The 907,012-nt window shown below is 45.1% G+C and overlaps 20 protein-coding genes, 10 long non-coding RNA genes and 7 pseudogenes across 76 annotated transcripts; 15 read left to right on the forward strand and 22 right to left on the reverse strand.

Moving 5' to 3' along the window:
- Positions 1–1,287: 1,287 nt before the first annotated feature.
- FLOT1 (flotillin 1) lies at positions 1,288–13,665 on the reverse strand. Its single transcript, XM_058733257.1, has 13 exons — positions 13,479–13,665; positions 13,112–13,172; positions 12,742–12,817; positions 12,557–12,647; positions 12,176–12,319; positions 11,920–12,039; positions 11,736–11,831; positions 11,360–11,512; positions 4,242–4,423; positions 4,035–4,080; positions 3,779–3,916; positions 3,355–3,519; positions 1,288–1,943 (listed from the first exon to the last, which is right to left on the reverse strand). Exons 2-13 carry the CDS (start codon positions 13,152–13,154, stop codon positions 1,914–1,916), a joined length of 1,284 nt encoding a protein of 427 aa, XP_058589240.1. The 5' UTR covers positions 13,155–13,172; positions 13,479–13,665; the 3' UTR covers positions 1,288–1,913.
- A 372-nt stretch (positions 13,666–14,037) lies between these two features.
- Positions 14,038–15,345, reverse strand: IER3 (immediate early response 3). The gene is made up of 2 exons (XM_058733272.1): positions 15,093–15,345; positions 14,038–14,995 (listed from the first exon to the last, which is right to left on the reverse strand). Exons 1-2 carry the CDS (start codon positions 15,300–15,302, stop codon positions 14,735–14,737), a joined length of 471 nt encoding a protein of 156 aa, XP_058589255.1. The 5' UTR covers positions 15,303–15,345; the 3' UTR covers positions 14,038–14,734.
- A 16,323-nt stretch (positions 15,346–31,668) lies between these two features.
- Positions 31,669–40,654, reverse strand: LOC131513918 (uncharacterized). The gene is made up of 4 exons (XR_009262873.1): positions 40,555–40,654; positions 39,031–39,123; positions 35,232–35,315; positions 31,669–31,733 (listed from the first exon to the last, which is right to left on the reverse strand). It is a non-coding gene; the product is annotated as an uncharacterized LOC131513918 (long non-coding RNA).
- A 1,765-nt stretch (positions 40,655–42,419) lies between these two features.
- LOC131515632 (small nucleolar RNA U13) lies at positions 42,420–42,515 on the reverse strand (annotated as a pseudogene).
- Positions 42,516–76,944: 34,429 nt separating this feature from the next.
- LOC131515377 (large ribosomal subunit protein eL6-like) lies at positions 76,945–77,801 on the forward strand (annotated as a pseudogene).
- A 65,894-nt stretch (positions 77,802–143,695) lies between these two features.
- On the forward strand, positions 143,696–162,374 carry DDR1 (discoidin domain receptor tyrosine kinase 1). Of its 6 annotated transcripts, none has more exons than XM_058733277.1 (18): positions 143,696–143,817; positions 150,950–151,082; positions 151,174–151,276; positions 151,474–151,702; positions 153,084–153,231; positions 153,479–153,587; positions 154,059–154,245; positions 154,357–154,603; positions 155,135–155,230; positions 155,358–155,509; positions 156,407–156,572; positions 157,551–157,661; positions 158,767–159,011; positions 159,182–159,309; positions 159,555–159,773; positions 160,265–160,499; positions 161,103–161,252; positions 161,359–162,374. In XM_058733277.1, exons 2-18 carry the CDS (start codon positions 150,992–150,994, stop codon positions 161,497–161,499), a joined length of 2,757 nt encoding a protein of 918 aa, XP_058589260.1. In that variant the 5' UTR covers positions 143,696–143,817; positions 150,950–150,991; the 3' UTR covers positions 161,500–162,374. The 6 variants fall into 6 exon arrangements, with proteins under 6 accessions (XP_058589260.1, XP_058589261.1, XP_058589259.1 ...); XM_058733278.1 differs by lacking the exon at positions 143,696–143,817 and adding an exon at positions 145,432–145,542; XM_058733276.1 differs by lacking the exon at positions 143,696–143,817 and adding an exon at positions 146,873–147,082.
- A 5,445-nt stretch (positions 162,375–167,819) lies between these two features.
- GTF2H4 (general transcription factor IIH subunit 4) lies at positions 167,820–173,599 on the forward strand. Of its 4 annotated transcripts, none has more exons than XM_058736082.1 (14): positions 167,820–168,068; positions 168,699–168,841; positions 169,100–169,204; positions 169,554–169,685; positions 169,963–170,059; positions 170,148–170,236; positions 170,433–170,544; positions 170,680–170,748; positions 170,951–171,034; positions 171,434–171,566; positions 171,792–171,883; positions 172,558–172,605; positions 172,753–172,831; positions 173,305–173,599. In XM_058736082.1, the coding sequence occupies exons 2-14, from the start codon at positions 168,702–168,704 to the stop codon at positions 173,475–173,477; spliced, it is 1,353 nt and encodes a 450-aa protein (XP_058592065.1). In that variant the 5' UTR covers positions 167,820–168,068; positions 168,699–168,701; the 3' UTR covers positions 173,478–173,599. The 4 variants fall into 4 exon arrangements, with proteins under 4 accessions (XP_058592065.1, XP_058592062.1, XP_058592063.1 ...); XM_058736079.1 differs by having other exon boundaries at positions 167,821–168,068; positions 171,753–171,883; XM_058736080.1 differs by having other exon boundaries at positions 167,821–168,036; positions 171,753–171,883.
- A 6-nt stretch (positions 173,600–173,605) lies between these two features.
- Positions 173,606–185,172, forward strand: VARS2 (valyl-tRNA synthetase 2, mitochondrial). Of its 6 annotated transcripts, XM_058736073.1 has the most exons (30): positions 173,722–173,859; positions 174,300–174,526; positions 174,666–174,747; positions 174,864–174,964; positions 175,267–175,388; positions 175,508–175,574; positions 175,677–175,774; positions 176,494–176,575; positions 176,750–176,869; positions 177,150–177,261; positions 177,881–177,969; positions 178,484–178,574; positions 178,808–178,935; positions 179,075–179,178; positions 179,904–179,985; positions 180,284–180,360; positions 180,441–180,516; positions 180,806–180,911; positions 181,111–181,181; positions 181,311–181,436; positions 181,658–181,762; positions 181,904–181,972; positions 182,098–182,176; positions 182,298–182,425; positions 182,543–182,695; positions 183,070–183,276; positions 183,981–184,092; positions 184,251–184,426; positions 184,597–184,725; positions 184,820–185,172. In XM_058736073.1, the coding sequence occupies exons 2-30, from the start codon at positions 174,326–174,328 to the stop codon at positions 184,913–184,915; spliced, it is 3,189 nt and encodes a 1,062-aa protein (XP_058592056.1). In that variant the 5' UTR covers positions 173,722–173,859; positions 174,300–174,325; the 3' UTR covers positions 184,916–185,172. The 6 variants fall into 6 exon arrangements, 5 of the variants coding, with proteins under 5 accessions (XP_058592054.1, XP_058592056.1, XP_058592053.1 ...); XR_009263556.1 differs by lacking the exons at positions 173,722–173,859; positions 184,251–184,426 and having other exon boundaries at positions 173,885–174,526; XM_058736072.1 differs by lacking the exons at positions 173,722–173,859; positions 174,864–174,964 and having other exon boundaries at positions 174,392–174,526.
- Positions 183,645–189,491, reverse strand: SFTA2 (surfactant associated 2). Of its 2 annotated transcripts, XM_058736113.1 has the most exons (4): positions 189,194–189,491; positions 188,865–188,953; positions 187,767–187,864; positions 183,645–184,120 (listed from the first exon to the last, which is right to left on the reverse strand). In XM_058736113.1, exons 1-4 carry the CDS (start codon positions 189,252–189,254, stop codon positions 184,072–184,074), a joined length of 297 nt encoding a protein of 98 aa, XP_058592096.1. In that variant the 5' UTR covers positions 189,255–189,491; the 3' UTR covers positions 183,645–184,071. The 2 variants fall into 2 exon arrangements, with proteins under 2 accessions (XP_058592096.1, XP_058592097.1); XM_058736114.1 differs by lacking the exons at positions 183,645–184,120; positions 187,767–187,864 and adding an exon at positions 188,523–188,715 and having other exon boundaries at positions 189,194–189,418.
- LOC131515327 (class I histocompatibility antigen, Gogo-B*0101 alpha chain-like) lies at positions 185,299–740,060 on the reverse strand. Of its 10 annotated transcripts, none has more exons than XM_058736089.1 (8): positions 480,244–480,385; positions 479,693–479,962; positions 479,212–479,487; positions 478,324–478,599; positions 478,099–478,206; positions 402,940–402,972; positions 402,753–402,800; positions 402,205–402,625 (listed from the first exon to the last, which is right to left on the reverse strand). In XM_058736089.1, exons 1-8 carry the CDS (start codon positions 480,314–480,316, stop codon positions 402,597–402,599), a joined length of 1,113 nt encoding a protein of 370 aa, XP_058592072.1. In that variant the 5' UTR covers positions 480,317–480,385; the 3' UTR covers positions 402,205–402,596. The 10 variants fall into 10 exon arrangements, with proteins under 10 accessions (XP_058592076.1, XP_058592072.1, XP_058592073.1 ...); XM_058736090.1 differs by lacking the exons at positions 402,753–402,800; positions 402,940–402,972 and adding exons at positions 477,438–477,485; positions 477,631–477,660; XM_058736088.1 differs by lacking the exons at positions 402,753–402,800; positions 402,940–402,972 and adding exons at positions 477,438–477,485; positions 477,631–477,663.
- On the forward strand, positions 190,642–209,405 carry MUCL3 (mucin like 3). Of its 2 annotated transcripts, XM_058736119.1 has the most exons (3): positions 193,386–198,334; positions 204,324–207,787; positions 208,290–209,405. In XM_058736119.1, the coding sequence occupies exons 1-3, from the start codon at positions 198,253–198,255 to the stop codon at positions 208,434–208,436; spliced, it is 3,693 nt and encodes a 1,230-aa protein (XP_058592102.1). In that variant the 5' UTR covers positions 193,386–198,252; the 3' UTR covers positions 208,437–209,405. The 2 variants fall into 2 exon arrangements, 1 of the variants encoding a protein (XP_058592102.1); XR_009263573.1 differs by lacking the exons at positions 193,386–198,334; positions 208,290–209,405 and adding an exon at positions 190,642–191,322 and having other exon boundaries at positions 204,324–204,429.
- Positions 242,103–247,719, forward strand: MUC21 (mucin 21, cell surface associated). 2 transcript variants are annotated; one of them, XM_058736077.1, is made up of 4 exons: positions 242,103–242,262; positions 242,355–242,478; positions 243,856–245,024; positions 245,628–247,719. In XM_058736077.1, the coding sequence occupies exons 2-4, from the start codon at positions 242,415–242,417 to the stop codon at positions 245,814–245,816; spliced, it is 1,422 nt and encodes a 473-aa protein (XP_058592060.1). In that variant the 5' UTR covers positions 242,103–242,262; positions 242,355–242,414; the 3' UTR covers positions 245,817–247,719. The 2 variants fall into 2 exon arrangements, with proteins under 2 accessions (XP_058592060.1, XP_058592061.1); XM_058736078.1 differs by having other exon boundaries at positions 242,103–242,478; positions 243,859–245,024.
- Positions 323,824–325,279, reverse strand: C6H6orf15 (chromosome 6 C6orf15 homolog). The gene is given in 2 exon segments (XM_058736110.1): positions 323,824–324,877; positions 325,083–325,279. Coding segments are annotated over 2 exon segments (975 nt in total). The 5' UTR covers positions 325,171–325,279; the 3' UTR covers positions 323,824–323,990.
- Positions 328,476–333,184, reverse strand: CDSN (corneodesmosin). The gene is made up of 2 exons (XM_058736076.1): positions 333,053–333,184; positions 328,476–330,893 (listed from the first exon to the last, which is right to left on the reverse strand). Exons 1-2 carry the CDS (start codon positions 333,135–333,137, stop codon positions 329,425–329,427), a joined length of 1,554 nt encoding a protein of 517 aa, XP_058592059.1. The 5' UTR covers positions 333,138–333,184; the 3' UTR covers positions 328,476–329,424.
- PSORS1C2 (psoriasis susceptibility 1 candidate 2) lies at positions 345,947–347,993 on the reverse strand. Its single transcript, XM_058736112.1, has 2 exons — positions 347,870–347,993; positions 345,947–346,671 (listed from the first exon to the last, which is right to left on the reverse strand). Exons 1-2 carry the CDS (start codon positions 347,922–347,924, stop codon positions 346,316–346,318), a joined length of 411 nt encoding a protein of 136 aa, XP_058592095.1. The 5' UTR covers positions 347,925–347,993; the 3' UTR covers positions 345,947–346,315.
- On the reverse strand, positions 346,538–364,829 carry CCHCR1 (coiled-coil alpha-helical rod protein 1). Of its 5 annotated transcripts, XM_058736075.1 has the most exons (19): positions 364,243–364,827; positions 363,919–363,985; positions 363,626–363,836; positions 361,610–361,913; positions 359,048–359,211; positions 358,810–358,945; positions 358,484–358,594; positions 358,136–358,285; positions 357,430–357,542; positions 357,235–357,339; positions 354,405–354,517; positions 354,187–354,232; positions 353,910–354,046; positions 353,599–353,787; positions 353,390–353,491; positions 351,527–351,678; positions 351,242–351,413; positions 350,851–350,996; positions 346,553–346,671 (listed from the first exon to the last, which is right to left on the reverse strand). In XM_058736075.1, exons 1-18 carry the CDS (start codon positions 364,390–364,392, stop codon positions 350,884–350,886), a joined length of 2,535 nt encoding a protein of 844 aa, XP_058592058.1. In that variant the 5' UTR covers positions 364,393–364,827; the 3' UTR covers positions 346,553–346,671; positions 350,851–350,883. The 5 variants fall into 5 exon arrangements, 1 of the variants encoding a protein (XP_058592058.1); XR_009263558.1 differs by lacking the exons at positions 350,851–350,996; positions 351,527–351,678 and having other exon boundaries at positions 346,538–346,671; positions 364,243–364,829; XR_009263557.1 differs by lacking the exons at positions 346,553–346,671; positions 351,527–351,678 and having other exon boundaries at positions 350,859–350,996; positions 364,243–364,828.
- TCF19 (transcription factor 19) lies at positions 365,330–369,375 on the forward strand. Of its 2 annotated transcripts, XM_058736105.1 has the most exons (4): positions 365,330–365,628; positions 366,047–366,668; positions 367,769–368,327; positions 368,595–369,375. In XM_058736105.1, the coding sequence occupies exons 2-4, from the start codon at positions 366,431–366,433 to the stop codon at positions 368,833–368,835; spliced, it is 1,038 nt and encodes a 345-aa protein (XP_058592088.1). In that variant the 5' UTR covers positions 365,330–365,628; positions 366,047–366,430; the 3' UTR covers positions 368,836–369,375. The 2 variants fall into 2 exon arrangements, with proteins under 2 accessions (XP_058592088.1, XP_058592087.1); XM_058736104.1 differs by having other exon boundaries at positions 365,330–366,668.
- Positions 370,548–375,954, reverse strand: POU5F1 (POU class 5 homeobox 1). Its single transcript, XM_058736118.1, has 5 exons — positions 375,544–375,954; positions 372,109–372,229; positions 371,659–371,789; positions 371,178–371,336; positions 370,548–370,993 (listed from the first exon to the last, which is right to left on the reverse strand). The coding sequence occupies exons 1-5, from the start codon at positions 375,946–375,948 to the stop codon at positions 370,727–370,729; spliced, it is 1,083 nt and encodes a 360-aa protein (XP_058592101.1). The 5' UTR covers positions 375,949–375,954; the 3' UTR covers positions 370,548–370,726.
- Positions 403,400–405,840, reverse strand: LOC131515336 (class I histocompatibility antigen, Gogo-C*0203 alpha chain-like; annotated as a pseudogene).
- On the forward strand, positions 480,368–484,791 carry LOC131515346 (uncharacterized). 3 transcript variants are annotated; one of them, XR_009263582.1, is made up of 5 exons: positions 480,368–480,675; positions 482,176–482,222; positions 482,392–482,501; positions 482,619–482,744; positions 482,888–484,786. It is a non-coding gene; the product is annotated as an uncharacterized LOC131515346 (long non-coding RNA). The 3 variants fall into 3 exon arrangements; XR_009263581.1 differs by lacking the exon at positions 480,368–480,675 and having other exon boundaries at positions 481,643–482,222; positions 482,888–483,033; positions 483,368–484,791; XR_009263580.1 differs by lacking the exon at positions 480,368–480,675 and having other exon boundaries at positions 481,642–482,222; positions 482,888–484,791.
- LOC131515348 (uncharacterized) lies at positions 507,696–510,425 on the reverse strand. Its single transcript, XR_009263584.1, has 2 exons — positions 509,447–510,425; positions 507,696–508,561 (listed from the first exon to the last, which is right to left on the reverse strand). It is a non-coding gene; the product is annotated as an uncharacterized LOC131515348 (long non-coding RNA).
- On the reverse strand, positions 525,710–530,736 carry LOC131515347 (uncharacterized). Its single transcript, XR_009263583.1, has 4 exons — positions 530,558–530,736; positions 528,048–528,169; positions 527,768–527,904; positions 525,710–527,401 (listed from the first exon to the last, which is right to left on the reverse strand). It is a non-coding gene; the product is annotated as an uncharacterized LOC131515347 (long non-coding RNA).
- Positions 530,825–645,080, forward strand: LOC131515330 (DLA class I histocompatibility antigen, A9/A9 alpha chain-like). 3 transcript variants are annotated; one of them, XR_009263562.1, is made up of 9 exons: positions 530,825–530,978; positions 531,264–531,533; positions 531,731–532,006; positions 532,611–532,886; positions 533,001–533,108; positions 533,541–533,573; positions 533,719–533,766; positions 533,902–533,972; positions 644,728–645,080. XR_009263562.1 is itself a non-coding variant. In XM_058736103.1 (8 exons), exons 1-8 carry the CDS (start codon positions 530,906–530,908, stop codon positions 533,904–533,906), a joined length of 1,089 nt encoding a protein of 362 aa, XP_058592086.1. In that variant the 5' UTR covers positions 530,825–530,905; the 3' UTR covers positions 533,907–534,279. The 3 variants fall into 3 exon arrangements, 1 of the variants encoding a protein (XP_058592086.1); XR_009263563.1 differs by lacking the exon at positions 644,728–645,080 and adding an exon at positions 572,929–573,237; XM_058736103.1 differs by lacking the exon at positions 644,728–645,080 and having other exon boundaries at positions 533,902–534,279.
- On the reverse strand, positions 564,736–569,738 carry LOC131515344 (uncharacterized). 2 transcript variants are annotated; one of them, XR_009263575.1, is made up of 5 exons: positions 569,539–569,738; positions 567,220–567,327; positions 566,976–567,101; positions 566,683–566,828; positions 564,736–566,341 (listed from the first exon to the last, which is right to left on the reverse strand). It is a non-coding gene; the product is annotated as an uncharacterized LOC131515344 (long non-coding RNA). The 2 variants fall into 2 exon arrangements; XR_009263574.1 differs by having other exon boundaries at positions 566,033–566,341; positions 566,976–567,104.
- LOC131515329 (class I histocompatibility antigen, Gogo-B*0101 alpha chain-like) lies at positions 569,808–683,299 on the forward strand. Of its 4 annotated transcripts, none has more exons than XM_058736102.1 (8): positions 569,808–569,966; positions 570,254–570,523; positions 570,707–570,982; positions 571,590–571,865; positions 571,980–572,087; positions 572,520–572,552; positions 572,690–572,737; positions 682,922–683,299. In XM_058736102.1, the coding sequence occupies exons 1-8, from the start codon at positions 569,894–569,896 to the stop codon at positions 682,924–682,926; spliced, it is 1,089 nt and encodes a 362-aa protein (XP_058592085.1). In that variant the 5' UTR covers positions 569,808–569,893; the 3' UTR covers positions 682,927–683,299. The 4 variants fall into 4 exon arrangements, with proteins under 4 accessions (XP_058592085.1, XP_058592082.1, XP_058592084.1 ...); XM_058736099.1 differs by lacking the exon at positions 572,690–572,737 and adding an exon at positions 644,486–644,533; XM_058736101.1 differs by lacking the exons at positions 572,690–572,737; positions 682,922–683,299 and adding exons at positions 644,486–644,533; positions 644,663–645,080.
- On the reverse strand, positions 572,098–682,372 carry LOC131515350 (uncharacterized). The gene is made up of 2 exons (XR_009263586.1): positions 682,245–682,372; positions 572,098–572,240 (listed from the first exon to the last, which is right to left on the reverse strand). It is a non-coding gene; the product is annotated as an uncharacterized LOC131515350 (long non-coding RNA).
- Positions 636,760–641,576, reverse strand: LOC131515352 (uncharacterized). Its single transcript, XR_009263588.1, has 2 exons — positions 638,833–641,576; positions 636,760–638,689 (listed from the first exon to the last, which is right to left on the reverse strand). It is a non-coding gene; the product is annotated as an uncharacterized LOC131515352 (long non-coding RNA).
- Positions 641,614–643,547, forward strand: LOC131515337 (patr class I histocompatibility antigen, alpha chain E-like; annotated as a pseudogene).
- Positions 679,776–683,299, forward strand: LOC131515326 (class I histocompatibility antigen, Gogo-B*0103 alpha chain-like). 2 transcript variants are annotated; one of them, XM_058736087.1, is made up of 8 exons: positions 679,776–679,928; positions 680,234–680,503; positions 680,707–680,982; positions 681,590–681,865; positions 681,983–682,090; positions 682,529–682,565; positions 682,706–682,753; positions 682,922–683,299. In XM_058736087.1, the coding sequence occupies exons 1-7, from the start codon at positions 679,856–679,858 to the stop codon at positions 682,710–682,712; spliced, it is 1,047 nt and encodes a 348-aa protein (XP_058592070.1). In that variant the 5' UTR covers positions 679,776–679,855; the 3' UTR covers positions 682,713–682,753; positions 682,922–683,299. The 2 variants fall into 2 exon arrangements, with proteins under 2 accessions (XP_058592070.1, XP_058592069.1); XM_058736086.1 differs by lacking the exons at positions 682,706–682,753; positions 682,922–683,299 and having other exon boundaries at positions 682,529–682,674.
- LOC131514807 (alpha/beta hydrolase domain-containing protein 17B-like) lies at positions 716,262–723,549 on the reverse strand (annotated as a pseudogene).
- On the reverse strand, positions 736,883–853,057 carry LOC131515325 (class I histocompatibility antigen, Gogo-B*0101 alpha chain-like). Of its 2 annotated transcripts, none has more exons than XM_058736084.1 (8): positions 852,922–853,057; positions 852,334–852,603; positions 851,875–852,150; positions 850,992–851,267; positions 850,770–850,877; positions 850,305–850,337; positions 850,120–850,167; positions 736,883–736,994 (listed from the first exon to the last, which is right to left on the reverse strand). In XM_058736084.1, the coding sequence occupies exons 1-8, from the start codon at positions 852,992–852,994 to the stop codon at positions 736,990–736,992; spliced, it is 1,089 nt and encodes a 362-aa protein (XP_058592067.1). In that variant the 5' UTR covers positions 852,995–853,057; the 3' UTR covers positions 736,883–736,989. The 2 variants fall into 2 exon arrangements, with proteins under 2 accessions (XP_058592067.1, XP_058592066.1); XM_058736083.1 differs by lacking the exon at positions 736,883–736,994 and adding an exon at positions 849,620–849,990.
- On the forward strand, positions 742,584–799,034 carry LOC131515345 (uncharacterized). Of its 4 annotated transcripts, XR_009263577.1 has the most exons (4): positions 742,584–742,924; positions 743,067–743,212; positions 744,719–744,907; positions 798,623–799,034. It is a non-coding gene; the product is annotated as an uncharacterized LOC131515345 (long non-coding RNA). The 4 variants fall into 4 exon arrangements; XR_009263576.1 differs by lacking the exon at positions 798,623–799,034 and having other exon boundaries at positions 742,597–742,924; positions 744,719–745,403; XR_009263579.1 differs by lacking the exons at positions 744,719–744,907; positions 798,623–799,034 and adding an exon at positions 743,556–743,672 and having other exon boundaries at positions 742,597–742,924.
- Positions 777,531–780,983, reverse strand: LOC131515324 (DLA class I histocompatibility antigen, A9/A9 alpha chain-like; annotated as a pseudogene).
- LOC131515349 (uncharacterized) lies at positions 786,263–795,279 on the reverse strand. Its single transcript, XR_009263585.1, has 2 exons — positions 793,627–795,279; positions 786,263–786,805 (listed from the first exon to the last, which is right to left on the reverse strand). It is a non-coding gene; the product is annotated as an uncharacterized LOC131515349 (long non-coding RNA).
- Positions 824,924–826,815, reverse strand: LOC131515351 (uncharacterized). The gene is made up of 2 exons (XR_009263587.1): positions 825,474–826,815; positions 824,924–825,375 (listed from the first exon to the last, which is right to left on the reverse strand). It is a non-coding gene; the product is annotated as an uncharacterized LOC131515351 (long non-coding RNA).
- Positions 853,058–853,184: 127 nt separating the features above from the next.
- LOC131515341 (spliceosome RNA helicase DDX39B-like) lies at positions 853,185–857,844 on the forward strand. 4 transcript variants are annotated; one of them, XR_009263571.1, is made up of 5 exons: positions 853,185–853,349; positions 855,561–855,668; positions 855,784–855,905; positions 856,048–856,193; positions 856,533–857,844. XR_009263571.1 is itself a non-coding variant. In XM_058736116.1 (4 exons), exons 2-4 carry the CDS (start codon positions 855,841–855,843, stop codon positions 856,571–856,573), a joined length of 252 nt encoding a protein of 83 aa, XP_058592099.1. In that variant the 5' UTR covers positions 853,185–853,349; positions 855,784–855,840; the 3' UTR covers positions 856,574–857,844. The 4 variants fall into 4 exon arrangements, 2 of the variants coding, with proteins under 2 accessions (XP_058592099.1, XP_058592100.1); XR_009263572.1 differs by having other exon boundaries at positions 855,787–855,905; XM_058736116.1 differs by lacking the exon at positions 855,561–855,668.
- Positions 857,845–902,774: 44,930 nt separating this feature from the next.
- LOC131515378 (alpha/beta hydrolase domain-containing protein 17B-like) lies at positions 902,775–903,864 on the forward strand (annotated as a pseudogene).
- The last annotated feature ends 3,148 nt before the right edge of the window (positions 903,865–907,012 follow it).

Genomic DNA, 907,012 nt, shown 5'->3' on the forward strand with positions numbered 1-907,012 from the left:
AATGAGAATTGAAAAGAAGTTGTGAGATGTGTGCTCATTTAGGGAAAGCTTGCCAGTGGACACATGAAGCTCAAGTTCAGTTATACATATACTCTGCTTTCCATAAGCTGACAAGAATATCCTTATACTTAACTGACTTTCATTTCTTAGCCCTAGTACCCAAACCACCCCACCACCCTTACTACCAGTCTCAGTAACTGGGATAGTCATAGGCTCAGATGCAGGATCTATGGACAGAAATGGGAACTGAGATGAATGTTTGTGTAACTGGTTCCCAGACCAGCAGGCATCAACATCCTCTTGGAACTTCTAGAAATGCAGATCCTCAGGCCTACTGGGATGTACTAAACCAGAAACCAGTTGACTACAGCAATCTGTTTTAACCATAGTCTGGGAGAATCTCATGAATGAAGAGTTGGAAGTTACTACTGCACCACTTCCAAAGTATAGCACATCCAGGGTTCATTTGGGTTATGGCTCTGTGTCCTGTTTTCTGTTACCCTTTGGCATTTTCTCAGTTAACACAAGGGAAAGATAACTAGTGAGGGATGCCACGTCATGGTCTAAAGTGACTTACACCTAAAACCTACCCCATACTTCTAAGTACACAAAATAAGTCTCAAAGCTACCTTAGAAATTTAAGTCAACATAATTTTCCTTGGCCCTATTTTCAGTAATTCTGGGGACTAGTGCAGTTCTCTCCATTCCTCCCATTTCAGCACGCTTTCCGCCTGTAGCCAACTTTTGCAGGAAAAAAGTTGTGCAACTTTAACAGTGTACAAGTAACTTCTCCCATTCTAGAAAGTATTTAAAAACTTTTTTTTGTATCTTTTGTTTTTGAGAGAGACAGAGCATGAGTGGGGGAGGGGCAGAGAGAGAGATGGAGCCACAGAATCCGAAGCCAGCGCCAGGCTCTGAGCTGTCAGCATGTGGGGCTCAAATGCAGGAACCGTGAGATCATGACCTGAGCCAAAGTGAGTCACTTAACCGACGGAGCCACTCAGGCGCCCCTTAAAATTTTTAATGTTTATTTTTGAGAGAGAGAGATGGCGTGTGCGCGCGCGCGCGCACGCCTGCGCGCATGAGTGGGGGAGGGGCAGAGAGAGAAGGAGACACAGAATCTGAAACAGGCTCCAGGCTCTGAGATATCAGCACTGAGCTCAATTCGGGGGTTGAACTCCGGAATGGCAAGATCATGACCTGAACTGAAGTTGGATGCTTAACTGACTGAGCCACCCAGGTGCCCCAAAAGTCTACTGAATGAAGGGAATAAGCTACATACTAGCATTCATTTTGAATGAATTCTGCTTTATTAATTGTTCATCAGTATTTGTAATTTGTAATTTTTTTTTTTTATTTTTGAGAGAGTGTGAGCAGGGGAGGGGCAGAGAGACAGGGAGATACAGAATTCACAGCAGGCTCCAGGCTCCAAGCTGTCAACACAGAACCCAATGCAGGGCTTGAATCCACAAACCGCAAGATCATGACCTGAGCTGAAGTCGAATGCTTAACTGACTGAGCCACCCAGACACTCTAGTGTTAGTGCTTCTTAACAACAATTGATTTGACAAAGTTGCGAACCTCCAGGCCATCCCTCAAGTTTGGGTCAGGAAAATTCTAGACAGTGTAATTAGGCTCACACAGTGTAATTAGGAAGTTAAATAAGCTGGGTGAGTAGGATAATCAGAAGACTGGCATGGGAATCCTGGGGGACCGATACTCTTGGCAGTGTAGGGTTGGCAAGGGGAGTGACCATTCCCCTTCAAGGCAAGGCACAGGCAATTTGGCAAGGAGATGAGGGGTGGGACCCCAATGTCAAAAGGACATGCTCAGGGAAGCCAGTTGTACATGCAGTATGGGAACCATTCTGGCAACTTGAGCCATGAGGCTAGGCATCAGCGAAGGTTGACGGCTCAAGCTGTTCGCAAAGGCTTGTGGTTAACCTGGCAAAAAGACAATGGTGATGACACTTGGGAACCAGGTACCCTATTCTCCCAGGTCCCCATTTGGATGAAGGCTGAAGGGAGGACATGCATTTTCCAGGAGTCTTCTAAGAAGTTTTTTTTCTGCCACCCTACCCTACCCTCTTGTCAAGTGGTCATTAGGCCCCATGTACAGCAATATATCACTGAAGAGGAGCGGAGAGGGCCAGAGCCCTTTCACAGACCTTCCTCAGCTCCTAATCTCTCAGTGCTTTCAATGAAGGCCTCAAGAAGACTCCAAGGAAACTAACTTGAAGGGCACTTCTATATATTTTTATTTTTTATTTTTTGAGAGAGAGAGAGAGAGAGAGAGAGAGAGAGAGAGAGAGAGAGAGAGAGAGAGCAGGGGAGGGCCAGAGAGAGCGGGAGAGAGAATCCCATGCAGGTTTTGCACTGTCAGCACAGAGCCTAATGCAGGGCTCAAACTCAAAACTGAGATCATGACCTGAGCTGAAATAAGAGTTAGACACTTAACCAACTGAACCACCCAGGCACCCCCATATATATATATATATATATTTTTTTTTTAATGTTTATTCATTTTTGAGCAACAGAACAGGAACGGGGGAGGGGCAGAAGAGAGAGGGAGACAGAGGATCTGAAGCTGGCTCTGCACTGACAGCAGCAAGCCTGATGTGGGGCTTGAACTTACAAATCGTGAGATCATGACCTGAGCTGAAGCTGGACGCTCAATCGACTTTATATATTTATATATATATCTATATATCTATATCTATATATATCTATATATATATATATAGATATATATATATATATCTATATATATGTACATATCCCCTCATGCAATTCAACATAGTAAATAGTATTATTAACATGATTTTAAGGTGAGGAAAGAGGTACAGGGAAGTAGAGAACTTGTCTAAGATCACAGCTAGAAGGCACTGAAGCCAAGATTCACACCAGAACAGTCTGGTTCCAGGGCCTGCTTTCTGACCTCTACCATAATCTATAGGTGAATAAACAGACACCAAGAAAAGTAGTAATATGGCTTGGAATTAATTGTCAACAGGCTGCAACTAGTTTCTTGTGCTAGTGGGGCCACAAGGCTCTAGAGGATGGTCAGCCTGGGTTTGAAGCCTAGCTTCACCAGCTGTATGACAGGGGCTGAGTTCCTTAACATATTGGAAGTTGTTTCTTTACTTTGTAAAATACTACTTACCCAAAGGATACTTTGATTTTAAAAAACAAACCATATGTGTAGAAGCTTAGCAGTGTGTCTGGCACATAGAAAACAAAAACGTCAATGGTCCCCAAGCCTCCTTAGTGCTGGTCCCACTACTAGGCCCGCTGCATCACATGCCCCAGGAACCCAGAAATTCTGTTCCACAGCTCCCACCCTACAGACCCTCACCTGGGAGATGCTGACGCCTGTGAGTCTTTCCACGCTCTCTGGCAAGCGGCTCAGTATGTCCAGTACTTCCCCCGTCACTTTGGCCGCCCCCATGGCCCCGCCTCCACTGGACACCAGTGTGATCTTTTTGGCAGAGGTCAAGGGACCACTGATCTCCTCTGCTACCTGGTAGGTGAGAGATGCCCACTCAGCACCTGTGGTCTGACCACACTCCTTCCTAAAACGCCTTACCCTGGGCTTCAAGATCCTTGATCTGCTTCACTTTGTAAAGATCATCCTTCCTCACTTTGTTTGCTGGCTTATAATTCCCACCCCTAATTTATGGCCCCCTAGCCTGGTTCTCCCCAAGCTCTTGCCCCTCATTTCCGCCCACCCTACATTCCCTGGTTCTGTTCCTCTCCTGGTGCCCACACAACCTCCAGACCTGGGGCAGCTTCTCCAGCAGCATGTCCAGCTGAGCAGCCTCCTGGTACAGCTGGAATGCTTCCGCTTTCTTGGCCATCTGCTCAGCCTCGGCCCGGGCTCGAGCCCCTATGGCAAAGGCCTCAGCCTCCCCACGCATCTGAGAAGGGTACAGGAAAGTTGTGGTACTGATGGCTGTAGTTAAGGATAAGGAACCCAAGCTGATACAGCAACCCCTACTCCCTCCACAAGCCAGCAAGAGCCCCCTCTTAACTCACCCTCACAGATTCAGCTTCTGCCTCAGCCTGCATAATCAGTTGAGACCTGGGCACAGAAGGGGAGGGAGGGGCTGAGGAGGGGCAAAAGGCAGACCCCATTGGAGAGACAGAGGCTCCTGTAACCCGAGTTCCATAGAACTCAGTTCTTCATCTGGGGGCACCCACATGGTAAAGGATCCAGGATGGGGCCTGGGAAGGGGCATTTACTTCTCTGCCTCAGCTAGGCGCTCCAGCTTGTAGCGCTCAGCCTCGGCTGGCTTCCGAACTCGGGCCTCCAGCTCCTTCTCTCGGCGGGCGATCTCCTGTTCCTGCACTGCCACCTGCTGGGCCCGCTCCACCACCTGCACCTGTACCCTCTGCTCCTCGATCTGCTGCTTAGTCTTGGCCACCTGGGTAGGAGAGATGCTCAACATCAGGGCTGAAGGGCAAGTTCCCAGGAACCACAGAGAGAAGCCAGAGCTCCAGGAGAGATATAAACAGAGTAGGTACATGAAGTTAGTCCTTGGCGGGTTCAGCCAGCCCAGCAAAGTCCATTTCCCATATGGATCCCAGTCATAGATTGGGGGATGGCCTGATCCTTCTCAGAGGCAATATCAAGGGTAGGGCATTTTCTAGGCAGCCTCAGCATCAAGAGATGCATAGGGCTGGGATCCAGTCCCTGTTCTCCCTTGGCCATGCTAAGTTTCCCTCTGTTGAGCTCCCCTATTAGTCTATTTCTCCACAGTGTCCATTGCTAGAGTACGAGCACTGGAGGGCTCTGGTGCACAGTGGCCGTCTTCCACCCTTAGGCTCACTCAAACCCATGTACTTCTTTCCATCTGTACTCCTGTAAACTTCCTGCAAGTCACCCTCAACTCTAGCCTGACCTGCCAACAGCTGCCTAACTGGCTTGGGGCAGGGGCAGGGGCAGGGGCAGGGGCAGGGGCAGGGGCAGGGGCAGGGGCAGGGGCAGGGGCGGGTGTATGTACGTATCTTTTTCACTTTTATTTTTTGCATATGGTACAAATTCAAAAGAAAAAAAAAACGAATAATGATAAGCAAGGCTTCCATCCACTTATTTCCTCAAACCACCTTGTTCCTTTCCCCAGAAGCAACCATTGTGACCAGTTTCTTGTGTATTCTTCTCCCAGGGACATTCAAAGCATCTACAAGAATGTGTACATATAGAATTCCTCTTATTTAGGCATATTTCTTTTTCTTTTTTTTTTCAACTTTTTTTTTTTTTTATTTTTTTTATTTTTGGGACAGAGAGAGACAGAGCATGAACGGGGGAGGGGCAGAGAGAGAGGGAGACACAGAATCGGAAACAGGCTCCAGGCTCTGAGCCATCAGCTCAGAGCCTGATGCGGGGCTCGAACTCACGGACCGCGAGATCGTGACCTGGCTGAAGTCGGACGCTTAACCGACTGCGCCACCCAGGCGCCCCTAGGCATATTTCTTTTTCTAATTCCTTGTAGAGTACAGAGATCAGAAGGCTCTTGCCAAGACTTTGGTGAGAGGTACCAGAGAAAAACATGTGTCTTTATTATCTCACTGCTCTGGCTCAGCCATGTACCAACATCCCTGTGGGTCTTATCAATACCAGAGATGGTGCCCAGCCTCTAATGCAGCCATCTATTCACTCGAGAACAATGCTTCTGAGTATGGCACCCTCCAGTGTCTTTGACCCTAAAATTCCAAACAGGTCCCAAACTGGACTAGTTGCTCTCTACCCCAGAGTGCAGGATCTCTCTGTGTTGGAGTCCCTCCTGCCTGCTTTAAGCCCACCTTTTTTTTTTTTTTTTTTTTTTTTTTAATGTTGTTTATTTTTGAGACAATTCGAGAAACAGAGTGAGAGCAGGGGAGGGGCAGAGAGGGAGACACAGAATCTGAAGCAGGCTCCAGGCTCCGAGCTGTCAGCCCAGAGCCTAACGCAGGGCTTGAACCCACAAACCATGAGATCATGACCTGAGCAGAAGTTTGACACTCAACCCACTGAGCCACTCAGGCACCCCTCCTGTTTAAGCCCACCTTTTGATGAAATAACCCCCAGCAGCTTCCTCAGAGAAAGAGTATGTGGACAATAAGTTTTTTGAGATCTTGCTTTTCTGAGGTTTTCCCCTACCTTTCTATTTGAATGACAATTAGGTTGAGTACAAGTTATTATGTTAAAATTCATTTTCCCAAAATAAATAAATAAAGTTTTAAAAAGGTTGGGGGGGGAACACCTGGGTGGATCAGTCAGTTAAGCATCCGACTTTTGATTTCAGCTCAGGTCGTGATCTCACAGTTCATGGGTTTGAGCCCCACGTTGTGTCAGCTCAGCCTACTTGGGAATCTCTCTCTCTCCCTCTCTGTCTCTCCCTCACTTGTTCTCTCTCTCTCTCTCAAAATAAGTAAACTTTAGAATTCATTTTCCATCAGCATTTTGAAAGCATTTCTCCATGGTCTTCTAGTTTCTTGAGAAATCTGAAGTCATTTTGATGCCTGACCCTTTGAGATCTGTTCTTTTTCTGTGGAAGCTTTTAGATCCTTTCTTTGTTCTCCATGTTCTGAAATTTCACGGTGTAGTTGTTTTCCATTCATTGTATTACATACTTGGTAGAGGGTTTCAACCTAGAAAGTCATACCTTTCAGAATAATCATTTAAAAATGTTTTCCGGGGCGCCTGGGTGGCTCAGTCGGTTAAGCGTCCGACTTCGGCTCAGGTCATGATCTTGCGGTTCGTGAGTTCAAGCCCCGCGTCAGGCTCTGTGCTGATGGCTCAGAGCCTGGAGCCTGTTTCCGATTCTGTGTCTCCCTCTCTCTGACCCTCCCCGTTCATGCTCTGTCTCTCTCTGTCTCAAAAATAAATAAACGTTAAAAAAAATTAAAAAAAATAAAATAAAATAAAATAAAATAAAATAAAAAATAAAAATGTTTTCCATTGGCAATTTTCCTCCCAGTTACTTTGTTCTGTTGATTTATTAGATTAATAAATCTACAGATTAGGATTAATGAATTTATTAAAATTAGAATAATTTATTAGAATTAGGTTAATAAATCCCTTGATTAGAATTTCTTTCAATGTGATTTCCGCCCTCATTTCTGCCATCTTATTAATTTCTAGGAGCTCTTTTAATTATTTACTTATTTTTAATTATTATTATTTTTTATTTTTGAGAGAGTGAGAGAGAGCACACACGCACACACCAGTGGGGGAGGGGCAAAGAGAGAGGGAGACACAGAATCCGAAGCAGGGTCCAGGTTCGGAGCTGTCAGCACAGAGCCCAACACAGGGCTCAAACACACAAACCGTGAGATCTTGACCTGAACTGAAGTCGGACATGCAACCAACTGAACTACCCAGGCACCCCAAGAGCTCTTTTTTTGTTTTCTGTTCTATGTCCTGATTTTCTGGATGTGAATTTTCCTCTTATCTCACTGGGGGTATTAAAAAGATTTTTTTTAACTTTCTTCTCCCTGCATAGTATATATATCCTTCAAATCACTTTGCTGTTTGTGGTTTTGGTCTCAGTCTTCCATGTTGCAGTATTCCCTCATATATCAGGTAATTCTTGGCTGTCTGCTCACAGTAAAAAAACTGTTTAAAACAGTTTTAAACAGTTTAAAACTGTTTAAAGTTTAAAACAGTGAAAGGAAACTGTGGGCATGTGGATAAAGCTTGTTGACTTTGAGCTTCACTCTAGGGTGATTGGGCAGGTCACCTGCTGAGGAACCTCTGATTCAGAATCTTTAAGCCTTTCCCTTTGGATTGGTCATGTTCCCCAGCATGGTCTTCTGATGTCTTCTTTGGAAGATGGAGGGTCTGGGGGGCAAATGGGGTAAGGGAGTTAGGGGAGGCTGTCAGCATTTAGTATTCAATGGTCAGTCACATCGTGCCTGTCATTGATAAAGTACCAGGCCCTCACCTGTGCCTAGCTGGCTCATATCATATCCTCTAGTTTTCTCTTGTCAGATAATAAACTTCCCAATGTCTACTAGGGCAGAGAAGGGCCTATGACCAAAGACATAGGGAGCCAGAGGAGCTGAGAAGTGACTTTTTATCACATTTACCTCATTTCTCCTCATTTCAACAGTCTCATCACAACTCCAGAGGCACCTGTTGCTGCTATCTCCTGAGCCTCAGCTGATTACATTGTTTCTCCCTGCAGCTCTGGCTCAGCTGGCTCAGACTGGCTTAGTCAATTACGATGGCTTTCTGGCTTCCAAAATGCTTTCTGTTCCCTCTGATTCTATTCTCTGCATCTGTTTTTGTCTTCCCTTTCTTTTCAAAAATCACTCTATGTGGTTTTAGTGAGGTTTTAGAGGGAGTGCAATTAACTATATTTATTCAATCCATCATCTTTGAGAAAGCTTCCAACTTAAATTCCTGCTTCCTCTCTTGTCTTCTGACAATCAATTCTCCTCATAGCAGCCAGACTGATCCTTGTGAAAATGTAAATTAGACCATGGCACCACGCTGCTTAGAGTTCTCCAATAGTATGGGACTCCTAAGTGCCTCAGTCAGATGAGCGTCTGACTCTTGGTTTTGATGCAGGTCATGATCTCAAGTTTCGTGGGGTCGAGCCCTGCACTGGGCTCCGCACTGGTAGTGTGGAGCATTCTTGGGATTCTCTCTCCCCCTCTCTCTCATCTTCCCCTGCTCTTGTGTGTACACTCTTTCTCAAAAAAAAAAAAAAAAAAAAAAAAAAAAGTTCTCCAATAGCATTCTACTGGGTTTTGAATTCTAAGTCTCCATCACGACCACCTGAACCCTATGTGACCTGGCCATGCCTACCTTGCCATCTCACTGCATAGCAGCCACACCAGATCAGAACCCTCCTTTCTGTTCCTGGGATATACCAAGCTTTCCTACCTCAGGGCCTTTGCACATGATGGTCCTCTGCCTAGCCACATATGGCTATTTATATTTAAATTAATATTAAATACAATTAAAAATTCTGTTCCTACATTTCACTAGCCACATTTGAAGCACTGAACATCACAGCACAGAGACGCCTGGGTGGCTCAGTGGTCAAGCATCCGACTTCAGCTCAGGTCATGATCTCGCAGTTTGTTAGTTCAAGTCCCACACTGGGCTCTGTGCTGACAGCTCAGAGCCTGGAGCCTGCTTCAGATTCTATGTATCCCTCTCTCTCTGCCCCTCCCCCACTTGCATTGTGTGTGTGTGTGTCTCTCTCTCTCAAAAATAAATAAACTTGAAAACGAATAAAAACAATTAAAAAATGTGTAAAAAAAAAATCACAGCACAGATTTACAGCACTTCCATCATCATAGAAAGTTCTATTTGAACAGCCTTGGCCTAGAATGTTCTTGGTCCACAACTCTTTACATTGCTGGCTCCTTCTCATGTTCAGGTTTCATCTCATAAATCACTTCCTCACTGAAGCTTTCTTGGATCACCCCTAACCTAATATAGTACCTCTCCACTGTTTTTTGCTCACTCTGTGTATTTCCATCATAGCACGTAAACAAGAACCCATAAAAATTATGTACTTGCTTATTAGCTGTTTCCTGTGTTATAATGTAAGCTCCACAAGGGCAGGAATCTTTTCTGCCTTATATCCTTACCTCCAAAACAATGTCTGGCACATAGTAGGCACTTACATATTTATTGAATGAATATGTATTTATTGAATACATATTTATTGAATGAATCCTTATTTCATGAGCACCTAGCACAAAGCCTGGCACAAAATAAAGAACTCATAAAAGCTGGAACAGAGCCAAAATCAGCTCAATCCTTTGATCTTCAGACAAATAAAGCCATTTTTAGAAGGTTAAGGACCACTCAAGCAAATGGTTTCCACAATGTTAATGCTTTTCAAACTCCAGTGTGTACATGAATCTCCTGGGGATTTTGTTAAAAATGCAGGCTTTGGGGGCACCTGGCTAGCCCAGTCAGTAAAGCATGTGACTCTTGACCTCAGGGTCGTGCATTCATGTCCCACACTGGGTCTGCAGCCTACTTAAAAAAAAAAAAAAAATGCAGATTCTGATTCAGTCAGTAGGACTGGAGCCTGAGATTTTGTATCTAACAAGTTCCACAGTGATGCTGATGCTGATGCTGCTGGTAGGCAGACCATGCTGAGGAGCAAAGCACTATGCTACACTCAATTACCTGTCAAAACACCAGGAATTTAACATCATAAACTAAAGAGGTTTTGCACTTCATTAGGCTTTCAGCCTGTACCAATTCTTGGCAAAACCAAATTTCATAATATTGCCATCCTTTGGGTAAAGGTCTCAAAATACAGTTGATTTTCATTATTTGTGGTAGATCTGTTCTAAAGAGTAGCCATGAATACTGAATTAGCAAATACTTATTTTGCTATTAGGTTCCTGTGAGCCCTTGGTCACATTTTCATCGACAGATTAGTATATGTCCTTGTTTTACATGTGTTTCTGTTGAAAGATACCTTATGTAATATACATTGTTAATTCATTAACAACAAACTCATAGCCAAAAGCACTATAACTCCTGTCTGAAAGAAGCTTATCTAACACATGTATTTTCTCTATAGGCATATCACAGCCTCCTTGCACTTAGAAATACTTAGCACTTTAGCAGTACGCTTGGGGGCCACTTTAAACAGCAAAATCACCAACAAAAAGTACAAAAATGCAAAAAACGTGGCAGTAAATATACTGTGAAAACGACACTTTTTACCTTATGAGAGCTGAAACAGGAAGGCAGAACATCTTGTTCAACCTCCGCTGCACGTTAGGCAACTCAAAGTTTTCACTGCTCTGTGCATTGTGTGCAAATGACCACAAAGGTGCCACAAGTACTGTTTCTGGGGTTACCAATAAATTCTTGAGTAGGCAAATTCTCAAATACAGAATCTGCAAACAAAGAGGACTGATCATGCCTCCTTGCAATATCAAGGGCTGCCCATATCTCACTTTGCAGGATTCAAAGCTCACATCCATGTTTTTCTTCCTCACGCCCTTCTTGGATCACCAGGGCTGCTTTGAGCCCACGGAAAATCAGAAAAAGGTGCCCCTTCCCCTGGGTGGATGCGGAACCACTGACCTGTGGCAGAATGCACAGTATGGTGAGCAGAGCATGGGCTGGATCCTAGCTCTGCTTCACCCCATTCACCCAGGTGCCCTTTCACAGGGAACAGTCTGCCCAAACATATGACCAGTCCTATTGACCATATTCCTTCTTGGCCTTTACTTTTCAACTGAAATGGTTAGGTTTTTCAAATCTTCCTCATATGGAGGAGTTGGGTCAGAAATGGACAGCCAGAGTAAAGGGATCAGAGTTAGAACCTGAGAAAGTGTGGTAGCCTGAGATGGAGGGCCTGAGAGGAACTGCCCAGTGTGGTAGTTCTGACCTGAAGCTGATAGGCCAAGTCAGCCTGTGCTCGGCGGGTGTTGACCTCGATGTCATATGCAGCCTTCTTTAGCTCATAGTCTCTCTGTGCTTTGGCCATCTCGATCTCACTCAGGTACTGAGCAGACACCTTTTCCTGCTTGGCTTTGGCCTCCTGTCCACACAGAGATCAGGAAGGAAGTCAGAGTAGGGAGAGGAAGGCCCCGCGGGGAGAGCCTACTCCTCACCAGGCTCCCCTGCACGTGGCCTCATCTATATCCTCTGCCAACCCAGCTCTACCAGACCTCACTCAGATGTGCCTCTTCCATCCCCTCTCCCGCTGCATGCCCAACAAATCCATAGTGACCAACTGACCCCCCAAGTGGGATCTATCTCACCCGGATCCCAGCATCTCTTTTGGCTTCTGCTTCCCCAATCCGGGCATCTTTTTGGACTTGAGCGGTTCGAGCCTTCCCTAAAGAGTGCAAATAATCCTGTGGGAGAGAAGCAGAAATCAGAATCCTCAGGAAGGTTTAAGAGATGGGAGCAGGGAACTGGAGAAGATCACCCACCTAGGTATACCTGATCATCATGAATGTCCTTCAGGGTATAGCTAACCACACTGATGCCCATGTTGACCAGGTCTGAGGAGGCCACTTTGAAAACTTGCTCTGAGAATTTCTGCCTGTCCTTATAGATTTCCTAGGGTAACAGAATGGTAGGAAGGAGGAATTTAAGCTCTCAGTCCTCTGGCTACTGTCTCCCACAGACTAGCTTGGCCCAGAGGCCCAACTCACTCTGGTATGCCTTCCAGATCTTTCCCTGCCCTCAAGCCCACCTCCACAGTCATGTGGGCCATGATAGCCCTCTGGTGGCCCTCCAGAGTCTCCAGTGCAATATGGGCAATCTCAGCCTCTGTCTTCCCCAGGAACATCTGGCAGGCAGCTGCCAACATCTCCTTGTTCTGCCCCTGGATTTTCACCTGTAGCCAGAATAGGGATAGAGTGAGTGTGGTGAAGGTCTCATGAAGCCAGGTAGGAAGCAGGAAAAGAATGGAAGAGTCAAGCGCCTCGGGAGTCCCTGGAGAAAGTGAGACTTCGCAGAGAAATTTCTCTGCAGCCAGAGGTTGGGAAGGCCATGGTCAGAAGATTCTTAATGTCTGAGGACAAAGAAGGTGATGAAGGAATGGACATCAGGGGAAAGGCTCTGAAAGCCTCACCTGGGCAATGCCAGTGACTGAGATGGGGACCCCATGGCGAGTGTAAACCTTTTCACTCTTGACATTGAGGGTCAGTGTGTTGAGAGAGATCCTATGGGAAAAAGGAGTGGACAGTGAGAAAAAAAAAAAAAAAAAAAAGGAAAGAGAGAAAACTAGGGTTCCCCTTCCCTGGTTCTCCTACTTACCTCTGGATTTGCTGGATGCAGGGCAGAACAAAAACACGCCCTCCAGCTACCATGACTGGGGGGCTTCGGCAGAAACCTGCAAGGTGGGGGGGCAGTAAATTGCAGTGGTGAGGGGTAGGGCTAGAATATGGAAGACTGAAAAACTGGGGTTGGGGGGATAATCCCCAGGAGGAAATCTGGGAGCTGGAGGGGAGACAGTCTGGGCCTCGTAAGTGTAACGACTGGTAATCACAAATGGGTGGCTTGCAGCCATGGGGGGTGGGGTGGACAGAAGGCTTGGCGCTGGGGAGCTGGTAGGGAGAAGAGTAAAGGGCAGAGGCAGGACCGCAAGAGTCTGGGGGGCACTGGCTGAGAAGAGAACATTACTTACCGGAGACCACCATGGCCTCATTTGGGCCACAGGTGAAAAACATGGCTCAGGTTAGTTAGAGCTGGAGGAAAGGGAGAGAAAAACTTTGCGGGCGAGGTCCACAGAAGTGAATACTCTCTCTTTCCAAGGCCCAGTCCCTTCCACACCCGTGGGTCCGTTAAGACATTTCCTTCTGCAGTCCCACAGATCCCCAGCGGCTCCCTCCCACGCCGGCTTACGGCCACTCCCTGCCCCTGCCCCGTCCCGCCTTCAGTGAGGACAGTTTCTTGCTTATCTGATAATGCTCTCCCGCGCCTAGCGGACCCCAGACCTTGAGGCACCCTCCCCGCTCCTCCGCAGCCCGACTACATCTCCCCTCCCCACCCACCTCCCTGCACGCTGGCTGCGGCCGGGCTGGGGTCTCGGCAACAGCTGGGGCGCGCAGCCGATCTGGGGACTGAGCAGCGGTCCCGACGCACCGCCTTCCGGAAAGCTGGGCCTGCGCCCGCGCCGCTCACCCGGCCGCACCCTGTTGCTGCGGCAAACGCGACCCCGCCCCACGCGGCGAGCCAGCCCCCCTCACCCCTGCGCTCTCGGCCCGCCCCTTTCCCGGCAGGCCACTCTCTGGTTCGCCGCCAGCCAGCCAGCAGCCGGGCCTACCGAGGCTGCTGGGCTAGCGGCCGCCCCCGCCGTCGCCCTTCCCCAGCTGCGAGCTCCGCCCCGGGATGCAGGACGTGACTTCCGTGGGCCTGGCAACCCAGGGCGGGGGACATTGCTTCATCTCGGATTTGCTCGGCTGTACTAACTGGGAAAACCACGCGTTGGGCAAAAAACGACCGTATCCGGTCACCTGGGGCGGAGCGCCCGTTAGGGACGTGGACCCAGCTCCTCCCGCCGGCCCGAGGAAGAATGGGGAATCGCCGCTTGTAAAGATACATTCAGATGACTGCTGACCGTAAATCGAGTTTATTTGTGTTCACAGAACATACCGGGCGACCCCACAGCCGCCCCCGATAGCCCACCGACCTTTGACACTGTAGTCACCCCTTGGGGGCAACTTCGAGGAGATCCTCGGACAAGGACCTTATTCCCAACAGTCCGCCAAAGCCTCACACAATAGATCCGCGGAGGTGACATCCTGGAGGACGGAATACCAGTCCCTAAACCTAAGACCCGCCACCATCCTTGCCTCAGCCCGGGCGCTCTCCAGGACCCAGATCCTCTCCATTCCTTCTCGGGAGAAGGGTCTCCCTAAGTTCTGGGAGCCCTGCTTCCACGTTTCCCACAAAGCTCAAATACTAAGAGATCTGCATTTTCAGTAGGGGGGCACATCTCACACCCCTGCATAAGTTAAAATAAATATTACATACACCCCTCCATCACCTAGGGGAACATACATAAATACATATATAAATATTAATTAGGATCAATAAGAAATAAATTAATGACGCTCTTCCCCACCCGATCTCGCCCCGGAGTGTCGGTGCTCCTCTAATCCCAGGCTCGGGCTGGAGTCTCCGCTGCAGTGTTGTGAGTTAAAATTGCCTCGGAAGTCCCAGTTTGGGATACGCTCTCGCGCACCAGGTACACCTGGTGTTTCTTTGGTTTTTCGGATTCTTTTGAGGGGGATGTGGGGAGTCCCGGTTAGAAGGCGGCCGGGTGTTGCTGGAGAAATGTGCTGAGGTCCAGAGCGTAGTCCGAGGGCTCAGAGGTCAGATTAAGGGACTCGAGGACCGGGGGCGCAGGGGTGGGCGTGGCGGATGCGCCGCTGGAGGTGTCCTCTGGGGCCAAGGGTGCCGGCACACCCTCTTCAGCCATCAGGATCTGGCAGAAGATGACGGTAAGCAGAAGAAAAAGGAGCCTTTTGGCAGGGTTCGGATCCTCGACTGGCAGCTGGCGCCGGACCTGAAGAGAGACAACGAAGGGAAGGTTAGCTGAGATCTCGGGGTTCGGCTGTTCCCGCTGCCCTGCCCCACCTGCTGCCTACTTCCTCGACACTCACCACTCGTGGGTACAGGACCCTACGGCTGCGCTTTCGATGCCCGCGGGAGGCGCTGGGGCGCGCGGCAGGGGCCACCGCGGGCTCCGGAAGAGGGTCGAAGGTGAAGATCTCAGGACCAGATCCCCGCCGGGGTCCGGGGCTGGTGGAGGAGACAGGGGTTGGGGCCCGCAGAACGGTCATGGTGGGGAGGGAGCTGCGAGAGTGACACATCGTGAGCTGAGCTGGGCGGAAGGCCGAATGAGGACCCGCGGTCGTGCGGCGCAATTTTTGTGCGCCCTGGAATGGGCGGATCCTTTTCGACTCCACCCACGACTGGGAGTGGTGGCCGGAGCGAGCTGGAAATTCCGAAGATTAAGCCGAGAGAGGGAGTGGCCTATGCAAGGTTAGGCGCCCAAGTGTGTGTTGTGAGTGTGTGAGTTGTGAGTGGAGTGGGTGAGTTCCTGGACTTCAGGCACATGTCGGGACATGTGGTAGATGGAGAGGGGCCAACAGATAGCTTAGAAGGTGGTTGGGCCACAGGTCCCATCTCTTGGGAAGCCGGAGGACTTAAAAAAGAAATCTTACTGCTACAATAGTGACCTAGCAAGTCAAGAAATTACAGTTACACAGGCACATTTATACCCTCGTAGATGCACGCAGAAAACGCACACACCCCAAGAGGAAAGTCATTACTGAAATAGCCAAGACGACATGGAAAAATGAACTACACACAGACACAATGCTTCCTGCCTCAACACTGTATTGTAGGGGCAGTAAAAATGGTCTCTTCTTTGGCTGGTCTAATAATTAAATTGATATAAGATAGATTAACAGGAAAAACAACAAGTTTAATTACCTACTTCTGGAACCCAGGAAGCCATGAGACTCAAGGCAGTAAGGCAATTGAGGCTTATAAGCAATCTTGAGCTAGGGAATGGATCAGTGGCCTGGGGCTTCAAAGAGGAGGAGGCCAATTCAGAGGAAGATAAGAACCGAAGTTTGGGAGTCAGAAGTTTGCCTTGCCAAGAGTAAGTCTTTCAGATAAAAGGTTATCTGTGTAATAGCTCTCTTTATCTTTCAGGCCTCTGTCTAAATTCTTTTAGCCAGTTGAGGGAGAGAGGTAAAAAGCTTTTCCTGAGTCTTCTGGGTGTTGATTGCCTTCAGCTCAAAATAATTCACATGGCATAGTGGCACATTTTGGGGTGGCCTATTCTGCTCTTCTTTAACGTGTACATAACACATGCATGTGAGTGTGCGCACACACACACAGAGCAAAGGTGCAGAGACTTTGCAAGGATAACATAACAAAGCTACCCACTTAGATGTGTGCAGAAATGCTCACATAAGGCTGGTGCAGAAAGGCAAGAGGTTAGCAGCCACCCAGATTTGTCCCTTGTCATATAGAAAAAATAACAAAATTTATGTGAAGAACATTTTAAACTGTGAGATGTTATGCAAATATGGTAATGGTAATAAGAAGGGAGAGGTGCTTGGCTAAAAAAAAAATAGAGAATTGACACATTTTCATAACTGCCTTAGAGACAGCTGCTCATGGACACACAATTTAACATCCTTTGAGCATTCACTGGTGCTGGGTACCCTGTTGAAGGTACTGATCAAAGTACTAGGGCTATGAATTCCAGCATATGGGCTGCTGAGTGAGGCAAGCCAGATTTAGTGGGCACCTCACCCTTGTGGGCCTTACCTTATGCATGCGGGGGGGGGGGACCCCAATCAGGAGAACTGTTTTGAGGGTCTTTTTTAATTTTTTATTTAATTTTTTAAAATTTCCATCCAAGTTAGTTAGCATATAGTGCAACAATGATTTTAGGGGTAGATTCCTTAGTGCCCCTTACCCATTTAGCCCGTCCCCCCTCCCATAACCCCTCCAGTAACCCTCTGTTTGTCCTCCATATTTAAGTGTCTCTTATGTTTTGTCCCCCTTCCTGTTTTTATATTATTTTTGTTTCCCTTCCCTTATGTTCATCTGTTTTGTCTCTTAAAGTCCTCATTTGAGTGAAGTCATATGATTTTTGTCTTTCTCTGACTGACTAATTTCACTTAGCATAATACATTCCAGTTCCATCCATGTTGTTGCAAATGGCAAGATTTCATTCTTTTTGATTGCCGAGTAATACTCCATTGTATATGTATACCACATCTTCTTTATCCATTCATCCATCGATGGACATTTGGGCTCTCTCCAAACTTGGGCTATTGTTGATAGTGCTGCTATAAACATGGGGGTGCATGTGCCCTTAGAAACAGCACACCTGTATCCCTTGGATAAATGCCTTAGTAGTGCAATTGCTGGGTCATAGGGTAGTTCTGTTTTTAGTTTTTTGAGGAACCTCCATACTGTTTTCCAGAGTGGCTGCACCAGCTTGCATTCCCATGTTTTGAGGGTCTTAAGGAAACTGAAGACTAAGTGTAAAGGGGGACCCAAAGGAACTAGTGTTCACGCCTGTCTAATCAATAAGGTGGAAAAAACAAAAAGGTAAGACTTCATGGAAGAGTGGCATTTGAGATGACTTTGAACTGTGGGTGGGATACCACAGAGTCAGATGTGTAAGATGACTGTGAGGAAGAGAATGGAATCAGCAAAGGCCTTGAGCTGGAAAAGTACAGGATATGTTTGGGGAATCACAAGAAAAACAATCTTACAGTAAGTTTCCTGTAAAGGAGTAGTGGGAAGTAATGATACTTGAAAGGAGGTAGGCAGAGTGGAGAGAACTTAGCTGCCAGGCCAGGAAATTGAGTTTGACTCTAGATTGTGGATTCTGTGGGTCATGGGAGGATATAAAAGGAGGACAGTTCAAGCTGGGAACTAAGTAGGGCATGGGATAGGAGGCTATTGGAAAGGTTCAGGTGGAAGATAACAAGGGCCTGAGATGGGCTATGGCAGAGGGAACCAGGAAGAGGGGTGCAGTAAGAGACACTTGTAGCACAAGACCACAGGGATTTAATAATGAGATGGGAATCGTTAGAATCACGGAGCATGGAGAGTGCGGTGCTGACAGTTAAGAATATGAAGGCTTTAAGGCTGACTCCAGGGATTTGAAATGCATCTGGCTCAGGTCTTTACTCCAGATCATATTATGCCTGGTGCACACAGAGTACGTATATGATCTCTTCCATTACAGGCTGTGCTGTGTCACACATGTCTTTGTGCCCTCCATAAAACCCAGCAGAGTGCCTTACATGTAGTAGTGGCTCAACAGCCTTATTAAATGAAAGCTGAAAATGCACATATGGTATTCACACAGTGGCCGGGTCACCCCAAACTTTGAGACATGGATACACTCTTTCAAGCCGCACATACAAAGTTACATCTTAAGAACAGCTGGGACAATTCTTTTTTTTTTTTTTTTTTTTTTTGAGAGACAGAGAGAGACATGGCACAAGTGAGAGAGAGCAGGAGACACTGAATCCAAAGCAGGCTCCAGGCTCTGAGCTGTTAGCACAGGGCCTGATGAGGGGCTCAAACCCATGAACAGGAGCTCATGACCTGAGCTGAAGTTGGACGCTCAAGCAACTGAGCCACCCAGGTGCCCCTAGCTGGGACAATTCTTACACACATAACAAACAAGGAACAAATGATGGTGTTTCTCAACCAAGGACATGTGGGATGCAAATAGAGGACATCCCCACAACTGGGCTAAAATAGATACACTATTTCTGTGTATACAACTGCTTCCTAGGCCTCTATGTTTCTTTATTTTACACCCATCATTGCTGTCTAAACTCATGTATTAAACACTTCTTCCTGACCAACATAAAACACACCTCTACAGAAACACATCCCTTTCCCATACCTGCCTTTCACACCTGCCACCATCCTTGTTTTCACACCCAAACAGTGAGCCCACACAGCTACCTGCATCCTTATTCCAAGGGAACCTGCACGCCACACAACTATTAAAATGAATACATGACTATTGGCATGCATGCATGGGCCCACATACTTGCTCACACAGATGTAAATTGGGGGTGGGGGAGATAGTGATGATGGAAGAAACAGGCTTGGTGGGAGAGAGGTGGGGGCACCCAAGGTCAGGAATGCACAACTTGTTTATGATGGAAATTTTCTCTAGGGCATTAGGCAGGGGAGGGGAAACAAAGCCGGCTGTCAGGATCTTGTTTCACCACTACCTCCCACATCTGGAATCTGGGCCTCCAGCTGGGCCTAGTTATCTTTACTGTCCTCCCGGCACAGAGAGACCTTTCTTTGTGGCAAGGCCAGAATGGGACAGAGGAGAACGAGACAACCCATACTGCTCACCATTCCTTCTCAACCAATGTCATCCCTGTTTCTGCTACCCTCAGAGACACACAGCTCTCCCCACCACCTCCTGACACACAGGAAGCTAAGGAAAGGTTGAGAGTGAATCATTAAGCCAATGAAAGGGTGCGGGGGTGAGTGCTGGGGGATGAGTTAAGGCCAGGAAGGGCCAGGGGCTGAGATGGCAGCTGCACCAGTTCTCACTGCCCTAATCCTGGGCAAACAGGCCGCTGGCCCCTTTCCATTCCACTGCTCTCACTGCTCCTCATTTCCTTTCCATCTTCCCCAGGATTGCCATGCTCCTTCACTCCCCTCATTTGACCCGTGAGCTTGACCTCCTGCCAACCTCTTTCTTAGCCCCTTGTGCATTTTCTTACAACACTTGCTACCTTGGGGAATCATTTTATCTATTTGTTTACTTTTTGTTGTCTCCCCCACTGGAATATAATCTCCATAAATATACAGGACCACATCCGCCCTTTTCCTCATGATGTCTTGGTGGTGTCTACAGTACATGGCCTTTCACCTAGTAGGGGGTTAATAAATATTCTTAAATCCATCTTCTCTGAGGAGCTACCCCTCAGCCTCAGAGGTATCTGTTTATCCAGCTGTGTCCCTTCAAAGGTCTGTCTCCCCCCCCCCCCCCCCCCTCCATGCTTCCTCTCCAAAGAGGAGACGGGGGATGCTCAACTGTGGCTCAGGGGAATCTGCCATTAAATTGGAAATAACTGTGCAGGCGATGGTTGGCAAAGCCCTGGCCCTCACTCTGTATAAATCCCTGGGATAAGAGTGAGTCGTGCCTGTTGGCCACGTAGAGTATTGCTGCATTGCTGACTGAAGGCTAGTATGGGGGACAAAGGTAATGGGAAGGAGACAGATATTTGGAAGTGGGAACTTTTGAAAAAGGGTAACAGGGTTAGAGGGCTGGAGTCAGGGTACTCAAGGAACAGAAACAGAAAGCTCAGCAGCACCTGGTTGTTTGGTAGATACTCAGTAACTTTGTTGACTTGACTTGGTTTTGCAGTAGAAAGGAGACATGATGTAGCAAAAAGAGCATATTAGAATCTAGTGGTGTTAGAGGAAACTGGGTTTAAACCCCAGCTTTGCTACCTATTAACTATATGATATTGGGCCAGCTACTTAATCTCTCTGAAAAGGTTCCCTCAATTGAAATGTGGGTGCACCTGCACCCCAAAGTTTATAGCAGCACTATCAACAATAGCCAAAGTATGGAAAGAGCCCAAATGTCCATCGATGGGGTGAATGGATGAAGAAGATGTGGTATATATATACAATGGAGTATTACTCAGCAATAAAAAAGAATGAAATCTTGCCATTTGCAACTACGTGGATGGAACTAGAGGGTATTATGCTAAGCAAAATTTGTCAGTCAGAGAAAGACAAATATATGACTTCACTCACATGAGGACTTTAAGACACAGAACAGATGAGCACAAGGGAAGGGAAGCAAAAATAATATAACAGGGAGGGGGACAAAACATAAGAGACTCTTAAATACAGAGAAAAAACAGAGGGTTACTGGAGGGGTTGTGGGAGGGGGGATGGGCTAAATGGGTAAGGGGCACTAAGGAATCTACCCCTAAAATCATTGTTGCACTATATGCTAACTAACTTGGATGTAAATTAGAAAAAGAAAAAAAGAAAGAAAAATGGGCAAATTGGCTTTCAGGTTACTGTGAGGATTAAGTATATAAGTATACTGCTCCTAGGCACATAGCAGGCGCTTTTTCCCATGATGGCCACTATTATGATTATATGAAGAGGGGCTACTTCGGGGGAGATATGGGCAGCAGTGAGCTAATCCAGGAGTAGAAGACCAGGGTGACAAAATAGCCTCAAAGTGCTAACGTCATCAGGACATAGAATTTCTCTTTTGGGGTGCCTGGGTGGCTCAGTCAGTTAAGTGTCTGACTTCGGCTCACGAGTTTGAACCCTGCATCGGGCTCTGTGCCGACAGCTTGGAGCCTGGAGCCTGCTTCAGATTCTGTCTCCCTCTGTCTCTGCCCCTCCCATGCTCGTACTCTGCTTTTCTCTCTCTCAAAAATAAATAAATATTTTAAAAAATTAAAAAGAAAGGAATTTCTCTTTCTCTTTTCGCCCCAACCCCTTCCTTCCCTCTCCATCTCAGGCAGGTTTTGTGGCTTTTTTCTTTTCTTCAGAGAAGCAGAGACTTCTGCATTCCTAGTTCTTGTTCAGCGAGTTGACTGATTTTTAAACACCTTTCCCCTGGCCCCATGCACACACATTCTAGCTGGAACAATTCTTGCCAGAGGCATGGCAGTAGGGTGAGCTGGTGAATTCTTGGCAGCAAGTTAATAAATGACCCTCAAAGATGCCCATTTGGGCCTTAGGAAGGTCAAGATCAGGCCCTGACAGTTTTCCCTGATGCAAAAGGAAGGCAAGAGTGCCTGGAGCACCAAGGCAAGGTCACAAGAGAGCATGATATCCCCTGTCCTGATATACAGCCTGGTCCATGCTAGTTCAGTCCAACTCAACCAAAATTTCCTGGAGGCTGCTGAGAATGGGGAGCTGGGAAAGGACCCAATGTGCCTGTTCTTGTGCCAACACTGGCTTTCTAGGACCCGGTGTTGTAGTTCCTCCCGTTGGCCTCACATTTCTTCCTATCAGATAATAACTCCATGAAAGCAGGACTTTATCCATCTTGTTCACTGCTCTATATTCAGTGCCTAGAACTTTACTTCTCCATCATTACAGGCTGCCTGAAAAAGCTGGACATGTAGGGCCCTTTAACTCAATGTTACAGAGTTGTTCATGTGGGAAACAGCTTGCATCTCTCTGTAGAGTGCTCCCATGTCAGCATTGGAGAGTATGCTTGCGATTTAATTCAAAGCATAATATGGGTGGTGGGGAAGGGGAAAGTGCAACAAGTAAAGTATTCCCCCCTTTGTCCGACCTTTTCAGACACCCTGTATTTACTGGATGAGTATCTGTAAAGTCAAGTGTTTAGATTAAAGGCTCTCTGATGTCTCTCCCTCCTCTGCAACCCCATGATTCACAGTGTCTCCCATGGGTTCTCAAAAGTTAAACTAGGCCTCCCTCCTATTTTCAACACAGCCACCATAAGCCCTTTTCTTTGAAGGTTGGGAGAGGCCTCTAGGGGTGGGATAAGAGCTCCAGGCTGGCCTGACTCCAGCTGCCAGCCAGCCCTCCTCCTGGTATTGCGTGTTAGCACTAGGGCTTGACTGCCTGCCAGGGGGTGAGCCCTGAAGCTGGTTTTCTGGGAAGGGTAGGTGCCTGTGTGACTCAGAACCAAGTAGGGGAAAAAACATGTTCACTCAATCTCTGGCACCCTCCTGCCTGGCCTGGCTTTGGCCATGAGCTCATGAAAGAGGAAGCTGGGCCAGGCAGACAGTAGCCCTGCCTTCCCTCAAGTGTTCTCTCCGTGGCCTCACAGATTCCCTGGAGTGTCTGGGCCTCATGTTGCCGTCATCCTGTCTCCAGAGTGACCCTGACCCTTTTATGACAGTCTCCCTTCCCAGACGATTGGTCAGTTGTTTCCCCAGGTTGGAAATCCCACCCGGCACAGAAGGGGATTGCTCACAAGGGGAGGCTGAAAATACTCTATCCCTTGGGTCTGTTGATCTCCACCAGGAACCATGACTTGTTTGGGTTTGCTCCTATAACCACTGAATCTCTGGAATAGACCAAGAGGTTCTAACCCTGAGAGCCTCTAACCCTGTTTCAGGAAAGAAACAGAGGGTCTCAAACTACTGGGCAGCTGAGCTACCCTCAGGGTTGCTTTATACTGAGACTTATCTAATATTTTTGGCATGCAGAACAGTCCACTACCAGAAATGCACTTTTTATTTCAGTGGAAATTATGACAAGGATGGGCCACAAAGAACCTTCCTAACTCTCCTCCCCACTGTCCATCTTCTATGTCTTCCCCAGAGCTTTCTTGTTAAAAGATGGACTTGACTGGGGCGCCTGGGTGGCTCAGTCGGTTAAGCATCTGACTTTGGCCCAGGTCATGATCTCACGGTTCGTGAGTTTGAGCCCCGAGTCAGGCTCTGTGCTGACAGCTTGGAGCCTGGAGCCTGCTTTGGATTCTGTGTCTCCCTCTCTCTCTGCCTCTCCCCAGCTCATGCTCACACTCTGTCTGTGTCAAAAATAAATAAACTTTAAAAAAAAAAAAAAAAAAAGATGGACTTGACCAAGTCAGTGCTTGCCAAGCAATTCTGTGCCTCCAAACTCTCCAGTAGGGCTGCGCTGGTTTCCCAACCTAAGTCCGGGCAACTTCGTGGGCTTTCTCTCTCAACTCCCCCAATGCTTTCCTCCTGACCGGAGATACAGCACTATTTTTTCACATGTGCCAAACTCTTACCCATTGGACCCTTCACACATGACACATGCAGTTTCCTCTCTTTTTTTCCTCTCCATCCTCCTGGGAATACCCTGCCCTTACTCCCACTGTAGAATTAGTCCATCTACTTCTTTTTAAAAAATATATATTTATTTATTTTTGAGGGAGAGAGAGAGAGAGAGAGAGAGAGAGAGAGAGAGAGAGAGAGAGAGAGAACACAAGTGGGGGAAGGGCAGAGAAAGAGGGAGACACAGAATCCGAAGCAGGCTCCAGCACAGCAGGCTGTGCTGACAGCTCGGAGCCCCAATGCAGGGCTCAAACTCACAAACCCGTGAGATCATGACCTGAGCTGAAGTCAGACACTTAACCAACTGAGGCACCCAGGCACCCCTAGTCCATCTACTTTGTACATAAACCTCTTGAGGCATAAAACACAGTTTACTATAGTCATTTGTTTATTGATCTTTCTGATTGCCTGGACATGCCATTTCCCTTTCTGGTTGCCATGACCAGACACTGTGATGCAGCCATTTTGATGCCAGGAACATTTTGACAAGGCAAAAAAAGTTATTAAATTGGGGCACCTGGGTGGCTCAATAGCTTGAATGGCCAACTTCAGCTCAAGTCATGATCTCGCGGTTTGTGAGTTCGAGCCCCACATAGGGCTCTGTGCTGACATCTCAGAGCCAGGAGTCTGCTTCAAATTCTGTGTCTTTCTCTCTGCCCCTCACCTGCTCATTCTCTCTCTCTCTCAAAAATAAACATTAAGAAAAGAAAGTTTTTAAAAAGTTATTAAATTGTCAGCACTTAGAGAAAATAAAAAAGGGGGGTGCCTGTGTGACTCAGTCAGTTAAGCATCTGACTCTTGATTTCGGCTCAGGTCATAATCTCACAGTTGTGAGTTGGAGCCCCACAACAGGCTCAGTGCAGAGTTCAGAGACTGCTTGGGATTCTCTCTGTCTCTGTCTCTGTCTCTCTGTCTCTCTCTCTCCCTCTCTCTCTGCCCCTCCCCTGCTCATTCTCTCTCTCTCTCTCTGTCAGAATAAATAAATAAACTTAAAAAATAAATAAAATCAGAAAGAAATGTACAAACCAGGTTTTCTCAACCCATCTCTATGTGTTGTGCTCATCCTGACTCTCACCTTTTCACATAGAAGTTGCTAGTGTTTGATGATATTATCTTTTATAAAAAGTCAGGTATATTGAAGTATAGCTTACATACAGTAAAATGCACCCTTTTTAGGAGTACAGTTTGATGAGTTTTGACAAACTCATATAGTTGTGCAAATGTCACCCCAACATGATATAGAATATCTCCATTGCCCCAGAAAGTTCCTCATGCTCCTTTGTAGTCAATACCTGCTCTCCATTCCCAGCCCCTAGCGACCACTGATCTGATTTCAATTCATGTAGTTTTGCCTATCCTAAAATGTCATATAAATAAGACTATATGAGACACTCTTTTGTGTCTGGATTATTTTGCTTAGTATAATATCTCTGTGATTCATCCATGTTCTTGCACAAATCAGTAGGTCTTTCCTTTTGATTTCTGAATAGTATTCCATTGTATAAATATACCACAGTTGGCTACTCATTCACCATTGGTGGACATTTGTGTTTTTTTCTTCTTTTTGGCTGTTATGAACAATGCTGCCGTGAACTTTTTATATGACTCTTTTTGTGGACATGCGTTCTTTTATTTTTCTTGAGTAAGTATCTAGGAGTAGTATAATTAAGTATAGATTTAACCTTATAAGAAATTTCCATGTTGTTTTCCAGAGTGGTTTGCCATTTTATTCTTTGACAGGACTATTTTTTTTTTTAATTTTTTTTTAACGTTTATTTATTTTTGAGACAGAGAGAGACAGAGCATGAACGGGGGAGGGGCAGAGAGAGAGGGAGACACAGAATCGGAAGCAGGCTCCAGGCTCTGAGCCATCAGCCCAGAGCCCGACGCGGGGCTCGAACCCACTGACCGCGAGATCGTGACCTGAGCTGAAGTCGGACGCTCAACTGACTGAGACACCCAGGCGCCCCTGACAGGACTATTTTAAGGAAGCTGCCTCAAAACATCTCTGTTGCTGGGGCAGCTGACTGGCTCAGTTGGTAGAGCATGCAACTCTTGACCTCAGGGTGGTGAGTTCAAGCCCTACTTTGGGCTAAGTATAGCTTACTTAAAAACAAAACAAAAAATCCCCGTCAACCAAATCTGCCAAGTGAAAATGTTTTCTTCATCAGAGAACAGGTTCTCTTTTAGATTACCTCAAGGGACAGGGATGGGATGGAATGCAGCTATGTCCTTGGTTAGCTATTGATCCTCTAAAGGACTGGCATGTCCTCAGGATGCTGCAGCAATTTCCCTTGGAACTGCAGCAGCTCCAAGAACACACCCTCCTGACCTCACCCAACAACCTTGTGGCTCAGTATCTCTGTCTGCCTTGCTTCCCACTCCCTTGTAGGCACTGTTCTTTTTGACTGCTATACATGAATCAATTCAGTTAGTCTTCACAAACCCCTACTATTATTATTTATACCCTCATTTTACAGAGGAGGAAAATGAGAGGTTCAATGAGGCAGCTCAGTTTCCCAAGACTGCATTACTATAAAGTAGTAGGAGTTAGACTGGATCTCTGGTCTATCTCATTCTGCAGTCCAGCTGTGTGGCATATTGGTCAGAGTGAAGTCCAGAGCTAGTCCACTTGGGTTCAATTTTATTGTTCAAATTTATATAGTATTCGTAGTAAGCCTCTGAAAAGAGGGCTTTTATAACATCTATTTTACAAGTGAAGAGATACCAAGGCTGTTATGCAACAGCGGAGGGTGGGGGGAGTGCTAGGATTGCCATCCAGGAAGTTTGGTTCCAGAGACAGAGCAACCAACCTCTATGTTTTCCTGTCTTTCAACAATCCTCATTATTAATGTTATTATTTGGCTCACTGCCCTGGCTTTTAGTGTCTTTGGGGTTTTACACTGCTTTGACATTTGCATCTTTGCTTAGGTTTCACTTTCAAACTCTGAATGTGTTGTGCACTCACTCCCCAGGATGGAATAACTTTGGTGGGTAGGACTTTTGGGCATGGGTACCCCTGGCTATATCACTGCCCTTTGAGAACTGCCTCTAGCTCAGGCAAGAATCCTAATCTAGCAGGCAAAGTCAGGGAGGTAAGTTATTTGAAGAAATAATGCCCAAGAAATCTCCTCCAGCTCTTATCTCAAGAGGATAAGGACTTGAGATCATCTGAAGGGATTATTTGCTTCCATAAACAGATTTTTTAAATATAATTTATTGTCAAATTGGCTTACAAACAACACCCAGTGCTCATCCCAACAAGTGCCCTCCTCAATGCCCATCACCCATTTCCCCCTCTCCCCCACCCCTACTCACACACCCTCATTCCATTTTCTGTATTTAAGAGTCACTTGTGGTTTGCCTCCCTCCCTCTCTGTTTGTAACTATTTTTCCCCCTTCCCTTCCCCCATGGACTTCTCTTAAGTTTCTCAAGATCCACATATGAGTGAAACATATGATATCTATCCTTCTCTGACTGACTTATTTCACTCAGCATAATACCTTCCAGTTCCATCCACATTGCTGCAAATGGCATGATTTCATTCTTTCTCATTGACAAATAGTATTTCATTGTATATATAAATCACATCTTCTTTATCCACTCATTAGTTGTTGGATATTTAGGCTCTTTCCATAGTTTGGCTATTGTTGAAAGGACTGCCATAAACATTGGGGTACATGTGCCCCTATGCATCAGCACTGCTGTATCCCTTGGGTAAATTCCTAGTAGTGCTATTGCTGGGTCCATAAACAAATTTTGAATTCTTTCAGATGAGAGACAATCATTGAACCCCTTGTCAGGGCTTAATACTGTACCTGGCACATATTAGGTACTCAATAGATTTTTACTGATTGGTTGATTGACTGATTGAATGAATGAATAAAGGACCCAGATTCTCTTAGTTTAGCTCTGTGCTGTCCCATAGGGTTGCATGTAGCTATTTAAATTTGAATTAAAGAAAATTTAATGAAGATAACGATGGTTATCATATTGGAAAGCATGGATATAGCACATTTCTATCATCACGGAAAGTTCTATTGGACAACACTGGGTTAGATGATGGGGTGAGAGAAGGAAAACTGGTGCATAGGGGAAAACATTTATTGAAGGCTGATAGCTTTACCTTGATTTTGATACTTTTAAAACAGCCTATGGCACAAAAACAGACACATAGACCAATGGAATAGAATGGAAACCCCAGAACTAGACCCACAAACATATGGCCAACTCATCTTTGACAAAGCAGGAAAGAACATCCAATGGAAAAAAGACAGTCTAACACACAACGGCATCTTGAGCGTCCTCTTTCAGCGCAGAGCCTGGCTCTTTCTCCCCTGTGGCCCAGCCTTCCTGTCCCAGTTGAGAAACTGGAGGTCTCCAAAATATCCCGAGGTTCTGGCACTTTCCCAGAAGTGGGTCTTTCACTCACCTGAATGGGCTGCTGGGAATCTTGCAAGCAAGGAGTCTTGAATAAAGTCTCACTTGCCTGTTCAGCTGGCCTGGTGTGATTACTCCTATACAGTGTTCTGGACCCAAACTCACAACTTCCATGCATTCCGGAGAATTTTCTCAATTCAGACCCCTCGGAAGAAGCCTGCAGTGGTTGTGCGGGATCAGGCATTGCAGCCAGATTTGGATGGAGGAAATGACTCTGGACTGTTCTTCCTCAGGAGCTAAGGAATACCACGGTTGGAAGGACTGCACTGGCTCTCAGTGAACCTAACAAGGAGGCGGAATGTATCACATGCTGACCTCATCCCCCAAATCCATCCCCTGGGTGAGCTGGAGTAATCCACCAGTTAACATGCTGGACCACAAGGGGGAAAAAAAAAGATTATGATTTTGTGTTTTAATTAAAATGCAATGCTAAGCTGTGAACACAAGCTGACCTATTTCATTTTCATTTCTTATTGTCCCTCAAGTTGCCAGGCCACGCATTCTTTCTAAACCTGGTGATCTAAAGGACCACCTTTTCCTCCTGCACACTGCATTGCTGACCTTGCCGCACCAGATTTCTTCTCAAAGCTAGAACAAACAATCCTAATATTTGTATGTAACCACAAAAGACCCCGAATAGCCAAAGTAATATTGAAGAAGAAAACCAAAGTGGGAGGCATCACAATCCCAGACTTTAGCCTCTGTTACAAAGCTGTAATCATCAAGACAGTATGGTATTGGCACATAAACAGACACATAGACCAATAGAATAGAATACAGACCCCAAAATTGGACCCACAAATGTATGCCAACTAATCTTTGACAAAGCAGGAAAGAGGAGCAATGAGTAAGACAGTCTCTTTAACAAATGGTGCTGGGAGAACTGGAGAGGAACATGCAGAAGAATGAAATTAGACCACTTTCTTACACCACTCACAAAAATAAACTCCAAAAGGACGAAGGACCCGAATGTGAGACAGGAAACCATCAAAACTCTAGAGGAGAAGGCAGGAAAAAAAACCCTCTTTGACCTCAGCCATAACAATTTCTTACTTGACACATCTCCAAAGGCAAGGGGATGAAAAGCAAAAATGAACTATTGGGACCACATCCAGATGAGTAGCTTCTGCACTACAAAGGAAGCAATCAACAAAACTAAAAAGCAAAGGATGGAATGGGAAAAGATATTTGCAAATGACATATTGGATAAAGGACTAGTATCTGGTACCTCCAAAGAGCTCACCAAACTCCACACCCAAAAAACAAAGAATCCAATGAAGAAATGGGCAGAAGACATGAATGGACACTTTTTCAACGAAGACACACTGATGACCATCAGACACATGAAAAGATCTCAACGTCACTCATCATCAGGGAAATACAAATCAAAACTACAATGAGATGTTATCTCACGCCAGTCAGGGTGGCTAAAAGGGACAGATCAGTACACTATAGGTACTGGTGAGGACGTGGAGAAAAGGGAACTGTCTTGCACTGTTGGTGGGAATGCAGACTGGTGCAGTCACTCTGGAAAACAGTGTGGAGTTGAGTCCAAAAATTAAAAATAGAACTACCCTATCGCCCAGCAATGACACTGCTAGGAATCTGCCCAAAGGATACAGGAGTGCTAATGCATAGGGGCACTTGTACCCCAATGTTTATAGCAGCACTTTCAACAATAGCCACATTATGGAAAGATCCTAGTCCAACCACTGGTGAATGGACAAAGAAGATGTGGTTTATATATACAATGGAATATGACTTGGAAGTGAGAAAGAATTAAATCTGGCCATTTGCAGCAATGTGGATGAAACTAGAGGGTATTTTGCTAAGTGAAATAAGCCAGGTAAAGAAAGACAGATGCCATATGTTTTCACTCCTATATGGATCTTGAGAAACTTCACAGAAGAACATGGGGGAGGGGAAGTGGAAAAAAAGTAACAGAGAGGAAGGGAGGAAGACCATAAGAGACTCTTAAGGACTGAGAACACACGAAGGGTAGATGGGGGTGTGGGGGAGAGGGGAAAGTGGGTGATGGGCAGGGAGGAGGGCACTTGCTGGGATGAGCACTGGGTGTAGTATGGAAACCAATTTGACAATAAATTAATAAATATTAAAAAAAAAAAAAAGAAAAAAGACAGTCTCTTTAACAAATGGTGCTGGGAGAACTGGACAGCAACATGCAGAAGGTTGAAACTAGACCACTTTCTCACACCATTCACAAAAATAAACTCAAAATGGACAAAGGACCTGAATGTGAGACAGGAAACCATCAAAACCCTAGTGGAGAAAGCAGGAAAAGACCTCTCTGACCTCAGCCACAGCAACTTCTTACTTGACACATCCCCAAAGGCAAGGGAATTAAAAGCAAAAGTGAATTACTGGGACCTTATGAAGATAAAAAGCTTCTGCACAGCAAAGGAAACAACCAACAAAACTAAAAGGCAACCAACGGAATGGGAAAAGATATTTGCAAATGACATATCGGACAAAGGGCTAGTATCCAAAATCTATAAAGAGCTCACCAAACTCCACACCCGAAAAACAAATAACCCAGTGAAGAAATGGGCAGAAAACATGAATAGACACTTCTCTAAAGAAGACATCCGGATGGCCAACAGGCACATGAAAAGATGTTCAACGTCGCTCCTTATCAGGGAAATACAAATCAAAACCACACTCAGATATCACCTCACGCCAGTCAGAGTGGCCAAAGTGAACAAATCAGGAGACTATAGATGCTGGAGAGGATGTGGAGAAATGGGAACCCTCTTGCACTGTTGGTGGGAATGCAAATTGGTGCAGCCACTCTGGAAAACAGTGTGGAGGTTCCTCAAAAAATTAAAAATAGACCTACCCTATGACCCAGCAATAGCACTGCTAGGAATTTACCCAAGGGATACAGGAGTACTGATGCATAGGGGCACTTGTACCCCAATGTTTATAGCAGCACTCTCAACAATAGCCAAATTATGGAAAGAGCCTAAATGTCCATCAACTGATGAATGGATAAAGAAATTGTGGTTTATATACACAATGGAATACTACGTGGCAATGAGAAAGAATGAAATATGGCCCTTTGTAGCAACATGGATGGAACTGGAGAGTGTGATGCTAAGTGAAATAAGCCATAGAGAGAAAGACAGATACCATATGTTTTCACTCTTATGTGGATCCTGAGAAACTTAACAGAAACCCATGGGGGAGGGGAAGGAAAAAAAAAAAGAGGTTAGAGTGGGAGAGAGTCAAAGCATAAGAGACTGTTAAAAACTGAGAACAAACTGAGGGTTGATGGGGGGTGGGAGGGAGGGGAGGGTGGGTGATGGGTATTGAGGAGGGCACCTTTTGGGATGAGCACTGGGTGTTGTATGGAAACCAATTTGACAATAAATTTCATATATTGAAAAATAAATAAATAAATAAATAAATAAATAAATAAAAAAAATAAAAACAGCCTAGATCAGTCTTCTCTCATTAGATTATGTTGCATACTGCCCATTTAGAGGTCTCGGAATCACTTCAGAAATCTATTATTGAAAAAGAGAAATATATCTCTGATCACACCCATGACCCAAACTTCTGAGAAAAAGAAGACAGGAGATTGAAGGAGGAACTAAAGCCACAGTTTTCTTTCTGTCATAGGCCACAGGGAACTAACCCTTCCAGGGTGCCTTGTGCCCATTATCTCATCTGGTCCTCTCAACAGCCCTGTAGGACACAGAAGGGGAGTGAAGGTAAGTGGCTGAAGGTCATGTACTTGTGAAATGGTGGAGGTAAATCCCCATACTCAAAACATCGGTAGATTGAGTAACAACTGTGTTCCAACTAAGAGCAGTAGAAGACAGAAGGACGGATAAAATATGCTTTAAGAAGCTTATAACCCAATGAAGGGAAGATAAGAGAAACACATAACAAATAATGCCCAAGAAATCTCCTCCAGCTCTTTATCTCAAGAGCATAAGGACTTGAGATCATCTTGTGATGATCCCCAATGAAGGGGAATCATGGGATCACGATTCCCAATGAAGGGAAAATAAGAGAAACACATAACAACTATATAATTGTACATATATACACGTGTATTTATGTGTGTATATTATATACATACATGTATACATTAATATGTGTATATTATATACATACATGTATACATTAATATGTGTATATTATATGTATGCATAGACATATATATGTGTGTGTGTATATATATATACACACACGTAATAGCATATAACTAACATTTGTTTGGTATATTAGAACTTATAAGTACTTTTCCTCAGCAAACAACTATGATGAATGTCAAATGAATGGAATGTTGATACAGAAAGCAAGCATTCTAGGAATTCAGAGCAGGGTGAGATCACTGCAGGATGGGGTGAGGGGGAAAGTTTTCGTTGAGACACAGAACTAGCAAGAATGCTGGGCAGTCACACAAACCCAAATACAACTTGTTGCTTCTATACTAGAAATCTGCCGTACTCTCCATTGCTTATAGTTTTTAATGAGGTGATTGTAAATTCATTTTACTTTCTAGAAAATAAAATGCTAACTGAGTGCTTAGAGGTCTGTGTTTTCTCTCTGATCCTCCATCCAAATGATCAACATATTAAAAACAACAACAAACCTCCCACACTTTTTTTTGAAATTTATTGTCAAATTGGTTTCCATACAACACCCAGTGCTCATCCCAAAAGGTGCCCTCCTCAATACCCATCACCCACCCTCCCCTCCTTCCCACCCCCCATCAGCCCTCTGTTCTCAGTTTTTAAGAGTCTCTTATGCTTTGACTCTCTCCCACTCTAACCTCTTTTTTTTTTTTCCTTCCCCTCCTCCATGGGTTTCTGTTGTTTCTCAGGATCCACATAAGAGTGAAACCATATGGTATCTGTCTTTCTCTCTATGGCTTATTTCACTTAGCATCCCACTCTCCAGTTCCATCCATGTTGCTACAAAGGGCCATATTTCATTCTTTCTCATTGCCACATAGTACTCCATTGTGTATATAAACCACAATTTCTTTATCCATTCATCAGTTGATGGACATTTAGGCTCTTTCCATAATTTGGCTATTGTTGAGAGTGCTGCTATAAACATTGGGGTACAAGTGCCCCTTATGCATCAGCACTCCTGTATCCCTTGGGTAAATTCCTAGCAGTGCTATTGCTGGGTCATAGGGTAGGTCTATTTTTAATTTTTTGAGGAACCTCCACACTGTTTTCCAGAGTGGCTGCACCAGTTTGCATTCCCACCAACAGTGCAAGAGGGTTCCCATTTCTCCACATCCTCTCCAGCATCTATAGTCTCCCGATTTGTTCATTTTGACCACTCTGACTGGCGCCTCCCACACTTTTTATGTGATTCTAGAAACATAGAGTAAGTTGGACATTCTAGATGTAAATATATTTGAGTTGCCTTTACTTAATTACCCTGTGATGAGCATCCAGTGGTATAGCTCAAACACCTTACTTAACACTCAGGGTTATGTAATGTCAATTCTGCCCATCAATTCCTGCGGTGTAGAATACATAAAACTCTAGCCCTGCATTCTGACTGGTCTTGCCTCAGTTCTCCTTACATAATCATGGCCACTTCCCTGTTGGTAGTGATTTAGAAATATCTTTCTAAAGCTCTGTGCGCTTTGCCTCAGCTTCCTTTAATTTTTTCTAAAGCTTCTGTCTTTCTTCCTTTGGATTTCTTTGGTTTCAAGCCACAGATACTCATTATGGCTAACTTAAACAGAAATGTTGAATCCTGGGAGGATATTGGATAGCTCACAGAATCAAAGGAAGGCTAGAGAACCAGGCTTAAGGAACAGAGAAACAAAGGCAGCTCCAGGGGATTCAGTGGCAAAAATTAAATCTTGCACTTGCCACGTGCTGAAATGAATGAGTGACAATCAGATTTTTCCATCTCTCCCATTCATGTTCATCATTCCAAGCCCCAGAAGAGACAATCTGGTTAGCCTAGTTTAGGGGCCAGGGGGAGAAAGGAAACTACCTGACAGTCATGACGACTACATAGAGCAGAGAGTGTATGCTGGATGATCAAACCCCAGAAAATATCCACCATACCCCATTTTCTCTTCCTAACCTCCATTTCCTACTTTTTATAATTATCCATAATAGGAGTGACCAACATATCTTCCAAGGTTATAGAAAAGATACTTTAAGGGGCGCCTGGGTGGCTCAGTCGGTTAAGCGGCCGACTTCGGCTCAGGTCATGATCTCGTGGTCCGTGAGTTCGAGCCCCGCGTCGGGCTCTGTGCTGACCGCTCAGAGCCTGAAGCCTGTTTCAGATTCTGTGTCTCCCTCTCTCTGACCCTCCCCTCTTCATGCTCTGTCTCTCTCTGTCTCAAAAAAATAAATAATAAACGCTAAAAAAAAAAAAAAAGAAAAGATACTTTAAAAAAAATCCATTTATATTGGAATTTTTCCCAAAAGGTATTAATGGTTGAGGAAGTTTGGCCTTAACCCTCAGCAGATGGTAGAAAGACTAAAAAAGATAATGTAGGGGCGCCTGGGTGGCGCAGTCGGTTAAGCGTCCGACTTCAGCCAGGTCACGATCTCGCGGTCCGTGAGTTCGAGCCCCGCGTCAGGCTCTGGGCCGATGGCTCGGAGCCTGGAGCCTGTTTCCGATTCTGTGTCTCCCTCTCTCTCTGCCCCTCCCCCGTTCATGCTCTGTCTCTCTCTGTCCCAAAAATAAATAAAAAATGTTGAAAAAAAAAAATTAAAAAAAAAAAAAAAGATAATGTATGCAAAATGCCTATTACATGCTAACATGTAAGTTTTGGTAAATGTTATTGCCATCCCAGCGCTTCATCAGTGATGTGTCGGAGCCAGCTCATACAGCTCACACAAGGATCCAGGACCCAATCATTGTATTTTTAGGATTTTTGTGAGCCAATTGACATAATATTGCTAGCTTGAAGTTGACCTTGATGGGAATTTTTATGCCATGGAAATTGGAATGTTGCAAATGAGGACTTGCCCCCTATCCCACCCCCAACATAGTTATTAATTATTTACCTGTCCACCACTGCATCCACTTCTTTCTTCACAAAATGTGAGTAGAATCATGAAGGATTGAGTGCCAGTTAGGATTGGATTCAGCTGTGAGTAAAAACAACAACAGTGGTTTACTACCTATAAGTTAATTCTCTAGATTGAGGTAGGCAGTTCGGGTTGGCTAGTAGCTCTAATTTGTTGCCTCACACAAACATGGCTTTTACTTCATGATATAAGATGGCTGCTGTAGGGGCCAAGGGCTGGCTGCCCCAAGATAGGCCAGTTTGGCATGGATTTTATTTTGAGTTATAAGCAATCAAAATGCAGCTTCTCCTAATGGAGAAGCTCTTCATATCTCCCTCACTGCCTGTTTATACCAGAGGGAGCTCTCTTGTACCAAAGAGAGCTATTTTTTTTTTAAGTTTTATTTATTTATTTATTTATTTATTTATTTATTTATTTATTTATTTATGTTTATTTATTTAAGAGAGAGAGAGAGAGAAAGAGAGAGAGAGGCAGGGAGAGGGAGAGAATCCCAAGTAGGCTCCCCACAGTCAGCATGCAGAGCCTGACATGGAACTTGAACTCATGAAACCGTGAGATCATGATGTGAGCCAAAATCAAGAGTTGGCATCTTAGCTGAGTCACCCAGAATCCCCTAACAGAGATTCCTCTTTACCTAAGAAACTTATCTGCATAATAGGGAGATCTTTGTTTTTTTCAAATATTCCTTTCACCTTCATGCTAATGGTCTCTCACTCCTTTGTATCATCAGACACTACCCCTCTCCCAAGCTCATATAAGCATCATGTTGCCTCATTGTCTTTGGAATTTCATGTCTGTGTGGATTCCCTGCATGTATGTTACGTTTGATTTTTTCCTGTTAATCTTTCTTATGTCAATTTGATTCTTAGTCCAGCTGGAAAGACTCTGAATGACAGAGGAAATCTCCCTCCCCAACACTGTGTAAGCTCCACATTACAGCCAGTAGGGAAGAGAAAGGCAAAGAAAAACTCCCCTTCCTATTAAGGCCATCAATAGAAGCAACACACAACATTTCTGCTTATATGAAATAGATTGAGGTGAAGTCACTCAACCATATCTAGCTGCAAGGGAGGCCTGGACATGTTTGTTTACTCCATGCAGCCATGTGCCCATCTTGAAACTAGGAAGAAGGAGCAAGTGGATACTGGGAGACAGCTGGCCATCACTCTTGTTACCAGCTAGAACCCAAGACTTGAACCCAATGGCTTGAACTCACCGATCTTTGTCCCACATTTTTCCTTAACCTCTTTTTTCCAGCTTATCTCTTAACTCAGGCAAATGGAAAGCAATACTGCCCCTTAAGCAATAGCAAGTGCTCTGATAAGACCTTCAGCCAGCCCAGACCACCCAGACCAGTTTGAGCTTACTCCCCAACTGGCACCTGCACAGATGGATCATGGAGTGACCTCTAGAATGACCTACCATTACCTTTACCTCATTATAATACTAAAACCTCTGCCCAAGGAGGAGCCTCAGCCTCATTTACATAACATACAATGTATCTGTAGGCATATTTCCTGAAGGTGCATGCATGACCTTAAGCCCACCTCTACATATGATGACAAGGTTTCCCTGTCTAAATATTTATCCTAACCGTAAATAAAATGGAACCCATCCACCCTTGCTCAGGGAGTCACAGCTTTAGAAGCTATTCCACTTGATCTCCTTGTTTGCAGCAAATAAAGTTTTCTTTTTGCAACAACCTGGTACAGCGTCTGATTCATCAAGGGGTGAACTCATGTTGATTCAGTTATACTCCTACGAGTGGGTGGGATTTAGGAAAGTATAGGTGAGAGGGAAAAGTCCTGCTGGTGTGATAGGAATGTGTGTGTTTGTGGAACTCTGAAGGAGCTGGCTGGAACTAAAAAATTAGAAATACTGAAAATGAGATTAAGTAAATAAGATGGAAGCTGGCCAGATCTCAGTGAGGGGCCAGGAAAGCAGACAAAAGAATCTTTATCTGGTGCCACTAGAAACAGGAGGCATTGAACTTTTGGGTAGGGGAGCTGTACAATCAGAGGCATTTAAAAATTTTTAATCTAGCAATTACATGCTAGACATGTTGGAGAAGGGTGGAAAAACAGGAAGCATCAGGCAGGGTGCAGGGGAGACTGATTTCACAATCCAGCTGTGAGGTAGGAATACATCTGAGAGCCATTCGCTAGACAATGTGTTTGGCTTGATGACTTGCCTGATAGGGAGTTTCAGGCTGGGGTCAAGACACAGGATTTACAGGGTAAACAGAACAAACCTGCCTTGGTAGGTGTTTTCAACTGGGCCACTTAGAAGCAGAGCCTGTGGAGCTCCTGGGTGGCTCTGTCGGTTGAGTAGCTGACTTCAACTCAAGTCATGATCTCATAATTCGTGGGTTCGAACCCCGCATTGGGCTCTGTGCTTACAGCTCAGAGCCTGGAGTCTGCTTCACATTCCATGTTTCTCTCTCTGCCCCTTAAACCCTTCCCCGCTTGTGCCCTTTCTCTCTCTCAAAAATAAATAAACAAAAAGAGAAGCAGAGCCTGGTGGGACATTTATTCAAGGGGCTGATTGAAGGAAGAAAAGAAGAGTAAGGACAATGGGATGGCAAAGGGGAAGCAGCTGAACAAGTGTGTGGGCTGAGCTGAAGTCCATAGGAAAGCTCTTGGTACAGATGTCACAAGAGTGGGCTACAGCTGGAGGCAAGCGGGCTGGTGTCTTATAGTCCTGCATCAGGCAGTCATTGACTCAGGCCTGCACAAAGTGTGTGTAACTGGGGAAGGCTTGGCTCCCATTTGACCCAGGGCAATTCTTCAAAAAGGGGACAGCTGTGTGGTTATTAGACAACATGCTTGTGGGTGATGAGTGGACCAGCTGCTAAAAGATCTGAGTGAGGCCCAGACAGAATCCATTACAGTGGGTCCATTTTGGGTGTGTTGGATTTGAGGTGGCAAAGAAATAAGGTATTAGTACATAACTAGTGGGTCATGGGATCTACCAGATAGGAGTTCATGTAGAAGAATAGGGCTAGCTATGAAGATACTAGAGTGAGGGACTCTGACACACAGATGATAGTGTGATAAGAAGAAATAAGCTCTTTGAGGGCCATGGAGACAGAGAGGGGAGCAAGCCTTTGGAAAGAAAGTTGGTTATTCCCTAGTGGGAAGGTGGGTGAGAGAAGAGGAATCAATGAATAAAACAAAGCAGAGATCAGTAGAAAGACATATTAGTGTGGTAGTTTAACTTATCACTGGAAGTCAAGGGAAGAAGACATTGAAGAAGAATGAGTATGGAGAAAAAGTTGAGGTATTTTGTTTTGTTTTGTTTTGTTTGTTAGTTCAGATGTTGTTGGTGGCCTTTAAGGGAACAACGTCACAGCAGAACTGGGTTAGAAACCACATAGTGAGAGCTAGTAATGCTTTCCATATTTAATGGCATTCCATTCTGGTTCTTAACTCCTCTAGGGCACTTCTTGCTTCAATTGATATGCTGCTCATTCTTGCTTGTCCTAAGGTTACTCTATGTTCTGGTTACCTAGTATATATATATATATATATATATATATATATATATATATATACTGCCGAAGCGAGCACAATGTTCTGGTTACCTAATGTTGCCTAACAGATTACCCCAAGACTTAGCAGCATGAGACACCCTTAGTTATATTCTTGGATTCTGTGGATTAGGAATTTGGATGGACACAGTGGGGATGGCTTGTCTCTGCTCCATGATGTCTGGGGCTGCAGCTGGAAGACTCAAAAGCTGGGGACCAGAATTATCTGCAGGTTTCTTCACTCACACATCTGACAGTGGATGCTTTCTTATTGGCTGGGGGCTTCAGTTTCTCTCCTGGTGGTCTAGATTGGGTTATTCCTGCATGGTGGCTGGGTTACTGAAAGAAAGAAGCAGGCATGAACTGTATTCTTTTTATAACCTCATCTTTTTTATGATCTACATTGTTCTCCCTGTACCCCATTGGTCAGTGCAGTCACAGCCCAACCCAGATTCAAAGGGAGGGAACATGACCCCACCCTGGAATCTATAAAACTACTGAAGAAGAGCATGGAGGTGGAGGGCCACTCATCTTCAGAAAATGCCATCTGCTATACTCTCTCAGAGCTTCTTATGAGTGTCCTCTTTATTCAACAACCATTAATAATAACAGTAATGGAATGAACTACCTGAGGCCTAGAGGGGTAAGTGAGGTACTCTAGATGACTCAGCAAGGACTCCACTGTGACATGGACCCAGGGCTTCTGGGTTGATGTTACTTTTATTAAGAACTGGATGCCTCCAAAGAGCAAATAAAACTTGTGGAGACTGGGACTGTTTCTTCAGATGCCCCATCCATCCTCACAGCAGCTCAGGGCCAACTACAGAGCTATGAACAGAGATCCCTCAGCCACTTACTGACTGGTCCTGCATTTGATACACCCATTTAATATGATGATTTAATATAATTTTGTATCTCTTTTCTCAGGAGAGCAGTCAAAGGCTGGGACACAGACCCTAATGTTGCATTCAACTTCCTGGCTGGAAGACCAGGATGAAGTTGCTTCTGATCTCTATGCTGGCAATGAGCAAGGCAGCACCCATGTTAGGAGTGTGAGGTAAGTGGGAGATGCCAAGGAGTGTTCAGGTAGAGAAATTAGATGGTGATCTGAGGTAACTGCATAGGAAAAGCAGGGAAGGCTAGAAGGGAAGTGGCTGAGGCAATGGGTATGGGTCCAGCTCAGAGGGGAAGGGAGCCAATTTCCACCCCCTCCTGAACTCACATCCCAGTTCTAAACATGTTTCACAGCCCCAGGGGGAGACTCTGGCAAAGGATTCAGTGTGGGTAGCAGGCATACTTATCACAATCAGGAGTGGGTGGGAGCAGATCTTAGAACTTACATCAGGTCTCAATTTTCCAGACCCTGCCTATGCCCTGCCCTTCCACCCAAACCTATCTTTGACTTCATCTCTTTAGAAATGTCCTCGGGCTAGCAGTTTCTTTCTCAGAGATTGCAGATCAGGAAGGACCTTTGGAAACCACAGTTTCCACTTCTGCTGTAGGGGCAGAAAGCATGGGGCAGCCCAACCCCTCAATGCCTGGGAAGTAGCAGAGGAAGTAACTGAAGCTGGCTCTGTGCTGTAGGACTATTGCCCTTACCAGGTCCCCACTATCCTGCATCAGCCCTGCAGGGACCTGTCAGGGGGTCTTTTTGCCCCTGGTTTCTCTCTATCCTGCTCACCTCTATAAAAAGGTATATTCTCCCTGCTCAGGCCCCCTGGCAGTAGCTCACTGTGACTTCTCATCTTACCCCCAACTCCTTGGCCTCACCTTCATGACCTTGGTGTATCATTTGTGAGTCATCCTTGCTGCCTTGTTCCAGCCCCACCAATGTGCTTACTGCTCTCTCCCACATAGGAATTACTCACTGCTTATGTCATCAATCCCTCTGGAATGTGCCCCTTCCTCCATGACACCCATTCTCTCTTCATCCTTTATTATTATTTTTTAAACTAACAGTGTTGTCTTTTCCCCCCTTGGATGATTAAAATAATACATACTTTTTGTAGAAAATCTGTAAAATGAAAAATGTATACAAAAGAAAATTGAAAGTACCCATAACTCCACAGCTTAACTAACTGTGGTAACTAACATTACCATTCTGGTGGGCTTCCTTCTTGTCTCCTCCTCACCAAAACTCCTTCCTGCCTCAGGCCTTCATGCATGCTTATTATTCCTTCTGCCTAAAAGTCTCTCTCTCTTCCTTTCTCCTCTACCTACTACCCCCTCTTCTCTTCCCACCTGCATTCTATGAGTAAATCAACTCATCTGTATAATCATAAAGGTCATTCTTGCAGAGAAACTGTTCCTCTACCTCCAAGTTATGTCTATTACACATTCACAGCACCCAGTACTTTTCCTTGTATCATTTACCACAACTAGAAATAAACCATCATTTTTGTCCTCATGTGTTTAATGTCTGTCTAAGCTACTTGACTTGACATAAGGTCCATGACTGGCTTACTTGTTTATTCTGTTGACCCTAGCATCTGCCACAGTGCCTCGTATACAGAAAACACACAACACATTGTACCAAGACACCTTCCTAGAGTAACCATGTGTCCTTTCAGCACTTTAAAATAATCAGTTTAAAAAATATGATGACTCAATTACCATATGAGACCTGGTTCCAGGTACAGGAAACCTGGATCTTGCCCCAAGGAGTCTTCAGTCTTTTGAGGGAGACAGACAAGTAAGTGGAGGATTCTGATATGTCCTTGATGATCAGTTATAAGTATATATAATCAATAGTGTTAAGTAAAGCATAGAGAAAGGGCCCCTAAACTAGCCTTGAGGGAGGTGATGCTATTGTTTTAATTTGTCCTCATTAGTGCATTTACTTCATAGAATCATAGGATAATAGAATTGAATGGGACCATGAGATCAATAGGCCCCAACTCTTTCTGTGAGGTGAGGAAATTAAAGCAGTGAAGGGCAATAAAGTGACTTGGCCAAAGCCCCTGGGTAATTTACTGGTGGCAGATCTGGGATTAGAGCCTCAATCTTGAGACTCCCAGTGCAGTACCCTTTCTAACTGTACCTTAGGGGCCTTTGGAGGAGGGGCCTTTGGGGAGGCCCTCCCCCTCCCCCCCCCCCCCCCCCCGCTCCTCCTTCCATTCTGTTAATCCCCAAGTCCTGCTGATTTTACCTTGTAAAGGTTTCTTCAGTTTGTCTGCTTTTCCTCCCGTCCCCTCTATCACACTCCAAACCTCCATCATCTCCAGCCTGGGTGCCTACACTCACCTCCTACATTGTCTCTCTGCTTCTAGTCTTGTCCTGATCAGATTCCTTCTCCACTTTGCAGCCCAAGTGAGCCTTCACAGGCCTAAGTGTGAGCATGTATATCCCCAGCTTAAAGCCTCATTGAATTTTTCGTTCAAATTAATATGGTATGTTAGCTTTGGCTGCCATAACAAAATACTGCAGAGTGGGTGGCTTAAACAACAGAAATTTATTTCTCATTGTTCTGGAGGCTGTAAGTCCGAGATCAGGGTGCCAGAAAGTAGGTTTAATTCTGAGGCCTCTTCTCCTTCTTCTTCTTCTTCTTCTTCTTCTTCTTCTTCTTCTTCTTCTTCTTCTTCTTCTCCTTCTCCTTCTCCTTCTCCTTCTCCTTCTCCTTCTTCTTCTTCTTTCCATGTCAGACAGGTAATATGCCGAGGTCATAACAGGGAGGCACATGTCACATAATGGTGTGAATATCCAATCATCACTCTTATGAACTACAAAAGGAGAAGAGCTCTCTTGTGTCTCCTCCTTTTTTAAGGACACAAATCCTATCAAATTAGGGCCCCAGTCTTAGGACCTCATTTAACCTTAATTACCTACAAAAGACCCTATCTCCAAATACAGTCACATTGGAGTTTAGGGCTTCAACAGATGAATCTTGGGGGCACACAAACCCGTCCATAGCACACGGTCTACGAAGTCTTTCTTAATCTGGCCTACTTTACCCACTACCCTCTCTGCTTTCATGCTTCTATACCTTCAATCTCTCTTGGTTCCTTTAACTTGTTCAGTTTTCTGCAGCGCTGATCCCTCCATCATCTTCCCTCTTTCTCTGCCTCTCCTATTCCTATTTAGTCTTTGTAAGGAAATATCCATCTATCCTTGGAGCAAATGGATATGGTTTGCCCACTTTGGCTCTGAGTCCCTCAAGATATCATAGGACCTGTCTTGGATCTCTTTGAGAGTGCTTATTTTTTTGAGAACCGAGACCTGAAGACACCCAATTACAAAATAGAGTGTACAGCCCCCATTGTAAGCCGGAGATGGAAACTCAGTCCCTCTTTACTGGTTTCCTCCTTTTGGACCTATATCTCACCCTTTCTATTTCTGCTTGGGCAAACCACTGAATTATTTCTTGAGGGACATGGCCCTCCCTTGCCTACTAAGCAGTAAACTCAGCTTCCCTCCTCTGCCAGCTCCCACGTCTTTGTATTTTGGTTACTTTCAAGTCTCAGTTTAAATATCAGTTTCCAAGGGAGGCCTTCCCTGAAACCCCATCCTGTGTTTAGTCCTTTGTCTCTCCATTCCTGTGGCAGCCTGTGTTCCCCCTTTCCTAAGAGTCACTACCTCATCCCTGTATGTTTCGTGTCTGTTCTTCTGAGCAACCTAGGCAGCATGCACCTCTGTCTACTCGGTTGCAGTTCCCCAGGTTAGTGCAGCACCTGCTCCTAGTAGGCTATTAGAAACTGTTAGCTTTTGGGGCGCCTGGGTGGCGCAGTCGGTTAAGCGTCCGACTTCAGCCAGGTCACGATCTCGTGGTTCGTGAGTTCAAGCCCCGCGTCAGGCTCTGGGCTGATGGCTCGGAGCCTGGAGCCTGTTTCCGATTCTGTGTCTCCCTCTCTCTCTGCCCCTACCCCGTTCATGCTCTGTCTCTCTCTGTCCCAAAAATAAATAAAAAAGCGTTGAAAAAAAAATTAAAAAAAAAAAAAAGAAACTGTTAGCTTTTATTAGTGGAAGCTCTGTAAATATCCACTGGCTTGAGTTGTTTTCAAATAGTTCCTCAGATAGTATATGTATCTTGTCTAAATTGGACTGAAATTTGTCAGAAGGATCCTGTCTGTTCCTTTCTTTAATTCTTCCTCACTATGCCCATTATGGGCTTCTTCATCCAAAAAACATTTCATAAATGATTTTTAACTGATCTCCCACAGTAACTTTCCCAAAACGGATCATATTCTAAGAAATGATCAAATTCGGGGCGCCTGGGTGGCGCAGTCGGTTAAGCGTCCGACTTCAGCCAGGTCACGATCTCACGGTCCGTGAGTTCGAGCCCCGCGTCGGGCTCTGGGCTGATGGCTCGGAGCCTGGAGCCTGTTTCCGATTCTGTGTCTCCCTCTCTCTCTGCCCCTCCCCCGTTCATGCTCTGTCTCTCTCTGTCCCAAAAATAAATAAAAAACGTTGGAAAAAAAAAAAATTAAAAAAAAAAAAAAAAGAAATGATCAAATTCAAGAGTATGTGTGTAACAGGACAATTTATTATGAATTTATTGTAAGAATCTATTAAGAATTAGAAAGGAATGCAGGTGTTCTCTTCCTCCTCTGCATAGCCAGGACTTTGTTTCCTTGAAGTTGTAGGTTTCCTGACCCCTAGAGGAGGTTGACTTTTTGTGTGTGTGTGTGTGTGTTTGTTTATTTATTTATTTATTCAAATTTTTATTATTTTATTTTATTTGCATTTTTTTTCCATCATGATAAGTGTACTTTTTAATCCCCATCACCTGATTCACCCATCCTCCCACCTACCTCCCCTCTGGTAACAATCAGTTTGTTCTCTATAATTAAGAGTCTGTTTCTTGGTTTGTCCCTCTCTCTTTCTCTTTTTTTTTTTCTTCTGCTTGTTTGTTTTGTTTCTTACGTTTCACATATGAGTGAGATCATATGGTACTTGTCTTTTTCAGACTGACTTATTTTGCTTAGTGTTATACTCTCTAACTCTATCCATGTCATTGCAAGTAGTGAGATTTCATTCTCTTTTATGGCTGAATAATATTCCATTGTGTATATATATATATATATATATATATATATATATATATATATATTCTATTCTTCTTTATCCATTGATCTATTGATGGACATCTGGGCTGCTTCCATAGTTTGACTATTGTAAATAATGCTGCAGTAAACATAGGGGTGAATGTATCCCTTTGAATTTGTGTTTTTGTATTTTTTGGATAAATACCCAGTAGTGTAATTACTGGATCCTAGGGTAGTTCTATTTTTAACTTGCTGAGTAAACTCCATACTATTTTCCACAGTGGCTGCATCAGTTTGCATTCCCACCAACAGTGCAAGAAGGTCCTTTTTTCTCCACATCCTCCCCAACACTTGTTGTTTCTTGTGTTTTTTATTTTAGCCACTCTGACAGGTGTGAGGTGTTATCTCATTGTAGTTTGGATTTGCATTTCTCTGATAATTAATGATGTTGAGCATCTTTTCATGGTTTGGTGTTGAATAGTTCTTTACGGATTTTGGATACCAACCCTTTATTGGATATGTCATTTGCAAATATCTTCTACCCATTCAGTATATTTCCTTTTAGTTTTGTTGGTTGTTCCCTTGTCTGTGCAGAAACTTTCTTCTTTAATGTAGTCTCAATAGTTTATTTTTGCTTTTATTTCTTTTGCTTCAGAAGACATATCTAGAAAAATGTTGCTATGGCTGATGTCAGAGTAATTACTGCTTGTGCTCTCTTCCAGGATTTTGATTGTTTCTTTTCTCACATTTAGGTCTTTAATCCATTTTGAATTTGTTTTGTGTATGGTGTATGAAAGTGGTCCAGTTTCATTCTCTTGAATTTTGCTGTCCAGTTTTCCCAACACCATTGTTGAAAAAACTTTTCCTCATTGTATGTTCATACCTCCTTTGTTAAAGATTAATTGACCATATAATTGTGGATTTATTTCTGGGTTTTCTATTCTATTCCATTGATTTGTTTGTTTGTTTTAGAGACAAAGAGCACAGGGAGGTAGAGGGGCAGAGGGAGAGAGAGAGAATCTTTTTTTTTTTTTTTAGGTTGATTTGTTTATTTTGGGGGGGGGGCAAGTGTGAGTGGGGGAGGGGCAGAGAAAGGGAGAGAGAATCCCAAGCAAGCTCTGCACTGCCAGCACAGAGTTCGACGAAGGGCTCAAACCCATGAACCAGGAGATTGTGACCTGAGCCAAAATCAAGAGTCAGATTCTTAACCAACTGAGCCACCCATGTGCCCCTATGTATTTATTTTTATGTCAGTACCATACGGTTTTAATTACTACTGCTTTGTAATATAACTTGAAATCTGGAATTGTGATACCTCCAGTTTTGTTTTGCTTTTTCAAGATTTCTTTGACTCTTCAAAATCTTTTGTGGTTCCATACACATTTTAGGATTGTTTCTTCTATTTCTGTGAAATATGCTATTGGTGTTTTATTTTATTTTATTTTATTTTTAATTTTTTTTTAATGTTTATTTATTTTTGAGACAGAGAGAGACAGAGCATGAACAGGGGAGGGGCAGAGAGAGAGAGAGGGAGACACAGAATCTGAAACAGGATCCAGGCTCTGAGCTGTCAGCACAGAGCCCGCGCGGGGCTTGAACTCATGGACTGTGAGATCATGACCTGAGCCGAAGTCGGACGCTTAACCAATTGAGCCACCCAGGTGCCCCCTATTGGTGTTTTAATAAAGATTACGTTAAATCTGTAGGTAGTATAGAAATCTTAACAATATTTATTGTTTCAACCCATGAACATGGAATATCTTTCCATTTCTTTGTGTTGTCTTGAATTTCTTTCATCAGTGTTTTTATAATTTTCAGAGTACAGGTCTTTCACCTATTTGGTCAACTTTATTCCTAAATATTTTATTGTTTTTGGTGCAATTATAAATGGAATTGTTTTCTTTAATTTTTTTTAATGTTTATTTATTCTTGAGAGAGAGACAGAGCACAAACAAGGGAAGGGCAAAGAGAGATACAGAATCTGAAAGAGGCTCCAGGCTCCCAGCTGTCAGCACAGAGTCGGACATGGGGCTTGAACCCACGAACCGTGAGATCATGACCTGAGCGGAAGTCAGACACTTGACTGACTGAGCCACCCTGGCGCCCAGGGATTGTTTTCTTAATTTCAATTTTTGCTGCTTCACTATTATTGTATAGGAATGCAACAGATTTCTGTACATTGATTTTGTATCCTGTGACTTTACTGAATTCATTTACCAGTTCTAGTAGTTTTTGGGTGGAGTCTAGGATTTTCTATATATAGTATCTTATCATCTGCAGATAGTTTTACTTCTTTACTATTTGGATGCCTTTTATTTCTTTATACTGTCTAATTGCTGAGACTAGGACTTCCAGTACTATGTTAACTATCAGTGGTGAGATTGGACATATTTTGATCTTTGGGGAGAAGTTCTCAGTTTTTCACCATTGAGTATGATTTTAGTTGTAGGTTTTTCATATATGGCTTTTATTACGTTGAGATAGGTTTTGTCTAGACTTACTTTCCAGAGGGTTTGTTTTTTTTTTAATCATGAATGGTTGTGGTACTTTGTCAATTGCTTTTTCTGCAACTACTGAAGTTGTCATATGCTTTTTGTACTTTTTCTTATTGATATGATGTATCATGTTTTGCAAATATTGAACCATCTTTGTGTTCTGGCACTAAATCCAACTTGATGGTGGTGTGTGGTTTTTAAAATGTATTGCTGGATTAAGTTTGCTAATATTTTGTTGAGGATTTTTGCATCTATACTCATGAGAGATTTGGTCCGTAGTTCTCTTTTTTTGTGGTGTCTTTATCTGGTTTTGGTATCAGGGTGATACTGGTCTCAGAATGAATTCGGAAGTTTTCTTTCCTCTTATATTTTTTAGAATAGCTTGAGAAGAATAGGTATTAACTCTTCTTTAAATGTTTGGTGGAATTCACCTGTGAAGCCATCTGGTCTTGGAGTTTTGTTTTTTCTTTGGCGGGGGGGGCTGTCTTTTTTTAAGTTTATTTTTGAGAGAGAGAGAGACACACACAATGTGAGCAGAGGAGGGGCAGAGAGAGAGAGAGAGAGAGGGAGACGCAGAATCCTAAGTAGGCTCCAGGCTCTGAGCTGTCAGCACAGAGTTCGACGCAGGACTTAAACTCAAGAACCACAATATCATGACCTGAGCCAAAGTCTGACACTCAACTGACTGAGCCACCCAGGTGCCCCTGTTTTGGGGGAGTGTTTTGATTATTGATTCAATGTCATTGCTGGTAATTGGTCTGTTCAAATTTTCTATTTCTTCCTGCTTTAGTTTTGGTAGATTATTTGCTTCTAGGAATTTATCCATTTCTTCTACATTGTCAACTTTGTTGGCAAAACTTTGTCAACTTTGTTGGCATAGGTTTTCATAATACTCTTGTTACAATTGTTTGTATTTTGGTAGTGTTGGTTGTTATTTCTCCTATTTCATTAGTGGTTTTGTTTATTTGTGTCCTCTCTCTCTCTCTCTGTCTCTCTGTTTCTCTCTGTTTCTCTCTTTCGTTTTTTTGGATGAGTATGACTAGAGATTTATCAATTTTGTTGATTTTTTCAAAGAACCAGTTCCTGGTTGCATTGATCTGTTCCATTGTTGTTTTCTTTTTTAAGTATCTCTATCATATATTTCTGCTCTAATCTTTATTATTTCCTTCCTTTTGCTGGTTTGGGTTTTGTTTGCTCTTTTTCTAGCTCTTTAGGTGTAAGGTCTTTTGTGTATTTTAGAAGGAAAGGAAAGAATCAGGCTGAGTGAGAGTCTAAAGGAAATCCACCTCTAAGTAGGCTTTAGTTTTAGAAGGTATTGGATGTCTGGTCTGAGATGGGGGGATAGACAGTATACCCCTTGGTTGATTCTTGGAACTCTGGGAACTCAGAGAAAAGATAGGGGATGCAACTTCTCCAGGGAATGTGAAGGTCTAGGCCTCTTCCAAAGCAGTCCCTTGGATGGTACTGGTTGCTAGGGTCCATGAGAACTGGGCCAGGATACTTTGGATAGGGCATTTTCAGAGCCTTGGCAAATGTCCCCAGCCACCAGGCAAGGCCAGATCAAGACTGTAGAGAAGCACTAAAAATGTTACAGTGCCCCCTGCCCCCGCCCCAATAAAAGAGGTATATGAAACCAAAAAACAGCTTTAAGGGTATACTATAGATTTGTGATTTTCCCCAGTAGTGTGACTGCTTTCATGCTCTCCTCTCTCTCCATCTGCTTCTATTTCTCCTCTTTCTCCTTCTTCTCAAATATAAAAATATTTCCAAAGTTGGTGTTTTTTTTTTCCCCACTCCTGGCTTTGCTGGTGTCATGAATGGGTGATTAGGACCTGCCCAGGTCAGCTGAGTGGCTTGACTTCTTTTTTTTTTTTAGTTTATTTATTTATTTTGAGAGAGACAGAGACAGCACAAGTGGGGGAGGAACAGAGAGAGAGGGAGACAGAGAATCCCAAGTAGGCTCCACACTGTCAGCACAGAGCCTGATGCAGGGCTCAAACTCATGAAACTGTGAGATCATGACCTGAGTGGTAACCAAGAATCAGATGCTTAACTGACTAAGCCACCCAGGTGCACCTGAGCGGCTTGATTCTAATGCACCCCACAGGCCTAGGCAAGAAACAAGGAATACAAGGCAGTGCTGACCACCATGGTCAGAGCAGCAGACTCTCCTCTTTCCTCAGGACAGCGTGAGCCTAAAGCTTCCCTGTGTGACCCAAGGGGGACAGTCTGAATAGTGTTAGACTCTAGAATTCTAGTCAGTGATGATCAGGGCTGAGGTCAGACTTGATATGAGTGAGTCCATAAAGAAATAAGATATTACCTGTGCCCCAAGAGCTGTGGATCAGTTCATTCATACCTGTTATGTGTATATGGACATACATGCTTACATGCACATAACTCTTTCTAGATAGAGAAGGAACTAGTAACAATTATGGCTTCTGGGAAGTAAGACTAAGTCTGCCTATTTGTTGTTGTTGTTTTTTTACTACGTTTTTTAAAAAAACATTGAACAGATGTTATTTTTATAATAAAAATGTACTTCAAAAATTAACATGACAGCAACAATAAACTCATCAGATTGCTAATATCTTCAGATTTCAAACTCTAGGACAGATGGAGAATCTGCTTTTCAGGAAGAGCTTATGACCCAGGGCTAGGCTATGAGAGGGGGACCAGTGATGCCTTCCAGCTGTGGTGTGTCCAGTGCAGCTGGAGAGGAGGCTAAATATAGAGTAGGCTGTGCGGTGTAGCAAGATGAATCAGGGCTAGTGCTAGAACATTCCTTCATTCTGTCAATGAGCATACACCTTGTACCTGAGTTCCAGACACAAGGACATAGAAGTAAACAAAGCAGCGGGGTCTGGTTGGCTCAGTCTGTAGATCAAGCGACTCTTGATCTCAGGTTCATGTGTTCAAGCCCCACACTGGGTGTGGAGCCTACTTAAAAAAAAAAAAAAAAGGTGAACAAAGCAGACTGAGTCCTTGGTCCCTGGATTTAGAGTCTAGAGGAGGTGATGTGTGGGTCACACTGGGCCACACTGGCCTAGCTGGAGAACCAGGAGAGAGAGTGTGAAGCATAGAGGGCCCAGGAAAATCCCAAGGTCAGGTATGGGTAGAGGAAGGTTGTATACCTTTCCAGGGCACTTAGTTCTTTAGTGCCTCTCCACAGGGCCTCTTCTGTGTTTTTTGAGGGGCTAGAAGGTTTCTTTTTATTTACTTATTTACATAGGGCTTGAACTCACGACCCTGAGATCAAGAGTCACATGCCACACCGACTGAGCCAACCAGGCACCCCTAGAAGTTTTCTTTTTAATTTAAAAGATTTTTTTTAATTGAAAAAGTTGTTTTAAAATTCACATAGAGTAAAATTTACTTTTTTTAGTGTACATTTCTATGAATCTTAAAATTTTTTTTGAATGTTTATTATTTTTGAAGGAGAGAGAGAGAGAGAGAGAGACAGAGCGTGAACAGGAGAGGAGCAGAGAGAAAGGGAGACACAGAATCCAAAGCAGGCTCTAGGTTCTGAGCTGTCAGCACAGAGCCTGATGTGGGGCTCTAACCCACAAACCGTGAGATCATGACCTGAGCCAAAGTCAGATGCTCAACCGACTGAGCCACCCAGGAGCCCCTCTATGAATCTTAATATGTGTAAAAGTTCATGTAATCACCACCACAATCAAGATATAGAATAGTTCTGCTGCCCCAAACTCCCTTATGCTATCCTTTGTAGTCACATCCTTCCTCCCATCCCCTGCAAACCTCTTGCTGGTTTGAGCTATTCTCCATTACTGTTGTTTTGTCTTTTAAAAAATGTCACAGAAATGGAATAATATAGCCATGGGACCTTTTTTAAAAGATTTATTTATTTATTAAAAATGTTTATTTATTTGGGGGGTGGGTAGAAGGAGAGGGAGAGAAAAAGGGAAAGAATCCAGAAAGAATCCCAAGCATGTTCTGCACTGTCAGCATGAGACCTGACACAAGGCTTAAACCCATGAACCTAACCACTAACCATGAGTATATGACCTGAGCCGAAATCAGGTCACTTAACCAACTGAGCCACCCAGGCACCCCTTAAGATTTTATTTTTAAGTAATCTCTACACACATCATGGGGCTGAAACCCACCACCCCGAGATCAAGAATCACATGCCCCACCAACTGAGCCAGCCAGGAGCCTCAGCATGAAACCTTTTGAGATCAGATTTGTTCATCTAGCATAATGCCTTTGAGAGGCATCCGAGTTGTTGCATGTATCAATAATTTGTTTCTTTTTGCTTCTAGATAGTATTCCATGGTATGGATATGTCAAGTTATGCATTTACCCATTTTAACATAGTTTTGGGTAATTACAAATAAAGCTGCTGTGAGCATTTAGTGTACAGGTTTTTGTATGAACATATCTTTATTTGTCTCAGGTAAATACCTACAGGATTGCTGAGTTATATGGTAAGTGTGATTGACTTTATAAGAAATTGCTGAACTGTGTTAGAGAGCAGACTTTGTGCTCCACTAGTAACAAAATAGAGTTGCTCTGCATTCTTGTCAACATTTGATGATGCTGTCAATATCTTTTACTTTAGCTATTCTAATAGATTTGTAGTGGTAATGCATCATGGTTTCAATCTGCAAAATTGATGGCCAAATGTTGAGTTTATTTGCCTTCTTGCTACCGTCTTAGTGTAAGTGTCTATTCACGTCTTTTGCCTATCTTTAAATTCGGTTGTCTGCTTTCTTGCTGTTGAGTTTTGAGAATTCCTTATGTATTCTGGATACACGTTCTTTTTTTTTTTTAATGTTTACTTGAGAGAGAGAGAGAGAGAGCATGAGTGGGGGAGGGGAGAGAGAGAGGGAGACACAGAATCTGAAACAGGCTCCAGGCTCTGAGCTATCAGCACAGGGCCCAACGCGGGGCTTGAACTCACAAACTGTGAGATCGTGACCCGAGCTGAAGTCAGACACTTAAGCAACTGAGCCACCCAGGCACCCCTGGATACATGTTCTTTGTAGGATATGTGATTTGGAAATACTTTCTTTCACTTGATATCTTGTCTTTTCATTCTCTTAGTAGAATCTTTGGCACAACATATTTTTTTTAATTTGGTAAAAAATATTTTTATCACTTATTTTTATTGAGATGTAACTGCTATTTAGAAACATGTACAAATAGTAAGTGTACAGCTTGATTAATTTTTACATTTGTATTCACTAATTTAACCACAATCTCCCCCAAGATAGCATCACCCCCATTACCCCAGAAGGTTCCCTTAAGCCCCTATCTAGTCAATATACAGCATTCCCTCTCATACCCTCCTTTGAAATAACTGCTATTCTGACTTCTGTCACCATATATTAATTTTATCTAGAAGGTTTCAAAGAATTGTGCTCCATGTTTTGTGACCTACTTGGTTTTGTCTTGGAAAATGAAAGTCTCCAAAAACCCCACTTTGGAGACAGATGCCGATGCCCTCACCAGATGTGATGCAGAGGTTGGTTAGCAAGGCTGGGTTTCTTAGCATCTTGCTTCTGGCATGCCTTAAGCCATGCTTCACAACAGGGTCCAAAAACTTGGTAGAAAATGTCAGAAGAGGTCTAGGCACCCTAAAAATCCAATGACATGGAAAGAGAAGAATCTCAGGAATCAAAAGACATGGGTTCAGCCTCCCTCTCTGACATTTCCTGCATGTCCTTGAACACTACATAAACTTCTTGAGCCTCAGCCACCTCATCTGTAAAGTGGGAACAGTAATACCCACTGTGCTTATCAGGCTTGTTCACAAATATGTGAATCTCCTTCTTCTTCCAGGTTCCTAGGAAAACTGTACTTTGCCACCCCATTTAACTCTTACCAATTAACCCAGGCATGGCTGTGTAACTTAAATTGACAAATTACAATATGTCTCTTCTATGTGGAATAATTTTAAAGATTTAATTTTTAAGTAATCTCTGCATCCAATGTCGGGCTTGAGTTTACACCTCCAAGATCAAGAGTCACAAGCTCTACCAACTGAGCCAGTCACGCACTCCCTACTTTCCCCATCTCCAAATATTTATTTATTTATTTATTTATTTATTTATTTATTTATTTAGAAAAGTTTATTTATTTATTTATTTCATCAATCTCTACACCCAATGTGGGGCTCAAACTCACAACCCTAAGATCAAGAGTCACACACTCTTCCAAGAGGCACCCCTCTTCTGTGTGGAACTTTTAAAAGCCAATGTGTGCTTTTCTACATTCTCTCCTCCTACTTATGGCAACTGGCAATGTTTTAGATAGTGGCTACCCTGTCAACCTAGGTCCTAGAGTTAGGACCATGAAGACTCAGAGTAGAGCCTCAGCCAACCCAGGAGCAATAAATAACTTTTTGTTGCATAAAGACATCGAGATTTTAGGGATGCTTGTTATAGAAGCATAACCTAGCTTCTTTGGGTGACATACTGTATTATAAATATTACCAGAATTATATGAAAAAAATGTGCAACTTCTGGGGACATAATAAGGCTTAATTTTCTTCCTTTCAAAATCTTTTTCTTTCTTTCTGAAGGGTCATGAACCTAGGGATGTTCTTACCAGCCAAGAACCTTGATGATCTATAATAGAACAGATATCCATTCAACCACAAAAGAAAGAAGAGGAAGGGATGCAAAGCAACAAAGGGTACAGAAATATGACACAAAGCAAGGAAGAGAAACAAAGTGAAAAAAAGTGAGACAAAGTATAAAAAAGGGAGAAGAGAGGTACAGAGGATGCCTGAGACACAGACAGAGATGATGCTAAGAAAAACAACTGCTGAGGCAAATGGAAACTGTATCTGTTTGGGATGTTCACCCCAGCCCTAGGCAAGTAATGTCAACTGTTATGGTAGCTGAACAATCTTGATTAGTTCCTGGTCTTCCATTCATCAGTCTTGGCACCTAATGTTTACTGAGCACCTACTGTATGCCTGGCATTGTGCTTGTGCTGAGTTTAGGGAGGTAAGTATGATCCAGTGCTAACAGCTGCTTTCAAGAATCCCCTAATCTGTTGTGAAGCAGTCACATGAAGAGTTAGAATAAAATTTGGCCTGTGACATGATGGAAGTGCCTGCAAGGAGTTAAGGGAGGAGAAGGGGAACCAAGCCCTGTGCAGAAGAGTGAGGAAGGACTTTCTGGAAGACATGAGACTAAGAGTCTTGCAGGATAACTAGGAGTTAGTGAAGGCAGGGTGGCAGAGGGGTAACAGGGGCCAGGTAGTGGAGGTGAGAACAGGGGCCAGGTAGTTTGGGGTTGCTGGAACCTTGATGAAAGTCATTGGGCATTAGGAGATGCACCTGGAGAGGGACTAGGGCCTATCTCAGGGGCTTGATATCTTTCACTGGGTTGGTTAGGGAAGATTTGCATGGCTAAGCAGAGAAGCTAAATTGCTTTGCCCGCTGTGTGGACAGTGGATTGGGGACAGAATCTCTTTTTGTGAGATCTTTTGGGATTAGGCTGAATGCCCAGCCTATGGCCCAGAGGTGCACAAGATGGCCTCTGGAATAATCACCCCAGTCAAGGCTTAGTGAATGCTGCCACGAGCGGGCAGTGTTCTATGTGCCTTATGGACCCTATGTGGAGTAACTACTTCACTCTCCTGACAACCCTGTGGTGAGGGTATAGTCTTATCATCCCCATTTTGACCACCAGTAAACTAGGCACAGAGAGGTTAAGTTGTGCATCCTTGCCCTAAAGCTAGTAAGCAGCACACCAGCATATCAGGGCAGGCTGCCCAGCTCCAATCTGCCTCTAACCATTCTCCCTCGGGCCTCCTCAGGGTTGGCTGCTGTCAGGAAGGCCCTCACAGAGGCATAATTTGGCTTTGGCATCCTGCTTCAAGTTTATGAAATCTTCCACATAGATGACCTAACTCCAGCTTGCAACAATAACTTCTGTGAGGTAGGTAGTATTATTCATAGCTAAGAAAACTGACCAAGGAAATCGAATGATTTGTCAAAGGTCAAAGTTAGACTCAGACGTGCGTCTTCCAAGCTGGAGTCCAGTGTCAGGTCTCATGTTCGTCAGTCAAGGCTGAGGCCAGCCTCATGCTCAGCACGTTGCATAGTTCACAGGTCAGAGCACTTTCCACTCCTATTGCCTTTTGTCCAGGAAAAATGCTTTTCTGAACTGAGGGAAGGAGTCACAGAGAAATGTGTTGTTGGCATCGATTTCCTATGGTTGGGCAATAGCTTCCGCCATCCAGACCAGGTGACGTCAGCTGTCTGGATTCCTGCCAGTGTTCTCCTGCCCAGGAAACAGACTTCCGGCCAGGGCTAAGCTGTCTCTGGCTTCCTGGAGCAGTAGACCTCTGAATTTGCAGTGAAAGACTGAACATCAGATCTCAGGGAAGGTTTCACTACAGGGGAGGAGGTAAAAATGGGGAAGAGGAGTTGAGAAGACACTGTTTAGGGATAAACATGGAGCCCTCTGCCTGGGGTCTGGAGTTTTCCTTCCAGCATGAGGGCAGGATTCAGTGATCAGAATGAGAGGGTTAAGACTGTGACTAAGAGGGGCGCCTGGGTGGCTCAGTCAGTTAAGCGTCTGACTCTTGATTTTGCCTCAGATGATGATTTCACGGTTCTTGGGATCAAGCCCTGCACTGGGTTCAGTGCTAATAGCACAGAGCCTGCTTGGGATTCTCTCTCTTCTTTTCTCCCTGGTCCTCCTCTGCTTGCGTGCTCTCTCTTTCTCTCTCAAAAAATAAATAAACATTTAAAAAAAAAGAGAGAGACCATGACTAAGATACTTAAGTAAATTGAGGGTGGAGGGGAAGAAAGGCAAGCAAAGCTAAGGAAATCTGGAAAAAATTACACATAGAGATATAAACACAGAAGGTCAAACATAGGCCAAGAATAGAATGTTGATCCCAATCCTCATGCACTTTTCAGTGGATATGAGTCTTGAACAAATCAGTAATGCAGGAATATAAACAGCTCTCATTTCTTTTTCTTTTCTCTTTTTTTTTGTAATTATGAAAGCATAAAAGTTATTTAAAACATCTGAACAATAGATACATGAATTAAAGTAGAAAATGAAAGTGTCCCACTATCATCCCGAACCCTACTCTCCAAGCCTGGCTCATAAATGGTTTAGCCATTCCTTCAGCCAATGTTGATGTCAGTTAATCCTCACAAAAACCCTATGAGGTAAGAACTACTATTATGCCTTCATTATTACTATTGTTTTTAAATTGTACTAAAATATACATAACATAAAATCGACCACATTAGGGAGTCCTGGTGGCTGCTGATGGTGAGTGGCCTTCACGGCCTTCAGGCCCACCCGACTCATTGGCAGACGGTGTTGCAGCCTTCTGAGCGGGTTCTGTGCCACTGCAAGTCACAGGGACAAATACCGGTTCTTTACTAGTTTGAGGAGAACCCAGTTTGAAGAATATAAGAATGAAAAGGATTTGGGAAAGGCTGCCAGCTACCTAGGGAGGCGGAGGCAGAATCTGGCACAGTCAGCTTCCACCACCATGTGTCTCCCTCCCAGGAGACCCTCCCAGGGCATCTGCTCTGAGAGGTAGGAGTGTTACAAGGTTCCTCATGGTGCAGAGATGACCTTGCATCCTTCTGAGAAAGCAATGTATCGTGATTTCTTTGCCAAGAGAGGTCAGTGGAAGAAACTGGGGAGGGAAAGCTGGGAGCGAGAGGCTAAGCAGCTGCAGGAGGACACCTGCCCTGTGGTCCTAAGACGGAAGCTTTGCCCCTTGCCTGAAAAGCAGGTGAGTTGCTCCCATTGTGGCACATTGTGACCAGGCCCCAAGAAGAGTTGACGTAGAGAGAGACAAGGACACCTCACCATTCAGGCTTGCAAGGAAATAAGTTACAGAACATATACACACTTACCCTAATAAAAATAATAGACATGGGAAAAAATTTACCATTTTAACCATTTTTAAGGATATAGTTCATAGCATTAAGTACATGCATAGTGTTGTGCAACCATCACCACCATCCATCTCCAGAGCTTTTTCATCTTCCACATCTGAAACTCTGTGCTCATTACACAGAATCTTCCCATCCCTTCCCATAGCCCCTGATGACTACTATTCTACTTTTTAAAAAATACTTTTTATTATTAAAAAAATATTTTTTGAATGTTTACTTATTATTGAGACAAAGAGAGAGACAGAGCATGAACACGGGAGGGACAGAGAGAGGGGGAGACACAGAATCCGAAACAGGGTCCAGGTTCTGAACTGGGCAGCACAGAGCCTGATGTGGGGCTTGAACCCACAAACCACGAGATCATGACCTGAGCTGAAGTCGGAAGCTTAGCCAACTGAGCCACCCAGGCGCCCCTAAAAATACTTTTTTTTTTTTTTTTTTTAATTTTTTTTTTTTCAACGTTTTTTATTTATTTTTTTTTGGGACAGAGAGAGACAGAGCATGAACGGGGGAGGGGCAGAGAGAGGGAGACACAGAATCGGAAACAGGCTTCAGGCTCCGAGCCATCAGCCCAGAGCCTGACGCGGGGCTCGAACTCACGGACCGCGAGATCGTGACCTGGCTGAAGTCGGACGCTTAACCGACTGCGCCACCCAGGCGCCCCTAAAAATACTTTTTTATTTATTTTTATTTTTGACAGAGAGAGAGATAGAGCATGAGTGGGGGAGGGGTAGAGAGAGAGGGAGACACAGAATCTGAAGCAGGCTCCAGGCTCTGAGTTGTCAGCACAAAGACTGACGCGGGGCTCGAACCCACAGACTGCGAGATCATGACCTGAGCTGTAGTTGGCTGCCCAACCGATTGAGCCACCCAGGCGCCCCTAAAAATACTTTTTAAAGTTTATTTATTTATTTTGAGAGAGAGAGAGAGAACATAAGCAGGGGAGGGGAAGAGAGAGAGGGAGAGAATCCCAAGCAGGTTCTGCACTGTCAGCACTGAGCCCCATGCAGGGCTTGAACTCATGAACTGCAAGATCATGATCTGAGCTGAAATCAAGAGTCAGATGCTTAACCAACTAAGCCACCCAGGTGCCCCCACTATTCTACTTTCTGTGTCTATGAATTTAACTATAGTAGATCCCCCATATAGGTGGAGCCATGTATTTGTCCTTTTGTGACTGACTCATTTTACTTAGCATAATGTCTTTGTGGTTCATCCATGTTGTAATATGTGTCAGAATTTTCTTCCTTTCCAGGCTGAATAGTATTCCATTGTATGTATACACCGCATTTTGTTTATCCATTCATCCATCAATGGACACTTGGGTTATATCCACCTTTTGGCTATTGTGAATAATGCTGCTATGAATGTGGATATACACATATCTATTTGAATTTTGCCTTTACTTTTAATAACAACTGTATTGAGATAGAATTCATATACTACACACTTCACCCTTTTAAAGTGTGCACTGAATGGTTTTTAGTGTTCTCAGAGTTATGCAATCAGCACCACAGTGAATTTTAGAACATTTTCATCACTCCTAAAAGAAGCCCCATACCCATTAATTGTCCCGATTTCCCCTCAGATCTCCCCGACTTCAGCCCTGGGCAACCACGAATCTACTTTTTATATCAATAGACTCGTCCATTTGGGACATTTCATGTAAATTAAATCATACAATATGTGGCCTTTGTGTCTGGCTTCTTTCATTTAGTGCAGCGTTTTCAAGGTTCATTCACATTATAGCATGTATCAGTTCTTTTTCTCTCTTCTCTCTCTCTTTTCCTTCCTTCCTTTCTCCCTCCCTCCCTTCCTTCCTTCCTTCCTTCCTTCCTTCCTTCCTTCCTTCCTTCCTTCCTTCCTTCCCTCCCTCCTCCTCTCCTTCTGATATATTTTTTGTGGTTTGTTCTCCTTACAGTTTTGGTTTTATTTATTTATTTATTTATTTATTTATTTATTTATTTATTATTGAAGTATAGTTGACACACAATGTTACATTAGTTTCAGGTGTACAGCATAATGATTCAACAAGTCTAGATGTTATGCTATGCTCACTACAAGTGTAGTTACTATTTGTCACCATGGAATGCTGTTATAATTTAATTGACAATATTCCCCATGCTGTACCTTTTATCCTTGTGACTTATTCATTCCTTACTGGAAATCTGTATCTCCCACCCTCCTTTATCCATTTTTCACATGCTCCCAACCTCCCTCCATTCTACCAACCATCAGTTTGTTCTCTGTATTTATGGGTCTGTTTCTGCTTTTTGTTTGTTTGTTTGTTTTGTTTATTCATCTGGTTTTTAGATTCTTTTTTTTTTTTTTTTTTTTTTTTTTTTCAACGTTTTTAATTTATTTTTGGGACAGAGAGAGACAGAGCATGAACGGGGGAGGGGCAGAGAGAGAGGGAGACACAGAATCGGAAACAGGCTCCAGGCTCCGAGCCATCAGCCCAGAGCCTGACGCGGGGCTCGAACTCACGGACCGCGAGATCGTGACCTGGCTGAAGTCGGACGCTTAACCGACTGCGCCACCCAGGTGCCCCTGGTTTTTAGATTCTATATATAAGTGAAATTATATGGTATTTGTCTTTATCTGACTTATTTTACTTAGCATAATATATTTTCTCTCTATTTACATTGTTACAAATGGCAAGATCTCATCCTTTTTATGGTTAATATTCCACTGTATACGTATAGCACTTCTTCTTTACCCATTCACCTACCAATGGACACTTGGGTTACTTCCATATATTGGCTATTGTAAACAATGCTGCAGTAAACACAGGTGTGCATGTATCTTTTTGAATTAGTGTTTTGTTTTCTTTGGGTAAATAGTCAGTAGTGGAATGACTGAATCATATAGTATTTTTATTTTTAATTTTTTGAGGAACCTCCATATTTTTTTCCACAGTGGCGGCACCAATTTATATTCCCATGAACAGTGCACAAGGGTTTCTTTTCTCCACATCCTCACAAGCACTTATTTCTTGTCTTTTTGATTCTAGCCATTCTGATAGGTGTGAGGTGATACTTCATTGTGGTTTTCATTTGCATTTCCCTGATGATTAGTGATAGTGAGCATCATTTCATGTGTCTATTTGTCATCTGTATGTCTTGGGAAAGTGTCTATTCAATTCCTCTGCCTATTTTTACATTGAATTGTCTGTTTTTGGTATTGAGTTGTATAAGTTCTTTATATATTATGAATATTAGCTCCTATTGGGTATATCATTTGAAAATACCTTCTCCCATTTAGTAGGTTGCCTTTTAGTTTTGCTACTGGTTTCCTTTGCTGTACAAAAGCTTTGTTTTCTGGTGTAGTCTCAATAGTTTATTTTTGCTTTTGTTTCCCTTGCCTGAGGAGACATAGCTAGAGAAAAGTTGCTAATGCTGATGTCAAAGAAATTACTGCCTATATTTTCTTTTAGGAGTTTTATGGTTTCATGTTTCACATTTAGGTCTTTAATCCATTTTGAATTTATTTTTGTGTATGGGGTAGGAAAGTGGTCCAGTTTCAGGGTTCCTGGGTGGCTCAGTCAGTTGAGCGTCCAACTCTTGGTCTCAGCTCAGGTCATGATCTCATGGTTCATGAGTTCGAGCCCTGCATTGGGCTCTGTCCTCACAGTGCGGAGCCCGCTTGGGATTCTGTCTCCTTCTCTCTCTGCACCAACCCCCCCCCCCCCAACTTACTATCTGTATCTTTCTCAAAATAAATAAAAATAAACTTAAAAAAAAAGAAAGTGGTCCAGTTTCATTCTTCTGCATGCAGCTGTCCAGTTTTCCCAGCATTATCTATTGAAAAGACTGTCTTTTCCCCATTGTATATTCTTGCCTCTTTTATTGTAGATTAATTGACCATATTTATTCATTTATGGTTTATTTCTGGGCTCTCTATTCTGTTCCATTGACCTGAGTCTATTTTTGTACCAGTACCATACTATTTGACTACTACAGCTTTATAGTCTATCTTGAAATATGGGATTGCATCACCTCTAGTTTTGTTCTCCTTTCTAATAATTGTTTTGGCTTGTGCTTTGTTTCTTTTTATTGCCAAATATTATTCCACAGTGGGGATATATACACACTTTATATAACCATTCATCTATTGATGAACGTTTGTGTGGTTTCTGTATTTTGGTTATCATGACAAATGCTGGCATGAACATTCATGTACAAGAATATGTGTGGATAGGGGCCCTTGGATGGCTCAGTCGTTAGGCATCCGACTTTGGCTCATGGTTTGTGAGTTTGAGCCCTTGCATCAGGCTCTGCACTGGTGGTGCGGAGCATGCTTGGGATTCTCTCTCTCCCCCTCTCTCTGCCCCTTCCCCACTCTTTCTCTCTAAGTAAATAAAGAAAATTAAAAAACAGAGAATGTGTGTGGATATATATTTTTATTTCCCATTGATATATACCTACAAGTGGAATTTCTACGTCATATGGCACTTCTCTTTAGCCTTTTGAGGAACTGCCAGATTATTTTCTAAATTGACTGCACCATTTGACATTCTCACTAGCAGTGTTTGAGGGTTCCAGTTTCTCCAATCTGTCTTTTTGAGTCTAGCCATTTTAGTGGGTATGAAGTGGTATCTCATTGTAGTTTACATTGCGTTTACCTGATGGCTAATGATGTTGAGCATCTTTTTATGTGCTTATTGATCATTTGTATTTCTTTGGAGAAATGTTTATTCAGATCCTTTGCCCATTAAAAAATTTTTTTTTTTAACATTTATTTATTTTTGAAGGAAAGAGACACAGAGCGTGAGTGGGGGCGGGACAGAGAGCTAGGGAGACACAGAGTTCGAAGCAGGCTCCAGGCTCCAAGCTGTCAGCACAGAGCCCGATGTGGGGCTCAAACTCACAAACCACAAGATCATGATCTAAGCCCAAGTCAGGTGCTCAACTGACTGAACCACCCAGGCATCCCTGTTTGCCCATTTTTAAATTTGGTTATTTTTCATTACTGAATTTTAAGAGTTCTTTATGTATTCTAAAATTTTTAAAAATGTTTTTATTTATTTTTTTTTATTATTTAAAAAAAAATTTTTTTTCAACGTTTTTTATTTATTTTTGGGACAGAGAGAGACAGAGCATGAACGGGGGAGGGGCAGAGAGAGAGGGAGACACAGAATCGGAAACAGGCTCCAGGCTCCGAGCCATCAGCCCAGAGCCTGACGCGGGGCTCGAACTCACGGACCGCGAGATCGTGACCTGGCTGAAGTCGGACGCTCAACCGACTGCGCCACCCAGGCGCCCCTGTTTTTATTTATTTTTGAGAGCAAGAGAGAGAGAGACAGAGTACAAGCAGGGGAGAGGCTGAGAAAGAGGGAGACACAGAATCCGTAGCAGGCTCCAGACTCCAAGCTGCCAGCACAGAGCCTGAAGTGGGGCTTGAGCTTATGAATGGTGAGATTAGGACCTGAGCCAAAGTTGGATGCTCAACGGACTGAGCCACCCAGGTACCCCTCCCTTTTTTTTATAATAATTTTTAAAAATGTTTTTATTTATTTTTGAGAGAGAGAGAGGGAGAGACAGAGAGAGAGAAAACGAGTAGGGGAGGGACAGAGAAAGAGGGAGGAACAGAATCTGAAGCAGGCTCCAGACTCTGAGCTATCAGCACAGAGCCCCACATGGAGTTCTTTATGTATTCTAAATACAAGTCCTTTAACAGATATATGATTTACAAGTATTTTATACCATTCTGTGTGTCATCTTTTCATTTTCTTGATGGTGTCCTTTGAAGCACACAAGTCTGAGTTTTTATAAAGTGTAATTTAGCTATTTTTTTCTTTTGTTACTTGTGTACTTGGTGTCATATCCAAAAAACTATTACCTAATTCATGGTCACAAAGATTTATGCCTATGTTTTCTTCTAAGAGTTTAATAATTTTGGCTCTTACATTTAGGTCTTTGATCCATTTTGAAGTAATTTTCATATATGGCATGAGGTGGGGATTCTATTTTATTCTTTTGCATGTGGATATCCAGTTGTCGCAGCATTAGTATGCCTTTTTACAGATGAATACATTGTAGACTCCCTGAAAAAAGGGACAGTGTCTGATTTTGCTCACCTTTGTCTCCTCAGGATTCATTTAGCCTCATGCCTGACATATACAAGATGCTCAATAAATACAGGCAGAGTGAATGAGTATATGAGTGACTGAGACTCAGAGAGGTTAAATAACTTACATGGGTCAGTCAGCTGGAAAGTGGCCATATGTGGTTCAAACCCAAGGTTTTCCAGTCATTTCTAATTACAAGTTGTTGTGCCTCTAGGTTTCCAAAACTGTCTCAGGTTACCAAAAGCTCTTTATCACAAGAAACCAGATTTCCTCAAAGTTTCATTTGATGTCCCTCTCTGTACCTTTCCAATAATTCCATTGTTTATGAACTGTCAGCCACACTTCTCAAACCCTCAAAGGGACGAGGACAGCCTCATGTCCCTTCCACCTCTGACTCCCCTCCTCTTTCCACCCTCTCCAGCCACAGAGACAAAGACTCTACTTCCTTCTGTGGAGGTTTTGTAGTTGGAAAACTCTTCTAGATGTCTGACCACAGCCTCCTGCTGCAGAATTTTACCATAAATCCCCATGAGTGTTAGGTATAATAGTTTATTATGGGACATGGTTTGGTGTGGGAGACATTTTGACTGTGCAGGAAGCTTTATGTGCTCTGCACTGAGTGAAGTACAGTTTGGGTGAAGCCCTCTGCCCTTGCTCTAGTCCCAACTTGGTGCTCCCTTCATAGACCATGCTTTTTGATTCAGGGTATAGCATGCCATCTCAGAGAAAGAAGCCAGATGGCATAAACCTCAGTTCTAAAACATTCTGATGGGCTCACCTCTTTAGGGATGAGGACAAGGGAGAGCCTGGAAGAGAGAAACTTTTGCTCCTTAAAGCTTCCCCAGTTAAAGCCAAGACTGGTGAGAGAGTTGGGCGGAATTACCAGCCCCCACCCTGACAATGTTGAGTTTGGGCTCCCCCTGTTGGGCCCTTTGGAAAATAATTATGTGAACTACAAAAAAATTAACATAAGGCTGGGGGCAAAAGAAATAATGTTTATGGAGAGCTTGCTATATACTAGGCATTTTGTTTAGGCATTTCATTTCATTCTTTTTTAAAACTATTATTATTATTATTATTATTTTATTTTGGAGAAAGACAAAGAGAAAGAACAAGAGTGTGCGAGTGGGGGGGGGGGGGGGGTGCCTGGGTGGCGCAGTCGGTTAAGCGTCCGACTTCAGCCAGGTCACGATCTCGCGGTCCGTGAGTTCGAGCCCCGCGTCAGGCTCTGGGCTGATGGCTCGGAGCCTGGAGCCTGTTTCCGATTCTGTGTCTCCCTCTCTCTCTGCCCCTCCCCGTTCATGCTCTGTCTCTCTATGTCCCAAAAATAAAAAATAAAAAAAAATGTTGAAAAAAAAAAAGAGTGTGCGAGTGGGGGGAGGGGCGGAGGAAGAGAGAAAGAATCTCAGGCAGGCTCCACGCTGAGTGTGGGCTCCATGCCAGACTCAATCTCATGACCCTGGGATCATGATCTGAGCCAAAATCAAGAGCTGGACTCTTAACTGACTGAACCACCCAGGCACCCCTCATTTCATTCTTAAGTAATCCCATAGGTAGGTTTTTATCAATTGTCTTTTGTAGAGTTGGAAACCGAAACTTGCCCAAAGTCATACAAGGATTTGAACCCAGAGCTTTGACTCCCTAAAGTCCATACATTTTCTAGTACTCTGAGCCAAGAAAGCCAGCAGGCAAAAATGGCACATAAGGGCCCCTCCCTCCCTTCACTTCCACTGAATCTATTGCTTATTTTGTTGAGACAGTTCGGGGACCTAAGAATGCTCTGGGGAATCCCCTTGAACCATTGGTGTGCTTCAGCCAGCTCAGTCCAAATGGTGAGAACAATCTGTTAACAAGCTGGTTGTTAAATGGGTTTTTAGTTGGAAAGAGGTCATGATGAGAGGGAGCTTTTACATCATGGAAATTGGTAATCAGGGTCCTACTCCTCTAACCCCACATGCTGGTTTATCAGCACACCACTGTAACTGAACTCTCCTCTGAGGTCACAGATGCCCTAACAGAGCCTTAACTTTGAGGCCTTGAGTGAGAGCTGAGAATGCCCCCAGTGGTCACAAACCTTCAGGTGCAGGCTGAGGAAGGATAGACATAACCGTTGGAAAATGAGGAAGTGTGTGCACATGGGAGAGAGAAAAGAGACTGTAAAATATTGGTTATTCACACGTAAATAAAATGCCAGCGTTTTTAATCATGGGGATTTTGGGGGGAGGGGTTGTGATCTGTCATTAAGTTCTTTTTTTTCAGAGCAATGAAAGAGATCCAATTCTTGTGGGAACTAGAAAAGTGCCCTGGGTTGACGGGGGTGGGGGGGGGGGTGGGGGCTCTGCACAGCACAGAAGAGGGGAAATCTCATTTGTGGAAGGAAAGATGACTCTGAGCCTTGAGGTCTTGGGGTGGGAGGCAGTTTGCTTTTTGTTATTTTGTTTTATTTTTTAAGTTTATTTATTTTGAGAAAGACACACAAGCGTGAGTGGGGGAGGGGCAGAAAGTGAGGGAGACAGAGAATCCTAAGCAGGCCCTGCACTCCCAGCGTGGAACTCAAACTTACGAAAGCAAGAATCAGATGCTTAACTAACTGAGCCACCCAGTCTCCCCTATTTTATTTTATTTTATTAAGTTTACTATTTTGAGAGAGAGTGTGTGTGTGCACAAGCAGGAGAGGGGCAGAGAGAGAGGGAGAGAGAGAGAATTCCAAGCAGGCTCTATAGTCTCAGCGTGGAGTCCTATGTGGGGCTTGAACTCATGGACTGTGAGGTCATGACCTGAGCCGAAATCAAAATCAAGAATGGACACTTAATCGACCCAGACATCCAGGTCTGCCCTGAGAGGCAGTTTATAGACCACATTCCTGACTGAGACTGCAGCTGGGATCCTTTACCTGCCAGGTGGTGACAAGCCTCCCAGATTACCCAGGGCTACAGGAGTCTGTGAAGAGCAAAATAACTCTAAGCATCAGGAGAACAATCTCCAGAGCCAACTCTGGGTGCTTTGTAGTCACCTCCATTTGAGGACTGGAGTCAGGGACTTTCCTCAACTGGTCTACGTGCTGCAAAGAAACAGCCGCCTTTTGTAATAAAAGAGGAACATCTGGGGGATGCAGTTGGAGGGAGCATCTCCTTGGGGAGGGGAAGGGACTTCCCAGCCCTGCCTTGTCCCCAGAAGTTTCCCTGTCCCTTTATGCTTGCAAGCAACCACTGTTGAAGCCATTGGCCCCGCATGGACTCAGAACAATTAAATAATACTTCCCTAAAGGTCTAGAGTTAAGAAGATAGTAAAGAACTGAGTAGCAGGTAATAACTAATCTGATTCACAAGACAGCTGATTTACCTTCAGCCCACAGGCAATTACAGGGATTGCTCCTCCTTTGCTCCTGGCTTGCTGCCTCCATCTCAAAAAGACTCCCTGAGTCGGAGGGAGAAGGATAGACAGCTGCAAGTTCATATCCATGTCTGCCCAAGGCTCTCATTCTGAGTTCCAGGTCCTTGGCTGAGGACCGACCTCACCTATGCCTGCCTGATGCCAGAAATGCGCATCTCTAAGAGACCATGCTTACTGACAGGCATGTGACTTTGGCCTACAGGGCACACCAGGAAAGCCACAGTCCCCAGGAAACCTCATACAGTGAGGGGTGGAATGGGGCATTGTCCTTTGTTCCAGGTGTTGTGACTCTCAACCCTAGGGCTAGAGACTATGATCAAAGGGACACCTGATTGGATGCGCCAAAGCTATGACACTGATGTGATTTTTAGGGTTAATTAGCCCTTTGGGCAGGGCAGGCTTCCACCCACTGGTATAGCTCCCAGGCTAGGCGGGCCTGGGTAGACTTCAGGGGCAAGGCAGACAGCAGAAGGTGTGTGCAATGGGAAGGAGACTTGAACTCAGAGGCTGCTGGTTTCTGTTAGGCAGAGGTTAACAGAAGACCGTGACACAGAGACAGATAATATATCACCTAACTACTGACTGGTACAACACCTTCTCTAACCTTTGAGAGAGTCTGCTCCCACTGCTTGTTCACATCCATTATTTCAACAAATACTTATTAAGTTTCTCTTAGATGCTAGGTGCTACACAAGACACTAGATATAGTAGTGAATAGGACAGCCATCTTGCCCCCTTGGAGATCACAGGACATTGCGATGAAAGACATTGAACAAATAATTAAAGGGTGATGAGTGCTATGAAGGAAAAGTATAGGGTGTATTATGAGGTACCTAATTAGCAGGAGGCTCCAAGAGGACAGGGACCATGCTTAGCTTGTATACTAGTGCCAGTGTCTGGCATAGAGTAACCATGGACATGTTTGGTTGAGAGAACCAAGGAGTCTAGCTGAATAAAGGGTGTGTGTGTGTGTGTGTGTGTGTGTGCGTGTGCGTGTGTGTGTTGTGTAATTAACCCTCCTTTAGCTCAGCTTGGTAAGCAGCTTTTATAAAACTGCTGATCCTCTTGAATTAATGATAGGTAAGAGCATGATATTAATGAGATATTCACCATTAGAGGCAGCTTACTAATAGAACAAGCCCTGACATAGATTCCTTGCCACCTGAGTTTGAACAACTTGCTCAAATGAGAATTTGAGCAAGTTGCCCACATTTGCTGTGCCTTGTTTTTGTAAATTCTATCTCCTAGCATTGTAAAGATATAAGGCAATGTATACTGTGACATTAATACTATAACTATTACTATAGTATAACTATTATATCTATCATAAATAGTATAGTATTATATATAACGTAGTATTATATACAGTATAATAACTATAACGTACCTTAACTGTTAATATAATTAATAGCTATAATACTTGGTAGGTACTGTTATTTTTCATGTACACCAAACTTATATCCAAAAGGACTTTGGTAGTTAAAAGAAAAGACATAAACACGATAAACCTGGATATGACAGACAAGAGTAGAATAATAAATCACGTAGAAAGGGAGGAGAGGGTGTGTTTACAGTGCTAGATAATATCTATGTAGAGAGAGGATGAACCCTTGGAAGGTGAATCAGAAGCCTTTCCTGTTGGAAAGGGGCCTCTGTGCTTGGCATGCTGGTAGCTTTTACCAACCTTCCTACCCCCCCAAAACAATCTCATTCCAACGAGTTCAGAATTTTTTAACCTCCAAAATCTGTTTGTAGCAAGTTTGGGATGAGGGATGGCGAAATGAAGGGGAGATTGATGTGTGTGCACCCATTGGCCACATTTGCAGAAAGGATAGCAGACCCTTTTGATCTTTACAAGAAGCACCAGATCTTGCATATCTCCAAATTAGATGATACATACTTATCCAGATTTTCCAGGCCTTTCTCAATTACATTTATGTTAAGAGGCTGCTGTTTCCTGTTTATATTCTCTTACCACGAGTTAACCGCTCTCCCTACTTTCCCATTGTTAATTATGTTCTGGTGTTTTTGGGGGGCCAGAGTAATGGGTATATAATCCAAATGTTGCTCCTTTACAGGGGTCAGATGGATCTCACATGAGATCTAGTTTGCTTCTTTGCCTTGTGTGTCAATTCCTTGCCCTATCCTGTCATTATCATTTCGCCATTAGTGAATCTTCAAGGCCTGACCCTTGTTAGGAAATGATGGAAAAAAGTCAGTTGCTCTATAATTACCAATTACAGTGTGACTTCTTACAAATAAATGTACTCAGCTTTCAGCATTACTCATTTGTTGTAAAATTGTAAAAGTCCATCTCTGTTTAGAGATGTGGTTCATGCTTTGCTTGCTCTACTTCCTGGAAAATAATCCAAAATGGTGATGGCCAAATGAAACACTGTGAGGGGAGCAATGGCTGGTCATGGGTCACATCACATGCAAAGCCCTGACTAGAGAAGCGTAGTATCTTCTGGACATCTTTTGCAAAGATGATAGACTTCTTTAGGTAGGCCTTGCTTAGATATTAAGTGGAAGAAGTTTTGTTGACTGTGTTATAGAGGTCTTTGGCCCATATATTGTATATATGTTGGCCTGTATATTGTATGAAACTTCAGTTATTATGTATAACTTCCAGGTGTTTAAAATAGGAAATGGGTAAGGAATGCATTCCTGAGAAGAGGGAGTGAGGTTGCCTTTAAGAGGAGGTGAGGGCGTTACCTATTAGGTTGTTGAGGGTATTAAATGGGATGATGCATGAAAAGGACAGCCCAGCACCTGGCAGGTAGTAAGAACTCAATAAATGTGAAATTATTATTACTATTATCTGCCTAGCATCTTCAGCCCCCTTGGCTTCATGTGCCAGCAACACTTCCCAACTTGTTCACTTCTTATCCTTCCTCAGGTTCTTTTGTTTATCTTAAGTTCTTCTTCTATCTTCTGAAATAATCGTATCTCATATCTACAGTTGAAGAGCTAAAAGCAGCGAGGGACCTCAGGTGCAGATGTAGTCATAGATAGGGATAATGGTGAATTCTCAGGTCTTTTAACTTAAAAAAGTTCAGGTCCTAGGGACTTTTTACCTTTTTCAAGATGGAGTCCTGTACTGTGTAGGTTACAGTTATTCTAGTCCATGGAGTGCTGGTAGTGGTATTTGTATCCCATCTGTCTTCCATTCCATATCACAGGCCCAGTTGTGATCAGGGATGTCAGCTCACTTCACACAATCAGAACTTGTTCATTTGGGGCACCCTGAATGATGCCAGATGGGCAAGAACCTGAATGAGAACCACCTCAAGAGAACCTCTTGCCTGGAACCTCATGGTGAATTGTTGAATGTTTTATACTCCTTGTTCTCTCCGCTACAGTCAGTTGGTCTGGGAGGAAGAGAGGGTGGGGAGCTGCGAGGGCCTTGTTATTTAGGCTCTTCCTCTGATAGTAAAGAGCCAATTGGAGGGAGCTGTTCCAACTCTGTGGTTCTGGGCTCTGAAGTGGTCTTTACCTACAATAGCAGTGATGCCTAGGCTCAGATCAGTGGGAAAACAGCCTGGAGTTTAGGAGCCTCAGATTTTTTTTTTTTTCAGATTCCCCTAAATGTCTCATATTTTTTTATGAGTTTATCTTTTTTTTTTTTTAATTTTTTAACGTTTATTTATTTTTGAGACAGAGAGAGACAGAGCATGAACAGCGGAGGGGCAGAGAGAGAGGGAGACACAGAATCTGACATGGACACCAGGCTCTGAGCTGTCAGCACAGAGCCCGATGCAGGGCTCAAACTCACAGAGACCGTGAGATCATGACCTGAGCCGAAGTCGGACGCTTGACTGACTGAGCCACCCGGGAGCCCCAAGTTTATCTTTTTTGAATCAGAATTGAAATAAATTCCAAATAGGCTGATATTTTTATCTTTATTTTTTAAAATATTTATTATTTTTAATGTTTATTTATTTTAATTTTTTAATGTTTATTTATTTTTGAGAGAGTGAGAGAGAGACAGAGTGGGATTGGGGATGGGTCAGAGAGAGGGAGACACAGAATCTGAAGCAGGCTGAGCTGTCAGCACAGAGCCCGATGTGGGGCTTGAACTCACGAACTATGAGATCATGACCTGAGCTGAAGTCAGATGCTTAACCATCTGAGCCACTCAGGCGCCCTAATGTTTGTTTGTTGTTTGTTTGTTTATTAATGTTTATTTATTTTTGAGAGACAGAGACAGAGAGAGTGCAAGTTGGGGAGGGGCAGAGTGGGAGGGGGACAGAGGATCTGATGCAGGCTCTATGATAAGAGCAGAGAGCCTGATGCAGGCTCAAACTCGGGAACCATGAGATCATGACCTGAGCTGAAGTCGGATGCTTAACTGACTGAGCTACCCAGGCACCCTTATTTATTTATTTTTGAAAGAGAGAGAGAAATCACGAGAGGGAGAGGGGCAGAGAGAGAGGGAGACAGAGAATCTGAAGCAGTCTCTGCACTGACAGAGTCTGATGCAGGGCTCAAACTAATGAACCATGAGATCATGACCTGAGCCAAAATTAAGAGTTAGATGCTTGGGACGCCTGGGTTTCTCAGTTGGTTAAGTGTGAGACTTTGGCTCAGGTCATGATCCCCCAGTTTGTTGGTTCGAGCCCCATGTAGGGCTCTGTGCTGACAGCTCAGAGCCTGGATCCTGCTTCAGATTCTGTGTCTCCCTCTCTCTCTGACCCTCCCCTGCTCACACTCTGTCTCTGTCTCTCTCTCTCAAAAATAAATAAGCATAAGAAAAAGAGATGCTCAACCGACCGAACTACCTAGGTTCCCCTTATGTTTCTTTTAATGTGTAAGTTCTTTCATCCATTCTATTTTTCTCCTTGAAAGGTATTTGTTGAAGACACTGTGTTGCTGTTATTGTTTGTTTTGTTTTTGTCCTGTAGAGTTTACGTCAGTCTGGGTTTGGCTTATTTTGCAGGATTCCTCAGAGAATGTTGTGAACTTCCAACAGAAGGTAAATAATGTCTGTTTACCTCTCTCTTGTTTATGTTATCAGGCATTAATCATCATTGACTAATCTGTGATTTTCTAAGAGGTTGCAAAATGGTGATATTGGAATTCTATCATTCTGTTCTTCATTTACTAGCTAGACTACTTCTGTAAGAGAAACTCCTCATCAACCACGTGGTCAGGTATGGTTCCTATAGGAAAGGCAAGATAAATGTTGGCTTCTCTTTATGCCCAGTTTTCAAATTATTGAGTTGTTTACCTACAACTCTCCAATTAAAAGTGACCAATTAAAAGTGACCAATTAAAAAAAATCATTATAAAGTCATGGGTTTAAATATATTTGATGTATTTTAGTTTATTGCAGTCTGTTGCGATTATTATTCTTTTTTTTTTTTTTTTTTTTTTAATTTATTTTTGGGACAGAGAGAGACAGAGCATGAACGGGGGAGGGGCAGAGAGAGAGGGACACACAGAATCGGAAACAGGCTCCAGGCTCCGAGCTATCAGCCCAGAGCCCGACGCGGGGCTCGAACTCACGGACCGCAAGATCGTGACCTGGCTGAAGTCGGACGCTTAACCGACTGCGCCACCCAGGCGCCCCGCGATTATTATTCTTATGAGTGCTTGAATTGTCCCATCTTTGGCAAGAGTCTCCTCACCTCCTTTTGATGTAGTCCTAAGGTACTTTGATAGCTTCTTGAGTTTTTGTTATAATGAAACATCCAAGCACATCTTATACATTTCCTTCTCCAGCCTGAGAACAAAGCATTTCTTTAAGGTTTCCATTGATAGGAAATGGCAATTAGAGACCACAGTCTGAATCCCAAGGACACTCATTGCTATTGGGTTGATCCTTGTTTTCTAGGGCCTTCTGGTGGACAGGAAGTACAAACATATATATTCTAACATAAAGTCATTCTTTGTTTATACTAATACTTTTGATTTAAATAAGACTTCCATTATTTTACATGACTTCATCTAATATCTACTCTTTCTCCCAACCAAATATTTCAGTTCCCAAACATACCAACATTTGCTTTATCTCTCCATATTATCACCTTAATTGATTAGTCATTAATCAATTAATATAGAAATGAAAACCATTTTTCAATTTTGTTTGTCCTTAGGATATATCTCACAAGGCATATACAGTCAAGTTAGTATGGTTTAAAGTTGTTTGAAATAGTTCTTCTCTTTGTGATTATACCACTAACTGTGCAGATAGGTTTTGTTTTATTTTTCTTTTGCTCTTTAAGGAAAGCTTTTTGTTTGTTTGTTTTGAGAGAGAGAGAGAGAGAGAGAGAGAGAGAGACCGTGCGTGCAAGCAAGGAAGTCAGAGGGAGAGGGAGAGAGAGAATCTTCAGCAAGCTCCATGCCCAACATGAAGCCCAACTAGGGGCTGAGTCTCATGACCATTAGATCATGACTTGAGCCAAAATCAAGACTCTGATGCTTAACCGACTAAGCCACCCAGGCACCCCTGGGGAAAGCTTTTTAAAGTTAATTTTTTTGGTAATTATTTAAAATATTTACACAGTTTCAGAGTCAGATCTACAAAACAAAGTATATCAGAAAAACCTAATTTCTATCCCTATCTCCTCTACTTGATTTCCTCCTTTTCCCATACATAGACATTTAAAAAAGTTTTTAGCTTATTCTTCCATTGTATATATATATATATATATATATATATATATATATATATATATTCACTTATTCTTAGATATATAGTAACATTTTATGTAGTTTTCCTCACTTTTTATTTAAAAAGTTATTTTACTGAGATATTTATATATAGTTCTACCTTGCTTTTTCTAGACAATGTATGCTGGTGATCATTCCATGACAGTATATAGAGACATTTTTTAACCCCCCCCTTTTGTTAATGCTGCACAGTACTTCATATTTAGTTCAACCAGTTTCTTATAGTTGTACATTTGGACTGTTTCTATATTACAAACAGGGCTGCAATAAATAACCTATGTAAACACTTTTCCATATTTTTGCCAGTGATTTTTTTAGATAGATTCTGAGAAATGATATTACTGGATCAAAGAGGAAATGCATATGTAATTTTACTAGATATGGCCAACCGAATTACCCTTCATAGGGGTTGCCTCTTTCTGCATTCCCATCAACAGTATACTAAAATGACTGTTTCCCCACAGCTTTGCCAACAAATTGGTTGGATTTTTGCCAATTTGATAAGTAAAAAACACTACTTTAGTACAGTTTTGATTTGTATTTTTCTTGTTAGAAGAAAAGTTGAACATTTTTTAAATATGTTATGGAGCCCTTTTCATTTATTTCTGTGAACTGTTCATGTCTCTTCCAATTTTAAAAAACTTTTTAAAAACTGATTTAAGTAATGTCTATACCAACATGGGGCTCAAACTCACAACCCAGAGATCAAGAACTGCATGCTTCAGGCACCTGGGTGACTCAGTCGTTTAAACATCTGACTTTGGCTGAGATCATGATCTGACAGGCCGAGAGTTCGAGCCCCGTGTTCGGTTTTGTGCTGACAGCTTAGAGCCTGGAGCCTGCTTCAGATTCTGTCTCCCTCTCTGCTTCTCCCCAACTCATGCTCTCTCTCTCTCTTTCTCAAAAATAAATAAGCATTAAAAAAAAAACAAAGAAAAAAAGAGTTGCATGTTCTTTCAACTGAGCCAGCTAGGTGCCCTGTTCTTGCAATTTTTAAGTTGAGTTTGTAGGGGCAGAAAAAATTTCCCTTCTTCCTTTCTAGGTTCTTTGGCTGGTCTAATAGTTAAATTGACAAAGATTAACAGAAGAAAAACACAATTTATACTTACAAGAGCCTCATAAAAAATATGACATTCCAAGACAGTCAGGCAACTGAGGTTTATCTGCTGGCCTGAGCTAAGGAATGGGATAGAGGCCTAGGGCTTCAAAGGGGATGGGGGCAACTCACAGGAAGATGAAAAGAGGCATTATTTTGTAGTCATGTGTTTGCCCTGTCAAGCAGGTAAGTCAGATAAAAAGTTATCAGTGCACCTGGCTGGCTCAGTCAGTAGAGCATGTGACTCTTGATCTTGGGGTTGTGAGTTTGAACCCCATGTTGGGTATAGACATTACTTGAAAAAAAAAAAGTTATCTCTGGTAATAGCTCTCTTTATGGTTCAGGTCTCTATATAAGTTCTTTTAGGCATTGAGGGAAGATAAAAAGCTTTTCCTGAGTCTGCTGGGTGTTGATTTCCTTCAGGTCAAAATAATTCACATGCCAAAGTGGCACATTTTAGAGTGGCTTATTCTGCTCCCCTTAAAGTTGTTGGTTCTTTTCCCTCTAATTTTAGAAGTTCTTTATATATTAAGGATGTTAGCCATTTGTGACATGTTTATCATTTTACCGTGCTTATGGTAATGTTTTCCTTATGAAAGTGTTTGCTTTTAAATTGTTTTAAAGTTTATTTATTTATTTGAGAGAGAGAGAGAGAGAGGCAGAGAGGGAGAGAGAGAATCCCAGCAGGCTCTGCACTGTCTGTGCAGAGCCCAATGTGGGGCTCTAACTCACGAAATGTGAGATCATGACCTGAGTCAAAACCAAGAGTCTAACGCTTAACTAACAGCTACCCAGGTGCCCCTTCTATAGTTTCAATTTTTAAAAAATATCCTATGTAGAAGTTATCCTTTTGTATGCTATGATAAATGGATCAAATTTTATTCTTTTTGTATAGAGTCTCAAATTTATTTATTACTATTTCCCCTCCCTCCCTTCCTTCAGCCTGCCTTTTCCTGGACATTGTATTCTTTCCTAGGTTTGCCAAAACTGGACATGGATCAAAATAAACATCTGTTCGACTCCCTGCACTTGATCCATTTTGTTGCCTGTTTTTCTTTCCTGTACTCTTTGTGATTTCTGCACAGTGTTTTTCCAGCAGCTCAAGGGAGTTATGACCTTTTGGGTTTCAGGAAGAGTGGGCTAAAGATCTGTCCAGAGAGTGATTCAAGCTGGAGCAGGTCCTGCCGAGGCTGAGGAGGGCCAGCTCTGCTTGGGGGTGAGGATAGGATTGGGTAGAAAGTGGTTTCCTGGGGGCAAAGTGGGGGTACTCATTCAGGACCATTCAGGAGCTCCCTTGTTTCCTGTTCCCATATACCTCCTGCTCTTGTTTTCTATGTTTGAAAGTATCAATTTTCTAACTGAGGAAGACTGGTGACAGAAGGAAGAGAAGTGGACAGTAAAAGGGAAGAATGGAATACAGAGATTGGAACTTCTCTTCCTCTATACTCACGTGATAGTCAGGGCAGCTCCATATCATCAATGCCGGCTCCCACCTGCCATTTTCTACAACCAAGTGCCAGGTACTCTGCTAAATGTTTTATGGGGAGTAAGTCATCTAATCTTGACCTGTTAGTTGGCTAAGGTTGTTACTACCAGAAGGGAAAAGAGGCTCAGAATTAAGGTCACACTTGTAAGTAGTAGGATGATGTCAGTCTGCATGACATTAAATTCCAGGCTCAATATGCCTAAGTCTGCGGCCTCTATAATAAAAGGTTCATAATACCCTATAGTTATATTTCCTCTTCCATCTGAGGACTAACCTCATCCCATTTCACTCCCCAGATCCACTGAGCTCAGATGTGGGCAGTGTGGTTGACTCTAGACTTTGCAGCCCTCATGCTGGGTTGTAAGTCTCTGTGGCCTGGGAGGGCCCCATGCTGGCCATCTTTTATTCCATTGCCAGCACAGTGCCTGGCACATTGTAGATACTCATTACATATCTGTTGGATAATTGAATAGATGAAAAAGAACGGGAAAAAGAAATGTGTGTTGGTGATGAAGGGGCAGGAGTAGAGGAGGCACAGGGGGAGAGAGGCAGATTTAGGGGTAAGACAGAGGGGCTGGAAGGTGCTGGACTGGTGACTGGAAGGGGTCCATGTTGATGTTTGTTCAGAAGCACAGAAAAGTTGTCACTTGCAGGTCAAGAAATATTTCAATTTTTTAACAACTTGATTATGAGGAAATGACCTAGACTGTAGTAATTTTCTGTCACTTATCCCTTATCAGAGGCATTTTATTTTCTGAATACATCATCTAATGGGTCCAGGACTGAACAGAGCTCCCCTCTGTGCAGCAGATATGCACTTCTGCTTCCATCCTTCAGATTTTGAATATTTCTGTTCCATATTCAAATGTCCTCAACTGTCCTTTCAATTGGAAAACAAAACACAAACACAAACCCTGACTGTCTTCTACAAACAAGCTAAGGTGAAGAAGGTATTGAGCTCTTTCAGGTTGCAAAGAACAGAGAAACACTCAAGTTACCTTCAGGGGGGAAATTTTTCTAAGGCTATACAGGTAAGTAAGAAAAATAGGCAATGGCTTTTTCCCATCTTGCAAGATGGTGGGTGAAAAAAGCTGAGAAGTGAGATACTAAGGAGAAGAAACCTAAAACCTAGAAGGCTGATGCTGGTGGCAGGGTTCAGAAGGGTAACCTCAAGGCTAAAACGGCAAAGAAGGGGAAGTGGGAAGTCCCATCAGAGCTGAAATCCTGTCCTAGTCAGAGGAATTGGCAGATATTCCCCCATTGACTATGTATTCCAGAAGGGCCATGTATAAGAGGAAGTATTCAGCAGCTAAATCCGGGGTTGAAAAGAAAAAGAAGTTTCTTGCTATTGTCACAAAACCAGTTGGTGGTGACAATGGTGGTACCCTAGTGATTAAACTTTGAAAAATACCTAGATATTATCCTACTGAAGATGTGCCTTGAAAGCTGTTGAGCCATGGCAAAAAACTTTTAAGTCAGCATGTGAGAAAACTGCGAGCTGGTGTCACTCCTGGGACCATTTTGATCATCCTCACTGGGGGCAACAGAGGCAAGAGGGTTGTTTTCCTGAAGCAGCTGAGCAGTGGCTTGCTACTTGTGACTGGACCTCTGGCCCTCAATCGAGTTCCTCTGTGTAGAACACACCAGAAATTTGTCATTGCACCTCCACCAAAACATCTCACTGATGCTTGCTTCAAGAAGAAGCTGTGTAAACCCAGACACCAGGAAGGTGAGATCTCTGACAGGGTGAAGGAGAAATATGAGATTACAGAGCAGTGTGAAGTTGATCAGAAAGCTGTGGACTTGCAAATTCTGCCACAAATCAAAGCTCTTCCTCAGCTTCAAGGCTACCTCTGCCCTGTGTTTTATGTCACAAATGGAGTGTATCCTCACAAATTGGTGTTCTAAATTTCTTACAAAGAATCTAATTTAATAACTGATCCATTAGAAAGAAAGAAAGAAAGAAAGAAAGAAAGAAAGAAAGAAAGAAAGAAAGAAAGAAAGAAAGAAAGAAAGAAAGAGGGGTACCTGGGTGGCTCAGTTGGTTAAGCATCTGACCCTTCATCTCAGCTCGGGTCTTGATCTCAGGGTTGTGAAGTTAGGGCCTCGCATTGGGCTCCATGCTGGGTGTGAAGCCTACTTGAAAGGAAGAAAGGAAGAGAGAAAGAAAGAGAGAAAGAGAGAGGAAGGAAGGAAAGGAAAGGAAGATGGAAGAAAAATAGGAAATGGTCTGTGTAGGCCTTGAGGAGAGCTGGAGTGCCATTCAGGATATAACATGGGATGGGGTGGCCTGGCAGAGAAGAGGAAACTGCTCTCTGTCCTTGAGCATAATGACAGTAACTCCTTCATTTCACAGCTCTTCCGGGGCCTGAACAGATTACCTCCACATCAGCTCCAAACTTCCTCTACCTTTGCTGCTTCTCTCTCACCTGTCTCTTCTTTCCTCTCTAGTACCACAACTTCTACAAGTTGGCTACTCTTCTTTCCTTTTCTTTTCTTTTCTTTTCCTTCTTTCCTTCTTTCCTTCCTTCCTTCCTTCCTTCCTTCCTTCCTTCCTACCTTCTGTCCTTTGTTTTTGCTTTAGGGTATGATGGTATCATTAATTTGTGGGCGTATTGCTCTTTCTTAAAAAAAAATTTTTAAGTTTTATTTATTTATTTTGAGGGGGGAGGGGCAGAAAGAGGGTCAGCTCTGAGTTGTCAGCTCCAAGTTTGACATAGGGCTCAAACTCATGAAACTGTGAGATCATGACCTGAACCAAAATCAAGAGTCAGATGCTTGGGGCACCTGGGTGGCATGGTTGGTTAAGTGTCCAATTCTTGGTTTCAGCTCAGGTCATGATCTCACAGTTCATGGGTTCGAGCCCTGCATTGGGCTCTGTGCTGTCAGCTCAGAGCCTGCTTGGGATTTTCTCTCTCCCTCTGTATCTGCTCCTCCCCTGTTCATGCTCTCTCTCTCTCTCTCTCTCTCTCTCTCAAAAAAATAAATAAACTTTAACAAGAAGAAAAGATCTGCAAAATAAATGAAAAAAAATTATTTTAAAAAAAAAGAGGGGCGCCTGGGTGGCGCAGTCGGTTAAGCATCCGACTTCAGCCAGGTCACAATCTCGCGGTCCGTGAGTTCGAGCCCCGCGTCAGGCTCTGGGCCGATGGCTCGGAGCCTGGAGCCTGTTTCCGATTCTGTGTCTCCCTCTCTCTCTGCCCCTCCCCCATTCATGCTCTGTCTCTCTCTGTCCCAAAAATAAATAAAAAACGTTGAAAAAAAAAAAAAATTTGGGGCGCCTGGGTGGCGCAGTCGGTTAAGCGGCCGACTTCAGCCAGGTCACGATCTCGCGGTCCGTGAGTTCGAGCCCCGCGTCGGGCTCTGTGCTGACAGCTCGGAGCCTGGAGCCTGTTTCCGATTCTGTGTCTCCCTCTCTCTCTGCCCCTCCCCCGTTCATGCTCTGTCTCTCTCTGTCCCAAAAATAAAATAAAAAACGTTGAAAAAAAAAAATTTTAATTAAAAAAAAAAAAAAAAAAAAGAGTTGGACACTCAACTGACTGAGCCACCCAGGTGCCCCATTAATTCTGGGGAGTTATTGCTCTTTGTAAGAGAAAATCTATAATGTACTCTTTGATTACATGAAATTAAGGCAGAGTTTGAACTGAGAGGAAATTAAGGCAGAGTCTGAACTGAGAGGCTGATCCAAGAGGTGTTCCATTGCTAAGCACAATTCCTTGAGCAGAGAGGTGAGAAATGTCTAGAGTGGGTCCCCTGAGACAGAAATCATTTTAGGAACAGTCACCTTTGGTATGGAATTCTAATGTGTCCCTGTTCTGGGTTGTAATTCCCCTACTCGTTGGCCTATCCATGGTTCAAGTCTCTACTAAGCTGAGTTGACCCCTAGCCCGTTGTTAGCTTGTAAAGGAAGGGACGGGCTACAGAGTCTGGATGCTCACAGAGAAGTGGTAAGAGGAAGAAGGAAGAGGTAATATTGACCAGGAAAATGGTGGCACTTCCTGGGTCAGGGTCCTAGACTTCCTGTAGCTGTAGAACAGTAGGGGTTTGAGTTATTTTGTAACCGGGGCACAGGAGTACAAGAGCACCTGCTGCAGGGACATGAGTGGTGGTGAAACAAGAAAGGAATTCATTTCAGGGAGGCCTATACTGGGAGGATGGCAGACTGACTAGTGTCACAAAGACTGTCTCCAAAGTGCTGGAAAAGCCTCTAGGTTTATTATTTTATTTATTTATTTAATTTTATATTATATTATATTATATTATATTATATTATATTATATTATATTTTGAGACAGAGAGAGCACAAGTGAGCAAGGGGCAGAGAAAGAGAGAGAGAGAGAGAGAGAAGTGGGGCTCACCCAAAGCAGGACTCAAACTCATCTGATGTGGGACCCAAACTGACAAACTGTGAGAACATGACCTGAGCCAGTCAGATGCTTAATGACTGAACCACACAGGCACCTGCCTCTAGGTTTATAAAGGGAAAATGTGGGACAAATGTTGGTGGGTATGTGCAGGTGGGCAGCAAAAATCAGGTTGTTCATTGTCTTGGAGTCAGTTATGTGGGGTCTTGCTGGGTCAGAGCACTCCTTATTGCTTGAGGGGGTAGTTTCTGTCCCCAGTGGATGCTTGCCCAAAGGGTCTTTTATCTGAGTTAAGAGAGAAACTGGAAAGAGGAACTTAATCAGAAAATACTGACTACGATCAGAATGGAGGTAGTTGCAGTCCTCTTTCAATTTGACTATCAAAAGAAAGTGAGAGGAGACTGGGTGGCTCACTCAGTTGAGCGTCCAACTCTTGATTTAGGCTCAGGTTATGATCTCAGGATCATGAAATCAAGCCTCACTTCAAGCTCTAGGCTGATCATAGAGCTTGCTTAAGATTCTCTCCCTCTCCCTCTGACTCTCCCCACTGCTTGGGTGCTCTCTCTCTCAAAGGAAAAAAAAAAAAGAAAAAGAAAGAAAGAAAGAAAGAAAGAAGAAAGAAAGAAAGAAAGAAAGAAAGAAAGAAAGAAAGAAAGAAAGAAAGAAAGAAAGAAAGAAAAGATAGAAAGCCAGAAAGATGGAAGGAAGAAAAGAAAGTGATGGCCAAAGGCTGAGAACCCGGGCTTCCCTTTCACCATATGGAGCTGGTGTTCTCCCTGTGGTGCCTGCATATTCCTGTGTCTCTGTGGAATGATTCCAAATCCCCACCCTCTGTCTATAGAGGCCCCACTACTTCCTACCTCTTCAAATATCCTCCCCTTTCACTAGTTCTTCTCCCACTTTTTTTTTTACCTTCTTCCTCTCTTCTTCACTCCCTCCCAATCTCTTCTCGCTCACATTCTTCAACATCTTTTTCTTTTGACTTCTATTTTAATCTTTCCATTCCACCACCTTCAGTCTTTTCTTCCATTTCCTCCTTCTTTCCCATCTCCTTGCCTTACCTAACTTCTTGGCTTTCTCCCACTTTTCACTGCAACAGCTTTTTACCCCATCCATTCAGCGTACCAGGAGGGTGCAAACTCATGGCCTGCTGCCTAACTGCAGAGACATATAATATGTAACAGAATGCTTACCAAAAATATTGAATTCATTCCCAACATTTAAAAATGGGATATTTCACCTAAAAAAAATCCAGATTTCAATTTCTAAAAAAATTGAAACTATCTGGCATCATGAGGCCCATAACGGTAACAGTTGAGGAAGCAGGATGGTGGCGGCCCCTCTCAGGTAACCAGAGTCTACTTGGTGTTCCCTGGTTTCCCTCACACTGAGGGAAAATGTCAGTTAGCAATTATCATTTAGTTTGAGCAGCTTTTTTTCCATTAGCATAAGAATTTCTGTTCCAACCCACATCTTTACTCAAAAGTGGGAGAACAAAGAGACAGCAAAAGCCTTGTTTTTTTCTCAGCCCCGAGTGCTTTATCATTTGCATTTCCTGCTTTGCCTCTGCAGGCGGCAAAGTCTGCAACCTCTGCTATAGACAAAGACCCCTATCTCCCTTCCCCATTTCTCTACCCTCACCTCCTCTTTTTCCGTAGTACCCCGCCCACATTTTGTTCGTGCGAAGATTAGTTTTTAATGCAGCACTGTAAGGTTAAGTAACTTCAGGACGACTACTGAAACTTTCAATCTTCAATCTACAGAAAAGTTCTGTGAAAAATCATCATATTTTTGCAGTGGTGCTTTGTATATGTTCATGGATTGGAGTAGTTACTTTATTGAGAATCTATTACTTGTCTTGCTATTTGTGTCATCTGGCTAACAACCTATTCATATGGATGAGAGCTGAGGAAATGTTTACTGTGCATGCCCAAGACAACCTTCTTTTAGGATCATTATCAGCTTGGGGATGGCATTCAGCTGGTAGTAACAGAAACCTGAAAAACAGTGACATAACAATTTAGGGGCTTAATTTTTCTGCATTGAAAATCAATCTCAAGGTGAGAACAGAGCTCCTAATAGTGTAGCAAGAAGCTGGCTCCCTCAGCCCCTGAGCCGTCTCTTCTCTAGGGCTGGTTGTGTCTTGCATCATCTCTTTGTTTATTTTCCTTCTTAACCCTTACCATATTCTGACATATTATATAGCAATTAGTTGATGATCTGTCTCTTCTCACTAGACTAAGTTCACTGAGGGAAGGGATTTTTGTCTATTTTCTTCATGAGGAGTCCCTAGCACTGAAAACACCATGTGTTTGTTGAGTAAATGAAGAAATGCTGTCCAGATGACTGCTGGAGGTCCGGCTATCATGTTGATGCTTCAGGCAGGGGTAAATGGGAGGATAAAGGCCAAAGAAGACCCAAGCCTGTAGAGTCAGTTCCAGAAAAGGATTTTCTTGCAAGTCCCATTTAGTAACTTAGGAGTCTCACTGAACTGTGTCACAGAGCCACTCCTACTTGCATGGGAAGCTGAGGGAAAAAACTTATTTTTAAAATAGAGGAACATTTTTTTTTTAATTTTTTTTCAACGTTTTTTATTTATTTTTTTTGGGACAGAGAGAGACAGAGCATGAACGGGGGAGGGGCAGAGAGAGAGGGAGACACAGAATCGGAAACAGGCTCCAACCCATCAGCCCAGAGCCTGACGCGGGGCTCGAACTCACAGACCGCGAGATCGTGACCTGGCTGAAGTCAGACGCTTAACCGACTGCGCCACCCAGGCGCCTAGAGGAACATTTCTAACCAAAGTTAGACAAACCAAAGTTTTGTCAGTAGGAGGAATGGAGAATGGATATTGGGTCTCTGCAAGATGGCTCTGATGCACTCTCTGAATGCTTGAAGCTCCAGAAATCCTACACAAAGCTCTTGACCATGGCCCTATGCCCTATATCTCCTACTTAATTTACTCTTGTGAGTAACATCAGCTTCCTTGAATTCACTACACTGTGATTCCTTAATTCCATACTTACCATTTACCTGTTGGGTTTCTAAAATGTAATTGCATATAATACTAAGAACCATGAATAGTAAGATAAGCCTCATCTTTAATCTACCAATTATTCTATTTTAGGTATTGCTATTCTTTTTGAAACATTCAGTGGCTTAAGCTCTACCCAACAGGCCTCTGATTTTGTGTGTGCTTGCATGTATGCATGGGCATGCAAGTGTGTATGCATGAGTTCACATGTGCACAGATCTGTGTCCACATATCATAAAAAAGGGGAAGAGAACAGAAGCTTCTCCCTGTCTCTTCCTCCTCCCTTTCAAGGCAGATGCTGTCTGGAGCTAAAAAATGCTTTGATGTGTAGAATGCAGGACTGTGCATCCCAACAGATAACCTGAGGCACAGGGAGAATTGGGCACCTTGGGCCCTGCCTATGAACTCACAAAGGTGGTAAGTGTGGCTAAATTCCAGCCTCAGCCTCAGCTCCCTTGGCCTCATGCACCAGCAGGGCACAGACTACCTGCCCAAAGGAAGGTGCCTTTTTTCCTAATTTGCACAAAAGGTGCCACTTGTTGTGAAGCTCACATACCTATGGGTTGCCTGTGCTTATTTAATTCAACCCAGGAGGAGTCTTTTAAAAATGCACACAAAGTCTCTCTGTAAGCAGGCTGTAGCCAGCTCTCCTGTATGGAGGTCAGTAGATTTCTCCCCTACTAAGTCTGAGAGCCAGAGATCTGCATGTGAGTCCTCACTGAAATCCCCACTCTCTCCCTTCCTTCTTTCCTTCATCTAGTCTGTGTGTGACTATTGAATGAAAATAAGTGGAAGACAGACACAGTCCAACACCTTCTAAGTAAGACTGTCTCTCCCCAGGCATGCTGCCCTGCCAGAGAGATGAAGCCAAGCTTGTGGGGCAACTGGATGGGTTGGAAGCTGGTTGAGTGGGCAGTGAAAGAATTCACCCAAGGCAGGACAAAGGAGACAGAGGCTTATTGAATATACTGTAAGGGAGCAGCAGCCAGGAGATCAAAGAAGAGACTCTGCCTAGAGGCAGTGGGGAATGGGGAGGGGCTATAGTTAAGGGAGGGTATGAGAAGGTATGGGAACATGTGGAATTTTCCTTTTTTGGTACCTGTGCCCAGTTGCAAGTAGCCCATTGGTCAACTAGGACTTATGGCTATTTTGAGGTGGGTCACCTAAATGGGCCTGTTTGCACTCTGCCTGGTGGTCACTGTGGGCCCTGCTACCTTACTCAGTTTTCCATTGCTCAAGCTTACTGCCTAAAAGAGGCCTTTACAAAGCTCACAGTGCATGTAGCCCATACTGTACTCCACTGAGGGACTCTTGTCATGGGTGTATCCTGGCTCCCTCCAGATTGCCTCTGGAGATGTCTAACCCCATCCCCTCCTCATTTTAATTCCATTTTAGACAATGTTGTCTTCTGATGCTGGCACCAAACAGGTATGAGCTACTTCTGGAGCCCCTTGTGCACTGGTCACACTTTCAAACTGAGAGGACCTATTGGATGTATGAAATAATTAGATCTATCTTAAAATGCTCACCAAATAATGAATGTACACAATAGTTAGTTATACAGCAGAATGGTTTATTTTTTATTTTATTAAAAATTTTTTTCATGTTTATTTATTTCTGAGAGGGAGAGAGGGAGCGAGAGAGAGCATGAACAGGAGAGGGGCAGAGAGAGAGGGAGACACAGAACCTGAAGCAGGCTTCAGGCTCTGAGCTGTCAGCACAGAGTTCCATGCGGGGCTTGAACTGTGAGATCATGACCTGAGCCACCCAGGCGCCCCCAGAATGGTTTTTAAAGTAACAGTTTAGGGGTTTCTGGGTGGCTCAACTGGTTGAGTGTCTGACTCTTGATTTTGGCTTGGGTCGTGATCTCGTGGTTCATGGGATTGGGCCCGTGTCGGGCTCTGCACTGGTGGTGCAAAGCCTGCTTGGGATTCTCTCACTCTCTCTGACCCTCTCCTGCTCTCTCTCACTTGCTCTCTCTCTCTCTTTCTCAAAATAAACAAACATTTTTAAAATAAAATAAAATAACATAACAGTTTAGCTCTTTTATCAAATTAAATCTCATAGAGAAAGAAGCTCACTATACAAGAAAAACACAGAGGTGGAACCTCTCTGGATGAAGAGGCCCAGGAGTTAAGGCCTGGCCACTGTGTACCAATCTGCGTACTAGCCAGGGCCCCTGGAGGCCATTCTGTGGATCTCCAAGTGTCCCTTGAACATGGTTTGCAAATGTATAGGGTGGTGGAAAGAACTCAGACTCAAAGTTGGGGATTGGTGTGCGTTCCCGCTTTGCTGTTGAGTAACCTAGGGCAAGTGAAATAAGCCACTCACTCCCTGTTAGCCTCATGCCCACACCCACAGGAATGGGAGAACAACCCACACAGGCACCTACACCCCAGTGGAGAATTACCCAGATGTCCCCTCCCTGTCATCTACTCAGAAGGTCCTTTCTCAGCAGCCTCCTCCGTCTTATCATTTGACTGTTTATCTTGATGGCTATGTATCTCTGACACTGACAGAACTGATTGCTGCCTCAAACTCCATCATCCTCTTCTCCCTCAGCAATGGTATCTGAATCTTGTATGAGGGACAGTGTGCTACTTAAGAACACTTACTTCCCCAGACTCCCTTGCATCTAGGGGTGGCCACATGACTATTTGGATAATGAGTCATTAGCAGAAGTCCGTTTGGTGTGGCTTTCAGGAATTCTGTTGTTTTCAGATAGATTCAGTTGCAACATACCTTTTGCTCTTTCCTCTTCCTTTCTGCCTGAAATGTGGGCAGAACAGCTACCTTACACCCATGAGGCAGAAGGATGGACTGGTATAGATGTGAGGTAACACCTCTGGCAACATTGGGGACATGTTACCAAACCAGAAGAGATGGGTCAACACAGCAGCAGTGTCTTTCTTAGTGAGCACTGTCCTCCTTGCAGAGCTGGAGAGAGGTGGGGTCTTGGAGCCACTAACACCCATCCTGCTTGATGGTAAGAAATGGAAATCCAAAGAAGTTGGGTCTTAGCTGGGGCCTATAAAGGGCTAATGGGGCAGTGATCTTGCCTCTCCTACCTACCTCCTTGTCCTAATATTATCCTAATAATCTTTCTCCCACTCTGTCTCCCAGGATATTCCTACAGTCTCAGTATTTGGCCTCAGCTATGAGAAAAATTTCTTACTATTATTCTTTGTTTATTTTGTAGTTCTCTGAAGATATTCTTCGGATAGCTTTTTGCCATTTGTCACTCTTTTTTCTCTATTCCTTGTGTGTCAGCATTCTTTCTTGCTTATTTCTGTTACATGCTCACTCCCTGAAATTTGATCTAGCCTTCAAGGTGTGTCCCAGATGCTTTTGGGAAACCAGCCTGGATGGAGACATTTCCCTTCTCTGTAACCCCACAGCACGTAGTTTCTGTGGCTTCTATGATCACCAGCACACTGGCATGTGCTTGATTAGACTTATTCCTTTTATTACTCTCTAAATTCCTTAAGGCAGGGAATGTCTTGTACTCAGCCCTGCCCTTAGCACATTGTATGTGGCCCATGAGTATTCATTGAGTTCAACTGGAAATTCCAATTTGAGAAGAGAAGACACATAGATACACACAAAGCACGATGTATTTAAATAAAGTGGAGATTTCATTTTCCTTGAGAAATGCCTCCTCTACAGGCCTTTGCCACACATATACAGGACAGGGGGAAAGAAGGCATAGCTGTAAACCACCCACTTGGAGAACCCTTTTATTCAGGAGAAACACAAGCTGTAAAAGAAATCACTATCACCTCTTATCACCTGTAATAAGGAAATTCTGAATAACTCTTTCCTGGAGATCCAGTGAGTCAGAGGTTCACACCTGGTTAGGTAAGTAGTGGGTGTGATCAGGGAAGAAGTGATGAATGTTCTTTTGGATTCAGCACCCAGCATCAGCTATTTCTACAGCAGTGATGCAGGTTTCCACGTAGAGTCCTTAATATTGTTCAGAGTGCTTTCACACACATGTCCAAACAGGATGAAGCAACGGTAGTTGCCTAGAAAAGGAACTTGATGGAGCAGATTCAAAGGATCCAATTGTTGCACTAGGAGAAGTCTTCTTAAGGATAGGAACATAGCAGGAAAGGAGAAGCAGAACTTCCTTGTCTTGACAGTGTTAGTGTGGACATGTCTAGCGACCAATTAAATGTGAGAATTGGAAGCTGAAGAGGGAGGGAATGGGCTGGAGAGTAGATTTTGGAGTCACTGGCACGTAAATGGAGATTAAACCCTGACTCTGGGCAAGATCACCTTGGGAGGGTATGAAGGAAGGGGAGGATGGAATCTGAACACTTAGGTGGTGAGTAGAGGACAAGACACTGGAGAAGGCCAAGAAGGGCCAGCCATAGAGGTTAAGACTAAGTAGGAGATGGGGAGCCTGGGAGGCTCAGTCAGTTAAGCACTGGACTCTCTCTTTCTCTCTCTCTCTCTCTTTTTTTTTTTTGAGAAAGAGGGTGCAAATGAGTGAGAGGTAGAGAGAGAGAGAGAGAGAGAAGAGGAACTCACTTCAAATGGTCTTGTGTTCACCTGAAGCGGGGCTTGAGCTCTCCTGAAGCCGGACTCGAACTCACGAACCGTGAGATCATGACTTGAGCTGACATCAGATATTTAACCAACTGAGCCACCTAGGTGCCCAAGCATTGGACTCTTGATCTCAGCTAAGAGTCGTGAGTTCAAGCCCTGAGCCTACTTAAAAAAAGAAAAAAACAAAAAACAAAAAACTAAGTAGGAGAGGAAATTATTGTAGAAACCAAGGGTTGAGACTTCTGAGAGGAGAGAGACAGAGAGACAGAAATAGCACCAATGAATGCAAACAGAGTTTCTGGGAAGGGGAGAATCACAAAGTACCAATTGGATTTGGAGTGGGGCAAAGGGAGGGGATACATGGGATAAAAGTGGAGATGAAAAGTGAATTTCCAAGGTGCCAGAAAAGAGAAGCAAGGAGAGTGTGGAGACACAGAAGTAGGGTGACGGTCACCAAATGTCAGCTCCTTCAGGGTCCTTGCTTTTTCTGGGCAAGCCCCTCATGATGACTGAGCAGGGGTGGGGTTGGAAAGGCCTGGCTGTTTTCACCCAATTTGGTTTGCTCTGTGGGGGCTCTCCATAGCTGTCTGAAGCTCTGCAGGCCCTCCCCTTACCATCACAGAGGTTGATTTCTAATCAACATCTTACATCTCAAATTCCATCCGGGTGTCTGCTTCCAGAGAACCCAGTCTCTGACACAGTGGTGGAAACAAGTCTTTGAAGAGTTTAGTGGGAAGGAGTAAGGAAGGGTTTCTAAAATTTTTTCTTTTGTTTGTTTTAAGAGCAGGAAGGAGAGGAAGGAGCCCGTGGAGAGGGAGTGCTTGACGATACTGGAAGGGGACAGGATGGTTACGAGGTGAGGCCTGGGGAGAAGGCGGAGGATGGACTTTAAGGCCAAAAAGAGTGATTGGCTTGGAATAAGAGGGATCAGTTGCTCAGTCTCTGAGATTGAGGCTGATGGTATATTGATTGGGTGAATCTAGATTGTTTTTGGGGGTAGTCGAGGAAGTGAGGAACACTCTGCTCAGGGACTTCAGTGACCAATTGCTGGAGAGAGGAAAGCAGGAATCCTCGAGGTTAAGGGGGATTAGATGCTTTCACCTCCAGTGAGGATTTGGGGGAAGCAGGGCAACTTTTAGCAGAGCTGTAAACAGAGGAGAAACTCTGGGCAAAACCCAGATAGAGATAGAGATCTGAGATAGAAGACCCACTTCTTCCTGTTAGAATCTGTTTGGTCTGACTAGATGGATTTGGTGTACTGATTCCAGAATCCAAAGGATTTTCTATGCCTTCAAACTCCATGCCATCCTCATATCCGCTAAACACATCCTCTGTATTACAAGACATGATACAAATATTGATCAGGGCAGGATTGACGTGAGAACCCTCCAACACCTTGGAATTCTGTCATTTAACCAATTCCAGTTTCTCCTAACTGTACAATTATCAATTCCATATTTCTCCATTTGTTCCAGAAGGATGTAATTTGAGATGTCATGAAATGCCTTAATCAAATGCACCCCCTTGGGTCTGCTATAGTGCCTCATTCTGTCAGTCTCCCTGACAAGACAACATAAATGAGGACAGTCTGGCATGACCCTGGTGGCCACATTTACTTCTTTTAAGGTCTCACAAGACACCACTTAAAAAAAAATGTTTATTTTTGAGAGAGAGACACACACACACAGAGCGTGAGCATGGGAGGGGCAGAGAGAGGGAGACACAGAATCCGAAGCAGGCTCCAGGCTCTGAGCTGTCAGCACAGAGCCCGAGGCGGGGTTCCAACTCAGGAACCGCGAGATCATGACCGGAGCCAAAGTCGGATGCTTAACTGACTGAGCCACCCAGGTGCCCCACAAGACACCTTTTTGTATCTGATTTGAGGATTTTTGCCTATGGTAATTGTTAAGGCCACTGATTTGTAATTTTCAACATTCGCCTTTTGTCCATCTTTGGAAGTCAAAGCTACCTCCAGCCTTCTAACACCTGTCTTCCTTTCCATGATTCCTCAAAGATCACTGATGGTGATTTGTTGATACTCCTAGTATCATAATTTTTTTTTTTTTTTTTTTTTTTTTTACTCTGGCCTGTAGTCCATTCATAGCAGGTATTTGAACACATTTGGTGCAACTACAGTTTCTCTTACCTTCTTTTTTTTTGGGGGGGGGTGTTGACTCCTACTTACCAATAGTCACCTTACCCTTTCCATTCAAAGGCCATGGTTCTTGTTGAGAAACTGAAAGCACTCAAAGATTCTGCTGTCCATCCCTCATCTGGGAATACTGTATGATTGGCATGAGGGCGGGACGCATTCCTTCCTCCTTTTTGCTTTTGTCATAACCAGTTTCACACCATCCCAAGATCAAACCTCCTTATCTTTCCCTGTAGGGATCCAGATACTATCAAGCTCAATGCCCTGCCACTCCCTATGCAGTGACTGATATATTCTTTTTTTAAAAATGTTTTGTTTTTTAATTTTAGAGGGAGAGAGAGAGCAAGCACGGCGAGCAGGGAAGAGGGGCAGCGGGAGAGAGAGAACGTTAAGCGGGCTCTCAGCTCCTAGCCGGACTCGGCCAATCCCGGGGCTCTAGGATCACGACCTGAGCCGTAATTGAGAGTGGAAGGCTCAACCGACTGAGCCACGCAGGCGCCCAATGACCGACATATTCTCATGGGAAAATGGGGGTAAGGATTAAAAGGAAAAGGGAATAACTCTATTCACACGTTCTGCAACTACAAAGGCCGAATTCAAGGTCAGTGTAATTGCGTGTTTCTAATTTATTTGGCCGCCAGATGGCGAAACTGTGTGCCTTTAAAAAAAAAAAAAAAAAAAAAGGATGTCCGCCATTCTAAAAAAACATTAACAAAACAGTTACTAGACACAGGTACACCCTGCTTTTTGGAAGTTTGCGTTATGCCATTTCACTTAAAAAAAAAAAAAAACTACATTAGTACCTGCTTGCGCTCACCGAAAGAAATCTGAAAAGGATTTTTGCTTTTACGGAAAAAAAGTGAAGGTAGCACTCAGCACTGATTTCCATCGCAGCCCTTCTGGAAGCATCAGGGACCACGAGCAGCAGAGTGGTGCCACCAAGCGCCTTCGCAAGGAACTACGCTCAGCATCTCGGTATCAACCTGCCAGAGCTTTGAACTGTGTCCGTGAGCATCTTGTGCTTTATCTTGATTTATTTCGTGTTTCCGTTAGCAAGATGTGTCCTAAGGTATCAGAAAAGCCTAAGGGAGGTTATTTTTTGGTTCTGGGGATGCTAAATTTTTTTTTCATATAAGTTAATGCTAATTGTTTCTTTGCTTTATGCCATTTTGGCTTCCAAAAGTTTTCATAGGAATGCTCTATTTTTGGAAAGGGAGGGAAACCTGTAATCAACGCTGAAAATGCCCACAAGAAAGCACATTTCACGTGTCTGTTCTAAGTGACACAGTTGATATTTTGATGTGGTTTTCTTGCCATCAAGGTACAGACAAATTCCTTTCTTAACCTTAAAATAACAAATATGGGCCTCCTGACCCTGTTTAGTCTGTATTTTCCTTTCCTGCCTTGTGTATAGAAAGCCACCTGGGAGTAAAAACTGGAAGTGGGCTTGTCTTTATCTGCATCTAATGTGTACTTCTCTTTGCTATGGTCTCCTTGCCATTGAGCCATTGAATACTAGAGTAGAAGAGGTCAGTGAGGAATTATTGCTAATATCAACATTATTGAACTAAAATATGTATCCCATTTTGTGAAGTGAAGTGCTGACTGTCCTGTGGGTGTCTGAAGAGGAGTAGACTTGACCCTGAGTATTAGCCTATATCTTTTGGTTACATTCAGATTGGATTTGGCACTTGTAGGATCTGGAGTCCAAGGTAAGAAGTGAGTGCCTGAGAGTGTGCCATAGGTCTTTGTGGTGGAGAATGTGGGAGTAGGAGGCACAAGGCAAGAGGGAACTGAGAACAGTAAAGACATTCAATGCTTGTTTTGTGCTTCTATCCATTTTTGACCCTGGGGAATTTTAAAGAACTATTTCTAACATTTATTTTAGGTGGGTGGGTGGGTGGATGGATGGATGGATGGATGGATTCATTCATTCATTCATTCAATATCCCAGGCATGCTGTAGGAGTTGGGGTTCAATAGTAAATAAAGCAGAGCTCTATGCTTCAAGGCACTTTCTAATTTTGGTCTTTAGTCCTACAAGGACAAGATGAGATCCCAATAGAGGCTCTTCACCTGAGGTCCTAGGAAACACTCAATGCCCAGAAGTATGGATGGAGACACAACTCTAAATTGAAGCAAAATTTCTTTCAAACTTTGTTGATCGTAAGGAACAAATCAAAATGGCAAATATTCATGATAACATCCTGGTTCATTTCTTATACAAGGGAAGATACTGAGGGTTTGCTGAAGCAAGAAGGAAGAAGCAGCATAATGGGAACCATGTTGCAAAAGTGTAAATTGCTTCCTAGTCATTGCCAGGATCTTGATGATCTGAGAAAACAACTAGTGTATAAAGCAGAGCAAATACACCCTTGTTATAAGCCAGAAATTCCAACCACAGGGAAAGAAAGATGTATACCAAAAGGCAGTGCAGAAGTGTATTGGAGAAGATCAAGACTGGTGTCAGGAAAAATAGTTTGGAAGATATGGAAACTGTCTCACTGACAGGCAATGAAAGTCTGAATTAAGACAACAGCCAAAGGGCAGTCAGGGACAGATAGGAGACAGATTTCCGGGTAGGAAGGATGGATATAAAGCTGAGGGAGAGGAAGAATGATGGGAGAGGACATCACTTTCGGTGGCCTGACCTCAAGGCCTGTGTTTTTTTTCTGAGATGTCATTTTGCCTTGTCATAGAACAAAGACCCCACTTTTAGAACCACCTGAGGGAGCCTATCCAAACACATGTGCCTGGGCCCAGACCTAACCAATCAGAATCCCTGGGCTGGGACCACTGGCTCATTCCAGGAGGGCACACAAGCTTCTCTTCCTGCCATGATCTTCCATAGGTGGTTCTGCCTGAACCACACTTTATTTTTCTCTGTTTCATAATTACATTACATAATCGCAATACATTACATAGTCCCACTGATAGTTGGAAGGCTCTGTTTAGATGGAGAACTACATGTAAGCAAACACCAAAATCCTTCTTCATAGGCCCATTAGTGGGAATAAACTAGAACTAATTTGCAAACATCTCATTGAAACTATAGGAGAGGGATTCTTAGGAAGCTGCTCTGCAGTAAGGGAAGGTTAATGGACAATCATTGTTCAATAAGAAGTTACCAATCTGTTTTGTAAAATTGATAATCTATAATTTTATCTTACTAAAAATAAAGAATATTTTTTAAACATAAAAAAACAAAATCTTAAACATTTAAAATTTGTCATAATAAAATTTATCATCTTAATCAATTTTTTAAAATGGTTATTTATTTATTCTGAGAGAGAAAGAGAGAGAGAAAGAGAGCATGAACAGGGGAGGGGCAGAGAGAGAGGGAAAGAGAGAATCCCAAGCAGGTTTCATGCTGTCAGAGCAGAGCCTGACTCAGGTCTTGATCTCACAAACCACAAGATCATGACCTGAGCCAAAATCCAGAGTCAGACATTCAACCAACTGAACCACCCAGGTGCCCCACTGTCCTAATCATTTTAAAATGTACAATGCAGTAGTGTTTAGTACATTCACATTGTTGGACAACCAATCCCTGGGACCCTTTTCATATTGCATGATGGAAACTCTGTGTCCATTAAACAACTCCCATTGCACCCTCCTCCCAGGCTTTGGCAACCACCATTATACTTTCTGTCTCTATGAATTTGACTACCTCATATAAGTAGGTTCTTACAGTATTTGTCTTTGTGGCTGGCTTATTTCACTTGGCATAGTGTCCTCAAGGTTCATGCACGTTGTAGCATGTATTAGAATTTCCTTTCTTTTTAAGGCTGAATAGTATTCCATTCCATATATATATATATATATATACATACCTTGTTTTGCCATGTTTTGTTCATCCATCCATGGATGGATAATTGGGTTGCTTCCACCTTTTGGTTATTGTGAATAATGCTGCTATGAGCATGAGTGTATAAATATATCTTTGAGACTCTGCTTTCAATTCTTTTGGGAACTGTAGGACTGCTGGATCATATGGCAATTCTATTTTAAATTTCTTGAGGACTCACCATGCTGTTTTCCATAGTGGCTTTGTCATTTTACATTCACACCAAAAGTGCTCAAGTGTTCTCATTTCTCCACACCCTTGTCAACACTTGTTGCTCTCTGTGTCTACTGTAGTCATCCTAATGGGTAAGCGGTGGCATAAAGCCTTTTCAGAACATAGGTTTACTAAAAATTTTGATCTCCCCTACCCCAAACTTTGCATAAAGTCCTAAGTTCTTTAATCATAATTCTTTCAGGGGCACCTGGGTGGCTCAGTCAGTTAAGCGTCTGACTTCAGCTCAGGTCATGATCTCAGGGTTCGTGGGTTCAAGCCCTGCATTGGGCTTTGTGCTTCGGATTCTGTGTCTCCCTCTCTCTCTGCCCCTCCGCCGTGTGCTCTCTCTTTCCAAAAATAAATAAACATTAAGAAATTAAAAAAAATCATAATGCTTTCATCCAAGGAGATTTTTTAGGATGGTTAGAGAAGGAATACTCTATTGTCATTTTAACAATGTTTGCCAACTAAAAAGGTAAAAATTAAATTTTATTTTGATTTTTTTCATTATTGGCAAAGTTGAAGTTTTTGACTGTGATTTTTAACTAGTTATGGCTTCTCTGCTGTGAACTGTTTGTGTCTGAATTTCTCACACAGTACAGTAAAACATAAAAATAGCTGTTGAGTGCTTTCCATGTGCTAGTTACTGTTCTAAGAGCTTCACAGGTAGTAAGTCAGTTAATCTTGATTCACCAGCAAGCAGATGCAATGATTAGTCTCAGTTTATGGAGGACACAGAAACATGAACAAATCAAGTATCTTGTCCCAGGTCATACCAAGAAAGTTTGGATTCAAAGCCTGTGCAAACTACTAAATGGGCAATATTTCCCGAATTTATTTGTCTGACTGTTTCCCCTTATTAACTATAAATATTAAAAAATTTATAGTTAAATCTATTAGTCTATTCTTTTCTTTTGCTGGCCTGGGTTTTTTGTTTGTTTGTTTGTTTTTTGTTTTATTCAGCCAGCTTAGGACATCCTCTTCTTTTTAGAGATCAGAAAATATTTGGATTTTTTTTTTAGTATGTTAGATGTTTTATACATATATGTATTTTCCCAAATAATCAATTATTTCTCTCAAACTGTTTATCAAATGATATTTTTGCTTCCCTTGTTTCAGAATGGCACCTTTCTCCTGGGTTTTATTTCATAATTGCTTGTTTTTTAATGAGCATTATATGTTCAGTCACCTCTTTGAGGATACTGAAGTCTCTTTCTGGTTGCTCTTTTCTTTTCACTTCATTTGATATGAATCTGTCTCTAGACTGTTGATGCTGTTGGCTGCCTTTCTCAGTGTGAGTTTTCGTGTAGTTTGGAATTCAGCCTCCAGGTTCATTTTTTGTTATTTTCTCTCTCTGCCTCCCTTCTCTGTTCTTCACTCTTTTCTTCCAGTGACTGAGCATTTACCCTCCCTGGGGTCTGTCCAGAGTGAGGTCTCCTGGGCAGCCAGGGCTGCTGCCCTGCTATGACTCTGAGGATGACTCAGGGCAGGAGGAGGCTGGGTCAGGTCTACACGCAGACCCGTTTTGGTGTCCAGGAGCATCCCTATCCATCTATTTTCTTGAAGAGGGTAGGGAGAGGCCAGTCACAGCTTCTGGAATTTTGATCAGTGAACATGACTCTGGTCCCCCACCTCAAGTGGGCAATTTAATTCTTTCTCATTACTTGACAGACCTTGAATTCCTAGCTGTCCTTAACTGTATCTAGACGCAGAGCTCCACAGATCACAGCTTCAGCTCTATTCATTTTTTGCATTTATATCCCATTTCTGAGAATACCTATGGGGATATTCCTCCCTTGTTGAACATAGAGTTTTATTTTCTCCAGTATTTTATTCGTCGTTGCTTTGCATGGTAGCCTCTGGGGTACCATGTGCTCCAGTTTGTTTCCCTTCTTCTGCTGCACCCATTTTCTCAGTGGCACAGCAAGGTGATCTAAACTTAGAACTGCACCAGCCTCTTTTGCTGTTCTGTTTCCCTCACGTGTCTGTGTCTTTTGTGCAAGCATTAACTGTAGCTTTATGCTCCATGCTAGGGGGCTGCTCTGACCAGTTCCTCCAAAAGTTCTGATAACTTCCTCAAGGCTAGATCAGGTAGGAGGCTCTATACTACAACAGTTACCCAAGATGAGGATGGGGAAAGTGGTGCTCTTTCCTACCCAACCTGAGGATGCATGCAAGGGGCCCTGGGATGGCAGTTTTAGGACAGGAGGAAGGTTTCTGCTTGGGCTTCCATGCCAACATTTCAGTACAGATCTCAAGCCAGGCTGGATCCAGCACGAGGGTGGATGTGAAAGCAAACACTGGAAGCTGGAGATGGTCCCTGGATGGACAAACAAGTTTCATATGTCATGGGTATATATGATAGCAGGATGCAGCTGAGGTATTATGTAGCCATGTCCTTGGGACCCAGTGAGGAAATCACCCAATATTCCAAATCCACTCTGGTCTGAGTGAGCCCGGGATTCCCAGTTGCTTCCAGATAGAGGCAGGGCCCATGCATGGCTCCAGTTTGTTTTCCTTCTCCTGCTACACTCATTTTCTCAGTGGCACAGCAAGGTGATCTAAACTTAGAACTACACCAGCCTCTTTTGCAATATAAATAGAACCAGGGCTCCTGCTCGAGTCCCCTCTTGGCTATGAATTGAGAGGCAGTAGGGAGCAGTCTCTGCCCCACCCAAAGGCCCTGGCTCCCCTTGAGCAGTCTGTGCTCAGGCCCAGTGGAACTGAGGAGCAGACATGAGCTGGCTTCCCTCACACCAGACACACTGGGCTACCTGCTTGGTCAGACTGGGCACCAGTGCAAGTTTGTCCCAGAGGCCAGTTCTTCCTGGAACTGAGTGTCATTTCAGGACAGAGAATGTCAGGAGTCATAACTTGGCCCTGCAGCAAATGAAAGTCTTCCAATCCTGCCTGAGATGGCAGACTGCTTAGCTTGGGCCTTTGTCCTGAGTTAGGATTGCAGTTCCATGGGGAGTTGCTGGAAATCCCACCAGGGGGAGCCCCTTCCACATCTTGCCCCAGCGAGTCTCCGTCAGCCTCCCAGAGTATTTGTGTGGGTGCACACTGATGTAGTTTTTATATGATACAACATTGAACCATGCCTCCATTTTCCTAACTCACATATTAAACTTGATCTACTGCCATGGTTCAGGTTCTATCGTGCTTCAGATAAGAGTAGTTACGACTGTAGTTACGTAACATTACAGGCATATGTTGCAGTGTGGGGTGAGAGAGAAACGAGAGTGATGTATCTTCACTCGCCAAATACTGCTTTGTCCACCCTACCTGGTAACCAAGGTTCTGAGAATGTTCTGAAGCTTCAAAGTCCCAGACAGTTGGAGGAGAGAGGCATGGGAGGTGGATCAATATGTCGGGTGCTCGATGGGCTCCACTGCTCTCAGGCAGGCATCCCCACTAGGACAGATAGCCCTGGCTACCAACAAATTCTCCCTTTCCATTCTTGCCTTGTGCTCTGGAGACCACGGGTGGGGCGGTTCAAGGAGTGCTCAAGGAAGACACTGCCTGGGCGAGGATGCTGTGGTCACATCTGAGGAAGGGAGGTGGCTAACCCTGCCTCGTGTGTGCTGGAGAGCAACTAGGGGCAGCAAGCCGGGTGACAGCTGGCAGAGAGGCTGAGCAGCGCAAGGTGGGGGCAACCTTTCCAGCTTTAACTGCTCAGATAGCAGACAGTCTGGCTCCCTATAAAGCACCACAGGCTCCCCTGCCTGGGTTAAAACACTGTAGGGTTGTGCTGTTAGAAGTGGTCAAGTAAGTCAGGGGGAATTCAGGGTCATGGGGCTTGTAATTCTCTGATGCAGGCTGAGAAAATGCCAAGCTCTCCCAGGAAAAGTATCATGTTCCACAGAGAGCTGCCCACATTGCAGGTAAGAGATGGGAGGAAGGAGGGCTTTAAGTGGAGAAAGGGTGGCAGATAGGACATGGTGATTCTTCCATGGCTCCTGAGTTTTAAATACTAGACTTTTGAGAGAATTGAAAAGGTTCACAGCAAAAGCCCAGGATTTAGGAGAAGGGGAGACTGAGAGCAACATTCCCCCCTTGGACTGGAGGGGAAGAGGGAAGGTGATGAGGCTGAGGACATTTATGGGTCCAGAGGAAAGAGTCTTTGGGCTAAGCTCTGGGGAGGTGGTAGAAGTGCCAGGATGGTTTGTGGGATAGGAGGAAGGCTTTGCTTATTTGAGCCCTAGCAGGCTGGAGCCCTTGGGAAAGAAGCACTGTGTGGTGCTGCCGGCTGGGCCAGGTCTCAAATGCCTCAGACTGGTGCCCTGTGCCTTGGTGGCACCCTGTGTCTTGGTCAGGGCCTGTGCCTCGGTGATGCCTTGCATCTTAGTGGGGCCCTGTGTCTTGGCGGGGGCCTGCACCTCAGGAAGAAGCAAGACGATCAGAACGGCTCCCGACAGAGATATGCCTATGAGGGACCATGCTGCAGCCTACACCACAAACTGCCCAAAAAGCTTTCCACAAAAGAACAGGAAGAAAAATTGTAATGGCTTCATGCAGTGGGATGCTTCTCAGCGATGAGAATGCATCATCTCACAGCAACTTGTGACAACACAGGTGAACCTGCAGGCATGAAGTCTATACAAGGGCACATATTGTCAGGTTTCCATTTATATAAAGCTCAAGTCCAGGCAAGACTGCAGAAGTCAGGAGAATGGTTACTCTGTGGGGAGGGTAGTGACTAAAAGAGGACATGAAGGAGGCCCCTGGCATCCTGGGAATGTTCTGTTCCTTAATCTAGGCGCTGGTTGCATGATGTGCTCAGTGTGTGAAAGTTCATCGTCTGCACACTTACGATTTGTGTGCCTTTCTGTATGTATACTCTATTTATGTAAAACAGTTTTAGAAAGATTTAAGTATGAGAAATGAAACTACAGAATGGAGTGAGGAACATGGGAATGGTCTTTAGTCAATCTCAGTGTTCACTGTCCTCTGTGCCCTTCTCGTAGGATCTTTGCTCTTGTCTCATCAAGAGGAGGGGAGGTGGTGCAGAATTTAAATCATGAAGGACTTTTTTTTTTTTGCTTACCGTTTTAATGGCTTCCTGAATTGATCTCATGCATTTTTAAGCTCCTGGAAAAACTGAAATGAATTAGATGCGTTGTGTTATTGAGAGCTCCTAATTTGCTGCCTCCTTCATAAAATACTAGCTGGACTCTTGAGCATGAGCATCAGCATTTGTAAATCCATGAGTAAGGCCTGTGTGCTGCTCACAGCAGCCACACAGACACTACTGATCAAGTTGGAGGTCTTCTCACTATCTTCTCCAGAACCATCAAGTTTCATAGGTGCTGTTGCTAAAGCAGGACACAACTCACCTAGAATCACCCAGAGGGAGGGGTCCACTTCTATCCAGTGAAGAAGATTACAGATGTCTACAAATCCTTTGCTGCTTGTCCCATTAAGAGTTGAGGTTCCCTTGAATCTGGGTGGATTCTATGGCTTTTTGATCAACAAAATTCAGTAAAGTGATACTGAGCTAGTTTCCAGACCTAGCCAACTTCTACTTCCTGTCTCTTGGAATACTCTGGGAACCCTGACCTGCCATGCAAGATGTTCAAATTCCCCAAGGCTGCAGCCTGGAGCAGTCATGTGTAGCACTCTTGTCAACTACCACCAGAGTCCTGCTGTCCCCACCAGAGACAGAAATGTGAGGGATGCTGTCTTGGACACTCTAGACCAAGCCCATCTGCCATCTGATAGTGCCAAGTGATTTCAGTCAACATCAAGAGTAGAAGAGGGGTGTCTGGCTGGTTCAGTTGGTAGAGCATGCGACTCTTAATCTTGGGGTCATGAGTTCAAGCCCCACATTGGGTGTAGGGATTACTTAAATAAATAAATGAACTGTAACTCTTACATTAAAAAAAAAGGAGTAGAATTGCCAAATTGACAGAGAAAATCATGAGCTATGAGGCACTGGTTGTTGTTTTAAGCTACTGGATTTGGTATAGTTATTTCTCAACAAAAGGTAACTGGAAAAGTTTAATCTTTACCTGGAGCACAGCCTTCATACCTGTGCCTTCATTCCTTGGCTCTGTAAGAACTCATTTACTTAACTCACTTTGCCAAATTGTGGCTACAGTATTTATTATCTCTTCATTCCATTAGAATTTATCTAAGCTGCCAGGCTTGTGGCAGGATAGTTTATTGTGGAATTATTTTTTATTTTGTTTTTGTTGCTTTATGTACATTTTCCTCACTGAGAAAATTATGAAGCTGTTGTTCTCAATTCTGAGCTTCTTTTTGGGTATGGAGCAGATGGGTGGTTGTTGGCATCTGGATTATGTACTAACACGTAGGCTGACAGAGACAGAAGTGGCCTGTGGGTGTGTGCTGAGCAGAGGCTGAGATTCTCTGGGATCTGGAAATTTGGGACTTTCTCCCTATCAGTGGTGGAGACCCAGACACCTAATTTTGTCCGGGACATTCCTAGGCCGAGGGATTGCTACAGAATGCTTAGAGAGGCTGGGCACAGTTTCTCCTAGTAGGAGCACATAAGCCAGAGTCTCCCAGGTAGACTGTCAGCCAGGACTGGAGGGCTTAAAAGCAGGGGGAGCAACAAAAACAATGGCTGCTGAAATGGACTGCATGTTTATGCCACCCTAAGATTCCTATGTTGAAGCCCTAATCCCCAGTGCAATGGTATTTGGAGTGGGGCTTTTGGGAGATAATTTGGTTTGGATGAGGTCATGAAGATGGGGCCCCCTCCCCACACATGATAGCATTAGTGCCCTTATAAGAAGAGGAAAAGACTAGAGTCAACCCCCCACCCCTGCCATGTGACGTTACAGTGAGAAGATGGCCATCTGCATGCAAAACAGGAAGAGAGCTCTCACTAGACACTGAATCTGCCAGCACCTTGATCTTGGACTTGATCTTGGACTTCCTATCCAGAATGTGAGAGAAATGTCTACTGTTTAAGCCACCTAGTCTATGGTGTTTTATTATAGCAGCTTGAGCTAAGGCAGCTACTACTAAAAGGACCTGGCATTGCTTTCAATTTTTCTGATACTGCATAAGTCCCTGATATTTTGTAACCTTATAGAGGGAGGACAGAGCCCCACTAATGACGAGGATTGAATTTCTTCCCAGCCTGGCAGGTTGGGGCACAGAGTAGATTCCATTTGATTGAGAAAAAAGAAGGAATGTGACATTTGGTATAAATTTTATAACCAAAATCAATAAACATGATTCTCAAGGCATTGGAACATTTTATGACCTTCTCTTTTTTGCACTGTGGCTCCTATGTCCATTTAATTCTAGGCATTTTCCTTTGTAGGATTCTCCTGAAACGTCTCCAAGGTTGGAAATTTAATGTAATTTAATTTAATTTAATTTTTTTTTATTTTTTACAAAAAGAAGGGAATGGAAACAGAAGAAAGGCTTCCTCAGAAAAAGAAACCCCAAGTATTTTTGATGCATGTCCCTTATTTCTTGCTTATTGAATATCTGCTTTCAGTATTTCTTTATTTTTTTAAGTTTATTTATTTATTTTAAGTGAGAGAGAGGAAAAGAGAGAGTGAGCAGGGAAAGGCAGAGAGAGAGAGGGAGACAGAGAATCCCAAGCAGGCTCCATGCTGTCAGCACAGAGCCTGATGCAGGGATCAAACTCATGAACTGTGAGATCATGACCTGAGCTGAAACCAAGAGTCAGATATTTAACCTACTGAGCCACCCAGACGCCCCAGTTATTTCTTTAATCTTTAATAAATCATTAGAGATTTTTAAAAAGTTTACTCTTTTCTCCTAACAAATATTTCTTGGGTTTTTCATTCTTTTCTCTGTTTCTGTTCAGAAACTGGTATGTCTTCCAGTTCACCAAGTATGTTTTCTGCTATTTCTGACCCATTGTTAACCCATCTATTGAGTTCTTAATATTAGATGTAATTTTGTATTCCAGAATTTCCATTTGATTATTTTATAGAGTTCAATTTTGTGGTGAACGTCTCCATTTTAATATAGCTTCTCCATCTTTTCCTCTCTTTCTGTGAACCTATTTTTTTTTAAATTTTTTTAACGTTTATTTATTTTTGAGACAGAGAGAGAGCACGAACAGGGGAGGGGCAGAGAGAGAGGGAGACACAGAATCTGGAACAGGCTCCAGGCTCTGAGCTGTCAGCACAGAGCCCGACACGGGGCTCGAACTCACGGACCGCGAGATCATGGCCTGAGCTGAAGTCGGACGCTCAACCGACTGAGCCACCCAGGTGCCCCTCTGTGAACCTATTAACTATAGTCCTTTTAAAGCCCTTTTTGTGTTACACAATATTGGGATCACTTGTGTTTCTATTTTTATTGCCTGTTTTTCTCTTGGTTTTCATTTTTATGGAAGTGACTCTCACCATGTATGCGGATTTTAATTTGATATTAAATATTATTTATAAAAACTGTGGCTTAGGGGCACCTGGGTGCCTCAGTTGGTTAAGTATCCAACTTTGGCTTAAGTCACAATCTCACAGTTATGAGTTTGAGCCCTGCATCAGATTCTCTGCTGTCAGCACACAACCTGCTTCAGATCCTCTCCCCAACCACCCCTCCCGCCTCCGCTGACCCTCCCTCACTCTCTCTCTCTCTCAAAAATAGATACACATTTAAAAAATAAAAAATAAATAAAAACTGTGACTTATTCAGTTGATGATGTCTTTTACTACAGAGTTCACTTTTTTTTTCCTGCTAGGCAGACAGAATGGAAGCTGACCACATTGATCTAATTGGTGACCTAGCTGTGCTAAAGCTGAATTGCAGTTATTTATGTATTTAGTTTTTAAGACTGTAGTCCACCTTTTATTTGTTTTTGTTCCTAGGGTATAATTCTACAAGGTTTTGTAAGAGCCTAGTGTATTCACTGGGAATCTTTCCCCTGGAGGGTCCTTAACTCTAATCTCTAGTGTTCAAAACTCTGAAAGACTGTGGAAAACATTATTCATTTCAGAGGTTTCTGCTTGCAGCCCTATGTGCATTCAAAATTTGGCAAATGTCTTAAAGGGATACTGTGGTTTTGAGACCTCTTAACTCTCCAGTTTTGTCACCCTAACTCCATCCATGGCACTCTGCCTGAACCAAGCTCAGAGTCTTAACCTTTTTCCTGAGCCCAGAGTCAGCAAATGCCTCTGGGAAAAAAGCAGTTTCAGATCAAAAGCTCACTTTCTTAGGTTCTCCCTTTAGAACTTTGACAAAAATTAGTTCTATAGTATGAGTTGCTTCCTCAGATCTCTGGTGATTATAAACATTGTTTTTCTAGTTGTTTTTTGTTTGTTTGTTTGTTTTTAAGTAACCTCTACACCAAACATGGGGCTTGAACTCACGACTCTGAGACCAAGAGTCACATACTCTACCAAATGAATCAGCGAGGTGCCCCTATAGTTTTGTGGACACTTTAGTTTGTCACAAATTATTATAGCTTACCCAAATTGGAAGTCTTCTTGTTTAGGTTTTTAACAATCTTCCAAAGCAACATTGTTTAAAATTTAGTTTTAAAATATTATTTATTTTAGGGGCGCCTGGGTGGCTCAGTCAGTTGAGCCTCCGACTTCGGCTCAGGTTATGATCTCAGGGTCTGAGTTTGAGTCCTGCATCGGGCTCTGTGCCGACAGCTCAGAGCCTGGAGCCTGCTTCGGATTCTGTGTGTCCCTCTCTCTCTGACCCTCCCCCATTCATGCTCTGTCTCTCTGTCTCAAAAATAAATAAACATTAAAAAAATTTAAAAATATATTATTTATTTTATTGAGCTATAACTGACATATAACATTGCATTAGTTTTAGGAAGACTTTTTAATAGATATTAAAATTATATAGTTAAAAATGCAAGTGATATCAACAGGTACATGAGAAATATCATTCCCACCCCATCCCTACCTTTGTTCTCCCTTGCTTTGCCCATGTAATTAACCATTTTTATTATAATAGTGTCTTATTTATTCTTCCAAAGTTTTTTTTATACAAATATACTTTTATTTTGTCCCTTCTATTTTTATTTTCTATTTTTATTTATTATTATTATTATTATTATTTTTTTTTTTTAATTTTTTTTTCAACGTTTTTTATTCATTTTTTGGGACAGAGAGAGACAGAGCATGAACGGGGGAGGGGCAGAGAGAGAGGGAGACACAGAATCGGAAACAGGCTCCAGGCTCCGAGCCATCAGCCCAGAGCCTGACGCGGGGCTCGAACTCACGGACCGCGAGATCGTGACCTGGCTGAAGTCGGACGCTTAACCGACTGCGCCACCCAGGCGCCCCTATTATTATTATTTTTAAGTAAGCTCTGTGCCCAACATGGGGCTTTGAACTCACAACCCCAAGATAAAGAGTCCCATGCTCTACTCACTGACCCAGCCAGGTGCTCCTATTTCCTCCTTTCTTACACAAAAGAGCATATTATATATATTATAAATATATATATTATATAAGTGTATATATAGTATATATATAATCTTAAAAAACAATATTATATATTCTCCTTCCTTTTTAAAATTTTAATGAAATATTCTGGATATACTTCCATATCAAAGCACATAAAGGAGGGCGCCTGGGTGGCTCAGTCAGTTGAGGATTCGACTTTGGCTCAGGTCATGATCTCATGGTTTGTGAGTTCGAGCCCCATGTCGGGCTCTGTGCTGACAGCTCAGAGCCTGGAGTCTGCTTCGGATTCTGTGTCTCTGTCTCTCTCTGCCCTCCCCGACTTGTGCTCTGTCTCTGTCTATCAAAAATAAATAAAATGTAAAAAAAAAAATTCAAAGCACATAAAGGTCTTCCTCATGTCTTGGTCCCTTTTGATAGCTGTATAGTATTCCATTGGTACATATAGCAGAGTTATGTGTTCAACCAGTCCCCTATTGCTGGACACTTGGGCTACATTACAATATAATAAGTTGTTATTACAAATAATGCCACAATGACTAACCTTAAAGCTGAACAAGTTTGTGTTTGTGTGGACAAATTTATAGGGTAGATTGCCAGAAGGGAGATTTCTGGATCAAAGGGTAAATGCATTTATAATTTTGGCATATACTACAGGTTCTACTTCTCAGGACTGTGCCATTTGCACTACTGCCAGCAATGTATGGGATAGTCTGTTTCCTTAGTCTCACACATGCACTGTGATGTCCACCTTTGAACTTTTGCCAACCAATGAAAGATTTATATAAATCTAACATGGATGCACTTAGTCTAATTCTCCTTCTGGCATTTCCCTAAGAGCATCCTCAGATTCTTCTTTCATGTCAGACTACTTAATTACCTCTGAGATAGGGAAACTGAAGGTATCCCATAAAAAAAGCCATTTGTTTTCCTTTGCCTTTTTTTTCTGGCTTCCATTCTTGCTAGGATCTGTACCCCCAGCCCACTCTACATGTGCCTTGTAATGCAAATAGTACATGTACTCCTTGGAAGGCATAAATAGATAATGATATCTTTGGAATCTCCCAGCACAATAGATAGCATGTAAGGAGTGACCAGGAGGGTTGTCATAAATGTTTTCCAAGACCACTGACTTCAAACACCTTGATGCCAAGGGCACTGACTTCAGGGGATGAGTGACTTATGAAAGACACCTGGACCCTGTCCTTTTTCTGACCAGTTCCTGGATGTTTAAGAGAACATGTGCACTAGATCACAATCGCCAGTAAGAACTCCAGACCCCAAGCAAAGATAAGACTCATTCTCTTTTCCTGTCTGAGTCTCCCAGACCTGGGTCCATATCTTTCTATTTTATCTTCAATAAACTCTGCTTTTACCTCTTGCTGGCTCCCATCTAATTTCCATCCTTCTTGAAGCCAAGGACCCTCTCGGCTAGTCCTGCGGGTCCTTGGACCTGGCCTGCCAGCATCAGCTTCAACTATCTAGGACTGGAATTTTTAACCAGTCTGTTATTTCCTGATCCATACTGATGAGGTAATCTGTATGGTAAGATCTCTTGCCTTCCCTGAAGGGGAGGTAACATTGCCTGAAATAATCCACTCTTTTAACTTCCTGTCCCTCTCTTTGTCTGTAAAAATCTTACATTTTGTACAAAATCTTCAGAGCTCTCTTCTATTTGTTAGATGGGATGCTGCTTGATTGAATCGTTTGATAAAACCAATTAGATTTAAATTTACTCAAATGAATTTGTTTTAATTAAAAATATTTATTTATTGGGGCGCCTGGGTGGCGCAGTCGGTTAAGCGTCCGACTTCAGCCAGGTCACTATCTCGCGGTCCATGAGTTCGAGCCCCGCGTCAGGCTCTGGGCTGATGGCTCGGAGCCTGGAGCCTGTTTCCAATTCTGTGTCTCCCTCTCTCTCTGCCCCTCCCCCGTTCATGCTCTGTCTCTCTCTGTCCCCCCCCCCCCCAAAAAATATTTATTTATTTTTGAGAGAGAAAGTGTGAGCAGGGGAGGGGCAGAGAGAGAGGGAGACACAGAATCCAAAGCAGGCTCAGTTGAATGTTTTTGAAAAACAGTATCTAGGGGCATCTGAGTGGCTCCATTGGTTAAGTGACCGAATTGGCTCAGGTCATGATATCACGGTTCATGGGTTCAAGCCCCACATCGGGCTCTAGGTTTACAGCTCAGAGCCTGGAGTCTGCTTTTGATTCTGTGTCTCCCTCTCTTTCTGTCCCTCCCCTGCTTGTGCTCTCCTTCTCTCTCAAAAATAAATACACATTTTAAAAAATAATAAAAAAATAAAAGCAGTATCTATTTCCTTACTGGTTCTGTACTGGTTAATATATATATATATATATATATATATATATACACAATTATGGAGATCTAGAAGTTCCAACCTGCTCTGCTGTCTGCAGCTGGAGAATCAGAAGAGGTGATGGTGTATTAGTATGTTAAAATGTATGAGTATGAAGTCTCAAGAACCAGGAATGTGACCTCTGAGGGCAGGAGAGAGAGATGTTCTGTGAGAAGTAATGAAATGATTCATTTTCAGAAATACCAAATAAAAGCTGCGCTGTCTAGTTAACAATAGGTTTATAATCTATTGGAAATATGTACAACTCCTCTACCCCCAATGGAGTCCCAAACCCTTAGACACTTCATTTACTGGTTTTCTTCCCCTCTCCATTTCACAAGGTTTTTTCACGGGCTTTGCAATAAGCATGTACCAAAGAACTGAAGTCTCTGCATCACCTCAAGGAATGTCCGTCCATTTGTTCCAATCAGACTACTTTTTGCCTTACGTGGGCATAGGCAACTTCTGGGTAAGGTTGTAACTTCTGTAGTGCTCAGCCAATGAGGAACCAGGGGAGGGACTTGCATGCTAGGAGATAAATTGCGTACTGTAACTTCCCTGAGTGTGCCTGTCCATCAGACACCCGCTCTTGCAAGAATGTTGATTAAAGCCTCTCTTCACTGTGCTCTGAATCTCCACGTCCTTCCTTTGATTGGGTCAGTGGGCTTATTTCTCACATGTTCCAATTCAGGCAAAGAGCTTCTTTCTCCTTTTTGTTCCATCAGGCCCTCACAGATTGAATGATGCCCACCCACAATGGGGAGGGCAATCTACTGAGTCCACTGATTCAAATGCTAATCTCTCTCAGAAACATCCTCATAGACAGATGCACCCACAAATGTTTTAGCAGTTATCTGGGCATCTTTTAGCCAACTCAAGTTGATACATCAAATGAACCATCACAAGGAGTAATAACCAGGGTATAAAAACCCCATCAGAGTGAAGGACTCAAGTGAGAATGCCTGGATCAGCCTCTCTTGCTGATATATGAGACCTATAGTCCTACTTAGGTGTAGTTTTTGCTGCCTCAGAATTAACAACTATTATGAAAATTTATCTTACAACATTTTCATTTTGGTCTGATATTCAACATTTCTGTGATGAATTGGTAAGCCCATGAGGGAACAGGATGGCTGAAGAAATGCTGGAGGGATGGATCCGCTGATGAAACCATATGCCAATGACAAAGACATCTGGTGTCAGCACCTTGTCCTCTGCCATCTTGGGGGAATGGTATTACTCAGCAAGTTTCCATCAGAGGAATCTCTTCAAAGAGCTTCCAGGCTATAAACAGATTGTTTCCTTTTTCGTGTAATGCAAGCAGGTGGCCTTCAATTCAGCTCAAAGGACATAGATCAAATATGGTTGCTTTTCATGAAAGTTCCCATAAAATTAAATGAGGTAGTTAAAATCCTCCTCCAAGAGCTAGAGGTAGTGATTGCTTTGCTCTTGAAGAAGCTAAAATAAAATGGGAAATGTGGTTGATAAATGCACCATTGCACCACCCTGGCTGGTAGCTTCATTAATATGATGGTCCCAGAAGCCAGTAGTCAACTAAAGCCACTATGAGAATCAGCTAATGGAAATCTGTGAGGCAAGAAAAGAGGCCACACTGAGAAAGGAAATATCTCAGGCTGTGACCATTGCTGAGACCATTCCACAGTGCGTGGAAAAGATAAGAAGTCTCAGTGATACAAGAATCCTCAGTGCAATGAAAAGACCACCTGTGGGATGGGTAGCATTAAGTCTTTCAGCTCAGTTCAATGTAGCTTAGGGTAGGAGTAGCTTTTCATGGCACAAAATAAAAATAGGAAAGTAAAATGCCCCCTCCAATCCAGAAAATTTAAGCAATATATATTTTGCCTTTGTGGCAGTGATCAATATCGTATAATAATCACTCACTTATTTGTTCTGTGTAATCCATCCATTCCTTTGTTCATGGTAAAGGAAACATCAAGATGACAAACCTCTTTGATGAAAAGTCAGGCTAATGAATATACACTTAAAAAAACAAAATTCAACTCTCAAAATTTGAGATTTTATTGACTTTATTCAATGATTCATGAATTGGGCAGTATTTCATCTAGCAGATGAAAAGGAGCTCCAAGGCGCTGTATAAAATGAAAGACATTTCTAGGCAGATGTCAGCTGGAACAAGGAGGCAGAAAGCAGATTGATTATGGCAAGGTCACTTTCCTTTAGGGGATGGCAGAAGTCTGTCAGACAGATCCCCAACTAGCGCTGATCAGGTGATTCCTGATTGACTGATTTAAGATTCTATTTCTGGGAGAGGCTGAAACTGTAATTAAGTTAGGTCTTGGCTTGGTGATTTGGGGCTTTGCATAAGCAACACACACACACACACACACACACAGCTGAGGAAATTCTGGAAAAAAAATGGAGAAAGTAGGAGAATGTATCCTGAAGGCATACAGGTTAAACTTATGTAAATACATTATTAGTGTTATCAGAATCTAGATAATCTAGTAAAATCAGAGAAACAAAAGGCATAACAGAGAACTGATGAGCAAGAAACTGTAAATATTTAGGAATGCATATCAAAAGGTATTGGAATTTGTTTCTCTGGGTAAATTTGCTCTTCCTTGGCCTCTGACCTTTGTGAAATCATGCAGGTGGAGACACCCCAGCAAGGTCATGACAGAAAATACATGAATGTAGGTGGATAAAGAACTGGAATGCTGCATCACAAATCTGACACGAGTCATCTGGAGTTAGCATCAGACTCCCAGATTAAGGGTACAGTCCCTAACATGACTGCCCTTATTTCAGATGTCAGCCACAAGTTTGAGGGTCCCCACTTGTTCTCTCACCAACTGGATTTAAATATGGAGGGTCCCCTTTTGGGTTTGATAATTTGCTAAAATGACTCAGAGAACTCAGGAAAATGCCATACTTAGAATTACAGTTTATTATAAATGATACTAATAAAGACCATAACTGAACTCAAGGGGTTCAGTACTTGAAGTGCATCAAATTGAACACAACCCAAGGAAGTGTTGAAAGCAAAGAGCTTTTTATTATTTGTTACAGGTAAGGAGACAGCAAGATAGCTCTCAAAACACTATGAAAACACTATGTCCTTGTGGGGTTAGTACAGGAAGCTTCTATTCAGTGTATTAAGGGGTAGGGGCAAGGACCTTGCAGATACGTTTTTGGGGAGGAAGAATTTCTTTTGCTCTTCATGGTCCTTCTAGCTTGACTAAGAATCAAATTGACATGAGACTGATTAACAGGAGAAAGTGAAATTAAATAGGTGTACCTATGGGGATTCCACACAGACATGGAAATTCCAAAGATAATGAGGCAACTTGAAGCTTCTATGAACTAGAGAGCTGGTAGGGTCTAAGGATACAAAAGGGAGGAAGGCCATTAGCAGGAAGATGAAAATGAGATATTTGAAAAACAAAGTTGCCCTATTATGTAGTTGAGTTTCTAAGGTAAAGAGAAATCTCTGTTAATAGTTCTCTTTGATGAAAAATCAGGCTAATGAATATCAGGCAAGCCATTAAGGGGAAGGTAAAGAGCTTCTCCTCAATTGGCTGGATTTTGATTGTTTTTAACTCAATGTTCATGTCAAAGTGGCCCATTTTTAGGAGGCACGTCTCCCACAACATTAAAGAACTCATACATATTCTATTATTTATGCACTTCAGTTAAATTGTGCATGCCTAGCACATCAACCTGCTAGTGCATGCATCGTATGTTCAAATAATGGTGGCAAACTACCTATAGGAGAAGATCTTAGTTTTATAATGAGCTAAAGATATCTTCGGGACAACTCAGGGGGGCTTCTGTGCAGGTCCTCAGTAAGAGGCTATCAGGTGAGACATACATAGCAAGGGGCTATCAGGTGAAATACCTAATACCTAGGGTGAAATATAATTAGAAGGTCAAGTGAAGCCCTTATACCAGAACATATTAAAACTTCAGGAATTTCATGTAATTTCTAGAACTATAGCACTTACCTGAACAACATAAGAAATTTTATCATTGTTTGCTTGACAGTGCTTCCCATGTAATGTAACATACCAATTAGACAAGCCTAATTAGTCAAAAAGACTTCATTTATGATTAAAATCTGGGGGAAGTTTCAAAGTACATTCCTAGATAGGATCACAGATGATTATAAATTTAATATTTACATTTAACCAAGGTGGCAGTGAGGGATTGTATAGGAAGTTACATAGTTGTTAGCAAAACCCAGCTTCTTTAATACTGACAAGTTTCATTTCTATTAAGTTATCAAAGACCTGATAAAGACAACACATAGAAGCTTTAGTTTTCTGGGCAGATCAAGAAGAAAAAAACTTTGTTTACACTTTCTTACTAAGAGCAGACCAACAAAGAAAACTTTCTCTTTTTAACAGAGAGAAAGGCAGATTTTTATCTTTACCAGTGTTCTTTTATTATTTTTTTATTTTTTATTTATTTTTTAATGTTTATTTACTTCTGAGACAGAGAGAGAGAGACAGAGCATGAGTGGGGGAGGGGCAGAGAGGGAGACACAGAATCCAAAGCAGGCTCCAGGCTGTGAGCTGTCAGCACAGAGCCTGATGCGGGGCTCGAACTCACAAACCGTGAGATCATGACCTGAGCCAAAGTTGGTTGCTCAACCGAATGAGCCACCCAGGCGCCCCACTAGTGTACTTTTAAAATCCATCCATTTCGGTCTTAGTCCTGACCACTATAATATTCTTCTCCAAAGATTTTCCTTCACAAACCTTCTAAAACTTTCTTTTTCTGTCAACAAAATGTATTCTTATTTCTTATACCTTCCTTACACATTTCTGACTTCTGTGCATACAGAGTTGCTTTCCTTATCATTTCCATCAGTCCTAATTACATTTAGCAGAATTTTAACTTAGAAACCTCAGTCTCCAGTGAAAATTAAGTAGTAACCAATTGTGAACCATCTGTCACATAACAATTCCTTAGATTGGCAAATTTATAAATGCTTTTCATAATTTCTAAAAACATATGTTTTCCCATAGTACAATCTTTCAGTAAGGCATAAAACGTGTTTACCAACAGACTCAAGTATACTCAGTTTCTCCATGATGGGAGGCCAAAAGCACAAACTTATTCATTAACTCATGCTTTAGTATTTTATCTTCTTTGGAAAAGATTTAGATAGCCAGTGAGTTCAACCCAACTTATAATTTAACTTAGCAAAACTTTATAAAGTTTCAGGTTACCAAAGATTTTGAAAGCTACTTAAAAATTTTACCTAGCGGCGCGTGGGTGGCTCAGTCGGTTCAGTGTTGGACTTTGGCTCAGGTCATGATCTCGCAGTCTGTGAGTTCAAGCCCTGCATCGGGCTCTGTGCTGACAGCTCAAAGCCTGGAGCCTACTTCAGATTCTGTGACTCCCTCTCCCTCTGCCCCTCCCCCGCTCATGCTTATGTCTCTCTCTGTCTCTCTCTCTCTCTGTCAAAAATAAATAAACATTGGGGCGCCTGGGTGGCGCAGTTGGTTAAGCGTCCGACTTCAGCCAGGGCATGATCTCGCAGTCCGTGAGTTCGAGCCCCGCGTCGGGCTCTGGGCTGATGGCTCGGAGCCTGGAGCCTGTTTCCGATTCTGTGTTTCCCTCTCTCTGCACCTCCCCCGTTCATGCTCTGTCTGTCTCTCTCTGTCCCAAAAATTAAAAAAAAAAAAAAAAAAAAAAAACGTTGGAAAAAAAAATAAACATTAAAAAAATGTTTTATACCTACTTGTTCTTAACAATTACCCATGAAAACTCTTATGAGACAGACAAAATTAACCATCATTTTAAGCCATTTACTTGGGGCACCTGTGGGGAAATCTAAAGTGGGCAGTTTAAGTCCAGGGGAATTCTTGGGCCCCTTCATGCTGATTTGGGAAGTGCTCCAGCTTGAACCTCATAAGGAGGTGGCCTAACAGCTTAGAGTGCTCTTTGCTCCTTGTGAGGGAAGGAGGAACAAGAGCCAATGGCACTGGAGGATGGTATCAGAGCCAGTTGATTCAAGCCATGACCATGGTGGTGCAGAAACAGCAGGAGGGGGAATTGGGGGCAGAAGAAGTGCCACCATCAGGGCTGGAGGTGGATAAAAGGCCAGACAGAAGAAAGAGGACTCCAGGTCCTAAAGCTCATCAACTTGGACAGATGAACAGATAGATGCACGTTTTCTTTCCATCAACCAAAAGTGAAAACAGGCAGTCCATGTTGAGATGGAGAAAACAGGGAAACAAAAGGAGTTTCAGCAGCTGCTTGGAAATATTCCTTAAAGTCCCTGTCCTGAGGTAGACTAACCACAGACAATTGGCTCCAATTATCATAGCCATTAACCTGGAAATGAATAAGGGAGAAGCCCCCACATACAGCAAGTGTCAGACAACATTCATCTAGTCCTCTCAAGATGTATTTCAAATCTGATACACACAGAAGAAGAAGCAAACAAAGAGGAGATGAATTACTCAGGACAAAAAGGGAGGCATATACATGATCTTGGCAGCAACCTGTTTTTAAGAGAGGCAAAAAGGGGGCACATAGAGAACATGACAGAACACAGATGATATAGCGGATTAACAGAAGCTTCTACTTCTGTAGAAACAGCTGAACTGATGGTGGATTTGAGGAGTAGAGGGGGAGGAGAGGGGTGTTCTCAGGCCCCCTAAAGAAGTATGGACAGATCAGGATTTGGGTACAGGGCCATAACAACCTAACCATACGGCATTTTGGTCAATTTTTCTGGTCATACTTCTCCATCCTCTAGTTTATATTGAGGCCAATATAGTTACAAAAGAAGCAGATTTGGGAAGGAAGCATATGAGGTGTTGGAGTCAAACTGTTTCCAGTTTCTCAAGATACATCCAACGAGAGTGTTGGATAGGATTAAGGGTTTAGAGGAAAGATAAACAGTGAGTCTCCTGGGCTAGAGGCATCCTTGCTGAACCCCAAGAACATTGCCTTGGATAGGCTGGGCCCCTGGGGCATCTCTTTGCATCCATCAAACTATCATCCCTGGTGCAGGTGGACATCCCCGCCCAACCTGCTTACCTCTTTGGCCTGGCATGCATCCTGAAGAGGGAACCCCTGCCCATCTTTCTTTTCAATCAACATGAGTTTTCTTGGGCAATGGGAGAAAAGTCTCCCCTACACTGAGATTGCATTTAATCTGGTGAACCAATGGTTTTTGTTTCTTTCATTTTTAGGCCTTTTTCCCCAGTAGATCAGAAGAAAGAGACAGTAGAACAAAGGAGAACAGTGACTAAGCAATTCTCCAGCACAAGGAAGGCAAGAGTTGGAGACTTACTGATGAAGAGGTCCCTTCATGGTCACCAAAAAGATGTTGCCAGGTAAACTGGGGAGACCACAGGCCCTGGAGCCTCAACCCAGCCAGACCCAAAGGAATTGCTGAAAGTTCTTGGTCATGGAAAGGAATTCAAGGACAGACATGTAGCACAGCAGATGACTAACAGAAACAGGAAAGTTTATTAAAGTAAAAAACACTCAGGAGTTCTGAGAGGGGAAAGCAAGCTGCACATCCTGGGGGTTGGGTTTCTACCTTTTATTGACATTTGTTAACTAGGGGGCAGAATATTTATTATTTGGGGTGGGAAGTAGGGTTTTGAACTTTTTCTTTTCTTTTCTTTTCTTGTCTTATTTATTTTTTAATGCTTATTTATTTTTGAAAGAGAGAGACACAGAGCATGAGCAGGGGAGGGGCAGAGAGAGAGAGAGAGAGGGAGACACAGAATCCGAAGCAGGCTCCAGGCTCCATTCTGTTAGCACAGAGCCTGATGCTGGGCTCAAACCCACGAACTGCAAGATCATATGACCTGAGCTGAAGTTGGTGGCTTAACCAACTGAGCCACCTAGGCACCCCTGGAGTTTTTTCTTTAAATCCAAATTGACTCCAATGTGTTAGGAGACAGCCAAAGAGAGAATCCTTCCTTTGGGATTGAGGAAGTTGATCCCATAGTTAAACCTTACAAAGCAAAGAGAGTACATTAACTAAGAGTCCATTACTAAAATCCCCCTTGGTTTCCGAATGGTATCACATCAGGAATATTGCCAAATGTTCCTGGAGTTCAGAGTGGCAAGAGGCATCCCTCTTCTTGACCACTCTAACACCTCTGTACTACCTGAGAGGAAATGTCGACCTCCCTTCACTTCCCTCCTGCATCCTAGGCTACATTAGGGGCCGGTAGATGGACTGAAATACAACAAACATTGAGGCTGCCTCTTTCAATTTTGAGGGAGTAAATATATTTGGCAACGAATAATAATACCCCTTGTAAGCTTCTAGATATAGTGTTAATGGATGGGGTAAAGGTCCTGGCCTTTGTTGAGAAAGACAGCTATTTCATATCATATCAAACATCATATATCTAAGCTAGAAGTACTTTCAGTCTGAGAGCAGGAATGCCAAACAGCCCATGGGGAAGGACAAATGAGAGACATGAGAAAACAAAAGTGTGGAACTCCTAGTTCTAATCTGGGCAACTTTCTTGTGAGCTTTATCCATGGAGCGGTCCCAAAGGAGCGGTCCCCTGTTGAGTGAATGACCCAACTGGGTAATAGCTCGAACCAGTCCCTTTCGGGATGTATGAGGTTGGACTTAACTTGGATTTTATGCTCATCGAGGGATCCTGCCAGGTTATTTTGGAGGAAACCTTACAGGCAAGTCTTAGGATCAGCGGCTACCTAATAGCATGTATGGCCATCCTGTGTCCAAAGAATACAAGTATTAAAAGAACAGGTAAAACAAGGAGATCCTGATTTCTGAGCCCAATGCTATTACAGCCAAGATACTAGTGTCTGGCCAGATGGCAGGAATTTGTCTCTCCCCACAGTGTAGCCACAGGCAGGAGGTTCTCTCCTGAGCATTTGGACAAGGCATCTTCTGAAGGGTTGTATTATTCAGGCAATCTCTGAAAAAGAAACAAAGAAGGCTTACCAAGCTACTTTTGGATTCACTTTGTCACTGTCACCATAATGGGCCACCAAAACTGATGTTGGGGTCATGGAGTACAATGGTCAAGGAATAATTCTTGAGATGTTTATGGTGTAACTTAGTAACTTTATTTAAGTAACATGGGGACAGGACCCATGGGCAGTAAGAGCTGCACTGTTTGCTGTGTAAGGCTGGTGGTTATATACTTAGTAATCAAAGGGGAGGGGGCATGTAGGAAGAGAGTATCAGTTACAAAAGTTTCTTTGAATTTCTTTGAATTTGTACTCCTAAAACTACTTTTGCAAGGTTCTTCTGGTGCTTATTATTCAGTTCAATATTAACTATTGGTGAGATATACAGCAGTCATGAGACCCTTAAAGAATGTAGCAACCAGCATGTATTTGATCCTTATTGAAACAGTGTAGGCATTAGGTCAACCTTCAGGGCAAAGGGCAAACATCTCTCTGCTTCTGTCCCTCATCATAATGACCTTATATTCATAGATAACTTGGGAGAAACTTGTGTACAATATTAAGGATTCACATTTAAGTACTTGTGGTATTTGCATTAATGTTTATGGACCTTCAGAAACATTTGTAATCTTTCCGTGGATGTGAACGTTTCTTTTCAGTATGTTTCAAGTATTTTATATATTGGTATTGTAAATGATAATTTTTTGAATTATATTTTCCAACAGGCTGTTGTTGGTAAATGGAAAATCTATTGCTTTTATATATTATTTTGTAATTACCCACATTTCTGAACTTAATGGTTTTTCAGTTTACGCTCCCAATTTTTTTTAAATTTTTTTTTTTAACGTTTATTTACTTTTGAGACAGAGAGAGACAGAGCATGAACGGGGGAGGGTCAGAGAGAGAGGGAGACACAGAATCCGAAACAGGGCCCCAGGCTCTGAGCTGTCAGCACAGAGCCCGACGCGGGGCTCGAACTCACGGACCGCGAGATCATGACCTGAGCCGAAGTCGGACGCTTAGCCGACTGAGCCACCCAGGCGCCCTACTCTCCCAATTTTTAAGGAAGATAATTAAGTCTCCAATAAGAATACTTTAATTGCTTCTTTTCCAATGTATATTTAGGCTCTTTAATTTTATATTATCTTATATTGGATATGACTAGAAAATAGAAATAACAATAATAGTGGTTATAGTGGGAAATTTGTTTAGTTCTTGATAGCATAGGAATAGTTCAGTAAGTGTTATGTTGCTGGTTGATTTGCAATAGACATTCTTTAGCATAAGTATCTTTCTATGCCTAGGTTCTGATGATTCGTTTGTTTTTGTATCTATACAGGATTGATTGTTCAATTTTATCAAATGTCGATAATAAAAATGACCATATGGTTTATTTCCTTTGGCCTATAAGCATGATAAATTTGAATATACTTTAAAATATTAAGCTATCTTTGCATTCTTGATTGGTCACAGTGTATTATTTTTTTACTGTTTCATACTAAATTTTTACATTCCATATTGAGACTCTGGAAGTCTTAAAACTTTTTTCAGAAACTCTTCCTATATCCAATATGCTCCTAAACCAACCTCTCAGAAGAAAGACATTTTTTCCCCTTTGTTCTTTGTCCAATATCAAAGGAAACTTCCAAGTTCCAAGTAGGTCAGGCTACTAATACCTACAAATCAATTCTTATAGAATCATTTTACTAAGTAATTACTCTCTACTATACATTGGATTAAGATAAATATTTTATTTAAAGCTTTAAATCTATCCTTAGTTTCTCATCAAAAATATACTATAGTGATAAATCAACAAAATCTTAAACAATATCCCTATAACAAAGACCTTTACAGCTGTTGAAAAAACTCTCTGCCTGTGATGATAATTTTCAAACACACACAAAAGTAGTAAGAGGAGTATAATGAATCTTCCTATGTCCATCACAAAGCTTCAATAACTGCCAAAATTTGGCCATTCTCACAACCTATTCTTACCACTTTTATTTTTTTCTGGAGATTTTTTAAAAAAAAATTTTTTTTTAACGTTTATTTATTTTTGAGACAGAGAGACAGAGCATGAACGGCGGAGGGTCAGAGAGAGAGACACACACACACACAGAATCTGAAAAAGGCTCCAGGCTCCGAGCTGTCAGCACAGAGCCTGACGCGGGGCTTGAACTCACGAACTGTGAGATCATGACCTGAGCTGAAGTCGGACGCTTAACCGACTGAGCCACCCAGGCGCCCCTGGAGATTTTTTTAATGTTTTTTTTTTTTTTTTTTTTTTTTTAACGTTTAGTTTTGAGAGAGAGACAGAGACAGAGCTAGAGCATGAGCCGGGGAGGGATAGAAAGAGGGGGAGACACAGAAACTGAAGCAGGCTCCAGGCTCTGAGCTCTCAACACAGAACCCAATGTGGGGCTCAAAGCCATGAACCGTGAGATCATGACCTGAGCTGAAGTCGGATGGTTACCCAAATGAGCCACCCAGGCGCCCCTAATGCTTATTTATTTTTGAGAGAGAGAGAGAGAGACAGAGACAGAGAGAGAAAACAAGTCGGGGGAGGGGCAGAGAGAGAGGGGAACAGAGGATCTGAAGCTGGCTCTGCACTGATAGCAGTGAACCTGATGTGAGGCTCAAACACATGAACCGTGACATCATGACCTCACCTGATGTCAGATGCTCAACCGACTGAGACCCCCCAGTCACTCCTGGAGATCTTTCAACACAAATTCCAGATATCATAGTATTTCATCTATAAATTCTTCAGCATTATACCCGATTCTTATTGAGTTCCTGCAAACTGAGAGCATAATCACAAAGCACAATTCATCATAAAGGTTTAAAACAGTGTGAACAAAATTCACAGTGTTGTGAATGTCTGGAACTACATAATCCACAAAACTGGGTACTGCATACCCTTTAATGAGTCCCACATGGACTTTGTTTTACTTACATGAGTTTTTGGTAAGAATTAGGGAGAGGGAACAATGTTCAAGGTTATATGTTTTGGCAATAACTTAAGAGTGCAAATTATTTTTGTTGCCAGTTACGAGAGGTCCAGTGAACAGAAAGTAGATTTGGCATTCTTGTAGAAAAATTATATAGCCTAACCAGAATTAATGACAGCTAGTCTCTGCACATGAGCTCTTGACAGAATTCACTAAGCTGAACTGTCTCTCCTCAGAATGGTGTCTCTTAAAAGTGGACAGCCAGAGTGAAGGAGCCAGATAAAGAAGAGTACATCCTTCATGATGTCACTTATATGAAGGTATAGAAAATGCAAATTAATCTATAGTGTTGGTAAGAGGATCAGTGGTTGCTTGGGAATGGGTGTGGGGAGGAGCAGAAAGAAAGGAATTACATAAGGGAATGAAAACTTCTGGGATGTTCACTTATTGATTATGGTGATGGTTTCACAGAGATTTACATCTGACAAAACTTATCAAAGTGCAGACTTTAAATCTGTCCAGTTTATCTTATATCAGTATACCTTCATAAATATGTTTTTTCAAAAAGCACAGCTGAAGGACAGTGTGCTGGAAAGCATGCAGACGCCCTTCCAGAGGTGTGTGCTCATAGCTCCAGGCACAGGTCATAAGTGGAACTTGAAACAAGAAGAGATAGGAGTCTGCAAGCTGACAACTATGAGCCCACAAGTTAAGGAAACCACCCTCCAGGTATACAATCCATTCTTTGGGTGGAGTCCTAACCAGCCAGTTCGTTGAGTCAAGGGTGGAGACCTAAGGCCTGTTGGTTCAAAAGGTTGCCCTGGAGATACAGTCCTTGCCTCCAAGGTTTTCCTGGGGTTTTCTTCAGGCAGCCTGATAAAACTCCCAGCTTCTTTGTACAACAGGACAATTTTTGTGTACCTGGACCTTGTCATGCTCAGGTGAAGCTGAGAACGTGGTGTTTGTTTCTGGCCTCTGTCTGAATATAAAAGCTAAAAAGGAATAAAATTGAGCATGGGTATTATTTGGTACTGTATCTCTAAGAATTGTGTTGGGCATTTGGCGGAATTTAGCTATCGGGCAGAAGTTATGTCAGACACTAGGATCTGGGATTTTGACTGTCACTCAGGATTCTAATCTGGACAATGAAAATTTAAAACACGATTGTCAAACTTTTACATGAAAAATTGGTTCAGGTGGTGACCCAATGCATTTGGGTAGAGAGAAGCCTGCTCTTGCTAGTTTCTCTCTGCCTACCTAACAGAGTGCTTCAGAGGAAGCACACCCCACAGAAAAGGCCAGATGTATCCATTACCGGGGGTAGCTTTACTTATACCATTAGAGTCTTGACACTTCAAGCTTTGGAGTCCCATCTAAAGATCTTTGTATCTCCTACTGGAAAATATTGGGGTGCTCCAGGGTCCATGTAAGTCTTGTCCTACCTGCCTTGAGCTTTTTCCTCATGCCTGAAGGTCTTTTGGCTGCCCTAAGAAATGCAGGAGACTAGTGCCTGAACCCTCCTCTTTGGAAGATGGTTGAGGTACCAGTCTAGATTTGAACGAAGCTCTGGGTCCTCAGGGGCTGATAGAGTAGAGCATCTTACCCAAGATAACTGAAGATTGGACGATTTGGGAGAGTAGGCCCCAGATAAAGCATGGAGAGAACTGAGCACCAAGCGAGGGAGCCTGAGTTCCCAAGCAAGTTTGGAATAGGGGAAAGAACTCAGTCAGGAGCAACAAGGAATGGGGAAAAAAATGATGGGAGATGGCTGCTCTGAACAGACTCATGCCAATATCTCTACAGGCCATAGAAATGTCATTCATGAAGGTGGCAATTTGGTTTGGAGGCAGGACAAGCACCCACTCACATTCCTACTGCAGGGCTGTATCTCTCTTAGAGTCACCAGTGGAAGATTCTGAAGTGTTCTAGGACATTTGGAGTGGGAGGCTATTTCATAAAACCATATTGTTGGCCATACTTCCCCATGGCTCAAGTATTTGGAGATGGCCATGATGCTTGATCCTAAAAAGATCCTGGTGGCTCATGTTAGCGGCTGCTTGATATTTCCTGGCGCCTCTCAGGAGATCATACCTTCTCAGTCACTAGTAGTTGTTTGCAGCACTGTTGCACTTTGCCAGGAAAAGGCCATCCTGACTACAACAGTAGTTAGTGGTCTAGAAGTGCTCCCCTTGTGGGGCTGGACAGATTCCCTCTTAGTCTTGGCAACCTTTAAAGTCATTGCCTGGATGATGCTCTGTGGTGCTGGGCTTTCAAGACTTACTGAGCACTACACCCATGGCCTGAGTTCCTAATGGTTCTTGCACATGTTTTAGGTTTCCTCTTTTTGTTATCTCTTTTTGTATTGGTGTTACTAATCATGGGAGATAGATGGGCCACTCCTGCCCACCATTCCTGACTTGATGGGGTGAGTGAGAATTGCCCTCTCTCATGTGGGAGTTCCTTTCTTTTCTACTTTTTGTGAAGAGGTTTCTAAGAGTTACACGTGGAAATTCTCCTTTGTGTTCAAACATCTGCTCTGAAATTTAATGGCATGGCCCTGTAGCTCTCCACAATTCTAAACTTTGTATACATGCCATCCCCAGCATCCTGCCCCAGAGTCCAGTCTGTACTGACACCAGGCATATTTCTGATGTGGCACCCATAAGCTTTATACTAGCCTCATTCTTTCTCTTTTCTCCTTTATGACTCTGCCACTCCTCTGGTGTCTTAAAGGAAAGTTCCAGCCAACGTTTTAAACATCTTATTCTCTGGACCTGGCACAATACTTCCATCCTTTTCATCTTTGGTCCAAAGACTGAATTTTTGGTAACTCACTGTTATAACCATTATATTGGGTAAGCAGCAATCATGAGGTATGGGGTGAAGACTGCCAGCTACATACCAAAATGCCCTTCTCTTCTCTGTACACAGACTACATTTCCCAGCCTCCTTTCAAACGGGTGTGGTCACATGACCAAATTCTCTCCAGTGGAAGGTGAGCAGATGTATATGCACCAAATTCCAGGTTTGTTCTATTAAAAACCTCCCACATTCCTCCTCCTTTCTCTTTCCCCCTTCTGGCTGAGAGTTTGATACCCAAGATGACCTTTGAAGCCATAGTTGAAAATGGCAGAGCCACTGTTGGTTTAAGTTCCTGATTCACCACGAGGAGGAGAGCTGCCCTTGGAATCCAAACCTCCTCAGGAGTTTACATATAAGAAATAATGTTGTATTATGTTATGTACTGAAATTTTAAGGTCTTTTTGTTACTACAGCCTATTCTATCTTAACACAAGGTGGGATCAGGAAGCAATTTTATTTTCATTTCTCTGTATCTATGTAAACCCACTTTGTGGAATACAGTCTCATTCTGCCCCTAGATAAAATTTAAGGCAGGTCCTGTGACCTTTCTGGTCATGTGTAGATAATAAAAGGTTATCTGGTCACTCTAATTCCCCAAGTAGTTCAGTAATTAAATGGTCTAGTCTCATGTAATGGTAAAAACTTCAAACTTTATTTAAATTCTAGGCTTTTCCCCTTTCTTTGTGGCATTTACAGACCAGCTACCCTCGCTGGAAATTGAGGTATGCAGAGATTTCTCATTTCCCACTTTGTGCTTTGTGTCAGAAACTCCTACGGTCCCCCAATATTCATTTTCCTCCTCTTTCTTGTTAATTGAACTCCCAAGTTTTTGTGGAAAGGTCACAGGACCTGCCTAGGAAATAAAGACTACATTTCCTAGCATCCCCTGAAAGTAGGTGTGGCCATACAAATAATTTGGCAACAGGGTCTGAATAAAGGAGTGAGCAACCCAGGTGCCACCATATTCTCCTGTTTGAATTCCCAGGCCACCTCACCCAGGGCCACATGCAGCAGGACTCCACCAGTGCTGCTGTCACTGCTGTCATCCCCACCAGGTCGGAGGCTCTGATCCCAGAGTTGGTACAGGTAGTATTTTAAGAGTGAGTTCCAAAAATGTAAGCTGAGTTTCCCTGGTTCTTTCTAGTCTACACAGATGCGCAAATGGGGCTACCATAAGGTAGTAAGCCAAATTTCAGTGTCTTCCAAACCCCTAAAAGCCTCCTTCTCTGTCCAAGTACTGCTGGGCTCTTAGGAAAGTCCTACAGATGCTCATAAATCCAGTCATCCAGGTATACTTTCATTTTGCTCCTGCGAGCATTGCCCCCAATGAATAAGTTCTCAAGGTACAAAATCCCATACTGGGGTATGTCTGTACCCAGGGGGAAAGGTCTTTCCCTCTCTTTCATGTTTCACTTCATTAGAGGGCTGCCCAAGCAATGCCTGTGTGCTCCAGGGTCTTACAGAACTTCCGGAACTGCAGATTCATACTGACATTCAGTCTTCCTTTTGCCTGGGAAGGAGGACTAGAGGTGGTGACAAATTACATCCACTTACTCTTTAATTCAACAAATATTTCCTGAATTCCTTTTCCATTCTAGCCATGTGGTAAACAAGATACATGTGGTCTCTGTACCCATGGAGTTTACAGCCTGTTGCAAGACGAAAACAAAACAAAACACACAACAACAAAAGTCACTTAAAATTTTACGTGCAAGACTTTGTTATTGGGTCCAGTTCATTGTGGATGATTGCTGCTTCTGCTTGGGTGAGTTTTGCGCATGAAGCTTGGCAACCCTCAGACAAATAGATGCTGACAGTCTGCCTTACCATGTGGGGCACCACCCCTCCTTATCCCATGGGGCCTCGTGCAGGAGATTAATCCTTGCTGTGCTAAAATTGTCTGATTTTTTTTCACACTTAGTGACAGTTAAAGAAAAACATGAACTGTGTTTTCCCAAGAGCTTTCTCCCTACCATTCCACACCATGGTTCCTAAACTCTCCATTTCCTGAAGCAAAACTGGATAGCAAAGAGAATGGCCTGGTGGCTGTGATAATAACACTGTAAGAGGAGGCCAAGGATTTGTTAACCCTGGCAGAAGAGGGAGGCAGGCCAGTGCAGACATGAGGAGGTAGGAAATTTTGAGAGAAGGTGAAAGGAAGGCTCACAGAGGGGGAAGTGGAAGGTTGAAGAAAGAAGTACGGGAGGAACTGAGGGAGGTCTTGGAGGCACATTCTCTTTTGGCCTAGGAAACCCCACAGAGAGATAAACCGAAGTTCTGGGCAGCAGGTACATGGCAGAGAGCACCTAGTGCATACCTCTGAGACTCTATACTGTTTGGATTTGGGCCTTGAAAATCTTGAGTACCAATCTTCCTTGGGGTTTTACATGAGAATGAAAAGTCTCCCCAGCTACCAAATAACACATGAAGGAGATGTATTCTTACCTCACTTTCTATGGAAATGAAAGGATCTCATAGAAAACATCCAGTGAACAGACAGTAAGACTGAGACCCTTTGTCTGCTTCTCATCCTGTCCCAGGTCTCCCCACTGCACGTCTGTCTCCATGTAGCCCAGAGAAACTAAACTCAGTTTGGTGGTCATCCGGGGTTGAAATCCAGCATGGAATATTAGCTTCCTGTCCAAGAAAATCCAGATATATAATTTTTTTACACCATTAAAATGTCAGATTTCCTTTCTTATTTTCTCCCATCCAAGTACTAACCAATCTCAACCCTGCTTAGCTTCTGAGACCAGAAGAGATTGGGAGTGCTCAGGGTGGTATGACTGTAGACACCTTTTTTATTTTCTTACTTTCTGGTTCTGTGGCTTGGAATACAGAAACTTTCAGTCCCTCCTTTTGTGAAGTGCCTATTGATCAGAAACATACCCTATAATAAAATTAAGACAAGATATTACCTGATGGGTTCATGTGATTATTTCCTCAAATGAGAGATTCTTTCATAATTTGAATAATTTCATTCTATGAGTAGAGTGTTCTGTAAATGATGTTATAAAGTAAGTTCAACGACTTAAAAGGCCCATCCCATTAAGGGGAGGATAGATCTCGGTAGAGAAATTTCCTCCTCTGCCTTGTACCTCTAACCCCTCACTACTCCATGCAGGGTTTTTGTGGAGCACATAGGCCACGCCTCACTCCAGGTGGGCACCTCGTCAAGACTGGAGGAATACCTGCAGGCGGTGGCAGCTACACTGAATGTGGCCCCTGCTGTGGTCAGTGGCAAATGGACAGGCAACTCCTCCAGTGGAGAAGGTTTTTTATTTATTTATTTATTTTTATTTTTTTTTTAATATATGAAATTTACTGTCAAATTGGTTTCCATACAACGCCCAGTGCTCATCCCAAAAGGTGCCCTCCTCAATACCCATCACCCACCCTCCCCTCCCTCCCACCCCCCATCAACCCTCAGTTTGTTCTCAGTTTTTAACAGTCTCTTATGCTTTGGCTCTCTCCCACTCTAACCTCTTTTTTTTTTTTTTCCCTTCCCCTCCCCCATGGGTTTCTGTTACGTTTCTCAGGATCCACATAAGAGTGAAACCATATGGTATCTGTCTTTCTCTGTATGGCTTATTTCACTTAGCATCACACTCTCCAGTTCCATCCACGTTGCTACAAAAGGCCATATTTCATTTTTTCTCATTGCCACGTAGTATTCCATTGTGTATATAAACCACAATTTCTTTATCCATTCATCAGTTGATGGACATTTAGGCTCTTTCCATAATTTGGCTATTGTTGAGAGTGCTGCTATAAACATTGGGGTACAAGTGCCCCTATGCATCAGTACTCCTGTATCCCTTGGATAAATTCCTAGCAGTGCTATTGCTGGGTCATAGGGTAGGTCTATTTTTAATTTTCTGAGGAACCTCCACACTGCTTTCCAGAGCGGCTGCACCAATTTGCATTCCCACCAACAGTGCAAGAGGGTTCCCGTCTCTCCACATCCTCTCCAGCATCTATAGTCTCCTGATTTCTTCATTTTGGCCACTCTGACTGGCGTGAGGTGGTATCTGAGTGTGGTTTTGATTTGTATTTCCCTGATGAGGAGCGACGTTGAACATCTTTTCATGTGCCTGTTGGCCATCCGGATGTCTTCTTTAGAGAAGTGTCTATTCATGTTTTCTGCCCATTTCTTCACTGGGTTATTTGTTTTTCGGGTGTGGAGTTTGATGAGCTCTTTATAGATTTTGGATACTAGCCCTTTGTCCGATGTGTCATTTGCAAATATCTTTTCCCATTCCGTTGGTTGCCTTTTAGTTTTGTTGGTTGTTTCCTTTGCTGTGCAGAAGCTTTTTATCTTCATAAGGTCCCAGTAATTCACTTTTGCTTTTAATTCCCTTGCCTTTGGGGATGTGTCGAGTAAGAGATTGCTACGGCTGAGGTCAGAGAGGTCTTTTCCTGCTTTCTCCTCTAAGGTTTTGATGGTTTCCTGTCTCACATTCAGGTCCTTTATCCATTTTGAGTTTATTTTTGTGAATGGTGTGAGAAAGTGGTCTAGTTTCAACCTTCTGCATGTTGCTGTCCAGTTCTCCCAGCACCATTTGTTAAGGAGACTGTCTTTTTTCCATTGGATGTTCTTTCCTGCTTTGTCAAAGATGAGTTGGCCATAAGTTTGTGGGTCTAGTTCTGGGGTTTCTATTCTATTCCATTGGTCTATGTGTCTGTTTTTATGCCAATACCATGCTGTCTTGATGATGGCAGCTTTGTAGTAGAGGCTAAAGTCTGGGATTGTGATGCCTCCTGCTTTGGTCTTCTTCTTCAAAATTACTTTGGCTATTCGGGGCCTTTTGTGGTTCCATATGAATTTTAGGATTGCTTGTTCTAGTTTCGAGAAGAATGCTGGTGCAATTTTGATTGGGATTGCATTGAATGTGTAGATAGCTTTGGGTAGTATTGACATTTAGACAATATTTATTCTTCCAATCCATGAGCAGGGAATGTCTTTCCATTTCTTTATATCTTCTTCAATTACCTGCATAAGCTTTCTATAGTTTTCAGCATACAGATCTTTTACATCTTTGGTTAGATTTATTCCTAGGTATTTTATGCTTCTTGGTGCAATTGTGAATGGGATCAGTTTCTTTATTTGTCTTTCTGTTGCTTCATTGTTAGTGTATAAGAATGCAACTGATTTCTGTACATTGATTTTGTATCCTGCAACTTTGCTGAATTCATGTATCAGTTCTAGCAGACTTTTGGTGGAGTCTATCGGATTTTCCATGTATAATATCATGTCATCTGCAAAAAGCGAAAGCTTGACTTCATCTTTGCCAATTTGGATGCCTTTGATTTCCTTTTGTTGTCTGATTGCTGATGCTATAACTTCCAGCACTATATTAAACAACAGCGGTGAGAGTGGGCATCCCTGTCGTGTTCCTGATCTCAGGGAAAAAGCTCTCAGTTTTTCCCCATTGAGGATGATGTTAGCTGTGGGCTTTTCATAAATGGCTTTTATGATCTTTAAGTATGTTCCTTCTATCCCGACTTTCTCAAGGGTTTTTATTAAGAAAGGGTGCTGGATTTTGTCAAAGGCCTTTTCTGCATCGATTGACAGGATCATATGGTTCTTCTCTTTTTTTTTGTTAATGTGATGTATCACGTTGATCGATTTGCGAATGTTGAACCAGCCCTGCATCCCAGGAATGAATCCCACTTGATCATGGTGAATAATTCTTTTTATATGCTGTTGAATTAGATTTGCTAGTATCTTATTGAGAATTTTTGCATCCATATTCATCAGGGATATTGGCCTGTAGTTCTCTTTTTTTACTGGGTCTCTGTCTGGTTTAGGAATCAAAGTAATACTGGCTTCATAGAATGAGTCTGGAAGTTTTCCTTCCCTTTCTATTTCTTGGAATAGCTTGAGAAGGATAGGTATTATCTCTGCTTTAAACGTCTGATAGAACTCCCCTGGGAAGCCATCTGGTCCTGGACTCTTATTTGTTGGGAGATTTTTGATAACCGATTCAATTTCTTCGCTGGTTATGGGTCTGTTCAAGCTTTCTATTTCCTCCTGATTGAGTTTTGGAAGAGTGTGGGTGTTTAGGAATTTGTCCATTTCTTCCAGGTTGTCCAATTTGTTGGCATATAATTTTTCATAGTATTCCCTGATAATTGTTTGTATCTCTGAGGGATTGGTTGTAATAATTCCATTTTCATTCATGATTTTATCTATTTGGATCATCTCCCTTTTCTTTTTGAGAAGCCTGGCTAGAGGTTTGTCAATTTTGTTTATTTTTTCAAAAAACCAACTCTTGGTTTCGTTGATCTGCTCTACAGTTTTTTTAGATTCTATATTGTTTATTTCTGCTCTGATCTTTATGATTTCTCTTCTTCTGCTGGGTTTAGGCTGCCTTTGCTGTTCTGCTTCTATTTCCTTTAGGTGTGCTGTTAAATTTTGTATTTGGGATTTTTCTTGTTTCTTGAGATAGGCCTGGATTGCAATGTATTTTCCTCTCAGGACTGCCTTCGCTGCGTCCCAAAGCATTTGGATTGTTGTATTTTCATTTTCGTTTGTTTCCATATATTTTTTAATTTCTTCTCTAATTGCCTGGTTGACCCACTCATTCGTTAGTAGGGTGTTCTTTAACCTCCATGCTTTTGGAGGTTTTCCAGACTTTTTCCTGTGGTTGATTTCAAGCTTCATAGCATTGTGGTCTGAAAGTATGCATGGTATAATTTCAATTCTTGTAAACTTATGAAGGGCTGTTTTGTGACCCAGTATATGATCTATCTTGGAGAATGTTCCATGTGCACTCGAGAAGAAAGTATATTCTGTTGCTTTGGGATGCAGAGTTCTAAATATATCTGTCAAGTCCATCTGATCCAATGTATCATTCAGGGCCCTTGTTTCTTTATTGACTGTGTGTCTAGATGATCTATCCATTTCTGTAAGTGGGGTGTTAAAGTCCCCTGCAATGATCACATTCTTATCAATAAGGTTGCTTATGTTTATGAGTAACTGTTTTATATATCTGGGGGCTCCGGTATTTGGCGCATAGACATTTATAATTGTTAGCTCTTCCTGATGGATAGACCCTGTAATTATTATATAATTCCCTTCTTCATCTCTTGTTACAGCCTTTAATTTAAAGTCTAGTTTGTCTGATATAAGTATGGCTACTCCAGCTTTCTTTTGGCTTCCAGTAGCATGATAAATAGTTCTCCATCCCCTCACTCTCAATCTAAAGGTGTCCTCAGATCTCAAATGAGTCTCTTGTAGACAGCAAATAGATGGGTCTTGTTTTTTTATCCATTCTGATACCCTATGTCTTTTGGTTGGCGCATTTAATCCATTTACATTCAGTGTTATTATAGAAAGATACGGGTTTAGAGTCATTGTGATGTCTGTATGTTTTATGCTTGTAGTGATGTCTCTGGTACTTTGTCTCACAGGATCCCCCCTTAGGATCTCTTGTAGGGCTGGTTTCGTGGTGACAAATTCCTTCAGTTTTTGTTTGTTTGGGAAGACCTTTATCTCTCCTTCTATTCTAAATGACAGACTTGCTGGATAAAGGATTCTCTGCTGCATATTTTTTCTGTTTAGCACACTGAAGATATCGTGCCAAGCCTTTCTGGCCTGCCAAGTTTCAAAGGAGAGATCAGTCACGAGTCTAACAGGTCTCCCTTTATATGTGAGGGCACGTTTATCCCTTGCTGCTTTCAGAATTTTCTCTTTATCCTTGTATTTTGCCAGTTTGACTATGATATGTCGTGCACAAGATCGATTCAAGTTACGTCTGAAGGGAGTTCTCTGTGCCTCTTGGATTTCAATGCCTTTTTCCTTCCCCAGTTCAGGGAAGTTCTCAGCTATAATTTCTTCAAGTACCCCTTCAGCACCTTTCCCTCTCTCTTCCTCCTCTGGGATACCAATTATGCGTATATTATTTCTTTTTAGTGTATCACTTAGTTCTCTAATTTTCCCCTCATACTCCTGGATTTTTTTATCTCTTTCTTTCAGCTTCCTCTTTCTCCATAACTTTATCTTCTAGTTCACCTATTCTCTCCTCTGCCTCTTCAATCCGAGCCGTCGTGGTTTCCATTTTGTTTTGCATTTCGTTTAAAGCGCTTTTCAGCTCCTCGTGACTGTTCCTTAGTCCCTTGATCTCTGTAGCAAGAGATTCTCTGCTGTCCTGTATACTGTTTTCAAGCCCAGCGATTAATTTTATGACTATTATTCTAAATTCACTTTCTGTTATATTATTTAAATCCTTTTTGATCAGTTCATTAGCTGTTGTTATTTCCTGGAGATTCTTCTGAGGGGAATTCTTCCGTTTGGTCATTTTGGATAGTCCCTGGAGCGGTGAGGACCTGCAGGGCACTTCCCCCATGCTGTGGTGTATAACTGGAGTTGGTGGGCGGGGCCGCAGTCCGACCTGATGTCTGCCCCCAGCCCACCGCTGGGGCCACAGTCAGACTGGTGTGTGCCTTCTCTTCCCCTCTCCTAGGGGCGGGATTCACTGTGGGGTGGTGTGGCCCGTCTGGTCTACTTGCACACTGCCAGGCTTGTGGTGCTGGGGAGCTGGCGTATTAGCTGGGGTGGGTAGGCAAGGTGCACGGGGGCGGGAGGGGCAGGCTTAGCTCGCTTCTCCTTAGGTGATCCACTTCAGGAGGGGCCCCTCTTCCGTGGGCCTCTCGTCTGCGCTTGGCTCCGGAGACTCCGTTCTGCTAATCCTCTGGCGGTTTTCTGGGTTCTTTAGGCAGGTGTAGGTGGAATCTAAGTGATCAGCAGGACGCGCGGTGAGCCCAGCGTCCTCCTATGCCGCCATCTTCCGGAACTTCTCCGAGAAGTTTGAACGCTGTTTTCCAGAGACATGATGTAAACTTCAAGCCTCGGCTGATGATCAAGTTGTGTAGTGTAGTGTAGTTGTGTAGGTTGTATAGTGGTGGCAAACTATCTATAATGAAGGGAGGGACTCCAGCAGTACAGAGAAGGAGGTGTGCCACTTGTATCACTATTGCCCTCGGATCAGGGGACAGGTCATTATGAAGTTCTTGAGTAATGCATGAGATGAATGCATTATAGATGGGCATTCTCCTCAGGTGAATGTATCATAGATGGGAGTATAGTCTATGGCATGATGCCTAAAATTAGGCAATTAGAAGTCTCAGGTTGTCACTTTTTTTCATTTGTTTGTGTTTTGTTTTTGTTTTTAATTTCAGAGAGAGAGGGAAAGAGAGAGAGAGAGAGAGAGAGAGAGAGAGAGAGAGAGAGATGGTGGGGGAGAAGGGCAGAGGGAGAGAGAGAGAATCTCAAGCAGGCTCCACACTCAGCTCAGAGCCAGACACAGGGCTCAATCCCATGACCCTGGGAACAGGACCTGAGTCAAAATCAAGAGTGGGACACTCAACCGACTGAGCCACCCAGGTGCCCCAGGTTGTCACTTTTGGTGCCTTGAATGGGACATGGTGGTCTGTCCCAGGAGCATAGCAGCAGAATTTAGCACTTGTATCAGTCTTCTTTGATTAAGACATTATCAGCCCTCTCCTATCCTGGCCACTGACCCCCTCAACCACCACCACAGTGGATCCTAGTCAAGCACTAAGTCTGCTCTTTGTACTTAGGTTAGTTCCACCCAAGCATCAAGAGCTATGAAGTTCATCAGGAAGATCTCCAAGGACAGTTTTTGCTGCCTGCAATCCAGCAGTCATGATAAGTTATCTATCCACCTGCCAGCTTTGGTTCCCTGATATGCAAATGATTTAGAATTAGAAGCACACAAAAAATAGCTGTATTACTGACACCCCTGCCTCTGATCTCAGTTCCCTGGATTCATATCATTCTTTTTTTAAAAAAAAATTTTCACGTTTTTATTTATTTTTGAGACAGAGAGAAAGCATGAGCTGGGGAGGGGCAGACAGAGAGGGAGACAAAAACTGAAGCTGGCTTTGTGCTGACAGCAGAGAGCCCAATGTGGGGCTCGAACTCATGAGCAATGAGATCATGACCTGAGCTGTAGTCAGACGACACCCAGGTGCCCCCCTTCATATCATTCTTTATAACATTATGCAAATCTGATCATACCCAGGCTCAGTTTAAAAAAAGCCTTTCCAGAACCTATTGGATCAGATCCAAATCTCTTGGCATGGCAGGCGAGTCCCTTTAAGAAAGCCCATATAATCCCATGAAAGCTTTTTGCAGAGGATACTTTTGGCCCTCACAAAACAGTCATCCCTGCTTCCTTGATGGCAAAGCTTTTACAAATTGTATTTATTATTTCAATCCTGTCGTCTCATAAATTCAGAGATGGAGGTCCCTTCATAGCCCAAAGGGATATACATATTACTATGATTGGTCTAATGCCTCTTCCATCCCTCTTGCCATGATTGATTTAGTAGTAGAGCTCTGGGCCCAGTTAGAAGTGAGGGAAAGTTGGCTGGGGCACTTCTGGGAAAACCTTTCTGCCTCTGAACATGGTTGTTGAAGACGTGGTATCTGCTGTTGCAGCAGCAAACCAGTCTATGAGAATGAATTCCAACACACCAAGGATTGGGGAACAGCGAGATGGAAAGAAGCTAGATCTTCGATGGCATCATCAAGCCACCAAATTAACCCAGAACCTTTTGTCTGGGAACCCAGACAAAAACTTTGCACTTGCAGCCACAAACATTCTGACTGATAAATGTGCATAATATAATCTTTTACAATTCACCTCTTTCCTTCTACTTAATGCCTGCAGTGGTCTCTCTCACACCTCCAGGCTCTTGCATGTAGTAATGCCCTCTGCCTGGAGTGCTTCCTCCCTGCTTTTTGACCTGTAAACTCCAATCATTCTTCCTGTCCAACTTGGGTGTAGCCTCCTCTGTGAAGTCTTTGCAGTATCCCCCTCCCCCCCCCCATCCCCACACCCCAGGCAGACCCAAGGAAGCCACTCCTGTATTCCCACTGTTCCTCATTGCTCTAATCTCTATGGGAGCAGTGCTTCTATATGTGGAACACATAAGAACTTCCCCATCTTCTCTTACCAAAATCATTTTATGAAAAAAAATTTCTAAACCTTCTTTTATTAATCTATCTGATGGAATAATTCAAGCATCCCATCAAAACTCATTTTGAGGAGCAAATATAAGTTTGTAAAACACTTAAAATTTTAAATTAAAAAATGCTTTTCATATAGAAAGTTTCAAACATATTTAAAAGGAGAGAGAATGTTGTAATAGACTCCATTGTATACATTTATACATTGTATACATTTATATGCCTGTGGCATATAAATGTATGACCAGTCTTGGTTCATCCACTGCCAGCCCCATCTGCCCCATTGTTTTGAGGCAGCCTCAAACATTGTGCCATTTCTCTCATTAATATTTTACTCTGATCTCCAAGAGTAACAGCTCTCTTTTTAAAAAATGTAACCACAATATCATTATCACACCTCAAAATATCTACATTGATTCCTTCATGATATCATTAAATAGCAAGTCAGGGTTAAAGAGTTAATTTTCTGATTGTTTTACACACACATATACAGTTTCTTGGAAAATCAAGAAATAAGATCCATATATTGTAATCGGTTGATATATCTCCAGTCCTTTTGAAAAGTTATTTAAATTTTATTTATGCCTGTGTCCTACTTTATGCTATTCTTTTCTAACTTAGCCAGGATTTTTTTTTCTTCTCAGCATTCCTAATGGAACTAGTGTTTGAATGGCAGGGCCACTTGCCCATGCAAGGGGACATAGAGGACAGGCTTCAGACAGTAATCTGTAGGCTGCAGTAAGCAAAATCTCTTTAAAAAAAATTTTTTTTTCAGGCTTATTCATTTTTCAGAGACAGAGACAAAGTATGAGTGGGAGAGGGTCAGAGAGAGAGGGAGACACAGAATCCAAAGCAGGCTCCAGGCTCCAACTTGTCAAAACAGAGCCTGACGCAGGGCTTAAACTCATAAACCGTGAGATCACGACCTGAGCTGAAGTTGGACACTTAACTGACTGAGCCACCCAAGCGCCCCAAGCAAAACCTTTTTTTAAAGAGAAAGTGGTAAAGTTTCAAAAGCTCTTCTGAACACAAAAGAAAAGGTGGTTTCTTTCTCTCTCTCTCTTTTTCTTTCTCTCTCTCTCTTTCTTTCCTTCATTGTCTTTTTATTTTTTAATTACAGTGCCTCTAACTATATCTCAGTTTCTTCAACTTCCGAATTTTGTCAGTTCATTTATGGGGGCAAATCTCTATCAAAATCTATACGAAGAAAACCCTCCTACATTTGTGGTATGAGTATAAAATTGTTCAATTTCTGTAGGAGGCAATTGGCTGAGTCCATCAAAATCACAAATTCCCTTTTACTCAGCAAAGCCACTTCTGTGAATTTTCCCTACAAACATACTCAATCATGTGTGACATAGCTCCTGTACAAGATGGTTTGCTGCAGCATTGTTCACGCAAAAGGATAGAAATAACTCAAATGGCCATCAATAGGAGGTCATTTTTAAAAATTATGGTATTTCTATACCACGGAATGCTTAGCAATTGTAAAAACTATATGTAAGCTCTTGATGTACTGATATCAAAAAGTGGGAAACTGAATAGTACATCCACATACACACAACACACTTATTTTTGTTTAAAAAACAAAAAAGTATGTTTGTATGTGTATATTATAAATTTGCTTGTATATATACAGAAGGATATAAGAATATCAGAAAAATAAATAGCCCATTGGCAGCATTGCTTCTGGGGAAAGGAACCGGATGGCCTGAGAATCTGGTGGGAGAGAAGATTCACTTTCAGATCTTTTTAAGTTTGAACCATAGGAATGTATTACTTATTCAAAATAAATTAAGATGATCTACATATAAAACTTAATACTTAAAAGGCTGAGTCAAGGGATTAGGAGTGATCTCTTGCAGAACTCAAATGCTACAGTTGACCATGACCCCCTTACATGCTCCTTCCATGGGCCTCCAAGACATCTGGCTCCCCTGGCTCCTTTCTGCTAGCTCAGCTCCTATGCTGACAACTCTACCCCTCTTCCTCACATGGATGCTCCTCAGGGCTCAGCCTGGGCCTCTTCTCTTAGTCATTCTACACCAGTGCTTCTTTCTCATTCCTCCCCTATGGGACCTTATGGCACATGGTTCTCATGTGCCTGGGCAAAGCCTCTATGTTGTTTATTTATTCCATTTTATTCCACTCCTAATTCTATTTATCTCTTCCTGGGCAGTCCTTCTAATGTGCTCCATGTTTTTCCTTTTGCTTGAAAGTGTTTTATAAATTGTATTGCTATTTTGTGTGCATATACTCTTATCTTAAATAAATGGTATCAAAATAATATTTTATAAGTCTCATTCTACTTCTTATTTTTTCATTCAGTACTATGTTTTTAAGATCCATCAGTATTGCTGTCTTAGAGGACTAACTCAACCTTTGCATGATGTACAAGCCCATTCATTCATTTATTGAATCAACACACATTTATTGCACACTTCTTATGTGCTAGGTGCTGGGGATATAGTATGTGAGCAGAAGTGGTTGGAGTTGATGGGGAAGAGAGAGTTAATAGGGAAGAACAATGGGGGGGATCATGACAGCAGACTCAGTTGCTGGAGCTGGCAGAGACTCTAGATCATGGTGGGGGATTTTATCTCCCTTCTAGGAGAGCAAAGGAAATCCCCTGACTAAAACAAATGGAGTTTTAGTGAGGGGATAACATTATCAGAGGTTCATTTTGAAAAGGTTATACTGTCTGCAGTGTGAAAGATTGATTGGAGTGGACCAGGGTGAAGGCCAAGGGGTCCTGGATTATTCTAGGCAAGACATGTGAATTAGGAGAGTTGATGGAGGAGATGGAAAGACATTTTCAGATTTGAGAAATATTAGGGAGTAAAGTCCATGGATTGAATATAGGTATAAAAGAGAGAAAGAGGGGCGCCTGGGTGGCTCAGTCGGTTAAGCGGCCGACTTCGGCTCAGGTCATGATCTCGCGGTCCGTGAGTTCGAGCCCCGCGTCGGGCTCTGTGCTGACAGCTCAGAGCCTGGAGCCTGTTTCGGATTCTGTGTCTCCCTCTCTCTGACCCTCCCCCGTTCATGCTCTGTCTCTCTCTGTCTCAAAAATAAATAAACATTAAAAAAAATAAATAAAAGAGAGAAAGAGGCACCAAGGTGGACCCCAAGAAATTGGGCTTGTCCAGCTGGACAGTGATGGGCAGTTTTCTGAGAGAAGGAATGCCCAAAGAGGTCTGTTTTGGTGGCAAGGCAAGGAGGGAGGTTTTTGATGTGTAAATTATTTTTTTAATGTTAGTAATAACAAATTATTACTTGTGTGAGTGTGTACGTGCATGTGTGTGTGTGTGTGTGTGTGTGTGTGTGTGTGTATAGAGGAGAGAATTGTTTATTGTTTGAAGCTATTAACTTTTGGGGTGGTTTGTTACACAGCATTACATAGTACTGAATGAAAACAATGGATTTTCACCACATTTGAAGGTTTTGTTTGATAAAGTATGACTTAAAATATATACTATGTGGCATATACTATCTCTAATTTAGCAGACCTGTGATGTCACCTCAAAAAAATGTGCAGTCACCCACTAGAGCAGATTAAACTTATGTATAAGGAGAGGCCTGGAAAGACATCCCAAGCCTACTAACATACTGTGGACAAAGAAGACAAACAGTAATCACTGGTGAGAACCTCATATAGGAAGCTATAACTGTGAGTGTTCCAAATTGCAGTGACTAATTTGCTATCCAGCTGCTTCTTACACAGGCATCTCTATGGAACAATGCTTCAAGTGGTATAGGAATTTATTTAATGTCTGTTGATAATGGGGACTGTTGATAATGGGGACAGTATTTCTCTGATATAGAAATATCATCAACTTGCCCCCATAAATCATAGGGTTTTGTGAAGATCAAAGGAAATAATGTGGAAAAGGTTTTGAGAGCACAAAAGAACTATGCAGATGTATAAGGGATTATGTATTAGTTTTGTCATGGTGACAAAAACTCCACACTCTTAAGGGCTCACAACACTCAAGGTTTACCCTTTGCTCACGCTGTATATTACGGTTTGGCCGTGGCTCTCCCTCTGTCATCTCACACTAGGACCCAGATGGAGTCATAGAGAACCATACACTGGCTTTCAAAGCTACTTCCTGGAAGTAACACATATCACTTCTGTTCACATTTCATTGAGTAGAGCAGGGACGTGGCTAAACTTGGCATGAAGAGGTAAGAAAGTATAATACTCCCATATTTTTGCTTGTTCCATTGTACTTTCTTCCTTCCTGATGTTCCAGGTTTCCTTCTTTTATCACATCCTTTCTATTTTAATTCAGTTTAGGGTAGGAATGCTGATGACAAATTCTCTTAGTTCTTCTAGGAATATCTTGGTTTCCCCTTCATTCCCAATGGATATTTTTCATGGATGTTGAATAGTGGGCGGACAGTTCTTTTCCTTCAGCACTTGAAAAATGTGCCACTTTCTTCTGGTGTCCATGGTTTCTGTCATTTGAATTATTTTTCCCCCATAGGTGATGTGTCATTTCTTGCTGCTTTCAAAATTTTTTGTCTTTGGTTTTCAGGAGCTACACTGTAATGTGTTTTGACATAGATTTGAGTTTACTTTGTTTGTGGCTTGCTCAGCCTTTTAAACCTGTAAGTTTATGTATTTTGCCAAATATAGGAAATTTTCAGCCATTATTTGTTCAAGTTCTTTTTTAGTTGCACTCTGATTTTCCACTCTTACTGGGACCCCAGTGACACAAAAGTTAGATATTTTGTTATAATCACAGAGGTCCTTTCTGTTCTGCTGTTGAGCCTACCCAATGAACTTTTTATTTTGGTTATGGTATTTTCTGCTTTTAAAAATGAGCTCTGTAGTGGGGGCCCTTTACTATTGGGCAGGGATGAAAGTCTGTGATCCTCACTGAGTCTTCTCTGCTGTCACCTCTAAAAGGGAGAGGTGTTTAAGGTATCAGAGAGCCAAGTATCAGAGAGCCAAGTATCAGAGTGAGGCTCCTCACTCAGCCTTTGCTGATTGGAGTGGAGTAGCATTTGTTTTCCCCCTGGTGTTTGGCTGGGCTAGGCCATTATTATTTTATTTTTCTGTCTTGTTACATTTAAGTTATTACTCTTAAAAATATAAAATTAGTTAAGCTTATTATAAAAACTAAAGTATACAGAGAAGCACACAGTACAAAATAAAATTTCCTTTCCTCCACCATTTGTAGACCTCTTTGATTTACTCCAGATATTGTTCTATAGCATTCACACAGGTCTACCTACTCATATGCATGTGTACACATAGGCACATATATATGTATTTATGGGCATATATACACTACTCAAATGCTCCAGTCTCTTTGCTTCTCTGTTTGGTGGTTTTCTCTAGTGCTATGAGAGGTCACTTAGCCATTTAAGGAAGACTAGAAGTGCCAAGGAATTAATACCTCCAAGGGCAAGCCCCCACCAGTGAGGGATAGGAGTTGGTGGGTGCTATGAACTGGATGATTTGTCCCCTCACCAAAAAAGTCATATGTTGAAGCCCTAATCCCCCATGGGATGGTATTTGGAAGTGGGGCCTTTGAGAGGTAATTAGGTTTAGATGAGGTCAGGAGGGTGAGCCCCCATGATAGGATTAGTGTCCTTAGGAGGAAGAGACCAGAACTCTGTGCTCTGTGTCTGCAATGTGAGGACAAAGCAAGAAGGCAGCCCTGTGCAAACCTTCAAGAGGGCTCTCACCAGACACCAAATCTGCCAAGACCTTGATTTTGGACTTCCCAGCCTCCAGAACTGTGAGAAAGAATTGTTTGTTGTTTAAGTCATCCAGTCTGTGGTATTTTGTTATGATGGTCCAAGCTGACTAAAATGGTGGGAAACAACTTCTTTATCTCTTAGGGGGACAAATCTGAGAACTCTATACAGTTCCTTAGATGGCTCTCCAAAGTTTTAAGTCCCAGTGTTCCCCAACAGTAGTCCACAAATTAACATACACACCGTTGGCTCTTTTTCCTTCCCTGTCTCACTCCTCCCAGCCCTTCACTTGTGCTTCCTGGGCTCCCCTCCCAAGGAAATTACTTCTATGTAAGTCCTTGTCTCAGGGCATGTTATTGGGAAACCCTCAACCCTCATGAAAACACCATTTTCATGGCTCTTCACCATGATTAATGAACATTTCACTGTCTTCTTTTCCTTTCTTCTGCTTTTCTTTCCTTCCTTCCATTTCTTTTTTAAAAATTTAATTTATTTTTTTAAATTTACATCCAAGTTAGTTAGCATATAGTGCAACACTGATTTCAGGAGTAGATGTCTTAATGCCCCTTACCCATTTAGCCCATCCCTTCTCCCCCAACCCCTCCACTAACCCTCTGTTTGTTCTCCATATTTAAGAGTCTCTTATGTTTTGTCCCGATCCCTGTTTTTTATATTATTTTTGCTTCCCTTCCCTATGTTCATCTGTTTTGTATCTTAAAGCCTCATATGAGTGAGGTCATATGATATCTGTCTTTCTCTGATTAATTTTGTTTAGCATAATACCCTCTAGTTCCATCCACGTACTTGCAAATGGCAAGATTTCATTCTTTTTGATTGCCAAGCAATACTCCATTGCATATATATATGTATATATATATGTATATATGTATATATGTATACATATATACATATATACATATATACCACATCTTCTTTATCCATTCATCCATCGATGGATATTTGGGCTCTTTCCATACTTTGGTTATTGTTGATAGTGCTGCTATAAACATTGGGGTGCATGTGCCCCTTTGAAACAGCATACCTGTATCCCTTGGATAAATACCTCATAGTGCAATTGTTGGGTTGTAGGGTACTTTTATTTTTAATTTTTGAAGAACTTCTATACTGTTTTCCAGAGTGGCTGCACCAGTTTGCATTCCCACCAGCAGTTCAAAAGTGATCCTCTTTCTCCGCATCCTCACCAACATCTGTTGTTGCCTGAGTTGTTAATGTTAGCCATTCTGACAGGTGAGAGGTGGTATCTCATTGTGGTTTTAATTGGTATTTCCCTGATGATGAGTAATGTTGAGCATCTTTTCATGTGTCGGTTGGCCATCTGGATGTCTTCTTTGGAGAAGTGTCTATTCATGTCTTTTGCCTATTTCTTCCCTGGATTATTTATTTTTTGGGTGTTGAGTTTGATAAGTTCTTTATAGATTTTGGATCCTTCCTTCCATTTCAAACAAGGTAATGGAAACCCTGTACACATCTTTGCACACCTGTACAAATATATCCATGTAGGATAAATTCTTAGGGGTAGAATTGCCAGGGAAAATTATGCACATTTAATATTTTCATAGACACTGCCATTTCCTTAAAAAATCTGTTTACACATATTTGGGAAAAATTCTATACATTCTCACCTCATTTCCTGGTTCTGTCACATAAATTCTTTTTGGAGTTTCCCCCAGGTGCCTGCTCTATGACTTCCTCACTCTGTGACCAACCCCCATTTCAGTAGCCCAGAGGCCCCAAGTTCTAACTTCCTTGTACTGGACCTTGAGGGTGAGGAGATTTCTGGTCCTTAACAGGAATTCTATCACTACAGGTTTCCTCTGGAGGCTCCTGAAGGCCCTGGTTTAGTTTAGTCCTGCTTTAAAACTTGAATAATGTATGGACCCCTTTGAAAGAAATACAATCCTCATGGACTTGACAAATTATTTTTATAATTTAAATGTGTACAAACCATGCATGCAAATCCAGCTAACTCTGAATTCTTTATGCTTCAATACTTGAGCAGTTAGGGGCAACTGGGTGGCTCAGTCTGTTAAGCGTCTGACTTCAGCTCAGGTCATGATCTCACAGTTTGTGAGTTCAAGCCTCGTGTTGGGCCCTGTGCTGACAGCCCAGAACCTGCAACCTGTTTCAGATTCTGTGTCTCCCTCTCTTTCTGCCCCTCCCCTGCTTGTGCTTTGTCTATCTCTCAAAAATAAATAAACATTAAAAAATTAAAAAAAAATACTTGAGCAGTTATAAAGCTGTAGAAACAAAACAAAGTAGAAATAAATCCACATAAAAGTAAAAAGGCAATTTGAAGTAACTAATTTGATGTGATGAGTAGCTGTTTTTCTGAAATGAAGCTGCTTCTGGCAACATAAACACATACTGTCTAATTCAGGTTCTTTTGAAATTGACACAGTATTCCACTGTGTGCCCAGTGATGACTCAGTTCTCCCCATACTTGTGTCTATTCAAATTGCTAAGAAATCTTTGTCAGTACATGTCTTCTGGACTTCACTTAGTACAAATGCAGCCCAGACAGTTACAGAAGAACTAACTTGACCATAAAAAGCTAAACACAAACATAAACAAACACAGACACTCACATACTAGCCCTGTATGTATGTAAGATCTGTTACATATGATCCAGAAAATGCTTATAACACTTTCAAAAAATCACCAATGAAACAAAAACATGGAATTTAATCATTTTCACAGGGCATCATGGGTTGTCAGGAGTCCAGGGACCTCAGTTTGAGAAATACTATCCTAGTAGTGACCTTGACTTCCAGTGTGACCTTGAGCAAATCTTTTGCCATTGTTGGATCTCTGTACATTCTTTGTACACAAACAATGATTTTGTGGGAGGTGACAATGTATTCTTGGGAGGTGAAGGAAGTTAGAGTCTTTTTGAGGATTAAAAGGAAAGGACAAGGCTTTTTACAGACCCTAGATTTGGGAAAACAATGATGGCTAAGACCCTACTGTCTAGCTTTGGCTTTGGAGTTAAAAGGCTTAGGGTTTGAATTCCAGATCTGCCAGTTGCTGTGTATGTCTGTGAGCAAGTTGACTTCTCCTGTTTCTGCCCTTGTAAAAGTGGGCATATATCAAAACACTACATCACAGAGCTGTGGTGAGGACCAAATAAGGTGACTCAGGAAAGTGATGAGGGCAGAGCCTGGCCTTAACAAGGTTCAGTAATCAGCAGTGTTTTCAGAAAGAGGCCAAGGGCTGCAAAGGACAACAGAAAAGAGAAAGTAAAGATTCTGAGATTCTGTCTATAAATAGCAGTATTTCTGATACATGGCTGTCGGGAAATTTCACCCTAATGAGACCTGCAGCAACCCTGTCAGCTTCCACTCAGCCTTTCTCATTTCTCCTTGCCTATCTGCCTTTCCAGGCCCAGGCTGGAATCTCTTTCCCCCACCCCCAGGCTTTCACTTCTTTGTCCAGCCAATGATATTGGTCAGCCGTGAAGGGAGCGCCCCCCTGTGGTCACCCTGTTCACTGCAGGGACCATGAGCCTCACAAAAGAGTCAGATGAAAGGTGGAGTTTTCCAGGGGGAGCAAGACTCAAGTAGCTCAGGTGAGAGTCTAGTCTAGCCCCACAGAGGCTGATATGGATCTCCCTCCTAGATACCTCCCCCTTTTGAAGAAGAAAGAGAGAGGTAAAGCAATCTAGGAGAGGCCTGGGTGGGAAGCAGTAACTCCTCAAGATCTGAGGCAAGTTACAACCTCTCCAGGTCTGGTTCCCCTTTCATGAGGAGCCCTGCGTCTCGCACCTCAAAGGCTCCAAGGAGACAACCAAATGATGTGAAAATACCACAAAAATATCTAGCACATACACTGCTCTTCTGTAGGATCTCAGCATTTCCTCCTGGCATTCCAGGCTGGGGGGCGGGAGGTGAAATACTGGCTAGATGTGGCCGGGATAAAGTTGGAATCAACTCCTCCCTCCCCCCCAGCTGTTGCTCTGCCAGATGCTGCCAACACACTGCTGCCAGAAACCACCTTTAAAATCTAATCAAGCCATTTCCCAGCTCAATACCCCAAGGCTCTTCCTCCTCACCTTCAGAATAAGCCAAACTACTAATGAGATTATCTCACCTCACTCTGCCTTTCTGGGTTTACTCACCTGGACAGACCCTGTCTTCCAGTCACAGCTGCAGCTCCCCATAAAGCATGTCTCCTTGCTATTCCCTCAGCTTCTTCATCCGGGAGCGGCCCTGCCTCATCTCTGCAAATCTCTTTCTGACTTAAGGTCCAATTCAAGCTCCAACTCTTCCATGAAGTCTTCTTTGATCTTGACTCAGGAGGACCCGGTCTGCTCCTCCCCTGGGTATCCCCAGTTCCTTCCAGCTCCAATTATAGCAGGGGTCATCCTATCTTCCATGATTACATACATACACATACACATTCATATATATATATATATATATATATATATATATATGCATATATATGCCTCGTTCCTCCTCTAGACTGTAAATGCCTAAAGGACATGGAGCGGGTTGGGTTCCTCAATGTATCTCTCATAGCACTTACTTTCAGAGCACAAACAAAAACTATGGAATCAATTGGGAGGTGGAACTCAAGAGACCCAAGTGACACATGAGGGAGCCACAGAGGGAGATCACATTAGTGGAATTTGGTTGGTTGCTTCCATGAAAAGGGTTTGTGCTTTACAGATGCCATCTCATATTATCATCCCTACAGACTCCAGGGGCAGGCATTATTACCATGTCCATCTTACCGGTGAGGGAACTGGGATGTAGTAGGACTCAGTATAAGAAACTAGATGGTAAGTGGCAATGTCAAGCCTCACCTCTGAGAGGCCAGCCCTTGCTTTCTTCCCTCCCCGTTTGGTACTCTGTCTACTCTCAGTACTGTGAGAGGCGTGGTCAGTACCTCTCTCCCTGTGCCACACCTCCAAGCCTAATCAGTCACCTTTGGCTTTAAGGATCATATTTTCCAAACTAAGAATTGGTACACACTGTCTGACAAGGACATTTGATTTCAGAGGTGGCAGGTCAGCATATGTTTGAAGTTGGGGCTGTTCTTGAAAACTAAGGGTGTCTTTTGCAAAATCCTTAGAGAAAGAAGTGAATTCTTAGGGACCCAGAAGGCAGCCTCCAAAGGCCTGCAGCCAGTCAAGCTAATCTCTCTTCCCTTGCCTGGATTCTCCGCCCCCCCCCCACCCCCCCCTTGGCAGGACCAGACATCCCCTGCTTAAGTAAGCCCTCAGCCACAGCTAGCCAATGCTGCTTTCCCCTTACGCTGCCTCCCTCATCTCCCTTTGTCTGGGGTCTCTTTGTCTGTGGTCTCCCTTTGGTTCAGTTTTGAAGCCCTTTGCCCCCTCCCCTCCTTTCTTTTGGTCTGGCAGCTCCCTCCCTCTCTGCGGGACTGCGGCAGTGGCTTGGGGGAGGGGAGTGGGGCTGGGTTGCCATGGTCACGTCGAAGCCGGCCGCAGCTGGCTAGGGCAGCTGCTCCCAACCCCCGGATGGGCGGACAAAGCCAGGCGTCCTTGGCAGTCCCAGACCTGGAACCCCAAAGGCCTGAGACGGGGGGACTGGGGCCCAGGAGAACCCTGAGCTGGAGGTGAGAGGGCAGAAGCCAGAGCTAAACTGGGACGGCAGCAGTGAGGACTGGAGCTGCGCCCATCCCTCACGGGGAGGGACTGCTCTTGGCTGTTGGTGTGGGAGGGAGGCAGCCTGGCCACTGCAGGAGGAGGGGAAGGATGGGGAGTGCCGTTGGGGACCGTGGTGGTGCCTCAAATGGGCTGAGGGATTAGGATGTCCCCAGGGGGAGGTCTGGGGTCTCTGTGTCCTGTCACCCAGAAACAGGTTTGACTCAGACATTAGGCCTCTGTCTCCCCTGGTCTGTCTCTCCATTGCCCCTTCCTTTCCTAGCTGCTTACACTTGTCATCTCCCTCTGTCCCTTCATTTCAAACCTTAGGCCTCAGTCTCCCTCCTCTTCTCCATCTCTTGGTTTCACTCCAACCCCTTTATTTTTCTCCTTTGCCCTTGTTTCTGGTCTGCCCACCTCTTAGGGCTCCACACTTTCCTGCCCTCTTTTCTGAGTGCCCCCAATGACTCCCTGTCTCCACTCCAGTTTGTTGCTCTTTCCAGCAAACTTACCCCCTTGTGCTGTGTGTGCCCTCATCCCCCCGCCCCCATGTCTTCTCTGATTCATGGTTCCCCTGGTCCTTGGAGTTCCATCCCCACCCCCCAGGCCACCCACAACTGAACTGCCTTGTTTTTCTCCCCATACTATGTCATCTCTCTCCATTCCTTCCACTTCTGGGCCTCAGTTTCCCATTTCTACTTGGGGATATCAAGGCCTGGCTCGTGGTTGCAGCCTTGCGCCCCTGTGCCCGTCAGTTCTCAGTCTTCCCAGCTGCTGACCCGGCCTACTTGCTCCAGAGGCAGCTGCATCTCCTGGGAAGGGGAATGCAGCTAGTGTGTGTGGGACCTTCTGGTCCATCCTCCCTCTCACTGGTCCTGCTGGGCTTCCCTGCGGTGGCCTGAAGCTGCTTCTCTCTCCTACGTGCCTCTCCTCACGTTTTTTGAGCTGTTTCCCTCCTCTCCTTCCTGGGTAGCAGGAAGCCTTTGGCCTAAAGGGGAGGGAATCCTGGATAGGAGGGCATGGATGTGGAAGGAGTGGAGGTTCCTTTGGGGGCTCAGGAAGACATGGGGTTCTCTGGAGTTGGGAGTGATGCAGCAGATGTGGGATGGGCTCCAGGGCCATGCAAGGCTGTGTGGACTCAGTCTTTGGCACTGTTCTGGGGGCCCCTGGATGGCTGGGATTTCCCTCTCTGGCCCCTGGGAATCTCGGCTCAGAGCCCCGCATTCCAGCCGGCTCCAGCCCCCTTTCCGCTGTCACTTGACTCCGCTGGGCCCCAGCCCTGCATCCCTCCCACTCCTCCAGCTTTGGGCTGGGGCGAGGTGGGCATCACTGACCAGGAATTTCTCTTGGGAGAGACCAGGAGGCAAGAGTTTCAGGATTCTATGGTTTCGTCATTCTCCCCAGGGGACCCCTCGGTCTGGCCCCGCCACGTCACCTGGCCGGGAGTGTGGGTCTGGGGTGTGGAATGTCCCAGCGGGGTGTGAGGGGCTGCCGCTCCTCCTTCCCTGAGGCGTCTGGCTGCGGCCCAGCCCCGCTTGCCAGCCCGGGGCTTCCTCCGAGCACAGTCCCTGGAAGGAGGAGCCGAGAGTCGGCCCAGGTGAGGTTACTGGGGAAACCTAGGCCCCGCCCCCGGCCCGGCTCCACCCCCAGCCCAGCCTCCCTGAGGCCCAGACACCCCGGCGGCTGTCTCCAGAGGGGTACGTGCTCTTGGGGACCCCTGGGGATTTGGTCGGACGGGACGGTGGGAAGAGGCAATTCTCCGAGTGACCATGGGGCTGTCTATTAGTGTCTTAGCAGTCGGGCGTCCTTGGATTAGTGTGTTCTGGGGGTTTGGAGCTCTTGCCCATATGTGCCTTAGCCTCTCCCGAGGGCCAACTTCTTCCTGGTAGTACTTTTGTGTACTTATCTGGTTAGGACTTCGTGTTTCTTTCTTGGGACTGTTGTCTGGGACTGCACGTAGGGTGCGAGCTGATATCTGCTGTGAGGTGCAGTGAGGCCGAGATCTGCAATGGACTTAGAGATCTTTCTGAGCCGGTGACATTGATAGGTGGCTGGCAGGTGTGGAGAAGCGGTGTCCTGAGGCCTCTCACCAGAGCTCCTCTGTCCTGCCCACCTCACCCCGCCTCCTTGCATCCATCTTCCCTGGGACTCCTGGTCCTGGTCCTTCTGGGCTGTGTCCGATTTTCTCTTTGCCTCTGTCCGCCTCAAGCCCCTCGCCTTGTACAGGCCTATCCCTGCCAGTGGTCAGAGCCTCAACCCCGCCAGGGCCAGAGCTGACTGGGCCTGAGGAAGGCTTGCCCTGAGGATTCCCGGGTCTTGAGCAGGAAGCCCAAAAGAACCGGTGTCTGGGAGTCTGGGCCCCAGGGTCCTTGAGAGGACTGAGGGGGGGTGGGGTGGGTGGAAGTAGAGAATGGGGCGAAGAGAAAGTGGGGGGCCATCAGGCTCTGGGAAAATCTGGGTTGGGGTGTACAGGACAGGAGGCAGGAGAGTGCCAGAGAGAAGCAAAAGTTGGTGGTGTGAAAAATGTGGGTCTTGGGGGCCTGGTTGGACAGGTGAGCCTGCCCCCTTCCTCCATCCAAACTCCTGCTGCTGGGTTGGGCACCCGGCCTGTGGGAACCTGCTCCTTCCCTGTGCCCTGGGGCTGCCCCCTTCACCTCCCTCTCCAGGAACTGAGCCCAGAAAGGGGGAGTAGGGAGGGGACCATCCCCTCCTGGGGCCCGGATTTGTGGGAGGCCCCAAGCAGGGCCTCAGCTTCGACTGTTCCCTTTAGTGGGGACCGCGGGGGTTGGGCCGCGCGGGTAGGCGGAGGGGGCTGGGCACGCCGCGTGGAGGGGACCGCTGGGTGGTTACCTGGGGGAGGCCGGGACGCATTGGGGAATGCGGGGTGGGCGTGGCAGCCTAGGGGAGCGCGCGGCCGGGAGGGCGGTGCCGGGCGTGGGAGCGGCGGGTACTACGCGGTCCTTGGAGGGGGAAGGGCGGCGACCCGGGCTGGCGGGAGGGGGAGCCGGGCTAGGGGGAGGCGGCGCCTGGGCCCGAGCCGCCCCAGCCCTGGCTCCTCTCCCCGGAACAGGCCCCCGACAGCTGCGCGCGGGAGCCGCCTCCCGACACCCGAGCCTCGCCGGCGCCTCCCCGCTCCCGGCTCCTGGCTCCCTGCGCCTCCCCCGCCCCTCGCCCAGCAGCCGAGGAGGCCCCGCTCCGGGGTCGCACGCAGGGGTCTTCCGGGAAGAGCGATGAGAGGTAGGGGGCGCGGCCGGAGGACCTCTGCGGGACCGAGGGGCGGAGGCAGAGGCCTGGGGCTCCGGGGGAGGCGCGGCGGCCGGGTGAGGGCCTGGCGGCGCTGTTCTTGGTTGTCCAGCCCCGCCAGGCATGACCCTGCTGCCCTCCCTCCCCCCAGTGCTCTGGCTTACTGTCTGAATATGGGGGAAACCCCCTGATCTCCGCGAAAGTGTGTTCCAGCCTTGAGGAAGGACCCCCCCTTTTACTCAGTGTGAAGGAACTGACCCACAGGAAGACAGGTGCTCGTGTGTGGTCTCACTGAATCATCTCCTCGGCCCTCTGGAGAAGTGGGCCTGCCCTCCCACCAGGCCAGTCCCTGTGAGCATCTGCTAACCGCTACGCCTCCACTCAGCTCCCAGTTGGGCAGCCTGCCCCCGGCCCAGCAGAGAGAGGCCCTGACACCCTAACCTGTCAGTGACAGCCTCTGGATGGTCATTTGGTTCTGTCGTGAGAATGTGTCACTGCCCGGTGAGCACCATCCTCAGTGTCCCATCCCCCACTCCCTTCCGCACCCCTTCGCACCCCCTCCGGGTCAGACTTCACCCAGCCTTCATCGCACAGGTCCCCTGCTGGCTGGACCTTCCTTTCCAACACCACCACCGCTATCCCCAGTCAGTGTCTGGTGCTGAGACTGCCTCTTGCCGCAGGCACTTAAGTGCATCCGGAGTTGAGTGCTACAGTGGACCCAGGTGAAAGCTGAGAGTATGGGAAAATGGAGCAGTGCCTCCTTATTCCCATTTCCTTCTGTTCCCCACCGCCTTGACTTCCCTCTGGCTTGGTCATGGTGTGTATTAAGGGGTGGGCCCCAGTGCTCTTGGGATGCTGTGCCTGAGACCTTGAGTGTGTGTGTCTCACACTGTCCTCTGATGGTAGGCTCGTGTGGTGTCTGTCATATTATGCTCACAGGTGTCTCAGGATGGCTATGTTTTGTTTGTTTGTTTTTTTTACAAACATTTTTGATAGTTTATTTATTTTGAGAGCGAGAGAGAGCAGGAGAGGGGCAGAGGGAGAGAGAATCCCAGGCAGGCTCTGTGCTGTCAGCACAGAGCCCCATGCAGGACTTGAACTCATGAACTGTGAGATCATGACCTGAGTCAAAATCAAGAGTTGGATGCGTAACTGACTGAGTCAACCCAGGCGCCCTGAAGATGGCTATTAACTAAGTGATGGGATTGGACTTTAAAGAAGGCCAACGTGTGGATGGAGTTGATGTGTGTGTGAGCATCTGCATTTGCCCCCGCTGGGAGTCCATGTGTGTAACAGATTTATGTGGATGTCACATGTGAGTGTCTCTGAAAGTATGTGGAGAGTTGTCTGTTACAGAGGGGGGTGTGGGTGTGGGTGTGGGTGTGGGTGTGTATGCTACATCTAACCCCAGTGTTTACGGGGCTCTGTCAGTAAGCTCTGTAAGCTGGCATGTCTGAGGTCTGTGTGTTTGGGAGGGGGTGGGTATACAGAGCTGTGTGGGTGTTGTCTGTGGTGGAGGGTGGGGGTGAGAGAAGAGAGGGAAGGACCTGCAGCAATGTCCAGGTCTCTGCTTTGTAATTGGTTGAAATGGGGTGGGGTGGGGTGAGGTTAGGGGTAAGTCTTCTGGGCCTGTTCTTCATGAGTCTGAACCCAGTGAGAGAAATGAGGTGATTGGAGTGTTGGAGGGGTTGGATTGCCTCAGACATCTGTGTGTTTCTCTGCTTGGCTCTGTGCCCTGTGCTTCTGAGCCCGCTCTATTTACCTCTTGCTTTGTGTTTCTCGCCTTTCTCCCCCTGCCTCCTATCCTCTGCCTGTCTTTGTATCTTTGCCCGGGGCTCCTCTAGCTCCGTCTGGCTCTGATGACTCATCTGGGATAGGCATGAAGGTTACCCACGGGAACAAGGGCCCCGCTGTTCCCGAGAGAGGTGGGGGTGGAGAGCGGCACCCAGGAATTCCAGGCCAGCCGCCTGGGACCTTGTAGCCTGCTCCCCTGCACGTGGCTCCAGGACCTCCAAGGGACCAGGTGTGATGCCTCTGGCTCTAGCTCTTCTTTGATGCCTGGGTGCCCCCCGCAACTCAGTCAGCCCCCTCAGCTGCTGCTTCAGAGCTGTGGGGTCTCAGCTGCCTCTTACATTCCTGCCCAAGAGCATTATGGGAGCAGCTGGAGGAGGACAAAGGGATGGGGGAGTGTCCCCCCACTCTTCCTACCTCCTGGGGTGACCTGGCCTCCCTGTCTTTAGACCCGCCCTCATCTCCAAGGCAACGCAGGCCTTTCCTAGCTCTGGGCTTTTCCTTCAGAAGCAGCCACCTTCAGAAAGTGCGACCTTGGGGGACAGTATGTCTGGGTCTTAGGAAGGGAAGACAGAGCAGGGGGAGCTGGAATGGGATGCTTTGGAACTGATGGCAGATATGGCACTAGGGGTCTCGGGATTCCAGGACCTGGAGAACTCAGTGCAGTCCTCCAGGAAGAGGAGAGGTCAGAACAGTTTTTCCTGCAGCTGGGGCTGGGGAGGGTACATACCTGGATTCACAAGGAGATGCCAATTGGAATGGTTTTAGGCCACGCTTGCCACCTGGGCCCTGGTGAAGAAGAGCAGGGATTCTCAAACTTTGATAGGCACAGATCACCTGGGGATTATATTAAAATGAAGATTCTGGGGCGCCTGGGTGGCGCAGTCGGTTAAGCGTCCGACTTCAGCCAGGTCACGATCTCGCGGTCCGTGAGTTCGAGCCCCGCGTCAGGCTCTGGGCTGATGGCTCGGAGCCTGGAGTCTGTTTCCGATTCTGTGTCTCCCTCTCTCTCTGCCCCTCCCCTGTTCATGCTCTCTCTCTGTCCCAAAAATAAATAAAAAACGTTGAAAAAAAAATTAAAAAAAAAATAAAATGAAGATTCTTTTTCTTTCCTTCAATTTTTTATTTAAATTCTAGTTATAGTTAACACATAGTGTAATTTCGGTTTCACGAGTAAAATTTAGTGATTCATCACTTACATATAGCACCCGTGCTCTTGTGCTCATCATTACAAGTGCCCTCCCTTAATGTCCATCACCCATCCTGCCAATCCCTCCCCCACCCCCCCATCTCCCTCCATCAACCCTCAGTTTGTTTTCTATCGTTAAAGTCTCTTTTGGGGGCGCCTGGGTGGCTCAGTCGGTTGAGCGCCGACTTCGGCTCAGGTCACGATCTCGCGGTCCGTGAGTTCGAGCCCCGCATCGGGCCCCTGTGCTGACAGCTCAGAGCCCGGAGCCTGTTTCAATTCTGTGTCTCCCTCTCTCTGACCCTCCCCCATTCATGCTCTGTCTCTCTCTGTCTCAAAAATAAATAAACGTTAAAAAAAAAAATTTTTTTTAAAGTCTCTTTTGGTTTGCTTCCCTCCCTCTTTTTTCCACTTCCCATGTGTTCATCTATTTTGTTTCCTAAATTCTGCCAGTTTGCCTTCCTACCAACAATGTAAGAGGGTTCCCCTTTCTCCAAAATGCATATTCTGATTCAGCAGATCTAGGGTAGGGGTGAGATTCTGCCTGTCTCCTAAGATGCTGGTCCAGGGATTACACTGGGCTTAGTGCGGCTACAGAAGACAGTGAGATTGGAAGGCACTGGGGTCCCCCACTTCTCTTAGAATTCTGAGCTCCTAGGTGGAGAGGAGACCAGAGTTTAGGCCAGTGTTTGGCACATGGGAAACATTCTAAAAATATAGCTGATGCTCTTAAACAATGACTGCTTTGTCACTTTCCTCCTATTATTCCCAAAGCAGCCCATTCTGTCTATTGTTGGCTGTTGTGACTCTGTCTGTTGTGACTCAGTCTCCTTGATTGCCCTTTAACTTACCCTACTACTTACCACTTGTTTTGTCCCCTGCAGAGATGCTGCCTCCACCCCCTTAGGCCTGAGGAGTCAGGAGCTATGGGGCCAGGGGCCCTCTCATCTCTACTGTTGCTGTCGCTGCTCTTAGTGGCAACTGGAGATGCTGACATGAAAGGACATTTTGATCCTGGTAAGGAGATTGGCTCCTGGGTCCCTGAGGATGGGGCTTTGGGAGACAGAGTTCAGGGACCTTGACCCTCCGTGTGCCTGTGTTCACCCAGCCAAGTGCCGCTATGCCCTGGGCATGCAAGACAGGACCATTCCAGATGGGGACATCTCTGCCTCCAGCTCCTGGTCAGACTCTACTGCTGCTCGCCACAGCAGGTACCTGGCACCCCTGGGACTGCTCTGGAGGAACTTTCTGGGGCCTCTATTTGCCCTTCCAACTCCTCTGCCCATGCCAAGAGGCTTCTGGTAGGGCAAATGCCAATGAACTTCCCCACCCCCAATGCTGGGGGAGCTATAAATACAAGAGACAGAGACAGACCAGATGTTCCTTGTGATCTCTTGCCCCGTCCCAGGCTGGAGAGCAGCGACGGGGATGGGGCATGGTGTCCTGCAGGGCCTGTCTTTCCAAAGGAAGAGGAGTACCTGCAGGTGGATCTGCGGAGGCTGCACCTGGTAGCTTTGGTGGGCACCCAGGGGCGGCATGCTGGAGGCCTGGGCAAAGAGTTCTCCCCCAGCTACCGGCTACGTTACTCCCGAGATGGCCACCGCTGGATGGACTGGAGGGATCGCTGGGGTCAGGAGGTAAGGCTGGCAGGGGCAGCCCCCAGGAAAGGCTGGTTCTCCTCTCTTCCCCACTTTAAATGCCACCTGTCCACTGACGACTCTCCCAATTTATACCCTCTCTGGCCCAAGACTTTCCCTTGAGCTGCATCTAGTGTTGCAAACCTGACTACCTTCTAGGCCTTTCCACCTGGATGTCTAATGGGTTCTCAAACCTACCATAAATTTCCCTAGTTGAACTTGAATCCCATTCCCACTCCACAACTGCTCCTCTCCTAGCTCAGGCCAGTTGCTCAGGCCATAAGCTAAGATACCGCTCATTTCTCTGGTCTCTCACCTGCTAGTTCCAAAGCACCAGCAAGGTTAGTCTGTTCTACCTCCATGATATTTCCTAAATCCAACCACTTGTCACCGCCTCTACCTCTACCACCCTAGGCCCTGCTCACACCATCCCCAGCTTAGATGAACACACTGGTCTCCCGAACTGTTTTCCTGGCTCCTCTCTGTTTCCACCTGAGATCACATCTCCACCTAGTGGCTACAGACACTCTACCTGAGAAAATGCAAATCAGATGAGGCGCACTTGGCTTATAGCCCTCCACTGGCTTTCCGCTCTGCCAGAACAAAAGCTGAGCTCCGTCCTGGGTGCAGAAGCTTAGCTTGCCCTGGCTCTTGCCTGTATCCCTTACTTCTCTTTCCTATTCTTGTTCCACCTGGGCCCACTGGTTTTCTTGCTGTTCCTGGAACAAGCAAGGGTTTGTCCCACAGCCTCAGGACATTTTTGCATGCTGTTCTCTGTGCCTGGAAAGCTTCTCCCCCAGATCCTCAGGTTCTCCTTCCACTCAGTTCTCCTCTAAATATCACCTCCTCAGAGAGCCCACCTCCCCCTACTCCAGCTCCACACCCTGCCTCTTGTTCTTCACAGCTGTTTTTCCTACTGGAATCTCAGTACTGCAAGGGGAGAGGGGAGGGACGGATGTTTACCACTGAGAACTTGCATAGCTGGCACAGAGTAGGCACTCAACCAGTGCCTGCTGAGTGAACAGAGAGAATGGGGTAAAGGTGGGGGGAGCCAAAGCAGGGGTGCAGAACTGTGAGGGACTGGATAGAATCTGTGCACAGCGGGATGGGTGGCTTAGAGACAAATGGAGACAGACAAAGAGTCGAGGCTGACACTGGTGGTAGAGGACAGACTGTCAGGCTGAGAGATGTGTCAGAGATCTTTGCTGCGGCCCCTTGTTTTACACATGCCTGGCTGTACCCCATATCCCTGTATGCTTAACACCACCCTTCATGAATCTCTCTGGCCACTGTGTGCTGGGCCAGGGAACAGCTGGTGACTGGGAAGTTAGATCCAACCTGTAGCCTTTCCCACTCATGCACGCTGTTTCCTGGGCAACAGGTGATTTTAGGTAATGAGGACCCTGGGGGAGTGGTACTGAAGGACCTTGGACCCCCCATGGTGGCCCGACTGGTTCGCTTCTACCCCCGAGCTGACCGGGTCATGAGTGTCTGTCTGCGGGTGGAGCTCTATGGCTGCCTCTGGAAGGGTGAGTCATTCAGACCCCCAAGAATTCGTTTCCTGGCCTGGGGCCTGGGGAGTGAGGCCTGGGGAGAAGGGCATCCAGGATCCTCTTTCTCTTGTTGGGAAGCTGTCACTCTGAGTGAGGAAGGGCCTGGCCAACATTGCCTCCTCCATGCTGGTGGGCCTGTGGAAGGACACAAGAAGGGAAATGACGCAGGGGAGGTGGCGGGAGGCTTCCTGCCTCTAACACCTCTTCTCCTACCCTGCCCCAGATGGACTCCTGTCTTACACAGCCCCTGTGGGGCAGACGATGTACTTATCTGAGGCAGTGCACCTCAATGACTCCACCTACGATGGACATACCACACACGCTGTTGGCGGGTAAATGAGGCAGGCCCTGCGGGGCATGAGCCTATGCGCTGGAGGGAGGATGCAGTGGATGTGTTAAGGAGTCTGGGCAGTGAGATGGAAGAAGTGGGGAAAGGGTTAGGTGGGGCCTTGGGGACACAGGATCAGGATTGAGGGTAGCAAGGCAACTACTAGCTCATGTGACACTTTGTGGGAATTAGAAAAAGGCAACCCTTTGCTAATACACATCTGTTGGAAACTGTCACAGTAAATTCACACAACGTAGGTTGAATGGTGCCTCTGAGAGATGGTGCCTTCCTGCAGCTTGTAGCTGCAAAGTACCTTGACAATCCTGGGGTTGGAAAAGAGAGAACCACAGGAAGGAAGTTGGGGCAGGAGGTAGGGGCTGGTCCAGACTGGCTGGGGTTGGGGTTGCAGAGCACTTAAATGGGTGGCACTCTCTTCTCTCCCACCCTCCTCTTCCTTGGCTCCCCTGCTCTCCAGGTTGCTATATGGAGGTCTGGGTCAGCTGGCAGATGGTGTGGTGGGGCTGGATGACTTTAGGAAGAGCCAGGAGCTGCGGGTCTGGCCAGGCTATGATTATGTGGGATGGAGCAACCACAGCTTCCCAGGCGGCTACGTGGAGATGGAGTTTGAGTTTGACCGACTGAGGGCTTTCCAGGCCATGCAGGTAAGTGTGTGCAGCTCTTAGGCAAGGTTATGAGACCAGGGTGGTTGCCCCTGGGATGCTTGCCCAGGCTCTCCTGGCTTTGACCCTGTGTCCCTCCTCCCTTCCCCCCAGGTCCACTGTAACAACATGCACACCCTGGGAGCCCGCCTGCCTGGTGGGGTGGAATGTCGCTTCAAGCGGGGCCCTGCCATGGCCTGGGAGGGGGAGCCTGTGCGCCATGCCCTGGGGGGCAGCCTGGGGGACCCCAGAGCCCGGGCTGTGTCAGTGCCCCTGGGCGGCCGCGTGGGCCGCTTTCTGCAGTGCCGCTTCCTCTTTGCTGGGCCTTGGTTACTCTTCAGCGAAATCTCCTTCATCTCCGGTAAGCCCCTGGTCTATGCCCAATCCTCAACCTCTGGGATCGCCAACCCGCAGTACCCACTCCTGGCACCAAAGTATCCACTCCTGGCACCATGTTTATGTAGCACTCATGAGACTTTGCAAGCAGGGATGCTCCAAATAATTTGAACACCTCCCTTCCCCTTCCCCCCATCTCTGTCTTTTACTTTATGAGCCCTTCACTCATGACTGATATTGAGCAAGTAGGACAGTGTTGGCTGTAAAAATACTGAAGTACTCTGTGCTGGTTAAGAAATAACCTCTTCTCCAGGCTTCCTTATACCCAGCTCCCCACTTGGGCCTCTCTCTGGGAGTCCTGCCTCTCCCCATAATCCAGCACCTAAAAAGTTGACATCCACAACAGCCAGGCCCCTCCCATTCTGATTGGTTGGTACATATACCCAGTGTCAGCCCTGCTCCTGGAAGTAGAATTCCCTAGGTCTCATGCAAGTAGCTTTTCTTTGGTCCGTCTTCCCTATCTGACTCCTTCCTTTCTTCTCTTCCTTCTTTGCAGATGTTGTGAATGACTCCTCTCCAACTTTGGGGGGCACCTTCCCACCAGCTCCCTGGTGGCCACCTGGCCCACCTCCCACAAACTTCAGTAGCTTGGGTGAGCAGCCCTGGGGCCTCCTCCTGGACAAGTGTATTCTGGGCTACTATCCCTCCATGCCCCGCCCCCAACTTGGGTAGGAAGTGGTTCTGACTCTCCAGTGCTTCTGATTCTCTGTCTCTGCCAGAGCTGGAACCCAGGGGCCAGCAACCTGTGGCCAAGGCTGAGGGGAGCCCGACTGCCATCCTCATTGGCTGTTTGGTGGCCATCATCTTGCTGCTGCTGCTCATCATTGCCCTCATGCTGTGGCGGCTGCACTGGCGCAGACTCCTCAGCAAGGTGGGCAGAACAAGGGCAGGGCCCAAGCTACAGGGTGGGTGGGTGTGGGTAGGAGGTGTTGGGGGGTATAGCCTGGAGAGGACAGACAGGGTGTGGGTGTGGAGAGTGAGGCCAGGCTGAGGCCAATGTGTGTGGGGAATCCTGATTAGTTTGGGTCCTGCAGGGACCACAGAACATTGTCTAATTAGAATAATTAGAGGTGGGCTTAGTAAAGAGATAGGTTATAGAGGAGTGGGCAGATGTATGAAAATTAGAAGGAGTAGTGCAATTTCCACAGATCTGTTACCGCCCATAGGCCTGGAAGATGAGAGGAGGGCAGTTGCTGGAAACTGGAGGAGTGAGTCTGGGGAAAGGGTTCCTTGAGAGGGGCAGTGGACTTTGCTTCAGGGACACAGCTAGCCTAAGTACACCTCTCAGGGAGAGGCTGGGAGCATAATCACGCTGACCTCACTTCCCGCCTGCCCAACAAATTCCTCTTGGGCCAACCCAAACCAAGCCTGTTGATACAGTCCACACTGGTCCACCTTCTGTGGTAGAAGCTGGATGGGAAAGGTGGAGAGTGGAGCTAGAGAGGCAGGGAGGAGCTAGAGGAAGAAACCTGGCACACTCTGAGCCCATGTCTTCTTGGCAAGAATCAGTGGTGGTGATATGCATGAAGGTTGAATGATTCCATAATTATCTGGTCAGATTCGGGTTGGAATCCCAGAATGGTACATCAGGGGACTCACTCGTATGCTCTTGAACCTCTGTTTCTTTACCTGTGAAATAGAGTTAATAGTAGATACAACTGTGGGACTGTCGTGAGGACTGAAGGGGAGAAGGTGGGCATGGCATTTAATGAGCTGGAATCATGCACTAAACAGTAGCCACAGTTAACCTTCCCATTCCCATGACAAGGCTGAGCGCCGGGTATTAGAAGAGGAGCTGACAGTTCATCTGTCTGTCCCTGGGGACACCATCCTCATCAACAACCGCCCAGGCCCTCTTGAACCACCCCCTTACCAGGAGCCCCGGCCTCGTGGGAATCCGCCCCACTCTGCTCCCAGTGTTCCCAATGGCTCTGGTAAGACCTGCTTTGTTCTAGTCCCACCACCATCCTCTGCCTGTTTTCTTATGGTATCCCTTTTCCTCTCTGTTCCCATTCCCTTTTCCTGTCTTCTCCAGATTCAACTCATTTTCTTATTTCTGTGCCCCTGGTCACCACACTCTGTGTCACTCCATGTCCCTACCATATAATCTTCCTTAAGAATTTTCTATGTATTACCCATAATCCCTAGTGGCCTTATCCTGTCTCAGTGTCCCATACACATCTCTCTTCTCTATTGTTCCCTCTCATTATGTCTTCCTGGCCCCTCTCCTTTCTCCTAGATTCACTGCATTCATTCCGTCCGTCTGTCCATCCATTATCCATCCTTCTATCTGAATTCATACATCCATCCATCTGTCCATCTTTTTGTCTATCCACCATTTGACCATTTGTCTATCATCCATCCATCTATCAATAAATATTCACACATCTATTCATCCATCCATCATCCATTCAACCACCCATCCATCCTCTGTCTATCCATCTATTCATCCATTATCAATCCATGTTCATCTATCCATTCACCTATTCATCCATCTATCCATCCATCCACCATCCAGCCATTCATCCATCATCCACCTATTCATCTATTCATACATATTCATCCATCTATTTGTTCATCTCTCCATGCATCCATCCATCTATCCATTCATCTATCACCCACCCATTCATCTACTCATATATATTCATCCATCCATTTGTTTATCTGCCTATCCATCCGTCCATTCAACTATTTGTTTGTCATCCATGCATCTATCCACTGATCTATCCATTCCTTCATTCATTATTCATCCAGCTATCCAGCACCCTCCAGACCCTTGTTTTATCCTGTCCCTGTCTCTCAGTACATCCATCCCCATCAGCTCTGGTCTTGCCCTATTCCAGGTCTCCCTGTCTGTCTAGCCTTGAGTCTCATCCCTTCCCCGTGTCTCCCCCCTTTCCTTTTCCCGACAGCGTTGCTGCTCTCCAATCCAGCCTACCGCCTCCTTCTGGCCACTTACGCCCGTCCCCCTCGAGGCCCCGGCCCCCCCACACCCGCCTGGGCCAAACCCACCAACACCCAGGGTAAGCCCCTCTGCCCCTGGGCTTCTCCAGGTTCCCCATACCTCTACTGGGGCAGGGAAAAGTCCTCACATCTTGCACTCCCTCCTCTCCCTGCTGTGGCCTCTTCTGCTCTCCTGAGCTCCCAAGGAGGAAGCTCTTATGCCTTTAGCTCTGTGCTGTGCTTGCTCCTTCTTAAGGCCTTTCCCTTGAGCAGAGGAGCAGAAAGCTCAATGGTTCTCAGCTCTGTCCTCCTTTTCCTCTTCCACCCCATCTTTTTTGCTCTCCAGACCCAGAGAGGAGGTTGCTATGCTGACCCCAGGTTCTCTTGTAACTCCTTCTTTGTTTCCCCTCTCTAGAGCTGCCAGGAGGGCCTCTCACTCTGGGTGCTTGCCCTCTCCCCCCATGTGTTCTCTCTCTGCAGTCCCAGAGGTGAAGGCTCACACCCTGCCCTTCCTGTCTGCTCCTCCTCTTCTTGATGTTGCCTTCTCATTGTTCCCCCCTCCCAGAGCTAAGAGAGGACAGCTCTGCTTCCTCTCCTTTGTCTGTAGTTTCCTTGTTGTGCTGGCTGTGAGGAACTGTTCTCCTCTCCTCCTTTCTGTGTGCCCCTGTCTCTGCTTGTCTTTGAGCTTGGGGTGTTGGGTTAGGGAGGGTTTGGGTAACCACAGCAGGGAGGAGCCAAGGCTGAAAGCAAGGGGGTGTGAGGTGGGTAGAACAGCTGTGAACAGGAGGGGCTGACAGTGAGTGGAACAAGGGTTTGGAAAGTAGGGGGTGACTGGATGACTGGCACCATCCTTCTTCCAGTGGTGGGTAGAGGAATTCCTCTTCCAGCCAAGAGTTACCTCATGGTCTCTTGGGCTGTGCTGGGATCCCTAGAGAATAGACTTTATGTCATTCTTTGTTCAACCATTTCTATTGCCTTAAACTCTGGAACAGCTAACTCTCATCTCATGCCAGCGTCTTCTCTGGTTTGAGGTTGGTGGGTAGAATACCAAGAAGATGGAGAGTAGTCCCAGTCTTTCACCCAACAGGGAGACAGGGGGCCTCTGGGAGCCTGCGGTGGAGAGCCATGGCTCTCAGGGGCTGCTCCTGATGCCTTGTCCTGTCTTCTTTCCCCTCAACTTTCCAGCCTGCAGTGGGGACTATATGGAGCCTGAGAAGCCGGGTGCCCCGCTTCTTCCCCCACCTCCCCAGAACAGCGTGCCCCATTATGCCGAGGCTGACATTGTCACCCTGCAGGGCGTCACTGGGGGCAACACCTACGCTGTGCCTGCACTGCCCCCAGGGGCTGCTGGGGATGGGCCTCCCAGAGTGGATTTCCCTCGGTCTCGGCTCCGCTTCAAGGAGAAGCTTGGTGAGGGACAATTTGGGGAGGTAAGGAAGATCCCTGCCCAACTCTCAGTAGTGTCTCGACTATCTGGGACTCTGATGCCATGCCCATATGTCCCTCTTGGTTGGAATCTGTCAGCTGTGACTGTGTTATTCCAATTGACCCTGTGACCTCAGTGAACTGTGTGACTATCTAACAAATGAGCTTTCCCCAGGTACATCTGTGTGAGGTAGAGAATCCTCAAGATCTGGTCAGTCTTGATTTCCCCATTAATGTGTGCAAGGGCCACCCTTTGCTGGTAGCTGTCAAGATCCTACGGCCAGATGCCACCAAGAATGCCAGGTGAGGAGCAGGCATGGTGTCTGGAGATAAGGAAGGGAGGCCATGAAGAGTGGGGAGTGATCTAGAGACCAACAGAGGGGGAGTGTCTGGGGAAAGAAGTTTCCATCTTAGGCTAATCTCAGCCCAGGTCTCAGTGCCACTAGTGAGTTAGCTTGTCTGCTGGGGTTAGGGTGCTGGTCTACATGAGCAGGAGAGATGGTGCAGGTCAGCCCCTCAGTGTCCCTGCCATCTACCTGCTTCTCTAGGAACGATTTCCTGAAGGAAGTGAAGATCATGTCGAGGCTAAAGGACCCAAATATCATCCGGCTCCTGGGCGTGTGTGTGCAGGATGACCCTCTCTGCATGATTACTGATTACATGGAGAATGGTGACCTCAACCAGTTCCTCAGTGCCCACCAGCTAGAGGACAAGGCGACTGAGGGCCCCCCCGGGGATGGGGAGGCTGCCCAGGGGCCCACCATCAGGTACCCACTTACTTAGGCTGGCCCTTCCCTGAGCTCCCCAAGGCGGTCTCCTCTCCCCTTGTTCCAAACCAGAGGGAGAGAGGGGAGCTTGGGATAGGGAGGCAGGTAGATGTTCAGGGGGGTGGGAGCTGGGATGAGGAACATGTGGCCATGTTCATCTGGGGACTGAGGAGCAAAAGGCCAAAGTTACTATCTTGTAGATGGTGAGGGACTTGGGCTCTGTCAGGCATCCCCCCCCCCCCCCCCCCCCCCGTTCTCTCACCCTTGCCTGAGTCCAGACAATAAAGCGTAGTTCCCTGGGTCATATGAACCAAACAAATGTTGAGTGGGCACCTACCCCTGGCCTCTACATGGGCATTCCATCTCTGCACCAGAAATAGATGTAACCCAGTCCCAGGGAGTGGGCTCCCCTTCCTCTCCTGGGAATCTGTGAGATGGGGATCAGTCTGGGGCTGCCCCAGTGACCTTCTGTTATTGGTTCCCTTCCTCAGCTACCCCATGCTGCTACACGTGGCAGCTCAGATTGCCTCGGGCATGCGCTATCTGGCCACCCTCAACTTTGTGCATCGGGACCTGGCCACAAGGAACTGCCTGGTTGGGGAAAATTTCACCATTAAAATCGCTGACTTTGGCATGAGCCGGAACCTCTACGCTGGGGACTATTACCGAGTACAGGGCCGGGCAGTGCTGCCTATCCGGTGGATGGCTTGGGAATGCATCCTCATGGTGAGAGGCCCTGAGAGAGGCATGCAGGGTGCAGGGGAGGGGAGGTGGGGGAAGACAGGGCATGGGGAGGCCAGGGGAGGAGAGCACAGGCTGCTCTGTGGTCTTGGTCAGTCACTTGCCTTCCCTGGACTGCAGATTCCTCCTCAATAAAGTGAGGGTTTGGGCCAGTGCTCTGCAAGGTTCTTTCTGGCTCTAGGGCCCAGAGAAACTGGGGAGGAGTGGTATGATGGGAAAGGGTCCAGGAGCCAAAAGTGGGTACAAGAGCTGGAGTCTAGGTGGCAGAGAGCAAGAGAAGTAAGGAGAGACAGGAGGCTAGAGATAGAAAGGTGCGAGTTGGGAGAAAATCAGGACCAGAAAATGGGGGGGCAGGGTGGGGAGGGAGGGTGGGTAGAAAAGGAAAGAGGCGAAAGAGAGGACTAGACCCTGAGAAAGAAGGCAGAGCCAGAAGGAGGGAGGAGCAGACTTGTTGGGAGAGGGGGCCAGCCAAGAGGGAGTCCTGCTGGGGTAAGTGCTAAGTGGACACGGGGCTCCCTGTGAGGAGAGGAGGAGGGTTTGTGTGGCCTGATGCCTTTGTCTGCCTTTGTTGCTTTATCCACGTACCAGGGGAAGTTCACGACTGCAAGTGATGTGTGGGCATTTGGGGTGACCCTGTGGGAGGTGCTGATGCTCTGCCGGGCCCAGCCCTTTGGGCAGCTCACTGATGAGCAAGTCATCGAGAACGCAGGGGAGTTCTTCCGGGACCAGGGCCGGCAGGTCAGAACAGAGGAGAGGGTTGTGGGTCTGGGAGGGCCAGAGCCTGTCATCTTGGGGACTAAAGAACATTTGTTCCCTGCCTTTCATCCACCCCACCACAATGCAGGTATACCTGTCTCGGCCCCCTGCCTGCCCACTAGGCCTGTATGAGCTGATGCTTCGGTGCTGGAGCCGGGAGCCTGAGCAGCGACCACCCTTTTCCCAGCTACATAGGTTTCTGGCAGAAGATGCTCTCAACACAGTGTGAATCACACACCCAGCTGCCCCTTCCTCAGGGAGGATTCAGGTGAAGCCAGAGGCAATAAACAAGAGGATTTAACATCACCCCCACTCCATTCCCATTCCCGACCACCCTTCACCTCTGAGAGAGAGGCAGTGTGACCATAGGTGGGCTGGGCCTGCCAGGGAGCTGATGCCTTCCCTTCCTCGGACACACTCTCATTTCCCCTTCCTGCTCCCCTCCTGGAAGCCTCGGCCACCCACCCAGCTGGCCCTGTGGATGGGATCCTCTCTGACCTCTTCTAGTCATCCCTGGGGGGTAAGATGGGGGCAAATGTAGGGCAGACACTGGATAAGGCCTATTGGAGCACCTGGGCCCCACTGGACAACACTGGTTCCTGGAGAGAAGGCTGTGGCCTCCCCAGCCTCTCTTTCCGTCACACACTGGACCCCACTGGCTAATAACCTGGGGATGAGGAGGACAAGAAAGGGAGGATGTTCCCGTGTTGCCTTGTTCTTACTCCTGGAATGGTCCTTGGCTTTGGCTTCTCCCTCCTCTATCCTCTGAAACACTGGACCTGGGGGTGATTCCTGTCCCCTCCCCCCCACCCCCCTCCAGCCATCCCTACTTCCCACCTGCTGTGTTGTAGCTAGAACTTCTCTCAGCCTGTATGTTTCTGTGGATTAAGTACTGGGATTAGGGGAAAAGAGGGAGCAAGGGCCTGTGGCCTTGGGGTTGGACATCTCTGTTGTAGCTGCCATATTGGTTTTTCTATAATCACTTGGGGTTTGTACATTTTTGGGGGGAGAGACACAGATTTTTACACTAATATATGGATCTAGCTCAATGCAATTTTAATATCCTGCACTAGGCAGGTAATAATAAAGGTTGAGTTTTCCACAGCTGTGAGTGGGTTTCTTGGGGTTTTGGTAAAATCTGCTTCCTGTATCCACTCCCAACGCATTTCCTTTCTTCTCCCTTTTTCTCCTTCTCCCCATTCCATTTCCTACTGTGTATTTTGCCCAACACAGTGTTCTGTTGTCTCTCTATAAGCCAGGTTCTTGCCTTTGGGACCTCAGGTCCTACATGAATGTATGAACCTTGTCAGCTCCATTGGGAGCTCTGCAGGAGGCTTGGAGGGGAGTGAATTAGGCCAGGGGTCTTAACCTTAACCCATGGAACCCTTTGGCAGTGTCAAGAGGTCTACTGATTCCTCCTGAGAATTATTTTAAAACCCATTACACAGGGACCCCTGGGTGGCTCAGTCTCTGTTAAGTGTCCAAGTCTTGGTTTTGGCTCAGGTCATGACCTCACGGTTTCCTGAGTTCAAGCTCCATGTCAGGCTCTGCTGACAGTGCAGAGCCTGCTTGGGATTCTCTGTCTCTCTCTCTCTGCCCCTCCCCTATTCATGCTGTCTCTGTCTCTCTCAAAATAAATAAATAAACTTAAACATTATGGGGCGCCTGGGTGGCTCAGTCAGTTGAGCGTCTGACTTCAGCTCAGGTCATGATCTTGCTGTCCGTGAGTTCGAGCCCTGCGTCGGGCTCTGTGCTGACAGCTCGAAGCCTGGAGCCTGTTTCAGATTCTGTGTCTCTCTCTCTCTCTCTGCCCCTCCCCCACTCATGCTCTGTCTCTCTCTGTCAATAATAAATAAACATTAAAAAAAACTACACACACATAAATGTATATATATCACAGAGATCAATTGAGTTTACTAAAATGTTTAAAAAACATTTAACTGTTTAAAAAAACACAGTAACCTACATATTTCTTTTAAATATATTTAATAGGGGCGCCTGGGTGGCTCAGTTGGTTGAGCATCCGACTTCGGCTCAGGTCATGATCTCACGGCTCAGGAGTTCGAGCCCCATGTCGGGCTCTGTGCTGACAGCTCAGAGCCTGAAGCCTGCTTCCGGTTCTGTGTTTCCCTCTCTCTGCCCCTAACCCACTCGCATTCTGTCTCTGTCTCTCTCAAAAATAAATAAACATTAAAAAAAATTTTAAATATATTTAATAACAAGATCTAGCAGCAGGTGTAGTAACTCTTAATGTCTCCAAATAGTAATAAGCATAAGAAATACTTGACACTGGGAGATTTCTATAAAGGTAGTGGGATATGAAAATAGATGTGGTGTCTTAGTGACAAGACCCAGGTCCTACTAATACTACTGAGGGTTTTGCTCATATTCATTCTTGGAGGGAGTGCCAAATTTCAGTTAGAGATTAATAAAAGCAGAGGTGTAATTTTTTTGGGGGGGCCAATTCTAGGACTCCCTTCCAGGGTCTGGAAGTCCCAGGGGGAGAATCCTCGGATTAGGCTGATCAAATGTACAGATGACCTAATAGGTGTGAGCTCTTTGGATGGGAGCTAGAATCAAGAGCCTAAATTATCTCAGAGGTTTGGAAGGATGAGCCACAACCACCGAGAGAGTATTTAACAGAGTTTAAATTGGTTGGGGGAAAAAAAAATCACTTGCAAGTATTGGACAAGGCAGACCTATCTTGATGGAAGTTCCTGTGAAATAAAGACCCTGGAGTCTTGGTTGATGATATTCACAAAATGAGCCAAATGGGTAATGAAGATACCAATAAAGATAGTTAAATCTTATGTTGAATTAATAGCCCCTTGGGATCCAGGTCACAGATTCTGCTGAAACCTATGAAGGTCCGAACACTGTGACCCATGTTTTAAGACATGCATTGATGGGTCAGGAGTTTAGAGGCCACAACCCAGCATAGTGAACAATGGAAGCCATAGCAATGAGCCGAGAACTCCATAGCTCTAGGCCTATGCAACCACCTAGTGTTCATTTGAACTTGTCTTGGTGTGTTCAAAGCTGCTCCTTCATGGTTTCCTGACTCAGTGAATGGCAGCATCATCCACTCAGCTGCACAAGCCAAAAACCTGGGGAGCATCCTTGACACTCTTTTCCTCTACCCTCACCTCCCAAGTGCAGTCTATCATGAAGCTCTGTTGATCTTTCCAGATTTCCCTCAAATTTATCATTTCTATCTCCATCTCCATCCTGGCACACACTACCTCCATCTTGTTGGGACCACTGCAGTGGTCTCCCAGGGTTTGTTCTTGTTCTCTGATTTGTTTTCAGCCCTGCAGTCAGACATATATCTGACCCCCACTACTTTATTTCAAATCCTTTAATGGCTCCTGTTGACCCTAGAGTAAATAAAATCTTCTGACCAAGTTTGCCCTCTCCTTCCTTCAGCATCCTTCCCCACCCTGTCTTTTATGTATCACTGGCCTACTTTCAGTTCTTGTAAGTGGCCATAGTCCCTCCTGCCATGGCCTTTGTAGAATCTTGTTCCCCTGCCTGAAACATAGTTCCCTGCTGTCTTTGCCTTGTTAAGTCCTGCTTGTCCTTCGGCACTCTTCCCTGACGACCAACCAGATCAAATCCTCTTGATGCTCTCAGAACACACGACTTCTTTGTCGTACTTACTACAGGTGTGATTTTTTTTAAAAGAAAATAATAACCATAATATTTTCTGAGCACCTACTATGTGTCAGGACCATCCTTATTACATATTATATCTTTTTTAATACAACATATGAAATAGTTAAAATTATTGCCATTTCACAGAAAACGTCTCTGTTCTAAGCAACTTGCCAAAGGCAGCACAGCCAGGAAGCTACAAAACTGGTAAGAAGCAGCCAGTGGGCCCCTGGCTCTGTGTTCTCTCTCCAGGATGCTGCCTGAGGGGAGGAGGTTGTGAACTCTCCACCACACTCTGGATAATCCTAAAAAGGAAAGTTCCTAGGAGCCCAGGCTGATTATCTTCCTAAAGGCCAGCTCCAGAAACTCAGCCTGTGCTCATTTCTTGTCATCAGACAACTAGCCCCTATTCACTGCATCCCTTCAAGCAGGGCTCACCAAGAGAATCTGTGATCATAGACATACATGGTCTCTAGATGCATCATCCAATAGGTAGCAAATAGCTACATGTGGCTATTTATTGAGTGCTTGAAATGGAGCTAATGTGACTGAGGAACTTAATATAAAATTTTTAGTTATGGGGCACCTGGGTGGCTCAGTTGGTTAAGTGTCCAACTTTGGCTTATGTCATGACCTCGTGGTTTGTGAATTCAAGCCCCAAATCCAGCTCTGTGCTGACAGCACAGAGCCTGGAGCCTGGTTTGGATTCTGTGTCTCCCTCTCTCTCCGCCCCTCCCCTGCTCCTGTCCTCTTTCTCTCTCTTAAAATAAATAAACATTAAAAAAAATTAAAATTTTATTTTAGTTAATTGAAATTTAAATAGCCACAGGTGGCTAGTAGCTCCTGTTCTGGACAGGGTGGCCTTAAAGAGTTTTTGCTACACTGCAGGAAACTGTGACCCTATCTGCCTAGCTTCCCCTTGCTTGCTCTTGTCAAAATGAAGCATATGACCTATTGCAGTTTTACATAAACACAGAAGCTTCTTACAAAGATGGCATTGAACTATACATGGCATTTTGTAATCTGCTTTTCTTCTCCTCATGATAGGTTGTACATAGCTCAGTCACTCTGCATACAGTATCCTAAGTGTTGCCCAGTATTTTACATTGTTGGAATGACATAAAAAATGACATTTTATCTAACTAACCCCCCATAATGGACATTCAGGCTGTTTCCATTGTTTTCATAATACAATAACAACTTCAATAAACATCTTTGCATGTAAATCTCTGTCTCCATGTGGGAGAATTTCCATGATACATTTCTAAAGGTGGAATTGGTAGGTCAAATGGCAGCCACATTAAAATAACTGGTACATACTGCCAAATTGCCCCCCAAAAGGTGTGACTATGTCAACTTTCAACAAAAGTATAGACTACTGTATGTTTTTCTGTGGTGACAACATTGAGGTATATATATATATATATATATATATATATATATATATATATATATATACACACACACACACACACACATATACATTATATATACATTAATATATATTTTATATATGTATATATACATATGTATTTTATATGTATATACATATGCATTATATACACATGTATATATATATATTTGCTAATCAGATATTGTATTGTTTCTTTACTTTAATTACTGGTGAAGAAAGCTTTTTCATTTGATTATAAACAATTTGTATTTCTTCTGTTTATTGCCTGTTACATCTTTCTACAATATTTCTATTCTGTTCTTTTTCTTCTTGCTTTGTAAAAGTTCTTTGTATTGTCTATTTTGTCAAATATTTCTTCCCAGACTAATTTGTCTCTTACTGTACTTAACGTTAGCCTTAAAAAAGCTTTGTCAGCTTTGTGTCATTCTTTGTGGACTTTGTACACCAATTGCTAAAGGATGGAACAACAAAACAAGCACCGGGTGAGCTACAAAGCATAACCAAGTCTTACACAGTTCTTGCCATTTTGGTTCACGGTCTCTCACAGGTACTTCAAATCCTAGCTTCAGGATTTTCTAGATGAATGATTGGCAAATTTCGTCTTTTTTTAATGTTTATTTATTTTTGAGAGAGAGCGTGAGGGGGAGGGGGACGGGAGCAAGGGCGGGGCGGGTGGGCGTGCAGCTGCAGAAGACCCGCAGCAGGCTCCGCCCTGACAGAGGGCGAGGACCAGGACTGGGACTCACAAACCCGGAGATCGTGACCTGAGCCGCTGTTGGACGCTCTACCGACCCAGCCACCCAGGCGCCCCTGTGGGCAAATTTCTTAATCCCATTGAGTTTCGGTCTTCTAGTCTGTAATGTGGAAATAATAAAACTTGCTTTATTGGAACTTGGGGGTACTTGTAGCTCTGGCTTTGGCTTAAGACGTTCCCTTCCCTTTTCCTGCAGCAGCTTCATAAATCAAATCAGACCCAACAATTGGTTTCCTAAAACAACTGTATTAAGATCTTTTAACGAAACGGGTTGGTGGGAGCATGGTGGACGTGGCAATTAAGATTTATTGAGTACTTACAAGCCGAGTAAGACGCATTGAGTGGTACTCCTAACTTGCGAAAACGCTCTAGAGAGTGCTGTATTTCAATTTTACGAGAAGCGAAGAGCTCAAGGAGCTCAGTTTCGTGTGTCTCTGAACTAAGCGTCTCACTTTAGGAGACGCTTGCCTCTGACAGCAAGCCCTAGCGGCCCTTCTCCTCCCTGGGTCCCGCCTTCCGCCTAGGTCGGTTAGACTCGCCGTTAGCTGCGTGAGCGGAAAGCGACGCGGAACTAAGTGGCGCTGCCTCGGGTGTCTCGGACTCTCTCAATTAAAGGCCAGCCTCCCTCCTCTTGGCTTCCCCGCGGTGCCTTTTGGGAGTTGTAGTCAGACGCGCTTCCGCTCACCCTGGGGTGAGTCCAGAAAAGACTCCAATTCCCAGAAAGCCCCGCGGCGGGCGAGTGAGTGCAGTGCCTGTTCTTATCTTTCCTACTTTTTCACTTCTTCCCCTCCTTTCCTTCTCTTCTGAGTCCTACACTCTGGACTCCTGTCTAGTTCTTTGTCCCTCTCCCCATCTTTTTCTCTCGTTTTCCATCGTACATTCTCCTATTCCAGGGAGCCAACGCCAGACATTAGCTCCGGTTAAGCGACGACTTGAGACTCAGGGTGCACGAGGGCGGGGGAATCGACACAGAGTGGTAGGGGGGCCGAGGGGGGGTGGTGGGGAGGTATAAGAGAGTTGAGTGAGAGGCGAGGAGTAGGAGGAAAGTAGGAGAGAAGTTAAGAGATCGGACGTATGGATCGGGTGAATGGGGTATAGTCTTGGAGGGGAAAGAGGAAAGGTGGGCGTAGATTTGGGAGACAAGGAGGAGAAAGGTAGTTCATTGCTGTGCCCGGCAGGACCTGTGGGGCCGAGAAATAAGATGGGAAGGATTGACAGATTTGGAGCTCATAAGCTGATCTGACCAGAAGAGGTGGAAGGGAGAGAGGATTGGGCTCAAACAAGTTTCCTTGTCACTGCTTAGGTAAAGATGAGACAAGATATTGAAATAAAAAAAAAAATGATTTTGCCAATATGGGACAATTAACAGTTCATTTGTTTGGAAATTGAGAGAAAACTGGAGTTAAGGCCAGAAGTGGGGTGAGGAGGCAGGAGAGGAGAGGAGGTTGGTTAGGTTTGGGAGAAAGGAGAGATGAATGACATAGAAAAGGAAATCACAGAAAGAATGGGTTATTGTGGGGTCCAGTGGATCTGGAATTGGGAGGTGAGGTGAGGGATGACACTGACATGGACTGGGGGGGTGCATTTCTGACTTTGCATCTCTCAGGTGATGGAGAGCACCCCCTCAAGGGGCGGACTGAACCGAGTCCACCTACAATGCAGGAACCTGCAGGAATTCCTAGGGGGCTTGAGCCCTGGCATATTGGACCGATTGTATGGGCACCCTGCCACCTGTCTGGCTGTGTTTAGGTAAGGATCCCCTTCATGGCAGGGACCACGTTGAGGAAATGTAATGGGGCCAGCACACTGGAATAAGTTATGGGTTGAAGCTTAGCTCTGGGGGGCTTGGAGATTAAAGTGTGTCAGGCCAAAACAGATGGAGTTAATGGGGGCAGCAAGACTGGTAAAGGTGTGGGGAGTGGGATGAGATGTTTAAGAGGCTGTTGAGGGCAGAGATGCAGATGAGGCAGTTTTTGATAATAACATTTTATCTCTACCCCCTTCCAGGGAGCTCCCCTCTTTGGCTAAGAACTGGGTGATGCGGATGCTCTTCCTGGAGCAGCCTTTGCCACAAGCTGCTGTAGCCCTGTGGGTGAAGAAGGAATTCAGCAAGTGAGTCTCTGCTGCATGCTCAGCCAGATACACATTTCTCAACAGCTAGATATTCCAAGTGTTCCTTGGGACACTTCCAGGAAATATTAATGGATATATCCCAAAGCTTGTATTTAAATAAGTTTGGGAAACTCTGCATACTGTATTTTCCCCCTTGGAAAGATGTGATGTCTACAACAAGGTTCTGGTAGGTATTGCAGTAAGAAATTTGCCTTAAGAAGACACTGATTTCACTCTGAAATAGTGTTCCAAGGGATTACCAGTTCAGAAAAGGCAGAAATAGGAGCCTTTGTGGGCCTCCTTCTTTTTGTTCTCTAGACACTCCCTCACCTCTTTGCTTCTGTTTCAGAGCTCAAGAGGAAAGTACAGGGCTGCTGAGTGGCCTCCGTATCTGGCACACCCAGCTGCTCCCTGGTGGTCTCCAGGGCCTCATCCTTAACCCCATCTTCCGCCAGAACCTCCGCATTGCCCTTCTGGGTGGGTATGTCACTTCCATCTTCCTAAGCTAGGAGAGGGGAACTAGTAATTAAACTGCTAATTAAACTGCTGGAGGGGGTGCCCCTGAGGGCCCTCTCTGGGACTTAGTGGGCTCCACCTTTGGGAGCTCGTTTAGGAATAAGTTGGACTAGATGTAGCTGCATGCTATAGGAAAGAAATGTCTTCTACTCATAGCCCATGGAGATGAGGGGGGGAATAGGGCAGGGGAACAGGCAGGAAACACTGACAGGGTTCTTTACTCTTTGCCCATCCTGGCATAGGGGAAAGGCCTGGTCTGATGACACAAGTCAACTGGGTCCAGACAAGCACGCCCGGGATGTTCCCTCACTTGACAAGTACGCCGAGGAGCGATGGGAGGTGAGGACTTGGGACTCTGTCTCGGCTTGTGCTCATACTTCCACTGGCCCATAGAGCATTGTTCTCTCTGTTCACTTCTGTTTCTCAGGTGGTCCTACACTTCATGGTGGGCTCCCCCAGTGCAGCCGTCAGCCAGGACTTGGCTCAGCTTCTCAGCCAGGCTGGGCTCATGAAGAGGTAAGGAAACCAGAGGTACATCAGATCCCTGCTAAACTGAGTGTCCAAGGTGGGTTAGGATTACAGGTGGTTAACTGAAAAAGGAGAGCTGAGTGGAGAATAGCCAGAGAGAAATCAAGAAAAAACATGGGAGGACAAGTGGGGATGGTGGCTTTTCTCTGCATCCCTCTACCCTTGTCTTTGTCTATGTCTCTAGCACTGAACCTGGAGAGCCACCCTGCATTACGTCGGCCGGCTTCCAATTCCTGTTGCTGGACACCCCTGCCCAGCTCTGGTACTTTATGTTGCAGTATTTGCAGACAGCCCAGGTGAGGAGGCCAGGCATGCTCTGCTCTTCTCAAGACCCATGAAGAGACTACCCCTGCAGACTATTTCCTGATGTTCTCTTCCCTCATTCTCTCCCTTCCATCCCTCCTACTTTGTTTCTGTCCATTCCTCCCTAGAGTCGGGGCATGGACCTGGTGGAGATTCTCTCCTTCCTCTTCCAGCTCAGCTTCTCTACTTTGGGCAAGGTAAACAGGGGGATGGAGCTGGGGGCTTGTGTGGGCAAGCTGATGGGTGGAGAGATGAGAAGGGGAAGTCAGGTTATGGACAAAAGTGTGAAAGATAAGAATGAACAAAGCACAGATGGGAAAAGAGGGAATGAGTGTATAGGGTTGAGAGGGGGAGAATAGGATGTATTTTGGATTCCAACCGAGCACCTCTCTTTCCCAGGATTACTCTGTGGAAGGTATGAGTGATTCTTTGTTGAATTTCCTGCAACATCTGCGTGAGTTTGGGCTTGTTTTCCAGAGGAAGGTATGAACACCCAGATACACGGCTTCTAGGGAAGAGGCAGGATGGTCCGTTGCCTTGGCCTTTAAAAAGGAGTGGGGTCTCAGGTATTAGCTACACTTGTAGTGAGTATAGGGTAAGTGTAGAGTTGTTGAATCACTATGTTATGTACCTGAAACTAATGTTACATTGTATGTCAACTATACCAAAACAACAACAAAACAAAAAACAAACAAAAAAAAGAGTGGGTCTCAGGGGACAGTAGCAGGAAGTAGTTGCCAGGACTGAATACTTGGGTCCCTTGGAGGAGACAAGTTGTGAGTTGAGGCTTTGTGCCCTGGAAGGGGTCTGTCTCAGATAGGAAGATGTTGGTTAGTGACACCTGAGCGAGGGCCCCCTGCCTTTCCCTTCTGTCTTTTCCAGAGGAAATCTCGGCGGTACTACCCCACACGACTGGCCATTAATCTCTCGTCAGGTGTTTCTGGAGCTGGGGGTACTGCCCATCAGCCAGGCTTCATTGTTGTGGAAACTAATTACCGACTGTATGCTTACACAGGTGAGGCCAGATAGAGGGCCCCAAGGACAGCAGGTTGGGGATGGGAGTGGGGAGGGAGTGCCAATTTATGTTTATATTTACCTGGCAGTTTAGAGTTCTCTGACATTCCTCCTCACACTTGAAGGTAATGAGGGAGTCTGGGTATGGGGATAGCCTCATTATCTTCTCTTCCTATCCCTGGGTCAGAGTCGGAGCTGCAGATCGCCCTGATTGCTCTCTTCTCAGAGATGCTTTATCGCTTCCCCAACATGGTCGTGGCGCAGGTGACCCGGGAGAGCGTGCAGCAGGCCATCGCCAGTGGCATCACAGCCCAGCAGGTACCCCCACTTGGGGAAGGTGGGGGTGGGAAGATAGACTGCACTTTGGCTATGGGGTACAAGGTACTCATCTTACAGAGGCTAACATTGGCTCTGTTACAGTAGATGGTGGTGAGTTCTTTGTGTTTGAGTATAGGCCATGTACACGAAGAGAAGTCAAGGCTTTAACTGTGGGAAAAGGCAGACCCTCCATGGGCAAAAACATGGGGGAGGAGGTATAGATTTGTGTCTTCACTACTAACCACTTCCTATCTGCATAAACAGCTTGGTTGCTTCACTTCTCTGAGCCTCAGTTTCCTCATCTGGAAAATGAAAATAATGACAGTTCTCACCTCACGGGGTTTTTGGGAGGATTCAATGAGAGAATAGCAGTAAAGCATTTAGCTCAGAGCCTGCCATGCAGTAAGTGCTCAAAAGTTAATAGTTGCTGATATTTTAAAGAAAAAAACAAAACAAGACTATGGAAAGGGCAAATGTGCTAGAGCACATTTAGCAGACATAACCAATAGGAACAGCAACTTGGGACAACATCTGAACAGGGATGGGTTAAAGACAGGCATGGCTATGGATTTTTAAATAGTAAGGTGATATTTTACTGACATCAGATGACAGCTTAGGTAGCTTTCCTGCCCTCTTACTTGAGCTCCTGATCCCATTCTTGTCTGTTTTCTTAGATCATCCATTTCCTAAGGACAAGGGCCCACCCAGTGATGCTCAAACAGGTATCGAGCTGCTGGAGGCTGACAGCCCCTGGCACCTGGTGATGAAGTGATGGAAAAGAGAAAGGGGTATCCAAGTCCGGGGAGTAGACAGCTGGGGTTGCCTGGGGCAGTATTCCTGAATCTTATAGCCATTTCTTGCTTCTACAGACACCTGTGCTGCCGCCCACCATCACGGACCAGATTCGGCTGTGGGAGCTAGAAAGGGACAGACTCCGGTTCACTGAGGGTGAGTGGCTTCTGGTGGTTGGTTCTTGGTCATTGGCCAGAGGAAAGACAATTTAGTCTTGATGAACTGAAAAAGCTATTCATGCATTTTTTTGGTTTGTTTTACTGCATGGGCTGGTAGAGAAAAGCTGGCAAAACACTTTTATTTTGGGGATGAGCCTGTAGTAGTAAGTAAATTGTCTCAAATCTGTGCAGTTTGGATTCAGTAGAAGAGGGAATTGGGAGGGATAATTCACATTAATTTCTCTGATTTGGTGAGCATTAGTTGGGTGTTTCTTTACTGTGTTACATTGCCTTACTGAATATGGCTGGATCACGCTAGTGTTAGGATGAGCCCTGAAACAGACAAGCATAGAGAATTAGTTTTCAGATTGTGGTGGGTGGCAAGCCCAGGCCAATGACCCGAGGCTGCCACGCAGGGGTCTCAGTTCTTGCCTTTTCTCTCTCCCACCGCCCCTTTCCTGCGGACTCCAGGTGTACTGTATAATCAGTTCTTGTCGCAAGTGGACTTTGAGCTGCTGCTGGCCCACGCTCGGGAGCTGGGCGTTCTGGTGTTCGAGAACTCGGCCAAGAGGCTGATGGTGGTGACCCCGGCCGGGCACAGCGACGTCAAGCGCTTCTGGAAGCGGCAGAAGCACAGCTCCTGAGAGTGCGGGATCAGACCCGGGCGGGGTGGGGCGGCTGCGTGGAGGCGGACGCAGCCTTAGAACTCAGGTGTTTTTTTATTTACACGCCGGACTCTTATTGTTTAATAAAGTTGTGGAAGTGAGCCACGGTGCCCCCTGGGCGCCTCCCCGCGTGGCTTTTCGTTTTTCCTCGGAGGACCTGCACCTTACAGCGCTGGCAACCCACCTGACCGCCGGAAAGCGAATGGGCCCGAATAGGCTATAGCGCATGCGCCGGGCGTGGCCCCGCCTCCCTGCACCGCGCGGCTCGCGGGTCGCATTCCGGGGTCGGATTCGCTGGTTTCCCTCAGCCTTCCATGCTGCGGCGGCTGCGGGGCACCCTGGGATAGCGGCGGCTCGCCGGGTGAGCGCTCGCTAGAGCGGCTTGGTCGGGGTGGGTGGCTCAGCGCTGTAGAGATCCACGCGCTGCGACGGGCAGGCAAGCCGGGCAGAGCAGGGCCGGGGGCAGTGGGGGCGGTGTTTGGGCAGGCAGAGATGGCAATGATGAGACTCTCTGCTGGCTCTCGGGCACCCTGATGTGGACAATCTCCCAGAATCCTTGAGTCCTTTCCCCGCCCCGTGCGGTTATTCACCGTCGCGTATACACAGGTTGAGGGCAACAAACTCCGACACCATGCACTCTAGTCCTAACGGGGGAAGCGTCGTGTGGGGGGGGGGGGGGTGGGGGGAGGAGATAGAAAGCAGGCCAGTGCTAGTAAAAGGCAGGGAATAAGGAAGACGGTGTGACACCCCACGCCCACCCACCCACGTATCCTCCTAATGTGTTCTGTCTGTCTGGAACAGATCTTGGCCCTTTCCAAGCGCTCCCGATGCCTCATATGCCTCTGGCTTCTTTTCGATCACCACTCTGGGGGCTGAGGCCGTCACAGGTCTTCCCCAGGTCGTATCCCCTCTCTACCCAGTCAAAGCCCCATGGATCCTCCCTCTCCCGGAGAAACCATGAAGCCAAGAAGAAGCGCCAGCGAGAAAAGCAGGTGGCGCTGGAGGCTGGGGTAGCCCGGAAGAGCAAGGTTAGGGGTCAGATAGCTTGTTCTTGGTTTTTTGAGAAAACTTCGGAGGGGGCTGGAGGAGAGACTGGTTGGATTCCAGATGCCTGGGGTATACTGGAAATTGTATCCCCGCATCCCCACTTTTGGTCATTCTCTCCAGTCACCTGCAGAATCCAGTAAGTCCTGGACTCCTAAGGAGGTGGTGGTGTATGAAATTCCCACAGAACGCGGTGAAAAGAAAGGTAACTAGGGAACTTGAAGGTCTTTTCTCCCACATTTTTGTTGCCCATTTGGTCTGCTGAAATGCAGCCTGGGAACAAAGTTCAGGAGTTAGTGGAGCTCTCCTCTGCTGCTGCAGATGTCTCCCGGGTCCTGCCTCCTGCATACAGCCCTCGATATGTTGAGGCTGCCTGGTACTCTTGGTGGGTGCGAGAGGGCTTCTTCAAACCAGAATATCAGGTTAGTACCTGGAAGAGAGGGGTACTAAATGGTCCCCAGCACAGAATGGCCATTGAACTTGGGCACAGCTGAGTGTTAGTCTGGAGCTTACAGCTAGCCATATTGCAGAACCTGCTTAATAAAACAGAGAACTTGTCTTCTGCTCCTGGTGTCCAAAGCGTTTTCTTGGCAGGTTTTCCCCTTTCCTGTAATTTGCTGGACTATTTTTCCTGCAGTTCTTCCTGCCTCAGAGGCACCAGAGGGTGCTGTTCCCCCAGGTAACATCCAGTCGTCTTTTGCCCTTTGACTTTTCTGTTTTCTAGACCAAGCTGCCCCAGGCCACAGGAGAGACGTTTTCCATGTGTATCCCACCTCCCAATGTCACTGGCTCCCTACATATTGGACATGCACTGACAGTGGCCATACAGGATGCCCTGGTGCGCTGGTGAGAGGGGAATGGGGCTGCTTATGGTCTTGGAGGGGAAGAAGGAAGTGTGCTAGTGTGCAGGGAGTGAGAGTAAATATGGAGGCTCGGGGGTTCCCGTGAGGGTATTTGTTTTGCAGGCACCGGATGTGTGGGGATCAGGTGCTGTGGGTCCCAGGCTCAGATCATGCGGGAATTGCTACACAAGTATGAATTTTGCCACTTTTCCCTTTTCTTGGGTGAAGGAGAGTTGTTCTCCTTTTAAAATGACCTGATTCTCTGTTCATTTGCCTCCTTTTCTTACCATAGGCTGTGGTGGAGAAGCAACTTTGGAAGGAGCAAGGAGTGAGGAGACATGAGCTGAGCCGGGAAGACTTCCTTAGGGAGGTGTGGAAGTGGAAGGAGGAGTGAGTACAGTGGGTGGAGTTTGCCCCCCCCCCCCACCTCCCCGCACATGGAGGGTTTGGGTCCTTGCTTCTGAGTCACTCTTCCTAACCTGATGGGCTCTTTGCATCCAGCCCTAAATTCCCTCAGAGAGGGAAGCCCTGGATTCCTTTAGCATTCAGTGGGGTCTCTAAGTGTTGTGAGTGTGTGTGTATTACATACTTGAAAATGCATGAATTTGTGTGTGTGGGTATATATGTATATTGTTTCTGCACTTACCCCATTTTTTCTAGCCTAGATTTCCTCGTCTCTTTTACTTACCTATCCCTACCTTCCATCTACTTGAAATTACCCTCATTCTTATAGATGTCTGTTATCACAAACCATTTTCTCTGTAAAGCTTCTTTGGGTTTTTCCCAAATTGGCTGCCCCCTCCTCTGTTACTGCAGAACTTTATTTCCCTCCCTCCCTCCCTTCTTTCCTTCCTATTCTGTACCCAACATGGGTCTTGAACTCATGACCTTGAGATCAAGGGTCACATGCTTTACCAGCTGAGCCAGTCAGGCACCCCGGAACTTTATACTTCTTTTAATGCCATAGAAGACCCATACTGAGTTTGTGTGCGTGTCTCCATTAGCTTCTAGAGACTAAACCAATGCCATACATTGCTGGGAGTGTCACTGGGCCTGTACATAGTTGGTGCTCAGGACAAGTTTGCTGACAAAAATCTCTCTGGGCACAGGAAAGGTGGAGAGATCTGTGAGCAGCTCCAAGCTCTGGGGGCCTCCTTGGACTGGGACCGAGAGTGTTTCACTATGGATGCTGTGAGTGCTCCATGCCTTGATTCCTGTGGGTGTTGAGGAGGTGTCTAGAGATATGTGCAGGCAGGTGGGATGTTGTGTGTGTTGGGGGTAGCAGGGTGGGAATGCCTGGGTCTCTGAGTGGGGTGATGGGCTGAGAATGGGCTGTTAGATATGGACACTGAGATCATCCCCTAGGGCTCCTCAGTGGCCGTGACTGAAGCTTTTGTGCGACTCTATGAGGCAGGGTTGTTGTATCGGAACCAGCAGCTTGTCAACTGGTCCTGTGCTTTAAGATCAGCCATCTCGGATATCGAGGTAAGGCAGAGGAGGAGAAGCAGGTCTGTGAGAGCTCCTAGGGATGATGGAAATGCCTGTGTCAAGGGGGTGTTGTGAGAATTAAATGAGAATTCATGGAGGGTGTTCAGCACAATACCCAGTGTGGTGTAAGTGCTCGGTGAATATTTTTGAACTATGACTGAATTAGGGGAGGAGGAGGTGGCTCCTGAATCCTCTGAATGTCTTTAGTTGGGCCGCAGGGCAGGCTGGTGAGTGGAGGAGAGGCTGCTTTCCAGCCCTGCTGCTGTGACTCTTCCAGGTGGAGAGCCGGCCCCTGCCTGGCCGCACGGAACTTCGTCTGCCTGGCTGCCCCATCCCTGTGTCTTTTGGCCTCCTTGTTTCTGTGGCCTTCCCTGTGGATGGAGAACCTGGTAAGGGTAGTCCTCAGAGAGGTTGTCTGCTTATCATAACTGCTTTCTTGAGCACATGTGGGGTTGGTGGGAGGGAGCCCACCAGCCTGTTTCCTACATGGCCTGGTGGGAGGTGCATAGGGAACCTTGGTAGTGTTGGTGTTCTTGTAGGCATTTATTCTGGGTCTTCTGGGCCATGTAAGAAAAGTGCACATGGGCACTGCCCTTTGGAAGCTTGACCTAATTCTACAGGAGGCTGTTACCCCTTCTCTTTCTCAGAGAAAGAGAAGAAAGATTAGCTGGAATAGACAGAGGAAGTTTCTCAACGAGTGATTAGGGCACTGAGAACCCCCAGTATTCTCTAGCACCAAGTAAGGATTCTAGTTGCTTTTCTTAATGCTCTACCTGTTTGTTCCATGCAAGTTATGGAGAAATTCCTTAGCACCAGATATCCTCCTGGGCTTCTGGTCATAAGCTTACATGGAAACCCCAGGCTCCTAATTTCCTGTAGTTATACCTGGGGGTCTGTTCAATCATGAGTGCTTCCTGTCCCCTCCCTTTTCTGGTTCTCCTGGCTTTAGTTACAGGAGTGAGGGGCCAGGGCAATGACCAGCATTAAGTGCTTGAATTTTGTCTTCAGACACAGAGATCATAGTAGGAACCACAAGGCCAGAGACATTGCCTGGAGACGTGGCTGTGGCTGTTCATCCTGATGACTCCCGATACACAGTAATACACATTGTGCTTTCTGCCAGCTGACTTTCCTACACATAGCTTTCTCTTCCCTTCCTGTTTGATGTTAACTCCTTTCCTTTGATTTCCTTTTCCTAAGACTTGTCTCGTTTCCACTCTCCAGTGTCTCTGACTCTGTGCCTTTCTTTTCTTGATGTCCTACTTAGTCTCTAGCTTAGCAGTTGACAAATTATTGCCTGTGGGCCAAACCCATCCTACTGCCTGTTTTTGTATATCCTCACTTGCATGTTTTATGTATTATCTGCAACTGAGTATTATTACCTAATTGCGCTGCATTGGCAAAGCAGAGTAAATTGCAGAGACCAAATTTGCCTTGTGGCCTGCAAAGCCTACAATAAACTCTGGCCCCATGAGAAAAAGTTTAGTGACCACTGCTCTAGCTCTTTACCTTCTGGTTTTCACCCTCTTATTCCCAGAGGTTTTTACATTCAGCCCAGACCTTTGCACCTCACACGTGTGCCTGGCCTTGATCTCGCTCTCTTCCTTTCAGCATCTGCATGGGCGACAGCTTCGTCACCCTTTGACTGGGCAGCTTCTCCCCCTCGTCACAGACTCTGCTGTTCAGCCACACATGGGCACAGGTGGGTGGAGGCCATGGGAGGGAGAGCAGGCTGGGGATTCTGGAGGAGTGGGGAAGCATCAGGAAGAGGAAGAAAGGAAGGGAGGGAAAGCCTTTTCTGAGGTAGTCTCAGTGGGGAGTGGGACGAAAAGGAGGCATGGACAGAGAAGAGAAAAGAGAGATGGGGGTGTGGGCGACAACGAAATCTCTGGAAAAGGTCAGGGGTCAGTGTTCATGGTGGTTCTGTACCCCCAGGGGCGGTGAAGGTGACTCCAGCACATAGTCTTGCTGATGCTGAGCTGGGAGCCCGACATGGCTTGAGCCCTCTGAGTGTCATTGCAGAGGATGGGACCATGACTTACCTCTGTGGGGATTGGCTACAGGTGGTACTGGCCTCAGTGTTACCCCATCCTTTGGAGCACCCTCTGCCTTTCCTCAGTCCTCCCTCTCACACTTTCCTCAATCCTTCCTCTCACACACACTTAGTGGCCTTTAACCTTTACTGTTGCCATTTTTCCCCAGGGTCTTCATCGATTTGTGGCCCGGGAAAAGATTATGTCTGCACTGAGGGAACGGGGCCTGTTCCGGGGCCTTCAGAACCACCCTATGGTGCTTCCTATTTGCAGGTAACCCCATTTTAACCCTTTTACTTAGGACTTTTCTGGGAAGGGAGTGGATGAAGCTAATAGTGCAATAGGATGTACTCCATACCGCTTGCAAGGGAACAGAAGCTCTGTGTCAGTTTTTTTTTTTTTTTACATTTTTTTGGTTTATTTATTTTTTTGAGAGAGAGAGAGAGAGAGAGAGAGAGAGAAGTGAGAAAGTGTGAGTGAGGAGGGGCAGAGAGAGAGGGAGACACAGAATCTGAAGCAGGCTCCAGGCTCTAAGCTGTCAGCACAGAGCCTGATGTGAGGCTCGAACTTAACATGATGATATCATGACCTGAGCCGAAGTTGGATGCTTAACCGACTGAGCCACCCAGGTGCCCCTGTATCAGTTTTTTTTTTTTTAAATTTTTTTATGTTTATTTATTTTTGAGAGAGAGAGAGAGAGAGAGAGAATGAGTGGGGGAGGGACAGGGGGAGACAGAGAGACACAGAATCTGAAACAGGCTCTGAGTTGTTAGCACAGAGCCTGACACAGGGCTCTAACTCACTGACCATGAGATCATGACCTGAGCCCAAGTCGGATGCTCAATCGACTGAGCCACCCAGGTGCTCCTCCCCTGTGTCAGTTTTATTTGCTGCTGTATTCTCAGGTCTGAGGGTCTGGCATGTAGTAGGGTACTATGTCCCAGTGGGGAAAGGCACAGGGCCTGAGGAGCAGCAGACTCACCCTGCCTCTTTCTCAGCCGTTCTGGGGACGTGGTAGAATACCTACTGAAGAGCCAGTGGTTTGTCCGCTGCCGGGAGATGGGGGATCGAGCTGCCCAGGTAAGTCTGCAGGGTAAGGAAGGAATGGGAATTCCCTGAAAATTGGAATGAAAAAACAGAAGCTGGGGCCCTCCTGCCCCACAGACCTCTGGCCCTGGCATTTGAGAGGAGAACTGTGGGGATGGAGGTAGGGAGGCCCAGAAAGGGCTGGCGCACATTCCAGTCAAACCCCAAATCTTCTCCGGAGCCTCTGGAGGTCTTTTATGAGTAATAGCACCACCTCAGAGGATACTTGTCTCATCTCAGGAGGGGTGCTGGTGTAGGAACGGAAGCACTATCTAAGGGCCTTTTTCTCCAGGCTGTGGAGTCAGGAGCTCTGGAGCTCAGTCCCTCCTTCCACCAGAAAAACTGGCAGCACTGGTTTTCCCACATTGGGTAAGGGTAAGGGGCTCTATGGAGGTGGGGTGGGGTGATGCCCTGGTTATGCTGAGAAATCACTGACGTCCTCTTGGCAGAGACTGGTGTATCTCCCGGCAGCTGTGGTGGGGCCATCAGATTCCCGCCTACCTGGTTGTAGAAGAGCAAACAAAGGTTGGTAGGAGGAAGGGGACGGGGAGGACTGGGCACAGCGGAAAGAGAAATAGCCATAGCGCAAGCATCAGAGACTTTGAGCACCCGTCCCAACCCCCTGCCTTTCTAGAGCTTCATGGTCTTAGTCATGTAACCCACTGCAGGATCTGAGCGCCTGAGCGGGCACTTATTCATCTCACTGCTGGAGGGGGTCGGCCATCCCTAGACCACATGGGAGGACACGAAAGTCGGTGATGTTTCACACTGGCAGAACTTCCTTGTTCTCCCCCACCCCTTACTTTTTCTGTAGGGTGACAGGGAGGACTGTTGGGTGGTTGGGAGGACAGAGGCCGAGGCCAGAAAAATAGCTTCAGAGCTGACAGGGAGACCAGCGGCAGAGCTGACCCTGCAGAGGGGTGAGTGTCTGTGTTGTGGAGGGCAGGGGAGAGCGTCTGGGCCTTTGAGGGGGCAGATACTGAGGTGGAGGAGGTGGGGTTAGGAAAGTTGGGAATGGGGCAGAGTGCCATGGTCTCTGTGGGTGGGGTTGGGCTGGAAAGGTACACAGTTGTGGGCTGGAGGTTCCAGTTGTCCCCCATTCCCTGTTCTGTTTCCCAGATCCTGATGTCCTGGACACATGGTTCTCTTCAGCTCTTTTCCCCTTTGCTGCCCTGGGCTGGCCCCAAGAGGTGAGGCAAGGTGAGGGGAGGAGAGTAAAGGTGGGGATGATGAAGTAGACACTTGGCCTTCCAGAGAGCCTCAAGGAGAGCTGCAAGAACAGAGCTTGGGCCTCTCACTGCTTATCTTTTTCCTCCTAGACCCCAGACCTCACTCGTTTCTACCCCCTGTCACTTTTGGAAACTGGTAGTGACCTTCTGTTCTTCTGGGTGGGCCGCATGGTCATGTTGGGGACCCAGCTCACAGGGCAGCTCCCCTTCAGCAAGGTAACAGCACTTCAGTGCTGAGCCCCTCTCATGGACTCCCCAGGCTTCGCTAAATCTTGTTCTCTGTTCTAGTCCCTAATGAAGTATTTTCTGTGGTCCCAATTCCTTTTTCCTGATTCTCTTCCTACCCTAACCCCTGTTGCATGGAGGCCAGAGATTCCCTGGGCACTTCCGAGGAAAGGCTCCCCTAGCCCCTCTGCTGACTCCCTCCATGTTCCCAGGTGCTTCTTCATTCCATGGTTCGGGACAGGCAGGGCCGGAAAATGAGCAAGTCCCTAGGGAATGTGTTGGACCCACGAGACATCATCAGTGGGGTGGAGCTGCAGGTCAGGATGAAATTTGGCAAGAGATGGGTTTGTGGGAGAGAAGAACGGAGCCTGTGGAGAGGACCCGGCTGGGAGGGAGAGTGGGTGGGGCCCTTGTAGCAGCAGGGTCTTTGACCAAGGCCAGTGAATTACCCATCTCAGGTGCTGCAGGAAAAGCTGAGGGATGGGAACTTGGACTCTACAGAGCTGGCGATCGCGGCTGCAGCACAGGTGAGTCACCAACGTCCACTTCATCTCAGCCTCTAGCTCGAGGCCTCTGGTTTTCTTTACAGCCCAGGTTTCTGGTCCTGCAGCTGCGTAGGCATCTGCCACTCCTCTTCTCCCTCTGGTTGTAGAGAAAGGACTTCCCTCATGGGATCCCTGAGTGTGGGACAGATGCCCTAAGATTCACCTTGTGCTCCCATGGGGCCTTAGGTAAGCCTGGGCAAGGGAGGGGTTGGGGCTGTAGGCACCCTTGTAGAGGGTGGGGCAGGGTCAAGGATTCCCTGTGCTGCTGCCACCCACATGTACACTCCCCCTCTTCCTATTCCTCTAGGGGGCGACTTGCACCTGTCTGTCTCCGAAGTCCTGAGTTCCCGGCATTTCTGCAACAAAATCTGGAATGCCCTGCGCTTTATCCTCAATGCCTTAGGGGAGAAATTTGTGCCCCAGCCTGCAGAAGAGGTAAGAGAGAGGCTTGGGAGGCAGAATCATCAGGTCTTTGGGGGCTGAAGATGGCATTTGGAGCGAAAGGACACGGGAGTCGAGTCGTCCCATCCTGAAGCCCTTTGCTGCCCGCAGCTTTCCCCTTCATCGCCCATGGATGCGTGGATCCTGAGCCGTCTTGCCCATACTGCCCGGGAGTGTGGGCGAGGCTTCCTTGCCCAAGAGCTCTCACTTGTCACCCATGCCCTGCACCACTTCTGGCTCCATAACCTCTGTGATGTCTACTTGGTGAGTAGACTGGGGTCATGGCGTGGCATTCCACTCCTGTTACCTGCTTCCTCTTCACCTTGAGATCCAATTCCCTGGCAAAGGGCTCTGCCTCTTTTTGATAGGCCGAGAACTCAGTGCTTTTCTTCTGAAACTGTGCAAACCACACTGACAATTTTATATACCTCCCCACACTCCTGAGAATCCCTGCCCTAGATTTCTATATCTCAGTTGCTCCAGAGTGTGTTCTGGGACAGCCGACGGGGTCCAAGATGCCCTGTGCTCCTGCCCATGTTCACCCACAGCATTCTTCACTGTCAGGGCAGTGAGTGTGTAGAGAAAGGACACAGATAATGGCCTGGGCCTGTTCCCTGACCCTCTGGCTCCCTCCCCAGGAGGCTGTGAAGCCGGTGCTGTTGCACTCGCCCCGTCCCCAAGGCCCCCCTCAGGTCCTCTTCTCCTGTGCTGACATCGGTCTCCGCCTCCTCGCCCCACTGATGCCCTTCCTGGCTGAAGAGCTCTGGCAGAGGCTGCCCCCCAGGCCTGGAGGCTCCTCTGCCCCTAGCATCTCTGTTGCCCCCTACCCCACTGCCTGCAGCTTGGTGAGTACGCATCCCTGATGTCTGGGTATGGGACCACTGGTGAAGGGCTGGGGAGCAGTCTTCTCAAAGGGTTTGCTGCTGTAGGGTCCTCAACAATTGTGATTTGTACTTTAGTGTAGAGTCTTTAGGAGGATGGGTTGTTCTCACAGGTCTGTGTTGGGGGCAGTATTAGCCCCATAGACAAGAGCAGGACTTTGTCCCTAGACTGACCATGCCTCAGTTCTCCATCTTTAAACCAGGGGTAGTAATAGTTAATAGCATGGTTGTGATGAGAACTAGATGAGAATTAATAGGATGGTCCCCAAATTGCTGCAGTTTTAAGCTTTAATAATTTCAGAAGGAAAAATACTACAGACTCACCCAAAAAATAATTTTAAAGTTTAATTATTTAAATTTCTTTATGCTTATTTGGTTTTGTGAGTTTTGAATGATACGGTTTAAATTCCAACTTACTTTTGGTTGTTTGGTATATTTGACCAGAACAATTAACAGACATCAACACAAACATCAACTAAGACGTCCTTAGATGGTACCCCAGGTTTTGCTGGGTTCTGTTCCTTGAGGTGGTGAATTTTGTGTGTGGTGGAGAGGAGAGAGTATGTTGCCCTTAGCAGATCAGGGTGGTCAGGTGGAGAGTAGAGCCAGGAGAGCTGATATCAAGTCTCCCAGGGGCCTGCTTATCAGCTCTGGGTCTTCATCTCCAGGAACACTGGCACCAGCCTGAGCTGGAACAGCGCTTCTCCCGGGTCCAAGAGGCCGTGCAGGCACTGAGGGCTCTCCGAGCCATGTACCAGCTCACAAAGGCCCGGCCCCGAGGTGAGATGGGTCCTGGGCTCCTGAGTCCCTGCAGAAAGAAGGGGTTGGTGGAGGAGTGGGGAGAGCCTGGAGGGCAGAGCCCAGAGTTAGGAGGTGCAGGATGGGAAGGGAAGCAGGATCTCATGCTTTGACACTGACGGTTTCCCTTTCCTCCTCAGTGCTGTTGCAGAGCTCAGAGCCTGAAGAGCAAGGCCTCTTCGAGGCCTTTCTGGAACCTCTAGGCACCCTGGGCCACTGTGGGGCTGTGGGCTTCTTACCCCCAGGTGTACTGGCTCCCTCTGGCTGGGCCCAGGCTCCACTCAATGATACCATTCAGGTGTACATGGAGCTGCAGGTGCCTAGAGGAGATTGGAGGGGGAAGGGAGGGATTGAAAGGATGTTGGGAGGAGGGCAAATGGTGGGTTCTGTAAAAGTGAGAAGGGCTCCTGAGAATGGGGTGGAGACAGGTACTGGACAGGCCGCAGATGGTACAAAGAAGGCTGAGCCTTCTCTGTTCTTCCACAGGGGCTTGTGGACCCCCAGACCCATCTATCTCTGCTAGCTGCCCGAAGACACAAGTTGCAAAAGCAGCTTGATGGCCTCATGGCCTGGACCCCATCAGAGCGGGAGACGGAGACTAAAAGGCAGCAGAGGGTGAGGCTGGAGTTAGCCTGATTCCCTGTGGGAATGTGGGCTGGAGGGGATGAGCCTTATATCTGGATCCTCACCTGCTTCTCTTCTCGGCTAGCTTTCTTCCCTCGAGTTGGAATTGTCGAAGCTGGACAAGGCGGCCTCTCACCTCCGGCAGCTGATGGATGCATGTCCTAACCCCAGAGAGCTCTGAGCTCCAGCTCACTATATGGTGGTTTTCTTCTCTTCCTGATCTGCCTTTGAGGACAGACAGAATCTAGCAGCTGTCAAGCATGATGGAGATTCTGAGACCTTGTGGCTCACTTCCCATATTTCGTAAATAAGGAAACCGATTGGTTTGGTCAGTGTCACTGGGTGTCCTCAAGATACTCACATTCCTGCCCAGCCTCCCTCTTATGCAGTCCTACCTGGAAGTTTAGGAATGAGATAAACTTGGTCTTTTTATTCCTCTTTCTCCTAGTGGTGACTTTCTTGCCTTTCAATTGTTCCCTGAGGCTTTGGTCTAGGAAAAGAGGGGGGCTGCCTCTTACCCTGGGGCTAAGCCTGGGGCTCTGGGCTGCAGTGGGAGTGTCCATGCTGGCGGTGTCTGCCTTATTGGAAGAAAGAGGAGCTTCCTGGTAAGGCCTGGGTACTGTGACTTGGGTTCCACCTACTTCTTGGAATTACTGACAGTGTCCTGGCTCCTGCAGGCCATTTCTCCTCACCAAATGGAAGGTACCCCGCTCCTTGGCTTTATCCTGGGGTGGGGTGTGCTAAGAGGAGCAGGTATTTCCTCTGGGCCCAAGGGGCTGCAAGGCACGCTGGGGCTTGAATGCTGCCCCTGTTCTGTGTACCTGATACCAGACTGCCGGGGACATCTTGACCAACCTCCGACAGATGTACATCCTCACAGATGCAGACACCCACTGATCCACCCTAAACACCTTGTGTCATCTCCGTGGAATTCAGGGACCTGCCTCTTACATGCCCAAGTTATATTCTGTCTAGCAGCTCTGAGGCTATTACTTATGGTAGGCCTATCATGGTCTGTAGCTTCCGTGGTGCATTTAATCCTCCTGAGAACCTTAGGAGGTGGGTGTTGGCTCCATTTTGGAAATGAAGAAATGTGCTCGGAGAATAAAAGTAACTTGTCCAAAGTATCAACTGGGATTCAACCCAGTACATAGGTGCAGGTTCATTTTGGCTGCTCTAACCAAGCATCAAATATAATGGTGGGTTAGGCAAGGTGGACATTTCTTTTGCTGAGCAGAGGCAGTTCAGAGTTCTGTAATAAAGGAGGCCCACACCCCATTTAATCTTATTTCCTGCCATTCTGATACACTGTTTCCAACTCTAGGTCTAAGATCTGCTCCACCCTACCCCCACCCCCATCCTACCCAGAGAGAGGAGGGAGAGGAGGGGTTCGGCAGCTTCCTTTCTGTCTTCCCCCAGTTCAAATATTTCTATATGCTGGGAACTATTCTGGACCCTTGGATTCATCAATGACTGAAACAAAGGTCTTTGTTTACTTTAATTCTAGCAAGGAGAGTCAAAAAGAACACATGTAAATAAACTATACACTATGTCTGAGAGTCATAAACACTATGGGGACAAAAGGGTAGAATAAGGCAGTGTGGAAAGGGACAGATTGTAGTATTAAATAGGGGGTCAGGGTAGAACTCACTATGAAAGTGAGATTTAAGCAAGGACTTGTAGGAGGTGCAGGAATTAGCCAAGTGGATGCCTCGGAGAAGAGTGTTCCAGGTAGAGGGAAGAGCCAGAGCAAAACTAAGATGGGAGCATATCCTGAGTGCTCAAAGAGCAGCAAGGAGGCCAGTGTTGGGGGGAAGAGTAGGAGATAAAGTCCATTGTGGGGTAGGGAGTCAGGAAAGCTCAAGGCAGGTCATCTAGGGCTGTGCTGTCCAAAATGGTTGCCATTTAACGAATTCAAAATTAAGTACAACTAAACATTCCGTTCCATAGTCACACTAGCTACATTTCAAGTGTTTGATAGCCACATGTGGCTAGTGGCTACCATATTGGTCAGTGTAGGTTCTAAAACATTTCCATCATGGAAAGTTTATTGGAAAGCACTGGTCTACGACCTGTAGGCTACTGGAAGGACTTTGTTTTCTTCCCTCAAATAAAAGTGCCTCTCCTTTCAGAGATGTCATCAGGAAGTTGTATACTGCCTTTCTCCTTGTAGCTGTTGCCATTCCTAGCTGACAGGCTGGGAAATATGATGAGCTGTGTGCTAAGCTAAATGTAAGTGAGCCATGTGCTCAGCTAGAATTTATGTGATTACCCAAAAAGAGAAGAACAGCAATTAGGTGTGTTCAATCCCAAAGCATTCTTTTCCCTGTACTGCTCTGTCGAGTCTTGGAAGAGAGTTTTTTTGAGGAAAGAATCTGGAAATCACAGCCTGGTGATCCCAGGCCCTGAGATGTAGGAATCAGGTTGAGAGGCAGTTAGCTGTTTGCTCCTTGGAAATCCAGACCTCCAGTTCCCCAACTTGGGTAGGGCCTACACACCTGACCCATGAGTGTCACCTGCACCTAGTGCAGGCAAAGAACAAGTCATGGAACACTGGGGCCCTTTTTAGCTCCCAGCTACCTCTCTTCCAGGTTGCTGATCCCAGGATAGTTGTAAAGGAAAATAGAGGAATTTTGTTTTGGAAGTTTTTCATTTCATTTCCCACTTGCAATTCCCCCCTCATCTTCAGGGATGCTCTATTTGGAGCCGTTGCCTTCTCCTCCCTCCAAGGAAGTCAGCCTCTAATTTCCCATGGTGGTGATACTGGGTAGGTGGGGAGTATGGTAGGTAGGGGAGAGGACTGTGGAGAACAGGAAACAGTCACATCAATACCCCCAAATGGTCAAGTTTGAGCTGCATGATTGCATTTTGAGAAAGCTGGTAAGAAGTCAAGATCATCTTGGGTGAGGAGACAGAGGAGTGCCTGCCTCAAGAAAATCAGAAGGAAGACCTTGGACCCTTGAGGGGACTAGGACTTCTATGTCAGGACCATGGTTGAATTTTAACAATCCCTACTACTCATGCTCACTTACCTGCCCATGTACCCTACGTAGCTTCTCCATGTAATGCTCACAACAGTCCAAGCATCAGGTACTATCATTCCCACTTTGCAGGTGAAGAAATGGAGGCTCTGAGAGATAAGAAATGTACCCAGGACTCAAGCGTGGGCCTGTGGAACTGTATGTCCTCACAGCCAGCACAAGCTCTGCTAGCACCCACCCTCCCCACCACTCACACCTGGCTGGCCGGATATCCTCTCACAGGTGGAACCTCTCATCTATCGCTGGAGCTGCCTCCCAAGCAAAGAAGGAAGAAATGAAAATCTTGCTTAAGTCAAGGCATTTGTCTGGTGTCCACTGCTAATGGAACACTGGGGCCCTTTTTAGCTCACCTAAAGTGAGTGATTTACCCTCTGTAAGCCTCAGTGTTCATCTGTAAAATTGGACAGTGACACTTATTCTACATTCAAGATCACTGCAAGCATTGAAATGGGAAAGCATCAAGTCTGGAACAAAGTAGGAATTCAGTACATTTCTTGCCTTTATTCCTAGGTATTCTGAAGATCTCAGCTTGAAGTGTGTGTTCACGCACATGCATATATAAGTGTGGTGCGTGGGTCCTCAAACAGTTAACTTCCCAGATTCTTTCTAGGCCTTTCACACTGGTGTTGAGGGAGAGGGTGTCCATCCCGAAACCCCTCTGCTTAATAAGGGGGAGAGTCAGAGAGTTTGGTGTCCAATTCCATTTTCCTGCCAGCCCTCTGTTCACAAACCCACAAAGGCAAGTCATTGAATTCATCATATTTACTGCCACTCGGCAGGGTTTAGGGCATCTTTCCTGTACCTTGGTGGTCAAATGCCTGGGCCAAGGGAGGACACAAGGTTTTGACTGTTCTCAGACTTTGCAGATGGCACGGTGTGGGGATCCTGCATGATGGAGAGTGACATTGGTCCCAGGTGGGAGGTGGAGGAGGAAGCAGAGCTGGGGAAGAGAAAGGGTTAGAGGGAAGGGTGTAAGATGGCTCTCACTCACCCCTTGGAGGTGGCCAGACCCCAGCAGAGAGGCCCACACTGACTCAGAAACACACTCAAAGTTCACACAGCCTCACCTTTCCCCTCCCAAAGAACTACCTTTTCGAGCAATTCCAGGAAGCTGGAATCATAGGAGAAATTTGCTAGAAGGGAGTCCTTCAGCTTCAGCTGCAAAATCATTCTTGGGCCTAGGGATCAAAAAATACAGCTTAGTGTCCCAATTATTAGGGCTATATTCCTTCAGAGATGCGGGCACCCCTGCCTCCCCCACCCCAAGTTGCTCTTCCCTGACAATGCCCTTCAGGACCCACTCGATGCAGGGGTTCAGCCCCAGACCTCTGGAAGCTCAGGACTGGATGCCTCTCTTACTCCCCTCTTTGGCTTCTTTCTGTTATGAGCACCCAGGCATCAAGCCCTCCAGCCCTCACCTGTTCCCTGTGAGCTGCTCAGGAGTGTCAGGAAGAGGAAGAAGGGCAGCCTGGCCCCCATTGTGGCCACCTCACTTCTTGCTTCTCTGATGGACAGAAGAGATGTCTGAAGCCTCAGCTGGCTTCTCCTTACCAGGGCTGCCTTTCTATACTCCACTCAATCCTTAGCATAAGTGTTTGGGGGGGAAATGGGAGAGGGAAGCTGGGTAACTGGATTTTCCAGTTCTCCCAGTATGGCTTTGAGGACCCAGAAGAGGGCCATTCACTGGGCTGTTGGGGAAAATAGAAGGTGGTCCCCTTTCCTCAATCCTGTGCCCCACCCCTTCCCTATGTCTGGAGGCTTTGATGGGGATGGTGCCCAGTTCTACAGAGAGGGAAGTTAAGGAGGTGTCCCTCCTGCAGGTGTCTGGGCCCCACCTAAGCCTGGGCCTCTACTTGTTCTTTAGGGATTAATTATTAACTGAAATTAATTTCCATCATTCATGCCACCAAAGGGCTCAGGAATGTGGGCCCAAAAGGGAGGGGTAGATTACACCAAGTTTCTTCCCAAACCCAGGTATCCTACTCCCCCAGGCACACTGGCTTTCTGTGAGAAATCTGGGTAAAGGGGGGACTTTCATCCTTGAATGTTTTGTATTAGTTGTTCTAAAACATTCTATATACTCAGGTGGAGACATGAGTTTCATCAAATTCTCTCCCACCCCCTGCCTTATGCACTCATCCTTACACACAGGCACTCCAAAAGGCAAAAACAAGGACAGATGTATAGAGAATGTTTGGAGCCCATCTAGTTTACCACCTTTCATTACAAATTAGCAGACCAACGCCCAGAGAGGGCATATGATCATTAAGGCCACACAGCAAGCCAATAGCAGAGAGATTAGAAACCATCCCAGACACAGGGACAAGCTCAACAGATTGACACACTAGTCACATAAGCCCCCTGGAACACACAAAAGCACATGCCCTTTGTCTTCCTATTTGCTTTCCTATGTATTATTTCCCTTCTCCCTTAGAAACCAGTGGGCCCAAGCACAGAGGGATGGAAGCAGTGAGAGCAATGGGCCGAGTCAGGGAGAGAAGCCAAAAGCAAAAGCAAAAGACATTCAGGTTTGGACATCCAAGGGCTCCCAGGCTTCTGTGGGAGAGCAGGAAGATAAGAATGGGAAGAATAGGGGCGCCTGGGTGGCGCAGTCGGTTAAGCGTCCGACTTCAGCCAGGTCACGATCTTGCGGTCCGTGAGTTCGAGCCCCGCGTCGGGCTCTGGGCTGATGGCTCGGAGCCTGGAGCCTGTTTCCGATTCTGTGTCTCCCTCTCTCTCTGCCCCTCCCCCGTTCATGCTCTGTCTCTCTCTGTCCCAAAAATAAAATTAAAAAAAAAAAAAAAAAAAAAAGAATGGGAAGAATAAGTGGAAGAAAGATGAGCAGGCACAGGAGGTATGAGAAAGGGTAGAAAGCAGGAGCATAGAGAGATGCTTTGGGCATCTGAGTCTTCTTAAGAGGAGAGCAGAGGCACCCTTATGTCTTTCCTAGCTGGTGCCCCCAACTCTTTCTACATAGTCATGCTAGGAGCATTAGAACCACTATTTCCTTTAATGCTTGTAATGACCCATTGAAGTAGGTAGTAGATCACCCCATTTTAGGGATGAAGAAACTAAGACTTAGGTCACATGACTTGCTTGAGATTGCACAGGTTGGGAATGGTGGATTCAGAACAGTCTGGCTTCAGAGCTAGGTTCTGAACCTCTGCATTGCACTGTTCTTGAACATGATTCATGTCTTCCTTGGTGCTCCTTTTCTCCCTTGGCCCTTCTCTGCCAAAAGAATGGAAAACTTTGTGGGCTCCAGTCAGCTAGGTGAGAGATGGCTCAGGTGTTTACCCTGCCCTGAGGTCTCCCAAGGGTCAGATGCAAGCCCCAGGCCTTGCTATTCTACACCTTCATCCAGCTCCCAAATTCTCTTTCCCCAGGGACCTGTGTATCTATCCTCACCCCCAATGGTTGTGCTTCTAGGAGGAAGAAGACCTTGGGATTGGACACCTGGGCCTCCTCCCTTTGAGAAAGGTCTGAGCTAGAGATGGACTTGGGCCTGAAAGATTGGTCCCAAGTCTGGGAAGAGCCTGAGAGCCAGGTAGGGGAATCCTCAGCCTCTCACTCGCTCTCCCCCACTCCCCGATGTTTCCTGGGATCAGGTTGGGAGAGGTCAATCCCTTGGGGACAGCTTGGTGACCTCTCCCTGGAGATGGAGATCCTGGGTTGGTGGAAATACTAACATACCTGGCTCTCCTGAGACTTATAATCAGCCTCAGAGCCTTTATTTATTTTTTTTATTTTAATTGTATTTTTTAATTTGAGAGGAGGGGAGAGGGACAGTGGGAGAGAGAGACAGAGAGAGATAGAGACAGAGAGAGAGAGAGAGAGAGAGAGAGAGAATCTGAAGCAGGCTCCACATTTAAGTGGAGAGGTCGATCCCACGATCCTGGAACCATGACCTGAGCCAAAATCAAGAGTCGGATGCTAAACTCACTGAGAACCTCAGGTGATGCAAGCCTCAGAGCCTTTAAAGAGCAGGGGAAATAGATCTGGAAAGGCACACACCATCAGGCACGATGGACGCACCTGGGTGCTATTCCTGGGCCTGCAGGAACACCAACCTCTGAAAAGGGTTGTTGGAGTAAAGAGGTGGGCTTTGGAGTTGGCCAACTCTTCTAACCCCATCATTTCATTTTTCTTCTTCCAACAATAGCACAGCTGACCTCATCGGGAAACAGCATCTGGAGGCATACTGACAACCTCTGAGAGTCCCTCAGGTTCTGGAGATACCTCTGTCAGTCTCCCCACCGTCTCTGCCAGTCTCCTATTTCTGAGGATATCTCTCTGTTGGTCTCCCCACTGTCTCTGCTGGTATCCCTACCATCTCTGTCAATCTCCCTACCATCTCTGAGAAGATCTCTGTCAGTCTCCCCACCATGTCTACCAGTCTCCTCACTGTCTCTGGGTAGAACTCTGCCGATCTCTGCACGTTCTTTGCAAGTTTCTCAACAGTTTCTTCACCTTTTGGGAGTTTTCCAAGTAGTTCTCAGATTTCAGCTACAACCATTTCTTGGAGTACTACAGTAACATTCTCGGTGTTGCTAGGTGATATTTCTATTTCTCAATCTATCTCTAGAGGGCTTTTTAGCTTGGCCTGTGGCTCTGGGTGGGGGCTTCCTATGCTCAGCCACATGTAAGTCAACAGTTCCCCAAAATCTCATTGAAGCAGTGCCCTGGGCTTGGTGGCTATACAAAGCACCCCCTCCAACCCCACCCCTGCTTTTCAATTCATAAACTTTTTCTCTTGTAGTTAGTGTCATTTGTATCCTACCTAAGACTTTTTTTTTTTTGCCTACTTTAAAGTCATAAACATATTCTCTTATGCATGCTTCTGGAAGCTTTCTTATTTGGGCTTTGAAATTTAAGCCTACGATTTGTCTTCGATTAATTTCTGTGTATGGAGTAAGGTAGAGGTCGGTTCATTTTCTCCCTGTATGGATAACCAGTTGCCTCAGAGCCATTTATTTCAAAGACCTTCCCTCTTTGCCCACCATTGAGTTGTGTGAGTATCTTTATCAAAAGGCCGGTGAGCATATACATGTGGGTCTATTTCTGGACTCTATTCTGTTCCTCTTTTTTTTTTTTTAAGTTTATTTTTTTCTTTTGAGAGACAGGAAGAGTGTGGCAGTTTACATGTGCACATGAATAGGGGAGAGGCAGAGAGAGAGAGAGAGAGAGAGAGAGAGAGAGAATCCCAAGAAGGCTCTTTGCTGTCAGCGCAGAGCCTGATGTGGGGCTCAAACCCACAAACTGTGAGATCATGACCTGAGCTGAAACCAAGAGTTGGACACTTAACTCCACTTAACTGAGCCACCCAGGTGCCCCTATTCTGTTCTTCTGTGTCTATTTTTAGGTCAGTGCCACAGTACTTAATGACCTCAGCTTTGTAGCAAGTTTCAAGATCTGGTAGTTTAAGTCTTCTACTTTTGTTTTGTTTTGAGATTTCTCAGCCATTCTCAGTCTTCATTTTCATAGAATTAGCTCATCGATTTATACCAACAACTCGCTAGGATTTTTTTTAAATTTTTTTTTCAATGTTTATTTATTTTTGAGAGAGAGAGAGAGAGACAGAGCGTGAGCAGAGGAAGGGCAGAGAGAGAGAGAGAGGGAGAAACAGAATCTGAAGCAGGCTCTAGGCTCTGAGCTGTCAGGACAGAGCGAAATGCAGGACTCAAACTCAGGAACAACGAGATCATGACCTGAGCAGATTTTAGACGCTGAACAAACTGAGCCACCCAGGTGCCCCTATAAGTCGCTAGGATTTTGATTGAGGGAACACTGAATGTAATTTCTGCTTCTGCTCTCACTTCTGATCTCTTCTGGCCATTTTTTCTCTCTTCCCTTCTAGGATCTGCCTCAGATCTCCCTCACGACAGCCCCTGGAACGGCTCCCATTGGGTCTGGCCTTCCACATAGCTAGCAAGGCTGTCTCAGGAGGCTCCACCCCCATAATGGCTGGAGTGGCCACCACATGCCCCGAGCCCAGAATCCTGACCAGTAAGGTGCTCTTATTTGCATTGGGCCATTTACCAGTAAAGATGATGGTTGGGCCCATTCTCTCTTACTCTTCTGCAGCCAGCTCTGGCTCCTGGAGGGGAGTACAGGCATTCATTAGTGCCTGATTTCAACTGTGTTTTGAGTATGTCTGACGATGTTTCCAGTTCTTAACGGGGTTTCAGTGCTCCCTTGAGCTTCTGGTCACACCAGTAGCCAGATGTCTGTTACCTGATTGCTTCCTTGAAAAGTTTTCAACTTCCTTTCTCATGGCTTTGATCTTTCTGGTGTAAGAAACATCCCCTCCAAGGATCCTGTTCCCCTTCCTCCCTCTTTTTCCTTCTCCTCTCCCTTCCATTCCCAGCAGGGATGGCATGGGCAGCTTCCCCCACCAACCCCACTCCCCAGTAGCTAAAGGCAGGGAATTAAGGGAGGAAAGACAGGGGAGCAGCCTCAGGCCACTTTCCCAGTGGGAAAGACTGGGGTTCAGAAGGAGAGAGGCCCACCTGGGCATCCTCATAGTAGAGACATTGCAGAGTGAGATATATATGACAACAGAGCTGGAGATATGGAGGAAGGTTCAGAAAGATGGAAAGATGTGGATGTCAGTGATGTGGAGGTCAGTACCTGTCAGTGACCAAGTAGGGATGGGGAGTTGGGGCCACCAAAAGAGAGAATGGGGAGTGCTGGAGGCTGACCAGCTCAGGGAGACACTAAATTCAGCTCTATCCAGGCAGTGAAGACTGTGTGGAGTCACAGTAGCCTGGGTGTTGAATCCTAGCTCCACCAATATAGCTGTGTGATCTTGTGCAAATTACTTAACCTCTCTGTGTCCAGATTTCTCATTAATAATAACTAATACTTAAATAGCACTTATTATGTGCCAGAGGCTGTACATACATACCTATGTACCTGTGATATAGATAATATTATTACCCCTCATTTTATAGATGAGTGCTGGATAAAATGAGAATGATAGGTCAAAAGGCTGTTGGAGAATGAAATGAGCTATACATGTAAAGCCCTTAGCTGCTTGGCATTAATGCTCAATATTCCCCTTATTCGTCATTACTATCATTTCACTTGAAGAGGGATGCTGAGAACCTGAGTTGTCAAGGAGAAGGAGCAGCCCATGGGGAGAGCTGAGGGCTGGGAAGCACATTCCTGGGGCCCTCAGTTGATCCACCCTCTCCATGGTCTCTCAGGCCTGACACTTCTGGAAGGAGATGAGTGTGGAGTGTGGTAGTGGCTCTGTGACCCCTTATGACTGCCACCATAGGGACACCAACCACTACCCTGTCAAATGAAAGGGTGGGGCCGGGATGGTAGAGTATCCCTCTCCCTTCAACCTTCCTTCTTCCTCTCCAAAACAGACTCATTCTCAGACTCAACCTTCCCATTCAGTTAGCTGGGACCATTTCCTGCAGGTGGATTCCTGGGGCCACCAGCCCATCCAGGTCTCCTTCACCAACAGTATAAGGGGATCAGTCACCAAGTAGGAGGCTGAGGTTCTGGTCTGGGTCCTGCCACCAGCCTGCCATTTGGACCTAACTTCTCTGAAGCAGTTTTCTCATCTGCAGAAGGAAGGACCAGGGCTAGCTGGTCTCCAGGGGTCTTCTAGCCTTCATGAAGTCTAGGTCTGGGCAGTTGGAACCTTTGTCCTTCACCCTTTCTTCCCATTCCCACCCTCTTCCTTAGAGAGCCTCATTAGCTAGGGACACTTTGGACATCCCATGTGCAGGATGGGGAAGCTCTCCCTTCACAGCTCCTTCCATATGGAGCCCCTTTGGGCTGGCTCCTGGCCCTCCCAACACCTCCAGTCCTCTCACTTTGAGACAGGCGAGGAGTCCTGCTCTGTGATGCCTCCTTAGACCACTCTGAGTGGATGAAAGACACAATTCTTGCTAAATAAAACACCAAACCCTCCACTTGTCTCCTAGTCATTGTGTATTTGTCAAAGCACATGTGCTTTGCCATTATGCAGTTACCGACCAAGTCTGGTCTCCTGCTTACCAGGTGTGTGACCTTGGGCAAGTCACTTCCCTAATCTGAGACTGTTTATTCTCATCGGTAAAATGAAGCTAACATTGCTAATCTCATAGGTTATAAGAAGGTAAGGTGTTTAGCATATTCTTTGGTACATAGAAATGCTCAAACGTTAGAAATTAGTAGGATTATTTTGTGACTAACCCCTCAGCCTTTAACTCAGACACAACAACCTCTACTCACACTAAGAGATCAACCTGAGCCTCTACTTACCCCCTAGTTTCTCTAACCGAGATGCATGGGTCCTCTGGAGGAAGTTGTGGCTAAAAGAGAAGGGCGGATGTTTATGCAACTAAAGCAGAGATTGTGAATCTCAGCACCACTGACATGTTGGGCTGGAGAGTTCTTTGTTGCGGGTTGGGGGCTGTCCTGCGCATTATGTATTATGTTGAATAGTACCTCTGGCCTCTATCCACTAGAGGCTAGTGACACCCCCTCCAAGTTGTGACAAGAATATCTCTAGGGACACCTGGGTGGCTCAGTTGGCTGAGCGTCCGACTCTTGATTTTGGCTCAGGTCATGATCCCAGGGTTGTGGGATCAAGCCCCATGTCAGGCTCCACACTTAGCATGGAGCCTTCTTGAGATATTCTCTCTCTCTCTTTCTCTCTCTCTTTCACTCTGTCCCTCTCACTTACTCCCACTCTCTCTCTCTAAAATAAAATTAAAAAACAACAACAAAAAAGAATATCTTCAGACTTTCCCAAATGTTTGCTGGGAGAGCAAAACTGTCCCTCTCTGTTGAGAACCACTCTCCTAGAGGCCTAGGTTCCTGGGGGAAAGGGTGGGGCTGGGGACTAATGGAAAAGGGAGTTGTTAGTCACTCTGGGTCCAGATGGAGCTACAGGGGAAGGCCTGCTGCTTCCTTAGTTCCTCCATCTTTCAGGGTGCATTGCCAGGGAGGCAGGCCACCCAGTTCTGAGTAATCAGTCTTTGGCCTGACTCCATGGAGCCTCATTAATTTCCCATTAATTACATTAATAAGAAGTTGGCCTGTTCTCTTCTCATTCATTCCAGCCCTGCCTAGGGCTTAGGGACAAGTCACACCAAGTAATGAGAACAATTCATATGTTCTCCCAAAGTGTCTCTCTGGTCCTCCCATGAGCCCCACTGCCCTGAGACCCTGGCTTCTTGACCTTTAGATCTTGACCCTCTCCACTCCTTCTGCCTGCTCCACTTCCCCCAGAAAGGCAGCAGATGGTCCAGACACCCACTCTATATAGCCGAGTAGTAAGTGCTTACTGATTGTCTACTGTGTGCCAGGCACTATCTCAGGTGACGGGGAAAGCAGCAGTGGTCAAGACAAAGACCTTGCCTGCAGGGTGCTTACTTTCCATGAGAGGAGACACACTGTGAACAAATCAAGTGAGCCATAAAGAGGTGGTGACTTGGACACCTGGACCCATGACTTTCTCTCTCCTTGGCCCCAGTAGTCTGTCCCCCACAACTCCAGACCCAGGTACTGTCACTTGGAAGTCCAGTGAATGAATTTTGACAGTCTTCTGAACTAACGCTTGCTCTAGGCAAGGAATCAAGAGGAGGGAAAGAGGAAGACTCCAGGAGATTCTAGAAGTGAGATGTCTGCATTTCTATATAGGGGTGATAGGGGCTTGGAGGCAAAGTGATGGCTGTTGGGCTGATGTGGGAGAGGAGGGAAGGGGTTGTCTGAAGGCAGAGCCCCTGTACACCAAGCATCTCTACCAAAGAACTCAGCCTCTGTTCCCATCTGCGTCCCTGGTGAGGTGTGTGATGTTGGGTCCTGGGCTTCTGTGTCAGTCTTGTAGCTTGTCTCTGTCACTGTCCCCACTGTATCCACATCTTGTGTCATCTCTGGATTTCTGGAAGCACCTGTCTCTGCAGTAGTGGACCATGTGAGGTCTTTCTGCTTCTTTGCTCTTTCACCTGATACTCATGGATGACTCCACCCATGGCAAAAAAGAGTGACCATGTGTGAATAAGGGGTGTGGAAAACAGGGCTGACACGAGAGAAGCAGAAGGGCAAATGTGAAGCTGGAGAACCAGAATGTGAATCTCCTCCCAGAACCTGAGCACCCAATCACCCCCCCATCTGCCTCACCCATCAGAGCCCAGTCCTTTTAGAACCTAGCAATATGCTCCCTATCTCCTCAGAGCCCTGGAGGCTGCCCCCACCCAGTCCCCTCTCCCTCTGCTGGGCCTGGGTCAGGAGTCTGCCTACTCTGTGTTCCTCTTCCCAGATCCCACCCATTCAGCAGGCACCCAGGTGCTTGGCTCTGTGACACAGCAGTTGCGGTCTCCTGTTATCAGGGCAGGCACCCTTGTGGGGTGGGGCGGTTCCATTTGCTTAAGGTTGAGACCTGGGGGGCCCCAGCCCCCATGACGTCAAACATGGACCCATTTAAGCTGAGAGGACCCCAGCCCATGGTCCCAAGCAGCTGTCCAACTCCAACATGGCCCAGCCAGCCCACTGCATCTGCTCCACCTTTGGCCTCCACTGCTGCCTCATCTTCCTTTTAGCTTCTCAGGAGGCAGGTAAGATGCCTTCAGAGGCAAAAGGGTTACCATAACACAGGGAGACAGAAGACAAAGAGGAATTGTTTCTTAGCATTTGTAAGGTTGAATGACCAATCATAGAAATGAATAGCAGGTGAATGTGTGGTGGGAAGGGATGTGGGTATAGGGTTGTTGCATACAGTTGCCTAGGGTGTTCACTGCTTAAGGTTACTGTCTAAGGAACAGGTAGGAGATGAAATCCAGCCTGTGCTCTGCTTCTCAAGACATAGCCTGCAAAGCTGCACCCACGCACAGAGGGGCTGTTTCCAGTTTACATAAAGACACTGTACAGGCCAGCAGTCTTGGGTAGACAGCAGTGGGGCCTGACATTCTCTGAGCATCTGTTATGTTCAAGGAACTCACATGTGCTCACAGTACTTAATCTCATTTCATCTCCTCAAATCCCCTGAGATGGTTCATATTGCACTTTATAGAGAGGAGAGCATGATGCAGAGGAAGTGAAGGGACTTGTCCAAAGTCATGAAGTTAGAGGGTGGCAAGCAGGGATTCTGCCATTCCACATTGCCTGCTGCCCTCATGGGCCCGAGGTGCATTTCTCTCCCAAGAGCCCTGTTCTACGCCAATCTTGGTTCTATTCTGGACTCTGGCCCATTTAGTTAGTCAGGGCTTTCCTACATTTATAAGCTTAGAAGAATGCCATCTGGCCAATACCAGTAGATGACGCTTACCAGGCATTTACTATGTGCTAGGCATTGTTCTAGGCACTTTGTTCACATTTACCTATTTGATCCTCATAGCAACTCGATAAGGTGTGCATGATTTTGTCCCCATTCTACAGTTGGGAAACATTCCAGAGCTTCAGTGAGAAAAAGTATGTGGAAAAGTTTAATGAGCACAACAGAACCTACAAGTTAAAGTGAAATCACCAAATTAGTTCACTTAGTTAAGAAATAGTTCTGTGACTGACCCCAGGGAGTGGAGAGGTGAAACACAGGAGAAGTTTGGAGGGGACCTGGGTGATTCAAAGGAGGGTCTTCACAAGGTAGACACACAAATAAATTCAGAGAGATGCAATGTGCTGGATAGGGTCATCCATGGCAACGATGTTAATGATTGCAAACCAGGACCCAGAAAGTTGTGAATCTGGATGCTGCAGACAGTATTTAGGGTAGAGCAGGCAGCAGCTTCTTCTTCTAATAGTATTTGAGAGAGGGTGATATTGGAGGAAATTTCTCCTTCCTTGAGCTCAGGTCATGTTGGGGCCAGCGGGGATGGGAGCGAGGGGAACAAGTGGATGGTGGCTGGCAGGGGCAGGGGCTGAGGAATCTTCGAGCTGCCTCTGCTAGGCCTCAGCAGTGCATTCTGTTTGTGCTCTGACTTGTACCTCTCTCCCTATCTTGACGGTCTGCGGACAGAGGCACCAGAGCCGTCCTCAGCCTCCCAATCCTGGGTCTCTTCTCTCCTCCTTCCTGTCATGCTGCTATCCCACCTGCTGCTCTCTGCCACCTTCTGTTGTGCTGCTGCCCAGGAAGAAGGATCTGTAGGTACAAAGCAGAAGGGAATGAAGCATGAGACAACTCCATACACATTAACTTTTGAGGAAGATTTGCTCTAGGGCACAGGCAGATGCAGGGCAGACTTGAGATCTGAATTCCAGAATAGGACACTCTGGGCTCTGTGGGTTTTGTCTGGGGAGATGGCTGCTAGAGTTTGCCTGGGTGGAACGGAGGAGAGGGCTGGGGGGAGGGCCAGGGAAGTGGACACTCAGATCCTGTAGAGAAGAGCAAGTGGGTGATAGGTAGGGAGGGTGTGAGACTGGGATAAGGTTGGGGTGGGGTGAGGGTGGAACTGGAATGTGGGGCTGATGGGGCACATGACTATGTCCAGCAGGCAGTGAGGCCAAGGTAGAGAGGGAAAGAGTGATGACTGAGGTGGATGAATACCTTTAGTACACAGTTCCAACCCCTCCCCATCATTTATGCACAGGATTAGTCAATACCCAGATTCAGATAACTGGGTCTTAGAACCCCAGAGTCTGTGGCATGCAGTTGTAGAACCAGAGGTGCAGAAAGTAGATGAAATCATCTCTGAGGGGAGCACAAATGGGGTCTTGGAGCAAGTCTAAAAAGGATGTCTTGTTTTTCCTCTAATAAATGTTATTTGATGTAACTTATCTGACAGAAATATGCTCATTATAGAAACTGGAAAACTGAAAAAAATGAGAAAGAAAAAGAAAATATGATACTCCCCAGTTACCCACGCAGGCAACCATTTGAGTATATTTCTCTTTAGTCTGTTTTACTCTGAGTTTTAGGCCATGTACTGAGCTTGTGTTCTATAGACATTTAAAGCATTTACCCATATTATTGCAAATGGAGTAAGCCATTTTCTAGGGGCAGGACACCAAGAAACACCAGATACACTCTTCTGGGTGAAGCTGCTCTGATGGAGACCCTGCATCATGAATCACTTAGCATGATAAGTGAGAATGAAACATGTTGAACAGACCTTTGGAATTAGACATAGTTTTGATGTGGGATTTTTTCATTCTTTAATCCAGGCTGAGCATCCATCTTCAGTGTCTTGTGCTAAAGCCAGAGTTTCCTCTCTGCCTATGTATCAGTGACCAAAAAAGTTATTTTGCGGCCATTATTGTAGTTGGCGAAATGAATATCTCACGGTAAAAACTTCCTAGGGAACTAAAATTGCTACTGGGGAGAAGAGATGGTCATCTCATCTTGGGGCGGGGGGGTGGGGGTGGGCAGTGCAGTTAGTCACTGATTTGCTCCACGGCTGAGCTCAGAACCAAGGAATCCTTTGAGCTTCAACTCCAGACTTAATAACCAATGGTTCCACAATTGTGTGATGTAGATCTGGAATTCTAAGATCTAGTTATCTGAATCTCTTTATTGAGTATATAGGCCCTGGGGTTAAATGACAACCAGTATCCCAGAACTGGTGGGCTGTAGGTCTTCTTTTAACATCTCAAGGGCTCAATTACTTCATGTGGCAGAAATTACCCTTTGGTTTTCCAACTTTTGGAGGTCACAGTTATATATGTTTTTTTACTTAGTGTGCATAATGAGAGGTTGTTGGCACTGCTTCTGAAGAGTTTTCATCAGTCTTAAGATATTGTTAATCACCCATTCAACAAATATGTATGAAGTGCTTCCTGTGGGCCAGACATTGTTCTAAGCTGGAGACATAGTGATGAATGAGACAATTAAAAATCCCTGCCATTGTGGGAAGTATTTATTATAAATAGAAAATGATGAGTGTCATGTTGGTAAAACACAGCCAGGGGAAATGGCCCAGGAATATGGGGCTGCCCTTTGGATGAGGTGGTCAAGGCAGGCCTCAGAGGTATGTGAAGCAGATGGGACAGGAGAGATACCTGGGGCTGTAGAAGGCCACAGGCTCAGGCTCCCCTTACTACCAGGAGAACAAGGCAAAGTATGAGACTGTTTGAAAGACTATAATTCAGATTCAACAAATGCTTTAAATAATCTTCTATGCTTAAGCTGGTGCAGTTGACATCATTGTTATTTACAGTTGAGGACATGGATATTCTGAATATTTAAGTGACCCAAGCAAGCATGCAAAGCTGGTGAGGGACAGAGCCTGAACTCTAATCTTGTCCTCTGATTTTTTAAAGCCAGTGGAATTTGCACTGCAAAATAGCACTGCTACTAATACTACTGCTACTGCTCATTTATTCACTTTCTGGATATTTACTCATCCCCTATCACATTTAACAGCATCTGGGGTTTAGTGAGAAGCCTGACTTTGCCAATTATTTCATCACTTTGAACTTCCTTTTCTCACCTATAAAATAGTAAGATCATATGCTTGTCTCACAGGTTTGTGGTGAAGATTAAATAAACAAATGTATAGACAGCATCCTTTAGGCATTCCACAAGTGCCAGTGTTCTTCCTTTCCCAACAGCTGGGCTGAACTATAGTTTGTGTAGTGTAGTCTTAACCAGTAGGAGCCTGGGTCTGGGAACCCAGAATATGTGTTCAAACTCTAGCTCAACTTTTGACTTGGAGAGTATCCTTGGGGAGATTACTTATTCTCTCTGAACCTTGTTTCCTCATCTATAAAAAGGGGGAGAATAACAAATAGTTCTTAATTTCAAAGGGCTGTTGTGAAAAGTAAATGAGTTAATACATTCATAAGACCTGCCTATCTCATAGTAAGTGTGCAAGAAAGGTTGGCCATTGCTGTTGCTGTGGGATTGTGTGCAAGTCACCATTCCTCTTGGGTGAAACTTGAAACTCAAGTTTTTTGGCTGTAAAATAGGGAGGTTAATAGCTTGTAACGCTTCTAAAGAGACACATTTTTCTTTCAAGAGGGCAACCTTCATCTATCCAGATAGCTTTAGGTGTGTGAAGAGGGGAGGCCAGTGGGGAACCATAGGGTTGAGTCATCTCATCTACTTCTCTGCATCCAGACCAAACTTTAACACCAAAATGAAAGTCTCCCATCTCCTTCCTCTATCCATCTTCCATTCCTCTTCTTATCCTCCTCCCATTCATCATCTGTCTCTACTTTTGGGGAGCTGGGAGATCAGTGACCCTAGAAGAGAATCCAGAAAGAGAATGTCTGTAAGGCAACCACCTGAGCTTTTGGCTCAGAAAAGGTGCGCAATGAATAGTAGCTATCATTGGTATTGCTGCTGAGAGAACCAAGGAATGGAACTAACAGCGAAGTGAGGGCCTGAAAATTCAGCCATCCTTTCTTTCCCTAACCTCGATTCCCATAAGAGACTTGGGACCCTCATCCCCTTCTTGTCCCACCCATATCTTTTCAAAGAGTTCTCTGGGCCTCTACTCTTCTTGGCAGCAAGGAGGCGGGTGGATTTTGTTTCTTTGTGATTGGGAATGGGTCCAGGTTCTGGTTGCCACCTTGAGCTAACAGACTGGAAATCTCAGTTACGTAACAACACTATCTCCCTCACTCTTTGGCGACCTCCTGACTAGGTATCAGAGACATCTCCTCTGTCCCCATTGGTTGGTTTTTTTTTCCACGTAATTAAGGCCCTTATCTGTTCATTGATAGAGGTGTTTTCTCTCACACCCTGTCCTTAAACACAGTCAGTCCCTTCTACAATTCAGCTGCCTCATTCACTCATCTCAGGACCCCCAAGCAGACATCTTTTTCTTTCAAGCGGGCAAACTTCATCTATCCCAGATAGCTTTAGGCGTGTGAAGAGAGGGGTGTCCAGTGGGCGACCATAGGGTTGAGTCATCTCATCTACTTCTCTACATCCAAACCAAACTTTAACACCAAAATGAAGTCTTCCATATCCTTCCTCTATCCATCTTCCATTCCTCTTTTTATCCTCCTCCCATTCATCACCTGTGTCTACTTATTAATCCTATGGCAAGTTCTGCCAGAAGTCTTACTTCAGTCTCTTACACAATTACATTTGAGATGGAGCTGGAATGTTATGGAAAGATGGAGATTCTGATATTTGTTCCCTTTCCTCTCAGCCCTGTCATGGAAAGGGAACTCCATTTCATAAGTATATAAACTCTGAAGGAGCATTTGTGGAACAAAATATCCTCAATATCTGATCTCAAAATCTTGTGATTTGATAGGTAGGGCAGGAAGTAGAGGTTGATAGGCACACAAATAACTGTAAGGTTGGGTTGAAGGTAGCAGGAAAGGGTATTAATAAAGAATTTTTTGAGCATTGAGATGAAACTAGATCTTATATGCTTGGAAGGATCTGGAAAGATGCCATAAGGCCAGAAAGGTCTGAATTTCAGAACTGAGGAGTGGAAGTGGAGAAGAGGTGAAGTGGCATTCTTGCTAAAGGCACAACCTGAACAAAGGTCCAGAGACTAGAGGAGAGAATGGGGACTTTAAGTCATAGTATTTTGAGGATACTGGCTGGGGAGATATATCTAGGGTAATAAAGGGACCCTTAGAGGGAGAGGTGGGCAGAGAAACAAGGAAGAAACTAATGGAAGTTTCTTATTTGCCTCTTTTCCTTCACAGGTGCTATCACATTTCAAGAACTTCAGAAAACTGGTGATTCCCCAGCATCTGATAATTTGTTCTCTCCTGCTTCAGGCTTTGTTTATAGTGCACCCCCTGATCATACTGCTCTTCAGTCAAGCCATAGCCCTCTAGACCTCACTAAATCTACAGAAACCCATAAGCTAAAACGCAATTGCAACGCTACACACCATCTCAAGCCGATTTACAAACACATAGGTAATTCCCAAAACTCTACAAGTCATCATGGTAATTCCCAAAACTCTACTTCTGAAAAAACCCTGAGCAATCAAGGAAGAGACCCAAATGTTCGGAATGGACGGTCTATTGATCCTGCTGACTCTACTAACACACATAAGGGATCGTCTGGTGTAAAGTATCCAACCTCAGCACCCAAGATCAAAACAACTTGCCTTAAGTTCAAATCAGTTACAGGAACAGATAAAAGTGTAACATCTTTGAGAAACATTACTTCAGAGAGTAAAAGCACTACTTCACAGAAGACCATAAATCCTGTCCACAACTCAGGAAATTCGGAGAGCAAAAAAATACCTATGTATTCCTCAGGCAAAAGCACAACAGCCCCATCAGATGAGGTTACAAGAACCCCACGAAGGTCAGAAAGAGCTGGAGATCATACAATAGCTGCTAATCTCAGAACTACAGTTGCCTCAGGCACAACGATGATGAAGACTACAGAACGTATAAACAGGACCACATTAGCCATTGAAAAGACCACACAAATACCAGCAACACTTAGAGAACATAGACACAGCACCATATCAGCTCATATAAATATCACAAAATCACTAGAAAACTCACTAGAACATGGAAAAGTAGCCACATTGCTTTATGAAAAGACTCCGGGAGTCCCAACAGAATCTACAAAATATGGAGAAGAGACTACATCAACCAATAAGAAAGCCACAATAACCCGCCAAAAGTCCAAGAAACATGGACAGAACACCACTCCGGACAGCAGGAGGACCACAAGAGCCCCAGAAGGGCCCACTGACTATAGTGAGAAGACAACCCCCGCCAATGGGAAGACCATGAGAGCCCCAGCAGGGCCCAAGGACCATGAGAAGACCACCCCAGCCAACAGGGAGGTCACAAGATCCGTGGAAGGGCCTAAGCATCATGAGAAGAAGACCACTACAGTCAACGGGAAGACCACAAATGCCCCAGAAAGCCTCAAGGGTCATGGGGAGAAGACTACATCAGCCAACGGGATGATCACAAGAATCCTAGAAGGACCCAAGGACTATGGGGAGAAGACCACCCCAGCCAATGGGAAGACCATGAGAGCCCCAGCAGGGCCCAAGGACCACGAGAAGACCACCCCAGCCAACAGGGAGGTCACAAGATCCATGGAAGGGCCTAAGGATCATGAGAAGAAGACCACTACAGTCAATGAGAAGACCACAAGTGCCCCAGAAAGCCCCAAGAGTCATGGGGAGAAGACTACATCAGCCAACGGGATGATCACAAGAACCCTAGAAGGGCCCAAGGACTATGGGGAGAAGACCACCCCAGCCAATGGGAAGACCATGAGAACCCCATCAGGGTTCAAGGACCATGAGAAGATCACCACAGCCAACAAGGAGATCACAAGATCCCCGGAAGGGCCTAAGGATCATGAGAAGAAGACCACTACGGTCAACAGGAAGATCACAAGTGCCCCAGAAGACCCCAAGGGACATGATGAGAAGACTACATCAGCCAATGGGGTGACCACAAGTGTCCCAGAAGGGCCCAAGGAACATGAGGAAAAGACCACAAGAACTCCAGAAGGGCCCAAGGACCACAAGGAGAAGACCACCACAGTCAGGAAGATCACAAGTGCCCCAGAAAGGTCCAAGAGCCATGAGGAAAAGACTACATCTGCCAATGGTATGATCACGAGAGCCCCAGAAGGCCCCAAGGAATATGGGAAGAAAACCACAAGAACCCTAGAAGGGCCCAAGGGCTCTGGTGAGAAGACAACGCCAGCTAATGGGAAGACCACGGGAGCCCCAGAAGGGCCTGAGAACCATGGGGGGAAGACCACTAGAGCCCTAGAAAGGACCAAGGACCACAGGGAGAAAAACACCCTGGCCAATGGGAAGACGACAAGAGCCCCAGAAGGGCCCAAGGACCATAGGGGGAAGACCACTAGAGCCCTAGAAGGGATCAAAGACTATGGTGAGAAGACAACCCTAGCCAATGGGAAGACCATGAGTGCCCCAGAAGGGCCCAAGGACCATGGGAAGACCACCCCAGCCAACAGGGAGACCACAAGAGCCCTGGAAGGTCCCAAGCATCATGGGGAGAAGACCACCACAGTCAACAGGAAGACCACTAGAGCCCTAGGGGGGCCCAACGACCATAGGGAGAAGACCACCCTGGCCAATGGTAAGACCACAAGAGTCCCAGAAGGGTCCAAGGATGATGGGAGTAAGACCAACAGAGCCCTACAAGGGTCCAAGGACCATGGGGAGAAGAACACAACAGTCAATGGGATGACCACGAGAGCCCCAGAAGGCCCCAAGGACCATGGGGAGAAGACCACCAGAGCCCTAAAAGGGCCCAAGGACCAGAGGGAGAAGACCACCCCAGCCAACGGGAAGACCACAAGAGCCCCAGAAGGGCCCAGGAACCATGGGGAGAAGACTACACTGGCCAATGGGATGACCACGAGAGCCCCAGAAGTTCCTACAGACCATGGGGAGAAAACCACCCCAACCAACAGGGAGACCACAAGAGCCCCAGAAGGGCCCAAGGACAATGGGGAGAAAACAACACTGGCCAATAGGATGACCACGAGAGCCCCAGAAGTCCCCAAGGACCATGAGGGAAAGACCACTAGAGCCCTAGAAGAGCCCAAGAACCATGGGGAGAAGAACACAACGGTCAATGGGAAGACCACAGGAGCCCCAGGAATTCCCACAGACCATGGGGAGAAGATCATCTCGGCCAACAGCAATACCACAAGAGCCCCAGAGGGGCCCAAAGAACATGGAGAAAATGCCACTCCAGCCAATAAGAAGACAACAAGAACTCAAGCCAAATCTATAAAACATGGAGTAAAGGCCACAATGGCCACTGAGACCACAAAACCCCCAAGAAAACCTAAAGAAAGTGTAGGAAAAAACACAGCTTCCACAGAGACTATAAGACCTCCATTCAGTGTCACAGGAGACAAATCTGTCACTAATACCTCTCCTGGTTCAAATAAAACTGATGTTACCCATGGGGTAACCATTGGTTCTTTTACACTCACCACATCTCACATAGAGCTGAGTTCCATCATGTCAGAAGCCCCAGGCAACCAAAACCATCCATATCAGAACAAAGATGGCTCACAGGGAGGTCTTCGTGCTGGAGGAATGAGGGAGAATGATTCATTCCCTGCATGGGCCATAGTTATTGTGGTCCTGGTGGCTGTGATTCTCTTCCTGGTGTTCCTTGGCCTTATCTTCTTGGTAAGGGGCAGGGATGCTACAGGGGAGTGAACCCATGAGACAGGGAGTTGACGAGAGATTATGGATCTGAACAAGAGGCAGTAATTAGCCCAGGAAAAGAGGCATGGTGGGAGGTTGGTAATAAAGGGGTAGTGGTGGTGAAAACTTTGGGGAAGGACAATAGATGCATGAGGCATGAACAGTGGCATTGAAGAAAAGTCTGTGGCTGAGAAAAAAGGAAATAGAATAGGGAAAAACTGGGGGCTGGAGATAGAATCTGGGATATGAGAACAGGGAATATCAGGAGAGGGAAAATTGGACAGAGAAGGGAATTGGAGATGAAGTCTGGGACTTAGTGCATGGGATCTGGGGCTGGAATAAGGATCAAGGTTTGGATGGAATCTTGGGAAAGAAGGAAGCTAAATGGCTAGGATCAGGGAGAATAGAATTGAAGGGTTATGGGTATTGAGGAAAGCAAGTGGCATGGCAGATGAAACTCATTCCTCCTTTCTCCTAATCACAGATTGCCTGTACGATGAAAACACGCCGTGCACTGGTCCAGAACACAGAGGACAATGACCCAGAGGATGATGGGGGCCCTAATTCCTACCCAGTCTACCTGATGGAGCAGCAGACTCTTGGCAAGGGCCAGATCCCTTCCCCACGGTGATCCTTCAGAAAGGTCCCAGCTCTTCCATGCCCTTCCTAAGATGAGGAATTAGACTCACCATTCCTATTTCCTGGACTCCAGGAAGGGCAGAGTACTGGCAGTTAACAGCATTAACTCTTCATCAGCTGTGTTCTTATTGAAACTGGTCAAGGGATGAGGTGATAAGCAAGAAGGAAAAGCAAGAAGGGAGATAAAGAAGAAAGAATGAATAATGCAAGTGTTCTCTGCAGAAGATGGTGGTCTTGGAATGAAAACATGTTTGATGGACACATGGGGTAGACACCAACAAAGGACACTGAGTCTTGGGAGGAGCAGCATGACTAAAGGAAGTTTGGGGGCCTTAGAAGGCAATGCCCCATATCTGACTGTGAGTTGGAGATTGAGGACAGAGTTCCTGGGTGTCAGGACCAATCTATAATATTTCCATGTACTATTACTTAGATTTTGTGTATAAGCAGGCTCGTCTTTGACTTCCCAGGACACTTGCCTACCTCCTTTTTAAAATGAAAAAAGTAGAATCTGAGAAGAAAAGAGAACTTATTTCCTTCACCCTCTCTATACCAAGGAGCAAGGAAAATTCCAGAAAAGATCATAAATGTCTCTCATCCAGATGGTTCTTCCCTCTTCCTTCTGAATCCTTTAGTTTTTTCTAAATGTCTACAGTAGACATCCTGCTGGTCTGGCTTTCTGGGTTGTGGGTGGCACAGAGGGAGGGATTTTTGTGTGGTCTGCAGTCTTATCCATTTATCCCCATTCCAGACTGTCCCTGATGGTGTTCCCCACTCATTATTTATTTTCCTGTCGGTTCTACCAAAAGCCAGTCCAGGCTTTTTCCTGGAAGAGTCACTTGTCTTCTCCACTGCCCCATACTCTCTCTACTCACACTTTCACCCCAGATTTTGATATTCCCCCTTATAGGCGTATCATCTGGATTTTCTCTCCAACTTATTAAAGCCCTTTCACCTATTACTGATTTGGCATAGTGGAAAGAATGAACAGATAATAGACAGCTTCCTATCTATTGGTCTTTTTATAATAAAGTAGAAAATATTTGTAAAGTAAGTACACCATAATTATTGAACTGTCAGTTGGGAGAAGTCTTGACTAGTGTTCCTGACTCTGGCTGTGACCTTACATATGACCTTGAGCAGCAGTGGCTAGAGAACAGGAATTCTTTAGAGTGTCATGGAAAATTAGGCTGAATTTCTACTGCTCCTAAAATGAGTCACTCCTGGATTTAGATAGGAGCCAGCCTGAGTTCCTGCTGGGCCCATTTGCATGGTGCAAAAGCAGGAGAAAATGTGTTCATTAATAAGCCAGTATTTCCATGTACCTATTACAAAATCTGTTGAGCATTATAAAGAAATATAAGATATAGTTACCACCTGAGACACAAATATAGGGAAATTAAATACATAATTCAGTAAGAGTTCTCACAAGGCAGTACTACACAGAATAAAGCATGACTCTAATGAATTAAACCCAATATTTATGGGCAACTACTACATCCCAAATTTATGTTAGGATACTAGCCCTGCTCCAAAGCCATTCCATGCCCAAACATCACTCCCAGCAGACCAACTGCCCATCACCCACATGGCTTTGGCTCACTCTTACCAAAGGAGGATCAGCAATTTCCCTGACCAGAAAGGCACAGGCCTTCCAAGTTTAACTTCATTGAGAATCAAATAGCAACCCTCTCTGCTACTTTTGGTATTCCCATTTTCAGGAATCGGGAAGTCTACCACAGACAGTGGTCTTAATCTTGACACTCATGCCACTGAGTTATCTGCCAGGGCACACTGCAGGCTCAGGAACTCTCTGAATCTCCCACCAGAGCTCTACTCTGCTAAAGGCAGGATTGTAGCTTGGATCCCAGAAAGGTGCCACAGGAACCCCAGACTTGGGTCCCTGGAGAGAGCCCTCTCTTCAGAACACCTGGTTTCTGGAAAGGGCTGGAGTGCCTGGGGAAAAAAAGAAAAGGATACCAGGCTTGTAGTCATCCGGGCAGATGGTGACAGCATGTGGCAGCTGCCAGGACAGGAGTGTCACTCTTTCTGGGAGGAAAGTAGATACCCCCTACACCTAGCCTATAACCATTGAATTTCTCCAGCATGGACCCCAATTTAAAAACTAAAACAAAACCAAGCAAGAGCACCTTTGCCCCTAGAGTGCCAAACATTGAATCCTACGGAGGCCTCCCTGCAAAAGGACCCAAAGGAGCTCTGGGGTCAAAGGGTGTGTATTTGGGGGTGTGTAGGAGGTTCTCCATCTCACAAGTGCTGCAGGGACTGTGGGCCCCACCACAGCTGCTGATTGTCTCCCTTCCCATTTCTCTCTCCCGCTACAATGTTTACTTGGAAATTTACGGGGGAAATCCTCTGACAAGCTCTCGGGTTGGGGTCTCATTAGAGAAAATTACATAATGAGTGGCAAGGAGGGAATGGTTCCCTCCTCACAAGCTTAACTCGCGCCCAATCCCCACATCCCCAGGATAGATCAGTGCCCAAGACCTCTAGGGCTGAAGTGGGCAACAGGTGCAAGGGCAGAGGGGTGAGCCTGGGCAGGGCGGTCCAGGATCGGGGGTGAGCGACAGGGGACCAGAGCAGCCTCCTTCCTTCGCTCTAGGTTCCACTTGGCTGGAGGCTCCTGGATCTCGCTGGGTAACTGAGTGGATTGGTGGTTCAAGGCCAGCAACACCCAGGCGCCCCCTCTACTTGGCCACTGTGAGCACGCCCTTGGATCACGCCCCGCACCGCCAGCCACCCTCGGAGTTGGGGTGCAGTTCCTAGCCCTGGCTTCCTGCCCTGAGAGCCAGATTGACAGGCCTCGGCTTCCTTCCATCTGCGCACCATCCGTAATAAAACTAAAGTTTTCGCTGTGCTTTCTTTCACCACATCACGTGCTTCAATCTTCTGTTAACTGCGAGTTCTTTCTTACTAGGCTTGTTTGACAGAAGACAAAACCGAGGCTCAGAGAAGAACCTTGTTCAAACCCACACAGCTCCTGGGAGCAGAGTTTTTCTCCCAACACAACTTTACTTTGTCCCTTAGTGGAGCCAGGATCCCTGTAACTTGGCAGCATGATCTAGATGGGTGGGATGTTTATAGGGACCACCTAAGGAACAAAGTATAATCGAGGTTTGTGCAAGAAAAGGTCCAGCTCCTTCTTCTGGAGTCCAGGTTCCCCTTTCAGCCCCTTGGACTTCCAGAGTTTTGTTCTTCTGGCCCCACAGGGCAGAAGCACTTTGCCCTCCCTCCCAGCACCCAGACCCCCTCACAGCTGACTGTGCTAGCACTCTCTGTCCACCTGCTTCTGGACAGTGAATGCTGGCACAGTAAGAATATCGAATGATTTGGGACCCAGTCACCCTCATTTTTCTCCCTTCTGCCTGCTGCAAAGACTTCTCCAGAAATGAGACATCCCCAGAGAAAACAGGTTTTTGCTGATCTCTGGCCCCAAGGGTGGGTCTCCTTTTCTTCTGACACATTTGATCCCCTTGTTCTCTCTCTCTCCCTGTTCCTACCCCCCTAAATTGCCAGAAGCACCCCTCTCTGTAGAGGGAGGGCCAAAAGTTATGGCTTCCCCTGCTTAGCAGCAACTACAAAGCCCATAGCAATGGCCAAGTGAGACAAGAAAGTAAGCTGGCCATATTATGGAGCAAGTGTTAGAATCCAAGAATCCAGCTGTTCCAGTCCCTGGCTCCCTACTACCACAGAACTCATCCCAGTTGATCTTCCTCCTCCCACAACCCTGGCCCTGGCAAGCTTTTAATTCTTCCTGAAACTTCGTGTCCTAGTGAGACTCCAGGCATCAACTCATCCTATGTAGTCCATTTCTGCTGTAGAACCCACCATGCTAGATAACAACTTCCAATGTGGATTATTTCAAGATGAAGAGAGGAAAATTACCGCCTGCCTCCTGCATCCTAATGCAGCTTCTCTTTGGAATCCTGGGACCTGGTACATGAATTATCCATCAATCACAGAGGATATGGAAGCCACAGAAAGTCAGGAGACAAAGGTCTCTGTCTGAGGCACTCTGCTTGCATATTCTCATTCTTTTTCTGGAAGCAAAGATGATAAACTTCTTTTCTCCTATTTCTGTGAAAGTCAGTACTGACCCTAGCCCCCATTGACCACAATTGTGGCCCTCACCTTCACCTTGCAGCAAATCCACCTTTCTCCTCTCCCTCCAACCTTTAGCTATAAGCAGGAACACAAATAGCAACTTTATTTTGATTTTTCCCCTAGAATCCTGGAGTGTAATAGCTGCTTGATAAATATTTTGTATCTAACATGAAAATCCTAGTTTCTATATCATTCTTTTTTTAAAAATTTTTTAACGTTTATTTATTTTTGAGACAGAGAGAGACAGAGCATGAATGGGGGAGGGTCAGAGAGAGAGGGAGACACAGAATCAGAAGCAGGCTCCAGGCTCTGAGCCAACAGCCCAGAGCCAGACGCGGGGCTCGAACTCACGGACCGCGAGATCATGACCTGAGTTGAAGTCGGACGCCTAACCGACTGAGCCACCCAGACGCCCCTCTATATCATTCTTAATTCCTTATTAGAGTTAGCCTCCAAGTCTGAATAAAGCCAAGGGAAATGAAAATATCCCTACCAGAAATGCTGCCTAAATGTGAATCCTTGGTCAGCTCTCCCTGGATAGAGACACATGCAGAGGGACCACAGAAACCCCAGGGCAGTGGGAACTGTGGATGAAAGCCAGAGGAGAAGTAAAGTCTGGGCTCCTATGTTTCTAGCCATTTCACCTGACTTCTCTCTTAGACTCCTCCAGACTTTCAAGTTTCTCTTTTTAAGTATTAAAAACAATGCCAGATAACTCTTCATTTCCACTGTAGGATGGAATGCCTAAAAAGGGAGTAGCAGGGTAAGTGTGGAGTTGACAGAAGTAGGCCTGGGTTGGATTAGCAAAAGGACTTTGGGTGGTGTTTTTCTTTTTCTTTTGATATTTATTTCTTGCATCCTCCCTCTGCTCCCTCCCAATGACTGTCTCCTGGAGACTGCTGTCTTGCACATTCTGTTCTCTTTCTCCTTCTTGCCTCTCTGTGAACCCCTTCTATTTGAACCATTATTACTGCAGAGGACTTCCAGACTCATCATTAGCCTCTCTTTGCTCTGAAATCCAGTCCTGTATTTCCAGGCTTATTTTTCCCATAACATCTTCACTTGGATGTCACGTCATATCAAACATGAGGCTCATGTATTCGTCCAGCAAACATTTTTGGAGCATTTCCTCCGTGCTAGATCTGAAGATAACATCAGTGAATAAAGTAAGCAACAGGTCCTGCCTTTAGGTAAAGATCTCACAATCCACCAGGAAAGGCAGATATCACACAAGGAATGACACACAAATATAACTCTTTTAAGTATGCAAAAATACCGGCAGGCACCACCTCATCTTCCCACTATCAGGTCTTCATAGTTTCCCCCATTGGCATTCATTCTCTTCCTCCCTGCTCCCCCTTTACATTGGAGGACTGTCTCTCCAACCTGGGTTCTGGTTCCCATCCCACACTTCCTGCCTCTCAGTAGGCTTCTCCTCCCCCTCCCACACTGTCTACTTCTCTTTCTCCGGGGTCTGTCCATCAGCATCCAAACAAGCTCTAGAAAAGTGTACACAAGAATCATCTGGAAGAGATTCTACTTGTTTACTTATTTATTTATTAAAAACCATTTATTTATAATTGAGGTATAGTTAATATACAATATTATATTAGTTTCAGGTGTGAAACAGGATGATTGGATATTTGTATATATTGTGACATGATCACCACGATAAGTCTAGTTAACATCCATCACCACATATAGTTACAATTTGTGTGTACGTGTGTGTTGAGAACTTTTAATATCTATGCTCTTCGCAACTTTGAAATATGTGATACAGTATTATTAACTATAGTCACCATGCTGTACATTACACCCCCAGGACTTATATTAAAATTTTTTTTAACATTTCTTTATTTTTGGGGGGCGAGGGGCAGAGAGAGATGGAGACAGAGAATCAAAAGCAGGCTCTGCACTGCCAGTGCAAAGCCCAATGTAGAGCTAGAACTCAGGAACCGTGAGATCATGACTTGGGCTGAAGTCAGACACTCAACCAGCTGAGCCACCCAGGCGCCCCAGGACTTATTTATCTTATAATTGGAAGTTTGTACCTTCTGATACCTTTCACGCATTTTGCTCACTCCTAACCCCTGCCTCTGGTGACCACCAATCTGTTCTCTGTAGCCATAAACTTATTTTTTTTTAGCTTCCACATATGAGATCATACAGCATTTGTCTTTGTTTGATTTACTTCACTTAGCATAATGTCTTCAAGGTCCATCCATGTTGTCACAAATGGCAGGATTTCCTTCTTTTTTATGGCTGAATAATATTTCATTCTATATATATGAGATCATTTCTAAAATGCAGGTTTTGGTCCCTGTCCCTTAGGGTTCCTGAATCGGTAAATCTGGGATAGGGGCTGGGATCTGCATTTTAACAAGCTCTTAACCAACCTTGAAGCCTGTGGTCTAGGGACCACACTTTGAAAACTCTGTTCTTCCAGTATCCATCCTTAATAAGCCCATATCTTTCCCAGCCCTACCCTCTGTCATTGCCAAGTTTCTTGAAATAATTCCCTATAAAAAAATTTCCCTATAAAAAAATATAAAATATTCATTTTCTCATCTCCTACTCACTGTGTATATATTTCCTTTGCAGATTTTATCAGAGTAATTCATGTAGTTTTTGAAGTCCAGTAGTCCTACAGGCTCATTACAGAAAATAGCCATCTCTGATGCACCCCTCCTTTTCACACCTGATGCCTGCTGTTCAGAGGCAGCAACTTCCAACTTTTAGCTTTTTCTCTTGGTATTTGCACCGACAGTTTTATTTATTTTTTTTTAATATATGAAATTTATTGTCAAATTGGTTTCCATACAACACCCAGTGCTCATCCCAAAAGGTGCCCTCCTCAATACCCATCACCCACCCTCCCCTCCCTCCCACCCCCCATCAACCCTCAGTTTGTTCTGTTTTTAACAGTCTCTTATGCTTTGGCTCTCTCCCACTCTAACCTCTTTTTTTTTTCCTTCCCCTCCCCCATGGGTTTCTGTTAAGTTTCTCAGGATCCACATAAGAGTGAAACCATATGGTATCTGTCTTTCTCTGTATGGCTTATTTCACTTAGCATCACACTCTCCAGTTCCATCCACGTTGCTACAAAAGGCCAGATTTCATTCTTTCTCATTGCCAAGTAGTATTCCATTGTGTATATAAACCACAATTTCTTTATCCATTCATCAGTTGATGGACATTTAGGCTCTTTCCATAATTTGGCTATTGTTGAGAGTGCTGCTATAAACATTAGGGTACAAGTGCCCCTTATGCATCAGCACTCCTGTATCCCTTGGGTAAATTCCTAGCAGTGCTATTGCTGGGTCATAGGGTAGGTCTATTTTTAATTTTCTGAGGAACCTCCACACTGCTTTCCAGAGCGGCTGCACCAATTTGCATTCCCACCAACAGTGCAAGAGGGTTCCCGTTTCTCCACATCCTCTCCAGCATCTATAGTCTCCTGATTTGTTCATTTTGGCCACTCTGACTGGCATGAGGTGGTATCTGAGTATGGTTTTGATTTGTATTTCCCTGATGAGGAGCGACGTTGAACATCTTTTCATGTGCCTGTTGGCCATCCGGATGTCTTCTTTAGAGAAGTGTCTATTCATGTTTTCTGCCCATTTCTTCACTGGGTTATTTGTTTTTCGGGTGTGGAGTTTGGTGAGCTCTTTATAGATTTTGGATACTAGCCCTTTGTCCGATATGTCATTTGCAAATATCTTTTCCCATTCCATTGGTTGCCTTTTAGTTTTGTTGGTTGTTTCCTTTGCTGTGCAGAAGCTTTTTATCTTCATAAGGTCCCAGTAATTCACTTTTGCTTTTAATTCCCTTGCCTTTGGGGATGTGTCAAGTAAGAAGTTGCTGTGGCTGAGGTCAGAGAGGTCTTTTCCTGCTTTCTCCTCTAGGGTTTTGATGGTTTCCTGTCTCACATTCAGGTCCTTTATCCATTTTGAGTTTATTTTTGTGAATGGTGTGAGAAAGTGGTCTAGTTTCAACCTTCTGCATGTTGCTGTCCAGTTCTCCCAGCACCATTTGTTAAAGAGACTGTCTTTTTTCCATTGGATGTTCTTTCCTGCTTTGTCAAAGATGAGTTGGCCATAAGTTTGTGGGTCTAGTTCTGGGGTTTCTATTCTATTCCATTGGTCTATGTGTCTGTTTTTGTGCCAATACCATGCTGTCTTGATGATGACAGCTTTGTAGTAGAGGCTAAAGTCTGGGATTGTGATGCCTCCTGCTTTGGTCTTCTTCTTCAAAATTACTTTGGCTATTCGGGGCCTTTTGTGGTTCCATATGAATTTTAGGATTGCTTGTTCTGGTTTCAAGAAGAATGCTGGTGCAATTTTGATTGGGATCGCATTGAATGTGTAGATAGCTTTGGGTAGTATTGACATTTTGACAATATTTATTCTTCCAATCCATGAGCAGGGAATGTCTTTCCATTTCTTTATATCTTCTTCAATTACCTTCATAAGCTTTCTATAGTTTTCAGCATACAGATCTTTTACATCTTTGGTTAGATTTATTCCTAGGTATTTTATGCTTCTTGGTGCAATTGTGAATGGGATCAGTTTCTTTATTTGTCTTTCTGTTGCTTCATTGTTAGTGTATAAGAATGCAACTGATTTTTGTACATTGATTTTGTATCCTGCAACTTTGCTGAATTCATGTATCAGTTCTAGCAGACTTTTGGTGGAGTCTATCGGATTTTCCATGTATAATATCATGTCATCTGCAAAAAGCGAAAGCTTGACTTCATCTTTGCCAATTTTGATGCCTTTGATTTCCTTTTGTTGTCTGATTGCTGATGCTAGAACTTCCAGCACTATGTTAAACAACAGCGGTGAGAGTGGGCATCCCTGTCGTGTTCCTGATCTCAGGGAAAAAGCTCTCAGTTTTTCCTCGTTGAGGATGATGTTAGCTGTGGGTTTTTCATAAATGGCTTTTATGATCTTTAAGTATGTTCCTTCTATCCCGACTTTCTCAAGGGTTTTTATTAAGAAAGGGTGCTGGATTTTGTCAAAGGCCTTTTCTGCATCGATTGACAGGATCATATGGTTCTTCTCTTTTTTTTTGTGCACCTACAGATTTAAACAACATATTTAGGGGCAATAGCGTGGCTTAGTCAGTTAAGCGTCCAACTTCAGTTCAGGTCACGATCTCATGGTTCGTGAGCTCGAGCCGTTCATCGGGCTCTGTGCTGACAGCTCAGGGCCTGGAGCCTGCTTCAGATTCTATGTCTCCCCTCTCTCTGCTCCTTCCCTGCTTGCACTCTCTCTCTCAAAAATAAATAAACATTAAAAAAATTTAGAAAAATAAACAACACATTCATATTATATTGCTATTCCTGGATTTTTAACAAAGATCTTGAATGCATTTTTAATTAGGCTAAATAATATTCTAAGACTCAAAAACTTCTTATCCCAATTTTTCCCCCGAAAAGATTTAATAATTTATATATATCCAATATCATGGGGAATAAATATCCTTTTCAAAACAAAACATGTTTTTAAAATTCTAATTAATTTTCTTATCAGTTAACTTCATTTTTAGCAGCAATTATTAAATAAAGTGAAAAAAGAAATTCTCTCATAGTAAATTACACAGGCCCAAGAGAGAATATCCACACCTATTATCCTACCTTCTCAGAACATAATTTATCTAACATCTGGCTCACAAATTTTAAAATCAACTGTGTTAAAACATGACAGCACATTGGCTGTTAACTCTTGCTTGTGTCTTAAGAAAGCACTTATGGAAAGAAAAAAAATGTTTCACAGGTAGTGGGCACAAACAGGTGATTTGGGGAATTGGTAACTAAAAATGGCAATCTTTCTTAGTTGCAGTGAGGTATGGAATGCTCTTCAACAAGCTCCAAGTCCATGAAATGGTATACCAGAAGTTTTCCTTTTCTTTGTTTGCAAAGCAGAATGCTAGCAGAGTTTTCTGCATATGCACCTTCCGCTTCATCAGTTCTGTGGTAGGGACACCATCAGGGTTGGTCCGTGGTGTCGCTGATTTCTTCTTCTTCTTCTTCTTCTTCTTCTTCTTCTTCTTCTTCTTCCTTCTCCTTCTTCTTCTTACTTCTCCTTCTCCTTCTCCTTCTTCCTCTTCTTCCTTTTCCTCCTCCTCCTCCTCCTCCTCTTCCTCTTCAGTCTAATTCTTCTCATTCTCCTCCTCCTCTTCCTCCTTTTGTCCTCAAAATTTTTATTGTGGTAGAACATACATAACAGAAAGTTTACCATTTTAACCAATTTTAAGTGAACAGTTCAGTGGCATTAAGTACATTCATATGGTTGTGTACCATTCATGGTGACTTGTTTCTGATTTCTGATTCTGCCTCCTGGAACCATCACACTCAGGCCTGGCTTAGTGTCGTCTCTGTCCAAGTACTTGAAACATGGTGAATGGTGAGGGGAAGACCTCTGATGCTGCAGCTTTGTCTTGCTGTTCATACCCTTCCAGAAGCTGTTCTAGGGTAGCACAGCTGTTACCTCCATGGACCATATGTGCTAGACTCTCCTTGACATAGCTTTCTGTAGCCATGTAGTCATTTCTGAATAGGTAAACTAAGACTTGAGCAATTGTTTTCTTATACCCCATTGAATAATTCTTATTGTCCTTATTAATATTTTTTCTTTCTGAATAGAGTGCTGCCCGATCAATTCTTGTGCCAGCAGTCTCAAGGCTTTCCCTAAGCATTCAACTTCCTGTTGAAGTGTTTCTCATTTTCAAACATGTGGGCTGTTGATAAAATTGTCCAGAGTTTTCCAGATTGACATTTTCTATGAGCTTTCCAGCTAGTTCCAGTGCCTGCTGTGTTTCAGTTCCTTCAAGGTTGCTCTGTTGGGAGTGCTATTTTCTAGAAATATTGTGCTGGCTTTCTCCATCAGTTGGTAGTTCCTGCATCTCCTTCAACATCATGCCTGCTTTCTCAGAAGCTTTATGTCTCCAGATTCAGAAGTGTTACCATCAGTATCTGGTTGCCATTAAAAAAAGGGCAGTTTTCAAGTATTTATCTGCTTTGATAAGATGCTCCAGCCCTTCATTTTTCTTTTGAGTTACTATTTCCACAGTCTGTCTGAAGGGCAAGACAGCATCTTCCTTTTGGACCCTGAAAGAGTCCTAGACAGAGATTCATAGATTATTTTGTTTCATATATTATCTGTGTATTTATTGATTGTCTTTCTCCCTTACTTGAATATAAGCTTCATACCTATTTTTTAATTTTTTTTTTCAACATTTTTTATTTATTTTTGGGACAGAGAGAGACAGAGCATGAACGGGGGAGGGGCAGAGAGAGAGGGAGACACAGAATCGGAAACAGGCTCCAGGCTCCGAGCCATCAGCCCAGAGCCTGACGCGGGGCTCGAACTCACGGACCGCGAGATCGTGACCTGGCTGAAGTCGGACGCTTAACCGACTGCGCCACCCAGGCGCCCCCATACCTATTTTTTAACACTGTGTCCCATGCCTGGAATCCTATATGCTTTATAGAAGTTTCTTTTTTTAAATTATTTTTGTAATGTTTATTTATTTTTGAGAGAGAGACAGAGACAGAACATGAGTGGGGGAGAAGCAGAGAGAGAGGGAGACACAGAATCCGAAACAGGCTCCAGGCTCTGAGCTGTAAGCAAAGAGCCTGATGCGGGCTCGAACTCACAAACCACGAGATCATGACCTGAGCCGAAGCCGGATGCTCAAACAACTGAGCCACCCAGGCGCCCCTTTACAGACGTTTCTTGAGGAATATTTTGAATGATGAAAATGAAGTACTGGGACAGAGAGCACCTATCAGAGAGAAATTTAGATCAATCTCCCAGATTCTTCTCTAACCCATTCCCACTGCTACTACTTGGTCTAGCACTTTATACTAAAAAGTAACTAAATAAAAGAAAGAAATCATTCCAAGGATTTTCCCCTACCATTTCCTTGTGTCTTTTTACTGAGAGAACTGATACAAACTGCCTAACACATCAGTTCTGACCTTCACTGTCTAAGAGGTGATGAAGCATTTGGCCTCACCTAAAAGCTACAACCTGACTGCCTTCATTTCATGCATAACAATCTGTGGGCTCTGCTCAGGCAGGGACAGTATGCTGAAGGTCCCAAAGAATCAAGGGGGGATTTGCACGTGAGGGTCTCAGCTCAAGTGTCCTACTGTTTTGGTGTGACCTCCCTTTTACTTTCACCCAGCTGAGGGAATGCTTCTGGGGATATCTGTCCAGATGACCTCTATGTTTTCAAACAACACATTTTCTCCTTCATCTGAGCTCCAACAATCCTTCATGTTAGAGAAATGATATGCAGTTTCTGTTTGTGTTGCCTCCTTAACATGTGTTAGATTTTAAGATTCACCTAGGCAAACAGCAACAAAAACCCCACAGAAACCAAAAGACCGAGGACCCTGATTAGCAAAATTCTTGAGGAAAGAAGAGTGTAGAGGTGATTGATCAAAAGATTCATTCAACACAGAAGCACAAGTGACTCAGCAGGCGTGCCCACAGCATCCACATTGGGGGTGGGGGGAGATTAACTGCAGTCTAGATACCAGTAGTTCTGCAGACTTAAAGGAAACAAGAATGACAAATTCGCACAATACTCTTAATTAAATATAAAAAAGGCAAAAATTAGGGTTATTCCTGAATAAAAATTAATGTATTTTAGGGAGGACTACAACTTCTGGGTCCACCATAGCCTCTGAGCCCTCCATACCCTTGATCACAGCTGCCAGGCACACTACCAAGACAACCATGGCCTCAGGAGACACCACAGTGTGTGTGTCCACAATGGGCTCCTCCCACAGGTCCTCAGAGCAACTCAACGTCTCAGGCCATCGAGGTCTCCACCACAGCTTCTGAGACCACACAACCATCACCACAACCTCTGAGGCCACCACACCCTCCACCACAGCATCTGTATCCACCATGACCTCTACCACAGCCTCTGAAAACACCACAGGCTCTGAGACTACCTCAGTCTCCCATACAGTTTCTGAAACCATGAAGTCCTTCACTACACTGTCTGTGCCAATGATGGCCTGCACCCCAGCCTCTGAGACTACCGTGTCCTCCATAATAACCTCTGTGCCTACCATGGTCTACAACTCAGGCTCAAAGATTACAACAGCCTCTGAGACCATCATGGCCTCTACCACCACCTCTGAGACTACAATACCTGCCAACACAGCCTCTGATATCAGTACAGTTTCCACCAAAGCCCTTGTGACAATTTTGAAGTCTGTGCCTTTTGCAGTCACCCCAATAACTGCTGATGCCACAGCATCTCTGTCCTTCACAGCCTCTGGGAGCACTGCTCCCTCCATGACGACATCTGTGCCCACCACAGTCCACAGTCTTCACTACAACCTCTGAAATCATCACAGGCCCTAGAGCCACCACAGACTTCACCACAGCTCAAACACCACTGCAGAGTCTGTGTCCACCACAGGCTCTGAGATCACCATGTCCACAGTGGCCTCCTCCTTTGCCTCTGAAATCTCCATAAGCATGGACACCACCATAGCTTCTACTATAGCTACTGAGATCATCACACCTTCCACTACAATGTCTGTGCCAACCACAGCCTTCAGCATAGCCTCTGAAGTCACCATCAGTTCTTCGACTACCCTAGTCTCTCAGATAACTTCTGAGGCCCTCAGGTCCACCACTGCAGCATCTGTGTCAATGATACCCTCTATCCCAGACTTTGAGGCCTCTGGAGTCTCTACCAAGGTCTCTGAGACCACCACAGCCTCCACAATTACATCTCTGCCCACCACAGGCTCTAAGAACACAGCTTTTGGGACTACCATGGCCTCCACCACCACTTCTGAGACCACCATGGCATCTACCACGACTGCTGATACCACTAAGGCCACCACTGATCTCTCTGACAGCAGTGTGGTGTCTACCTTGGGCCTCTGAGGCAATGACAGTATCCACTAAAGTCTCTGACACCAGAAGAATCTGTGCCCTCCACAGCTATTCCAATGTCTGGAGAGACCCTAGCTGTCTCACCTACAGCTTCTTTTTTTTTCTTTAACTCACCCCTTTATTTAAAAAAAATATATTTATTTATTTTGAGAGTGAAAAGGAAAGAGAGATAAAGTGTTTAAGTAGGGGTGGGACAGGCAGAGAGGGAGAGAATCCCAAGCAGGCTATGTGCTGTCAGCATGGAGCCTGATGTGGGGCTCACACTCACAAACTGTGAGATCACGACCTGAGCAGAAATCAAGAGCCTGCACCTAACCAACTGAGCTGCGCAGGCACCCCTCAATGACAGCTTCTATGGGCACCACAGTTTCTTTCTCAGAATCCGGGTCCATCATATATTCTTCAACAGATTCTGGCAACACCGAAGCCTCCACCTCACCTTTTGGACATACCACAGCCTCAGAGGTCACCACACCTTTTACTTTGGCCTTATCACCTACCTTGGCCTTTACCTCTGCCTCTGAGGTCCCCACAGTCTCTACCAGTGTCTCTGGACCTTTCATGGTCTCTTCTATCACCTTGGTGCCCACCAAGGTCACTGACTTTTCTACTCAGACCATCACCAACACAGCTTTATCAGGTACTGACCACCATGTCTTCTCTAAGCACACACATTTACCTCCAGTGACAACCATCACCTTTTTGCCTGTTTCTGTCATTGCTGCTCTAGACTCTAGTCAAGCCACTCTAGTCAAGCCACTCTTAGATATAATTCTGTTCCCTCTTTTTGAATCTTACTTATTTCTGTTCTGGTCTCACCTTCTTTTGCTCAGTGTCCCTCATTTCCATCCCAATCAGATTCTTTGCAAATAACCGTCCCCCCACCCCAACACACACACATTAATTATATTCCATCACTTCTGCCTAGAGGGAACTCACCTCAACTGCGACAAACATCTCAATTTGTTAGATGCTATCACTTCTGTGCCAAGCCCAATCAGCTCTGTCTCACCCACCGCCTGTGACATTGCCACCTCATCTCCAATGTATTGAGCGCTGGCCCAGGGGCTGCTAACTACACTTCATGGACCAAATCTGGCCTGTTACCTGCTTTCTCAAATGAGGTATTATTGGAGCACAGGTGCACGTACTCCTTTACGTCTATAGCTGCTTTCCAGCTACTTTGCATACTTGTGAGAGAGACTTTGTGACTCAAATAGCTTAAACATGTGCCACCTGATGACACTTTACAATAAGAAGTTTTCCAACCCTTGCTCCAAGTTTAAGACCAAAGTGATTTTTTTTCATATTCTTCCACTTGCTCTGAATAAAATCACCTCTGCACTTGCCATCAGCACTCATGGAGAATGTGATTCAACCCATTTTGTTCTGAGCCACTCACTGCTATTCCAGTGACTGACACTGCTCTTGTAACCACTTCCAGTCTAAGCACAACCCTTGCTGCCAATGCCACCTGCTGTGTGTATTAGTTCCCCCAGCCTTATTCTGAGCCAGCCTCTCCTGTCCCTAGGGCCAGCCTCCTCCCTGTGGGTCAGGTTCTTCCACATGAGTTCTGAGCATACTCACCTCACCTTTGTTGACCACCACGATTGTGTTAGATTATGTAACCTGTGCTCCCAGCCATGGCCACTGTCTCACCCCTGAGTAAATCTGAGTCCATCATCCCGTCCTCCAGCAATGTCCTTATGCCCAGTTGAGTACATCACAAGAATATCAGACTCTGCCCCTTTTATCCCTTCTCTATTTGGGTGATCACTTCTAAAATTGAATAAATCTTCTCCTACATCAATCACAGTCACATTTCCTCACTCTTAGCCTTCACTATCACCAGTGGACATAGTCTACGTCCTCTTCTCTAAGACACTCACCTCTACTCTGGGGACCATGGCCTCAGGTGAATCACTTTCTAACATCTCTCCTCCCACCACAACAGCTCTTCTCAAACCACCACTCCCATTAGTGCGCTAGATCAACCTTTCTTCTCTAAGTACACCCGCCTCCCTTTTGATTACCTGTTTCCTAGGCGCCAGGACTCTGGAATCAGGCCAACTACCCCCCCCCCCCCACCCCGTCACCATGGCCCTTGCAATGGACTCTACATCCCCTGCCACCAGGAATATTGTCCCTGAGAGAGCCCCAAATGCTCTGACCTGGGCACATCCACTATTGGAGCACCATCTACCACCTTTGTTCCAGGTACCAGGAACACCAGGATGAGATCCACCCAGGAGTCAGTCTCCACTCTTGGAAGAAGCATTACCTCCCCCCAAATAGGCCCAGTCACCACAGGCACAAACACAGTTACCAAGAGTCAAATGCCAACAAATGAGAGTAAACAAGTGGATATTTGCACCCCTGGGGCATCATCCTCATCTCTCTGTCTGGAGTCATAGTGACTATTGAACTGTTAGTGGGACTGAGTTTCTGTATGGTGAGTTACTGTGAGTAGAGATGCAGGAACCACCTACATGATGGATCATGAGTGGGAATAGGATAATGAGAATAGAACTGCAAGGATGTTCAGGACAGGAGAGCAGTTTGTGGAGATCACATACACCTTAGCCCAGTCAACACAAGAGCAGCAGGAGCACACCTGTAGTCTCACAAAGTCAGCTTTGTCAGGTCGTTGCAATAAGAGAAACTGTACACCAGAGAGACTAAGGAGCTTTGTACCAAACTAAGGAAAAGAGTCATTATAGTATTGGGGGAGTGTGGAGTTTGGGTCAAAGGTAAATGAAGCAGAGTGTTCTTAAGCTCACAACTATGCAGGATGAGTACAGGGTCAACAATTGCTTCAGACTGTGAACTGGACTCAGTTTCCTTGGGGATGACAAAGTTACAATAGATGGGAAATGCTGTATAGTTGACCCCTCACAGTAAATAATCTTTATAACTTTAGTCTCCCCCAAAACTTAACTACTAACAGCCTACTGTTGACTGGAAGTCATACCCATAACATAAATAATCAATTAACACATATTTTGTATGTTATATGTATTATATACTGTATTCTAAAAATAAAATAAGCTACAGAAAAGAAAAGATTAAGAAAATTCTAAGGATGAGAAAATAGATTTACAGTATTTTATTATATTTTTCTGCATATAAGTGGACCAGCACTGTTCAAACCCATGCTGTTCAAGGGTCAAATGTATTCAGAAACTCTTATCTGCCCCTTGGTTGGAAATCGAAACTATTTCTCTGTGTTAAAGTAACTTAGATTCTCCAGACAAGAATAGGATTTGCTTCTTACTGATATAATTTCAAACAGGAAATTTGTGATAGTCTATGTGTTTAGAGAACCAAATTTTTCATTGACAAAATCACTGAAAGTAAGTCACTGAAAGATGGGGGCTGTTATGAAGGCTTACAGCTGCAATGTGTCTTTGGGGAAAATATTCTTTCCTGTGAACCTTGCAGCTGGCTTTATCCATGTTGTCATTCCAGCCTGAGGAATGGCAGGACAGACTGTTACTTTCTCGGTGTGTTTTTTATTTTCCCAAATAGCATGATATAAAGACCACGAGAGAGGGAAAGACAGAAAATGTGAATTACAGATGTAGTGAGAAGCAGTAAAAGGAAGAAGAAAGGTGAAGTGGAGTCTATGGGAGAGGTAAGTGTATGAGTCTATGTGCTGTGAATGGAAGACAGTCAAGAATACAAGGGCAAGCTTATATTTTATAAAGTTGCTGAAAACAATAGCACTGGAAAAAGGATCTTTAGAAAGTGATGAACATTTGAACTCCCAACAGGTTTTTTCATTTCCATGGCAGATGTTGCTTCTGAAGGTGAGGGGGTGAAGATGTGTTCTTTCCCCTTCCCTTTGTGATTTTACCCAAGTGAAAGGAAATTCACTTTTCTAGGTACCTCTTAGCACAGCTCAAACAGGCTGGACATTTCAAAATACTTCACTAAATACTAAAAGGGCAGATAAGAAGGAAATACCCTTCTCAAGGACAGAAACCACAGAAACACCCACTGTCTTGTAGGGGAGGCTTCTGATGCTCTGAGAAGTGACATGTTTTGAGGCCCAGAGCCCCCTGCAGTTCTCTGTGGTGTGATGCCCACATACTAGCAGCAGACTGCATCCCTGCATTCTATTCTCTATCCTGGTCTTAATCTTCTATTTTAATGTATTTTTCTTGTTTTATCTTTAAAAATATATTTATAATTTCCTCTTTTGGTTTCATGTATTCCTGGAAGTAGTCTTCAGCATTTCTAGGGTGACCCACATAAATAAATGAGAAATTTACACACTAGCCACAAATGGCTGGCATAATTTCCAATCGGTTTACTTGAGTTTCTTACCTCAGAATCTTGATTGCTCACCATGGTGACAACAAAATACAACTTTCCAGCCATGAGCAATTCTTCAAATGTTTAAAATAAAGATGTAATACGAGCACCTGGGTGGCTTAATCGTTGAGTGTCTGACTCTTGATTTTGGCTCAGGTCATGATCTTAGGGTCGTGGAATAGAGCCTCGCACTGAGGCTCACTCAGCATGGAGCCTGGTTAAGATTCATTCTCTCTCCTTCTTCTCTCTCTTTCTTTCTCTCTCTCTCTCCCCCTCAGCTCCTCTCTCTCCCTCTCTCTCTCTCTCAAAAAAAGATAAAGATGTAACAATAATAACTAGCACCTTATTAACTATTTACTAGGTGTAAGGTCCAGAGCTGAGAGTGCAAAATAGCCATGTCCTTCTTTTACTCTGTATAACCACTTTGGGGGAACATACTCTTATTATTCCATTTCACAGACTAGGACACTAGAGTCAGAGACTAAGGTAACTTCCTGAAGGTCACAGGGCAAGGCTCCAATCCAAGTCAGCTTGACTGAAGAACCCATGCTCTTAGCTACAGTTTAAAGTCAGTTCTTCAACTTTTGGCTCTTCATGGGCCTTCCCTTATCTTTTTAAATTTATTTCATTTTGTTATTTTATTGTATTATTTTTATTTTTTTAATTTTATTTTTAAAATTTACATCCAAATTAGTTAGCATATAGTGTAACAATGATTTCAGGAGTAGATTCCTCAATGCCCTTTACCCATTTAGCCCATCCCCGCTCCCACAACCCCTCCAGTATCCCTCTGTTTGTTCTCCATATTTAAGACTCTCTTATATTTTGTCCTCCTCCCTGTTTTTATATTATTTTTGCTTCCCTTCCCTTATGTTCATCTGTTTTGTATCTTAAAGTCCTCATATGAGTGAAATCATATGATATTTATCTTTCTCTGACTAATTTCGCTTAGCATAATACCCTCTAGCTCCATTCATGTAGCTGCAAATGGCAAGCTTTCATTCTTTTTGATTGCTGAGTAATACTCCATTGTATATATATACCACGACTTCTTTATTCATTCATCCATCGATGGACATTTGGGCTTTTTCCATACTTTGACTATTTTTGATAGTACTGCTATAAACATGGGGGTGCATGTGTCCTTTTGAAACAGCATACCTGTATCCCTCGGTAATTACCTAGTAGTGCAATTGCACTACTTAGGGTGGTTCTATTTTTAATTTTTTGAGGAGCCTCCATACTGTTTTCCAGAGTGGCTACAGCAGCTTGCTTTCCCATCAGCAATGCAAAAGAGATCCTCTTTCTCCTCATCCTTGCCAACATCTGTTGTTGCATGAGTTGTTAATGTTAGCCATTCTGACAGGTGTAAGGTGGTATCTCATTGTGGGTTTGATTTGTATTTCCCTGGTGACGAGTTATGCTGAGCATTTTTTTCATGTGTTGGTTGGCCATGTGGATGTCTTCTTTGGAGAAGTGACTATTTATGTCTTTTGCCCATTTCTTCGCTGAATTATTTGTTTTTTGGGTGTTGAGTTTGATAAGTTCTTTATAGATTTTGGATACTAACCCTTTATCTGATATGCCGTTTGCAAATATCTTCTCCCATTCTGTCGGTTGCCTTTCAGTTTTGTTGATTGTTTCCTTCACTGTACAGAAGCTTTTTATTTTGATAAGGTCCAAGTAGTTCATTTTTGCTTTTGTTTCCCTTGCCTCTGGAGATGTGTTAAGAAGTTGCTGCAGCCGAGGTCAAAGAGGTTTTGCCTGCTTTCTCTTCGAGGTTTTTGATGGCTTCCTGTCTATGTTTAGGTCTTTCATCCATTTTGAATTTATTTTTCTGTATGGTGTAAGAAAGAGGTTGAGGTTCATTCTTGTGAATGTCGCTGTCCAGTTTTCCCAGCACCACTTGCTGAAGAGACTGTCTTTATTCCATTAGATATTCTTCACTGTTTTGTCAAAGATTAGTTGGCCATACATTTGTGGGTCCATTTCTGGGTTCTCTATTCTGTTGCATTGATCTGAGTGTCTGTTCTTGTGCCAATACCATACTGTCTTGATGATTACAGCTTTGTAGTATAGCTTGAAGTCTGGGATTGTGATGCCTCCTGCTTTGGTTTTCTTTTTCAAGATTGCTTTGGCTATTCGGGGTCTTTTCTGGTTCCATACAAATTTTAGGATTATTTGTTCTAGCTCTGTGAAGAATGCTGGTTTTATTTTGATAGGAATTGCATTGAATATGTAGATTGCTTTGGGTAGTATCAACTTTTCAACAATATTTGTTCTTCCTATCCAGGTGCATGGAATATTGTTCCATTTTTTTTGTGTCTTCTTCAATTTCTTTCATAAGCTTTCTATAGTTTTCAGTGTATAGATTTTTTTTTACCTCTTTGGTTAGATTTATTCCTAGGTATTTTATGGTTTGTGGTGCAACTGTAAATGGGATCGATTCCTTGATTTCTCTTTCTGTTGCGTCAATGTTGGTGTATAGGAATGCAACCGATTTCTGTGCATTGATTTTATATCCTGAAACTTTGCTGAATTCATGAATCAATTCTAGCAGTTTTGTGGTGGAATCTTTTGGGTTTTCCATATAGAGTATCACGTCATCTGCAAAGAGTGAAAGTTTGACTTCTTCCTCGACGATTTGGATGCCATTTATTTCTTTGTGTTGTCTGATTGCGGAGGCTAAGACTTTTAATACCATGTTGAATAACAGTGGTGAGAGTGCACATCCCTGTCTTGTTCCTGACCTTAAGGGGAAAGCTCTCAGTTTTTCCCCATTGAGGGTGATATTAGCGTTGGGTCATTCATATATGGCTTTTATGATCTCGAGGTATGCTCCTTCTATCCCTACTTTCTTGAGGGTTTTTATCAAGAAAGGATGCTGTATTTTGTCAAATGCTTTCTCTGCATGTATTGAGAGGATCATATGGTTCTTGTCCTTTCTTTTATTGATGTAATGAATCACGTTAATTGTTTTTCAGATATTAAACCAGCCCTGCATCCCAGGTCTAAATCTCACTTGGTCATGGTGAATAACTTTTTAAAGGTATTGTTGGATCCGGTTGGCTAATATCTTGTTGAGGATTTTTGTATCCATGTTTTCAGGGAAATTGGTCTATAGTTCTCCTTTTTAGTGGGGTCTCTGGTTTTGGAATCAAGGTAATGCTGGCTTCATAAAAAGAGTTTGTTTCCAGTTTTCCTTCCATTTCTATTTTTTGGAACAGCTTCAAGAGAATAGGTGTTAACTCTTCCTTAAATGTTTGGTAGAATCCCCCAGGAAAGCCATCTGCCTTGGACTCTTGTTTTTTGGGAGATTTTTGATTGCTAATTAGATTTCTTTACTGGTTATGGGTCTCTTCAAATTTTCTATTTCTTCCTGTTTCAGTTTTGGTAGTGTATATGTTTCTAGGAATTTGTCCATTTCTTTTTCAGATTGCCCATTTTATTGGCATACAATTGATCATAATCTTCTCTTATTATGGTTTTTATTTCTGCAATGTTGGTTGTGATCTCTCCTCTTTCATTCTTGATTTAATTTATTTGGGTCCTTCCTTTTCTTTTTGATCAAATTGGCTAGAGGTTTATCAATTTTGTTAATTATTTCAAATAACCAGCTTCTGGTTTCATTGATCTGTTCTACGGTTTTTTGGTTTTTGGTTTTTTGGTTTTGATAGCATTAATTTCTGCCCTAATCTTTATTATTTCCTGTCTTCTGCTGGTTTTGGGGTTTTTTTTTGCTGTTCTTTTTCCAGCTCCTTAAGGTATAAGGTTAGGTTGTGTATCTGATATCTTTCTTCCTTCTTTAGGAAGGCCTGGATTGCTATATACTTTCCTCTTATGGCCGCCTTTCCTGCATCCCAGAGGTTCTGGGCTGTGGTGTTACCATTTTCATTGGCTTCCACGAACTTTTAAATTTTCTCTTTAACTTCTTGGTTAGCCCGTTCATTCTTTTGCTAAAGAATGTTCTTCAGTCTCCAAGTATTTGTTACCTTTCCAAATTTTTTCTTGTGGTTGATTTCGAGTTTCATAGCGTTGTGGTTTGAAAATATGCATGGTATGATCTTGATTTTTTTGTACTTGCTGAGGGCTTATTTGTGTCCCAGTATGTGGTCTATTCTGGAGAACGTTCCATGTGCACTGGAGAAAAATGAGTATTCTGCTGCTTTAGGATGAAATGTTCTGAACATATCTGTTAAGTCCACCTGGTCCAGTGTGTCCTTCAATGCCATTGTTTCCTTGTTGATTTTTTGATTAGATGATCTTTCCATTGCTGTGAGTGGGGTGTTGAAGTCTCCTACTATTATGGTGTCACTATCAATGGCTTTCTTTATGTTTGTGATTAGTTTATATATTTCGGTGTCTCCACATTTGGCACATAAATATTTACAAGTGTTAGGTCTTCTTGGTGGATAGACCCCTTAATTATGATATAATGCCCTTCTTCATCTCTTGATACAGTCTTTATTTTAAAGTCTAGATTGTCTGATATAAGTATGGCTACTCTGGCTTTCTTTTGTTGACCATTAACATGACATATGGTTCTCCAACCCCTTACTTTCAATCTGAAGGTGTCCTTAGGTTTAAAGTGGGTCTCTTGTAAACAGAATATAGATGGATCTTGTTTTCTTATCTAGTTTTTTACTCTATGTCTTTTGATTGGAGCATTGAGTCCATTGACGTTTAGAGTGAGTACTGAAAGATATGGATTTATTACCATTATGTTGCTTGTAGAGTTGGAGTTTCTGGTGGTGTTCTCTGGTCCTTTCTAATCTTTGTTGCTTTGGGTATTTATTTATTTATTTATTTATCTTTTCTCCCCTCAGAGTCCTCCTTAAAATTTCTTGCAGGGCTGGATTAGTGGTCACAAAATCCTTTAATTTTTGTTTTTCTGGGAAACTTTTTATCTCTCCTTCTATTTTGAATAACAGCTTGTCTGGGTAGAGAATTCTTGGCTGCATATTTTTCTGATTCAGCACATTGAATATACCCTGCCACTCCTTTCTGGCCTGCCAAGTTTCTGTGGATAGGTCTGCTGCAAACCTGACCTGTCTTCCCTTGTACGTTAAGGACTTTTTTCCCCTTGCTGCTTTCATGATTCTCTCCTTGTCTGAGTATTTTGTGAATTTGACTATGATATGCCTTGTTGATGGTCGGTTTTTGTTGAATCTAATGGGAGTCTTCTGTGCTTCTTGTATTTTGATGTCTGTGTTTTTCCCCAGGTTAGAAAAGTTTTCTGCTATGATTTGCTGACATAACCCTTGTACTCCTATTTCTCTCTCTTCCTCTTCTGGGACCCCTATGATTCTGATGTTGTTCCTTTTTAATGAGTCACTGATTTCTCTAATTCTTAAATTGTGCTCTTTTGCCTTAATCTCCCTCTTTTTTTCTGCTTCATTATTCTCCATAAGTTTGTCCTGTATATTGCTGATTCTCTGTTCTGCCTCATCCATCCTTGCCGCTGTGGCCTCCATTTGATATTGCAGCTCAGTTATAGCATTTTTTATTTCATCCTGACTAGCTTTTACTTCTGTTATCTCCGCAGAAAGGGATTCTAATCTATTTCTGACTCCAGCTAGTATTCTTAATATCGTGATTCTAAATTCTCGTTCAGACATCTTGCTTGTATCTGTGTTGGCTATGTCCTTCACTGTCGTTTCTTCCTGCTCTTTCTTTTGGGGTGAATTCCTTCGTTTTGTCATTTTGAAGGGAGAAAAGGAATTAATGAGGTAGAAAAAACTAAAATTAAAAAAATATTAAAATTTAAAAATATTAAAATTAAAAAATTAAAAACAAACATACACTCACAAAATTGAATAAATGATGCTAGATCCTAGGTGTGTTTTGGTCTGGGTGTGAAAGGGGTTTGATAGATTAGAGAAAAAAGGGGGGCGGGGGAGGGAAATTATTTGAAAATTTGAAAAAATGAATACACTGAAGTAGACTAAAATAAAATGATGGAAGTAAAATAGTATTTGAAAAAATTTACACAAAAGCAACAAATATAGTAAAAAACATTACAGAAAAATACTTTTAATAAAAATGAATTTTTTCCTCCTTCTGTATTCAAGAAAAATAAATGAAAAAGAGAAAAAAGAAGAAAAATGAAAGAAAATTGAATAGATGGACCAGCTAACAGACTTACAACTGAAATACAAATTGCTTTGTTTTCCCCCAGAATTCAAACTATGAGGTGCTTTATAGTCCATAAACTAAGCAGGCGGTGAGACTTCTGTTCTTGAAGAGGGAGGTTGGTCCACTTGGGCGGGGCTTAGTGTAATGGCTCCGTTCCTCACTAGATGGCGCTGCTTAGCTTACTAGGGTGGATTGTTGTGGTGCTTGTAGGTGTGTATGCGCATGTGCAGGAGCGGTGAAAATGGCGTCACCCAGCTGCTCAGTCTCTAGTATTGGAACTCTGTTCTCCCTGATCAGCAATTGTGCACCCGTCCTTTGTCTTCAGCTTCTGTCCACTCCCCGCTTTTACACAGTCCATGACCAAACCCCAGGCAGCACCTCCCTCCTGAGTTTTGTCTCAGATGTGGCTGTTTTTCCTGACCCCTTACTTCTGAGGGACTGCAGCTTTGAGCCATTCTGCCCCTCTGTGGAGGGTATCCCTGAGCAATGGCTGGGTGCTGGCTGCACCCAGGAATGTTCACAGGACTGTGCTGCTGCCGATGTCCAGAGACTGCAGCCAGGTGCCAACCCGCTCCAGAAAAAGTTTGCGAGATAGTGTAGCAGCAACATTTAAGGGATTATGGAAAATCACAACACACATCTGGCACTAGGTTTCACCCTTAACGACCTTGTTCCAGCACCAATGAATGTGGTTGTTCTCTGGGGTCTGCTGGGACCAGGTGGCCTCACAGCTTCTACCAAATGTCCTTCCAACAGTGGAACCGCTTCTCCCCGTGTGGCCAAAGAACCTCCTGGACCCCACTCTGCTCCTGGGGATTTGCCCTTCCCACCAGAGCACCAGCAGGTATCAAGCTGTGGAGTTTCAGACTCTGCACTCTCCCTTTTATAGTCTTAATGGAATTTAAACCCTCTCCTTTCTTCTTGGTCCTTTCTCCTTTCCCCCTTTTCAGTTCATTCCTTGTGGCTGTTTCCACTTTCTCTCCAGCTGCTTTTGGGGAGGGGTGCTTTTCCCATATTCTCCCCCCTCTCCGTCCTCTCTCTGCATGCAAAAGTGGCTCCCTGCCCTCCGTGGTATCTCTCTCCCCATGTTCACCTCTCCATGCCTTGTACCTGCTGAATTCTGTGGTTCAGGTTGTGCAGATTGTTGTGTTAATTCTCAGATCAGTTTTCTAGATGTGCAGGATGGTTTAGTGTTTTCTGGCTGTATTTCAAGGACGCAAGACACACAAAAAACTTCCATGCTGTTCTGCCATCTTGGCTCCTCCCTCCCTTATCTTTTTTTAAAACTGAAGTATTATTTACAAGAAGTCCACACATTTCAAGTGTACAATCTGATTAATTTAAAAATGTGCACACACCCTTATAAAGTTCAAAATATAGAACATTTCTATCATTTGAATAGTTTTCTGTGTGTGTCCTGCCAGTCAACCCAGTACCTGCCCAACCCAAAGTAAATACTATTCTAATCCTTATTTTATGAACTTTCATTTCTTCTTTTCCTGTCCTCATAGACATGCAAATTTCTTTGTTGATTAGCACAACAAAAGACTCCCTATTTCTGGGAGACTCTACTGCCTAGGTACAGGATGTGGATTTACCCTTGTCTTGAGAATTTAGTGGCATATAACCTTACCAAAGTACAGAGCAAGATAACATTTACATACAGACTATGTAAGTGCAATAATTGGAAGGCTGTTTTCTCATAAGAGTGAATAAATAAACAATAAGAAGAGAACCAGCAATATCACACCTACAAAAAAAGCATAAGAGAGAAAACAGAAAGTTAAAATTTGTGATTTTTTACAATCTAAGAAGGTTTAGTGATATGAAAGGAAAAGATTGAACTCTAGTAATATATGTTTTTTCTCTTTTAGAAGGACTTTTCTTTTCCTCTGATAAAAAGAGGCATTTAATACCTCCATAATTACAGAATTGGCTTTGGTCCAGACCTGAACTCAGGACTGAGCTCTGGGATGTTCCATAATTGGGAAAATAAACTGGTTCATGGAGGAGCACATGGATTTGGACATGGAGGGGGCCATGATGTGGACCATGAATTAAGCCACACCTATGACAGTGGTTATGTCATGAATCACGGCAGAAGTCATGGACATGGAGGAGGCCATAACAAGAGCCATGAAATGGATCACAGAGGAGGAAGACAAGGAAGCCATGGATGACAAGGGGAGTATGGACAAAGACTGAACAATGGAGGATATTCTAGGAAAGAAAATATTGGGAGAAAAGGCAATCATGGAAAAGAAGGCAGTGACGATAAAATGGGTCAGGAGGTATTTCCAAAAAGTCTTCAGGAAATTGGCCTTTGAGATGGTCATGATCAAGGTCAAGAAAAAGAACCAGAGAAAAGATCACAAAGAGCTTAACCAACAGGCCATCCAGAAAAATAGAGAAAGATTCTAGAGGAGACCTGCAGCTTTCTTAAGTTTACATGTGAGCTCAAGTGAAAATATTCCCTGGGCTTAACCATAGTTCAGAAACTCTTAGGAGGTCACAATCTCAGAATAGTTTCTCTTTGATTTCCTGATGAGCAAGTGATAATAATCTATGTGCTTTCAGCTTTGGATTTCTACTTTTTAGTTTCCTTGGGATGCAATGCAACCAGTAAGAGAAAGAATAGTATTATTACGGCTTAAAAAAACCCCAAAAACCTCGAGGCACCTGCGTGGCTCAATTGGTTAAACGTCTCTCTTTTTTTTTTAATTTTATTTTTTATTTTTTAAAATTTACATCCAAATTAGCATATAGTGCAACAATGATTTCAGGAATAGATTCCTTAGTGCCCCTTACCCATTTAACCCAACCCCCCTCCCACAACCCCTCCAGTTTGTTCTCCATATTTATGAGTCTCTTCTGTTTTGTCCCCCTCCCTGTTTTTATATTTTTGTTTCCCTTCCCTTAGGTTCATCTGTTTTGTGTCTTAAAGTCCTCATATGAGTGAAGTCATATTATTTTTGTCTCTCTCTGACTGACTAATTTCACTTAGCATAACTACGTGGATGGAACTGGAGGGTATTATGCTAAATGAAAGCGTCTATTTCAGCTCAGGTCATGATCTCACAGTTCCTGGGATTGAGTCCCATTTCGGGCACCATGATGACAGCATGAAGCCTGCTTGGGAGTCCCTTTCTCCCCTACCTCTCTCTCTGCCCCTCCCCACTCATGCTCTCTCAAAAACAAACATTAAAAAAAATACCTCATAATATTTGTGGTAGCCAGATCAGTTGTTTGCTGTTTGGACATTCTTTCCCCCTTTCTCCTTTGTTACTGAGTGCTTACTACGTGCTAAGCATTGTACTAACTGACTTTAAATGCATTATCATATATGATTGTGAAATTTGTAATCTCAAAACAATCTTTTGAAAACTTCCACTTTTCTGGGAATATAGTGAATAAAGTATGTTAACCACTCCTCTTAACAAAAGCAACAAAAATTGGCAGTTAATATAGAAAAAAATATTTGTAGCTGTATCAATTAGGTAGATAGTAGGTAGTATTTAGATCAACAATGGAGAGAAAGCAGAGACTGACAGAGGCTCAAAGAGAGCTCTGAACCAGCCTTTGCATTGAGGGCATCTGCCAAATCTGGTTAACATAAACTTATCTTCTCACAGCTTCTTAGCAGGTAGGGTACAGGAGACAAAGTCCAAGGCCTGAACAAAGAGTGGAGTCTAATAGGAGACCCTAAATAAAGCTGAGATATTAATGGTTAAAGCCTAGAATATGGTTAAATTAGAATAAAAGGACCTTGCCCATGGTGCACACTGGGGACTGAGAAGAATGTCTATCTTGAAATTGAACATTGAGTAGAGGGGCAGGGGTGAAAAATCTCCCCGGAGGATTTGTAATCGCATGGCATTCTTCATTTGTTTTTGTTTTTGTTTTTTCTAAGTCAGAGGAAGATAAATCTATTGAATCATTTTGTAATAAAAGCAAAAATTTTAAAAACACTAATAGCAATATATCTTAGAGGAAAATGGCAGTCCTTTCATTGTATGCTTAAACCAGCAGCCTAAGAGGACAGAAACAACACAGGTTAAAACCTACTGTTGAGTTAATTTCTAAGACTTCCACAAAAAAAAAAAAAAAAGAAAAAAGAAAAATAAAAACACCTATCATACTAGATGCTGAAAGCAAGGTTTTCACACCAGAGACCTCTCCTTCATTGAAAAATGAGATTATATCGAGCAGGGGCGCCTGGGTGGCGCAGTCGGTTAAGCGTCCGACTTCAGCCAGGTCACGATCTCGCGGTCCGTGAGTTTGAGCCCCGCGTCAGGCTCTGGGCTGATGGCTCGGAGCCTGGAGCCTGTTTCCGATTCTGTGTCTCCCTCTCTCTCTGCCCCTCCCCCGTTCATGCTCTGTCTCTCTCTGTCCCAAAAATAAATAAAAAACGTTGAAAAAAAATTAAAAAAAAAAAAAAAAAAGAAAAATGAGATTATATCGAGGATATCTTGGCAAAACTATGTCAGTTGATCTTATGTCATTGACTCCAGCTGTGGAAATGGTTTTTGTGGCTGGTTGCAGAGGTAGATTCCAAAAGCAGTGGGAAGTCACTCTCTATATCAGGGTTGAATCCCGACCATGGAGTTGACTGGTGAAAGGTACACAAGAGGCATTCTTTTTTTTTAAATATGAAATTTATTGTCAAATTGTTTTCCATATAACACCCAGTGCTCATCCCAACAGGTGCCCTCCTCAATGCCCATCACCCACCCTCCCCTCCCTCCCACCCCCCATCAACCCTCAGTTTGTTCTCGGTTTTTAAGAGTCTCTTATGTTTTGGCTCCCTCCCTCTCTAACCTTTTTTTCCCCTCCCTCATGGCACAAGAGGCATTCTGCAAGCGCCTGCTAGCAGCCTGATCTTCACTGAACTGATGTCCTTCCTTCCTTCCTTTTTAATTTTATTTTAGAGGCAGAGAGAGCGAGTGCGAGTCAGAAGAGGGGTAGAGAGAGAGGGAGAGGGAGAGAGACTCTTAAGCAGGCTCCAGGCCCAGTGCAAAGCCTAACTCCAGGCTTGATCTATCCACTTTGAGATCATGACCTGAGCCGAAATCAAGTCAGACACTTAACTGAGGGACGCAGGCACCCCAACTCTCTCTTTCTTTCTCCCTCCCTCCCTCCCTTCCTTCCTTCTTTCCTCCCTCCCTCTTTCTTTCTTTCTTTCTTTCTTCCCTCTCTCTTTCTTTTTCTTTCTTTCTTAGTTGAGGTATAATTGACATATAACATGATAGTGGTTTCAGGTGTACAAAATAATGATCCGATATTTGTATACATTGAGAAATGATCACCACAATAAGTGTAGTTAATATCTGTCTAGGTTTGTAGCTTCAACATCATGAAAACTAGGTGAAAGGAAACCATCTCAGAGCCACCTATTATTTTCCAGGTCTCCTTCATCTTTGGGAAGATTCTTCTTCTCTACTTCTTTGTCTCTTCCAAATGCCATGTGACAAGTAAGGAGAAAATCACTGGGATGTGCTACAAATTAAAATCCTAAAATACGCTGGCTACTACATATATATGTTTTTATGTTTTCCTTTTTGTTTTTCCTCTGTCCTTTATAATTTCATGCTTACTATGTGCCAAACACCATCCTAGTGCCTTTAAATACACTATCATTTATTTCTCAAAAAAAATCCAGTGAGAACTTAAATTTCTGTTTCTGTAATGGACTAAGTGTGTTGACTTAAAATACCTTGAAGAACTTAAAATGGTGGACTAAAAATCGTCTTAAATGAATCAGTGAGTTGGCGGGAAAGTAAGGAATGCTAGGTAAGGAATGCTAGGTAAGGAATGCTAGGTAGGTAAGCTAAGGTAGGAACCCAAGAAGGCAAGAGGAGAACTGAAGCCAACGTTAGCCAAACCCAGTGAACTTAAGTTTCTGGTAGCACAGCCTCAGTCCGACTGACTAGCCCAGGTGAGGACTCTCATAGACCCTCACATAAGCCTGCAACCTTCAGGGAGTATAAGCTAAAAATAAACCCACTCTTCCTCTCAGGAAATGCAAGCAAAATTGCCTATCTCTAAACTTGGCATGGGGGAAATATCTCTGGAGAAATAACTTGTAACCACATACTTTACATGGCTTGTAGTTCCAAATCATGGGTTATTCAAAAGACTTGAAGCCTATAATTTAATTTATGAGAATCCTCAAATGGTAATGCATCCATATGTTTGGCCAAAACATGCAAATTCTCTATGGAAGGTCAAGCCCTCATCTTAGGCTTCAAAGTACTTCTACAGATACCTTTGCAAGAAAAACAAATTCAGTCATAAATCTCAAGTACAACCATCTCAGTCAGAAACCATCAGTGAAAGCCAGCAAGAAGCAAAACACAAAATAGCAAGATCAGATCCACAAAAACTAAAGGTATTAGAATTCATAAATACAGAATATAAAGTTAGTAGGTTTATTCACACTGGTCAGAATGGCTAAAATGAACAAATCAGGAAACTATAGATGCTGGCAAGGATGTGGACAAATGGGAACCCTCTTGCACTGTTGGTGGGAACGCAAACTGGTGCAGTCACTCTGGAAAATGGTGTGGAAGTTCCTCAAAAAATTAAAAATAGAGCTGCCCTATGACCCAGCAATATCACTGCTAGGAATTTACCCAAGGGATACAGGAATGCTGATGCACAGGGGCACGTGTACCCCAATGTTTATAGCAGCACTTTCAACAGTAGCCAAGTTGTGGAAAGAGCCTAAATGTCCATCAACTGATGGATGAATAAAGAAGATGTGGTTTATATATAAATGAAATATTACCTGGCAATGAAAAAGAATGAAATCATGCCATTTGCAGCAACATGGATGAAACTGGAGGGTATTATGCTAAGTACAATAAGTCAGTCAGAGAAAGACAGATATTATATGTTTTCACTCATATGTGGATCTTGAGAAACTTAACAGAAGACCATGGGGGAAGAAAGGGGGATAAAATAGTTACAAACAGGGAGAGAGGCAAACCATAAGAGACTCTTAAATACAGAGAACAAACTGAGGGTTGATGGGGGAGTGGGGAGAAGGGAAAGTGGGTGATGGGCATTGAGGAGGGCACTTGTTGGGATGAGCACTGGGTGTTGAATGCAAGCCAATTTGACAATAAATTATATTTTAAAAAAACCAAAACATACAAAACAGAATGAAAGCTCCAGGAATACAGAAACTATATAAAATAAATAAATAAAAATAAAGTAGGTAGGTTTAAATGTGTGTCATGGCTTTATGGTTGTCCACTAATATTCATTCTCCATCTTTAATGATAATATTCTCAAGTTTCAGTTGATCACAAGCCCACTCTGCTAGTCACTATATTCTCCACTCTGTCTTTCAGCTTACTTTAGATGTATGACTATGTTTGCCTGGAGGTGTGTAAACAACAATAATCTCTGATGAAGTTAAAAATTAAGACAGAACTAAAAGACTTGGTAACATTAGGATATGAGTTGGGAACTGGGTAATAGAATTCCAAGATTCTTCTATTGTTTTGAAAGAGACTAAAGACACTAATTATATATATATTCTGATAAATATGCATGCAAAAAAATTTTAGGATTATGTCTAAAGTGTGGAATCTGGACTTGAATTCAGGACCTTTGCCTCCAAATAAGTCTAGAGGGGAAAGAAAAGGAATTCTTAGAGTGCTATTGGCCTCTCAGCCATAGAATGGGATTATGGGATTGCTAGGTGTCTAGAGCCTTCCCTGATATTTAGCAATTCCTCACACTTCAGCCTCAGGAACTGCCCATCCCAGCTGCTAGGTTGATCTGCATCAGCCTTTTGCAGCCCACTTTGTCCCCTCTTGGCTCACTCCTTCACATCTCCAGCCACCTCCTGCTTCTTTCAAACAGGTTTTATGTGTCAGGGATATTTGTTCACCTACAAATAAACTATCTGAGATGTTGCTTCTTCCACAAAGTTTCTCATTAATGGGAATGAAGAGGGGTGCCTGGGTGGCTCAGTCAGTTAAGCGTCCAAATTTGGCTTCGGTCATGATCTCATGGTTCGTGGGTTTGAACCCCACAACGTACTCTGTGATGACAGCTCAGAGCCTGAAGCCTGCTTCGGGTTCTGCATCTCCCTCTTTATTTGCCCCTCCCCTGCTCATTCTATTTTTAAAAATAAAAATAAAAATAAAATAAAATGGGAATGAAGACAGCTGACTTGGTCACACAGACTGTGCGCTGAAACTCCCATCAATCCATCTCCTTCACCTTGGCCACAAGATGCCTTTCCCATGAACCCCCAAAACTCTCTGCTTATTTGGGTCTGTTCAGTCATATTCATTTAGGGAACTGTGTGTCCTTTGTTGTTACATCTGTGTTCAGACCAACATGAAGTTTCTAGAGAATTTGGACTATATATCTCACTCCCTCAACAGACTTGAAGTCTCCTAATTGGTGTTTGTGCTATATCCTACTGAGAGATACTTCATTAGGCTAAGGAGAAGGAACATCTGAAGGATTCCAGGGCAGAGAAAATCCTACAGATTCCTCTGAAAACAAACAAGAGGGGAACTCCTATGGTGGAGGATCAAAAAGGGAAATTATACCACCCCTTCACCTGCTATGAGCCTGATGAGGGGCTTGTTCTGCACATTTTACACTCCTCATGCCCTCAGCCTTAATGCTCCAGAGACCCCAAAGATGGCTTCATCAGCCCCTGGATCTCTCTTTCCCTGTTCATTCAGTGTGCACAGTTGAGTGCTTACTGCATACCCAGTAATGCTCCATCTGTCTTCTGTCTATAACCCAGAAGCCCAGATACCTAGTTCCTGCTAGGTCTCATATTTGAGTCTCATATTTCCATTTGGTTCAGAAATGTGGGGTACCACCCCCTTAGCTCACTTCATTAGGGCTATTTCCTTGCCAAAGCAGACACACAGAACTTGGCCAGGAAACAAAGTCTTGCAGTAGAACAGGTTTCTGGCCCCATCTCTGCCTTAGAGGGTAGGTCCCTTCCACTCTGACAAACTTAATCTCTTTATATTAGTCTACTTCCTGCTATGACCCAGCCAGTCCAGTGCCCTGCCTAGTGTGATCATGTCATTCTCCTTTCTCACCTTCCTCTTGACCCCTCGTCTATTCCTTCCCAGGCTCAGTATTGTTTAATTTCTCACAGTTGGCAGAGGAATAAGTCATCTTCCCTACTCCTCCCCAACACATATGAAACTATAAAGGTCCTTGAAGCTCATCCACAATAAAGAGGCAAGAACATTGCATGGAAGAAGCTTAAGGAACCCAAGCATCCAGTCTTCTGGCCACTAGGCTCAAAGTTCTTCCAAAGAACAAGTACTTAGGAGACCCAAGTTTCTGGAAACTCTAGCTTTTATCTCTTCACCTTGAACTCTCCTTTCTCAAGAATCCTGTTCTTTGCCTTCTAGATCTTGGCCACAACTGGGATTTGGGTATCTTACTTTCCAACCACAACAAGACAGATCAAGATGTACAAAGGACACATTATCCTTAAGTGTTGGCTACTATTGCATCTCCTACTTTTAGAAACTGGTAAGTGATTTCTTTTAAAATTGGGTGATCTGAGAACCTTTTAGGTGTTTTGGGAGATGCTGACCACTGCTAGCACTAGCTCTAGTTCTCTTCCATAGAATGAGGATCAATTGTTTTACCCCAATCACTTCAATATAATTAGGTATCACCCAGGAGGCAGTTAGAACCCAGGGATTAAAACTGTAGACTCTGGTCTCAGATTACCTGTGTGTAGATCATGGCTCCAATGTTACCTGTGTACTTTGGGTGAGTCATTTAACTTCTCTGTGCCTCCACTTCTGCATTTATAAAATGGTAATAATTTGTGGGTTGGCTGGGGAGTTAAATACTAAGAACAGGAAGAGTTAACTGTTGTGTCATTCCTAGTCTTGGTCATCTCAGTTTCTTTTAAGTTTTACTCAAGATTCTGATCTTAACCCCAATTTGTACCATATTGCTGATATGGGGGAAGGGCTTCCCCCCATAAAAGTCTAATCCTATGTTTGTTCAAATAAACCTTAGGAAAAAATACACATATGTGGAATGAGGTGATAAGTACCCATGTTCCAGTTAGTGGTAAATGAGTCACAGATTAGTTTTGGTTATCTGGAGGATGTTGTGTATCTTTGTCGTTCAGTGTTGTGAGTGGAAAGAAATAGACACAACCTTAGTCTGTTTACCCAAGGTTGAAAAGATGTGCTATACATTATAGCCATTAATCCTGGGAGATCTTATATGTTTAAACTACATATAGCATATTCTTCTCCAGCCTCTGGTATAGAGATCAGGAATCCCTGGAAATTTAATGCATATGGAATCACCCAGCCCCTCATTGAAAGGTCCCATCTCAAACGCTGATTCATTTAATCTGGAGTGGTATGCTTAGGAATCTTTATTATTAACAAGCTACTCAGACAATTTTGATGTAGATATTTTCTGAATAACACTAAAAAATATTTTCTAGGAAAGGAGCAATACTATTTTAAATGAATTAATATATACTAGTTTCACCTGGTTTTTGCAATTCCTTTATAATACTTCTTATCTGTATTGGATCTTATATAGCAGCATATGGAATAAGCTTATTGCCAGTGAAACTAGGTTATGTAATCTTGGTGTTGGGGATGGGTGGGGAGGGCAATTTAGCATTGTGGCTGAAAGTGCAGATCCAATAGCCTGGGTACAAATTCCTGCTCTACTACTCTGTATAAACATGAGCAAATGTCAACATTTCTAAGCCTCAATTTCTTCATCTTAGCTGTTGATAACAATAGTATCTAGTTCATAGGGCTGTTAGTGAGCATCAAAGAGAATTATCCATGTAATGAATTTAACCAAGCATTGAGCAGAAAGTATTTATGCTCAATGTATATGTTTGTCATCATTTATTATTATCAGCAGGTGTAACACCCAGTGCGTTTAGCACAACAGGCACAACTTCTGGTGGGACCAGTATAATCTCCAGCACTAAATCCAGCACAGCCTCTGGTGGAACCAGTACAATCTCCAACACTGGGTCTAGTGTGATTTCTAGTGGAACAAGTATAGCCTCTAGTACTGTATCCAGCACAACCTCTGGAGGGAACAGCACAGTCGCTAATACTGGATCGAGCACAACATCTGGTGGGACCAGTATAGTCTTCAACACTGGATCTAGTGTGACTTCTAGTGTAACCAGTATAGCCTCCAGTACTAGATCCAGCACAACCCCTGGAGGGACCAGCATAGTTGTCAATACTGGATCCAGCACAACATCTGATGGGACCAGTACAGCTTCCAACACTGAATCCAGTGTGACCTCCAGTGGTTCCAGCACAACCTCCAATACTGAATCTAGCACAACCTCTGGAGGGACCAGCTCACCTGTCAACACTGGATCCATCACAACATCTGGTGGGACCAGTACAGCCTCCAACACTGAGTCCAGTGTGACCTACAGTAGTTCCAGCACAACCTCCAATATCGAAACTAGCACACCCTCTGTAGGGACCAGCATACCTGTCAACACTGGATCCAGCACAACGTCTGGCAGAAATAGTACAACCTCCCAAACTAGACCCAGTGTGACTTCCAGTGGGTCTGGCATAACCTCCAATACTGAATCTAGCACAACCTCCAGAAGGAGTAGTACACCTGTTAAGACTGGATCCAGTGAAGCCTCAGGTGGGACCAATATAGCCTCCAACACTGGATCCAGCACAACTTCTGGTGGCACCAGCATGCCTGCCAATACTGGATCCAGTACAACCTCCAGTGGGATAAGCACAGCTGCCAGCTCTGGATCCGGTGAGATCTCCAGCAGGACCAGTGTAGCCTCCAACACTGGATCTAGTGTGACTTCCAGTGGGACCAGCACAGCTGCCAACATTGTATCCAGTGCAACCACAGGAAGCTCTGGCACACATTCTCCAACTGGAACACACACAACTTCCAATGGCACGAGTGCTACTACTCCAGTGAATGAAGTGACACCCAGTGGGTCTCTGAAACCATGGGAAATCTTCCTCATTACTCTGGTCTCTGCTGTAGTGGCTGTGGGATTCTTTGCTGGGCTCTTCCTCTGTGTGGTGAGTGCCTAATATGTAGGAAAGTGCCTGGGGGAAGGAGTAGCAGGAACATAAGGGAGTGGGATATGAAGAGTAGGGTCACCAAGTTGGGGGGTGGATAAGAAGGAAAGAAATATCAGGAGAGTGTTACTAAAGAAAAGTAGGAAGTTAGGGGTGCCTGGGTGGCTCAGTCGGTTAAGCAACTGACTCAGCTCAGGTCATGATCTCATGGTTCTTGAGTTCGAGCTCTGCATCAGGGTCTGTGCTGACAGCTCAGAACCTAGGGCCTGCTTCAGATTCTGTGTCTCCCTCTCTCTCTCTCTCTCTCTCTGCCTTGCCCCCCACTCACACTCTGTCTCTTTCTCTCTCTTTCTAAAAAAAATAAATAAACATTTAAAAAATTAAAAAAAAAGTAGGAAGTTAGAACTGGAAGAGCCAATCAAAGTGCAATGGGAAACTATTGACTTGTGGAAAAAGAAGGCTGAAAGAAGGAATAAAATCTAGAGGAAGGAATACTAGGTGAGAGAGATGATATGTAGGGGAAGACGATTACAGAAGGAGTCCATGGTTAAAGCTTGGAACAGGGGGATACAATTCTGAAATGATTCATCCTTCTTTTTCTAGAGATATTCCCTGTCTCTGAGAAACGTCTTTGACACAGCTGTCTACCGCCCCCATGGCCCCAACCTTGGCATGGACCCCGAAGGGTATCACGGAGTCCACTACAGCTCTAGTTGGAGGCCTAACTGGTTCTGGAGGAGACCAGTGTCCTCAATATCCATGGAGATGAGAAGGAGATACAATGGGCCCTGAGTGACCCCTGAAGCCATAGTGCCACTTTTTTTCAAGGAGAAAGTTGACCTGGGAGGCCAGAGACTTCAGTGTCCTTTCATTTGTCCCCAGGAGTCCCCTCCCAACTTTGTTTGGGTCTTTGACAACCTTGAGGAAGACAGTCCCTCTCTCTTGATTTTAACAGGCTGTGGAAGGAGGAGATTCTGTTGTCATTTAGCTAAGAAATAAACACATCAAAAATATATGACAGAGAGAATCTGTGTGCACATGAGTGGATGTCTACAGTGCTGAATTGAATTTCCCAGTTCTGTGAGAAAGCTCCCATGCCAGAACCCACCTGGCATTCAAAATCTCCACAGCAAGATCCAGAGACCTCATTCCTACCTGTCCCCTTTCTCTAATCTTTATTGCCCCAAGCAGGACCCCTGTGTTTCTGAGCCTCACCCAGATTGACAGAAGAATTGAATTGGGAGAGATGAGAAGGGAGGGCAGGTGCCAGGATTCTAAGGAGTCACTGTATTAGGTCTCTGGTACACAGAGGTTATGTCATAGCACATAGAGAACCCAAAGCATGATGAGGTGGAGAGATGCAATTACATGTGCTGTGGGGCAGGACATGTTCACTCAAAGTCGTAGTTTCCACGGCATTTAAATTTGCCCTAGACCAGGGTTACTTTTCAGAATGAAGGTGCGAGTTGACACTTTTCCCTTTCACAGTGCTCTTTTCAGAAGCAGAAAAGTGAAAGACTTTCTAAATTTATCCTTTCTGGCTAAGGTCTAACCTTTCTAGAGGCTCATGGCAGAGTAATCTGGGGTAAAGCCTGATATTCTCATGAGTCCTCTTCCAGAAGGGCGGCACATATCTCTTTCATGGGTGCAAGGAAGAAGCCTGTTTCTACAGGTCTTGGAGGACAGAGGGGAGCTACTTTGGAAGGTTGAATTTCTCCAAATCCACAAGGCATTGAGAGAACTCCCACCTGGGACAGAGCCCTCAGAGAGAATGAGCAGTTTGTTGGGAGATTCACCCCAACTTGTAGTAATGGAAACCGCTCTGCCCTCTAATACTTACTGGGTTTCTTTAGTGTCAGCAAACCAAATCATCCTAATCAATGAGGCCACACTAAGCCCTATGCAGGCCCATCATCATCGTTGTTGTCATCGTTGTCATCATCATCATCATCATCTCATGTAAAGGGATCCAGCACCAGAAGGAGAAGTTGAGGGTTGAGGACCCTGAAAAGGTGCCTCCCACTGGTGTGAACTGTGGAAAGCATACTGTGAATAGAAAATAAATGATAACACTAAGTGAAATAAGGCAATCAGGGAAAGACAAATATCATATGATTTCACTCATATGTGGAATTAAAAAAAAACAGATGAACATAGGGGAAAGGAAGGAAAAATAAAATAAGATAAAAATAGAGAAGACAAACCATAAGAGACTCTTGGATGTAGAGATTAAAGTGAGGGTTGATGGAGGGAGGTAATGGTGGGGGATTGGCTAAATGGGTGATGGGCATTAAAGAGGGAACTTGTTGGGATGAGCACTGGGTGTTATGTGTAAGTGATGAATCACTAAATTCTACTCCTGAAGAAAAAAAAAAAAGAACAAAGAAAGAGAGAGAGAGAGAGAAATAAAAGAAAAATAAAGAAAGAAAGAAAAAAGAAATGAGACCAGGCAAGGGAATCCATTTATATAATTAAAAGTTCTAAACATGCATTTTCAAGTTTAAAATTGTAATGGACAAATGGAAAGAGACTGGCCACTGTTGGGAATAAAATTAATAACCTGGAAGAACAAGTGGGAAAAATAACTCAATTATACACAACAATAAAGAAATGAAAACCATCCAGACAATAGAAGACACTTAGAGAATAGATTTAGGAAGACTAACATGCAAGTAATAAGGTTCAAAACAAAGGAGGGGCGCCTGGGTGGCGCAGTCGGTTAAGCGTCCGACTTCAGCCAGGTCACGATCTCGCGGTCCGTGAGTTCGAGCCCCGCGTCAGGCTCTGGGCTGATGGCTCGGAGCCTGGAGCCTGTTTCCGATTCTGTGTCTCCCTCTCTCTCTGCCCCTCCCCCGTTCATGCTCTGTCTCTCTCTGTCCCAAAAATAAATAAAAAACATTGAAAAAAAAAAAAAAATTAAAAAAAAAATCAAAACAAAGGAAAAAGAAACAAAGAAATGGTTGAGAATGAAATGAACAGAGAAGAAAGAGAAGAAAGATTTGAATCTGCAGATGTAAGGGCTCACCAATTACAGCTCTGTAAATATAATAAAAATCATTGACTTACCTATTTTAAACAAGTGAACTATATGGTATGTATGTTCTATCTCAATAAAGCTATTAAAATATTACCAGGCATATAGTTGAAATAAAAATTTTGATTTCCAAAGATAAACAACAAATGACTCAGTGATGGACACTTCAACATGGAGAAAGATGGAAAGGCAAAAAAACATGGTAAGCAATTTAGCTTGTGATTAATTCACATGGTTATGCTGTGAATATCTTACTACTCTCAGCAACTGGATAGGGTGTGTATGTAGAGTTTGGAAGCATCATCATGCAGCTTTCATCATGGAATACACTTACATGGACTACACATGTTTTAACTTGACAAAGCCACAGCTCACCAAGCATGTTTGACCCAAGGAGAGTCTAGGAAGTGGACAGAATTAGTGCTGCCCCTTCTAGATCTCATGCTTTTGTGCTGTTGGTCTGGCACAAAGATCTTTGTTTTTTAAAAATTTTAAAGTTTATTTATTTATTTTGAAGTAGTGGTGTGTGTGGGGGGAGGGCACAGAAAGAGGGAGAGAGAGAATCCCAAGCAGGCTCTGCACTGACAGCGTGGAGCCTGAGGCAGGGCTCAATTTCACGAACGCTAAGATCATGACATGAGTCAAAATCAAGAGTCAGATGGTTAACCGACTGAGCCACCCATGTGCCCCAAGTACAATGATCTTTAAATGGAGTACTTCCATACCCCTGGAAGTACATAAAGACTTTCTAAAGAATATTATGCAGGCATGGGATATTGTACAGGGATCATTTATCATATCATCTTTTGCCTAAATTGATTTGTCTGAGAAGACCTTTGTGGTCAGAGCATCAGGCTAGTTAGACTTTTCTAACTCCCCCTTAATGACTAACCACCTCTTTTTCCTAGCCCCCATACTATTATGGTGTATTTTTCTGGGGTATAGAAAGTTCTATGGCGCAAATAAAGGGATATCTCAAAATTTTTTCTAATTTAGGATCATATACACAGAGTAGGGCCCCTTGCTTCATATAAAATCCTTTTATGGGCTAAATGGAGTATAACAAACTGGCAATTTTAGTATATATTAAGATGTTACATATACTAAATATACAATATATCTATATTCATATAGATACATTGTAGAGTGAGGTAGCAGGAGTAATAAGAATTTCTGTTTTAATAGTCTTTTCTCTTCCATCCCCTGTCAAAGAATGTATCCTTCTTGATGGAGCATCTCCTGAAAGTAGAGCAAAGACAGCATCAGTATGAAATAATAAAGGTGGAAGTGCCTTCTTTAACCTAGGGAAAACCCTATGGAAAGTCAACCCACCTTATCTGTGCATCTGCTTATTTTAGAATATTCCAGATTGACAAAAATTTGCTTGGAAACAGCAACTGATATGTGAAGCATACTTCCCAGGTTTGTACACCATTTTCTTTCAGGAGAAAAAGTGCCCCATTCACCAGTTTCTTGCTTAGGTCACAGTTGTATATTTTATATTATTTCAAAGAAAAGGATGTTACAAGCTCCACATTTACTTCCAAATGATTCATGTTACATCTGAGGATGAAAGGAACATAGAGAGGCCTTACAGCATGTCATCTAAGAAAACGGATTGTGGAACTAGTATTTTTGGTTTCTGGTTTGAGCTCAGAGTGGCCTTACACAAGTTCCTTAACTCTTTTGGGTCTCAGTTTCCTCATATGTAAAAATGAGGGTGATAACAGTACCCATTCCATGAGGTTGCACGCACTTCATGAGTGTATTGGTAGCACTACAAAACTGAAGCAAGAAGAAATAGAAAATTTAAACAGACCATTTACCAGCAATAGTTGAATTAGTAATCAAAAAACTCCCAACAAATAAAAGTCCAGGAGCAGAAGGTTTCACAGGCAGATTCTACCAATATTTAAAAAACAGTTAATTCTGGGGCACCTGAGTGGCTTAGTTGGTGAGTCTGACGTAAGCTCATGGTTTGTGAATTCAAGCCCTGCATGGGTCTTTCTGCTGTCAGCCCAGAGCCTGCTTCAGCTCCTCTGTCCCCTCTGTCTCGGTCTCTCTCTCTTTCCCTCAAAAATAAACATTAATTCTTTAAATAAGTAAGTAAATAAATAAATAAATAGAGTTAATTCCTATTCATCTCAAACTATTTCCAAAAAAATAGAAAAGGAAAGAAAACTTCCAAATTCATTCTATGAAGCCATCGTTACCTTGATACCAAAACCACACAAAAACACCACAAAAAGAGAGGACTACAGGCCAATATCCCTGATGAACATAGATACATAGAACAAAATACTAGCAAACTAAATCCAACAATACATTTAAAAAATCATTCACCATAATCAAGTGGGATTTAGTTCCAGAATGCAAGTGTGATTCAATATTTGCAAATCAATCAACATGATACATCACATCAATAAGAGAAAGGATAAAAAACTATATGATCACTTCAATAGATGCAGAAAAAACATTTGATAAAATACAACATCCATCCATTCATGATAAAACCCCTCAACAAAGTAGGTTTGGAGGGAACATACCTCAACGTAATAATGAAATATATGAAAAACCCACATGGGGCGCCTGGGTGGCGCAGTCGGTTAAGCGTCCGACTTCAGCCAGGTCACGATCTTGCGGTCCGTGAGTTCGAGCCCCGCGTCAGGCTCTGGGCTGATGGCTCAGAGCCTGGAGCCTGTTTCCGATTCTGTGTCTCCCTCTCTCTGTGCCCCTCCCCCGTTCATGCTCTGTCTCTCTCTGTCCCAAAAATAAAATAAAAAACGTTGAAAAAAAAATTAAAAAAAAAAAAAAAAAAAAAAAAAGAAAAACCCACAGCAAACATCATACATAGTGTTGAAAAACTGAAAGCCTTTCCCCTAGGATCAGGAAGAAGACAAGGATGTCCATTGTCACCACTTTTATTCAACATAGTGTGGGGCGCCTGGGTGGCTCAGTCGGTTGGGCATCCGACTTGGCTCAGGTCATGATCTCTCAGTCCGTGAGTTCGAGCCCCGCATCAGGCTCTGGCCTGACAGCTCAGAGCCTGGAGCCTGTTTCGGATTCTGTGTCTCCCTCTCTCTCTGACCCTCCCCTGCTCATGCTCTGTCTCTCTCTGTCTCAAAAATAAATAAATAAATGTTAAAAAAAATTTTTTTAATTAAAAAAATAAAAACATAGTGCTGGAAGTCCTAGCCACAGCAATTGGACAACAAAAAGAAATGAAAGGCATCCCAATTGGTAAAGAAGAAGTAAAACTTTCACTATGACAGATAACATGATACTATATATAGAAAACCCCAAAGACTCCACCAAGAAACTACTAGAACTGACAAGTGAATTTAGTAAAGTCACAGTATAAAAAATCAGCATGCAGAAACCTATTGCATTTCTATACATTAACAATGAAGCAGCAGAAAGAGAAATTAAGAAAACAATCCCATTTACAATTGCACCCAAAATAATAAAGTATCTAGGAATGAACTTAACCAAAGACCTGTACTCTGAATACTAAAGAACTGATGAAATGGAAGATAACAAAAAGAAATGGAAAGACATTCTATGCTTATAGATTGGAATAACAAACATTGTTAAAATGTCTATGCCACCCAAAGCAATTTACATATTTAATGCAGTCCCTATCAAAATACCAGTAGCAGGGCACCTGGGTGGCTCAGTTGATCAAGTGTCTGATTCTTTTTTTTTTTTTTTAAATTTTTTTTCAACGTTTTTTATTTATTTTTGGGACAGAGAGAGACAGAGCATGAACGGAGGAGGGGCAGAGAGAGAGGGAGACACAGAATCTGAAACAGGCTCCAGGCTCTGAGCTGTCAGCACTGAGCCCGACGCGGGGCTCGAACTCACGGACCGCGAGATCGTGACCCGGCTGAAGTCGGACGCTTAACTGACTGCGCCACCCAGGCGCCCCACGAGTGTCTGATTCTTGATTTAGGCTCAGGTCATGATCCCAGAATTATGGAATAGAACCCCACATTAGGCTCTGCACTGAGCATGGAACATGCTTAAAATTCTCTCTCTCTCTCTCTCTCTCTCTGGCCCTCTCCCCCATTCTTTCTCTCTCTCTAAAAACAAACAGAGGCACCTGGGCAACTCAATGGGTTGAGTGTCTCATGGTTCATGAGTCACAGGTTCATGAGAGCCTGTGTCAGGCTCTGTGCTGACAGCTCAGAGCCTGGAGCCTGCTTCAGATCCTGTGTCTCCCTCTCGCTCTGCCCCTCTCCCACTTGTAGTCTGCCTCTCTCTCTCTCTCTCTCTCTCAAAAATAAACATTAAAATTTAAAAAAAAAACAAAGAAAAAACACACAAAACACAAAAAAAAACCCAGTAGGATTTTTCACAGAACTAGAACAATCTTAAAATTTGTATGGGACCACAAAAGGCCTCAACTAGCCAAAGCAATCTTGAAAAAGAAAAACAAAGCTGGAGGTATCACAATTCCAGACTTCAAGTTATACTACAAACCTGTAGTAATCAAATCAGTATGGTACTAGCACAAAAATAGACACATAGATCAATGGAACAGAATAGAAAATCCAGAAATAAACCTACAATTATATGGTCAATTATCTTCGAAAAAGAGGAATGGATATCCAATGGGAAAAAGAGTCTCTTCAACAAATTGGTGTTAGGAAAACTGGACAGCTACATGCAAAAGAATGAAACTGGACCATTTTATTACACCACACACAAAAATAAATTAAAAATGAATTAAAGACCTCAATGTGAGGCCTAAAACCATAAAATTTCTAGAAGAGAACACAGGCAGTAATTTCTTTGATATCAGCCATAGCAACATTTTTCTAGATATGTCTACTGAGGCAAGGGAAACAAAAGCAAAATGAACTCTTGGGACTCCATCAAAATAAAAAGCTTCTGCACAGCAAATTAAACAATTAACAAAAGTAAAAGGCAACTAGTGAATGAGAGAAGATATTTGCAAATAACATATCCAAAATATATAAAGAACTCATACAACTCACCACCCAAAAAACAAATAATCCAATTTAAAAATGGGCGGAAGACATGAATCAACATTTCTCCAAAGAAGATATATATATGGCCAACAGATGCATGAAAACATGCTCAACATCACTCATCATCAAGGAAATGCAAATCCAAACTACAATGAGATATCACTTCATGAACTTAGGAGAATGGCTAAAATAAAAAATACACACAAAAAACCAACAGGTGTGGTGAAGAGGTGAAGAAAAAAGAAAACTTATGCACTGTTTGTGGGAATGCAGACTGGTGAAGCCATGCTGGAAAACAGTGTGGTGTTTCCTCAAAAGTTAAAAATAGAGCTAGGATCCAGTAATTTCACTATTGGGTATTTATAAAAAAAAAAATACAAAAACACAAATTCAAAGGGATAAATGCACCCCTATCTCTATTGCAGCATTATTTACAATAGCCAAATTATGGAAGTGGTCCAAGTGTCCATCAAGAGATGAATGGATAAAGAAGAGGTGATATATTTATACAATGGAATATTACTCAGCCATCAAAAAGAAAGAAATCTTGCCATTTACAATGACATGCATGAACTAGAGAACATAATGGTAAGTGAAATGTCAGACGGAGAGAGACGAATGCAGTATGATTTCACTCATATGTGGAATTTAAAAAAGAAAACAAACAAGTAAAGGGAAAAAAAGAGAGAGAGATAAACCAAGAGACAAACTCTTAACTACAGAGAACAAATAGAGGAGAGGTAGGTGGGGGGATGGGTGAAATAGGTGATGGGGATTAAGCAGTGTGCTTGTCGTGATAAGCAGCCTGTGATGTATGGAAGTGTTGGATCACTATATTGTACAGCTGAAAGTAATGTAACAATGTATGTTAACTATACAGGGATTAGAATTAAAACAATATAAAAAATGCTATGCATATTTGTATGTTGTTATTTTGAAATAATACAATGATAGTTTGAAAATTATCTAGGCATAGCGTTTTGCATAGCATTTTCTTTTTTTTTTCTTTTTTCTTTTGAAAGAGAGTGACCAGGGGAGGAGCAGAGAGACAGGGGGAGAGAGAATCCCAAGCAGGCTCTGCACTGTCAGTGGGGACCCTGGTGAGGAGCTCAATCCCACAAACTGTGAGAAAATGACCTGAGCCAAAAATCAAGAACCACCTAGGTTCTCCTGAAGGCATAGCATTTCCTAATCGTAAAACAAATCTTATAAATTTAGTATCACTGCTTTTTCCACTGAGGTTGCAAATTGTAATTTGTTCAATAAAACATATATTACCAAATAGTTACAGGTAAATTCAAGTTTAGTAGTTTAAATTCACAAGTTCAGATGTCTACATTTATTAGTAATGGTATCTTTTAGTGTGTTTCCTTTTTATTTATTTTTATTTTTGGTTTGTCAGTCAAATCCTTATTTTATTCTGATAGAAGATTCGATACTGTATAACTACGTTTCAAGCATGTTAGTGAAAATATTTGTACATTGACAAATTAAATAACGCTTCGTTTTTTTACTGTCTTTGTTTTCCTTTCACTTGATTTCTTATTTAAAATTGTAATGAAGTAATAGCTAGAGGTACATGTTTTACTTCAACAATTCATACACAGATTTCAAAGTCAACCCAAAAGCCAATCCAGAGAGAGACAGATTGTGAGCAGAGAGGGGTAGAGAGAGAGGGAGACACAGAATCCAAAGCAGGTTCCAGGCTCCGAATGGTCAGCACAGAGCCCAATGTGGGACTCAAACTCATGAATGGCAAGAGCATGACCTGAGCCGAAGTCGGATGCTTAACCAGCTGAGCCATTCAGGCACCCCTCATCCAGATTTTTTAAAATGTTTATTTATTTTTGAGAGAGAGAGAGAGACAGAGCACGAGTGGGGGAGGGGCAGAGAGAGAGAGAGAGAGAGAGAGAGGAAGACACAGAATCCAAAGCAGGCTCCAGGCTCTGAGCTGTCAGCACAGAGCCTGATGCGGGGTTTCAACTCATGAGCTATAAGATCATGACCTGAGCCAAGGTCAGATGCTTAACCAACTGAACCACCCAAGCACCCCCAAAATTATTTTTTAAATAAAAAATATTTTCCTCAATAATTTCCTTGTACGTCAAAAGTTCAAGTTCATTGGTTATGTGGGCTGCTGTATAAGTAGGATGGTTACAAGAATTAAGTCTTGGATATGAACAGATTTAGTTGCTGATTGACTACATGATCTTAGCCAATATATTTATTTTTTAAGTCTTGTTTTCTTTACAGAAAGGGAACATTAAAATCTTTTTTTGTCTTTCATGATTTTATTTAAATTCAAGTTACCTTGGCAATGAGAAAGAATGAAATATGGCCTTTTGTAGCAACGTGGATGGAACTGGAGAGTGTTACGCTAAGTGAAATAAGTCATACAGAGAAAGACAGATACCTTATGTTTTCACTCTTATGTGGATCCTGAGAAACTTAACAGAAGACCATGGTGGAGGGGAGGGGGGAAAAAGTTACAGAGAGGGAAGGAGGCAAACCATAAGAGACTCTTAAAAACTGAAAATAAACTGAGGGTTGATGGGGGGTGGGAGGGAGGGGAAAGTGGGTGATGGGCATTGAGGAGGGCACCTGTTGAGCACGGGGTGTTGTATGGAAACCAATTTGACAATAAATTTCATATTAAAAAAATTCAAGTTACTTAACATATACTACAGCATTAGCTTCATGGGTAGAATTTAGTGATTAATCACTTGCATATAATACCCAGTGTTCATTACAACAAGTGCCCTCCTTAATGCCCATCACACATTTACCCTATCACCCCATCCACCTCCCCTGCAGCAACCCTCAGTTTGTTCCCTATAGTTATTAGTGTCTTATGGTTTGCTTCCCTCTCTGTTTTTATCTTATTTTACTTTTTATCCCCTTCCCCTATGTTCATCTGTTTTGCTTCTTAAATTCCACATGAGTGAAATCATATGGTATTTGTCTTTCTCTGACAGACATATTTCACTTAGCATAGTACACTCTAGTTCCATCCATGTCATTGCAAATGGCAAGATGTCATTCTTTTTGATGGCTGAGTAATATTCCATCACATATATATCTCCCATCTTCTTTATCCATTATGTCAGTCAATGCACATAGGCTCTTTCCCTATTTTCTTCCCATATTTTGGCTACTGTGGATAGTGCTGCTATAAACATTGGGGTGCATGTGCCCCCTTGAATCACTATTTTTTTATCCTTTGGATAAATACCTAGCAGTGTAATTGCTGGGTCATATGGCAGTCCTATTTTTAACTTTTTGAAGAACCACCATACTGTTTTCCAGAGTAAACTGGCTGCACCAGTTTGCATTCCGACCAACAGTGCAAGAGGTTCTCCTTCCTTCCTCTGCATCCTCACCAACATCTGTTGTTTCCTGGATTGTTCATTTTAGCCATTCTGACAGATGTGAGGTGGTATCTCATCATGGTTTTGATTTGTATTTTGTATTTGTATTTTAATTTGATGATGAGCAATATTGTGTATCTTTTCATGTGTGTATTAGCCATCTGGATATCTTCTTTGGAAAAGTGTCTATTCATGTCTTCTGCCCATTTCTTCACTGGATTTTTTATTTTTGTGTGTTGAGTTTGGTAAGTTCTTTATAGATTTTGGATACTAGCCCTTTATCTGACATGTCATTTGAAAATATCTTCTCTCCATCCCCTCCCCCCGCAAAAAAAAGAAAAAGAAAATATCTCCCATTTGGTTGGTTGCCTTTTAGTTTTGTTGATTGTTTTCTTTGCTGTGCAGAAGTTTTTTTTTTTTTATCTTGATGAAGTCCCAAGAGTTTATTTTTGCTTTTGTTTCCCTTTTCTCTGGCACATATCTACTAAGAAGCTGCTGTGGCCAAGGTCAAAGAGGTTGTTGCCTGTGTTCTCCTCTAAGATTTTGATGGTTTCCTGTCTCACACTTAGGCCTTTTATCCATTGTGAACTTATTTTTGTGTATGGTGTAAGAAAGTGGTCCACGTTCATTCTTCTGCATGTCACTGTCCGGTTTTCCCAACACCATTTGCTGAAGAGACTGTCTTTTTTCCATTGGATATTCTTTCTTGTTTGTTGAAGATTAGCTGACCATATAATTGTTGGTCCATTTCTGGGTTCTCTATTCTGTTCTGTTGATCTGTGTGCCTGTTTTTGTGCCAGTGCTGTACTATCTTGATGATTACAGCTTTGTAATACAGCTTGAAGTCCAGAATTGTGATGCCTCCAGCTTTGATTTTCTTTTTTAACATTACATTGGCTATTTTAGGTCTTTTCTGGTTCCATACAAAACAATTTTTTAATATAATTTATTGTCAAATTGGCTGACATACAGTGTGTAAAGTGTGCTCCTCGTTTTGGGGGTAGATTCCTGTGGTTCATCGCTTACATACCACACCCAGTGCTCATCCCAACAAGTGCCCTCCTCAATGCCCATCACCCATGTTCCCCTCTCCCCCACCATCCATCCACCCTCAGTTTGTCCTCTGTATTTAAGAGTCTTTTATGGTTTGCCTCCCTCCCTCTCTGTAACTATTTTTTCCCCTTCCCTTCTCCCATGGTCTTCTGTTAAGTTTCTCAAGATCCACATATGAGTGAAAATATATGCTATCTGTCCTTCTCTGACTGACTTATTTCACTCAGCATAATACCTTCCAGTTCCCTCCATACAAATTTTAGAATGTTTGTTCTAGCTCTGTGGAAAGTACTGGTGTTATTTTGATAGGGATTGCATTGGATGTGTAGATTGCTTTGGGTAGTATAGACATTTTTACAATATTTGTTCTCGCAATCCATGAACATGGAATGCTTTAGCATTTTTTTGTGTCTTCTTCAATTTCATTTATAAGTGCTCTATAGTTTTCACCATACAGATCTTTTACTTCTTTGGTTAGGTTTATTCCTAGGTATCTTATGGTTTTTCATGTAATTGTAAAGGGATTGATTTCTTGATTTATCTTTCTGTTACTTCATTGTTGGTGTTTAGAAATACAACAGACTTCTGTGCATTGATTTTATATCCTGCAGCTTTTATGAGTTCATGTATCAGTTCTAGCATTTTTTTTGTGTGAAGTGTTGCAGGTTTTCCGTGTGGAGTATCATGTTGTGTGTGAAGAGTGAAAGTTTGGCTTCTTCCTTGCCAATTTGGATGTCTTTTATTTCTTTTTGTTGTCTGAATTCTGAGGTTAGGACTTCCAGTACTATGTTGAACAACAGCGGTGGGAGTGGACATCCCTGTTGTGTTCCTGACCTTAGGTGAAAAGCTCTCAGTTTTTCCCCATTGAGGATTATATTAACTGTGGGTCTTTCATATATGGCCTTTATGATATTGATGTATGTTCCTTCTATTCCTACTTTATTGAGGGTTTTTATCAAGAAAGGATGCTGTATTTTTCAAATGCTTTTTCTGCATCTATTGAGAGGATCATATGTTTCTTATTCTTTCTTTTATTAATGTGGTGTATCACAGTGATTGATTTGTGGATATTGAACCACCCCAGCAGCCCAGGAGTAAATCCCACTTGATTGTGGTGAATAACCCTTTTAATGTACTGTTGGATTCTATTAGAGCTAGTATCTTGTTGAGAATTTTTGCATTCATGTTCATCAGGGAAATTGGTCTGCAGTTCTCCTTTTTAGTGGGGTCTTTGGTTTTAGAATCAAAGTAATGCTGACATCATAGAATGAGTTGGGAAGTTTTCCTTCCATTTCTATTCTTTGCAATGATTTCAGAAGAATAGGTATTGCTTCTTTTTAAAATGTTTGGTAGAATTCCCCTGGGAAGCCATCTGGACTCTTGTTTGTTGGGAGATTTTTGATTACTGATTCAATTTCTTTGCTGATTATGGGTCTGCCAGATTTTCTATTTCTTCCTGTTTCAGTTTGGGTAGTTTATATGTTTCTAGGAGTTGATTCATTTCTTTCAGATTGCCTAATTTGGCATATAATTGCTCATAATATTATCTTGTAATTGTCTGCATTTCTGTGGTGTTGGTTGTGATCTCTCCTCTTTCATTCATGGGAGGTGCAGAGAGAGAAGGAGAGATAGAAGCTCAAGCAGGCTCCATGTTGTCAGCCCAGAGCCTGACACAGAGCTTGAATCCCTCAAACTGTGAGATCACGACCAGAGCTGAAATCAAGAATCAGATGCTCAACCAACTGAGCCACCCAGATACCCCTCTATATTCATTTTGATAAGTCTGGCTAGGGGATTATCAATTTTGTTAATTCTTTCAAAGAACCATCTCCTACTTTCATTGATCTGTTCTACTGTTTTTTTTTTCTATGTCATTTATTTCTGCTCTAATCTTTATTATTTCCCTTCTCCTGTTAGATTTAGTTTTTATTTGCCTCCTGCTGGATTTAATTTTTTTTTTTGCTTTTCTTTATCCAGCTTCTTTAGGTGTAAGGTTAGGTTGCATATTTGAGACTTTTCTTGCTTCTTGAGGAAGACCTGTATTGCTAAAGTTCACTCCTAGGACAGCCTTTTCTGAATCCCAAAGGTTTTGGATTGTCGTGTTTTCATTTTCATTTGCTTCCATGTATTTTTAAAATTCTCCTTTGGGCTCATGGGTGGCTCAGTCGGTTAAGCGTCTGACTTCAGCTCAGGTCATGATCTCGTGGTCTGTGAGTTTGAGCCTCGCATCAGGCTCTATGCTGATGCAGCTCAGAGCCTGGAGCCTGCTTTGGATTCTGTGTCTGCTTCTCTCTCTGCCCCCCCCCCCCGACTTGTGCTCTTTCTCTCTCTATCAAAAATAAGTAAATGTAAAATTTTTTTTAAATTCTCCTTTAATTTCCTAGTTAATCCATTCATTCTTTAGTAGGGGATGTTCTTTACCCCCCATGTATTTGTGGTCTTTCCAATTTTTTTGTTGTGGTTGACTTCAAGTTTCATAGCATTGTGGTCTGGAAATATGCATGGTATGGTCTCAATCTTTTTGTAATTATTGAGGGTTGATTTGTGACCCAGTATATGATCTATTCTGGAGAATGTTCCATGTGCACTTGAAAAGAATGTGGATTCTGCTGCTTTAAGATAAAATGCTCTGAATTTGTTTGTTAAGTCCATCTGGTCCAGTACATCATTCAAAGCCATTGTTTCCTTGTTGATCTGCTTAGATGATCTGTCCATTATTGTGAGAGTTGTGTTAAAGTCCTCTACATTATTGTATTATTATCAACGAATTTCTTTAAGTTTGTTATTAATTGATTTATATATTTGGCTTCTTTCAAGTTAGGAGCATAAATATTTACAATTGTTAGATCTTCTTGTTATATAAACCCCTTTATTATGATATAGTGCCCTTCTTCATCTCCTATTACAGTCTTTGGTTTAACATATAACTTGTCTGATATAAGTGTGGCTACTCCAGCTTTCTTTTGATGTCCATTAGCATGATAAATAATTGCCACCCCTACACTTTCAATCTGGAGGTGACTTTGGGTCTAAAATGAGTCTCCTGTAAGCAGCCTATCAGTGCATCTTGTGTTTTTATCCATTCTGATACCCTATGCCTTTTGATTGGGGCATTTAGTCCATTTACATTCAGAATAATTATTGATAGATATGAATTTAGTACCATTGTATTAACTGTAAAATTGCTATTCCTGTAGATTGTCTCTGTTCCTTTCTAGTCTTTTTGCTTTTGGTCCTTCTTTCCCACTCAAAGTGTCTCCTTTAGTATTTTTTACAGAGCTGGTTTAGTGTTCACAAACCCCTTTATTTATTTATTTTTTCAACATTTTTTATTTATTTTTGGGACAGAGAGAGACAGAGCATGAACGGGGGAGGGGCAGAGAGAGAGGGAGACACAGAATCGGAAACAGGCTCCAGGCTCCGAGCCATCAGCCCAGAGCCTGACGCGGGGCTCGAACTCACGGACCGCGAGATCGTGACCTGGCTGAAGTCGGACGCTTAACCGACTGCGCCACCCAGGCGCCCCACAAACCCCTTTAGTTTTCACTTGTCTTGGAAACTTTATCTCCTCTATTCTGAATGATAGCCTTGTGGATAAAATATTCTTGGCTGCATATTTTTCCCATTTAGCACATTGAATATTTCCTGCCACTCCCTTCTGGCCTGCCAAATTTCAGTCTGCTGCTAGCCTTATTTGTCTACTCTTGTAGGTCAAGGACCTTTTGTCCCTAGCTGCTTTCAGAATTCTCTCTTTATCTTTGTATTTTGCAAGTTTCATTATGATATGCTGTTGTGTTGACCTGTTTTATTTCATTTTATTTTTTATTTTGAGGGGAGTTTTTGGTACCTCTTGGACTTGAATGCCTGTTTCCTTCCCCAGATTAGGGAAGTTCTCAACTATAATTTGTTCAAATAACCTTCCGCCCCTCTTTCCCCCACTCTTCTCTTTCTGAGGCTCATATAATAAGCATATTATTTCACTTTATGGAATAGCTGAGTTCCCTAAGTCTACCTTCATGATTTAATAGTTTTCTTTCCCTCTCTTTTCAGCTTCATTATAGTCCATAATTTTGTTTTCTCTATCACCTATTCTCTCTGCTGCTTCTTCAATCTTCATTGTGATTATATTCAGTACCTTTTGCATCTCAGTTAAAGCATTTTTTATTTCAGCCTGACTAGTTTTTTAGATCTTTTATCTCTGCAGCAATGGTTTCTCTGGTGTCCGCTATGCTTTTTTCAAACCCAGCTAGTTTGTCTTATGACAGTTGCTCTAAATTCTTGTTCAGATATATTGCTTATATCTGTTTTGAGCAAGTCCCTGGCTATGATTTCTTCTTGAGCTTACTTTTGGGCAGAATTACTCTGTCTTGTCATTTTGGTTAAGTTTCTGTCTCTTGCATGTTTTGAAAGCTTGTTATGTTTCCTGCACCTTAGAGTGCAGTCATACATTGCCCAGGACCTGGCATTCAGGAAGTGTTTCTGGTGTATGCTGTGTGCACTCTGCTGTTGCATTTTGGCTGCTTTTTCCCACTGGTCAGTCCTCTGAAGAGCTCCTCTTTGCTTGCAGTGGGGAGTGTTTGGACCTGTACCCGCTTGATTTGTTTGTTAAATAAGCCTAGAAAAAAAGAAAAAAAGAGAAGGAAAAAAATCCTGATCCAAAAAAAGAGAAAAGGAAAAGTAACAAAAAACCAACCAAACAAAAAACTATAAACCTGATTCCAAACAAAAAGAAAAAGAAAGAAAAAGAAAAGAATAAAAGAAGCCTGGTCCAAAAAGGAGAAAAGGAAATGAAGCTAACAAATAAACAAAAAACTATAAGCCTGATTCTAAAGGGAAAAAAAAAAAAGAAGAAAAAAGAAAAAAAAAGTAAGCCTGGTCCTATTTCCACCAAAACTTCAGGTGCCATTTTGAAGCACTTGATGTTCAGTACACTTGGTGTATTTTGGGGTGCTGGCTGTGGTGTTCTGGAGGACAGGCTCCCTGCACTGTCTCAGAGTCAGTCTTGCCCTCAGATGCCAGGCACAGCAAGGCTGGATTTGGTGTAAGCAGAGTGCAGCCTCAACTGGGGGCCACTTTGTTGCTCTTTGAAATCCCACCATGTTGGTGACAAGAGGAAAAATGGTGCCACTCCACTCTCTCATCCCTGGACAGGAGATCTCACACTCCCTGCTGCTTAGGGAGCACTCACAGAATAGCGAGGTCATCAGTGAACCCTGCGCCAAAGCTCTCCTGCGTTTTATCTTTGACGCATAGCTAGGATTCAACACTCCAAATCTTAAAGGACCCAGCATGGGGTAGACCCCCCATCCCTCCCCCCCCCCCAGAGTAGAGTCTCTCCATGCTCTGTCTGATGTCTTTTGTCCCAGCAAAATAGTCCCACATCTGCATGGTGTATGGAATTTATGGTGTAGCACTGTGAAAAGCAGCGACCAGGTTATCTACCCTCTGTGCATGCCTCAGTCCCCTGCTGATACAAGGCCATTTGCTGGCACCTGCTGGGTTTTTTGTCCTATGAAAGGCAATATAACCTCTTCCAAATGTTCTACAGGAAGGGGAATGTTCTTTCCCAGTGCGTCCTGGAGATCTCTACGCCATGCTATGCACTGTGGGGCCAGAGCCCTCCTTCTCTCCAGGAGCCCACTCCACGGCTCCGCTCCAGACAAAGCTGTGCACTTCCAACCTAAGAGTTTGAGTTCCACACTGTTTGCAAAAAACCTGCGATGATACTCAGTATCCCTTACTCCCTGGTCTGTGGTCCAGAGAGGTTTTTGTCTTGTGTGACCCAATGCCGCACTTTCTCAACCCCTCATTCTCTTCCTTTTCTCTCCACAGAAAGGGTTGCCTCTCCTCTGCAGCACCACCACTTTTCTCTCTCCCAATTCACATCCACACATCTCACGCCTGCCAAGCTGTCTCCCTCCAATGGTGGAGATCCTTCTGCCAGTCCTCAGATAGATTTCCTGGGTGTTCCAAGTGATCTGACCTCAATACATCTGTGTTTGAGGGACAAGGAAAGCAGGGAGTCCCCCTACTTCTCCATCATCTTAACTCCTCCCTGTTTCCTTTTTAAATGGATGACAGAGCATAAACTGAGGATGGAAAACAAAAAGGACAACATGGTGAAAAAAACACACAAAGCATATCTTTAAAAAAAATTTTTTTTAACGTTTATTTATTTTTGAGACACAGAGAGACAGACCATGAATGGGGGAGTGTCAGAGAGAGAGGGAGACACAGAATCTGAAACAGGCTCCAGGCTCTGAGCTGTCAACACAGAGCCCAACGGGGGGGGCTCGAACTCACGGACCGCGAGATCATGACCTGAGCTGAAGTCGGAGGCTCAACCGACTGAGCCACCCAAGCACCCCAAAACATATCTTTTGGTGCATGGAAGCATGATATCACAGCCAATAAAACTCTTTCAAGCAAAACATATTAGAGTGGAATAAGGTGGAACAAGGAAAATATTCATGGCACAGAAGGAATTATGTGAGATTTTTATTGTTGAAGATAAACTTGCTTATATGCTATTAAAAAGGATATTGGTGACTATTGAGATGCTACAGTATTCAGAGTCTGAAACATTTTAAAAAGTAGTGAAACTTTTATTGTTTCAATGTTTATATTTAAAATATGGTAGAAATTACATTATTTGCAATTACTAAATTTATTATTTAAACACTAGATTAAACAGAAACAGATGAGGGAATATACAGTTTTTCAAAATGCTTATTGAGAATATATGAGTGGAAAAGTTGAAGACCATTGCTCAAGCACACAAAGACATTTCCATACAGTGGTTCAAGGTATTTGATGAAGTCTTAACAAACTCATGAGAGAGCTTCACTCTCAAATCCAAGGATGACAGCTTCCATCAGGGGGCCAGCTTGTAGAACGATGGGTCACAGACTTAAATCATCTAGGTCTGTATTTCATAGAAGACTGTGTTTCTTTTTATGCTATTTTCTGATAAACCATATGTCATATGGAAAGACAGTTTTGTGACTCCTTATACTGACAAGAATTCTGCTGGAATTGAGGATTCAGAAAAAGAAAGGAGACTCTTGTCCATTCAGTTTGGAGAAGGACATGTTGAGGTTGGAAGACAGGCAGTGAGAAGCTGGAACTCAGGAATTTCCTAAATAAAATGCTCAGCACAAGAGAGAGAAGGAAGAATTTCACATCTGCACTAGGTCTTTACAAATCGCTCACTTGACATAAGTACTTGGTTCCAGAAATTCCTTAAGCTGTGATAAACTAATCTCTTACTCTGCAAAATAAACAGAAGTTCTAAGCCTTCAGCCTCTGCATTTTCTTTCCTTCATAGTCATCAGAACTGTCATCTCCAAACAGGCACTCAAAAAAATGACCTCTGACCAGGTAGCTGGTCCTAATGCATTAACTCAGGCAACTTACTCTTAACACATTAACTCTTCTGACCTGTGCCTTCTCATGACTATTTCATCTATTTTTTAATACACCACATGGCTGGGTCTCTCCAGCTTCTGTGGTCATATACTTTAGCTTTCCAAGAGTGACAGCTCCAGAATTTCTATATAAGGTGAGGTTGTGAATAGGCAACCTGGCTGCAAGAAGATAGGTATAGAACCAACCAGACTTAAAGCCTTGTTTGTGCATGAAACACTAATGGCTAAAAGCACATAGTCTGAAGCTGGCTTCTTAGTTTACTTCCTGCTTATGGCACTTATTAGCTTTGTGAATTTGGCCAAGTTACTTGCTATCTCTGTGACTTAGTTTCCTCATTTATGAAATGAAGAGAACAGTAGCACTGTGTCTTAGGGTTGTTGGATGCCAGCACAGGTTCCAACTGGCCAGATCAGATAAGAGCAAGCTGAAGAGAGACCTGCTTGAAGGACCCAAGTCTTTTCTCCACACTACCATTAGGAAATATAAATTCCCCTCAGAGGACATGTGGAAAAAAAGTGGAGGGGAGACTCCACTTGAAACTAGAAAAACAGAGAGGGGGCAATGTAATTAATATCGGCTGGAAATTTACCTACAAGAGTCCTTTAAGTTTTTCTTTTTTTTTAATTTTTAAATTGAGGCTAACATATATGAGGCTAACATAAAGTGGACACATCATAAGTATTCAAGTTGTTGAATTTTAACCTATGCTTAGACCTTTATATCCTCCATCCAGACCCTACTGTGAAGTATTCACATTGCTAAATGTAGTCCCCATCTGTCAGCATACAACATCTTATAATATTATTGACATATTTACTATGCTGTACCTTTCATCTCCATCACTTATTTATTTTATTACTGGAAGTTTGTATCTCTGAATCTCCTTTATCTATTTTACCCATATCCCCACCCACCTCCTCTCTAGCACCATCAGTTTGTTCTCTGTATTTAAGAATGTTTTTGTTTGGGGGCTCCTGAGTGGCTCAGTTGGTTGAGCATCTGACTCTTGGTTTTAGCTCATGGTTTGTGAGTTCACGTTGGGCTGTCTACTGCCAGTACACCCTGCTTGGGTTTCTCTCTCTCTCTCTGTTGCTCACACACACAGTCTCTCTCTCTCTTTCTCTCAAAAGTAGATACGCTTTAAAAAATGTTTTTTGATTGTCCATTGTTGTTGCTTTTTAAATATTCCATTTATAAGTATGGCATTTGTCTTTCTCTGGCTTATTTTACTTAACATAATGCCTTCTAGGTCCATCCATGTTGTCACAAATGCCAAGATCTCATTGCTTATTATAACTAAGTAATATTCCCTACATATATATCCATATACTGTGTGTATGTGTGTGTGTTTACATTCTATAACACAGGAGGCAAGGATATACAATGGAAAAAGACAGTTTTTTCAATAAATGGTGTGGGGAAAACTGGATAGTAACATGCAACAGAATGAAAATGGACCACTTTCTTACACCATACACAAAAATAAACTCAAAAATAGACTAAAGATCTAAATTTGAGACCTGAAACCATAAAACTCCTCTAAGAAAACATAAAAAGTAAGCTCTTGGATATTGCCCTTAGCAACATATTTATGGATATGTCTCCTCAGGCAAGAGAAACAAAAGCAAAAATAAACTATTGATTTGCTTTCATATCTTGGCTCTTTTAAATAATGCTGCAATGAACATAGTGGTGCATGTATCTTTTCAAACTAGTGTTTTCATTTTCTTTGCATAAATATCCAGAAGTGGCCACGCAGCATTTAGCCTCATCTAAAAGCTACAACCTGACTGCCTTCATTTCATGCATAATAATCTGTGGGTTCTGCTCAGGCAGGGACAGTATGCTGAAGGTCCCAAAGAATCAAGGGGGGATTTGCACGTGAGGGTCTCAGCTCAAGTGTCCTACTGTTTTGGTGTCACCTCCCCTTTACTTTCACCCAGCTGAGGGAATGCTTCTGGGGATATCTGTCCAGATGACCTCTATGTTTTCAAACAACACATTTTCTCCTTCATCTGATCTCCAACAATCTTTCATGTTAGAGAAATGATATGCAGTTTCTGTTTGTGTTGCCTCCTTAACATGTGTTAGATTTTAAGATTCACCTAGGCAAACAGCAACAAAAACCCCACAGAAACCAAAAGACTGAGGACCCTGATTAGCAAAATTCTTGAGGAAAGAAGAGTGTAGAGGTGATTGATCAAAAGATTCATTCAACACAGAAGCACAAGTGACTCAGCAGGCGTGCCCACAGCATCCACATTGGGGGTGGGGGGAGATTAACTGCAGTCTAGATACCAGTAGTTCTGCAGACTTAAAGGAAACAAGAATGACAAATTCGCACAATACTCTTAATTAAATATAAAAAAGGCAAAAATTAGGGTTATTCCTGAATAAAAATTAATGTATTTTAGGGAGGACTACAACTCCTGGGTCCACCATAGCCTCTGAGCCCTCCATACCCTTGATCACAGCTGCCAGGCACACTACCAAGACAACCACGGCCTCAGAAGACACCACAGTGTGTGTGTCCACAATGGGCTCCTCCCACAGGTCCTCAGAGCAACTCAACGTCTCAGGCCATCGAGGTCTCCACCACAGCTTCTGAGACCACACAACCATCACCACAGCCTCTGAGGCCACCACACCCTCCACCACAGCATCTGTATCCACCATGACCTCTACCACAGCCTCTGAAAACACCACAGGCTCTGAGACTACCTCAGTCTCCCGTACAGTTTCTGAAACCATGAAGTCCTTCACTACACTGTCTGTGCCAATGATGGCCTGCACCCCAGCCTCTGAGACTACCGTGTCCTCCATAATAACCTCTGTGCCTACCATGGTCTACAACTCAGGCTCAAAGATTACAACAGCCTCTGAGACCATCATGGCCTCTACCACCACCTCTGAGACTACAATACCTGCCAACACAGCCTCTGATATCAGTACAGTTTCCACCAAAGCCCTTGTGACAATTTTGAAGTCTGTGCCTTTTGCAGTCACCCCAATAACTGCTGATGCCACAGCATCTCTGTCCTTCACAGCCTCTGGGAGCACTGCTCCCTCCATGACGACATCTGTGCCCACCACAGTCCACAGTCTTCACTACAACCTCTGAAATCATCACAGGCCCTAGAGCCACCACAGACTTCACCACAGCTCAAACACCACTGCAGAGTCTGTGTCCACCACAGGCTCTGAGATCACCATGTCCACAGTGGCCTCCTCCTTTGCCTCTGAAATCTCCATAAGCATGGACACCACCATAGCTTCTACTATAGCTACTGAGATCATCACACCTTCCACTACAATGTCTGTGCCAACCACAGCCTTCAGCATAGCCTCTGAAGTCACCATCAGTTCTTCGACTACCCTAGTCTCTCAGATAACTTCTGAGGCCCTCAGGTCCACCACTGCAGCATCTGTGTCAATGATACCCTCTATCCCAGACTTTGAGGCCTCTGGAGTCTCTACCAAGGTCTCTGAGACCACCACAGCCTCCACAATTACATCTCTGCCCACCACAGGCTCTAAGAACACAGCTTTTGGGACTACCATGGCCTCCACCACCACTTCTGAGACCACCATGGCATCTACCACGACTGCTGATACCACTAAGGCCACCACTGATCTCTCTGACAGCAGTGTGGTGTCTACCTTGGGCCTCTGAGGCAATGACAGTATCCACTAAAGTCTCTGACACCAGAAGAATCTGTGCCCTCCACAGCTATTCCAATGTCTGGAGAGACCCTAGCTGTCTCACCTACAGCTTCTTTTTTTTTCTTTAACTCACCCCTTTATTTAAAAAAAATATATTTATTTATTTTGAGAGTGAAAAGGAAAGAGAGATAAAGTGTTTAAGTAGGGGTGGGACAGGCAGAGAGGGAGAGAATCCCAAGCAGGCTATGTGCTGTCAGCATGGAGCCTGATGTGGGGCTCACACTCACAAACTGTGAGATCACGACCTGAGCAGAAATCAAGAGCCTGCACCTAACCAACTGAGCTACGCAGGCACCCCTCAATGACAGCTTCTATGGGCACCACAGTTTCTTTCTCAGAATCCGGGTCCATCATATATTCTTCAACAGATTCTGGCAACACCGAAGCCTCCACCTCACCTTTTGGACATACCACAGCCTCAGAGGTCACCACACCTTTTACTTTGGCCTTATCACCTACCTTGGCCTTTACCTCTGCCTCTGAGGTCCCCACAGTCTCTACCAGTGTCTCTGGACCTTTCATGGTCTCTTCTATCACCTTGGTGCCCACCAAGGTCACTGACTTTTCTACTCAGACCATCACCAACACAGCTTTATCAGGTACTGACCACCATGTCTTCTCTAAGCACACACATTTACCTCCAGTGACAACCATCACCTTTTTGCCTGTTTCTGTCATTGCTGCTCTAGACTCTAGTCAAGCCACTCTAGTCAAGCCACTCTTAGATATAATTCTGTTCCCTCTTTTTGAATCTTACTTATTTCTGTTCTGGTCTCACCTTCTTTTGCTCAGTGTCCCTCATTTCCATCCCAATCAGATTCTTTGCAAATAACCGTCCCCCCACCCCAACACACACACATTAATTATATTCCATCACTTCTGCCTAGAGGGAACTCACCTCAACTGCGACAAACATCTCAATTTGTTAGATGCTATCACTTCTGTGCCAAGCCCAATCAGCTCTGTCTCACCCACCGCCTGTGACATTGCCACCTCATCTCCAATGTATTGAGCGCTGGCCCAGGGGCTGCTAACTACACTTCATGGACCAAATCTGGCCTGTTACCTGCTTTCTCAAATGAGGTATTATTGGAGCACAGGTGCACGTACTCCTTTACGTCTATAGCTGCTTTCCAGCTACTTTGCATACTTGTGAGAGAGACTTTGTGACTCAAATAGCTTAAACATGTGCCACCTGATGACACTTTACAAGAAGAAGTTTTCCAACCCTTGCTCCAAGTTTAAGACCAAAGTGATTTTTTTTCATATTCTTCCACTTGCTCTGAATAAAATCACCTCTGCACTTGCCATCAGCACTCATGGAGAATGTGATTCAACCCATTTTGTTCTGAGCCACTCACTGCTATTCCAGTGACTGACACTGCTCTTGTAACCACTTCCAGTCTAAGCACAACCCTTGCTGCCAATGCCACCTGCTGTGTGTATTAGTTCCCCCAGCCTTATTCTGAGCCAGCCTCTCCTGTCCCTAGGGCCAGCCTCCTCCCTGTGGGTCAGGTTCTTCCACATGAGTTCTGAGCATACTCACCTCACCTTTGTTGACCACCACGATTGTGTTAGATTATGTAACCTGTGCTCCCAGCCATGGCCACTGTCTCACCCCTGAGTAAATCTGAGTCCATCATCCCGTCCTCCAGCAATGTCCTTATGCCCAGTTGAGTACATCACAAGAATATCAGACTCTGCCCCTTTTATCCCTTCTCTATTTGGGTGATCACTTCTAAAATTGAATAAATCTTCTCCTACATCAATCACAGTCACATTTCCTCACTCTTAGCCTTCACTATCACCAGTGGACATAGTCTACGTCCTCTTCTCTAAGACACTCACCTCTACTCTGGGGACCATGGCCTCAGGTGAATCACTTTCTAACATCTCTCCTCCCACCACAACAGCTCTTCTCAAACCACCACTCCCATTAGTGCGCTAGATCAACCTTTCTTCTCTAAGTACACCCGCCTCCCTTTTGATTACCTGTTTCCTAGGCGCCAGGACTCTGGAATCAGGCCAACTATCCCCCCCCCCCACCCCGTCACCATGGCCCTTGCAATGGACTCTACATCCCCTGCCACCAGGAATATTGTCCCTGAGAGAGCCCCAAATGCTCTGACCTGGGCACATCCACTATTGGAGCACCATCTACCACCTCTATTCCAGGTACCAGGAACACCAGGATGAGATCCACCCAGGAGTCAGTCTCCACTCTTGGAAGAAGCATTACCTCCCCCCAAATAGGCCCAGTCACCACAGGCACAAACACAGTTACCAAGAGTCAAATGCCAACAAATGAGAGTAAACAAGTGGATATTTGCACCCCTGGGGCATCATCCTCATCTCTCTGTCTGGAGTCATAGCGGCTATTGGACTGTTAGTGGGACTGAGTTTTGGGCTGGTGAGTATCAAGGTTGAGTTAATAGAGGAGCCTGCTAAGAAGGCAGAGTATGAATGGGAGAAGAATTCATGTAGATAGTGCCATTAAGATATCCAGAATGAGAGAGAAGAATAAATTGGTATGCTACGAGGAAAAGAATCACCTAGTACACTATAAAGACTACAGAGAATGATTAAATAAGGGAAAGTGATAAATTTAAGGAAGAAAAAGAAGAGAAAAATATAAAATTAGGACTAATGTGAAAGGATATTTTGTGAAAGGGGGAAAAACAGAAGGCATTTTTTCAGAAATCATGTCTCTTAATGAAACAAAATCTGGAAGTTAAGCTGTTTTAGCACTGGAAGAAGAATCTCCAGGGAGTAAGGGATGGTTAGGCCCTCACCTTGGTTACAAATTTCCACTGCAAATGTTAGTACTGGTTATCCAGGCAGAGATAGTCTACCTTGGCTTTTCTCAGCTCAGCTTTTAGGCTGGCAATGTCAAAACATTTCACTAAATCTGAGAGAGAACAGGAAAGAAATAAACATAAAGAAAACAGGAAACATGGGGATGTTCAGCCACCCATAGTGCAGTTTTCCAATGTTATATACTAACAAGCACTCTGCAGTTCCTAGTTCTATCTGGGCTAGTCAATCTCTGACTTCCCACAGCATCTCTGCTTTCTGGTCTTTATCTTTCTGTAAATACATATTTGTAATATTCTGATTTTGAAATTTATTTATGTTTTTACTGTTTTCTGTTACTAAGCTCATATTTGAGGAATGATTCAGAGAACAATAGGTGGTGTGCAGAAGTATATCACACTGCCTCACAAGAGACTGTGCATCTCTTCCCAACTCTGGGTTCAGGAATGTCACTTTGGTAGTTTAAAATATGCTGTGGTGGAAGTATTTATAGCCTAGAAACCAGAAAATTCTACATAATGTCTTTTAACCTCTGGAGAGCCAGTTGTTAAACAATCACCAGTAAAAATAAATGCAACACATTCTGCAGCCAAAAGCTGGCATAATCTAGTCAATTTACTAGCATTCTTTAGTTCAGAATTTTCAGGCTGCCTCCATACGTAGGCTAAAAAATAAAGTCCCATCATCCAGGAATGACTTCCTAAATTATTATTTTATGTGAAAAGTTAACATATAATGAGAACTAAATTTATTGAGTTTTTACTAAGCGTTAGGCTCAGGTCTGAGTGCTTAAAATGCATCATTTCATTTCATTTGCTCTACAGTCCTAAGGGGATATTATAGCCACCTGATAGACTAGGAGCCTGGAGCTCCATGATCTTAGTTATTTGCTCCAGCACATACAATCTCAAAGCTCTACATGAATATATTCTAAGGTCTCTCAATTCCATGCACCTGTCTTCAGCTTCCTTAGCTGACTAACAAATTGAAAGTCTCTCTTAAGTGAGTCTCCACAATTTCACATATAGATGTGCATTCACTTTTTTCTTGATAGTCCAATAGCACATAAGCTTACCATGCTGGAAAGGATGTATTAATAAAGTGACAAGGAAAGTTGTTTACTCAGATAGAAATATGGGAGAGACAAAGACACAATAAGGATGGTAACAAGAGGAGAAAATAGGTGGCTCTGAAAAGTAAAAATCTGACAGTGAAAGAGATGATAAGGGAGATAAAGGAGAAGAGATAAGGTTGGTGATAAGAGAAAAGATAAATTAATTTCATAATATTATTTTTTTTTCTTTTTTAGACGGACTTTTACTTCCCCCTGATAAATAGTGGTACTTACTACCCTCATGACTACAGCCTTGACCTTGGTCTGGACCTGGATTATTCAGAACTGGGCTCTGGCATGTTCCACAGCCTGGAAAATGAATTGGTCCATGGAGGAGCACATGGCTTTGGACACAGAGTGGGCCATGGTATCAACCATAAATTGAGCCATAGCTGTCAGAGTGGTTATGGCATGAATCATGACAGAAGTTATGGACATAGAAGAAGCCATTACAATAGCCATTACCACAGAGGAGGCCACTGAGGAAGCCATGAAGTGGGCCACAAAGGAAGATATCATGGAAGCCATAGCAGGGCAAGATGGTCATGGCCATAAACTGGATAATATAGGAAAATATAGAAAACGAAAGGTTGAGAGGGTGTCATGGGGGAAAAATGATCATGAAATGATTAAAATGAAGTTATAGGGGCACTTGGATGGCTCAGTCAGCAGAGCATGAATTCAAGTCCCACATTGGGCACAGAGTCTACTTTAAAAAAAAAAGTTAAAATGGAGTATAAAAACGTTCTCAAGGAGCAAGGAACAAGGTCAAGGTCAAAAAAGAATGAGCAAAAAGATCTCAGAGACCTTGACCAACATTGGGAAAAATCAAGCAAAGACTAGGTTTAGAGTAGATGCACAGCTTTACCAGGCTTGGAGATGACTTCAAGTCAAAGCTTTCTTGAGTTCTACCTGAGTCTCAGACTGTATTGTAGGGAGTCATAGTGATCATCCGCAGCACTTTTTCTCTCCTATCTCCCACCACCAAGTCATGGTCAGTGTTTCTCATCCCTATGTTTCCTCAGGGTGCTATAAATGTTACCACACAGTTCTAAGAAGCAAAAACACAAAGTAAGTATATTATCAGGACTACAGGCTTATTTGGTTTCCTTGTTTTCCTGTTTGTTCTTTTAGTATTCACTGATTTTTTTTTTTTTTTTAGTGATTGCTATGTTCCAGGAGCTATCCCAGGAGCATTTAAATACATCATCATTTAATCCTTAAAAAGTATGAGGATGAGGGAAGATGGCGGTGTAGGAGGATGCTGGGCTCACCACGTCCTGCTGATCACTCAGATTCCACCTACACCTACCTAAATAACCCAGAAAACCACCAGAAGACTAGCAGAATGGATCCTCTGGAGCCAAGTGCAGACGAGAGGCCCACAGAAGAGGGTAGGAAGGGAGGAGAGGTGGTGCAAGCTACATGGACTGGCGGGAGGGACCCGGGGTGGAGGGGCAGCCCGCTGGCCAAGCAAAGGCCCCAAATCTGGCTTGCAAAAGTGGAGAGGCCGGATGGAGTGTGTTCTGACAGCAAGCAGGACTTAACATCTGGGAGGTTATAAGTTAACAGCTCTGCTCAGAGAGCGGGAAGGCTGAAGGACAACGGGAGGGAGAGTTGTTGAGCCCCGGATGACAGAGCTCAGCTTGGCAGGAAACAAAGGCGCTTGCCAGCGCCATCTCCCTCGCCCATCCCCCAGCCAAAATCCCAAAGGGAGCCAGTTCCTACCAGGGAACTTGCTTGCACTGCTCAATCACCCAACGCTGTGCTTCTGCGGATCCATCCCTCCAGCGGCAGGTCTGACTCCCTCCTGGGGCCGCAGGGCCCCTCCTGAAGTGGATCACCAAAGGATAAGCGAGCTGAGCCTACCCCTCCCGCCTGTGTGCACCTCGCCAATCCACCCCAGCTAATACACCAGATCCCCAGCACCACAAGCCTGGCAGTGTGCAAGTAGCCCAGACGAGCCACGTCACCCCACAGTGAATCCTGCCCCTAGGAGAGGGGAAGAGAAGGTACACACCAGTCTGACTGTGGCCCCAGCAATGGGCTGGGGGCAGACATTAGGTCTGACTGCTGCCCTGCCCACCAACGCAAGTTATTCAAGACAGCACAGAGGAAGTGCCCCACAGTTCTGCACCACTCCAGGGACTATCCAAAATGATGAAATGGAAGAATTCCCCTCAAAAGAATCTCCAGGAAATAACAGCTAATGAACTGATCAAAAAGGACTTAAACAATATAACAGAAAGTGAATTTAGAATAATAGTCATAAAATTAATCTCTGGGCTTGAAAACAGTATAGAGGACAGCAGAGAATCTATTGCTACAGAGATCAAGGGACTAAGGAACAGTCAGGAGGAGCTAAAAAATGCTATAAATGAACTGCAAAATAAAATGGAGACAACCACGGCTCGGATTGAAGAGGCAGAGGAGAGAATAGGTGAACTAGAAGATAAAATTATGGAAAAAGGGGAAGCTGAAAAAAAGAGAGAAAAAAATCCAGGAGTATGAGGGGAAAATTAGAGAACTAAGTGATGCACTAAAGAGAAATAATCTATGCATAATTGGTATGCCAGAGGAGGAAGAGAGAGGGAAAGGTGCTGAAGGTATACTTGAAGAAATAATAGCTGAGAACTTCCTGGATCTGGGGAAGGAAAAAGGCATTGAAATCCAAGAGGCACAGAGAACTCCCTTCAAGACGTAACTTGATCTTCTGCATGACATATCATAGTGAAACTGGCAAAATACAAGGATAAAGAGGAAATTCTGAAAGCAGCTAGGGATAAACATGCTCTAACATATAAAGGGAGATCTATAAGACTCGTGACCAATCTCTCTACTGAAACTTGGCAGGCCGGAAAGGAATGGCAGGAGATCTTCAATGTGATAAACAGAAAAAATATGCAGCTGAGAATCCTTTATCTAGAAAGTCTGTCATTTAAAATAGAAGGAGAATAAAGGTCTTCCCAAACAAACAAAAACTGAAGGAATTCGTCACCACTAAACCAGCCCTACAAGAGATCCTAAGGGGGATCCTGTGAGACAAAGTACCAGAGACATTGCTACAAGCATGAAACCTACGGACATCACAATGACTCTAAACCCATATCTTTCTATAATAACACTGAATGTAAATGGACTAAATGCGCCAACCAAAAGACATAGGGTATCAGAATGGATAAAAAAAAAACAAGACCCATCTAATTGCTATCTACAAGAGACTCATTTTAGACCTGAGGACACCTTCAGATTGAAAGTGAGGGGATGGAGAACTATTTATCATGCTACTGGAAGTCAAAAGAAAGCTGGAGTAGCCATACTTCTATCAGACAAACTAGACATTAAATTAAAGGCTGTAACAAGAGATGAAGAAGGGCATTATATAATAATTACAGGGTCTATCCAACAGGAAGAGCTAACAATTATAAATGTCTATGCGCCAAATACAGGAGCCCCCAAATATATAAAACAATTACTCACAAACATAAGCAACCTTATTGATAAGAATGTGGTAATTGCAGGGGACTTTAACACTCCACTTACAAAAATGGATAGATCATCTAGACACACGGTCAATAAAGAAACAAGGGCCCTGAATGCTACACTGGATCAGATGGACTTGACAGATAAATTTAGAACTCTGCATCCCAAAGCAACAGAATATAGTTTCTTCACGAGTGCACATGAAACATTCTCCAAGATAGATCACATACTGGGTCACAAACAGCCCTTCATAAGTATACAAGAATTGAGATCATACCATGCATGCTTTCAGACCACAATGCTATGAAGCTTGAAATCAACCACGGGAAAAAGTCTGGAAAACCTCCAAAAGCATGGAGGTTAAAGAACACCCTACTAAAGAATGAGTGGGTCAACCAGGCATTTAGGGAAGAAATTAAAAAATATATGGAAACAAACGAAAATGAAAATACAACAATCCAAACGCTTTGGGATGCAGCGAAGGCAGTCCTGAGAGGAAACTACATTAATCCTTAAAAAGTTCTTGAGGATATTTTGAGGTAGGCAAAGATATTTAAATAAGACACAAAAAAGCACTAACTGTAAAGGAATTTTGATGGTTTGGACTTCACTAAAGTCCAGTATCAGAATATACCTGAGGTACCTGGGTGGTTCACTTGGTTAAGCATCTGATTTCAGATGTACACACACCACTTTCTCTTTAGTGCAAACTCACAGTTGGTGAGTTTGATTCCCACGTTGGGGAACTGTGCACCTACTCTGTGCTGAAGGCTCAGAGCCTGGAGCCTGCTTTGGATTCTGTGTCTCCCCCTCTCCCTCTGCCACCTCCCCTCTTTGTGCTCTCTCTCCCCTTCCAAAATAAATAAATTAATTAAATTAAAAAAATTTTTTTAAAGTATATACCAGTAAGAGAATAAAAAGGAAAGCCAAAGATGGGATCATATATTATAATACATATATCTGACAAAAGACTCATATCCATAATATAAAAAGTACTACAAGTCAATAAGAAAAAAAATTCAATTAAAAGTTGGAAGAAGATTAGATAAATATTTAACAAAAGAGTATATCAAATACTTAATGAACATTTGAAAAGGTGCTCAACTGCTAGGAATTTACCCAAGGGATACAGGAGTACTGATGCATAGGGGCACTTGTACCCCAATGTTTATAGCAGCACTGTCAACAATAGCCAAATTATGGAAAGAGCCTAAATGTCCATCAACCGATGAATGGATAAAGAAATTGTGGTTTATATACACAATGGAGTACTACATGGCAATGAGAAAGAACGAAATATGGCCCTTTGTAGCAACGTGGATGGAACTGGAGAGTGTGATGCTAAGTGAAATAAGCCATACAGAGAAAGACAGATACCATATGTTTTCACTCTCATGTGGATCCTGAGAAACTTAACAGAAACCCATGGGGGAGGGGAAGGAACAAAAAAAAAAAAAAGAGGGTAGAGTGGGAGAGAGCCAAAGCATAAGAGACTGTTAAAAACTGAGAACAAACTGAGGGTTGATGGCGGGTGGGAGGGAGGGGAGGGTGGGTGATGGGTATTGAGGAGGGCACCTTTTGGGATGAGCACTGGGTGTTGTATGGAAACCAATTTGACAATAAATGTCATATATTAAAAAAAAAAAAAGGGAAAATAAATAAATAAATAAATAAATAAAAGACAGCCACAGTTTTTCAGGCTTAGAAATGACCTCAAGTAACTGTATTTCCTGGACTCTCCCATAAATCAGAATCTCAAGATCAAGGAGTTTGCTGGCCCTTGATAGGAGTGGGGATGGGTACTGTGACTGCACTCAACACAGAATTCCAGTACCCTCCATAGCTTGACTTTGTGTTTGAGAAGAGTCTTCTTCTCTTCTTTTGTGTCTTCTTCAGATGTTGTATGACTAAGAAGAGAATTACTAGATACTCTAAGGAATAAAAATTCATTAACATATGTGGTATCCAGATTAAATGCTTATCTTTTAAATTTTATTGGTTTGGCCTTGTCCTTTGTTTCTGAGTGACTGCCTGTGCCACTCAGTGTGCTAAGAGCTTTTACATGTACCATCATCTGGCCCTCACAACAATCCTATGAAGTCCAGGTTACAATCCCCACTAAGCAGAGGAGAAAACTGCAACTCAGAAAAAAAGTTAATAAGTGAATAAAATTACACTGTAAGACAAGTTCTCTAACTCCAACTCCAACTGGTTCTGTGGTGGGGAGGGGATATTTTTCTATTTAGAAGTATTATAGGTATTTTTACCCTTAGAGCAGAGTACTGAGATCCTAGTACCAACTTGTGACTGACCACACCACTCATCCATCCCCCTCATGGAACTTCCCACTACAGACAATAGTCAGATCAACTGCCAAGCCCAGGGCATCCTAGAATCCAGGGTCCTGACCTCTCCCCTTTCAACATCTCATTTTCTACTACAGCTCATTCTCTTATAGCTTCTAGAACTCAAGTCATTCACAGTTCTTTCATATCTTAAGATAAAAACTCCCCCAAAACATAAGTTTATGTTTTGTTTTTTTTGGAGTACAATGTCCAGCACATAGCAGGCAACAACTAAGTATTTGTGGGATGAATCCCCAACTACATCCTGTTAGGTCATTTCCACCAGGCTTCATGTGTCATGAATAGTCTTCCACCCAAATGTCTAAATGATCTGAAATGGCTCCTCTGCCAGGAAACCTTGCTAGATTTTTGGAGGGAGTGGAAACAGCTTGTTTTGACTACATATAGCATAAAATTAAAACTTTCACAGGGTCTATTCCTAATTTTCTTGCCATGAACTGTAGACGAAGGAACTGTGAATCCCGTTAGCTCATTACTATCTTTGTTTTGTTTTCTTTGTTCAGCTGTCTATGCATCATTTCTGTTGGCTCCATCTAAGTGTCTAAACAAAATGTACTTCAAGCCTCAGTTCCCCAGCAGACTGTCAGTGTTTTTCTTGATGATTCAGCTTATCTAGCATATATAACTGATGAGAAAAGCAGCTGAAGTTCCTCAGAATGTGAAAATTCCTATGAATTCTTCAAAAATAAAAGAGGGGTGCCTGGGTGGCTCAGTCAGTTAAGCATCTGACTCTTCATTTTGTGCAGGCCACAAACTCACAGATGGTGAGTTCATGCCCTGCATTGGGCACTAGATTCTCCCTCTCTCTCTCAGCCCCTCCCCCACTCTCTCTCTCTGTCTCTCAATGAATATATATATATATTTTTAATTTAATTTTTAATTTTTATTTTTTATTTTTTAAAATTTACATCCAAATTAGTTAGCACATACTGCAACAATGATTTCAGGAGTAGATTCCTTAATGCCTCTTACCCATTTAGCCCATCCCCCCTCCCATAACCCCTCCAGCAACCCTCAGTTTGTTCTCCATATTTATGAGTCTCTTCTGTTTTGTCCCCCTCCCTGTTTTTATATTATTTTTGCTTCCCTTCCCTTATATTTATCTGTTTTGTCTCTTAAAGTCCTCATATGAGTGAAGTCATATGATAATTTGCCTTTCTCTGACTAATTTCACTGAGCATAATACATTCCAGTTCCATCCATGTTGTTGCAAATGGCAAGATTTCATTCTTTTTGATTTCTGAGTAATACTCCATTGTATATATATACCACATTTTCTTTTTTTTTTTTATTTTTTTTTATTTTTTAATTTTTTTAACGTTTATTAATTTTTTTTTATTTTTTTATTTTTTAATATATGAAATTTACTGTCAAATTGGTTTCCATACAACACCCAGTGCTCATCCCAAAAGGTGCCCTCCTCAATACCCATCACCCACCCTCCCCTCCCTCCCACCCCCCATCAACCCTCAGTTTGTTCTCAGTTTTTAACAGTCTCTTATGCTTTGGCTCTCTCCCACTCTAACCTCTTTTTTTTTTTTTTTCCCTTCCCCTCCCCCATGGGTTTCTGTTACGTTTCTCAGGATCCACATAAGAGTGAAACCATATGGTATCTGTCTTTCTCTGTATGGCTTATTTCACTTAGCATCACACTCTCCAGTTCCATCCACGTTGCTACCAAAGGCCATATTTCATTCTTTCTCATTGCCACGTAGTATTCCATTGTGTATATAAACCACAATTTCTTTATCCATTCATCAGTTGATGGACATTTAGGCTCTTTCCATAATTTGGCGATTGTTGAGAGTGCTGCTATAAACATTGGGGTACAAGTGCCCCTATGCATCAGTACTCCTGTATCCCTTGGATAAATTCCTAGCAGTGCTATTGCTGGGTCATAGGGTAGGTCTATTTTTAATTTTTTGAGGAACCTCCACACTGCTTTCCAGAGCGGCTGCACCAATTTGCATTCCCACCAACAGTGCAAGAGGGTTCCCGTCTCTCCACATCCTCTCCAGCATCTATAGTCTCCTGATTTCTTCATTTTGGCCACTCTGACTGGCGTGAGGTGGTATCTGAGTGTGGTTTTGATTTGTATTTCCCTGATGAGGAGCGACGTTGAACATCTTTTCATGTGCCTGTTGGCCATCCGGATGTCTTCTTTAGAGAAGTGTCTATTCATGTTTTCTGCCCATTTCTTCACTGGGTTATTTGTTTTTCGGGTGTGGACTTTGATGAGCTCTTTATAGATTTTGGATACTAGCCCTTTGTCCGATGTGTCATTTGCAAATATCTTTTCCCATTCCGTTGGTTGCCTTTTAGTTTTGTTGGTTGTTTCCTTTGCTGTGCAGAAGCTTTTTATCTTCATAAGGTCCCAGTAATTCACTTTTGCTTTTAATTCCCTTGCCTTTGGGGATGTGCCGAGTAAGAGATTGCTACGGCTGAGGTCAGAGAGGTCTTTTCCTGCTTTCTCCTCTAAGGTTTTGATGGTTTCCTGTCTCACATTCAGGTCCTTTATCCATTTTGAGTTTATTTTTGTGAATGGTGTGAGAAAGTGGTCTAGTTTCAACCTTCTGCATGTTGCTGTCCAGTTCTCCCAGCACCATTTGTTAAAGAGACTGTCTTTTTTCCATTGGATGTTCTTTCCTGCTTTGTCAAAAATGAGTTGGCCATACATTTGTGGGTCTAGTTCTGGGGTTTCTATTCGATTCCATTGGTCTATGTGTCTGTTTTTATGCCAATACCATGCTGTCTTGATGATGACAGCTTTGTAGTAGAGGCTAAAGTCTGGGATTGTGATGCCTCCTGCTTTGGTCTTCTTCTTCAAAATTACTTTGGCTATTCGGGGCCTTTTGTATACCACATTTTCTTTACCCATTCATGCATCGATGGACATTTGGGCTCTTTCCATACTTTGGCTATTGTCGATAGCGCTGCTATAAACATGGGGGTGCATGTGTCCCTCCGAAACAGCACACCTGTATCCCTTGGATAAATGCCTGGTAGTGCAATTGCTGGGTTGTAGGGTAGTTCTATTTTTAGTTTTTTGAGGAACCTCTATACTGTTTTCCAGAGTGGCTGCACCAGCTTCATTCCCACCAACAATGCAAAAGAGATCCTCTTTGCATCCTCGCCAACATATGCTGTTGCCTGAGTTATTAATGTTAGCCATTCTGACAGGTGTAAGGTGGTATCTCATGGTGGTTTTGATTTATATTTCCCTGATGATGAGTGATTTGAGCATTTTTTTTTTGTGTGTGTGTCAGTTGGCCATCTGGATGTCTTCTTTGGAGAAGTGTCTATTCATGTCTTTTGCCCATTTCTTCACTGGATTATTTGTTTTTTAGGTGTTGAGTTGATAAGTTCTTTATAGATTTTGGATGCCAACCCTTTATCTGATATGTCATTTGCAAATATCTTCCCCCATTCTGTCAGTTGCCTTTTAGTTTTGCTGATTGTTTCCTTCACTGTACAGAAGATTTTTGTTTTGATGAGGTCCCAATAGTTCATTTTTGCTTTTGTTTCCCTTGCCTCTGGAGACATGTTGAGTTAGAAGTTGATGCAGCCGAGGTCAAAGGGGTTTTTGCCTGCTTTCTCTTCGAGGATTTTGATGGCTTCCTGTTTATGTTTAAGTCTTTCATCCATTTTGAGTTTATTTTTGGGTATGGTGTAAGAAAGTGGTCCATGTTCATTGTTCTGCATGTCACTGTCCAGTGTTCCCAACACCACTTGCTGAAGAAAGTGTCTTTATTCCGTTGGATATTCTTTCCTGCTTTGTCAAAGATTAGTTGGTCATACACCAATGCACAGAAATCAATACATTCCAATACACCAACAATGAAGCAACGGAAAGAGAAATCAAGGAATCGATCCCATTTACAGTTGCACCAAAACCCATAAAATACCTAGGAATAAATCTAACTAAAGAGGTGAAAAATCTATACACTGAGAACTATAGAAAGCCTATGAAAGAAATTGAAGAAGACACAAAAAAATGGGGAAATGCTCTTGGGTAGGAAGAACAAATGTTGTTAAAATGTCGATACTACCCAAAGCAATCTACATATTCAAAGCAATCCCTATAAAAATAACACCAGCATTCTTCACAGAGCTAGAACAAATAATCCTAAAATTTGTATGGAACCAGAAAAGACCCTGAATAGCCAAAGCAATTTTGAAAAATAAAACCAAAGCAGGAGGCATCACAATCCCAGACTTCAAGCTATACTACAAGGTTGTAGTCATCAAGACAGTATGGTACTGGCACAAGAACAGACACTCAGATCAATGGAACAGAATGGAGAACCCAAAAATGTGTGGCCAACTAATCAAAATATATTTTTTATTTTTATTTTTATTTTTTATGTCTTTTTATTTCTTTTATTTTTATTTTTATTTTTTATTTGCACATAATTGACACACAGTGGATAGAACTAGTTTTGTATAGATTGTTTACAAGGTCTTCTCTCAGTCCTCTTACAGTATGAGTTTTTGTAATCTTGAAATTATATTGCAACAAAATTGAAGTAAACAACCCTATTTTTTCTTATAATTAGCCTTATTCAAGTGTTTTCAAAAATTTACATCTGAGAAGAGTCAGTGCAAAAGTTCAAATCTCCCAGATACTCATACTGGCTATAGATGAACTCAAACTTCCTTTTAGTTAAGCAATGCCCCTGGTCAATTGTGTGCTCTACATGCATTCCTTAATCTTCACCACCACCATCTCCACTGTGATCCAACAAATATGCCTGTCTTTGTGAAGCTTACATTCTAGCAGGGAACAGGAAAGAAAGAAAGAAGAAAGAAAGAAAGAAAGAAAGAAAGAAAGAAAGAAAGAAAGAAACAAGAAAGAAGTCTATTTTAATAAAAGGAGCATGGCTGAATGGGGATGCACAGTTAAATTAATTTTTTTGTAAAATGAAGATCAAATAGAAACTCATTTTTTCTCAATCTTTGATGAAAATATATCTCAAAAGCGTACAGCTACTCTCCTACTTTAATACTGAACATGCATAGGTTAGCTTGACTTAGTGCTGATTCTGGGACTAATCTGAAAATCAAAGAATATATGTATATATATATATATATATATATATATATATATATTTTTTATATATATATATGAAATTTATTGTCAAATTGGTTTCCATACAACACCCAGTGCTCATCCCAAAAGATGCCCTCTTCAATACCTATCACCCACCCTCCCCTCCCTCCCACCCCCCATCAGCTCTCAGTTTGTCCTCATTTTTTAAGAGTCTCTTATGCTTTGGCTCTCTCCCACTCTAACCTCTCTCTCTCTCTTTTTTTCCTTCCCCTCCCCATGGGTTCCTGTTAAGTTTCTCAGTATCCACATGAGAGTGAAAACATATGGTATCTGTCTTTCTCTGTATGGCTTATTTCACTTAGCATCACACTCTCCAGTTCCGTCAAAAAATATTTTTTAAAAAAGAGAGAGGAATATCCCTATGAAGGGGGTTTGAAAGCAGAAACATTCTTCTCCAGTTGTTACTCTCTGTAGGTCTCATCCAGTGTGTAAATGGTAAATGTTTAACGACCAGTTTTCTGTGGTGCAAATGCTCCCACCATAGCTCATTTCAGGTTACCAATGTGACATCAATGAAAAGGAGATTGAGAAGAGATGTACACACACCATTATACACTATTTCCATGAGATACAATAGATGTACATAACTTCATGAGCATAGATAATAGTAAAATGTAGCAAAGTAATTAGGAATTAATGAGTTTTGAGTATTTTTACCATTGTTTTAAATATAATTTAGTTCACAGTAAGCTAAATGTTTAAGTGGCTGTGTTGCAAAAAATCCTGAAAATGCAACAATTTAGGGACCTTGAAAACAGGTATGCACTGACACCAGGATACCACAGGTCTCATCTCCACAATAGTCCACAGCCCCACTCCTTCCACCCCCACCTCCCATGCCCCAGAGATTCTAAAGACTGTCCTTGAGTCTCCTGCCTCATTCAAGATGTGTCTTACATGCCTATGTATGCTCAGCAGCTCCCAGAGGTCCAGTACCCAGTTCCAATTCACATTGAATCTCACTTGATATGCCCTTCCTACTAAATTCTGTTCATGAGGGCCTACTTCTAACACCCAGGCACTCAGGACTTCACATCCAGGAAACAAGGTGCTGAGTCAGAATAGGTTTTCAGGGGCGCCTGGGTGGCGCAGTCGGTTAAGCGTCCGACTTCAGCCAGGTCACGATCTCGCGGTCCGTGAGTTCGAGCCCCGCGTCAGGCTCTGGGCTGATGGCTCGGAGCCTGGAGCCTGTTTCCGATTCTGTGTCTCCCTCTCTCTCTGCCCCTCCCCCGTTCATGCTCTGTCTCTCTCTGTCCCAAAAAATAAATTAAAAACGTTGAAAAAAAATTAAAAAAAAAAAAAAGAATAGGTTTTCAGCCCCATCTCTGCCTCAGAGGGTGCGTTCCCTCCACTTTGACAACTTGATCCTCTTGAACTGTCCTACTTCCTGCTCCTCCCCAGGCCCTGCTCATGTACCTCCTGACCTCTGTACCCTTCCTCTCTGAGTTTGAGTATACTGTCACCTGCTTACATCTAGAAAAACAACAAGCCACATATCCTGCTCCTGCCCAGCCCAGATGATACTATAAAGACTCTTTTTGAAACATAAAGAAAGAGGTGACATTCTATGGAGGAAACCCAAGGCGCACCAGGCACCAGCATCCCCACTCTGCAGCCCTAAGTGCTCTTTCCTGGTGGTTTGCTTTAGGTTAAGGACACATTCTTTGAAGACTCAAACTGCCAGCACTCCAGCCTCAGATCTCTACCTATTCTCTCTCAATACCCTCTGTTGTGTTTTTTTCTTTCCCTTCTAAGCTTTAGTCATATCTGGGACTCAGGAGTCCCCCTTCTAGGCTTCACAGGCAGATTATCTCAAGATTAAGAGAAAAACATTTTCCTTTGCATGTTGGCCATTGTTTCACCTTCTTCTACTTTTAGGAAATGGTGAGTTATTTTGTTTAAAAAAGGATGTTCTTGGGGTGCCTGGGTGGTGCAGTCGGTTAAGCATCTGACTTCAGCCAGGTCACGATCTCGCGGTCTGTGAGTTCGAGCCCCGTGTCGGGATCTGGGCTGATGGCTCGGAGCCTGGAGCTTGTTTCTGATTCTGTGTCTCCCTCTCTCTCTGCCCCTCCCCCGTTCATGCTCTGTCTCTCTCTGCCCCAAAAATAAATAAAAAACGTTGAAAAAAAAATTAAAAAAAAAAAAAATAAAAAAGGATGTTCTTGGAGTTTAAATACAGTTTGAGGAAATTTGTGACAACCCCTGGGATGCACACTCTGTCCTGTTAGTTCCCACTTTCCAAAAAAGGGTTAAGGCCATTATCTTGCTCTATTCTCTCCAATTCACCCCAGCATTTATTCTCCATTCTGTTTCCAGTAGCAGCTCTTCTGCCCAGAAATCTGGCCTATTTCCTCTTTCCTAAATCAATATCAAATGGAGACATATTAGAGTTGGCAGAGATCTTAAAGTTACTCTCTGACCACCTACAGTAGGCAGGGATCCATCTCCAGTATCTCTGACACTAGTCACCAAGCCTCTAGTTGAATATGTCAGGAGCAATGCTGTTCCACACTTGCATAGCTTTAATTTTTTCTAGAGTTTCCTCCATCCTATCTTTGATTCATTTGTTTTGTGCCCCTGAATAACATAAAATAAATCTACTCCCTCTCAGAAACCAGCTATTCATCTCAATTTCTCACTTAGTTTCTCCATACTCTAACCCTAACCCACTTAGAGGCATTAACACAGACTTTTGGATTCTTCCCCCAAATCTAAATTTGCAATCCTTACATTAGTCCAGACAACACACACACACACACACACACACACACACACATACACACACACAGGTAGGGTGAAGGGAAGAAAATCTAAATCCCAGTGGAAGAACAGGGCCATAAATGAACCATGGATATATAGACATATGGGAGGTCAAGTTGTTATTGGGATGGAAAATCAGGGGGTAGAAGGTAGTCATGAGATACAGGGAAAAAGTATGGCTTCACATTAACTCTAACTCACTAACCAAGAAGGTTTAGCCCCTTCCTTGAATCACAGATTATCTATTTGAGCTACATGTGGCTAGTTCTTTGATAGACTAAGTACCAAGGCCATTTGGATCCCTTAACTGGTGGTCCCAAAATTTTGTGTGCATAAAAATTACCTGATAGTAGTAAAATGTCCATCACTGTCCTTTCCCAAACTGATTCCTGTTGATTACCTTTCCCACAGAAAAAGGGTATAATTCTATTTGGAGACTTAATATGTATACACAGTCCTACTAACTTTCTCTTTTACATTCTGTATCTGGAGAGTATCATGAATAGTCAGAGGAGAAATAATACCATCTTCTTGTGACCTCAGGTCATGTGACTCCTCAATACCTAGGATGTGGAATAGTATATGGGCTAAGAACTGGCTCTGTGTCAGGCTGCTATGGTTTAAATCCCTGTCTAGGGTGGCTGGCTGGCTCAGTCAGTGGAGCATGCAACTCTTGATCTCAGGATTGTGAGTTCAAGTCCCACATTGGGCATGCACGTTGGGCTTTTATGCACAAATAAATCCCTGTTCCATGATCTGCTAGCTACATAACCTGGGACCAATTGCTTAACTTCTCTAAACCTCAATTTCCCTAACCATAAAATGTGAGTAATAACAGTCTCTATATCATGGTCTTATTGTGAGGATTTGAAATACTAATTCATATATGGCACCTAGAACAATGCCTGAAACATAGTGACCACTCAATAATGATAGTTATTATAATTATCATTAGTAGTAGTAGTTGAAGAACCAAGGTTTCCAAAGGAACTAACATGCCATCCTTTCTTAATAAGCTGTAACTTCCAATGTTAATGCTACAACGACCTACCCTGTATCAACCACACCATCCAGCAGGACCATCACAACCACCCACCCCGGAACAACTGCACCACCCAGAGGGACCATCACAACCACCCACCCCGGAACAACTGCACCACCCAGAGGGACCATCACAACCACCCACCCCGGAACAACTGCACCACCCAGAGGGACCATCACAACCACTCACCCTGTATCAACCACACCATCGAGCGGGACCATCACAACCACCCACCCTGTATCAACCACACCATCGAGTGGGCCCATCACAACCACTCACCCTGTATCAACCACACCATCGAGCGCGACCATCACAACCACTCACCCTGGAACAACTGCACCACCCAGTGGGACCATCACAACCACCTACCCTGGAACAACTGCACCACCCAGCGGGACTGTCACAACCACCCACCCTGTAGCAATCACACCACCCAGCGGGACCATCACAACCACCCACCATGTATCAACCACACTATCGAGTGGGACCGTCACAACCAACCACCCTGGAACAACCGCACCACCCAGCAGGACCATCACAACCACCCACCCTGGAACAACTGCACCACCCAGCGGGACTGTCACAACCACCCACCCTGTAGCAATCACACCACCCAGCGGGACCATCACAACCACCCACCATGTATCAACCACACCATTGAGTGGGACCGTCACAACCAACCACCCTGGAACAACCACACCATCCAGCAGGACCATCACAACCACCCACCCCGGAACAACTGCACCACCCAGAGGGACCATCACAACCCCTCACCCTGGAACAGCCACACCACCCAGTGGGACCATCACAACCACCTACCCCAGAACAACCACATCATCCAGCAGAACCATCACAACCACCTACTCCGGAACAGCCACAGCCTCCAGCAGGACCATCACAACCACCCACCCTGGAACAACCACACCACCCAGTGGGATCATCACAACCATCCATCTTGGAACAACCACACTATCCAGTGGAACTAAAATAATATCTATGGCCTCTAATGTCACCAGCACAAGCACTGCCACTCCAGAGAATGAGGAAAATACTAACAGATACTTCAGGCCATGGGAAATTTCCCTAATCACCTGGCCTCCATTGAAATGGCTGTGATCCTCTTCACTGGGCTCCTCTTCTGCTTTGTGAGTGCCTGAAGTACAGGAACCTCTTTTTCTGAGAAAAAGAGAGCAGGAAAGTGAGGAAGGAAATATAGTAAAGAGAGCAGGGTCACTGTAGGGATATTAGGGAGTGGGAAATCAGTAGATAGAAAGCAAGACTTAGAAACAGCAGGTTAGAACCAGCAAGACAGATGGTTAGAAAAGCTAAGACATATTCAGAGGAGATGAGAGAAAGATGGAGTCAAAAAGAGCAATGGGGAGTAGTGCTGGCAGGGAGGAGGATGCTTGGGACTGGAGAACACTGGAAGAGGGGGCATAACTCAGAAATGATTCATCCTTTTGTTTTCTGGAGAAACTTTCTACGCCTAAGAAAACTTTTCAACACAGATATCTACTACTCCTATGGTTCCAACCTTGGTCCACATCTTATAGCTTTTATGGAGTCCATCATGGGTCTGTGATTGAGTCCAGTGGAGACCAGTCTCCCCCTGCAGCCATGTAGCTGACTGACTGAGAGACACAAGTGGCCCTGAATAGCCCTGAAGGCAGAAGCATCACCTCAGAGGAAGAGAGAGAGCTGACCTGGATGACTGGAGGGTCTGACTTATGTCCTATATGCCCCCAGGGCTGCTCCTCCCAGCTCTCACACTCCTCCCTCTCACTGTTTTTTTCCAAACCATGAAAAGGAAACTGTAGCTGTAACTGAATTATTAAATTAATGTGTCAAATACATGTGATAGCCAAACAGTATGTGTCAGTGTTTATATATTGCTGTGAGTAGAGGTTCCCTGTATCCCAAAGACCACTCTTTCCTGTATCCTCTTAGCTCTTAAGTCCCTAGAGTGAAATCCAGAGACCTTATAGCTGCCCCATTTTCTTCTCTGTCTTGTCCCCATTCCCTTAAGTCCTCTAGGTTGATGGAAGAATTGAATCAGGAAAAATGAGGGAAGGCAAGTGTTGGACTTCACAGATTTGTGTTGCACAATGAAGAGATGGTCTCTGTGTGAGCTTAGAGTGCGAAGGGTTGGGGTTGCTGTGAGGTAAAGACTTAACAGTTAATGGGGCTAATCCCAGGAATGGCCACATTGAATGTTCATATATGCTATGGGCTTGGACTCTTTACTGAAAAGACAGGTTTGAGTTGCCACCTTTCTCTCCTGTGGTCTGCCAGCCTCAAGAGGGCTACCAGACAAGGAGACCATGCTCCCAGTTTCTGCAAGGATGGGCCCAGCCTGCCCTCCCAGGAGCTGGAAACTCAGCATCCCCTGCAAAACCAGGCCTCAAAGCAGAGACACAAAGCTTATGTATTAACACCATGCTCTTGCTGAAGGCCACCGCCTTGTTAAGGCTTCTGGTGCAACTTGCTCCTCACACACATTCCACTAACCCTCCTGGCAGCAAATGAATCACTCACTTTAACTTAACCTTGTGTCTTAACCCTAAGTCTCTTCAGCCTCTATCATTCTCAAAGTCTGGATCTTTGCCAGAGCCTTTTTAACAGGACCAAAGCTGTTTATGTACATTTTATAACACTGTTAACAAAATAGTTTTAAAATGCTATATAGAAGCCAAATGCAAAAGAATACCTATTGTTTGATTACATTTCTTTCAATTTCAAGAATAAACAGAACTAACCTATAGTGACAGAGATTAGATCACTGATTTCCCATGGAGGTGAGAATTTTTATAAAGGGAAAATTTCTGGGTGATAGAAATGTTTTATATCTTGGTTGGTCTTTTGGTTACACATGTAAATATATCTATCAAAACTCATCTGAGTACTTAAGATATGTGCATTTCACTGTCTGTAAATTTTACCTAAACAAAACTATATGGTAGTTAGGGTTGTGTTTTTTTTACCACATAACAGTTTATGCTACACAATTCTTAAAATAAATTATACTATATACTTTTACTATATAGTGGTTTTATACCCAAAGGTTCTAACTAGTTATCTCTTCAGTTTTAATAGTCCCCAGTCCTTTGTCTTAAAGTAATTATCACATTTCTCATTCATTCATTAATTCACCATATTTACTCAGCATGTGCTGAGTGCCAGGTCTAGAGAAGCTGGGGAGACAAGGATGAATGTGTAGGTCACAATTTGATAAAGGGGACACACTTGTAGACATAAGTTTAGGCCAATGCATCAAGTACTATTAATTAAGGTACTCCAAGAAAAAACATGGAACTTGACCAAGGGAAGAGGGGCTGACTCACATAAATGACTTTGATTCAGATCATAAAGAGCTGGCAGGCATTTATAAGGAGGAAAAGGAGAAATATCAAGCAAACAATCACCTTGTGCAAGACGAGGTGTGGCACTGCTAGTGAATGGTCAAAAGAACTGTAGGTAGGACAGCACAGGGAAATGAGGCCAGAGAATTAACTATGTGGTTTTGGATGCCACACCAAGGTAGTGAGATTTCCTTCTGTAACACCAGGAAGCCAACAGATTGTTTTAAGGTGTTGTGGAATTAAATATGTTTTCCAAACAAGAACATTCTGCCTGAGTGAGTAGAAAATAGAGGCTGGAATCCAGTAGGGACTGAAATTCAAAAGCTCTTGTAATGTCCCAGCAAAGAAACAAACAAATCCAAGAGCACAATTGGAAATAGGAATCAAGAATAAAAGTGGATTTCAAGACGTTTCTGCCTAGCAGTTTTTTAAAAATCCCCTTCTCCAGAGCCCATAGTGACTTTTTTTTAGAAGTACTGTTTCAGGGAGGTCCTCTTCTAACAGCTGTAGGCAATTTTCTTAGAATTAATTTATCAAATGATTAATTCTTTGAATTTTTTAATTGTCTTTGAACAAAAATCAACATGTCTCCCACCTGCTGTAGCTAGAGCCTGGACTGGGGGACAGGCAGAGGGGAGACTGAAGAATATCTTGCTGCTTATGACATGTTTTATAGACAAGAATACAATGAAACCTTGGTTTGTGAGCATAATTTGTTCTGGAAACATGCTTGTAATCCAAAGCATCTGTATCTCGTATATCAAAGCAAATCTCAAGAATCATTGACTCAGTTGTTTTCATGTAACATTCGGTGTCACATACTACTCATATTGCAAGATGTCACTTGTTTATCAAGTTAAAATTTATTAGAAATATTTGCTCATCTTGTGGAACACTCACAGAACAAATTACTTGCAATCCAAGGTTTTACTATATACTCAAGAAGATATATTTATTTATAAAAATCTTCATATAAAACACTATATTCAAGAACATATGCAAGAAAATAGTTTATTCTTGGGGCACCTGGGTGGCTCAGTCAGTTGAGCGTCTGACTTCAGCTCAGGTCATGATCTCACGGTTTAGGAGATCAAGCCCGGAGTCAGGCTCTGTGCTGACAGCTCAGAGTCTGGAACCTGCTTCAGATTCTGTGTCTCCCTCTCTCTGCCCCTTCCCTGCTCATCCTCTGTCTCTCTCTGTCTCTCAAAAATGAATAAACATTAAAAAAAAACAAAATAGTTTACTCTTGACTAATGAATAATTGCGAACATTATTTCCATGTATAATATATAGATTATGGTAAAACCAATAAGGCTACAGGCTATATAATTTCATTCATACAACTTTCTGGAAATAGAAAAATTATGGGGACAGAAACCAGGTCTGTTTTGCCAAAATCTGGGAGTCAGGGTAATTGAGGTAGGGTTGACTATTAAGGAACAGCATAGGAAGGGTTTGGGGGGGGGGGTGAGGAAATATTTCAGAGTGGTGAAGACATGACTCTATAATTTATCAAAATCCATACACTTGTACCCTACAAAGAGTAAATTTTACTGTGTGGAAATTTAGCAAATCAAGCAGGGTGTAGGGGGAGAGGTGGAATGCAGACTCTGACAAGCGAATCACATAACCATATCGAATGAGATAGGGAAGGAGCTGACCTCAGTAACTTTGAAAAACAGTGTTTTGACTGTTAGACTAAAGACACAAAGAATTGTGCACAAATACAGTACTCCAGTTGACAAATTTGTCTTCTCACATGGGTGTGGATTAGCAATTCCAAAACTACTGTTTAATAGGCATGAATAAATAAGTACTGGAAATATTGTAGGGACACCTGGCTGGCTCAGTCAGTAAAGCATTGTGAGTTGTGAGTTTGAGGTTGTGAGTTTGAGCACCATGTCGGGTGTATACATTATTTAAAAATAAAATATTAAAAAATGTTTTAACGTTTATTATTTATTCTTGAGAGAGTTAGAAAAACAGAGACAGGGGGAGGGGCAGAGAGACAGGGAGACAAAGCCCAACACAGGGCTTGAACCCACAAACCATGAGATCATGACCTGAGCCAAAGTCAGATGCTCATCTGACTGAGCCACCCAGGCACCCCTAAAAATAAAATATTAAAAAAAAATAAATATTGTAAATATTGCAAGCAATGTCAGAGAAAGAAATTACAAATAGGGGAAGGGGAGAGGGTAGAATGAACTCTGTGTTACTAGACTGGAGCTAGAGGTATCTTAACTGACTGAGCCACCCAGGCGCCCTGGAGCTAAAGGTATCAAACTGGACTCATGTTTGTGTTTAATATATTTGCAGATAGATAATACAGAAATAAATACAGGTATGTGTTTACGTATGAGTTAGCATTTATTTATTTATTTGTTTATTTATTTGTTTATTTATTTATTTCCTGGCTCTACTGTGACAGACAAGAAGCAGCAATTCCTAATTAACAATGAACACACCTAGTGCCCAGATCTTGGTTTCTAAATATTTTTCCCTAATAAACAGAACCAGAGTTGCATGGAGAAATGGTTGATTCCAGGGCCTGGGCAGAGAATATACAAAATAAGCATGGAGCATTTTGTGATGACAGAATGTAAGAAAATACTTTAAAGGAGGGCGCTGGTTAGCTCAGTCAGTAGAATATGCAACTCTTGACCTCAGGGTCATGAGTTTGAGCCCCACGTTGGGCGTAGAGCCTACTTAAAAAAAAAAAAAGAATATTTGCATAGTCTCAAAACATCTCCCCCAAAATATTTAGTGATTACAAAGGGAAAAATAGTAAATTTACAGTGGGGATCCTGTCAGGCACCACCTTAACAGAGTGTTCAATGTTAACATCACCAGTAATAAGTCACATTGATATCATGATCTCCCTGATACAAGGCACCGAGAAGGGCACAGCACCTTTGTGGTATACCTCCCAATAATTCATAACACCAATTTAATCATAGGATATCAAATAAATGATAAGAAATCAGACAAACTGAGGCATCTAGGTTAGTCAGTCAAGCATCCAACTTTAGTTCAGGTCATGATCTCATGGTTCTGGGTTTGAGCCCTGCATTGGGTTGTCTGCTCTCAGCACAGAGCCCACTTATGATCCTCTGTACCCCTCTCACTCTGCCCCTCCCCCACTTGTGCTCTCTTTTCCTCAAAAATGAATAAACATTAAAAAAAATCAGACAAACCAAAATCGTGGGGCATTCTATAAAATGTGCGACCATTGCTCTGCATGAAAAACAAAGAAAGAGAGAAACTATCACAGATTGTAGGAAGGAGACTAAGGAAAGCTGATGAGTGAGTGCCATGTGGAATCCTGGATGCAGGTCAGAGAAGGAAGAAATATGAGCATTCTCATTCCGGGCCTGAAGGAACCTTTGGAGGTGAGCTAATTTCATCTAGTAATTGAAGCAATCTTGATAGCATGAGGGCACTGAAGCAGTAGGAACAAGGAGCCCAGCATCTGTGGGCTGCAGACAAGGCAATGAAAAGGATCTGTGTGATGACTGAGAGAAGAGTTTTAAGACAGTGAGATCAGGTGTTTATGTCCCCCTCATCAATGTCACTCCTTTCCTTGGTCCTTTGTAGGACCAAGGTGCCCTACACCCTCTGACATCTAGTTCTTGTACCATGCATTATCTCCCCAAGAGAGGCCTGGCTTATACCTTCCTTGTCCACCTCGACCTTACCACTCCCACCTGTGGAAGGGAAATCCTCGCCCCTCTCTGAGGGCTGAGACGTGTGGAGAACAGCTTTCATCCAGGGCTCTACATCAGAAAGTGATGCCACCCATGCTGATAAGCTTGATATCATTACTGTTGAACTCTGGGCTCTGGGCCAGAGCCAAGAGCCCCTTTTGCACCAGCGACATCTCTCTTCTTCCCTGCCACTTCACTATATCAGAGCCTGACTGACAGAGAGTAACGGAGCAGGCTGCTCCTCCCTGCAAGAAGACAAAGGAGTACTGGATTCCCTTGGCAGCAGCACATTTAAATTCCACAGCCACTGTGGGCTTAAGGAGAAGGAAAGAGAGAGAGAGAGGAGAAGGAAGGAGGGAGGAAAAAGTGTTTCCAGCCCTTGTGGTTTCTCTTGAGATGAAAAGAAGAAACTGCTCTGCCACATCCCTTCTCCTGCTACTCCTGCTTCTACTTGGGGGTTCAGAACTGGGTGAGTGAATTAACTTTGAAGAAGATGCAAAGGCCCCTCAGGGCCTGCAGAAAGAGGGGTTGGGATCCGTGGAGAAAAAAGATCCTGGGACTCAGGCAGGGCCAGTTGTGAGCAAAGCTATGGAATAAGTAAATGAACCTTGGGAAGTTCTGGACCCTGCTATCTGCCCCCAACCTCCTGTCACAGGAAAGCAGGGCTCCCAGGGACCTGTTAATTCTCTTTCTCACATCCTCTTTCAAGGAAATGGTCTACTTTTGATTACTTACACTTTAAGTTTCTCTATTTCAATTCTCCTTAGAAATAAAGGATTTGAGCCTTATTGGAGGAATTTGGGGAATCAGCAGCAGATAGGGAGGAATTCTTTTGGACAGAAAGACCCAAAACTCCAGAATTAATGCCATGTAGGCTGCATTTATTCATAAGAATAAATACTCCCAGTTCTGATTCCCTGTAGGTGGGGGCAGTGGAAGGTGCAGATGCTTCATGTCTTCCTTCTACTTATACCCAGCTCAGTGCAGCTGTCAACCTCAATCAGCTCACACATCCCTCATGATTCATGCAACCCAAGCAACCTTGAATCTTACCTGCCTCCAGTCTTTCCACCTCAGCATCAGAACAGAACCAGGAACTGATTTAGAAATCACACACCAAGCCATGACCTGAATTTAATCTCTAGTATGAATCACAGGTCCTGCCTCATTGTTTACCAGAGCCCCAGAGAGAACTGAATGAGAGGCAACACATACAAACACAGAGTAAGAATACCTAATTTGCTGAACTACTATCCCCGGGGGCAGGAGTGCAAGGGAAGAGTGACCTTAAGGAAGAATCGGGTTTACTATTCCACAGAAAGAGACTAGAACTGCAAAAAGTAAAATCAAAGGCTGGTGAGCAGACCTTGTATGGTTATGACTTAGCTCTGGATACTCCATATTATAAAACAAGAGGAAGCCTTGTGGAATATGTTTTATCAGAATTAAATCCAAAATACCAAATGATCCTTAACACGAATAAGTCCAACCACATTATATGGGGAGACCAGTTATATAAATGGGAGGATAACTATTAAAAACATTAAGCTGAGCAGATGATGACAGGCCATCAAAGATCCACTTAAAAGAGATTATTTTTTAGTAGGAACAAGCCAAAATGTTTCTACTAAGGACCCAGTGCGTAGCCCTGATGACTCACAGACAAAAGAAAAATATACCAGTGATGACCTGAGGACCATTGAGAACTACACTACTGAACACATGGTGACCCCTGAGGACTACACCTCTGTAGATGCAGGGGCCACCCAGGACTCTACCACTATAGATCTGGGGATCACCAAGGACCCTACCACTGTAGACCCAGGGAACACCTAGGACTCTACCATTAGACCTGGGGACCACTGAGGACTATACCATTGTAGATCCGAAGACCACCAAGGGCTACACCACTGTAGATCTGAGGGCCACCCAGGACTCGACCAGTGTAGATTCAGAGACCACCGAGGACTCTACCGTTAGACCTAGGGACCACTGAGGACTATACCTCTATAGATCCAGGGACCACTGAGAACTATAGCACTGTAGATCCAGAGACCACAGAGAACTACACCACTACAGGTCCAGGGACCACTGACTGCAGACTGAGGACCACCAAGGACTATAGCACTGTAGATCTGGGGACCACAGATGACTATTTCACTGAAGACCTGAGAGTCACCAAGTGCTATTTCACTACAGACCTGGGGTCCACCAAGGAGTACTTCACTGCAGACCCAGGGACCACAGAGGAGTATATCACTGATGACCTGGCGACCAGTGAGGATCATGTCATTGAGGACCCGGCATCACCAAAGACTACACCACTAAACACCTGGATATACCTGAGGACTACATTTCTTCAGGCCTGGGAGCAGCAAGCTCTACACCACTAAACATCCAGACACTCATCCTGAGGGAACAGATTCAGGAACTTCAGTGAACCCCACTGGATTGCTGACACCTATCAGAATCATCCTCATTTCCCTGGCTGCCACCACAGTGGCAGTTGCATTCTTTGTTGGACTCAACTTCTTTGTGGTGACTATCCGCCCAGGAATGTGAAAGACATGGGAACGAGAGTATTGAGGAGGAGGATGTGGGCATGAGTTGAGGCATGATAAATTGTCAGAGGTGAGGAAACCTACATAGAGCTTTGGAAAGACACAAAGAGAGACAGAGATGGAGAGAAAGGAGAGGAGCAGGTAACATAAAAAATAAGGACAGAACTAAGGGAGAGAGGAAGTTGTTAGAGACAGAGGGAGAAGGAGAGAAAGAGAGAAGGAGAAAAGAGTATGGAGGAAAATAAAGCAGACAGAAGGAAGAATATAAAAATACAAATATAGTAAGGTATGGTGAGAGCTAGAGCAAGGTATAAACCATTAAGTAAAGATAGATGTAAAAATTTGGAAATTTTCATAAAAAGACAAGAAATTGGTGGTAAGAGGAGAGAAGGAAATAGAGACATTCTGAATGGCCCACTCATCTCAAAAATGATATTATTTTGTGTTGATTGCTACCCACTTTGAAATTCTGCAAAAGATTTTTTAAAACCAGGTTTGGGTAGGTTTTATGAACATGGGCTACAAAATATCAGAGAGACAATTGGTAAGGGCTCTCAAAATGGGGTCTCTATGCATTTTTATGCCTCTGCCATTGCTTCTACAGGGAAGATAAGAAGACTCCACACCAGCCTTGTGGTTTGCTCTTACTGACTTTTGGTTAAAACCTAAGCCTTCAATGTTTGACTTCTGCTGAATGGGAAAAGGCTGGTCCTTTTTGGCCATACTGACCTAAGGATTAAGTTCCTGTTGAAATCTTTAACAAGTGGTGGCTTACATGCCAGCTCATGCAGGTCATTAAAGCCCCATTAATTCATTGATGCCACTGTGCATTGACCCCAAGAGGCAAACCCACAGCTTGGGATCAGTTTGGAAGTGTGATTTAAGTAAAAAATAATGCATTATTCAGTTGAGGTGTTCATGTTTAATTCCACCAAAAACACTATGAAATTTGAACATTCTGATGGATGGCTGACAAGAGGAAAAGGGGAATAATAGCCTCCATATGTACTTGACACACACATGAGTCACATTCAGTATTCACCGGTAGAGGGAGGACCTCCTTGACTTCACTGTTACACAAACAAGTGGATTTTTAATTACGTGGATCAGGATGAAAAGCCAGACACTCTTGCTCCAGGTTGGTGGATACTCTTCTGCCTCCAAACCAGACCTCTAAGTGCTGATACAGAGTAATCACTAACAATGGCACCTTCTTAACCTCTTGTAGAGACTAAAAATGAGATGGCTAAAAAGGCTCAGAGTACAGAGAGTAAGAGGAAATTCTGTGTTCCCAAACTTGCTAAAATTTTAACTTTAAAAAATTTAAAAATATTTTTATTTATTTTTGAGACAGAGACAGAGCATGAGCAGGGGAGGGGCAGAGAGAGAGAGACACAGACTCCAAAGCAGGCTCCAGGCTCTGAGCTATCAGCACAGAGCCCGACGTGGGGCTCGAACTCGCAGACCGTGAGATCATGACCTGAGCCGAAGTCTGACATTTAACTGACTGAGCCACCCAGGCGCCCCTAAAATTTTAACTTTTAAACATTTAACCAGGGGCGCCTGGGTGGCTCAGTCGGTTAAGCGTCCGACTTCGGCTCAGGTCACAGTCTCACGTTCCGTGAGTTTGAGCCCCGCGTCGGGCTCTGGGCTGATGGCTCGGATCCTGAAGCCTGCTTCCGGTTCTGTGTCTCCCTCTCTCTCTGCCCCTCCCCTGTTCATGCTCTGTCTCTCTCTGTCTCAAAATAAATAAATGTTAAAAAAAAAAAAAATTTAAAAAAAAAAAAAAAAAAACATTTAACCAAAAATGTTTATGGGGCGGCTGGGTGGCTCAGTCGGTTAAGCATCGGACTTCAGCTCAGGTCATGATCTCACAGTCCATGAGTTCTAGCCCTGGGTTGGGCCCTGTGCTGACAGCTCTCTTCCCCTCCCCCACTCATCCTCTGTCTCTCAAAAAATGAATAAACGTTAAAAAAATATTTTTAATGTTTAAAAGATAAGAATTATCTATATTTTCATCTCTCCCCCTAATTCTATTTATCAAAACAGTTTTATTTTCCCTACATGACTTCAATATTTTTGGAAATTATATATCTCTAGGGGTAAGTGTCAAGATCTGAAGAAAATGGTGATACAGGAAGGAGTCATAGAGCTGAGAAGAGGAGATGGATTGATCTTGATAATTCACACATCAGTTAAGAAAGAAACTGTCTTAAAACCAAACCACTTCCTTCTCCTCTATAAAAATTGATTCCTGGAGTCATTAAATCCATCCACCAGAGTTATTTATTTTCCCCATGCCATGGATTTTAGTGCACCATGAAAAAGATAACAGCAATAACTATAATGGGTTCTAGAGCAAATCAATTTAGACCCTGGTCAGTCTCTGCAGGACCATGAAGTGGATCCTCAGGCTTCTACTTTTCTACCCCATTCCAAAGCCCTGGGACCACCAGATGAGGAAGGCAGCTGGCCCTGGGAATAAGCACATCAGGGGCACCCAGAAGGATGCCTGTCTGCTCTGAGTATCCCCTAATTCTGACTGGCCATAGTTGCTTCCTCAGGAAAATTGCCTTTCCCTGTCTACCAGGTTTAGTCATGAAAGCTATTTGAAGGAGACAGACAAAACTCAGCTAGAAGAGATATTCATTAATTCTGATCAAAGGAATAAAGCAAATGTTCATCTATTTCTGTCCAGGTCTCATATCTAAATTTAACAAAATGGTGAAGTACCAGGCAGAGGCCACTCTATGCCTTTCTGTCTGTCCAATTTGAATCTGTGTACCTGAAGGATACAGCTTTCTGGTCTCTCAAGAGCACTACACTCAAGTCCTGTGCACACCCAGGCCAAAGGATTATGTTTACAGGATGTAGCTAACTGGTCACTCAGCAAGTATCAAGTGAGCACCTACTGTAGGGATGGGCCACCATAGCAAATAACTGAGTTTCATTTCAGTCATGGTGTGAAATGAGCGACAAAGTCCTGATCTGACCTCTCACAGGAGAATAGCTGTTCCTTTATGGGTCACACAGAGAGAAATTCATGGAAAAGCCTACAAATGATATGTAAGATGGCTAAGACCACAAACAAGGCCAAAGTATCAAACATAACAGCTCCATGAGGAGTTTAGGATAAAAAGCCAAGAGAAAAATATTTGAAGATAGCTGACTGTTGGTTGTCCACCCAGCCACTATTTTCAGCATCACCACCACCGTTTAATAATGGAATTGTGGTATGGAGTTCCTTGGTGGCTCAGTCGGTTAAGCATCCAACTCTTGGTTTTCACTCAGATCTCACAATTCATGAGATCGAGCCCTGCTTTAGGCTCTGCACTGACAGTGTACTGAAGTCTACTTGGATTCTCTCTTTCTCTCTCTCTCTCTCTGTCTCTGCCCTCCCCTGCTTGCACATCCTCTCTCTCACTCTCTCTCTCTTTCTCAAAATAAATAAACAAACATTTTTTAAAAAATAATGGAATGATGGCAGTATGGTATATAATCAGAAACACAGAATAATAAATTAAAATATTAGACTCCATTTTAAGTATGTTTCCAAGATTTAGAAAGCAAAGCAAATCTCCTTTGCCATGTGATGTCTCTGTTCTTCCATGGGTTTTCCTGGGCAAACTATCTCAAAACCTTCAGTCTCTCAATGAGTTATCAGATTGTCTGGCATTCACTTAAGGCAAAGGCATCATTTAAATGTTAAGACAGTCCTTGTTCTATTCTTGTTAGCCTGTGAAAATTGTAATATCTAACAATTTCTATTAACTTTATGTTGGTTTTATATTGGTCATAATAGGATCCAGAAAATGTTTACATTATGGGGATTTTAAAGATTACCATCTAAAGAAAACACATGTGGGGCACTTGGCTGGCTCAGTCAATAGAGCATGTGACTCTTGATCTCAGGGTCATGAGTTCAAGCTCCACATTGGTTGTGGAGCCTACTTAAAAATATAATTTAAAAAATAAAACACATTGGCATAAACACTTATTTGCTATCCAAATTCCATTCTCCCTTTCTTTCATACTTAGGGAACCCAAGTTTGTGTGGGGTGGCAATGTACCCAGCTGAAAATACCCCATTTCTCAATCTCCCTTGCAGCCATAATGGTGATGAGATACAGTTCTGACCAATGAGATGCAGGCAGAGCCTCTGGGGACAGTGTTCCTTCTGAAATGAAAAGGCAGAGAGAGACCAGGAGAAAGCACTTCACCCTTCAGCCTTCACTGTTATTCCTGCCTGGAGTATAAGTATGAGAACTGGAGATGCAGCAAACATGCTGAGACCAAGTGGAGACAAGCAGGAAGGTGAAGGGCACCATGCTGAGAGTGGAGTAGAGGAAAGAAATCACTTGGGTTCTGATGGTGCTTCTGTGGCCTGACCGCTGCTCCCAGACCTTTTGTATATGAGACGAGTAATGTGCTGCAGCTCAGTTAGGTGACATTCTGTAATTCCAGCCCAATGGGATCCTAACTGATATGACATGCTTTTAAATTATCATGGAGAACATGTGGACTACCATAGACACCATTTAAGGAAAAACTGTGTTAGGTCCTTCAAGTGCTAAATGCTAATCCATATTATACGCATTGTATACTCACTTATGATTTGTTGCATGTATCTAATCATGCCCTCTCTTTAGTGAATGTATACAGCTCATCCCATCGTGTGAGTCCAGCCCCCCTCAACTAATCCTCCTATTTTCTTTATAAAGTCCAGTATTGAGAGGAATTCTTTAGGTATTGTTTAGGAGTGGTGCCAAATCCAGATGACCCCAAGTGGCACATGCTATTACTATACTACCCAGATTAAGAAGACCAGGCAAGCACATACCTTACAGAATTGTGCCTGAACAGGATTTATGCCTGTTTGGGCATGCCACCCCTCACAAAAATGTCTGTGAATGTACATTCTGGTCCAGTAACCTGTCTTTACAAACAAGAATGTTTGTGAAGTTATCCAGCAATATTGATTCAGCATTCTCCCTACAGAAGTGTTGTGTGACACCTTAGTAAACACATAATTATTTCTCAAATCTATCCATGCCCATTTCTGTGATTTATTTACAACTTTTCTCTGTAGTCTCTATATGTCACCATATTTACTTCCCTTATGGAGTGATAACAAGCTGAGCTTATCTTTATGTTTTGATTTATTTGTTCTCTGTCTTCTTCCACTAGAATCTCAGTTCCTTGAGATCCTAAGGTGCTTAGGATCCTTAATCCTAAAATGCACATTCTTCCCCATTGCATATAGTTTAATATGGAGTCTAACATGGAAATGTGTCTTACCACTGATGGCATGTCATAGTTGGCAGCACTTTTTCTTTCTTAGTGGGACATAATATGGTACATATTGAACTCAGTATCATCTTAGATTTGATTAAATATTTTTGGAATAAATGAATGCATAATTTATTTTGATGCTATCCCTTTGGTTTTCATCTTGTTTGGAAACAAAGAAGTTAAAACTCCTTTAATGAATGTCTAGTATGTGCTAGGAATTCTTTTTTTTTTTTTTAATTTTTTTTTTCAACGTTTTTTATTTATTTTTGGGACAGAGAGAGACAGAGCATGAACAGGGGAGGGGCAGAGAGAGAGGGAGACACAGAATCGGAAACAGGCTCCAGGCTCCGAGCCATCAGCCCAGAGCCTGACGCGGGGCTCGAACTCACGGACCGCGAGATCGTGACCTGGCTGAAGTCGGACGCTTAACCGACTGCGCCACCCAGGCGCCCCATGGAATTCTTTTGAGAACAAAGATGGCAGACTAACATATGTGAATTACATAGTCCACTTAAAGTTTTTGAGGCAGCAGCCCTGAATCAAGGCGCTTTAAGGTATTTGTGACTTTTTCTACACAGGAGTGTTTTTTAGTTTGTATACTCTACACATTGTGGAATGTGATGATATATTTAACCATCCATCAGGTCTTTACTGAGTATACATATGCAAGTTACTGTGTGTGGCTCTGAGGACATAGTGGAAAACCATAGAAAGATCTACCATCAAGGTGTCTGGTGGAAGCTAATGAACATTTCTGTCATGTAAATGCAAAAGTTGTGAAATACCTCAGTGTTCCACACCCTTTTTGGGAACCTTTAAAAAATTCAAGACTTTAAGGAGTGACATTTATCATCAGCAATGTAATCATATGGTGCATCAAGCAAGGTGAACTACAGATACACCCCTGAGCAGAGGCATTCATGCTGAGACCACAGCAGACCCATCCTTTCTCATTTTGATTAGTATTCACTGCTGTGTCTAGCTGCTTGTAGTTGATATCTGATTTGTAAGTGGAATGCAGTGTTAGATACTGGATCAGAGGCTGCAACTATTTTATTTTATTATTTTATTTTTTATTTTAGAGAGAGAGAGATAGAGCATGAGTGAGGGAGAGGGGCAAAGAGAGAGAATCTTAAGCAGCAAAGGGAGAGAGACCCTGGGATCACGGCCTAAACCAAAATCAAGAGTCAGATGCTCATCCAACTGAGTCATCTAGGCGCCCCTAGATGCAACTATTTTAAAAAGCAGAACTCATGGGGAGGCCTAGGTGGTTCAGTTGGTAGAGCATGCAACTCTTGATCTTGGGGCTCTGAGTTTGAGTCCCACGTTGGGCATAGAGATTGCTTTAAAAACTTTTTAAAAATATTTTTATTTATTTTTGAGACAGAGAGAGACAGAGCATGAGCAGGGGAGGGTCAGAGAGAGAGGGAGACACAGAATCTGAAGCAAGCACCAGGCTCTGAGCTGTTGGCACAGAGCCCGACGCAGGGCTTGAACTCACAGACTGTGAGACCATGACCTGAGCTGAAGTCAGACGCTTCACCAACTGAGCCATGCAGGCACCCCAAGATTGCTTTAAAAAAAACAGAACTCACTAATAAAGTCAAATAAATACCATAAATATCACAGTTGGTGAAAAATGGCTGTCAAGAAAACTTTGGATATTGTTAAATTGTTAAACTGACATGGATGAAGATTTAATTAGACTATATATTCAGCATGGGAGAAGAGATAATAGGGAGGAATACAATGACAGTCTAAAGGTCGAAGCAACTGCAGAAATGGTATCCATGGCAACAAATGGCCAGGACAGAAGAAAGACTCCTAGACTACCTGTATCTTCTTGATGTTTTTTTTAAAATTAAGATATAATTGACATATAGCATTATATTAGTTTCAAGTATACAACATAAGAATTCTATATTTGTATATATTGTGAAATGATCACCACAATAAGTCTGGTTAACCTCCATCACCACACACAGCTACAAATTTTTTTGTGTGTTGAGAACTTTTAAGATCTACTCTCTTAGCAACTTTCAAATATGTAATACAGTATTATTAACTATAGTCATCATGCTGTACATTACATCCCCAGGACTTACTCATTTTATCACTGAAAGTTGGCACCTTTTGGCCATCTTCATCCATTTCACCCACCACCCACCCCCTGCCTCTAGCAACCACCAATCTATTCCCTGTGTCTATGAGTTTAATTTTTTTGTTTTGTTTTGTTTTTTGTTTTATTGTTTTTTTTTAGATTTCACATATAAGTGAGATCATATGGTATTTGTCTTTCTCTATCTGGCTTACTTGACTTAGCCCTCAAGGTCCATCCATTATTGTCACAATGGCAGGATTTCCTTCTTTTTACGGATGAATAATATTCCATTGTCTTATATAGCATAGCTTCTTTATCCATTCTTCTGTTGATGGACACTTAGGTTGTTTCCATATCTTGGCTATTGTAAATAATGATGCAATAAATATAAGGGTTCAATATCTTTTCAATTTAGTATTTTCATTTCTTTTGGATAAGTACCCAGAAGTGGAATTGCTGGATCATATAATAGCTCTATTTTTAATTTTTCGAGAAACCTCCCTACTGGATGCACCAACTTATCTTCCCACCAACAATGAAACAAGGGTCCCCTTTTCTCCACATCCTTGGCAACACTTGTTATTTATTGCCTTTTTAGTTATTCACAGATGTGAAGTGATGTCTTGTTGTGGTTTTGATTTGCATTTCCCTGATGAGCACCTTTTCATGTACAAATTGGCCATCTGTATGTCTTCTCTGGAAAAATGTCTATTCAAATCCTCTGCCCATTTTTTAATTGGATTGTTTGGTTTTTGATATTGAGTTGTATGAGTTATTTATACATTTTGTGTATTAACCCCTTACCAGATATATGGTTTGTCAATATTTGCTCCCATTCAGTAGGTTGCCTTTTCATTTACTTGATGGTTTCATTTGCTCTGCAGAATGAAATATCTTGATGAGCCCTCTAGTGGCAATGGCTGGGTAGTATCCCTCTAAGAGATGAGCACCTCGTGGAAATTGCCTGTTCTGAATGTCTCAGGGGAAGTTGGCTTGCAACTCTTGCTGAGCACTGAGGCACAGCATATGTCTATAAAGAACTACAATTTTGGCAAGGGAATTAAAAGCAAAAATGAACTACTGGGACCTTATGAAGATAAAAAGCTTCTGCACAGCAAAGGAAACAACCAACAAAATTAAAAGGCAACCAACAGAATGGGAAAAGATATTTGCAAATGACATATCAGACAAAAGGCTAGTATCCAAAATCTATAAAGAGCTCACCAAACTCCACACCTGAAAAACAAATAACCCAGTGAAGAAATGGGCAGAAAACATGAATACACACTTTTCTAAAGAAGACATCCAGAGGGCCAACAGGCACATGAAAAGATGCTCAACGTCGTTCCTCATCAGGGAAATACAAATCAAAACCACACTCAGATATCACCTCACACCAGTCAGAGTGGCCAAAATAAACAAATCAGGAGACTATTGATGCTGGAGAGGATGTGGAGAAACGGGAACCCTCTTGCACTGTTGGTGGGAATGCAAATTGGTGCAGTCACTCTGGAAATCAGTGTGGAGGTTCCTCAAAAAATTAAAAATAGACCTACCCTATGACCCAGCAATAGCACTGGTAGGAATTTACCCAAAGGATACAGGAGTACTGATGCATAGGGGCACTTGTACCCCAATGTTTATAGCAGCACTCTCAACAATAGCCAAATTATGGAAAGAGCTTTAATGTCCATCAACTGATGAATGGATAAAGAAATTGTGGTTTATATACACAATGGAATACTACGTGGCAATGAGAAAGAATGAAATATGGCCCTTTGTAGCAACGTGGATGGAACTGAAGACTGTTATGCTAAGTGAAATAAGCCATACAGAGAAAGACAGATACCATATGTTTTCACTCATATGTGGATCTTGAGAAACTTAACAGAAACCCATGGGTAAGGGGAAGGAAAAAAAAGAGGTTAGAGTGGGAGAGAGCCAAAGCATAAGAGACTCTTAAAAACTGAGAACAAACTGAGGGTTGATGGGGGCTGGGAGGGAGGGGAGGGTGATGGGTATTGAGGAGGGCACCTTTTGGGATGAGCACTGGGTGTTTTGTGGAAACCAATTTGACAATAAATTTCATATATTGGAAAAAAAACAAAACAAACAAACAAACAAACAAAAAATAAAATAGCTTATAATAAAAACACAATTATGATGGGACACAGTGAAGGTGGTCATAAGAGGAAGAAAGATCCCAGATACACAACCTAACCTTACGCCTTATGGAGCTGGAAAAAGAACAGCAAATAATGCCCCAAACCAGCAGAAGACAGGAAATAATAAAGATTAGAGCAGAAATCAATGCTATAGAAACCAAAAACCAAAAACAAACAAACAAACAGTAGAACAGATCAATGAAAACAGAAGCTGGTTTTTTGAAAGAATTAGCAAAATTGATAAACCACTAGCCAGTCTGATCAAAAAGAAAAAGGAAAGGAACCAAATAAATAAAATCAAGAATGAAACAGGAGAGATCACAACCAACACAGCAGAAATAAAAACAATATTAAGAGAATATCATGAGCAATTATATGCGAATACAATGGGCAATATGGAAGAAATGGACAAATTCCTAGACACATATACACTACCAAAACTGAAACAGGAAGAAATAGAAAAATTTAACAGGCCCATAGCCAGTAAGGAAATAGAGTTAGTAACCAAAAATCTGCCAAAAAACAAGAATCCAGGGCCAGATGGCTTTCCAGGGGAATTCTACCAAACATTTAAGGAAGAGTTAACACCTATTCTCTTGAAGCTGATCCAAAAAATAGAAATGGAAGGAAAACTTCCAAACTCACTCTATGAAGCCAACATTACCTTGATTCCAAAACCAGACAGAGACCCCACTAAAAAGGAGAACTATAGACCAATTTCCCTGATGAACATGGATACAAAAATCCTCAACAAGACATTAGCCAGCCAGCTCCAACAATACATTAAAAAAATTATTCACCACAACCAAGAGGGATTTATACCTGGGATGCAGGGCTGGTTCAATATCCACAAAACAATTAACGTGATTCATCACATCAATAAAAGAAAGGACAAGAACCATATGATCTTCTCAATAGATGCAGAGAAAGCATTTGACAAAATACAGCATCCTTTCTTGATAAAAACCCTCAAGAAAGTAGGAATAGAAGGAGCATACCTCGAGATCATAAAAGCCATATATCAATGATCCAATGCTAATATCATCCTCAATGGGGGAAAACTGAGAGCTTTCCCCTTAAGGTCATGAACAAGACAGGGATGTCCACTCTCACCACTGTTATTCAACGTAGTATTGGAAGTCTTAGCCTCTATAATCAGACAACACAAAGAAATAAAAGGCATCCAAATTGGCCGGGAGGAAGTCAAACTTTGACTCTTCTCAGATGACATGATACCGTATATGGAAAACCCAAAAGATTCCACCAAAAACTGCTAGAACTGATTCATGAATTCAGCAAAGTTGCAGGATATAAAATCAACGCACAGAAATCAGTTGCATTCCAATACACCAACAACGAAGTGACAGAAAGAGAAATCAAGGAATCAATCCCATTTACAGTTGCACAAACCATAAAATACCTATCAATAAATCTAACCAAAGAGGTAAAAAAAAAAATCTATACATTGAAAACTATAGAAAGCTTATGAAAGAAATTGAAGAAGACACAAAGAAATGGAAAAAGATTCCATGCTCCTTGATAGGAAGAACAAATACTGTTAAAATGTTGATACTACCCAAAGCAATCTACATATTCAATACAAAGCCTATCAAAATAACACCAGCATTTTTCGCAGAGCTAGAACAAACAATCTTAAAATTTGTATGGAACCAGAAAAGACCCTGAATAGCCAAAGCAGTTTTGAAAAAGTAAACCAAAGCTGGAGGCATCACAATCCTGGGGTTCAAGCTATATTACAAAGCTGTAATCATCAAAACAGCATGGTACTGGCACAAAAATTGACACTCAGATCAATGGAACAGAAGAGAAAACCTAGAAATGGACCCACGAACATATGGCCAACTAATCTTTGACAAAGCAGGCAAGAATATCCAATGGAATAAAGACAGTCTCTTCAGCAAGTTGTGCTGGGAAAACTGGACAGCGACATGCAGAAGAATGAACATGGACCACTTTCTTACACTCTACACAAAAAGAAACTCAAATGGACGAAAGACCTCAATGTAAGACAGGAAGCCATGAAAATCCTCAAGGAGAAAGCGGGCAAATCCTCTTTGATCTTGGCCGCAGCAACTTCTTACTCAACACGTTTCCAGAGGCAAGGGAAACAAAAGCAAAAATGAACTACTGGGACCTCATCAAAATAAAAAGCTTCTGCACAGCAAAGGAAACAATCAGCAAAACTAAAAGGCAACTGACAGAATGGGGGAAGATATTTGCAAACGACATATCAGATAAAGGGTTGGTATCCAAAATCTATAAAGAACTTATCCAACTCAACACCCAAAAAACAAATAATCCAGGGAAGAAATGGGCAAAAGACATGAATAGACACTTCTCCAAAGAAGACATCCAGATGGCCAACTGATACGTGAAAACATGCTCAACATCACTCATCATCAAGGAACTACAAATCAAAACCACCATGAGATACCACCTTACACCTGTCAGAATGGCTAACATTAACAACTCAGGCAACAACAGATGTTGGCAAGGATGAGGAGAAAGAGGATCTCTTTTGCATTGTTGGTGGGAATGCAAGCTGGTGCGGCCACTCTGGAAAACAGTATGGAGGTTCCTCAAAATATTAAAAATAGAACTACCCTACACCCTAGTAATTGTACTACTAGGTATTTATCCAAGGTGTGCTGTTTCAAAGGGACACATGCACCCCAATGTTTATAGTAGTGCTATCAACAATAGCCAAAGTATGGAAAGAGCCCAAATGTCCATCAATGGATGAATGGATAAAGAAAATATGGTATATATATATATACAATGGAGTATTACTTGGCAATCAAAAAGAATGAAATCTTGCCATTTGCAACTACGTGGATGGAACTGGAGGGTAGTATGGTAAGTGAAATTAATCAGGCAGAGAAAGACAAAAATTGTATGACTTCACTCAAATGAGGACTTTAAGAGACAAAACAGATGAACATAAGGGAAGGGAAACAAAAATAATATAAAAACAGGGAGGGGGACAAAACAGAAGAGAATCATAAATATGGAGAACAAACTGAGGGTTACTGGAGGGGTTGTGGGAGGGGGGATGGGTTAAATGGGTAAGGGCACTAAGGAATCTACTCCTAAAATCATTGTTGCACTATATGCTAACTAATTTGGATGTAAATTTTTAAAAAATAAAAAATAAAATAAAATAAAAAGGAAGTGGTATACACACACACACACACACACACACACACACACACACTGGAGTATTACTCGGCAATCAAAAAGAATGAAATCTTGCCATTTACAACTATATGGATGGAACTGGAGGGTATTATGCTCAGTGAAATTAGTCAGAGAAAGACAAATATCATATGACTTCACTCATATGAGGACTTTAAAAGACAAAACAGATGAACATAAGGGAAGGGAAACAAAAATAATATAAAAACAGGGAGGGAGAAAAGCATAAGACCTCATAAATATGGAGAACAAACAGAGGGTCACTGGAGGGGGTAAGGAGGGGGGATGGGCTAAATGGGTGAGGGGTATTAAGGAATCATTGAAATCATTGTTGCACTATACACTAACTAATTTGGAAGTAAATTTTAAAAAATAAAATTTAAAAAAAGGAAACCGATTTGACAATAAACTATATTAAAAAAATAAAAGTAAATAAAATATATAACAAAATAAAAAATAATAATAAAAAGAAAATAGATTAAACAAAAATGACAGCTAAGTGAAGTAAGTCAGTTGGAGAAAGACAAATATCATATGATTTCACTCCTGTGTGGAATTTAAGATACAAAACAGATTAACATAAGGGAAGGGAAGCAAAAATAATATAAAAATAGAAAGGGGTCATAAGAGACCCTTAAATACAGAGAACAAACTGAGGGTGGCTGCCAGGGTGTTAGGTTGGGGGAAAGAAGGGCTAAGAGGGTGAGGGACATTAAGGGGGACACTGGTTGGGATGAGCACTGGGTGTTATATGTAAGTGATGAATTACTAAATTCTATTTCTTAAAAAAGTATATATATATATATTTTTTTATTAAAAATAAATAAAAATTTAAAACTACAACTAAGGGGGTGCTTGGCTGGCTCAGTCAGTAAGAGCATGTGACTTTTGATCTTGGGATTGTAAGTCTGAGCCCCATGTGTTATGGGGTACCTGGGTGGCTCAATCAGTTAAGCATCTGACTGTTGGTATTGGCTCATGTTGTGAATCTCATGGTGGTGACACTGAGCCCCACGTTCTGCTCCATGTTGGGCACGGAGCCTGCTTGGGATTCTGTCTCTCTCTCTCTCTCTCTCTCTCTCTGCTCCTTCCCTTCTTGTTCTCTCTCTCTCTAAATAAACATTAAAAAAAAAGACACTTGCCTTTGCATTTTAAAAAATTAAAAAAAAATAAAAATCTTACAAAAGAATTACTAGGGAAAATGAAAAGTTAGAAAAATCAGATAAAATGAAGAGTACAAACATGCTGGGAAGAGGTCCACATATTCAGAACTTTCCTTTCCTAGATCCCATAGAGGCCACCCTCTTCTGCAGCTACATTCTTTCTTCAGATGGGGCCCAGAACCATGGATTCCGTTTTCTCTTCCTGAGTCATGGTATCCATCCAGGCATACTTTCCTGGGTTACCCTTTGGACTTGATTATTCCCAAATTTCCTTAGCATCACCCAACCTAGATGGTTCCTCTCATTCATGGTGTGCACATTTGCCACAACTTTCCCTCATGGGGTGATGAACTTCCAGCTAACTTCCTAGGAAGCCCTTTACTAGCTGTGTGACTTTAGGCAAACTACTAAACCTCTCTGGGCCATATTTTCCTCATTTCTAATATTGATAATGCCTATCTTGGGAGGTTGTTTGGAATTAGAGTGAATTGTAATAATGTAACAGCAATTTGTTGAGTTCTTATTGTACTGGACTCAATGCTCAGCACTAAACATGCAATTATTTGATTGGGTCATATCAACAACCTTAGCTCAGAGACCAAAAAAGGAGACCAAGCTGTGTATCTATATTATTTTTTTTTCTGTTTTTTTTTCTTTCCTGATTTTCACTGAAAGGATTGCTTTCTGTGCTGTCATTTCAGATCATCCATTGGTTTAAACATGGACCTTTAAGTTCTAGTGGAATGTGTGGTTACCCTTAAATTTTTAACAAAGCTATTTAAAGTTATATTTTCATTTAACATCAAAGATATAATCAGTACATTGAGTCTTTCCCCTCCTATTCCCCCACTGTAACCTCCCAGGATTCCCCAGGTTTTGTTAAAATCTTTTGGAACTGGACTCTCCTGTGCTTGAATGGACCATTTAGCAGGCAGAGAAGGAAGAGGTGGATGTGAAGCGGGAGCAAGGCCTTAGAGTGGCCAAGGGCTTGAGGGCTGGGCACCCGTAGATGGGCTGGGCAGGGGTTTGGTGCATGAGTATATGAATTCATTGCTTCTGCAGACCCTCTCTGAGTTCCACTGGTGATGTCTCAGACAGCACAGAGTAGGACCCACGGATGAGGTTGAGGAGAAGAGGAAGCCAAAATCCAGAGGGGCAGTTGGCCACACAGGAATGACCTTCAGTGCAAGTTCCAGGCTCTACAACAGCTGATAATTGAGGAGGGGAGTGGTCTGACAGAAACCAAATTTGTGTATGTGTATTAAAATACACACAACACGTGGGGCGCCTGGGTGGCGCAGTCGGTTAAGCGTCCGACTTCAGCCAGGTCACGATCTCGCGGTCCGTGAGTTCGAGCCCCGCGTCAGGCTCTGGGCCGATGGCTCGGAGCCTGGAGCCTGTTTCCGATTCTGTGTCTCCCTCTCTCTCTGCCCCTCCCCCGTTCATGCTCTGTCTCTCTCTGTCCCAAAAATAAATAAAAAATGTTGAAAAAAAAAAATTTAAAATACACACAACACAAAATTTACCCTCTTGACCATTATTAAGCGTACAGTTCAGTAATAGTAAATCCATTCACACTGTTGGGCAGCCCTCACCACCATCCATCCCCATAACTCTTTTCATCTTGTAAATGTGAAAGTCTGTTAAACAGTAACTATGACTCCCCCCCCCCCGCCCCCCGCAGCTTGAGCTGAATTTAGGATGGGCTGGAGAAGGTGAAGCTTATGGCTTTAAGGCCAATTAGGAGTTGCTGTAACCACCCAGGCAGGAGGCCAAGAGGCCATGTGAGAAAGAAGGGCAGAAACAGGAAACAAACTTAATAATTAAACAGAAGCACCTCCTTGTACGCGAAGCATGCACAGCACCATTCAGCCATTGGAGGAGTCATTTCCTGTCAGGGTGACTTGCCCTGCTGGCATCAGCCCCTGGCAAATACAGAGCATCTTATCTTGCCGTCAGTGCTCTAAACAGCCCTTTCCTGCACTCATTTTTCATATTATTGAAAGTCCCCAGATGGTCAAAATCTATCCCTTATTAGCTCATCTACTGCCATTCTCCTTCAATTCCTTCTCCATCCAGAGAAATCATTTTAAAAGGCAAATATGATCCCATTATTCTCCCCCCCCCCCACTTCAAACTGTGAATTCAGATACAGATAAAACCCAAAATCTTTAAGAGGTGCTACAAGGCTCCCCACAGGATCTGCTTCTGCCCCTCCCCTCCCCTTAGCCTCCCTCTGTGGCCCTCAGGCTTCCTTAAGTTGTGCAGATGCTCCAGGGTCCACCCACAGGGTTTCATTTCGATGTTCCTTCTACTGGGAAGGTGTCTCACCACAGCTGCCATTACCCAAACCCTTTTACACACACACACACACACACACACACACACACACTGGCGCATCTGTTCTAAATAAAATATTCTGAAGAATATTTTAGATTCAGTATTCTTTACCTATGAGATCATTTTCTTCTCCTCCATTCGCCTGTAACTTCCAGGAGGTAAGGACCATGTGAATCGTGATCCCTACTGCAGTCACAGTACCTGCACATAGTAAGTGCCCAATATTAACAGTGAAATGAGGGGCTCCTGGGTGGCTCAGTCAGTTAAGTGTCCAACTTCAGCTCAGGTCATGATCTCACAGCTTGTGAGTTCAAGCCCCATGTCAGGCTCTGTGCTGACAGCTCAGAACCTGGAGCCTGCTTTGGATTCTGTGTCTCCCTCTCTCTCTCTCTGCCCCTCCCCTGTTTGCTCTCTCTCTCTCTCTCCTTCAAAATAAATAAATATTTTTTAAAAGTAAAAAACAAACAGTGAAATGAGTGAATAATGTAGCTCTCTCCTGCTCTCAAAAAAGTATCTTAAAGCCAGTTACATTTAGTTGCAGGTGACTCATGACAACTTCGGTGATGATCCTGGAGAGAAGGTCAGAGAGGTGTATGTTAAAGGGTTTGTAATTAATTTTCTCAGGCTGCCATAACAAAGTACTACAAACTGGGTGGCTGAAACAACAGAAATTTGTTGTCTCTGCATTCTGGAGTTAGAAGGCTGAACTCAAAGTGTCAGCAAGGTTTGGTTCCTTCTGAGGGCTGTGAAGCAGAATGTGTTCCGTGCCTGTCTCCTGGCTTCTGGTGGCCTTAGGCGTTCATTGGTTTCTAGATGACATTATCCTTGTGTCTTCACATTGTCTTCCATCTGTGTGTGTCTGTGTCCAAATTCCCCCCCCACATCTATTTTTATTTTTCATTTTTTTGAGAAAGAGAGAGTAGGGGAGGGGCAGAGGGAGAGAGAGAGAGAGAGAGAGAGAGAGAGAGAGAGAGAGAGAGAATCTTAAGCAGGCTCAACGCTCAGAGCAGAGCCCAACATGGGGCTCAATTTCATGACTATGAGATCATGACTATGAGATCATGACCTGAGTTGAAACAAAGAATCGCTTAACCAACTGAGCTACCCAGTCGCCCCTCCCCCACCTTAAAAAAAATTTTATAGATGACATTTTATTATTATTATTTATTTTTGAGAGTGCAAGTTGGGGAGGGGCAGAGAGAGAAGGAAACACAGAATCTGAAGCAGGCTCCAGGCTCTGAGCTCTCAGCACAGAGCCTAACACAGGGCTCAAACTCACCAACTGTGAGATCATGACCCAAGCTGAAGTCAGATGCTTAACCGACTGAGCCACCCAGGCACACCCCAAAAAGATTTAAGTAATCTCCACACCCAATGTAGGGGTCCAACTCACAACCCCAAACCCAGAGTCACGTGCTCTACTGACTGAACCAGCCACGTGCCCTTTCCCCTTTTTATAAAGGCACCAGTCCTATTGGATTAAGACCCATCCTAATTACCTCATTTTACCTTGATTACTTCTATAAAGACCCTCTTTCCAAATAAGATAATATTCTTAGGTACTGGCGATTAGGACTTCCACATATCTGGGACATATTTCAACCCATAACAGGGTTTAATATGGTCTCATACCAAATGAGTACAGCTCAAACAGGCCCTACCAAGTGGAAATATCACTGAGCACTTCACCCTGTCCCAATATGATCACTTCAAAATCTCTGCAGTGAACTGGCTCCCAATACTAACCTTAGTTTACTTGAGTGTGCCTAATTCACATCCTCCAACCTTCTCCACACCTACATTAGCCTCCACATGTGCCTTCACTTCACATGAAGTGAAGTGCCTGGTGCCTCGTCCAGAGTGTGTTCTCCTCCTTTAGTCTCTTGGTGATGTCAAAATCTTCATGGTTTAATGACACACAGATCAGATAAAAGTAGGAAACAATTGACATATCATGTTAAGTTAGCAAACTCAATGTAAACTGTGTATCTTAAAAGTGGCCAACAGGGGTGCCTGGGTGGCTCAGTTGGTTAAGCGGCCGACTTCAGCTCAGGTCATGATCTCGCAGTCCGTGGGGACTGTGAGTTCGAGCCCCGCATCGGGCTCTGTGCTGACAGCTCAGAGCCTGGAGCCTGTTTCAGATTCTGTGTCTCCCTCTCTCTGACCCTCCCCTGTTCATGCTCTGTCTCTCTGTCTCAAAAATAAATAAATGTTAAAAAAAATTTAAAAAAAAAGGGCCAACAGAGGACATAGCATTTTTTAAAGTTTTTTAAATTTATTTTGGGGTGGGGAAGGGAAGAGAGAGGGAGAGAATCCCAAGCAGGCTCCATGCTGTCAGTGAGGAGCCTGATGTGGGTCTTGATCTCACAAACCATGAAATCATGACCTGAGCTGAAATCAAGAGTCAGATGCTTAACTGACTGAACCATCGAGGTGCCCCATACCTTAGTATTTTGGGGGCGGGGAGAAGAGTCAGAGAGAGAGTGCATGCAGGGAAGGGGCAGAGAGAGAAGGAAAGAATCTTAAGCAGGCTCCATGCCTACCACAGAGCCCAATAAGGGGCTTTATTCCATGACCCTGGGATCATGATCTGAGGAGAAATCAAGAGTCAGACGCTCAACCCGCTTAGCCACCCAGGCACCCCAAGAAGGTAGCATTTTTAATCGACTCTCATATGGACATCCAACACCTTGCCTTTGATTTCAAAGACTGTTCTTTCCTGAAAGAAACTAGGACCCCTTTGAATTCAAGGCTTGGTTGATACCTGGTCCATGTCTCAGGGAAGAGAAGAATCAGGACAGTACTTGAAAGTTCTGTTGTTACCAGGAATCAAGAATGCCTCAAGCATAGCAAAGAACGTGCTAAAAAGGACAAAGGAAAGTGAAGGGATGGAACTCTTCAATAAATAGTGTTAGGAAAACTGGACAGCCATATGCAAAAGAAAGAAACTAGACCACTTTCTTGTACCATACACAAAAATAAATTCAAAATGGAACAGTAAAATCCTTAGAAGAAAACATAGGCAATAACTCAAAGGAAACAAAACCTCTAACTCAAAAAGATACATGTGCCCCTATGTTTACTACAGAATTATTTACAACAGCCAAGATATGGAAGCAACTTAAGTGTCCAGCAGTAGATGAATGGATAAAGAAGATGTGGTACACACACACACACACACACACACAGGAAATGGAATGTTACTCAGCTATAAAAAGAAATAATAAGGTCTTGCCATTTGCAATAAGGTGGATGGATCTAAAAGGTATAATGCTAAGTAAAATAAGTCAAAGAGAGACAAATACCATATAGTTTCATTTGTGTGGAGTCTAAGAAACAAATGAATAAAGGGGAAAAAAGAGACAAACCAAGAGACAGGCTTTTTCCCCCCTTACATTTCTTTCTTTATCTTGAGAGAGAGAATATGCATGCATGAGTCGGGGAGGGGCAGAGAGAGAATCTCAGGCAGGATCTGCACTGTCAGTGCAGAACCTGATGCAGGGCTCAAATCCACATACCGTGATTCATGACTGGAGTCTAAATTAAGAGTTGGATGCTTAACTGACTGAGCCACTAGGGTGCCTGCAGACTCTTAGCTGTAGAGAACAACCTAATGGCTACAGGGGTGGGGTGGGGGTGGTGTGGTTGGGCAAAACAGGTGATAGGGATTAAGGAGTGCACTTGTGATGAACACCAGGTGTTGAATCAGTATATTGTACACCTGAAACTAATATAACACAACGTTAATTATACTTGAAATTCTTTAAAGGTTAAATCAATAAATAAAATAAAAAGACAAAGGAGACAACTTAAAGGAGCTCCCATTGTTCACCTGAAGACAGTTAAACATGAGAAGAGAATGAGGGGAAACATGATAATTAGGGGTTATTGAAGTAAATTGATGCTGTAGAAGGCCATGAGATCATTACAGTATTCAAAAGATAAAAGTTAATATAAAGTGCACAAAAGAAAGCTTGTAATAGAATAGAATTGTGTTCTTAAAAATTGATATTAATAAAAAGGGAATTGTTCATTTTGTTTCTTCTATCAGTTATGTCTCTGTTCTGTTTATGAAGCAGAGAGAGATGCACTTTCATCTATGTAAGTAGAAAAGAATTCTGAGGAAACCAAGAAGCCCCACAGTAAATAGGAACTTTAACAGAAATGAGAATGTCTGACAAAGGGTGAGGTCAGAGGCAACAATGAAAGAGATGGTGGTTTCAACAGTAGATACCAAGACAATAAATTAACCAAAACACCACTAAAAAAGAGAGCTAAAAGAGAGCTAATAAAGTCAACCCAACTCCTCACCTCCTAGAAGATTCTAGATTGCCTTACTAATTACAATAAAGTATAAGTAAGAAATACAAAAGATTTAATAATGCTAATAGATCTAGTGAGTATATCATAATGAGAGAAAACTGGTCAAAAGGGATTTTTTTTTAATGTTTACCTATTTATTTTGAGAGGGAGAGAGAGCATGCATGTGCAGGGAAGGGCAGACAGAGAGGCAGAGAGAGAATTCCAAGCAGGCTCCCCACTGTCAGTGAAGAGCCCCACTTGGGTCTTGATCCCATGAACTGTGAGATCACGACCTGAGCCAAAACCAAGAGTCTGACACTCAACTGACTAAGCCACCTATGTGCCCCAAGAGGGATTTAACTATGTTACATTAAGGCAAGAAAATGGGTTGCAAATTTCTAAAATCGATTCACTTTAAAAGGTTTGTTCTCCAGTGAGATACAATTTCACATCCATAAGCCCAGCTATAACAAAATGTAATAACAAGTGCTGACAAGAATATGAAAAACTTGGAAGCTTCATACACAGCTGAGGGGAATGTGAGACGCTGCAAAGGCTTTGCAGTGTAGTCATAGAGTTCTTCAAAAGGGGAAGGAGAGTGAGCAGAAAGAATAGCAGTTCATACTGGTTACCAGCAGCCCAGATTTGAATTGCAAGCCATGTAACCAACCAGCCTCAGTTCTGGCCAAAACTCAGGTGGTCAAAATGCAGATCCCAAGATTATTGGAACCTCAGGATGGCATAAAAATAAAAAATACTGACATCCTAGAAAGGTAGTCCAAGAATGGAAGAGGAAAGAGAAGAAGAAGAATGAAGGCACACTGGGTGGCTCAGTCGGTTAAGCATCTGACTCTTGATTTTGGCTCAGGTCATGATCTCATGGTTCCTGGGATCAAGTCCCACATTGGGCTCTGCAATGATAGCATGGAGTCTGCTTGGGATTCTCTCTCTCTGCCCCTCCCTTGCTTGTGCTCTCTCTCTCTAAATAAATAAATACACTTTAAAAAGAAGAAGAAGAATGAAGAAATGAGTTTAAGTCCATAGAGCTAGCTTTCTGATTTTTAAAAATTTTTAATGTTTATTTATTTTTGAGACAGAGAGAGACAGAGTGCAAGTGGAGGAGGGGCAGAGAGAGGGAGAGAGAGGATCCCAAGCAGGTCCCTCACTTTCAGTGCAGATCCCAATGTGGGGCTTGATGCCATAGACCATGAGATCATGACCTGAGTCAGATGTTCAACCAATTGAGCCACTCAGGCACCCCTAGCTTTCTGATTTTTAGTGGAAGTGAAGTTATCAGTGTTATCAACTTTATAACTTTTGCATTTGTTTGTTTCATTGGGGGTTTAAGACATTTAAGAGCATCTTACATATCAGACTTGAAATTTTCATTAAATGCATGAGTTAGTGTAAATGTGAACCAGTATTTAATGTTTGCATAAATTTGGTTTATTAAATAAGTTTTTATGTAGGAGTTGTGTAAGTAGTACATAAACTGAGCAATGTTATTTAATGCCATTAATTGTTTAATAAATTCATAAGGATAACAAATTTTACATTAAAGTGCCTTGAAGTCCTTTAGACAATGGCAGGAGGAGAGGGGTCCTGAGTTTGCAGCCTGGGAGACACACAGCTAAGGGTCCACTAACATAGACTGTTTTTCTAGATTCATCACCTTTGCCCCTGTTGATCACTAACATGGTTAATTCTTCTGAATTCAGCATATTACAGTGTCACAGTGAACAGAAAGCCCCCAAAGCAACGGGTATAGGAGCAGTGGGTTTTGATGGGTTAAGGCAACAGGGAAAGTGCCTCACATGGGATGGACAGTCAGACCCAGCCAGAGAGGAATACTGATGGGTGGCCCTGGGTAGCCAGGGGCAGTTTGAGCACAGAAAAGGAGATGGAGGGACAGCTTCCACTCCATCGGTTATGACCACCATGCTGAGGCCAAGAAGGACTAAATGGTCTTAAAACTATTTCACAATTTGTTTCTCCCACATTTCCACAGTAGGGCTTGCCAAGGTGGGCACCTTCTGGGATCAGAAATCTTTTCATACCAGTCTAGTCTGCTCCTTTAGAACAAATAACACCTATAGCACCAGCTTAACTACCAGATTGGGTTAAACCATATCCACCCCCTTGATCTCTGTCTACACGGGGCCTAAACAACCTGTAGAAGAGCCATTGCTACTGAAAGCATGAAAGTGGCCATTCCTACGCTGGTCACAACCACTTCTCTGAGACCTGAAGTGCGTACTCTGCTCCTACTTCCCTGGACCGTAGAGGCATCCATGACCAGGCTGCTCTTTATGTGGAAACCCTGATGTGTGATCAATATTCCTGAGGGCTTGTGCGCTTACTCTCACACGCAGCAGTATGGGTTAGTAAAGGTGTCTCCAGGGTATGTTCACCAGTTTTCTGACAGCAAAAAGAAAATGCTGACCTAGGAAGAGATAGGAAGAAGACAATAGGGGATGTCTTTCCAATAAGAGGAACACAAGAGGTAAGCATTTGGTCTTAGAGAAAGAAAACCCAACCCTGATTGCTGGCCTTCAGGTGACATGAAAAGATGGGTGAGAGTGGATTTGTTGGAGAAAGAACTGAAGGTGGCCATGAAGCTGTGTGGGCTGGAGAGCTTTGCTTTGACCTGGTCTGTGCAGTCTGCCCACCCATGTTTGCAGTTTCTAAATGGCACCATAACCAAGATCCACCCCTTACTGGCCGTGTGACTTGTGAGCCTCAGGTTCTTCACCTATAAGATAGAAATAATAAAATTTTATTTTTTTATTTACTTATTTATCTACATCCTAGAATTTTTGGAATGGAAATAACCCTGTAACACATTTTGTCTGTGATAAATATATGATAAAGGAGCTATTACTATTAGCCAAGAGTATGTGTGTAAGCAAGGAACATCTGGGGGCTCTTGGCTGGCTCAGTCAGTAGGGCATGAGACTCTTGATCTAGGAGTTGTGAGGTTGAGCCCAATGTTGAGGTGTAGAGGTAATTTAAAAATAAAATCTTGAAAAAAAAAAGAACATCTGACTGAACACAGTTTCTCTGGGGAATGAGGTGCTTAAATGAGAAGCCAACTCTCCTTCCTGGATCTTGGAAAACTCTCTTAAGTGTAACTCCCATTGGGAACCATCACACCAGCCTCAACAATCAACTGTAAAGTCAGCTATGGCCACTTCACCAGACAAGCCTCCTACAGTGGGGTCAGAACTATCCTTCTGCATGGTCCCACTGGGACTGCCTCAGTGGGACCAAGTACTGTGTCATAATCAATCCCTTGCTGTGCTTGGAGTTTTCAGTCTCCAATGCACTTTGTCATGATCTTAATTAAACTCCATGACAACTCTGTGAGACAGACAGGATATCTTCTTTCATTGCCCTTTACAGATGAGAGAACTAAGGTCCACAGAGGTAAGTGACTACCTCACATTGACATGGCAGAGAAGGCTGGGTGAACACACAGAAGGAAACCTCGGTCTTCTGACTTCTAGATGAGTGCTCTTCATACCTCAGCACCTTCCCTCCTAGAAGAGAAATGACTCCTGCTGCTCCAGCTGCCACTTCCAACAATGAACTACTAATAAACACGGAAAAATCAGTGCACTAGCAGCAACTCCCACTGAAAACCTTGGGACCTTTATCATGTCAGCAATTACTGACCTATCCCTGTTCAGTTTTTAGTTTTTGTTTTTTAAGCAACAACTGACCTTAAGGCAAAGACCACTCTGGCAGGGCTGGCCACAGCTACCCAGGACCCTCCAACAGCAGCAAGTACCACTCCCTTGCCTCAGTGTTGCCTCTGTGCAAGCCTTGGTTCTCTTCCCTCTCTGAGCCTTGGTATCTCCACTTGTACAGTGAGCCCAGCAGTGTTTACTTGATGGAACTGTGTGGATTAGCTGGAAGGGTGTGTGTGAGAGCACCCTATCCAGGGTCTGACACATAGTAAGTACTCAATAAAAGTTACGCGGGTTTTTGTTAATTGCATATTGTACACTCCCTGGACAGATCATGTTAAAAATTTGGTTTGAGTCACTGACTACGTCACTTGTTAGTTATGTAAACGTGTATAAATTGCTTAAGCTCTCTGGGCCTCAGTTTCTTCATCTTGTAATACCTTCCTCACAGAGAGTAATGAGGGCTAAATGATGGAGTGTACAGAGCATTTTATGAGCTGAGAAGTGCTATGTGGGGTTTGTAAGGAAATGTCAGTGAGGCTCGGGGAAGGCCAGACAGGAGGACAGATTAGACTTGGTGTGCAGCTCTGTAGCTCAGGATAAGGTATAAGAAGAGACAAAATGGGCAGTTGGGGTGGGGAGGGGTACACTGATCAGCCCTTGGTCCAGACTCTGTGGTGCTACGGGTGTAGAAGTGAACAAAATAGGGGCACCTGGGTGGCGCAGTCGGTTAAGCGTCCGACTTCAGCCAGGTCACGATCTCGCGGTCCGTGAGTTCGAGCCCCGCGTCAGGCTCTGGGCTGATGGCTCGGAGCCTGGAGCCTGTTTCCGATTCTGTGTCTCCCTCTCTCTCTGCCCCTCCCCCCTTCATGCTCTGTCTCTCTCTGTCCCAAAAATAAATAAAAAACATTAAAAAAAAATTAAAAAAAAAAAAAAGAAGTGAACAAAATAGACACATGGTGCCTACACTCTAGGAAGTATGGGGAACAGAAGAGGGGGGTGCTGACTTGGAATTTGGTTTTTTAAAAATCTTTTTAACATTTATTTATTTTTGACACAGAGAGAGACAGAGCATGAGCGGGGGAGGGTCAGAGAGAGGGAGACACAGAATTGAAACAGGCTCCAGGCTCTGAGCTGTCAGCACAGAGCCCGATGCGGGGCTCGGACTCACAGACCGCGAGATCATGACCTGAGCCGAAGTCGGCCGCTTAACCGACTGAGCCACCCAGGCACCCCTGAAATTTGGTTTTTTAAAGTAATCTCTACATCCAATGTGGAACTTGAACTCACAACTCCAAAATCAAGAGTTGCATCCTCCATCAATTGAGACAGCCAGCCACCCCTCTGACTTGGAATTTAAAAGTGCAGATCATTAACCAGAAAGAAGGACAGAGAGAACTGAGACCCCAAGCCTGAGAGAATGAGCTTGGCCTTGTGGGAGAGAGAGAGAGATGCTGAAAACAGAATCACCTGCCCCAGAACAGGGAGAAACCAAGAGTCCAAGGTGGGAAAGAATTGGGGGAGCAAGGTTGAAGTGATACAAAAGGGAGTATGGTTGGTAATGGAAGGTGCCCTGAGAAGGAGTTCTTGGAACAAAATGGAGTATTGTGGCAGACACCGGGATCTGAAAACTCTCTCTAAGAACACCCATCTCACAGTCAGGCGCGCAGCTCCCCATCTCTCCAATTCTGGTGTTTTTTCCTCTCCTACTTCCTACCCACAGCCTAACCAATTCCTGGGACCTGGGGTGATCCCTACACTATCTGAGGGTACATATGCCTGGATCACTCTGGTGAAGTACATGCATGGCACAGGGAAAGACATGGCATGGCCACCAGGAGTGTGCCCTTCTGGAAACCCCATCACACCTAGCCAGCTCCTGCTAACCTCCATCTGCACTTCTTGCCCCTCCCTGCCTCACTCCAACTCCTGTACAGGGTGCTGAGCTCCAGGGAAACCAATGGGCAGGCAGAGAGAAAACTGTGTGACCAGAAGAGACTGTGTCATCAACTGGTAATAAAAGCTGCAAACACAGCTGCAGGTAGGATTGTTGACTCCAAGGTTTTTCTTTCCCTTTCCCTTCTCCCTTTACTTTCTTCCTTTATTGAGGTGTACTATTCATTCAGCAAATGTTCAAAGTCTTGGTTCTCTAGGGCACAATGTGCAAGTGATGCATGTAAGGGAAGAGATCAATGCATCCTCTGTTTCCAAGAAGCTTGTGTTTCTGGGGAAGAATAGGTAAGCAGAGACAAAAAATGAATTTCTCTGACTCTTATTCTCTGAATCAAAGGGTATTCATTTCCCACTTGGCTGTAGTACTAACTTCTTGGACCTCACCCTTCCCTCCTGTCACAGGTGCCATCTCAATTAGTCCTGCTGCCCCTTCTCCCCTCTTCAGATTTCAGGACAATTCTGGAACCAGCTCTCTCACCTCACCAGGGTGAGACCATGAAGCTCCACCCTCAAACATCCAGGCTTTGATCTTTTGCAAAGAATAGGGGACAGCAAGAGAGTGTCTGCAGATCCTAGAGAGACATGGGCATGGCTAGAAAATGGGAATGGACAAAACTCACTTTACTTTGCACCCAGAAACAAAGACACAGTGAATGAGCAAATTTAGTAATTGCTTGTGTTTTATTGGAGATCAGCATTTGGGGAACAGGGGAGGCAGTGAAAAGTTGAGATGGTGCTGGAAAACACACTGGTTGAATCTTGATTTAGCTCATACTGCAAGGGGAGGGAGCAGGACTCCATTCTCTGATTTCCAACTTAGGATTTTCTCTTAACCCCACTGTGACCCAGGGTTTTGAGGACTGGGGAAGCCAGCTGGGATGTTCCAAGAAAAGCCAGTAGGATGGAGAACTCTGGGAGGAAACTGATTATTAATAACTGGGCGTAGATGAATATTCCCCCAGCTGCCTCCTGGATACTAGTTAAGATTTCCCCAGCTAGTACCTGGATACCGGTTAAGATTCCCCCAGCTAGTACTTGGGTATTGCCTATTGATACCCCAGATTCCTACAGAGTGTGGCATGGGCCTTGTTCCCCATCCAGTTCCAGGACCTCTACCTCCCCAGGACACACCTGGATTTAGGGTTCCCCAGGGATGCCCAGGCAGCAGTGGCTGTTGAATCCTGTTAATAAGAGAAGGTGGGCGTTGGGCAAGGATTTCTCTCTGGGCTCCCAGCACATTAGAATGGAGTGGCCATCTAGACTCAGAGTCCTGGTGGAGGAGTAGAGCCTCAGGTACTGGGCCTGTGGAGCGTGCAGAGGACCCTGCAGGCAAAAGACTTCTGCCCAGAGGGAGGGCAACAGCACCAGGAAGGAAAGACAGTTTTTCAGGCAGCACTTCCCCCACGTGATCCTCAGTGGCAGCAGCCCTCATCTGCCAATGATCCTCAGAGGGCCAGGGATCCATGGAGGGCAGCTCCTCAGTTGGGGGCCACCTCTGAACCCCAGAACCTCTTGCAGGTTGGGAGCCATCTGATGGAGAAGCATTGGGCTTCAGAGGAACACTTGTTAAATCATTTAGCCCAGGGTCTGGCTTTGGCTGAGGAAGTTCAGAGTTGGAGTGGCTGGTCAAGGAAGGTTGCTCAAGCAGAGGTAAGCTGGTTCCCAAGTCTTGGAGAACTTTCTTCTCCACTGCACCAATGCTTTGGGCAAAGAAGCCTGAGGAAAAGGGAAGAGGAGACAGCCAATGGACTGGATGTTTGGTTCCAATGCCTTCCATAATTCCCTGGTTCTCTTTGCTCCAAGCCCCTTCATTTTCCCCAGGGACCCAAGGGACCCTCCTGCCTTTACCCCTTCCCTCAATTCCAGCTCTGCTGGGGTCCCCAGTCTTCTCTGGTGCAAGGGTTGGGCACAGCCTCCATACCTGGGAAATGAAGACAGATCAGAAGAAAGAGGCCCAGAAAAGCCCTGCTCCCCACCATGCAGCCCTGCATCTTGTTCAGCTCTAACATTTCCCTCTGCACCAAGACAACCAGCCCTTTATGCTCTCAGTGGGGCAGAAACAAGCTGAGCCAGTGGTTGTGCAAATAATAAGTCTTTACATTCCACTCTCATTCCTAATGCAGTCTGTGGCAACAGGTGCCACTTGAATGTCCCAGGGAAGCTGGGTGTTTCCACTCCCAGATCCTTTCCTCAAGTTCCCCACCCCTTCCTGACCCAAGTGTCCTGGTTCACAGCTTATCACTGATTGCCAGTCCTACCCTGCCCTGGCTCCCTACACCAAGCATAGGAGGATCTTTGCCATTGGGGTCGCAGTATCTTCATTGCCTTCTCAGTAATAGAAACACTTGATTCTCTTCACTTTCTCTTTGGGATCCAGATCATTCTCTTCCAGCACCCCTTTCTCATGCATCCCTATAGCTCCTTTACCTTGACCCCAACCAACAGGAGTTGTGCAGTGCAGAAATGCCCCCCATCAGAGAGGCTACTCCTAAATGACACCTTGTATCTAAGGAAATAGATCCGGTTTCCATCCTTAAGAGATGATGGTGTATTGGGAGCACCTGAATGGCTCAGTTGGTTAAGCTTTTGAGGGTCCAACTTTGACTCAGGTCACGATCTCACCATTCGTGAGTTTGAGCCCCACATTGGGCTCTCTGCTGTCAGCACCCAGCCCACTTCAGATCCTCTGTCCCTCTCTCTCTCTGCCCCTCTGCTGCTTGTGATCTGTCTCAAAAATAAAATGAATAGGGGCACCTGGGTGTCTCAGTTGGTTAAGTGTCCAACTTTGGCTCAGGTCATGATCTCACAGATCATGGGTTTGAGCCCCACATCGAGCTCCATGCTGACAGCTCAGAGCCTGGAGTTTGCTTCAGACTCTGTGTCTCCCTCTCTCTCTGCCCCTCCCCTGCTTGCTTGGGCTCTATCTCTCAAAAAATAAATAAACACAAAAAATAAATTAATTTAAAAAATAAATAAACATTAAAAAAATAATAAAATAAAATAATATAAAATAAATAAATTTTTAAAAAGAGAGATGATGGTATATTAATTTCCTACCACTGCTGTAACAACCACAAACTTAACGGCTTTACAACAATACAAATTTATTATCTTACAGTTTTGAAAATCAGAAGGCTGACATAGTTCACACTGGGTTAAAATCAAGGAGTCACCAGGGCTGTGTTCCTTTCTAGAGGCTCTAGGGGAGAATCCATTTCTTTGCATTTTCCAGCTTCTAGAGGCCACCTGCATTCCTTGGATTATGGTCCCTTCCTCCATGTTCAAAGCCAAAAACAACAGGATCTTCTTACTTTGCATCACTCTGACCTTTTCTTCTTCCCCCTTCCACATTTAAGGATGCTTACGATTACACATTGACCCACCCAAATAATCCAGGATAATCTCTCTAAGGTCAGCTAAAAACCTTAATTATGTCTGCAACCTTAATTTCCCTTCACTATGTAACCTAATATATATACTCACAGGTTCTGGAGATGATGTGGGTATCTTTGGTGGTGCTGGGAAGGACACCATTCTGCCTACCACAGATGGTCAAATGGGTCCACAGAATATAAGAAATACTGAAAGGGAGTAGATATTCCCAACTAACAGTACAGGAGGATGTTTAAATGTTGTCAAATGGCCATGAATTGATAACTGAAGCTGGGTGGTGCAAGCATAGGGTTTCATTAATTCTTTTGTCTACTCTTTTTTTTTTTTTTTAATTTTTTTTTCAACGTTTTTTATTTATTTTTGGGACAGAGAGAGACAGAGCATGAACGGGGGAGGGGCAGAGAGAGAGGGAGACACAGAATCGGAAACAGGCTCCAGGCTTCGAGCCATCGGCCCAGAGCCTGACGCGGGGCTCGAACTCACGGACCGCGAGATCGTGACCTGGCTGAAGTCGGACGCTTAACGGACTGCGCCACCCAGGCGCCCCTCTTTTGTCTACTCTTAAATATGTTGAAAATTTTATAATAAAAAGTGTTTAAATGCCTTCATTTTCTCTGTTGCTTCCAGGAGCACCTAGACTAGACTTCCCTGGTTACATGAAGTCTAAAATAAGCTGTTAGATTTTCCTTTTCCATCCTCATCCCCAGCCCCTGATGAATGGGAGCTCCTCCTCAGAACTGGCCAGTGGGGGGCAGTGTCCTCTTTGAGTGACATCCAGCAGATTTCCAAAAGCCCTTGACCTTGACCACACCAGAGACTAGAGGAATCCTCACATCAGAGTCTGTACCCATCCTTCAATTGTGGTGCATGGAGCCTCTAAGGGCCTTGATGTCTTTCATTGGCTGCAGTCCAGGGCTAGATGCCAGGCCAAGTGTGACTCACCAGTGATGAAAGAAACAGGACAATTCTGCAGCCCTTCTCTGTCTTCAGCCAACCCTGCAGGTGGCTCAGCTGCCCCAGGTCATTTCTAATCAACGCAACACATTTCTGGTGATTGGGACTTGGAATTCCAATAATAGTCCTAAATTTGGGAACGGCTAACACTATCTAATAGGAGGGAATGAATTAGATCCTAGGGTTGGGAAAAATTCCTTTGTAGTCAAGTAGAGGTTCCAAGAGGTGGCTTGTGCTTTGTGGTGAGGCCCTTCCTAAAGGGACAAGCATAGCCTACTCTCCCCTCCCTGGGCTATAAGAACTTCCTTGGCCTCAGCCTCCTCCCTCTCCCCTCCCCAAACCCTCACCTGCTGCCCCAGTCTCCAAAACACAGTTGTCTGGCCCTCACCACCCTCTGCTTTCTCTCTCTTCTCCCAAAGAGGCCACTCCCATTTTCCACTATAGTTCTCTGTCTTCTCACCTCCCATAGATCTTACTCTAGAACTGCAGCAGAGGCAGCAAGAGTATGGAGGTGGAGAGGACACTTGACTCTGTTCTACCATGGGTTGGGGCATTTTTATGTAAGCTAGTGAGTCATCATGCTTGGCTGTGCTCCCTATCATGCTCCCCTCCTCTCTGTCTTTTACTCTCTCCACCTCCAGCTCCCAGAATAACGCCCACCTGGGCTCACACTCAGTCACCAGGAATCTGGTCTTGTTGTTGTATTCCAGCCTTCCCAAGGTCCCAAGTGCCCCCAGAAACCCGGAAACCAATGCTCAGACTCCCAGAGAGGATGGCATCTAGTAAGTGAGGCAAAATAATGGTGGAAAGAAGGAGTCTACATGGAGGGGGGATGGAGAATAATTAGGGCCCCGTATAGGGAGAGGGGAAGACCCCAGGGTGAATGAGGAGTGGAAAGAGAATGGATTTCCTGGAGCAGTGAGAGAGGAAAGAAAAGGGAGGAAGGATTTTGGAGACCACCCTCTGCTTTCAGTTCAACAAATATTTATTGTTTTCCTCCTTTGTGGGAGGAACTATAAAGTATAAGAGAAATACTGGTCCAACTTATGAGTGAAAATGGGGGACACGGGGATCTCTAGAAGCATAGGAGTGCATTCCTCAGGCCCTATGAGGGCCTAAAGGACTCCAAGAAGGCAAAAGTCTGCATCTAGTTCACACAGTTTATTGAGCCATCTGTCCAGGATCCAGAGAGAGCAGGAAGCCTACTTCAGTCTCTGAGCATGCCCTGGTGTCTCCCTCACACAGGGAAGCATCTGAGCATTGAGGGAAATTGCAGGCAGGAAGGGGTTCTAAGACGGAGATCTAGAGAGTCAAGGAGCATTGGGAACTCACAGAAGGTGTGATGAGCTCTATAGTGGAGGGTGACAGTGGAATTGGGAGTGTGAGAACCCCATGACATGGCATGTTGGTTGACCAGATGGCAAAGGGAGGTCAGTGAAAAGTGGTCATTGCTTTCAGGTAACAGTTTGTACTTACTATGCTTTATTTGGCGAATAAGGAGAGTGGGCATGACTTATTCAGGAACCAGAGTTACTCTGAGACATTTCAGGGGTTTCCCAGGCAAAAATCTGAATGGTAAGGTTAACTAATGGATTGTATTATCTGAAAGAAATGACAGAGGAAATTTTAGGGAGTGGTTATCTGGCAGGGAGGGCACTATAGTACAAGGGGAATCTAAACAGTAGGAGAGAATGAGGAAATGGATTTGGAGTCTACAATTTGGGAAGATGAAGAAAAAAGAGGTGATAAGGGGCGTCTATCATATTGGAGCAATGGAGGAAATAGAACAGCTCTCTTGGGAAGGAGGAGGGAAACTGAGCTAACCCAATGCCTGGGCCCCTGGACTTCTCCCAACTGAGAGGTGGTGTGTGTGTATATACGTGTATGCCCACACATGCACATATGCAAAGGACGACTTATGGACTGTCAAGTACCTCTCCTTGGGGTAAGAAAACTTCAGGGTCAGCTATCTGGGGTCCCAGAGGCTTCACATGGGCCAGGATGTCCCGGATGGATCGGCAGGGGATCTTTCCAGAGCTGCCGGAGCCACAGGGCTTGGCACCAGCTGAAGGATCAGGTTGGGGAGAACCATTGGGCCCCCCACTCAATGTTGAGGAGGAGACAGAAATGCAAGGGTGACCAGAAGAGCTGGACTTGCTCCCACAGGGCTGAAGGATGATTTTGCCACTGGATTGGGAGCTGGAGCTGCCACTAAAGGAGCCAGTGCCTGGTGGGGAGCAGGGCCCCTGTGAAACACCGCCACAGGGATGGAAGGATGAACTGCTGGAAACGCTAGAACTGCTGTGGACTCCAGAACTGGAGAGGGAGCAGGGCCCCTTAGAGCCAACACCACAAGGCTGAACCCCACCAGAGCCCACTGGCTGGAACACAATAGCCGAGGAAGCTCCTGATGGGTAGATGTTGGAACTAGAAGAGCTGTGGTTGGGGATGATGGGATTGCTGGAGAAGTATTTGCCCTCAGAGATGGGGGGCCCAGCTGCAAAGGAGGGGACCCCTGGAGAGCCTTTGACAGGATTATCTTTGGTGAAGTAGCCCACAGGGTAGATTTTGCCCCCACTGTACGTCATGCCTGGGACCAGATAACTGTCAGAGGAGCCACCCACCACCTCATAGCTGCCATAGGATTTGTCTACAGAGGTGATAGGGGGGCAGGGCTTGCCTGGAAGGCCACCACTGCTACAGGGAGAACCTTGAGCCAATCCAGGGCCACCAGAGCCATGCTGCTCCACCACCACCACCACTGGCCTTTGACCCCCTGACACGGAGTGGGAGCTGGAGATGTAGGAGCCTGAGTGTGAGACGATGGGCCCCCCACTGCAGGGAGAGTCGGAGACATCTGAATTACAAGGGCGTAAGTTAGAGTTGACTCTTTGGCCACCGCTGCTGGATATCCAGGAAGTTTGGGAAACAGATGAGCTTGAGCCTTCTCCAGACTGGGAAGAGCTTATTAGTAAGCGGGAAGAATCACCACTGATTGGTAGAGCAGAGCCAGACCCTGGCTGGGAACTGCTGCTTCCCGACTGGGAGGAGCTGCTGCTGCTTCCTGATTGGGAGGAGCTGCTTCCCGACTGGGAGGAGCTGGATCCTGAGGAGTAGCTGATCTGGGAATACCCTGTTCCTGGCTTAAATAACGAAGATCCTGAAGAACCACCCTGGGCGACACTGGATCCGCTGGAGCCACCACTGGAGACACCAGAACCACTGGGGCCACCACCAGAGCTGCCACTGGAGCCACTGGAACCGGAAATGGAACTGCTGGAGCTGCTGGAGCCACTCTTCCCAATGAGACAGGGGTCATTGGGGGAGGTGATACGCACGTCCTTGCAGGGGTCTGAGAAGGTCCCGATGCTCTTAGCCAAGGTCCCTGAGGAGGAAGTAGTGGTTAGTAAGGGCCAGAGTGGCTTGGCTTGCCCCCTCAGCTTTCAAGCCCATCTGAGTCATCTGCTTCTGACTTCTTTCAAGCCCATCTGTCATCTTCTCTGGCTTCTCTGAGAGGAGCCCAGGGAGAGCTTGGGATGGAAAAGGAAGGGAGAACTGGCTGTTGTCTGTAAAGGTAGGGCAGTTTCAGTGTTCTGGGAGGGGGCAGAGACAGAAGCCAAACATCTACCAGAGAAAAAGAAAATGAGACTCCAAAGCAGGAGGTATTAAAGAAAGATAAGAGAAACAAAGAAGAAATAGGAGCTAATGGGTCCAAAAGGAAGGACCCCAGAGAGACAAAGCATGGGAGTGACAGAGACTCCTCAAGATGGGGCATAAGTCCTGAGGGAAAGAATCCCAGGTAAGATTGAGGGACCAAATGGAAAGAGAAGACAAGACAAACAACAACGGACTGGGAAGGAAAGGAAAAGTAACAAACGAGACTGAGAAAAGAGGAAGCCAGTGGCAGAGGGACTAAGGTAAGGGCTAGGGTACTTGGGGACTAAGATTCAGTCACCAGCCTCCTTGGGAGGGTCCAGGCTTGGGTAAAGGGTTGGAGTTCTGTTCCCATCTCAGCATTGCCCACGCCAGGAAATCTGGGTGGGGGCCAGAATGTGGGGGCACCCACTGTTGCTTCAGAACCTGCTGGTACAGCATGACAGGACACCGCACCCTGAGCCACCCTTGCTGTCCTGGCACAGCCCAGGGACACGAAGATGGAACCCTCCTCCCAGGCTCATGACCATTATCAGCTTCCTTCTCTCCCCACCCAGCTATCACACCATGTCTGCCTGCCCCCCAGTCTCCTGTCGTTACATCCCTGACAGATGTGAAACCACTTCTTTTTTTAACCAACCCTTTGCTTCTAACCCCAGGCTCACCTTACCCCCAGTCTTCCTCCACTCAGCTCCTAAAGGTCCCAAGCAGTGTGAGCAGAGTTTCACACTAGCGAGTGACTAAACCTCTCTGAGCTTTAGTTTATACATTTGGAGAGGTCAAATCTGTCCACCAACAACCAGTTTCTCCTCAGTCTGTGATGTCCCCATTCTCTCCTCAAAGAGAAGTTCTCTGTGTCCCCCTCCACACCAAATCCCAACTCTGCCTGCAGCCTCCCTCATTCAGCCTCACTAATCATGGAGAATTCCTGCTCTCCTTCTCTGCTCCACCAAGCCACATGGTCTGCTTTCCACCCACGGGGCCATGGGCAGCATCACTGCAAATACCTGGTGGTCAACAGCAAAACCCCGGTTTGGATGGAGCCTGGCTTTACTGCTTTCTAATTTGTGATCTTGAGCCAGTCTACTAAATTGGCCTAGCCTCAGTGTCTTCAGGGGTACAATGGGAATAACAAATCTCTCATACAGTTCTTCTGATCAAAAGTGCTAATGTAGGGGTGCCTCATTCTGTTAAGTGTCCAACTCTTGATATTGGCTCAGGCCACGATCTCACGGTTAGTGAGTCCAAGCCCCATGCTGTCAGCAAAGAGCCTGCTTGGGATTCTCTCACTCCCTCTCTCTCTCTGCCCCTCCCCTGTTCACTTTCTGTCTCTCTCTGTCTCTCTCAAAATAAATAAATAAGCTTTTTTATAAAAGTGCTAATGTAAAGTGTTGGAATAGTGTCTGGCACATGAAAAGCATTCTATAAATGGTAACAATTATTACTATTAAATATACAGTCTTCATCTTCCAGTGTTCTAATAATTGATAATAGTAATAACAACAATGACCAACATTTATACAACCCAACCCTCTAGAATTTCCAAAGCACTTACATACATACATTATTTAATTTGAGACTCAGAGAAACTAGAGCTAAGTGTTATCATTAACCTTGTTCTAGATAGAGTCTCAGAAACTGTGGCTCAGAAGATTTACGTAACTTACCTGGAGTGACAAGGCAGTGAGGAGCAGTCCCCAGACTGAAGCATCAGATTCCAGAGTCCCTGCCCTTCCCCCTTGCCAGGTCTTCTCCCGGTTTCTCCCTGGATGGTGCTTCCTCCCACCTCCCACCACTGGATCCCTCCAGTCTCCTCTGACCTGGTGTCTGCATCCTTCCTCTGCTACCTCTCCCTGCTTTCCTTCACTCCCAGGGTCCCCAGCCTCCTACCTGGCAGGAGGAGACCAGCCAGCAGCAATGCCATCATTCCTTGCCCTCCCACACGCCCCATCCGGGGTGCCCGCGAGGAGCCCATCTTGGACTGTGCAGCCTTCTGACAGCAACTCGTGGACAGCCCAGGGCCTTTATGCCAGGGCTGGACATTCTCTGGGCAGGAGTCACTGTGGGTAGGGGTGGGGAAGTGGAGGGGCAGGTGCCCGGGGCAACTTGGTGTGGTTGGGAGGAGCTGAAGTAATCAGTTGGGGCATCTGCCTACTCAGCGGCAGAGGTGGCTTCAGTGTGGGGTACCTGTGGCCACGGAGCCCTTAACGATTCCTGCCACCTGACCAGCCTACCCATGTTCCTCATTGCCTAACCTGGAACTGGGGGCTCTACCCACTCAGGTGGCCACTCTCACCACAGGACCCAGTCACCTGGCTCCTTCACTCTCCTGCCTGCCCTGGTGTTGGCCTGTCCCAGTCCTTCCATGCACAGACATGGACCTTTCTACTTTCCTGTCCACAACAGAGTGCCTGCTCTGGTCCCACACCCCACCACATGGTTAACCCCACCTGGTTTCCCATCCACAGCCCCTGAATTTGTCCCTTTCCTTGGGATCCATCACTCAGCCTCCACTTTCCACACTGCATCCCCAGTACCCCCTTCCTTCCCACCTTGTTGTCATTGTCCAAGTTCCATGCTTGCCACACCTATTATGTGTTCCATCAATGAATTGAGCCTTTTCCCTCTTAACTAGGAATCTGCACTCCAAGCACCAGCTCTCTGATCTCTCCCTTCTGGGGGTGCTCCTGGGATAGTACAAAGGGTGCTGGTTGCAAGGGCCTCAGCCTGAGGAGAGGCCTGGGCTGGGAACCACTGTCATAGGTAGGTCTGAAGTTACTCACAGGCCACTCATGGCCTCTCCCCCACAGCTGGTGACCCTGACTTCAGTGGGTGAGCCACAGGCTAATGAGACTAATTGGGAAGGTGGTGGCCCTGCAGACCATCAGCTGGCTCCCTGGCCTGGATACGTGAACAGAAAACAGCCAGCTCCTGTCTGAGGTGGATAAGGGAGGGCTAGGCAGATGTCAGGATCCCTGAAGGATGAAAGGCAGGACTGGCAGATCAGAGCCTTGAGTTCAGCAAGAAGAGGGGCAGGTCATCCTCCATCACATTCCCCTCCCTCCTGCTTTGGTCCTGGCACCACCCCAGCCAATTAATTGCTCACTAGTATTGCCCAGAGTATCAGTATCGGAGGGAGAGGCCTGGGAGTCAGGTCAAGCTGCCTCTCCTCCTCCCCCACCCTGCTCCCCTCACCCAGACTCTCATCTCCATACTTCCCCAGTCTCCTCACAAAAGCAGTCTATGTCCAAGCCCTTGGCTGCCCTCTCCCATTCCCTCTTTCCTGCCCTGCCTTTAATTCCAGCCCAGTGCTATCCATAGGACTTTCTTTGGTGATGGGAATGTTCTGTACCTGTCAAGTACGGTAGCCACTAGCTACATGTGGCTATGAAGCATTTAAAATGGGGCTAGTATAGGGAGCCTGGGCGGCTCAGTGGGTTGAGCGTCCAACTTCAGTTCAGGTCATGATCTCATGGTTTGTGAGTTCAAGCCCCACGTTGGGCTCTGTGCTGATAGTTCAGAGCCTGGACCCTGCTTCAGATTCTGTGTCTGCCTCTCCCTGACTCACACTCTGTCTCTCTCTGTCTCTCAAAAATGAATAAAATGTTAAAAAAAATTTAAATGGGGCTAGTATAACCAACCTAAGGAACTGAATTTTTAATTTTACTTAATTTTAATTTAAATGCAAATGGCCATGTGCGGCTAGTGGCTACCATCTAGTCTAGTCCTTGACCTTGCCAGCATTCAAGATAGGAGCGGGAAGGAAGAGGGGCCTGGAGCTACCGCAGCAAGAGAAGATAATGGTACAGTGTCCCCTGAAGAGGGCTGACACAATGGGAGAAAAACAAAAACACTGGCTTTAGACTCTGGATGACCTGAGTTCAAGTCCCAGCTAACTTCTGGCTTTAGGCAACTGTCCAAACCTTTCTGAACTTCAACATCCTCCTCTGTCAAATGGGGATATTTTAAGTCATCCTACCTTGCAGGGGGTTTGTGAGGATCAAATGGGAAATTATCAGACAGATTAAAGAGGACTAAGGGCGCAGCCCTCCTGGTGCAGGCTTATCACGTGAAGCCCGGCAATGTCCTGTCTGTGTCCCACACTGGGACACAGCAAGTAGGATGCACAGTCCCAGGCTCTCCCTTTGAAGTCTCCAGTCTGGCTGACCTTAGGAGACCTACAGCCTCCTTGCCCCTCTGCCCCTACAGAGCAGTGACCTGCGTGTGTCTGTCCCAGCCACATCTGTTCCCTCCCTGGACTCCTGACCCCACTGGAGCCCATCTCCCTGAGGAGGAGGGGAAGGAGGGAGGGGTGCCGGGAGCAGGGAGGGAGTGCCCGAAAGAAGAGGTGTGTGGAGCCTTGTGGGTGAGGAGGAGGGGAGGAACCACAAGGCCTGTGGGATATTCTTTTTCAGAACAAACAGAGGTGGCAACGTCTGTCCTGTTTTCTTCCTCTCATTCCTCCTGGATGCTGTCAGCCTCGGCCAGGAGAGCCAGGGCTGGAGGAGGCACAGTCTGTCTGTCTGTCTGTCTGTCTGTCTCTCTTTCTCTCTCAGCCTCTGTCTGGATCTCCAGCCACCCACACAGCCTGGTATTCAGCCTCAGAGCCCTCCTCCCACTGTCCCCCTGTCTGCTGTATCCACCCCTTTCCACCCAATCCCATCACCACATCTGCCCACTTGTGGGCCCTCCCAGCTCCTCTCCACTCTCTCTTTTCTTACTGGAATCCTATCTGCTCTGCTGTTTTACTATGCTATGCCCCTGGGACTCATTATTAACCCTTTTCTCAGCTCAGACAGTGAAAATCTAAAGCTAATGGGCCTGAGGAGGGCAGGGAAGGGACACTGGCTGAGTGCCTGCCCAGCCCAGGGCCACCTTGAGGGACACTCACCAATTAGACAATGCCCATGGAGGTGCAGGTGGGTCTGCTGTGTTCCCCAGCAGCAAGTGTCCTGCCCAACAGGTGGACTGGGTGAGACAGCACTGGTGGTCCAGGGCAACCCCACACACACCAGAGAAAATGAAACTTAAAGTATGTGCCTTCCAAGCACAAGAGATTGGGAGTTCTTGCCCCACATTTATGAAGAAGGCAAGTTGTGTCCACTCTAGGCTGCCCTGGGCTACTCTTTGCTGCTGCACTGGGCACTGGTTCAGCATGCTCATCCTACACTGTGCTTTGGAAGTTGCAACAAGGAGGAAGATGAATTGCCCTTGTCCTTGAGGAGCTGAAGTCCAGCTGGGGACAGACAGCCTAGAAAGAATGCTGACATGGAGAAAAGGGACAGGCACTTGGCTTTGAGGAGGCAGCAAGATATTCCCTGGGCTTTGGGGAAGATAAGCAGGGAAGGGAGCAGACAGCTCAGACTCAGGGCCCTGGTGATGCTGAGAGTATATTTAGAACAAATAAGTAGCTTGGGAAGTATAAACAGAGGAAGAGAGAGATGGAGAAAACAGAAAGGCTGTTTGGACCATCATTAGAGACAATCTTTAACATCAGGCTAAGGTAGGAATGCGGTATGTGCAGGAGGATGCAGGGAACTGAAGGTTCTGAGTGGGGGGACAGCATAGTCAGAAAGGAGGCTTGGGGAGTAGGGAAGAACCATTTCCTCTGTCCCAGGCCCCCCACGAGTGTGCTGGTGCTTAATCCTTACACTAGCCCTGCAGGGTAAGAGTTCTTTCTCCCCCATTTCACAGATGGGGAAACTGAATTTAAACTAGTTGCTCAAGGGGCACCTGAGTGGCTCAGTCAGTTAAGTGTCCAACTCTTGATTTCATCTCAGGTCATAATCTCATGGTTGGTGAATTCAAGCCCCTCATTGGGCTCTGTGCTGACAGCATGGAGCCTGCTTGGGATTCTCTCTCTCCCTTTCTCTTTGCCCCTCCCCTGCTCATGCCCTCTCTCTGTCTCTCTGTCTCTCTCAAAATAAACAAACTTAAAAAATAAAAATTAATTAATTAATTAGTTGTTCAAACCAGCTGGTAACTAGCAAAAGAGTTTGGAAAGGATGCAAACCCGCCTATTGGACTCCAGAGCCCATGTAGGTACCATCACTCAACTGACACCAGGCCATAAATTAATGGCAGTGGTCCACGGACAGACTTCAGAGGTTCCTTAAGCCCTGTATGGGTATATGCAAAATTCCTTGTGTGATATCAAAGTCTCAAAAGTTAAGAGGTCCTAAGTGAGAAAGTCAATAGCACATGCTGTCCCTTCCACTCAATCTTTTCTCCTCTTTTTACCATGGCCCTCAAAGATGGGACTGAAGTTCTAGAACGAGCGTTCCATGCAGGGGTGTCTGGCAGACCTAGGGCTACTGCTTGAGAGAAAGAACAAGGGAGTGAAAACACAGAAAGGGAAGAAGCCCAAAAGATGAGCTTGTTTTGTTGGGGGGAAAGGGGAAGAGGCCACTCTGCACCCCCAGGCCCTGAGGGCTCCTTCCCTCTCTGAGCCTCTGTGCTCTGCTCCAGCCATAGGCACTTTCTTCTCCTCCTCTCTCTTCCTCTGTTGCGCTTGCTCTGCCTGTGGTGGGCTCCTCTCTCCAGCAGTCATGCCCCCCCCCCCAACAGATGGCAAGCTGACGCTCCCTGCCCACTCCCAGTAGGGTCTCCCTGAGTCGTTTCCCTGTAGTGGGTTGTGGGGATGGGTGCTCTGGGTCATTCATACTCTCCCCCTGGTCTCTCTCGTGACATAGGTCACGGGTCCAGGAAGGAAAGGATGAATTTGTACTTGGGAGTTCTGACCTGGTCTGTGCCCTCTTCAGCCCCAGTGTGCCCATGACTGCCTAAACTTCATTCAGTTGTAGTCTCTGTTCTCTGCCTGCCTCTGTAGTTTCTTACCTGCGGTAGATGGTCAAGCACAGAATCCACATTCCATGTGGTCTGACTCCTTTGCCCTCAGATAGAGTCTGTGGCACATTACCTATGCAGCCCCACACAGCCTCAAAATGCAACAGAAACCATTGGCCCTGGACTGTGGACTCCAGGACAAATGGGCAGAGCATATGTCTGCTCGCTGAATTCCAAGCACTTACCTGTGGTAAGCACGTGGTGATTCTTCCCTTTCTACCTTACTCTGAAATACATCTTCCAATCTGGCTTCAGTGCCCTCTACCCCTCCCAACCGCATCGTGCAAAGCCCAGTATAGGTGCCAGGTGATAAACAACAGTGGCTAAGGCCTTGCCTCCAGGAACACTCGGTCTAGCCAGGCAGGGAGCAGAAGACACATGGACTTGGCTCTGACACAGAACTACTTACCTGTGCTCTCTTGTGGGCCTGTCTGTCCCACCCTCATTCCTCATGGGTGACTGTCTCCCCTGAGCCACTCTTCTCTCCACTGGATGATCTCTTTTCTCTGAGGGATGCAGCACACTTCCATTAACAAACAGCAGAGCTCACGTGGCCGCATTGAGGAAGTCTTGGGATTTCCCCCTGCACAAGGCATTAATCTGAAGCCAGGAGTGGAGGAAGACAGGGCTGTGTACTTTAAAAATCCCTTAGGTGATTCTTGTTGGGAATCCCACCCAGCCCTTAGCTAAGATCACTGCTCTGAGGAGCAGTCTATACCCCATCAAGATATATTCTGTTCCCTCAAAACATATCCAGTGGTGTGGTCTATACCCAGCTCTGCCTTCCCTCCTTCTCCGTTAGCTCCCAGTCCACCCATCTCTTCTCTAGGACAGACCTCCTGGAATTTGGCCTGGTGAGCCTCCACTTGTGCTCTTCCCATCTGTCCTCACCATCTTAGCAGACCTGCTGGTACCTTCCAAGGGACCCAGGCACCACAGCTGGGACATGGGAATGAGGACTGGAGCCAGAGCCAGGGACATCCTCAGGCAGTGAGTCCTGAAGAGGAAGAATTCAGCAGATGGGAGCTCTGCCCACCATGCTCTCTGCTCCCCCTTCTTGCCCTTCCCCACTGCCAGCAAGCCATAGGAAGTCAGCTGAGTGCAGGTCATGCTCCCCAGGCCCAACACCTCATCGCTAGGTTTAGGTCACATCTGATTTAGCCACCACCCCTCTTGTCTTGTGAGGAGGTGACTACAGAGGCTGTGATTAGCTCTCAGAGTAACAATAATATTTGTCCTCTTCTCTGTTCTGTGGAGTGACTGCTAGGGACACCAGTTCTCATTGTTTGCTCGTTATGCTCACCTTTAAAACAGTCATTCTTTCCACTGTGGCTATTAACGCTTTTTATTGTTATTGGTCACCCAGAATTAGAGACCCGGCTCCCTCCCCAGTCCAGAGGACAGAGCCAGGGAGGGCGGGTGAGAGGAGGGCCAGGGTGCAATCTGAAGAAGCTTTCGGGAGCAGCTGGAAGGACTCGTGCCAGGAGGGACTTCCAGGCCAGGTGTGGCTCTCAGAGCTGCTGAGGGTGTATCAGGTGGGCCCATCTTCTCTGGCCTAAATCCCTCTGGCTGGGAGCTCCTCTCAGGCAGGAAGCTTCTCCTGTCCCCAGTGTGTCCCTGGCACCTGATGCATCATGTACACACAGAGGTGACCAGAAAAGACAGAATCCATGGCAGAGGCTGGCTCCTTGGAGGAGCCTCTAGGCCGCCCTCTGGTGGAGGAGCATAGAATACCCACACACAGGAATGAGGCTGTCTGCACTGGGTGGAAATTTAGAAATTAAGAAATTGCCTAAAGTCACATCCCAAGGTCATACAGAGAATAGATAACAGAGTAGGGACAAATATCTGGATCACAGTCTGATGCTGTCACCACTATGCTATCCTGTCTTCCCCATCACAGGAGTTGAGATTAAGCTGCCAAAAGGAAGGCTAAGGATATTTGAGGATATGGGGGGGGGGGGGGGGGAGGTGAATAGCTTGGAAGGTGGATTTGGTTAAATTCAACGAGTTTTTTGAGCTAGCGCTGGGCACCCAGGGTGACACTTAATTGAAGATTAGAGGGAGAAAATATACAGTAAGAGAGCTTAAATTTATACCAAAGCAAGTTTTCAAATGTATTTGAAACAAGAAATTAGCAGAGGAGTTAGGAATTCCCCTCTTCAGGGGAATGCCCCTCTGTGGTTTAACTTTTATCACATTTTATTGCCATGATTGACACGTTTGTTTCTTCCCCGGACAGAGCTCCTTAAGGGCAGGGAGGACTGAAACTGCTTCCTGGGATTGTTGCCGTGGCCTAGCACCCCACGCAGTGGATGCTCAATAAACGATTGTCATTTGGGCAAATGGATGAACAAATGAGTGGTTTGGAGTTTCCCTGCCCAGAGATCTTCAAAGAAGAGCAGACAACCATCTCTTCTGTCTAGTCCAAAGACATCACTGGCCTGCCCAAAGGCTGAGGGCTGTGCCTGATGCCTTCCCAAGTTAACTCAGCTTCTATAATTAGAGTATACCATGATACAAGTTCTAGATTCTTACCTTTCATTGACCAAGCATTTATGGACTGCCTACCAGTCCAAGGTACTGAGCTATTGTTCTCTAAATCCATGATCCTATTGTATTATTTGATTCTATGACTCCTTGTTGACATAAGATGCAATACTGTCCCCACTGCATTCACTCCTAGCTGAGGTCAGCCAAAGTAGATGGGAAGAAGCAGTGAATGGATAAGCTGGCACAATGGGTTCCCCTGTGTTAATGCTCCATACCCTCCAGTCCCACTCAGTCTCCTTTCCAACTGATAAACACACCAAGTTTGGGTGTCAATACCTGCTGCCTATTAATAGGTATTAAAATCTCCAATTACCTCATGCCTCCCCCTTTTCCCTCCCACTCACCCACCTATTGTGTCAAACGGGGAAGAACTAGTTTGGAGCAAGCAGTCCTGCATCATCTTGACTTTGGCACTTGGGTGATGTCTTAGATGAGTTACCTCTCTCAGACTAGTTTCCTCATCTGTGAAGCAGGGCTAATAATTTGCCTTATTGAATACCTTCTGGGTCATGTACTAGGAAAGAAGGCATACAAACACAGACAAGGCACGGTCTCTGCCCTCAAGAAACTCATACTTTACAAGGGGAGGAAGACATGAAAACCATAATAATGTGGAAATTAAATAAGACAGCATGATGTAGAGTCCTCCTAGACACCTGCCTGGGCTACACCAAGGACTTTTCCCTCACTTTCTCTCTCCTTTAAGAATTATTTTCCTGGGGCTCCTGGATGGCTCATTTGGTTGAGCAACTAACTCTGGATTTTGGCTCAGGTTCTTACAGTTCATGAGTTCGAGCTCCGCACTGACAGTGCAGAGCCTACTTGGGATTCTCTCTCTCCCTCTCTCTCTCTGTTCCTTCCCTGCTTGTGTGCTCTCTCTCTCTCTCTCGAAATAAATAAATTAAGTTAAAAAAATTTCTTTTTAATTATTTTCTCTTTCTTTTCCCAACGAACTTCATCTGGCTTGGGGGTTTGCTACTGGTCAGTTTGAGGGTTCTAGACTGCTTCCCTTCCATTCCATATAACCCTGCCACAGCACACCCAGGCATGCATGTGAGCCTCCCCACCACTGGACACAATTCTATCAGAGGAAAAACACTTTAAACATGATTCATTATTTATTTATTTATTTATTTATTTATTTTGAGAGAGAGAGAGAGGGAGAGAGAGAATCAATCCTAAGCAGGCTTCACACTGTCAGTACAGAGCCCTGTGTGGGGCTGGAACCCATGAACTGTGACATCATGACCTGAATCAAAATAAAGAGTCGGATGCTTAACCAACTGAACCACCCAGGTGCCCCAGAGGAGAAACACTTTCAGATATAAACTCCCAAGCCTGGCTTCCCTATTTCCCCCCCACCTACCTGTCCAGCAATATCCCCCTCTTTTCCAGGTGCTAAGCCCTTCACTCTAACCATTTCAGTCTACTCCCTGTTGCCCAAACTTGCCATTTATTAATGAGTTCGGCCATTCATGAAACATGTATGCAATGGTTAATTTTATGTGTCAGCTTGACTGGGCTAAGGGATGCCAAGATAGCTGGTAAAACATTGTTCCTGGGTGCATCTGTGAGGGTGTTTCTTGGAAGAGATTAGCATGGGAATGTTGAACTAAGGGAAGATGCTTGCTGCCGCCAGTGTGGGTGGGCATCATACATTCTGTGAGGCCTGAACGTAAGAAACAGGAAGAGGGGTGAATTTGCTCCTTGTTTGAGCTGGCATCTCCACCTTCTCCTGTCCTTGGACATCATCAGCACTCCTCGTTCTCAGGCCTTTGGAATTACTCTACTGGATTTCCTGGTTCTCCCACCTGTAGATGGCAGACTGTGGGAATTCTCAGCCTCCACAATCTTGAGCCAATTCCCATAATAAACCTCCATATATACTCTATTGGTTATGTTTCTCTGGGGAACCCTAATATAACCTATTAAGAGTCCATGAAGACCTAGGCACTATATTCAGTGTCAGGGCTGCACAGATAATAAATAAAGGGATGGGGAAATATAGTGGTTAAAATCAGAGACATTGGAGGGGCACCTGGGTGGCTCAGTCGGTTGGGCACCAGACTCTTGATCTTGGCTCGGGTCATGATCTCAGTTTATGGGTTTGAGCCTTCCCCCCACATTGGACTCTGCGCTGACAGTGTGGAGCCTGCTTGGGATTCTCCCTCTCCCTTTCTCTCTGCCCCTTCCTCGCTCTCTCGCACTCTCAAAATAAAAAAATAAATGATAACAACCTAAAAAAAAAAAAAAAAATCGGAGACATTGGCTTAGTAGATAGACCTGAGTTCAAATCCCAGTTTTGCCATTTGTCTTTTCTTGTATGAGTCACAGTACCTCTCTGGATCCAAAATGGTGGTAAGGATGCGGTTACTGTGCAAATTAGGTGAGAGCTTAATCTGCAGAGCATTTGGCAACAGTGCTCATACAGCACATGAAGTCATAAGTAGTCGCAGTGGTTTGCAGCAAACCATACTTTGCGACCCACGCTGGGATGCCCAGAAGTAGATCCCGAGACAAAGATTCAAGAGGACTTTTTTTTTTTTTTTTTTTTTAAGGTGAGGGTGGAGGAGGAACGAGGAGGAGTGAGTTAGTGCGAAGGAGCCCAGGCAATGTGTCATGAAAGGCAACCGGGCTCAAAGGGCTGGCGTGTCGATACCCCCACATTTATCGGTCATCCTTCAAAGGTTGGGAGAGAGGTGGGGGCAGCGAGGATGCGAGGGAGAAACACAGGTTCTTCCAGCACGCCAGTGTCCCAGCGGTGGGAGCCCTAGGCGAGGCTGCTGAGAGTGACAGCACACTGGGAGGCACAGGCACCAAAATGGTAAAGCGATCCCACAGAAATGTGCAGGGCCGTCTCTGCCCCCAAGAGGCTCGAGGCCTAGGAGCGGAGGGCAGGCGGAAATAAATCCTTGTCCTCTGAGTTTTGTTCCACGCACTGTTGCGCCGCAGACCGCGGTAGCGCAGGGGAGGGGGCGCAGGTGAGTGGGGCGCGGCGTCATTGAAGAGAAATACCACCGGCTGGAGACAGGAAACCCTTTCCAGACACTGGGAGCGGCACCAAAAAGGCAAGAGGCGGGGACTGCCAGAGCGCGGGTGAGCAGGGGCGGGTCCTGCAGGGCTTGGGCGTCGGGTAAGTTTGCGCCTGCGCCTTCGCTGGAGCCGCCCCTACCCACATTCTCCCCAGCGCGGCCCGCAGCCCCGCGACCTGCCCTTCCCCCGCGCGCGTGCCTTCTTCCAGGAAGCCTCCTCTGACTATTCCAGCTCCCCGTGACTCCCTTCTGGACTCACGGCGTTTATTGGCGAGGCTATTTGGTGCTTACTCATATAATTATTTAGTTACTCGCATCCTGTCTGTGACATTGTTATTTAACTTTTCATACAAATCCTTTCTTCCCCGGCTTAATTTTAAGCTTCCGGAGAGTGGGAACTGTTTGTTTTTATTTTCTATATTCCTCCATGGCACCTGGCATTGATGGACATATTAAGGTATAAGATAATGACTGAATCTCGTGAACCTAGTCCACACTGGAAACTATTAAATTCTAGGCTCACCCCTACAATTATTACGTGTTCTAGGATTCTTTCTAAACTAAAATTAGGTGGGTTTTTTGGTTTTTTTCCCAAACTGGTCACACACCGGTTTTGATGGGGGGCGGGGGGGGGGGGTTGCCGTGTAAACAAATTTGATCTCAAGTGTGAATTTTAAGGTCATGCACAATTTCTTTTAGCCCCTCTTCAGCGCCCAACCCTGGTAAGCCACTTGATTGACATTAGGCCATTGATATCCCTTGGCTCCTGCCTTTTTAACTTTCCAGCGTAAACACTCCCTTAACGAAGTTTTTAAAAATTATGTATGCTTTACACGTTTTTAAGTGAACAGTTAACATTTTTAATCTTAAATTTGAATATTGTAAAGGGTATACTTTCCAGGGAATTGTATATACTTACCTGTTAAAAATCACATCACTCTTTCAAACTATATTCAGATGGGGGCGCCTGGGTGGCTCAGTCGGTTAAGCGTCCGACTTCAGCTCAGGTCATGATCTCACAGTCTGTGAGTTTGAGCCGGGAGTCAGGCTCTGGGCTGACAGCTCAGAGCCTGGAGCCTGCTTCAGATTCTGTGTCTCCCTCTCTCTCTGCCCCTCCCCAGCTCATGCTCTGTTTCTGTCTCAAAAATAAATAAAAACATTAAAAAAACAACTGTATTCAGATGAAATGCTGTAACATTTTCATATCTACAACACCCTTTTAATAAGTGAGCAAGCCTTTTAACCAGTCAGCAAATTTAACTTATTTTTGTTTAGTTTTTTCCATTCCACTCTTCCTAGTTTTATCCTAATGAAATATATTTTCATTGTATTGCTTTTTTTGTATTTTATTGTATTTGGGGGGAAGTCTTTTCATATATCTCTGTAACAAAAATATGTATATAAATTGAAATTTATTTTCTGTGACCACAAGACTGTGTTACGAACAGTTATGCTGCAGTGGGTTTATAACTACAATTATTACAAGACACAGTTGGTCAAAACTACAAATATTGACGATGATTAAACAGAATAAGCTTTTATTTAAGATGCATCTCTTGGGGTGCCTGGGTGGCTCAGTCGGTTGGACGTCTGACTTCAGCTCAGGTCATGATCTCGCGGTCTGTGAGTTCGAGCCCTGCGTTGGGCTCTGTGCTGACAGCTCAGAGCCTGGAGCCTGTTTCAGATTCTGTGTCTCCCTCTCTCTCTGACCTTCCCCCGTTCATGCTCTGTCTCTCTCTGTCTCAAAAATGAATAAATGTTAAAAAAAAATTAAAAAAAAAAAAGATGCATCTCTTAATGAGATGGAAAGGGCTGGTTTCTATTCCCCACTGATTTTTGTTTGCTAGCTCCAGGAAGAGCACTCTCCTCCAGTTCAAGGTGAGCAAGAGAGCTTGGCTTTTCTCTGTCCAGAGGGAGAAGGGTGGTTTGTTATTGGACACCAGTGGAAAATGAAAACATGGTACAGTCATCAGGCAGATTCATTTTTGGAAGGGGTACATATACTTCTGGAAATTGATCCCCTTAGAACTTAGTCCTGCCCACATGCCCCTGGGAAAGTTTTCATGTTCAGCCAGGGGTGTGCAAGCCATGAGCTATTAAAAAGAGACGTAACTTGGTTTCTCATTCTCCAAAATAGGGGTTCCAGAATGGGAGAAATGTGGGTCTGAATGCCCTTGTAATTCTGATAGTTACATTTCTAACTTCCTTCTGCTGAGTTCCACATCCTTATGCATAATTATGGGCAAGCCAGGAACTCATATTACTTCCAGATCTCTGTAGGTTTGTGCTCTGAGGAAGGCATTTCAATATTCAAAGACCTAATCATTGGCAAAGAAGCAGCCTCGATTCAAAATTAAGAAAACATGGGTTTTTTTTATTTTTCCATTTCATGGAAGCGCCGTTTTGGTCTCCTGATAGTTTGCAGCTGTAGGCCACCAGGCGGCAGCAGAAAACACAGTGTGGGGCAGGAGTGGGAAAGAGGAAGTTGGGAAGCAAGTACTGGGGGAGGACTGGACATGAGGTAGGGGTGTATGCTTCAGTTGTCAGAGAAAACTGGTGGGGAAATGTGGGCGGAACTCAAAAGTGGACAGGAAATACTGAGAATTCAGAATTAATTGAAAGAATGAGGAAAGAAATGGAGGATAAATTGGGGAGAACTGAAGGGGAATCAGAAGGGTTCAGATGGGCTTGGAGGGCACTGAGATGCCTCTGGGGAATCCCTCTATCTGTATTCTTCCCGGGGTGGGTCAAGATCTGGCTCCTCTTGAGATCCATGGTCCACTTCAGGAGCAGGTGGCCAGGGGTTTTCTGGAGGCTGGGGTCCTGCTGGCCAGGGATCATCAGGCCGGGGAGGTTGAGGGGGATCGGTTCTTGGGGGATCAGGAGGCCAGACTCCAGATTCAGGCAGGTCTCTCCAGGGACGACTGGGGCCAGGAGGTGGAGGGTCCTCAAAGAGAGGGGGTGCCCCTGGCCAAGGGTCACCAGGGATTGGGGGACCCTGAGGCAATGTTGGGGACCCATCCTCTTCTCCAGCCTCTGTGGGTGGGTGAGAGGGGTGGTCTCCGTTGCCTGAGATGCCTGTGGAGGTGGAAGGAGAAAGGTAAAAGGTGATGAGGGCCAGATCCCTCCTCCCCCAGCTAGAGACTCAGAAGGCATAGCATCTCTGAGATAGATCACACCCTGAGCTGACACCACAAACACATCTCAAAAGTTAACTCACTCGGGGTGCCTAGGTGGCTCAGTCGGTTGAACATCTGACTCTTGATTTCGGTTCCAGTCATGATCTCAGGGTTGGTGCCTTTGAGCCCTGCATCAGGCTCTCCACTGACAGTGCAGAGCCTGCTTGGGATTCTCTCTTTCTCTCCCTCTCTCTGCCCCTCCCTGCTCTCTCTCTCTCTCTCTCAAAATAAATAAACTTTAAAAAGGGGGGAGGGCACCTGGGTGGTTCAGTCAGTTGAGCATCCAACTTTGGCTCAGGTCATGATCTCATGACTTGCAAGTTCAAGGCCCAAATCGGGCTCTCTGCTGTCAGCACGGAGCCCGCTTCAGCTCCTCTCTGCCCGGCTTGTGCTCTCTCTCTCAAAAATGAACATTTTTTAAAAAATTAAAAAAGAAAAAGAAAATAAATTTTAAAAAGTAACTCTCAAAGAAACTTTACACATTTACAAAGTGTATCTTTGATCTTAAAATGACATAAGAACCCTATCAGGTATCATTAACTTGACCAACTTTCTTTCTTTTTTGAGAGAGAGAAAATCTTAAGTAAGCTCTACACTCAGTGCTGAGCCCAGTGCAGGGCTCAATCTCATGAACCATAAGATCATGACCTGAGCTGAAATCAAGAGTCGGACACCCAGCTGACTAAGCCACTCAAGCACCCCTAACTTGACCAACTTTAAATTGACAGGACCTGATATAAGCTCCATCCACCCTGGCTGGGACCCCCAATAGCACGGTCTCTGTGCTGGTCTGTACCTCCAAAGCCATTTACACCTTGGGCCCATGTGGCACCCAGATCCCAGCCTCTGCAGTGACACCCACCCTCTTTCACACAGTCCTCAGCTGTGAAGAATACTTGCCTATACAACTGGATTCTGATTGAAATTGCCACATGGACCTACACCTGAACCAGTAAAAACATTGAGTTACATCACCTTCAACCTCTTAACTCTTCTCCTCACGTGAATACCCAGAATCTCCTCCATCCCTATGCATCTAATTCACCCTCACCTCGCTTGACCATCTTCCAACAACCCAGGTTGCACTCCTGGCTTACCTATGGCATACAGGTAAAGGACCAGGATCCCCAGTAGCTTCCAGTTGAACATCATGTCTATCTCCTGGCCCCCAAAGTTGGGGGTGGGCTGAGTCTAGGTGCCTGGGAACCCCAAGAGACTTTATAGGGGAGGCGGGAGAGGAGGTGTCCAATCTCTGGGGAGGGGCCAGCCCAGTGACACAAGGAATCCCATCAGAACCTAACTGGTCAAACCCGTTTGGAAGGCCATGGCTGATGTGTAACCTCTGACGGTGGCGTCCCTCATTTTAGTACCCCCCCCCCCTCATTTTGGGACCCAGCCACCCCAGCTCTATCAATGATCTAGACCTTGGTCACCCCACCTTTGTTTTCACATCCTCCTCCCTACACACCCTGAAGCAATCAATACCCAGCTCTCAACTCCGTAATCACAAGGACTTCTACCTTTCATCCCTTGGAGCCATTGGAAGCCAAGAAATGGGAGCAAGCCTTGCGTGGGGAAGCAGTATAATTACAGGGGCTGGGAGGGAGGACGCTCAGGGAGGAGCAGGGAGAGTTGCTCCTGTTTAAACACACAGGATGCAGCTGGGATGGTCTCAGCCAGCACCCCGAGCCTCCCCCTTGGGACTCAGTTTTACCCTTGGAACTTCCACTCCCCTCTAGACTGCTTTCCAGCATGTGCCTTCATCAGACACCCAGGGGCCCTCCCAAGCAGTGACATCTGAAGAATTTCATCCAGAAGCCAACTGGGGTGATGGCAGGTGAGAAGTATGAGGACATTCTGACTCCTTCTCCCCACCCCAGAGCAGGCTCCATCAGTCACAGCCCAGAGCCTTAGGAGGGACCTGCCTCTGCTTCCCCAGTCATCTCAGCCTCTTCCTCCTTTCTCTGGAACCCTGCTCACCGGCCCCTGTGACTGCTTCCCTGGTCCTTGGTGCCAGCTCTCTGTGGCCCCCCACTGCCTGGGACCTTTAAGCCTTGGTCCAAGTCTTGTCGAAGTCTCTCAGAGACCCCCTTAGAACCTCTTCCTCAGGAAAGCCTCCTCTGGTCTGAAGGTCTAGTGAGCTTCTCAGAAAGCCTTCCAAACAGAACACCCTTCCTGCCCAGGCTATTCCCCACCTCATCTGCTGCCTCCTAGTGAGGGACAGTGGTGTCACTTTGAACCCTTCATTCTGCTCCTTCCCCCCCACACTCCCCAAGCCAAGCCCAACCCACCTCCCCATTCTGGAGCCCATCTCTCCCCAGCCCCCAGTACCCTCCTAGCCCCCACTCTTCATCCCTCCCCGCACCCAAACCCCGTCCTCCACAGCCAGCCAAACTAACTCTTAAAAATGTCACCCTAGGGGCGCCTGGGTGGCTCAGTCGGTTGAGCGTCCGACTTCGGCTCAGGTCATGATCTCACAGTCTGTGAGTTCGAGCCCCGCATCGGGCTCTGTGCTGATGGCTCAGAGCCTGGAGCCTGCTTCGGATTCTGTGTCTCCCTCTGTCTCTGCCCCTCCCCTGCTCATGCTCTGTCTCTCTCTGTCTCAAAAATAAAAACATTAAGAAAAAACAATTAAAAAAAAAATGTCACCCTAGGGGCTCCTGGGTTGAATGTCCGACTTTGGCTCAGGTCATGATCTCCTGGTTCGTGAGTTCAAGTCCCACATCAGGCTTGCTGCTGTCAGCAAGGAGCCCGCTTCGGATCCTCTGTCCTCCTCTCTCTCTGCCCCTCCACCCCGTTCATGCTCTTTCTCAAAATTAAACATCAACAACAACAAAAAAATCAGCCTAATTGTGTGGCTGCTTCCCAGCTTTAAATTACTCCAAGGGCTTCCTACTGACTTAGATAAAATCCCCTCTACCAGGTCCTCCCTTCCCACTCGGCCTCTGTGCTTGTCTGTCCTCCGCAGGACTCTTCTGGAGTCCTGCCGGTGTGGCTCCTCTGCTTGCTTTCCGCAGCAAAGCAGGTCTCCACACATCTCCTCCTCAAGGCCTTTCTTGTCCCCTCATCTAGCTGTCTCTCCCCAGTCAGGTTCTATCACATCACTGTATGTGTCTTCTCTTCATGGCAATGCTGCTTTGCCCACTTAGGTACTTGTCCATCATCTGTCCCCCCTACCCTGATGTCAGTGCTGTGGGAGCAGGGACCCACCCATCAAGCCATCACTGCAGCCTCTGAACAACGACACTGCCTTAGCTCTGAGATTCCTGTCAAATGAGTGATGTCTTATATTTCTCATTCCTGACAGTGATTATCTTCCAGAGGTAAAGAGTTGGGTTTTTTTCTCTTTTTCTAGAGAGAGTGCAAGTGGGGGAGGGGCAGAGAGAGAGAGGGACAGAGGATCTGAAGCAGGCTCTGTGCTGACAGTAGAGAGGCTGAAGTGGGGCTCGAACTCAGAAACTGTGAGATCATGACCTGAGCCGAAACCAAGTGTCAGACGCTAAACCGACTGAGCCACCCAGGCACCCCAAGAGGTAAAGAGTTTTAAAACAAAAGTTGAGGGGCGCCTGGGTGGCTCAGTCGGTTAAGCATCTGACTTAGGCTCAGGTCATGATTTCACGGTCCGTGAGTTCGAGCCCCACATAGGGGTCTGTGCTGACAGCTCTGAGCCTGGAGCCTGCTTCCGATTCTGTGTCTCCCTCTCTCTCTCTCTGCCCCTCCCCCACTTGCACTCTGTCTCCCTCTCTCAAAAATAAATAAACATTAAAAAATTTAAAAAAAAAAGTTGAGAATAAAGAAAACCTGGAGCTTCTCAAAAAACTTCCCAAGCAGCCCAGGAAAAGGGGTTTTGAAAAAGGCACCATCTAGAGAAATAGCTATGAGGGACTCCTCATATTTTCTGGAAAGCAATGGCTGCTGGGAGAATTCCCTTCCATTCCCAGAGACAACATGGCTCCTACTGTATTCATCTTTATTGTGCTACAGAAGAATTCACAGACATCTTGGTAGCTCGTGTCCATGAGGGCAGCTGGCTGACCTCCCTACCCCACCCCACTTCTCCAAGATCCTTCCCGCCCACCTTGAGCCCCCCGCTGCTCAGAGTGCCCGCTGCTCAGAGGCAGACTGGAGGAGGATAGTTCTGGTTGTCTCCTTGAGAAACAGCTTCCTCTTTGGAGATGGCCTCACTCAGGCCCTGCAGATCATCGAGCAGGACAGAGAGCGATCCTGGGAAAGAAGACCCCAAGGGATAGGAGCCCACCGAGAGAAGGCTGTTGCAACTACCGCGCAGAGAACAGGGCATCGGATGGGAGAGTTATGAGGGAGAGGGTTCTCTGGCCCAAGATAGACATGGATAAGAGAGGTTGTTGGGCCTCCAAGGGTCATGGAGAACAATGCTCATGCATTAAGAGTGTCTGGAGGAAAGACTGCTAAAGTCCCCCTCATGTGTCCCTTCCTACATGGACCATTACCTTTTATGGACTCTCTGCTGGTGGGTGCTACTGCTGGAGGCACAGGTGCTGAAGACCCTGGGGCCCTGGGGCCGGACTCCACAGATTTCCCCTTATCCAGCAGGGAAGGAAGAACTGCCAACAGTCGCTGCTGCTTGTAACGGGAGAGGAGACCCTCCTGCTGCAAGGTGGCCTGGGAAGGAGAGGGTTAAACGCCACCGAGCCCAGGCAGAGCCGAGCCTCCTTCTTCTACACCTCTGCTCCCCCACCAGCTCAAGAAGGGCCCTGGTCTCTGCCATCCCCTACCAGCATAAGGTTCTTGTCCCTTTCTAGCTCCTGCAGGCGTTGGGTCAGCCGCAGCCCCTCCTCCTTCCGGGCCTCATCTTGCAGGCGCCTGAGCTCCTGGTTCCGTTCCTTTTCCCGGGTGGCTTTGCGCTGCATCTGGCGCAGGGAGACCACTATGTGGAAGCCAGGGCACAGAGGGCACAGGTGTGGGGCAGCCCAGAGGCAAAGAGGCACCATGAGAACAGTACTGGAATGATGGGCAGGAACACCGGGCCCCCAGCTCTATGGCTCAGGGAAGCCATTTATGCTCTAGAACTGTCTCTTCTGTCTGGTGGCTAATGCTCCACGACCCTATGGTCCTGTGAACCCAAAGTACCTTCCCCATCCCTGAACTTAGGGGAAATCTGAATATGAACTGGATATTAGATTTTGTGCAATTAATGTTCTTAATGTGACAATCATATTGAGGTTATGTAGGAAATTTTCCTCCTTGTAGGAGATGCAGCTGAATGGTCATAATGTTTGTAACTTATTTTAAATGATTCCCCAAAAAATGCATGTATCAGTGTATGTGTATATATGGATAGAGCAAATGTAGCAAACGATTAGGAACTGCTGGGCACCTGGCTGGCTCAGGTGGCAGAACGTGTGACTCTTGATGATCGGTTCAAGCCCCACATTGGGTGTAGAGGTTACCTAAAAAATAAAATCTTGGGGCACCTAGGTGGCTCAGTTAGCTAAGCATCCAACTCTTGATATCGGCTCAAGTTGTGATCTTACAGCAGTGAGATGAAGCCCCACGTTCGGCTCCTTGATGAGCATGGAGCCTTCTTGGGATTCTCTCTCCCTCTCTCTCAGTTCCTCCCCTGCTGTCTCTCAAAATAAACATTTTTTTTAATTGAAAAAGATTAATTAACTGTTAACATCTAGTTAGAGGTATACAAGTGGGCATTACGTGACTCATAACTTGTGTAGGTATTTGAACTTTTTCCTAATAAAAAGTTGGGGGGAGGCTCCTGGCTGGCTTAGTAGGTAGAGCATGACTCTTGATCTTGGGTTTTTGAGTTCAAGCCCCATGTTAGGTGCGGAGTACTTAAAAACAAAATCTTTGAGGGGCTCCTGGGTGGCTTAGTCAGTTAAGCGCCCAACTCTTAGTTTTGGCTCAGGTCATGATCTCACAGTTTCATTGAGTTTGAGCCCTGTCTCAGGCTCTGCACTGCCAGCTTGGAGCTTGCTGGGGATTCTCTCTCTTTCTCTCCACACCCCATCCCCATCCCTCCTCCACTCGAGCTATGTCTCTCTCAAAAATAAATAAACATAAAAAAACAAAAACAAATTTGCAAAAAAAAATAAATAAAACACTTGAAAAAAAAATGTTGGGGGTAGACACACACAGGAAAGAACACCATGTAAAGATGGAGACAGAGAATGGAATGATGTGCCTACACACCAAAGACTGCCAGCAACTGCCACAAGGCAGGAGAGGATCATAAAACAGATTGTCCCTCAGAGCCTCTAGTAGGAACCAACCCTGTGTGCATCTTGAGTTCAGAATTCTAGCTTCTCACTTCCAGGGCTGTGAGAGAATAAATGCATATTGTGTTATGGGGAAAAAAAAATTGGGGGTAACTGTTGGTATGAGGTTGGGATGGGTGTTGCCTTTGTGAAGGGGAGTGGCTGGGAGGGGCTTAGGAGGCTCGGGGCTGGTCACATGCCAGTGCTTGATACGGGCACTGGCTACCTGAGTGTGTTCACCACCTGAGAATTTGTGCCATTTCTTGATAACTTCATTATTTGCATACTACCAAAACAGCTTTTAAAAAACCTATGTCCAACACTTCCTGAATCTCCCCAGAAGCCCATGTGCATCCCAGCAAATCTCACCTGCCTTGCCATGCTCCCTCCGAGCCTCATTCAATCTCCTCTCTGTTTCTAAGAGCTGTTCCCGAAGCCTAGTTTCCACTTCAGCCACCTTCTCTTGCAGAGCTGGGGGGGTGGGGAGGTGCAAATCGGGTGTCGGGTGTGACAGGGGGAGCCTTGGTTCTCCGCTCCCCCCAGTCCTCCAGGGTAAACCCATTTCCCCTCCGGCACACCTTGCCCATAGATCTCCTGCTGCTGGGTCAGTTCCTGTCGGAGACTGGCAGCCTCCTGTGTGCTCTCCTGCTGGCCCTGGCGAGCCGCTTCCAGCTGCAGCCCCACACTAGCCAGGGACTCCTGGGTCCGCTGCAGCTCCTGCTCCAGCTGCTGGGCGACCTTGCTCAGCTGCTGCCGCTCCGCCTCCCCTGGGAAGAGGCGGCACTCACAGGCCTCCCCTTGCCAGGCCCCAGCTCTTCCCTCCTCTCCACCCACAAGGCACCCAATTCAGGCCTGTGCTTCAGCCCAGGGACTCCAGGACCAAGAGTACCTTGCTCCCGGGCCTGGCCCACCTCCCGCTGGATGATATGGGCACTCAGCTGCAGTTCTGTGTCCAGGCGGTTCCGTTCTTCCCGCAGCTGTTCCAACTCAAGGCTCACATCTGTGGCCGGTGGGGGTTGGGGGCAGCTGGGGCAGGGAAGACAAAGAGGGGAAATCACCCAGCCTGATCCCTAAGCCCCCATCCCTCCTCAGTCCTCACTGTTTGGGGTCCCAGCAAACAACACCTTAACTCCCTCCCATCCACCTCAAAGTGCCCTAAACTTCACCTCTCCTGGCGCAGCTGAACAAGGGCCAGTTTTCGAGCCATCAGGCCTGGAGGAGAAAAGGCAGAGAACAACAGAGAGGAGTTTGAGGAGGAGAAAAGGGAAGAGGGGAGTAAGGGGAAGAGATTCAGGGACTGGTGGCATGTAGGCAGGGGGACGGGTGTGGGATGAGAAAGATGGGGGAAGACGGCTACAGTGGGTCTGGCAGTTGCCCTACCTACCCTGAACGGTGTGGACTCTGCGGACGGCATAGCTGACTCGGCTGCTGAGGCTGGGAAGCCGTGTGGTGGCCCGTTCCATGTCAGCCACGGTGCTCTGGAGCCAGGTCTGGAAGCTGAGGAAGACATGAGGTTAGCAACACTTCAACCCCACCTCATTCCCAAAAGGACTTGATGTGACCTGTAGGAACAACTTCTATCCTCTACTGCTTAACATGTGGGGAGCAGGGAAGGGCAGAACATAGCAGGGAAAAGAGAAGCTGAAGCCAGGGCTGGAGCACCAACTCTTTGTCCCGCCAGTCACGTCTGAGCTCCTCAACCAAATAAGGAAGAAAACCCGAGAGCCTAAGTCCTTTGGTGTATGTTAGATAAAAATGATCCAGTTGAGGAGTGCGCGCCTGGGTGGCTCAGTTGGTTAAGTGTCTGACTCTTGATCTCGGCTCAGGTCATGATTTTGTGGTTCGTGAGTTCGAGCCTCTCATCGGGCTCTGCGCTGACAATGCAGAGCCCTGCTTGGGATCCTCTCTCTCCCTCTCTCTGCCCCTCTCCACTGCTTAACACTCTCTCTCTCAAAATAAATAAACATTTAAAAAAATGATCCCCTTTCTCATAAGGACAGCACAGCTATGCTTGGTCCCCAAACCTACAGTAAGCCTCTCATTTGGCTCCTCGCAATCAGTGTCTTTAACAAGAGCCTTGCAGTAATGAGCAAGAATGAGCTTCATGGGGTCACATACCTCATCTGGACCCAGAGCCCATATACACAGTAGAGTTCAGTACAAATGATCCACACAGGCTACAACGAGTGCCATAAAGCTGGCTCATCTCTAGCTGATTTGGACTTTTTTGCCTGCAGGCACCTAACATGTCTCCTGGCTTTGGTAATCTGGTATTGTATGCTACATCTGGGTATACAGCATTTAGGTGCACTTTTCCTAAGACACAGAGTACATAACTTCCATCAGTTTTCTAAGGGGCCCTCACCCCAAGAAAGCATTACCTGACTGTGTATCTTTTCAAGCAACCTGCAAGGTTTATTTCTCATAACCTAGTTTTTGATCACTGGTATGCATTAGAGATCAAAGCTATTCTCTCCAACAATTCCTTGATACCAGTGAAGGCCAGATACCCATGCTTTATCAGCTGGCTGTGCCCAAAGCAGGACCAGCGTGGTGCACGAAAGTTGAGAAGCCTACACAGCCCCCGCTGGGAGGAGGACCTGCATCTCAGGGCAGGGGTGGAATACTCCAGGAGAGTCCAAGTGTACCAATTGGAAAATAAATGAATGACAAAGGCTGACAGTTATATTCCTAGCAGCACAGCAGAGATCAGTTATCTAAAAAATGGTGTGAGCAGATGCTTCCAACACCTTCTGTGGCTCTTATTAAAGCCATTTTTTTCAAGTTTTTATTTACTTTATTGGGGGGGAGGGGCAGAGAGAGAGAGGGAAAGAGAATCCCAAGGAGGCTCCGCACTGTCAGTGGAGAGCTTGATGCGAGGCTCGACCTCAACCATGAGATCATGACCTGAGCAGAAACCAAGACTCGGATGCTTAACCAACTGAGCCATCCACGTGCCCCTTAAAGCCATTTTCTGACAACGTCTCCAGGCCATCTAGAGACTATCTAACAAACCTGGCAATAATCTGAGCGAGGTTGTTTTAAGCCTCGTGGACTTTTTGGCAACCAATCATTAGCAACAACCATTTCAGTGATGTCCTGATGCCAAAGTAAAACCCTGTGTACAGCATACCTTCCCGCTCTCCTGGGGACAGGAGGCCCATGCAGGGAGTTGAATCTGGGGTGGTTCGTTATAACTAGTCTCTCCAATCCCGTGCAAAGTGGAAGTTTTTCATAATTTTTAAGTGAAATTAGTCCCCCAGGTACAAATCCAATAGAAGGTATTTGCTACACCAATATTCTTACGTGATCCATTCAGAACAGCCTCATGGTAATGGTAAACATTTACAGAGTGTAGATGACAAGCTAGGCACTGTGCCAGGAGCACTGTGAGAGCCACCTCAGTATCCCAAAGTCCAAAGCTGAGGAGGGGCTGTTACCCACACAAAGAAAGTATGTTTCTCCTTTAGAGGTCTTTCTAAAGGTTATAAAACAAGAGTCAAGAAGCAAAATCCTAGGAAGTTGGTATGAGAGACACAGACTTGCAATTGATTGAAAAGGAAACTGGCATACATTTCAGATGGAATATCAAATAAGCCAGTAGGTGTGCAGCTTTAAAATAAATAGAGGGGCACCTGGGTGGCTCAGTCAGTTAAGTGCCTGACTTCCACTCAGGTCATGATCCCACAGTTTGTGGGTTCAAGCCCCGCATCCGCAACTGAGAGCCTGGAGCCTGCTTCGAATTCTGTGTCTCCCTCCCTCTCTCTCTTTGCTTCTCTCTCTCTCTCTCTCTCAAAAATAAATAAATGTTAAAAATTAAAAAAATAAAATAAAATAAAATAGACTAAAACGTGGTTCGAACTAAACAGGGCATAAAATTTTAAAGAAAGAAAGATGGAGTATCCACACTCCCCATCCTCAAACAACTCTGAAGGTGGAGATCCTCCCAGGGGAACTGAACTACAGGAGGAAGCATGGCCTCGCCTCCAGCCAAACGTGCACAGGAGTCATAACAAGTGACCTTTGATGAATGTGGAGCAGGCTGCCCCAGGGGAAAACCAGCACAGGGACTTTTCCAGGGCTACACACCTTTAGCCCTGCATCCTCCAATGGCCAGCTCTCCAGCCCCTCTTGCCTGAAACTCTTAACCTCCAAGGTGCCCAGGAAGCTGGGGAAGCAGAAATGCTACTCCACCCACCCTCCACCCCAGACACCTGCTGACAGAATTGGCCACAAGCTTCAGCTGCTCCTCAGCTGTGGCCGTGTGCTGCTGCCTCCGGCGCTGGGCCTCCTGGGCTCGGTTCAGCTCTATCTGCAGGGTCTGGGAAGGATACAGTGAAAAGAGGGGTCCCCTCCCAACTCCAGGGACATCCCTGACCTCCCTCAGCCTCCGCCTGTCTCAGACACAGACCTTGGCGCCCATCCGCTCCACCTCCACCTCTGCGGCCTTGTCCTGCAGGGAGCGCTGCAGGATGGCCTGCTCCTGGCTCTGGGCCACAACTCTTTCCTGGAGCTCTGCCACCTGTGGGAGGAGAGGATGCGGGACAGGGCACAGCTGGAGCGGAAAGCTGGAGGGGGGCACTGGGAATGAAGGGGCTGGTGCCAAAGTCTCCGGGAGAACATCATGCAGGGAGATGAGCCTGGGTTTCTGAGAATGGAGTCTGAGTCCAGGTTTCCTTTCAGAAGCATGTTCCATGTGCCCCCCCCACCCCTTGAGGAACCACCTGTGACATACCCACAAAGACTCACTGCCACTGCCCATGCCGCCATCCTTGGGCATCGTCACCTCCTCCGAAAAGCCATTCCTGACCATCCTACCTAAAGCTGGCTGACGCCATGGTCTCTTTCCGTCACTTATCTTTTACATTTTTCTTTAAAGCACACATAATTCTTTGACATCATCTAATTGTGTGCTTGCCTGTTGTGGGTCCCTGCTCCAGAATGCAAGCTCCCTGACAGTAGTACTTGTCTCTGTTCAGGGCTATGTTCCCAGCACATGGTAGCCACTCAATAAATCTTTGCTGGACAAGTAGCATCCCTCATGTAAGGAGCCAGGGGTTGGGGGGGGGGCGGGTAGGGGGAATATGGAGAGAAAGAGAGCGGGAGTCAAGCAACCTGTCCCTTCAGCTGCTCCATGCATCCTCTGTGCTCCAGCTCCTGGGCCTTCAGCTGTACCATGAGGGCAAACACTTTGTCGCGCCAGCGCTTCAGCAGGGACTGGCACTTCCTAGTGAATTCAGGCTCCAGGGAATCTGAAGGTTGAACCTGCGGGGTGGAGGAAGGGTGGAAGTGTGGGTTCCTGGGGGGGGTGGGCAGAGGAAGGGGGTGGGGTGTCGTTTTGTTTTGTCTGGCCCGACTAAGCAACAAGAGTCACAGCAAGAAGTGTTCACAGAAAAGAAGATCCCAGGAGGTTCTGGCAGCATGCGAACGCCTCCCACACACAGAGAGCCACCAGGGGCCTACCTTCCTGGCCAGCTCCTCCTCCTGCATGGCAAGGATGTGCATGAGGCTTTGCACACGCACCTGCAGCAGCTCCACTGTGGTGTGCAGGCCATCCCGGTCCTCCTGCAAGTGCTGCGTATGGGAGAGGGAGGGCGAGAGCCACCGCCTCTGTAGAACCTCCACACAGGCCCTCATGCAGCAGGCAGCACGCTGCCCCTCGACAGCACTGCCTTCGCTCCTGGGCACTGTGCTCTTCTTCAGGGGGCCACTCCTGTCCCAGGATCTGATCCCTGAGCCCTCCCACCCCATGTCCAGCCCCCACACAGAGGCACCCTGTACTCACTCACTTGCACAGTTTCTAGAAACTCCTGTCGCTCTGATTCCCAGGTCTGGCTTTGAACCTCAGGAGGGACTTGCTCCCCCACATATCTCCTTAAATTCTCAACCAAGGTCACCTGTGCTTCCAAATCTTCTTGGGTCTTGCTAGGGTTAGGGTCAGAATAAGGCAGCAATCGGTGAGGCACCCTGGAGACCCACCACACCCACCAACCACCAGGTCCCCCTTAAGTCCACCCCCCCCTTTACCTCAGCTGCTTCTGCAGCAGCTCAGCCTCCTTCTGGGCCACAGCCAGCTCCTTGGCTTCCCCTGCCCTCCTGGTTTCCAGACTATTCAGAGATTTCTCCAAGCTCTCAGCTTTGTTGGTCAAACTAGAAAGAGCCTCCTGATGAGCCTGCATCAAAGAGGAGAGCTGTGGAGAGAAGAGAGGGCACAGCAGGAGCCAGCTCACTACATCTGGACTTGGTAAATCCACTCCTGCTCAGGCCCTGTCTCTTCACCACTACCTTCTGTGACCTTAGACCACAACCCAGCAAATCACCCAACTGCATATGGCAAAATGGAGACAGTCCTCATTGTCCTCCATCTACCTTCCAATCCATCAGCAGTTCCTGCCAGTCTCCCCCCTTCACTTCTGTCTCCACCGCCACTAACCTTAGCAAGCCACCCTCATCTCTGGCTTGTACAACAGCAACACACTCCTGACCAGTCTTTGAAAGCTTTTGGTGGCTTGGAATGCCTGGGTAGCTCAGTCGGTTAAGCAGCTGACTTAAGTTCAAGTCATTATCTCATGGTTCCTGGGTTCGAGCCCTATGTCCAGCTTGGTGCTGAGAGCCTGGAGCCTGCTTCAGATTTTGTCTCCTCTTCTCTGCCCCTCCCCTACTCGCGCTCTGTCTGTCTGTCTCTCTCAAAAATAAACATAAAAAACAAAAAAGCCTTCAGCGGCTTATCATGGCACAGACAACAAAACCCATCTTCTGCCCTCAGCCTGTGAAGCCTGACCTACTGTGGCCTCTGCCCACGTCTCTGAGCTCGGCTTCTACTGCTCTCCACTGCCCACTCTGCTCCAGCCACAATGCCCTCCCTTCTGCACTAACAAACCAGCTCTTTCCCACAGCGGAGTCTGCCTGAGGCTTGGCTTCCCCCAACTCTTCAGACCTCAGGCGATGTCACCTGCTCAGAAGGCCTCCCTAGGCCCCCTACCACCCGCTCCATCCTACCACCTATTCATCATCTGGAATGATCTTGCTTCCACACAGCTCTCTGCCACACCCTGTTGGAAAGGACTCTGCCCCCTCCAGCCCTATGTCCATACCATGAAGTGATCATTTTGGACTTAAATCACAAAGCTGGTCTTCTTATTTTATTTATTTTTAAGTACGCTCTACACTGGACCTAGGGTTTAAAGTCACAACCCCAAGATCAAGAGTCGCATGCTCTACCAAATGAGCCAGCCAGGTGCCCCATAAAACTGGTCTTTTTAGACATAAAATACAAATCTGATCATGTCATTTCCCTATTGAAAACTTTTCAACAGTTGCACATTGCTCTCAAGGTAAAGTACAAAGTTCTGAACAGGCCCCGAGGCCTCACTGTCCACACACCATCCAGGGCCTCTCTTATCTCCAGCACTCAAGCCCCTCTGGCCTCCTCATATCCCCCATGCTACCAATGTTGCCCAGCTCCCATCACCTCCCCATGTGCCAGCTAACCAGCCAACTCCTATTTAGCACAAATGACAATTTATCATGAAGCATTCTTCATAAATCTAAAGGCCATTTATATTTTTCTTTGAACTATCTCCTTTGTCCATTTTCTGGCTAGATTGCTACCCTTCCCTTGTCAATTTCTAGGCATATGAGGGACATTAGCCTTTTCCTGTGATATGAACTGTATATACTCTTTAATTTTGTAATTTCTAAATTTAATATTACAAAGGCAATGTATCAGTCTTTTAATGGCTCTGGATTTGGATTCATAGGTAGAAAGGCTTCCCCAATCTGAGGTTATGAAGGAATTCACCCAGGGGCGCCTGGCTGGCTTAGTAGGTAGAGCATGTGACTCTTAGTCTTGGGGTTATAAATTCAAGCCCCATGATGGGTGTAGAGATTATTTAAGAAAATAAAATCTTAAAAAAAAAATGGATGACTATAAATTATATTTTAAAAAAAATGAGATTCACCCATGGTTTCATTTCTTAGCATGTCTACTGGTTAGGGTGGTCTTCCCTAACCCCCCAGACCATATTAGGGCTCCCTTGTCCTTCTCCTGCATGGCATTTCTCCCAGTTGCAAAGAATGAATTAGGATTGAATTAGGTATTGAATGTGCATGTCCCCCACTAGGCTGTCAGCCTCACCCACAAGGACTCAGGCTAATTTGCCCTCCCCAGAGTCCTGGCTCCTATCTCAGAGATGGCAAAGAGTAAACACTGAGCAAGGCTTGCTGACTGAATCATCTCCCCTCCCCAGTCCGCCTTAAGACCCCTCTCCCACCCTCCTCACCACCCCCACAATGCTCCCACATGAAGTGGTTACCTGGAGTGAAGTAGAAAGACAAACTACCTCCTAGTGGAAGGGGAAGGAGGGCTTCAGGTGGTGGAGGTCACCTGAGTCTTGGGGGAAAAGTGAAATCTGGATAAAGACCAAAACAGCCAAATCCCTCTTTCCAGATCATCTGCTCTCTCGCCCTCACTGAACATCTCATCACTCCACTGCTCACAGGGCCTGATCTGCGAAAACTGCTGTTTGCTGGGAAGCTTTTGCCCCATTCACCATTGTGAAACTGAACCCTTCTCATCCCCACATTCACCTGCTCTTGGTGCAGCCTCTTAACCTCCTCCAGGTCCCGCTGGCTCCCCTCTTCCAGGTTCTTCCGGACAACCTCAGCCCCAGCCAAGGCAGCACGCAGGCCCTCAGCCTCAGCTTGGCCAGCCTTCTCCGCCCGAGCCAGAGCCTCCAGCTCCATGGCCTGGGCCTCCAGCCTCATCTTCTGCTGCAACGAAGTCTCCCGCAGGACTCGGACCTCCTCCTCAAGTCGCCGCAGCTCTCGCAGCTGCCGACAGATCAGCTCAGCCTGCTGGCTCAAGGCCTGTGACCCCTCTAGCTCCACAGACCTTCAAAGACAGGTTAGCACAAGTGAGACCTGTCTCTGGTGCTGGGAGGGTGGCCAAGGGGACAAATGGAGACAGAAGAGGGTCCCTCTACCCTGTGTGTGGAGATGAGGGGGATGAAGTTGGGCCATGGAGATATCTGCACTTCCATCACTGTTGTCATTTATCATGCTCCTACTAAGCAGATTAGGTCCACTATCAGGGCTCACAGGACCTAAAGGCTAGCTGAGATCATGGAATATGACCTCTGTTGAGAGAGCTCTGTACAGGCAGATGCATTAAACATCAAATGCACACATCATCAGGACACACATTTTGAAATGGAGAGGCTGGAAGACACCCAGAGATTTTTGAATTCTGATTTAAGGGCAAGGAAAAGTCTGAGGAAGTTTCAGAGGAAGAGAGGTTATGGCTTCCAGTATCAATAGAGTGAGACCAGGCATTAGTTAAAAGCATTTATTGAGCGTTAGATATACCATATGAGGAGTTGATAGCACATTGATAAATTACATAGTCTACTGGTATCTTGTAAAGTTTAAACCAGCTTATGTTAACATGGCTCTTGATGCAACTCCTTCACTGAGGCCCAGAACCACAGGATTTTTCTTTCAAAATGACGGGGATCGGGGCACCTGGGTGGTTCAGTCGGTTGAGTGTCCGACTGCAGCTCGGGTCATGATCTCATGGTTTGTGGATTTGAGCCCCATGTTGGGCTTTGCACTGACAACGCAGAGTCTGCTTTGGACTTTCTGTCTCCCTCTCTCTCTGCCCCTCTCTAGCTTGCACACACATTCCTCTCTCTCTCTCAAAAATCAATAAACATTAAAAACAAATAAACAAACAAACTGGCAGGGATCTATAGCCTAGAGACATTAAGTGACTGGCCAAAGGACCCTAGTTGGTAGCCAAACTAGCAGCAGTCTCTGTCTCCTGACCCCCACTCCAGTGTTCCTCTTTTGTCATCATGCTCCTTCCTCTTGAACAGGGTCCAAGGTGGACCCACCTGCAATCCCACTCCAGAGCAAAATGGTAGAATGACATTCCAGTACATTTGGGAAAAGACACACATGAAACATCAAGAACAAGAATCAGAATTTTTACAGACATAACATTGACAAATAGCATGTCCGGCTCTAATGGCAAGCACTCCATCAGAATAAATGCATACTACCATAGAACAGTCTATCTATACTCCTACTTTGCACTTCTTTGTCTTGCCTCATATTATGCTCATTACCTACCGTCGGTTGTTGGTCAATCTACCTCTTCCCTTAGGGTTTTTAGTTCATTGATATCAGTATCTCATTCATTTTTGCTATCCCCATCCAGCACATTGCCTTGTTATTTATGCATTATAAGCTCCAGTAACTGCTTATACAAAAATGCACAAATTATGGAACTAAGGGCTGCAACAGGGTAAGGAATCTATTTCAGTGAAGAAGGGTCAGCAGAGGGGCGCCTGGGTGGCTTAGGCGGTTGAACATCCAACTTTGGCTCAGGTCATGATCTCGAGGTTCATGAGCTGGAGCCCCACGTCGGGCTCTGTGCTGACCTCTCAGAGCCTGGAGCCTGCTTCGGATTCTGTCTCCCTCTCTCTGCCCCTCCCCCGCTTCTCTCTCTCTCTCTCTCTCTCTCAAAAATAAACATTAAAAAAAAAAAAAAAAGGCAGCTCACTGGCAAGAAAACCCAAGGAAAGAGCAACAATGAATCCCTACCTGCCTCTCCGCCCTGGCTCCTGCACATTGCCAGAAACATCCTGTTCCCACATTATCATTTGAGGTCTCTGGTCTGGCCACCTCTCTGAGACATCTTGATGGGCTGGGGGTTGGACCAGGGGAATGTCTGAGACCCAGGTGGGAGCCATTCTTGATAGAGTTGGAAGGGGACGAGCTTGGAAGTGGGATGGGGGAATCAGCCCAGTGGAACCTGAGGAATCACACACAATGACAAAAATGGTCACTTTCCGAGGGAGAGACAATCATCAGTCCCCTTGCCTGGTCCCACTGACCTGAAGGTCGAAACATCTCCACATTACTTGAAGTCTCTAGATTCTGTGTCCAGTCATCTATGTTTTCCTGGACAACAGGAGAAACAAGGACACCCCAGATCAATTTTCAGGCCACCTTCCAAAGAGAAAGCCCTACAATAACAAAATCATAATCCTTTAGTAACTTCCCAAGTAGGAAATACCCGAAGATCACTTGCTTGACCCAACCTGGCTCCTGATAGAACTATGGCAATAACCATCAGGTAGAGGGAATTAACTGAGACAGGTTGAGAAAGAGCTCTTAGGCTTTACTCATACTCTTAGAATTCTGGGCAGAGCCTTTACCCTCCTCCTTAAGTTCCTACAGTCTCTGCTGTTCCTGGTCGGAGGTGAGGAAGGAGGTATGCAGTGCAGGAGCTGTGAGCCCAATCTCCAGAGTTCTCTCCATGGCTCAGCAAGGCCTTCAGGAAGCCCATCCAGACACCACCAAGCCATGACGCCCGGTCCTTCCCTATTAAAGCACTGGCCCAAGGCCTGGCCCCAGATGAATGTGACCACGTGTAGGGCAGGACACTCTCCAGGTCCCCTGGGAATCCAGACAGCCTAGATCCCTTGACAGAAAAACCAGCTTCCTGACATCTCACCCAAATCCTTCTATCAACTTTCCTTAGTTTCTCTCTACTATGCCCTTTGCAGCCATTCCTGCCACCTACCCTCCTCTTTCCAGAGTCCTAGAGCACAAGAGAGGTCTCTTCAAGGTCTCCCCACCCTCCCACCAGAATTCACCTATTTTCTCCCAATCTGGGATTCCTATCACCCTCGCTACAGCCTAATCGGATTTTTTCCTGAAGGAATTATTCCGATCCCTTACTCCCCCCTCATCTCCCACTTGCTTCCCTGCACTCTAGCAGGTTCTCAGTTCTCGCTCCACCCCATCCCCTCCCCCTCTCCCCGCCCCCCCCCCCCCCCCCCGCCTCTCCTACAGATACCCGAGTCTACCCTCCTGGACCCTGAACTCTAAGGCCATTCGGGCCACCTCATCTGTTCCTTTACCTGGTCCCTGTACCCCTCTTCCCCTGTAGACCCCTGAACCCACCCCCATACCCCCTCTCGACCCCCTCCCGCCCCCAACTGACACTTCCTGAACGTCCCTTACCCAGCGCGAGAGCCTCCTCTGCCCTTTAGCCACACCCCCTACACCTCGCTCCTGGGCGCGGCCTCCGCCTCTGACTGCGCCTGCGCAAAGCGGGATGCTTGGCGGGCGGCTCTAAAATCCGGTTTCACCCAGGAAGGAGGAGAGAAAGAGATGCGCGCAGGCGCAGTACTGTCTACTGCCGGACACAATTAAAGCGTTGGGGGTGTCTCCGCGCCCTGGCGGCTCCTCCCAACTCCGGGAACCCGGGAAAATTTGTGAACTAATCAGAAAAAGCAGAAGGCGGGAGATCAGGGACTCTCCCAGCACGCCGCCCAATGGAGGGGAAGAGGACAAATGAGCTGGCCAATCAGGAGTGGCATGGGGGGCGGGTTCGCTCGGCGCGGAGTTCAGACCCGGGAATTCCGAAGGCTAGGCGGGTGCTGCCCGCGCGCGAAGACCGCGCCCCTCTCGACCCCGGCTTCCTCGCTGTCAAACAGCGGCAGTAGCGCCAGCTCCGGGCCCCAGCCGGAGGGGTCCGGGGTCGCCGCACAGTCTGGCACTGCCTGGAGAGGAGACTACTTGGAGACTGCACCGCGGTAGATCGGAAACTGGGCTGGGCAGGGGAGGGAAAAGGCTGGATTTGCCTTGCATGATCTCGGGAAGCTCTTTCCCCTGTTTTTATCCCAGCCGGAGAAGCTGGGAAGCCGCCAGGGTTTAGGTCTGCTTTGTTAGAGAACGTAGGGATCCTTTTCACTGCCTTTTGGGGGACGACAGTGGATTCACTTCCCACTGGGTTTCAAGATAACCAGGTAGAGCGAGGCATTGGCCTGAAGAGCGAGGTGCGGGCGAGCAGAAGGGTTACTCTCTTTGGATAAGTCTGACAGGAAAAAGCTTCTTTTCTCCAAAGAACACTGAGGTGACAAGTTAGTATTGTACAGAAGCAGGAATCCCTATACACACATCTACAGTTTGCATTTTTCTGGAAGTTGCCTAATGTATTGTTGCCTTGCACAGATTGAGTCTCCCCGAATATTCTGTGGCCTGAAGATCCGGTTCAGCTAAAGTGCCATAGGACGTGTTCGTTTTTGCGTTGCATTGGGACCTTCCCTGAAATTTTCAGTTGCAAAACTGCTTGCCAGACAATTTTGTTTGCATCGCATGCCTAGGCTCTTTGCACTCTGAATTTGCACTATGCCGGTCTGGGTTCTCTTCTGAGTTTTGCCACAGACCCCTGAAAACTCAGGCCTGTGCTCAGAGTTGCACAAAGCACAGCTCAAATTTGCATCAGACAGAAAGTAAGCCATCAGCCCAGAACTTAGGCCACCGTGCATGGCTCAGGAGTGGGAAAGGTGATGGACTCCTGAAGTGGAAGAGGTGGTGCAGGGGGGGGCACCGCCCATGCTGCCCTGCTTCCAGCTGCTGCGCATAGGGGGCGGCAGGGGTGGTGATCTCTACACCTTCCACCCCCCTAGCGGGGCTGGCTGCACCTATCGCTTGGGTTGTAGGGCCGATCTGTGTGATGTGGCCCTGCAGCCCCAGCAGGAGCCTGGCCTCATCTCTGGAGTCCATGCGGAGCTGCACGCAGAGCGCCGGGGTGATGATTGGAAGGTCAGCCTGGAAGACCACAGCAGCCAAGGTGAGCAGTGAGCGGGCAGTCTTGCTCCTGGGCAGTTGCAGTTCTGGGCTGGAATGATTAAGGGGCTCCACAGTGATCCTGCCTGCCTCCCAAACTCCCTATCAGGTTGGATGGACCTGGACCAGGTTGTAGTCCAGACCTGTGTCTTCCCACTAAAGGTGTGCAATGTCAGAATCTCTCTGCAGTGTTGGCCCTCGATGGTCCCTGACTAGCTGGAACCATCCAAACAGGGGCTGGGTAGATCCAGGGCCTGGGCCATCATTAGGGAAGTACCACAGTGGAAATGTTCTGGGACCATTGGGGGCCAAGCTCAGACTTGACTCAGTTTCTAAATTGGCTGAGACACCTTGTTCTTGTCTTAAGGCAGTTATGATATGTTGAATTATGTTTTAGTGAGCAGAGCATATGTCTTACTCCCTGACTTGCAGGCAATTGCATGCAGTCAGCCTCAAGAGGCCTGGGTTTTGCCACTGTCCCCTGGTGAAAACTCAGGCCTGTCACTTTACCTCTCTGGGTCTCAGTTTCCTCCTAGGTAAAATGTAAGGCTTTGTTGTAGGAGTGTTGCGGAGATTAGATAACTGTAGTAGCCAACATTTACTTAGTGCTTACTGTATGAGCCAGGCACTATTCAGGTGGATTAAATATAGGTGAGCACTAATATCATCCCCATTTTACAGACAAGGAAAATGAGGCATAAAGAGGTTAACTTGTACAGGTAACATAGCTGGGAAGGGTGGAGCCAAGATCTCAACCCAGATAGTCTGAGGTATGCCAATAACTATTTTTGTGTTGGAGCTGGGGTGACAGTATGCCTGAGAATGGGACTCCAGTGGGACCTCAGCAGAGTGAAGGAAGGAGTCCATTTCCTCCATGTGCCCTGCGAGAGGGCATAAGTAAAATAAACTTGTCCTCCTCTCACAAGGAGCTTAATATCTGATGTCACCTGCTGAGGGACTTCAAATGTGAGAATTTGATGACAGATGTCATGTTCTCCCTCATGTTCCCCAAAAAACCAAAGGAGGCCAGATTTCTCCAGTCCTGACTCTGGTCATTTCTGTTTTTGTCATTCTCTGTATCTGTCTGGTGCCCTCCATCAACAGGGACTTTGGTCAATAATATCCGACTCCCAAGGGGTCACAGACTGGAGTTGAGTGATGGGGACCTTGTGACCTTTGGCCCTGAAGGGTCCCCAGGAACCAGCCCTTCGGAGTTCTACTTCATGTTTCAGCAAGTCCGAGTCAAACCTCAAGATTTTGCAGCCATTACCATCCCGCGGTCCAGTGGCGAAGAGGGAACCAGAGCTTGTTTCCGGCCTATGCTGCCCCCACAGGGGGCCCCACAGCGCCCTCTCAGCACCCTTTCCCCTGCCCCGAAAGCCACACTGATCCTCAATTCCATTGGCAGTCTTAGCAAGCTCAGGCCCCAGCCCCTCACCTTCTCCCGGACTGGGAGTGGGCAACAGAGCGTGCCTGTTCCCACTCCCCCTAGAGAGGTGGGGGCCACCCCTTCTGCCCCACCCCCAAGAAATCGGAGGAAATCGGCTCATCGAGTGTTGGCAGAGTTGGATGATGAGGGAGAGATGCCCGAGGGCTCCCCATCGGTCTTTATAGAGCCCAGGAAGAAGCTCCGTGTCGAGACACCCCCACGGACACCTGGTGGGTAAGTGGAGAGATCTTTCTCAATTTGTAAACTCCCTTTGGTTCCTTTTTAGACCCCCAGGCTGGGAGGTGGCCCTCTGCTCTGGGCATAGGATTGGGGATGGGGATGGGAGGTGAACAGAGATGAGACAGATGTTGAACAGCAGGACCTGAGTCAGCTCTACTATTCAAGTTCACTGTTAGTGTAAATTCATTGTGATCATCCAGGGGCAAGTTCTAGGCTTCTACAGGTTTCCAGTGACCCTGGCTTTTGTGTCACTTTGTTCAGAAATCGACGTGGACGTCCTCGGAAGCACCCAGTGAACACGCCCAGGGCTCCCCCAGCAGTTGGGGGCGGAGAGCCCTGTGCAGCCCCTTGTTGCTGCCTGCCTGAAGAAGAAACAGTTGCCTGGGTTCAGTGTGATGGTTGTGATGTCTGGTTCCATGTGGCCTGTGTTGGCTGCAGCATCCAGGCTGCTAGGGAGGCTGACTTCCGGTGCCCAGAGTGTCGTGTAGGCATCCAGACATAAGGCCCACCAACAAGGCACCAAGACGACAGAGAGCTGGTACCTCCAGGCCTTGGGTGGACACAGTGGGGCACCAATGGGTCTTAAAAAATGTCCCCTTCTTTCCTTGCCTCCCCAGGAGGGAGTAACTATAGGGGAAGTGCCCATTGCTATGGATATGGAGCCAAGGCCTGAAGCTGGCCCTCATGGCCAAGGGGACAGAAGAGATGGTTTCCTACCAAAGATCTTTGTTGCCTCTGAGAAGTTGCCAGCAAGCTGGAAATTCCGTTACAAGCTATAGGTTCTTGTTGTCATAGGCACTAGAATGTCTGTGGTCAGAGTACCCATCAATTGCAGATGCCATGCCTGAGAAGATAAAAGCCTCAGACTTGGAATGAGTGAATGCTTAATGTTTTGGGATGGCATTATAAGGCATTCTGGGAAAACCTAGGGCACAGCCCCAAAACTTTCACATTGTGGGTAAACCATTGCCACTGACCATGATCATTACCTGGCTTTTCAGAGCTTTGCTTCTATTTCCAAATAAAGAATTAGCTTCATTCACTCTTAGATACCTATTCTTTTTGCAGGTCTGATACTCCTTGCTTTCCAGTTCTTGAGAATGATATGGTCTGAAAAACTAATTCAGACTCTTAGAAGAGAGATGAGTAGATAAAGCAGAGAAATATGAACCTGCTCACTTGATATGGAATGGGCTGGAGGTGGGAGACTAGAGAAAAAGTAATTAAGGTTTTTAGATTAAAGGAAAACAGATCCACTGCCATTAAAATAGGTGGATGGTTTGGTCAAGTTCATGATGGCAGAACCTTTACAAGTTTCACAAGTATGACCATGGAAAAGAGAAAACCTGGTACACCAGCTTGAGTGGATGCTGACCTGATCCAGTGTAGATCAGCTTAACCCACGTATAGTATAATAAACAGATTCCCTTTCATGAGCCTTACACCAAGCCAAGATACTGTCAAAATGGGGTTTCTGTAGCTCTTATTAGGAAAAGTCCCATCTTGACCTATTGCAATCTTTTATGTCCATTCCTTTATATCCCTTAGATTTACCAACCCAAGGTTTGTTTTTGTTTTTGTTTTAACATGAAGGAAACAGCTCCAAGCAAGGGCCCCAATTACCCCAATTAAGTAATGGCAGAGCCAGGACAAAAACATGAGATTTGGGGAGTCACTCATGGACAAAGTAGGCCAAAATCTTAAGTGGAAACCAAATGGACTTTGGTATCAACAAGGCACATGATGGAGTTTTTACTTGGGACAATATACAGAAAGGAAGTATTTAAAGATAATTCCTTGGTGTAATGCCACTAAGGATACTTCCAGAGTAGAAAGTGGGGAAAGCAAAAAAAAAAAAAAAGCTCCTAATAGGGAATGGGCTATAAAAATAAGGTATTCCACTCAAATTTCCCCAGGACTCTAAGTCACAGGCTCTCAAGAACTAGTTCATACCTATAGGGACTTTCTACAAATAAATGGATTCCAGTACTGGCTTTCCCACAGATACTGTGTGACTGAGCAGTTTAAATGGAACCTTGGTTTCAGGGTCATTGGGGTCGGAGAGCTAATACCTAACTATTGGGTATCCCCAGCTCCTCTTCTAATCAAAGGAGGACAAACCAAAGACAAAAGTATCCACCTACTGTGTCCCAGGCTTCTTTATTTAAGAAAGTGATGAGTGATGTGGGGATTAAAAACAAGAGCATCCTTGAACTTCACCTTCCCTCCAACCAGTACCCCCCCAAACTCCCTGCCCCCACACCCTTTGTGTTCCCAAATCCTTTCTTAGTGAAATGAAGAACTTAATCCCAAAGCCCTGGTACAAACCCCAGGTTCTCTTTCCCTAGCTCTCCCCCTTCCTCTGGCCCCCATTCCTGGGAAGGGTTGGCACCTCAGTTTGAATGCATGGGAGAGCCCAGAGTGGTAACAGACACAGAGGGAAAGGCTTCACCCTCAGGGAAAGGGACTGAGGAGTACAGTGTAGTGAAGTGAGGGCTTCCATAGCCTGGGGTACCAAAATGGGGCCCTGGTGCCAGAGGAAAGGATACTGGTGCCCCTGAGAAAGGGGACCCAGCAGCCTCAAAATCCTCTCGTTGCGAATAGTCACTGCTTGATCGTTTGCCCTTCTGGCGACGATTGCAGAACCACACTCGGACCACCTGGGATGAAAGATACAAGGTAGAGTGACAATCAATCATGAACTCCAGGAGGTGGGGCTAGCTTTGCTTAGTCATTTGGCCCAAAGCCAACAGATCTAGAGTGGTTTGAAGACAAGAGCCAGAGCCAGGGAAAGGGAGATGGTGACTGGGGAGGAGATGGACCACATAAGGACTGGGCACTCACATCCTTCTCCAGCCCGAGCTGCTGGGCAATGTGGCTGATCTGCTGCAGGGTGGGTTTCGGGCACTGCAGGAACATGTTCTCCAGGTTGCCTCTCACTCGGTTCTCGATACTTGTTCGCTTTCTCTTTCGGGCCTGCACAAGTGTCTCTGCTTTGCATATCTGGTGAGGTGGAGAGAGAGTGACAAGGGAGGAAGATGGAATGGCAGACTTTGAGCCTGCAGAGCACCAGGAAGTCAGTGACTCAAGAGCAAATTGCTAAGGGGGCAGTGCCTGGACGGGTCACCTGTAGCAGATGGTATGGAGAGAATCCTGGAAGGGTGGGTTTAGACGGATGACTCTGGACCTCCTTCCAGAACTGAGGAATTCCACTCCATCCCACTGAGGACCATTGCCCCAGGAAGGAGAGCTGGAAGCCATGGGTGGAAGCATTGAAAACCAGGATAAGGCTCAGCAGACCCCTGAGCATCCCTGCCCCCCTCACCTCCTGCAGATTTTCGTTGTTGTCAGCTTCCTCCACCCACTTCTGCAGCAGGGGTCGCAGCTTACACATGTTCTTGAAACTGAGCTGCAAAGCCTCAAAACGGCAGATGGTTGTTTGGCTGAACACCTTCCCTGGGGAAGCCAGTGGAAAGAGAAGCAAGGTGAGGCAGAAGGCAGTACCTGTGTGACCCCAAGACCCAGGGCCTCCCCACCTTTTCCTGCCTTCCCGAGATCCCACACCAGGGTCACACTTCTTCCCAGAGGAAAATCAAGGTCCAGGTACTTTTTCCCCCTTCCTCTCTACCCTCTTCATGTGTGGGGATAGAGTCTGCTCCTGAAATACCCTTCCTTTGCTTCCCTGGTAGGAAGAAAAGCCCCAAGTTCAGGCATGTTCTTCCAGGGGAGATGTGGTCCCTGTGTTCTGTGTCAGGACAGGCTGAGGGAGACCCACCAAAGAGAACCCCCAGGGTGAGCCCCACATCGGCCTGAGTATATCCCAGGGTGATCCTCTTCTGCTTCAGGAGTTTGGCAAATTGTTCCAGGTCTTTCTGCAGAGCTTTGATGTCCTGGGACTGCATTCATAAAGGAAGAGGACATGTAAGAACATAAACACACCAGTTGTCGATCCCCCTTCCCACCTGGGCCCCAAGAACCTGGCTATAGCCCCAAGGAATGGTCTGTGGGAGTATCTGCATCCAGACTGCCCACCAAATATCTAGAAATAGCCTATCTACGAACATCATTCACCCCAGAAGGTAACACATCGGGTAGATGCAGAGCACCATTCCTGCATAGATGGAAAGGCAGGCCCTGGCCTCCATGAGAATGAATACCTGTCAGGTTATATGAAGGGAGCTGCTGCCTCTTAGCTCATTTCATTCCCACAAAAGCTTTTTGACCCAATTATTATGCCAGTTTGAGGCAGTTGAGACTGGAAAAGTAAAGGGCACATGTCTCTAATTCTCAATATGCTCTCCCCCAGCCTCCTCCCAGGGTATGACATGGCATGCACCTACACACACACACTACAGAAAAGGTGTCAAAAAAGGTATGAATTAAGTGACGGGTAGACTTGGTGCTCATTTTTAAAAATCTGATTATCCCTTATTTTTACTGTATCTTTTTGTGACATACAGGGATTCTCATTGATTAATTCAATAGATTTACTGCACACTTTCTATTAACCAAAGGCTACCCAAACTAGACAAAAAGCCTCAGGGGGCTTCCATTGTAACATGGAGACACAAATAAGTATTCAGCATGTTACTATGGTAGAAGCACCATGGAAAAAATGCAGCAGGGTGAAGGATTAGAGTACAGCAGGGTGGGAGACTATGAGGATGGTGACAGTTTTAAATAAGAGAAAATGATGCTTGAGCAAAGGGAAAGATCCCAGTGGAAAGGCCCTGCAGTGGCAAGGCCTGTGTGGCTGGAGCAGGGTGAAAGATGCAAGAAAGAGAAGAGGGGAGGAGCTCACAAAGTCAAAGGGATGAGCAGGGCAGATCTTGTGGATGCTGCAGTCAGCGAGTGAAACGGAGAGCTGCTGAATGGATTTGTAGAGTAAAATATCTGATTTTAAAATGTTCACTTCAGGGGCGCCTGGGTGGCTCAGTTGGTTGAGCGTCCGACTTCGGCTCAGGTCATGATCTCATGGTCCGTGAGTTCGAGCCCCGCGCCGGGCTCTGTACTCAGCTCAGAGCCTGGAGCCTGCTTCAGATTCTGTGTCTCCCTCTCTCTCTGACCCTCCCCCATTCATGCTCTGTCTCTCTCTGTCTCAAAAATAAATAAACATTTAAAAAAATTAAAAAAAAATAAAATGTTCACTTCAGGAGTGCCTGGGTGGCTCAATCTGTTTAGCGTCAGATTCTTTAGTTTGGCTCAGGTCATGATCTCACGGTTGGTGGACTGAGCACCTCATTGGGCTCTGCATGGACAGTGTGGAGCCTGCTTGGGATTCTCTCTTCCTTTCTCCCTGCTCCTCCCCTGGTCATGCAAGCACACTCTCTCTCTCAAAGAAATATTTAAAAAAATAAACAAAAAAAAATTTTTTTTACTCCAGAGGCACCCGGGTGGCTCAGTCAGTTAAGCATCTGACTCTTGGTTTTGACTCAGTTTGTGATCCCAGGATTCGTGAGATCTTTGCTGACAGCACGGAGCCTGCTTGGGATTCTCTCTGAACCACCACCCCTGCCCCACCCCTGTGCTCATAGTCTCTCTCTCAAAATATATAAATAACACTTAAAGGAAATAAAAAAGATAAAATGCTCACTTCAGTTGACATGTTGACAACATACTAAGGAGGAAATGAGGGTATGACATGTAACAACTGCAGTAACCCCCACATAGATGGTGGTGGCTGGGACCAGGGGGTAGTGATTGCTTCAGGGTGTATTTCCAAGGTGAAGATAGCTGTGCTTTGAAAAGATGGGATGTAGAATGTGAAAGGAATGAGGATGACCGGTTGGGGCCTTGAGCTACTGGGTGATGGATGGGGTGAAGCATTTCATGGAGCCATCCCAGCAGGAGACACAAAATGTGGTAGTCCTCTCCACAGGCATTTGAGCTTGAGAGTGGATGAGAGGAAGGAAAGGTAGATAGAGCAGAGGGTGATGGACTGAGCCCTGGGGCACTCCAATGAAGGCAAGTGGCCAAGAGGGCTAAACCTTTGTGCAGTCCTAGAAACTTTGAGGGAAGCATTCCAAGGCTGATCAATCACAAATTCAAATAGGCTAACTTCCATTCCCAACTTCTGCTCAGTCCCTGCTTCAGACCTATAAATGTTCTCAGCTTCCAATAGCTTTTCCAAATCCTACTTTGAGGATTGAAATAAAGTAACCCCAGTTCAGACCTTAGCTTCATCATTTAGTAGTTAAGACCCGTGAAATAGGCTAATAATACCTCCCTGGGAGATTTTGTGGTGGTTTAATGAGATAATGATGTAGAAACTGAGCACACAGCCAGGCACTTAGGAAATGGACCACAATTGGCAGCCATTATTATTCAAGGCTCAGCAGTCACCTCCTACAAAGTCTAGGGCCACTCGGTCGGCTGACCCGCTCACACCTCCTTTGGTGAGGTCTAAAGGCTTAGTACTTGATCTCTAATTGCTTACACTTGTCTCTTGGGAGGACTGGAAGATACATCCTTACTAGTCCTTAGCAGGGCTGGACCCAGAAGTCTTTCAATCCCTCAGCAGACCCTAAATTTGGGCGATGGCCTGGAGGACTTCTTCCACCAAGGGGGTGCCAGGGTGTGCACTTTGCATAATGGTGACTCACTGGCCCCGAGGCAGAGGTCAAGGGAAGACAAGCCCTAAACTTGACGGGAGGTAAACCCAACCCCACACGTCCACACACACAGCACAAACAGGAGCTTCTATCAGAAATCAGTCACACCCTAGACTTTCAGGAACAATAACCCTGGGATAAGCACTGTTTTTGCCCTCAGGCCACACTTAACCCTAAGGCCAAGATCCTGAGTCTCGTAAGGATCAAATTTTCAAGAAGGGCTAAGGGTGGGAGAAGGAACTCAAACCCCAAGCTGGGCCTAGTGCTGGGCTGGTAATAAATGAGTGATCGGACCCTGGTCAGGCCAGGCCTAGGATGTGGAAAGGTGCTACTTGACAAGGGCCAGGCGGGAAGCAAGGCCAGCCTGGGGCAGCTTCCGACTCCCTGGGGCTGCCCTGCCCTCACCTGCCCCTTCTCTCTGAATTCTGGCTTCTGGTTCCCACCGTGCCCTTGCTCTCAGGCCACACAGCCCTCTTTGCCTGGGGCATCGCCTCTGCCTGCTGCCCTCTTGGGTTCCAGGCCTAGGCAGCCACCACCCCCTCCCTAGCCGCCCCCTGCCAGCCCAGCCACCCCCTCTGGCCCTGTTTCAGCTCACTCGCCTCCTCGGTGTTTTGCTCCAGCTTCTCCTTGTCCGGCTTCACAGCCCCAGGTGGGGCAGCGCAGGGCTCAGGGGAGGCCCCCTCGGAGTTGCTCTCCACCCCGGCTCCCCTTTCGCCCTCTGGCTGAGAGGTCTCCAGGCCGCCTTGGGGCACCAGCCCCACTCCAACCTGAGGCCCACAGTACGTCATCCCCCCGCAGAACTCATACGGCGGGGGGCACGGGGGAATCCCCCACACCTCAGCGCCCGGCCCAACCCCGGGCCCGATTCCTGACCCGCCGGGAGGGCCTTGGAAGCTCAGCCAGGTCCGAGGGTCAACCCAGCCGGGCTCCGGCCCTCCCGGCGCATCGCCTCCACCGCCTGGCGGGGGCGAGAAGGCCAAGTCGGAAGCCAGGTGTCCCGCCATGGGGAACGGAGGCGCCCCAAGCCGGGGGCCTGAAAAAATGAGGGCTCTCCGAGGCACTGCTCAACACCTCTCTCCCTCCCCAATCCCACCCACTAGCCTTGACCTCTGGCCCCGCCCCCTGGATGGGTGGAGGTGAGGGCGGTGGGGGTGGGAGAAACTGAGGCGAAGGGTGTTTGCCTGATGGTGGCGGTGGTCTGTGGCGGGGGTAGGAAAGCCAGGGAGCTCCAGCTAGGCGCCTCTCAAGGCTCCAGACCCTTGATGCAGGCCCCTCATTCGGACCTTCACTTCCAACCCGCAACAGGCTGCCTGCCCCCTCTGGGGCTCTGCACACCTCAGAACTGTCTGGGTGACTTGGACACTTCCTCTCGGTTCTTCAGGAGTCCAGGTGCTTGACCCCTCTTCAGAGACACTGACGCCATCTCCTCCCTGGTGCACAGCCATCCTCTCAGCTCCTCAAACATTTTTGAGTGTGTATGTGCCTAGGACTGCCATAACTACCCCTCCATTCCTTAATAGCCACCCCCTGCGGTCCTCCCTCTTGCCCAATTCCCCCAGGGGGAATTGACATCCCCATCCGGATTACTGGCCAGGTTCAGTCACTCCAAAGCCACAAATGCCCTGTACCTATCTGCCAAGCCTGCTGAATTTCACCCCATCTCCAACGGCAGACTGACAGACAAGGCCTCCCTTCCAGAGCCCCCTTACCTACTAGACCCAGGGATTGACCCCCTACTTCCCTTTCTAAGGGCCAGACTCTGGACTGACTGGGCCCACGTTCTCTAACCTTTGTCCAGACGGAGGGATCAGACACATACACCCCAGAGGCCCCCCACTGTGGGGCCCCGCATCAGCCTCCTTGGCACCCCCCCCCCCATCAGAGACCCGAATATCTGGCCCCATTGTTGGCTGTTCTTCCTCCTCCCCCTCCCCAGCCCAGGCCTCCAGCCCCAGGCCTTGGGTGGGGAAAGCCAAAGGAGAGAGCTGGGGAGAAAAAAATATCCGACTTCAGGTTCAAAGAAGCTTGGAAGGGACTGGGGGAAGGGGGCAGGACAATGGCCTTGGCTGGACAATCCCAGTCCCCAGAGGGGGCAGCTCTAACCCTAAACAAGTGCTCAACCCTTGAATGGGCCTGGATGGCTCCCCTGGGGACAGCTTCCTGCTCCCCAACCCCCAGCCCCAATCCCCCACACAGAATCCCCCTCAGAGCAGCTAAAAAGAACTCCAGCAACACCATCCCCCTGCAATCCCCTCAAAGCCTGAGCCTCAGACAGGACCCCCCGCTGGGACCTAGGTATCCTGCTCCCCTTCCTCTGGAGGACTCAGGCGTCCAGCCTTGTCATCCACCCCTCCCCCAGACCCCCAGGCCAAGGGATCCGCTTTGTTTAGTGGGGCTGGTGGAAAGATGCCGAAGAGGTGGAAAGCGATTTGGGGAGGGGGTACAGGAAGCCAGCCCTAAGCTCTCCCCCCAGGGTCTATTTTTCTGGACTTCCCTGACTGTCCTCAGGGCTCACACTGCTGGCCTGGTGCTTGATTCTGTTTGCAAAAGAATAACCCTCAAGGATCCTCAAACTTGCCCTAAGTGGAGGCACTCGGGTAAATTGGGGGACTGGATCAGTTATCTGCAGCTTGTAAGGTCGGAATCCTGAGCCTAGGGACACTGACACTGACCCCTGCCAACTTTAAGGCATCTCTTCAGCTCGCCCATCTGTGGTTGTTTGCTGGGGTCAGTGGCTCAATGTCTGCCTTCTGAGGGGCTGGGTGTCCTAGTGGGGGCCCTTCTACCTGTAGCCAGCTGTCTTTACCTTGGTATCAGTGAGTTTTTTGTGCCTGTTTTCTTTTTTTCCCCACTGAGTCTATATAACACAACCCTGTTCATGTGCCCATCTATATGTACATTTTGTACAGCTAACTGTGTGCATGCATTTCAACACTTCCCATAGGTCTGTTAGCAGGTCTACAGGGCAGCAGGGCAGTGGAGCCGGAACTGTATTCACCTCTAAGCCACTAACTGCCCAAAAGGCAGATAGATTAAGAGGCCTGATGGGGGTGGAGAGACGTGCTTTAGAACAGAAGGGGGCCCCTCCCCAGCCATCTCCCCCACCCCCAGGACAGAGCCATCACAGCACCTTTGTCATGCATCTATCTGCTGTCTGCCAAGAAGACAGCCTCCTGGAGGAGGGGGAGGGGCAGTCCTGAGACTTGGCTGAAATCCCCAACACCAGTGTTTCTCAGCTCACCACTCTCTAGAAACCTCCCTCCCCTTGTGAGTTCAGAGAGTCCCTGCTGCCTGTCTTCCCAGTGACTCCTCAAACACCTTCCCAATTTTCCCACTCAACACCACCCTCTTGTTTTTTAGATTACAAATTGTAGCTGCTCTAGGTGGTGTCTCTGGCCTGGGCAAGAGACTCATTCCAGAGAGAGAACCAGAAGAGGAGCTGGTGCTGGGATCCCTGTTGGCCTGTGGTGGTACCTCTGCTGCAGGTCAGCCCTGTGCTTGCCTGGAGTCTGAGTCAGAACCTTAATGGCAAGTTAAGTTTGTCTGGAGTCCTAGCCAGCCCCTCCTGGGGTTCTCAGGGCTGACCCAGGCTGAGACATGTTGCCCTTCCTTTCTCCACCCTCCTGTTCATCCTGAAGGGTAGGGGGCTGCCCTTCTGCCAGCCAGCGTCTGCAGGGCAGCCCAGGGTTGTTGACCTAGAGGAGACAGGAAGGGAGGTTGAGTCATCAGACCAGGCTTGACTTTCCTGGATCTTAGAGAGTCACTAAAAATCTTCAAGTCCCAAAAATCAGTTCAGGACTAGGCTCACAAACTCTCCACATACACCTTTATTATAGTGCAATGTCAAGGCCCTGCACAGAGAAAAATACAAGTATCTGGTTTCAGGGCACCACTGGAGACTCAGGAAGGGCAGTTGAGGTCCAGCACTCCTCAGGCGTGGCTGGCTGTGTAGCTGCAAAGAGGTGTCAGCCTAACCATCCCCTTGCTGGGGCATGGGGGTGCTGTTTGGGGAAAAAACAGCTGAAAGGCTCAGATGGAGACCAATGGAAACTTGCTCTACATCAGCATGGCAAACCACTTATTTTGATATCAGGGTTCTGTCAATCTGTAGGCAGAAGAAAGCAAGGAGGCCTGGGGAGAGAAGGGTTCAGGCTTTGCCCACTCTGAGAGATTATCTCCCTAATCTCAATGTATACATATTCCACTCCTGGCTGTAAACCACCACCTGCCCTTCTCACAGTGATCCTCCAATCTCTCCCCAGGTGTGCAAACTGATGTCTTCTTTTCCCCAGTCCGACACTTACCTCAAATAGAGGAGCCTGTTTGCTGGTTGTAGTCTGTGGGAAAAGTGGGAGGGGTGGGAGCCTGGGAGAAGTAGTCAGGAGTAAACTACATGTCTGTAGAGCAGGGTTCTTGGCCCTGGCTCTGACTCCCCAGCCAATGGCACCTCCTCCATCCATGCCTCAGTTTCCTCACCTAATAAAGAGGAATTGGACTAAATGAACTCTACGTTTCCTTCCAGCCAGAACATAAAATTGCTGCCCCACTCCCATACACCCTCCTATCCATCTTTATCACTTCTTTGCCATGGGAATATAGATTTGTCTCTGTGCACTTGTGAAGAGAAATTGGGGTTGGAGGAATAGGAGAGGAGGAACTCAGTGAGTTGCCAGCTGGCAACTGGCCTTTCTGCACCCCATCTCCCACCTCCAAGCAGCCTTCCTGGGAGATCTGGCAGGTATTCCCATCAAGTCTGATCGAGTTATGTAGGAGGATTTTGACAGGCCAATTTGGACTTGGTTTTCAGTGCTTGGGAGGTTACAAGAAACATGCTTCAGGAGGCAAAACTTCTCATGGAAAACAGAGCTGCGTGTGTGTGTGTGTGTGTGTGTGTGTGTGTGTGTGCGCGTGCGAACGCTTGTGTGTATACTAGGAAGGAGACACCCAAGCCCAAAGCTAGAGAGGAAACAAAAATCCTAACCTACTCCCTTCTCTTTCTCTTTTCATATACCTTCAGTTGCTCTCTTTAAATCCCTGCCTCAGCCTCCCAGTGAGAGGGATGTCAAAACATCCTTATGGTCACTCCCAGCTCTAATACTCTGAGCATACCTGCTACCCTTCTTCCACTTCTTCCAGAGAAAGGTGCACTGCAGCGCCCACAATGATCATCGTAGAAGGCAGGAGCCCACAGAAGATCCAGACTGTGTGTGTGTTGGGGACGGGAGCTTAGAACAAGGAGGCTCTGAAAGGTGAGGGCATGTGGGCCACTGACAGACCAGCTGAACCCTCCTCCACCTTTCCCTGGGCCTGCTCTCTGGGTCTCCTGCAGAGACCTAGCATTGGCTTGTTGATCCCCAAGACAGGAGAGCCTCTGCTCATGTCAAAGGGCATCTCAGTGGACTTCTGGCTCCAAGCAGTCCCATCCCCTGGGAACAGGTGGCTTGAGGTCCCAGAGATTCAGGGTTCAGAGGCAGCTTGTCCCTTGACTAGGTTAGTTGGAGTACTGCTAGAGGACAGGAGCCAAGGGCCCCACATGTGCAATGAGCTCCTTTCCAGGGGCTTTACAGATAGTCACACACACTAGTGGGACAGGGAGCAGCAGTGGCAAAGGAGACCAAAAGACCTGGACCAGGGAACTTGCCACCTCTGGTCTTGCCAAAGTACTACACATCCTCGATGCCAGGTCATGCCCTGTCCTTCAGAACTTGAAGGCCAAGTGGAGAAAGGGTTCACCAAGTACATATGAGAGAAGGCAAGCAGAATGATCAGCAATAGAACTATGCTCAAAAGACACACAGGTAATGTGATGGAAGTAACGGTTATCTGAAAGGCCTGCTTTCCCACCCTTCCCCACAGTGCCCTCAGCACCCCCCATCCCCTAACACACTGATCAGTGCACACCTATCACTCCTATCCTAGGCCAGGGCCTCACCCCAGCTGCCAGGTATTTCTGGAGTGAGTAGATGCAGCTCTGGGTCAGGAAGGATTTCTCTTCGGGTGCCTGGTTGAGCGTTCGACTCTTGATTTTGGCTCAGGTCACAATCACACAATTCATGAGTTCAAGCCCCACATCAGACCAATAGCACAAAGCCTGCTTGGAATTCCCTCTGTCTTTCTGTGTCTCTCTGTCTCTCAAAATAAATAAGCATTGGAAAAAAAAAAAAAAAAGGAAGGATTGCTCTTTTCCTTTCTCCCCATCTGCACTTCTGCTTTTTCTAGACTTGCTTTTGCTGGAGTGGAAAGACTCCAGTGTGCTGAGAAGGAAGTCCTGGCCAGTGTTCCCAGATGCTCTGGTTCCCTAACTCACAGACTACCATTGTCTGCAGGATGTGTGACTCAATTACCAAAGCTCTGAACTCCAAAGTTACAGGAGAGCCAAACAGTGGCTTTCTCCACCTCCAATCCCACCACTTCCCAAAATGCCTGAAATTCCCTTCTCCAGCTGATTAACCTTCACTCACTCTCAGAGACATATCTTCTCTCTCATGAATCCCAACAAAGTCATGCTGCATCCCACCCTCTGTCTTTTGCAGCAAGTGGCTTCCTCCTGTGTTCCCAGCATGCATTGCTCATGCCACAGTAATGGTACTGACTACACGGAGTCCTCATTCATTATACACCTCACCACACTGAGGCTCCCTGAAGGCAGAAAACTTTGCACTGGGCCCAACACAGCATCTTGCTTAAATCTCAGATCTAAATGCTACTGCTCCTTATGATGCCCACGGCAAGTATAAATGAGCCACTCTAAGCAGCACTTTCCTCATCTGGGAATTAGAGATAATAATAGTCTTTACCTTAACAAGTAAGGATCCAATGAGAGAACTCATGCCAGTGTTCATGTAAAACCCATCAGTAAGAATTCAAGTACTAGTAGGTGCTACTGTAATGTTTATTATTGGTAATGCAAAATGAACAGCACTTGTAGACCCTCAGATATTCACTAGATAAAAAAAGAAAGAAAAGGAAAAGAAAAGAAAAAAAATACATAAGTTAGAAGTATACCTCACTTCAGACTCTGACCAGTCTCCAGGGTTCCTATGAACTGCTGGTGAGGGTAGGGAGGTGACTATGTCAGAAAAAGGCCAGTTATTTCCCAGATTCTGGATTTGGAGCAAGGGCAGGGATGTTATACTCATGTCCTACTTTTGCCAATACTCAGTGCCTAATATCCAGTCTTTCTGGCACCACTGGGTACATTATCGGGTTTGGAGTCAGGGATAAAATCCCTCAGAAGAAGGAGGAGATAATATCGGAATCTCAGAAAAGGTGCTGTATCTAGGATGTTCAGCATATTTATTCAGTGCCCAGACTTAACAAATAGTTGAACAGGGGTGCTTGGGTGGCTCAGTGGGTTGGGTGTCAGACTCTTGATCTCGGCTCAGGTCATGATCTCATGGCTGATGTTTCAAGCCCCATGTCAGGCTCTGTGCTGGCAGTGCAGAGTCAACTTGGAATTCTGTCTCTCCCTCATTCTCTCTGCCTTTCTCCTGCTCATGTTCTGTCTCTCAAAATAAATAAAAATTTAAAAAATTAAAAATTAAAAAAAATAGGGGGCACCCGGATAGCTCAGTCAGTTAAGCATCCAACTCTTGGTCTTGGCTCAGGTCATGGTCTCATGGTTTGTGAGTTTGAGCCCTGCATTGGGCTATGCCCTGATAGTACAGAGCCTGCTTTGGATTCTCTCTCTCTCCCGCTCTCTCTCTCCCTCTCTCTGCCCCTCCCCTGTTCATGCTCACTCTTTCTCTCAAAATAAATACATAAACTTTAAATAAATAAATAAATAAATAAATAAAGTTGAACAATAATGAATGCATAGCTCCATATCTTTAGAACTGTATTGAGTCTTCCATCATAGCCACACCACCACCACCCCACCCTCCTCACACCTCTCCACCACCTCACTGCTGCCCCAATCAATCACCTTGGCTCTAGTTGTTCTGCTTCATCATGCTCCTTAGAGTGATGACAAGGTGCTGACAAGGTGCTTAGAATGATGAGCTCTGGTGAGAATCAGCTTCTCCCAAGCCCCTGGACCCTGGCCTGGGACCCAGATGCCTGGGGTTCTGCCCACCTGCCCTCCTTGCAGCACCGTAAGAAAGACTGGTCATCCAAGTAACTTGAGAATTCCTATGTGAACTACCCAGTGCTGAGCTGGGAAAGAGCAATGAAGTTCTATTGCACAGAATACATCACTGAGGGAAAAGAAATGGTGGAAAGGGTTTATCTCTCAACAGACATCAGCATGAGATGGCCCCACAAGGTTCCTGTGAGGCTGTATGACTATTTTTAGGGCACCGAAAGAGGGGGTAAAGGGAATGGGGAGTGAAGAGTGGGAAGGAAAACTGTTTCTCCACAGGATCTCATCCAAGCTCATTGCTTTAAATAGTAATGACTACCAATATCTAAATCCTTGTACTCCACATCATTATATCCAACCACCTGTTGGCCATCTTGGCTTAATGTCCTACATTGCCTCAAACTCAACACATTCAAACTGAGCATATTCTTAGCCTCCAGCATAAAACAGCCTGACTCTCATCCTATATTCCTGGCAGGTGGCATCACCATCTAATCTACCCACTTACTCAAGTCAGAGCTGGGTTGTAGTGTGGGAAATTACTTTGATGCCATGGTAGCTGGCTGGTGCAGTACTAAGAGGCTATCCCACAGGTCACAGAATAAAAAGGCTCACAGACCAAACTGAAATGCTTGACTCACATGGTTTATTGGATAAATGTAAAACACACAGCAAGGAGTAAGGGGAAAGTGATGGGGTAGGTTAATACATTTAGGATTGGGTACAAGTTGGGTGGAAGGATCGTACAGCCTGAATTCTAGGTTATTCGATGTGCATCTGTCCTGTCAAACTGAGTCCTCCTGAATATCAAGTGCTTCAGATTCATCATATATTTAGAGTATCATGAATACCATGATTGCCTGTTTGGGTCTTCCCTCCCTTTCTATCTCAATTCAGAGAAATATATTCTACTTACTTGTCAACATCTAACGTGTCTCACAGATTACTAACTTACTTACCCACATGCAACACTTCTTATAAGTTCTATTCATCCTATTTGTTTTCTTGTCTTCTATAGCAGAACTGGGTATTCCCAAACAATCAGCAAGTGTATTTTACGTGGGTACTTATCCTAGATTGCTGCCTCCCTCAACACCTCCTACTTTCAAACAATTACCAAACCTTGCCCATTTTTCACTTCCTATTTCTTTTTTTTTTTAATTTTTTTAACATTTATTTATTTTTGAGACAGAGAGAGACAGAGCATGAATGGGGGAGGGGCAGAGAGAGAGGGAGACACAGAATCGGAAGCAGGCTCCAGGCTCTGAGCCATCAGTCCAGAGCCTGACGAGGGCTCGAACTCACGGACCATGAGATCGTGACCTGAGCCGAAGTCGGACGCTCAACCGACTGAGCCACCCAGGCGCCCCTCACTTCCTATTTCTTGAATCTGGACATTCTTCTCTATTCCCATCAAACTGACCAACCCATAGTATGGCTTGTTTGGGTTATAGCCAGAGTCTTTCCAGTTGGTCTCCCTTCTCTAGGCTTCTCTCTCTCTCTCTCTCTCTCTCTCTCTCTCTCTCTCTCTCTCCAGTCTTAACCATTTAAAATCTGCCCTCCTGATACAATCAGTGATCTATCTGGAAACACATATCTTACTGCATACCACTCTTCTGCTCCTTCAAGGATTCCTTTTTGTCCTCAGGATGACTTCCAAGTTCCTTAGCAGGCTAAAACAGGGCCCCTCAAAGACTGACTTCTCTACCTTCATCTCCCACTACTCCCTGCCTTCATTTGACCAACTTGGAAGAGGAATATTTGAGCATCTCTGTACTCCTGCTGCTGTTCCATGTCCCAGAGTCTTCCTGGGACTGTCTATTGTCAAGGGAAGATTCATTTCTCCCTTCTGCTCCACCCACCAGCCACATTAAACCCTTACCCTGGCCTCAAACCATCTCCTATGCTGCTACAGCCCTTGGTTGCTAGAACCTAAGAATCACCTGGGCTCTCTGTTTTCCAGGCTTTTCCTCTCCAGAGTCTGTCTCAGGAGGTTTGGAGGAAGTCCAAGAATCTATTTTTTTTTTTTTTTTTAATTTTTTTTTTCAACGTTTTTTATTTATTTTTGGGACAGAGAGAGACAAAGCATGAACGGGGGAGGGGCAGAGAGAGAGGGAGACACAGAATCGGAAACAGGCTCCAGGCTCCGAGCCATCAGCCCAGAGCCTGACGCGGGGCTCGAACTCAAGGACCACGAGATCGTGACCTGGCTGAAGTCGGACGCTTAACCGACTGCGCCACCCAGGCGCCCCCAAGAATCTATTTTTAACAAGCACCTCATTGATAATTCTTATGAGATGTACTGTCTTGGACAAGGTTTTAACTCACCAAGCCTTACTTTCTTCATTTATAAAAATGAGGAAAGAATGCCTTAGAGGATTCTAGATAATTCTTCTACCCCCAAAAAAGCACCTAGCAGGGTATTTTAATACATTTTAAAAAAAAATACATACAGCTTAGAGCACAGTGTGGGGGCCCAATACGGGCCCAAACTCTCTAGCAACCCTGAGATCAAGAGTCGGATGCCCAACCCACTGAGCCACCCAGGTGTCCCTTAAAACATTTTTTTTTTCTAATTTTTTTTTTTTTGGTGGGGGGGAGAGCACAAGTAGGGGAGGGACAGAAAGAGGGGAACAGAGGATCTGAAGCAGGCTCTGCACTGACAGGCTGACTGAGAGCAGTGAGCCTGATGTGGGGCTGAACTCACAAATCATGAGATCATGACCTGAGCCTAAATTAAGAGTCAGAGGCTCAACCAGCTGAGCCACCCAGGTGCCCCTCCTTAAAACATTCTTTTTTTTTTTTTTTTAATTTACCATTTTAACTGGTTTTTTTAAATGTCTGTTTATTTATTTTGACAGAGAGATAGAGAGCAAGCAGGGGAGGGGCAGAGAGAGAGAGAAAGACAGAATCCCAAGCAGGCTCCATGTTGTCAGCACAGAGCCCGACGTGGGGCTTGAACTCATGAACTGCGAGATCATGACCTGAGCTGAAATCGAGTCAGATGCTTAACTGACTGAGCCACCCAGGTGCCCCCCTCCTTAAAACATTCTTAATCAAATGTAGCTGCTGTTATCATTGCCTCCTTTTTCAGAAACATCTGCCTTTTGACTCACTTTCTTTTTCCAACAAGCTTCCAGAATGAATTGTCCTTCTCTACTTCTTTAGGCCCCACTCACTTTTAATACACAAAATGTCTTAATTGGTTATTTCTTCCCGATCAAAAAGTAACATCAACTATATCATGAAGAAAGTAATAGGCCCTCCAACACCCTTCCTCCCAAGATAACCACTGTTGTCACCTTGGTGAATGTTCTTCCAGGTTACTGTTCATGAATATAGTAACCTACTATATTTTTTTTTTTTCAACGTTTTTTATTTATTTTTGGGACAGAGAGAGACAGAGCATGAACGGGGGAGGGGCAGAGAGAGAGAGGGAGACACAGAATCGGAAACAGGCTCCAGGCTCCGAGCCATCAGCCCAGAGCCTGACGCGGGGCTCGAACTCACGGACCGCGAGATCGTGACCTGGCTGAAGTCGGACGCTTAACCGACTGCGCCACCCAGGCGCCCCAGTAACCTACTATATTTTTAAACAAACAAGCAAACAAAAATATGATTCTACTCTAAACTTTTCTCCACTTAGTAAATACATATCTCATTATATCTTGCTTTTGCCTCCACCTCAGCATGGTACAGCTGATGTCACCAGCCACTTCCTAATTGCTAAATCCACCAACTCTTTGCAGCCCTTATCTCAGATGCTCTCTCATCAGCCTGTGACCCTGGCTGGATTTCTCTTTCTCCGGTCACTTTCCTGCTTGGGAGTTGACTCCTCTCCTCAAGTCTCCATGACTGGCTACAGTGCCTGAGCAGTGACATCAGGTTTTCTGAATCACTTCCTCAAGCCCTACCCCCTGGGCATTTTTTGAGTATTGCCTGGAGAAACTCATTCACCTCTGGACTTCTCTTGCAGTTGCTACCATTTCTCCTCTAGCAGCTGCTTTTTCAATATAAATCTAATCATTTTACTGCCTTCCCTGAGATCCTTCAGCTTCCACCCTCTGGGGAGAAGCCTCCAACCTCCCCTCTTCAAAAACACAGTCAATTTCTTGCCCTGGCTCCTGTGGGGAAGTGGGAATTGCCTAGGATCTGTAATCAGAAAGACCTGGACTGACATTCCTCACAAACATACCAACAGTGTGAATTTACGAAATAACATAACCTCTAAGCTTGCGTCTCTCATCTGTAACCCAGGAAAGTAAGACCTAAAGGGATATGGCTGAGATTCAAGTTTATTAAGTACCCAGACAGCAATAGCAAGGGTGAGTGCTTTAACAATCCATGTGCTCTGATTGAGCCTGTACCCTCCCCCCACACCCTCTATTCCCATCCCCACCCCACCCCCCATCTGGTTTTCAGATCTACCTACGGTTCCTAGAACCCCACTCTGCCTGTGGAGTTGCCTGGAGTGCTCTTTCCCCTCTCTAGTTTGTCTTATATCCGCAGTCAATGTCAGCCACCTCCTCTCAAGCCTTTCTGCACCTCCACAGGTAGAATTCACTCCTCTTTTGGGAAGCCTCAAGACCCTACACATTCTGCTGTAATAGCATTTATGTCTAATATTTCCTTGCACTAATCTGCTCAGTAGTTTTCAGCAGACTGACACATTTTAAGACCAGACCTTATTTCCCTTTGCAACTCTCTTCCCAAGCAGGAAGTAATCAGTAAGTGGGGGGTGCAAAAATCAGTTTGATATAAAATCCATTTTTTCTCTTCATGCTGTAGGACTAAGTGTAGGGGTTAAATTTAAGGTTCAGATGTGAGGGAGAGGATTCGGGGTAATCTATTTATGAGAAGCAACTGATTTCAGAGGAAATCCTACCCCCTATCCTCTCTCAGACTTGGCAACCTCCATCTCCCCAGCCTTCTCTGGCTGGGCTCCAGAAGGTGGTCACAAAGGGCCCCATAAAGGTCACAGTTTGGGGAAGGGTGTGGATGGGGTGAACTGAGCCCCCCACAACTCCTCCTCACAACTCAGCGCCCCAGTGAGGCACTGTCAGGCCCCCGGCTGTGGGAGTGAAACACTCGGCCTGTTTCTCAGTTTCGCAGTCTCTGGCTGCTGGGCTGGGCGTTAGAGCGACGGGCGGTCATTAGGCTTGGAAAGCCGAGCAAGGGCCGCACACCCTCAGCCTCCGCTCTCACTGGCCTGGCTTCCGGAACGAGCCACCCCGAGCAAACACAGTAGCAGGCCGAAGGGCGGCGCGCCACCGGGCCCAGGGGCGCGTATCTCCCCAAGTCTCTGGAGACCGCGGCCCGCGCAGCCAGGGCTCAGGGCCAGCGCACTTTACCTGCCCCAGGATCCCAACGGATCCAGAAGGCTCCCATTGGGCTGTAGCTGCTTGAGAGGCGGGACTTTCCCCTTTCCTTGTATCCCATTGGACTAAATCTAGTTAGAGGCGGGATTTTGTGCTCTCCACCTGCGAAGCACAAAATCCCGCCTCAGGTCCACCTCGATTTTGGAATTCTGGATTTAGTCTCCCCCGTCACTGTGGGATTATGAGTTGTTGTGTTTGTTTGTTTTTTTAAATGTTCAGACTCCTCTTCACCAATTATTATTTTTTTTTATAAGATTTCCGTGTTTTTTTTTTTTTTAATGTTTATTTATTTTTGAGACAGAGAGAGACAGAACGTGAACAGGGGAGGGGCAGAGAGAGAGGGAGACACAGAATCCAAAACAGGCTCCAGGCTCTGAGCTGTCAGCACAGAGCCTGACGCGGGGCTCGAACTCACAGACCTCAAGATCATGAGGTGAGCCAAAGTCAGACGCTCAACTGACTGAGCCACCCAGGCGCCCCTCCTCTTCACCAATTAAATATCATGTTTTTAAAAATTCACTTTCATTTCTGATTTCCCAGTCTCGACCAGTCCCAACTTCCATTCTTAGTCACAGGATCATTTGCAGATGCAGCTTAAGGTTTTTGTTTTGTTTTTAAATTGTGGTAAAATACAAATAACATAAAAATCACCGTTTTAAGCATTTTTGTAAAAAAAAGTTTATTTATTATTTTTGAAATGGAGAGAGAGAGGGAAAGAGAATCCTGAGCAGGCTCCACACTGTCAACGCGGAGGAGCCTGACACCAAGCCTGAACTCACCAATCCTGAGATCATGACCTGAGCTGAAATCAAGAGTAGGAGGCTCAGCGGACTGAGCCACTCAGGAACCCCAAGCACTTTTTAAAAAGTTTATGTATTTATTTAATCTTTACACCCAAGGTGAGGCTTGAACTCATGATCCCAAGATCAAGAGTTACTGCTCTGAGTCAGCCAGGAGTCCTCCCATTTTAACTATCCTTAAGTATACATGAAGTACACTTAAGGTGGCATTACATATATTCACATTGTTGCACAACCACGACCAAGAAGCTTTTGATATATAGAATATAAAGTTTAAATTACAAAAGTAGTGCATGCTTGCCGTTATACGTGAACAATCCAAAACTTTATGAAAGAAAAGTTAACAAATGCACTGTTTCCACTACCAGGAAGTAACCACATTAACAGCTATATATATATACCTGTCCACAAGTTTCTCTCCTGGCCATACAAACAGATATCCACATACTTGAGGCTTTTACTTTGTGCTCTTACAAAGATAGGATAATACTACCCATGATAGTCATAAACTTACAGACATCTCTTTACATATATAGGTTGATCACCTTTTCAATAACAGTCCCCTTTCAGTCAGCCTCCCTTCCCCCACCAAGCATCCACTGATCTGACCACTATTCCCATACAGTAGTTTTGCCTGTTTAAAAACATAATACAAATACATTCATAGAGCATAGCCTTCTATGTGTCTGGCTTATTGCATTTGGCATAGTATCTGTGTGATCTGTCCATGCTGTTGCGTGTTATCAGTAGTTCTTCATTTTTAAAAAAAAATTTTTTTAATGTTTATTTATTTTTGAGACAGAAACAGAGCATGAACGGGGAGGGGCTGAGAGAGAGGGAGACACAGAATCCTAAGCAGGCTCCAGGCTCTGAGCTGTCAGCACAGAGCCCGATGCGGGGCTCAAACTCACAGACCTCAAGATCATGAGGTGAGCCAAAGTCAGACGCCCAACTGACTGAGCCACCCAGGCGCCCCATTATTTATTTACATTTTAGAGAGAGGGAGAGAGAGTGGGGAAGAGGTAGAGGGGGGAGAGGGGGGCGGAGAGAGAGAGAGAGCCTTAAGCAGATTCCATGCTCAGCAAGGAGTCTGTCTAGGAGCTTGGTTCCATCACCCTGGGATCCTGATCTGAGCCAAAATCAAGAGTCGATGCTCACTGAGCCACACATAGTTTATTAATATTTTTATTTTTAGCCATTCTAACGGGTGCATACTGGTTTCTCATTGTGGTTTTACTTTGCATTTTCCCCTGATGGACTATTGATGTTGAAACCTTTTTTCATATATGTATTGACCATTGACCATTGATGTATCTTCCTTTGTAAAATGCCTATTTAGGGGCACCTGGGCGGCTCAGTTGGTTAAGCATACGACTTCAGCTCAGGTCATGATCTCATGGTTTGTGAGTTGGAGCCCTGCGTTGGGCTCTGTGCCGACAGCTCAGAGTCTGGAGCCTGGTTTGGATTCCGTCTCTCTCTCTCTCTCTCTCTCTCTCTCTCTCTGCCCTGCTCATGCTCTTGCTCTGTCTCTCAAAAGTGAATAAACTTAAAAAAATAAATAAAATGCCTATTTAAGTCTTATTCATGTTTGTTGTTGTTGCTTTTTTTCCCCCCACTGTCAAATTATTGGAGTTCCTTATCCACATCCAAATCCTTTGTCACACACACATTCATTGCAAACATTCTAACAAAGAACTAAAAAAAAAATCTTTGGAAAGCAAAATCTACTAATTTTTCATACATTGTTGAGAATCACGGCCCAGATGGTGAAGTCTAGCCCCAGGAACTTCACATCCTTGTCTTTGTATTCAGAAGTCCACCAAAGTACTTAATTTCTTTGAGGGACCCAGGAACTGTTGGAGAAACAGTTTGCAAACTTTCAGCATGTATAAATGATTTCTGAAGATCTCTCTGAAAACTATGGAAAGAAGGAAATAAATGTTCATTTCTTTTCTTCTAAGCTTTGGACCCAAAGAAGCACGTTCAGAATCCAACCCTGCCTCCCCGTCCTCCACACCCTTCTGCACGCCCAGAGGTTGACACCTAAGGCCCTGTTTGCCCCTGTAATCCACACTTCCTCATCCTTCCTTCTTGGTTCTATACACTTCATTCTGGTTTTTGCTCACATTTCTCCAGGAAATCTGCTGCAGTCAAGGTCACGAACACACATACCCAGTTTGAATGGAAATGACTATGTATGTCATCATCTGTACTCTCAGGGGCTTTCGCCACACTTGACAACTCTTTCCTTTTATTTATTTTGCTCAATTCTTTTGGAATTACTTCACAAATTTTATTATTTTATTATTATAAGAAAAGAATAGAGTCACCACTCTATACAATTGTTTGTCAATTTTTAACATTTTTTATTATTTGTTATATGCAATATACATAGTAAATAATAGAAATATATGCAGACAGTCCTCATTTTGTATGGTTCTGATATGCATGGGGTTCTGTTAACACTGCCGAGGCAAGGACTAACTGTGGGGTGTGTGCATTGAACTTGGTGTTTTTACTAATAATTTTATTTTATTTCATTTTTTTTAAGTAAACTATGCCCAGTGTGGGGATCAAACTTAAAACTCTGAGATCAAGAGTTGCATGCTCTACCCACTGAGCTAGCCAGACACCCTTTTATCAGGACTTTTTAAAAGAATCCCTTATTTGGTATGCTTTGAGACTTTGTATAAATTTTTTCTCTCTGAATGTATCATTCTGTAGCTTGCCTTTTCAGTTAACATTATATTTGTTATAAATCCATGTTTATACAAAAGCGTTCATTTATTTTCATTGCTAGGTGGGATCCATGGTGTGAATATGCTATAATCTATCCCTTCTCTTCATTGACCTTTAGTTTCTTTCTATCATGAATGCTCTGGGGCATCTCTCTGTGGTCCTTTGTGTGAATTCCCCTAGGATATGTGTGTAAGAGTGGAATTACTGCACATCTCTACCACAAGATGCCAAACTGTTATCTGAAATGATTGTATTATTTTTTACTCCCCCTGCCTCTCCTTAAGCTTCTGGGACATTATACAGTTCTAGTTTTCTTTCTGATTGCTCCTTCTCAGTCTCCTTTGCTGACTCCCTTTGCTTTAAATACTGGAGTGTTTAAGAACTGTATCTGGGCTGCTTCCTCTGTCTGCTTTTACTGTCTTCTTAATCACTCCAGTTTCATCCAGTTCCAGGATTTCAAATATCATCTATATAGACATGGCTCCAAAATATGTCTATATATTTTCATAGTTAAAAAAAAAATAGCATACCAAAACAGGTACTCAAATATATTGAAGACAGAATTGCAAACCGGTCACATTTTTATGAATGGCAATATGGTAATTTCAGTCCAAATTAAAAAATGTATACACCCAGCAGTCCCACTTCTAGGAATGTGTCCAAAAATAAACTCGCATACCTGCAAGATGACTGTATTCAAAATTATATATTGCAGCATAGGTTTTAAAAACAAAACAAAACAAAACAAAAAACTAGGGGCACCTGGGTGGCTCAGTTGGTTAAATGTCCAACTTGGTTTCAGCCTACGTCATGATCTCGCAGTTCATGGGATTGAGCCCAGAGTTGGGCTCTGTGCTGACAGTGCAGAGCCTTCTTGCGATTCTCTCAATCCCTCTCTCTCTGTTCCTCTCCCATTCACACACACACTCTCTCTCTCTCTCTCTCTCTCTCTCTTAAAAATAAATAAAGAAATAAACTTAAAAAATATAAAATCTGGGCCTCCTGGGTGGCTCATTCAGTTGAGCATCAGGCTTTGGCTCAGGTCATGATTTCACAGTTTGTGGTTCATGGGTTCAAGCCCCATGTTGGGCTCTGTGCTGACAACTCAGAGCCTGGAGCCTGCTTTTGGTTCTGTGTCTCCTTCTCTCTCTGTCCCTTGCCTGCTCTCTCTCTCTCTCTCTCTCAAAATTTCAAAATTAAACACACATTATATATATATATATATATATATATATATATATATAACCTTATAAACAATCTAAATATCTACCAGTAAGGAACTGGTTAAGAAGCATTGTGTATCCAGGGGCACCTGGATTGGTTAACTGTCTGACTCTTGATTTCTGCCCAGGTTACTATCTCAGGGTCATGGGATCAAGCTTTGCCTGGGGCTCAGTGTGGAGCCTGCTTAAGAGTCTCTCTCTCTCTCTCTCTCTCTCTCTCTCTCTCTCTCTCCCTCTCTCCACCTCAGTCCCTCCCCCTCTCCTACCTCAAGTGCCCTTCTAGCTCTCTCTTTCTCTCAAAATAAATAAACATTAAAAAAAGAAGCACTGTGTATCTATACAATGGATTACCATTAAAAAATAAAAAGACATGGGCGCCTGGGTGGCTCAGTCGGTTAGGCGTCTGACTTCGGCTGAGGTCACGATCTCGCGGTATGTGAGTTCGAGCCCCGCTTCTGGCTCTGTGCTGACTGCTCGGAGCCTGGAGCCTGTTTTGGATTCTGTGTCTCCCTCTCTCTCTGACCCTCCCCCGTTCATGCTCTGTCTCTCTCTGTCTCAAAAATAAATAAATGTTAAAAAAATTTTTTTTTAAAAAATAAATAAAAAGACAGAAAGTTTTTTTTAAAATTTTTAATGTTTATTTATTTTTGACAGAGAGAGCACAAGCAGAGGAGGGGCAGAGAGAGAGAGAGAGAGAGAGAGAGACTGAGACACAGAAAATGAAGCAGGCTCCAGGCTCAGAGCTTGACATGAGGCTTGAACTCAGGAGCTGTGAGATCATGACCTGAGCTGAAGTCAGACACAACCAACTGAGCCACCCAGGCGCCCCAGGAAGTTCTCAATACATCCTTATGGGATGGTCTCCTTGGTATATGGTTAAGGGTAAAAAAGCAAGGTGTGGAAAAGCATATGTCAAAATCTGTATGAAAAGGAAAATAATGTATATGTTAATTAATTAATTAATGTTTGTTTGCATAGGCATAAAATGTCTCTGGAAGAATATGCAAAGAACTAATATCACTGGTTGCCTGTCAGGAATGGGACAAGGCTGAGAGAGAGACTTCATATCTTTTACAAGATTCTGAAGTTTGAATCAAATCAAAACATAAAATGAAAACCAAAAAAACAAAAACAATATTTCCAAAAGAGACAAAACAAATGAAACCGAAAAACTTAAAATAGGGGAGCCTGGGTGGTTCAGTCAGTTAAGCATCTGACTTCATAAGCTCAGGTCATGATCTCATGGTTTTTGAGTTCAAGCCCCGCATCAGTCTCTCTGCTGTCAGCACAAAGTCCACTTCAGATCCTCTGTCCCCTTCTCTCTCTTTCCCTTCCCTGCTCAAGTGCTCTCTCTCAATAAATAAAAAATAAACATTAAAAAAAAACCCTGAAAATAAAAAACTTTAAAAAAAATGAGAGGAATAATTCCTTTACCTTCATTAAGATAAAAAAAAAATTGTCTGACCTACCCTATGACCCAGCAATAGCACTGCTAGGAATTTACCCAAGGGATACAGGAGTACTGATGCATAGGGGCACTTGTACCCCAATGTTTATAGCAGCACTCTCAACAATAGCCAAATTATGGAAAGAGCCTAAATGTCCATCAACTGATGAATGGATAAAGAAATTGTGGTTTATATACACAATGGAGTACTACATGGCAATGAGAAAGAACGAAATATGGCCCTTTGTAGCAACGTGGATGGAACTGGAGAGTGTGATGCTAAGTGAAATAAGCCATACAGAGAAAGACAGATACCATATGTTTTCACTCTTATGTGGATCCTGAGAAACTTAACAGAAACCCATGGGGGAGGGGAAGGAACAAAAAAAAAAAAAAAAAAAAAAAAGAGGGTAGAGTGGGAGAGAGCCAAAGCATAAGAGACTGTTAAAAACTGAGAACAAACTGAGGGTTGATGGGGGGTGGGAGGGAGGGGAGGGTGGGTGATGGGTATTGAGGAGGGCACCTTCTGGGATGAGCACTGGGTGTTGTATGGAAACCAATTTGACAATAAACTTCATATATTGAAAAAAAATTTGTCTGAAAATTGTATACATCCTTGAAGGAAGATATTTACTACCATTAAAAAAAATTTTTTTTTTTTAACGTTTATTTTTGAGACAGAGAGAGACAGAGCATGAACAGGGGAGGGTCAGAGAGAGGGAGACACAGAATCCGAAACAGGCTCCAGGCTCCGAGCTGTCAGCACAGAGCCCGACGGACTGCGAGATCTTGACCTGAGCCGAAGTCGGCCGCCCAACCCACTGAGCCACCCAGGCGCCCCTATTTACTACCATTTTAATTCAGCATGTTGTTTCCTTTTTTTAAAAAAGAACATAATTTTTTTTTTTTTACGTTTATTTATTTTTGAGAGACAGAGCATGAGCAGGGGAGGGGCAGAGAGAGAGGGAGACACAGAATCTGAAACAGGCTCCAGGCTCTGAGCTGTCAGCACAGAGCCCCATGCCGGGCTGGAACCCACTGAAATCATGACCTGAGCTGAAGTCGGGCACTTAACCAACTGAGCCACCCAGGCACCCCATTCTCTTTTTATTTATTTGTGTGTGTGTGTGTGTGTGTATATATATATATATATATATATATATTTGTATATTTGTATATTTATATATTTGTATATATATATATATATATATATATATATTTATGTTTGTTTATTTTTGAGAGAGACAGAGACAGAATGCGAGTGGGTTAGGGTCAGAGAGAGAAGAGACACAGAATCTGAAGCAGGCTCTAGGCTCCAAACTGTCAGCACCAGAGCCCGGCGCAGGGCTCGAACTCACGAGCTGTGAGATCATGACCTGAGAGGAAGTCGGATGCCCAACCGAATGAGCCACCCAGGCGCCCCTTCTTTTTATTTTTTAAATAATATTTTAAAGCTTATTTATTGATTTTGAGAGAGTGTGCAAGCAGGGTAGGGGCAGAGGGCAGGGTGGAGTGGGGTGGGGGGTGGGGGGTGGGGAGAGAGAGAATCCTAAGCAGGCTCCATGCTGTCAGCACAGAGCCTGATGCAAGGCTCCCACTCACCAACCCTGAGCTGAAATCAAGAGTCAATGATTAACAGACTGAGTCACTCAGGTGCCCACTTTATTTTCTTTTTGAATGCCTTATCTTATACATATTTGTCTTTCATTCATTAAAAGGTAAATTAAGGGCATGATTACTCAACAAATGCAATCTGTTTGGTCTAGAAAATGGACCAAATGGTTTAAGCAGGAAAGCCCAATCTACAAGACTTTTTGGTGGTTAGACACCACCCTTGTAGCTTTAGCAATCTCAGTACGCCCTCTAGTGTCCATATGGCTCAAGGTCCCAGTGAGATTAGAAAATAAATCACTTTGGTGGTTCCAGTCCGGGACATCCGTTTTGTTTTTGTTTTTGTTTTTGTTTTTGTTTTTCTTTCTTTTTTTTTTTTAAATGTTTTATTTATTTTGAGAGAGAGAGAGAGCGCGCGCACAGGCGAGCTGGGGAGGGGCAGAGAGAGAATCCCAAGCAGGTTAGAGAGAATCCTAAGTAAGCTCCACCCTGTCAGGGTGGGGCTGGAAGCATGGCTCCATCTCATGAACGTGTGAGATCATTTTGATATCTCTTTGAACCTTTGATTATGTAGAAGTATGAGTTTAATTCTGCATAGTTGTGAGTTTCCCAAACTTATTTCAGTTATTGATTGGTTTTTAGTATCATGCCCCTGTGGTAAGAGAACATATTTTGTTACTATTTTTACCCTTTTAAATTCACTGAGGTTGGTTTATCTTCAAGAATGTATATTTGAAAAGAATGTATATTCTGTTGATGGCTGGAGTGTTCTATAAATATCAAATTTCTACTGTTGGTTTATAGTATGGGGAAGTCTTCTTTATCTTTATTTATCTCTGCATAGTTGTTCTTTCCATTATCAAAAGTGATATATTTAAGTTTACTACATCGTTGTATTGTCATTTCTCAGTTTCTGTCAGTTTTGGTTTCATGTATTCGGTGCTGAGTCATTAGGTGGATATATGATTAGAACTGTTTATCTTTATCTTTATTGTTTATTGTTTCATCTTTATGGTGATTTGACCCTTTAAAATTTTTTATTTATTTTTGAGAGAGCTAGAGCAGGGAGAGGCAGAGAAGGGAGGAACAGAGGATCAAAGTGGGCTCCAGCTGACTGGCTTCTCTGAAGCCACGGCAGGGGTGGGGGTGGGGTGGGGGGACTCGAACCCACACTGAGATCATGACCTGAGCCAAAGTTGGATGCTCAACTGACTGAGTCACCCAGGCACCTCTTTCTTTAAAAAAAAAAAAAAAAAAAAAAAAAAAAAAAATTTAAAAATAAATTTTAAATAAATAAAATTTTAAAAAATTTCTTTTTTTCAGGGACATCTGGGTGGCTCAGTTGGTTAATCATCTGACTTTTGATTTCAGCTCAGGTCATGATCTCATGGTTTGTGACACAGCCCGATGTTGGGTTCTGCTTGGTATCCTGTACATACCTGTCTCTCTGCCTTACCCCTGCTCAGGCTCTCTCTCTCAAAAATAAACTTAAAAAAAAAAAAAGATGTTAAAAAGATTTCTTTTTTAAGAATGCAATTAAATTTAATATTTTATTTTATTTTTAAAGTAAGCCACATGCCAAATGTGGGACTGAAACTCATGATCAAGAGTCACCTGCTGCCCCAAAACTTATTTTTTATAATTTTTGGGGTCATCACCAATCCAGGACAGTTATAAACTAAACTAATGAACTTATTTTGGTGCAATGGCCAATGGTAAAGCAAATTTGGACTATCGATCACGGAAAGTTTAGTCTGTGACTGCAAAATTTTTGAAATTGTCTGCTCACTTTTTGCTGGCTCAAAGGCAAATTTCCTTAGAATACTCTGGTACTTGAACATATTTTTAAAAAAGTGAATATGGTTTATTCAGATAACTTTTTTAGACCTAATGTATTTTTTAATATTTATTTATGTTTGAGAGACAGTGCAAGCCGCGGAGGGACAGAGATAGAGGCGGACAAAGGCAGGCTCTGCACTGATAGCAGTGAGTTCCACAAGGGGCTTAAATTCACAAACCAGGAGATTATGACCTGAGCTGAAGTTGTCGTTGGACTCTCAAGGACTGAGCCACCCAGGCATCCAGGAGCCCTGTAAGATAGAGCAGATTTTGATGTTTCACCCTATTCTGAGGCTATGAACCTATTTCCTAGATGTTCAGGGAGAGGATGTCTTTCATGCTCCTCACATGAATAAGCTCTGGGCATCATTTCCTGTCTATGAAGGTTATGGACCCGAGAAGCCAAGCTAAGATTTTCTAGATTTGAAAAATGCCCTAAGGATCAGATCAATTTTCTCTTTGGTCTATCGCCCACATTTATAGTTAGGCTTAAATGATTATTCTCTTGATTATTCTACTATACTCTTAAGATACTTATACTTTTTCTATCATTTTTAGTTGTTTTTAGGGGAAGAGGTGGCCTTAAAACTTAGTCTTCCTTGTTATTGGAAATGGCGTCCCAATGAACTATTTCTTCACTTCTGCTATTTATCTGGCACCAGAGTAGGTGCTAGTGTATAATTCCACGTAACCCGATGGTGATCTGTGTCTTCTGTGAGCCAGCACTGGTCTGTGAATGTGCATCAGCCCACAAACAGATACAGACAGAAATTGAAAGTGAGGCCTTATCCTGTCTCATACTGGTAATCAACAAGACAAAAACAAGTTGTATACCAAGTCATTGGATCTGCTAAAGATGGTTTGATTATTGGCTGTTCGTGGGCCAGAGGTGGAGAAGCACGGTGTCTAAAGTGGAATAAGTTTTTAGACTTTTGTGGAGGTCATATAAAAACTGATAAAATTGTGGATACTCCCTCCAGAAATATGGCCATGTACAAAGATATATAAAATGTCAATATAGGGGCGCCTGGGTGGCTCAGTCAATTGAGCGACTGACTTCAGCTCAGGTCATGATCTCACGGTTCGTGGGTTTGAGCCCTGCATCAGGCTCTGTGCTGACAGCTCAGAGCCTGGAGCCTGCTTGGGATTCTGTGTCTCCTTCTCTCTCTGCCCCTCCCCCACTCGTGCTCTGTCTCTCTCTGTCTCAGAAATAAACACTAAAAATTTTTTTAAAAAGTCAATATATATACACAGATCATCTCAAGTGTTACAGATTTTGATTATTTTTTTAAAATCCTAGGAAGAGACAAAGGCTGGAGAAGACATTTTGAACAATCACTTTATCACCTGACAATGCTACTCTGCTTATTTGTGAATAGAACTGGAGTAGACAAAAGCTGGATCCCATAACAACTATCAAGGGAAAAAGCTGAAAGATGCCATTTATTAGTCACTCCTTCATCCAAGTCACTCCTTCATCCAGGCCAACTTGAGCAGTCCTAGCCTCAGGGTCCAGTGTCTCATGTCAGGGGACTCAGTGATGTGAAAAGTGGCATCTATACCCAGCAGCAGGACACTCATTGTATAGGGGCCTCACCTTGGGTCCACTGTGGATTCTGTTCCTGGGTGTGTAGACTCAAGCCTGTTCTGTGACTTTCCTTGAAATAAAACATGGCCCTGTCTTCTCTCTCTCTCATCTGTAAGTCTCTGTAACTGTACATATGTATCATAAAGAGTCAGAAATCAATGTAGGGAGTAGTTATAGAGGAGCAAGACTTCACAGAAATTTTTTCCCAGATTTATGGAGATATAATTGACACATACCATTGTGTAAGTTTAAGGTACAAGCTTTTGTTTTGACACACGTCTATACTGCAAAATGATTACCATCACAGTATTAACCTGCATCATATCACACAGTTACCATTCCCTTTTGTGTGGGGCAAACATTTAAGATCTACACTCTTGTTATCTCAGAGATTTTATGTTGAGCTGATAACCACTTCCCCCATCTGCCACCTGGCTGTGCCCTATGGAGAGAAAATGTGTATGTCCCAGCATGTCTTCTATTTTTCTTCTTACAAAAAAATCCAATTCAAATATGTGTATAAGATACTTTCCCACAATGAAAATTAATGCATTAGGAAATGCTACAAAGTCCAACCTTAAATATATCCAGAACCCCATCACTTCCTATGATTTTTCCCTCCTCACACCCCAGATGTACAGCTGACATCCCCCTCCTGGACACTGCACTAGTTTCCTACACTTTTCCCCACTGGTCACTGGATCGTCACCTCTCAATTCTGTGCAAGAGCACACAGATGCTTCTAAAGAGATGTGAATCACGTTTATCTGTCCATTCTTTTAACTCCACGTTTCACACAGAGAAATCTCAACCCCCTTCTAATATCCTAAGGTCTACACATCTGACTGCGTTTCACATGCTCTCTGCTCCAGCCACGGTGGCCTCTCACCCTTCCTTGAACAAGGACACGCTCCTGCCCTAGTGCGTGTGCCTGGAGGTTCCCCTGCCTGGAAAGAACTCCCTGAGACATGCTCTTCAACAATTCCTTGTGTCCCGCGTATCTCTCAGAGGTCAGCTTCCCAGTGAGGCTCCCTCTGATAGTAAAGTAGCCACCTTCCCTGTCCCCACACAGGAAACTCTCTGGGTCACCTCCTCAAAGCACCTACCAATTTAAACATGTCCCTTATTTACCACATTTATACAATATATGGTTGAATCTGAATTACACTGGTTTTGACTGTGTACATCCACCAATATGTGGACTTGTTTTTTACAGTATCGTCAAATGAGTGTTTTCTTTATGGTTTCTTAGTATTTTCTAGCTTAATTTATGAGTATAGTATATAATACATGTAACCTACAAAATATGTGTTAAAGAATTGTTTATGTTATCAAAAGGCTTCTAGTCAACAGTAGGCTATTAGTACTTAAGTTCTAGGGGAGTCAAAAGTTATACTTGGACTTGAGACTGCACAGTGAGGTTATTGCCCTCAATCCCCACATTGTTCCAGGGTCAAGTGGAGTCTGCCCCTCACCACTAGAACATATTCTCCACAAGACCAGCACATTTGCCTCTTCTTAGTCACTGAGGTGTCTTAGATGAAAAAATAGTGGGTCCTTCACGTGGTACACGACATTATCAGTGGAACAAGTGGTCAGCGGAGAGGACCTCTGTCTTCTGGATGAGCCTCAGGCACAGCCCGTCCGTGGCAGCTCCCGCACAAAGTGCCCCCACCTCACCATCAGTGCCGCCTCTACTTTCCCCCAGGGCTGCTCCCCCCTCCCTCTTTCTGCTCAGCTCCCCCGTCCCACAGAGTTTCCCCTGCACAGCACAGCACACAGTTATAGTCCTGTCTTCAGAGTCACTGTACTTAGGCTCCATGGGGCCCTTTCTCCAACTAAATAGAAATCTACATTAGACCCTGCTTTATAAATCCATGAATGTAGATGGGAACCAGCACCAGTATCATTAGAACTAAGGACAGGAAGAGGGGGCAGAGAGGCAGGGAAGGTAGAAACTAACTGAAGTTGAACAAGGATGAGAAACTCCCAGATTCCCCTCTGTCTACCTCAGGATGTAAAGAATAATCCAGAAGACAACTCTAGAGGGAGGAGATGGATGAATCTGAAAATTCATGTCTCCAAACCACAGAGACTCCTGTGTGCAGGGCCCACCTAGGCCTGCAGAATGACAGCCCAAAGGACTCCTGGTGCTATAACCACCGGGGTCATCTGGGGAGAAGGAGACAGGAACTCGGACACACGAGCAAGAACAGGCCTGATGCTCCATAGAAACAAGGGAAAAAAAAACACCCAAAAGATGGGCCTGAGGTCACAACCCAGGATGCAGCCTGCTGACCCAGTCACAGGAAGCTCTTGCTCCACAAGATCCTGGTGACAGGTGACGTCCACATCCCTGTGGTAACGGTCCTGGTGAGACAAGGTTCCACAGAAGGGACAAGGACAAGGAGCAGAGACATGACCCAGCTGAGGAGGGAGCTCGACACACCAAGGATGCACTGAGCACCGACTGGACACAGGCCCCGTCCACACTCGGCTCCTCCAGCCCTCTCCTGTCCGCACCTGCAACAGACATGGCACAGGAAACATGCGGGTTCTGGAAGGTTCTCAGTGCTTTCATTTATTTTGTTGCAACTTTACAAATCTTTTCTTTTATTAATTCATCATCAATCCCACATACCCAGAATTACAAAATACCAATTCATATCTGGATTCTCATTTTCAATAGGAAAGTAAGGCGTCAGTACTCAGCCCAACATGAAAAAAAGACAAGGATGGAGATGGTCCAGCCCTGCCTCTAGTGAAACAGGAAAGCAGGTCAGAAAGGGAACACGAATCACTACAGGTCATGGTGGGCGGGGGGGGCCAGTCTCCTGCGTCCTCACAATATGCTAATAGGAACGCAGACACATTCTGACACCATTTGCAGAAAGAGAAGTCCAGAGCTCTTGTAACCAAGTGAGAGTGTGAAGAGATCCTGCATTGCTCAGTCCTCCACAGTCAGCTGGCCTCCCACTGTGACAATAAATAATCATGAACACATTTAGGTCACATAAATGCCACATTCTCAACAGCCTCCCATATGCTCAAAGTGCTCCTAGTGCCCCCACTCCTCCCCAGTTCAGGCCTTCTGGAGTCTTACTTTTAGGAGCTGCGGGAGACACATCAGAACCCTGGGCACTGTCATTGCCTGGGGTGGAATAAACAGGACGTGATCAGAGCCCTAGGAGATGAGACTAACTGAGGAGCTATGGAGGAAGTGGTGAGCTTCCCACAGAGTCCTGTCTACACTATCCCAGGGTTTCAGGAATCACCCCCTCCATACTTACGTGCAGCGTGAGAGTAGCTCGGTCCTTTTCCTCCTGTGGGAAGAAAATATCATGTTAGAGACTTGGGACAGCTGGGCCATGAGATCCTAGAGCAACCTCCTAGTCCTGGTCCAAAATGAAGCTTCCAGAGTTCTGACTAAACACCCAGGGCAGGATTGGGACACATGAAGAAAGAGTTGTGGGGTCACAGGACCACCTGACTTGCTGGAGGTCTGTCCTGAACAGGGACCTTCCTCTCTGTCCTGTCACTGCTGGGAATCAGGTCCCCATCAGCAGAACTACCAAGTGAAAATCTGTCCTTCATTTTCCAAGTGCTTTGCTACAGAGCGAATGTTAGTAACGGCTCCAGAGTGGGCAGGTACATGTGTGTGGATGGTACTTCCCAGGAACAAGGCAGGACAATGTGCTACCTACAAAACTCCCCAAGGGGACTAGAGACCCAGATCTCCCCACTCTGTTCCTGAGAACTTCTTCCTCCAGATCACAGCTCCAACCACCACAGTGACCACAAGGACAGCCACACCAGCAATGATGCCCAGGATGGGGATGGAGGGCAGAGAGGATGGCTCTGGAAAATGAAGGAAGGTGAGGGGCCCAGACCTCTGGCTTCAGTCCTGACTCTGAAATTTCCAGAAGGGCCCTGCTTTTCCTGACACGGGGCTCTACCCCCAACCCTCCTTACCCCATCTCAAGGTGATGGGCTCGGGCAGCCCCTCGTGCTGCACATGGCACGTGTATCTCTGCTCCTCTCCAGAAGGCACCACCACAGCCGCCCACTTCTGGAATGTTCCATCTCCCGCAGGCCTGGTGTCCACAAGCTCTGTGTCCTGGGTGTGGTCCTGCCCATCATGCTGCCAAGTCAGGGTGATCTCCGCAGGGTAGAAGCCCAGAGCCCAGCACCTCAGGGCCACCTCACGGTCAGAGATGGGTGGCAGGTCACCCGTGTTTTGGGAGATTCTGAGGAAGAAGAAACAGAGAATCCACACTGTGGTTTAGCTTTATGGGCCACTGAAACTGCATCCACGTGACCATCCTGAGGTGGACAGGACCACTGGTCTGGAAGGAAGAAGCACAAAACCCAGACCCCAGTCTAGCCTTTGGGATCTCCTGATCCTTGGTAAGTTCTGGAATCAGGGAGAGAGCCCAGGTGGGAGGCTGCAGATCTAAAGTGGGGAACACACTATAGTTCTGACTGTGGTGGAGGGTGAATGATTCAGAAAACCGGGAGTCAGATCTCCAAAGATGTTCTCAGGGAGATCAAGGCCTTGAGAGGGAAGGTCATGGTTCACAAGGTGGCTGCCAGGGTCAGAGGGAACTGCTGATGGGTTATTTCAGGGATGGTCTCAACCTGGATTCCAGGGGGAGACTGGATTCCTCACTGCCCTTTAGAGAAAAGCGCCCTCTAGGGGAGTTACTCTCTAGTAGAAGTATGAACACCGAGGCGGATCTCCCTCTTCCCACCCGGGGAGGGGCGCTGTTCTGACACTGAGTCCATTTTTCCTTTCTCGTGGGAAGCCAGCCCCAGTGTAAGGGAGATTGGGGAGGCCCCGCGGACCTGTACCTGCGCGAAGCAGCGTCTCCTTCCCCATCTCCAGGTACCTGCGGAGCCAATCCAAGCACATGCCCTCAGCGTAGTTCCCGAAGTCTTCCGCCACACCGGCCACCTCCCACTTGCGGCGGGTGATCTGCGCCGCGGTGTCCGCCGCGGTCCAGGAGCGCAGGTCCTCGTTCTGGGCAATGTAATCCTCGCCGTCGTAGGCCAACTGACTGTACCCGCGGAGGAAGCACCCATCTGGCCCCATGTCACAGCCATACATATCCTGTAAGGTGTGAGACCCTGGTCCCCACCCTGCCCCCGCAGTCAGACCCGCCAACGGAGCCCTGACCCCGCGGTCAGCCCCCAGACCTTCCCAGTCCCAACAGGCAAGCGACTATGTCCAAACCGAAAGTGAAACCGCTTAAAAGCTCCCGCGGGCTCTTCCCGGGTTGAGGGACTGCCATGCCCGGGGCGGGCCGCGGTTTCCCGCAGACTTCGGGTGGCGCTCGGACCCAGACTTGGGGCGACCCCGGCCCATCAGTGGGGATGGGGGTCATGATCCGGGCCAGCTCACCGGACTCGCTCTGGTTGTAGTAGCCGAGGGCAGTCTGCAGGCTCACTCAGAAAATCTGTGCTGTCTCCTTGACCCTCCGCGTCTCCCGGTCCCAGTACACTGGCCCCTCCTGCTCCAACCACTGCGCCCGCGGCTCTACCCTCGGACTTGGGGCATCGCTGTCGAACCGCACGAACTGCTTGTCGTCTACGTAGCCGACTTCCAAGTAGCGGGGCTCCCCGCGGCCAGGTCGGGACACGACGGTGGAGAAATACCTGAGGGAGTGGGAGCCTGAGGGCGTGGAGGGGCTGAGACCCCGCCCGACCCTCCTCCCGGCGCGGGGCCGGGTCCTTGGTGGAGGTGGCCGGGAGGGCAGGACGAGGGGGACCCGAGTCGGGGAGAGCAGGGCAGAGTGGGAGAGAGATCGGGAGGACAGGCCAGGGCGGGGACGGGTGGGGGTCTGGGGTGGGAGCGGAGGACAGGCACCTCCCCCCGGGGTCCTACGTCCTCGCCGGGCGGTCCCCTTGCCCCTGAGTCCCTTTCCATCAGACCCCGCACTCACCCGCCCAGGTCTGGGTCATGGCCAGGGCCTCCGACAGCAGCAGGAGGAGGGTTCGGGGCATAATGACCCGCTTCTTCAGGGTCTGGAGAGAATGATTCGCAGTTGGTAGCGGGGTTGGGTGCGGAGACTTGGTAACAGGGGAACTTGCGGTGCCGCTGATTGGCTTCCCCGGAAACCCGACACTAATAGGAGTGTGAACTGAATTGCGTCATCAGTATCCAGGCGGAAATACCTGACAATGATTGTAGAAAGAGAAGTGGAGGGGCGCCTGGGTGGCTTGGTCGGTTGAGCTTCTGACTTTGGCTCAGGTCGTGAGTCGGTCTGTGAGTTTGAGCCCCACCTCGGGCTCTGTGCTGACAGCTCAGAGCCTGGAGCCTGTTTCGGATTCTGTGTCTCCCTCTCTCTCTCTGCCCCTCCCCTGTTCATGCTCTGTCTCTCTCTGTCTCAAAAATAAATAAACGTTAAAAAAATAAAAAAAATAAAAAAGAAAGAGAAGTGGAGATTGGGACCCCTCAACACAACCCTGGAACCTGAGTCCTTGAGAGCCAGCCCCAGGGACCAGGGACTGCCCAGACCCTCTCACCTCACAGAGCGCTCTTTGTCACAATCTCTCCCTGAGTCGTGGCCCAGGAGCTGTGTGAGTCAGTGATTCTCCCAACATTTTGTTCTCAGGTTATCTACACAGTCTTACAAATTACTGAGGATCCCAAACAGTCTTACAAATTACTGAGGATCCCAAGGATAATTTTGTGTCTGTGGATTATATCTATCAATATTTACCATAATAGGAATAAAACAGGTTTAAAAATTTATTAATTCATTTATGGTCGTATTAATAACCCATGGCATGAAAACAGAAATACTGTTTTTATGAAAAAGAACCATTTCCCCAAATAAACAGGGTAGTGAGAAGACTGGATTTTGTTATATTTTCCATTTTTGCAAATCTCTTTCTTGTCTGTCTAATTAGAAGACCACTGGATGTTCAAATTTGCGTCTGCATTTATTGTGTTGTTTTGGTTGAAATATATGAAGTAATTTACAACCCTGCAACAATGTAATAATAGTATGTTTCATAACCTTTTCAAATAATTATGAATATTCTTCTTTGATACTATATTAAAACAACACAAATTGTACTTTCTCTAAGGTAATTTGCAAAGTAGAACCTGAAACAGCATCATTGACTGTCTCCTTCTGTGTCACATTAAACCCATAGGCCCATCTGCACATTGAATGGATCTTGTACTAATGCCTGATTGTTTTTTTTTTTTTTTAACGTTTATTTATTTTTGAGACAGAGAGAGACAGAGCATGAACGGGGGAGGGGCAGAGAGAGAGGGAGACACAGAATCGGAAGCAGGCTCCAGGCTCTGAGCCATCAGCCCAGAGCCCGATGCAGGGCTCGAACTCAGGGACCGCGAGATCATGACCTGAGCTGAAGTCGGACGCTTAACCACCCAGGCGCCCCAATGCCTGATTGTTTTAAAGTGTCATTTCACTATGTGATATAGATAGTGTTTGTTAGATTGGAATGGAATTATCAGAACGTCACATTTGTTTTAATATTACCACAAATCCCAACAGAAAAGTTTCTCAGTATGAGAAGCTGTCAGGCTTATTGGTGGATCACAAGTTTTCCAAAATGTTGATTTTCTCTTGAGAGCTTACGTTTTATCAAGGTAACAAGTACTGCCAGCTGTCTCATGTGAGCTGATTTTCATGAAGGGATAGGTTCATGTTCATTTTTAAGAAACTATCTGCCAAATATCCTAGGCTAAATAATCCAAATTTCTGTGTCATTCATTCTTTCAAATAAAAATGGCATTCTGCAAAAGAAAAACAAACACATAAAAAGCATTTCAATTAAGTTCATGGAGATTATTTTCCCTGGGGCTTAGGGATGTAGCAGAAGTGCTATACATCCCAAGTCATCATATAACACATATTTAAAATGTGGATTTAAGGGGCGCCTGGGTGGTTCGGTTGGTTGAGCATCTGACTCTGACTCTGGATATCAGCTTATGTCATGGTCCCAGGGTCCTGGGATCGAACCCCATGTTGGGCTCTGCACTGAGTGTAGAGCCTGCTTAAGATTCTCTCTCCCTAACCTTCTGCCCCTCTCCCCTGCTTGCACTCTCACTCTCTCTCTAAAAAAATAAAAAAATAAAGAACATGTGGATTTAAGAATATTTTGGTAAAGATAATAATTTTTAATACTTCAGGGCATTTAAAAAAATTTTTTTAACGTTTATTTATTTTTGAGACAGAGAGAGACAGAGCATGAACAGGGGAGGGGCAGAGAGAGAGGGAGACACAGAATCTGAAACAGGCTCCAGGCTCTGAGCTGTCAGCACAGAGCCCGACGCGGGGCTTGAACTCACGGACCGTGAGATCATGACCTGAGCCGAAGTCGGACGCTTAACCGACCAAGCCACCTAGGCGCCCCAATACTTCAGGACATTTTAAAGTGATACTAATATATATATTTAATGGAAGTAAGTAGTGGTGAAGAATAACAACTATTGTAGTTTGGACCCATAACCTCCATTCTGGCTATGTTTTACCTCACTGTGAATGTCAACATAGTAAAAAGGCAAATACTGTCTATGTACTATCATGAAAATAGTTTAAACCCCATGGATTCTGTGAAAGGGCCTCAGTGACTTCTGGTGTTCCACAGACCACACTTTGAGAACTGCTGCTCTGAATAAACCTGGGAGGGTCGCCCAGCTGATCCCTGCCCTGGCCTCTTCTTAGCAAAATCCCTTTCCCTGAGCTGGACTTGGCTCTGATAACTTAGCTCAGAGTTTAGCCCCTGAGGGCACATGGGACAGAACTCACCTCCTGGAAGTTTGCTGCCAGAGTGTCCTCAGTCTGGGAAGGGAGGTGGAGGGGCCAGTATTTCCTTTTGTAATTGGGAACAGTTTGTGCCTGAAGGCACCAGACCCATGCATGACCGACTTTGATTTTGTGATATACCACCTTACTATGTATTCGCATCCCAGAGATCTCATGTAGTCTGTAAGAGAAATAATATTGGTCTTCACATTTTACATGTACCTAATGCATCTGACTTGAGGCCCATAAAGCATGCAACGCAGTACTGTCCAATACAACATCCTGTAATGAAGGAATTGTTCTATATCTGCCCTGTCCAGCATGGTGGCCACAAGCTGCATGTGGCTCTTGAGATACAGGTGGCACTTGAAATGGGGCTAGTGTGCTGAACAGTTGCATTTTTAATTATTTCAAAGGAATTTGAATTTAAGTAGCCATATGTGGTTAGTAGCTACTAGTTTTAAAAATTTATTTATTTTGAAGGGGAGAGGGACAGAGAGAGAAGGAGAGAGAGAATCCCAAGCATGCTCTGTGCTGTCAGTGCAGAGTCCCACGTAGGGCTCGATCCAAGAACTGTGGGATAAAGACCTGTGCTGAAATCAAGAATCAGTCGCTTAACCAACTGAGCCACTCAGGTATCCCTAGTAGTCTCCATTTGGGCAGTACATATCTAGAACGTTCTTGGTTTTCAGAATCCTCCTCAAAATAGATACTATGTGACTCATAGGTTTATGTATACTAAATTTATCTTCGTATGGAAGTCATGGATTTGTCTATGTGTGTTTGAGACATACCCTTGAGAGTTTAATTAATAATGTGTTATAACTGCTAAAGTGTATAGAGATTAACCAAAACGTGATGTATCAAATCAAATTCACTGTTCAAAAATGCCCATCACTGGAGGTAATTTTAGTTTCTATTACCTTGGGTGACTTGGTGTTTGTGTTAACCTGGTAAACATAAGCAGGCACGTAGGTCTTCACTGAGCCCAAGAGAGAGGATTTATTGAACACAACATATATGAGCTACCTTGTAGGCCCTGCACATACTTGTAAAAATCCTAAAGCAGAAGATGTACCTCTTAGATTCCACCACCTTAGAATCTTTTACCTGTTGCTCTTTTGCCCAAATTCAGACATTTCTCTGTGTTTTCCTTTACCCTTGAAACCCTCTGCTCTTCATTTCTACCAAGGTGAAAATATACATGAAACATTTATAATTGTGGGATGAAGAATTCTGTAAGTGTGGCCCAATGATTTGAAAATCATGATATGAAAATGATAAAGCCAAACAAAATTTCTGCATGTCAAGCACTCACAAAGATTCAAACACATGTCGTGATCAAATTAAAAGACACAGAAACAATTTTGACAGACAAAAGGGTAACATGCTTCAATATTCTCAATATCCAAAGACCACCAGGAGCAGCTGTGGGCATTCAAGTTGGATCTATTACTTGTTGCACTGAGAAAGAACGCACTCCTTTGGGGCCATGAGGCATCTTAATATGAAGGTGTTGGAACCTATAAGAATATAAGCTTTGGATGGGTGTTTGGGGGAGGGTTTGTGGAAGCTGGGGCGCACTCCTGGCTGCATGTTGTGAGCATGTGTGGGCAATTCTATGCTTGACCATCTGAGTGAATTTCATTTCTAAGCAGGACAGACCAGAGTGATGATAAAGCAGTAAGGGTAAAGAAGCAGTGATTGGTCACATTAACCAGCACAAGGAGATGTTGGGTATTTTGTGGGTTGTACAATGCCTGTTTTGTCTGTAATTAGACAAAGCAATGTCATGGTTTCAGAGTGTCCTTGTCTGATGTTGATGTTCTTGAGATGACTGGCTCATGTCCCACAGGAATAATATGGCCCAGTGGTGTCATCGGTCAGCTTCTGACCACACTGTGGCCCAGCTGTCAGTGTCAGGCCTGTTGCAGATGTGGGGGCTGCTGTTTATTCCCTCTTCCATTCCATATTTATTTTATTTATTTATTTATTTATTTTTTTTTTAAATTTTTTTTTTTTAACGTTTTTATTTATTTTTGAGACAGGGAGAGACAGAGCATGAACGGGGGAGGGGCAGAGAGAGAGGGAGACACAGAATCGGAAGCAGGCTCCAGGCTCTGAGCCATCAGCCCAGAGCCCGACGCGGGGCTCGAACTCACGGACCGCGAGATCGTGACCTGAGCCGAAGTCGGACGCTTAACCGACTGAGCCACCCAGGCGCCCCTCCATATTTTAAAATAACTACAATCCATTTGAAAAATTATTAAAGAATTGGTGTTTCCATTTCTTTCGGTAAATACCCAGGAGTGGAATTATTGGGTGATGCGGCAAATCCCTATGTTGTAAACCTGAAAGTGTGTGTCAACTGTAATAAAATAAAAAAATAAACAGAAAAGAAAAAAGAGAATTAAGAATATTAGAAAACAATTCAGAAGGGAAGAAATGAAACATCAAAAAAATATATTGGTGATAAGTATGCATAAAGAAAAATGAGAATGTGGATAAGAAATGGGAATACAACTTAGAATCTATCAACTTGGCAAAGATGAAGCCAGGTGATGAGAGTGTCCAACAGATGGTCGGGAAAATACACTGTCATAAAGGGTGATGGTAGTGAAAACTGGTATAAAGTTAGAAAAAAATTTTTTTTAGTGTTTAATTATTTTTGAGTGTGTGTGTGAGAGACAGTGTGTGCAAGCAGGGGATGGGCAGAGGGAGAGAGAAATACAGAATCTGAAGGAAACTCCAGGTTCTGAGCTGTCAGAACAGAGCCTGATGCAGGGCTTGAGCTCATGAGCCATGAGATCATGACCTGAGCTGAAGTCAGACGCTTAACCGACTGAGCCACCCAGGTGCCCCACTGGTATAAAATTTTCAAAGGTTCTTCTGAAAATGTCTCCACAATTTAAATCTGCTTATATTGTAACACAGACATTTTCTTTTAGGAGTTTATCTTGAGATAATCATACTTTTTTCAAAAGTATATTTTCAAGGATGTTTCTTGAATTGTGGTTTATAAAGAAAAAGCAGAACTTTAAGTGCTATAATCAATATGATGATGGTATGTATAAATAGTGGAATATGTCTCAGGCATTATCACCATGTGATGTACACAGAGGGTCAAAGTTAATCTTCAAAGTAAACCCAAGAGGCACCTCATAGGGGATCCCTTTGTACAGACAGGGAAAGGGAGACTTGGAATAAGGAGGTGGTGGAACCAGGGTTAAGATTTGCTTTTAGAGACCTATTGATTTGTCTGTCCTTGGATCCCTGTCCATAAGGAGGTGGGTATGACTGTGCACTCCATGCAAGTGAACTGTTACAGTGTTCCAGAATTTTCTGTGATGGGAGGCTGTTTAGCTCAGAATCTAGGAGGACATTAAGTGGCAGTGTGACTTACCTGCTCAAATCAAACTAAAGCCCATCATCCAGTATTATACATCTTGAGGCCTCCAGTAGCTCAGGATCAGCTGGACTCCAGAGCTACAACAAAGAGCAAGGGTGAGACCCTGGTCATGCAACACCAGCACTGTTATGTGGGAGATGAGCATTTAGCAGAAATGACAGAGATAAATGTAAGTCACTCCTGAAATAAGTGGTGTGTGGAGAAAGGCCATGATATCATGAAAGCAGATGACCAGGAGACCTAACAGGTCCCCTACCGCTAGTATCAATCATATCTACAGTGTGTAAAAGACATATGGATATGAAACAAAAACACGATTATACACAGTGGTATATAACCATAGAATAGGAAAGAGCCCTTGGAAATTAAAAATGTGACCATAGAGGGGTTCCCCTGGGTGGCTTAGTTGATTGAGTGTCTGACTCTTGATTTTGGTTCAGGTCATAATCTTGTGGTTCATGGGTGTGAGACCCGCATCAGGCTCTGAGCTGACAGTGCAGAGTTGGCTTGGGATTCTCTCTCTCTCTCTCCCTCTCTCTCTGCCCCTCCCCCATTCGCGCGCGCTCTCTCTCTCTCTCTCTCTCAAAATAAATAAATAAACTTAAAAAATGACCATTGAAATGAATAATTTAGTCAATAAAGTGGATGATTACAGTTGTACTTTCCCGTAGTAGTACAGTTGGGAAGGTGATGTCAGCAGGAGAGAAGACCTGTTTGGCTCTCAATCAAGTGACTCCAATAAGTTAATAACAGTAGTTTTAAAAAGAATGGAGAGACGGGGTGCCTGGGTAGCTCAGTTGGTTGAATGACCGACTTCAGCTCAGGTCATGATCTTGAAGTTCATGAGTTTGAGCCCCGCATCGGGCTCTGTGCTGACAGCTCAGAGCCTGGAGCCTGCTTTAGATTCTGTGTCTCCCTCTCTCTCTGCCTCTCCCCCACTCATGCTCTGTCTCTCTCTGTCTTTCAAAAATAAAAAAAAACCACTAAAAAAAAGAATGGAGAGTAGGAAATGATAAAAAACAATTTTAAGAGTATTACTCAGGGCGCCTGGGTGGCTCAGTCGGTTAAGTGTCTGACTTTGGCTCAGGTCATGATCTCACGGTCCGTGAGTTCGAGCCCCACATCGGGCTCTATGCTGACATCTCAGAGCCTGGAGCCTGCTTCCGATTCTGTGTCTCCCTCTCTCTCTGCCCCTCCCCCGCTCATGCTCTGTCTCTCTCCGTCTCAAAAATAAATAAACATTAAAAAAATTTTTTTTAATAAAAAAAAAAAAGAGTATTACTCAATGTTGACAGGGAAAAACACACATGTTGAAAGACCAAACCAAATTATTATTATTTTTTTTCCTTCCAAGATTTTACTTAAATTCAAGTTAGTTAACATATAGTGTAGTTTTGGTTTCAGGAGTAGAATTTAGTGATTCATCTCTTGCATATAACACTCAGTGCTCATCCCAACAAATGCCCTCCTTACTTCCCATCACCCATTTAGCCCATTCTCCCAACCACCTCCCCTTCAGCAACCATCAGTTTGTTTTCTATAGTTATGAGTATCTTATGGTTTGCCTCCCTCTCTGTATCTTATTTTATTTTTCCATCCTTCCCATATGTTCATCTGCTTCATCTCTTAAAATCCACATATGAGTGAAATCATAAGGTAGTTTCTTTCTCTGACCAACTTATTTTACTTAGCATAATACGCTTTAGTTCCATCCACATTGTTGCAAATGGCAACATTTCATTCGTTTTGATGGCTGATGTTCCATTGTATATATACCACATCTTTATCCATTCATCAGTCAATGGACATTTGGGCTCTTTCCATAATTTGGCTATTGTGGAGAGTGCTGCTATAAACATATAAAGGTGCATATGCCCTTTCAATCAGTATTTTTGTATCCTTTGGATAAATGCCTAATAGTACAGTTGCTGGATCGTGGGGTAGTTCTATTTCTAAGTTTTGAGGAATCTCCATACTGTTTTCCAGAGTGGCCTGCATTCCCCACCGCAACAGTGTAAGAAGGTTTCCCTTTCTCCACATCTTTGCCAACATTTATTGTTTCCTGAGTTTTAAATTTTAGCCATTCTGACAGGTGTGAGGTGATATCTCATTGTGATTTAATTTGTATTTCCCTGATGATGAGTAATGTTGAGCATTTTTTCATGTGTCAGTTGGCCATTTGTATGTCTTCTTTGGAGAGATGTCTGTTCATGTCTTCTGCCCATTTCTTAACTGGATTATGTATGTTTTGGGTGTTGAGTTTGAAAGATTTTGTGGATTTTGGATACTAGCTCTTTGTCTGATATGTCATTTGCAAATATCTTCTCCCATTCTGTTGATTGCCTTTTAGTTTTGTTGATTGTTTCCTTTGCTGAGCAGAGGCTTTTTATCTTGATGAAGTTCCAGGAGTTCATTTTTGCTTTTGTTTTCCTTGCCTCCAGAGACATATCTACTAAGAAGTTGCTGTGGCCAAGGTCAAAGAGGTTGCTCTCTGTGTTCTCCTCTAGAATTTTTCTGGTTTCCTGTTTTATATTTGGTCATTTTATCTATTTTTAATTTATTTTTGTGTATGGTGTAAGAAAGCGGTCCAGTTTCATTCTTCTGCATTTGTCTGTCCAGTTTTCCCAACACCAATTGTTGAAGAGACTGTCTTTCCTGCTATGTCAAAGATTAGTTGACCATATAGTTGTGGGTCCATTTCTGGGTTCTCTATCCTATTCCATTGATCTGTGTGTCTGTTTTTGTGCCAGTACCATACTGTCTTGATGACTACAGGTTTGTAATACAGCTTGAAGTCCAGAATTATGATTCCTCCTGGTTTGGTTTTCTTTTTCAACATTACTTTGGCTATATAGTGTCTTTTCTGGTTTCATACAAATTTTAGAATTGTTTTTTCTAGCTCTATGAAGAATGCTGGTGTTATTTTGATAGAGATTGCATTGGATGTGTAGATTGCTTTGGGTAGTATAGACATTTTAACAATATTTGTTCTTCCAATCCATGGTCATGGAATATTTTTCATTTCTTTTTTTAATGTTTATTTATTTTGAGAGAGAGAGAAAGAGAGAGAGAGGGAGAGAGCGAGTCGGGGGGGCAGGGCAGAGAGAGAGGGAGACAGAGAATCCCAAGCAGGTTCAACACTCAACATGGAGTCCAATGTGGGACTTGATCTCATGATGGTGAGATCATGACCTGAGCCGAACTCAATAGTAGATGCTTAACCGACTGAGCCACACAGGTGCCCCTGTTTTTCCTTTTCTTTGCATCTTCTTTAATTTCTTTCATAAGTGTTCTATAGTTTTCAGAGTACAGATCTTTTACCTATTTGGTTAGGTTTACTCCTAGGTAGCTTATGGTTTTGGGTGCAATTGTAAACGGTATCAGTTCCTTGATTTCTCTCTCTGTTGCTTCATTATTGGTGTATGAAAATGCAATAGATTTCTGTACCTTTATTTTATATCCTGTGACTTTGCTGAATTCATGTATCAGTTCTAGCAGTTTTTTGGTGGAATCTTTTGGGTTTTCTACATAGAGTATCATGTCATCTGCAAAGAGTAAAAGTTTGACTTCTTTCTTGCTGATGTGGATGCCTTTTTATTCTTTTTTGTTGTGTGATTGCTGAGGCTAAGACTTCCAACACTATGTTGAATGGCAGTGGCAAGTGTGAACATCCCTGTAGTGTTCCAGACCTTAGGGAAAAATCTCCCAGTTTCCTCCTCCTTGCGGATCATATTAGCTGTGGGTCTTTCATATAGCCTTTATGATGTTGACATATGTTCCTTCTATCCCTACTTTCTTGAGGGTTTTTATGAAGAAAGGATGCTGTAATTTGTCAAATGGGTTTTTTGCATCTATTGAGGGAATCCCATGGTTCGTATCCTTTCTTTTATTAATGTGATGTATCACGTTGATTGATTTGCAAATATTGAACCACCCCTGCAGCCCAAGAATAAATCACACTTGATCATGGTGAATAATTCTTTTAATGTATTGTTGGATTCAGTTTGCTAGTATCTTGTTGAGAATTTTTGCATCATTGTTCATCAGGGATATTGGTCTGTAATTCTCTTTTTCAGTGGACTCTTTGTCTGGTTTTGGAATCAAGATAATGCTGGCCTTGTAGAATGAGTTTGGAAGTTTTCCTTCCATTTCTATTTTTGGAACAGTTTCAAAAGAATAGGTATTAATTCTTCTTTAAATGTTTGATAGAATTCCCCTGGGAAGACATCTGGCCCTGGGTTCTTGTTTCTTAGGCAATTTTGGATTACTGATACAATTTCTTTACTGGTTATAGGACTGTTCAATTTTTCTATTTTTTCCTGTTTCAGTTTTAGACCTACCCAAATTATTTTTTTTTAAGTTTATGTATTATTTATTTTTGAGAGAGACGAAGAGTGTGAGCAAGGGAGGGGCATATAGAGAGGGAGACAGAGAATCCCAGCCAGGCTCTGCACAGAGCAGAGCCTGATGCAGGGTTCAAACCCACAAACCGTGAGGTCATGACCTGAGCTGAAATCAAGAGTCAGATGCTTAACCCAGTGAGGCACCCACACACCCATAGATCTACCCAAATTCTTTAAATGTTTTTTATTTTTGAGAGAGAGAGGGCAGAGAGAGAGACGAGAGAGAGAGAGAGAGAGAGAGAGAGAGAGAGACTCAGAACCTGAAGCAGACTCCATGTCAGTGCTGTCAGTACAGAGCCTGACGTGGGGCTCGAACTCACAAACTATGAGATCATGACCTGAGCCAAAGTTGGACACTTAACCAATTGACCCAGCCAGGTACCCCAAGATCTACCCAAATTCTTTAAAAAAAATTCTTTTAATGTTTATCTATTTTTGAGAGAGAGAGAGAGAGAGAGAGAGAGAGAGAGAGAGAAATGAGGGAGGGGCAGAGAGAGAAGGAGACAGAATCTGAAGCAGGCTCCAGTCTCTGAGCTGTCAACACAGAGCCACCCATGAACCGTGAGACTGTGACCTGAGCCAAAGTCTGACACTTAACCAACAGAGCCACACCGGCACCCCTACCCAAATTCTTAACTAGAGTAGATTAAAGGAGACCCACACCAAGAGACAGCACAATAAAATGTCAAAAAGAGGGTAGAGGAGCAGAGACCTTGAAAACTCCAAGACACAACACAGGCCTGGCAGTTGGAAGACATGACACATGGTCCCCATATCCTGAGGACAGCTGTGTCTGGCACAGAGTCTCAATCCCAGGGCAAGGGTAGCCTAAAGGCACATCAGATGTTTAGATGTCAGTGTCTACTTTCCACGTTCCTTTCCACAGGATACCACTAGGCAGTGGGGGAAATGATAGAGGAAACCAAAAGAGGGAAGCATGTGGGATCCAGGCAACAGCAGCCAGAAGGAGACAGGCAGAGAGCACCCAAGATGAGCTGAAGGGGATCCAGGTATCAGCCCTGCCCCAGGTGTGCAGACATCATGTCCACATGGGGCAGGACTGAGGGCTGTGGGCCAGGTGTCTGCACAGACATGAAGATAATGGAATAGTGGATAGGCTTGAATATATTCATGAAGATTTACCTGGGGGGAGCTTGGGAAGGAATTATGAGAACAACAGAAACTAAGCAAATGAAGGGATAAGATGTTTATTTACTCCAGGGAAATTAAAAAGTTGATTCAGGAAAGATAAAACAATCATAGTCTACTGAATGCTTATTTGTGATGAGCATTTCATGGTCATAATAATGCACACACTGAACTAACCAAATTATAAAATAATTATATGGGGCAAATGGGAGTGTGTGAAAGAAGAGTGAATTCAGTAAAGAGGATGCATAAACCTGAAAAGCAGAGAATGAGTCTGAGAAGCAGGATATTTAGAGACACACAAGCAATAACCAGAGAATCAGTGAAAGAACTAATGCAGGTGGTCTCTGAGATTCCGGACATGGGGGACATGGGGGACATGGAAGATTGGGGACATCTGTCTTGATATCAAGTACTGCAGAAGTATTTGGCTTTTTTTTTTTAACATTTATTTATTTTTGAGACAGAGAGAGACAGAGCATGAATGGGGGAGGGGCAGAGAGAGAGGGAGACACAGAATGGGAAGCAGGCTCCAGGCTCTGAGCTGTCAGCCCAGAGCCTGACGCGGGGCTCGAACTCACAGACCGCGAGATCATGACTTGAGTTGAAGTCAGATGCTTAACCGACTGAGCCACCCAGGCACCCCAGTATTTGGCTTTTTGAAACTCGGTGCCTCTATCCATTTGTTACAAAGACAACATGGTGAGTAAGAAATGGAGTCAGGAAGGGAGGCCTTAGAGATGGGGCAGGAGTTAGAGGAGTCATGGGAGTAAGTGTTGGATTTTTATGAGATGATTTTGTTTTGATTTATTTAGTTTTGTTTCATACAAACAAAACAGCATGTTCCTATGGGAAATGGATGATGCTGGTGCCCAAATTGAGGGGTTAGGGTAGCCTGAGACAGAGGGGTGCCTCCACTATCACTGCTTAGAAGGTGAGTACACAGGTTCAGATGTGGGGGAGGAGGAGAGGGGAGAGTGCAGTTGTCTCCTTCTTTTCTGAATGAGAAACAAAGGAGCTCATCATCTCAGGGAGGGATCAGGGAGGGGGTGCAGGAGACTGAGAAGGGGGGAGGAAGTAAGAAGCAGCCCTCTCAGGAGGGGGACAGTGAGCTGACTGGGGAAATGGCATTTAGAGAGAGAAAGGCTGGGGCCCCTGAGCTCTGTGCTCATTACCTTAGAGTGAGAGAGTTCCAGCATCAGGAGCATCTATAATAGACTAGAAGAAAATGCAACAAAATAGCTCAGGTGTGAGAATTACCATCCTTTTTACTTTGTCATCATTTGCTTTTCTCATTTTATAATTTTTCTACAGGGAATATACATAACATTATATATATTATACATCACACAAACACATCATAATCAGATTATAAACATTTTATTATTTACAATTTAAAAAGGAATGCAGATGGTAGGAAAGTCAGTAGCTTAGACCACAGAGCTGGAAGAGTGGATCTGTCTGTCTACAGTCTGGGCAGTGTGACTGTGTGAGAACACAGCTTTTGCTCCATTTCTCAGGACTCTGTTCTTCAGTGGGGGCTAAGCAGATCTTTCTCTTCCTTTTGAGGTGTGGATATTTATTTATTTACTACTATTTTGTTAGTTTTAATGCTTTTTGTAGATTATGATTTTTCTATGTTACATGTTATTTGAAGCTATTTTAGTGGGAACATTTGTCCACATAGTCTAGCCCACCTGCTTCAGAGACGGAAATTCAAAGGCAAAATAGTTCACTGAAAAGATGATTGGTTCTAAAGCAGCAGATGAGAGCCTGAGTCTTAAATTATGGTCTGAGGCTGATCTGTCAAGTATTTGGGATTTTAAAGTAGTTTATTTTTTGAAAACTTTATTCATGTACACACAAGAGAATTCAATAGATACTCAAAAATATACAAAAATAAAGAAGTCACATGATAACCCCTCATCCCCCAGTCACCCAAGTTCTCTACCCAAAATAATCACAGCAAGCCATTTCTCCTTTCTCCTACCCTCCCCCAAAAGCATCTGTGCATATGTGTCCACTGTTACATCAGGAAAGAAGCTCAGGCCAGAGACTGGTAGAAGATATTTGCAAATCACATATTTGATAAAGGACTTGCTTTAGAATAACCATAAAACTGTTAAAAAGTGACAATAAGAAAACAAGTCATTAAAAAAAATGAGCAAAAGCCTGAGCAGACAGCTCACCAAGAACATATACTCCTGGCGAATAAGCACATGAGAAGGTGCTCACAGCAGGTGTCATTAGGGAAATGCAAAGGGAACAACAGTGATCTGCTATCGCACTCCTGTTAGAATGGTGGGAATCCAAACACTGATAATATCAAGTGCTGACTAGGACTTGGAGCAACAGAAAGCCTCAGTCACTAATGGCAAGAATACAAAATAGCACAGTCACTGTGGGTGTCAGTCAGCAGTTTCTTGTAAAGCCAAACACAGACTAAGCATGGGAGCTGCTGATCCCTCTCTGAGGTGTTTACCCAACTCATTAGAAAACTCATGTCTGCACAACAACCTGCATGTACATTTGCGTAGTGGGACAGCCCTTAACTGTGGACTGCACATCGTGACTTCCTTCCAAAGACTACTTTATGGAAAGGGACAAAGCATAAAAAGGAATTTCACAGGAGGAATCTGGGAAAGATGACCTTAGCCAGCTGGTGAAGGGTAACTTCATCAGTGATGACCAAGTGATCACTGTATGCTCTTGATATGTTGTGTTGAGAATGGCCCGTCCAGTTGTGATCTTCTCAAACCCCATTAGTCTTGGGCAGCCTAATTCACAATGAGAGATAGTCTACAATATACCTGAAAGTTCTCCTCAAACATATCAACATCATCAAAATAAGGAAAATCTGAGAAAGAGTCACAGCCAGAGGAGCCTGAAGGAGACATGATTGGGGCTTAACTCAGTGTGGAATCTTGGATGGGATCTTGGAAGAGAAAACAAAACCAGTGAAACCAAATCTCAGGTAGAATTCAGTGGTAACGTATGAATATTGCGTCATTATCTGTGTAAATGTATGAGGGTTAGGGCTGGTAAATCTCCAACTTTTATAAAATAAAGGAGCTCCTTTTTTGAAATAGCCCTCAGAGAGGGAATAGGTCAAGGAGGAACAATGATCTACTTTAAAGTTTTCCCGGCAATATCACCAAGAGGCTGGAGAGAGGGGTTGTAGGGAGGACAGATGGAAACTGCACCAACAGGACAGGGCTCTAGAGCACTCCTTTCCTCTGATCCCTGCCCCACCCCTGCCCCCAGGGCTGCTCAGAAGGCACCTTCATCCCCTCACCTCTCCCTCCATGCTCAGCTTGCAGGTCAGCCATCTGGGCGTGACTCAGCTCAGCCCAGTCCTCTCCCCTGGCGGTGCAGAACCGGCCAGCGGCAGCGCCCCCGTGTGGCCACAGGACTGATGAGAGAAGACCTGAGAGCCCTTTGAGGTTCTCCCCAGGGACTGACTTCTCCTTGGCTTCCAGCAGCTGCACAGGGCTGTGCATACAAGGGAAAGCCCCTCTAGTGTCAGGTCCCCAGTCTGAATTGACTCCCAAAATACACGCTGGCACAGGTGCTTTCTCCATTGAAAGACCATGGACTTTGGCCTCAAGGAGGAACAGAGCTTTGGGTCATAAATGCTGCTTCTATGCCTGCAGTGCAGCACAAACATCCTGGATGCCCTCTCAATGGGACCTTGACCCCAGAGTTCCTGTCAGTTGTTCTGGCTGCTGCTCCAGGGAACCAAGGTCCTCCAGGGAAACAAGTCTGGATTCTCCATTCCTAAGATGTGGTAGAAGAAGGGGAAGAGGAGGGGGTGGAACTCCCCTGGGTAATGACCTAGAACCTGGGGAGGTTCCTGGAGAAGTGAGCAAAGGTAGGAAATAGCGACATTAGGGGATAGAGGCCAACAAGGATGCAGGAGGAGGAACCAGGGACCAGAGGTCAGGGGAAGGGTCATCTTAGGGGACCCTTGTGGGGGGAGGAGGGGTTCTGTCTGGAAGAGGCACGGGGTCATCTGGCTCAGGCCCTGGTAGACATCTTTGTTTTGCATCTGATGGTCATTACACAGGGGTTAGCTCTGTAATTGGTCAGGAAACTGTGCTTAAGTCTAGGTGTTTTTCCATACCTAAGGTACAGATGTTTCAAATATCCTGGATGAAGGGAAAGTAAGAGAGAGGGGAGGTTGTTAAGGGGCTTCTTCTCTTCCAGAGCAAGACCCCCTTATGCTGGTGAGGCAGGGAGAGTCAAGGAACTAAGAGGAGGGATGAGCAAGGTCTCTGCACCCTGAAGGGACCTGGTTTCTAATTCTGGAGTTTCCATTTCCTACTCTCTGGGTTAAGATTTCAAGCTGCCTGCTGTCCCACCTGTGTCACAGCCCCTGTCACCTGGAGACATTCTGTATTTGTGAAGATGGGCTCTAGGAGGAGCAGCCCCAGGGTCTCGGGCAGGGAGGTGCCCCGCATGTGGGGCTTGGAGGGAGGACATGGGATGGAGGCTGGACGCTGCAGGGGCTACAAGGAGATGAGTCATGAGTCAGATCCAGGCTTCTGCCTAACATTTTCCCCATCATCCAAATGTATCTCTTCTCCTCTCCCCAGGCCTGAGGACTCAGGCATCTCTACACCATGTCCAAGATTGACAGGGGAAGCTTGTATGCAGGGATCAGAACCCCACAGCTGGAGCCTGGAGGGAGGCCCCCTCCCTCACCTGGAGAGCCCAAGACCCTGGAGTGCTTCCTTTTCTACCCCTTGGTACATCTTTGAAAGAGCGATCTGCTGTCTGGGTCCCTCAGGCCTGGGCTTCCTGTCCCTGAAAACTGTGAAATCACAGCCTCTGCTTTTGTTGCATCTACAGACCTCACATTGTAGTTTCTGTACATTGTCATTCAGGTGCAGAGAAACCTGACATCCCTGTGATTGTTTCTCTAAGCCATGATGACCCAGGGGTTTGATATATGTTCTAATTTACAAATATTTGGGGATTTTCCAAAGATGCCCATGTTACAGATTTCAAATTTAATGTCACTGTGGTCACAGAGTGTACTCTATAATATCACTGCCTTTACGTTATTGAGACTTATTTTAGGGCCAGTCGGTGGTCTATTCTGGCTCACAGTATGGTTGAAGTCCTTGAATCCTTACTTGTTTTATTAATGAGAGAGGAGAATTTATCTCTAAATATAATAGTTAATTTGTCTATTTCTTTACCATTCTTCCACTTTATGTGTCACCTGTTTTAGAGCTCTGTACTGAGGGTCTTCTCCATTCATTACTTTGTCTTGCTGCGATGCTGACCTATTATCCTTATAGAACATCATTCTGTGTCTAGCGTTGCTACTTGTGTAGCAGCCTATTTTACTTCAGATTAATGCAACATTCCATATTTCTTATGCTTTTTATTCCCATGGGATACTCCTTAACCTTTGAACTTTTAACCTGTTTCTGGTTTTGTAGTGCAAGTGTTTCTGTTCTACATAGCATATAGTCTATGTTGATATTTATGCAGTCTGATAGTCTCAACCTTTTGATTGGAATTTTAGTTGGTTTATATTTAATATGATTCCTGACATAATAGAATTTGGGCCTGTCCTTTTGCTATTTGTTTCTGAATTGTCTCATGTCTGTTCCATTCTTGTGCCTCCTTTCTTACCTTCCTTTGTTTCAAGCAAATATCTTTCGTTTATGATTTTAGTTTTCTAGTGACTTTTAAGCTATAATATTTTCCATTAAGTTATATTGAAGTTGTAGGATTGAAATCTGTGTCATTAATTTTTCACAATCTACTTAAGGCAACATTGACCTCCATCTGGTAAATACAGGATACTTGCAGCTTTAGAGCTGCATTTACCCCTCTACTAGTATTGCTACATGTATCACCAACATACATTATAAATCAGACAATATCGTACTACTTAATGTTTGGGACAGTCACTTGTCTTTTAAGGAAGCTAAGAAGAAAATGTACATACATAGAAAGTCCCATTTCTGTTGTTAATTACTCCATTCTGAATATGAGTTACCATCAGTGTCATTTCTTTTTGGTCTGCAGGACTTCCTTTATAATTAGTTCAGGGCAGGAGAGCTGGCAATGAATTCTCCTCAATTATATTTATCTATATTACATTTATCTAAAGTTTATCTCTTCATTTATGTTTACCTAGTTCATATTCATCTTTATTTTGCCATTTCCTCCCTTCTTTTGTCTCATTTCATAAGGCTTTCATTTGAGATAAAATTTCCCAGGTGTGAATGCACAGTTAGAGGAATGTCACCAATGGTTTAGACTCATGGAACTAGTAACACGAAGAGTATAGAGAACAAGTCCCTTATCCTGAGTTTCCTAATGCCCCTTTGCATCTGGTCCTCGCCCTCTGCCCCCAGCCCTGGGTGACCACTGGTCTCCTTCCTGTCTGCACTCGTGACATTTCTCATTCTATTAGATTTATCTCCAGGGGCCTCTCTTTATCTCCTGCAACGTGTTCTCTTTTCAGATCTCTTTTATTACTGATATTAATATACCAGCTTCCTCATGTCACAGTTTGCCTGGCACAGATGTTCCATCTGCTTAAGTTCCATTTGTGTCTTCATAGTGAAAGTGCACATCTTGTACACAGCATACAGTCAGCTTGTGTCTTAGCTGCTCTGCACACTGGTGACCCATCTTTTTGGGACATGTGACTGTGTCTGCAGTGGCTTCATGTCTTCAGTCTCCATCTCTAGAGGACTTTTTTCCTTTTCTATGTCTCTGCCCCTTTCCTTGAAAATTTCCAGCGTTCCTGCTGATCTCTTACTTCTAAACTCTCACCTCACATTCCTTCTGACCCCACCCCCGCCCGCTCTCCAGCACCTGCCTCCTGTAAAGTGTCTGTGATGCCAGCACCCATGTCCAGGTACCAATGTGTGTATCATCATTATGCATCGAAGTGTCACAAATTATAACGCAATTCTGCAGCTTCAAATGACATTATTATGGCAATAAATTCCTGTGAATCAGAAGTGTAAGGACAGGGGGGAAGTGTAAGGACAGCTTTTCATTAGGTTGCAGTGGAGATGGGACTAGAATCACAGTGATGCAAAGGCGTGACATGGAGGATCTGAGTTCATGCTCTCACGTGTGGCTACTGGCAGAGAGCTTCAGTGTCCACAGTCTGCCAGGGGGAAGCCTCAGCTCCTCACTGCATGGGCCTGTTCACAAGTGAGGATCTTTCTGACAGGGCACTTGGCTTCTTCCAAAATCCATCATTTGAGAGAGGGAAAGAAAGAGAGAAGAGAGAGAGAAAAAACTATGGTCCCTTTGAGACCTAAACTCTGAAGTCACACACCAGTACATCTCCCTTATTTTGCCCATTAGAAGTGAGTCACTGAGTCCAGTCCACATACAAGAGGAGGAGAATTAGTTCTACCTCTTCATGGGGGTAGTGACAGTGAATTTGTGAACATTTTAAAACTTTCATGCCCTGTGTGGAAGGTGTCATTAACTCTGTTGCTTTGAAGATCTGTCTTCTCTTTGATTCTCCTCACGCGGACATGGATGAGCCTTGGTGTGGTTTTTTCTTGCTTCTCTTGTTTGGTGAGTGGTGAGCTTTTCAGATCTATACGCTCAAGGTTTTTGCACTAAATCAGAAGAATTTTCAAACAAGATTTCTTCAAATATTTTTCTGCTCTTTTTTCTCCTTCTCAGTTTTGGATTTTGATTGCCTATTTGCCTTTTTTATTCTCCTGTGGATTTCTGAGGTTTTGTTAGTTTCTCTTCAATCATTTCACTCTGTTTTTTTTTTTTGGATTGGGTAATTTCTACTGATTTATATTCAACTTCATTGATTCTTCATTCTTCCTTCCCAGACCTTCAGTGGAGTTTAGCGATTGAACTTTCATTACATTTCCCCCCCTTTCAGTTCTAGACTTTCTTTTTTTTTTTGTATTTATTTATTTATTTATTTATTTATTTATTGTCAAATTGGCTAACATACAGTGTGTAAAGTGTGCTCTTGGTTTTTGGGATATATTCCCATGGTTCATCGCTACATACAACACCCAGTGCTCATCCCAACAAGTTCTCTCCTCAATGCCCATCACCAATTTCCCCCTCTTCTCCACCACCCCATCAAACCCCAGTTTGTCCTCTGTATTTAAGAGTCTCTTATGGTTTTCCTCCCTCCCTTTCTGTTTGTAACTATTTTTCCTCCTTCCCTTCCCCCATGGTCTTCTGTTAAGTTTCTCAAGATCCATATGTGGGTGAAAACATATATCTGTCTTTCTCTGACTGACTTATTTCACTTAGCACAATACCTTCTAGTTCCATTCATGTTGTTGCAAATGGCATGATTTCATTCTTTCTCATTGCCAAGTAGTATTCCATTGGATATATAAACCACAATTTTTTTATCCATTCATCAGTTGATAGACATTTAGGCTCTTTCCATAATTTGGCTATTGTTGAGAGTACTGCTATAAACATTGGGGTACAAGTGCCCCTATGCATCAGTACTCCTGTATCCCTTGGGTAAATTCCTACCAGTGCCATTGCTGGGTCATAGGGTAGGTCTATTTTTAATTTTTTGAGGAACCTCTACACTGTTTTCCAGAGTGGCTGCACCAATTTGCATTCCCACCAACAGTGCAAGAGGGTTCCCGTTTCTCCACATCCTCTCCAGCATCTATAGTCTCCTGATTTGTTCATTTTGGCCACTCTGACTGGCGTGAGGTGATATCTGCGTGTGGTTTTGATTTGTATTTTCCTGATGAGGAGCGATGTTGAGCATCTTTTCATGTGCCTGTTGGCCCTCTGGATGTCTTCTTTAGAGAAGTGTCTATTCATGTTTTCTGCCCATTTCTTCACCGGGTTATTTGTTTTTCAGGTGTGGAGTTTGGTGAGCTCTTTATAGATTTTGGATACTAGCCCTTTGTCCGATGTGTCATTTGCAAATATCTTTTCCCATTCTGTTGGTTGCCTTTTAGTTTTGTTGATTGTTTCCCTTGCTGTGCAGAAGCTTTTTATCTTCATGAAGACCCAGTAGTTCATTTTTGCTTTTAATTCCCTTGCCTTTGGGGATGTGTCAAGTAAGAAGTTGCTGTGGCTGAGGTCAGAGAGGTCTTTTCCTGCTTTCTCCTCTAGGGTTTTGATGGTTTCCTGTCTCACATTCAGGTCCTTTATCCATTTTGAGTTTATTTTTGTTAATGGTGTGAGAAAGTGGTCTAGTTTCAACCTTCTGCATGTTGCTGCCCAGTTCTCCCAGCACCATTTGTTAAAGAGACTGTCTTTTTTCCATTGGATGTTCTTTCCTGCTTTGTCAAAGATGAGTTGGCCATACGTTTGTGGGTCTAGTTCTGGGGTTTCTATTCTATTCCATTGGTCTATGTGTCTGTTTTTATGCCAATACCATGCTGTCTTGATGATGACAGCTTTGTAGTAGAGGCTAAAGTCTGGGATTGTGATGCCTCCTGCTTTGGTCTTCTTCAAAATTACTTTAGCTATTCGGGGCCTTTTGTGGTTCCATGTGAATTTTTAGGATTGCTTGTTCTGGTTTCGAGAAGAATGCTGGTGCAATTTTGATTCGGATTGCATTGAATGTGTAGATAGCTTTGGGTAGTATTGACATTTTGACAATATTTATTCTTCCAATCCATGAGCATGGAGTGTTTTTCCATTTCTTTGTATCTTCTTTAATTTCTTTCATAAGCTTTCTATAGTTTTCAGCATACAGATCTTTTACATCTTTGGTTAGATTTATCCCTAGGTATTTTATGCTTCTTGGTGCAATTCTGAATGGGATCAGTTTCTTTCTTTGTCTTTCTGTTCCTTCATTATTAGTGTATAAGAATGCAATTGATTTCTGTACATTGATTTTGTATCCTGCAACTTTGCTGAATTCATGTATCAGTTCTAGCAGACTTTTGGTGGAGTTTATCGGATTTTCCATGTATAATATCATGTCATCTGCAAAAAGTGAAAGCTTGACTTCATCTTTGCCAATTTTGATGGCTTTGATTTCCTTTTGTTGTCTGATTGCTGATGCTAGCACTTCCAACACTATGTTAAACAGCAGCGGTGAGAGTGGACATCCCTGTCGTGTTCCTGATCTCAGGGAAAAAGCTCTCAGTGTTTTCCCATTGAGGATGATGTTAGCTGTGGGCTTTTCATAAATGGCTTTTATGATCTTTAAGTATGTTCCTTCTATCCTGACTTTCTGGAGGGTTTTTATTAAGAAACGTTGCTGAATTTTGTCAAAGGCCTTTTCTGCATCGATTGACAGGATCATATGGTTCTTATCTTTTCTTTTATTAATGTGATGTATCACGTTGATTGATTTGTGAATGTTGAACCAGCCCTGCATCCCAGGAATGAATCCCACTTGACCATGGTGAATAATTCTTTTTATATGCTGTTGAATTAGATTTGCTAGTATCTTATTGAGAATTTTTGCATCCATATTCATCAGGGATATTGGCCTGTGGTTCTCTTTTTTTACTGGGTCTCTGGTTTAGGAATCAAAGTCATACTGGCTTTATAGAATGAGTCTGGAAGTTTTCCTTCCGTTCTATTATTTTGGAATAGCTTGAAAAGGATAGGTATTATCTCTGCTTTAAATGTCTGGTAGAACTCCCTTTGGAAGCCATCTGGTCTTGGACTCTTATTTGTTGGGATATTTTTGATAACTGATTCAATTTCTTCACTGGTTATGGGTCTGTTCAAGCTTTCTATTTCCTCCTGATTGAGTTTTGGAAGAGTGTGGGTGTTTAGGAATTTGTCCATTTCTTCCAGGTTGTCCAGTTTGTTGGCATATAATTTTTCATAGTATTCCCTGATAATCGCTTGTATCTCTGAGGGATTGGTTGTAATCATCCATTTTCATTCATGATTTTATCTATTTGGGCCATCTCCCTTTTCTTTTTGAGAAGCCTGGCTAGAGGTTTATCAATTTTGTTTATTTTCTCAAAAAACCAACTCTTGGTTTCGTTGATCTGCTCTACAGTTTTTTTTAGATTCTATATTGTTTATTTCTGCTCTGATCTTTATGATTTCTCTTCTTCTGTTGGGCTTAGGCTGTCTTTGCTGTTCTGCTTCTATTTCCTTTAGGTGTGCTGTTAGATTTGTATTTGGGATTTTTCTTGTTTCTTGAGATAGGCCTGGATTGCAAGGTATTTTCCTCTCAGGACTGCCTTCGCTGCATCCCAAAGCGTTTGGATTGTTGTATTTTCATTTTCGTTTGTTTCCATATATTTTAAATTACTTCTCTAATTGCCTGGTTGACCCACTCATTCTTTGGTAGGGTGTTCTTTTTTTTTTTTTTTTTTTTTTTTAATATATGAAATTTACTGTCAAATTGGTTTCCATACAACACCCAGTGCTCATCCCAAAAGGTGCCCTCCTCAATACCCATCACCCACCCTGCCCTCCCTCCCACCCCCCATCAACCCTCAGTTTGTTCTCAGTTTTTAACAGTCTCTTATGCTTTGGCTCTCTCCCACTCTAACCTCTTTTTTTTTTTTTCCCTTCCCCTCCCCCATGGGTTTCTGTTACGTTTCTCAGGATCCACATAAGAGTGAAACCATATGGTATCTGTCTTTCTCTGTATGGCTTATTTCACTTAGCATCACACTCTCCAGTCCCATCCACGTTGCTACAAAAGGCCATATTTCATTTTTTCTCATTGCCACGTAGTATTCCATTGTGTATATAAACCACAATTTCTTTATCCATTCATCAGTTGATGGACATTTAGGCTGTTTGCATAATTTGGCTATTGTTGAGAGTGCTGCTATAAACATTGGGGTACAAGTGCCCCTATGCATCAGTACTCCTGTATCCCTTGGATAAATTCCTAGCAGTGCTATTGCTGGGTCATAGGGTAGGTCTATTTTTAATTTTCTGAGGAACCTCCACACTGCTTTCCAGAGCGGCTGCACCAATTTGCATTCCCACCAACAGTGCAAGAGGGTTCCCGTCTCTCCACATCCTCTCCAGCATCTATAGTCTCCTGATTTCTTCATTTTGGCCACTCTGACTGGCGTGAGGTGGTATCTGAGTGTGGTTTTGATTTGTATTTCCCTGATGAGGAGCGACGTTGAACATCTTTTCATGTGCCTGTTGGCCATCCGGATGTCTTCTTTAGAGAAGTGTCTATTCATGTTTTCTGCCCATTTCTTCACTGGGTTATTTGTTTTTCGGGTGTGGAGTTTGATGAGCTCTTTATAGATTTTGGATACTAGCCCTTTGTCCGATGTGTCATTTGCAAATATCTTTTCCCATTCCGTTGGTTGCCTTTTAGTTTTGTTGGTTGTTTCCTTTGCTGTGCAGAAGCTTTTTATCTTCATAAGGTCCCAGTAATTCACTTTTGCTTTTAATTCCCTTGCCTTTGGGGATGTGCCGAGTAAGAGATTGCTATGGCTGAGGTCAGAGAGGTCTTTTCCTGCTTTCTCCTCTAAGGTTTTGATGGTTTCCTGTCTCACATTCAGGTCCTTTATCCATTTTGAGTTTATTTTTGTGAATGGTGTGAGAAAGTGGTCTAGTTTCAACCTTCTGCATGTTGCTGTCCAGTTCTCCCAGCACCATTTGTTAAAGAGACTGTCTTTTTTCCATTGGATGTTCTTTCCTGCTTTGTCAAAAATGAGTTGGCCATACGTTTGTGGGTCTAGTTCTGGGGTTTCTATTCGATTCCATTGGTCTATGTGTCTGTTTTTATGCCAATACCATGCTGTCTTGATGATGACAGCTTTGTAGTAGAGGCTAAAGTCTGGGATTGTGATGCCTCCTGCTTTGGTCTTCTTCTTCAAAATTACTTTGGCTATTCGGGGCCTTTTGTGGTTCCATATGAATTTTAGGATTGCTTGTTCTAGTTTCGAGAAGAATGCTGGTGCAATTTTGATTGGGATTGCATTGAATGTGTAGATAGCTTTGGGTAGTACTGATATTTTGACAATATTTATTCTTCCAATCCATGAGCAGGGAATGTCTTTCCATTTCTTTATATCTTCTTCGATTACCTGCATAAGCTTTCTATAGTTTTCAGCATACAGATCTTTTACATCTTTGGTTAGATTTATCCCTAGGTATTTTATGCTTCTTGGTGCAATTGTGAATGGGATCAGTTTCTTTATTTGTCTTTCTGTTGCTTCATTGTTAGTGTATAAGAATGCAACTGATTTCTGTACATTGATTTTGTATCCTGCAACTATGCTGAATTCATGTATCAGTTCTAGCAGACTTTTGGTGGAGTCTATCGGATTTTCCATGTATAATATCATGTCATCTGCAAAAAGCGAAAGCTTGACTTCATCTTTGCCAATTTGGATGCCTTTGATTTCCTTTTGTTGTCTGATTGCTGATGCTAGAACTTCCAGCACTATATTAAACAACAGCGGTGAGAGTGGGCATCCCTGTCGTGTTCCTGATCTCAGGGAAAAAGCTCTCAGTTTTTCCCCATTGAGGATGATGTTAGCTGTGGGCTTTTCATAAATGGCTTTTATGATCTTTAAGTATGTTCCTTCTATCCCGACTTTCTCAAGGGTTTTTATTAAGAAAGGGTGCTGGATTTTGTCAAAGGCCTTTTCTGCATCGATTGACAGGATCATATGGTTCTTCTCTTTTTTTTTGTTAATGTGATGTATCACGTTGATCGATTTGCGAATGTTGAACCAGCCCTGCATCCCAGGAATGAATCCCACTTGATCATGGTGAATAATTCTTTTTATATGCTGTTGAATTAGATTTGCTAGTATCTTATTGAGAATTTTTGCATCCATATTCATCAGGGATATTGGCCTGTAGTTCTCTTTTTTTACTGGGTCTCTGTCTGGTTTAGGAATCAAAGTAATACTGGCTTCATAGAATGAGTCTGGAAGTTTTCCTTCCCTTTCTATTTCTTGGAATAGCTTGAGAAGGATAGGTATTATCTCTGCTTTAAACGTCTGGTAGAACTCCCCTGGGAAGCCATCTGGTCCTGGACTCTTATTTGTTGGGAGATTTTTGATAACCGATTCAATTTCTTCGCTGGTTATGGGTCTGTTCAAGCTTTCTATTTCCTCCTGATTGAGTTTTGGAAGAGTGTGGGTGTTTAGGAATTTGTCCATTTCTTCCAGGTTGTCCAATTTGTTGGCATATAATTTTTCATAGTATTCCCTGATAATTGTTTGTATCTCTGAGGGATTGGTTGTAATATTTCCATTTTCATTCATGATTTTATCTATTTGCGTCATCTCCCTTTTCTTTTTGAGAAGCCTGGCTAGAGGTTTATCAATTTTGTTTATTTTTTCAAAAAACCAACTCTTGGTTTCGTTGATCTGCTCTACAGTTTTTTTAGATTCTATATTGTTTATTTCTGCTCTGATCTTTATGATTTCTCTTCTTCTGCTGGGTTTAGGCTGCCTTTGCTGTTCTGCTTCTATTTCCTTTAGGTGTGCTGTTAGATTTTGTATTTGGGATTTTTCTTGTTTCTTGAGATAGGCCTGGATTGCAATGTATTTTCCTCTCAGGACTGCCTTCGCTGCGTCCCAAAGCGTTTGGATTGTTGTATTTTCATTTTCGTTTGTTTCCATATATTTTTTAATTTCTTCTCTAATTGCCTGGTTGACCCACTCATTCGTTAGTAGGGTGTTCTTTAACCTCCATGCTTTTGGAGGTTTTCCAGACTTTTTCCTGTGGTTGATTTCAAGCTTCACAGCATTGTGGTCTGAAAGTATGCATGGTATAATTTCAATTCTTGTAAACTTATGAAAGGCTGTTTTGTGACCCAGTATATGATCTATCTTGGAGAATGTTCCATGTGCACTCGAGAAGAAAGTATATTCTGTTGCTTTGGGATGCAGAGTTCTAAATATATCTGTCAAGTCCATCTGATCCAATGTATCATTCAGGGCCCTTGTTTCTTTATTGACTGTGTGTCTAGATGATCTATCCATTTCTGTAAGTGGGGTGTTAAAGTCCCCTGCAATGACCACATTCTTATCAATAAGGTTGCTTATGTTTATGAGTAACTGTTTTATATATCTGGGGGCTCCGGTATTTGGTGCATAGACATTTATAATTGTTAGCTCTTCCTGATGGATAGACCCTGTAATTATTATATAATGCCCTTCTTCATCTCTTGTTACAGCCTTTAATTTAAAGTCTAGTTTGTCTGATATAAGTATGGCTACTCCAGCTTCCTTTTGGCTTCCAGTAGCATGATAAATAGTTCTCCATCCCCTCACTCTCAATCTAAAGGTGTCCTCAGATCTCAAATGAGTCTCTTATAGACAGCAAATAGATGGGTCTTGTTTTTTTATCCATTCTGATACCCTATGGCTTTTGGTTGGCGCATTTAATCCATTTACATTCAGTGTTATTATAGAAAGATACGGGTTTAGAGTCATTGTGATGTCTGTATGTTTTATGCTTGTAGTGATGTCTCTGGTACTTTGTCTCACAGGATCCCCCTTAGGATCTCTTGTAGGGCTGGTTTCGTGGTGACAAATTCCTTCAGTTTTTGTTTGTTTGGGAAGACCTTTATCTCTCCTTCTATTCTAAATGACAGACTTGCTGGATAAAGGATTCTCGGCTGCATATTTTTTCTGTTTAGCACACTGAAGATATCGTGCCAAGCCTTTCTGGCCTGCCAAGTTTCAAAGGAGAGATCAGTCACGAGTCTTATAGGTCTCCCTTTATATGTGAGGGCACGTTTATCCCTTGCTGCTTTCAGAATTTTCTCTTTATCCTTGTATTTTGCCAGTTTCACTATGATATGTCGTGCAGAAGATCGATTCAAGTTACGTCTGAAGGGAGTTCTCTGTGCCTCTTGGATTTCAATGCCTTTTTCCTTCCCCAGTTCAGGGAAGTTCTCAGCTATAATTTCTTCAAGTACCCCTTCAGCACCTTTCCCTCTCTCTTCCTCCTCTGGGATACCAATTATGCGTATATTATTTCTTTTTAGTGTATCACTTAGTTCTCTAATTTTCCCCTCATACTCCTGGATTTTTTTATCTCTCTTTCTTTCAGCTTCCTCTTTCTCCATAACTTTATCTTCTAGTTCACCTATTCTCTCCTCTGCCTCTTCAATCCGAGCCGTCGTGGTTTCCATTTTGTTTTGCATTTCGTTTAAAGCGTTTTTCAGCTCCTCGTGACTGTTCCTTAGTCCCTTGATCTCTGTGGCAAGAGATTCTCTGCTGTCCTGTATACTGTTTTCAAGCCCAGCGATTAATTTTATGACTATTATTCTAAATTCACTTTCTGTTATTTATTTATTTTTTTTTTATTTTTGGGACAGAGAGAGACAGAGCATGAACGGGGGAGGGGCAGAGAGAGAGGGAGACACAGAATCGGAAACAGGCTCCAGGCTCCGAGCCATCGGCCCAGAGCCTGATGCGGGGCTCGAACTCACGGACCGCGAGATCGTGACCTGGCTGAAGTCGGACGCTTAACCGACTGCGCCACCCAGGCGCCCCTTCACTTTCTGTTATATTATTTAAATCCTTTTTGATCAGTTCATTAGCTGTTGTTATTTCCTGGAGATTCTTCTGAGGGGAATTCTTCCGTTTGGTCATTTTGGATAGTCCCTGGAGTGGTGAGGACCTGCAGGGCACTTCCCCCGTGCTGTGGTGTATAACTGGAGTTGGTGGGCGGGGCCGCAGTCCGACCTGATGTCTGCCCCCAGCCCACCGCTGGGGCCACAGTCAGACTGGTGTGTGCCTTCTCTTCCCCTCTCCTAGGGGCGGGATTCACTGTGGGGTGGCGTGGCCCGTCTGGGCTACTTGCACACTGCCAGGCTTGTGGTGCTGGGGATCTGTCGTATTAGCTGGGGTGGGTAGGCAAGGTGCACGGGGGCAGGAGGGGCAGGCTTAGCTCGCTTCTCCTTAGGTGATCCACTTCAGGAGGGGCCCTGTGGCAGCGGGAGGGAGTCAGATCCACTGCCGGAGGTTTGGCTCCGCAGAAGCACAGAGTTGGGTGTTTGCGCGGAGCGAGCAAGTTCCCTGGGAGGAACTGGTTCTCTTTGGGATTTTGGCTGGGGGATGGGCGGGGGAGATGGCGCTGGCGAGCGCCTTTGTTCCCCACCAAGCTGAGCTCTGCCGTCCGGGGGCTCAGCAGCTCTCCCTCCCTTTGTCCTCCAGCCTTCCTGCTTTCTGAGCAGAGCTGTTAACTTATGACCTCCCAGACGCTAAGTCGCGCTTGCTGTCGGAACACAGTCCGTCCGGCCCCTCCGCTTTTGCCAGCCCGACTCGGGGGCTCTGCTTGGCCGGCGAGCCGCCCCTCCGCCCCGGCTCCCTCCCGCCAGTCCGTGGAGCGCGCACCGCCTCGCCGCCCTTCCTACCCTCTTCCGTGGGCCTCTCGTCTGCGCTTGGCTCCGGAGACTCCGTTCTGCTAATCCTCTGGCGGTTTTCTGGGTTCTTTAGGCAGGTGTAGGTGGAATCTAAGTGATCAGCAGGACGCGCGGTGAGCCCAGCGTCCTCCTACGCCGCCATCTTCCGGAACTCTCAGTAGGGTGTTCTTTAACCTCCATGCTTTTGGAGGTTTTCCAGACTTTTTCCTGTGGTTGATTTCAAGCTTCATAGCATTGTGGCCTGAAAGTATGCATGGTATAATTTCAAGTCTTGTATACTTATGAAGGGCTGTCTTGTGACCCATTATGTGATCTATCTTGGAGAATGTTCCATGTGCACTCGAGAAGAAAGTATATTCTGTTGCTTTGGGATGCAGAGTTCTAAATACATCTGTCAAGTCCATCTGATCCAATGTATCATTCAGGGCCCTTGTTTCTTTATTGACCATGTGTCTAGATGATCTATCCATTTCTGTAAGTGGAGTGTTAAAGTCCCCTGCAATTACCACATTCTTATCAATAAGGTTGCTTATGTTTGTGGGTAATTGTTGTATATATTTGGGGGCTCTCGTATTCAGTGCATAGACATATATAATTGTTAGCTCTTCCTGATGGATAGACCCTGTAATTATTATATAATACCCTTCTTCATCTCTTGTTACAGCCTTTAATTTAATGTCTAGTTTGTCTGATAGAAGTATGGCTACTCCAGCTTTCTTTTGACTTCCAGTGGCATGATAAATAGTTCTCCATCCCCTCACTTTCAATCTGAAGATGTCCTCAGGTCTAAAATGAGTCTCTTGTAGACAGCAAATAGATGGGTCTTGGTTTTTTTTTTTTTAATTTTTTTAAAACGTTTATTTATTTTTGAGACAGAGAGAAACAGAGCATGAACAGGGGAGGAGAAGAGAGAGAGGGAGACACAGAATCCTAAACAGGCTCCAGGCTCCGAGCTGTCAGCACAGAGCCCGACGTGGGGCTCGAACTCACGGACCATGAGATCATGACCTGAGCCGAAGTCGGACGCTTAGCCGACCAAGACACCCAGGCGCCTCTATGGGTCTTGTTTTTTTATCCGTTCTGATACCCTATGTCTTTTGGTTGGCGCATTTAGTCCATTTACATTCAGTGTTATTATAGAAAGATATGGGTTTAGAGTCATTGTGATGTCCGTAGGTTTCATGCTTGTAGCGATGTCTCTGGTACTTTGTCTCACAGGATCCCCCTTAGGATCTCTTGTAGGGCTGGTTTAGTGGTGACGAATTCCTTTAGTTTTTGTTTGTTTGGGAAGACCTTTATCTCTTCTTCTATTCTAAAGGACAGACTTGCTGGATAAAGGATTCTTGCTGCATATTTTTTCTGTCCATCACATTGAAGATCTCCTGCCATTCCTTTCTGGCCTGCCAAGTTTCAGTAGAGAGATCCATCATGAGTCTTATGGGTCTCCCTTTATAAGTTAGAGTGTGTTTACCCCTAGCTGCTTTCAGAATTTTCTCTTTATCCTTGTATTTTGCCAGTTTCACTATGATATGTCATGCAGAAGATCGATTCAAGTTACGTCTGAAGGGAGTTCTCTGTGTCTCTTGGATTTCAATGCCTTTTTCCTTCCCCAGATCCAGGAAGTTCTCAGCTATGATTTCTTCAAGTACACCTTCAGCACCTTTCCCTCTCTCTTCCTCCTCTGGAATACCGATTATGTGTAGATTATTTCTCTTTAGTGCATCACTTAGTTCTCTAATTTTCCCCTCATACTCCTGGATATTTTTATCTCTCTTTTTCCCAGCTTCTTTTTTTTCCATAATTTTATCTTTTAGTTCACCTATTCTCTCCTCTGCCTCTTCAATCCGAGCTGTAGTTGTCTCCATTTTATTTTGCACCTCATTAATAGCATTTTTTAGCTCCTCCTGGCTGTTCCTTAGTCCCTTGATCTCTGTAGCAATAGATTCTTTGCTGTCCTTTATACTGTTTTCAAGCCCAGCGATTAATTTTATGACTATTATTCTAAATTCACTTTCTGTTTTATTGTTTAAATCCTTTTTGATCAGTTCATTAGCTGTTGTTATTTCCTAGACGTTTTTTTGAGGGGAATTCTTCCGTTTCATCATTTTGGATAGTCCTGGAGGGGTGCGGAACTGCGGGGCACTTCCCCTGTGCTGTCTTGAATAACTTGCGTTGGTGGGTGGGGCCTTAATCAGACCTGATGTCTGCCCCCAGGCCACTGCTGAGGCCACAGTCAGACTGGTGTGTGCCTTCTCTTTCCCTCTCCTAGGGGCGGGATTCACTGTGGGGTGGCATGGCCTGTCTGGGCTACTTGCACACTACCAGGCTTGTGGTGCTGGGGATCTGGTGTATTAACTGGGGTGGATTGGCCAGGTGCACAGGGGCAGGAGGGGGAGGCTCAGCTCACTTTTTTTTTCTGCTTTGGGAGGGGCCCTGTGGCACCGGGAGGAAGTCAGACCCACCGGAGGAATGGATCTGCAGAAGCACAGCGTTGGGTATTTGTGCAGTGCCAGCAAGTTCCCTGGCAGGAACCGGTTCCCTTTGGGATTTTGGCTGGGGGATGGGCGAGGGAGATGGCGCTGGCGAGCACCTTTGTTCCCCGCCAAGCTGCGCTCTGTCATCCGGGGCTCAGCAACTCTCCCTCCCGTTGTCCTCCAGCCCTCCCTCTCTCAGAGCAGAGCTGTTAATTTATAACCTTTCAGGTGTTAAGTCCCGCTTGCTGTCGGAACACACTCCCTCCGGTCCCTCCGCTTTTGCCAGCCAGACTCGGTGGCTCTGCTTTGCTGGCGGGCTGCCCCTATGCCCCGGCTCCTTCCCGCCAGTCCATGTAGCGCGCACCGCCCCACCACCCTTCCTACCCTCTTCCGTGGGCCTCTCATCTGCTCTTGGCTCTGGAGACTCTGTTCTGCTAGTCTTCTGGCAGTTTTCTGGGTTATTTAGGCAGGTGTAGGTGGAATCTAAGTGATCAGCAGGACACGGTGAGCCCAGTGTCTTCCTACGCCACCATCTTCCCCAGGTCCTTACACACTCTTCTTAGGCCCATGCTGGGTAGAGCACTCTTAGGAGAGCACAGGAGTGGTTCCGAGGCTCATGGAAGTTTCTCACTTTTGTGTCCCTTTCCCACTATAGATACAGTAACTGTGAGTACCTATAAATATTTATCCAGAAAAATTGAGTTATATGCTTAATTAGAGAGTGGAGAGTCTTTGAAAAGGCTCTTACCTTGGAGGAAAGTGTCAGATTGGGTTCCCACCCCCTTGTCTTGGGACCTGGCCTGGATAGTGTATTTCCCGCTACCTCCTGATAAGGGACACTCCCTACCTCACCCTGGTAGCAGCCAAACCATCAGGCATTATGGCATCATGGTCTGTGAATGCTTTAAGAAGGCCTTGCCTTAGCCCTCCCTGTTTTGTCTTCCACAGACCTACCAGAACACACGTGACCCACCACCCCCTCTCTGACTGTAAGGTCACCCTGAGGTGTGGTGTGCCCTGGGCTTCTGCCATGTACATATCACCCTGACCTGGCAGTGTGCTGGGGAGCACCAGATCCAGGACAGAGAGCTTATGGAGACCAAGCAGAAGGGGATGGAACCATCTAGAAGTGCTTGGCCATTGTGCTGCCTTCTTGAGAAGAGGACAGATACACATGCCGTGTGCAGCATGAGGGGCTGCGTGAGCCCATCACCATGGAATGAGTAATGAAGGGGATGAGTAGTGGAGCTAAATATCGGAAACAGGAACCCTTCTAGACACTTGCAGCAGAATCTGGCACAGACATAGCCCTCACTTTTCCTTTCCTCCTCAGATCCATTTTCTCAGCCACCATGCTCATCAAGAGGGCATCTGCTGGCCAGGTTCTCCTTGGAGCTCTCATCACTGGGGTTGTTTGAGCAGCAGTTTAGATTGCTTGAAGTAGAGTTGCTGGAGGTGTGCTCTAGAACAACAAGAACTCAGGTGGGGAAGAGGTCCAGGTTTCTTCCTTCCTAACTACCGAAAAACCAATGGGAGTGCGGATTGTTGCCGCGTCATCAGTATCCAGGCAGGAGGGCCTGACCCAGGCTGTGAGAGCAAGTAAGACCAGGGGAGATGAGGACTCCCCTACATTGGGCTTCTCTGTGCCAGATACAGCTCTCGTGAGGGGACTCAGAGAGCCAGGCCCTCCCGGGGGTTCTGAGACTTTGCCTTGACCCCTCTCCTTGTGCACTGTGGTCAGGTGACTTTGTCATCCTGTCTTCCTGAGTCCTGGCCCAGGGGCTGCCTGAGGAAACCAGAGAGAGACCCACAGGCTGGGCTCAGCCCCTTTTCCTTTACAGTCCTTTACGGAACATTCTCTGAACTGGACTCTCTTACCTCCCACCCCTCACCTCTCTTTCTCGGGACTCTTCTAGAAGAGAACTCATCTTCAGGGAACACAGAAAGTGAGCTAGCCCTGGTAACAGAGAGGGAGAAACAGGGGTTTTCTCTTTACACCTGGACAAGTTGGGTCTGATGCACCAGCTATAGATTCCTATTGAGGCCTGTTTCCTTTATGTTGATGAACTATAGCGGTAGCACAATGTTGGTAACCCCTGAACATCAGGAATCTATCTGTAAAAGTGATTTTGGCCCCACCCTACAGAAAAGTGACCATCCAGCACAGCAGTCAGGCTCACAAAGCTCTTCAGTTTTCCCAAACAATATATCAGTGACTCCTGTGTTTTAACATGACCTTCATTCCATAGCCCCAAGATTATGTGTGTGAGTCCTGGACATTTCTTCAGTCCATGGATGCACAATTGTTCTGTATATTTCCGCTGGAAGAGTGGACAGGCTTTAATCACCTCCCAAGTTGTAAGTGTTCAGTGCAGTCAAATGCCCTTCTTCAGTGTTCACGTATTTCCTGTGTGTGAATTAATACCTAAGTTATGTGCATACTATTGGGGCAGTTGGCATTGTTTTCCTTACCCTAATTATCATAAGGAAGCAATGGGTTTTCAGGCAGCCCCAGAGTATAGTAAATACTAGATGCAAAGAATATCTTGCTACGGCCTGTAGATAGAGACACTAAAAATCTGTAAAGCAACATATTTAAATCTGAGAATTCCACAGCTTCAGAATTCTTTACCTCTGCTTTTTTCCTCACCCTGTGTCTATAGCCCTTCTCTCTATCTCTCCCACCCCTCAGGCCCTCTCTTCCCCTTAGTCTCCACCACCCTCTCCCTCCTGGATTGTGGCCCTGGTGTCCCGCATCACCTGCCACCTGCAACTCTTCTCCCCTCAGGGGTCATTGATCCTGCTAATGTGAGTCAGGTCACATCATGTGTTCACTGAAAATTCTCTGATGGCCCTGTCTCACTCTTGGGAAGCCTCTAGAATGTAGGGCACATGAGCACAGGGGCTTCAGGTTATTTTGGTGGAAGCTGTATCCCCAGCATATAAAGCCATTCCTGGAACATAGTAGGCTCTAAATTAATTGTTGTTGAATGCATGAATGAAATATGACTGTATTAGAACTTAATTGTATCACATAAAAATCACTAAATGGAATACACCAAAAAGTCAGGAAGGGTTTGGTTTCATGCAACTAGTGTGCATGGTAGTTCACATTCATTTCAGTGGAAAAAGTGCCATGTGCTGATTTGCTGCATAGTGAGCCTGTGTATTCATTTTCTATTACTACAGAGCTAATTACCACAAGTTAGTGGCTCTAAGGGACACTTATTAATTTTTTAAAAGTTTATTTATTTATTTTGAGAGGGTGGGAGGGGCAGAAAGAGAGGGAGAGAGAATCCCAAGCAGGCTCTGCACTATCAGCGTGGAGCCTGAAGAGGGGCTCGAACTCACAAGCTGTTGAGATTGTGACCTGAGCTGAAATCAAGAGTCAGATGCTTAATTGACTGAGTCACCCAGGTGCCCCAGCACCCATTAATTTCCCTATGGTTTTGTAGTCAGAAATCCAGGCATGACGTAGATGGGTTCTCTCTTCAGGGTTTCACAAAGCTGTGTTCTTATCTGTAGGTGAATTTCTCCTTCAAGTTCATACAGACCTGGTGGCAGAATTCTGTTTCCCACAGTTATAAGGCTGAAGTTCCCATTTCCTTGCCAGCTGGAATGGTCCCTAGTGCCTACAAAAAATGTTGGCCACTGTGCCCCTCCACTTTCAGCAACAATAGAGAACCCCTTCACATCGAATCCCTCTGACACTTTGAATCCTTTTGCTCAGGAAGAACCAAGAACTTTAAAAAACTCACCTGATTAGCTCAGTGCAACCTAGGGTAATCTCCCTATTTTAAGGTCAACTGGTTTGAGACCTTACTTATGTCTTCAAAGTCCCTGCCAAGCAGCATCTACATTAGTGTTTGACTGAATAGCTGAGGGAAAACTGAATAACCAGGGGCTACTTATTGGAGGTCTTTCATCCAATATGCCTGTCATGGCACTCCCACTACTTGATATCTATCTCTTTAGGGCCATATCATCCCCAGTGGTATTAATGAGCCAATTTTAAGGCTTTTCCTGCCATGACACCTGCCCTGTAGAGGAAAATTACCTCAAATGTATTTGTGATGCACTGTTTCCTCTTGCCAGCACATTGGTGATGGCTTTTTGAAAGGTGAGTCTTTTGGGTCCTCTTGTGGAAGATAATCCTCTGGTGGGTCTTCTGGCCTCACAAAACACCTCCATTCCATATGTCCATTTCCTTCAGCTTCTTTATCTGATCCTTTACTGTGTTTCTACTGGGGCAACAAAGTCATGTCTACCTTGTTTTGAATTAGACATCAATTTTCCCAGTCTATGCAGAGCAACCTCAACAGTAAGATTACCCCAAGCCCTGGGTACCTAGATGAACTCATGTCCTGAGAAAGTGCCCTCAGTGAATGCATTTTTCCTTACCCAGCCTGACAGTCTGACCCCTTGATGAAGCATCCTCAAAATCCAAGGCAGAGGTGCTGCTCATGCTCCTACATCTACATGCTGGTTAGTTCTTGCAAAGCTCCTGAGTGGATATCACTTGGATCCTAGGGGTGAGACTCCTGCATTATGTTCCATCACAGGAAGTGTTAACCATTACTAGATAAGGACAAGCCTCCTCTGCTTCTCGAGAGGGTCCTGAAGGGCATCCACTGGGATAACATCTGGGTTTCAGAATCTTAGGTTTTATTCACCAGGACCTTGAATTTTACATCACAGGTCTGCTGTGGCTGAGGGTCTACATGTCTCTGGAGTTCTGTGACTCTCACAATTATGTCTTCAGATGCCATTCAACTTTATCTGCCCTTCCTCTACAGGACATGAATGCCTCCATAAGATATGGCAGAGGGTCTCATGTTAGCCACTAACTGCCTGTTAACTGTCTTCAGATTGTCATTACCTTTCTGTGAGGCATCAATACAGCTTAGCAATAACCTGCCAACTCCACTGTTTCTATAGGCACCACTCTCCCCATTGTTTTTCAAAGGTTCTATCATCACACCTGCCACAGCCTTCCCCCAACAAGGACATTTTCTCAGGTCACAGCCAGTAAAATCTGTAGTAGTTTAGTTGCCATTTGTGTCCCACCTACCAGCCTGGACAGTGTCTTCTTGGCTTGTCAGACAGTGGGTGAGCTAGTCCCAAATCCCCATCCTTTTGCCTGCATTGTCAGGCCATTCCTGACACGACTTGTGTAGTGTCCTGTGAGGAGCAGGCACCAATACGGTATTACAATGTGAGTAATTTGTTAAGAGAAACCCTTGTAAGGAAAATGGAGAAGTAGCCAGAAAGGCTGGGAGTACACCAAATCCTGATGCAAGTCTGAATTCAAGGGAAGGAGAAAGAGAAGGAAGGTTGGCTGGAAGAGTCCTAGACCCAGTGCAGAGTAAAGCGAGTTCATCAGAGTGTCAGGGAACCCTGGAGCCTAGGTCAGCTTCCAGAAGAGGAAGAGTCCTGTCTTCATTTCCTTGCTGTTCACAAGCCTTGGCTGGGGGAATTCCACAGGAAGTATCATCTCAGAGCAAACATGGCATCAGATCTGAGTGCACAGAGCCAGGACCCTGGATCAGTTACTGCCCCTCAAGCTGAGGGTCAGGGACGTGTGTTCTCATGGCCACCACAATAGTCTGGTTGGGAACAAAGATTGATGATAAAAATGATAAAAGGAGAAGAACACTGGAGCAATACCTGTAAGTAGACAAGAAGGGGTGAGGTTGAGGGCCGCAGCAGGGGACTGGCTCTGACTGGCACAACCATGGATGGGCAACCTGTGCTACAGGACTGGACAGTCCATCATGTGGGTGCAGATGCCGACACATGAGTAGGTGGTGTAGAAATCAGCAAATACTGTCCTCTGATGTATTCAGTTTGCTCAGGGAATTAGGAAACAGGGTCATTAAGAGAAATAAAAATGAGAATGGGGGTTGGGTACAATGAAGGCCCACCTTCCTCCTGGCCCAGAGGTGCAAGAACCATGGGAAGGAATCACCCCTTGGAAGAGGACTGCACAGGCAGCTGAGTCCTCAGGGAGACCCGGTTTCTGTCAGAGCTGTGACTTGAGGGAACATCCAGAAAGGACTCTGGACACTTGCTGATCATGGGCTGAGAATTCCAGGGGGCGCAGTGGAAGGTTCAGCAGCTGGGGAGGGGGCGTGGGAGGAGGCACAATAGGTGTGTGCAAAGCCTTTTCGAGAGAGAGTATAGAATGTCTGGGGGAGCATGTGTGATCGATACAAGTGAGGAAAAGGACTTAATGACATTAGTCCTGGTGGATTCCAGGCAGATGGTGGTGGTGATTGTGAGAGATGACTAGGGGAGGCACAAGGGTTTGGGGCTCTCACTTGGGTTCCATCAATGGGACAAGGAGGTTTGGAGTGACTGGGTTTCAGTTCTACTGTGTGGACCTTTTATCAACCCCCGGATATATGGGAGCAATCCCATTTAGACTGGGTGTTAAATGAAGTGTGTGGGTTCACTCTTGACCCATGTAGGGCAGGAATGCACTCACACCAGGTGTCACTTGGGCCTCACATGCCATGGGAGAGGGAGTTCTGGGCACCAGGTTGTTCCTCCACCTCAGGAACCCCTTTTATACTTTCTGGAAGGGGTTTTAGGGAAGCTGTCATCTTAGTCCTACAACCCCAGTGTGCACATCTACACTGTAGAGTATTATATAGACATTGAGATGCTATTTCCAAATAAGAGGGGATTTTTGTTTAACTGAATTTTGAAACATTTAGAACTAGGAGTCCAAGGAAATGGTTCTAGTTTTTGGTTTTCTCTGTTTTACCATCAAGAAGCTGGAGGGAGGAGGTGCACAAGGATACAGAAACTTAAGCAATGGAACTGGCTCCTGAGAGTGCCTCTCCTGCAATCCTGTCTCACCCCTGAGCCTGACCCCTGTGGAGTCCAGGGCTGCTCAGAAACTTCTTCCTCTCCCCACTGATGCCCAGGCTTCTGCTCAGACATCTCTACCTGACTTACAGTCCAGACCCCATTCAGGCTTCTCAGTCAGAATCCACCTGAGAGCAGAGCAGTGGAGGATGTCCCCTTACCATCCACCCTACATGAGGCCACAGGACTAAGGAGAGAAGACCTAGCTGCCTTTCTCCTCTTCAGCCAAGCCCTCCCTAGGGTCTCCTTCAACTCCCAGCACCCGGACAGGGGCCTGGACACCAGGGGGCGCCCTTGTCCCAGATAATGTTCAGAATGTGAAGTGTTTTTTTTTTTTTTCAAAAGCCACACTGATACAACCTGTGTCCACCCATAAACAAATGGATAAGGAAGATGCGTGGCATATTCACACATATACATATACACACGATAGAATATTATGCAGCCACAAAACGATGAGATCTTGACACTTGTGACAACATGGATGGACAAATAAGGTAGTATGTATGCTAAGTGAAGTAAGTCAGACTGAGAAAGACAAATACCATATGATTTCACTCATATGTGGAATCTAAAAAAACCAAAAATGAATAAAGAAACAAACAGCGGAATCAGACCTATAAATACAGAGAATGAACTGATGATTGTCAGAGGGAAGGGAGTGGGAGGTTGGGAAAAATAGGTGAAGGGAGTGGGAGACACAGGTCATAGGAATTATGACCAATTATGGAAGGAACAGGTCATAGGAATAAAAGGCACAGCATGGGGAATATCGCCAGTGAGACTGTAACATCATTGTGTGGTGACAGATGTCAGCTACACGGTGGTGAGCACAGCATGGTGTAGACAGAAGGTTAGTCACTGTGTTGTACACCTGAAACTAATGTAATCTTGTGTCAACTATATTCAAATTTGAAACATTTTTAAAAGAAATTAATTAGAAAAAATAAACTGTAAAAACACCAATTTTATTAGTAGGTCATGGATATTCTGTCAATTTTTACATTCTTTGAAAAACTTAATTGCATAGCTTAAAAAAATTACACATTTTGTGAAGTAAAATAGTTTAACAATCAAAAGCCAACAATTAATGCAGGGGAAAAGCCACACTGAAATAACAAGTGTACATGAAAAAATTAGAAAACCAAGGTGAAATGGACAAATTTGTAGGTACAGACAACCTATAAAGACTTAATAATGAAGAAACCTAACAAGACCCATAACCAGTAAGAGGATTGAATCAGTAATCAAAAAACAGAAACATCCCAGATCAGATGGCTTCACTGGAGAATTATACCAAACATTCCAGGAAGAATAAACACCAGTATCCTCAAAGTCTTCCAAAATTGAAAAGGAGAGAACACTTCCTGACTCATCTACATTGCCAGCATTACCAAGATCCCCAAAGCAGACAAAACACTACAAGAAAAGAAAACCACTTTCTCTGCCCTCAGACCCATTTCCATATCACAGTCCATGAGCTCCAAGCCCTTACAGAAACCAACCCTGAATTGTGCCCTAAAATAATCTCACCCTAAACTCAGTCACTTGCAGATACCACCAATGTGTGTGTGGTTCATTTTAATATTGTTTGAAAAAATTCTGACAAATCAGGAGTTGGGGGTTTAGAAGAGGTGGTGACACAAAATAGGGAAGCCATAGGGTGGAGGTTGGGGGTTGTCAGGGGTAGGTGGCAGTGGTGTCTCCTTCACCCCCATGCCTGTTGTCATCTCCTGAATAAGGACAGACTGTCACCTTCCAACACGATGGGTGAGTCCTCAACCATGGCTGCAACTGCAGAGAAAACATGTACACTTACAATAAGGCATGGAAAGGCTATGTGAGACTGGCAGAAACACAGACCCCTATACACGCAGGTGTTTGGTGGGGTCAGAGGAGAGACTGGGGTGCAAAAGAGAAATAATGGATTGAGAGAGGATAGGCACCCCGCATAGAAATAAACAAAATATCCCAACATGGTATCAAGATGGGAGGAATAAACTTGTCAGGCACCCATTAGACATCAGGCACTCACTGCCTGAACTATATAGTTCAAGATAACATCACTAAGGAACAAGGAGACTCTGAAGACTTGGAGGAGCCAGTTTCTTGAGATCAATACTCACTGGAGGAGTAAATGTCCATCTCATCAGGCAGCTCACTACTACTGACCTCAAAGTGATCCTGCACATCACTGAGGATCTTGGCATCATTTTCATCTGACACAAATGTGATGGCCAAACTCTTGTGGCCAAAGTGGTCTGCTCAGGCTTCCTGGAAGAAGACAGAGGGTGACATTAGAAGACCTCAAAGTAGGAAGACAGACAAAAGGAAGGATGAGGATGTAAGGTATGAAGGCATAGAAAATCAGGGGGTGGGAAGGGACACTGGGGTGCCTGTGTTGGTGTGCAGCTTACCTGATGCAGATAGGTGTGGGAATCTTCAGGCAGGTGGTAGTTGATGGCAGTGTTCACTTGCTTAATGTCCATGCCTCCACCAAATAGGTTGGTGGCCACAAGAATTCATCACTGAAGATCTTTAAACTACTGATACCAAGAAAGCTGTTGTCAAAAAGGAAATTAGAAAAATGTTCACAGTCCTTTCTCACAGTCATTTGCTACCAAAGACACAAGACATCTTTCCATCTCTGATTCACCTCTTTCCCCAGGCATCCTATGGTGGATGGCAATGGCTGGCAAGTTCTGCTCCACCAGGAGCTGGGCCAGGGCAATGCAACATTGCACAGACCTCACAAAAATCTCTGTCTGTGTGTGGAGAATAGGGGGATGCAGGTGCATGGGTTTGTGTGGAGGGGAGAGAAACAATGTGCCAGAGTGGGAGATTTCAGGAAGTATATCCTCTACATGAAGCCCGCTAAGTCCCTCTTACTGTCCACTACATGGCAGCCTTTTTGGTCTCAGTATAACTTACTCTTTCTCTCTCTCCTCTGGTTCTGATTTTCCTGAGCAAAATTGGCCTCTGAGAAGATACAAAGAACAGTAACAAATCTGGCAGATATGATAGGAGACAGGAATGAGGTACTCCATGAAAAAGGGCTAAATATTGGAAGTAGGGCCTAGAACGACCACGACCAATATTCCTGTTATGAATCATTAAACCTAAGAGGTACCCTAATCCTGGGAGTAGTTTTAGTACGACTATGTTACACAGTCAGTAAATTGAGAGAATTCTTCTCCTCAGGGAGTGATAGAAGAAAAAAATAAACACATTTAAGAACTCTAACAGAGCCAATGTAGATTGGGATTTTTAAGAATTTAAACCCCTTGAGGGCACCTGGGTGGTTCAGTTGTTAAGCATCTGACTTTGGCTTAGATCATGATCTCATGGTTCGTGAGTTTGAATCCCACATTGGGTGAGCTCGAGCCTACTTTGGGTGAGCCCCACTTCTCTCTCTCTCTCTCCCTCTCTATCTCCCTCTTCCCCTCCTGGGAATCTCTCTCTCGCTCTCTCTGCCCTTCAGTTACTTGCACCCAATCTCCCTCTCTCTCTCTCAAAATGAAATGAAATGAAATGAAATGAAATGAAATGAAATGAAAATAAAAGAATTTAAACCCTTTGAGTTAAAAGATTTTTTTTCAATGTTTATTTACTTTTGAGAGACAGAGCTTGAGTAGGGAAGGGACAGAGAGAGAGGGAGACAGAGACTCCAAAGCAAGCTCCAGGCTCTGAGCTGTTAGCATAGGGACCCAAACCCAAGAAACGTGAGATCATGACCCAAGCTGAAGTTGTACGCTTAACCGACTGAGTCACCCAGGTGCCTGAGGTTTTTAGATTTTGAGGTTTTCTTTACTTATTGGGATTTTAATTTATTGAATATCTGACCATGCCAGCCATGGAACGTCATAGAAACCCCTGCCTCTCTCATGCTCAGCCTCTTGGTATCTATCAGAGACATTGCTAATTTGGCCAGAAAGCTCATTTATGGTCAATCCTCATCATTCACAGATTCTATATTTGCAAATCTGCCTAGTTGCTAAAAAATTTTTTAACCCCCAAATCAATACTCATGGCATTTTCACCATCATTCAGGGACACACCCAGAGCAGCAAAATATCTAGTCACCTGACATGCACGTTCCCAGCTGAGGTCACACTTTTTTTGTGAAACTTGGAAAAGTGCCCTCAAACTTAAAAAGTTGCAAAGACACTATCAATGTCAGAACATAAAATTTATGGCCTTACTTTATCTAACGAAACACAAATTGTAGAGCTGGGATAATCAGCACAAAATTGCCACACCATGAAGAAAGAGATGAGTATATAAAACAATTCAATTAAAAGTGAATTGAATATTGGCTATTCATGAAGGAAAAAAAATGAATTAGAACATTTCTTCACAACATACACGTGCAAAAACAAATCAATTAAAATCTACCTATATATTTCAGAAAATATTACAGAAAAATATCTTTATGACTATGACTTATGAAAGAATTTTTTAAACAGAACACAGAAGACATTTGCAATAGAGAAAAATTCCTATATGTTATTAGCTTAAAAATAATTACACTGTTCATCATTTAAAAAAGTGATAAGACAAACCACATATTAGGAGAAATTATTGGTCACACATGTTATCACCAAGGATTAGTACACAGAATACGTAAACACTGCTCAGATCAGTGAACATAACATAGACTACTTAGTGAATAAATGACCTAATGCTTCCCATTTGCCAAACTCAAATGGAAGCCAGAAGGCAAGGGAACATTTGGAGATACAGGAGTCCATTCTATAAGTGTTCAGTAACACTGTGAGCATGGGAAAGTGGATGAATGTGAACGTTAACAAAGAAGAAATCTAATAAACATGGAGATGGAAATGTGCTTTATCTTCTTCGCTGTGGGAAATGCAAATTATCACCATAATAACAACATGAATGCACCTGAAAACATGCTGTGTGGAAGAACTCAGTCACAAAAGACCATGTGTTGTATGAATCCAATATTAACAAATGTCCATAATAAGCAATTATACAGAGATAGAAAGTAGATTCATGGTTGCCTGGGGCAGGGGGAAAGGAGATGGGAGAAATAGGGAGTGACAGCTAATGAGTACTAGGTTTATTCTAGGGGTGATGAAAATGTTCTAAAATTGGTTGTTGTGATAGTTGCACAACTCTGTGAATATACTAAAAACGACTCAATTGTACACTTAAATCAGTGATTGGCATATGAATAAGATCTTAGTAAAGCTGTAATAAAAAAACCCGATAATAAGATATATGGTAAATCCACTAGAATCTCTAAGTCACACAGACTGACTGTGAAGAAGTGGTGTCAGGGCAGATGGTGGAGCAGGAGGCCCCAGTAATCCACATCTCCACCTGGATGACAGGTGCACTGGTGGAATCTGTCTGATAGAACTATTCTGGAAATCTGGAGTTTATTGAAGGTTTGCAACTTGCGGGAGGGGGGGGGGATGGGGGGGAGGTGGAAGGCTTGGATGGTAAATTGCAGTTGATTTCAGTCATTTTCAGCCTGGCACCATAGATGAGGCTACCATCCCCTGACCCTAGGCATGTTGCAGGCACCCAGAGTGGTTCCTACAGCAGTTTGAACACAGCTTGTGGAAGCTAAGGTGAGCAATTAGGATAGTATCCTCCAAACATTAGGAATAAGTGTTCTTATTGCTGCTTGCTGCTTTTGGTCAAGGGGATGCAGCAAAGATGTAGGCAGACATGTTTGCAACTCCCACCACCAATATGACAAACCCTTTCTCCTCTGGTTGAAGCAACTTCAAGGGTATTTAATGACCTGGGGGCTATCCCCCGCTTCATTTTCCTTTTTTTCCATTTGGCGGGGGGAAGCATATAAGGACTAAGAACATCGAAAGGCAACTGCAAGTACAGGGACATTCAAGTTACACATGCCCAAGGAATGGTACAGTCTCATAAATGATCTGAGACATTCTTCTTTTCCCCCAGCTTCTCTGATTTCTTTTAATTAATTAATTAGTAAATTAATTAATGTATGTTTTTAAAATTTACATCCAAGTTAGTTAGCATATAGTGCAATAATGATTTCAGGAGTAGAATCCAGTGATTCATCCCCTACATATAACACCCAGTGCTCATCCCAACACGTGTCCTCTTTAATTCCCCTTTCCCATTTAGCCCATCCCTCCAACCACAACCACTCCAGCAACCCTAAGTTTGTGTTCTATATTTAAGAGTCTCTTTTGTTTTGTCTCCCTCCCTGTTTTTATATTATTTTTGCTTTCCTTCCCTTATGTTCATCTGTTTTGTATCTCAAATCCCACATCTGAGTGAGGTTATGTATTTGTCTTTTTCTGACCAACTAATCTCGCTTAGCATACTACACTCTAGTTCCATCCACATTGTTGGAAATGGCAAGATTTCATTCCTTTTGATTGCTGAGTAGTACTCCATTGTATATACATATATACCACATCTTCTTTATCCATTTATCTGCTGATAGACATTTGGGCTTTTTACATACTTTGGCTATTGTGGATAGCACTGCTATAGACATTGGGGTGCATGTGTCCCTTTGAAGCAGCACACCTGTATCCTTTGGATAAATAACTAGTAGTGTGGTTGCTGGGTTGTAGGGTACTTCTGTTTTTATTTTTTTAAGGAACCTCCATACTGTTTTCCAGAGTGGTTGCACCACTTTGCATTCCCACCAGCAATACAAAAGCGTTCCTCTTTCTCCACATCCTTGCCAGCATCTGTCATTGTCTGAGTTGTTAGTTTTAGGCATTCTGGCTGGTGTGAGGTGATATCTCATTGTGATATTGATTTTTATTTCTCTGATGATGAGTGATGTTGAGCAATTTTTCATATGCTGTTAGCTATCTGGATGTCTTCTTTGGAAAAGTGTCTATTCATGTCTTGTGCCCATTTCTTCACTAGATTATTTGTTTTTTGGGTGTTGAGTTTGATAAGTTTTTTATCAATTTTGGATTCTAGCCCTTTATCTGATATGTCATTTGCGAATATCTTCTCCCATTCTTTCAGTTGCTTTTTAGCTTTGCTGATTGTTTCCTTCACCATGCAGAAGCTTTTTATCTTAATGAGGTCCCAATAGTTCATTTTTGCTTTTGTTTCCCTTGCCTCTGGAGACGTGTTGTGTGAGAAGTTGCTGCGGGTGAGGTCAAAGAAGTGTGGAGTGAGAATTTGCCTGCTTTCTCCTCTAGGATTTTGGTGGCTTCCTTTCTTACATTTAGGTCTTTCATCCATTTTGAGTTCATTTTTTGTGTATGGTGTAAGAAAGTGGTCCAGGTTCATTATTCTGCATGTCGTTGTCCAGTTTTCCCATTTGCCGAAGAGACTGTCTTTATTCCATTGGATATTCTTTCCTGCTTTGTCAAAGATTAGTTGGCCGTGTATTCGTGGGCCCAATTCTGAGTTCTCTATTCTATTCCATTGGTCTATGTGTCTGTTTTTGTGCCAGTACCATACTGTCTTGATGATTACAGCTTTGTAGTAGAGGCTAAAATCTGGGATTATGATGCCTCCTATTTGGGTTTCTTTTTCAATATTACGTTGGCTTTTTGGGGTCTTTTGTGGTTCCATACAAATTTTGGAATTGTTGGCTCTAGCTCTGTGAAGAATCCTGGTGTTATTTTGATAGAGAATGCATTGAATATGTAGATTGCGTTGGGTAATATTGACATTTTGACAATATTTGTTCTTCCAATACAGGAGCGTGGGATATTTTTACACTTTTTGGTGCCTTCTTCCATTTCTTTCATAAACTTTTTATAGTTTTCAGTGTGTAGGTTTTTCAACCCTTTGGTTAGGCTTATTCCTAGGTATTTTATGGGTTTGGGTGCAATTATAAATGAGATCAATTACTTGATTTCCCTTTCTTCTGTTTCTGTATTGGTGTATAGAAATGCAACCAATTTCTGTGCATTGATTTTATATCCTGTGACTTTGCTGAATTCATGAATCAGTTCTAGCAATTTGTTTGGTGGAATTTTTTGGGTTTTCCATATAGAGTATCATGTCATCTGCAAAGAGTGAAAGTTTGACTTTCTCCTTGCCAGTTTGGATGCCTTTTATTTCCTTGTGTTGTCTGATTGATGAAGCTAGGACTTCCAATACTATGTTGAATAATAGTGCTGAGAGTAGACATCCGTGTTGTGTTCCTGACCTCAGGGGGAAAGCTGTCAGTTTTTCCCCATTGAAGATGATATTAGAGGTGGGTCTTTCATATATGGCTTTTATGATCTTTGGGTATGATCCTTCTGTTCCTACTTTCAAGGGGTGTTTTATCATGAAAGAATGCTGTATTTTGTCAAATGCTTCCTCTGTGTCTATTAAGAGGATCATGTGGTTCTTGTCCTTTCTTTGTTAATGTGATGTATCACATTGATTGATTTGTGGATATTGAACCAGCCCTGCATCCCAGGTAGAAATCCCACTTGATCATGGTGAATAATTCTTTTAATGCATTGTTGGATCTGATTGGCTAGTTTATTTTTGAGAATTTTTGTATCTATGTTCATTAGGGAAATTGGTCTATAGTTCTCCTTTTTAGTGGGGTCTTTGAATGGTTTTGGGGTCAAGGTAATGCTGGCCTTATAAATGTATTTGGAAGTTTTCCTTTCATTTCTATTTTTTTTTTTTGGAATAGATTCAAAAGAATAGGAACTAACTCTTCCTTAAATGTTTTGTAGAATTTCCCCTGGAAAGCCATCCAGCACTGGACTCTCATTTTTAGGAAGTTTTTGATTACGAATTCATTTTTTTTTACTGTTTATGGGTCTGTTCAAATTTTCTATTTCTTCCTGTTTAAGTTTTGGTAGATTATATGTTTCTAGGAATTTGTCCATTTCTTCCAGATTGCCCAACTTATTGGCATATAATTGCTCATAATATTCTCTTATTATTGTTTGCATTTCTGCAACGTTGGTTGTGATCTCTTCTCTTTCATTCTTGATTTTATTTATTTGGGTCCTTTCCTTTTTCTTTTTGTTCATTCTGGCTAGGAATTTATCAATTTTGTTAATTCTTTCAACAAACCATCTCCTGGTATGTTCTACTGTTTGTTTTTTTTTAAATTATTATTTTGATAGCATTGATTTGTGCTCTAATCTTTATTATTTCCCTTCTTCTGCTGGTTTTTGGTTTATTTACTGTTCTTTTTCCAGCTCTTTAATGTGTAAGGTTAGGTTGTATATCTGAGACCTTTCTTCCTTAAGGAAGGCCTGTATTGCTATATACTTCCCTCTTATGACCACCTTTGCTGCATCCCAGAGGTTTTGGGCTGTGGTGTTATCATTTTCATTCCCTCCATGTACTTTTTAATTTCCTCTTTAATTTCTTGGTTAACCCATTCATTCCTTAGAAGGATGTTCTTTAATCCCCAAGTGTTCATTGTCTTTCCAAATTTTATCTTGTGCTTGATTTCGAGTTTCATAGCATCGTGGTCTGAAAATATGCAAGATAATTTCTTGATCCTTTTGAACTTGTTCAGGGCTGATTTGTGACCCAGTATGTGATCTATTCTGGAGAATGTTCCATGTGCACTTGAGAAGAATGTGTATTCTGCTGCTTTAAGATGAAATGTTCTGAATATATCCGTTAAGTCCATCTGGTCCAGCGTGTCATTCAAAGCCATTGTTACCTTGTTGATTTTCTACCTTGATGATCTATCAATTGTTGTAAGTGGGGTGTCAAAGTCCCCTAATATGATGGTATTATTATCAGTGAGTTTCTGTATGTTTGTGATTAATTGATTTATATATTTGGATGCTTCATGTTGTGGTATAAATGTTTACAACCATTAGATATTCTTGGTGGATAGACCCCTTAATTATGATATGATGCCCTTCTTCATCTCTTATTACAGTCTTTATTTTAAAATCTAGGGGCGCCTGGGTGGCGCAGTCGGTTGAGCGTCCGACTTCAGCCAGGTCACGATCTCGCGGTCCGTGAGTTCGAGCCCCGCGTCAGGCTCTGGGCTGATGGCTCGGAGCCTGGAGCCTGTTTCCGATTCTGTGTCTCCCTCTCTCTCTGCCCCTCCCCCGTTCATGCTCTGTCTCTCTCTGTCCCAAAAATAAATAAAAAACGTTGAAAAAAAAAATTTAAAAAAAAAATAAAAAAAATAAAAAAAAAATAAAATCTAGATTGTCTGATATAAGTATGGCTATTCTGGCTTTCTTTTGGCGACCATCAGCATGATAGATAGTTCTCTATCTCTACTTTCAATTGGAAGGTGTCTTTAGGTCTAAATGGGTCTCTTGTAGACAGTATATAGTTGGATCTTGTTTCTTATCCATTCTGTTCCCTTATGTCTTTTGATTGGAGTGTTTAGTCCATTGACATTTAGAGTAGTCATGTTCTCTGATCCTTTCTAGTCTTTGTTGTTTTTGGTCTGTTTGTTTGTTTGTTTTGTCTTTTCTCCTCGCAGAGAGTCCCCCTAGAATTTCTCGCAGGGCTGGTTTAGTGGTCACAAACTCATTTAGTTTTGTTTGTCTGGGAAACTGTTTATTTTTTCTTTTATGTTGAATGACAGCCTTGCTGGATAAAGAATTCTTGGCTGCATATTTTCCCCATTCAGCACATTGAGTATATCCTGCCATTCCTTTCTTGCCTTCCAAGTTTCTGTGGATAGGTCTGCTGTGAACCTGAACTGGACTTTTTTCCCTTGCTGCTTTCATAATTCTTTCCTTGTCTGTGTATTTTGTGAATTTCACTATGATATGCCTAGTTGATAGTCAGTTTTTTGTTAAATCTAATGGGAACCCTCTGTACTTTTTGGATTTTGATGTCTGTGTCTTTCCCCAGGTTAGAAAAGTTTTCCACTATGATTTGCTCCCATAAATCTTCTACCCTTCTTTCTTTTTTTTCATCTTCTGGGCCTCCTATGATTGGGATATTATTCCTTTTTAATGAGTCACTGAGTACTCTAATTCTTATATCATGCTCTTTTGCCTTAGTTTCCCAGCTTCCCAGTCTCTAGCATCAGAACTCTGTGCTCTACCACACTGGGAATCAAGCATCCTTCCATTGTCTCTGGCTTCTTTCCACTCCCTGTTTCTACACTGTCTGTGTCCAAACCATCAGGATACCAGGTGGCACCTCCTTCCCTAATTTTATTTCAGATGAGGCTGTGTTTCCAAACCCCTCACTTCTGAGGGCCCTGGAGCTTGGAACTGCTCTGACCCACTGGGGGAGGGTCTTGTGGAGCAATGGCCAGATGTCGGTTTGCCCCTTAGGAATGTTCTTGTGATCATGCTGCTATAGGGGCTCAGAGGTTGTGACTAGATGATGGCTTGCTCCAGAATAATTTCATGTGATGTCACAGCAGCAGCATTTCAGGGATTATGGTAGATCACAACACACAACCCATGTCAGGTTTCACCGCCCCTTGGAGTTTTTGTTCCGTTACCAGCAATTGTGTTCTCTGGGCTCTGCTGGGATCTTTGTCTGTAGGTTCTACAGTCTCTACCAAATGCCCTCCTAGCAGGGTATTAGGGAACTGCTTCTCCCTGTGTGGCCCTTGTACCCCTTGGATCTCACTGCCACCTCCTGAGGATTCATCCTGCCCACCAGAGAACTTCCAGGTATTGGACTATGGAATTTCCGATGCTGTTTTGTCCTATTTATAGAGTCCTAATGATATTGAAACCCTCTCCTTTCTCCTTTCTCCATTTCTTGTTCAGGCAATTGTGGGTGCTTCCACTCTTTCTCTTTATCTCCAGCTACTTTTGGGAGGAGTGCCTTAGCTGTACTCTCCCCCCTTTCCCTGTCCTCTCTCCACAAATACCATTCCCTATACTCTGTGGCTTCTCTTTCCCCCAGTTCATCTCTCTGTGCCATGTACCTACAGAGTTCTGTGTTTCAAGTTATGCAGATTGTTGTGTTAATCCTCAGATCAATTTTCTAGTTGTACAAATTGATTTGATGCTTATTTAGCTGCATTTTAGGGATGAAAGAAGACAAGAACTTCCATGCTGCCCTGCTTTCTTGGCCCCTCCCTGATCTGGGACTTTCTTAAGTTTACACCTTATGTTAATTCCTGGCACAGAGACACTCTACACAACAGAATGACCAAAACACAAAAGCAAAAAACAGCAACCAAAAAACTCTGCATACTCTCGGGAAAGGGAGAGTCTGATTTCCATAGTTATCACATAAGATCAAATGTCCAGTTTTCAGAAAAACCAAAATAACAAGGCACACAAAGAAACAGGAAAGTATGACCCATTGAAAGAAAAAAAAAATCAATCTTTGCGAAAGAACAGATGGCAAACCTACTAGACAAAGACGTTAAGGCAATGGTCATACAGATGTTTAAGCTGAAGTTGAGAGATGGAGACTTGGAGCTCCCAATGCTTGACTCTCCAGAAAAACAACAAAAACAAAAAATTAATGTAAAAATATGACAGTAAACAAATAAATAAGTAGGGTATACCCTTGCTTCTATAATTTTTTTAATTTTATTTTTGAGAGAGAGAGAGATAGACCATGAGTGAGGGAGGAACAGAAACAGAGGGAGACACAGATTCTGAAGCACGGAATCTGTCAGCACAGAGCCTGACTTGGCGCCCAAACTCACGAATTGCGGAGATCATGACCTGGGCTGAGTCAGGCGCTTAATCAACTGAGCCACATGGGCATCCCCATCCTTGTTTCTATAAAAGCATCAATGCAAAAATAAATAAATAACCACAAGTTGATGACAATGGCTTTGGGAAAGCTCTGTACTATCGCAAGGAAATAGAAGAACCCTGTGGAGCACAAAAATCAAGGACTGATGCATAGAAATGCACGGGGAACATTTTTCCTGTGTCACCCCATACTTCAGTCTGGAGCAGCTCAGTACTAAGAAAAATGCTCCCTGGAAGATTTCACCTGCAGGGAGAAGAGAACATGAGGACTCCAGCCAGCCTGCTCACCTGTACATCTGCATCCTTTACTACCAAGGACCCCCACATTTTGACCAATTGCTAAACCCAGCTGATAGAGCTGCCCGGAGTCCCTGCCACTTCATCTCCTTCCCAGCACTGGAGCTCTCGCTGTGGTGAGACCTGCCCCCAGGAGCCCAAGTCCCTGCTCTGCTCCAATTTCTGGGATTAAGATACCACAGAACCTCACTATCTACAAGGGCTAGAGATGCAGCTGCACTGTGCTCCACTCCTTGCTCTAGAGTTGGAGGTTTGACCTACAAATTAACCAGGGCCATGCAGCTGCTATTCTACACCCCTCCCCCTGAGTCCTGAATGGGAGGATTGACCTATATAGGTGCTCTGTGCACCACTCCATGCACCTAAATTGGGGATTTGACCCACCATCATTATGTTGCTACTGCTCTGTGTCCTGCCTACTGGGCCTTGAGTCACAGCTTTGACCCACCATCACCGGGACCATAGTGTTAACGCTTTGTGTCCCACCTACAGGACCTAAGGTGAGGTTTTGACCCACCCCCCCATCACTGAGGTATGCTCTTCTGGGCCATGTCCCTTGAGTCTCAGGCATTCCCATACCCTGTTAGCCCTGGGCCTTTGCCACTGCTGTGTCCTGCTCCTTCCCTAGAGCTTGAGTCACTACTGTAAGCCACAGAGTATCTGGTTATGTGGGTGATCTTCTCATGCCCAGACTTCAGACCCTGGAGCCATTGCCACAGAAATAGCTCCTGGGTCCCAGGCTCCCAGTTCTCTCTTGGTTCTGTACACCTCCAAGACTGAGACCCCAGCTCCACTGCACTCTGAGTGTCAGCACACCAGACCTGGTACTGGAAGGAATCCCCTTGACTACAACTTCTCCCCACAGGCAATAAGAGGGGAAGACTCTAGCAGTCTTCTACTGAGGACCCCAATGGTCCCAGTTTCCACTGCCATCACAGACAGGTGACAGCCATACCAACAAAGGAGCCCACTTGGTCTTTGTAGATGTTGATCTCAGCTGATGGAGCGGCACACAGACTAAACCATTGCCCCTTTCCCAGAACCAAAAGGCTGCATCCACTCAGACAGTATTCTTACACCACCTTCTCATGAAAGTCTTTCCCACTGATGCCAGTCTGAAAAGGCTGGAAGACATCACTACTCCTTCAATACATACGCATGAACAGAAATCCCCAAAACACTAAAAACCAGGGAAGTAGGACACACCAAAGGAACACAGTCATTTTCCAGCATCTGATCCCAAAGGTATGGAGATCTGTGAGTTACCTTAAAAAGAATTCAAAATGCTTATTTTAAGGAAGCTCACAAGATTGAAGATATTAACACAGAAACCTTACAGGCCATGAGAATGGGTTTGGTATATTGAAAGTGCTCAAATAAAAACTGCTAAACAAGAATATTTTACCCAGGAAAACTGTACTTCAGAAATGAAGGAGCGGTGAAATTTCCCAAACAAAATCCAAGGATGTTCATCTCCACTAGACCTGTCTTACAAGAAATGCTAAATGGATTTCTTCAAACACAAAGGAAAAGACACTAATGACATGATAACATATGAAAGTATGAATTCAATGGTAAAGGTAAATAAATACTCAAATACTCAAAGGTAAATAAAATACTCTAGTACTGTATGGTGAAGGGTAAATCATTTTAATTCTACTACAAAGGTTAAAAGACAAAACTGTTAAAAATAACTATGGCTATAATACTTGGTTAATGAGTACACCATAGCAAACCATGTAAATTATTCCATCAACAACATAAAATGTGGACGAAGGAATAAATGTGTAGAGGTTTTTTATGCAACTGAAGTTAAGTTGATATCAGCTTAAGACAGAATATGAGGACTGAAGGATGGAGTATGAAAGCGTCATGGTAACCACAGAACAGAAACCTATAGTAGATACACAAGAGATAAAGAGAAAATAACCAAAGCATCATACTACAAAACATCAGCGATTCACAATGGAAGGCAGAAGGGAGGAAGAAAGCAACAAAGGAACTACAGAAAAAAATTAATAGTAGGTTCTTACCTATCAACACTAAGTGTGAAAAGGCTCAATCCTCCCATGAAAAGATATAGAGTGACTGAGATTAACAAAAGGTGTTGCCTACAAGGGACTTACTTCAGTTTTAAGGACACTCAGACTCAGAGTGAAGGGACAGATAAAGTATTCCATGCAAGTGGAGAGCAAAAGAGTTCAGGAATAACTAAGATCACACAAAAGGTGTAAACAAAGAAGGGTTCTTATATAATCACAAAAAGGGTCAATTCACCAGGAGGAGATAATAGTTGTAAATATGTATGTATCCCAAGTCAGATAACCTACATATATTAAGCAATCATGAACAGACTGCAAAAATAGACAGCAATGCAAAAATAGTGGGGCTTCAATACCTCGCTTTCAACAATGGATGATCATCCAGACATAAAATCATAAGGAAATATTGTACTTGAACTAGAGCTCTAACAGACACATACAGAATATTATATTGAACAGAAGCAGAATACACATTCTCCCCAAGGGCACACAGAACACTATTCTGGATAGTTCATATTGTAGATCATGAAAGGAGTCTTGACATATTTAAGAACATTGAAATCCTATTAGTATCTTTTCCAACCACAATGGTATGATACTAGAAATCAGTAACAATAGCAGAACTGGAAAAGTAACAAATATTAAACAACACATACCTGAATAACCATGGGTCAAAGCCTAAATCAAAAAGGAAATTAAAAAGTATGAGATAAACAAAAATGGAAACAGAGCATATCAAATTCCAAGAGATGTAGCAAAATCAGCCGTTAAGAGGAAAGTTTATAGCAATAAATGCCTATGTTAAGAAATATCACAAATAAACAATCTAACAATACACCTCAAGGAACAAAGAAAGGAAGAACAAACTAAGCCCAAAGTTAGTAGAAGGATGAAAATAATAAATATCTGAATGGAAATAAATGAAATATTAACTAAAATCACATTAGAAAAGGTCAGTGAAATGAAGAGTTGGTTTTTTGAGAAGATAAATAAAATTGACAAACCATTAGATGCACTAAGAAAAAAATGGAGGTGATTCTAGTGAGTAAAATTATAAACAAAAATCCAGAACTGATTCCACAAAAGTACACATGATCATAAGACTATACCAAGACAATATATGGCAACAAATATTTTGGATCACCTAGACATACTAAAACATAAAAGTCAGAAAGACTGAATCATGAAAAAAAAAAATAGAGAATCTGAATAGACCAATTACTAGTAGGAGATTGAACCAAGAATAAAAATTCCCAACACAGGAAAGCCCCCAGGTGACTTCACTGGTGAATTCTATTAAACATAAAGGAGAATTAATACCATTTTTCTCAAAATCTTCTAAAATATTAAAGAGGAAGAAATACTTCCAAATTCACTCAATAAAGCCAACATGATCCCCGTAGCAAAGCCAGACAAATAGACTACAAGAAAAGAAAATTACAGCCAATACCACAGATGAATAAAGATGCCAAAATTCTCAACAAAATGCCAGCAATACAAATTCAAAAGCTTTTTAAAAGGAATATATACCAAGATCAAGTGGGGTTTATGCCTGGGGTGATGAAAACTCTCAATGACTAGGATATAAAAGGAATGTACCTCAACATAATAAAGGTTATAATGCCAAGCCCACAACTAACATCATCTCAGTGAAAAGCAAAGGCCTTTGCTCCAAGATCAGGAACAAGACAAGGATGCTCATTCTCACCACTTCTATTCAACATCGTACCAGAAGTCCTAGCCAGAGCACATAGGCGAGGAAAAGAAATAAAAGGCATCCAAACTGGAAAGGAAGAAGGGAAATTGTCACTGTTTGCAGATGATATATATTTTTTTCTTTCAAGATTTACTCTCTTAGCAATATTCAAATATACAATACAGTATTGTTAACTATAGTCACCATGCTGTACATGACATCCCCACAGTTTCTTTTATAACTGGAAATTTGTACCTTTCGACTCCTTTCACCTGTTTCACTCATCCTTTCACTCCCACCTCTGGCGACAACAGATCTGTTCACTGTAATCATGAGCACAATATTTTGTTTCTTTTTTGAAGGGTGTTGTTTGTTGGTTGTTGCTGTTTTTAGGTTCCATATGTAAGTGAGATGATGTGGCTATTCATCTTTTGCTGTCTGACTTATTTTACTTAGCATGATGTCCTCAGAGTCCTTCCATGTTGCAAATGGCAAGATTTCCTTCTTTTACATGGTTGACTAATATTCCATTTTAGATTGTTTCCATGTGTTGACTATGATATAATCTTATATATAGAAGATCCTAAAGTCTCCCAACAATACCAGCAACAACAAATGTTAGCACTAATAACAAATTCAGTGAAGTTGCAGGATTTGAAATCAATATATAAGAATAAGTTATGTCTATATTCTAACAACAAAATATGTAAAAGAGAAATTCAAAAAGCAAACCATTTAGAGTAGCATCAAAAAACAATAAAATACTTAGGAATATATTAACCAAAGGGGCGCCTGGGTGGCGCAGTCGGTTAAGCGTCCGACTTCAGCCAGGTCACGATCTCGCGGTCCGTGAGTTCGAGCCCCGCGTCAGGCTCTGGGCTGATGGCTCGGAGCCTGGAGCCTGTTTCCGATTCTGTGTCTCCCTCTCTCTCTCTGCCCCTCCCCCGTTCATGCTCTGTCTCTCTCTGTCCCAAAAATAAAATTAAAAACGTTGGAAAAAAAAAATTAAAAAAAAAAAAGGAATATATTAACCATTGAAAGACATGCACACAAAAAAACTAGAAGACTCTGATGAAAAACATTTAAGAAGAGACAAATAAATGAAAACATACCCAATGTTAATGGATTGGAAGAATTAATACTGTTAAATTATCCATAGTGTCAAAGTGATCTGCAGATTCGATGCAATCCCAAACAAAACCGCAATGACAGCTTTCAAAGCAATAGAAAACACTATTCCAAATATCATACGGAAGCACAAAAGACCCTGAATAGCCTAAATAATGTTGAGAAAGAACAACAGATCTAGAGGCATCACATTTCCTGATTTCAAACTACATTACAAAGCTGCAGCAATCAAAACAGTATGGTATTGGCATAAAAGCAGGCATATAGAACAATGGAACACAACACAGAGCCCAGAAACCCCACATATATGGTAAACTCATCTTTGTCAAGGGTACCAACAACACGCAATGCGGAATGAATAGGCTCTTCAGTAAAAGGTGATGGAAAACTGGATATCTGCATGCAGATGAATGACACTGCATTTATATCATACATCACTGACAAAAATTAACCTGAATGGATTAAAGACTACATATAGGAAGTGAAACTGTAAAACTCCTAGGGAAAAAATAGGGGAAAAAGTCCATGTCATTGGTATTATCAATGATTGTGAGGATATGATACCAAAAAAACAGGGCACAAAAGCTAAAGTAAACAAGTGGGACTACATCAACTGAAAATCTTCTACACAGCAAATAAAATCACCAATAAAATGTTGAGGCAACTTACAGAATGGGAGAAAACAATTGCCACCCATTAGCTGATAAGAGGTTAATATCCAAAATATATAAGTAACACATAGAAATCAAGGAGAAAAAGCAAGAAACAAAATTTACTTTTACTATTCAGCAGACCAGAATAGACATTTTTTTCCTTCTCTATCAAATTTATTTATTTATTTATTTTTTCAACATATGATGTTTACTGTCAAATTGGTTTCCATACAACACCCAGTGCTCATCCCAAAAGGTGCCTTCCTCAATACCCATCACCCACCCTCCACTCCCTCCCATCCCCCATCAACCCTCAGTTTGTTCTCAGTTTTTAAGAGTCTCTTATGCTTTGGCTCTCTTCCACTCTAACCTCTTTTTTTTTTTTCCCTTCCCCTTCTCCATGGGTTTCTGTTAAGTTTCTCAGGATCCATATAAGAGTGACACCATATGGTATCTGTCTTTCTCTGTATGGCTTATTTCACTTAGCATCACACTCTCCAGTTCCATCCACGTTGCTACAAAAGGCCATATTTCATTCTTTCTCATTGCCACGTAGTATTCCATAGTGTATATAAACCACAATTTTTTTTATCCATTCATCAGTTGATAGACATTTAGGCTCTTTCCATAATTTGGCTATTGTTGAGAGTGCTGCTATAAACATTGGGGTACAAGTGCCCCTATGCATCAGTACTCCTGTATCCCTTGGATAAATTCCTAGCAGTGCTATTGCTGGGTCATAGGGTAGGTCTATTTTTAATTTTTTGAGGAACCTCTACACGGTTTTCCAGAGTGGCTGCACCCATTTGCATTCCCACCAATAGTGCAAGAGGGTTCCCGTTTCTCCACATCCTCTCCAGCATCTATACTCTCCTGATTTGCTCATTTTGGCCACTCTGACTGGCGTGAGGTGATATCTGCGTGTGGTTTTAATTTGTATTTCCCTGATGAGGAGCGACGTTGAGCATCTTTTCATGTGCCTGTTGGCCATCCGGATGTCTTCTTTAAAGAAGTGTCTATTCGTGTTTTCTGCCCATTTCTTCACCGGATTACTTGTTTTTCGGGTGTGGAGTTTGGTGAGCTCTTTATAGATTTTGGATACTAGCCCTTTGTCCGATATGTCATTTGCAAATATCTTTTCCCATTCCGTTGGTTGCCTTTTAGCTTCATTGGTTGTTTCCTTTGCTGTGCAGAAGCTTTTTATCTTCATGAGGTCCCAGTAGTTCATTTTTGCTTTTAATTCCCTTGTCTTTGGGGATGTGTCAAGTAAGATATTGCTGCGGCTGAGGTCAGAGAGGTCTTTTCCTGCTTTCTCCTCTAGGGTTTTGATGGTTTCCTGTCTCACATCCAGGTCCTTTATCCATTATGAGTTTATTTTTGTGAATGGTGTGAGAAAGTGGTCTAGTTTCAATCTTCTGCACGTTGCTGTCCAGTTCTCCCAGCACCATTTGTTAAAGAAACTGTCTTTTTTCCATTGGATTTCTTTTCCTGCTTTGTCAAAGATGAGTTGGCCATACTTTTGTGGGTCTAGTTCTGGGATTTCTGTTTTTTTTCTTTTCTTTTTTTTTTAACATTTATTTATTTTTGAGACAGAGAGAGACAGAGCATGAACGGGGGAGGGGCAGAGAGAGAGGGAGACACAGAACCGGCCGGAAGCAGGCTCCAGGCTCTGGGCCATCAGCCCAGAGCCCGACGCGGGGCTCGAACTCACGGACGGTGAGATCGTGACCTGAGCTGAAGTCGGATGCTTAACTGACTGAGCCACCCAGGCGCCCCTAGTTCTGGGATTTCTATTCTATTCCATTGGTCTATGTGTCTGTTTTTGTGCCAATACCATGCTGTCTTGATGATGACAGCTTTGTAGTAGAGGCTAAAGTCTGGGATTGTGATGCCTCCTGCTTTGGTCTTCTTCTTCAAAATTACTTTGGCTATTCGGGGCCTTTTGTGGTTCCATATGAATTTTAGGATTGCTTGTTCTGGTTTTGAGAAGAATGCTGGTGCAATTTTGATTGGGATTGCATTGAATGTGTAGAAAGCTTTGGGTAGTATTAACATTTTGACAATATTTATTCTTCCAATCCATGAGCATGGAGTGTTTTTCCATTTCTTTATATCTTCTTTAATTTCCTTCATAAGCTTTCTATAGTTTTCAGCATACAGATCTTTTACATCTTTGGTTAGATTTATCCCTAAGTATTTTATGCTTCTTGGTGCAATTCTGAATGGGATCAGTTTCTTTCTTTGTCTTTCTGTTGCTTCATTATTAGTGTATAAGAATGCAATTGATTTCTGTACATTGATTTTGTATCCTGCAACTTTGCTGAATTCATGTATCAGTTCTAGCAGACTTTTGGTGGAGTTTATCGGATTTTCCATGTATAATATCATGTCATCTGCAAAAAGTGAAAGCTTGACTTCATCTTTGCCAATTTTGATGGCTTTGATTTCCTTTTGTTGTCTGATTGCTGATGCTAGCACTTCTAACACTATGTTAAACAGCAGCGGTGAGAGTGGACATCCCTGTCGTGTTCCTGATCTCAGGGGGAAAGCTCTCAGTGTTTCCCCATTGAGGATGATTTTAGCTGTGCGCTTTTCATAAATGGCTTTTATGATCTTTAAGTATGTTCCTTCTATCCCGACTTTCTGGAGGGTTTTTATTAAGAAACATTGCTGAATTTTGTCAAATGCCTTTTCTGCATCGATTGACAGGATCGTATGGTTCTTATCTTTTCTTTTATTAATGTGATGTATCACGTTGATTGATTTGCGAATGTTGAACCAGCCCTGCATCCCAGGAATGAATCCCACTTGATCATGGTGAATAATTCTTTTTATATGCTGTTGAATTAGATTTGCTAGTATCTTATTGAGAATTTTTGCATCCATATTCATCAGGGATATTGGCCTGTAGTTCTCTTTTTTTACTGGGTCTCTGTCTGGTTTAGGAATCAAAGTAATACTGGCTTCATAGAATGAGTCTGGAAGTTTTCCTTCCCTTTCTATTTTTTGGGATAGCTTGAGAAGGATAGGTATTATCTCTGCCTTAAACGTCTGGTAGAACTCCCCTGGGAAGCCATCTGGTCCTGGACTCTTATTTGTTGGGATATTTTTGATAACTGATTCAATTTCTTTGCTGGTTATGGGTCTGTTCAAACTTTCTATTTCCTCCTGATTGAGTTTTGGAAGCGTGTGGGTGTTTAGGAATTTGTCCATTTCTTCCAGGTTGTCCAGTTTGTTGGCATATAATTTTTCATAGTATTCCCTGATAATTGCTTGTATCTCTGAGGGATTGGTTGTAATAATTCCCTTTTCATTCATGATTTTATCTATTTGGGTCATCTCCCTTTTCTTTTTGAGAAGCCTGGCTAGAGGTTTATCAATTTTGTTTATTTTTTCAAAAAACCAACTCTTGGTTTCGTTGATCTGCTCTACAGTTTTTTTAGATTCTATATTGTTTATTTCTGCTCTGATCTTTATGATTTCTCTTCTTCTGCTGGGTTTAGGCTGCCTTTGCTGTTCTGCTTCTATTTCCTTTAGGTGCGCTGTTAGATTTTGTATTTGGGATTTTTCTTGTTTCATGAGATAGGCCTGGATTGCAAGGTATTTTCCTCTCAGGACTGCCTTCACTGCATCCCAAAGCGTTTGGATTGTTGTATTTTCATTTTCGTTTGTTTCCATATATTTTTAAATTTCTTCTCTAATTGCCTGGTTGACCCACTCATTCTTTAGTAAGGTGTTCTTTAACCTCCATGCTTTTGGAGGTTTTCCAGACTTTTTCCTGTGGTTGATTTCAAGCTTCATAGCATTGTGGTCTGAAAGTATGCATGGTATGATCTCAAGTCTTGTATACTTATGAAGGGCTGTTTTGTGACCCAGTATGTGATCTATCTTGGAGAATGTTCCATGTGCACTCGTGAAGAAACTATATTCTCATGCTTTGGGATGCAGAGTTCTAAATATATCTGTCAAGTCCATCTGATCCAATGTATCATTCAGGGCCCTTGTTTCTTTATTGACCGTGTGTCTAGATGATCTATCCGGTTCTGTAAGTGGAGTGTTAAAGTCCCCTGCAATTACCACATTCTTGTCAATAAGGTTGCTTATGTTTGTGAGTAATTGTTGTATATATTTGGGGGCTCTCGTATTCAGTGCATAGACATATATAATTGTTAGCTCTTCCTGATGGATAGACCCTGTCATTATTATATATTGCCCTTCTTCATCTCTTGTTACAGCCTTTAATTTAATGTCTAGTTTGTCTGATAGAAGTATGGCTACTCCAGCTTTCTTTTGACTTCCAGTGGCATGATAAATAGTTCTCCATCCCCTCACTTTCAATCTGAAGGTGTCCTCAGGTCTAAAATGAGTCTCTTGTAGACAGCAAATAGATGGGTGTTGTTTTTTTATCCATTCTGATACCGTGTGTCTTTTGGTTGGCACATTTAGTCCATTTACATTCAGTGTTATTATAGAAAGATATGGGTTTAGAGTCATTGTGATGTCCGTAGGTTTCATGCTTGTAGCGATGTCTCTGGTACTTTGTCTCACAGGGTCCCCCTTAAGATCTCTTGTAGGGCTGGCTTAGTGGTGACGAATTCCTTCAGTTTTTGTTTGTTTGGGAAGACCTTTATCTCTTCTTCTATTCTAAAGGACAGACTTGCTGGATAAAGGATTCTTGGCTGCATATTTTTTCTGTCCATCACATTGAAGATCTCCTGCCATTCCTTTCTGGCCTGCCAAGTTTCAGTAGAGAGATCCATCATGAGTCTTATGGGTCTCCCTTTATAAGTTAGAGTGTGTTTACCCCTAGCTGCTTTCAGAATTTTCTCTTTATCCTTGTATTTTGCCAGTTTCACTATGATATGTCATGCAGAAGATCGATTCAAGTTACGTCTGAAGGGAGTTCTCTGTGTCTCTTGGATTTCGATGCCTCTTTCCTTCCCCAGATCAGGGAAGTTCTCAGCTATGATTTCTTCAAGTACACCTTCAGCACCTTTCCCTCTCTCTTCCTCCTCTGGCATACCAATTATGCGTAGGTTATTTCTCTTTAGTGCATCACTTAGTTCTCTAATTTTCCCCTCATACTCCTGGATTTTTTTTTATCTCTCTTTTTCTCAGCTTCCTCTTTTTCCATAATTTTATCTTTTAGTTCACCTATTCTCTCCTCTGCCTCTTCAATCTGAGCTGTGGTCGTCTCCATTTTATTTTGCAGTTCATTCATAGCATTTTTTAGCTCCTTCTGACTGTTCCTTAGTCCCTTGATCTCTGTAGCAATAGATTCTCTGCTGTCCTCTATACTGTTTTCAAGCCCAGGAATTAATTTTATGACTATTATTCTAAATTCACTTTCTGTTATATTGTTTAAATCCTTTTTGATCAGTTCATTAGCTGTTGTTATTTCCTGGAGATTCTTTTGAGGGGAATTCTTCAGTTTCATCATTTTGGATAGTCCCTGGAGGCGTGCGGAACTGCAGGGCACTTCCCCTGTGCTGTCTTTTTTTTTTTTTTTTTCAATATATGGAATTTATTGTCAAATTGGTTTCCATACAACACCTAGTGCTCATCCCAAAAGGTGCCCTCCTCAATACCCATTACCCACCCTCCCGTCCCTCCCACCCCCCATCAACCCTCAGTTTGTTCTCGGTTTTTAAGAGTCTCTTATGCTTTGGCTCTCTTCCACTCTAACCTCTTTTTTTTTTTTCCTTCCACTTCCCCATGGGTTTCTGTTAAGTTTCTCAGGATCCATATAAGAGTGACACCATATGGTATCTGTCTTTCTCTGTATGGCTTATTTCACTTAGCATCACACTCTCCAGTTCCATCCACGTTGCTACAAAAGGCCATATTTCATTCTTTCTCATTGCCACGTAGTACTCCATTGTGTATATAAACCACAATTTCTTTATTCATTCATCAGTTGATGTGTGCTGTCTTGAATAACTTGAGTTGGTGGGCCAGGCGCAGTCAGACCTGATGTCTGCCCCCAGCCCACCCCTGGGGCCACAGTCAGACTGGTGTGTACCTTCTCTTCCCCTCTCCTAGGGACGGGATTCACTGTGGGGTGGGGTGGCACCTGTCTGGGTACTGGCACACTGCCAGGCTTGCGGTGCTGGGGATCTGGCATTTTATCTGGGGAGGATCGGCAAGGTGCACAGGGACGGGAGGGGCAGGCTCAGCTCACTTATCCTTCAGAGATCCACTTCAGGAGGGGCCCTGTGGCACCGGGAGGGAGTCAGACCAGCCACCAGAGGGATGGATCTGCAGAAGCACAACGTTGTGTGTTTGCGCGGTACAAGCAACTTCCCTGGCAGGAACTGGTTCCCTTTGGGATTTCAGCTGGGAGATGGGTGAGGGAGATGGCGCTGGTGAGCGCCTTTTTTCCCCCGCCAAGCTGCGCTCTGTTGGGGGCTCAACAACTCTCCCTTCCGTTGTCCTCCAGCCCTCCCGCTCTCCGAGCAGAGCTGTTAGCTTATAACCTTCCAGATGTTAAGTCCCGCTTGCTGTCAGAAAACACTCCGTCTGGCCCCTCCACTTTTGCAAGCCAGACTCTGCTTGGCGGCGGGCCGCCCCTTCACCCCGGCTCCCTCCTGCCAGTCCGTGGAGCGCGCACCTCCTCGCCGCCCTTCTTACCCTTTTCCGTGGGCCTCTCGCCTGTGCTTGGCTCCAGAAACTCCGTTCTGCTAGTCTTCTAGAGGTTTTCTGGCTTATTTAGACAGGTGTAGGTGGAATCTGAGTGATCTGCAGGACACGGTGAGCCCAGCGTCCTCCTACCCCTCCGTCTTCCCAAAAACCTCTTGTTTATTTTTGAGAGAGAGAGAGAGAGAGAGAGAGAGAGAATGAGCAGGGAAGGTGCAGAGAGAGAGGGAGACACAGAACTTGTGGTGGGCCCCAGGCTCGTGATTGAGCAGAAGTTGGATGCTTCACTGACTGAGCCACCCAGGCACCCCTCTACATTTTCAATTTTGTGATTTTTTTTATGTCACACATACATATAATATTTATTCAAATTACATATATTTATATCATATATTGGTCATGTTATACTTTATGTCTTATGATTGCAATATTGAAGTTTTATGAGTTTCTCTTTACTACCTATTCTTTCTAAAGTTAACTCTGTCTTTTTTCCATTTGTACTTTACATTTTGTGCTATCAGTTGCTCTTTTTCTTTTTTTAAATTTTTTTTAACGTTTATTTATTTTTGAGACAGAGAGAGACAGAGCATGAACGGGGGAGGGGCAGAGAGAGAGGGAGACACAGAACCAGAAGCAGGATCCAGGCTCTGAGCCATCAGCCCAGAGCCCAACGTGGGGCTCGAACTCATGGACTGCAAGATCGTGACCTGAGCTGAAGTCGGATGCTTAACCGACTGAGCCACCCAGGCGCCCCATAGTTGCTCTTTTTCTTTGTGCAATTCTTTGTGTAAATTTTTTGACACATAAGTTAAATGTAGATTCCTCTAGAAAAATTTGTTTCTTTTACTAAATTTTGAGTCATTATCAATCCAGGACAATTATTAACTAAACTGATGACTAGAAGGTATTTTGGCCCAAGATAAGAAAGCAAATTTGGCTTACAAATCATAGAAAGATTAGTCTATAATTGCAAATTCTTTGAAATAGCTCTTTGCTCACTTTGTGTTAGATCAGAACAAATCTCCTTAGAATACTCTTGTACTTGAAGATAAAGCCGATTTGATTTGATCCTTTTTCTGAGGATGTGAATCTATGAATCTTAGGTTCCCATATTTTCAGGGAGGGGATGTTTCTAATGCTCCTCACATGAATAAGCTCTGGGCATTATTTCCTGTCTATTAAGTTCGTGAACTTGAGAAGGTAAGCTAAGATTTTCTAGATTTGAAATATACCCTAAGGTTCGGAACAACTATCATCCCTGGCTTATTGCCAATATTTATATTTTGGCCTAAATGATTATTCTGTTGATTCTTCTTTTGGGTGCTTTATATATGCATTTTACATTTTTAGTTGTTTTTACAGGAAGAGGCAGCCTTAAAACTTAGTCTACTGTGTTAATGGAAAAGGATCCCCATTCACAATTGTTTCATTTCTGCTATTTATCCAGCACCAGAGAGGGTGGTAGAATACAGAGTAGGTGGTTTAGAATACACCTAAACCAATGGTGATCTGTGTCTTCTGTGAGCCAGCGCTGGTCTGTGAATGTGCATCAGCCCACAAACAGATAGAGACAGAAATTGAAAGTGAAACCTTATCCTGACTCAGACTGGTAATCACCAAGACAAAAATGAGCCTGTATATCAAGTCATTGGATCTGCTAAAAACAGTTTGATTAGCTGTTCGTGGACCAGAGGTAGAGGAGCACAGTGTCTAAGCTGGAATGAGATTTTAGACTTTTGTGGGGGGTGTCACATAAAACCTGGTAACATATTGGATGCTCTTCCCAGAAATATGGACATGTACAATGAAATATAAAGTATCAGTGTATACGTAAAGATCATCTGAAGTGTTACAGATTTGGGTTACTTAATCCTAGGAAGAGACAAAGGCTGGAGAAGACATTTTGAATAATCACTTCATCACCCAACAATGGTACTCTGCTTATTTGCGAGCAGAACAGAAGTAGACAAAAGCTGGACCCCATAACAACTATCAAGGGAAAACATTGAAATATTTCAATCGTCCAATCCAACCCGATACCTACAATGTACCAGATCAAGTTCTAGTCTCAGATCACTCCTCCAAATGTTGAAATTTGTCATTCTTTCCCATTCCTGACCCCCAATTTCCATGCTCAGAACTTGTACCTGTCTTCCCACATAGAAGATTTCCACAATTTAAAAGTCTTGATGGAGGGGAGAGACCAGCTCCATCCACAGTGAAGAGAACCCACTTTACCAAACAGTCTTGCATTGGACATTCAGACTCTGACTCAGGACATGACAGATAAGCTGGGACGGCACTCCATGCATTTGACACAGGTGTTTGAGTGATAGTGGTGTCATGCAGTTGCATGGGGCAGCAGCAATTGCAGTCATAGCCTCAGGGTCCAGTGTCCTACGTCAGGGGACTCCGTTGTGTGGACAGTTGTATCTATACCCAGTGGCAGGGCCCTCATTGTATGTGGGTCTCCACCTAGGGTCCATTGTGGATTCTGTTCCTGCCTGTTTTGTGACTTTCCTTGAAATAGAAAAAGGCCCCATATTCTCTCTCTCCCATCCCTAAGTCTCTGTAACTATACATTTATATATATATATATATATATATATATATATATATATAATGAAAAGTCAGAAATCTATGTAGGGAATAGCTTCAGAGAGCATGATTTCAGACATGTTTTTCCAGCTTCACTGAGGTATAATTGACATACACCATTGTGTAAGCTCAAGGGTAAAACCCTTGATTGATACATTTCTATACTGCAAGATGATTACAACCATAATATTAACTAAGAGCTGCATGGTGTTACATTTCCTTTTGTGTGGTACATTTAAGATATACACTCAGTATCTCAGAGGTTTTATGTTGAACCACTTCCTCAATCTGCCACCTGGCTGTGCCCCTTGGGAGAGAAAATATGTATCTCCCAGCAGATCTTGTGTTTTTCTTCCTAGAAAAAACAACAACATTTAAATGTGGATGTAAGACCCCTTCCCACAATGAGGGCTCTCATCAATGACTTTACTCTTTACCTATCTGGTGGAAGCCCAGGATTACTTGTGGGTTTGTTACAAAATACTCAGGCTTCTCCCCAGACCTGCCATCTTAGAGTGTTGGGCTTGGGCTCAGGAATCACTTACTTAATAAGCCCCACAGGAAAGGCTGATGCACAGGCATGTGAGAATCCTGCTTTATGTGCTTGCTGCTCAATGTATGATCTGAAGACCAGCAATAGCAGCAACAACCTTGTTATAAACCCAGAATCTCATGCTTTAGTCCAGACTGTCTAGATGTTTCTAAGACCAGGAAATTCCTATGCACACTAAAGTCTGGGCCTCCTGATCTACATGACGCAGAACCATAACTGTGCAGTATGCTCTGGGTGTGCTCTGATCAGCTTGCTTAGCACTGAGGAGTCCAGGATTTGGTCCTGTTCCTTTCTCTTCTATGGTCATCGCCCCCTTGGTGCTCTCATCTATGCTGAAGGCTTTAAACATTATTTATGTGGTGTCACCTCCTCCATGTATCTCTCCAACCTAGATATTTCTCCCACCCTGTACTCTGTATCCAGTTTCTAACTTCAAGTGCATTTCTAATAATCTCAGATTTGACATTCCTAAATTGGGTGCCTATGATGCAGCTTCCCTAAATGTCTTACTTCCAGAGTCCTCCCTGTTTCCATATAAGGCACTCTTCATTTCTACCTGCAGTCTGAAGTATTGGATGGCATCCTTGATTCCTCCTTCTCCCAACCTAGAATTAATACATTAGGAAATGCTGCAAAGTCCATCTTTAAGTGTATCCAGAATACACACACACACACACACACACACACACTAAGTAGAATGCAGTCACTAGCTATTATTTTCCCTCCTCATACCTCAGATGTAAAACTGTCATCCCCCTCCTGGAACACTGCACTAGCTTCCCACAGTTGCCCTACTGGTCACTTGCCCTTCACCTCTCAATTCTGCACAGCAGCAAACAGATGCTGCTAAAGAGAAGTAGTACCCAGTGGATCATCTGTTCTAAACCATCTGGTGACTCACATCTCACTCATAAAACCAAACCCTTCTAATCCTCAGGCATAAACATCTGACCACATTTCACATGCTCTCTGCTCCAGCCACAGAGGCCTCTCACTCTTCCTTGAACACAGGACACAGTCCTGACCTAGTGCATGTGCACTGGAGGTCCCCCTGCGTGGAAAGAACTCCCTGAGACATGCTCTTCAACAATTCCTTGTGTCCTGCACATCTCTCCTGAGGTCACCTTCCCAGTGAGGCTCCCTCTGATAGGCTTTACCCAGTGAGGATTTACTCTGATAGTAAATTGGCCACCTTCCCCATCCCAGCACAGGTAACTCTCTGGGTCACCTTCCTCAAAGCACCAACCAGCCTCCAATTTGTGTGTGTGTGTGTGTGTGTGTGTGTGGGTGTAGGTGTAGTTTATTTTTAATTAATTAATTAATTAATTTTTAATTTACATCCAGGTTAGGTAGCATATAGTACAACAGTGATTTCAGAAGTAGATTCCTTAATGTCCTTTACCCATTTAGCCCATCCCCCCTTCACAAACCATCTAACAACCCTCTGTTCTCTACATTTAAGAGACTCTTATGTTTTGCCCCCTCCCTGTTTTTATATTATTTTTTGCTTCCTTTCCTTTATGTTCACCTGTTTTCTACCTTAAATTCCTCATATCAGTTAAATCATGATATTTGTCTTTCTCTGACTGACTAATTTCGCTTAGCATAATACCCTCCAGTTCCCTCCACATAGTTGCAGATGGCAAGATTTCATTCTTTTTGGTTGCTGAGTAATACTCCATTGTGTATATATATATATATATATACATATATATATATGTATATATATATATATATACATATATATATATGTATATATATATATATATACACACACACATATATATGGAGTAATACTCCATTGTGTGTGTGTGTATATATATATATATATACACAGACACATATATATACCACATCTTCTTTATCCGTTCATCCATCGATGGACATTTGGGCTCTTTCCATACCTTGGCTATTGTTGATGGTGCTGCTATAAACATTGGGGTGCATGTGCCCCTTTGAAACATCACACCTGTATCCCTTGGATAAAAATACCTAGTAGTGCAATTGCTGGGTCATAGGGTAGTTCCATTTTTAGTTTTTGAGGAACCTCCATACTGTTTTCCAGAGTGGCTGCACCAGTTTGCATTCCCACCAGCAGTGCAAAAGAGATCCTCTTTCTCTGCATCCTCGCCAACATCTGTTGCCTGAGTTGTTAATGTTTCTGACAGGTGTGAGGTGGTATTTCATTGTGGTTTTGATTTGTATTTCCCTGATGATGAGTGATGTTGAGCATTTTTTCATGTGTCGGTTGGCCATCTGGATGTCTTCTTTGGAGAAGTGTTTATTCATGTCTTTTGCTCATTTCTTCACTGGATTATTTGCTTTTGGGTGTTGAGTTTGATAAGTTCTTTATAGATTTTGGATACTAACACTTTATCTGATATGTCATTTGCAAATATCTTCTCCCATTCTGTTGGTTGCCTTTTAGTTTTTCTGATTGTTTCCTTCACTGTGCAGAAGCTTTTTATTTTGATGAGGTCCCAATAGTTCATTTTTGCTTTTGTTTCCCTTTCTTCCAGAGACATAAGAAGTTTCTGTGGCTGAGGTCAAAGGGGTTTTTGCTTGTTTTTTCCTCTAGGATTTTGATGGCTTCCTGTCTTACATTTAGGTATTTCATCCATTTTGAGATTATCTTTGTGTATGGTGTAAGAAAATGGTCCAAGTTCATTTTTCTGCATGTCGCTGTCCAGTTTTCTCAGCACCATTTGTTGAAGAGACTGTCTTTATTCCATTGGATATTCTTTCCTGCTTTGTCAAAGATTAGTTGACTGATGTTTTTGGGTCCATTTCTGGGTTCTCTATTCTGTTCCATTGATCTGAGTGTCTGTTTTTGTGCCAGTACCATACTGTCTTGATGATTACAGTTTTGAAATACATCTTGAAGTCCGGGATTGTGATACCTCCAGTTTTGGTTTTCTTTTTCAAGATTACTTTGGCTATTTGGGGCCTTTTCTGATTCCATATAAATTTTACAATTGTAGGTTTTAGCTCTGTGAAGAATGCCGGTGTTATTTTGATAGGGATTGCATTGAATATGTAGATTGCTTTGGGTAGTATCAACATTTTAACAATATTTGTTCTTTGAATCCAGGAGCATGGAATATTTTTACATTCTTGTGTCTTCTTCAATTTCTTTGTAAGCTTTCTATAGTTTTTAATCTATAGATTTTTCACCTTTTTGCTAACTTTCAATGTAAACCCTTCCCTTTTTTACCACATTAATACAGTATACAGTTGGCTCTGAATTACACCAGCTTGAACTGCTCATGTCCTCCGATATGTGGACTTTTTAACACTTACTTTTACACTTACGTGGATTTGCTGCACTTTTTCTTATGTTTTCTTACTATTTTCTCCAGCTTAATTTATTGTAAGAATACAGTACATACTGCATGTAACATGCAAACTATACGTTACACAACTGTTCGTGTTTTCAAGAAGACTTCCTATCAATAGCAGTACTTAGGTTTCAGGGGAGTCAAAAGTTATACTTGGATTTCTGACTGCACAATGGGGTCATTGTCCTCAATCCACACATTGTTTCAGGGTCAAGTAGAGTCTGCCCCTCACCCCTAGGACATATTCTCCACAAGACCAGCATGTTTGCCTCTTCTTAGTTACTGAGGTGTCTTAGATGAAAAAATAGCGGGTCCTGCATGTGGCACACGACATTATCAGTGGAACGATTGGTCAGCGGAGAGGATCTCTGTCTTCTGGATGAGCCTCAGCACAGCCAGTCCGTGGCAGCTCCCACAAAAAGTGCCCCCACCTCACCATCAGTGCCGCCTCTACTTTTCCCCCAGGGCTGCTCCTCCCTCCCTTTTTCTGCTCAGCTCCCCCCTCCCACAGCGTTTCCCCTGCACAGCACAGCACAGCACAGCACAGAGTTATAGTCCTGTTTTCAGAATCATTGTACTTAGGCTCTATGGGGCCTTTTCTCCAACCAAATAGAAATCTATGTGAGACTGTGCTTTAAAACTCCATGAATTTGGATGGGAGCCAGCACCAGCATCACTAGAACTAAGGGCAGGGAGAGGGGGCAGAGAGGCAGAGAAGGTAGAAACTAACTGAAGTTGAAAGAGGATGAGAAACTCTCAGATTCCTCTCTGTCTACCTCAGGATGTAAAGAATAATCCAGAAGACAGCTCTAGAGGGAGGAGATGGATGAATCTGATAATTCATCTCTCCAAACCACAGAGACTCCTGTGTACAGGGGCCACCTAGGCCTGTGGGAGCAACAGCCCAAAGGACTCCTGGTGCTGTAACCACTGGGATCACCCGGGAAGAATGAGACAGGAACTCAGACACAAGAGCAAGAACAGGCCTGATGCTCCACAGAAACAAAGAAGAAAATACACCCAAAAGATGGGGCTGAGGTCATGACCCAGGATGGAGCCTGGGCTGACCCAGTCACAGGAAGCTCTTGTTGCACAAGGTCCTGGTGATAGGTGATGTCCAAGCCCCTATGATCTCAGGTCCTGGTGAGACAAGGTTCCACAGAAGGGACAAGGACAAGGAGCAGAGACAATGACCCAGCTGAGGAGGGAGCATGACACACCAAGGACGCACTGAGCACCGACTGGACTGAGGCCCCGTCCACGCTCGGCTCCTCCAGCCCTCTCCTGTCCGCACCTGCAACAGACACGGCACAGGAAACATGCGGGTTCTGGAAGGTTCTCAGTGCTTTCATTTATTTTCTGTTCCAACCATACAAATCCTTTCTTTTATTACCTCATCATGCCCACATACCAAGAATTACAAAACACAAATTCATATCTGGATTCTCATTTTCAATAGGAAAGTACTCAGTCCAACATGAAAAAAAGACGGGGATGGAGATGGTCCACCCCTCCTCGGCTGGAACAGGAAAGCAGGTCAGAAAGGGAACACGAATCAGTATGGGGAGGGGTCATGGTGGGCAGGGGGGGCCAGTCTCCTGTGTCCTCACAATATGCTAATAGGAACGCAGACACATTCTGACACCATCCGCAAAAAGTCAGGGGATCTCGATGGCACCAAGTGTGAACAGATCCTGTATTGCTCAGTCCCTGAGGGGCAGCAGGTCTCACACTGTGAAAAAATTAATCATGAACAGATTTAGATCAGTCACATAAGTGCCACATTCTCAACAGCCCCCCACATGTCAACATGTCCCTAGTTCCCCCACCCCTCCCCACTTCAGGCCCTCCGGAGTCTTACCTTTAGGAGCCATTAGAGACGAATCAGAGCCCTGGGTACTGTCATTGCCTGGGGTAGAACAAACAGGATGTGATCAGAGCCACAGGAGTTGAGACTAAAGGAGCAGCTATGGGGGGGTGGGGGGAGTGAGCTCCCCATTGGGGTCCTGTCTACACTATCCCAGGGTTTCAAGGATCACCCCCTCCATACTTACGTGCAGCATGAGAGTAGCTCGGTCCTTTTTCTGCTGTGGGAAGAAAATATCATGTTACAAACCTAGGACAGCTGGGCCATGGGATCCTAGAGCAACCTCTTAGTCCTGGTCCACAATGAAGTTTCCAGAATTCTGACTGAAGACCCAGGACAGGCTCAGGAAACATGAAAAAAGAGGTGTGGGGGAGCACAGGACTGCCTGACTTTCTGGAGGTCTGTCCTGAGCAGGGACCTTCCTCTCTGTCCTGTTACTGCTGGGAATCAGGTCCCCATCACCAGAATTACCAAGTGAAAATCTGTTCTTCATTTTCACAAGTGCTTTGCTACAGAGTGATTGTTAGTAACGGTTCCAGAGTGGGCAGGTCCATGTGTGTGGATGGAACCTCCCAGGAACCAGGCAGGACAATGTGCTACCTAGGAAACCCCCCAGCGGGACAAGAGAACTCAGATCCCCCCACTCTGTTCCTACCTGAGAACTTCTTCCTCCAGATCACAGCTCCAACCACCACAGTGACCACAAGGATAGCCACACCAGCCATGATGCCCAGGATGGGGATGGAGGGCTGAGAGGATGGCTCTGGAAAAGGAAGGAAGGTGAGGGGCTCAGACCTCTGGCTTCAGTCTTGACTTTGTGAAATTCTCCAGAAGGGCCCTGCTTTCCCTGACACGGGGCTCTACCCCAAACCCTCCTTACCCCATCTCAGGGTGATGGGCTCGGGCAGCCCCTCGTGCTGCACATGGCACGTGTATCTCTGCTCCTCTCCAGAAGGCACCACCACAGCCGCCCACTTCTGGAAGGTCCCATCTCCTGCAGGCCTGGTCTCCACAAGCTCTGTGTCCTGGGTGTGGTCCTCCCCATCACGCTGCCAGGTCAGGGTGATCTCTGCAGGGTAGAAGCCCAGGGCCCAGCACCTCAGGGTCACCTCATGGTCAGAGATCCGGTGGCGGGTCACGTGTGTTTTGGGAGATTCTGAGGAAGAAGAATCAGAGAATCCACACTGTGGTTTAGCTTTATGGGCCACTGAAACTGCATCCATGTGACCATCCTGAGGTGGACAGGACAACTGGTCTGGATGGAAGAAGCACAAAACCCAGACAGCAGTCTAGCCTTTGGGATCTCCTGATCCTTGTTATGTTCTGGAATCTGGGAGAGAAGCCCGGGTAGGAAGCTGCAGGTCTAAGGGAGGAACACACTTTGGTCCTGACTGTGGTGGAGGGTGAATGACTCAGCAAACGCAGACTCAGATCTCCAAACATGTTCTCAGATGGAGAACAAGGCCTTGAGAGGGAAGGTCATGGTTCATAAGGTGGCTGCCAGGGTCAAAGGGAACTGCTGATGGGTTATTTCAGGGATGGGCTCAACCTGAGTGCCTGATGGGGAGAGTGGATTCCTGTCTGTCCTTGAGAGAAAAGCTCCCTCTAGGTGAGTCACTCTCTAGCAGGAATATGAACAAGGAGGCGGATGTCCCTCTTCCCACCCGGGGAGGAGAGCTGTTCTGAAACGGAGTCCAAAATTTTCCCTTCCTTGTGGGAAGCCAGCCCCGGTGAAGGGGAGATCGGGGAGGCCCCTCAGCCCCTGTACCTGCACGCAGCAGCGTCTCCTTCCCCATCTCCAGGTACCTGCGGAGCCCCGCCAAGCACGTGTCCTCCAGGTACTTCCTATAGCGCGCCGCCTCACCGGCCACCTCCCACTTGCGGCGTGTGATCTGCGCCGCGGTGTCCGCCGCGGTCCAGGAGCGCAGGTCCTCGTTCAGGGCGATGTAATCCGCGCCGTCGTAGGCCAACTGACTGTACCCGCGGAGGAGGCGTCCGTCAGGCCCGATGTCACAGCCATGCATTCTCTGGATGCTGTGTGACCCTGTCCCCGCCCCGCCCCCAGAGCAGCAGTGATTAAGGTGAAAGCGAAAGCTAAACCCCCTAAAAGCTCCCGCGGGCTCTTCCCCGGTCGGGTGACTTGGGAGTCTCGCGGCTTCGAGGCTGCGCTCAGACACCGAGACTCGGGGCGACGCCGGCCCGTCCGTGGGGATGGGGTCGTGCCCTGGACCCGGGCCCGCGTCGCTCACCGGACTCGCTCTGGTTGTAGTAGCGGAGGGCGGTCTGCAGGTTCGGTCGGGCAATCTCTGCGTGCACCTTGGCGATCCGCGTCTCCCGGTCCCAATACTCTGGCCCCACCTGCTCCATCCATGGCGCCCGCGGCTCCATCCTCGGATTTGGGGCGTCGGTGTCGAACCGCACGAACTGCGTGTCGTCCACGTAGCCCACGGCGATGAAGCGGGGTTCCCCGAGGCCGGGCCGGGACATCGCGGTGTGGAAATACCTCAAGGAGTGGGAGCCTGCGGGCGCGGAGGGGCTGAGACCCCGCCCGACCCTCCTCCCCGCGAGGGGCCCGGGTCCCAGGGGGAGTCGGCCAGGAGGGCAGGGGGAGGAGGACCAGAGTAGGGGAGAGCAGGACGGAGTCCGGGAGGGACGGGGCAGGGGAGCCCGGGGGGAGGCCCGGGTGGAGGTCTGGGTCCGGGCGGTGGACAGTTGGCTTCCCCGGGGGTTCCGCTTCCCCGCCGGGCGGTTTCTTCGCTCCTGCCCCTCAGAGTCCCTTTCCTCCCGAACCCGTACTCACCTGCCCAGGTCTGGGTCACGGCCAGGGCCCCCGACAGCAGCAGGAGGAGCGTTCGGGGCATAACAACCCGCATCCTCGGGGTCTGGGGAGAATGTGAGTCGCAGCTGGAACCGGAGGCGAGCGCAGAGACTATACCCCGGAACCGCGGTGCACTGGATTGGCTTCTTGGTAAACCCATCGCCAATAGGAGTACAAACCGAGGCCGCATCATCAGTATCCAGGCAAAAAGACCTGACACACGTTGTGGCAGGGAGGTGAAACCAGGGCAGATGGGAACTCCCCAACACTGGGCTTCCCAGAACGCGACACCGCCTTGGGGCCTGAGACCCTGTGAGGCAGGCCCAGGGACCTGGGGCTTTGCCCCTAGCCCTCACCTACTGCACAGAGGGCTCCTTGTCACGCTGTCTCCCTGAGTCGTGGCCCAGGAGCTGTGTGAGTCATTGATTCTCCAATAGTTTGTTCTCAGGATATCTTCTACACAGTCTTACAAATTAGCAAGGATCCCAGGGATAAGTTTGTGTCTGGGCTATACCTATCAATATTTACCATAGTAGGAATAAAACAGGTTTAAATATTTTTAAATTCATTTGCAACCATATGAAAACTGAAATATGGTTTTTATTAAAAATAACAATTTTCCCAAATAAAAGGGGCAGTGAGAACACTGGTTTTGTTTCATTTTCCACTTTGCAAGTCTCTTTCTTGTCTGTCTCGTTGGTAGACCACTAGACGTTAAGATTTGCTTCTGCATCTGTTGTGTTGTTTTGGTTGAAGTATATGAAAAAAATTTACATCCTTGACCATAGGAGAATAGTATGTATCATAACCTTTTCAGATAATTATGGATGTTCATCTTTGATATTATATTAAAACTACACAAGTTGTACCTCCTCTGAGGTTATTTGCAAACTGGATTTTGAAACAGCATCATTGACTGTCTCCTGTGTTACATTCAATCCATAGGCCCATCTACATATGGAATGGATGCTGTACTAATGCATGATTGTTGCATTAGTGGCTCATGTCCCACAGGAGAATAATATGGCCCAGTGGTGGCATCAGCCAGCTTCTAACCACACTGAGGCCCAGCTGTCATTGTCAGATCAGTTCCTGATGTGCGGGCTGCTGTTTCTTCTGTCTTCAATTCCATATTTTAAAATAGCTATATTTTAAAAATAATTGGTGTTTTTGGGAGCCTGGGTGGCTCAGTTGGTTAAGTGTCTGACTCTTGATCTCATGGTTTATGAGATGGAGCCCTGTGTCAGGCTCTGCATTGACAGGGTGGAGTCTGCTTGGGATTCTCTCTGTCTCTGCCTCTCCCCTGCTCATACTCACTCTATCCTTCTCTGTCTCATTATAAATAAATAAACTTAAAAAAATTTTAATATATACTTTTTAAGGTTTATTTATTTTTGAGACAGAGAGAGACAGAGCATGAACAGAGGAGGGTCAGAGAGAGAGGGAGACACAGAATCTGAAACAGGCTCCAGGCTCTGAGCTGTCAGCACAGAGCCTGATGTGGGGCTCGAACTCACGGACTGCGAGATCATGACCTGAGCTGAAGTCGGATGCTTAACTGACTGAGCCACCCAGGTGCCCCAATAAATAAATAAACTTTTAAAACCATCTGGAAGGACTTTTAAATTCTTAAATATCCCAATATACATTGGCCCTGTTAGGGTTCTTAAGTGTTTATTTCTTCTTGTATCACTCCCTGAGGAGAAGCATTCTCTCAGCTTATCGATTGTGTAACTTATTCACACTAAACCTAGATTTAGGGTAGGTCTTAGGTTTAATGTTTTATAAGGAGGAATATTGGTCATGGTCATTCCAGACCCTACTTCCAATATTTATCCTTTTGTCATGGAGTACCTCATTCCTGTCTCCTAACATGTCTGCCAAATTTGGTTACTGTTCTCTGTATCTCCTCAGAGGCCCATCTACTCAGGAAAATCAGAACCAGAGGAGAGAAAAGAAAGGTAAGTTATACTGAGAGCAAAAAAGAAGGAATCATGTAGTGAGGAATAAGAGGGAATTAGTGGGATTCGTGTAGAGGGTGTATTTCCTGATCTCCCACTCTGGCACATTGTCTCTCTCCTCTACACACACACACCCGTGGGCCCACATCCTCCTACTCTCCACACACAGGCAGAGATTTTTGTGAAGTCTGTGCAGTGTTACATGGCCCTGGCCCAGCTCCTGGTGGAGCAGAACTTCCCAGCCATTGCCATCCACTGTGGGACATCCTGGGAAGAGAGGTGAGTCAGAGATGGAAAGATGTTTTGTGTCCTTGGGATGACATGAGACCCCCGAGAGAAAGGACTGTGAACATTTTTCTAATTTTCATTCTGACAAAGATTTCTTGGTGTCCATAGTTTAAAGACCTTTCATGATGAATTCTTGTGGCCACCAACCTATTTGGCCGAGGCATGGACATTGAGCAGGTAAACACTGCCATCAACTGCCACCTGCCTGAGGAATCCCACACTTACCTGGATCAGGTAAGCTGCACACCCACACAGGCATCCCAGTGTCCCCTCCCACCCCCTGATTTCCTATGTCTTCGTACATTACATCCTCGTCCCTCCTTTTGGGTGTCTTCCTACTTTGGGGTCTTCCAGTGCTACCCTCTGTCTCCTTCCAGGAAGCCTGAGCAGGCCAGTTCGCCCAAGGGCTTGGCCATCACATTTGTGTCAAGTGAAAACAATGCCAAGATCCTCAGTGAGGTACAGGGTCACATTGAGGTCAGTCGTAGTGAGCTGCCTGATGAGATGGACATTTCCTCCTCCCGTGAGAATTGATCTCATGAAACTGGTTCCTCCAAGTCTTCAGAGTCTCCTCATTCCTCAGTGACTTTGTCTTGAAACAAAGTGCAGGCAGTGGTGCCTGATGCCTAATGGGTGCCTGACAAGTTTATGCCCTGATCTTGATGCCATGTTGGGATGTTTTGTTTATTTCTATGTGGGATCTCTTTCTTCTCTCGTCCAATTTTCTTTTTTGCACCTCAGTCTTTCCCCTGACCCCACACCCCACATGAACATCTGCATGTATAGGGGTCTGTGTTTCTGCCGGTCTAACTTAGCCTTCCCATGCCTTATTGTAACTGTGCATCTGTTCTCTGCAGTTGCAGCCATGGGAGAGGACGCACCCATTCGAAGAGCCTGATGGAGGTCTCATACCCACGAACCATGAGATCATGCATGACCTGAGCTGAAATCAAGAGTCGGATGCCCACCCGACTGACCCACCCAGGCACTCCTAGAGTTTATTCTTCCTAATTAATTTCTTTTTAAAGATATTTTAAATTTGAATATAGTTGACACACAAGATTACATTAGTTTTGGGTGTACAACCCAGTGACTCAGCTTCTGTATACATTTTCTTTTTTTGAGAGAGAGGCAGCCAGAGCAGGGAAGAGAGGTAGAGGGAGAGAGAGAGAGACAGAGAGAAAGAGAGAGAGAGAAAGAGAGAGAATCTCAAGCCAGTTCAGTCCTGTGGGGCTTGATTCCATGACCTGGGATCATGACTGGAGAAACTACAGAGCCACCCAGGGGCCCTTCACTTTCTGTCTACACCATGCTGTGCTCACCAGAGTGTAGCTGCCATCTGTCACCACACAATGATGTTATAGTCTCACTGACGATATTCCCTGTGCTGTGCCTTTTATTCCTATGACCTGTTCCCTTCCATAACTGGAGCCTGTGTCTCCCACTCCCCTCACTCACTGTGCCCATCCTCCCAACCCCTTCCCTCTGGCAGTCATCAGTTTGTTCTCTGTATTTATAGGTCTGATTCTGCTGTTTGTTTCTTTACTCATTTGTTTTGTTTTTTTTAGATTACACATATGAGTGAAATCATATGGTACTTGTCTATCTCAGTCTGATTCATTTCACTTAGCAGACATACTGCCCTGTTTGTCCATCCATGTTGTCACAAGTGGCAGTACATATTTATATGTATGTGTACATACCACACATCTTCCTTATCCATTTGTCTATGGGTGGACACAGGTTCTATCAGTATGGCTTCTGAAAAAAAAAACCTCACACTCTTAACATCATCTGGGATGAGGGCGCCCCCTGGTGTCTGGGTCCCTGTCCAGGTGCTGGAGCTGAAGGAGACCCTAGGGAGGGCTTGGCTGAGGAGGAGAAAGGCAGCTGGGTCTTCTCTCCTTAGTCCTGTGGCCGCACGTGGGGTGGAAGATAAGGGGACACCCCCTCCCTCACCCCACTGCTCTGCTCTCAGGTGGATTCTGACTGAGAAGCCTGAGTGGGGTCTGGACTGTAAGTCAGGTGGAGATGTCTGAGCAGAAGCCTGGGTGTCAGTGGGAAGAGGAAGAAGCTTCTGAGCAGCCCTGGACTCCACAGGGGTCAGGCTCAGGGGTGAGGCAGGATTGCAGGAGAAGAGAGTTCAGGAGCTGGTGCCATTGCTGAGGTTTCTGTGTCCCTGTGCACCTCCTCCTCCAGCCCCTTGATGGAAATAACAGGGAAAATCTCTCAGACCTTCCTTTGCTTGTGTACTCTCTGTCTTTCAAATAAATAAACTAAAAAAAAAAAAATTGGTGTTTTCATTTTCTTTGAGTACATACTCAAGAGTGCAATTATTGGATTATATGACAAGTCACTATGTTGTAAACCTGAAAGGAATGGAAGAGTGTGTGTAAGCTGCACTCAAATAATAAGAAAAGAAAAAAGAAAAAGATAATTATAAATATTAGAGAACAATTTGGAAAGGAAGACACAAAATGTCACACACTATATTGATAATAAGTAAATACAAACGAAAATGAGAATGTGGAATAAAAAATGGGAATAAACCTTGGTATCTTCAACTTGGCAAAGATGAAAGTAGGTTAGTTATGAGAGTGTCCAGCAGAGGGTGGGTAAAATATACCATCATAAAGAGCAATGGGAGTGAATACTAGTTTAAATTTTCTAAAGAGTTCTTCTGAAATGTGTCTCCACAATTTAAATATGCTTATACTATGACATGGACATTCTCTTTGAGGGCTTTATCCTTTTTTTAAAAAAATGTTTATTTATTCTGAGAAAAGGTGAGAGAGAGTGGATGCAGAAGTAGGGAGAGGGGCAGAGAAAGAGGAGAGAGAGAATCCCAAGCAGCCCCACACCAGGCTGGACCTTAGGAATCCAGAGATCACGACCTGAGCTGAAATCAAGAGTCTGATGTTTAACAGAGTGAGCTACCCAGGTGCCCCTCCTTTAGGAGTTTATCATAAGGAGATAATCATATATGTTGTCAAAAGTATATTTTGCTGGGAGCACCTGGATGACTCAGTTGGTTAAGTGTCCAGTCCTAGCTCAGGTCATGATCTCACGGTTGGTGAGTTCGAGCCCCGCATGGGCTCTGTGCTGAGAGTCAGAGTCTGGAGCATACATTGGATTCTGTGTCTGCCTCTCTCTGTCTCTCTCTACCCCTCTCCTGCTCGTTCTCTATCTCTTTGTCTCTCTCACTCTCTTCCTCCCTCTAAAAAATAAATAAACATTAAAAAAATTTTCAAAATATATTTCAGGGATGTTTCTTGAATTGTGGTTTATAAAAACAGAGAAAGGAACTTATCTAAGTCTTAAAGTCAATATGATAATGGGAAGTATAAATAGTAGAATATCACCATGTGATGTACACAGAAGATAAAAGATAATCATCAAAACAAACCCATGGGGCATCCCAGAGGGGATGCCTTTGCACAGAGAGGGAAAGGGAGACTCAGAGAGGATAAGGAGGTACTGGAACCAGAATTCAACCCACAAAGTTTGCAGAGGCTTTGTTGACTGTCTTTCCTTGGTTCCCTGTCCATTAGGAGGTGGGTATGACTGTTTACTCCATGCAAATGGATGGTTGCAATGTTCCAGAATGTTCTGCGATGGGAGGCTGGTAGGCTTACAGTCTAGGGGGACGTTACAAGGCAGTGTGATTTACCTGCTCAAATCAAACTAAAGCCCATCATCTTGTGTACATCATACATCTCGAGGCTTCCAGTGGCTCAATGTCACCTGACCACAGATGTAAGATTAAGAACAAGCATGAGCCCCTAGTGACACAACACTGGCACTGTCCTGTGGGAGGTGGGCATTAGCAGAAATGACAGAGACAAACGTAAGTCACTCCTGAGATGAATGCTGCATGGAGAAAGTTCAGGATGTCTTGAGGAGAGATCACAGGAGATCTAGAGACCTAACAGGTCCCTTACTACTATAATCAATTATGTCTACAGAGTGTAAGAGGCATATGGCATACGGAACAGAATCTGAACCACACACACTGGTGAACAACCCTAGAACAAGAAAGAGCTCTTGGGAGTTAAAACGATGACTCTAGAAATGAATAATTTAGTCGGTAAAGTGGATGATTACAGTTGTACTTCCCTGAAGTAGTACAGTCGGGAGGTAAAGGCAAGAGGGAGAAGACCTGTTTGGTTCTTAAAATTTGTTTCCAAAAATTTAAGAATATTTCTCAGAGTTGACAGGGAGCAACGCATATGTTGAAAGTCCTACCCAAGTTCTTAACTAGAGTGGATGACAAGAGACCCACACGAAGACACATCACAATGAAATGTCAGGAGGAGGGTAGAGGAGCAGACACCTCGGAAACTCCAGACACAACAACACAGAACTGGCAGCTGGGAGACATGACCCACGGTCCCCAAATCCCGAGGACAACTGTGTCCAGGACAGAGTCTCTATCCCATCACTGTGGGAATCAGGGTGAGGGTAGCCCAAAAGCACATCAGATGTTTAGAGTGTCAGTGTCTACTTTCCACGTTCCCTCCATGGGATACAACTAGGCAAAGGGGAAAATGACGGAGAAAACCAAAAGAAGGGAGCACATGGGTTCCAGGCAACAGGGGGCCAGAAGGAAAGAGGCAGAGGGCACCCAGGCTGAGCTGAGGGGGTCTGGCTGTTGGCCCTGCCCCAGGTGTGCAGGCATCCCATCCACATGGGGCAGGACTGAGGGTTGTGGGACAGGCGTCTGCACAGACATGAGGTGGAATAGTGGATGGGTTCGAATAGATTCATGAAGATTTACCCGGGAGGAGCTTGGGAAGGATTTAAATGAGAACAACAGACACTAAGTAAATGAAGGATAAGATATGTATTTATTTCGGGAAAATAATAAGGTGAGTCAGGAAAGGTAAAGTAATCATAGTCTACTAAATGCTCAGTTGTGAGTAGCACTTTATGGTCATACAAATGCTAACAGTGCACATTGAGCTAATCAAAGTTATAAAATAATTATACGGGGCATATGGGAGAGTGTGAAAGAGCAAATTCAGTAAAGATGATGCATAAACCTGAAAACCAGAGAATGGGTGCAAGAAGCAGGCTATTTAGAGGCACAGAAGCAATAATCAGAGAATCGGCTGAAGGAACTAGTGCAGGTGATCTCGGAGAATCAGGATGGGGGGGCCTGGAAGATTGGGGACACCTGACTTGACCTCAAGCACTACAGAAGTATTAGACTTTTTAAAACTCTGTGTCTATCCATTTGCTAAAGACAACATGGTGGGTGACAAATGGAGTCAGGAAAGTTCTGCACGGAGGTCATAAAGATGGGGCAGGAGTTAGTGGAGTCATGGAAACAAGTGTTGGATTTTTATGGGAGGATTTTGTTTTGATTTCTTTAGTTGTGTTTCATGTTTTTGCATAGGAGTCAGGACAGCATGTTTGTATGGGGAACGGCTGAGCCAGCAGAGAGGGGGAAATGGATGATGCAGGTGCCCAAATGGAGGCGCAGCCTGAAACAGGAGGGGCACCTCCACCATCACTTAGTAGGTGAGGACACAGGTGCCGATGTGGGGGAGGGGAGGGAGGACTGTGCAGTTCTCATTTGAGTCCTTCTTTCAGAGTGAGAAACAAAGGAGCTCATCGTCTCAGGAAGGGGGGCAGGAAAGGGTGCAGGAGACTGAAGAGGGGGGAGGAAGTGCAAAGCAGCCCTTTCAGGAAGGGGACAGTGAGCTGACTGGGGAAATGGCATCTGGAGAGAGCAGGGCTAGGGCCCCTGAGCTCTGTGCTCATCACCTTAGAGAGAGAGAATTCCAGCACCAGGAGCATCTATAATAGACTAGGAGACAACGCAACAAAATAGCTCAGGTGTGAGAATTACCATCCTTTTTACTTTGTCGTCATTAGCCTTTCTCATTTTATAATTTTTCTACAGGGAATATACATTACATCATATATATTGTACACCATACATACACATCATAATCAGTTTATACATGTTTCTTTACACTTTAAAGAGGAAGGAGATGGTAGGAAAGTCAGCACCTCAGGCCACAGAGCTGGAAAGGCCGAGCCTGCCTGTCCGTGCCCTGGGTAGGGGACTCACAGAGACTTTGCTCCATTTCTCAGAACCCTGTTGTATAGGGGGTTATGGGAGGTAGGGTGGGGGCAAGCAGGGTCTTTTTCTTCCTTTAGGGGTGTTCTCCTTTATTCTTTTATTGCTATCTTGTCAGTTTTAATGCTTACTAGATGATGGTTTTTATATGTTACGTGGCATTTTAAGCTATTCTCATAGGAGGACCTGTCCATACAATCAAGCCCACCTGCTTCAGAAATGGAAATTCAAAGGCGAAATAGTTCAGTGAAAAGATGATTGGTCCTAAAGTAGAAGATCAGAACCTGAGTCTTAATCAATGGTCTGAGGATAATCTGCCAAGTGTTAAGGATTTAAACTGGTTTATTTTTTGAAAACATCACTCCAGCACATACGAGAGAATCCAGTAGATAATCACAATCACAAACATCCAAAAATAAAGAAGTCACATGGTAATCCCTCTTCCCCCATCACCCAAGTTCTCTACCCAAAATCCATCACAGTGAGCCATTTCTCCTTTCTCCTGCCCCCCAAAACACATCTGTGCATATGTGTCCACTGTTAGATCAGTGAAAAAGCTCAGGCCAGAGACTGGGAGAAGATATTTGCAAATCACATATCTGATAAAGGACTTGTTTTAGAATACCCATAAAACTCTTAAAAAGCAACAATAAGAAAAAAGTCATTAAAAAAATGAGCAAAAGCCTGAGCAGACAGCTCACCAAGAAGATATACTCATGGTGAATAAGCACTTGGGAAGGTGCTCATAGCAGGTGTCATTAGGGAAATGCAAAGGGAACAACAGTAATCTGCCCTCACACTCCCCTCAGAATGGTGGGAATCCAAACACTGATAATATTGAGTGCTGACCAGGACTTGGAGCACAGAAGGCCTCAATCAGTTGAAAGAGCAGACCTAGGCCGGACGACTCCATTTTGTTCTGTGTCCTCCATCTTGTTCTGTGTCTCCATCTTGTTCTGTGTCCTCCATCTTGAGTGACTATGTCCCGGACATGGCCCCCTTTCCGGAAAACCGCAGAAAGAAATTCCCGCTCAAACCTCAGACCACGCCTCCTCCCCTTGAGTAACTTCCCGTCCAAACCACGTGACCTGCGCAACAGGACTCTGACCCTTCCCCAGCCAATCGGCTAAGGCCACGACCATTAACCCACCAACCACCCCTAGATCCCTATAAAACCTTTGTGCTTTTGAAACTCACTCTCTCTCTCTGATATCTCACCTCTGTGTTGGTGCAGGTAGGGGATTGAGCTCGAGCTAGCTCAAATAAAGGCTCTTTGCTTTTGCATCGGACTCGGCTCCCTGGTGGTCTTTGGGGATCATGAATTCTGGGTATAACACAGTAATGGCAGGAATACAAAATAGCACAGTCACTGTGGGAGTCAGCAGTTTCTTATAAAACCATACATAGACTAAGCATGCAAGGTACTGATCCCTCTCTCAGGTGGTTACCCAACTCATTAGAAAACTCATGTCTGCACAACTTTCATGCATATTTGCATAGTGGGACAGCCCTTAACTGTGGGCTGTACATCCTGACTTTCTTCCAAAGACTACTTTATGGAAAGGGACAAAGCATAAAAAGGAACTTCACAGGGAGAATCTGGGTAAGACGACCTTAGCCAGTGGGTGAAGGGTAACTTCATCAGTGATGACCAAGTGATCACTGTATGCTCTTGATATGTTGGGTTGAGAATGGCCTGTCCAGTTGTGTTCTTCCCAACCCCATAGCCTCGGGCAGCCTAATTCACAATGAGGGATAGTCTATAATGTACTAGGAAGTTCTCCTCAAACATCAAAAAAAAAAAAAAAAAAAAAAGGAAAGTCTGAGAAATGGTGACATCCAGAGGAGCCTGAAGGAGACATGATTGGGACTTAACTCAGTATGGAATCTTGGGTGGGATCTTGGAAGAGAAAACAAACCAATAAAACAAATCCTGTGTGGAGTTCAGTAGTAGGAATGATGAGTATTGCATCATCATCTATGGTAAATGCATGAGGTTCAGGGTGGTTTTAACTACAGGGCAACCGAGTGTGGGGAGAAAGGGACTCTGTGCTAACTTTGTAATTCTCTATAAATCTCAAATTATTCTAAAATAAAAGAGTTTCTTTTTTACAGTAGCCCTCAAACAAGTAGTAGGTCCAGGAGGAAAAACTGTCTACTTTTCAGGTTTCCTGGGGTTGTTCAAGGGCCTGGAGAGAGAGGTTGTGGGGAGGACAGAGGGAAACTACAGACACAGGATAGGGCTCAAGGATCTCCTCTCCTCTGCTCCCTGCCCCACCCTTGCACCTGCCCCTAGGGCTGCTAAGAAGGCACCTTCATCCCCCCCCTTCCCTCCCTGCTCAGCCTGACTCAGCGCAGCCCAGTCCTCTCCCCTGGCTGTGCAGAACCGGAGAGCGGCAGCGCTCCTGTGTGGCCACAGGGATGACGACAGAAAACCCGAGTTCCCTTTGGGGTTCTCCCCAGGGGCCTAAAGGGACCTTGACCCTGGTGTCCCTGTCAGGTGTTCCTGCTTCTGCTTCCAGACCTACAGGATCCTCCTCCAGCGAACCAAGTCTGGATTTTCCATTCCTAAGATGTGGTCGAAGAAGGGCAGGAGGAGGAGGAGGCGGGTAATGACCTGGAATCTGGGGAGGCTCCTGGAGAAGTGAGCAGAGGTAGGAAATTGTGACATTAGGGGATGAAGGCCAACAAGAGTGCAGGAGGAGGAACCAGGGACCAGAGGTCAGGGGAAGGGTCATCTTAGGGGACCCTCGTGGGGGGAGGAGGGGTTCTGTCTGGAAGAGGCACGGGGCATCTGGGTGGGGCCATGGTGGATGTCTCTGTTTTGCACCTGATGGTCATTACACAGGAGTTAGCTCTGTAATTGGTCAGGAAACTGTACTTAAGTTTAGGCATTTTTCCATACTTACAGTATGAATAGTTCAAACATCCCTGAATGAAGGGGAAAGAAGAGAGAGGGAAGGTGGTTAAGGGGCTCCCTTTCTTCCAGAGAAAGACCCCCTTTTTCTGGGGAGGCAAGGAGAGTCAAGGAACTGAGAGGAGGGGCAGCAAGGCATGTGCACCCTGAAGGGATCAGGTTCTAATTCTGGAGTTTCCAGATCCCACTCCCTGGGCTAAGATTTCACAGTCACCTGCCATTCACACCTGTGTCACAGCCCCTGTCACCTGGAGACATTTTCTATTTGTGAAGATGGGGAACCACTGCTCCAGGAGGACAAGCCCCAGGGCCTCCGACAGGGAGGTGTGCAGCAGCTGGAGCTTGGAGACAGGACGTGTGATGGAGGCTGGATGCTGCAGAGGCTACAAGGAGATGAGCCAAGAGTCAGGCCCAGGCTTCTCCCTAACATTTTCCCCCAGGACCCAAATGTGTCCCATCCCCGCTCCTCAGGCCTGCAGGACCCAGGCGTCTCAACACCATGCCCAAGATAGACATGGGGAGGAAGCTCCTGTGTGTGTGTGGGGGGGCAGGGGGGTCAGACCCCACAGTTGGAACCTGGAGGGTGGCCCCCTACCCCCCAGGACCCTGGTGTGCTGCCTCTTCTACCCCTTGGTGCACCCTCAAAACAGGGACCTGCTGTCTGGGTCCCTCAGGCCTGGTTTCTCTCCCTGCAATCTCTGAAGTCACAACCTCTGTTTCTGTTGCATCTATAGACCTCACATTGTCATTTCTGTACATTGTCACTCAGGTACAGAGAATTCTAACATCCCTGTGATTGCTTCTCTAAACCATGACAACCCAGGGAGGTTGACGTGTGTTCTAATTTCCAATTATTTGTGGATTTCCCAGAGATCCTCATGTTACAGATTTCTAATTTAATGTCACTGCAGTTACAGAGTGTACTCTATAATTTCCCTGCCTTCACATTTATTTAAGGTCAGTCTGTGATCTATTTTGGCTCATGGAATGGTTGAAGTCCTCTAATCCTTACCTGTTCTATTAACGAGAGAAGAGTATTGATCTCTAAATATAATAGTTAATTTCTCCATTTCTTTACATTTCTTCCACTTTATGTCACCTGTTTAAGAGCTCTGTACTGAGGGTCTTCTCCATTCATTACTTTGTCTTGCTGTGATGCTGACCTCTTATTCTTATAGAACATCCTTATCTGTGTCTAGCAATGCTCCCTCCCTGTGTGACAGCCTATTTTACTTCAGATTAATGCAACAGTCCAGACTTCTTATGCTTTTTATTCCCATGGGATACTCATTCCTTTGCCCTTTAAGTTTTAACTTATTTTTGGTTTTGTAGTTCAAGTGTTTCTATTCTACATAGTGTATAGTCCATCTTGATATCTATGCAGTCTGATAATGTCAACTTTTTGAGTAGAATTTTAGTTGGTTTATATTTAATATGATTCCTGACATGGTGGGATTTGGGTCTATCATTTTGCTCTTTGTTTCTGAAGTATCTCATGTCTTTTCCATTCTTGTACCTTCTTTTCTACCTTCCTTTGTTTCAAGCAAATAGTTTTTGTTTATGATTTGATTCTTATAGTGGTTCTTTAGCTACACTTATTTCCATTAATTTTAATTGAAGTTGTAGGAATTGAAATCTGCATCTTTAACTTTTCACAATCTACTTAAGGTAACATTGAAGTCCATCCAGTAAATATAGGAATAGAGTTTCATTTGGCCCCCTCTGTGTTAGTATTGTTACATGTGTCACTAGCATACATTGTAAGCAAGATAATATTATGTACTACTTAGGGTTTGGACTAGTCATATGTCTTTTAAATAAGTTAAGAAGAAAATGTACATATACAGAATAACACCATTTCTGGTGTTAATTACTCCATTCTGTTTATGAGTTAATATCTAGTGTCATTTCTTTTTGGCCTGCAGGACTTCCTTTAAAAGTAGTTCGTGGTGGGGAGCTCTCAATGAATTGTCCTAGCTTATATTTCTGTAAAATTTACTCCTCATTTATACTTAACCTATTTCATATTTATCTTCACTTTGCCATTTTCCCCCTACTTCTGGTTTTGTTTCTTAAGGTTTTCATATGAGATAAAATTCTCCAGATGTGAACGCACAGTTAGAGGGATGTCAACAATGGTTTAGATTCATGGAACTGGTAAGATGAGGAGGATAGTAAACAGGTCCCTTATCCTAAAGTTTTCTGTTGCCCCTTGGCATCTTGTCGTCTCCCCCTGGACCCTACCTTGGGCAACCACTGGTCTCCTTTCTGTCTGTCATTGTGACATTTCTCATTCTATTAGGTTTATCACCAGGGAGGCTCTCTTTATCTCCTGCCATGCCTTCTCTTTTCAGATCTCTTTTATTCCTGATATTAATATACTAGCCTCCTCATGTCACAGTTTGCATGGCACAGCTGTTCCAGCAGCTTATATTCCACCTGTGTCTTCACAGTGAGCATGCACGTCTTGTACACAGCACCCAGTCAGCTTGTGTATTAGCCTTTCTGCACACTGGTGACCTATCTTTCCCAGACATGTGGCTGTATCTGCAGTGGTGTCACGTCTTCAGCCTGCTTCTCCCCAGTAGAATTGTAGGATTCTAGAGGCCTCTTTTCCATTTCTATGTCTCTGCCTCTTTTCTTAAAAATTTCCAGCATTCCTGCTGATCTCTTTCTCCTAAAATCTCACCTCAGAGTGAGATGGGACCAGAGTCACAGTGATGCGAAGGCGAGACGTGGGCTGGAGGATCAACGTGTGGCTACTGGCAGGTAGCTTCAGTGTCCACGGGCTTTTAGGGGGAAGCCTCAGCTCCTCACTCATGAGTCTCTCTGCAAATGAGGATCTTTCTCACAGGGAACCTGGCTTCTTCCAAAATCAGAATCCAAGAGAGAGAAAGAAAGAGAAGAGAGAGAAAACCATGGTACCTTTGAGACCCAATCTCTGAAGTCACACACCATCACGTCCCCCTTATTCTGTCCATGAGAAGTGAGTCACTGAGTCCAGTTTGCACACAAGAGGAGGAGAATTAGTTCTACCTCTTCATGGGGGGAGTATCAGTGAATCTATGAACATTTTAAAACCACCACGTCCTGTGTGGAAGGTGTTGCTAACCTCTGTTGCTTGGAAGATTTGTCTTCTTTTTGTCTCTTCTCATGTGGACATGGATGAGCCTCGTTGTGGTTTTCTTTGGCTTCTCTTGTCTGGTGGGTTACAAGCTTCTTGGATCTATATTCTCAAGGATTTTGCACTGAATCAGAGGAATTGTCAAACATGATTTCTCCAAATCTTTTTCTGCTCTTTTTTCTCCTCATTTTTGAACTGTGATCATCTATTTGTCTTTTTTATATTTTCCTGTGGATTTCTGAGGTTTTGTTTCTCTCCAGTCTTTTCTCTGTGTTTTTGGATTAGGTAATTTCTATTGATGTATATTTGACCTCATTGATGCTTTATTCTGTCTTCCCAGGTCTTCTGTGGAGTTTACCCATTGAACTTTCATTACATTTTTTTTCTTTTCACTTGTTGAATTTCTATTTGGTCTTCTGTGTACATTTGTATTTCATTGTTCAAATGTCCTTTCTGTTCACTCTGTAAGAACAATATTTTATTAAATTCCTTTAACACATATTTATTCCATTCTTTGAACACATTTCCTGAAGCTGCGCTGGAGCCTTCGGTGCTGATTCTAATATCTGGGCACACGGGGAATACGTTTATGTTGACTTTCTCATAGTCACACATTTCCATTTCTTTGCATGTCTGGGAATATGTCCTTTAAAAGTGGACTATGAGTTTTAAGTTTTAGCAAATGGGCAATCTATTCTATTATGATTTTGAAGATTTTTTTTCCTGCAAGGGTTTCAATTGCATGGACTCCACTATGACCTGAACCTTGCAGTGTTGATCAAGATCAAGCGTTGCAAGGTCTACTGACTGAGCCAGCCAGGTGTCCCCAGTATGATTTTTCTTGCTGCTACCTGAGCCTTGTGCTGATTGGAGAATTCATAAGTCAATGGCGCAGATGCACAGATTGGATCAGGACAGCTGTGTCTTTAAAGCTAGACCTCCCTCTGGTTCCTTCTGCATTATCAGCAGTGTCTCCTGAGTGTCCCCCAGCCGTGCAGAGTGTGGTGCTCATCCGGGGATTTTGACCAAGATTCGATTCAGATTTCAGATCTCAACCCTCTACTGCTCCCTCACTTTCAAATTTCCCCTTTAAGTGTCCAGTTCCTTGGCACTGTGACTGCTGTCATCTGTGCTGTGAGCCACTGGGTTACAGTTATGCTGGGGGAGGGGAGCACCCGGAGGGGAGAAGTCTCTGAGCTTGCATTTCTTGCCTATCATAGTGATGGTTATTTAAGATTAAAGTTCTCATGTTTCTGCCTGCCTGCATTTAATTTTCAGTGACTTCAAATGTTTATTTTTAATGTTTTTCTTCAGTTTTGATAATTGTCTTCTGAGGAGGAACTAACTCCACCCCCTCCTCCTGTCATTACCAGAGAAGTCTCGCCTGAGAGAGGATTTGGGGTAAAAAGGTCCCAGCCCATGATCTGATCTTGTGAGAACAAGGTGAATTCAGGCACCTGTGGTTCTGTATTCAGGCTTCTCCAGCTGAAATACGGGGAGGCCCGGGATCTGGGCACAAGCTGACTGCATATAACCCACAGTGACATAGAAGGACGCCCCTGAGCCACCTCTCTTCCACTGCTTCTATAGTATTTGCAAAAAAACGCTCTGTACATGAGAATCTTCTTACATTATCTGCACTGAGTCACCAAAAGGCAGCAAAGTTTGAATGGAGGCCTTGGAAGTGGTTGAGTTAAATCTGAAACAAGCTCCGCCTTGTCCTCCATCGTCCTCAGAAGCTGCAATGACCATAACTCTTCCCATCTAATGGCTGCTTGTAGCCTTCATCAGGGAGATGCCCGTATTCTTCCCTGTGCTCTGGGCATTTGCGCTGGAGGCTTCTCTCCAGTTCTGAGGAACACCAGCCCTCGGAGATGTAAGTGCATTGGCATCATCAGATCCTCCTGAGTAACGATTGTTATCCCCCCAAAGAACAAAGGAGGATTTCTCATCTCACACGGGTTTTTCTCACATCACAAAGGTATAAAAGTGTACCGAATCCTCCTTGGGAAGTGGACATGGCACAATTTTTTGAGGGCCAAGCTTGTACTCGGAGGCTTCAGCAAACTACACCAATCATTGTTTGGCAGAAGATGTGCTCATTAGCTGCTCTACCCAAACCTCTGGGCTCTGAGGGACTTGACTGCAGATCTGCCACCTGCTAGTGAAGCATGCTTCACTGATGGGACAGCTCGGTGTTCCTGTGTGGCAAATGCAAAAAAGCACTGTGGCCACGCACCAATGATGGGAAGCTGCTACCAGCACCCAGCAATGGAGACTCGGTGCAGTTACGGTGACATGATTGCCCAAAGGTCACACAGGTGACATTAACTGAAACACTGACTGAAGCACATAGATTCATGGGCTTTCATGAATGGAAATGGCCATTTGGTTTTTGAACACTGGATTTTGAAGGGCACATCACATGGTGAAACTCCTTACAAAGAAGGGGAAGGAATCTAAACTAACACTGAATCTTTATGTTCCACATTTCATGCCCAGGACAATGGATTTCAGGAACAGCACCAGATTTACAAGATCAGGATCTGCATTTTTAACAAGATCTTCACAAAATTTGCTTATGTGCTGGAACGTCAGAAGCACAGCTCCAAGACCATGTTCCTCAAGGTGTGATCTCCAAGCACCTGGGGCACCACTCAAAGAGCAAATTCTCAAACTCTGCTCCAGAAGTGGTGCATCTGGATCTCTGTGGGTAGATGCACCCAGGAAGGTGCATTGTCAACAAGCACCTAGGTTCTCGTGCACTCGAAGCTTCAGGACTGCGCTGTAGATGGTGGGAAGTCTGGGCAGAGCTGGGCTGTGGGCTGTGGATGGGACAATGACGTGCTTGCACCTGGAACACACCCACCAAGTCTTCTCCCAGCAGCCAGTGTGGCAGAGACGTCTGATACGTGGAGAACACAGATGTCATGCTGTCCTTGAGAGTCACCTGATGTGATGGCAGGGAGTCTGTCACATTCGTTTCCCATGGATGCCCAGTATTGGTGCAACGTGGCCCTGGTAATGAACACACTTCTGTGCAGGTGTCATGAGAGGCCATGGGGAAGCATGTCTAGTTCAGGGATACAGGGTCAGCTGGTCCTTGGTCCACTGAAAATAAAGAATGGGAATATTTTCCCTGTCAAGAATCCTGACAAGTAGAAATGGTGACCTCTTGGGGAGACTGGGTGGCTTAGTCCATTGAACTTCTGACTCTTTATTTTGGCTCAGGTCATCATCCCACAGTTCATGGGTTCTAGCCCCACATTGGGCTCTGCACCAGATTTCTGGGATTCTCTCTCTCCCTCTCTCTCTGCCCCTCCCTTTCTCTCTTGTGTGGGAATATGCTCTCCCTCTCTCTCCCAAAATAAATAAATACATAAAACTAAAAAAAAAAATAGTGACCTGGTTATCTTTTAAGGATGTCACCTGCTCTTTCTAGTTATTCCAGGACACTTCTTCCATCCAGGGATTTTCATCCAGGGTTAGCTTGGTTTCTGGGATGGTGAGTGCCCAGAACCATCACCTGGTGATCCCCACAGCCCAGTACCCTCCTTCTGGTGGAGAAATCCTCCCTCGTCTTCTCACCAACTCTCAAGCCACCTTAGAATTCAAGGCCCCCAGATGACTGTGCCACCATCCATTGGGGGATCCCAAGGAAGTAGCCCTCCTGAACCAACACACAGGGACTGGTGTTGACTCTGGGGATGAGCAGATGGCCCCAGCAGAGGGCCTTTCAGAGCCCCATGTTCCTTCTCAGAGACAAGGAGATTGTGGTGAGCAGTGTTCATGGTCCAGAACCACTTCTGCTAGAGGAAGAGACAGAAGGTCAGAGCTCCACTGGATGGAAATCAGAGGCCCACACCCTACCCCTGGCTGGACTTGGAGCAGAGCACTTCAGCAATGTGTTCCTCAGTGTCCTTGTCCACAAGGTGGGGGAGGTCATTGTTATTAATGAGTACTGTAAGAGTGGCTTGTTTTTTCAACATCTGACCATTCACAAAGACCACATTTCAGGCTCAGGACAATTGTGGGAGGCAAAGACAGAAAGTGTCACTTCTCCTTCATGGGAGAGAAGCTGAGTCTCGGAAAGGTGAAGTGGTTTGTGTCCTGTTGCTTGGCCACCTCAGATGGAAGAGCAGCTATACTATGACCAGTGCAAGGTGACCTGACTTTCTCAGTTTCCTGAATTACCTACAAGAGGGAAGGGGACTTTTGTAGGTATTCCTATCTTTTAACCTTTTAATGAGTCTCCAGCTCTTCTCCTGGACCTTCAGCCCCAGTCCTTCCTTGTGGCACAATGGAAAGTGAGCTGGACCAGGAGTCAGCAGGCCTGGGTTTGCATCCACAATTTGCCACTTAATCTGAATGGCCTTTAAAATTGTTACCCTCATACTTACAGTAAGAATGGTTTGTAAGATCTTTACTTGCTCTTAATCCTACATTGTCTGGTGGTCTTGACTTTCTGTAGCTTTACCTGCCTGATTTAGTGTGAATTTCTGAGGCTGACAGAGCAGAAAGGCATCAGGTATCCTGGGCCACCATCCCTCAGTGGGGGGTCACCATTAATGGAGTCACCATTAACAATGTCTAGTCTTGTGGCTGCAATAAAAAAGACTTGTGCCCACAGTCTCCCCCAAGAGCAGCCATGGAGCAGCTGTGTTTGGGATCAGGCTTGGCCCCTGTGTGGGACACCTCTTAGCATCAGGCCATGGAGTCAGGGAAGCAGCCACTTTGACTCTTTTTCCCTCTGGTTAGCTTGGTGTGGGCTGCACTGTCTTATAGCCATTCTGTGGAGAAACCCCCTCCCTACTTCTCCCTCAGTCCTGTGTCCATTCCCGCTGTGCTCTCTTATTTACCATCAGCCCTGAGCACAGCATGCAATTCTGGTCACCAGGAATTACACCCTGGACTCCCTGTGGCTATGGTGCCCCTGCTTGGTCCCTTCTGAAGAGTCATGTGGAGATGACTCTCAGCCCTCATCCTGTGCCTCATCTGTATAACTTCTGTCACACGACAATGCCAGTGGACACGGGCCCTCAGGGAGGGAAAGCACAGCATGGGCCCATCCCCTTCCTGGAAGTCCACTCTCCCCAGACCTGGTGCTGTGGTGCCTGCTCTGATTCTGGGAGACTCATGTGTCCCCTGGGCCCCCAACTGGAAGGGCTGGACAGGCAGCAGGATGGGCTGGGAAAGCAGACCCCATAAGCAAAGGGCAGCTGTAACCGGGATGGGTTCTGGCTAAACAGCCTACAGGCTGTGTAATCTGAACGTGTGAATTATTATGCATGAATATCTGCTTCTTAATCAGGAGTTGTGTGTTCCAGAATCTGCCTTGAGTGGATCATCGTTAGGGGGATGTGCAATCATGCCTGGAAGGATCCAGGTCCCAGAGACTCCCAGAATAATGTCATCACTCTCACCTGGCCACATGGAAGAGTACTATAGCTGTCCTTCCTTGTCCCTGGTGTGGCTGTCAGGGTCACATGTGCCCTGGAAGCATATGATCCTGCTTCTGACATAAGGTTGAAGGTCAATAGTAGCCTAACGCTACATCCCAATGTCGACCTCACTCACCTTCCTTATCTCTTCATGTAGGCCTTCAATCATCTCATGTCATCACAAGAAGTATGAGTGCAGTATACTCAGAGTAGTTGAGAGAGAGAGGTAGTGCATAACTTTGATTACAAGACATTGTTTTGTTTTTTTTTAATTTTTTTTTCAACGTTTTTAATTTATTTTTGGGACAGAGAGAGACAGAGCATGAACGGGGGAGGGGCAGAGAGAGAGGGAGACACAGAATCGGAAACAGGCTCCAGGCTCCGAGCCATCAGCCCAGAGCCTGACGCGGGGCTCGAACTCACGGAGTGCAAGATCGTGACCTGGCTGAAGTCGGACGCTTAACCGACTGCGCCACCCAGGCGCCCCTACAAGACATTGTTATATGTGTTTTCTTTATTATTAGTGATTGTAGTTAATTTATTACTGTGCCTAGTTAGTGAGTTAAACTTGATTGTGGGTGTGAACATATAGGAAACCTCATAGTACATTTAGGGTCAGGTACTATCCACCATGTCAGGCAGGCCCTGGGGGTCTAGGAATGTATTTCTTGCAAAGAAGGGGGACTACTGTAGTTCAATACTGCTGTGATCCCTCCCAAACCTCTACATATTCTCCTTTCTTGGGACACCTGAGTGGCTCATTTGGTTGAGCCTCTTGATTTTGGCTCAGGTCAGGATCCCAGATTGGTGGGATTGAGCCCTGTGTTGGGCTCTATGCTGAGCGTGGAGCCTGCTTGAGATTCTCTCTTTTTCCCTCTGCCTCTCCCTCTCTCTTTCCCTCTCAAATAAATAAATAAATAAATATTCTCCTTTCGGTTCATCTTTGACCTTGGTCACATTATTAGACTTAGAAATGTCCCTGGATCTATTTGTCCCCAGGTGTTTCTTTGTTAGTCTGTCAGGTTGGAGTCCTCATATTATGGTTGGAAAACCACAAAGTGGGGAGGAGAGGAAGGTGCTGAAGAGCTGGCCATCTCTCTTACACAGAGTGGGAAGGAAAGGCACCTTCCTCATTCATAATAAGAGGTGTAAACTCCCTCTCTTTGGTGCCACCATGGGCTTCACCTTGGCCTGTCCTGGATGCATCTTCCCAGTGCTGTGATGGATCCCAGATCCCAAGTGCTGCTCCAAGTCAGCTGACAAAGGCTCTGGAAGAAGAAATGAAAGACGAGTTGTTCACCATGGAGTCAAGTTCATTCAAAAGAGGAAGAAGGGACACAAAATCTTGTTTTGAGCTGGTCCTGCCATGAGGTGAACTCATTCAGGGCACATCTTCCTCAGAAGCTCAGGAACTTGATGGATGTGTGTTGTTTGTTGGGTCACTTTTAAAAGCTGTGGAGTGAGCTGTACCAAAGAACAAGGACTTTCAAATAAAGGGACATTGGGTTTGATCCTGATTCTGTGTCCAAGTTATGCAACATGAAGAGGTTATAAAAATTCTCTAGGCTCAATTTTATCATGAGTGAAAGAAGGAATCATAACTGACGTGAGTAGAAAAGGTGCTCTTTTAGTTTCTCTATAATTTTTCCACATTAGAATTTTTTTAATGTTTATTCATGTTTGAAAGACAGAGAGAGACAGAGCACAAGCAGGGGTGGGGCAGAGAGAGAGGGGGACACAGAATCTGAAGCAAGCTCCAGGCCTTGAGCTGTCAGCACAGAGCCTGATGTGGGGCTTGAAACCCATGAACCGCAAGATCATGACCTGAGCCAAAGTCAGACACTCAACTGACTAAGCCACACAGGCGCCCCTTATTTTCCCACATTTTAATGACCATAAATAACATATACATGAGTTCAATTTCCACTGTAGAATATGCTCTTTTCTTTTTCCTGTATGGTGATGACCCATAAACTCGTCTTCATTATAAACTCTGCACTCTTACAAGGTAGAAAGGACAACAAGAGTCTACATCAAATTCCCTTCTGAACTCTGAAATGTTCCAGACTCTACAGCATGTCCATCTTCCTTGTGATTTCAGGAAGTCCGTTTTCAAGGGCTGGGGACCCAACTATGGGGGATGGAAGCTGCACCCATTTCCTCCTGGAGGGAAGAAAAGGACTATGGTCCCATGACCCCAGATATCTCTCTGAGAGTGAGAGGTTCCTCCAGCCTGAGAGACCAGCACTATTGTCATCTGTGAGGGGCCTCGGATAAATGGCCTCTCTCCTCACTAACAACTAGAGAGAGCAGAATAAGGTAGCCAGAGATCCAGTGATCCTTTGTGGCCTGAGAACATGGAAGTTGACAGGCACAGGTTAGTGTGAGAGCCACATGGCTTCTTCACAGGGAAATCTGGATCAGTCACACCCTCACTCCATGGTGGCAGTGTGGGTCCAGGACAGCCTTTTCTGGACAGGCTGTTTCACCCCTTCCAGTAGAGAGAGGGGAGTCCAGTCAGGCTGTGGGGTGGGCTCACTGCTCCCCTGCATTCCTATAGTTTTCACTAAGACAACCAACCCCCACTTCACAATCTTGAGTTACATTTTGCTATTTTCAGTGAAAAAATAGTTGATGAATATATGAAAGTTAAAAGTTTTTAGAAAGAACATAGTCTTTTTATTTGTCCAAATAGTATAACCCATTCTAATAAAAGCCAGTACTCAGGCCATTGATTCAAAATTCCATCCTTGAATTTTTCTCTTGCAGACCAGACAGGATCTCCATCTTTCTTTGTTGGCAAGATGAGATGTGTGGATCCAGAAAGCATTACAAATACAGCTTGTACATGTGATTGCTCTGAAAAATGATCCAATACAGAGAAAAGAGGAAATAAGAGATGGGGAGGTTTCAACTGTATCTCAACCTTGGTTCTAATCACACTTGACATTCAGTAGCATTCTTGCAAGTTTTAGTTTGTTCACTGAGACACTGAACCTTCATTTTGACAGCCTGAGTTCCTCTCTGCGTCTTTCAGCCGAAATATAGGTAGCGAACACATGAAGATTGTGCTTCTTAGGCAATAACGTGGGGTTTTCCTTTGTGCAAATAGTACAGCCCACCTCCAGTAACAACCCTGTTCATGTAGACCTGGTTTGCTTTACAACTTTGTGTCCAATGAGGCTTCTTCACACTCAGAAACGTCAAGGGATTTGGGAGGGTGTGTGAAATCTTCGAGCAACACTGAAGATTTCATATTCGACAAGAAGACAAATTGTAATGCTTTTTGGTGCCAGAGAATTCTAGAAGAGAAGTAGTACGCATTCACAAGTGATCTTCACCTGCTCTGTCTTCCTCATGCTCCATCTTTCCTCACAAATAGTTGTAAGTTTCCCATCTTTTTTATCAATATGTATATAATCTCAACTCCCGTGATTATAAAAAATTTTTTCTCTCCTTTCAGGGACACACATTTGAGGCTTGCCCTCCCATCTCCTTTTGACTGCTTCTCAAATAAACCCTTTCCTTGCTGTATCCTGATGTCTCAACGATTGGCTTTCAGGAAGATGCTGGGTAGGGGACAAAACTTGCTGTGCTGGATTCCCACTCCTGGGCTTTAGTGTTAGGAGGCTGACACCACACTGGCAAGTGTCCAGTTGGGCCTGATGTCCCCTCTGAAATGGCTTTGTTCAGGATGGACAGCCCAAGGCTCTTTGGTGGCTCTGAGAGTGACACAGCATGTGGTGATGTGGGCCTGGAGAAACTGTGGCCACAGAAGATGCTCCTAGGGTCCTTCCAGTTCACCAGGTAGACACTACAGATCACCTCTTCCAGAAGGTTCCATGTAGCTGGACTGGTCACCATCACTGCTGCCCAAGGTGTGCTCAATAATTCTCACCCGAGGCTGACCTGTGATGGGAGGATGATGAGGTGAGGAGTGTGAAAAGGAGTAGAGATGGCACAGGGACGGTTTAGGAAAGACAGGGCTGACATGTGCCACTAGTGTGGCTCCCACATATCCTGACAGGTCTCCGCATATCCTCTCCTCCTCTCCATCTCTTCCCTACACTGCACCCGAGTAGCCTTCCTCCACATGGACTTTCACCCTCACTGTGTTTCCCATGCCAGGGAGGGAGGGCTCCAGGGCCCGGCCTCTATCCTCAGCCTCCCCTCCCTCCACGTTGTTTCCCTCCAGCCATGAAAGCAAACAGTACTCGAGCATCAGCCAATGCCAGACACTGTTCCGAGCACTTCACAGGTGTCACCTCATCCCTAGAGCATCAGCCATGGTACAGGGAGGAGGTTGATGTGCCCCTGGGTGAGGAACTTGTTCGGGTCCCAAGCTAAGTGGTCAGTAGAGGACATCCTGGGATCCAGGTGGGCCGGGTCCAGGCTCACACTCTTCAGCTCCAGGCTGCAGCTGCCAGCAGCTTCCCTGTACTTGGTCAGACACGAGAGCCTGCCACACCGGCCACCAGCCAGGACTTCTCCCCAGCTGCTCCCCTAGTAAACCATTCATCCAGTGTCAGCTTCTATTCATCCTGGGGGCTCAGGTTGATGTCACCTGCTCAGGGAGGATGTCCTGAGCTGCTCCCAGGATGGTGTCCCTGCTCCATAATCCAAATGCCTGTCTCTTCACGCTGAATATTTAATATATAAACACACAAGCCTGTTTTACTTGCTCACTGTTGTATCCCCAGTGCCCAGCAGAGATCAGGCCCCAAATATATATCATCAGAGTTAATCAATTAATTAGCTTCATCATAAAGAACTTAAGGAGAACTTCACACTTCCGGTAATGGTGGTCTGGAGTAATTGCATTAAGCTTCCTACTGAAAACAGCCTGTTTTAGTTTGTTTTTATCTTGATGCAATATACCTTGTCTGTGACATGAGTTCAAATATTTGAAGGGTATTATGTGAAGACTTATATTAGTCTCTTTGACTATAGGGGTCAAAAATTGGTAATTTCTTTTCTTAAGAGTTCTTTCTAATGTTTAATTTTTTATGTTGAGGGAGAAAGTGAGAGAGAATCCCAAGCAGGTTTCTTGCTGTCAGCACAGAGCCCAACACAAGGCTCGATCTCTCAAACCATGAGATAATGACCTGAACTGATATCCAGAGTCAGACAATTAATTGAATGAGCCACCCAGGCACCCCAGAAATCAGTCATTTCTAAATCATTTTATTTTTTTTATGTAAACTCTACATCCAACATGGGGTTTGAACTCATGACCTTGAGATCAAGAGTCATGGGCTTTATGGACTGAGCCTCCCAGGAGTCCCAGAAGTCATTCATTTCTGTAGAAGCTTCACGGAGACAGAATTGGGCATCATAAGATATGTTTGTTTTTGTTTGCTTACAAATCAGACTTAACACAGGCATGCCCTTCCTTAGTAGGTTGTGATCCTTCATCACCAAAACGGTTCCACTCTGTGGTATTGACGTTGTATGCGGAACGATGACATCATGAGGGGACAAGTGGAGACCCTCTGAGCCCCTTCCTCACTGAAGTTGCCACAGGAGACGGAACCCTGGGGTGCATGTCACAGGCTTGGGCTCCACCAGCTCTGTCATCTGGCACTTCTGTCCACTGTTCTCACATTGGATAGTGACGCTGCGACAGTATTATTGCATTGACTTCACAGAGTTATGAATGGTTTAAACTTTGTAACACGTGTAAATTCTTGTTTGTTTCTTACTTTGTTTCATTTCTCTTTTCCTTCTGAGAACCCAAGTCAACTCTTTCCTTCTCCCATTTCCGTTTCTGATTGCACAACATCCTGCAGCAACAACAGGAAAGAGAGAGCAGGGAGGGGCAAAGACAGAGGGAGAGACAGAAACCCAAGCAAGCTCCCCTCTTTCAGCAGTGCTTGAACCCACAAAAAGTGACTGAACTACCAAGGAGGGGAGTGGTTTCCCCAGGAAAGAGAGAGTGGTGGTGGTGGAGGGGGGGGGGTGGCCAGAAGCCCCTGACTCTGAGGCCAGTGCCTTTTCCACAGTGACAGGGAGGGTGATGTGAAGGAAGGGGACCTTGGTCAGGAGAGCGGTGGGACCAGCAGGGGTTGAGATGCTACAAGATCACACGGGGGACCTGGCATTTTTTAAATGTCTGTCTCTCTCTCTCAAAATAAATAAAGAAACTTTTTTAAAAGTTAAAAATGTATTTTGGAGTGATTTTTGAATACAGTTGTCATTAGCGAAGTGATATGCCAATGTGAGCCCTGGTTTGACACGGGAGCCCCATAAACAATTTTCAATGTGTTGCCCATTCATTTGCCTTTTATGTAACAACACATAAAATGTCAATTATATTGATCATCCTCTCTCACTCTATTACATTAAAGATTCTTTTCCATTGTAATACGGTCTGAAATCATTAGACCATAAAATCTTGGTTTGTGAACATAATTCCGTCAGGAAACATGCTTGTAATTCAAAGCACTGGTATAGCAAAGAGAATTTCAAGAACCATTGGCTCAGTTGTGATCATGTGACATTCGGCGTCACGTACTATTAGAATTGCAACACATGACTCCTTTATCAAATTAAAATTTATTTATTAGAAATGTTCGCTCATTTTGCAGAACACTCACAGAACAAGTTACTCACAATCCAAAGTTTTACTGTATATTTAATATTTCTGTAGTTAACTCAGGCACAGAAATCATTTGTTGTAATGACATACTTGATCAGTGAGATTAGTTTTATTGCTTTAATTAATAAAATATATATTGTCTGGTAAACAATCAGGGTTAACTAAATTAAAAGTTAAAGTTTCTTTATGTGTTTATTTCTTTCAAATTTCAAGTGCAATTACATAAATTATTAAATAATATAATTGTTTTTTGTCTTGATATGGGATTTTTCCTTAAAATGGTATGTCCTATTAGTTTTTGAAAAATAATATTGCCTACTTTTCCCCCTTTGATTTATTACTTTTATAAGTTAATTACTTCTTCTTTTCTCAAATTAATCCAGCTGTAATAAGTAACATATTTCTCTGGTAAGGCTAAAGACAGTAGTGACCTCACTGTTCACGGACAATTTATTAACATCAACTCTCTGAAAAAAAGTTTTATTTTCCAAACATGTACATCCTCCAATTGCACAAATTCTTATAAAGTGACTCTAGCAGGTTTCATAATCATTTCCAGCTGCTATTGGCATATTAGCACTGCAAGAGCCCAGATCTTCCCAGTGTCATGGTTTCCACCCAAATATTCAGATATTATTTAATCTTCTTAGATGTTTATTTATTTAATTTTTTATCTATTTTTAAATTTTTTTTACAGCCGACTTTGTGGAAGATAAATGCCATCATTATACATTTTATTTATCAATTCCCATACCCAAGATTAGAATTTGCTATGTACATTCACTTAATTTACAATGTCAAAAAATGGGCGCCTGAGTGGCTCAGTCAGTTAAGCATCAGGCTTGATTTTGGCTCATGATCTCAGGGTTGTGGGATAGAGCCAGGAGTATGGCTCTGTGCCAAGCATGGACTTGCTTAAAGATTCTCTCTCTCTCCCTCCCTCTGGCCCGCTCCCCTGCTCTCTGTCTCAAAATAAATAAACATTGAAAAACTGAAATGTCAAAGAAGCTACCACAATTGTAATAGAGTAATTAAAAATAGTTTTTTTTCAATTTGAGTAGAGTTGACACATAATGTCACATTGGTTCCAGGTGTACAAGGTAACGTATGACAAGTTCACACATTGTGCTCTCTCCACCACAGGTGTAGCTGCCCCAACACATCCTGTTACAGTAGCAATGACTGTTCCTCATGCTGTGCCTTCTATTCAGTCACTTCTTCATTCCCTAACTGCAGCCTGTGTTCCCGCTCCCCCTCCCCTGCTGTCCCAACCCCCACACCCCCTCTCTGGGAACTAACTCAGATGTTCATTTACTGTGTATATTACATGTGAATACAAAGTGTCCTGAAGTAAATATTTAAAGTGATTTATTTGAATTCACATTTCACTGTATCATCCTGAAATCACTGAATACATGACTTACGCAGTACCAAGTTAGAATATCCAGAAATTTCTCTAAAACTTTGTGTGAGACCCTGAACTTTGTGGCCACACTGGCACCATGGGTACACGTGTAACCGTGTCACATCTTGTTTGAGCACTGATGACTACCTTTGATGCACTGGATTCTCAGATCAACAAAACCCTTCTTCTTACATGTCCTCAATTTAGTATTGAAGTGATTAAAACACATTCAGGTGACATAGTTGAAACGACACTGATAATGATTTTTTGCTTGATTTATAAGTTGTCCAAATACTTGTCTTATTCTGGCAGACACACGGTTTGCAGCCAGCAGCACAGTGACAGGGACCGCAGTCACATGTGCTGCTCACAATCTGGTCACAGCTTTCGTTCACCATGTAAAATGCTCTGCTTCACTGCACAGTAGATAGTGTGACTTCTGATGGCAGTTTTTCCATGTTGGTTGCTCTTACCAAACCTGTAAAGACTATTATGCAAAGTTTTTCTATTTCAAAGACTTCACTGTGTGAAGTTCATTTATAATGTTCTTCACACTTTTCTTCCTGATTATTGCTAATTGTTCATTGCATTCTGAGCACTGGCAGCAAGCACTTAGCACGTTCACATTCACACAGCTTTGGAGCATTATTTGCATGTAATATTTACATGGTTAGCAAGAGTAAGACACCAGTGAGTTTTGAAAAAAAAAAAGCAGGGATTTTTTTAAAGGTTTTGTTATGCAATATAGTGTTTCCTTTGAACTAGATCTTACACAATGTGGAAGCCATTCCCACTCATTATAAGGTTTGTACAGTATTAGATGCTCTGTGACAGGGCAGGTTGTGATTCATTTCTAGTGTTATGGCTCCCTGTTCACTCTCAGACCCAGAAGATTCATGACTAGTATATTTCAAAGCAAAGTTAAAAGGTGTTGAAACTTTGTCACTTCATTCTTACTGTTTACTCTTAGTATTTTTTTTTTACGTTCTTGAATCTGTATCTATTATTACCACAACAATTGTGGCAGACTGACACTGAAAAAAAAGAAAAGTTGTGCAACATGAGGGTAATGATAAATTGAAGACTCTTCTAATCTCAGAGGGAAGAAATACAACCCAGGTCCTTGTCCAAGGACCTCGGATCATGTCTGCTATGTCAGCTGTGCTCTCACACCCAGCTGGCCCACCTGCCCTGCACATTTTGGACCTCCAGCCCCACCCCAGTCCCATGATCTCGTTCCTTAAAATACACCCACCTCTCTCTTGATGCACATATCTTATTGTGTCTGTTTCTCTGAGCACCCTGACTAACACAGTACTGTGACAGGCACTAAGGATAGGGACCTACAAAAAAGAAAACTCACCATTGTCATGGAAAGTACAGTGGCAGGTGGTAAACATGCAATCATGTGATGCTCACTGGCCACGACTGCACTTGAGCAGGAGCTACTCACCTTCCCTGGGGTGCAACAGGGGTAGGGGGGCAAACTGTCCCTGAGGAAGTAACATGTCAGCAGAGACCAGAGGGAGTCCAGACCAAAGGTTGTGGCAGGGAGGTGGGGAGAGTGTGCCACATGAAGGAAGGAGGAATCAAAGTTTCTGGGATGGGATGGATGAGCTTGAGGACAGAACAGGAGCAGGGACTCTGGGGCAAGAAGAGCTGAAGGCTGTGTCTTCTCTCAGGGCGTCCCTCCTCCACCTGCACCTCCTCCTACACACTCATCACCTGGATCCTGGGTGACTTCCAGGGCCTTACAACTGTCACATAGCAGAGCTGGGAGGCCCCGGGCCTTGTAGCCTCATGGCTTTGTTCTAGAGATAAAGAAGCTGAGGCCACAGAGGGGAGTGGCTTCCCCAGGAAACAGAGGGTGTGGTGGGGCCGGAAGCCCCTGACTCTGGGGCCAGTGCCTTTTCCACAGTGACAGGGAGGGTGATGTGAAGGAAGCGGACCTTGGTCAGGAGAGCGGTGGGACTCGCAAAGGTTGAGATGCTACAAGATCACACAGGGGACCTAGGGAGGGTCCCATTCCAGGCTCCTCACACTCACTCTGAGCCATAAGAACATTTCTAAATGTCCCCCACTCCTCCTGATGCCTCCAGTTCTTCAAGCCCTGCTCAAGATCAGCTTCTTCATGGCACTTTTCAGATATGGAGGAAGGTTTCTTTTTAGTTCTCTAAATTATACCAGTGCACGATGGGTGTGGGATTTGAATATCACAATCACTTGTGTGAGGAGAGGGGGTCTGGAAGAGTGTTGTGTAATTGTCTTCCTATTCTTTTATGTTGTGTGCCCTACTCTCCTATTACACAACACACACGCACACATGCTCACAGTTCTGTTCACGCTGGCTCCTCACAGCCTCTCCTGTTCCCATCCCCAGAGAAAGCACAGCAAACATGCAGACCCTGGAAGTTCTCGATGCTTTAACTGATTTCCTCTCAAACTTTAGGAATCTTGTTTAATTAACCCACCAACCCCACAAGGTAAGAAGGGAAGGAAACAAACGGGTATCAGAATTTTACATTCAAGGAGGGAGTAAGAGCTGCAGTGCCTTGGGATAAGAGGCACCAACAGGGATGAGATACAGACAAGAAAGGAGAGGGCTGGGTCCCCTGAGGGAACAGAGGAGCAGATGATGGAGGAGAAGGCAGGGCACATGGGGCAAGTGTGCACGGTTTGTGTGAGGGGTGATGGAGCAGGGTTCCCGGCTGCCTGGCCAGGACACAGTGGGGCAGAAATACCTCAGGGAGTGGGAGCCTGAGGCCAAGGAGTGGCTGAGACCCCGCCCGAACCTCCTCCAGGCGCAGGGACCTGGGCAGCAGAGAGGTGCCTTCATTGGGGGTCCCGCTGGGTGGTCCCCTCACTCCTGCCCCTCAGAGTCCCTTTCCTCTGGACCCAGCACTCACCCGCCCAAGTCTCGGTCACCGCGATGGCCTACACCATCAGCGGCAACAGCAGCAGGAGGTTTGGGAGCCCCAAAGGCAGACCCATGGGTCTGAGGAGTAGCTGAGTCCCCAAGGGTTTGGTAAGGACTTTGTAACCCATAACTGTGGTGCTGACAATTGACTTCTCTGGAAGCCCAATACCCAAGGGGAGTGAGAACTGGGACTGAGTCATGAGTATCCAGGCAGGAGGACCTGACACAGACCATGAGAGGGAGAAGTGAAAACACTGGGCTATGGGAAGTCCCCTACACTAGGCTTCCCCACCCCAGACACCACCCTTGCAAGGGGACTCTGACAGCCAGTCTCTCAGTGACCTGAGACTTTGTCCTGACCCCTCTCCTCTTGCACTGTGGTCAGGTGACTTTGTCATCCCGTCTTCCTGAGTCCTGACCCAGGGTCTGCCTGAGGAAACCAGGGAGAGAACTAAATTTCCTTCTAACCTGCAGCCCATTGACAAATAGTTGAGGCTGGCAGAGTAAAACCTTTCTCCTGGAACTCCCTACTGTCTTAATGCTAATGCTTTGCTAGAGGGAGAACAACCTTCCCTTGACAACAGCTAAGCCTCCCTCCACTATCCTGTGAGTCTTCTTTAGCATATGAAAATCTCACTGGAAACTTCCCCTAGACTTTACCTCCCCCCAGTTCCATAGAATAAAACCAGTCTCTCCTCATGGTCCTGGGGCAGCTCTTTCTGCCCACTGGTCCTGTCCCCATGCTTTAATAAAATCATCTTTTTGTACCAAAGATGTCTTCAAGAATTCTTTCTTGGCCGTCAGCTCCGGACCCCACAAACCCCACTGTCACCCCAAAAACCTCATCAAGAAGGTCTGGTACTTTCTGTTCTGTTGTTAACAAGGGGCTGCTTCTATCTGCCCAAGGTCAGTCTATCTCCTGTCTCAATGTCTACCTTGTTGAGGTTGTATATCACTTTTTCCAGTCTACATAGGGCTACCTCAATACTGAGATTGTCCATGACCTGAGGTCCTGACAAACCCATGTCCTAAGAAAGTGCCTCCACTCAATGCATTTTTCCTTACTCAGCCTGACATTCTGGCCCCTTGATGAAGCACCTTCAAAATCCAATCCCAGGATGTTTCTCCTGCTGCTACACACACAAGCTGGTTAGTTCTTGCAAAGTTCCTGAGTAGATACCACTTGCATCCTAGAAGTGAGACTTCTGTGTCATCTTCAAGTACAGGAAGTGTTAACCATTACTAGATAAGGGTGAGCCTCCTCTGCTTCTCCAGAGGGTCATGAAGGGCGTCCACTGGGATAGCTTAGATCTGGTTTGCAGGATCTTAGGATTCCCCCACCAGTGCCAGGACTTTCATATCACAGGTCTGCCATGGCTGAGTCCACACCTTTCTGTACTTTTGTGACTCTCACAATTATGTCTTCAGCTGCCATTCAACTCTGCCCTTCCTCTACAGGACATGAATGCCTCCAAAAAATACTGTAGAGGCTCTCACGCTTAGCCATGAACTGCTTGATAATCATCCTTAGATTCTTTCAAAGGTTCTATCATAACACTTGCCATAGCTTTCCCCCAACTGTAATGCCTGAAGTTCCAAAACTTCCCACAAAAGACCACCAGAGTCGTAAGTCAAAGCCAAGAGGCAAGGGTCGTTTATTGCAGGCTCGAACTTGGTCCTCTGCGCGCTCGTCGCCGGTGACGCAAGAGGCCACGATCAGGGTTGGTATAGCGTTTTTATAGGCAGAGACAAATAGCACAGGGGAGGTTTCAAATTATGAGGGGCCTGATTAGTTGATTTTAAAGTAAGGACATTTGTTGTTCTCTGATTGGGCGTCCTTTGTCCTTTGGCGGGAAGGCTTTGTCCGTTACTTGTGGCGGGAGGAAGAAAGGGGGAAGGGGGTAGGTGAGGAATGTGCTAAGCAAGCAGGTTTACAGAAGCGAGAAATGCTGGTTAGTTTATGTACAATCACTCATTCCATTACATATCAGACTACATTTAGGAAGTTTTACAGCCCATTCTACTACACAGCGGGTTACAATCAGGAAAGTTCTCACAATGCTCATAGCAAACAGCAAGCAAAACAGACTTCTCAGCAATTGTATTTCTTATCAAAGATCCATAATAAGCAGAAAAAAGAACATAGCTTTAAACTAAGGCAGGGCTGTCATTTGGATTCAAAGCTGTTCCTTTCACCAACTAGGACATTTTCTCAGGTCACTGCCAGTAAAATCTGTAGTGAAAGGGCGGGCCTACGCCGGCCGACTCCATCTTGTTCTGTGTCCTTCACCTTGACCACACCTCCTCCCCTTGAGTAACCACCCCCTCACCTGCCTAACAGGACTCGGACCCTTCCCCAGCCAATCTGCTGAGGCCATAGCCATTACTTCACCAACTGCCCCTAGGCCCCAATAAAACCTTTGTCCTTTTGAAACTCGCTCTCTCTCCCCGGTATCTCACCCCTGCATCGGTGCAGGTAGGGGATTGAGCTCGAGCTAGCTCGAAGAAAGGCTCTTTTGCTTTTACATCGGACTTGGCTCCCTGGCGGTATTTGGGGATCACGAATTCTGGGCATAACAGTAGTAGTTCAGCTGCCATTTGTATCCCACCTACCAGCCTGGATGGTGTCCTCTTGGTCTGTGAGGCCAAGTGGATGAGCTAGTCCCAAACCCCCATCATTTTGCCTGCATCTCAGTCCATTCCTGACACCACCTGTGTTTAGGGTTCTGCAAGGAACAGACAACCATACAACATTATGTTGTGAGTAATTTGTTAAGAGAAACCCTTGTAAGGAAAATGGAGAAGTAGCCAGAAAGGCTGGGAGTACACCAAATCCTGATGCAAGTGTGATTCGAGGGAAGGAGAGAGAGAAGGAAGGTTGGATGAAAGTGTCCTAGACCCAGTGCAGAGTAAGGCAAGTTCATCAGGGTGTCAGGGGGCCCTGGAGCCTAGGTCAGCTTCCAGAAAGGAAGAGTCCTGCCTTCGTTTCCTTGCTGTTCACAAGCCTTGGCTGGGGGAATTCCACAGGAAGTGTCATCTCAGAGCAAACATGGCATCAGATCTGAGCGCACAGAGTCGGGGCCCTGGATCAGTTACTGCCCCTCAAGCTGAGGGTCAGGGATGTATGTTCTCACAGCCACCACAATAGTCTGGATGAGAACAAAGATTGATGATAAAAACGATAAAAGGAGAAGAACACTAGAGCAATACCTGTAAGTAGACAAAAAGGGGAGAGGTGGAGGGCTCCAGCAGGGGACTGGCTCTGACTGGCACAACCATGGGTGGGCAACCTGTGCTACAGAACTGGACTGTCCATCATGTGGGTGCAGATGCTGGCATGAGTAGGTGGTGTGTGATGAGATTTTTTTGGGTGACAGTGGGGTTCCTGGGTTCTAGAGCCAACAGCCAAGAAAGAATTCTTGAAGATGTCTTTGGTGGAAAAAGGTGATTTTGTTAAAGCACAGGGACAGGACCCATGGGCAGAAAGAGCTGCCCCAGGACGATGAGGAAACATTGGTTTTATACTATGGAACTGGGGGGAAGTAAAGCCTAGGGGAAGTTTCCAGTGAGATTTTCATATGCTAAAGAAGACTCACAGGATAGTGGAGGGAGGCCTAGCTGTTTTCAAGGGAAGGTTGTTCTCCCTCTAGCAAAGCATTAGCATTAAGACAGTAGGGAGTTCCAGGAGAAAGGTTTTACTCTGCCAGCCTCAAGTATTTGTCAATGGGCTGCAGGTTAGAAGGAAATTTAGTTCTATCTGCCATTTCCTTCTGCCTTTGTTTCTCACATCACTATGGAGGGGTGATGGAAACTTAGGTCCTACAGGACTATGATCTCTATCAGTTAACCATTTATTTTTCCCCCTTTTCTTTGTTCTTGGGCAGTCAGGAGTGCCCAAGGAATATCACACATATCCCATCTAGGAGTGGGGGGGGGGGGTTGTTTGTGGCCTTTCAACCTGCTTTATGCTCCCTCATCAGTGTATAAATCTGTAAATACTCACCTCTAATATACTCAGTTTGCTTAGGGAAGTAGGAAACAAGGTCATTAGCAGAAATAAGAATGGGGAAGAAGGGTTGAGTGTAATGAGATCCCACCCATCTTTTGGTCCAGGGGCACAAGGTCTATGTGAGAATAATCACCCCTTGGAAGAGGACTGCATGGGCAGCTGTGTCCTCAGGGAGACCTGGTTTCTGTCAGAGCTATGAAGTGAGGGAATGTCCTGAGAGGACTCTGGACACTTGCTAATCATGGGCTGAGCACTCCATGGGGTGAAGTGGAAGGTTCAGCAGCTAGGAAGTGGGCATGAGAGCAGGCACAATAGGGGTGTGCAGAGCCTTGTAGAACAAGAGTGTAGAATGTCTGGGGAGCAGGGGTGACTGACACAAGTGAGGAAAAGAATGTAATTGAAAGGGCGGGCCTACACCGGCCGACTCCATCTTGTTCTGTGTCCTTCACCTTGACCACACCTCCTCCCCTTGAGTAACACCCCCCCCCCCCCCCCCCCCCCCCCGCCTAACAGGACTCGGACCCTTCCCCAGGACCCTTCCCCAGACAATCTGCTGAGGCCATAGCCATTACCTCACCAACTGCCCCTAGGCCCCAATAAAACCTTTGTCCTTTTGAAACTCCTCTCTCTCCCCGGTATCTCACCGCTGCGTCGTCGGTCCAGGTAGGGGATTGAGCTCGAGCTAGCTCGAATAAAGGCTCTTTTGCTTTTGCATCGGACTCAACTCCCTGGTGGTCTTTGGGGATCACGAATTCTGGGCATAACAGTAGCTCTATCAGTAACATAAGGCTGGATAGTAGCAGCCTGGCCTTCGGGCCCTTTACATAGAAAAATTTCAACATTCTGTTGGATATCAGTAGCTTTTCCTACACCTGTAAAGACTGCAGATACAGGTCAAAGTGGCCAATTCTTGGGCCAAGACTCAGAAGCAATGATGGTGACATCAGCTCCTGAGTCTACCAGGCCAGTAAACAATTTTCCGTTAATTTGTAATGTCATCTCAGGCCTTCTGTCCTTTAGAAACGTTTGCCAAGATACCTGTTTGCTGATAGGCCCAAACCCTCCCTGCCATTCTATCAGCATGGAATTTAAAGCAATGTAACGCAACAATAATTAGTTGAGCAAAGTGATCTCCTGCCATGACACAGTAAGGAACAGAAGTACTAACCATTCCTAAAATTTCATCCTTAAAATCAGTATCTATAATTCCTATGTGGACATGAACTCCCTTAGTTGTAAGACTACTTCGTCCAATAAGAAGGCCAACGGACCCTGAAGGAAGAGGGGCATAAATCCCAGTTTTAACCTTATAAATTGCCATGGCAGATTCGAGGACCAGGGAATCTGCGGCTGGGATATCTGATGCAGAGCTCCTTCCTGTGGCCTGGGACCAGGGAATCTGCGGCTGGGATATCTGATGCAGAGCTCCTTCCTGTGGCCTGGAGGGGGTCATGGACAGATTTGCGTGATGAGTCCCTTTGCTCACAGGATAACAATGTAGAATCTGATTCCCCATATTGTTTACATTTGGGGCCCTGGGGTGGGGGGCTTTATCAGGTTTCCCCAGGGAGAGGACAGGGGAGCTCCATTCTATGGAATTTAGATCTACATTGATTTGCAAAGTGATAGCCTTTATTGCATGGGGGTGGGGGGCGCATAACCCAGGAGGTTTGGTATTTCCTTCTGTTGGTCAAGGTGGATCACCTGAATTGTTAGAACTGGGCTGTGGACAATCCCTTTTATAATGTCCCAATCTGCCACAGCGAAAACACTTGGACTGTTTGTGGGGTCCAGTGCCTTGAATAGCCCCTGCCAGTAGCCCCATTTTATAGACCTCTGAGCCGATATCTTGACAGGCCTTTAAATAATGAGTTAAATCACCTACTTGAGCCCTCACTGGGCATAAAGCTTGTTGCCATTCTTTATTAGATTAGCAAAACCCAGCAGCTGTAAGAGGAGATCCCATAAGCCCTCCCAAGAAATGGTTTTTATAATAACATCCTTTAGCCCATCCATGAAATCTACATCAGGTTCCTTAGGACTCTGTTTAACTTGAACAAAAGAGGTTGTAGCCTGTCCTGGGGTAGCCATTTTCTCCCAGGCACCAAGGCAGCACAACTAACTTGTATCACGGCTTGATCATCATACTGAAGCTGAACCTGTATGCCAAATCATTGTCCGGTCCGTTAAGTTGTTCTTGGGTAATGGGCATAGGAGCATTGGCGGTGGCATCACGCCAGGCCTGTATCTGTGCTTCCTCATCCCACCAAATTCTAAACTGCAAAAATTCAGAAGCACTTAGAACAATGCGATCTAGGACCCCCCCAGTCCCACAGAATGAGTCACTCTGAATTCGCTAAAGCAGACACCAATCCCAATGTATAACACCATATTGCGTGCAAGGCCGTTTCAAATCCTTAATGACCTTAAAACTTAAAGGTAATGATGATCAAGTCGTTGCCCTCCCTGAGGATATTGCTGACGTGGAGGAATTTGGGTAATGTTGACAGGATAAACTGCAGCTATACTAGCCATTAATTCAGTGTCCCCCCCCCCCCCCCCCAGGCTTAGCTTGTTGAAGCATCTGCATCATGGGGGAAACAGGAACTGCGATGCTCCCAGCAGACGTATCAAGAAATAGGTTTTTTGAATAAGCGGAACATTTAGTTTCCTCAACAGGATCGACTGGCTCAGGACCATGGGGCAGTGCGGGAGGCAGGTGTCCGGAGGCTTGAGATGTAACTATCTCTGGGCCATTAACCCGGGACCCCCGTAGGTTTCTGTCCCTCTGGTGGTGGGCCTAGGGGCTGGGCTCCCGGTCCTCATTATCCACAAGCTCATGATCACTTTCAGCCAGTGAGGGGTTGCAAGAACTAATGCCCCCTTCCCAGGATTCTGACTGCAAGGGCTGCAAAGCCAGGGAAATTAAATTACATAAAGACCATAAGGAGAGAGGGATTACTTCTCTTTGTTGATGAGCTCTGCCCACAGTACCTAAAACTAATTCCATAGTTTCTGATTCAAAGCATTTTTGCCAGAGGGCGTAACCAGTAACAATGTTTCTTTACCAAATAAAACAAATCCTCAAACGCTAACGGCTCACTTCTATGCCTGAGCTCTTTAATAAAGTCTGCAAGAGCTGAAGACATGAGTCCTAACTACAAGAGGTAGAATTCCCCATACTTACCCTGCAGAAATCCTGAAGGCTGAGCTTCCTGGCTCCAAAGTTCCCTTCGGTTCCTGTGGCACTTCTTCAGCAGTGTGGCAAACGTCCACCTTCAGGTCCCTATTCTGGTGCCAGCTGTAGAGAGACAGGGCCTGAAGGTGCCGTGAGTCAGCATGGGGCTGACTCTCCAGGAGCCGAAGCACTGGTCTCCTGGCTCAAGCCTCTTTTATTTTTGCAAATTGTTTGATAACAGCGAGCACATACAACGTAGTATTTGGCATCTTGACAGGCCGTGCACCTGCAGGGTATTCCATACTGGGTCATGAGTACATCTGGCACCAGACAAAACATTCTTATCCCAGGCCTGATGCCGGTATTATATCCTTCTGGAGAGAGCAAGCAGTCCCGGCATCCTTCTGTCCTGGGAATGGAACTGTTTTCAGTTTCTTGCTGTTTTGTCCCTTTCCTTCCAGACATTCTTACGGTGCCTCCTGCTTCTTGTTCTCCAACAGAATAAAAATGGGTATAAAACTTAGTATCTTCAACTTGGCAAAGGTGAAAGTAGGTGATGAGAGTGTCCAACAGAGGGTCGGGAAAATACACTGTCATAAAGGATAATGGGAGTGAAGACTGGTATAAAAATTTTCAAGGGTTCTGCAAAATGTCTCCACAATTTAAGTGTGCTGATACTGTGACATAGACATTCTCTTTTAGGAGTTTATCCTTTTTAAAAAATAATTTATTTATTTATTTTGAGGAAAATGAGAAAGAGTGCACGCAGGAGCGGGGAGAGGGGCAAAGAGAGAGAGGAGACAGAATCCCAAGCAGTCGGACGCCAGGCTGGGTCTCAGGAACCCAGAGATCATGAGCTGAGGTGAAATCAAGAGGCTCATGCTTACAGCACTAAGCCGTACTGGTAGGAGTGTATCCTAAGGAGATAATCACATATGTTCTCAAATGTATATTTTCAGAGGGATGCCTGGGTGACTTGGTCAAGTGCCGGACTTCGGCTCAGGTCATGATCTCAAGATTTGTGAGTGTGAGCCCCGTTCAGGCTCTGTGCTGATAGCTCAGAGCCTGGAGCCTGCCTTGGATTCTGTGTCTCTCCCTCTTTCTGCCCCTCCCCTTTTCTTGCTTTGCCTCTAAAAAATAAATAAACGTTAAAAAACTTCAACACTAGGGGCGCCTGGGTGGCTCAGTTGGTTAAGCCTCTGACTTCAGCTCAGGTCATAATCTCTCATGGTTTGTGAGTTCAAGCCCCGCATCAGGGCTCTGTGCTGACAGCATGGAGCCTGGAGCCTGCTTCAGATTCTGTGCCCCCCTCTTTCTCTACTGCCCCCTGACTCATGCTCTGTGTGTGTGTGTGTGTGTGTGTGTGTCTCTCTCTGTCTCTCTCTCAAAAGTAAATAAACCTTAAAAAATATTTAAAAGAAAAACTTTAACACTATATTTTCAGGGATGCTTCTTGAATTGTGGCTTAGAAAAACAAAGAATGGAACTATATCTAAGTGCTACAATCAATATGATAACGATAAGTATAAGTAGTGGAATACATCTCAGGCACTATCTCCATGTGATGTACACAGGGGTCAAAGTTAATCATCAAAGCAAACCCATGAGGCACCCCCTAGGGGATCCCTTTGTACACACAGGGAGAGGGAGACTCAGGGAGGATAAGAAGGTAGTGGAACCAGGGTTCAATCCAGAACATTTGCACTCAGAGGCTTTGTTGACTCATCTTTCTTTGGTTCTCTGTCCATCAGCAGGTGGGTATTGTTATGCCCAGAATTCGTGATCCCCAAAGACCACCAGGGAGGCGAGTCCGATGCAAAAGCAAAAGAGCCTTTATTCAAGCTAGCTCGAGCTCAATCCCCTACCTGGACTGACGCAGCAGTGAGATAAGGGGGAGAGAGAGCGAGTTTCAAAAGCACAAATGTTTTATTGGGGTCTAGGGGCAGTTGGTGAGGTAATGGCTGTGGCCTCAGCCGATTGGCTGGGGAAGGGTCAGAGTCCTGTTATGCAGGTCGCCCCGGCATGTTTTGATCGGGAAGTATGAAAGGGTGAGTGGGAGGTTACTCAAGGGGTGGAGGCATGGTCTGAGGTTTCTGCGATTTTCCCGGAAAGGGGGCATGTAGAGGACATAGTCACTCAGGTGGAGGACACAGAACAAGATGGAGTCGGCCGGCGTAGGTCCGCCCTTTCACTACTAATCTGTGGGGAAGAGACCTATGAAGTCAATGGGGAGCGTATATTAATATTCCTTATGTTTCCCTACTGCAACCAATATGATGTCCAAAGTGAATTATAATCCGGTAAAAGGGCTTGGACAACAAGAAAATGGGCATATTAAGCCAATTACTGCTGAAATGCAGCCTCCTTCTATGGAACTGGGATATCCTGTACAGAATTCAAATTTAGTGTAAGGGCCACTGTTCCTGAACAACGTTACGCCTTACCATCAAAATGGTTAACAAGTGTCCTGGTGTGGGTGGAACAGTGGCCCCTTTCAAAAAAGAAATCAGAGGCTTTAGAGCAATTAGTGCAAGGATGCCGGTCATATAGAAATGTCCACCAGTCCATGGAATTCTCCGGTGGTTGTGATAAAAAAAGATCTGGGAAATGGAGAATGTTAACGGACTTAAGGAAGGTAAACAAGGTTATATAACCTATGGGACCTTTGCAACCTGAGCTCCCATCCGCTACTATGATTCCTCAGAACTGGTCATTAATTATAGTAGATTTGAAAGACTGTTTTTTCACAATTCTACTACAGCCAGATGAGAGAGAAAAATTTGCTTTTTCTGTACCTTCATACAATCATATGATTTCTGTGCAACACTATCAATGGAAAGTGCTTCCACAAGGTATGCTTAATAGCCCTACTATGTGTCAGCATTTTGTTAATCTGCTGCTTTCACAATTATGAATTTGGTTTACACAGGTGTTGATTATCATTACATGGATGATATTCTTTTTGCTGCAGAAACGCTTACACAGGTAGAAGATCTTTATCAAGATGCTAGATTATTGTTGCCCAAATACGGCCTAATAATAGCAGAGGATAAGGTGCAAACCCAAGATCTCTTCCTTTATCTTGGTGCAAAAATTCACAAAGCAACCATCCTTCCCCAAAAAGTACAAATATGCTGAGATAATTTAAAAGCTTTAAATGATTTCCAGAAGTTACTTGAAGATATAAATTGGTTGCGACCTGCTTTGGGAATCCCAACTTCTAGCTTATCTCATCTTTTTGGAACATTAGCCCTTGATCCCAAACTTAACAGCCCTAGAGTCCTCACAAAAGAGGCAGAGGCTGAACTACAATTGATTAAAAATCATATTTAGAATTGTCAGCTCACTTGGATTCGACTTCATGTTCCTCTTCAATTACTGATTTTTCCTACTCCATGTTCTCCAACTGCGGTCTTACAGGAGGATGGGGGAATCATCGAATGGCTGTTTTTACCAAAAAAGGACACTAAAATTCTTACCATATATCTGAATAAAATTGGGAATATAATTTGCAGAGGCTGAATGCAACTACATGTGCTTTATGGTGGTGATCCTTCCTCTATAATAATTCCTTTATCATATCAACAAATTGATATGACTTACCAAACTAATATACAAAGGCAAATAGCCTTGTCTGATTACACAGGGAAGTTAGACAGTCACTATCCAAGGGACAAAATTTTATCATTTCTCAAGGCTACATCATGGATTTGGCCAAAGAGATTTTGAAACCAGCCTTTAGCCGATGCTGACACATATTTTACAGATGGAAATGGTCATGGTAGAGCTTCTATACATGGTCCTATTTCTAAGGTCTGACAGACACCCTATACATCTACCCAAAAGGCTGAATTAGCAGCCTTTATAAATTGTTGCATCTTGTACCTGCCTCCCTCAATGTTGTGACAGATTCACAATAAGTGTGGCTCACAGTCCTAAATATTGAAACCGCACATATTGTTCCATGAAATGAATTACATCGTCTGTTTTTGCATTTACAAGAATTAATACTCCATAGGCAACACCCTTTACATATCACTCATATTCGCAGTCATTCTAACCTTCCTGGACCATTAGCCTTAGGAAATTGCATTGCTGATGATTTATTACAAGGCACCTTACAGATGACATAACAGGAGCATATGCTTCACCATAGTAATGCCAGAGGACTTGCCCATAGACACACTGTAACACATGCTCAGTCAAAAGACACTGTTAGTGCCCATCCTTCTAGCGAGCCCCTCACTGTGGCTCCATACACCTCTGGAGTGAATCCTCATGGACTACAGGCAAATGAACTTTGGCAATCTGATGTTACCCACATTCCAGCTTTTGGTAAGCTCTCTTACGTGCGTGTTACTGTGGATACCTTCTCCAGATAGATCTGGGCCACGGAATGTACCAGAGAAAAGGCTATGCACGTCATTGCTCATTTTCTGGAAACCTTTGCAATTCTAGGTATCCCACAATGCATTCAAACTGATAATGGTCCTGCATATGTATCTCATAAGGTAGCCCGCTTCTTTGCAGCCCAACAAATTACTCCTTTTACTGGCATTCCCTATAACCCTCAAGGTCAAGGGATCATAGAACGCACTCATCAGGTACTTGAAAATATATTAATTAAACCAAAAGGGGAAAAAGAAGAAGGACTTAGACCGACACCACGGGACCAATTACATTGTACCTTATATACTTTAAACTTCTTGGACGCACAAGGACCCCATACATGTCCTGATGCTGAGGTACACTGGCACAAGCAAAAGGCCACCCCTGTTTATCACCTGGTATACTGGAAGGATGAGAAGGGACACTGGGAAAAGGGGGAGGTTGTTGTGTGGGGCAAATGGTATGCTTATGTCTTCACAGATCAAGGTTACCAGTGGTTACCCAGTCATGGCTTAAAACCCAAGCATGAGCCGATCCAAGCGACCTCAGTTCACCATGACTCCACTAGTCAAAGAGTTTCACAGAATGTCCATCCAGAAACTGATAATTGTGCCCAATGCACCACACCCTCTTCCGAGGCACATGAGGACCAGTAACCTCCTACTTGGGGACACGTTAACAGGTTGACACATGATGCTGAAAAAATATTGATGCAGACTTGCAGCCCACAAACTCCTGCTCACCTTTTCCTTGCAATGCTTGCGTTTATAACTACTACTGTAAGCAGTGATAACTATACTTCCTGGGCTTCTATCCCTCATCCACCTCTCAGTCAGGATATGACTCAATTGGTATGACTCTCCCATGCCGGTGTATACAAATGACACCGAATGGACACCTGGGCCATTTGACAGCAGAAGACCACGTAGGCCAAATGAAGAAGGTACTGTTATGGATGATTATACTATAGGGATTGAAGGTCCCCTATATGTTTTGGATATGGGAAACACAGCCTCAAAAGTCAGCCTCAAGCATGGCTATCTATTATTAAAAATGGAACCCGGCACAAACATATGTTCATACTATCAGCCCATTCTCTGACTGGCTCCAATCTTACAATTAATGACATTCCTCCGGTGTTTCCGTCTCGTGCTACTTGTACATTGTCAGAATGGGATGGATGGGTGACTTGGGAAGCATGTAGAGGGGACATAGGGCGAGTTCCTTTAAATACTTCCTATGGAAGCATCATTGATTGGAGCCTTATGGGCTCAGCTCGCATTAAAAATTCATTACAAAATCTACAATGGTGCGTTCATAATCATACTATCCGCACCATTCCTAATGGCTCAATTGTTTGGCACAGTGGGGGATTTTCTGCGCCCAGTCCTCATTTACAACCAGGAGCCTTACAAAAGCATCTATGGAAATTAACTGCTGCCCCCCACCCTTTCCATACCTGGAAGGGCACATAGTATAAAAACAGCTCCAGAAACATTTCTATTTTATCTTTCAAGGTCAATAGTACCTGGTACATACGGGCTTGTGTCCGTTTGCCATGCATACTATTAAAGGGACAGAGAGTTTGGATTGATTCTGATGCCCTTATAATCTGTGTTAACTGCTCATTATACATATATATGTTGTCTTAACAATTCTATACCCTTTACTCTGTCACCCGAAAGCTTATATTTATTTAGAGCACAACCTGGCCTGTGGCTGCCGGTTCAGGTGTCTTGACCATGGCAACATTGTTCAGAAATGTATCTGATGGACCACACTCTAGGGGAGTTCCTCATCGATCCCGATCCCAACCAGTTTGCTGGAATGCTTGTTGCAGCTCTCATAGGCATTATTGCTGTGACTGTGGCTGCAGCTACTGCGGCTGTCTCGTTGCACCAATCTGTGCAGACAGTACAATTTTTACAACAATGGCATGAGAAATCGCACCAACATTGGAAGACACAGCAGGATATTGACAGTAGACAGTCCAGTGAGATTGCAGGCCTACAACAGGCTGTGTGATGCTGCTGGGAGATCAGTTACTGAGCCTACAAAGACAAGTATCATTACAATGTGATTGGAACACTACATCAATAAGTGTAACCCCATTACCATTTAATAACACTAAATTTCCATGGAATGATGTTAGAGACACTTGCTTGGACAATCTAACATGTCTATGGACATTCAACATCTGCAAGCACAGATATATGAGACTTTCAAAAGAAATCTGGACATGTTATCTGGATCTAAGATCTTAGAAAGTATATCAGAGGGATGAGGAATATTAAACTCTATAGAGCATGTTAAGATTTTTAGCTTCTCTACTGCTATTCTGTTTATATTAATATGCGGTGTATTTATCATTGCATGTACAGTCTGGTGCCAGAGACGAGGAGCCTGTCAATGTATCGACCAACAGTTCTGGATATGCAATGTCCTCCTACAGTCCATTGTATACAGACAGAAAGGGGGAGATGCTGGAGAATAGGCTGGAAGCACCATAAGAATGTCCTGAAGGAAAGGGACAGAGCAGCAAGAAACTGAAGGAAGTTTCAATCCCAGGACAGAAAGCCACTGGGAGTTATGGTTCTCTCCAGAAGGACATCATCCGGGTGCCACCCTGGGGATAAGAATGTTTTATCTGGTGCCAGATGTACTCATGACCCAGTATGGAAAACACTGCAGGTACATGACCTGTCAATATGCCAAATACTATGTTGTATGTGCTTGCTGTTGTCAACAATTTGCAAAAATCAAAGAGGCTTGAGCCAGGGGACTGAGGCTTTGGCTCCTGGAGAGTCTTAGCCCCCTGCTTTGCAATCCTCTCATCACCACACCTCTAGGACCTGTCTCTCTACATATTCCACACTCTCATTTTCTTTGTGTTTATTTATTACCAATATAGGTGTGTGACATTTCGTGTCTTCCTTTCCAAAGTGTTCTCTAATATTTCTAATTCTCTTTTTTTTTTCTTATTATTTGAGTGTAGTTTACGCCCACTGTTCCATTCCTTTCAGGTTACAGCATAGTGACTCGTCATATAATCCAATAATTGCACTCTTGGGTGTTTACCCCCCTAAAAGTGAAAACACCAATTCTTTTATTTTTAAGGTTTATTTATTTTTTTGAGAGACAGAGAGAGAGTACACGAGCAGGGGAGGGGCAAAGAGAGAGGGAAAGGGAGGGAGAGAGAGAGAATCCCAAGCAGACTCAGTGCTGTCGGCCCAGAGCCTGATGCGGGGTCAACTTACAAACTGTGAGTGTACATGTCCACACTATGAAGCATTGTATAGACATTTAGATGCTATTTCCACATCAGAAATGATTTTTGTTTCACTGAGTTTTGAAACATTTAGAAATAGGAGTCCAAAGAAGTGTTTCTACTTTTCCGTTTTCCCTGTATCACCATCACGGGGCTGGAGGACCAGGTGCACAGGGACACAGACACCTCAGCAATGACACTGGCCCTGAGCTCTCCTCTCCTGCAATCCTGCCTCATCCCTGAGCCTGACCCCTGTGGACTCCAGGGTTGCTCAGAACCTTTTTCCTCTCCCCACTGATGCCCAGGATTCTGCTCAGACATGTCTACCAGACTTACAGTCCAGACCCCACTCAGGCTTTTCAGTCAGAATCCACCTGAGAGCAGAGCAGTGGGGGATGTCCCCTTACCTTCCACCCCATGTGCGGCCATAGGACTAAGGAAAGAACCCCAGCTGCCTTTCTCCTCAGCCAGGCCCTCCCTAGGTCTCCTTGAGCTCCAGCACCTGGACAGTGTTGTGGACACCAGGGGGCGCCCTCATCCCACATGATGTTCAGCGTTTGAGGTTCTTCTAAAAGTCCCACTGATACAACCTGTGTCCACCCATAGACAAATGGGTAAGGAAGATGTGTGGTATATACACACATATACAAACACACATGATAGAATATTATGCAGCCACAAAAAGGATGAGATCTTGCCACTTGTGACAACGTGGATGGACAAACAGGGCAGTGTGTCTGCTACGTGAAAGAAATCAGACTGAGAAGACAAGTACCACATGATCTCACTCCTGTGTGGAACTTACAAAACAAGACAAATGAATAAATAGACAAGCAAAGAGCAGAATCAGACCTATAAATACAGAGAACTCACGGATGACTGCCAGAGGGAAGGAGGTTGGGAGGATGGGCACAGTGGGTGAGGGGAGTGGGAGACACAGGCTCCAGTTATGGAAGGAACAGGTCTTAGGAATAAAAGGCACAGCACAGGGAATATCATGAGTGATACTGTAACATCACTGTCTGGTGACAGGTGGCAGCTACACTCTGGTGAGCACAGCATGGTGTAGACAGAGGGTGAAGGTCCCCTGGGTGGCAGTGGGTTCTCCGCTCATAGTCCCAGGGTCATGGGATCCAGCCCTGCAGGAATCAGCCTGCTTGAGATTCTCTTATTCCCTCTCTCTCTCTCTCTCTTTCTTTCTTTCTTTCTCTCTCTCTCTCTCTCTCTCTCTCTCTCTCTCTCTCTCTCTCCCCCTCTCTGCCTCTCTTACCTGCTCTGGCTGTGTCTCTGTCAAAAAAAAGAAAATGTATACAAAATTTGAGTCACTGTGTTGTACACCTGTAACTAACATAATCGTGTCTTTCAGCTATATTCAAAGTTAAAATATTTTTTAAAAGAAATTAATTAGGAAGTATAACTGTAGGGGTGCCTTGGTAGGTAAGTTGGTTGGGCATCCGACTCTTGATTTCATCTCAGGTCATGTATGATCTCCTGGTTCCTGGGTGTGAGACCTGCATCCGGCTCTGTGAAATGGTGCGTCCTCTCCCATGACTGCAACTGCAGAGAAAACATGCACAGTTACAATAAGGCATGGGAAGGCTAAGTGAGACTGGCAGAAACACAGACCCCTATACACGCAGGTGTTCGTGTGGTGTGTGGGGACAGAGGAGAGACTGAGGTGCAAAAAAAAATTAATTGACTGAGGTGCAAAAAAAAATTAATTGAATGATAGAGGAAAGGGACCGGACATAGAAATGAAGAAAACATCCCAACATGGCATCAAGGTTGTGGGACATAAACTTGTCAGGCACCCATTAGGCATCAGGCACCATTGCCTGCACTACATGGTTCAAGACAAAGTCTCTAAGGAACAAGGAGACTCTGAAGAGTTGGAGGAACCAATTTCATGGGATCAATACTCACTGGAGGAGAAAATGTTCATCTCATCAGGCCGCTCACTGCTATTGCCCTCAGTGTGACCCTGCACCTCACTGAGGATCTTTTCACTTGACACAAATGTGATGGCCAAGCCCTTGGGGGAACTGGCCTGCTCAGGCCTCCTGGAAGGAGACAGAGGGTAGCACTGGAAGACCCCAAAGTAGGAAGACACGCAAAAGGAGGGACGAGGGTGTAATGTATGAATACATAGGAAATCAGGGGCTGGGAGAGGACACTGGGAGGTCCGTGTGGGTGTGCAGCTTACAGGTAGGTGTTGGAATCGCCAGGCCGGTGGTAGTTGATGGCAGAGTTCACCTGCTTAATGTCCATGCCTTGGCCACATAGGTTGCTGGCCACAAGAATTCGTTATTGAAGACCTTTAAACTACTGTGACCAAGAAAGCCTTTGTCAGAAAGACAATCATAAAAATGTTCACAGTCCTTTATCTCAGGGGTCTCATTTCTTCCCAACGACACAAGACATCTTTCTATCTCTCACTCACCTCTCCTCCCAGGGTGTCCCATAGTGGATGGCAATGGCTGGGAAGTTCTGCTCCACCAGGAGCTGGGCCAATGCCATGCTACCCTGAGCAGACTTCACAAAGATTTCGCCTGTGTGTGGAGAGTAGGGGGATGTGGACCCATGGGTGTGTGTGGAGGGGAGAGTGACAATGTGCCAGAGTGGGAGATTTCCGGAAGTATACCCTCCACATGAATCCCACTAAGTCCCTCTTATTTCCTGCTACATGATTCCTTTTTTCTTCTAAAGACAATTACTCTTCCTTTCTCTCCTTTGCTTCAGTTTTTCCTCAGCAAATCGGCCTCTGAGGCAATACAGAGAATAGTAACCAAATCTGGCAGACATGTTAGGAGACAGGAATGAGATACTCCATGACAAGGGGATAAGTTTTGGAACTAGGGTCTGGAACGACCATGAACAATATTCCTGCTTGTGAAATATTAAACCTAAGACCTACTCTAAATCTGGGAGTAGTTTTAGTGTGAAAAAGTTGCACAATCCGTAAGCTGAGAGAAAGCTTCTCCTCAGGGTGTGATACAAGAAGAAATAAATATATTTAAGAACCCTAACAGGGCCAATGTATATGGGAATATTTAAGGATTTAAAAGTCCTTCCAGATTTTTTTAAAAGTTTATTTATTTATTTTAAGACAGAGAGAGACAGAGTGAGTATGAGCAGGGAGGGGCAGAGACAGAGACAGAGACAGAGAGATCAAGAGAGAGAATCCCAAGCAGGCTCCACGCTGTCAGCGCAGAGACTGACAGAGGGCTCCATCTCACAAGCCATGAAATCAGGAGTACGACACTTTAATTATTATTGATGGGTGTTAGCTACTTTAAAATATGCAATTGAAGACAGAAGAAACTGAGCCCCCCACATCGGGAACTGGTCTGACAGTGACAGCTGTGCCTCAGTGTGGTCAGAAGCTGACTGATGCCACCACTGGGCCATATTATTCCTGTGGGACATGAGCCAGTCATCTCACGGAACATAAACAGCACACAAGGAGACTCGGAAACCATGACATTACTTTATCTAGAGACAAAAACAAGGCGCTGTGCGACCCACAAAACACCAAACATCTCCCTGTGCTGGTTACTGAGCAATCACTGCTTTTTACCATTTCTTTGTTTATCTCAAGTTTTTATTTAAATTCCAGTTAGTTAACATACAGTTTAATATTAGTTTCAAGAGTAGAATTGAGTGATTCATCCCTTACATACAACACCCAGTGCTCATCACAAGTGCCCTCCTTAGAACCCATCACCCATGAGCCCGTCCCATTTAACCTGTGACCCACCCAGAAGCTTGACAGCTTCTCAGTACTAACCACCTTGTCTGTTGGGATTTGTGGTAATATTAAAACAAATGACTTTCTTTAATTTTTTTTTAACGTTTATTCATTTTTGAGAGAAAGAGAGAGACAGAGTGCAAGCAGGGGTAGGGCAGAGAGACAGGGAGACACAGAATCCTAAGCAGGCTCCAGGCTCCGAGCTGTTAACACGGAGTCCCATGCGGGGCTTGAACTCATGGGCCGTGAGATCTTGACCTGAGCCCAAGCCAGATGCTTAACCAACTGAGCCAACCAGGTGCCCCAAAACAAATGACTTTTGATAATTTGATTCCACTCTAATCAATGCTGGAACATCTATATTACTTAGTGAAACAACACACAACACGTTACTTAAAAACAATTATGCATTAGGACAAGATCCGTTCCATGTGCAGATGGACCTATGGAGTTAATGTAACACAGAAAGACACACTCAATGATACTGTTTCAGGTCCCAGTTTGCAAATAACCTCAGAGAAACTACACATTGTGTAGATTTAAGTATCAAAGATGAATATCCATAATTATCTGAAAAGGTTATAACACATACTATTCTCCTATATTTGGTCAAGGACATAAATTTTTTCATATACTTCGAACAAGACAACACAATAGATGCAGAAGCAAATCTGAACATCCAGTGGTCTTCTAACGAGACAGACAAGAAAGAGACTTCCAATGAAAGAAAACCACCCTTCTCACTGCCCCTTTTATTTGGGACATTGTCACTTGCCATACAAACAATATTTCTGTTTTCATATGATTGTAAATGAATTAATAAATACTTGAACCGGTTTTATTCCTACTGTGGTAAATATGGATCGATACAATCCACAGACACACAATTATCCCTGGGATCCTCACTAATTTGTAAGACTGTAGAGATATCCTGAGAACAAAATGCTGGAGAATCAGTGACTCACACAGCTCCCGGTCCACGGCTCAGGGACACAGTGGGACTAAGAGCGCTCTGTGCAGTAGGTGAGGCGTCCAGGCCAAGTCCCAGGTCCCCAGGCCCGCCTCTCAGGGACTCTGGCCCCAGGGCGGCGTCGGGGGCGGGGAAGCCCAGTGTTGGGGAGTCCCCATCTGCCCTGGTTTCACTTCTCCCAGTCACAACCCGTGTCAGGTCCTTCTGCCTGGATACTGATGACGCGGCCTCGGTTCACACTCCTATTAGTGTCTGATTTCCGAAGAAGCCAATCAGCGGCACCGCGGTTCCGGGGTATCAAGTTTCCGCACCCGCCACTCACATTTCAACCCAGACCCCAAGGATGCCGGTCGTGATGCCCACAACTCTGCTCCTGCTGCTGTCGGGGGCCCTGGCCGTGACCCAGGCCTGGGCGGGTGAGTGCGGGGTCGGGAGGAAAGGGACTCTGTGGGGCAGGAGCGAGGAGACCGCCCGGGGGGACGCGGAACCTCTGGGGAGGCAACTGTCCACCGCCGCAACCCCAGACCCCCACCCGCCTCCTGCCCCGACCCGGCCTGCCCTCCCCCGACCCTCCCGGACTCCGCCCTGCTCTCCCCTACTCAGGTCCTCCTCCCCCTGCCCTCCCGGCCGACTCCCCCTGGGACCCGGGCCCCGCGCGGGGAGGAGGGTCGGGCGGGGTCTCAGCGCCTCCGTGCCCGCAGGCTCCCACTCCCTGAGGTATTTCTACACCGCGGTGTCCCGGCCCGGCCTCGGGGAGCCCCGCTTCATCGCCGTGGGCTACGTGGACGACACGCAGTTCGTGCGGTTCGACACCGACGCCCCGAATCCGAGGATGGAGCCGCGGGCCCCGTGGGTGGAGCAAGAGGGGCCGGAGTATTGGGACCGGGAGACGCGGAACGCGAAAAACAGCGCACAGACTTTAACAGTGAGCTTGCACATCACGCGCGGCTACTACAACCAGAGCGAGTCCGGTGAGCGACGCGGGCCCGGGTCCAGGTCACGACCCCCACCCCACGGACGGGCCGGGGTCGCCCGATTCTCAGGGTCAGAGCGCTGCCCCGAGGCCTCGAGACCCTCGTCCCACGACCCTGGAAGAGCCCGAGGGAGCTTTTAGGCGGGTTTACTTTCGGTTTCACCTTATTCACTGCTGCTCTGGGGGCGGGGACAGGGTCGCACAACATCCAGTGGACGTATGGCTGTGACGTCGGACCGGACGGCCGCCTCCTCCGCGGGTACAGTCTGGAGTCCTATGATGGCAAGGATTACATCGCCCTGAACGAGGACCTGCGCTCCTGGACCGCGGCGGACACAGCGGCGCAGATCACCCGCCGCAAGTGGGAGGTTGCTGGTGGGGCAGAGCGCTGGAGGAACTACCTGGAGGGCACGTGCGTGGAGTGGCTCGCCAAATACCTGGAGATGGGGAAGGAGACGCTGCTGCGCGCAGGTACCGGGACCGCGGGGCCTCCCTAATCTCCCCTCCATTGGGGCTGGCTGCCCATGAGGAAGGGAAAATGGACTTAGTGTCAGAACGGCGCCCCTCCCACGGGTAGGAAGAGGGAGATCCGCCTCGAAGTTCATATTCCTACTAGAGGCTTACTCCCCTAGAGGGTGCTTTTCTCTAAAACACAGGCAGGTATCCAGTCTCTCCCTGGGATGCAGGTTGAGACCATCCCTGAAATAACCCATCAGCAGTTCCCTCTGACCCTGGCAGCCACCTTGTGAACCATGACCTTCCCTCTCAAGGCCTTGATCTCCCTGAGAACATCTTTGGAGATCTGACTCCGGGTTTCGGAATCATTCACCCTCCACCACAGTCAGAACTATAGTGTGTTCCCCACTTTAGACCTGCAGCCTCCCACCCAGGCTCTCTCCCTATTCCAGAACTTAACAAGGATCAGGAGATCCCAAAAGCTCGATTGATGTCTGGGTTTTGTGCTTCATCCATCCAGACCAGTTGTCCTGTCCACCTCAGGATGGTCACGTGGATGCAGTTTCAGTGGCCCATAAAGCTAAACCACAGTGTGGATTCTCTGTTTCTTCTTCCTCAGAATCTCCCAAAACACACGTGACCCGCCACCAGATCTCTGACCGTGAGGTGACCCTGAGGTGCTGGGCCCTGGGCTTCTACCCTGCGGAGATCACCCTGACCTGGCAGCGTGATGGGCAGGACCACACCCAGGACGCAGAGCTTGTGGACACCAGGCCTGCGGGAGATGGGACCTTCCAGAAGTGGGCGGCTGTGGTGGTGTCTTCTGGAGAGGAGCAGAGATACACGTGCCATGTGCAGCACGAGGGACTGACCGAGCCCATCACCCTGAGATGGGGTAAGGAAGGTTTGGGGTAGAGCCCCATGTTAGGGAAAGCAGGGCCCTTCTGGAAATTTCAGAGTCAGGACTGAAGCCAGAGGTCTGGGCCCCTCACCTTCCTTCCCTTTCCAGAGCCATCCTCTCAGCCCTCCATCCCCATCCCGGGCATCATTGCTGGTGTGGTTGTCCTTGTGGTCACTGTGGTGGTTGGAGCTGTGATCTGGAGGAAGAAGTTTTCAGGTAGGAACAGAGTGGGGGGATGTGAGTTCTCTTGTCCCACTGGGGGGTTTCCTAGGTAGCACATTGTCCTGCCTGGTTCCTGGGCAGTTCCATCCACACACATGTAGCTGCCCACTCTGGAGCCATTACTAACATTCACTTTGTAGCAAAGCACTTGTGAAAATGAAGAACAGATTTTCACTTGGTAATTTTGGGGACAGGGACCCGATTCCCAGCAGTGACAGGACAGAGAGGAAGGTCCCTGCTGAGGCCAGACCTCAAGCAAGTCAGGTGGTCCTGTGATGCCACAACTCTTTCTTCATGTGTCCCAATCTTGTCCTGGGTCTTCAGTCAACATTCTGGAAACTTCGTTGTGGACAAGGACTAGGAGGTTGCTCTAGGATCACATGGCCCACCTGTCCCAGGTCTCTAACATGCTATTTTCTTCCACAGGAGGAAAAGGACCAAGCTATTCTCATGCTGCACGTAAGTGTGGAGGGGGGTGATCCCTGAAACCTGGGATAGTGTAGACAGGACCCCATGGGGAGCTCACCCCTGCCCCCCTGCCCATAGCTGCTCCTTTAGTCTCATCTCCCGTGGCTCTGATCATGTCCTGTTTGTTCTACCCCAGGCGATGACAGTACTCAGGGCTCTGATTCATCTCTAATGGCTCCTAAAGGTAAGACTCTGGAGGGTGAAGTGGGGAGGAGTGGTGGCACTAGGGACACTTTGAGCATGTGGGGGGGGGGGGCTGTTGAGTTTGTGGCACTTATGTGACTGACCTAAATGTGTTCATGATGACTTTTTGTCACAGTGTGAGACCCACTGCTTTTGGTGGACTGAGCGATGCAGGATCTGTTCACACTCCCACTTGGTGACATCGAGGTCCCCTGACTTTCTTCAGATGGTGTCAGATGTGTCTGTGTTCCTATTAGCATATTGTGAGGATGCAGGAGAGTGGCCCCCATGCCCACCATGACCCCTCCCATACTGATTCGTGTTCTGTCTCCATTCCTGTCTTTACTTCATGTTGGCCTGAAAACTGACACCTTACTTCCCCTACTGAAAATGAGAATCCAGATATGAATTTGTGTTTTGTAATTCTGGGTATGTGGGGATGATGAGGTAATAAATAAGAAAATTTGTAAAATTGCAAGAGAAAATAAATGAAAGCACTGAGAACCTTCCAGAACCCGCTGTTTCCTGTACTGTGTCTGTTGCAGGTGTGGACAGGAGAGGGCTGGAGGAGCCGAGCGTGGACGGGGCCTGAGTCCAGTCGGTGCTCAGTGCATAATTAGTGTGACATGCTCCCTCCTCAGCTGGGTCATGTCTCTGCTCCTTGTCCTTGCCCCTTTTGTGGAACTGTGTCTCACCAGGACCATGACTACAGGGACGTGGATGTCATCTGTCACCAGGACCTTGTGAAGCAAGAGCTTCCTGTGACTGGGTCAGCCCAGGCTCCATCCTGGGTCGTGACCTCAGCCCCATCTTTGGGTGTCCCCCCCCCCCATTGTTTCTATGGAGCATCAGGCCTGTTCTTGCTCTTGTGTCCAAGTTCCTGTCTCATTCTCCCCAGGTGACCCCGGTGGCTGCAGCACCAGGAGTTCTTTGGACTCTTGTTCTCACAGGCCTTGGTGGCCCCTGCACACAGGAGTCTCTGGGGTGTGGAGAGATGAATTTTCAGATTGATCCATCTCCTCCCTCTAGAGCTGTCTTCTGGATTATTCTTTAGATTCTGGAGGTCGAGAGGAAACTGGGAGTTTCTCATCCTTCTTCAACTTAATTTACTTTCTCCCTTCCCTGTCTCTCTGCCCCCTCTCCCTGCCCTTAATTCTAGTGATGCTGGTTCTTGCTCCCATCCAAGTTCATGGATGTATAAAGAAGGGTCTAATGTAGATTTCTATTTAGTTGGAGAAAGGGCCCCATGGAGCCTAAGTACAGTGACTCTGAAGACAGGACTATAACTGTGTGCTGTGCTGTGCAGGGGAAACTGTGGGACGGGGGAGCTGAGCAGAAAGAGGGAGGGGGGAGCAGCCCTGGGGGAAAGTAGAGGCGGCACTGATGGTGAGGTGGGGGCACTTTGTGCGGGAGCTGCCACGGACCGGCTGTGCCTGAGGCTCATCCAGAAGACAGAGGTCCTCTCCGCTGACCACTTGTTCCACTGATAATGTCGTGTACCACGTGAAGGACCCACTATTTTTTCATCTAAGACACCTCAGTGACTAAGAAGAGGCAAACGTGCTGGTCTTGTGGAGAATATGTCCTAGAGGTGAGGGACAGACTCCACTTGACCCTGGAACAATGTGGGGACTGAAGGCAATGACCCCATTGTGCAGTCAGAACTCCAAGTGTAACTTTCAACTTTCCTGAAACTTAACTACTACTACTAATAACCTACTGTTGCTAAGAAGTCTTACTGAAAACAGGAACAGTCATTTAACACATATTTTGTACGTTACATGTATATGTAACATGTATTCTTACAATAAATTAGGCTGGAGAAAATAGTAAGAAAGCATAAGAGAAAGTGCATTGACAGCACTTGTTGTAAAAAGGTCCACATATCGTTGGATGTGCCCAGTTCAAACCAGTGTAATTCAGAGTCAACTGTATATTGTATAAATGTGGTAAATAAGGGAAGTGTTTAAATTGGAAATTGGTAGGTGCTTTGAGGAAGGTGACCCAGAGAGTTACCTGTGTGGGGACAGGGAAGGTGGCTACTTTACTAGGGTGGTAAGTGTGAGCCTCACTGGGAAGCTGACCTCAGGAGAGGTGTGCAGGACACAAGGAATTGTTGAAGAGAATGTCTCAGGGAGTTTTTTCCAGGCAGGGGAATCTCCAGGCACATGCAGTAGGGCAGGAGCGTGTCCTTGTTCAAGGAAGGGTGAGAGGCCACTGTGGCTGGCGCAGAGAGCATGTGAAATGCACTCAGATGTCTAGGTTAGGATTTGAAGGCAACCATGAAATGGCCAGTGTGGAGGTACAGTTGAGGAATCCTCAGAGCAATGGGTGCTGTCTTTCTCTCTCTCTCTCTCTCTCTCTCTCTCTGTCTCTCTCTCTCTCTCCCATATATATGTTCAATTATACACATCTATACAAACCTCCATACATAAATACCCATACACATTTCTATGGGATTGTGAACCCACCCAGAGAGACAGACACACAATCACATAACGCACTCCCTTCACATTTGCCATTTCAACTGGGGTCTGGCTGACTCCCACTTCATCTTTTTAAAAGTCTTAGTATCTTGAGGGAGAAAAACCAGAGAATATTTGTCTCACTAGAAAGAATCCCACTCCCTAGGGACTCTGGTACTTTCTGGATCTCAGCATGCCTGCTCCTGGAGCTCTCCTAAGTGAGTGGGAGATGTGACCTTAGATTGAGATCCTGGAATCCAGCGGCAGCCATGTGCACTGCCCACCTGGTATTGAGACTCTGGGGGTCCAGCAGGTCTTCAGCCTCTCACCTTCTTCTAACTGCTCTCCCACCCTGGTGTGCCCCCCACCCCCCACCCCAGGATTTGCTACACAGATGGATGTTGCCACATTACCTTCAGAATGAACAGGACACTGAGGTTAGGAAGTTCTAGATCAGAAGGAAGAAACCTGGACCTCTTCCCCACCCGAGTTCTTGTTGTTCTAGAACACACCTCCAGCAACTCTACTTCCGACCATCAGAACTGCTGCTCAAACAACCCCAGTGATGAGAGCTCCAAGGAGAACCTGGTCAGCAGATGCCTTCTCGATGAGCATAGTGGCTGGGAAAATGGATCTGAGGAGTAAAGGAAACGTGAGGGGTGTCTCTGTGCCTGGACTCTGCTGCAAGTCTCTAGAAGGGCTCCTGTTTCCCTGATATGTGGCTCCACTTCTCATCCCTCCCTAATCCTGTCTCATGGTGATGGGCTTACGCAGTTCTTCATGTTACACATGGCATGTGAATCTGTGCTCCTCTCAAGAAGACAGCACAATGGCCAAGCACTTCTGGATGGTTCCATCCTCTTCTGCCTGGTCTCCACAAGCTTCTTGTCCTGGGTCTGGTGCTCCTTGGCACACTGCTAGGTCATGGTGATATGTACGGGGTAGAAGCCCAGGGCACACCATACATCAGTGTGACCTGACAGTCAGAGAGGGGGTGGTGGGTCACATGTGTTCTGGTAGGGTCTGTGGTAGACAAAACAGGGAGGGCTAAGGCAAGGCCTTCTAAAGCATCTACTACAAACCATGATGCCTACTGGCTTCCCATCTGTGCCAGGATAGCGGGCAATGATGAGACGACCACAGATGGCAGAGGTCCATGTCCCAACTCAGGTGGTTGTCATTGTCCTAGCCATCCTGCCACCGCCCACCATCCTGTGTCCCCCTGGAGCCCCCAGTCACAGTGAACTGCAGGGTTGGGGGCCTGCCCAACTCCTCTCCAGGACTAGGCAGTGTCAGTCAGGGCAGAGCATGCCAGCTGAGGCCCTCCAGCTTTTGTCCCTGCACCGCCCCACCGGGCTGCTCTGCAGGGAACATTCACCCTGTAGACTATGATCTTGTGATATAAAAGAAGGATATACGTTGGTCCTCCAACAGTTCCTGCACACAGCTCGTAAAATGTTTGTCATTTCCTACATGATGAGAATCATAGGAGCATCTCTTTTTAGATTCGTTCTCACTTTCTGAGAAAGCTTTACAAAAGATCCTGGTCCATTACTTACACACAGTACCAAACTTCACTGCACAATGTCTCTCTCCTCCTATGCTGTGAGCCCTTAGAAGGCAGGACTCTCAGTGCCTGTAACAAAACCATCTGGCAAACTGTTGAATTCACGATCCTGTATGGATCTGTGGTAAAATCTGAGCAGCCTCCCTCTTCAGCTTTAGTTGTGCTTCTCACTGGTTTATGCCTTGACTCAATATGCAAGGCCCTTCACTAACTGTTTCATATGCTAAGTTCTCATGACACTAACTGGAAATTATTAAACTATAACCTATGCCCTGAAATCACTCTGTCCACTTTCACCCCACACCTTGCCCACCCTAACCTCTCCTTGTTGGAACCCCACCCCTCTCCCATCAACTCAAATCATACACACACATCAGACTCTACACAAAGTTCCACATCATTCATGGCACTTTCCCTTCTCAATGAGGTGTCTGGCCTATCGACTCTGTGACCATTTCTCTACTTTTCATTTGACATCTAAGGAGGTACCTGTCTCCAGGATCTCTCAGTGTGCCTCACAAGCTCAATAACGCGATCACAGAAGTATGGCTGCTTCCCCATCTTAATTGTAAGCTCTATGAGGTCAAACAGTAGGTCATCCTTTCTGGTGCCCAACCTACAGTGACCTAAAGAAGTGTCCCTGACCCACTGAGTCGGCTTAGTCAGTTAGCTAATTAATCAATGATACAAAGACCCTGCCCCTCTGACCAGACTGTAGCCACCTTCACTCTCCAGTGACAGCTTGTGCACACCTGTCTGCCCCAGCTGCCACTAGGGGAATTCCTGAGGAGAGGGTCTCAGATCCCTGGGGGTTGGGCTGATGTCGTCTGCACGGCGCCTTCTGCTTTCTTCCTGGCATCAGCCTGCCTGCTTTCGTGGGTGCTCTTTGTTCAGACTGTGCTCCGTGGTTTGGTTGTAGTATCGCTGCACATTTCTCAGATTTACGTGGTTACTCTTCCTCTGGCTTGTGAAGAACTTGGTCTTGTCGTCTAAATGCCTTGGCTCCTCCATCAACCCCTGGACTCAAGACTTTGTCTTCATCTTCTCACTGTCATGGCAGATGAAGGGTTGGTCACCCATGGAGCCCAAGGCACTAAATGCAGGGACTCCTGGAGGTGACTGAGACACAGCTGAGGAGAAGTACTGAACACAGTGCATTCCTGAAGCAGGAACCAGTGCGTTCAGAGGAAGCTCCAGTACTTACTGAGGACCTAGTTATCCATGTGTGGGGAAGGAGTGTGAGCGTGTGTGCGTGTGTGTTGTGTAATAGGAGAGTAGGGCACACAACATAAAAGAATAGGAAGACAATTACACAACACTCTTCCAGACCCCCTCTCCTCACACAAGTGATTGTGATATTCAAATCCCACACCCATCGTGCACTGGTATAATTTAGAGAACTAAAAAGAAACCTTCCTCCATATCTGAAAAGTGCCCTGAAGAGGCTAATCTTGAGCAGGGTTTGAAGACGTGGAGGCATCAGGAGGAGTGGGGGACAGTTAGAAATGTTCTTATGGCTCAGAGTGAGTGTGAGGAGCCTGGAATGGGACCCTTCCCAGGTCCCCTGAGTGATCTTGTAGCATCTCAACCCTTGCGAGTCCCACCGCTCTCCTGACCAAGGTCTGCTTCCTTCACATCACCCTCCCTGTCACTGTGGAAAAGGCACTGGCCCCAGAGTCAGGGGCTTCCGGCCCCACCACACCCTCTGTTTCCTGGGGAAGCCACTCCCCTCTGTGGCCTCAGCTCCTTTATCTCTAGAACAAAGCCATGAGGCTACAAGGCCCGGGGCCTCCCAGCTCTGCTATGTGACAGTTGTAAGGCCCTGGAAGTCACCCAGGATCCAGGTGATGAGTGTGTAGGAGGAGGTGCAGGTGGAGGAGGGACGCCCCGAGAGAAGGCACAGCCTTCAGCTCTTCTTGCCCCAGAGTCCCTGCTCCTGTTCTGTCCCCAGTCTAGTCTATCCCACCCCAGGACTTTTGATCCCTCCTTCTTCCTTCATGTGGCACATTCTCCCCACCTCCCTGCCACAACCTTTGGTCTGGCCTCCCTCTGGTGTCTGTGGACATGTTACTTCCTCAAGGACAGTTTGCCCCCCTACCCCTGTTGCACCCCAGGGAAGGTGAGTAGCTCCTGCTCACGTGCAGCCATGGCCAGTGAGCATCACATGATTGCATATTTACCACCTGCCACTGTACTTTCCATTGCAACCGTGAGTTTTCTTTTTTGTAGGTCCCTATCCTTCGTGCCCCTCACAGTACTGTGTTAGTCAGGGTGCTCAGAGAAACAGACACAATAACATACGTGCATCGAGAGAGAGGTGGGTGTATTTTAAGGAACGAGATCATGGGACTGGGGTGGGGCTGGAGGTCCAAAATGTGCAGGGCAGGCGGGGGGGCTGGGTGTGCTAGAAGAGGTGACACGACAGACGTGATCCGAAGGCAGTTTGGACAAGGACCTGGGTTGTATTTTTTCCCTGTGAGATTAGGAGAGTCTTCAACTTATCATTACCCTCATGTTGCACAACTTTTCCTTTGTTTTCCGTGTCAGTCTGCCACAATTGTTGTGGAAATAATAGATACAGATTCAAGAATGTAAATACAATACTAAGAATAAACAGAATGAAGTGACAAAGCTTCAGTGCCTTTTAACATTGCTTGAAATATACTAATCATGAATCTTCTGGGTCTGAGAGGGAACAGGGAGCCATAGCACTAGAAATGCATCACAACCTGTCGTGTCACAGAGCATCTAATACTGTACAAACCTTATAACACTTGGGAATGGCTTCCAGACTGTGTACGATTTAGTTCAAAGAAAACACTGTTTGACATTTCTAAAATTAAAAAAAGATTTCCGCTATTTTTGTCAAAACTCACTGATGTCTTACTCTTGCTAACCATGTAAATATTATGTGCAAATCATGCTCCAAACCTGTGTGAATGTGATTGTGCTAAGCGCTTGCTGTCAGTGCTCAGAATGTAATGAACAATTAGCAATAATCAGGAAGAAAAGTGTGAAGAACCTTATAAATGAACTTCACACAGTAAAGTCTTTGAAATAGAAAAACTTTGCATAATAGTCTTTACAGGTTGATATGAGCAACCAACATGGAAAAACTGCCATCAGAAGTCACACTATCTACTGTGCAGTGAAGCAGAGCATTTTACATGGTGAACGAAGGCTGTGACTGGACTGTGAGCAGCACATGTCCCTGTAGTTCCTGTCCCTGTGCTGCTGGCTGCAAACCGTGTGTCTGCCAGAATAAGAAAGTATTTGGACAACTTATAAATCAAGCAAAAAATCATTATCAATGTCGTTTCAACTATGTCGTGAGAATGTGTTTTCATCACTTAAATACTAAATTGAAGACGTGTAAGAAGGAGGGTTTTGTTGATCTGAGAATCCAGTGCATCAAAGGTAGTCATCAGTGCTCAAACAAGATGTGACACGGTTACACGTGTACCCATGGTGCCAGTGTGGCCACAAAGTTCAGGGTCTCACACAAAGTTTTAGAGAAATTTCTGGATATTCTAACTTGGTACTGCGTAAGTCATGTATTCAGTGATTTCAGGATGATACAGTGAAATGTGAATTCAAATAAATCACTTTAAATATTTACTTCAGGACACTTTGTATTCACATGTAATATACACAGTAAATGAACATCTGAGTTAGTTCCCAGAGAGGAGGGTGTGGGGGTTGGGACAGCAGGGGAGGGGGAGCGGGAACACAGGCTCCAGTTAGGGAATGAAGAAGTGACTGAATAGAAGGCACAGCATGAGGAACAGTCACTGAGACTGTAACAGGATGTGTCGCGGCAGCTACACCTGTGGTGGAGAGAGCACAATGTGTGAACTTGTCATATGTTACCTTGTACACCTGGAACCAATGTGACATTATGTGTCAACTCTACTCAAATTTTAAAACTATTTAAAATTATTCTATTTCAATTTTGGTAGCTTTTTGACTTTTTAAAAAAGTGTTTATTTATTTTGAGAGAGAATCTTAAGCAGGCTCCATGCTCAGCACAGAGCCAGAATTGGGGCTCGATCCCACGACCCTGAGATCATGACTCGACCGAAATCAAGAGTCCGATGCTTAAATGACTGAGTCACCCAGGTGACCCTCTTTTGGCATTATTTTAACGTTTACTTATTTTTAAGACAGAGAGAGAGACAGAGTGCTAGCAGCGGAGGGGCAGTGAGAGAGAGAGAGACATTGAGTCCAAAGCAAGCTCTAGATTTTGAGCTGTCAGCACAGAGCCCACAGGGGGCCCGAACTCAGGAACCGCGAGATCATGACTTGAGCTAAAGTCGGACACTTAACCAACTGAGCCACCCATGCATCCCAACATTTTAAATGAAGTGAATGTGCATATCAAATTGTACTCTTGGGTATGAGAATTGATAAATAAAATGTATAATGATGGTATCTATCTTCCACAAAGTCAGCTATAAAAACAACAGGTAAATAAATAAACACTAAGAAGATTAAATAATATCTGAATATTTGGGTGGAAACCAGGACACTGGGCAGGTCTGGGCTCCTGCAGTGCTAAGATGACAACAGCAGCTGGAAATAGTATCAAACCTGTTAGGGTCACTTTATAAGCATCCATGCAATTGGAGTAGGTAAAGTTTTGGAAGATAAACTTTTTTTCAGAGAGTTGGCGTTAATAACTTGTCTATGAACAGTGAGGTCACTACTGTCTTTAGCCTTACCAGAGAGATTTGTTACTTATTACAGAAGCTGGATTAATCTGAGAAAGGAAGAAGTAATTAACTTACAAAATTAAGAAAAGAATCAAAGGGGAAAAACTACATAATATTATGTTTCAAAAAAAGTAATAGGACATACCATTTTAAAGAAAAACCTGGGTGGCTCAGTCGGTTAAGCGTCCGACTTCGGCTCAGGTCATGATCTCGCAGTTCGTGGGTTCGAGCCCCGCATCGGGGTCTGTGCCGACAGTCAGAGCCTGGAGCCTGCTTCAGATTCTGTGTCTACCTCTCTCTTTGACCTTCCCCCGTTCATGCTCTCTCTCTGTCTAAAAATAAGTAAATATTAAAAAAAAAATTAAAAAAAAGGAAAATCCCATATCAAGAGAAAGACAATTATTTGATAATATATGTGATTTCATGTCTCATTTGAAAGAAATAAACACATACAGAAGTTTTAAGTTTAATTTAATTAACCCTGATTATTTACCAAACTATATAGATTTTATTTATTAAATGAATAAAATTAGTCTCAATAAAAAATGTCATTATAACAAATGATATTTGTGCCTCAGTTAACTACAGCGATATTAAATATGTAACAACTTCAGCCAATATTACAACAGAAAAAAAATATTTAATGTAATAGTTAAAGTGAGAGAGAATCTAGTACTGTGAGCAGCATAATGTTTATGTGCTGTTACATTAAAGACAATTGAATGGGAACACATTGAAAACTTTTTATGGGCTCGCTTGTTCAACCAGGGCTCACAATGGCATATCACTTTGCTAATGACAACTGTATAAAAAAATCAGTCCAAAATACTTTTATTTTTTTTTAGTTATTTACCTATTTTGAGGGGGGGGGGAGGGGAGGTAGGAGAAAGGGAGAGACAGAATCCCAAGCAGGCTCCCTGCTGATAGCAGAGAGCCCTATGCAGGGCTCGAACCCTTTAACCATGATGAGACCATGACCTGAGCTGAAGTCAGACACTTAACCGACTGAGCCACCCAGGTGCCACCCCAAAATACTTTTAAATCTCAACAACTAACTTTTTATAATAGTTTAAGAAATAAAATAGACTATAACTTACATCATTTGTGAGCAGTTTTCTAATACATGGTTTATTTAGAACATAGACACAGTATAACTTACATCTTTTTATTTATACATTGTATTATTGTACTGGTGCTCAAATGTTTTTCAATAATATCCTTGCCTAACATATAGTTTGCTGGCAGTATTGTTGACTCGCTGAATATCTGACATAAGAAATAAATGGAAATGACAAGGTGGACACGGGGGACAACTCAGAGTGAAGAGATCAGGGAGTTCAGAGTTTGTAATCCGGACTGTTAGCGGGGACGTTTAGAACCAGAAAGAATACATACACACAGGAACATAACAGCAGCAGTCCCCTGACTTTCTCCTGCTCACCTGCCCTGTGTTTGAACCCCGTTGACCCATCCACATGGGCATCTCCATGCGATCACAAGACTCGGAACACAGCACAACGGTGCTTCTCTCTGAATTCACGAAGCCAAGTCCTTGTTGGTTTGCTTTGGTGGCCCCCGCTCACTGTGCTGTAGGGCTGCACAAGTCTGGGCAGGATTCATGAAAATCTAAGTTCCCCCAGCAGCTCCCAATGGAGGGAAGGGTGCCTGGGGATTCCCGAGTAACTGACTAACAAGGGCTGACTCAGGGTTACCAGGACTAGCCAGAACCAGTTAGGAAAGGAATCACTTCCTGACTATCTGTGGGGGGAAAAGAAACTTTCATCTTCGGGTGGCATAGTCTGGACGGGCTCCCACATAGGAAGGGAGAGTGAGGGCAGAGCACTCCCCCAAAGAGGTGCAGACAGGGGCGCCATCCAATCCCACAGTCCAGCTGTCCTGCAGTCCTTGCAGGAGCCCCCTGGCCCCCAGAATGTGCTCCTCTCCCTGCTGGCCCCATCCTGCTTGAAAGAGGTGAGGAGGATGGTGGGGACAGGAGGAGAGGGCGCCTGGATGACCTGCCCCCAGGGCTCAGCAGGAACACAGGCAACACCAATCACTCCCTGAACCTCTAACCCTCTAGGGAGGGAGGGGGTAGGGCATGTCTGCTGCAGTTCCCTGAGGACAGTTTGAAGTCAGAGCTGGAAGAGGACTGTTTGCTTGTGCTTTCGGGTCCCCATCTCTCCCGGGCTGCGCACTCTGTGGCAGCAGGTGGAGGATCCCAGACAAATGCCAGGATTTTCCTCCACCTTCCTCCCTCCCATCCTCACCGTGTGCTGTGTTTGGGATAATTCCCTGGTATGATGTTTGCAGGGGAAAGTGCAGATGACAGTGGCTTGGATCTCGACCACGAATCTGCATGCAGCCCCTGAGGAGACAGAGGAGCATGGAGGGGTCTGAACAGGTCATGTTGCTCAGTGCACTTGAGAAGGGAGAAAACCACGTGCATTTGTCGCCTCTCATCCCCATACACCTCCTCTTCCATTTTCCCTCCAACCCTCCAGAGCAACAGCACCCTTAATGATCTGTCCCATGGAGCTGGGGGAGGGCGGGGGCTCAGGGGACAGTGGCCTTCCTGCACTGTTCCCTCTGTGGTTCCCAGTTAGAGCCACAGCCATCCTTCCATCCTGGCTCACAGCAGAATGCAGCAGACACAGGGCTGCTGTCCCATGACATAGAGGGACTGCAGCTGAGGGGCTGGCTTTTTTCCCATTTTAAAAATTCTTTCCTGTTGTTGCTGCAGGATGTTGTACGTACAGAAACAGGAAATGGGAGAAGGAAAGAGTTGACTTGGGTTCTCAGAAGGCAAAGAGAAATGAACACAAAATAAGAAACCAACAAACAAGAATTTATATGTGTTACGGAGATAAAACCATTTATAACTCTGCAAAGTCAGTGCCATATTACTGTCACAGTGTCACTATGCAATGTGAGGACAGCGGGTAGAAGTGCCAGATGACAGAGCTGGTGGAACCCAAGCCTGTGACAGGCACCTCAGGGCTCCATCTCCCGGGGCAACTTCAGTGAGGGAGCGGCTCAGAGGGCCTGCCCTTGACCCCTCATAATGCCACAGGTCCCTTTACAACGAAAGCACCACAGAGTGGGACCCTTTCAGTGACGGAGGAGCACCACCTAATCCTACTACAGAAGCGCATTCCTGTGTTATGTCTGATTTGAAAACAAAAATAAAACAAACCTTATGATGATGCCCAATTCTGTCTCCCTCAAGCTTCTATAGAAGTGGATGATTTCTGAGGCACCTGAATGTCTCAGTCCATAGAGCACATGACTCTTGATCTTGGGGCTGTGAATTCAAGCCCCACGCTGGATGTAGAGTTTACAGAAAAAAAATACAATAATTTAGAAATGACCAATTTCTAGGGTGACTGGGTGTCTCATTCAGTTTAGCATCCAACTCTGGATTTCAGCTCCTGTCACGATCTCACAGTTTGAGAGATCGAGTCCCGTATCAGGCTCTGAGCCAACAGGAAGGAGTCAGCTTAGGATTCTCTCTCTCTCTATCTCTCTCTTACTCTCTCTCTCTCAAAATAAATAAATAATCATTAGAAAGAACTGTTAAAGAAATGACCACTTTCTGACCCCTATAAGTCAAAGAGAATAAGTGTAAGTCTTCACATGACACCCTTCAAATACTTTAACTCATGTCACAGACAAGGTATATCACATCAATATAAAAACAAATAAACAAAAGTGGGCTGCTTTCAGTAGGAAGGTGGATGCAATTTTTCCAGCCCACCATTACTAGAAGCGTGAGGTTCTCCCTAAGTCTTTTTGATGAGGCTGATTAATTGATTAACTCTGATGATATATATTTGGGGCCTGATCTCTGCTGGGCACTGAGGATAGAGCAGTGAGCAGGTAAAACAGGCTTGTGTGTTTATATATTAAATATTCAGCCTGAAGAGACAGACATTTGGATCATGGAGCAGGGACACCATCCTGGGAGCAGCTCAGGGCATCCTCCCCGAGCAGGTGACATTAACCTGAGCCCCAGGATGAACAGGAGCTGACATGGGAGGAATGGCTCACTAGGGGAGCAGCTGGGGAGAAGTCCTGGCAGGCACTCGGGTCTGACCAAGTGCAGGGAAGCTGCTGGCGGCTGCAGCCTGGAGCTGAGGAGTGCGAGCCTGGACCCGGCCCACCTGGATCCCAGGATGTCCTCCACCGGCCACTTAGCTTGGGACCCGAACAAGTTCCTCATCCAGGGGCACATCAACCTCTTCCCCTGTACCATGGCTGATGCTCTAGGGATGAGGTGACACCTGTGAAGTGCTCGGAACAGTGTCTGGCATTGGCTGATGCTCGAGTACTGTTTGCTTTCATGGCTGGAGGGAAACAAGGTGGAGGGAGGAGAGACTGAGGACAGAGGCCGAGCCCTGGAGCCCTCCCTGCCTGGCGTGGGAAACACAGTGAGGGTGAAAGTCCATGTGGAGGAAGGCTACTCGGGTGCAGTGTAGGGAAGTGATGGAGAGGAGGAGAGGATATGTGGGGACTTGACAGGAGGCCACTGCGGGGGCCACACTAGTGGCACGTGTCAGCCCTGTGTCTCCTAAACCACCCCTGTGCCATCTCTACTCCTTTTCACACTCCTCACTTCATCATCTTCCCATCACAGGTCAGCCTCGGGTGAGAATTATTGAGCACACCTTGGGCAGCAGTCATGGTGACCGGGCCAACTATATGGAACCTTCTGGAAGAGGTGACCTGTAGTATCTAGCTGGTGAACTGGAAGGACCCTGGGAGCATCTTTTGTGGCCACAGCTTCTCCAGGCCCACATCACCACGTGCTGTGTCACTCTCGGAGCCACCAAGGAGCCATGGGCTGTCCATCCTGAACAAAGCCATTTCAGGAGGGGACATCAGGCCCGACTGGACACTTGCCAGTGTGGTGTCAGCCTCCTCACCCTGGAGCCCAGGAGCGGGAATCCAGCACAGGAAGTTTTCTCACCAAACCCACCCACACCCCTCTGCCCAATGCACAGCAAAGCCAATGACTGAGACCCCAGGGTCAGCAAGGAAAGGGTTTATTTGAGCGGTAACCTAATGAGAGGTAGGAAGCCAAGGCTAAATATCCTCCCTGAAGGGGAAGGAACAAGTTTTTTTTTTTTTATGTAATCATAAGGGATGAGATTATGTACATATTGATGGAAAGGGCGGGACACGTAACTATTGACAAGGAAAGATGGAGCGTGCACATCAAACAACCATACGTGTCACATACAGCCTGTGTTCACGCTGGGGTGGAACCAGCTTCAGCAGGAGGATAAATGTAGCCCCTGATCTCCCGAGGTTGTCTTGGGACAAGGAAGGGGGCACGGGGCACGCTCTGAGAGCCAGTATAAAGGGGATGAGGTCTCTGGCCTATTATCTTGAAAAGAATGCAGGACCTCACTTTGTTCATAGACTGGAGCCACAGCACCTGACCTTGATCCCAGGCTCCTGCAGGGACAGGAATCTGAAAAGAAACCATAGCTGAGTGGGGAGAAACAGTCCTCTGAAAAATAAGCTCTAAATGTTCTGCTAGCTTCAACCGCATGAAAGCTGTGGGGCGTGGATTCAGTTTGCTTCTGTGAGCAGCACAACCAAGGGTCCTTCTGCTCTTTCTAGAAGGATCCGCCATTCCTGCGTGTGGTTTGCAGTATCTCACAGAGCAGAATGCCCCTCGGTGCTGCGGAGGGAGGAGGTGCCCGGCCTCAGGAGGTAGGGAAACCCTGTGCTGTCTTGTGCAACTTGGGACAGATCTTTGGACGCTTGCACAATCATTGACTTTAGAACCGATAAAGGGCATTTTCAGCTTTTGCTGTTTGTGGGCCCTGCTCGTGGGCTCCCAGGGAAGCTAGACTTGCCCGGATCAGAATGACTTCCCAACTGGAAAGCATGGGCTCTACTTCTGCCCTGAGCACACATTGTGCCTCTGCTTCAAGAGCAAGGACCTAAAAGACACATATCAAACTAAAAGAAGAGCAAAATGCTTCCTAAGTTCTGCCCCCATATCTTGGAAGCCTGCAAACTTGCACGTACAGAAAACACAGTTGAAGTTTGAAATTTTCTGGAATGTCTTTCATTGTGATGGTGTCTGACTCTTTTCATAAAAACGCAAATACTCTGCACAAATATTCCTTCCTTCGAAGCACTATCTTCTTTGTGAGGTTTGTGTATCCCGGGCAGCTGTCCTCACTATGGCTTGAATAAAACGCCCTTCCACTTTTTTCGAAATTCTGAAAGTTTTTTTCATTTCGCATGGACAGAACATTACAGAAAAGTAAACTGTTCCATTCTAAACGTAATAGTAATGCACCAGGGCTTCCCTTTCAAACCAAGGGCTGTCCTGTGCCCTTGCTGCCACCATGGCGTGAGGGTGTGACTGATCCAGGTTTCCCTGTGAAGAAGCCATGTGGCTCTCACACTCAGCTTTGCCCGTCAACTTCCACGCTCTTGGGCCAGAAAGGATCACTGGACCTCCGGCTGCCTTATTCTGCTCTCTCTAGTTGGTTGGTGAGGAGAGAGGCCATTTATCGAGGCCCCTCACAGATGACTACAGTGCTGGTCTCTCAGGCTGGAGGAGCCTCTCACTCTCAGAGAGATGTCTGGGGTCATGGAACCACGGTCCTTTCCTTTCCTCCAGGAGGAAGTGGGTGCACATTCCAGCTGTGTCCCCAGCCCTTGAAAACAGACTTCCTGAAATCACAAGGAAGACGGACGTGCTGCAGAGTCTGGAGCATTTCAGAGTTCAGAAGGGAATTTGCTTTAGACGCTTGTTGCCCTGTCTACCTTGTAAGAGTGCAGAGGTTATAATGTAGTGTGAGATTGTGGGTCATTGTCATACAGGGGAAGGAAGAGGGCAAGTTCTATACTGGGAATCCAACTCACAGACATGTCATTTACGGTCATGACTGTATGAAAATTATAGAGAAGCTAAAGGAGCACTGTTTTCTACTCACATCACTTATGATCAATTCTTTTAGTCATGATAAAACCGAACCTAGAGAATTTCTATCATCTCTTCATGTTGCACAAATTGGACAGAAGATCAGGGTCAAACCCAATGTCCCTTCATTTGAAATGTCTTGCTCTTTGCTGCAGTTCACTTGACAGCTTTTCAAAGTGACCCCACAAACAACACACATCCACCAAGTTCATGAACCTCTGAGGAAGACATGCCCTGAATGAGTTCATCTCATGTTGGGACCAGCTCAAGGCAAGATTTGTTCCTTGTTCCTCTTTTAAATGAACTTGACTCCACGGTGAACAAATTGTCTTTCATTTCTTCTTCCAGAGCCCGTGTCAGCTGACTTGGAGCAGCACGGGCATCTGGGACCCATCACAGCATCGGAGGAAGCATATAGGACAAGCCAAGGTGAAGCCCGTTGTGGCACCGAAGAGAGGGAGTATACACTGCGTATCATGAATGGGAGATGCTTTTCCTTCCCACTCTGTGTAAGAGAGACGGCCAGCTCTTCAGCACCTTTTCCTCCTCCCCACTTTGTGGAAGGTCCTTGGCGCTTGCCCTGTGCACAGGCCTGAGAGACAGGAGATTTCCTGAAGTCGTAAGGATTCCTGAGAATCATGCTCAGGGTCCAGATAGAGGGACTCATGGTTCTTGCACCAAAAGGCATCTTTGTTCCTTCTCTGGAGTTTGATTAACCAGTTTTTGGGAAACCATGTGAGAGATTAGAGATTTGGAAGATGTCGTCTCATTGAAACTCAGCACATAACACCTTCTCCATTATTTTCTAGCCAGAACATGAGGGACTCCAACCTGACAGACTAACAGAGAAACACATGGGCACAAGCAGATCCAGGGACATTTCAAAGTCTAATAATGCGACCAAAGTCAAAGATGAACTGAAAGGAGAATATTTATTTATTTATTTATTTATTTATTTATTTACGTATTTATGTATTTATATGAGAGAGACAGAGTGAGAAAGAGGGACAGAGGAAAAGAGAGAAACTCAAGCAGGCTCCAAGCTCAGCGCAGAACCTGACTTGGGGCTCAATCCCACCAACCTGGGATCGTGACCCGAGCTGAAATTAAGAGACTCAGCCGAGTTAGCCACTCAGGGGCCCCAAGAATGGAGAATACATAGACGCTTAGGGAGATCACAAAGGTACTGAACTAAAGTAGTCCCCTTCTTCGCAGGAAATATGTTCCTAGACCCCAGGGGCTGCCTGTGATGGCGGATAGTACCGGACCCTACGTGTCCTATGAAGTTTCCTGTACGTTCCCACCCATGATCAAGCTTCATTTATGAATTAGGCACAGTAATAAATTAAGAACAATAACTACAAAAAAAGATAAGAATCCTAAGAGTATACTGTAGTCAAACTTATGCATAACTGCCCCCAACAAATCTGATGTACTGCGCCCATCCTGCTTGTTGTGATGATGTGAGATGTTAAGAGACCTACATGAGGAGATAAGGGAGGTGAGTGAGGTCAGCATTGGGATGCAGCATTAGGCTACTATTGACCTTCAACCTTATGTCAGAAGGAGGATCACGTGCTTCCAGGGCACACTGGACCTGAGCAATAGATAGCACAGACAGCCACACCAGGGACAAGGAAGGACAGCTATAGTGACCATTTTATGTGGCCACGTGAGAGTGATGAGAATGTACCAGGAGACTTGGGACCCAGGTCACTCCGTGCATGATTGTACATCCACTTAATAATGATGCATCCAAGGAAGATTCTAGCACACAGAACTCATGATGAAGAAGCAGATACTCAGGCAAAATCATTCACATGTTCAGATCACACAGCCTGTAGGCTGTTTATCCAGAACCCAGCTGGGCTCCAGCTGTCCTTTGCTTATGGAGTCTGCTCTCCCAGCTCACCTTGCTGCCTGTCCAGCACTCTAGCCTGGTACCAAGTGACACATGGGTCCCCCAGATGCAGGGCAGTCACCACAGCAACAAGCCTGGGGAGAGCGGACATCCAGGAAGGGGGCGGACCCAGACTGTGCCCTCCCTCCCTGAGGGCCAATGTCCACTGGTATTGTCCTGTGCCAGAAGTCATACAGATGAGGCACAGGACAGGGATTGAGAACCATCTCCACCTGACTCTTCAGCAGGGACCAGGCAGGTGCACAATAACGACACCCCAGGGAAACCAGGGTGTATCTTTTCAAGAGGTCACCATGTTACTGTTCAGGACTCCTTCACAGGGAAAATAGTCCCATTCTTTATCTTCAGTGGACCAAGGATCAGCTGACCCTGTATCCCTGAACTGGACATGCTTCCCCACGGCCTCTCATGGCATCTGCTCAGAAGTGTGTTCATTACCAGAGCCACGTTGCACCCATACTGGGCATCCACGAGGAGACAAATGTGACAGACTCCCTGCCATCACATCAGGTGACTCTCAAGGAGAGCATGACATCTGCGTTGTCCATGTATCAGACGTCTCTGCCGCACTGGCTGCTGGGAGAAGACTCGGCGGGTGTATTCCAGGTGCCTCACATCATCGTCCCATCCACAGCCCACAGCCCAGCCCTGCCCAGACTTCCCACCATCTACAGTGCAGTCCTGAAGCTTTGAGTGCATGAGAACCTAGGTGCTTGTTGACAAGGCACCTTCCTGGGTGCATCTATCCACAGAGAACCAGCTGCACCACCTCTGGGACAGAGCTTGTGAATGTGCTCTTGAGCGGTGCCCCAGCGGTGCTTGGAGACCACACCTTGAGGAACATGGTCCTGGAACCATGCTGCTGACGTCCCAGCATGTAAGCAAATTCTGTGAGGATCTTGTTAAAAATGCAGATCCTGATCCTGTAAATCTGGTGCTGTTCCTGAAATCCATTCTCCTGGGCATGTAATGTGGAACGTAAAGATTCAATGTTAGTCTAGATTCCTTCACCTTCTTTATAAGGGGTTTCACCCCCTTCAAACTCAGTGTTCAAAAGTCACATGGCCTGACAATCAACGGTTCCATTCAGAAAAGCTGATGAATCTATGAGCTTCAGTCAGTGTCATCTGTGTGACCTTTGGGCAATCCTGTCACCGTAACTGCACCGAGTCTCCATTGCTGTGTGGTGGTAGCAGCTTCCCATCATTGGCGGATGGCCGCAGTACTTTTTTGCATTTGCCACACGGGAACACCGAGCTGTCCCATCAGTGAAACATGCTTCAGTAGCAGGTGGCAGATCTGTGGACAAGTCCCTTAGAGCCCGGAGGTTCAGGTAGAACAGCTGAGGAGCTGTCTTCTCCCGACCCATGATTTGGCAGTTGGCTGAGGCCTCCGGGTACGAGCTTGGCACTCAAGAAATTGTGCCATGTCCCCTTCCCAGGGAGGATTCCATACACTTTTCATACCTTGGTGATGTGAGAAGACCCCTTGTGAGGTGAGAAATCCTCCGTTGTTCTTTGGGGGGAAAACAATTGTTACTCAGGAGGATCTGATGATGCCGATGCACTTACATCTCTGAGGGCTGGTGTTCCTCAGAACTGGAGAGAAGCCTCCAGCTCAAATGCCCAGAGCACAGGGAGGAATACGGGCGTCTCCCTGATGAAGACTACAAGCAACAGTCAGATGGGGAGAGTCACGGTCATTGCAGCTTTTGAGGACGATGGAGGACAAGGCGGAGCTTGTTTCAGATTTAACCCCCCAAGGCCTCCATTGAAACTTTGCTGCCTTTTGGTGACTCAGTGCAGATAATGTAAGAAAATTCTCATGTACAGAGCATATTTTTGCTAATACTATAGAATCAGTGGATGAGAGGTGTTGTGGCAGTGTCCTTCTCTGTCACTATTGGTTATATGTAGTCAGCTTGTGCCCAGATCCCGGGCCTCCCTGTATTTCAGTTGGAGAAGCCTGAACACGGAACCACAGGTGCCTGAATCCACCTTGTTCTCACAAGATCAGATCACGGGCTGGGACCTTTTCACCCCAAATCCTCTCTCAGGCGAGACTTCTCTGGTAATGACAGGAGGAGGGGGTGGAGTCAGTTTCTCCCCAGAAGACAATTACCAAAACTGAAGATAAACATTAAAATAAATACTTGAAGTCCATGAAAAGTAAATGCAGGCAGGAAGAAACAAGAGAACTTTAATCTTGAATAACCACCACTACAATGGACGAGAACCACAAGTTCAGAGCTTTCTCCCCTCTGGGTGCTCCCCTCCCCACCGTAACTGCAGCCCAGTGGCTCACGGGGCAGATGACAGCAGTCACAGTGCCAAGGAGCTGGACATTTAAAGGGGACATTTCAAAGTGAGGGAGCAGCAGAGGGTCAAGATCTGAAATCTGAATAGAATCTCGGTCAAAATCCCTAGATGAGCACCACACTCTGCATGGCTTGGGGACACTCAGGAGACACTCCTGATAATGCAGGAGGCACCAGAGGGAGGTCTCATTTTATTTTTCATTTTATTTTTTATAACAAGATATAGAAGCTTATCTAATAATTGCCATTATTTTATTTTTTTAAATATGAAATTTATTGTCAAATTGGTTTCCATACAACACCCAGTGCTCATCCGAACAGGTGCCCTCCTCAATGCCCTTCACCCACTTTCCCCTCCCACTGCCCCCCCTGCCCCCCTGCCCCCCATCAACCCTCAGTTTGTTCTCAGTATTTAAGAGTCTCTTATAAAGCGTCCAACTCTTGATCTTGGGACCATGAGTTCAAGCCCCACATAGGGCACAGAGTTTACTTGAAAGATAAGACTATAATGGGTGAAGGATGGTCAGACTTTGTGGCTGGGAGGACATTTAGAAGTTTGGGGGAAATACCAGGAACAAGACGACCACAGAGGAGGTGAGAACCAAACTCTGAGGAGAACCTGCACAAACCCTTGACTGACTCCCAAACCACACAGCTGGAGGGAGGCTCACTCAAGACCCGGGATAAAAAGCAGACCCTGGAGGTGGGAGAAACTGGGTATAGATAACACCAGTCAACAATGTTCACGTCATAGTGGAGTCCATGCTAGTGGAACACTTTTAGGAAAAACACAATCGTAAAAAAAAAAAAAAAAAAAAAAAAAAAAGACAATAGATTTCAGATTTGCTAAAACTAAAATGCACAATCCACTTTTAAAGGACATATTTTATGGGGCACATGGGTGGCTCAGTCGGTTAGCGTCCGACTTCGGCTCAGGTCATGATCTCACGGTCCGTGAGTAGAGCCCCGCGTCGGGCTCTGTGCTGACAGGTCACAGCCTGTTTCAGATTCTGTGTCTCCCTCTCTCTCTGACCCTCCCCCGTTCATACTCTGTCTCTCTCTATCTCAAAAATAAATAAACATTTAAAAAAATTAAAAAAAAATAAATAAAGGACATGCAGAGAAACAGAAATGTGTGACTATGCAAAAATCAACACAAGCATGTTCCCTGTGTGACGATTCCCAGATGTTGTAATCCGCACCAAACTTGGCCACGAGCATCAAAAAATGAATAAATATATGTTGAAAGAATTTAAGAGAATCGAGTTATCAAAGGGTGAACAGAAAGGATATCTGAGGGGCGCCTGGGTGGCGCAGTCGGTTAAGCGTCCGACTTCAGCCAGGTCACGATCTCGCGGTCCGTGAGTTCGAGCCCCGCGTCAGGCTCTGGGCTTATGGCTCGGAGCCTGGAGCCTGTTTCCGATTCTGTGTCTCCCTCTCTCTCTGCCCCTCCCCCGTTCATGCTCTGTCTCTCTCTGTCCCAAAAATAAATAAAAAACGTTGAAAAAAAAAAATTAAAAAAAAAAAAAAAAAAAAAAGAAAGGATATCTGAATGAAGAAGTAGAATGTACAGAGAAGACCAAAATGACATTCTAGAACTGAAAGGGGAAAAAATGCAGTGACAGTTCAATGGGTAAACTTCACAGAAGGCCTGGGAAGGCGGAGTAAAGAATCAATGAGGTTGAATATAAATCAATAGAAATTATCCAATCCAAAACATCAGAGAAAAAAGATTGAAGAGAAACTTACACAACCTCAGAAATCCACAGACAATAAAAAAAGGCAAACAGATGATCAGACTCCAAAAACGGGAAGGAGGAAAAGGGCAGAAACATATTTGAAGAAATCCTGTTTGAAAACTCCTCTAATTTAGTGCAAAAAGCTTGAGCATATAGATCTGAGAAGCTCATCACTCACCAGAGAAGAGAAGCAAAAGAAAACCACACTGAGGCTCTTCCATTTCTACACGAGAGAATCAAAAAGAAGACAGGGGCGCCTGGGTGGCTTAGTCAGTTAGGCGTCTTGGCTCTTGATTTCGGCTCAGGTCATGATCTCTGGGTCCTGTGATGGAGCCCCGGTTGGATCTTCCTGCTGAGCATGAAGCCTATTTGGGATTCTCTCTCCCTGTCTTTTTGCCCCTCCCCTGCTCATGCACTCTCTCTCTCTCTCTCTCTCTCTCTCTTAAGATGAATATATATTTAAAAACAAAGCAAAAAAAACCCCCAAAAAACCAAAGACAAATCTTCACAGTTGACAACACCTTCCACACAGGACGTGTGGTATTAAAATGTTCACAGATTCACTGATATTCCCCTCATGAAAAGGTGGAACTAATTCTCCTCCTCTTGTGTGCAGACGGGACTCAGTGACTCACTTCTCATGGACAGAATAAGGGGGAGGTGATAGTGTGTGACTTCAGAGATCAGGTCTCAAAGGGACTGTGGTTTTCTTCTCCCCCTTCTTCTCTTTCTTTCCCTCTCTCAGATCCTGGATTTGGAAGAAGGCAGGTGCCCTGTCAGAAAGATCCTCACTTGCGGACGGGCCCACGAGTGAGGAGCTGAGGCTTCCCCCTGAGAGCCCGCGGACACTGAAGCTCCCTGCCAGTAGCCACACGGGGGGGGGCGTGACCTTGACCCTCCAGCCCATGTCACGCCTTCGCATCACTGCGATTCTAGGTGCATCTTGGCTGCAACCTAGTGAGACAGCTTAGCTGGAGCTGTCCTCATCCCCTGTCTTTACACTTTAATTATTATTATGTTTATATTATTTTATTATTATTATTGCTATAATAATGTCATACAAAGCTGCAGAATCATGTTATAATCTGTGGCATCGCAATGGATAATGACACAGACCTTGGAAACTGGACATGGGTGCTGGCATCACAGACACTTTACACGAGGCAGGTGCTGAGGAGCGGGACAGGGTGGAGTTGGAAGGACTGTGAGGTGAGAATTTAGGAGGAAGAGATGAGCAGAAATGCTGGAAATGTTCAAGGAAAGGAGCAGAGACGTAGAAAAGGAACAGAGTCCTCGGGAGCCCTACAATTCTTCTGGGGAGAAGTAGGCTGAAGATGTTACGCCCCTGTAGACACAGCCACATGTCCGACTGCGTGCTGTGTACAAGACGTGCACTTTCAGGGCACCTGGGTGGCTAGGTTGGTTAAGCATCCGACTTCAGCTCATGTCATGACCTCATGGTTTGTGAGTTTGAGCCTCAGTTCAGTCTCTGTGCTGACAGCATGGCGCCTGCTTCGGATTCTCTGTCTCCCTCCTCTCCACACCCTGCTGTCTCCCTCTCAAAAATAAAGATAGAAACATTAAAAAAAAAATACGTGCACTTTCAGTATGAGAACACAGGCGGAATGTAAGTTGACGGAACAGCTGTGCCAGGCAAACCGTGACATGAGGAGGCTGATATGTTAACATCAGGGGCAAAAGAGATTTGAAAAGAGAACACATTGCTGGAGATAAGGAGAGCCTCCTGGTGAGAAATGTAATAGAATGAGAAATGTCACAAGTGCAGACAGAAAGGAGACCAGTGGCCGCCCAGGGCTGGGGGCTGGAACGAGGACCAGATGCAAAAGGGCATCAGGAAACTCAGGATAAGGGACCTGTCTCTATTGCCCTCATCTTACTAGTTCCATGGGTCTAAACCATTGGTGACATTCCTCTAACTGTGCTTTCACACCTGGGGCATTTTATCTCATCTGGAAACCTCCAAAAATAAAACAATAGGGAGGAAATGACACGGGAAAGATAAATTTAAACTAGTAAATATAAGTGAGGAAGTAAGTTTTAGGTCAATGTATTATAGATAAATAGAAGCTAGGAGAATTCATTGCAAGCTCCCCGCCATGAACTCATTTTGAAGGAAGTCCTGCAGGCGACAAAGAAATGACACCAGATGTTAACTCATAAACAGAGTGGAGTAATTAACACCAGAAATGGTGTTATTCCGTATATGTACATTTTCTTCCTAACTTCTTTAAAAGACATATGCCTGTTGCAAACACTAAGAGGTACATGATATTATCTGACTGACAGTGTATGCTGGTGACACATGTAACAATACTAGCACTGAGGGGGCTAAATGAAACTCTATCCCTGTATGTACTGGATGGAGTTCAATGTTGCCTTAAGTAGATTGTGAAAAGTGAAAGATGCAGGTTTCAATCCCTACAACTTCAATAAAAATTAACGGAAATAAGTGTGGCTGAAGAGCCACCAGAAGAATCGAAGCATAAACAAAAACTGATTGCTTGAAACAAAGGAGGTTAGAAAAGAGGCACAAGAATGGAAAAGACATGACACACTTCAGAAACAAAGAGCAAAATGATAGACCCAAATCCTACCATGTCAGGAATCATATTCAATATAAACCAAGTAAAATTCCAATCAAAAGGTTGATGTTATCCGAGTGCATAATTATCAAGAGAACTATACACTGTGTAGAATAGAAACACTTGAGCTACAAACCCAAAGATAAGTTAAAACTTAAAGGGTTAAGGAATGAATATCCCATGGGAATAGAAAGTATAAGAAGTCTGGACTGTTGCATTAACCTGAAGCAAAATAGGCTGTCACATAGGGAGCCTCGCTAGAGACAAAGAAGGACTTTCTCTAAGGACAAAAGGTCAGCATTGCAGCAAAACAAAGTAATGAATGGAGAAGACCCTCAGTACAGAGCTCTAAAACAGGTGACACATAAAGTGGAAGTCAGGTAAAGAAATGGAGAAATTGGCTATTATATTTGAAGATCAATACTCTTCTCTCATTAATAGAACAGGTAGGGATTACATAACTTCAACCATTTCATGGGCCAAAATAGACCACAGACTGGCCCTAAATAAACGTGAAGGCAGGGAAATTATAGAGTACACTCTGTAACCACAGTGACACTAAATTGGTAACATGAGTATCTCTGGAAAATCCCCAAATATTTGGAAGTTAGAACACGCCTCAAACCCCTGGGTCGTCATGGCTTAGAGAGACAATCACAGGGAGGTCAGAATTGTCTGTACCTGTATGACAATATACAGAAATGACAATGTGAGGTCTGTAGATGCAACAGAAACAGAGGTTGTGATTTCACAGTTTGCAGGGACAGGAAGCCAGGCCTGAGAGACCCAGACAGCAGTCTGAGTTTCGAGGGTGCACCAAGACCCTGTTTCAAGGGTGCACCAAGGGGAGGAAGAGGCAGCACGCCAGGGTCCTGTGCTCTCCAGGTGGGGGAGGGGGCCACCCTCCAGGTCCCAAATGTGGGGTCTGACCCCTTGGCACAGGGGCTTCCCCCTTGTCAATCTTGGGCATGGTGTTGAGATGCCTGGGTCCTGCAGGCCTGGGGAGCAGGGAGGGGACACATTTGGGTCCTGGGGGAAATGGTAGGCAGAAGCCTGGGCCTGACTCATGGCTCATGTCCTTGTAGCCCCTGCCGTGTCCAGCCTCCACCCCATGTCCTGTCTCTGAGCTCCAGGAACGCAGCCTCCATGGCCCCAGCTGCTGGGCACCTCCCTGTTGGAGGCTAAGGGGCTGCTCCTCTTGGAGGAGTGTTTCCCGTGTTCACAAAGAGAGAATGTCTCCAGGTGATACAGGGGTGGACGGCAGGTGGCTGTGAAATCTTAGCCCAGGGAGTGAGATCCGGAAACTCCAGAGTTAGAACCAGTTCCCTTCAGGGTGCACACACCTTGCTGTCCCTCCTCTCAGTTCCTTGCCTCCTTCTGCCTCCCCAGCAAAAGGGGGTCTTGCTCTGGAAGAAAGGGAGCCCCTTAACCTCCTCCCCTCTCTCTTCTTTCTCCTTCATTCCGGGGTTTTGGAACTATTCGTATTGTAAGTATGGAAAAAGGCCTAAACCTAAGTACAGTTTCCTGACCAATTACAGAACTGACTCCTGTGAATAACCATCAGGTCCAAACAAGGACATCCACCAGGGCCCCACCCAGATACCCCTGTGCCCCTTCCAGAACCCCTCCTCTCCCCACGAGGGTCCCCTAAGATGACCCTTCCCCTACTTCTGGCCCCTGGTTCCTCCTCCTGTTCTCTTGTTGGCCTTCATCCCCTAATGTCACAATTTCCTACCTCTGCTCACTTCTCCAGGAGCCTCCTCAGATTCCAGGTCATTACCCACCTCCTCCTCCTCCCCTTCTTCGACCACATCTTAGGAGTGGACAATCCAGACTTGGTTCCCTGGAGGAGGATCCTGTAGCCCTGGAAGCAGAAGCAGGAACACGGACAGGGACTCCAGGGTCAAGGTCCCAGTGGGAACCTGGGGAGAAGCCCAAAGGGCACTCGGGTTTTCTGTCGTCATCCTTATGGCCACACGGGGGCGCTGTCGCTCTCCGGTTCTGCAAGGCCAGGGGAGAGGACTGGGCTGACCTCAGTCAGGCTGAGCAAGCAGGGAAAGGGGGAATGAAGGTGCCTTCTTGGCAGCCCTGGGGGCAGGTGCAGGGGTGGGGCAGGGAGCAGAGGAGAGGAGATCCTTGAGCCCTGTCCTGTGTCTGTAGTTTCCCTCCCTCCTCCCCACAACCCCTCTCTCCAGGCCCTTGCACAACCCCAGGAAAAGTGAAAAGTAGACAGTTTTTCCCCTGGACCTAGTACTTGTCTGAGGGCTACTGTAAAAAAGAAACGGTTTTATTCTAGAATAGTTTGAGATTTACAGAGAATTACACAGTTAGCGCTGAGTCCCTGTACGCCCCACACTTGGTTGCCCTGTTGTTAACACCACCCTCACTCAGCCTCATGCATTTACCACAGATGATGACGCAATAGTCCTGATTCCTACTACTGAACCCCACACGGGATTTGTTTCATTGGTTTTGTTTTCTCTTCCAGGATCCCATCCAGGATAGTCCACTCATATCCTTCAGGCCCCTCAGGATGTGACCATTTCTCAGACTTTCCCCCTTTTTTTTTTTTTTTTTTAATGTTTGAGGAGAACTTCCTGGTACATTTTAGACTATCCTTCATTGTGAATTAGGCTATGGGTTAGGGAAGACCACAACTGGACGGGCCATTCTCAACACAACATATCAAGAGCATACAGTGATCACTTGGTCATCACTGATGAAGTGACCCTTCACCCCCTGGCTAAGGTCGTCTTGCCCAGATTCTCCCCGTGAAGTTCTTCTTTATGCTTTGTCCCTTTCCACGAAGTAGTGTTAGAAGGAAGTCAGGATGTGCAGCCCAGAGATATGGGCTGTCCCACTATGAGAATGTGCATGCAGGTTGTTGTGCAGACAGGAGTTCTCTAATGAGTCGGGTAAACACCTCAGAGAGGGATCAGCAGCTCCCATGCTTAGTCTGTGTTTGGCTTTATAAGAAGCTGCTGACTGACGCCCACAGTGACTGTGTTACTTTGTATTCCTGCCATTAGTGACTGAGGCTTTCTGTTGCTCCAAGTCCTGGTCAGCAGTTGATATTATCAGTGTTTGGATTCCCGCCATTGATAGGAGTGCGATGGCAGATCACTGTTGTTCCCTTTGCATTTCCCTAATGACACCTTCTGTGAGCACCTGCTCATGTGCTTATTTACCAGGAGTATATCTACTTGGTGAGCTGTCTGATCAGGCATTTGCTCATTTTTTAAAATGAGTTTGGCTTATTGTTGCTTTTTAAGGGTTTTATGGGTGTTCTAAAACAAGTCCTTTATCACACATGTGATTTGCAAATATCTTCTCCCAGTCTCTGCCCTGAACTTCTTTATGAACTAACAGTAGACATATATGCACAGATGTATTTTTGGGGGGGTAGGAGAAAGGAGAAAGGAGAAATGACTCATTGTGATGTATTTTGGGGAGAGAACTTGGGTGACTGGGGGGATGAGGGATTACCAGATGACATCGTTAGTTTTGGATATCTGTGGTTATCTGCTGGATTCCCTCGTATGTGCTGCAGTGATGTTTTCAAAACATAAACTACTTTAAAATCCCTAACACATGACAGATCATCCTCAGACCATTAATCAAGACTCAGGTTCTGATCTTCTACTTTAGGACCAATCATCTTTTCCCTGAACTATTTTGCCTTTGAATTTTCATTTCTGAAGCAGGTGGGCTTAATTGTATGGATAAGTACTCCCATGAGAATAGCTTAATATGCCATGTACCATACAAAATCCATCATCTAGAAAGTATTTAAACTGACAAGATAGTAATAAATGAATAAAGGAGCACACCCCAGAAGCACAAGAAAGATCCTGCTTGCCCCCGCCCTCCCACCCCCAGAGAACAGGGTCCTGAGAAATGGAGCAAAGTCTCTGTGAGTCCCCTGACCAGGGTGCAGACAGGCAGGCCCAGTCCCCCCCCCCCCCCCAGCTCTGTGGCCTGAGCTGCTGACTTTCCTACCATCTCCTTCCTTTCTAAAGTGTAAAGAAACATGTATAAACTGGTTATGATGTGTACGTATGATGTACAATATATATGAGGTGATGTATATTCCCTGTAGAAAAATTATAAAATGAGAAAAGCGAATGAGGACAAAGTAGAAAGGATGGTAATTCTCACACCTGAGCTACTTTGTTGCATATTCTCCTAGTGTATGATAGATGCTCCTGCTGCTGGAGCTCTCTCTGTCTCTAAGGTGATGAGGACAGAGCTCAGGGGTCCCAGCCCTGCTCTCTCCAGATGCCATTTCCCCAGTCAGCTCACTGTCCCCCCCTGAGAGGGCTGCTTCTCACTTTCTCCCCCCTCCTCAGTCTCCTGCACCCCTCCCTGCTCCCCTCTCTGAGGTGATGAGCTCCTTTGTTTCTCACTCAGATGAGAAGTACACCCCCCCCCCCACCCGCTCGCCCATCTGCACCTGTGTCCTCACCTTCTACTGAGGGTGGAGGCGCCCCTCCTGTCTCAGGCTGCCCCTCCATTTGGGCACCTGTACCATCCATTTCCCCCTCTTTGTTGCCTCAGCTGTTCCCCATACAAACATGCTGTCCTGACTCCTATGCAAAAACATGAAACACAACTAAATACATGCAAACAAAATCCTCCCCTAAAAATCCAACATGTTGACATGACTCCGCCAACTCCTGCCCCATCTCTATTGCCTCCGTGAAGAACTTAGCTCACTCTGTTTCTCACCCACCATGTTGTCTTTAGCAAATGATAGAGGCACAGAGTTTTAAAAATTCTAATACTCCTGCAGTACTTGAGGTCAAGTCAGATGTCCCCAATCTTCCTGCGCACCCCCCATCCTGAATCTCAGAGATTCATAATCATACTATCCGCACCATTCCTAATGGCTCAATTGTTTGGCACAGTGGGGGATTTTCTGCGCCCAGTCCTCATTTACAACCAGGACCCTTACAAAAGCATCTATGGAAATTAACTGCTGCCCCCCACCCTTTCCATACCTGGAAGGGCACATAGTATAAAAACAGCTCCAGAAACATTTCTATTTTATCTTTCAAGGTCAATAGTACCTGGTACATACGGGCTTGTGTCCGTTTGCCATGCATACTATTAAAGGGACAGAGAGTTTGGAATGATTCTGAGGCCCTTACGATCTGTGTTAACTGCGCATTCTACAGTTGCCTTAACAATTCTATACCCTTCACTCCCTCATCCAAAGGCTTATATTTACTGAGAGCACGCCCTGGCCTGTGGCTGCTGATTCGCATGTCTCCACCATGGCAACGTTGTTCAGAAATGTATCTGATGGACCCCGCTTTATGAGTTCTTCACCGACACCAAGGGTTTGCTGGAATGCTTGTTGCAGCTCTCATAGGCATTATTGCTGTGACTGTGGCCGCAGCTACTGCAGCTGTCTGGTTGCACCAATCTGTGCAGACAGTACAATTTGTGCAACAATGGCATGAGAAATCGCACCAACTTTGGAAGATATAACGGGATCTTGACAGTCGACTGCCCAGTGAGATTGCAGGCCTACAACAGGCTGTGTGATGCTGCTGGGAAGTCAATTACTGAACCTACAAAGACAAATATCGTCGCACTGTGATTGGAACACTACATCAATATGTGTAGCCGCATTACCATTTAATAACACTAAATTTCCATGGAATGATGTTAGAGACACTTGCTCGGACAATCTAACGTGTCTATGGACATTCAACATCTGCAAGCACAGATATATGAGATTTTTAAAACCAATCTGGACATATTATCCTGTTCTAAGGTCTTAGAAAGTATAACAGAGGGATGAGGAAAATTAAGCCCTGTAGAGCATGTTAACATTTTTAGCTTCTCTACTGCTATTCTGTTTGCATTAACATGCGATGTATTTATCTTCGCATGTACAATCTGTGCCAGAGACGACGAGCCTGTCAACATATCGACCAACGACAGTTCGGGTTATGCAATGTCCTCCTACAGTCCATCGTATACAAAGAGAAAGGGAAAGAAGCTGGAGAACAGCAGGCCGGATGCACCGTAAGAATGTCCTGAAGGAAAGGGACAGAGCAGCAAGAAACTGAAAGCAGTTTCATTCCCAGGAGATAAAGCCGCCGGGACTGCTCCTTCTCTCCAGAAGGACATCATCAGGGCGCCACCCTGGGGATAAGAATGTTTTGTCTGGTGCCAGATGTACTCATGATCCAGTATGGAAAACACTGCAGGTACATGACCTGAAAAGAGGCCAAATACTATGTCGTATGTGCTTGCTGTTGTCAACAATTTGCAGAAATGAAAGAGGCTTGAGCCAGGGGACCGAGGCTTTGGCTCCTGGAGAGTCTTAGCCCCCTGCTTTGCAAACCTCTCATCACCACACCTCTAGGACCAGTCTCTACATATTCCACACTCTCATTTTTTTGTGTTTATTTATTACCAATATAGGTGTGTGACATTTCGTGTCTTCCTTTCCAAAGTGTTCTCTAATATTTCTAATAATCTTTTTTTTTTCTTATTATTTGAGTGCAGCTTACACACTCTTCCTTTCCTTTCAGGTTTACAACATAGTGACTCGTCATATAATCCAATAATTGCACTCTTGGGTATTTATCCCCCAAAGTGAAAACACCAATTCTTTTATTTTTAAGGTTTATTTATTTTTATTGAGAGATGGAGAGAGAGTACAGAAGCAGGGGAAGGGCAGAGAGAGAGAGGGAAAGGGAGGGAGAGAGAGAGAATCCCTAGCGGACTCAGTGCTGTCAGCCCAGCGCCTGTTGTGGGGTCAACTCACAAACTGTGAGTGTACATGTCCACACTATGGAGCATTGTATAGACATTGAGTTGCTATTTCCACATCAGAAATGATTTTCGTTTCACTGAGTTTTGAAACGTTTAGAAATAGAAGTCCAAGGAAGTGTTTCTACTTTTCGGTTTTCCCTGTATCACCATCACGGGGCTGGAGGAGGTGCACAGGGACACAGACACCTCAGCAATGGCACGGGCTCCTGAGCTCTCCTCTCCTGCAATCCCTCCTCACCCCTGAGCCTGACCCCTGTGGACTCCAGGGCTGCTCAGAAACTTCTTCCTTTCCCCACTGACACCCAGGTTTCTGCTCAGACATCTCTACCTGGGTTACAGTCCAGACCCCACTAAAGCTTCTCAGTCAGTATCCACCCAAGAGCAGAGCAGTGGGGGATGTCCCCTTACCTTTCACCCCACGTGCGGCCACAGGACTAAGGAGAGAAGACCCAGCTGCCTTTCTCCTCCTCAGCCAGGCCCTCCCTAGGGTCTCCTTCAGGTCCAGCACCTGGACAGGGGCCCGGACACCAGGGGGCGCCCTCATCCCAAATGATGTTCAGTGAGTGAGGTTGTGTTCAAAAGCAACAGGGATACAACTTGTGTTCCCCCCACAGACAAATGGCTAAGGAAGATGTGTGGTATATACACACACATATATACACACACACTAGAATATTATGCGGCCACAAAAAGGATGAGATCTTGCCACTTGTGACAACATGGATGGACAAACAGGGCAGTGTGTCTGCTACGTGAAAGAAATCAGACTGAGAAACACAAATACCACATGATCTCACTCCTATGTGGAACTTACAAAACAGGACAAATGAATAAATGGACAAGCAAACAGCAGAATCAGACCTATAAATACAGAGAACTCATGGATGACTTCCAGAGGGAAGGAGGTTGGGAGGATGGGCACAGTGGGTGAGGGGAGTGGGAGACACAGGCTCCAGGTATGGAAGGAACAGGTCAGAGGAACAAAAGGCACAGCACAGGGAATCTCATCAGTGATACTGCAACATCACTGTCTGGTGACAGGTGGCAGCTACACTCTGGTGAGCACAGCATGGTGTAGACAGAGGGTGAAGGTCCCCTGGGTGGCAGTGGGTTCTCCGCTCATGGTCCCAGGGTCATGGGATCCAGCCCCACAGGAATCAGCCTGCTTGAGATTCTCTTATCCCCCCCCCCTCTCTCTCTCCCTCCCTCCCTCTTTGCCTCTCTTCCCTGCTCTGGCTGTCTCTTTCTCAAAAACAGAGAATGTATTCAGAATTTGAGTCACTGTGTTGTGCACCTGCAACTAATGTAATCGTGTCTTTCAACTATATTCACAGTTAAAATATTTTTAAAAAGAAATTAATTAGGAAGTATAAACTGTAGGGGTGCCTGGGTAGGTAAGTCGGTTGGGCATCTGACTCTTGATTTCAGCTCAAGTCATGTATGATCTCCTGGTTCCTGGGTGTGAGACCTGCATCAGGCTCTGTGAATGGGTGTGTCCTCTCCCATGGCTGCAACTGCAGAGAAAACATGCACAGTTACAATAAGGCATGGGAAGGCTAAGTGAGACTGGCAGAAACACAGACCCCTATACACGCAGGTGTTCGTGTGGGGTGTGGGGTCAGAGGAGACACTGGGATGCAAAAACAACTAACTGGATGAGAGAGGAAAGGGACTGGACATAGAAATGAACAAAACATCCCAACATGGCATCAAGGTTGGGGGACATAAACTTGTCAGGCACCCATTAGGCATCAGGCACCATTCTCTGCACTACATGGTTCAAGACAAAGTCTCTAAGGAACAAGGAGACTGTGAAGGGTTGGAGGAACCAATTTCATACTCAATCAATACTCACTGGAGGAGGAAATGTCCATCTCATCAGGCAGTTCAGTACCATCGACCTCAGTTTGACCCTGCACCTCACTGAGAATCTTGGCATTGTTTTCACTTGACATAAATGTGATGGACAATCCCCTCGGGCAACTGGCCTGCACAGGCCTCCTGGAAGGGGACAGAGGGTAGCACTGGAAGACCCCAAAGTAGGAAGACACCCAAAAGGAGGGACGAGGGTGTAATGTATGAATACATAGGAAATCAGGGGCTGGGAGAGGACACTGGGATGTCCGTGTGGATGGGTGTGCAGCTTACCCGATGCAGGTAGGTGTGGGAATCATCAGGCAGGTGGTAGTTGATGGCAGAGTTCACCTGCTTAATGTCCATGCCTTGGCCACATAGTTTGCTGGCCACAAGAATTCGTTATTGAAGACCTTTAAACTACTGATACCAAGAAAGCCTTTGTCAGAAAGACAATCATAAAAATGTTCACAGTCCTTTATCTCAGGGGTCTCATTTCCTCCCAAGGACACAAGACATCTTTCCATCTCTCCCTCACCTCTCCTCTCGGGGCCGCCTACAGTGGTGGCAATGGCTGGCAAGTTCTCCTCCACTAGGAGCTGGGCCAGGGCAATGCAACGCTGCACAGACTTCACAAAGATCTTGCCTGTGTGTGGAGAGTGGGGGGATGTGGGCCCATGGGTGTGTGTATGGGGGGATAATGACAATGTGCCAGAGTGGGAGATTTCTGGAAGTACACCCTCCACATGAAACCACTAAGTCCCTCTTATTCCCCACTACATGATTCCTTTATTCCTCTAAGGATAATTACTCTTCCTTTCTCTCCTTTGCTTCGGATTTTCCTCAGCAAATCGGTCTCTGAGGAGATACAGAGAACAGTAACCAAATCTGGCAGACATGTTAGGAGACAGGAATGAGATACTCCATGACAAAGGGATAAGTATTGGAACTAGGGTCTGGAACGACCATGAACAATATTCCTGCTTATGAAATATTAAACCTGAGACCTACCCTAATTGTGGGAGTAGTTTTAGTGTGAAAAAGTTGCACAATCCATAATCTGAAAAAAAGCTTCTCCTCAGGGTGTGATACAAGAAGAAATAAACATATTTAAGAACCCTAACAGGGCCAATGTATGTGGGAATATTTAAGGATTTAAAAGTCCTCCAGATTTTTTTGAAAGTTTATTTACTTATTTTAAGACAGAGAGAGACAGAGTGAGTATGAGCAGGGGAGGGGCAGAGACAGAGACAGAGAGATCAAGAGAGAGAATCCCAAGCAGGGTCCCCACTGTTAGCACAGAGCCTGACACAGGGCTCCATCTCACAAACCATGAGATCAGGAGTCTGACCCTTAACCGACTGAGCCGCCCAGGCTCCCCAAAACACCAAGTCTTTAATTATTATTGATGGGTTGTACGTATTTTAAAATATGCAATTGAAGACAGAAGAAACAGCAGCCCCCACGTTGGGAACTGGTCTGACACTGACAGCTGGGCCTCAGTGTGGACAGAAGCTGACTGATGCCACCACTGGGCCATATTATTCCTGTGGGACAGGAGCCAGTCATCTCACGGAACATCGACAGCACACAAGGACACTCTGAAACCATGACAAAACTTTGTCCAATTACAGACAAAAACAAGGCACCGTATGATCCACCAAATACCAAACATCTCCCCGTGCTGGTTACTGAGCAATCGCTGCTTTTACCATTACTTTGTTTATCTCAAGTTTTTATTTAAATTCCAGTTAGTTAACATACAGTTTAATATTAGTTCAAGAAGAATCGAGTGATTCATCACTTACAAACAACACCAAGTGCTCATCACAACAAGTGTCCTCCTTAGAACCCATCACCCATGAAGCCCATCCCATAAACCTGTGACCCACCCAGAAGCTTGACAGTTTCTCAGTACTAACCACCTTTTCTGTTGGGATGTGTGGTAATATTAAAACAAATGGCTTTCTTTAAAAAAATTTTTTAACGTTTATTTATTTTTGAGAGAAAGAGAGACAGTGCAAGCAGGGGTAGGGCAGAGAGACAGGGAGACACAGAATCCTAGTCAGGCTCCAGATTCTGAGCTGTTAGCACGGAGCCCCACGCGGGGCTTGAACTCATGGACCGTGAGATCATGACCTGAGCCCAAGCCGGATGCTTAACGAACTGAGCCACCCAGGTGCCCCAAAACAAATGACTTTTTGATAATTCGATTCCACTCTAATCAATGCTGGAATGCCTACATTACTTAGTGAAACAACACACAACACGTTACTTAAAAACATTCATGCATTAGTACAGATCCATTCCATGTGCAGATGGGTCTATGGATTCAATGTAACAGTAAAACACAGTTAAAGATACTGTTTCAAGTCCAGTTTACAAAGAACCTCAGAGAAATTACACATTGTGTGGTTTTAATATAGTATCAAAGATGAATATCCATAATTATCTGAAACGGTTATAATACATACTATTCTCCTATATTTGGTCAAGGACATACATTTTTTCATATACTTCAGCCAAAACAACAAGGAGAGGCAGAAGCAAATCTGAATATCCAGTGGTCTTCCAACGAGACAGACAAGAAAGAGACTTGCAAAAATGTACAATGGAACAAAACCACTATTCTCACTGCCCCTTTTATTTGGGAACATTGGTACTTTCCATACAAACAATATTTATGTTTTCATATGATTGAAAATGAATTAATAAGTATTTGAACCTGTTTTATTCCTACTGCGGTAAATAAAGATCGATATAATCCACAGACACACAATTATCCCTGGGATCCTCACTGATTTGTAAGACTGTAGAGGTATCCTGAGAACAAAATGCTGGAGAATCAGTGACTCACACAGCTCCTGGTCCACAGCTCAGGGACACAGTGGGACAAAGAGCGTTCTGTGCAGTAGGTGAGGCGTCCAGGCCAAGTCCCAGGTCCCCAGGCCCGCCTCTCAGGGACTCTGGCCCCAGGGCGGCGTGGGGGGCAGGGAAGCCCAGTGTTGGGGAGTCCCCATCTGCCCTGGTTTCACTTCTCCCTGTCACAACCTGTGTCAGGTCTTTCTGCCTGGATACTGATGACGCGGCCTCGGTTCGCACTCCTATTAGTGTCCGGTTTCCGGAGAAGCCAATGAGCGGCACCGCGGTTCCGGGGTATCAAGTTTCCGCACCCGCCTCCTGAGACTCACATTTGTCCCCAGACCCCGAGGATGCGGTTCGTGATGTCCGAAACTGTGCTCCTGCTGCTGTTGGGGGCCCTGGCCGTGACCCAGACCTGGGCGGGTGAGTGCGGGGTCGGGAGGAAAGGGACTCTGCGGGGCAGGAGAGAGAGGACCGCCCGGCGGGGACGCGGAACCTCCGGGGGAGGCGACTGTCCTCCGCCCCGACCCCAGACCCCCACCCGCCTCCGAGCCCGCCCTGGCCTGCCGTCCCCCGACCCTCCCGGACTCCGCCCTGCTCTCCCCTACTCTGGTCCTCCTCCCCCTGCCCTCCTGTCCGCCTCCCCCTGGCACCCGGGCCCCGCGCGGGGAGGAGGGTCCGGCGGGGTCTCAGCGCCTCCGCGCCCGCAGGCTCCCACTCCCTGAGGTATTTCTCCACCGCGATGTCCCGGCCCGGCCTCGGGGAACCCCGCTTCATCGCCGTGGGCTACGTGGACGACACGCAGTTCATGCGGTTCGACAGCGACGCCCGGAATCCGAGGGTGGAGCCGCGGGCGCCGTGGATGGAGCCGGTGGGGCCGGAGTATTGGGACGAGCAGACGCGGATCGCGAAGAACAACGCACAGATTTCCCGAGGGAACCTGCAGACCGCCCTCCGCTACTACAACCAGAGCGAGTCCGGTGAGCGACGCGGGCCCGGGTCCAGGTCACGACGGGCCGGGGTCGCCCCTATTCTCCGGGTCAGAGCGCACCCTCGAGGCCTCGTGACCCCCGTCCCAAGACCCTGGAAGAGCCCGAGGGAGGTTTTAGGCGGGTTTACTTTCGGTTTCACCTTAATCACTGCTGCTCTGGGGGCGGGGAAAGGGTCGCACAACATCCAGAGAATGTTTGGCTGTGACGTCGGACCGGACGGCCGCCTCCTCCGCGGGTACACTCAAGAGTCCTATGACGGCAAGGATTACATCGCCCTGAACGAGGACTTGCGCTCCTGGACCGCGGCGGACACAGCGGCGCAGATCACCCGCCGCAAGTGGGAGGAGGCCGGTGTGGCAGAAGACGTCAGGAACTACCTGGAGGGCACGTGCGTGGAGTGGCTCGCCAAATACGTGGACATGGGGAAGGAGACGCTGCTGCGCGCAGGTACCGGGACCACCGGGCCTCCTCGATCTCCCCTCCACTGGGCATGGCTTCCCACGAGAAAGGGAAAATGGGACTCAGTGTCAGAACAGCACCCCTCCCCGAGTGGGAAGAGGGAGATCCGCCTCGAAGTTCATATTCCTACTAGAGACTGACTCACCTTGAGGGTGCTTTTCTCTAAAAGAGAGACAGGAATCCAGTTTGTCCCTGGGATGCAGGTTGAGATCATCCCAGAAATAACCCATCAGCAGTTCCCTCTGACCCTGGCAGCCACCTTGTGAACCATGACCTTCCCTCTCAAGGCCTTGTCTACATCTGAGAACATGTTTGGAGATCAGAGTCTGGGTTTTCTGAGTCATTCACCCTCCACCACAGTCAGGACCACCGTGTGTTCCCCCTTTAGACCAGCAGCTCCCTACCCGGGCTTCTCTCCCTGATTCCAGAACTTAACAAGAATCAGGAGATCGCAAAGGCTAGACTGCTGTCTGGGTTTTGTGCTTCTTCCATCCAGACCAGTTGTCCTGTCCACCTCAGGATGGTCACGTGGATGCAGTTTCAGTGGCCCATAAAGCTAAACCACAGTGTGGATTCTCTGTTTCTTCTTCCTCAGAGTCTCCCAACACACGGGTGACTCGCCACCCCATCTCTGACCGTGAGGTGACCCTGAGGTGCTGGGCCCTGGGCTTCTACCCTGCGGAGATCACCCTGACCTGGCAGCGTGATGGGCAGGACCACACCCAGGACGCAGAGCTTGTGGAGACCAGGCCTGCGGGAGATGGAACCTTCCAGAAGTGGGCAGCTGTGGTGGTGCCTTCTGGAGAGGAGCAGAGATACACGTGCCATGTGCAGCACGAGGGGCTGCCCGAGCCCATCACCCTGAGATGGGGTAAGGAGGGTTTGGGGTAGAGCCCCATGTCAGGGAAAGCAGGGCCCTTCTGGAAATTTCAGAGTCAGAACTGAAGCCGGGGGTCTGGGCCCCTCACCTTCCTTCCCTTTCCAGAGCCATCCTCTCTGCCCTCCATCACCATTCTGGGCATCATTGCTGGTGTGGTTGTCCTTGTGGTCACTTTGGTGGTTGGAGCTGTGATCTGGAAGAAGAAGTTCTCAGGTAGGAACAGAGTGGGGGGATCTGAGTTCTCTTGTCCCGCTGGGGGGTTTCCTAGGTAGCACATTGTCCTGCCTGGTTCCTGGGAATTTCCATCCACACACATGGACCTGCCCACTCTGGAGCCGTTACTAACATTCACTCTGTAGCAAAGCACTTGTGAAAATGAAGAACAGATTTTCACTTGGTAATTCTGGTGACGGGGACCTGATTCCCAGCAGTGACAGGACAGAGAGGAAGGTCCCTGCTGAGGCCAGACCTCCAGCAAGTCAGGTGGTCCTGTGACCCCACACCTCTTTCTTCATGTGTCCCAATCCTGTCCTGGGTGTTCAGTCAGAACTCTGGAAATGTCATTGTGGACCAGGACTAGGAGGTTACTCTAGGATCACATGGCCCACCTGTCCCAGGTCTCTAACATGCTATTTTCTTCCACAGGAGGAAAGGGACCAAGCTATTCTCACGCTGCACGTAAGTGTGGAGGGGGGTGATCCCTGAAACCTGGGATAGTGTAGACAGGATCCCATGGGTCACCCCCCTTCCCCCTTGGCTGCTCCTTTAGTCTCAACTCCTATGGCTCTGATTGTGTCCTGTTTGTTCTACCCCAGGCGACGACAGTGCCCAGGGCTCTGATTCATCTCTAATGGCTCCTAAAGGTAAGACTCTGGAGGGTGAAGTGGGGAGGAGTGGGGGCACTAGGGACACTTTGAGCATGCGTGGGGCTGTTGAGTGTGTGGCACTTATGTGACTGACCTAAATGTGTTCATGATGATTTTTTTTCACAGTGTGAGACCCGCTGCCTGTGGAGAACTGGGATCTGTTCACACTCCCACTTGGTGACATCAAGATCCCCTGACTTTCTGAGGATGGTGTCAGAATGTGTCTGTGTTCCTATTAGCATATTGTGAGGACGCAGGAGACTGGCCCCCATGCCCACCATGACCCCTCCCGTACTGATTCGTGTTCTGTCTCCATCCCTGTCTCTTTAGTTCATGTTGGGCTGAGTACTGACGCCTTACTTCCCTACTGAAAATGAGAATCCAGATAGGAATTTGTGTTTTGTAATTCTGGGTATGTGGGCATGATGAGGTAATAAAAGAGAGGATTTGTATGGTTGGGACAGAAAACAAATGAAAGCCCTGAGAACCTCCCAGAACCCGCTGTTTCCTGTGCCGTGTCTGTTGCAGGTGGGGACAGGAGAGGGCTGGAGGAGCCGAGCGTGGACGGGGCCTGGGTCCAGTCGGTGCTCAGTGCGTCCTTGGTGTGTCGTGCTCCCTCCTCAGCTGGGTCATTGTCTCTGCTCCTTGTCCTTGTCCCTTCTGTGGAACCTTGTCTCACCAGGACCTGAGATCATAGGGGCTTGGACATCACCTGTCACCAGGAACTTGTGCAACAAGAGCTTCCTGTGACTGGGTCAGCCCAGGCTCCATCCTGGGTCATGACCTCAGCCCCATCTTTTGGGTGTATTTTCTTCTTTGTTTCTGTGGAGCATCAGGCCTGTTCTTGCTCTTGTGTCCGAGTTCCTGTCTCCTTCTCCCCAGATGACCCCGGTGGTTACAGCACCAGGAGTCCTTTGGACTGTCGTTCCCACCGGCCTAGATGGGCCCTCTGCACACAGGAGTCTCTGTGGTTTGGAGACATGAATTTTCAGATTCATCCATCTCCTCCCTCTAGAGTTGTCTTCTGGATATTCTTTACATCCTGAGGTAGACAGAGAGGAATCTGGGAGTTTCTCATCCTTGTTCAACTTCAGTTAGTTTCTACCTTCCCTGCCTCTCTTCCCCCTCTTCTTGCCCTTAGTTCTGGTAATGCTGGTTCTGGCTCCCATCCACGTTCATGGATTTATAAATCAGGGTCTAATGTAGATTTCTATTTGGTTGGAGAAAGAGTCCCATAGAGCCTGAGTACAGTGATTCTGAAGACAGGACTATAACTGTGTGCTGTGCTGTGCAGGGGAAACACTGTGGGAGGGGGGAGCTGAGCAGAGAGGGTGGAGGGGGGAGCAGCCCTGGGGGAAAGTAGAGGCGGCACTGATGGTGAGGTGGGGGCACTTTGTGCGGGAGCTGCCACGGACGGGCTGTGCCTGAGGCTCATCCAGAAGACGGAGGTCCTCTCCGCTGACCACTTGTTCCACTGACGATGTCGTGTGCCACGTGCAGGACCCGCTATTTTTTTTATCTGGGACACCTCAGTAAGTAAGAAGAGGCAAATGTGCTGGTCTTGTGGAGACTATGTCCTAGGGGTGAGGGACAGACTCTACTTGGCCTTGGAGCAATGTGGGGACTGAGGGCATTGACCCCATTGAGCAGTCAGAAATCCAAGTATAACTTTTGACTCCCCCGAAACTTAAATACTGCCACTAATAATGTTCTGTTCATAAGAAGCCTTACTGAAAACAGGAACAGTCGTTCAACACATGTTTTGTACGTTACATGGATATGTACATGTATTCTTACAATAAATTAAGCTGGGGAAAATAGTAAGAAACCCTAAGAGAAACTGCCTTGACAGCACTTATTGTAGAAAAGACCACATATCGGTGGATGTGCACAGTTCAAACCAGTGTTAATTCAGAGTCAACCGTATACTGTATAAATGTGGTAAATAAGGGAAGTGTTTAAATGGAAATTGGTAGGTGCTTTGAGGAAGGTGACCCAGAGAATTACCTGTGTGGGGACACTCAAGGTGGCTACTTTACTACGGTGGTAAGTGTGAGCCTCCCTGGGAAGCTGACCTCAGGAGAGGTGTGCAGGACACAAGGAATTGTTGAAGAGCATGTCTCAGGGAGTTCTTTCCACGCAGGGGAACCTCCAGGCACACGCACTAGGGCAGGAGCGTGTTCTTGTTCGAGGAAGGGTGAGAGGCCACTGTGGCTGGCGCAGAGAGCATGTGAAATGCACTCAGATGTCTAGGTTAGGATTTGAAGGCTTTTGAGTTTTCTCTGAGTGACATGTGGAGTCACCGGATGGTTTAGATCAGATGGTTCACGTCGTACTACTTGTCTTAGCAGCATCTGTTTGCTGCTGTGCAGAATCGAGAGGTTAAAGGCGGGAGACCAGTAGGGAAAGTGTAGGAAGCCAGTGCCGTTTCAGGAGGGGGGATGTTGGATTTATTTTGGGGTTTGAAGAGAGACAATAAGAGGGAGTGACTGTACCCTGGTTATTGTGTGTGTGTGTGTGTGTGTGTGTGCATGTGTGTGTTCTGGATACTTTTAAAGATGAACTTAGCAGCATGTCCTAATGTATTAATTCTGGGTTGTGAGGAGGAGGAATCAAGGAAAGCACCCAATACTTCAGACTGCAAGAAGAAAGGAGGGGTGTCTTCCAATGAAACAGGGAAAATTTTGGAATTAGGACATTCGGGGAAGTTGCATCACAAGCACCCAATTTAGGAATGTCCAGTCTGAGATTATTTCAAATGCAAGCGAAGATCCAGCTGGATATAGAGTGCAGGGCGGGAGAAATATCTAGGTTGGAGGAATAGATATGGAGGTGACACCATATAAATGATGTTTAGAGCCTTCAGCATAGATGAGGTCACCAAGGGGTGATGGCCATAGAAGAGAAAGGAACAGGACCAAACCCTGGACCCCTCAGTGGTAAGCAAGCTGTTAAGAGCACACCCAGAGCACACTGCACAGTTCTGGTTCTGCACCTAGAAGGCACACACTCCGGGGAGACCCAGCTTTCAGTGTGCACAGAAATTTCCTGGACTTACGAAGAGCTAGACAATCTGGAGTAGAGTGTGAGATTCTGGGTTTATAACAAGGTTGGTGCTCCTTCTGGTCTTCAGATCACACACTGAGCAGCAAGCACATAATGAAGGATTCCCACGTGGCTGTGCCTCAGCCTCTCCTGTGGGGCTTATTAACTAGTCATTCCTGGGTCCAGGCCCAACACTCTAACAGGGTATGTGGAGAGAGGCCTGAGTGTTTTGTAACGAACCCACGAGCAATCCTGGGGTTCCACCAGATAGAGTTGCAGTGAAGTCATTGATGAGAGCCCTCATTGTGGGAAGGGGTCTTACATCCACATTTAAAAGTTGTTGTTTTTTCTAGGAAGAAAAATGCAAGACCTGCTGGGAGATGCATATTTTCTCTCCCAAGGGGCAGAGCCGGGTGACAGATTGAGGAAGTGGTTATCAGCTCAACATAAAGTCTCTGAGATACCAAGAGTGTAGATCTTAAATGTTTTCCCCACACAAAAGTAAATCATAACTATGTGACACGGTGCAGGTCTTAGCTATGGTTGTAAGCATTTTGCAGCATTGACATGTATCAAATCAAGAGATTGTAGCCTTAAACTGACACAATGGTGTATGTCTGTTATATCTCAGTAAAACTGGAAAAAAGAGTCTGAAATCATGCTCTGTAACGCTATTCCCTACATCGACTTTTGCCTCTTTATGATACATGTGCACAGTTACAGAGACTGGGATGAGAGAGAATGTGGGGCCTTGTTCTATTTCAAGGAAAGTCACAAGCCAGGCTTGAGGCTACACAGACGGGAACAGAATCCACAATGGACCCGAGTGGGAGGCTCACATATAGCCAGGGCCCTGCTCCTGGGTAAAGATGCCACCCTCACAACAGAGTCCCCTGACATAGGACACTGGATCCGGAGGCTGAGACTGCTGTTGCTGCTGCCCCTTGCAACTGCATGACACCACTGTCACTCAAACACCTGTGCCAAATGCCATGTAGTGCTGTCCCAGCCTATCTGTCCCATGTCCTGAGAGAGATTCTGGCAGGTGGTCACGTGACTGAAGTTTCATGCCACGTCCAATGCAAGGCTGTTTGGCAAAATGGGTTCTCCTCTCCATGGTCTCGGCCCTCAGTCAAGATTTTTAAACGTGGAAATCTTTTATGTGGGAAGAGGGCACAAGTTCTGGGCATGGAAATTGGGGGCCCAGAATGGGAAAGGAATGACAAATTGCAATATTTGGAGCAGTGATTTGAGACTACAACTTGATATGATACATTGTAGGCACTCAGGTCAGATTAGAGGAAGGAGTGACTAAAAAATGGCATCTTTCAACTTTTCCCCTTGATAGTTGTTATGGGGTCCAGCTTTTGTCTATTCCAGTTCTATTCACAAGTAATTGGAGTAGCACTTTCGGGTGATGAAGTGAATGTTCAAAATGTCTTCTGCAGCCTTTGTCTCTTCCTGGGATTAAGTTACCCAGATCCGTAACACTTCAGATGATCCTTATATATACACTGACACTTCATATTTCTTTGTACATGCCTGTATTTCTGGGAAGAGTATCCAAAATTTACCAGGTTTTATGAGACCCCCACAAAAGTCTGCAAAATCATTCCAGATTAGACACTGTGCTCCTCCACCTCTGGTCCACGAACAGCTAGTAATCAAATTGTTTTTAGCAGATCCAATGACGATATACAGGCTTATTTTTGTCTTGATTGCCAGTCTGAGACAGGATAAGGTTTCACTTTCATTTCTGTCTCTATCTGTTTGTGGGCTGATGCACATTCACAGACTAGTGCTGGCTCACAGAAGACACAGATCACCACTGGTTTAGGTAGACTTGTATTCTACCACCTCATCTGGTGCTGGATAAATTGCAGAAATGAAACAATTGTGAATGGGGATCCTCTTCCATTAACACAGTAGACTAAGTTTTAAAGCTGCCTCTTCTTATAAAAATGACTAACAATGATTATATATATATATGTGTGTGTGTGTGTATTATATATATATGTATATATTTCATACATATATTTGGTGATGTGTATATATATCGCCCAAAAAAACAATCAAGAGAATAATCATTTAGGCCAAAATATAATGGGCAAAAAGCCAGGGATGATGTTTGCTCTGATACTTAAGGTGTATTTCAAATCTAGAAAATCTTAGCTTGCCTTCTCAGGCTCATGAACTTACTAGACAGGAAATAATGCCCAGAGCTTATTCTATTTCATGAGAAACATCCCTCCCTGAAAATATGGGAACAAAAGATTCATAGATTCATGTCCTCAGGAAAGGGTGACACGAATCACATCAACTCTACCTTCAAGAACAAGAAGATATTATTCTAAGGAGGTTTGCTTGGAGCTAGCACGAAGTGAGCAAACAGCTACTTCAAAGAATTTCCAGTCACAGACTAACGCTTCTGTGATTTGTAGTTCAAATTTGCTTTGCTATTTTGGGTCAAAATACCTTCAAGTCATTAGTTTAGTTTATTATTTTCCTGGACTGATATTGACTCAAATTTATAAGAAAGAAACAAATTTCTCTTAAAAAATCTACATTTAACCTGTGTGTCAAAAAAATTTACACAAAGAATTGCACAAAGAAAAAGAGAAATTGTAGCATGAAATGTAATGTACAAACGGGAATAGACTGTGATCGAGTAACTTTAGAGAGAATAGGTAGTAAAAAGAAGGTCATAAAACTTCAATATTGCACTCATAGGACATAAAATATAACATGACCAGGATATGATATAAATATATAAACATATGTTATGTGAATAAATATTATGTATATGACATAAAGAAAAAATGCTAGTAAAGAGAGACAGCAACATTCCATAGTGACAAAAGGGTCAAACTATCAGAAGGATAAAGCAATTCTGAATATATGGTCACCTCAGCGCCAAATACATGAAAACAAAATAGACAGAAATTGAGAAACAGAGAATACAACTGTAACAGTCAGAAACTGCAATATATCACTTTCCATAATGGATAGAACATCTATGCAGAGATCAATAAACATAAAGAAGACTTGAGCCATACTGTAAACCAATAGTACAAATCTGACATTTATTGAACATTCCAGACATCAACAGAGTACACATTCTTTTTAAATGCACGTGGAGATTTCTTGAGGATAAATCATATATATTCCATTATATATGTGTGTGTGTGAGAGTGTGTGTGTGTGTGTGGGGGGGGGGGTATACCACCTCTTCTTTATCCATTCATCAGTCGATGGACATTTGGGCTTTCTCCATCGTTTAGGTATTGTTGATAATGCTGCTATAAACATTGGGGTGCATGTACCCTTACAAGTATGTATTTTGTACCCTTTGCATAAATGCCTGGTAGTGCCATTGCTGGATCATAGAATATTTCTATTACTAGTTTTCTGAGGAATCTCCATACTGTTCTCCAGAGTGGCTACACCAGTTTACATTCCCACCAACACTGCAAGAGGTTGCAAGCCCTTTCTCCACATGCTCGCAGAAATCTGTCTTCATGACTAGTGCTTTGTAATGTAGCTTGAAATCTAGAATCGTGATGTCTCCCATTTTTTGTTTTTCAGAGTTGCTTTGGCCATTTGGGTCTTTTGTGGTTCCATACAAATTTTAGGATTATTTGTCTTAGCTCTGTGAACAATGCTGGTGGTATTTTGATAGGGATTGCATTAAATGTATAGATTGCTTTGGGGAGGATAGACATTTTACCAATGTTTGTTCTTCCAATCCATGAGCATGGAATGCTTTTCCATTCTTTGTGTCTTCTTCAATTTCTTTCGTAAGTGTTCTATAGTTATCAGAGTCCAGAACGTTTTCGTCTTTAGTTAGGTTTATTCCTAGGTATCTTATTGTTTTTGGTGCAACCCCAAATAGGATTGGTTCTTTGTTTCTTTTTTTTTCTACCTTGTTATTCATGTTTACAAATGCAGCAGATTTCTGTACATTGATTTGACAGTCTGCTATTTTGCTGAATTCATGTGTTAGTTCTAGCAATTTTTTGGTGGAATCTTTTGAGTTTTCTACACACAGTAAGTACTATGTCTTCTGAGAAGAGTGAAAGTTTGAATACTTCCTTGCTAATTTGGATGTCTTTTGTTTCATTTTGTTGTCTCATTGCTGTAGCTAAGACTTCCATAGTATGCTAATTTTCTGAGGAGTCTTTTGCCCAGACTCTCCCTCCCACTGTCCTCCTGCCATCACCAAGGGGAGTGCTGTGGCATGGTGCTCAGAGCCTTGTCCAGACTTGTCCCCTGTCTTGGCGCCCCTCCTTGTCCCTCCTCTCCAGTGCAGGCACCTGCCCTTGGCCCTCCTCCATCTGGGGCCAACACCCGCACTGCCCTGTCCCCTCTCCTTCATCCCACCCTCACTCCCTTGTGGCCTCCACTCTCCCTGTGGGCAGGAATCCCAGTCTCCCTGGTCCCTCTGCACCCCTCCCCTATGGCCCCATGCCTGTTCACACCCCTTGCCCACATGCTGGGCCCTCACCAAGCTCTCCTCTCCCAGGAGCTCCTCCCATGGGGCCCTGCCATCAGCACCCCCTCCTCCTGGCTCTTGGCCCACGTCCCCTCCTCTCTTGTCAGCCTCTGATTCAAGTTTGTTCTGGGACATTCAGTCCCCCCCTTCCCAGACCCTCAACTCTAGTCTCCCCTGCTGGCTCCTGCCTTCCCCTCTCCCCCACCAACCAGAAAACTGCTCGAGGTCCCGCTACCCTTATTCTGGCCCTCATCCCATCCTTTGGTTCCACGACCTCAGTGGGCCTCACTCCTGACATCTGGTCTCCAAACTGGCTGTCCAGCCACGTGGTCAGCACTAGCCTTTCCGCACAGCAAGGCTTCTCCCAGCCTGCTCATCCTGGGTGGGAAGTCTCCCCCTAATCCTCCTTAGAGATATGACCTGCCCTCCTCCCAGAACCACCCCCACCATGCAGGTCCTTCCCCAAGGTGTGCACCGGGGCGTGTAGAATCTATTTTCTCTTCTACTGCCCCACCTTTCTTTTCTTTTCTTTTCTTTCGTTTTCTTTTCTTTCACTTTCTTTTCTTTTCTTTTCTTTTCCTTTCTTTTCTTTTCTTTTCTTTTCTTCTTTCTTTCTTTCTTCCTTTTTTTTGGGGGGGAAGCATTGCTGAGGCACTTTATTACCATTTTCTTTTTTTTTAAATATGAAATTTATTGTCAGATTGGTTTCCATACAACACCCAGTGCTCATCCCAAAAGGTGCCCTCCTCAATACCCATCACCAATCCCCCCTCCCTCCCACCCCCCATCAACACTCCGTTTGTTCTCAGTTTTTAAGATTCTCTTATGCTTTGGCTCTCTCCCTCTCTAACCTCTTTTTTTTTTCTTCCCCTCCCCCATGGGTTTCTGTTAAGTTTCTCAGGATCCACATAAGAGTGAAAACATGGTATCTGTCTTTCTCTGTATGACTTATTTCACTTAGCATGACACTTTCCAGTTCCATCCATGTTGCTACAAAAGGCCATATTTCTTTCTTTTTCATTGCCACGTAGTATTCCATTGTGTATATAAACCACAATTTCTTTATCCAGTCATCAGTTGATGGACATTTAGGCTCTTTCCATAATTTGGCTATTGTTGAAATTGCTGTTATAAACATTAGGGTACAAGTGCCCCTATGCATCAGCACTCCTATATCCCTTGGGTAAATTCCTAGCAGTGCTATTGCTGGGTCATAGGGTAGATCTATTTTTAAGTTTTTGAGGAACCTCCACACTGTTTTCCAGAGTGGCTGCACCAGTTTGCATTCCCACCAACAGTGCACATCCTCTCCAGCATCTATAGTCCCCTGATTTGTTCATTTTAGCCACTCTGACTGTCGTGAAGTGACATCTGAGTGTGGTTTTGATTTGTATTTCCCTGATGAGGAGCGATGTTGAGCACCTTTTCATGTGCCTGTTGGCCATGTGGATGTCTTCTTTAGAGAAGTGTCTATTCATGTTTTCTGCCCATTTCTTCACTGGATTATTTGTTTTTCGGGTGTGGAGTTTGGTGAGCTCTTTATAGATTTGGACACTAGCCCTTTGTCTGATATGTCATTTGCAAATATCTTTTTCCATTCCGTTGGTTGCCTTTTAGTTTTGTTGGTTATTTCCTTTGCTGTGCAGAAGCTTTTTATCTTCATAAGGTCCCAGTAATTCACTTTTGCTTTTAATTCCCTTGCCTTTGGGGATGTGCCGAGTAAGAGATTGCTACGGCTGAGGTCAGAGAGGTCTTTTCCTGCTTTCTCCTCTAAGGTTTTGATGGTTTCCTGTCTCACATTCAGGTCCTTTATCCATTTTGAGTTTATTTTTGTGAATGGTGTAAGAAAGTGGTCTAGTTTCATCCTTCTGCATGTTGCTGTCCAGTTCTCCCAGAACCATTTGTTGAAGAGACTCTTTTTTCCATTGGATATTCTTTCTTGCTTTGTTAAAGATGAGTTGGCCATACGTTTGTGGGTCTAGTTCTGGGATTTCTATTCTATTCCATGGTCTATGTGTCTGTTTTTGTGCCAATACCATGCTGTCTTGATGATTACAGCTTTGTAGTAGAGGCTAAAGTCTGGGATTGTGATGCCTCCTGCTTTGGTCTTCTTCTTCAAAATTACTTTGGCTATTCGGGGCCTTTTGTGGTTCCATATGAATTTTAGGATTGCTTGTTCTAGTTTCGAGAAGAATGCTGGTGCAATTTTGATTGGGATTGCATTGAATGTGTAGATAGCTTTGGGTAGTATTGACATTTTCACAATATTTATTCTTCCAATCCATGAGCAGGGAATGTTTATTCATTTCTTTATATCTTCTTCAATTTCCTTCTTAAGCTATCTAGAGTTTTCAGCATACAGATCTTTTACATCTTCGGTTAGATTTATTCCTAGGTATTTTATGCTTCTTGGTGCAATTGTGAATGGGATCAGTTTCTTTATTTGTCTTTCTGTTGCTTTATTATTAGTGTATAAGAATACAACTGATTTCTGTACATTGACTTTGTATCCTGCGACTTTGCTGAATTCATGTATCCGTCATAGCAGACTTTTGGTGGAGTCTATCAGATTTTCCATGTATAATATCATGTCATTGGCAAAAAGTGAAAGCTTAACTTCATCTTTGCCCATTTTAATGCCTTTGATTTCCTTTTGTTGTCTGATTGGTGTTGCTAGAACTTCCAACACTATGTTAAACAGCAGCGGTGAGAGTGGACATCCCTGTCGTGTTCCTGATCTCAGGGAGAAAGCTCGCAGTTTTTCCCCATTGAGGATGATATTATCTGTGGGCTTTTCATAAATGACTTTTATGATGTTTAAGTATGTTCCTTCTATCCCGACTTTCTCGAGGGTTTTTATTAAGAAAGGATGTGAATTTTTTCAAATGTTTTTTCTGCATCGACTTACAGGATCATACGGTTCTTTTCTTTTCTTTTTTTTTTTTTAATTTTTTTTAACCTTTATTTATTTTTGAGACAGAGAGAGACAGAGCATGAACAGGGGAGGGTCAGAGAGAGGGAGACACAGAATCTGAAACAGGCTCCAGGCTCTGAGCTGTCAGCACGAGCCTGACGCAGAGCTCGAACTCACGGATTGCGAGATCACGACCTGAGCCAAAGTTGGACGCTTAACTGACTGAGCCACCCGGGCGCCCCTCTTTTCTTTTATTAATATGATGTATCACATTGATTGATTTGCGAATGTTGAACCAGCCCTGCATCCCAGGAATGAATCCCACTTGATCACGGTGGATAATTCTTTTCATATGCTGTTGAATTCGATTTGCTAGTATCTTATTGAGAATGTTTCCATCCATATTCATCAGGGATATTGGCCTGTAGTTATCTTTTTTTGCTGGGTCTCTGTCTGGTTTGGGAATCAAAGTAATGCTGGCTTCATGGAATGAGTCTGGAAATTTTCCTTCCCTTTCTATTTTTTGGAACAGCTTGAGAAGGATAGGTATTATCTCTGCTTTAAATGTTGGTAAAATTCCCCTGGGAAGCCATCTGGTCCTGGACTCTTATTTGTTGGGAGAGTTTTGATAACTGATTCAATTTCTTTGCTGGTTTGGGTCTGTTCAAGTTTTCTATTTCTTCCTGTTTGAGTTTTGGAAGTGTGTAGGTACTTAGGAATTTGTCCATTTCTTCCAGGTTGTCCAGTTTGTTAGCATATAATTTTTCATAGTATTCCCTCGTAATTGGTTGTATTTCTGAGAGATTGGTTGTAATCATTCCGTTTTCATTCATGACTTTATCTATTTGGGTCATCTCCCTTTTCTTTTTGAGAAGCCTGGCTAAAGGTTTATCAATTTTGTGTTTTTTTTTTTTTTTTTTTTAAAAACCAACTCTTGGTTTCATTGATCTGCTCTATAGTTTTTTAGATTCTATATTGTTTATTTCTGTTCTGATCTTTATTCTCTTCTTCTTCTGTGTTTGGGTTGTCTTTGCTGTTCTGTTTCTATTTCCTTTAGGTATGCTGTTAGTTTTTGTATTTGGTATTTTTCTTGTTTCTTGAGATAGGCCTGGATTGCGATGTATTTTCCTATCAGGACTGCCTTTGCTGCATCCCAAAGTGTTTGGATTGTAGTATTTTCATCTTCATTTGTTTCCATATATTTTTAAATTTCTTCTCTAATTGCCTGGTTGACCCACTCATTCTTTAGTAGGGTGTTCTTTAACCTCCATGCTTTTGGAGGCTTTCCAGACTTTTTCCTGTGGTTGATTTCAAGCTTCATAGCATTGTGGTCTGAAAGTATGCATGGTATGATTTCAAGTCTTGTATACTTCTGAAGGGCTGTTTTGTGACCCAGTACGTGATCTATCTTGGAGAATGTTCCATGTGCACTCAAGAAGAAAGTATATTCTGTTGCTTTGGGACGCAGAGTTCTAAATATATCTGTCAAGTCCATCTGACCCAATGTATCATTCAGGGCCCTTGTTTCTTTATTGACCGTGTGTCTAGATGATCTATCCATTGTTGTCAGTGGAGTATTAAAGTCCCCTGCAATTACCACATTCTTGACAATAAGGTTGCTTATGTTTGTGAGTAATTGTTGTATATATTTGGGGGCTCCCATATTCAGCCCATAGACATTTGTAATTGTTAGCTCTTCCTGATGGATAGACCCTGTAATTATTATATAATGCCCTTCTTCATCTCTTGTTACAGCCTTTAATTTAAAGTCTAGTTTGTCTGATATAAGTATGGCTACTCCAGCTTTCTTTTGACTTCCAGTAGCATGATAAATAGTTCTCCATCCCCTCCCTTTCAATCTGAAGGTGTCCTCAGGTCTAAAATGAGTCTCTTGTAGACAGCAATTAAATGGGTCTTGTTTTTCTTTTTTAATCCATTCTGATACCCTATGTCTTTTGGTTGGAGCATTTAGTCCATTTACATTCAGTGTTAGTATAGAAAGATATGGGTTTAGAGTCATTGTGATGTCCATAGGTTTCATGCTTGTAGTGATGTCTCTGGTACTTTGTCTCACAGGATCCCCCTTAGGATCTCTTGTAGGGCGGGTTTAGTGGCGATGAATTCCTTCAGTTTTTGTTTGTTTATTTATGTCTTCTTCTATTCTCAATTACAGATTTGCTGGATAAAGGTTTCTTGGCTGCATATTTTTTTCTGTTCATCACCGTGAAGATTTCCTGCTATTCCTTTCTGGCCGGCCAAGTTTTAGTAGATAGGTCTGCCACTAGTCTTATGGGTCTCCTTTCATATGTTAGAGCATGTTTATCCCTAGCTGCTTTCATTTTTTTTCCAATGTATGAAGTTTATTGTCAAATTGGTTTCCATACAACACCCAGTGCTCATCCCCAAAGGTGCCCTCCTCAGTACCCATCACCCACCCTCCCCTCCCTCCCACCCCCCGTCAACCCTCAGTTTGTTCTCACTTTTTAAGAGTGTCTTATATTTTGGCTTTCTTCCACTCTAACCTCTTTTTTTCCCCTTCCCCTCCCCCATGGGTTTCTGTTAAGTTTCTCAGGATCCACATGAGAGTGAAACCATATGGTATCTGTCTTTCTCTGTATGGCTTATTTCACTTAGCATCACACTCTCCAGTTCCATCCACGTTGCTACAGAGGGCCATATTTCATTCTTTCTCATTGCCACGTAGTATTCCATTGTGTATATAAACCACAATTTCTTTATCCAGTCATCAGTTGATGGACATTTAGGCTCTTTCCATAATTTGGCTATTGTTGAGAGTGCTGCTATACACATTGGGGTACAAGTGCCCCTATGCTTCAGCACTCCTGTATTCCTTGGGTAAATTCCTAGCAGTGCTATTTCTGGGTGATAGGGTAGGTCTATTTTTAATTTTTTGAGGAAACTTCACACTGTTTACCAGAGTGGCTGCACCAATTTGCATTCCCACCAACAGTGCAAGAGGGTTCCTGTTTCTCCACATCCTCGCCTGCATCGATAGTCTCCTGATTTGTTCATTTTAGCCACTCTGACTGGCGTGAGGTGATATCTGAGTGTGGTTTTGATTTGTATTTCCCTGATGAGGAGCGATGTTGAGCACCTTTTCATGTGCCTGTTGACCATCCGGATGTCTTCTTTAGAAAAGTGTCTATTCATGTTTTCTGCCCATTTCTTCACTGGATTATTTGTTTTTCGGGTGTGGAGTTTGGTGAGCTCTTTATAGAGTTTGGATACTAGCCCTTTGTCCGATATGTCATTTGCAAATATCTTTTCCCATTCAGTTGGTTGCCTTTTAGTTTTGTTGGTTGTTTCCTTTGCAGTGCAGAAGCTTTTTATGTTCATAAGGTCCCAGTAGTTCATTTTTGCTTTTAATTCCCTTGCCTTTGGGGATGTGTCAAGTAAGAAATTGCTACGGCTGAGGTCAGAGTGGTCTTTTCCTGCTTTCTCCTCTAGGGTTTTGATGGTGTCCTGTCTCACTTTCAGGTCCTTTATCCATTTTGAGTTTATTTTTGTGAATGGTGTAACAAAGTGGTCTAGTTTCATCCTTCTGCATGTTGCTGTCCAGTTCTCCCAGAACCATTTGTTAAAGAGACTGTCTTTCTTCCATTGGATGGTCTTTCCTGCTTTGTTGAAGATTAGTTGGCCATACGTTTGTGGGTCTAGTTCTGGGGTTTCTATTTTATTCCATTGGTTTATGTGTCTGTTTTTGTGCCAATACCATGCTGTCTTGATGATTACAGCTTTGTAGTAGAGGCTAAAGTCTGGGATTGTGATGCCTCCTGCTTTGGTCTTCTTCTTCAAAATTACTTTGGCTATTCGGGGCCTTTTGTGGTTCCATATGAATTTTAGGATTGCTTGTTCTAGTTTCGAGAAGAATGCTGGTGCAATTTTGATTGGGATTGCATTGAATGTGTAGATAGCTTTGGGTAGTATTGACATTTTCACAATATTTATTCTTCCAATCCATGAGCATGGAATATTTTTCCATTTCTTTATATCTTCTTCAATTTCCTTCTTAAGCTTTCTAGAGTTTTCAGCATACAGATCTTTTACATCTTCGGTTAGATTTATTCCTAGGTATTTTATGCTTCTTGGTGCAATTGTGAATGGGATCAGTTTCTTTATTTGTCTTTGTGTTGCTTCATTATTAGTGTATAAGGACCTAGCTGCTTTCAGAATTTTCTCTTTATTCTTGTATTTTGCCAATTTCACTATGATATGTCATGCAGAAAGTCGATTCAAGTTACATCTGAAGGGAGTTCTCTGTGCCTCTTGGATTTCAATGCCTTTTTCCTTCCCCAGATCAGGGAAGTTCTCAGCTATGATTTGTTCAAGTACACCTTCAGCCCCTTTCTCTCTCTCTTCCTCTTCTGGAATTCCTATTATATGGATATTGTTCCGTTTGACTGCATCACTTAGTTCTCTAATTCTACCCTCATACTCCTGGATTTTTTTTTATCTCTCTTTTTCTCAGCTTCCTCGTTTTCCATAATTTTTTTTTCAACGTTTTTTTTTTTTTATTTATTTTTGGGACAGAGAGAGACAGAGCATGAACGGGGGAGGGGCAGAGAGAGAGGGAGACACAGAATCGGAAACAGGCTCCAGGCTCCGAGCCATCAGCCCAGAGCCCGACGCGGGGCTCGAACTCACGGACCGCGAGATCGTGACCTGGCTGAAGTCGGACGCGTAACCGACTGCGCCACCCAGGCGCCCCCATAATTTTATCTTCTAATTCACCTATTCTCTCCTCTGCCTCTTCAATTTGAGCTGTGGTCACCTCCGTTTTATTTTGCCCCTCATTTATAGTGTTTTTAAGCTCCTCATGACTATTTCTTAGTCCCTTGATCTCTGTAGCAATAGATTGTCTGCTGTCCTCTATGCTTTTTTCAAGCCCAGAGATTAATTTTGTGACTATTATTCTAAATTCTTGTTCCATTATATTGCTTAAATCATTTTTGCTCAATTTGTTAGTTGTCGCTACTTCCTGGAGTGTCTTTTGAGGAGAGTTCTTGTGTTTAGTCATTAAGGGTAATCCCTGAGGTGGCGCCCAACTGCAGGGCACTTCCTCTGTGTTGTCTGGAGTAACTTGTATTGGTGGGTGGGGCCGCAGTCTGACTGGTTGTCTGTCCCCAGCCCACCGTTGGGCCACAGTCAGACTGGTGTGTACCTTATCTTCCCACCTCCCAGGGGCAGGACTCACTGTGCAGTGGTGTGGCCCCTGTCCAGGCTACTTGCACACTGCCAGGCTTGTGGTGCTGCTTTGATGGGATCTGGTGTATTAGCTGGTGTGGATCCACAAGGTACACAGGGGTGTGACGGGCAGGCTTAGCTCGCTTTGCCATTGGTGGTCCCTTGCGGGAGGGGCCCTGCAGCACGAGGAGGAAGGCGACAGGTCTGAAGGATGGATCCACTAAAGCACAGCATTGGGTGTTTGCGCAGTGCAAGCAAGTTCGGTGATGGGAACTGGTTCCTTTTGGGATTTCAGCTGGGGATGGGAGAGGGAGATTGTGCTTGCCAGCACCTTTGTTCCCCATAGAGCTGAGCTTTGTCTTCTAGGGCTCAACAACTCTCCCTCCTGGTGTCCCCCCGCCCTATTGCTCTCAGAGCAGACCTGTTGACTTTTAACATTCCGGATGTTAATTTCTGCTGGCTGCCAGAACTCATGGAGTCCGGCCCCTCCGCTTTTGCAAGCCAGACTCAGGGACTCTGCCTTGCAGGGCGGGCTGCCCCTCCAGTGCCCCAGCTCCCTCCCGCCAGTGTGTGTAGCATGCACCACCTCTCTGCCCTTCCACCCTCTTCCCTAGGCCTCTTATCTATGCTTGGCTCCAGAGAGTCCATTATGCTAGTCTCCTGGTGGTTTTCTGGGTTATTTAGGCAGGTGTGGGTGGAATCTAAGTGATCAGCAGAATGCGGTGAGCCAAGCGCCCTCCTATGCTGCCATCTTTCGCCAGAGTCCTCTCCTCTTTTTTAATGTAAGCATTTTAACTATAAATTTCCCCATTAGCACTGCATTCACCGCATCCCATGAGTGTTGTTGTGTGGTGCTTCCACTTTTGTTTGTCTCTAAATACTTCCTACTTTCCCTTGTGATATATTGGAGAGTTTGTGTGATATCTTTCAAACCTATTGAGAATGAATTTGTAGCCCAGTATATGATCAACACTGGAGAACATCCAGGTGCATTTGAGATACTGTATATTCTGTTGTTTGGGTTTAGAGTGTTGTGTGTATGGGGTTACATCCAGCGGGATCATTGCATGTGGTTCATGTCCTCTGTGTCCTCTATTTCTGTCTAGTGTCTGGTTGTTCTGTCCATCTTGAAATAGGGGTATGGAAGCCTCCAACTATTATTATAGAACTGTGTATTTCCACCTTTAGTCTGTCAGGTTTTGCCTCATATATTTTGAGTATGTGTTATTAGGTGTGTAAAAGTTTATGATTATTTTATCTTCTTGTATTGAAAGATGTATTAGTATGTAATTTTCTTTGTGTTTTGTAACCTTTTTATTTAAAGTGTGTTTGGGGTGCCAAAATGGCTCAGTTGGTTAAGTGTCCAACTCTTGATTTCAGCTCTGGTCATGATCTCACGGTTGGTGGGTTCAAGCCCCATGTCAGGCTCTGCACTGGCAGTGTGGATCCCGCTTGAGATTCTCTCTCCCTCTCTCTCTGACCCTCCCTTACTTGCTCATACGCTCTTTCTCTCTCAAAATAAATAATAAACTTAAACATTTTTAAAAAATAAAGTGTGTTTTGATTCATATTTCACTCTCTATGATGTGTACTCTGGAGTGGGATTTCTGGATCATGTGGTAGTTCTACTTAAAATTTTTTTCACAAAGCTCCATAATGTTTTCCGTACCACCAGCAGTGACCAAGTGTTCCCTTCCTCCACACCTTCACTGACATTTGTTCTCTGGCCTCTTTTATATCCATCCTAACAGGTGCAAGATGACATCTCATTGGGGTTTGGATTGGCATTTTCCTGATGACTAGTGATATCGAGCACCTTTTCATGTACCTGTTGACAATTTGTGTGTCTTCTTTGAAAAAAATGTCTATTCAGGTCTGCTATTTGTGAATTTTGTTATCTGGTTTCTTCTTGATTTCTATGTGTTACTTATATATTTTGGATATTAAACTCTTTTCTGATAATGAGTGGCCAATATTTTCTCACATTATGTAGGGTTCCTTTAGAGTTTATTAATAGTTTTCTTTTCTGTGTAGAAACTTTTCAGTTGATGTAGCCCCACGTGTTTACTTTAGCTCCTTTGCCCTATGTTTTTGCTGTGATATCCCCCAAATCATTGCTAATACCAACAACAAGGAGCTTTTTCCCTATCTTTTCCCCTAGAAGTTTTATGGTTTCACTTCTTACATTCAAGTCTTTAACCCATTCAGGTTAATCTTTGTCAGTGATGTAACACAGTTACACTGCAACTTACACTGTCACTGATTGCATGTGGATATCCAGTTTCCTATCACCATTTACCGAAGAGACTATTCTTTGCCCATTGTATGTTGTCCGTACCCTTGACAAAGGTGAGTTTTCCATACACGTGGGGTTTATTTCTGGGCTCTGTGTCCTGTTCCATTGTTCTATATCCTGCTTTCATGCCAGTACCATACTGTTTTGATTGCTATGGCTTTGTAACATAGTTTGAAATCAGGACATGTAGTGCCTCCAGATCTGTTGTTCTTTCTCAACATTATTTTGGCCTTTGGGGTCTTTTGTGCTTCCACATGAATTTGGGGATGGTGTTTTCAGTTGCTTTGAAAGCTGCCATTGTGATTTTGTTTGGGATTGCATTGAATCTGTAGATCACTTTGACACTACGGATAGTTTAGCAATATTAATTCTTGCAACCCAAGGACATTGGATAGTTTTTCATTTATTTGTCTCTTCTTAAATGTTTTTCATCTAAATCTTATAGTTTTGCAGGTGCATGTCTTTCAATGGTTACATATATTCCTAAGTATTTTATTGGTTTTGATGCCACTGTAAATGGTTTGGTTTCTGAATTCCTCTTTAGGTATTTTGTTGTCGGTGTGTAAACATAACGTATTCTTATAGATTGATCTTGTATCCTGCAGCCTCACTGAATTTGTTATTAGCGCTAATGTTTGGTTTTGTTGTTGTTGTTGTTGTTGTTGTTGTTGTTGTTTGGTGGGAGACTTTAGGATTTTCTATATATGATTATATCTTGGTCAAGATATGGAAAAAACCTAAAGTGGAATATTAGTCAGCCATGTAAAGTAATGAAACCTTGCCATTTGTGTAAACGTGGAGGGACTCTGAGGACACCACACTAAGTAAAATAAGTCAGAAAGCAAAAGACGGATACCACATGATCTCACATGTGGAACCTAAAAACAGCAGCAGCAACAACAACCAACAAACAGCACCCCTAAAAAGAGAAACAAAGCATTGTGCTCAAGAATACAGTGAATACATCTGTGGTGGCCAGAGGTGGGCTTGGGAAGGTGAGTGAAACAGGTGAAGGGGGTTGAGAGGCACAAATTTCCACTTATAAAAGAAGCTTTGGGGATGTCATATACAGCATGGTGAGTATAGTTAATGATACTGCATTGTCTATCTGAAAGTTGCTAAGAGAGTAAATCTTGAAAGGAAAAAATCATGTCATCTGCAAACAGAGACATGTTCAGTTCTTCGTTTCCAATTTGGATTCCTTTTATTTCTTTTCCTCACCTTTGTGCTCTGGCTAGGACTTCCGGTACAATGATGAATAGAAGCGGTGAGAATGAGCATCCCTGTCTTGTTCCTGATCTTGGAGCAAAGGCCTTTGCTTTTCACCATTGAGGATGATGTTAGCTGTGGGCTTGGCGTTATGGCCTTTATTATGTTGACGTCCATTCCTTCTATATGCGACTCCTTGGGACTTTTTATCATGAAATGATATTCAATTTTGTCAAATGTTGTCTCTGTGTTTATTGAGATGATCCTGTGATTTGTAACCCTCTCTGTTCATGTGGTGTGCGTTTATTGATTTGTGTGTATTGAACCATCACTGGACCCCAGACATAAGCCCCACTTGATCATGGTTTATATTCCTTTTAAAAAGCATTTGGGGGCACCAGGGCGGCTCAGTCATTTAAGCGTCTGGCTTCGGCTTAGGTCATGATCTCATGGTTGGTGGGTTTAAGCCCCGCATCGGGCTCTGTGCTGACAGCTCAGAGCCTGGAGCCTGCTTCAGATTCTGTGTCTCCCTCTCTCCATGCCTCTCCCCTGCTCATGCTCTGTCTCTATGTCATGCTTTCTTAAAAATTAATAAACATTAAAATAAATTTAAAAGCTGTTGAATTCATTTTGTGAGCATTTTGTTGAGGACTTTGGCATCTTTATTCATAGGTGATATTGGCTGTAATTTTCTTTTCTTGTAGTGTCCTTGTCTGGTTTTGCTACCAGGGTACTATTGGCTTCATTAAATGAGTTTGGAAGTATTTCTTCCTCTTTAATATTTTTAAAGAGTTTGAGAAAGATTGGTATTAATCCATCTTAATGAGTGATAGAATTCACCAGTAAAGCCACCTGGGTGCTTTACTGTGTTGGGGGACTTTTTATTCTTCACTCAATCTGCTACTAGTAATTGGTCTGTCCAGATTCTCTGTTTTTGTCCATGATTCAGTGGGAGTACATGATTCAGTACAAGTCCCATGGGGACTTGTATGTTTTCAGGAATGTATCCAATATCTCTCAGTGATCTAATTTGTTGCCATTTATTGTCATAGTAAATATTATGACCTTTGAAAATTTGTGGAATCAGTTCTGTAGTTTTTTTTTTTAACATATATTTATTTAATTTGAGAAAGGGGGGAGGGGAAGAGAAAGGGGGAGAGACCGAATCCCAAGAAGGCTCAGTGCTGTCAGCGCAGAGGACAGCATGGGGCTCAGTCTCACAAACTGAACCATGCGATCATGACCTGAACCAAAATCAAGAGTCAGACACTCAACCAACTGAGCCAGCAAGGCACCCCACAGTTCTATACTTTTGTTTATAATTTTCTTTATTTGAGTCACCTCCATTTTTTCTTAGTGTAGCTAACAGTTTGTGAGCTTTTTTTTAGCTTAACAAAAACCAACTCTTCATTTCATTTATCTTTTTATGATGTGTTTTTACTTGCTATTTCATTTATTTTCATTCAGATATTTGTTATTTTCATCCTTCTAAACTTTGGGCTTAGTTTGTTCTTATTTTCTAGTTCCTTGAGGTGTAATGTTAGATTGTTTATTTGTGACTTTCTTTACATAGGCACTTATGGCTACAAACGTTGCTCTTAAGGACTGATTTCCTTCATCTTGTGAGATTTATATCTCTGTTTTGTTTCCATTTTTGTTTTTCTCAAGATTTTTAAAATTTCCTTTTTGATTTAGTCTTTGACCTATGGTTGTGCACAGGTGACCAGGATGGCTGGAGTCCTCCTGTTCTCCTTCCCTGCAGGTGAAATCCTTCTGATGGCTTCTTCCTTGGTGCTGAGTTGGTCCAGACTGAAGGAGGGGGTGACACAGGTGAAGTGTTTTCCCTGATTTTCTGTGCAGCAACCTATGGTTCTTGTGCTCCACAGGGTTGTGCTGTGTCCTCGTGATGGCCTAGGGTTTTCCCAAGGCCATGTCACAATTTGTGGTTGTTTAGTTGTTTGTGTTGGTGATTTTACAGAAGCAAGGGGTGTGCGCTACTTTTTATTTATTTATTTATGTCATATTTTTAACTTTTGATTTTTTGGTTTTGTTTTTTTCCTGAAAGGCAAGCATTGGGAGCCCCTGGTCTCCACTCCTGCTTGCAGCTTGAGGGTCTGTACGACTGTTGCCTTAAGGTCTTTGTCTAGTAGGTTTGCATCAGTTCTTTCTCAGAGACAGTTCTACTGATAGAGTTTTTTCCTTTCAATGGGTCATACTTTCCTGTTTCTTTGTATGCTTTGTGATTTGGGTTTTTTTTAAACTACACATTTGATCTTATGTGATAACTCTGGAAATTGAGTCTCCCCTTCCCCAGAGTTTGCAAAGCTTTTTTGGTTGCTGTGTTTTGCTTTTGTGTTTTGGTCGTTCTGTTGTGTAGAGTGTCTGCATGCCAGGTGTCTACCTACGGTGTAACCTTAAGAACCTCTCAGATCATTTATGAGCCTGCACCCTTCCCTGGGCATATGTAACTTTGTAAACGTCTCTGTATTTGCAGTTGCTTTCTGGTGATCCAGTCCTTATATACTTCCCTTGCAAAATGGAAAAAAATGGAAAATGAAGAAGGGGAAAGCCTTTAAATACCCTTCAGTTTGCTTTAACCAGTGGAGAAAGGGCTTGTCATATTGGTGGTGGGAATTGCAAACATGGTTGCCTACGTGTCTCCTGCATCCCCTTGACCAAAAGCAGCAAGCAGCGATCAGAACATTTATTCCTGATGTTTGGAAGGCATTGTCCTAATCACTCACCTTAGCTTCCACGTGCTGTGTTCAAACTACTGTAGGAATCACTCTGGGTGTCTGTAAGGGGCCTGAGAGTCAAGAGGTGGTAGCCGCATCTACGGTGCCAGGCTGAAATAGACTGAACTTAACTGCCATTTACCATCCGAGACTTTCCCCTGGAAGTTCCAAGCCTTCAATACACTCCAGCTTTCCACAACAGTTCTGTCAGATTGCATCAGTGCACCTGTTAGCCAGGTGGGGATGTGGATTACTGATGCCTCCTACTCCATCTGCCCTGAACCACTTCTTCAGTGTGACTTGGAGATTCTAGTGGATTTAGCATATATCTCATTAGGAGTTTTTAATACAACTTTATGGAGATGTTATTCACACACCGATCACTGATTTATGTATACAATTCAATCGTTTTTATTATATTCACAAAGCTGTGCAACTATCGCTACAATCGCTTTTAGAACATTTTCATCACAGCAGGAGTAACCTTGTATTCATTAGCAGTCGCTTCCCCTTTGTCCCATTGCCTTTCCCCCAGCTCTGGGCAAGTGCTAATGTACTTTCCGGTCTCTGTAGATTTGTGTATGATGGACATTTCTTGAAATTGGAATCGAGCCCCACGCAGTCCTTTGAGACTGGGTTCTTCCACACAGCATGTTGTCAGGTGCGTTCATGCTGTCTGCCATTATGGTGATAATTTGCATTTCCATCAGGGAAGGAGAGAAAGCACATTTACATATCCATGTTTATTATTTAGATTTCTTCTTTGTAACATTCCCATTCATCACTTACCCATGCTCACCTGCTCTGTGTCCTGGGAGACCATCCGCTATCGACCACTTATGGAATGGACTCCTGTATCTCCCATGCTCCCTTGCCTTCTGGCTTCCACTTGACTTTGGTAAATGGGACGTATTAGGCCATTTATTCACTAAGTAGTCTGTCTTATGCTCACTGATCTGAGCAGTGTTTACGTATTTTGCGGTCTAGCGCTTGGTTGCTAACAGGTGTGGCAAACAATTTCTCCTAATATATGGCTTCTATTTTCACTTTTGTAACCATGACTTTTAATGAACAGTAGTTATTACTTTTACCTAATAAAATGTAGGAATTTTCTCTATTAGAAATGTCTTCTCAGTTCTGTTTAACAAATTTTTCCTTAATTATACTCATAAAGGTACTTTTCTGTAATCCTTTCTGAAATTTTATGGATTTTAATCGATTTCTTTCTGCATGTGTATGGTGTGAAGGAAAGGTTAAATCTGTTTTTTCCTTCATAAGTAGCTAACAGCTGACTGACTTTTCATTGAAAACTCCATCTTTTTCCTCTTTCCTAAAGTCCTACCTCTATCAACAATCAAGTATCCACTTGGGGTTATTTCTAAACTTCTTATTGTACACTCGTCTCTTTTTTCATCACATAACAATTTTGTGCTGATTGTTCCAGCTAATTAGTATGTGTTTCTTTAGACAAAGTAAGGCCATAATTTTTGTGTTCTGACATTGAGGGTGTCTTTGCAACTTTTTATGTCTGAGAAGGACTTTTTCAAGTTACACAAAAAATTTTGACTTCAGCTGGGAACATGCATGTCAGGTGACTAAATATTTTGCTGCTCTGGGCATGTCACTGAATGATGGTAACGTGCCATAAGTATTGATTTTGGGGTTAAAAGAATTTTTAGCAAATAGATAAATTTGTAAATACAGAATCTGTGAATAATGAGGATTGAGTATAAAGGTGTTTTTTGGACAAATTGGTGATGTTTCTGATGGATACCAAGGGGCTGAGAGAGTTGGGGACTGCTATGGTGTTCCATGCTAGGATGGTCAGATATTCAATAAATTAAAATCCCCATAAGTAAAGCAAACATCATATATAAAACCTGGAAGGCTTTTAAATTCTTAAAAATCCCAATCTTCATTGGCCCAGTTAGGGTTCTTAAATGTGTTTATTTCTTCTTGTATCACTCCCTGAAGAGAGGCATTCTCTCAGCTTACCGATCGTGTAACGTTTTCACACGAAAACTACTCCCAAAATTAGGGTAGGTCTTAGGTTTAATGTTTCATAAGCAGGAATATTGTTTGTTCCAGACCCTAGTTCCAGGATTTAGTCCTTTTTCATAGAATAACCACATTCCTGTATCCTAACATGTCTGCCAAATTTGGTTAATGTTCTGTGTATCTTCTCAGAGGCCGATCTGCTCAGGAAAATCAGAACCAGAGGAGAGAAGTGAAAAGTAAGTTATACTGAGAGCGAAAAAGAAGGAATCATATAGAGGGGAATAAGAGGGAATTAGTGGGATTCATGTAGAGGGTGTACTTCCTGAAATCTCCCACTCTGGCACATTGTCTCTCTCCCCTCCACACACACACCGGTGGGCCCACATCTCCCTACACTCTACACACAGGCCGAGACCTTTGTGAAGTCTGTGCAGCATTGCATTGCCCTGGCCTAGCTCATGGTGGAGCAGAACTTTCCAGCCATTGCTATCCATTGTGGGACGCCCTGGCAGGAGAGGTGAGTCAGAGATGAAAAGATGTTTTGTGTTTTGGGAGGAAATGAGACCACTGAGAGAAAGGACTGTGAACAATTTTCTAATGTTCTTTCTGCCAAAGGCTTTCCTGGTATCAGTAGTTAAAGATCTTCGATGACAAATTCTTGTGGCCACCATGGACATTGAGCGGGTGAACACTGCCATCAACTACCACCTGCCTGGGGATTCCCACTCCTACCTGCATCTGGTAAACTGCACACCCACATGGACATCCCAGTGTCCCCTCCCACCCCCTGATTTCCTATGTCTTCATACTTTACATGCTCGTCCCTTCTTTTGGGTGTCTTCCTACTTTGGGGTTTTCCCAGTGCTACCATCTGTCTCCTTCCATGAGACCTGAGCAGGCCAGTTTGGTCACACAGGTTTGGCCATCATGTTTGTGTCAGTTGAAAAGATGCCAAGGTTCTCAGTGAGGTGCAGGGTCACATTGAGGTCAGTAGGAGTGAGCTGCCTGATGAGATGGCCATTTCCTCCTCCAGTGAGTATTGATCTCATGAAACTGGCTCCTCCAAATCTTCAGAGTCTCCTTGTTCTTTCGTGTCTTTGTTTTGAACCATGTAGTGCAGGCAACGGGTGTCTGATGCCTAATGGGTGCCTGAGCAGCTTATGTCCCCCAATCTTGATGCCATGTTGGGATGTTTGTTTATTTCTATGTGGGGTCCTTTTCCTCCCTCATCCAATTATTTCTCTTTCTGCAGCCCAGTCTCTCCTCTGACCCCACACCCTACACACACACCTGCATGTACAGGGGTCTGTGTTTCTGCTAATCTCATGTAGGCTTTCCATGCTTTATTGTAACTGTGCATCTGTTCTCTGCAGTTGCAGCCATGTGAGGGGACTCACCCATTGTTTTGGAAGGTGACAGTCCCTCTTCAGGAGATGACAGCAGGCATGGGGGTGAAGGAGACACTGCTGCCACCTGCCGCTGATAATCCCCAATCCCCACCCTATGGATTCCCCTTTTGTGTCACCATCACTCCCAAACCCCCAACTCCTGATTTGTTAGAATTGTTTCATACAACATCAACAGGAAACATGCATGCACCAGTGGTATCTGTAAGTGAGTGAGTTTAGGGTCAGGTATTTTAGTTTATTTATTTATTTTATTATTATTATTATTATTTATTTTTTTTAATTTACATCCAAATTAGTTAGCATATAGTGCAACAATGATTTCCAGAGTAGATTCCTTAGTGCCTGTTACCCATTTAGCCCATTCCCCCTCCCGCAACCCCTGCAGTAACCCTCAATTTGTTCTCCATATTTCTGTGTCTCTTCTATTTTGTCCCCCTCCCTGTTTTTATATTATTTTTGTTTCCCTTCCCTTATGTTCATCTAGTTTGTATCTTAAAGTCCTCATATGAGTGAAGTCATATGCTATTTGTCTTTCTCTGACTGACTAATTTCACTTAGTATATTATACTAACCCTCCAGTTTCCATCCAGGTCGTTGCAAATGGCAAGATTTCATTCTTTTCGATTGCTGAGTAATACTCCATTGTGTATATATACCACATCTTCTTTATCCATTCATCCATCGATGGACATTTGGGCTCTTTCCATACTTTGGCTATTGTTGATAGTGCTGCTATAAACATGGCGGTGCATGTGTGCCTTCGAAACAGCACACCTGTATCCCATGGATAAATGCCTAGTTGTGCAATTGCTGGGTCGTAGGGTGGTTCTATTTTTAGTTTTTGAGGAACCTCCATACTGTTTTTCCAGAGAGGCTGCACCACTTGCATTCCCACCAACAATGCAAAAGAGATCCTCTTTCCCCACATCCTCGCCAAGATCTGTTGTTGCCTGTGTTGTTAATGTTAGCCATTCTGACAGGTTAAAGGTGGTATCTCATGGTGGTTTTGATTTGTATTTCCCTGATGATGAGTGAGTTGAGCATTTTTTCATGTGTCCGTTGGCCATCTGGATGTCTTCTTTGGAGAAGTGTCTATTCATGTCTTTTGCCCATTTCTTCCTTGGATTATTTGTTTTTTGGGTGTTGGGTTTGATCAGTTATTTATAGATTTTGGATAACTAACACTTTATCTGATATGTCATTTGCAAATATCTTCTCCGAATCCGTCGGTTGCCTTTTAGTTTTGCTGATTGTTTCCTTTGCTGTGCAAAAGTTTTTATTTTGATGAGGTCCCAGTAGTTCATTTTTGTTTTTGTTTCCCCTGTCTCCAGAGACGTGTTGAGTAAGAAGTTGCTGCGGCCAAGATCAAAGAGGTTTTTGCCTGCTTTCTCCTCGAGGATTTTGATGGCTTCCTGTCTTACATTGACGTCTTTCATCCATTTTGAGTTGACTTTTGTGTATGGTGTAAGAAAGTGGTCCAGGGTCATTCTTCTGCATGTCGCTGTCCAGTTTTCCCAGCACCACTTACTGAAGAGACTGTCTTTATTCCATTGGATATTCTTTCCTGCTTTGTCAAAGATTAGTTGGCCATCCATTTGTGGGTCCATTTCTGGGTTCTCTATTTTGTTCCATTGATCTGAGTGTCTGTTCTTGTGCCAGTACCATACTGTCTTGATGATTACAGCTTTGTAGTATAGCTTGAAGTCTGGGTTAGTGATGCTTCCTGCTTTGGTTTTCTTTTTCAAGATCGCTTTGGCTATTCGGGGTCTTTTCTGGTTCCATACAAATTTTAGGATTATTTTTTCTAGCTCTGTGAAGAATGCTGGTGTTACTTTGATAGGGATTGCATTGAATATGTAGATTGCTCTGGGTAGTATCGACATTTTAACAATATTTGTTCTTCCTATCCAGGAGCTGCAATCTTTTTCCATTTTTTTGTTGTGTCTTCTTCAATTTCTTTCATAAGCTTTCTATAGTTTTCAGTGTATAGAGTTTTCACCTCTTTGGTTAGATTTATTCCTAGGTATTTTATGGCTATTTGTGTGACTGTAAATGGAATCGATTCCTTGATTTCTCTTTCTGCCGCTTCATTGTTTCTGTGCGTTGATTTTATATCTTGCAACTTTGCTGAATTCATGAATCAGTTCTAGCAGTTTTTTGGTGGAATCTTTTGGGTTTTCCATATAGAGTATCATGTCATCTGCGAAGAGTGAAAGTTTGACCTCCTTCTGACTGATTTGGATGCCTTTTGTTTCTTTTGTGTTGTCTGATTGCAGAGGCTAAGACTCCCAATACTACGTTGAATAACAGTGGTGAGAGTGGACATCCCTGTCTTGTTCCTGACCTTAGGGGGAAAGCTCTCAGTTTTTCCCTATTGAGGATGATATTAGCGTTGGGTCATTCATATATGGCTTTTATGATCTCAAGGTATGCTCCTTCTATCCCTACTTTCTTGTGGGATTTTATCATGAAAGGATGCTGTATTTTGTCAAATGCTTTCTCTGCTTCTATTGAGAGGATCATATGCTTCTTGTCCTTTCTTTTATCGATGTGATGAATCATGTTAATTGTCTTGCAGATATTGAACAAGCCCTGCATCCCAGGTATAAATCCCGCTTGGTTGTGGTGAATAATTTTTTTAATGTATTGTTGGATTATTTAATGGATTTAATGTATTAGCTGATTGGCTAATATCTTGTTGAGGATTTTTTTTGCATCCATGTTCATCAGGGAAATCGGTCTATAGTTCTCCTTTTTAGTGGGGTCTCTGTCTGGTTTTGGAATCAATGTAATGCTGGCTTCATAGAAAGAGTTTGGAAGTTTTCCTTCCAGTTCTGTTTTTTGGAACAGTTTCAAGAAAATAGCTGTTAACTCTTCCTTAAATGTTTGGTAGATTTCCCCTGGAAAGCTATCTGGGCCAGGACTCATTTTTTGGGCAGATTTTTGATTACTAATTCAATTTCCTTACGGGTTATGGGGCTGTTCAAATTTTCTATTTCTTGCTGTTTCAGGTTTGGTAGTGTATATGTTTCTAGGAATTTGTCCAGTTCTTCCAGATTACTCATTTTATTTGCATATAATTGCTCATAATATTCTCTTATTATTGTTTTTATTTCTGTTGTGTTGATTGTGATCTCTCCTCTTTCATTCTTGATTGTATTTATTTGGGTCCTTTTCTTTTTCTTCTTGATCAGTCTGGCTAGTGGTTTATCTCTTTTGTTAATTCTTTCAAAGAACCACTTTCTGGCTTCATTGATCTGTTCTACTGTTTTTGTTTTTGTTTTTTTTTGTTTTTTTTTTTTGTTTTAAATAGCATTAATTTCTGCTCTAATCTTTATTATTTCCTGTCTTCTGCTGGTTTGGGTTTTTTGTGTTTTTTTTTTAATTTTTTTTTTCAACGTTTTTTATTTATTTTTGGGACAGAGAGAGACAGAGCATGAACGGGGGAGGGGCAGAGAGAGAGGGAGACACAGAATCGGAAACAGGCTCCAGGCTCTGAGCCGTCAGCCCAGAGCCTGACGCGGGGCTCGAACTCACGGACCGCGAGATCGTGACCTGGCTGAAGTCGGACGCTTAACCGACTGCGCCACCCAGGCGCCCCTGAAATGTTCTGAATATATCTGTTAAGTCCATCTGGTGCAGTGTGTCATTCAAAGCCATTGTTTCCTTATTGATTTTTTGATTAGATGATCTGTCTATTGCTGTGAGTGGGCTGTTGAAGTCTCCTACTATTATGGTATCACTATTGATGAGTTTAAAGAAAGTTTAAAGAAACATAAAGATGTTTGTGATTAATTGATTTATATATTATCGTGCTGCCACATTTGGCGCATAAATGTTTACAATTGATAGGGTTTCTTGGTGGATAGACCCCTTGATTATGATATAATGCCCTTCTGCATCTCTTGATACAGTCTTTATTTTAAAGTCTAGATTGTCTGATAGAAGTATGGCTACTCTGGCTTTCTTTTGTTGACCATTAACATGATACATGGTTCTCCATTCCCTTATTTTCAACCTGAAGGTGTCTTTAGGTCTAAAGTGGGTCTCTTGTAAACAGCATATAGATGGACCTTATTTTCTTATCCATTCTGTTCCCCTATGTCTTTTGATTGGAGCATTGAGTCCATTGATGTTTAGAATGAGTCCTAAAAGATATGAATTTATTGCCATTATGATGCTTGTAGAGTTGGAGTTTTTGGTGGTGTTCTCTGGTCCTTTCTAATCTTTGCTGGTTTTGATATCTATATCTATATCTATATCTAATCTATATATTGTTTGTTTGTTTTTCATCTTTTCTCCCCTCAGTGAGTCTCCCTTAAAATTTCTTGCAGGGCTGGATTAGTGGTCACAAACTCCTTTAATTTTTGTTTGTCTGGAAAACTTTTTATCTCTCCTTCTATTTTGAATGACAGCCTTGCTGGATAAAGAATTCTTGGCTGCATATTTTTCTGATTCAGCACACTGAATATATCCCGCCACTCCTTTCTGGCCTGCCAAGTTTCTGTGGATAGGGCTGCTGCAAACCTGATCTGTCTTCCCTTGTAGGTTAGGGATTTTTTTCCCTTGCTGCTTTCGTGATTCTCTCCTTGCCTGAGTATTTTGTGAATTTGACTATGATGTGCCTTGTTGATGGTCGGTTTTTGTTGAATCTAATGGGGGTCGTCTGTGCTTCCTGGATTTTGATGTCTGAGTCTTTCCCCAGGTTAGGAAAGTTTCTGCTATGATTTGCTCACATAACCCTTCTACCCCTATTTCTCTCTCTTCCTCCTTATGATTCTGATATTGTTCCTTTTTAATGAGTCACTGATTTCTCTAAGTCTTAAATTGTGCTCTTTTGCCTTCACCTCCCTCTTTTTTTCTGCTTCATTATTCTCTATAAATTTGTCCTCTATATCGCTGATTCTCTGTTCTGCCTCATCCATCCTTGCTGCCGCTGCATCCATCTGTGATTGCAGCTCAGTTATAGCATTTTTTTTTTTCGTTCTGGCTATTTTTTACTCCTTTTATCTCTGTAGAAGGGATTCTAATCTATTTTTGACTCCCACTAGTATTCTTATTATCGTGATTCTAAATTCTGGTTCAGACATCTTGCTTGTATGTGTGTTGGTTAAATCCCTGGATGTCGTTTCTTCATGCTCTTTCTCTCAGATGAATTCCTTCATTTTGTCATTTTGAAGGGAGAAAGGAATTAATGATGTATAAAAATTGAAAATAAAAATATTAAAAGTAAAAAAACATTAAAATTAAAAATTAAAAACACACCCACTCAAAAATCAAATAGGTGATGCTAGATCTTAGGTGTGTTTTGGTTGGGTGTAGAAAGTGGTTTGACAGATTAGAGAAATAAAGGGGGGGGGGAAGGAAATCATTTGAGAATTTGAAAAAATGAATACACTGAGATAGACTAAAATGAGATGATGGGGGTAAAATAGAATTTGAAAAAATATACAGAAAAGTAAAGAATATAGTAGAAAAAAAGAAAAATATTTTTAATAAAAACTAAAAATAAATATGATTTTTCCTTTTTCTGTATTCAAGAAAAAAGAAAGGAAATGAAAAAGAGAAAAAAGATAAAATCAAAAAGAAAGAAAAAAGGAAATAGTTTGAAAATTTGAAAAAGTGAATATGCTGTAGTAGACTAAAATAAAATAATGGAAGTAAAATAGAATTTGAAAACGTTTACATAAAAGCAAAAAATATAGTAATAAAAGTTGAATAGAAATATTTTTAATAAAATTGAAGTTTACCTTAAATTACCTTACCTGACATTTTTCTCTTTCTGCATTCAAGAAAAAGAAAATAAATGAAAAAGAGAAAAAAATAAAAATAAAGAAACTAAATAAAATAAAAAGGAATTTGAAAATTTGAAAAGGTGAATACACTGAAGTTGAATAAAATAAAATGATGGAATTAAAATAGGATTTGAAGAAATTTACATAAAAGTAAAAAATACAGTAATAAAAATTAAAGAAAAATATTTTTAATAAAAATTGAAAATAAAAATGAAATTTTTCTATTTCTGTATTCAAGAAAAAGAAAAGACATGTAAAGAGAAAATGAAAAAAGAAAAGAAAAGAAAGAAAGAAAGAAAGAAAGAAAGAAAGAAAGAAAGAAAATTGAATAGATGAACCTACTAACAGATTGAAATAGGACCGAAATTACTTCATTTTCCCCTGGAAGTCAGTCTATGTAGCGCTTCATACTCCATAAACTAAGCAGGTGGTGAGACTTGTGTTCTTGAGAGCGAAGTTGCCCAGTTGGGCGGGGCTCAGTGTAATGGCTCTGCTCTCCACTAGATGGCGCTTTTAGCCTACTGGGGTGGATTGTTGTGGTGCTCCTACATGCACATGCCCATTCCCATGCATGGGAGTCATGAATATGGCGCCACCCAGCTACCCACCCTGTTCTCCCGAATCAGCAATCACGCACCCGTCCTCCTTCTTCAGCTTTCATCCACTCCCCACTTTTTCACTCTCCATGACCAAGCCCCAGGCAGTACCTCTCTCCCAAGTTTTGTCTCAGATGTGGCTGTTTTCCTTGGCCCCTTATTTCCAAAGGCTTTGACCCATTCCACCCCTCTGTGGGAGGGTCTCACTGAACAATGGCTGAATGAGCAATGGCCGAATGTCAGCTGCACTCAGGAACGCTTGCTGGACCCTGCTGCTGCCAGTGCCCTGAGACTACGACCAGATGCCAGCCCACCCCAGAAAAAGTTCGCAGCATAGTGTAGCAGCAGCGTTTCAGAGATTATGGAAAATCACAACACACATCTGGCACCAGGCTTCACCCTTAATGACCTTGTTCCAGCACCAGTGAATGTGGCCGTTCTCTGAGGTCTGCTGGGACCAGGTGGCTTCAACAGTCTCTACCAAATGTCATTCCAACAGTGGAACCGCTTTTCCCCGTGCAGCCCGAGAACCTCCCAGACCCCACTCTGCTCCTGGGGATTTGTCCTTCCCACCAGAGCACCACCAGGTATCGAGCTGCGGAGTTGCAGCCTTTGCGCTCCCCTTGTTTACAGTCTGCATGGAATTTAAGCCCTCTCCTTTCTCCTTTCTCCCTTTTTAGTTTAGTCCCTGTGTCTGTTTCCAATTTTCCACTTTCTCTACAGCTGTTTTTGGGGACGGGTGCTTTTCCTGTATTCTCCCCCCTCCCCAGTCTCCATCCTCTCATCCTCTTTCTGCCCGCAAAAGCAGTTCCCCACCCTCAGTGTCTCCTCGCTCCCCAAATTCACTTCTCTGCACCATGTACCTGCTGAAGTCTGTGGTTCAGGTAGTGCAGATTGTTGTGTTAATCATACAATCAGTTTTCTAGGTGTATAGGGTGGTATAGTGTTGGTCTGGCTGTATTTCATGGACGCAAGACACAAAAAAAACTTCCATGCTGTTCTGCTATCTTTGCTTCTCCCATATTTTACTTTTTTAATGTTTATTCATTTTTGAGAGAGAGACAGACAGAGTGTGAGTGAGGGAGGGGCATAGAGAGAGGGATATACAGAATCCAAAGCAGGCTCCAGGCTCCAAGCTGTCAGCAGGGAGCCCAACACGGGGCTTGAACCCACAAACGACGAGATCATGACCTGAGCCAAAGTCAGGCCCTTAACTGCCTGAGCCACCCAGGCACCCAGGGTCAGGTGATTTTAGAACACAATTCAAGGTTGGTTTCTGTAAAGGCTTGGGGGTCGTGTACTGTGCTGTGGAGCCTGGGTCCAAGGGCAGTGAAGCTGGTTTCCTGTTCTTGTAGTGTCTTTATCTGCTTTGGGGAATCTTGGTAATGCTGGCAACATAGACAAGTCAGGAAGTGTTCTCTCCTTGTCAATTCTGGAAGACTTTGAGGAGACTGGTGTTTATTCTTCCTCGAATGGCTGGCAGAATTTTCCAGTGAAGCCATCTGATCCAGGATATGTCTTTCTGTTTTGACAGTGATTCGACCTTCTTATTAGTTATGGGTCTTGTCAGGTTGGCTGTTTGTTCATGATTAAGTCTTTGTAAGTTGTCTGTTCCTACGAATTTCTCCATTTCAAGTAGGTTTTCCAGTTTTTTCCTGTGCACTTGTTATTTCAGTGTGGCTTTCCCCCCACTCATTACTTGTTGGATTCAATTGTTAAACTATTTTACTTCACAAAATGTGTACTTCTTAAAAATTGTCAATTAAGGAGCACCTGGGTGTCTCAGTCTGACTCTTGGTTAAGGCTCAGGTCATGATGTCACTGCTGGTAGGTTAAAGCCTAAATTGGTCTCCACCACACAGTGTGGAGCCTGCTTGGGATTCTCTCTCCCTCTCTCTCTCTCTCTCTCTGCCCCTCCACCACTCATGCTCACTCTCTCCTTCTCTCTCAAAGTGAATAAACAAACTTAAAAAATATACTTTAGAGGGGTGCCTGGGTGGCTCAGTTGGTTAAGCGACCGACTTTGGCTCGGGTCATGATCTCACGGTTGGTGAGTTCGAGCCCCGCATCGGGCTCTGTGCTGACAGCTCAGAGCCTGGAGCCTGCTTCCGATTCTGTGTCTTCCTCTCTCTCTACCCCTTCCCTGCTCTCGCTCTGTGTCTCTCTGTCTCTCAATAATAAATAAAAACGTTAAAAAAATTAAATATATATATATATATATATATATATACTTTAGAAAAATTATCCAATTGAGGGAAATTTTTCAAAGAATATAAAAACTACCACAATATCCATCACCTATTAAGAAAATTGGTATTTTTACAGCTTATTCTTTCTAATTAATTTCTTTGAAAAAAATTTCAATTTGAATATAGTTGACACTAGATTACATTAGTTTCAGGTGTACAACACAGTGACTCACTTTGTGTCTATACCATGCCCTGCTCAGCACAGTGTAGCTACCGTCTGTCACCACATAATGATGTTACAGTATCACTGATGATATTCCCTGTTCTGTGCCTTTTATTCCTATGACCTGTTCCCTCCATACCTGGAGCCTGTGTCTCCCACTCCCCTCACCCTGGTGCCCATCCTCCAAACCCCCTTCCCTCTGTATTTATCATCAGTTAGTTCTCTGTATTTATAGGTCTCATTCTGCTGTTTGTTTCTTTGTTCATTTTGTTTTGGTTTTTAGATTCCACATATGAGTGGAATCATATGGTCCTTGTCTTTCTCAGTCTGATTTCTTTCATGTAGCAGACACACTGCCCTGTGTGTCTATCCATGTTGTCACAAGAAGCAAGATCTCATCCTTTTTGTGGCTGCATAATAGTCTATGGTGTGTATTTGTATATGTGTGTATATACTACACATCTTCCTTAGCCATTTGTCTATGGGTGGACACAGGTTTTATCAGTGTGACTTTTACAAGAACCTCACATGCTGAACATCATCTGGGATGAGGGTGCCCCCTCGTGTCCGGGGCCCTGTCCAGGTGCTGGAGCTGAAGGAGACCCTAGGGAGGGCCTGGCTGAGGAGGAGAAAGGCAGCTGGGTCTTCTCTCCTTAGTCCTGTGGCCGCACATGGGGTGGAAGGTAAGGGGACATCCCCCACTGCTCTGCTCTCAGGTGGATTCTGACTGAGAAGCCTGAGTGGGGTCTGGACTGTAAGCCAGGTGGAGATGTCTGAGCAGAAGCCTGGGTGTCAGTGGGGACAGGATGAGGTTTCTGAGCAGCCCTGGACTCCACAGGGGCCAGCCTCAGGGGTGATGCAGGATTGCAGGAGAGGAGAGCTCAGGAGCCGGTGCCATTGCTGAGGTGTCTGTATCCCTGTGCACCTCCTCCTCCAGACCCTTGGTGGTGAAACAGGGAAAACCAAGAAGTTGAAATACTTCTTTGGGCTCCTTATTTCTAAATGTTTCAAAACTTAGTGAAACAAAAAATCATTTTTGATTTGGAAATAGCATCTCAATGTTTATATGGTACTCTACAGTGTAGATGTGCACACTGGGTTATAGGACTAAGATGATAACTTCCCTAAAACTCCTGCCAGGAAGTATAACAGGGGTCCTTTGGTGGAGGCACAACCTGGTCCCCAGAACTCTCTCTCCAAAGGCATATGAGACCCAGCTGACACCTGGTGTGAGTGCATCCTGTGCCACAAGTGTTAAGAGTGAACACACATGCTTCATTTAACACCCATCCTCCCCCAGGGATTGCACAAATACATTTGTGGGTATTTTCCTCTACTGGGCAGGGATCAGAGCAAGAGAGGTTGTCTGAGAATTGGCTGACTAATATCACTGGGGTTGTTAGGGCCCTGAAGAGATACATACCAGTAGTGGGAGTGTCATGACAGGCATATTGCATGAAGAACCTCCAATAAGTAACTCCTGGTTACTCAGCTTTCCCTCAGCTATTCAATCAAACACTAATGTAGGTGCTGCTGGGCAGGGACCTTGAAGATACAAGCAAGGTCTCGTATCAGTTGACCTTAAGAAAAGGAGATTACCTTAGGTTGGATGGCCCTAATCAGGTGAGTTTTTAAAAGGACTTGGTTCTTCCTGAGCAAAAGGATTCAAAGTGTGAGAGGGATTCAATGTGAATGGGTTCTCTGCTGTTGACACTGAAAATTGATAGGCACAATGGCCAACAATGCTTGTGGGCACTAGGGACCATTCCAGCTGGCAAGGAAATGGGGACTTCAGCCTTATAAGTGTAAGAAACAGAATTCTGCCACCAGCTCTGTATGAACTTGAAGGAGAAATCCACCTAAAGATGACAACACAGCTTTGTGAAATCATGAACAGAGAAGCCATCTACATCATGTCTAGATTTCTGACTAAAAAACTGTAGGGAAATGAATGTGTGTTGGGGCACCTGGGTGGCTCAGTCAGTTAAGCGTCTGACTCTTAATTTCAGCTCAGGTCATAATCTCAACAGCTTGTGAGTTTGAGCCCCTCTTCAGGCTCTGCATTCGTAATGCAGAGCCTGCTTGGGATTTTCTCTCCCTTTCTCTCTGCCCCTCCCACCCTCTCAAAATAAATACACTTTTAAAAAATTTATGCGTGTCCTTTAGAGCCACTAACTTGTGGCTCTGCAGTAATAGAAAATGAATATACAAGCTCACTATGCAGCAAATCAGCACATTGCACTTTTTTCACTGAAATGAATGTGAACTACCATGCACACTAGTTGCATGAAACCAAACCTTTCCTGACTTTTCGGTGTATACCATTTAGTGGTTTTTATGTGATGCAATGAAGTTCTAATACAGTCATATTTCATTCATGCATTCAACAACAATTAATTTAGAGCCTACTAGGCTTTCTATCCTGGGGATACAGGTGTCACCAAATAAGCTCAAAGCCCCTGTGCTCATGAGCCTTACATTCTAGAGGCTTCCCTAGAGTGAGATGGAGCCAGTGGAGCATTTTCAGTGAACACATGATGTGACCTGACTCACATTACCAGAATCGCTGACCCTGTGGGGAGAAGAGCCCCAGGTGGCAGGTGATGTGGGGCACCAGGGCCACAATGCAGCAGGGAGAGGGTGGTGGAGACTAAGGGGAGGAGAGGGCCTGAGTCATGAGAGAGACCGAGGGATGGGCTGCAGACACAAGGTGAGAAAAAAGAGAAGTAAGGAATTCTAAGCAGTGGAATTCTCGGATTTAAATATGTTGTTATACAGAGTTTTAATAAGTATCTACAGGGCGTAGCAAGATATTCTTTGCATCTACTATTTACTATGCTCTGGGGCTGCCTGCAAACCCATTGCCTCCCTATGATAATCAGGGTAAAGAAAATAATACCAAGTGCCCCAATAATATGCACATAACTTAGGTATTCAAACACAGGAAATGAATGGATGCTGGTGAAGGTCGTTTGACTGCACTGAACACTTGCAACTTGGAGGCGATTAAAGCTTGTCCACTCTTCCAGCGGAAATATACATAACAATTGTGCATCCATGGGCTGAGGAAATGTCCAGGGCTCACACAGAGAATCTTGGGGCTATGGAATGAAAGTCATGTTAAAACACAAGAGTCACTGATATATTGTTTGGGAAAACATAGGAGCTTTGTGAGTCTAACTGCTGTGCTGGATGGTCACTTTTCTGTCGGCAGGGGCCAAACTCACTTTTACAGATTAGATTCCTGATGTTCGGGGGTTACCAACATTGTGCGACCAGTAGAGTTAATCAACAAGAAGGAAATTGGCCTCAATGGGAATCTCTGGCTGGTGTATCAGGCACAGCTTCTCCAGGTGTAAGAGGAAACCCCTGTCCCTCCCTCTCTGTTACCAGGGCTAGCTCACTCTCTGTTACTGAGTGCCTTGGAGGTGAGTTTCCTTCTAGAAGAGTCCAGAAGGAGGGAGGTGAGGGGTGGGAGGTAAAAGTCCAGTTCAGTGAATATTCTGTGAAGGACTATGGAGCAAAAGGGGGCTGAGCCCAGCCTGTGGGTCTCTCCCTGGTTTCCTCAGACAGCTCCTGGGTCAGGACTCAGGAAGACAGGATGACAAAGTCACCTGACCACCGTGCAGGAGGAGAGGGGTCAGGGCAAAGTCTCAGAACCCCGGGGAGGGCCTGGCTCTCTGTGTCCCCTCAAAATGGCAGGAGCCCAGATCTGTCGCACCCCTGCCCCACACTGCCCCACGCTGCCCTGCCTTTTCCCTCATGTGCTGTCCTGTTCCCGCAGAGGGGGCATGGGCCTCTCTGTCCCTGTCTGTGCCTTGTGTCCCACGGAGCTGTGGCTCTTCCTCCTTGAACATAAAACTTTAGGGGCGCCTGGGTGGCGCAGTCGGTTAAGCGTCCGACTTCAGCCAGGTCACGATCTCGCGGTCCGTGAGTTCGAGCCCCGCGTCAGGCTCTGGGCTGATGGCTCGGAGCCTGGAGCCTGTTTCCGATTCTGTGTCTCCCTCTCTCTCTGCCCCTCCCCCGTTCATGCTCTGTCCCTCTCTGTCCAAAAATAAATAAAAAACGTTGAAAAAAAAAATTTAAAAAAACTTTAGATGCACATTTGTTTTCTTCTGTGCTTGCCTTGCGGGTTGATTGGTTAGTTAAAAAAGAAGACTCCTGAAGTTTGAGACAGTAAATAAATAGAAGCTCTGAGAACTTCCAGGGTCTGCATGTTTGCTGTGCATCCTCTGGGGGTGGGGACAGGAGAAGCTTTGAGGAGCCAGCGTGGACAGGACTGTGCCCAGTCGGTGCTCAGTGCATCCTGGGCTTTGATAAGGTTTCTCCTCAGCTGCCTCATCAATGTTGCTCCCTTGTCCTGGTCCCTTCAGTCAAACTCTTGTCCCATCAGGCTGTGAATCATAGGGCACAGATCTCTCCTGTGTCCAGGACCTTGTGCAGCCAGAGTTTCCTGTGACCAGGACAGCCTAGGCTCAAGTCTGGGTCGGGACTCAGCCCCCAAGTTTTGCTTGTTTCAGTTTTTTTGTTTCTATGTTTCTATGGAGACTTAGGCCTGTTCTTGTTCTTGTGTAAGTTTCTGGTTCCATTTCCTCTGGTGTCCCCCAGTCTGGGACAGTCTCAGGGGTCCTTGGGCCTCTCATTTTACCCACAGGCCCAGTGAGTCCCTGCACACAGGAGTCTGTGGATTTGCAAGATGAATTTTGAGACACATCTATCTCTTCTCTTCCTTCTAGGGCGGTTCTGGATCATTCTTTCCATCTTTCGCCCCATCTTTTTTAAAAAGCAGATTCCAGAGTGAGAGACAGGATGTGATAGTTTCTCATCCTTATTAAATTTCAGTTAGTTTGTGTCTTCTCTGCTTACCTGCTGCCCCCTTGCCTTTAGTTCTAGAGCTCTTAGTCCTGGTTGCGAACCTAATTCCTAGAGGGAGAAAGTAGTGTCTAATGTGCATTCACATTTGTCTTCAGTATATGACCCTTGGGCCTAGGTACACCTTTTGTGAAAGAGAACTGTCATTGTGTCCTGTGCTGTGCAGAAGGGATGGTGTGGGATGGAGGAGGTGGGGTTTAGGGGGGAGGCCAGCACTGGTGAGAAAAGTGGTGGCTGCCGTGAACAGATGTGGCCTGAGACTGATCTGGAAGGGACAGGTGCTCTATGCTGATCGTTTATCCAACTGATACTTGAGTGTCAGATACAAGAACACTGTTGTAGCGTCTAGGACACTTCAGTGATGTAAAAACAGGCAGAATTTTCCAGCCTCATGGGGATATGTTCTGGTAGTAAGGGACAGACGATGTGCTAGTAAATAAGGGAAGTGTGTGTGTTTTAGAAGTTGGGAAGGGCTTTGAAGGAAGCTGGCCCAGAGAGTTACCTGTGCTGGGACAGGGAAGGTGGCTCCTTTAGTACCAGAGGGAGCCTCACTGGGAAGGTGCCCTCTGAGAGATGTGCAGGACACAAGGAGTTGTTGAAGAGCATGTCTCAGGGAGTTCTTTCCAGGCAGGGGAATCTCCAGGCACATGCACTAGGGCAGAGCGTGTCCTGTGTTCAAGGAAGGGTGAGAGGCCACTGTGGCTGGACAGAGAGCATGTGAAATGCGGTCAGATGTCTAGACCTTAGGATTAGAAGGGTTTTGAGTTTTCTCTGAGTGACATGTGGAGTCACCAGATGGTTTAGAACAGGTGGTCCACCTGGGACTACTTCTCTTTTGAAGCATCTGTTTGCTGCTGTGCAGAATCAAGAGGTGCAGGGCGAGAAACCAGTAGGGAAACTGAGGGAAACTAGTGCAGTGTCCAGGAGGGGGATGTCGGCTGGAGCTCTGGGGTGTGAGGAGGGAAAGTAATAGGAGGTGACTGTGTTCTGGATGTATTTAAAGATGGACTTTGCAGCATTTCCTAATGCATTAATTCTGAGGTGGGAGGAGGACGGCACCCAATATTTCAGACTGCAAGTAGAAATGTGGAGTGCCTTCTGTGGGAACCAGGAAGACTCTGGAAGTAGGACATTTGGGGAAGCAGCATCACAGGCACCCAATTTAGGAATGTGGAATCTGAGGTGCTTATTAGAAATGAAAGTGAAATTGGCAGCTGGATATAGAGTGCAGGGCGGGAGAAATATCTAGGTTGAAGAAATAGATGTAGGAGGTGACACCATACAAATGATGTTTAGAGCCTTCAGCATAGATGAGGTCACCAAGGGATGGTGACAATAGAAGAGAAAGGAACAGGACCAAACCCTGGACTCCTCAGTGCTAAGCAAGCTGATCACAGCACACGCACATACTGAACAGTTCTGCTTCTGCACCTAGAAGGCACACACTCCAGGGAGACCCAGCCTTCAGTGTGCACTGGAATTTCCTGGACTTAGGAAGAGCTAGACAGTCTGGAGTAGAGCGTGAGATTCTGGGTTTATAACAAGGTTGGTGCTGTTTCTGGTCTTCAGATCACACACTGAGCACCAAGCACATAAAGCAGGATTCCCACGTGGCTGTGCCTCAGCCTCTCCTGTGGGGCTTATTAAGTAGTGATTCCTGCGCTCCCCTCCCCCTGACACACACACACACACACACACACACAACCCACTCTTTTTTTTTTAATGTTTATTTACTTGTGAGAGAGAGACAGACAGAGTGTGAGCAGGGGAGGGGCAGAGAGAGAGGGAGACACAGAATCTAAAGCTGGCTCCAGGCTCTGAGCTGTCAGCACAGAGCCCAACGCGGGGCTTGAACTCACCAATGGTGAAATCATTACCTGAGCCGAAGTCAGATGCTTAACTGACTGAGGCACCCAGGTGCCCCAACACACATATACACACTCTTAAGATGATGAGCCAGGGGAGACGCCTGGGTATTTTGTAACAACGCCACAAGCAATCCTGGGGCTCCACCACGACTACTGAAGTCATTGATGAGAGCCCTCATTGTGGGAAGGAGTCTTACATTCACATTTAAATGGGGTTTTTTAGGAAGAAAAATGCAAGATATGCTGGGAGAAACACAGCTTCTCTCCCATGGGACACATCAGGTGGCAGATAGAGGAAGTGGTTATAGGCTCAACATAAAACTCTGAGATACTAAGAGGTGGATCTTAAATGTTTGCAACACACACGCACACACACACACACACACACACGCAGGTTACTGAGACATGATGCAGGTGTAGCTGACTCTATGGTGGTAATCATTTGCAGTATACAAATGTATCCAATCAAAAGGTTGTGCCCTTAAACTTATAAAATGTTGTATATCAATTTTATGTCCATGAAAGTGGAAAAAAGTACTGAATCCTTGCTCTCTACAAGTATTCCTTCACAGATCCTCACTCTTTGTTTTAAACAATAGTCCAAGTTGTTTTAACTGAAGCAATGTATATTTATGAGGAAATATATATATATATACACACACATATATATACACATATATATATATATATATACATGTGTGTATATATATATATATGTAATCAGGGAGAAATATACATACAAATTTTAAATATATAATATAAAATATAAATTATATGTAATAAATACTAAAATGTCTTTTAATATAAATATATGAAGTATAAATCAAATTATATTTGTATATTATGAGTATATATATTTATAGGGAAATATGTATCATGTATACATTTAGAGTATTATGCATCATTTCAGCGAAGGCCACAGAACAGTCCTGAGGCCAACAGCCAGGAGGAGAATCCATAGTCCCACCCTAGGTCAAGGCCCAAATAGGAACCACTGTCCGTGGTGCTGGTCACAGATGCCACCGTTCACACCACTAGACGATGAGGTGAGGACTGCTGTCGCTGCTGCTCCTGGCAGGTGGATGACAAGACTGCCACTCACATCGCCTGTGCCAAATGCATCAGCACTGTCCCAGCTTCCCTGTCTCCACATCCTGAGTCAGAGTCTGGTATGTGGTTACCTAACTGGTGGAGCCATAGGCCGTGTCCAGCTGCAACAACGTTGGCATCATGATTTTGCTCTGGATTCCCAGGGAGTGATCATCAACACTGTTGGACTTGAACTCCTCATTTATACTAGTCTCTGCATTCCTGGCCATAGCCCTGTGAGACGCCATGCATTCCAGTAGTTCCCAAAGTCACCCCTGTTGTAGGCAGACTCTAAGATGACTCCAAAGTGCCCATTCTCTTGTAGGCATGCCCTTGAGTGACAGCCACTGTGGGAACAGAAGCTGGTTATAGTGACTTGCTGGTAACAAATAGAATAGGGTGAAGTCATACAAAGTATATCTGGGATCACCAGGCACAAGACATGAGGGACCTGGAGTCAAGTGTGTCCAGGTGGGCCGTCAAGCCAGGCTGGGGAAGTAGGGGTTTCTGATGGAACCCAATGACAAATGACCCTGCATTCCTTTCCCTCCTGAGGGGTTCTTCTATAGACCTCAACCTCCACAGCCACTGCCATCAGATGACATGAGGAGGAGGAAAAAGGTCACCAGCAGTGATGGTCATCGTGGCTGGAAGGACAGGTGAAGTCTGTAAACAGGACAGGAAGAGAAGGGAAGAAACAAAGCCTCCCAAAGGTAACACCTGGGGAGCCAAACACGCCCCCAGGGCAGCCCCATGGCCACAAAATGAGGAGGAGAATAGTCTCTAGTCTCCCTGTGATGCCCCTGTGGCCCAGATCTCCCTTCCTCCAACCCAGGACACTGTCTGAAGGAGTCCACACTGGTACACCCTGTTTATTTATCTCTGCTCATCTCCAGAACAGACCACCATGGCCACCCACTCTTGGAAGTCCTCCTCCCTCTGTATGTATTTGTTCCGTCGTGTGCAGCAGAAATCAAGCTCCCAGTGGGATGAACGGGACGCAGCTTCTATGTGTCTCCCATGAGTGAGTCAAGCCATCCATGGCTGTGAGGGTATCTCTGCCCCACAAGGCTGTCCAGGCATGCAGCTTCCTGTGACCTGGGAAGTTGCCCTTAGTAGCATGAGCCAGAGTACCTAAGACCATGTCCATGGTCCATGAGCAGCACAGGGAAAGCAGAAAATGAGGAAGTTTCCCTCCTTTCAGGGCAACACCTCCTACATCATTCTGCTTCACCATAATGGCCAGAATATAGTCACACAGACAAACACAGTCTCATGGGAAGCTGGTGAATGAATCTGTTTTTAATCTGAGTGACGCTGTGCTCCCATGAAACTCTATCACTATGGAATAAGGATGATTTTTGCTGTACTTAAATTTTTAAAAATGGATAGGATGGAGGAGGAAATTTACTGTTCACTCTGTACTCCTTCATGTTACATAAAGTTTTTAAATCTTGTGCATGTCTCAGTCAGTTGACATGAATTTTGAATTAGCAAGAAAGCCTACCTCCATTTAGCAGACACATATTAGGCAGTAGTAGAGTGCCAGCTCTCTGCTAGGCCACAGTGAGAGAAATAAAAAGGAATTCACAGTGGGGCGAATAACCTGGAAAATGCAACTAGTATAATGAGTTCTGGGGAAACAGCCTCCAGACAGAAGCTTAATGAGCGCTTACAGTGGGCCAGGTGTTGTGCGACATACTAGGACAGAAAGAAGGTGCAGGTACATACCTTGTGACCTAAATGTCTCCTGCTGATGAGCTTCTGTGCCAACCCCTGACTTTGCAGGAACCCTACCTCTGTGTCTTGTTCCTGTGTGGGAATGAGCTGAGAACTTGGAAAGAGAAACTTTGCCCATTTGGTCCAAAAATTAGTAAAAAGGTTTAGGTAGAGAATACTAACTTTCTTATGTAACTGACTCATCAATACAAAAGAAAATTACTAAGAAAGAAAATGAATGAAAGGAAAGAAACCAACAAAGTGGAATCACAAGAAGTGACTTTGTGGGATCCTGTATGTGGCAAACTAGAAGAAATATTGGAAACCAGGATTTGCCTGGGAACATGACAAAGGAAAGCAAAAAAAAAAGGTTCATTAAGTGATGGTGCTTTCCTGGAGGATTAGAAAGGCTGACAAGTCAAGGGGGAAATGTACAGAGAGGATGACCTCTCAGCTTGACAAAGTTGAGTCAGACCTTTCCAAACGATAGCATGAATGTTGTGTCTAGGACCCTGCTTTCATAACACAGCTCAGCTGTGCAGTTCTCTTGTCCAACATGGTGCCCAGAGTTCTAATCATCTTGTTCACTGTTTGTGCACTTGTGTATGAATCCGCCCAGTTTAGAGAATGTGCTACCCTCCATTCCTGCCATCTGTCACCTGGAACACCCTCATGCACACAGATTCTATAATAAAGCCCAATGGCCTCTTGATCCACTGGCCTTGTAGAGTCTCCTCCCACTGAGTGTGGGTGAGACCTGGAAAATCCTCTAACCAATAAAACGTGGCAGTGGTGATGTTGGATCATATAGCATCAAGACTTCCAACTCGCTAGCTGTCTACTATCTTCTCAAAGTACAAGCTTTGCTGAGGCCAGCAGCTGCATTAGAAAGACCAGCAACTGATTTCAGTGTTCTGTCTACATCCAGCAAGACACTGAGGCCCCCAGCCCAACCAACAAGGGAACTCTCAGTCCTCCCCCAAAGGCAGGCTTTCCATTTCTTGAAGACAGACATCCTGTTTTCTCTTTACAACATGAATGTCAAGTTCTTTGCTCTTCCTGCATCTGGGAGGCCCCATGAGTGAGGAAAGGCAGGATAGGAGGAAGTACCTTGAGGAGAGTGAGGCTAGACTTGGCCTCACCTCTCACCTTGGAGAGCAGGTATCACCAGGAGGTCACTTAGAAACAGAGAAGACAGGGACAGCAGGGATTAGAAGGACATGAATGGTCACCCCCGTGTCTCTCAGGCCTGCACAGGGCTGTGCTTTTGGGCTGTGAATAGAACAGTGATGAAGAAACTCTGCCCCCACCCCCTATAGCTGGTCTTTCCCCCTCAGCATTGTGGACAGCCCACCTCACAGCCCAGATACACACACCGTGGACTCCGTACAGCCCAGGTGTGACCCTCTCTCCCACCATCTGCAGCAAACTCCATCAGCCAATGTAGAACCAACTCTTCTGTCACTTCAAACCCCATGGACTTACTTATAGGGACTGTGAGAAATGCATACCCTTCACAAGACTCAGTGCTGGAGGAGGAGAAGCTGTCAGAGCCACAGAATGAGGTGACTCTTAATGCAGCAGGTGAACAGTTCCAGGAATGAAAAACAAAACAAAACAAAACAAACAAACAAAAAAATGGTGGGCTCTTGAGTCCAGGAGTCTGTTTTGTTAGAATCATTGCTCAGCCAATTGAGTCATGTAACTTCTGAGTGATCTTGATTTCCTTGCCTATAAATTGGAATTGATAGCTTTCCCTATCTCATGGGACTATTATGAGGTTGAAATGATTCAATTATTTTAACGTTTACTTATTTTTAAGACAGAGAGAGAGAGACAGAGTGCTAGCAGGGGAGGGGCAGAGAGAGAGAGAGAGAGAGAGAGAGAGACACTGAGTCCAAAGCAAGCTCTAGATTCTGAGCTGTCAGCACAGAGCCCACAGGGGCTTGAACTCAGGAACCACAAGATCATGACTTGAGCTGAAGTCGGACACTTAACCAACGGAGCCACCCATGTGTCCCAACATTTTAAATGAAGTGAATGTGCATAACAAATTCTAATCTTGGGTATGAGAATTGATAAATAAAACGTATAATGATGGTATCTATCTTCCACAAAGTCAGCTATAAAAACAACAGGTAAATAAATAAACACTAAGAAGATTAAATAATATCTGAATATTTGGGTGGAAACCAGGACACTGGGCAGGTCTGGGCTCCTGCAGTGCTAAGATGGCAACAGCAGCTGGAAATAGTATCAAACCTGTTAGGGTCACTTTAAAAGCATCCATGCAATTGGAGTAGGTAAAGTTTTGGAAGATAAACTTTTTTTCAGAGAGTTGGCGTTAATAACTTGTCTATGAACAGTGAGGTCACTACTGTCTTTAGCCTTACCAGAGAGATTTGTTACTTATTACAGAGGCTGGATTAATCTGAGAAAGGAAGAAGTAATTAACTTACAAAATTAGTAATGAAATCAAAGGGGAAAACTAGATAATACTATGTTTCCAAAAAAGTAATAGGACATACCATTTGAAAGAAAAATCTCTTATCAAGAGAAAGACAATTATTTAATACTATGTGATTTCACTTGTCATTTGAAAGAAATAAACACATTCAGAAGTTTTAAGTTTAATTTAATTAACTATGATTATTTACCAAACTATATAGATTTTATTTATTAAATGAATAAAATTAATCTCAATCAAAAATGTCTTTGTAACAAATGATATTTGTGCCTCAGTTAGCTACAGCGATATTAAATATGTAAGAACTTCAGACAGTATTACAATGGAAAAAATATTTAATGTAATAGTTAAAGTGAGAGAGAATCTAGTACCGTGAGCAGCATAATGTTTATGTGCTGTTACATTAAAGACAATTCAATGGGAACACATTGAAAACTTGTTATGGGCTCACTTGTCCAACCAGGGCTCACAATGGCATATCACTTTGCTAATGACAACAGTATAAAAAAAGTCAGTCCAAAATACTTTTATTTTTTTTAGTTTATTTACTTATTTTGAGACAGAGAGAGAGAGAGGGATATAGGAGAGAGGGAGAGACAAAATCCCAAGCAGGCTCCCTGCTGACAGCAGAGAGCCCTATGCAGGGCTCAAACCCTCTAACCATGAGGAGATCGTGACCTGAGCTGAAGTCAGACACTTAACCGACTGAGCCACCCAGGTGCCACCCCAAAATACTTTCAGATCTCAACAACTAACTTTTTATAATAGCTTAAGAAATAAAATAGACCATAACTTACATCATTTGTGAGCAGTTTTCTAATACATGGTTTATTTAGAACATAGACACAGTATAACCTACATCTTTTTATTTATACATTGTATTATTGTACTGGTGCTCAAATGTTTTTCAATAATATCCTTGTGTAACATATGGTTTGCTGGCAGTATTGTTGACTCACTGAATACCTGACATAAGAAATAAATGAAGATGACAAGGTGGACACATGGGACAACTCACAGTGAAGGGTTCAGGGAATTCAGAGTTTGTAATCTGGACCGTTAGCAGGGAATTTAGAACCAGAAAGAATACACACATGCAGGAACATAATAGCAGCAGTCCCCTGACTTTCTCGTGCTCCCCTTCCCTGTGTTTGAACCCTGCTGACCCATCCACATGGGCATCTCCATGTGATCACAAGACTCAGAACTCAGCACAACGGTACTTCTCTCTGAATTCACAAAGCCAGGACCTTGCTGGTTTCTTTGGTGGCCCCCGCTCACTGTGCTGTAGGGCTGCACAAGTCTAGGCAGGATTCATGAAAATCTAAGTTCCCCCAGCAGCTCCCAATGGAGGGAAGGGTGCCTGGGGATTCCCGAGTAACTGACTAACCAGGGCTGACTCAGGGTTACTAGGACTAGCCAGAACCAGTTAGGAAAGGAATCACTTCCTGTCTGTGGGGGGGGAAAGACATTTTCATCTTTAGGTGGCATAGGCTGGACGGGCTTCCACATAGGAAGGGAGAGTGATGGCAGAGCACTCCCCCAAGGAGGGGCAGACAGGGGCACCATCCATTCCCACAGCTCAGCAGGCCTGCAGTCCTTGCAGGAGCCCCCTGGCCCCCAGAATGTGCTCCTCGCCCTGTGGCCCCACCCTGCTTGAAAGAAGTGAAGAGGATGGTGGGGACAGGAGGAGAGGGCGCCATGGCTGACCTGCCCCCAGGGCTCAGCAGGAACGCAGGCAACACCAATCACTCCCTGAACCTCTAACCCTCTAGGGAGGGAGGGGTGGGGCATGTTGTTGCAGTTCTCTGAGGACAGTTTGAAGTCAGAGCTGGAAGAGGACTGTTTGCTTGTGCTTTCGGGTCCCCAACTCTCCCAGGCTGAGCACTCTGTGGCAGCAGGTGGAGGATCCCAGACAAATGCCAGGATTTTCCTCCACCCTCCTCCCACTCTCATCATGTGATGTGTTTGGGAGAATTCCCTGGAATGATGTCTGCAGGGGAAAGTGCAGACTGCACTGGCTTGGAACTAGACCACAAATCTGCACACAGCTCCTGAGGAGACAGGAGAAGCACGGAGGGGACGGAACAGGTCATGTTGCTCAGTGCACTTGAGAAAGAAGAAAACATGCATTCATTGCCTCTCACCCCCATACACCTCCTCTTCCGTTTTCCCTCCAACCCTCCAGAGCAACAGCACCTTTAATGTTCTGTTCCATGGAGCTGGGGGCAGGGCAGGGGGTCAGGGGACAGTGGACTTCCTGCACTGTTCCCTCTGTGGTTCCCAGTTAGAGCCACAGCCATCCTTCCATCCTGGCTCACAGCAGAATGCAGCAAACACAGGGCTGCTGTTCCTTAAGGTAGACGGATTGCAGCTGAAGGGCTGGGCTTTTTCCCATTTTAAAAATTCTTCCATGTTGTTGCTGCAGGACATTGTTCAATCAGAAACGGGAAGTGGGAGAAGGAAAGAGTTGACTTGGGTTCTCAGAAGGCAAAGAGAAATGAAAACAAAATAAGAAACCAACAAACAAGAATTTACACGTGTTACGGAGTTTAAACCATTCATAACTCTGTGAAGTCAGTGCCATATTACTGTCACAGTGTCACTATGCAATGTGAGGACAGCGGGTAGAAGTGCCAGATGACAGAGCTGGTGGAACCCAAGCCTATGACAGGCACCTCAGGGCTCCATCTCCCGGGGCAATTTCAGTGAGGGAGGGGCTCAGAGGGCCTGCGCTTGACTCCTCATGATGCCACAGGTCCCCGTACAACGAAGGCACCACAGAGTGGGACCCTTTCAGTGATGGAGGAGCACAGGAAGTGCATTCCTGTGTGATGTCTGATTTGAAAACAAAATTAAAACAAACCTTATCACGATGCCCAATTTGTCTCCTTGAAGTTTCTACAGAAGTGGATGATTTATGAGGCACCTGAGTGTCTCAGTCCATAGAGCACATGACTCCTGATCTTGGGGTCATGAATTCAAGCCCCACGTTGGATATAGAGTTTACATTAAAAAATACAATAATTTAGAAATGACCAGTTTCTGGGGTGACTGGGTGTCTCATTCAGTTTAGCATCCAACACTGGATTTCAGCTCAAGTTACGATCTCATAGTTTGAGAGATCGAGCCCCATATCAGGCTCTGAGCCGACAGCAAGGAGTTGGCTTGGGATTCTCTCTCTCTCTCTCTCTCTTACTCTCTCTCTCTCAAAATAAATAAATAATCATTAGAAAGAACTGTTAAAGAAAAGAAATGACCACTTTCTGACCCCTATAAGTCAAAGAGAATAAATGTAAGTCTTCACATGACACCCTTCAAATACTTTAATTCATGTCACAGACAAGGTATATCGCATCAATATAAACAAAAATAAACAAAAGTGGGCTGTTTTCAGTAGGAGGGTGGATGCAATTATTCCAGCCCACCATTACTAGAAGCGTGAGGTTCTCCCTAAGTCTTTTTGATGAGGCTGATTAATTGATTAACTCTGATGATACATATTTGGGGCCTGATCTCTGCTGGGCACTGGGGATACAGCAGTGAGCAAGTAAAACAGGCTTGTGTGTTTATATACTAAATATTTGGCCTGAAGAGAGAGTCATTTGGATTATGGAGCAGGGGCACCATCCTGGAAGCAGCTCAGGATATCCTCCCTGAGCAGGTGACATCAACCTGAGCCCCCAGGACGAACAGGAGCTGACACTGGATGAATGGTTCACTAGGGGAGCAGCTGGGAAGAAGTCCTGGCAAGCTCTCGGGTCTGACCAAGTGCAGGGAAGCTGCCAGTGGCTGCAGCCTGGAGCTGAAGAGTGCGAGCCTGGACCTGACCCACCTGGATCCCAGGATGTCCTCCACCGGCCACTTAGCTTGGGACCTGAACAAGTTCCTCACCCAGGGACGCGTCAACCTCCTCCCTGTACCACGGCTGATGCTCTAGGGATGAGGTGACACCTGTGAAGTGCTCGGAACAGTGCCTGGCACACGGCTGATGCTCGAGTACTGTTTGTTCTCATGGCTGGAGGGAAACAAGGTGGAGTAGGGGAGGCTGAGGACAGAGGCTGGGCCCTGGAGCCCTCCCTGCCTGGTGTGGGAAACACAGTGAGGGTGACAGTCCATGTGGAGGAAGGCTACTCAGGTGCAGTGTAGGGAAGAGATGGAGAGGAGGAGAGGATATGCGGGGACCTGTCAGAAGGCCACTGTGGGGGCCACACTAGTGGCACATGTCAGCCCCGTCCCTCCTAAACTACCCCTGTGCCATCTGTACTCCTTTTCACACTCCTCACCTCATCATCTTCCCATCACAGGTCAGCCTCAGGTGAGAATAATTATTGATCACACCTTGGGCAGCAGTCATGGTGACCGGGCCAACTATATGGAACCTTCTGGAAGAGGTGACCTGTAGTGTCTACCTGGTGAACTGGAAGGACCCTGGGAGCATCTTCTGTGGCCACAGTTTCTCCAGGCCCACATCGCCATGTGCTGTGTCACTCTCGGAGCCACCAAGGAGCCATGGGCTGTCCATCCTGAACAAAGCCATTTCAGGAGGGGACATCAGGCCCGACTGGACACTTGCCAGTGTGGTGTCAGCCTCCTCACCCTGGAGCCCAGGAGCGGGAATCCAGCACAGCAAGTTTTCTCACCAAACCCACCCATGTCCCTCTACCCAATGCACAGTGAAGTCAATGACAGACATCAGGGTACAGCAAGGAAAGGGTTTATTTGAGAAGCAGCCTTGGCTGCTAAATATTCTCCCTGAAGGGGAAGGAACAAGTTTTCTTCTATAATCATAAGGGATGAGATTATGTCCATATTGATGGAAAGGGCAAGACATGTAACTATTGATGAGGAAAGATGGAGCGTGCACATCAAAAAACCATACGTGTCACATACAGCCTGTGTTCACGTTGGGGTGGAGCCAGCTTCAGCAGGAGGATAAATGTAGCCCCTGATCTCCCGAGGTTGTCTTTGGAGAAGGAGGAGGGCACTGGGCACACTCCGAGAGCCAGTATAAAGGGGATGGAGTCCCTGGCTCATTTTCCTGATAAAGAATGCAGGACCTCACTTGTTCACAGGCTGGAGCCACAGCACCTGACCTTGATCCCAGGCTCCTGCAGGGACAGGAATCTGAAAAGAAACCATAGCTGAGTGGGGAGAAACAGTCCTCTGAAAAATAAGCTCTAAATGTTCTGCTAGCTTCAACCGCATGAAAGCTGTGGGGCGTGGATTCAGTTTGCTTCTGTGAGCAGCACAACCAAGGGTCCTTCTGCTCTTTCTAGAAGGATCCGCCATTCCTGCGTGTGGTTTGCAGTATCTCACAGAGCAGAATGCCCCTCGGTGCTGCGGAGGGAGGAGGTGCCCGGCCTCAGGAGGTAGGGAAACCCTGTGCTGTCTTGTGCAACTTGGGACAGATCTTTGGACGCTTGCACAATCATTGACTTTAGAACCGATAAAGGGCATTTTCAGCTTTTGCTGTTTGTGGGCCCTGCTCGTGGGCTCCCAGGGAAGCTAGACTTGCCCGGATCAGAATGACTTCCCAACTGGAAAGCATGGGCTCTACTTCTGCCCTGAGCACACATTGTGCCTCTGCTTCAAGAGCAAGGACCTAAAAGACACATATCAAACTAAAAGAAGAGCAAAATGCTTCCTAAGTTCTGCCCCCATATCTTGGAAGCCTGCAAACTTGCACGTACAGAAAACACAGTTGAAGTTTGAAATTTTCTGGAATGTCTTTCACTGTGATGGTGTCTGACTCTTTTCATAAAAGCGCAAATACTCTGCACAAATATCCCTTCCTTCGAAGCACTATCTTCTTTGTGAGGTTTGTGTATCCCGGGCAGCTGTCCTCACTATGGCTTGAATAAAACGCCCTTCCACTTTTTTCGAAATTCTGAAAGTTTTAGTCATTTCACACGGACAGAACATTACAGAAAAGTAAACTTTTCAATTCTAAACATAATAACAATGCCCCAGGGCTTCCCTTTCAACCCTGGGTTCTATTGTCAAAAATCACCTGTGAATGCATACTACTTCTCTTCTAGAATTCTCTGGCACCAAAACGCATTACAATTTGTCTTCCTGTCGAATATGAAATCTTCAGTGTTGCTCGAAGATTTCACACACCCGCCCAAATCCCTTGAGGTTTCTAGGTGTGAAGAAGCCTCATTGGACACAAAGTTGTAAAGCAAATCAGCTCTAGATGAACAGAGCTGTTACTGGAGGTGGGCTGTACTATTTGCACAAAGGAAAACCACACGTTATTGCCTGAGAAGTGCAATCTTCATGTGTTCGGTACCTATATTTTGGCTGAAAGACGCAGAGAGGAACTCAGGCTGTCAAAATGGGGGTTCAGAGTCTTAGTGAGCAAACTAAAACTTGCAAGAATGCAACTGAATGTCAAGTGTGACTAGAACCAGGGTTGAAATGCAGCTAAAACTTCCCCATCTCTTTCTTTTCTCTGTATTGGATCCTTTTTCAGAGCAATCACCTGTACAAGCTGTATTTGTAGTGCTTTCTGGGTCCACATGTGTCATCTTGCCAACAAAGAAAGACAGACGTCCTGTCTGGTCTGCAAGAGGAAAATTCTACGATAGAATTTTGTATCAATGGCCTGACGACTGGCTTTTATTAGAGTGGGCTATATTATTTGGACAAATAAAAACACTATGTTCCTTCTAGAAAATGTGCAACTTCCATACATTCTTCGGATTTTTTTTTACTCAAAACAGCAAAATGTAGCTCAAGCTTGTCAAGTGGGGCTTTGTTGTCTTAAGTAGTTTGTGAACAACTAAAGGAATGCAGGGAAGCAGTGAGCCCACCCCACAGCCTGACTGGATTCAACCTTCCCTGATGGAAGAGGTGAAGCCTGGCCAGGAAGGGTTGTCCTATGCCCTTGCTGGCACCATGGAGTGAGGGTGTGACTGATCCAGATTTCCCTGCGAAGAAGCCATGTGGCTCTCACACTCAGCTATGCCTGTCAACTTCCATGCTCTCGGGCCAGAAAGGATCACTGGACCTCCAACTACCTTATTCTGCTGTCTCCATTTGTTAGTGAGGAGAGAGGTCATTTATCCAAGGCCCCTCACAGATGACAACAGTGCTGGTCTCTCAGGCTGGAGGAGCTTCTCACTCTCAGAGAGATGTCTGGGGTCATGGAACCATGGTCCTTTCCTTTCCTCCAGGAGGAAGTGGGTGCACATTCCAGCTGTGTCCCCAGCCCTTGAAAACAGACTTCCTGAAATCACAAGGAAGACGGACGTGCTGCAGAGTCTGGAGCATTTCAGAGTTCAGAAGGGAATTTGCTTTAGACGCTTGTTGCCCTGTCTACCTTGTAAGAGTGCAGAGGTTATAATGTAGTGTGAGACTGTGGGTCATTGCCATACAGGGGAAGGAAGAGGGCAAGTTCTATACTGGGAATCCAACTCACAGACATGTCATTTACGGTCATGACTGTATGAAAATTATAGAGAAGCTAAAGGAGCACTGTTTTCTACTCACATCACTTATGATCAATTCTTTTAGTCATGATAAAACCGAACCTAGAGAATTTCTATCATCTCTTCATATTGCACAAGTTGGACACAAAATCAGTATCAAACCCAATGTCCCTTCATTTGAAAGGTTTTTCTCTTTGTTGCAGTTCACTTGACAGCTTTTCAAAGTGACGCAACAAACAACACACATCCCTCAAATTCAAGAACTTCTGAGGAAGACATTCCCTGAATGAGTTCACCTCATGGCGGGACCAGCTCGAGGCCAGATTTTGTGTCCCTTCTTCCTCTTTTAAATGAACTTGACTCCACGGTGAACAAATTGTCTTTCATTTCTTCTTCCAGAGCCCGTGTCAGCTGACTTGGAGCAGCACGGGCATCTGGGACCCGTCGCGGCACCGGGAGGAAGCATCCAGGACAAGCCAAGGTGAAGCCCGTTGTGGCACCGAAGAGAGGGAGTTTACACTGCGTGTCATGAATGAGAAGGTGCTTTTCCTTCCCACTGTGTGTAAGAGAGATGGCCAGCTCCTCAGCACCTTCTCCTCCTCCCCACTTTGTGGAAGGTCCTTGGTGCTTGCCCTGTCCACAGACCTGGGAGACAGGAGCTTTCCTGAGGTCCTAAGGATTCCTGAGAATCATGCTCAGGGTCCAGGGAGAGGGACTCATTGTTCTTGCACCAAAAGGCATCTTCGTTCCTTCTCTGGAGTTTGATTAACTCGTTTTTGGGAAACCTTGTGAGAGATTAGAGATTTGGAAGCTGTCGTCTCATTGAACTCAGTCAGCACATAACACCTTCTCCATTATTTTCCAGCCAGAACATGAGGGACTCCAACCTGACAGACTGACAAAGAAACACATGGGCACAATCAGATCCAGGGACATTTCTAAGTCTAATAATGTGACCAAAGTCAAGATGAACTGAAAGGAGAATATTTATTTGTTTATTTATTTATTTATGTGTGAGAGAGAAGGAGGGACAGAGGAAAAGAGAGAGAATCTCAAGCAGGCTCCATGCTCAGCACAGAACCTGACTTGGGGCTCAATCCCACCAACCTGGGATTGTGACCTGGGCTGAAATTAAGAGACTCAGCCAAACGAGCCACTCAGGGGCCCCAAGAATGGAGAATACATAGTCGCTTCAGGGAATCCCAAAGGTACTGAACTAAAGTAGTCCCCTTCTTCGCAGGAAGTATGTTCCAAGACCCCAGGGTCTGCCTGTGATGACAGATAGTACCGGACCCTACGTGTCCTATGAGGTTTCCTGTACGTTCCCACCCATGATCAAGCTTCATTTATGAATTAGGCACAGTAATAAATTAAGAACAATAACTACAAAAAAAGATAAGAATCCTGAGTATACTGTAGTCAAACTTATGCATAACTGCCCTCAACTAATCTGATGTAGTGTGCTCATCCTGCTTCTTGTGATGATGTGAGATGATAAGAGGCCTGCATGAGGAGATAAGGGAGGTTTTTTAAGGTTTATTTATTTTTGAGAGACAGATTACAAAAAAGGAAGGGGCAGAAAGAGGGAGAGACACAGAATCCAAGGCAGGCTCCAGGCTCTGAGCTATCAGCACAGAGCCTGAATGGGGCTCAAACTCACAAATCTTGAGATCATGACCTGAGCTGAACTCAGGCACTTAACCAATTGAGTCACCCAGGTGCCCCCCTGAAAATATATGTTTGAGAATATATGTGATTATCTCCTTAGGATAAACTCCTACCTGCATGGCTTAGTCCTGTAAGCATGAGCCTCTTGATTTCACCTCAGCTCATGACCTCCGGGTTCCTGAGACCCAGCCTGACGTCCTACTGCTCGGGATTCTGTCTCCTCTCTCTCCCTCTGCCCCTCTCCCTGCTCCTGCGTGCACTCTTTCTCATTTTTCTCAAAATAAATAAATAAATAATTTTTTAAAAAGGATAAACTCCTAAAAGACAATGTCTATGTCACAGTATAAGCACACTAAAATTGTGGAGACATTTTGCAGAACCCTTGAAAATTTTTATACCAGTGTTCACTCCCATTATCCTTTATGACAGTGTATTTTCCCGACCCTCTGTTGGACACTCTCCTCACCTACTTTTACCTTTGCCAAGTTGAAGACACTAAGTTTTATACCCATTTTTTATTCTGTTGGAGAACAAGAAGCAGGAGGCACCATAAGAATGTCTGGAAGGAAAGGGACAGAACAGCAAGAAACTGAAAACAGTTCCATTCCCAGGACAGAGCCGGGTCTGCTCGCTCTCTCCAGAAGGACATAGTATGGGCATCAGGCCTGGGATAAGAATGTTTTGTTTGGTGCCAGATGTACTCATGACCCAGTATGGAATACGCTGCAGGTGCACAGACTGTCAAGATGCCAAATACTACGTTGCATGTGCTCGCTGTTATCAGACAATTTGCAAAAATAGAAGAGGCTTGAGCCAGGGGGCTCAGGCTTTGGCTCCTGGAGAGTCTTAGCCCCCTGCTTTGCAATTCTCTCCTCACCACACCTTCAGGCCCTGTCTCTCTACAGCTGGCGCCAGAACAGGGACCTGAAGGTGGACGTTTGCCACACTGCTGAAGAAGTGCCACAGGAACTGAAGGGAACTTTGGAGCCGGGAAGCTCAGCCTTCGGGATTTCTGCAGGGTAAGTATGGGGAATTCTACTTCATCTAGTTAGGACTCATGTCTTCAGCTCTTGCAGACTTTATTAAAGAGCTCAGAGGTAGAAGTGAATCCTTCTGCGTTTGAGGATTTGTTTTATTTGGTAAAGAAACATTGTTACTGGTTACGCCCTCTGGCAAAAATGCTTTGAATCAGAAACTATGGAATTAGTTTTAGGTGCTGTGGGCAGAGCTCATCAACAAGGAGAAGTAATCCCTCTCTCCCTTTGGTCTTTATGTAATTTAATTTCCCTGGTTTTGCAGCCCTTGCAGTCAGAATCCAGGGAAGAAGGGGGCATTGGTTCTTGCAACCCCTCACTGGCTGAAAGTGATCATGAGCTTGTGGATAATGAGGACTGGGAGCCCAGCCCCTAAGCCCACCACCAGAGGGACAGAAACCTACGGGCATCCCGGGTTAATGGCCCAGAGATAGTTGCATCTCAAGCCTCCGGACACCTGCCTCCTGCACTGCACCTCGGTCCTGAACCGGTCTATCCTTTTGAGGAAACTAAATGTTCCGCTTATTCAAAAAACCTATTTCTTGATACGTCTGCTGGGAGCATCGCAGTTCCTGTTTCCCCCATGATGCAGATGCTTCAACAAGCTAAGCCTGCGGGGGACACTGAATTAATGGCTAGTATGCCTGCAGTTTATCCTGTCAACATTACCCAAATTCCTCCACGTCAGCAATATCCTCAGGGAGGGCAACGACTTGATCATCATTACCTTTAAGTTTTAAGGTCATTAAGGATTTGAAACAGGCTTGCATGCAATATGGTGTTAATTGCCCTTATACGTTGGGATTGGTGTCTGCCTTAGCAAATTCAGAGCGACTCATTCCGTGGGACTGGGGCGGTCCTAGGTCGCACTGTCCTAAAGTGCTTCTGAATTTTTGCAGTTTAGAACTTGGTGGGATGAAGAAGCACAGATACAGGCCGGGCGTGATGCCACCATCAATGCTCCTGTGCCCGTTACCTGAGAACAACTTACCAGAGCAGACAATGGTTTGGCATACAGGTTCAGCTTCAGTATGATGATCAAGCCGTGATACAAGTTAGATTGTGCTGCCTTGGTGCCTGGGAGAAAATAGCTCCCCCTGGACAGGCTACAACCTCTTTTGTTCAAGTTAAACAGAGTCCTAAGGAGCCGTGTAGATTTCATCCCTGGACTAAAGGATGTTATCAGCGGGCTTACCTGATTTCTTATAGCTGCTGGCTTTTGATAATGCTAATAAGGAATGCCAGCAAGCTTTATGACCTGTGAAGTCTCAAGGACGTGATTTAACTGATTATTTAAAGGCCTGTCAAGATATTGGCTCAGATATCTATAAAATGGGACTACTGGCAGTGGCTATTCAAGACACTGGACCTTACAAACAGTCCAGGTGTCCTCGCTGTGTCATATTGGGACATTATAAAAGGGATTGTCAACAGCCCAGTCCTAAGAATTCTGGTGATCCACCTTGGCCACCTGAAGGAAATACTAAGCCTCCTGGATTATGCCTGTGATGCAATAAAGGCAATCATTTTGCAAATCAATGTAGATCTAAATTCCATAAGAATGGATCTCCCCTGTCCTCTCCATGGGGAAACCGGATAATGCCCCCCACCCCAGGGTCCTAATGTAAACAATATGGGGAATCAGATACTACAGTGTTATCCTGTGAGCAAAAGGACTCATCAAGTAAATCTGTCCCTCAGTCCATGACCCCCTCCAGGCCACAGGAGGGAGCTCTGCATTAGATATCCCAGCCCCAGATTCCCTGGTCATGGATTCCTCCATGGGAATTTATAAGGTTAAAACTGGGATTTATGGCCCTCTGCTTTCCGGGTCCGTTGGCCTTCATATTGGACGAAGTACTCGTCCTCCAAGGGAGTTCATGTCCACTTAAGAATTATAGATGTTGATTTTAAGGATGAAATTTTAGGAACGGTTAGTACTTCTGTTCCTTACTGTGTCATGGCAGGAGATCGCATTGCTCAACTAATTATTGTTGCCTTACATTGCTTTAAATTCCATACCGATAGAACGGGCAAACAGGTATCTTGGCAAACATTTCTAAAGGACGGAAGGCCTGAGATGACCTTACAGATTAACGGAAAATTGTTTACTGGCCTGGTAGACTCAGGAGCTGATGTCACCATCATTGCTTCTAAGTTTTGGCCCAAGAATTGGCCTCTTCGACCTGTATCCGCAGTCTTTACAGGTGTAGGAAAAGCTACTGATATCCCACAGAATGTTGAAATTTTTCTATGTAAAGGGCCTGAAGGCCAGGCTTCTACTATCCAGCCTCATGTTACTGACAGAGCTACTAATCTATGGGGAAGAGACCTATGAAGTCAATGAGGAGCATATATTAACATCTCTTATGTTTCCCTACTGCAACCAATATGATGTCCAAAGTGAATTATAATCCGGTAAAAGGGCTTGGACAACAAGAAAATGGGCATATTAAGCCAATTACTGCTGAAATGCAGCCTCCTTATATGGAACTGGGATATCCTGTACAGAATTCAAATTTAGTGTAAGGGCCACTGTTCCTGAACAAGGTTATGCCTTACCATTAAAATGGTTAACAACTGTCCTGGTGTGGGTGGAACAGTGGCCCCTTCCAAAAAAGAAATCAGAGGCTTTAGAGCAATTAGTGCAAGGATGCCGGTCATATAGAAATGTCCACCAGTCCATGGAATTCTCGGGTGGTTGTGATAAAGAAAAGATCTGGGAAATGGAGAATGGCAAGGGACTTAAGGAAGGTAAATGAGATTATACAACCTATGGGACCTTTGCAACCTGGGCTCCCATCCACTACTATGATGCCTCAGAACTGGTCATTAATTATAGTAGATTTGAAAGATTGTTTTTTCACAATTCTATTACAGCCAGATGATAGAGAAAAATTTGCTTTCTCTGTACCTTCATACAGTCATATGGTTTCTGTGCAATGCTATCAATGGAAAGTGCTTCCGCAAGGTATGCTAAATAGCCCTACTATGTGTCAGCATTTTGTTAATCTGCCGCTTTCACAATTACGCATTTGCTTTCCACAGGCGTTGATTATCCATTACATGGATGATATTCTTTTTGCTGCAGAAACGCCTACACAGGTAGAAGATCTTTATCAACCTGCTAGATTATTGTTACCCAAATACGGCCTAATAATAGCAGAGGATAAGGTGCAAACCCAAGATCCCTTCCTTTATCTTGGTGCAAAAATTCACAAAGCAACCATCGTTCCCCGAGTAATTTCCAGAAGTTACTAGAAGATATAAATTGGTTGCGACCTGCTTTGGGAATCCCAACTCCTACCTTATCTCATCTTTTCCAAACATTAGCCCGTGATCCCAACCTTAACAGCCCTAGGGTCCTCACAAAAGAGGCAGAGGTTGAACAATGGATTAAAAATCATATTCAGAATTGTCAGCTCACTTGTATTCGACTTAATGTTCCTCTTCAATTATTGATTTTTCCTTCACGTTCTCCAACTGCGGTCTTATGGCAGGATGGGGGAATCACTGAATGGCTATTTTTACCAAAAAAGGACACTAAACTTCTTACTATATATCTGAATAAAATTGGGAATATAATTTGGAGACGCCGATCCCAAGTACATGTGCTTAATGGTGGTGATCCCTCCTCTATAATTATTCCCTTATCATATCAACAAATTGATATGGCTTACCAAACTAATATACAATGGCAAATAGCCTTGTCTGATTACGTAGGGAAATTAGACAGTCACTATCCAAGGGACCAAATTTTGTCATTTCTCAAGGCTACATCATGGATTTGGCCAGAGAATTTGAGACCGGCCTTTAGCAGATGCTGACACATATTTTACACATGGAAATGGTCATGGTAGAGCTTCTATGCATGGTCCTATTTCTAAGGCCTGACAGACACCCTATACATCCACCCAAAAGGCTGAATTAGCAGCCGTTATAGAATTGTTGCATCTTGTACCTGCCTCCCTCAATGTTGTGACAGATTCACAATAAGTGTGGCTCACAGTCCTAAATATTGAAACCACACATATTGTTCCACAAAATGAATTACATCGTCTTTTTGCATTTACAGGAATTAATACGGCATAGGCAACACCCTTTACATATCACTCATATTCACAGTCATTCTAACCTTCCTGGCCTGTTAGCCTCAGGAAATTCCATTGCTGATGACTTATTCCAAGGCACCTTACAGATGACACAACAGGAGCATATGCTTCACCATAGTAATGCTCGAGGACTTGCCCATAGACACGCTGTAACTCATGTTCAGTCAAAAGACATTGTTAGTGCCCGTCCATCTTGCGAGCCCCTCACTGTGGCTCCGTACACCTCTGGAGTGAATCCTCGTGGACTACAGGCAAATGAACTTTGGCAATCTGATGTTACCCATATTCCAGCTTTTGGTAAGCTCTCTTATGTGCGTGTTACTGTGGATACCTTCTCCAGATAGATCTGGGCCACGGAATTTACCAGAAAAAGGCTATGCACATTATTGCTCATTTTCTTGAAACCTTTGCAATTCTAGGTATCCCACAATGCATTAAAACTGATAATGGCCCTGCCTATGTATCTCATAAGGTAGCCTGCTTCTTTGCAGCCCAACAAATTACTCCTCTTACTGGCATTCCCTATAACCCTCAAGGTCAAGGGGGACCTTGTTAATCAAACAAAAAGGGGGAAAAGAGGAAGGACTTAAACCTACATCATGGGAACAATTACACTGTGCCTTATATACTTTAAACTTCTTGGACACACAAGGACCCCATACATGTCCTGTTGCTGAGGTACACTGGCACAGGCAAAAAGCCACCCTTGTTTATCAGCTGTTCTATTGGAAGGATGAGAAGGGACACTGGGAAAAGGGAGAGGTTGTTGTGTGGGGCAAACGGTATGCTTGTGTCTCTACAGATCAAGGCTACCAGTGGTTATCCAGTCACGGCTTGAAATTCAGGCATGAGCCGATCCAAGCGACCTCAGTTCAATATGACTCCACTAATCAAAGATTTTCACAGAATGTCTATGCAGAAACTGGTAATTGTGCCCAATGCACCACACTCTCTTCCGAGGTACATGAGGTCGCTCAACCTCCTACTTGGGGACAAGTTAAGAGGTTGACACATGATGCTGAAAAAATATGGATGCAGACTTGCAGCCCGCAAACTCCTGCTCACCTCTTCCTTGCGATGCTCGCGGTTATAACTACTAAAGTAAGCCCTGATAACTATAATTCATGGGATTATACCCCTCATCAACCTCTCAGTCAGGATATGACTCAATTGGTATGACTCTCCCATGCTGGTGTATACAAATGACACTGAATGGACACCTGGGCCATTTGACAGCAGAGGACCACGTAGGCCAAATGAAGAAGGTACTGTTATGGATGATAATACTATAGGGATTGAAGGTCCTCCTATATGTTTTGGATATGGGAAACACAGCCTCAAAAGTCAGCCTCAAGCATGGCTATCTATTATTAAAAATGGGACCCAGCACAAACATATGTTCATACTATCAGCCCATTCTCTGATTGGCTCCAATCTTACAATTAATGGCACTCCTCCAATGTTTCTGTCTTGCGCTACTCATACATTGTCAGAATGGGACGGATGGGTGACTTGGGAGGCATGTAGATGGGAGATAGGCGAGTTCCTTTAAATACTTCCTATGAAGTGTCATTGATTGGAACCCTATGGGCTCAGCTTGCCTTAGAAATTCGTTACAAAATCTACAATGGTGTGTGCACAATCATACTATCCACACCACTGCTAATGACTCAATTGTTTGGCACAGTGGGGGATTTTCTGCCTCCAGTCCTCATTTACAACCAGGACCCTTACAAAAGCATCTATGGAAATTAACTGCTGCCCCCCACCCTTTCCATACCTGGAAGGGCACATAGTATAAAAACAGCTCCAGGAACATTTCTACTTTATCTTTCACGGTCAATAGTACCTGGTACATACGGGCTTGTGTCCGTTTGCCATGCATACTATTAAAAGGACAGAGAGTTGGGATTGATTCTGATGCCCTTATAATCTGTGTTAACTGCTCATTATACATATAAATGTTGTCTTAACAATTCTATACTCTATACTCTGTCACTGGAAAGCTTATATTTACTTACAGCACAACCTGGCCTGTGGCTGCCGCTTTGCATGTCTCAACCACGGCAACATTGTTCAGAAATGTATCTGATGGACCAGGCTCTACACTGAGCTCTTCATCCATCCCAACGGTTTGCTGGAATGCTTGTTGCAGCTCTCATAGGCATTATTGCTGAGACTGTGGCCGCAGCTACTGTGGCTGTCTCGTTGAACCAATCTGTGCAGACAGTACAATTTGTGCAACAATGGCATGAGAAATCGCACCAACTTTGGAAGACACAACGGAATATTGACAGTCGACTGTCCAGTGAGTTTGCAGACCTACAACAGGCTGTGTGATGCTGCTGGAAGGTCAATTACTGAGCCTACAAAGACAAATATTACAATGTGATTGGAACACTATATCAATATGTGTAGCTGCATTACCGTTTAATAACACTAAATTTCCATGGAATGATGTTACGAGGCACTTGCTCAGACAATCTAATGTGTCTATGGACATTCAACATTTGCAAGCACAGATACATGAGACTTTCAAAACCAATCTGGACATGTTATCTGGCTCTAAGATCTTAGAAAGTATATCAGAGGGATGAGGAAAATTAAGCCCTGTAGAGCATGTTAAGATTTTTAGCTTCTCTACTGCTATTCTGTTTGTGTTAATATGCAGTGTATTTATCTTTGCATGTACAGTCTGTGCCAGAGACGATGAGCCTGTCAACATATCGACCGACAGTTCGGGTTATGCAATGTCCTCCTACAGTCCACCGAATACAAACAGAAAGGGGGAGATGCTGGAGGACAACAGGCCAGAAGCACCGTAAGAATGTCCTGAAGGAAAGGGACAGAGCAGCAAGAAACTGAAAGCAGTTTCATTCCCAGGACAAAAGTCCTTTGGGACTGTTCGCTCTCTCCAGAAAGACGTCATCCGGGCGCCACCCTGGAGATAAGAATGTTTTGTCTGGTGCCAGATGTATTCATGACCCAGTATGGAAAACACTGCAGGTACATGACCTGACAAGAGGCCTAATACTATGTTGTATGTGCTTGCTGTTGTCAACAATTTGCAAAAATCAAATAGGCTTGAGCCAGGGGACCGAGGCTTTGGCTCCTAGAGAGTCGTAGGCCTCTGCTTTGCAATCCTCTCATAACACACCTTTAGGACCTGTCTCTCTACATATTCCACACTCTCATGTTCTTTATGTATATTATTACCAATATATGTGTGTGACATTTCATGTCTTCCTTTCCAAAGTGTTCTCTAATATTTCTGATTATCTCTTTTTTCTTATTATTTGAGTGCAGCTTACACATACTGTTCCATTCCTTTCAGGTTAACAACATAATGACTCGACATATAATCCAATAATTGCACTCTTGGGTATTTACCCCCCAAGGTGAAAACACCAATTCTTTTATTTTTAAGGTTTATTTATTTTTATTGAGAGATGGAGAGAGAGTACAGAAGCAGGGGAGGGGCAGAGAGAGAGGGAAAGGGAGGGAGAGAGAGAGAATCCCTAGCGGACTCAGTGCTGTCAGCCCAGCGCCTGATGTGGGGTCAACTCACAAACTGTGAGTGTACATGTCCACACTATGGAGCATTGTATAGACATTGAGATGCTATTTCCAAATCAGAAATGATATTTGTTTCACTGAGTTTTGAAACATTTAGAAGTAGGAGTCCAAGGAAGTGTTTCTACTTTTCGGTTTTCCCTGTATCACCATCACGGGGCTGGAGGACCAGGTGCACAGGGACACAGACACCTCAGCAATGGCACGGGCTCCTGAGCTCTCCTCTCCCGCAATCCCTCCTCACTCCTGAGCCTGACCCCTGTGGAGTCCAGGGCTGTTGAGAAAGTTCTTCCTCTCCCCACTGACACCCAGGCTTCTGCTCAGACATCTCTACCTGACTTATAGTCCAGACCCCACTCAGGCTTCTCAGTCAGAATCCACCTGAGAGCAGAGAAGTAGGGGATGTCCCCTGACCTTCCACCCCACGTGAGGCCACAGGACTAAGGAGGGAAGACCCAGCTGCCTTTCTCCACCTCAGCCAGGCCCTCCCTCGCGTCTTCTTCAGCTCCAGCACCTGGACAGGGGCCTGGACCCCAGGAGGCGCCCTCATCCCAGATGATGTTCAGTGTTTGAGGTTCTTGTAAATGTCACCCTGATACAATCTGTGTCCACCCGTAGACAAATGGCTAAGGAAGATGTGTGGTATATACACACATATACAAATACACATGATACACTATTATGCGGCCACAAAAAGGATGAGATCTTGCCACTTGTGACAACATGGATGGACAAACAGGGCAGTGTGTCTGCTAAGTGAAAGAAATCAGACTGAGAAAGACAAATACCACATGATCTCACTCTTATGTGGAACTTACAAAACAAGACAAATGAATGAATAGACAAGCAAACAGCAGAATCAGACCTATAAATACAGAGAACTCACTGATGACTGCCAGAGGGAAGGAGGGTGGGAGGATGGGCACAGTGGGTGAGGGGAGTGGGAGACACAGGCTCCAGTTATGGAAGGAACAGGTCTTAGGAATAAAAGGCACAGCACAGGGAATATCATGAGTGATACTGTAACATCACTGTCTGGTGACAGGTGGCAGCTACACTCTGGTGAGCACAGCATGGTGTAGACAGAGGGTGAAGGGCCCCTGGGTGGCAGTGGGTTCTCTGGTCATGGTCCCAGGGTCATGGGATCCAGCCCCGCAGGAATCAGCCTGCTTGAGAATCTCTATTCTCTCTCTCTCTCTCTGTCTCTCTCTCCTCCTCTGCCTCTCTTCCCTGCTCTGGCTGTCTCTCTCTCAAAAAAAGAAAATGTAATAGAATTTGAATCACTGTGTTATACACCTGAAACTAATGTAATTGTGTCTTTCAACTATATTCAAAGTTAAAATATTTTTAAAAAGAAATTAATTAGGGAGTATAAACCGTAGGAGTGTCTGAGTGGGTTAGTCATCTGACTTTTGATTTCAGCTCAGGTCATGTATGATCTCCTGGCTCTCCTGGCTCCTGGGTGTGAGACCTGCATCAGGCTCTGTGAATGGGTGCATCCTCTCCCATGGCTGCAACTGCAGAGAAAACATGCAGTTACAATAAGGCATGGGAAGGCTAAGTGAGACTGACAGAAACACAGACCTCTATACATGCAGGTTTTGTGTGGGGTGTGGGATGTGGGGTCAGAGGAGACACTGGGGTGCAAAAACAATTAATTGGGTGCGAGAGGAAAGGGACCGGACATAGAAATGAACAAAACATCCCAACATGGCATCAAGGTTGCGGGACATAAACTTGTCAGGCACCCATTAGGCATCAGGCACCATTGCCTGCACTACATGGTTCAAGACAAAGTCTCTAAGGAACAAGGAGACTCTGAAGAGTTGGAGGAACCAATTTCATGGGATCAATACTCACCAGAGGAGGAAACGTCCATCTCATCAGGCAGCTCACTACTACTGACATCGGTGTGACCCTGCTCTTCACTGAGGATCTTGGCATGTTTTCACCTGACACAAATGTGATGGCCGAGCCCTTGGGGGAACTGGCCTGCTCAGGCCTCCTGGAAGGAGACAGAGGGTAGCACTGGAAGACCCCAAAGTAGGAAGGCAGCCAAAAGGAGGGACGAGGGTGTAATGTACGAAGACATAGGAAATCAGGGGCTGGGAGAGGACACTGGGATGTCCGTGTGGGTGTGCAGCTTACCTGATGCAGGTAGGGGTGGGAATCCCCAGGCCAGTGGTAGTTGATGGCAGAGTTCACTGGCTTAATGTCCATGCCTTGGCCACATAGGTTGCTAGCCACAAGAATTCGTTATTGAAGACCTTTAAACTACTGTGACCAAGAAAGCTTTTGTCAGAAAGACAATCATAAATATGTTCACAGTCCTTTATCTCAGGGGTCTCATTTCCTCCCAAGGACACAAGACATCTTTCCATCTCTCACTCACATCTCCTCCCAGGGCATCCCACAATGAATGGCAATAGCTGGCAAGTTCTGCTCCACCAAGAGCTGGGCAAGGTCAATGCAATGCTGCACAGACTTCACAAAGATCTTGCCTGTGTGTGGAAAGTAGGGGGATGTGGGCCCATGGGTGTGTGTGTGGAGGGGAGAGTGACAATGTACCAGAGTGGGAGATTTCCGGAAGTATACCCTCCACATGAATCCTACTAAGTCCCTCTTATTCCCCGCTACATGATTCCTTTTTTCCTCTAAAGATAATTACTCTTCCTTTCTCTCCTTTGCTTCACATTTTCCTGAGCAAATCGGCCTCTGAGGAGATACAGAGAAGAGTAACCAAATCTGGCAGACATGTTAGGAGACAGGAAGGAGTACTCCATGACAAAGGGATAAGTATTGGAACTAGGGTCTGGAACGACCGTGACCGATATTCCGGCTTATGAAACATTAACCTAAGACCTACCCTAATTCTGGGAGTAGTTTTAGTGTCAAAAGTTGCACAATCCATAAGCTGAGAGAAAGCTTCTCCTCAGGATGTGATACAAGAAGAAATAAACATATTTAAGAACACTAACAGGGCCAATGTATACTGGAATATTTAAGGATTTAAAAGTCCTTCCAGATTTTTTTTAAAGTTTATTTATTTATTTTAAGACAGAGAGAGACAGAGTGAGTATGAGCGGGGGTGGGGTGGGGTGGGGGAACAGAGACAGAGAGATCAAGAGAGAGAATCCCAAGCAGGCTCCACTCTATCAGTGCAGAGCCTGACAGAGGGCTCCATCTCACAAACCATGAGATCAGGAGTCCTACCCTTTAATTATTATTGATGGATGTTAGCTACTTTAAAATATGGAATTAAAGACAGAAGAAACAGCAGTCCTCAATTGGGAACTGGTCTGACACTGACAGCTGGGCCTCAGTGTGGTCAGAAGCTGGCTGACACTGGGCCATGTTATTCCTGTGGGAATGAGCCAGTCATCTCACAGAACATCGACAGCACACAAGGAGACTGTGAAACCATGACAAAACTTTGTCCAATTACGGACAAAAACAAGGCACCGTACGACCCACAAAATACCGAATATCTCCCTATGCTGGTTACTGAGCAATCGCTGCTTTTACCATTACTTTGTTTATCTCAAGTTTTTATTTAAATTCCAGTTAGTTAACATACAGTTTAATATTAGTTTCAAGAGTAGAATTGAGTGATTCATTACTTACATACAACACCCAGTGCTCATCACAAGTGCCCTCCTTAGAACCCATCACCCATGAAGCCCATCCCATTTAAACTGTGATCCACCTAGAAGCTTGACAGCTTCTCAGTACTGACCACCTTGTTTGTTGGGATTTGTGATATTAAAACAAATGACTTAAAAAAATTTTTTTTTAATGTTTATTCATTTTGAGAGAAAGAGAGAGACAGAGTGCAAGCAGGGGTAGGGCAGGGAGACAGGGAAACACAGAATCCTAAGCAGCCTCCAGGCTCAGAGCTGTTAGCAGTGTCCCAGGCGGGGCTTGAACTCACGGACCGTGACATCATGACCTGAGCCAAAGCCGGATGCTTAACCAACTGAGCCACCCAGGTGCCCCAAAACAAATGACTTTTTGAGAATTCAATTCCACTCTAATCAGTGTTGGAACACCTGTATTACTTAGTGAAACAACACACAACATGTTATTTAAAAACATTCATGCATTAGTACAAGATCCATTCCATGTACAGATGGGCCTATGAATTTAATGTAACAGAGAAAGACACAGTCAATGATACTGTTTCAGGTCCCAATTTGCAAATAACCTCACAGAAAACACACGGTGTGTAGTTTTAATATAGAATCAAGGATGAATATCCATAATTATCTGAAAAGGTTGTGACACATGCTATTTTTCTATATGTGGTCAAGGACATAAATTTTTTCATCTACTTTAGCCAAAACAACACAATAGATGCAGAAGCAAATCTGAACATCCAGTGGTCTTCTAACGAGACAGACAAGAAAGAGGCTTGCAAAAATGTAAAATGCAACAAAACCACTATTCTCACTGCCCCTTTTATTTGGGAACATGTCACTTCCCATACAAACAATATTTCTGTTTTCATATGATTGAAAATGAATTAATAAATATTTGAACCTGTTTTATTCCTACTGTGGTAAATAAGGATCGATAGAATCCACAGGCACACAGTTATCCCTGGGATCCTCACTAATTTGTAAGACTGTAGAGATATCCTGAGAACAAAATGCTGCAGAATCAGTGACTCACACAGCTCCTGATCCAGGACTCAGGGACACAGTGTGACAAAGAGCGCTCTGTGCAGTAGGTGAGGCGCCCAGGCCAAGTCCCAGGTCCCCAGGCCCGCCTCTCAGGGACTCTGGCCCCAGGGCGGCGTCGGGGGCGGGGAAGCCCAGTGTTGGGGAGCCCCCATCTGCCCTGGTTTCACTTCTCCCTGTCACAACCTGTGTCAGGTCCTTCTGCCTGGATACTGATGACGCGGCCTCGTTTCACACTATTAGTGTCTGGTTTCAGAAGAAGCCAATCAGCGGCACCGCGGTTCCGGGGTGTCAAGTATCAGCACCCGCTTCCTGAGGCTGACATTTCTCCCCAGACCCCGAGGATGCGGTTCGTGATGCCCCCAACTTGGCTCCTGCAGCTGTCGGGGGCCCTGGCCATGACCCAGACCTGGGCGGGTGAGTGCAGGTTCTGGAGGAAAGGGACTCTGCGGGGCAGGAGCCAGGAGACCGCCCGGCGGGGAAGCGGGACCCATGGGGACAGCGACTGTCCTCCGCCCTGGCCTGCCCTCCCCCAACCCTCTCGGACTCCGCCCTGCTCTCCCCAACTCGGGTCCCCCTCGCCCTGCCCTCCCGTCCCCCTCCCCCTGGGACCCGGGCCCCGCGCGGGGAGGAGGGTCGGGCGGGGTCTCAGCCGCTCCGCGCCCACAGGCTCCCACTCCCTGAGGTATTTCCACACCGCGATGTTCCGGCCCGGCCTCGGGGAGCCCCGCTTCATCTCCGTGGGCTACGTGGACGACACGCAGTTTGCGCGGTTCGACACCGACGCCCTGAATCCGAGGTCTGAGCCGCGGGCGCCGTGGATGGAGCAGGTGGGGTCCGAGTATTGGGACCAGGAGACGCGGAACGCGAAGGACAACGCACAGAAATTTCGAGTCAGCCTGCAGAGCATGCGCGGCTACTACAACCAGAGCGATTCCGGTGAGCGCCAGGGCCCGGGTCCAGGTCACGACCCCCATCCCCACGGACGCGCCGGGGCCGCCCCGAGTCTCCGGGTCTGAGCGCAGCCCCGAGGCCGCGTGACCTCCGTCCCACGACCCTGGAAGAGTCCGAGGGAGCTTATAGGCGGTTTTACTTTAGGTTTCACCTTAATCACTGCTACTCTGGCGGCGGGGACAGGATCACACAACATCCAGTGGCTGTATGGCTGTGATATCAGACCGAACAGCCCCCTCCTCCGCGGGCAGTCAGGTGTCCTATGACGGCGCGGATTACATCACCCTGAACGAGGACCTGGGCTCCTGGACCGCGGCGGACACCGCGGCGCAGATCACCCGCCACACGTGGGAGGTGGCCTGTGCTGCAAAGCACTACAGGAACTACCTGGAGGGCGTGTGCGTGGAGTCGCTCACCAAATACCTGGAGATGGGGAAGGAGAGGCTGCTGCGCGCAGGTACCGGGACCTTGGGGCCTCCCCGATCTCCCCTCCACTGGGGCTGGCTGCCCACGAGGAAGGGAAAATGGACTCAGTGTCACGACAGCGCCCCTCCCACGGGTGGGAAGAGGGACATCCGCTTCGGAGTTCATATGCCTACTAGAGACTGAGTCACCTTGAGGGTGATTTTCTCTATAAAGGACAGACAGGAATCCAGACTCTCCCTGGGATGCCTGTTGAGATCATCCCAGAAATAACCCATCAGCAGTTCCCTCTGACCCTGGCAGCCACCTTGTGAACCATGACCTTCCCTCTCAAGGCCTTGATCTCCTTGAGAACATCTTTGGAGATCTGACTCCGGGTTTTCTGAATCATTCACCCTCCACCACAGTCAGAACTATAGTGTGTTCCCCACTTTAGATCTGCAGCCTCCCACCCGGGCTCTCTCCCTGATTCCAGAACTTAACAAGGATCAGGAGATCCCAAAGGCTAGACTGCTGTCTGGGTTTTGTGCTTCTTCCATCCAGACCAGTTGTCCTGTCCACCTCAGGATGGTCACGTGGATGCAGTTTCAGTGACCCATAAAGCTAAACCACAGTGTGGATTCTCTGTTTCTTCTTCCTCAGAATCTCCCAAAACACGGGTGACCCACCACCCCATCTCTGACCGTGAGGTGGCCCTGCGGTGCTGGGCTCTGGGCTTCTACCCTGCGGAGATCACCCTGACCTGGCAGCGTAATGGGCAGGACCACACCCAGGACACAGAGCTTGTGGACACCAGGCCTGTGGGAGATGGAACCTTCCAGAAGCGGGCGGCTGTGGTGGTGCCTTCTGGAGAGGAGCAGAGATACACATGCCATGTGCAGCACGAGGGGCTGCCCGAGCCCATCACCCTGAGATGGGGTAAGGAGGGTTTGGGGTAGAGCCCCGTGTCAGGGAAAGCAGGGCCCTTCTGGAAATTTCAGAGTCAGGACTGAAGCCAGAGGTCTGGGCCCCTCATCTTCCTTCCCTTTCCAGAGCCATCCTCTCAGCCCTCCATCCCCATCCCGGGCATCATTGCTGGTGTGGTTGTCCTTGTGGTCACTGTGGTGGTTGGAGCTGTGATCTGGAGGAAGAAGTGCTCAGGTAGGAACAGAGTGGGGGGATCTGAGTTCTCTTGTTCTGATGGGGGGTTTCCTAGGTAGCATATTGTCCTGCCTGGTTCCTGGCAAGTTCCATCCACACACATGTAGCTGCCCACTCTGGAGCCATTACTAACATTCACTTTGTAGCAAAGCACTTGTGAAAATGAAGAACAGATTTTCACTTGGTGATTCTGGAGATGGGGACCTGATTCCCAGCAGTGACAGGACAGAGAGGAAGGTCCCTGCTCCGGACAGACCTCCAGCAAGTGGTTGTCCTGTGACCCCACCCCTCCCACCCCCTCACACACACCTGTTTCTTCATGTATCCAATCTTGTCCTGGGTCTTCAGTCAGAATTCTGGAAACTTCATTGGAGGTTGCTCTAGGATCCCATGGCCCAGTTGTCCCAGGTGTCTAACATGCTATTTTCTTCCACAGGAGGAAAAGGACCAAGCTACTCTCATGCTGCACGTAAGTATGGAGGAGGTGATCCCTGAAACCTGGGATAGTGTAGACAGGACCCCATGGGGATTTCACCCCCGCCCATAGTTGCTCCTTTAGTCTCAGCACCTGTGGCTCTGATCTCATCTTGTTTGTTCTACCCCAGGCGATGACAGTACTCAGGGCTCTGATTCATCTCTAATGGCTCCTAAAGGTAAGACTCCGGAGGGCCTGAAGTGGGGAGGGGTGGGTGCATTAGGTACATGTTGACATGTGGGGGGCTGTTGAGAATGTGGCACTTATGTGACTGATCTAAATCTGTTCATGATTAATTTTTTCACAGTGTGAGACCCACTGCCCCTCAGGGACTGAGCAATACAGGATCTGTTCACACTTGGTGCCATCGAGATCCCCTGACTTCCTGCAGATGGTGTCAGAATGTGTCTGCGTTCCTATTAGCATATTGTGAGGACACAGGAGACTGGCCCCCCCTGCCCACCATGACCCCTCCCCGTACTGATTCCTGTTCACTTTCTGACCTGCTTTCCTGTTCCAGCAGAGTCCGTGCTGGACCGTCTCCGTCCCCGTTTTTTTTTCATGTTGGGCCGAGTACTGACGCCTTACTTCCCCACTGAAAATGAGAATCCAGATATGAATTTGTGTTTTGTAATTCTTGGCATGTGGGGATGATGAGGTAATAAAAGAGAAGGTTTGTAAAATTGCAAGAGAAAATAAATGAAAGCCCTGAGAACCTCCCAGAACCCGCTGTTTCCTGTGCCGTGTCTGTTGCAGGTGGGGACAGGAGAGGGCTGGAGGAGCCAAGCGTGGACGGGGCCTGTGTCCAGTCGGTGCTCAGTGCATCCTTGGAGTGTCGTGCTCCCTCCTCAGCTGGGTCATGTCTCTGCTCCTTGTCCTTGTCCCTTCTGTGGAACCTTGTCTCACCAGGACCGTGACGTGGACGTCACCTGTCACCAGGACCTTATAGAGCAAGAGCTTCCTGTGACTGGGTCAGCCCAGGCTCCATCCTGGGTTGTGACCTCAGGCCCATCTTTTGGGTGTTTTTTTTCCCCTTGTTTCTATGGAGCATCAGGCCTGTTCTTGCTCGTGTGTCCGAGTTCCTGTCTCCTTCTCCCCAGATGACCCCGGTGGTTACAGCACCAGGAGTCCTTTGGGCTGTCGTTCTGCAGGCCTAGGTGGGCCCTGCACACTGGAGTCTCTGGGATTTGGAGAGATGAATTTTCACATTCATCCATCTCCTCCCTCTAGAGTTGTCTTCTGGATTATTCTTTACATCCTGAGGTAGACAGAGAGGAATCTGGGAGTTTCTCATCCTTGTTCAACTTCAGTTAGTTTCTACCTTCCCTGCCTCTCTGCCCCCTCTTCCTGTCCTAGTTCTAATGATACTGGTGCTGGTTCCCATCCATGTTCATGGGTTTATAAAGCAGGGTCTAATGTAGATTTCTATTTGGTTGGAGAAAGAGCCCCATAGAACCTAAATACAGTGATTCTGAAGACAGGAATGTAACTGTGTGCTGTGCTGTTTAGGGGATACACTGTGGGAGGGGGGAGCTGAGCAGAGAGAGGGAGGGGCAGCCCTGGGGTAAGTAGAGGCGGCACTAATGGTGAGGTGGGGGCACTTTGTGCGGGAGCTGCCACGGACGGGCTGTGCCTGAGGCTCATCCAGAAGACACAAGTCCTCTCCGCTGACCAATCGTTCCACTGATAATGTCGTGTGCCACGTACAGGACCTGCTATTTTTTTCATCTAGGACACCTCAGTAAGTAAGAAAAGGCAAACGTGCTGGTCTTGTGGAGACTATGTCCTAGGGGTGAGGGACAGACTCCACTTGACCCTGGAACAATGTGTGGATTGAGGACAATGACCCCATTGTGCAGTCAGAAATCCAAGTATAACTTTTGACTCCCCTGAAACTTAAATATTACCACTAATAACGTAGTGTTGATAAGAAGCCTTACTGAAAAATGAACAGTCATTTAACACATATATTGTACATTATATGTATATGTAACATGTATTCTTACAATAAATTAGGCTGGGGAAAATAGTAAGAAAGCATAAGAGAAAGTGCATTGACAGCACTTGTTGTAAAAAGGTCCACATATCGGTGGATGTGCACAGTTCGCAACAGTGTAATTCAGAGTCAACTGTATATTGTATAAATGTGGTAAATAAGGGAAGTATTTAAATTGTAAATTGGTTGGGGTGCCTGGGTGGCTCAGTCGGTTAAGCATCCGACTTCGGCTCAGGTCATGATCTCATGGTTCGTGGGTTCGAGCCCCACATCGGGCTCTGTGCTGACAGCTCAGAGCCTGGAACCTGTTTCAGATTCTGTGTCTCCCTCTCTCTCTGCCCCTCCCCCACCTGTGCTCTGTCTCCCTCGTCTCAAATATAATCATTAAAAAAATACAAAAATAAATTGAAAATTGATAGGTGCTTTGAGGAAGGTGATCCAGAGAGTTACCTGTGCGGGGACAGGGAAGGTGGCTACTTTTATACGGTGGTAAGTGTGAGCCTCATTGGGAAGGTGACCTCTGAGAGATGTGCAGGACACAAGGAATTGTTGAAGAGTATGTCTCAGGGAGTTCTTTCCAGGCAGGGGAACCTCCAGGCACACGCACTAGGGCAGGAGCGTGTCCTTGTTCAAGGAAGGGTGAGAGGCCACTGTGGCTGGAGCCGAGAGCATGTGAAATGCACTCAGATGTCTAGACTTTAGGATTAGAAGGCTTTTGAGTTTTCTCTGAGTGACGTGGAGTCACTAGATGGTGTAGAACAGATGGTCCACCTGGGACTACTTCTCTTTAGAAGCATCTGTTTACTGCTGTGCAGAATCGAGAGGTGAAGGGCGGGAGACCAGTACGGAAACTGTAGGAAACCAGTGTAGTTTCCAGGAGGGGGGATGTTGGATTTATTTTGGGGTTTGAAGAGAGAAAGTAACAGGAAGTGGCTGTAGTCTGGTTAGTGTGTGTGTGTGTGTGTGTGTGTGTGTGTGTGTGTATGTTCTGGATACATTTAAAGATGAACTTTGCAGCATGTCCTAATGTATTACTTCTGGGTTGTGAGAAGGAGGAATTAAGGACAGCATCCAATACTTCAGACTGCAAGAAGAAAGGGGGGGTGTCTTCCAATGAGACAGGGAAGATTTTGGAAGTAGGACATTTGGGGAGCTGCATCACAGGCACCCAATTTAGGAATGTCGAATCTGAGATTATTAGAAATGCAAGCGAAGTTCCATCTGGATATAGAGTACAGGGTGGGAGAAATATCTAGGTTGGAGGAATAGATATGGAGGTGACCCATATAAATGATGCTTAGAGCCTTCAGCATATGGGGTCACCAAGGGGTTGATGGCTATAGAAGAGAAAGGAACAGGACCAAACCCTGGACTCCTCAGTTCTAAGCAAGTGATCAGAGTACATGCACATACTGAACAGTTCTGGTTCTACATCTAGAAGGCACATAGACCAGGAAGACCCAAACTTCATTGTCCACTGGAATTTCCTGGACTTAGGAAGAGCTACACAGTCTGCAATAGAGCATGAGATTCTGGGTTTATAACAAGGTTGGTGCTGCTGCTGGTCTTCAGATCACACACCGAGGAACAAGCACATAAAATAGGATTCCCACATGGCTGTGCCTCAGCCTCTCCTGTGGGGCCTATTAAATAAGTGATTCCTGACCCCCCACCTCCCCGACACACGCACACACTCTAAGATGGTAGGTCGAGGGGGACACCTGAGTATTTTTAACAAAGCCACAAGCAATCCTGGGGTTCCACCAGGGTCACTGAAATCATTGATGAGAGCCCTCCTTGTGGGAAGGAGTCTTACATCCATATTTAAATGGGTGTTTTTTAGGAAGACAAATGCAAGATATGCTGGAAGAAACAGTTTCTCTCCCATGGGGCACGTCAGGTGGCAGACAGAGGAAGTGGTTATCAGCTCAACATAAAATGTCTGAGATACTAAGTGTAGATCTTAAATGTTTGCACCACACACACACACACACACACACACACACACAAGTTACTGAGACATGATGCAGGTGTAACTGACTCTATGGTGGTAATCGTTTTGCAGTATACAAATGTATCCAATCAAAACGTTGTGCTCTTAAACTTATAAAATGTTATATGTCAATTCTATCTCCATGAAAGTGGAAAAAAGTACTGAATCCTTGCTCTCTACAAGTGGATAGATTATAGATAGATTCTCACTCTTTGTTTTAAACAACAGAGTCCAAGTTGTTTTAATTGAAACAATATATATTTACTATAATATTTACATATTTGCTATATACATATACATATATGTATATATAGTCAGGGAGATGTATAATATCCATTTTAAATGTGTAATATAAAATATAAATTATATTTAATAAATGCTAAAATGTCTTTTAAAATAAATATAAAAAGTATAAAGCAAAGTATATTTATACTTTATGAGTATATATATTTATAGGTAAATGTATATCATGTATATATTTACTTAGAGTATTATGCGTCATTTATTTCAGCCAAGGCTACAGAACAGTCATGAGGCCAATGGCCAGGAGGAAAATCCATAGACCCACCCTAGGTCAAGGCCCAAATAAGAACCACTGTCCATGGTGCTGGTCACAGATGCCACTGTTCACACCACTGGTCCATGAGGCAAGGACTGCTATGGCTACTGCTCCTGGCAGGTGGATGACGGGACTGCCGCTCACATCGCCTGTGCCAAATGCATCAGCACTGTCCCAGCTTCCCTGTCTCCACATCCTGAGTCAGAGTCTGGTATGTGGTCACCTCGCTGGTGGAGTCTTAGGCCGTGTCCAGCTGCAACAACGTTGGCATCATGATTTTGCTCTGGATTCCCAGGGAGTGATCACCAACTTTGTTGGACTTGAACTCCTCATTTATGCTACTCTCTGCATTCCCAGCCATAGCCTTGTGAGAGGCCATGCATTCAGGTGTTTCCCAAAGTCACCCTTGTTGTAGACAGACTCTAAGATGACTCCAAAGTACCCATCCCCTTGTATTCATGCCCTTGAGTGACAGCCAATGTGGAACAGAAGCTGGTTATAGTGACTTGCTGGTAACAAATAGAATAGGGTGAAGTCATACAAAGTATATCTGGGAACACCAAGCACAAGACATGAGGGACCTGGAGTCAAGTGTGTCCAGGTGGGACGTCAAGCCAGGCTGGGGAAGTATGGGTTTCTGATGGAAACAATGACAAATGACCCTGCATTCCTTTCCCTCCTGAGGGGTTCTTCTATAGACCTCAACCTGCACAGCCACTGCCATCAGATGGCATGAGGAGGAGGAAAAAGGTCACCAGCAGTGATGGTCATCATGGCTGGAAGGACAGGTGAACTCTGTAAACAGGACAAGAAGAGAAGGGAAGAAACAATGTCTCCCAGAGGTAACACCTCGGGAGCCAAACACGCCCCCAGGGCAGCCCCATGACCAGAAAATGAGGAGGAGAATGGTCTCTAGTCTTCTTGTGATGCCCCTGTGGCCCAGCTCTCCCTTCCTCCAACCCAGGACACTGTCCCAGGGAACCCACATTGGTGCACCCTGTGTATATATCTCTGCTCATCTCCAGAACAGACCACCATGGCCACCCACTCCTGGAAGTCCTCCTCCCTCTGTATGTCTTAGTTCAGTTGCATGCAGCAGAATCCAGCTCCAGTGGGATGAACGGGACACAGCTTCTATGTGTCTCCCATGAGTGAGTCAAGCCATCCATGGCTGTGAGGGTATCTCTGCCCCACAAGGCTGTCCAGGCATGCAGCTTCCTGTGACCTGCGAAGTTGCCCTTAGTAGCATGAGCCAGAGTACCTAAGACCATGTCCATGGTCCATGTGCCATGTAGAGAAAGCAGGAAAAGAGGAAGTTTTCCTCCTTTCAGGGCAACACCTACTACTTCATTCTGCTTCACCATAATGGCTGGAATGTAGTCACACAGATACACATAGCCTCATGGGAGGCTGGTGCATGAATCTGGTTTGAATCTGAGTGACTCTGTGTTCCCATGACTCTATCACTATGGAATAAGGATGATTTTTGCTCTACTTAAATTTTTAAAAATGGATAGGATGGAGGGGGAAATTTACTGTTCACTCTGTACTCCCTTATGTTATACAAAGTTTTTATATCTTGTGCATGTCTCAGTCAGTTGACATGAATTTTGAATTACCAAGAAAGCCTACCTCCATTTAGCAGACAGATATTGGGCAATAGTAGAGGGTCAGCTCTCCGCTAGGCCACAGTTACAGAAATAAAAAGGAATTCACAGTGAGGTGAATAACCTGGTAAATGCAACTAGTATAATGAGTTCTGGGAAGCACCCTCCAGACAGAAGCTTCTTGAGTACCTACTGTGGGCCTGGTGTTGTGCCTCATGCTAGGGACAAAAAGAAGATGCAGGTACATACCTTGTGACATAAATGTCTCCTGCTGATGAGCTTCTGTGCCGATCCCTGACTTTCCAGGAACCCCACCTCTGTGTCTTGTCCCTGTGTGGGAATGAGCTGAGACTTGGAAAGAGAAACTTTGCCCATTTGGTCCAAAAATTAGTGAAAACGTTTAGGTAGAGAATACTAACTTTCTTATGTAACTGACTCATCAATACAAAAGAATATCATTAAGAAAGTAAATGGATGAAGGGAAAGTAACCAACAAAGTGGAATCACAAGAAGTGACTTTGTGGGATCCTGTATGTGGCAAACTGAAAGAAATTGTGGGAGACCAGGATTTGCCTGGGAGCATGACACAAGAAGGCAAAAAGAAAAAGTTCAGTTTAGTGATAATGCTTTCCTAGAGGTTTAGAAGGTCTGACAAGTCCAGGGTGAAGTGTTCAGAGAAGATGACCTCTGAGGCTCGACAAAGTTGAGACATACCTTTCCAAACGATAATGTGAATCTTGTATCTAGAACTCTGCTTTAATAACACAGCTCAGCTGTGCAGTTCTCTTCTCCAACAAGACACTCAGAGTGATAATCATCTTGTTCAGTGATTGGGCACCTGTGTACGAATCCACCCAGTTTAGAGAATGTGGTACCCTCCATTCCTGCCATCTGTCAACTGGAACACCCTCATGCACACAGATTCTATAATAAAGCCCAATGGGCTCCACCTCTTGGTACACTGGCCTTGGGGAGTCTCCTCCCACTGAGTGTGGGTGGGACCTGGAAATCCTCTAACCAATAAAATGTGGCAGTGGTGATGTTGGATCATATAACACCTCGTCAGTTTTCTACTATCTGCTCAAATTACAAGCTTTGCTGAGGCCAGCAGCTGCATTAGAAAGACCAGAAACTGATTTCAGTGTTCTGTCTACATCCAGCAAGACACTGAGGCCCCCAGCCCAACCAACAAGGGAACTCTCAGTCCTCCCCCAAAGGCAGGCTTTCCATTTCTTGAAGACAGACATCCTGTTTTCTCTTTACAACATGAATGTCAAGTTCTTTGCTCTTCCTGCATCTGGGAGGCCCCAGGAGTGAGGAAAGGCAGGATAGGAGGAAGTACCTTGAGGAGAGTGAGGCTAGACTTGGCCTCACCTCTCACCTTGGAGAGCAGGTATCACTAGGAGGTCACTTAGAAACAGAAGACAGGGACAGCAGGGATTAGAAGGACATGAATGGCCACCCCCCTGTCTCTCAGGCCTGCACAGGGCTGTGCTTTTGGGCTGTGAATGGAACAGTGATGAAGAAACTCTGCCCCAACCCCCCATAGCTGGTCTTTCCCCCTCAGCATTGTGGACAGCCCACCTCACAGCCCAGATGCACACACCATGGACTCCATACAGCCCAGGTATGACCCTCTCTCCCACCATCTGCAGCAAACCAACTCCATCAGCCATGTAGAACCAACTCTTCTGTCACTTCAAATGTATGGGCTTACTTATAGGGACTGTGAGAAATGCATACTCTTCACAAGACTCAGTGCTGGAGGAGGAGAAGCTGTCAGAGCCACAGAATGAGGTGACTCAATGCAGCAGGTGAACAGTGTCCAAGAATGAAAAACAAAACAAAACAAAACAAACAAACAAAAAACGGTGGGCTCTTGGGCTCAGGAGTCTGACTGTTTTGTTAGAATCATGGCTTAGCCAATTGAGTCATGTAACTTCTGAGTGATCTTGATTTCCTTGCCTATAAATTGGAATTGATAGCTTTCCCTATCTCATGGGACTATTATGAGGTTGAAATGAATCAATTCATGCAAATCCCTTACAAGAACTCTGGGGAGGAAGAGAGTTCCCACCAATGTAGCTCCTGTTTTCTTCCTCCTACATGACAAGTACCAGTTCTTCCTGTCACTCATCAGCCTGAGCCCCTCTCACTTCCTGCAGATGAAGAGCTGTTCTGTCACGTTATCCCATGGGGTGGTGGTGAGGCAACCATGAAATGGCCAGTGTGGAGGTACAGTTGATGAATCCTCAGAGCAGTGGGTGCCCTCTCTCTCTCTCTGTCTCTCTCTCTCTCCCATATGTATGTTCAATTATACACATCTATACAAACCTCCATACACAAATACCCATACACATTTCTATGGGATTGTGAACCCACCCAGACAGACAGACACACATACACATAACACACTCCCTTCACATTTGCCATTTCACCCTGGGACTGGCTCACTCCCACTTCACCATTTTAAAAATTTTAGTATCTTGAGGGAGAAACACCAGAGAATATTTGTCTCACTAGAAAGAATCCCACTCCCTAGGGACTCTGGTACTTTCTGGATCTCAGCATGCCTGCTCCTGGAGCTCTCCTAAGTGAGTGGGAGATGTGACCTTAGATTGAGATCCTGGAATCCAGCGGCAGCCATGTGCACTGCCCACCTGGTATTGAGACTCTGGGGGTCCAGCAGGTCTTCAGCCTCTCACCTTCTTCTAACTGCTCTCCCACCCTGGTGTGCCCCCCACCCCCAACCCCAGGCTTTGCTACACAGAAGGATGTTGCCACATTACCTTCAGAATGAACAGGACACTGAGGTTAGGAAGTTCTAGATCAGAATGAAGAAACCTGGACCTCTTCCCCACCCGAGTTCTTGTTGTTCTAGAGCACACCTCCAGCAACTCTACTTCCGACCATCTAAACTGCTGCTCAAACAACCCCAGTGATGAGAGCTCCAAGGAGAACCTGGTCAGCAGATGCCCTCTCGATGAGCATAGTGGCTGGGAAAATGGATCTGAGGAGTAAAGGAAATGTGAGGGGTGTCTCTGTGCCTGGACTGTGCTGCAAGTCTCTAGAAGGGCTCCTGTTTCCCTGATATGTGGCTCCACTCCTCATCCCCTCCCTTATCCTATCTCATGGTGATGGGCTTATGCAGTCCTTCATGTTACACATGGCATGTGAATCTGTGCTCCTCTCAAGAAGACAGCACAATGGCCAAGCACTTCTGGATGGTTCCATCCTCTTCTGCCTGGTCTCCACAAGCTTCTTGTCCTGGGTCTGGTGCTCCCTGGCACACTGCTAGGTCATGGTGATATGTACGGGGCAAAAGCCCAGGACACACCATACATCAGGGTGACCTGACAGTCAGAGAGGGGGTGGTGGGTCACATGTGTTCTGGTAGGGTCTGTGGTAGACAAAACAGGGAGGGCTTCTAAAGCATCTACTACAAACCATGATGCCTACTGACCTCTCATCTGTGCCAGGATAGTGGGCAATGATGAGATGACCATAGATGGCAGAGGTCCATGTCCAAACTCAGGTGGTTGTCATTGTCCTAGCCATCTTGCCACCGCCCACCATCCTGTGTCCTCCTGGAGCCCCCAATATGGTGAACTGCAGGGTTGGGGGCCTGCCCAATCCTCTCCAGGACTAGGCAGTGTCAGTCAGGGCAGAGCATGCCAGCAGAGGCCCTCCAGCTTTTGTCCCTGCACCACCCCACCGGGCTGCTCTGCAGGGAACATTCACCCTGTAGACTATGATCTTGTGATATAAAAGAAGGATATACATTGGTCCTCCAACAGTTCTTGCACACAGCTTATAAAATGTTTGTCATTTCCTACATGATGAGAATCATAGGAGCATCTCTTTTTAGATTTGTTCTCACTTTCTGAGAAAGCTTTACAAAAGATCCTGGTCCATTACTTACACACAGTACCAAACTTCACTGCACAATGTCTCTCTCCTCCTATGCTGCGAGCCCTTAGAAGGCAGGACTCTCGGTGCCTGTAACAAAACCATCTGGCAAACTGTTGAATTCACGATCCTGTACGGATCTGTGGTAAAATCTGAGCAGCCTCCCTCTTCAGCTTTAGTTGTGCTTCTCACTGGTTTATGCCTTGACTCAACATGCAAGGGCCTTCACTAACTGTTTCATATGCTAAGTTCTCATGACACTAACTGGAAATTATTAAACTATAACCTATGCCCTGAAATCACTCTGTGCACTTTCACCCCACACCTTGCCCACCCTAACCTCTCCCTGCTTGGAACCCCACCCCTCTCCCATCAACTCAAATCATACACACACATCAGACTCTACACAAAGTTCCACATCATTCATCACACTTTCCCTTCTCAATGAGGTGTCTGGCCTGTCAACTCTGTAACCACTTCTCTGCTTTTCATTTGACATTTAAGGAGGTACCTGTCTTCAGGATCTCTCAGTGTGCCTCACAAGCTCAATAACGCGATCACAGAAGTATGGCTGCTTCCCCATCTTAATTGTAAGCTCTATGAGGTCAAACAGTAGGTCATCCTTTCTGGTGCCCAACCTACAGTGACCTAAAGAAGTGTCCCTGACCCACTGAGTCGGCTTAGTCAGTTAGCTAATTAATCAATGATACAAAGACCCTGCCCCTCTGACCAGACTGTAGCCACCTTCACTTTCCAGTGACAGCTTGTGCACACCTGCCTGCCCCAGCTGCCACTAGGGGAGTTCCTGACGAGAGGGTCTCAGGTCCCTGGGGGTTGGGCTGATGTCGTCTGCACGGCGCCTTCTGCTTTCTTCCTGGCACCAACCTGCCTGCTTTCGTGGGTGCTCTTTGTTCAGACTGTGCTCCGTGGTTTGGTTGTAGTATCGCTGCACATTTCTCAGATTTACGTGGTTACTCTTCCTCTGGCTTGTGAAGAACTTGGTCTTGTCGTCTAAATGCCTTGGCTCCTCCATCAACCCCTGGACTCAAGACTTTGTCTTCATCTTCTCACTGTCATGGCAGATGAAGGGTTGGTCACCCATGGAGCCCAAGGCACTAAATGCAGGGACTCCTGGAGGTGACTGAGACACAGCTGAGGAGAAGTACTGAACACAGTGCATTCCTGAAGCAGGAACCAGTGCGTTCAGAGGAAGCTCCAGTACTTACTGAGGACCTAGTTATCCATGTGTGGGGAAGGAGTGTGAGCGTGTGTGCGTGTGTGTTGTGTAATAGGAGAGTAGGGCACACAACATAAAAGAATAGGAAGACAATTACACAACACTCTTCCAGACCCCCTCTCCTCACACAAGTGATTGTGATATTCAAATCCCACACCCATCGTGCACTGGTATAATTTAGAGAACTAAAAAGAAACCTTCCTCCATATCTGAAAAGTGCCATGAAGAAGCTGATCTTGAGCAGGGCTTGAAGACGTGGAGGCATCAGGAGGAGTGGGGGACAGTTAGAAATGTTCTCATGGCTCAGAGTGAGGTGTGAGGACCCTGGAATGGGACCTCCCAGGTCCCCCGTGTGATCTTGTAGCATCTCAACCCCTGCTAGTCCCACCGCTCTCCTGACCAAGGTCCCCTTCCTTCACATCACCCTCCCTGTCACTGTGGGAAATGCACTGGCCCCAGAGTCAGGGGATTCCAGCCCCCCCCCCCCCCACACCTTCTGTTTCCTGGAGAAACCACTCCCCTCTGTGGCCTCAGCTTCTTTATCTCTAGCACTAAGCCATGAGGCTAGAAGGCCCAGGGCCTCCCAGTTCTGCTATGGGACAATTGTAAGGCCCTGGAAGTCACCCAGAACCCAGGTGATGAGTGTGAAGGAGAAGGTACATGTGGAGAGAAGGATGCCTCAAGAGAAGGCACAGCCTTCAGCTCTCCTTGTCCCAGAGTCCCTGCTCCTGTTCTGTCCCCAGTCTAGTCTATCCCACCCTAGGACCTTTGATCCCTCCTTCTTCCTTCATGTGGCACACTCTCCCCACCTCCCTGCCACAATCTTTGGTCTGGCCTCCCTCTGGTGTCTGCTGACATGTTACTTCCTCAGGGACAGTTTGCCCCCCTACCCCCGCTGCACCCCAGGGAAGGTGAGTAGCTCCTGCTCAAGTGCAGTCGTGGCCAGTGAGCATCACATGATTGCATGTTTACCACCTGCCACTGTACTTTCCATGACAAGGGCGAGTTTTCTTTTTTGTAGGTCCCTATCCTTAGTGCCTGTCACAGTACTGTGTTAGTCAGGGTGCTCAGAGAAACAGACACAATAAGATACGTGCATCAAGGGAGAGGTGGGTGTATTTTAAGGAAGCAGCTCATGGGACTGGGGTGGGGCCAGAGGTCCAAAATGTGCAGGGCAGGCGGGCCGGCTGCGTGTGTGAGCACAGCTGACTCAGCAGACGTGATCCGAAGGCAGTTTGGACAAGGACCTGGGTTGTATTTCTTCCCTCTGAGATTAGGAGAGTCTTCAACTTATCATTACCCTCGTGTTGCACAACTTTTCCTTTGTTTTCAGTGTCAGTCTGCCGCAATTTTTGTGGAAATAATAGATACAGATTCAAGAATATAAATAAAATACTAAGAATACACAGTAAGAATGAAGTGACAAAGTTTCAACACCTTTTAACTTTGCTTTGAAATATACTAGTCATGAATCTTCTGGGTCTGAGAGTGAACAAGGAGCCATAACACTAGCAATGAATCACAACCTGCCCTGTCACAGAGCATCTAATACTGTACAAACCTTATAATGAGTGGGAATGGCTTCCACATTGTGTAAGATCTAGTTCAAAGGAAACACTATATTACATAACAAAAACTTTAAAAAATCCCTGCTTTTTTTTTCAAAACTCACTGGTGTCTTACTCTTGCTAACCATGTAAATATTATGTGCAAATCATGCTCCAAAGCTGTGTGAATGTGAACCTGCTAAGCACATGCTGTCAGTGCTCAGAATGCAACGAACAATTAGCAATAATCAAGAAGAACAATGTGAAGAACATTATAAATTACCTTCACACAGCAAGTCATTGGATTAGTAAAACTTTGTATAATAACCCTTACACGGCTGATAAGAGCAACCAACATTGAAAAAGTGCCATCAGAAGTCACACTATCTACTGTGCAGTGAAGCAGAGCATTTTACATTGTGAATGAAGGCTGTGACCAGACTGTGAGCAGCACATCTCCCTGTGGTCCCTGTCACTGTGCTGCTGGCTGCAAACCGTGTGTCTGCCAGAATAAGACAAGTATTTGGACAACCTATAAACCAAACAATAAATCATTATCACTGTCGTTTCAACTATGTCACCAGAATGTGTTTTAATCACTTCAATACTAAATTGAGGACGTGTAAGAAGGAGGGTTTTGTTGATCTGAGAATCCAGTGCATCGAAGGTAGTCATCAGTGCTCAAACAAGATGTGACACGGTTACACGTGTACCCATGGTGCCAGTGTGGCCACAAAGTTCAGGGTCTCACACAAAGTTTTAGAGAAATTTCTGGATACTCTAACTTGGTACTGTATAAGTCATGTATTCAGTGATTTCAGGATGATACAGTGAAATGTGAATTCACATAAATCACTTTATTTACGTCAGGACACTTTTTATTCACATGTATTATCATACGGTAAATGAAGATCTGAGTTAGTTCCCAGAGAGGAGGGTATGGGGGTTGGGACAGCGGGGGAGGGGGAGCAGGAACACAGCTCCAGTTAGGGAATGAAGAAGTGACTGAATAGAAGGCACAGCATGAGGAACAGTCACTGATACCGTAACAGGATGTGTTGGGGCAGCTACACTTGTGGTGGAGAGAGCACAATGTGTGAACTTGTCATACGTTACCTTGTACACCTGGAACCAATGTGACATTATGTGTCAACTCTACTCAAATTGAAAAAAAACTATTTTTAATTACTCTATTACAATTGTGGTAGCTTCTTTGACATTTCAGTTTTTCAATGTTTATTTATTTTGAGACAGAGAGCAGGGGAGCGGGCCACAGGGAGGGAGAGAGAGAGAATCTTTAAGCAGGTCCATGTTTGGCACAGAGCCATACTCCGGGCTCGATCCCACAACCCTGAGATCATGACTTGTGCCAAAATCAAGAGTCTGATGCTTAACTGACTGAGCCACCCAGGCGCCCATTTTTTGACATTGTAAATTAAGTGAATGTACATAGCAAATTCTAATCTTGGGTATGAGAAGTGATAAATAAAATGTATAATGATGGCATTTATCTTCCACAAAGTCAGCTGTAAAAAAATTTAAAAATAGATAAATAATTAAATAAACCTCTAAGAAGATTAAATAATACTCTCTGAATATTTGGGTGGAAACCATGATACCTAGCAGATCTGGCCTCAAGCAGTGCTAAGATGGCAAAAGCAGCTGAAAATGATATCAAACCTGCTAGAGTCACCTTAAAGAAATTTGTGCAATTGGAAGAGGTAAATGTTTGGAAAATAAACTTTTTTCAGAGAGTTGATGTTCATAAGTTGTTCTGGAATATCTTTCATTGTGATGGTTTCTGACACTTTTCATAAAACCACAAATACTCTGCACAAATATCCCTTCCTTCGAAGCACTATCTTCTTTGTGAGGTTTGTGTATCCCGGCCAGCTGTCCTCACTATGGCTTGAATAAAACGCCCTTCCACTTTTTTTGAAATTCTGAAAGTTTTATTCATTTCGCATGGACAGAACATTACAAAAAGTAAACTGTTCAATTCTAAACATAATAGTAATGGAACAGAGCTTCCCTTTCTAACCAAAGGGCTGTCCTATGTCCTCGATGCCAACATGGAGTGAGGGTGTGACTGATCCACGTTTCCCTGTGAAGAAGCCATGTGGCTCTCACACTCAGCTATGCCTGACAACTTTCATGCTCTCAGGCCAGAAAGGATCGTGGACCTCTGGCTACCTTATTCTGATCTCTTTAGTTGTTGGTGAAGAGAGAGGCCATATATCCGAGGCCCCTCACAGATGACAACAGTGCTGGTCTCTCAGGCTGGAGGAGCCTCTCACTCTCAGAGAGATGTCTGGAGTCATGGAACCACAGTCCCTTCCTTCCCTCCAGGAGGAAGTGGGTGCAGCTTCCAGCCCCCAGAGCTGTGTCCCCAGCCCTTGAAAACAGACTTCCTGAAATCACAAGGAAGACGGACGTGCTGGACAGTCAGGAGCATTTCAGAGTTCAGAAGGGAATTTGCTGTAGACGCTTGTTGCCCCATCTACCTTCTAAGAGTGCAGAGGTTATAATGTAGTGTGAGACTGTGGGTCATTGCCATACAGGGGAAGGAAGAGAGCAAGTTCTATACTGGGAATGCAACTCACAGACATGTCATTTACGGTCATTAAAATGTGGGAAAATTATAGAGAAACTAAAGGAGCACTGTTTTCTACTCACATCACTTATGATCAATTCTTTTAGTCATGATAAAACCGAACCTAAAGAATTTCTATCATCTCTTCATGTTGCACAACTTGGACGCAAAATCAGGATCAAACCAATGTCCCTTCATTTGAAAGGTCTTGCTCTTTGCTGCAGTTCACTTGACAGCTTTTCAAAGTGACCCAACAAACAACACACATCCCTCAAGTTCATGAACCTCTGAGGAAGACATGCCCTGAATGAGTTCATCTCATGGCAGGACCAGCTCAAAGCCACAATTTGTGTCCCTTCTTCCTCTTTTATTTATTTTTTTATTTAAAAAAATTTTTTTTCAACGTTTTTTATTTATTTTTGGGACAGAGAGAGACAGAGCATGAATGGGGGAGGGGCAGAGAGAGAAGGAGACACAGAATCGGAAACAGGCTCCAGGCTCCGAGCCATCAGCCCAGAGCCTGACGCGGGGCTCGAACTCACGGACCGCGAGATCGTGACCTGGCTGAAGTCGGACGCTTAACCGACTGCGCCACCCAGGCGCCCCCCTTCTTCCTCTTTTAAATGAACTTGACTCCACGGTGAACAAATTGTCTTTCATTTCTTCTTCCAGTGCCCGTGTCAGCTGACTTGGAGCAGCACCAGGGTCTGGGACCCATCACAGCACCAGGAGGAAGCATCTAGGACAAGCCAAGTGAAGCCCATTGTGGCACCGAAGAGAGGGAGTTTACACTGTGTATTATGAATGAGGAGGTGCTTTTCCTTCCCGCTGTATGTAAGAGAGATGGCCAGCTCCTCAGCACCTTCTCCTCCTCCTCACTTTGTGGAAGGTCCTTGGTGCTTGCCCTGTCCACAGGCCTGGGAGACAGGAGACAGGAGCTTTCCTGAGGTCCTAAGCATTCCTGAGAATCATGCTCAGGGTCCAGGGGGAGGGTTCATGGTTCTTGCACCGAAAGACATCTTGGTTACTTCTCTGGAGTTTGGTTAACTAGTTTTTGGAAAACCTTGTGAGAGATTAGAGATTTCGAAGATGTCGTCTCATTAAAATTCAGTCAGCACATGACACCTTCTCTGGTATTTTCCAGCCAGAACGTGAGGGACTCCTACCTGACAGACTAACAAAGAAACACATGGGGACAATCAGATCCAGGGACATTTCTAATCTAATAATGTGCAACGAGTCTCCATTGCCCTGTGCTGGTAGCAGCTTCCCATCATTGGTGGATGGCCAGAGTGCTTTTTTGCATTTGCCACACGGGAACATCGAGCTGTCCCATCAGTGAACCATGCTTCACTAGCAGGTGGCTGATCTGCAGTCAAGTCCCTCAGAGCTGAACAGAGTAGAACAGCTGAGAACTGTCTTCTCCTGACCCATGATTTGGCAGTTTGCTGAGGCCTCCGGGTGCGAGATTGGCCCTCAAGAAATTGTGCCATGTCCCCTTCCCAGGGAGGATTCCATACACTTTTCATACCTTGGTGATGTGAGAAGACCCCGTGTGAGATGAAAAATCCTCCGTTGTTCCTTGGGGGGATAACAATTCATACTCAGGAGGATCTGATGACGCCGATGCACTTACATCTCTGAGGGCTGGTGCCCTTCTCTGGAGAGAAGCCTCCAGCGCAAATGCCCAGAGCACAGGGGGGAATATGGGCATCTCCCTGATGAAGGCTACAAAGCAGCCATTAGATGGGAAGAGTCATGGTCATTGCAGCTTCTGAGGATGAGGAGGACAAGACGGAGCTTGTTTCAGATTTAACTCAACCACTTCCAAGTTCTCCATTCAAACTTCGCTGCCTTTCTGGTGACTCAGTGCAGATAATGTAAGAAAATTCTCATATACAGAGTTATATGCAGTCAGCTTGTGCCCAGATCCCGGGCCTCCCTGTATTTCAGTTGAAGAAGCCTGAACACGGAACCGCAGGTGCCTGAATCCACCTTGTTCTCACAAGATCAGATCACGGGCTGGGACCTTTTCACCCCAAATCCTCTCTCAGGTGAGACTTTAGTAATGGCAGGAGGATGGGGTGGAGTTAGTTCCTCCCCAGAAGACAATTATCAAAACTGAAGAAAAACATTAAAATAAATACTTGAAGTCCATGAAAAGTAAATGCAGGCAGGCAGAAACATGAGAACTATAATCTTGAAAAACCACCACTACAATGGACGAGAACCACAAGTCCAGAGCTTTCTCCCCTCTGGGTGCTCCCTTCCCCACTGCCCCAGTGGCTCACGGGGCAGATGACAGCAGTCACAGTGCCAAGAAGCTGGACATTTAAAGGGCAAATATGAAAGTGAGGGAGCAGCAGAGGGTTGAGATCTGAAATCTGAATCGAATCTCGGTCAAAATCCCTGGATGAGCACCACACTCTGCATGGCTGGAGGACACTCAGGAAACACTGCTGATAATGCAGGAGGAACCAGTGGGAGGTCTCATTTTATTTTTTATTTTATTTTGTTATAACAAGATATAGAAGATTAAATATTGCCATCATTTTCTTTTTTTTAATATGAAATTTATTGTCAAATTCGTTTCCATACAACACCCAGTGCTCATCCCAACAGGTGCCCTCCTCAATGCCCATCACCCACTTTCCATTCCTCCCTCCCCCCATCAACCCTCAGTTTGTTCTCAGTATTTAAGAGTCTCTTATAAAGCATCCAACTCTTGATCTTGGGACCATGAGTTCAAGCCCCACATAGGGCACAGAGTTGACTTAAAAGATAAGACCATAATGGATGAAGGATGGTCAGACTTTGTGGCTGGGAGGACATTTAGAAGTTTGGGGGAAATACCAGGAACAAGATGACGACAGAAAAGGTGAAGACCAAACTGTGAGGAGAACCTGCACAAACCCTTGACTGACCCCCAAACCACACACTCAAGGGAGGGTCACTCAAGACCCGGGATAAAATGCAGCCCCTGGAGGTGGGAAAAACTGGGTATAGATAACACCAGTCAACAATGTTCCTGTCATAGCTGGGTCCATGCTAGTGAAACACTTTTAGGAAAAACACAGTTGTCAAAAGAAAAAAAAGAAAAAAAAACCAGAGAAAATAGATTTCAGATTTGCTAAAACTAAAACACACAATCCAGGGGCGCCTGGGTGGCTCACTCGGCTAAGCGGCCGACTTCAGCTCAGGTCATGATCTCGCGGTCCGTGAGTTTGAGCCCCGCGTCGGGCTCTGTGCTGACAGCTCAGAGCCTGGAGCCTGTTTCAGATTCTGTGTCTCCCTCTCTCTGACCCTCCCCCGTTCATGCTCTGTCTCTCTCTGTCTCAAAAATAAATAAACATTAAAAAAAAAAATTAAAAAAAAAACAAAAAACAAAAAAAAAACACACAATCCACTTTTAAAGGACATGCAGAGAAACAGAAATGTGTGACTATGCAAAATTCAACACAAGCATGTTCCCTGTGTGACAATTCCCAGATATTGCAATCAGCACCAAACCCTGCCACGAGCATCAAAGAATGAATAAATATATGTTGAAAGAATTTAAGAAAATCAAGTTATCAAAGGATGAACAGAAAGGATATCTGAATGAAGAAGTAGAATGTACAGAGAAGACCAAATTGACATTCTAGAACTGAAAGGGGAAAAAAATGCAATGACAGTTCAATGGGTAAACTTCATGGAAGGCCTGGGAAGGCAGAGTAAAGAATCAATGAGGTTGAATATAAATCAATAGAAATTACCCAATTCAAAAAATCAGAGAAACAAGATTTAAGAGACACTTATAAAACCTCAGAAATCCACAGACAATTAAAAAAAAAAAAAAAGCAAACAGAGGATCAGAGTCCAAAAATGGGAAGGACAAAAAGGGCAGAAAAATATTTGAAGAAATTCCGTTTGAAAACTCCTCTAATTTAGTGCAAAAAGCTTGAGCATATAGATCTGAGAAGCTCGTCACTCACCAGAGAAGAGAAGAGAAGCAAAAGAAAAACACACTGAGGCTCTTCCATTTCTACACGAGAGAATCAAAAAGAAGACAGGGGCGCCTGGGTGGCTTAGTTAGGCGTCTTGGCTCTTGATTTCGGCTCAGGTCATGATCTCTGGGTCCTGTGATGGAGCCCCGGTTGGGTCTCCCTGCTGAGCATGAAGCCTACCTACTTGGGATTCTTTCTCCCTCTCTCTTTGCCCTTCCCCTGCTCATGCACTCTCTCTCTCTCTCTCTTAAGATATATATATATATATATATATATATATATATATATATATATAAACAAAGCAGAAAAAGAAAACACCAAAGGCAAATCTTCAAAGTTGACAACACCTTCCACACAGGACATGGTGGTTTTAAAATGTTCACAGGTTCACTGATACTCCCCCCATGAAGAGGTAGAACTAATTCTTCTTCTCTTGTGTGCAGACTGGACTCAGCGGCTCAGTTCTCATGGACAGAATAAGGGGGACGTGATAGTGTATGACTTCAGAGATCAGGTCTCAAAGGGACTGTGGTTTTCTTCTCCCCCTCCTTCTCTTTCTTTCCTTCTCTCAGATCCTGGATTTGGAAAAAGACAGGTGCCCTGTCAGAAAGATCCTCACTTGCAGACGGGCCCACGAGTGAGGAGCTGAGGCTTCCCCCTGAGAGCCCGCAGACACTAAAGCTCCCTGCCAGTAGCCAGGGAGTTTATGAACTAACAGTAGACATATATGAACAGATGTATTTTGGGGGTGGGGGGTAGGAGAAAGGAGAAATGGCTCATTGTGATGTATTTTGGGGAGAGAACTTGGGTGACTGGGGGATGAGGGATTACCAGATGACATCTTTAGTTTTGGATATCTGTGATTATCTGCTGGATTCCCTCGTATGTGCTGGAGTGATGTTTTCAAAACATAAACTAGTTTAAAATACCTAACACTTGACTGATCATCCTCAGACCATTAATTAAGAGTCGGGTTCTTATCTTCTACTTTAGGACCAATCATCTTTTCCCTGAACTATTTTGCCTTTGAATTTTCATTTCTGAAGCAGGTGGGCTTGATTGTATGGACAAGTACTCCCATGAGAATAGCTTAATATGCCATGTAACATACAAAACCCATCATCTAGAAAGTATTTAAACTGACAAGATAGTAATAAATGAATAAAGGAGCACACCCTAGAAGCACGAAAAAGATCGTGCTTGCCCCCGCCCTCCCACCCCCAGAGAACAGGGTCCTGAGAAATGGAGCAAAGTCTCTGTGAGTCCCCTGCCCAGGGCGCAGACAGGCAGGCCCAGGCCCCCCTCCCCACCTCCCCCCTGCTCTGTGGCCTGAGCTGCTGACTTTCCTACCATCTCCTTCCTTTTTAAAGTGTAAAGAAACATGTACAAACTGGTTATGGATGTGTACGTATGATGTACAATATATATGAAGTGATGTATATCCCAAGTAGAAAAATTATAAAATGAGAAAGGTAAATGAGGACAAAGTAGAAAGGATGGTAATTCTCCCACCTGAGCTACTTTGTTGCGTTTTCTCCTAGTCTATGATAGATGCTCCTGCTGCTGGAAGTCTCTCTGTCTCTAAGGTGATAAGGACAGAGCTCAGGGGTCCCAGCCCTCCTCTCTCCAGATGCCATTTCCCCACTCAGCTCACTGTCCCCCTCCTGAGAGGGCTGCTTCTCACTTCCTCCCCCCTCCTCAGTCTCCTGCACCCTTCCCTGCCTCCCTTCCTGAGGTGATGAGCTCCTTTGTTTCTCAGTCTGAAAGAAAGACTCAAATGAGAACTGCACAGTCCTCCCTCCCCTCCCCCACATGTGCACCTGTGTCCTCACCTTCTAAGTGAAGGTGGAGGCACCCCTCCTGGCTCAGGCTGCCCCTCCATTTGGGCACCTGCATCATCCATTTCCCCCTCTCTGCTGACTCAGCAGTTCCCCGTACAAACATGCTGTCCTGACTCCTATGCAAAAACATGAAACATGACTAAATAAATCAAAACAAAATCCTCCCATAAAAATCCAACACTTGTTTCCATGACTCTGACAACTCCTGCCCCATCTCTATGGCCTCCATGCAGAACTTTCCTGACTCCGTTTGTCACCCACCATGTTGTCTTTAGCAAATGGATAGACACAGAGTTTTAAAAAGTCTAATACTTCTGCAGTACTTGAGGTCAAGTCAGGTGTCCCCAATCTTCCAGGCCCCCCCATCCTGAATCTCCGAGATCACCTGCACTAGTTCCTTCAGCCGATTCTCTGATTATTGCTTCTGTGCCTCTAAATAGCCTGCTTCTTGCACCCATTCTCTGGTTTTCAGGTTTATGCATCATCTTTACTGAATTTGCTCTTTCACACTCTCCCATGTGCCCCGTATAATTATTTTATAACTTTGATTAGCTCACTGTGCACTGTTAGCATTTCTATGACCGTGAAATGCTACTCACAACTGAGCATTTAGCAGACTATGATTACTTTACCTTTCCTGATTCAACTTATTATTTTCCTGGAGTAAATACATATCCTTCATTTGCTTAGTGTCTGTTGTTCTCAATTAAATCCTTCCCAAGCTCCCCCTGGGTAAATCTTGATGAATATTCGAACCCATCCACTATTCCACCTCATGTCTATGCAGACGCCTGTCCCACAGCCCTCAGTCCTGCCCATGTGGACGTGATGCCTGCACACCTGCGACAGGGCTGACAGCCAGACCCCCTCAGCTCAGCCTGGGTGCCCTCTGCCTCTCTCCTTCTGGCCCCCTGTTGCCTGGATCCCACGCGCTCCCATCTTTTGCTTTTCTCCATCATTTTCCCCTTTGCCTAGTGGTATCCCATGGAGGGAACACGGAAAGTAGACACTGACACTCTAAACATCTGATGTGCCTTTGGGCTACCCTCACCCTGATTCCCACGGTGATGGGATAGAGACTCTGTCCTGGACACAGTTGTCCTCGGGATTTGGGGACCGTGGGTCATGTCTCCCAGCTGCCAGTTCTGTGTTGTTGTGTCTGGAGTTTCCGAGGTGTCTGCTCCTCTACCTTCCTCCTGACATTTCATTGTGACGTGTCTTCGTGTGGGTCTCTTGTCACTCACTCTAGTTAAGAACTTGGGTAGGACTTTCAACATATGCGTTGCTCCCTGTCAACTCTGAGAAATATTCTTAAATTTTTGGAAGCAAATTTTAAGAACCGAACAGGTCTTCTCTCCTCTTTCCTTTACCTCCCGACTGTACTATTTCAGGGAAGTACAACTGTAATCATCCACTTTATCAACTAAATTATTCATTTCTAGAGTCATTGTTTTAAATCCCAAGAACTCTTTCTTGCTGTAGGATTGTTCACCAGTGTGTATGGTTCAGATTCTGTTCCATATGCCATATGCCTCTTACACTCTGTAGAACGATTGATTCTAGTGACTGGGGACCTGTTAGGTCTCCTGTCATCTGTCCTCGGGACATCCTGATCTTTCTGCACACACACTCACCTCAGGAGTGACTTACATTTTCTTGTCATTTCTGCTAATGCCCACCTCCCACGGGACAGTGCCAGTGTTGTGTCACCAGGGGCTCATGCTTTTTCTTCAATTTATCTCTGGAGTCAGCTGACATTGAGCCTCTGGAGGCCTCCAGATGTACATGGGATGATGGACTTTAGTTTGATTTGAGCACGCAAGTCCCACTGTCTCTTAATGTCCTCTTAGGCTCTGAGCCTACCAGCCTCCCATTGCAGAACATTCTGGAACGTTGCAACAGTTCACTTGCATGGACTGCACACTCATACCCACCTCCTGATGGACAGAGAACCAAAGAAAGACAAGTCGACAAAGCCTCTGAGTGCAAACGTTCTGGATTGAACCCTGGTTCCACTACCTTCTTATCCTCCCTGAGTCTCCCTCTCCCTGTGTGTACAAAGGGATCCCGTAGGGGGTGCCTCATGGGTTTGCTTTGATGATTAACTTTGACCCTCTGTGTACATCACATGGGGATAATGCCTGAGACGTATTCCACTACTTATGCTTATCATTATCATATTGATTCTAGCACTAGATATAGTTCCATTCTTTGTTTTTATAAACCACAATTCAAGAAACTTCCCTGAAAATATAGTGTTGAAGTTTTTTTAAAAAAATACTTAACGTTTATTTACTTTTGACAGAGACAGAAAGAGAGTATGAGTTGGGGAGGAGTTGGGGGGGGGGTGGTGGCACAGAATCTGAAGCAGGCTCTAGGCACAGAGCCCTGATGTGGGGCTCGAACTCACAAACCATGAGATCCTGACCTGAACTGAAGTCAGAGGCTTAACCTACTGAGCCACCCAGGAGCCCCTAGTGTTGAAGTTTTTTAACGTTTATTTATTTTTGAGAGACAGAGCATGAAAATGGGAGGGGCAGAAAGAGGGAGAGACACAGAATCCAAGGCAGGCTCCAGGCTCTGAGCTATCAGCTCAGAGCCTGAACGGGTCTCAAACTCACAAATCTTGAGATCATGACCTGAGCCGAAGTCTGGCACTTAACCAACTGAGTCACCCAAGCGCCCCCCTGAAAATATATGTTTGAGAACACAGGTGATTATCTCCTTAGGATAAACTCCTACCTGCGTGGCTTAGTCTGGTAAGCATGAGCCTCTTGATTTAGCTCAGCTCATGATCTCCGGGTTCCTGAGACCCAGCCTGGTGTCCGACTGTTTGGGATTTTTTCTCCTCTCTCTCTGCCTCCCTCCCCACTACTGCGTGCACTCTTTCTCATTTTTCTCAAAATAAAGAAATAAAAAACTTTTAAAAAGCTTAAACTCCTAAAAGAGAATGTCTATGTCACAGTATCAGCACACTTCAGTTGTGGAGACATTTTGCAGAACCCTTGAAAATTTTTATACCAGTCATCACTCCCATTATCCTTTATGATGGTGTATTTTCCCAACCCTCTGTTGGACACTCTCCTCACCTACTTTTACCTTTGCCAAGTTGAAGATACTAAGTTTTGGTCCAATTTTTTATTCTGTTGGAAAACAAGAAGCGGGAGGCACCGTAAGAATGTCTGGAAGGAAAGGGACAGAACAGCAAAAAACTGAAAGCAGTTTCATTCCCAGGGCAAAAGGCCGCCTGGACTGCTGGTTGTCTCCAGAAAAACATAGTATGGACATCAGGCCTGGGATAAGAATGTTTTGTCTGGTGCCAGATGTACTCATGACCCAGTATAAAATACACTGCAGGTGCATGGCCTGTCAAGGTGCCAAATACTATGTTGTATGTGCTTGCTGTTATCAGACAATTTGCAAAAATAAAAGAGGCTTGAGCCAGGAGACTGGTGCTTAGGTTCCTGGAGAGTCTGAAAGGGTTAAATTGTAGTATAGGGCTAACCTATAGCTTGAGAGATAACAGCTTTGTGTTGACACTTTAGCTTGAGAAATAACAGCTTTGTTTTGACTCTGAAGGTTAAGAGATAACAGCCTTGCTTTCCTCTTGTAAATTAGGCTTCATACTCTTGTAAATTACACTTCACCAATTAAGGGAACAAAAATTCAAAGAAAAATGGCATCAGAGGCAGGGTCAAGGAGATGAACTGGTTGTGACTTAAGGGCAGAAAGTCTAGAATAATCACCGCATCCGGGAACTGTTTCCACCTCATCTGGGAGCTATTTCTTTGTTCTGTTCCCAGGTGATAAGATGATGTGGTCGGCTATAAAAACTCTGTACCCCGGCTGTTCGAGGCCTCACTCTGAGCCAAAGTGGTGGTCCCCTCTGTTGGCCTTGCCTCTCATTGCAATAAACTTTGCTGTGATTGTCACTGGTGCCATAGCATTCTGTTTCAGGAGTCATGTGGATGCAACAAGTCAGCCTCCTGCTTTGCAATTCTCCCCTCACTGCACCTTCAGATCCTGTCTCTCTACAGCTGGCGCCAGAACAGGGACCTGAAGGTGGATGTTTGCCACACTGCTGAAGAAGTGCCACAGGAACTGAAGGGAACTTTGGAGCCGGGAAGCTCAGCCTTTGGGATTTCTGCAGGGTAAGTATGGGGAATTCTACCTCATCTAGTTAGGACTCATATATTTAGCTCTTGAAGAGTTTTAAAGAGCTCAGGGGTAGAGGTGAACCTTCTGCGTTTGAGGATTTGTTTTATTTGGTAAAGAAACATTGTTACTGGTTACGCCCTCTGGCAAAAATGCTTTGAATCAGAAACTATGGAATTGGTCTTAGGTGCTTTTCCACTTGCTCATCAAAAAGAAAAGTAATCCCTCTCTCCCTATGGTCTTTATGTATTTCCCTGGCTTTGGAGCCCTTGCAGTCAGAATCCTGAGAAGAAGGGGGCATTGGTTCTCGCAACCCCTCACTGGCTGAAAGTGATCAGGAGCTTGTGGATAATGAGGACCGGGAGCCCAGCCCCTAGGCCCACCACCAGAGGGACAGAAACCTATGGGGGTCCCGGGTTAATGACCCAGAGATAGTTGCAGCTCAAGCCTCCGGACACCGGCCTCCCGCACTGCCCCAGGGTCCTGAGCCGATGGATCCTGTTGAGGAAACTAAATGTTCCGCTTATTCAAAAAACCCATTTCTTGATACTTCTGCTGGGAGCATCACAGTTCCTGTTTCCCCCATGATGCAGATGCTTCAACAAGCTAAGCCTGCGGGGGACACTGAATTAATGGCTAGTATGGCTGCAGTTTATACTCTCCACATTACCCAAATTCCTCCTCATCAGCAATATCCTCAGGGAGGGCAACGACTTGATCATCATTACCTTTAAGTTTTAAGGTCATTAAGGATTTGAAACGGGCTTGCACACAATATGGTGTTAATTCTCCTTATAGGTTGGGATTGGTGTCTGGTTTAGCGAATTCAGAGCCACTCATTCCATGGGACTGGGGGGTCCTAGGTCACACTGTTCTAAGTGCTTCTGAATTTTTGCAGTTTAGAACTTGGTGGGATGAAGAAGCACAGATACAGGCCTGGCGTGATGCCACCGCCAATGCTCCTGTGCCCATTACCGGAGAACAACTTACCAGACTGGACAATGGTTTGGCATACAGGTTCAGCTTCAGTATGATGATCGAGCCATGATACAAGTTAGTTGTGCTGCCTTGGTGCCTGGGAGAAAATAGCTACCCCGGGACCGGCTACAACCTCTTTTGTTCAAGTTAAACAGAGTCCTAAGGAGCCCGATGTAGATTTCATGGATGGGCTAAAGGATGTTATTATAAAAACCGTTTCTCTGGTGGGCTTACTCCATCTCCTCTTACTGCTGCTGGCTTTTGATAATGCTAATAAGGAATGCCAACGAGCTTTATGCCCAGTGAAGTCTCAATGAGGTGATTTAAGTGATTATTTAAAGGCCTGTGAAGATATTGGCTCAGAGGTCTATAAAATGGGGCTACTGGCAGGGGCTATTCAAGGCACTGGACCTTACAAACAGTCCAAGTGTCTTCGCTGTGGCAGATTGGGACATTGTAAAAGGGATTGTCCACAGCTGAGTCCTAGAGTCCTAACAATTGCTGTGATCCCCCTAGGCCACCAGAAGGAAATACTAAACCTCCTGGGTAATGGGACCCATGCAATAAAGGCTATCACTTTGCAAATCAATGTGGATCTAAATTCCATAAGAATGGAGCTCCCCTGTTGTCTCCCTGGGGAAAAGGCATAATCCACCCCCCGCCCCCAGGCCCTAATGTAAACAATATGGAGAATCAGATTCTACATTGTTATCCTGTGAGCAAAGGGACTCTTCATGCAAATCCATCCATGACCCCCTCCAGGCCACAGGAGGGAGCTCTGCATTAGATATCCCAGCTCCAGATTCCCTGGTCCTGGAATCTGCCTTGGGAATTTATAAGGTTAAAACTGGGATTTATGGCCCTCTTCTTTCAGGGTCCCTTGGCCGTCTCATTGGACGAAGTAGTCTTACATCCAAGGGAGTTCATGTCCACTTAAGAATTATAGATGTTGATTTTAAGGATGAAATTTTAGGAATGGTTAATACTTCTGTTCCTTACTGTGTCATGGCAGGAGATCCCATTGCTCAACTAATTACATTGCTTTAAATTCCATGACGATAGAACGGCAGGGAGAGTTTGGACCTACTGGCAAACCGGTATCTTGGCAAATGTTTCTAAAGGACAGAAGGCCTGAGATGACCTTACAAATTAATGGAAAATTGTTTACTGGCCTGGTAGACTCAGGAGCTGAAGTCACCATCATTGCTTCTAAGTTTTGGCCCAAGAATTGGCCACTTTGACCTGTATCCGCAGTCTTTACAGGTGTAGGAAAAGCTACTGATATCCCACAGAATGTTGAAATTTTTCTATGTAAAGGGCCTGAAGGCCAGGCTGCTACTATCCAGCCTTATGTTACTGACAGAGCTACTAATCTGTGGGGAAGAGACCTATGAAGTCAATGAGGAGCATATATTAATATTCCTTATGTTTCCCCTGCTGCAACCAATATGATGTCCAAAATGAACTATAATCCAGTAAAAGGGCTTGGACAACAAGAAAATGGGCATATGAAGCCAATTACTGCTGAAATGCAGCCTCCTTATATGGAACTGGGATATCCTGTACAGAATTCAAATTTAGTGTAAGGGCCACTGTTCCTGAACAACGTTATGCCTTACCATCAAAATGGTTAACAACTGCCCTGGTGTGGGTGGAACAGTGGCCCCTTTCAAAAAAGAAATTAGAGGCTTTAGAGCAATTAGTGCAAGAACAATTGGATGCCGGTCATATAGAAATGTCCACCAGTCCATGGAATTCTCGGGTGCTTGTGATAAAAAAAAGATCTGGGGAATGGAGAATGTTAACGGACTTAAGGAAGGTAAACGAGGTTTTACAACCTATGGGACCCTTGCAACCTGGGCTCCCATCTGCTACTATGATTCCTCAGAACTGGTCATTAATTATAGTAGATTTGAAAGATTGTTTTTTAACAATTCTACTACAGCCAGATGATAGAGAAAAATTTGCTTTTTCTCTACCTTCATACAGTCATATGGTTCCTGTGCAACGCTATCAATGGAAAGTGCTTCCGCAAGGTATGCTTAATAGCCCTTCTATGTGTCAGCATTTTGCTAATCCGCAGCTTTCACAATTAGGCATTCAGTTTCCACAGGTGTTGATTATCCATTACATGGATGATATTCTTTTTGCAGCAGAAATGCCTACACAGGTAGAAGATCTTTATCAAGCTGCTAGATTATTGTTACCCAAATACGGCCTAATAATAGCGGAGGATAAGGTGCAAACCCAAGATCCCTTCCTTTATCTTGGTGCAAAAATTCACAAAGCAACCATCTTTCCCCCAAAAGTATAAAGATGCTGAGATAATTTAAAAACTTTAAATGATTTCCAGAAGTTACTAGAAGATATAAATTGGTTGCGACCTGCTTTGGGAATCCCAACTTCTAGCTTATCTCATCTTTTTGGAACATTAGCCCTTGATCCCAACCTTAACAGCTATAGAGTCCTCACAAAAGAGGCAGCGGCTGACCTACAATGGATTAAAAATCATATTGAGAATTGTCAGCTCACTCGTATTCGACTTAACGTTCCTCTTCAATTATTGATTTTTCCTACTCCACATTCTCCACTGCGGTCTTATGGCAGGATGGGGGAATCACTGAATGGCTGTTTTTACCAAAAAAGGACACTAAAATTCTTACCATATATCTGAATAAAATTAGGAATATAATTTGGAGAGGCCAATCCCAACTACGTGTGCTTAATGGTGGTGATCCCTCCTCTATAATTAATTATTCCCTTATCATATCAACAAAGTGATACGGCTTACCAAACTAATATACAATGGCAAATAGCCTTGTCTGATTACGTAGGGAAAAGGACAATCACTATCCAAGGGACCAAATTTTGTCATTTCTCAAGGCTACATCATGGATTTGGCCAGAGAATTTGAGACCGGCCTTTAGCAGATGCTGACACATATTTTACACATGGAAATGGTCATGGTAGAACTTCTATACATGGTCCTATTTCTAAGGCCTGACAGACACCCTGTACATCTACCCAAAAGGCTGAATTAGCAGCCGTTATAGAATTGTCGCATCTTGTACCTGCCTCCCTCAATGTTGTGACAGATTCACAATATGTGTGTCCCACAGTCCTAAATATTGAAACCGCACATATTGTTCCACGAAATGAATTAGATCATCTGTTTTTGCATTTACAAGAATTAATACAGCATAGGCAACACCCCTTATATATCACTCATATTCACAGTCATTCTAACCTTCCTGGCCTGTTAGCCTCAGGAAATTCCATTGCTGATGACTTATTCCAAGGCACCTTACAGATGACACAACAGGAGCATATGCTTCACCATAGTAATGCTCGAGGACTTGCCCATAGACACGCTGTAACTCATGTTCAGTCAAAAGACATTGTTAGTGCCCGTCCATCTTGCGAGCCCCTCACTGTGGCTCCATACACCTCTGGAGTGAATCCTCGTGGACTACAGGCAAATGAACTTTGGCAATCTGATGTTACCCATATTCCAGCTTTTGGTAAGCTCTCTTACGTGCATGTTACTGTAGATACCTTCTCCAGATATATCTAGGCTACGTAATATGCCAGAGAAAAGGCTGTGCACGTCATTGCTCATTTTCTGGAAACCTTTGCAATTCTAGGTATCCCACAATGCATTAAAACTGATAATGGCCCTGCATATGTATCTCATAAGGTAGCCCGCTTCTTTGCAGCCCAACAAATTACTCCTCTTACTGGCATTCCCTATAACCCTCAAGGTCAAGGGATCATAGAATGCACTCATCAGGGACTTAAAATTATGTTAATTAAACAAAAAGGGGGAAAGGAGAAGGACTTAGACCTACACCATGGGAACAATCACACTGTGATTTATATACTTTAAACTTCTTGGACACACAAAGACCCCATACATGTCCTGTTGCTGAGGTACAATGGCACAAAAAAAGGACACCCCTGTTTATCAGCTGTTATATTGGAAAGATGAGAAGGGACACTGGGAAAAGGGAGAGGTTGTTGTGTGGAGCAAACGGTATGCTTGTGTCTCGACAGATCAAGGCTACCAGTGGTTATGCAGTCAGGGCTTGAAACCCAGGCATGAGCAGATCCAAGTGACCTCAGTTTACCATGACTCCACTAGTCAAAGACTTTCACAGGATGTTCATCCAGAAACTGATAATTGTGCCCAATGCACCACACCCTCTTTCGAGGCACACGAAGACCAGTAACCTCTTACTTGGGGACAAGTTAAGAGGTTGACACATGATGCTGAAAAAATATTGATGCCAGACTTGCAGCTCACAAACTCCTGCTCACCTTTTCCTTGCGATGCTCGCGTTTATAACTACTACAGTAAGCAGTGATAACTATACTTCCTGGGCTTATATCCCTCATCCACCTCTCAGGATATGACTCAATTGGTATGACTCCCCCATGCCACTGTATACAAATGACACCGAATGGACACCTGGGCCATTTGACAGCAGAAGACCACATAGGCCAAATGAAGAAGGTACTGTTATGGATGATTATACTATAGGGATTGAAGGTCCTCCTATATGTTTTGGATATGGGAAACAGCCTCAAAAGTCAGCCTCAAGCATGGCTATCTATTACTAAAAATGGGACCCAGCACAAACATATTTTTGTACTATCAGCCCATTCTCTGACTGGGTCCAATTTTACAATTAATGACACTCCTCCAGTGTTTCCGTCTCGTGCTACTTGTACATTGTCAGAATGGGATGGATGGGTGACTTGGGAAGCATGTAGAGGGGACATAGGGCGAGTTCCTTTAAATACTTCCTATGGAAGCATCATTGATTGGAGCCTTATGGGCTCAGCTCGCATTAAAAATTCATTACAAAATCTACAATGGTGCGTTCATAATCATACTATCCGCACCACTCCTAATGGCTCAATTGTTTGGCACAGTGGGGGATTTTCTGCGCCCAGTCCTCATTTACAACCAGGACCCTTACAAAAGCATCTATGGAAATTAACTGCTGCCCCCCACCCTTTCCATACCTGGAAGGGCACATAGTATAAAAACAGCTCCAGGAACATTTCTACTTTATCTTTCACGGTCAATAGTACCTGGTACATACGGGCTTGTGTCCGTTTGCCATGCGTACTATTAAAGGGACAGAGAGTTTGGATTGATTCTGAGGCCCTTACGATCTGTGTTAACTGCTCATTATACATATATATGTCATTTTAACAATCCTATACCCTTTACTCTGTCACCCGAAAGCTTATATTTACTTAGAGCACGCCCTGGCCTGTGGCTGCCGGTTCGCATGTCTCGACCATACATTCTTCAGAAATGTATCTGATGGACCATGCCCTACGGTGAGTTCTTCACCGATCCCCACGGTTTGCTGGAATGCTTGTTGCAGCTCTCATAGGCACTATTGCTGTGACTGCGGCCGCAGCTACTGCGGCTGTCTCTTTGCACCAATCTGTGCAGACAGTACAATTTGTGCAACAATGGCATGAGAAATCGCTCCAACATTGGAAGACACAACGGGATCTTGACAGTCGACTGTGCAGTGAGATTGCAGGCCTACAACAGGCTGTGTGATGCTGCTGGGAGATCAATTACTGAGCTACAAAGACAAATATCATTACAATGTGATTGGAACACTACATCAATATGTGTAACCCTGTTACCACTTTATAACACTAAATTTCCATGAAATGATGTTAGAGACACTTGCTCGGACAATCTAAAGTCTCTATGGACATTCAACATATGCAAGCACAGATATATGAGACCTTCAAAACCAATCTGGACATGTTATACGGTTCTAAGGTCTTAGAATGTATATGAGAGGGATTAGGAAAATTAAACCCTGTAGAGCATGTTAAGATTTTAGCTTCTCTACTGCTATTCTGTTTATATTAATATGCGGTGTATTTGTCTTTGCATGTACAGTCTGGTGCCAGAGACGAGGAGCCTGTCAACGTATTGAGTGACAATTTGGGTTATGCAATGTGCTCCTACAGTCCAGTGAATACAAAAAGAAAGGGGGAGATGCTGGAGAACAACAGGCCGGAGGCACCTTAAGAATGTCCTGAAGGAAAGGGACAGAGCAGCAAGAAACTGAAAGCAGTTTCGTTCCCAGGACAAAAGTCCGCTGGGACTGCTCCTTCTCTCCAGAAGGACATCATCCGGGCGCCACCCTGGGGATAAGAATGTTTTGTCTGGTGCCAGATGAACTCATGACCCAGTATGGAAAACACTGCAGGTATGTGACCTGTCAAGATGCCAAATATTATGTTGTATGTGCTTGCTGTTGTCAACAATTTGCAAAAATCAAAGAGGCTTGAGCCAGGGGACCAAGGCTTTGGCTCCTGGAGAGTCTTAGCCCCCTGCTTTGCAATCCCCTCATCACCAAACCTCTAGGACCTGTCTCTCTACATATTCCATACTCTCATTTTTTTGTGTTTATTTATTACCAATATATGTGTGTGACATTTCGTGTCTTCTTTTCCAAAGTGTTCTCTAATATTTCTGATTATCTTTTTTTTCTTAGTATTTGAGTGTAGCTTACACACACTGTTCCATTCCTTTCAGGTTTACAACATAGTGACTCGTCATATAATCCAATAATTGCACTCTTGGGTATTTACCCCCCTAAAAGTGAAAACACCAATTCCTTTATTTTTTAAGGTTTGTTTATTTTTATTGAGAGACGGAGAGAGAGTACACAAGCAGGGGAGGGGCAGAGAGAGGAAAAGGGAGGGAGAGAGAGAGAATCCCTAGCGGACTCAGTACTGTCAGCCCAGCGCCTGATGTGGGGTCCACTCACAAACTGTGAGTGTACATGTCCACACTATGGAGCATTGTATAGACATTGAGTTGCTATTTCCACATCAGATATGATTTTCGTTTCACTGAGTTTTGAAACGTTTAGAAATAGAAGTCCCAGGAAGTGTTTCTACTTTTCGGTTTTCCCTGTATCACCATCACGGGACTGGAGGAGGTGCACAGGGACACAGACACCTCAGCAATGGCACGGGCTCCTGAGCTCTCCTCTCCTGCAATCCCGCCTCACCCCTGAGCCTGACTCCTGTGGAGTCCAGGGCTGCTCAGAAACTTTTTCCTTTCACCACTGGCGCCCAGGCTTCTGCTCAGACATATCTACCTGACTTACAGTCCAGACCCCACTCAGGCTTCTCAGTGAGAATCCACCCAAGAGCAGAGCAGTGGAGGATGTCCCCTTACCTTCCACCCCAGGGGCGCCACAGGATTAAGGAGAGAAGACCCAGTTGCTTTTCTCCTCCTCAGCCAGGCCCTCCTTAGGGTCTCCTTCAGGTCCAGCAGCTGGACAAGGGCCCAGACACCAGGGGGCGCCCTCATCCCAGATGATGTTCAGTGGGTTAGGTTGTTTCAAAAGCCACAGGGATACAACCTGTGTCCCTCCCAATCCCCCCACCCCTCCAGACAAATGGGTAAGAAAGATGTGTGGTATATACACACACACTAGAATATTATGCAGCCACAAAAAGGATGAGATCTTGCCACTTGTGACAATATGGATGGACAAACAGGGCAGTGTGTCTGCTAAGTGAACGAAATCAGACTGGCAAAGACAAGTACCACGTGATCTCACTCATATATGGAACATACAAAACAAAGCAAATGAATAAACAGACAAGCAAACAGCAGAATCAGACCTATAAATACAGAGAACTCACGGATGACTGCCAGAGGGAAGGAGGTTGGGGGGATGGGCACAGTGGGTGAGGGGAGTGGGAGATACAGGCTCCAGGTATGGAAGGAACAGGTCTTAGGAATAAAAGGCACAGCACAGGGAATATCATCAGTGATAGTGTAACATCACTTTCTGGTGACAGATGGCACGTTTATTCATTCTTGACAGAAAGAGAGACAGAGTGCAAGCAGGGGTAGGGCAGAGAGACAGGGAAACACAGAATCTTAAGCAGGCTCCAGACTCTGAGCTGTTAGCACAGAGGCCCACACGAGGCTTGAACTCACGGACCATGAGATCTTGACCTGAGCCGAAGCCAGATGCTTAACCAACTGAGCCACCCAGGTGCCCCAAATCAAATGATTTTGATAATTCAATTCCACTCTAATCAATGCTGGAACACCTACATTACTTAGTGAAACAACACACAACACGTTACTTAAAAACAATCATGTATTAGTACAAGATCCGTTCCATGTGCAGATGGGCCTATGGATTTGATGTAACAGAGAAAGACACAGTCAATGATACTGTTTCAGGTTCCAGTTTGCAAAGACCTCAGAGAAAGTACACATTGTGTAGTTTTAATATAGTATCAAACATGAATTCCCATAATTATCTGAAAAGGTTACGACACATACTATTCTCCTATATTTGGTCAAGGACATACATTTTTTCATATACTTCAGCCAAAACAGCACAAGAGATGCAGAAGCAAATCTGAACATCCAGTGGTCTTCTAAGGAGACAGACAAGAAAGAGACTTGCAAAAATGTGAAATGCAAGAAAACCACTATTCCCACTGCCCCCTTTTATTAGGGAACATTGTTACTTTCCATACAAACAATATTTCTGTTTTCGTATGATTGTAAATGAATTAATAAATATTTGAACCTGTTTTATTCCTGCTGTGGTAAATAAGGATCGATAGAATCCACAGGCACACAATTATCCCTGGGAGCCTCACTAATTTGTAAGACTGTAGAGATATCCTGAGAACAAAATGCTGGAGAATCAGTGACTCACACAGCTCCTGGTCCACAGCTCAGGGACACAGTGGGACAAAGAGCGTTCTGTGCAGTAGGTGAGGCGTCCAGGCCAAGTCCCAGGTCCCCAGGCCCGCCTCTCAGGGACTCTGGCCCCAGGGCGGCGTCGGGAGCTGGGAAGCCCAGTGTTGGGGAGTCCCCAGCTGCCCTGGTTTCACTTCTCCCTGTCACAACCTGTGTCAGGTCCTTCTGCCTGGATACTGATGACGCGGCCTCGGTTCACACAACTATTAGTGTCCAGTTTCCGGAGGAGCCAATCAGCGGCACCGCGGTTCCGGGGTAAAAAGTTTCAGCACCCGCTTCATGAGGCTGACATTTCTCCCCAGACCCTGAGGATGCGGGTCGTGATGCCACCAACTCTGCTCCTGCTGCTGTCGGGGGCCCTGGCCGTGACCCAGACCTGGGCGGGTGAGTGCGGGGTCGGGAGGAAAGGGACTCTGCGGGGCAGGAGCGAGGAGACCGCCCGGGGGGACGCGGAACCCCCGGGGAGGCGACTGTCCACCGCCCGGACCCAGACCTCCACCCGGGCCTCGCCCCGGGCTCCCCTCCCCCACCCCACCCGCCTCCTGCCCCGACCCGGCCTGCCCTCCCCCGACCCTCCCGGACTCTGCCCTGCTCTCCCCAACTCGGGTCCCCCTCGCCCTGCCTTCCCGTCCCCCTCCCCCTGGGACCCGGGCCCCCCCGCGGGGGTCTCAGCCCTTCCGCGCCCGCAGGCTCCCACTCTCTGAGGTATTTCTACACCGCGATGTCCCGGCCCGGCCTCGGGGAGCCCCGCTTCATCGCCGTGGGCTACGTGGACGACACGCAGTTCGTGCGGTTCGACAGCGACGCCCCGAATCCGAGGATGGAGCCGCGGGCCCCGTGGGTGGAGCAAGAGGGGCCGGAGTATTGGGACCGGGAGACGCGGAACGAGAAGAACAACGCACGGAATTCCCGAGTGAACCTGAACACGATGCTCCGCTACTACAACCAGAGCGAGTCCGGTGAGCGACACGGGCCGGGTCCAGGTCACGACCCCCATCCCCAAGGACGCGCCGGGTTCGCCCCGAGTATCCGGGTCGGAGCGCTGCCCCGACGCCGCGTGATCCCCGTCCCAGGACCCTGGAAGAGCCCGAGGGAGGTTTTAGGCGGGTTTACTTTCGGTTTCACCTTAATCACTGCTGCTCTGGGGGCGGGGTGGGGATAGGGTCGCACAACATCCAGTGGATGTATGGCTGTGACTTGGGGCCTGACAGACGCCTCCTCCGCGGGTACACTCAGTGGGCCTACGATGGCGCGGATTACATCGCCTTGAACGAGGACGTGCGCTCCTGGACCGTGGCGGACACCGCGGCGCACATCACCCGGCACAAGTGGGAGGTGGCCGGTGCAGCGAAGGACTGGAAGAACTACCTGGAGGGCACGTGCGTGGAGTGGCTCTTCAAGTACCTGGACAACGGGAAGGAGACGCTGCTGCGCGCAGGTACCGGGACTGCGGGGCCTCCTCGATCTCCCCTCCACTGGGGCTGGCTGCCCACGAGGAAGGGAAAATGGACTCAGTGTCAGGATAGCGCCCCTCCCACGGGTGGGAAGAGGGACATCCGCCTCGGAGTTCATATTCCTACTAGAGACTGACTCACCTTGAGGGTGCTTTTCTTTATAAAAGACAGACAGGAATCCAGTCTCTCCCTGGGGTGCAGGTTGAGACATCCCAGAAATAACCCATCAGCAGTTCCCTCTGACCCTGGCAGCCACCTTATGAACCCTGACCTTCCCTCTCAAGGCCTTTTTCTCCCTGAGAACATGTTTGGAGATCTGAGTCTGGGTATTCTGAGTCATTCACCCTCCACCACACTCAGGACCACAGTGTGTTCCCCCCTTAGACCAGCAGCTTCCTACCTGGGCTTCTCTCCCTGATTCCAGAACTTAACAAGGATCAGGAGATCCCAAAGGCTAGACTGCTGTCTGGGTTTTGTGCTTCTTCCATCCAGACCAGTGTTCCTGTCCACCTCAGGATGGTCACGTGGATGCAGTTTCAGTGACCCATAAAGGTAAGCCACAGTGTGGATTCTCTGTTTCTTCTTCTTCAGAATCTCCCAACACACGCGTGACCCGCCACCCCATCTCTGACCGTGAGGTGACCCTGAGGTGCTGGGCCCTGGGCTTCTACCCTGCGGAGATCACCCTGACCTGGCAGCGTGATGGGCAGGACCACACCCAGGACGCAGAGCTTGTGGAGACCAGGCCTGCAGGAGATGGGACCTTCCAGAAGTGGGCAGCTGTGGTGGTGCCTTCTGGAGAGGAGCAGAGATACATGTGCCATGTGCAGCATGAGGGGCTGCCCAAACCCATCACCCTGAGATGGGGTAAGGAGGGTTTGGGGTAGAGCCCCGTGTCAGGGAACGCAGGGCCCTTCTGGAGAATTTCACAGAGTCATGACTGAAGCTGGATGTCTCTGCCCCTCACCTTCCTTCATTTTCCAGAGCCATCCTCTCAGCCCCCCATCCCCATCCTGGGCATCATTGTTGCTGTGGTTGTCCTTGTGGTCATTGTGGTGGTTGGAGCTGTGATCTGGAGGAAGAAGTTCTCAGGTAGGAACAGAGTGGGGGGATCTGAGTTCTCTTGTCCCGCTGGGGGGTTTCCTAGGTAGCACATTGTCCTGCCTGGTTCCTGGGCAGTTCCATCCACACACATGGACCTGCCCACTCTGGAACCGTTACTAACAATCACTCTGTAGCAAAGCACTTGTGAAAATGAAGAACAGATTTTCACTTGGTGATTCTGGTGATGGGGACCTGATTCCCAGCAGTGACAGGACAGAGGAAGGTCCCTGCTGAGGCCAGATCTCCAGCAAGTCAGGTGGTCCTGTGACCCCACACCTCTTTCTTCATGTGTCCCTGTGTCCCAATCCTGTCCTATGTGTTCAGTCAGAACTCTGGAAACTTCATTTTGTAGTAGGACTAGGAGGTTGCTCTAGGATCTCATGGCCCAGCTGTCCCAGGTGTCTAACATGCTATTTTCTTCCACAGGAGGAAAAGGACCAAGCTACTTTCATGCTGCACATAAATACGGAGGAAGTGATCCCTGAAACCTGGGATAGTGTAGACAGGACCCCAATGGGGAGCTCACTCTCCCCACCCCCCCATAGCTGCTCCTTTAGTCTCAACTCCTGTGGCTCTGATCACATCCTGTTTGTTCTGCCCCAGGCGATGACAGCACTCAGGGCTCTGATTCATCTCTAATGGCTCCTAAAGGTAAGACTATGCAGGGTGAAGTGGGGAGGAGTGGTGGCACTAGGGACACTTTGAGCAGACGGGGGGGGGGGGGGGGGGGGGGGGGGGGGGGGGGGGGGGCTGTTGAGTGTGTGGCACTTATGTGACTGACCTAAAATGTGTTCATGATGATTTTTTTTTTTTTCACAGTGTGAGACCTGCTGCCTGTGGTGCACTGAGCGATGCAGGATCTGTTCACACCCCCGCTCAGTGACATCGAGATCCCCTGAATTCCTGCAGATGGTGTCAGAATGTGTCTGCGTTACTATTAGCATATCGTGAGGACTCAGGAGACTGGCCCCCATGCCCACCATGACCCCTCCCATACTGATTCATGTTCTGTCTCCATTCCTGTCTTTACATCATGTTGGACTGAGTACTGACACCCTACTTCCCTACTGAAAATGAGAATCCTGATAGGAATTTATGTTTTGTAATTCTTGGTACGTGGGCATGATGAGGTAATAAAAGAGAGGATTTGTATGGTTGGAAGAGAAAATAAATGAAAGCACTGAGAACCTTCCAGAACCCGCTGTTTCCTGTACTGTGTCTGTTGCACGTGCGGACAAGAGAGGGCTGGAGGAGCCGAGCATGGACAGGGCCTGTGTCCAGTCGGTGCTCAGTGCGTAATTAGTGTGACGTGCTCCCTCCTCAGCTGGGTCATGTCTCTGCTCCTTGTCCTCGTCCCTTCTGTGGAACCTTATCTCACCAGGACCTGAGATCATAGGGGCTTGGATGTCACCTGTCACCAGGAGCTTGTGCAGCAAGAGCTTCCTGTGTCTGGGTCAGCCTAGGCTCCCTCCTGGGTCGTGACCTCAGCCCCCTGTTTCGGGTGGTTTTTTCCCCCTTGTTTCTGTGGAGCATCAGGCCTGTTCTGCTCTTGTGTCCGAGTTCCTGTCTCATTCTCCCCGGATGACCCCGGTGGCTGTAGCACCAAGAGTCCTTTGGACTGTTGTTCCCACAGGTGGACCCTGCACACAGGAGTCCCTGGGGTTTGGAGAGATGGATTTTCAGATTCAACCATCTCCTCCCTCTAGAGTTGTCTTCTGGATTATTCTTTACATCCTGAGGTAGACAGAGAGGAATCTGAGAGTTTCTTATCCTTTTTCAACTTCCGTTAGTTTCTACCTTCCTTGCCTTTCTGCCCTCTCTTCCTGCCCTTAGTTCCAGTGATGCTGGTGCTGGTTCACATCCAAGTTCTTGGATGTATAAAGCAGGGTCTAATGTAGATTTCTATTTGGTTGGAGAAAGGGCCCCATAAAGCCTAAGTACAGTGATTCTGAAGATAGGACTGTAACTGTGTGGGAGGGGGGAGCTGAGCAGAGAGAGGGAGGGGGGAGCAGCCCTGGGGGAAAGTAGAGGTGGCACTGATGGTGAGGTGGGGGCACTTTGTGCGGGAGCTGCCACGAACCGGCTGTGCCTGAGGCTCATCCAGAAGACAGAGGTCCTCTCCGCTGACCAATCGTTCCACTGATAATGTCACGTGCCACGTGCAGGACCCGCTGTTTTTTCATCTAGGACACCTCAGTAAGTAAGAAGAGGCAAACGTGCTGGTCTTGTGGAGAATATGTCCTAGGGGTGAGGGACAGACTCTACTTGACCTTGGAATAATGTGGGGACTGAGGGCAATGACCCCTTTGAGCAGTCAGAAATCCAAATATAACTTTTGACTCCCCTGAAACTTAAATACTACCAACATAACGTATTGTTGATAAGAAGCCTTACTGAAAACAGGAACAGTCATTTAACACATGGTTTGTACGTTACATGGATATGTAACATGTATTCTTATAATAAATTAAGCTGGAGAAAATAGTAAGAAACCATAAGAGAAACTGCATTGACAGCACTTATTGTAAATAAGTCCACATAACGGTGGATGTGCCCAGTTCAAACCAGTGTAATTCAGAGTCAAGTGTATATTGTATAAATGTGGTAAATAAGGAAAGTGTTTACACTGGAAATTGGTTGGGGCACCTGGGTGGCTCAGTCGGTTAAGCGTCTGACTTTGGCTCAGGTCATGATCTCATGGTTCGTGGGTTCGAGCCCCACATGGGGCTCTGTGCTGACAGCTCAGAGCCTGGAGGCTGTTTCAGATTCTGTGTCTCCCTCTCTCTCTGCCCCTCCCCCACTTGTGCTCTGTCTCCCTTGTCTCAAATATAAATAAACATCAAAAAAATAAAAAATACAAAAATAAATTGGAATTGGTAGGTGCTTTGAAGAAGGTGATCCAGAGAGTTACCTGTGCGGGGACAGGGAAGATGGCTACTTTTCTACGGTGGTAAGTGTGAGCCTCACTGGGAAGGTGACCTCTGAGAGATGTGCAGGACACAAGGAATTGTTGAAGAGCATGTCTCAGGGAGTTTTTTCAAGCAGGGGAACCTCCAGGCACACGCACTAGGGCACGAGTGTGTCCTTGTTCAAGGAAGGATGAGAGGCCACTGTGGCTGGAGCAGAGAGCATGTAAATGTGGTCAGATATCTAGGCCTTAGGATTAGAAGGCTTTTGGGTTTTCTCTGAGTAACATGTGGAGTCACCGGATGGTTTAGATCAGATGGTCCACGTAGTACTACTTGTCTTAGCAGCATCTGTTTGCTGCCGCGCAGAATCGAGAGGTGAACGGCGGGAGACCAGTAGGGAAAGTGTAGGAAGCCAATGCCGTTTCCACGAGGGGAGAATGTTGGATTTATTTTGGGTTTTAGGAGAGAAAATAACAGGAAGTGACTGTACTCTTGTTATTGTGTGTGTGTGTGTGTGTGTGTGTGTGTGTGTGTGTGTTCTGGATACATTTGAAGATAAACTTTGCAGCATGGTCTAATGTATTACTTCTGGGTTGTGAGAACAGGGAATCAAGGACAGCATCCAATACTTCAGACTGCAAGAAGAAAGGAGCAGTGTCTTCCAATCAAACAGGGAAGATTTTGGAAGTAGGACATTTGGGGAAGCTGCATCACAGGCACCCAATTTAGGAATGTCGAATCTGAGATTATTAGAAATGCAAGCAAAGTTCCAGCTGGATATAGAGTGCAGGGTGGGAGAAATATCTAGGTTGGAGAAATAGATATGGAGGTGACACCATATAAATGATGTTTAGAGACTTCAGCATAGATGAGGTCACCAAGGAGATGATGGCCATAAAAGAGAGAGGATCAGGACCAAATCCTGGACTTGTCAGCACTAAGCAAGCAGATCAGAGCAAACCTAGAGCACACTGCACAGTTCTGGTTCTGCACCTAGAAGGCACACACTCCAGGGAGACCCAGCCTTCAGTGTGCACACAAATTTCCTGGACTTATGAAGAGCTAGACAGTCTGGAGTAGAGCGTGAGATTCTGGGTTTATAACAAGGTTGGTACTGCTTCTGGTCTTCAGATCACACACTGAGCAGCAAGCACACAATGAAGGGTTCCCACGTGGCTGTGCCTCAGCCTCTCCTGTGGGGCTTATTAAGTAGTGATTCCTGGGTCCACGCCCAACACTCTAACAGGGTATGTGGAGAGAGGCCTGAGTGTTTTGTAACGAACCCATGAGCAATCCTAGGGTTCCACCAGATAGAGTTGCAGTGAAGTCACTGATGAGAGCCCTCATTGTGGGAAGGGGTCTTACATCCACATTTACATGTTGTTTTTCTTTCTAGGAAGAAAAATGCAAGACCTGCTGGGAGATACATATTTTCTCTCCCAGGGGGCAGAGCCAGGTGGCAGATTGAGGAAGTGGTTATCAGCTCAACATAAAATCTCTGAGATAACAAGAGTGTAGATCTTAAATGTTTGCCCCACACAGAAGGAAATGGTAACTATGTGACAAGGTGCAGGTCTAGGCTAATGCTCTGGTTGTAAGCATTTTGCAGCATAGAAACGTATCAAATCAAGAGATCGTAGCCTTAAACTGACACAAGAGTGTATGTCAGTTATATCTCAGTAAAACTGGAAAAAAACGTCTGAAATCATGCTCTCTGAAGCTCTTCCCTATATTGACTTCTGACTCTTTGGGATACATATGTACAGTTACAGAGACTTGGATGAGAGAGAATGTGGGGCCTTGTTCTATTTCAAGGAATGTCACAAACCAGGCTTGAGGTTACACAGATGGGAACAGAATCCACAATGGACCCGAGGGGGAGGCTCACATATAGCCAGGGCCCTGCTCCTGGGTATAGATGTCACCATCACAACAGAGTCCCCTGACATAAGACACTGGATCCGGAGGCTGAGACTGCTGTTGCTGCTGCCCCTTGCAACTGCATGACACCACTGTCACTCAAACACCTGTGCCAAATGCCATGTAGTGCTGTCCAAGCCTATCTGTCACATATCCTGAGGCAGAGTCTGGCAGGTGGTCACGTGACTGTGAAGTTTCATGCCACGTCTAATGCAAGACTATTTGGCAAAATGGGTTCTCCTTTCCATGGTCTCTGCCCTCAGTCAAGATTTTTTTTTTAATTTTTTTTTAAACATTTTATTTATTTTTGAGACAGGGAGAGACAGAGCATGAACCGGGGAGGGTCAGAGAGAGAGGGAGACACAGAATCTGAAACAGGCTCCAGGCTCTGAGCTGTCAGCACAGAGCCCGACGCGGGGCTCGAAATCACGGACCGCGAAATGATGACCTGAGCCGAAGTCGGCCGCCCAACCGACTGAGCCACCCAGGCGCCCCTCAAGATTTTTAAATGTGGAAATCTTTTATGTGGAAGAGGGTACTAGTTCTGGGCATGGAAACTGGGGGCCCAGAATGGGAAAAGAATGACAAATTACAACATTTGGAGCGGAGATTTCAGACTACAACTTGATATGATACATTGTAGGCACTCAGGTCAGATTGGAGGAAGGAGTGACTAAAAAATGGCATCTTTCAACTTTTTCCCTTGATCATTATTATGGGATCCAGCTTTTCTCTACTCCAGTTCTTACAAGTAAGTGGAGTAGCACTGTCGGGTGATGAAGTGATTGTTCAAAACGTCTTCTCCAGCCTTTGTCTCTTCCTAGGATTAAGTAACCCAGATCTGTAACACTTCAGATGATCCTTATACATACACTGACACTTCATATTTCTTTGTACATACCCGTATTTCTGGGGACAGTATCCAAAATTTACCAGGTTTTATGTGACCCTCACAAAAGTCTAAAAAATCATTCTAGGTTAGACACTGTGCTCATCCATGTCTGGTCCACGAACAGCTAGTAATCAAACTGTTCTTAGCAGATCCAATGACATATACAGGCTTATTTTTGTCTTGATTGCCAGTCTGAGACAGGATAAGGTTTCACTTTCATTTCTGTCTCTATCTGTTTGTGGGCTGATGCACATTCACAGACCAGAGCTGGCTCACAGAAGACACAGATCACCACTGGTTTAGGTAGACTTGTATTCTACCACCTCGTCTGGTGCTGGATAAATCTCAGAAATGAAACAATTGTGAATGGGGATCCTCTTCCAGTAACACAGTAGACTAAGTTTTAAGGCTGACTCTTCCTATAAAAACAACTAATCATGATTATATATATATATGTGTGTGTGTGTGTGTGTATTATATATACATATGTATATATTATATATATATTTGGGTGATGTGTATATATATGACCCCAAAAAACAATCAAAAGAATAATAATCATTTAGGCCAAAATATAATAATGGGCAAAAAGCCAGGGATGATGGCTGCTCTGATACTTAAGGTGTATTTCAAATCTAGAAAATCTTAGCTTGCTTCTCAGGCTCATGAACTGAATAGACAGGAAATAATGCCCAGAGCTCATTCTATTTCATGAGAAACATCCCTCCCTGAAAATATGGGAACAAAAGATTCATAGATCCATGTCCTCAGGAAAGGGTGACACGAATCACATCAACTCTATCTTCAAGAACAAGAAGATATTATTCTAAGGAGGTTTGCTTGGAGCTAACACAAAGTGAGCAAACAGCTACTTCAAAGAATTTCCAATCACAGACTAATGCTTCTGTAATTTGTAGTCCAAATTTGCGTTTATTTGGGGCCAAAATACATTCTAGTCATTAGTTTAGTTTATTATTGTTCTGGATTGATATTGACTCAAATTTATAAGAAAGAAACAGATTTCTCTAGACAAATCTACATTTAACCTGTGTGTCAAAAAATGTACACAAAGAATTGCCCAAAGGAAAAGAGAAACTCGTAGCATGAAATGTAAAGTACAAACGGGAATAGACTGTGATTGAGTAACTTTAGAGAGAATAGGTAGTAAAAAGAAGGTCATAAAATTTCAATATTGCATTCATAGGACATAAAATATAACATGACCAGCATATGCGAAAAATATATAAGTTATGTGAATAAATATTATGTATATGACATAAAGGAAAATTGCTAGTAAAGAGAGACAGCAACATTTTATAGTGATAAAAGAGTCAAACTATCAGAAGGATGAAATAATTCTGAATATATTGTCACCTCAGCACCAAATACATGAAAACAAAACAGACAGAAGTTGAGAAACAGAGAATACAACTGTAATAGTCAGAAACTGCAATATATCACTTTCCATAATGGATAGAACATCTATGCAGAGATCAATAAACATAAAGAAGACTTGAGCCATACTGTAAACCAATAGTACAAATCTGACATTTATTGAACATTCCAGCCATCAACAGAATACACATTCTTTTCAAATGCACGTGGAGATTTCTTGAGGATAAATCATGTATATTCCATTATGTGTGTGTGTGTGTGCGCGCGTGTGTGCACGTGCGTGTGCGTGTATACCACCTCTTTTTTTATCCATTCATCAGTAGATGGGCATTTGGGCTCTCTCTATCATTTAGCTATTGTTGATAATGCTGCTATAAACATTGGGGTGTTTTATGTACAAATACGTATTTTGTACCCTTTGTGTAAATGCCTGGTACTGCAATTGCTGGATCATAGAATGTTTCTATTATTAGTTTTCTCAGGAATCTCCATACTGTTCTCCAGAGTGGCTACACCAGTTTACATTCCCACCAACACTGCAAGAGGGTTCCCTTTTCTCCACATGCTCGCAGAAGTCTGTCTTGATGACTAGTGCTTTGTAATGTAGCTTTAAATCTGGAATCATGATGCCTCCTATATTTTGTTTTTCAGAGTTGCTTTGGCTATTCGGTCAGGTATTTTGTGGTTCCATACAAATTTTAGGGTTATTTGTCCTAGCTCTGTGAAAAATGCTGGTGGTATTTTGATAGGGATTGCATTAAATGTATAGATTGCTTTGGGGAGGATAGACATTTTAACAATGTTTGTTCTAATCCATGAGCATGGAGTGCTTTTCCATTTCTTTGTGTCTTCTTCAATTTCTTTCATAAGTGTTCTATAGTTATCAGAGCCCAGAACTTTTTCCTCTTTAGTTAGGTTTATCCCTAGGTATCTTACTGTTTTTGGTGCAACCCCAAATAGGATTGATTCTTTGTGTTTTTTTCTACCTTGTTTTTCATGTTTACAAATGCAGCAGATTTCTGTACATTGATTTGACAGTCTGCTATTTTGCTGAATTCATGTGTTAGTTCTAGCAATTTTTTGGTGGAATCTTTCGAGTTTTCTACACACAGTACTATGTCTTCTGAGAAGAGTGAAAGTTTGAGTACTTCCTTGCCAATTTGAATGCCTTTTGTTTCATTTTGTTGTCTCATTGCTGAAGCTAAGACTTCCAGTGTATGCTAATTTTCTGAGGAGTCTTTTGCCCAGACTCTCCCTCCCACTGTCCTCCTGCCATCACCAAGGGGAGCGCAGTGGCATGGTGCTCAGAGCCTTGTCCAGACTTGTCCCCTGTCTTGGCGCCCCTCCTCTCTCCCCTCCAGTGCAGGCACCTGACCTTGGCCCTCCTCCACCCTGCGCCAACACCCGCACTGCCCTGTCCCCTCTCCTTCATCCCACCCTCACTCCCTTGTGGCCTCCACTCTCCCTGTGGGCAGGAATCCCAGTCTCCCTGGTCCCTCTGCACCCCTCCCCTATGGCCCCATGCCTGTTCACACCCCTTGCCCACATGCTGGGCCCTCACTAAGCTCTCCTCTCTCAGGAGCTCCTCCCCTGGGGCCCTGCCATCAGCACCCCCTCCTCCTGGCTCTTGGCTCAAGTCCCCTCCTCTCCTGTCAGCCTCTGATTCAAGTTTGTTCTGAAACATTCAGTCCCCCTTCCCAGACCCTCAGCACTAGTCTCCCCTGCTGGCTCTTGCCTTCCCCTCTCCCCCACCAACCAGAAAACTGCTCGAGGTCCCGCTGCCTTTATCCTTGGCCCTAACCCCATCCTTTGGTTCCATGACCTCAATGGGCCCCACTCCTGACATCTGGTCTCCAAACTGGCTGTCCAGCCATGTGGTCAGCACAAGGCTTTCCACACAGCCGGCCTTCTCCCAGCCTGCCCGTCCTGGTCTGGAAGTCTCCCTCTAACCCTCCTTGGAGATATGACCTGCCCTCGTCCCAGAACCACCACCACCATGCAGGTCCTTCCCCAAGGTGTGCACCAGGGAGTGTCGAATCTATTTTCTCTTCTACTGCCCCGCCTTTCTTTTCTTTCTTCTTCTTCTTCTTCTTTTTTTTTTTTGGAAGCATTGCTGAGGCACTTTATTACCATTTTCTTTTTTTTTTAATTGAAATTTATTGTCAAATTGGTTTCCATACAACACCCAGTGCTCATCCCAAAAGGTGCGCTCCTCAATAGCCATCACCAACCCTCCCCTCCCTCCCACCCCCCATCAACCATCAGTTTGTTCTCAGTTTTTAAGTCTCATGCTTTGGCTGTCTCCCTCTCTAACCTCTTTTTTTTTCCCCTCCCCCATGGACTTCTGTTAAGTTTCTCACAATCCACATAAGAGTGAAAACATATGGTACCTGTCTTTCTCTGTATGACTTATTTCACTTAGCATAACACTCTCCAGTTCCATCCACATTGCTACAAAAGGGCTTATTTAATTCTTTCTCATTGCCACGTAGTATTCCATTGTGTATATAAACCACAACTTCTTTATCCATTCATCAGTTGATGGACATTTAGGCTCTTTCCATAATTTGGCTATTGTTGAAAGTGCTGTTATAAACATTAGGGTACAAGTGCCCCTATGCATCAGCACTCCTATATCCCTTGGGTAAATTCCTAGCAGTGCTATTGCTGGGTCATAGGGTAGATCTATTTTTAAGTTTTTGAGGAACCTCCACACTGTTTTCCAGAGTGGCTGCACCAGTTTGCATTCCCACCAACAGTGCACATCCTCTCCAGCATCTATAGTCTCCTGATTTGTTCATTTTAGCCACTCTGTCGTGAAGTGATATCTGAGTGTGGTTTTGATTTGTATTTCCCTGATGAGGAGCGATGTTGAGCATCTTTTCATGTGCCTGTTGGCCATCCAGATGTCTTCTTTAGAGAAGTGTCTATTCGTGTTTTCTGCCCATTTCTTCACTGGATTATTTGTTTTTCGGGTGTGGAGTTTGGTGAGCTCTTTATAGAGTTTGGATACTAGCCCTTTGTCCGATATGTCATTTGCAAATATCTTTTCCCATTCCATTGGTTGCCTTTTAGTTTTATTGATTGTTTCCTTTGCAGTGCAGAAGCTTTTTATCTTCATGAGGTCTCAATAGTTCATCTTTGCTTTTAATTCCCTTGCCTTTGGGGATGTGTCAAGTAAGAAATTGCTGTGGCTGAGGTCAGAGAGGTTTTGTCCTGCTTTCTCCTCTAGGGTTTTGATGGTTTCCTGTCTCACATTCAGGTCCTTTATCCATTTTGAGTTTATTTTTGTGAATGGTGTGACAAAGTGGTCTAGTTTCGACCTTCTGCATGTTGCTGTCCATTTCTCCCAGCACCATTTGTTAAAGAGACTGTCTTTTTTCCATTGGATATTCTTTCCTGCTTTGTCAAAGATGAGTTGGCCATATTTTTGTGGGTTTAATTCGGGGGTTTCTATTCTATTCCATTGGTCTGTGTGTCTGTTTTGTGCCAATACCATGCTGTCTTGATGATTACAGCTTTGTAGTAGAGACTAAAGTCTGGGATTGTGATGCCTCCTGCTTTGGTCTTTTTCTTCAAAATTAGTTTGGCTATTCGGGGTCATTGTGGTTCCATACAAAATTTTAGGATTGCTTGGTCTAGTTTCGAGAAGAATGCTGGTGCAATTTTGATTGGGTTTGCATTGAATGTGTAGATAGCTTTGGGTAGTATTGACATTTTGACAATATTTATTCTTCCAATCCATAAGCACAGAATGTTTTTCCATTTCTTTATATCTTCTTCAATTTCCTTCATAAGCTTTCTATAGTTTTCAGCATACAGATCTTTTACATCTTTGGTTAGATTTATTCCTAGGTATTTTATGCTTCTTGGTGCAATTCTGAATGGGATCAGTTTCTTTATTTGTCTTTCCGTTGTTTCATTGTTAGTGTATAAGAATGCAACTGATTTCTGTACATTGATTTTCTATCCTGCAACTTTGCTAAATTCATGTATCAGTTCTAGCAGACTTTGGGTGGAGTCTATTGGGTTTTCCATGTATAATATCATTTCATCTGCAAAAAGTGAAAGCTTGACTTCATCTTTGCCAATTTGGATGCCTTTGATTTCCTTTTGTTGTCTGATTGCTGATTCCAACACCATGTTAAACAACAGCAGTGAGAGTGGACATCCCTGTCGTGTTCCTGATCTCAGGGGGAAAGCTCTCAGTTTTTCCCCATTGAGGATGATATTAGCTGTGGGCTTTTCATGAATGGCTTTTATGATCTTTAAGTATGTTCCTTCTATCCCGACTTTCTCGAGGGTTTTTATTAAGAAAGCATGCTGAATTTTGTCAAATACCTTTTTCTGCATCGATTGACAGGATTATATGGTTCTTATCTTTTCCTTTATTAATGTGATGTATCACATGATTGATTGGCAAATGCTGAGCCAGCCCTGCAGCCCAGGAATGAATCCCACTTGATCATGGTGAATAATTCTTTTCATATGCTGTTGAATTCGATTTGCTAGTATCTTATTGAGAATTTTTGCATCCATATTCATCAGGGATATTGGCCTGTAGTTCTCTTTTTTTGCTGGGTCTCTGTCTGGTTTGGGAATCAAAGTAATGCTGGCTTCATGGAATGAGTTTGGAAGTTTTTCTTCCCTTTCTATTTTTTGGAACAGCTTGAGAAGGATAGGTATTATCTCTGCTTTAAATGTTGGTAGAATTTCCCTGGGAAGCCATCTGGTCCTGGACTCTTATTTGTTGGGAGATTTTTGATAAGTGATTCAATTTCTTTGCTGGTTATGGGTCTGTTCAAGTTTTGTATTTCTTCCTGTTTGGGTTTTGGAAGTGTGTAGGTGATTAGGAATTTGTCCATTTCTTCCAGGTTGTCCAGTTTGTTGGCATATAATTTTTCATAGTCTTCCCTGGTAATTGCTTGTATTTCTGAGGGATTGGTTGTAATCATTCCATTTTCATTCATGATTTTATCTATTTGGGTCATCTCCCTTTTCTTTTTGAGAAGCCTGGCTAGAGGTTTGTCAATTTTGTTTATTTTTTCAAAAAACCAACTCTTGGTTTCATTGATCTGCTCTACAGTTTTTTAGAGTCTATACTGTTTATTTCTGCTCTGATCTTTATTATTTCTCTTCTTCTGCTGGTTTGGGGTGTCTTTGCTGTTCTGCTTCTAGTTCCTTTAGGTGTGCTCTTAGATTTTGTATTTGGGATTTTTCTTGTTTCTTGAGATAGGCCTGGATTGCAATGTATTTCCTCTCAGGACTGCCTTCCCTGCATCCCAAAGCATTTGGATTGTTGTATTTTCATTTTTGTTTGTTTCCATATATTTCTTAATTTCTTCTCTAATTGCCTGGTTGACCCATTCATTCTTTAGTAGGGTGTTCTTTAACCTCCATGCTATTGGAGGTTTTCCAGACTTCTTCCTGTGGTTGATTTCAAGCTTTATAGCACTGTGGTCTGAAAGTATGCATGGTATAAGTATGCATGGTAAGAGGACATGTGGAAACTAGATCAAAGCCTCCTGGAGGTCTGTGTGCAGCAGGGCCTCCCCTCTGTCCTGTGACTGCTGGGAATCAGGTCCCATCACCAGAAGCATAGAGGTGAACGTTTTGTCTCTTTTTCAGGTGTGATTTTCGAAAGAGCATTAGCAAACAGGGTCCAACTGGGTAAGCACATGTGTGTGGATGGTGCCTCTCAGGACTGAGGCAAGACACTGAAAATTACATATGGCTTGAACCCCTCCCCCCTCCCCCCACCACTCTCCCCGCAACCTGGTGCAAGAAAACTCTGACCTCACCCCTTTCCCTGCTGGAGCTCTTCCTCCTCCTGGTCCCAGGTCCAGTGACCACAGCTCCAAGGACAGCCAGACCAGCAATGATTCCCATGATGGGCATGTTGGAGTGACATGGGGGCTCTGGGAACGAAAGAGAAGGTGAGAGTTCTGACCCCTGGGCCTCAGCTGTGATGCCACTGAAGGTCTACAGAAGGTGTCGTGTATTCTGCTGTCTGTGGATAGAATCCACCCCTTCATCCCCCTTCTTACTCCATCTCAGGCTGACGGGATCCTGCAGCCTCCCATGCTACACAGGCACGTGTATCTCTGCTCCTCTCCCGGAAGGCACCACTACAGCCACCCATTTCTGGAAGGTCCCGGCTCGGCAGTCCTGGTGTCCACAAGCTCCGTGTCCTGGGTCAGGTCCTCCTCATCACGCTGCCAGGTCACAGTAATCTCTGTCCGGTAGAAGCCCACAGCTCTTCACTTCAGGGTCCCCTCATGGTCAGAGATGGGGTGGCAGGTCACATGTGTCTGTGGAGGATCTGAGGAGAAGGGTCAGAGACTTTAGGAACTTTGCATCATCCCCTGGGGGCCACCGAAGCAGCACTCATGTGACCATGCTGAGAATGGAGAGGACAATGGGGTGGGCAGAGGAGTGCAAGACTCACATCCCAGCCTGAGCTCCAGGATCTGGGATAACTTCCCATCCCTTGGGAAGGTCTGGAGGCAGGGTAAGTAAGACAGCCTAGGGGAGGAGGCTCAGGGTCCCTGAGTGAGGGAACAGAGACTTCTAGTCTTGACCTGGTAGAGGAGGCCCAGCGGCTCAAAACAGCTGGAGTCAGCCCTCCAATGAAATTCGGCATGGGACAGAGAGCAAGGCCTGAGGGAGGACGTCACCCGGGGGTGCCCAAGGTGAATACCAGGGTCAAGGAAACCTGCTATTGAATTCTTTCAGAGATATGTCTCTCCATCTCCACAGAGACTGGATCCCCTCTGTCCTGAGAGAAGGATGGGTCCTGCGAGCCAGTCTCTCTCTGACACAGGATCCGAAAACCCAGGGGAACTCCTCACCCTCAGGACCCAAGGAGGGGGACAGGGAAGAATTCTGGTGTCAATCCTACTTTCCTTCCTTTCGGTGGGGCCAGTAGGAGGTACAGCACCTGCCCCAGGGGAGATCAGGAGGCCTGGCAGCCCCACATACCTGCTTCCTACAAGGTCTCTTTCCCTTTCTCTAGGTACAGGCGGAGCCCCCGCACGCAATCCCTCTGCAGGTAACACCCGGTAGTGCTCGGCTGCTCAGGCCGCCTCCCACTGGCGCCCAGGATCCGAGCCGCCTCCTCCGCTGCCCTCCAGGAGTGCAGGTCCTCCTTCAGGGGGCTGTAATCGGCGCCCTCCTAGCGAATTGCTCACACCCGCCGAGGTGGTTCGCATGGAACCCTAAGTTGCAGCCAGAAGTCCCTTGGAAGGTGAGGCCCTGGCCCCGCCCACTCTCTCACCCAGCCTCGCGGGCATCCCCGCCCACTAGCTAGCTAGCCTCCTCCATTCCCCCTCCCCCCCCCCCCCCCGCAGTCGTCCCCCACCCCCCAGCCCTGCAGCCAGGCTCTCCTGGCCTCACTCCTCAGGATACCTACCCGCAGTGATTGGTCAAAGACCCAGAAACTAGATAAAATCCGAGTGAATTCCCGCGGGCTCATCCTGGGTGGGGGCCGCGAAGGTCTCCTGGCCTCGGGGTGAATCTCGGACCCGGAGCTCAAAGAGACCTCAGCAGGTCCAAGGGGGATTCAGGGACTCATCACCTGGACCCTGGCCCGGGTCATTCACGGGACTCGCTCTGGTCGTAGTGGCGGAGGGCGGTGTGCAGGTTCGGTCGCGAGGTCTGTGCGTGCACCTTGGCGATCTCCGTCTGCTCGTCCCAAACTGTGTCCCTCCTGCTCCACCCACGGCGCCCACAACTCTACCTTCGGACTCGCGGCGTCGCTGTGGAATCGCAGGAAATGCGTGTGGTCCATTTGGCCCACCGAAACGTACAGAGCCTCCCCGCGACCGGTCCGGGACACCGCGGTGTGGAAACACCTCAGGGAGTGGGAACTGTGGGCACAAAGGGGCTGAGACCCCGCCCGACCCTCCTCCAGGCCCGGAGCCAGGTCCCAGATGGAGGCAGCCGGGAAGGCAGGGCGAGGGGCACTCCACGGGGGGGAGGGGGGGGGAGGGGCGGAGAGCAGGGCGGAGTCGCAGAAGGACTCAAGGGGAGGATGGGCCAGGCCTGGCCAGGGGTGGGTGGGGGTGTGGAGTGGGGGCGGTGGCCCCCTTCCCCAGTGGTCCAGCGTCCCCGCCAGGCGGTCCCTTTGCTCCTACACATAACAGGCTCTTTCCTTCTGACCTCACACTCACTGGCCCAGGTCAGGGTCATGGCCAGGCCCCTGAAAGCACCAGGAGGCAGGTTCAAAGCCCCAGGATCCCCATCCCCTGGGAGAATCTAAGTCCTAGCCTGTCTGTGGCCAGGACAGGCCAGGGAACGCGGTGAAGTTGATATGATAGTCTTCTCTAGAAACCAGACAGGCAATGGGAGTGTGAACAGGGGCGCCTTCATGAATCCCAGACAGGGGGACCTGACACAGGCTGTGACAGGGAGAAGTGAAACCAGGGGAGATGGGGACTCCCAACACTAGGCTTCCCTGCCTCTGTGCCCTTGCACCTTCCACCCTGAGAGCCACACCCTCTTGGGGACAAGGGACTGGGCCCTGACCCCTCTCCTCTTGCAGGGAACTCTCTTTGTCACACTGTTTCTCTGAGTTCTGATCCAGGGACTTTCTGAAGATGCCAGGTAGAGACAGCACACTGGGCTCAGCCCTTTCTCCTCACTTTCCTTCCTGGAAACACCCCCTCCCCCACCCCCCTGAACTGGACTCCCTTCCTCTAACCCCTTATCTCTCTCCCTGGACTGACTGACTGACTGACTGACTTACCTATTTATTTACTTATTTATTCATTGTTTTTATTTAAATTCCAGTCAGATAACATACAGTGTTATATTAGTTTCCGAGTCCAACAAAGTGATTCAACGATTCCATACATCACCAGGTACTCTCATCAGGAAGGAAACATGCAAAAGAAAGAATAGGGACCACTTCTCACACCATACACAAAAATAAATGCAAAATGGATTAAAGGCCAAAATGGCCTGAACCCATAAAAATCCTGGAAGAGAACACACACGCTAATTTCTTTGACATGGGCAGTAACAACTTCTTTCTAGATGTGTTCCCTGAGGCAAGGGAAACCAAAGCACAAATAAACTACTGGGACTACATCCACATAAAAAGCTTCTGCACAGGGAAGGAAATAACCTCCTGCACTGTTTTAGAAGGAAACTTCGTCCCAGGGAATTTGATGTCAGAGACTGAGCTGGCTTCGGGATGGTTGGTAGAGAAACAATGGTTTCCTCTTGAAACCTGGGGCACCTGTGCCTGAGGCACCAGCTAGAGAATCTCACAGAGGCCTGTTTGCTTTTTGTTTATTAACCATCATCTTGGTCACCACTGAATGATCCAAATCTAATCTGTCAAAGTAGTGTTTTTATCCTTCCTAGATACATTTGTTTTCATAGCCTTGCAATAACTAAAGCTGTAATTTTCACTTTCCCAAACCATGGCGTAGAGCTTTTGTATTTTTTTTAACGTTTTTTTTTTAATTTATTTTTGAGGCAGAGAGAGACAGAGCATGAACGGGGGAGGGGCAGAGAGAGAGGGAGACACAGAATCGGAAGCAGGCTCCAGGCTCTGAACCATCAGCCCAGAGCCCGACGCGGGGCTCGAACTCACGGACCGCGAGATAGTGACCTGAGCTGAAGTCGGACGCTCAACCGACTGAGCCACCCAGGTGCCCCGAGCTTTTGTATTTTAAAATGATCTTCATTCCATAGCTCTGTGAGTCCCAGACAATCCTCAACACAAAGCAGCACATAGAAGTACAGTTTGCTACTGTATATGATCTGTGCCTGGGCCTTTGTTTATCAAGGGGACTAAGTGACAGCTGGAGAGGCTGATGCCACTGCGGGAAGATTTCTTTTATCACTTACATTTCCCGAGGGGAGGGGCAGGGCACACCACACAGGGCCAAGTGGGGGCAGAAGGAGAGGAAGAAAGCATGGTTCAGAGCCTTGATTGTGTTTTCCTTGAGAAAGGGAAGGAGGGGCTGGGGAGACAGTTTAGAACTGACCAGTCTGAATAACGTTATTGGTGGGCTCTGGGGGATGGGAGTTCTCTCTAGAAGGCTGGTAGCTGACCCTGGGTCTTTGGAGCAGAGGAATATTGCCTCCTGGAGTGTATGCGCCTGACAGAGAGATGGTTCAGAATGTGGCATCTGGATTGTTGAGTTTGCAAAAGAAAGGCATGCTCCGGGGCAAGCACTTAGCTGTCTCTAAGAATTTTCCAGCCAGGGGACAGAGAGTGTCTCCTCAGTGATGGGAGTCACAAATGTCAGAGCATCAAGAATACAGAAAATATCATTAATACAGTATATTTCGACCATAGTATGCAACCATCAATTCCTTCAAAGTGGCATGTATTTAGTGCAGTGAAAACGCCCTTCACCAGTGTTCGTGCACTGCCTGTGGTTGTGAATGAAAACCTAAGGAATATTTTATTGGAGTGTTATTGGTACCATTTTCTCCACCCTGATTAATGTAAGGAGGTAATTGGTTTTCAGGCAGCCCCCAGAGTACAGTAAACAGTAGATGCAAAGAATTTCTTGCTAAGCCCTGTAGATAGAGGTTTATTAAAAATCTGTATAACAACGTATTTAAATCTGAGAATTCCACTGGTTTAGAATTCTTTCCCTCTGCTTCTTTTCCTCACCCTGTGTCTGCAGCCCTTCTCTCCCTCTCTCTCATCCCTCAGGCCCTCTCCTCCCCTAAGTCTCCACCATCCTCTCCCTCCTGGATTGTGGCCCTGGTGCCCTGCATCACTTGCCACCTGGGGCTCTTCTCCTTGCAGGAGTCAGAGACCCTGCTAATGTGAGTCAGGTTGTGTCATGTGTTCACTGAAAACGCTCCAGTGACCGCATCCCACTCTTGGGAAGCCTCTAGAATGTAGGACCCACGAGCACAGGGGCTTTGGGCTATTTTGGTGAAAGCTGTATCCCCGGCATAGAAAGCCATTCCTGGTGAATGGTAAACACTAAATTAATTGTTTTTAAATGAATGAATGAATGAAATATGCTATTAGAATTTAATTCCAGGGGTGCCTGGGTGGCATCAGTCCATTATGCGTCCGACTTCCACTCGGGTCATAATCTCACAGTTCATGAGTTCGAGCCCCATGTCAGGCTCTGTGCTGACGGTCAGAGCCTGGAGCCTTCTTCAGATTCTGTATCTACTTCTCTCTCTCGCTGTCCACCCCCCACTCATTATCTGTCTGTCTCTCTCAAAAAATAAAAGACAAATTTTTAAAAAAATTAAAGAATTTAATTCCATGATACAAAATCATAAAATGAAAAATACATAAGCAAAAATGAGGAAAGATTTTTTTCATGCCACTAGTATACATGAAGTTTCATAACTTCATTCCGGGGGCAAGACCGCTACGTACACTGAGGCTGTGCAGTGGTTTCCTATTGCTGCAGAACAAATTCCCACAACCATAGTGACTTACGAGAGCAGCCATCCATGTGTCCCAGTTCTGCAGGTCAGCAGTCCAGTGTGATGCTGAGGGTTCTCTCCGGTGTGTCACAGGCAGTGTTTGCACCTAGTGCTCAACATCCCCTCCAAGCTTGAACAGAGCTGTTGGCAGAATTCCATTTCCTGGAGCTGGAGGACTGTGGTCCTCCCCCTGCAAGGGTCCACTTCCTTGCACAATGTCAGTGGGATGCTGCTGTCAGCTCCTGTGGCCACCAGCACTGCTTGCCCGGTGGCCCCTTCCATGGTCAAGGCCTCTCTCACGGTGAGTCCTGTTCATTATGCCAGGCCTTCACTCAGGAAGAACCCGATCCTATTAAGGGCTCTCCTGATGAGGTCAGGATTACCCATGATAACCCTCCTGTTTTAATTCAGCTGATATGACCCTTAACTGTACATGCAAAGTCCCTTCACACCAGCACCAGGATTACTGTTTGATCCAACAACTGGGAGAGTATGAACAACCTGAGGTTGGTTAAGGCAACCATCTTGGAATCTGCCCGGGTTTGTAAGTCAAATGCTTCTTTCACCCATTATTTTTATTGAATGCTTCAAACTTGTCTTTGGAAAGTAATAATGAGAAATTTATTGAACATTCATATAAACTTAACATCTCTCACTATGGTCTTCAATGAGATTTGGTAAAAGAGATTTAGACATCAACAAATTTTATTTTATTATTTTATTTTTTAAATTTTTTTAAACTTTTTTTTAAATTTATTTTTGAGACAGAGAGAGACAGCGCATGAATGGGGGAGGGGCAGAGAGAGAGGGAGACACAGAATCGGAAGCAGGCTCCAGGCTCTGAACTATCAGCCCAGAGCCCGACGTGGGGCTCGAACTCACGGACCGTGAGATCGTGACCTGAGCTGAAGTCGGGCGCTTACCAACTGAGCCCACCCAGGCTCCCCAGGCATCAACAAATTTTAAAAAACACAGTTACTCTGTCCTAAAATATTTTAGGCAATTCTGCTTGTTGTCATTCCATTCAAATCTGCAATTTCATCAGTGGTTATTCCTTTGTATGATTTCCAGCTTAATTTGCATTGAGCAACAATGTACTTTTTCATTCTGTGAATACATTGAACCAGTTGAATGTGAGGTTAATGTGCCCCATCAAATCCTTCACCAGATAGAATTGCCTGCACACCATATGCAACATTGTATGCCAGAAATTAATGAGGTGCCAGTGAGCAAAAGATCAAATGACCAAAAGATCAAATGTGTATGATATTCTGTATCCTCTCTGTAACACGGTTCAGAATAATTGGCTGTGGTTTTCTTCCAATGCAAATAGTTCTTACAGAGTATCCTTGGCATGAACTTTGGTATTTCATTTTAATGGGCCGGAAATCCTCCTGAGTGTATGATCAGGAGTAGGATTGCTAGACTGTACGCGGGATGTGCTGTAACCAGACCAGCGGACGCCAGCTTGATTTCCAAAGTGTTTGTACCAGTGTAACCTTTCACCAGGTGTGTGCATGTGTTTCTGTTGCTGTTCCGATTGCTCTGAAAATGAAAACTGAGAGGCAGCTCTTTCACCTGAAGGGCAGGCAATAGTGTGAACATCACGGCCTGGTTGCAGGACTGCCCAGGTATGACCCTATTAATAACTTGATTTCCTTTACTTGAATTCCATGTACCTTGTTACTATACCTGCAACCTCTAAGTCCAGATATGCTTCGTTTCCACATCACCATATAGTATTGTTTTATTCATTTGGAATCTTTTATCGTATATGTTTAGAATCATCCATAATAAAGACAGAGGAAGGGAAAGGGGGAGCAGACTGGTGCAAGGAGAGACAAAACACAATAGAAAACAAGAGCAAGAAAATAAAGGAGCAGAATTGAAGGCAGTGACTACAGACAACATTTTCAAAGTGCAAGGAGGGGTGCCTGGGTGGCTCAGTTGGTTAAAAGTCCGACTTTGGCTCATGTCAGGATCTCGTGGTTCATGGGTTCGAGCTCCGTGTCAGGCTCTGTGCTGACAGCTCAGAGCCTGTAGCCTGCTTCGGATTCTATGTCTCCCTCTCTCTACCCCTCCCCTGCACACCCTCTGTGTCTAACTCTCTTTCTCTCTCTCAAAAATAAAAATAAACATTGAAAAACTCAAGTGCAAGGAAATAAAAGAGATGTAGAATAAAATAAGTTTTAGAGAGCTTTACTAGCAATCTATTACTGTGTAACAGACGACGCTCACAGTTAGTGGCTTAAAACAACAAACTCTTCTTTGCTCACAAGATACTATAAGACAAATGCCCTGGAGCAGAGGTTGAAGGGAGAAGCTGGACAAAGAGGAGGAATTTACAGAAAGAATAAGTAGTGGGTGGTTGCTTTACAGATGGAAAGATTTTGTTAGTCCTCCGGGGAACAGGTTCCAAAACAAGACAGGGTTAAATTCACCATGATATTATCAGAGGAAACACCTGTCAGAGCATAGGAGAGGGAGACAAAAAATTCTGGAGGGGCCAGCAGACCAAGATGCCAGTCCAGCCCCACATGATGGTCCAGAGGAGACAGGTGTGTTGCACTATCACAGACCACCAGGCAACCTACGTGAAGGTGAGCAAGGCCGGAGAGGAGTCCTCAGCTACAGTCAGCCGTCAGAGAGCCCCATGCCGCCCAGAAACCAGCCCGCCTTCATGTCCCAGACCTGTTACTGTGTGACCCAGCCCATGGGAAGTAGGGCCTCTGCACAAATACTGCCATGGATTGCAGAGCCCAGGTGTGGGGGCCCTTGTGGCTTATCTGGGAGCGTGACCCCAACCTTCCTACCTGAGCGGTCTGGGCCGTTGGAAATGAAGACCTTGTCAGGCTGGGTTCCTGCACTTGTCCCTTCATAGTTACAATGGGACAAGGAAGAACCAGCAGGCATCCACGTCTCACCCGGGTTCCCCCTACATTTACTCTTATCCCAGTTGTGTAAGAGGACCCCGACCCCCTCCTGAGGATCAGGGTGGATTACTTCTGCCTGGAGAAGAGCGGACTCCTGCCCTGGGCACAGGAAGTCCAAACATCCCTGGTGACAGCCATAATGCGTATGAGGTTCAGTCGATCCTTATTCCAGGACCTCCAACCTGCCGTGTTGAGAAATGCAGACAAAAGAAGCAAAATTTCTCCAGTGGCTGATTGAAAGCAACGGTATGTGGATCAATACCTGTTTCCACCCCTTGGGTCCTGGACTCACATACTCTTCTTCATGAGACCACAGCACTATATAGAGATATCTCATTCAATAAATACATTGTCTTCTGGAAAATGGCACCCATCCCTTTGGAGTATTTTCTCAAAGCTGACAGCTTGTGCCCTAGAAGGGCCATTCTCTGTGGCTGACTAAATCTGGACCATCTGAAATGTAACATTACAGGTGGATCCCATAGTCACGGTACATCCTGCACCTCCTTCACTGTGAGGGGTCTCCCAGCTACATACCGTGTTGAGAGCAATTCTGAGCCTGTGGATCATGCATTTTGATAGCCCCTAGATAGTGGCACTGGCTGTGTGGGCAGGAAACAGGAGCACACACATGGGAGAGGTATCTGTCCCATGAGGATGAGTCTCTGGCCCTTCCAAGATGGAAGGGGCTCAATGCAGTCAACTTGTCACTTCATGGACAGTTAATCACCTAAAGAGATGGTGTTATAGCAGGGCCCAGTGTTGGCCTCTGTTTCTGACAGGATGGACATTCAGAGGTAGCAGTAGACCAAATGGGAATCATGGCTGCTGGATCCATATGTGGCTTTGTCTCTGCCATGTGGTCACTCCATTCATGCACCCATTCCACCAGTCCTGGGCTGACCAGTGATAAAGGCTTGATGAAGTCAACTTATCAGCTCAGTGTTTCATTTCCTGTTCGTGGGTGGGTGTTTGCTGGTGAATGATTCAGGCTTCAGTGCCGAGAGACCATTTCCATTTAGGATGGACTGATGCGGACCTGGCTAATTGATGACTTAGTGTGTTACACAGAACCTAGCACATAGGGTCATTTTTAAAAGTTTATTAATTTCTTTTGAGGGGGTGGAGAGAGAGAGAATGAGTCGGGGGAGGTGCCGAGAGAGGGAGAGAGAGAATCCTAAGCAGCCTCCATGCTCAGCACTGCGCCCAATCCAGAACTCTATCTTATGAATTGTGAGATCATGCCCTGAGCCGGAATCTAGAGTTAGACACTTCACAGACTGAGCCACCAGGAGCCCTGCATATGGTCATTTTTAATCATGTGCCTTCTTGGTGTCCCATGGACAAGCATTCTGTCTTACCAGGTCCTGAAACACACCACATGGCACTTCTATTCTAAAACGGAATCTACTACTCTTTGTGGATGGCATGACCTTACTACAATACCTGAGGTGCCAGCATGTGATTCTCCTACTAGTGCTTTCCTTTAGCTCCACACTGCATCCTTTCCCAGCATTGACCCTTCTACCATCAAGAGGTCCAATAGATGGTATCTGGATGTAGGATGGCCTGGATATTTCTGTTCTGGTCCCACTCAAAGCTAGCATCCCTCTAGGTCATCCAGACGTGGGCCAAACGTAACCCCTAGGGATGAAATGTGTGTTGCTGGAACCCCACGTGTCCCCTGGGCCATGTCCTTCCTTCTTTGCAGTGAGAGATGCAACTCGCAATAATTGGTGTCTTACCTTGGAGGGAATATCCCTGCATGCCCCTGACGTCTAGATCCATAAACCTTAATCAGATGGCCCCTCCCTGCTTCTCTAAAATGATTCATTTACTTCATTTTTAATGTTTAGAAAATGATGGTAGTTAGCATCAATGACCAAATTTACCATAATTTTAAAGCGTAAAATGTAAGATTTACCATCTTAACCATTTTTAGGTGTACTGTTCAGTGTATTAAGTACATTTATACCCCAAGACTACTGTTAACACCATCTGTCTTCAACTCTTTTCATATAATCAAGACTGAAACTCTTTATCCATTCAACAAAATTCCGTCATTATCCCCTTGTCACATCCTCTGCAAAATGCCATTCTAGTTCCTGTCTCTATGGATTGGGCTATTCTAGATCCCATATGTAAGTGCAATCATACAGTACTTGTGTTTTGGTGGCTAGTGTATTTCAATTAGCACAATCTTCTCAAGGTTCATCTGTGTTGTAGCGTGTGTCAGGTTGTTCCTGCTTTGTAAGTCTGTATTGTATTCCATTGTACGTATACACCTTATTTTGCTTATCCCTTCATCTATTGATGGACAATGGGTTGCTTAATTCTTTTGGCTCTTGTAAATAATGCTGCTTATAAGTATGGGCTTATAAACACCTGTTCATGTCTCTTCCTTCAATTCTTTTGGATATATACTCACAAATGGAGTGGGTGGATCATACGATAATTCTATGTTTAATTTTTTGAGGAAGCTTCATACCATTTTCCATAGTGGCTGCTCATTTTACATTACCAACAGTGTACAAGGGTTCCAATTTCTTTTCCTGTTCACTGGCACTTGTTATTTTGTTATTTTTAAAAGAGTAGCCATTCTATTTGGTGTGAAGTGGTATCGGACCCTCATTTGTCCCCTTGTACGAAGGCTGGAAGAAACCACTTCTTCCCCTAAGAACTGGTATCTCACTGTGGTTTTGATTTACATTTACCTAAGGATTATTGATGTTGCATATCTTCTCACGTGCTTGTTGGCCATTATATATCTTCTTTGGAGAAATATCTGTTCAAGTCCCCAGCCCACTTTTTAATTGGGTTGTTGGTCTTTTTTCGTCTCAGGAGCTGTCTATGTGTTCTGAATATTAATCCCTTATCAGATTTGTGAGTTGGAACTATTTTCTCCCATTCTATGGGTTACATTCTTACTCTCTTGATACTGTTCTTCAATGCACAGAAGTTTTAAATTTTCATGAAGACCCATTTGACTATTTTTTCTTTTGTTGCCTATGACTTTCATGTCACATTCAAGAAATCACTGTCAAATCTAATGTTGTGAAGCTTTGCCCTAAGTTTTTCTTCTAAGATTTTTATAGTTTTTACCCTTAGGATTAGGTTTTTCATCCATTTTTAGAGTAATTTGAGTGCGGTCTTAGGTATGGGTCAACTGTATTCTTTTGCATGTGGATATCCAGTTTTCCCAGTATCATTTGTTGAAATGACTGTCTTTTCACAATAAATGGTCTTGGCACCCTTGGCAATAATCACTTGACCATACATCCAAAGGTGATTTTCTGGACTCTGTTTCTGCTTAAGTCTGTATATCTATTTTTATGCCAGTACCACAATGCTTTGATTTCTGTAGCTTTATATAAGTTTCAAAATTAGGAAATTCAAAGTTAGGCCTTCAACTTTGTTCTTTTTCATGAATGTTTTGGCTTTTGGGGTCTCTTGACCCCAAATAAAATTCCATATGATTTTTAGAATGAATTTTTCTATTTCTGCAAAATATATCATGTCGATTCTGACAAGGATTGCATTGAATCTGTTGATTGTTTTGGGTAATATTAACAAATCAAAAATGTTAAGTCTTTCAACGTAGAAAAGTCTTCCCTCTTCTTAATGTCTTCGTGAATTTCTTTCAGCAATTTTCTTAGTTTTCCCTGTATAAGTTTTTGCCTCCTTCGTGAGGTCAGCTCCCACAGTTTTATTCATGCTATTGTAAATAGAAGTTTTCTTAATGTCCTTTTGAACTGTTCATTGTGACTGAATAAAAATGCACATGATTTTTTCATGTGATTTTGTATCCTGCAACTTTACTGAATTCATTTATTAATTTTACCATTTTCTTTTCTTTTCTTTTCTTTTTTTTTGGTTGGATTTTTTCTGGAGTTTCTACAGAGAAGTTTATGTAATGAAACAGGAATCAATTCATTCCATCCTTTCCAGTCTGGATACCTTTTACATCTTTTTATTGGCTAACTACTCTGGCTATAGCTTCCAATACTATGTTGAACAAAAATGATGAGAGCAGACATCCTTGCCTTATTCCTAATCTTAGAGGGAAAGTTTTTAGGCTTTCAACATTGATGTTCACTGTGGGGTATCCATCATTGGATTTTATTATTTTGGGATAATTTCCTTTTCTTCCTTGTTGAATAAATGCTTTTATAAGGAAAGGATGTTGAATTTTTTCTTTTTCTGCATTGAGCATTGAGATGACCATGTGGTTTTTTTCACCTTAATTTTTTTAATGTGATGTATCACCTTGATTGATTTCCTGTGTTGATACATCCTTGCATTCCACGAATAAATCCCACTTGGTCTTGGTGTATAAACATTTTAATATGTTTCTGAATTCAATTCGCTAGTATTTTGTTGAGTTTTGCACCAATATTCATCAGGGATATTGATCAGTAGCTTTCTTTCCTTGTAGTATCTTTGTCTGGCTTTGGTATCAAGACCATGCTAGCTTTATGGAATGACTTCAGAAGAGTTTCCCTTTGCTTCAGATTTTTGGGAAGAGTTTGAGAAGTGTTGGTGTTAGTTCTGTAAATGTGTGGTAAATCTCACCAGTAAAGCCATGAGGTCCAAGGCTTTTCTTTGTCAGGTGTACCCTTTCTGGTTATAGGTCTATTCAGATATTCTATTTTCTTATAATTGTGTCTTGGTAGGTTTTAGTTTCAGGGAATCTATTCATTTCATCTAGGTTTTCCAATTTGTTTGCATACAGTTGTTTACAGTACTGTCTTATAATCCTTTTTATTTCTGTAGAATAAGTAATAGTATCTACATTTTCTTTTCTGATTTTAGTACTGTGTTTTCTCTCTTTATGTCATTAGTCAATCTAGGTAAAGCTTTGACAATGTTATTGATCTTTGCAAAGAACCAGTTTTTGGTTTCATTGATTTTCCAGATTACTTTTCTATTCCTTTTTCTACTCCTATTATTTATCTCTCTTCTATTCTATTCTATTCTCTCTATTGTCTCTGCTATTCCTATTCCAATTCCTGGAAGATTACTTTTCTACTCCTATTATTTATCTCTGATAGAATACTGATTCCTAACTTTCTTCGGCTAGCCTTGTGTTTACTTTGTTGTTCTTTTTACTAGTTCTTAAGTTGTAGAGTTTGGTTGTTGATTTGAGATCTTTTTATTTATTTATTTATTTATTTATTTATTTATTTTTTAATATATGAAATTTACTGTCAAATTGGTTTCCATACAACACCCAGTGCTCATCCCAAAAGGTGCCCTCCTCAATACCCATCACCCACCCTGCCCTCCCTCCCACCCCCCATCAACCCTCAGTTTGTTCTCAGTTTTTAACAGTCTCTTATGCTTTGGCTCTCTCCCACTCTAACTTCTTTTTTTTTTTTTTTCCCTTCCCCTCCCCCATGGGTTTCTGTTACGTTTCTCAGGATCCACATAAGAGTGAAACCATATGGTATCTGTCTTTCTCTGTATGGCTTATTTCACTTAGCATCACACTCTCCAGTTCCATCCACGTTGCTACAAAAGGCCATATTTCATTTTTTCTCATTGCCACGTAGTATTCCATTGTGTATATAAACCACAATTTCTTTATCCATTCATCAGTTGATGGACATTTAGGCTCTTTGCATAATTTGGCTATTGTTGAGAGTGCTGCTATAAACATTGGGGTACAAGTGCCCCTATGCATCAGTACTCCTGTATCCCTTGGATAAATTCCTAGCAGTGCTATTGCTGGGTCATAGGGTAGGTCTATTTTTAATTTTCTGAGGAACCTCCACACTGCTTTCCAGAGCGGCTGCACCAATTTGCATTCCCACCAACAGTGCAAGAGGGTTCCCGTCTCTCCACATCCTCTCCAGCATCTATAGTCTCCTGATTTCTTCATTTTGGCCACTCTGACTGGCGTGAGGTGGTATCTGAGTGTAGTTTTGATTTGTATTTCCCTGATGAGGAGCGACGTTGAACATCTTTTCATGTGCCTGTTGGCCATCCGGATGTCTTCTTTAGAGAAGTGTCTATTCATGTTTTCTGCCCATTTCTTCACTGGGTTATTTGTTTTTCGGGTGTGGAGTTTGATGAGCTCTTTATAGATTTTGGATACTAGCCCTTTGTCCGATGTGTCATTTGCAAATATCTTTTCCCGTTCCGTTGGTTGCCTTTTCGTTTTGTTGGTTGTTTCCTTTGCTGTGCAGAAGCTTTTTATCTTCATAAGGTCCCAGTAATTCACTTTTGCTTTTAATTCCCTTGCCTTTGGGGATGTGCCGAGTAAGAGATTGCTACGGCTGAGGTCAGAGAGGTCTTTTCCTGCTTTCTCCTCTAAGGTTTTGATGGTTTCCTGTCTCACATTCAGGTCCTTTATCCATTTTGAGTTTATTTTTGTGAATGGTGTGAGAAAGTGGTCTAGTTTCAACCTTCTGCATGTTGCTGTCCATTTCTCCCAGCACCATTTGTTAAAGAGACTGTCTTTTTTCCATTGGATGTTCTTTCCTGCTTTGTCAAAAATGAGTTGGCCATACGTTTGTGGGTCTAGTTCTGGGGTTTCTATTCGATTCCATTGGTCTATGTGTCTGTTTTTATGCCAATACCATGCTGTCTTGATGATGACAGCTTTGTAGTAGAGGCTAAAGTCTGGGATTGTGATGCCTCCTGCTTTGGTCTTCTTCTTCAAAATTACTTTGGCTATTCGGGGCCTTTTGTGGTTCCATATGAATTTTAGGATTGCTTGTTCTAGTTTCAAGAAGAATGCTGGTGCAATTTTGATTGGGATTGCATTGAATGTGTAGATAGCTTTGGGTAGTATTGACATTTTGACAATATTTATTCTTCCAATCCATGAGCAGGGAATGTCTTTCCATTTCTTTATATCTTCTTCAATTACCTGCATAAGCTTGCTATAGTTTTCAGCATACAGATCTTTTACATCTTTGGTTAGATTTATTCCTAGGTATTTTATGCTTCTTCGTGCAATTGTGAATGGGATCAGTTTCTTTATTTGTCTTTCTGTTGCTTCGTTGTTAGTGTATAAGAATGCAACTGATTTCTGTACATTGATTTTGTATCCTGCAACTTTGCTGAATTCATGTATCAGTTCTAGCAGACTTTTGGTGGAGTCTATCGGATTTTCCATGTATAATATCATGTCATCTGCAAAAAGCGAAAGCTTGACTTCATCTTTGCCAATTTGGATGCCTTTGATTTCCTTTTGTTGTCTGATTGCTGATGCTAGAACTTCCAGCACTATATTAAACAACAGCGGTGAGAGTGGGCATCCCTGTCGTGTTCCTGATCTCAGGGAAAAAGCTCTCAGTTTTTCCCCATTGAGGATGATGTTAGCTGTGGGCTTTTCATAAATGGCTTTTATGATCTTTAAGTATGTTCCTCCTATCCCGACTTTCTCAAGGGTTTTTATTAAGAAAGGGTGCTGGATTTTGTCAAAGGCCTTTTCTGCATCGATTGACAGGATCATATGGTTCTTCTCTTTTTTTTTGTTAATGTGATGTATCACGTTGATCGATTTGCGAATGTTGAACCAGCCCTGCATCCCAGGAATGAATCCCACTTGATCATGGTGAATAATTCTTTTTATATGCTGTTGAATTCGATTTGCTAGTATCTTATTGAGAATTTTTGCATCCATATTCATCAGGGATATTGGCCTGTAGTTCTCTTTTTTTACTGGGTCTCTGTCTGGTTTAGGAATCAAAGTAATACTGGCTTCATAGAATGAGTCTGGAAGTTTTCCTTCCCTTTCTATTTCTTGGAATAGCTTGAGAAGGATAGGTATTATCTCTGCTTTAAACGTCTGGTAGAACTCCCCTGGGAAGCCATCTGGTCCTGGACTCTTATTTGTTGGGAGATTTTTGATAACCGATTCAATTTCTTCACTGGTTATGGGTCTGTTCAAGCTTTCTATTTCCTCCTGATTGAGTTTTGGAAGAGTGTGGGTGTTTAGGAATTTGTCCATTTCTTCAAGGTTGTCCAGTTTGTTGGCATATAATTTTTCATAGTATTCCCTGATAATTGTTTGTATCTCTGAGGGATTGGTTGTAATAATTCCATTTTCATTCATGATTTTATCTATTTGGGTCATCTCCCTTTTCTTTTTGAGAAGCCTGGCTAGAGGTTTGTCAATTTTGTTTATTTTTTCAAAAAACCAACTCTTGGTTTCGTTGATCTGCTCTACAGTTTTTTTAGATTCTATATTGTTTATTTCTGCTCTGATCTTTATGATTTCTCTTCTTCTGCTGGGTTTAGGCTGCCTTTGCTGTTCTGCTTCTATTTCCTTTAGGTGTGCTGTTAGATTTTGTATTTGGGATTTTTCTTGTTTCTTGAGATAGGCCTGGATTGCAATGTATTTTCCTCTCAGGACTGCCTTCGCTGCGTCCCAAAGCGTTTGGATTGTTGTATTTTCATTTTCGTTTGTTTCCATGTATTTTTTAATTTCTTCTCTAATTGCCTGGTTGACCCACTCATTCGTTAGTAGGGTGTTCTTTAATCTCCATGCTTTTGGAGGTTTTCCAGACTTTTTCCTGTGGTTGATTTCAAGCTTCATAGCATTGTGGTCTGAAAGTATGCATGGTATAATTTCAATTCTTGTAAACTTATGAAGGGCTGTTTTGTGACCCAGTATATGATCTATCTTGGAGAATGTTCCATGTGCACTCGAGAAGAAAGTATATTCTGTTGCTTTGGGATGCAGAGTTCTAAATATATCTGTCAAGTCCATCTGATCCAATGTATCATTCAGGGCCCTTGTTTCTTTATTGACTGTGTGTCTAGATGATCTATCCATTTCTGTAAGTGGGGTGTTAAAGTCCCCTGCAATGACCACATTCTTATCAATAAGGTTGCTTATGTTTATGAGTAACTGTTTTATATATCTGGGGGCTCCGGTATTTGGCGCATAGACATTTATAATTGTTAGCTCTTCCTGATGGATAGACCCTGTAATTATTATATAATGCCCTTCTTCATCTCTTGTTACAGCCTTTAATTTAAAGTCTAGTTTGTCTGATATAAGTATGGCTACTCCAGCTTTCTTTTGGCTTCCAGTAGCATGATAAATAGTTCTCCATCCCCTCACTCTCAATCTAAAGGTGTCCTCAGATCTCAAATGAGTCTCTTTTAGACAGCAAATAGATGGGTCTTGTTTTTTTATCCATTCTGATACCCTATGTCTTTTGGTTGGTGCATTTAATCCATTTACATTCAGTGTTATTATAGAAAGATACGGGTTTAAAGTCATTGTGATGTCTGTATGTTTTATGCTTGTAGTGATGTCTCTGGTACTTTGTCTCACAGGATCCCCCTTAGGATCTCTTGTAGGGCTGGTTTCGTGGTGACAAATTCCTTCAGTTTTTGTTTGTTTGGGAAGACCTTTATCTCTCCTTCTATTCTAAATGACAGACTTGCTGGATAAAGGATTCTCGGCTGCATATTTTTTCTGTTTAGCACACTGAAGATATCGTGCCAAGCCTTTCTGGCCTGCCAAGTTTCAAAGGAGAGATCAGTCACGAGTCTTATAGGTCTCCCTTTATATGTGAGGGCACGTTTATCCCTTGCTGCTTTCAGAATTTTCTCTTTATCCTTGTATTTTGCCAGTTTCACTATGATATGTCGTGCAGAAGATCGATTCAAGTTACGTCTGAAGGGAGTTCTCTGTGCCTCTTGGATTTCAATGCCTTTTTCCTTCCCCAGTTCAGGGAAGTTCTCAGCTATAATTTCTTCAAGTACCCCTTCAGCACCTTTCCCTCTCTCTTCCTCCTCTGGGATACCAATTATGCATATATTATTTCTTTTTAGTGTATCACTTAGTTCTCTAATTTTCCCCTCATACTCCTGGATTTTTTTATCTCTCTTTCTTTCAGCTTCCTCTTTCTCCATAACTTTATCTTCTAGTTCACCTATTCTCTCCTCTGCTCTTCAATCCGAGCCGTGGTGGTTTCCATTTTGTTTTGCATTTCGTTTAAAGCATTTTTCAGCTCCTCGTGACTGTTCCTTAGTCCCTTGATCTCTGTAGCAAGAGATTCTCTGCTGTCCTGTATACTGTGTTCAAGCCCAGAGATTAATTTTATGACTATTATTCTAAATTCACTTTCTGTTATATTATTTAAATCCTTTTTGATCAGTTCATTAGCTGTTGTTATTTCCTGGAGATTCTTCTGAGGGGAATTCTTCCGTTTGGTCATTTTGGATAGTCCCTGGAGCGGTGAGGACCTGCAGGGCACTTCCCCCGTGCTGTGGTGTATAACTGGAGTTGGTGGGCGGGGCCGCAGTCCGACCTGATGTCTGCCCCCAGCCCACCGCTGGGGCCACAGTCAGAGTGGTGTATGCCTTCTCTTCCCCTCTCCTAGGGGCGGGATTCACTGTGGGGTGGTGTGGCCCGTCTGGTCTACTTGCACACTGCCAGGCTTGTGGTGCTGGGGAGCTGGCGTATTAGCTGGGGTGGGTAGGCAAGGTGCATGGGGGCGGGAGGGGCAGGCTTAGCTCGCTTCTTAGGTGATCCACTTCAGGAGGGGCCCTGTGGCAGCTGGAGGGAGTCAGATCCGCTGCCGGAGGTTTGGCTCCGCAGAAGCACAGAGTTGGGTGTTTGCGCGGAGCGAGCAAGTTCCCTGGCAGGAACTGGTTATCTTTGGGATTTTGGCTGGGGGATGGGCGGGGGAGATGGCGCTGGCGAGCGCCTTTGTTCCCCGCCAAGCTGAGCTCTGCCGTCCGGGGGCTCAGCAGCTCTCCCTCCCTTTGTCCTCCAGCCTTCCCGCTTTCTGAGCAGAGCTGTTAACTTATGACCTCCCAGACGCTAAGTCGCGCTTGCTGTCGGAACACAGTCCGTCCGGCCCCTCCGCTTTTGCCAGCCCGACTCGGGGGCTCTGCTTGGCCGGCGAGCCGCCCCTCCGCCCCGGCTCCCTCCCGCCAGTCCGTGGAGCGCGCACCGCCTCGCCGCCCTTCCTACCCTCTTCCGTGGGCCTCTCGTCTGCGCTTGGCTCCGGAGACTCCGTTCTGCTAATCCTCTGGCGGTTTTCTGGGTTCTTTAGGCAGGTGTAGGTGGAATCTAAGTGATTAGCAGGATGCGCGGTGAGCCCAGCGTCCTCCTACGCCGCCATCTTCCCGCTACGCCCCAAATCTTTTTTGATATAAGCATTTTCAGCTATAAATTTTCCCATTAGCCTTGTTTTCCCTGTATTCTATAAGTTTGGATATATGGAGTTTTGTTTTCAGGTGTCTCTAAATATTTTCCAATGATTTTTTTTGGTGGTATACTTGTTATTTTACTGTTAATTTGACACATCTGGACCAAAGTATTCACAATACTTGATATACTTTGAAGGGAATCATGCACTATAGTCTTAGATGTAACTGGAGAACAAGCAAGGAAAAAGGCTTTAAAACATATCCAGTGTGTATTATTTCAATATTCATTCATTTACAAATTAGACTACATACTGTTCTTTTTCTTTTTGTAATTCTTTAAAGCTATTTATTTGGTTATTTATTTAGTTATTTATTTATAGCGTGGGTGGGTGAGTGGGGAAGTGGGCAGAGAGAAACTTGAGCAGGCACCACCTTCAGCATGGAGCCCAAAAGCAGGGCTCAATCTCATGACCAGGAGTTCATGACCTGAGCTGCAATCAGAAATCAGATGCTCAACCAACTGAGCCACCCAGGCACCCCTCTTTTTCTTTTTCTTTCATTGTTTTATTCAGGCAGGATTCATTCAAGGAAAAACAATTTAATTTTGTTTGCATTGCATAATACAAATGTTATGAGTGAAATGTTCTCTTATCTCCTGCATCCAGGAGGGAACCCATGAAATTCTCAGTACTCTAAACCAATAGGTCTTACTAAAAATAGGTCAAAATTTCAACAGCCAAATAGCCAGCCTGTTTGTGGTCTTGAAGAACATCTAATGGACTCTCAGGTGTTCTTATAATGAGGAGTACTTCAATTCTATGCGATTTGTCAAAATTTGAAAGAACATTGCATACAGAATTATTCTTGGAGTTCTAAATGCCATTTAAATGACAACAATGGGAATTTTAAGTGGTTGTCTCACAGGGCCAAACCTGTAAATCCTAACTAGCTGAAATTCAGTACTATCATGACTTCTCATTTACAAGGTAACTAGTTGGTAAATTCATAGATGGTATAAAAATTAATACTTGACATTATTTTTAAAGGAGACAATGTATGATAACCAGAGAATCAGAAAACTCAATGTATTTTCCAATAAGATAACCATTTAAGCCTCTATCTGTATACAACAGGGTGTAAGCCTGTATCTATAATGAACTTGCACATTTACCACAGTTAATCTTATTATGAGTTCTTGAATTGTTTTAGATATACACCTTTTTATTGACTAAATATTATGTTTGTATACCTGGTGATGATGACTTAGGACATTGAGATGTTTTCAAAATATTTTTTAAGTTTATTTCTTTTGAGAGAGAGAGAAAGAGAGAGAGAGCAGGGGAGGGGCAGAGAGAGAGGGAGAGAGAGAATCACAAGCAGGCTCTGCACTGTCAGCACAGAGCCTGATGTGGAGCTAGGATTCACAAAACAAATCATGACCTGAGCTGAAATCAAGTCGGATGCTTCACTGATTGAGCCACCCAGTGCCCTGAGATGTTTTAAAAATATTTATAAATTTGTTTTTGCTATGTAAAAATAGCTGGTAATAATTTTACAGCATTTGGTTTTATAGAATTAAAATCTTACACAGTACTTATTTTAATGTTTAAAAAAATTCACAGAAAAAATACAAATTACACAACCTGATTGCATGGTACTGTTATTTCCAGTTTCCAGTTCTGGTAATTAAAGCCTCCATTAAGTCTGTTTACAATTCATTACCGGTACATTTATGAAGGCAGCTCACATGAATTGCAAACAAAACCTTCAGGCTTCATGTTATTTACCAAAGAATTCAGCACAGCAAGAAAAGAAAACCAGTATACAAATTTACAGACTAATTTGCAAATTGACCGGTTCCTGTGATCCAAACGGTTTCAACCTTTCAAGGTGCTGTCCCTCATGTTCCATATCATTGTGACCATCCCTTTTACCCACAGAGGATCCACGGGTCTTTGGGAAGACTCAAACAATATGAGGCCATGTGAAAAGTCACTGACTTCACCTTCAGTCCTGTAAATTGTTAATACTGGAGAGGTTATCTTAGAGACTTTGTCAATGTTTGGGAATGCATCCAAACAGTAGGTCTTCATGGTATCAGGAAAAGCGACTGGCATTGCGGAGGTCAAAGGGGAATGAAGAATTATGCAAGCACTCTTACACCAAGCAGCAAGATCCACAGATGGTACTGTCCCTCTCTAATTTGGCCATTATAGAATCACATTTTCAGGGCGTTATCCATATCTTGTCCTAAGAGCAAGCCAAGCAGCTTCTATATCTGCACAGAGGTTCTTCTCTGTTGGTTTCTCAGACCTTGCGCCATCCCAGAATAATCCTACGAGAACATATGACTATTACTCCGTGATCCCAGTCCTATGTAAAGCTGCTCATCTGACCAAGATCAACAGCACTTTCATGTGAGAAGAATAAAGTGTACTTGACATTGGGTGAACAAGCATAAACATGCAGGAATTCTGCTGCCTTTACTGGTTCTAGTCAGTAAACTCTAATAGCATCTCTTTGTCTAGAAGAGTGCTGCCAGTCTGCTGGTTGTGATTGATGTAAAGTCCAGAGGCTTCCACATTCATCATACATCAGCATGTAAGTTGGATCAGGTGGCAAAAATGCTAATTTTGAAGCCATTTTCCCAGGGAAGGCAGACAGCAAAAGAGGACACATAGTTCACTAAAGGGGAGATTACTCTTCTGCACCTGAGGTGTCAGGAAGAAAGAGCTGGAAGGGAGCCCCTGCCCACACACTGTCCTCCACAAGGTGTGAACCACCTGTACCTTCTGCCACCTCCCCTTCTGGCACTACAGAAGCCCCCCAAGACGCAGCCAGGTCTTTCTTCACCCTTACTGTCCTTTCTCTGCTTCTCCTCAGTCTCTACCACAGGACCAGTTTTCCTGGCGGGAGGAAGGAGGACAGGGAACTGAGGGGGCGAGCAGAACCCTCGCTAAGGAAGGAGTTGGTCACCGAATTAACTATTTTTTAAATAGTTCACTTGGGATTTCTTTGGGCCCATTGGTTAAGAGTGTGTTTAATTTCCTCCACTTTGTCAATTTTCCAGTTTTCCTTTTGGTTTTGATTTCTTTTTTTTTTTTTTTTTTTAATTTTTTTTCAACGTTTTTTATTTATTTTTGGGACAGAGAGAGACAGAGCATGAACGGGGGAGGGGCAGAGAGAGAGGGAGACACAGAATCGGAAACAGGCTCCAGGCTCCGAGCCATCAGCCCAGAGCCTGACGCGGGGCTCGAACTCACGGACTGCGAGATCGTGACCTGGCTGAAGTCGGACGCTTAACCGACTGCGCCACCCAGGCGCCCCTTGGTTTTGATTTCTAACTGTATCCCATTGTGGTAGGAAAAGATAGTTTGTCTGATATCTCCTTTTTAATACTATTGAGTCTTAGTTTGTGGTCTAACATATGGTGTACCCTGGACAACGTCCCATGTGCGCTGGAGAAGAACGTGTATTCTGTTATTCGTGGGTGGAGTGCTGGGTACGAGTGTGTCAGATCTAGCTGGTTTATGTTGCTCCAGATCTGTGTTTCTTTACTTTTCTTCTGCGGGGTGCTCTATCCAGCTTTGAGAATGGGAGAGTGAATTCTCCAGCTACTATTGCTGATCCCTACTTCTCCCTTCTATCAAGTTTTGCTCACATAGTTTGTTGATCTGTTATTAAATTCTAGAACTTTATCATTGTTACATCTTCCTGCTATATTGAAACTTTTATTAATATTTACTATTCTTTTTTGTCTCTTCTAAATTTCTTTGATTTAAAGTCTATTTGGTCTGATATCAGAAGAAATACTCCAGTTCTCTCTTGGTTACTGTGGGCAGGGGAAACCTTTTCCTTCTTTTCACTGTCAAACTATTTGTGTTTTTGGATAAAGTGAGTCTCTTTTAGACAACATAGAGTTAGATCATCTTTCTGTCACCATTCTGCCAAGCGTCTAGTTTTGATTGGAGCATTTAATTCATTTAGATTCAAAGTAATTGCTGATAAGGAGGGACATGTCTCTGATATTTGGCTATTTTCTACATGCCTTATAATTATGTTGTTCCTCGTTTCTGGATTTGTTGTTTTAGTATTTGTTTAGTTTCGTTTTTTGGTGAAATGGTTTAATTCCTTCTTATTTCCTTTTACATATATTACTCTATAGACATTTTCTTTGTGTTTACCATGGGGATCACATCACACATCCTAAAAGTATAGCCCTCTAATGTGTATTTCTACAAGCTTATCTTCAATAACAGACCAAAAGTCTCATTTTATGCAGCTCCATCTGATCCTCTTGCAGTAATTGATGTCAGAAAATTACATCTTTATACACTGTCCCAAAACAGACTAATAATTGTTTTCGTGTATTTGTTAAATCAAGTCAAAAACAAAAAGTGGAGTTACAATTCAAAAGTATGATAATAATGGCTTTTTCTTTAATGTATCAGTCATTTAAATCATGTAGACAACAAACACTAGGGTTACAAACCAAAGTCACACTAATACTACGTTTATAATTGCCCATTTATTTACCTTCACTGAGATTTGTATTTCTTCACACAGCTTCAGTGACTGTCCAGTGTCCTTTCATCCTGAAGGATTCCCTTTGCAGACCTTGCAGGGCAACTATGGTGGAAATGAATTCTGTCAGCCTTTGTTGACCAGCGAATGTCATTTCCACTGTGATGGGAGCTCTTTCCTCCCCTATGACCCAAAGACCCATGGATGGCCAGTTCCCTGGTCCTCGCCACAGACCTTGGCTAAGGAAATCACGATGCAGATGGCTTTCAAACCAGGCTGCCTCAGCCTATGTGCAGGGAGAGCTTGGTGGAAGCCTGCAGAAATATCTGGAATCCTGGATGGACGTCTGGGCAGAACAGGTTCAACCCTGGTGCGGGGCTTTCCCCTCCCCCAGACCCATTGACCTCCCCCCAACAACACTATCCCAGGAAACCCTCCCTGCCCTATGGGATGCATATATGTTCTGTTGGCCCCTGGTACCGTGACCCACCTGTGCTGTTACAGCCTCTGGATGGAGACACCAAGCAGGTGGGGATGGAAATGCACCTCCCCAGTGTCAATAGTCCAGGAAGGCCATGGACCCTCTGACAGAAAACTGAACCAGGAAGGTGGGTGTCAAGCAGGAGAGGAAGCCCCATCCACCCTGTCACAGAGAGTTCCCTTATAGTCCCCTCAGCCCAGGAGCCCACCCCCCATATCCCCTCTTCAGCCTCAAAATGAGGATCCGGGAGAGAGAGACCTGGATCCCAGGTGCATCCTCCTGCCAGCTCAGGAATTGGGTTGTAGGGTGCAGAAAAGACTTGGAGAAGGTCTGGGGTCAATGACGGCTTCAGCCAGAGCTGGAAAGATGAGAGAAGCAAACCTGTCCTCTCTGTCTCACTTAGAGAACAGCAGTGCTCTGCCATGTGCACGGCTGGCTCTGGGCTTTCTTCCCCAGTGTCCCCAACAGTAAAGGTCACCTGCAGCCAGGCCTTGGAGGGCATGGTCACCGTGACGTGCTGGGCTTTCAGTTTCCCTCCCAGGAATATCTTCCTCATTGGCTTCAGGATGAGGATCCTGTGAGCCAGGATGCCCAGCAGTTTAGGGAGTCCTTCCTGTTGGGAAGGGGACCTACTGGATGTGTGTGGTCATAAGGATTTCCCAGGGAGAGGAGCAGAGGTTATCTTGCTACATGGAAGCCCCTGGAACCACAATGCACACCATGTAACCTCAGGTGAGACTGCAGTAATCGTGGAGGAGGCTCTGGCCCTGATCAGGTCAAGAGCCAGGGTGCGGAGAGGAAATTAGGGATCCCAGGTTAATATAAGGCCTTTTTCCAAGAAATGCCCTGGTGCACCAAAATGGTGACCAACCATTGGGGTGCTTATGGTTGCTTCTATTGCTTTTGTTATTGCCATTATTGTGTGTGTCCTTTCATGCAGGAAGAAATCACCAGCAGCTGAGGGAAGCCCAGGTGAGAGTCTGGGCAGATGGTGGGATGGGAGGGGCTTTCCTGGGATGTGGGATCCCTCATCTGCATCCGCACAGATCGGAGGGGACGACAAGCTCCTGTAACAGGAGTGGGAAGTGTGAGTGCTGAGGTGGCCTGTGAGCCACATCTGCATCCACACCCTTAGCCCTGCTCACAGCCAGGGTCACCGGGGCCTTGAGTGTGGAGCATGGCCACTTCTGGCTCTGGCTGAGGATTGGGCAGCGAGGGCTGTGCTCCTTGCTCAGCACTTGACTCTACCTCTCTCTACTCTCAGACTCAGCAGGGTTCACCCCGGGGTGATGCGTGGCAATTATGTCCTGACTACAGAGGGCCCAGGAGATCATGGGATCAGAGGGGCACAAGCAAGAAAGGGTCAGAGAGCTAGCGGGGAGGGATTCAACACTGGGGAGGAATCCAGACAAGAGTTGATGACCCTATTTCCTTCCTATGTGCACCCTGTCCCCAATCTCTCCAGCCATCATGAGAAATCCAAGAAAAAGACCCACAAGACCACACCTAGGGGTCAGTCTGTGGTGCCAGAGCCCTGACTATGATGTTCCACTGGGAAGATCCACTTATAGCAGATTGATGCGTCCTAAGCACAGATGGTCACCTCTGTCCACTATGCAGCCCCTGAAACTGTTCCTCCAGGACCTGTGTCCTGAATTGCTCCTCTGAGTCACTCCCACCTGTACTCTTTCCTGGCTCCCTCTACCTGCCCCTATGCTTCCTAGAGTTTCTTTGTGGATCATATGCAAAAGGAGATGTGGATCCCTCTTGACCTTTTGGGCAGAGGGGACAGGTCATTCTCAGGGCAGCTGTGCCCACTGGTTCGATCCTACCTCCCAGATTTGCCTTGCCCAGTCTCTCAGGGCACAGCCCAAAAGACCATTTAGAGCAGAGCATGTGGACTGTGCCCTGTGGCCTCACTTTGCCTCTTTGATCCAGCTCCCTTCCTCAGGGTGGCCACTGCCCTGTAGATTTAGAGGAAGGGATGGTCAACGTGATTTCCCTGTAATAAGGCTGCTTGAGGGGAGGGAAATAAGGAAACAGGTTTTGCGTTTGGGCAAAGAACAAGTGGACCCATGAAGCAGGGAAAGGTTGGGGAAGGCAGGGCCTGGGGATTTTCTGTTGATTCTACCACCTCTGTGTGACCATCATGGAGGCCGGCTGCTTTCTCACTCTTGAACCTAATCTGTTTATACGTTGGTCCTCGGTCTGGGGCAGCCTGGGATATTCACCCTGCCCCACATTGAGGCGCTCTGACCATGTCAGAACCAGAGTAAGGGCCATGCAGGTCTGCGGTTGTTCCCGCTGTCTCCTGGGGTGGTCATCCCAGAGGGAACATCAGTTCTAGTTCCTTGGGATCAAAATGGTTGCCTCATATGTCACTGGTGCATTTGCTGGAGAAAGAGCATGAAAGTCATGCGTTAATTTCTCAAATGCCTACTTTAAATGTTGGTGTCCAAACAAGTGATTTCCACTAATTTACTTTAATAAGAAGAATTCCCTTGAGCAGTGAGCTTCCTAGGCATATAAAGTGGAACAAAAATTCAAAGGGAGGCCCTGTCTGGGAGGGTTCCATGTGGGCGGTGGGGGGAGGTGGTGCAGGGGCATCTCAGGGTGCAGAGAGTGGACAGACAGCCTCACCTAGGAAGTCTTAATAACTCCTACACCTCAAGAGAACCTTGCTACAGCATTGCCTGCCTTGCCTGGTCCAGTCCCTGCTAAGATCAGGGCAGGAAGGCCCTGGCAGCCTCAGACAAGCAGCACTTGGGGACAAGCTCTGATTCCAGGTGCGTGTGGGCCAGGAAGGAGGAGGGAAGGCCAAGTGCAGTCTGCAAGCCTGGGCCAGGGGTGAGGTTGGAGGGCAAGGTCAGGCCTCTATGAAGGTGGAGTGCTCCTGAGTCAGGTCAAGTGCAGACCCCGCCGCAGCCCACTTCTTCTAGACGGGATCTGCTGGTCACCTGGGCTTTCTGATGTGCCTTCCAGTTAGGAGCTGCTGGCTCAGCGCTACAGGACGGGGGAAGCTGAGCTGCAGGTGGAGTCAGTGCCTGTGGCAGAGGGGCCAGCAAGCAGACACCTGTGCGTGGGTGTTTATGCAGGTGGGGAGCCGGACAGCTAGGGATAGAAGGAGCTGTGTTTGTGCCACTACTCAGCCGGGACCAACACGCAACAGGGACATGTCTTTCAGAGAGGGTCTGTATTCTGCTGGGGGATGGGTCGAGGCTTGAGAGGAAGGAAGACATTGAATTTCTGCTCCAGGGTGTTGTCCTTGATCCTGAGGCCCTTTCTTGCTCCTGTCTGGTGGTTGGTGGAAGCAGAGGGATGCTGAGGGATCATGGGGGGAGACTAGCAAGGGCTGGAGAAAGGGTGACAGAGGAAAAAAAGTGAGGGTACTGGGCCACTTGGGTGGCTCAGTGGGTTAAGCATCCCACCTCGGTTCAGGTCATGATCTCATGGTTCGTGGGTCAAGCCTCGAGTCAAGCTGTCTGCTGTCACCACAGAGCCCACTTCAGATCCTCTGTCTCCCTCTGTCTCTTAAATAAATTAATAAAGAGAATTAAAGAAAAAGGAAAAAATATTGTATAAAAAAAATGAGGGTTTTATCCTCCTTCACAGAAAGGCCAAGCCGAGATTGCAGCATCTGAAGAGAAGTCCTGAGTCTCACAAAGCAACATTCTGCACCAGTTGGGCTTCTTTCTACTGGCTTCTCTTTTCCCCCAGAGCTTGTGACCTTCAAGACCTGGATCAACACTAGATGGCAGCACAGGGCATTTAACAGCCTCACTGTACTCTCCACTGAGAGCCAGCACCACCTGCAGCTCTGTGAGGAGGCCTTTTGGTATTTTCTGGACCATTCAGATCTCCAGATGAAGGCAGCCCCAGCTCATGTCACATGAAGCAGAAGAGCTGCCCACCGAGCTGATCCGACCTACAGAATGAGAGAGAATTAAAAGGTGGTTGTTGGGTTTTTTTTAATTTGAGAGAGGGAGAGAGAGAAAGAGAGAGCGTGCACGCAGAGGGGAGAGAGGTAGAGGAAGAGAGGGAGAGAATCTTAAGCAGGCTCCATGCTCAGCAGGGAGTCTGATGGGGGGCTCCATCCCACAACCCTGGGTCATGACCTGAGCTGAAATCAAGAGCCTGACGCTCAACCACCTGAGCCACTCAGGTGCCCCTAAGAAGTGGTTGTTTTATTTGTAGGTTTTTGGTTACCTAGCAACAGGTCACAGGAATATGTACCATACAATGTACTGCTTGCTATTAGTATGTTTTATTTATTGTCTGTCTTTCCTATCAGGTAGACAGCATTAGGAGAATGTATGTTCTGTCTGTTTCATTAAATGAGTACAGAGCCTAACACAGAGATTGGCACAGAGGCATTCACTTAATATACTTGGAAATAGGAGGGAAGGAAGGAAGGAAGGAAGGAAGGAAGGAAGGAAAGAAGGAAGGCTGTGACCAGAATTCCTTAACGTTTACTTTGAGGCTGGAAAGAGGAAAGTTCATGGGTGTTTGGTGTGGTGGGTCCTGTACACATGTGGCTGCATCTATGTGTTCCTATGTGTTCCTATGTGAGTTTAGTGCCTGCCTGTTGGTCTTGGTTGCCTGAGAAAGCAACCGGGGCTATGCACAGTGTCTCCTGCACTCACGTTTCAATCAATTGGGAACTGTAGACAGGCAGCGCTTAACCACCAGACGCCTTTAAGATGTCTGGGACTCAGGAAGAGGCTTTTCCTGTTGTAGGTCATTAGCACAGCTACAGGGATTAAGGTCCTTGGGAGCTCCTGACTGACTGACCTCAAATTTCTTGGTTAGCCCTCAGGGTAGAAATGAGATTTGAGCTTGGGTACCAGAGGTCCTGACTCAAGTGTTATGGGTAACAGACGGTGCAACCTGAAGTGGTCAGGAGAGAAGATTGTGGCATTTACAGCACTAAAAGAAAGAGCCAGTATCCCAGCCTCCAGCATCAGAGGCAGCAGCAAGACCAAGTGACAGGGACTCCTAGGTCCAAGGTCCTCTGTGGAAAGTGCCAGCATGTGTACTGGAGCATCCAGCATGTTTGTGGGTCTGGCTACAGATCTAGGAATCAACCTTAATGGCCTAGAGACCTTTTTCTTCTGTAAGGCCTGAGTCCCTGGCTATTCAATGGGGAGGAAACATCAGTGTCAGTGTTGATTTGGGGAAACACTTTATAAGCCAAACATGACCCAAAGGGGTCTGCCCCTGTATGTAGAGCCCTATCCTTATGCAGTAGCTGAGGGAGACCTTGGGGAGGTCCTGGCTAAGCAGGTAAAAGGGGAGCTTGGGGCTTCTGTCTTCAGCACTGTGGCCACACTGAGGCATTGTCACTCTGCTCTCAGTTTCTCACTGAACAACACTGGTGGAAGGGTGGGCAGAATGTAGAAAGTTACCATGCACACATGCTCAGGGGAAAGCATGGCTGAAAAATGACTTTGGAAGAGCTGAAATGTGAACCTCAGGCTGATTTCTGGCACACAGACTACAATGATCAAAAATCAAAACAAAAACAAACCGGCTAATGGGAAGAATCTGGTTTTCAGAGTTACCACATTATAAGATTGAGATGACCAGTTTTCAACAACAACAAAACACAAAGTATACAACGAAACAGGAAAATATGATTCATTGAAACAAACAAAGAAAACCTAGAAAACATCCCTGTGAAAGATCAGAATGTGGACTTACTAGAAGTACTTTATTTATTTTTAAAAATTGTTTTTAAAGTTTATTTTTTTTGAGAGAGAGAGAGAGACAAACAGAGAGAAACAGAGTGTGAGCAGGGAGAGGCAGAGAGAGAGGGAGATACAGATCTGAAGCAAACTCAGGGCTCTGAGCTGTCAGCACAGAGCCTGACATGGGGCTCGAACCCACATACCATGAGATCATGACCTGAGCTGAAGTCAGATGCTTAATCGACTGAGCCACCCAGGTGTCCATAGACAAGTACTTTAAACCAACTGTCTGTAAGATGCTCAAAGAATTAAAGGAAATCAAAAAATCAAGACATTGAGCTAAGCATAAAATAAAATATCAACAAAGGGATACAAAGCACGAAAAGAAACTGAAAGTCCAGTGCTGATATGTACAATAACTGTAATGAAAAATTTAAGAGAGGTTTCAAGAGCAGATTACAGTAATCAGAATAAAGAATCACTGAGCATGAACATAGGACAATTGAAATGATCACATCTGAGGAATCAAATGAAAAACACTAAAGACAAGTGAACAGAGCCTAGGGGAGCACTGAGACACCAGAAAGGGGACCCACATATGCATTGTGGGAGTCCCAGACAGAAGACAGAGAATAAAGTAAGAGAGATTATTTGAAGAAATAATGGCTGAAAACTTGATCCAAATTGATTAAAGATGTAAATATAAACATCCAGGAAGAATAGCAAATTCCATTTAAGATGAACGCAAAGACATCCACACCAAGACACATTATAATGAAACTGTTGAAAACCAAAGGCAAAGAAAGAGTCTTGAAAGCACTAAGAGAAAAGGGACTCATTGCATACAAGCATTCCTTTAAAAAATGGCAGGTTTGTCATCAGAAACCCTAGAGACCAGAAGGCAATGGGCTGATACGCCATGTGCTGAAAGAAAAATATTCAATTAAGAATGCTATATCTGCGGGGCGCCTGGGTGGCGCCGTCGGTTAAGCGTCCGACTTCAGCCAGGTCACGATCTCGCGGTCCGTGAGTTCGAGCCCCGCGTCAGGCTCTGGGCTGACGGCTCAGAGCCTGGAGCCTGTTTCCGATTCTGTGTCTCCCTCTCTCTCTGCCCCTCCCCCGTTCATGCTCTGTCTCTCTGTCCCAAAAATAAAAAAAATAAAAAAAAAAAAAAAGAATGCTATATCTGCAAAATGCATCTTCAAAGTGAGCGAGGTGACCCAAGGACCCAAGCTCCTTGGTGATGTTGTTCTCTCGGATCTCCCAACCTCAGATCTCCTGGAGTGAATACGAGCCTGCCCCCAGCCAGCAGTGACAAATCCCATCCAGTGTAGCTCTGCCTTCCCCTGACTAGTGACAGATTCCCACCAGAGGGGCCCCTCCCTGCTCTCCTCCACATCCTCCCTGTGCTGGGTGAGTGACGACCACCCCCGGGCTGAAGTCTACAGACCCTCAGTCCTCACCCCACTCCTGGCAAACCCAGTGGAAAGAGACAGGTCACTGCTCTTGGCCTGGAATTTCCTCAGGAAAGGCTTCCCATCATCCTTGCCCCCACCCTGCACTCACCTCCTTTCTTGGCCTACAGCCCTACGGTGTCTGCCAGAATCTTTGTGAGGCTCTTCTCTCTCTCAAGTCCTTGGTCTCTGTGTCCCATGTCTTATGTCCCAGGACTGCCTTGCCCACAGTCCCTGTGCCTCTGCCATGTCTATGTCACGTCATCATGCAGGAGGGCCGGGCCCTCCAATCATCCCACTGTGAAAAATCTCCAATGTACAGATCCAACCTGGGACAGCACCATGAGGTTATAACGAAGACTGAGGGAACCTGGCAAGGAGGAGACTGCAAATGAAACTGCCTCCTGGAAGTAACTGCTCATCAAATATTTCTCAGTAAACCTCTGCTGTCCTGAGCTGCTTGAAGTCTTGAGGATGCAGAAAATGCACATGTACAAGGGACAGAAAAGAGGCTTTCCAGTACAGGAAGATAGACAAGGGGCCTGAGGAGAGGGAAGAAGGAATGGCAGTGGGGGCGGAGGAGGGGGGAAGATGTGCAAACATGCAGGACAGGAGCCAGGAGAGGGAGGCACGGGCTCCTGTAGGTGGTGTGGGTTGGAAGTCAAGGCAGACGTTGGCCTGCAGGGAGCAAGGGACAGACAGGAAGGCCATGCTGAAGGAGAGGTTTTGTCAGCAGGGAAGGAAGGGCAGTCAGGGGCGGGGGAGGGGACAAGGCTGAGGGATCTTTGGCCAGAGCTGCCATGGTGCACAGGTGGGTGCTGGTGGGGTCCAGAGCCAGAGGCTGCTTCCTGTGGTGAAGACTCATCAAGAATGAGGTTGGGGCCCCAGGGGTAGGGGGGGCAATGAGTGGGCTATAGAGTGGATTGTGACCACAGGGAGTTTAGAGTAGCCCAGTGCCCTGGGAGAGGGGGGGAAGTTGTGGGCCTAGGCCCAGAGTGGAAGTGCGGCAGGGTGAGGCCCCCAGGTGAGGAATAGGATAGACCTGCCAGTGTCCCTGGGGAGAGGCAGTCAGAGGGTCTCTGAGACAGGGCAGTGAGCCCAAGGGTAGTCTGTATTAGAAAGGAGGGGCAGTGGAAGAGAAAATAGACCCAACATGCCCCAGTGCATACCTTGGGGAAGGACCTGCATGGTGGGGGTGGTTCTGGGAGGGGGGCAGGTCATCCCTCCAAGGAGAGTTAGGGGGAGACTTCCAAACCAGGACAGGCAGGCTGGGAAAAGGTTGGCTGTGGGGAAAGGCTGGTGCTGACCAGCTAGACAACCAGTTTGGAGACCAGATGTCAGGAGTGGGGCCCATTGAGGTCATGGAACCAAAGGATGGGGTTAGGGCCAAGGATAAGGGCAACAGGACCTCAAGCAGTTTTCTGGTTGGTGCGGGAGAGGGGAAGGCAGGAGCCAGCAGGGAAGACTTGTGCTAAGGGTCTGGGAAGGGGGGACTGAATGTTTCAGAACAAACTTGAATCAGAGGCTGACAGGAGAGGAGGGGACTTGGACCAAGAGCCAGGAGGAGGTGCTGATGGCAGGGCCCCATGGGAGGAGGTCCTGAGACAGGATAGCTTGGTGAGGGCCCAGCGCGTGGGCAAGGGGTGCGAACAGGCATGGGGCCACAGTGGAGGGGTGCAGAGGGACCAGGGAGACTGGGATTCCTGCACACAGGGAGAGTGGAGGCCACAAGGGAGTGAGGGTGGGATGAAGGAGGGGGGACAGAGCAGTGTGGCTTTTGGCGCAGGATGGAGGAGGGCCAAGAGCAGGTGCCTGCACTGGAGGGGAGGGAGGAGGAGGGGTGCCAAGACAGGGGACAAGTCTGGACAAGGCTCTGAGCACCATGCCACTGCGCTCCCCTTAGTGATGGCAGGAGGACAGTGGGAGGAAGAGCCTCTGGGCCAAAGACTCCTCAGAAAGTTTTCATACTACTGGAAGTCTTAGTTTCAGCAATGAGACAACAAAATGAAACAAAAGGCATCCAAATTGGCAAGGAAGTACTCAAACTTTCACTCTTTTCAGAAGACATAATACTCTGTATAGAAAACCTGAAAGATTCCACCAAAAAATTTCTAGAACTAACACATGAATTCAGCAAAATAGCAGATTGTCTAATCAATGTACAGAAATCTGTTAAATTTGTATACATGAATAATGAGGCAGAAAAAAAAAAAAGAAACAATGAATCAATTCTATTTGGGGTTGCACCAAAAACAATAAGATACCTAGGAATAAACCTAACTAAGGAGGAAAAAGTTCTGGACTCTCATAACTATAGAACACTTACGAAAGAAATTGAAGAAGGCACACAGAAATGAAAAAGCATTCCATGCTCATGAATTGGAAGAACAAACATTGTTAAAATGTCTATCTTCCCCAAAGCAATCTATACATTTAATGCAATCCTTATCAAAATACCACCAGCATTTTTCACAGAGCTAGGACAAATAATCCTAAAATTTGTATGGAACTATCAAAGACCCCGAATAGCTAAAACAACTCTGAAAAACAAAAAACGGGAGGCATCACGATTCCAGATTTCAAGCTACATTACAAAGCAGTAGTCATCAAGACAGTATGGTACTGGCACAAAAGTAGACACATAGATCATTGGAACAGTATAGAAAATCCAGAAATGGACCCACAACTATATGGTCAACTAATTTTTGACAAAGCAGGAATGAATATCCAATGGAAAAAAGATAGTCTCTGTAACAAATGGTGTTGGGAACACTGGACAGCAAGAATGAAACTAGACAGACAGAAGAATGAAACTAGACCACTTTTCTACACTATACATGGAAAGAAATTCAAAATGGGTGAAAGACCTAAATGTGAGATAGGAAACCATTAACATCCATAACAACTTCTTCTAGACACAGTGTGAACAAAGGAAACAGGAGCTACTGGGAGTTCATCAAGATAAAACCCTTCTTCACAGTGATGGAAACAACCAACAAAACTAAAAGACCATCTACAGAATGGGAGAAGATATTTGCAAATGACATATCTGGTAAAGGATTAGTTTCCAAAATCTATAAAGAACTTAGCAAACTTCACAACCAAAAGTGCAAATAACCCAGTTAAGAAATGGGCAGAAGACATGAATGGATGCTTTCCTAAAAGAGACATCCAGATGGCTAACAGACATGTGAAAATATGCTAACATCATGGGAAAGAATGAAATCCTGCCATCTGCAGCAACGTGGATGGAACTGGAAGGTATTATGCTAAGTGAAATAAGTCAGTCACAGAAAAACAGGTTATCATATGTTTTCACTGATATGTGGAACTTGAGAAACTTAACAGAAGACCATGGGGGGAGGGAAGGGGAAAATATAGTTACAAACAGAGAGGGAGGGAGGCAAACCAGAAGAGACTCTTAAATAGAGAGAACAAACTGAGGGTTGATGGGGGCTGGGGGAGAGGGAAAAATGTGTGAAGGACATTGAGGAGGGCACTTGTTGGGATGAGTAGTGGATGTTGTATGCAAGTGATGAATCAAGGGAATCTACCCCCAAAACAAGAGCACACTGTATACACTGTATGTGAGCCAAGTCGACAATAAATTATATTAAAAACAAACAAACAAACATGAAAAAAAAGAAAATATGCTAACATTTTGCTAAAATGAACAACACAAGAAACAACAGATTTTGGGGAGCAGGTGGAGAAAGGGAACCCTCTTGCAGTGTTGGTGGGAATGTAAACTGGTGTAGCCACTCTGGAGAACGGTATGGAGATTCCTCAGAAAACTATTAGAAATACCCTATGATCCAGCAATTGCTGTACCAGGTATTTAAGCAAAGGGTACAAAAATACATATTTGTAGGGGTACATGCACCCCAACGTTTATAGCAGCATTATCAACAAGAGCTAAATGATGAAGAGAGCCCAAATGTCCATCTACTGATGAATGGATAAAAAAGGGGTGGTATACACGCACGCACACACACACACACACACACACACACATATAATGGAATATACATGATTTATCCTCAAGAAATCTCCACGTGCATTTGAAAAGAATGTGTATTCTGTTGATGGCTGGAATGTTCAATAAATGTCAGATTTGTACTATTGGTTTACAGTACGGCTCAAGTCTTCTTTATGTTTATTGATCTCTGCATAGATGTTCTTCTATCCATTATGCAAAGTGATATATTGCAGTTTCTGACTGTTACAGTTGTATTCTCTGTTTCTCAATTTCTGTTTTGTTTTCATGTATTTGGCGCTGAGGTGACTATATATTCAGAATTGTTTCATCCTTCTGATAGTTTGACCGTTTTATCATTATAAAGTGATGCTGTTTATCTTTACTAGCATTTTTCTTTATGTCATATACATAATATTTATTCACATAACATATATTTATATATATATATCATATCCTGATCATGTTATATTTTATGTCTTATGAGTGCAATATTGAAGTTTTATGACCTTCTTTTTACTACCTATTCTCTCTAAAGTTACTCAATCACAGTCTTTTCCCATTTGTACTTTACGTTTCATGCTGCGAGTTTCTCTTTTTCTTTGTGCAATTCTTTGTGTACATTTTTTGACACACAGGTTAAATGTAGATTTCTCTAGAGAAATTTGTTTCTTTCTTATAAACTTGAGTCAATATCAATCCAGGACAATAATAAACTAAACTAATGACTAGAAGGTATTTTGGCCCCAAATAAATGCAAATTTGGACTACAAATCACAGAAGTGTTAGTCTGTGATTGGAAATTCTTTGAAGTAGCTGTTTGCTCACTTTGTGCTAGCTCCAAGCAAACCTCCTTAGAATAATTTCTTCTTACTCTTGAAGATAGAGTTGATGTGATTCGTGTCACCCTTTCCTGAGGACATGAATCTACGAATCTTTTGTTCCCATATTTTCAGGGAGGGATGTTTCTCATGAAATAGAATGAGCTCTGGGCATTGTTTCCTGTCTATTCAGTTCATGAGCCTGAGAAGGCAAGCTAAGACTTTCTAGATTTGAAATACACCTTAAGTATCAGAGCAATCATCATCCCTGGCTTTTTGCCCATTATTGTATTTTGGCCTAAATGATTATTATTCTCTTGATTGTTTTTTGGGGTGATATATATACACATCACCCAAATATATATATATATATATATATATATATATATATATATATATATAAAATATATACATATATATACAATACACACACACACACACACGCATACACACACACACATCTATCTCTCTATCTATAATCATTATTAGTTGTTTTTATAGGAAGAGGCAGCCTTAAAACTGACTCTACTGTGTTAATGGAAGAGGATCCCCTTTCACAATGTTTTCATTTCTGCGATTTATCCAGCACCAGAGGAGGTGGTAGAGTACAGGTCCACCCAAACCAATGGTGATCTGTGTCTTCCGTGAGCCAGCACTGGTCTGTGAATGTGCATCAGCCCACAAACAGAGACAGAAATGAAAGTGAAACCTTATCCTGTCTCAAACTGGTAATCAACACAAAAATAAGCCTGTATATCGAGTCATTGTTTCTGCTAAAAACAGTTTGATTACTAGCTGTTCATGGATCAAACGTGGAGGAGCACAATGTCTAACCTGGAATGATTTTGCAGACTTTTGTGAGGGTCACATAAAACCTGGTAAATTTTGGATACTCTGCCCAGAAATACGGGCATGTACAAAGAAATATGAAGTGTCAGTGTATGTATAAGGATCATCTGAAGTGTTACAGATCTGGATTACTTAATCCTAGGAAGAGACAAAGGCTGGAGAAGACATTTTGAACAATCACTTCATCATCCGACAGTGCTACTCCACTTACTTGTGAGTACAACTGGAGTAGACAAAAGCTGGACCCCATAACAACTATCAAGGGAAAAAGTTGAAAGTCACCATATTTAGTCACTCCTTCCTCCAATCTGACCTGAGTGCCTACAATGTATCATATCAAGTTGTAGTCTCAAATCACTGCTCCAAATGTTGTAATTTGTCATTCTTTTTCCATTCCTTGCCCCCAGTTTCCATGCCCAGAACTAGTACCCTCTTCCCACATAAAAGATTTCCACATTTAAAAATCTTGATGGAGGGCAGAGACCATAGAGAGGAGAACCCACTTTGCCAAACAGTCTTGCATTGGATGTGGCATGAAACTTCACAGTCACGTGACCACCTGCCAGACTCTGCCTCAGGATATGTGACAGGCTGGGATAGCACTACATGGCATTTGGCACAGGTGTCTGAGTGACAGTGGTGTCATGCAGTTGCAAGGGGCAGCAGCAACAGCAGTCTCAGCCTCCGGATCCAGTGTCCTATGTCAGGGGACTCTGTTGTGACGGTGACATCTATACCCAGGAGCAGGGCTCTGGCTATATGTGAGCCTCCCCCTCGGGTCCATTGTGGATTCTGTTCCATCTGTGTAGCCTCAAGCCTGGTTTGTGACATTCCTTGAAATAGAACAAGGCCCCACATTGTCTCTCTTCCCAAGTCTCTGTAAATTTACATATGTATCACAAAGAGTCAGAAGTCAATGTAGGGAATAGCTTCAGAGAGCATGATTTCAGACTTTTTTTTCCACCTTTACTGAGATATAACTGGCATACACCATTGTGTTAAGTTTAAGGCTACAGTTTCTTGACTTGATACATTTCTATGCTGCAAAATGCTTACAACCAGAGCATTACCCTAGACCTGCACCTTGTCACATAGTTACCATTTCCTTTTGTGTGGTGCAAACATTTAAGATCTACACTCTTGTTATGTCAGAGATTTTATGTTGAGCTGATAACCACTTCCTCAATCTGCCACCTGGCTCTGCCCCCTGGGAGAGAAAATATGTATCTCCCAGCAGGTCTTGCATTTTTCTTCCTAGAAAAAACAACAACATGTAAATGTGGATGTAAGACCCCTTCCCACAATGAGGGCTCTCATCAGTGACTTCACTGCAACTCTATCTGGTGGAACCCGAGGATTGCTCATGGGTTCATTACAAAACACTAAGGCCTCTCTCCACATACCCTGTTAGAGTGTTGGGCGTGGACCCAGGAATCACTACTTAATAAGCCCCACAGGAGAGGCTGAGGCACAGCCACATGGGAATCCTGCTTATGTGTTTGCTTCTCAGTGTGTGATCTGAAGACCAGAAGCAATACCAACCTTGTTATAAACCCAGAATCTCACGCTCTACTCCAGACTGTCTAGCTCTTCCTAAGTCCAGGAAATTCCGTGCACACTGAAGGCTGGGTCTCCCTGGAGTGTGTGCCTTCTAGGTGCAGAACCAGAACTGTGCAGTGTGCTCTAGGTTTGCTCTGATCAGCTTGCTTAGTGCTGACGAGTCCAGGGTTTGGTCCTGTTCCTCTCTCTTCCATGCCCATCATCCTCTTGGTGACCTCATCTATGCTGAAGGCTCTAAACATCATTTATATGGTGTCACCTCCATATCTGTTCCTCCAACCTAGATATTTTCCCACCCTGCATTCTATATCCAGCTGGAACTTCGCTTGCGTTTCTAATAATCTCAGATTCGACATTCCTAAATCAGGTGCCTGTGATGCAGCTTCCCCAAATGTCCTACTTCCAAAATCTTCCCTGTTTCATTGGAAGACACCCACCCCCTTTCTTCTTGCAGTCTGAAGTATTGGGTGCTGTCCTTGATTCCTCCTTCTCACAACCCAGAATTAATACATTAGGACATGGTGCTAAGTTCATCTTTAAATGTATCCAGAACACACACACACACACACACACACACACACACACACACAGAATAACCACAGTACAGTCACTTCCTGTTATCTTCTCTCTTCAAACCCGAAAATAAATCCAACATTCCCCCCTCCTGGAAACAGCACAGGCTTCCTACAGTTTCCCTACTGGTCTCTTGCCCTTCACCTCTCGATTCTGCACAGCAGCAAACAGATGCTTCTAAAGAGAAGTAGTCCCAGGTGGACCATCTGATCTAAACCATCTAGTGACTCCTCATGTCACTCAGAGAAAACTCAAAAGCCTTCAAATCCTAACCTAGACATCTGAGCGCATTTCACATGCTCTCGGCTCCAGCCACAGTGGCCTCTCACCCTTCCTCCAACAAGGACATGCTCCTGCCCTAGTGCATGTGCCTGGAGGTTCCCCTGCGTGGAAATAACTCCCTGAGACATACTCTTCAACAATTCCTTGTGTCCCACACATCTCTCAGAGGTCAGCTTCCCAGTGACGCTCACACTTACCACCCTAGTAAAGTAGCCACCTTCCCTGTCCCCGCACAGGTAACTCTCTGGGTCACCTTCCTCAAAGCACCTACCAATTTCCAATTTAAACACTTCCCTTATTTATCACATTTATACAATATACAGTTGCCTCTGTATTACACTAGTTGGAACTGTGCACATCCACTGATATGTGGACTTTTGTACAATAAGTGTTGTCAATTCAGTTTCTCTTTTCTTACTATTTCTCCAGCTTAATTTATTATAAGACTACATGTACACATGTAATGTACAAAATATGTGTTAAATGACTGTTCCTGTTTTCAGCAAGGCTTCAGGGGAGTCAAAAGTTATACTTGGATTTCTGACTGCTCAGTGGGGTCATTGCCCTCAGTCCCCACATTGTTCCAGGGTTAAGTGGAGTGTGTCCCTCACCCTTAGGACATATTCTCCACAAGACCAGCATGTTTGCCTGTTCTTAATTACTGAGGTGTCCTAGATGAAAAAATAGCAGGTCCTGCACATGACACACGACATTGTCAGTGGAACAATTGGTCAGCGGAGAGGACCTCTATCTTCTGGATGAGCCTCAGGCACAGCCCGTCCGTGGCAGCTCCCGCACAAAGTGCCCCCACCTCACCATCAGTGCCGCCTCTACTTTCCCCCAGGGCTGCTCCCCTCTCCACCCTCTCTGCTCAGCTCTCCCCTCCCACAGCGTTTCCCCTGCACAGTGCAGCACACAGTTACAGTCTTCAGAATCACTGTACTTAGGCTCCATGGGGCCCTTTCTCCAACTAAATAGAAATCTACATTAGACCCTTCTTTATACATCCATGAACTTGGATGGGAGCAAGAACCAGCATCACTAGAACTAAGGGCACGGAGAAGGGGCAGAGAGACTGGAAGGTAGAAAGTAAATTAAGTTGAAGAAGGATGAGAAACTCCCAGTTTCCTCTCGACCTCCAGAATCTAAAGAATAATCCAGAAGATAGCTCTAGAGGGAGGAGATGGATCAATCTGAAAATTCATCTCTCCAAACCCCAGAGACTCCTATATGCAGGGGCCATGTAGGACTGTGGGAACAACAGTCCAAAGGACTCCAGGTGCTGTAACCACTGGGGTCACCCGGGGAGAATGAGACAGGAACTTGGACACAAGAGCAAGAACAGGCCTGATGCTCCACAGAAACAAGGAAAAAAAATACCACCCAAAAGATGGGGCTGAGGTCACGACCCAGGATGAAGCCTGGGCTGACCCAGTCACAGGAAGCTCTTGGTCACAAGGTTTTGGTGACAGGTGATGTCCATGTCCCTGTGGTTACTGTCCAGGTGAGACAAGGTTCCACAGAAGGGGCAAGGACAAGGAGCACAGACATGACCCAGCTGAGAAGGGAGCATGTCACACTGAGCACCGACTGGACCCAGGCCCTGTCCCTGCTCGGCTCCTCCAGCCCTCTCCTGTCCCCACCTGCAACAGACACAACACAGGAAACATGTGGGTTCTGGAAGGTTCTCAGTGCTTTCATTTGTTTTCTGTTGCAACTTTACAAACCTTCTCTTTTATTACCTCATCATCCCCACATACCCAGAATTACAAAACACAAATTCCTATCAGGATTCTCATTTTCAGGAGGGAGTAAGGCATCAGTACTCAGTCCAACATGAAAAAAAGACGGGGATGGAGATGGTCCAGCACTGACTCTGCTGGAACAGGAAGCAGGTCAGAAAGGCACAGGAATCAGTATGGAGAGGGGTCATGGTGGGCAGGGGGGGCCAGTCTCCTGAGTCCTCTCAATATGCTAATAGGAACGCAGACACATTGACACCATCTGCAGGAAGTCAGGGGATCTCGATGTCACCAAGTGGGAGTGTGTACAGATCCTGCACCACTCAGTTCTCCACAGGCAGCACACCTCACACTGTGAAAAAAAAATCATCATGAACACATTTAGGTCAGTCACATAAGTGCCACATGCTCAACAGCCTCCCGCATGCTCAAAGTGTCCCTAGTGCCCCCACTCCTCCCCACTTCACCCTCCAGAGTCTTACCTTTAGGAGCCATTACAGACAGCCCTGGGTACTGTCGTTGCCTGGGGTAGAACAAACAGGACATGATCAGAACCACAGGAGTTGAGACTAAAGGAGCAGCTTTGGGGGTGGGGGGATGTGAGTTCCCCATGGGGTCCTCTCTACACTATCCCAGATTTCAGGGATCACCTCCTCAATACTTATGTGCAGCGTGAGAGTAGCTTGGTCTTTTTCCTCCTGTGGAAGAAAAGAGCATGGTTAGACACCTGGGACAGCTGGGCCATGTGATCCTAGCGCAACCTCCTAATCCTGGTCCACAATGAAGTTTCCAGAATTCTGCCTGAAGACCCAGGACAAGATTGGATACATGAAGAAAGAGGTGTGTGTGTGTGTGTTGGGGGGGGGGGGGGGTGTTACAGGACAACCTGACTTGCTGGAGGTCTGTACTGAGCAGGGACCTTCTTCTCTGTCCTGTCACTGCTGAGTATCACGTCCCCATTACCAGAATTACCAAGTGAAAATCTGTCCTTCATTTTCCAAGTGCTTTGCTACAGAGTGAATGTTAGTAATGGCTCCAGAGGGGGCAGCTACATGTGTGCGGATGGTATTTCCCAGGAACCAGGCAGGACAATGTGCTACCTACAAAACTCCCCAAGGGGACTAGAGACACAGATCCCCCCACTCTGTTCCTACCTGAGAACTTCTTCCTCCAGATCACAGCTCCAACCACCACAGTGACCACAAGGACAGCCACACCAACAATGATGCCCAGGATGGGGATGGGGGGCTGAGAGGATGGCTCTGGAAAGGGAAGGAAGGTGAGGGGCCCAGACCTCTGGCTTCAGTCCTGACTCTGAAATTTCCAGAAGGGCCCTGCTTTCCCTGACACGGGGCTCTACCCCCAACCCTCCTTACCCCATCTCAAGGTGATGGGCTCGGGCAGCCCCTCGTGCTGCACATGGCACGTGTATCTCTGCTCCTCTCCAGAAGACACCACCACAGCCGCCCACTTCTGGAAGGTTCCATCTCCCGCAGGCCTGGTCTCCACAAGCTCTGCGTCCTGGGTGTGGTCCTGCCCATCACGCTGCCAAGTCAGGGTGATCTCCGCAGGGTAGAAGCCCAGGGCCCAGCACCTCAGGGTCACCTCACGGTCAGAGATGGGGTGGCGGGTCACGCGTGTATTCGGAGATTCTGAGGAAGAAGAAACAGAGAATCCACACTGTGGTTTAGCTTTATGGGCCACTGAAACTGCATCCACGTGACCATCCTGAGGTGGACAGGACAACTGGTCTGGATGGAAGAAGCACAAAACCCAGACAGCAGTCTAGCCTTTGGGATCTCCTGATCCTTGTTAAGTTCTGGAATCAGGGAGAGAAGCCAGGTAGGAAGCTGCTGGTCTAAGGGGGGAACACACTCTGGTCCTGAGTGTGGTGGAGGGTGAATGACTCAGAATACCCAGACTCAGATCTCCAAACATGTTCTCAGGGAGAACAAGGCCTTGAGAGGGAAGGTCAGGGTTCACAAGGTGGCTGCCAGGGTCAGAGGGAACTGCTAATGGGTTATTTCAGGGATGGTCTCAACCTGAGTCCCTGCTGGGGAGAGTGGATTCCTGTCTGTCCTTGAGAGAAAAGCGCCCTCTAGGTGAGTCACTCTAGCAGGAATATGAGCACGAGGCGGATGTCGCTCTTCCCACCCGTGGGAGGGGCGCTGTCGTGACACTGAGTCCATTTTCCCTTCCTCGTGGGCAGCCAGCCCCAGTGGAGGAGAGATCCGGGAGGCCCCGCGGTCCCGGTACCTGCGCGCATCAGCCTCTTCTTCCCCATCTCCAGGTATTTGGAGAGCCTTTCCACGCACGTGCCCTCCAGGTAGTTCTTCCAGTGCTCTGCCTCACCGGCCTCCTCCCACTTGCGGCGGGTGATCTGCGCCGCGGTGTCCGCCGCGGTCCAGGAGCTCAGGTCCTCTTTCAGGGCGATGTAATCCACGCCATCGTAGGCGTCCTGCCTGTACCCGCGGAGGAAGCGGCCGTCGGGTCCCACGTCACAGCCATACATTCTCTGGATGTTGTGAGATCCTGTCCCCGCCCCAAGGGCAGCAGTGATTAAGGTGAAACCGAAAGTAAACCCGCCTAAAACCTCCCTCGGGCTCTTCCAGGGTCGTGGGACGGGGATCACGCGGCGTCGGGGCAGCGCTCCGACCCGGATACTCGGGGCGAACCCGGCGCGTCCTTGGGGATGGGGGTCGTGACCTGGACCCGGCCCGTGTCGCTCACCGGACTTGCTCTGGTTGTAGTAGCGGAGCAACGTGCTCAGGTCCACTCGGAATATCTGTGCGTTGTTCTTCACGTTCTGCGTCTCCTGGTCCCAATACTCCGGCCCCTCCTGCTCCATCCACGGCGCCCGCGGCTCCATCCTCGGATTCGGGGCGTCGCTGTCGAACCGCACGAACTGCGTGTCGTCCACGTAGCCCACGGCGATGAAGCGGGGCTCCCCGAGGCCGGGCCGGGACATCGCGGTGTCGAAATACTTCAGGGAGTGGGAGCCTGCGGGCGCGGAGGGACTGAGACCCCGCCTGACCCTCCTCCCCGCGCGGGGCCCGGGTCCCAGGGGGAGGGGTACGGGAGGGCAGGGGGAGGGGAACCGGAGTTGGGGAGAGCAGGGCGGAGTCCGGGAGGGTCGGGGGAGGGCAGGCCGGGGCGGGGCGGGAGGCGGGTGGGGGTCTGGGGTCGGGGCGGAGGACAGTCGCCTCCCCCGGAGGTTCCGCGTCCCCGCCGGGCGGTCCTCTCTCTCCTGCCCCGCAGAGTCCCTTTCCTCCCGACCCCGCACTCACCCGCCCAGGTTTGGGTCACGGCCAGGGCCCCCAACAGCAGCAGGAGCACAGTTTCGGACATCAGAACCGCATCCTCGGGGTCTGGGGACAAATGTGAGTCTCAGGAGGCGGGTGCGGAAACTTGATACCCCGGAACCGCGGTGCCGCTCATTGGCTTCTCCGGAAACCGGACACTAATAGGAGTGTGAACCGAGGCCGCGTCATCAGTATCCAGGCAGAAGGACCTGACCCAGGTTGTGACTGGGAGAAGTGAAACCAGGGCAGATGGGGACTCCCCAACCCTGGGCTTCCCTGCCCCCCACGCCGCCCTGGGGCCAGAGTCCCTGAGAGGCGGGCCTGGGGACCTGGGACTTGGCCTGGATGCCTCACCTACTGCACAGAACGCTCTTTGTCCCACTGTGTCCCTCAGCCGTGGACCAGGAGCTGTGAGTCACTGATTCTCCAGCATTTTGTTCTCAGGATATCTCTACAGTCTTACAAATTAGTGAGGATCCCAGGGATAATTGTGTGCCTGTGGATTCTATCGATCCTTATTTACCACAGTAGGAATAAAACAGGTTCAAATATTTATTAATTCATTTTCAATCATATGAAAACAGAAATATTGTTTGTATGGAAAGTAACAATGTTCCCAAATGAAAGGGGCAGTGAGAATAGTGGTTTTGTTGCATTTTACATTCTTGCAAGTATCTTTCTTGTCTGTCTAGTTAGAAGACCACTGGATGTTCAGATTTGCTTCTGCCTCTCCTTGTTGTTTTGGCTGAAGTATATGAAAAAATTTATGTCCTTGACCAAATATAGGAGAATAGTATGTGTCATAACCTTTTCAGATAATTATGGGTATTCATCTTTGATACTATATTAAAACTACACAATGTGTACTTTCTCTGAGGTCTTTGCAAACTGGAACCTGAAACAGTATCATTGACTGTGTCTTTCTCTGTTACATTAAAACCATAGGCCCATCTGCACATGGAACGGATCTTGTACTAATGCATGATTGTTTTTAAGTAACGTGTTCTGTGTTGTTTCACTAGGTAATACAGGTGTTTCAGCATTGATTAGAGTGGAATCGAATTTTCAAAAGTCATTTGTTTTGGGGCACCTGGGTGGCTCAGTTGGTTAAGCATCTGGCTTGGGCTCAGGTCAAGATCTCACGGTCCGTAAGTTCAAGCCCCACGTGGGACACCGTGCTAACAGCTTGGAGCCAGGAGCCTGCTTAGGATTCTGTGTCTCCCTGTATCTCTGCCCTACCCCTGCTTGCACTCTGTCTCTCTCTTATCTCAAAAATGAATAAACATTTAAAATTTTTTTAAAGAAACTAATTTGTTTTAATATTATCACAAACCCCAACAGACAAGGTGGTCAGTACTGAGAAGCTGTCAAGCTTCTGGGTGGGTCACAGGTTAAATGGGATGGGCTCATGGGTGATGGGTTCTAAGGAGGGCACTTGTTGTGATGAGCACTGGGTGTTGTATGTAAGTGATGAATCACTCAATTCTACTCTTGAACTAATATTAAACTGTATGTTAACTAACTGGAATTCAAATAAAAACTTGAGATAAACAAAGTAATGGTAAAAAGCAGCAATTGCTCAGTAACCAGCACAGGGACATGTTTGGTATTTGGTGGGTCATACGGTGCCTTGTTTTTGTCTGTAATTGGACAAAGTTTTGTCATGGTTTCCAAGTGTCCTTGTGTGCTGTCGATATTCCGTGAGATGACTGGCTCATGTCCCACAGGAATAATATGGCCCAGTGGTGGCATCAGCCAGCTTCTGACCACACTGAGGCCCAGCTGTCAGTGTCAGACCAGTTCCTGATGTGGGGGCTGCTGTTTCTTCTGTCTTCAATTGTATATTTTAAAATAGCGACAACCCATCAATAATAATTAAAGACTCGGTGTTTTGGGGAGCCTGGGTGGCTCGGTTGGTTAAGGGTCGGACTCCTGATCTCATGGTTTGTGAGATGGAGCCCTTTGTCAGGCTCTGCACTGACAGTGTGGAGCCTGTTTGGGATTGTCTCTCTTGATCTCTCTGTCTCTGTCTCTGCCCCTCCCCTGCTCATACTCACTCTGTCTCTCTCTGTCTTAAAATATATAAATAAACTTTAAAAAAAATCTGGACGGACTTTTAAATCCTTAAATAATCCAGTATACATTCGCCCTGTTAGGGTTCTTAAATATGTTTATTTCTTATTGTATCACACCCTGAGGAGAAGCTTTCTCTCAGCTTATGGATTGTGCAACTTTTTCACACTAAAACTCCTCCCACAATTAGGGTAGGTCTTAGGTTTAATATTTCATAAGCAGGAATATCGGTCACGGTCGTTCCAGACCCTAGTTCCAATATTTATCCCTTTGTCATGGAATACCTCATCCCTGTCCCCTAACATGTCTGCCAGATTTGGTTACTGTTCTCTGTCTCTCCTCAGAGGCCAATTTGCTCAGGAAAATCCAAAGCAAAGGAGAGAAAGAAAGAGTAATTATCCTTAGAGGAAAAAAGGAATCATGCAGCGGGCAATAAGAGGGACTTAGTGGGATTCATGTGGAGGATATACTTCCGGAAATCTCCCACTCTGGCACATTGTCACTCTCCCCTCCACACACACCCAGGGGCCCACATCCCTCTGTTCTCCACACAGCACGAGATCTTTGTGAAGTTTGCTCAGCGTAGCATGGCATTGGCCCAGCTCCTGGTGGAGCAGAACTTCCCAGCCATTGCCATCCATTGTGGGACGCCCTGGGAGGAGAGGTGAGTGAGAGATAGAAAGATGTCTTGTGTCTTGGGAAGAAATGAGACCCCTGAGATAAAGGACTGTGAACATTTTTATGATTGTCTTTCTGACAAAGGCTTTCTTGGTATCAGTAGTTTAAAGGTCTTCAATAACGAATTCTTGTGGCCAGCAACCTATGTGGCCAAGGCATGGACATTAAGCAGGTGAACTCTGCCATCAACTACCACCGGCCTGGCGATTCCCACACCTACCTGCATTGGGTAAGCTGCACACCCACACGGACATCCCAGTGCACCTCCCAGCCCCTGATCTCCTATGTATTCATACATTACACCCTCGTCCCTCCTTTTGCGTGTCTTCCTACTTTGGGGTCTTCCAGTGCTACCCTCTGTCCCCTTCCAGGAGGCCTGTGCAGGCCAGTTGCCCGAGGGGATTGTCCATCACATTTGTGTCAAGTGAAAACAGTGCCAAGATCCTCAGTGAGGTGCAAGGTCAAACTGAGGTCGATGGTACTGAACTGCCTGAGGAGATGGACATTTCCTCCTCCAGTGAGTATCGATCTCATGAAATTGGTTCCTCCAACTCTTCAGAGTCTCCTTGTTCCTTAGAGACTTTGTCTTGAACCATGTAGTGCAGAGAATGGTGCCTGATGCCTAATGGGTGCCTGACAAGTTTATGTCCCGCAACCTTGATGCCATGTTGGGATGTTTTGTTCATTTTTATGTCGGTCGCTTCCTTCTCTCATCCAATTAATTTTTTTTTTTTTTTGCAGCTCAGTCTCTCTTCTGACCCCACACCCCACACGATCACCTGCGTGTATAGGGGTCTGTGTTTCTGCCAGTCTCACTTAGCCTTCCCATGCCTTATTGTAACTGCATGTTTTCTCTGCAGTTGCAGCCATGGGAGAGGAGGCACCCATTCGAAGAGCCTGATGGAGGTCTCATACCCACGAACCATGAGATCATGCATGACCTGAGCTGAAATCAAGAGTCGGATGCCCAACCGACTTACCTACCCAGGCACCCCTACAGTTTATACTTCTTAATTTCTTTTTAAAAATATTTTAACTTTGAGGGGCGCCTGGGTGGCGCAGTCGGTTAAGCGTCCGACTTCAGCCAGGTCACGATCTCGCGGTCAGTGAGTTCGAGCCCCGCGTCAGGCTCTGGGCTGATGGCTCGGAGCCTGGAGCCTGTTTCCGATTCTGTGTCTCCCTCTCTCTCTCTGCCCCTCCCCCGTTCATGCTCTGTCTCTCTCTGTCCCAAAAATAAATAAAAAACATTGAAAAAAAATTAAAAAAAAATATTTTAACTTTGAATATAGTTGAAAGGCACGATTACATTAGTTTCTGGTGGACAACACAGTGAATCAAATTCTATATACATTTTCTTTTTTTTGAGAGAGAGATAACCAGAGCAGGGAAGAGAGTCAGGGAGTAAGAGAGAGAGACAGAGAGAGAGAATAGAGATTCTCAAGCAGGCTGATTCCTGCGGGGCTGGATCCCATGGCTCCGGGACCGTGAGTGGAGAACCCACTGCCACCCAGGGGCCCTTCAACCTCTGTCTACACCATGCTGTGCTCGCCAGAGTGTAACTGCCACCTGTCACCAGACAGTGATGTTACAGTATCACTCATGATATTCCCTGTGCTGTGCCTTTTATTCCTAAGACCTTTTCCTTCCATAACTGGAGCCCGTGTCTCCCACTCCTCTCACCCACTGTGCCCATCCTCCCAACCTCCTTCCCTCTGGCAGTTATCAGTGAGTTCTCTGTATTTATAGGTCTAATTCTGCTGTTTGCTTGTCTGTTTATTCATTTGCTTTGTTTTGTAAGTTCCATATATGAGTGGGATCATATGGTACTTGTCTTTCTCAGTCTGATTTCTTTCACGTAGCAGACACGCTGCCCTCTTTGTCCATCCATGTTGTCACAAGTGGCAAGATTTCATCCTTTTGTGGCTGCATAATATTCTAGTGTGTGTGTGTGTGTGTGTATACCACACATCTTCCTTAGCCATTTGTCTGTGTGTGTGTGGTGTGTGGGGGGGTGGGGACACAGGTTGTATCCCTGTGGCTTTTGAAAAGAACCTCATTCACTGAACATCATTTGGGATGAGGGCGCCCCCTGGTGTCTGGGCCCCTGTCCAGGTGCTGGAGCTGAAGGAGACCCTAGGGAGGGCCTGGCTGAGGAGGAGAAAGGCAGCTGGGTCTTCTCTCCTTAGTCCTGTGGCCGCACGTGGGGTGGAAGGTCAGGGGACATCCCCCACTGCTCTGCTCTCAGGTGGATTCTGACTGAGAAGCCTGAGTGGGGTCTGGACTGTAAGTCAGGTAGATATGTCTGAGCAGAAGCCTGGGCATCAGTGGGGAGAGGAAGAAGTTTCTGAGCAGCCCTGGACTCCACAGGGGTCAGGCTCAGGGGTGAGGCGGGATTGCAGGAGAGGAGAGCTCAGGAGCCCGTGCCATTGCTGAGGTGTCTTTGTCCCTGTGCACCCTGTCCTCCAGCCCCGTGATGGTGATACAGGGAAAACTGAAAAGTAGAAACACTTCCTTGGACTCCTACTTCTGTTTCAAAACTCAGTGAAACAAAACACATTTCTGATTTGGAAATAGCATCTCAGTGTCTATACAATGCTCCATAGTGTGGACGTGCACACTCACAGTTTGTGAGTGGACCCCGCATCAGGCTCTGGGCTGACAGCACTGAGTCTGCTTAGGAATCTCTCTCTCTCCCTCCTTTTCCCTCTCTCTCTCTGCCCCTCCCTTGCTTGTGTATTCTCTCTCAATCTCTCAATAAAAATAAATAAAACTTAAAAAATAAAAGAATTGGTGTTTTCACTTTTGGGGGGTAAATACCCAAGAGTGCAATTATTGGATTATATGACGAGTCACTATGTTGTAAACCTGAAAGGAATGGAACAGTGTGTAAGCTGCACTCAAATAATAGGAAAAAAAAGATAATCAGAAATATTAGAGAACAGTTTGGCAAGGAAGACACTAAATGTCACACACATATATTGGTAATAATATACATAAAGAAAATGAGAGTGTGGAATATGTAGAGAGACAGGTCCTATAAAGGTGTGGTATGAGAGGATTGCAAAGCAGGGGGCTAAGACTCTCCAGGAGCCAAAGCCTCGGTCCCCTGGCTCAAGCCTCTTCTATTTTTGCAAATTGTTGACAACAGCAAGCACATACAACATAGTATTTGGCATCTTGACAGGTCATGTACCTGCAGTGTTTTCCATACTGGGTCATGAGTACATCTGGCACCAGACAAAACATTCTTATCCCCAGGGTGGCACCCGGATGATGTCCTTCTGGAGAGAAGGAGCAGTCCTGGTGGCCTTTTGTCCTGGGAATGAAACTGCTTTCAGTTTCTTGCTGCTCTGTCCCTTTCGTTCAGGACATTCTTACGGTGCCTCCAGCCTGTTGTTCTCCAGCATCTCCCCCTTTCTGTTTGTATTCGGTGGACTGTAGGAGGACATTGCATAACCCGAACTGTCGGTCGATATGTTGACAGGCTCGTCGTCTCTGGCACACACTGTACGTGCAAAGATAAATACATCCCATGTTAATACAAACAGAATAGCATTAGAGAAGCTAAAAATCTTAACATGCTCTTCAGGGTTTAATTTTCCTCATCCCTCTGATATACTTTCTAAAATCTTAGAACCGGATAACATGGATAGATAAGTTTTGAAAGTCTCATATATCTGTGCTTGCAGATGTTGAATGTCTATAGACACATTAGATTGTCCGAGCAAGTGTCTCTAACATCATTCCATGGAAATTTAGTGTTTTTAAGTGGTAACAGTGTTACACATATTGATGTAGTGTTCCAATATCATTGTAATGATATTTGTCTTTGTAGGCTCAGTAATTGACCTTCCAGCAGCATCACACAGCCTGTTGTAGGTCTGCAATCTCACTGGACAGTCGACTGTCAACGTCCCACTGTGTCTTTCAAATTTGGAGTGATTCCTCTAGCCATTGTTGCAAAAATTGTACTGTCTGTACAGATTGGTGCAAGGAGACAGCCGCAGTAGCTGTGGCCGCAGTCACAGCAATAATGCCTATGAGAGCTGCAACAAGCATTCCAGGAAACCGTAGGGATCCATGAAGAGCTGGCTGCAGAGCGGGGTCCATCAGATACATTTCTAAACATTGTTGCCATGGTGGAGACATGCAAATCGGCATCCACAGGCCAGGGCATGCTCTAAGTAAATATAAGCTTTTGGATGACAGGGTAAAGGGTATAGAATTGTTAATACAACTGTATAATGAGCAGTTAACACAGATTATAAGGGCCTCAGAATCATTCCAAACTATCTGTCCTTTTAATAGTATGCATGGCAAACGGACACAAGCCCGTATGTACCAGGTACTATTGACCGTGAAAGATAAAGTAGAAATGTTCCTGGAGCTGTTTTTATACTATGTGCCCTTCCAGGTATGGAAAGGGTGGGGGGCAGCAGTTAATTTCCATAGATGCTTTTGTAAGGGTCCTGGTTGTAAATGAGGACTGGGCGCAGAAAATCCCCCACTGTGCCAAACAATTGAGCCATTAGGAATGGTGCGGATAGTATGATTATGAACACACCATTGTAGATTTTGTAACCAATTTTTAAGGCGAGCTGAGCCCATAGGGCTCCAATCAATGAGACTTCCATAGGAAGTATTTAAAGGAACTTGCCTATGTTCCATCTACATGCCTCCCAAGTCACCCATCCGTCCCATTCTGACAATGTACGAGTAGCACAAGACAGAAGCATTGGAGGAGCGTCATTAATTGTAAGATTGGAGCCAATCAGAGAATGGGCTGATAGTATGAACATATGTTTGTGTTGGGTCCCATTTTTAATAATAGATAGCCATGCTTGAGGCTTACTTTTGAGGCAGTGTTTCCCATAACGAAAACATATTTGAGGACCTTCAATCCCTATAGTATAATCATCCATAACAGTACCTTCTTCATTTGGCCTACGTGGTCCTCTGCTGTCAAATGGCTCAGGTGTCCATTCAGTGTCATTTGTATATACCAACACAAGGGAGTCATACCAATTGAGTCATATCCTGACTGAGAGGTGGATGAGGGATAGAAGCCCAGGAAGTATAGTTATCAGCCCTTACTGTGATAGTTATAACCATGAGCATCACAAGGAAAAGGTGAGCAGGAGTTTTTGGGCTTCAAGTCTGCATCAATATTTTTTCAGCATCATGTGTCAACATTTTAACTTGTCCCTGGGGAGGAGGTTGAGCAGTCCTAGTGTGCCTCAGAAGAGGGTGTGGTCATTGGGCACAATTCTCAGTTTCTGGATGGACATTCTGTGAAACTCTTTGACTAGTGGAGTCATGGTGAACTGAGGTCGCTTGGATCGGCTCATGCTTGGGTTTTAAGCCATGACTGGGTAACCACTGGTAACCTTGATCTGTGAAGACATAAGCATACCGTTTGCCCCACACAACAACCTCTCCCTTTTCCCAGAGTCCTTTCTCATCCTTCCAGTATACCAGGTGATAAACAGGGATGGCCTTTTGCTTGTGCCAGTGTACCTCAGCAGTAGGACATGTATGGGGTCCTTGTGTGTCCAAGAAGGGTAAAGTATATAAGGCACAGTGTAATTGTTCCCATGATGTAGGTCTAAGTCCTTCTTCTTTTCCCCCTTTTTATTTAATTAACAAGGTTCCCCTTGACTTTGAGGATTATAGGGTATGCCAGTAAGAGGAGTAATTTGTTGGGCTGCAAAGAAGCAGGCTACCTTATGAGATACATAGGCAGGGCCATTATCAGTTTTAATGCATTGTGGGATACCTAGAATTGCAAAGGTTTCAAGAAAATGAGCAATAATGTGCGTAGCCTTTTCTCTGGTACATTCCGTGGCCGAGATCTATCTGGAGAAGGTATCCACAGTAACACGCACATAAGGGAGTTTACCAAAAGCTGTGATATGGGTAACATCAGATTGCCAAAGTTCATTTGCCTGTTGTCCACGAGGATTCACTCCAGAGGTGTATGGAGCCACAGTGAAGGGCTGGCAAGAAGGACGGGCACTAACAGTGTCTTTTGACTGAGCATGTGTTACAGCGTGTCTATGGGCAAGTCCTCGGGCATTACTATGGTGAAGCATATGCTCCTGTTGTGTCATCTATAAGGTGCCTTGTAATAAGTCATCAGCAATGGAATTTCCTAAGGCTAACGGTCCAGGAAAGTTAGAATGACTGTGAATATAAGTGATATATAAAGGCTGTTGCCTTTGCCATATTAATTCCTGTAAATGCAAAAAGACGATGTAATTCATTTTGTGGAACAATATGTGTGGTTTCAATATTTAGGACTGTGAGCCACACTTATTGTGAATCTGTCTCAACATTGAGGGAGGCAGGTACAAGATGCAACAATTCTATAACGGCTGCTAATTCAGCCTTTTGGGTAGATGTATAGGGTGTCTATCAGGCCTTAGAAATAGGACCATGTATAGAAGCTCTACCATGACCATTTCCATGTGTAAAATATGTGTCAGCATCTGCTCGAGGCTGGTCTCAAATTCTCTTTGGCCAAAGAGAATGATGTGGCCTTGAGAAATGACAAAATTTTGTCCCTTGGATAGCGATTGTCTAATTTCCCTGTGTAATCAGACAAGACTATTGCCATTGTATATTAGTTTGGTAAGCCATGTCAATTTGTTGATTAGATAAGGGAATAATTTTAGAGGAGGGAACACCACCATTAAGCACACGTAGTTGGGATCAGCGTCTCCAAATTATATTCCCAATTTTATTCAGATATATGATAAGAAGTTTAGTGTCCTTTTTTGGTAAAAACAGCCATCAATGATTCCCCGATCCTGCCATAAGACCACTGTTGGAGAACGTGGATTAGGAAAAATCAATAACTGAAGAGGAACATTAAGTCAAATACCAGTGAGCTGACAATTCTCAGTATGATTTTTAATCCATTTTAGTTCAGCCTCTGCCTCTTTTGTGAGGACCCTAGGGCTGTTAATGCTGGGGTCACGGGCTAATGTTTGGAAAAGGTGAGATAAGGTAGGAGTTGGGATTCCCAAAGCAGGTCGCAACCAATTTATATCTTCTAGTAACTTCTGGAAATCATTTAAAGTTTTTAAATTATCTCCATGTCTTTGTACTTTTGGGGGAACGATGTTTGTTTTGTGAATTTTTGCACCAAGATAAAGGAAGGGATCTTGGGTTTGCACCTTATCCTCTGCTATTATTAGGCCGTATTTCGGTAACAATAATCCAGCAGCTTGATAAGGATCTTCTACCTGTGTAGGTGTTTCTGCAGCAAAAAGAATATCATCCATGTAATGGATAATCAACACCTGTGGAAACTGAATGGCTAATTGTGAAAGCGGCGGATTAACAAAATGCTGACACATAGTAGGGCTATTTAGCATTCCTTGCAGAAGCACTTTCCATTGATAGCGTTGCACAGGAACCATATGACTGTATGAACGTACAGAAAAAGCAAATTTTTCTCTATCGTCTGCCTGTAGTAGAATTGTGAAAAAACAATCTTTCAAATCTAGTATAGTTAATGACCAGTTTTGAGGAATCATAGTAGCGGATGGGAGCCCAGGTTGCAAAGGTCCCATGGGTTGTATAACCTTGTTTACCTTCCTTAAGTCCGTTAACAGTCTCTATTTCCCAGATCTTTTCATTATCACAACCACCGGAGAATTCCATGGACTGGTGGACATTTCTATATGACCGGCATCCTTGCACTAATTGCTCTAAAGCCTCTGATTTCTTTTTTGGAAGGGGCCACTGTTCCACCCACACCAGGACAGTTGTTAACCATTTTAATGGTAAGGCATAACCTTGTTCAGGAACAGTGGCCCTTACACTAAATTTGAATTCTGTACAGGATATCCCAGTTCCATATAAGGAGGCTGCATTTCAGCAGTAATTGGCTTAATATGCCCATTTTCTTGTTGTCCAAGCCCTTTTACCGGATTATAATTCACTTTGGACATCATATTGGTTGCAGTAGGGAAACATAAGAGATGTTAATATATGCTCCTCATTGACTTCATAGGTCTCTTCCCCATAGATTAGTAGCTCTGTCAGTAACATGAGGCTGGATAGTAGAAGCCTGGCCTTCAGGCCCTTTACATAGAAAAATTTCAACATTCTGTGGGATATCAGTAGCTTTTCCTACACCTGTAAAGACTGCAGATACAGGTCGAAGAGGCCAATTCTTGGGCCAAAACTTAGAAGCAATGATGGTGACATCAGCTCCTGAGTCTACCAGGCCAGTAAACAATTTTCCGTTAATTTGTAAGGTCATCTCAGGCCTTCTGTCCTTTAGAAACGTTTACCAAGATACCTGTTTACCGATAGGCCCAAACCTTCCCTGCCATTCTATTGGCATGGAATTTAAAGCAATGTAAGGCAACAATAATTAGTTGAGCAAAGTGATCTCCTGCCATGACACAGTAAGGAACAGAAGTACTAACCATTCCTAGAATTTCATCTTTAAAGCAGCATCTATAATTCCTAAGTGGACATGAACTCCTTGGCGGTAAGAGTACTTTGTCCAATAAGAAGGCCAACGGACCCTGAAGGAAGAGGGGCATAAATCCCAGTTTTAACCTTATAAATTCCCATGGCTGAATCCATGACCAGGGAATCTGGGGCTGGGATATCTAATGCAGAGCTCCCTCCTGTGGCCTGGAGGGGGTCAGGGACAAAGGGACAGAATTGGATGATGAGTCCCTTTTGCTCAGAGGATAACAACGTATAATCTGACTCCCCATACTGTTTACATTCAGGTCCTGGGATGGGGGCATTATCCCGTTTCCTCACAGAGACAGGGGAGCTCCATTCTTATGGAATTTAGATCTACATTGATTTGCAAAGTGATAGCCTTTATTGCATCAGAGGCATAACCCAGGAGGTTTAGTATTTCCTTCTGGTGGCCAAGGTGGATCAAGGGAATAGTTAGGACTGGGCTGTTGACAATCCCTTTTATAACATCCCATTTTGCCACAGCGAAAACACTTGGATTGTTTGTAAAGTCCAGTGCCTTGAATAGCGGCTGCCAGTAGGCCCATTTTATAGACCTCTGAGCCAATATCCTGACAAGCCTTTAAATAATCAGATAAATCACCTCCTTAAGGTCATAAAGCTTGCTGGCATTCCTTATTAGCATTATCAAAAGCCAGCAGCTATAAGAGGTCAGGTAAACCCACTGATAACATCCAATAGTCCAGGGATGAAATCTACACAGGGCTCCTTAGGACTCTGTTTAACTTGAACAAAAGAGGGTGTAGCCTGTCCCGGGGGAGGTATTTTCTCCCAGGCACCAAGGCAGCACAATCTAACTTGTATCACAGCTTGATCATCATACTGAAGCTGAACCTGTATGCCAAGCCATTGTCCAGTCCGGTAAGTTGTTCTTGGGTAACAGGCACAGGAGCATTGGTGGTGGCATCATGCCAGGCCTGTATCTGTGCCTCTTCATCCCACCAAATTCTAAACTGCAAAAATTCAGAAGCACTTAGAGCAGTGCGACCTAGGACCGCCCCAGTCCCACGGAATGAGTGGCTCTGAATTCACTAAAGCAGACACCAATCCCAACGTATAAGGGCAATTAACACCATATTGTGTGCAAGCCTGTTTCAAATCCTTGATGACCTTAAAACTTAAAGGTAATGATGATCAAATCGTTGCCTTCCCTGAGGATATTGCTGATGAGGAGGAATTTGGGTAATGTTGACAGGATTAACTGCAGGCATACTAGCCATTAATTCATTGTCCCCCCCCCCCTCCCCCCCCCCCACCCAGGCTTAGCTTGTTGAAGCATCTGCATCATGGGGGAAACAGGAACTGTGATACTCTGAGCAGAAGTATCAAGAAATGGGTTTTTTGAATAAGCAGAACATTTAGTTTCCTCAAAAGGATCGACCAGCTCAGGACCATGGGGCAGTGTGGGAGACAGGGGTATGGAGGCTTGAGCTGCAACTCTCTCTGGGCCATTAACCCAGGACCCGCATAAGTTTCTGTCCCTCCAGTGGTGGGTTTAGGAGCTCAGCTCTTAGTCCTCATTATCCACAAGCTCCTGATCACTTTCAGCCAGTAAGGGGTTGCCAGGACAAATGCCCCCTTCTTCCCGGATTCTGACTGCAAGGGCTGCAAAACCAGGGAAATTAAATTACATAAAGACCGGGGCGCCTGGGTGGCGCAGTCGGTTAAGCGTCCGACTTCAGCCAGGTCACGATCTCACGGTCCGTGAGTTCGAGCCCCGCGTCGGGCTCTGGGCTGATGGCTCAGAGCCTGGAGCCTGTTTCCGATTCTGTGTCTCCCTCTCTCTCTGTCCCTCCCCCGTTCATGCTCTGTCTCTCTCTGTCCCAAATAATAAAATAAACGTTGAAAACCTTTAAAAAAAAAAAAAAAAATTACATAAAGACCAAAGGGAGAGAGGGATTACTTCTTGTTGATGCAGGGCGCAAAGCACCTAAAACCAATTCCATAGTTTCTGATTCAAAGCATTTTTGCCAGAGGGCGTAAACCAGTAACAATGTTTCTTTACCAAATAAAACAAATCCTCAAACGCAGAAGGGTTCACTTCTACCCCTGAGCTCTTTAAAAGTCTGCCAGAGCCAAATATATGAGTCCTAACTAGATGAGGTAGAATTCCCCATACTTACCCTGCAGAAATCTCAAAGTCTGAGCTTCCCGGCTCCAAAGTTCCCTTTGGTTTCCGTGGCAGTTCTTCAGCCCTGTGGCAAATGTCCACCTTCAGGTCCCTGTTCTGGCGCCAGCTGTAGAGAGACAGGGTCTGAAGTTGCTGTGAGTCAGCAGGGGGCTGACTCTCCAGGAGCCAAAGCACGGGTCCTGGCTCAAGCCTCTTTTATTTTTGCAAATTTTCTGATAACAGCGAGCACATACAACGTAGTATTTGGCCTCTTGACAGGCTGTGCACCTGCAGTGTATTCTATACTGGGTCATGAGTATATCTGTCACCAGACAAAACATTCTTATCCCAGGCCTGATGCCCATAGTATGTCCTTCTGGAGAGAACGAGCAGTCCAGGCGGCCTTCCGTCTTGGGAATGAAACTGCTTTCAGTTTCTTGCTGTTCTGTCCCTTTCCTTCTGGACATTCTTGCAGTGCCTCCCACTTCTTGTTTTCCACCAGAATATAAAATTGGACCAAAACTTAGTATCTTCAACTTGGGAAAGGGGAAAGTAGGTGAGGAGAGTGTCCAACAGAGGGTCGGGAAAATACACCGTCATAAAGGATAATGGGAGTGAAGGCTGGTATAAAAATTTTCAAGGGTTGTGCAAAATGTCTCCACAATTTAAGTGTGCTGATACTGTGACATAGACATTCTCTTTTAGGAGTTTATCCTTTTAAAAATTTATTTATTTATTTATTTTGAGAAAAATGAAAAAGAGTGCACGCAGGAGTGGGGAGAGGGGCAGAGAGAGAGAGGAGACAGAATCCCAAGTAGTCCAATGTCAGGCTGGGTCTCAGAAACCCAGAGATCATGAGCTGAGCTGAAATGAAGAGGCTCATGCTTGCCGGACTAAGCCACGCAGGTAGGAGTTTATCCTGAGGAGATAATCACATATGTTCTCAAACGTATATTTTCAGGGGGGCGTCTGGGTGACTCAGTTGGTTAAGTGCCAGACTTCGGCTCAGGTCATGATCTCAAGATTTGTGAGTCTGAACCCCATTCAGGCTCTGTGCTGGTAGCTCAGAGCCTGGAGCCTGCCTTGGATTCTGTGTCTCTCCCTCTTTCTGCCCTTCCCCTTTTCTCGCTTTACCTCTCAAAAATAAATAAATAAACGTTAAAAAAAACTTCAACACTAGGGACGCCTGGGTGGCTCAGTTGGTTAAGCCTCTGACTTCAGCTCAGGTCATAATCTCTCATGGTTTGTGAGTTCAAGCCCCACATCAGGGCTCTGTGCTGACAGCATGGAGCCTGGAGCCTGCTTCAGATTCTGTGTCCCCCTCTCTCTCTACTGCCCCTGACTCGTTCTCTGTCTGTGTGTGTGTCTCTCTCTCTGTCTCTCTCTCAAAAGTAAATTAACATAAAAAAATATTTAAAAAAAAACTTCAACGTTATATTTTCAGGGATGTTTCTTGAATTGTGGCTTATAAAAACAAAGAATGGAACTATATCTAAGTGCTACAATCAATATAACGATAAGTATAAGTAGTGGAATATATCTCAGGCACTATCTCCATGTGATGTACACAGAGGGTCAAAGTTAATCATCAAAGCAAACCCATGAGGCACCCCCTACGGGATCCCTTTGTACACACAGGGAGAGGGAGACTCAGGGAGGATAAGAAGGTAGTGGAACCAGGGTTCAATCCAGAACGTTTGCACTCAGAGGCTTTGTCGACTTGTCTTTCTTTGGTTCTCTGTCCATCAGGAGGTGGGTATGGGTGTGCATTCCATGCAAGTGAACTGTTGCAACGTTCCAGAATGTTCTGCGATGGGAGGCTGCTAGGTTCAGAGCCTAAGAGGACATTAAGAGGCGGTGGGACTTGCTTGCTCAAATCAAACTAAAGCCCATCATCCCATGTACATCTCAAGGCCTCCAGTGGCTCAGGGTCAGCTGACTCCAGATGTAAAATGAAGAACAAGCATGTACCCCTGGTGACATGACACTGGCAGTGTCCTGTGGGAGGTGGGCATTACCAGAAATGACAAGAAAATGTAAGTCACTCCTGAAGTGAGTGTGTGTGGAGAGAGGTCAGGATATCCCAAAAACAGATGACAGGAGACCTAACAGGTCCCCAATCACTAGAATCAATCATGTCTACAGAGTGTAAGAGGCATATGGCATATGGAACAGAATCGGAACCACACATACTGGTGAACAATCCTAGAACAAGAAAGAGCTCTGGGAAGTTAAAATTATGACTCTAGAAATGAATAATTTAGTCGATAAAGTGGATGATTACGGTTGTACTTCCCTGAAGTAGTACAGTCGGGAGGTAAAGGCAAGAGAGAGAAGACCTGTTCGGTTCTTAAAATTTGTTTCCAAAAATTTCAAGAATATTTCTCAGAGTTGACAGGGAGCAACGCATATGTTGAAAGTCCTACCCAAGTTCTTAGCTAGAGTGGATGACAAGAGACCCACACGAAGACACGTCACAATGAAATGTCAGGAGGAAGGTAGAGGAGCAGACACCTCGGAAACTCCAGACACAACAACACGGAACTGGCAGCTGGGAGACATGACCCACGGTCCCCAAATCCCGAGGACAACTGTGTCCAGGACAGAGTCTCTATCCCATCACCGTGGGAATCAGGTGAGGGTAGCCCAAAGGCACGTCAGATGTTGAGAGTGTCAGTGTCTACTTTCCGTGTTCCCTCCATGGGATACCACTAGGCAAAGGGGAAAATGATGGAGAAAAGCAAAAGAAGGGAGCACATGGGATCCAGGCAACAGGGGGCCAGAAGGAGAGAGGCAGAGGGCACCCAGGCTGAGCTGAGGGGGTCCAGCTGTCGGCCCTGCCCCAGGTGTGCAGGCATCCCATCCACGTGGGCAGGACTGAGGGCTGTGGGACAGGCGTCTGCATAGACATGAGGTGGAATAGTGGATGGGCTCGAATATTCATCAAGATTTACCCAGGGGGAGCTTGGGAAGGATTTAATTGAGAACAACAGACACTAAGCAAATGAAGGATATGTATTTACTCCAGGAAAATAATAAGTTGAATCAGGAAAGGTAAAGTAATCATAGTCTGCTAAATGCTCAGTTGTGAGTAGCATTTCACGGTCATAGAAATGCTAACAGTGCACAGTGAGCTAATCAAAGTTATAAAATAATTATACGGGGCACATGGGAGAGTGTGAAAGAGCAAATTCAGTAAAGATGATGCATAAACCTGAAAACCAGAGAATGGGTGCAAGAAGCAGGCTATTTAGAGGCACAGAAGCAATAATCAGAGAATCGGCTGAAGGAACTAGTGCAGGTGATCTCGGAGATTCAGGATGGGGGGGCCTGGAAGATTGGGGACACCTGACTTGACCTCAAGTACTGCAGAAGTATTAGACTTTTTAAAACTCTGTGTCTATCCATTTGCTAAAGACAACATGGTGGGTGACAAACGGAGTCAGGAAAGTTCTGCATGGAGGCCATAGAGATGGGGCAGGAGTTGTCAGAGTCATGGAAACAAGTGTTGGATTTTTATGGGAGGATTTTGTTTTGATTTATTTAGTCATGTTTCATGCTTTTGCATAGGAGTCAGGACAGCATGTTTGTACGGGGAACTGCTGAGTCAGCAGAGAGGGGGAAATGGATGATGCAGGTGCCCAAATGGAGGGGCAGCCTGAGCCAGGAGGGGTGCCTCCACCTTCACTTAGAAGGTGAGGACACAGGTGCACATGTGGGGGAGGGGAGGGAGGACTGTGCAGTTCTCATTTGAGTCTTTCTTTCAGACTGAGAAACAAAGGAGCTCATCACCTCAGGAAGGGAGGCAGGGAAGGGTGCAGGAGACTGAGGAGGGGGGAGGAAGTGAGAAGCAGCCCTCTCAGGAGGGGGACAGTGAGCTGACTGGGGAAATGGCATCTGGAGAGAGGAGGGCTGGGACCCCTGAGCTCTGTCCTTATCACCTTAGAGACAGAGAGACTTCCAGCAGCAGGAGCATCTATCATAGACTAGGAGAAAACGCAACAAAGTAGCTCAGGTGGGAGAATTACCATCCTTTCTACTTTGTCCTCATTTACCTTTCTCATTTTATAATTTTTCTACTTGGGATATACATCACTTCATATATATTGTACATCATACGTACACATCCATAACCAGTTTGTACATGTTTCTTTACACTTTAAAAAGGAAGGAGATGGTAGGAAAGTCAGCAGCTCAGGCCACAGAGCAGGGGGGAGGTGGGGAGGGGGGCCTGGGCCTGCCTGTCTGCGCCCTGGGCAGGGGACTCACAGAGACTTTGCTCCATTTCTCAGGACCCTGTTCTCTGGGGGTGGGAGGGCGGGGGCAAGCACGATCTTTTTCGTGCTTCTAGGGTGTGCTCCTTTATTCATTTATTACTATCTTGTCAGTTTAAATACTTTCTAGATGATGGGTTTTGTATGTTACATGGCATATTAAGCTATTCTCATGGGAGTACTTGTCCATACAATCAAGCCCACCTGCTTCAGAAATGAAAATTCAAAGGCAAAATAGTTCAGGGAAAAGATGATTGGTCCTAAAGTAGAAGATAAGAACCCGACTCTTAATTAATGGTCTGAGGATGATCAGTCAAGTGTTAGGTATTTTAAACTAGTTTATGTTTTGAAAACATCACTCCAGCACATACGAGGGAATCCAGCAGATAATCACAGATATCCAAAACTAAAGATGTCATCTGGTAATCCCTCATCCCCCAGTCACCCAAGTTCTCTCCCCAAAATACATCACAATGAGCCATTTCTCCTTTCTCCTACCCCCCACCCCCAAAATACATCTGTTCATATATGTCTACTGTTAGTTCATAAACTCCCTGGCTACTGGCAGGGAGCTTTAGTGTCTGCGGGCTCTCAGGGGGAAGCCTCAGCTCCTCACTCGTGGGCCCGTCTGCAAGTGAGGATCTTTCTGACAGGGCACCTGTCTTTTTCCAAATCCAGGATCTGAGAGAAGGAAAGAAAGAGAAGGAGGGGGAGAAGAAAACCACAGTCCCTTTGAGACCTGATCTCTGAAGTCATACACTATCACGTCCCCCTTATTCTGTCCATGAGAACTGAGCCGCTGAGTCCAGTCTGCACACAAGAGAAGAAGAATTAGTTCTACCTCTTCATGGGGGGAGTATCAGTGAACCTGTGAACATTTTAAAACCACCATGTCCTGTGTGGAAGGTGTTGTCAACTTTGAAGATTTGCCTTTGGTGTTTTCTTTTTCTGCTTTGTTTATATATATATATATATATATATATATATATATATATATATATATCTTAAGAGAGAGAGAGAGAGAGTGCATGAGCAGGGGAAGGGCAAAGAGAGAGGGAGAAAGAATCCCAAGTAGGTAGGCTTCATGCTCAGCAGGGAGACCCAACCGGGGCTCCATCACAGGACCCAGAGATCATGACCTGAGCCGAAATCAAGAGCCAAGACGCCTAACTAAGCCACCCAGGCGCCCCTGTCTTCTTTTTGATTCTCTCGTGTAGAAATGGAAGAGCCTCAGTGTGTTTTTCTTTTGCTTCTCTTCTCTTCTCTGGTGAGTGACGAGCTTCTCAGATCTATATGCTCAAGCTTTTTGCACTAAATTAGAGGAGTTTTCAAACGGAATTTCTTCAAATATTTTTCTGCCCTTTTTGTCCTTCCCATTTTTGGACTCTGATCCTCTGTTTGCTTTTTTTTTTTTTTTAATTGTCTGTGGATTTCTGAGGTTTTATAAGTGTCTCTTAAATCTTGTTTCTCTGATTTTTTGAATTGGGTAATTTCTATTGATTTATATTCAACCTCATTGATTCTTTACTCTGCCTTCCCAGGCCTTCCATGAAGTTTACCCATTGAACTGTCATTGCATTTTTTTCCCCTTTCAGTTCTAGAATGTCAATTTGGTCTTCTCTGTACATTCTACTTCTTCATTCAGATATCCTTTCTGTTCATCCTTTGATAACTTGATTTTCTTAAATTCTTTCAACATATATTTATTCATTCTTTGATGCTCGTGGCAGGGTTTGGTGCTGATTGCAATATCTGGGAATTGTCACACAGGGAACATGCTTGTGTTGAATTTTGCATAGTCACACATTTCTGTTTCTCTGCATGTCCTTTAAAAGTGGATTGTGTGTTTTTTTTTTGTTTTTTGTTTTTTTTTTAATTTTTTTTTTTAATGTTTATTTATTTTTGAGACAGAGAGAGACAGAGCATGAACGGGGGAGGGTCAGAGAGAGGGAGACACAGAATCTGAAACAGGCTCCAGGCTCTGAGCTGTCAGCACAGAGCCCGACGCGGGGCTCAAACTCACGGACCGCGAGATCATGACCTGAGCTGAAGTCGGCCGCTTAGCCGAGTGAGCCACCCAGGCGCCCCTGGATTGTGTGTTTTAGTTTTAGCAAATCTGAAATCTATTTTCTCTGGTTTTTTTTTCTTTTTTTTCTTTTGACAACTGTGTTTTTCCTAAAAGTGTTTCACTAGCATGGACCCAGCTATGACAGGAACATTGTTGACTGGTGTTATCTATACCCAGTTTTTCCCACCTCCAGGGGCTGCATTTTATCCCGGGTCTTGAGTGACCCTCCCTTGAGTGTGTGGTTTGGGGGTCAGTCAAGGGTTTGTGCAGGTTCTCCTCACAGTTTGGTCTTCACCTTTTCTGTCGTCATCTTGTTCCTGGTATTTCCCCCAAACTTCTAAATGTCCTCCCAGCCACAAAGTCTGACCATCCTTCATCCATTATGGTCTTATCTTTTAAGTCAACTCTGTGCCCTATGTGGGGCTTGAACTCATGGTCCCAAGATCAAGAGTTGGATGCTTTATAAGAGACTCTTAAATACTGAGAACAAACTGAGGGTTGATGGGGGGAGGGAGGAATGGAAAGTGGGTGATGGGCATTGAGGAGGGCACCTGTTGGGATGAGCACTGGGTGTTGTATGGAAACGAATTTGACAATAAATTTCATATTAAAAAAAAGAAAATGATGGCAATATTTAATCTTCTATATCTTGTTATAACAAAATAAAATAAAAAATAAAATGAGACCTCCCACTGGTTCCTCCTGCATTATCAGCAGTGTTTCCTGAGTGTCCTCCAGCCATGCAGAGTGTGGTGCTCATCCAGGGATTTTGACCGAGATTCGATTCAGATTTCAGATCTCAACCCTCTGCTGCTCCCTCACTTTCATATTTGCCCTTTAAATGTCCAGCTTCTTGGCACTGTGACTGCTGTCATCTGCCCCGTGAGCCACTGGGGCAGTGGGGAAGGGAGCACCCAGAGGGGAGAAAGCTCTGGACTTGTGGTTCTCGTCCATTGTAGTGGTGGTTTTTCAAGATTATAGTTCTCATGTTTCTGCCTGCCTGCATTTACTTTTCATGGACTTCAAGTATTTATTTTAATGTTTTTCTTCAGTTTTGATAATTGTCTTCTGGGGAGGAACTAACTCCACCCCATCCTCCTGCCATTACTAAAGTCTCACCTGAGAGAGGATTTGGGGTGAAAAGGTCCCAGCCCGTGATCTGATCTTGTGAGAACAAGGTGGATTCAGGCACCTGCGGTTCCGTGTTCAGGCTTCTTCAACTGAAATACAGGGAGGCCCGGGATCTGGGCACAAGCTGACTGCATATAACTCTGTATATGAGAATTTTCTTACATTATCTGCACTGAGTCACCAGAAAGGCAGCGAAGTTTGAATGGAGAACTTGGAAGTGGTTGAGTTAAATCTGAAACAAGCTCCGTCTTGTCCTCCTCATCCTCAGAAGCTGCAATGACCATGACTCTTCCCATCTAATGGCTGCTTTGTAGCCTTCATCAGGGAGATGCCCATATTCCCCCCTGTGCTCTGGGCATTTGCGCTGGAGGCTTCTCTCCAGAGAAGGGCACCAGCCCTCAGAGATGTAAGTGCATCGGCGTCATCAGATCCTCCTGAGTATGAATTGTTATCCCCCCAAGGAACAACGGAGGATTTTTCATCTCACACGGGGTCTTCTCACATCACCAAGGTATGAAAAGTGTATGGAATCCTCCCTGGGAAGGGGACATGGCACAATTTCTTGAGGGCCAATCTCGCACCCGGAGGCCTCAGCAAACTGCCAAATCATGGGTCAGGAGAAGACAGTTCTCAGCTGTTCTACTCTGTTCAGCTCTGAGGGACTTGACTGCAGATCAGCCACCTGCTAGTGAAGCATGGTTCACTGATGGGACAGCTCGATGTTCCCGTGTGGCAAATGCAAAAAAGCACTCTGGCCATCCACCAATGATGGGAAGCTGCTACCAGCACAGGGCAATGGAGACTCGTTGCACATTATTAGATTAGAAATGTCCCTGGATCTGATTGTCCCCATGTGTTTCTTTGTTAGTCTGTCAGGTAGGAGTCCCTCACGTTCTGGCTGGAAAATACCAGAGAAGGTGTCATGTGCTGACTGAATTTTAATGAGACGACATCTTCGAAATCTCTAATCTCTCACAAGGTTTTCCAAAAACTAGTTAACCAAACTCCAGAGAAGTAACCAAGATGTCTTTCGGTGCAAGAACCATGAACCCTCCCCCTGGACCCTGAGCATGATTCTCAGGAATGCTTAGGACCTCAGGAAAGCTCCTGTCTCCTGTCTCCCAGGCCTGTGGACAGGGCAAGCACCAAGGACCTTCCACAAAGTGAGGAGGAGGAGAAGGTGCTGAGGAGCTGGCCATCTCTCTTACATACAGCGGGAAGGAAAAGCACCTCCTCATTCATAATACACAGTGTAAACTCCCTCTCTTCGGTGCCACAATGGGCTTCACTTGGCTTGTCCTAGATGCTTCCTCCTGGTGCTGTGATGGGTCCCAGACCCTGGTGCTGCTCCAAGTCAGCTGACACGGGCACTGGAAGAAGAAATGAAAGACAATTTGTTCACCGTGGAGTCAAGTTCATTTAAAAGAGGAAGAAGGGGGGCGCCTGGGTGGCGCAGTCGGTTAAGCGTCCGACTTCAGCCAGGTCACGATCTCGCGGTCCGTGAGTTCGAGCCCCGCGTCAGGCTCTGGGCTGATGGCTCGGAGCCTGGAGCCTGTTTCCGATTCTGTGTCTCCTTCTCTCTCTGCCCCTCCCCCATTCATGCTCTGTCTCTCTCTGTCCCAAAAATAAATAAAAAACGTTGAAAAAAAATTTTTTTAAATAAAAAAATAAATAAAAGAGGAAGAAGGGACACAAATTGTGGCTTTGAGCTGGTCCTGCCATGAGATGAACTCATTCAGGGCATGTCTTCCTCAGAGGTTCATGAACTTGAGGGATGTGTGTTGTTTGTTGGGTCACTTTGAAAAGCTGTCAAGTGAACTGCAGCAAAGAGCAAGACCTTTCAAATGAAGGGACATTGGTTTGATCCTGATTTTGCGTCCAAGTTGTGCAACATGAAGAGATGATAGAAATTCTTTAGGTTCGGTTTTATCATGACTAAAAGAATTGATCATAAGTGATGTGAGTAGAAAACAGTGCTCCTTTAGTTTCTCTATAATTTTCCCACACTTTAATGACCGTAAATGACATGTCTGTGAGTTGCATTCCCAGTATAGAACTTGCTCTCTTCCTTCCCCTGTATGGCAATGACCCACAGTCTCACACTACATTATAACCTCTGCACTCTTAGAAGGTAGATGGGGCAACAAGCGTCTACAGCAAATTCCCTTCTGAACTCTGAAATGCTCCTGACTGTCCAGCACGTCCGTCTTCCTTGTGATTTCAGGAAGTCTGTTTTCAAGGGCTGGGGACACAGCTCTGGGGGCTGGAAGCTGCACCCACTTCCTCCTGGAGGGAAGGAAGGGACTGTGGTTCCATGACTCCAGACATCTCTCTGAGAGTGAGAGGCTCCTCCAGCCTGAGAGACCAGCACTGTTGTCATCTGTGAGGGGCCTCGGATATATGGCCTCTCTCTTCACCAACAACTAAAGAGATCAGAATAAGGTAGCCAGAGGTCCACGATCCTTTCTGGCCTGAGAGCATGAAAGTTGTCAGGCATAGCTGAGTGTGAGAGCCACATGGCTTCTTCACAGGGAAACGTGGATCAGTCACACCCTCACTCCATGTTGGCATCGAGGACATAGGACAGCCCTTTGGTTAGAAAGGGAAGCTCTGTTCCATTACTATTATGTTTAGAATTGAACAGTTTACTTTTTGTAATGTTCTGTCCATGCGAAATGAATAAAACTTTCAGAATTTCAAAAAAAGTGGAAGGGCGTTTTATTCAAGCCATAGTGAGGACAGCTGGCCGGGATACACAAACCTCACAAAGAAGATAGTGCTTCGAAGGAAGGGATATTTGTGCAGAGTATTTGTGGTTTTATGAAAAGTGTCAGAAACCATCACAATGAAAGATATTCCAGAACAACTTATGAACATCAACTCTCTGAAAAAAGTTTATTTTCCAAACATTTACCTCTTCCAATTGCACAAATTTCTTTAAGGTGACTCTAGCAGGTTTGATATCATTTTCAGCTGCTTTTGCCATCTTAGCACTGCTTGAGGCCAGATCTGCTAGGTATCATGGTTTCCACCCAAATATTCAGAGAGTATTATTTAATCTTCTTAGAGGTTTATTTAATTATTTATCTATTTTTAAATTTTTTTACAGCTGACTTTGTGGAAGATAAATGCCATCATTATACATTTTATTTATCACTTCTCATACCCAAGATTAGAATTTGCTATGTACATTCACTTAATTTACAATGTCAAAAAATGGGCGCCTGGGTGGCTCAGTCAGTTAAGCATCAGACTCTTGATTTTGGCACAAGTCATGATCTCAGGGTTGTGGGATCGAGCCCGGAGTATGGCTCTGTGCCAAACATGGACCTGCTTAAAGATTCTCTCTCTCTCCCTCCCTGTGGCCCGCTCCCCTGCTCTCTGTCTCAAAATAAATAAACATTGAAAAACTGAAATGTCAAAGAAGCTACCACAATTGTAATAGAGTAATTAAAAATAGTTTTTTTTCAATTTGAGTAGAGTTGACACATAATGTCACATTGGTTCCAGGTGTACAAGGTAACGTATGACAAGTTCACACATTGTGCTCTCTCCACCACAAGTGTAGCTGCCCCAACACATCCTGTTACGGTATCAGTGACTGTTCCTCATGCTGTGCCTTCTATTCAGTCACTTCTTCATTCCCTAACTGGAGCTGTGTTCCTGCTCCCCCTCCCCCGCTGTCCCAACCCCCATACCCTCCTCTCTGGGAACTAACTCAGATCTTCATTTACCGTATGATAATACATGTGAATAAAAAGTGTCCTGACGTAAATAAAGTGATTTATGTGAATTCACATTTCACTGTATCATCCTGAAATCACTGAATACATGACTTATACAGTACCAAGTTAGAGTATCCAGAAATTTCTCTAAAACTTTGTGTGAGACCCTGAACTTTGTGGCCACACTGGCACCATGGGTACACGTGTAACCGTGTCACATCTTGTTTGAGCACTGATGACTACCTTCGATGCACTGGATTCTCAGATCAACAAAACCCTCCTTCTTACACGTCCTCAATTTAGTATTGAAGTGATTAAAACACATTCTGGTGACATAGTTGAAACGACAGTGATAATGATTTATTGTTTGGTTTATAGGTTGTCCAAATACTTGTCTTATTCTGGCAGACACACGGTTTGCAGCCAGCAGCACAGTGACAGGGACCACAGGGAGATGTGCTGCTCACAGTCTGGTCACAGCCTTCATTCACAATGTAAAATGCTCTGCTTCACTGCACAGTAGATAGTGTGACTTCTGATGGCACTTTTTCAATGTTGGTTGCTCTTATCAGCCGTGTAAGGGTTATTATACAAAGTTTTACTAATCCAATGACTTGCTGTGTGAAGGTAATTTATAATGTTCTTCACATTGTTCTTCTTGATTATTGCTAATTGTTCGTTGCATTCTGAGCACTGACAGCATGTGCTTAGCAGGTTCACATTCACACAGCTTTGGAGCATGATTTGCACATAATATTTACATGGTTAGCAAGAGTAAGACACCAGTGAGTTTTGAAAAAAAAAGCAGGGATTTTTTAAAGTTTTTGTTATGTAATATAGTGTTTCCTTTGAACTAGATCTTACACAATGTGGAAGCCATTCCCACTCATTATAAGGTTTGTACAGTATTAGATGCTCTGTGACAGGGCAGGTTGTGATTCATTGCTAGTGTTATGGCTCCTTGTTCACTCTCAGACCCAGAAGATTCATGACTAGTATATTTCAAAGCAAAGTTAAAAGGTGTTGAAACTTTGTCACTTCATTCTTACTGTGTATTCTTAGTATTTTATTTATATTCTTGAATCTGTATCTATTATTTCCACAAAAATTGCGGCAGACTGACACGGAAAACAAAGGAAAAGTTGTGCAACACGAGGGTAATGATAAGTTGAAGACTCTCCTAATCTCAGAGGGAAGAAATACAACCCAGGTCCTTGTCCAAACTGCCTTCGGATCACGTCTGCTGAGTCAGCTGTGCTCACACACCCAGCCGGCCCGCCTGCCCTGCACATTTTGGACCTCTGGCCCCACCCCAGTCCCATGAGCTGCTTCCTTAAAATACACCCACCTCTCCCTTGATGCACGTATCTTATTGTGTCTGTTTCTCTGAGCACCCTGACTAACACAGTACTGTGACAGGCACTAAGGATAGGGACCTACAAAAAAGAAAACTCGCCCTTGTCATGGAAAGTACAGTGGCAGGTGGTAAACATGCAATCATGTGATGCTCACTGGCCACGACTGCACTTGAGCAGGAGCTACTCACCTTCCCTGGGGTGCAGCGGGGGTAGGGGGGCAAACTGTCCCTGAGGAAGTAACATGTCAGCAGACACCAGAGGGAGGCCAGACCAAAGATTGTGGCAGGGAGGTGGGGAGAGTGTGCCACATGAAGGAAGAAGGAGGGATCAAAGGTCCTAGGGTGGGATAGACTAGACTGGGGACAGAACAGGAGCAGGGACTCTGGGACAAGGAGAGCTGAAGGCTGTGCCTTCTCTTGAGGCATCCTTCTCTCCACATGTACCTTCTCCTTCACACTCATCACCTGGGTTCTGGGTGACTTCCAGGGCCTTACAATTGTCCCATAGCAGAACTGGGAGGCCCTGGGCCTTCTAGCCTCATGGCTTAGTGCTAGAGATAAAGAAGCTGAGGCCACAGAGGGGAGTGGTTTCTCCAGGAAACAGAAGGTGTGGGGGGGGGGGGGGCTGGAATCCCCTGACTCTGGGGCCAGTGCATTTCCCACAGTGACAGGGAGGGTGATGTGAAGGAAGCAGACCTTGGTCAGGAGAGCGGTGGGACTAGCAGGGGTTGAGATGCTACAAGATCACACGGGGGACCTGGGAGGTCCCATTCCAGGGTCCTCACACCTCACTCTGAGCCATGAGAACATTTCTAACTGTCCCCCACTCCTCCTGATGCCTCCACGTCTTCAAGCCCTGCTCAAGATCAGCTTCTTCATGGCACTTTTCAGATATGGAGGAAGGTTTCTTTTTAGTTCTCTAAATTATACCAGTGCACGATGGGTGTGGGATTTGAATATCACAATCACTTGTGTGAGGAGAGGGGGTCTGGAAGAGTGTTGTGTAATTGTCTTCCTATTCTTTTATGTTGTGTGCCCTACTCTCCTATTACACAACACACACGCACACACGCTCACACTCCTTCCCCACACATGGATAACTAGGTCCTCAGTAAGTACTGGAGCTTCCTCTGAACGCACTGGTTCCTGCTTCAGGAATGCACTGTGTTCAGTACTTCTCCTCAGCTGTGTCTCAGTCACCTCCAGGAGTCCCTGCATTTAGTGCCTTGGGCTCCATGGGTGACCAACCCTTCATCTGCCATGACAGTGAGAAGATGAAGACAAAGTCTTGAGTCCAGGGGTTGATGGAGGAGCCAAGGCATTTAGACGACAAGACCAAGTTCTTCACAAGCCAGAGGAAGAGTAACCACGTAAATCTGAGAAATGTGCAGCGATACTACAACCAAACCACGGAGCACAGTCTGAACAAAGAGCACCCACGAAAGCAGGCAGGTTGGTGCCAGGAAGAAAGCAGAAGGCGCCGTGCAGACGACATCAGCCCAACCCCCAGGGACCTGAGACCCTCTCGTCAGGAACTCCCCTAGTGGCAGCTGGGGCAGGCAGGTGTGCACAAGCTGTCACTGGAAAGTGAAGGTGGCTACAGTCTGGTCAGAGGGGCAGGGTCTTTGTATCATTGATTAATTAGCTAACTGACTAAGCCGACTCAGTGGGTCAGGGACACTTCTTTAGGTCACTGTAGGTTGGGCACCAGAAAGGATGACCTACTGTTTGACCTCATAGAGCTTACAATTAAGATGGGGAAGCAGCCATACTTCTGTGATCGCGTTATTGAGCTTGTGAGGCACACTGAGAGATCCTGAAGACAGGTACCTCCTTAAATGTCAAATGAAAAGCAGAGAAGTGGTTACAGAGTTGACAGGCCAGACACCTCATTGAGAAGGGAAAGTGTGATGAATGATGTGGAACTTTGTGTAGAGTCTGATGTGTGTGTATGATTTGAGTTGATGGGAGAGGGGTGGGGTTCCAAGCAGGGAGAGGTTAGGGTGGGCAAGGTGTGGGGTGAAAGTGCACAGAGTGATTTCAGGGCATAGGTTATAGTTTAATAATTTCCAGTTAGTGTCATGAGAACTTAGCATATGAAACAGTTAGTGAAGGCCCTTGCATGTTGAGTCAAGGCATAAACCAGTGAGAAGCACAACTAAAGCTGAAGAGGGAGGCTGCTCAGATTTTACCACAGATCCGTACAGGATCGTGAATTCAACAGTTTGCCAGATGGTTTTGTTACAGGCACCGAGAGTCCTGCCTTCTAAGGGCTCGCAGCATAGGAGGAGAGAGACATTGTGCAGTGAAGTTTGGTACTGTGTGTAAGTAATGGACCAGGATCTTTTGTAAAGCTTTCTCAGAAAGTGAGAACAAATCTAAAAAGAGATGCTCCTATGATTCTCATCATGTAGGAAATGACAAACATTTTATAAGCTGTGTGCAAGAACTGTTGGAGGACCAATGTATATCCTTCTTTTATATCACAAGATCATAGTCTACAGGGTGAATGTTCCCTGCAGAGCAGCCCGGTGGGGTGGTGCAGGGACAAAAGCTGGAGGGCCTCTGCTGGCATGCTCTGCCCTGACTGACACTGCCTAGTCCTGGAGAGGATTGGGCAGGCCCCCAACCCTGCAGTTCACCATATTGGGGGCTCCAGGAGGACACAGGATGGTGGGCGGTGGCAAGATGGCTAGGACAATGACAACCACCTGAGTTTGGACATGGACCTCTGCCATCTATGGTCATCTCATCATTGCCCACTATCCTGGCACAGATGAGAGGTCAGTAGGCATCATGGTTTGTAGTAGATGCTTTAGAAGCCCTCCCTGTTTTGTCTACCACAGACCCTACCAGAACACATGTGACCCACCACCCCCTCTCTGACTGTCAGGTCACCCTGATGTATGGTGTGTCCTGGGCTTTTGCCCCGTACATATCACCATGACCTAGCAGTGTGCCAGGGAGCACCAGACCCAGGACAAGAAGCTTGTGGAGACCAGGCAGAAGAGGATGGAACCATCCAGAAGTGCTTGGCCATTGTGCTGTCTTCTTGAGAGGAGCACAGATTCACATGCCATGTGTAACATGAAGGACTGCATAAGCCCATCACCATGAGATAGGATAAGGGAGGGGATGAGGAGTGGAGCCACATATCAGGGAAACAGGAGCCCTTCTAGAGACTTGCAGCACAGTCCAGGCACAGAGACACCCCTCACATTTCCTTTACTCCTCAGATCCATTTTCCCAGCCACTATGCTCATCGAGAGGGCATCTGCTGACCAGGTTCTCCTTGGAGCTCTCATCACTGGGGTTGTTTGAGCAGCAGTTTAGATGGTCGGAAGTAGAGTTGCTGGAGGTGTGCTCTAGAACAACAAGAACTCGGGTGGGGAAGAGGTCCAGGTTTCTTCATTCTGATCTAGAACTTCCTAACCTCAGTGTCCTGTTCATTCTGAAGGTAATGTGGCAACATCCTTCTGTGTAGCAAAGCCTGGGGTTGGGGGTGGGGGGCACACCAGGGTGGGAGAGCAGTTAGAAGAAGGTGAGAGGCTGAAGACCTGCTGGACCCCCAGAGTCTCAATACCAGGTGGGCAGTGCACATGGCTGCCGCTGGATTCCAGGATCTCAATCTAAGGTCACATCTCCCACTCACTTAGGAGAGCTCCAGGAGCAGGCATGCTGAGATCCAGAAAGTACCAGAGTCCCTAGGGAGTGGGATTCTTTCTAGTGAGACAAATATTCTCTGGTGTTTCTCCCTCAAGATACTAAAATTTTTAAAATGGTGAAGTGGGAGTGAGCCAGTCCCAGGGTGAAATGGCAAATGTGAAGGGAGTGTGTTATGTGTATGTGTGTCTGTCTGTCTGGGTGGGTTCACAATCCCATAGAAATGTGTATGGGTATTTGTGTATGGAGGTTTGTATAGATGTGTATAATTGAACATACATATGGGAGAGAGAGAGAGACAGAGAGAGAGAGAGGGCACCCACTGCTCTGAGGATTCATCAACTGTACCTCCACACTGGCCATTTCATGGTTGCCTCACCACCACCCCATGGGATAACGTGACAGAACAGCTCTTCATCTGCAGGAAGTGAGAGGGGCTCAGGCTGATGAGTGACAGGAAGAACTGGTACTTGTCATGTAGGAGGAAGAAAACAGGAGCTACATTGGTGGGAACTCTCTTCCTCCCCAGAGTTCTTGTAAGGGATTTGCATGAATTGATTCATTTCAACCTCATAATAGTCCCATGAGATAGGGAAAGCTATCAATTCCAATTTATAGGCAAGGAAATCAAGATCACTCAGAAGTTACATGACTCAATTGGCTAAGCCATGATTCTAACAAAACAGTCAGACTCCTGAGCCCAAGAGCCCACCGTTTTTTGTTTGTTTGTTTTGTTTTGTTTTGTTTTTCATTCTTGGACACTGTTCACCTGCTGCATTGAGTCACCTCATTCTGTGGCTCTGACAGCTTCTCCTCCTCCAGCACTGAGTCTTGTGAAGAGTATGCATTTCTCACAGTCCCTATAAGTAAGCCCATACATTTGAAGTGACAGAAGAGTTGGTTCTACATGGCTGATGGAGTTGGTTTGCTGCAGATGGTGGGAGAGAGGGTCATACCTGGGCTGTATGGAGTCCATGGTGTGTGCATCTGGGCTGTGAGGTGGGCTGTCCACAATGCTGAGGGGGAAAGACCAGCTATGGGGGGTTGGGGCAGAGTTTCTTCATCACTGTTCCATTCACAGCCCAAAAGCACAGCCCTGTGCAGGCCTGAGAGACAGGGGGGTGGCCATTCATGTCCTTCTAATCCCTGCTGTCCCTGTCTTCTGTTTCTAAGTGACCTCCTAGTGATACCTGCTCTCCAAGGTGAGAGGTGAGGCCAAGTCTAGCCTCACTCTCCTCAAGGTACTTCCTCCTATCCTGCCTTTCCTCACTCCTGGGGCCTCCCAGATGCAGGAAGAGCAAAGAACTTGACATTCATGTTGTAAAGAGAAAACAGGATGTCTGTCTTCAAGAAATGGAAAGCCTGCCTTTGGGGGAGGACTGAGAGTTCCCTTGTTGGTTGGGCTGGGGGCCTCAGTGTCTTGCTGGATGTAGACAGAACACTGAAATCAGTTTCTGGTCTTTCTAATGCAGCTGCTGGCCTCAGCAAAGCTTGTAATTTGAGCAGATAGTAGAAAACTGACGAGGTGTTATATGATCCAACATCACCACTGCCACATTTTATTGGTTAGAGGATTTCCAGGTCCCACCCACACTCAGTGGGAGGAGACTCCCCAAGGCCAGTGTACCAAGAGGTGGAGCCCATTGGGCTTTATTATAGAATCTGTGTGCATGAGGGTGTTCCAGTTGACAGATGGCAGGAATGGAGGGTACCACATTCTCTAAACTGGGTGGATTCGTACACAGGTGCCCAATCACTGAACAAGATGATTATCACTCTGAGTGTCTTGTTGGAGAAGAGAACTGCACAGCTGAGCTGTGTTATTAAAGCAGAGTTCTAGATACAAGATTCACATTATCGTTTGGAAAGGTATGTCTCAACTTTGTCGAGCCTCAGAGGTCATCTTCTCTGAACACTTCACCCTGGACTTGTCAGACCTTCTAAACCTCTAGGAAAGCATTATCACTAAACTGAACTTTTTCTTTTTGCCTTCTTGTGTCATGCTCCCAGGCAAATCCTGGTCTCCCACAATTTCTTTCAGTTTGCCACATACAGGATCCCACAAAGTCACTTCTTGTGATTCCACTTTGTTGGTTACTTTCCCTTCATCCATTTACTTTCTTAATGATATTCTTTTGTATTGATGAGTCAGTTACATAAGAAAGTTAGTATTCTCTACCTAAACGTTTTCACTAATTTTTGGACCAAATGGGCAAAGTTTCTCTTTCCAAGTCTCAGCTCATTCCCACACAGGGACAAGACACAGAGGTGGGGTTCCTGGAAAGTCAGGGATCGGCACAGAAGCTCATCAGCAGGAGACATTTATGTCACAAGGTATGTACCTGCATCTTCTTTTTGTCCCTAGCATGAGGCACAACACCAGGCCCACAGTAGGTACTCAAGAAGCTTCTGTCTGGAGGGTGCTTCCCAGAACTCATTATACTAGTTGCATTTACCAGGTTATTCACCTCACTGTGAATTCCTTTTTATTTCTGTAACTGTGGCCTAGCGGAGAGCTGACCCTCTACTATTGCCCAATATCTGTCTGCTAAATGGAGGTAGGCTTTCTTGGTAATTCAAAATTCATGTCAACTGACTGAGACATGCACAAGATATAAAAACTTTGTATAACATAAGGGAGTACAGAGTGAACAGTAAATTTCCCCCTCCATCCTATCCATTTTTAAAAATTTAAGTAGAGCAAAAATCATCCTTATTCCATAGTGATAGAGTCATGGGAACACAGAGTCACTCAGATTCAAACCAGATTCATGCACCAGCCTCCCATGAGGCTATGTGTATCTGTGTGACTACATTCCAGCCATTATGGTGAAGCAGAATGAAGTAGTAGGTGTTGCCCTGAAAGGAGGAAAACTTCCTCTTTTCCTGCTTTCTCTACATGGCACATGGACCATGGACATGGTCTTAGGTACTCTGGCTCATGCTACTAAGGGCAACTTCGCAGGTCACAGGAAGCTGCATGCCTGGACAGCCTTGTGGGGCAGAGATACCCTCACAGCCATGGATGGCTTGACTCACTCATGGGAGACACATAGAAGCTGTGTCCCGTTCATCCCACTGGAGCTGGATTCTGCTGCATGCAACTGAACTAAGACATACAGAGGGAGGAGGACTTCCAGGAGTGGGTGGCCATGGTGGTCTGTTCTGGAGATGAGCAGAGATATATACACAGGGTGCACCAATGTGGGTTCCCTGGGACAGTGTCCTGGGTTGGAGGAAGGGAGAGCTGGGCCACAGGGGCATCACAAGAAGACTAGAGACCATTCTCCTCCTCATTTTCTGGTCATGGGGCTGCCCTGGGGGCGTGTTTGGCTCCCGAGGTGTTACCTCTGGGAGACATTGTTTCTTCCCTTCTCTTCTTGTCCTGTTTACAGAGTTCACCTGTCCTTCCAGCCATGATGACCATCACTGCTGGTGACCTTTTTCCTCCTCCTCATGCCATCTGATGGCAGTGGCTGTGCAGGTTGAGGTCTATAGAAGAACCCCTCAGGAGGGAAAGGAATGCAGGGTCATTTGTCATTGTTTCCATCAGAAACCCATACTTCCCCAGCCTGGCTTGACGTCCCACCTGGACACACTTGACTCCAGGTCCCTCATGTCTTGTGCTTGGTGTTCCCAGATATACTTTGTATGACTTCACCCTATTCTATTTGTTACCAGCAAGTCACTATAACCAGCTTCTGTTCCACATTGGCTGTCACTCAAGGGCATGAATACAAGGGGATGGGTACTTTGGAGTCATCTTAGAGTCTGTCTACAACAAGGGTGACTTTGGGAAACACCTGAATGCATGGCCTCTCACAAGGCTATGGCTGGGAATGCAGAGAGTAGCATAAATGAGGAGTTCAAGTCCAACAAAGTTGGTGATCACTCCCTGGGAATCCAGAGCAAAATCATGATGCCAACGTTGTTGCAGCTGGACACGGCCTAAGACTCCACCAGCGAGGTGACCACATACCAGACTCTGACTCAGGATGTGGAGACAGGGAAGCTGGGACAGTGCTGATGCATTTGGCACAGGCGATGTGAGCGGCAGTCCCGTCATCCACCTGCCAGGAGCAGTAGCCATAGCAGTCCTTGCCTCATGGACCAGTGGTGTGAACAGTGGCATCTGTGACCAGCACCATGGACAGTGGTTCTTATTTGGGCCTTGACCTAGGGTGGGTCTATGGATTTTCCTCCTGGCCATTGGCCTCATGACTGTTCTGTAGCCTTGGCTGAAATAAATGACGCATAATACTCTAAGTAAATATATACATGATATACATTTACCTATAAATATATATACTCATAAAGTATAAATATACTTTGCTTTATACTTTTTATATTTATTTTAAAAGACATTTTAGCATTTATTAAATATAATTTATATTTTATATTACACATTTAAAATGGATATTATACATCTCCCTGACTATATATACATATATGTATATGTATATAGCAAATATGTAAATATTATAGTAAATATATATTGTTTCAATTAAAACAACTTGGACTCTGTTGTTTAAAACAAAGAGTGAGAATCTATCTATAATCTATCCACTTGTAGAGAGCAAGGATTCAGTACTTTTTTCCACTTTCATGGAGATAGAATTGACATATAACATTTTATAAGTTTAAGAGCACAACGTTTTGATTGGATACATTTGTATACTGCAAAACGATTACCACCATAGAGTCAGTTACACCTGCATCATGTCTCAGTAACTTGTGTGTGTGTGTGTGTGTGTGGTGCAAACATTTAAGATCTACACTTAGTATCTCAGACATTTTATGTTGAGCTGATAACCACTTCCTCTGTCTGCCACCTGACGTGCCCCATGGGAGAGAAACTGTTTCTTCCAGCATATCTTGCATTTGTCTTCCTAAAAAACACCCATTTAAATATGGATGTAAGACTCCTTCCCACAAGGAGGGCTCTCATCAATGATTTCAGTGACCCTGGTGGAACCCCAGGATTGCTTGTGGCTTTGTTAAAAATACTCAGGTGTCCCCCTCGACCTACCATCTTAGAGTGTGTGCGTGTGTCGGGGAGGTGGGGGGTCAGGAATCACTTATTTAATAGGCCCCACAGGAGAGGCTGAGGCACAGCCATGTGGGAATCCTATTTTATGTGCTTGTTCCTCGGTGTGTGATCTGAAGACCAGCAGCAGCACCAACCTTGTTATAAACCCAGAATCTCATGCTCTATTGCAGACTGTGTAGCTCTTCCTAAGTCCAGGAAATTCCAGTGGACAATGAAGTTTGGGTCTTCCTGGTCTATGTGCCTTCTAGATGTAGAACCAGAACTGTTCAGTATGTGCATGTACTCTGATCACTTGCTTAGAACTGAGGAGTCCAGGGTTTGGTCCTGTTCCTTTCTCTTCTATAGCCATCAACCCCTTGGTGACCCCATATGCTGAAGGCTCTAAGCATCATTTATATGGGTCACCTCCATATCTATTCCTCCAACCTAGATATTTCTCCCACCCTGTACTCTATATCCAGATGGAACTTCGCTTGCATTTCTAATAATCTCAGATTCGACATTCCTAAATTGGGTGCCTGTGATGCAGCTCCCCAAATGTCCTACTTCCAAAATCTTCCCTGTCTCATTGGAAGACACCCCCCCCTTTCTTCTTGCAGTCTGAAGTATTGGATGCTGTCCTTAATTCCTCCTTCTCACAACCCAGAAGTAATACATTAGGACATGCTGCAAAGTTCATCTTTAAATGTATCCAGAACATACACACACACACACACACACACACACACTAACCAGACTACAGCCACTTCCTGTTACTTTCTCTCTTCAAACCCCAAAATAAATCCAACATCCCCCCTCCTGGAAACTACACTGGTTTCCTACAGTTTCTGTACTGGTCTCCCGCCCTTCACCTCTCGATTCTGCACAGCAGTAAACAGATGCTTCTAAAGAGAAGTAGTCCCAGGTGGACCATCTGTTCTACACCATCTAGTGACTCCACGTCACTCAGAGAAAACTCAAAAGCCTTCTAATCCTAAAGTCTAGACATCTGAGTGCATTTCACATGCTCTCGGCTCCAGCCACAGTGGCCTCTCACCCTTCCTTGAACAAGGACACGCTCCTGCCCTAGTGCGTGTGCCTGGAGGTTCCCCTGCCTGGAAAGAACTCCCTGAGACATACTCTTCAACAATTCCTTGTGTCCTGCACATCTCTCAGAGGTCACCTTCCCAATGAGGCTCACACTTACCACCGTATAAAAGTAGCCACCTTCCCTGTCCCCGCACAGGTAACTCTCTGGATCACCTTCCTCAAAGCACCTATCAATTTTCAATTTATTTTTGTATTTTTTTAATGATTATATTTGAGACGAGGGAGACAGAGCACAGGTGGGGGAGGGGCAGAGAGAGAGGGAGACACAGAATCTGAAACAGGTTCCAGGCTCTGAGCTGTCAGCACAGAGCCCGATGTGGGGCTCGAACCCACGAACCATGAGATCATGACCTGAGCCGAAGTCGGATGCTTAACCGACTGAGCCACCCAGGCACCCCAACCAATTTACAATTTAAATACTTCCCTTATTTACCACATTTATACAATATACAGTTGACTCTGAATTACACTGTTGCGAACTGTGCACATCCACCGATATGTGGACCTTTTTACAACAAGTGCTGTCAATGCACTTTCTCTTATGCTTTCTTACTATTTTCCCCAGCCTAATTTATTGTAAGAATACATGTTACATATACATATAATGTACAATATATGTGTTAAATGACTGTTCATTTTTCAGTAAGGCTTCTTATCAACACTACGTTATTAGTGGTAATATTTAAGTTTCAGGGGAGTCAAAAGTTATACTTGGATTTCTGACTGCACAATGGGGTCATTGTCCTCAATCCACACATTGTTCCAGGGTCAAGTGGAGTCTGTCCCTCACCCCTAGGACATAGTCTCCACAAGACCAGCACGTTTGCCTTTTCTTACTTACTGAGGTGTCCTAGATGAAAAAAATAGCAGGTCCTGTACGTGGCACACGACATTATCAGTGGAACGATTGGTCAGCGGAGAGGACTTGTGTCTTCTGAATGAGCCTCAGGCACAGCCCGTCCGTGGCAGCTCCCGCACAAAGTGCCCCCACCTCACCATCAGTGCCGCCTCTACTTACCCCAGGGCTGCCCCTCCCTCTCTCTGCTCAGCTCCCCCCTCCCACAGTGTATCCCCTAAACAGCACAGCACACAGTTACATTCCTGTCTTCAGAATCACTGTATTTAGGTTCTATGGGGCTCTTTCTCCAACCAAATAGAAATCTACATTAGACCCTGCTTTATAAACCCATGAACATGGATGGGAACCAGCACCAGTATCATTAGAACTAGGACAGGAAGAGGGGGCAGAGAGTCAGGGAAGGTAGAAACTAACTGAAGTTGAACAAGGATGAGAAACTCCCAGATTCCTCTCTGTCTACCTCAGGATGTAAAGAATAATCCAGAAGACAACTCTAGAGGGAGGAGATGGATGAATGTGAAAATTCATCTCTCCAAATCCCAGAGACTCCAGTGTGCAGGGCCCACCTAGGCCTGCAGAACGACAGCCCAAAGGACTCCTGGTGCTGTAACCACCGGGGTCATCTGGGGAGAAGGAGACAGGAACTCGGACACACGAGCAAGAACAGGCCTGATGCTCCATAGAAACAAGGGGAAAAAAAACACCCAAAAGATGGGCCTGAGGTCACAACCCAGGATGGAGCCTGGGCTGACCCAGTCACAGGAAGCTCTTGCTCTATAAGGTCCTGGTGACAGGTGACGTCCACGTCACGGTCCTGGTGAGACAAGGTTCCACAGAAGGGACAAGGACAAGGAGCAGAGACATGACCCAGCTGAGGAGGGAGCACGACACTCCAAGGATGCACTGAGCACCGACTGGACACAGGCCCCGTCCACGCTTGGCTCCTCCAGCCCTCTCCTGTCCCCACCTGCAACAGACACGGCACAGGAAACAGCGGGTTCTGGGAGGTTCTCAGGGCTTTCATTTATTTTCTCTTGCAATTTTACAAACCTTCTCTTTTATTACCTCATCATCCCCACATGCCAAGAATTACAAAACACAAATTCATATCTGGATTCTCATTTTCAGTGGGGAAGTAAGGCGTCAGTACTCGGCCCAACATGAAAAAAAAACGGGGACGGAGACGGTCCAGCACGGACTCTGCTGGAACAGGAAAGCAGGTCAGAAAGTGAACAGGAATCAGTACGGGGAGGGGTCATGGTGGGCAGGGGGGGCCAGTCTCCTGTGTCCTCACAATATGCTAATAGGAACGCAGACACATTCTGACACCATCTGCAGGAAGTCAGGGGATCTCGATGGCACCAAGTGTGAACAGATCCTGTATTGCTCAGTCCCTGAGGGGCAGTGGGTCTCACACTGTGAAAAAATTAATCATGAACAGATTTAGATCAGTCACATAAGTGCCACATTCTCAACAGCCCCCCACATGTCAACATGTACCTAATGCACCCACCCCTCCCCACTTCAGGCCCTCCGGAGTCTTACCTTTAGGAGCCATTAGAGATGAATCAGAGCCCTGAGTACTGTCATCGCCTGGGGTAGAACAAACAAGATGAGATCAGAGCCACAGGTGCTGAGACTAAAGGAGCAACTATGGGCGGGGGTGAAATCCCCATGGGGTCCTGTCTACACTATCCCAGGTTTCAGGGATCACCTCCTCCATACTTACGTGCAGCATGAGAGTAGCTTGGTCCTTTTCCTCCTGTGGAAGAAAATAGCATGTTAGACACCTGGGACAACTGGGCCATGGGATCCTAGAGCAACCTCCAATGAAGTTTCCAGAATTCTGACTGAAGACCCAGGACAAGATTGGATACATGAAGAAACAGGTGTGTGTGAGGGGGTGGGAGGGGTGGGGTCACAGGACAACCACTTGCTGGAGGTCTGTCCGGAGCAGGGACCTTCCTCTCTGTCCTGTCACTGCTGGGAATCAGGTCCCCGTCACCAGAATTACCAAGTGAAAATCTGTTCTTCATTTTCACAAGTGCTTTGCTACAGAGTGAATGTTAGTAACGGCTCCAGAGTGGGCAGGTCCATGTGTGTGGATGGAAATTCCCAGGAACCAGGCAGGACAATGTGCTACCTAGGAAACCCCCCAGCGGGACAAGAGAACTCAGATCCCCCCACTCTGTTCCTACCTGAGAACTTCTTCCTCCAGATCACAGCTCCAACCACCACAGTGACCACAAGGACAACCACACCAGCAATGATGCCCAGAATGGTGATGGAGGGCAGAGAGGATGGCTCTGGAAAGGGAAGGAAGGTGAGGGGCCCAGACCCCCGGCTTCAGTTCTGACTCTGAAATTTCCAGAAGGGCCCTGCTTTCCCTGACACGGGGCTCTACCCCAAACCCTCCTTACCCCATCTCAGGGTGATGGGCTCGGGCAGCCCCTCGTGCTGCACATGGCATGTGTATCTCTGCTCCTCTCCAGAAGGCACCACCACAGCCGCCCGCTTCTGGAAGGTTCCATCTCCCACAGGCCTGGTGTCCACAAGCTCTGTGTCCTGGGTGTGGTCCTGCCCATTACGCTGCCAGGTCAGGGTGATCTCCGCAGGGTAGAAGCCCAGAGCCCAGCACCGCAGGGCCACCTCACGGTCAGAGATGGGGTGGTGGGTCACCCGTGTTTTGGGAGATTCTGAGGAAGAAGAAACAGAGAATCCACACTGTGGTTTAGCTTTATGGGTCACTGAAACTGCATCCACGTGACCATCCTGAGGTGGACAGGACAACTGGTCTGGATGGAAGAAGCACAAAACCCAGACAGCAGTCTAGCCTTTGGGATCTCCTGATCCTTGTTAAGTTCTGGAATCAGGGAGAGAGCCCGGGTGGGAGGCTGCAGATCTAAAGTGGGGAACACACTATAGTTCTGACTGTGGTGGAGGGTGAATGATTCAGAAAACCCGGAGTCAGATCTCCAAAGATGTTCTCAAGGAGATCAAGGCCTTGAGAGGGAAGGTCATGGTTCACAAGGTGGCTGCCAGGGTCAGAGGGAACTGCTGATGGGTTATTTCTGGGATGATCTCAACAGGCATCCCAGGGAGAGTCTGGATTCCTGTCTGTCCTTTATAGAGAAAATCACCCTCAAGGTGACTCAGTCTCTAGTAGGCATATGAACTCCGAAGCGGATGTCCCTCTTCCCACCCGTGGGAGGGGCGCTGTCGTGACACTGAGTCCATTTTCCCTTCCTCGTGGGCAGCCAGCCCCAGTGGAGGGGAGATCGGGGAGGCCCCAAGGTCCCGGTACCTGCGCGCAGCAGCCTCTCCTTCCCCATCTCCAGGTATTTGGTGAGCGACTCCACGCACACGCCCTCCAGGTAGTTCCTGTAGTGCTTTGCAGCACAGGCCACCTCCCACGTGTGGCGGGTGATCTGCGCCGCGGTGTCCGCCGCGGTCCAGGAGCCCAGGTCCTCGTTCAGGGTGATGTAATCCGCGCCGTCATAGGACACCTGACTGCCCGCGGAGGAGGGGGCTGTTCGGTCTGATATCACAGCCATACAGCCACTGGATGTTGTGTGATCCTGTCCCCGCCGCCAGAGTAGCAGTGATTAAGGTGAAACCTAAAGTAAAACCGCCTATAAGCTCCCTCGGACTCTTCCAGGGTCGTGGGACGGAGGTCACGCGGCCTCGGGGCTGCGCTCAGACCCGGAGACTCGGGGCGGCCCCGGCGCGTCCGTGGGGATGGGGGTCGTGACCTGGACCCGGGCCCTGGCGCTCACCGGAATCGCTCTGGTTGTAGTAGCCGCGCATGCTCTGCAGGCTGACTCGAAATTTCTGTGCGTTGTCCTTCGCGTTCCGCGTCTCCTGGTCCCAATACTCGGACCCCACCTGCTCCATCCACGGCGCCCGCGGCTCAGACCTCGGATTCAGGGCGTCGGTGTCGAACCGCGCAAACTGCGTGTCGTCCACGTAGCCCACGGAGATGAAGCGGGGCTCCCCGAGGCCGGGCCGGAACATCGCGGTGTGGAAATACCTCAGGGAGTGGGAGCCTGTGGGCGCGGAGCGGCTGAGACCCCGCCCGACCCTCCTCCCCGCGCGGGGCCCGGGTCCCAGGGGGAGGGGGACGGGAGGGCAGGGCGAGGGGGACCCGAGTTGGGGAGAGCAGGGCGGAGTCCGAGAGGGTTGGGGGAGGGCAGGCCAGGGCGGAGGACAGTCGCTGTCCCCATGGGTCCCGCTTCCCCGCCGGGCGGTCTCCTGGCTCCTGCCCCGCAGAGTCCCTTTCCTCCAGAACCTGCACTCACCCGCCCAGGTCTGGGTCATGGCCAGGGCCCCCGACAGCTGCAGGAGCCAAGTTGGGGGCATCACGAACCGCATCCTCGGGGTCTGGGGAGAAATGTCAGCCTCAGGAAGCGGGTGCTGATACTTGACACCCCGGAACCGCGGTGCCGCTGATTGGCTTCTTCTGAAACCAGACACTAATAGTGTGAAACGAGGCCGCGTCATCAGTATCCAGGCAGAAGGACCTGACACAGGTTGTGACAGGGAGAAGTGAAACCAGGGCAGATGGGGGCTCCCCAACACTGGGCTTCCCCGCCCCCGACGCCGCCCTGGGGCCAGAGTCCCTGAGAGGCGGGCCTGGGGACCTGGGACTTGGCCTGGGCGCCTCACCTACTGCACAGAGCGCTCTTTGTCACACTGTGTCCCTGAGTCCTGGATCAGGAGCTGTGTGAGTCACTGATTCTGCAGCATTTTGTTCTCAGGATATCTCTACAGTCTTACAAATTAGTGAGGATCCCAGGGATAACTGTGTGCCTGTGGATTCTATCGATCCTTATTTACCACAGTAGGAATAAAACAGGTTCAAATATTTATTAATTCATTTTCAATCATATGAAAACAGAAATATTGTTTGTATGGGAAGTGACATGTTCCCAAATAAAAGGGGCAGTGAGAATAGTGGTTTTGTTGCATTTTACATTTTTGCAAGCCTCTTTCTTGTCTGTCTCGTTAGAAGACCACTGGATGTTCAGATTTGCTTCTGCATCTATTGTGTTGTTTTGGCTAAAGTAGATGAAAAAATTTATGTCCTTGACCACATATAGAAAAATAGCATGTGTCACAACCTTTTCAGATAATTATGGATATTCATCCTTGATTCTATATTAAAACTACACACCGTGTGTTTTCTGTGAGGTTATTTGCAAATTGGGACCTGAAACAGTATCATTGACTGTGTCTTTCTCTGTTACATTAAATTCATAGGCCCATCTGTACATGGAATGGATCTTGTACTAATGCATGAATGTTTTTAAATAACATGTTGTGTGTTGTTTCACTAAGTAATACAGGTGTTCCAACACTGATTAGAGTGGAATTGAATTCTCAAAAAGTCATTTGTTTTGGGGCACCTGGGTGGCTCAGTTGGTTAAGCATCCGGCTTTGGCTCAGGTCATGATGTCACGGTCCGTGAGTTCAAGCCCCGCCTGGGACACTGCTAACAGCTCTGAGCCTGGAGGCTGCTTAGGATTCTGTGTTTCCCTGTCTCCCTGCCCTACCCCTGCTTGCACTCTGTCTCTCTCTTTCTCTCAAAATGAATAAACATTAAAAAAAATTTTTTTTAAGTCATTTGTTTTAATATCACAAATCCCAACAAACAAGGTGGTCAGTACTGAGAAGCTGTCAAGCTTCTAGGTGGATCACAGTTTAAATGGGATGGGCTTCATGGGTGATGGGTTCTAAGGAGGGCACTTGTGATGAGCACTGGGTGTTGTATGTAAGTAATGAATCACTCAATTCTACTCTTGAAACTAATATTAAACTGTATGTTAACTAACTGGAATTTAAATAAAAACTTGAGATAAACAAAGTAATGGTAAAAGCAGCGATTGCTCAGTAACCAGCATAGGGAGATATTCGGTATTTTGTGGGTCGTACGGTGCCTTGTTTTTGTCCGTAATTGGACAAAGTTTTGTCATGGTTTCACAGTCTCCTTGTGTGCTGTCGATGTTCTGTGAGATGACTGGCTCATTCCCACAGGAATAACATGGCCCAGTGTCAGCCAGCTTCTGACCACACTGAGGCCCAGCTGTCAGTGTCAGACCAGTTCCCAATTGAGGACTGCTGTTTCTTCTGTCTTTAATTCCATATTTTAAAGTAGCTAACATCCATCAATAATAATTAAAGGGTAGGACTCCTGATCTCATGGTTTGTGAGATGGAGCCCTCTGTCAGGCTCTGCACTGATAGAGTGGAGCCTGCTTGGGATTCTCTCTCTTGATCTCTCTGTCTCTGTTCCCCCACCCCACCCCACCCCCGCTCATACTCACTCTGTCTCTCTCTGTCTTAAAATAAATAAATAAACTTTAAAAAAAATCTGGAAGGACTTTTAAATCCTTAAATATTCCAGTATACATTGGCCCTGTTAGTGTTCTTAAATATGTTTATTTCTTCTTGTATCACATCCTGAGGAGAAGCTTTCTCTCAGCTTATGGATTGTGCAACTTTTGACACTAAAACTACTCCCAGAATTAGGGTAGGTCTTAGGTTAATGTTTCATAAGCCGGAATATCGGTCACGGTCGTTCCAGACCCTAGTTCCAATACTTATCCCTTTGTCATGGAGTACTCCTTCCTGTCTCCTAACATGTCTGCCAGATTTGGTTACTCTTCTCTGTATCTCCTCAGAGGCCGATTTGCTCAGGAAAATGTGAAGCAAAGGAGAGAAAGGAAGAGTAATTATCTTTAGAGGAAAAAAGGAATCATGTAGCGGGGAATAAGAGGGACTTAGTAGGATTCATGTGGAGGGTATACTTCCGGAAATCTCCCACTCTGGTACATTGTCACTCTCCCCTCCACACACACACCCATGGGCCCACATCCCCCTACTTTCCACACACAGGCAAGATCTTTGTGAAGTCTGTGCAGCATTGCATTGACCTTGCCCAGCTCTTGGTGGAGCAGAACTTGCCAGCTATTGCCATTCATTGTGGGATGCCCTGGGAGGAGATGTGAGTGAGAGATGGAAAGATGTCTTGTGTCCTTGGGAGGAAATGAGACCCCTGAGATAAAGGACTGTGAACATATTTATGATTGTCTTTCTGACAAAAGCTTTCTTGGTCACAGTAATTTAAAGGTCTTCAATAACGAATTCTTGTGGCTAGCAACCTATGTGGCCAAGGCATGGACATTAAGCCAGTGAACTCTGCCATCAACTACCACTGGCCTGGGGATTCCCACCCCTACCTGCATCAGGTAAGCTGCACACCCACACGGACATCCCAGTGTCCTCTCCCAGCCCCTGATTTCCTATGTCTTCGTACATTACACCCTCGTCCCTCCTTTTGGCTGCCTTCCTACTTTGGGGTCTTCCAGTGCTACCCTCTGTCTCCTTCCAGGAGGCCTGAGCAGGCCAGTTCCCCCAAGGGCTCGGCCATCACATTTGTGTCAGGTGAAAACATGCCAAGATCCTCAGTGAAGAGCAGGGTCACACCGATGTCAGTAGTAGTGAGCTGCCTGATGAGATGGACGTTTCCTCCTCCGGTGAGTATTGATCCCATGAAATTGGTTCCTCCAACTCTTCAGAGTCTCCTTGTTCCTTAGAGACTTTGTCTTGAACCATGTAGTGCAGGCAATGGTGCCTGATGCCTAATGGGTGCCTGACAAGTTTATGTCCCGCAACCTTGATGCCATGTTGGGATGTTTTGTTCATTTCTATGTCCGGTCCCTTTCCTCTCGCACCCAATTAATTGTTTTTGCACCCCAGTGTCTCCTCTGACCCCACACCCCACACCCCACACAAAACCTGCATGTATAGAGGTCTGTGTTTCTGTCAGTCTCACTTAGCCTTCCCATGCCTTATTGTAACTGCATGTTTTCTCTGCAGTTGCAGCCATGGGAGAGGATGCACCCATTCACAGAGCCTGATGCAGGTCTCACACCCAGGAGCCAGGAGAGCCAGGAGATCATACATGACCTGAGCTGAAATCAAAAGTCAGATGACTAACCCACTCAGACACTCCTACGGTTTATACTCCCTAATTAATTTCTTTTTAAAAATATTTTAACTTTGAATATAGTTGAAAGACACAATTACATTAGTTTCAGGTGTATAACACAGTGATTCAAATTCTATTACATTTTCTTTTTTTGAGAGAGAGACAGCCAGAGCAGGGAAGAGAGGCAGAGGAGGAGAGAGAGACAGAGAGAGAGAGAGAGAATAGAGATTCTCAAGCAGGCTGATTCCTGCGGGGCTGGATCCCATGACCCTGGGACCATGACCAGAGAACCCACTGCCACCCAGGGGCCCTTCACCCTCTGTCTACACCATGCTGTGCTCACCAGAGTGTAGCTGCCACCTGTCACCAGACAGTGATGTTACAGTATCACTCATGATATTCCCTGTGCTGTGCCTTTTATTCCTAAGACCTGTTCCTTCCATAACTGGAGCCTGTGTCTCCCACTCCCCTCACCCACTGTGCCCATCCTCCCACCCTCCTTCCCTCTGGCAGTCATCAGTGAGTTCTCTGTATTTATAGGTCTGATTCTGCTGTTTGCTTGTCTATTCATTCATTTGTCTTGTTTTGTAAGTTCCACATAAGAGTGAGATCATGTGGTATTTGTCTTTCTCAGTCTGATTTCTTTCACTTAGCAGACACACTGCCCTGTTTGTCCATCCATGTTGTCACAAGTGGCAAGATCTCATCCTTTTTGTGGCCGCATAATAGTGTATCATGTGTATTTGTATATGTGTGTATATACCACACATCTTCCTTAGCCATTTGTCTACGGGTGGACACAGATTGTATCAGGGTGACATTTACAAGAACCTCAAACACTGAACATCATCTGGGATGAGGGCGCCTCCTGGGGTCCAGGCCCCTGTCCAGGTGCTGGAGCTGAAGAAGACGCGAGGGAGGGCCTGGCTGAGGTGGAGAAAGGCAGCTGGGTCTTCCCTCCTTAGTCCTGTGGCCTCACGTGGGGTGGAAGGTCAGGGGACATCCCCTACTTCTCTGCTCTCAGGTGGATTCTGACTGAGAAGCCTGAGTGGGGTCTGGACTATAAGTCAGGTAGAGATGTCTGAGCAGAAGCCTGGGTGTCAGTGGGGAGAGGAAGAACTTTCTCAACAGCCCTGGACTCCACAGGGGTCAGGCTCAGGAGTGAGGAGGGATTGCGGGAGAGGAGAGCTCAGGAGCCCGTGCCATTGCTGAGGTGTCTGTGTCCCTGTGCACCTGGTCCTCCAGCCCCGTGATGGTGATACAGGGAAAACCGAAAAGTAGAAACACTTCCTTGGACTCCTACTTCTAAATGTTTCAAAACTCAGTGAAACAAATATCATTTCTGATTTGGAAATAGCATCTCAATGTCTATACAATGCTCCATAGTGTGGACATGTACACTCACAGTTTGTGAGTTGACCCCACATCAGGCGCTGGGCTGACAGCACTGAGTCCGCTAGGGATTCTCTCTCTCTCCCTCCCTTTCCCTCTCTCTCTGCCCCTCCCCTGCTTCTGTACTCTCTCTCCATCTCTCAATAAAAATAAATAAACCTTAAAAATAAAAGAATTGGTGTTTTCACCTTGGGGGGTAAATACCCAAGAGTGCAATTATTGGATTATATGCCGAGTCATTATGTTGTTAACCTGAAAGGAATGGAACAGTATGTGTAAGCTGCACTCAAATAATAAGAAAAAAGAGATAATCAGAAATATTAGAGAACACTTTGGAAAGGAAGACATGAAATGTCACACACATATATTGGTAATAATATACATAAAGAACATGAGAGTGTGGAATATGTAGAGAGACAGGTCCTAAAGGTGTGTTATGAGAGGATTGCAAAGCAGAGGCCTACGACTCTCTAGGAGCCAAAGCCTCGGTCCCCTGGCTCAAGCCTCTTTGATTTTTGCAAATTGTTGACAACAGCAAGCACATACAACATAGTATTAGGCCTCTTGTCAGGTCATGTACCTGCAGTGTTTTCCATACTGGGTCATGAATACATCTGGCACCAGACAAAACATTCTTATCTCCAGGGTGGCGCCCGGATGACGTCTTTCTGGAGAGAGCGAGCAGTCCCAAAGGACTTTTGTCCTGGGAATGAAACTGCTTTCAGTTTCTTGCTGCTCTGTCCCTTTCCTTCAGGACATTCTTACGGTGCTTCTGGCCTGTTGTTCTCCAGCATCTCCCCCTTTCTGTTTGTATTCGGTGGACTGTAGGAGGACATTGCATAACCCGAACTGTCGGTCGATATGTTGACAGGCTCATCGTCTCTGGCACAGACTGTACATGCAAAGATAAATACACTGCATATTAACACAAACAGAATAGCAGTAGAGAAGCTAAAAATCTTAACATGCTCTACAGGGCTTAATTTTCCTCATCCCTCTGATATACTTTCTAAGATCTTAGAGCCAGATAACATGTCCAGATTGGTTTTGAAAGTCTCATGTATCTGTGCTTGCAAATGTTGAATGTCCATAGACACATTAGATTGTCTGAGCAAGTGCCTCGTAACATCATTCCATGGAAATTTAGTGTTATTAAACGGTAATGCAGCTACACATATTGATGTAGTGTTCCAATCACATTGTAATATTTGTCTTTGTAGGCTCAGTAATTGACCTTCCAGCAGCATCACACAGCCTGTTGTAGGTCTGCAAACTCACTGGACAGTCGACTGTCAATATTCCGTTGTGTCTTCCAAAGTTGGTGCGATTTCTCATGCCATTGTTGCACAAATTGTACTGTCTGCACAGATTGGTTCAACGAGACAGCCACAGTAGCTGCGGCCACAGTCTCAGCAATAATGCCTATGAGAGCTGCAACAAGCATTCCAGCAAACCGTTGGGATGGATGAAGAGCTCAGTGTAGAGCCTGGTCCATCAGATACATTTCTGAACAATGTTGCCGTGGTTGAGACATGCAAAGCGGCAGCCACAGGCCAGGTTGTGCTGTAAGTAAATATAAGCTTTCCAGTGACAGAGTATAGAGTATAGAATTGTTAAGACAACATTTATATGTATAATGAGCAGTTAACACAGATTATAAGGGCATCAGAATCAATCCCAACTCTCTGTCCTTTTAATAGTATGCATGGCAAACGGACACAAGCCCGTATGTACCAGGTACTATTGACCGTGAAAGATAAAGTAGAAATGTTCCTGGAGCTGTTTTTATACTATGTGCCCTTCCAGGTATGGAAAGGGTGGGGGGCAGCAGTTAATTTCCATAGATGCTTTTGTAAGGCTCCTGGTTGTAAATGAGGACTGGAGGCAGAAAATCCCCCACTGTGCCAAACAATTGAGTCATTAGCAGTGGTGTGGATAGTATGATTGTGCACACACCATTGTAGATTTTGTAACGAATTTCTAAGGCAAGCTGAGCCCATAGGGTTCCAATCAATGACACTTCATAGGAAGTATTTAAAGGAACTCGCCTATCTCCCATCTACATGCCTCCCAAGTCACCCATCCGTCCCATTCTGACAATGTATGAGTAGCGCAAGACAGAAACATTGGAGGAGTGCCATTAATTGTAAGATTGGAGCCAATCAGAGAATGGGCTGATAGTATGAACATATGTTTGTGCTGGGTCCCATTTTTAATAATAGATAGCCATGCTTGAGGCTGACTTTTGAGGCTGTGTTTCCCATATCCAAAACATATAGGAGGACCTTCAATCCCTATAGTATTATCATCCATAACAGTACCTTCTTCATTTGGCCTACGTGGTCCTCTGCTGTCAAATGGCCCAGGTGTCCATTCAGTGTCATTTGTATACACCAGCATGGGAGAGTCATACCAATTGAGTCATATCCTGACTGAGAGGTTGATGAGGGGTATAATCCCATGAATTATAGTTATCAGGGCTTACTTTAGTAGTTATAACCGCGAGCATCGCAAGGAAGAGGTGAGCAGGAGTTTGCGGGCTGCAAGTCTGCATCCATATTTTTTCAGCATCATGTGTCAACCTCTTAACTTGTCCCCAAGTAGGAGGTTGAGCGACCTCATGTACCTCGGAAGAGAGTGTGGTGCATTGGGCACAATTACCAGTTTCTGCATAGACATTCTGTGAAAATCTTTGATTAGTGGAGTCATATTGAACTGAGGTCGCTTGGATCGGCTCATGCCTGAATTTCAAGCCGTGACTGGATAACCACTGGTAGCCTTGATCTGTAGAGACACAAGCATACCGTTTGCCCCACACAACAACCTCTCCCTTTTCCCAGTGTCCCTTCTCATCCTTCCAATAGAACAGCTGATAAACAAGGGTGGCTTTTTGCCTGTGCCAGTGTACCTCAGCAACAGGACATGTATGGGGTCCTTGTGTGTCCAAGAAGTTTAAAGTATATAAGGCACAGTGTAATTGTTCCCATGATGTAGGTTTAAGTCCTTCCTCTTTTCCCCCTTTTTGTTTGATTAACAAGGTCCCCCTTGACCTTGAGGGTTATAGGGAATGCCAGTAAGAGGAGTAATTTGTTGGGCTGCAAAGAAGCAGGCTACCTTATGAGATACATAGGCAGGGCCATTATCAGTTTTAATGCATTGTGGGATACCTAGAATTGCAAAGGTTTCAAGAAAATGAGCAATAATGTGCATAGCCTTTTTCTGGTAAATTCCGTGGCCCAGATCTATCTGGAGAAGGTATCCACAGTAACACGCACATAAGAGAGCTTACCAAAAGCTGGAATATGGGTAACATCAGATTGCCAAAGTTCATTTGCCTGTAGTCCACGAGGATTCACTCCAGAGGTGTACGGAGCCACAGTGAGGGGCTCGCAAGATGGACGGGCACTAACAATGTCTTTTGACTGAACATGAGTTACAGCGTGTCTATGGGCAAGTCCTCGAGCATTACTATGGTGAAGCATATGCTCCTGTTGTGTCATCTGTAAGGTGCCTTGGAATAAGTCATCAGCAATGGAATTTCCTGAGGCTAACAGGCCAGGAAGGTTAGAATGACTGTGAATATGAGTGATATGTAAAGGGTGTTGCCTATGCCGTATTAATTCCTGTAAATGCAAAAAGACGATGTAATTCATTTTGTGGAACAATATGTGTGGTTTCAATATTTAGGACTGTGAGCCACACTTATTGTGAATCTGTCACAACATTGAGGGAGGCAGGTACAAGATGCAACAATTCTATAACGGCTGCTAATTCAGCCTTTTGGGTGGATGTATAGGGTGTCTGTCAGGCCTTAGAAATAGGACCATGCATAGAAGCTCTACCATGACCATTTCCATGTGTAAAATATGTGTCAGCATCTGCTAAAGGCCGGTCTCAAATTCTCTGGCCAAATCCATGATGTAGCCTTGAGAAATGACAAAATTTGGTCCCTTGGATAGTGACTGTCTAATTTCCCTACGTAATCAGACAAGGCTATTTGCCATTGTATATTAGTTTGGTAAGCCATATCAATTTGTTGATATGATAAGGGAATAATTATAGAGGAGGGATCACCACCATTAAGCACATGTACTTGGGATCGGCGTCTCCAAATTATATTCCCAATTTTATTCAGATATATAGTAAGAAGTTTAGTGTCCTTTTTTGGTAAAAATAGCCATTCAGTGATTCCCCCATCCTGCCATAAGACCGCAGTTGGAGAACGTGAAGGAAAAATCAATAATTGAAGAGGAACATTAAGTCGAATACAAGTGAGCTGACAATTCTGAATATGATTTTTAATCCATTGTTCAACCTCTGCCTCTTTTGTGAGGACCCTAGGGCTGTTAAGGTTGGGATCACGGGCTAATGTTTGGAAAAGATGAGATAAGGTAGGAGTTGGGATTCCCAAAGCAGGTCGCAACCAATTTATATCTTCTAGTAACTTCTGGAAATTACTCGGGGAACGATGGTTGCTTTGTGAATTTTTGCACCAAGATAAAGGAAGGGATCTTGGGTTTGCACCTTATCCTCTGCTATTATTAGGCCGTATTTGGGTAACAATAATCTAGCAGGTTGATAAAGATCTTCTACCTGTGTAGGCGTTTCTGCAGCAAAAAGAATATCATCCATGTAATGGATAATCAACGCCTGTGGAAAGCAAATGCGTAATTGTGAAAGCGGCAGATTAACAAAATGCTGACACATAGTAGGGCTATTTAGCATACCTTGCGGAAGCACTTTCCATTGATAGCATTGCACAGAAACCATATGACTGTATGAAGGTACAGAGAAAGCAAATTTTTCTCTATCATCTGGCTGTAATAGAATTGTGAAAAAACAATCTTTCAAATCTACTATAATTAATGACCAGTTCTGAGGCATCATAGTAGTGGATGGGAGCCCAGGTTGCAAAGGTCCCATAGGTTGTATAATCTCATTTACCTTCCTTAAGTCCCTTGCCATTCTCCATTTCCCAGATCTTTTCTTTATCACAACCACCCGAGAATTCCATGGACTGGTGGACATTTCTATATGACCGGCATCCTTGCACTAATTGCTCTAAAGCCTCTGATTTCTTTTTTGGAAGGGGCCACTGTTCCACCCACACCAGGACAGTTGTTAACCATTTTAATGGTAAGGCATAACCTTGTTCAGGAACAGTGGCCCTTACACTAAATTTGAATTCTGTACAGGATATCCCAGTTCCATATAAGGAGGCTGCATTTCAGCAGTAATTGGCTTAATATGCCCATTTTCTTGTTGTCCAAGCCCTTTTACCGGATTATAATTCACTTTGGACATCATATTGGTTGCAGTAGGGAAACATAAGAGATGTTAATATATGCTCCTCATTGACTTCATAGGTCTCTTCCCCATAGATTAGTAGCTCTGTCAGTAACATGAGGCTGGATAGTAGAAGCCTGGCCTTCAGGCCCTTTACATAGAAAAATTTCAACATTCTGTGGGATATCAGTAGCTTTTCCTACACCTGTAAAGACTGCGGATACAGGTCGAAGAGGCCAATTCTTGGGCCAAAACTTAGAAGCAATGATGGTGACATCAGCTCCTGAGTCTACCAGGCCAGTAAACAATTTTCCGTTAATCTGTAAGGTCATCTCAGGCCTTCCGTCCTTTAGAAATGTTTGCCAAGATACCTGTTTGCCCGTTCTATCGGTATGGAATTTAAAGCAATGTAAGGCAACAATAATTAGTTGAGCAATGCGATCTCCTGCCATGACACAGTAAGGAACAGAAGTACTAACCGTTCCTAAAATTTCATCCTTAAAATCAACATCTATAATTCTTAAGTGGACATGAACTCCCTTGGAGGACGAGTACTTCGTCCAATATGAAGGCCAACGGACCCGGAAAGCAGAGGGCCATAAATCCCAGTTTTAACCTTATAAATTCCCATGGAGGAATCCATGACCAGGGAATCTGGGGCTGGGATATCTAATGCAGAGCTCCCTCCTGTGGCCTGGAGGGGGTCATGGACTGAGGGACAGATTTACTTGATGAGTCCTTTTGCTCACAGGATAACACTGTAGTATCTGATTCCCCATATTGTTTACATTAGGACCCTGGGGTGGGGGGCATTATCCGGTTTCCCCATGGAGAGGACAGGGGAGATCCATTCTTATGGAATTTAGATCTACATTGATTTGCAAAATGATTGCCTTTATTGCATCACAGGCATAATCCAGGAGGCTTAGTATTTCCTTCAGGTGGCCAAGGTGGATCACCAGAATTCTTAGGACTGGGCTGTTGACAATCCCTTTTATAATGTCCCAATATGACACAGCGAGGACACCTGGACTGTTTGTAAGGTCCAGTGTCTTGAATAGCCACTGCCAGTAGTCCCATTTTATAGATATCTGAGCCAATATCTTGACAGGCCTTTAAATAATCAGTTAAATCACGTCCTTGAGACTTCACAGGTCATAAAGCTTGCTGGCATTCCTTATTAGCATTATCAAAAGCCAGCAGCTATAAGAAATCAGGTAAGCCCGCTGATAACATCCTTTAGTCCAGGGATGAAATCTACACGGCTCCTTAGGACTCTGTTTAACTTGAACAAAAGAGGTTGTAGCCTGTCCAGGGGGAGCTATTTTCTCCCAGGCACCAAGGCAGCACAATCTAACTTGTATCACGGCTTGATCATCATACTGAAGCTGAACCTGTATGCCAAACCATTGTCTGCTCTGGTAAGTTGTTCTCAGGTAATGGGCACAGGAGCATTGATGGTGGCATCACGCCCGGCCTGTATCTGTGCTTCTTCATCCCACCAAGTTCTAAACTGCAAAAATTCAGAAGCACTTTAGGACAGTGCGACCTAGGACCGCCCCAGTCCCACGGAATGAGTCGCTCTGAATTTGCTAAGGCAGACACCAATCCCAACGTATAAGGGCAATTAACACCATATTGCATGCAAGCCTGTTTCAAATCCTTAATGACCTTAAAACTTAAAGGTAATGATGATCAAGTCGTTGCCCTCCCTGAGGATATTGCTGACGTGGAGGAATTTGGGTAATGTTGACAGGATAAACTGCAGGCATACTAGCCATTAATTCAGTGTCCCCCGCAGGCTTAGCTTGTTGAAGCATCTGCATCATGGGGGAAACAGGAACTGCGATGCTCCCAGCAGACGTATCAAGAAATAGGTTTTTTGAATAAGCGGAACATTTAGTTTCTTCAAAAGGATAGACCGGTTCAGGACCGAGGTGCAGTGCAGGAGGCAGGTGTCCGGAGGCTTGAGATGCAACTATCTCTGGGCCATTAACCCGGGATGCCCGTAGGTTTCTGTCCCTCTGGTGGTGGGCTTAGGGGCTGGGCTCCCAGTCCTCATTATCCACAAGCTCATGATCACTTTCAGCCAGTGAGGGGTTGCAAGAACCAATGCCCCCTTCTTCCCTGGATTCTGACTGCAAGGGCTGCAAAACCAGGGAAATTAAATTACATAAAGACCAAAGGGAGAGAGGGATTACTTCTCCTTGTTGATGAGCTCTGCCCACAGCACCTAAAACTAATTCCATAGTTTCTGATTCAAAGCATTTTTGCCAGAGGGCGTAACCAGTAACAATGTTTCTTTACCAAATAAAACAAATCCTCAAACGCAGAAGGATTCACTTCTACCTCTGAGCTCTTTAATAAAGTCTGCAAGAGCTGAAGACATGAGTCCTAACTAGATGAAGTAGAATTCCCCATACTTACCCTGCAGAAATCCCGAAGGCTGAGCTTCCCGGCTCCAAAGTTCCCTTCAGTTCCTGTGGCACTTCTTCAGCAGTGTGGCAAACGTCCACCTTCAGGTCCCTGTTCTGGCGCCAGCTGTAGAGAGACAGGGCCTGAAGGTGTGGTGAGGAGAGAATTGCAAAGCAGGGGGCTAAGACTCTCCAGGAGCCAAAGCCTGAGCCCCCTGGCTCAAGCCTCTTCTATTTTTGCAAATTGTCTGATAACAGCGAGCACATGCAACGTAGTATTTGGCATCTTGACAGTCTGTGCACCTGCAGCGTATTCCATACTGGGTCATGAGTACATCTGGCACCAAACAAAACATTCTTATCCCAGGCCTGATGCCCATACTATGTCCTTCTGGAGAGAGCGAGCAGACCCGGCTCTGTCCTGGGAATGGAACTGTTTTCAGTTTCTTGCTGTTCTGTCCCTTTCCTTCCAGACATTCTTATGGTGCCTCCTGCTTCTTGTTCTCCAACAGAATAAAAAATGGGTATAAAACTTAGTGTCTTCAACTTGGCAAAGGTAAAAGTAGGTGAGGAGAGTGTCCAACAGAGGGTCGGGAAAATACACTGTCATAAAGGATAATGGGAGTGAACACTGGTATAAAAATTTTCAAGGGTTCTGCAAAATGTCTCCACAATTTTAGTGTGCTTATACTGTGACATAGACATTGTCTTTTAGGAGTTTATCCTTTTTAAAAAATTATTTATTTATTTATTTTGAGAAAAATGAGAAAGAGTGCACGCAGGAGCAGGGAGAGGGGCAGAGGGAGAGAGAGGAGACAGAATCCCGAGCAGTAGGACGTCAGGCTGGGTCTCAGGAACCCGGAGATCATGAGCTGAGGTGAAATCAAGAGGCTCATGCTTACAGGACTAAGCCATGCAGGTAGGAGTTTATCCTAAGGAGATAATCACATATATTCTCAAACATATATTTTCAGGGGGGCACCTGGGTGACTCAATTGGTTAAGTGCCTGAGTTCAGCTCAGGTCATGATCTCAAGATTTGTGAGTTTGAGCCCCATTCAGGCTCTGTGCTGATAGCTCAGAGCCTGGAGCCTGCCTTGGATTCTGTGTCTCTCCCTCTTTCTGCCCCTTCCTTTTTTGTAATCTGTCTCTCAAAAATAAATAAACCTTAAAAAACCTCCCTTATCTCCTCATGCAGGCCTCTTATCATCTCACATCATCACAAGAAGCAGGATGAGCACACTACATCAGATTAGTTGAGGGCAGTTATGCATAAGTTTGACTACAGTATACTCAGGATTCTTATCTTTTTTTGTAGTTATTGTTCTTAATTTATTACTGTGCCTAATTCATAAATGAAGCTTGATCATGGGTGGGAACGTACAGGAAACCTCATAGGACACGTAGGGTCCGGTACTATCTGTCATCACAGGCAGACCCTGGGGTCTTGGAACATACTTCCTGCGAAGAAGGGGACTACTTTAGTTCAGTACCTTTGGGATTCCCTGAAGCGACTATGTATTCTCCATTCTTGGGGCCCCTGAGTGGCTCGTTTGGCTGAGTCTCTTAATTTCAGCCCAGGTCACAATCCCAGGTTGGTGGGATTGAGCCCCAAGTCAGGTTCTGTGCTGAGCATGGAGCCTGCTTGAGATTCTCTCTCTTTTCCTCTGTCCCTCCTTCTCTCTCACACATAAATAAATAAATAAACAAATAAATATTCTCCTTTCAGTTCATCTTGACTTTGGTCACATTATTAGACTTAGAAATGTCCCTGGATCTGATTGTGCCCATGTGTTTCTTTGTCAGTCTGTCAGGTTGGAGTCCCTCATGTTCTGGCTGGAAAATAATGGAGAAGGTGTTATGTGCTGACTGAGTTCAATGAGACGACAGCTTCCAAATCTCTAATCTCTCACAAGGTTTCCCAAAAACGAGTTAATCAAACTCCAGAGAAGGAACGAAGATGCCTTTTGGTGCAAGAACAATGAGTCCCTCTCCCTGGACCCTGAGCATGATTCTCAGGAATCCTTAGGACCTCAGGAAAGCTCCTGTCTCCCAGGTCTGTGGACAGGGCAAGCACCAAGGACCTTCCACAAAGTGGGGAGGAGGAGAAGGTGCTGAGGAGCTGGCCATCTCTCTTACACACAGTGGGAAGGAAAAGCACCTTCTCATTCATGACACGCAGTGTAAACTCCCTCTCTTCGGTGCCACAACGGGCTTCACCTTGGCTTGTCCTGGATGCTTCCTCCCGGTGCCGCGACGGGTCCCAGATGCCCGTGCTGCTCCAAGTCAGCTGACACGGGCTCTGGAAGAAGAAATGAAAGACAATTTGTTCACCGTGGAGTCAAGTTCATTTAAAAGAGGAAGAAGGGACACAAAATCTGGCCTCGAGCTGGTCCCGCCATGAGGTGAACTCATTCAGGGAATGTCTTCCTCAGAAGTTCTTGAATTTGAGGGATGTGTGTTGTTTGTTGGGTCACTTTGAAAAGCTGTCAAGTGAACTGCAACAAAGAGAAAAACCTTTCAAATGAAGGGACATTGGGTTTGATACTGATTTTGTGTCCAACTTGTGCAATATGAAGAGATGATAGAAATTCTCTAGGTTCGGTTTTATCATGACTAAAAGAATTGATCATAAGTGATGTGAGTAGAAAACAGTGCTCCTTTAGCTTCTCTATAATTTTCATACAGTCATGACCGTAAATGACATGTCTGTGAGTTGGATTCCCAGTATAGAACTTGCCCTCTTCCTTCCCCTGTATGACAATGACCCACAATCTCACACTACATTATAACCTCTGCACTCTTACAAGGTAGACAGGGCAACAAGCGTCTAAAGCAAATTCCCTTCTGAACTCTGAAATGCTCCAGACTCTGCAGCACGTCCGTCTTCCTTGTGATTTCAGGAAGTCTGTTTTCAAGGGCTGGGGACACAGCTGGAATGTGCACCCACTTCCTCCTGGAGGAAAGGAAAGGACCATGGTTCCATGACCCCAGACATCTCTCTGAGAGTGAGAAGCTCCTCCAGCCTGAGAGACCAGCACTGTTGTCATCTGTGAGGGGCCTTGGATAAATGACCTCTCTCCTCACTAACAAATGGAGACAGCAGAATAAGGTAGTTGGAGGTCCAGTGATCCTTTCTGGCCCGAGAGCATGGAAGTTGACAGGCATAGCTGAGTGTGAGAGCCACATGGCTTCTTCGCAGGGAAATCTGGATCAGTCACACCCTCACTCCATGGTGCCAGCAAGGGCATAGGACAACCCTTCCTGGCCAGGCTTCACCTCTTCCATCAGGGAAGGTTGAATCCAGTCAGGCTGTGGGGTGGGCTCACTGCTTCCCTGCATTCCTTTAGTTGTTCACAAACTACTTAAGACAACAAAGCCCCACTTGACAAGCTTGAGCTACATTTTGCTGTTTTGAGTAAAAAAAAATCCGAAGAATGTATGGAAGTTGCACATTTTCTAGAAGGAACATAGTGTTTTTATTTGTCCAAATAATATAGCCCACTCTAATAAAAGCCAGTCGTCAGGCCATTGATACAAAATTCTATCGTAGAATTTTCCTCTTGCAGACCAGACAGGACGTCTGTCTTTCTTTGTTGGCAAGATGACACGTGTGGACCCAGAAAGCACTACAAATACAGCTTGTACAGGTGATTGCTCTGAAAAAGGATCCAATACAGAGAAAAGAAAGAGATGGGGAAGTTTTAGCTGCATTTCAACCCTGGTTCTAGTCACACTTGACATTCAGTTGCATTCTTGCAAGTTTTAGTTTGCTCACTAAGACTCTGAACCCCCATTTTGACAGCCTGAGTTCCTCTCTGCGTCTTTCAGCCAAAATATAGGTACCGAACACATGAAGATTGCACTTCTCAGGCAATAACGTGTGGTTTTCCTTTGTGCAAATAGTACAGCCCACCTCCAGTAACAGCTCTGTTCATCTAGAGCTGATTTGCTTTACAACTTTGTGTCCAATGAGGCTTCTTCACACCTAGAAACCTCAAGGGATTTGGGCGGGTGTGTGAAATCTTCGAGCAACACTGAAGATTTCATATTCGACAGGAAGACAAATTGTAATGCGTTTTGGTGCCAGAGAATTCTAGAAGAGAAGTAGTATGCATTCACAGGTGATTTTTGACAATAGAACCCAGGGTTGAAAGGGAAGCCCTGGGGCATTGTTATTATGTTTAGAATTGAAAAGTTTACTTTTCTGTAATGTTCTGTCCGTGTGAAATGACTAAAACTTTCAGAATTTCGAAAAAAGTGGAAGGGCGTTTTATTCAAGCCATAGTGAGGACAGCTGCCCGGGATACACAAACCTCACAAAGAAGATAGTGCTTCGAAGGAAGGGATATTTGTGCAGAGTATTTGCGCTTTTATGAAAAGAGTCAGACACCATCACAATGAAAGACATTCCAGAAAATTTCAAACTTCAACTGTGTTTTCTGTACGTGCAAGTTTGCAGGCTTCCAAGATATGGGGGCAGAACTTAGGAAGCATTTTGCTCTTCTTTTAGTTTGATATGTGTCTTTTAGGTCCTTGCTCTTGAAGCAGAGGCACAATGTGTGCTCAGGGCAGAAGTAGAGCCCATGCTTTCCAGTTGGGAAGTCATTCTGATCCGGGCAAGTCTAGCTTCCCTGGGAGCCCACGAGCAGGGCCCACAGACAGCAAAAGCTGAAAATGCCCTTTATCGGTTCTAAAGTCAATGATTGTGCAAGCGTCCAAAGATCTGTCCCAAGTTGCACAAGACAGCACAGGGTTTCCCTACCTCCTGAGGCCGGGCACCTCCTCCCTCCGCAGCACCGAGGGGCATTCTGCTCTGTGAGATACTGCAAACCACACGCAGGAATGGCGGATCCTTCTAGAAAGAGCAGAAGGACCCTTGGTTGTGCTGCTCACAGAAGCAAACTGAATCCACGCCCCACAGCTTTCATGCGGTTGAAGCTAGCAGAACATTTAGAGCTTATTTTTCAGAGGACTGTTTCTCCCCACTCAGCTATGGTTTCTTTTCAGATTCCTGTCCCTGCAGGAGCCTGGGATCAAGGTCAGGTGCTGTGGCTCCAGCCTGTGAACAAGTGAGGTCCTGCATTCTTTATCAGGAAAATGAGCCAGGGACTCCATCCCCTTTATACTGGCTCTCGGAGTGTGCCCAGTGCCCTCCTCCTTCTCCAAAGACAACCTCGGGAGATCAGGGGCTACATTTATCCTCCTGCTGAAGCTGGCTCCACCCCAACGTGAACACAGGCTGTATGTGACACGTATGGTTTTTTGATGTGCACGCTCCATCTTTCCTCATCAATAGTTACATGTCTTGCCCTTTCCATCAATATGGACATAATCTCATCCCTTATGATTATAGAAGAAAACTTGTTCCTTCCCCTTCAGGGAGAATATTTAGCAGCCAAGGCTGCTTCTCAAATAAACCCTTTCCTTGCTGTACCCTGATGTCTCAGTCATTGACTTCACTGTGCATTGGGTAGAGGGACATGGGTGGGTTTGGTGAGAAAACTTCCTGTGCTGGATTCCCACTCCTGGGCTGTGGGGTTAAGAGGCTGACACCACACTGGCAAGTGTCCAGTCGGGCCTGATGTCCCCTCCTGAAATGGCTTTGTTCAGGATGGACAGCCCATGGCTCCTTGGTGGCTCTGAGAGTGACACAGCACATGGCGATGTGGGCCTGGAGAAACTGTGGCCACAGAAGATGCTCCCAGGGTCCTTCCAGTTCACCAGGTAGACACTACAGGTCACCTCTTCCAGAAGGTTCCATATAGTTGGCCCGGTCACCATGACTGCTGCCCAAGGTGTGATCAATAATTATTCTCACCTGAGGCTGACCTGTGATGGGAAGATGATGAGGTGAGGAGTGTGAAAAGGAGTACAGATGGCACAGGGGTAGTTTAGGAGGGACGGGGCTGACATGTGCCACTAGTGTGGCCCCCACAGTGGCCTTCTGACAGGTCCCCACATATCCTCTCCTCCTCTCCATCTCTTCCCTACACTGCACCTGAGTAGCCTTCCTCCACATGGACTGTCACCCTCACTGTGTTTCCCACACCAGGCAGGGAGGGCTCCAGGGCCCAGCCTCTGTCCTCAGCCTCCCCTACTCCACCTTGTTTCCCTCCAGCCATGAGAACAAACAGTGCTCGAGCATCAGCCGTGTGCCAGGCACTGTTCCGAGCACTTCACAGGTGTCACCTCATCCCTAGAGCATCAGCCGTGGTACAGGGAGGAGGTTGACGCGTCCCTGGGTGAGGAACTTGTTCAGGTCCCAAGCTAAGTGGCCGGTGGAGGACATCCTGGGATCCAGGTGGGTCAGGTCCAGGCTCGCACTCTTCAGCTCCAGGCTGCAGCCACTGGCAGCTTCCCTGCACTTGGTCAGACCCGAGAGCTTGCCAGGACTTCTTCCCAGCTGCTCCCCTAGTGAACCATTCATCCAGTGTCAGCTCCTGTTCGTCCTGGGGGCTCAGGTTGATGTCACCTGCTCAGGGAGGATATCCTGAGCTGCTTCCAGGATGGTGCCCCTGCTCCATAATCCAAATGACTCTCTCTTCAGGCCAAATATTTAGTATATAAACACACAAGCCTGTTTTACTTGCTCACTGCTGTATCCCCAGTGCCCAGCAGAGATCAGGCCCCAAATATGTATCATCAGAGTTAATCAATTAATCAGCCTCATCAAAAAGACTTAGGGAGAACCTCACGCTTCTAGTAATGGTGGGCTGGAATAATTGCATCCACCCTCCTACTGAAAACAGCCCACTTTTGTTTATTTTTGTTTATATTGATGCGATATACCTTGTCTGTGACATGAATTAAAGTATTTGAAGGGTGTCATGTGAAGACTTACATTTATTCTCTTTGACTTATAGGGGTCAGAAAGTGGTCATTTCTTTTCTTTAACAGTTCTTTCTAATGATTATTTATTTATTTTGAGAGAGAGAGAGTAAGAGAGAGAGAGAGAGAGAATCCCAAGCCAACTCCTTGCTGTCGGCTCAGAGCCTGATATGGGGCTCGATCTCTCAAACTATGAGATCGTAACTTGAGCTGAAATCCAGTGTTGGATGCTAAACTGAATGAGACACCCAGTCACCCCAGAAACTGGTCATTTCTAAATTATTGTATTTTTTAATGTAAACTCTATATCCAACGTGGGGCTTGAATTCATGACCCCAAGATCAGGAGTCATGTGCTCTATGGACTGAGACACTCAGGTGCCTCATAAATCATCCACTTCTGTAGAAACTTCAAGGAGACAAATTGGGCATCGTGATAAGGTTTGTTTTAATTTTGTTTTCAAATCAGACATCACACAGGAATGCACTTCCTGTGCTCCTCCATCACTGAAAGGGTCCCACTCTGTGGTGCCTTCGTTGTACGGGGACCTGTGGCATCATGAGGAGTCAAGCGCAGGCCCTCTGAGCCCCTCCCTCACTGAAATTGCCCCGGGAGATGGAGCCCTGAGGTGCCTGTCATAGGCTTGGGTTCCACCAGCTCTGTCATCTGGCACTTCTACCCGCTGTCCTCACATTGCATAGTGACACTGTGACAGTAATATGGCACTGACTTCACAGAGTTATGAATGGTTTAAACTCCGTAACACGTGTAAATTCTTGTTTGTTGGTTTCTTATTTTGTTTTCATTTCTCTTTGCCTTCTGAGAACCCAAGTCAACTCTTTCCTTCTCCCACTTCCCGTTTCTGATTGAACAATGTCCTGCAGCAACAACATGGAAGAATTTTTAAAATGGGAAAAAGCCCAGCCCTTCAGCTGCAATCCGTCTACCTTAAGGAACAGCAGCCCTGTGTTTGCTGCATTCTGCTGTGAGCCAGGATGGAAGGATGGCTGTGGCTCTAACTGGGAACCACAGAGGGAACAGTGCAGGAAGTCCACTGTCCCCTGACCCCCTGCCCTGCCCCCAGCTCCATGGAACAGAACATTAAAGGTGCTGTTGCTCTGGAGGGTTGGAGGGAAAACGGAAGAGGAGGTGTATGGGGGTGAGAGGCAATGAATGCATGTTTTCTTCTTTCTCAAGTGCACTGAGCAACATGACCTGTTCCGTCCCCTCCGTGCTTCTCCTGTCTCCTCAGGAGCTGTGTGCAGATTTGTGGTCTAGTTCCAAGCCAGTGCAGTCTGCACTTTCCCCTGCAGACATCATTCCAGGGAATTCTCCCAAACACATCACATGATGAGAGTGGGAGGAGGGTGGAGGAAAATCCTGGCATTTGTCTGGGATCCTCCACCTGCTGCCACAGAGTGCTCAGCCTGGGAGAGTTGGGGACCCGAAAGCACAAGCAAACAGTCCTCTTCCAGCTCTGACTTCAAACTGTCCTCAGAGAACTGCAACAACATGCCCCACCCCTCCCTCCCTAGAGGGTTAGAGGTTCAGGGAGTGATTGGTGTTGCCTGCGTTCCTGCTGAGCCCTGGGGGCAGGTCAGCCATGGCGCCCTCTCCTCCTGTCCCCACCATCCTCTTCACTTCTTTCAAGCAGGGTGGGGCCACAGGGCGAGGAGCACATTCTGGGGGCCAGGGGGCTCCTGCAAGGACTGCAGGCCTGCTGAGCTGTGGGAATGGATGGTGCCCCTGTCTGCCCCTCCTTGGGGGAGTGCTCTGCCATCACTCTCCCTTCCTATGTGGAAGCCCGTCCAGCCTATGCCACCTAAAGATGAAAATGTCTTTCCCCCCCCACAGACAGGAAGTGATTCCTTTCCTAACTGGTTCTGGCTAGTCCTAGTAACCCTGAGTCAGCCCTGGTTAGTCAGTTACTCGGGAATCCCCAGGCACCCTTCCCTCCATTGGGAGCTGCTGGGGGAACTTAGATTTTCATGAATCCTGCCTAGACTTGTGCAGCCCTACAGCACAGTGAGCGGGGGCCACCAAAGAAACCAGCAAGGTCCTGGCTTTGTGAATTCAGAGAGAAGTACCGTTGTGCTGAGTTCTGAGTCTTGTGATCACATGGAGATGCCCATGTGGATGGGTCAGCAGGGTTCAAACACAGGGAAGGGGAGCACGAGAAAGTCAGGGGACTGCTGCTATTATGTTCCTGCATGTGTGTATTCTTTCTGGTTCTAAATTCCCTGCTAACGGTCCAGATTACAAACTCTGAATTCCCTGAACCCTTCACTGTGAGTTGTCCCATGTGTCCACCTTGTCATCTTCATTTATTTCTTATGTCAGGTATTCAGTGAGTCAACAATACTGCCAGCAAACCATATGTTACACAAGGATATTATTGAAAAACATTTGAGCACCAGTACAATAATACAATGTATAAATAAAAAGATGTAGGTTATACTGTGTCTATGTTCTAAATAAACCATGTATTAGAAAACTGCTCACAAATGATGTAAGTTATGGTCTATTTTATTTCTTAAGCTATTATAAAAAGTTAGTTGTTGAGATCTGAAAGTATTTTGGGGTGGCACCTGGGTGGCTCAGTCGGTTAAGTGTCTGACTTCAGCTCAGGTCACGATCTCCTCATGGTTAGAGGGTTTGAGCCCTGCATAGGGCTCTCTGCTGTCAGCAGGGAGCCTGCTTGGGATTTTGTCTCTCCCTCTCTCCTATATCCCTCTCTCTCTCTCTGTCTCAAAATAAGTAAATAAACTAAAAAAAATAAAAGTATTTTGGACTGACTTTTTTTATACTGTTGTCATTAGCAAAGTGATATGCCATTGTGAGCCCTGGTTGGACAAGTGAGCCCATAACAAGTTTTCAATGTGTTCCCATTGAATTGTCTTTAATGTAACAGCACATAAACATTATGCTGCTCACGGTACTAGATTCTCTCTCACTTTAACTATTACATTAAATATTTTTTCCATTGTAATACTGTCTGAAGTTCTTACATATTTAATATCGCTGTAGCTAACTGAGGCACAAATATCATTTGTTACAAAGACATTTTTGATTGAGATTAATTTTATTCATTTAATAAATAAAATCTATATAGTTTGGTAAATAATCATAGTTAATTAAATTAAACTTAAAACTTCTGAATGTGTTTATTTCTTTCAAATGACAAGTGAAATCACATAGTATTAAATAATTGTCTTTCTCTTGATAAGAGATTTTTCTTTCAAATGGTATGTCCTATTACTTTTTTGGAAACATAGTATTATCTAGTTTTCCCCTTTGATTTCATTACTAATTTTGTAAGTTAATTACTTCTTCCTTTCTCAGATTAATCCAGCCTCTGTAATAAGTAACAAATCTCTCTGGTAAGGCTAAAGACAGTAGTGACCTCACTGTTCATAGACAAGTTATTAACGCCAACTCTCTGAAAAAATGTTTATCTTCCAAACCTTTACCTACTCCAATTGCATGAATGCTTTTAAAGTGACCCTAACAGGTTTGATACTATTTCCAGCTGCTGTTGCCATCTTAGCACTGCAGGAGCCCAGACCTGCCCAGTGTCCTGGTTTCCACCCAAATATTCAGATATTATTTAATCTTCTTAGTGTTTATTTATTTACCTGTTGTTTTTATAGCTGACTTTGTGGAAGATAGATACCATCATTATACGTTTTATTTATCAATTCTCATACCCAAGATTAGAATTTGTTATGCACATTCACTTCATTTAAAATGTTGGGACACATGGGTGGCTCCGTTGGTTAAGTGTCCGACTTCAGCTCAAGTCATGATCTTGTGGTTCCTGAGTTCAAGCCCCTGTGGGCTCTGTGCTGACAGCTCAGAATCTAGAGCTTGCTTTGGACTCAGTGTCTCTCTCTCTCTCTCTCTCTCTCTCTCTGCCCCTCCCCTGCTAGCACTCTGTCTCTCTCTCTCTGTCTTAAAAATAAGTAAACGTTAAAATAATTGAATCATTTCAACCTCATAATAGTCCCATGAGATAGGGAAAGCTATCAATTCCAATTTATAGGCAAGGAAATCAAGATCACTCAGAAGTTACATGACTCAATTGGCTGAGCAATGATTCTAACAAAACAGACTCCTGGACTCAAGAGCCCACCATTTTTTTGTTTGTTTGTTTTGTTTTGTTTTGTTTTTCATTCCTGGAACTGTTCACCTGCTGCATTAAGAGTCACCTCATTCTGTGGCTCTGACAGCTTCTCCTCCTCCAGCACTGAGTCTTGTGAAGGGTATGCATTTCTCACAGTCCCTATAAGTAAGTCCATGGGGTTTGAAGTGACAGAAGAGTTGGTTCTACATTGGCTGATGGAGTTTGCTGCAGATGGTGGGAGAGAGGGTCACACCTGGGCTGTACGGAGTCCACGGTGTGTGTATCTGGGCTGTGAGGTGGGCTGTCCACAATGCTGAGGGGGAAAGACCAGCTATAGGGGGTGGGGGCAGAGTTTCTTCATCACTGTTCTATTCACAGCCCAAAAGCACAGCCCTGTGCAGGCCTGAGAGACACGGGGGTGACCATTCATGTCCTTCTAATCCCTGCTGTCCCTGTCTTCTCTGTTTCTAAGTGACCTCCTGGTGATACCTGCTCTCCAAGGTGAGAGGTGAGGCCAAGTCTAGCCTCACTCTCCTCAAGGTACTTCCTCCTATCCTGCCTTTCCTCACTCATGGGGCCTCCCAGATGCAGGAAGAGCAAAGAACTTGATATTCATGTTGTAAAGAGAAAACAGGATGTCTGTCTTCAAGAAATGGAAAGCCTGCCTTTGGGGGAGGACTGAGAGTTCCCTTGTTGGTTGGGCTGGGGGCCTCAGTGTCTTGCTGGATGTAGACAGAACACTGAAATCAGTTGCTGGTCTTTCTAATGCAGCTGCTGGCCTCAGCAAAGCTTGTACTTTGAGAAGATAGTAGACAGCTAGCGAGTTGGAAGTCTTGATGCTATATGATCCAACATCACCACTGCCACGTTTTATTGGTTAGAGGATTTTCCAGGTCTCACCCACACTCAGTGGGAGGAGACTCTACAAGGCCAGTGGATCAAGAGGCCATTGGGCTTTATTATAGAATCTGTGTGCATGAGGGTGTTCCAGGTGACAGATGGCAGGAATGGAGGGTAGCACATTCTCTAAACTGGGCGGATTCATACACAAGTGCACAAACAGTGAACAAGATGATTAGAACTCTGGGCACCATGTTGGACAAGAGAACTGCACAGCTGAGCTGTGTTATGAAAGCAGGGTCCTAGACACAACATTCATGCTATCGTTTGGAAAGGTCTGACTCAACTTTGTCAAGCTGAGAGGTCATCCTCTCTGTACATTTCCCCCTTGACTTGTCAGCCTTTCTAATCCTCCAGGAAAGCACCATCACTTAATGAACCTTTTTTTTTTGCTTTCCTTTGTCATGTTCCCAGGCAAATCCTGGTTTCCAATATTTCTTCTAGTTTGCCACATACAGGATCCCACAAAGTCACTTCTTGTGATTCCACTTTGTTGGTTTCTTTCCTTTCATTCATTTTCTTTCTTAGTAATTTTCTTTTGTATTGATGAGTCAGTTACATAAGAAAGTTAGTATTCTCTACCTAAACCTTTTTACTAATTTTTGGACCAAATGGGCAAAGTTTCTCTTTCCAAGTTCTCAGCTCATTCCCACACAGGAACAAGACACAGAGGTAGGGTTCCTGCAAAGTCAGGGGTTGGCACAGAAGCTCATCAGCAGGAGACATTTAGGTCACAAGGTATGTACCTGCACCTTCTTTCTGTCCTAGTATGTCGCACAACACCTGGCCCACTGTAAGCGCTCATTAAGCTTCTGTCTGGAGGCTGTTTCCCCAGAACTCATTATCCTAGTTGCATTTTCCAGGTTATTCGCCCCACTGTGAATTCCTTTTTATTTCTCTCACTGTGGCCTAGCAGAGAGCTGGCACTCTACTACTGCCTAATATGTGTCTGCTAAATGGAGGTAGGCTTTCTTGCTAATTCAAAATTCATGTCAACTGACTGAGACATGCACAAGATTTAAAAACTTTATGTAACATGAAGGAGTACAGAGTGAACAGTAAATTTCCTCCTCCATCCTATCCATTTTTAAAAATTTAAGTACAGCAAAAATCATCCTTATTCCATAGTGATAGAGTTTCATGGGAGCACAGCGTCACTCAGATTAAAAACAGATTCATTCACCAGCTTCCCATGAGACTGTGTTTGTCTGTGTGACTATATTCCGGCCATTATGGTGAAGCAGAATGATGTAGGAGGTGTTGCCCTGAAAGGAGGGAAACTTCCTCATTTTCTGCTTTCCCTGTGCTGCTCATGGACCATGGACATGGTCTTAGGTACTCTGGCTCATGCTACTAAGGGCAACTTCCCAGGTCACAGGAAGCTGCATGCCTGGACAGCCTTGTGGGGCAGAGATACCCTCACAGCCATGGATGGCTTGACTCACTCATGGGAGACACATAGAAGCTGCGTCCCGTTCATCCCACTGGGAGCTTGATTTCTGCTGCACACGACGGAACAAATACATACAGAGGGAGGAGGACTTCCAAGAGTGGGTGGCCATGGTGGTCTGTTCTGGAGATGAGCAGAGATAAATAAACAGGGTGTACCAGTGTGGACTCCTTCAGACAGTGTCCTGGGTTGGAGGAAGGGAGATCTGGGCCACAGGGGCATCACAGGGAGACTAGAGACTATTCTCCTCCTCATTTTGTGGCCATGGGGCTGCCCTGGGGGCGTGTTTGGCTCCCCAGGTGTTACCTTTGGGAGGCTTTGTTTCTTCCCTTCTCTTCCTGTCCTGTTTACAGACTTCACCTGTCCTTCCAGCCACGATGACCATCACTGCTGGTGACCTTTTTCCTCCTCCTCATGTCATCTGATGGCAGTGGCTGTGGAGGTTGAGGTCTATAGAAGAACCCCTCAGGAGGGAAAGGAATGCAGGGTCATTTGTCATTGGGTTCCATCAGAAACCCCTACTTCCCCAGCCTGGCTTGACGGCCCACCTGGACACACTTGACTCCAGGTCCCTCATGTCTTGTGCCTGGTGATCCCAGATATACTTTGTATGACTTCACCCTATTCTATTTGTTACCAGCAAGTCACTATAACCAGCTTCTGTTCCCACAGTGGCTGTCACTCAAGGGCATGCCTACAAGAGAATGGGCACTTTGGAGTCATCTTAGAGTCTGCCTACAACAGGGGTGACTTTGGGAACTACTGGAATGCATGGCGTCTCACAGGGCTATGGCCAGGAATGCAGAGACTAGTATAAATGAGGAGTTCAAGTCCAACAGTGTTGATGATCACTCCCTGGGAATCCAGAGCAAAATCATGATGCCAACGTTGTTGCAGCTGGACACGGCCTATGGCTCCACCAGTTAGGTAACCACATACCAGACTCTGACTCAGGATGTGGAGACAGGGAAGCTGGGACAGTGCTGATGCATTTGGCACAGGCGATGTGAGTGGCAGTCTTGTCATCCACCTGCCAGGAGCAGCAGCGACAGCAGTCCTCACCTCATCGTCTAGTGGTGTGAACGGTGGCATCTGTGACCAGCACCACGGACAGTGGTTCCTATTTGGGCCTTGACCTAGGGTGGGACTATGGATTCTCCTCCTGGCTGTTGGCCTCAGGACTGTTCTGTGGCCTTCGCTGAAATGATGCATAATACTCTAAATGTATACATGATACATATTTCCCTATAAATATATATACTCATAATATACAAATATAATTTGATTTATACTTCATATATTTATATTAAAAGACATTTTAGTATTTATTACATATAATTTATATTTTATATTATATATTTAAAATTTGTATGTATATTTCTCCCTGATTACATATATATATATATATATATATATATATATACACATGTATATATATATATATATGTGTGTGTATATATATGTGTGTGTATATATATATATATATTTCCTCATAAAAATACATTGCTTCAGTTAAAACAACTTGGACTATTGTTTAAAACAAAGAGTGAGGATCTGTGAAGGAATACTTGTAGAGAGCAAGGATTCAGTACTTTTTTCCACTTTCATGGACATAAAATTGATATACAACATTTTATAAGTTTAAGGGCACAACCTTTTGATTGGATACATTTGTATACTGCAAATGATTACCACCATAGAGTCAGCTACACCTGCATCATGTCTCAGTAACCTGCGTGTGTGTGTGTGTGTGTGTGCGTGTGTGTTGCAAACATTTAAGATCCACCTCTTAGTATCTCAGAGTTTTATGTTGAGCCTATAACCGCTTCCTCTATCTGCCACCTGATGTGTCCCATGGGAGAGAAGCTGTGTTTCTCCCAGCATATCTTGCATTTTTCTTCCTAAAAAACCCCATTTAAATGTGAATGTAAGACTCCTTCCCACAATGAGGGCTCTCATCAATGACTTCAGTAGTTGTGGTGGAACCCCAGGATTGCTTGTGGTGTTGTTACAAAATACCCAGGCGTCTCCCCTGGCTCATCATCTTAAGAGTGTGTATATGTGTGTTGGGGCACCTGGGTGCCTCAGTCAGTTAAGCATCTGACTTCGGCTCAGGTAATGATCTCACCATTGGTGAGTTCAAGCCCCGCGTTGGGCTCTGTGCTGACAGCTCAGAGCCTGGAGCCAGCTTTAGATTCTGTGTCTCCCTCTCTCTCTGCCCCTCCCCTGCTCACACTCTGTCTGTCTCTCTCTCACAAGTAAATAAACATTAAAAAAAAAAGAGTGGGTTGTGTGTGTGTGTGTGTGTCAGGGGGAGGGGAGCGCAGGAATCACTACTTAATAAGCCCCACAGGAGAGGCTGAGGCACAGCCACGTGGGAATCCTGCTTTATGTGCTTGGTGCTCAGTGTGTGATCTGAAGACCAGAAACAGCACCAACCTTGTTATAAACCCAGAATCTCACGCTCTACTCCAGACTGTCTAGCTCTTCCTAAGTCCAGGAAATTCCAGTGCACACTGAAGGCTGGGTCTCCCTGGAGTGTGTGCCTTCTAGGTGCAGAAGCAGAACTGTTCAGTATGTGCGTGTGCTGTGATCAGCTTGCTTAGCACTGAGGAGTCCAGGGTTTGGTCCTGTTCCTTTCTCTTCTATTGTCACCATCCCTTGGTGACCTCATCTATGCTGAAGGCTCTAAACATCATTTGTATGGTGTCACCTCCTACATCTATTTCTTCAACCTAGATATTTCTCCCGCCCTGCACTCTATATCCAGCTGCCAATTTCACTTTCATTTCTAATAAGCACCTCAGATTCCACATTCCTAAATTGGGTGCCTGTGATGCTGCTTCCCCAAATGTCCTACTTCCAGAGTCTTCCTGGTTCCCACAGAAGGCACTCCACATTTCTACTTGCAGTCTGAAATATTGGGTGCCGTCCTCCTCCCACCTCAGAATTAATGCATTAGGAAATGCTGCAAAGTCCATCTTTAAATACATCCAGAACACAGTCACCTCCTATTACTCTCCCTCCTCACACCCCAGAGCTCCAGCCGACATCCCCCTCCTGGACACTGCACTAGTTTCCCTCAGTTTCCCTACTGGTTTCTCGCCCTGCACCTCTTGATTCTGCACAGCAGCAAACAGATGCTTCTAAAGAGAAGTAGTCCCAGGTGGACCACCTGTTCTAAACCATCTGGTGACTCCACATGTCACTCAGAGAAAACTCAAAACCCTTCTAATCCTAAGGTCTAGACATCTGACCGCATTTCACATGCTCTCTGTCCAGCCACAGTGGCCTCTCACCCTTCCTTGAACACAGGACACGCTCTGCCCTAGTGCATGTGCCTGGAGATTCCCCTGCCTGGAAAGAACTCCCTGAGACATGCTCTTCAACAACTCCTTGTGTCCTGCACATCTCTCAGAGGGCACCTTCCCAGTGAGGCTCCCTCTGGTACTAAAGGAGCCACCTTCCCTGTCCCAGCACAGGTAACTCTCTGGGCCAGCTTCCTTCAAAGCCCTTCCCAACTTCTAAAACACACACACTTCCCTTATTTACTAGCACATCGTCTGTCCCTTACTACCAGAACATATCCCCATGAGGCTGGAAAATTCTGCCTGTTTTTACATCACTGAAGTGTCCTAGACGCTACAACAGTGTTCTTGTATCTGACACTCAAGTATCAGTTGGATAAACGATCAGCATAGAGCACCTGTCCCTTCCAGATCAGTCTCAGGCCACATCTGTTCACGGCAGCCACCACTTTTCTCACCAGTGCTGGCCTCCCCCCTAAACCCCACCTCCTCCATCCCACACCATCCCTTCTGCACAGCACAGGACACAATGACAGTTCTCTTTCACAAAAGGTGTACCTAGGCCCAAGGGTCATATACTGAAGACAAATGTGAATGCACATTAGACACTACTTTCTCCCTCTAGGAATTAGGTTCGCAACCAGGACTAAGAGCTCTAGAACTAAAGGCAAGGGGGCAGCAGGTAAGCAGAGAAGACACAAACTAACTGAAATTTAATAAGGATGAGAAACTATCACATCCTGTCTCTCACTCTGGAATCTGCTTTTTAAAAAAGATGGGGCGAAAGATGGAAAGAATGATCCAGAACCGCCCTAGAAGGAAGAGAAGAGATAGATGTGTCTCAAAATTCATCTTGCAAATCCACAGACTCCTGTGTGCAGGGACTCACTGGGCCTGTGGGTAAAATGAGAGGCCCAAGGACCCCTGAGACTGTCCCAGACTGGGGGACACCAGAGGAAATGGAACCAGAAACTTACACAAGAACAAGAACAGGCCTAAGTCTCCATAGAAACATAGAAACAAAAAAACTGAAACAAGCAAAACTTGGGGGCTGAGTCCCGACCCAGACTTGAGCCTAGGCTGTCCTGGTCACAGGAAACTCTGGCTGCACAAGGTCCTGGACACAGGAGAGATCTGTGCCCTATGATTCACAGCCTGATGGGACAAGAGTTTGACTGAAGGGACCAGGACAAGGGAGCAACATTGATGAGGCAGCTGAGGAGAAACCTTATCAAAGCCCAGGATGCACTGAGCACCGACTGGGCACAGTCCTGTCCACGCTGGCTCCTCAAAGCTTCTCCTGTCCCCACCCCCAGAGGATGCACAGCAAACATGCAGACCCTGGAAGTTCTCAGAGCTTCTATTTATTTACTGTCTCAAACTTCAGGAGTCTTCTTTTTTAACTAACCAATCAACCCGCAAGGCAAGCACAGAAGAAAACAAATGTGCATCTAAAGTTTTTTTAAATTTTTTTTTTCAACGTTTTTTATTTATTTTTGGACAGAGAGGGACAGAGCATGAACGGGGGAGGGGCAGAGAGAGAGGGAGACACAGAATCGGAAACAGGCTCCAGGCTCCGAGCCATCAGCCCAGAGCCTGACGCGGGGCTCGAACTCACGGACCGCGAGATCGTGACCTGGCTGAAGTCGGACGCTTAACCGACTGCGCCACCCAGGCGCCCCTAAAGTTTTATGTTCAAGGAGGAAGAGCCACAGCTCCGTGGGACACAAGGCACAGACAGGGACAGAGAGGCCCATGCCCCCTCTGCGGGAACAGGACAGCACATGAGGGAAAAGGCAGGGCAGCGTGGGGCAGTGTGGGGCAGGGGTGCGACAGATCTGGGCTCCTGCCATTTTGAGGGGACACAGAGAGCCAGGCCCTCTCCGGGGTTCTGAGACTTTGCCCTGACCCCTCTCCTCCTGCACGGTGGTCAGGTGACTTTGTCATCCTGTCTTCCTGAGTCCTGACCCAGGAGCTGTCTGAGGAAACCAGGGAGAGACCCACAGGCTGGGCTCAGCCCCCTTTTGCTCCATAGTCCTTCACAGAATATTCACTGAACTGGACTTTTACCTCCCACCCCTCACCTCCCTCCTTCTGGACTCTTCTAGAAGGAAACTCACCTCCAAGGCACTCAGTAACAGAGAGTGAGCTAGCCCTGGTAACAGAGAGGGAGGGACAGGGGTTTCCTCTTACACCTGGAGAAGCTGTGCCTGATACACCAGCCAGAGATTCCCATTGAGGCCAATTTCCTTCTTGTTGATTAACTCTACTGGTCGCACAATGTTGGTAACCCCCGAACATCAGGAATCTAATCTGTAAAAGTGAGTTTGGCCCCTGCCGACAGAAAAGTGACCATCCAGCACAGCAGTTAGACTCACAAAGCTCCTATGTTTTCCCAAACAATATATCAGTGACTCTTGTGTTTTAACATGACTTTCATTCCATAGCCCCAAGATTCTCTGTGTGAGCCCTGGACATTTCCTCAGCCCATGGATGCACAATTGTTATGTATATTTCCGCTGGAAGAGTGGACAAGCTTTAATCGCCTCCAAGTTGCAAGTGTTCAGTGCAGTCAAACGACCTTCACCAGCATCCATTCATTTCCTGTGTTTGAATACCTAAGTTATGTGCATATTATTGGGGCACTTGGTATTATTTTCTTTACCCTGATTATCATAGGGAGGCAATGGGTTTGCAGGCAGCCCCAGAGCATAGTAAATAGTAGATGCAAAGAATATCTTGCTACGCCCTGTAGATACTTATTAAAACTCTGTATAACAACATATTTAAATCCGAGAATTCCACTGCTTAGAATTCCTTACTTCTCTTTTTTCTCACCTTGTGTCTGCAGCCCATCCCTCGGTCTCTCTCATGACTCAGGCCCTCTCCTCCCCTTAGTCTCCACCACCCTCTCCCTGCTGCATTGTGGCCCTGGTGCCCCACATCACCTGCCACCTGGGGCTCTTCTCCCCACAGGGTCAGCGATTCTGGTAATGTGAGTCAGGTCACATCATGTGTTCACTGAAAATGCTCCACTGGCTCCATCTCACTCTAGGGAAGCCTCTAGAATGTAAGGCTCATGAGCACAGGGGCTTTGAGCTTATTTGGTGACACCTGTATCCCCAGGATAGAAAGCCTAGTAGGCTCTAAATTAATTGTTGTTGAATGCATGAATGAAATATGACTGTATTAGAACTTCATTGCATCACATAAAAACCACTAAATGGTATACACCGAAAAGTCAGGAAAGGTTTGGTTTCATGCAACTAGTGTGCATGGTAGTTCACATTCATTTCAGTGAAAAAAGTGCAATGTGCTGATTTGCTGCATAGTGAGCTTGTATATTCATTTTCTATTACTGCAGAGCCACAAGTTAGTGGCTCTAAAGGACACGCATAAATTTTTTAAAAGTGTATTTATTTTGAGAGGGTGGGAGGGGCAGAGAGAAAGGGAGAGAAAATCCCAAGCAGGCTCTGCATTACGAATGCAGAGCCTGAAGAGGGGCTCAAACTCACAAGCTGTTGAGATTATGACCTGAGCTGAAATTAAGAGTCAGACGCTTAACTGACTGAGCCACCCAGGTGCCCCAACACACATTCATTTCCCTACAGTTTTTTAGTCAGAAATCTAGACATGATGTAGATGGCTTCTCTGTTCATGATTTCACAAAGCTGTGTTGTCATCTTTAGGTGGATTTCTCCTTCAAGTTCATACAGAGCTGGTGGCAGAATTCTGTTTCTTACACTTATAAGGCTGAAGTCCCCATTTCCTTGCCAGCTGGAATGGTCCCTAGTGCCCACAAGCATTGTTGGCCATTGTGCCTATCAATTTTCAGTGTCAACAGCAGAGAACCCATTCACATTGAATCCCTCTCACACTTTGAATCCTTTTGCTCAGGAAGAACCAAGTCCTTTTAAAAACTCACCTGATTAGGGCCATCCAACCTAAGGTAATCTCCTTTTCTTAAGGTCAACTGATACGAGACCTTGCTTGTATCTTCAAGGTCCCTGCCCAGCAGCACCTACATTAGTGTTTGATTGAATAGCTGAGGGAAAGCTGAGTAACCAGGAGTTACTTATTGGAGGTTCTTCATGCAATATGCCTGTCATGACACTCCCACTACTGGTATGTATCTCTTCAGGGCCCTAACAACCCCAGTGATATTAGTCAGCCAATTCTCAGACAACCTCTCTTGCTCTGATCCCTGCCCAGTAGAGGAAAATACCCACAAATGTATTTGTGCAATCCCTGGGGGAGGATGGGTGTTAAATGAAGCATGTGTGTTCACTCTTAACACTTGTGGCACAGGATGCACTCACACCAGGTGTCAGCTGGGTCTCATATGCCTTTGGAGAGAGAGTTCTGGGGACCAGGTTGTGCCTCCACCAAAGGACCCCTGTTATACTTCCTGGCAGGAGTTTTAGGGAAGTTATCATCTTAGTCCTATAACCCAGTGTGCACATCTACACTGTAGAGTACCATATAAACATTGAGATGCTATTTCCAAATCAAAAATGATTTTTTGTTTCACTAAGTTTTGAAACATTTAGAAATAAGGAGCCCAAAGAAGTATTTCAACTTCTTGGTTTTCCCTGTTTCACCACCAAGGGTCTGGAGGAGGAGGTGCACAGGGATACAGACACCTCAGCAATGGCACCGGCTCCTGAGCTCTCCTCTCCTGCAATCCTGCATCACCCCTGAGGCTGGCCCCTGTGGAGTCCAGGGCTGCTCAGAAACCTCATCCTGTCCCCACTGACACCCAGGCTTCTGCTCAGACATCTCCACCTGGCTTACAGTCCAGACCCCACTCAGGCTTCTCAGTCAGAATCCACCTGAGAGCAGAGCAGTGGGGGATGTCCCCTTACCTTCCACCCCATGTGCGGCCACAGGACTAAGGAGAGAAGACCCAGCTGCCTTTCTCCTCCTCAGCCAGGCCCTCCCTAGGGTCTCCTTCAGCTCCAGCACCTGGACAGGGCCCCGGACACGAGGGGGCACCCTCATCCCAGATGATGTTCAGCATGTGAGGTTCTTGTAAAAGTCACACTGATAAAACCTGTGTCCACCCATAGACAAATGGCTAAGGAAGATGTGTAGTATATACACACATATACAAATACACACCATAGACTATTATGCAGCCACAAAAAGGATGAGATCTTGCTTCTTGTGACAACATGGATAGACACACAGGGCAGTGTGTCTGCTACATGAAAGAAATCAGACTGAGAAAGACAAGGACCATATGATTCCACTCATATGTGGAATCTAAAAACCAAAACAAAATGAACAAAGAAACAAACAGCAGAATGAGACCTATAAATACAGAGAACTAACTGATGATAAATACAGAGGGAAGGGGGTTTGGAGGATGGGCACCAGGGTGAGGGGAGTGGGAGACACAGGCTCCAGGTATGGAGGGAACAGGTCATAGGAATAAAAGGCACAGAACAGGGAATATCATCAGTGATACTGTAACATCATTATGTGGTGACAGACGGTAGCTACACTGTGCTGAGCAGGGCATGGTATAGACACAAAGTGAGTCACTGTGTTGTACACCTGAAACTAATGTAATCTAGTGTCAACTATATTCAAATTGAAATTTTTTTCAAAGAAATTAATTAGAAAGAATAAGCTGTAAAAATACCAATTTTCTTAATAGGTGATGGATATTGTGGTAGTTTTTATATTCTTTGAAAAATTTCCCTCAATTGGATAATTTTTCTAAAGTATATATATATATATATATATATATATTTAATTTTTTTAACGTTTTTATTTATTATTGAGAGACAGAGAGACACAGAGCGAGAGCAGGGAAGGGGTAGAGAGAGAGGAAGACACAGAATCGGAAGCAGGCTCCAGGCTCTGAGCTGTCAGCACAGAGCCCGATGCGGGGCTCGAACTCACCAACCGTGAGATCATGACCCGAGCCAAAGTCGGTCGCTTAACCAACTGAGCCACCCAGGCACCCCTCTAAAGTATATTTTTTAAGTTTGTTTATTCACTTTGAGAGAGAAGGAGAGAGTGAGCATGAGTGGTGGAGGGGCAGAGAGAGAGAGAGAGAGAGGGAGAGAGAATCCCAAGCAGGCTCCACACTGTGTGGTGGAGACCAATTTAGGCTTTAACCTACCAGCAGTGACATCATGACCTGAGCCTTAACCAAGAGTCAGACTGAGACACCCAGGTGCTCCTTAATTGACAATTTTTAAGAAGTACACATTTTGTGAAGTAAAATAGTTTAACAATTGAATCCAACAAGTAATGAGTGGGGGGAAAGCCACACTGAAATAACAAGTGCACAGGAAAAAACTGGAAAACCTACTTGAAATGGAGAAATTCGTAGGAACAGACAACTTACAAAGACTTAATCATGAACAAACAGCCAACCTGACAAGACCCATAACTAATAAGAAGGTCGAATCACTGTCAAAACAGAAAGACATATCCTGGATCAGATGGCTTCACTGGAAAATTCTGCCAGCCATTCGAGGAAGAATAAACACCAGTCTCCTCAAAGTCTTCCAGAATTGACAAGGAGAGAACACTTCCTGACTTGTCTATGTTGCCAGCATTACCAAGATTCCCCAAAGCAGATAAAGACACTACAAGAACAGGAAACCAGCTTCACTGCCCTTGGACCCAGGCTCCACAGCACAGTACACGACCCCCAAGCCTTTACAGAAACCAACCTTGAATTGTGTTCTAAAATCACCTGACCCTGGGTGCCTGGGTGGCTCAGGCAGTTAAGGGCCTGACTTTGGCTCAGGTCATGATCTCGTCGTTTGTGGGTTCAAGCCCCGTGTTGGGCTCCCTGCTGACAGCTTGGAGCCTGGAGCCTGCTTTGGATTCTGTATATCCCTCTCTCTATGCCCCTCCCTCACTCACACTCTGTCTGTCTCTCTCTCAAAAATGAATAAACATTAAAAAAGTAAAATATGGGAGAAGCAAAGATAGCAGAACAGCATGGAAGTTTTTTTTGTGTCTTGCGTCCATGAAATACAGCCAGACCAACACTATACCACCCTATACACCTAGAAAACTGATTGTATGATTAACACAACAATCTGCACTACCTGAACCACAGACTTCAGCAGGTACATGGTGCAGAGAAGTGAATTTGGGGAGCGAGGAGACACTGAGGGTGGGGAACTGCTTTTGCGGGCAGAAAGAGGATGAGAGGATGGAGACTGGGGAGGGGGGAGAATACAGGAAAAGCACCCGTCCCCAAAAACAGCTGTAGAGAAAGTGGAAAATTGGAAACAGACACAGGGACTAAACTAAAAAGGGAGAAAGGAGAAAGGAGAGGGCTTAAATTCCATGCAGACTGTAAACAAGGGGAGCGCAAAGGCTGCAACTCCGCAGCTCGATACCTGGTGGTGCTCTGGTGGGAAGGACAAATCCCCAGGAGCAGAGTGGGGTCTGGGAGGTTCTCGGGCTACATGGGGAAAAGCGGTTCCACTGTTGGAATGACATTTGGTAGAGACTGTTGAAGCCACCTGGTCCCAGTAGACCTCAGAGAACAGCCACATTCACTGGTGCTGGAACAAGGTCATTAAGGGTGAAGCCTGGTGCCAGATGTGTGTTGTGATTTTCCATAATCTCTGAAACGCTGCTGCTACACTATGCTGCGAACTTTTTCTGGGGTGGGCTGGCATCTGGTCGTAGTCTCAGGGCACTGGCAGCAGCAGGGTCCAGCAAGCGTTCCTGAGTGCAGCTGACATTCGGCCATTGCTCATTCAGCCATTGTTCAGTGAGACCCTCCCACAGAGGGGTGGAATGGGTCAAAGCCTTTGGAAATAAGGGGCCAAGGAAAACAGCCACATCTGAGACAAAACTTGGGAGAGAGGTACTGCCTGGGGCTTGGTCATGGAGAGTGAAAAAGTGGGGAGTGGATGAAAGCTGAAGAAGGAGGACGGGTGTGTGATTGCTGATTCGGGAGAACAGGGTGGGTAGCTGGGTGGCGCCATATTCATGACTCCCATGCATGGGAATGGGCATGTGCATGTAGGAGCACCACAACAATCCACCCCAGTAGGCTAAAAGCGCCATCTAGTGGAGAGCAGAGCCATTACACTGAGCCCCGCCCAACTGGGCAACTTCGCTCTCAAGAACACAAGTCTCACCACCTGCTTAGTTTATGGAGTATGAAGCGCTACATAGACTGACTTCCAGGGGAAAATGAAGTAATTTCGGTCCTATTTCAATCTGTTAGTAGGTTCATCTATTCAATTTTCTTTCTTTCTTTCTTTCTTTCTTTCTTTCTTTCTTTTCTTTTCTTTTTTCGTTTTCTCTTTACATGTCTTTTCTTTTTCTTGAATACAGAAATAGAAAAATTTCATTTTTATTTTCAATTTTTATTAAAAATATTTTTCTTTAATTTTTATTACTGTATTTTTTACTTTTATGTAAATTTCTTCAAATCCTATTTTAATTCCATCATTTTATTTTATTCAACTTCAGTGTATTCACCTTTTCAAATTTTCAAATTCCTTTTTATTTTATTTAGTTTCTTTATTTTTATTTTTTTCTCTTTTTCATTTATTTTCTTTTTCTTGAATGCAGAAAGAGAAAAATGTCAGGTAAGGTAATTTAAGGTAAACTTCAATTTTATTAAAAATATTTCTATTCAACTTTTATTACTATATTTTTTGCTTTTATGTAAACGTTTTCAAATTCTATTTTACTTCCATTATTTTATTTTAGTCTACTACAGCATATTCACTTTTTCAAATTTTCAAACTATTTCCTTTTTTTCTTTCTTTTTGATTTTATCTTTTTTCTCTTTTTCATTTCCTTTCTTTTTTCTTGAATACAGAAAAAGGAAAAATCATATTTATTTTTAGTTTTTATTAAAAATATTTTTCTTTTTTTCTACTATATTCTTTACTTTTCTGTATATTTTTTCAAATTCTATTTTACCCCCATCATCTCATTTTAGTCTATCTCAGTGTATTCATTTTTTCAAATTCTCAAATGATTTCCTTCCCCCCCCCCTTTATTTCTCTAATCTGTCAAACCACTTTCTACACCCAACCAAAACACACCTAAGATCTAGCATCACCTATTTGATTTTTGAGTGGGTGTGTTTTTAATTTTTAATTTTAATGTTTTTTTACTTTTAATATTTTTATTTTCAATTTTTATACATCATTAATTCCTTTCTCCCTTCAAAATGACAAAATGAAGGAATTCATCTGAGAGAAAGAGCATGAAGAAACGACATCCAGGGATTTAACCAACACACATACAAGCAAGATGTCTGAACCAGAATTTAGAATCACGATAATAAGAATACTAGTGGGAGTCAAAAATAGATTAGAATCCCTTCTACAGAGATAAAAGAAGTAAAAAATAGCCAGAACGAAAAAAAAAAAAATGCTATAACTGAGCTGCAATCACAGATGGATGCAGCGGCAGCAAGGATGGATGAGGCAGAACAGAGAATCAGCGATATAGAGGACAAATTTATAGAGAATAATGAAGCAGAAAAAAAGAGGGAGGTGAAGGCAAAAGAGCACAATTTAAGACTTAGAGAAATCAGTGACTCATTAAAAAGGAACAATATCAGAATCATAAGGAGGAAGAGAGAGAAATAGGGGTAGAAGGGTTATGTGAGCAAATCATAGCAGAAACTTTCCTAACCTGGGGAAAGACTCAGACATCAAAATCCAGGAAGCACAGACGACCCCCATTAGATTCAACAAAAACCGACCATCAACAAGGCACATCATAGTCAAATTCACAAAATACTCAGGCAAGGAGAGAATCACGAAAGCAGCAAGGGAAAAAAATCCCTAACCTACAAGGGAAGACAGATCAGGTTTGCAGCAGCCCTATCCACAGAAACTTGGCAGGCCAGAAAGGAGTGGCGGGATATATTCAGTGTGCTGAATCAGAAAAATATGCAGCCAAGAATTCTTTATCCAGCAAGGCTGTCATTCAAAATAGAAGGAGAGATAAAAAGTTTTCCAGACAAACAAAAATTAAAGGAGTTTGTGACCACTAATCCAGCCCTGCAAGAAATTTTAAGGGAGACTCACTGAGGGGAGAAAAGATGAAAAACAAACAAACAATATATAGATTAGATATAGATATAGATATAGATATCAAAACCAGCAAAGATTAGAAAGGACCAGAGAACACCACCAAAAACTCCAACTCTACAAGCATCATAATGGCAATAAATTCATATCTTTTAGGACTCATTCTAAACATCAATGGACTCAATGCTCCAATCAAAAGACATAGGGGAACAGAATGGATAAGAAAATAAGGTCCATCTATATGCTGTTTACAAGAGACCCACTTTAGACCTAAAGACACCTTCAGGTTGAAAATAAGGGAATGGAGAACCATGTATCATGTTAATGGTCAACAAAAGAAAGCCAGAGTAGCCATACTTCTATCAGACAATCTAGACTTTAAAATAAAGACTGTATCAAGAGATGCAGAAGGGCATTATATCATAATCAAGGGGTCTATCCACCAAGAAACCCTATCAATTGTAAACATTTATGCGCCAAATGTGGCAGCACGATAATATATAAATCAATTAATCACAAACATCTTTATGTTTCTTTAAACTTTCTTTAAACTCATCAATAGTGATACCATAATAGTAGGAGACTTCAACAGCCCACTCACAGCAATAGACAGATCATCTAATCAAAAAATCAATAAGGAAACAATGGCTTTGAATGACACACTGCACCAGATGGACTTAACAGATATATTCAGAACATTTCAGGGGCGCCTGGGTGGCGCAGTCGGTTAAGCGTCCGACTTCAGCCAGGTCACGATCTCGCGGTCCGTGAGTTCGAGCCCCGCGTCAGGCTCTGGGCTGACGGCTCAGAGCCTGGAGCCTGTTTCCGATTCTGTGTCTCCCTCTCTCTCTGCTCCTCCCCCGTTCATGCTCTGTCTCTCTCTGTCCCAAAAATAAATAAAAAACGTTGAAAAAAAAAAATTAAAAAAAAAAAACAAAAAACCCAAACCAGCAGAAGACAGGAAATAATAAAGATTAGAGCAGAAATTAATGCTATTTAAACAAAAAAAAACAAAAAAAAACAAAAACAAAAACAGTAGAACAGATCAATGAAGCCAGAAAGTGGTTCTTTGAAAGAATTAACAAAAGAGATAAACCACTAGCCAGACTGATCAAGAAGAAAAAGAAAAGGACCCAAATAAATACAATCAAGAATGAAAGAGGAGAGATCACAATCAACACAACAGAAATAAAAACAATAATAAGAGAATATTATGAGCAATTATATGCAAATAAAATGAGTAATCTGGAAGAACTGGACAAATTCCTAGAAACATATACACTACCAAACCTGAAACAGCAAGAAATAGAAAATTTGAACAGCCCCATAACCCGTAAGGAAATTGAATTAGTAATCAAAAATCTGCCCAAAAAATGAGTCCTGGCCCAGATAGCTTTCCAGGGGAAATCTACCAAACATTTAAGGAAGAGTTAACAGCTATTTTCTTGAAACTGTTCCAAAAAACAGAACTGGAAGGAAAACTTCCAAACTCTTTCTATGAAGCCAGCATTACATTGATTCCAAAACCAGACAGAGACCCCACTAAAAAGGAGAACTATAGACCGATTTCCCTGATGAACATGGATGCAAAAAAAATCCTCAACAAGATATTAGCCAATCAGCTAATACATTAAATCCATTAAATCCATTAAATAATCCAACAATACATTAAAAAAATTATTCACCACAACCAAGCGGGATTTATACCTGGGATGCAGGGCTTGTTCAATATCTGCAAGACAATTAACATGATTCATCACATCGATAAAAGAAAGGACAAGAAGCATATGATCCTCTCAATAGAAGCAGAGAAAGCATTTGACAAAATACAGCATCCTTTCATGATAAAATCCCACAAGAAAGTAGGGATAGAAGGAGCATACCTTGAGATCATAAAAGCCATATATGAATGACCCAACGCTAATATCATCCTCAATAGGGAAAAACTGAGAGCTTTCCCCCTAAGGTCAGGAACAAGACAGGGATGTCCACTCTCACCACTGTTATTCAACGTAGTATTGGGAGTCTTAGCCTCTGCAATCAGACAACACAAAAGAAACAAAAGGCATCCAAATCAGTCAGAAGGAGGTCAAACTTTCACTCTTCGCAGATGACATGATACTCTATATGGAAAACCCAAAAGATTCCACCAAAAAACTGCTAGAACTGATTCATGAATTCAGCAAAGTTGCAAGATATAAAATCAACGCACAGAAACAATGAAGCGGCAGAAAGAGAAATCAAGGAATCGATTCCATTTACAGTCACACAAATAGCCATAAAATACCTAGGAATAAATCTAACCAAAGAGGTGAAAACTCTATACACTGAAAACTATAGAAAGCTTATGAAAGAAATTGAAGAAGACACAACAAAAAAATGGAAAAAGATTGCAGCTCCTGGATAGGAAGAACAAATATTGTTAAAATGTCGATACTACCCAGAGCAATCTACATATTCAATGCAATCCCTATCAAAGTAACACCAGCATTCTTCACAGAGCTAGAAAAAATAATCCTAAAATTTGTATGGAACCAGAAAAGACCCCGAATAGCCAAAGCGATCTTGAAAAAGAAAACCAAAGCAGGAAGCATCACTAACCCAGACTTCAAGCTATACTACAAAGCTGTAATCATCAAGACAGTATGGTACTGGCACAAGAACAGACACTCAGATCAATGGAACAAAATAGAGAACCCAGAAATGGACCCACAAATGGATGGCCAACTAATCTTTGACAAAGCAGGAAAGAATATCCAATGGAATAAAGACAGTCTCTTCAGTAAGTGGTGCTGGGAAAACTGGACAGCGACATGCAGAAGAATGACCCTGGACCACTTTCTTACACCATACACAAAAGTCAACTCAAAATGGATGAAAGACGTCAATGTAAGACAGGAAGCCATCAAAATCCTCGAGGAGAAAGCAGGCAAAAACCTCTTTGATCTTGGCCGCAGCAACTTCTTACTCAACACGTCTCTGGAGACAGGGGAAACAAAAACAAAAATGAACTACTGGGACCTCATCAAAATAAAAACTTTTGCACAGCAAAGGAAACAATCAGCAAAACTAAAAGGCAACCGACGGATTCGGAGAAGATATTTGCAAATGACATATCAGATAAAGTGTTAGTTATCCAAAAATCTATAAATAACTGATCAAACCCAACACCCAAAAAACAAATAATCCAAGGAAGAAATGGGCAAAAGACATGAATAGACACTTCTCCAAAGAAGACATCCAGATGGCCAACGGACACATGAAAAAATGCTCAACTCACTCATCATCAGGGAAATACAAATCAAAACCACCATGAGATACCACCTTTAACCTGTCAGAATGGCTAACATTAACAACACAGGCAACAACAGATCTTGGCGAGGATGTGGGGAAAGAGGATCTCTTTTGCATTGTTGGTGGGAATGCAAGTGGTGCAGCCTCTCTGGAAAAACAGTATGGAGGTTCCTCAAAAACTAAAAATAGAACCACCCTACGACCCAGCAATTGCACAACTAGGCATTTATCCATGGGATACAGGTGTGCTGTTTCGAAGGCACACATGCACCGCCATGTTTATAGCAGCACTATCAACAATAGCCAAAGTATGGAAAGAGCCCAAATGTCCATCGATGGATGAATGGATAAAGAAGACGTGGTATATATACACAATGGAGTATTACTCAGCAATCGAAAAGAATGAAATCTTGCCATTTGCAACGACCTGGATGGAAACTGGAGGGTTAGTATAATATACTAAGTGAAATTAGTCAGTCAGAGAAAGACAAATAGCATATGACTTCACTCATATGAGGACTTTAAGATACAAACTAGATGAACATAAGGGAAGGGAAACAAAAATAATATAAAAGCAGGGAGGGGGACAAAATAGAAGAGACACAGAAATATGGAGAACAAATTGAGGGTTACTGCAGGGGTTGCGGGAGGGGGAATGGGCTAAATGGGTAACAGGCACTAAGGAATCTACTCTGGAAATCATTGTTGCACTATATGCTAACTAATTTGGATGTAAATTAAAAAAAATAAATAATAATAATAATAATAAAATAAATAAATAAACTAAAATACCTGACCCTAAACTCACTCACTTACAGATACCACTGGTGCATGCATGTTTCCTGTTGATGTTGTATGAAACAATTCTAACAAATCAGGAGTTGGGGGTTTGGGAGTGATGGTGACACAAAAGGGGAATCCATAGGGTGGGGATTGGGGATTATCAGCGGCAGGTGGCAGCAGTGTCTCCTTCACCCCCATGCCTGCTGTCATCTCCTGAAGAGGGACTGTCACCTTCCAAAACAATGGGTGAGTCCCCTCACATGGCTGCAACTGCAGAGAACAGATGCACAGTTACAATAAAGCATGGAAAGCCTACATGAGATTAGCAGAAACACAGACCCCTGTACATGCAGGTGTGTGTGTAGGGTGTGGGGTCAGAGGAGAGACTGGGCTGCAGAAAGAGAAATAATTGGATGAGGGAGGAAAAGGACCCCACATAGAAATAAACAAACATCCCAACATGGCATCAAGATTGGGGGACATAAGCTGCTCAGGCACCCATTAGGCATCAGACACCCGTTGCCTGCACTACATGGTTCAAAACAAAGACACGAAAGAACAAGGAGACTCTGAAGATTTGGAGGAGCCAGTTTCATGAGATCAATACTCACTGGAGGAGGAAATGGCCATCTCATCAGGCAGCTCACTCCTACTGACCTCAATGTGACCCTGCACCTCACTGAGAACCTTGGCATCTTTTCAACTGACACAAACATGATGGCCAAACCTGTGTGACCAAACTGGCCTGCTCAGGTCTCATGGAAGGAGATAGATGGTAGCACTGGGAAAACCCCAAAGTAGGAAGACACCCAAAAGAAGGGACGAGCATGTAAAGTATGAAGACATAGGAAATCAGGGGGTGGGAGGGGACACTGGGATGTCCATGTGGGTGTGCAGTTTACCAGATGCAGGTAGGAGTGGGAATCCCCAGGCAGGTGGTAGTTGATGGCAGTGTTCACCCGCTCAATGTCCATGGTGGCCACAAGAATTTGTCATCGAAGATCTTTAACTACTGATACCAGGAAAGCCTTTGGCAGAAAGAACATTAGAAAATTGTTCACAGTCCTTTCTCTCAGTGGTCTCATTTCCTCCCAAAACACAAAACATCTTTTCATCTCTGACTCACCTCTCCTGCCAGGGCGTCCCACAATGGATAGCAATGGCTGGAAAGTTCTGCTCCACCATGAGCTAGGCCAGGGCAATGCAATGCTGCACAGACTTCACAAAGGTCTCGGCCTGTGTGTAGAGTGTAGGGAGATGTGGGCCCACCGGTGTGTGTGTGGAGGGGAGAGAGACAATGTGCCAGAGTGGGAGATTTCAGGAAGTACACCCTCTACATGAATCCCACTAATTCCCTCTTATTCCCCTCTATATGATTCCTTCTTTTTCGCTCTCAGTATAACTTACTTTTCACTTCTCTCCTCTGGTTCTGATTTTCCTGAGCAGATCGGCCTCTGAGAAGATACACAGAACATTAACCAAATTTGGCAGACATGTTAGGATACAGGAATGTGGTTATTCTATGAAAAAGGACTAAATCCTGGAACTAGGGTCTGGAACAAACAATATTCCTGCTTATGAAACATTAAACCTAAGACCTACCCTAATTTTGGGAGTAGTTTTCGTGTGAAAACGTTACACGATCGGTAAGCTGAGAGAATGCCTCTCTTCAGGGAGTGATACAAGAAGAAATAAACACATTTAAGAACCCTAACTGGGCCAATGAAGATTGGGATTTTTAAGAATTTAAAAGCCTTCCAGGTTTTATATATGATGTTTGCTTTACTTATGGGGATTTTAATTTATTGAATATCTGACCATCCTAGCATGGAACACCATAGCAGTCCCCAACTCTCTCAGCCCCTTGGTATCCATCAGAAACATCACCAATTTGTCCAAAAAACACCTTTATACTCAATCCTCATTATTCACAGATTCTGTATTTACAAATTTATCTATTTGCTAAAAATTCTTTTAACCCCAAAATCAATACTTATGGCACGTTACCATCATTCAGTGACATGCCCAGAGCAGCAAAATATTTAGTCACCTGACATGCATGTTCCCAGCTGAAGTCAAAATTTTTTGTGTAACTTGAAAAAGTCCTTCTCAGACATAAAAAGTTGCAAAGACACCCTCAATGTCAGAACACAAAAATTATGGCCTTACTTTGTCTAAAGAAACACATACTAATTAGCTGGAACAATCAGCACAAAATTGTTATGTGATGAAAAAAGAGACGAGTGTACAATAAGAAGTTTAGAAATAACCCCAAGTGGATACTTGATTGTTGATAGAGGTAGGACTTTAGGAAAGAGGAAAAAGATGGAGTTTTCAATGAAAAGTCAGTCAGCTGTTAGCTACTTATGAAGGAAAAAACAGATTTAACCTTTCCTTCACACCATACACATGCAGAAAGAAATCGATTAAAATCCATAAAATTTCAGAAAGGATTACAGAAAAGTACCTTTATGAGTATAATTAAGGAAAAATTTGTTAAACAGAACTGAGAAGACATTTCTAATAGAGAAAATTCCTACATTTTATTAGGTAAAAGTAATAACTACTGTTCATTAAAAGTCATGGTTACAAAAGTGAAAATAGAAGCCATATATTAGGAGAAATTGTTTGCCACACCTGTTAGCAACCAAGCGCTAGACCGCAAAATACGTAAACACTGCTCAGATCAGTGAGCATAAGACAGACTACTTAGTGAATAAATGGCCTAATACGTCCCATTTACCAAAGTCAAGTGGAAGCCAGAAGGCAAGGGAGCATGGGAGATACAGGAGTCCATTCCATAAGTGGTCGATAGCGGATGGTCTCCCAGGACACAGAGCAGGTGAGCATGGGTAAGTGATGAATGGGAATGTTACAAAGAAGAAATCTAAATAATAAACATGGATATGTAAATGTGCTTTCTCTCCTTCCCTGATGGAAATGCAAATTATCACCATAATGGCAGACAGCATGAACGCACCTGACAACATGCTGTGTGGAAGAACCCAGTCTCAAAGGACTGCGTGGGGCTCGATTCCAATTTCAAGAAATGTCCATCATACACAAATCTACAGAGACCGGAAAGTACATTAGCACTTGCCCAGAGCTGGGGGAAAGGCAATGGGACAAAGGGGAAGCGACTGCTAATGAATACAAGGTTACTCCTGCTGTGATGAAAATGTTCTAAAAGCGATTGTAGCGATAGTTGCACAGCTTTGTGAATATAATAAAAACGATTGAATTGTATACATAAATCAGTGATCGGTGTGTGAATAACATCTCCATAAAGTTGTATTAAAAACTCCTAATGAGATATATGCTAAATCCACTAGAATCTCCAAGTCACACTGAAGAAGTGGTTCAGGGCAGATGGAGTAGGAGGCATCAGTAATCCACATCCCCACCTGGCTAACAGGTGCACTGATGCAATCTGACAGAACTGTTGTGGAAAGCTGGAGTGTATTGAAGGCTTGGAACTTCCAGGGGAAAGTCTCGGATGGTAAATGGCAGTTAAGTTCAGTCTATTTCAGCCTGGCACCGTAGATGCGGCTACCACCTCTTGACTCTCAGGCCCCTTACAGACACCCAGAGTGATTCCTACAGTAGTTTGAACACAGCACGTGGAAGCTAAGGTGAGTGATTAGGACAATGTCTTCCAAACATCAGGAATAAATGTTCTGATCGCTGCTTGCTGCTTTTGGTCAAGGGGATGCAGGAGACACGTAGGCAACCATGTTTGCAATTCCCACCACCAATATGACAAGCCCTTTCTCCACTGGTTAAAGCAAACTGAAGGGTATTTAAAGGCTTTCCCCTTCTTCATTTTCCATTTTTTTCCATTTTGCAAGGGAAGTATATAAGGACTGGATCACCAGAAAGCAACTGCAAATACAGAGACGTTTACAAAGTTACATATGCCCAGGGAAGGGTGCAGGCTCATAAATGATCTGAGAGGTTCTTAAGGTTACACCGTAGGTAGACACCTGGCATGCAGACACTCTACACAACAGAACGACCAAAACACAAAAGCAAAACACAGCAACCAAAAAAGCTTTGCAAACTCTGGGGAAGGGGAGACTCAATTTCCAGAGTTATCACATAAGATCAAATGTGTAGTTTAAAAAAAACCCAAATCACAAAGCATACAAAGAAACAGGAAAGTATGACCCATTGAAAGGAAAAAACTCTATCAGTAGAACTGTCTCTGAGAAAGAACTGATGCAAACCTACTAGACAAAGACCTTAAGGCAACAGTCGTACAGACCCTCAAGCTGCAAGCAGGAGTGGAGACCAGGGGCTCCCAATGCTTGCCTTTCAGGAAAAAAACAAAACCAAAAAATCAAAAGTTAAAAATATGACATAAATAAATAAATAAAAAGTAGCGCACACCCCTTGCTTCTGTAAAATCACCAACACAAACAACTAAACAACCACAAATTGTGACATGGCCTTGGGAAAACCCTAGGCCATCACGAGGACACAGCACAACCCTGTGGAGCACAAGAACCATAGGTTGCTGCACAGAAAATCAGGGAAAACACTTCACCTGTGTCACCCCCTCCTTCAGTCTGGACCAACTCAGCACCAAGGAAGAAGCCATCAGAAGGATTTCACCTGCAGGGAAGGAGAACAGGAGGACTCCAGCCATCCTGGTCACCTGTGCACAACCATAGGTCAAAGACTAAATCAAAAAGGAAATTTTAAAAATCTTGAGAAAAACAAAAATGGAAACAAAACAGAGATATAAATCTCACAAGATGAAGGAAATCAGTCCTTAAGAGCAACGTTTGTAGCCATAAGTGCCTATGTAAAGAAAGTCACAAATAAACAATCTAACATTACACCTCAAGGAACTAGAAAATAAGAACAAACTAAGCCCAAAGTTTAGAAGGATGAAAATAACAAATATCTGAATGAAAATAAATGAAATAGCAAGTAAAAACACATCATAAAAAGATAAATGAAATGAAGAGTTGGTTTTTGTTAAGCTAAAAAAAAGCTCACAAACTGTTAGCTACACTAAGAAAAAATGGAGGTGACTCAAATAAAGAAAATTATAAACAAAAGTATAGAACTGTGGGGTGCCTTGCTGGCTCAGTTGGTTGAGTGTCTGACTCTTGATTTTGGTTCAGGTCATGATCGCATGGTTCAGTTTGTGAGACTGAGCCCCATGCTGTCCTCTGCGCTGACAGCACTGAGCCTTCTTGGGATTCGGTCTCTCCCCCTTTCTCTTCCCCTCCCCCCTTTCTCAAATTAAATAAATATATGTTAAAAAAAAAAACTACAGAACTGATTCCACAAATTTTCAAAGGTCATAATATTTACTATGACAATAAATGGCAACAAATTAGATCACTGAGAGATATTGGATACATTCCTGAAAACATACAAGTCCCCATGGGACTTGTACTGAATCATGTACTCCCACTGAATCATGGACAAAAACAGAGAATCTGGACAGACCAATTACTAGTAGCAGATTGAGTGAAGAATAAAAAGTCCCCCAACACAGTAAAGCACCCAGGTGGCTTTACTGGTGAATTCTATCACTCATTAAGATGGATTAATACCAATCTTTCTCAAACTCTTTAAAAATATTAAAGAGGAAGAAATACTTCCAAACTCATTTAATGAAGCCAATAGTACCCTGGTAGCAAAACCAGACAAGGACACTACAAGAAAAGAAAATTACAGCCAATATCACCTATGAATAAAGATGCCAAAGTCCTCAACAAAATGCTCACAAAATGAATTCAACAGCTTTTAAATTTATTTTAATGTTTATTAATTTTTAAGAAAGCATGACATAGAGACAGAGCATGAGCAGGGGAGAGGCATGGAGAGAGGGAGACACAGAATCTGAAGCAGGCTCCAGGCTCTGAGCTGTCAGCACAGAGCCCGATGCGGGGCTTAAACCCACCAACCATGAGATCATGACCTAAGCCGAAGCCAGACGCTTAAATGACTGAGCCGCCCTGGTGCCCCCAAATGCTTTTTAAAAGGAATATAAACCATGATCAAGTGGGGCTTATGTCTGGGGTCCAGTGATGGTTCAATACACACAAATCAATAAACGCACACCACATGAACAGAGAGGGTTACAAATCACAGGATCATCTCAATAAACACAGAGACAACATTTGACAAAATTGAATATCATTTCATGATAAAAAGTCCCAAGGAGTCGCATATAGAAGGAATGGACGTCAACATAATAAAGGCCATAACGCCAAGCCCACAGCTAACATCATCCTCAATGGTGAAAAGCAAAGGCCTTTGCTCCAAGATCAGGAACAAGACAGGGATGCTCATTCTCACCGCTTCTATTCATCATTGTACCGGAAGTCCTAGCCAGAGCACAAAGGTGAGGAAAAGAAATAAAAGGAATCCAAATTGGAAACGAAGAACTGAACATGTCTCTGTTTGCAGATGACATGATTTTTTCCTTTCAAGATTTACTCTCTTAGCAACTTTCAGATAGACAATGCAGTATCATTAACTATACTCACCATGCTGTATATGACATCCCCAAAGCTTCTTTTATAAGTGGAAATTTGTGCCTCTCAACCCCCTTCACCTGTTTCACTCACCTTCCCAAGCCCACCTCTGGCCACCACAGATGTATTCACTGTATTCTTGAGCACAATGCTTTGTTTCTCTTTTTAGGGGTGCTGTTTGTTGGTTGTTGTTGCTGCTGCTGTTTTTAGGTTCCACATGTGAGATCATGTGGTATCCGTCTTTTGCTTTCTGACTTATTTTACTTAGTGTGGTGTCCTCAGAGTCCCTCCACGTTTACACAAATGGCAAGGTTTCATTACTTTACATGGCTGACTAATATTCCACTTTAGGTTTTTTCCATATCTTGACCAAGATATAATCATATATAGAAAATCCTAAAGTCTCCCACCCAACAACAACAACAACAACAACAACAACAAAACCAAACATTAGCGCTAATAACAAATTCAGTGAGGCTGCAGGATACAAGATCAATCTATAAGAATACGTTATGTTTACACACCGACAACAAAATACCTAAAGAGGAATTCAGAAACCAAACCATTTACAGTGGCATCAAAACCAATAAAATACTTAGGAATATATGTAACCATTGAAAGACATGCACCTGCAAAACTATAAGATTTAGATGAAAAACATTTAAGAAGAGACAAATAAATGAAAAACTATCCAATGTCCTTGGGTTGTAAGAATTAATATTGCTAAACTATCCGTAGTGTCAAAGTGATCTACAGATTCAATGCAATCCCAAACAAAATCACAATGGCAGCTTTCAAAGCAACTGAAAACACCATCCCCAAATTCATGTGGAAGCACAAAAGACCCCAAAGGCCAAAATAATGTTGAGAAAGAACAACAGATCTGGAGGCACTACATGTCCTGATTTCAAACTATGTTACAAAGCCATAGCAATCAAAACAGTATGGTACTGGCATGAAAGCAGGATATAGAACAATGGAACAGGACACAGAGCCCAGAAATAAACCCCACGTGTATGGAAAACTCACCTTTGTCAAGGGTACGGACAACATACAATGGGCAAAGAATAGTCTCTTCGGTAAATGGTGATAGGAAACTGGATATCCACATGCAATCAGTGACAGTGTAAGTTGCAGTGTAACTGTGTTACATCACTGACAAAGATTAACCTGAATGGGTTAAAGACTTGAATGTAAGAAGTGAAACCATAAAACTTCTAGGGGAAAAGATAGGGAAAAAGCTCCTTGTTGTTGGTATTAGCAATGATTTGGGGGATATCACAGCAAAAACATAGGGCAAAGGAGCTAAAGTAAACACGTGGGGCTACATCAACTGAAAAGTTTCTACACAGAAAAGAAAACTATTAATAAACTCTAAAGGAACCCTACATAATGTGAGAAAATATTGGCCACTCATTATCAGAAAAGAGTTTAATATCCAAAATATATAAGTAACACATAGAAATCAAGAAGAAACCAGATAACAAAATTCACAAATAGCAGACCTGAATAGACATTTTTTTCAAAGAAGACACACAAATTGTCAACAGGTACATGAAAAGGTGCTCGATATCACTAGTCATCAGGAAAATGCCAATCCAAACCCCAATGAGATGTCATCTTGCACCTGTTAGGATGGATATAAAAGAGGCCAGAGAACAAATGTCAGTGAAGGTGTGGAGGAAGGGAACACTTGGTCACTGCTGGTGGTACGGAAAACATTATGGAGCTTTGTGAAAAAAATTTTAAGTAGAACTACCACATGATCCAGAAATCCCACTCCAGAGTACACATCATAGAGAGTGAAATATGAATCAAAACACACTTTATTTTTTAAAAATGTTTAAGTTTATTATTTATTTTGAGAGAGAAAGAGCGTATGAGCAAGTAAGGGAGGGTCAGAGAGAGAGGGAGAGAGAATCTCAAGCGGGATCCACACTGCCAGTGCAGAGCCTGACATGGGGCTTGAACCCACCAACCGTGAGATCATGACCAGAGCTGAAATCAAGAGTTGGACACTTAACCAACTGAGCCATTTTGGCACCCCAAACACACTTTAAATAAAAAGGTTACAAAACACAAAGAAAATTACATACTAATACATCTTTCAATACAAGAAGATAAAATAATCATAAACTTTTACACACCTAATAACACATACTCAAAATATATGAGGCAAAACCTGACAGACTAAAGGTGGAAATACACAGTTCTATAATAATAGTTGGAGGCTTCCATACCCCTATTTCAAGATGGACAGAACAACCAGACACTAGACAGAAATAGAGGACACAGAGGACATGAACCACATGCAATGATCCCGCTGGATGTAACCCCATACACACAACACTCTAAACCCAAACAACAGAATATACAGTATCTCAAATGCACCTGGATGTTCTCCAGTGTTGATCATATACTGGGCTACAAATTCATTCTCAATAGGTTTGAAAGATATCACACAAACTCTCCAATATATCACAAGGGAAAGTAGGAAGTATTTAGAGACAAACAAAAGTGGAAGCACCACACAACAACACTCATGGGATGCGGTGAATGCAGTGCTAATGGGGAAATTTATAGTTAAAATGCTTACATTAAAAAAGAGGAGAGGACTCTGGCGAAAGATGGCAGCATAGGAGGGCGCTTGGCTCACCGCATTCTGCTGATCACTTAGATTCCACCCACACCTGCCTAAATAACCCAGAAAACCACCAGGAGACTAGCATAATGGACTCTCTGGAGCCAAGCATAGATAAGAGGCCTAGGGAAGAGGGTGGAAGGGCAGAGAGGTGGTGCATGCTACACACACTGGCGGGAGGGAGCTGGGGCACTGGAGGGGCAGCCCGCCCTGCAAGGCAGAGTCCCTGAGTCTGGCTTGCAAAAGCGGAGGGGCCGGACTCCATGAGTTCTGGCAGCCAGCAGAAATTAACATCCGGAATGTTAAAAGTCAACAGGTCTGCTCTGAGAGCAATAGGGCGGGGGGACACCAGGAGGGAGAGTTGTTGAGCCCTAGAAGACAAAGCTCAGCTCTATGGGGAACAAAGATGCTGGCAAGCACAATCTCCCTCTCCCATCCCCAGCTGAAATCCCAAAAGGAACCAGTTCCCATCACCGAACTTGCTTGCACTGCGCAAACACCCAATGCTGTGCTTTAGTGGATCCATCCTTCAGACCTGTCGCCTTCCTCCTTGTGCTGCAGGGCCCCTCCCGCAAGGGACCACCAATGGCAAAGCGAGCTAAGCCTGCCCGTCACACCCCTGTGTACCTTGTGGATCCACACCAGCTAATACACCAGATCCCATCAAAGCAGCACCACAAGCCTGGCAGTGTGCAAGTAGCCTGGACAGGGGCCACACCACTGCACAGTGAGTCCTGCCCCTGGGAGGTGGGAAGATAAGGTACACACCAGTCTGACTGTGGCCCAACGGTGGGCTGGGGACAGACAACCAGTCAGACTGCGGCCCCACCCACCAATACAAGTTACTCCAGACAACACAGAGGAAGTGCCCTGCAGTTGGGCGCCACCTCAGGGATTACCCTTAATGACTAAACACAAGAACTCTCCTCAAAAGACACTCCAGGAAGTAGCGACAACTAACAAATTGAGCAAAAATGATTTAAGCAATATAATGGAACAAGAATTTAGAATAATAGTCACAAAATTAATCTCTGGGCTTGAAAAAAGCATAGAGGACAGCAGACAATCTATTGCTACAGAGATCAAGGGACTAAGAAATAGTCATGAGGAGCTTAAAAACACTATAAATGAGGGGCAAAATAAAACGGAGGTGACCACAGCTCAAATTGAAGAGGCAGAGGAGAGAATAGGTGAATTAGAAGATAAAATTATGGGGGCGCCTGGGTGGCGCAGTCGGTTACGCGTCCGACTTCAGCCAGGTCACGATCTCGCGGTCCGTGAGTTCGAGCCCCGCGTCGGGCTCTGGGCTGATGGCTCGGAGCCTGGAGCCTGTTTCCGATTCTGTGTCTCCCTCTCTCTCTGCCCCTCCCCCGTTCATGCTCTGTCTCTCTCTGTCCCAAAAATAAATAAAAAAAAAAACGTTGAAAAAAAAATTATGGAAAACGAGGAAGCTGAGAAAAAGAGAGATAAAAAAAAATCCAGGAGTATGAGGGTAGAATTAGAGAACTAAGTGATGCAGTCAAACGGAACAATATCCATATAATAGGAATTCCAGAAGAGGAAGAGAGAGAGAAAGGGGCTGAAGGTGTACTTGAACAAATCATAGCTGAGAACTTCCCTGATCTGGGGAAGGAAAAAGGCATTGAAATCCAAGAGGCACAGAGAACTCCCTTCAGATGTAACTTGAATCGACTTTCTGCATGACATATCATAGTGAAATTGGCAAAATACAAGAATAAAGAGAAAATTCTGAAAGCAGCTAGGTCCTTATACACTAATAATGAAGCAACACAAAGACAAATAAAGAAACTGATCCCATTCACAATTGCACCAAGAAGCATAAAATACCTAGGAATAAATCTAACCGAAGATGTAAAAGATCTGTATGCTGAAAACTCTAGAAAGCTTAAGAAGGAAATTGAAGAAGATATAAAGAAATGGAAAAATATTCCATGCTCATGGATAGAAAGAATAAATATTGTGAAAATGTCAATACTACCCAAAGCTATCTACACATTCAATGCAATCCCAATCAAAATTGCACCAGCATTCTTCTAGAAACTAGAACAAGCAATCCTAAAATTCATATGGAACCACAAAAGGCCCCGAATAGCCAAAGTAATTTTGAAGAAGAAGACCAAAGCAGGAGGCATCACAATCCCAGACTTTAGCCTCTACTACAAAGCTGTAATCATCAAGACAGCATGGTATTGGCACAAAAACAGACACATAAACCAATGGAATAAAATAGAAACCCCAGAACTAGACCCACAAACGTATGGCCAACTAATCTTCAACAAAGCAGGAAAGACCATCCAATGGAAGAAAGACAGTCTCTTTAACAAATGGTTCTGGGAGAACTGGACAGCAACATGCAGAAGGATGAAACTAGACCACTTTGTTACACCATTCACAAAAATAAACTCAAAATGGATAAAGGACCTGAAAGTGAGACAGGACACCATCAAAACCCTAGAGGAGAAAGCAGGAAAAGACCACTCTGACCTCAGCCGTAGCAATTTCTTACTTGACACATCCCCAAAGGCAAGGGAATTAAAAGCAAAAATGAACTACTGGGACCTTATGAACATAAAAAGCTTCTGCACTGCAAAGGAAACAACCAACAAAACTAAAAGGCAACCAACTGAATGGGAAAAGATATTTGCAAATGACATATCGGACAAAGGGCTAGTATCCAAACTCTATAAAGAGCTCACCAAACTCCACACCCGAAAAACAAATAATCCAGTGAAGAAATGGGCAGAAAACATGAATAGACACTTTTCTAAAGAAGACATCCGGATGGTCAACAGGCACATGAAAAGGTGCTCAACATCGCTCCTCATCAGGGAAATACAAATCAAAACCACACTCAGATATCACCTCATGCCAGTCAGAGTGGCTAAAATGAACAAATCAGGAGACTATCGATGCAGGCGAGGATGTGGAGAAACAGGAACCCTCTTGCACTGTTGGTGGGAATGCAAATTGGTGCAGCCACTCTGGTAAACAGTGTGAAGTTTCCTCAAAAAATTAAAAATAGACCTACCCTATCACCCAGAAATAGCACTGCTAGGAATTTACCCAAGGAATACAGGAGTGCTGAAGCATAGGGGCACTTGTACCCCAATGTGTATAGCAGCACTCTCAACAATAGCCAAATTATGGAAAGAGCCTAAATGTCCATCAACTGATGACTGGATAAAGAAATTGTGGTTTATATACACAATGGAATACTACGTGGCAATGAGAAAGAATGAAATATGGCCCTCTGTAGCAACGTGGATGGAACTGGAGAGTGTGATGCTAAGTGAAATAAGCCATACAGAGAAAGACAGATACCATATGGTTTCACTCTCATGTGGATCCTGAGAAACTTAACAGAAACCCATGGGGGAGGGGAAGGGGAAAAAAAGAGGTTAGAGTGGAAGAAAGCCAAAATATAAGACACTCTTAAAAAGTGAGAACAAACTGAGGGTTGACGGGGGGTGGGAGGGAGGGGAGGGTGGGTGATGGGTACTGAGGAGGGCACCTTTGGGGATGAGCACTGGGTGTTGTATGGAAACCAATTTGACAATAAACTTCATATATTGGAAAAAAAATGAAAGCAGCTAGGGATAAACATGCTCTAACATATGAAAGGAGACCCATAAGACTAGTGGCAGACCTATCTACTAAAACTTGGCCGGCCAGAAAGGAATAGCAGGAAATCTTCACTGTGATGAACAGAAAAAAATATGCAGCCAAGAAACCTTTATCCAGCAAATCTGTAATTGAGAATAGAAGAAGACATAAATAAACAAACAAAAACTGAAGGAATTCATCGCCACTAAACCCGCCCTACAAGAGATCCTAAGGGGGATCCTGTGAGACAAAGTACCAGAGACATCACTACAAGCATGAAACCTATGGACATCACAATGACTCTAAACCCATATCTTTCTATACTAACACTGAATGTAAATGGACTAAATGCTCCAACCAAAAGACATAGGGTATCAGAATGGATTAAAAAAGAAAAACAAGACCCATTTAATTGCTGTCTACAAGAGACTCATTTTAGACCTGAGGACACCTTCAGATTGAAAGGGAGGGGATGGAGAACTATTTATCATGCTACTGGAAGTCAAAAGAAAGCTGGAGTAGCCATACTTATATCAGACAAACTAGACTTTAAATTAAAGGCTGTAACAAGAGATGAAGAAGGGCATTATATAATAATTACAGGGTCTATCCATCAGGAAGAGCTAACAATTACAAATGTCTATGCGCTGAATATGGGAGCCCCCAAATATATACAACAATTACTCACAAACATAAGCAACCTTATTGTCAAGAATGTGGTAATTGCAGGGGACTTTAATACTCCACTGACAACAATGGATAGATCATCTAGACACACGGTCAATAAAGAAACAAGGGCCCTGAATGATACATTGGGTCAGATGGACTTGACAGATATATTTAGAACTCTGCGTCCCAAAGCAACAGAATATACTTTCTTCTTGAGTGCACATGGAACATTCTCCAAGATAGATCACGTACTGGGTCACAAAACAGCCCTTCAGAAGTATACAAGACTTGAAATCATACCATGCATACTTTCAGACCACAATGCTATGAAGCTTGAAATCAACCACAGGAAAAAGTCTGGAAAGCCTCCAAAAGCATGGAGGTTAAAGAACACCCTACTAAAGAATGAGTGGGTCAACCAGGCAATTAGAGAAGAAATTTAAAAATATATGGAAACAAATGAAGATGAAAATACTACAATCCAAACACTTTGGGATGTAGCAAAGGCAGTCCTGATAGGAAAATACATCGCAATCCAGGCCTATCTCAAGAAACAAGAAAAATACCAAATACAAAAACTAACAGCATACCTAAAGGAAATAGAAACAGAACAGCAAAGACAACCCAAACACAGAAGAAGAGAATAAAGATCAGAACAGAAATAAACAATATAGAATCTAAAAAACTATAGAGCAGATCAATGAAACCAAGAGTTGGTTTTTAAAAAAAAAAAAAAAACAACACAAAATTGATAAACCTTTAGCCAGGCTTCTCAAAAAGAAAAGGGAGATGACCCAAATAGATAAAGTCATGAATGAAAACGGAATGATTACAACCAATCTCTCAGAAATACAACCAATTACGAGGGAATACTATGAAAAATTATATGCTAACAAACTGGACAACCTGGAAGAAATGGACAAATTCCTAAGTACCTACACACTTCCAAAACTCAAACAGGAAGAAATAGAAAACTTGAACAGACCCAAACCAGCAAAGAAATTGAATCAGTTATCAAAACTCTCCCAACAAATAAGAGTCCAGGACCAGATGGCTTCCCAGGGGAATTTTACCAACATTTAAAGCAGAGATAATACCTATCCTTCTCAAGCTGTTCCAAAAAATAGAAAGGGAAGGAAAATTTCCAGACTCATTCCATGAAGCCAGCATTACTTTGATTCCCAAACCAGACAGAGACCCAGCAAAAAAAGATAACTACAGGCCAATATCCCTGATGAATATGGATGGAAACATTCTCAATAAGATACTAGCAAATCGAATTCAACAGCATATGAAAAGAATTATCCACCGTGATCAAGTGGGATTCATTCCTGGGATGCAGGGCTGGTTCAACATTCGCAAATCAATCAATGTGATACATCATATTAATAAAAGAAAAGAGGGGCGCCCGGGTGGCTCAGTCAGTTAAGCGTCCAACTTTGGCTCAGGTCGTGATCTCGCAATCCGTGAGTTCGAGCTCTGCGTCAGGCTCGTGCTGACAGCTCAGAGCCTGGAGCCTGTTTCAGATTCTGTGTCTCCCTCTCTCTGACCCTCCCCTGTTCATGCTCTGTCTCTCTCTGTCTCAAAAATAAATAAAGGTTAAAAAAAATTAAAAAAGAAAAGAAAAGAAAAGAACCGTATGATCCTGTAAGTCGATGCAGAAAAAACATTTGACAAAATTCACATCCTTTCTTAATAAAAACCCTCGAGAAAGTCGGGATAGAAGGAACATACTTAAACATCATAAAAGTCATTTATGAAAAGCCCACAGATAATATCATCCTCAATGGGGAAAAACTGCGAGCTTTTTCCCTGAGATCAGGAACACGACAGGGATGTCCACTCTCACCGCTGCTGTTTAACATAGTGTTGGAAGTTCTAGCAACACCAATCAGACAACAAAAGGAAATCAAAGGCATTAAAATGGGCAAAGATGAAGTTAAGCTTTCACTTTTTGCAAATGACATGATATTATACATGGAAAATCTGATAGACTCCACCAAAAGTCTGCTATGACGGATACATGAATTCAGCAAAGTCGCAGGATACAAAGTCAATGTACAGAAATCAGTTGTATTCTTATACACTAATAATAAAGCAACAGAAAGACAAATAAAGAAACTGATCCCATTCACAATTGCACCAAGAAGCATAAAATACCTAGGAATAAATCTAACCGAAGATGTAAAAGATCTGTATGCTGAAAACTCTAGAAAGCTTAAGAAGGAAATTGAAGAAGATATAAAGAAATGAATAAACATTCCCTGCTCATGGATTGGAAGAATAAATATTGTGAAAATGTCAATACTACCCAAAGCTATCTACACATTCAATGCAATCCCAATCAAAATTGCACCAGCATTCTTCTCGAAACTAGAACAAGCAATCCTAAAATTCATATGGAACCACAAAAGGCCCCGAATAGCCAAAGTAATTTTGAAGAAGAAGACCAAAGCAGGAGGCATCACAATCCCAGACTTTAGCCTCTACTACAAAGCTGTAATCATCAAGACAGCATGGTATTGGCACAAAAACAGACACATAGACCATGGAATAGAATAGAAATCCCAGAACTAGACCCACAAACGTATGGCCAACTCATCTTTAACAAAGCAAGAAAGAATATCCAATGGAAAAAAGAGTCTCTTCAACAAATGGTTCTGGGAGAAATGGACAGCAACATGCAGAAGGATGAAACTAGACCACTTTCTTACACCATTCACAAAAATAAACTCAAAATGGATAAAGGACCTGAATGTGAGACAGGAAACCATCAAAACCTTAGAGGAGAAAGCAGGAAAAGACCTCTCTGACCTCAGCCGTAGCAATCTCTTACTCGGCACATCCCCAAAGGCAAGGGAATTAAAAGCAAAAGTGAATTACTGGGACCTTATGAAGATAAAAAGCTTCTGCACAGCAAAGGAAACAACCAACAAAACTAAAAGGCAACCAACGGAATGGAAAAAGATATTTGCAAATGACATATCAGACAAAGGGCTAGTATCCAAATCTATAAAGAGCTCACCAAACTCCACACCCGAAAAACAAATAATCCAGTGAAGAAATGGGCAGAAAACATGAATAGACACTTCTCTAAAGAAGACATCCACATGGCCAACAGGCACATGAAAAGGTGCTCAACATCGCTCCTCATCAGGGAAATACAAATCAAAACCACACTCAGATGTCACTTCACGACAGTCAGAGTGGCTAAAATGAACAAATCAGGGGACTATAGATGCTGGAGAGGATGTGCACTGTTGGTGGGAATGCAAACTGGTGCAGCCACTCTGGAAAACAGTGTGGAGGTTCCTCAAAAACTTAAAAATAGATCTACCCTATGACCCAGCAATAGCACTGCTAGGAATTTACCCAAGGGATATAGGAGTGCTGATGCATAGGGGCACTTGTACCCTAATGTTTATAACAGCAATTTCAACAATAGCCAAATTATGGAAAGAGCCTAAATGTCCATCAACTGATGAATGGATAAAAAAATTGTGGTTTATATACACAATGGAATACTACGTGGCAATGAAAAAGAAAGAAATATGGCCTTTTGTAGCAACATGGATGGAACTGGAAAGTGTCATGCTAAGTGAAATAAGTCATACAGAGAAAGACAGATACCATGTTTTCACTCTTATGTGGATCCTGAGAAACTTAACAGAAACCCATGGGGGAGGGGAAGAAAAAAAAAAGAGGTTAGAGAGGGAGAGAGCCAAAGCATAAGAGAATCTTAAAAACTGAGAACAAACGGAGTGTTGATGGGGGGTGGGAGGGAGGGGGGATTGGTGATGGGTATTGAGGAGGGCACCTTTTGGGATGAGCACTGGGTGTTGTATGGAAACCAATCTGACAATAAATTTCATATTTAAAAAAAAAGAAAATGGTAATAAAGTGCCTCAGCAATGCTTCCCCCCCAAAAAAAAGGAAGAAAGAAAGAAAGAAGAAAAGAAAAGAAAAGAAAAGAAAAGAAAAGAAAAGAAAAGAAAGTGAAAGAAAAGAAAACGAAAGAAAAGAAAAGAAAAGAAAGGTGGGGCAGTAGAAGAGAAAATAGATTCTACACGCCCCGGTGCACACCTTGGGGAAGGACCTGCATGGTGGGGGTGGTTCTGGGAGGAGGGCAGGTCATATCTCTAAGGAGGATTAGGGGGAGACTTCCCACCCAGGATGAGCAGGCTGGGAGAAGCCTTGCTGTGCGGAAAGGCTAGTGCTGACCACGTGGCTGGACAGCCAGTTTGGAGACCAGATGTCAGGAGTGAGGCCCACTGAGGTCGTGGAACCAAAGGATGGGATGAGGGCCAGAATAAGGGTAGCGGGACCTCGAGCAGTTTTCTGGTTGGTGGGGGAGAGGGGAAGGCAGGAGCCAGCAGGGGAGACTAGAGTTGAGGGTCTGGGAAGGGGGGGACTGAATGTCCCAGAACAAACTTGAATCAGAGGCTGACAAGAGAGGAGGGGACGTGGGCCAAGAGCCAGGAGGAGGGGGTGCTGATGGCAGGGCCCCATGGGAGGAGCTCCTGGGAGAGGAGAGCTTGGTGAGGGCCCAGCATGTGGGCAAGGGGTGTGAACAGGCATGGGGCCATAGGGGAGGGGTGCAGAGGGACCAGGGAGACTGGGATTCCTGCCCACAGGGAGAGTGGAGGCCACAAGGGAGTGAGGGTGGGATGAAGGAGAGGGGACAGGGCAGTGCGGGTGTTGGCCCCAGATGGAGGAGGGCCAAGGGCAGGTGCCTGCACTGGAGAGGAGGGACAAGGAGGGGCGCCAAGACAGGGGACAAGTCTGGACAAGGCTCTGAGCACCATGCCACAGCACTCCCCTTGGTGATGGCAGGAGGACAGTGGGAGGGAGAGTCTGGGCAAAAGACTCCTCAGAAAATTAGCATACTATGGAAGTCTTAGCTACAGCAATGAGACAACAAAATGAAACAAAAGACATCCAAATTAGCAAGGAAGTATTCAAACTTTCACTCTTCTCAGAAGACATAGTACTTACTGTGTGTAGAAAACTCAAAAGATTCCACCAAAAAATTGCTAGAACTAACACATGAATTCAGCAAAATAGCAGACTGTCAAATCAATGTACAGAAATCTGCTGCATTTGTAAACATGAATAACAAGGTAGAAAAAAAAAGAAACAAAGAACCAATCCTATTTGGGGTTGCACCAAAAACAATAAGATACCTAGGAATAAACCTAACTAAAGACGAAAACGTTCTGGACTCTGATAACTATAGAACACTTACGAAAGAAATTGAAGAAGACACAAAGAATGGAAAAGCATTCCATGCTCATGGATTGGAAGAACAAACATTGGTAAAATGTCTATCCTCCCCAAAGCAATCTATACATTTAATGCAATCCCTATCAAAATACCACCAGCATTGTTCACAGAGCTAAGACAAATAATCCTAAAATTTGTATGGAACCACAAAAGACCCAAATGGCCAAAGCAACTCTGAAAAACAAAAAATGGGAGACATCACGATTCTAGATTTCAAGCTACATTACAAAGCACTAGTCATGAAGACAGATTTCTGCGAGCATGTGGAGAAAGGGCTTGCAACCTCTTGCAGTGTTGGTGGGAATGTAAACTGGTGTAGCCACTCTGGAGAACAGTATGGAGATTCCTCAGAAAACTAGTAATAGAAATATTCTATGATCCAGCAATGGCACTACCAGGCATTTATGCAAAGGGTACAAAATACATACTTGTAAGGGTACATGCACCCCAATGTTTATAGCAGCATTATCAACAATACCTAAACGATGGAGAAAGCCCAAATGTCCATCGACTGATGAATGGATAAAGAAGAGGTGGTATACCCCCCCCCACACACACACACACACACTCTCACACACACACATATATAATGGAATATATATGATTTATCCTCAAGAAATCTCCACGTGCATTTAAAAAGAATGTGTACTCTGTTGATGTCTGGAATGTTCAATAAATGTCAGATTTGTACTATTGGTTTACAGTATGGCTCAAGTCTTCTTTATGTTTATTGATCTCTGCATAGATGTTCTATCCATTATGGAAAGTGATATATTGCAGTTTCTGACTGTTACAGTTGTATTCTCTGTTTCTCAATTTCTGTCTATTTTGTTTTCATGTATTTGGCGCTGAGGTGACCATATATTCAGAATTGCTTTATCCTTCTGATAGTTTGACCCTTTTGTCACTATGGAATGTTGCTGTCTCTCTTTACTAGCATTTTTTCTTTATGTCATATACATAATATTTATTCACATAACATATGTTTATATATTTATATCATATCCTGGTCATGTTATATTTTATGTCCTATGAGTGCAATATTGAAGTTTTATGACCTTCTTTTTACTACCTATTCTCTCTAAAGTTACTCGATCACAGTCTATTCCCGTTTGTACATTACATTTCATGCTACAATTTCTCTTTTTCTTTGTGCAATTCTTTGTGTAAATTTTTTTGACACACAGGTTAAATGTAGATTTTTTAAGAGAAATTTGTTTCTTTCTTATAAATTTGAGTCAATATCAGTCCAGGAAAATAATAAACTAAACTAATGACTTGAAGGTATTTTGACCCAAAATAGCAAAGCAAATTTGAACTACAAATCACAGAAGCGTTAGTCTGTGACTGGAAATTCTTTGAAGTAGCTGTTTGCTCACTTCGTGCTAGCTCCAAGCAAACCTCCTTAGAATAATATCTTCTTGTTCTTGAAGGTAGAGTTGATGTGATTCGTGTCATCCTTTCCTGAGGACATGAATCTATGAATCTTTTGTTCCCATATTTTCAGGGAGGGATGTTTCTCATGAAATAGAATAAGCTCTGGGCATTATTTCCTGTCTAGTAAGTTCATGAGCCTGAGAAGGCAAGCTAAGATTTTCTAGATTTGAAATACACCTTAAGTATCAGAGCAAACATCATCCCTGGCTTTTTGCCCATTATATTTTGGCCTAAATGATTATTCTCTTGATTGTTTTTTTGGGCGATATATATACACATCACCAAATATATGTATGAAATATATACATATATATATAATACACACACACACACATATATATATATAATCATTGTTAGTCATTTTTATAAGAAGAGGCAGCTTTAAAACTTAGTCTACTGTGTTAATGGAAGAGGATCCCCATTCACAATTGTTTCATTTCTGCAATTTATCCAGCACCAGATGAGGTGGTAGAATACAAGTCTACCTAAACCAGTGGTGATCTGTGTCTTCTGTGAGCCAGCACTAGTCTGTGAATGTGCATCAGCCCACAAACAGATAGAGACAGAAATGAAAGTGAAACCTTATCCTGTCTCAGACTGGCAATCAAGACAAAAATAAGCCTGTATATCGTCATTGGATCTGCTAAAAACAATTTGATTACTAGCTGTTCGTGGACCAGAGGTGGAGGAGCACAGTGTCTAATCTGGAATGATTTTGCAGACTTTTGTGGGGGTCTCATAAAACCTGGTAAATTTTGGATACTCTTCCCAGAAATACAGGCATGTACAAAGAAATATGAAGTGTCAGTGTATATATAAGGATCATCTGAAGTGTTACGGATCTGGGTAACTTAATCCCAGGAAGAGACAAAGGCTGCAGAAGACATTTTGAACATTCACTTCATCACCCGAAAGTGCTACTCCAATTACTTGTGAATAGAACTGGAATAGACAAAAGCTGGACCCCATAACAACTATCAAGGGGAAAAGTTGAAAGATGCCATTTTTTAGTCACTCCTTCCTCTAATCTGACCTGAGTGCCTACAATGTATCATATCAAGTTGTAGTCTCAAATCACTGCTCCAAATATTGCAATTTGTCATTCCTTTCCCATTCTGGGCCCCCAATTTCCATGCCCAGAACTTGTGCCCTCTTCCCACATAAAAGATTTCCACGTTTAAAAATCTTGACTGAGGGCCGAGACCATGGAGAGGAGAACCCATTTTGCCAAACAGCCTTGCATTGGACGTGGCATGAAACTTCAGTCACGTGACCACCTGCCAGAATCTCTCTCAGGACATGGGACAGATAGGCTGGGACAGCACTACATGGCATTTGGCACAGGTGTTTGAGTGACAGTGGTGTCATGCAGTTGCAAGGGGCAGCAGCAACAGCAGTCTCAGCCTCCGGATCCAGTGTCCTATGTCAGGGGACTCTGTTGTGAGGGTGGCATCTTTACCCAGGAGCAGGGCCCTGGCTATATGTGAGCCTCCCACTCGGGTCCATTGTGGATTCTGTTCCCGTCTGTGTAGCCTCAAGCCTGGCTTGTGACTTTCCTTGAAATAGAACAAGGCCCCACATTCTCTCTCATCCCAGTCTCTGTAACTGTGCACATGTATCATAAAGAGGCAAAAGTCGATGTAGGGAATAGCGTTACAGAGCATGATTTCAGACTCTTTTTTCCAGTTTTACTGAGATATAACAGACATACACCATTGTGTCAGTTTAAGGCTACAATCTCTTGATTTGATACATGTCAATGCTGCAAAATGCTTACAACCATAGCTAAGACCTGCACCGTGTCACATAGTTATGATTTACTTTTGTGTGGGGAAAACATTTAAGATCTACACTCTTGGTATCTCAGAGACTTTATGTTGAGCTGATAACCACTTCCTCAATCTGTCACCCGGCTCTGCCCCTTGGGAGAGAAAATATGCATCTCCCAGCAGGTCTTGCATTTTTCTTCCTAGAAAAAACAACAACTTTTATTTTTTTTTTTTTTTAAATTTTTTTTTTTCAACGTTTTTTTATTTATTTTTGGGACAGAGAGAGACAGAGCATGAACGGGGGAGGGGCAGAGAGAGAGGGAGACACAGAATCGGAAACAGGCTCCAGGCTCCGAGCCATCAGCCCAGAGCCTGACGCGGGGCTCGAACTCACGGACCGCGAGATCGTGACCTGGCTGAAGTCGGACGCTTAACCGACTGCGCCACCCAGGCGCCCCAAACAACAGCTTTTAAATGTGGATGTAAGACCCCTTCCCACAATGAGGGCTCTCATCAATGACTTCACTGCAACTCTATCTGGTGGAACCCCAGGATTGCTCGTGGGTTCGTTACAAAACACTCAGGCCTCTCTCCACATACCCTGTTAGAGTGTTGGGCCTGGACCCAGGAATGACTAGTTAATAAGCCCCACAGGAGAGGCTGAGGCACAGCCACGTGGGAATCCTTCATTATGTGCTTGCTGCTCAGTGTGTGATCTGAAGACCAGAAGGAGCACCAACCTTGTTATAAACCCAGAATCTCACACTCTACTCCAGATTGTCTAGCTCTTCGTAAGTCCAGGAAATTTCTGTGCACACTGAAAGCTGGGTCTCCCCGGAGTGTGTGCCTTCTAGGTGCAGAACCAGAACTGTGCAGTGTGCTCTGGGTGTGCTCTTAACAGCTTGCTTACCACTGAGGGGTCCAGGGTTTGGTCCTGTTCCTTTCTCTTCTATGGCCATCACCCCTTGGTGACCTCATCTATGCTGAAGGCTCTAAACATCATTTATATGGTGTCACCTCCATATCTATTCCTCCAACCTAGATATTTCTCCCGCCCTGCACTCTATATCCAGCTGGATCTTCGCTTGCATTTGAAATAATCTCAGACTGGACATTCCTAAATTGGGTGCTTGTGATGCAACTTCCCCGAATGTCCTAATTCCAAAATTTTCCCTGTTTCATTGGAAGACACCCCTCCTTTCTTCTTGCAGTCTGAAGTATTGGGTGCTTTCCTTGATTCCTCCTCCTCACAACCCAGAATTAATACATTAGGACATGCTGCTAAGTTCATCTTTAAAAGTATCCAGAACACACACATGCACACACACACACACACACACACACAATAACCAGGGTACAGTCACTCCCTCTTATTGTCTCTCTTCAAACCCCAAAATAAATCCAACATCCCCCCTCCTGAAACGGCACTGGCTTCCTACACTTTCCCTACTGGTCTCCCGCCTTTAACCTCTCGATTCTGCACAGCAGCAAACAGATGCTGCTAAGACAAGTAGTACGACGTGAACCATCTGATCTAAACCATCCGGTGACTCCACATGTCACTCAGAGAAAACTCAAAAGCCTTCAAATCCTAACCTAGACATCTGAGTGCATTTCACATGCTCTCTGCGCCAGCCACAGTGGCCTCTCACCCTTCCTCGAACAAGGACACGCTCCTGCCCTAGTGCGTGTGCCTGGAGGTTCCCCTGCGTGGAAAGAACTCCCTGAGACATGCTCTTCAACAATTCCTTGTGTCCTGCACACCTCTCCTGAGGTCAGCTTCCCAGGGAGGCTCACACTTACCACCGTAGTAAAGTAGCCACCTTGAGTGTCCCCACACAGGTAATTCTCTGGGTCACCTTCCTCAAAGCACCTACCAATTTCCATTTAAACACTTCCCTTATTTACCACATTTATACAGTATACGGTTGACTCTGAATTAACACTGGTTTGAACTGTGCACATCCACCGATATGTGGTCTTTTCTACAATAAGTGCTGTCAAGGCAGTTTCTCTTAGGGTTTCTTACTATTTTCCCCAGCTTAATTTATTGTAAGAATACATGTACATATCCATGTAACGTACAAAACATGTGTTGAACGACTGTTCCTGTTTTCAGTAAGGCTTCTTATGAACAGAACATTATTAGTGGCAGTATTTAAGTTTCGGGGGAGTCAAAAGTTATACTTGGATTTCTGACTGCTCAATGGGGTCAATGCCCTCAGTCCCCACATTGCTCCAAGGCCAAGTAGAGTCTGTCCCTCACCCCTAGGACATATTCTCCACAAGACCAGCACATTTGCCTCTTCTTACTTACTGAGGTGTCCCAGATAAAAAAAATAGCGGGTCCTGCACGTGGCACACGACATTGTCAGTGGAACAAGTGGTCAGCGGAGAGGACCTCCGTCTTCTGGATGAGCCTCAGGCACAGCCCGTCCGTGGCAGCTCCCGCACAAAGTGCCCCCACCTCACCATCAGTGCCGCCTCTACTTTCCCCCAGGGCTGCTCCCCCCTCCACCCTCTCTGCTCAGCTCCCCCCTCCCACAGTGTTTCCCCTGCACAGCACAGCACACAGTTATAGTCCTGTCTTCAGAATCACTGTACTCAGGCTCTATGGGACTCTTTCTCCAACCAAATAGAAATCTACATTAGACCCTGATTTATAAATCCATGAACGTGGATGGGAGCCAGAACCAGCATTACCAGAACTAAGGGCAAGAAGAGGGGGAAGAGAGGCAGGGAAGGTAGAAACTAACTGAAGTTGAACAAGGATGAGAAACTCCCAGATTCCTCTCTGTCTACCTCAGGATGTAAAGAATATCCAGAAGACAACTCTAGAGGGAGGAGATGGATGAATCTGAAAATTCATGTCTCCAAACCACAGAGACTCCTGTGTGCAGAGGGCCCATCTAGGCCGGTGGGAACGACAGTCCAAAGGACTCCTGGTGCTGTAACCACCGGGGTCATCTGGGGAGAAGGAGACAGGAACTCGGACACAAGAGCAAGAACAGGCCTGATGCTCCACAGAAACAAAGAAGAAAATACACCCAAAAGATGGGGCTGAGGTCATGACCCAGGATGGAGCCTGGGCTGACCCAGTCACAGGAAGCTCTTGTTGCACAAGTTCCTGGTGACAGGTGATGTCCAAGCCCCTATGATCTCAGGTCCTGGTGAGACAAGGTTCCACAGAAGGGACAAGGACAAGGAGCAGAGACAATGACCCAGCTGAGGAGGGAGCACGACACACCAAGGACGCACTGAGCACCGACTGGACCCAGGCCCCGTCCACGCTCGGCTCCTCCAGCCCTCTCCTGTCCCCACCTGCAACAGACACGGCACAGGAAACAGCGGGTTCTGGGAGGTTCTCAGGGCTTTCATTTGTTTTCTGTCCCAACCATACAAATCCTCTCTTTTATTACCTCATCATGCCCACATACCCAGAATTACAAAACACAAATTCCTATCTGGATTCTCATTTTCAGTAGGGAAGTAAGGCGTCAGTACTCAGCCCAACATGAACTAAAGAGACAGGGATGGAGACGGAACACGAATCAGTACGGGAGGGGTCATGGTGGGCATGGGGGCCAGTCTCCTGCGTCCTCACAATATGCTAATAGGAACACAGACACATTCTGACACCATCCTCAGAAAGTCAGGGGATCTTGATGTCACCAAGTGGGAGTGTGAACAGATCCCAGTTCTCCACAGGCAGCGGGTCTCACACTGTGAAAAAAAATCATCATGAACACATTTAGGTCAGTCACATAAGTGCCACACACTCAACAGCCCCACGCATGCTCAAAGTGTCCCTAGTGCCCCCACTCCTCCCCACTTCACCCTCCAGAGTCTTACCTTTAGGAGCCATTAGAGATGAATCAGAGCCCTGGGCACTGTCGTCGCCTGGGGTAGAACAAACAGGACACAATCAGAGCCATAGGAGTTGAGACTAAAGGAGCAGCCAAGGGGGAAGGGGGGTGACCCATGGGATCCTGTCTACACTATCCCAGGTTTCAGGGATCACCCCCCTCCACACTTACGTGCAGCGTGAGAATAGCTTGGTCCCTTTCCTCCTGTGGAAGAAAATAGCATGTTAGAGACCTGGGACAGGTGGGCCATGTGATCCTAGAGTAACCTCCTAGTCCTGGTCCACAATGACATTTCCAGAGTTCTGACTGAACACCCAGGACAGGATTGGGACACATGAAGAAAGAGGTGTGGGGTCACAGGACCACCTGACTTGCTGGAGGTCTGGCCTCAGCAGGGACCTTCCTCTCTGTCCTGTCACTGCTGGGAATCAGGTCCCCGTCACCAGAATTACCAAGTGAAAATCTGTTCTTCATTTTCACAAGTGCTTTGCTACAGAGTGAATGTTAGTAACGGCTCCAGAGTGGGCAGGTCCATGTGTGTGGATGGAAATTCCCAGGAACCAGGCAGGACAATGTGCTACCTAGGAAACCCCCCAGCGGGACAAGAGAACTCAGATCCCCCCACTCTGTTCCTACCTGAGAACTTCTTCCTCCAGATCACAGCTCCAACCACCAAAGTGACCACAAGGACAACCACACCAGCAATGATGCCCAGAATGGTGATGGAGGGCAGAGAGGATGGCTCTGGAAAGGGAAGGAAGGTGAGGGGCCCAGACCCCCGGCTTCAGTTCTGACTCTGAAATTTCCAGAAGGGCCCTGCTTTCCCTGACATGGGGCTCTACCCCAAACCCTCCTTACCCCATCTCAGGGTGATGGGCTCGGGCAGCCCCTCGTGCTGCACATGGCACGTGTATCTCTGCTCCTCTCCAGAAGGCACCACCACAGCTGCCCACTTCTGGAAGGTTCCATCTCCCGCAGGCCTGGTCTCCACAAGCTCTGCGTCCTGGGTGTGGTCCTGCCCATCACGCTGCCAGGTCAGGGTGATCTCCGCAGGGTAGAAGCCCAGGGCCCAGCACCTCAGGGTCACCTCACGGTCAGAGATGGGGTGGCGGGTCACGCGTGTGTTGGGAGACTCTGAGGAAGAAGAAACAGAGAATCCACACTGTGGTTTAGCTTTATGGGCCACTGAAACTGCATCCACGTGACCATCCTGAGGTGGACAGGAACACTGGTCTGGATGGAAGAAGCACAAAACCCAGACAGCAGTCTAGCCTTTGCGATCTCCCGATTCTTGTTAAGTTCTGGAATCAGGGAGAGAAGCCCGGGTAGGGAGCTGCTGGTCTAAAGGGGGAACACACGGTGGTCCTGACTGTGGTGGAGGGTGAATGACTCAGAAAACCCAGACTCTGATCTCCAAACATGTTCTCAGATGTAGACAAGGCCTTGAGAGGGAAGGTCATGGTTCACAAGGTGGCTGCCAGGGTCAGAGGGAACTGCTGATGGGTTATTTCTGGGATGATCTCAACCTGCATCCCAGGGACAGACTGGATTCCTGTCTCTCTTTTAGAGAAAAGCACCCTCAAGGTGAGTCAGTCTCTAGTAGGAATATGAACTTCGAGGCGGATCTCCCTCTTCCCACTCGGGGAGGGGTGCTGTTCTGACACTGAGTCCCATTTTCCCTTTCTCGTGGGAAGCCATGCCCAGTGGAGGGGAGATCGAGGAGGCCCGGTGGTCCCGGTACCTGCGCGCAGCAGCGTCTCCTTCCCCATGTCCACGTATTTGGCGAGCCACTCCACGCACGTGCCCTCCAGGTAGTTCCTGACGTCTTCCGCCACACCGGCCTCCTCCCACTTGCGGCGGGTGATCTGCGCCGCTGTGTCCGCCGCGGTCCAGGAGCGCAAGTCCTCGTTCAGGGCGATGTAATCCTTGCCGTCATAGGACTCTTGAGTGTACCCGCGGAGGAGGCGGCCGTCCGGTCCGACGTCACAGCCAAACATTCTCTGGATGTTGTGCGACCCTTTCCCCGCCCCCAGAGCAGCAGTGATTAAGGTGAAACCGAAAGTAAACCCGCCTAAAACCTCCCTCGGGCTCTTCCAGGGTCTTGGGACGGGGGTCACGAGGCCTCGAGGGTGCGCTCTGACCCGGAGAATAGGGGCGACCCCGGCCCGTCGTGACCTGGACCCGGGCCCGCGTCGCTCACCGGACTCGCTCTGGTTGTAGTAGCGGAGCATCGTGTTCAGGTTCACTCGGGAAATCTGTGCGGCGTTCTTCACGTTCTCCGTCTCCTGGTCCCAATACTCCGGCCCCACCTGCTCCATCCACGGCGCCCGCGGCCCCATCCTCGGATTCGGGGCGTCGCTGTCGAACCGCACGAACTGCGTGTCGTCCACGTAGCCCACGGCGATGAAGCGGGGCTCCCCGAGGCCGGGCCGGGACACCGCGGTGTCGAAATACCTCAAGGAGTGGGAGCCTGCGGGCGCGGAGGGGCTGAGACCCTCCCCCCCCCTTCCCCCCCCCCCGCCCCGCCCGCCCCGACCCTCCTCCCCGCTCGGGGCCCGGGTCCCAGGGGAAGGGGGACGGGAGGGCAGGGGGAGGGAGACCCGAGTTGGGGAGAGCAGGGCGGAGTCCGGGAGGGTCGGGGGAGGGCAGGCCAGGGCGGGCTCGGAGGCGGGTGGGGGTCTGGGGTCGGGGCGGAGGACAGTCGCCTCCCCGGAGGTTCCGCGTCCCCGCCGGGCGGTCCTCTCCCTCCTGCCCCGCAGAGTCCCTTTCCTCCCGAACCCGCACTCACCTGCCCAGGTCTGGGTCACGGCCAGGGCCCCCAACAGCAGCAGGAGCACAGTTTCGGACATCACGAACCGCATCCTCGGGGTCTGGGGACAAATGTGAGTCTCAGGAGGCGGGTGCGGAAACTTGATACCCCGGAACCGCGGTGCCGCTGATTGGCTTCTCTGGAAACCGGACACTAATAGGAGTGTGAACCGAGGCCGCGTCATCAGTATCCAGGCAGAAAGACCTGACACAGGTTGTGACAGGGAGAAGTGAAACCAGGGCAGATGGGGACTCCCCAACACTGGGCTTCCCTGCCCCCGACGCCGCCCTGGGGCCAGAGTCCCTGAGAGGCGGGCCTGGGGACCTGGGACGTGGCCTGGACGCCTCACCTACTGCACAGAGCGCTCTTTGTCCCACTGTGTCCCTGAGCTGTGGACCAGGAGCTGTGTGAGTCACTGATTCTCCAGCATTTTGTTCTCAGGATATCTCTACAGTCTTACAAATTAGTGAGGATCCCAGGGATAATTGTGTGTCTGTGGATTATATCGGTCTTTATTTACCGCAGTAGGTATAAAACAGGTTCAAATATTTATTAATTCATTTTCAATCATATGAAAACATAAATATTGTTTGTATGGAAAGTACCAATGTTCCCAAATAAACGGGGCAGTGAGAATAGTGGTTTTGTTCCATTGTACATTTTTGCAAGTCTCTTTCTTGTCTGTCTCGTTGGAAGACCACTGGATGTTCAGATTTGCCTCTGCATCTATTGTGTTGTTTTGGCTGAAGTATATGAAAAAATGTATGTCCTTGACCAAATGTAGGAGAATAGTATGTATTATAACCGTTTCAGATAATTATGGATATTCATCTTTGATACTATATTAAAACTACACAATGTGTAATTTCTCTGAGGTTCTTTGCAAACTGGACTTGAAACAGTATCATTAACTGTGTTTTTCTGTTACATTAAATCCATAGGCCCATCTGCACATGGAATGGATCTGTACTAATGCATGAATGTTTTTAAGTAACGTGTTGTGTGTTGTTTCACTAAGTAATGTAGGTGTTCCAGCATTGATTAGAGTGGAATCGAATTATCAAAAAGTCATTTGTTTTGGGGCACCTGGGTGGTTCAGTTGGTTAAGCATCCAGCTTGGGCTCAGGTCATGATCTCACGGTCCATGAGTTCAAGCCCCGCGTGGGGCTCCATGCTAACAGCTCAGAATCTGGAGCCTGACTAGGATTCTGTGTCTCCCTGTCTCTCTGTCCTACCCTTGCTTGCACTGTCTCTCTTTCTCTCAAAAATAAATAAACGTTAAAAAAATTTTTAAAGAAAGCCATTTGTTTTAATATTACCACAAATCCCAACAGAAAAGGTGGTTAGTACTGAGAAACTGTCAAGCTTCTGGGTGGGTCACAGGTTTATGGGATGGGCTTCATGGGTGATGGGTTCTAAGGAGGACACTTGTTGTGATGAGCACTTGGTGTTGTTTGTAAGTGATGAATCACTCGATTCTTCTTGAACTAATATTAAACTGTATGTTAACTAACTGGAATTTAAATAAAAACTTGAGATAAACAAAGTAATGGTAAAAGCAGCGATTGCTCAGTAACCAGCACGGGGAGATGTTTGGTATTTGGTGGATCATACGGTGCCTTGTTTTTGTCTGTAATTGGACAAAGTTTTGTCATGGTTTCAGAGTGTCCTTGTGTGCTGTCGATGTTCTGTGAGATGACTGGCTCCTGTCCCACAGGAATAATATGGCCCAGTGGTGGCATCAGTCAGCTTCTGTCCACACTGAGGCCCAGCTGCCAGTGTCAGACCAGTTCCCAACGTGGGGGCTGCTGTTTCTTCTGTCTTCAATTGCATATTTTAAAATACGTACAACCCATCAATAATAATTAAAGACTTGGTGTTTTGGGGAGCCTGGGCGGCTCAGTCGGTTAAGGGTCAGACTCCTGATCTCATGATTTGTGAGATGGAGCCCTGTGTCAGACTCTGTGCTAACAGTGGGGACCCTGCTTGGGATTCTCTCTCTTGATCTCTCTGTCTCTGTCTCTGCCCCTCCCCTGCTCATACTCACTCTGTCTCTCCCTGTCTTAAAATAAGTAAATAAACTTTCAAAAAAATCTGGAGGACTTTTAAAACCTTAAATATTCCCACATGCATTGGCCCTGTTAGGGTTCTTAAATATGTTTATTTCTTCTTGTATCACACCCTGAGGAGAAGCTTTTTTTCAGATTATGGATTGTGCAACTTTTTCACACTAAAACTACTCCCACAATTAGGGTAGGTCTCAGGTTTAATATTTCATAAGCAGGAATATTGTTCATGGTCGTTCCAGACCCTAGTTCCAATACTTATCCCTTTGTCATGGAGTATCTCATTCCTGTCTCCTAACATGTCTGCCAGATTTGGTTACTGTTCTCTGTATCTCCTCAGAGACCGATTTGCTGAGGAAAATCCAAAGCAAAGGAGAGAAAGGAAGAGTAATTATCCTTAGAGGAATAAAGGAATCATGTAGTGGGGAATAAGAGGGACTTAGTGGTTTCATGTGGAGGGTGTACTTCCAGAAATCTCCCACTCTGGCACATTGTCATTCTCCCCCCATACACACACCCATGGGCCCACATCCCCCCACTCTCCACACACAGGCAAGATCTTTGTGAAGTCTGTGCAGCGTTGCATTGCCCTGGCCCAGCTCCTAGTGCAGGAGAACTTGCCAGCCATTGCCACCACTGTAGGCGGCCCCGAGAGGAGAGGTGAGGGAGAGATGGAAAGATGTCTTGTGTCCTTGGGAGGAAATGAGACCCCTGAGATAAAGGACTGTGAACATTTTTATGATTGTCTTTCTGACAAAGGCTTTCTTGGTATCAGTAGTTTAAAGGTCTTCAATAACGAATTCTTGTGGCCAGCAACCTATGTGGCCAAGGCATGGACATTAAGCAGGTGAACTCAACTACCACCGGCCTGGCGATTCCCACACCTACCTGCATCAGGTAAGCTGCACACCCACACAGACATCCCAGTGCACCTCCCAGCCCCTGATTTCCTATGTCTTCGTACATTACACCCTCATCCCTCCTTTTGGGTGTCTTCCTACTTTGGGGTCTTCCAGTGCTACCCTCTGTCCCCTTCCAGGAGGCCTGTGCAGGCCAGTTGCCCGAGGGGACTGTCCATCACATTTGTGTCAAGTGAAAACAGTGCCAAGATCCTCAGTGAGGTGCAAGGTCAAACTGAGGTCGATGGTACTGAACTGCCTGAGGAGATGGACATTTCCTCCTCCAGTGAGTATCGATCTCATGAAATTGGTTCCTCCAACTCTTCAGAGTCTCCTTGTTCCTTAGAGACTTTGTCTTGAACCATGTAGTGCAGAGAATGGTGCCTGATGCCTAATGGGTGCCTGACAAGTTTATGCACCCCGACCTTGATCCCATGTTGGGATGTTTTGGTCATTTCTATGTCCAGTCCCTTTCCTCTCTCATCCAGTTAGTTGTTTTTGCATCCCAGTGTCTCCTCTGACCCCACATCCCACACGAACACCTGCATGTATAGGGGTCTGTGTTTCTGCCAGTCTCACTTAGCCTTCCCATGCCTTATTGTAACTGTGCATGTTTTCTCTGCAGTTGCAGTCATGGGAGAGGACGCACCCATTCACAGAGCCTGATGCAGGTCTCACACCCAGGAACCAGGAGATCATACATGACTTGAGCTGAAATCAAGAGTCAGATGCCCAACCGACTTACCTACCCAGGCACCCCTACAGTTTATACTTCCTAATTAATTTCTTTTTAAAAATACTTTAACTGTGAATATAGTTGAAAGACACCATTACATTACTTGCAGTTGCACAACACAGTGACTCAAATTCTGAATACATTCTCTGTTTTTGAGAGAGAGACAGCCAGAGCAGGGAAGAGAGGCAAAGAGGGAGGGAAGGAGAGAGAGAGAGAGAGAGAGAGAGAGAGAGAGAGAGAGAATAAGAGATTCTCAAGCAGGCTGATTCCTGTGGGGCTGGATCCCATGACCCTGGGACCATGAGCAGAGAACCCACTGCCACCCAGGGGACCTTCACCCTCTGTCTACACCATGCTGTGCTCACCAGAGTATAGCTGCCACCTGTCACCAGACAGTGATGTTACAGTATCACTCATGATATTCCTTGTGCTGTGCTTTTTATTCCTAAGACCTGTTCCTTCCATAACTGGAGCCTGTGTCTCCCACTCCCCTCACCCACTGTGCCCATCCTCCCAACCTCCTTCCCTCTGGCAGTCATCCGTGAGTTCTCTTTATTTAGAGGTCTGATTCTGCTGTGTGCTTGTCTATTTATTCATTTGATTTGTTTTGTAAGTTCCATATATGAGTGAGATCATATGGTACTTGTCTTTCTCAGTCTGATTTCTTTCACTTAGCAGACACACTGCCCTGTTTGTCCATCCATGTTGTCACAAGTGGCAAGATCTCAACCTTTTTGTGGTTGCATAATATTCTAGTGTGTGTATATATATATGTGTGTGTATATACCACACAATTCCTTAGCCATTTGTCTGTGGCAGGAACACAGGTTGTATCCTTGTGGCTTTTGAAAACAAAGTCACTCACTGAACATCATTTGGGATGAGGGCGCCCCCTGGTGTCCGGGCCCCTGTCCAGGTGCTGGACCTGAAGGAGACCCTAGGGAGGGCCTGGCTGAGGAGGAGAAAGACAGCTGGGTCTTCTCTCCATAGTCCTGTGGCTGCACGTGGGGTGAAAGGTAAGGGGACATCCCCCACTGCTTTGCTCTCGGGTGGATACTGACTGAGAAGCCTTAGTGGGGTCTGGACTGTAACCCAGGTAGAGATGTCTGAGCAGAAGCCTGGGCATCAGTGGGGACAGGAAAAAGTTTCTGAGCAGCCCTGGACTCCACAGGGGTCAAGCTCAGGGGTGAGGCGGGATTGCAGGAGAGGAGAGCTCAGGAGCCCGTGCCATTGCTGAGGTAGAGATGTCTGAGCAGAAGCCTGGGCATCAGTGGGGACAGGAAGAAGTTTCTGAGCAGCCCTGGACTCCGCAGGGGTCAAGCTCAGGGGTGAGGCGGGATTGCAGGAGAGGAGAGCTCAGGAGCCCGTGCCATTGCTGAGGTGTCTGTGTCCCTGTGCACCTTGTCCTCCAGCCCGGTGATGGTGATACAGGGAAAACCGAAAAGTAGAAACACTTCCTTGGACTCCTACTTCTAAATGTTTCAAAACTCAGTGAAACAAATATCATTTCTGATTTGGAAATAGCATCTCAGTGTCTATACAATGCTCTATAGTGTGGACATGTACACTCACAGTTTGTGAGTTGACCCCACATCAGGTGCTGGGCTGACAGCACTGAGTCTGCTAGGGATTCTCTCTCTCTCTCCCTCCCTTTCCCTCTCTCTGCCCTTCCCCTGCTTCTGTACTCTCTCTCCATCTCTCAATAAAAATAAATAAACCTTAAAAATAAAAGAATTGGTGTTTTCACTTTGGGGGGTAAACACCCAAGAGTGCAATTATTGGATTATATGACGAGTCACTATGCTGTAAACCTGAAAGGAATGGAAGAGTGTGTAAGCTGCACTCAAATAATAAGAAAAAAAAGAGAATTAGAAATATTAGAGAACCCTTTGGAAAGGAAGACACGAAATGTCACACACCTATATTGGTAGTAAACACAAAGAAAATGAGAGTGTGGAATATGTAGAGAGACTGGTCCTAGAAGTGTGGTGATGAGAGGTTTGCAAAGCAGGGGGCTAAGACTCTCCAGGAGCCAAAGCCTCGGTCCCCTGGCTCAAGCCTCTTTCATTTTTGCAACTTGTTGACAACAGCAAGCACATACAACATAGTATTTGGCCGCTTGTCAGGTCATGTACCTGCAGTGTTTTCCATACTGGGTCATGAGTACATCTGACACCAGACAAAACATTCGTATCCCCACAGTGGCCCCCGGATGATGTCCTTCTGGAGAGAAGGAGCAGTCCCGGCAGTTTTCTCTCCTAGGAATGAAACTTCTTTCAGTTTCTTGCTGCTCTGTCCCTTTCCTTCAGGACATTCTTACGGTGCATCCGCCTGCTGTTCTCCAGCATCTTTCCCTTTCTCTTTGTATACGATGGACTGTAGGAGGACATTGTATAACCCGAACTGTCATCGGTCGATATGTTGACAGGCTCGTCGTCTCTGGCACAGACTGTACATGCAAAGGTAAATACATCGCAGGTTAATGCAAACAGAATAGCAGTAGAGAAGCTAAATATCTTAACATGCTCTACAGGGCTTAGTTTTCCTCATCCCTCTGTTATACTTTCTAAGAACTTAGAACAGGATAACATGTCCAGATTGGTTTTGAAAATCTCATATATCTGTGCTTGCAGATGTTGAATGTCCATAGACACGTTAGATTGTCCGAGCAAGTGTCTCTAACATCATTCCATGGAAATTTAGTGTTATTAAACAGTAATGCGGCTACACATATTGATGTAGTGTTCCAACCACATTGTAATATTTGTCTTTGTAGGCTTAGTAATTGAACTCCCAGCAGCATCACACAGCCTGTTGTAGGCCTGCAATCTCACTGGACAGTCGACTGTCAAGATCCCGTTGTGTCTTCCAATGTTGGAGCGATTTCTCATGCCATTGTTGCACAAATTGTACTGTCTGCACAGATTGGTGCAACCAGACAGCCGCAGTAGCTGCGGCGGCAGTCACAGCAATAATGCCTATGAGAGCTGCAACAAGCATTCCAGCAAACTGTCAGGATTAGTGAAGAACTCATAGAGTGCGGCCCATCAGATACATTTCTGAACAATGTTGCCATGGTGGAGACATGGGAAGTGGCAGCCATAGGCCAGGGCGTGCTCTCAGTAAATATAAGCCTTTGGATGAGGGAGTAAAGGGTATAGAATTGTTAAGACAACTGTAGAATGAGCAGTTAACACAGATCGTAAGGGCCTCAGAATCAATCCAAACTCTCTGTCCCTTTAATAGTACGCATGGCAAACGGACACAAGCCCGTATGTACCAGGTACTATTGACCGTGAAAGATAAAGTAGAAATGTTCCTGGAGCTGTTTTTATACTATGTGCCCTTCCAGGTATGGAAAGGGTGGGGGGCAGCAGTTAATTTCCATAGATGCTTTTGTAAGGGTCCTGGTTGTAAATGAGGACTGGGCGCAGAAAATCCCCCACTGTGCCAAACAATTGAGCCATTAGGAGTGGTGCGGATAGTATGATTATGAATCTCTGAGATTCAGGATGGGGGGTGCGCAGGGAAGATTGGGGACATCTGACTTGACCTCAAGTACTGCAGGAGTATTAGAATTTTTAAAACTCTGTGCCTCTATCATTTGCTAAAGACAACATGGTGGGTGAGAAACGGAGTGAGGAAAGTTCTGCACGGAGGCAATAGAGATGGGGCAGGAGTTGGCGGAGTCATGTCAACATGTTGGATTATAGGGGAGGATTTTGTTTGCATGTATTTAGTTGTGTTTCATGTTTTTGCATAGGAGTCAGGACAGCATGTTTGTATGGGGAACAGCTGAGGCAACAAAGAGGGGGAAATGGATGATACAGGTGCCCAAATGGAGGGGCAGCCTGAGACAGGAGGGGCGCCTCCACCCTCAGCAGAAGGTGAGGACACAGGTGCAGATGGGCGAGCGGGTGGCGCGGGGGTGTACTTCTCATCTGAGTGAGAAACAAAGGAGCTCATCACCTCAGAGAGGGTTGCAGGGAGGGGTGCAGGAGACTGAGGAGGGGGGAGGAAGTGAGAAGCAGCCCTCTCAGGGGGGCGACAGTGAGCTGACTGGGGAAATGGCATCTGGAGAGAGCAGGGCTGGGACCCCTGAGCTCTGTCCTCATCACCTTAGAGACAGAGAGACTTCCAGCAGCAGGAGCATCTATCATACACTAGGAGAATATGCAACAAAGTAGCTCAGGTGTGAGAATAACCATCCTTTCTACTTTGTCCTCATTCGCTTTTCTCATTTTATAATTTTTCTACAGGGAATATACATCACCTCATATATATTGTACATCATATGTACACATCATAACCAGTTTATACATGTTTCTTTACACTTTAGAAAGGAAGGAGATGGTAGGAAACTCAGCAGCTCAGGCCACAGAGCTGGGGGGGGGGGGGGGTGGGGGGGGGGACTGGGCCTGCCTGTCTGCGCCCTGGTCAGGGGACTCACAGAGACTTTGCTCCATTTCTCAGGACCCTGTTCTCTGGGGGTGGGAGGGCGGGGGCAAGCAGGATCTTTCTTGTGCTTCTGGGGTGTGCTCCTTTATTCATTTATTACTATCTTGTCAGTTTAAATACTTTCTAGATGATGGATTTTGTATGGTACATGGCATATTAAGCTATTCTCATGGGAGTACTTGTCCATACAATTAAGCCCACCTGCTTCAGAAATGAAAATTCAAAGGCAAAATAGTTCAGGGAAAAGATGATTGGTCCTAAAGTAGAAGATCAGAACCTGAGTCTTGATTAATGGTCTGAGGATGATCTGTCATGTGTTAGGGATTTTAAAGTAGTTTATGTTTTGAAAACATCACTGCAGCACATACGAGAGAATCCAGCAGATAACCACAGATATCCAAAACTAAAGATGTCATCTGGTAATCCCTCATCCCCCCAGTCACCCAAGTTCTCTCCCCAAAATACATCACAATGAGTCATTTCTCCTTTCTCCTACCCCCCCAAAAATACATCTGTGCATATATGTCTACTGTTAGTTCATAAAGAAGTTCAGGGCAGAGACTGGGAGAAGATATTTGCAAATCACATGTGTGATAAAGGACTTGTTTTAGAACACCCATAAAACCCTTAAAAAGCAACAATAAGCCAAACTCATTTTAAAAAATGAGCAAATGCCTGATCAGACAGCTCACCAAGTAGATATACTCCTGGCAAATAAGCACATGAGCAGGTGCTCACAGAAGGTGTCATTAGGGAAATGCAAAGGGAACAACAGTGATCTGCCATCGCACTCCTATCAATGGCGGGAATCCAAACACTGATAATATCAACTGCTGACCAGGACTTGGAGCAACAGAAAGCCTCAGTCACTAATGGCAGGAATACAAAGTAACACAGTCACTGTGGGCGTCAGTCAGCAGCTTCTTATAAAGCCAAACACAGACTAAGCATGGGAGCTGCTGATCCCTCTCTGAGGTGTTTACCCGACTCATTAGAGAACTCCTGTCTGCACAACAACCTGCATGCACATTCTCATAGTGGGACAGCCCATATCTCTGGGCTGCACATCCTGACTTCCTTCTAACACTACTTCGTGGAAAGGGACAAAGCATAAAGAAGAACTTCACGGGGAGAATCTGGGCAAGACGACCTTAGCCAGGGGGTGAAGGGTCACTTCATCAGTGATGACCAAGTGATCACTGTATGCTCTTGATATGTTGTGTTGAGAATGGCCCGTCCAGTTGTGGTCTTCCCAAACCCATAGCCTGTGGCAGCCTAATTCACAATGAGGGATAGTCTACAATGTACCTGAAAGTTCTCCTCAAACATCAAAAAAAAAAAAAGGGAAAGTCTGAGAAATGGTCACATCCTGAGGGGCCTGAAGGATATGAGTGGACTATCCTGGATGGGATCCTGGAAGAGAAAACAAAACCAATGAAACAAATCCCGTGTGGGGTTCAGTAGTAGGAATCAGGACTATTGCGTCATCATCTGTGGTAAATGCATGAGGCTGAGTGAGGGTGGTGTTAACAACAGGGCAACCAAGTGTGGGGCGTACAGGGACTCAGCGCTAACTGTGTAATTCTCTGTAAATCTCAAACTATTCTAGAATAAAACCGTTTCTTTTTTACAGTAGCCCTCAGACAAGTACTAGGTCCAGGGGAAAAACTGTCTACTTTTCACTTTTCCTGGGGTTGTGCAAGGGCCTGGAGAGAGGGGTTGTGGGGAGGAGGGAGGGAAACTACAGACACAGGACAGGGCTCAAGGATCTCCTCTCCTCTGCTCCCTGCCCCACCCCTGCACCTGCCCCCAGGGCTGCCAAGAAGGCACCTTCATTCCCCCTTTCCCTGCTTGCTCAGCCTGACTGAGGTCAGCCCAGTCCTCTCCCCTGGCCTTGCAGAACCGGAGAGCGACAGCGCCCCCGTGTGGCCATAAGGATGACGACAGAAAACCCGAGTGCCCTTTGGGCTTCTCCCCAGGTTCCCACTGGGACCTTGACCCTGGAGTCCCTGTCCGTGTTCCTGCTTCTGCTTCCAGGGCTACAGGATCCTCCTCCAGGGAACCAAGTCTGGATTGTCCACTCCTAAGATGTGGTCGAAGAAGGGGAGGAGGAGGAGGTGGGTAATGACCTGGAATCTGAGGAGGCTCCTGGAGAAGTGAGCAGAGGTAGGAAATTGTGACATTAGGGGATGAAGGCCAACAAGAGAACAGGAGGAGGAACCAGGGGCCAGAAGTAGGGGAAGGGTCATCTTAGGGGACCCTCGTGGGGAGAGGAGGCGTTCTGGAAGGGGCACAGGGGTATCTGGGTGGGGCCCTGGTGGATGTCCTTGTTTGGACCTGATGGTTATTCACAGGAGTCAGTTCTGTAATTGGTCAGGAAACTGTACTTAGGTTTAGGCCTTTTTCCATACTTACAATACGAATAGTTCCAAAACCCCGGAATGAAGGAGAAAGAAGAGAGAGGGGAGGAGGTTAAGGGGCTCCCTTTCTTCCAGAGCAAGACCCCCTTTTGCTGGGGAGGCAGAAGGAGGCAAGGAACTGAGAGGAGGGACAGCAAGGTGTGTGCACCCTGAAGGGAACTGGTTCTAACTCTGGAGTTTCCGGATCTCACTCCCTGGGCTAAGATTTCACAGCCACCTGCCGTCCACCCCTGTATCACCTGGAGACATTCTCTCTTTGTGAACACGGGAAACACTCCTCCAAGAGGAGCAGCCCCTTAGCCTCCAACAGGGAGGTGCCCAGCAGCTGGGGCCATGGAGGCTGCGTTCCTGGAGCTCAGAGACAGGACATGGGGTGGAGGCTGGACACGGCAGGGGCTACAAGAACATGAGCCATGAGTCAGGCCCAGGCTTCTGCCTACCATTTCCCCCAGGACCCAAATGTGTCCCCTCCCTGCTCCCCAGGCCTGCAGGACCCAGGCATCTCAACACCATGCCCAAGATTGACAAGGAGGAAGCCCCTGTGCCAAGGGGTCAGACCCCACATTTGGGACCTGGAGGGTGGCCCCCTCCCCCACCTGGAGAGCACAGGACCCTGGCATGCTGCCTCTTCCTCCCCTTGGTGCACCCTTGAAACAGGGTCTTGGTGCACCCTCGAAACTCAGACTGCTGTCTGGGTCTCTCAGGCCTGGCTTCCTGTCCCTGCAAACTGTGAAATCACAACCTCTGTTTCTGTTGCATCTACAGACCTCACATTGTCATTTCTGTATATTGTCATACAGGTACAGACAATTCTGACCTCCCTGTGATTGTCTCTCTAAGCCATGACGACCCAGGGGTTTGAGGCGTGTTCTAACTTCCAAATATTTGGGGATTTTCCAGAGATACTCATGTTACCAATTTAGTGTCACTGTGGTTACAGAGTGTACTCTATAATTTCCCTGCCTTCACGTTTATTTAGGGCCAGTCTGTGGTCTATTTTGGCCCATGAAATGGTTGAAGTTATGTAATCCCTACCTGTTCTATTAATGAGAGAAGAGTATTGATCTTCAAATATAATAGCCAATTTCTCCATTTCTTTACCTGACTTCCACTTTATGTGTCACCTGTTTTAGAGCTCTGTACTGAGGGTCTTCTCCATTCATTACTTTGTTTTGCTGCAATGCTGACCTTTTGTCCTTAGAGAAAGTCCTTCTTTGTCTCTAGCGAGGCTCCCTATGTGACAGCCTATTTTGCTTCAGGTTAATGCAACAGTCCAGACTTCTTATACTTTCTATTCCCATGGGATATTCATTCCTTAACCCTTTAAGTTTTAACTTATCTTTGGGTTTGTAGCTCAAGTGTTTCTATTCTACACAGTGTATAGTTCTCTTGATAATTATGCACTCGGATAACATCAACCTTTTGATTGGAATTTTACTTGGTTTATATTGAATATGATTCCTGACATGGTAGGATTTGGGTCTATCATTTTGCTCTTTGTTTCTGAAGTGTGTCATGTCTTTTCCATTCTTGTGCCTCTTTTCTAACCTCCTTTGTTTCAAGCAATCAGTTTTTGTTTATGCTTCGATTCTTCTGGTGGCTCTTCAGCCACACTTATTTCCGTTAATTTTTATTGAAGTTGTAGGGATTGAAACCTGCATCTTTCACTTTTCACAATCTACTTAAGGCAACATTGAACTCCATCCAGTACATACAGGGATAGAGTTTCATTTAGCCCCCTCAGTGCTAGTATTGTTACATGTGTCACCAGCATACACTGTCAGTCAGATAATATCATGTACCTCTTAGTGTTTGCAACAGGCATATGTCTTTTAAAGAAGTTAGGAAGAAAATGTACATATACGGAATAACACCATTTCTGGTGTTAATTACTCCACTCTGTTTATGAGTTAACATCTGGTGTCATTTCTTTGTCGCCTGCAGGACTTCCTTCAAAATGAGTTCATGGCGGGGAGCTTGCAATGAATTCTCCTAGCTTCTATTTATCTATAATACATTGACCTAAAACTTACTTCCTCACTTATATTTACTAGTTTAAATTTATCTTTCCCGTGTCATTTCCTCCCTATTGTTTTATTTTTGGAGGTTTCCAGATGAGATAAAATGCCCCAGGTGTGAAAGCACAGTTAGAGGAATGTCACCAATGGTTTAGACCCATGGAACTAGTAAGATGAGGGCAATAGAGACAGGTCCCTTATCCTGAGTTTCCTGATGCCCTTTTGCATCTGGTCCTCGTTCCAGCCCCCAGCCCTGGGCGGCCACTGGTCTCCTTTCTGTCTGCACTTGTGACATTTCTCATTCTATTACATTTCTCACCAGGAGGCTCTCCTTATCTCCAGCAATGTGTTCTCTTTTCAAATCTCTTTTGCCCCTGATGTTAACATATCAGCCTCCTCATGTCACGGTTTGCCTGGCACAGCTGTTCCGTCAACTTACATTCCGCCTGTGTTCTCATACTGAAAGTGCACGTATTTTTTTTTTAATGTTTCTATCTTTATTTTTGAGAGGGAGAGAGCAGGGTGTGGAGAGGAGGGAGACAGAGAATCCGAAGCAGGCGCCATGCTGTCAGCACAGAGACTGAACTGAGGCTCAAACTCACAAACCATGAGGTCATGACGTGAGCTGAAGTCGGATGCTTAACCAACCTAGCCACCCAGGTGCCCTGAAAGTGCACGTCTTGTACACAGCACGCAGTGCAACATGTGGCTGTGTCTACAGGGTCGTCACGTCTTCAGCTTGCTTCTCCCCAGTAGAACTGTAGGGCTCCAGAGGACTCTGTTCCTTTTCTACGTCTCTGCCCCTTTCCTTGAACATTTCCAGCATTTCTGCTCATCTCTTCCTCCTAAATTCTCACCTCACAGTCCTTCCAACTCCACCCTGTCCCGCTCCTCAGCACCTGCCTCGTGTAAAGTGTCTGTGATGCCAGCACCCATGTCCAGTTTCCAAGGTCTGTGTCATTATCCATTGCGATGCCACAGATTATAACATGATTCTGCAGCTTTGTATGACATTATTATAGCAATAATAATAATAAAATAATATAAACATAATAATAATTAAAGTGTAAAGACAGGGGATGAGGACAGCTCCAGCTAAGCTGTCTCACTAGGTTGCAGCCAAGATGCACCTAGAATCGCAGTGATGCGAAGGCGTGACATGGGCTGGAGGGTCAAGGTCACGCCCCCCCCCGTGTGGCTACTGGCAGGGAGCTTCAGTGTCCGCGGGCTCTCAGGGGGAAGCCTCAGCTCCTCACTCGTGGGCCCGTCCGCAAGTGAGGATCTTTCTGACAGGGCACCTGCCTTCTTCCAAATCCAGGATCTGAGAGAGGGAAAGAAAGAGAAGAAGGGGGAGAAGAAAACCACAGTCCCTTTGAGACCTGATCTCTGAAGTCACACACTATCACCTCCCCCTTATTCTGTCCATGAGAAGTGAGTCACTGAGTCCCGTCTGCACACAAGAGGAGGAGAATTAGTTCCACCTTTTCATGAGGGGAATATCAGTGAATCTGTGAACATTTTAATACCACACGTCCTGTGTGGAAGGTGTTGTCAACTGTGAAGATTTGTCTTTGGTTTTTTGGGGGTTTTTTTTGCTTTGTTTTTAAATATATATTCATCTTAAGAGAGAGAGAGAGAGAGAGAGAGAGAGTGCATGAGCAGGGGAGGGGCAAAAAGACAGGGAGAGAGAATCCCAAATAGGCTTCATGCTCAGCAGGAAGATCCAACCGGGGCTCCATCACAGGACCCAGAGATCATGACCTGAGCCGAAATCAAGAGCCAAGACGCCTAACTGACTAAGCCACCCAGGCGCCCCTGTCTTCTTTTTGATTCTCTCGTGTAGAAATGGAAGAGCCTCAGTGTGGTTTTCTTTTGCTTCTCTTCTCTGGTGAGTGATGAGCTTCTCAGATCTATATGCTCAAGCTTTTTGCACTAAATTAGAGGAGTTTTCAAACAGGATTTCTTCAAATATGTTTCTGCCCTTTTCCTCCTTCCCGTTTTTGGAGTCTGATCATCTGTTTGCCTTTTTTTATTGTCTGTGGATTTCTGAGGTTGTGTAAGTTTCTCTTCAATCTTTTTTCTCTGATGTTTTGGATTGGATAATTTCTATTGATTTATATTCAACCTCATTGATTCTTTACTCCACCTTCCCAGGCCTTCTGTGAAGTTTACCCATTGAACTGTCACTGCATTTTTTCCCCTTTCAGTTCTAGAATGTCATTTTGGTCTTCTCTGTACATTCTACTTCTTCATTCAGATATCCTTTCTGTTCACCCTTTGATAACTCGATTCTCTTAAATTCTTTCAACATATATTTATTCATTTTTTGATGCTCGTGGCCAAGTTTGGTGCGGATTACAACATCTGGGAATCGTCACACAGGGAACATGCTTGTGTTGATTTTTGCATAGTCACACATTTCTGTTTCTCTGCATGTCCTTTATTTATTTTTTTTTAATTTTTTTAAATGTTTATTTATTTTTGAGATAGAGAGAGACAGAGTATGAACGGGGGAGGGTCAGAGAGAGAGGGAGACACAGAATCTGAAACAGGCTGTGACCTGTCAGCACAGAGCCCGACGCGGGGCTCTACTCACGGACCGTGAGATCATGACCTGAGCCGAAGTCGGACGCTAACCGACTGAGCCACCCATGTGCCCCATAAAATATGTTCTTTAAAAGTGGATTGTGCATTTTAGTTTTAGCAAATCTGAAATCTATTGTCTTTTTTTTTTTTTTTTTTACGATTGTGTTTTTCCTAAAAGTGTTCCACTAGCATGGACTCCACTATGACGTGAACATTGTTGACTGGTGTTATCTATACCCAGTTTCTCCCACCTCCAGGGTCTGCTTTTTATCCCGGGTCTTGAGTGAGCCTCCCTCCAGCTGTGTGGTTTGGGAGTCAGTCAAGGGTTTGTGCAGGTTCTCCTCAGAGTTTGGTTCTCACCTCCTCTGTGGTCGTCTTGTTCCTGGTATTTCCCCCAAACTTCTAAATGTCCTCCCAGCCACAAAGTCTGACCATCCTTCACCCATTATAGTCTTATCTTTCAAGTAAACTCTGTGCCCTATGTGGGGCTTGAACTCATGGTCCCAAGATCAAGAGTTGGACGCTTTATAAGAGACTCTTAAATACTGAGAACAAACTGAGGGTTGATGGGGGGCAGGGGGGCAGGGGGGGCAGTGGGAGGGGAAAGTGGGTGAAGGGCATTGAGGAGGGCACCTGTTCGGATGAGCACTGGGTGTTGTATGGAAACCAATTTGACAATAAATTTCATATTAAAAAAAATGATGGGAATTATTAGATAAACTTCTATATCTTGTTATAAAAAATAAAATGAAAAATAAAATGAGACCTCCCTCTGGTGCCTCCTGCATTATCAGGAGTGTCTCCTGAGTGTCCCCAAGCCATGCAGAGTGTGGTGCTCATCTAGGGATTTTGACCGAGATTCTATTCAGATTTCAGATCTCAACTCTCTGTTGCTCCCTCACTTTGAAATTTCCCCTTTAAATGTTCAGCTTCTTGGCACTGTGACTGCTGTCATCTGCCCCGTGAGCCACTGGGCTGCAGTTACAGTGGGGAGGGGAGCAGCCAGAGGGGAGAAAGCTCTGAACTTGTGGTTCTCGTCCATTGTAGTGGTGGTTATTCAAGATTAAAGTTCTCTTGTTTCTTCCTGCCTGCATTTACTTTTCATGGACTTCAAGTATTTATTTTAATGTTTTTCTTCAGTTTTGGTAATTGTCTTCTGGGGAGAAACTGACTCCACCCCCTCCTCCTGTCATTACCAGAGAAGTCTCGCCTGAGAGAGGATTTGGGGTGAAAAAGTCCCAGCCCGTGATTTGATCTTGTGAGAACAAGGTGGATTCAGGCACCTGCAGTTCTGTGTTCAGGCTTCTCCAGCTGAAGTACGGGGACGCCTGGGATCTGGGCACAAGCTGACTGCATATAACCAATAGTGACAGAGAAGGACACTGCCACAACTCTCATCCACTGATTCTATAGTATTAGCAAAAATACGCTCTGTATGTGAGAGTTTTCTTACAATATCTGCACTGAGTCACCAAAAGGCTGCAAAGTTTGAATGGAGGCCTTGGAAGTGGTTGAGTTAAATCTGAAACAAGCTCTGCCTTGTCCTCCATCGTCCCCAGAAGCTGCAATGACCATGACTCTCCCCATCTGATGGCTGCTTGTAGCCTTCATCAGGGAGATTCCCGTATTCCTCCCTGTGCTCTGGGCATTTGCACTAGAGGCTTCTCTCCAGTTCTGAGGAGCATCAACCCTTGGATTGTAAGTGCATCAGTGTCATCAGATCCTCCTGAGCAACAATTGTTATCCCCCAAAGAAAAACGGAGAATTTCTCATCTCACAAGGGGTCTTCTCCCATCACCAAGGTATGAAAAGTGTATGGAATCCTCCCTGGGAAGTGGACATGGCACAATTTCTTGAGGGCCAAGCTCAAGCACCCACTTACAGGATCAGGATCTGCATTTTTAACAAGATCCTCACAGAATTTGCTTACGTGCTGGAATGTCAGAAGCACAATTCCAGGACCATGTTCCTCAAGGTGTGATCTCCAAGCACCTGGGGCACCGCTCAAGAGCACATTCACAAGATCTGTCCTAGAGGTGGTACGTCTGGTTCCCTGTGGGTAGATGCACCCAGGAAGGTGCATTGTCAACAAGCACCTAGGTTCTCGTGCACTCGAAGCTTCAGGACTGGGCTGTAGATGGTGGGAAGTCTGGGCAGGGCTGGGCTGTGGGCTGTGGATGGGACGATGATGTGAGGCACCTGGAACACACCCACCAAGTCTTCTCCCAGCAGCCAGTGCGGCAGAGACGTCTGATACGTGGACAACACAGATGTCATGCTCTCCTTGAGAGTCACCTGATGTGATGGCAAGGAGTCTGTCACATGTGTCTCCTCATGGATGCCCAGTATGGGTGCAACGTGGCTCTGGTAATGAACACACTTCTGAGCAGATGTCATGAGAGGCCGTGGGGAAGCATGTCCAGTGAGGGTACAGGGTCAGCTGATCCTTGGTCCACTGAAGATAAAGAATGGGACTATTTTCCCTGTGAAGGAGTCCTGAACAGTAACATGGTGACCTCTTGAAAAGATACACCCTGGGCTCCCTGGGGTGTCGTTATTGTGCTCCTGCCTGGTCCCTGCTGAAGAGTCATGTGGAGATGAATCTCAATCCCTGTCCTGTGACTCATCTGTATGACTCTGTCACAGGACAATGCCAGTGGATGTGGGCCCTCAGGGAGGGAGGGCACAGACTGGGCCCTCCCTCTCACTGGACGTCCCCTCTCCCCAGGCCTGGTGCTGTGGTGCATCCTCTGCATCTGGGGGACCCATGTGTTGCCTAGGCGCGAGGCTGGAGGGCTGTACAAGCAGCAGGGTGGGCTGGGAGAGCAGACTCCACAAGCAAAGGGCAGCCGGAGCCCGGATGGGTTCTGGCTAAACAGCCTACAGGCTGTGTGAACTGAACATGTGAATGATTTTGTCTGAGTATCTGCTTCCTTGTCATGAGTTCTGTGTGCTAGAATCTTCCTTGGATACATCAACATGAGGAGGATGTACAATCGTGCATGGATGGACCTGGGTTCCAGAGTCTCCCGGTACAATCTCGTCACTCTCATTGGCCACATAGAAAGGTCACGATAGCTGTCCTTCCTTGTCCCTGGTGTGGCTGTCTGTGCTATCTATTCCTCAGGTCAAGTGCACCCTGGAAGCACGTGATCCTCCTTCTGACATAAGGTTGAAGGTCCATAGTAGCTTAACACTGCACCCCAATGCTGACCTCACTCACCTCCCTCGTCTACTCATGCAGGCCTCTTCTCTCACATCATCACAACAAGCAGGATGAGTGCAGTGCATCAGATTCGTTGGGGGCAGTTATGCATAAGTTTCACTAAAGTATACTCTTACGATTGTTCTTTTTTTGTAGTTATTGTTATTAATTTATTACTGTGCCCAATTCATAAATGAAACTTGATCATGGGTGGGAACCTACAGGAAACCTCATAGTACACTTAGGGACCGGTACTATCCATCAACACAGGCAGCCCCATGGGTCTAGGAATGTATTTCCTACAGAAGAAGGGGACTGTTTTAGTTCAATACTGCTGTGATCTCCCCAAAACCTCTATATATTCTCCATTCGTGGGGCCCCTGAGTGGCTCATTCGGCTGAGTCTCTTAATTTCAGCTCAGGTCACAATCCCAGGTTGGTGGGATTGAGCCCCAAGTCAGGTTCTGTGCTGAGCATGGAGCCTGCTTGAGTTTCTCTCTTTTCCTCTGTCCCTCTTTCTCACTCTGTCTCTCTCATATAAATAAATAAATAAATAAATAAATAAATAAATAATCTCTTTTCAGTTCATCTTTGACTTTGGTCACATTACTAGACTTTGAAATGTCCATGATCTGATTGTGCCCATGTGTTTCTTTGTTAGTCTGTCAGGTAGGAGTCCCTCAAGTTCTGGCTGGAAAATAATGGAGAAGGTGTTATGTGCTCAATCAGTTTCAATGAGATGACATCTTCCAAATCTCTAATCTCTCACAAGGTTTCCCAAAAACCAGTTAATCAAACTCCAGAGAAGTAACCAAGATGCCTTTGGTGCAAGAACCACGAGTCCCTCTCCCTACACCCTGAGCATGATTCTCAGGAATCCTTAGTACCTAAGGAAAGCTTCTGTCTCCCAGGCCTGTGGACAGTTCAAGCACCAAGGACCTTGCACAAAGTGGGGAGGAGGAGAAGATGCTAAGGAGCTGGCCGTCTCTCTTACACAGAGTGGGAAGGAAAAGCACCTCCTCATTTACACAGTGTAAACTCCCTCTCTTTGGTGCCACAATGGGCTTCACTTGGCTTCTCCTGGATGCTTCCTCCTGGTGCTGTGATGGGTCCCAGATCCCCGGTGCTGCTCCAAATCAGCTGACACGGGCTCTGGAAGAAGAAATGAAAGACAATTTGTTCGCCGTGGAGTCAAGTTCATTTAAAAGAGGAAGAAGGGACACAAAATCTGGCCTCGAGTTGGTCCCGCCATGAGGTGAACTCATTCAGGGCATGTCTTCCTCAGAGGTTCATGAACTTGACGGATGTGTGTTGTTTGTTGGGTCACTTGAAAAGCTGTCAAGTGAACTGCAGCAAAGAGAAAGACCTTTCAAATGAAGGGATATTGATTGGGTTTCATCCTGATTTTGTGTCCAAGTTGTGCAACATGATGAGATGATAGAAATCGTCTAGATTCAGTTTTTATCATGACAAAAAGAATTGATCATAAGTGATGTGAGTAGAAAACAGTGCTCCTTTAGTTTCTCTATAATTTTCCCACATTTTAATAACCATAAATGACATGTCTGTGAGTTGCATTCCCAGTATAGAACTTGCTCTCTTCCTTCCCCTGAATGGCAATGACCTACAATCTGACACTACGTTATAACCTCTGCTCTCTTACAAGGGAGACGGTACAACAAACGTCTACAGCAAATTCCCTTCTGAACTCTGAAATGCTCCAGACTCTGCAGCACGTCCATCTTCCTTGTGATTTCAGGAAGTCTGTTTTCAAGGGCTGGGGACACAGTTCTGGGGGCTGGAAGCTGCACCCACTTCCTCCTGGAGGGAAGGAAGGGACCATGGTTCCATGACCCCAGACATCTCTCTGAGAGTGAGAGGCTCCTCCAGCCTGAGAGACCAGCACTGTTGTCATCTGTGAGGGGCCTCGGATAAATGGCCTCTCTCCTCACCAACAACTAGAGAGAGGAGAATAAGGCAGCCGGAGGTCCAGTGATCCTTTCTGGCCCGAGAGCATGGAAGTTGACAGGCATAGCTGGGTGTGAGACCCACAGGGCTTCCTCACAAGGAAACCTGGATCAGTCACACCCTCACGCCATGGTGGCAGCAAGGGCACAGGACAGCTCTTGGTTTGAAAGGGAAGCCCTGGTGCATTACTATTATGTTTAGAATGGAACAGTTTACTTTTCTGTAATGTTCTGTCCATGCGAAATGAATAAAACTTTCAGAATTTCGAAAAAAGTGGAAGGGCGTTTTATTCAAGCCATAGTGAGGACAGCTGCCCGGGATACACAATCCTCACAAAGAAGATAGTGCTTCGAAGGAAGGAATATTTGTGCAGAGTATTTGCGTTTTTATGAAAAGAGTCAGACACCATCACAATGAAAGACATTCCAGAAAATTTCAAACTTCAACTGTGTTTTCTGTACGTGCAAGTTTGCAGGCTTCCAAGATATGGGGGCAGAACTTAGGAAGCATTTTGCTCTTCTTTTAGTTTGATATGTGTCTTTTAGGTCCTTGCTCTTGAAGCAGAGGCACAATGTGTGCTCAGGGCAGAAGTAGAGCCCATGCTTTCCAGTTGGGAAGTCATTCTGATCCGGGCAAGTCTAGCTTCCCTGGGAGCCCACGAGCAGGGCCCACAAACAGCAAAAGCTGAAAATGCCCTTTATCGGTTCTAAAGTCAATGATTGTGCAAGCGTCCAAAGATCTGTCCCAAGTTGCACAAGACAGCACAGGGTTTCCCTACCTCCTGAGGCCGGGCACCTCCTCCCTCCGCAGCACCGAGGGGCATTCTGCTCTGTGAGATACTGCAAACCACACGCAGGAATGGTGGATCCTTCTGGCAAGAGCATAAGGCCCCTTGGTTGTGCTGCTCACAGAAGCAAACTGAATCCATGCCCCACAGCTTTCATGCGGTTGAAGCTAGCAGAACATTTAGAGCTTATTTTTCAGAGGACTGTTTCTCCCCACTCAGCTATGGTTTCTTTTCAGATTCCTGTCCCTGCAGGAGCCTGGGATCAAGGTCAGGTGCTGTGGCTCCAGTCTATGAACAAAGTGAGGTCCTGCATTCTTTTCAAGATAATAGGCCAGAGACCCCATCCCCTTTATACTGGCTCTCAGAGCGTGCCCCGTGCCCCCCTCCTTGTCCCAAGACAACCTCGGGAGATCAGGGGCTACATTTATCCTCCTGCTGAAGCTGGTTCCACCCCAACGGGAACACAGGCTGTATGTGACACGTATGGTTGTTTGATGTGCACGCTCCATCTTTCCTTGTCAATAGTTACGTGTCCCGCCCTTTCCATCAATATGGACATAATCTCATCCCTTATGATTACAGAAAAAAAAAACCTTGTTCCTTCCCCTTCAGGGAGGATATTTAGCCTTGGCCTCCTACCTCTCATTAGGTTACCACTCAAATAAACCCTTTCCTTGCTGACCCTGGGGTCTCAGTCATTGGCTTTGCTGTGCATTGGGCAGAGGGGTGTGGGTGGGTTTGGTGAGAAAACTTCCTGTGCTGGATTCCCGCTCCTGGGCTGTGGGGTTAAGAGGCTGACACCACACTGGCAAGTGTCCAGTCGGGCCTGATGTCCCCTCCTGAAATGGCTTTGTTCAGGATGGACAGCCCATGGCTCCTTGGTGGCTCCGAGAGTGACACAGCACGTGGTGATGTGGGCCTGGAGAAGCTGTGGCCACAAAAGATGCTCCCAGGGTCCTTCCAGTTCACCAGGTAGATACTGCAGGTCACCTCTTCCAGAAGGTTCCATATAGTTGGCCCTGTCACCATGACTGCTGCCCAAGGTGTGCTCAATAATTCTCACCTGAGGCTGACCTGTGATGGGAAGATGATGAAGTGAGGAGTGTGAAAAGGAGTAGAGATGGCACAGGGGTGGTTTAGGAGACACAGGGCTGACACGTGCCACTAGTGTGGCCCCCGCAGTGGCCTCCTGTCAAGTCCCCACATATCCTCTCCTCCTCTCCATCACTTCCCTACACTGCACCCGAGTAGCCTTCCTCCACATGGACTGTCACCCTCACTGTGTTTCCCACGCCAGGCAGGGAGGGCTCCAGGGCTCGGCCTCTGTCCTCAGTCTCTCCTCCCTCCGCCTTGTTTCCCTCCAGCCATGAAAGCAAACAGTACTCGAGCATCAGCCAATGCCAGACACTGTTCCGAGCACTTCACAGGTGTCACCTCATCCCTAGAGCATCAGCCATGGTACAGGGGAAGAGGTTGATGTGCCCCTGGATGAGGAACTTGTTCGGGTCCCAAGCTAAGTGGCCGGTGGAGGACATCCTGGGATCCAGGTGGGCCAGGTCCAGGCTCGCACTCCCCAGCTCCAGGCTGCAGCCGCCGGCAGCTTCCCTGCACTTGGTCAGACCCGAGAGCCTGCCACACTGGCCACCAGCCAGGACTTCTCCCCAGCTGCTCTCCTAGTGAGCCATTCCTCCCGTGTCAGCTCCTGTTCATCCTGGGGGCTCAGGTTAATGTCACCTGCTCAGGGAGGATGCCCTGAGCTGCTCCCAGGATGCTGTCCCTGCTCCATGATCCAAATGTCTGTCTCTTCAGGCCGAATATTTAATATATAAACACACAAGCCTGTTTTACCTGCTCACTGCTCTATCCTCAGTGCCCAGCAGAGATCAGGCCCCAAATATGTATCATCAGAGTTAATCAATTAATCAGCCTCATCAAAAAGACTTAGGGAGAACCTCATGCTTCTAGTAATGGTGGGCTGGAATAATTGCATCCACCTTCCTACTGAAAGCAGCCCACTTTTGTTTATTTGTTTTTATATTGATGTGATATACCTTGTCTGTGACATGAGTTAAAGTATTTGAAGGGTGTCATGTGAAGGCTTACACTTATTCTCTTTGACTTATAGGGGTCAGAAAGTGGTCATTTCTTTAACAGTTCTTTCTAATGATTATTTATTTATTTTGAGAGAGAGAGAGTAAGAGAGAGAGAGAGAGAGAGAGAATCCTAAGCTGACTCCTTCCTGTTGGCTCAGAGCCTGATACGGGACTCGATCTCTCAAACTGTGAGATCGTGACAGGAGCTGAAATCCAGAGTTGGATGCTAAACTGAATGAGACACCCAGTCACCCTAGAAATTGGTCATTTCTAAATTATTGTATTTTTTTCTGTAAACTCTACATCCAGCGTGGGGCTTGAATTCACAGCCCCAAGATCAAGAGTCATGTGCTCTATGGACTGAGACATTCAGGTGCCTCAGAAATCATCCACTTCTATAGAAGCTTGAGGGAGACAGAATTGGGCATCATCATAAGGTTTGTTTTATTTTTGTTTTCAAATCAGACATAACACAGGAATGCGCTTCTGTAGTAGGATTAGGTGGTGCTCCTCTGTCACTGAAAGGGTCCCACTCTGTGGTGCTTTCGTTGTAAAGGGACCTGTGGCATCATGAGGGGTCAAAGGCAGGCCCTCTGAGCCGCTCCCTCACTGAAGTTGCCCCGGGAGATGGAGCCCTGAGGTGCCTGTCACAGGCTTGGGTTCCACCAGCTCTGTCATCTGGCACTTCTACCCGCTGTCCTCACATTGCATAGTGACACTGTGACAGTAATATGGCACTGACTTTGCAGAGTTATAAATGGTTTTATCTCCGTAACACATGTAAATTCTTGTTTGTTGGTTTCTTATTTTGTGTTCATTTCTCTTTGCCTTCTGAGAACCCAAGTCAACTCTTTCCTTCTCCCATTTCCTGTTTCTGTATGTACAACATCCTGCAGCAACAACAGGAAAGAATTTTTTTTTCAACGTTTTTTATTTATTTTTGGGACAGAGAGAGACATAGCATGAACGGGGGAGGGGCAGAGAGAGAGGGAGACACAGAATCGGAAACAGGCTCCAGGCTCCGAGCCATCAGCCCAGAGCCTGACGCGGGGCTCGAACTCACGGACCGCAAGATCGTGACCTGGCTGAAGTCGGACGCCCAACCGACTGCGCCACCCAGGCGCCCCAACAGGAAAGAATTTTTAAAATGGGAAAAAAGCCAGCCCCTCAGCTGCAGTCCCTCTATGTCATGGGACAGCAGCCCTGTGTCTGCTGCATTCTGCTGTGAGCCAGGATGGAAGGATGGCTGTGGCTCTAACTGGGAACCACAGAGGGAACAGTGCAGGAAGGCCACTGTCCCCTGAGCCCCCGCCCTCCCCCAGCTCCATGGGACAGATTATTAAGGGTGCTGTTGCTCTGGAGGGTTGGAGGGAAAATGGAAGAGGTGGTGTATGGGGATGAGAGGCCACAAATGCACGTGGTTTTCTCCCTTCTCAAGTGCACTGAGCAACATGACCTGTTCAGACCCCTCCATGCTCCTCTGTCTCCTCAGGGGCTGCATGCAGATTCGTGGTCGAGATCCAAGCCACTGCCATCTGCACTTTCCCCTGCAAACATCATACCAGGGAATTATCCCAAACACAGCACACGGTGAAGATGGGAGGGAGGAGGGTGGAAGAAAATCCTGGCATTTGTCTGGGATCCTCCACCTGCTGCCACAGAGTGCGTAGCCTGGGAGAGTTGGGGACCCGAAAGCACAAGCAAACAGTCCTCTTCCAGCTCCGACTTCAAACTGTCCTCAGGGAACTGCAGCAGACATGCCCCACCCCCTCGCTCCCTAGAGGGTTAGAGGTTCAGGGAGTGATTGGTGTTGCCTGTGTGCATGCTGAGCCCTGGGGGCAGGTCATCCAGGCGCCCTCTCCTCCTGTCCCCACCATCCTCCTCACCTCTTTCAAGCAGGGTGGGGCCAGCAGGGAGAGGAGCACATTCTGGGGGCCAGGGGGCTCCTGCAAGGACTGCAGGACAGCTGGACTGTGGGATTGGATGGCGCCCCTGTCTGCCCCTCTTTGGGGGAGTGCTCTGCCCTCACTCTCCCTTCCTATGTGGGAGCCCGTCCAGACTATGCCACCCGAAGATGAAAGTTTCTTTTCCCCCTACAGACAGTCAGGAAGTGATTCCTTTCCTAACTGGTTCTGGCTAGTCCTGGTAACCCTGAGTCAGCCCTTGTTAGTCAGTTACTCAGGAATCCCCAGCCACCCTTCCCTCCATTGGGAGCTGCTGGGGGAACTTAGATTTTCATGAATCCTGCCCACATGTGTGCAGTCCTACAGCACAGTGAGCGGGGGCCACCAAAGAAACCAACAAGGACTTGGCTTCGTGAATTCAGAGAGAAGCACCGTTGTGCTGTGTTCCGAGTCTTGTGATTGCATGGAGATGCCCATGTGGATGGGTCAACGGGGTTCAAACACAGGGCAGGTGAGCACGAGAAAGTCAGGGGACTGCTGCTATTATGTTCCTGCGTGTGTGTATTCTTTCTGGTTCTAAACGTCCCCGCTAACAGTCCGGATTACAAACTCTGAACTCCCTGATCTCTTCACTGTGAGTTGTCCCACGTGTCCACCTTGTCATTTCCATTTATTTCTTATGTCAGATATTCAGCGAGTCAACAATACTGCCAGCAAACTATATGTTAGGCAAGGATATTATTGAAAAACATTTGAGCACCAGTACAATAATACAATGTATAAATAAAAAGATGTAAGTTATACTGTGTCTATGTTCTAAATAAACCATGTATTAGAAAACTGCTCACAAATGATGTAAGTTATAGTCTATTTTATTTCTTAAACTATTATAAAAAGTTAGTTGTTGAGATTTAAAAGTATTTTGGGGTGGCACCTGGGTGGCTCAGTCGGTTAAGTGTCTGACTTCAGCTCAGGTCATGGTCTCATCATGGTTAAAGGGTTCGAGCCCTGCATAGGGCTCTCTGCTATCAGCAGGGAGCCTGCTTGGGATTCTGTCTCTCCCTCTCTCCTACCTCCCCTCCCCCCCCCTCAAAATAGGTAAATAACTAAAAAAAATAAAAGTATTTTGGACTGATTTTTTTATACAGTTGTCATTAGCAAAGTGATATGCCATTGTGAGCCCTGGTTGGACAAGCGAGCCCATAAAAAGTTTTCAATGTGTTCCCATTCAATTGTCTTTAATGTAACAGCACATAAACATTATATTGCTCACAGTACTAGATTCTCTCTCACTTTAACTATTACATTAAATATTTTTTTTTCTGTTGTAATATTGGCTGAAGTTGTTACATATTTAATATCGCTGTAGTTAACTGAGGCACAAATATCATTTGTTATAATGACATTTTTTATTGAGACTAATTTTATTCATTTAATAAATAAAATCTATATAGTTTGGTAAATAATCAGGGTTAATTAAATTAAACTTAAAACTTCTGTATGTGTTTATTTCTTTCAAATGAGACGTGAAATCACATATATTATCAAATAATTGTCTTTCTCTTGATATGGGATTTTTCTTTTTTTTAATTTTTTTTTTAATATTTACTTATTTTTGAGACAGAGAGAGAGCATGAACGGGGGAAGGTCAGAGAGAGAGGTAGACACAGAATCTGAAGCAAGCTCCAGGCTCTGACTGTCAGCACAGACCCCGATGCGGGGCTCGAACCCACGAACTGCGAGATCATGACCTGAGCCGAAGTCGGACGCTTAACCGACTGAGCCACCCAGGTTTTTCTTTAAAATGGTATGTCCTATTACTTTTTTTGAAACATAATATTATGTAGTTTTTCCCCTTTGATTCTTTTCTTAATTTTGTAAGTTAATTACTTCTTCCTTTCTCAGATTAATCCAGCTTCTGTAATAAGTAACAAATCTCTCTGGTAAGGCTAAAGACAGTAGTGACCTCACTGTTCATAGACAAGTTATTAACGCCAACTCTCTGAAAAAAAGTTTATCTTCCAAAACTTTACCTACTCCAATTGCATGGATGCTTATAAAGTGACCCTAACAGGTTTGATACTATTTCCAGCTGCTGTTGTCATCTTAGCACTGCAGGAGCCCAGACCTGCCCAGTGTCCTGGTTTCCACCCAAATATTCAGATATTATTTAATCTTCTTAGTGTTTATTTATTTACCTGTTGTTTTTATAGCTGACTTTGTGGAAGATAGATACCATCATTATACATTTTATTTATCAATTCTCATACCCAAGAGTACAATTTGATATGCACATTCACTTCATTTAAAATGTTGGGATGCATGGGTGGCTCAGTTGGTTAAGTGTCCGACTTTAGCTCAAGTCATGATCTCGCGGTTCCTGAGTTCGGGCCCCCTGTGGGCTCTGTGCTGACAGCTCAAAATCTAGAGCTTGCTTTGGACTCAATGTCTCTCTCTCTCTCACTGCCCCTCCGCTGCTAGCACTCTGTCTCTCTCTCTGTCTTAAAAATAAGTAAACGTTAAAATAATGCCAAAAGAGGGTCACCTGGGTGACTCAGTCATTTAAGCATCGGACTCTTGATTTCGGTCGAGTCATGATCTCAGGGTCGTGGGATCGAGCCCCAATTCTGGCTCTGTGCTGAGCATGGAGCCTGCTTAAGATTCTCTCTCAAAATAAATAAACACTTTTTTAAAAAGTCAAAAAGCTACCAAAATTGAAATAGAATAATTTTAAATAGTTTTAAAATTTGAGTAGAGTTGACACATAATGTCACATTGGTTCCAGGTGTACAAGGTAACGTATGACAAGTTCACACATTGTGCTCTCTCCACCACAGGTGTAGCTGCCGCGACACATCCTGTTACAGTCTCAGTGACTGTTCCTCATGCTGTGCCTTCTATTCGGTCACTTCTTCATTCCCTAACTGGAGCCTGTGTTCCCGCTCCCCCTCCCCTGCTGTCCCAACCCCCACACCCTCCTCTCTGGGAACTAACTCAGATGTTCATTTACTGTGTATATTACATGTGAATACAAAGTGTCCTGAAGTAAATATTTAAAGTGATTTATTTGAATTCACATTTCACTGTATCATCCTGAAATCACTGAATATATGACTTACGCAGTACCAAGTTAGAATATCCAGAAATTTCTCTAAAACTTTGTGTGAGACCCTGAACTTTGTGGCCACACTGGCACCATGGGTACACGTGTAACCGTGTCACATCTTGTTTGAGCACTGATGACTACCTTTGATGCACTGGATTCTCAGATCAACAAAACCCTCCTTCTTACACGTCTTCAATTTAGTATTTAAGTGATGAAAACACATTCTCACGACATAGTTGAAACGACATTGATAATGATTTTTTGCTTGATTTATAAGTTGTCCAAATACTTTCTTATTCTGGCAGACACACAGTTTGCAGCCAGCAGCACAGGGACAGGAACCACAGGGACATGTGCTGCTCACAGTCCAGTCACAGCCTTCGTTCACCATGTAAAATGCTCTGCTTCACTGCACAGTAGATAGTGTGACTTCTGATGGCACTTTTTCCATGTTGGTTGCTCTTACCAAACCTGTAAAGACTATTATGCAAAGTTTTTCTATTTCAAAGACTTTACTGTGTGAAGTTCATTTATAAGGTTCTTCACACTTTTCTTCCTGATTATTGCTAATTGTTCATTACATTCTGAGCACTGACAGCAAGCGCTTAGCACAATCACATTCACACAGGTTTGGAGCATGATTTGCACATAATATTTACATGGTTAGCAAGAGTAAGACATCAGTGAGTTTTGACAAAAATAGCGGAAATCTTTTTTTAATTTTAGAAATGTCAAACAGTGTTTTCTTTGAACTAAATCGTACACAGTCTGGAAGCCATTCCCAAGTGTTATAAGGTTTGTACAGTATTAGATGCTCTGTGACACGACAGGTTGTGATGCATTTCTAGTGCTATGGCTCCCTGTTCCCTCTCAGACCCAGAAGATTCACGATTAGTATATTTCAAGCAATGTTAAAAGGCACTGAAGCTTTGTCACTTCATTCTGTTTATTCTTAGTATTGTATTTACATTCTTGAATCTGTATCTATTATTTCCACAACAATTGTGGCAGACTGACACGGAAAACAAAGGAAAAGTTGTGCAACATGAGGGTAATGATAAGTTGAAGACTCTCCTAATCTCACAGGGAAAAAATACAACCCAGGTCCTTGTCCAAACTGCCTTCGGATCACGTCTGTCGTGTCACCTCTTCTAGCACACCCAGCCCCCCCGCCTGCCCTGCACATTTTGGACCTCCAGCCCCACCCCAGTCCCATGAGCTTGTTCCTTAAAATACACCCACCTCTCTCTCGATGCACGTATGTTATTGTGTCTGTTTCTCTGAGCACCCTGACTAACACAGTACTGTGAGGGGCACGAAGGATAGGGACCTACAAAAAAGAAAACTCACGGTTGCAATGGAAAGTACAGTGGCAGGTGGTAAATATGCAATCATGTGATGCTCACTGGCCATGGCTGCACGTGAGCAGGAGCTACTCACCTTCCCTGGGGTGCAGCGGGGGTAGGGGGGCAAACTGTCCCTGAGGAAGTAACATGTCCACAGACACCAGAGGGAGGCCAGACCAAAGGTTGTGGCAGGGAGGTGGGGAGAATGTGCCACATGAAGGAAGAAGGAGGGATCAAAAGTCCTGGGGTGGGATAGACTAGACTAGACTAGAACAGGAGCAGGGACTCTGGGGCAAGAAGAGCTGAAGGCTGTGCCTTCTCTCGGGGCGTCCCTCCTCCACCTGCACCTCCTCCTACACACTCATCACCTGGATCCTGGGTGACTTCCAGGGCCTTACAACTGTCACATAGCAGAGCTGGGAGGCCCCGGGCCTTGTAGCCTCATGGCTTTGTTCTAGAGATAAAGGAGCTGAGGCCACAGAGGGGAGTGGCTTCCCCAGGAAACAGAGGGTGTGGTGGGGCCGGAAGCCCCTGACTCTGGGGCCAGTGCCTTTTCCACAGTGACAGGGAGGGTGATGTGAAGGAAGCGGACCTTGGTCAGGAGAGCGGTGGGACTCGCAAGGGTTGAGATGCTACAAGATCACACAGGGGACCTGGGGAAGGTCCCATTCCAGGCTCCTCACACTCACTCTGAGCCATAAGAACATTTCTAAATGTGCCCCACTCCTCTTGATGCCTCCACGTCTTCAAGCCCTGCTCAAGATTAGCCTCTTCAGGGCACTTTTCAGATATGGAGGAAGGTTTCTTTTTAGTTCTCTAAATTATACCAGTGCACGATGGGTGTGGGATTTGAATATCACAATCACTTGTGTGAGGAGAGGGGGTCTGGAAGAGTGTTGTGTAATTGTCTTCCTATTCTTTTATGTTGTGTGCCCTACTCTCCTATTACACAACACACACGCACACACGCTCACACTCCTTCCCCACACATGGATAACTAGGTCCTCAGTAAGTACTAGAGCTTCCTCTGAACGCACTGGTTCCTGCTTCAGGAATGCACTGTGTTCAGTACTTCTCCTCAGCTGTGTCTCAGTCACCTCCAGGAGTCCCTGCATTTAGTGCCTTGGGCTCCATGGGTGACCAACCCTTCATCTGCCATGACAGTGAGAAGATGAAGACAAAGTCTTGAGTCCAGGGGTTGATGGAGGAGCCAAGGCATTTAGACGACAAGACCAAATTCTTCACAAGCCAGAGGAAGAGTAACCACGTAAATCTGAGAAATGTGCAGCGATACTACAACCAAACCACGGAGCACAGTCTGAACAAAGAGCACCCACGAAAGCAGGCAGGCTGATGCCAGGAAGAAAGCAGAAGGTGCCGTGCAGACGACATCAGCCCAACCCCCAGGGATCTGAGACCCTCTCCTCAGGAATTCCCCTAGTGGCAGCTGGGGCAGGCAGGTGTGCACAAGCTGTCACTGGAAAGTGAAGGTGGCTACAGTCTGGTCAGAGGGGCAGGGTCTTTGTATCATTGATTAATTAGCTAACTGACTAAGCCAACTCAGTGGGTCAGGGACACTTCTTTAGGTCACTGTAGGTTGGGCACCAGAAAGGATGACCTACTGTTTGACCTCATAGAGCTTACAATTAAGATGGGGAAGCAGCCATACTTCTGTGATCGCGTTATTGAGCTTGTGAGGCACAATGAGAGATCCTGGAGACAGGTACCTCCTTAGATGTCAAATGAAAAGTAGAGAAATGGTCACAGAGTCGATAGGCCAGACACCTCATTGAGAAGGGAAAGTGCCATGAATGATGTGGAACTTTGTGTAGAGTCTGATGTGTGTGTATGATTTGAGTTGATGGGAGAGGGGTGGGGTTCCAACAAGGAGAGGTTAGGGTGGGCAAGGTGTGGGGTGAAAGTGGACAGAGTGATTTCAGGGCATAGGTTATAGTTTAATAATTTCCAGTTAGTGTCATGAGAACTTAGCATATGAAACAGTTAGTGAAGGGCCTTGCATATTGAGTCAAGGCATAAACCAGTGAGAAGCACAACTAAAGCTGAAGAGGGAGGCTGCTCAGATTTTACCACAGATCCATACAGGATCGTGAATTCAACAGTTTGCCAGATGGTTTTGTTACAGGCACTGAGAGTCCTGCCTTCTAAGGGCTCACAGCATAGGAGGAGAGAGACATTGTGCAGTGAAGTTTGGTACTGTGTGTAAGTAATGGACCAGGATCTTTTGTAAAGCTTTCTCAGAAAGTGAGAACGAATCTAAAAAGAGATGCTCCTATGATTCTCATCATGTAGGAAATGACAAACATTTTACGAGCTGTGTGCAGGAACTGTTGGAGGACCAACGTATATCCTTCTTTTATATCACAAGATCATAGTCTACAGGGTGAATGTTCCCTGCAGAGCAGCCCGGTGGGGCGGTGCAGGGACAAAAGCTGGAGGGCCTCAGCTGGCATGCTCTGCCCTGACTGACACTGCCTAGTCCTGGAGAGGAGTTGGGCAGGCCCCCAACCCTGCAGTTCACTGTGACTGGGGGCTCCAGGGGGACACAGGATGGTGGGCGGTGGCAGGATGGCTAGGACAATGACAACCACCTGAGTTTGGACATGGACCTCTGCCATCTGTGGTCGTCTCATCATTGCCCGCTATCCTGGCACAGATGGGAGGCCAGTAGGCATCATGGTTTGTAGTAGATGCTTTAGAAGGCCTTGCCTTAGCCCTCCCTGTTTTGTCTACCACAGACCCTACCAGAACACATGTGACCCACCACCCCCTCTCTGACTGTCAGGTCACACTGATGTATGGTGTGCCCTGGGCTTCTACCCCGTACATATCACCATGACCTAGCAGTGTGCCAAGGAGCACCAGACCCAGGACAAGAAGCTTGTGGAGACCAGGCAGAAGAGGATGGAACCATCCAGAAGTGCTTGGCCATTGTGCTGTCTTCTTGAGAGGAGCACAGATTCACATGCCATGTGTAACATGAAGAACTGCGTAAGCCCATCACCATGAGACAGGATTAGGGAGGGATGAGAAGTGGAGCCACATATCAGGGAAACAGGAGCCCTTCTAGAGACTTGCAGCAGAGTCCAGGCACAGAGACACCCCTCACGTTTCCTTTACTCCTCAGATCCATTTTCCCAGCCACTATGCTCATCGAGAAGGCATCTGCTGACCAGGTTCTCCTTGGAGCTCTCATCACTGGGGTTGTTTGAGCAGCAGTTCTGATGGTCGGAAGTAGAGTTGCTGGAGGTGTGTTCTAGAACAACAAGAACTCGGGTGGGGAAGAGGTCCAGGTTTCTTCCTTCTGATCTAGAACTTCCTAACCTCAGTGTCCTGTTCATTCTGAAGGTAATGTGGCAACATCCTTCTGTGTAGCAAATCCTGGGGTGGGGGGTGGGGGGCACACCAGGGTGGGAGAGCAGTTAGAAGAAGGTGAGAGGCTGAAGACCTGCTGGACCCCCAGAGTCTCAATACCAGGTGGGCAGTGCACATGGCTGCCGCTGGATTCCAGGATCTCAATCTAAGGTCACATCTCCCACTCACTTAGGAGAGCTCCAGGAGCAGGCATGCTGAGATCCAGAAAGTACCAGAGTCCCTAGGGAGTGGGATTCTTTCTAGTGAGACAAATATTCTCTGGTTTTTCTCCCTCAAGATACTAAGACTTTTAAAAAGATGAAGTGGGAGTCAGCCAGACCCCAGTTGAAATGGCAAATGTGAAGGGAGTGCGTTATGTGATTGTGTGTCTGTCTCTCTGGGTGGGTTCACAATCCCATAGAAATGTGTATGGGTATTTATGTATGGAGGTTTGTATAGATGTGTATAATTGAACATTTATATGGGAGAGAGACAGAGAGAGAGAGAGAGAGAGAGAGAGAGAGAGAGAGAGAAAGACAGCACCCATTGCTCTGAGGATTCCTCAACTGTACCTCCACAATGGCCATTTCATGGTTGCCTCACCACCACCCCATGGGATAACGTGACAGAACAGCTCTTCATCTGCAGGAAGTGAGAGGGGCTCAGGCTGATGAGTGACAGGGAGAACTGGTACTTGTCATGTAGGAGGAAGAAAACAGGAGCTAATTGGTGGAACTCTCTTCCTCCCCAGAGTTCTGGTTTAAGGGATTTGCATGAATTGAATCATTTCAACCTCATAATAGTCCCATGAGATAGGGAAAGCTATCAATTCCAATTTACAGGCAAAGAAATCAAGATCACTTAGAAGTTAAGTGACTCAATTTACTGAACGATGATTCTAAGAAAACAGTCACTCCTGAGCCCAAGAGCCCACCGTTTTTTGTTTGTTTTGTTTTGTTTTTCATTCCTGGAACTGTTTACCTGCTGCATTAAGAGTCACCTCATTCTGTGGCTCTGACAGCTTCTCCTCCTCCAGCACTGAATCTTGTGAAGGGTATGCATTTCTCACAGTCCCTATAAGTAAGTCCATGGGGTTTGAAGTGACAGAAGAGTTGGTTCTACATTGGCTGATGGAGTTTGTTTGCTGCAGATGGTGGGAGAGAGGGTCACACCTGGGCTGTACGGAGTCCATGGTGTGTGCATCTGGGCTGTGAGGTGGGCTGTCCACAATGCTGAGGGGGAAAGACCAGCTATAGGGGGTGGGGGCAGAGTTTCTTCATCACTGTTCTATTCACAGCCCAAAAGCACATCCCTGTGCAGGCCTGAGAGACACGGGGGTGGCCATTCATGTCCTTCTAATCCCTGCTGTCCCTGTCTTCTCTGTTTCTAAGTGACCTCCTGGTGATACCTGCTCTCCAAGGTGAGAGGTGAGGCCAAGTCTAGCCTCACTCTCCTCAAGGTACTTCCTCCTATCCTGCCTTTCCTCACTCATGGGGCCTCCCAGATGCAGGGAGAGCAAAGAACTTGACATTCACGTTGTAAAGAGAAAACGGGATGTCTGTCTTCAAGAAATGGAAAGCCTGCCTTAGGGGGAGGACTGAGAGTTCCCTTGTTGGTTGGGCTGGGGGTGCTGGATGTAGGCAGAAGCCTGAACTCAGTGTCTGGTCTTTCTAATGCAGCTGCTGGCCTCAGCAAAGCTTGTAATTTGAGCAGATAGTAGAAAACTGGCAAGGTGGTATATGATCCAACATCACCACTGCCACATTTCATTGGTTACAGGATTTTCCAGGTCCCACCCACACTCAGTGGGAGGAGACTCCTCAAGGCCAGTGGACCAAAAGGTGGAGCCATTGAGCTTTATTATAGAATCTGTGTGTATGAGGGTGTTCCAGTTGACAGATGGCAGGAATGGAGGGTAGCACATTCTCTATACTGGGTGGATTCATACACAGGTGCACAATCACTGAACAAGATGATTATAACTCTGAGTGCCTCATTGGAGAAGAGAACTGTACAGCTGAGCTGTGTTATCAAAGCAGAGTGCTAGATACAAGATTCACATTATCATTTGGAAAGGTCTGTCTCACCTTTGTCGAGCCTAAGAGGTCATCCTCTCTGAACATTTCCCCCTTGACTTGTCAGACCTTCCAAACCTCTAGGAAAGCACCATCACTAAACTGAACTTTTTCTTTTTGCTTTCCTGTGTCATGCTCCCAGGCAAATCCTGGTCTCCCACTATTTCTTCCAGTTTGCCACATACAGGATCCCACAAAGTCACTTCTTGTGATTCCACTTTATTGGTTTCTTTCCCTTCATCCATTTTCTTTCTTAGTAATTTTTTTTTTTGTATTGATGAGCCAGTTACACAAGAAAGTTAGTATTCTCTACCTAAACCTTTTCACTAATTTTTGGACAAAATGGGCAGATTCTCTTTCCAAGTCTCAGCTCATTCCCACACTGGGACAAGACACAGAGGTAGGGTTCCTGGAAAGTCAGGGATTGGCACAGAAGCTCATCAGCAGGAGACATTTATGTCACAAGGTATGTACCTGCATCTTCTTTTTGTCCCTAGCATGTGGCACAACACCAGGCCCACATTAGGCACCAAAAAGCTTCTGTCTGGAGGTTATGTCCCAGAACTCATTATAATAGTTGCATTTACCAGGTTATTCACCCCACTGTGAATTCCTTTTTATTTCTGTAACTCAGCCTAGCGGAGAGCTGACCATCTATTACTGCCTAATATCTGTCTGCTAAATGAGGTAGGCTTTCTTGGTAATTCAAAATTCATGTCACCTGACTGAGACATGCACAAGATTTAAAAACTTTATATAACATAAAGGAGTACAGAGTGAACAGTAAATTTCCTCCTCCATCCTATCCATTTTTAAAAATTTAAGTAGAGCAAAAATCATCCTTATTCCATAGTGATAGAGTTTCATGGGAGTACAGGGTCACTCATATTAAAAACAGATCGATTCACCAGCTTCCCTTGAGGCTGTGTTTGTCTGTGTGACTACATTCCGGCCATCGTGGTGAAGCAGAATGAAGTAGTAAGTGTTGCCCTTAAAGGAAGGAAACTTCCTCTTTTCCTGATTTCTCTATACTGCACATGGACCATGGACATGGTCTTAGGTACTCTGGCTCATGCTAATAAGGGCAACTTGCCAAGTCACAGGAAGCTGCATGCCTGGATAGCCTTGTGGGGCAGAGATACCCTCACAGCCCTGGATGGCTTGACTCACTCATGGGAGACACATAGAAGCTGCGTCCCGTTCATCCTACTGGGAGCTGGATTTCTGCTGCACACGACTGAACTAATACATACAGAGGGAGGAGGACTTCCAAGAGTGGGTGGCCATGGTGGTCTGTTCTGGAGATGAGCAGAGATATACAAACAGGGTGCACCAGTGTGGGCTCCTTGGGACAGTGTCCTGGGTTGGAGGAAGGGAGATCTGGGCCACACAGATGACTGGGGCATCACAGGGAAACTAGAGACTTATTATTATAAGTTTTATTATTATAAACTAGAGTTTCCTTATAAGGAAACTCCTCCTTATTTTGTGGCCAAGGGGCTGCCCTGGGGGCGTGTTTGGCTCCCCAGGTGTTACCTTTGGGAGGCTTTGTTTCTTCCCTGGTCTTCCTGTCCTGTTTACAGAGTTCACCTGTCCTTCCAGCCACAATGACCATCACTGCTGGTGACCTTTTTCCTCCTCCTCATGCCATCTGATGGCAGTGGCTGTAGAGGTTGAGGTCTATAGAAGAACCCTTCAAGAGGGAAAGGAATGCAGGGTCATTTGTCATTGGGTTCCATCAGAAACCCCTACTTCCCCAGCCTGGCTTGACGGCCCACCTGGACACACTTGACTCCAGGTCCCTCATGTCTTGTGCCTGGTGATCCCAGATATACTTTGTATGACTTCACCTTATTCTATTTGTTACCAGCAAGTCACTATAACCAGCTTCTGTTCCCACAGTGGCTGTCACTCAAGGGCATGACTACAAGAGAATGGGCACTTTGGAGTCATCTTAGAGTCTGCCTACAACAGGGGTGACTTTCGGAAACACCTGAATGCATGGCCTCTCACAGGGCTATGGCTAGGAATGCAGACTGGTATAAATGAACATGTACAAGGGTGCTAGTGTTCACTCCCCAGGAATCCAGATCAAAATCATGATGCCAACGTTGTTGCAGCTGGATACGGCCTAAGGTTCCACCACTTAAGTAACCACATAGCAGACTCTGACTCAGGATGTGGAGACAGGGAAGCTGGGACAGTGCTGTTGCATTTGGGACAGGCGATGTGCTCCTGCCGGGAGCAGCAGCGACAGCAGTCCTCACCTCATGGTCTAGTGGTGTGGACAATGGCATCTGTTACCAGCACCACGGACAGTGGTTCCTATTTGGGCCTTGACCTAGGGTGGGACTATGGATTCTCCTCCTGGCCCTTGGCCTCAGGGTGTTCTGTGGCCTTCCCTGAAATAAATGATGCATAATACTCTAACTAAATATATACATAATACATATTTCCCTATAAATATGTATACTCATAATATACAAATATAATTTGTTTTATACTTCATATATTTATCTTAAAAGACATTTTAGTATGTATTACGTATAATTTATATTTTATATTACATATTTAAATTTTATATTTATATTTCTCCCTGACTATATGTATATACATATATATATTTCCTTATAAATATACATTGTTTCAGTTAAAACAACTTGGACTCTGTTGTTTAAAACAAAGAGTGAGGATCTGTGAAGGAATACTTGTATAGAGCAAGGATTCAGTACTTTTTTCCACTTTCATGGAGATAAAATTGATATACAACATCTTATAAGTTTAAGGGCACAACCTTTTGATTGGATACATTTGTATACTGCAAATGATTACCACCATAGAGTCAGCTACACCTGCATATGTCTCAGTAACCTGTGTGTGTGTGTGTGTGTGTGTGTGTGTGTGTTGCAAACATTTAAGATCTATCTCTTAGTATCTCAGAGTTTTATGTTGAGCCTATAACCACTTCCTCTATCTGCCACCTGATGTGTCCCATGGGAGGGAAACTGTGTTTCTCCCAGATATCCCAAGATATCTTGCATTTTTCTTCCTAAAAAAAAAAAAAAAAAAAAAAAAAAAACCATTTAAATGTGAATGTAAGACTCCTTCCCACAATGAGGGTTCTCATCAATGACTTCAGTGGTCCTAGTGGAACCCCAGGATTGCTTGTGGCTTTGTTACAAAATACCCAGGCATCTCCCCTGGCCCATAATCTTAAGAGTGTATGTATGTGTGTTGGGGCACCTGGGTGGCTCAGTTGGTTAAGCGTCTGACTTCGGCTCAGGTCATGATCTCACCGTTCATGAGTTCAAGCCCCACATCAGGCTCTATGCTGACAGCTCAGAGCCTGGAGCCAGCTTCAGATTCTGTTTCTCCCTCTCTCTCTCTGCCCCTCCCCTGCTCACACTCTTTCTGTCTGCCTGTCTGTCTCTCTGTCTCTCTCTCTCTCTCACACACACAAGTAAATAAACATTAAAAAAAAAAAGAGCGGGTTGTGTGTGTGTGTGTGTGTGTGTGTGTGTCAGGGGGAGGGGAGCGCAGGAATCACTACTTAATAAGCCCCACAGGAGAGGCTGAGGCACAGCCACGTGGGAATCCTGCTTTATGTGCTTGGTGCTCAGTGTGTGATCTGAAGACCAGAAACAGCACCAACCTTGTTATAAACCCAGAATCTCACGCTCTACTCCAGACTGTCTAGCTCTTCCTAAGTCCAGGAAATTCCTGTGCACACTGAAGGCTGGGTCTTCCCTGGAGTGTGTGCCTTCTAGGTGCAGAAGCAGAACTGTTCAGTATGTGCGTGTGCTGTGATCAGCTTGCTTAGCACTGAGGAGTCCAGGGTTTGGTCCTGTTCCTTTCTCTTCTATTGTCACCATCCCTTGGTGACCTCATCTATGCTGAAGGCTCTAAACATCATTTGTATGGTGTCACCTCCTACATCTATTTCTTCAACCTAGATATTTCTCCCGCCCTGCACTCTATATCCAGCTGCCAATTTCACTTTCATTTCTAATAAGCACCTCAGATTCCACATTCCTAAATTGGGTGCCTGTGATGCTGCTTCCCCAAATGTCCTACTTCCAGAGTCTTCCTGGTTCCCACAGAAGGCACTCCACATTTCTACTTGCAGTCTGAAATATTGGGTGCCGTCCTCCTCCCACCTCAGAATTAATGCATTAGGAAATGCTGCAAAGTCCATCTTTAAATACATCCAGAACACAGTCACCTCCTATTACTCTCCCTCCTCACACCCCAGAGCTCCAGCCGACATCCCCCTCCTGGACACTGCACTAGTTTCCCTCAGTTTCCCTACTGGTTTCTCGCCCTGCACCTCTTGATTCTGCACAGCAGCAAACAGATGCTTCTAAAGAGAAGTAGTCCCAGGTGGACCACCTGTTCTAAACCATCTGGTGACTCCACATGTCACTCAGAGAAAACTCAAAACCCTTCTAATCCTAAGGTCTAGACATCTGACCGCATTTCACATGCTCTCTGTCCAGCCACAGTGGCCTCTCACCCTTCCTTGAACACAGGACACACTCCTGCCCTAGTGCGGGTGCCTGGAGGTTCCCCTGCCTGGAAAGAACTCCCTGAGACATGCTCTTCAACAACTCCTTGTGTCCTGCACATCTCTCAGAGGGCACCTTCCCAGTGAGGCTCCCTCTGATAGTAAAGTAGCCACCTTCCCTGGCCCAACACAGGTAACTCTGGGTCAGCTTCCTTCAAAGCCCTTCCCAACTTCTAACACACACACACTTCCCTTATTTACTAGCACATATTCTGTCCCTTACTACCAGAACATATCCCCATGGGGCCAGAAAATTCTGCCTGTTTTTACATCACTGAAGTGTCTTAGATGCTACAATAGTGTTCCTGTATCTGACACTCAATTATCAGTTGGATAAACGATCAGCATAGTGCACCTGTCCCTTCCAGATCAGTCGCAGGCCACACCTGTTCATGGCAGCCACCACTTTTTTCACCAGTGCTGGTCTCCCCCCTACACCTCACCTCCTCCATCCCACACCGTCCCTCCTGCACAGCACAGGACACAATGACAGTTCTCCTTCACAAAAGGTGTACCTATGCCCAAGGGTCATATATTGAGGACAAATGTGAATGCAGATTAGACACTGCTTTCCTTCTAGGAATAAGGGTTGGAACCAGGACTAGGAGCTCTAGAGCTAAGGGCAGGAGGTCAGCAGGTGAGCAGAGAAGACACAAACTAACTGAAATTTAATAAATATGAGAAACTATCAGATCCTGTCTCTCACTCCAGAATCTGCTTTTTTTTAATACGAAATTTATTGTCAAATTGGTTTCCATATAACACCCAGTGCTCATCCCAACAGGTGCCCTCCTCGAAACTCCTCACCCACCCTCCCCTCCCTCCCACCCCCCATCAACCATCAGTTTGTTCTCAGTTTTTAAGAGTCTCTTATGTTTTGGCTCCCTCCCTCTCTAACCTTTTTTTTTTTTCCCTTCCCCTCCCCCATGGTCTTCTGTTAAGTTTCTCAGGATCCACATAAGAGTGAAAACATATGGTATCTTTCTCTGTATGACTTATTTCACTTAGCATAACACCCTCCAGTTCCATCCACGTTGCTACAAAAGGCCATATTTCATTCTTTCTCATTGCCATGTAGTATTCCATTGTGTATATAAACCACAATTTCTTTATCCATTCATCTGTTGATGGACATTTAGGCTCTTTCCATAATTTGGCTATTGTTGAAAGTGCTGTTATAAACATTGGGGTACAAGTGCCCCTATGCATCAGCACTCCTGTATCCCTTGGGTAAATTCCTAGCAGTGCTATTGCTGGGTCATAGGGTAGGTCTATTTTTAATTTTTGAGGAACCTCCACACTGTTTTCCAGAGTGGCTGCACCAATTTGCATTCCCACCAAGAGTGCAAGAGGGTTCCCGTTTCTCCACATCCTCACCAGCATCTGTAGTCTGATTTGTTCATTTTCGCCACTCTGACTGGCATGAGGTGGTATCTGAGTGTGATTTTGATTTGTATTTCCCTGATGAGGAGCGACGTTGAGCATCTTTTCATGTGCCTGTTGGCCATCTGGATATCTTCTTTAGAGAAGTGTCTATTCATGTTTTCTGCCCATTTCTTCAACAGATTATTTGTTTTTTTGGGTGTGGAGTTTAATGAGCTCTTTACAGATTTTGGATACTTGCCCTTTGTCTGATATGTCATTTGCAAATATCTTTTCCCATTCCATTGGTTGCCTTTTAGTTTGGTTGATTGTTTCCTTTGCAGTGCAGAAGCTTTTTATCTTCATGAGGTCCCAATAGTTCATTTTTGCTTTTAATTCCCTTGCCTTTGGGGATGTGTCAAGATACAGAATCTGCTTTTTTAAAAAGATGGGGAAAAGATGGAAAGAATGATCCAGAACAGCGCTAGAAAGAGGAGAAGGGATGGATGAGTCTGAAAATTCATCCTGCAGATCCACAGAGACTACTGTGTGCTGGGGCTCACTGAGCCTGTGGGGACAATGAAAGGCCCAGGGACCCCTGAGGCTGCCCCAGACTGAGGGACACAGGAGAAAAATGGGACCATCATCCTACAAGAATAAGGACAAGACTAGTCTCCATAGAAACATATAAACAAACTGAAACAAGCAAAACTTGGGGGCTGAGTCCTGACCCAGGCTTGAACCTAGGCTCTCCTGGTCACAGGAAGGCCTTGCTGCACAAGGTCCTGGACACAGGAGAGATCAGAGTCCCTATGATTCAGAGCCTGATGGGACAGTGTTCCACTGAAGGGACAAGGACAAGGGAGCAGCACTGATGATGCAGCTGAGGAGTGACCATATTAAAGCTCAGGATGCACTGAGCACCTACTGGGCACAATCCCAACCATGCTGGCTCCTCACAGCCTCTCCTGTCCCCAGGCCCCAGAGGAAGTAAGGCAAACCTGCTGACTCTGGACGGTTCTCAGGGCTTCTATTGATTTACTCTCTCAAACTTAAGGAGTCTTCTTTTTTAATTAATCCATCAACCCCACAAGGCAAGCACAGAAGAAAACATACCTGCATCTAATGTTTTACCTTCAACGAGGGAGTAAGAGCCACAGCTCCGTGGGACACGAGGCACAGACAGGGACAGAGAGACCCGTGCCCCCTCTGCACGGGAACAGGAGAGCACATGAAGGAGAAGACAGGACAGTGTGGGGCAGGGATACGACTATGTGCAGGGAGAGCTTAGTGGAAGCCTGCAGAAATATCTGGAATCCTGGATGGACTTCTGGGGCAGAACAGGTTCAACCCTGGTGTGGGGCCTTCCCCTCCCCCAGACCCATTGACCTCCCCCCAACAACACTGTCCAAGGAAACCCTCCTTGACCTATGGGATGCACGTATATTCTGTTGGCCCCTGGTACCGTGACCCACCTGTGCTGTTACAGCCTCTGGATAGAGACACCAAGCAGGTGGGGATGGAAACACACCCTCCCAGTGTCAGTAGTCCAGGAAAGCCATGGACCCTCTGACAGAAAACTGAACCAGGAAGGTGGGTGTCAAGCAGGAGAGGAAGCCCCATCCATCCTGTCACAGAGAGTTCCCTTATAGTCCCCTCAGCCCAGGAGCCCACCCCCCCATATCCCCTCCTCAGCCTCAAAATGAGAATCCGTGAGAGCAAGGCCTGGATCCCAGGTGCCTCCTCCTGCCAGCTGAAAGGAATTGGGTTGTAGGGTGCAGAAAAGACTTGGAGAAGGTCTGGGGTCAATGACGGCTTCAGCCAGAGCTGGAAAGATGAGAGAAGCAAACCTGTCCTCTCTGTCTCACTTAGAGAACAGCAGTGCTCTGCCATGTGCACGGCTGGCTCTGGGCTTTCTTCCCCAGTGTCCCCAACAGTAAAGGTCACCTGCAGCCAGGCCTTGGAGGGCATGGTCACCGTGACGTGCTGGGCTTTCTGTTTCCCTCCCGGGAATATCTTCCTCATTGGCTTCAGGATGAGGATCCTGTGAGCCAGGATGCCCAGCAGTTTAGGGAGTCCTTCCTGATGGGAAGGGGACCTACTGGATGTGTGTGGTCATAAGGATTTCCCAGGGAAAGGAGCAGAGGTTCTCTTGCTACATGGAAGCCCCTGGAAACACACTGCACACTGTGTACCCTCAGGTGAGACTGCAGTGATCATGGAGGAGGCTCTGGCCCTGATCAGGTCAGGAGCCAGGGTAGGGAGAGAAAACTAGGGATCCCAGGTTAATATGGAGCCTTTTTCCAAGAAATGCCCTGGTACACCAGAATGGATGACCAACCATTGGGGTGCTATGGTTGCTTCTGTTGTTTTTGTTATTGCCATTATTGTGTGTGTCCTTTCATATAAGAAGAAATCACCAGCAGCTGAGAGAAGCCCAGGTGAGAATCTGGGCAGATTGTGGGATGGGAGGGGCTTTCCTGGGATATGGGATCCCTCATCTGTATCTGCACAGATTGGAGGGGATGACAAGCTCCTGTAACAGGAGTGGGAAGTGTGAGTGCTGAGGTGGCCTGTGAGCCACATCTGCATCCACACCCTTAGCGCTGCTCACAGCCAGGGTCACCGGGGCCTTGAGTGTGGAGCATGGCCACTCCTGGCTCTGGCTGAGGATTGGGCAGAGAGGGCTTCACTCCCTACTCAGCACTTGACCCTACCTCTCTCTACTCTCAGACTCAACAGGGCTCACCCTGGGGTGATGCGTGGCAATTATGTCCTGACTGCAGAGGGCCCAGGAGATCATGGGATCAGAGGGGCACAAGCAAGAAAGGGTCAGAGAGCTAGCAGGGAGGGATTCAACACTGGGGAGGAATCCAGACAAGAGGTGATGACCCTATTTCCTTCCTATGTGCACTCTTTCCCCAATCTCTCCAGCCATCATGAGGAATCCAAGAAAAGGACCCACAAGACCACACCTAGGGGTCAGTATGTGGTGCCAGAGCCCTGCCTATGATGTCCCACTGGGAGGATCCACTTATAGCAGATAGATGAGTCCTAAGCACAGATGGTCACCTCTGTCCACTCTGCAGCCCCTGAAACTGTTCCTCCAGGACCTGTGTCCTGAATTGTTCCCCTGGTCACTCCCACCTGTACTCTTTCCTGGTTCCCTCCACCTGCCCCCATTCTTGTTGGAGTTTCTCTGTGGAACATATGCAAAAGGAGACACAGGCTCCCTTGACCATTTGGGGAGAGGGGGCAAGTCATTCTCGGGGCAGCTGTGCCCTCTGTTTTGATCCTGCCTCCAGGATTTTCCCTGTCCAGCCTCTCAGGGCACAGCCCAAAAGGCCATTTAGAGCAGAGCATGTGGACTGTGCCCTGTGGCCTCACCTTGACCTTTGAGCCAGCGCTTCCTTGTGGTGGTCTCTGCCCTGTAGATTTGAAGGAAGGGGTGGTCAACGTGATTTCCCCATAATCAAGCTGCTTGAGGGGAGGGAAATAGGAAAACAGGTTTTGTGTTTGGTCAAAGAACAAGGTGACACATGAAACAAGAAAGGGTGGAGAGTGCAGGGCCTGGGGACTTTCTGTTGATTTCACCATTTATTTGTGACCATCATGGAGGGTGACTGCCTTCTCACTTGTGAACCTAATGTGTTTATACATTGGTCCTAATGTGTTTATACATTGCCCAGTCTGGGGCAGCCTGGGATGGTTAGTCATCCTGCCCCACATTGAGGGACTGTGACCATGTCACTACCAGAGTAAGGGCCATGCAGGTCTGTGGTTGTTCCTGCTGTCTCTTGGGGTGGTCCTCCCCAAGGAAACATCAGTTCTAGTTCCTTGGGATCAAAATGGTTGCCTCATACGTCATTGGTGCACTTGCTGGAGAAAGAGCATGAAAGTCACGCGCTAATTTCTCAAATGCCTGCTTTAAATGTTGGTGTCAAAACAAGTGATTTCCACTAATTAACTTTGACAGGAAGAATTTCCTTGAACAGTGAGCTTCCCAGGCATGTAAAGTAGAACAAAAATTCCAAAGGGGCCCCTGTCTGGGAGGGTTCCATGTGGGCGGTGGGGGAGGTGGTGTGGTGGCAGTCTCAGGATGCAGAGGGTAGACAGACAGCCTCACCTAGGAAGTCTCAATTACCACCTAGACCTCATTTAGAAGAACGTTGCTACAGCATTGCCTGCATTGCCTTGTCCAGTCCCTGCTAGGATCGGGGCAGGAAGGCCCTGGCAGCCTGGATCAAGCAGCACTGGGAAGAAGCTGTGATTCCAGGTGCATGTGGGCCAGGAAGGAGGAGGGAAGGCCAAGTGCAGTCTGCAAGCCTGGGCCAGGGGTGAGGTTGGAGGGCAAGGTCAGGCCTCTATGAAGGTGGAGTGCTCCTGAGTCAGGTCAAGTGCAGACCCCGCCGCAGCCCACTTCTTCTATATGGGACCTGCTGGTCACCTGGGCTTTCTGATGTGCCTTCCAGTTAGGAGCTGCTGGCTCAGTGCTACAGGACGGGGGAAGCTGAGCTGCAGGTGGAGTCAGTGCCTGTGGCAGAGGGGCCAGCAAGCAAACACCTGTGCGTGGGTGTTTATGCAGGTGGGGAGCCGGACAGCTAGGGATAGAAGGAGCTGTGTTTGTGCCACTACTCAGCCGGGACCAACACGCAACAGGGACATGTCTTTCAGGGAGGCCCTGTACTCTGCTGGGGGATGGGTCGAGACTTGAGAGGAAGGAAGACATTGAGTTTCTGCTCCAGGGTATTGTCCTTGATCATGGGGCCCTTTCCTGCTCCTGTCTGGTGAGTGGTGGAAGCAGAGGGATGCTGAAGGATCATGGGTAGAGACCAGCAAGGGCTGGGAAAAGGGATGAGAAAGGAAAACAAGTGAGGGTACTGGGTGGCTCAGTGGGTTAAGCATCCAACCTCAGTTCAGGTCATGATCTCATGGTTCGTGAGTCCAGCCCCGAATCAAGCTGTACCATATAAGGTACTACTATTATTATGTTTTATTTATTGTCTCTTTTCTATCAGATTGTAAGAATTAAGAGAATATATGTTGTGTCTGTTTCATTAAATGATTACCAAGCCTAACACACAGATTGGCACAGAGATATTCACTTAATATACTTGGAAATAGGAAGGAAGGAAAGAAGGAAGAAAGGAAGGAAGGGAAGGAAAGAGGGAATGAACGCTGTGACCAGAATTCCTTAATGTTTACTTGAAGGCTGGAAAGAGGAAAGTTTATGGGTGTTTGGTGTGGTGGGTCCTTTACACATGTGGATGCATCTGCACATGTTCCTACGTGAGTTTAGTGCCTGCCTGCTGGCCTTGGTTGCCTGAGCAAGCAACCAGGACTATGCACAGTGCCTCCTGCACACACATTTCAAGCACATTGGGCACTGTAGACAAGCAGTGCTTAACCACCAGATGCCTTTGAGATGTCTGGGACTCAGGAAGAGGCTTTTCCTGTTGTAGGTCATTGGCTCAGCTACAGAGATTGAGGCCCTTGGGAGCTCCTGGATAGCCACTCTCAAATCCCTTGGTTAGCCATCGGGGTATAAATGAGATTTGAACTTGGGTACCAGAGCTCCTGACTCAAGTGTTATGGATAGCAGACAGAGGGACCTGAAGTGGTCAGGAGTGAAGATTATGGCATTTACATGACTGAAAGAAAGAACCAGTATACCAGCCTCCAGCATCAAATGCTGCAGCAAGAACAAGTGACAGGGACTCCTAGTCCAATGTCCTCTCCATGGAAAGTGCCAGATTATGCATTGGAACATCCAGCATGTTTGTGGGTCTGGCTACAGATCTGGGAACCAACTTTAATGGCCTAGAGACCTTTTCTTCTGTAAGGCCAAAGTCTCTGGTTACTCAGTGAGGAGGAAGCATCAAAGTCAGAGTATATTTGGGGAAACAATTTACAAGCCAAACCCTATGTAGAGCCCTGTCCTGGTGCAGTAGCCCAGGGAGTCCCTGGGTGATGTCCTGGCTAAGCAGGTATAAGGGCTTTTGTTGTCAGCGCTTGGCCACCCAGGGGCATTGCCACTGTGCTCTCAGATCCTCTCTGAACATCACTGGTGGAGGAGGTGGGCAGGGATGTAGAAAATTACCACACACATGCTCAGGGAAAAGTGTAGGCTGAAAAATGACATGAGAAGACCTGAAATTTACACCTCAGGCTGATTTCTGGCACACAGACTACAACAATCAAAAATCAAAACAAATCAAAATGGGAAGAATCTGATTTTCAGAGTTACCACATTATAAGATTGAGGTGACCAGTTTTCAACAACAAAACAAAAATTATACAAAGAAACAGGAAAATAAGATTCATTCAAACAAACCCACAAACAAAAAACCCAGAAAATATCCCCATGAAAGATCAGAATGTGGACTTACTAGACAAGTATTTTATTTAATTTTTAAAATTTCTTTAATGTTTATTTATTTTTGAGAAGGGGGGAGAGAAACAGAGTGTGAGCACGGGAGAGGCAGAGAGAGAGAGAGAGAGAGAGAGAGAGAGATACAGAATCTGAAGCAAACTCCAGGCTCTGAGCTGACAGCATGGAGCTCGATGCAAGGCTTGAACCCATGAACCATGAGATCCTGATCCGAGCTGAAGTCAGATGCTTAACCAAATGAGCCACCCAGCCACTCCTAGATAAGTACTTTAAATCAACAGTCTGTAAGATGTTCAAATAATTAAAGGAAGACCCAAAAAGTCAAAACATTGAGCTATGAATAAAGTAAAATATCAACAAAGAGATACACAACATGAAGAGAAACTGAAAGGAAAGTTTGGTGCTGATATGTACAACAACTGTAATGAAAAATTTGCTAGAGGTATTCAAGAGCAGACTACAGTAAGCAGAACAAAGAATCACTGAGCTTGATGAGAGAACAGTTGAAATGATCTAGTCTGAGGAGCCAAATGAAAAACATTGAAGAGAAGTGAACAGTCTAAGGGAGCACGGAGACACCAGCAAAGGGACCAACATATGCATTTTGGGAGTCCCAGACAGAAGATAGAGAATAAAGTAAGAGAGATTATTTGAAGAAATAATGGTTGAAAACTTGATCCAAATTGATGAAAGACATGAATATAAACATCCAAGAAGAATAGTAAATTCCATTTAGGATGAACGCAAAGACATCCACACCAAGACACATTATAATGAAACGAAAACCAAAGGCAAAGAGTCTTGAAAGCACTAAGAGAAAAGTGACTCATCAAGTACAATGGTTCCTTAAAAAGTTGACAGATTTGTCATCAGAAACCCTAGAGACCAGAAGGCAATGGGCTGATATGCTGTGTGCTGAAAGAAAAATATTCAGTCAAGAATCCTATATCTGCAAAATGGGTCTTCAAAGTGAGGGCGAAATGAAGACATTCTCTGGTAAACAAAGGTAGAGAGTTCATTTCCCCATAGTTGCCCTGCAAGGTCTGCTAAAGGGAATCCTTCGGGATGAAAGGACACTGGACAGTCACTGAAGCTATGTGAAGAAATACAGATCTCAGTGAAGGTAAATAAATGGGCAATTATAAACATAGTTTTAGTGTGACTTTTTATAAGTCCAGTTTTTTGTTTTCTACATGATTTAAAAGACTGATTTTTTTTAAAGGCCGCTATTATTGTAACTTTGAATTGTAACTCCACTTTTTGTTTTTGACTTGATTTAACAAATAACACGAAAACAATTATTAGTCTATGTTTTGGGATGATGTATAAAGATGTAATTTTCTGACATCAATTACTGCAAGGGGATCAGATGGAGCTGCATAAAATGAGACTTTTGGTCTGTTATTGAAGATAAGCTTGTAGAAATACACATTAGAGGGCTATACTTTTAGGATGTGTGATGTGATCCCCATGGCAAACATAAAGAAAATGTCTATAGAGTAATATATGCAAAAGGAAATGAGAGAGAATTAAACCATTTCACTAAAAAAACTAAACTAAAACTAAAACAACAAATCCAGAAATGAGGAACAATGTATTTATAAGGCATGTAGAAAATAGCCAAATAACAGAGACATGTCCCTCCTTATCAGCAATTACTTTGAATGTAAATGAATTAAATACTCCAGTCAAAACTAGAGGCTGGCAGAATGGTGACAGAAAGATGATCTAACTCTATGTTGTCTAAAAGAGACTCACTTTATCGAAAAACACAAATAGTTTGACAGTGAAAAGAAGGAAAAGGTATCCCCTGCACACAGTAATCAAGAGAGAACTGGAGTATTTTCTACTGATATCAGACCAAATAGGTTTTAAATAAAAGAAATTTAGAAGAGACAAAACAACAAAGTTTCAATAGAGCAAGAATATCTGACAATGATAAACTTTTAGCATTAATGCCCGATCAACAAAATCTATGAATCAAAGTTTAATAGAAGGAAAAGGAGAAGTAGGGACCCACAATAGTAGCTGGAGAATTCACTGTCCCATTCTCAAAGCTGGATAGAGCACCCACAGAAGAAAAGTGAGGAAACACAGGTCTGGAGCAACATAAGAAACCAGCTAGATCTGACACACACATACACAGCACTCTACCCACGAATAACAGAATACACGTTCTTCTCCAGCGCACATGGGACATTGTCCAGGATACACTATATGTTAGACTACAAATTAAGACTCAACAGTATTGAAAGGAGATATGACACAAAATATCTTTTCCAACCACAATGGGATGCAGTTAGAAATCAAAAACAAAAGGAATACCGGAAAATATACAAATTGGAGAAAATTAAACACACTCTTAACCAATGGGCCCAAAGGAATCCCAAGTGAACTATTTAAAAAACATTTAAGTCAGTGACCAACTCCTTCCTTAGCGAGAGTTCTGCTCACCCCCCCCCCCACCCCTCAGTTCCATGTCCACCTTCCTCCCATCAGGAGAGCCGGCCCCGCAGAGGAGGCTGAAGAGGAGCATAGAAAGGAAAGTAAGGGTGAAGAAGACCTGGCTGCATCTGGAGAGGTGTCTGCTGTGCCAGAAGGGGGGGTGGCGACAGTGGCTGCAGCATGGGTCTTATCTTGTGGAGAACAGTGCATGGGCAGGGACTCCTCCTGGCCCTTTTCTCCCCACACCTCAGGTATAGAAGAATAACCTCTCCTTTAGTGAACTATGCAGCCTCTTCTGCTGTCCGCCTTTCCTGGGAAAATGGCTTCAAAATTAGCATTTTTGCCACCTGATTCAACTTATATGCTGATGTATGATGAACGTGGAAGCCTCTGGACTTTACACCGATCACAACCAGCAGACTGGCAGCACTCTTCTAAACAAAGAGATGTTATTAGTGTTTCATGACTAGAACCAGTAAAGGCAACAGAATTGTCTGCATGTTTGCACGTTGTTCACCCAATGTCAAGTACACTTTATTCTTCTCACATGGAAGTGCTGTTGATCTTGGTCAGATGAGCAACTCTACATAGGACTAGGATCACAGAGTAATTGTCATATGCCCTCATAGGATTATTCTGGGTATGGCCCAAGTTCTGGGAAACCATCAGACAAGAACCTCTATGCAGATATAGGAGCTGCTTGGCTTGCTCTTAGGACAAGATATGGATAACGCCCTGAAAATGTGATTCTATAATGGCCAAATTAGAGAGGGACAGTACCATCTGTGGATCTTGCTGCTTGGTGTAAGAGTGCTTGCATAATTCTTCATTCCCCTTTGACCTCCGCAATGCCAGTCGCTTTTCCTGATACCATGAAGACCTACTGTTTGGATGCATTCCCAAACATTGACAAAGTCTCTAAGATAACCTCTCCAGTATTAATAATTCACGGGACTGAAGATGAAGTCATCTTGACTTTTCACATGGCCTCACATTGAGTCTTGTCAAAGACCAATGCAGCCTCTGTGGGTAGAAGGGGCAGGTCACAATGATATGGAACTTTATGGACAATACCTTGAAAGTTTGACACAGTTTGGATCACAGAAACTGGTTAATTTGTAGATTAGTCTGTAAATTTGCATACTGGGCTTTCTCTTCTTGCTGCACTGAATTCTTTGGTAAATAACACGAGGCCTGAAGGTTTTGTTTGCAAATCATGTGAGCTGCCTTCATAAATGTACCGGTAATGAATTGTTAACAGACTTCATGGAGGTTTTCATTACCAGAACTAGAAACTGGAGATAACAGTACCATACCTCCTCTTCACTTGATCTTAGCCAAAAGGCCGAGAAGCGATCCCATACCTCCTCTTAAAGGAGACAATGTATGATAACCAGGGAATACAAAAAACTCAATGTATTTTACAATAAGATAACCATTTAAACCTCTATCCGTATACAACAGAGTGTAGGTCATCTCTAGTGAACTTGCACATTTTTAACAGTTTATTCTATTGTGAGTTCTTGAATTGTTTTAGATATACAGCTTTTTATTGAACAAATATTACGTTGTATACCTGGATAAGACTTAGTACATTGAGCTGTTTTCAAAATATTTTTTTAAGTTTATTTGAGAGAGAGAGAGAGAAAGAGAGAGCAGGGGAGGGGCAGAGAGAGGGAGATACAGAATCCCAAGCACGCTCTGTACTGTCAGCACAGAGCCTGATGTGGGGCTCGAATTCACAAACCGTGAGATCGTGACCCAAGCTGAAACCAAGCGTCAGATGCTTAACCGACTGAGCCACCCATGTGCCCTGAGATGTTTAGAAATATCTATAAATTTGTTTCTGATATGCAAAAGCAGTCGGCAATAATTTTACACCATTTGATTTTATAGAATTAAAATTTCATACAGTAATTCACAGTGGGGCGCCTGGGTGGCTCAGTTGGTTAAGCATCTGACTTCGGCTCAGCTCATGATCTCCCAGCTTGTGGGTTCAAGCCCCACGTCAGGCTCTGTGCTGACAACTCTGAGCCTGGAGCCTGCTTTGGATTCTGTGTCTCCCTCTCTCTCTGCCCCTCCCCCACTCATGCCATGTCTCTCTCTGTCTCTCAAAAATAAATAAACATTTTTAAATTTTTGTAAATAAATAAATAAACAAATAAAACAATGAAAGAAAAAGGAAAAGAGGGGGCACCTGGGTGGCTCCGTAGGTTAAGCATCTGACTTCTGATTTCAGCTCAGGTCATGAACTCCTCCTGGTCATGAGATCGAGCCCTGCTTTGGGCTCCATGCTGAGCATGGAGCTTGCTTAAGATTCTCTCTCTCCCTCTGCCCATCTCTCCACTCACCCACACATGCTATAAATAAATAAATAAATAAATAAATAAATAAATAACTTTAAAGAATTACAAAAAGAAAAAGTCTAACTTGTAAATGAATGAATATTGAAATAATACACACTATGGATATATTTTAAAGCCTTTTGTTCTGCTTGTTCTGTGGTTACATCTAAGACTATAGTACATGATTCTCTTTAAAGTGTATCAAGTGTTGTGAATATTTTGGTTCAGATGTGTCAATTTAACAGTAAAACAACAAGTATACCACCAAAAAAAATCATCAGAAAATATTTAGAGACACCTGAAAACAAAACTCAATATATCCAAACTTATAGAATACAGGGAACACAATGCTAATGGGGAAATTTATAGCTGCAAATGCTTATATCAAAAAAGATCTCAAATCAACAACTAAACTCTACAACTTAAGAACTAGTAAACAAACAACAAATAAACTCACGGCAAGCAGAAGAAAGTTAAGAATCAATATTATATCAGAGATAAATAAAACAGGGAATAGAAAAGCAATGAAGAAAATCAATGAAGCCAAAAACTGATTCTTTGCAAAGATCAATAACATTGACAAAGCTTTACCTAGACTGACTAAAGACATAAAGAGAGAAAACACACTACTAAAATCAGAAAGGAGGGGCGTCTGGGGGGCTCAATCGGTTAAGCATCCAACTTCGGCTCAGGTCATGATCTCACAGTTCCTGAGTTCAGGCCCTAATCAGACTCTGTGCTCAGAGCCTGGAGCCTGCTTTGGATTCTGTGCCTCCCTCTCTCTCTCTCTGCCCCTTCCCCGCTCACACTCTGCCTCTCTCTTTCTTTCTCTCTCTCTCTCTCTCTCAAAAATAAATAAAAAATAAAATAATAAAATAATAATAATAAAATCAGAAAGGAAAGTGTAGATATTATTACCTATTCTACAGAAATAAAAAGGAATATAAGAGAACACTGTAAACAATTGCTTGCCAACAAACTGGAAAACCTAGATGAAATGGATAGATTCCCTGAAACTAAAACCTACCAACACACAATTATAAGAAAATAGAATATCTGAATAGACATATCACCAGAAAGGATATTAAATTAATAATCAAACACCTGACAAAGAAAAGCCTTGGACCTCATGGCTTTACTGGTGAGTTTTACCAAACACTTACAGAACTAACACCAATCCTTTTCAAACTCTTCCCAAAAATTTGAAGAAAAGGGAAACTCTTCTGAAGTCATTCTATAAAGCTAGCGTGGTCCTGATACCAAAGCCAGACAAACATACTACAAGAGAAGAAAGCTACAGATCAATATCCCCCATGAATATTGGTGCAAAGCTCAACAAAATACTAGCAAACTGAATTTAAAAGCATATTAAAAGGATTATACATCATGACCAAGTGAGTTTTATTCCTGGAATTCAAGGAAGTGTCAACATAGGAAATCAAGTAATACATCACATTAACAAAATTAAGGTTAAAAAAAAAAACACATGATAATCTCAATTAATGCAGAAAAAGAAAAAATTCAACACCCTTTCATTATAAAAGGACTTATACAACAAGGAATAAAAGGAAATTACCCCAACATAATAAAATCCAATTATAAATGCCCCAGTAAATATCAGTGTTGAAAGCCTAAGAGATTTTCCCTTAAGATCAGGAACAAGGCAAGGATGCCTGCTTTCACCATTTCTAGTCAATATGGTATTGGAAGTTACAGCCAGAATAATTAGGCAAGAAAAAGATATAAAAGACATCCAGATTGGAAAGGAAGGGGTAAATCTATCCCTGTTTCATTATACAACCTTCTATGTAGAAATTTTTTTTAATTCTGCAAAAAAAATTTTTTAATTCATAAATAGATTCAGGAAAGTTGCAGGATACAAAATCACATGAAAAAATCATTTGTATTTTTATACACTCACAATG

Source organism: Neofelis nebulosa, chromosome 6 (genome assembly GCF_028018385.1).
Source record: "Neofelis nebulosa isolate mNeoNeb1 chromosome 6, mNeoNeb1.pri, whole genome shotgun sequence".
NCBI lineage: Eukaryota > Metazoa > Chordata > Mammalia > Carnivora > Felidae > Neofelis > Neofelis nebulosa.

Coding starts and splice junctions, on each gene's coding strand:
- LOC131515330 (XM_058736103.1), top strand. CDS start 530,906: ATGCCGGTCGTGATGCCCACAACTCTGCTCCTGCTGCTGTCGGGGGCC. Junction 532,007..532,610: donor GGAGACGCTGCTGCGCGCAG/GTACCGGGACCG, acceptor CTTCTTCCTCAG/AATCTCCCAAAACACACGTG. Junction 533,574..533,718: donor AAGCTATTCTCATGCTGCAC/GTAAGTGTGGAG, acceptor GTTCTACCCCAG/GCGATGACAGTACTCAGGGC.
- LOC131515329 (XM_058736102.1), top strand. CDS start 569,894: ATGCGGTTCGTGATGTCCGAAACTGTGCTCCTGCTGCTGTTGGGGGCC. Junction 569,967..570,253: donor CGTGACCCAGACCTGGGCGG/GTGAGTGCGGGG, acceptor CCGCGCCCGCAG/GCTCCCACTCCCTGAGGTAT. Junction 572,088..572,519: donor CTGGAAGAAGAAGTTCTCAG/GTAGGAACAGAG, acceptor TTTCTTCCACAG/GAGGAAAGGGACCAAGCTAT.
- POU5F1 (XM_058736118.1), bottom strand. CDS start 375,948: ATGGCGGGACACCTGGCTTCCGACTTGGCCTTCTCGCCCCCGCCAGGC. Junction 372,230..375,543: donor TGGAGCAAAACACCGAGGAG/GCGAGTGAGCTG, acceptor TTATGAATGCAG/TCCCAGGACATCAAAGCTCT. Junction 371,337..371,658: donor ACAACGAAAATCTGCAGGAG/GTGAGGGGGGCA, acceptor CCACCTCACCAG/ATATGCAAAGCAGAGACACT.
- FLOT1 (XM_058733257.1), bottom strand. CDS start 13,154: ATGTTTTTCACCTGTGGCCCAAATGAGGCCATGGTGGTCTCCG. Junction 11,513..11,735: donor AAAGAGATGCTGGGATCCGG/GTGAGATAGATC, acceptor CTGTGTGGACAG/GAGGCCAAAGCCAAGCAGGA. Junction 4,424..11,359: donor ACTTGGCCTATCAGCTTCAG/GTCAGAACTACC, acceptor TCTCCTACCCAG/GTGGCCAAGACTAAGCAGCA.
- CCHCR1 (XM_058736075.1), bottom strand. CDS start 364,392: ATGGCTTGGTGGTGTCTGGATGGGCTTCCTGAAGGCCTTGCTGAGCCA. Junction 354,518..357,234: donor GTGGCCAATTCTGTCAGCAG/GTGTCTGGGGTG, acceptor TGTCTTCCTCAG/CTTCCAGACCTGGCTCCAGA. Junction 354,233..354,404: donor CAGAGTCCACACCGTTCAGG/GTAGGTAGGGCA, acceptor TTTCTCCTCCAG/GCCTGATGGCTCGAAAACTG.
- MUC21 (XM_058736077.1), top strand. CDS start 242,415: ATGTACAAAGGACACATTATCCTTAAGTGTTGGCTACTATTGCATCTC. Junction 242,479..243,855: donor TCTCCTACTTTTAGAAACTG/GTAAGTGATTTC, acceptor TATTATTATCAG/CAGGTGTAACACCCAGTGCG. Junction 245,025..245,627: donor CTGGGCTCTTCCTCTGTGTG/GTGAGTGCCTAA, acceptor TTCTTTTTCTAG/AGATATTCCCTGTCTCTGAG.
- DDR1 (XM_058733275.1), top strand. Junction 159,774..160,264: donor GCCCAGGGGCCCACCATCAG/GTACCCACTTAC, acceptor TCCCTTCCTCAG/CTACCCCATGCTGCTACACG. Junction 161,253..161,358: donor TCCGGGACCAGGGCCGGCAG/GTCAGAACAGAG, acceptor ACCACAATGCAG/GTATACCTGTCTCGGCCCCC.
- IER3 (XM_058733272.1), bottom strand. CDS start 15,302: ATGTGTCACTCTCGCAGCTCCCTCCCCACCATGACCGTTCTGCGGGCC. Junction 14,996..15,092: donor GGGTCCTGTACCCACGAGTG/GTGAGTGTCGAG, acceptor GTCTCTCTTCAG/GTCCGGCGCCAGCTGCCAGT.
- TCF19 (XM_058736104.1), top strand. CDS start 366,431: ATGCTGCCCTGCTTCCAGCTGCTGCGCATAGGGGGCGGCAGGGGTGGT. Junction 366,669..367,768: donor GGAAGACCACAGCAGCCAAG/GTGAGCAGTGAG, acceptor CTCCATCAACAG/GGACTTTGGTCAATAATATC. Junction 368,328..368,594: donor CCCCCACGGACACCTGGTGG/GTAAGTGGAGAG, acceptor CACTTTGTTCAG/AAATCGACGTGGACGTCCTC.
- VARS2 (XM_058736073.1), top strand. CDS start 174,326: ATGCCTCATATGCCTCTGGCTTCTTTTCGATCACCACTCTGGGGGCTG. Junction 175,575..175,676: donor ATGCGGGAATTGCTACACAA/GTATGAATTTTG, acceptor TTCTTACCATAG/GCTGTGGTGGAGAAGCAACT. Junction 178,575..178,807: donor TCAGCCACACATGGGCACAG/GTGGGTGGAGGC, acceptor CTGTACCCCCAG/GGGCGGTGAAGGTGACTCCA.
- LOC131515327 (XM_058736089.1), bottom strand. CDS start 480,316: ATGCGGGTTGTTATGCCCCGAACGCTCCTCCTGCTGCTGTCGGGGGCC. Junction 478,600..479,211: donor GGAGACGCTGCTGCGTGCAG/GTACAGGGGCTG, acceptor CTTCTTCCTCAG/AATCTCCCAAAACACACGTG. Junction 402,626..402,752: donor GTCTCCCGCAGCTCCTAAAA/GTAAGACTCCAG, acceptor TTATTGTCACAG/TGGGAGGCCAGCTGACTGTG.
- PSORS1C2 (XM_058736112.1), bottom strand. CDS start 347,924: ATGATGTTCAACTGGAAGCTACTGGGGATCCTGGTCCTTTACCTGTAT. Junction 346,672..347,869: donor CCTTTACCTGTATGCCATAG/GTAAGCCAGGAG, acceptor CCACCTCCACAG/GCATCTCAGGCAACGGAGAC.
- LOC131515326 (XM_058736086.1), top strand. CDS start 679,856: ATGCGGGTCGTGATGCCACCAACTCTGCTCCTGCTGCTGTCGGGGGCC. Junction 679,929..680,233: donor CGTGACCCAGACCTGGGCGG/GTGAGTGCGGGG, acceptor CCGCGCCCGCAG/GCTCCCACTCTCTGAGGTAT. Junction 680,504..680,706: donor CTACAACCAGAGCGAGTCCG/GTGAGCGACACG, acceptor GGGTGGGGATAG/GGTCGCACAACATCCAGTGG.
- CDSN (XM_058736076.1), bottom strand. CDS start 333,137: ATGGGCTCCTCGCGGGCACCCCGGATGGGGCGTGTGGGAGGGCAAGGA. Junction 330,894..333,052: donor GGCTGGTCTCCTCCTGCCAG/GTAGGAGGCTGG, acceptor CTTCCTCCTCAG/GGACCTTGGCTAAGAGCATC.
- SFTA2 (XM_058736113.1), bottom strand. CDS start 189,254: ATGGGGGCCAGGCTGCCCTTCTTCCTCTTCCTGACACTCCTGAGCAGC. Junction 188,954..189,193: donor GAGCAGCTCACAGGGAACAG/GTGAGGGCTGGA, acceptor TTTGATCCCTAG/GCCCAAGAATGATTTTGCAG. Junction 187,865..188,864: donor TCCTGGAATTGCTCGAAAAG/GTAGTTCTTTGG, acceptor CTTATCTCTCAG/AGCCTCCATTTCTTCACCTG.
- GTF2H4 (XM_058736079.1), top strand. CDS start 168,702: ATGGAGAGCACCCCCTCAAGGGGCGGACTGAACCGAGTCCACCTACAA. Junction 169,686..169,962: donor CGCATTGCCCTTCTGGGTGG/GTATGTCACTTC, acceptor ATCCTGGCATAG/GGGAAAGGCCTGGTCTGATG. Junction 170,060..170,147: donor ACGCCGAGGAGCGATGGGAG/GTGAGGACTTGG, acceptor TCTGTTTCTCAG/GTGGTCCTACACTTCATGGT.
- LOC131515325 (XM_058736084.1), bottom strand. CDS start 852,994: ATGCGGTTCGTGATGTCCGAAACTGTGCTCCTGCTGCTGTTGGGGGCC. Junction 851,268..851,874: donor GGAGACGCTGCTGCGCGCAG/GTACCGGGACCA, acceptor CTTCTTCCTCAG/AGTCTCCCAACACACGCGTG. Junction 850,168..850,304: donor AAGCTATTCTCACGCTGCAC/GTAAGTGTGGAG, acceptor GTTCTACCCCAG/GCGACGACAGTGCCCAGGGC.
- MUCL3 (XM_058736119.1), top strand. CDS start 198,253: ATGGCCCAGCCAGCCCACTGCATCTGCTCCACCTTTGGCCTCCACTGC. Junction 198,335..204,323: donor TTTAGCTTCTCAGGAGGCAG/GTAAGATGCCTT, acceptor TTTCCTTCACAG/GTGCTATCACATTTCAAGAA. Junction 207,788..208,289: donor TCCTTGGCCTTATCTTCTTG/GTAAGGGGCAGG, acceptor TCCTAATCACAG/ATTGCCTGTACGATGAAAAC.
- LOC131515341 (XM_058736116.1), top strand. CDS start 855,841: ATGGACATTAAGCAGGTGAACTCAACTACCACCGGCCTGGCGATTCCC. Junction 855,906..856,047: donor CCCACACCTACCTGCATCAG/GTAAGCTGCACA, acceptor GTCCCCTTCCAG/GAGGCCTGTGCAGGCCAGTT. Junction 856,194..856,532: donor GATGGACATTTCCTCCTCCA/GTGAGTATCGAT, acceptor TTTTCTCTGCAG/TTGCAGTCATGGGAGAGGAC.